Genomic DNA, 1119523 nt, shown 5'->3' on the forward strand with positions numbered 1-1119523 from the left:
CCCTGTCTAGGCCCTGAGTTATATTCCTCACTTGTGAATCCTCAGTGCCCATCGCTTGATGCCATTCAGCTCTCACTGATGATCCTCATGACCTGTCTGCCAGGCTCTTTCCCAGAACAGGGTTGGCTGCAGCTCAGCCTCCACGAGCTTTGAAAGGGCAGAATGCCTTGTTGTACCCTTAGGTGCTTTTGAAGTCTGCTAGGAGTTAGACTGAGACCTACCAACTCATTTCATATCATCCACCACCCAGCTGCCAGCCACCTATGGCTTTTGGGCACAGCTCACCTAGATCTAGGTCTGAAATGTCATTTTCTTTTCTTCACACTGTTGGGGACAGTCTTATACTGAAGATCATTTTGCCTTAGAAGGGCATTCAAAAATTGGATCCTTTCCACTTTAACCCTCCTTTACGAGAAAGTCATGGCAGTTGATGAGTTGTTTTAAAGAGACTTTTTTTTCTTAGCTTTGCAAAACCAGGCATGTCAACCTTGGTCTTCCCAGGCTTTGCCAGAGGACAGTTAGGAGGTCCCATGTGTGTTTATGGGTGGCACTTGATGTCAGCTGGTGCTCAGCTTATAACAATGTCCCAAATCCAGAATGTTCAGGAGATGCCGTAGTTACATAAGTGTTAACTAGAGCTGCTTGGATTTTTCTGTCACAGGCTTTTGGGGTCAAAAATACATTTTGAGCAACGCAAAGTTGGTCACAGGAAATTTTTTTGAGAAAAAAAATTGTCCCCTTTTCCTCCTCTTTTTTCATGAGCAAAAACAAGAATAACAAAGTCTTAACTTTCATACAGCGCTTATGAGTGAGTCTCAAGGCATTTTACAAAAGGCCAATATAATTAGCTTCATTTACAGATGGGTAAACTGAGGCACAAAACACTAACTATCTTGCTTAAGGTCACTGAGCAAGCCTAGAACAGAGTTCCAGACTGGTGCTCCAACCATTAGACCTCAAGAAGGGACAAAAATGAAACTTTTCATTTCGATAAGAACTTGAAAATGTCCTAGAAGAATTGGGGAGAACACTGTTGCATCTAATTTTATTTTGGAAATACCATCTTCCAGCCATCCCCAACATAAACCAGTGCAAACCACCCGCCTTCTCTCGACTGCTCACCTTTCGCTCTCAGGACTCTTAGACATCATTTCATCAGCTCTCCAGTTGCTACGCTTTCCAGGGGTGAGGAAGCCTGAAATGGCTCAAGTAAAAAATAAGTAGGAAAGAAAAGCCTTTTCCCTTCCCTCTTGGAGGTTCTGCCTCCAGCCTAGAGATGTGCAAAAAAAGACACAAGCCTCCTTTTTAATTGCTTTCCAAGCTGCCTCTAATTTCCCTGGGGTGCTTTTATTGCATTGAGTGGATTGCACTCAGCTCCATTCTCCTATAAGTTACACCTGTGCCAGGCGGGAACTCGGCCACTAAGGTTAGTGCAGTCAAGCTGGTACAATGGGGCAAGGAGATTACACAGAAGATTGATTTAGAAAGGCTCCCTCACTTGTCTGCGTCTATTTCAGCTTAGGTCTCTTCCATGCCTGCGGAAGGCTCCAAGGAGTCTGGTGGTAGCATGGGCTGGCCACTACCTCTGCCTGGTGACTTATTGGTGTCTCTGGCCTGTCAGGCTGCATGATTGAGGATGCCATCTCCCTGGAATAGTCTTCCAGCAGATTAACTCATCCTTCAGATACAGGAGCCCATATATCAGAGGGGAGCAGGGTGGGAGGGGATGACATTGGATTGGTGTGCTGAAGAGGAGAGCAAGAAAACGGTACTGTTAACCCTATGGGAGGCAGGCCTGTCGAGGGACAGTTAGGGTCCTGGCTGCTAAATTAGCAAGTGTAAAGGGAAGCACGGTTGTATGGTTAGAGCAGGGGACTGGGAGCCAGGCTTCCTGGGGTCTTCTCTCATCTCTATGAGCAGAATACAGTCCAACAGTTCAGCAGCAACTGGGAGTTAGGACTTCTAGCTTCCAATCTCTGCTCTGGGAAGTGTGACCTAGTGGTTAGAGGACAAACTAGGAGGCAGGAATCCTAGGTTCACTTTGTACCTCTCAAGGCAATGTGGCTTAGTGGCTGGGGTATCAGATCTCAAGCCTCTTGGGTTCTTCATTCCGGATTTCCTTTTGGACAGATCCTGCAACTTTTCCTCAGATGAGGAACCACACTGCAATCTGTGGGGATACCCAGCACGCTGCAATCTGTGGGGCAGCAACAATTGGAGCACCAGACCCGAGGCTTACAGCTGATCTGCAATCCACCAACTTGGCTGTCCACATGGAGGGCGGTCACCTCCCTTACTCCTCACGATAGCCAGGAGTACAGGGGTCGACTGGTGACCTCATATAACTGGATTTCATGGGTCTCTATCAGATGTGTGAAATTGAACGCTGGCAGATCAACCTCGAACTGGGTTGAACTTCCCCCGTAGTACAGACAAGCCCCTAGTGGTGTTAACACTTCCCATTCATGCCCTTTTTGTAATCATCATAGAATCATAGGGCTGGATGGGACCTCAGAGGTCATCTAGTCCAGTCCCCTGCTTCAAGCAGGATCAACCCCCACTAAATCATCCCAGCCAGGACCTATCAAGCTGGGACTTAAAAACCTCGAGGGATGGAGAATCCATCACCTCTCTAGGCAACGCATTCCAGTGCTTCACCACCCTCCTGGGGAAGTAGTTTTTCCTAATATCTGACCTACAGCTCTCCCTCTTCAACTTCAGACCATTGCTCCTTGTTCTGCCATCCACCACCACTGAGAACAGGTTCCCTCCCACTCTTTAGAGCCCCCTTTCAGGAAGTTGAAGGCTATGAAATCACCCCTCAGTCTTCTTTTCTATAGACCCAATACGCCCAAATCTCTCAGCCTCTCCTCATAAGTCTTGTGCTCCAGCCCCTTAATCATTTTTGTTGCCCTCCGCTGAACCTGCTCCAGCACATCCACATCCTTTCTATACTGGGGGCCCAAAACTGGACACAATATTCCAGATGTGGCCTCACCAGTGCTGAATAGAGGGGAACAATTACTTCTCTATAAATACATAAATAAATAAACAAACAAACAAAAAAGAGGAGCTGGTAGTCAGCTGGCTGCCCACCTCCCCCCTCCAGCTGATCCCCTGGCTGGGGCTGCTGAGGTGCCAGTACTCAGTACTGGCAAGTACCGGCACAAAAATAGCACTGCTCCCCATTGATACTGCAGTATTGCCTAGAGGCTGGGCAGGTCGCTGTCACAGACCACAGCATTCCACCCCTACAGGAAGGGCTTTTCCAGGGACAGTGTTGGGGGGATCCCATCTCAGTCCACAAATGAAGCCTGGATAAAACCAATCTCTCATGCTGAGCATGGCTGGGAAGAGGTGGCATCAGGTGCTTCCACTCCACGCTTCCTTGTCAAGCAGTAAAACCGCAATCGCTTTTACGTCCAATGCAATTTTCTCTCTCTTTGGCTTACAAGGCCATGAGCAGAAAGCTCATCTCTGTACAATGAGAGCTCAGCGTACTGGAGTTCAAGGAGCCCCCCAGAGAATAGCTGAGCCCAGGGCCCTGTGGGCTCCCAGTAGGGCCCGGTGGCTGTGGCTCAGGCCACCTGCGCTGGGATGGGGAGCAGCCTTCCCCTCCTCTCTGTTGAGAGCTGCTGGGCTCCTCTCCTGAGGCAGGCACCCTGCCTGGGTCCCTGTGTGACTGACCCTGAGGAGTGGCTGGTGCTGTGCGCGCCAGCAATATTTTTCCATGAGCGCCTTGTCCCGTGGGTGAGAAAATGTGAGGAATGTAGCACAGCTCAGCCCTGTGCTGTGCCCTGGCCCCCCGCCCCAGTCCTGCCTGAGCCAGGGAGTCTGAGCCACAGACTAATTATAGAACATCCCAGCTGGGGCGACCAGGCCAGGCCCCAGCTGGTCCCGGGCTGGGAAGGCAATGAGCTCTGAGGGGCTTTTCTCTCTGCCCCTCGTACAGGGTAGATGACACTGGCTTGGGGAGCAGGTCTCAGGGCGGGATGTCTGTAGCAGCCAGCCCCAGGCTCAGCATGGCCCTCCCAAGCCAGTGCTGCACTATGGTGGTTGTGGCTGATGGCAGCAGCAGGAGAAGAGGAATCTCTACTACAACTTTAGAGCTTGTGCCCTATGGGCTCCTCTGGGAGCAGAGGCCAAAGGAATGGAAATCAGAGGAACATCCGGGGGACAAGGAACTCAGGGAGCCAGCAAGTTCAGCCCCCCTGTGCTGAGGCCAGACCAGGGAAACCTAGACCAGTGGGTCCCAAACTTTTCACTAGTGCAGACCCCAACCAGCACCCCCCACCCATTTGCAAACCTCCGCTCACCTCCCAAACCATTCACAGGCCCCATCAAACCCAATTCCAGCAGCTACATCCACTTCCTTATGCAAAAAAGGAAACCCCCAACATCAATTTTTGGGCGGCCCATTGGGTGGTATTTAATTTACAGTAAACAAGTGATTGTAACTTTGCATTTTGTTGTAAACTTATTTTCTATGGTCATTTTTATTTATTCCCTCCCCAGCGCCCCTGCAATGTTCACAGACCCCAGGTTGGGAATCACTGACCTAGAGTGTTCCATGGGGTGGGGTGGGGGTGTTGTCCAGCTGGCCAGTAAGCCCTTCATCCCAGGAAGGGGGGTTCCACAGCCTGCCTCGGAAGCCTGGAGCAGAGCTTAGTCACCTTAGAGTTCGAAAGCTTTTCCTACTATCTCGCAGGAATCCCCCTTGCTGAGGTTAAGCCCATTCCTTTCGGCAGACATGGAGATTAATTGATCACAGCCCTCTCTCTAACACCCCTCCCTGTGTTTGCCGGCTGTCATCCGCTCCCCCTCCAGCTCCTTTGCGGCAGTCATCTCCTCTAACCCTTTTAGGGCTCTCTTCTGTAACCTCCCCAGTTTGCCCGTCTCTTGCTGAGGCCCAGAGCTGGGCCCAGAGCTCCAGCTGAGGCCTCACTAGCAGGGCCGAGGACAGAAATGTGGGGCCCTGGGAAAGGCTGGGGGGCTGACTCTGCACCCTCCTGGAAGAGGACGGGGTCTTGGGTGAAAGGGCCCTGCTGGGGCTAGTGCCCCCACCCCTTGCCAGGCCCTTGCACTGCCCAGGTTGTGCAGGCAGGAGCCCTGGAAGTGATTTTTAGTGGCTGGTGTGGCTATAGTAGCCAGAAGCCCCAGGCCCTTTTAAAGCACTGGGTCCAATGGCAGCTGCCCACTTTGCTTGTTTCCCCCCCAGCCCCTCGGTGGCTCTTCTCCCCAGTGCCATGCAGAGCCAGCCAGTGACTTGCTATGTCTTACACACCACATGCCTGTGCAGCCCAGAAGGGTAGGAGCCTGTTTGGTTGCTGCACCACTGTGTTGACTCATATTTAATTTGTGACTCACTCTGAACCCTGCACTGCCACCTCTTCACCCCATGCCCGTCTCCCACCTGCACCTTGGACTTTTCCTTCCCAAGTGAAGGACTCAGGAGTTGCCTACATTGAATCTCCTCTTTGGCTTTCCTTAGGAGGAGCTGTTATGCTGGGGTTGAGCAGGAAAAACACCTCCCCACCCCATGCTCCACCACAGACTGGGAGGTGCCTCTGGGTGCCACCGGATAGCCCCCGCTCAAAAGAGGCAACAGGTGCTGCATAAACACTGCCTGCCCTCCCTCCTCTTCCTCTGTAAACCAGGCCTGTGAATTCAACCCACAGAGCTACACCCTCCTAGAGCAGCATTCCCCAAACTCATCTGGCTACAGAACACTTTGGGGCTTGGAATATACTGATGGAACACATCCATGCTGCTTGGGGAGTGTGGGGGGAAGGTTCATACTGAAAAAGTGCCACACATAATGCTCAGAAGTTCAGTTAAAAGAGTTAGGCTATGTCTACATGGTGCTCCCCCAGTGCTGCTGCTGGCAGAGCTATGCAAAATGAGCTTGGGATTGCAAATGGTGTGCCATTTGCATATTCACAAATCTCATTACCAGAGCCCCACGAGCGTTGGGTGTTGGCAGAAGAGGCTGCCAGCACTGCAGAGGCCTGGTAGATGTGCGTCTGCCGGCTAAACCCCACCTCTGTCTTTTGAGGCATAAGGGACTGGCAACAGAGGGAGGTTTAGCCGGCAGAGGCACGTCCACCTGGCCTCTGCAGTGCTGGCAGCCCTTCTGCCAATGCCGAACTCTCACAGGGCTATGGTAATGATCTTTGGGAGTATGCAAATGGCACGCCATGTGCAATCCTGAGAAGCTCATTTTGCATAGCTCTCCAGCAGCGGCGCTGGGGGGACAGCTGTGCAGAGCCAGCCTCAGTGTTTTCAGCTGTCTTATTTTACAAAGAGCAATGAACAAGAGAAAAATCACCTGAATGAACAACTAATGTCCTTCTGATAGGATGCTTAGCAACCCTCTTATTTAGGTAAAAAAAATTCAAAATTAAGTATAAAACCCAAACAAAACATCAATGTAACAGTCAGAAGGAGTGTTAGTGTCGTTCTTTTGGACAAAAATAGAGGAGACGCCATAGTTCAAAAAAGGACTGTCCTTGCTTAAAGCTTGAAAGAAAAAGACTTATGACAAAGAAATGCAAAACAAATTAGGTATGGAAAATGTTTTTAAATTTTGAGTTTTATAAATTTGTTGTTTTTAAGAAAACTACTGGGAAATAAAAATAAGTAACCTTTGACAGTGTTTTAATGGGAAGAGTGATTGTATCTCTTTCAACACAAGTCGCATAATAACCACTATACTATTAGGAATGCATTATAAACATTAGTATACCTTCAATCTAAATGCTACTCAAATAGCTTAGAATTTTTGATACACATAATTTCATATTTTTGAAGGAAAAAAATATCACCAGCATCGCAATATTTCACGGAACACAGTGAGCGTAACAAGCGTTCCACAGAACAGTTTGGCAAGTGCTGCCCTAGAGGATACTGCGGAGAGGAGAAATTACTCCCTCTGCTCCCAGTAGAGAAGGAGAACGGAACTATGCTCAGGAGCCTTTAGGGGTGTCATTTCAGCCTGTTCCAGAGCCAGCACCCCCCATTGATCCAGGTAGGCACCGTTACTATTCAGACCAGCAAAGCCCTTTTTCAAGCCATGTGCTCTGCAAAGGCAACAGTGGTATCACGTTGGACACCTAACACAGCTGAGCTCCCAGCTCCCTCTGTGGGGATTCAGGCTGGTAGCTGCAGCCTCTTTACTCAGGCAGCTGACCTTGTCTTCTGAGGGACTGTAGATTTGCTGGGGGAATGGAATGGCTGTACAAAGCCAACTGAGGCTGCAAACCTGTGATCTGCCCCCGCGCACCAGGTCAATACTGGGACTTGCAGAGACTCCCAGGCCAATGGGTCACATGCACAGCTGGGACACCTGGTTTAAGCCACAATATCCAGTCTGATGGTGCTGGACTCTGCCCTCCCCAGGTGTGAGGCGGATTTAACTGCTTGTAAAGAGTTGCCACCCTTCTCAATCCTTCTGCTTCAACCCCACAGGTGCCTCCCCCTCCTGCCAGGCACAAGCCTACCATATCCCAGCTGGCGTTCAGATAGAAATAAAATGAAAAATATGGCTCCAGGCAGCCCGCCTGCCCCATCAGCACTGCATTGGAGTTGCACAGGCCATGCTGCTGCATTGCCTGGAGAAGCTGCAGGGAGCACAGGCTGGCCTTTCAGCATGTGCCATGCTGTCGCATTGCATGCTGCATTGTGTTGCTTGGTTGTATTGCACTGTGCGGCTGTAGCATTGCATGTGGAGTGCAGTTGCCTTGCAGGGCAGGTGACCTTGCCCTGGAATGCTGCCCTGTGATGTAACACCAATGGCATCACGTTGCTGCAATCATCAGTCTTGCATTGCAACAGCCATATGGTGGCACCCCATGGCACTGTTAATCAGCAGACTCCTGAAAATAATTGTCTGCTTAATCCCCAGGCTTCCTGGATATTTCAGCAGCGTGGTCAGCAGACTCGCTTTCCAACAAGGGACAAGACACAGGGGACCAGGGGACTATACTGTGTCACCATCAGAAGAGGTTTGGAGTTGTTGGGGTGCAGTCATTGGATGGCTGGGACACAGCAAGGCAAGAAGTTCTCTACAGCGCTGTTGGAGTCTTTGCTTCCATTCCTCCCACCCATCCCCAAGACTGCGGGCCACAGCTGGTCTGCAAAGGGAGATCAGGCCAAGTGCCAGAATGTACAATCTCTCCAAGGGAGCTGTGGGAAGGATAATTGCTTTTTGGTTCACTGGCACATTGAGAAAAAGAAAACAAAAGTTTGGGTTGAACAGAGAAGAAAACTTTTAGCAATTTAAAAGAAAAAAAATTAGATCAAACACAATGAGTTGGTTTGATTTCAAGCTTTTGAAAAAGCCTGTTTGGGTTTTTTTTTGTTTTTTTTTTTACATTAAAATTGAAAAATTTCCAAACAAAATGACTTTTTGAATGAAAAAAAGTTAGACATACAGAATGTTTTCTGGGGGAGGAGGAAGTTTGACATGAAGAATTCAGTAAAACCAACATGAGTTGACAAAAGTTTTATTGCAAAAAAGAAAAAAAATTGTCCAAAAGCCACCATTACCCCCATTCTAATTGCCACCTTTTGTAAATCTTGTTTTATTTGGTGGTTTCCATGAAACCCCAGAGCCTGGAGTCCTGTGCTTTCATGAGACTCTCAGCTTCCATTTTTTTTCAGAGAAAAGAGGAAGATTTTAGCTGGGTGGGTTGCCAATAAAGCTTGGAAATAAGACCCATGTGCTCTAAGGCTGGAAAACAAATAAAAATCTCACCCATCTTGTAATCTTGGATGTTTTGGGTTGGCCATTCAGCATGAATGCTGCTCACAAGCTAGGCACCGTGGAGGATAGAACCAAACCACACAGCTTACTCTGTAGTGTTGCGAGCTCTCTGATTTGATTGCAAGTCTGCTGTTCCTTATAAAGCCCCAGCTCCTGGAGTCTTTTTTTTTATTATAAATAAAAGTAGAGTCCTTTTGGTTGCAGATAAAGCTACAACAGTGGTTGTACAGAAAGACGTGGCAGGGATCAACTCACTGAAAAAATGACAGGTCAAACTGGCCCAACACACAGGGCCCAGGAATACCAACATCTTCCCCCGTTGGCTGCATCTTGTGCCTCAGCTTCAAAGCTTTCATTAAGACAAGTTGGCCCTCCCTCTCTGCACACATAAACCCTTCAGCATGTGCCTGGAGGGTAATGGCTGCAGGGACATCTGTTCTAGCCAGCAGCTGTGAGTACATGCCCTGACTTGTTTCATTGGTGTGATGGATTCTAGCTATTCATTTTAAGCCCTCCCTGGCCCCCCTTCTACTTTTAGCTACTTAAATTTTCACGGTGGCAGGAAATTACACAAGGCATCAGGCAATAATGATTTAATGACACTAGATTCAAAGAGTTAAAGCTTTATAGCTGTTAAAATACAAATTGTCAGCAGTGGATATGAAAAATCAGAGTGGACATCCTTAGCTCAAACAAACTGGTTCTCAAGCAGCACTCAGGTTACTTTGCCTTGCTGTAAATTTTGATGCTCAATGGAAATATTTCCCACCCTGTCTGTGCCTGTACTCTGAGCTGGCCCTATTGGAGGCTGGGGGCAAGGGGGCCATTTGGCCTGGACTTCAGGAGATAAAAAGGCCTCAAATTTTGATGTTTTTCTTCCTAGTCATTTCCATTTGTTATACACCTTGCAGTTATCACAGAGACAACAAAAGAAGCTATATATAACTAACCACAAAAATTTATCAGAGAGGTAGCCATGTTAGCCTGTATCTTCAAAAACCAACAAGAAGTCCTGTGGCACCTTATAGACTAACAGATATTTTGGAGCATAAGCTTTTGTGGGCAAAGACCCGCTTCATCAGATGCATGAGTTGGGGGGGTTTTCAGAGGAGGATTTAAAGAGGGGGGTCTCAGTAAAGGGGAGGGCCAGAGCTGACAAGGCCTATTCAGTCAGGGTGGAAATGGCCCATTATCAGCAGTTAATGTGGAGTTGTGACCATCAAGAGAGGAGAAAACAAGTCAGTTCATCGGGGGGGGGGGGGGGGGGGGGGGGGGGGGGGGGGGGGGGAATGTGGCCCATTGTCAGATGCTAATATGGAGGTGTGAATATCAAGAGCAGAGAAACGGCTTTTGTAATGGGCCAACCACTTCCAGTCTCTGTTCAATCCTTGGCTGATGGAGTCAAATTTGCAGATGAATTGCAGCTCAGAAATGTCTTTTATTTTGGAACTTTTTTGGTTGTAGGACAGCTACTTTTAAATCTGTTACTGTGTTTTATTTGCCATTGTGGGACCTTGGGCCTTGGTCAACTTTACAATCCAAGTGTTCATCTATGTGACTGGAGTAGCTTCTGTGATTACTGATGTTATGTTATGAAATACTGTTTCAGTCTTTGCATAGTTTAAAGGTTTTGAAAATCACAATTAATTCTGTTACCATAAAGCAATTTTGCTTGGTCTGAGGATGAGTTCAACCTTTAAACTGGAAGTTTATCTCTGCATAGAAGATTTTCATATTCTTGTTTTTTCTAACGTGTCTTTATACACAATAACCATATCAGGCTCAGCTGTAAGCTACCTCTGGCTGTGTCTACTCTAGTAAGTTTTCAGAAAATCCAGGCCTTTTTCAAAAAGAAAAAAAAACCCGCACACCCTCTGCAGCATCCACACACAAAATGCACTCTTTTGATCTGATATTGAAAGAGCAAGTCCCTTTTTCAGGCAGCCCTCTTCCTCTCCCTGATGAGGAAGGGCACCTTTTTCCCCAAAAGACTCTTTTGAAAAATAGCATGTGTAGACATTCCATGGGCCCTTCTTCCGAAAGAGCAGTCCTCATGCGGCTGGATTTTTTGATCCCTGGCCCATTCTTTCGAAAGAGCAGGGGCTGTGTGGACACTCTGTATTGAAAAAGTAGATCAATCTTTCCTTCTGCTTTTTTGTGTGTGGCTGCAATCTTTCAAAAGAAATTTTTTTGGAATCTCACTTCTGGAAGAGCTTCTTTGGAAGGATCCCTATAGTGTAGCTACTGCCTCTTTGTCCAGTTTTAGGTTCACCTTTAAAGGCTCTTGTGATAATAGTTGTTTAATGAATTTTATATCTAATCTGGCAATTGCCCCATGTTCATGTTTACAATAATGCACCAGTTATTAGAGGAATTTAATAACGGGAACATGTTAGCAGATAGAATTTCAAGACTTCCATATGAGGCTGTAAAGGGCCATAGTAAATAACAACCCCAAACTGTTATTATAATATTCATTGTGAAGTATGCAATTAAAATTTTGTATAGCCAATAACCTTTAGCAAATTAATTTGTTGAGTGTTACTGCATTTTAATAAAAATGCAGTGAAGACTTGAAAATGGTGTAATTAAGAGATTGCGAAAGCAACAGCGTTAAGCAGGAGTTATGAGTTTAAAGCCAATAACATCATTTCTCCTAGAAAAAAAGACGCCTCAGCTATTTCCGACAGTGACACTTCCAGTTCTGATGGGAAAACTTGGTGCTCACAAATAACATTTCTATGCCACTGCCTCAACGTGAGGAAGATCATTAATCAAAAACACAGAAATGCCAACACTAGCGATTGATGCAAAATTTACACTTGCTTTAGAGACAGCAAAGGCTGAAAATGAGGACCTTGGAGATGCTGTGCAGAAAGACCAAGAACTAATGACTAGCACAGGACACAGTGTAACAGTGGCAGCAAAGCCTGACATTTGAGTTCTTGATAAGAACAGTGTTGCTCAAATGCAGTCGCTTCTCAAATGTAGTTGTTTTCAGATTCCAAGTAATATACCGAAAAATGCTGAAAACCACGCTTTCCCACCAGTCTGCTGGCAAAACTCTTCCAAATGGAGAGATCTACACCAGAGACTTGTTCTGCTGGAGCAAGGAAAAGCAGGCTTTTTACTGTGTACCCTGTTTCCTTTTTAACAGTAATACTTCAAGTGCATCAGTACTTTCTGAGCCATCTGGTTGGAGCATCAGTAGAAGTTGGAGGAAGTTGAAAGACCGAAACTTCAGTATCACATAAATATGAACTTTCAGTAACATATAAAGATAACTATGTTGCATGGAAATCAGCTAGTAGAGCAGCACTAGCTGACAGTTCAGTGGAACTTAATCCTGAGAGAAATAAACACAGAAATTGAGAATTTGAAAAAACTCCTTGTACACATATTGAATGTTATTATTTTTCATTCTGAATGGGGCTTGGCTTTATTTGGTTCCAGGCAATGTATTGGTGACCTCACAAATGGAAGCTTCCCTGGTATACTTGAGCATCTTAGACTTAGAGGGGTAGCCATGTTAGTCTGTATCTTCAAACAAGCAGTTCTGTAGCACCTTAAAAGATTAACAAGTCTCAGGAAGTGAGCCTTACCCACTAAAGCTCATTACCTAATAAATATATTTGTTAGTCTTTAAGGTGCTAAAGGACTGCTTGTTATTTTTTGAGCTTCTTAGTAAGTATGACGCACTTTTATCAGGCCATGTTTAGCATATTTGTGAGAGGGAAAAAATGCATGCAAGTCCATTTTATGTCTACCAGAATACAAAAACAAGTTGATTTTGCTGTGTGGGGCAGTTGTGCAATCAACAATTTTTGAAGAGCTAGGATATGCAAAGTAATTTTCAATTATTATTGCTGCAGCTCCAGACTTCTCATAACAGAGCAGATAACCTTGGTTGTTTGATACATTAAAATTGCAGGAGGTTTAAAGGTTTCAGCTGCAGAAGATTCATTTTGTTTGATAATGTCACAAAAAAATCTGGAAAAGAAATTGCTGCTTCTGTATTAGAAATTCTGGAAGGCTTCAAATTAAATTTTCAAGTCTGCATTCCCACTGCATTGATCCAGTATGGGTGGGAAGTACAATGGAGTACAAGCAGTCCTTCTTGAGCAAAATCCAAACTGTCTTTTCTCCTTTTGCGGCAACCACACACTAAATCTTGTTGGCGCTGAATCATGCAAGGAAGCGATCACCTACTTTGGAACAACCCAGCAATTGTACAACCTCTTCAGCAGCAGTCTTTGAAAGTGGGAAATTCTGCAGCAGCATCTACCTGTGTCTGTTCATGTCATATCAGCAACTTGATGGTCATCACGAAGTGGTAGGAGTAAACCAGTTGCAAAGCATTTGGACTCTGTGAGAATGGCTTTAAGTGAGCTTTGAATCTCTTACTCTGACAGCACGGGGTTTGCACTGAGATGAAGTATGCATCCAGATTTAAATGCACATGAATGTTATCCATGTAAATGAAGCTGCCAAAAAATGATCCGCAAAACAAACCATAACTGAAGCATGCAGTGCCACATTAGCTGTTGAGAGGGATAACATTGAAGGACTTCTTAAAGTTGTCCAAAAGATTCATGACCAATGGGATCCAATCATTTCTGAGTCCAAACCAATGGCAAAGGGTAGTGACATTTCATCTGAGTTTTCAATCACAGCCTAACATCTCAACCTGTTGCAGAAATGCAATTATCAAGTCAATGGTTTTTATTATTGTGGACTCCATCAAATCTGGTCCTGTGTTGATTTGAGTCACTGCAACACATTTGTACCCTTTTTGGGTTCCTGGGGGGAAGTCAGAGAACTGAGAGCTGGAATAGTTTCAAAATGGTACAACAATGAAATTTCAAGAGATCTGTGACTTGATTGTCTTCCTGAAATATATACATTCCACAAACTTCAAATTGGACTGCAAGCCGAAAGAATTGTTCCAAGAAATATTAGATCTCGGCCTGTTGACTGTATTTCCTAATATCACAATTGCATTATGTATTTTTGTCAATCTCCCTGCATCTGTAGCCTCAGGTGAATGCACGTTCACCATGTTAAAGCAAACAAAGAACTAGCATTGCTCTGCAGTGGGACAGAGCATTTGAATGGGCTCACAGTGCTTAACATTAACAGTGATGTTGCATGTAAATTAGATTTTTCTTCAATTATAAATGAGTGTGCACACAATAACGCCAGAGAAGCATTGCTCAGAAGAAGTATTTTGTTTGCAATGGACGCTCACAATTAAAGTTACATTTTTAATATGCATGCTATTGGTATAGTAACAGAGATAGCTGTAACAGCAACGAAGGGTCCTGTGGCACCTTACAGACTAACAGAAAAGTTTTGAGCCTGAGCTTTTGTGAGCACAGACTCACTTCATCAGATGCTGGTCTTGGAAGTCTGTAGGGCCGGGTATAAATAAGCCAGAGCAAGGGTCGGGGTAACAAGGTTAGCTCAGTCAGCACGGGTGAGGTTTACTGCCAGCAGTTGATCTGGAGGTGTGAACACCAAGGGAGGGGAAGCTGCTTTCGTATTTAGCCAGCCATTCACAGTCTTTGTTTAAGCCTGAGCTGAGGGCATCGAATTTGCAGATGAATTGTAGCTCAGAAATTTCTCTTTGGAGTCCAGTTACATATATCTGTGCAGAGCTCTGCTTCTAAGCCTCATACCAAACGCTCTGGTGCCTCCTTGTAGCAAGGATGGGCACGGCTTTCATCCCTCCCACCCTTCCCTGGACAGCAGTGTTATCTTAGCTAGGTCTAGAGACCGTACCAGCCGCTGTGGCTCTGAGGGAGTTTGTCTCCTGTCAAGGGTGTGAAGATGTCCAAATGAATTAAAAAAATACTTCCACAGCCCCAAGAGGTAAGGTCCCTGCAGGCCCAAAGAGCACAAGGAAGAAGCAGCCCTGGGAGGAGACCCAGACACCAAGCCTCTGTGCAGCCAAATAACCAGTGTTGGCTTCTAGAGCTCCAAAGTAAAAGACGAGCCAGTTGCTCCCCTCATGGCGACTGTCTGGGTGGCCAGAACAACTTCCCCATCATGTGACCATTGTTCCCTAGCTAATGGGGAACCAGCGAGTTCCAATCTTGCCTGCTACAGGGTGACATCTCTGTCTGAGCTGGGATCCTTCCCTTTCAAAGGCCCACCCTGCTTAGGCTTGATAAGCCTCACAGGTGTGGCAGGCTGGGACTAAACATGATCAAAGAGACTCTTTAACTCCTAGGCCATTGTGGAGAACTGCCCCACTACAAATTGCTTGGTTAACTCTGAACCCTAATAATGGTCGCTCCTTTTATATCCAGGTACAATCATCTAGCGAGTTGTTTAGAGCTGTAGATCCCACTGTGACATCCCATTGTAAGAGATTTTCCTTTAGTGTTCCTATTTTTGTCAGAAAGAGAAGAAATAAATCCTCCAAGAAGTGGAACAAGGAGCACTTGTGAATGTTTTTCTTTCCACAAAAAGGGTTGAGTTTACTTTGGCTAAAGCCACACTTTACCAAAACCTAACTGAGGCAGCTGAGCATTTGCAGCCCTCTGCCTGGAAAGCCAGATGGTCTTGGCTACCAGGACTCTCGCTGCACAAGCCTCAGAAGGGGGAAAATAACTAATTCTTCTTGGAAATCTGGACAATGAAAAATCAAAGCTCATTTCACTTTAGTTCCTGATGCCCTAGTTTAAGGTCTGAGATCTCACACTCTAGCTCAGGCTACCAGTAAGTGCTCCATCTGTTGGGATGGGGCCATTCCAAACGCTGCAAGAGAAGGAAGCTAATGTTTCTAGCACGCGAGGGTTCCAGTCTTTGAACTTAACCCCAGGCGAAGGTGAAACAACACCTCAGTTTGAGGACTTGGGTGGGGGGGGGGACCATTTCCGGTGGCAGTGTAGTTTGCGTGCTGGGAGTAGTCCTGGTTGGGTGGATGAGTGGGCAGAGGGTCAGCTAAACGCAGCTTGTCAGATAGGCTGTCCAATAGCCTCATGCAGAGCTAGCACTCTTACATAAATGGCAGCAGAAGGGGCTGTGTCTGGCAGAAAGCTACAGGATTCAAGGCACGTTTTGGAGTTGCACTTTCTCAGTTTTATTCCCAGCTTGGCCCCAGCCTTACTGTGAGCGAGTTGTGGCATGCCTGTGTCTTGGTTTCCCTGTCTGGAAGGTGTCTGGGGACTCCTCAGAAGGAAGGTGACATGGAAACTCCCCTTTTCCCACCGCTCTCCATCCCGAAACTGGGGGCTGTTTGAGGTCTTGACTGTTTAAGGCTGCAATAATCCCTGGCCTGGGATTAGTTTTGCACCTAATCATCACAGAGTAAATAGTGGTCTTGTTTATAGAGTCAGGAGAAGAAAGGGGAAAAGCCCCAGTGTGGCTGATGCAGAGATAATGGAGAGAGGGAGAAAGATCAGGAGGCTGCAATTGACTGCTGATTCCAGTTCCCTTCTTGGTCTTACATAAACACATAGCTTCTGGATTGCCACAAACCTCAGGCAGAGTTGCACTGATCAGCTAACCGGGGCACCATTCCCCCAGCCTGGCAAGTGGAATTTTCCACTGGTTACAGCTGACAGGTGAGGCAGGCATCCCCCTGCAGCCCATTCCACATCCTTAGTACAGGTCTGATCATTTCCGACAGAGCGGCCGTCCATTGGCAAACACAGGTGAGTTGAAGTTGAGACGTTTTGCAAGAATGTGTCAATGCCTCGGCTGTTTTCTTCAGCTAAGTCTCTGAATGCATTACAAGGATTTTCTAGTCTTTGTAAGGAAAAAAAAGTTTCCTTGCTTCGGTTGGTTTTAACTTGTACATATTCCAGTCCAAGTATTCGGAGCCAACTAAAGCAATGACACATTTTTCCTTAGCAAGACAAAAAAAAAATCTGTGTAATTAATTCAGATACTTTTCTGTGGAAAATGCCAAAAGGATCGATATATGTTATCACTCGTTGGTGGACCCCCAGGGGATCTGCAGACTATGTCTAAGGGGTCCACGAAAGGGTGGTGATAGTATAAAGCACTTTTCACTCGGTGTCCACTGCCCCCTGGGGGTCTGCAGAAAACCTCTAAGATTTCCAAAGGCATCCACACCACCACTTGAATTGTTTTAGGACTCTGCAAATGAAAAATGTTAAAAACCACTAGATTATTATATCATACACTTAATATATATTCTTAGGGATTCTGATATTAGGCTTTAACCAACAATCACCAATACAGCTCTCCCACTACAGCTGAAATCAAAGAAGAAGAAACCGGTGTCTATTGGCTAAGCATCCAAAGCAGTCCCTTTTGTCTGGCATTTTTTAATGCTGAGCTGCACTGAACACCATGGGGTTGTGATTTCTAAAGGGCATTCAGAGTCAATGGGCTGTGTAGACCCTGCTGGTACACACGTGTGGTTCTTTGGTGAGTTTTAAGATAGTGCTGTTTGAAACATAACTCTTGTAAGGCACCCCAGGGAACGGTAAAAAGAGATTACATAATGCAACGGAAAGCAAGAAATTGCCAACACATCGCCCCTGCATTTTTGGATATTTACATACAACTCAAAAATTGCTAAACATAACTCCACAAAATAAACCTCCCAAGGGTACTGCGTGGCTTCGATGCTGTAATGTTCCAAAATTGACTAAATGAAACATTGCAACAGTGCTGAACTCACTGTATCGGCATTTCTGTTCTGCGAGAAATTCTGAGTTTGATCTTTGATCTTGTTCCAAATCAAAATTTTACATGGTGTGAAAAGTCGTCCCCCCCCCAAAAAAATCTGAAATTTGTAGGTCTCCTTTAAGAACATAAGAATGGCCATACTGGGTCAGACCAAAGGTCCATCCAGCCCAGCATCCCATCTGCCAACGGTGGCCAATGCCAGGTGCCCCAGAGAAGAACAGAAGACAATGATCAAGTGATTTATCTCCTGCCATCCATCTCCTGCCCTTGTTCTGAAGGCTAGGGGCACCATACTTTATCCCTGGCTAATAGCCATTTATGGACCTAACCTGCAAAAATTTATCAAGCTCTTTTTTAAACCCTAATAGAGTCCTGGCCTTCACAGCCTCCTCGGGCAAGGAGTTCCACAGGTTGACTGTGCGCTGTGTGAAGAAAAATTTCCTTTTATTAGTTTTGAACCTACTACCCATCAATTTCATTTGGTGTCCCCTAGTTCTTGTATTATGGGAAAAGGTAAATAATTTTTCTATATTCACTTTCTCCACACCATTCATGATTTTATATACCTCTATCATATCGCCCCTCAATCGCCTCTTTTCCAAACTGAAAAGTCCCAGTCTCTCTAGCCTCTCCCCATATGGGACCCGTTCCAAGCTCCTAATCATCTTAGTCGCCCTTTTCTGAACCTTTTCTAATGCCAATATATCTTTTTTGAGGTGAGGAGACCACATCTGCACGCAGTACTCAAGATGTGGGCGTACCACAGTTTTATATAGGGGAAGTATGATATCTTTTGTCTTATTATCGATCCCTTTTTTAATAATTCCTAACATCCTATTTGCCTTACTAACTGCTGCTGCACACTGCGTGGATGTCTTCAGAGAACTATCCACTATAACTCCAAGATCCCTTTTCTGATCTGTCGTAGCTAAATTTGACCCCATCATGTAGTACGTGTAATTTGGGTTATTTTTTCCAACATGCATTACCTTACACTTACCCACATTAAATTTCATTTGCCATTTTGCTGCCCAATCACTCAGTTTGCTGAGATCTTTTTGTAGTGCTTCACAATCTGTTTTGGTTTTGACTGTCCTGAACAACTTGGTGTCATCTGCAAACTTTGCCACCTCACTGCTTACCTCATTTTCTAGATCATTGATGAACAAGTTGAACAGGATCGGTCCCAGGACTGACCCCTGGGGAACACCACTAGTTACCCTCCTCCATTGTGAAAATTTACCATTTATTCCCACCCTTTGTTTTCTGTCTTTTAACCAATTCCCGATCCATGAAAGGATCTTTCCTCCTATCCCGTGACCACCTAATTTACATAAAAGCCTTTGGTGTGGGACCGTGTCAAAGGCTTTCTGGAAATCTAGGTATGTTATGTCCACTGGGTGCCCCTTGTCTGCATGTTTATTAACCCCTTCAAAGAATTCTAATAGATTAGTTAGACACGACTTCCCTCTGCAGAAACCATGCTGACTTTTGCCCAACAATTCGTGCTCTTCTACATGCCTTGCAATTTTATTCTTTACTAGTGTTTCTACTAATTTGCCTGGTACTGATGTTAAACTTATCGGTCTATAATTGCCAGGGTCTCCTCTAGAGCCTTTGAATTCTGAATAAAACCAAATTTCAAGTGGTCAGAATTGCCCACAGACTGGAACTTCCATTGCCTGATCAGCTGTACATAAATATTGGCAGAGGAGTTAAAGCCTACCTGCAGGGGCAAGGCCATCTGTATGTAGCCAGTATCTCAGAGGTGACCCAGGACAGCAGGGCCCTTGGAACATCACCACAATGGCAAGCATGCTGCCTTTACAGCTCCTGCTGTATTCCCATCGGAGGTCTTCAGGGCAGCTTCAACAGGCCCAATATGCAATTGCCTGATAACTTATGGGATCACTGACATCAGCAGAAAATGGATGTAAGGACTTCAGTGCAGTGTAAGGAAGGGTAATTTGTGCTTTTCTTCTTTAGGGAGCAGCCTGCTTTCTTTCTCTCTGTTTTTGGTTGTTGCACATTAGAATTGTGGATTCTAAGAATTAAAGTCCTTTGCAACATTGCAACCTTCCAGGAAGAGGATTTATGTTTTTAATCTGACTTCTGCATATGTGCGTGTTCTGAGTCTAACACTGGGTCTAGACTGCGGAGAACTGTCGGCAAAAGATACACAAATCTTTTGCCGACAGTCCTGTTGGGAGAGGCTTTTCCAGCATTTGGCTCATCCGCATGCAGTCAAATGTGAGAAAAAGCCCCTCTACTGGGATATCCCTTCTGCCTCATGGCATGAGGTGTACAGGGGATGTCAGCAGAATGCATGCGATTTTCCAGAAGTGTTCTTGGAAAAGCAGGTGCATTGTTGGGACATGGCAGACTTCTGTTGTGGGACCTCCCATCTCCTGACAGAAACTTGCAGTCTAGACACAGTCTAACAGAGGGCTCCTCCTTCCTACCACCTGAAGAAACAACAGAGGCATTTTACTAGGGGAAAACATGATTGTTTTTATTTTTCTTCCACACGTGTAAATATCCTGGTGGGTGGGCATGCTCAGGGGAGGGACTCTGCTGGGAAGCAAACAGCCCCTTTCCCACAAAACACTTCCCCCTGCTAACGGGAGCCCTTTTGGTGTTCTCAACGGCACGGCAGAGCTGCACAAATGACTTCCAGGCATTCTGGTTGTGCTCCAAACCAACTCCCCTGCCCCATTAATAAAATCATCTCCAGTCACTATGGAACTCATTGATGTAACTTTGATTCAAACTGGCCAATCAGCCCCGGGGTGGATAAGAAGCAAACTGCCACGCCCAATGCCACGTCTCAGGGTTCCTTCTTCTGGGAATCCGAATGCTGACAAATAAATAACTCTCTTTTGCTTTGGCTCTTGCATAGTCAAAAAGTTTTGACCTGATTGGAAGGAAGAGTCCTATGCATCCGATTGCACTCCTGCCTCAGTGATACATGAGGCTTGCATGCACACACACACGCACGCACACGCACGCACACACACACACAAGGCCCATGTGCCTATGTTCATGTGTGTACACATCAGCTCTTGTGCACCCACACTCTGCATGCATGCAGTAGGCCCATGCACACACCCATCTTGCACGCGCGCACACACACACACACAGCCCACCCATGCACACAGCTTGTACACAAAAATGGCCAGTGCATGCACACCTTGTACGTACATAGCAAGAGCCCGTCCATGCACACAGCTTGCACACAAACATGGCCAATGTACACTCGCACCTCGCACACACACACAGCAAGAGCCCATGCATGCACACATCTCGCACACACCCAGCCCATGCATACACATGCCTTGCACACACCTTGCACACACACATGCTGCCCCATGAGTGCACCCAGCAAAGGAAAGGAGGAAGATCCAGCATTATTTCAGTTCCATTTCTGAGCTGGATTTGTGGGCCCTTCTCCTGGAGGAGTGTAATTTGATTCCGAGGACAATTGTGACAAGGAGGAGGAGCAGTCCGAGGATAAGCAGGATCCACTGGCCTGTGGCGGCTTGCTGGCTGTACAGCAACATACCCAGGAAACTGACTTTGGCATTGGCTCCAGCCGTCGCTTGACCTGATGGAGAAGCAAGAAGGAAATGGGGCTTGCAGGCAGCGCTGTTCTGCGGGTGCCCTGAGAAGGGGCAGCTCTGTCGAGGGTCCCACTCTACACAAGTGACCTGAGGGATTCTTGGTAGATAAACACCCACCCACCCACCCCGCAGGCGGAGCCTCGGCACAGCTTGCACCGCGCAGGCAGCGAACACTTGAAAACGGGCCCCTGGCTTGGGGGGAAGCATCGGTGTGCCAGAGCTGGGCTTACTAGTGAAAGAGCCTCAGCAGCATGTTGTCCTGCCAGCATTCAGCTAAGCGCCTTCTGATGCATTGTGTTGGGGGTGCCAGCCTGCTCCCTGGCCTTGGCTGCAGGCAGCGTTCCCTGTAAGCTGAGCGCTTGGAGAGGCTCAGGTGCTGCCCAGCTGTTTGGCAGGGCACTCACAGCAGGCAGCGTGTGTTTCTACTGGTGGTGCACATCCCTGTATGCCTTGGTGCACACAACAAAATTTATTCCACACATAAGGGAAAAAATTAGAGGGAACTCTGGCTGCAGTCCCTCCACCCCTCACCTCCAGTCTAACAGACATTTCCAGGGGTCCCCCTTCCCAAACCTGGCAGCCTCCTTTAGATCCCTTCTAGCCCTGCCCATGGATGGGCCTGCTCCTCAGGTGTGAACATCATGCTGGCTGTTGTACCCCAGCAGTGCAGAGACTAGTAGGGCAAGCTCTGCCCCCAGCCCTGCCCTGGAGAAGTTCCGACCCATTCTCTCACTGGCCTCACCCCAGAGCCTGCCAGCAAGCAGGGCTCGCTAGGAACAACAGTGAGGCTGGGACTCAGCCCCCCAAGCAGCCCCCCGTGTAATACGTGGCTCTTCCAGTGGGGCAGCCACCCAAAGCCCTTCCCTGGGAGCTGGACATACCTGTGTATGGTGTCCAGTTGTACTCGGGCCAGCCCAGAGTCTCCCCGGTCTTGGCATTCTCAGCGATCAGCCAGTCCGTCAGCGGCTTGAAGTAGGTCATCAGGGCATCAGCCGACATGTTGGGCTGCCCAGTGATCAGCTGCATGGCCTCCGGCCAGGGCTTGCTGTAGCCCAGCTTCATCGCATTCCTGCAGGCAAGAGCCAGCTCCTTCAGGTGCTGCTGCAGCACACATGCAGCCCGATCTGCATTTGCAAACACCAACTGCATCCCTGCCCCAGGCCTGTCCCTCTGAGGGGCTGGTGATCCAGCAGTCAGGGAGGTGACTGCTCCGTATGTAGGCGTTTCCCTGCTAGCTGTGCGGCCTCAAGGCACTGAAGCCTCAGCCTCCCGGGTGATCCACCCAACGAGGTGCCCCGAGTCCTGGGGGCGCTACTGCAGTTGCATGGCCATCTGTGTCCAAGCTAGTGGCCCAAGTGCAGCTGTCACCCTTCTGACGTCTGTGCAGCCAGCACCAGTGGGCTGTGCCACAGGCGTCCCCTGGGGGGGCGACAAAAGGCCAGTGTCAAGTATCGGGGGGGGGGTAGCCGTGTTAGTCTGGATCTGTAACAGCAACGAAGGGTCCTGTGGCACCTTACAGACTAACAGAAAAGTTTTGAGCATGAGCTTTCGTGAGCACAGACTCACTTCATCAGACACAGTATCTGATGAAGTGAGTCTGTGCTCACGAAAGCTCATGCTCAAAACTTTTCTGTTAGTCTATAAGGTGCCACAGGACCCTTCATTGCTGTTAAAAGGCCAGAGTGTTACTAGCACAGAGGGCTGAGGCTGAGCGCGAGCAGGAGGGTGTGCAGAGGGAGACAGGGCTGGCACAAGGCACTGTAGCTCAGATGGAGAGTCCAGCTCTGGTGAATAGCAGTCACACTGCAGATCCATCCAGTGGTGAAAGGGTTAAATCTGGTGTGGGATTGGGGGGGCGGGCAGAGCGGCTCTTTCTTGAAACCAGCCTTAATTCAGGCAGAAACCAAAGTGCCACCTTGTGGTAGCTTCTAACATTGCGCCGACTGGCCCCAGCACAGCGCTCCCCAACGTTTGCTGTCCCTCCCTCCCCCTTACCTATATCTCTCCACCCCTCCAGCCCCTACCCCAGGAGCTGCGGCTGGGAGCCAGGCCCAGGCTAGAGCAGAGCCACAGTCAAGTGCCCTTGTGAAAGACAAGGCCGGTCCCCAAGCCCGGCCCTCTCCTTTCACATAGCTGCTGACAGCCACTGGTGCTTCCCTTGAGGTGACCAGGGGACTTCAGCTGCTCTTCCCAACCCCACCACCTGGCACCAAAGGGCACAAATGTAACCACGCATGGGCACACTTGAACCTGTGACCACTGGAGCTCAGTGCAGCAGCCTCTGTAGTTGGAGCTAAAAGCCAGCTGGCTCCCAGCTAAAGCTCAGGGGATGGCTACCTAGCAGTGTTATTCTGAATAAACTCTTCTGCAAGAGATGTTCCAGAATATCTTACTCTAAAATAACATTGCTACACGGAAAATGCATTTCGAAGGAGCACTCAGCTGTTTTAAACCACACAGCGTCTACACACACAGCCTGTTTCGAAAGAGAGCCACAGGAACAGGTTCCAGTCCCTGTCTACACAGCCCGTTTCGAAACGCGCTATTCCTTGAAATTATTTGGAAATCCGCGGCCGCATTGCGCAGATGCTAGCACAGTTATTTTGAAATAGCCTTGCTGTGTAGCCATACCCTCGGCCCTTCTCTGTGGCTATGTCTGCACTAGCCCCCGCTTCTGAAAGGTGGATGCTAATGAGACACTTCGGCAGATGCTAATGAGGTGCTGCCAGGCATATGCAGTGCCTCATTAGCATAATGCCAGCCACAGCGATTCGAAAGTGCTGCTTTCAAATCGTCTGCTGCCGGTGTAGATGGGGGCCTTTCAAAGGGACCCCTCAGTCTTCGAAAGCCCCTTCTTCCTAAACCCAAATAGGAATAAGAGGCTTTCAAAGACTGGTGGGTCCTTCTGAAAGTCCCATCTACACAGGCAGCCTGCGATTCAAAAGTGGCACTTTCGAATCACCACAGCTGGCATTATGCTAATGAGATGCTGAATATTCATGAAAGCACCTCATTAGCATCTGAGGAAGTGTCTCATTAGCATCCACCTTTCAGAAGGCAGGGGCTAGTGTAGACAGCCTGTGTAGGTCCCACTACGTGGGACAGCGACTCACACCTAGCAGGGTGGTTACGGACGTCCCTTAGCGGAGGAAGCACAATCTGAGCTTCAGAGACCCAGCTGAAATCTTGTACCAGGCCCATTTATAACCACCCACAGGTGGGCCTGAACCTGGGACCTCTGGAGCTCAGTGCAGCAGCCCCTGCACTTGGGGCGCTCAGCTAAGGCTGTCAAGCAGACTCATTCATTCTCTGTGTAAGTGGTCTAGGTGCCATTACATGGGACAACAAACCACACCCCCTGCGTGTGTGGGTTACACAAGCCCTAACATTTCTGCGGGAGCCACGCAGGACTCCACAGTGGTGCTGGAGCCCAGCAGGCCCTCGGCAGGGTGGGATGGAGGAAAAAGCCAAATGCACTGGAGACCACCCTGTTCACCGCCCACTCTCAAGCTTTGTACTTGTACAGCACGTGGATCTCAAAGCTGCTGACAGTCACTCCAGCGGCCCTGGGGAAGCTGCTGGGGCTGCCAATGGGAAGCAGGAGGCATAAAATGACTCTCCCATTTGGAGAGCTGGAAATAGATCCTCGGAGTCCTGACCCCCTGTCCTGAACTCTACCACATTCTCTCCCACCACACCAAGAGCTCTGTAAGGAGCTGAAAGTCGCCAGGGCTAAACGAGAGGGCTGGGGAAGAGGCATGTTAACCGGAGAACAGGCGCAATGCTGGCCCGGCATTCTCTCTCCCAGCCCCAGGCTCTGCAGGGCCCAGGCGTCTCTCTCGGCTGCTGTACTCACGCCAGCAGGGTTCCGGCTTCCTTGGACTGGTAGATGTCACACTTGTGCAAGGGCCCCATGTCACCGGCTGCTTTGCAGAGCACTTGGTGGAACTGGAACTGGATCACAAAACTGACAAAGTACCTGGATTGGGAGATCAGAGGGAACATGAGTGGGGCTGGCCAGCAACTCTGGGGCCTCGACAGGCCATGGCAAGTGTTTCCAGGCCAGGCGGAACCCGGTGCTACCCACACATGAGCGGTGTGCCTGGGAGTCCGCAAAGCAGCGGGCCTCAGAGCCAGCCCTGCCCTCTGCTATACAGCATGTAACAATGGTGCCCACCTTTCCCAATGCAAACTCAGGACATGAGCAGAGCCCCACCCCATTCCATGGCCCTGCCCCTTGCTCCTCCCTTGCCCCAGAGGCCCCGCCCCTGTCCAGGTCAGAAGCTAGAACTGGGCAGGAGCTGGTCCACTGTGGGGAGTCCTGGACCCTCCACAAGCCTGAGCTCAGGAGAGAGGCCTCAGAGGCCTGGAGAGGGTCTGGGGGACCCAGCCTCCCTGGGTGGCTCTTACTACTGCCCAGCCCTGGCCTCCAGCCTCATCGGGGGCAGGGCCACAGGAGTGGAGGGGAGAGAAGGAGCAGGGGTCAGGACCTCATCACGAAGGACGCTAAGGCCACCTCAGCCCTCATCCTGCCCCCGGCCCCCCAGGAAGAGGCTGGTGTCACCCCAGGCAGGTGTGGAGTGGGGACTCGGGAGCAAATGTCACCTTAAGTCCTTCAGCCTCGGACTGGGATGTGAAATGGCCATTGCAGCCCTGCCCAGGTCAGGCCAGGCCAGGGCTCACCTGGCAGGTAGCCACAGCCACGCGCCTGTTTGGACACTCAGATGTCGCTAATCAGAGGGTGCAGCTGTATCCCAAAGTGACTGCAGGGCAGTTAGGGCCCAAGACTGCAACAGCTGCAGATGGGACAGGCCCTGAACCCAGGGTTAGCACCGCTAGTTGGACATAGGCCACCAGGGGCCGTTAATCACTCCACATGCTCAGGGGGCAGATTAGCTCCAGCAGGAACGACTCCACTGCCAGCATCATGCTGCAGCATCACGGCTGCTTCCTGCAGCCCCCCAGCTTTCCCTGAGGGCTCACCCCCACACAGTGAGCATGTCCGGCCCAGCTCCCCAAGCACACCCTCACACAGCTGGACAGCACACGGGCTGCAGAGTTTGTGATGGCTGGTCTCATCCACAGCCCGCCACGCCATGCCCACCTATTGCCCATCCCACTTCTCCTCCCACCCCTCCCCCAGGGTCAGAGGGGTGGTTGCAGCCTGCGCCCGGCTCCCTGGCCAGCCCAGGGACCAGGCTGGGGCACACAGCACAGGTCTGGAACCCTGGCCCAGCTGGCATACCTGACATAGGGAACGTTGGCCGGGATGTGAAACTTGGCCCCGGGATCAAAGTCCTCTTCTGACCTGGGCACAGGGGGGCATAAGCCCTGGTACTTCAACCTGCAGCCGGTAGGAGAGAGCGGTGGTTAGGGACCTACAGCCAGTAGGAGCAAGCGGGACCAGTGGCGGGGCTAGCAAGGCTGGGGGGCTGGCAGGAAACTGTGGCCAGCAGAGCAGGGGAGCCAGGAGGGAGTCACGGTCAGCAGAACAGGGGGCTGGCAGGCCAGAAGGGCTGGCAGGGAGCCGCAGCCAGCGTGGTGTGGGGGCTGGCAGGGAGCTGTGGCCAGCAGGGCAGAGCAGGGGCTAGAGACCAGCAAGGGAGAACGGTGGTTAGCAAGCTGCAGCCAGCATGACCCCACAGGACAAGAGGGAGACCCCCTGGGAGCAGGGGAGGAGGTCCAACGGGAGAGGGACTGGTGGGGCCAGAGGACTTGCCCAGGGCAGGGAGGGGCCGGGTGACACAGAGGGTGGCTGCGGAACATGAGAGGACCCCCAGGGGAGTGTGCACTGTTGAGATGAGAGGAATAGATGTGGGGTAAATTACCCAGCCCTGGGCGGGCAGAGAGTTGTTCTACACTCTTTGCTGCCTGGGCTGCGTGTATGTGCTGGGGACAGGGTCTGTCTGAGCCAGGCAAGAGCCTCCAGCTGACCTGAGGTTCCACCACTGCTGGTTATATTCGTCTTCTTTAATGCGCCCATCAAAGACCTTCCAGCGCCACTGGTCCATCAGGTACCCGAAGGGCAGGAAGGCGATCTTATCCAGGGCAATGCTCATCAGGTAGTTGATGTCGCTCTCTGCAGAGGAGGGCAGTGGATGGGAGGTCAGTCCAGCAGCCACCCCACCAGGTGCGTGCCGGAAGCGAGAGAGGGCTGGCAGGACACCACCACAGGCCTGTGCTGGCCACACCCCTTCCTTGTTGCCCCCGTGGCCAGCAGCCCTTCCCATCACTGGCCACTGATGGGCCTCAGAAGGTTCCCAGCCTGAGCTGGAGGAGCAGCTGACAGCAGGCAGGAAGTCAGCCTGGATTCCCGCAGAGCGGAGATGACCAGCTGTCTCCTTAGTGAGTGTGCTCCTCTGTCGGCTGGGGGGGACCGCGTGGCACGTGAGATACCCCAGCACTCAGTACTGACAGCTGACAGCCTCCCACCCCGGCCACGCTGGCTGACTCACCGCTGTTGTCCTCCACCAGGTCCAGCAGACCGATGCTGTGCAGGTGCTTGGGTGTGGAGACTGACAGGGCCATGACATCGCCGATGGCCTCGTGGAACCCGGGGTTGGCCCCATCACGGAAGGAGATGGGCTGCTCCTTGTACTGCAAGAAGTACTGCACGTGGCCCATCTCGTGGTGCACGGTGATCAGGTCGTCCATGTTCACCACTGTGCACTGCTTGATCCTGGAATGCAGCAGGGGGAGCGTGCGTGGGTTAAGGGGAGACAGGGAGAAAGTCGGGGGGAGGGGAGAGGAAGACACTGTTGTGATGGAGGCAATAGAAATACCTGCTGAACCCAGACAGGCAACTACACATCCATGCAGACATCCAGGCAACCAGAGAGATGGGCAACCATGTACCCAGCAAGGCAGACAGGCATCCAGACAGACAGACAGGCAACCATGCACCCAGACAGACAGGCAGACAGGCATCCAGACAGACAGGCACACCCCCAGACAGACAGACAGACAGTCCCGCACCCAGACAGGCAGGCACCAGACAGCCATGCCTCCAGGCAGACCGACAGGCAGCCAGAGAGCAGTGAGCTCCGGCTCCCCACGACTATGTCTACAACAAAACAAGCCCTGTGGCAGTGAGTCTCAGAGCTCAGGTCAGTTGACTCAGCCTCTCACAATGGGGCTACAAAAGAGCCGCACAGGGGCTGGGGCTCAGCCTGGAGCCTGAAACCTGGCAAGAGGTGAGGGTCTTGGAACCTCATGTGCTGCTTTCAGCCCTGTAGCGCGAGTCCCTGGGCCGGCCACAGGGCAGACGTTCCCACCAACAGGAAGCTCCCGGGGCCAGAGCAGGCAGAAGTGGTGGTGGGCTGAGACCCTGGGCAGAGCACAACTCCATGTGGTTTCTCCCCACCAGCAACAGGGTCCATCCGTCTGCTGCCCTGGGCTGGCGCTCAGAACCCTGCTCACGGGCAGGCAGGCAGGCAGACATCAAGCCCACACAAGTGTGCCAGGTGACAGGCCCATTGGACAGGGCATGCCAGGGGCAGGCAGGATAGGTTACCCCCCTCCACACTGTCCTAGGTCTGGCTGTGCAGGGGGGCACAGAGCCAGCTTGGGACATGGCCCAGCCCACTCCCAGCAGGCACCTGAAGTCTTTGCGGTTGTAGAAGTCCCAGGCAGAGGCATGGCACACCACCTCCCGGCCAGCTGGCTTCTCAATCATGGACTTGTTCCAGAACTCTGCTGGCATGGGGATCAGGCCCAGGGAGGTGAAGAACTTATCTGACTCTTCAAACATCCTCCTGGGGGTCCAGCCCTGCGCAGCCAGTGGAGAGAGCACACGGGAGTCAGGGCAGATGTGGGACCACTCCAGGAAGGCTGGGCAGGAAGGCAGGGACAGTTAACCCAGCTCCACTTCTCAGATCTGAAACTCTGGGCATGTGCCTGCCCCTATCAGAGGGCCAAATTCCCACCAGCTTTTGTCCGTGGGAAGAAGAGCAGCCCTGCATATTGACCTGGGAGGCGGCCAGGAGAAGGGCTCCTGCTATGATGCAGCTGTAACCACCCACAGGCACACTTGAAGCTGGGACCTCTGGAGCTTAGTGCAGGCACCTCTACAGCTTGAGCTAAAGGCCACCTGCCGCTCAGCTCTCTCTGCAGAGGAGTCTTAGTCTTTCTGTAAGTGGTTTAGGTGCTACCACCTGGGACAGTGAACCACACTTAGGTGCGTGGGTTACACGGTCCCTGAGACAGCAACCACAGATGAAAGAGGGACAGGGGGCAGGTTCTCCCTGGGAACCGGCAGAGCTACATGGCTGGGGGGTGAAACACATGCAGCCACCCACACACCCACCCAGTGACTTAGTTCAGCCGCCTGAACCCTGGTGTTGGCAGCAGTAGGTCAATGGAAGAATTCTTCCATCGGCCTAACCAGGCCTGTTGGGGAGATGGGCTAACTCCCCTGCAGAGAAAGCCTCTCCCATGCGGCTACACTGAAACATGGCAGTTGTGCCACAGCAGCCTTTCAAGAGTAGACTAGCCCGGCTCTGCATCCTTGGAATCTCCATCCCCAGAGATCTTTAGCTCCCAGCTTGACCAAGTCCTGGCTGGGATGATTTAGAATCATAGAATCACAGAGTCATAGACTTCCTGGGCTGGAAGGGACCTCAGGAGGTCATCTAGTCCAGCCCCCTGCCTACAGCAGGATCAAGCCCAAGTGAATCATCCCACCTGTCTCAGTCATACATTCCAGGGTTTCACTACCTTCCTGTTGAAGTAGTTTTTTCCTAATATCCAACCTACATGGCCCCCTCTGTAACTTAAGACCATTGCTTCTTGTTCTGCCATCTGTCACTACCGAGAACAGCCTCTCTCCAATGTCTTCAGAGCCCCCCCCTTCAGGAAGTTGAAGGCTGCTATCAAATTGCCCCTCAGTCTTCTCTTCTGCAAACTAAATAAGCCCAAATCTCTTGGCCTCTCCTCATAGCTCATGTGTTTCAGCCCCTTAATCATTTCCATTGCCCTCTGCTGAACCCGCTCCAATGTGTCCACATCCTTTCTATATGGGGGGAATTAATCCTGCTTTGGGCAGGGGACTGGACTTGATGACCTCTGGAGATCTCCCAGCTCTAGGATTCTATGATCCTTAGCCTGGAGGCTAAGAGGGAAGAATTCTAACCAAAGACTGACATGCAGGGCAAGGACTGCGGCTCCAGGGATCATCTCCCCGGGCAGGTGGGGATTGCAGCCTGGGAGCACTCAGCAACAGGCAGCGCTGACCCAGCTCTAAGCAGAAGCAGCTCCAGTTGGCTCCTAACACAGCACTGACTCTCTGCCCCACCCCGCCTGCCTTGCCATTAGCAGCATGAACTAAAACCTCCCCCTCTTTATTGCTGAGCTGGACTGGTCCCTGCAGGATCCCTCTGTGCCTGCCCCTGCTTCTCCTTCTGCTTCCCAGACACCTAGATCTTGATTTATGTCGCTCTGCACTTTGTATAGTTATTTTACCTTGTGGGGGGGTGCCGACATTCTGAGCTGGGAGCGACTGGCACCCACTTAGCACAGCTGGGAATCAACGTTCCCGCTAATTTTTTTCCATCCATGGGCAGAATAAATTTTGTTCTGTGCACTGAGGCATGTGCGGATGTGCACCACCCATAGAAACACCTGCTGCCAGCTGTGGGCACTCTGCTAATCAGGTGAGCAGCACCTGACTCTGTCCTGGGCAGCTGCCCAAGTGCTCAGCTTCCCGGGAACCCTGCTGGGAGTGAGGGAACAGGGGGCTAGGGGAAGGCAATTCAGTCCCTTTTCAACCCAAGGTGGAGCTGGTAGGACCCTCCCGGTCTGGTTACCAGGTGGCACCAGCAGAGGAACTCTGCGTTTCTCTGCAAGATGCAATCTCCATGCGCTCCAGTTTCACAGCAGAGCATCCCACTGGCTTCTGCGCTGCGCAAGTGTGTGAGGAGAGTCAGGCTCAGTGGCTGCAGGTTATACTGAGACCTGGACTGTGCCCCTGGGAAGGGACAGCAGCACTGCCTAGACAGGGAACGGGTTTCAACGCACTGACCTGTTTCTGCATGGCCGGGGTGGCATCCACTTTAGTGGCATTAGGGTAGGGCATCACCAGGTCAAAAACGTTGGACCATGACTGGGCCCACATATTCCCTAGAGACCCGCAAGGGGTTGGGGTCAGGAAGGGAGGAGAAAGGGAGAGAAGAACAAAAGCGAGGTTACCGCCAGCTCTGGGCCAGAAGGGCCGTCCCCAAAGCTGTCTCGGGGCTTTGGGTGCATGGGAAGGGATCCCCCGGGGGGGCTCTGGGAGCATGAACGCTGCCTGGCGGGACGAGGGGGCGGGAGGGAGCCAACCTGGTGAGCAGTGGCCACGCTGAGCACTTTGCCTTTCTCCACAACTCCCCGGCAGCTGCCTCCCAGCCCCCGCATCCGGCCAGAAACCCTCCTCTGCCCTCAAAGGCGCCCCAGTCTCGAGGTAACGCAGGACAGAAGGAGTCCCATTTCCATACACAAAGGTCCTGGGTTTGCCCTGGCGCAAGCAGTGTAATGCCACTACTGGCAGTGACAGGAAGGATTTCCCAGTGGTTAGAACACAAGCCTCGGCTTCACCACAGCTGGGTTCCAGTCCCTGCTCAGCCACTGACTTCCTGGGCCCACCTGGGCAAACCTCTCGCATTCAGGTCCACGCAGGCACTTGGGTTCCTGCCTTCTCTTGATTTCAGTTGAAATGTGGAGCTTCTCTACCCTTGAGACCTGGACTTTAGCCATTCTGTGCCTCAGTTTCCTCAGTACAAGGTAGTGATACCCATCCCTGCCTCACATCAGAAAGGCTCAGATAGTGCCATGATGGAGCCAGAGAGGTACCACAGACAGACAGAAATGGAGCCGCCCGGGCTTTGAAACCTGGCTTCAGCTTGGGCTCAAGAGCACAGACAGAGGGGAAGTGGCCCCTGCATGCACAGCCGCAGCTCGCAAAGGAGAACTCCTGCCTTGGCTCACTGGGACTTGGAGTAGATCTGGTTGGCCACAGATCTCAAGCTTGGGTGACTAAAGTGTGTGGTTCCTGTGGCCAGACTTCCAAGGAAGCTCTGAGCAATTCTCATTTGCACACACATACTGAGCCCCCGGGGAAATCCACTCCCTATGTACAGGTCCTCATTTTCACAGGAGAGGGGTGATTTCCAATTTCCCCTTAACTCCACCCAGCGCCATCACCCCTATATTAGCAGCCAGATTCCCAGGGAAACCGGAGCCAGCTGGGCGGGTGGGGTGTGTGATCTCCAGAAAGGAGAGGGTCTCAGACAGCCGTGGCCCCATACAGACATAGTAATGGGTTACAGCATCCCAAAGAGAAATGCAATGGTCTGGCCCTGCCCAGGAGCAGCCTTACCAAGCAGGTGAGCTGGGATGGGGCCCTGCAGGTTGATGTGCTCCGGGCCATATTTGTTGTAGAGGGCACGGCGCACATAGGCATGCAGGTTGAGGTACAAGGGCTGCAGCTGCTGGTACAGCCTCTCCAGGTCTGTTTCGAAGGTGGGTGTTTCATAGAGGGATCTCCAGAAGGCCCCGTTGTCTGTGTGACCTGCCCAAGTGCAGAGAGAGGGGGAATCACTGGTATCCTGCCTCCCGACTTCAGTGTCCTGCAGCTGCCCACCACAGCCCGGAGACATCCCAGCTTCCTCATGTCGGGGGTGGAAGTGTGGGGCCAGGGCAGCTGACTGGGCCAGGCTCCTGGGCTGCTGTGGGTGGCTCCATGTGACCTTCCTCATTATGCTCATCTGAGCCCTTTCCAGGCCACATCCAGGACCTTGCTAGGGGCTGCTGCTTTGTACCTCACTCCCGTCAGCCAAACCTCTGCAGTGCCTTGAGGCATTGGTCCGGGGCTCCAGAGAGATAGTCTCAGGAACCTAAGGACAATGGAGGCCTGAGTGCCACCAAATTCCAGTGGGAAGTGGGAACCTCACTGGGCACAGAGTCAAAGGAGGGTTCTGTCTAAGAAGCCCCGGGATGGGTGCAGGGAGATGGAAGCCTGTGACTAATCTTCTGCAGGGTCGGGCTGAAAGCACCGGAGTGGTGCGGGGAGGGATGGTGTGCATTGGCAGGGCAGGAATAGGGGTGTAGTGGGATGGACACAGGGAAATGGGAGCACAGATGGGTAGAGGTTCTGCACACAAGCAGGCTGTGTCTCTGGGAAGCAGTGGCCCTCTCTCCCTTGGAAAGGTAGCTCCATAGCAGGACCCTGACCATTGAGCCTGGCTGCCTTGTTGCTCAGCTCCACGTATCTCTTGTATTTGCTCCTGATTTTCTGCCCGGAGGCGTCCCGCCAGCCCTTCCAGCAGAAGAGCAGCTCGTCGTAATCCCGCGACTTGGCTAGGATGTCGGTGAGGTCTACAAAGAGAGGAGAGGATTCTGAACTCCCTGCTGGGCCTTGTAACGTTGCAGCAGCTGGGAACCCCAGAGGCCTCTGCCGAAGCCACGTCCTCAGCTGCTGCCCCTTCCACCCATAGATCAGCCACCACAGAACAGTTCCCATTTCTCAGCCCTCCTACACCTACCTTGGCTCTCCTCCTAAGGCTCTACTGCATCTGTCCTCAGCTCACTGAGCAGTACCAACTCCCACATCCCAGGTCACTCCCCTGGTGGGACCATCTCCCACAGCCCTCCTCGCTCACCTGGTGGGACTGATTCCCATGTCCAGCTCATTCACCTGGCAGAACTGTGTCCCCACTTGCTCACCTAGAGGGACTGTCTCCCGCGTCCCTGCTCGCTCATGTGGCGGGACTGCTGCACCCTGCCATAGCCTGAACTCTGCTTTTGCCTCTAAAGCTGTGTCTACACGTGCACGCTACTTAGAAGTAGCGGCACTAACTTCGAAATAGCGCCCGTTGCGGCTACACGCGTCGGGTGCTATTTCGAAGTTAACTTCGACGTTAGGTGGCGAGACGTCGAAGTCGCTAACCTCATGAGGGGATCGGAATAGCGTCCTACTTCGACGTTCAACGTCGAAGTAGGGACCGTGTAGACGATCCGCGTCCCGCAACGTCGAAATTGCCGGGTCCTCCATGGCGGCCATCAGCTGAGGGGTTGAGAGACGCTCTCTCTCCAGCCCCTGCGGGGCTCTATGGTCACCGTGGGCAGCAGCCCTTAGCCCAGGGCTTCTGGCTGCTGCTGCGGCAGCTGGGGATCCATGCTGCAGGCACAGGGTCTGCAACCAGTTGTTGGCTCTGTGTGTCTTGTGTGGTTTAGTGCAACTGTGTCTGGAAGGGGCCCTTTAAGGGAGCGGCTTGCTGTTGAGTCCGCCCTGTGACCCTGTCTGCAGCTGTGCCTGGCACCCTTATTTCGATGTGTGCTACTTTGGTGTGTAGACGTACCCTCGCAGCGCCTATTTCGATGTGGTGCTGCGCAACGTCGAAGTTGAACATCGACGTTGCCAGCCCTGGAGGACGTGTAGACGTTATTCATCGAAATAGCCTATTTCGATGTTGGCTTCACGTGTAGACGTAACCTAAGTCACCTTCTCCCAAAGCCATCCTGGGAAAACCCTCTTTGGGCACAGTTTTCTCTGTTGTCCATGAACTAAGCAGCCCTCTCTATTTCACGTGCTCTGGGGTGGATTCTCCTCCTGTTGAGGACTTCCTTGTCCTACAGAGCAGTGAAGTAGGTTTGATAGGATAATGACACTTGTGGATAGGGGAGAAGCGGTAGATGTGGTGTACCTAGACTTTCGTAAAGCATTCGATACGGTCTTGCGTGATATTCTTATAAAAAAACTAGGCAAATACAATTTAGATGAGGCTACTATAAGGTGGGTGCATAAATGGCTGGATAACCATACCCAGAGTCTGTGCTCATGAAAGCTCATACTCAAAACTTTTCTGTTAGTCTATAAGGTGCCACAGGACCCTTTGTTGCTGTTACAGATCCAGACTAACACGGCTACCCCTCCGATAGTTCATACCCAGAGAGTAGTTCTTAATGGTTCTCAATCCTGCTGGAAAAGTATAACAAGTGGGGTTCTGCAGGGGTCTGTGTTAGGACCGGTTCTGGTCAATATCTTCATCAATGATTTAGATATTGGCATAGAAAGTACGCTTATTAAGTTTGCAGATGATACCAAGCTGGGAGGGGTTGCAACTGCTTTGGAGGATAGGGTCATAATTCAAAATGATCTGGATAAATTGGAGAAATGGTCTGAGGTAAACAGGATGAAATTTGATAAGGACAAATGCAAAGTGCTCCACTTGGGAAGGAAAAATCAGTTTCATGCATACAGAATGGGGAGAGACAGTCCAGGAATGACTACAGCAGAAAGGGATCTAGGTGTTATAGTGAACCACAAGCTCAATATGAATCAACAGTGTGATGCTGTTGCAAAAAAAGCAAACATGATTCTGGGATGCATTAACAGGTGTGTTGTGAACAAAACACGAGAAGTCATTCTTCCGCTCTACTCTGCGCCGGTTAGGCCTCAGCTGGAGTATTGTGTCCAATTCTGGGCACCGCAGTTCAAGAAAGATGTGGAGAAATTAGAGAGGGTCCAGAAAAGAGTGACAAGAATGATTAAAGGTCTAGAGAATGTGACCTATGAAGAAAGGCTGAAAGAACTGGGCTTGTTTAGTTTGGAAAAGAGAAGATTGAGGGGAGACATGATCGCGGTTTCCAGGTATCTAAAAGGGTGTCATAAGGAGGAGGGAGAAAACTTGTTCTTCTTGGCCTCTGAGGATAGTACAAGAGGCAATGGACTTACCCTGCAGCAAGGGAGGTTTAGGTTGGACATTAGGAAGAAGTTCCTAACTGTCAGGGTGGTCAAACAGTGGAATAAATTGCCAAGGGAGGTTGTGGAATCTCCATCGCTAGAGATATTTAAGAAGAGGTTAGATAGATGTCTATCAGGGATGGTTTAGACAGTACTTGGTCCTGCCATTGGGGCAGGGGCTGGACTTGATGGCCTCTCGAGGTCCCTTCCAGTCCTAGTATTCTATGATTCTATGATAACACACCGATACTAGACTTGATTTGCTACTTCGCTCCTTTGGGTTGTAGCCATCGCATCTGAGCTCCAGCGAGACCAGAATTACATGGGCCTTTGGGAACCATCACACACTTTTGTCCCAGTTTGCTGCACACACACGGACATCCCAGCCTTAATTTCTGGGGCATCTTCAGATAACTCCAGATGCTGGGTGGTGATGGGCACTTAACATTCCCTGGAGGCCTTACAACATCTTACCAGGATCCAATGGGTAGCATTTGTCCTGTCCTTTGCAGACCTTGGCTACACTGTATGTGGTCTCCATGTCCGAGAGGATGCTGTTGTACTGAAAAAGAAATTGCATCCACTTACACGCCTGCTTATTTCTCTGTGCAAGGAGACAATACAACAGCACAACTGTCTCCAGCCCCTCTTCCATCCACAGATCTCCAACTTTACAGACATGAATGAAATCAGCCCCACCACTTCCAGGAAGGTGGGTATGAATGTCCCCTGCTCAGAGTGGGAGGGGAAACTGAAGACAGAGAGAGACCAGACTGGCCCAAGCTCAGTCTGTGAGCCAGTGGCAGCCCCAGGGGCCTGGATCTCCATCCCACAGGATACACATCTCCCTTATTTACCTCAGTGACAGTTCTGCCTCCCTTGTAAGGGAGGCTGGAGCTTGGGAATCCTGAGTCCTGCTACAGGCTCTGGCCACTTGCTGATTCTCCTCCAGGCCCTCACACACAAACACTCTCCATCTCTTTCAACAAGAGGGAGAATGTGGGAAACCCAGAGGTTTAATAGCGGCAGTCTGCCCCTGGTAGAATGGTACTAATGGAGCCCCTGACAAAAGAGCCATAGTTCAGTCACATCATGCTCCCATACTCTATATAGGTTGAGTTCCCATGTCAGACTACATCTCCCATGATGCACCAAGTTCTCCCCTTTTTAGGATGTGAGGTAATGCATCATGGGATATTAAGTCCAATTGTGGAAATCAAGCAATAAACAAGAATGGGTGCCTGAGCCAACAGGACTACAACTCCCAAGAAGCACCACAGCAGCATGCCCAAATTTAACAGTACATCCCTCTCCATCGCTTTGCCCCAATAGCACAGACTGCAAAGCGTCTTTCTTAAAATGGGCCTGCCACACTGGGAGTCAGGGAGAAGCCTTTCTTCCCAGAGGAACTGACTTGCTCAGTAAACTCTCCTTATTGTGACCAGGAATAATCTGCATTTTAATGGAGACATTATGCCACCCGCTGAAACTTGCTGGCAATCCACAATCCCATCCCTTGGGGATGTTGTGGCTATGGCTGGGGCTGTGCTAGGGTTGTTCTGCCAGATAGGAGAAAGGGGGCAGATGGGTGGGGAAGGGCTGACACAATTTGGCATATTCCAGCTGGATCTTGAAAAACACGGACATTCAGCTTTTAGGTGAAACTTTGGGCTGTTATTTTTATTTACCTGGCTCTCCCATACCTCTCCTACTGGTAACTGGAATCAGCCCTCTACTGTGTATCGTCCTTCTCCATTTCCAGGATTAATTCCAACCCAGGTGCAGCCCTCCAGGCAGTGGCAACACAGAGGCTACGTCTACACTGGCCAAAAACTTCGAAATGGCCATGCAAATGCAAATGGCCATTTCGAAGTTTACTAATGAAGCGCCGAAATCCATATTCAGCGCTCATTAGCATGCGGGCCGCCGCGGCACTTCGAAATTGACGTGGCTTGCCGCCGCGCGGCTCATCCAGACGGGGCTCCTTTTCGAAAGGACCCCGGCTACTTCAAAGTCCCCTTATTCCCATCTGCTCATAGGAATAAGGGGACTTCGAAGTAGCCAGGGTCCTTTCAAAAAGGACCCCTGTTTGGATGACCTGCGCGGCAGCGAGCTGCATCAATTTCGAAGTGTCGCGGCCGCCTGCATGCTAATGAGGCACTGAATATGTATTTCAGCGCTTCATTAGTAAACTTCGAAATGGCCATTTGCATGGCCATTTTGAAGTTTTTGGCTAGTGTAGACATGGCCAGAGAGTCATGCAAAGCAGCCCAGAATTGCCCTTCCCTGTCAGAGATTACACGTCCCAGCATGCAATGCTGCAGCGGTATTTGAAGAGCCAAGCCATGCAGCATGCGGGAAATGTAGTATTTGATTGGTGAACCCTGTAGGCCAGCGATTGTGTCTTTTCTGCTTGGGACGTGCCCAGCATCTCAGCTCTGCATGGCAGACACAGGAGGCTCCATGTTATGCAGGGTCCCCCAGATGCTATCACAGAACTCTTTGGTTGCCCATGTCTCACCTCCTTCAGCTCCAGCTCAGGCAGGATGGCTCTCTCAATGTCACTCAGTTTCTTCAGGATGCGCTTGACACTCTGGTCCTGGAAGTCAGAGTAGTCGAACTGCCGAGCCTGCATGCCATGCGCCAGAGTGTGAGCCGACATCTCCAGGTTCTTCTCCAGCTGCAGAATCAAGGGGGGACAGGAGAGAAACTACGGGGTTGGTGTGATCAGATACAGGTGCCTGCTTAGAACAGGGGCAGATGCTCTCACTGTGGGCTGGCCACAGACATAGGTCTAATCTATAAATCTAACAACTCATTTAGGGACCCAGAAGAAAAACACCTTCCAGAGTAAGAATGTTATTTTCAGGCTACCAGTATGTGGATGCCTCACCCCACCCTGGCAGCAGAAGGAGCTGCCCTGGTTTTCTGGGCTCACCTTCAATGGACTTTGGATACAACCTGATAGCCTTTGATGACATACGGCATGGCTTGTAGCCTGCTGTCATACCATGATCTGCTTGTTGTGGTCCGTGATGTTGGTGTTGTACACCCAGGACGCCTCAGTGTAGGCGTTCCACACCGCTTCAGCCGTTTTGTTGTACTCCGCCAAGAATTCTCTAGCTTGTGCTTCATCTGCTATTTTATCTAGAAGGGGAAAAAAACCAAGGGGTAAACCAGTCAAAGGAGCCCTTCTCCTTGTGCGAGCAGAACCTCCTTGGAGAATCTACGACTGACCCCCCCCACCAGCAGCACAGGTTCTTCACACACCTGAGCTGGCTCCACTTCCAATCCTAGTGCCTCCTGAGAGAGATGTGATAAGAGAAGGCAACAGGTAAGTGGCAAGTGGGTGCTGGGGGAACATCTACTTTTGTTCATTAGGACAGGAGAACGACTAGCCAGGATGAGCCCAGCATTCTAGACTGCACCAGTCAGCCAATCAGAAGGCAGTGCAGAATGCTACCTCATAAGTTATCTGTTACATCAGGAGTGCAGGAATTATTACTGTGGAAGAGGCTATTGGTCCATCCAGCTGTGGCTTAGGGGTCCAGCCAATGGTGTGTATTTGGAAGGAAGGTGCAATGCCCCATGAAGCACATAATTGTGTCATGCTGTCCAGAGCGCAGTGGAGCATGGCACAAGCTCACCACACTACCCAGTAGCAGAAACTTCACCCGCCTTCCACAGGTATTCTGAGAAGCAATGCCATGCTGCATCCACCTGTGGACACCTCCCCAGGCCCCAGGCCCCAGGCCCCAGTGCGGAAGCTTTACCAATGCCATCGGGGTAGCCCTCCGGGACAGGCGGCCGCCACTCAAAGTCTGGCCAGCCCAGAGTTTCGTTGCTTTGGCTGTTCTGTTTCTGAAGCCAGTCCGTCAAAGGCGTGAAGTACTCCAGTAGGGCCCCAGCATCCATCTTCTCCGTGCCAGTCAGATTGAAGAGAATCTCTTGCCATGGCTTGGAGGAGCCAACTTTCAACACCTCACTGCACAGAACCAGGAAAGCAAATCCCAGCAAGAGACCATCAGAGGGACAGCCCCAAGCACAACATGGGTTCTGCACATCAAGATACGGGAGTGAGGCTGGCCGAACAGGTGCCAGCTCATGCCAAAGTCCCTGGGTCTCAACTGAGTATTGACAGGCACACAGCTAGACTTGGTCTGGCTCACTTGTATGCTAGTATTAAAATAGATGCAGGTTGAATCTCTCTTGTCCAGCAACATCTGTGGTCAGGCAGGATCACAGATACAGCTAGTATTTCACAGAGGTTGCTAGGGGCTGGGGGCTCAACCAATCTGGCAGGCAGCCCCATTGGCTGGGAGCACAGCAGCTGCTGGCCCTGGGCAGGGAGCCACAGCAGCCAGGGGTATGGAGCCACTGCTGTCCCTGGGTGGGGAGCTGCTGGGGGCAGGGAGCCCCTCTGGTTGGAGTAGGTGGCCCAGAGTGTCCTGACCTCCCCTGGTCTGGAAAACTCCCTAGTACAGAAAGGCTCAGACCCTGAGGGTGCTGGACCCAGGAGGTTCAACCTGTATTAGAATTATAACAAAAACGTGTCTAGAATGTATTGAATGCTTGCGAGTTGCTGCATGCATTAGCCTCACTCATGTAGTGTAATATTTGAACAGCTGTATCGTGAGCCTCTGTGACAGTGGAACCCACCATACAGGGGAGAGACTTTAATTACTATGAAATGCTGATCATAAGCACAATGTATTATGTCCTCCCCAACCAGAAAAGTCCATCAACAGCAGCCAGACAATATTCTGAGACGTTAAAGACAGGAAAGGACTTTGTTGTCCTGCCCTCCTTCCCATGAAGATGAGTCATGCAAGTGGATTCCTCTCATCAGCTGAGTTTGCAGCTCAAAGCACATGGCAGGAAGTGGATAAAACCCCAAACAAAAGGAATCTGTACATCTATGCTGCTTAGACGCTGAGGAGCAAGGGTTTTCTAGGCATAAGTAAGACATCTCCAGATCTTATTCTGTGTTAGATCTAAAGAATATATACAGCTTGCTGAGTATAGGACTTCTATTATCTTTTGAAACTTGATTGTAACTGATCAGTGGGTATATATATTCCTGTTTTAATTTTGTAAATAACACTCTAATTTCCATTTCTGACTTCATAAATCTTTACATGGTTTATTACAGCTTTGGGTACAAGAGTTGTCTTTGCTGTGAGAACTAAGGTGAAACTCACTTGGGTAAGTTACTGAGCCTTTGAGACTGGGATTAAGCTGGATATCACTGATTCTTGGTGTAAAGGACCATCTGTCACCAAAAGATCTTCACCCGGCTGATGAGGTAGAGGTGGGTATCCAGGGAACTGTCTGTGACGTGACTCCATGCTTAGGCTATTATTGTGCCTGAGGGATTCACACTTGATAATTGGTTGATGAACCCAAAGTGTGGAACTCGCAGACAGTCTGGGGTTTGTGCCCTGCTTCCCAACAATTTGCCCTGAGCCACAAGCTATATGGGACACCAATTCCCAGGCTTCAGGGATCAACTGGTCACCCTGGGCTCAGGGAAGTATCTCCTCCTCTCACTGTAGCGTGCCACCTAGCGGTCAGGGAGCATCTCTTCTCACTATGTACTTAACTCCTCTTGGAAAAAACAGCAACTCAGGCTCCTAACTCATTTACATGCTTTTAATGATGTGAGAGCTGGGCTGTGCACCCTCTTACACTAGTGCTGGATTTGCAGCAACTAGAGCTTTTACCACACAGAGGACCCATCCTGAGACAGGACTTGAACGGGACACCTGTGCTTTTTAAGCAATCACACTACCACTCAAGCTACAGCATGAGCTATGCTAGGCAGGTAAGTTGCCTGCAGATAAGCAATTCTAGCTACAGCAACTGCGTAGCAAGACTTGACTTATCTGTAATCAACTTACTTGGCTATCCTCATTGAAGAAAATGGACAGGAGAGTTTCTCCCACTGACCTCCCTTACTCCTCACAATAATGAGGAGTACAGAGACCAACTGCTGACCCGATAGGTTGATTTCGTGCATCCCTATCAGGTGCGTGAAATTAAACCCCAGAAGATCAACGTGCTCAGGGTTGATCTTCCAGGTAATGTAGACCTGGCCTAAGCTTCTTCAGCTGCTCCTACCATGAGACTGACCGCCTCCTGGAATTCCAGTCAGTAGGAAGCAAGGCCAACACCTACCCCCCTCATGTGAACTAATGCACTGACTCCACACGAGCAGCCACATTATCTCAGACCAATAGACCTCCTAGCCCAGGATCCTGTGTTCTGCCAATGGCCAGCGCCAGCTGCTCAGAGGGAACAACAGAAAGGGAGCTAGGGATGAACGAAGAACATCCCTCCTGCCTTTTGTGAGACCTCAGGGTCCCTCCTAACCCATCCGCCACAGGGCTCAGCTCCAGGCTGGGCAGCTCACCCCCTTCTTTCCTCAGCTCTCACCTGAGTTTCGCTCCCGCCTCTTTGGACATGTAGATGTCACAGGTGTGAAGGGAGCCGGAGTGATTGGCCGCTTGGCACAGGGCCTTGTGAAACTGGAACTGCAGGATAAAGCTCACGAAGTACCTGCCAAGAAAGCAAGTGCCACTTGATGGTCCTTGGGGCTGTGATGGGAGCAGGGGAAAGAGAAGCTGATCTCTGCTGCTGGGGGCGGGGGAGGTGCCTGCCCGAGGCCTCCTGCCATTTGCATTCTGCTCATCTTTGGAATCACTCTGAGCAGAAAATTGCCCAGATGGTGACTGGCGTGACTGGGCTCTTTCAGAGTCTGACCTGGGCTTTCTGTGCTGCCAGAGAGGAGGAGATGAGAGCAGCGGCATCAGACAGGCACACTGGTACACTTCACCTGTTCTTGGGCTGTTCTCTGGTCCTATGCCACTGCCATCCTGAGCTCCCCACACTGTGCTGCACTGTACCCCATTCCTGACCCACAGCACCCCCTAGCATTGCAGAGCTGGGCTCCCCATACTGCACTGTACCCCATCCCTGACCCACAGCACCCCCTAGCATTGCAGAGCTGGGCTCCCCATACTGCACTGTACCCCATCCCTGACCCACAGCACCCCCTAGCATTGCAGAGCTGGGCTCCCCATACTGCACTGTATCCCATCCCTGACCCACAGTGCCCCCTGGCATTGCAGATCTGGGCTCCTCTCACAGCTCTGCAGAGGGTGATTCTGTGCACTGTGCCATTAATGGGGTGATAGCATCAAACACCTTTCGGTTCCCCAGGCTCTACATGAAACTCTCCAGGAGCTGTCATTAATTTTAAGGCTTTTAATTCTCACTGGGCCCAGCCACATATGAACTTAGGTACCACATGACACGGTTCACCCCTTATTACTCAGGGCAGCTTTGCCAGGGGGTCTCTATCCCAGCCTGAAGAACTCCCCGCTAGAAGGACAACAAAGGATGACTGAGCTCTGGGGATGCCCCTCACTGTGGATCTGCACCACCTGTCTGATCCAGACCACTAGCCACAGCCACTTCCAGGGGCTCACAGATAAATGTGCCCCATTGAACTAGAGTTCGTCCTTGTCAATATCATGTTAGTGGATTGGCCCAGCACCCCCAGACTCGCATGCCAGTGGATTGGTCCAGCACACCCTCCCACACCAGTTGATTGGCCCATCACACTCACCCCCACACTCATATGCCAGTGGATTGGTCCAGCAGACACTCTCATGCCAGTGGATTGGCCTAGCAGCCCCACCCCCACATTCCAGTGTATTGGCTCAGCACCCCCACTCCCGCATGCCAGTGGATTGGCTCAGCACCCCCACATTCCAGTGGATTGGCCCAGCACCCCCACTCCCTCATGCCAGTGGATTGGCTCAGCACCCCCACCCCCACATTCGAGTGGATTGGCTCAGCACCCCCACATTCCAGTGGATTGGCCCAGCACCCCCACTCCCTCATGCCAGTGGATTGGCTCAGCACCCCCAACCCCACATTCCAGCGGATTGACCCAGCACCCCCACTCCTGCATGCCAGTGGATTGGCTCAGCACCCCCACTTCTGCAGGACACTGGATTGGCTCAGCACCCTCACTCCCACATTCCAGTGGATTGGCCCAGCACCCCCACTCCGCATGCCAGTGGATTGGTCCAGCACACCCCCACGTTCCAATGGACTGGTTCAGCACACCCTCCCATGCCAGTTTATTGGCCCACCACCACCCCCCGTACCACCACACATATGCCAGTGGATTGGTCCAGCACCCCCACCCCTGCATGCCAGTGGATTGGTCCAGCACATCCCCACATGCCCATGGTCAAAGACACAATTCACATGCAGCTCCCGTACCTGATGTAGGGGGTGTTGCCAGGGATGTGGTACTTCGCACCAGGATCAAAGTTGGTTTCGTTCCTTGCGATGGGAGGGCAAATGCCCTGATATTTTGTTCTGCAAAACAAAGGGGTGGAGGTGGGGGCAGGGAGCAAAATGAACAGTATTAGCATGAAAGACTCGGATGAGCCACCCCTTGGCGTATGAAGAGTAAACAGGAAACGAGAAGGAAGAGGGGACGCTAACATGGTGCATGACCTGGCCCATGTCTGAGGCTTAATGTCAGATATTTCTAGACATCCACGTGCACACCCAGCCACACACCCACCTACCCACATACACACCCAGCCACCCACATACACACCCAGCCACACGCCCCCCCACATACACACCGTCACACACCCACCTACCCGCATACACACCCAGCCACACACCCCACCCACATACACACCCACCCACACAGCCACCTACCCACATACACACCCAGCCACACCCCCCACCCACCCACATACACACCCAGCCACACACCCACCTACCCACATACACACACAGCCACACAGCCACCCACATACACACCCAGCCACACGCCCCCCCACATACACACCCAGCCACACACCCCACCCACATACACACCCACCCACACAGCCACCTACCCACATACACACCCAGCCACACCCCCCACCCACCCACATACACACCCAGCCACACACCCACCTACCCACATACACACACAGCCACACAGCCACCCACATACACACCCAGCCACACGCCCCCCCACATACACACCCAGCCACACACCCCACCCACATACACACCCACCCACACAGCCACCTACCCACATACACACCCAGCCACACCCCCCACCCACCCACATACACACCCAGCCACACACCCACCTACCCACATACACACACAGCCACACAGCCACCCACATACACACCTAGCCACACGCCCCCCCACATACACACCGTCACACACCCACCTACCTGCATACACACCCAGCCACACACCCCACCCACATACACACCCACCCACACAGCCACCTACCCACATACACACCCAGCCACACCCCCCACCCACCCACATACACACCCAGCCACACACCCATCTACCCACATACACACACAGCCACACAGCCAACCACATACACACACAGCCACACGCCCCCCCACATACACACCGTCACACACCTACCTACCCGCATACACACCCAGCCACACACACACCCACCCACATACACACCCAGCCACACAGTCACCCACATACACACCCAGCCACACCCCCACCTACCCACATACACACCCAGCCACACCCCCACCCACATACACACCCAGCCACACACCCATACACGACACACACATTTGCATATTCACACACCCATGCACAGACACACGCATTTGCATATGTGCACACTGATGCAGGGACATGCGCATGCAGGAACAAACCCACACACCCACATACCCACCAGTGTGCCCATTACCTCAGGTACCACCAGTCGTAGTTGTAGAGGCTGGGTGGGGTGCGGCCACTGAAGACATTCCAGCGCCACTGGTCGATGAGATAACCGAAGGGGAGGAAGGCGATCTTCTCCAAGGCCATTTTCAGCAGGTAGTTGATGTCACTCTCTGCACGAAATAGAGCCGGAGTGAAGCAGGGGAGGGATGCGCCCCTTTCCATCAGCAACAGCATCACAGCCACGCCTCCCTGGCTCTCCTGACTATAGCTGGTAGAGGGTGGCACTTTTCTTTTCTTTTTTTAGCAAAACTTTTTTATCTTTTCTCCACCAAAAAATGCACATTCAGAGCCAGGAAAACACTGTCTCAGTTCACAGCGAATTTGCCATATTGTTCCAGCTTGGAAAAAATGCCCCTGAAGAGTTGTATTTCCCATTCAAAATGACTTTTGGTTTCCAGTTCACACCCATTTTACTTCAGTTGCTTTTCCCGCAAAGCGATTCTTTAAAAAGCCCTTCCAAATAAAGGAAAAGTTTGTTTAACCCAAAACCATTTTTGTCTCCATGTTCCAGGTTGGCCACTGAATTGAAACATCAGTTCTCGTACAGCTGGATGCCAGAGTTGGCTCTTGGTGAGCCACCTCAGCAGCAGAAAAGCTGCTGCCATTCATCTCCATTGGAACCAGCCTGCACCTCCTTGGCTGTCTGGCCTGAGCCAAGCCCTCCCACAGACTGGAGCCTCCCCTTGTGCAGCTCTGACGTAGCTGCGCCTGGGATGCAGGGCACAGTTTTGGGAGCCCTGTCAGCAGAGAGATTACAGCAAGGGAGAGGGAGCACCGGGATGGAGCTGTGGATGTGATTGCTGGGCTACCCAGACAGCAAGATTCCCAGACCTGGGCTGAATGCCTGGTAAGTATTTGAGGGCTGGAGCTAGAGGCAGGGACTGATTTTCCCAGGAGCTGTTTGCCCAGGGCTGTGTCCAAACACAGGGTCAGGCTTCCCCTGGGCCCTGCTGCTGGGCTGGAGTTCAGAAAGGGTGGGCAGGGGCCAGATGGTAGGAAAAGCTTCCCACCCAGGAGAACTCGTGAGCACAAGGTGCCCGGAGAAAGGCTTTGGAAATCCTGAAAACTTGACCAAATGCCGGTAAGTACAGAGCAGAAGCTTAGCCTGCCCTTCGCCCAGGTCAGACAGGCTGGGTGGGACTACACAGGACTTTTCCGGCGCTAACCTGCACTTACGATGAAAGTCACCTTTTCACCAACCTGGATGAGAAGAGTCCCAGGCTGTCTCCACGGCTCTGCCCCTTGGGCCTGGTTCTCAATCCCACTAGGCCCCTCTCTGGCAGTCCAAATGGGCCCAGAGGTGAGGGTAATTATAACTGACTCTGCTGCTGTCTGAGTGGTGAGCAGGGAACAGGCCCCTGGTGCTGCGGTCTGTGCAAAGTGAGTGTGAATTGGTGCGTTCTGGCCTGGGAGAATGTCACGCCTGCTGAGCAAGTCAAGCCTGCTGAGCACGGCAGGAAACAAGTGTGCGTGGTGCAGGGCAGGGGGGAACCAGATCGCGCGTGCGCATTGTGTTTCCACGGTGGTTCTGCTTCTCTCTTTGAAGTCACTGGCTAGACTCCCCTGGGTTCAGTGAGGGTGGGACCAGCCTATCAATCTACACAGCAAAGCACCTGTAGGTCAGCACCAGTTACTACTGACACCTTTCCCCCACGGGGGTGAGTGGGCAGCACTCCCACCCCACCCTGCCCAGGTGCCCCCACCCCCCGCCATGCAGCCTTCAGGAAAACGGCAGAGGGGAGCCAGCCAGAAGTTACATCGCCAATACACTGCGTCTCTTGCTGTCGCTCTAGTCAGCCCCTCCCCGCGAGAGGCGCCAGCGCGGGGGACGGAGGAGTTCTTCTGTCAGCCTAGCGGTGTCCGCGCCAGGGCACAGGCTGGCTTCATTACAGTGCTCAGGGGCGAGAAGTTGGCAGGCCCTTGAGGGATGTAAATAGACCAACCTATGTTTTGGGCCTGGGCCAGGCTATAGATGGGGCTGGGGGGTGCGGAAGTAGCCACAGCCGAGTGCTGGAAACTTTCTCCTGTTTTGATTGGACTTTCTCGGCCCTGGGGTTGGCTGGTGGCTTCAACCTTCTTCTCCTCCCTTTGTCTTTTCACTCCTTTTCTACCCTCTGACCCCTGCCCTATTCCCCTCCCCTATTCTTTCCAGTGAGCTGAGCCTCTGCTCCCCTCACCCAGCTGACAAGTACGTAAATAATGCCATTTGCTGCCATTCTCTGCATGATCTACCCCTTTCCCTTCATCTGCCTGGCCCATTTCCATCTCCATCTCCATCGCTTTTCGGGGCAGGGCCTCACCACTGCTCTGTCTGTTCAGCACCTACTCCAGGGGGGCCCCATTGTTGGTTGCTCCTATCCCGCTGGGAGTGCTGCAGGCCAGGCCGGAGGTACACTGGCACAGCTGTGTGGGGCTCTAGACAGGACTCAGAATCATCAGCATAAATCCGGTCCCAGGAATGTCTCCTCCCCTGCAAAGCAGCTGCTGACAGCAGTAGTTTGCAAAATGCATTTGGCTGGAGCTGGTGCCGGCAGGCTCAACACACGTGCTGGCGAAGTCCAGTTCCCGGAGAGATTCTGGGCAGCCTGGCCTTGCTCCAGAGGAGCTAGCTGCTGGAGCTGGCCTGGCCCTAAGAGGCACGTCCTGTGAGAACTTCCTGCATTGGAAAGGAAGCATGAAACCCAGCCCAGAGAGCTGGCTTCTCCTTGGACTGCTTGTCTGCAAGGAGCTTTCAATCCCAGCTCCAGGAATGCACCAGGGACAGCTCTGGAAGGGAGTTCTGTTCTGGTGGGAGGAAGAAGGGGCTGCTACAAGACACAGGGTTTTCAAGCTGTTCTGTGATTCAGCACTTGGGGTGCTGCTATGGGAGTCGACATTGGCACCTCTGGGGGCAGACACCAGCCTGCTCTTGCCATAGGATCCGTGCAACTCCTGGTGCTTGTGCAACCCACACATCTACGGGGTGTGACACTGTCCCATGCAGTGGCACCCAGACCACTCACCGACGGGCTCTTCTATGGCCTTAGCTGTGAGCCTACAGGCTTTTAGCTCAGACTGTAGTGGCTCATGCACTAAGCTCCAGAGGACCAGGTTTGAGTCTGCCTGTTGGCAGTTACGCCTGCAAAGCTGGAGGATAGCCTGGGGCCCCTTTCCAAACCTGGGACCCGGCTCTGCTCCTCACACAGGCTTGAACCTCTCCTGGCTCAGGCAGCATTCTGAATCCTGCTTTGCATCAGAACAAGTGAGGTCAGACCCCTGCTGGAGGCTGCTCACCTGCAGACGTTCTGGCAAAATGTCCCCTGACATTCATGGGCCTGAACCAGACTGTTGCTGAGCACCCTGCCTCCCAATGGGAGCCAGAGGGCTCAGCCTGGGAAGAGTTGCCTGGGTCCCTGCATTTGACCCCATGCTGACACAGCGCGCAGGGCAGGTGCTAGACTCACTCTCTCCGAGGTCTCAGGGAGTAAGGCCCTGGCTAGCATCCCCCAGAGCAGCAAATTATCCACTCTCATCAGGAGCAGTTAACTGCTGGTGATCTTCCTCACACTGACGCGGACACCCCTCCTCCATGCCAAGATGCTCACTTTGCCGAAAAGCCTGGAGCTGCCTGTGCAGCGTTGGCAGGAGTTACTTAACACAGCCAATCCCAGGCCAGCCCTGAGTCACAGGCCATTGGCTGGACTGGGCTGGGTGTGTGGGAAAGGTTGGAAGGGAAGTGAACTGCTGCCCTGTGGTTGGCCAGGAGAGGCCAGGTGGGTTCCTTAGGCTCATGGCCCCTCTCTACTGCCCACCTCTCTGGGCACCTGAGCTCAGATCCCCATCACATGGAAATTGGTGTAGTTCCTTTGAGGTCAATGGAGTTGGGCCAACTGACACCAGCTGAGGATCTAGACATTACATTTGGGTGCTGCTTGGTGAAGCAGCACAAACTAATTGTTGGTACAAGGGGCCAATAAGTCTAGACTGCCAGTCACCTTTAAACTCTGCCACAGACATGCTGTATAGCCTTGCTCATATCACTTAACCCACCTGTCCCTTAGTTTCTCCTTTAGTCAAACAGTGACAACAATACTCATGCACCTTTGGGAAGTGCTCTGAGAGCTCTTGATTAATGAATGCTGCACAAGCGCTCGGCGTGGGTAGAAATAAATGCACTAGTATTGGACATCTGAGGGGTGCCAGCACAGAGAGCAGCCCACAGGCAAGGAGTGACAATGGCTCAAAGCCCGCAGAAGCTAGGAGGGAAATGTTTGGATTGGATGCTCCCATGGGCCGGCCAGCCTGTGACAGGCTTAGAGCACAAGCGCTGGTGGGGGTAAGGGGATGATATGTCATGATAGCAGGGAGCCAAAACCGCTCCACCCTGAAGACACACTTGGACGTGAATGGCAGTGCTGGTGACTTGCACACTGGAGGCAGGGGAGAGCCGCTTTCCCCTTCAGAGAGATGCCAGGAGTAGGGTGCAGCAGCACAGGGCTGGCCAGGGAAGAACTTGTGGAAAGTCGCTGATCTTAAAGGAGCTGTGGGTGTCCTTCCTCCCTGCACCTGCTGCCCACCCGGCCCTCTCCCTGCCCCCGTCCCAGTTCCCAGGGCCCTGGGGGCACAGCCCTGCTGGTACCTGTATCCTGGGTCACGTGGCTGAGGAGCCCAATCTTCTGGAGGTGGCCGGGGGTGGAGACCGAGAGGCTCATGACGTCACCGATGGCCTCATGGAAGCCGGGGTTGGCCCCGCTGCGGAAGCTGACCGGCTGGTCCTTGTACTGCAGGTAGTACTCAACATGCCCCATCTCGTGGTGCACGGTGAAGAGCTGCTCCATGGTGACCGTGGTGCACTGCTTGATCCTGCAGGGCGAGGGACAGAGTCCTGGCCATGTGCACCCTTTGGGAGGGGCTGGAGTTGCCTGCTCCTCCACTTCCCCTGCTGGGATACATGCCAGCAGGGAGAGTCACCTGACCACACAGCTCCCCACCCTCACCGAACACCCACCTCCGGGGTTGGAGGATACCCTCCCATCGCTTTCCAGCACCCCCCGGGGATGGACACTCACAGCAGCACAGCAGGGACCCTGGGTGCTGGGGAGGGTCAATGCAAAGTGGGACCCTGGAGAGTGAGGTCAGCGGAGAGGGGAGAACACAGGCTCCTAAGCCAGACAAACCACCACCTTCATTACCAGCTGCTGCCAAGGTGACGCCTACGCTGAGTGCAGACACAGCATGTGCTGCTCGGAGAGGGAGTTCTGCCGGGATGGGAGCACAGCAGCTATTTGGACAGAGCCCGGCACAGCTGTGTCTGCGCTGGGGAGGTTGCTGTCACCATGGTTCCTTGGCTAGGAGATGTACAGGGCGCGTCACCCAGGGAGGGTTCGCCGGCACGGTTTCGTGGCTAGGAGATGTGGTGGGAAGAATTGCCGGCATGGTTTCATGGCTAGGAGGCGTGGCTGGGGGGTAGTAGGCATTGGCCAGGCCTAACTCCTATCGCAGGAGCTGCTAGCAAGAAAGCAGCCGTGGGGTGGGGCTGGGAATCCGAGGCCATGGGACCAGCATGTGCTGAGGCAGGTGTACCCAGCTCTCTCCCTCCCTCCTGATCCTGGCAGAGATAACAGGGTGGTGGTTCCCCTCTCACGGCTGTGCATGGGGCTCCAGCACCCCCCTAGCGTCTCTCTCCTGGGGGTCTCGCCTCCCGCCCCTGCACACCTGAAGTCCTTGCGGTTGTAGAAGTCCCAGGCGGAGGCATGGCACACCACCTCCCGCCCGTCTGATGGCTTCTCCAGCATGGACTTCTCCCAGAACTCCGGCGGCATCTCCAGCAGCCCCAGCGAGGTGAAGAACGCCTCGGAGACCCGGAACATGTGCGTGGCGTTCCAGTTCTGGGCGAGCAGAGCCAAGGGTTACCCGCGCCAGGAGGAGGCTGCCCTGGGGCCAGGGCCCCCCCGGGCCGGCCGCACAAGCTTCAGCAGCAGGAGGGTCACGTCCTTCTCAAAGGAGAGGTAGAGGGGGCCAGGTCCACAGCCCTGGAGAACAGGGCCCTGTGCTGATCCCCAGGATAGATACAGGGGAATGATTCCTCCCTCCCCTCCTGCTGGCCCCACTGCTGTCCTGCCAGTGCCCCCTGCTCCAAGAGATGGGTCCTCAGGGAGGTGCAGCTCCGGCAGACGTCTGCCAGATACGCCATGGCAGGGCAGCCTGGGTGACACAAGGAGCTAAGAGGATGCCAGCAGCAGCGCACTGAACAACATGGGCGCCCTGCGACGGGGCGTACCGCCCCCCACTGAATGGGGCAAAAGGCCCCGCCCCTGAGGCCCTGCTGGGCCTGCTCCAGGTGCAGCCCAGGTATAAAAGCTGGGGAAGCCTGGCAGCTGGGGCTGGCCAGCAGTGGGGAAGGAGCTCCTGATGGAAGCAGCCCAGGGCAGGGAACCAGGAGAGGACCCTGGATCTCAGTGTGTTGCGGTGGGGATCCCTGCTGAGCCGGTGGCTGGGGGTGACACAACCACCATCACCAGGGCCCTGGGCTGGAGCTCGGTGGAGGGGGAGGGCCTGAGCTTCCCCAACCCTGACTCCTGGGACCCCCCATAAGGGGGGACGGTGACAGGGCCACAGGGCCTATGCAGAGTGATTGGGCCTCAGCTGACAAGGTCCAAATAGGCAGTGAGGCCGCGCTGCCCAGCTGCAGGGGGGAGGTATATTGACTTTAGCTACTAGGCTGTGCTGCCCTGATGTCAGGGGCGATTCATATTGACTGTGGCTATTTGGCCGCACTGCCCAACTGTAGGGATGATGTCTATGGACTTTAGCCATCACGCTGCGCTGCCCCGACAGCGGAGTGAGGTCTATGGACTGCAGCCATTAGGCCTCACCACCCCGATGTAGGGCGATGGGTATTGACGTCGACTGTCCGGCTGCATTCCCCAGCGTTCGCTAGACTGCCAGGCCTGTGAATCCTGACCAAGCCCCCTGAAGCTGGACGATCGTGTGGAGCCTGGGAGGACAATGCAAGAGCCCTCGGGAATGACGCGGGGCCAGAGAGACCCCAGCACACTCCTCGCTCTGCAGCCATTCATGTACAGGCAAACTGAGTGGTGAGTTTTCCCCACTCACTATGCATGGGTGCAAATGGTGGCACGAGGCGCAGGGCACTGAGACATCAGGTTCATGGGGTTGGCTCCTTAATCCTCTATCCTTGCCCACAACACCAGGCTCCAAGAGGGCTTGGCCTCTGCAGCTTGTCTCCAGCCCAGCCCGCAGAGGGCAGTTCCCGAGCCCGGCAGTGGGAGACACAAGCCTGGCAGAGGAATCTCCCTTTAACTGCTCCTGGCTGTGCTGAGAGCAGGTGAGCTAGAGACCCCGGAGCTCTGCTCTGGCTGCAGGCACGTCAGTGAGGCTTGGCTAGTTCCACAGGTCCAGCTGCCTGCAGTCTGCCTGTTTGTCTGCCTGGGCAGAAATCTCTGCCTCCTGCTTACCTCCCCCGTCTTCCCTCCTTCTTCCCCCTTCTCCTCTGCCTCAAGCCTCCCTGGCTCCAGGCCCCTGGACTGCAGCACAGCTGTACCCAAGAGGAATTTGACCCATTCCAGGGAGCACTCCCTCCCTCCCCGAGCACACAGTGACACTCCTACACCTGGATGGGGCCGAAGACATTTGAGAGGGCAGCCAAGAGTTGCCCTTGGCAGCTTTTTGTCAGCCCCTCCCCAGAAAATTAGATTTGCTCTGGGCTCAGGCTTGAGGGCTACTGCCACTGACAACAGGCCAGTGTCGACAGCCCTGGTGCACCAGCTCCCAGGGGCTGTGCTGGCAGGATGCAGCTGTGCGGCTCTATGGCCATGGTCTGGCGCCAGAACTCAGTGCAGCCAAGCTCTAAACTGTGGTCAAGTTCTCAGACACCTTCTCTGCCCCAGCCCGGGGCTTCTCCTCCTCTCTCTGGCTGACCAGGGCCAACAGGAGTCGGGATCCTGCTGTGATTGGCCTCACTGCCTCCAGGGGTGGAGGGAGAGATGTCCTTGGGCAATCCCAAATTGCAAGCAGCCCTCCCCCGCCTTGGCCCACCTTTCTCCCTCTGCTGCTGGTCTTGGACTGACCATGCTAAGTCACTCCCAGGGGCCTGGCTCTGGGGTGTTGTCCTCTCTGTTACTGGGAATCTGAACAGCCAGACTCTAGTGCAACCAGGAATCAATACAGGGTTGTCCTCTGGCCAGGGCTATGTGTAACCCCGACTCCTAGGTTGAGTCACTGTCTCATGTAGTGGCCCCTAGACCCCTTACAAAGAAACAGACTGTCTCCTCTGCAGCCTTAGCTGAGCGACCAGAGGCTTTTAGCTCTACCTGTAGAGGCTCCTGTACTGCACTCCAGAGGCCCCAGGTTTGAGCCTGTCTGTGGGTAGTTGTACATGCAGGCACTCAGAGGAGGTGAGCGCACTGCTCCCGTGGTGTCTCTGTGGTTACGCCTCTTGCGGTGCAGTTGGGGGATGCAGTTTGCAAGAGGGACTTCCAATGGAGTGAGATGCTCCAGGCGTAGCATGGGAGCAAAGGGACCCCCCATCACTACGGGTAGTCCTCTGCCAACTGCCTTGCTAGAGGCATACAGGGAGAGGCTCCAAGGGCAGTGGGAGGGCTCCCTCCTCTCCTGCAGGGGTGATTGGCCTGCCTTTACCCACAATCCCAGTGCTCAAGCACCACGTCAGGCTGTGGAAGCAGGAAGCTAAATGATAGCAGCAAATGGCAGCCAGGTCCTTACTTGCTGCACCATGGTGCTGGTGACATCCAGGTTGGGCTTGTTCGGGAACGGGACCATCATGTCGTAGATGTTGTTCCACTGCTGGGCCCACATGTTGCCTGCAGAGAGAGCAGACCTGCTCAGGGCTCTGCTACAGCAGCAGCTGCTCTTGCTCTGACTCTTGCTGACTCTGGAGAGAGCTCAGGGCCCATCCAAGTAGTCTCCTCTGGGGAGCGGTCTGGGCATGGTTGTAAGTAGCTCAACAGAAGAGATGGCTGTTTACACCCCTGCTGGAGCAGCCCTGGGGCCAGGGAGCTTTGTAGAGCAGCAAGGGCTCAGCTGGGAGAAGCAATGTGACAGCTCCTTCACTCCACTCGCCATTCAGCTCCTTTTGGCTTTGCTGGAGTAACCCCAGGAGGAGAGGCTGTCGCTGCTTGAAATAAGAGTAAGCATGGTCCAATGGCCAGAGCACAGCACAGAAGCCTGGATTCTCAGGGTCTGTTACCTGCCCTGGCACTGACTCACGGGAAGATCATAGGCAAGTTGCTTAGTGGCTCTGTGATGCCATTTCGCACCTCTGTGCAACACGATGGATGTGCAGGTTACTAATGCCCTCCAGGGCTCCCTCTAATTTCTTTCCATCCCTGGGTGGAATAAATTTTGTTATGTGCACCAAGGCATGCGCAGACATGCACCACCAATAAACACATGCTGGTGGCTGTGGGCGTTCTGCTAATCAGCTGAGTGGCACCTGACTCTCTCCTGGGCAGCCCCCCCCACTTGCTCAGCTTACAGGGGACACTGGTGCCAACAGCTGAGGGAGGAGATGGGGCAGTGGTGGCAAGGTGGCTTTATACCTTTGCCAGGTCTGAGCTCCTTTTGGCGAGGTGCTGTGGGCACAGGGTGCTCTGCCATTCACTACTGCATCCAGGATCATTCGATATAGTCTTTGCCACCCTATGCACAAAGCTTTCCTCCAAGTAATTCCCATTTCCCCCCCCCATCTTCTACCCCAGCCAATCGCAGAGCAGTCATTCAGCTTCAAAGGCGTGTAATTAGCATGCACAGATGCATGGAGGAATCTGTTCCAGTATGAAATCACCAGGAATTCCTGCCTCACCGGTGCAGTCCCAGCACTGACTGGTCTGACCTAGTCCCAGAGTTGTCTGGGTTGTTCCCCCTGCTGTTTTCCTCTCTTTGGGGAGACCTGAAACTGCTGCCAGCAGCTGCTCTGGGCTGATAACAAGCAGAGCACAGTCTGGTCCCAGCTCATGCAGCTGTGCCACTCCCTTGGCCTGACATGAGTGAGCGTCACACAGCTAATCGGGGAACACGTTCTGCAAACCACGGGTAGGTCGCACACCTGAAATGCAGCCACCCCTGGGTCTGAGGGGGGCTGGGGAGCCTTAAGGCCCAGGCAGAACCTCATTTGGTCAGATCTCCCATAGCTACCAAGTCCATCAGTGACCCAGAAGCTCCTGCAGCCCTTGGGCCTCAACTCAGTGTTGCTGCCTCGTTGGGGGAGCACAACACAAAGCGGCCCCTGTCACAGGTGGCATCTCCCAGCTGCGCTGGTGCAAGGAAGGGCAGGCCGGGAACACGTGCAGGGCGTGCCGGTTACTCACACTGAGCAAAGTCCTCCTCTGGGGCTGTGGCTGGGACACAAACAGAGCCTGTGCTTTCATGGCAGGCAGCAGCAGCTCCTGCCTTTAAATCCAGAGGCTGAGGCTGAGACTCCTGCTGCTATCAACTCCACACAGGGGAAAGTGTTCCTTGCACAGACCGTATCCGGAGCAGAACTACAGGTGCCTCCCCCAAATCCTGCTGCCTCAGCTCACCCCAGTTTCTCCTCCCTGTTGGTGACCTCCTGTCTGCGCCCCCACATTCCTGGAGCACCTGCAAAGGCACACCCCAGTCTCCTGAGGGGGAGAGGGGCTGGTCTCCCTCGCTTCTGCCCACTTACCCAGTAAATGCGCAGGGATGGGGCCCTTGAGGTTGATGTACTTGGGGCCATAGCGGTCATACAGCTTCCTCCTGACAAAGGCATGGAGGTTCAGGTAGAGAGGCTCCAGCTGGTGGTACAGGCCCTCCAGATCGTCCTCAAATGTGGGTGAGTCGTACCAGGAGCGCCAGTAAGCGCCCGTGTCCTTGAAACCTGGTGACAGAGAACACAGGGCCAATGGCAATGAACTGCTGAGTCTTACCTTGGGACGGCATTGCAGGGACCACCCCTCCTGGCCTTTCTACACCCAGTCATCCCTGGGGGGAGAAGGATGCCAGCTGGAGGGATGCGTAAAAGGCAGAGACAGCCCTGGTGCCTGCTGAGAAGGGACATTTGCCCCATAGGGTGAGCTGCCAGCTGAGGACATGGGGGAATCCCCAGCTGGTGCAGAGCCAGCACTATGTCCCTACTCATCCCCCTGTGGTACTGATGGGGGTGTGGCCAGAGGGAAGGGGGCGTGGCCAGAACTCTGCTAGGCACTGGTTAGGGCCACCCTGAGGTTCTCTTTGCTGCATGCTCTCAAGCCCTACTTCAGAGACAGCCTGGTCAGGCCCCAGGATCTCACGCAGGGGGCCTGAGTCTGAGCTCAGGCAGAATCCTACTGATCTCACGACACACAGATGTCTAGCTGAGCAAGAGTGCAGCTGGGATGAGGAAACACAGCCCCGGTGCTGCCCCAGGGCAGAGCAGCTGCTGTGCTGAAATAGGCCCTGGCCCCTCCTGCATCGCTTAGGGGCAGATGTGGCATGGGAGAGTGCACATCGACCTGGGTACGGCTCTCCTCACTCTCTCTTCCACCAGCAGGGGGTCCCATGAGCTCCTCTTTTACACCCAGACAAGGGGTGACCCTGACTCCTCAAATGCACTCCCTGCAACGCTGCACCATGACATGAGGGGATGCAGAGGGGAGAAGTTCCTGACCCCAGCCAGTGATCAGCTCATGCCCTGAAGCATGAGAATGACTGGTCTTCATCAGGCATTTCTGAGGTGGGGCTGCTTTGGGAGGCTTCCTCGCCTCCCCTGCTTTGTGACTGAGATCTGCAAGAGTCCATGTCCCTCTCACCATCCATCCCGTAGGCTTCGTTGCTCAGCGTCACAAACTCCTCGTACTTAGGCCTCAGGGGATTTCCAGCAGAGTTGTGCCAGCCCTCCCAGGCATAGAGCAGCTTCTTGTAGCTGCGGGAGGTGGCCATGATGTTGGTTATCTCTGAGGTGCAAAAGAGAAAAACACATCGGGGAGTCAAGCCAGCTTTTGTGGGGTGCAGGGGGAGTTTCTCCCCAACTTCCTAGGCCTTCACGGAACCCCAGCAGCACAGACACAGGCTGGGGCAGAGGGAGGAGTGTGAACTCCCCTCAGGGTCTCTGCAGCTCTTGTATACAGCAGAGGTGGGCCTGAGCTGAGAACCAAATGCCAGAGAGTCTCCTGGCTCCACAATGAGCCACAACCCAAACCCCTCGGGAATGGTGGGGCGTCTGCAGACCAACCCCAATGGCCCCTGTGCCTGTAACATGATGAGCAATCACCCCAGATCCAAACAGCAGGATTGTGCAGCTGTGGAGGGAGTCAAGGTTGTGATGCAGGATAGCTTGCTGGCTTTATCAACTGTCAGGAGCTGCCCAAAACCCGCTTTCTCCACCAATGGTTCTATCTCCTATTTGGTAGCACCTTTCCAGTGCCCCCTGGGCAGGAGCTGGTGCTCTGGGGTGGGCTTGGGATGCAGAGAACTCTCTTGTGTAGGAGCAGCTATGCCATTAGACCCCTCGTCCTCACCTGTCCAGTGCCTGAGAGTTCAGAGAAGGAGCCTGAAGGCCCACAACATGTCTGGCCACTTGTACATCACTTCAGGGAAGGGGAGGTGATTCGGCCCTGCCCACCTGACTGAAGGAGTCTGATCTCTTTCACCTCGACTAGAGCTTCCAAATTCCAGGGAAGTCACTGTCCAAACTCCCATTGACTTTAGTGCTGGGAGGACTGGGGTGGCTGAGCCTGGCTCTTTCTGAGAGCACTCGTGGCGAATGGCAGATCTCTCCCTTCCTCCCAGCTACAGGGCCAGCAAGCAGAAGGTTTGTGAAGGGGCCTGAATCTGTAAGGTGTTGATCCTGTTCTGCTCCCATTGGCTCCAGCAGAGGCTGCGCATGCTCAGCACCTTGCTGGTTCAAGCCCACTTCTTGAGCAAGAAGTTCAGAAAACGAAAGAATAGGAGTCCCTGGGCTGAGGGCTCTTACCCATTCTCTGCAACACTGCACCACGGGCTTTGGGGGATATAGGGAGGAAAAGTTCCTGACCCCATCAGCGATCAGCTCATGCCCTGAAGCATGAGAGTGATTGTCCGACATCAACAACAAGAAGTCTTGTGGCACCTTATAGATTAACAGATATTTTGTCTATAAGGTACAACAGGACTTCTTGTTTTTGAAGATACAGACTAACTCGGCTGCCTCTCTGACACTTGTCCTACATCAGACACATTTCAGAGGTGGGGCTGCTTTGTGAGGTAGGAAGACGGGATGGGACAACTCCGTACCTGGTTCCAAACCCCAGCAGCTGGTGGTCTGGTTTGGAGGACACACCTTGGCAGTGGAGTAGACATTGTCCATCTCGCTCAGGATAGTGTTGTACTGGGGGAGGAGGCAAAAGTAGATGTTAGGGGTCAAAGAATGTGGAATCAGGGTTTCCTTTAGCACCAAGTCAGAATTCCCACATGGGGAGAGAATGGAGGATACTGGCAGCACCTCTGAGACTCCTGTTACTTGCATACACAGGTCTGTGCATGTTTATTTCCCAGGGAGGTTGTGTACACTTGTAGGCTGGTGCACGTGTAAATTGGAGGAGTGTGCCATGCACAAGTATGGTGTGTTGGGAAAAGTTGTACGTGCATGTGGGTGAATTTGTGAGGGTGAATGGAAATGCAGGTGGGGGCATCTGTGAGTGCAGTTTGTGAGTTGCGTGTGTGTGTGTGTGGATATTAAGCTATATTGGCACTGGAAAAGGTGCAGAAAAGGGCAACAAAAAGGATTAGGGCTTGGAACAGGTGCTATATGAAGAGAGAGTACTAAGCCTGGGACTTTTCAGCTTAGAAAAAAGGAGACTAAAGGGGATATGACTGAGGCCTATAAAATCAGACAGGTGTGCAAAAAGTGAACAGGAAAAAGTTATTTACTTGTTCCCATAACTCAAGAACTACCAGGGGCTCACCAAATGGAATTAGTGGGTCGCTGGTTTAACACTAACAAGAGGAAGTTTTTCTTCACACAGCGCAGGGTCGGCCTGTGGAACTCCCTGCTGGAGGAGGTTGTGAAGACCAGGACTTTAACAGAGTTGAAAATGGAGGTGGAAAAATTGTGGAGGTTAAATCCGTGGATGGGTAGGAATGGTGTCCCTAGCCTCTGTTTGACAGGAGAGGGATCACTTCTTCTGTTCACTCCCTCTGGGGCGCCAGTCATTAGCCACTGTTGGAAGACAGGATACTGGGCTGGATGGATCTTTGGCCTGACCCAGTGTGACTGTTCTTACGTGGGGAAGGTTGGGCCAGTAAGTGGTGGAGAGATGCATGGGGGCTCGTGACTTGGCAGACGGGGCGTGTGAAGGTGGAGCGTGCTTTCCTGTGCGAGTGCATCAACACAATGAGGGGCAAACGGGCGATCTGACCTGCTCAGTTAGGAGCCTGGCCATGGGTCTCCCTGCTTGCCCCAGGCCCAGACATGGGTCAGAGATCCAAGGGGAGGGTCATGCTGGAGGTTTCAGAGGACACAGGATTAACTGCTTCAGCGTAACGAACATGGTCAGTGACCCTGGGCTCCTGAGCCGCCAATCCAGCCCCAGACAATTTGCTGCCATGGCGACATCCTGTCAGGCTATGAGAGTCATCTAAAATGGAGGCTGCCCACCTGGAGGGCTGGGTGAGTCATGTGCCTGGTGGGGGTGGGCAGAGGCTCTGCCAAGGCTCCTTTCCCCCACAATCCATCTGGGCCTACAAAAACCCACCTACTTAGAGCTGTGCCAGTACACCCCAGCTTGACCTGCTTCCCATAGGCTAGTCCAGCCCTGATGTACCTCCCTACACACAGAGCCTCGTGAGTGTACCTGAGTCCTGGCCTACACCCACCTGTTCTCTTCCAGCCTTCACTCCCACACCGCGTCCTTACCAAGGCTTCTCGGCTGGCTCTGCAGCGCCCTGACGAACCAACCTGGCCTTCTACCCACTCTGCCGACACCCCCGCATCACAGCATGGCCAAATAAAATCATAGAATTCTAGGGCTGGAAGGGACCTCAGGAGGTCATCAAATCCAGCCCCCTGCCCAAAGCAGGACCAACCCCAACTAAATCATCCCAGCCAGGGCTTTAAAACCTCCAGGGATGGAGAATGCACCACCTCTCTAGGCAACACATTCCAGTGCTTCACCACCCTCCTGGTGGATTAGTTTTTCTTAACATCCAACCAACACTTCCCCTAAAATGGATGGGGTAGGAGGTGAACCCAGGACCTTCGAAAGGCTGGCCTGGCACACACTAGCCACCCCAACTTGGGAGGCCAATAGGCTTTCCATTCCACACCACAGCTCTGCAGGTTGTTACGTCCTTGTCTCCCTTTGATCCATGAGCCATTTTGCAGGCTGGCCATTCTGTTTATTTGCTGGGACCTTTCTCATGTAGGCCATGTAGCCACCCATCAGTGAACACAGAGCTTCAGGGTCACCAACCCACCCACCTCATGGGACTGATTTTGGCAGCACTCATATCTCCAGGATCTGGATGGAGAAGAAGCCAGCCAAGGGCCACAGGAGTTTTATTCACACAGCAGGGGCTCCATGTGGTCTGAGCATATGAGTCAGAAGAGTTGGTCTTTATTCCTGGCCCTGCACGGTCTCCAGTAAGTTGTCTCCCTGCCTATATAGGTGGTTGGCTTTTTTGCAGCAGGGCCCGTCTCTCAGTATGAGGATGTGCAGAGCTCAGCACAATGACAAGCCCCTGATTCTGAGGTCTCTAGGTTCTGCTAGAATACAAATACCACATAGTGCTTTTCCTGGGAGCTGTGGGGTGGCGGGGGCAATCCCTAATTCTGCATGAAGTGTGGCTTGGATGATGAGATGGAGGCCTGACCCTTAAAGATCCCACGCTGATTTTCCCAGAAGTAGAATTGTTAGCTCCATCATTCTGGCCAATTCCACTTTGGGAAATTACATCCTGCTACCTAAAACTCTCCTTAAGCGTCTCGTGTGTGGTACCACGTTGTTAAACAGCTGCCACATTCCACCCCAGAGGGGACTGCAATTCAAGGGTAGGGAAAATGATTCTCACTGGCTGTGAAGCACATTGGGAGGACAGACATGCTCTGTGAAGTCAGGAACCGAAAGTCCTTTGAGAAGAAGTGGTAGCTCTTCAGCTACCCTGGGCTGATGCTATTTATAACGTCTCTTCTACCGCTGCAGCTGGCTCAGTTTCGTTAAGGAGTTGAAGATCAAACCCTGGGTAGACACTGGCATTTGTTATGGTCACTGCCAGCAACAGAAAATAGTAGTGGGGCATTTTCTGAATCCTGCATGCCACTACAATTCCCAGGAGAGGAAATTGCAGGGCTTTGTCCCTTCCTCTGGCTGATCACAAGCTGCTGAGTGCGGGAGGGAGATGTGTGGGAAGGAAAGTATTTGCGTTCACTACAAGCCTTATCAGCTGGGAACGAATAAGTACAGGGAAACTGCAGGAAGGAGATTTCAATAGCTGCTGCCTCTGTTCTGCCTGCAGAATGTCTGAGGCTGCAGCTTCTCTCATAGGGAGAGAAAGAGTCACTGCTGTCCTTGCCTTCAGGAAGCCCGGGCTGCTGATGGAGCATGGCTGTGGATCCAGCTCCGACAGATGGGATTGCAGTGTCACTACGAACATTTCTATGTAGTATTTCATCCCAATACCCTTCGCAAACCAGACCCAGGTTCTTTGGGATGGGGCGTCCCAGGTCCCAGTTAGGCACCTAACCAAGCGGGCAAATTTTCAGAAGAACCCAGCTCTCTGGGGGCATGTTGAGCTCTCCTATAAGCCAGGCAACCCACTATGGGCACGGAGCCCTAGAACGCCAGTCCCTGAGCTTCTGGGAAATTGTTGCCCTTGCTTGCAGAGAAAAATATCTTTCGCCATCACCAAAATGCAACTGTCTCTGGGGAGGCACTAAAGCAGCAGCAACGCATTGCAGAGCATTTAAGGAAGCGACATTTCATGAGCATGAAACACTCTCACCAGCAATGTTCCTACTAACTTTTTTTCCATCAATGGGTGGCATAAATTTTGTTATGTTCACCGAGGCATGTGCAGATGTGCCCCGCCAACGGCAACACACGCTGCCCACTGTGGATGGCTGTGATAGCGCTGCTAATCAGCTGGGCAGCACCTGAATCTGTCCCGGGTGGTCACCCAAGCACTCAGCTTACAGGGAACACTGCTCACCAGTGCAAATTATTTCACAATGTCCAGCATGAGAATTTAACTTTCTCACCAGTCCCCCAGGCGCACATTTTGGCTTTCATAGAATCACAGAATATGAGAACTGGAAGGGACCTTGAGAGGTCATTGAGTCCAGTCCCTGGCAGTCACAGCAGGAACAAGCACCATCTAGATCATCCCCCACAGGTGTTTATCTAACATGCTCTTGAATCTCTCCAATGGTTGAGATTCCACAGCCTCCCCAGGTAACTTATTCCAGTGTTTAACCATCCTGACAGTTAGGAAATTTTCCCTAATGTCCAACCTAAATCTCCCTTGCTGCAGTTTAAGCCCATTGCTCCTTGTCCTATCCTCAGAGGCCAAGGAAAATAATTTTTCCCTCCCGCCTCTAACACACTTTTAGTTACTTGAAAGCTGCTATCATGTTCCCTCTCAGCCTCCTCTTTTCCAAACTAAACAAACATAATTCTTTCAATCGTCTTTCAGAGGTCATGTTTTCTAGACCTTTAATCATTTTGGTTGCTCTTTTCTGGAGCTTCTCCAGTTTGTCCTCACCTTCCCTGAAACATGGCACCCAGAACTGGACACATTACTAATCAGCACGGAGTAGAGCAGCAGATTTACTTCTCGTGTCTTGCTTGCGACACTCCTGTTAACGCACCTCAGAATGACGTTTGCTGTTTTTGCAACAGTGTCACACTGTTGACTCACATTTAGCTCGAGGTCCACTGTGACCCCTGGTTGCCTTTCTGCAGAACTCCTTCCTAGACAGTTGCTTCCCATTTTGTGCATGTGAAATGGATTGTTCTTTCCTAAGTGGAGAACTTTCCATTTGCCCTTACTGAACTTCATCCTACTCACGTCAGACCTTTTTTTTTTTTCAGTTTGTCCAGGTCATTTTAAATTATAACCATATCCTCCAGAGCACTTGCAACCCTCCCAGCTTGGTATCATCTGGAAACTAAAGAAGCGTTCTCTCCATCGTTATCTAAATCGCTGATGAAGATATTGAACAGAACTGGTCCCAGAACAGATACCCATGGAACCCCACTTATTATGCCCTTTCTTTCATAGCTCTTTGCAGCTGACTAAATGAAAATACAAGCTGTGGGGCACCTCCCAGTTGATGCCCCACCCAGTTCCTACCTTACAAGCCCCCAGGTAGTGCCCCACACACCATACCACACCACACCAGTCAGCTGTGCGTGGAGCTTTGCTGGTGTTCACGCAGCAGCAGGCTACACTCTGTGGTGAGGCTAGCTGTGCTGCGGGGAGGGTGCTCCTGGGCACTGGCTGGCACAGACCAAATGAAGCTGGTTACATTTCACAGGGTTAGGAGGAGGGGATGCCCTGGAGGGTTGACTCAGCACAGCTCAGGTTGCTGGCGTCACCCCTTGCTCTTTAAGCCAATTCCCCTTGTCTACCTAGCAGCCAGGCAAAGGGGTTCTATCTCCCACTGCAGCAGTAGATTAAAAGGTGCAAGCAGAGCAGCAGGATTGGCTGGGGGAAAAGCAGTGCCCTTTTTGTAAAAAAAATACAGGAGGCAGTACTTAGCCAGCTCCCCACCTCTGCCTCCCCAGCCAGTCCCACGGCTGCACCTGCTGAGGTGCCAGTACTCAGTACCATCAAGTACCAGCACTGGGAAACAGAAATCTCTGGAGCCCGCTCGTGGGCCAGCCCCAGCTATTAAACCCTTTAGCTACGCCTTTACTCTGAGACAAGAGCCTTGCAGGGGGCAGAATCTTGCCCAGTCTGCACCACTTAGAGGCTCCCCAGAGCAACACGCTGCTCCCACTCACAGACTCCCAAAAAGCGGGGCTCTTCTGCCCCTGGCAGATTTGGGCAGGTTCTGCACGTGGATGGGAGACGGACACGGAGCACCCAGGAGCAGTGGTCAGTCATGGGGCAGTGCTCATCTTGCTCAGTCTTTACTCACTAATCCCCCGCTCCCCGCTCAGCACCCTGATTCTGGAGAGGGTCACAACCAGGGACCCATTTGCTGGTGAGCAGATGGGGGTGGGGGTGCTCCTGACCACAGGAGCAGCCTGGAAAAATTCTAGCCTGGACAGTGATTTCCTGCCCAAGCTGTTGCTGTTTCATTTCCTCGCCTTTGGCCTCGGTGCATTTCCTTTCCTGCCTGTATTTTTCTGAGTACCTTGTCCCACTCCATTGACCATTTTTTGACAGCATGTCAAGTGGCTTCTGCCCTTCCTACCTTCACATCTCTTCCCTGGATCAGAGGAAAAATGTGCTATCTTTGCTTCTCTGACCCATTGATCCAGGGTCACTATCTACCCCAGTCGTTAACCCCCTCAGTTGCCCCACCCCCAGGAGATGTGATACCAATTTGTGCCTCCAGGACTCCGGCCCTGCCTCAGTGCTTCACAGGGTTGGATTCCCCTGCACCTCAGGCAGTTGTTTACACCAGTGCAAAGTGCTTTCAGATCAGCCCCACAGCCTTAGACAGCCACATTCAGCTTCTGGGCCAATGTACTGTCCAAGCTGCAAGGCAGATCTGCTCAGGCCTGTATTTTAGCCTGGAAAGAGCAGTAGCCTCTGAGGAAATGGATTGGCTGTTGCAGCCATTCCAGTGTGGTCTCCCACCCATTGCTGGCCTCGCCTTGCCACTGAGGTGTGGTAGAGGCACCTTCTAATTTGGCTGCGGGGATGTCATTGCCGGAGAAAATCTTGGGACCCTGGGAGAAAGTGTGTCAGCATCTCAGCTGTCAGATGTGATACCCCCGAAGGGCACACAGAGAGCTAGGAAGAGTCGAGGAGATGGGGAGCTGCCCTCTTTGTCCCATAGCAAATTACAGCCCCATCCAGCATCTGGACACAGCAGCTTTGTAAGAAAGGCAGGACGGTCCAGCTCTGCCACAGCCCTGCATGGCCTTAGGCAAGTCACTTCACTGCTCTGGGCCCCACCTGTACAATGGGGAGAAATGCCCTGCCCCCGGGGTGCTGTGACTGTGACTAGCTCAGATGCTAGGGGGCAGAGAAGTACAGCAGGGGCCCCACCTTCCTTAGCAGGGCGCCTGGGGACTGGTTCTTTGGAGTGGGTAGCATCTCTATGCTGCTCTCACTGTCTGCTCACAGACCCAAACAGCAGCCCATGGCCGGTTCCACGAATGGCCATTCTCAGCTGGCGGAGCTGATCGGGGCAGAAGGGGACTGAGAGGCCCCCAGCACTGTAGACCAGGATGTGGGGACTGAACCTTCTGGGGGCACAGTATTTCCTAACTTTGATCAACCCTTCCCCTTCCAGCCCCTCTTTTAACGTCTCCGTCTGAAGCCTGAGGCAGAGCTCCCCACCACTGGGGTGACTAGAGTTATTTTTTGGGTCCCTGGTTTGAAAGCCCTTAAAGGAGCCTGACTCTCAGACTAGGCCCTCTGCAAACCAGGCCTCTTTAAAGCAGATCTCTGCTTGGGCCCCCAGAATTCCAAGTGACTTTGGAAAACCCAGGCCTGGGACCCTGGCCTCCCTGTGGTCTTCCTAGTATCTCACCGCTCCCAGGGACAGGAGCATTTTGGTTTATTTCTTGTACGCCTGGTTCTCTTCCTGGCTTCTGCCCATGGGAAGTATCCAGCAAATGCTGGCTACGTCTACACTACAGGGTTTTGTCAACAAAACCAATGGAGCATCCACGCTAAAAAATGCCTTCTTTTGACATACTGTTGACAGATCTCAGCACTTTTGTCGACAGCCTTCAGCCTCTCCCTGCCGAGGCAGAACACCTCTCTCCACAGAATCTGTCGATAAAAAAAGCCGTGCGGATGCTCCAGGGGGTCCTCTGTCGACAGACGGGGCTTCCGGGTTGCTGGGCATCCCCGTCTGCTGTGCTTCCGGTAGGGCCTTCTGTCAACAGAGCAGGCCACTTCTGTGGCTACGTCTACACTAGCCCAAAACTTTGAAACGGCCATTTGGAAGTTTACTAGTGAAGCGCTGAAATACATATTCAGAGGCTCATTAGAATGTCGGCACTTCGAAATTGCCGTGGCTCGCCGCTGCGTGGCTCGTCCAGACAGGGCTCCTTTTCGAAAGGACCCCAGCAACTTCAAAATCCCCTTATTCCTAACAGCAGATAGGAATAAGGGGACTTTGAAGTTGCCAGGGTCCTTTCAAAAAGTACCCCCATCTGGACAAGCTGTGCGGCGGCGAGCTGCATCAATTTCAAAGTGCCGCGGCTGCCAGCATTCTAATGAGCCTCTGAATATGTATTTCAGCGCTTCACTAGTAAACTATGAAATGGCCATTTGCATGGCCATTTCGAAGTTTTGGGCTAGTGTAGACACAGCCCATGTGTGGCCGCAATCTGTCGACAGAAGATCTCTTCTGACAGCAACTTCTGTCAGCAGATTGCCCTGGTGCAGACGTAGCCGCTGGGTTCAGCTCGTTTGCAGTACTTACTTGTCCTGAGAGAAGCCTGGGCAAGCTGCTTCCCAGTCACACCTTCCCCTTGGCTCGCTGCCCCATTCAGTAGCAGCAGTAGTTCAGACCACTCACGCTCCTCCTGGCCTGAAGGTCAGTTCTCATCCACGTTACCACCCTCCTGTCATCTGTTGTGAAAACCCAGTCCCCACTTCTACAGTGTGTCTCCTCTGCCTGCTGTCTAACCCTCATCTCTCATGTCCCTGAGGCTCTCCCTGTCCCATCTGCTTTGGCTCTACTCTTATCACGTGCAGCTTCCTTGTGGCCTCACAAAAGCACCCACTGATTTACCTTTAAGGGACAACCACAGCAACGAGCTACAAGGGGACGGGGCTGCACTTTTAAGGGGCAGAGGTGAAAGGAAGCAGGTGCACCTTGGGGTACAGCTCCAGCAAGAGCTGCACTGAGCTGAGCTGCACAGAAAGCCAGCAGGGTGCTACTTAAAGCACTGGCAGGACCCAGGTTGCAATTGGACAGTACTTGGAAGAAGTTTTAAGTTACTTGCACCCTGGTGAGGGGCCTGAGCTACCAGCCAGCCCTGTTTGATTAGCACACCCAGCTGCAAGAGGGAGGTTGGCTGCCTCCTGGGACTGGCCCTCAGCAGTGAGAAGGGCCTCTGGCCCCCGCAGTGTTTGCTGGCTAAGGGACAAGCTTCGTTCTGAGTCACTCTGCAAGTTTGTTCTTGGAATGAGCAAGCCATAGACGGAGATGAGGGTGTGCCGGGGGCAGGGGCTGGTATTTAATCCTTCCTGGGCTGGAGAAGCAGCCCCACATTATAAATAGCGAATCTATATTTACTAACGCCACACAGGCCACAGGCTGAAGTGGTCTGTTCGATAAGAGAGCTCAGCAGCATGCCCAAGCTGCTGGGGTACGACTGGTCAGGTAGAGACTCAGCGACCTGGTTCCCGGCTGTGACGGCCTGATTAGTGCCAGGGGGCCATGCGCAAGCCCAGCTGGCCACAAGTGACTCGTGGCAGCACTTGGAAGGTGCACTGCCCCCTATGATCCCACCAACATTTTAAGGGTTTAATAGGGTGCCCCACTTGCCCCTTCCCTGCCTCTCTGTGTGGACCTCCCTGTCCCCCCGCCTTCCCCTACGGCCCTAGCACATGCCAGCACCAGGAGCACTTGTGCAGGGAGCACAGGTCTGGCAGACTTGGATTTGCACATGGCAGGGCCCCCTGCTGCATGGCATTATTAGAGGACTATGGTGAAGCAGGGCCAGATGGCTGGGCTGGTGTTTCCCATCCCACCTCTCCCCTGCAGTCGCCAGACACTGCCGCAGCTTCGCTCTTGCCCTAGGTTCACTGTCAATGGTGCCCAGGCTGTATGGATGGAGATTCTCTCCTCTCCAGGGCAGGCTCAGGAGGAGCTGCACCCACTCATAGCCGGCCTGCAGTGGGGCCAGCCTTCGAAGGCAGAAAAGCAGCTGGGACAGTCTGAGCTGCAGAGCTCCATATTTGAGTTTGAGCTGGTGATGCCCCAGCCACCTGGCTCTGTTCACAAACCAAAGGATGGATTTCCAGGTGGCCTCCTGTGTTCCAAGAGCCTGCCCGAGACCCCAGCTGAGCCCAGAGTACTCGCCCCTAACCTCCCACAGCTCACACACATGCCTGCACGGCCCTGATCCTTCCTTGCTTTAGTCCCTGACCCCACAGTGACTTAGTGGTATGTCTGTATGCAGTTACGTGCCCGTGGCTGGCTTGTGCCAGCTGATTCAGGCTCACCGGCTTCCATGTAGATGTTCCAGCTCAGGCTGCACCTGAGCTCTGTGACCCTCCCACCAAGATCCCAGTACCTGAGCTCCAGGCAGAACATCTACGCTGCAATTAAAAGTCCCCTGAGCCAGAACACATGCCCACTGGCGTGAGCCAGCCACAGGTGTGTAACTGTAGTGTAGTGTAGTGTGACTGTAGTGTAGACATGCCTTTACCCTCCCCGCCCCCACTCTCAGACCAACTCAGCACGACTCCTACCCGCTGACGCTTGTCCAGGGGCAGGTTGGAAGGCCCCAGGGTCTGGATGGAGCCAATGATTTTCTTCAGCTGAGTGTTTGTGAAATTCTTCCAGATGGAGCCATAGAGTTCCTTGGCTTTCTTCCCCCAGGCTTCCGTGAAGTTCTGCTCCTCCAGGGAGGCCAAGATCTGGAAAACAGGAGAAAAGACTCTTCTATGGCAGATATTCCCTCTCCCTGGATCACCATTTAGCCATTGCTTCCGGAGACTATCTAGCCTGCAGTATTTGTACCCCATCTCTGTGGGGTGCTAGAGAATGGTGACCAGCCCCAGCATGTGACACAGGCTGGTAGAGCTCCATGGTTCATACAGAACATCCAGCCCAGCAAAAAGAGAGGCACATCATGGGCCCCTGCCTTGCTGCTGCACCTGTAAAATGAAAACGAGACTCACCTTTGCAGGCACACCATGGTACAGCAGGGCGGCCCATTACCAGGCACCAGGGTGGGACTCAGGAGAGACAGGTTCTAGTTCTGCCCCCTCTCTAGGATGCTACTTCACCTGCTATTGTCTGTTTCCCTTATAGGGACGGCCACTCCCTGTGGTATGTCTGTGCTGCACCTGGGAGGGTGCTTTCTATGGGTAGAGAGATGCTCTAGCCACAGCAGTGTGGGCTTGCTGCAGGAATGCGACCAAGGCCAACTCCCTGGCTATGTACAGTTAATATGTGCTGCTATGGCTTCCTTGCTGTTTTGTAGCCCTCTAGCTCAAGCAAAGCTGGCATGCGATTGCCCACCCGTGCAGGGAAGTCCTTGCTCAGGTGCTGTGTAAACTTACCTTGGTGCATGCACAACAACCATGGATTGAATTCTATGTGTTACTGTCACCTAAATAATAACGAAGTGCTAATAGGAGTCCCAGGTATTTGTATGGGACAATGTGCTCATCAAGTCGAGTATCATGTCTCTGGCACAGAGGCCAGTTCTATGCAAATCCAGCTATGAGAACTGCATAGCTGGAGTCGACTCATCTGAAAGCAATTCTTTGCCACTGTCCGCACAGCAGGAGGTCTCCGGGAGAAACTCTTCCATCAAGGTTCCTTACTCCTTACAACTGCCAGGAGCACCAGGGTCGATGGTGGCTCTGTGACAGTTTAATTTAGCACATCCCCACTAAGTGCGCTGAATCGAACTCTGGAAGATTGACTGCCAGCATATCCCTCTTCTCATTAGAGTAGATGTGCCCAAAAAGACAGATCCTTCCTTCCTCCAGTGCCGTCTCTCAATTTTTCTCGATTACTCTACCCCTGGCAGGAGTCTGATTTATTTTGTGCACCCCCAAGTTTCATCTCACTTTAAAATTACTTCCTTACAAAATTGGACATCAAAATATAAAAGTGCCACAGCACAAGGACTGAAAAATTACTGACTTTCACCATGTAAATATTGTCCTTACTGCTCAGTGTTTAATCTGCAGAGCAGCATAAGCAAGCTGCTGTCAGTATGACATTTCTGCTTGTACTGCAAATATCTAGAGGAATTGATGTACCCTTGGAAAACCTCTTTGTACTCTCACGGGTACTTGCACCTCCAGTTGAGGAGCACTGCCTTGTGCATATGGCTCACTTGGCAACGTTGGATGTGATATATATATCTCATAGAACTTGAAGGGACCTTCAGAGGTCATTGAGTCCAGTCCTCTGCACTTGCAGCATGACCTATTACCATTGCTGATGGATTTTTTTTTAAATGTATTTGCCCCAGATCCTTAAATGGCTCCTTCAAGGACTGAATTCACAACCCTAGGTTTAGCAGGCTGAGGCTCAAACCAATGAGCTATCCCTCCCCACAACTGTCACAAAAAGCCAAGCAGTCCTGTAGCATCTTAGGCTATGTCTACACTGCAGTTATTTCAAAATAACTAACATGCCATTAAGCTTCGAAGTAGGGCACTACTCCATTCGCAGGAATGGAGTAAGGACTTCGAGGCTGGGCTTCCTTACTTCAAAGTTAGCTTTGAAGTAAGGGAAAATGTGTGTAGACACTGCAGGCTACTTTGAAATAGCCCCTAACTTCGAAGTTAGTTCCTAGCGGAGACGTACCCAAAGTGAGAGAAATAACACCTAGTTTGAACTGCTAATTTGAAATAGGTGCTATTTGGACATGGAATAGCGCTTTTTCAAAATAAGCCATAATGGGCGTCAATGGCACTATTTTGAAATAGCACCATGGACCCAGAAATGCTATTTTGAAACAGCATATTGTGCATAGTTGTGTTATTTTAAAATAAGATACCTTATTTAGGAATAAGGCTGTAGTGTAGACATAGCCACAAAGACTAACACATTTATTTATTAGGTCATGAGCTTTCGTGGGTAAGACCCACTTCTTCAGATTTTCAGATTGGAGTCGACAATTCGAACCCAGGGTTTAGATAGCTGCAGACTAATACGGCTACCCCCCCGAGAATATTTACACCCTAAATTTGCGGCAGGCTTGGCTTGGGGTGGGGACGGAATAAATTGCCTGGGGAGATTAAATTATAAATAATAATACATTAATACCTTTAAAAATTACCTAGGGAGGTTGTGGAATCTCCATCACTGGTGATATTTCAGAGCAGGTTAGACCAGACACCTCTCAGGGATGGTCTAGATGGGACGTGGTCCTGCTGTGACAGCAGGGGACTGGACTCAATGACCTCTTGAGGTCCCTTCCAGTTCTAGTGTTCTATGATTCTATGGTTTATTCAACTGCCAGCGCATCCATCTTCCCATAAGAGTAGCTGTACCCTAAAAGACAGATCCTTCCTTCCTTCCTTCCTTCCTCCAGTGCAGTCTCTCAATCTTTCTAGATTACTCTACCCCTGGCAGGAATCTGATTTATTTTGTGCATCCCCAGGTTTCACCTCACTTAAAAAACTACTTGCTTACAAAATTGGACATGAAAATATAAAAGTGGCACAGCACACTAGGACTGAAAAATTACTGATTTTCACCTGTGGCAGGGCCAGGGCAGAGGGCCCCCTCAGAGGGAGCCCAAACAAGCTGAAGGGCCTGCAGAACACCAGCAGGGCAATCTCAGGCAGCTGGGCAGGAGATGGCTCAGCCTAACTGGGACCAGCTGACTCCATGACTGAGCTAATAAGAGGCTGTTAGAAAGCCTTCACAGTGGGGAGGGTGTGAGAGGTGAATGGAGAAATGCAAGGAGATTTGAGTAGTGGGAGGGGGCTTTCATAGGATAGGCCCACTTTAGCAGATCAATCTCATTTCCAATACAGATTGACATTTATAAGTACAGAGGACCAAATGGGCAAAACCTTCACCAAAGAATAAATGGATGCAGAGCAGACATCAGGAATCTCACTACACATAAGCTGGTCAGTGAACACTTCAATGGAGTGAACTGTTCTGTTAAAGACCTGAGAATTTGTGTCCTAGAACAAAGAGAATTGAAACACTGATTACAGTAGAACTCTTCAGTTACACAAGGGTTCTGTTCCACATACCCTTGCATAACCTGGACTTCATGTAAGTGGGGGTCTGGCTTTTTCTCCAGTGAGACAAATGTTCTGCACCCAGGGAAGCAACATAAAGGTAAGTCCTGGGAGGGGTGGGGGGGCAGTTGGGGAGGGTTAAGCCTGGCAGTGGGTTGAGGCCATGGGAGGTGGGCAGGGAGGGGGCCTGGATTAAGCTGGAGCTGTGATCAGGGGTGGTGAGCCAGAGCCCTGCTTGGGTGGTGAGTTGGGCCATGGGGGGGTTTGAACTGAATCATGGGGGGGGGGGGTTGAACCAGAGCCATGTGCAATGGGGGGTTGAACTGGGGCTGTGGGGTGGGGGGGTTGAGCTGGAGTCACGTGTGAGGGGTGGTGAGCCAGAGCTGGGTGCAGGGGTGAGGGGTGAGCCAGCAGAGGGGTTGAACCAGGGCCCGGGAGTCATGCCTGAGGGGCGCTGAGCTAGAGCCAGAGGCAGGGGTGGGGGTGAGCAGGAACTATGTGCCAGTGGTGAGCTGGGACTATGCAGAGCCAGGAGGGGATGAGCTGGGGATGTGGAGGAGTGAGTTAAGTGCAACTGGAAATTGCGCATTTCCAGGGTTTACTGTAGGAACCAGGGTCAGCTGTGTAAGAGCAGGGTCGTGTACTCTGGGCTCACATACTCTGAGACCTTATTGTACAGCAAGAAATTTGTGACTCGAAATTCGTATTCAAATTCAACACATTAACATGTGCTAGGAACAGAGACACCAACTACCTCAGGCATGACAAGGACTGCTTCCCTTCCTTTCATGCTTGTAATTATCTCAGGCAGGACATTTAACATCCCCTATCTCTCTGCCACCTACTTCAGCCCTATCTACATGATTTGTCAGGTTTTATTGCAATTTTTTTTTTGGTCCTCTAGACTTATAAATGTCACTGTGTTGGAAATGAGATTGATCTGATGAAGTGGGTCTGTCCCACAAAACCTCATCACCAAACAAATCATTTTGTTAAAGTGCTACATTTCTGCTGGTTGGTTGGTTGGTTTGTTTTTAAAACGGACCGTTGCTAATCACTGACCCGGTGCAAACGTCCACTGTCCCAGCCTCCCACCTCAAGCCAGGAGTCTCTGCAATCAGCCCCTCGTTCTCCAGACCCTGCCTGCCTGTGCTTCTTAGGATTAACGAAGCAAGGAGGGTAAATAGGAGAATGCCCGGGCAGGGTGCCTCACCTTGGAGAGCAATGACGCAAGCTGCCTCTATTTACTTTAACTTTCAAAGCTGAGTTTTAGATCTGCAGGGCGAGGGTAATGATTCCTGCTCCTGAGACGTAACCTGTTCGTCTCCCGGCTGTTCACACCCCAGCACAAGCCCTGATTCTTCAGCATGAGACTCTGGGCTTTTTCAGCCAGTCACCTTCCTTAATCACCAGAGGGCTGTCCCCTGCTGTCCCCTCTCTACCCTTCCCTATGCTGACCCCGCTGTCTCACAAGACCCTCTGCCCAGGAAGTTAACCTAGAATTACTGCACTGCCTCTTGGCTTACCCCTTGTAGTGTGGGGATCAGGTATTGCTCGGCATTGGGTTCTACAGCTGTATGCTTCCAAGAGCCTCTTGCATGGCACCCAGGTGGATGTAACACTAACACCCATCTTGCAAGGATGAGCAATGACAAGATCCTGCTGCAACCCCAAAGATTTGCTGAGAGTCCTGTTTCCTGTGCAGTGTCAGAGGAAACTTTGGAGAAGAGATGTCACTCAGCCGGAGGTCACAGAAATTAGAAAGAGAGGTATGCAGGGGGATGGAACAATCATTAGGTAGGTAGCTAGACACCATGCTTAATGCTGCTTTGTTATTGAAGAGCAGCTACTCAGTACTGAACTACCAGCTGGTTTTCTTGCCTTCTTGCAAAAAATGGATCATATGACTTGTTTGGGAGATAGATATATTGATTTGGGGCATTGCAACTATACTCTTTGAAACAACGTGTTTGTCAGCCTTCTCACCGTCTTCCTTTAAATAGCTGGTTGCTTGAGTAAATGTCACTGATTTGCTAATTACCAGGGAGAAAGAGAGGGGCACATTCCCAAGCTCTCACTTCCCTAGGCTGGGACAACTATCAGCAATGCCCATGCAGCACAAGGTTGATTCTGGGCTCAGATTCTACTTTGCTCCATGGTGATTTACACCTTTGCATGGTCAGGATCTAGTGCTTACAGGAGGCTGGCGGCCTTCCACTCCCCACTTTGCATGGCTGGCAGTGATGACTCCAGGGAATCAGGTGCAGGACACACATGGTATTTCAAAGCAGGAGGCACCCTCCTCTCCCCAGAGCTTTGTTTCCATCCTTCCCCATATAGTGAAATGCTCCTCTATGAAAAAGTTATTGCTGAGTTTTCTCTGGTGTGTTAGTGTATCTGCACTGGGAAAGCTGGGCCCCACGGCTTCAGGGGGAGGGAAAGGAAAAATAGAACATAAGAACGGCCATACTGGGACTGACCAAAGATCCATGGAGCCCAGTATCCTGTCTTCTGATACAGGCCAAATGCCTGATGCCCCAGAGGGAGTGAACAGAACAGATAATCACAAAAGAGATCCCTCTCCTGACATCCATTTGCAGTCTCTGACAAACAGAGGCCAGGGACACCATTCCTACTTATCCTGGCTAATATCCACTGATGGATCAAACCACCATTAATTCATCTAGTTCTTTTCTGAACCCTGTTTAAAATCTTGGTCTTCAAAACCTCCTCTGGCAGGGAGTTCCACAGGCCTGCTATGCGCTATGTGAAGAAAAACTTCCTTTTGTTAGGTTTAAACCGGCTACCCATTGATTTCACTTGACGACCCCCTAGCTCTCTTGTGACGGGAACAAGTAAACAACTTTTCCTTATTCACTTCTTCCACACCTGTCATGATTTTATAGGCCTCTGTCATATCCCTCTTAGTCTCATTTTTACAAAGCTGAAATGTCCCAGTTGTTTTAATCTCTCTTCATATGGCACCTGTTCCAAACCCCTAATTGTTTTTGTTGCCCTTTTCTGAACCTTTTCCAATGCCGAGCTCTCTCCTGAGATGAGGCGATCACATTTGTATGCAGTGTTCCAGATGGGGGCGTACCATGGATTCATATAGATGGAATACGATATTCTCTGTCTTATTCTCTATCCCTTTTTAAATGATTCTGTTTGCTTTTCTGATGGCTGCAGCGCATTGAGCAGATGTTTTCAGAGAACTATCCATGACTCCAAGATCTCAAATAAACAACGTACATTTGAGAAGCTCTCCCAGCTGTCCCTAGATCAGTATTTCTGTGGCACTGATTGCTGGTTTGGGACAGCTCAGAGGATATTTAGCTGGGAGACCTGCCTCATTCACTCCGCAGTTTGGTCTAGTGGATGGTGCATAAGACTGGCATTCAGGAAACATGGCTTCCATTTCCAGCTCCAGTGATACAGAAACCCAAGGGCTGGTGCAAACATCACCTGTGGAGGGTGGGCTAATGAGAGCTGTGTCACTCTGGTGCTTTCATACCATTCAGATCCCATAGAAGGGACAGTTAGAGAGCCTTGGACTGGGACAGACTGGAGAGCGTCCCACCAGCTTCACCCCTCCCTTCTGCCTGGCTTGGCTGATAAGAAAAGTCATGGGAAGAGGCCTGCAGGACTCAGGCTTGTTTCACAACTCTGCAGTCTCAACAAGGGCTCTGGGGAGGAGCCCCTGCTGATGTACGAGAGGGCTGTCACCCCTCCCCACCAGGCTGGTTGACAGTCCTCTGTGCTAACCACTAGTCCACACACCCTTCCTATGTCGAAAATGGCAATTCCTGCCCGTGTTCCTTTTTAAATGTCAGAACCTCCTAAGCCACTTGGTGCATGTCATTAAGCATAGATCAGAAAACACATGGGATCAGCTCTCACACTGGGGTACCCCAGCAGAGTCCACGATGCTGAAGTTCTCAGCCACAGTCAGTTACCTGTAAGCTGAGCGCTTGGGCAGTTGTCTCGGGCCTGGGGGGAGAGGAAGATTCAGGTGCTGCCCAGCTGATTAGCAAAGCACCCACAGTTGGCAGCAGGTGTTTCTACTGGAGGTGCACATCTCTCGGTGCTCATAACAAAATTTATTCCACCCATGGATGTAAAAAATGAGTGGGAACACTGCCCACGCTGCATGAGAACACTGAAATCTTGGGCCAGAGCCTTGCCAGTACCTTGTCCCCTTGTGTCGTAAACTTTAAAAGTGTCTTGCCTTTCAGGAAGCCTGAGCCAACAGGACAGCCTCTCAGCGTTGCTGCAGCTGGCATAGGTTAGAGCAGCCCGGAGGCTGCTCTAATATATGTTGGGTGCATGGTGAGTGCTTATCTCCAAGGACTGAGGGAAAGATAAAAGTAATGTAGGGCCACCTTTGATGTCCCAGCTGGTCTAGACTGGGCATGATGTGACTGGACCCAAGGTTTCTGACCCCTTTTCTGTCATCAGCTTGATTTCTCCAGCTTATTTGTGCTTTAACATTGGTGCTCTCCTTGAGCCATGACATTTTCCCTGTAGAAACAGTATTGCCCAGCAGCCAGAGCAGGGGCCTGGGGTTCCTGCTGCTTTTTCTTTGAGTAAAGTCACTTTCCCGTTCTTGTGCCATTAAAAGGGCACAGCACTTGCTTGGGCAGCAAGACCCTTAAGCCAGGTGGCAGAGATTTTTGTGAACCTGGTGTGACAAGGCTACACAGCTGCCCAGTGCTCTTATTGTAAGCATGGGAGTGAGATCACTTCATGGCTGCAGCTCAGCAGCCGGCAAGCAGCAGCAGGTCACCCCTTGTATTGCCCCCAGCTGTGCCACACAAAGAGAACACAAATGTAGGGCAGGAGATGGCTCTGAGTGAGGGATTCCCTGTGGTTTCTTGATTGCCCTTGCAGGGCTACACATGGTCAAGCAACCTCCCCTTCAGGGGGCAGCTCTGCTGAATAGGCTAAACATCTGGAGCTGGCCCTCCAGCCATGCATGAGGGGGCTGAAGACCCCTTGGTGCATGGAGAGGAAACATTGGCTGCTTTGCCCAAGACGTTATCTCCCGCTGAGGAAGGATCATGGCACAGTATGGGCGACTTAGTGCTGCAGGCTGTAGAATTCCTTCAAACAGGTTACAGGAATGGGGATCCATGTGCTGGTGCCAGAACAGGTCTGGGAACACCCACATGCAGGCACAGACCGCCATTCGTTCGGACACGCTGGAGATGGACACGCAGCGTACGCAGACACATTTCAAATGCACACATTACACATTCTGCTAAATACAGACACACCTGGATATGCAGCTGTGAACACACCTCCCTCCCTCCCTCCCCCAGCCAAACATACACTGGTAGGACTGGAAGGCACCCTGAGATGTCATTGAGTCCAGACCCCAGCACTCATGGCAGGACTAAATAGTATCTAGACCATCCCTGGCGGGTGCTTGTCTAACCTCCTCTTAAAAATCTCCAGTGATAAATTCCACAACCTCCCTAGGTAATTTGTTCAGGTGCTTGGCCACCCTGACAAGAGGTTTTTCCTAATGTCCAACTTAAACCTCCCTTGCTACAGCCCATTTGCTTCTTGTCCTAACATCAGAGGTTAGAGAGCACATTTTTTTTCTCCCTTCTTCTTGTAACAACTTTTTATGGGCTTGAAAACTTATGTTCCCTATCCGTCCTCTCTTCTCCCCACTAAACAACCCCAATATTTTTAATCTTTCCTCACAGGTCATATTTTCCAGACCTTCCAGCACGGTGGTTGCTCTTCCCTGGACTTTCTCCAATAGGTCCACTAGATCTACACCTTTCCTGAATTGTGGCACCCAGAACTGGAGGCAGAGCAGAGGCCTAATCAGGACAGAGCAGAGTGGAAGAATTGCTTCTCATATCTCAGTTACAACATATCTGATGGTACAGCCCAGAATGACATTTGCTTTTTATGCAACAGCGTTGCACTATTGACCCACGTTTAGCTTGCAATCCACTATCACTCCTAGATCGTTTTCTCCAGTGCTCCTTCCTCGGCAGTCATTTCCCACTGCATATGACATGCAGCTGTGTGTTCCTTCCTAAATGGAGAGCTTTGCATTTGTCCTTAATGTTTTTCATCCTATTTACTTCAGACCATTTCTCCAGTTTGTCCAGACCATTTTGAATTTGAATCCTTTGCTCCGAAGCACTGTCAACCCCCTCCCAGCTTGGCATCCTCTGCAAACCTTACAGATATGCTCTTTATGCTATTATCTAAATCATGGAGGAAGATATTGAACAGATCCAGACTTAAACCTGATCCCTGCAGAACCCCACATAAGCTACGTCTACACGTGAATGCCACATCGAAATAAGCTATTTCGAAGAATAACATCTACACGTCCTCCAGGGCTGGTGCCGTTGACGTTCAACGTCAACATTGGGCAGTACTACATCGAAGTAGGCGCTGCAGGGGAGCGTCTACACACCAAAGCGGCCCACATCGAAATAAGGGTGCCAGGAACAGCTGCAGACAGGGTCACAGGGCGGACTCAACAGCAAGCAGCTCCCTTAAAGGGCCCCTCCCAGACACACTTGCACTAAACAGCACAAGATCCACAGAGCCAACAACTGGTTGCAGACCCTGTGCATGCAGCATGGATCCCCAGCTGCAGCAGCAGCCAGAAGCCCTGGGCTAAGGGCTGCTGCACACGGTGACCATAGAACCCCCCAGGGGCTGGAGAGAGCGTCTCTCAACCCCTCAGCTGACGGCTGCCATGGCAGACCCCGCTATTTCGATGTTGCAAGATGCGGATCAGCTACACGTGCCCTACTTCGATGTTCAACGTTGAAGTAGGGCGCTATTCCCATCTCCTCATGAGGATAGCGACTTCGACGTCTCGCTGCCTTATATCGATTTCAACTTCGAAATAGCGCTTGCCACGTGTAGACGTGGCGGGAGCTATTTCAAAGTTGGCGCAGCTACATCGAAGTAGCCGGCATGTGTAGACGCGGCTGTAATGTGTCTTTGCAGGATCATAGGGTTGGAAGGGACCTCAGGAGGTCATCTAGTCCAGCTCCCTGCCCAAAGCAGGACCAACCCCAACTAACTCATCTCAGCCAGGACTTTGTCAAGCAGGGACTTAACCTCTAGGGATGGATAATCCACTACCTCTCTAGGTAACACATTCCAGTGCTTCACCACCCTCCTGGCTGACTGTGAACTAGTGATAACTACACTCTGCGAATGGCTTTCCAATCAGTTATGCACCCACCTAATACTGCATCTAGGTGGGGAACCTATTTTGAATCAGTGGTCACTGACCTTCAGAAAAATCAGACACGTGAGACGTAAATAGAAAAGAAAAAACACCACAGTGACCTGGCCCCCAAGTGCAAAGGAGGAAAAAACCCCACCCTCACTGATGTGGCCACCAGTTGAGAACCAGGGGGAAAAAAAAGGGGGAGACACCTCACCTCACACCTAGGAACAGGCCTTCCCCCAGGGGCCTGATTAACTCTTGTGTGGGCCTAGGCCTAGCAAACGTTGAGAGTCCCCCCTCAGCTCTGGAGTGGGACCAAAACTGAAGGGTTCAGTGTGAGGGAGGGGGCTGCCAGGGACTGGTTAGGAGTGCAGGGTCAGGGCAGGAGGTTGGCTGCAGGTGGGGACAGAGGATTGGGTGCTTTCTTGGCACAGTTCCCATTTTGTGGGGGGTACAGGTTAGGGTGACCATATCTCCCTCTGCCAAATATGGGACATGGGGAATGACCCCCGTCCCAGACACAATGGGACAGATGGTCACCCTATCTAGGGTGCCAGGAACAGGGCTGCTGCCCAACCAGCAAAGCTCCTGGCTTCCCTGAGCTGTGAGTGGCAGCCTGCACTGCCACACAGGTCCAGCTCCCAGATGACCCAGCTGGGGGAAGCATGGCACCTCTGGTTCCAACCCCACTGTGGCCACAGTTCACCCCCCAGGTCAACTCCCCCCTCCTGCTGCTCCAGCTCTAACCCCCCACCCTTCCCCCACCCCCAGCTCTGGTTCCACCAGCCCCACTCCAACCCCTGCAGCCCTGGCTGGGGGAAGCCAGGCGGTCGCTGAGCTGCCATGCGGTCTGGCTCCCAGCTCCCCCAGCTGGGGTAAGCTGGCGAACCACTGTGAAATACAGGGCAATGAGCCCCTTTTGCAAAATAAATCAGGACACCACAGTGGTGCCTGAAATATGGGGCTTTCCCTAGCACAGGTGGTTCTGCACTGCCCTGCGGTTGCAGGTACCACCCTCCCCTTGCTCCCATGGATGGTGCCTGCAGGTCCCAGCTATGTACGGACTTTAACACAGCTCCCTACTGCTTTCCCCCACAGCAGAGAGCTGGTGCTTGTGCTCCAGCCACAGAGGGGAGCACTGAAGCTCAGAGATTTGCTGCGGGGCTGGAGCGCAGGTGCTGGCTTGACCCATTCAGGGAAGAAGCACTGAGCTGGCTGGGGTTCCGATCTGGCCTGTGGGACCTCAGTTCCCCATCCCTGATCTAGGTTGTATTTCCCTGGCTCGTTTATGAGCCCATCGTGTAAGTCAGTAGCAAAAGCCTCACTAAAGTCACTTCCCCCCATCCACAAGGCTTGGCAACGAATAAACAAATGTCTGCTTATTCTTTGACAGAGTAACGTACACAAATAGGCCTATCCACTGGCACACATACACTTCGATATAATCCTGTGGCCAGATCTATACACTGTACACAACCCTCCATGTATACATGCCTAGTTGTCCACACACACTTAGCACACACCCCAAGTTCACATACACATCTTGTGTTAGATTCCTCACTGACATACCTGCTGCAACCCAATGGAAGCCGGCGGGACTGTCGGAGTGTTGGCACCATTGCCCTCAGCCTACGTTGTACGCTCATCAGCATGTCCAGAAGCACCAGCCCACACATTCAGCCAAGCCCACAGTACGGGCTGAACCTCTCTCATCCGGAACTCTCTTGTCCCGCAACTTCCATAATCCAGCGTGATTTTAGTTAGCCAGATAACCACTTATCATGAGTGCGGACAAACAAGCTTCCCGTGGTCCCATAAAGTTTGATTAGCCACCAGTCCTGGCTCTTAGTGTTCCGTGCTGTTATTTAGCTGCAATTTACCCCAAAATGTCTTCTAAGAGCCCGGTGAGCAGAGAAAGAATTGGTAACCTGCTAGAAAATACTAACCTCCCATGATCAGGCAAATTCTCTCATCTGGCAGCGGTCAGGTCCCAAGAGTGCTGGACAAGAGATGTTCAACCTGCACTCACTTAGATACATGCACCCAATACAAAACCACCTGTGGGCCATATCCACAGCTGTCTAGCATGACCTTCCCCAGACCTGGCACCGCTGGCAACGGGCTGCCCCCCACTCCCTGGCACAGTGAGGGTCTTGGCACACAGGGGTGTGGGCAGAGAGATGAACCTTTTGTTGGTGGCCCAAGCCTACAGGCAGGGGCCATTTGTTGTGTTGCCCTGGGGCAGACTAGAGCAGCCTGAGGGCTGCTCTACTCCACAGCTGCCAGTGCCGGCAGGAATCCCCAGGGGACACCCCCCCCCCCACCGCAGGAAGGAGGCCTCAGCAGGGCAAGTGTCCCGAGCAGCCAGGCAGGGACATACGTGGGCACCAGCATCTCTACAGGCATCCGGGCGTTTCGGGTACACAGGCCTGGCCGCCGCCGCAGGAAAGCGCTTTGCTGCGCTGAGCCAGGGGCGGGCGAGCGCTCCCTCTGGCCGCTCGCCCCGACCAGGTGCCAGGGGGCGCCGCAGCTCCCACGGGTCCGGGTCAGCTTTAACCCCACCCTGCCCCCCGCGGAGCGGTCTGCACCCCTGGCCACTTCCTCCACGTGCCAGTCCCCAGGCAGGAGAGACTGTCAGCCAGCTGGTGGGGGGGGGGGGGCTCTGCTCTCCCCACTGCCTGACCCCCCCCCGGCAGGGGAAACAGCCGGATCGGGGGGGGGGGGTCCGCGTTCCCCCTGCCCGACCCCCCCGGCAGGAGAGACAGCCGGATTGGGGGGGGGCTCCGCGTTCCCCCTGCCCGACCCCCCCCCGGCAGGGGAGACAGCCGGATTGGGGGGGGGCTCCGCGTTCCCCCTGCCCGACCCCCCCGGCAGGAGAGACAGCCGGATTGGGGGGGGGCTGCGCGTTCCCCCTGCCCGACCCCCCCCGGCAGGGGAGACAGCCGGATTGGGGGGGGGCTCCGCGTTCCCCCTGTCCGACCCCCCCCGGCAGGGGAGACAGCCGGATCGCGGGGGCCGCGTTCCCCACTGGCCGGGCGCCCCCCAAGAGACACCTGCGGCCGCCGGCCGGGCTCACCTGGCGCTGGGAGTTGGCCTCGGTGAGGTTGGTGTTGTAGGTCCAGCTGGCGGCCACGCTCTGGAACAGGACCGCCTCGGCCGAGCTGTTGTAGTCCCGCGCGAAGGCGGCGGCCCCGGACTCGTTGGCGTCGCTGTCCGGGGGCAGGAGCCCGGCTTCCAAGGCAACCGCGGGGCTCAGCCAGAGCAGCAGCAGCCGGAGCGCCCGGCACATGGTGACAGCCGCCGGGCACCGAGCGCGCCTCTGCCCCGGGAGCCTCCCGCAGCGGCCGCCGGCTTATAAGTGCTGCCCAGACCCTGCCCACCGCGCCGGCCTCCCCGCAGATAAGAGCGAGCCTCGGCCTCTGCCTGCGGCGGCTCCGGCTCGGGAGGGAGCCCGGGGCCCGAGCCGCGCAGTGCCAAAGTCCTGCCCCGGGCGCTGGGGGGAGGGGGACAGGGCGGGGAGCAGAGGAGGGAGGTGCTGGGACCTGGCTCCCTAGAGGGCAGTGAAAGCAGGATCCCAGGTCCCCACCCAGCCGCCAAGGCCATGCCAGGGCCCTCCGGGCAGCCAGCTGCCTCCCCACGCAGCCCCCTCTGCGCCCCCTGTCCCGCCGCCGGGGCCCCGGGGGTCAGCGCTGCGTGGGCCGCGGCCGGAGAGCGGGGCGCTTCGGGGGCTGCGTCACGTCCCACTCGCTCCGCTCCCCCGGCTCAACTCCGGCAGACACTTGGGAGGGGTTTGTGCGTCCCCAGCTGCAGCCTGGTGTCCCCTGGGAGCGGCGCACAGCCAGGACCCCGCGAGTCCGGCGGATGGCACTGCTGTGAGCCAGGGGAGCCTTGACCCCACCTGGCCGGGTGAGTGGGCTTGTTCTGCCCTCCTTCCTCCAGGGGGTGGCTAACCCCCTCTGCCTTCTGATAGCACTGAAGGCAAGTGGAGTCCGGGCTGGATCCCAGTGGGTGGGAGGAGACTCCCAGGGATATGGCAGAGGGGGGAACCACTGCTAGCGGCCGCCTGGCGATCCGGGCTTGGATAAGTTTCCCAGGCCAGGAAGGTGGAGGTTTTGCTGGCAGGAAGGGCTTGCAAGCGGGAGAGGGGTCCCCTTGGCGGAGCTTGACACTGGTTGACACAGGTTGCAAGTTCTGCCGGGTCCCCAGTTCTTCCCAGCTGCCCCCAAGGTAGCCAGGGCCTGGAGTTTTTTATCACTGGCTGGGCCTGTTGCTCGCCTGTGCTTCAGCTTGGACGGATGGCTGCGCCGCTGCACTCTCACAGCAAGTTAGTTCTCATGTCTCCCTGAGCCAACAGCTGGCCAAGGTCACCTTGGCCATGTCTAGTGCTGGGCCACCAATCACCCATCACATCACATGTCCTGAAGTCATCACTGCCCTTCCCCTGCAGAACAGAGGCTGCGAAGCCTTTGGGGACATGCACAAGTGCACACCTGGGAGCTGGGACGTAGCCAGCTTACTGTCCCCTCCTCCTACTGCAGCACAGCCCATGGCTGGCACCCACCTCCACAGCCACCTCCTTCCACCCCAAAATGGGAACCAGGCCAGAGGTGCCCATCACAGGTGGATGGCCCCTTTAACGGGCACCCCCTCCTGTGACACAATTGGCTCACAGGCCCTCCCTTAGGGCAAGGTGAACAAGGCAATTGCCTTGGGCCCCCCGGCTGCAGGGCCCCCCACTTCAATTGATTTCAGCTTCCACTGCCCACCGGCTGGGCCCCACTATTAATGTGCTGCCTGGGCCCCGCCCACCATCCAGGCCCCACTTTCAGTGTGCTGCCTTGGCCCTGCCCACCACCCAGGTTTCACTATCAGTGTGCTGTCTTGGCCCCGCCCATTTTCCAGGCCCCACTATCAGTGTGTTGCCTTGGCCCCGCCCAGTGACCAGGCTCCAGTGGGCTGGCTCTGTTGGCCCGCCTCCTGGGTGGGGAAGATGAATGGGGTCATGGCACTCAGGGAGTCAGGTGTTACCCCAATGACCTCAGCTGGGGAGGAGCTCCAGGGAGCAGGTTGGGCACCGGCGCCAGGCCTGAGGGAGGAGCTGCAGGGAGATCTCTAGGTGGGGAGACAATGCTCAGCTAAAAGAGAGCCGGGGAGCAGACGGTGAGAGGGACTCCAGGGGAAGCAGCTGGGAAGTCAGTGCCTTATAATGGAGCTGGGAAGGACTTCAAGGCAGTCCAGAGGCGTCGGAGAACAGGAGATGGGCAGATGAGAGCCCGGGAGAGGCAGAAACCCATTTCATCGTGGTGGCAGGGATTGAATTAGGTTAGTGACTTGGCTGGATGGCCATGTTGCCTCACCAGCACTGCACCATATGGAGAGCCCAGAGCACCCACTATGGAGGAGGAAACTGAGGCAGAGATGTGCTGGGCATGCCATGCCATGCCTTGAGGGGGCACCCTGGAGGAGGTGCCCTCCACCTGGCAATGGGGTCCAGAACTCAGCTCTTGTGTCACTCTCTATTCATTTGGTTTTGCTGGGGTTTCCCCTCTGAGTAGCCATGGTGCTAACGTCAGCTGTCTCTTCCTCCCTGAGCCCAGGGAATGCCTCCCTGCTGGGCCTGGGCAGGCTCTCAGGACAGGAAAGCCAAATAAAATCACATCTGTGTCCCTGGCTGCCTATGGAAGGAGGGCGAATCCAAACTGCAGCTGCTGAGCTGCGGGAAAGAAAAGAGGCCACCCCTGCAGGATGCTACTCAGTAGCACGTAGCAGGGGAGTGCCTGTGTAAAGAGCCTATTGCAGAACAAGGCGCTGAGCCAGGGGCCAGAAGACCTGGGATTCATTCCTGGCTCAGCCACTGTTTCATTCAGAGACCCTGGACAGGCCACACCCCTGCTTCCTGCCTCAGTTTCCCCATCTGAAAAATGGAAGTCATCATGCTGACCTGCCTTTGTAAGGGCACAAGGGCTAATAATTATTATTAAGGACTGTCTCAAAAGAAACAAAAATTGGACAGAAGGATCTTTGTAAATAGAATAGCCCATGCCTTTGAGTCCCCCTGTGAAATAAACCACTGAGTTAGGGAGGATTCTGTAATAGAGCATCTGGTGAAAAGACACCTCTCCCATGCCATCTGATTGGAGATGCACTGTGGAAACAAGAGTACTTTGATATTTAGGCTGTCAGCTCTTTGCATCAGGGACTGTTGGTGGTCTTTGTACTGCACTTTGCACAATGGAAGCCTGCTCCAGGACTGGGGCTGCCAGACTCTTCAAGCAGAAGTAAGACTAAATCACGGGGTAAAGCTAGTTAGTTCTCATCTAGTCTATGTGCCAGGGATCTGTGGTCTCAGCCGCCTTGCTAAGAGTGGCAAAGCCCCTTAGCCATGGGTGATCTGCTTTCAAACAGCAGCACCCAGATGTTCTTGCTGAAAACTCAGCCCTCAGGGCCTCATCTGCAGACAAGCTAACCACCTGCAGCTCTTCTTTGCTTTGGGAGCTCCACATGTGCTTGTCCTAGGGAGGCATAGTTATGGAGCAGGGGCAGGATGTAGGTGCATTGCTCCAACAGGAACTGAAACACCACACTTGTCAGGTTGCAGGGGGAGAGGACATAAGGCTGCCCTATGGTTCAGCCTGTTCTCCTCTCTCACTGAGCTGCTCCCATCATCTTCCAGTGTCCTTGAGCACAATGGCTGTGCTCTCCTAGTGCCCTTGGTGGCACGAACCACCCCAGAGGAAGCAGGGACATAGACGCTGAGGATACAAAGGAAAGTGTTTCCCAGCCCGAGGCTGAGATTCAGGGCTGTGCCTCCTGCAGGCCCAGGACAGAACATACAGTCCACTGGAAAAGAGTGGAACAAAGATGGTGGGAAGGGCATGGGGTTAAAGTTGCCCTGCAATGCCTCCAGATTCAGAGTTCTAGGAGCAGAATGGTGCCAACTGTAAATTAGAGCAGCCCCAGTGTCACTCTAATTTACTGCAGCCTCCTCCCTGTCAAGTGCCATCTCTGGGCTGCACTGCATTCCCAACTGGCTACAGAGTATAAAAGATGCGTTACTAGTGGTATGGCACAGCTCACTTCAGCTGATGTGCTAGTGCTGCTTAGAGCTCTTCAGATAATGCTTCAAACCCTAGTATCCCATGTGTGCAAATGATTTGTATCTAATCTATTGCGTGCCCCATGTGGATGCATTATCCTTTGATACCTATCTGCTTGGCTTTACTTTTCATCCTGCATCAATAGGCATTTTAACAGAGCAACATACAGCACAAACAAGCATCTGTGTGAGCATTATAACCAGTGATAGGGAAACCTTAGACTGCTCAGAGCAAATGTGCAGACTTGCAAGTTTCCCCAAATGTAGATCTGATGTCTTAAGAACATAAGAGTGGCCACACTGGGCCAGGTTAAGGTCCAGCTAGGCCAGTATCCTGTCTTCCAACAGTGGCCAGTGCCAGATGCTTCAGAGGGACTGAACACAACAGCTAATCATCCATCTCCTTTTGCTTATTCCCAGCTTCTGGCAAGCAGAGGCTAGGGAAAATTCAGAGCGTGGTTTTGCATCCCTGCCCAGGCTGGCTCATACTGGCTACGTCTACACATGCCCCAGACTTCGAAATGGCCACGCAAATGGCCATTTCGAAGTTTACTAATGAAGCACTGAAATGCATATTCAGCGCTTCATTAGCATGCGGGCGGCCACGGCACTTCGAAATTGACGCACCTCGCCGCTGCGCGTCTTGTCCAGACGGGGCTCCTTTTCGAAAGGACCCCGCCTACTTCAAAGTCCCCTTATTCCCATGAGCTTTTGAAAAGGAGCCCCGTCTGGACGAGCCGTGCGGCGGCGAGGCGTGTCAATTTCGAAGTGCCGCGGCCGCCCGCATGCTAATGACGCGCTGAATATGCATTTCAGCGCTTCGTTAGTAAACTTCGAAATGTCCATTTGCATGGCCATTTTGAAGCTTGGGGCACGTGTAGACACGGCCACTAAGAGCTGGTCTATACTAGACCTGAAAGTCAATCCTAGATATGAAATTCCAGCTACCACAATTGTGTAGCTGCAATCAACGTATCTAAGATCAACTTTTCAGACTATCCTCACAGAGGAAGGTTGATGAGAGAAACTCTCCCATCAACCTCCTTTACTCCTCACAAGAATGAGGAGTACCAGGGTCAACTGTCGAGCCTGATGGTTTGTTTTAGCACATCCTGACTAGGAGCATGAAATTGAACCCTGGAAGATGGACCCAGAGCTGGTCCATCTTCTGGTAAGTATAGATCTACCCTTAGGCTGTGGCTATACTACCCCTCCCTTTCAGAAGGAGCATGTAAATTACAGCATTTGAAAATGCAAATGAGGAGCTGACATGAATATTCAGCATCTCATGGGGGCACCCTTGTGAAGGAACCCCGGCTATGCAGCTATTTTTAGTTCAAAATCAGCACTTTCGACGGGCTGGGAGGCTGCTATTATGCAAACAAGGCGCTGAATATTCATATCAGCACCTCATTTGCATTTTTGAACTTCCATAATTTACATGCCCCTTCCGAAAGGGAGGGGTAATGTAGCCATGACCTTAGTGATGGACCTATTAGATGGGCTGGACACCTCATGGGAGCTAGCTTCCTGCAGTGATTTCACCTTCCTCTTGTTTCTGACTAGGGTGAGAACTGGGAGCACTGCATTTTCATGGCATTTTTGTGTGTCTCTTCCTGATCCCAGGTGGAGCTGTGAAAAGCAGAGCAGTCCCCACCCCTCAAAATCTCACCCCCCCCCAGCCAATTGGCACCTTGCTAGCAGTGACCATGAAGGCTTAGATTGCCTTTAAACTCTGGAAGTGGTTCTGTCGGTTCATTGGCAATGTATTGTGGGAACTTATAACTGAACAAAGAGAGGGCTTTGGGCCCATATCCTGACAGGATGATTACATGTCTAACTTCCATTGATGTCTCCAGGGACTCTCAGCCCACTGGAAATACAACCATCCAAGGATGTATTCAGACCATGCTCTCTGGAATATCTGGACTGAGATCCATGGAATTACTCTGTATTTACACCAGTGCAGCTAAGTTCAGGCCTGTCCTTCTGACGCCTTTCCACAGCATGAGATGGATGGAAACAATAGTAAACACAACTTACCCCTTAGCTGGCCCTTCTCCAGCTTGGATTAAAGACTGCAAGGTTTCCTAAGTGAATCTTTCTTCCATTACACTCCCAAGCTTTCCCAAAGCCTACCTCATTAATTATAGCTTCCAAAGGCATCTCCTGCATCTCCTACCACTGACTTCATTTGGGAACAGAATTTCTCTGAGAGCTTCCACTTTCCCAGCTGTTTACAGTGGCCCAGCTGGGACTTCAGAGCCTGCTCTGAGCATTACAACCTGCTAAGCATGGCCGGGTCTTGGTGCTTGATTCCTAACTGCAAATCCATAAACTCCCTAGCCCCAGTCCTCTGAAGCTCCTGCCCCATTCTGACTTCTGCCTCCACTGGATGTGCACACACCTGGCACCGCAGTCATGCTCATGGCTCCAGAGGAACGGGTTTTGCATCCTTCCTTAATATCCCAACAATCCAATTTATATGCTTCCTTGGCATGGTGGTTCTCGCACTGAGGGCCAGGACACAGAGGCTGCGTCTACACGTGCACGCTACTTCGAAGTAGCGGCAGTAACTTCGAAATAGCGCCCGTCACGTCTACACGTGTTGGGCGCTATTTCGAAGTTGAAATCGACGTTAGGCGGCGAGACGTCGAAGTCGCTAACCCCATGAGCGGATGGGAATAGCGCCCTACTTCGACGTTCAACATCGAAGTAGGGACGTGTAGACGATCCGCGTCCCGCAACATCGAAATAGCGGGGTCCTCCATGGCGGCCATCAGCTGGGGGGTTGAGAGATACTCTCTCTCCAGCCCTTGCGGGGCTCTGTGGTCACCGTGGGCAGCAGCCCTTAGCCCAGGGCTTCTGGCTGCTGCTGCTGCAGCTGGGGGTCCGTGCTGCATATACAGGGTCTGCAACTAGTTGTTGGCTCTGTGTATCTTGCACTGTTTAATGAAAGTGTGTCTGGGAGGGGCCCTTTAAGGGAGCGGCTTGCTGTGGAGTCCGCCCCGTGACCCTGTCTGCAGCTGTGCCTGGCTCCCTTATTTCGATGTGTGCTACTTTGCCGTGTAGACGTTCCCTCGCTGTGCCTATTTCGATGTTGGGCTGAGCAACGTCGAAGTTGAACATCGACGTTGCCAGCCCTGGAGGACGTGTAGACGTTATTCATCGAAATAGTCTATTTCGATGTCGCAACATCGAAATAAGCTATTTCGAAGTTGGGTGCACGTGTAGACGTAGCCAGAGTGGGTCTGACCCTATTTTAATGGGGTTACCAGGGCTGGTTTAGACTTAAGCCCAAGCCGCACTGGCTAGGTCAGTGGGGCTAAGGGTTTGCTTTGGTTCCCCAAATCTGGGTTAGTGGGGCCTGGGCAAGGTCAGGTTTAGCCCCCACTTACAAGGTCACGTAGTAATTTTTGCAGTCACAAGGGCATCCTGGTGTAATGAAGTTTGAGAACATCCTCCAATGTATTGCTGCAACCACTGCTACAATGCAACTACCTCTAGGACAGAACCTGATGGCTTTGTAATAGTAAACAGCAACTCTTCCCAACATTTTGGAGGGCAGCTTAGAACAGTGCCCCTCACTTCTCCCCGTCTGCGACCGCAGGAGGAGCTCTGGGAAGGAAGAGTAGAATTTCCTGGGCTAGCAAGTGGGTGGGACGCCATGGTTAACACCTCCACTTTTGGGAAAAGGTTCACAGGAAAGTTGTTGCACACAAATGATCAGGACTTCAGTTGCGACTCTCCTGCCCAAGGTGGCATCTGCAGCAGCGCAGCATCCACAGGGGTTTTGTACTGATGCCGATGGAAGAGCACCCTTGACTGACTTGTCAGCTTGGCTTCCTGCAGCACATCTCCTCTAGCACAATCCTGAGGCTGGGACACCACCTTCAGCCCCTCCACGAGAAGGCAGCGTTTTGTATGGCTATGTCGTCCCCATCCACCCACCTGTGACCAACACCCATGGGTCTGAAAGGAGACCCAATCAGTGAGGAGAAGCTGATCAGATGTGACAAGAACCTTGCGGGGAAGATTGCCCTCCCCACCCTGCTTCCCCTCCCTCCCCCTCATCAAGCTGAATGAAGACCCAGCAGGATTTAGATAGATGAGCAGTTAGAGCATTGGCCGTATAAAGCCAGGCTTGCGAGCTCAGTCATTGAGAAGGCCCTTTCAAGAGTCTGGGATGAGTCAGATTTAAAAAAAAAGATCTGCCAGGGATAGCAATAGGTCCTGACAGGGTAATAGGCGCAGGGGACTGGACTCAATGACCTCCTGAGGTCCCTTCCAGCTCTATGAGATTTGATATGACTTCAGAGCTGCCCTGGGATCTGCTGAGTTCCTTTCCCAGGAGCAGCAGCTATGTGAAGCGCCTGCTTAAGTTCTAGTGCCATCCAGAGGCTGCACTAAACTTCTACAGCACCAGCTATTGGAGGATTTCAAGGCTCTGTTCAAATACCACCCACCAAAGCCTCCCAAACAGTGGTGTAAGAAAACCAAAGTTCTGACCTCTTTGGGAGGGGGTGGGCGCACTAGCCAAGGGGGCATGTGAGCTCCTAACATGACTCAGCACGCTCCCAGCCCAGGCATTCCTCTCCCAATCCCACGTTACCTGGGAGGCAGTGTTCCTTGTAAACTGAGCACTTGAGTAGCTGCCTAGGATAAATTCAGGGGCTGCCCAGCTGATTTAGCAGAGTTCCCACAGCTGGCAGTACCTTGGTGCACATGACAAAGTCAACTAGGGGCTTTCTACTGGTTCTTATCCACACAGAGAGCTCAGTCTGCCTTTGAAGGAGGTTTAACAGCTCTGCAGATGGCTTATGGCTACCCACTTCACCCTGTGTGGCTGGCTCAGGTGCTATCAACAGAGCTCACTGGCAATACCATTAAAGCTATTTAAGCAAGAGGAAGTAGTAGGATCATGTCAGGCTAACACTTTAATAGCCAGCTCAGGAGAATGAGCTAGCTCTGTTAGCCTAAGTGATAGTGGAGGGCTGATCCATGCATAGTCAAGGTATCAGCACAATTCTGGGGAGATGTGGGTTCTGTCCTAGCCGTCACTGATTGCTCGTGTGACCTGAGGCAAGTCACTTAGGCTATGTCTACACTAGAGAGTTCTGTCAACAGAATTTGTGGAGTGTCTGAGCTGAAGAAATGTTCTGTTGACATACTGTCGACAGAACTCGGCACTTTCGTCGACAGCCTTCTGAGCCAGAATGCCTCTCTTGACAGAATCTGTCACCAGAAAAGCCATGTGGATGCTCCAGGGGACCTTCTATCGACAGACAGGGCTTCCAGGTCACTGAGCAGCTCTGTGCTGTGCTTCCAGTTGGCTCTTCTGTCGAGAGAGATCGCTTCTGACAGCAACTTCTGTTGACAGATCACTGTAACGTAGATGTAGCCTTAATCTCTCTGTACCTCGGTCGTGATCTGTAAATGGAAATAATTGCTCTGCTTTACAGGAGATAAACACATTCAAGTGTGTGAGGCATTCAGATGTTGTGGCAATCAGGGCCCCCAACACACCTGGGATTGCTAAAGAAGTGCTGCAGCTTCAAGCATTTGGATCAACCGTTGTTTTTCTTTGTCATTGTTAATTCTCTGTACGAGGTCATCATCAGCTAATCGGCCCCTTGCAGGACCATCTCTCCCAGCCACCAGCAGAAATTTCAGACCTAAGGAGTGGAGTCCTGTTCCCTAGGACTAACACACCACACTCAATGTGAAATACAGGCCAGTGTATTTACCAGCATGCTCGAAACAACTGTCACCATGGACCCCAGTGCTCAGCCAGCTTTTTGCAGGAATGAAGGGACCTGTGTTTATTCTGCTGCTCACTAGTGTGCAAAATTCACTCCTTTGCAACTAGTGCCTGTTCTCCAGGCAGCCCCTCACTACACTCTGCAGAACTGTACAGTTGCCGCAAGGAGAGCAGGATGGGGCCAATGTTCCCTCTAATTTTTCCCATCTGTGTGCGGAGTACATTTCGTTATGTGTACCGAGGCGTGTGCATACACAGCACTGGAAGCCCAGGTGGCCTGTGGCCTCAGTGATTCCAAGTCTGCTCTTGAACATCCACACTGCTCTGCAAATCCAGGTTTACGACTGCTGGACCCGAGTTTCACAGCTGTGCTAATGGGCCTGTAGCTGCACCACACAGACCTGCTGACTCAATGCTGCAGCTTGACATGCATCTGCCCTGCAGAAGGAGACGGGGCAGACACAAGCCACAGTGGGACTTGAGCTGTGACCCACACTAGCAGCAGGGTATTAGGACCTGGGTCCTGAGTGCTTGCTGAGCTGAGTAAGACTGATCTGTGTGTGGTCAGAAGAGGGCCTTTGGCTCAGACCTGAATCAGAGCCTGGGCTTCATGTGCAGTGTAGACAGGCCCTCTCAGGCATAACTACTCAGCTGCTGGAAGCAGTGGGAGCCAACAGGTGGTGGGAGGGGGGGCCTGGCTCTGTGCCCTGGAAGAGGCAGGGCCAAGGCAGAAAAGGGTGGGGCCAAGGGAGGAAAGGGCGGGGCCTAGGGCAATCAGCTCTTAGCGCCACCTGGAGTACTAGCCCGCCCCCAGACACATGTAGCTGTGCTGCCACAGCGATCCAGATGGGTCCAGCGCTCGGGCTGCTGCTGCTGTCGAAATAGGTGTGACCACAACCAGAGCTCTGGGCCCCTTTGAAATGTCAGGCCCCTGTGCAACTGCCCCCTTCCCCCTCACCGATGGGCCTGGCTGGAAGGTTGAGCTGCAGTGTGGTGAGCACTTCTTGCTCAAGCACAGGGCTCAGCAACCTTTCCGAGGCAGAAGGCCAAGATTTGACCTCTTGACCTCCATGTACAGGCCGAGTGCTGGTGATACTTTAATTTGGAGTCACGAATAGTCCTACTGCTAACAGCTTCATTAATACACAACTCAAGATGCGGAGCTTTACCGTTTTGGTGGTGGTCGGTAGAATTAGCTGGTCTTTTGCTACTCCACCGGTGGCCTGGCTTTGAGCAAGCTCCTGGCTGCGTGGGGGAGGAGGGTTTGGGCTGAGCTCCCACCTCACACACTGATGAAAACTGGCTCACGTGCCACGCTTAGCACTCGTGCTGAGGGTTGCTGACCCCTGCTCTAATGCCTCAAAATAGCCGTGTGACCACAGCAGCTCCAGCTAGCCAGATAAGCACATATCCGGGTGGACAATGAGCCTGAGTCCCAGTGTTACTGCTGTTTCTAGGGGTCATGCACGAGTGTCCACCCACCCTGGGAATTACATCTATCCTCTGCTGTGTGGACAGGCCCTTAGCGTCCATGCCTCACTTCTCCACCCACAAAATGAAGCCAGTGGGACTTCACTAGCCTGTACCATGAAGATAAATGCATTAGAGATTGTCAGATGCTATGGTATAGTGGCCATATAAGTACCTTTGATCTCTGCTCCCCCTCAAGCTCTCTGCGATAAATTGCAGCGTTCTCTGGACTTCTCATTTCCTGACCTAAAAAAGCCCCATTCCGCTAAAGAACTGTCTGGCTTTAATGAAAGACAATTCCAAGGATGACAGCTAGGCATGTTTGCCTGTAACGATGATTGATTTAAGATGCTGGGGTGAGAGATGGTCCAGATCTGCTGGCTCGCTGAATTAATTCCTTCCCTGCAAGAGTCATTGAACTGCTGCAGCAAGAGGACACAATGAAGCTGCTTCATATTAAAGTGAATGGCAGATCAAGGCCGATTGAGATAAACGCACAGGTGAGGTGATGTCAGTGCAGAGCCAGATTTTTAAGGGTATTCAGGTGCTTGACACACAGAGTAGGCACTTAAATATTTTTTAAGCTCTCCGGGTCCCCACCCCACTATCAAATGCAGAGGTGAGCACAGCGAGGGGATGGGAATGGTCATGCAGTGGCAGAAATAGAACCCAGGAGTCCTGGTCCCCATGCCACACACTAACCACTAGACACCACTCCCTTAGGATCATATTAAAAAATATGCATGGACGCCCCCAATGGTAGGATCAGCAAGGCTCAGCAGCTGCACCTACAACTCCTTGCAAGGAACTCTGTTAAAGCAGAGGGAGGGTATTTGCATTGTCTTCTCTCCTTTGCTTTGAGCAGCTAACAGCACCGCCAAGCTGAGAGCCTCATTCCAGGTTCCTGGACCTGTGGAAGAGCTTTGAGTCACCAGAGGGGGTACAGGTGGGTCAACCAGCCACTCCCCTGCAGGGTAAGTGTGTCACTCCCACACCAGCCAGAGCAGCAGGTCCTGAGGTCGCTTGTGTTCTGTTCTATCCAAACTCCAGGAAGACAGAGGATAGAGGCAGGTGGTATTAAAGGATGTGAAAAATGTGTTGCTACGGAGACGGACGTGAAGCTGCTCCTTGGAGAGCCAGCGAGCAAGCCAGAGAACAGCAGCTGTGAGGTCAGTGTGGGCACCTGCACACAGGTGTGTTTTCACTCCACACACAAGTTCCCATGGCCTACTCAGAGGTTCACACTCACGCAAACAGCTCCACATGCAGACACACAGAGGTTCACATAGGTGGGGACGTATGCACGCATGTCTCTGTACACACTCGGGTCTGTGAGAGTGCTAGCACACACAAATCCACCTTCCGCCCTGCACTGACACTACTACACAGCTGTAAGCCCAGAGACAGCCTCACACACAGAGATTTCCTACGCACCGGTTCACAACATTTGCTGCACATTTGCTGGCCACTGTAGTCATTTACCGGGTCAAAGGGCATTTTGTGGCTTGCTGCTGGGCTGTGGTGCGGCAGAGGAGGAATACGTTATTTCTCTCTCTTATTATTATTTTCCTTTTAATTAATATAAAATATGTCCCTGGTGTAGCCAAATGTAATGGGAAATATAAAGGAATAACACACACATCCTGCACACACATATATCCTCTTTCTCTCTCACACACACACACAAATATATGCACACACACAAATTCATTCTGAGACCTCTTGAAACACACACAAGGCCCCTGAGCTGTTCATTCTCATCACATGGGGAGGGAGGGACAATTGTGTCAGTTGGAAAGTCCAGTCAAAAAGTGGACCCGACAGTGTCAAGTCAAATCTACTGACCACATGCCCTAGGGCTGGTTGTTGTGGTCAAGGGAGGTGTGGAGGTGCTGAGTTACTAGCTGTACTCAGCTGGATCACCTCCTACCTGCGTCAGGCAGCTGCAGCTCCCCATAGCTGTGTCTACACGTGCATGCTACTTCGAAGTAGCGGCACTAACTTTGAAATAGCGCCCGTCGCGGCTACATGCGTTGGGCGCTATTTCGAAGTTAACTTCGACGTTAGGCGGTGAGACGTCGAAGTCGCTAACCTCATGAGGGGATCAGAATAGCGCCCTACTTCGACGTCCAACGTCGAAGTAGGGACCGTGTAGATGATCCGCATCCCGCAACGTCGAAATTGCCGGGTCCTCCATGGCGGCCATCAGCTGGGGGGTTGAGAGATGCTCTCTCTCCAGCCCCTGCGGGGCTCTATGGTCACCGTGGGCAGCAGCCCTTAGCCCAGGGCTTCTGGCTGCTGCCGCCGCAGCTGGGGATCCATGCTGCAGGCACAGGGTCTGCAACCAGTTGTCGGCTCTGTGGATCTTGTGTTGTTTAGTGCAACTGGGTCTGGGAGGGGCCCTTTAAGGGAGCGGCTTGCTGTTGAGTCCGCCCTGTGACCCTGTCTGCAGCTGTGCCTGGCACCCTTATTTCGATGTGTGCTACTTTGGTGTGTAGACGTTCCCTCGCAGCGCCTATTTCGATGTGGTGCCGCACAACGTCGAAGTTGAACATCGACGTTGCCAGCCCTGGAGGACGTGTAGACGTTATTCATCGAAATAGCCTATTTCGATGTTGCTACATCGAAATAAGCTATTTCGATGTTGGCTTCACGTGTAGATGTAGCCCATCTGTGCACCACAGGTGAGTCCCTCCTGGCCCAGGCAGAGAAAACTGTGACCAATGAGGGGAGGGGAAGATGAATGGACAGGAGATGGGGCTGGCAGGGCATAGCCTCAGAGGAAAAGGCTGGGTGGGCCAGGCCTTTTGGGAAAGAGGGGGCCTCGGGGAAGAGGCAGGATGGGGGGGTTCCAGCACTCCCAATGGTGCATCCAGTTCTAAATATTACCTAGTTGGCAATCCTTCATCATCATCATCACCACCTTTATGGTAATGCCTAATGGCCAGCTGAGCACAGCGTAGCCCCCTGTGAATGGCACATTGCAAAGGTAATACACTACCAGGTACTAGCCCCAAAGGTGGGTGGGCTGTGCTTGCCACAGCCTCTCTGAGACAGGTGAGTCCTGGGGCAGGAGGATGGGTTTGGGTTCTGGTGTGACTCAGGTGTGCTCCTTCCCTGCTCATTGCTGCTTTTCTGAATCCCCAGGACGTCGGGTGTGGACACAAACCATGTGTGGCTGTTGTTGTGTTTGAGATGTGGCAAAACCAGAGCATGTAGAAGACATGTGCCAGGATGTCTGGTGAGGTGACTTGGAGGCTTCTAGCCCCTAATCGTGGGAACTTGAGTGTTATTTCAATTATCAGTGTAGATCACCGTGCCTTGGCCAAACACCAGGCCCTGGAAAAAGAGTGCGTGTGTGGTGGGGGTGCGGGGGGAGTTCTGCCAGGGAAATTACTCCCGTAACTTCAGGAAGTGTGACAGTCTGCATACTCTGGCCCATTGTTTTCCATCAGGGACTGTTTGTGCAAGAGCAGAGAGCAGGCTGCCAGCTCTTTTTCCAAGTCAGAACATTTCACACTTCTCCAGCTTGAAACCTTGAGCCCTGTGAAATGATGGAGAATTTGGCCATTAGCACCAATAAGGCCAGGATTTCACCCAAGTGAGTTCCCCTTGGGCTTCCTTCCTCCCACTGCCATAACCTGCAGCAACAGTCGCTGGGCCAGGGAAATCCATTATTGCTCTTTGTGTCTGAAGAATCCAGTGACCGGGGAGGGGACCAGAAAACAACCAGACCTGGCATGGAACATGTGTCACAGGGCTTAACATGTGCCAGGTCTCCAAGATGGGGAATGCAACTTCCAAACCACCAGCTGAGTCATTGAGGGAGTATGTTTTAAGTGCCACCAGAGAGGGGTGGAAACCCTCTCTGATTGGCTGCTTTCTCCAGTGGCTTGCCCATCCCTTAGGGAAGAGCAACCAGTCACAGCCACTGCAGAAGCTGGCAAAGCTCCTCTCCTCCCCTCATGAGCTTGCGCCATCTTCAGAGGTGCAGGGAGAAGAAACGGACCAGATGCTCAGAGAGGTGCTGCTCCATCCTCCTGCTGCAAACACAGAGGTGGCCTCTTTTAACCCTCCCATGCTCCCTTCCCTCCATGCAACATTTGGCCTGGGAGGGAGTGGAGGGTCAGGGGAGCATGCTGCAGGCCTGGGAAAGGGGAGGGGGCCATTCTGCATTCCCACCCATCAAGCCTGGGAAGGAGGGAAAGTGACCATGCTGTAGCCTCACCCTGTGGCCTGGAAAGAGGGTGAAGAATCCCCAGAGGAGCAGATACGTGAGGGGGATGTGGGGAGAGAACTGATGGAGGGACTGGGGAGCAGAATGAATTGCTGGGCAGATGTGGAGGTGACACGGACACCCCCTATCTCCCGTGGCAGGATGGACTGGGCCGTTTAAAGGAGAACTGCTCCATTCCCAACTGAGTCTCATTCACAGCCTTGAGGGAGCCTGGTGGAGGACAAGTATTCAGCGGATTGGTTAGCAGAAGGAGGAAGCTGTGGCAGGTGAGGCCTGAAACGAGACTCTGTTGGGAGAAAGGTGTGGGCCTGGCAGTCACAGCTCAAGGCTGAGTGCCAGCCGGGTAGGGCTGGGGGCGTGGCTTAGTGATGCACAAACTGGGACCAAAGAGGAGCTGTGGCTGTGCGAGACTATGGTAGAGCCGAACGAGGTGTTTTGGATTACGGAGACGGAGGATGTTTTGGGCCCTGGAGGATTGTTTGGAGCTGTTTCTGTTGCTAAGCCAGTCCAGGGTTTGCCGCAGGTGGCGTTAGCCGGGAGAGGGGGGATACTGAGGGTGCCACTGAGCCATCTTCCTGGGGCACAAGGGGGCACGTGGGAAGTGAGTGACCCTGTTACACACACACAAACTTTTTTCAGGTCACGCCGGGCCTTTCCCTCTCTCCCCATCACACGTCTGCGCTGTCCGGGCCGATGCATCTGCCATCCTGGCTCCAATGGCCATGTCGAGCATGACCAACGTTTGCCAACATTTTGTGCCCACGCTAAGTCAGGGCTGCTGAGCACCCACAGCTCCAGCTGACTCCAGCTATTCAGCACCTCAGAAGCCCAGCCCCAGCTCAAGCACCCAAAGGAAGGAAGGACTTGTGAGGATGCAGGGCCATAACACCTGTTGGCTCAGGGAGCCTCACCTCGGTCGGGGTCTGTGGTTGCTCATGATGGATTTCCTTATTCCAGAAAGTAGTTAGGGGCAGCAGCTCCCCATCTGTCTGAGATGGAGTCTCACGAGTGGTAGAAGCCCTGCAATCCTGCCAGGCATTTGGTGCGTTGGGGATAAGGGGGACTCGTCCTTTTGGGGTGAGCAGTGATGCTCACCTCCCCCACTGGGCTGGCTTCTAATTTTGAAACTGCCTTTTTTCCAAAGGGCGCAGGTAGGAGATGTATGTGCCTCCGCCAGGCCCTGAACAGGCAGCGGGGCAAGCTATGTCAGCAGAGCCAGCACAGGGTAAATCTGTCACCTTCACCCAGGCTGGGAGGGCTTCCCTGCAAGTCACCGTCTCACAGCATGAGCCTGTCAGCAGACCCACTGACTGATTTGCATATTTGCAAATTGTTTGCAGAGAGCCAGAAACTTCATCATAATGCCTTAGCGTGTAGCTTTGAAAACAATGCGCAGTCCTGTGGCAGTTTCCCACCTTTGATATTCACATTTCAACATCACAGGCTATGAATGAGACACATCCTGACTGACTTAATTTGCTTCGTTAACAGCTAGTCCTGCAATTGACAGGTAACTTCTTTTGTATTTTGCTGCTATATATACCCTGGATACTGTAATTTCCACCCCCACTCACCTGATGAATTGGGTTTTACCAACAAAAGCTCATGGCCTAATACACTGGTTAGTCTCTGAGGCACTCCAGCTCTGCTTGCTGTTGTCATCATAAAGAAAACCAGGTAGGTGAAAGGCACTGACCGGGACTTGCCTGCTGGCTGCACTGGAGTGTGTGGCCTTGGTTAGGCGTGAAGGTTGTGAATGGCACAGATAAAATAATAGCAGATACAGAAAAACTGAGACCTCAACGCATGACCTGTATCTCCCAGGCCAGTGCCTTCCTCTAGGCCAGGAGTCAGCAAATTTTACAAGGCAGCGTGGTGAAATTTGACCTTTAGACCCCATGAAAGGTCCAAGTGCTGATACCTTTTAAAGTCACTGACAGTCCTGCATACAACAGCTTCATTAATAAATGAAGGTGCAGAGCTTTACCATTTAGGTGATGGTTGGGAGCATCAGCTGGTCTTTTGTTAATCCCCAGGCAGCCTGGCTTTGCGCAAGCTCCCAGCTGCAAGGGAAAGGAGGGGCAGGGCTGAGCTCCCCCCATGTGAGCTGATGAAAATCGGCTCGCATGCTGCTCTTGGCACACATGCTGGGGGACGCTGACCCCTGCTCTAGGCCAAATGTATGGGGAGTCTTTCACTCAGATTATGTAAGAACAGATGCTAGTTGTGCACACCCAGGTAAAATGAGTGTAAAACACGAGCAGGCTGACTTTGCACTAGAGTGAGTGACCCCTTTACATCCACCTGCTTCCCCATCCCACTCTCCCCCGCCTCAGATGCTCTCCCTTCTCTGCAAAGGCCCTGCCTGGGCATGTGCTGGTCTCTGCTGCTCCCTGACGTGACGTTAATTGGGTTCAGCGACCAGAGAACAGAGGACGAGTAAAAGCTGCTCCCTGCAAGGCCGGAAGCTGCCTGTCTCCTTTCATCACTCACCTGGGCAGAACTTTGTGCCTTTTGCTGTGAATCCGACCGACAGGGCTAAGCAGAGCATGTGGCTGTGCTGGCTGGGGGCCTGCCCCTCCTCGTGTAATACCAGGCTTCTAAGTGGCAGGGGGCGAGCAACAGAGAACATGTCAGAAGGAATTGAGCTGATGCCCTTTATCAACTCACTTCCAGCCAGGCACTGGCACCAGGGAGGGGCAGAGAGGGCTTGGGGCTTAGCTGAGCACTGGGCAGGGAAGAGAGTCAAGCGGCAGGATGTGCTGCCACGTGTGGCCTTGGCATTGCCCCTTGCCGGGTTGCTCCAGCAGCACATTGAAAGGCCCATTTCCCATCAATTTCAATAGGAGCAGGAGTTCAAGTGGCAGCCGTGGCAGTCAGAAGAGGTCCAAGGCAAAGCCTCCTCACCAAGACCCACACAATCAATGCAGCAGCTCAAGATCAGGTGAGTCACACAGACTGACCCCCCCCACACCTGGAGGTGTCCCTGCACCTCAGTGCAGGATGCCACCTGGGCAAAGCTGGTGTTGCTAACCACTGTCCCTTGCAGTACTTGGGCTGTGGGAACAGTAGACCCCCAACTCACATGGAGGCTGCATTCGTCCACAACTCCGCATAAGTCACATTGCATGTTACTAGGGGGAGCCAGGAAACTGACCAGAACTGCTGCACTCCTCAGTTTCCCCACTCTGCTAGCAGCAGGGAGCTGCAGCCTGGTTCTCAGCTCCCTGCTGCTCACAGAGCTGGTCAGTTTCCCAGCTCCCCTGAGTGGCAGGCAGCTCAGAGCCAGGCACCAGCTCCCCAGCACGCTGAGTTACATTGAACCAAGATATGTGCAACTTGAGTGCATGTTTCTCGGGGTTCTACTGTAAAGAGCACTCAGGAATCAGGAGCCAGGGCTTCTGCTCTGAAACCCCCCCCACAGCACCAGGGCCAGTGAGCAATTAGACAAGGAAAAGAAAAATTTGTCCCTGGAAAGGAATTGTCACAACTGTTGTGAATGGCTGTGTGGGTGCTTGCAGAAGGGTAGCCGAGTGGTTAGACTGCTAGTTGGGACCACAGCTACTCAAGTTCACTGCCCTCAGCTGGCTCTGAAACCTTGGGCACATCCTTTCAGGGCAGGCGCTTCAGTGACTTAAACCCTTGTACTCCTGGTGGAGCAAAGGTCATCTACAAGTCTCCTCCACATCATGCTCTGTCGGACGAGGTATTTCAGTTGCCTGGTTGTGTTTTTCAAAAGTACCTGAGTTGGATAGCTGCCTAATTCTCACAAGGGGAGTTAGGTACCCAGGCACCTTTGCAAATTCATTAGGTGTCTATCTGCATCTCTTGGTGCCTAATACCAGCCTGTCCCTTGGGCTTTTTGGTCAAGAGGCTCCTTACTTCCCCTGGTTTTTATGGGCATTGAAATCAATGGAAATTAGGGGCCCAGGACTCACTCACTTGATGGGATGTAGGAGAAAATGCTGTTCAATTACTCAGAGAACAGGGGACCACATCAGCATCTGCCATAGATAGGAGAGGCCAGAAAGGGCATTGTTAAAATTAAAGTGCCCTGCTAGCTGGAACAGTTCTTTAGAGCTGAGTCGGTAGCTGAGTCACTTTCCCCTCAGCTCCTCTGTGTCCCTACCTGTAACATGGAGAGGAATGACGCTAACCTTTGATGAGTGCCTGGAGCAGAACAGGCGGGCGAACCCTGGATCAGAGCTGGGGGCAGCTGTTGTCACATTGGAAGGCCACATTCCCACTGATTTCAATGGGAGCAGTTGTTCCAATCCCCTTACTTGCTGCTCTCGTTCAGCAGCTGATCTGTTACCAGTGACCAGTGCTCCCTGTAAGCTGAGAGCTTGGGTGACCACCAACGTTCCCTCTGATTTTTTCCATCCATGGGCAGAATACGATTTGTTATGTGCCCTGAGTTGTGAAGATGTGCCCCACGAGTAGAAACACATGCTGGTGGCTGTGGATGGTCTGACCATCAGTTGGATAGCAGCTGAATCTCTCCTGGTTCTCCAAATGCTCAGCTTACAGGGAACACTGGTGGCCATCCAGGAGAGATTCTGGTGCTGCCCAGCCTATGAGCAGAACACCCATGGCCAGCAGCATGTGGTTTTATAGGTGGTGCACATCTACACCTGCTTTGGTGGACGAAACAACATTCAGTCTGCTGATGAATGGAAAGATGAGGAGAAGCTCGCGAAAATGGTGCAGGTACCAGACGAGGAAGGGAAGCAGTACGTACGGATTGTGAACATTGATAAAACAAAACCCATGGTGTTTGGAGATAAGGAAATAGGAAGGAAGATGAGTGTAGATGTGATTGAACTAGAGAACACAGAGAAGTTCACCTATCCGGGGAGCAACATAACATATGATCTAGACTGTAAGAAGGAAATAGCGACTAGAATAGCAAAAGCAAGAGCAAGTTTGAAGGCGATGGATAAGATCTGGAAAAGCAAAGCGATTAGCTTAGGAACAAAGCTGAGCATCTTGAAAACATGTATTCAGCAGCATGTTGTACAGGTGTAAGACATGGGTGAGAATCAAAGATTCAAAGAGAAGAATATTGGTGTTCAAGAGGAGTTGTTATAGAAAGATCCTGCAAATAGGATGGATGCAGAAGGTCACCGACAAGGAATTATATAAGATACAGCCAAAAGAGAACCTATTGCAGAAGGTTATACAATGCAAGTTAAAGCTATTTGGGCATATTTGCAGAATGAACAACGAACAAAAAATGAAGACCCCAGTATTCAGCATAGTGGATGGTTCAAACAGGAGAGGCAGACCCCCACCAAGAATGGGTAGATGATATAGTAGATTGGTGCAGAGCTGGTCTACAGAAACTAAGCCACTCTGCACTAGACAGGGAAAGATGGAAGGAAATAGTGAGAGAGGCATCAGACACCAACAGGTGCAGAGCCCATGGTTGTTGTTCTTGTTGATGATGATGAGGATGATGGATGGAAAAAATTAGAGGGAACTCTGATAAGCCGCGTCTACACGTGCTGGCTACTTCGAAGTAGCAGCACTAACTTCAAAATAGCGCCCGTCACGGCTACACGTGTTGGGCGCTATTTCGAAGTTAACATCGACGTTAGCCGGCGAGACGTCGAAGTCGCTAACCCCATGAGGGGATGGGAATAGCGCCCTACTTCGACGTTCAACGTCGAAGTAGGGAACGTGTAGCCGATCCGCGTCCCACAACATCGAAATTGCGGGTCCACCATGGCGGCCATCAGCTGAGGGGTTGAGAGGCGCTCTCTCCAGCCCCTGAGCTCGATGGTGGCCGCGTGGAGCGGCCCCTTAAAGCTCCCCGCCCCCTCCCTTCCTGTGCAGGAAGCTGAGAGAACGTGCAGGCGGCAGCCCAGACACGCGGCCAGCCTGCACGTCTCTGAGTGCCACAGACACCCACCCCAGCTGCGATGGCTGCACGCCAGCCCCCCAAGCACCCCCAGAGCACCCCCCCCAAGGGGAGCCAGGGCTCCCAGCCCAGCAGCCAGGCAGGGAAGCAGCAGCGGGGCCCCTCCTGGACAGAGGCCGAGCTTCGGGACCTGCTGGGGCTCTGGAGCGAGGAGGAGGTGCTCCAGGTAATGGGGAGCAAGAGGCGGAATGCGGATGCGTTCGCTCGGCTGGCCGAGGGCCTGGCCATCCGGGGTCACCCTGCCCGCGCTCCAGATCATGTCCGGAGTAAAGTGAAGGAGCTGTGGCAGGGTTATGCCCGGGCCCGGGATGCGGCCGGCCGATCTAGGGCTGCCCCCGTCACTTGCCCCTTTTACAGGGAGCTCAGGGCCATCCTGGGCCCCCGGCACACCTCCTCCCCTCCGGCCACTCTTGACACCTCAGCCGACGAGCCCCAGCAGGCCCCGGAGGTGGAGTCCGTCCCGGAGGCAAGCCCCGCACCCTGGGGGCCCCCCCCAGGAGCCCACCCCCGGGGCACCGGGGGAGGAGGAGGAGGAGGAGGGGGAGTCCTCCTCCAGTGACGCCGGCCTGAGGATCGCCATCCCATCGTGGAGCTCCAGCCGGGCATCCGCCCCCTGGGTGTCCCCCGACCGTGGGAGTGGACCGTCAGGTATGTACCCCCCTGGTGCACACCCCCGGGGTTGAGGGGCGGGGGTAATAGATATGACCAGGGCCCTCCACATGCCCAGATGACTGTGGCCCCAAGGACAGCAGTGGCATGTCCCTCAGAAGAGTGCATCAGCCCCTGCCCCCCCACAGCACGACAGTGCCATGCCCCATCCCCGGGGCTGTGGGGAGCGGAACCTCTAGGGTCCCCCGGGGGGAGGGTGTGGGACACCCAGCAGCAGCAGCAGCAGCAGCAGCAGCAGCAGCAGCAGCAGCAGCAGCAGCATGTGATGGAGTGGGGGGAGTGCAAATGCGAGACTCAGGCTACATATGAGAAACAAGAAGCAGAATAGCTCCCAGTGGCTAAGGATGATCTTGGGGCTGCAACTGGCAGGTTACACCTCTGCCCTGAACAAAGAGGAGGGAGGAGCCGAGCTGGGTTTGAATCAGGGGCGGCAGTTAGAGGCTAGGGGAAGGGAGAGCTAGAAGGCAGCCAGCCTGAGGAGGGGGAAAGCTACACCCCAGAGGGGCCCCCCTTGGGGTCTTCTCCCCAGGACGGGTTGGAAGGACTGTCTCTGACTGCTGGACTGTCACTTCTGTGAGAAACTGGGCATCTGTTGCCTAATAAACCTCCTGTTGTACCTGCTGAGTGTGAGAGTCACTCCTGCCAGCGGACGGGGTGCAGTGCAGGGGGACCCCTGAACCCCATCACAGCAGCATCTCCCGGGGACGGGGAAGGGGAACCTGCAGCAGAGGGGTGGGGGGACAAGGGCCACGGCTCGGGGCCCACACTAATGGCTGTCTCCACTCTTCTTCCCCACCTCCTGTGTTCCGCAGCTGCACCATTGGAAGGACCGGAGAGCGCCGGCGAGGCATCAGTGGTCCTGGACAGCCCTCCGGGCCCATCACTCCAGGCCAGCCCCTCGGCGGAGGACCAACCAGCCCCATGGCGGGGAAGACGGCGGACCCAGCACCAGCAGCTGACGGCGATGGACCCCCAGGTGCTGGCCCTCCACCGTCGGCAGCTGGAGGTTGCCGAGCAGCGGCTGCGGGTGGAGGAACACCGCCTCCAGCTGCAGGAGCGGGCGCTGGCCTGGCGCCAGGAGGCATGGGGGGCCTACATGCGGACCCTCAACCATATTGCGGACTCCCTGGCCCCCCATGCCGCGCCGGCCGCCGCAGCGCCCGCCCTGCCTGCTCCACCTGCTGCTCCACCTGCTGCTCCAGCCGCTGCGCCGTCCACCGTCGCACCGCCACCCGCCACCGAGGGCCATTCCGCCGAGGGGGACTTGGGGCCAGCTGACACTCGCCGTTTGTCTCTCCTGGTCCGCCCGGCCCCCAGCCAGCCTCGGCCAGGGCTGAGGCCGAGGCGGGGATCCCAGCCGCCCACTCCCAGCACTGGACTTTAGGGGTGTGGGGCCCAGGACGTGGCCCCTCCCTTTGTATATATTCCCCCCAGTTTTAAGTTAGTTTGTTGTAAATAGTTTGTATATTTGACCCCTGTTACAATGCTGATCCTTACCCCCCCATGTAAATAGTTCTCCCCTTCCTTGTCTTCCCCTTTCATGTTATCCCTATTTTTATAACGTATATATATATTTATGTTAGATTTTCCCTGTACATAGTTAGTTAGTCTTGTTGATAATAATAATAAGAGTTCTAAAGATATTTGAGTTGACAAACAACTGTCTGCTTTTATTTTTACAAGAAAAGTCGGAGGGGGGGCTCTTGGGTGCTCTGTGGGCCGTAGGGGCAGGGAGTGTTGTGGAGGATGTGGGGGCAGTGGGGGGCCTGCCAGTGTTCACCCTGCGGCCTCATCAAACTGGGCCCGCAGAGCCTCCCGGACCCGGGTCCCTTCAGGGTCCACCTGGCGACTGGGGGCAGCGGGTGGCTGCACATCAGCCCTGCCGGCCTCCACAGCCCAGCCCTGAAAGAAGGCCTCCCCCTTGTTCTCCACCAGGTTGTGGAGGGTGCTGCACGCGCCCACAACCTGGGGGATGTTGGTGGGGCCCACATCAAGGCGGGTGAGGAGACACCTTCAGCGCCCTTTGAGGCGGCCAAATGTGCGCTCCACCATCTGGCGCGCATGGTTCAGGCGCTGGTTGAAGCGCTCCTGGCTGGCAGACAGATGGCCCGTGTAAGGGTGCATGAGCCAGGGCCGGAGGGGGTACGCCACGTCTGCGATGACGCAGATAGGCATGGTGGTGTCCCCCACAGGGATCTCCCGCTGGGGGATGAAGGTCCCCGCCTCCAGCTGGCGGCACAGGCCCGAGTTCCAGAATACCCGGGCGTCGTGGGTGCTGCCAGGCCAGCCCACATAAATGTCCAGGAAATGGCCCCGGCTGTACACCAAGGCCTGGAGGACCACTGAGTGGTAGCCCTTCCTGTTTAGGTAGCGTCCTCCACTGTGCTCCGGGGCGCAGATGGGGATGTGAGTCCCCTCCAGAGCCCCGAAGCAATTGGGGAAACCCAGGGTGGCAAAGCCCGCGATGGCGGCATCTGAGTCCCCAAGCCTCACGAGCCTGTGGAGGAGCAGGGCGTTGATGGCGCGGACGACCTGCAGGGGAAGCACATGGGAGAGCACCAATGAGGGGTGTGCAGGGTGTGTGTGGCCCTCCCCTGCCAGGGCCCCCCTCCCCCACACCCTGCCAGGGCTGCCTTCCCCTCCCCCTGTGGGTCCTCTTACCTCCATGAGGACAGCCCCGACGGTGGCCTTGCCGACGCCAAACTGCTGGCCCACGGATCGGTAGCTGTCTGGAGTGGCCAGCTTCCAGACAGCGATGCCAACCCGTTTCTCGAGGCTGAGGGCACGCCGCATGAAGGTGTCCTGGTGCCTCAGTGCAGGGGTGAGCCACTGGCAGAGCTCCATAAATGTCTGCCGGCTCATGCGAAAGTTCTGGAGCCAGCAGTTGTCATCCCACTCTCCGAGCACCAGCCGCTCCCACCAGTCGGTGCTCGTGGGGTAGCTCCACAGCCGGCGGCATGTGCGGCGGGGGGGGGTTGGGGTGCTGCAGGGTTGGGGGCTGTGTCCTCCTCCCCTGCGGGCAGCTCCTCCTCTGTGGCAAGGAGGTGCTCAGCTGCCTCCTGCATGGCATTGAGCAGGGCGAGCACTGCTCCTGCAGGGGTGGCTGGGTGGACCTCTGGCTGCTGCTGCTGGGGGTCCATAACTGCTTTGCCGAGGTGTGCGTGCCTATGGCTCTGCAGACCACGTGCTGTGCAGGCTGAGTGTGTCTGGGAGGGGCCCTTTAAGGGAGCGGCTAGCTGTTGCCCCAGAAGTGCTAGTCCGCCCTGTGACCCTGTCTGCAGCTGTTCCTGGCACCCTTATTTCAATGTGTGCTACTTTGGCGTGTAGACGTTCCCGCACAGCGCCTATTTCGATGTGGTGCTGTGCAACGTTGACGTTGAACGTTGACGTTGCCAGCCCTGGAGGACGTGTAGACGTTATTCATCGAAATAGCCTATTTCGATGTCGCTACATTGAAATAAGCTACTTCGATGTAGCGTTCACGTGTAGACGTAGCCATAGTGACCCAGGTAAGGGATGGGTTTAAGTTCTTTATTTTACCTGGACTTGTTTCAAGTGGCTCAGATTCTTTTCAGGGACACCAGCTCTGGTGCATGACTCCCCCAGGTTGCAGTGGTTTCACATCTGTTTGGTCACACTGACACTCTCAGGAACTGGTAAAATCAGTGCTGGCAGGAGAATTTTCCTCTCTCTGGACCCTCATTTTAAATGATCCCAGTTTATTTGTTTATGAATGCAAGCGATTATCATTCTGCCTAATTCGCTGAGCTGCTTCCGCAGTTGCTGGGATGTTGCTGGAAGGAAAAAAGTCTCTATTCCTAATTTTTCATAAAAACAGATCTTTCATGTTCCTTTCATGAGACTGCCCCTTTTTGAGTTAATTTTAGGCCTGGGATTAATAAAATAATTATGGAACATTAGCTGAAGTGCTGTGTCCAATGCAAGCAACACCAATTAATTAAACTGAATTAATCTGAGCATTATGGCCAAAGTTTAGGATGAAAAAAACAAATATAAAATCCAGCTGCTGCTGTGTTACCTTTCAAGGGCCAATGTTCAAAGTGCTTCATTCCTCCGCCTCTCTGCTTAGACAGCTGTAGTGTGACTTCTTGAGGGGAAGGGCGGTGGGAGTGTCCCATGGGGCACAATGGGACATCTACCTGGGGATAAAAGCACTAAGGTATGGTCACAGCTGGCCTGGGTCAGCTGGCTCAGGCCTTTGGGCCTTCAGACCAAGCTCAAATGTCTACACAGCAATCTTTCAGCCCTGGAGCCCTGGCCTATGAGCCCAAGTCAGCTGATCCATGCCAGCTGTGGGGTTTTTATCCTCAGGTGGATGTAGCTTAAGAGCCCAAAGTACACATGGGCTAGAAACAGAGCTATGTAAATGCCCACACTAAGTTTTATGGGCCCTGGGGATGAAGCCCATGGAAAAACATCCAATGGTGACCTAGCAGGCCTTACACTGCAGGCCACAGCTCTCAGCATCACAACAGATAGAGGGGACTTCTAATCTGACTTCTGTAAAGGTACTGGCCTCAGCACATGTGCTAGAAGGGAATGTCCTCTGACCTTGAGCAGTCTAGGGCTTGTTATACCTAGGTGAGCAATTCTGATTCCACCCAAGAGAGGACAGTAGCATGCATATGTTCCCTACAATATTCTTGCACAAGACCCTTTCCTGGTTGGGTGCCACCATAATACAAGTAATAGCAACATCGCCCCTCTGCCTACCGGTAGCAGATTCTGGGAAGCTGGGGGTTGGATTCTTGGAGTTCATGCAATAGGGCTAAGAATAGCTGTGCAGATGTCTCCACCTGGACGGGAGGGCAGGCATTGACCCATACAATCCTCACGAGACTCCAGCCTGAGTGGGAACCCCAGCATTCCAGGCCTTGAACCTGAGTGAGGTGACCTGTCGGTCTCCACAGCAGCATTATTCCTGAATAAGCTATTCCAGGAGAAGGATTCCAGAACAGCTTAGTACAAAATAGCGCAGCTACACACAAAACGCACTGTGAAATAGCACTCAGTTGCTTCGACATACAGCATCTACACACAATACAGCCTGTTTCAAAACAGACCCATTGGGCACACTGTGGCTTATGTCGAAATAGGCTCCAGCCTCTGTCTGCACAGCGTCTATTTCAAACTAGCTATTTCAAAATAGGCACCATTCCTCATACAATGGCTACAGCTACACGGCGTGCTGCTGCCAGCAAGGCCATGCAAATGAGGGCACTCGACGATGCAAACGAAGTGCTCATTTGCAAATCATGTGCCTCATTTGCACACTCTCGTGTGATCAGTGTCCTGGCTGAGGCTGCTGTCGCCACAAAACAAGCCTTGTAGATGGGGTTCTGTGTGCAAAAACCCCCTTCATTGACAGACCTTTGTCCCTGAAAAAAACAAAGGCTAAGGGGCTGTCGACAAGGGGGGTTTTGGTTCCCAGACCCTCTGAAGTGCTATGGACACTCTGCCTTCCCACTCTGCTGAACTGACTCCACAGCCAGGTCTCTCCCTGGGGGTATGACTTGACAGCTCTCTCCATCTGCCTACCCAGCCCCCATCCTGGGAGAGGAAAGGATAAGGCACCTATCCCCTGGCTTGCTCCCTCAGTACATCTGCTCAGCTTCTGTGTTCTTGTACCTGCCCACAGGCAGACTCTATCATGGGACCTCTGGAGCTTAGTGCAGGCACCTCTACAGTTAGAGCAAAAAGCCAACTGGCGCTCAGCTAAGGCTGCAGAGGAGACTCCTTTCTCTGTGTGAATGGTTTAGGTGTCACTACCTGGGACAGTGACCCACACACAGTAGGGGTGTGGGTTACAATCGCACTCCTGTTCCAGACACAACTGGAGCTGGAACAATGCTGCCTGTGTATGGGGGAGGGTGCCAGGGACTGTTAGGAGGTCAGACCCATGAACGGAAGGACACAGCTCCACTAAGCAATCAAGCCCCTTCCTACCCCCATAGGAATCTAGCGCCAGAAAGTGCTGCTTGCTTAGTTCCTCCAAGACGCAATCTTGTGTCACAGTCACGTCTCAGCAGGGCTGGGGACTGGGACTCTGCCCAGCGGGATGAGGAACATACTGACTGGTGTTTAACCTCTAGCCCTAAGGATGCTTCTTGCTGCTGATTGAGACTGGGTGCCCGTAACATTAGTTATTGGCCACCAGCAAATGTCTTCTTTGAGTCACTGGCCCGCCACAGGCTGAGCCCTGCCTTCTGAGAGCCACATGCCTGAGCCCTGCTGTCAGTTTCTCTGCTCCCCTTGTCAAAACCCTGGGGGCCTCTCTCCTGGCTTGTGACCTGGGCCAGGTGAACAGGGCTCTGCTGCTGCTGCTGGCCCTTTTTGCAGAACCTCTAAGCCCAGGCCACAAGGGAGTCCCTGTGCATGGACTCATGCAAAAGCAGAACCAGAACCAATAGCCAATACCAGTGCTGGCAGACTGGGGCTAGTTAGCAAGGTAAAGCAGAGTCCTGACAGAACTCGCAACAGCCAAGAGGCTTGGCTGCAAATACTCGGGGCCTAATGGCTGCCTGCTGTGTCCCCTGGGAGTAGCAAGGGTACTGGTAGGGAAGGCACCATCCCCTAGGGACTCTTGGCTGGAGCTCGTGCCATTAAGTTGTAACTGATCTGGGACCAGCTAGCCCTTTTGGCTGGGTTGCCCCTACTGGAAAGCTGGTGGTATGTGCTATGGACAGCCCTGGGCCCAGAATGTAGTCCCAGTGGCTTCCTGGTTCCTAGCCCCATCCCTGCTCTGGCCATCATCTCTTGGTCTTGTGCTTTTCCAAAAGCCCCTGCTGGCCGGAGTGTCCCACAAGTGGGCTGCAAAGCCCTTGCTGACTCATCATCACTTGAAACAGCAGGCCATGAAATTGCAAACCTGTCCCACGTGCCGCGGACTCAGGAAGGCCCCAGCAAGTTAACCTGGCGTTATGTGACTTTCCAAAAATATCAGGGAAGGTAATTTGGTGCCAGCTTCTCTCTGCTGGGGGAGAAATAAAACCTCATTAAAATATAGATTGAATTCCTTCTTTAAAAGCAACAGTCCGAGACAGCCAGTTGCTTCCTGGGTGCCACCTGCAGCTTAATGGGAGCAGCATGGGAGTTAGTGGGTGTAGGTGTCATGCTTATAAGAAGCACCCAGGATCTTTTTCAGTGGAAGAGGCAATATGCTGTGTTTATGGAGACTACAGTAGAAAAGCAGTTATCATATGCTCACACACACACGCGCCGTCTTGCCAGTTGATGTTATAGTTACCAGTCTGTTGCTTGCTTTCATTAGTCAGCTGAGCTAATGAAATGTGAGGCTGGATCGGGACCAGGTTCCTTCAGCCTGGGCTGAGATCCCAGTGGAATTGGCAGATGAACCCAAAGGCTGTGGCAGAGCAGCCCCTTTCTCACAGCAACATTGGGGTGAGTGGATTTTGCATCCTGTTTGAAGGTGCTTGTGATCTTATGAAGTTTCTTAAGGTTTTCTTAAGTTGTTCTTATTTTTTTCTGTGGTCCTGTCATGCTGATTCTCACTGATGACTGCCTGTGTCCTCCTGAAGCATCTGTCCAAATACCCTCTGCTCACATCTTAATCAGGACAGGCAGCCATAGAGGTGTCCATCCCACCTTGGAACATTTGGTAATGGTCTTGCACTTATCACACAAGGTCCTCATTCACACAATGCGTGGCTTTCATTGGCACAGCGACAATATAAGCATTTAGGCAGAACATCAAGTTAGTTTTAACAAACACTTTACAATACTTAAGTCTGAGTTCAACAGGTACAGGTAAACTATTGCCACATTGTCTTCAGTTAGATATAACTAAAATAGAATTTTACACTTCACAGGAGCAGACCTAATTCCCTGGTGCCCCAGTCTAAAAAGGCCTCCTCTTAGACAGGCTGTGAGGGACTCTGGGCTTTCTGTGATTACAGAGTCTTCACCTCAGTGTAGTAAAACTGACACACGGCTTCTCTTGATTCTGTCCTGTTCTACTCTGGTGCGTCCACTGCCTCTGCCAACACAATGCTTCTTGAGCCGCGTCTGCACGTGCTGGCTATTTCAAAGTAGCCACGCCACCTTCGACGTAAGGCAGTGAGATGTCGAGGTCGCTATCCCCATCAGGGGACGGGAATAGCGCCCTACTTCGACGTTGAACGTCGAAGTAGGGCACGTGTAGCCGATCCGCATCCCGCAACATCGAAAGAGCGGGATCCGCCATGGCGGCCATCAGCTGAGGGGTTGAGAGGCACTCTTTCCAGCCCCTGAGCTCTATGGTCACCACGTGCAGCAGCCCCTTAAAGCTCCCCGCCTCCTGCCTTCCTGTGCAGGAAGCTGAGAGCGCGTGCAGGCAGCAGCAGTAACACGCGGCTAGCCTGCACACCTCCCTGCAGCCCCAAGACATGCCCCCGCTGCAATGGCTGCCCGCCAGCCCCCCAAGCGCCCCCAGGGCACCCCCCTCCCCAAGGGGAGCCAGGGCTCCCAGCCTGGCAGCCAGCCTGGGAAAAGGCAGCGGGGCCCCTCCTGGACGGAGGCCGAGATCTGGGACCTGCTGGGGCTGGGAGTGAGGAGGAGGTGCTCCAGGTAATGGGGAGCAAGAGGCGGAATGTGGATGCGTTTACTCGGCTGGCCGAGGGCCTGGCCGCCCGGGGTCACCCTGCCCGCACTCCTGACCACGTCAGGAGCAAGGTTAAGGAGCTGTGGCAGGGTTACGCCCGGGCCCGGGATGCGGCCAGCCGATCTGGGGCCACCCCCGCCACTTGCCCCTTTTACAGGGAGCTCAGGGAAATCCTGGGCCCCCAGTACAACTTCTCCCCGCCAGCCACTCTTGACGCCTCGGCCAACGAGCCCCAGCAGGCCCCAGAGGCGGAGTCCGCCCCGGAGGCAAGCCCAGCACCCCAGGGGCCCCCCCAAGAGCCCAGCCCTGGGACACCGGAGGAGGAGGAGGGGGAATCCTCCTCCAGTGACGGGGGGCTGCGGATTGTCCTGCCGTCCCGGAGCTCCAGCAGGCCGTCTGCCCAGAGGGTGTCCCCCGACCGTGGCAGCGGACCATCAGGTATGTACCGCCCCCCAGTGCACACCCCCGGGGTTGAGGGGCGGGGACAAGAGACATGACCAGGGCCCTCCACATGCCCAGATGACCATGGCCCCAAGGACAGCAGTGGCATGTCCCTCAGAAGAGTGCATCAGCCCCTGCCCCCCCAGCAGGACAGTGCCATGCCCCATCCCTGGGGATGGGGGGAGTGGAACCAAGGGTGCCCCCGGCGGGGGGTGGGACACCTATCAGCAGCAGCAGCATCTCCCAGGGACGGGGATGGGGAACCAACAGCAGAAGGGTGGGAGGACAAGGGCCACGGCCCGGGGGCCACACTAACGGCTGTCTCCACTCTTCTTCCCCCCCCGTGTTCCGCAGCTGCACCATCGGAGGGCCCGGAGAGCGCCGGGGAGGTGTCAGTGGTCCTGGAGAGCCCACCGGGGCCATTGCTGCAGGCCAGCCCCTCGGCGGAGCACCAAGCAGCCCCAGGGTGGGGCCGACGATGGAGCCACCACCATCCGAGGACAGCGACGGACCCCCAGCTGCTTACGACCCTCCGGCGGCAGCTGGAGGTGTCAGAGCGGCACCTGTGGGTGGACAAGCGGCAGCTGGAATTGCAGGAGCGGGCGCTGGCCTGGCGCCAGGAGGCATGGAGGGCCTTTATGCCCACTTTTGAGCGCATAGTGGACTACCTGGCCCCCCATGCCACGCCGCCCGCTGCTCCACCCGCCCTGCCCGCCCCTCCACCCGCTGCTGCACCCGCTGCTCTGACCGCCGTCCCACCGTCGTCCGCCACCCCGGGGCCTTCCGCCGAGGGGGACCTGGGGCCTGCTGACACCCACCAGCCATACCTGCCAGTTCGCCCAGCCCCCAGCCAGCCTCGGCCAGGGCTGAGGCCGAGGCGAGGGTCACGCCTGCCAACCCCAGGCGCTGGACAGTAGGGGGTGCAGGGCCCAGGACGTGCCCCCCCCCTTTGTACATATCCCCCATCATATAATATTTGTGTATATAGTTTGTGTTAGACCCCTGTTCTTTTATGGTACCTGCCCCCCCATGTAAATAGATTCCCCCCTTTTGTTCTTACACTATGTGTGTGTGTGTGTGTGTGTGTGTGTGTGTATATATATATATATATATATATATAGTTAGTATTTTAATATAAGAGAATGCACTGTTTTGTTTTGGTTTCAAAAACAACAGGTCTATTTTTATTTGCAAGAAAAGTCGGGGGGGTGTGCTCTTGGGTGCTCTGTGGTGTGGGCGTGGGGGCAGGGAGTGTTGTGGAGGATGGGGGGGTTGCAGTGGGGAGCCTGCCAGTGTTCACCCCGTGGCCTGGTTGAAATGGGCCTGCAGGGCCTCCTGGACCCGGATCCCCTCGGGCTCCATCTGGCAACTGGGGGCAGTGGGTGGCTGCATGTCAGACCTGTCAGCCTCCACAGCCCATCCCTGAAAGAATGCCTCCCCCTTGCTCTCCGCCAGGTTGTGGAGGGAGCTGCACGCGCCCACAATCTGGGGGATGTTGGTTGGTCCTGCATCCAGGCGGGTGAGGAGATACCTCCAGTGCCCTTTGGGGCGGCCAAAAGTGCGCTCGACCACCTGACGCACATGGTTCAAGCGCGTGTTGAAGCGCTCCTGGCTGGCTGAGAGATGGCCTGTGTAAGGGTGCATGAGCCAGGGCCGGAGGGGGTAGGCCGCATCTGCGACGACGCAGAGGGGCATGGTGGTGTCCCCCACAGGGATCTCCCGCTGGGGGAAGTAGGTCCCCACCTCCAGCCGGCGGCACAGGCCTGAATTCCTGAACACCCGGGCGTCGTGGGTGCTGCCAGACCAGCCAACATAAATGTCCATGAAGTGGCCCCGGCTGTCCACCAAGACCTGGAGGACCACCAGAATTGTAGCCCTTCCTGTTCAGGAAGCATCCTCCACTGTGCTCCGGAGCTTGGATGGGGATATGGGTCCTATCCAGAGCCCTGAAGCAATTTGGGAAGCCCAGGGTGGCAAACCCCGTGATGGCGGCATCTGGGTCCCCAAGCCTCACGAGCCTGTGGAGGAGCAGGGCGTTGATGGCGCGGACGACCTGCAGGGGAAGGACATGGGACAGCACCAGTGAAGGGTGTGTCTGGCCCTCCCCCCCGCAGGGCTCCCCTCCACCCACAGGGCTCCCTCCACCCACAGGGCTGCCCTCCATCCCCAGGGCTGCCCGCCTCCCGCTCCCCGTGAGTCCTCTTACCTCCATGAGGACAGCCCCGACGGTGGCCTTGCCAACGCCAACCTGCTGGCTCACGGACCGGTAGCTGTCTGGAGTGGCCAGCTTCCAGACAGCGATGCCGACCCGTTTCTCGAGGCTGAGGGCACGCCGCATGAAGGTGTCCTGGTGCCTCAGTGCAGGGGTGAGCCACTGGCAGAGTTCCAGGAATGTTTGCCGGCTCATGCGAAAGTTCTGGAGCCAGCGGTCGTTGTCCCACTTGCCGAGCACCAGCCGCTCCCACCCGTCGGTGCTCATGGGGTAGCTCCACAGCCGGCCTCGTGTGTGGCCGGGGGCGGGGGGCGGAGGGCAGCAGGGTCTGGGGCTGCTTCCTCCTCCCCTGGGGGCAGCTCCTCTTCTGTGACTAAAAGGTGATCAGCTGCCTCCTGCATTGCATTGAGCAGGGCGAGCACTGCTCCTGCAGGGGCGGCTGTGTGGACCTCTGGCTGCTGCTGCTGCAGCTGCTGCTGCTGCTGGCGGTCCATACTGCTTCGCCGAGGTGTGCGTGCCTATGGCTCTGCAGACGACGTGCTGTGCAGGCTGAGTGTGTCTGGGAGGGGCCCTTTAAGGGAGCGGCTAGCTGTTGCCCTGGAAGTGCTAGTCCGCCCTGTGACCCTGTCTGCAGCTGTTCCTGGCACCCTTATTTCAATGTGTGCCGCTTTGGCGTGTAGACACTCCCCTGCAGTGCCTACTTCAATGTGGTGCTGCCCAATGTTGACATTGAACGTCGACGGCACCAGCCCTGGAGGATGTGTAGACGATATTCATCGAAATAGCTTATTTCGATCTCGCTACATCGAAATAAGCTATTTCAATGTAGCATACATGTGTAGACGTAGCTTTGGTGACCTCTCTTTCAGTCTGGTTGGTGGCTGGGTTATCTGCTGGGCTGTAGGCTCACAGATCTCAGAGTATGTCTAGAGTACAATTAAAAACCCTCAGCTGGCGTGGGCCAGCCAACTTGGGCTGGAGGGACAGTTTAATTGCGGTGGTGTAGATCAATGGTTCTCACCAAAGGTACATGTACCCCAGGGGCACTCAGAGATCTTTCAGGGGGTACATCAACTCTTCTAGATGTTTGCCTAGTTTTAAACCCCCACCACATAAAGTAGACTGGGGAACTCAGTACAAACTAAAATTCCTTGCAGATAATGACATGTTCATGGTGCTCTAAATATTATGCACTGAAGCGTGGGGAAGATCTGTATATTCCAATTGATTTATTTGACAGTTGTACAGTAAAATCAGAAAGTCAGCAATTTTTCAGTCCTAGAGTACAGGGACGCTGGTATTTTTATGTCAGACTTTGGAAGTGAAATCATTTTTCAGTGAGGTGAAACTTGGGAGGTATACAAGACAAATCCGACTCCCAAACAGGGGCCAGTAGGCTGGCCAGATGCACAGCCACCGGTCTGGGTGTTTGGCTGAGGGTTGCAGCCTAGGTTCTCGGACTCTCCCACCTTGTGGGGTTCAAAGCCCTGGGCTCCAGCAGCTGTTGAACAGTCCCTCTGCCTGATCCTTGGGAGGGCAAGTCAGCTGGCACAGGCCAGGACTGGGGTTTTTAATTGCAGTGCAGAAAGAGAGAACCTGGGAGGCCACAGTACAGGAATATCTCCATCTCTTTACTGTGCTGCCAGACTGTGAACTGGCAGATGGCTCCTCTTGTCAAGGGAGGAGAGGGGCCTTCCTGCTGAGTCTGAGATTACTGGTATAAACCCCCTCCCTGCTCCCTTCCAGAGGCCTTGCAGTAATGAGCTGCAGCCGCATCCAGCTGGGAATGTGCTTACACGGCCCCATCTCCACCCATGCCACCTTCGCGATTCTGTCTGCCAGGCCACTTCCAGATGCTAGCTGCTTGCTGGCCCAGCCAGCCTGGAGCAGTCTGGAAAAGAGAGATTCTACATTCCACGTCCACTCCGGGGTTCAGCCCCAGCCACAGGGCTTGGAGCAGAAGCAGGAGCCTGAGACTCCCTTGGTGCAGAATTGAAGTGGCCTGGCAAACAGAACCGCAAGGGTGGCATGGGTGGAGGTGTTAGGAATGCGAGGCTACCCACTTCTGCAAACTAGGCCACCTTCTTCTGCAGCCTGGACATTCCCTGGACATCCAGGGAAATAGGCATTGGAAGGGTTAAGGTTCTGCGTGGTGAGCAGAAGGTACCGGCTTCTGGGGTAGGTGGGTGGGACACTATGCTGTGAGTTCTCCCATGGCCTCTTGTGCCCAGTTCTTGTGCATATTGAGGAGGGGAGACAGACCTGAGATGCACAAGCCAAGAGCAGGGTCTGGGAGGTGGGAATGTGTTTCCTGACTCAACCTCTCTGGGCCACAAACACCCTCTGCTGCTGCCGGCTGCAGCTGAACATGGCTCTGCAGCAGGGCTGGATAAGGCTAGTTCCAGAGCTGCAGCTCACACGCTTGGCTGTGACGAGGCGCCCAGAGAAGAACTGAGATCATGTTTCCTCTTCTGGAAGACTGTGAAACAAAGTCATTCAAACCTGGGAGCCTAGGCCGGTTCCGAGGCTCGGTTCCAGGCCAAGTATTCACACTAGCCTGCCGACCAGCAGCCAGCAGAGCACCTATTGCTCCTCCTGCCCTGGGTGTTCTTCTGTCTGGATACAACATGCCAGGTGTAGTCCACCTGCCCCATGCTGAGGTCTTTCCTTCCAGATACAGCGACTGCAGGGTCCCAGATGGAGCAACCTCTGTGTATGATAAAGAGAGCCACCACCCAAGGAGGAATCAGAAAGGTGTCTTCTCCGCAGCACACCACCCGCCTCAGCATGCCAAGTAGCAGCTGAGAGGCAGACTCCTCCTTTTAAAGGTGCAGTACTTAAAGGCCAAGTCATAAGAGGTGCAAGCTGCAATCGCCACTGGGAACTGCTCCATCCCATGCATGAGCAACGGACCTGCTACGTAATGTGACTCCTGGATTCCAGCTCTGTGTGACACTCTGAACACATGGTTTGGGGTTCTTTCAGTTTCAGAACACCACCAGGCTGAAACACCACTGGCTCTTGAGGGTTGGTACAAGCCAATGTGGAAGATCTGAGCTGCTCTGATTCTATGAATTGCACCTATGTGGTGCCCAGTTGCTGTGGGTCACATGTTTAGGCCATGACAGAAGTCCTAGGCTGTTGTGTTATTGGAGGAAACCAACTGATTGCTACTCTGCCTGTCCTGCTGATTTTCATGCAACAAACTTACTGGTTGTAGGAGCGACCACACAGATGTGGGCTACTTGGCCCAGCTGCTACACAACACAACTATCCGGGCATAACACCCTCTTGATACACAACTACTCAACCCTACTGTGCACACTGAACTCAAGCCCAAAGAGTGTCTCGTGGCAGCAAGCTCCAGTCATTCACCACCCACACGAATCCACACAACTCTCTGAGGACAAAACAACCCCTACACCGGGGTGGCCAGCCTGTGGCTCCGGAACTGCATGTGGCTCTTCAGAAGGCAATACGTGGCTCCTTGCATAGGTGCCAACTCTAGGGCTGGAGCTACAGGCACCAATTGTCCAATGTGCCAAGGGGTTCTCGCTGCTCAACTTGCAGCTCTGCCCCACACCCTGCCCCCATTCCACCCTTTGTCGGTCTAGATTCAAAACACTAACCACTGGTCACAGGTGGCTGTTTGGCCCTTTGAGTGTGGTTAGTTGGATTGAACAATAAATATATTTTCATAAAAAGGGGGCTAGTTTTCTAGTGCTGCAGCTGCTGAGGAATAGCCCAGTGGATAGAGGATGGGCCTGCTAAACCCAGGCGTGTGAGCTCAATCCCTGAGAGGGCCATTTAGGGGTCTGGGGCAAATAGATTTAAAAAGAAAATCGGTTGGGGGTGGGGATAGATCCTGCTGTTTGTGCTGGGGGCTGGACTTGATGCCCTCTCAAGGCTCCTTCCAGCTCTGTGAGATTGGTATATGTGCAGTGGTCATGGATTCAGAACTAGCTGGATACCACAGGTCTAGATGGTGCTTGGCCTTGTCATGAGGGCAGGGGACTGGATTTGGTGACCTCTCAAGGTTGCTTCCAGTTCTGTAATTCTCCAAGCCCTTCCCTTTCCCTCCTCCATCTCTGAGACTGTCACATCTTCTCTAGAACCTCCTCTGTGCTGTGAAAGAGCTGATCCAAGAAGGGAGCACGGATGGGAGGGGGCTGATCATCTGCTGTTTGGCAACGTACTCTGGTAAATTCTGTCTCCTTCTTGTGCTCAGGTCGGCCACCCCGGCCCCACACAAATCAAGAGACTTCTCCCACTCCAACAGACATCATTCACCTGCTTTCATTCTGATGGAGCATAAAAGCCTAGCGCCGGGTTATCGCCAGGTTCAGTCGCAGTTGGGATTTGCAATCAGCTCCCATCCAAGTTTTAAGCTGTGAGCTGGTTTTCACATGGTTGTGTAACTTTATGGATTTTTACCCAAGCATCAGTAGGGTATGAGTTGCCTATGATGCGAATGGTTGGCAAGAAGTCGTTCCCTCTCCTGCCCACACTGGCCACCATGACTTTATCTGTTGGCATGGGGGGACATGTTGTGAAGCAGTCCTCAAAGGGTTAAATGGGTTACTCAGAGCATTAGACAGGAAAGCATTGCCCTCTCTCTCCCATGCTCCTGGTTTTGTCACTGGGTGCCCCCCCCCCCACTGTGATATACTTAGAGAAAGCAGCCTTCAGTCCTGTGGTGGAATGACTTTTTCCCTGCACTGAACAGCCCCTTTACACAAAGGGGATTTCCTGGCGACGGGGAAGCTCTGAGCAATCCCCCGTGTTCTCTGGTCGCCTGGGAATCCCAGCGCCGAACAGGTGGCGGGAGCAGCCGGGGGGTGGGGGGGGTGGAAGCGACAGGCTGGCGCGGGTGCCAAAGGGTGGCGTGGGACCATCTGGGTTTTCTCTTGCCTGCTGCTTGCTTGGCTGGCTCTGCAAGTGACGGAGGAGCAGACGGCATGTGGAGGGGGCGGCACTGTGTGTTTTGGCCTCTCAGCACTGGGATGCAGCAAACTGCCTGATGGCTTTTGCTGAGTCTGTTGGCAACGGCAGGCCCAGTTCTGAGCAGTGAGGGAGGTGGCTTTGCTAGAGATTCACAGCAATGGTTGATACGGTGTATCGTGCATGATACAATGGCCTTAAAAGCCACTCGTGTATCCCAAGGACACAGTGAGACAGACCCTTTCCTTCTGGGAGCTCACCCTGGCCGCCTACATGTCACTTTCATGATGTACCCCAGGAAGCCAGGCTCAAATGGAAGGTCAGTCTGCGGGCAACCAAAATGATTAGGGCGCTGGAGCACAAGCCTATGATGAGAGCCTGGGGGCTTTGGGCTTATTTAGTTTGCAGAAGAGAAGAGTGAGGAACGATTTGATAGCAGGCTTCAACTTCCTGAAGGGGGGCACTAAAGAGGATTGGGAGACGCTGCTCCCAGTAGTGAAGGATGGTAGAATAAGGAGCAGCAGTCTCAGGTTGCCGGAGAGGGAGGTCTAGGCTGGATATTTGGAAAAACTATGTCACGAGGAGGGTGGTGAAGCACTGGAATGTGTTACCTAGGAAGATGGTGGAATCTCCATCCCTAGAGGTTTTTAAGTCCTGTCTTGACAAAGTCCTGGCTGGGATGATTTAGTTGGGATTGGTCCTGCTTTGGGCTGGGGGCTGGACTCAATGACGTCCTGAGGTCTCTCCCAGCCCCAGGATTCTGATTCTGTGAACATCCCCCCAGAGCAGACACAACATAGGGTCAGTGTCCATGGCCCTGCAGCTCTCTCACAGCTCCCAGCATAGCAGGTGTGCTGGGAGCACGTGGGGATGAAGGGGGGAATTCCCATAGTGGTGTTTCTGAGCTGTAGCCTGAGTGAGAGTTGGCTGATCGGGGTGAGGGCACTAGCCGTCTGCTTCATCGTGTGCGCATTTCCAGGGCAGGCCCCTTCTGTGCTCACTGAGATTACAAGTACGGCTGGTACGTGATGAACAGCGGCCAGTGAGTTCTGTGTTCAGGGTCATGCCTGAGAGAAACAAGCCGCCAATTAGATCTGTGAATTGTCTCATTACACGAACAGGCTGCCAATTAATAACAGCAATTGCTGATGTGGCATCTAAACTGCAGGCTCAGCTGTTGCTGAGGGCTGATGGCAGCAGAAATGCTCCTTATCTTAGTTAGTTTTTTTCACCTCCTGGCAGGTCCTTGGTATCAGCATCTGTCAGAGGGCGGCTGTTTACCCAACACTTATTGGCAGGTCCATTTTCCGGGGGGAGCAGAGCATGAGTCCAGATCCTGACAGGGAGACTGCAGTGCTGTGGAAGGCCCCCTGCCCCCACGTTCACATCCTGTGTTGTGCCTTCTGGTGGGACTGCCACACTTCAGCCGAAACATTGCGTGGAGGCCTTTGTCGCTGGCTTTGATGGGCCCAGATGGTGGTTCTCCAGCTCCTCAGAGTGACCATGTCTCCCACATGTGGGTGAGCCCATTTAACCAGTTTGGGTTGTAGGGCTACCATATAAAAAAGAGGACACGCCTGAGAGGGAGTGTGTCTGTATCAGTATCTACCAGCTCGTGTTGCATTAAAGTATTACAGCATCTATAGCGCAGTAATACAACGTGAGTTGGTAGATATTGATACAGGTACATTCCCTCTCTGGAGTGTCTTCTTTTTTGGAAGGTCAGATACAGTAACCCTAGTTCCGTCCTGCCCCGGTGTCTTCATTTGTATGCTGCATAAAACACAATCAAGACAGAAGTCTCCACTCAGTTCTTCTGGAATTAGCATTTTACACCTGCCTTTTGCATAAGCATAAATGATGAGAATCAGCCCAGATGACCTGCCTGGGCACAGGTTAGGAACAGCACCCTGATGTCTCTTGTGTACTAGAGCAGCGTTTCTTAAACATGTTGGCTACACCTACACTGGAAGCATCCGTCTACAGAAGTTACTGTTGGAAGAGATGTTCCGACAAAACTTCTGTTGACAGATCACACCTACATATAAAAATGGACCAAACTTTTGATCTGCTCTGCCGACAGAAGGACCCCCTATACCATCCACACGGCTTTTTTGTCAACAGTTTCTGTCAAGAAAATACATTTTGTGTGTAGATGCTCCACGAGTTTTGTTGACAAAAATCCAAAACTGTCTAGTGTAGATGAAGCCTTTGAAACCACAGAACACCAAGCAATAATATTTTTATATGGAACACCTATGAAAACTTTCTTAAAAAATGTTTTCATCAGACCAAAAAAGTAAAAAAGAAACCAAACAGCAATATATACAGCAAAGCCAAAAGGAAGTAACTGAATCAGCTAACATAGCACTGAAGAAGTAACACTGTACATGTTTTTAATAACAGAAAATATAGGCCATCAGTGTATGAGACCAAAAAAGTGTCAGACGCTCAAGGCACATCTGTGAGCTGTCCACGGAACACCAGAGTTCCCTAGAACATAGTTTAAGAAACATTGTACTGGATTTTCTCTTTTTTTGCCAGTCTCCGGCAGTCTTCTGAAACTGGCACTGGAGGATGCAGTGTTCTTAATAAATCTATCCCTCCTCTCCAAAGCTTCAGGCCCTGATGGGTCAAGCATGGATACATGTAAACACCAGATGTCACACCATTAAGGAGACAGTGGTTTGGGCCTCAAAAGCCATCCAGATCCGTTGCTGTAGATGCTGGCCAAGTGTAGGCTGCAATTGTAAAACCCAGCATCAGATGCCTGGATTCAAACCCACACAGCATAAGCTGTGTTCGCCTGTGGAGACTAAGCTGTCAGTATCGAACTTGTTCTCTCTCTCTTTGGGCCTTTTCCTGTCACTCATGACTGTGGTGCCTGAGCACCTTCTATGGAAAAATCACTAGCATCAGTCTAAACTAAACTGCAGTTAAATGTCCCTGGCTAGCCCATGCCAGCTGACTCAGGCTATGGGGCTGTATAATTGTGATGTAGATGCTCAGGTTGGAGCCAAGATCCAAGGACCTTTCTCCTCCTAGGGTTTCAGGACCCAGCCTTCAGCTGGAGCCTGTGAATCTGTAACTGCCAACAGGTGGACTTCAACCTGAGATCTCTGGCTCTTAGTGCAGGAGCCTGTACAGTTTACAGTAAAACCCAGCAAACCCTCAGCTAAGGCTGGCAAGGAGACTTGTTCTTGTAAGCAGTCTAGGTACCACTACATGGAACAGTGAACCACACCTAGGGGTGTGGGTTACGCATCTACGCTGCAGTTAAACAGTCCTTAGCCAGTGCCTGAGTTAGCTGGCCCGGCCCAGCCGTGGCTGTTTAACTGCAGGATAGACAGGGTTGTGGTCCCTTTGCTTCAGGATGCTGAGGTCTAGAAGATGTCCCATGAAATCCACTCTGCCAGGTGCCATCGAATTGGACAAGGAGTATGATGCCAGTGCCCTCCAAGGCATGGGGAAGGCATCTAGCACAACCTGGGGGCAGCCTTTCTGCCCCCTGCATCTGCCACCACCCTTGTAGGTCAGTGATCATAGGGCTGGGGGGGTGCTAGAGTTGCAAATGTCCAAGGCCGAGTCTAGTTGCACAGTTCAGGAGTGGCAGAGCCAGCTGGTGGGATTGGCCCCAAGTTGGAAGTGGGGTTTGGAGGCTCCTGGCTCTCCCCACCCCCACAATTAGAGACTGTCCAGTCCTCTCTTGTGTCTCAGTGCAGGGGGGCTGCATTCCAAGCAGAGCGGGTCAATTCCTTTGATGCAGGGCCATGTGTTTTTAAGCGGTGGGTCACAACCCCTGGGGGAGTCACAGAGGCGACAGGGATGGAGATGGAGCACCAACTAAAATTTTTATTATACTTGAAAGCAAAGGACAACCTCACTCCCCCCCCAGCCCCCCGCACCCTGACTCATTGAGCTCAAGTCTTTTCTGGCAACATACATGAAGATCCATTAATATTGGCTGGGCAACCGATATGTTTTGTTCTTACAGTTAACGGGTGGAGGCTGGAAATATGTTTGCCTGTGAAAAAGGGGGACATCTGCACAACTCTGGCCTAATGTGGATCTTCTTTAGAAGGCAGAGTTCCCCTGGGTAAGTCCTGGGCCCTGGTGTAAGCAGCTCTTGGGCAGAACACCTCCCCAAGAAGATGCATGTGCCCCAGGGACTGCGTAATTCAGGGAGGCAGCACAGCAGGAGCAGAGTTACAGAAAAGTCAGGCTTCAAGACCAATAAAAAGGGAGTCGTGCGATGCAAACAAACACTCGGAACCTGTGGTGCAGCTGGGTCTGTTTTGCTGCTTCCAGGAATCCCAGCGATGTGGAGCTGGCTGCTAGCCAAGCTGAGCTGCATTGGTCTTCTGGCCTGAAACAGACCGTGAAGATTTGCAATTTTTCTGCTCCCTCACCAGGGCCTGCTCTCCCACCAGCTAATTAAACTCAAGGACTGAGGCAATGCCAATGGAGTCAGTCAGCCAAGAAGCTGGCATGGGAGGTTTGGCTGAGCGTGTGTTGATGCTGGGCCCATTGAGTGGGGTGATGGCTTTAGGTGCGGGGGGGCCTGCACAGGGGCTTGGAGAATCTTCTTCTAAATAACACCAATAAATAGAGCTGGAGAAGGTAGAAGGGGACATCTGAGAGAAATGCACAAAGGGCTAAGCACCAAGTTTAGGTACACCACTGCAGGTTGAACCTCTCTAGTCTCGAAGGCTCTCAGCTGGCAACCTTCCTAATACGGCATAATGTTAGTTAGCCTGAGAACCAATTATGGGCATGGCCACGTTTTCTGTGGTTCCATAAAGTTCGTTGACAGCCAGCAGTCCTGGCTCTCAACGTTCTGCACTGTTATTTAGCTCTAATTTGCCCCTAATGTCTTCTGAGAGCCCAGTAAGCAGGAGAAGTGGTGGTAATGTGCTATCTTCTTCTATCTTTTTTTCTATCTTTCTGTCAAATTCTCTTCGTGTCAATTTACATTAATCAGCAGATCTGAAAAAGTGGGTCTGCCCCATGAAAGCTCATCACATCATAAATTATTTTGTCAGTCTTTAAAGTGCTACCAGACTGCCATTTTGTTTTGGTCATGTGCTAGGCAACATTGACCTCCTGTGGTCCAGCAACTTCTCTCATCCAACACCAGTCCAGTCCCAAGGGTGCCAGACAAGAGAGTTTCAACCAGTATCAGCCTGGAATAACTGTGAGCAAAACTCATAACCCTTGATTCCCCATGAGGCAGCTTTAGCAGGGATGGGAGTGGCAGGTGACGGAAGGTGCTTTGAAGGTTTTGCTGTCCAGCTCTACCTCTGCCTCTCTAGCAAAGGACGTTTGCTGGACTCAGGCTAAAGAATACAAAGCGCATCATCAGGCTGTTGTTGTAAGTAGACCCTAGAATGAGGGGGCAGTAGCATGTTATAAAAGAGGCAAAGTGAGTGGCCAAAGATTGTTGGCAGGAATAGAACTCAGAGCTCCAGAATCTTAAACCAATGCTCAGCTCCTTGCAGGGGCAGCAAACTTCTGCAATTGCTGAGTAATGCTTAGCTGGTAGGAAAGTTCAGTTAAAGTTGAATGGTGAGGCACCTGCAGTGCTCATTCAAAGGCTTTCATCTTTATGAGCCTGTAAAATGTGACAAAGTTCTTTATATTTGCTATTAACACCACCCCGCCCCCCACAGCTAATAAGCATGACTTCTGCTAACTCAATAATCGGCTGAGAGTGGTTGCTTAGATGAGATTAAAACTTCCTTAAATGGCACTTCAGTGCTGCTTTGAAAAAGATAAAGCATTTGCATTAGCTGAATGTGTATCTCCGAACCTTCCCAAGGAATCTGTGTTTCCCACTAAGACAAATGCTGGAACTGATACCTGCCAGCAATGTTAACAAACAAGTACGTTCTAGTCATGTAAATGCAGCCTGCTGGATGAAGCACAGACCTTGCTTAGTTTCCCCAGTTCTCTTAAGTATATGAGAGTGCAGCAGTCTTAGCAATATTGTCAGGCCAGTTCTTGTGTTTGTAACTCGGCAAGCTCCGTTCGTCTGTGAAGTTAGAGCTGATGCATCCCCAAGGGTAGAATCTTAGGATCATAGAACACTACAACTGGAAGGGACCTCAGCAGGTCATTGAGTCCAGTTCCCTGCCCTCTTGGCAGGACCAAACACCCTCTAGACCATCCCTGATAAGTGTCTGTTTAACCTGCTCTTAAATATTTCCAGCTATGGAGATTCCACAACCTCCCTCGGTAACTTATTCCAGTGTTTAAACACCCTGATAGTTAGGAATATTTTCCTACTGTCTGAGCTAAACCTCTCTTGCTGCAGTTTAAGTCCATTGCTTTTTGTCCTGTCCTCAGAGGCCAAGGAGAACAATTTTTCTCCCTCCTCCTTGTAACCCTCTTTGAGGTACTTGAAAACTGATATCACGTCCCCTCTAAGTTTTCTCTTTTCTAAACTAAACAAGCCCAGTTCTTTCCATCTTTCCTCACAGCTCATGTTCTGTAGACCTTTCATCATTCTTGTTGCTCTTCTCTGGACTTTCTCCAATTTCTCCCCATCTTTCTTGTAATGTGGTGCCCAGAACTGAGCACAATATTCCAGTTGAGGCCTAATGTGCACTGGATAACATCTCCTGTGGGCCAGTCTGCTAATGAGGAGAGCACTGTAGTGATGAAGATTTAGGACACAGGACACCTGACACTTATTAATGTCCCTGCCACCTGCTTCCTTCATTACCTTGTTGGAGTCACTTATCCCTTCTGTGAGATAGGGAGGAGTCACAAGCTCTGTTTGCACAGAACCAGCAACACACCGACTTCCCCCACTGGCAATCTCAAAGTACTAGAGCATCAGTATTCCTACTGGGAAAATAGAGAAACTAAGAGGCACAGGATCACCCCAGTAGCAGAGGCCGAATCCGATATCCTATAACCTGGGCCACAGTCCCATCTGTCAAAATGTGGGAGAGACAACTGGTTAACAAGGCTGGACCACATCTAATCACCTCCATGGCTGCGTCTACACGTGCACGCTACTTCGAAGTAGCGGCAGTAACTTCGAAATAGCGCCCGTCACGTCTACACGTGTTGGGCGCTATTTCGAAGTTGAAATCGATGTTAGGCGGCGAGACGTCGAAGTCGCTAACCCCATGAGCGGATGGGAATAGCGCCCTACTTCGACGTTCAACATCGAAGTAGGGACGTGTAGACGATCCGCGTCCCGCAACATCGAAATAGCGGGGTCCTCCATGGCGGCCATCAGCTGGGGGGTTGAGAGATACTCTCTCTCCAGCCCTTGCGGGGCTCTGTGGTCACCGTGGGCAGCAGCCCTTAGCCCAGGGCTTCTGGCTGCTGCTGCTGCAGCTGGGGGTCCGTGCTGCATATACAGGGTCTGCAACTAGTTGTTGGCTCTGTGTATCTTGCACTGTTTAATGAAAGTGTGTCTGGGAGGGGCCCTTTAAGGGAGCGACTTGCTGTTGAGTCCGCCCCGTGACCCTGTCTGCAGCTGTGCCTGGCTCCCTTATTTCGATGTGTGCTACTTTGGCGTGTAGACGTTCCCTCGCTGTGCCTATTTCGATGTTGGGCTGAGCAACGTCGAAGTTGAACATCGACGTTGCCAGCCCTGGAGGACGTGTAGACGTTATTCATCGAAATAGCCTATTTCGATGTCGCAACATCGAAATAAGCTATTTCGAAGTTGGGTGCACGTGTAGACGTAGCCCATATGGCCTGTTCACATATATATATATATATATCTCATGCTTTCCTCTGCTCTGCTTGGGTATGTCCACACTGCAAAGTTATTCCCAAATCGCTTATTCTGGAGTTGTTATTCCAAAATAAACTCTTCCAGAGTAATGCATCTACACTACAGGCAAGCCTTGGAATAAGCAAAACCTTATTCCGAAACAGTGTGTCCATACACAATAGAGCCTACTTCAAAACAGAGTCATTGGGCACACTATGGCTTATTTTGAAATAGGCTGTATTCCCTGGCTACACAGCCCCTTCCTTGTACAATGAGGGTTACCTATTTTGCAAGAAGGCATCCGCTATGTCAAAATTATTTTGAAATAGCAGTTGTGTCATGCAGAGGCTGGCAACGTTATTTCAGAATAGTGGTCATTATTTTAAAATAACTTTGCTGTGTCAACCCTGAAAGCATGTGGGAGAACCCTCAGTCCCATGGCTGGGCCCACAACCATTCACTGCCCCTCCTGCCCCTCAATACAAAAATATAATCCAGTAGGACCAACCCATCCCATAGCAAGACTCATCAGCGCTGGCAGGCTAAGGGGATGGGTCTGGCTTAGGGTGAGGTGTGTGTTCCTGCACTGTCTGAATTTTTGACACTGAATATACTGGCCCTGTTGTGACAAATCATGGACTTGTGCCACTTCTGTGTCATGGTACTTGCTGGGGAAAGGGGTGCACTTGCAGGGGTGTACTCAGTTAAGTCCATATGGCTGGTGGGACCATCAGACGTCCTACAAGCGGTCACTGCTATGTGCTTTGGGTTGGGACCCAGACTCCGAGGCCAAGTTTCTGAAAGGTATTTCATTTCCCAGCTGTGTGTTTAATGGTATTTAGTCTGTCCTGGAATGAGCAGCTCAGTAGCCACCCAAAGAGCCAATGGACATCACGTCGGCTCTGCTGTACATCCTTTGTTCTCAGTCCCTGCTGCTGCGGGCCGGCGCACCTGTCTCTGCAGGAGTGGGTGCTGATGCTGCCCCACTGTCACCTTCGTTCCCAAGCCAGGGGAAGCAGAAGGTGCCTCCGATGGTTTACAACCTGGTAGGAAACGCAGAATTTGATGCAAAATTTTCTTACTGTAGAAAACACCTTCAAGGTTCCTGTTGATTTCAATGGCATCTCAGCACCAGGCAATATATGGCCACAAGTGAGTGCAGCCCACAACCCTGTGCAGCAGGAAGGCAGATAATCTGCCCTCTCCTCTAGGGCAGTAGGCTGCTTTAGAGCACAGATTTCCAAAGAGCTCTGTTCCCTGTTAGACATCAAAGTGAGTGGCCCAGTTTTCTCAGCATGTTCTGGACAGAGCCTCAGGGGAAATGTAGCCACCTAAACAGGGACTAAGCCGGAGGTGAATTCATCTGAAAATCTACCCCCTCACGCCGAGGGCTGAGGCCTTGACAACTTAGCCGTGAGCCGGATGGGAAATCTGGCTCTGAGGGACCATGTGGAGCTGTGAGTCTGAGCTGGCACAACATATGCACTGAGGGGCTGTTTGTGCAGCAGGGTTGCACAAAAATGAACGTCCTTGCTCCACGCCCTGCCCCTCCCGCCACAAGGCCCCACCCCCGCCCTGCCCCTTCTGCAAGGCTCCACCCACACATGCTCCTTTCCCCTCTCCCCCACCCTCATTCACTTTTCCCAGGCTGGGGCTTGGGCAGCAGGAGGGGGATGAGGTCTCTGGCTGGGGTGTGAGGGGTTTGGGATGCAAGAGAGGACTGTGGGCAGGGGGTTGGGTGAGGGCTCTGGTTGGAGTCAGAACTGAGGAGCGGGAGATGGTTCTGGGCTGGGGCTGAAAGATCTGAAATGTGGGAGAAGGTGTGTGCTCCAGCTGGGGGTGTGGGCTCTGGGGTGAGGGTCATACAGGAGGGGTCTGAGGTGCAGGAGGGGGCTTAGGACTGGGGCAGGGGTTCAGGAGGGAAATCAGACGGGGGAGAGGATGGGGTACAGGAGTGGGTAGGAGGTGCAGGGTCCCCGTAGTGCTTATTGTGGCTCCTAGACTGATGGTAGGCAGCTAGAGGGGCTCTGTGTTCTGCCCACGTCTGCTGGTGCCACCCCCCCTCGGCTTCCATTGGTCATGGTTCCCAGCCAATGGGAGCTGCAGGGGTGGCACCTGCGGATGCAAGGGCAGTGTGCAGAACCTCCCTGGGTGCCCCTCCTGAGCCTAAGGGCTTCAACGACTTCATGGTCACTTTGGGGAGCTGCACGGAGCTAGGGCAGGGGGGGAACCTGCCTTAGCCCTGGGCCCTCACTGAGCTGCTGACTGGACTTTTAATGGTTTGGTCAGCAATGCCAGCCAGAGCCAATAGGTCCTGTGGCAGATCCCAGACTGCATACGGCAAGAGCCTGATGGAGGGCGAACATTTTGGCTGGGTCTACACGTGCCTCTTCCTTTCGAAAGGGGCATGTTAATGAGCGGGTTCGAAAGATGCTAATGAGGCGCTGCCATGAATCCAATCACAGATCGGAAGAAGGGCTTTCAAAAACTTGGGAGGTCCTTTCAGAAGGTCCCGTCTCCACGAGTGGCGCGCGATTCGAAAAGCCGCACTTTCGAATCGCCCCGGCCGCCATTATGCTAATGAGGCACTGCATATTCATTGTAGCGCCTCAGCATCTTTTGAACCTGCTCATTTACATGCCCCTTTCGAAAGGAAGGGGCACGTGTAGACACAGGGTTTGGGTGTTGGATAAATGCCTTTTAGTTCCCTTCCTAGGCTTGCAAAGGGTGCAGCCCTGCTGGCTGGATAAGCAGCTGGGGCTTGTTAGGAGGCAGCCAGCAACAGAACCTAATCGAGCGCCTGGGACCAGTTAAGGCCTCCAGCCTCCCTATAAAAGGCTTTTCCTCAGGCAGCATGGGGTGGAGGGGAGAGCTGTGTGATGAGGAAAGAGGCTGCAGCCAGAGCAGAGCAGAGCAGAGCAGAGCAGAGCAGAGCAACGCAACAAGGGAGAAGTTACCTGATGAAAGTGGGGGGGTGGTGCTGTGGTAGGGCAGGGACAAAAGTCCCACCATTTTCCCCCTCTCTAGTGTCCCTGCGCTGCAATCCAGAGTATTGGATGGGCCTGGACTTCCCCCCTCCCTCCACCCTTCCCCTGCAGAGCTGCCCAGTTGGGTCAACCAAAGCAGCCCAAGACCATCAGAGGGGGCCTACTCCACCCCCTGCTTAGGAGTGGCCTGGGATGAGACTGGCTCAGTAAGCGGAGACCTTTGCCATTGGGAAGACCCAAGGCAGCAAAGTGGCCTCCATGAGCATCTGAGGCACATAAGAAGCTGCCAGAAAGTGCAGAACCTCCAGGGCACTGACGAGGAATCTGTCACAGGTCCCTTTTCAACTGGGCATTCTGGTCAGAAACCTGGCAACCCTCCTTCCCACTGCTCTGTACACATCTGGGCCTCACCAGAGGAAGGTGTGAGTGGTACCAGACTCCCTTCTGCGGGTGGTCACCATGCTTGGTTGGTGGCTGAAAGATGCACAGGCTGCTCTTGACTCAAAATACCCCTCAGTACTTGATTGGCTTCTCAGGCTGCACACTGTCCAATCAGCTGCAGAGAAACATCTAACACAATTGGAGAAGATGTCTTGGTGGGAGGAAGGGGAGGAGAACTAGGAGGTGGTGTAAAAGCCTGGCTGCCTAGCTGCCAAGAAGGGGCTTTCACAGTGCCTGAGCCATGCTCCAGGCAGGAGCAGTCCAGAGAAATGCAGCAGCCTTGAGTGAAGCTGGGTGGCAGAGAATTAACTGCTTAGAAGAAAAGTCACAGTCTGAGCCAGCAGTGGCACCTTTCAGCTGTCCCCAGCAGTAGCTCTCTATCCACCATGCCCCTGGTTGCTATCCAGGGTGCTCTGCAGACAGGGTTTGGCTAGGCCAGGGGTCGGTGACCAAAATAGCAAGTGGAGCCATTTTTTTTGAATTCAGTAAAAAAAAAACTAATTTAAGAGCTGCAATGCATGTCTGTAGAGATGGTCCTTAATAAATAACTCTTTGTAACCCTTATTTTAAGAACAGTGTGCACACAATGATTTACATGTTTAGTGTAGGATGTTCACAAACTTTTTACATATTCTATTTCCTCACACTTCATGCGTGTGTGTGTTTGTACCACTGTCCTCCTGACTTTCACTCCCAAACCCACTTGAATTCTGCCAATTTACTTCACATTTAATTCCAGTTTTCCTTCTTAAAATACGTGTTGTCCTTCACAGCAGGAATGCCGCAGGCTTCCTTTTCAAAATCAAGACTTTATTAGCAACACAATCAAAATACAGCTACAGTATCATATCCCACAATGCACTGCACATACTAAAAAGGGGAGTTATCCAACATTTTGCAATCACATATCATTTGCTATCTAGATGTCAGTTGTTCATTGTTGGGCTTATCAGTGTTGATTGTTTATTGAAAATAATTAGGAGGTTTTTTCACTTTGCAATTATGGCATTGGGAGCCACAAAGAAGTTGTTAAAGAGCCACAGGCAGCTCCAGAACCACCAGTTGCAGACCTGTTTAGCTAGACCGTGCCCACAAATGGTCAGTCCCATGGCTAGTGAGCATGTGATGTTGCCAGCACAGTTCCAGCACATCTTGCCACTGAGTTTGAAGCTATTTTGGGTCTGACTGCACATTGAGACAGTCTGGGGCCAGGCCAGTGGTTCTTCTGGCTCAAAATGCAGAGCTTCTGATGATGCTCCCTGTTCCTCAGGGCACAATCCCCGAGAGTACCTCTGTGTGCAGAACTGGTTATCTCCTACATGCCCACTAACCTGCCACAGAGTGATTAATGGGTCACTGCTGAGAAGTTATCTGTAATTACAGAGCTTCATTCAAGGAAACTCTGGCTGTTTCCACCTTCTGTTCTATAGCAACTGCCACCCAGCCACTTCAGGATTGCTTGAAATCGGTTTCTCCCGTTCCTTTTTAATCCCTTCCTGGCTTGCCTGGCTAAGCAGTGCTCAACTGCCTCCTCACGGCAGCCCCATGTGGGGAGAGAAAAATATGACAGACTCACCGTCCTGTATGTTACAACCATCCCCTCCAAATGAGCTCTACAACAAGGCCATTTGGTGGGGGAGCTCAGAACACTGTACCCCCAAAATGTGGCCTCACTGACCTCTCTTCTTTCTGCTCATCTGCCCCCAGCATCCTCTCCTGCCCCTCCACTAGTTGACCACTTTCTGCTGTGAGTCTTCTCTGCAGCTACTGCCGCCTGCAGCATCACCATTTGTATCTCTCTGCGCCCCCCTTGTGAAGCTTTGAAAATGTAACTGTCTTTCCTCCCCTGTGCTTCTGAACATCTGCTAGCTGCTATTCCAGACAGTGCATGTGACAGGTAAGAGGGAGGCTGATCCAGTATGAGTCTGGGGCTTGAGATACTATGTTGAATACCCTGGTCTGCCACAGATTTCCAACATGACCCTGGGAAAGTCACTTGGCCTTTCTCTGTCTCCTTCCTAGAGAACACATGGAATTTTTCAATTGAAAGATTATTTGTCCCCCAATGGACAATGCTGAGGGTTTTTTTGTTTTTTGTTTTTTCACAGCTTCACTGTAGCGATCATTCATCTGCTTGACCAAACCACAGTAAACAATCACAGCTTCTGGGTGCAAATATCTGACAAGGTCCAAGTCTGCTCTCATACACTTTTTGAGGTGTGCATCTGTAAGATAGTCCAACTCATGTCCACCCAAGTGAATTATCACAATGTCTGGTAGCTCACAACCTCTAGGTCTCTGGTTCGACGCAGCACATAGGTGTGGATACCTCTCCCCACCCAAATCAACCTGTGGCCAGCAGTCCCCATGTCCTTTCTTTCCCCTGGACTTCTACAGCCTTGTGAGCCAGGAATTGCTCAGAATCCACAAGCGAGCAATTCTGACAGCACACAAATTTCTTGTTCCTCCAGGGTCAAGGTACTTGTGCTGTCAGTTCTACACCTTCACTTTGTTTTTGGGAACACAACATTGATCTGCCCTGAGACCAGGCAGCAGCCACTGGGGCCCATCATTTCACCCCAGCAGGGGCTAATAATGTATATTGTCTCATACAATCAGTCCAAGGCTTGCCTATTGCCCAGGCTAATTTCCAAAGCCCTTTACAGCTGCAACCCCTTTTTCTATATTTCGATCACCTCCCCAACACAAAGTTCTGTCTGCTTCCTAACTAATATAACAACAGCTGTTGTTAGACCTCCTGCTGACAAATCTTCTGTATTCACAGTACATATCTCCATCAAATAAAAACATGATCAATTGTAAAGACAATTTGTACAAAGCAACACAAGTTGTCAAATCCTTGCTAAACAGGTGCACAAAGGATCAGAGTAGAAACGTCAGGTTAGTGGGGTCGGAGGGATGAATTCACTAGGGGAATGTCATTGGCACATTCCTCAGACTACCCAGACAAGCACCTATTGCAGCATCCTGCTCCAGCTGTGATCAAGCTGGTTCAGCAATCCATTACTCTCTCAGTTCCATTCAGGACAAATGCTCCCCCACATCCCTCTGGTGTCACAATGATTATGAGGTGCAGAACATGCCATCATAATGCAAAGGGAATTGATGTCTCCAGCATTCAAACAAATCTGTAGCCAGCACCAGCAAATTTGTCTGCCACAGGCACATTCATCCAGCATTCTACTCCTACTGAGAGTGCAAACAAATCTTCTTTTGCAAGCTGCTCTACAAGCAGGATATAGTTTCCTAAGACAAGGACAAAAAGGGGTTTGGGGGCTATGGGAATTCCCCAGAACAGTGAGGACACTAACTCCATTTCTCACAATGTCCTTTAGCAAGAACTGTACTGGTGAATGTAGACTCCCAATCAGTGGAAAGTTCTGGCACCATGAATCTTTTCAGGACAGGCCACACTGGTGCCCATAAATCAGCCTATGTGGTGCACAAGACTAGGCATAACAAAGCAGTAGTACCCTTTGCAGTTCATTTGTTCCCTGAATAGGGTAAATTCTGGGCACGTGAGTCTCGTCAAAGTGCAGTTTAAAAGCCCTCATTTTCCCAAAACCAGCAGTTACTTCAGCAGTATTGCTTATGCCCAACACAGTCCTGACAATCTCAAAAACCTCTGCCTATAGATGACTTTCCAACACTAAACTGGTTGGCAATGGACCTGTAGCAAGCTGGAGCATCCCGTTCAAGACAGTTATAGAAACCCCTCTCCAGGATGGATATGGCTGTTCTCAGGTGTGTCGAGTTGGAGAAAGCTGCTCACAGAGCTCCAGACACATTGTTTATGCAAAAGTTCTGGATCCACTGCTGATCATCCCATTCTGCACCTGTCCAGAAGTGCCAGTCTATGTGAGAGGTATCAGCTAGTTCAAGTCCTCCGTGTTTGTATCCTACTCTTCCTCCTTCCCTGCCACCACCTGCTCCATCAGGTATCGCACAGAAACTTGGTCAGTTTCCTGAAATAGAAGCAAAAGTACCTAATCAAGGGATGCTCTTCAAATTGCGTTTCCCACTCGGTGCTGGCTGTGGTTGCTTGGAGTGCAAAGAACCACGGGATGGCGAGGGAAAGTCTGCTGGGAACTTGATGGCCTGTGACAATTCCTCTAAGGTGCACCATATACAGTCAATTTTTCCCACACAGCAAGGACTGAAGCAGCTACAGTCTGGGGAGACTCTGGGAGGTCTGAGATATGAAGCCTTAAGATTTGGGTCCTCGTCTATGTATTGCAGTGTGGATGCTGAATCCACAGCATGGGGCCTAGGGCAAATATGCAGTGTGAATGCTCAGCCGTGGGATTTCAAACCAAGAGGCTGTGGACTCATGTCCCACTAACGCTGGGCTCACATTGTGTTGTAGACATATCCATAGCCTGTGTATTAGGCAACAAGACTGTCCTACAAAATAGATCTTCTAGCCCCTGGTGAAGGTTGCATCAATTGACTGCATTCCCAGAACAAAATGGAATTTGTGACTTCACTCACTCCTAGCCCCCAAACTGCTACAACTACCCCTATGTCACAAAAGGAGGAATAGAGCAATCAAGTGACTTGCCTGAGGTCAATCGCTCAATCGGTAACAGAGCCAGGAATAGCACCTCGGGGTTTGTCAACATTGCACTTAAAGGCCCATGGCATAACCACAGTTGGCCAGGTGAATCAGGCTGCGGCTGCAGGGCTATACAATTGCAATGTAAACTTTCAGGCTCAGGCTCAGGCTGCAGCCTGGGCCTGGAGCTCAAAAATCTGAACTGCAACTTTAAAGCCCCACGACCCCAGCCAGTTCACCCAGCCCCGAGAGTCATTGCTGTAGGGTGCTTTGTTGTTATTTGTTGAAGCCTAGATGTACCCTGACCTCCTAAGTCCCACACCTGAACCACATCTACTGACCTACACGGTCTCAGCCAAGCCCCACAGTTACACACTAGATCTCCGCTGACTGCTCCTGCCTTTTCCTTCTGAAGCCCCCAAACTAATTGATGTTTTTGATAGTGGTTTGCTTGGGCCAGGGTTGCAGTGAACTGGCCTCTGACTCTGCTCTAGTTTTCATAAACTTTCTAGACAATTTACTGGGTTTGGCTTAAAATGAGCCATTTTCCCTTCTTCCTCCACCCAGTTTAAACTTATAAAATAGGATCAGCCCAGCTCCTGCTGTAGTAGAACTTAACACATCCTTCCACAGCCTGTGGGCAACCTTGCAATGTGAATGGTTTGGTGCACTCAGTGCCAGGGTCCTGACTAGTGTTCCCTGTAAGCTGAGTGTTTGGGTGTCCACCCAGGAGAGATTCAGGTGCTGCCACTTGACTAGCAGAGTGCCCACAGCCATCAGCATGTGTTTCTATTGGTGGTGCATGTCTGCACATACCTTAGTGCATATAACAAAATTTATTCTGCCCATGGAGGGAAAAAATTAGAGGGATCCCTGAGACTGACCTTACTGCAGCCCCAGTGCTTTCGGATTTAGTCTCCTGCTTCAGCAGCTCCTAGAATTACCTTCAGATCAGGTGCTCTGGACAGTTTTTGAAGCCAGACTAGTGGGAGGTGAGAGTTCAGCCTGCACTGATTCATCACCACTCAGAGATGTGCCATGGGAATTTCATTACTGCATGGTGTAGGTACATCAAAAACCAATGCAGATTTAATAAAGTCATTACATCACTGGCAGCCACGTCAGTTAAAGAGCTGTTTGCAAATTACTTCTTATTGCTAGTTATGGAGGGGTTGCTAGACAAGATTACATGTGCTATAGGATCTGGTACTAACAAATAACAATTCACAGGTAACCTACCTATACCTTGATGGCTCAATCCATGTGTCTTTGTAGGCTCAGTAGTGAGGGATGGCAGAACAAGGAGCAAGGGTCTCAAGTTACAGTGTAGTAGGTCTAGCCTGGATATTAGGAAAAACTATAGAAGAACATATAGCAGATGAGCAAGCAGGATTCAGAAAAGATAGAAGTACCATACAGCAGATATTGGCACTGAGACTGATAGCGGAGAAAGCTTGACAAAAGAACAAAAACATATACACTTGCTTTGTTGATTCTCAAAAGGCATTTGACAGTATAGATCAGAAAGTGACCTGGGCAGTGTTGGAGTCATAGGGAGTGGATAGCAGACTAATACGGTTGCTGAAAGATATCAATGATAATGCGGAGGCAGCGGTGAGAACATGGGGAGTTGGGAAGTTGGTTTAAAACAAGTAGAGGTACAAGACAAGGAGATCCAATATCGCCAAGTATCTTCATCGCACATCTGGAGAGAGCGATGGACAAGATCAAGGAAGAGATAGAAGGGATATCTGTGCACAGGAAAAGAATTAACAACTTGAGTTTCACGGATGATACAGTTATCATTGAGGAAGATGAGAAGCCAGCAAAAATGGTGCATGTGTTAAATGAAGAAGGGAAGTGGTATGGACTGATTATGAGCATTGATAAAACAAAAACAATGGTATTTGGAGATAAGGAAATAGGAAGGAAGATCAGTGTGGATGACATTGAACTAGAAAATGTAAAGAAGTTCACATATCTGGGGAGCAACATAATGTATGATCTAGACTAAGAAGGAAATAGCGACTAGAATAGCAAAAGCAAGAGTGAGTTTGAAGGCGATGGATAAGATCTGGAAAAGCAAAGCAATTAGCTTAAGAACGAAGCTGAGCATCTTGAAAACGTGTGTATTCAGCAGCATGTCGTATGGATGATAATGAAAGATTTGAAAAGAAGAACATTGGCGTTCAAAAGGAGTTGTTATAGAAAGATTCTGAGAATAGGATGGATGCAGAAGGTCACCAATGAGGAATTATAGGAAGATACAGCCAAAAGAGAACTGCTGCAGATGGTTATAAAATGGAAGCTACAACTATTTGGACATATTTGCAGAATGAACGACAAATGAAAAACCAAGACCCTGCTCTTCAGCATAATGGATGGTTCGAATAGGAGAGGCAGACTCCACAGAGAATGGATAGATGATGTAGTAGATTGGTGCGGAGCTAGTCTACAGAAACTAAGCCACTCTGCACTGGATAGGGAAAGATGGAAGGAAATAGCTAGAGACATCAGACACCAACGGGCACTGAGCCCACAGTTATTGATGATGTCACTAAGAAGGCAGTGAAGCCCTGGAATGTGTTACCTAGAGAGGTGGTGGAATCTCCATCCCTAGAGGTTTTTAAGTCCCGGCTTGACAAAGCCCTGGCTGGGATGATTTAGTTGGAGTTGGTTCCGCTTTGGGCAGGGGACTGGACTCGACAACCTTCTGAGGTCTCTTCCAGCCCTAGGATTCTGTGATTCTGTTCTATGAGCTCCAGTCCTGCAGATACTGATATTGCTAAATTCAGCACACAGATACAAACACGGCTACAATGACCAGCCCTGAAAACACGTTATTGGAGCATGTGCACATTAAAAATAATTATGATTTGGGAAAAAATTTCTGCATCTCGCTGTTATTATTTGTCTTACACGAGTGGCTGGAGTCCCCACAGGAAAATAGGGCCACCTCATGTTAGGTACGTTACTTACAAGTGAAGCCTGAGTTTTAAAAGGCACAGTTCTCATTTAGGTCCTGAGACATAAGCCAGATTTTGAAAAGTGCTCAGTCTGCAATGTGTATGTAACCCTTCTGTTAACGCCAGATGCCTGCCAGAAGGGCCAGGTTCAACTCTTGTGGGGTTTTCCTATCAAGGATACAATCAACCGGCTCGAGCCCCCACCCAGTGGCCTGGGACAATTTCACCCCCGTGCTGGGTGCCTGTAAGGCGGTTCTCCCCCCCCCTCGCAAGCACAGAGTCTGAGATAGAAATGGCTTGTTTAATGACCGTAACCTACCCCAAGGTTACAGCGACAGATGCAGTATATCTCAGCACAGAAGAGACAAAACCCCTTTTACCCAGATCCCATCCCCATATGCAGTAGAACCCAGTCTCTTGCTGGGGCTCTTGGCCCTTTTCCACACACACACAGTTACAGGGTGTACCCTCTGCGGTGCAGTCCCAAACTCAAAGCCCACAGATACATCACCAGGGCAATACTAGCTGTCCACTTGTCTGTAGCCTCCCCTTGCTGTCACCAGCCCTCTGCCGGTCGCCGTCGTCTACCGCCGCCGCCCCTCCTACCGGCCGCCTGCCGGTGTCTACCGCCGCTGCCGCTCCTACCGGACAGTCGCCGTTGTCTACCGCCGCCACTCCTACTGGCCAGCCGCTGGTCCTGCTGTTGTCCGCCAGTCCTAACCCCACTGCTTGGGACTACCCTAAGGCAGAACCCAGTGATTTCAGCTCTGTGTGGCCTCAGCTGCCACTCTGTGATTTCAGCTCTTGGTATCTCTAGTGTGGGGTTTCACAAACACCCTAGTATCCAGCTCTATCTTTTAACAGGTGGGGAGGGTTAATCAAGCCAGGCTTATAGCTATATGGCCAAGGCATAGGCAGGGCCAAGGCACTCAGCAAGCTGGCTCAACCCATACCCCTCCCCTTGCTCTCTCACAATGCTTTAAACCAGGGAGCCCTGTGTAATCAATGTCTTACACAGCTAAGGCGACTGCCGTGTCCCCCACAACAACCCAGAGCATTGGTGAGATCTCACAACTCCGGCATTAAGTGTCAGCTTAAATTGTGATTTTACAACTACATGTTTACAATAGACCAAATCTCATGGCTTACTTGCTACCCATTAGGCTTTGCCTGAAAAGGTATCACACATGCACACCTTTGCATTCTCATGCAGATGACCTCTGGGAGACACATTCCTCCCAGCCTTCAGCAGCACTGCGTTCTCCTGCTCCCCATTCCCCACACTACCAAAGACAGGGGAACTGCTGCTGCCCCCCACTTGAGCAGCCCACCTCCTCATCCAGCAGCTGCTGCATCCTCACCCCCCAGGAAAGGTAAGGGGCTTCTGAAAGCGGCGGTTGGGCCCCCTCCACAGGCCTCTTCCTGTGGAGTGGCCTGGGAGGGGTGAGTTTGGGCAGAGCCCTTCCTTTCCACCGGGGCTCCAGAGGGGTGGCTGCATAGCCAGGGGTGGGGTGTTAGGGTGTGCCCCTGCCCCACCCCTGCAGCCACCACCACCCCTTACTGCCCCCCCACCCACACCCAGCCGCCGCTGGGGGCCCCTCCTCCACCTAGGCCCCCTTCTAACCAGCTGCCCCTTCCTTCTCCCCCTGGTTTCCTGAAGGCTCTGCAGCAGCTGTGTGGGACCCCCCTTCAGGCGCACGTGGGCACCCCCTTCCCCCAGGTTGGCTGTGCCCACGCCCCCCCCCTTTTTACTTTCACTTCACTTAAGCGCCTGAGCCCCACCGCACATGCATAAACCTTAATCCCTCACGTCCCAGTGCAGAAAAGGAGCCATTTTACCGTCTTGTGCTGGGAGCAGCGACCATCTTAGGTCTCACCTTCCCCAGACCTCACTGCCCTTGCTCTGCCCTTCCCCCATCTGACTAGGTCCTCAGCCTGGCCGGTGGGGGAGGGGCAGCCACGCCTCCACCCTTCCTTCCCCTCCACTCTCCTCCCCTCCCCCGCTCTCTCTTAAAGGCCCCACGCCCAACAAACTTCCCCCATCTTACAAACCCACCACCATGACCCCCACACCCGCCGGAGGGTCATCCAGTGACCCCCTCCTCCCCTCGTCTTCCACTGTCACCCCTCCCACCCCCGAAACGGCGGCCCAGGCTCCGGGGCTCCCACCACCTCCGCCGCGGCGTCCTCCAGCAACCTGGCCCCGAACCCACCCCCCCAAAAGGGCAGGAAGGGCCAGGGGAAAAGGAAGGGCAAGAGCCCCGCCCGGAAGGCTAAACCCCCCGTGGCGGGGACTCTCCCCCCGGCTGCCCAAGCACTCGCCGCAGCCTCCCCTTCTCCCCTTCCCCCTGCTCCCTCCACCACCCCTGGGGGCCCCGACACCTCGGCCCCCAGGTCGTATGCCCAGGCGGCGGTCGCCGCCCCGCACCCTGCTCCTTCCGCCTCTGCCAGGACTACCATCCCTGACGGTCGCGGCCCCTTCCCCGCGCTCCCAGGAGGCACGGAGTCCGCTGCCTCCTGGTGGCTGCGTCGCCCCACGTGGAGACCTACGTGCGGGCGTTGGCACGGGTGGTGGGGTCCGCGGCCGTGGTGGCGGCCTCCCGGATGTTCGGGAAGATTGTCTTCTTCCTGGCTTCGGAGGCCGCCGCCCAGGAGGCGGTGGAGAGGGGCCTGGCGGTTGGGGACGTGCACGTGCCCCTGGAGCCGCTGGAAGACCTGGGCGTGCGGGTGGTGTTCTCGTCCGTCCCGCCCTTCCTTCCCAACGCCGCCCTTCTGCCTTTCCTCACCGCCCTGGGCCGGCCTTTGACGGTCCTGAGTCCCCTCCCCCTAGGCTGCAAAGACCCCGCCCTCCGGCACGTGCTCTCATTCCGCCGGCAGGCCCGAGTCCAACTGCTGCCGGCGGCAGCACAGGGCGGGGTGGCCCAGGAGGGGACTATACTGGTGCCCTATCAAGGGGCCCAGTACCGGGTCTTCTACACCCTGGGGGAGGCCCGGTGCTTTGGGTGCCGGGCGGCGGGGCATGTCCAGAGGGATTGCCCCCTGGCCCGGCACGAAGAAGAGGAGCCCGGGACCGCTTCTCCTGGTCTCCGACCGCGACAGGCCCTGGGACCGCCCCTCCTCTTTTAGGCCCGGACGGATCCATCGCCGCTCGGGCGTCGGAGGGCGCCCGGCAGCATGGTGCCGGGAGAGAAGAAGCGGGCGCCGGCGCCCGAGCGGGCACAAAAGCCGGGCCCATGGAGGAGAGGGAGGCAGGGCCGGCGGCAGGACCAAAAGAGGGCCCACCCCAGGGCGGGTCGCCCCTCTCCCTCGCCGCCCCACCCCCCTCCTCCCTCCCTCCCTGTCGGCCCTATCCCCTGACCCCTCCTCCTCTACTGCCCAGCCCGCCTCCTCGGAGGGCTGGGTATTGGTGGGGGGGAAAAGGAAAAAAGGGGGTGCGCTCGTCCAGCACCCCACCCCGCCGGAGGACGGGGTGGAGGTGCCACACAAGGCACCCAAGAGATCCGCCAGCCCCGCTCCACCCGCCGAACCCCCGGCTACCAACCACCTGCCGGGGGCGACGGAGGTTGCCGCCGCCGCGGCCGAGGAGATTAACACCCCCTCGGCCCCGGAGCCAGAGCCAAAAGAGGCCGAGACGGCCCTCCCTGTGCCCGCGCCCTCCTCCGACACCCCTCTGGCCGCTACCCAGGCGGCTATAATGGAGCGCCCGGAGGAGGTGGCTCCCGGCCTCGCCCTCCTCTCGCAGGAGGTCGAGGCCCTGGGCCTCACCCCGGTGGCCCTGGACATGGAAGGCCTGCTATTAGAGGCCTGTGGGCCGCCTATGGACTCTCCCTCACCCCTCCCACTTTCCCCCACCCCTCCCACCAGCGATCCCTCAATTGCCACCTCCTTCTGCCCTGAGCTGTCCCAAGGGGCAACCCCTCCCTCAACTAGAGACGACCCCCCCGACGGAGGTCGGCCAGCCCCCGGACGCCCCAGGGGAATTAGGGCTCCCCTTGCCCCCCACCTTCGTCCCCGCAACTGAAAACCCCGATACCCTCTCCCCCGACCTGCTGGCGCCTCCCGCTGAGAGTGCCGGCACCTCAACCTCTACCCTGCCATTGCCTGAGGAAGCCCCCCTCCTGGAGACCTCCTTGGCCCGTGTTTCCGCCCTTGCTCCCACCTTGGCCTCACTGCTTGCCACCCCTGCCATACCCCTTCCCGGCCAATGCCCCGCTCCAGAACCCGCAATCCCCCCCACTCTAAACCCTCCCCTTCCTCCTCCCCCCCCACTCCCTCCTTTCCCTCCCCCCCATGACCCCTCTCTTCCCCCACTGATCTCTACCTCCCCTGCCCCCATCCCTCCCCCTCCTTTTTACCCCTGCCCACTCATACCTGCCCCCGAGGTCGTAACCCCTCAGGAGGCCCCTCTTGCACTGCCCTCTCCCAGCACTTCCGGGGCTGCTCTCCCCCCGCCGCCCTCATCCCTCCCAAACTCAGGCCCCAGTCCCTACCCCAACCTCTTCTCTGGCCGGGGGGCCCAAAAGAACGCGAGGCTGACGGGTTCTCAAGACCCCGAGACCTCGGCACCCCACGCGCTGGCGGGCGAGATGCGCCAGTTCTTGGAGGACGTTCGCGGCTCCAAGAACAAGGTTACTCTCGCCCTCCAGCGCTGGGGAGACTTTCACTCTGCCCTGGAGTCCGCGAGGGCCCTTCTGAGGGAGGGCAAGGGGACCGGGAAGAGGGACGCCGCGGTCTACCAATGGGCCCGTGGCTTCTGTGACGCCCTCGTCACCTTTGGCGTAGCTCACGGCTTGCTGTGTGGCCCCACGGGAACCGCCGGCGCTCCCTCTGGCAAGGATCCTCCCCAGCCCTCCAAATGGCGCCGTTCATCCTTGCCACACTAAACGTCAGGGGCTGTGGGTCGGGTCTCTGCAGGTGCCGAGTGCTCTCCTTCCTCCGAGAGGGCGGGTACTCAGTCACCTTTCTACAGGAGACCCACACTACTCCGGCCGCCGAAGCCAAGTGGCGGCTGGAGTGGGGAGACGGGGTCCACTTTAGTCATCTCTCGGCCCAGCGGGCCGGGGTAGCGACCCTGTTCTCCCCAGACCTGCAGCCCGAGGTGCTGGGGAGCGTCGAGGTCGTGCCGGGCCGCCTGCTGTATCTCCGGGTGCGGATGGAGGGGCTGCCTCTTCACCTTGTCAACATCTACGCCCCGACATTCGGCCCGGAGAGAACCCCCTTCTTCCGGCAGGCGGCGGCCTTCCTCGACACCATCGATCCTCGCGAGTGCCTGGTCCTCGGCGGGGATTTCAACTGCACCCTCGAGGAGGGGGACCGCACGGGGACCGAGAAGTGCCAGGCCGCTGCGGACGTCCTCAGGGAGCTCATTAACCGTCGCTCCCTGGTGGACGTCTGGCGCAGCCACCACCTGGACGAGGACGCCGGTTTCACCTACGTCCGGGTGGTGGGTCATAAATCTGCACACTCCCGGTTGGACCGCATTTACATCTCGCGGCACCATCTCTCCCAGGCCCACGCCTCCAGTGTACGGCCGGCCCCCTTCTCGGACCACCATCTGGTGGCCGTGAAGGCTTCCCTCTCGCCGGGAAAGCGGGGGTCGGCCTACTGGCATTTTAACAACAGCCTGCTGGAGGATGTGGGCTTCGTGGCGTCCTTCCGGGAGTTCTGGCTGGCCTGGCGCGAGCAGCGGCACGCCTTTCCCTCGGCACGGCGGTGGTGGGACCTGGGAAAGGTGCGCGCGCGGCTCTTCTGCCGCGACTATACTCGGGGGGCCAGCCGGCGGCGGGATGCGTTGATAAGGCAGCTGGAACGGGAGGTCCTTGAGCTGGAGAGGCGTCTAGCCACCAGCCCCGGAGATCCATCCCTCTGCGGCACGTACCAGGAGAAGCGGGACGAGCTCAGGACCCTCGACGCCCATCGGGCACAGGGGGCCTTGGTGAGGTCGCGAATCCAACTCTTCCGGGAGATGGACCGCGGCTCCCGCTTCTTCTACGCCCTGGAGAAAAAGAGGGGCGCCCAAAAACATATCCTCTGCCTTCTGGCAGAGGATGGCACCCCTCTTACGGATCCGGTGGAGATGCGCGAGAGGGCTCGCGCCTTCTACGCCGCCCTTTTCTCCCCGGATCCGACCGACGCCGACGCCCGCAGGGCGCTCTGGGACCAACTCCCGTCGGTCAGCACGGGCGACCGGGACCGGCTGGAGCTTCCTCTCACTCTGGCCGAGCTCTCGGAAGCCCTCCGTCTCATGCCCACCAATAAATCCCCGGGCATGGACGGGCTGACCGTGGAGTTTTACCGCGTGTTTTGGGACGTCCTCGGCCCAGACCTGCTCGGCGTCTGGGCCGAGGCCCTGCAAAGCGGGGTGCTCCCCCTCTCGTGCAGGCGTGCAGTCCTCAGCCTGCTACCCAAGAAGGGGGACCCCCGCGACCTCAAGAACTGGCGTCCCATCTCGCTCCTCAGCACGGACTACAAGATCATTGCCAAAGCCATCTCCCGTCGCTTGGGGTCCGTGCTGCAGGACGTGGTCCACCCCGACCAGACCTACACCGTCCCGGGCCGCACCATCTTGCAGAATTTGTCCCTGGTCCGGGATCTCTTAGAGCTTGGGTGCAGGGACGGCCTGTCTTTCGTCCTCCTGTCCCTGGACCAGGAGAAGGCGTTCGACAGGGTGGACCACAGGTATCTCCTGGGCACCCTGCAGGCCTTCGGCTTCGGACCCCGCTTCGTCGGGTTTCTCCGGGTGCTGTACGCTGCCTCGGAGTGCATGGTCAAGCTCAACTGGACCCTGACCGCTCCGGTCAGCTTCGGACGGGGAGTACGACAAGGCTGCCCGCTCTCAGGACAGCTGTACGCTCTGGCCATCGAGCCCTTCCTCTGCCTCCTTCGGCGAAGGTTGACGGGGTTGGCGCTTCCAGAGGCAGGGCTGCGGCTTGTCCTGTCGGCGTACGCCGAAGACGTGCTCCTCGTGGTCCAGGACCCGGGAGACCTGGCGCGTCTGGAGGCCTGCCAAGCTATCTACTCGGCAGCCTCCTCTGCCCGGGTCAACTGGGTCAAGAGCTCTGGCCTGGTGGTCGGGACCAGATGGCAGACGAGCTGCCTCCCACCCGCGCTTCAGGCCATCCGGTGGAGCGCGGGTCCGCTGCTCTATCTAGGCGTCTTTCTCTCCGCCACGCATCCCTCTCCGCCGGAAAACTGGCAAGGCCTAGAGAGCAGGGTCGCTGAGCGGTTGGGGAGGTGAACAGGGCTACTCCAGTGTCTCTCCCTCCGAGGGAGAGCGCTGGTGTTGAACCAACTAGTCCTGTCCATGCTCTGGCACCGCCTCAGCACCCTGGTCCCACCCCCCGGGTTCCTGGACCAGCTGCAGAGGTTAATCCTGGAGTTCTTCTGGCCAGGACTGCACTGGGTCCCTGCAGGGGTACTCCATCTCCCCCCGGAGGAGGGGGGACAGGGCCTGACCTGCACGTGCACTCAGGTCCATGTCTTCCGCCTCCGGGCCCTGCAGAGGCTTCTCAACACCAACAGTGCAGATAGTCCGGCGTGGAGCACGCTGGCGCACGCTTTCCTCCGCCGTTACCGAGGGCTCCGATGCGACCGGCAGCTCCTCTATTTATCCTGCAGAGACCGTCCGCGAGGCCTCTCGGAGCTGCCGGCCTTCTACCAGGACCTCCTCCGCACTTGGCAGCTGCTCGCAGCCTCCAGATCCTTAGGGGCCACAGTGGGAGAAGACCTCCTCGCGGATCCCCTGCTACACAACCCCCACCTTCGTGTGCAGGCGGCGGAGTCTTGCACGGTGCGCCGGAGGCTGGTCCTAGGTGGAATCACCAGGGTCGGAGACCTCCTGGACTACGAGCGGGGGGACTGGATGGAGGCCCCGGCGCTCGCTCGGCGTATGGGGCTCTCTGACCTACGCTCCCCCCGTCTCGTACTCCGGGAGGTGAAGGCTGCCCTGCCCTCCACCGCTCACAGTTACCTCGGCCGGGTCCTGCGAGAGGGTGCACCCCGCTCCCCTCCCACTCCTAGCCCTCCAGACCTCTTCGTGGGCCCCCAGCTTCACGATCCTGCCCGCCCCCCTCCCCCCCATCACCTCAGCTGGCTGCACACTTTCCAGCCGGTCCCCTTCCGAACCGCGCCTCGACACCTTCTGTACGCGCTCGTGCTTCACACGCTCCACTTCCCCACCCTCGTGTCCCACCCCGATCACAAATGGCGGGACCTCTTGCCGTCATCGGAGGGTGGGGAGCCCCGGTGGGCCGGCCTCTACTCCACCTTGGTCCCGCAGCCCGCCGGGGACATCAGCTGGAGAATCCTCCATGGAGCAGTGAGCACGGGCGTGTACCTGGCGCGGTTCACCCCCATCCCGGACACCTGTACCTTTTGCGGCATGAGGGAGAACCTGGCGCACATCTACATCGAGTGCGCCAGGCTGCAGCCCCTCTTCCGGCTCCTCCAGAACCTCCTCTTGAGGTTCTGGCTGCACTTCTCCCCACACCTTCTCATCCTCTCACACCCTATCCGTGGCCCCACAAAGTCGCGGGACCTCCTCGTCAGCCTCCTCCTGGCCACGGCCAAAATGGCCATTTACAAAACCAGGGAGAGGAGGCTGGCAGGGGGGGTGACCTGCGACTGTGGGGCCTACTTCCGTTCCTCCCTCCGCTCACTAATCCGAGCAGAGTTCCTCTGGGCGGCGTCCACCAACTCCCTGGATGCCTTTGAGGAACGGTGGGCGCTGTCCGGGGTCCTCTGCTCGGTGTCCCCCTCTGGCTCCCTCATTTTAAACCTTTGACCCTCACTCCCGCTCCTGGTTTTTCTTTCGTTGTCCCCCGTATTTACTTGGAACCGGGCTGTTTTTAATGGGTCCCCTCTCATCGTGAGAGGGGCCTTGTAGCCGTGGGCAGGCTATGCCTGCCCACTCCCCCGGCATCCAATAGGTACATGTATAACTCTTTAGACAATCCCTTGACTTATTTCAGTGCCTGAACAGGAACTGCTCGTTTGAAAATCTGCAACGAGAACCAGCCCCAGGCCCAAACAGCTTATCAGCTAAACAAAGAAGCATTAATATCACCATATACCAGATGGAGGAAACCAACACAAGGACGAATGACATGAGTTGTCCAGAATCACACAGGGAAAGCAAGGCAGAGCCAGGAACTAATATAGATCTCTAGGTCCACTGTTTAAACCATTAGCCTGGCCTCTTTTCTTACCAAACCCTGGTGGTTGAAGATGACTTTGTGTTTGTTTCCTATTGTTTTAAAAGGCTGCAGCATACCTCCAGGGTTGTGTCAGAGTTCTTGGCATGCAAACAAAATATTTCGAGCTTGTACATAAAAATCTCTCTGGCTGGTGCTTTATACATGGCTCATTCCATTGGTTTTTGTGTCCAATCTTCCACCTGCCATGAAACGAAGCAGTAGGTGTGGAAGCGCTCTCAGTTGAGATACTGTGCCTCACTTAGGTGGCAGGAAATAACAACAAAACAGACACCATCAAATGCTTTCCAACCATGATGATATCTGAACAGTGAATTCATTCCCCCAGATGAAATATGGATGCTGCCTGTTCTGTATGTCAAATGCAAGCAGATGCCAGGAATTGCATCCTGCACACGCAGAGATAAATTAACTTATGCCTGTTTCAGTAATTGATACGCACATAAGGAGCCTTTCTGAGCATTTCTGGCTTTGATTATCGAGCCTCACAGCTGTTCGGTTAATTCTGTGTGTGTAATTTTGGGTTGTGATTTGAGAAAGGTGGTTATTATTTATATTGCGGTGTTCTGGTGTGGATCCAAACAAGAGCTGGTGTCCCAGCATGCGGGATGTCGAGCAGATGTGGTAAGAGCTAGTCCCTGCCCCAAAGTGCTTGTAATCTAAATGGACAAGACAGATAAATAGTGGGAGGGGAAGAGGCACAGACTTCCCCAACAAGGCTATGTCTACACTAGCCCAGAAGATCAACCCACTCAGGGTCGATCTGCTGAGGTTCAATTTTGTGTGTTTGATAGGGATGCACGAAATCGACTTCTCAGGGGTCACAGTCAACCTCTGTACTCATTGTGAGATGCAAGGAGTAAGGGAGGTCCATGGGAGAAACTCTCCCATCGACCTTCCCCAGTATAGACAGCCAGGTTAGCCAAGCACAGATACATTGATTTTAGCCACATAATTGCCGGCGCTAGAATTGCATATCTGTGGTTGACTTACTTTGTCTAGTGCAGAAAGTGCCTGAGTTGGAACAGTTTTACAGCCAGGCATGAAAGGCAGGTCTCCAGTGAACTAGCCCAGCCCCTCTCCACTAGGCCACCCTGCCCCTCCAAAGATGCTGGATTGACACTGCTGCATGGTGAAATCCAACAGCAGCCAGTCTAACAGCAGTGCAAGATCCTCTGCCCTGTCCTGGAGACCCCCCATCTGGGGAGAGCTTTTCAAGCAGTGCTCTATGGACTGACACCGAGGGATGGGGGGTTGTCCTAACCTCTCTTGGATGGGACACAGACCAGCCAAGCAATGGCTCTAGCTTTCTAAGAATTTGCCCTGGATGTGAGCTGAATATCCCAAGAAGGAGGATTTGGATATGGATCCAGAATTCCTGTAGTGTTCTTCCCTCATATCAAACAGCCAAGCTTATTTCTCCCATCTCCTTAGCCAAGCCAAAAAGACAGCCGTTCGTACTGTAGTTTGGCAGATTTACTGCCTTTGTGTCCTCATAAGTCTTTGGCTCCATGATAACCAGAAGCCTGCTTGTGTGTGTGTTCAGTTATATGGGACCAATAATCTCAGCAGACCCCGCAAGGTTCCCCAAAGACCACAGACTGGATAAGGATGGAAGGTGCACAGCCAGGGTTTATTGCCAAGCAAGGTACAAACAATAGTTGTCAAGTGTATTGTACTGTACACTGTACAGATGTACCTGCAGCCATGGACTAGCACAGCCAATGGGAATTCCACTGCCCCCTAGGTCAAACAAAGACAGTCCTCCAAGACTTCACATTATATACAGGTAGAAAGAAAGCACCCTTTACTCTGATGTTTCAGGTTACTACCCTGTGATGTTGTCAGGTTACCACCTTCTGATGCTACTTAGATACCACCCATCTCCCTACACCTGGTGGTTTGGTTAGATCATCTCTATCCATCATACTGTCATTTTAAACCCTTTCATGAACTTAGGCCTGTATCTGTAAGGAGTAGGTCTCAAGGTCTCTTTTAATGAGCTGGTGAGACCTTGTGATTTCAACTTATTCCAATTATTGTTCTGCACCTGGGCCAATTACCAATGAGTGTTTTATACTCTCAGCCCTGTCTGCACCAAGTTCTGTTAGTGCAGGCCTGCCTCTTGTTCACAGATTAGCTTTGCCTTGAGCCATGTTTTGTCCATTGTTGCTAGACCTCACACCAGGCCTGTGCTCTATGGGCTTAGGCCTTGCATCTCATGAAGCTGCATCTGCCACAGGTTTGTCCTGTGCTCGAGTTAACACCTCTCTCCCCTGGGAGCGGGATCCACTTTGGAAATGTTTCCTGCAATCTATCAGCCATGACAGATGGCAAATACTCATGGGAGGGGCAGAAGTAGCAGCTGAACACAGCGTTCCTTGTGCAGGTGTCCTGTGTCCACACTTCGCAGTACCAAATAAGGCACAGGTGTTTGTGGCTGTTACTCCTCTTGCATTTGATAGCCCAGTCTCTGATAGTGCCATTCAAAAGGTGCAGTGACTGACCCCCACCCCGCCACCAGAAGAATGCAGTGTCCCAGAGGGTGGAAGCCCTGCCACACCTCCCCAGTCACTGGTATAGCTATACTGATCAGCCAGTGTGTACATACCAAGAAGAGAGAAGAATTTCCAATGGGGAAGGGCATAGAAGTAGGGACAAAGGAGCAGTGTTCCTGTAAGCTGAGTGCTTGGGTGGCAGCCCAGGACAGAGTCAAATGCTGCCCAGTTGATTAACAGAGTGCCAGTAGCCTGTGCTTCTACTGGTGGTGCACATCCACACATGCCTCTGTGCACACAACAAAATTTATTCCGCACACAGATGGAAAAATGTTAGAGGGCCACTGCAAGGAAATGAAACTCAAAAGGAAACATCAGGTCAGTATTAGCAAAAACTTCCAGTGTGTGGTATCGCTTGGAGCACTGGCATTACTGACAAGGGAGAGAGGACTCTGTTCCATAGCGTTAGCTGAAGGCCACTTGGCTTTTAGCTCTTGTGATAGAGGCACATGGCTTTAGCCCCCTAAGGTCACAGGTTCAATCTCTCCTGCTGGTGAGCAGTGTCCAGTTACACAAGGCACTATGGCCAGGTCTGCACTGACCCATGTGAGATGCACTTACTAGCTACCTTCCCTTTCTCTGATCACTTTTACTTCATTGTAGAAGATCAACACAGCAAACCGTTTCCAGCACCATCTCTTCAAACATGTTCAGCTGCCCCCATCGAATTCCAAACAGAGGCCAGGCGGGCTGAGCTGTGTCCTGCCAGATGACACCTAGTGGCATGTGGGTCTTGCCTCTGCCTCTCTCTGACCTTGCTGCTGGGGAAAGGGAGGAATGAAGCTGGGAGAGGCTAGAGACAAGCCAGTTTCCCACAGACCAAAAACAAACAATGGAATAAACCTTTGAAAGAGAGAACTCCATCCATTGCAGGTGCTTTGCTGTACCTGTGCCCCTTCCATCCAGTGAAAAGGCCCATTGATTAGACATGCTACCACCCAGGTCTACATTCTGACTTAGTCGGGGGCAAATCTCTCTAGCAAGCAACATGTGCCAGTGAATGGAGGCAGGGGATAACTATCTTGGGTCACTGCTGATCTGGGCTGATTCAAACTGGTGACTTAGCCATGGGGAAACTTTGGGCCCATTTCTGCCCTGACTTTCCTCCTGAAAACAGGGGGAATCACACAGGGCAGATCCCACCTCCCCTAGCCTACTGAAGAACCCCTGAGTCATTTCCACTTCAGGCTGCTACAATTGTAACTTGTACCTGGGACCCCTGGAGCTTAACACAGGCACCTCTACAGTCTGAGCTAAAAGCCAGCTGCCCCTCACCTGAGGCTGTAGATGAGTTTCTTTCTGTCTGTTTATGTGATCTCAGTACCACTACATGAGCCAGTGAACAATATCTAGGTGTGTGGGTTACACAATGCCCAGGCCTCCGGCAGGTTACAAATGAAAAGCATTGACAGGTGCTCAAGACTGCCCTGAATGCTGAACTGCTGTATAGAGCACCAGGTGGAACTGCTCACACATGTGGCCGCATTTGGACTTGTGCACAGAACTTTCTGCTCCAAAAGGCCAGTGAGGGACACGGGTTTTGGAGGTAAGGCAAGAGATTGGGCCTCAGGGAGCTGTAGACTCTCTGTGTGACCCTGGACAAATTGTTACCACCAAGATCCTGAAAGCTGATGAGACACCCAACTCTTGTTGAAATTAAAGGGTTAGATGCCTAAAAACCTTGAGGACATGAGCCAAAGCATCTCCAGAGCTCAGTTCCCCATCCCTAAAATGCAGCTTACATTCTTTCTTCCACACTTTGTCTTTTGTTTACTCTATGAGCTCAACAAGTCATGGCCTGTCCTTGCGATGTGTATGTACCATGCCTAGCGCAATAGGGCCTTGATCCTGATCAGAGTGTCCAGACATCCCCTTACTATACTCAGTGATGAGAAAAGCACATGACCATAAGCTGGACTCGATGACCCCCTGAGGTCACTTCCAGCCATAGGTGGGATTCTATGGCTTCTATAAGGGAAAAGCCCTGTTAACAGTTTGGGAGATGGGAGAGGGGGTGTACGAAACACAGCCAAAGACATCTGATTCTGAGGTGCTGTCTGCAGTAATAGGCAGTGGTACTCTCTCTTCCAGTGGCTCCACGGACTGGCCTCTGTAGCAACAGAGAAGTCACATGGGTCCAACTCCTGGTGCTTAATTTAGGTGCATAATGTCTGTTGATTTTAGTGGGCATGAGGCCCCCAAACACCTTGCAGGAGCTGAGCCTCAGTCTTCAGTGATGGGGAGGAGGTGACCCTCTCTCTTCTGTCGAATGCACTCTTCCAGGTCCGACAGCTGATTCATTACCCTGGGAGACAGCTCGGCCTTCTGGAAAAATCATTCCCTTCCCCCCCTGCAGCTCCCAACCCTTTAACCCATCTCTACCCTTTGAACCTTGGTAGGTGTTGGGTCAGCAACATGTAGGTGTTTCACCCGCCAGTTACTTGTTTACAATTTATGTTCACTTTTATCTTGCTAATTAGTATAATAAAATGATTCCCAATAACATGTCTATTAATAAGTACCCATCATGAGATATGGGCTGATGGCAGGTTATACTCTGGACCTTACTTGCAATCATGCTACAGTTGTTGTTCGTCCTGAGTTTCCAGGGGAAAAGAGGAATTTAGAATGATTTACTAGTTGTCAGGACTGCTCTTGGTTTAGAGCACCGAAACTCATGATAAAGGAATAAACTCTCTAGTGATAAAGTTCAGCTGGTGGCAGTTAAATCCCTCCAAATATGAACAAGTTTGCTTTATATCCGTGGGCCACAGTTGCAAATCAGATGTGTATATAAATTTTGTATCCGTGCAGGGCTCTACACTCAGGATCTGTATCTCTCTTAAATCATGCCAGTGGTTAAATTAATAGGATGTAAGGAATGCGGCAGCAGAAGCTCAATCCTGCTGAAGTATCAGAGAGGTAGCCGTGTTAGTCTGTATCTTTGAGAACAACAAGAAGTCCTGTGGCACCTTATAGACTAACAGACATTTCGGAGCATAAGCTTTGGTGGGCAAAGACCCGCTTCATCAGATGCATGGCGGGTGCGGGGTGTGTGTGTTCAGAGGAGTATTTAAAGAGTGGAGTCCCAGTAAAAGGGAGGGCCAGAGCTGACAAGGTCTACTCAGTCAGGGTGGAAATGGCCCATTATCAGTAATATACATCCAGAGAGGAGAAAAACAAATCAGATCAGTTACGGGGGATGTGGTCCAATGTCAGATTCTAATGTGGAGGTGTGAACTTCTAGCGCAGAGAAACTGCTTTTGTAAGGAGCTAACCACTCCCAGCCTCTGTTTAATCCTTGGTTGATGGAGTCAAATTTGCAGATGAATTGTTGCTCAGAGATTTTTCTCTCCATTTTATTTTTGAATTTTTTTTGTTGTAGGACTGCTACTTTTAAATCTGTTACTGAGCGTCCAGGGAGATTGAAATGTTCTCCTACAGGTTTGTGTATGTTGCCATTCCTGATGTCTGATTTATGTCCATTTATTCTTTTACATAGAGACTGTCCAGCTTGGCCAACGTAAATTGCAGTGGGGCATTGCTGGCACATGATGGCATATATTATGTTAGTAGATGTGCAGGTAAAGGAGCCCCTGATGGTACGATTGATGTTAGGTGCTGTGATGATATTGCTGGTGTAGATATGTGAGCAGAGTTGGCAGCGAGGTTTGTTGCAGGGATTGGTTCCAGGTTTAGAGTTACTGTGTTTTGGTCTATAGTTGCTGGTAAAAGTTTATTTAAGGTTGGCAGGCTGTCTGTAGGCAAGGACAGGCCTGCCTCCCAGGGTCTGTGAGAGTGAAAGATCATTGTCCAGGATGGGCTGCAGATCCCTGATGATGAGTTGGAGAGGCTTTTGCTGGGTACTGTATGTGATGGCCACTGGTGTTCTCTTGTTTTTCATATTGGGCCTGTCTTGTAGCAGGTGGCTTCTGGGTACCCGTCTGGGTCTGTCAGTCTGTTTCTTCACTTCTTTAGGTGGGTATTATAGATTGAGGAAAGCTTGGTAAAGGTCTTGTAGATGTTTGTCTCTGTCGGACGCAAATACAGTTGTACCTTAGTGCCTGGCTGTAAACAATGGATTGTGTAGTGTGCTCTGGATGGAAGCTGGAGGCATGTAGGTAAGATAGTCCTGCTGAAGGAATTTTGCCCTGACATGGCAAAGGGAAGGCTTGTAGGGTGTGTGTATATAAATAACTGCCTTATTGGGTAGCAGGTGAAGCAGTGGTGTTTTGCCTGTTGTAAAGTCACAACGTAAGCTATCACCCAATGTAGGAATTGTGGAATATCATGAGTGCTTGAAATTATTGTGGGCAGTCATCATTGCTGCATAAGCTGTGGAGCACACAGGACTCCCCTCAGCAAAACACTGTGGAGCAGAAGCAGGGAGGGAATACTGGTTGAATCAGCTGGTTGGGTGCCTTTTGGCCATACAGCCGTACGTCTGGTTTAACTAGTCCACTGTTCAAAGGGAGAATTAAAGCCCAGATCAGTGATGGGGTCTGTAGTTATTCTGTGAGAATCCACCCTGGTGAGTACAGGTCTGTTGTTCAGCAGAGCGAGGGAAGGAGCCCATTTAGAACACAAGAATGGCCACACTGGGACAGACCAAAGGTCCATCTAGCTCAGTATCCTGTCTACTGACAGAGGCCAATGCCAGACTCTCCAGAGGGAATGACCAGACCAGGTAATCATGAAGGTGCTCCCTTTCCTGATATCCATTTCCAACCTCTGACAAACACAGGCTAGGGACACCAGTCCTACCCACCATGGCTAATACCCATTGAGGGACTGAACCCCCATGAATTTATCCAGTTCTTTTTTGAATCCTGTTAAAGTCTTGGTCTTCCCAACCTCCTCTGGCAGGGAGGTCCACAGGCCGACCCTGCGCCATGTGAAGAAAAGCTTCCTTTTGTTAGTGTTAAACCTGTGACCCATGAATTTCATTTTGGAAAATACCAACCGGACAACATTTTGGGAGAGGGAGTGAAGAGAGCCCCTGTAGCAGATTGAACTGCTTGGGGAATGCTGGTTGTTGGGCTCTGATCCTGCTTGGTGACCCATGTGGTTGAGCAGCTGCCCTGTTTAAAGGCCCAGGGAACTCACTAGGGCTCTCTGGGGTCCGCCTGTGTAGATCACCACACATGAAAGTGGGGAGACACTGTTTTAGGAGTAACAGCAACGAAGGGTCCTGTGGCACTTTATAGACGAACAGAAAAGTTTTGAGCATGAGCTTTCGTGAGCACAGACTCACTTCATCAGATGCTGGTTTTAGGAGTGGGGTGGTGGGACACCCCATAGAGCACTTTCAGATGCAAAGCAATGATATTCTCCCTGGGAACTCATCTGCTGTGTGGCACATTGCAGTGTGTTCAGGAGGATTTAAATACTTGCCAGATGCAATCACACAGTGCATGAAATTGGCTGGTAGGTTGAATGGGAGACTGGACACAAAGGTACCTGGGGCTATTCCTGAGCTTAGCATGATTGTAAACAAAGGCTGGTCATACTGTGCCCCTTTAAAGCATTTTACAGACATTAGCTGATCAAGGGAACTGACCGGCTAAGTAGCAGTGCAGCAGAAAAGGAGCTGGGAATTACAGTGGATGAGAAGCTGGATATGAGTCAGCAGTGTGTCCTTGTAGCCAAGGAGGCAAATGGCATATTGGGTGCATTAACAGGAGCATTTCCAGCAGATCTAGAGAAGTTATTATTTCCCTTTATTCCACACTGGTGAGGCCACATTCTGGACTCCCCCAGTACAGAACAGATGTGGATGTATTGGAGGGGTCCAGCACAGGGCAACCAAAATGACTATGGGGCTGGAGCACATGACCTACAAGGAAAGGATGAGGGATTTGGGTTTCTGGAGTTTGAAGAAGAGAAGAGTGAGGGGCAATTTGACAGAAGCCTTCAGCTTCCTGAAGGAGGGTTCTAAGAGGCTGGTCTCAGTAATGAGGGTTGGCAGAACAAGGAGCAAGGATATTAGGAAAAATTATTTCACCAGGAGGGTGGTGAAGCATTGGAATGCATTACCTAGAGGTGGTAGAATCTCCATCCCTAGAGGTTTTTAAGTCCTGGCTTGACAAAGTCCTATCTGGAATGATTTAGTTATCGCTGATCCTGCTTTGGGCAGGAGGCTGGACTCAATGACCTCCAGAGGTCTCTTCCAGCCCCCAGGATTCTATGAAGCCCACAGCCTGCTGTGAGTTAGAATTCCTAAGTTAGAAACAGGGACATGAATACACAGGTGAAACCACAGCAAGTAAGAGGCAAAATGGAGAATAGACGGCAGGTCTCCTTACCATGTCAATCACCTCTCTGTTATACCCTGCACACACTGATCATGCTTCCTACCCATTAAGTGCTGTGGTTACTCTGAATGGTAGGGAGTCTAGAAGACTGGTGTCTCTGGCACCTCCTAGGGACAGCAGAGGTGAATCTAGCTTACCCCCTTCTCTTCCTGGATCTGGCAATGCATACATACAGCTGCTTCAGCACAGTGGGGACTGTGGATTTCTGGGCTCTTTCTGACACCTAGTGGTTGCAGCCCTAAGGACACATGAACATGGTACTTTTTACAGAGAAAAGAGACAATAGGCACTGATGGGAGTGGCTGGATTTTTCACTGAGGAAGTGGGTCTTTCCCACGAAAGCTCATTACTTAACAAATAAATTTGTTAGTCTGTAAGATGCTACAGAACTTCTTGTTGTTTGTGGATTTTTCCCAATAGCCCACCACTTCAGGCACCTGTTGGGTGCTGAACTCTTGTGAAAATCTGGTCCCAATGGTGGATGTTGAGGGCTAGATTTTTCAAGAGCTCAAACCCTATCTCAGCTCTGTACTGCTCCTGTGCAACAGGTGGGCACTTCCTTGGGCCACTGCAGTGCCTCTACCTGCCCTGTGCACCAAAAAAGAGGCGGGATAGGAGGAATCTCTTCCATCAGACCTTCCCAGAGAGCAACTTGTGGACTCTTCTACTGGCAGCTTGTTCCGCATGCAGCTGTGCTTTGTGCCCCAGAATTCCAGGAAAGGTCCTTTTCTGTGCCTAGTTACAGAAAGGTGCATAGTGCTGCATGCCTGACCTTGCAGGTTATTGCTGGATACGTGGAGACTTTGGCACATGGTGCACAGTGATCCCATTTTACATTTCTGAAGGGATGTGTAGTGGATTAGAATCCAGACCCGGATTTGTTCCTGCCACTGTCTTGCTGCTTGACCACCAAAAAACACTAATCCAGCCTCACCAATGTCCTATTTTACTTCCATCAGAGGGGTAGCCGAGTTAGTCTGTCTTCAAAAACAACAAGTCCTGTGGCATCTTACAGACTAACATATTTTGGAGCATAAGCTTTCGTGGGCATGAAAGCTTATGCTTCAAAATATGTTAGTCCATAAGATGCCACAGGATTTCTTGGAGGAGCCAAAAGGTAAAATAGAACAAGAAATCCTGTGGCATCTTACGGACTAACATATTTTGGAGCATAAGCTTTCGTGGGCATGAAAGCTTATGCTTCAAAATATGTTAGTCCGTAAGATGCCACAGGATTTCTTGTTCTATTTTACCTTTTGGCTCCTCCAATTTCCAATTCTGTCTCTCTTATCCCTGGCCTTTACTTGCTGTACAGTAAACCCCCGACCTACATAGGGGTTGTGGTCTCACAATCCCCAGCATAAGTCAAATTTCCCTCAGAATGCAGGGGAACCAGGAAACTGATGAGGGCACCAGCCCTGCTCAGTTTCCTGGTTCCAGTGAGTGGAGGGGAGCCAGGACCAGGCAGCAGCCTGGCTCCCCAGCTCCCCTCAGCTGGTGGAATCTGGGAAACTGACCAGCACTGGTGCTGGTCAGTTTCCTGGCTCCAGCCAGTGGTGGGGAGCGGGGAGCCAGGCTGCTGCCTGGTTCCATGTTTCCTGCCACTCTGGAAGCCAGGTATGTCTCCTGTCCAGCTTCCCAAGCTGGGGAGAAGCCGTGGTGGTGTGAATGTCTGCCTGCCCAGCTTCCCCTAGTTGGGGAAGTAGCTTACTAAAATTAGACCCGGGAGAAATTGGACCACTGTGGCTGCCCATTTGGCTTCCCTGGGGGAAGCTAGGGGACAGACTGCGATGGGGGTGCAGCTGTTTGCCTGCCTGGCTTCCCCCAGCTGGGGGAGCTGGGTGGGCAGACAGCTGCAGAGGGCTTCGAGTTGTGCTTAACTTGCGTTAATGCAAGCGCAACTCAAAATCGTGCAGTTTGGGCGTTTACTGTAATCCCAAACAAATAGCATCTGTTTTTGCTTTTCATTACAAAAATTGCCAGCTCTATCCACTGAAGGCGCGGCTTATTCAAAGGAAATGTTTAGATTCTTGGCAGCAGGAAGGTCTTCATAAGCGAGGGGAATGTTTCCATAGAATCATAGAACACTAGAATTTGAAGGAACTTGAGAGGTCATCAAGTCCAGTCCCCTGCCCTCTTTGCAGGACCAGGCAACACCTCGATCAGGGTTCTGCAACATACTGTCAACAAAACACATTAGCTGTGTCTATGCTATCTCTGTACTTCCAAGGGAGGATGGTAAATAGGGTGTCAGGAGATTATTAATGAAGGGCTGCACTGCATATGCAGCACTTCATGAAGCTAATTCTCCACTGCAGCAACTTCAAAGTGTTAAACTTCAAAGTGCCAGCTTGCGTGTAGCCACAGCTAACCCACCGGTACTTCGAAGTCCCTTTACTCCTCAAGTCAGGGCTTGGTTGTGCCTGGAAAGTAGCAAATGCCTGAAATCCCAGGATTTCCCAGCACATGAAAAGAGAGGGTAACAGAGAGGAGGGATGATGTACACCAGACTCAGCACTGGGAGCAGTGAGTGCAGGGAATGACAGTAGTCCTGGCTGGGATGATTTAGTTGGGGTAGATCCTGCTTTGGGCAGGGGGCTGGACTAGAAGACCTCCTCACGTCCCTTCCAGCCCTAGAATTCTACAATTCTATGCATACTGCAGAGTGACCACTGAAGGCAGCCACAGCAGGAAAACAGTGGCCATGTGGAGACAGGGCTCTCAGCCCCATGTGCCTTTGGATGGGTAGGTGCGCCATTCTGCAGAAGGGCCAACCAGAAGCACAGCAAACAGGGATGCCTGGTGAACCGAAAGCCCTGTCTGTTGATGGAGGGCCCCCCAGAGTGTCTACATGGATTTTTTATTGTCAGCAAAGATGCTAGTCCTCATTGCAGAGAGGCAGAACGCTGTCTGCGGAAGTGCCAAGTTTTGTTGACAGCTGTCGACAAAACACATTTTGTGTGTAGACGTTCCATGAGTTTTGTCAACAAAACTCTCTAGTGTGGAAGTAGCCACTCAGTTTTCCACATGGACGTCTCCACCAATCATTTCCAGCTACTCACCCAGCCATCCCAATCCAGCACACATGGACCGTGGCATGTAGCAGGGTGTGCGGATGAGGTCATAAGAACATGAGAACAGCCATACTGGGTCAGACCATAAGCCCATTAAGCCCAGTATCCTGTCTTCCGACAGTTGCCAATGCCAGGTGCCCCAGAGGGAATGAACAGAACCAGGAATCATCAAGTGATCAGTTCCCTGTCACCCATTTCCAGCCTCTTGCAAACAGAGGCTAATAGCCATTGATGCACCTGTCCCCCATGAATTTATCTAGTTCTTTTTTTAAACTCTACAATAGTCTTTGTCTTCACAACACTCTCCGGCAAGGAGTTCCACAGGTTTACTGTGCACTGTGTAAAAAAATATTTCCTATTGTTTGTTTTAATCCTGTTGCCTATTAATTTCATTTCGTGACCCCTAGTTCTTGTGTTTTTTGAGGAGCAAATAATAATTCCTTCTTTATTTTCTCCACACCAGTCATGATTTTATATACCTCTATCATATCCCCCCCAATCGTCATTTTTCCAAGCTAAAAAGTCCCAGTCCTATTAATCTCTCCTTATATGGCAGACACTCCATACCCCTAATCATTTTTGTTGCCCTTTTCTGAACCTTTTCCAATTCCAATATATTTTTTTGAGACAGGGCGACCACATCTGTACATAGTATTCCAGATGTGGACATATATAAAGGTAATATGATGTTTTCTGTCGTATTATGTATTCCTTTCTTAATGATTCCCAACAGTTTGTTAGCTTTTTTGACTACCGCTGCACATTGAGTGGATGTCTTCAGAGAACTATCTACAATGACTCCAAAACCTCTTTCTTGAGTGGTAACAGCTAAGTCAGACCCCATCATTTTATACGTATAGTTGGAATTATATTTTCCAAAGTGCATTACTTTGCATTTATCAACGTTGAATTTCATCTGCTATTTTGTTGCCCAGTCACCCAATTTATTAAGATCCTTTTGTAGTTCTTCACAGTCTGCTTGGGACTTAACTATTTGGAGTAGTTTTGTGTCATCTGCAAATTTTGCCACCTCACTATTTATCCCGTTTTCTAGATTATTTATAAATATGTTGAATAGGACTGGTCCCAGCACAGACCTCTGGGGGACACCACTATTTACCTCCCTCCATTCTGAAAAAATGACCATTTAGTCCTACCCTTTGTTTCCGATCTTTTAACCAGTTACCAATCCAAGCGAGGACCCTCCTTCTTATCCCATGACAGTTAATTTTGCTTACGAGCCTTTGGTGAGTGTAACACGTCCCGTGACGCCCAGCCCCTTGGTCTAGGGCGGGCGGCAACAAAAGAGGGGGTTAGGGCACCAGCCCGCACTCACCGCTACCCCTGTACAGGCCCCAGCCCTCCGTCCAGGGCGGGGCAGCAGTTCACAAGAGTTATATAGTTCTGGGCCCAGCCCTCAGTCCAGGGCGGGGCAGCAGTTCACAAGAGTTATATAGCTCTGGGCCCAGCCCTCAGTCCAGGGCGGGGCAGCAGTTCACAAGGATAAACACCGGCCCAGCCCTCAGTTTGGGGCGGGGCAGTAACACAAGGGTAACCACCAGCCCAGCCCTCAGTTTGGGGCGGGGCAGCAACACAAGGGTCTACAGACAGGCTCAGCAGGGGCTGGCCCTGTCAGGGAGGGGGGGTAGGGGGTCGCAGGCCCTCCCACTCCACTGCGACCCGGCCCGGGGCCCTGGGGGTCGCTCACATGCAACCCCGGCAGTGGGGATCCAGACCGCAACACACTGCCATTGGTTCGTGAGCGACGTTCCCCGGGCCACTTCCTACCTCACCCTCTGTTGGCGGCAGGTCCCAGTCCATCTGGTCGGGGGGTCCTCCTAGGTCGGTCTCCCCTGGGTCATCCACCTGTGGGGGCTCCGGCCAATCGTCCATGACCACGTCGTTAGGGTAGTCAGGCAGTGGCAATACAGGAGATGCAGGGCGGTCCTGGGTCTGAGTGTTGTAGGGATCCTCCGGGGCTCTGGGGCAGCCTGCTCCCAGGGCCTCTTCCACGGCAGGGGGTCTCCACCGGCGGGAAGGTCCTGGTAGGTCCGGGAAGTCCGGGTAGTCTCCTTGGGGCATACAGACCCGGGGTTGCGTGGAGCCTCTGGGGGCCTGCTCCTCTGGCCTGGCCGGGCGGCCGCAGGCCCTCTCCCTTTGGCCCCGGGGAGCTCGTGCAGGCACGTCCTCCCTGCCCGGAGGCCCAGCCCTGAATGGTTCCTGAGTCCCACCTTTGGCTCTTCTAGCCCTTGGCCCCGCCCTCTGAGGGGCGGGCCTCTGGCCTCCTGACTCCGGCCCCACCCACCAGGGCCTCTGCATAGCTTCCCAGGCCTCCGGGTCTGCAGGAGGCCATACTGACCCACTACAGTGAGAGACCTTGTCAAAGGCTTTCTGAAAATCTAAGTACACTACATCCACAGGATCCCCCCTGTCCACATGCTTGTTAACCCTTACAAAAAATTCTAATAGATTGGTGAGGCACGACTTCCCTTTACAAAAGCTGTGTTGACTCTTCTCCAACAAATTATGTTCATCAATGTGTCTGACAATTCTGTTCTTTACTAGAGTTTCAACCAGTTTGCCTGGTACTGAAGTCAGACTGACTGGCCTGTAGTTGCCAGGATCACTTCTGGAGCCCTTTTTAAAGATTAGTGTCACATTAGCGATCCTCCAGTCATCTGGAACAGACTCTGATTTAAACGACAGGTTACAAACTACAGTTAGTAGTTCTGCATTTCACTTTTGAGCTCCTTCAGAACTCTTGGGAAAATATCATCTGGCCCTGGTGACTTATTACTGTTTAGTTTGTCAATTTGTTCCAATACCTCTTCTAATGACATCTCAATTTGAGACAGTTCGTCAGACTTGTTACCTCAAAATTATTGTTCAGGTTTGGGAATGGCCCTCACATCCTCAGCTGTGAAGACAGATGCAAAAAACTCATTTAGTCTCTCTGCAACGGCCTTATCACCCTCGATAGGTCTGAGAGTTTAGGGTTATTTTAAAGTATGCAAATTAGCTCAATACAATTCTCATGATGTCATACGTGGAGCTGCACAAAACTGACAACAGACGGGTTTGGGTGGAGGGCTGGGAGCAGAAGAAATTGAAAGGTGGTGGAGAGAGGGGTAAAGAGGCAGTGGGGGCAGAAAGAAGGCAGGGGAGTAGGGGGTGGCTAGGGCTCAGAAGGGAGAGCTGAAGGGGCAGAGCAGAGGGTGTGGGCACAGGGGTGAGAGCTGAACAGGAGCCCAGAAGGGGCTGGGGGCACAGAAGGGAGAGGTGAAGGTGGAGCAGAGGAGGCAGTGGGTACAGTGGGGACAGCTGAATGCAGCAGAGGCCGGGGTCATGTGGAGACAGGACTGTGGGGGCAGAGCGGAGCTGAGGACACATGGGGAGAGCTTGGGTAGGGCAATTATATCTTCCTGTCACAAATATGGGACAGGGAGATGTGTGGGGGAGGGGCAGCTCCTCCTGTTTCCACCAAGCCCCGGGGAGCCGGGAAAGTGGAGGCAGCCCCTGGCCCTTGCCAGGAGCCCAGGGAAGTGGCAGGGACATGACAGCTGCCCACACTCCCCCACCACTTCCCAAGGTTCAGGGAAGTGACCCATGTGCTCTCTGGCCAGAGGTGGAAAAGGTCAGTGGGGAGAGGGCCCAAACAGGGCACAAGGAGTCCCTTTTAAAAGATAAGTAGGGCTGCCTTTTTGGCATCCCAAATACGGGCCTCTCCTGCCAAATATGGGACAGATGGTCACTCTGCCTATGGGGGCAGAGCAGAGCCTGGGGCACAGGAGCTGAGTGGCAGCATGGTGACTGGGGTGGGTCTGCCCCGCCCCCCAGCAGAACAAGGGAGGCTGTGGCCGAGGCTGGTGCTGGAGAAGCTGCAGCTCCTGTGTGGGCCCAGTAGTGGCCGCCGTGCCGAACCCTGCACCCCCCCCCCCCCCCCCCCCCCGAGGTGGGCACCTCCCATGCTCTGCACAGCCACTTCTGGCCAGGCCGGGATGTGTACCTGGTTCCAGCTGGAGCTGCTCCCCCTTCACTCGCTGTGCTTGCAGAGACTGGGGGGGGGGGGGGGGGCAGCGCTGCACAGCAACACCCCACACAGATCCCACCCCAGGGGCACACTGCACACCCCAGAACCCCTGCCCCTGAAACACACCACGGCCCCTCCCTGCTCCAGGTGCTCACACTTGCCATGTTACACACTCCTCTGCCCTGCCCCCCGCAGGTGCACACCCCTCCCACCCCTGGAGCGTTACACACTCACCTGCCCCACCCCCTTCCTGCTTTGCACACCCAGCCCCTCCCCCCTTCGAGCATTACACACTCCTGCTTCCCCCCCCCACCGCGCCCGAACTCGCTGGCGTCACGGCCCAGGTACCTGCCCCCTCCGCGGCCGGCAGCCAGTCAGCGTGGCCGTTGCCATAGCAACGCGGCGGCCCGATGCACGCGCCCGCCCCTCCCGGCGGAGCCGCTTCCCGGGGCGCGGGCGCAGGAAGGGCCGGGCCAGTCCGGCGGCGCTGACACAGGCGGCGGCTCTTTGCCCCGACGACCCCCGCAGGTACGAGCCGAGGCAAGGCGGGCGGGAGTCTGACACGGCGCCCATCCCCGCAGCTTCCGGTCGGAGGGGGCCGGGTGTCGCCCCCCCACCCCCCGGCAAAGCTCCCGAAAGCTGCGCCCCTCCCCCCGCCCTCGGGTTGAGATTTCCCCGTCGCCGGGGGCACGTGTCTCCGAGCCCCACCGGGACGCTTATCCACTAGCGCCGCCGAGCCCCAAAGCTGCAGACCCCCCATCCTGCCCCCGTTAGTGCTTCTGAGACCCAAAGGTGCAGACCCCCCAGTTTGGGAAAACATGACCTAAGGGCAAGAGTGAGCAACAGGTTAGGGAGGAGTTTGCAATGGGATGTGTAATCCTGGATTGCAAAAAGGAAGTGTTGCACAGTGGTTAGGGCACAAGTCTAGGCCCCCTACTCAGTTGCTTCTGGTGTGACCTTGGTCATGTCATTTAGTCTGTCCGTGCCTCAGTTTCCCATCTGTAATATGATCATAAGAGCCCTTCCCTTGCTCTGAGGGGTGTGTGAGGATTAACTGCATTAAAAATTGTAGGCTCTCCTATGCTGCAATAATGAGGACCAGATGAGTTCCTCAAAAAGATACTGCATTCACTGAGCAGGGAGATAGAGTTTGCTGCAAGGTGTTCCCCCACTGATAGTATTGCATTCTGGGCACTGAGTTACTAGAACAGTGCTGACCCTGGAGGGAGTTCAGAGCACAGCAACTAACCTGACATGAAGTGTTTGATTCATGAAGAAATTTTAAGACAAGACCTAGAATTCCCAGAGCTCAGCATCCCCAGTCAGGACTGACTCCAGAAGAACTGCTCCCACTCTTGCGTACTTAGCTGTCAGAGCTGTAAAAGTGCCCAGCAGCTGCAACTGTGCCACTAAGTCTAGGTTTTCACAACAGTTCAGCACTCAACATGCATCTGATCTATGCGTTCTTGTGCAAATCTAGCTCTAAAAAGTCTAGCTGGGTGTTTTCTAGCTGAGTTAGAGATGACTAAGGAAGGATATGATGCTCTGCAAATATTTACAGACTGTTTAAGTCAGAGAGGGAGGGACTTGCATTGTATATTAACCTGAGGTTTAGCTAGAAGTAGTGGGATGAAGTCAGGGAAAAGCCTAGGCTGACTATTGCGATACAACCACCAGTGTGAGAGCAGTGTTGGATGGTGCAACAGCATTCGGTTGAAAGGGTAAAGCGCCATTACTGGGGCCTTTCCAAACTGGATTGGACAAGGGTAGAAAGTGACCTGCAGAGACCAGCACTGGGCACTGCAGATAGACTGGGCAGGCAGATAGGGTTTTTCTCTCTCTGATGTTCTAATTCTGTTAAGTCACCTGCTTTGAAAACGCATGTTAGGGTGAGTTCTTTGGTTTTGGTCAAAGGTTTGTTTCAGGGCCCGGACAGGATGTGCCTCTCATTTGATTCCAGTGTCCATGGAGGGATCGCTTTGGTGGCTAAATTACCGGGTGCAGAAATAGCATGAATGTGCTCTGCCCTTGGGTTTGCAGTGTCCAGAGAAAGCGGATCTTTACCAGTGCTGGGTGCTTCACCATTTCTTACAGTTGCAAGGCATTTGGCTTGTGATGCAGAGTGGGTTAACTGCTTTTGGGTGTTCATTTTCCAGAAGGCAGTGGGGACCTTAATTGGGCATCTTGCTTCAGGTTGCTAACTGCTTAGCTGAGGATGATTGTCAGGAGGTGATTAACCTAGCCTGAACCAGCAGGCGCAGCTGAGCGCTCTGGGTGAACAGCTTTCACTTGGTAGCTGATGCTGACCAGCAAGGAGGCTGTTCTCACTGCTGTTTGAGATTGAAGTGTGCCGTGGACTGACTCCCGAGGAGCCCACGTGAGTCTAATTCTGACTAGTTTAGTCTGGAGGCTCTCGGCTTTCATTTTGGGAGTATCGGATGGGCTCTGAGCAACAGCAGCACGGACCAACCCAAGTAGTAGGTTCTTGACACTGAGTGTTTGTGAGGTGGGACTTGTGACTGTCCTCTGTATTTTCCAGCAGAGGTTTAGTATTTATCGGGTTGGGTTACATGTGCCCGTTAGATCGTGGGTTGGAAGTAGCAGCTCCAGGTTTGTGTCTTGTTTTTCTTTTAAGGTCTGGTCTTCTCCTAAGTTTCTCTTCCCCACGCCGAGTGCCTTGTGCATCCCTGACAGCTGCTTGAGATACTCAGAGGAAGCAAGCAGCAGACTGAGTGACAGAAGGGCTGGGCCAATTGGGGGGAGGGATAGCTTAGTGGTTAGAGCATTGGCCTCCTAAACCCAGGGGTGCAAGTTTGGTCCTTGAGGGGGGCCTTTCACGGGTCTGGGGCGTGTTAGATTTTTGGGGGAGGGATAGCTCAGAGGTTAGACCATTGGCCTTGTAAACCCAGGTTGTGAGCCACTGAGGGGTCTGGAGCAAACAGTCTGAAAAAAATCTGTCTAGGATGGTGCTTCGTGCTGCAGGAGACTGGACTCAATGACCTCTCAAGGTCCCTTCCAGCTCTATGAGATACGTATATCTCCATATAGCTATCTGTATCAAAGAGGGCCGAGGAAAGCTGGTGTTGAAACATAGCGCTGCAGTGTTCTGTCCTGCACAGAGGGTTTCCATTGCTGGTTAGGTGAGAGCAGATGGGAGGAACTCCCTTGATGCTGCAGGTTGACCCCCTGTAGTCCGGCACCCTCAGGACCTGACTGGTGCTGGATGAGAGAATTTGCCAGATGATGGGAGGTCGATATTTTCTAGCACATTACCAACACTTCCACTGCTCCCTGGGCTCATAGAAGATATTTACGGGTAAGTTACAGCTAAATAACAGCCAGGACAGGTAGCTGGAACAAGTGTCAGAGAGGTAGCTGTGTTAGTCTGTAGCTTTGAGAACAACAAGAAGTCTCGTGGCACCTTATAGACTAACATATTTTGGAGCATAAGCTTTCGTGGGCAAAGACCCGCTTCATCAGATGCATCTGATGAAGCGGGTCTTTGCCCACGAAAGCTTATGCTCCAAAATATGTTAGTCTATAAGGTGCCACAAGACTTCTTGTTGTTCTCGTAGCTGGAACAAACATTTTTGGACCATGGGAAACATGGCCACACCCATGATAAGTGATCATCCGGCTAACCAAAATCATGCTGAATTATGGATGTTGCTGGACGAGAGCGTTCCGGATTAGAGAGGTTTAACCTGTGTTAAGCAGTAATTAAGGAAAAGGTTATATCATGGAAGTCGCGGATCCTGTGACAGTTTCAGGTGCGGAGCTTGGCTCTCCCCCTCTGCCTCTTGGGGCTTGGGTTTCAGTCCTTCCCTGTCACCCGCCTCACCCAAATATTTTAGTAAAAGACATGGGTGTCTGTGAATATTTTTTTATTGCCTGCAACCTGTCTGTGACTTTTACTAAGACTAATGGTGACAAAATCCTAACCTTAGCAATAAGATTTGTCAAGCTTTTTTTTCCCTCCTTCAAAGAAAATAGCTCCCGTGTGACATCAGTTAGAGGGGACCTTTAACAGAAGAAAACACATCTCTGTTCTTCTCCGTGCTATCAGGTTAGTCTACATGGTAATTGTTCTGAGGCTCTAGCCCTAGGTCTTGTTATTTTTCTCTAGGCACAAAGAGCAGCCATGTGGCTAAGTCAGAGTAACCTTTACTTTGGATTAAGAAAACAAAAGTAACGTCAGCATTAGAGCAGATGAGGAGTGTTTCCTTCCTCTGTAACATTCAGTCCTGAACACACAATAGATGATGTTCTCTGGCAACCAGGAATCCTGGAGAAGGTAAGAGCCTGATTTTCAAATGTGTAGGATGCACAACTGGGGCTAGGTTCGGATGGTGTAGCCCAGCATGCTCAGCAATCCTGTAAATTTGGCTACTTACAGTGGTACCTAGACAGGAGCTGAGATCTTTGGAAAATCTGGTTATTGAAGGGGCAATACACAATTATCAAGTCAGAACAATTACAGTCAGCTACAATCCAGGCTGACTCATGTTAACAGCATTGCCACGATGAGGCGGCTGGTTCCTGAGTCAGCTGCACGTGAGACTTTTGCAGCAATTCTAGCTATGTAGAGTTCACTTTTGGGGCAATAATTCCCCCTTGCATGGGGAACAGGTCATGCTTTTTTCTCTCTGCACCTTCTCTTTTGCCTATCTTGAACTTTTCTCTTTTGGTGTCTGCTCCTGAGAAAGGAGGGCATGTGACTGGCCCACGCATTACCAGGGCCACCTAAATTCTGTCCTGCTGGTGGGAATGTCTCCTGTCACCATAACCGTGTCTCTTCCCCGCCGTGGGAGCTGCCCTGTGAATTCCCCCAGCACCTGAGATGGACAGTGAGCGCAGCTGGAGGCCCCTGGATTCTGCAGACTGTGCCCTAAAACTAGCTGGTGATACCAGGGCTGGTGTCTGTTGGCATTTGTACACACCTTTCCCCTGGCTCTTTGTTTCTCTTTCTAGGAGAGCCAAGGCTGACAAACCCCCAGCTGTGTGGTACTGCGGGTGGACAAATGGACATTTGTCCAGAGGTGATGTAATTTAGGGCTAGGAATTCTGGGAGCACGTGTGAGATTATGGCTTGTGCAAAGGGGCTGCACATCTTCTTTCTCCTCCCCCTTCCATTCCTGCCTGGGCAGCGACAGGATTTCTCTTGGTGACGATCTCTCATCCCAGCACTGGTGGGTGGCTTGACATCACTGCTCCATGTTCGCTGGTTTGCAAGCGTGCCATGTGCCCCTGCCCCCAGAGATAGGGCGCTTCTCCCTAAGCGTGAGTCAGACATCTCTGTTCTCTCCTATGACCCAGTCCCTTATTATTCCCAAAGGGACAGTGCCTGCTGCTTTTTGATTCCTGATAGTCCTTCCAGAGCCTCTTCTGCCCTCAGGCTGCAACCCCCCTCCCACCCCCCACAGCTGCCATTTGCAATGCACTCTAATAGAATAAGCCAGTTGTCTTAATCCACTTATCGGATATGATCTAATAAAGCCTGCAGCTCTGGCTAGGAGTGAAGTGTGTGTGTTCTTAATAAATCTCCTGTGTCAACTGCCCTCTTTAATCTGCCTCCATCACTTACACAGAAACATCAGGGAGGAATTAACATGCTGCCATCTGCTCCCAGCTCCTTCTAGACCAGGGGGGCCAGTGTTTTTTCAGAGGGGCCACATGGCAATTTTTTACATGTTCTGGGGGGCTGAACACAAAATAGCCCCAAACCACCCCTCCCCCCACCCCCAGGCTTAACTGCACGTAACCCCAAACCTGACCCCATGCTTAAGCCCTTGAAGCCCCAAACCCAGGATTAACTTACCTCACACAGGAGCTCCACATGCTGCCGTCCCCCGCTGCACATTTGCTGGGCTGCCATCTCCGCTTCAGCCCGGCTGCGCAGCTCCCCCAGCGTGTGCGGGTCTCTGCCCTGCCCAGCTGAAATAGTGGGAATCAGTTTAATTGGTTTAACAGCCAGATCGCTCCCGCCAGCCATTCAACCAATTAAACTGAGCTCTACTCTCTCAGCATGGCAGGGCTGGGAGCCAGAGGAGGAGTGCGGCATCAGTGTTTGGAGCTGCAAATGGCTCCTTAAAGAGCTGCCCAGCCAGCTTTCAGAATGGCACAGCTGCCAGCTCCATGGGTCAGATGAAAAGGCTCCACAGGCTGGATTCTGGCCCGCAGGCCATGTGTTCGCCAGCCCTGTTCTAGACTGAGTGACTTTGAAACCCCTACCCCCAGTGCTGAGAGCTAGGGCATGGTTAGATTTTCTCCAAAAGAAATACATGTGACATGGAAAGAGGGTCCTTGTCCTGTCCTCCTTCAGTGCTGGGGAGTGCTTCCCTAGCCTGTCAGGAAACTAACTGCAGGCAATTGTTAGCCTTAAAGATGAACTATTCATTGTCACACTGGCCAAACAAAGGACAGGCAGTTCAGTGTTGCTCTATCAACCACCAGCAGCTTCCTTCACCCCCACGCATGCCAGGGCTGCTGCTCAGACCATGTGGAGGGTCCAGTTGGCCTGTGCGAGTAGGGGGTCTTGCCCCAGAGAGATTACAGTTGTTATTCTTAACCACTGAGGATGGGACAAAAGCAATGGACTTAAATTGCAGCCAGGCAGGCTTAGGTTGGGCTTTAGGAAAAATGTCCTCACTGTCAGGGTGGCTAAGCACTGGAATTAATTGCCTAGGGAGGTTGTAGAATCTCCGTAACTGAAGATGTTAAGAACAGGTTAGACAAACACATGTCAGGGATGGTTTAGATCAGTGTTTCTTATATTTTTTGAGACAATGGAACACCAAACAATAATACTTTTTAGTGCAGAACACCTGTGAAAATTTTCTTAAAAAAATTGTCAGAACAAAAAAGAAAAGAAAAAGAAACAACCCAGCAACATATAGAGCAGAAACAAAATGAAGTAATTTAATCAGGTATCAGCAATGAAGAAGTAACATTTGTGTCTGGTTTTAAGAACGTAAAATATATGCTTTGAATTATTTTTCCAAATGTTCCTGGCACACTTGAGAGTTCTTCGTGGAGCACCAATGTTCACGGAACATAGTCTAAGAAACACTGGTCAGGATGGTGCTTGGTCCTGTCATGAGTGCAGGGGACTGGACCTGACTGACCTCTCATGTTTCCTTCCAGATCTATCATTCTCTGTATAAGACAAGAGGGGCCATGCAGAGACAGGGGAGCACAAGGAAATGACGAAATTGTGCATAGAGTTTGAAGTTCCACATCTAGGGATGAAGGCCCTGCTGACACAGAGGCATCAGGGACAGGGTGGAGAGGCAGCCTGGCTAGGAGGTGGCTTCTGTTCTTTGCTGTCCCACCCATGTCGTGTAGAACCTCTGCCAGGCCCCTCACTGTGTCTGTCTGTTCAACCTGGTTTGATTTTTCCTTTGCAGATGGGTTGTCGAGAGGGGGTTTGAAACACTTGGCTGGCAAACTTGGCTGGGCTGTTGGAACTGAAGTTCTGGTTGTGGAAGCACAATGCCTGCACTCGAGTCAGCAGGAGGGTCGAATGGGGACCTTCACGTTTATCTCTTGGAGCCTTTGCAAGTCATTTGCGCAATAAATAGGATTCCTGATTCCAGCAGAGACGTGGTAAAGCAGTTGCTACAGAGGCAGACCTGCAAACTTCACATGCCTGTCTGTTCATTTGCTCAGCCTTTAGCAACAAGGCCTGTGTCTGCAATATTGGAGTCTGCCTAAAGTGACCTTGTGCAGTGTCCGTTATCTTATCGGCAACACAGGGAGATAGATAGTTGCCAGACCCTGAGGCCAGGCTGGAGGGGAAGGAAGGCTGGGTCAATGAAAACCTCTTTAATATGCACAGAAATATTAATAACAGAGTGGGGAGAGTGAATTCATGTCGTCTTGCTCTCAACCCAGTGCTCTTTCGCTCTGTGCTCAGGATATATAGCGGTGGTGTAAGTGTCTAGCAGAGCCATTCTGGTGTGATGTGGTCCATACAGGTACAGCCGGTGGGCTCCTCCCCCTATTTCTGGGCCAGAAAAAAAAAAAACAAGTTGAAATTTTAAAATGGGATTTGGGCGGAAGTGAGGGAACTGCTGCTGTCTCGGGGACCACTTGACCAATGACAGCCAGTTTACACCACTAGGTCTGTCCTGGACCCTGCCTTGGTGTATGCATTTCCAGGCTGAGCTGATTTATGCACATGTGGATTTTGGAGAGGTTTGCAACACCATTTCTGTTTAGACTCTCAGCATGATCTAGCACATGCCACCTCCTAGCAGATGTTACTTTGTAGCCCTATTACAGTTTTAGGGAATAGATCATGTAGCCCATATGAGGCCCTTTTACCTTAACTGCCAGGTGGGCAGTTGTCTCCACTGCTGTGTCTGGGCAGAATTGAATGTCAAAACTGCTTTCCATGAACATTCCCATATGCTCCTGGAAGGGAGGGAGGACATGGCTTGCCCAGGTCACCTGGCTCTGCTCATGAGCCTTGTTCCTCTTGTGTAACACAGAATCGTGGAACAATAGAAATGGAAGGGACCTTCTGAGGTCATCAAGTCCAGTCCCCTCCCCTCATGGCAAGACCAAGCACTGTCTAGACCATGTGTTTCTGAAACCTTTAGAGACCACACAACAGCAAACAATAATATTTTTGTGCAGAACATCTATGAAGATTTTCTTAAAAAAAATTGTTCCAAGACTCCCTCCCCGCCCCGCACCAGCAACTCTCCTGCAAACAGCTACATATATGACAAAACCAACATGAAGTAATTTAATCAGGTGTCATAGCAACAAAGAAGTAACATTGTATCTGGTTTTAATAGCAGAAAATATAGGCCAGCAGTGTATTTCCCAAACCTTCCTGGCACACCTGCGAGCTGTTCAGGGAGCACTGTGAACAGACCCTTATCCAACCTGCTCTTAAGTGTCTCCAGTGATGGAGATTCCACAACCTCCCTCTACAATTTATTCCAGTGCTTAACTTCCCTGGCAAGCAGGAAGTTTTTCCTACTGTCCAACCTAAACCTCCCTCGCTGCAGTTTAAGCTGCTTGCTTCAAGAATGAATCAACATTTGAAACAAAAACTGCTCCTCAGAGGATTCTGACTTTGAAGATGATGACGTGGTCATGTCTGAACAATCTGGATCAGGAGGTCAGGAAATCCATTTTCCCACCGTTCTTACAGACTGTGGTGTTGTGTCTGCTTAACAACAGCCCAAGACGTCTGCTCGTATAACCTGCAGGCCTCTGCAGCATGTGATGTTTGAGGCAGCTGAGAAGTAGATTTCTGTTTGTTTGTATCTCTGTCTGTGTACATTTATGTGAAGTGCCAAAGCCATCCAATTGAGGGCTGGGGGTCAGCAGGCCTATCGGGATTTTCAGTGAGCCGGAGTGTGTTTCTATGGTGGGTGAGAACTGACCCAAGTTGAGCTCTGCTAGGGAGAGGGTCTAAAATAGGAGGATGTGACCACCCAGATTGGCTCAGTGGACGAACGTGATGCAACATATGACAGTGTCTTCTAGGATTAGAGCCCAGATCCTAATGCCTGTGCTGACGTTTCCAATCTCTAGCAGCGCTGGGTCCCTGTTAGGAGCAAGTCCTTAATACAGTACATGATCTGTTGTGTCATATCCCTAAAGCTAGACTTCAAAAGTTAGAACTGCGTTGGAAACATCTTTATATATAAAAGCAGCTTCCCCCTCCCAAAAGTTTGGATAGTGATTCATGGGTTCAGCATTTTCACTTGGTATTTAAATGCTTTGAGAGATTATATTTTGTATTTAGATTAATTTAAATGCAACAGGCTTATTTGTAAAAATAATGAGACATTTATTATTTAAATCACTGCAAAAGTCCATTTTTTTCCTGCAAAAATATTGCTTTTAATGCATTCTGGGTTATGGTTACCATATCTGACCTTTCAAAAAAGAGGACACCTGTGAAAAGGTGGGTATCTGTATCGGTCTGTACCAACTCACCTTGTATTAATGTGTTACAGTATATATAGTACATTTATACAAAGTGAGTTGGTACAGACCGATATAAATACACACCTTCTCAGAGGTGTCCTCATTTTTGAAAGGTCAGATATGGTAACCCTAATTCAGAATGCATAAAAAGCAATACATATACTGTATATACTGTAACATATTAATACAAGGTGAGTTGGTAGATACTCCCTCTCTGGGGTACCCTCTTGTTATATGATAATCGCACTCTGCGTTGTCTTAAATCTCCTTTTAGAGTTTTTATATCTTTGAGCCTTTAGGATTCAGGTTTCAAGCTTTTTTCTGCAATTATGTGTGCAATTGTGTAAACTTGCTTTGTAAAAAAAAAGAAAAAAAAAAGTTGCGATTGTCACATCCCTGAGGCCAGGCACCAAATGGCTGCCCTAGTGAGACCCACTTATAAAAAGGCTTTACGAGCCCAGAGTCATATGAATGTCTTTTACTTTGCAGTCATACAGAAGAGCCCAGTCATGGGCCACTGCCAGGGTGTGCCAGCTGTACAAACAGACAAAAAAAAAAAAAGCCATTTCCTGTCCCAGAGAGTCTGTAATCTAAATAAGATGAACCCTGGTGTCAGCTGGAGGGAGGAGGCACGAGTGTGCCCCATGAGGATAAGAGGAGAGATGGTTCGAAGTGGGAAGGTGCATAAGGAGAGGGAAATCTCCAGCTGTGTCTGTTACCACCACCTGGCGAAGTAATGCAGCCAGACCTGTTGTACCAGGTGAGCACTGGAGATCATTAACAGCCCAAGCTGGTCAGGCAAACCAGGAAGCTCCTGTCTGTATCCAGGCTGGAGAAGGGTTAGCCTAAGGGCTGACGCTGAAAGCTGCTGTTGAGCTGGGTGGACTGGACTGCCAAACCCGCAGTCCTGTCTCTGGCCCACTCCTTCCCCATCTCTTGAGAAGGAGATCCCCCACGGGGGAATCCAGGCCCAGGTGTATGTCTAGAGTGCAGTCCAAGGCTACTCTACGCTAGCCCAGAAGATTGACCCACCAAGGGTCAATCTTCTGGGGTTCGATTTTGCATGTATGGGAGGGATGCGCAAAATCAGTGTCTCAGGGGTCACAGTCCCCCCTGTACTCCTTGGGAGATGCAAAGAGTAAGGGACGTTGGTGGGAGCAACTCCCATTGACCTTCTTCATTAAGGATGGCTGATTAAGCTGAGTGCAGATGCAACGATTCTAGCTACGCAATTGCCGTAGCTAGAATTGCATGTCTGCAGTCGACTTGCTTTGCCTAGTGTAGGCATGGCCCAGGCCCCATGACCACCATGAGTGGGACACTTGATTCAGGCTTGTGGGGGTAGCAGTGCAGATGTTCCAGTTTTGGCTTCGCTGTCATTTTGAAGCCCAGCAGCCCCAGCCCTGTGAGTTGGAGTCACCTCGTCTGCATTCTGAGACTTGGCGCCGGGGGATTATCTCTGTGGTGTAGACACAGAAACTGGCCTGCCCCCCTCTGGCACTCAAACCCCAAGAGCCAAGTGCTGCCTGTCAGTATGCCGACAGCCCAGTGTTACAGCTGCATTTCTCTAGGTCAGCAGTTTTCAATCAGTGTCCTGTGCGAACTGCCCAAGTGTGCCTTGAACTTGTGTCAATTTCCCCTTGCTGCACTGCAGGTGGGTGGGAGGGTGTTTGGAGAATTTCTCGATTTCCCCCCCCCACAACCGTAGTTCCTTGCAGAGCCACCATGAGGGGAAATGCTGACCCCACAGGACCCTGTTCATGCCAGGAGGCAGCTGAAATGCTGCTTCCCAGCCCAAACAAGCTGGCGGGGGTCCTGCCTCCTGCATCTTGCTGTGACAAGCAGGAGGGACAGAGGGCAGGAGCTTGCTGGAGGTGGGACATGGTTTAACAGCTAGTCCAACAGGCTGGCAGGGAGAGGAGCCTGCTCTCAGGAGCCTCCTCCCCCAGTTGCGAGTAATCGAGTAACTGCTGAAATTTTGAACAGCATTGAGCAGATTTTTAAAATGTGCCTGTGTCCGCTGTCTTGGGTGGTGCATTCTGTGGTGGACTTGAAACATTAATACATTTGATCCTTGTTTAGCTTGTTGTGTGCACTGCTGTGTTGCGAACCTCTCTAGGAAGAGCATAACCGCAGTAAATGTGATGTTTATGAGCAATTGACTCAGCTGAAAAAAGTGGGCGTGCCTTGGAATTGTCTCACTGACGTGTGCCATGTTGCTGGAAAGGCTGAGAACCACCGGCATAGATCATTAGTCATTCTAGTCTCAGTTACAGTTACATCTATGCAACTTTACTGGCTACAAAGATCATCTGGAGCCTAGCATGTGCATTCTTGACATTTTCTCTCAGTTGAAAAAAAAAATCAGATGTACGTAAGATCAGGATTTGATCCCATACATCTCCCATTGCTGCTGTGTGTGCAACTCTTGTAAAACAGATTTGCTCTGTTGTTTCTAGAATTACGCAGTTGTCTCCAGAAATGATGCAATAGTGATCAGTAAGTGGTTACACAGTGCAGTTGGAGTACTGTTCAGTAATAGCTGGGCTGGCTGGACAAAATGACTGGGTGGAAGGAAAGGACCAAGGGCCTCTGGGTGGCCACTCTTTGGGTACTGTTAGGGTGTGAGGGGGGCTGACTTAGGAGTCAAAGTTCCTGCCTGAAGAAGAGTAGCAAACTGCTCTGGGGAGACATGGCTCTGAGACCGAATGGGATGAGGCAGGGGTCTGCAGCCTGCAGCTCTGGAGCCACATGTGGTTCTTTAAGGACTTCTTTGTGGCTCCCGATGCTAGAACAGCAAAGTTTAAAAAAAAACAAACAAAAAAAAAACCCAAATCTCTCTCCTGGTTATTTTCGATAGTTCAGTGAATATCTAAAAGCCCAACAATGAACAACTCATGTTTAACAGCAAACAATGTGTGATCTCAAAACACTGGATAACTCCCCCTTAATATGTGCATTGCATTGTGAGATGTGTGGCTTGAGGTTATATATGAAGGACCGTCTCCTATTCGCGGGTGTCGCAACTCTTGAGCTTTTTGCCGAATTCCAAAAAAATAGCCCTTGTTGCTCTTTTGATCACAGACCTCTGGCTGAATGATGGGACATAACAGCAGGTTTGTGATTACCATTTGAAATTAGAACAGGCTTCAGGCTGAGGCCGGGTCTCAGGAGAAGGTGGCTGGCTGAGAAGAGTCTGCAGGCATGGGGATGTGGAGTGCAAAATGCGTTCAGTGCTTGTGGGCAACCCAGTGTTCCCATCCTCCCAGGCTGATCCCTCTGTCTCCTTGTTCTTGCAGCCTGAGGCTTTCTCCATGGCCTCGCCCGGCATGGAGGACAGTCTTACGAGGCCCTCCAGCCCAGCAGGGCTCTCCTGTTACCTGGCCATCTCTCAGCTGTTGGGTTTGACAGTGGTGGCCATGACTGGAGCCTGGATGGGCCAGTTCCGTGGCGGTATTGCTTGGGAAAGCTTGCTGCAGTTCAACGTCCACCCGCTCTGCATGGTCATTGGCATGGTCTTCCTCCAAGGGGACGGTAAGCTGGGGTCTGGAAGCAGAACTGCTGGGGGGCTGAGAGGAGGGGGAAGGGCATTCACCCACCTAATTCAGCTCTCCACAAGTGACCATACAGTGATTTGGGCACCTCCAGCTGCTTTGCTGGAGATCTGGGGTATCTGATGCAGCCTTTAAACATGGAGTTCCTCCGGATTTACGTGGACTTGTCTTGAAACCTGGCCCCAGCCCTGCATTTGCTACAGCTTAAATCCTTCCAGTGCGCAGCTGAGGGCAGTGGCGGCGTTAGGCTGTGGCACTGAGGACGGTAATGCAGTTCAGGAAGCAGGGCACCATGCTGGCTCCCGGCGTTAGTGAGGGGCCTGCAGCTGAGGTCGTAGGTGCACCAATCCTGTCTGTACTGGCAGGGGTGGGGCCGACAACTTCTGTGGGCACCCAGGCAAGGCATGAGGGGCCTGAGCTTTGTGTGCGTGGGAGGGCTGGGCCAGGGCATCCAGGCCTGAGCACTGCCTGGACTGTGGCTCTGGACCTCTGCATCCAGCACTCAGAGCTGCGCTGCATGGTGCTCTGGAGGCAATTTAAAGAGGTCTGGGGCCCCAGCTGCTGCTGCAGTAGCAGTGGTAGCTGGAGGGCCAGGTTCCTGTAAATCGTCAGGCTCATGGACAGCCTGGCACTGGGTACGGATCTGTCCTGCCTGGGTGCTGGGCTACCTGATCCCCTCCCCTGTCTCTGGTGAGCCCTGTGCTCCAAATGCCGCAGGTGTGTCGTGCTCTCAGCAGGGCTGAACGACTCTGGCCTTGCAGCTGGCTCTGTTTCACACTGATGCCATGGTGCAAAGCCTCCAGGGGCAGTACCTGGCTCCCAGCTGGCTGGACGGAGCTGTTCTGGGGAACGCGCGTCAGCAGGTGGCCCCAGACACTCCCTGCGGCTGAACAGAAAGATGAATTGTAACAAATTCAATTTGTCGCGGGCAGTGGGGAGAGCAGGCTAGCGCCCTGCTCCCGTCAGCACGAGTCAGCCACTGAGGCTCTGCCGCAGCTGATTTCCCCCCTCCTTGGGAGCCTCTCCCAGGCTGCGTTTCATGTGCTTAACCCCCTTGGCCCCAGGGAGGGGTCCCTTTGCTGTGGGCTGCAGAGCGGAGGAGGCTGGTCCTGCCTGTCTCACGCTCCTTTCTCCCGCCAGCTCTTCTGGTTTACCGGGTCTTCAGGAACGAGACCAAGCGCTCTGCAAAGGTCCTCCACGGGCTCCTCCACCTCTTCGCGCTGGTCATCGCCCTGGTGGGTGAGTCTCAGCAGCACGGTGGAAGGGTGGCCTGGAAGGGCCCTGGTGGCAGTGCCACTGCCTATCCATGAGCAGTGGGGTGCTGACCCAGGAGGCTTTGAAATCCCTCCTTGTGCTGCAATGAAAAGATCTTCCCTGAAGGCTGCGAGAGCAGAGCCGTGGCTCCCCAGGCTCAGAGCCGGCGGCTGGGGGCTATGCTGCCCCTGCTGGGTGATAATGCCACTGATAACAAAATAGGCCAGTGACGTCAGGCTGGTACCCTGCAGCTGGCCTCCCTGCATGCACGCATGTATGCACACGGCTAACATGGGAGCCCTGCTCTCACCGGTCACCACCTCCTGTCCCGCAGGTGTGATCGCCGTGTTCGATTACCACCGGAAGCAGGGCTTTGCTGACATGTACAGCCTGCACAGCTGGTGCGGGATAACAGCCTTCAGCATCTACTTCATCCAGGTGAGGAGGAGGAGGAGGAGGAGGAGGGAGCCCTTCTGGAGATACAGGGGAGCTGTCGGACAAGTTTGGACCTGACAGGCAGCATTTGCCAGTGGTTAGAGTGGGGAGGGGGTGGGGGCGGTGGTCAGGACTCCTGGGTTCTGCCCCCAGTCCTGCCACCCACTGGTTCAGTCCTTGGCTAAGTCATTCCCCAGAGGATTTGTTTTGAAGCTCCACTCTTGGCTGGAGGCAGGAACTAGGGATGGTGCCAGCATGTGAGCAGTGTGTGGCTGGCTTGGCCTCCAATCACCAAGCCTTGTTTAGTCAGGACGGGAACTAATTTGCTCCCATGTCTGAGGCCTGTTGTATGAAAACCAAATCCCTCTTCAGGTCCCCTAAGCCCCATTCTCTTCTCCCTCTCCAGTGGCTCATGGGCTTCAGCTTCTTCCTGTTTCCTGGAGCCTCCTTCTCACTCCGCAGCAAGTACAAACCTCAGCACATCTTCTTCGGCATCTGCCTCCTTGTTCTGTCCATTGCCACGTGCCTGCTGGGCATCACAGAGTTGCTCCTCTTCAATATCAAGTAAGTGTCAGGAACCTCCGGGCTGCAGCCTCTGCCCCGGGACTGCACCAGCCCCTGGTGAGACTGGAGGAAAGACACTCATGCCATATGCTGGCAGCTCCCAGGAAATTGAATAAAGGGGTCAGCTGGACCCTGGCTTGAATCCTCCCTCAGAGTTAGGGCCTGCGGGGTTCAGAGTCAAAGAGGGCTGTTTTGCCCCCCAGCTGGCTCAGACCCTTAGCAGGCAAATCTGACTCTTCTTGAAGGCAATGGTCTCTGTGGCAGAAATATGTGGAGGAATCCCTGGGCAGAGCCAGCAAAGCCTTCCTGGGCTCCCTGGGGGCCCTGCCTGCCCAGGGTGGAGCCCACCAGGCCCTGATGCCTGGAGATCGACGCAGGAGAAGTTTCCCCTTGGAACATGCAGGTTAAAATATTTTACAGGATTGTTTGATGGGGAGAGTTTTTGTGAGTCTCTCTTCTCCAGCCTCGAGTTCACCTTCCCTGTTAAAATGTCTGTCCTGGTTTTAGTTTCACCCAGTCAGGACTCAGCCTGAGTAGGGACAAAGTGGTTACCCACCATTGGCATTTCCCCAAGACTGTTTGGACCTTCTTTCCTAGTGACAAGAGCCTGAATTCCTCACAGCTGGTACCGGCTCGCCACTGGCAAAACTCCTCCAGCTGATTCCTGGGTTGCTCCTCTAGCATGTCCAGGCTGGGCGGTGTCAGCTGTCAGTGAGCACCAGCCTCTGAAGGGTTGGGAGATGCAACAGCACCTCAAAGCCCTTCTTCCTGCAGCCATTCCTCCCAGTTCTGTCCCCCCACTCCTCCCACCACCTCAGAGCTCTAACACAGCTGTAGGAAAACCGCCAGCTGATCTGCCTCCATCAATCAGATGTTACCATGAGATCCTCCTCTGGGCTTTGGCCACTAACAGGTGTCTCTGGTTCAGTGTTGCCTCTGATTTTTTCCACCGATGGGTGGAATAAATTTTATGTGTACCAAGGCATATGTGGATGTGCACCACCAATGGAAACACAGGCTCTGGGTGTTCTGCTGATTGGCTGGATAGCACCTGAATCTCTCCTGGCTGGCCACCGGCAGGGAACACTGCTCATGGGAGAGGACAGCACTCCCCTAAGTGGCTGGGCACAGCCTGCTGCTGGCTCAGGATGGTTGTGTGCAGGTTCCTGGGCACTGGGTGGGAGGAGCGTGGTCCTGGGCAGCGCGACTGTTTTCCTCTGGATGTTGCCCCATGGAGGGAGCCCCGTCCTCAGTATCACCTCTCTCTGCTCCTGCAGGGCCACCTACAGCTCGTTTGTGCCCGAGGGGATCCTGGCAAACCTGCTGGGCCTGCTGCTCGTGGCCTTTGGGCTGGTGATTGGCTACATCCTGACACGGGACGAGTGGAAGCGACCGCCCCTGGCGGAGGAACTGGCCCTGTCCATGGATTTTAAAACCCTCACAAATGGGGAGAGCCCTAGCAGTAGCCAGTGATGGCTCCTAGAGGCAGGACTTGACTTGTTCCTGCATGTCCTGGCCCCTCCCTGTGTCTGTGACTGGTGTGTTGGTGTTGCTGTTAGCTCCCTGCTGCCCGCTGGTGGTTTGCACACAGCTGGGGGGAGAGGAAGTGCCATGTGCTTCAGTCCCCAGCCAGGCGAGCTGTGAGCCAGGGCAGCAGCTCTCCCAGCCTGGCTGTAGGCATGGTGTTGCTTGGGGACAGTGGGTGGAGCGTGTTCTCCTGCCCCTGGCCCCTCCCATGGCACCCCATGCCCTCAGCTGCTCTTTGCAGGAGCCAGGTTCCGGGCTGTCCTGTGTTACTCGTGCTGGCTGGGACCTGGAGCCCTCCCACGGCAGCAGTGAAACCGTTCTGTTTCCCAGCTGGCCTGGCACGCGTGTGTCTCAGTAACAGCATGTGCGGATGCAAAGTCAGGGCCTGGCTCGCTCGCTTGACGACTTAGCCTTCCTCGAGCTCCTGCAGCGTGGGGTGGTTAATGCTGCTCTGCAGGGCAGCCAACCCCACTTCCCTGGGACCTCGCTCCTAAGCCCTTGTATGCGGGGAGCCCCTTTCCCCACAGCAAGTGCCAAAGCTGCGTGTGTGCATCTGGCCAGGGCATGTTCAACAATCACATGTTAGTTGCAGAGTCCCGCCCATGAGATTATACAGCTGTGCCCTGCTGGCGCCATTCCCTGCCCCAATCTCTGAGCAATCAGTGTATTCGTGGGCCTGGGGTAAAATAACACTTAGCCCAGCTGCTACAGCAGGGTGTTTAGAAACCCTCTGCCCTGGTGCCTCTTATTTCCCAGGGGCCCCCTCCAAGCCAGCTGATGTTGAGCAGAGCAGAAATGCAGGTTGATAAGAGCTAGTGACGTGCCGGGCAGGAAAGTTCCCCCCCCGCCCCCACCTCTAGCTCTGTGCAGGGGTTACCAGTGAGCCAGGGGCATTTCGTTACATCTCACATTCAGACCTTTTCCATCCACCCCTCTTTGTTGGCTCTGCTGGGCAAGGAGCTGCAGCCATTGGCCTGCAGGCGTCGAAGGGCTACCGCAGCCACGGCCTCATCTGCTGGCAGGCTCTTTGCATTTGTTCCTTGTTCAATATTCGCTTCTAGCCCCCACGCTGGCTGGCAGCTGTGTAAGCAGGAAGGTGGGGGGGGCTCTCCTGCTGTGGCAGACCTGTTCATGGGGGAAGTGTAGGGGCGGGGGGGTTGACAGAGTGAAGCATTACACCCATAGCTGCAGAGGTGCATGTTTTCATTGGGCTGCTTCAGAGGTGTCTAACAATACCAGGGGCCTTGCTTGACCGTGTGCGCAGTTTCCCCTCCCCACACTGAGAGCACGTCCCCTGTGGAGGAGCAGGATGCTGTGATACAATGTGCCCTTGGAATGCCGCCTAGTATGGCTGCACCCAATCTTTCCCTCCAGTTATAAAGCATTGCAGGGTGCTGCGTGGACCTCCTCAGCCATCGGCTGCCGGTGCCCCGGGAGGTGCCTTGACTGCAGTGAATGAAGTGGGAATTAGAAGCTGCTGTTTGTGAACCCAGAAACATTTCATGCTGCCGCTGCTGCTGCTGATTTTCTTCAGAACTGTTTCCCAGCCTCACAGTTTGTTTCACGCAGGCTCATTCCCCTATGTGACCTGGGCCTAACAAAAGCTGACCAGCCTCGAGCTGAGGGTTTACATGTAACTACTGACGCTGCTGCCAGCACCACCTCTCTGGTACTCCCCTGGCTGAGCAGATTAACTCAGCATTTCATGACACCTGGGTCCCACACTGGGGCTCTTGTAAAAAATGTTAGTGCCCATGTTACTGCCCCCTCCCACCCATCCCAACACCTTTGGGAAGCAGTACCTTGGGCTTCTGGAGTGCAATGTTTTTCTAATGATGCTGCCCGCCTGCCACAGATTTTTGAGCCTTTTCTGCAGCAGTCGTCCCTGATAGGGAGCAGATGAGTGAGGCACACAGAATACAGGCCAAGGCTATTAGGAACATGGATTTAACTCTTCTTTGCCCTGATTTCAGTGGTGCCAGAATATCCACCTGTCAGGACTTGTAACTCCTCTCGCAGCACTTGGGGGTTCAGTAGGCCCGCACTGCATGTTGTCTTTACAAACGAAGGCCCAACTCAATCAGGTTTGCTCGCTAAAGTAACAGGTTGATAGCACTGTTTGGCTCCTCCCAGCTGTGACCTCACCTTTAACTGCCACTGGGACAGCTTGCACCACACAACGGGTGCGAAGTCCCGCGAGAGAGGCCTGTGCCGGCGGGGTGGATTTGCAGCAGATTCTTGTAATGCTGAAACCATTTCTGTGGCTAATACATACTCCTGATGTGACTGACTTGCTCGCTCTCTCTCTCTCTCTCTCTCTCACACCCCTCCCTCACCCCCAGTGCAGTGAGTGGTCGTGGGGGGGGGGTGTTGCTCTGGTTTTAAACAAAATGCCCTCTACGGCAATGCCTAACTGGCACTGTAATAATTACACTGGGCTGGTGGCTCATGAAGGAAAACAATGTTACTGAGCCATCTGTGTTTGAACTGTTTGCCTGTACGGTGCTGCACCTGAGTCAATAAACACTGGGACCAGGCCGATGCTGTGCTTTAGATCTTTGGACATGGCCAAAGTAAGCACAACTCCTCAGGCTGGCCTGGCGCCAGAGCAGCCTGAGCCCATCACCTTCATTGCATGCTTTCAATAAGGGATGTAGCCCACAGGGCTGAGAAGCTGGTTGCGAATATGTAAAAGGAGGGCCCCTGTAGCTTGGGTGTGCATTTAAACGTGAGCCACTGAGGCGCAACGTGGGCAGCGGCTTTTTAACAGCACCTAAATGGCTAAACAGGTGCCCAACCCCCCTACCCTGTGGTTAGTATGCTGCCCCTCCCCCCACCCCCTTAACGTCCTGTACATTGCACCACGCGCCCAGCCTGAAGCCAGGGCAGCACCTCTGCAGGCGCTGTGAGGGGGCCCAGGTAGTTTGGCTCAGATGAGCGTAAGCTGCTAAAATACAGCTCATGCCCAGCCTGGCGCGACGCATGGAAGACGAGCATGGCACTGGCTCCTGGAGATCCAAGCAGCGGAAACAGTGGATTGTTAACGTGCACACAGTGCGTCCCCGGAGGGAGCAGACAGCCCAAGCCCCAGTAGGGCTGCAGCCCCCCCCCCCCGGGGCACTTGAGGAAGCAGGTGTCAGCACGTGTCATCCATTCCCTCCCCCCCCCCCCCAGTTGGTACGAACCATGCACAGGTGCTGTGCAGCACTGCTGGACACAGGCTAGTTCAACAAAAAAACCTGTGCTGACTGCACAGAGCCCAGTCACAAGGGGTGGCTGGCAGGCTTGGGCATGGCTTATTAGGTGAACACCTTGATGGACACCAAGCCCCTTCTCATAGATCCATAGACTGGAAAAGCCCTCATGTGGTCATCAAGTCCAGGGTGCCACCCCCCAACTACCTCATCCCAGCCAGGCCTTGAGGGAGGGCAATGTACTGGAATATATTACCTAGCGCAGTGGTGGCTTCACCCCCCGCCCCCACCCCCAACCTGCCCGTTCTTTGACTTGCACCCATGGCCTCCTTGTTCTGCCAGCTGTCACTATGGAGCACAGCCTCTTTAGAGCCCCTCACACTTTCATGAAGCTGAAGGCTGCGATCAAATCACCCCCTCACTCTTCTTTTCTGCAAATTAAATAATCTCAAATCCCTCAGCCGCTCCTCATACAGCATGTGCTCGCCGCCCCCTCCCCAACCCTCTCCAATGCATCCACATCACTTCTATACAGGTGGTGGACTAGACCAGGACACACCATTCCAGGTGCGCTCCCCACCCACACCAAATAGAGGGGAATACTCATGTCTCTTGAGCTGTTGGAAATGCTCCTACTAATGCATCCTAATATGTTATTAGCCTTCTTGGCTACAAGGGCACATTGTTGACTCACATCCAGCCTCCCAGCCACTGTAATCCCCTGGCCCTTTTCTGGTTCACTGCTACTTAGCCATTTGAGCCCCAGCCGGTAAGAGTGCATGGGATTCTTCCCTCCCAAGTGCAGGACTCTGCACTTCATGAGATTTGCTTAATGCCCTTGAAACACCATTCACCTGTGAGTCAGGAGCAGGTTGCTGGGATGAGCCTTTTCTTCTAGTGGACCAGCTACAAGAAAATGGAAGCAGCTTGTGTGCTCTGCCTACAAACTGCTCTGCTCAGGAGAAAACTCTTCTTCCAAGCAGCAGATGTGTCAGGGCAGTGGCCTACTTAGGAGGAGGCTGGTCCATTCTCTTGCAGCCAGGAGGAATGACAAGTGGTAGCAGATTTGCTCCCAGTTTAAAATGCCTGTGTGCACACAGGCTCTAGCAATGAAACACCCCATCCTGTTCACAGTGTTATTTGCAGCTCTGTATGGCTGTGCCAACTGTGCTTGGGTTCAGGCTGCAGCACAAGGAAAACATCAGGCCACACACGCTTTCCAAGTGTTAACCATTTATAAATAAGTACATTTTTGTCATACGTACAGGTCATTGTACAGATTACAATCTGTATACATTGGGGGGAAATGCATTCATTTGAACTTTTCACATCTATCTCACAGCTCACATGTACAGACAAGAAAACTCTGCTCAAGCAAATACAGCAAAGAAAAAATAGTTTTTCTTTCCTTATACATCAGTGGCTGAGGGCATCCGCTGAGTGCAGGAGTTGCCTTCCCCCACACAATAGCACAACTGTGTCGTGTTCAATATATCAGTAGAGAGAACAGAACATGCATTGAGTAATATACTGTACAGAGAAAGTCCTTTACATCAGAATTATAGAAAAGCTAAAGGAACATTAAGTGTCTTAAAGATCTTCCCAGCAAGTGTCTTGAGGGATGGCAACCAGTACTATTTATTTAGTACAAATCATCCAGGCGTCTATACTGTACATCTTTGTACTACTACAAATCCTCTTGAAAGTGGAGCAGGCAGAACAGAGACAAAAATGCCATAAGACTATGGAAAACAAAATGCTGGACAGACATGACGCTGGCACCACTGGAAGCCACCACATTGGAATCTCTAGGTGATTGACGTATTGGCAAAAAGGACGTAAGTACAGTGTGTCTCCAATTCGGCTGGCAGGTCAGGGCTCATCAAGGCATACTGCAGCTAAAGTGACCTATCTCTATAGGCTTGAGGCTTTCCCACCAACCCATAACAAGACACTGTTCTAACAAGGGCCAATCCCCATTTCCTTTGTAACTGACCAGTGAGCCTAAAAGGGCAGCCAAGAGCCACTTCAGGCTGTTAGCTAAGTGGCAGGAGTGCAGCTGAATGGGAGGTAGACCATGGAGGATACAGTGTAGTGATCTGGTGTCCATTCCCTTTGACTGTGTTAGTTTTGTTTTTGCAGGGGTGTCGTGTACACGTCAATGAAAGGTTCCAGTGTGAGTCAGGCATTGCACACAAATGAATCTTGCTAAACAATTCAGCCCTTAGTGGTTTGTATTAGAAAAAGAGTTTGTTTGAATATAAGTCCATCAATTATTCAAGTAATTCTGAAAAAGCAGCTCCACCTTCACCATTGTGCTTGTGTCCACATGATCCCCACCAACTTCTCCTTTTAGCAACCAGAAGTGAGTAAAGGCATTTTGCAATGGAGGTCGCTGCAACATTGCACAGCAAATACAGTAGCTCTTCCCCTAAGCCCTTGGTTAAAGATCAGTACTCATGGTAGATGAATTGTCTGGAACAGCCAAAGGAAAAATAACTACACCACCCCGAGAGCTTGCAATCGATCAGTAAAGACCCACCGTAGCAATTAAGGTAAAAAACTAGCAGGCACGCAGGCGTGCGTGGTGCGGGAAGTAAGGCATAGCTGGCACTTCGGTTTTAGATAGACTTCTTCTGGGTGACCCTGAATATAAAATAATCTTTGTACTATGGCACTGAGTTACTGATACTTAGCAGCTACCCTGGCCAGGACTGACGTCATCCAAATGACAGGTTAGATATGGGCACAATACTTTGAGAAAAAGACAAATCTAGGAACAGTCTTCACGTAACACTACCCTAAATTCCTCTGCATGTGATTCCAACAGGCCAGGGGAGCCAGCAACTGGCACAGGCCTCACCTACACAACAGCCGCTCTCTGCACCCCATAATATAAGGACGAAGCGGGTAGAGCCCAGGCCCTCCAAACTCTTCACCCACTGAGATGGATCCAAGGGGCTCACTCCTTGAGCTTTTCCCTCCTCTACACACGAGCTCCCCACGCTCCTGTACCATTCCTAAACTGGTGCCTCTTTCCCAGGGTTGGGCAGCAAATTGAATCCTGAGCCTCACAGCAGGGATGGAAACTTAAGCTCACTTAAGCCTAGTGCCCACTAAAGGTGATTTTGTGCAGTCACAGTGACATCTAGTGGCTAGTTTAGTTGCAACACGTTTCAGTGTATCCCACAGACCACATTCTAGGGGGAAAATTCTGGGGGTCCTGACTTAGGCATCAAGAACCTGTTTTATCTGGTGCACCATAAGAACCCAACTACAGCTGGCAGGCTCAAACTACATAGCTCTGGCTGGCGGGGCAGTGCTGGTGGTTTTAATTATTCCAGCAGGAGAAATGTACAGTATCTCTGTATGCTCTTTGCAAATCCTGACACCAGCTGGGGGTTACCATCCCGCTTTCCTCAGCAGACAAGTTTACAAGATATGTATCTAACCTTACAGAGTGGAGGGGCAGCAAGAGAAATCGCAATCTTTTGTTCTGCTGAGTTGCCTTTAGATAGCGTACTCTACAACCAAGCCAAAGATGACCACAAATACAAACTAAGCTCCGTTTTGTCAATGCCAGATACTACAACTCTGAAGATACAAAAGTTTTAATAAATATTGATCTTCAATTGAGATGCATGTTCCTTACCAATCCAGTAACTAAAAAATAACAAATATGCTTCAAGTGTCCTAAGAAAATTGCTGGGGAAGCGCTTTAAAAATCACTGCAAATAGTTTTGTATTTAAAAATTATTCAATCTTTTGATGCTTATGTACAACAGTTAGTTCTTGTGCTATAAATGATATGATTCATTGCTTCTTTTCTTTTTTCTTTTCTCTTTTTTTAAAAATACACTGAGACAAGAGCTGTTATGCTAGTTTCTAATGAAGACACTACTCACGCTTAAATATCCAGTATTTATCATAGTAACAAATTCAAACAGTAAAGTGCACCCATTTACAGAGAGAACAGATGGTAAACCATTAGTGCAAGAATCCTGTGAAAATGTAACACACGATATTGTGGAAAAAACCCTGCACGCTACAGTATTTAAGTGTTGTTTCATTTTTGTATTCGTGTTAAAGTGTAAGCTGTTTGTTTTTCTCCTTAAAACATCTTCATAAACCCGAAGTTGTACATGTAAGTGCTTTTAGGGGACATTTCTAACATACAGTACTGGAATCACATGGCAGTGAATAGCAAAGCAAAGCACAGTCAGAGATATTACAATGGCATTATTTTTAACAAGGATCATTCAGTTCAGATTCTCAACAAGGTTAGAGATGACTGGCTTGTGGCAGCAGCATGTCTCACTTAAAAAAAGGGATGGAGTGAAATTTGATTCCTTCTTCCTTTCAGAAGAAACTACTGAAGCTAGAAATGCCATTGATTTGCTCAGGAAAGACAGGGCTTTGAACAAAAATTTGATGCTATTAAAAAACTCAGTGGACACAATCTAGTTAGCTTGATGTACTGTAGGCAGATTCAAACAATCAGTTGCTCCTTATAAGGTATAAAATGCTTAAAAAAAGAGAGAAACAATACTGGTCAGTATCCTGTTCAATGACAGAAATAGTGCATGCAGCTTCCTTTCCTCATGGCCCAGTTAAATGTGTTGGGAAGGAAAAAAAGTCACCACTTTAACAACCTGCTTAGAGATCACTGTAAAAAAGCAAAAGTAGAAAACTCTGAGTTGCACCTTCTAACCCCCGGGGGAAAAAAACCTCAATCCTCCAGTACAAATATTGGTTTGGAGAATTATAGAAGCGTCCCACAAATATCTAAGTGGAAGAAACACAATCCCCAGAGAACACAGAGGCAAAACCAAGAGTACTTTCCATCTGTCAGGGAGAGACAGGTTTGACTTGTCCCAAGGGTGGTGCCTCTCCATTTGGTCTAAGTAGTGAGAGTATAACAAACAGTGTGGATCCACTTTATAACTCCACACAAATGAAAAGCTAATCGAAGCCAGGGTTCGCTAAGAGTTTTAAGGCTGGATCCTCAACTGATTTAAAACTGTAGTGATGCTAATTTATGCTAGCCGAGGATGTGCCCTTAATTTGGTTCAATGCATGTTTCCTTCTACGACTAGCTTCACGCAGCCCTTTGGAAACAGCTTTACATCTTTCTTAGGGCTAATTCCCTTTTGAAGAGTTGATATGAGAATAAATACTGGGCAACAGGCACTGTTTTGCTTTAAAACAAGCTACAATATTAACGCTTTTCCCATCCACCTGGCTGTTTGCCCTCAGTTACTGAAAAGGCAGATTAAAAACATAACTGACACTAAATGAAAAATATGCAGAGAAAGGTCCCTCTATACAAACAAAATTCCAGAAAATGCTTGGAAAGTTCTGTAAATATGGTTTTTGGAAACGGCCCCTGCTTTTCACATTGACTCAACACTATTTGCATCTGATTAGAAAGAAAGAGAAAGAAAGAAAGAAAGGAACCAGAACAAAACAAGAACATGTTCCTGAAATAGATTACATAACTTAATTATAAATATCTCTCTCTTAACTACAGGTCCTTAAAGAGCAAAACATTGTCTCTAACATTTACAGGTATGGAACACAGCAACCACTTTCCAAAATTCCAGGAACAGATCGTGCAGCTCTAAAAATACCCATGTTATTCACTAACCCTCAGAGGAGTGCAGCCCCTCACTACAGCACACAGCTTCCAAAGAGTAGGTGCAAACACAAACGAAATGGCAGGGCAAGGCTGTGTTTTCAGAAGGACTTCACTAATGTGACTGCTTAGACATTATCTGGCTTGGTACCCTCCATGTCACATTATGCATCATGATAAAAAAAAAAGATTTAAGATTTCTTCCTCCATTAAGTTTTCTTATTCAAATTTTCCTTATAAGCAGAACAAAAATCTCATGAAATTGTCCTGGTGAAAACAGGGAGGTATGTGTGAGATGCAATTATCTGCTAGAGGTGCTAGAAAAGGTTATGGAAAATTCTGCTTACATAATGCACAAAAGTTTTCTAACCAATTCCTCTGGCTGATTAAAATTCACAAAGGTGATGTCTACACAGGCAGCCTCTATCGATAGAGAAACCTTGGCAGTGTCTGTCAACAGATAGCATCTACAAATAAAAGCGGCTCAAAAGAGCAAGCCACTCTGTTGACAGGGAGCAGCTGGCTTGCCCTGCCCTCCCTTGACAGAATGGCTGACCAGAAGCTCTGTAAACAAGGCTGCCCAGGGAACCAGAAGTCCTCTCTGCCTGATAGGAGTGTCTACATGGGCACTCTGTCGACAAAACACTGAACAGCTGAGTTTTGTCGACAAGCTCTCGACAGAGCGTTTTAACCACATAGCTGCTCAACGTGTTCTGTTGACGGAGGCTGCCCATGTAGATGTAGCCCAAGGGGCAGAGTGTGATTTCTCTCTAAATATTTTGAGTGCCTCAGAATAAATCAACACTGTGGCATTTAGACTGTAGCTGTCAAAATAGCAAAGCATCTCATGGTTCCCACTCCTTGCGACAGGCTACCTTATTTAAAACAAACAAATCTAACTGAGATTAAAATGCTGTAAAACCAGTTTGATGGTTATTATGCATAGCTACTCCTTCTTAAAAGCAAATAATGCCCCACTTGGTGCAGATAACAAGCTCTTTTTGGACAAGAGACAACTGGGGAGAGGATGCCTCTGGCTGTCTAGGGGAATGCTGGACAATACAAGTTTTGAAAAAGTTGCCAGTTCTCAGCCAGTTTCCACTAGGAATTTTAATAAGCATTTTCCCTGGGCACTCCTTAAACCAAAGAAACCAATTAGATTCCAACATGACCTCTTGCAAAGAGCTGGTTACCTCCCACTTCACGGGTGACCTATCTGGGTTATCTATGTACCCTACCCCCTCTACGTACTAACATATCCTAATTGACAGCTGACACCTGTGAGGGAATTCAGTTGAAACTGGGCAAACAGTACTGGCTTATTTGATGTTGGCTTCACCGGCAGCTAGATACCAAAGGATTCTGAGAGCGTGCATGGCTGTCTGATTACCACACAGAAATTACCAGAGAAACTTGCTCATGTAGCTACCAAAGAGAAATAATAGTAATAATAAAAATATAGGTGGGAATCAAGCCTGGAAACGTGTGCTGAAAACATAAGGGTCTTACTCCAACAACTGTCGTTTACACATTAGACTCCACAAACGGTCTCTTTGGTTTGATAGGGGATGTCTGCCCTTGTCTAGAGTCCCTGGAGAGCTGCCTGTACAGGTTGTCCTGGTAGGCCTGTGCAACAGGCAGTGTCCTAGCCACCTTAACATCTGGATATGAGGAGGTTTGGGTGACTCTTTCCAAGAGGTCTCCCCGGGACCCATTGGCCAGCATCCCATGGGGGCTGTAATAGTCTTCCTCTAGCAAATGGCCATTCTGTGCATTATTGGTTTTGTTATAAAAGGCAATGTTGCTGATTGAAGAAGGTGGACTAAACGATTCTGGCTGGGGGAGGTTTCCAGGAGATGTAGGACTAATAACAGTATCCACTGAAGACACAGCCCAGGTCCGGGTCTGTTGGTGGAGATGGGGGTACTGCTGAGTCCGTGCTGTTTTATCTATAATTCCCATGAACGGTGTGGTCCTGGAACGAGCTGGTTCACTGGGGTAACTCCCCTGAGGTGGAGAGACTGGAGAAAGTTCATCACACGATCTGTCATAAGCTGGCTTGAGAGGGATCTCCATTTGCTGAATAGAAGCTGAAGGGCGGAAGGTGGGAGTCAAGTTGGAGGTGGATGAGATGCTATTGCTAGAAGGAGAGAATCTGAGGCCAACACTTTGAGAATGAAGCAGTGGTCTTGGAGTTGGTGGGTGAGGCTTTATTTCATTGGGATTGATAGTTATAGGCCTTCTGATTAGGTGAGATACATCAGGAGAACCCAGTTGGCTGGAGGGAAGGGAAGAACGTTCCAGATCAAGCTTTGAATGACAGACCGGATAATAGGAAGCGGACTGACTGCGCCCAATCTGAGGGGTCTGACTGTATCTCATTCCACCCCTGTATGCTGAGGAAGGCCGTTGTGGAAGATCTTCTTTAGTTAGCCCTCCATGCTGACAGATAGCTCCTGCACTAAGGCTGGCTTGAACATGTTGCACTGGTCTACCATCACCTATTATTCCACTAATTGAACCCTGGTAGACCAACCTACTCTGACCAACTCCCATCTCCCCTGATGCAGACTGGTATTTGCTGGCCATAGAATGGGCAACTTGGCTATAAGCACCAGTTGGAATCACAGTACTAGAATGCACCGCAGAGCTTGGCTGGTTGCTTCTTACAATCTGTGCCTTGGCTGGTTGTAGCCTAAGCCCTTGCTGCGGGACTGCAACAGGAAGCTGGGGGATCTGGAAGGATCTTTGTGTCATTTTGGATAATGGAGACTTTGGTCTACCAGGGAGTTGGCTAACACTAGGTTCTTGCTGATAACGTATTGGGGAGCCAGACTGGGATCTATAGACACTTATACTTTCTGCAGGAGGGCTGGCTCGATACTGAGGACCTCTACGGAGGGGTGATGGTGGTGGACTTTGATATTCTTTCCCTTGACCTCCAACTGGAGGTGGACTGAAGCGGTAAGAGGAACCTTGGTGAGCAGGGGAAGTGTGTGGCGGACTAGGTCTGTAATGAGAATTCTGGTGTGTTGGAGACAGAGCAGGAGAGGTGGACTGGTACCCTTGTCTTGTTGGTGAGCCGACAGAATTATTGGATCTGAAATCAAAAACTTGATGTGACCCAATAGGTGAGCCAGAAATATAGGCTGAATCCCGGTGAGCAGGGGAAGGAGGTGGGCTCTGAATGATGGGGAGCCCTTGGCTTGGCCTCGACTCTGTCTGTAAGCCAATGGAAGCGTTTTCTACATCCTGCTCAAGATACTCCTCTTCAAAGAGATCTTGCACAGAGTACAGTTCTTCCTGCTGGGCTTCAGGTTCCGGCTCCCCAGGGGGCTGCTGCTGCTGCTGCTGCTGCTGTTGTTGCTGCTGCATCTGTCTGCATTCTTCCTCCACTCTCATCAGCAGCCGCTGGATCTCACGATTATTCGGACACAGCTTGATGGCTTCATTCAGATCCTCCAGGGCTGCTGAAAACTGCCTGCTTGACAGGGGACAGACACGAGAACTGATGTTACTCTGGATTTGAATGAAACATTTGGGGGGGGTTCTAGTGAGCTTAAGCAGCTTGGTTTTGCTGAGGGAGAGGCTGTGATCTCTACAGAGGCTTTCCTGAGCTTTGCCTTATGTGCCTCCCTTTGGTTACTTTACACCAACCAAAGGAAATCACTGTTAGTCATTCTGGGGAGGAGGAAGACACGTTACTGGGACAACACAACCCAGCCCAGTAATTATCCTTTCTCTCCTGGAGAATGCTTTACATATTAATTACGCCTCAAGTACCTCAGGAGCTTTGTCAGCAGTTATCCCCACTCTATGGAAGGGAAAAACAAAGCACATACGTTGTGCCAGGCTCATCACCGGTGTAAGCAAGAGCAACTCTGTCCACTCTGACGGAGCTGCAGCTGCTCATGCCAGTGACTCGTTTAGCTTCTTCTGACTTGTCCAAAGCCACATAATGGCAGGAGTGTCTTTGGCACTCAGGCGTTCTCCCAGCCAATGCATAAGACAAGGCTGCCTCTGAGACTTCATTGGGTACTGGGTTTGTCTCCTCAGGATTAAGGGAACAAGGCAGGGAGAGGTCCCAACAGTTGCAAGCTTGCAAGGCTCCATGGAAGATGCTCTTTGGAACGGACACTGGAAAGGCTAGCCTATGAGGAGTAAGAGGGTGGGGTATTTGCAGGAGATGGGTTGTCATTTACAGGGACACTGTTAGTTTTTGAACTAAATTGTATCTCTTTGAACATGATTGTGATCTGGTGGTGAACGGCCTCCAGATTCAACATGCGACGTTTTATAAAATGCTCCAGGTACAAACAAGAAGATCCTCCAAATGCCTTCCAACACTAGTCAGCACTTGGTTAGACCCTCTCCAAATAAGGGGAGGGCAGGTAAGACAACTGAAATCCCCAGACCTACGCTGACCTCAGTGGTGATGCTGGCGCACAAACAAGGAGGTAACCAAAAAGAGCCATGCTGAGCCTGTTTCATTAGAATGACAGGGAAATAATGATTCTTGTTTGTAGGAAAGGACTAAATCATTGGGAAAAAGGCATGTGAGGGCTTCTGGAAACGTTTTGCAATGAATGGAGAAGGAAGGCATTCAAGGAAAGTTACAAAATGTCAGTCTGGTTCAACTAGCAGGGCTTGTCTCTGGAAGACAGGTTGTGGGTTCGCTCCCACATTAAGACTTGTGCTCCCTGCAGTACAGTGTTAGCTAGGGCAGATGCACAGTGAAGTGTTGGCTCTGGGATGAGAGGTTAAACTGAACTGTCTTCTCCTCAGCCTCATGGTTACACAAGTGGACATTAAATGTCCTCTGGCTAGGGGTGAAGCTTTGGTGTCTCGCTCCACTGACTGAGCAGGGACTAGCAGTTGTGCAGTGACCCTGTGCTCAGCCCCTGAGGCAGAGGCTCAAATGCAAACCCTTCTGCCAGCTCAGGAATGGCGTTGACAGGTTCTGCGGAGAGTCACAGCTCATCTCCCTGAGCCTTCAGGGAGATTTAATGAGGGAATCCTTATGCCTGCATCTGAAATGTAGAGAGATCCTAATATCACATCTCTCAACAGAACTTGTTCGAGCACTCAGTATGGAGCACGAGCTACTGCTGAAAGCACAATGGCTGGCATTTGCCCACAAAGTCACTGCAGTACTAGTAGCCAAAATTTTGCCTTGAAGAAGAATGTTTTAGGATGCACAGGTTCATAGATTCCTAGGCCAGAAGGGACCATTGTCTGGCTCTGGCGATTCTATGAATTAATCCTTGCTTCAAGTCCAACAGCTGCATTTGAGCCACAGGGTATCTTTTAGAAAACCTCCCCCCGCAATTCAGTCATGATTTGACACTTTCTGGTGCTGTAAGGTGCTGAGTATACTCCAAGAATCTCAACCACAGTGAGCTTCTGAAAAGTTCACATTAACGTGCTCCACAGGGATTACTATATAAGGGAGGATGTTGATTTTGGTGTCTTCTGCAGCCGCCCTAATCAATGTTCCTTTAAAATTTGTTCTTATGGGGATACTCGTATAGTTTTGCATGGTCAGTTCCTACACCACTGTGCCCAAACTTGCAGAGAACAGCCCCTCTCACTTCTCTCTCTCTCTCTCCTCACCTGCTGCTGCGTTTGGCCCTTGCTCTTGCATAGTAAGCTTCATAAGATTTCGGTTTCAGCTCCAGTGCTTTAGTGGCAAATTCCTCCGCCATTCCAAAATCCTGTCATTACAATAGGTGTGTAGATAAGTAATTGAATATAAATAAATAAATAAATAAAAATATATATACAACTTGGGAACAAAACAAAATTATATGGACAAAGTTGACTTGGAAAACCTGATGGTACTTCATCACGGATCAGACAGCACTGGCAGCAAGAAAGCTGCAACGATGTCTGAAAAACAGTGACAACTGTAGACATTGTATGGAGTCCACACTAACCCAGGGTGAAATTTTCTCTCATATTCTACCTTTCCTTTCTCTGCCTCTCGAATCCCACTAAAGAGCATGCAGTCCCTGCCCAGTAACCTACGTCTGCTCTCACAGAGGCTGGAAGGGAATCCCAGGAAAGATTTTCCACAGTAGAAATCATTAGGAACCCTTCCCCTATCTTTCTGTTCCTCCAGTGTCTGTCTCTGACACACACACTATCCCTCAGGATCATGAATAAAATTTCATTGGGAAGAAAGAGACGTTGGTGCCTACATAGCTACATGCAACAATGTTTAGGGACAACTGTGGGACCCATTTCATGGTGCACTCTGTCATGTCCTTTTTGATTCTCTGTTAGAGACTATTTAGAAAACAATTACTTGCAGGGGGAAGGGGACAGTGGTGGAACCAAAGGTAGATTGCTTAAAATGCTGGTGTTAGGCATTACGATGAACAGGTACATTATCAGCTAGTGTGTAATTCCTCCTGATTACTCTACCGTTCACCTTGTCCTCCCTAGTGCCCTTATGCCTTACCACAGAGCTCATACGAGCAGCCCTCAGTGCCCACTTCCCATTGGGATGGCTTTGGCACCCACTTGCCCATCACGTCTGACAATGGCTTTGGGCAGTACCAGTCAGCAGATCTAGGATGTGGTGCCTAAAAGAATTCTTTTTTGCTTAAAAAAATAAGCAAGGCAAACTCTGGTAGCCTACACATGGATACTGGCTGCAGTCACTAAGGAGTGTAACTTGGAAAAGCTTTTGGCATCTTATATACCGAAAAGGACTTCTGTGAACCATAGCTGCATGCTATCTTGCACAAATACAATGTTCTTAAGCCAGTTTGCACTGCCCGTATGACTTTTATTTTGACTGTATTTACCTCATGCAATAGCTATCATAATGCCCAACCAGTCACTCAAATAGAAGTTAGATCATTTGTCTCTTAAGAAAACCACGTCTTCAGAACAGAAAGCCATTGTGGAAAGCTCGCTTAATTTCACTTCTATTTTGAGATACTTGCCTTTGGTTCAAATATCTTTTGTTTGATTTAAAACTGTTTAACTGTTTCTTGAATATATCCAGGCTTCTTATTAAGCAGATTTCTGCAGCCAAATACATAAAAATTGCTAAGAGTGGAGCTGCATGAACTGATTTTAGTTTGCATCTAAAATTCCAGACACTAAGTTACTTATCTGAGGATGCAAGCTATGGTTTAGACATCCATGTGAGCTGAATTATGGATGCCATTATATACCCCTGTAATTTTGTGCCAAAATAAGAGAAGAAAATAGGAAGTTTTAAAGCTTGGTTGAAAATTTATCCCAGAAAGTGCAGGCTTAGCAGAAAGTTGGCTTGTTTAAAGATGAGTTTTACATCTCTGTAGCATTCTCTGATCATTGTGTTGTTTGCTAGCCAGCATTCATATCACTCCACACATCACCTTCATCTGGCACCTTCAACAGCTTGAAGAAATGAAGGCATCACTGGGTCCCCTCCCAGACAATATAATCCTGGGTCTGACGAAGGCTTTTACTTCTCAAGTCTATGGAGACTGCTCAGGTTGTGTAGAGGTGTTGCTTTCAGAACCCAGAGGAGGGGAGAGGTGGGACATGTCTCTTTTGGAGGAACAAGGAGGCTTCAGAAGTTTAAACCCTAGTGTAGCTAATTTAGGGCAGGGGGAAGAACAGGAAAATGGCCTTCTGGGAGGAGAGATGGAGAGTGTTCCTGGATAAGTCATTGCCTCGGGGATGTGAGAGCTCTCTAAGTACACGATTCCTGATTTCAAATTCATTGGCATTCAAATCATCACATCAACTTGCTCCACCCCCTCACCATTGCCCTGGATATCAGAAAAATCCTAACCTCTGTCTCCACCCTCAACCTCATACTGCCATAAGAAAGAAGTAATAACAAATTCAGAAAGCTCTAAACACGGACATTAAATTTTAATCGCTCTACTTTACTTCTTCCGAATTGTAAATACCAGTGCTCTGTGAAGGACAACCAGGTCACAAAGAGGAGAGATTTCAGAGGCCATAGCAGAACTATGGGAGAGACACACTCTTTTATGCGCAGGCAGGAAGCTGGCAGCTTGCTCTAAATGGACTTAAAGCGTGTGTGGAACTTACATTCATTTTCCTTCGACATCGGGAAAGGTTGAGGAGGAGTGACACCTTCAGCTCACGGAAGGTTTTCAGGTCTTCTCCAAACCCTTCTCTGGGGAACTTCTTCAACGCGTACTGGTAGCGCTGTGCAGCTTCCTTCACTTTACCTTTCTAATAGAAGGGTAAGATGTCAAAATACACCATTTGGTTTATTTAAGAGCAGCAGCAGCTTGTTAATTGCTGAAATGCAGCCACTAATCAGCTGCTGTATCTGTATGGGTAAGGTAATGCTGCTTAGGTGCTGATCTTCTTTCAGAAATAACAGCCAGAACATCTGATCAAGGGAGAAGTTTCTAAAACAGAGATGCATTCTGCAAGAACCGCTGTCTTGCCACAGCAGAAAACAAAGCAGAAACCTGGCAGCAACAGGAATCTATTTTATAGCTAAATTTGTTTCTTTGAGTTTGGCTGCCAGTGCCCTGTCTATCGCCAACAGTCTCAGGTGCAGTCCCTCGCTCAGACCTGCAGCATAACACAGAAGCATTAATTAACACTGCTTTACGAAAGCATTACGCACATTTTGTTTTAAGTTATGCTTCTCCATGGTTAGAAATCTGCTTTACAGCAAACTTCTCATTGCCTCTTTTATATGGACAGCAACAGTCTCTATTTCTGCATTTCCTGCTAGAAGCAAATCTGGTCCCTCTTTTTAAAACCACCTGTAGGTGAAGTGCTGTGCTCCTTGGGAGATGCAGCACCAGATTAAACCATCACTGGGCTCTAGACAAACATATACCTCTGGGCCCTTCCCTTCCCACACTAACGGCCACAAGCTGACTACACCACATTGATACCACAACACACTGACATAATTTAACTCAAATGGCAGGGAAGCTGAAATACATTAAGATTCCCATACCACAAATAGGGCCACGTCCTTAGTATGACACTCCTCCAACCTCACCTGGCATACAAGGTCACAGTGCCACCTCAGATTTGGGCCCGGATTTGGGTCATGACAAAAGGATGGCTTGGCCAAGCTCACATGGCTCTGTGAACCCACAAGTGGAGGAGGTCCATTTTGTCTCTCCAACTTAAACTGGGCCCCAGACATATGCCTAATACACTTCTGTAGGAATCCATCCCTGGAGAGGGGCTAAGTGCTTTAGAAATACCACAGAGCGATCAGATAGAATTTCTTCACCCACTACTTGAATGCTGCTACCTCAGGTATGTAGCATGGCAACCACAGTCTGGCAGCAATATTACATAATTCTTGAGTTAAGGGTGGCCACTTTAAAGATGTTGTATACAGGTACTGTAATTTTCATTGCTGATGTAATAAAGGGTTAATATTACAAGCCTAATAACAAGCACGCTGATGAAGCTAAAGCTTTTTAGAGTAGATTCCATATGCTGCAGGGTTAGAAGATTCAAAGATGTACATAATTTGACTGAAGATTGTCTCTTCTTCTCACATAGATGGACAAGGGCACAATAGATAAAACAGGAAACATTCTTCAATCCCATTACACCTGTTCTCTTCTATCTGCTTCTCTCCCCACGTGAAGTGTTGCCCTGCAAACTCTGGTAGACACCCTGGCTAGAGTGAACCATTACGAATAATGATGTCTCCAAGGTTGAGTGGCAGCACTGAAAGCTGGTCTATGGTTGGACTGTACAGGGCACTTCCATGTGAGCAGACCCTAGAGATGCTTACTCTGTGACCTCATGGAAACAAGGCACACTTAAGAGGCTGCCCTTTGAGTGTGTTGACTCACACGTGTTTCAGTCTCATTTCCTCTCACTCCAGGCAAGACTGACATCTGGACCTCCACCGTGTATGGGAAGTGGTATGGAGCTGCTCTGCCTCAGGAGCAGCACTGGATATACTGTGACTCACACAGGCCCAATGTCTTCTAGGCTGCTCCATGTGCAGTTGGGGAGCAATCCATTTAACTCAATAAGAAGGAGCAGCTTGCTCCTGCTGGCCAGTACATGAGGTGGGACAAACCCTTCATGATCTGACCTCCTTTCCAACTGCTTTTGGCACCTGGATTCTCTTGGGGAGAAAGAAGCAGTCTTTGCATTCCCTAAAAACTGAGTAGCCCAAGTATTGCTGTGGTAGAAGAGCCATGGGAAAAGGCATGCACCTTTGACCAAGGGCTAGCTCCGCAAGGCTGGCAGGGGTTGAGTGCGGCACAGAAGCAGCCATTCAATCCCTATGAATGAGAGTTCTGTGTTGCTCAGCAGCAGCCCAGAGATTAATGAGATGCACTGGCAGATCTCCTCAGCTTGAAGGATGGCAGCTATTCCCTCTGGTCAGGGTGGAGAATTTGAGTCTGGTGGAATTCTCAGGGCTTAGACATGCGTGTAAAGGGGAGGCCTCTCTGAGGACTAGGATAAACCTTGTAGTATTATTATATCGTTATTATTTGTTTTAAATGCACAGGTTTGACACATGGGCAGTGACAGAAAAAAGAGGGAGCGGAAAATGGGATTAGGACACATGCAATTCATGACTAGATATAAATTTTGCAGCTGCAAACGCTAAGCCTTAAAATCCTTTAGACTCAAGTTCCTCAGTTGTGTCATATAATCCCTAGCAGAGGAGTCCAGTTACGGTGCCAGCTTTGTATATTTTCTACTCCATTCTCAGAGCCGCCCTGAATCATCATTGTACTTAAAACTCTGCGTGTGTGTGTAATCTCCAGGTATTGAAGACAGGCTAAATATAAATGAACCTGTATCACCGTCATTGCAAAATGTCACCCTTATGCTAATAACAGGCTAAAAAACCTGTGTCCTGAGAATCTGCTCTCATTACATGGAAATTTTTTCAGTACGCTCTCCTGTAACGCTAATACTGTTTTGTCTCCTTGTTGTAAAGCAATGACTCTATAACCTATAGGGGAACACTTTAACCTCCCTGGACATTCAGTAGTGGATTTAAAATTAGCCATCCTTCTACAAAAAATTTCACCACAAGATTACAGAGGGAGATATCTGAATTTGAATTCCTTTAGAAATTTGACACATTAACCTTGACCTGTCCAGAGATTTTACCTATCTTATGGATCACAAAGGCAATTTTCCCACCTTTGACATTTGCAGGAATGACACATCCTGCTTCATTAACTGGTTCTACTAGTGACGGGTAACTATTTTTTTACTTCCCTGACCTTTCCCCACCTTCCTGCCCTCCCCCACCCCCTTTGCTATATAAGCCCATAATTCTGTTTTTCCTCACCATTTTTTCACTTGAAGAAGTTGGTTTTATCCACAAAGCCTAATGAATTTGTTAGTCTCTTAAGGTGCCACAGGACTGCATGTTACCTGCATGTAACGGTGATTTTGCCATGCAATGACATCAGTGCTATAAAATCCTTGGATAATGTCTGGGTTCTGGAGGTTTCAAGGTGGAAAACAAATGAAGCCCAACCTCAAATCCACACAAAGCAAACAGTATTTTGCATTGTTTCAGCCCTGTTTATTTAGCAATCAGAAGAAGGTAAAGAATTCTTCTGCACTGCAGGAAATCCAGTCAGCATTCTTTCTCTTTGAAATTTAGCTATCTCTTGGCTTGGATTAAGGGGACAAAGGTTGACTACCAATTTGACACCTGAAGAATGAGACATCACACAAAGCAACTCTGTGGTTCCCTCATTTTCATTTTTTTAATATAAAATCTCTCCTCTCCCTCTCACCTTATAGAACATGTCTCCCTCCTCCATCAGCTTGCTCAGCAGGATGATCATGATGTCTGGTTTGGAGGTGGCCATCGCCCATGTTGCTGGACCTGTAGTGTACAGGATGCATGATGGGTAAAAAACTCATACAATGCAAGGGTGGTAGGAAGCTAGGTGGAAAAAATATCCTGGGGTGGGAATTTCTGCTGGAGAGAACAACTTGGCTGCTCCCGATTAAAGGGCTGGCAGTCATTTTGCATTTCTTAAATCAACACCATCTTCAACACAATTTCTTTCCTTTGTATTCATTTCAAAAATAACCAAGTCTTTGAGTGGTCACAAGAGGGCAGCACGTGTTCTAGAATAAGCTTGGGAAAAATGGTTCAGTTCAAAAAAAATTAGGTTTAAAGCGGAAATCAAAGTGGTTACATAAAAAAAGCACTTAGGTAAATATATAAAAATTTAACAGAGGTAATCCATAATTCAGCTGCCTAGATATTAGATTAGGTTTTCATTTAAAATGTCATACGATGTGAAATATTAAAGACTAGAAATTTCAATAAGCTGGAGAATATAACAAAATCTTTTAGGCAGAGCTCATGCTGCAGTAGTTCATTCTCAAGTCTTACTCCCACAAATGACTCCTCACAGGCAAAGACCTACACCAGTGCAGACTCTCAGTGCCTTCAGTGAATGGAGACATCCGTACACACAGAGTCAACTGATGGATCAAGGCCTAATACAGATAGGGGGCAGTGGTAAAAAGTTTATCAGAGTCCATTAGTCTGGGTGAAGAGTGAGTCAACCATATTTTAAAAGGATTTTTCAGGATTAGTTTTTGAATTCAAGTTATTCTCTGCAACAGTCATAAAAAATATTTGAAGGTGAGGTAAATTAAAAGATTAGGGATAGAGGGGAATACATGCAGGCTAAATCAAACAGGAGAAAGCAAAGCTAACAAAGCCATCAGATCAAGCCTGATGCTGACAGCAATGAAATATACCTCGAGGGCGACTCGGTAACGTCTGACAACCTTCAAAGAAAGGAGAAAACAAAAAGTTGTAGGAGGGGAAAAAATGGATGAAGGTGGGAAAAAAAAAACAAAAACAAAGAAAGGAAAAAGCAGCAGTGAGAGGCAGGCAGCAAAGAAGCCAATGCACCAGCAAAATCCCCTTCAAGGGCAAGGTCACGTGAGCAGCTGTGGGGAGCAGCGCAGTTCACGCTAGAATCTGAAAGCATATACAGCGCAAGTAAAAGCAGCAGCTCACAGCAATGCATGAAAACAGTATCATTTGTAGAACAGGACTAGTAAAGGTAGAAAAGCATTACCATAGGAAAGGCCTCGCCAAAGAAACAGCTGCTGATTGGTTAAGTTTGCTAAGTAGTATGGCAGCAAAAATCACAGTTTAACAAACAGAACATGACAGCCAGAACTCATGTGCTGCACTCCAGGTAGGAAGCAGCAGCTCTTCATTACCATTCACACCAATGTTACAATTACATTGCTGGGAGCCAGACCACTCCCCAGACATCCAGTGTGAGTAAACAGCCGAAAGAGGGAGTCCCCCCTCCTCCCTACCTATCTTGGCTCCTTTTTTCAGAAGAGCGACCACGACGGAAGTGTTGCGGCACCCCACAGCCCTGTCGAGAGGCCGCATCCCACTGTAGTCAACATGCTCGATCATGGCACCGTGGTCCACCAGAAACTGAACCTGCGACGATGAATGCTAGAGTCAACACTGTCCTATTCAACACCACCTGGGCATAAGTCCATGTCGTGTGTGGAGCTAAGTTCTGCTTCATTCTAGGCCTCATCCTGGCCTCCTCACTACAATCTTTGAGACAAAGTTACCTCTAGTCTGCAGGTCTGGGTGCTGTGTGAACACAGGCAATGGGGTCTGGTTAACAGTAAGATGGGCAAGACATTTGGGAATTAATATTTTATGTTATTTCTGCTGATTTCTTCCTTGCTCTGCAATTATTACCACTGCACTTACCACCTCTGCATCACCATAAAAAGCTGCCAGGTCTAGGGGCGTGCGTCCATTTTTGTCAGCATGGTCTGTGGCAGCTCCATTCTCCACCAGTGACCGCACCACAGAAAGATGACCCTTCAGACAAGCCCAGCTTAGGGCCGTCAGTCCTTCTTTGTCCATTAGGGAAATGGATGCACCTGAAAGAACAAGTGTACATCCAGGTAAGAGCTCTCTCTTGTATAGTGTAGGGTTTGTAACTCTTCATTAACAATAGTAATCAGACTTAACACTGCTACACTTTTTATTTCCAGAGTGGTGTCAAACATCATCTACTTTACCCATTTTACCAGTCTGACCATCCCAGTTTTAATGATGGAGCAGTTAACTGATGTGCTCAAGGTCACATTAGCACTCAGTCACAGAGTATTAGAGGATAAGAACTCAGGAGGCTTCTTCCTTTAATCACTAGATTCATGCTGCCTATAATGATCAATCAGTCAAACTTGCTGTAGGTTAATTTATGTTCCTGTGAGCATAATTAAAGAGAACCCAATGGCTTTGTTAGCTTTACCACCATCCATGATTATTACAGAAATGAAAAACATAAACCTTCTTGAGATCCCAAGTCATTATAGACCAAACCCCAAGTAGCTGGATGGTGTACTGGGCAGATGTGTGCCTGGAAGAGATGGAAGTGAATCAGCTACCCTAGGATGCAGAGCAGCTGCAAACCTGTACTTGATGGAACCTGCTTCAGCACAACAGCTGCTGTAGCGTCTGCAGGCTCTGATGCAACTTCTGCAGCATTTCTTCTACCAAGGCTCCAGCCAGGTCTCTAAGACAATGTGTGTGCAAACCTCACAAGTTGCATACACACAGTTTTTAAAACAACACAGGACAATCAGTTTACTGACTTGGCAACAAGACTTGAGCTCAGATTTTGCACTTCCACAGCTGCAGAAGATAACAGTAATAAATGAAGCAGAATTCCCTGTTCTTTGTCCTGCAGAGAGGTAATGAATGCTGAAATCGCCACTTAAAGGTGAATAAGAAGCCAGACTCTAATATTAAAATAACACTACATTGGCACAACAGTTGTTACTCACCAAGCACTAGTAGTGCTGTACACACAGGCAAGGACAAAGTCCCTGCCTCAAAAAAGGATCCAATCTAAATCAGTCAGAAGATTAATGGTGCCTTGTGGTTGGATAAACACTTGGGAACAACTTTATTTCTAAAGAAGACATAGCACTTACTCTGCTGTGATATTCTAGTGGCTTGGGGCTAGACTCACCATGCATTTACAGCTGCTCAAAACCCAGTGGAAGGCCATAGCAACTGCAATCTGCCAGAGAAGAGATTGTGACAAATGGAGTTGATTCACACCAAAATGCAAGACCACTTATATCTGTGGGCTTTTCTGCGAAACTCCTGAAAAGCTGGTCAGATTTGAGTTCCCTCTCAAAAGACATCAAGAAGCCCACTCTTCTCCCTCTGAGGAGCCAGAGTCTCTAGCAGGAGATGCAAAGGTTTCCTGGAATAATCAGCAGTCTGACTCCGTCTACACAGGAAAAACAGGGTGCTTTTTCAGTTGAGTTCACTTAATTTTATCAATCCAACTTCTTATAGTCCACAACACTCATATAGTCACAATTTAACACCTTTGAGATCTTTTGAGCTGGTGGTGTTGTAATCATCAAATTAAACTAACTCAACTGAGCTAACTTGATGGGTTCCTCTTATGGGATCAGACTCTGTTGACTGAGGGCCAACAGTAAAGTGACCCACATTTTCTTGGCTAATCATGAGCTACTGAAGAACCCTGTCTCCTATGATTTAAATCAGAATATTTGGCATGAGGGACAAAAATGAAAAACATAAATAACTCAGCTATATGAACATGATTCCTCATGGAAAGAGAAGGATTCTGTTGCTAGAACAATGCCAAGTTTTCGTTCGGAAGTAGGATGAATGCATCTACATTAGCTCCGTCTTGCTGAAGAAAGTTCTTCTCCATGTTCCCTAATAGTGAGTACTTTTGTGATTCTATTACCAGCAGGCTGACCCAGTGTCATACCGTGTTCTTCTCGACTTGGTAAAATGATAATCTCCAGCAAATTCTGTCACATCCACTGTGGCTTCTTGGCTGGTTTCAAACACAAAGGGATACCACAGCCACCCTCTTATCAGAAGCCAGGGAGCCAGAAGAGAATATTTTCCAATCCTCTTCCTCCATGTAGGTCCATGGGTTCACTAGACAGACCACAAACCCATTTAGATTATCCATACTATCCACTTCTGACATCTTCAACCTAATTCCTTGCATCTTAGTTTAACGTTTCCCTTTGGAGGGGAACAAGAGCCTAACATGCTGACACAGGCAAGTTCATGTGCAATACACCAAGACAGTCTCCACTGAGAGGTCTCAACTTATGCAAGGCACCATTCTTGGGCACAACCTCCAAACTGGTGTGTAGAATAACAAAAGGATGTGTGGCAATCTCATGGGACAACAGAATCTGTGGGAAGACATCTAGTTCAGAACAGATGGTGTACTGGTATATACCAAACCCAGTTTGGACATAACATGTGTAAACCCAGTTTTAATTACCACCAACAGGTGATCCTCTCCATCTGACAGCCTTCTCCTACACCGCCCCTCCCTGTGTCCCTGAACAACTTTTATAGTTTTATGAAAGATCAGCTAGCCTGTAGTCAGCCAATCAGAGGACAGCTTGCTCATCAGTGTTTACTGAGACACGCATTCTCTTCTCTTAGCTGCATTCTGGAGATCAAGCAGCCAAAGAACTCCTCTCTGCTTTCTTCCTGAACCTTCCTTTGAAGAAGGAGGTCTGTCCCATGAAAGCTCATCACCTAATAAATTATTTTGTTAGTCTTGAAAGTGCTACGTGACTGCCTTCGGTTTTTTTTTTTTTTTTTTGCTTTCTACATAGGAAAGTAAAACTCCCTTGGGAACTGGGAAGGTCTAGAAAGCCACAACTACCACCTGTATTTTTAATCCTTTTCCCTTCCAGAGATAAGAGCATGCCTTACTGTAGGGAGACACATGAAGACTCCAGGATCTTGATGCACCTGTGCAGCTTTAAGGGCACAATTGAGACTGCTTCAAGGATGTCAAATGCTGTTCCTATACATCTCTGGCCTGATCACAGAAGTGCCAAATTCAAGATGCTGTCATTGCTCCCTGCAGGATCTACATTTGACTCTGCTCATCTGGAAGAGCATCTGTCCTTCAGACCCACTTCACACTGGGGAAAGCCAAACATGACACAAGCTGTCAAATCTGTCAGGATAGGCTGATGCCCTGGAATTGTTCCTATATGTAGATGAGTCGTAATTCCTGCTGAGTGTACCTAGCAGACTTAAAACTGTTGGTCTGCTTCTCCTTATGTAAAAACCAAACAGGCTAAAGACATGATTCAAAGTGTGACCCAGTCAACAAACAGCAAAGTATTTACGTATCAAAGACATAGAGAAGAGAACACGGAATTGCATCAAACCCACAAGAATGATGCACAGAGGCCCCAACAATCTAGATAACCTTTTACATTTATATTAATAATCAGCCAGCAAATGAGATTGTTAAGAGAGGTTCCATTTCAGCTCTCAACCAAAAGGGCAAAGCATCAGATCTAAGATTGCCAGGCTTGGCAGAATGACATGCAGCTGCGGATGATGGAAGGTTCATACCCTTTCTGTATATAGGAAGAAACCAAAGGGGCAGCTATAGACCAGGAAGTCATGTGCCTCTGCCAAGGAAGGAGAGGTGGGTGATTTCGATAGCTTGGAACTGAGTGCTACAAAAAGAGGTACAAGATCTGGAGAGGGAGGAACAAATAAAACTTGTACCCTCGGAAAAGGACATGATTGTCCGTTGTTATGAGGGACAGAGTTTTGCAAATGTCTTTTAAACTAGTCCCTGCTGGTGTGTGGTACAACAGCTGTCTCCGCATTGCCAGACAGAGAGATCATGCCATTGCCTGGTTTACAAGTTCAGTTGGAATGCACAACCTCTCCACACTAATCCAAGCTGTAGTTTACCAAGTGAACTCAAAGGTCTTATCTCTATAATCTTGGCATCCATGGGAACATATGGATCAAAGCCAAGATTTTTCTCCGCTGGGTCTGTCAACACTTCAGAACCAAGAGAATGGAGGAGAAAGTTTATTCCGTTGGCCGGTAACCATCTATACCATCCTGAAACTTTACTGCTTCCCTGAAGAGATGGGAAGCAAAACTTGATGTACAAGTGAAACCTACATTGATTATTCAACGTCTGGGCCAAGAAAACACAGTATTTAGAGCTCTTTTTTTTGCCTGTGGAGTCTGTTCAAACAGCTGTTTGTATATAAAGAAAGCCGCTGCATTTCCATGCTAAAGGTCTTTCAATTTACAGTGCTGGAAAGCAGAGATTGTCAGTCATATAGAAATATTCTAGAAGAATGATGGACATCTCCACCAGATTCACTTAAAGCAAACATCTGCTGATGATGTGATACACCACAAACCACCAAGTTCTTCCTTCCCGCTAGCTATTTTTCACACCAAGCAGTATAAAATTGGTGATTGTAGAAGGCAAGATGCATTGTGTCTGCTGAAAAGCAGAACCTATAGCCAATGTTCCAGATAAAATCCAAAACTAAAGAGCTCTCAGAACGGAATGCTCATGTCCCATGCCTCTGTGTATGACAGAATTTCATCCAGATGCATGCAGAGTATGTCACTGTAACATCTACATGCCTTAGCAATTCTGGACTCTTCTAAGAGCATCAGGTAATTCCGGAAATTAGAGTTTCAAATTGATGACAGTAACTCCATTAATAAAAGGTGTTTACAAATGTTGGCTCTATTAATTAAGTACAGTTAAATCAGATTTGCTTTTCAACATACTAATTAACCTTTATGGTTTTTGATTCACACTTTGATTTTAATCAAATGTTAACAAGATTGTCAAAACCACTTTAATTAAAATACCCCATAAAGTGCTGTATTCTACCTGGGCTTGGTTAGGTTTTCAATTGTATGTCTTATGCTAGTGCATGCTTATCGAGCTATTGTAGTGCAGAATAAATGCACTTTTTACAGCATCTCCTATGAAGAGATTTTTGTATTCTCCACCTCATCCAGGGTCATGGAGTTCAGGGGCACATGATTCACAAACTGGACTTTTCTGGCCATTTTGTATCTAGGATGAGATTAGCTAGTTTTGGTCTTACATATTTGCCCCTGCTACATAAAGGCTGTGTCTACACGTGCCCCAAACTTCGAAATGGCCATGCAAATGGCATGAGCTCATGGGAATAAGGGGACTTCGAAGTAGGCGGGGCCCTTTCGAAAAGGAGCCCCGTCTGGACGCGCCGCGCGGTGGCAAGTCTCGTCAATTTCGAAGCGCCACTGCCGCCCGCATGCTAATGAAGCGCTGAATATGCATTTCAGCGCTTCATTAGTAAACTTCGAAATGGCCATTTGCATGGCCATTTCGAAGTTTGGGGCACGTGTAGACACAGCCAAAGTGTTTCATCCAATGCTCACCCAGATTTAAACAATGGGCATAACGCTCATGTGTGTTAATTAATACTTATTTTTATATAGATGGAGAGAAGTAAAGGTCAGAATTTTAATAGAGACAAAAAGAATACAGGGGATTAACATGAAAATCTGAAGACCTCACACTGAACATGGCTAAATAGTGGAGATCCCTGCAGCATTACCTTCTCAGAACAGACAGGGTGGGCAATGGGGAACTTGCTCTCAAATGTCAGGGAGCACTTCAGTGCAAAATAATACCTTAAATTACAATACAATTAATTTAAGAGTTTTACAATTAATATTTTAGCCAGTGGTATTCTCGATAGACACAGAAACTTAGGCCAATAAGGAAAATATCCCTCCCCAAAATGGTTTTGATTTAGAGATCTGAAAAGAAAAAAAAATGAGTAGAGAAACTGAATCTAAATGAAAAGAAATGAGAGTTTCTGGAGCCTTTCAGGAGTGCTGGAGATTTTCATTGCTCTATGCAATGACTGTGGACACAGCCTGCCTTGCCCTGTGGCATGTGGCTATGCCTACCCTACACACCACTGCAAACGTAGACAAGGTCTAAATCCTTGTCCACGCTAGGGATTCACTTGATGCTCATAATTGATGTGAGCAGTCGGAGCAGCTAAAACAGGACAGGAAATGGTTCAATTACAAATGTAAAACTGTGTTCAACACCATTTCAAAGCCATGACTGAGCTTCAAGATTTGGTCTCATCAACATCTGCATTTACATGGTTTCCCACTGTAGTTCAGCTGCATCCATTGTTAACATTTGTTATTAACATCAAGAAGTAAGTTTCCTAGATTTGATGTGATTAAGGGGCATTGCGACAGATCTGGCAACTTCTTGCAATGTTATTGAAAAATGCATTGAATGAAGTTTAAGTATTTGTGGGTCCATTGTATTAAATGCAAAGTTTATACATTGTTATGGACTCTGGGGTGGGAGAGCTTCTCAATGGAGAAATGAGGCTGAAAACATATGACAAAATGAACAGCCCAGACTAAGGCCATGACTACTCCAGTCTTATTTTCCTAAAAATTCAAACCATCGCTTCCAACAACGAAGTTGGTAGCAACTTCGGGAATCCCAGGGTAGACCTTGACTTGTTTTCAGCAGAATTAGATGACACGATGGGTAGAATTCCTGCACCCAGTCTGCATTCACTCCCCAATCACTGTTACCAAAGCGGGGAGTGGACTGTTAGTAACAACAGTGAAGAATTTTAGGAACAATGCACAATCCCTCCATTCAAGGTTGGCAGGACAATATTGTCAATCCTGGGAGCATACCACTTAACTTGTTGCTCTGCAAGATCTGCAATAACTCTTGCTTTTTTGATTTTAAATTTGAGTTTCAATGTTTTCAACATAAATTAGGAGGAAGACATTGTTGAAAGTGCCGAGGGGCTCTGAGATTGCCAAATCATGTAAGTGCTTACGTTGTATCTTACCTTCACCATCAGGCAACAGACTGTCAGTGGTACTGGTGATGTCAGTGCTTTGATTTTTAGTTTACCCTGGTCAGTTTCACACACAAGTAGCCTAATGTTGGGTTCTAACTCAGGCTTGGCTAAGATCTAACCTTGTGCAAGTAAAAATTCCACAGTGCCTAGATGCCCCTCGGAAGCAGCCATCATCAAAGGAGTCCGACCCTGCTTGTCAGCCATGTTTACATCAGCGCCATGAGTGAGTAAGAGATCCACAATCTGGAAACACATAAAACATGGATACAGTTTATACAAAGAGGTTCTGCTGGGATGAAATGACAGCTGCGATAAAGCATAGCAGCCCCACTGCCTTGGAATCTCACTCAAACCCCAACATAGAGAAAGAGATTACTTCTTTATCTGTACTTTTTGTCCTGCTAACTGCAGTCTTAGGAGTGTCTGGCACCTATCTGATTGCTTATACTTTATCTGCTACTCTCTTTTAAAGAAAGATGTGGCAGGCGTTTGTATTGGATTTGATCTCTTAGAAAATATTGTTGTTCTTAGAATCATAGAATCATAGAACAGTAGGACTGGAAGGGACCTCGAGAGGCCATCGAGTCCAGCCCCTGCCCCAATGGCAGGACCAAGCACTTTCTAGACCATCCCTGAAAGCCATCTATCTAACCTCTTCTTAAATAGCTCCAGTGATGGAGATTCTACCACCTCCCTTGGCAATTCGTTCCAGTGTTTGATCACCCTGACAGTTAGGAACTTTTTCCTAATGTCCAACCTGAACCTGCCCTGCTGCAATTTAAGTCCATTGCCTCTTGTTCTATCCTCAGAGGCAAGGAAGAACAAGTTCCCTCCCTCTGCCTTACGACACCCTTTTAGATACCTGAAAACTGCTAACATGTCCCCCCTCAATCTTCTCTTTTCCAAACTAAACAAGCCCAATTCTCTCAGCCCTTCTTCATAGATCATGTTCTCTAGACCTTTGATCCTTCTCGTTGCTCTCCTCTGGACCCTCTCCAATTTCTCCACATCTTTCCTGAACTGCGGTGCCCAGAACTGGACACAATACTCCAGCTGAGGCCTAACCAGCGCAGAGTAGAGCGGGAGAATGACTTCTCGTGTCTTGTTCACAACACACCTGTTAATGCATCCTAGAATCATGTTTGCTTTTTTTGCAACAGCATCACACTGTCGACTCATATTTAGCTTGTGGTCCACTATAATCCCTAGATCCCTTTCAGCTGTACTCATTCCTAGGCAGTCCTTTCCCATTCTGTATGCTAATAGAACTAAAATACAACACAACAGCCTGATGCTGCAGCATTTCTTCCATGGAATCCTGGTGTGAGGCCATCTAGGCCCATAAATCTATTATGCATGATATGCACATGACCCTAGTCCAGGGTTCGGCAACCAAAACAGCAAGAAGTTTTTGAATTCAGTGAAAAATTCAGTAATTCAAGAACCACAAGACATGTGAATATAAGATGGTCCTTAATAGTTAACGTCAAACCATACTTTTTGTAACCCTATTTTAAGAACAGTGCACATACAGTGATGTGTAATGCGACACGTTTCCTACAGGAGGTTCACAAACTTTTTACATATTCTCTCAAGTTTGCATTTTTTGTTAATCGTAAATTTCTCACTGTGAATGAGACATAAAGGGAGCTCAGACAAACTCTATATAAATGTGAAGGATTGGCTCCATTCAGTTTGAAATTCTCTGTTTTCATCTTCGATTTTCCTCTTTTTTGAAGCCATTCCAACCCCACTTTAATTCTGCCAATTTTATTTCACGTTTAATTTCAGTTTTCTTTCTTAAAATGCCAGTTGCCCTTCACAGAAGGAATGCTGCAACCCTCCTTTTTCTTTTCAAAATCAAGACTTTATTAGCAACACAATCAAAACACAGATACGGTATCATATCCCACAACACACTGCAATATTAAAGGGGGAATTATCCAATGTTTCGAGATCACATAACATTTGCTTTTTGGTTATGAGTTCATTATGGGGATTTTAGATGTTCACCGTTTATCATAAATAACCCAAAGTTTTTTTGTTTGCTTTGGTTTTTTTAAACCTTGTAATTATAGTGCTGGGAGCCACAAAGAAGTCCTTAAAGAGCCACATGAAGCTCCGGAGCTGCAGATTGCAGACCCCTGCCCTAATCAAATGAGAAATAACTTTTGGAGGATGCTGCAGTAACCTTGTTTACCTGCCAGTGGCCTTGTCTGACTGCACTGAACAATGGCACTACCCCACGTCGATTCGGCTGCGCCACCGCTGCTCCTTGCTCCAGAAGCAGACGACATACTTCCAGCTTGCCCCGTCCCGCTGCAGCTGTCAGAGCTGAAAGAGGGAGGAGAAGAGGGAGAGAGAGAAGGCTTGTTGAAACTGTACTCTGCTACCTTCCGTGATTAGAAAATAAAATAGTCTTTGTTACACTGATTTTCTTTCAGCTTCACCAAGCAAAAGGAGAGGCTCAGCTGGCTTGCATTGAACATTAGAGTGAAGTAAAAAAAATTGTAAAAAATTCAATGAAAACAAATTAAAGGAGAATAATAAAAAGCCAAGTTTGCTAAAAATTTGGAGCTAGAGAAGGAAAGCCTATTTTGCTTTTTCATGGCAATTTGTGAGTACCTTTCACCAAGGGCTCTGATTTCTGCTAGTAATCTACAATCTCTCTCCTCCCTCCAAACATCTGTACTCCATTTTCCACTGCTTTACCAGCTCTTCTTTTGAGTGGAAAACACAGTCTTGCCAATATGACCCTGAAAGTTGCCATTATTGTATTTGGTGCCTAGTTACTACATATCACCCTCATAGCTAGGATGAAAAAAGACAAAATGGAGAAATTATGATATTTTGCTATTTCTAATTTTCACTAGTCATTTATATTTTATTGTCAAAAGTTAGCTCTTTCTGTAAAAAGACTTCATTACATCCTGGAAAAAGAACACTATACGGCACAGAGCTTTTGCTGTTCCTTAAGTTGCAATGGATCAGGACAAACTATGATAATCACCAAATAATCTACTAGCATGTGTAACTATGAAGTTCAAGACAGTGTTATTTGAAACCTCACAAATTTCCCCTTGTGTCTCCTGCAGTTTTTCTGCTGCACTGTACAGCATACAATCCAGGAATTCTAAAACCAAGTACATCATTGTATGGGTCTTATTTCAATAGAACACACACCACGCTGAGTATGTGCTTGTTTCAAAAGCACTTCAAAGCTCTTCCACAAAATTTAAATTGTATTTGTTTAGTTTCACTAGGGAACCTGAATAAGCTGGTTTCTTGAAGGAAGGGAGAGAGAGAGATTGTAAGACTGAAAGATTATAGCCAGCCAACTGAAAGTTAGCAGAATTTGTGGTGTTCTCTTTTGGGACTAGTGAAGAGACATGCTATTCAAATGGAAAAAGCTTTTTTTTTATTATTATCCCATTTTAGTGTGTAAGATTTTGAAACCCATTAGGGAAAGTATGGAATACAATACAGATGATCAAACATTCTTCAATTTAAATGCTAATTCTGCCCTTTGTTTCTGGGCCAGGGTAGATCCCTCCTGCCAATGCCTTTTAATGTAAAACCAAAATTATCTTTAATTTTCAATATTTCAAGTGCCCTGGTAACATAAAAGTTCCCTTCCCTTGCAAAATATGAATTGTTAACTCTGACAACATGGCTGGGTTAGAAAAGACACACAGAATCTGAAAATAGATCTAAGTGTAGGACTTGTCTTTTACTTGTCTTCAGCATTAATTTTAGACTTTTCGGCTCCACCCTCTCCTCCCCAAACCCATGTATATTTCAGCACAGCTCCTCTGGCTCAGTGTTGTGGGAGTTTGAGCAGAAGGTGGGAGTCTATTTCTAACCGATCCGAGCTTGTTTCTTCTTCTTTGAAGTTCATTTCTGTAGGATGGCTGATTTAGAGGTGTTGATCGGTTTTCAAACTGCAACCCTGTTAATATATTTAACTTCTCTCAGCTTCAAACTGTAGTTTATTATCTTCTCTTGGGCTTTGGGGACATCAAGAGTTAAAACAGAGAACCTTCTAAAAGCTACCAGCAAAACTGACTGTAAAACCTGTAATCATATCCATGCAGCTCTGTATGTAAGTTACAAACGTAGGAGAGAGGGACTGCGTCTAGTGGTCACAGTAAGCAGGAGTTGAAGCTTCAGGGTTCTATTCCTGCTTTTGCCATTGATTCACGGTGTGACATATCTAACACACAGTATTATGGAAAATGGTGTACATGTCAATTATGTAATGTGCACCTATTTTACATTTCCATCTGAGCTGTTTGTAAGAAAAAAGTCAACCTCTCTACCTGCACAAAGAATCACCTTTTAAAATGTGCTTTCTGTCTGCTGCATTCTACGGTCATCTGTTTCATACTCAATAGCAGCACGACACATTTTCGTGCATTTATCACCACTGTAGTATTTGCACCTCCATCTCTGACTGCAATACTGCTGTTGACACAGACATTGTCTGCTGGCTTGTGATATTAGTCTTGTACCAGAGGTAAATATTTCATCTGAAACTGGCTTTATGGTGCTGTCAGCTGTTCCGAGGTTATGATGTAACTTGACTTGACAATTCAGATGACAGTAGTATAATATCATTAAGACAGACAGTCAATTTTATTCCAGACAAGATTAGAGAGACAAGCAACATGTATTGAAACAGAACAGTGGACAGTATGGATTCTTAAAGTTGACCAGCAGTTTTAGGTTCAGGCAACACTTTCTCCTGAATGTCTCTTTATTTTTTATCTAGAATTGCAAAGTTGGTTTTGGAAAACAAAATCAAGTAGAATGGAGTCTCGTGAGCCATACAACGCTTACTTCCACTATGTAAAATATGTAAAAACCTGATACTGAGGTTTTGACAATTTACAGTATTGTTGCCCGCTCATTTTTCCATCTTCCTCAAGGGCAATTTTAATAAGATATTGGGTATTCCTCAGCCCTAACTCTTCTATTTGAGTGCAATTAGCATGTGAATCAACACCATTCCAAGATCTTCAAATGTACTCCAAGAGGTTTTCCCAAACAGACACAAATACCTAATAGTCACGGCCATGCAAAAGCTGATTCTATCAGGGGAGCTCTTTGCCAGGAGCAGTAAGACACAGAGGGAACAAGGCAAATGCTGGACGGGTCTTTCAGGAAACAGCCAAGGAGAGTTGCATGCAAATTTTCCCACCTTGGCTAGAACAGTGAAGGTTTCCTCTCCCCCACCAGCCTAGGTAAGGGTGGAGAGTGGTTTAGGCATAGAAAAGCAGCTTGTGCTATCTTATAGCAGCCTAATGCTCCTTCCCATACTTCCTCTAGGTTGTAAAAAGAGATATTACTTTCCTTAGAATAACAAGCATTGAGAAGGAACGGGATGCTGACTCACTGACCACAAGGCTGGTTGTTGTGCTGCACTGCTCTGTGTGCCATGATGCTGTATTACTTACTGGTGGTTTGGCATGGAAAGGTGTCCTATCAAGGAGGTCAGAATAAGGTGCCTCCCCAAAGCCTTGTAAGAAGAATTAGAGTACTGGTCTGAGAACTCTGTGGAGATGAGCAAGGAGGATCAGTGCTCCATCTCCAGACATATTAACAAGTTGTGCCAAGGAGCCCCAGGCTATGCAGGTACAGCACCATCACAGATCACAACTGCCTTACCTCACTTGTAGCGTACTTAAAATTAGAACTCACCAGAAGTGCTCTCCCCACCATCAGGATCTGGCTGCAAAATGTCTTGGGAGGAGGAGATGAGACTCAATGGCTGTGTCTACACGGGCACATATCTTCCAAACAGCCATATTTCGAAGATTACTAATGAGGCACTGAACTGAATATTCAGTGCCTCATTAGCATTAGGACGCTTCCGGCCACGGTGCTTCGAAAGCGCCGCCTTCGAAAGCACACAGCTCAGCGCGGCTACATGGGGGTCCTTTTCAAAAGGACCCTGCACCTTTCAAAATCCTCTTATCCCGATCACTGATCAGAATAAGGGGATTTCAAAAGGTGGGGGTCCTTTCGAAAACGACCCCTGTGTAGTCGCACCGAGCCACACGCTTTTGAAGTGCCACGGCCAGAAGCGTCCTAATGCTAATGAGGCACTGAATATTCAATTCAATTCAATATTCAATTAGCATGGCTATTTCAAAGATTTGTGCCCGTGTAGACACACCCAATGTTACAAAACGTTCCTGGCTATCAATGAGATAAGCTGCTCCATTCACCGGCTGATGACAGTCAACCTCTTCCTCATCCATATTCTCCTTGCTGTTGCCAGAGGCTTCCTGAGGAATCTCTTCAGAGGTATCCACAGACTCTTTGGGGACAGTGGTTGGGTCACTCCCTAGAATCCAGTGCAGCTGCTCATAGAACAGCTTATTTGCAGTGATAACCCACAACATCCATTTGCTTCCTTTGTTTTATGGTACACCTACCTGAGCTCCTTCATTTTCACACGGCACTATTGGGAGTCCCTGATGTACCCTTTTCCCTCCACGCCATGTGAGACCTTGGTATACATGTCTAAATTGCTTTTGTTACTTCATAGTTTTGCGAGCACAAACTCATCACTCCACACAGCAATGAGGTCCTGATCTCCTTCGTGCTCCATGCTGGAGCTTGTCCACAACCTTGGGAATTCATGGCCAGATGTGCTGCTGAGGTGTGCAGCCTGCTCCACTTGACACTGACCAAACAGGAAATGAAACTCAAATTTTTCCAGTGTGTTTCCTGAACATCTGGAGAACAGCGGAGCTGAAAGTGGTGGCCAGAGTAGTCACTATGATGCACTGTGGGACACATCCAGGCGGCCAAGAACATTGCATTTCACAATGTTCAGTCTGCACTGCCCTAAGATCAACCATGCAAGGTCAAATTTGGCTTTCCTCCTCATGAAAAGCAGGAGTAAAAAAGTCATGTTTAGTGGCCCTTAAAGTCAATGGAACAAACCCCATAGCGTGGACTGAAACCTTAGATACCTAAATTTGACCTAATCTCCTAGTGCAGACCAAGCCTTAGATTATTCCAGAATACCTATGTGGTTAAATATCAGAATTCATCAGATTTATCCAGAGAGCCATGGGCTGTCTTAATTCATGTCTACTGACATCATCAGCAGTATTTGATGCTGCTTACAAAGGTGAACGGAACAGAGGGATATTTTAGTGGATTTTCTTTTAACCAAACTTGGAAAATATTTTTGATTACCATCCTCAGTTCCAGAGTCTGTTTTCCAATTAACAGCATAACCTGATATTTAAGCTTTTCTTTTAAAGGAAAAGAGAATACGTGTTAGATATGCTACCTCTGTACTAGTCAGCATATTGAATCAAGAGCTAATCTGTAAAAAGAATGATTGTAATGAATACCTTCTCAGTGTTCAAGGAGAATATCTAGGTAACTACATACTCTATTCCTTTTCTTCCCTGACTCCCTAAAGTAACATTAAAAAAATTCAGTTAATATTATTGTGAGGTGTTTGTTTTGTATTTAGATCTATTCTCCTGATTCTGAGGGCTTTGTCCTTTCACACTTTCCCCACTGTTAGCCCACACCAAACTTGTCATTCTTCAGGCTGCCTTTTGTGCCAATTCTTATCCACTCTCTTCTTCTTCACCAGCTCAGTTTACCCAGAGGAAGTTCTTCCTGATAGTCACAAACGTTGGTGCTGCCATGCCCATGAACACAATCTGAATGTTGGTTACATGAGTACATTTTCCAAACTGCAAAGCAATTCAAGAGATACTCAAGTGTGTGTTCCATTTACCAAAACCAGTTTAACCACACACAAAACTCCACATCATCCAGTGTTTGCATCCTTGCTGGTAGGATCAAAAATCAATATGTGGTTTCCCAGACAGCAATATCACTGTGGTAATACCAGTGGTTTAAACTAACTAGTGAGTAGAGTACAAACACTGCAGCTAACATATAAATAGCTCATCAAAGTAAAAAGGCAATGGCTCCATTTTGCAGATCTCTATAAGGCATAGCACAAAGCTATATACATAAAGTACATCGGCTAAAATACTTTTTCTCTAGTAGACACTAGGAAGGTGACGCTTCTGGATTTGTCTCCATGAATGTCAGATAGAATACCCTCCATTAAAGTACATTCATTTAATTGTCAGGTATGTTTCAAATGCAATAAAGCAATTATGATCTTGAAGAAAACGAAATGCTAACTTAACATTCAGGAGTTTAAGCTGCTTTGAGGTGTGCAAAAATTCTTTTACAGCTGTGCCAAATATCAAAAGACAAAAAGAGTTCTGAGTTCTGTGCTCATCTAGCTAGCGGGAGAGGTAGATATGTTGGAGGGTAGGGATAGGGTCCAGAGTGACCTTGATAAATTGGAGGATTGGGCTAAAAGAAATCCGATGAGGTTCAACAAGGACAAATGGAGAGTCCTGCACTTGGGACGGAAGAATCCCAAGCATTGCTACAGGCTGGGGACCAACTGGCTAAGTAGAAGTGCAGCAGAAAAGGACCCGAAGATTACTGTGGATGAGAAGCTGGATATGCGTCAACAGTGTGCCATTGTAACCAAGAAAGTTAACAGTACATCGGGGTGCATTAGGAGAAGCATTTCCAGCAGATCTAGAGAATTTATTATTCTCCTGTATTTGGCACTGGTGAGGTCTCACTTGGACCACTGCATCCAGTTCTGGGCCACCCCAGTACAGAAAGGATGCAGACACATTGGAGTGGATTCAGCAGAGGGCAACGAAAATGATTAGGGGCCTGAAGCACTTGACCTATGAGGAGAGGCTGAGAAATTTGAGTTTATTTAGTTTGCAGAAATGAAGAGTGAGGGGTGATTTGTTAGCAGCCTACAACTTCCTGAAGAGAGGCTCTAAAGAGGATGGAGAGATGATGTTCTCAGTGGTGACAGATGGCACAATGAAAAGCAATGGTCTGAAGTTACAGAGAAAGAGGTGTAGGTTGGATATTATGAAAAACTATTTCACCAGGAGGGTGGCAAAGATCTGGAATGCGTTACCTAGAGATGTGGTGGAATCTCCATCCCTAGAGGTTTTTAAGTCTCAGCTTGACAAAGTCCTGACTGCTGCTGGCCTGACTTTTAGATGTGCTGCATATCTGAATCTTTCAAGTGCTCTGTAACCTCAAAAATAAGGCCATGCACTTTCTGGAAAAATAATAAAGCTGATTATGGAGCCTGTTTTGGTATCTGCATGGAAGTTCAAATCAAAGAATTAATCCCCTTCTGAAAGTCTTGACACACAGGCAGCTCTAAAATGTATATCCACAAGCACAGACATGTAAGACAGAAACTGCAGCATCTACAGAAATTACCTGTCTCTCCCCACAGGCTGTCAAAGCTGTTGATCTGTGCTCGCTCCACCTCCTCTTCATCTTTTTCTGGAAGATCGAGCAGGTAGGAGACAATCTAAAACAAAGAGACATGTCGGCCATGAACTTCAGCATGTTATATATAAATCTATGACTTCTTAACATAAGCCATTCTGAATAAACAAAAGAAAATGAACAATGTCTCTGCCTGGCACCTCAACATAGGTAAATACTGCTCCTGAGATCAGCACCTGAGCATGCTGCCCTGTACAAGTGAAAAAAACCAAGTCTCTTGAGACAGGTGCTCATGAGGAGCAAAGCTACCTAAGAACTCAGAAGCTGTGTATGTTTTATATACAGATTATACTATGCATGCAGTGAAAACTCCAGAGCTCCCAAGTTACCCAGAGCGACAAATCAAGAAATAGTGGTTTTGGGACTTTCATCATTAGGTCTTCAAGTGCATTACGAAGATGGGCAAATACCAATCTCCCTATTTAATTGATAGGGAAATTTAAGCACAGACCCCAAGTTTGGGACTTTTCTAAGGCTAAAAGTGAGCCAAATGAGTGTAGACCAGAACTCTAGTCTCCTGACTGTTTTGAGCTTCAGCCACTAGTTCAGGATGCCACTAGAAATAACTCTTTCCTAGCATGAATGACATTTAACCAAATTGCTAGGAAGGTGCCAACATGGTTTCCCTGGCCAGCACAGAGTGGGTTTCAAATAGGGATCTAAATATAATTTTAAAAGTTAACTGAAATCACTGGGTCCTTTGGAGCTGCCCAAAATGGCTGGGGCTGAAGTTCTTTCAGATGGCCAGCCCAGTGTGACCCAGCCTAGGGTCTCTTTGGTTGGCCTAACTCACCCAGGGCTGGGGTCTCTCTGGCAGGTATGGAGCTGGGGCTGCTCTTGCTGGCCAGCCCAGGCTGTGCTCTCTCTGGCTGGCCAGCCAGCCCAATGCAGGGCCAAGGCTGCTCTGGCAGGTACATCCTGGTGCAGTGAGGCTGCTCCCGCAGGCATGCAGGGGCTAACAATTCAGGTTGGTTAACAGCAAGCCTAATGCTTACCAGTTAACTGGTTAACTTTTTACATTCCTAGTTTCAAAGAACTGAATGAATCTCTTCCAAGGGTAAATTTTTGGAAATTGGCTAAAATCTCCTTAGTGCTTGGTAAAATGATATGAGAAAGCAAGAGATTAAGGAGAGAACAGGGGTTACTGAAAGATGGAGGCACAGATTTGTTACCCTGGGTGGGACCCATCTACAAGAGCTATGCTAATAGCAAGTGTGGGACAACTGTGCCCATCATACTCAGCACAGCAACCTGACAGCAGAGAAGTACATGAATTATCTCTCATGAACACAATGTTTTCAGTTACAATTGCCATTCTAAACTGCCTGCTGGGGCTTTCCATTACTGAAAAGCAAAGGCATGAACAACACGGGCCCTGGGGAGCCTGAAGTCACAGACTAAACCAGATTTCAATCAGCTTTAATAATTGTTTAACCACTAGAAGAAAAATGGGTAATGCTATGTTAGCCAACAGTTTAATCAGTTGAAGTAATATTCCACCCTACTTTATTATAATTGTAAGTTATATACATTTTAATTATTGCATAATTATTCTCTCATATATTAATTAATTATAACACTACTTGCCCTGGCTTTCCACTTCCCTTTAGTGTCAGCATTTCACATCCCGGACTACACTTCTTCAATTTGTTTTGAAAGTGCATTATCCATTTACAGCATTACATACACAGTAAATTAAAAAAATTACAAATATATCAGTGAAATTCTGGGAAGTTTCCAATTAAAATGAGTATTGTTAGGAATCATGTGACCAGACTGCAAAAAAGCTCTTGTGCTTCAAAGGTACATCTGTTCTTCAGGAAGTCAACTTGTGCTCACATAGATAGTGCAACTTACTCAGCTCCCTTTGATTAACTTCTCTGATTGGATCACGCTACTTGTGTGTGCATGGCCTGAAGTTTTATGATTAATGAAATTAATGAGAGAAGCTTTATTTAAATAGAAACATTTTTTCAGTCAAACATTACTTCAAACAGAAAAATAAACAGTATTTTACATATCATCATCTTTTCCAATATAAGCAGCAACTGCCTGATCTCAGAGTCCCTATGCTCACTAGGGAACTGGCATAAGTAGTACATGGTTTTTCCTTTGTCTACCTAAAGGCACATTCCAATAAATTAGTGGCTGTTTACATTTCCTCTGGCTGGAAACCCACACTGATTTTGCCCAAGCTACCAAGGTTGCCAAGAAATCAATGGATCCCACTGATTTGTGGAGGTGGGGTAGGAGGAAGTTACTGGTTCTACCTCCTGGACAAGTGGTGGACAATCTGCAGCCTGTGGTTCATCTGGATAAGCCACAGGTGGGCTGCCAGATAGTTTGTCTTGCGTCCAGAAGTATGGCTGCCCACCGCTCCCATTGGCCCCGGTTTGCCATTCCTAGCCAATGGGAGCTGTGGGAAATGCAGGCTGCAGGTTGCCCATAGCTGTCCTGGTCCCTCTGTGCTCAGCCTTATGATCAGGCACCACAGCAAATCTATTATTGCCACATCCCACAGAGATCCAAAACTGTGCAGTTATGCCTTACCTCAGTGTAGCCCATGCTGGCTGCTGCAATCAGTGCCTGTTGTATGGCATGGCTCTTCTTAAATACTCCCTGCTGTTGCCCAGCCATTGTCCAGTCACACTGAATCAAGAACTTCACTACTTCCAGATGACCTCTGAGAGCTGCATGAACCAAGGCACACTGACCGTTTTTATCCAAGTGATCCACCTTAAAGGGGAGCAGAAAGACAAAATAAAATTAAACCAAACTCATGTTTGAAACGCCATGGATTTTCAGTGTTCCCAGCCCTGGTTTTGTAATAATGCCACATGTGCAGGATGTACATTCTCTGCATTTTTCAAGTTAACCACCCATCCTCAACCAGTCAAAGTTCATTCCCAAAGAAACAGTGCCCTGAGGACAGACATCCTCTTGGCCACATCTGTTTTCTTTGGGGAGGTCACCAATATACAGATTCCGTTTTCTTCAGACTAAAAGCATCCTGGCTTTATTCCTGCAAAAGAATGTTTCCGCTGTGTTCTCTAGTACAACTGCAGTTCCTTTACTGAAATCCTACCCAGTGACACTGTCTGCCTCAGGATGAAAAGAGCCAGTAATCAAAAGAGAAATGAAAACGTCCTAAACCTACCATTTCACAAAATTCTTCAAAAGGAGCAAAATCACCCCAAAATGAGTCCAGTGGTAAAATGATTAGCCAACCTGTTTTATTCAGCTGCACCTTAGTCTGCCTCATTAGAAAGGGGCAGCAGAAAAGCATTAATTAAAGCTGTAATTTCAGGTTGTGGTATTATAATATGATATACTACTAGGAACTTGTAGCCTGATTTTTATACATTGGCCACAATATCAGCTTTGGCTTCTAGGTCCTATCATAACACAAGCAACATTAGCATCACAGCAAAACATTTCAACTGGATTCCGTCTTCTCATTAGCCACTTTACTGCTGAATGACATATCAGTTTGCTCAGGAAACACACAGGATCACTGCTGTTTAATTTCTCCATGATACAATCCAACATCTTTGAACAAGAAACAGCTGCTAACAAAATGCTGTGTATATTCTCAAAGAACTGCATGGAGATACTCATGAAAGCTAACTTATTTTTTTCCATTTGGATTGGGAATTTTAAAAAAAATCACATCCAACGCTCTTCGTTTCCCTCCTATTCCCCATGAACTTTGCACAGAAGATATAATGGGACTCCACTGGAAGTTTATTAATACCACTTATCAGTCAGTGTTAGGGAGACATGCAGCTTATTTTTTTAAGCTTATTTTTCGTTTACATTGTCCTTACAACTCAGAAAGATGTAAAAGGGTCCCCTAATCATTCTGACATTCATATTAAAACCATACATGACCTCAGTTTGCTTTCAGCACTGAGGCAAAACAGTTACAGAAACTGCAAATTGTTTCCAGGAGGCTGCCATTTCACTTCTGACCAAAATTTTTCTGTTCAACAAAATGTTTGAAACTTGACTCATTATACACAATTAATTCTTGAAACGTTCCCCACAAAGCTAAACAAAGGCTATTCTTACCGGCCAAGTCTGACAGAAGTGTTCAGAGAATACTTCCAAAAGTTTCATTGGGTGTTGCAAAACAGAATTGCTACTTAACTTGCGGAGATTCAAGGACTTGTAGTGAAATTACTTCAGTAAGCCATTAGCAAGGCAGGATTCCACTGCTCCAGTATCTGGCCTGAAGTCCTGAATGCTAATTACAGACCCTGCAGATCTATTATGCTTTTTGTACCAGTGACATGTTTTAAAGCAGCACATTCTCAAAGAAAAGCAAACCTAGCTGACATTGTGGATTCACCTTTGAGTAACTACAAAGAGAATTCAAACCTTTTCTGTCATAAGAACAAACAACCAGAAGAATAGTAAAAAACCTCTCTCTCACACGTGCACACCAGGAACAATGGAAAATATGAGACTTGCTAGTTAGAGAGCACACAGTGCTATTTTTAGTACAATGCCATATCACGGAAATAGGTGCCTTAGATTTAAAAAAAAAAAAAAAAAAAAAAAAGGATAGAGAGATTAGCCACTAATATGGTGGCATTTGGGCACTTAATTCCCTTACACTCTTGGAAATCTCAGCTCGAACAGACAGGTAAGATAGACATTGGACAGCTAGTAACTGTGGACTGGCAGGAGAGGCACAAATGGAAGTTAGGCACCTTCCTCCCCTTTATTTGCAATGGAACTGAACACCTGACTTCCTTCTTGCGCCTTGGAATGACTCCCTCTAGACGAGTGGTTCTCAACCTATTTACCATTGTGGGCTGCATATGCAGCTTTCTCTGCATTGTATGGGCTGCATCCACACAATATATATGCTACCTATATGGCCCTCAGGATGTCATGTGGGCCATAGCTATGTGCTGATTGGACCACAAGTTCAAAATCACTGCTTTAGACAGAAACAGAGTTGGCATCTCAGCCGATATTTTTAAATTGCTGATACTGAACTTGGTGTTTATAAGAACACAGGCTTTGCTGCACCAGAACAGCTCACAGGCTACCTGCATAAAGGCAATAACCAGTCCCTCCTGATGGCAGAGAAACCTCACCATGGTGCAAACAGTGTGCAGTATTTTGTGCAGTCAAGCAAATTCAGCTCCAATGAATTCATGAAATGTCCAGGTGCTTGTAGGATTGAGCATTTAATAACGAGGCTAAATACTGCTTTGTAATCAAGAGGATAGAATACTGAGGCTTCTGAGGAATGAAAGCATGTGCCAACTGTAGGGGTTTGGCTGAGGTGTATAGGAAATGTAAGAGCATACACAGTCAGTTTATATCATTTAGCCTATCTTCATATACAACAAGAAAAGGCGATGTTACGAAACATTATGTGGCAAAGGAAAAACCAAAGAGTGGAACTATTTTTTCCTCAGGTCTGGTGGGTACTCCACATGCTACCTGCTTTTTCCTCCTTGTAAATATAGAATTCCTGGTAAGGCAGAGTCTCATCAGATAAACACTGTCTCATTACCTGGGCCCGTTTCTTGCACAGTAGCATAACAATGCTCAGATATCCGGCTGCAGCAGCATATCCAAGAGGAGTCAGGCCACTTTCAGAAGCGGCATCTACGTTGGCCCCAAACTCCAACAATAAAGCCACCATCTCTGTGTAACCCAGGTGAGACTGCACACATAAAATTGGGGCATTGTTCAGAACTTCAGTCCGGTAGTTAACATTTGCACCTCCCAAAATTAGCAACCGACTGACCTAAAGGGCAAAAGAGAAACACATCACCATAATGTTCAACCAAACAACCAAGGCCAAAACATGGCTTTATTTTAGGTACAGGGAATGCTGTCTAATCTATGGGATTTTCAGAATAGGCTTTGTTCTGTAATTTGCTTGGTGCTAGAGCAGGCTGGAGCAGGACTTAGCCATACTGCCAGTCTTAGGGCCACAGGGAACCTCATTTGGGGAAAGACAGTGGGTGGTTTTGTAATTGCTTGATTTCCCATCCAACAGGGGCATTGTGGTGCTTACTGGTGACTCAGCTGTTGCTTTGCTTCCTGTTCTCTTTTTGGCTATGCACACTTTGCACTGGGCTGCAGTGTGGAAGAGACAGCCCACGAAGCTGAGATGAGAGACGGAGGAAGATAAAGAGGTGATGATGGTCTCCCTTCTCCATGTGGCTCTCTCAGGCTTGCTTCACCCTTTTGTGGGGACAGGTCTGCAAGCCCAGAAGATTCTCTAAAGCTATGTCTACACTATTTTTTTCAGTCTAGCTAATATGTTTGTAAATGCTAATCTGGACACTCCACAAACATTACGCAATGTCTATGCTAGCATTTACAAACGTGTAAGATAACTTGCATTTTATTGGCAATTAACTCAAGTTAAATAACTCTGTTTCTACAACAAGTGAACTTAGGATGCAATGGCTTGCTAGGGCAATCTATTCTACTCACTGCATGGGAATACCATGTCAGAACCTGCAAGCAATAGATAGTGGGATACCATAGCTGCGTCTACACGTGCACGCTACTTCGAAGTAGCGGCAGTAACTTCGAAATAGCGCCCGTCACGTCTACACGTGTTGGGCGCTATTTCGAAGTTGAAATCGACGTTAGGCGGCGAGACGTCGAAGTCGCTAACCCCATGAGGGGATGGGAATAGCGCCCTACTTCAACGTTCAACATCGAAGTAGGGACGTGTAGACGATCCGCATCCCGCAACATCGAAATAGCGGGGTCCTCCATGGCGGCCATCAGCTGGGGGGTTGAGAGATACTCTCTCTCCAGCCCTTGCGGGGCTCTGTGGTCACCGTGGGCAGCAGCCCTTAGCCCAGGGCTTCTGGCTGCTGCTGCTGCAGCTGGGGGTCCGTGCTGCATATACAGGGTCTGCAACTAGTTGTTGGCTCTGTGTATCTTGCACTGTTTAATGAAAGTGTGTCTGGGAGGGGCCCTTTAAGGGAGCGACTTGCTGTTGAGTCCGCCCCGTGACCCTGTCTGCAGCTGTGCCTGGCTCCCTTATTTCGATGTGTGCTACTTTGGCGTGTAGACGTTCCCTCGCTGTGCCTATTTCGATGTTGGGCTGAGCAACGTCGAAGTTGAACATCGACGTTGCCAGCCCTGGAGGACGTGTAGACGTTATTCATCGAAATAGCCTATTTCGATGTCGCAACATCGAAATAAGCTATTTCGAAGTTGGGTGCACGTGTAGACGTAGCCCATATGTAGGGACAAGACCAGACTGGGCTTTATGGAGGAACAAGCTCCAGACTGGAATGAATGGCGACATAATATACTGCTTTCCATAGCTGCAAAAATGCTCTTAGAGGTGAAAGAAGAAATTATCTCTAAAGCCGACACATTCCAAGTTACTGTCAGGTTTACAACACGCAGGGCAGATATCTGTATATTTGGGAGACATCAGGGGAAATGAAGCATGGCCAGCCGGAACACACACGAGACTGCTCTTTTATAGGAATTAAAAGAAAATCCTTGCGGAACACAGATGAGTTGGAGAGCTACTACACATTGGTACTATACCTTAAGTGGGCACTAAGGACTTGTTTCCACTATGTAGTGGATTTATATTGCAAAGATCGATCCACTGGCCGTCGATTTATTGTGTCTGCACACTCCCAGAGACTCTGATACTCCATCAGGATGAAAAGACTAGCCAGAGTTGACAGGACAGCAGCCACTACTGACTTTACCATGTGCAAGACACAGCGGTGAATATCCTGACTTTGGCTATGCCTTATGTAAACAAGGCATTATAGATCGAGGTCCCAGTACAGCAAAGTACTTACATACTTGTGTCAATAAGCTCGTGAGGTGTCCCATGGACTTCAGTGAGACTACTCACATTAAACTTTACACACACACTAAGGATCTTGCTGAACAGGAGTGTTGGAAAATCTTTTGCACTTGGACCACTGCAGGCTGCAAGCACTGAACCAGCTTGTCAGCAATATATTTTCTACAGTACCTTTATGTTCGGAGTGTAAAGGTTTCGTAGAGAAGCCAATGCCATTGAAAGACCTTCTGTGCTGTAGGAGATCCAAAGCCCTTGCAAGATGGACGAGGACACCCCTACTTTTTTACTCAGCCCCTAAAGAAAGAGATTGATCCAGTCAGTTTTAGTACCCAACATAAAGAATTACTACATAGAATAGAAAATATCCTTAATAAATCAGCCTGAAGGATTAGTCTCCTGCTAATAATAAAAAGCCAGATATTGAGGATAACGTCAAGCATTTATAATAACCACATCACTTAAAACTCAACATTTGTCAACAGTGCTGGCAATACAAAAGCCTTCTTTAACAGAAGAGCGGAGGCAAGTCCTCCCTTGGTGTAAAATGTCACAGGAATGAGCTGCCAATGACACAGAAACATACAGTGGTGGTTCACTGTTAAAGGTTCATATTCCCTTCCCAAAGCAACTTTCTTTAATGAAGGATGAGAATGCTAAACAAAATACTCTTCCTTGCCAGTTAAGAATAATCTCTACAGACTAATTAAAAAAGCAGTCATGTAGCACTTTAAAGACTAACAAAATAATTCATTAGCTTATTCTATTTTTCATTTATTTTATTTTATTATTAATTTTTTATTTTATTATTAATTTATTAGCTTTCGTGGAACAGACCCACTTCTTCAGATCTGCAAATTCTGATGAAAGTAAACTGGCACAAAGAGAATTTAACAGAAAGAAAAAATGAAACGAAAACTGATGAATCAGCTACATGGGACAGGAGGAGAGGGGGCAAAGGGGTGAGGGAAGAAAATTGCTTACTGCAAGCATCTATTAAGTGACTTGCCTGAGACCACTATGAATATCAAACATGGGGAAACTGTCCTTGTAACACGTAAGGTAATTGCTATCTTTATTGAAACCACGATGGAAAATGTTCTTTTGTTTGTCTATGAAGTACCTAATATTGTTGTAGAACTGATTCAAAGTATCCTAATGATTCACAGAGATAACTCAACTTGTACTACAAACTCCACCATAGCAAGATAAATTAACAAAGTTTTATCAGAAGAATGTAGACATCTTCCTATCTCCAACCTTCTTATTTGGTTAACACAGTTATTTTGTGCTCACTAAATACCAAGTACTAAAGTCTTTTCAACTCTGCTAAATTATAGGCCATGTACTAGTCAAGTGAGCTTGCAGCCCTGCAATAAGAATGATAATTTCTTCGTTAACAAACAGATATTGATCAGCAGCCTTTTGATAGGAGGAAGAAAAGGAGAGACTATTTTGAATTGAGTTTTAGAATAATAACTTTGAAGCAAAATAAAATGAAAGTTATGTCTACTGTTGTCTCCATGGAACTGTAGTCTTGTAGTCAGGGTATCTGACAAAGGAGTCTTTGCCCACAAAACTTTATGCTCCAAAAAATTTGTCAGTCTATAAGGTGCTACAGGACTTCTCATTGTTTTTGTGTGGTCATTTGCCAGTTCAGGTTGGTGGAGTTTTCTACTCATTTTGCAATAGTATAAATGACCATAGTAGGCCCTGAAACAATGAAAAAATATGCACATAGTCTCTATAGATTTTTGCTGCCATTGTTGACCACCAGAATTTGTTGGTATTAAACAGCATTGACTTTTTGCATTATAATCTGGTATATTTGTCTATATACTTGCGTTATTAATCTTTTGTCTTAACATCATGATACCACAGGCTTGCCTATCTTCATGTACAAGAATCACTGAGCAGACATTTCCAGAGAGCTATCCAGAATGACTCTTGGATCTCTTTCGTGAGTGGTGACTGCTAATTTTGCACTTATTATTTTACATGAAGCACTGGGGTAATTTGTTCAGTGTGTATTACTTTGCATTTATTACGAGTGAATTTCATATGCCATTTTGTCCCATCACCCACTTTTGTGAGATCCCTTGATAATCCTTCACAGTCAGTTTTGTATTTGTTTTAGTAATTTTGTATCATCTGCAATTTTTGCCACATCTTTGTTTATCCCCTTCCTCTAATAATAGGATTTTCAGTCTGCGTGTGTCAAGAAAGAGTACGGTCAAAACTCAAGACTTCCAGGCCACTTGCTGGGTGGCTTGTATTGGGACAAAGGAAGAACAAGCCAGATGGCAAAAGAAATATAAAAGACAGATGCATCTTCTCCACCTTGTCTTCATTCTTGTTTCTTTTCTTTGCTGTAATCTTTCTACAAACAAAACTCTGAAAAAAGGACTGTGATCCACAGGGACTTTCAAGCTAGTGAACTCACCAGTACCACTGAGAACATGAAGGACTTTGAAGTCTTTATACGTATGTGAACATTTCATATCTGTCTTCTTGTTTCTTTTTTCTTTCATAATAAACCTTTAGTTTTAGACACTAAAGGATTGGTTGGCAGTGTGGTATTTTGGGTAAGATCCAAAGCTATAATGACCTGGTAATGTGACTGGCCCATCTTGTACATGTGAGGAGAGTTTTAAAATAACTTCTCACTCTGCTGGACCTAGATGCTGATTGGGAGCCAGAGACTGGAATGCAATAAGGAGGCTGAGTGACCTGATTTTTCTTTTCTTTTTTTCTTTTCTTTCTTGATAACTGATGAGGGGAATCACAAGCATAGTTTGTGACAGGTTTGGAGGTTTAACTACAGTATTATCCACCAGTAAGGGGAGTGTCTACTCTCCCTTTTGCACCCTGCCCTAACCTTGGCATTTCTAGTGAGGGCTGCCCCAAGCACCTCTGGTCACACAGGTACATTAACTAATCTCCAGTCATCTGGTACAGAGGCTGATTTTAAGCAATAAGTTACCTACCACAGTGTGTCATTCTTCCACTTTATATTTGAGTTCCTTCAAAACTCTTTGGTGAATACCATATGGTTCTGGAGAATTATTACTGTTTAAGTGATAAATTAGTCACCAAACCTCCTTTGCTGATACCTCAAACTGGGACAGTTCCTCAGATTTCTCTCCTAAAAGGATGACTTGGGTGTGGGGATCTCCACCATGTCCTGTGAGGTGAAGACCAATGCAAATAATTCATTTAGCTTCTCTGCAATGCCTTCAAGTGCTGCTTTAGCACCTTGATCATGCAGTCGCCCTTCTGACTGTTTGACAGATTGCCTGCTTCTGACTTATTTTATTTATTTATTTATTTATTTATTTATTTGCTATTAATTTTTCTGTTGTTGGCTAGCTGCTCTTCAAATTCTTTCTTAGCTGGCCTTATTATAGTTTTACAGTTGACTTGCCAGCGTTTATGCTGCCATCATCAGTTCAAGTCAGATACCTATTTTAAATTATGCCCTTTTGCTTCTGTCTCTTTTACGGTGCCGTTTGGCCATAGTAGTATTTTTTGGTCCTCTTACCTTTACTTTTAATTTGGAGAATATACATAATTTGGTCATGTATTATATTTGTGTACACAGTCTCCAAGCAGTTGGTAGGCACTTCACCCTTGTGACTATTCTTTCTAATTTCCATTTAACTACCTTTCTCATTATTGTGTAGCTTCCATTTTGAAGTTAAATCTTACACCCTGAATTTTTTTTTGGCATGTTTCCCCCCATCAGGATGTTAAAATCAACTACATTATTGTCACTATTACAAAGCAGTTCAGCTATATTCACCTCCTGGACCAGATGCTGTGCTCCACATAGAGCTAAATCAAGACTTGCCTCTCTCTTTGTGGGTTCCAGAAAAAGCTGCTCCAAGAAGCAGTCGTGCATGGAGTCTGGAAACTTTATCTTTGCACCCCATTCTGAGGTGAAACATATCCAGTCAATATGGGGATAGCTAAAATCACCCATTTCTATTCATCTTCTAATCTCCCTGAAAATTTCACAACCACCATCCCGATCAGCTGATTAGCAATATATTCCTACCGTTATAGCCTCATTATTCAAGTTCAGAATTTCTATCCATGGAGATTCTGTGGTGCAGGCTGAGTCATTTAAGATGTTTCCTGTATTTGACTCTGTGCTTGTAGAGGAAAACTGCGTCTTTGGGGTTAGGATGGTAAGATCTCAGGAAGCCTGGCAATTATTAGTCCCTGCTTTTTATATCACACACTATACACCAATGCTATGTCAACATTTATTTCAGTTACTTATGCAAGCACTGTAGAACCTGGACAAATCAGAAGCAGCAATTTAAAAGAAATACTAAACATGATTATTGTATTATTACATTAATAAATAAACTTCTAGCATCTCTATTAGGTGTGACACAAGAAAGCTGTTATGCACCTTTCAAAATAGCCACCTGAAAATAAAATACTGTAGCAAACATAGTTAGCAATCTGTATGAACAAATACACTTGGATTATGCAAGACACTCTAATCAACAGAAGAGGGTACTTGTTTTATGTGAAATAAATATATTTAATACAAGAGAGGTCAACAGAAGAAACCAAATTTTATTTCTCCTCCCTTCATAGCTAGTGTCTGATTCTTCCCTTTTCTTTTTACGTCCTGAGTTGTAAAGTCAGGCTGAATCTGTCAGCCACAATGAATCTTACTTTAATACAAGATTAAACTGCTTAAATCAGAGGAACGGATGTAATCTCATTAATATGTTCATATGCAGGACAGGAGATGAGCAGAGCCTGGCTTTGCACAGCTTTCCCTTCAAACAATGCCAACAGACTGCAATTCTGGCGTAGGGACCACTGAGCTATTTCAGTTCTAAATCTTCCTCACACAGTTCTGTCATTTGACCTGAATTCTCACCTATTATACCTTTACCTGTTTCAGTCCAGAATCTTTCCAATACTTTACCAAAGCACCTCAGTCCTAACCTCTTAAATCCCCAAGCTACTTAAAAACCTTAGTCCAAATCATACTATATTGAATGGTGACTTTGTGATACACACAAATATCTACCAGAGAGTAAATGGAAATCAAATTAATTTTATTTTGTGACCCATGAAAAGATTAGAGCTGAAATGAAGTAGTGAAGGGCCTCTGTTTTAAGATATTTTGCCAGCTAAGTTCAATATAATGATCTGTTTGCATACTGTTCAAGGAATACTAGGCAACTTTCCATTGCAGTAGTAGCAGTAATGTGTTCTCATTGCCTATAATTTTAATTAGTCTTTTAATCTAGGGACAAGAGAAATTCATTTCTGGATCACTAACAACATTTTAGGCAGGACAATGATGACTGAAATAAGGACTTCTCATTGCTTGATGTTTAAAACATATGTTACCTTGAAGCTTAGATTTGCTAGTGTAAGTTTCTTATGACATTTATATTTTGTTATTTTTTAAAAAACTACAGGAGGGTACTTGTGCTCATAAAAGCGAGGAGGTTAAAAGCCACTTCCTTGAGGTCTAGTTCAAACACAGGTAATGTGCAATTTTCCCTACACAAATCTGTCATATCACCTCTTTCAGATTGCTATTCAGTGTTTTTGCAGATCACTGATTGAAATTGGTACATTCAATGGTACATTGAAATTGGGGAACAGCAGCAGTCCTGAACAGAGACTTGAATGATATGGTCCTTTTGGGATGCAACAAGAATTATTGTTAGGACAAACAGATTTTAAATTTTAGTTTCTTTGACAAAGTATCATATGTGTATAACCCCCAACACCACCTAGACCTACCAAGTGTACTGTAAACCTCTTCAATCCTTGTGCCATAGAAGCGAGGGGAGGAGGAAGTAGTAAATTACAAGAGCCCATGGAGCCTTGGCCAATTTGGGTCCCCTGGCAAAACCTCCCCCAGCCAGAGGGCTGCTTTTCTGCTCTTGGGGCTGCACTGGGAAGGGTGGGGGAGGCCTTGCAGGAAGCAGTGGGGGAAGGATACATGAGTATGGCTTTGGGCAGAGCAGGGGGAAGGCTCCAGGTTCAGAGCTCTGGCAAGAATTGAGGGTTCCGCTACAGTTCTGCTGAATTCTCGCCACTCCACCCCCAACCCTGGCTGGGGTCGTAGGACAGGCTGAGAGCAGTGAGTGGGGATGGCTTGACAAGAAGAGGCAAGGCGTTAGCTAAAAGAGTTGGGGCAGGGGCTACCTTCCCCATGGGGAAGCGTCACAAGTTGCCCATGGTTTTGCATCTGATTCTCATTTCACAGCAGTATAAAAGGTAACTACAATGGGGGTTCGCTGGTATAAAACCAGTGTAAATTTAGACTCGGCCTTTGTGTTTGGATATGGCTGCTCTTCCAACACAATACCACAGAAAGAGAGTTATGTTGACTTTATGACCTGACATGCATCTCACTCGGCAGAAGGCTCATACCGTATCTAGAAGATAATGATTTCATTATCTCACTAGGCAGAATGAGATGCTGTGATGGAGAAAGTACTTCCTCATAAACAAACAGTATCTGCAATAACAGGAATAGGAATACAAACACAAAATACTTCTATTTCACATTGAAATGGTTCAGTTTGAAAGCCTCTCTTTCAATAACCAGTGTTGCTATCATTCAATTTGGTACAAAATACAAGCAGATCCTCTTAAACAAACAGCAACGAAGGGTCCTGTGGCACCTTACAGACTAACAGAAAAGTTTTGAGCATTTCCAAGACCAGCATCTGAAGAAGTGAGTCTGTGCTCATGAAAGCTCATGCTCAAAACTTTTCTGTTAGTTTATAAGGTGCCACAGGACCCTTCGTTGCTGTTACAGATCCAGACTAACACGGCTATGCCTCCAATACTTAAACAAACAATTACTGTAAATAATGGACTGTAAAACAAATCTATTTAAGAAACACCAAAGGCTAATCTTTATAGTGATTTTCATGTATAAGACCATCTAATGTAAACACCTTTCAAAACTTTGAGATGTAAAGGGTAACAAGAAAACATTCTACAAGAGGAAGACTAAGGACAGGGTAGACCCAATGCTCAATGAAATGTTTAAAAAAAGAAAAAGAAAAAAAAACAGAAAATGTAGAAATGGCAGAGGTGCTTAATGACTTGATTCAGTTTTCTCCAAGAAGGTAGGTTAATGGTGACTGGACTCCTGCAACAGTGAATACCGGAGAAAAAACCGGTAGGTTCAGAAGTTAAAATAAGAATAGCTTAAAAATTACTGAGAAAAAAATTATTTCAAGTCACTAGGACCTGAAGAAATGCATCCTAGAATACTTAAGGAGTAGATAGAGGAAGTACCTGAGGCATTAGCTATCACCTTTGAAAATCCATGCAGAACAGGGGAGATTCCAGAAGACTGTAAAAGGGCAAATATAGTGCCCATTTATAAAAAGGGAAATAAGGACACCCCAGGAAACTATAGACCAGTCAGCTTAACTTTTGTGCCAAGAAAGTTAACAGAGCAAATAATGAAGCACTCCATCTATATAAACATCTGTAAGATAATAAGGTGATAAGTAACAGCATGGATTTGTCAAGAACAAATCATGTCAAACCAGCCCAATAGCTTTCTTGTGGATAAGGGGAAAGCAGTAAACGTGCTATACCTAGATGTTAGTAAAACATCTGATACAGTCTTGAATGACCTTTTTAATCAATAAATGAGGGAAATAACACATAGATGGGGCTATCATAAGGTGGGTGCATAACTGGTTGGATAACCATCTTCATGAAGTAGGGTATCAATGGTTTACACTCATGCTGGAAGGCATGACAAGTGGGGTTCAACAGGGATCAGTTTTGGGACCGGTTCTGTTCAATATCTTCATCAATGATTTGGCCAATAGCATAAAGAACATGCTTCTAAAATTTGCAGATAATATGAAGCTGGGTGGGGTTGCCAGTACTTTGGCAGACAGAATTGTAATTTAAAATTATCTGGACAAATTGGAGAAATGGTATGAGGTAAACAGATTGAAATTCAATATGAACAAATGCAAAGTACTCCACTGAGGAAAGATCAGTTTCACACATACAAAATGGGAAGTGATTGTCTAGGAAGGAGTACCAGAGAAAGGGATCTAGAGGTCAGAGTGGACCACAAGCTAAATATGAGTTAACAGAGTAACATTGATACAAAAAAAGCAAATGTAATTCTGTGATGTATTAACAGGAATGCGTTAAGCATGACAGGAGAAATAATTCTTCTGCTCTACTCTGTGTTGATTAGGTCGCATTTGGAGTAGAGTGTCCAGCTCTGGGCACCACATTTCAGGAAATATGTGGAGAAACTGGAGAGTGACCAGAGAAGAGCAAACAAAATAATCAGTGGTCTAGAAAACATGTTCTATGAGCGACAATTGAAAGATGAAATAAATGGTTATTTTAGTTTGAAACAGAGAAGACTGAGAGGGGACATGATAACAGCTTTCAAGTAGCTAAAAGGGGAGAAAAAATATTCTCCTTAACCTCTTACGATAGGACAAGAAGCAATGGGCTTAAGTTGCAGCATGGGAGGTTTGGGTTGGGCATTAGGAAAAAATTCCTAATTGTCAGCATGGAATAAATTGCCTAGGAAGGTTGTGGAATCTCCATCACTGGAGATATTTAAGAGCCAGTTAAGCAAATATCAGTCAGGGATGGTGCTTGGTCCTGCTGTGAGTGCAGGGGACTGGACTTGACCTCTCAAGGTCCATTCCAGTTCTAGTATTTTATAAAGCTATAATTCTATACTACCTGATGTTACACTTACCTGTCACTGAGTAAAAAAAAAATATTTTTACTAAAATGATACAAAAAGGATTTTGCCAAGTAATTAGAAACAGAAAGCTACACTGACATCTTTCATATGTAAATAGACAATTTCCAGGATGGTAAATATATTCTAATTAAAGCTGGGGTCTATTGGTAACTCATTCATTAATGACAAGGAAGATTTATTTAGCTTTTGAAATCCTGCCATCTTCTCCATTATAAAATGTAAACTGATAAAGGCTAGGAACCAAATTCGGCTTTGGCACCGTTGTCAACAGCAACAAGGTCCATTAATATCAGGGCTGAATCTTGTACTCCTCATGTAGGTTAAAATCTGAAAATGACATGATGATTGGGAGCCTCACTCTAAGTCAAACTGACCCAGTTTATCTCCCGAAATATTGCAGACCTGCCATTACACATGGTAATTAATGTAGTGGATAAAACTAAATAAGGAGAACTAGAGTAACCCATGTACCTAATAAGGAGATACTTCTTTAAGAGACACCTGGAGGGGAGCAGGAATCTGTCTGAATCACTGTTACTAGGCAGATTTAATTCTCCACACTCTGAAGCTTCTGGAATTGGGTGTGGTAGTGGTGGGGTCTGCTCCAATAGGCTCTGTGTCTGTTGGGAGGGTGGGGATGGCCACCTCCATGAGAGAAAGCAGACAGGGCTGCTGCTGTTCTCAAGCCATGTATCCTGTGTGAGCTGGGAGCAGCTGAGCTGAGGAGCACACAGCAGGCTGGTGTCCCTCACTCTCAAGCACTCTGCAGCAGATATGGCTGACTTGGAACAACGATTATTCAGTTCTCATGCCCTATTACCCTTTGTTTACTTATGATACATCAATGACATCTTTATCATTTGGACTCATGGTAAAGAGACTCTGCAAGAATTCCACAGAGACTTTAACAATCTGCACCCCACCTTCAACTTCAGCCTTGACCACTCCACATGAGAGATACATTTCCTGGACATTACAGTACTAATCACTGATGGTCAGATCAATACCACTCTCTACCGGAAACCCACTGAGTGCTACACTTACCTACATGCATCTAGCTTCCAGACTGCACACACCATGCAATCCATTGTTTACAGTCAAGCCCTGAGATGGAATGCATAGGAATAAGGGGATTTTGAAGTTGGGTTGGGTCCTTTCGAAAAGGACCCCCGTCTGGATGAGACACACAGGAGCGAAAAGCGGCGATTTTGAGGTGCTGCGGCTGGCGTCATGCTAATAAGGTGCTGAATATGCATTTCAGCGCCTCATTACTATTCTTCGAAATGGCCATTAGCATGGCTATTTCGAAGGCTTCTCTAAGTGTAGACACGGCCCAGGAGAAGTAAAAAACCCAAATTGACAGGGCCAGACGAACACCCAGAAACCAACTACTTCAAGATAGGCCCAAAAGAGCCAACAACAGAACACCACTCATTACTTACAGCTCCCAACTCAAAGCACTGCAATGCATCGTTAAAGACCTACAACCTATCCTAAATCATGATGCCACACTCCAGAAGGTGAGAGGCCTGTTCTCTCCTATAGACAACCTCCTAACCTTATGAGGATTCTCACTAGCAACCACAATACTACTAATCTTGGAACTTTTCCTTGCGACAAGCCCTGTTGCCAGCTTTGTCCACATATCTATTCTGGAGATATCATCACTTGACCTAAACCACGTTAATTATAGAATCAGGGGCACATCCTCCTGTTCCTCAACTAACATCATATACGCATCATGTTTCAGCAATGCCCACACACTATGTATACTGGGCAAGCTGTAGTCTTCACCAAAGAATGAACGGGCATAGAGCAGACAGCAAAAATCTCCAAATGTGTCAGCCAGCACTTCAATGGAGTAGGCCACTCTGTCAAAGACCTAAGAGTTTGTGTTCTGGAAAAAAGAGACTTCAACACCAGTCTACAAAGAGAATGTTCGGAACTAACATTCATATTCAAATTCGACACATTAACGCTTGGTTTGAATAGGGACACCAATTACCTGACCCTTTATAAGGGCTCCCTCACTGACTTTGATGTCTGACCTAACACTTAACTTCTCCCCCCTTCACTCCTTCTTTCTGCTCTTCTATCTGATTTGCCAGCCTTGATAACAATTCTTCTGATTTGTCAGCCTTGATAACAATTGTTGGACTTCTGTGCTTTATATATTGAGTATGTTCTGTTAAAGCCATGATCTAAAGAAATGGGTCTGTCCCACAAAAGGTTACCACCTAATAAATTATTTTGTTAGTCTTTAAAGTGCTGCATGACTGCTTTGTCTTTGCAGTAGATAGTAATGGTGTTAACCCTCTACCAGGGACATAGGCATTGTTCATGTAATAATGGGAAAGGTGTAATTTCTATTTTGTTATTCTAAGGTTTTTTTTTTTTTTTGTAACTGGGTCTCCTTTAACCCTCTATACTTGTGACTAGCCAGTTACTCGGTTAACTCTATTAGCTGACTGGCTAGCAGTGATCTCCAGTAGAGAAAAAATCTGCCTGGATTCCATTAGAGGAGTCCTATAGCAAGTGGAAGAAAGATGGTTCCAACTCAGCAAACTGTGCAGATTTGGTGATCAAAGACACTAACTGAGACTGAAGTGAAGTAAACAAAAGCTTTTGGAATCTTTCATTTTCTTTTTCCTGTGTTTTGTGTGGACCGAACTGTTCAAGTTTTACTTTTGTTTTCCCTTTGATTATTGCAACTGTGAAGATAATGTCTGTAGGCTTATAAAATAGTTATGTTGTAAAATGAGATTATTATTTGTTCCTTCATAAGATTTTATAAAGTTATTTGATTAAATTCATTTCTTTAGTTTCTCTTAGGACTTGAATATGAGGAGGCTGACCCTGTGTAATCCTAGCTGAGAATCCTTAGAGACTCAACTCTGGGGCCTCGTCTACACTAGCAAGCTCTTTTGAAAGATGTTTCAAAAGAAGGGGGCTGTTTTGGAGCATCTACACACAAAAAGCATTTTTTGAAAGTAAACTGAAATAATTTTGTACCCCTTTTGAAATTACTCTTTCTATCCTGTTTCAGTAAAAGCGCCCCTTTTCGAAAGCTTCTGTTAAAATAAAACGCATGTAGATGCTCCACAAGGCCCTTCTTCTGAAAGAACAGTCTTCATTTTCGATCCCTGGCCTGTTCTTTTGAAAGAGTGGGGACTGTGTGGATGCTCTCTTTGGAAAGAGCAGATCACTCTTTCGATACACTTTTTTGTATGTGGACGCACTCTTTCAAAAGAAGCTCTTTCGGAAGAGATCTTCCAGAGGAGATTCTTCCAAAAGATCTCTATAGTGTAGACATAGCCTGGGTCTCCAGCCACCTTTTTTATGGGAATTGGGGCTTGGGTATTTTTTGAAGCACTAGAGAAGGGGCAATAAAGGGCCTACCTAATGTTACAGTAGCAGGATGTTTATGAGACCAGATGAGACATAGAAACTATCCTTGTTGCTTTAAAAATTGTTGGCAAAGTGGATGCCTAAGTTTAGGTACCAGAATTAGGAGTCCTGATTTCCAGAAGTGCTGAATACTCACTGCTCCGATTAATTTTAAGAAAAGAGAAGTTATTCACCGTAGTGATGATGGTTCTTCGAGATGTGTCCCCGTGGGTGCTCCACAATAGGTGTTGGGGTCGCCCGGCGCCACAGATCGGAAACTTTCCAGCAGTTTCTCCTGGATCGTGCATGCGCCGGTGCGCGCCGCTCCCTTGCACATCCCCGGCCATGTGCGCGATCCGGTCTCCGTCAGTTCCTTGACCAACCACCTCGGATGCTCCTGAAAAACACTAAACAGAGATCCGAAGTGGGGAGGATGGGCGGGTGGTGGAGCACCCACGGGGACACATCTTGAAGAACCATCGTTACTATGGTGAGTAACTTCTCTTTCTTCATCGAGTGTCCCCGTGGGTGCTCCACAATAGGTGACTACCCAGCAGTAACCCAAGTAAGGAGGTGGGTAATCGGTTTATGTGCAGCTTGACCCCGAAAGGACTGCTGTCGAGAGGCGGGTATCCTCTTGGAATACCCGATGTAGGGCATAATGCTTGGCGAAGGTGTCATAGGATGACCAGGTCGCCGCTCTACAGATGTCTTTTAACGCGCTGCCCTTGAAAAAGGCTGTTGACACCGCCACCGCCCTGGTGGAGTGAGCCCTAGGCGGGGCCAGCAAAGGAGTCTTTCGAAGTTCATAGCACATTTTTATACAGGACACAATGTGCTTCAAGATTCTCTGTGAAGAGAGACCCTCTCCTTTTGACCTGGGAGCGAGAGAGACTAGAAGTCTGTCCGTTTTCCGGAAGGACTTAGTTCTGTCTATGTAGAAGGCCAACGCCCTCCTCACGTCCAGGAGATGTAGGCGTGCCTCCTTGCTGGAGCTGTGAGGCTTCAGGTAAAACGAAGGTAAAACTATGGGTTCGTTAAGGTGGAACTCTGAAGAAACTTTCGGAACAAAGGCTGGGTGCAGCCGTAAAGTTACCGACTCCTTTGAGAATACTGTGCAGGGCGGCGTTGCCATAACTGCTGTGAGCTCACTCACCCTGCGAGCTGATGTAATTGCAAGGAGGAAGGTTGTTTTTATCGTAGGAGACGTAGGGGAACCGTGGCTAAGGGTTCAAATGGTGGGCCCGTTAGCACGCTGAGCACCAGGTTCAAGTTCCACGATGGTGGAAGCGGTTTCCGAGGGGGTTACAGGTTTACCAGCCCCTTCAGGAACCTGGTAACAATAGGATGGGCAAATACCGTGGGCCTCTCCTCTTCATGCCGAAAAACAGATATAGCGGCGAGGTGGACCTTTAGCGAGGATAGGGAAAGCCCGCCCCTCTTGAGGTCCAATAAGTATTCTAGTATTACAGGTATAGGAACGTCAAGGGGAGCTAGCTGCTTGGCAGAACACCATGCAGTGAATCGAGTCCATTTCTGCTGGTAGGTCTTCCTGGTGGAGGTCCTGCGGTTACTCTCCAGGACTTGTCGTACTCCCTCCGTACATGTGCTTTCTAGGGAGCTGAGCCATGGATTAGCCATGCTTGTAAGCACAGGCCTTGAGGGTGTGGGTGCACTATGGACCCCTGGGCCTGCGTGAGTAGGTCCAGCGCCACCGGAAGGGGGAGCGGTGGGCGGTCCGACATGCGCAGAAGCAAGGGGAACCATTGCTGTCGATCCCACATTGGGACTACTAGAATCATGCGGGCTCTCTTCCTTCTGGCCTTCTGAAAGACCTTGTGGATGAGCACTATGGGCGGAAACGTGTAAAGTAGGGGGCCCTTCCATGAAATCGCGAATGCGTCCCCCAGGGACCCCCGCCCCAATCCTGCCCTGGAGCAGTACTGGGGGCACTTCTTGTTGTGCTGAGTGGCAAACAGATCTATCTGAGGAAACCCCCATGTGTGAAAGATCGGTCATAGCAGATCGGAGCGGATCTGCCATTCGTGCGTGAGTGCAAAGCGCCTGCTCAGCTGGTCTGCTTTCACGTGAGCGCCAGGCAAATACAAGGCTTTCAACGTTATATTGTTAGCGATGCACCAGTTCCACAGCCGGACTGCTTCCGCACATAGGGCACGGGATCAAGCTCCTCCTTGTCGATTTATATAAAACATGGTGGTGGTATTGTCTGTATTGATCCCGACTACTTTGCCCTGTATGTGGTCTCGAAAGTGTTTGCAGGCGTTGAACACTGCTCTGAGCTCCAGTATGTTTATGTGCAGTGACTGTTCCGCAGGAGACCATAGTCCTTGCGTCACCTTGTCGCCGATGTGTGCTCCCCATCCTGTGTGGGAAGCGTCGGTAGTAAGAAAAATAGAGATTTGCAGTTGGTGAAAGGGCACCCCTGTTAGCAGGTTCTTGGGGTTTACCCACCACTGAAGGGATCTGCGCACCTCTGTCGTGGGCGACACCACCCTGTGGACAGTGTGGGATGCTGGCTTGTAGACGCTCACCAGTGAATGTTGCAGGCTGCGCATATGTAATCTGGCGTTCTGCACCACAAACGTCGCCGCCGCCATGTGGCCTAGCAGCTGCAAGCACATTAAGACCGGCATCGTGGGGCTGTATGTAATGACTTGCACCAGCGAACTGATGGCGCGAAAGCGGGCGTCAGGTAGATAGACCCTTGCTGTAATAGAGTTTATACGTGCCCCTATAAACTCTATGTCTTGTGTGGGGTCGGTCTTTGACTTCGCGAGGTTGATGACCAGGCCCAGCGAAGAAAACGTGTCTGCTGTTACACGTATCATGCGTAGGACCTCTGCCTTCGAGGCCCCTTTCAATAGGCAGTCGTCCAGGTATGGGAATATAAATACCCCCTGTCTGTGCAGGTAGGCTGACACCACTGCCAGGGTTTTGGTAAAGACTCTGGAGGCCGAGGAGAGGCCGAACGGAAGAACCTTGTACTGGAAGTGCTCTTTGCCGACCATAAAACGGAGGAAGCGTCTGTGTGCCGGGTGGATCGTTATATGAAAATACGCATCTTGTCGAGGGCTGCAAACCAATCTCCATCGTCCAGTGCCGTGAGTATAGAGCCGACTGTGACCATCTGAAAACGCTGTTTGCGCAAGTACTGGTTGAGGCCCCGAAGATCTAGGATGGGCCTCCAGCCTCCTGTTTTCTTCTCTGTAAGGAAGCAGCATGAATAAAAACCTTTCCCCTGGAATCGCTCCGGCACTCTTTCCACCGCCCCTATGAACATAAGATGGTCCACCTCCTGTTTGAGTCTCGCCTCATTGGAAGCGTCCCTGAGGTGGGGCCTGGGCGGAGGTTTCGGCGGTGGGAGCGACTGGAAGGGGATCGCGTAACCCGTGGCTATGATCTCCAGCACCCATTTGTCTGCAGTGATCTTTTGCCATTGGGGGTGGAACGGTCGGAGGCGATGATGGAACATTAGCTGGGAATGGCATTGCGCGATGGTAGTGATAGTGCAGTCCTCGATCTGTCCGTCAAACTTGTTGCCTTTGGGCCTGCCCAGAGGATGCGCGGCTTTGTTGAGGACGTCACCTGGGAGTTCTATACTGTTGCTGCTGTTGATGTCGCCCTTGGTCGTAACCCCGTTGGTACTGAGCACGCTGTGGTTGGTACGGGTATTGTCTTTGCTGAGGGTAATACTTTTTCTTCCTATATGGAGGGGTATAAATACCCAGGGTTCTAAGTGTAGCTCTGGAGTCCTTACTGGAGTGGAGGACCGAGTCGGTTGAGCCTGCAAACAACTTCTGCGTGTGAAAGGGAAGATCAACAATCTTCGCCTGCAGATCCCTCGGGATACCCGATGTCTGGAGCCAGGATTCTCTATGCATGACCACTGCTGTAGCCGTTGAGCGTGCCGCCCTGTCTGCCACGTCCAGGGCGATCTGGACTCCCGTCCTCGAAGCCGCGTAGCCCTCTTGCACAATCACCTTTAGCACCGGCTTCTTATCTTCTGGAAGTGAATCCATGAGAGAAGTAAGCCTGGAGTCATTATCAAAATTATGGTTCGCTAGATGTGCTGCATAATTTGCCATTCTCAATAACAGGGTGGAGGAGGAATATACCTTTCTGCCAAACAGCTCTAGCTTCTTGGCATCTTTGTCTGAACCCCCCGATTTGTACTGGGAAGTCTTTGATCTCTGCTGAGATGATTCTACCACCAGTGAGTTTGGTTGTGGGTGACTAAAGAGGAACTCCATGCCCTTCGCCAGGACGAAGTACTTATCCGCTCTCTTGTTTATAGGTGGAGCGGAGGCTGGGGTCTGCCATATGGTGGTGGCTGACTCCATGATGGCTTCGTCGAGCGGGATAGCGATTTTGGATGAAGCCGGGGGTCTCAAATTTTTCAGGAGTTTGTGATGTTTCTCCTGTACCTCTGCTGTTTGGATGCCTTGCGTGAAAGCCACCCTTTTAAACAGCTCCTGAAACTCTTTGAGGTCGTCCGGGGGAGCAACGTCCCCAGGGGCCGTAGCCTCTTCAGGGGAGGACGAGGAGGAACCACTAGGGTAAACCTCCCTCGAACTTTCAGGTTCTTGCGGCCGATGGTACACCTGTGCGCTAGAGGCTTGCGAAGGAAAGTCTCGGGGTTCCAAAATTAACTCCCCTTGAAACAGCTGTGTTTCCATCCCCGGCCAAGAGTGTCTGTGGGGGTATTGGACGGCCGGGGGGGACCTGCCCTTAGGTGTATGCCTGGGGTGTCTGTGTCCAGCATGGTAAGAGCGACCATGGCAGCACGGGTCCGGGTCCGGGGATGGAGACCTGGACCACTCTCGGGATGCATACCCCCTATGTCTGGGAGAGCAAGATCTCCGTGACGATTCAGACAATGGTGAAACTTGTTTGTGATAGTACTCCAAGTGATCCAATCCCAGAAAGGGCGAAGGTGGCCCAAGCCATGGTGACGCTGGTTGGAGGAACGGAGAAGGAGGCTCTGGATAGGTTGGTAGAGACCCAGATCTTCTGAGTGGTGTGTGCAGCATAAGGGGAGGGCTGGTTGATAGTAGCATTGCAGCCCTGTCTGGAGAAGGGCTGCAGTGCCGGGTTTTTGCTCTCACCTTTCCCCTCCCCTGCGGGGCTGGCACCGCCCCCTCCCGTGCCAGGGATCTTGGCCCTGCTGTCGGCGCCGCGCTCGGCACGCTCAGCTGCGGTGCTGCACGGATAACGTCCTCCAGTGCCTGCAGGCTCCGTGCCTGTTGGCCCTGCACCGCTGGTGCCGCAGGGGTCGGTGCCGCTGGTTCTGGTGCTTGCCTGGCCGCCGCTCTGAGTGCTGCGTGTGCCAGCTGTTTGGTAATCGGAGGCTCAGCCTCTGCCACGTGTGCTGCTGCGCTGCCGCTTGTTTGGGCATGCAGCTGGGGGCTATGTGCTGCGCCCGTCCCACTCGCTGAGACTGCCGGCAGGGATCGGGCTGGAGAGAGCTTCCTCCGTTTCTGCACCAAGGGGGTGAGGGAAGCCGCCGTCCTTTTATGGAGCCCAGGGGGTCCCTCTGGTTGAGGCCTCTCCGGCACGTCAGGCTGGAGAGCCTTATCAAACAAGAGCATTTTCAGCTGCATTTTTCTGTCTTTCCTGGCCCTGGCTGTGAGCTTAGCACAATGGGAACACTTTTGGGTAACGTGTGATTCCCCCAGGCACTGAATGCATTCCCTATGCCCATCAGAGGCCAGCCTAGCTTCGCAGCAGGACTCACACTTTTTAAAGCCTGAAGAGGACATCGCGGTGAGTCTTTGTGCTGTTAATAGGGTACTTAGCACTGAATTCGTGCCAGTTTACCTTTCGCGGACACCAGCCTGCAGCGGCGGGAGCCCTACTGGCCTTCACGTCCACGCGTCTTCTCCTCTCCTCTCTGTCTTTTTACTATATATATATATATTTGTTTTACTCTCTTGTTTTTCCTCTTGTCCTTTTTTTTTTTTTTTTTGGAAAGAAAAACAACAATTTACACAAAAAAAACTCTAGCTAATCTGACTCTGGCCGTAGCCTGAGTGGATTCCGTCTGCAGCCGATGGCGGTTGAGAAGGAACTGGCGGGGACCGGATTGCGCATGTGGCTGGGGACGCGTAAGGGAGTGGTGCACGCCGGCGCATGCGCGATCCAGGAGAAACTGCTGGAAAGTTTCCGATCTGCGGTGCCAGGCGAGCCCAACACCTGCTGTGGAGCACCCACGGGGACACTCGATGAAGAATAATTTATTTTCCTTGGTCGTGGCTATACTACCTCTCCCTTTTGGAAGGGGCATGTAAATTATGGCCATTCAAAATGGCAAATGAGCTGCTGATATGAATATTCAGCACCTCATTTGTATAATGGCAGCTACCCAGCCTGTCTAGAGTGCTGATTTCAAACTAAAGAGAGCTGTATAGCTGGGGTTCCTTCAAAAGGTTGCCCTAATTTCAAAAGGAAGAAGGGTGCTTTCAAAATTGAGGCACTATTTTGAAGGAACCCTGGCTATCTGGCTATTTTTAGTTCAAAATCAGCACTTTCAACAGGCTGGGTGGCCACCATTATGCAAATTAGACACTGAATATTCATATAAGTGCCTCATTTCCATTTTCAAAAGGCCGTAATTTACATGCCCCTTCTGAAAGAGAGGGGTAGGGTAGCCATGGCCTCTGTGTCAGTTGCAGTCACCAACCCTATGCCTATGCTGATTGGTGACCATTCTCTGGGCCTGATGCTGTGACTCAATTTGTGGGTTATAATGTTCCTGAGGTCAAACTTGAATCTTAGCTAGTGACTTCTAGGCCACTCTTTGTGTGCAGGCTAGAAGTGAATTGTTAAGAAGCGGTAACCAGATATTATTTTCAATAAGCTCAGCTCTGGGGAAATGTGCATTGTCACAGCATTGCTCTCACTGGTAGATCATAAGCAAACAATACTTGACTCTATACATTGTTCTTAATCTGTACATCTCAAAGCATTTTACAAAAGGAGGGAATTCACCCTCATATCACATACAAGGAGACTGAGTCAGAAAAAGAAATTTGTTCAAGAAAAGTGGCAGGGGCAGCAATAAAATTCAGATCTTTTGAGACCCTGTCCAATGCCATATACAATTCCTGTACTGTCACTTTCAACGTTAAAAAAGTTTCAGGAAGAGCTATGCAGGGATGAAATGAAAACCTGGGCAACAAAGAAGTCATTGCATACTGCGAACAAAACTCCATTCTTCGTCTCTGGCAAAATGTGAAGGCCAATGAGAACTGTAATATCCATTTACATGTAAGTCAGATGCAGAAATACTTGGCAAGCAGCATTTAATCTGCTGTTTGGTGTGTGTCAGTTTAACAAATCAAGACATGATGCCAGATCTTCATTTTTTCACCCTTAGAATCAAACCATGTTTTTACAACTTTTTTGTCCTTTAGAATTTTCCTCGTGTCCTCACTGAAAAAGCTTTTTTATGTGTTTTGGAACCTTGAAGCAATAGCACTTTTTATAGCCATGCTGTAACAAGAACGGACATTACAGTAGGTACTGCAGGGTGATTGTAGCTGTGCTGGTCCCAGGAAAGCTTGTCTATCTCACCAACAGAATTTGGGCCATTAAAATATACCTTGTCATCTACTGTGTCTCTAATAATGGGTATTTCCAGATTGTGTGTGCGTGTGCATATGTATGTGTATGCATGAGTTGGGGGGATGGTGTGAGCCTTTCCTTGATTTCTTGTTACCTTAAAGATGTGTGCTTTGAGAATATGATGCCCCAACTCAATAGTCTGTTGTCGGTTTAGCTTCCCCTCCTGACGAGAAAACCAGAAGGCAAGCAGCGTGTGGCCACTCCTAGGAACAAGGAGGAAAAAAAAATTAGTAAATGTCAACATGGTCTTCTTTAGGGTTGATGTCATTCAGCATCACCAATCTTATATGCTGCCTTACAAGAAAGACCTAGGCCAACATTTCTCAAACATTTGTGTACTGGTGACTCCTTTCATATACCAAGCCCCTGCATGCAACCTCTCTTATAAATTAAAACACTTTTTAATGTATTTAACACTGTTACAAATGCTGGAAGCAAAGCAGGCCTTATGGTGGAGCCTGACCGCTCGTGACCTCCCATGTAGTAACCACACGACCCCTCATTTGAGAACCCCTGATCTAGGCTATCCGTCTCCCTCAGACTGCTTCCCCAGAGAACGACTTTTTGGTATGCAAGGTTGTTGGCTGCAAACTTAAGAACTTGTCTTTAATTGGTTGTACACTCTGACCAAATAGCTGCTGAAATGGAGCTTGGACATTTGGTTGAGCCACTCTAATAAGAACATACCAGTGCACACTTCTCAATGATACCCCACTTATTTTAGACTTAGTTGCTTCATGTTTTCTTTCTTTAATTATTTGACATAAGAATTGAGTTATGAAGTTGAGACTAGAAAAACACTTTTGTTAAAGAACAGAGGCATGGATGGTTTCAGCAAAAGAGAAGCTAATTAACTGGGGAAAGTGAAATTGGACTATATACGTGTAGTGCTGTCAAATGTGTAAAGTTAACTAGAAAAAAAAGAGAGGAAAAATGTATTTCATTAACTTATTTCAGTTGCAGTGATCTTAGGTGTAATTTGAAACTGTAACACATATTTCCAACTGAAAATTCTCTTCTGCTTTGAATCCTCTATTGTCATCTAATACCCGTGCAAAGCAGTTATAAAACATAACCAGATCAGAATGATGAGAGTTCACATTCACTTTGCCCTGGTGAAGGTGACAGCATGAGATATAAGGTAGAGAAGGATTAGGACCTGGAAAATATTCCATACGTAGACTTGTGTAGCCTGGAAACAGTATTCCCTGGTAAAAGAATCTCTTGTTTTTGTCAGAAGTGCATCCTTGAAAGCAACACCCCTTTCTCATTCTACATTTGAATAGTTTGTATTTTTAAATGGGAAAAAAAAATCCCAAACAACATACAGATTCATGTGAAGGAATACGCTGAGAAGCAGTTATGAAAAGCAGTACTGGGATTAATGTATAAGCAGCCCAGATGTAGTGATCTCCCAGGCTTTTTGAGTGCCAGCTCGGTAATATTCTACATAATTCAAATAGATCAGCAAAGAAATAAGCACTGTTAGAACTGCCTTCTTTGTTGTACTGTGCAGTGAAAAACACATGCGACAGGAAAAAGAATTGTCTTTAGCATCTCCTTGACACCACAGATAAGGAACAAAGGCAAGTGCATTGTACTATTTTGCTCTTCTAAGACCTGGGAAGCCTCAGGCACTTTTTTAACCAATTTATTTTCTGGAACCAACATAGCTGTTTATTAACCTCACACGCCCCTCCCCCAGCCCCCCCCCCCAAAACAAAATTAACATGATGTGACTTGTAGCTCTGAAGGGGTATTTAAGGACAGAGAATGCCACTATTACATTAGTACCCTATCAAATGGAAAAACTAATAAACCAGTGCTTAGAATGATCTAAATGCAACTGAGCAATCTAAAGTAGAGGATCAATGTTGCCATAGTGCTAGAGCTTATCAGCATGTCTAAATCCAATGAATGATTATCCTTAGAGACAAGATTTTCTAAAAAGGAAACCATGACCTGTCTTTTGGTTTAAGCATGGCATGAAAGTGAAGGATCTGAAAATCATGTTCAGCAAGCTTCTCACACAAGCCCTGTTAATGAACCTTAATTCTGATTGGCAATACAGAGAATGATGATTTATTTGCCAGACTGAAGGATGGTCTTAGAATATGGACACATGACCATTAGCTCTGGCACACAGCAACAATTTTTATACGTGGGGAGGGAAAGAGAATCACTGAACCAAACCCTATATATAATGGAAACCACTTCAAGCCACCGGATGCAGTAGCCCCAGCCCCAGCATGCACTAGCAGAATAAGATGAACAACAAAACACATTTTTAGTGATTTTCCTTTCCTTTCCCTTTTCTTCGTGTGTCAAAGGCCAGAGTATTAAACTCATGCACAGTTCTATTGCACCTCTCCCAAATGCAATGAATGTAAAGGTGCAACATCAACTGAAATATCACACAGCCATTCAGATCTTTTTGTACAAACTATTGTTACAAGTAACACAACACAATTAGAACTAAAAACTATTCCAGAGAAAATGTATTTATTTCTGTTTATTTAGTGTATATATTTTGTTTATTTGGAAGCATTTGCAGGTAAGTCAGTTTCACTGATGCCCAGGTGTGTCTGTGTAGTTTAACCTTTACTTAATAAATTTATTAGTCTCTAAGGTGCCACAGAACTGCTTCTTATTTGTGAAGCTCCAGACTAACATGGCTGTACCTCTGGGATATTTCTCCCCATTTTTCGTGAATCTTTCAGACACCAGTGATGGAAAAAAATCATGTTCTAAGTGGCAACATGACTTAAAAGCCATAAAAATGGTCGTGTGCGTGTAATGTGGTTGAAGCATTTGAAGCCCCTTTAAGCTGCTGCTGCTGCTGCTTTTTTTTTCCATATTGATTAGATCTTCAGTCAGTGGTGTCCCTTTAAAGAAAATAATTTTACAAATGTAATATTCAGAGTACAGTCTTCTGAAATACACCAAAAAAACTGCAGAAGATGGTTATTACTGATGATTAACCTACAGAAATGCCCATAAAAAGACAGAGGAAAGAAAACAGATTAAAAGAAAACAGATACTGTGATGTATTGCTTGAGTTCTACAGAATGTAGCTGAAACTCAAGCAGTACAACAAATGCCTAGATTTTATCAATAGCAATTCAGCAGATTATAAAAACATACAATCTGCTTTATATATAAACTACATCTAATGGCTGATCTGATTACACTGCTTATCTGCTGTGCATTTACCACCATCAAAACCATGGTGGCTTGAGTCCACTCAGAGAACTCAGCTGCGGGGCTTCCTTGGGAGAAATGTCTGGTCTTTATGCACTGGACTGGAAATCAGGAGCTTTTATTCTGGGCTCTGATACTGACTCCATAAATGAGCCTGACAGCTTTGTGTGTCAGTCCCAATTTTCCCATCTGTGAAAGAAAGCTGATAGTGCTCACATTTGCCTACTGTACAGAAGTGATTGAAGAACAGTTAGAAAAATGTTTGGGAAGTGCTTTGAACACAATGGTAGGTATTAATGGAATATCCAGGCACCTCTAATGTAGCTGGTTCCAATTAGCAAGAAATCAGGTACAATTCTTAACCCATGCAGCCCCAGGCAACAGTTAGTTCCTACCTGCTTTCCAGACTGTATGTATAATGTATATGCATGCATGGTTTTGGCTGTTATGAAAAAGATATACATGGACCATTTCAGAATAAAATCTAGGACTCATGAGCTACATGTTACCGCTGCTACATTTTTATACCTAAGAGCAGTGGCTTTGGGCTTGCTGATAAATACCTGCAGTCACTTGCTCTGTCAGTGATAATTACACACAGACTGATTCTAATGGCAGCGCTTTTTTAAAAAAAAACACAGAAGAGAACAACAGTAATGATTTCAGCATCAAGGAGCCCAGTGAAATGATATACTTTGAATTTCACCGCAGTAGAGGTTTATCCTCAGTGGTTTTCTATTTTTAATGTAAGATTTTTATGTGAAAAATTAATTGTGCTGTCAGCTCTGTTATCAAAGCTTTTGTTCACTTTCACAGGTAGCATGTGACACCGCATGCTATCGCTGCGTGTTTCATCACAGAATACTTCTATACTGACACATACATAATATGGAGACTATGGCCTTGACCCTGCAAATTCTGCCTCAGTGTGAGATACGCACAAGACTGCCACCAGGGTTACATGTGAGGGTCACATGCAAACACTGGAAAAGCTGAGCATGAGGCACAGCCCTCCAGACTGACCACAGTAGCATCTGTGTGCCTGCTCCCCAACCGACCAAAATGAAGGGTATGAAAAAACTGGAGCACAGACAGAGGGTTTTGAGACATGTACTCCCTACCTGTATTTGACTGCATGCATACGCTCCAAGTGTCTGAGACCAGAGAATTCCCGTAACTGATGTCTATCAGCCTGTGTCAGTACTGTGCTCTCCTCATGCTCCGCTCTGAGGGTATAATGTAGTGTGAACTGACCACCTCTCCAGTTCCTTTTATACTAATAATTCAGATATGATCAAAGCAGAAGGGAAGGGGAGAGTGTAGCTGAATATATCTAGGAACCACATATTTCAAAGCACTCCAATTACAATAAGGCAAGTAACTTCACTTTCTCCGAGTGCTATTTTGTTATGGGTGACTGACAAGAATACTGTCACACAAGGAGGGTGTGAGGATGCAGGGGGTATATCTCAAAAGACGTATCAGTGGAGGAGATTTGGACAAAGGTGTAATGTCTTATGGATGTCTGGATGGAGCTCTATGTTTCTCCTTTGCAAGTCCAAAACCTGGATACCTCGCGCAGTGAGGCTACTGAGGTTCTTTATGCTCCTGTAGAGTGATCTTGTACCTTGTGGGGGAGAGCAGGTGTGTCAACTGAAACAAAATAGGCCAGAGATCAACGTGGAGGATTTCTGGGAGGGAATAGCTTACCCTCAGGTTCATTCTGCTTAGGCAACAGTCTCCATGACTTTCTGTTCTGTTTTGTTCTCTTCAGGTAAAATACTTATGTTTCCTGTAAGCTCAGTACTTGGGCAGCCATTCATCAAAGATTCAGGTGCTGCCCAGCTGATCAGCAGAACCTCCACAGCACTCACAGCTGGCATCATGTGTTTCTAATGGTGGTGAGCCATCCCCACATGCCTTGGTGCACATAACAAAATTTATTCTGCCCATGGATGGAAAAAAATACCAGGAAACCTGCTCATCAGACATTGTGGGCCTGTAGCCTCCACTCTTCAAAGGAAGAATGGAGCATTGGGAGGAATCTGATTTATGTGAAATTCGGAAACTATCTTGGGGTGAATTTCCCGTGCATTCATAGAGAGACTCTCTCTTTCTGGAATATTGAGAAATATTGTGTATGGTGCGTATGCCATTAGGGCCCCAAGATCCTCTACCCTTCTGGTCCAGGAAACAGTAACAAAGACAGGCATCCTTCATTGACAGGTGAGACACCAAACAAGCAGCTAAGAGTTGGAAGGCTGGCCTATTTAGCACCAAAAAACCCACCATCTTGAGGGTAAGTCAGTAACTGAAGTTATCAAGACTCCTTGCTATTTCTGGAGACAGAACATAAGGACAGCCAGGGTCAGATCAAAGGTCCATCTATCCCAGTATTCTGTCTTCCAACAGTGGCGAATGCTAGATGCCTCAGAGAGAGTGAACAGAACAGGTAAACATCAAGTGATCTCCTCCTGTTATCCATTTCCAGCCTCTGACAGAGGCTAAGGACATCACTTCTACCCATCCTGCCTAACAGCCACTGAAAGACCTAACCTCCATGAATTTATATAATTGTTTTTTGAACCCTGTTAAAGTCCCAATCTTAACAACATCCTCTGCCAAGAAGTTCCACAAGCCCACCATGCGCTGTGTGAAGAAAAACTTCCTTTTGTTTTAAACCTGTTACCCATTACTTTCATTTGGGTTCCCTTGTTCCTCTGTGACCCATACTTACGTGATGTGGTGCTCTGCCCCCGACTACTAGCTCATCCACAGATTAATAAGTCTTCTAGGCAAGCTCTTAACCAAGAGTCAAGTCCTTTTAGCTCAAGCAGTAGAGGCTGATGCACTATTGTTCAGAGGTGCCAGGTTTGATCTTGCCCATCGGGGATGTCAACATTACATTTCCACTTGGCAAGATAACATCTTCTGGTGGAGTCCTTGTAGCTATCATTGACAATGTTTTACACAGGTCTGGGACTGTAATGTTACTCATGTAAAGACCATTCAGGCTGTGATATGAAGAGAATCGAGGTTGGGCCAAGAGATCTGACAAGGGCTGAATGTTGCTGGGGAGCAGGGTTGACATTCACAGGAGACTTGGGAACCAGAACTCTCTGGGTCATTTGAGTGTAATGATGATGGCTTGTTCTCTGTCTTGTCCAATTTTCTGAATAACTGAGGACAGCTGCAGGATGGGAAGAAAGGCACAGTTCAAGTGGCTTACCCAAGGAAGAAGGACAGCATTGCTTTTGATGTCCTGGCCTTGAGTGCCATTGGAGCAGTTTGTCTTGTATTTCCTGCCAACATATGTTATACTGCCTTTCCTGGTTTCAGTATGGTTTTAGTCAGAGAGAGTGCTACCAAGCAATCACCTGGGTTGTGGGCTGTCCAGCAGCTTATGTCATTTGTCATGGATCTCCACTAAGGAGATCTGGAGTTCTTCTACCATCCTTCAAAGCAGCTCCCATAATTGGTTGTGGCTGTCCAAAGGAGATGCTGAATCTGGAGCAATAGCTTTATTGGGAGTGGAGGAAAGTATTATTCCTCTTAGTAACAATGGATCTGACTTGCATTTCACCTCTTCATATCAGTCCATGAAGAGATTCTGATTGCTCTCTTGGAGAAGAAAAGTGATATGACTCCTTATTAAACTGTAAAGCCCCTGGGTGTTATGTGTACAGGAACCAGAAACCCCAACAGTGACATCATGAGGAATCAAAGGTGAGTTCCAGAGTTTCCCAAAGCATGGGGTACCACCAGCTCCAAGGAAGGTGTCCAGGTTTGAGTGGATGAAGCTGGTTCTAAGCAGCTCTCAGTCTAAGGACTGGAATGATCTCCTCATATCTGTTTTGGTACTTCTGATTCCCCAGTGTTGGGAAAGTTGGATGTGCTCAGTTGATGGTGCTATTTGTTCTGCTGATGGAAAACCATAGTAGATGGGATGGACTTCTCCTATAGACCGTTTGTCTTGACAGAGTGAAAATCTCCCTCATAATGAGTGGTTCTGACAAAAGGGAAGATTGCAGACCCAGGAGAACAAAGATGTCCTCCAGAGGGTGTACTTTTCCATTCTTCCCAGCTTGCATGGGGTGCTGTCTGCCTCCCCATCAGAGCTGACTGCTGAATCTGTGGGTACTGATGGTGAATAAGGTTTTGCTGATGCTAAATCTCAGGAGGTGCCTACATGGGCACAAAGATTCATCTGATTTGAAGAATGAAGTTAGGGAGGAATATGTCCTCTTTAGAGTGGACTTAGACAGATAGGCTCTTGTGTCCATGACAGCGCCTGTGCATCCATGGTGAAATACACATCAAGACCACAACCTGAAGAACTGGTAAGTCCAAGGAGATATGAAGAATTGCTTGAGTTCCCCAGGCTATTAAGGTTCTTAGCTACATAATTCCCTTTCACGTGTTCTCCCTGTCAAAAGGCAGGTATGACTTTGTGGTCATGTAGTAGCATTCTTATTACTTCAGGAGTGGGCTTCCAGTCCTGCTCATAATTATACCTCCCCACACCAAAAAAGTGAGAAATCCTGTGTTACCTTAAAGTTTAACACATTTATTTGAGTATAAATCTTCATGGGTTGAAGCCTATTCTCTCCGTATCTGCTCTGGAGAGGATAAAGCCCCGTATGCATGAAAAGTGTACGACTTTTTCTGCAGAATGCACTCTTTTGCTCATTTCATTTCAGGTTCCAAGAATATGTTATCAGCAAGTTGTACTGAATGGACACTGTCACATTTAACTCTCTTGGGACAGTACAGTTCAATGTCTGTTCCAGGGAGTACGAGAATAGTGCTCCCAGAGTTCAGAAACTTACAGCATAAGGGGGACAGGAAGTGGCAAAGGAGAAAGAAAAGTAGATCAGAAACAGATAAAACAGATACTGGCAAAGGGGCAAGTGCATGGCAGAATTATTTGGCCCAAAGAAAGGAAACAAGATTAAAGGAAATGGCTGGAATAATTCTTCTTAATCATTCTGCTTATGATCCCATTGATGGCACTTTATTGATGCTTTGACAGTCTGCTCCAATCACAAAGAAAACTCACGATCCTGTACTGGGAGTAGCATGTATGTTGTATTTTGCCCAAAGTACCTGAGATATTATTGCCACAAATATATGTTAATCCCCATTTATACTGGTCATCCGATAGTCTCCTTTGAATTCCTGGTATTACATCAGTGCTGCATAAGATGTAAGGGGCAGCAGGACTTCTGTATGGGAATCCCAGTAAAAACTAATAATATTGCATCCTTTTGCTTCACGTCTTGTCTTTTATTTTCATCAGTTGGTTAAGCTGATCCTGAGGAGTCTACATTGTATTTCTGCACGCTTTAGAAGATTTTAATCTATGTAACAGCGACACCTGCTGGTGGAGAAGAAAAAATTTCAACAGAAGTGGAAAGGAAGATTATTTCATTATTATTTTGGCGCACAGAGCTGGAGAAATTACAGAAATTGCCAGAGCAGCATAAATGGGCCTTGGTTTAAATGAGAGTGAGGTCTAAGGTCTGCATACACACAGCAGAATCCTATGTAAGAGGAAAGGTAAGAATTAGATTCCTCTACACAAAGCAAACACATACAACTATTAATTAAAATTAGTAGGTATCAATCATAGAAAAATTACAGGACCAAAAATATAACTGATTCTGTTTGGAGCATTGAAGGGTTTATAAATCAGTATTAGGATTGCCCAAGGCCATCTGACAGGGCTAAGTTGTGATAGTGTCAAACTTTATTCTTCACAGGTCCATTTTCACAGGGGAAACACCCCTTGGGTTTCCCATTACTATGACTTACTGTAAGAGAAAACTACACCACCACATATGAAAAAACAAATCAGCTTAGGGTAGGTTTCCTCTCTGGGCTCTAACCTTTGGAGACAAGAGTTCAAATGGCACCAATAAACATGAAGTTGGCGGTTCTATCTTAATCACTACAGAACACCGATTCAAATCACTCCATAAATAAATAAATAAATCACAAAATTTTCTGTGGGTGAGGCCCAAAAGTGAAAAGGAAGGGGACACTGAATGCCAGAGAACTGAAAAGCACAAGTCACACACTATTAGTAATTTGGTCTCCAAGCACATCCCTATGTTCCATCATTCATTATCCATGCCACACATAAAAAGGAAGCCACGGTGTTAAGTTTGACCTACAAAGTCTTACAGAGGTCGACCTCTGTTATTCACTCTCCTGGAAGTTAAAATGAACTATCAGGTTCTCATTTACCCTCTCCAGATCTGACCACTGTCATGCTGGTCACAGGATGAGGGAGGAAATCCTTTTGTCTGCTGGTCCAAAAAAAGCCTAGATTTGAGAGAGGGGTTGCTTTATTGTTTATACTCTCGACGCAAAGAATCATACAAGGTTAGGGTTGGAAGAGACCTCAGGAGCTCATCTGGTCCAGCCACCTGCTCTAGACAGGACCAACCCCAATCAAATCATCCCAGCCAGGGTTTTGTCAAGCTGGGCCTTAAAAACCTCTAAGGATATAGATTTAATGACTTCCCTAGGCAACCCATTCCAGAGCTTCACCATTTTTGAAGTGAAATATTTTTTTCCTAATATCCAACCTAGAATTCCTCCCACTGCAACTTGAGATCATTGTTCCTTGTCCTGCCATCTGCTGCCCCTGAGAATAGCCTGGCTCCATTCTCTTTGGAAGCCCTCTTCAGGTAGATGAAGATTGCTAGCAAATCTGCCTAAATCTTCTGTAGACTAAATAAGCCCAGTTTTTTCAACTTCTCTTCATACGTCACGTGTCCCAGCACCCAAATCATTCTTGTTCCCCTTCTCTGAGCTCTCTCCAATTTGTCCACAACCTTTCTAAAGTGAGGTCCTCAAACTGGACACAATACACCACACCAGTGCTGAACACAGGTGAATCATCTTGATCTACTGACAATGCTCCTGCTAATGCAGCCCAATATGCCAACCCTATTTATTCAGCTATTTCTTGAGCACTTTGTCCAGAGAGGATGAATCTCTCTTGTGGGTTGGGGGAATATCTTTTTCTTTTCAGTTGATTTGCTAACTTCATTACCTCATGTGACAATACAAATGAATAACAGGAAGAACAGCTTTCTTTTAACATTGAACATAACTTAAAGTAAGGAAGTCTGTATTATTCCCAAAGCTAGTCTTCCATTTCTTTTCCTTGCTTCCACAGATATCCTTTGCCTACAGACATACCCCCACATTCAGAATTCCACTGTTGTGATTTTTTAAAAACTCTAAGTGTGCCCAAAGATTACAACAGGTGATGAAGATAAAAAGATAATAGGCCCAATTCTCTTTTGCACAAAGACACCTTTCTATTTATCAGGTAAGGTAAAGGGGATTCTAAATACGTGTAGATCACATGCCCACTTTAAAGCACTGCTACATTAAGGCCCTTTTACACAACTCTGGTGTTGTAATAGAGAATCAGACACAGTAGATTTTCTTTGTGCTCTGTGCATTGTAAATTCCAAGCTCCCTGATTTACATCCAAGTTGCCTTTCTTGCAGCTAATTTGATGAAAACATTCCAAAATCCAGACACTTGACACTGAGCCCAGTGAACCCACTCTCCCAGGAGACTCATGTTCATATTTAATTCAGAGCTCCAGAGTGCACACAGTACTTTCTGTTCCAGCAAAGACAAGTGGCTTCTTTTCTACCAGATATCTTTTAAAAAAAAGTTTCTTAAAAGGAAGACTGCTAAAGCAATACGCAAAAATGGCTCCTGAAAAAAACAAAAATATCCTGCCCAGCACCCACACAGAGCAAAAAGGTTCACATAAGAACGGCCACACTGGGTCAGACCAAAGTTCTTCCAACAGAGGCCAACGCCTGATGCCCCAGAAGTAGTGAACAGAACCGGCAATCACGAAAGCGATCCCTCTCCTGTCATCCATTTCCAACCTCTGACAAACAAAGGCTATGGACACCATTCGTACTTATCCTGGCTAACATCCACTGATGGATCTAACCTCCATGAATTTATATAGTTCTTTATCTGAATTTATCTAGGTTTTTTTCAAACTCTGTTAAAGTTTTGGTCTTCACAGCCTCCTCTGGCAAGGAGTTCTGCAGGCCTACTCTGTGCTACCTACTAATTTCATCTGGTGACCTTTAGTTCCTTTGTCATAGAAACACATAAATAACTTTGCCTCATTCACTTTTTCCCACACCTGACATGATTTTATAGACCTCTATCATATCCAGCCCCTTAGTCTGCTCCTTTCTATGATGAAATACATACATATTGTATGTATTTTTAAAAGATCATTTGACACTGACGTTAACTGACTGAATTTTGCAGCAACGAGTTATCCCACATATCAGTCAGGAACTCCACCATTGCTACTTAGGTTGATGGTAAATGTGAGTGAGCGTGAGTCAGTGTGCATCTGGTAGTGGGAGATTTTGTTCTGATTTGTGTACGGTGGGAATGAGGGATGTTTGCTGTGGTGAGGAACCATCTGTGTTTAAGACTATTGTGCACGCTAGGTCTGTTGTGGCTAGAGGGCGGTGTTATTGGGTTATCTTGGTGGTGAACAAAAGGCAGTTACGTTGCTTGTGCTCGGGAAGGTTATCCTGTGGGATTTTGCACTGTGCAATTTATAAAGTCATAACGGCTGAGAATGTAAAAGTTCATGATCCCCATTGTTTGTATGCAGGGCTGTCCCTCTGGCTGGAGGCACAACCACCTTTTTGCTACCCTGCACAGGTGTTACTCCCACCTTCTGATCAGCCGTCACATTTCAACTACCAGAGAACCTTTGGTATAGAACATTCCATCTGGTTCTCAAAGTCAGTATGAAGGATGTGGGCAAAAGTGTGCACAGGGCTAGGAGAGCTGTGTCGATTTGTGTGGGGGTTGTTCTGGGCTGTGAGATTTGTGCTGATTTGTGCAGGTGGATGCTGTGGTGAGGCGCTGTGTGTTGGGGGATATTGTGTGTGCTGGTTGTGTTGTTGGGTGGGTGGTTTTGAAGAACTGTGTCAGATGAGCCAAGTAATCCACCATCTGTGGCCTCCCTCATATAACCAATGAAATTAGCTATAGAATAAAGGCATGGATTCACTGAGTTACTCTGTCATTATAACAATGGAGGACTTTTGGCATAGCATAGCTACAAGCCTTACAGTTGCGGTACACCACATGGGCGTAATTTATAAAGTTAAAATGGCTGAGAATTTAACATTTGTATAGCAACTGATCACAAAGCCCTGTGGTGGTTCAACCTGGTGATATTCTGCACAAGAGCTTTCAACCATGCTTGTAGCCGTCTCCATCACTTCACACTTACCCAAGAGACATTCTAGGCTTCAGAATAATTAACCTTGGAATTTTATTATAGAGATTAACTGTGTGAACAGATATACAGTTCATTAAACATTATGCAAGAAATAACACCAGCAAAATAGATGTACCTACATGTGCAATATTATGCCCTATGGAAAAAAATGGATCAGCTTAGGTTGTAAAGCAGGAAAATTCAAAGTCTTTAATTTTATACTATCTAAACATTACTACAGGTGCTATGAATTATGAATATCCCACAATTTTTGGACTCAGTCTCCTTCTAAGCAAGTTACTTTAACAATACCTTGGAACAGTAAAGTCTGCAGCTGAGAAAAATGGCTTTATTGATTATGCCACGCCGAGATGAACAAAGGTAACCTCGATGACAGAAGTAACTTGAAAAACTAAAAGTAATTGAAGATGCAGAATAAGTTTGACAAGATTGCAAATTTTTTTGGAAAAGGGCAGGCACATTCTTTAATTCTGGGGCAAGATACCTAGCCTGTCATGTTCTTCTGTTACATTCCTCAGCCAACTAAAATCAAATCACCTTATTTAGACTAAGTCATTTGTGTAAATATTATTGCAATAATTGTGTTGTGTTGCAATGGAATCTGGGGACCTCAATCAGAGATCAAGAACACACTGTGCTAGGTATTAAACAAAAAACAAGAAGTCAATCCCCGAGACTAAGGAGAGATGGGAACATTACGGCAATCTAGTCTGATCATCTGCATAAGCCACGTCAGAGAATTTCAACCAGTGATTTGTATATCAAGTTTAATTTGAGGTTCAGCCGGAGTATGTCTTTTAGAAAGACATCCAATTTTAACTGAAAGCTTGAATGAAGTCCCTATCTCAGCCAAACAGATATGCCACACACTTCATTTCTGATGAATACAAGCAACAGCACTATGCATCAGCTCTGTATACTGGTTCTATAATAGCCCTGTCTGCTTCACTATAACCCAATTGCTTGACTTGGATACTGATCAGGAGAAATGGCAAAACAGAAAACTGTGGAATCCCAGAGAAGAGAGGCCAAGATGTGGATGAGAATTTGTTTAATACCACACTGTGGGATTTCTTTAAAAGACAGGAATGAAAATATTCTAATGCAGACTGGTCTACCCTTGCAAGAGTCTCCAGTCAAATCCACAAAATCTTTTGATCAAAGGTTTCCAATGGATGTAATAAAATCAGCAAAGTCATTTGATTCTTGTCACTTGCAAGGAGGTGAACAGCTACCAATAAAACCACCAAAGACTCTTCCACATATAGACTAAGATCTGCGTCAAGAATAGAGATAGGATCAACAAAATCTGACTCTCAAACTGCCTTAGAGTCACATTCTCAATCTTATACAGAAAGGGCTGTTAGCAAGAGCCTCACACATCCAGAGATGGGTTACTGTGCATGTGCTTAATGACCTTTTCATCTGGTGATAGTTGGCACCCTGACCTCCTTTAACAGAGCGTTAATAATCTCTTCCGACATTATGATTCATGATGGAAAGTTACCAAGTTTCTTTGCTTTGATAGATTTAATCAGTAGTCATTGCATGTCTACAGTACACTACCAAGTTTTGTCTCCAAAGACTGCCTTTTGGTAACAAAACAGTTTGCACATATACACTGCAATGCGACTCTTGTTGGGAAAAATGCCCAGTTTCAGCAACAAAATGCTTCCAACCCCTACAAGAGATGTTTTTCTTCTCCTCTCCTTTTCTTGTCGACAAAGAGCCAGCACAGACACTGCTGTCTTGTTTGTCAAAGAACCAGCTTCGGCCTGTATCCCACAGCTTCTGCCCTGTGATGGCTCTGCTTGGTGTTTTGATCTCTGCTGCCCACAGGCATGCACCCTTCCCCTTCCAAAGCTCCAGGAAGTACTTGACAGCTGAGCCAGCTGCTCCTTGCCTTTGGGGAACAAAGAGCCAGTCATTGGACTGCTCCTGTTTTGCCCTGCGCTAGGAACACAGTGGCAGGCAGACTGCTTCTGCAGTGAGTTGGGCGGAGGGTGAGACAGTGCTGCTTTGACATTCCTCAGCACAGAGAGCTCACAGAGCTACTCATGATGCCACTCCCAGCAGCTAAGAAGGCTATGGGAGATGGAGGGAATCCCAAGATGCAATCAGTTCTGCTTATCCTCACCACTGCACTGTGGGATACACACCCACAAAGCACTGCTCACACTGTCGAGGCTAGTGCCTCCAGGGTGGACGTGAACGCTTGACAGAGAAAGCACCTGTGAACACCCTCTTGCGAGTTCTGTTTCATTGATTTTTTACACGTGAATGTTATTTTTGTTAACAAAACTTTGTAAAGTAGACATACCCAAAGTCTCCAAAATCTGCCCTAAGGCATGGTTCTAACCTTGCCACCCGGGTGTGATACAAGTAGGTCCCAGAGTCCTTTTTAAAAAATGAGTTCTTAGGGTGTGGTTCTGGGGTTTGGCTTCCCGCTGTCTTGATCTGAGCTGACTCCACATGGACTTCCCTGAATCAGGCTTCTCAAACAATTGCTTCAGCTCTCTTACAGAAGCCAGTTATTTGAGGCTCCCTCCCTGTGCCAGATATCACTCGTTAGTTCATTTAGTAAGCCTGCTCCAGGTTTCAAGTCTTCTGTAAGCAGCTCCCTCTGCTCTCTCACAGTTACCCACGGTGCCTGTTCTTTACTGTACTCCAATTCCCTGATCAATAAAACCAGCTGGAGTCAAATTACTCTAATGGCAGGTTTCAATGAAAGGCTATTTGAAAAAAAAAACAGCAGTCTCAAACTGCTTTAGAACAACCAGAACACGTTGGAGAACCAATTGGCAGAGAACCTAGGTCAGGACACAAGCCTGTTCTGGTCTAACCAAGACAGAGTTAAAGGATTTAGGAAGCCTTGGTTCATCAGATACTTCAATGTCAATTATCAGAGAGGTAGCTACGTTAGTATGTATCTTCTAAAACAACAAGAAGTCCTGTGGCACCTTATAGACTAACAGATATTTTGAAGCATAAGCTTTCATGGGTCTTTGCCCATGAAAGCTTATGCTCCAAAATACATAAGGTGCCACAGGACTTCTTGTTGTTTTTGATATCAATTGGACCTACTTGTATACTGAAGTTTAAGCACATGCTTAAATATTTTGCTGGACAAGGACCAGCAGGAAGAGGCTTGAGAGAAAATGGGGTGGTAGGGAAATGAGAAGCAGCAAACCAAATATGTGCTTTAGGTCATTAAAATGTGACTTTCACCATAGATAAAATACACAAACAGCAATGTAGCCATCAGCATTTGGGCTGCATCTAACACAAGCTGGTTACAGCGAACTTCTCCATTCATGGTAAAGTCTTTTTGTGACAGCAGCAATTATTTCAGATATTCATGTCATTAGTCACAACGTAGAATCGACTGGGTTGGTGCTTCCCATCTTCTGTTCAGACTGACATAGCAGGTTGCAGCCCTGCCCAACTCCTTCAGTTCAAAAATGCATTTCAGCACTTCATTAAAAGAAGAGACCAAGTTAAACCATAAGCTTTCTTCCTTCATATTTAACATCCATCCCATAGGGGTATCTAGTCCAACACTTTCACTTTCTCCTATTATTATAACACTAGTTTATACTCCCCCCAACAGTCTCTGCTAAAGTTGACAACCTGTTTAGCAGCATGCTTTTTTTTTTTAAACCATACCTTGATTCTGTACTTCTGAATGGGATTAAACATAGTCACTCAAATAACAGTGGCATTCCTTTACGACTATCCCCAGGGTTGCTTGCACAAGGTAACAGTTCTCCTATGTTCATTTTGTCAAGCTGTAATAAATTCCCTCACCATTTTTACAGCTATTATATTGAAAGTTGTGGAGTAAGATGACCCCTATTTATTCCAGGCAGACTTCTGAAAAGCCTGACAGCACATTTCCCAATGACAGCAGCACACCAAACTGACTGTGCTTCGATGCAGGTAACATTTTCCAGTTTAATTAACTGAAGGATTTATAATGAACGTTTTGCAACTGAAGACTCTGGAACCCAAACTTATCTGAAGTTTATCATGATGAAGAAATGGGATGATGCAATGAAATATCTTAGCTTATTACCTCTATTACAGTGGTTGTACACCAGTGCCCCACATTACCACGATTGTCCATTGCTCCCCATGTACTAACATTTAACCCAGGTGAAGTTGGTGTACTATACTAGCATTCTGATTGCATAGCATTTTAAAAACTCGCTGCCCTTCTAGGCTGTGTGCTGGTGAAAATGACTGCCCAGAATACAAACTATGGGAGAATCTGGTCTTATGTCTTTTTATCTCTAATGTATGGGACCCTGCATCCTTTTGGGCACTGCAAAATAACTACCCACAACACATATCCCAGATGTCTGTGTCCCAGTGAAGCTGAGTGTTTTGGTTTATTTGGGGAGCACTCAGGCAGACTAGTGCAGGAAGTGTTGGCTAAAATAAGAACCAAGAGATCTGATTACTTCTTGAGTTAAATCTGTGATTAATGTTTTTGATTTCTTGTGTGAATGTCTTAAAAATGGGGCTACAGCCACAAAACATAAAAAGAATAATAATGACAGGGAGTGGCACATTTTATCTGTATTGATCAAAAAATAATTGGGGTTTCAAACAGAATGAGATATTGAGGACAGAAAAAGGTGCTGTATTGGAGAACTAATTTTCCTAATAGCAAATACATAATTGGGGTGTAAAACAGAAATCAGGGTATTGAGCTATGAAAGAAAGAGCGACTGTTTCATAGTTGAAAACAAAAATTGGCATAGGACTGTTGTCCAGTAATGGTTAGATTTTCAGGAGCACTCAGTTCCCATTTAGGTGCTCTTGGGTGCTGCACACTTCCAAAAAACGGGCTATATCATTTCAGTACTAAATGGGAGCTGCTGGGGGTGAGTTTTTTTGAAATCTGAATGACAGATGCACACAATGTGTATTTATGTATGGAATGTGTTCTTTTTATAAACACAAGCATACATATGTACAAGGAACTTAAAAAATTCTTGTTAAAACTGTAATTTTCTTCTTCCTTAAAATGAAATGGCATTTTTGTTCCCTGACTAAAATCCATCAAACACACAAACAAAACCAACCTAAGGGTTTGTCCCCATCTTTTTGGCGAATCGTTTACCACACCAGCTAATTATAAAGAAGAATGTATTACTTAGAGACTTCAAGGACTCTCTGGTTACTGAAAACAGAAAAAAAATGCAATCAACAATTAACATATCTTCACAATGACAAACTGAGATATGGAATCGGACGCTATAATTAGACAATTTAAAAAGCCAATGTGCAACACAAAAAAGCAGCAGCAGACTATTATGAAGTCTGCAGTACTGAGGTGTAACTGAATTTTTATACAAATCATCTAGACTATCTCCCTCTTGTTGTTTCCAAACTTTTGCAGTAGTTCCCTTTCATTTCTCAGAGATACTAGGCTTCTTATCAAAAATACAAACACAATATTTTTGCTAATTTACACAAATACATAAGTTTGCTGGGTAATGTACAGGAATAGAGGCTTTCTGAACTGCAATTATCTAAGAGCTCCATCTGCAGCATGATTTTGTGGAGATGTAGGGAGAAAAAAAAGAACATAAAATACTTGCACTATATGACATTATAAGGCAATTCCAGTGGAAACCATGGCAACTCAAGATACTGTTTTATAGCTTCACACATTCAGTTTAGATTGCTACTGCACACTAATTCTTACAAGATGTTATTACCAAGATGTTATGACTCTACCTTTACTTAGGGTTTTGAAGGAGGAGATGAACTGACTTGATTCTGCAAAGGAGAAACAAAGAGACTAGTATTGCTCATTAATTTTTACAGAGTTATCCTGGTGTATTAGCCAGAAGTCTCCTATTAATATTGATGGACAGTAGCTATTTGCCTAATTCTCTGTGTACTGAAGGGAAATTTACTGCAAAAGATTTATTCCTCTACACTGTGTTCTAAACAAGACTCCGGTGGCCTGATTTTCAAAGATGCTGAGTGCCTGTAGCTCCTTTTATGTTCAAGTGCACAGTGCCGCTGGGACCTTGGCTGCAGATGTCCAAGAACTCTGCTATAAAGCCATAAAATTGAGGGTTTTAGGAGGATAAAACTGGAACCTTATTTAGTAAAAACATACAGTGTAGAGCAGGCCATTTTCCCTAAAACATTTCAAATGAATGATATTTTGCTCCATCAGATTAGCACCTTTATTCTGTATTTAGGAAGGTGAAATATTAATTTTAAAGGTGTGGTGTATTTGTTAAGGGGGATATTGCCTCGTTTCTGTAGATACAAAACATTTTTCATTATCTGTATTCAACAGCCAAGCTTAATGAATACACATGCAGCTGAGATTTCCTACCTCTGCTTTGTCTATACAACATAATAGTTACTGAGAGGAGGTAACAGTTTTGATCATACAGCAATTCACTCCCTCTTGGGCATCTCACTGTACAGAGGCAAAGCTGTGACCTCTGTAATTTTCACTATGTTTAATCTGAACAGATACGCTCTGAGAACATTTTTTTATGAGATGAAAGCAGGAACAGACTGATGCCCATGCAAACCAGGCATGTACATGGGGCCTAAATGCATTTATGGGATGACGTGGGTGAGGGGAAAGGGTTATTTTATTTTATTTTATTTTAACTGCTCCGTGATTGGAAATAATGTCAGTCACCTTAGCAAGTGGTATATGGCCTGGCATATGTCATGAGGGAAGGGTGGCTGGGCCAAATCTGAGTCCTGTTTCTACCCCATGTGCGAGGCTAGAATACTGCTCGCTCACGTGAGCAAAGTGCTTTCAGCATGAGGACAAATCATATCAGTGGGCAAGTGGACAGAGACAGTCTTCACACACAGCTGATGCTCTCTGTGCCCCTCCCAACAAAGCCAAGGAGATAGGGGGCCATGTGTTAAGGAATCACTTCCTGCTCCAACAGCAGGAAGTGAACCGTCCAGGATGGGAATTTCGTGTTTGGCATATAGGAGAGGGAACACCACGGACATGTATTTTTCCCCTTTCTCTCTGTGTATCAGCTCTGCTGTTGTTCATATTTGAAAGTATGGGCCCAGAAGTGTATGTTTGCTTTGGGCCCACTTATGGACTAATCCAGCCCAGGGTAAAGACCCAAAGGATCCCTTAACCTAAAAGCTCTTTACACAGCTCCAGTGGTATAACTGTGTGTGTGGGGGGGGGGGAGTATTCTGTGACCAGCATAGAGCTGGAATGATGACTCTAGGTCAATCTCCTCGCAGTATTGATGGGTGTCAGAGGAGAAAGGGAATGTCGCCAGCTATTCTACCTTGGAGCAATGGCACAGAGAGAGAAAGAAATTACAAGGTTGTATCATTTGGTGCACCCTTGGGGGAGAGAGTCTGAATTAAGAGGATGCAAAAGCAGTTACCATCCTACCTAGTCATTTTCTTATCTTCTTGAGTTCAACATAGGCAAAGAAAAAGAAGATGTTGGTTGAAAGACTCTGAACAAGTTTGATGTGGGTTAAGAGGCAGAACTGTAAAGCTACTAGAGCAGCAGACAAGGACTAAGGAGACCTGGGGTTTACATTTGATTCCCAGTGCTTTGTCCAGACCACTTCAGTGCCCGATGCCTCAGCTTCTCCTTCTACTACAGAGATAACACCACCTTCCTTCCTAATTTTGTGAAGCACTCTGAAATCATTTCATGAAAAGTTCTAAAATAAACATTTGTTTTTTAAAAAAATTCATAGCATTATAACAATATTTAGATCAAGAGCAGAGGTAACTATAAATGTACAACAATAAGTTTGCCCCCCTTTGTGCGTAAGCCTTAAAAAATAGTCTCACTGGCTACATCTACATGAGAAGCATCTGTCAACAGAAGTGTCTGTCGAAAGGGATTTTCCAGCAAAATTTCTGTCAACAGATTGTCTCTACACATAAAACTAGATCAAAGAGCAATCCACTCTGTAGACAGAAAGCAGCCAGACAGGCTGGCCCTCTGTTGAGAGAACGGCTGAGCAGGTCTACAAACAGGGCTGTCTCATGAACTGGAAGCCCTGTCTGTCAGCAAAAGGACCCCAGCGTATCTATATAGCTGTTTTGTGGATAGAACACTGTCGAGAGAGGCATTATGCCTGAACGGGGAGAGGTGTAACACTGTCAGCTGATGTGCCAGCTCTTGTTGACAAACTGTCGACACAGCGCATTTTGCGTATAGATGCTCCACCTTTTTTCCCCGACAAAAGTCCCGTTTTGCCGGGAAAAGCCTCTCATGTAGATGTAGCCCCCTGTGTATGGCTTTGCATCATATGTCGAATAATGCAACTGGATAACTGCTACAGTGACAGTCTGCAAAAGTCATTACTGGTTACAACATTGGTTAAAATATCAGGCTAGACCTTTTCTTTTGCTCTATTATTAAACAGCCAGTATCGAGGGGGTTCCTTGTGGGAGATTCTAGAACGATAGTGTTTCCCTTCAATACCAATTAGCCTTTGCTTTGGTTAGAAAACTCACGCTGAGCATTCAGGAAAGAAGGCAGCTAGTAACACAACAGGCTAAAACAAAAATCTGGAGGGCAGGAGCTTTGTTGCTCTACTGTATGTAGCTAGAAGAGCATGTGTTAAATTTGAGTACAACACTTGGCTTTTTGTTTGTTTCTCCTTTTCTGTACTGCTGAGCGAGTGGTGCAATGGATGTTTCAGTATTATTAATAGAAAGCAAAAGACCATCCCAGATGCAGTGCTGCTGACCCAGGTCCCATTATCTCAATTTCCTCCATAACATCCTCCAAATCTGTTCACTTCTGCCAGGGAAAGTCAATTAGGAGCTGTTTCACATGGTCACACTTCAGTTTCAAAGCTATTTGCACAAGAGAATCAGCAACCACTCTCTCTACAGTACCTCTGCAAAGTCAACAAACATAGTTTAGTTGTTTCTGAAACTCAGTGCTTCACACCTTTCCAGTTTCCATTTTAATGGGGGAAAATAAGCTCAGTGTGAGCAAACTAAACTCAAGCAAGTCTTCACAACTTGTCCATTATTAGTCAAATCAGTGGCAAGCTTGCTCCCACTAACCTTGATCTTAATTGTTGATGAGGGCTTACAAGACTCTTAGCTCAACATTCAACATCAGATGTTCCCTGAGAGTGGGACAGGAAGATGTAAATCATACAGTTACTAATTCTCAGGGGCTCCCCTATTGAAGACTGATATAAATCCTATTTTATTGTCTGCCATGAATATAGGGCTGTATCTACACTACAAGATAAAATCGAATTTAAAAGGAGTTCGCTCGGTATTAAAATGTCACTGTCTTCACTACAAATATCATTAGCTCAAATTAGTGAGCCCTAATACCAATAACAAAATATCAATATTACCGCGTGGGTACAGCGTCAATTTCGAATTTAAAATTTCAAATACAGGCAATTATGGAAGTGCCATGTCTTTAATTTGAATTTATTAGCTTCCAGAAGTATTCCGTTTGTATCTCACAAAGTTACGCGGTGACCCTCCAGGTATGGCCGCTTTCTTCTCTGCTGCTCTCCATCCAGATGTGCAGGAAAAAGGTTGCAGCAAGCCCACAAATTTTTGATTGAATTAGAATTAGAATTTGAATTCTGCAGTGCCTATCCCTGCAAATATAAAGGTCCAGATGTGTGGCTGATGGTACTAGGTGGAAGCGGACAGGGCTGATAGCACAGCTACGCCAATGTCCACAGAGGACGTGTGGCACAGGGAACCCAAGCAGGTTTGGGGGACAGCTGAATTCAGTTACAAGGTGCTCAGCATTCTGGGACAGTGAATTGCATTCTGGGATTCTAACATGAAACATCCATAAGCAACCGGGGCCAAGGCACTGTGGGATAAGTACCCACAATGCACTGCTCACACTGTCAAACTTGCATACAGCAACGGGGACATGGAAACAACACAGAAAAATGATGGCTTGAATTTCAAAAAGGTCTGTGGACATTTAAATTCGAATTCATAAGAATGAGGTTAAAAACTGAATTTATTTAAAATGGAATTTATCTTGTAGTGTAGACGTAGCCTGAGTTCCTTTCCCAGCTCTGAAGAAGAGTGCTGTGTAGCGCTGAAGCTTGTCTGTTTAACCAGCAGAAACTGAGACAATAAAAGATATCACTTCGCTCACATTTTACGTCAGGATTTATCTAGCATATGATACAATTAGCAAAAATAATAATGCATTAGAGGACTTTAGTAGTCTTTCAGCAGGCATGGACTAGCACACTCAAGACAGGAGCCAATATTACTATTTCCATTGCAGGCCATCAGAGTGCTTCATCTTTGTCTCACGTGGAAAGTACTGTGAGAGAAGCCTGCTTATCTCTGGTGTAGGATTTCATATTTCCAAAAGGGCTCCCCCCTTTTTTACAGTGAATTAAGGCTTTATCTGTTTAAGATGATAAATGTGGGACTAAAATGATGCCTTAAAACCCACAGAAATGAATGCCTCAGGATTACATTATGCTTGAGTGCTGAATGTCAATTTCAGTGGTGCGGGAAGGTTGGAACAACATAGCAAATTGGTTTTATCTCACTATACAAGCAAGAAGGAACCTCACAATTCTGCACCTCTTTGGCAAGTGTATTTAAGGTCAGGGAAAGCCCAATAACTGAAATGATCAACATCTTTATGGTATAGGGATTCAAAGCTCCAGATGATGTGTGAGTTGGGAAGCCTGTGCAAAATATTCCTGCTGCGCATAAAGGTCACAACACTGCATGAAATCTGAACCTCAGCACAAACTGTTTGCTACCTTCTGAGTGAACCATGGCTGATACATGATTCCATGCCAAAACCTTGTGAAATTTCTGGCTGTGCGTGGTTTCAGTGCAAAGCCTGTTAAAACAGCAATTTTGACTGAGTTTTGCTTTGAGTTTGTGGGTTCAGCCAAACCTGCAGCTCTAAGGGACATCCAGAAGGCATAAACACATGTAGTTCAAAACAAAGGAAAATCAAAACTGCCCGGATTTACAGGGCTTTACAGATTTACCTATTTTCTACAGTATATATACTATGAAAAAAAAGGCAGCTAATCCACCAGATGTATCAAATGTGCTCTGGTTAAATTTATTTGGGTAGAGAAGGAAAAAAATGATCTTTATTGTCATGTAAAAGGTACACCACAACCAGTCATCAACAGCAAGGATCAAAGCTTGAATATAAATCCACATACAAGTCCTACCTGTGATAAAACAGTAAAATGATAGTTCTGCAAGCATACTGGCTAGTGCATTAGAGATTCACATTTTAGCTGCTGAAACTGTGTACATCCAGCAAAAATTACTATGGTCATAAAGCAGCTTGGCCGAGCACAGGTGGCTATTAGGCAGAATGTTTTTAGTACAGTAGGGTAGGATTAAAAATAAATGAGATACAGTAATTTAAATGGCTTTGTAAATAGCAGACAACTATGGTGAAAGCCAGGGTGGGAAAAGGATTGCATGGTGAGTAGCCATCTAATGACTGTGAGGAAAGGTATAACATGTAAATAACTAATATTGATATAAAAATAATTGCAGTGAGGTGGAAGGTGAACTGCAAGAGTTAAGCAACAGGACAGCTATGCAGAAATCTACTAAACTGGACAGGATTTCTGCTCAGAGATGCTGTGTGTTATTTTTTATACTAAATTATGTTTACTAAGAAGCTCCATAGTTGAGGGGGTAAATGTATATTTTTACCCTGACACCACTAACAGCAACAACATGCTTTAATGAGGTGAGCAGCTGTCACCTTGGCTGAATATTCAGTTTCAGCATATACTATGTTCTGATTGTAGGTTCAAGGAAATGCAGACTATGAACAACTCTCCCGGTTTTATGTACTTGTTTCAGGGAATGGGCTGGAATAACTGAAACTAGAACTGTTGGAAAGGATAACTAAAATGATAAAAACAACACCCGTGCCCAATCTGGAACTGAAAGATATAAGATGCATTTTAATAGTGCAGTATTATTCTGTGACATCAGTGCACTTAAATAGAATATCAAGTCTCGTAGTTTTGATTGAATTATGTTCAAAACAGCTGTGGCAGGAGCACAATAATAATTTATCTGATGGTCACTGTGTCCTTTAAACATGTGGTCACACACCAAAAACACAGCAGGGGCAGGATGCTGCATTGCTTTCCGTATTCAGAAGTCATTCAGTGAGCACTGCATGAATAGGATGGCTTTTCACTTGGGCTCATTTTTTGCACGCACGCGCATGTGTGTATGTGTGATTTTCATCTCTTTATAGTTGCTCCCAGAGAGATTACATTCCTTTGCTGATGTAATGAACTAAAACTCCCCCATTTAATCTGAGTTGTCTTTATCCATATGCAATCCCATGAAACAAGATAAGTGAGAGTGACATAAATGCTGCAGATATTGTCATGGCAATTACTTACCGAGGGTCACAGAGAAACTTGGTCTTTTCTCCCTCCTCTCTCCAAATAAGCCATTCTCGAAAAGATGGATGAACAAACATTCGTGTCATGTCTCTACGCTTGATAAGAAACATGGAGAGGTTCTCCATCCTCTGCTGAAAGTCATCCCATTCCAGTGTGCCCTCAATGCTACCAGCATTAATGGCCTGAAAAATATGTTCATCTGTTAATGGATGTAGAGATGCCACTGCCACATTCAAGAGAGGCATAACCCGGTCAAAGGAAGATTGTGTTGGGAACTTCATATTGCACTGCAACAGGTAAACCTCTGAGAGAGAGACTGGGACTACTTTATAGCTGGAGCTCTTTAGTACCAGGTAGCCCTTCTCTATAAGATCAAAAGTTAGCTTTAAGTATAGATAGGACCCTTGGCTCAAAGTCTTGAGGTGAGAACTGAGTTTGCCAAATGTTGTGTTGTCCATTTTGCCATTAAGGGAGATGTTGTTCTGGATCTCAGAGCTGCTGTGTATTCGATGAAGGATATATGCCTGTAGGTCCTGATCTATGGCTTCATTCTCTTCCAGTCTATCCAAAAAAATCCTATGGAAGGGCAACAACTTAATTATTTCCTGGAAGAAAAGAAAAGAGAAATTATTCATGTTGTAAGTGTGTATATTTAATAAAAATAAATACTTGTATTTCAGCTCCCATGCTGCCTGGACCTTGCAATCTCCAAAGCACTGAAGTGGGCTTCTTTGTGAAACTAGGTGGATTTTCCTAACACATATGCCAAGAAAAGGGATTGGAGTATTCACAAAGAGCCGTGATCTTTGAAATTATGGTCTCATCCCAACTAGCTATTGGACATGCTGTCAGCTTTCTTCTGTGTCATGCAGGTGTCCAGGTTATGGAATTACTTATGGACAGCCAAAGCTAGTGAGATCCAGGCCTATAGGCCTCTCATTGAAACAGACAGGTTAGTATACCTCAAAGAATGATAGGTAACGCAGTCTTCGGAATCATACAGCAGTTGATTAAGTAGAAGGTTATTAATAGATATTTCCTCCTGCACAAGTGAATGCCATAATCAAATACTGATGTTGACTTGCTCAAAGCCAACAGCAGGTTCTCTCTTTTCTCAGCCAAAGGGCTATTTCTCAAAGTGCATAGTGTGGTATGGCACATCTACTATATATCACAAAGATACTGTGGGCTGGCATGTCTGATCTGGTAAGTTCGGTTTGCACTGCTCATGCACCATAAAGTGAATGTAAATCAGATGGTAGCTTCCCCTACAGAACCTGACTCTCTGCCAATACAAAGCTAGGACAGGCAATTTCGATGCCTCTGCTGAAAATCCCACCTTGTGCAAGGGTTAATGAAGGGATATATTAGGAGTCTTGTGGTGGGGTGGGTAAATGGAGGTGAATTTAGATTAGCATAAAATCTCAGTGATATTGACTTCCACTGGAGTTGGATGACTGAAGATCAGGGAGCTGTGACCAGCTCCCTGAAAATAAAGTTTCGCCACAGAGAAGAATCAAATCTTATAATTAAAAAATAGGGCTGCAAAATCCTTGACCAATTAAGTAACAGAGAAGTAAAAATTCCAGGAATGTGATTTTAATTCGGTCATTGAAACAAATGTTACAAAATCTTTTCTTTCCAAAACTAAATAGTTAAACTACCCTGAAACAAAGGTGAAGTAGGAAAGAACCCACTGAGATGGAAAAAATGTGCAACAGTAACAAACACAAAACTTGCTAATGAGAACCCCCAGTCCCAGAAGTTCTTGATTTTCAATAATGGTGAGTTACATCTGCAATCTGGCTAGGAGAATTACAGCTAAATAGATACACTGGTATTTTCCTGTCTATTGTCAGGACACTAGAGGAAAGTACAGTACAGGTTGTGAGCAACAAGGATGTTTGTTAACTCCTTAGAGACTGTTTATATATCTACTGTGTATTTCAGAGTGCATGAGTCTGTCTGTGCTCCATTTATTCACGAGCTCCTCTTAAACTGTAAGCTCTATGACCATGAAATTTGGTACGCAGCTGCTTCTTACCCTAACTTAAACTAAGGACAGGGTTTGGTTTTTCCTGGAAAAGTGGGAAATGTCTGAAATCCTATGATTCGCCAGCACATGGAAAAGGAGGGGCACCTGTAGGAAGGATGACATACTCCAGACTCCCGACTGAGAGCAGCGAGTGTAGGGAACAGCCATACTGCAGAGTGATCACTGGGAGCAGACATAGCAGGAAAACAGTGGTCACTTGGAGACAGGGCTCTCTACCCTGCCAGGAGAGGGAAGTGTTCCTCTATCCCACCCCTGGTCCCCAGCTATAGTGCCATGAAAGGGGAGCCTTGCTGGCCCCTGCAACTCCCCAACACAAATAGCCTCCTCCAGAGACACTGCAGTCACAAACCCCAGCCCTGCCCCTCCAAGCTCTTGCTGGGGGCCAGGAAAACCACCCTGGCTCCAGGCCAGCGCCCTCCCCCCAGCTGCTCTCCTGGGGGCAGTGGAAAAAAGCTATGGTCCCAGCTCCAGGCTGCCCTCCCACTCCCCACTGCCACAGGGCCCAGGAAAAAAGCTGCAGCCCCAGCTCCAGACCCCGGCTGCTGCTGGGCCAGGGCTGCAAAAGACACCCGCATCCTGCCCCTGCTGCTGGTCTAGAGAAAATGCCAGGGCCAAGGCTGTGGCTTTTTTCCCTAGCCCAGCTGGGGAGAGAGAGAGACAGAGAGAGAGAGAAAGGAGGAAGTTTGGAAGTATTGCATATATTTTCTTCTATGCATTCATTGAGTTGTGAGTCCAAAAGATACTAGCTTTATACTGTATGCTGACATAACTTAAGACAAATACTCTTAGAACTGATGTAGACAACCTGTGGTCAGAGGAGTGGAATGTGAGCCCTCTGGGTTCTATGTGCAGCCTCCACAAGCCCCCACTACCCTGGCTCCTCACCCCTCCAGCATGCTGGGGGACCTGCACTTACCTACTCCTCCCACTCTCTCGCAGAACTTCCAGGGCACTGTGAATTGGCTGATTGAAGCCTCATCTTTGCTCTTTCCCTTTCCTTCCGGAGCTTGAACACTGCAAATCAGCTGATTTGTGGTGTTCAAGTTCCGGGAGAAGGGGAAAGAGTGGGGATGAGGCCTGAATCAGGCAATCTGTGACACTCCAGAAATGCTGGAGGGGCGGGGGAAGAGCAGGGATTGGCCACTCTCAGAGAAGGAGCTGGGGAAGAGGCCAGGCGAGGGTTTGAGGGAAGGCATGGAGTAGGGGAGGGGCTTGCATTGTAAGAGAGGGTTGAGCAGCCCCAAGCAAAGTGAGAAGTGACACATATTTAAAGCAAGGGCACATGTGAGGTACATGCTCACTGCACGCAACATTGTGACAGCTGTGTGCTCCACATACTTCCTTAGTTTACTTCTGCTGGCCATTTAATTTGCTCCTAATAATGGATCACTCTCTTTGTGTTGAGAAGGCATGAAGGGGCAATGTATTTAATCTTATTTTTGGAGTCATGGTTAATGCACATGTCTGGTTTCAATCTTGCAGCCCACTGAGATGAAGGATGGACACTCATGAGGCTCACTCACTAGCCTGGGTTGCCCATCACTGACTCAGAACAATGTCAGCTTCATTCACTTTAAACCTGAGAAACTGTCAAATGTTGCAATGCAGATAAATAGTTTCTTCTATGATTCTTTCAAATAGTATTAAACAAACACACAGACCCTTAATCAGTCTGCCATGGTAATATTCTTACACTGATGGGCAGGAAGTTATGTATGACATCCCTTCTCCAAGCTTCTTTCCATTTAAGAAAGAACACACAGCTAAGCTCCTTCTTAACAGCTCAGACTCATAGACTCTGGGCGTGGTCTTTCAAACACTCTGGTGGTGAGTACTCCTCTCTCATGTGAACAGTCATGCTGACACTCATAGAACTACTTGCTGAATAAGGATTACTGACATGAATAAGGGGCACAGGATCAGACTCTTGTACTATAATAGTTTCCAGAGAAAAAGTCTGGAAGACATAAATCAATCCGAATCCATTATTAGACGACTGCTGCAAAATACAGCTAAAATGAGATAAATCAGTATGACATTGATTAAGACTTTCAATAAGAAAACTCATTATGACAAAAATCCAGCATTTGTGTGTTTAATAGCAAACACGGTCTTAATATACCTGTAAACTTGTCCTGACAGTCACTATCAACTTTAGCCAGGATGGGAATTTTCCAATCATTTTGCTCAAGAATGATACAATGGTGTCCCCATAATCTGGCTTGTGAAATTCAGCTTCATTTAAACCATCAATTAATATGATGTAATCTTCATCTGGGATCTTCCTCTCTGAGATGATAAGAAAGAGAAAAGTGTTCAGGCCTTGACTAACAGCATGCTTACTGAGACAACTACTCACCACACTGCTCTAAATGGAAGTTGAGATTAGATAATGCTATTGAGGAAAAGAGATAAAATAACCGCACTTCTCAGTGTGCTTAAAATACACATTTGATTTACAAAAGATATACAATCATGACAACAATTCATTAAAATAATTAAGGCTATTAAACAAGTTACCTTTTCCCCACGCTCAAATATATCTGAGAAATGTGAATCAAGATCTTTCAGCAAATTTGGCAAGAAAATTATTACACGTACCTACACTGGTGACATTAAACATCAACAGCGCCTTGAGGTAAACCTGTTGCAACATTCACAGTTGCTGTGTATATGTATGCATAGAAGTATATGCCTTTGGCACCTTCAGGCTGTGGCTACACTAGCACCCCCCCTTTCGAAAAGGGGATGCTAATGAGCCGGTTCAGCAGATGCTAACTAAGTGCTGCCATGCATATGCAGCACCTCATTAGCATAATGGCAGCTGCATGGGTTTTGAAAGTGCTGCTTTCGAAATGCATGCCGCCGGTGTAGATGGGGGCCTTTTGAAAGAATCCCCCGGATTTCAAAAGCCCCTTCTTCCCAAAACCAAATGGCCTTAGATAATTTGGGTTGGGACATTATCCAGGCACACAGTGGACTTTTTAACCAAATAATGCTAATGCTGGACTATATTTTCAATCATGCATACAAATGTTAACAAACATGAAAACCATGGCTCAGAGGCAATACAGGTGTCGGAGCAGAAATCAGTTTGCATGCATAGGAGTTAGTCTGAAGAACTTTTGAAAATTGTACCCTCTGTTCAGTAAAGATGAGTCCAGAACAATTGCCTGCACAACAAATTGTATAGAAGTTTGAATCTGAATTCTATGGCTCAGGCTGTCACAATAATTAAGTTAGCTGAAAGTTGTACATGGACATTTTTAAACATAGGAACCTGGGGAGTACTCATACTACTAACTACATCAATATTGCAGAAAAAAGGTGAGGTTTTTATAAAATAAACAACATTTCCTGGCCCATCAGATAACAACAACAGAATTTTAACAGCTCAGATTACTTTTTGTACTATGTTGCATGAAAGAGAGCCAACTTTTGTGGTCATCTTGCTGCAGTTGACATCAGTAGACAAGAAACATGCAGGCAAAGAAGGTGTAATACAGGTGGGACACAAGTGCTGAAAAGAAACAGGTCTATTTCCTGGCCCCAGTTTTCTCACCTGGTTCAGAGCTAGAAATTTAATAATAACCATGTCACACAACAGTTTCCACTGACTCTTGTGACTATTACAGAAGCTATAAACTGAGAATGTGGGTCATGAACATGAATCGGTTCTGTATGGGGACCACTTGAATGAGACAACTTATGTATCACCTTGGAAAATGGAGAGAGACCTTAATTTTCTCTCCTCCAAAGGGAATGGAGCCATTTGTACAACACAAAAGAACAGGACTATTTAACTTCTAATACAGTTGAGACTGTCCTTGCAGCTGCTCCTTATAAATAAATCTTTTTTATTCTTAGCAGTAAATTAAATGGTATTTTATATTTAATGTTTTTTCTTAAAAAATGCAACTTTTAATTAGCTTATTTGCTATTTTTAATACCTGATCACCCATCTGAAGAGTGTACTATGGCAATTAACACTAAATGGACTAAGATCTGTTTACTCCAGAGGGAATTTCATATATGCTCTGTCATAGCATCTACAAGTGATTAACATGCTTTTGCTATGTGCCCCCAGGGCAAAGGGCAGGCCATTGAGGGAATGTCCTCAATAAAAGATCCATTGCAGGACCCTGGCTGGCCCACATTAGCTGCCTCAGGCTCATGGCGAATGAATTGAGAGCTATATAATTGCAGTGTAGACATTCAAGAGAGTCAATGATGGGGGAGGGTCTTAAAAATCAGGCTCCAATTTGAGTCCTAACATCTATACAGCAATATACAGCCCCACAACCTGAGCCCAAGGTAGGTGACCCAGGCTATGAGACTTAGTGCTTCAATTTTGTATTGCAATGTGGACATACTCATATTTTGAATTTGTTTCTTCTTGCTAGTCCATCAGAGCCTTTGCCTAGACACCTTTGGCAAGGCACCACTTTTCTGGAAGTTATGTTGCCTAGTAAATGTGACACTGAACTCGGAGTTAGGATATCTGGTTCTATTCCTGAGGAGTGCTATTGCTTTATATGTGCAATACGCTCATATTATCCACCTTTGAAATGTTAACCTTCCTTTGTAAAGCACTCCAGGGGCCCTATGCAATAAAATTAGACATTATAGTTACTGGATTAGCTTTTTCTTTTTTCCTTTAATCACGTAAGTCGATATTTCATTAAATTTTAAGTAAACATTACAGTGGTAACAAGAGTTGCCTCTCCCCTGCCCCCCCCCCCCCCCCCCGCATGGTGTTTTAGGAAATAAAAGATTAATATAAACTGTACCTTCAGAGTAGCTACACATTAAATCTCATCATCCTATTTTATCTTTGTAACTCGCTTATTTTAATTTATCCATTTACTGTTAGTGTCTGTATTGAAAAGGTATTTATTTTAAATAACAATCATTATGCACATTTTCACTGAATTTTTAAGCAGGATTACAGGACATGCTTGGAAATAGTCTTTACAACTTTCTCACTTTGGAGCAAATGGAGCGGAACCCTGATTTGTACATCCATAGCGCATGTTTCTCACTAGCTTATATGGGGATCAGGAGGAGCACGAAATCAAGTCATTGTTCAGCTAAACAACTTCTAGATTACTTCTGACTCAAACACATTTGAAAAATGTAAATCTAAGTTTGTCAACAATATTCAGCATTAATAACAATGAAATTACTGTTTATAGCTTCAACAGCACCTTTTCAAGTATCTGTTGCTATATTTTAAAAATTATGCATATTACATATTTTCTTAAATCAATTTCTACAGGATGTTAATCAGGGTTGCCAACCATCAGTAAATTTACAGATAGTCCATAAAAATTAGCTGAAATTGGACATGTCTGTAAAGTCTGTAAAAAAATATAGGTGTCCATATATTTCGTAAAAGTGCAATAAAACTTCAGAAAACAGCAATCAAATTTCTCCTGTGCTGCTTCAGCCATTTTACTGCAGAGCAGTGGAAATTGGATGTTTTAGTTGTTTATTTAGCTCAATGGTTGAGGTGACATAATGTGAATCACATGATCCACATGATATTATCATGTACATTATGCTGCCGAGTTAGCATCAGCACATTGGCAACATGACTGACTAAAGGAAAGTGAGTTAAATAGCACATTGTTCTTGTGATGTATGAATGACAATGATTACTTTTCACTTTTGGCCATTTACGTCATCTTAATATAGTACAAAAATTTCATCCGTAAAAGAATTTGTCTGACCATAAACTTTTCCCATTTTGTCCGTAAATGAAATTTCTATGGGTTGGCAACCCTGATGTTAATTCTGTGACAAAACACATGGACAAGTTAGTCTGCCAACAATCTCAATCAGCAACACTGAGGGAGTACGGTCTTGATCCCTGAATCCAACTGAGTTGTGCTCAGGGAATGGCATCAGAGTTAAAAACCAGTTTTATATAAAGTTTGATTTTTTCCCTGATCTAGGGGGCCAGATGGGGATCAGTCTAGATCCCAGGATAATATAAAGTATGCTTGGAACTGCTCTAAGTTATGTCAGCTGGAATAGCCCTCAAGGGTCATTATAATAGCTGCAGATTTCTTCTCTTCCTGCCAGCCACAACCCCAACATACCCTGATGCCAAGGTGAAGAGAATGCTGACCTGACCCATCAGATTTTTGTTCCAAGTCATGGGGAATCCATAGATCCACGGTGTCCAATACATTGTCATTTTACCATACGCGGTGAAGTGGACACCATGGTGAGGTGAAGTGACTTGTTATAGCCACATGTGTGGAACACCCTCTGCTCCTCACCACTTGGTGGGACAAGCATGTGGAAGCAGTGGCTCCTCCTGCAGCTCTCTTGGGGCAGGATGGCTCTTGTGGCACAGCTTGGGGTGGTGGGGCAGCTCGCTCGGCACAGTTCCGGTTAGTCACCAGCAGTTTGTGTGGGGGAGGAGGGTACCTGGGCGGGGACGAAGCCTGGCTTGGATGGGGGAAAGCTATGGTGATTGTTACATTTTGTTTTGGACACCGCTGCCATAGATGGATATTTGAGCCAGCATCATAGTCCCTTTGAGTCTGTTGAGGCTACGCGTACTCATGTCAGTATTTAAAACCTAGACATTCAGCTTCAAAGAAGTAACTTTGTTTGATGGGAAGGAATTGGGGAAAGAAACATTAAGTGCTATTTAGAAAAGCTGGGTGTGCACAAGTCTATGGGGCTGGATTTAATGCAGCCGAGGAGGGCTAATGCAATCCCCAAACTATTGGCCATTTTTCTTTGAAAACTCCTTGTGATCGGGGGATATCCCAGGCCATGTGCAAAAGGCAAATGTAGTGTCATCTTTAAAAAAAGGAAGAAGGAGAATCTGGGGAACTATAGACCTGCCAGTCTTACCTCAATCCCCTGATCACAGAGGGGATATTCACCAAATCCATTGTGAAGCACTTGGAAGAGGGGAAAGTGATCAGGAATAGTCAACATAGATTCACCAAAGGCAAGTCAGCCCTGACCAACTTGATTGCCTTCTATGACAAGGTAACTGGCTCAGTAGATATGGGGAAGGCAGTAGACGTGATGTACTTTGAGTTTAGCAAAGCCTTTGATATTGTCTCCAACAGTATGCTTGCCAGCAAGTTAAAGAAGTATGGTTGGGATAAATGGTCTATAAAGTGGACAGAAAGCTGGCTAGATCTTCAGACTCAATGAGTAGTGGTCAATGGTTTGATGTCTGGTTGGCACCGAGCAGATGGATTGCACCCTTAGTAAGTCTGAAGATGACACTAAACTAGGGGGAGAGGTAGATATGCTGGAGAGTAGTGATAGGGTCCATAGTGACCAAGACAAATTGGAAGATTGTGCCAAAAGAAATCTGATGAGGTTCAGCTAGGACAAGTGTACTTGGAACGGAAGACTCTCAAGCATTGATATAGTCTGGGAACAGACCGCCTAAGCAGCAGTTTGGCAGAAAAGGACCTGGGACTGCAGTGGAAGATAAGATGGATATGAGTAAATAGCGTGCCCTTGCAGCCAAGAAGGCTAACAGCATACAGGGACACATTAGTAGGAGTATTGTCAGCAGATCTAGTGAAGTGATGATTCCTCTTTCTTCAGCAGAGGTGAGATCACATCTGGAGTCCTGCATTCAATTCTGGGTCCCCTACTACAGAAAGGATGTGAACACATTGAAGAGGGTCCTGCACAAAGCAGCAAAAATGGTTACAGGGCTGCAGCATAAGATTTATGAGAGGCTGGGGGATTTGGGATTATTTGGGATTATTTGGTCTTCAGAAGAGAAGAGTGGGGGGGATTTGATAGTAGACTTCAGCTACCTGGACATGGTTCTAAAGAGGATGGAGAAAGGCTGTTCTCTGTTTTCAGTGCTGACAGATGATAGCACAAGGAGCAATAGTTTCAAGTTGCAGTGCAGGAGCTCTAAATCTGATACTGGAAAAAACATTTTCACTAGGAAGGTGGCGACGCACTGGAAGTGGTTAGCTAAGGAGGTGATGGAAACCCTGTCCTAGAGGATTTTATGTCCTGCTGGGATGATTTAGTTAGAACTGCTTCTGCTTTTAAGCAGGGGATTGGACTCAATGATCTTCTGAGGTTTCTTCCAAACTCATGATGCTATGAACAACAAAGCTGCCCAGAGATGTGTTTGTATCACTTTGATCCATTTATTGAATTGGGGTGAAACATACAATCATGTTGTACAATTTAGAGTAAATAATACATAATTTAGTATTTGCATAAATATAGTTCTGAGGGGGCAGAGTTCTGAACCCTATGAAAGTCAAGCTCGTACAGTTAGTCACTCTATTAAGAAAAACTGCGTCTTTCTTGTACACGAAAGAGGAGCAGGAACAATGGAGGCTGCTCCTCAGTAAGTAGGACATGATCTATTACTCAGCTGCACAAAGCAGCTTTACGTCAGTTATCTACATACTTGTATATTGTCAGCATTTCTGTTTGGGGGCTGAGAATTCCCAAGACTCGATTAAATAATGAATTTCTGAGGAGTAACTGAGTGGAGGAAGCAGTTAATGACCTAACAAATTAATGAAAATATACGATTCTAAGCAAAGCTGTGCAAACCAAATATTGTCAGCATTTATTTTCAGATCTTTTGGTTCATAATTTGGACATGAATTAAATCAAAAGTGCTGAAGGTCCCATGTTCACTCACACCTGTACCTCTGTGTCCATGGCCCTGGAAAACAAAACTGGAGGATTGGGTAGGAAAAGGAGTTACAAACAAAACAAGAGCCTTTTGGAATATTCTCCAGTCTCCTGAAGTCCTATTTGCTCTTCTACAGCTCTTGAATTTTCATGGAGTGGTACGGATTCACACATGGAATGCATCTACTCCTCGCTTTGGTGGTCCACACCCAAAGGTAAGTGTGTGGGCAGAGGGCTTGAGCCATGCTCCCAGAAGGGGCAGGGCCTGGGGTAGCCTCCCCCTGCCAGCCATTCAGCGCTGCACAGAGTGCACCATTCCCTCCCCGCCAGCACGTCAGTGCCACCTAGAGTACTCCACCTGGGGCTTCAGTGGTGATTTAAAGGGCCCAGGGCTCTGGTCGGTATGGTAGGCAGCAGCCCCTACTCCTTTTGAATTGCCAGGCCCTGGAACAGTTGTGCTCTTTGTCCCCCAGCAATGGACCTGGATAAAAATTCAAAACCATCTCCCTCACAGTACCTTTATGAAGATTTTCCAAGGGCTCTAGGACTCCCCTGCGAAAAGAGGCCATGGGATCCTGGACACAAGATCTCAAGCTGAGCATACTCTGTAAATGGGGTTCCCGGAGTAGCTGCTCCCGGTAGGCAACAAACTGTGGCGAGCGGCAGAGCAATGCTGCCACATTGTGTACAAATTCTGGCACAAGACAGGTGTAGGCATTGTCAGCCTGGCAGTAGTGATAAGCAACAACCTGCCACAGGGAAAAGAACAAAAATATATCTCCATCAGACAACAAGCAAACAGACGTTATAAAACAGCATCTCTTGTGAATTTCACTTATTCTGGAGGGCCGTGTCTTTACCGGGGGCTTCTGTTAACAACCTTGGAACTTGATCTAGATAAATTGGCTGGTATAAACATGTACTGATCCTTAAAAATTATTAGATTTGCCACCTGAGGAACAAGTGAATTAAAGTGCAGCCATTCACAAAAATAGGTGGAGACAGCAACTAATTGATCTGGCTGAAGCTCTGCTCTATGTATTACATAATAGACTTGTGCCCCACTGTTTCAGATCTCCATGTCAGGAATAAGCTGTGATTGGGTTTTAAACTTACATTTTATTTGGTGTTTTTAAAATATGCCAAGTATAGAAATGGATGTAATGGTATACAGTTTCACATTAAAAAGAGCATGTTTTAGCACCACAAAACTTGCACATTACAGATTCTGATGACAAAGCGGCTCCCAGATTTACAGTACATCCTGTACCCTCTTTCACAAAGGTCCTCCCTCCTACAGAAAGCTGACTAAAGAAAAATCTCCCCTTCCCCATGAGGACCCCAAGTCTCAGCTCTTGGGTCTCACTGCTGCCAACCTTCTCAAACAAACAGATCTTCCTTCCCCTTTCCATCTTTCCACTAGTTCTCCACTCTTGCTGGGTCAGATTAAAAGCTCCTCCCCTCCTTGGACTGAGTGACACTATATGTAATTGGGAGACACTTTACATTTTTATTAATGATTGCAATGAATCATGCCACATCAGATATGTGTCATGTAAGGTGTCAGCGAAAATGTTATGATTTGCCAAGGACAGTTGTCTTGTTCCAGTTTCAGCCATCTTGAACAGCCTTCCTGTAGGCAGTGCCCACCTCGTTTCAAACCTCTCACAATATTCTTTTTCTGTAGCTCTTCATTTTAAATCTATTGATTTTATCCTGCAATGCATTTGGGGGTCCATTTTGTATGAAAGTAATAAAAACTTAAGATGAAATCCCACTTAGATTAAGAACGCAATGTGTAGTTTTTGATAATGGGGATTAGGAGGGAGAAGCGGATGGAATTTGAAAAAGTGATTTCTTTCCTATCATAAAGGAATGATGTAGGCCCCAGTGATGGGCTACACTGCTCCACAAGTGCGAAGTGTTCTTAATTCCTTGCGGATCTATAGACTGATCCATGGGGCCATAACAGCTGCTACTCAATATTGCTCACGTGGTGCCTGTTTAGCGTGGCATGATTCGAGCTTTAAAGCCTCTGAATTGCCATAATAAGCCCTAGATTGGCAACAGTGTATAAAACATCAAAAGAGGTGCTCATTCTGAGATACTGTTAGGAGTGAACTATTATTTCCATGTGTAACAAGCAAATATGACTTTGCAAGGCATCATTTGTCTGACCCTAACTGTACTTTAAGCCTTGGCATCACAGAGTGCAAAGGAGACTATAAACACTAAAAAGCTGTGTCTACACGTGCATGCTACTTCGAAGTAGCGGCACTAACTTCGAAATAGCGCCCGTCGCGGCTACACGCGTCGGGCGCTATTTCGAAGTTAACTTCGACGTTAGGCGGCGAGACGTCGAAGTCGCTAACCTCATGAGGGGATCGGAATAGCGCCCTACTTCGACGTTCAACGTCGAAGTAGGGACCGTGTAGACGATCCGCGTCCCGCAACGTCGAAATTGCTGGGTCCTCCATGGCGGCCATCAGCTGGGGGGTTGAGAGATGCTCTCTCTCCAGCCCCTGCGGGGCTCTATGGTCACCGTGGGTAGCAGCCCTTAGCCCAGGGCTTCTGGCTGCTGCTGCGGCAGCTGGGGATCCATGCTGCATGCACAGGGTCTGCAACCAGTTGTCGGCTCTGTGGATCTTGTGTTGTTTAGTGCAACTGTGTCTGGGAGGGGCCCTTTAAGGGAGCGGCTTGCTGTTGAGTCCGCCCTGTGACCCTGTCTGCAGCTGTGCCTGGCACCCTTATTTCGATGTGTGCTACTTTGGCGTGTAGACGTACCCTCGCAGCGCCTATTTCGATGTGGTGCCGCGCAACGTCAAAGTTGAACATCAACATTGCCAGCCCTGGAGGACGTGTAGACGTTATTCATCGAAATAGCCTATTTCGATGTTGCTACATCGAAATAAGCTATTTCGATGTTGGCTTCACGTGTAGACGTAGCCAAAGAGACTTTTCACTTTACTCCCATTTTTGGTTTTGGTAAATGAAGACAGCAGCAAGAGTTCTTTGCCAAAATTCAGCTTAGGCAGTCTCAAATGCTTTCTACCCAGCACCTTCTACACATTATGCAATCTCTAACTATAGATTATACAGAAGAGAAGAAAACTACAAGCATGAAATGCAAGTGAGTTGAGAATAAAAGGTTCCATTAAAATGTATATTTGTACTATTTTCTAGAGAATTGAGCAAGCAATTTTTAAGTTTTTTTTTTTTGTAAGTGCGAGTCAAGCCATCCATGGAAAATATTAAGGAGTTAAGGCATTATGCTCTTTACATTAAATAGCAAATGTCAGTGATCACATTTGTATAGTTTCTTTTTAAAGACAGCTTGCATTAATAGCAGCCTTGGCAGCAGATCAAGAGAAGTTATTCTTCCCCTTTATTTGTCACCCGTGAGGACACAAATGGAGTACTGCATCCAATTCTGGACCCCCCCATTACAAAAAGCATGTGGACAAATGGGAGCGAATCCAGCAGAGGCCAACAAAAATGCTTATGGGATTGATGCACAAGATTTATGGGGAGGGGATGTGGGATTTAGGCTTATTTAGTCTACAGAAGAGAAGAGTGAGGGGGGATTTAATAGCAGCTTTCAACTAAATGAAGGGGGAGGTTCTAAAGAACATGGAGAAAGGCTGTTCTCCATGGTGAAATATGACAGAATGGGGAGCAATGATCTCAAGTTGCAGTGGAGGTGATCTAGGTTGGATATTAGGAAAAACTATTTCATTAGGAGGGTGGTGAAGCACTGGAATGGGCTACCTAGGTTAGGTATTGAAATCTCCATCCCTAGAGGTCTTTAAGTCTTGGTGTGAGAAAGCCCTGGCTGACATGATTTAGCTGGATTAGTCCTGTTTTTAGCAGGGGTTGGTCTTGACTACCTCTTGAGGACTCTTTCAACCCCATAATTCTATGACTCAAAAGCTGTGTCTACACGTGCACGCTACTTCGAAGTAGCGGCACTAACTTCGAAATAGCGCCCGTCGCAGCTACACGCGTTGGGTGCTATTTCGAAGTTAACTTCGACGTTAGATGGCGAGACGTCGAAGTCGCTAACCTCATGAGGGGATCGGAATAGCGCCCTACTTCGACGTTCAACGTCGAAGTAGGGACCGTGTAGACGATCCGCGTCCCACAACGTCGAAATTGCCTGGTCCTCCATGGCGGCCATCAGCTGGGGGGTTGAGAGATGCTCTCTCTCCAGCCCCTGCGGGGCTCTATGGTCACCGTGGGCAGCAGCCCTTAGCCCAGGGCTTCTGGCTGCTGCTGCGGCAGCTGGGGATCCATGCTGCAGGCACAGGGTCTGCAACCAGTTGTTGGCTCTGTGGATCTTGTGTTGTTTAGTGCAACTGTGTCTGGGAGGGGCCCTTTAAGGGAGCGGCTTGCTGTTGAGTCCGCCCTGTGACCCTGTCTGCAGCTGTGCCTGGCACCCTTATTTCGATGTGTGCTACTTTGGTGTGTAGACGTACCCTCGCAGCGCCTATTTCGATGTGGTGCCGCACAACGTCGAAGTTGAACATCGACGTTGCCAGCCCTGGAGGACGTGTAGATGTTATTCATCGAAATAGCCTATTTCGATCTTGCTACATCGAAATAAGCTATTTCGATGTTGGCTTCACGTGTAGACGTAGCCAAAGTAACTTAAACTTGTTTTGTGCATATTTTACATCAAATAATTCCACATGTTGGTGCATGGGATCATGAAACCAATCAGACATCTGCAAAGTTTCTGTGTACAGTACGGTTAGTGCTCCTTAGCAATTTGCAAGTTTCTATTTTTAAATTTGTAAAAAGAGAAAATATTTCTAAGTGACTCAGTTCACAATTTTGTGGGACCTGAAAGAGAGACCCTGTTTCTCAGCCCATCAGAAGCTTGAATTTTTGCTTCTACTTCTCATAGCGCTAGAACAATTATTTGGCAACTTAGCTTGCACAGCACCCCTTGAAAAGGATAAAATAGTGCAAAGTAGTACATTTTGGAAAGGTTAATTTGTTAGAACCACCTGGATCATCAACTTGGCTTTATAAAAAAGAAATATGATTATCACAATTTTGTTAGCCTGTAACGGGGCATCTGTCCCGCACTAGTCCTGCAAGGGTTAAAGTCAGCCCTGGGGGAAGCCTGGTGCTGAGGAGTCAGCAGCTGACGCAGATAGCAGTCAGTGAGGGCCCAGCTGGGGCTGTATAAATAGAAGGCTCCTTGAGAAAAGAAGAGAAGACTCTGGCTCCAGCTGTGGAGCACGAGGGATGCAGTTACAGAGAAGCTACAGGATCTTCCCAACACAGAACAAGGCTGGGGGAAAGGCAGGCAGGCAGGCAGGCAGAGCAGCAGGAACTCTGGCCAGGAAAGCTCCCAGGCTGCACAGCTTGAGACAACGCCTGACGGTACTAGGGCTACAGAGAGGCAGCCATGACAGGAGAAGACAGCAGGTCAGCAACTCCATTAACAATGATGAGTGGTCATTTCAACCTACAGTTTGCCCTCAAGGTAAGGGGCTAGGTGAGGAGTGGCAGTGGATCACTAAGGCAAGCTGGGTATAGGAGTTTAGGGATCCCAGAATGTGGAGCACTGAGACGAAGCAGAATGAGGGAAGGAAACTGTGGTCTGGGAAGGACCTGGATCCTGATATAAGCTGGTGGAGGCTTAAAAATACTTGATACATAGAAGCTAGAAAACTGACTCCAGCAGCCAAATGTCAGTAGGAAAGGTGCTGCCACTCCTGAAGTGGGGTGAAGGAGCAACTAATTTCTCAGTTAGTAACCATGCTTTGTGTGTCATCCTTCTGGATACCAAGAGTGCATGTTTTGGGCCTCCTACCATTATGGCCTTTGAATCTTAGCAGGACTAGTCATATTTCTCTTGGCTAGTGAGCATCACAAAAATGGAGATCTTCTGTTCTGTTTTTTCTATTCTGGCCCCTCCAATGTCCCTGCTTCCCTACCACCTCCTTCAATCACTCTCACCATTATGGCCCAAACTTTGCCAGTGTATTTTCCAGGGCAACCTCAAACAATCATCACCCCTCACAATTTTAAGACTCCACTCTGCTCCCTCCTCAGTCTTCCTTTTCTGGACATTGGCTCAGAAGGAGCATTTATAAAATAGAACTAAAGAATCATAGAATCCTTGGGCTAGAAGGGACTCAGGAGGTCACTGAGTCCAGACCCCTGCATAAAGCAGGATCAACCCCAACTAAATCACCTCAGTCAGGACTTTGTCAAGCTGGGACTTAAAAATCTCTAGGGATGGAGATTCTACCACGTCCCTAGGCAACACATTCCAGTGCTTCACCACCCTCCTGGGGAAATATTTTTTCCTAATATCCAATCTGTAGCTTCTGCTCTGTAACTTGACACCATTGTTCCTTGTTCTGCTGTCTGTCACTACTGAGAACAGCCTCTCTCCATTCTCTTTAGAGCCCCCTTCAGGAGGTTGAAGGCTGCTCTCAAATCACCACTTACTTTTCTCATTTTTGCTGCCCTCCATTGGACCCTCTCCAGTACATCCACATCCTTTCTACTGTAGGGAATGTGGCAGCAGGAACGCAAGGTTACTGAGGCTGGGAGGAATGTGTCTCCCAGAGGTCATCTGCATAAGAATGCAAAGGGAGGCATGTGTGATACTGAGGCTGGGAGGAATGTGTCTCCCAGAGATCATTTGCATAAAAATGCAAAGGTGTGCATGTGTGATACCTTTCAGGCAAAGCCTAATGGGTAGAAAGTAAGCTGTGAGACTTGGTCTATTGTAAACATGTTGTTGTAGAATCACAATTTAAGCTGACACTCAGTGTGGGAGTTGTGAGATCTCACCAATGCTCTGGGTTGTTGTGGGGGGGACAGGGCAGTCATCATAGCTGCATAAGACATTGATTGCACAGGGCTCCCTGGTTTAAAGCATTGTAAAGGAGGAGAGGAGGGGTACTAGTTAAGTCTGTGTGCTGAATGCCTTGGTTCTGCCTATGCCATATAGGTGTTAGCCTGGCTTGACTAGCCCACCCCACCTGTTAAAAGACAGAGCTGGATACTGGGGTGTTCATAAAATCCTACTGGACATATTAGCTGTGTCTATATGTGCATGCTACTTTGAAGTAGTGGCACTAACTCTGAAATAGCGCATGTCATGGCTACACGTGTTGGGTGCTATTTTGAAGTTAACTTTGACATTAGGTGGCGAGACACCGAAGTCGCTAACCTCATGAGGGGATCGGAATAGCGCCCTATTTTGACGTTCAACGTCAAAGTAGGGACTGTGTAGACGATCCGCATCCTGCAATGTGGAAATTGCTGGGTCCTCCAGGGCGGCCATCAGCTGGGGGGTTGAGAGACGCTCTCTCCAGCCCCTCAGCTCACTGGTGGCTGCGTGGAGCGGCCCCTTAAAGGTCCCCTCCCCCTCCCTTCCTCTGCAGGAAGCTGAGGGAATGTGCAGGCTGCAGCCTGCACACGCGGCCAGCCTGCACCACCCTCAGCCCCACACAGCTGCGATGGCTGCCCGGCAGCCCCCCCAGCGGACCCCCGCAAGGAGAGCCAGGGCAGCCAGCCCAGCCAGAAGGGCAGCCAGGCTGGGAAGCGGCAGCGGGGCCCCTCCTGGACGGAGGCCGAGCTGCGGGACCTGCTGGGGCTCTGGAGCGAGGAGGAGGTGCTCCAGGTAATGGGGAGCAAGAGGCGGAACGCGGATGCGTTCGCTCGGCTGGCCGACGGCCTGGCTGCCCGGGGTCACCCTGCCCGCACTCCTGACCACGTCAGGAGTAAGGTCAAGGAGCTGCGGCAGGGTTACTCCCAGGCCCGGGATGCGGCCAGCCGATCTGGGGCCGCTCCCGTCACTTGCCCCTTTTACAGGGAGCTCAGGGACATCCTGGGCTCCCAGCACACCTCCTCCCCTCCGGCCACCCTTGACACCTCGGCTGACGAGCCCCAGCAGGCCCTGCAGACGGAGTCTGCCCCGGAGGCAAGCCCCGCACCCAGGGGGCCCTCCCCGGAGGCCACCCCCGGGACATCACGGCAGGAGGAGGAGGAGGAGGAGGGGAGCTCCTCCTCCGCAGAATCCAGCCTGCAGATCCTCCTCCTGCCATCCCGGAGCAGCAGCAGGGCCTCCACCCCCAGGGATCTCCGGACCGTGGGAGCGGACCGACAGGTAGGTACCCCCCTCTGGTGGACACCCCTAGGCTTGAGGGGTGGGGGTAAGAGATATGTGTCCAGGGCCCCCCACATGCTCACATGGCCATGGCCCCAAGGACACCAGGGCCATGGCCTGCACAGCACTGCATCCATCAGCCCCTGCCCCCGCCCCCCCGCATGACAGTACCATGCCCCATCCCCGGGCCAGGGGGGAGCAGAACCTTGAGGGGCCCCCGGGAGGAGGGGGTGGGACACCCCGCAGCAGCAGCATGTGATGGAGTGGGGGGAGTGCCAAAGGGAGACTCAGGCTACATATGAGCAACAAGAGCCGAATAGCTCCCAGGGGCAGAGGAGGATCCTGGGGCTATAGCTGGCAGGTGACACCTCTGCCCTGAACAAACAGGAGAGAGAGGAGCCGAGCTGGCTTGGAATTGGGGGGCGAGGGCGGGGGCCACAGGTAGAGGCTACGGGAAGGGAGAGCTGGTAGGCAGCCAGCCTGAAGAGGGGGAAAGCTGTATCCCAGAGAGGCCCCCCTTGGGGTCTTCTCCCCACGACGGGTTGGAAGGACTGTCTCTTCCGACAGCTGGTGCTGTCACTCCTGCCAGAAACTGGCCATCTGTGGCCTAAGAAACCTCTCCTGCTCTCAGACCCTGTGGGGTGAAGTGAGAGTCGCTCCCACCAGGGGACGGGGTGCAGGGCAGGGGGACCCCTGAACCCCATCCATCACAGCAGCATCTCCCAGGGACGGGGATGGGGAACCTGCAGCACAGGGCTGGGGGGACAAAGGCCACGGCTCGGGGCCCACACTAACGCCTGTCTCCATTCTTCTTCCCCCACTCCTCTCCTGTGTCCTGCACCATCAGAAGGACCGGAAGAGAGCGCCGGCGAGGCGTCAGTCGTCCCGGAGAGCCCTCCGGGACCATCGCTCCAGGGCAGCCCCTCGGCCGAGGACCGACCGGCCCCACGGCAGGCTAGACGGCGGACCCCGCGCCTCCAACCGCTGATGGCGACGGACCCCCAGCTGCTGGCCATCCACCGTCGGCAGCTGGAGGTTGCGGAGCAGCACCTCCAGCTGCAGGAGCGGGCGCTGGCCTGGCGCCAGGAGGCATGGGGGGCCTACATGGACACATTTAATCGCCTGGTGGACTACCTGGCCCTGCATGCCGCGCCGGCCGAAACATCGCCCGCCCTGCCTGCTCCTGCAGCCCCACCACCAGCTGCTCCGCCCGTCGCCGTCCCGTCCGCCGTCGCCCCGCCACCCACCGGCGAGGGCCGGAGCACCGAGGGACCCCTGGAGCCACCTGACACTCGCTGGCCACCATACCTTCCGGTCCAGCCTGCTCCCACCCAGCCACGGACCAGGCTGCGAGCGCGGCAGGGCTCCCGGCCGGCCACGCCCAGTGCCGGGCTATAGGGGCGAGGGGCCCGGGACGTGGCCCCCCCCCCCTTGTATATAGTTGGACCCTGTTTTTTTCGGCCCCCCCGTTTGCCCCGTCCCCCCCATGTAAATAGTTCTCCCTTTTATCCTCCCTGGTTTTCTTTTTATTATGGCAGACAGTTGTTTTTTTGTATTGTTTTATTTTTGTAAATATTGCTTTTGTTGAACGTTTGTACTTAGTTTTCTGTTTGTGGTTCACATATTTATTTACATAAAAAAAAAAAGTTTCGGAAAGAAAAACAAAAGTTTACGTTCAGCCACAAGTGCGTGCTGTCATTTGTCCAGGACAAGCGGGAGGCAGGGGCGGTGGGGTGCTCCATGGTGTGGGCGTTGGGGCAGGAGTGTGGGGGAGGAAGGGGCGGGCAGTAGGGGGCCTGGGCAGAGTTCACCCGGCGGCCTGTTCATCGAAGTGGGCCCGCAGGGCCTCCCGGACCCGGGTCCCCTCGGGGTCCACCTGCCGACTGGGGACAGCAGGTGGCTGGACGTGTGCCCTGGTGGCCTCCACAGCCCAGCCCTGGAAAAAGGTCTCCCCCTTGCTCTCGACCAAATTGTGCAGGGCGCAGCAGGCACCCACAATCTGGGGGATGTTGTTGGGGCCCGCATCCAGGCGGGTCAGGAGACATCTCCAGCGTCCCTTCAGGCGGCCAAATGAGCGCTCCACCACCTGGCGCGCGTGGTTCAGGCGCTCGTTGAAGCGCTCCTGGCTAGCGGAGAGATGGCCCGTGTAGGGGTGCATGAGCCACGGCCAGAGGGGGTAGGCCGCATCTGCGATGACGCAGAAGGGCATGGTGGTGTCCCCCAGAGGGATCTCCCGCTGGGGGATGTAGGTCCCCGCCTCCAGCCGGCGGCACAGGCCCGAGTTCCGGAAAACCCAGGCGTCGTGGGTGCTGCCAGGCCAGCCCACATAAATGTCCTGGAAATGTCCCCGGCTGTCCACCAAGGCCTGGAGGACGACAGAATGGTAGCCCTTTTGATTGAGGTATCGTCCTCCACTGTGATGCGGGGCGCGGATGGGGATGTGAGTCCCATCCAGAGCCCCGAAGAAGTTGGGGAAGCCCAGGGTGGCAAAGGCCGCGATGGTGGCATCTGGGTCCCCCAGCCTCACGAGCCTGTGCAGGAGCATGGCGTTGATGGCACGCACAACCTGCAGAGAAAGCACATGGGACAGCCCCAATGAGGGGTGAGCAGGGTGTGCGTGGCCCTGCCCTCCCCTGCCCTGCCCTGCTCTGGCCCCCCTGCCCTGCCCTGCTCCGGCCCCACCCTGCCCTGCTCTGGCCCCCACTCCCCTGCCCTGCCCTGGCCTCCCCTCCCCTGCCCTGCCCTGCCCTGGCCCCCCTGCCCTGCCCTGCCCTGCTCTGGCCCCCCTGCCCTGCCCTGCCCTGGCCTCCCCTCCCCTGCCCTCCCCCCGTGGGTTCACTTACCTCCATGAAGACAGCCCCGACGGTGGCCTTGCCGACACCAAACTGCTGGCCCACGGATCGGTAGCTGTCTGGAGTGGCCAGCTTCCAGACAGCGATGCCGACCCGTTTCTGCACTGTGAGGGCACGCCGCATGGCAGTGTCCTGGTGCCTGAGTGCGGGGGTGAGCCACTGGCACAGCTCCAGGAATGTCTGCCGGGTTATCCTGAAGTTCCTGAGCCAGTGGTCGTCGTCCCACTCCCCAAGCACCAGCCGCTCCCACCAGTCGGTGCTGGTGGGGTAGCTCCACAGCCGCCGGCGTGTGAGGCGGGGGGTGGGGCGAGGTGCTGCAGGGGTAGGGGTTGAGCCCTGCTGCCCTGGGGGCATCTCCTCCCCTGGGGCAAGGAGGTGCTCAGCTGCCTCCCGCATGGCATGGGTCAGGGCAAGCCCTGCTCCTGCCGGGAGGGCTGGGTGGACCTCTAGCTGCTGCTGCTGCTGCTGCTGCTGCTGCTGGGGGTCCATGCCTGCGTCGCCTGGGGTCTGTGTGCCTATGGCTCCTCAGACTGCGTGCTGTGCAGGCTGAGTGTGTCTGGGAGGGGCCCTTTAAGGGAGCGGCTAGCTGTTGCCCCGGAAGCGCTAGTCCGCCCTGTGACCCTGTCTGCAGCTGTGCCTGGCATCCCTATTTCGATGTGTGCTACTTGGGCGTGTAGACGTTCCCTCACTGCGCCTATTTCGATGTTGGGCTGCGCAACGTCGAAGTTGAACATCGACGTTGCTGGCCCTGGAGGACGTGTAGACGCTATTCATCGAAATAGCCTATTTCGATGTCGCCACATCGAAATAGGCTACTTCGATGTTGGCTTCACGTGTAGACGTAGCCATCAAGAGCTGAAATCACAAAGTGGCAGCTGAGGCCATGCAGAGCTGAAATCACAGGGTTCTGCCTCAGGGCGGACCCTAGCAGTGTGATTGGTAAGGGAGCGATGATGGCAACCAGCAGGAGGCCGGTAGGAGGAGCGGCAGATGACGGCGGGCGGCCAGTAGGAGGAGCAGCAGACTGGTGGGTGGCCGGTAGGAGGAGTGGTGGACCGGCGGATGACGGCGGGCAGCTGTAAGGAGGAGCAGTGGATGACAGGGACTGACGGGCGGCCGGTAGGAGCAGTGGCAGACGATGGCGACCGGCAGGTGGCTGGTAGGAGCAGTGGTGGACAACAGCGACCAGCAGGTGGCCGGTAGGAGCAGTGGTGGACGATGGCGACCGGCGGGGGCTGGTAGGAACAGCGGCGGATGAGGGCGACTGGCGGGTGGCCGGTAGGAGGAGTGGCCAGTCGCCAGCAGGTGGCAGCAAGGGGATGCTGCAGACAAGTGGAGAGCTAGTACTGCCCGGGTGATGTATCTGGGCTCTGGGTTCAGGACTGCACCGCGTGAGGTATGCCCTGTAACTGTGTGTGGGGTAAAGGTCCAAGAGCCCCAACAAGAGACTTGGTTCTACTGCATATGGGGAGGGTGTCTTGGTAAAGGGGTTTGTCTCTTCTTTGCTTAGATATACTGCATCTGTCACTGTAACCTTGGGGTAGGTTATCATCATTAAACAAGCTGTTTCTATCTCAAACTCTGTGCTTGTGATGGGGGGAGAACCGCCTTATAGGCACCCAGCACATGGGGTGAAATTGTCCCAGGCCACTGGGTGGGGGCTCGAGCCGGTTGGTTGTACCCTTGATAGGAAACCCCCCAGGAGTTAAACCCGGCCCTTCTGGCAGGCATCTGGCATTAAAAGAAGGGTTACATTACACTGGGGGGTCCAGAATTGGACAGGGTACTCCAGATGTGGCCTCACCATTGCCAAGCACAGGGGAATAATAACTTCTCTAAATCTTCTGGAAATGCGCCTCGTAATGCACCCCAATATGCCATTAGCCTTTTTGACTCCAAGGGCACACTGTTGACACATATCCAACTTTTCATCCACTGTAATCCCCAGGTCCTTTTCTGCTGCACTGCTATTTAGCCAGCAGTTCCCCAGTCTGTAATGATGCCTGGGATTCTTCTGTTCTAAGTGCAGGACTCTGCCTTTGTCCTTCTATCCTGATCACTAGAGAAGAGAAACAGGAATGTACTTCTCCCTATGAACAATAGGTTTTTCAAGCTCTGTGTATGTATATTATATGCACTACACCTCCAAGGTCAAGCCACTGATTTTATCAGACCTAAACAGCATAACACAATAATTACATTTTACTTGACTTGGGTTTTGGTTTAGACTAGAGATGGTGGAGGGATTATAGAAGATTAGAAGAAGGAAGGAAGATTTCCTGGCATAGGTGGGATTTAAGGAGGCATGTGAGGCAAAAAAGAGAGGGTGGTTGGTAAACAAAAACAGGAAGATAATTCCAAGCATATTGGGCAACAAAAGTAAAGGAAAAAAGCTGAGAGAGGGAGATGAATGCAGCAATAAGAAGAGAAAGGTTTGGGAGGCACATACAGAGCAGGAAAAATGAGACCAGTGATGTACATAAGGGAAGATTCTGGAGCACCCTGGAGATGACAAGAAGTGAAAAAGGAGGATGGGGAGTTAGGAAGGGCAGAAGACAATGGTCAGGAAGTGTAAAAGTAGAAAAGAAGAAAAAGACTGCATGAACTTCACAAGAGGATGAGTGTGAAAAGGAGAAAGAAAGGATAAAGAAATGTCAGAACTGAAAGATATTTTTATTTAATAGGATGGGCCAATTTTAAGCAGTTCTAGGGCACTTTGTGAGACATGTAACATCTTCTATTCAAGGCAGCATTCCTCTGACATCATGCCTATAGACATGATTTGTCAGTTTAATTTTGTAAAGAGCCATCATTAACATGGGGTGTCTGTTCTGTCTTAGGTCTTCTTCTATAGCAAAAAGATTTAAATATTGAGGGCCTGTCACCCCGACACACTTAAAAATATTCAAATCCCTCCAGTGCATCTTTGCTTTTAGCACAGGGCTACAAACTAGTGTTTTAATCACATTTTAGTATCTAACAGGACTTCTCTCTTTTTCAATCATATAAAATGGCTTGAAAGTAAATACAGGGTAATCCATTTACCTGCCAAAAGGCCATTTGCCAAGTAATATTTCAGTTTCAGTAATGGAAATGGAAATCAGCATCACTATATTTTATTATTTCGTGACTGTGCATATGTGGGGAATCTGTTTACAGGGAAGATTCTTTCATTATTTCTACAAATGCTAGTTTTTATTGCTGGTACATGCCTCCTGAAATACATAAGTGTTAAAAGGAATCAGAGCTCAGCAGCAGTGAATTTTGTTTCTCTCTTTCACCTCTGCATCAGAAGATAATATTCCCATTTTCTTCAGGTGCCCCAGTAGTAATAAACAACTCTTACTTTTGGCTAGGAGATTGTGAAGGAGGACCTCTTAAGTCAGCAATAACGCTGTGGGTCAAGTGTATTAACACTATAATGAAAGGAGTTTCTGAACCAGAATTACATGTGGTGTCTCCTTTGGCTGACATGAAGGGCTAGAATGTGGGGGTGCACATGTACACAAGAGATAGGTTGGTCTTTGCCAGGGGGGACATAATTGGTTTCCTTTTCTGGAGTTAGGTGATCAACTTTCTAAAGATACGGTAACATCAACATATGACAGTGGTTTTCAAACTTTTTTTTTGTTTTCGGATGAGCTGTGGTCCCCTTTGGAATTTTAACCTGTGGTCTGTGGATTCCTACCACAGAAGTCTTAGACTGAAAACTGACTGAACAGAATTAAACTATAAATGTTGCATGTTCTCAGCATGTTATTTGACATTTAATGGACATTAAACTGTTGACTTTTCTGGTAATGACAATGCTTCCAGGTTTTGACCTGTAGGTGGGGGTAGTCAGAAAAATGGAATTCCTTCTGGGATCTGAATCTTTATTTTCAATGTCACCTTTCACTAGCCCCTGCAGACCATATGTTGAAAAAGCCTATCATAGGGCATACAAATCCTATTCATACCTTTGCAAAGACCCATCAGGTGCTAGGGAAGCAGCATGGCAACTTTTTGTCAAATTCTGGAAAACAGATAATTTTAGTGTGATGGTTTGGTTTTTGAGAGATTGTTGGTAGAGGCCCCTCTTGGAAGTTAGGGGAAAGAAATATACTCACAAAACAAGAGGTGAAAAAATACCTACGACTAATCAATGTTGCAGACAAAGGATTATAAATCCAGACTCCCTACACAGACAGGATGGTTAGCTCACAACTTAAGCATGGTAACCACATCTCTTCATGCCCTTAACAGAAGGTTTTGCAAAGGGTCATTATTTCATCTAACTGTTAAAACAAAAACATAATGAAAAAAATCATGTTAAACATGTAACATGTTAAATATGTCACATTATTACGATTTTTATAGAATCTTAGATTACTAGGACTCTTATATTTTATTTTTATAATGAACTCCTGGCCTTCCTGGCCTGTCACTCTACTTTTTCTCCATGAGTCCACAACCCCTATCTCTCATGCTGTAACTTCAGGATGACACAAAGGGGCTCATCTACACAGTCCAATACTGAATACTACATAGGTGAGATTTCTAAAGCACACCAATGTGTTGTGCTTTAATTGGTCCATGTGGAACTATAGGTGTGCACTAAAAGTTCCCTAGTGCACATTAAGCATTGAAATGGTTTGGAAGAGTACAATGTTAAAGCACACTAGAGAACAATTAACATGCAGCACTTGAGTGCACTTTAAAAATCCCATCGCTGCAGTGAGCACTGCTGCACCATAGAGACAAGCCCTCAGATACTATGGGGAAGAGGAGGACAACAGATTATGTAACAATCTTCAGAACAGAGAGTCAATAGGTACGTGCCACTAGATTTTCATGCATCCTGAAAAAGCACCTCTGCTGGCTCCACCGCAATCAGCTTCAACCAACTGTAGATGTGTCCACTATACATAAGCTCAACACAGTGGATCTACTAGAAGAGTACTCCACTTCAGTAGGCAGAACTTTAAATAACTGGAAAATGTGGCTTTGTTAAAAACTTATTTTCATTATAAGTGTATATTAGAAAAACACAAACCCATGTAATTTACCAGAGATGGAGGAGCCCTCCTCCACCAACAGTCAGAAAGCAGAACTGCTGGGTGTGTTCAGGTCCGTGGAAGGCAGGAGGAAGTCTAAAGAGGAAGCAGATAGGCAGGAGGAAGAACACTAGAAGAAAGGGATTGGGGAGGTGGAAAACACATTGAAAACAAGATGCTGGGTGAAGCACAAAGGGGAATAGGACTGACCCAGAAGATGGGTGGGGAAACAAAGATCCAAAAGGAGCAAGAGAATGAGGGGGCAGAGGATGAAAAGGGATGGAGTGACAGCTCCATTGTCCTCCAGGGGCTTGGCACTAGTAATGGAATCCCTCACCAGGTAGCCAATGGGGAGGCTCCCACGTTTATTTGTACATCCAAGGGTGCATTTTGAGCCTGAAACAATCATGGGACTGGCATCCACAGAAAGCCTAAAAATCAGAAGGCAGATGAAGAATAATGCCTCTTTGGAAATTTGATTTTTTCTGAGATAATCTCATGATTTTGAGCAGACAGTTCCATCTTCCATCCTTTTGCAATGCCTATACAGCTTATTTTATCCACTTTCTCTGAAATCCCCAACACTTAAAAACTGCAGTGGGTGAAGGAATGAAGCTGGCAAGCAAGCTGCACTTTGAACATCATTATAGAGTCAGGTCTCAGGGTCTGACAAATTTTTCAATGTTCACCATGGGAAAGGTGCTCTACAAAGAATCATGGGAAGTTCATGGGCCTGAGGCCACCACTGGCTCTCAATCCAAGTCTGGGCTAGCTGGAGGGGCAGAGGAAGAAGAGAAGTAGCAATGCTCTGATTTACATGGAGGTGAGCCATTTAATGCTACATTTAAAGAAAATAAGGAAATTAATTCACAGAAATCAATGTGTTGGGAGTTAAGTTTGCTACATACATAACAAGCACTCAGCAAGGGAACGAGAAGTTGAGCTGTTCAACTCTCTACATCTCTGTCCAAAGGAAGACAAGCCACAGATCAAGCACACCAATCTTAACTGTTGTGGAATGGATGCCAGCCTTCCAGGACTCCATTTTCTAAAATATCCCTTTCGAACATCGCAAACACCCATAACTAATGAGTAATAGAATGCAATGCTCCTAGTGAGGGTGTAATACTGGTACACGGTGGCATTACATTTTCAGTATCTTTGTCCATGAACCTTACAGAGTAGCAATCTCACTGTTTCCTCTTGCAAAGGCTTAAGTGGTAACAGAGAGGTAGCTGTGCTAGTCTGTGTTCTAACAAAACAAACCAGCCATATGACAAAGGCTTAAGTGGATTCAGTGAGCCCGTTTCAAAGAAAATTCAAGCACTTCAGGGTTTTTAGAGCCAAACAAATACCTTTATAGTTTGATATTTGTAATACTCTTTACATTTGGCTTTAGGTCTTTGTTTTCCTTAATTATTTCAGGGAATCACTGTAAACCCCAAAAGGAGAAACCTTTCCATGGTACTGAAGTTATTCCTGTGCCAAAGTCTCAATTTTGTGATCAAAGTACGGAATTGGTGAATCAGAGACCTCTGCAAGAGTCTTGCCAGAGCTCAGTGGGAACAAAATTATGTCCAACGCTTCTGATAATTTTTGCTTCTGATAACAGCTTTGTTATTGGTGGGGTTAATTTCAGGTAACTTCTGTGTAAGTGCTGAGGGAAAAGAATGTCTCAGAAGGCAATAACTCATTTTCTTCTGCAGTTTTCCATGGGAAATATTAGATCTGCTTGCTAGTTGTCTAAATCATCTTATTTCTAAGGCTATTCCTTCTCCCTGATGACTACTGAATTATAAATTATGAAAGACTTCAAATAAGTCTCTCAGAATACAGTGAAAAAAGCTGCCACCTAATAGTATGGCAAAAAAAAAAACAAACAAATAACAAAAAACAACCAAACCAAACCAAACCAAAACAAAACTATAGGCTTACAGGGAACTTTCACTGATACCTTTTACTATTAATTCAACACCTACAATATTCTAAGCATTGGTACAATGCCAGAAGTAAAGGCAGAGTCTGTCCCAAATAGCTCAGTTTGAAAACAGCCATAGAAAAGACAGTACACATCGGAAAACCCAGAGGAGGGAATCATAGAACTTTTGCTTCTATTATTATATATGCACAAACTATGAGCTCCAGGGGAGAAGTCAATTTGTAGGAGGAATTTGGAAGCAGTGAAGCTGATGGCATATTTTCACTTTCTATTTTTATAGCCTATATCCACAATTACTTAAACCTTTACTCTTTTATTTATAATGAGCAGGTTATTTTTATTTATTGTTCTGACACTGCATACTGACAACATCCTTCACAACTGACACTGGCAAAGAGATGGAACATCAGTACTTAGGGCTATTTAATGTCTCATCTCTCTTCTGTGTTTCTTTAAAAATTACTCATTGATGGTGACACACACATAGTGTATCTTGATGTCGGTTTCCCTGCTACTCCAAATAAACAGCTTCTACAAACTTTAATTCATTATTAGACCTTAGTTTTGATAAGGGCTGCAGTTTATTATACCACTGATGTCATCACTCAATGTCTACGTGAAATATATTGTAATATGATAAAAACAGGATTTTTTCAATTAGAGCCTAATGGAAAAAAGAATTTCAATCCCTGACATGACACCAGAATTGTTTCCTAAAAGACTTTTTTCAAAGTTTTCCATGAAGCATGAGCTTTCGCCCGTCCCCCACCCTGAATGGCTGCTGACAAAGATATAAAGGTCAACTAATCATCTGAGGCACTGGTCACCTCAGAGAGGACACACTATGCTTTGGAATCCAGTGACAGATAATTTTGGAATCAAGCTATGTTTACAATAGTCAGGATAAGATTGCATCTGTTGCATAGCTTGTTCAGCTGGCAGAGATGCTACAACATGAGGCTGCATATGTCCCCTGCCTTATACAGGTTGATCCTCTCTCATCTGGCATCCTCAGGATCTGACTGGTGTTGAACTAGAGAATTGCCGGACCACAGGAAGTCAATATTATCTAGCACATTACTCACACTTCTACTGCTTACTGGGCACTTAGAAGATATTTGGGGGAAAATTTCAGCTAAACAACAGATATTTGACAACTGGCTGTTAAAAGACCTTCCAAACGGAACTGTGGCCAAGGTACTGCAGGTCAGATCTTTTGGCTTAAAAAACATGACTTGTTTTTCTTTCATCTCTAATTGATCAGAAATGCCAAAAGAAAAGCCACAGCTTTTGGATAGGAAATAGAATATGCCACACTGGCTGAAACAACATCATACCCTTTGACTTTGGCTTTTTAAAATTACGTTCTTTGAAAGGAAAGGAGCAGATTGGAGCTAAAAATATATCCATTTGTCAGATACGCATCCAGCAGGATTATTTGAGAAGTGAAACAAGTCTTTTGAAAAATGAGATATTTTAGGGAGAGATAACGCACTTATTGGCCGTTCAGTGTGTGATGTGTACAAAGTACAAGGAACATAATGACTAATGTATGCTGAACAATGCAGAGTTGGCAGTTGCATTTCTTTCCAAGAGCCATATGTGGAAGAGGAGAACACTTGCTAAAGTTCTAATATTTATTCAATTTATATTTAATTTATTTATACAAAGATTTATCACACGCGCTTTGCCTTGCCATATGGACGCTATGTAAAACAAATATCAGGCAGGATTACACCTGATAGAAAAGCCAAGCAAATTAACTATTGGCAGTCATTTAGTGCTAATTCTGTGCTGGACGTTTCCATCCCCAGTGCAGGAATGGGGAACAGGAAAGCACAGACTATACGCAACCTTTTAAAAAGTGTAGCAGCAGCAAAGCTTCCCAGAGTTTTTAGCAGCATTACACCACCTTCACACCAAAGCACAGAATCACAGAATCACAGGGCTGGAAGGGACCTCAGGAGGTCATCTAGTCCAGCCCCCTACTTCAAGCAGGATCAACCCCCACTAAGTCACCCCAGCCAGGACCTTGTCCAGCCAGGACTTGAAAACCTCAAGGGATGGAGAATCCACCACCTCTCTAGGTAACACATTCCAATGCTTCACCACCCGCCTGGTGAAGTAGTTTTTCCTAATATCTAACCGACACCTCTTCCTCTTCCACTTCAGGCCATTACTCCTTGTTCTGCCATCTGACACCAATGAGAACAGTTTCTCACCCTCCTTTTCAGAGCTGCCCTTCAGGAAGTTGAAGGCTGCTATTAAATCACCTCTAAGTCTTCTCTTCTGTAAACTAAACAAGCCCAAATCCCTCAGCCTATCCTCATAGGTCTTGTGCTCTAGGCCCTTAATCATTTTTGTTGCCCTTTGCTGAACCTGCTCCAGCAAATCTACATCCTTTTTATACTAGGGGGACCAAAACTGGACACAATATTCCAGATTTGGCCTCACCAGAGCTGAATAAAGAGGAATAATTACTTCTCTAGATCTTCTCAAAATGCTCCTCATAATGCACCCTAGTATATCGTTAGCCTTCTTGGACTGTTTACTCATATCCAGCCTTTCATCCACTAAAACCCCGAGGTCCCTTTCCATTGTACTGCTGCTGAGCCAGTCGGTCCCCAGCCTGTTACAATGCTTGGGATTCTTCTGCCCCAGGTGCAGGACTCTACACTTCTCATTACTGAACCGCATCAGATTTCTTTTGGCCCAGTCCTCCAATTTATCCAGGTCCCTCTGGATTCTCCTTCTACCCGCCAATGTATCTACCTCTCCCCCTAGTTTTGTGTCATCCGCAAAGTAGGGCTGTATCTGAGATACCATCTAGCTCAGTATTGGAGGGGTAGCCGTGTTAGTCTGGATCTGTAACAGCAACAAAGGGTCCTGTGGCACCTTATAGAATAACAGAAAAGTTTTGACCACCAGCTTTCATGAGCACAGACTCACTTCATCAGATGCATCTGATGAAGTGAGTCCGTGCTCACGAAAGCTCATGCTCAAAACTTTTCTGTTAGTCTATAAGGTGCCACAGGACCCTTCGCTGCATCTAGCTCAGGCGATAGATGTCAACCTCTGGTAATATGATATATAATCCTTTCCAGAAGTGAGTCTGTGCTCACGAAAGCTCATGCTCAAAACTTTTCTGTTATTCTATAAGGTGCCACAGGACCCTTTGTTGCATCTAGCTCAGGCGATAGATGTCAACCTCTGGCAATATGATATACAATCCTTTCCAGGCAACTGATTTGGAAATCACTTATTGAAGAGTTATGACCCCTTTATGTAAACTTTGACCGAAAAGGTGCAACTATCCCACAACACAAAACAATTTGATTACTAGATCTTCATCCGAGAGGTCAAGCTACCAACCAATTATCTCTTAAAAAAGCAAGCACCGGACATTCACTCAGCAATGTCACCTGGAATTCACTCCATTCTCTAAGAAAGAGGAACAATTACTGTGGGAACTCTGTTGCATTATGACATGCTTGCTTGCTGTCTGCTGGCTGGAAAAGATTAATACTCAGAGTACAAGGCAAACTCTTGATGCAATGGGAATTTCACTGTAAATAGAAATAGCTTTTTTGGGGTAACAAAGCTGCTCTAGAAGGTCTGACCCCTGCCCTCTCTTCTAGCAATTAAACAGGACTCATTCCCAGGAAAGGCTATGAAGAATTGCTTCCAGTACCTGTGCGGCGAGTCTCCGCATGGCCTCTTCTTGGCGTCTGCGCATTTCAGGTGTTCCAGGGCAGCTTCCACTCGTGATTGACGAGTGAGCAGAAGGTGGCTGTGTTAAGGGTAGCTCTCTATTTGCATCTACATCTGTACCAAACAAAGAGGATAGCAGATAACTACAGGCCTGCCATACACAGATATGACAAAGTATGCTGTAAGGTATCTTGTGACAATCCATTCAGACAGTTAATATATCTTGTGTAAGCAGTCTAAGGGTAGGTCTGCACAGCAATTATTTCTAAATAACTATTCTAGCATCTATTCGACACAAAGGCTATTTCAAAATAAATTTGAGATTTCTTCATGTTAACCTTAGTCATTAGATACATGCAATATTTAGTGAATTTAAAGCTCATGATAATGTACCCCCTCTCCTTAGAGTCAGCTATATTGTTGGGCAATATTGTACTACTTAGGCCCAAGACCTCTCAGCTAAATGTTTCTTTTAATTTAGTCCTGAGCCTTCCTTGAGCACAGAAAGCCAAATTGTTCTGAATGCCTTAGAAGTTTCGTAACATATATAAGTGGGAACCATTTAACCCAGTAACTAACAGCCCAATTCACAACCCAGTAGAGCAACCAGAAAGAGTGAAATATGTCATTTAGAAGAGCATTAGGCTTTTAGGATGGATCTGCAAGAAAAGAATGATTTATACTGGAATCATCTCTGGAGTGTAACTGAATCTAAATCTCATTTAATCAGATTTGCATGCTTGGGTAGCGTGATGCTGCACAAACTAGAAGCCTTCTGTAAACTTCAGGATACTTGGCATTGTTTTCATTGTTATCTCTTTCAAACTACATTACTTTGCAACTGGAAGTTACTGATTTTTATTAAAAATTGCACTTAACAACAAATACCCATTAATTGTAATGTGTTAAGAGTATTCTAATAGCAACAATCTCTTCAATTGTAGACCATACTCGCACAGAATTTTCCTGGATGGTATAATACACCCTTGATTATGGCTTGAAATTTAATGCGTAAGTTTAAGAAATTCATTTTTGTACATGTAAATATATCAGCAGCTCTATCTATCTGAGTTATGAGAAACTATAGAGGGGTTATGTTTACTTCCAGCTCACTAATACCAATAATGTACTCCTTATAAGACTTTTGGGTCACCTGATCAATATTTTAGTTCTTATACATATTAACAGGCTTTGTTTTTCAATGAGTGTAAATGTAGATGGGTATGTGGCTTTTTCATTAAAAAATGTGCTGTTTATTATTATGAGGCGCTCAGAGCTCCTTAGTAAACCAACAATCCCAGCCATGATTTTTGATTTGCTCATTTCCCAGAATTTAGAGCTGGGGCTGTATCAAATTTACTGCTACTTAAAGGAAGTGCTGGAGTAAGAACTGAAAGTCTGTGTGTGTTTGCTTTGTACAAGGATCTCTTTTCTGTGCTTTGCATGTGAGAACTGAAAAACATTTGCATATTCAAAGCCTTCAAGTCTTTACTGTGGCTGTGGTGTTCAGTTTGAAAACATTTAAACTATAGCTTCTTTAATCTCCCTCACAATCTCTCTAAATCAAACTGACTCATCCAGCAGGTGCATTGCAGGCTTTTAGTTAAAATACATAAACAAACTCTGCCTTTCATTACACATTGTCCATTTAGCTCTGGAAGGTGACACTGTTTAGTATTTTAGAAAACCAACATTCAGTCTCATTTCAGATCCTTCTATCTGCATTTCTCATTCTAGTAAACAGCATTCATCCAGCAAGATATATAACTATAGTTTTAGTAAGACAGAGTATGCCTTCATTTGTATTTTACCCATCTAAGGGTCATCTAGATATTATTAAGCTGCTGTTGCTTTCTTGCAAGGTAGCTGCATTTCAGTGGCGAGTGAAGTGACTTCTGCTGCTGCACAGGTGGAAACGCTGGGTCATTTTCAAGCAATTTAGAGTCCTATGTCAGACACTGTCCCCAACTGTCAGGCTCAAGGTGCAGAGTGTGATCTGCCCCAAGCTCCTGTATCGGAATAGATGGGGACAGAGCAATTATAGAGTAAAGAATAGGTAATGTGTCCTGAACAAATATGTGCTGTGTTAACGAGCTAGCAGAATAACAGACAGAGGTTTCTCACTACACAGTCCATGAAGGAGAACCTATGATGTGCCCAAACTATGGCACAACAGCAGAAAAGACAGCCTGAATCCTCAGGGGTATTCCCTGGCATGAACTGGTTTGTGCTCCACATTGTCCAGGTCTGGCATATGAACAATAAACTTTAATGGGAGCCCCATGATGGCCGATTTGGCAACAATCTCTAACTGATTGGGGGATGGGTGACTTTGAAATGGAATCCTTGCAGGTGAAAGGTGCCAAACATCAGTCTAAGAGAGTCATACACTTCAGAGCTCTCTCTGTACTTACGTTTTGGGGAGGCATGAGGACTATCAGAAGCAATCTGTCTCATACGTGTGCCATGGCAGCTGAGCGCAACCAGTCTGGAGATAATGGCAGTTTTACCAAATCCAATGTTCCCAACAATCACCACACCTCTGTTCACACTGGCATTGGTACTCTGCAACTGTGCATCTATCTCATGGAACACCCAATCCCGTCCAACAAACACAGACTCCGTGGTGATGCTTGGCACCTCAAAGAGCAGTGGTTTCAGAGAGATGTCTGGAGGTCTGTAAGGTGCAAAACGTACTGTAAAGAGGAAACACAGGGAAAAAAACATACAATTTAGGGCTAGATGACAACACATCTTTTGTAACAAAATCACTCATAATGAACTAGAAGACAACAGTACTCGCACAGAAAAAAGAAGAAAGTTTACAAGACCACTGGGGTTGCACTTATTTCTCAGACTTATTATAAAGGCCCTGTTAACAAGCCCTCATCTCCATTGAAAACCTCTCTTAATCCCCATGTAAATATAGCCAGATAATCTGAGTTTGTCTTCTGCTACAGTGCAAAAACAAAACCATCTTAAAAATGTTAAACGGTATTCATATGGATAGCAAAATGGGGGTTTAACTGAGCTAAACTAAATTGTTTGAGCCATTTCAAATGGACAAACCAACACTCAATGCTTTGTTCTTCATGAAGGAAAATTCTGCCAAAATCAAAATCTTTTCACACAGAAAATGTTAATTCAGCTAACTCTGTTTTCCCTGTGAAAATCCTCCCTTCTCAATGTTTTGATCGGCTCCAGCATAGAGATGTTATCAGCAGGCATTTGGAAAAGCTGAAATGCTTCTTAATGATAAAGACAAAAGTGAGTGAAGCAGTTCATTGCTAGCGAATGTCAACAAAGCTATTCCATCACAGCACTCTTCATGTATTTTGTATATGGCACATCTTTCTACAGAACTGTTCTGATGACAGCCAGCATTTTTAATTGGCACTGTTTTTGTGTCCACCCTTCTATAAAGATAGGCTATTTTAACAATTTTGGGGGGAGAAAAATTATAAAGAAGAAACAACCAAATAATGCTTTTCTATCAGTATGATAATAACAAATAATCCATGAAGTAGGAGACATAAATCCTATGTTTTACATCAATAGAAAAGAATACTTATTATCTCTTGATCTCTCTCTCTCTCTTTCTCTGGGAATTGTAACACCTGAATCAATCAACAGATCAGCACATCTGACTGTCACACAATTCCAGTGTTTGGGAAATTAATCTGCTCTAACATTGTCAATGTTGCAGGTAAGGTTTTATTTGAGGGAGTTGAAATACTTTTTGCTATCTTGGAGATGGAACTGAAAGTCTTATACTGACAATGCTGGATGCCACATAAAGGTGGAAAGGAATACAGACAACATTTCCTTTAACTTCGGGTTTAAAGCTTTGGGTAGACAAGTGAATTGTGATGCAATCTTCTCTGTCATGAAACCAGGTATGTGTTTGTGTTAACTCCCTAATTTTTATCCAGGGCTGGTGCTCCTCAGTAGAGGTCCCCATCAGTGTTCCTTGTAGGCTGAGAACTTGAGGAGCTGACCAGGAGAGATTCAGGTCCTGTCCAGCTGATTAGCAAAGAGCCCACAGCCACCCATAGCTGGCAGCATGAATTTCTATTGGTGGTTCACATCGACACACACCTTGGTGCACATAATAAAATTTATTCCACCCATGGATTTTAAAAAAAATAGTGGGAACGCTGGTCCCCATCAATGTTCCCTGTAATTTTTTTCACTCATGGGGAAAATACATTTTGTTATGTGCACTGAGGCATGTGCGGATACACACCACCAACAGAAACACAAACTGTGGCTGTGGGTACTGTAGGTGCTCTGCTTTACAGCTGGGTAGCATTTGAATCTCTGTTGGGTGACTGCTCAAGTGCTCAGCTTACAGGAAACATTGGTCCCCAGGGTCCCAGAGGGTAGACAGGAAGAAGTGGAAGTGCACTAGGCTAGCAACCAGAGAGAGAAACAGTGCTGCTGAAGCCACTCCTGTCTGTGTCAACTTTCCTGAAGGGATTGAGAAGCTGCAGTGTCATTGAGTTCTTTATATCTGTAATGTTTCACCTCCATTTAAAGGTTACTGCAAGTAAGTAGTTAAACAGCAATTCCCTGTGTTTTGTGCTAACCACAAAACTTGTCAGCTGGAGCTAATCTGCAAGAAGCGCTCTCTGTGCTGTCATTCATTTCCTGAAACATAAGGGCATCTGAAAATGGAGACAGCAAGGACCAGCAGTAGTCTGTCAGCAGGTTTGTTTACCAAGCTCTCTTTTCCTCTGGGTTACCTGTCCCTGCCAGCATGAAACCTGCCTCTTCACCTTCAAACTTGCCAATACGTAACATCACCAAAGCAAAACAAGTGATAAACGGATGAAATACCAAATACTGGTTATTGGCTGTTTCATACCATGATTTGCAGATTGTCATAGTTTTTACAGCACAAAACCCATTTTAAAGATCTCTCCTTACTGTGAGAATTACATAAAACATAACATCCCCTTACTTAAGTCGTCAGTAACAGGGGTTTAACAGTAGCTCTTCACAGCCCTGGTTCAGAATGCTGCCAATTATGCTACAGGACAAATTGCTAGCCTCTGTATTGAACAGCCATTAACAAAGGACTTGAGGCATATCTTCTCATATTTTAAAAACAAACCACCCCTCTTCTGTTAAGATAGATATCAAAGAATACTTGATCATTCGTTTAATTCTGAACATTTAAATGTTTGCTTGTAGCCAATATTCCATAAAGGTTTACAGGGGCAGGAGAAGCATGAACCATTTTTTGCAGATGACTGTATAACTCCCTTGCTGCAGACCAGTGTTACAGCAGAATTCTGAAAACCAATTTTTTCCACAAAGGTAATAAATTATCACAGGTTGCTTTTAAATGCACAAGATGATCAGTTCAGTTCTCCAGGAAAAAAAATTAAAGCACTCCAGTACTGAGACAGAACCAAGGGTGCTTTTCCTCATTTTAAAGAGCTAACATCAAATTCGGAACCTTAACACATGGTTTAAATCGTGATGGGAACTTTCTGAGTCACTGTAGGGGCTCGTCTGCATACTTGACTCAATCTAATTCTTGATCTTCCCCCCCACCCCTCCACTCTCTGATTTGCTCACCTTGATTATCTTTTTCTGATTTGTCCTCCTTGCTTACTGTTTTTGGTTCTCTGTGTCTTAAATATTGAGTCTGTTCTGGTCTGGCTATGGTCTGAAGAAGTGGGTCTGTCCCAGGAAAACTCACCTAATAAACTATTTTGCTAGTCTTTAAAGTGCTACTTGACTGCTTTTTGTTTTGACAACATCAAAATCGTTAGGCTTTACAATTAACTTGCCTGGACAAATTTTCCCATTTACTATTTGTTACCTTAATGATCACAGAGAGCTTCTCCTTTAACCCAAGCCCCACTGCCCTTCAAAAATACACAGTTTATGCTGGAAATTTGGCTGTGGAATGGAAGACCTGGAATGCACCTTAACTGAGGGAAAGGGTATAGCAAGGCTTTATGCCCCTCTTCAACAAAGGCTCTTTCTGCACTGCTGTGGAGATCATTCTTGGCCAAGGGTGGAGTGAGGGCAGTGCAAATGCCGAAGGAACCAACGAGATGTCATACTCAGCTTGACTGGCTACACTCAAACAGGGGGGAATTAGTAGAGGAAGCAGATGTCGGTGGCAATGTAGGCAGCAGTGATCATGAGATGGTTGAGTTCAGGATCCTGACAAAAGGAACAAAGGGAAGCAGCAAAATACAAACCCTGGACTTTAGAAGAGCGAACTTGTACTTCTTCAGAGACCTGATGGACAGGATTACGTGGGATGCTAACATGAGGGGACAAGGAGTTCAGGAGAGCCGGCTGTATTTTAAAGAAGCCTTGCTGAAGGTGCAGGAACATACCATCCTGACCTGCAGTAAGGACGTTACCTTTGAAAAGTTATGGCAATTGGGAGTCAATTGGAAAAAGGCAAATGTTCTGTCCATCTTTAAAAAGGGAAGGAAAAGTCAGGGAACTACAGACTGATCGGGGCAATTTATGCCTGACCGAATTGATTGCCCCTCTATGATGAGGTACTGGCTCTGTGGATACAGGGAAGGCAGTGGACATGAAATACCCTGACTTTGCAAACCTTTTGATACAGTGTTCCACAGGATACTTGCCAGCAAGTTAACTAAGTATGGATTGGATAAAAGTCCTGTAAGGTAGATAGAAAGCTGGCTAGACTGTTGGGCTCAACAGGTAGAAATCAACGGCTCAATGTCTGGTTGGCAGTGGGTATCAAGCAAAGTGCCCTGAGGGCTGGTTCTGAAGGCTGGGTTTGTTCAATGTCTTTATTAATGACTTGGATGATGGGATGGACTGCACCTTTAGCAAGTTCGCATCTGAGTCTTACGTAAGGAAAGAGGTAGATATGCTGGAGGATAGGGATAGGGTCCAGAGTGACCTAGACAAATTGGATGATTGGGCCAAAAGAATTCTGATGAGGTTCAACAAGGACAAGGGCAGAATCCTGCACTTGGGATGGAACAATCCCAAGCATTGTTACAGGCTGAGAACTGACTGGCTAAGCAGCAGTTCTTCAGAAAAGGAACTGGGGATTACATTGGATGAGAAGCTGAATATGAGTCAAAAGTGTGCCCTTGTAGCCAAGACCACCAATGGTATATTCGGATGCATTAGAAGGAGCATTGCTAGCAGATCTAGGGAAGTTATTATTCCCCTTTACTTGGGACTGGTGAGGCCACACCTAAGGTACTGTGTCCAGTTCTGCTCCCCCCCCACCCCCGCCATTACAGAAAGGATGTGGACACATTGTAAAGAGACCAGCAGAAGGCAACAAAAATTATTAGGGGGCTGGAGCACATTCCTTATGAGCACATTATTTTACTGCTGGTAGTAAGCCTCACCCTTCCTGACTGAGCTAACCTTGTTATCCCCAGCCTTGCTCTGGCTTATTTATACCTGGCCCTGCAGATTTCCATGACCAGCATCTGATGAAGTGAGTCTGTGCTCACGAAAGCTCATGCTCAAAACTCTTCTGTTAGCCTATAAGGTGCCACAGAACCCTTTGTTGCTGTTACTTATGAGGAGCGGCTGAGGGATTTGGGCTTATTTAGTCTACAAAAGAGAAGACTTCAACTAGCTGAAGTGGGGATCTAAACAGTGAAGAGTGAGGCTGTTCTTAGTGGATGACAGATGAAAGAACAAGGAGCAATTGTGTCGAGATGTAGTGGTGGAAGCTTAAGTTGGCTATTAGGAAAACTATTTCACTAGGAGGGTGGTGAAGCAGTGGAATGGGTTACCTGTGGAGGAGGTAGAATCTCCATCCTTAGGGCTACGTCTACACAAGAAGAGAAGGTTTTATCGACAAAACTCGCAGAGTGTCCAGATTCCCAAGGCATTCTGTCAGCACATTGACAGAATGCAGCACTTTTGTCAACAGCCATATCCTGCTCCCCAGGGCTACGTCTACACGTGCACCCAACTTCGAAATAGCTTATTTCGATGTTGCGACATCGAAATAGGCTATTTCGATGAATAACGTCTACACGTCCTCCAGGGCTGGCAACGTCGATGTTCAACTTCGACGTTGCTCAGCCCAACATCGAAATAGGCACAACGAGGGAACGTCTACACGGCAAAGTAGCACACATCGAAATAAGGGAGCCAGGCACAGCTGCAGACAGGGTCACGGGGCGGACTCAACAGCAAGCCGCTCCCTTAAAGGGCCCCTCCCAGACACACTTTCATTAAACAGTGCAAGATACACAGAGCCAACAACTAGTTGCAGACCCTGTATATGCAGCACGGACCCCCAGCTGCAGCAGCAGCAGCCAGAAGCCCTGGGCTAAGGGCTGCTGCCCACGGTGACCACAGAGCCCCGCAAGGGCTGGAGAGAGAGTATCTCTCAACCCCCCAGCTGATGGCCGCCATGGAGGACCCCGCTATTTCGATGTTGCGGGACGCGGATCGTCTACACGTCCCTACTTCGATGTTGAACGTCGAAGTAGGGCGCTATTCCCATCCGCTCATGGGGATAGCGACTTCGACGTCTCGCCGCCTAACGTCGATTTCAACTTCGAAATAGCGCCCAACACGTGTAGACGTGACGGGCGCTATTTCGAAGTTACTGCCGCTACTTCGAAGTAGCGTGCACGTGTAGACGCAGCCCAGGAGGCATAACACCTCTGTCAAGAGAGATATGTTAATAGAAAGCTGGTCTGGATGTTCCCGGGGCCATTCATCAACAGACAGGGCTTCCAGAATGCCAGGCAGCCCTGTCTGCTGTGCTTTTGGTAGGCCGTTTTGCTGATAGAGTGGCTGGGCAGTCTGGCTGCTCTATGTTGATGGAGCAGATCACTCTTGCAATGTGCTTGGCAGCTTGGCTGCGATCTGTCAACAGAGGTTTTGTTGTAAGATATCTTCCAACAAAAACTTCAGTTGACAAATCACTGTTATCTAGACATAGTCTGAAGATTTTTGAGTCTCAGCTTGACAAAGCCCTGACTTGAATGATCTAGTTGGTGTTGGTCTTGCTTTTACCAGGGGGTTGGACTTGATGACCTCTTGAAATCTCTTCCAACCCCATGAGTCTATGGCTATGTCTACACGTGCCCCAAACTTCGAAATGGCCATTTGCATGGCCATTTCGAAGTTTACTAATGAAGCGCTGAAATGCATATTCAGCGCTTGATTAGCATGCGGGCGGCAGCCGTGCTTCGAAATTGATGCTCCTTGCCGCCGCGCGGCGCCTCCAGATGGGGCTCCTTTTCGAAAGGATGCCGCCTACTTCGAAGTCCCTTTATTCCCATGAGCTCATTGGAATAAGGGGACTTCGAAGTAGGAGGTGTCCTTTCGAAAAGGAGCCCCGTCTGGACGCGCCGCGCGGCGGCAAGCAGCGTCAATTTCGAAGCACAGCTGCCGCCCGCATGCTAATGAAGTGCTGAATATGCATTTCAGCGCTTCATTAGTAAACTTTGAAATGGCCATTTGCATGGCCATTTCGAAGTTTGGGGCACGTGTAGACACGGCCTATGATCCTCAAACACCCAACATTCATTGGCCATGACTTTTGTTTTGTTGCTTCACACCAGTGCAAAAAATGAATACAGAAATAGGAGTATGCACGACTTTAATACATTTGTATAATAAAACATAAAATGCTGTACCTCGGGTGTGTGATTTTTACTGGCAGAAAAGCAGAGACTTTATCGTCACAAAAAAAAATCTAAAACCCCCAGAACTGTAACAGATTTAACTCATCTAGCTCATTCCCTTGCCTGACTCTGAGCACAAGAATCCTACATTTTATGCACTTTGTATCTCTAACAGTTTAGAGCCTATTTTTGCAGCCATGAAAATTTTCTAAGCCCAGTATATGATTAGATTTAGAATAATACTGTGGAAAAGCAGAAGATTAAAAATAAACACTGCCCTTTCAAAGAGCACACAACACACAGAATAAAACTGAATCCAGACAGTCAGTAAGATTTATGTCTTGCTTTTACCCAAACCTCAGCATCCTTTAAATAGCAAAATGAATAGGACTAAATGTAAGCAGCTCCACTGCTAAGAAGTTATAAGTAGGAGGAAAAGAGATGCAATACTGGATCTAATTAACTCAAGAAATGAAGCAGCAGTCATGTAGCACTTTAAAGACTGACAAAATTATTTATTAGGTAATGAGCTTTTGTGGGACAGATCCACTTCTTCAGATCGGTAACATTTCCAGTACAGACTGACAATTACATACCACAGAGGTCCAAAAAAAAAACACCTGACAAATCAGATACATGGAACTGAAGGACGGGTGAGGGGGAGAGATGCTAATAGTCTTGCCTGAGATTATTACGAATACCAAAGGAAGGGAAAGAGTCCTTCTAACGTGTGAGATAAATGCTGTCTCTATTGAGATCAAGTGTTAATGCATCGAATTTGAGCATGAACTCCAGTTCACATCTCCCTTTGTAATCTGCTGTTAAAGTCTCTTTGCTGTAGAACACATATTCTCAGGTCTTTAACAGAATGGCGCACTCCATTGAAAAGCTCACTGACAAGTTTATGTGTATTAAGATTCTTAATGTATGCCCTGTGCCCATTCATTCTTTGGCAAAGTGTTTGCTCAGTTTGTCCAATGTACATAGTAGAAGGGCATTATGTGCCATATATGCCATCATGTGCCAGCAATTATCTCATGGATAACAAGGACTGTTTCCCTTCCTTTGGTATTCACAATCATCCCAGGCAAGGCTACTAGTATCTCTCCCCCTCATACCTCTTTCAATTGAATGCATCTGATTTGTCAGTTTTTATTTCACTTTTTGGACCTCTATGCTATATAACTGTCAGTCTGTACTGGAAATCCTATTGATCTGAAGAAGTGGGCCTGTTCCATGAAAGCTCATCACCTAACGAATTATTTTGTTAGTCTTTAAATTGCTATATGACTGCTGGTTTGTTTTGTTAGAATACAGACTAACACAGCTACCTCTCTGTTACTATTAAAGAAGTGAAGGTTACTTTCCTGTAACTTAGGTTCTTGAAAATGACTTCCACATCTCATAACCATCATCCCCTTTTCCTCTGAGCCATAATTTCAACTGTAAACTAGAGCAGGCAGTGAAAGGTACAGAGGCAGCTGGCAAGTCATTCCCCTCCCCCTGCCAACATTCATACCCAGAATTCCTCAGAATATTTAGAACCTTCGCTTTACAACAAATAAATTATGTATAGCAATAGTGATATTGCCATTGTCTCCAAAAGCAGTGCACAGAAGAAAGGAGACTGGCATCTGCTACTTCCCATCCTATAGGCTAATCTGCATGGAGATCAGCATTTGCTTTGCCTTTTGCTTGATGCTGATCAGTGGCAGGGAGGTACTTGCTTTGTCTACAGTCATGCTCCTGTGAAACATTGCCTCTCCTGTCTTGATTCTGCTCATATTTACTTTTTGTTCAAATCCAGAACAACATATAAACCAGTCCTGATACTTGTTTCCAGAATGCTAAGAGGCTGAATCCAAATTTGGCCTTATTTGCATGCAAAACAACAGATGTAGGAAGCACAGACTTAGAATGCACAACAATTGCAGTCAGAGTTTATACTGAAAAATTCAGCCAGTACAGTTAATACGATGTGTACAAGATTTGCAGTTTGGAATGCTTCAGATAAACCTGCAAATGGTTTGATCAAAGCATACACTGGCACTGACCTTCCCTGCATCTTCACAGTTTACTGATAAAATGATCTTTTAAGTAAAATATTTCATAATGTGGTCACAAAGATAGCAGGTGATTCCCCCACACAGAAAGGTTAGTCACACAGCATGAGTCATACTGCTGCAATCTTCATCTTCACACAACGGAATTATACCTACAGTAGGGGAGCTTTTTAAAAAATGTATAAATGGTGAGCATCTACCTCCCCTTAAAAGTCAACAGGCAAATCATTTGTGTCTGAAAATATCCCAATGTGTGTTAATATAAAGCAGCATAAAAACTTCATAATTATTTAAGATTAGGCAAATGTTTAATAAAATTCAAGAGTCGAGACTGCCTCTGACATCATAGACATCGTATTTATTAACACATGTTAATACTTACACTTTGCTTTTTACATTTTATTATCAATTCAAAACAAACATTTAAATCTTTTCTTAGTGAGGCCAAAATTGGCAAATTAGACCTTCTCAATGAAAATGTCTCCAGAAACCTTGCATTAAGTTAATGATACCTTGGTCCCCAACAAAACCACTGTAAACCACCACTACAATATATGACATAATGTTGTCAACAGACTGTGTGGGCCAATCAGAATACAGGAGAGTGGGCCTCATATTCAATTTACCTACAATAAAACAACCAGTGTTACATCAGCAGTTTGGACAGTCCTGGAAGATTCATCTGTCAGATATTAAATATTTCTTTAGGGGAGGGATATTATCACTTTATTATTATTATTATTATTATTATTATTATTATTATTGTCACTTAATAGTGAATAATATTGCATTATTTTCCAACAGAAATTATATTATTACTTAATTACACATGACGTACTATAGCAGTAACAGCATGGGCTCTCTGCTCTCTTCTGCAATAATCTGAATAGTTCCAAAAGAGACTAATCCTAGACAGAGATATCACTCCATAATTACTGTATCAAACATCAACATTCTTTTTCTGTTAAAATATTTTTAAAATTACTGTAGAAACTTATTACATAGAAGCCATGTTGCACTAAAACTGTATTAATAACATGACTTATTTAAGCAGGTCTGCATTCACAAAGGATTGTACCATTTTATGGAACATCATAAGGCAAATTCTCCCTTTGTGGATGCTCACCTAACTCCCCAGTTAACACGTACGCTATGATTGATGGGAGAATTTGTCTTTTATGCATTGCTCTTTACAATATATACAAAGAAAAACATGAAAACCTTGATTTTTTTGACTTCTACATGAAACTTAAAAACTGCTACAAATAAATCCAGAAAAAAATGAAATTAATAATTCCTGACAAATAGAAGCCTTATGTATAATTAAATTGAACAGCAAGCCACGAAAGATCTGCACCAGAGTTTAGGAATTTACAACTGCACTCAGTTTGACAATTTGTATGCCAAGATGCAAATGAAAATGGTTACATGAACCACAGAGTGTGTATATTTTAAGGAAAAAACATGAAGAATTATAAAGGAATACAGTACATGGAAGCGGATTTAGGTGGAACTCAGAAGAATGAGATACAAACAGAATCTATACCTTATTCATACTATCTCCAGTTCAGATTGTTTTGCTTGTTTGTAAGGTTGTGGTTCTCAGATGCCTCAACAATAGCCATTACACTAAATGCACAAAGAAGTGACTGAACACCAGCATAGGTCCATAGGGAAAAAGCCATATTTGTGTTTCTCCAGATGCCTCCCTAACTTCTTACCCTCTGCAAAGAGTAATAGCAATTCAGCCCCATGCAGATTTCATGTTAGGTCTTAAGGGCAATGTATGGTGGTGATAATATGAGCAATGTTTTCTGCTAGAAAATGAAGTAAGAAAATTAAATTAAATGTTACATCAAATTACAACAGTACTGACTTTAATTACAATGAATATTTTCATGGTTATGCCCCCACTGTTAAGATTTCATTGTAAGGATGCACTCCTTAACTTTCCAATTTACCAACAAGTTGTTTCAGGTTTCACTGCTTAGCATTTGACCCCTTCCTAGATTGCAGGATAAATGTTTGCTGCAGTTTCCACAACAAAACCACACAGGACAAAGACTTTTGATTGCTTTATTTGAATCTCTCCACTTACTCCTTTTTTCCATCATACCAACTTTATGTTTTATTTCTGCAGCTTCATGGCTGGCATTGCAACACCCTCGCCTCACATATTCCACAAATGATATTCAGCTCATGTCCTGGTGCTCACTTCCATGCTGTTAATGCTTCATGGGGTACTGTCCCTGAACTGATTCATAAGGCCAATCAATACCTTCTTTGTATCTTTCTGTTACCACAACAAGAAAAGAAAAAGCAGTCAAGTAGCACTTTAAAGACTAGCAAAATAGTTTATTAGGAGAGCTTTCTGTCTATTTTGCTAGTCTTTAAAGTGCTACTTGACTGCTTTTTGTTTTGATAGTGTATAGACTAGCATGGCTTCCTCTCTGTTACTACACAACAAGAAAGTGGAGAACTTACAAAATGGGTCAGATGGTCACCCTATTCCAACTTGACTGTGAAGCACTGACAACTACTTTCTACTACGGTTTTCCAACCAGTTATGCACCCACCTTACAGCAGTTCCATCCAAATAGTATTTCTGTCAGCAGTACCTGGGGCAAAGTGGGAGGGAGGCCTGGCTCCTCACCCCAGAAGCGGCAGGGCCAGTGACTGAAGGGGTATGGTTTAGGACAGTCAGCTCTGTCCCCACCCCCTCACTCCTTCAGTGCCATATGTGGGGCAGCAACACAGCACTCTGTGGTTTTTCAAAGGGGTCATGAGCAGAGGTGGTACCCTTCCATTTCCTGTCGGTGGGACTGATTTCTGTAGTCTATTAATGAGAAAGTCATGTGGGACAGTATCAAAAGCATTACTAAAGTCAAGATATACCACCTCTACAGCTTCACTCCATCCACAAGACTCAATTCTCTGCCAGAGAAATTTATTAAGATTACTTGCCATGATTTATTTTTTATTTATTTTTGACAAATCCACACTGACCATTGCTTAATCTGTTATTTTCTATATATTTGCAAACTGATTGCTTATTTGCTCGATTATCTTTCTAGGTACTGAAGTTAAGATGCCTGACCTTCAATGGGTTGTCCTTATTCCCTTTATTATAGAGATTGATACTATATCGGCCCTCTTCCAGTTCTCTGGAATTTCTTCTTTTCCCATTAATTTTTCAAGGTAATCACTAATAGCTCTGACATCTCTGCAATCAGCTCCTTGAGTACTCTAAGATGTATTTCATCAGGCTCTGGCAACTTGAAAACATCTAACTTACATATTTTAACTTGTTTTTTTTCCTCTGTTTGAGCCTCAGATTCTACCTCAGTTTCACTGGCATTCACTCTGTTACACATCCAATCATTACTAATCGAATGTATTTTTAGAATGTTTTCTTGTTCCCTTTTACATCTCTGATCTCATTTTGTGTCTTGGCCTTTCTAATTTTCATCCCTGCATATCTGTGCTGTGCGTTTATATTTATCATCTGTCCCTTGCCCTCGTTTCCAATCTTTGTAAGACCCTTTTGATTTTCATATCATTGCAGATCTCCTGAGTAAGACAGAGTGATCTCTAGCAGAAGTGAAAAAATTACTCAAAAAGTTACTTGAATAAAAGTGCAGCTGCTTTCACTTCTGGATACTTGAGTACAATCTAGATGTGATGTGTGTGTGTGCACTTTTCCTCAAGTAGCTTTCCACAGGGAAACTTGTACTTAAATACACCTGGCCCAAAGCAGCTGTACTTTTACCCAACTAACGTTTTGGGTACTTTTTCCACCTCTAGTCTCTTGACACACTTCCTATCTTTCCGATAAAGAAAAGATGTGCTCTTAATAATGTCCCTAAAAAACTGCTCTCTGAACTATTTTTTTTTTCTGTTGACACTTGCTTACCAGGGGATCTTGCCTACCAGCTCCATGTGTTTGCTCAAGTCTACCTTCTTGAACTCCATTTTCTTTATCTTGCTGTTTTTCCTTCTCTCTATCCTTTGAACTCTATCATGTTCACTTTCACCCAACCTTTCTACTTCACATCCAGTTCCTTCCTATTAGTTAAAATTAAATTAGAACCATGTTCTTATGAGTCATAACTCATAAAAGTTATGAGTATGGATAGTGCCTACCACACTTACGGGTGCTATCAGAATAATAACAAATTCTGGAATCTACATTAAAACATATTTCTATATGAGACAATGTTAAAGAGTAACACCTCCCTCTAGAGCAGGGGCAGGCAGAATATAACCCAGGGGCTAGATCTGGCTCATGGCACGGAGGAGCCTCAACCAGGTTCCCTACCTGCCCTGCCCTGCCCCTGCACGCTGCTCAAAAAAGCTGGATGCGATGGCCAGATTCTTCTGTGAGCTCTGGGGGAGAGGAGAAGAATTGTCACACACTGTCCTAGTCCCAGCAGGCCAGTTTCCAGTCAAAGGGAGCTGCCTGCTTGCAGGACAGACAGCATACAAAGTACCCCTACCTTCCTACCCCAACCTTGCAGTGTTCAGAGCAAAATATGGCCTCTGCCAGCTTCTCTGAGTGCAGCATGGGGTGGGGGCATGGAAGGCAGAGGGCCCAGCTGAGGAGCCTGCTGGACAAGGCTACTGGCTGGGAGCCATCCAGGTAAGTGTTTCCCAGCCATAGGCTACCTCTGGCACCCCAGACCTTCCCTCCCACAAACCTCCACCCCCTCAAGAGACCTTCATCCAAATCCCCTGCAAGCCCTCCTGCAGGCCTGCACCAGGTTACAACCTCCCAGACTCTGCACTCCCTCCTCCAAGTGAGAATCCTCTCCTGCATCCATACTCCCTCCCAGGTCCTTCCCCCTCAATCCCTTGCCCCAGCCCAAGATCCTTCCAGCCCCAACCCCCTGCACCTCTTCTTGCACTCCTGCCCCAGGTCACAGTCCTCTCCCCAGACCCTGCACCTCCTCCTATACTCTTCATCCAGGTCAGAATCCTCTCCTTCACCCATACCCCTCCTGGACCCTTCACCCATTCCCAGACTCTTCACCTCCTCCTGTACCCCAATCTCCTACTCCAGGGCAGAACCTCCTCCTTCACCCAAACTCCTTCGCAGATCCCCATGCTCTCCTGCATCCCACTCCCCTACCTCAAGCTCACTTCTGCACCCAGCCTCCATCCCAGACACTGCACCTCCTCCATTAATATCACAGAAGAGTGTGGCTCTTGACCACTTGCCAAATTCCTGCATTCTCCCCATCAAAAATATTGCCCACCCCTGCTTAGAGATAGATTCTGAAACAGGACTTTTCAACAGAGCACACAGCAACAGGCTTTTGGGAGCTCTGTGCACTGCTCACTTCCTTTGCCTAACCTGCTTCAGGAGTATCACACCTTTTAATACCTTTCATGCCTTTGAAATATCTCTCCTTACAGTAGAAACTCCGGTATGCCACTAACTATGGACCGTCTGCTCACCAATTCTCTTGAAAAAGATGAACATGTTTTGCCAAGGTTATAGCTAGAAGCACAAATGGAGGAGGTTTATTACATTAACGGTTAAGTGAAAGGTAAAAGCTGCTGAGTAATACTGCAGTTCTTTGACAGAGTTAACTGGCTGAGCTTGTAAAACTGTCAAATACAAGGTCAATATATGTAAATAAAATATTCCAGAAATATACTTGATAAGCCAAATTTTCTTTGCATTTAGACAGCAATACTGTTATGAAAATAAAGTTTCCATTTGGAAAACATTAAAAGAAGACCTAAACTTTGCCAAGATGCAGAGATTTATTTCTTCCCGTATACACACAGAGAGAAAGACAAAGGAACACCATGCATGCAGTGTTAAGGAGTAAAACCACACTGTAATACTTTTTCCAAAAGCTGCAATGGGAACTCTTCCAAGTAGCAAACCAGAAATCAAACAAAGACAACGCAGGGCCACATGTGTCTAGAATGACCAAATACAGATGCTCTATTGATTTATTAGGTGTTCCAGTGGGCTATTGCAATAATTTTCGCCTTTGGAGACCCAGGCTCCCATTCTGACTTCCTATCACAAGTAAGAACAGGTGATTTCAGGCTAAGCAGCAATAAGGAAATCAGATGAGACAGAGAGATGAACAGTTGAGAATCATCAGTATGCTGAAAAACTGAAGCTCATATTTCGTCACAAGCTACGTATGTTGAACTGAAGGGAAGACAAGATGGGACCTCAGAGAAGTATGCAATTTTCCAGCTCTGTAGATGAGATTGTGTCTCAACACTCTTATCTGTACTCAGATGGTCAAGGGTCAAAGTCAGCTGAAACATCTCTCCACAACTGTCTGTATTATTTACTTCAAAGTGATGTCAAATATATCATTTAATCCTGAGCAATCATATTGAAAAGGCATTTAAAATCTAATTATAGTTGTCCACAGTAACTCCACCTTGAAACAGCCAAAGCTCAAAGATAAAATCAATGCAGCCAAAAGGACATAATATTTTCCATGGAATAAATTGCCACTGCACTGACTAACAGAATGTCATTAGTAATAGGCACTGAAACCTGTCCCTAGGTTTCTACCATCTCAGACAAATTTGGGTGCCACCGTACAACAGAGCTGGTGAAAGGAGGTTGGAGAAATTATGTCAAAGTAACCAGCAATAAAAGAGATGGACAAGAAAATAAATCATGATAAACAAAGACATCTAGATGCTGATAGAATATTCTACATCCAGGCAACGAATTCTAATGTAGAGGGCTTCACCATTAAAATGTGTGCAGCTTATTGTTATGTGCTTGTTGATATAAATTCGAATGTTCAGATGCCCCTTAGAAAATGTAATAGTCCAAATATGGCTTATTAAAGCAGCAATACTTAGTCAAAATGAGACAACTCTCCTGTCCACACATACTAAACCTAAATATGTTTTTTGCCTGTAAAGTGATGATAAAATTATGCACGTCTAATCTTGACACATGCCCCACACTTTCCTCTCTGCATTACTATACTGTAAATCCTCGAAATGCAAGATTTCAAGTTGCGCTTAACTCACATTAATTTGAGTTAAGTGCAACTCAAAATCCCACTCTCCCCGGCACTGGTTTAACCACCCCCGGCCCCAGTTCAATATCGCCCCCCGCACACCAGTTCAAACCCCCTGTGGCCTGGCTCACCACCCATGTCCTGGCTCCATCTCACCACCCCAACATGTGGCTCTGGCTCAACTTCCTCCACCCCTGCGGCTCCAGCTTAACCCATTGGGCATGGTTCAGTACCCCCCGCAGCCCAGCTCACAACCTGAGCATGGCTCAGGCTTACCACCCGCATGCATAGTTCAGGCAGAACCCCGCAACCCCTGTTCAAAACCCCTCCACCTGGTTCCTGCTCACCACCCCACGCAGCCCCAGTTCAACTCCCCCCTCTGGCTCACTGTCCCCAATTCAACACCCACTCCATGACCTAACCCTCCTGCTCCCCTCTCATGGCCCCAGCCCTCCCCACCTGCCCCCCAAACCCAGGACTTATCTTTCAAAAGGAGCTCCAGGTGCTCCTGGTGCTTCCCTGGCTGCAGAATGTGTGTTCCACCAGGGAAAAAAGCTGCTCCCCCCGCCCCCCAATTACTTGAAATTTGAATTAAGCAAGGGTGTGTAGGAATGCAACCCTCACGTAACTCGAGGGACTAGTATATATACATAGTAATATGGAATGGATGGGCAAATTTACATCTCAACAGTACAGAGAATACAGGTTTTCCCACATAGATAGATAAATTTTCATTTTCAGCACATAACAATTCGATTTTTCTTTTACTTAATCTCACACATTACCTTGTTTGGAAGGAATATTAGTAGATTTTTAAAGATAGTCTATTTTTTATATTTATGTCTGATTATTCCTTATATCCAATAGTTGATCAATTCCAAACTGAAAACATTTTGAATTTTAGGTTCCAGTTGACATATCCAGTACTCATTGTCAAGAAAGTCTAAAAATTAAGGCTGCATTCAGAACTTTAACTTAGTCTGTAATTTTCAAAGCAGTTAAAGGGAATTGGACATCTAATGGGAATAGACTATATGACATAAGGTACAATGTGCCCAAATTTAAATTGTGGGGAGAACATCAATCTTCTGAATTTCCTAACTACTGAGGCTGCCTCTACACTAGAAAGTTCTTTCGAAAGATTCTTCAAAAGAAGTCGGCTTTTTTGAAAGAACCCATGGAGCATCTACACGAAAAAAGCATTATTTCAAAAGTAAATCGAAAGAATGTGGTACTCCTTTCGAAATCACTGTTCCTTTCCCGTTTCAGGATGTGTCCCCCCTTTCAAAAGCTTCTTTTGAAAGAAAACGTATGTAGACGTTCTGCAGGGCCCTTCTTTTGAAAGAACAGTCTTCATTTTCAGTCCCTGGCCTGTTCTTTCAAAAGAACGGGGGCTGTGTGGATGCTCTGTTTTGAAAGAAGCTTTTCAGAAGAGATCCTTTCGAAAGGTTTCTGTGGTGTAGACGCAGCTTGACTGACATTTGAAATAAATACTGATTGACACAAAGTTGTTTTTAATTCAAAAATATTAGGTATGATGATAAGAATAGTTTATTGGTGTCCTGTGGCCAAAAAGAAGTGACAGTCAGGGAAAGGAATTAGGGGACATTTTTTCCATCAAATAGTCCGCGCACTAGGCTGCTTCACTATTCAGTGTCTGAAATGCCTAATTCTGACGGATGAGCCAGGATCGCACTAATAACATATATTGCCTTCCATTGAAGGCTACACTATCACATGAATGATACATGGTCAGTGGTGATAATCACAGGCAGTCTCTACTGAGAATGCCTTGATCCACCCCTGGGACCAAATAGGAGTCGGGCTCACACACAGGATTTATGGCATTCCAAAAATGACATTTAAAACAAAAGGAAGGAGAAATCTCAGTTAAGGAGCTAAGTGACAGCCATCCATGAGGCTACAAGCTATCTGCTTCTGATTTTTGGTTAATTTTTTAAAATTAAAATGGCTTTTGATTTAGAATCTTATTTTCTGAACATAAGAGGTTGCTCTCTCCCTCCCCCATCTTGGGGAGGTTTACTTTTCTTCCCCTTTTAGAGTTTTTTTACTAATCAGACCCCAGTTCCACATTCCTCCTCAGTACCTAGTATGCAGCTTGTCCTTGAGACCTTCTTATGAACCTTGTTCCTGTCAAACACATACCCTGATTAAGAGAAGAACAAATAATATGAAACCTTTCGCCTGCAACTGGCTGTAGTCTCCGCGCTCTGTTTAAAGTATGCAACATTGGTAAGTACCTTGCCAGAAAGAAAACGTTTAGTGCCACAACCACTTGGACCTGAGTGCTGAGGATGTGTTCTGTGTTTCATTGGCCACAAAAGTTATATTTGTACCAAATGCTACAATATTAATTCCACATGGTCCATAGGAAAAGGCCCAAAATATTTTGTTCTACTATGCTGACTAAATTGAATCCTGAAGTTTGCTCACACCATTCCCCATCACTGGTTTGTACATTGTGTTAAACTGATTCTTGGCCAATACCTATTTTAAATAACAACATCAAGCCAAGGCTGCCTATCTTCAGCGAAGAAAAAAGCACTGAGATTTTGCTAACTGAATCTTTTAAGACATTTAAAAATAATGTTGAAGTGTCACTGACTAGTCAAAGACATATACCAGATGTTTATTTAACCATATCAGTTCTTGATATTGTCTGATAAATCTCTCAAGAGCCCCTGTCAACATTTATTTGATAATTCTCAGCAGACAGCACTCCCCAAGCTTATCTAAGCAAGTCACATAACTATGGGAGCTACCAAGAGTCAGACACATAATAAAGATCCGTACACCTATGCCACTACCAACATCACAGAAGGACCCTAATGAATTCCCAACTGTAACGTTTGTATTTGAAATTCTGAAAGATAACAAAGCCTATTTAGTAACAAATGAGAAGAATGGAGAATGAGAAAGCAGGTAAAAAGAAATTTGGGCAAGAGAAGTAATAGATATCAGGGAGACAGTATCACAGTGCTTACATTTTATACAGATAGTCCCCAACTTGGGTTACATTCCGATTTATGACCAAATTGAGGTACAACCAGGTGTTCAGACACACCCTTATACTGTAATCCCTCGAGGTACGCGTGGGTTGCTCTTGTGTACCTTGAATTTTGCATAAGTCAGGGAGGGCTTGGGCTGGGGCGGGGGGGAGTTAAACTTGGGGTGGGTTAGGGCAGCAGAGGTGGTGGGAGGGTGCAGTGGAGCTGGGGCTTGCAGGCGGTTGGACCAGGGCAGCAGGGGGCTGGGGTGGGGGTTTAGCCCAGCCAGGGGGTTGGACTGGGGCTGTGGGTGTGGTAGATGGCGGGTTTGGAGCTGGAGTCCCACATGCTGGGGGTTGGGAGCCTTGGGCGCAGGTTGAAGCTGGAGCCCTGCATGCTGGGAAGTGTGAGCTGGAACCGTGGGGAATTTGGGGGTTGAATGGGGCGAAGCAGGGTGGGTGGGGGGTAGAGCCTCATGCTCCTGCAGCGGTTGACAGCTGGAGCCACGCGCAGGCTGGTGGCTGACAGCCCAGCACATGTTGGGGGGTTGGTCAGCTGGGGATAGGGGTGGGTTGAGCTGGCAGGGAGACAGAGCCCCGTGCATGCTGGCAGAGGAGGGGTTGAACAGGGGTGCACCAGGGCGGGATGCTTGAGCGGGGGGGTGGGGGGGGCGGGTTGGAGCCCTGAGTGTGCTGAGCCAGCTGCATGGGGGAGTGATCTGGGGCCACACAGGGGTTGGGTCTGGGTTGGGGGGTCAAGACCCAGATGTGCAGGGGGTTGGAGGGGAGCCCCAGGCATGCGGCTGGAGCCCCCCGCTTGGGGAAGTGAGCTGGGGCACACGGGGGGGCGTGAGCTGGAGGTTGGTTGTAAGTACGAATGGTTGTAAGGCGATGTGTTCCTAAGTCGGGGACCACCTGTATTAATTTATTGGTAGACAGATGTTTGGAAAGGGTTCAGAAGGAAAAGGACAAAAATGTGAATAATTATCAAGCTAGAGCACGTGTGCACAATCTGGAGAGCCCTGGTTACTTGCTTGGTTTTAGTACTTATTAAAATCAGACAATGAATTAACAAACTGCATTTTTATACCTGACAATCTGTCAGTCTCATGCTGGGTCTTCTATTGGCTGTTTATGAAGAATCTTACAGAATTGAGGCTAGAATCCCATGATAAGATCCCAAACTTGAGTTAACTTGCTGAAGTAAATTTAATCTATATTTCTTTGGGAAGAACTAAGGGGGCAGGTAGAGAGTGAATTTTTAGTGCTAAATAAGATACTGACAGCAAATAAGGTTTGCCAGTTTCTCCAGGAGAGCCCCACAAACACATTTCATTCCAAACCTGGATCCCCCATAGCAGAACATGCCAATCAGAGCAAAGTAAGTCTGATCAAATAATATGAACAAACATTTAAAAAAAAAACCTGCTTACCTGCAATCCTGTTATTTATTTCACTCCTGAGCCTAATCTGAGGATTTACCTTCAGGAGTCACAGTTCTGCACCATCTAGATCACTCTCCCTGTACAACTGAATTTTTAGTATTAGTTTGATTTTGTTAAGGGGCCTCTTAGGAAATGAGTTGACTTGAAGACTTCTTTCTCTTCAAAGAGAAAAAGAAGTCCTTCTGAGGCACGCTGGCAGTAAGCATGTAGAGCTCATTATTAGTATTAAGGTGTGTGGTGTATTTACCTGTTTCTATTTCAGTACCAGCAGCTGAAATACACAGATATCACAGAGTACTAAGCCACATATCAAGAGTATTGCAAATATCTAGAAAGCAACAGTCAGACAAGAATGATTTTATACTAATTAGAACTGAAATGTAGGTATAAAGAACATAGTAATGTCAACTATCATCTCCTTCTATCCTATGTTAAGAGCAGCACACACATGCTGGTTTATCAAATGCTTGAGAATCTTGATCCAATCTTTCTATTATGCCATTTAGATTGCAAGCTCTTCAGAGAAGTGTCCTATTTTTCTGTACAAAACCTAGAATATTTTAGCCATATATGAATTATCTGTTTTTATTGATCACATCCTTGGAAACATCTGAACTATTTTTATCAATTTCTCAGAAAATCAATGATGCATCAAACACTTGTGCCGCAAGGTTAAAGTGTGTAACAATTCCAAGCACGTGAAAATGGGATTATAATGGAAACTGTTAGTGGATTTAATAATAGGCACTATTGCACTGTTCATATTGCTAATGCTAGACTCAAGTTTAGTACTCTCACGCAAGACTTGTAACACTCAGGAGTTCTCCAGCCATTTCTCTGTCCCCAAAATATTTCCTACAGACTGAGGACAAGAATGTTTTACATAGTAAATTACCATTCACTTTCCCTTATATGGGATGGGAACATGATGGCAACACGGAGAATGTATTAATACCTAGTACTTAGTTCTTCAATAAACTTCTACTTCAGGGTACACTGCAACTATTATATTTCAGGTTAAGTTATATGAAACTAAACTAGACTTAAATTCCCCTGGTTCATGACAGTAAAATGAAAAGTACACTCAGTATTCTGTTTAACATCTGCCACTTGTATAAAATATTTTTCCAGCTCTTAGCCCTTTGTATTAAGTTGGGGAAGGAATGTAATTCCCTTTTTGAAACAGGTTAGTTTAACAGACAAACATGGACAGAGGGAAAAGTCCCATGTTTAATGTCTATCCATCGAACTTCCCCAGGACTGATGCATTATACAATAGTCATAATCCTTGGCCCTCAGAGCAGAAGCCCCTACTTGCTCCACTAAGGGCTGGAAGCATCTGCAAATCCCCAAGACATGATGTACTAAGACTGAGCCCGAGTTTAGGATTTCTAAGTGGCAAAACAGCTCAAATACCAGGTCTCTTGAACAGTGTAGGTCTAGGCTATTTCCATGAAACATTTGGAACTTTTTAACACTCAAAAGCTGCATCTACACGTGCACGCTACTTCGAAGTAGCGGCAATAACTTCGAAATAGCGCCCGTCGCGGCTACACGTGTTGGGCGCTATTTCGAAGTTGAAATCGACGTTAGGCGGCGAGACGTCGAAGTCGCTAACCCCATGAGGGGATGGGAATAGCGCCCTACTTCGACGTTCAACATCGAAGTAGGGACGTGTAGACGATCCGCGTCCCGCAACATCGAAATAGCGGGGTCCTCCATGGCGGCCATCAGCTGGGGGGTTGAGAGATACTCTCTCTCCAGCCCTTGCGGGGCTCTGTGGTCACCGTGTGCAGCAGCCCTTAGCCCAGGGCTTCTGGCTGCTGCTGCTGCAGCTGGGGGTCCGTGCTGCATATACAGGGTCTGCAACTAGTTGTTGGCTCTGTGTATCTTGCACTGTTTAATGAAAGTGTGTCTGGGAGGGGCCCTTTAAGGGAGCGACTTGCTGTTGAGTCCGCCCTGTGACCCTGTCTGCAGCTGTGCCTGGCTCCCTTATTTCGATGTGTGCTACTTTGGCGTGTAGACGTTCCCTCGCGGCGCCTATTTCGATGTTGGGCTGAGCAACGTCGAAGTTGAACATCGACGTTGCCAGCCCTGGAGGACGTGTAGACGTTATTCATCGAAATAGGCTATTTCGATGTCGCTACTTCGAAATTAGCTATTTTGATGTAGCGTGCACGTGTAGACGTAGCCAAAAAATCACACATCCTAGGAAAAGAGGAAGTATTATCTATACTGCTTTCCCTCCCCCCGCTTTTTAAAGTTGCATGTCCCAACAACAAGAACCAGAACCAGATATAAAATATGAAACACTGTTGCTATTTGTATGCACGCTTAACTGAAAAAGAAAGGAAAGTATGTGAGGCTGCATGCTTTTTTAAAAGCATGTCTGGAAAACAATTTGATTCTGTTCCTACAATAAAGTTTAATGTTTTGGATGCAATCACTTCAAATTACGAAGGCTTGGCAAGGGGCTCAGTTTGAACATATGGAAATTTTGTCTGTCAAAGTTTGCTTTCTTCGCTTAGTGCCTGCCAATACATTTTATAACTGTATCACCAGCCAATATGATTTCATTACAAACTGTGATCCAAGATGACACAAAATCACTTTTCTCTTTCAGTCAAGGGTTGTGTTGTTTGTACAAATCCCCAGCAGAATGAAAACCAGCCAAGCCTGCAGTGCCATTGGATTGCCATACTAGTAATCAGTCTAGCATGGACTGATGGACAAATTCCAGACTGCTTTACTTGACACAGTAGGTCAGCAACTCAGAGTAAAAAAAGCATAACACCCACAGGAGAAGAGGAGACGTTAACAGACTCTTAAGAAGCACTGAATGCCTACCTGACCTACAAACATAGGGTGGCCCTGTGGCAAACCAACAGCAGGAAGCTGTCCTCACATCTGAAACACAACTCGTGATTCAAGCATCTTTTCAGTGTATACTCATTCAGCTACTGTAATTACAGTCTGTATGAGGGCACCAAAAATAATACAAAACAACAATCCAAACTTTTAACCAAAATACATGGTTTGCAAGCAGTAACTGCGGCCATACAAACAAACCAAAGTCCCATACAAGGAATATATTGGATGCAATAAGTTGCAATGTTGAGCACTTATGCTTTTCTTCTGGAAAAAAATGATGGTAGAACTCAAGCCCCAAACTGCACTCCCCCGCCGCCCTGAAGCCCAAGCCCAACACCCTCCCCCCATGCAAGGGTCCAAACTGCCCTCCTGTGCAGGGTCCAAACTGTGGCTTAACTGCACCTTGTGCATGGCCCAAACCGTCCTTGGGCACCTTAGCCACCGTGCGCAGGGCCTGAGCTGCCCCCTGGTGGCTTAACTGCCCCCCCAAGAGATCTGATCCTGCCCCTGGGCAGCTGAACTGACCCCCAGCAGCTTAACCCCTCCCCCCGCCCACAGCGGGGCCCGAGCCTGCCAACAGGCAGCTTAACTGCTTCCGGGAGGGGGCCAAAGCCATTCCCCTTGTGAGGCCTGAGCCTACCTCCCTGGCAGCTTAACTACTGCCTGAGGGGGGAACACACCACCCTCCGGTGAATTAACTATCCCCACCCAGCAGGGCCCAAGCTCAGTCCCCTGCATGGCCCAAGCCTGCCCCCAGGTGGCTTAACTGCCACGCTGAAGGGGCCTGAGCCATCCCCTGCACAGGGCCCAAGCTGCATTCCAGTGGTCGCTTAACCACTCCTCTGCTTCTCACCTCCCTCACAGCTCCAGGCCCACCCCACCCTCCTGCTCTCCCAGCTCCAGCCCACCCCAGTCTTCACCCCCTCTTGCAGCTCTAGGACCCCACCAGCTCTGACTTGCCCCAGTATGACCATGCACCGGAGTGAGGCTGGGGCTGGTGGCGTCAGCCTAGCAGGGTAGCAGGTGGAGGTCCTGGTGTGGTGGGGTCAGAGACTGTCAACGTGGGGAGGGGAGTTGGGCTGCACTGCTGGAAAGGCCTGACCCCACCCCTGTGCAGCAACAACGGAGTCTGTTGCTACACCTTCTCTCAAGTTTTCTTTCCCTGGAAGTATCACATAGGCTACGTCTACACGTGCAGCCAACATCGAAATAGCTTATTTCGATGTTGCGACATCGAAATAGTCTATTTCGATGAATAACGTCTACACGTCCTCCGGGGCCAGCAACGTCGATGTTCAACTTCGACGTTGCTCAGCCCAACATCGAAATAGGCGCAGCGAGGGAACGTCTACACGTCAAAGTAGCACACATCGAAATAGGGATGCCAGGCACAGCTGCAGACAGGGTCACAGGGCGGACTCAACAGCAAGCCGCTCCCTTAAAGGGCCCCTCCCAGACACAGTTGCACTAAACAACACAAGATCCACAGAGCTGACAACTGGTTGCAGACCCTGTGCCTGCAGCATAGATCCCCAGCTGCCGCAGAAGCAGCCAGAAGCCCTGGGCTAAGGGCTGCTGCCCACGGTGACCATAGAGCCCCGCAGGGGCTGGAGAGAGAGCATCTCTCAACCCCCCAGCTGATGGCCGCCATGGAGGACCCAGCAATTTCGACGTTGCGGGACGCGGATCGTCTACACGGTCCCTACTTCGACATTGAACGTCGAAGTAGGGCGCTATTCCTATCTCCTCATGAAGTTAGCGACTTCGACGTCTCGCCGCCTAACGTCGAAGTTAACTTCGAAATAGCGCCCGACGCGTGTAGACACGACGGGCGCTATTTCGAAGTTGGTGCCGCTACTTCGAAGTAGTGTGCACGTGTAGACGCAGCTATAAAGTCATATCTTTGTGGCCACTACCTATGGTGTACAGCCACACAAATCCTTCAGCTGATCCTTACCTCTTAGGTCTTGTTGTATGCGGGCACCTGCCATGCTCTGCCGAGGCATTCGGAGGGATGTACGCAGGGGAGTGTGTCTCTGCTCATCCAGGTAAGCTAGATCCTCTAAGTGGGCTGAACTGGTGGCTGACAAGAAAAAGCAAACAACTGTCAGAGTTGGTTCCAAGTTCTGGTATTTTTATTCACACAATATTCTCTTCCATGCTAAACATCAGAAATTTATAACTACATTAAATCAATACAGCTAAGATGAAGTCTGCATGTGATAGTATAGATTACGACTTTTGACCCTGAAGTGTCGTGAATCCTAAAGCAGACAAACATGCAAATGTAAAGTATTATTTGAGAAGCTGTATTCATATTGCTTAGGCCTACACAAACAATGTATGTTTCCTTCCAGTTGTTTGGTTTTTGAAAGGTAGAAATTATTAGCAATTTGGATAGATCATGAATTAAATGAAAGTTTGGAAAACACAGGGCATAGTAATTGCACACAGCTAGGAAAAACAAGGTGTTTTGGAAACACTTCTCATGCCCCCAAGACATTTGTTCTGGTTTGGTTTCCTGCCAATGCTCAGAAATGACAAGACAAATAGAAATGGAGATGCTTATAGATGTTTTTCCTATTAAAAGGATTACTTAATTGATTGTGCAAAAAGTTGAGCAGATACAGAAAACATTCCAGCTACATAACTGGGTATTTAACAATGCATTTTTAGTGAATGTCAATAAATCTCTTCTTCAATTATTATAGATCTGCCTAACTGGACATGAACATCCAGGTTTGGGCAATAAGTTGGAGGCGGTTTGCCAGATTTAGGCTACGTGTACACGTGCACGCTACATCGAAATAGCTTATTTTGATGTAGCAACAAATAACGTCTACACGTCCTCCAGGGCTGGCAACGTCGATGTTCAACTGCGACGTTGGGCAGCACCACATTGAAATAGGCACTGCAAGGGAACGTCTACATGCCAAAGTAGCACACATCGAAATAAGGGTGCCAGGCACAGCTGCAAACAGGGTCACAGGGCGGACTCAACAGCAAGCCGCTCCCTTAAAGGGCCCCCTCCCAGACACAGTTGCACTAAACAACACAAGATCCACAGAGCCGACAACTGGTTGCAGACCCTGTGCATGCAGCATGGATCCCCAGCTGCCGCAGCAGCAGCCAGAAGCCCTGGGCTAAGGGCTGCTGCCCACGGTGACCATAGAGCCCCGCAGGGGCTGGAGAGAGAGCGTCTTTCAACCCCTCAGCTGATGGCCGCCATGGCGGACCCCGCTATTTCGATGTTGCGGGACGCGGATCGTCTACACGTGCCCTACTTTGACGTTCAACTTCGAAGTAGGGTGCTATTCCCATCCCCTCATGGGGTTAGCGACTTCGACGTCTCGCCGCCTAACATCGATTTCAACTTCGAAATAGCGCCCAACACGTGTAGCCGTGACAGGCGCTATTTCGAAGTTGGCGCTGCTACTTCGAAGTAGCGTGCACGTGTAGACGCGGCCATTGTCCTTGATGGGCCATCAGCACTTTCTTTACTTACGTGTCCACATGTACAGCCACTTGCAGCTCCTGTTGGCTGCGGATTGCTGTTCCTGGCCAATGGGAGCTGCAGGGAGTGGCACACATTGGGAAATCTCTCCCTATAGCTCCCACTGGCTGGGAAAGGTGATCCACGGCCAATGGGAGCTGCAAGTGACCATACCTGCAGATGTGCAGGTAAATAAAGTGCCAACAAACAGCAAGGATCTAACCCTGGCAAACTGCATCAAACCTGTGGGCTGTTTATTGCCTACCCCAGAGGGCAGCTACGTTTCAGAGGCAGAGTGCCAAAATTAGACTTTTTGTCCTTTATATATGGCCCGAGTGCTAGTGATACTTTTTAAAGTCACTAATAGTCCTACTTACAACAGCTTCATTAATAAATAAATTGAAGTGCAGAGCTTTATCATTTAGGTGGTGGTTGGTAGCATTAGCTGGTCTTTTGTTAATCCATAGGCAGCATGGCTTTAAAACAGCTCCCAGCTGCATGAGGGAGGAGGAGAAGGGCCGAGTTCCTGCCTCGCATGCCACTCTTGCTGCCCCTGGCCTACCCCAATGTATTCAGACAGTTAGTACTGCTGACAAAAAATTTACACTTCACAGTGAAAAGGATTAAGAGAGGTAAGTCTCAGTTCTAAAGAAGATAGCGTCATTATACCAACGTTATTTGTTCACGGTGGAACTTACTGTGCCTTAAAACAATAGATTAAATAGTGTGCTTTATCACTCTCAGTTGAAGGCAGGCAACTACACTGTATGTATGTATGTAGATGCAATAATGATGGCTGTCATGGATCATGCAGGGGACATCACTTTATTTTTTCCAAACTCAAATTAAGAACTAAAAATAGACACCATGTAGGAATACATGTCCCACACCCATGGAAAACTATGGGGATTCTACGGGTCACCTCAGTCCTGATGGTTGCTTGATTTGACAAAAGTGGGCTGACCAGACCCTGTTCTCTTGCCAATCTGCTAATGGAATGTGCTAGGCTCACTCTTCCTGCAGAGCAGGGACTATGCCATAGTTCTGTTTTGATTATGTTAGAATGAATATAGTTTTAATCATATAAACATATGGTGTTTTATTTCCTGCATCATGTAGAGCAATGTATCTATGGTAACTTCAACCCACTTTGGCTTTTCCATTGTACTGTGAGCATGGTTCTTTCAAATGCAGTAGTTATCAGTGGTTCAGTTCAGTTTTTAAATGTAAATTACTAATTATTGTTTAATATGAAGTGCTTTCTGCAAAGACAGTTACCAGCAAACCAACTGAAAAGGAAAACAAATAGAACATATGCACTGGTCAATGAGACTAGATCGTATCGCTACAAAGAAATGAGATAATTTTGCCAGGCATCCAGTAAAGTAGGGCCTTTAAATGTTTGATGTAATTACAAGACACTGAAAACACATAGGCTGGTCTATGCTACAGAGTGTTGTCGACAGAAGTTACAGTTGGGATATATTTCCTGACAGAACCTCTGTCAACAGAACACCTGCACACCTAACAGAGACTCCCAGTGTCAATGCCCTCTGTCAACAGAGAGCAGCCAGACTGCAAAGCTCTCTGTCGACAGAACAGCCAACCAGAAGCTCTGCAAACAGGGCTGCCTGATGAACCAGAATCCCTCTCTGTCGACATAGGGCCCCCCAGAGTGTCTACACTATTTTTTTTTGTTAGAGGTGTCATGTCTTGTACAGGAGTGACTTAACTCCCCTGAGAAAAATGCTGCATTCTGTCAACAGGTTCTCAACAGAATGCATTTGTAGTGTGGATGCTTCATAAGTTATGTCAACAAAACTCTGTAGAGCAGATGCAGTCATATAACATATTTTATCTGGTCAATGAATTTACCTGGAAAATGCCGAACCTAAAAATAGTTCTGTCTAAGCACAGAAACCAGAGCACTCTTGTTTTTGATTACCAAGAAAAGCACCAAAGGGATTACATTTAGAAATAATCCTGTTTAATGCAGATTTCATTTGTTTCTCATTGTTACCAATGAGTCTGATTTGAAATTCATTTTTATATAAACAAAACCAAGAGTTGACATTTTGGATAGTGAAAAAGCTAGGAGTTGCTTGAAACAAGACTTGTTAGCACAACAACTGTGGGATGAAACCCCAGGAAAAGAGCTCTCAGTTTTGATTATCGTGTGCCCATACAGGATTTAAACATTCAACATGTTTTTTTTTTGCCCTGGAGTCATCTCTTGGCTTTTTGCACCAAGATCCTATACTACAGGAAGAAGAGTCTTACTGGCATAGATGTCTTTTGCTGAATGTCTACTTGAACAAAATATTGCGGACCAAACTAAAGGATTATAGACTCTCACTTAAATGGTATTACTGAGCAGTTCCATGATGTCATCAAAAACTTTATTTAATACAGCTTCAGCATGTGGCTTGAGTTTCAGCAAGAGAAGGAGCTGTGTTAAAATCATCCATCATGTGTATTCCAAAATAGAGGGTCAGTTCTGAAGCTGTCAATTTTGCTTGAATATATTCTTGAAAGTTTCATCACACAATATAATCTTTAACTAAACATGAATCCTTAATTCCTGGAAACTCCAGGACAAGCCTGGAGGGTTGGTAACCCTTGTTTTGAACCATTTAGGTCTGGTCTGCACTACAAAAGCGCTGGTGGTAAAGCTGTATCAATAGAGCCGCCTACTGGAGATGCTGCACAAACCAAGAGAAAGACTTTTATTGGTATAGTTAAATCGCCTCTTTGAACATCATCTATTCTGACAAAAGGCTTGTTTGCTGATCTAAGCTACATCTACAAGAGGGATTTATAATCCTAGCCACCATGTCTTTAAAAGTAAAAGACTGTCTTGCAGACTTTTCTCAGCTGAGGTATCAAATCCTCCCCAAAACAGCACTGTAGGTGGCTCTCTAGCCCAAAAAAGATGTTTGTGCCACTGTTTTACACCTTGACAAAGTCCTCTCTTCACTTAGGCTACGTCCACACTGGCCCCTCCCTTTCGAAAGGGGCTTGCAAATGCAGTGGATGAAAAATGCAAATGAGATGCTAATTTGCATATTCAGTGCCTTATTTGCATGATGGCAGCCACTAGCCATTCTGGAAGAGCTGCTTTCAAAGTGCAAAACAGCTGGGTAGATGGGGTTTCTTTGAAAGGAAGCCCTGAGAAAAATTAGGAAGAAAGCGGGGCTTCCTTTCAAAAGAACTCCGTCTACATGGCTGTTTTGCATTTCGAGAGCAGCTCTTCTGCAACAGTGAGTAGCCACCATTATGCAAATGAAGCACAGAATATGCAAATCATTGTTTCTTTTACATTTTCAATCCACCACATTTGCATGCCCCTTTCGAAAGGGAGGAGACAGTCTAAACATAGCCTTGGATCAGAACCATCCCACTAACTCTGCTGTTGAGCAGACGATCATTTCCACATTCCCTATGAAATACACAGGAATGGAAATCATGCTACTTGCTATTCAGGATTTTGAATATTTAGTTTGACTTATGCAATGTGTTCATTACTATTTTAGTTGTTCAAGATCATGATGGTTTCAGTTGGAGGAGCAGACAATAAATGAATATATTATAGTTGAGCATATTTTATTCATTTCCTTAATATTAAGTAGATATTAAGTAAATAGAAGTGTTATTTTAAATGTAAGTAGCCAATTAAGTAAATGTGTCTGCCACGGAGTTCCTGTATGCGCTTGAGCAAGTTCTTTCTGTGAAGTGAACAAATACTTGGTCCCAGTTTCTCAAGTTTAAGTCCAGTGCCTTGAGCACAATGACTGTGAATACACTACAGAGTTTTGTAGACAAAACTGGGGTTTTGTTAATAAAACTCATGGAGCATCTATACAGAAAATGCATTTTGTCGAATCTTGTAGACGGTTTGGGTGGCCCTGTGGTCGACAGAGCAGGTGAAAAGGTCAATCCGCTTTTATGAGTAGACATGCTCTGTCAACATAAGTTTTTGTCGCAACATCTCTTCCAACAGTAACGTCCATAGACAGATGCTTCTAGTGTAGATGTAGCCAAGAGAATTTCCTTTCTCCTCATCTCAGAACCCAACAAAGGGATATTAAATTAAATTGAAAGGTGGCAAATTTAAAATTTAGGAAAAATACTTTTTTATACAACACATAGATACTATGTGGAACTCATTATCACTGCATCTTGATCAAGAATTTAGCAAGGTTGAAAGACTGGATGCTATAACTAATGTTGAAAGGGAAGTCAAACCTCATGCTGTGGAGGTTAAACTCATCTCCAGCCATTATCCACAAGGTTCAGACTGTCACGAGGGAGGGCAGATTATTCCACATGTGCCTACTTTGACGCTTCTTGCATCTTTCCCTACCTACCATGTCTAGTGATGGCCACTGTCAGAGAAAGAAACTTGAATAGATGGACCAAGCTAGATATGCCTGTGCTAAAACTCTTCTGCACATAACAACCTGGGGAGGGGACATGAACACAAACAAATTTACTTATTTTTCTTTAATTTCATTCTTGCAAGTGGCTGAATCACTTTCACTGACTTTTCAAAACATTTCAGCTTGAGGCAAAGAGATAAGCATTAAAATCTTCAGTCTGAATTTGACAGTTATAAGCAACTAAAAAAGGAGAATTTCTAATGAAAAATATTAAACAACATTAACTGTGGTTTTCACTACCATAGCAAAATTTAGACAAAAGATAAAGTGGGTGAAAAATGGGAGAAAAGAGACAAAACAGCAAGAAAATATGGTTTTGAATATTTTTCTTAAATTCTGAAATATTCTCTTCACCTTTCATGTTCCTCTACTACAAAACCAAACCTTCCCTGCAAGGAAAGACAGTAACAGTTGTTGAGATACTGTAATTAAAAAGAACTTAATTTAAAATGGATGAAAGTTATTCCCATTAAAAACCACTGCAAACGGCCCATAGTCCCTTAAAAACATGGGTTCTAATTCGCATTTACCCGATGGCACCTTTACACCATCTTACACCAGTCTGGGTTTGTGCGTCATTACGCATGTAAATAAAGCTTGTTTTACAGCCAATGTAAATGAGTCTGCATATTGAAAGGGGGACTCAGTAAAAATGAGAACAGGCCCTTAATTTGCAAATAAAATATTTTTCAACTTGTTTGCTCTGCAGGCTGCAAGAAAAAACAAACTTTACTAGATTTTCCTAGTCTTTAAAATATGCTATACAACCAAACAAGAAACTCATCCCTCAGAGCTTTTTAGAAAGTTCAACAAAGAAATATTGAAGCAAAGGAGATTTGTTATTTCAAAGTTTGAATACTTCCAACCCATTCATATTTGTAAATTACATTTAGTTTTGCAGATCACAAAATTAGGACATGGATGATCCTCCTTTCCAGGCATATCTGTGACTTGAAAGGGAACTATTAATGAACAACACACACAGCTCAACAGTCCTGCAGCACTGACAGCTTCAAGAAATAAAGTACAAAAACTTACTCGCTGAAAGAACAACTGTTTCTGTGACATCATCATGACAGATTTTGTGCAGAATTCTGTTAAATGCTTTAACATGTTCCTCTTTTCATTACCTGGTTTAAACTGCTCCTGTTTCTTAAGAAAATGGGAAGCCCTGAATATTATACAAGCAAAAGTGAAGAGCCATATTGTAAGAGTTGTTCATGTGCTTCATTGCTAAAACTCGTACACTCACACATATATGACTGACAACAGCTGCTGCATAGCAAACATTTCCTACATCCGATCCCCCTGTCTAACTCGGCACAAATCTCATTTTAATTCTTCCAAGCATACACATAGCCATCAAGGATGGCCACAAACATTAGTCTCCTTGACTATTTTATTTGTTTATATAACCCTTTCACTGCCATTGCAGATTGACAGAAGAGTCTTTTTCAGTTCTATATTTTCTCAGTTAAAAAACAAAAGGGAAAAAATCCACCAACACCAAAAGGGGAAAATCTTCTCATGAAAACGAACATTAGTTCTCAAATAGATAGTAGTCTTATCATGTTAGTAAAATCATTTCACTTTTCAAGCTAATGGAAAACGTGCTTATACAAGCCAAACTTGCAAATCTACACACTAGGGACAATGAACTACTGAAGTGTAAATTTGTTGCATGCCTGGCTGTTTGGCCAAGCCCTCCTGAGGAGTAACAATTTTATTTTATTAAGTATATTGATATCATTTATACAGGATTTTAGGTGTTAAATTGGTATTCTTAGAAGGTACACCTGTCACATGCCATTCATCACTTGTATTGCTCTGGCTCTGTTCACAATATAATTTCTCTCAGATCCTGAAGCAATTTTCTAAATTTGTTTTTGTCAACAGTTGAGTTAAATAGTTTTGCCAGTGAGTGGCCATCAGCATGAAAGGTTGGAAATATTTCTTTAAAATGGCAGCTGAAAATACTTCTTCATCAATTTCATTTTTGATAGGAAAATCTCTCAGCCACTTCACACCCACATCTTACCCAAATACAGAAATTAAAAGAAAAGAGAAGGATTTTGAAAAGGAAGCTAAATTCACAGGTCCAAGTAACAAACTATTGTTTGTCACTCGAGCAAGTGCAATGTATTATTTTGAGAAGACATGCTGCACAATGGTCTTTAGACTCTGTTCACACCACAATGGTTGCTAGCAGCCGAGATGTTTTCCAGGACGGACTCCTGAAAGCCATTACAGGTCATGTAATTTTGCCAATTCATGCTGACCTGTGTTATAGGAAGAAACTTTTTAAATGTAGTCATTGATAATCCTGAAGGATGAACTGTAATTTGTGGGTTTCACTTAAATGACATGTATGAAGTCTGAAACACACTATTCACGCTCACCCAATACCTGTTTAAAACAATTTAATGCAATTTTGCATAAAACAGAAAAGTAAATTTTAATCAAATGCATGATTACTTCACATAAAACACATACATGTTTAAGCAATCCATGCCATTTACATGGTCAAGAGTCTGTTATGCATTAATCCAAGACAATACATTATGACTAAGATTCTGGTTGACAGAGGAAAATATGTGGAAGAGCTGCTAAAGGACAGAGAGATGTCAATGTTCATTCCACTGAGAGGACACATCCATTGTTTATCACAGACATTTGCACACCTTGCTTCTCCTGGATTCCGAGATATCTGTTGTGACACATTGTGCCTTTTTTCCTTTGCCAATGCTACGTCTCCTTTTGTTCTTAATCTAAACTACCCATTAATGGATGAAAAATAGCAAAGAATTGATGTATGAGTGAGAGAAAAATAGTCTAAACATGCTACTAGTTTAAACAACTCCATCGCTGAAAACAAATCATTTTCAAAAGGAGATCAATGTAATATTCACATGAATTTCACAGTGTGACGATGAGTTAAGATGTAATGGTGACACAAATTGATTAATGAATTATTACTGCTTGAGTCGCAGGGTAGCCACTTAAAACATCTCTCTCTAGGTAGTTTGGGGAATGTGTAAGAGAAAGTTTTTCCATGTATAATTGGATAGTACCATGCGTGAGATTTTTAAAAGTACCCAATTCACAGCTGTGTTAACTCCTTAACTTCCAAAACCCTCTACAGAATAGAGTTCATAAAAACAAGACTTTGGAAATGTTCTTGCTTCATTGTTTTGTCATTTCTAAATGATCCAAGTGGCTCTTTAATTGTGCTTATTGGTCTGTTGTAATAAAAACCAGAACACTAACATCAGCTGCCAATCTGTCACAAAGCACTAATATATGAAACGTCTTCTTACTTGCTTGTCACATCTGTGAATGCAGTGTTCCACTAATCAAAACAATTATACTTTATTGCCAGAACTGTATCTGTTTCCAGTGATGGTAACAAGTGAAACTCTCCTCTAGGAAACTCATTCCCAAGCTGTGCTGAATCCAATGCTGTTGCATGTTTTTCATCTTTAAGCGTAACTATTCAGGATTATTCTATAAACTCATTTTTCTATTAACTAACACAGTCACGCCATTCATAATTATTCTCAATACATTTTGGATGTCAATGCACCATAAAATATACAGATTAAGTGACTAATGAAGGCTGGAGGCATTGATAGGGAAAAAGGCACTTATTCTCAAGTCATGTCCTAGGATTAGTGATATTGGGAGAAAGTAACAGGAAACAATGTCAAAATACAGGTTTTCAAAATGGGACACAAGTTGATGAGCTAAGCTGAGTGACCAGTAAAGAAAAATTATTCATGCACTTGTTAGCCTACTCCAGATCTTATTTCAGTCCATGGCTATGTCTACACGTGCACGCTACATCAAAATAGTCTATTTCGATGAATAACATCTACACGTCCTCCAGGGCTGGCAACGCGACGTTGGGCAGCACCACATCGAAATAGGTGCTGCGAGGGAACGTCTACACGCCAAAGTAGCACACATCGAAATAAGGGTGCCAGGCACAGCTGCAGACAGGGTCACAGGATGGACTCAACAGCAAGCCGCTCCCTTAAAGGGCCCCTCCCAGACACAGTTGCACTAAACAACACAAGATCCACAGAGCCGACAACTGGTTGCAGACCCCGGGCATGCAGCATGGATCCCCAGCTGCGGCGGCAGCAGCCAGAAGCCCTGGGCTAAGGGCTGCTGCACACGATGACCATAGAGCCCCGCAGGGGCTGGAGAGAGAGCGTCTTTCAACCCCTCAGCTGATGGCCGCCATGGCGGACCCCGCTATTTCGATGATGCGGGACGCGGATCGTCTACACGTGCCCTACTTTGACGTTCAACTTCGAAGTAGGGTGCTATTCCCATCCCCTCATGGGGTTAGCGACTTCGACGTCTCGCCACCTAATGTCGATTTCAACTTCGAAATAGCGCCCAACACGTGTAGCCGTGACGGGCGCTATTTCGAAGTTGGCGCCGCTACTTCGAAGTAGCATGCACGTGTGGATACGGCCCATGTCTGCAAATTTCATTAATTATTATTTTGCCACTGGGTTGTGTTAGCAGTGTTCCCTCAAATTTTTCCCATTCCTCAATGGAATGAATTATGTTATGGGCACCAATATGGAAGTAATGTGTGACACATCACCTTCATGTTGGTGGACATAAAATTAATGTAGCAGGCATGGGAGTAAGGGGTTCATAGCATGAGAGGAGGCTCAGGTCTGGGGCAAAGGGTTGTAGTGCAAGGCAATGAGGGCTCGGGTTGGTGGTGCAGGCTCTGGGGTGGTGCCAAGGCTGGGATAGAGGGTTGGGGTGCAAGGTCTGGCTGGGGGTGCCAGCTCTGGGGGTGGGGCCAGGTTCAGGAAAGTTTTGGGGTGAAGGAAGATGCTCCAGGGCTACTGCAAAAAGAGAGGACTCCTCTTATCTCTCCTTGTAGAAATACCTGGTTTTGGGGAACACCCAGGGGCTGGATGGGACCTGGGCAGGCACAGCTGGGCCACTGGTACCAAATGGGGACTGTGGCCAGATGGGGGCTTTGGCTAGGCTGCTGGGGTGAGATGGAGGACATGACTGGCTCTGGATGAAGACTATATGGGAGACAAAAGTGAGGTCAGTTAGGGGCTGAGCTTTCACAAAGAGATGTGGGCCAGGACTGGATGGAGGCTGGGGGCCAGGGGAGGACTGGGGCTGGGCCAGCACAGCTGGGCAGCTGCAGCCAGATGGGGCCTGGGATGGCCTCCCTGTGGTAGAATCAGGGCAGGGTTACTTCAGCAGGAGCCAGGTCAGGCCTCCCTGTGGTAGGGTCTGGACTGGAGCCGAGAGGCCCCGGCCAGTTGGAGATTGTTTGGGACTGGGGCAGCCATCACCTGGCTGCTGCAGATACCTGGCATGCACAGCTTCACTGAGTGTCAGCATGAAGATAAAAGAGATACTGTACATCCACTCAGCTTACAGGGAACTTAGGGTTTCAGTGTACATGAGTTTTTGTGTACAAATTTATTAATTCACACCTGGATGAGCACAAATATTTGAATACTGGCATTTGAGCAAGAAGTGGTTGTTTGGACACCATTCAGTCATCAAAACTAGTGTTTTGTCAACAAAACCCATGGAGAGTCCAGATTCCCAAGGCATTCTGTTGACAGTAAACTGAAAAAAGACAGCACTTTTGTCAAGAGTCTTATCCCACTCCCCACTGTGCATAACACCTATACCAACAAAGATCTGTCGACAGAAAGCTGGTCTGGACATTCCAGAGGGCACTCAGTCGAGAGACAGAGCTTCTGGGACACCGGGAGGCTGTGCTTCTCTGCTTTGCTTCCAGTTGGCCATTTTGTTGAGCAAGTGGCCAGGCAGTCCGGTCACACTCTGTCAACTCTTCGAGAGCTGCTTGGCAATTTGGCCATAATCTGCCGACAGAAGTTTTGTCGGAAGATATCTGCCAACAAATTGCTGTAATCTAGACATAGTGTCAGTCAGTTCAACATGATACTACTAAGATCCCTGTCCCTAAAAGAGTAATTTTCTTGTTTGAACGGTGCCTAACAGAATGAGGCCCTGGTTTATGACTAGTGCTTATATTAACTATAGTACTACAAATAATAGTAATAAAATTATAACAATAAATGCAACTTAAAATTGTATTTGCTTTTTTGCAACAGCATCATGATTCATGCTGGGATTGTGATCCATCACAGATCCCAGATCCTTCTCAGCAGTGATGCTGACAAGCCAGTTCTTTCCCATTCTGTAGTTGTGCAGTCCTGGAGAACCTTAGAGTCTAACAAATATATTAGGTAATCAGCTTTCATGGGCAAGACCTACTTCCTCTAAATGCCCATGACCTAATAAATTTGTTAGTCTCTAAGGTGCTCCAGGACTGCTTGTTATTTGTGAAGCTACAGACTAATATGGCTACCCCATTGAAGCTACTTATATCCAGACCATTAATAAAGATGTTGAACAACACTGTACCCAGAACAGAATAGGTCCCCGTGTACTCCCATCTTATACTTCCCTTCCCTCCAACATAATTCCATTAATACTTATTCTTTGTTTGTGGCTGTTTAAACAAGTATGCACCCATTTAATGGTAGTTGAGTTGAGACCACATTTCTTCAGTTTACTTATCAGAATGTTATGTAAGACAGCATCAAAAGCTTAGCTCAGCTGCATCATATTTCCCATCAGCCGAATCAGTTACCCTGCAAAAGGAGGAGATCAAGATGGTTTGGCATGATTGGCTCTTGAGAAATCCTTGCTGGTTGTTAATCATTACTCCTTCATCCTCCCAGTATTCGCAAATAGCTTCCCAGGTGCTGAGATCTGACTCACCAGTCCAGCTTCCCTGTTTTCCCCTTTTAAAAGGTGGGTGCTATGTTAGCCCTTCTCCAGTCTTCTGGGACCTCTCCTATCATCCAGTAGTTTGTAAATATTACTGTTGCTGGCTCTACGGTTTCTTCAGCTAATTTCTTCAGTACCTTAATGTGAATGACATCAGGCCCAGCTGATTTGAATTCATTCAGATTGGTCTTCAAGATCTCTGATGTGTTCTTCACTTATCCCAATCTTCATCCCTTCCTCTTTATCATCTATGGTAACTTTGCTAATCATCTGGTCACATGTTATTTGTGAGAAGACTGAAGTAAAGGAGGCAATGAGCAGCTCTGCTTTCTGTGGCAGAGCTCTGGCTTTGCCTTGGGGATCTCCTCTGCTCCCTACATAGGTAGAGCTTGCCTCCAAGGCTCACTGCAACCCTTGACCTAGCCTCTCTCTCTTTCTGGAGGCAAAGGGTTTTGTTGGCAAAATGGCTGTTTTGCTGACAAAACCCGAGGAGTGTCCAGATTCCCAAGGACATTCTGTTGACAGTAAGTCGACAGAAAGTAGTAGTTTTGTCAACAGCTCTATCCTGCTCACCACAAGGAATACAGCCTCTGTTGACAGAGATAAGTTGACAAAAAGCTGGTCTGGACATTCCAGAGGGCCTTCTGTCAACAGAAAGGGCTTCCAAGACACCAGGCAACCATATCTGCTGTGCTTCCTGTTGGCTGTTTTGCCAACAGAGCTGCTGGGCAATCCTGCCTCTGTCAACAGAGCAGATCACTCTTTTGATCTGCCCTGTGATCTGGCCATGATCTGTCAACAGAAGTTTTATTGGAAGATATCTTCAACACAAACTTTGGTCAACAAATCGGGACATAGCCTCAGGGAACAGAAATCTGTAAGTCTGCATGCAGAGCACAGGGGCTATCAGGAAAAGACAGTATTTTTTTTTTACTATGTGAGATTTGAAAAAAAAATTCAACGCTTTTATTGTGCTCACTTCAGTCTCAGCTTGAACTCAAGCGCCACATTAGTATCTGCCAAAATGGCTCATCACCATGCCCCTTCCGAAATGAGGGGGCTACTGTAGCCACAGCCAGTGTGTAACTGAGAATAGGCTGGTCTGCCATTTTGTTTTCTTTTCCTGTAATGTGGATAGTATCTCATTGACCAAAAAGAGATACGTATTGGTTCTGTATACGGACTGTTCCGTTATACTTTTTTCTTTTTTCTTCCTCACTGTAGTTTATTTAAATAAAAAGACTTCTCTCCACAATCTGGCAATGTGCATTATAGAAGCGTATAATTTTTAACATGCACAGGCTATATAGACTGTTGGTGTAAACTAAAAGTTCCCTACTATGTTTTAACAATGTTTGAAACAGTACTACGTTAATATGCATAGCAAACTTTTAGTGCGCACCAGAAAGGTCTACATGGACCAATTACTGCACAAGATATTAGTGGAATACAGAAATTGCTTTACTGGACATTGCCATACCACCTATGTAAATGCAAAAGATTTCAGGTTGTGGATTAAGATCAGAAGATGGGATTGCTGCATACCATTCTGTGAAGGTCGTACAGTGAAAAGGACTCCTATTAATTTCAGGTATTAATTTCAGAAAAGGAAGTGATATTTCCTTGTTCAGTAAAGGCCAGATCCCTGAGAGACGATGCACATCTACAAATACTCCTAACGTTGTCTAAGTAGGTTATCTCTATGGTTACCTACATGCGAAGGTTACTTCTTGACTAAAACTGGAAGAACTCTATTTTCTTATTTAAATGAATTAAGTTTACATAATACAAACATACTACACACCAATAGATTAACAGAAGAAAAACACTTTTAACATGCAATTTTATTATCTATCCAACACATGAGATGTGTAGTAGTACAAAAAAAAACCCATCTCAAGTGGTGTTCTAGTCTATTCTCCCTGTAGAAGGAAGGGGTCTGCGTAGGGATCGCCGAATCACAGAGGTAAATGCGTGGTTGCGTAGGTTGTGTAGCAGGGAAGGATTTGGTTTCTTTGACCATGGGATTCTCTTTCGTGAACAGGGATTGCTGGGAAGAGATGGGATCCACCTAACGAAAAGAGGAAAGAGCATCTTTGCAGGCTTGCTTGCAAACCAAGTGAGCAGGGCTTTAAACTAGTAACAGAAAGGAAGCCGTGCTAGTCTAAACACTATCAAAACAAAAAGCAGTCAAGTAGCACTTTAAAGACTAGCAAAATAGTTTATTAGGTGAGCTTTTGTGGGACAGACCCACTTCTTCGGACCATAGACAGATTAACAGATAAACAGGAGAAAAACACTTTTAACATGAAATTTTATTATCTATCCAACACATGAGATGTGTAGTAGTACAAAAAAACTCATCTCAAGTGGTGTTCTAGTCTGTCCTCCCTGTAGAAGGAAGGGGTATGCATAGGGATCGTCGAATCACAGAGGTAAATGCGTGGTTGCGTAGGTTGTGTAGCAGGGAAGGATTGCTCACCTTGATTACCTTTTTCTGATTTGTCCTCCTTGCTTACTGTTTTTGGTTCTCTGTGCCTTGAATATTGAGTCTGTTCTGGTCTGGCTATGGTCTGAAGAAGTGGGTCTGTCCCATGAAAGCTTACCTAATAAGGTATTTTGCTAGTCTTTAAAGTGCTACTTGACTGCTTTTTGTTTTGGCTTTAAACTAGGTTCATCTGGGGAAGGTGACACAAGCACTAAGGTAAGTGGGGAAGGAGGAGGGAACAATCAAGCAGGTTTCCTGGGTGAAGAGGAGAAAGTGGGACAATCAGCCACTTCTCTAAGATGCCTATACACTAATGCCAGAACAAACAGGAAGAATTAGAAGCCCTGGCACAATCAAAGAAGTATGAGATGGTTGGAATAACGGAGACTTGGTGGGACAATTCGCATAACCGGAGCACAGTCATGGAAGATTACAAATTGTTTAGGATGGACAAATGGGAGAAAAGGACGAGGAGTTGCGCTCTATGTGAGGGAGAAGTATGATTGCTCAGAGCTCCAGTATAAGGATGGAGAAAATCCAGTTGAGTATATTTGTGTTAAGCTTAGAGGTGGAAGTAACAGAGGTGATGTTGTAGTTGGTGTCTGCTATAGAGTGCCAGATCAGGGAGATGAGGTAGATGAGGCTTTCTTCAGGCAGCTAAGTGAAGCTTCCAAATCACAGGCCCTGATTCTCATGGGAGACTTTAATCATCTGCACTTTTGTTGGGAGACCAATATAGCAGCACAAAGACAATCCAGGAAGTTTTTGGAGAATGTTGGGGATAACTTCTTGGTACAAGTGCTGAAGGAACTGACCAGGGGCCATGCGCAACTTGACCTGCTGCTCACAAACAGGGAAGAACTAGTAGGAGAAATAGAAGTGGGTGGAAACCTGGGCTGCACAGACCATGAGATTGGATGAGCAGTAACATACAGACCCTTGATTTCAAAAGAGCAGACTTCAACTCCCTGAGAGAACTGATGAACAGGATCCCTTCGGAAACAAAGGATGAAGGTGAAAAGAGTTCATGAGAACTGGCAGTATTTTAAAGAAGTCTTACTGAAGTCACAGGAACAAACCACCCTGCTGCATAGTAAGAAATGCAAACATGGTAGGCAACCAGCTTGGCTTAACAAGGAAATCCTTAGTCAGCTTACACTCAAAAAGGATGTATACAAGAAATGGAAACGTGGACAGCTGACTAAGGAGGAGTATAAACATACGGCTGGAGAATGCCGGGGAGTAATCGGGGAAGCGAAAGCACAATTGGAAGTGCAGCTTGCAAGGGATGTGAAGACTAACAAGAAGGGTTTCTACAGGCATGTTAACAATAAACAGGTTATCAGAGAAGGTGTGGAGCCGATACTGGATCAGAGAGGTAACCTAGTGACAGATGATGTAGGAAAAGCTGAAGTACTCAATGCCTTTTTTGCCTCAGCCTTCACGGACAAAGTCAACTCCCACACGACGGTGCTAGACAATGTAGTATGGGAAGGTGGAGGGCAGCCATCTGCGGGGAAGGAACGAGTTCTGAGCTATCTAGAAAAACAAGATGTACAGAAATCCATGGGTCTGGATTTAATGCACCCAAGGGCACTTAGGGAATTGGCAGATACCATTGCTGAGCCTTTGGCCATTATCTTTGAAGACTCTTGGAGATCGGGTAGGATTCTAGATGACGGGAAAAAGGCAAACATAGTGCTCATCTTTAAAACAGGAAAGATGGACAATCCAGGGAACTATAGACCTTACCTCAATCCCTGGGAAAATAATGGAGGGGATCCTCAAATAATCCATTTTGGAGCTCTTGGAAGAGGGGAAAGTGATCAAAAGTAGCCAACATGGATTCACCAGGGCAAGTCCTGCCTGACCAATCTGATTAGTTTCTATGATGAGGCAACAGCCTCTGTGGACATGGGGAAGTCAGTGGATGTGATATACCTTGACTTCTGCAAACATTCTGAGAAGGTCTCCCACAACAATTTTGTCCGTAAGTTAAGGAAATATGGATTGGATCCTTGGACTATAAGATAGATTGAAAGCTGGTTTGACGGTCGGGCCCAACGGATAGTAGTCAATGGCTCGATATCTCGAAGGCCATCAGTTTCAAGCGGAATGCCGCAAGGCTCGATTCTGGGGCTGGTGTTGTTTAACATCTTTACTAACGACCTGGATAAGGGAGTGGATTGCACCCTCAGCAAGTTTGCAGATGACACAAAACTAGGGGGAGAGGTAGATATGTTGGAGGGTAGAGAGAGAATCCAGAGTGACCTGGATAAATTGGAGGATTGGGCCAAAATAAATCTGATGCGGTTCAACAAGGAGAAGTGAAGAATCCTGCACCTGGGGCAGAAGAATCCCAATGGTTGTTATAGGTTGGGCACTGCCTGGCTCAGCAGCAGTATGATGGAAAGGGACCTAGGGGTTATGGTGGATAAAAGGCTAGATATGAGTAAACAGTGTGTCCTTGTAGCCAAAAAGGCTAACAGCATACGAGGGTGCATTAGGAAGAGCATTTCAAGCAGATCTAGAGAAGTTGTTCCCTTCCATTTGGTATTGGTGAGGTCACATCTGGAATACTGTGCCCAGTTTTCGGCCTCCCAGTATAAAAAGGATGTGGATGTACTGGAGCAGGTTCAGCAGAGGGCAACAAAAATGATTAAGGGTCTGGAGCACAAGACCTATGAGGATAGGCTGAGGGATTTGGGCTTGTTTAGTTTACAGAAGAGAAGACTTAGGGGGTGATTTAATAGCAGCCTTCAACTTGCTGAAGGGGAGGCCTAAATAAGAGGGTGAGAAACTGTTCTCATTGGTGTCAGATGGCAGAACAAGGAGTAATGGTCTGAAGTAAAAGAGGGAGAGGTGTAGGTTACATATTCGGAAAAACTACTTCACCAGGAGGATGGTGAAGCAATGGAATGCATTTCCTAGAAAGGTGATGGATTCTCTGTCCCTTGAGGTTTTTAAGTCCTGGCTTGACAAGGTCCTGGCTGGGATGACTTTGTGGGGGTTGATCCTGCTTGAAGCAGGGGGCTGGACTAGATGACCTCTTGAGGTCCCTACCAGCCCTATGATTCTATGATCTCCACATACAGGCAATTCAAATTTTTACTATCAGGAGTACTGATCAGAGTCAATCTTTAGGCATTATTGGCCCTCAGATGATCATTTTCTGCATTTTACAGAACTACAGCTTGAACATGCAGCCATGGAGCACACAAACTTTCCACTACACTTACTGCAAGTTTCATACAAATAAAGAGAGTAGGATTGAAGGTAAACAGATTCAGATATTAAATAAGGCATAAATTTTTAACAGTGAGGGTTATGACCCACAGGAACAATGTACCAAGGGTCACGGTTAACTCCATCACGGGCAAGTCTCACATCTAGGCTTCTTTTATTCTAAAAAAAATCTGCTCTAGAAATTATTTTGGAGACATGGCCTACGAAATGCCAGGAGTCAAACTAAAAGATCACAATGATCCCTTCTGGCAATGAAAACGATGAATTGATCAGTCTTGTTTTCCACGAGTCTTGACTAAACAAGATGCCCATGATATAGATATTAGACCCCTACAGTGAGTGTGAGTTGAGGGCACTGTATCAAAATGAATATCTATGAGGGGGCCAAATTCAGGTTGCATGGCCTTAGAGATATCAAGGTGACTTCCCAGCCAAATTTCAAGTCCTTTCTCAAAAGCATGTAGACACTGGAACGCCTTGATAAAATAGTTTTAAGAACTGAAAAGAGGCAAAATGATGCCCATTTATTCTCAGAAATGGCTGAAACGTTCTGCTGAAGTCTTTAAAAAAATCAGACTGAGGCACGCATCTAGCATGGACAAATTTAATTCAAATAATTAAAGTATGGCAAAGGCATAAGCAGTTGAATACTGGGTTTCTTAATGGAAACTGTTAAGCAACGTTAGTTAAAGATCCTATCACTGTTTTACCTGTAATGATCAATAAAAACAACTACAGTAAAAGAGGCAAGCTAATGTTCCATGACACTAAAATCAGTTCTTACAAACAGACATTTGCAATGCATCTGTTTATCCAAAGATGCTACTGAGCCAGTTTCATTCAAAGTCCTGTTCAGGGAATAAGAGAAACTGAAGTCATTATCAAAGGAGGCCCATTGTTCTTTATGTGCCAAAATATGATTGGATTTGAGGTTTCTTTTGGTTTCTGGGAAAAGACCTACACTGAGACCTTTTCTAAACTTAGCTCTCTATTTATAATGTAGCTTAGTTGATGAAATATTGATTTCTCATAATTTATTATACATTTAAACATTCTCTCAGAAGAAAAACATACATTGGGAGACCTACTGACATTTTTCGAGCAAGAGAAATACCCCAAATCGGCCACCACATCATAGATAACAGCTAGAAAACACTGTAAGGGCCTTTTAGAGAATTTTTAAGTGCACAAGCTATAGCTAGATTGGAGACCAATCATTTGCTATGCACAATCATGTTCCATGGGATATGTGGATCTTCAGGTGGCTGATAAGGCCTATTCTTGAACCACAAGTTCTATCACAGCGAGGACAGACGTTTCCAGGTACGGCAGGAGGACCATGACTGGAAGCTAGTCTCTACTTCCTCCTGCATCTCTTGTCTTCCTCAGCTTGTAGATGAGCAAATTTAAAATGTAGGGCACCATTTTTTCAGACTTCTCTCCATTTTAAGCAATTCTGAGTATCTCCCAAGTGTCAATGTCAGTATTGCACTTCTTTAATTTATCCTTCAGCAAGTCCTTATACTACTTACATTGTCCTCCCATGTTACCGTATCCTTTCAGCTGAGGAACTGGACCTGTTTTAGCATGTCCTGGCATCCAGAGACCATGCCCCGTCCAGTGAAGCTGCTGACAGATGCTCATTGCCTCAATACTGGTGGTTTTTGCCTCTTCCAGAACACTAATTTTGGTGTGCCCATCTTTCCTTTTGAGCTTCGAGATCTTGCAGAGGCAGCGTTGGTGGTGCCTCTGAAGGACTTTCAAATGAAAGTCTATTTGAAAGTCCTTGAGAGTGCACAAGCGGGAATGGGAAAAAATATCCAAAAAGCTTCAGAAAACTGTAATGAGACAAAGTCCTGCAGAGGGAAAAGAGATCAGTGATCTTGAGTCAAAAATGGTGAAAGAATGTCCACCTTCACCAATTTGCAAGAAAGAAACTAGCTGAGGAGACAATGGCCAATTTAAAAGATTCCCTGAAAAGTTTGAGAATTTGAAATATCTTCTTCCATATAAAAAAAAAAAGATAATACTGAAACATTAGTGTAATTTGAATAGGACGTGTTTCTGTCTGGATTTATAAAGGCAGCTTGAGAATGGCCTTGTGCACTATTTTTAGGTGCCAATTTGGATTTGTAACTCTGCAGAGACTTGATGAAATGTAGAGCTGGAATGGTTTGACTGGCTACCATGACGAACTGCTTTAATTCATCTCAAAAGACGTTAGAGCTGAAGCACAATCTCACTGTCATTGTTAATGTTCAATGCTGTTTTTAAAGAAGAGAAATTCAGCTAATCTGATGGCAAATTTTGGATACTCTACCTTTTTTGAAAGCAAATGTTAATATAGTAATGTTTACATTTTGCATTCTTTCTTCAACCCACACAAACTATACTAAGGAAGGGAGGACAGTAGTACATACTAGTCACTAAAATGGTCCTAGGCATCACAGCTCAGAATCAATATCAAAATCAACCCATAGAACATTACAAGGTATCCCAATACTGGAAAAATCAAAAACAAACAAACAAACAAACAAAGACCCACAACAAGTCTTAGAGCCCAGAGCTACCTGGTGCTAAAAACACTGCTGGTATTCCACTCAGGCTAAAGCAAAGGCTCTGAGACATACCTCTCTGTCTCTAGACCGAGGCTCTGACATTATTGCCATGAATGTTCTTTTTCCAGTGTAGAAATGCCCCCAGATGTTCTCCAATGCATTCTAGTTTCAGTTATTACTTGTTTATCTTCCCTTATTTTTATTTGTTTATTATTTCCCTTCTAAAGTAAACATTAGTCTTTAATTATAAAGTGATTGCCGATTGGACTGGGGTTGTTAATTTTTTAAGCATTATTTTAACCAACAGCAAATGAAGTACCAATTTTTGTCCATAAATTGAATCAAGCCCCAATAGCTTTAGTCTGCTTTGCCCAATGAGATGACAAGCATTTCTTTCTTTCCTTTTGCTACTCAATCTCTCTTGTTCTGCCATTTAATTATTTCTTAATGATTGCTGCATAGCAAAGCAGCAGTGCCCTTCACAGCTGCTACTGCTTTACTTCCATAAAATTACTTATCAATTTTTAAACTCCATGCAGTGACTCATCAATAATTTGTCACCAAATGTTTTCCTAGTGAGCTCATGTGAAAGGACACTTTTAAGGACTGCCACAAATGTACCTTTGAAAAACTTTATATCACATGTACAGTAACCCATAATTTGAGTGATCTGCTAAAAGACTGAATGTACAGCTCCACTACATGTAACATCTTCTGCAGTAAATTATACACATGGCCCTTCAGTGGTCCAAGTGACTATTTTTTATTGATGATTCCCTTCAATATTTTTGAATAAGTAATATTTCTGACCAAATACATAGATGCAGCTCACAAAGTACCAAAAGACTAGGGCACGGGTCAACAACCCCTGACATGCGTGTGAGCCAATTTTCATTGACAAGTGAGGTGGGAGCTCAGCCCTGCTCACCTCCCCCAGGCAGCCAGGAGGCTTGCTCAAAGCCATGCCACCTGTGGGTTAACAAAAGACCAGCTAACGCTACCAACCACCACCTAAACAGCAAAGCTCTCCACCTTCCTTTATTTATTAATTAAGCTGTTGTAAGTAGAACTATTAGTGACTTTAAAAAGCATTACCAGCACATGAACTGTACATAGAGGTCAAAAGGTCAAATTTTGGCACTCTGCCTAGGAAAGGTTGCTGACCCCAGACCAAGGTGAATTACTTTGCATTACTGAGTTGTTCCTCTTCATTTTGTGCGTTTCTGTCAGCAAGATGGATTCATAAAATAATTTTCACTTGTCGCTTAGTGAAAGTAGAAAACACTTCCATGCACATTTTTGTGGACACACAAAGGGAACTTTTTGAAAAGATATGGTAACATGTCTTGGGACAAGCACTGCCATACATTAATCCCTGGAACTATAATGGTGTGCTTGCTTATAACATACATTCAAAGCTTGCTTAAAGAAGACAAATGATCAAACATTGGCTGCTTTAGTTATTTAGGATGACTAACACTGAAATACTTTATTAGACCAAGTCTGGCTAACCTCACATACCACCAAAATGCACTGATATAAGCATGTCAACCAATTTGGAAAAAAAAAATTGTTCACATATCTTGCCTGAAAATTCTACTGTAATTTTGCAGTAAATTGTTTATACTAATTATTCCAAGTAATTATTATATTCTAACTACTCCAAGTAATGCTGGATCATCAGCATTCTGCATAACTATTAGTGGTATTTTGGTACCAAGCCTGGATCAAGGCCCCATTGTGTCAGACACTGTATGTACAATGACAAAATAAAGGAGGAACTCAAGGAAGAAATGGAAGAACAAAGTGGTTTGTTTAACTGTGCTAGGTGATTCTCTCTTGGTATGATCCCTAACTGCAACTTGACCAACTTTGGCATGATCTGTAGCTGAAGTAAATCTTACAACAGAGATGTTTAGTTTGTATATTAACTCACCAATGTTTGTTTTCCTTTTCTTGAAGTGGGAAAGCTTCAGATACGAGAGATTAAACTTCTCCATACCAAACTGAGTTGTTAACCAGAGTCTCTAGTCATATTCTTGCCACCCTGATTCCCAACTTTTATTCCTAATTGGGTAGTGAGTTCTTTAGGCTGTAAGTAAATAGTTCATGCCTCCTTGTGTTAGTTGCTATACGTTCTTATCTGCACAGCTGGTTTTAGTCTTTAGCCTCCATTAAACTTCACTACAAAGGAGTGCTAGGCCACATATATTACTTAGTTGTACTGTACATGCTCTTCTGATGTACAGTATCTCAGATTCCTAGCACTGCACTAGTCTATCACTAACATTTGCAAGCTGCTTGAATAATCTCGCAGGGACCACAAGACAGACAAAATACATATGTTTGCCAGTTCAGCAGAAAACTGAACCTGTATTTATTGAATTGCAGATAGGCTTCCAACTCCAACATTATGGATGATGATGGATACTCACCCATCATCCCTACACCAGGATATGGCACAAAATTCAGAAGAAAAGGCAGAGGAGGCCAGCAAGTGAGGAGGAAAACTTACAAAAACCTTTTAATCTATCTCATACACAAGATCTTGAAGGAAATAAAGATGATTTTGGCCTCTCATTTTCAAATTAAGACTTAGACATGCTTCAGCAGCACCCATATGTTCCGGGAAACATTAATAGGCAAAATAAATATCTATGTGTTGTTTAATACTGTCTCATCAATTTAAGGTTCAGGGGACCACCATCTTCAACTAATGTGACCTCTCCTGTACAAAACAGTTCATAACATTTTACCTAGTGAAACATACTCAGGGAAAAAAGTCACCAGAAAAGCTACGATGACAAGTATATCTATTTGCAGATGGAGAGACTTATGAAAACTTGCTTGCTTACCAAAATAGGAATATAATTCACAGGATTATTAAATGCACAAAGTTATGAAAGTTTAAATTAGAAAAATAAAATGCAGCTTTTTGTTGTTTTTAATGAAGGTAATTAGGTACTAAGGTAGCTTGGTAAGTAACGTAAATTCACCATTATGTTGAGACTGTAAGGTGCAGACGTATGTTCTCTCAAAAGTTATATTCTGTACAGCCAGAAGTTATTAGGTGAAGAAATTCAATTATGTAATAGAGGAAAATCACTTGGCAAAATCCTATCAGATGAGATCGGGAGTGTTCAGGGTGGCATAGCACAGCAGGACAAGAACCAATTGACATTGAAATCAAGAGAAGAATGTGGAAATGGCTAGGCCACAATCTCAGAAAACCATTGTCTAGTATAGTCTGTCAAGCTCTCAAATGGAACCCGCAAGGAAAATGCAAAGCTGTGTCTACACGTGCATGCTACTTCGAAGTAGCGGCACTAACTTCGAAATAGCACCCGTCGCGGCTACACGCATCGGGCGCTATTTCGAAGTTAACTTCGACGTTAGGCGGCGAGACGTCGAAGTCGCTAACCTCATGAGGGGATCGGAATAGCGCCCTACTTCGACGTTCAACGTTCAACGTCGAAGTAGGGACCGTGTAGACGATCCGCGTCCCGCAACGTCGAAATTGTGGGGTCCTCCATGGCAGCCATCAGCTGGGGGGTTGAGAGACGCTGTCTCTCCAGCCCGTGCGGGGCTCTATGGTCACTGTGTGCAGCAGCCTTTAGCCCAGGGCTTCTGGCTGCTGCTGCTGCAGCGGGGGATTCATGCTGCATGCACAGGGTCTGCAACTCGTTGTCGGCTCTGTGGATCTTGTGCTGTTTAGTGCAAGTGTGTCTGGGAGGGGCCCTTTAAGGGAGCGGCTGGCTGTTGAGTCTGCCCTGTGACCCTGTCTGCAGCTGTGCCTGGCACCCTTATTTCGATGTGTGCTACTGTGGCGTGTAGACGTTCCCTTGCTGCGCCTATTTCGATGTGGTGCTGCGCAACGTCGATGTTCAACATCGACGTTGCCAGCCCTGGAGGACGTGTAGACGTTATTCATCGAAATAGCCTATTTCGATGTCGCCACATCGAAATAGGCTACTTTGATGTAGGCTTCACGTGTAGACGTAGCCCAAAAGAGGAAGACCTCAGACAATGTGGAGAAGGTCTACTGTGATTGAAAGACAACAATTGGGGTACTTCTAGAGCCAGCTAGAAGTTTTGTCCCAAGACAAAGTGAAGTGGAGACTTGTAGATGACCTATGCTCCACATGGAGTACCAGGGTTAAAAAGTAGTAAGTAGTAAAATTTCATGGATTGTGTTGCACAGGAGAAGTCAGACTAGATGACAATAGCTGGCTTTAAAATTTATGGAAAACTATTAATACCTGGCAAAGTTTATCAATTCTAATTTCTAATGAATATTAACATATCTTGTTTAACTGAAATCTGTGAAAGCATTTTATTGTATACTCCTTCCCATTGCAGCCAATATGGAGAAAAGACTAATATTTTCTAAACAATATTCTTATATTGTAATGCTTTACTTCTAAAGTGCCAGCATATATCTTGCCTTACCTTGTATGGTTTAATTATGAATTACAAGGAAGACTCTTACTTATTGCTGATTATTAATTTGGAGCTGAAAATTTTACACCTTGAAATTATGCATTATTTTAGCACTGCACTGAGGCTGGTGTTACTATTGGGATGGCATTTAATCAAAAATAATAACTAGCCTTTTTTCAAGATTTTATAAAAAATTCTCAAATGATCCGATAGCCATGAACTTTTAAAAAGCCCAGATTTTAGGATCCTAGAGATCTAACTGAGGTTTTTGATTTATAAATGATATTTCAAACAGAAATGGAATGTTGTCACACCTAATGGCAGTGGAGGAGATCAGATGTCTCTTTGCATGAAAGTACTGCATGAAAACAGTAAATGAGAAGACTGTTGTGATGGCTTCTTTTGATCTGATCTAATAGTAAATTAATTATTTCTTACCTGCTACTGAATTTGGCCGTGGCATAAGGTAAAGTGGAATAGACTGCACAGATTGGGATAAAACAGTTTCTAGGTTCCTTTCTGGGATCTTGTTTAAACTGTAGGTTGAGGCTGTCATATTTTCATCGACACGATATAAACAGGAGTCCATGCTGGATTTCTGAGACTGCCAAGGTTTCAGGTTTCCTCCAGAGCCTAATTCTTTGCTGCTTTCACCTCCATATTTAGTGCGCTCCACGTTTTCAGAATAGCTTGTCAAAGTAGCTTGAAGGAATGAATAAAAAAGATATGAGTAACAATGAAAGAAGCAGCTGCACATAACATAAGATAACGTTCACAATGAAAATAACCAAAATAAAGCTATCATGTTTGCCAACATTCTCACATACATCAAAGATTAGGGAACCTAGAGAAGCTATCCTACTTACTGTTTTGAAAAGTTTTGCTATTAAGTTTTGATTCACATTACTAAAAGATATTGCGGTTACCAAGAGTATTAAAAGGCCACATAGGACTGGGTTTGTTTAAACACAGTCTCACAGACCTATGATAAAGGCAAGTAAGAAAAAAGAACAAAAGTCAGTTTTGCTCTTTTTCTCCATTTTCTCCTAATATGCAGTAAGACAAAAAGGCTATGCCTACACTGGAAGCATCTGTCTACAGAAGTTACTGTTGGAAGAGATGTTCCGACAAAACTTCTGTCAACAGATTGCATCTACACATAAAAGCAGATTAATCTTCTGACCTGCTCTGTCAACAAAAGGGCCCCCAGAGCATCTACTTGGCTTTTCTGTCCACAGTTGCTGTCAACAAAATGGACTTTGTGTGTAGATGTTTCACGAGTTTTGTTGACAAAACCCCAGTTTTGTCTTCAAAACTCTCTTGTGTAGACGTAGGCAAAGTGTAAAAACATGCTTCAGAAAAGCAACTACAGAGTATAATAAAGGACAGTACAGCACTCTGTGACCAATGAGAGCCGCAATTACCCCTCACCTGTGGGGCCACAGGTAAATATAGCTGTGGTGGCCTGGCAGGGAGATAGCCTGGAGGGCTGCTGCTTTTTTATTGCCCACTCCTGTGCTATATTGTTGGGGTTTATTTCATGGTGTCTGCTTTTTCTTCTTTTGGACTACAACTTTAAGTATTACTTCCACTATATTATGACCAAAGCAAGAGCCTTCAAACCCTTTTTTGTACACTTTTCTCAATATCTTTCAAGTGAATGGAACAAATTTGGACCTGACAAAAGTGCATGCTACTCCACGTACATCAATGGAGAGGGAGGCATCTGCTTACACCAGGTCTAAACTGGGCCCAGGTATCCACACCATTACCCCTTTAATTGATAGGCAGAGAATTCTTAGGCAAACCTCATCACACTTTTCAACTCATCCTCCACTGACAGGAAACTGGATGTCCAACTTGATCCTGCAATTTCCGGTGCCTCAAATGTATCCTAAGTCTATAAACATAACTAGCATAACTTTCTACACCATTACTCCATTGAAACTCTAATGCTTTAATTTCTATCTTACCAGCGTAATTACCTCTCTCAACTACATTCTATGTTAATGTGTCTAAAATTCAACAAGCTATTGCCACACCTCTGAAGAACATAACATGAATTAATCACTCCCTGTTTACAGTGCAAAATCTGTACTTCTGTTTTCAAAAACATTCTTATATAATGCTGTGTTTTCTGAAAGAGGCTTTTCTCCTTGCATTCACACAAAAGACCATTTCTGAAGCAAAAGATATGTAAAGCCATAATGGCGTGTATTTGTGTGGTCTCATTAACAATCACTAGTGTGGATTAATTTCTTTTATATTGGTAAAAACAAACACAAAATCACTCCAAACAAGCATATGCTTTCAGGCAAAAGCTCTATGCCCAGTTTCAGCGTAAAGCAAAATTTATAAAGCGAACAGTTCTGTCTCACAAAATAGGATTTTAATGGATTTTCTCACACAATTTGAAACGGCATCCCAAATAACAACATTTTGAGCATCCATTAGCTGCAGTGGAAGTACCCGGGGATTAATCTGGCCCATTAACGTTCTGATAACATTTAATATATTTGTAGTTAGATAACATGAAAACCAGGGCTAAATATTCTTATATAAAGTCACAAGGATTGTAACAAGGGAAAAAAGACAACCGAAGGAATTAATACGGCTGCCACTGTACTCCGAAGAAGACAAAAAAGATGCCATCCTAGCAGTTACTGTGCCTGTTAGCGTCGCCATCACTGACTTTAGGTATTTTGCTAACTTTTGAGAATTTTAGGTATTTTAAAACCAACTTCTATACCTTAGTGTTTCCCTCCGGAAAATGGGGTCAATGGTTCCTTATCTCAGAGGCGCTACAAGGATTAATGTTTGTAAAGCATTTTGAAGATCAAAACCACTAGAGGAGTGATAAGTATTTTATATTTTCTTATTAGCATTTAAATATACATTTTCTATTAAATATTATGTAAAATGGGAAAATGAGATAAAAAAACAGATGTTTTTAACACTCCCATTCCCAAGCAGTTTATTTGCAAATAAGTTTTCACGTGTCTTTTCTTGATTCTCTATTTCATAGTCTTAATTTGTGTTGCTGAGACAAACAGTACTATATATTTATGTAAAAATTAATTTGTGCCAAAGATGTATCTCAATATATTTCCAATCAGTTTTTGCAGAAACATATAATCAACTCAAGGAAATATCTTTACAGAGAGGAACTCTGGCAATAATCTTGCTTTCAATGATCCAGCAACAGAAAATGAAAAATAAACCCTGAAAGTCCCTTTCCTAACTGCTAATTTATGTTTACTTGAAATATAGTTTTTACAGGTTTAAAATTAAGCTGTTGTAATGCACAAATTCTTCACTGACTCAGGTATTTGGGATTGTTCCCTGTCAGTTAATTTACCTTCTGAATGGCCCTGGATGATCTAAGTATTACTATGCAGGCTATAATCAATTGCTGCATGGCTTTAATCTGTTCTGTGAGATGTTTTAAGTCAAAATTGTTTTAATTTTATTTAAAAGGACAAAAAAAGAAAGACTGCTAAAACAGCATCCCGAATTAGCATGCAGCGCATGTCCCTGAGGAGAACTAAAACGTAAGTAATGGTGCAACGAATGGGCTGTGCTTGCTGCAGGCAATCAGAGCTAGGAAATTACCACTTCTCAATCACCATTTTATAGAACATGGTTCTATTTCAGACAAGGCACACTGTGTATGTTAAATGAATCTGTCTCAGTGTAATACTACATGGAGAAAAGTTATTAAGACTTGATATACAGGAAGTACTATGACTTCTTTGCTGTTTTGGCACTAGCTGGATATCTACATCCAAAACAAGAAGAACATGAGGCAATTCTTCCCCCCAAAGCTGTTGAAATCACAGTCTAAACTCTGTGGATGGGGCTGAGGCAAGAGCATTCCAGGGTAGGTTCTGGATTCAGACAGTGTGCATGTGTTTAAGCACGTATCCCCATGATCTCCTACAGTTGTGCCTGGTGCAGAATAAGTACGTGCCTCCATATGCAGTTGTGTGAGAGTTGTGTATGCACACAGTTGGTATAGATCTAATGCTGGTCTGCAACAGCACTGGTTTTGCATCATTAAAGTGCAAATATGTCCATGCTAAAAGCACTGAGCCTAAACTTGGCCCAAGAGATTTATTTTCCTATTTTCAGGAGAAGATAGCTGAAGCAGTTTGAAGAACTGTACTACAGCAAACACAGAATGACATACTGACATCAATAAAGATTATTACCTTTTCTGCAGACATTTTATACATAATTATACACATTCAGACATATAAATCCTGTAACGAAAGCATCAGATTATAGTTAAAATGACCTTCCAAATTATGCAAACCATTTTCCCTGAAAACATTACTTTGGGTTAGATTAAAGAAGTCATAAACAAAGTATTTAGTGTAAATATCTAGAGGTTTAGTTGCTCTGTACTCTGAACTGTGATTCTCTAACTTCTATAGCTGCTACAGCCAGAGAATAGGAAATCCTGGTAATGTTTATGTGATGGCTGCTGGAACATCCCTGTGTTCTAGGGCCATTTGCGCTACACTGCATTAGTTTAAACAAACTGTGCCGTGGCACAACTGAGGAGCAGTGCATTTCCCATATATAATCAGATTATTCACATTGTAAATTCTTTTGGACAGGAACACAGTAACTGCTGCTCTAGTCACTAAGGTTATGTCTATGCTAGGCAAAGTAAGTCAAATGCAGATACAAAATTACAGCTATGGCAATTGCTTAGTTAAAATTGACATATCTGCGCTCGGCTAACTTGACTGTCGATCTGGGGAAGGTCAATGTGAGAGTTTTGCTAGTTGACCTACCTTACTCTTTGCATCTTGTGAGGAGTACAGGGTTTGACTGCAACCCCTAAGAGGTTAATTTTGCACCTCCGTATTAGATGCACGAAATTGAACCCTGGAAGATCGACCCTGATCAGGTTAATCTTCCGGGGTTGTGTAGATGTAGCCTAAGTAACGCTTTCCTTCAACAGCCAGGATTAGAACTCAGGAATCCTGAGTTATAGCATTATATTGCTGTCTAGCATAGATTTATATGAACCATTTCAAAATGTGTATCAGTTTGATTCTAGTGGCTGCTCTACACAGCAGACAACAGATATGCCTGGACATCTATGGATAAAGGTCTCAGCTTTATATGATGGTCCAGGATACAAATTCTGCTGGTGATCCATGTCAGGAAACCTTAGGTTTGCATATGATATTATTTCTATTTTTTTCAGGTTCTCTTTTTCTAAAAAAACCCAAAACACCACTAACTTATTGAATTCATACTCTAAATTAAAAACACTAAAAACAGTCACTTATGCCCTAACATACAACAAAACATTCACTAGTTTGGTCACTCATAGAACACTTTGATTGTATATAATCCACTGACAAGTCTCAATGTTGAGAAATTGAATGGCTTTAGGAAACAGCCTGTGGTTTCAGTCTTATGGGAAACAATGGAGAATTAGACAGGCTTTTTGGGTTTTTTTCCTGGCTGAGATCATATCTAGAAGATTTCAGCCCCAATGTGGTTTAAAAACTTCTGAGCATATGGAAATACAGGCTTAAAATGGAAAGTGGGTTTCTAATATTATGGTGAGCATTACCAGCACCAGCTGTACTAGTCAAACATATAGGCTGTGTCTACACGGGCAGCTTCTGTTGACAGAACTCAACGAGTGTCTACATGGCTAAAGGGCTCTGTCAAGAGTTTGTTGACAAAACTCAGCTGTTCAGTTGGCAGCATTATCCCTGTGTGATGGCGTGTACCAACCCGACACTGAGCAAGGGGGTGGGGGCCAAGCCTATTGCGTGGTAAAGGCCCTACCCTCAAGGCCCTGCTGGACATGGTCTGGCTGCAGCCCAGGTATTAAGGCTGAGGAAGCCTGGCAGTTGTGGGGGTGGGAGGAGCTCCCACTGGAGTCTGGGAGCAACAACCACTCGAGGAGCAGCCACAGCAAATGCACGATCAGCAGCAACAGTTGCTTGAGGAGCAGCAGCAGCAGTAGTGGCAGCCATCACCACAGTAGCAGTCCACAGCAAAAGCAGCTGGAGGAAGCGCAGCCAGAACTGGGACAGCAGACTGCATCAGGAACAGTGTATAAAGTAACCCAGGGTGGGGAACTGGAGGTTTCCAGAGAGCTCAGTGTGTTGCAGTGAGGATCCCCACTGAGCTGGTGGCTGGGGTCACACCCCTACCACCAAAAGGGCCCTGTGAGGAGCTTGGTGGAGCAAGAGGGCCCAAGCTCCCCTATCCCCATCTCCCTGTGAGCCTAATGCAGGGAGGACCTGGGCCACTGAGTCCTGTAAACTGCAAACTGGGACTAAGCCACTGAAGCCTGATTAGACTGCAAGGCCTATGAACTTTGACTAGGCTGTCAAGGCCGGACTGTGGCTATTAGGCCACACTACCCCACTGCAGGGGCAACACATACAGACTTTTGCCGTTAGGCTGTGCTGCCATGATGTCAGGGCAATTCCCATTGGCTGCGGCCATTAGACCTCACTACCCAATTGTAGGGGCGATGGGTATTGCCTTTACCTGTCAGGCCGTATTACCCCAGCAGGAGAAGCGAGTCGCATTCATTAGACTGCTGGGCCTGTGAACCCTGACTAAGCCCTCTGAGGCTTGACGAGGGTGTGGAGCCTGGGAGGACAACGCAAGATCCCTTGGGAATGACACAGGGGCAGGAGACCCCACCACACCCTGTTCCTGATCAGGAACGGCACCTTTGTCAACAGAGTGCCCATACAGACAGTCCTGTTGACATTCTGGTTCCCTCGGCAGCCCTGTTTGTAGAGCTTCCGGTCAACCGTTCTGTCGACAAAGGGTAGGGCAGTGTGGCTGCTCTCTGCCAACAGGACGCATTGCTCTTTCAATCTGCTTTTATGTATAGATCCAATCTGTGGACAGAGGTCCTGACGAGGCTTCTCAGTTGACAGTGACCTCTGATGACAGAGGCTGCCCATGTACACATAACCATACAGACTTAGGATATGTACAGACAATGAAAAACTGTGTTGTTTTTTTTTTAAAGAGTGATCTATCTCAAGCTATGTAACCCCATAAGCCTCCTTGAAATTAGATGTTAAAAGCTATAAATCCTATGAGACCAACCCTATTTTAACATGTCAGCTAATATATATGATAAAATGTAACTTCCTGTGTGGCATGCTACAGTGAACCAGCTACAAAAGAATCCATCTAAGGATATCAGTGTCACCCATACTGTTCTTGTGAGCAGGGCTTCCACATACCAAAATTGGGTAGGCAGAGTCAATGACTTTACTCATGGAACAGTGGCAGAGTTGGGTTGCAGCATGATGCAGTCAGAGAACATGCCCCTCAGAACAGTAATGGCCTCCACAGCAGTGCACCAAAGATTGTTGTGAAGCTCGCACAGGACAGTACACCCAAAGGCTTCTTTCTGCTGTATAGAGTCTTTAAACCAACACTAATAAAGGGCGGGAGTTAAAAGTTCACATAATTCTCTATATGCTTAATCTTCCCTAAAACAAGTGAAATAATGGTCATGTTGTTAAAATGAAGTCAAATGTTTGTGGCCTAATAAGAAATCGTGTAATGTGAGAGGTCTGTGCATGACAGACATATACCAAACAAGTAAACCAATTTTAGTTTCAAGTCTCAAGGCAATACAGGTTGAATCACTCTTGTCTGGGACACTCTGGTCCAGCAAAATCCATGGTCCAGATGGAAGAGAGAGCTCTGTTGGCTGGGAGCTGGGCCAGCAACTGAGGGGCTGGGAGTACAGCTGGGCCAGCAGTTGGTGGCCAGGAGAGGAGCCTGGCTGGGAAGCTGGAAATGACCTCTCCTGGTCCAGAAAATGTGGGGGTGTCATATCCCAAGGATGCTGGACCAGGGAGATCCAACCTTTATTATAAAAGGCAGGAAGTATGCGAAGGATTTTGAAATGTTTGATAGAGGCAGCATCTTTTATGCTGTCTGCTCTAAATTTTAAATTTTCTAATGAATCAGATGATGATCAGAATGAAGTTAACACATTACAGACAGCAACTTGATATTGAGGTAAATGCTAGTGTAAGGTCTGAGTAAAATAGCACTGCTGCATTGAAAGACACAGCCGTGATTGTATCATAGATTACTTGCTGCAAATGCCAGGGTAATAAGATAAAACAGATAACTGGTTCTTACTTTCCACTTGAATTTAGCACATGCAGAAACAAATATATAGGTAAGGCATATTTTGTTAGGTCTATAATTATTAATTTTGAACAAATTTAGTACAAAGATCCCAAACCTCAAGCAGGAGTCAATGATACTAATAGAAATTAAAGGGGATCTGTGAGAGAGTGCGGTGAGTGAACAGGGGAGTCTGCACTTTGACACCAATTAGCTCCCCATACAAAGATGTCTGAGGTAAACAAATATTCAGGCAGGTGGGCTGGCTGGGATCCAGACCCAATTGGCCCCTCAGCCCAAATCTGACAAAGAGGAAGAAAGTGCCAAGGGGAGTGTCCAGTTACATAAAGGCTTCAGAGAAGAGAGAACCCTGTTCTCCTCAGGCTCTAATGGCAGGGCCAAAATCTCAGAAGAGACAGTAAACAGATTGTTGCAAGGATTTTTGAGGGTATTAGTGGAAGGAACTCAAAATAAAAGCCACTGTGAAAACACAACCAATGGAGCGCACGCAATTTCTGCAGTTCAAGATGATAGCAGTAAAGATGTGACAGGTTAGAGAACCAATCGAGAAAAAATATCCTATACAATATGATCAGAAGGGTAGCCGTTTGTTAGTCTTTAAGGCTAGTGCTAAACTCACCCCTAGTACTGGCACCCTGATGCAAATGAGCAGTCTTGAAAATGCAAAATGGCTGCTCATTTGAATATTTGAGTGGCTTGTTTGCATATTCACAGCAGAAAACAAGCCATGAAGATGTGGTTCTGATGGCAAAAAAACCCTCTGTCACCAGCCCCTTATCCCTGATTTTTTCCAGGCATAAGGGACAGGTGACAGAGGGAGTTTTGCCAGCAGAACAATGAGACTGGTCATTTGCATCAAGCTGCCAGCACAAGAGGTGAGTGTAACACTAGCCTAACGTGCTACAGGACTGCTTGCTTTCCATAAAATATGATTTAAACACATCCTTAATAAAAAAAATGAAGTCTAAATCAAGGGCTGTATCAGAGTTAAATCTTCAGTACAGTTATTCACCATCAAATTATCCAAGACACAGACTTTGTTGCATTAGTAAAGGTAAGTATGAGTCATGTGCTACTCTTTCATTTTTTGCCCGACTCTATATCCTGTATTTATTATGGGTGGGTGAGGGTTTTGGATTCTAACAAAGGGGCAGACACCATTTTAGAAAGATGACCTAGCTACTGGGGTCATTTACACAAATATCACTCTCTCTGGCTATGTCTACACTAGCAGTCCTCTTTCGAAAGAGGCATGCAAATTAAGGAAATCAAAAACACAACTTAGGCACATATTTATACACCTGGAACCTCATTTGCATATTATTCTTTCAAAAGAAGCAAAGCAGTGTAGACAGGGCTCTTTCAAAAGTAATTCCCATCTTCAAGAGAACCCTTCTTCCTATTTTTCTTTTTTTTTAGGAAGAAGGGTTCTTTCAAAGATGGGGATTACTTTCGAAAAAGCCACATCTACACTGCTTTTCTTCTTTCAAAAGAAGAATATGCAAATGAGGTGCCAGATAGGTAAATATGGGCCTCATTTGCATTTCTGATTTCCCTTATTTGCATGCTTCTTTTGAAACAGGAATGCTAGTGTAGACACAGCCTCCATGATTTAATCACATCACTCTCCTGATTTAATCTCTGCCTCAGAGACATTACTTATCCTTGAATCATCAATAATTCTGCTAATTTCTTTCTCCTTCAGAAATGTCAACCCCAAAATGTTCAACAATCATGAGTCACAACCATTAAAATAATGAGTCTGTCTAAAATATCACAAAATTTTAAATAAATGTGACTGATTTATATTTGTCCACTGGGTTTGGGGTCTTTGGGGTACAACTTGTGTCACCCTATCAAGTGTTTCTCTGCAACCAGGAAAGCTAGAAATTGACCTTTTAAAAATTAAAGCTGTGATATTCAAAATGAAAAAAATATCAAGAGCTGGGATCACTCTTTCTCCCTCTTGCAATTTTCTGCCCATCATGCAATTTATTGCTTAATTCGTATTCTTGCCCCACTCATCTTTGTTCATTCTATCATTCCGTATGCACAGAATAATCTCCCCATGCTCATATGGCACATGCCCTATCCCTCTTCCTTCAGCTAGTCTCTTCATGTATTCCTTCCTAGTAAAATAATCTCTTCAATTTCTCTATTCTGATCTGTCCAAGTATTTGTTTTATTAATGACCAGATTCTATCATCCTTCCCCACATTGAGTAATACCTCTCTCTATAAGCAGTCCCACTGATTTCAATAGGACTATATATGGACTACTAAATGTTAAGAAGAAGCAGAAACTGTCTTTCAGTCTACAAGGTCTTTGCAGGAGGAACTGTATCTTAAACTATGTTTGGAAAGCATTTTGTAACTGTGCAGTACTATACACTTATTTTATTAAATATAATTTTTGTTTTATAATCAGTTGTTTAAACTTTTCACCGCTGACAGTTCCCTCAAATGATGCCATACATCCAGACAAATTAAACACAGTTTTCTTTCCACTCCATTGTGCTTTTTAATTTAACATCAAAAGAATGAGTTGGTAACCTCAAGTGACATATGTTGTATTTAACTTGACAGCAAATCCGTGACCCCACTGATTTTCCACCCCACATCTGATTAGATACCAGATAGATATTCTCCTTTTTTATCTAACAACTGTCACTGCCATCGCTTTCAGCATTCACATACAGTAATGTACAAAGGCCCAGCATTCTTCTAAATTAGACCATTTACATATACCTGTTTCCTTTACTGAGGTGCTCAAATGAATGGTATATTTGATTAAACGGATCTAATCTGCACAATTCTAGAAAATGTATTTAGCATTAGGAAACACTGACCACAAAGCCTGAATTAAAGTTTTTTTCTTTTAAGCTCTGGGACCATAAAATAACTGATCTGGTTGATAATGAAATGTCTTCTGAGTGACTCTTTAGTACTTAAGGTATTTAGTTAGCCCCAGACAAATTCAGCTTGTTATACTGTCAGCATCACATATCCTGATGCATGCCCTCCAAAAGAATTCATTATCAAACTCTTTTATTTGCATCAACATGCAACATAAAGGAATCAGAGGACAAAATGAAGACAAGCAAGCATGAAAGCTGCTACAACATAGTAACTATTCGAATGAGGGCCCTTCACTCTGATTACATGTACACTAGAGAGTTTTGTAGACAAAACTGGGATTTTGTTGACCAAACTCATGGAGCATCTACACACAAAATGTGTTTTGTCGACAGAAACTGTTGACAAAAAAGCCCTGTAGAAGCTCTGAGGGGGCCTTTTATCCACAGAATGGATCCAAAGATCGATCCACCTTTATGTGTAGATGCGACCTATTGACAGAAGTTTTGTCAGAACACCTCTTCCGACAGTAACTTCTGTCAACAGATGCTTCCAATGTAAATCTCGCCTTAGTGTTCAAGCTTTTCATTTAAAATCTTGCAAAATTTAAGAGGAGAGAACTGCGTATGTGACATTAGATCCATCCTATTGCTGCAGCACTGGCACAGGATGTGCACAGTTTATGGGCTTTTGTTCAAACTAGTTCAGTGTCATAGTGTTACCTGATTTACCAAAATTTCACTCAAGAAACCCAAATAACTAAGCAGAGAATAAACTGTAGATCACCACAGAGTCTTACCTAAAGGAAGACACACATAAGCTATGTCTACACTAGCCCTAGAACTTCAAAAGGGACATGATAATGAACCTAATCGAAAGGACCCTGCACTAACCCTGCACACCTTTTCAAAAGGACCCTGCACACTTCGAAATCCCCTTATTCCTATTTGATCATGGTAGCGCCTCATTAGCATCTTTCGATTAGGTTCGTTATCATGCCCCTCTCGAAGTTCTGGGGATAGTGCAGACATAGCCATACATGCACATACATGCGTGCGCACGTGTTGGGAAATTTTTCTGTGTTTTATTGTAATTAAGGTGTTCGTAGCCGAGCCTTAAAAGTCTCTTTCTTGTTGGAATGTGATGTACAAGGTTTCAAAGCACATGATTTTGTTACCAGATTTTCTTCAGTAGCGGTCTTTGTACATTAACTGCTGACTGCTTTTATATTGTGAGAGATGGAAAAACCTGGAAACTAGTCAAAGGTTAAAATCAGGTCAATATTTTCACCAGCTACTCTGTCAATTATGAAAAGGGTTTAGTGGCTCACTGGAAAAAAAATCAGCTGTTCCTCTCGCTGGCTGTTTCTGCACATGCCACTTGTTCTGAAAGTGGCATGCTAGCGAATGGCCCAGAAAACGTTAATAAGGCGTGAATGTAAATTTCCGGTGCCTCACTTAGCATACGGTCACATGATTGGAGTCCGGAAGAGGCTCTTCAAAACAGCGTATAGAAGCGTGGCCCCTGGGGGAATCTCCTGGAAGTAAATCCTTCTGCAAAATCTGAAAATTTCCAGGGAGAAGGGGCTTCCAGGAGGAGGATTTCCTTCCGGGAGATCCCCCGGGGGCTGCACTTCTACTTGCTGTTTTGGAGTCCAGAAGATCGCATGCTAATGAGGCACTGGAAATATACATCTATGTCTTACTAGTATTTTCCAGGCCTTTCATTAGCACGATGCTTTTGGAACAAGTGGCATGTGTAGAAAGGGCCTCTCAGTTCTGTACACGCTCCCTCACTCCTGCCCCCAAAACTCTCTCTGCTACACCTTCCATTTTGTTAATTGGGGTTGGGGTGATACTATAAGAAATGCAATTACATAAAATTAGGCATCCTACAGTAACAGAAAAAAATAATTCTTTCTCTGGTATTTTCCTATAACTGCAAGATACAGTACTGTCAACTACGTCTGTACTTAACATCCTCAGAATCATAGGGCTGGAAGGGACCTCAGGAGTTCATCTAGTCCAGCCCCCTGCTTCAAGCAGGATCAACCCCAATAAGTCATCACAGCCAGGACCGTGTCCAGCCAGGACTTAAAAACCTCAAGGGAAGGAGAATCCACCACCTCTCTAGGCAATGCATTGCAGTGATTCACCACCCTCCTGGTGAAGTAGTTTTTCCTAATATCCAACCTGCTCCTCTCCTCTGTAACTTGAGACCATTGCTCCTTGTTCTGCCATCTGTCACCACTGAGAACAATTTCTCTCCAGCCCTGTTAGAGCTCCCCTTCAGGAAGTTGAAGGCTGCTATTAAATCATCCCCTAAGTCTTCTCTTCTGTAAACTAAACAAGTCCAAATCCCTCAGCCTGTCCTCACAGGTATTGTGCTCCAGACCCTTAATCATTTTTGTTGCCCTCTGCTGAACCTGCTCCAGCAAATCCACATCATTTTTATACTGGGGGGGCCCAAAACTAAATATTCAAGATGTGGCCTCACCAGTGCCGAATAGAGGGGAATAACTACTTCTCTAGATCTGCTTGAAATGCTCCTCCTAATGCACCCTAGTATGCCGTTAGCCTTCTTGGCTACAAGGGCACACTGTTTACTCATATCCAGCCTTTCATCCACCATAACCCCAAGGCGCCTTTCCATCATACTGCTGCTGAGCCAGTCGGTCCCTAGCCTGTAACAATGCTTGGGATTCTTCTGCCCCAGGTGCAGGATTCTACACTTCTCCTTGTTGAATCACATCAGATGTCTTTTGGCCCAGTCCTCCAATTTACCCACGTCACTCTGGATTCTCTCTCTACCCTCCAACGTATCTATCTCTCCCCCTAGTTTTGTGTCATCTGCAAACTTTGCTGAGGATAAAATTTTTTCTTCCTGTATGGGGTAGTATAAATGCCCAAGGTTCTAAGTGTAGCTCTTGAGTCCTTACTGGAGTGAGGGACCGAGTTGGTTGAGTCTGCAAACAGCTTTTGTGTATCAAAGGAAAGGTCCACGACCTTTGCCTGTAGACCCCTAGGGATACCAGACGTCTGGAGCCAGGATTCTCCACGCATGACCACTGCTATAGCTGTTGAACGTGCCGCCGTGTCCGCCACGTCCAGGTCAATCTGGACTCCCGTCCGCGATGCTGCGTAGCCCTCTTGAAGCCTTTAACACCGGCTTCTTGTCTTCCGGAAGTGAATCCATGAGGGGAATAAGTCTGGAGTAATTACCAAAATTATGTTTAGCTAGGTGTGCCGCATAATTTGCCATTCTCAATAGCAGGGTTGGAGAGGAATATACCTTCCTGCCAAACAGCTCTAGCTTCTTAGCATCTTTGTCCGATCTCCCCGATTTGTACTGAGAAGCCTTCGACCTCTGCTGGGACGATTCGACCACCAAGGAATTTGGTTGTGGGTGACTAAAGAGGAACTCCATGCTCTTTGCCAGGACGAAGTACTTCTTATCCGCTCTCTTGTTTGTAGGCGGGATAGAGGCCGGAGTCTGCCATATGGTCGTGGCTGACTCCGTAATGGCTTTGTCCAGCAGAATAGCAGTTTTGGATGAAGCCGGGGGTCTCAAATTTTTCAGGAGTTTGTGATGTTTCTCCTGCACCTCTGCCATTTGAATGTCTTGCGTGAAAGCTACCCTTTTAAATAGCTCCTGAAATTGTTTAAGGTCATCTGGGGGGAAGACATCCCCGGGGGCCATGGCCTCATCTGGAAAGGATGAGGAGGAACCACTGGGGTAAACCTCCCTTGAGCCCTCAGGCTCCTGCGGTCGATGATACACTTGCTCGCTGGAGGATTGTGAAGGAAAGTCTCGGGGTTCTAAAACTAACTTCCCTTGACACAACTGTGTTTCCGTCCCCGATCGAGAGTGTCCATGGGGGTATTAAGCGGCTGGGGAGAGGGGGGAACCTGCCCCTGGATGTAGGCCTGCGGTGTCTGCATCCAGCATGATGAGGACGACCATAGCAGCATGGGCAAGGGTCCGGGGATGTAGACCTGGACCACCCATGGAGTGTGTACCCCCGATGTCTGGGAGAGCGAGACCTCCGCGACGACACAGATAGAGGTGAAACTGGCTTGTGAGAGTACTCCAGGGGATCCACTCCCAGAAATGGTGAAGGTGGCCCAAGCCATGGTGACACTGGTTGGAGGAATGGAGAAGGAGGTTCTGGATAAGCCGGTGGAGACACAGGCCTTCGGTGCGGCGTGTATATCACAGGGGGAGGGCTTGGTGCTAACAGCGGTGCAGCCCTGTCCGGAGATGGGCTGCGGTGCCGGGTTTTTGATTTCGCCTTGCCCTTCCCTGCAGGGCTGGCACCACCCCCTCCCGTGCCGGGGATCTCAGCTGCGCTCGGCACAATCAGCTGCGGTGCTGCGCGGGTAGCTTCCTCCGGCGCCTGCAGGCTCCGCGCCTGGTGCCCCTGCACCGTTGGTGCTGCGGGGGCTGGTGCCGCCTGCGGCGGTGCCGCCGGGTCCAGCGCTTGCCTCGCTGATGCTCTGGGCGCTGTGTGTGCCGGCTATTGTGTAACTGGAGGCTCAGCCTCTGCCACGTGCGCTGCCGCGCTGCCGCTTGCCTGAGTATGCGGCTGGGGGCTGTATGTGCCGCTCGTCCTGCTCGCTGAAAACGCCAGCAAGGATCGAGCCAGGGAGAGCTTCCTCCGTTTCTGCACCGAGGGGGTCAGAGAAGCTGCCCTCCTCTTATGCAACCCAGAGGGCCCTTCTGGGTGAGGCTTCTCCAGCAAGTCCGGCTGGAGAGCCTTATCAACAAGAGCATTTTAAGCCTCATCTCTCTGTCCTTCCTGGCCCTGGCTGTGAGCTTAGCACAGTGAGTGATTCCCCCAGGCAGTGGATGCATTCGCTATGCCCAACGGAGGCTGGCATAGCTTCGCGGCATGACTCACACTTTTAAAACCTGAAGAGGCCATTGCAGTGAGTCCTTTACTGTTAATAGGGTACTTAGCACTTAATCCGTGCCTTTCCACCCCAAATAGCGATCACCAGCCTGCGGGGCAGTGGGTGGCCTAAATGGCCTTCACATCCGCTCTTCTTTTCTCCGCTCCTCTCTTCTTTTCTTTCTTCTTTTTTTTTTTTTTTGGCTGATATTCTCTTTATCTTTGCTTTCTCTCTTTTTTTTTTTAGTAACCAAAACAACAAATTACACGTAGAAAACCACTATTTAATCTGACTCTGGCCTTAGCCTGAGCGGATTCCGTCTGCAGCCGATGGCGGTTGAGAAGGAACTGGCGGGGACCGGATCACACACGTGGCCGGGGGCGCGCAGGGGAGTGGCGCGCGCCGGCGCATGCGCGATCCAGGAGAAACTGCTGGAAGATTTCCGATCTGCGGCGCCGGGCGAGCCCAACACCTATTGTGGAGCACCCACGGGGACCACTCAAAGAAGAAAATATTTTATGTGCACCACGATATGTGCAGATGCAGACCATCAGTAGAAACACATACTGCAGGCTGTGAACAGTTGTGGGCACTGTGCTAATCATCTGGGTGGCATTCAACTCACTCAGCTTACAGGGAACACTGCCTGCTTCCTAAGGGAGAGGATGCTCTCTGGCACCAAGACACATCATTTTCACCTTCTTCACATTCTTACTGAGCCAGCAAGCCTGCTGTGCCTCCATATTAGCACAATAATTCACATACAGTCTGTGCCCCAGAGATGGGAAAAATCTCACTAGCAGTGTTTGCTTATCTATGCCTGATCACTGGATCTTCTGTTCAATACTGAGGATATGAAGGCTGGTCTTCCAGTTCCTTCTCTACAGTGAATCCAGTTAGGATATGAAGCTGAGGGGAAGGATAGCATGTAGTGGAATAAATTTAGCAACTATGCATCTCAAAAAACGTCCAGTTACATGTAAGCAACCTCCATTTCTTCTTCAAGTGAATATCTCTGTGGCTGTGTCTACACGTGCACGCTACTTCGAAGTAGCGGCACTAACTTCGAAATAGCACCTGTCGCGGCTACACGCGTCGGGCGCTATTTCGAAGTTAACTTCGACGTTAGGCGGCGAGACGTCGAAGTCGCTAACCTCATGAGGGGATCGGAATAGCGCCCTACTTCGACGTTCAACGTTCAACGTCGAAGTAGGGACCGTGTAGACGATCCGCGTCCCGCAACGTCGAAATTGTGGGGTCCTCCATGGCAGCCATCAGCTGGGGGGTTGAGAGACGCTGTCTCTCCAGCCCGTGCGGGGCTCTATGGTCACTGTGTGCAGCAGCCTTTAGCCCAGGGCTTCTGGCTGCTGCTGCTGCAGCAGGGGATTCATGCTGCATGCACAGGGTCTGCAACTCGTTGTCGGCTCTGTGGATCTTGTGCTGTTTAGTGCAAGTGTGTCTGGGAGGGGCCCTTTAAGGGAGCGGCTGGCTGTTGAGTCTGCCCTGTGACCTTGTCTGCAGCTGTGCCTGGCACCCTTATTTCGATGTGTGCTACTGTGGCGTGTAGACGTTCCCTCGCTGCGCCTATTTCGATGTGGTGCTGCGCAACGTCGATGTTCAACATCGACGTTGCCAGCCCTGGAGGACATGTAGACGTTATTCATCGAAATAGCCTATTTCGATGTCGCCACATCGAAATAGGCTACTTCGATGTAGGCTTCACGTGTAGACTTAGCCTGTGTTTATTAGACGTGGTCAACAGGCAAGCAGTACTGAAAAAGGAAGAAAGTATGAGGATACAGATGTCTGTAATACTACAATTTATGGAAGTGTTGATGAGATTCTATGTTGCTGCCTTACAGATGTCCAGCATCGGCACACCTCACAGAGATGCTTCTGAGCTCACTTGTGCTCTAGTGGAATAGGGTCCTCAACCCATCTGGGGGAGAGAAATGCCCCAAATGATTGGAATGGAGGTTACAGGTTGAAATCCACTTACAGAGTCTTTGAGAAGATATCACTCTGCTATAGAAATAATCTATGTTGCAGAAAAGCAGTACTCTCTCTTTGGCTGAAGGTTCTTTCGAAAAAAAAGAAATGGCCTTTTCCGCAAGAACCTGCAAAGCAACTACATATAAAATGCGCTCTTTTGATCTGAAATTGAAAGAATGCAGCACTGTTTCTGGCTGCCCTTTTATTCTCGCAGATGAGGAAGAGCACCTGTTTTTGAAAGAGTCCCTAGGGCACTGGATTTTTTGATCCCCGGCCTGTTCTTTTAAAAGAGCAGGGGTTGTGTGGATGCTCTCTATCAAAAGAGTGGACTGATTTTTTTATCCACTTTTTTGTGTGTGCATGCGCTCTTTTCAAAGAAGTTTTTTTTTAGACAAGATCTTCCAGAAGGACTTTGTTTGAATGATTGCTGTAGTGTGAATGTAGCCTTTATGAAATGCAGTGCCTGGTGGGACATCCACAAAGATCTCAACATCAGCCACACTCCTGGCTGACATAACGGGAACCACAACGACCAACTTCATAGATGGATGGAAAATTGAGGTATTGGCCAATGGTTCAAAAGATGGCTTAGAAAATGTGGAAAATATGAGACTGAGGTCCCATTCTGGCCTTGACTTCACTACCAGTGAGAAAGTCCTAGGTAAAACTTTTAGGAATCTGGTTGTTATCAGGGAATAAAAAATAGAACAGCCATCTATCATATATGTTATTTTTTTTTGTGTCTGTCCATCTTTCTGTCCAGGCAAGTTTCTATCCTGTTCCAACCCAATCCCTGCATTGTGTTGGCCCCAGCCCCTCCTCTGGCCACTCTGCTGGCCCCAGCCCCTCCAATGGACCATGCCTCTTACCATGCCAGCCCCAGCCAATCTCTTGGCCAGCATGGGGCCTGGCCTCACACACAATGGAGCTCCTCCCCCACCAGCATGGGGCCCATACAACAAGCTTCTCTCTACAACTTTCTTCCAGTCCAGCTTCGGCTTGCAAGTGGAGCTGCAACAAGGCTTCTAGTTGAGAAATGAATGTGCTAACTGCTGCTATGTGGGCCTGTCACAAGCTCAGAGAAAGACCCAGTATCTCGAGAATGAGAATTTGGTTTGCAGTAGCAGGAATGCCTGCTGGCCCTGGTTCCTACATTCATAGATTCTAAGGCCAGAATGGACCACTGTGATCATAACACAGTCCATATAAATTCTTCAAAATAATTGCAAGGGCAGATATTTTAGAAAACTTTTGATCTGGATTTAAAAATCATCAGAGACAAAAAAAAAATCACAAGACTTGGTAAAGTGTTCCAATGGTTAATTACTCTGTGTACATTTCCAATCTCAATTTGTTTAGCTTCAGCTTCCAAACACTGGATTGTGTTACATCTTTTCTGATACAGTGGAGAACCCATTATTAAATAAAAATAATAATGAAGTCACACCTTATCCTTCCCTTTGTTCATGATTCTTCTTGATGACAACTGGTTCTGTTGTGCCCAGGTAGAGAACTGCCTCCATTTGGATTGAAAGTAGTCCAGTAATATCTTCCTTACTGTAATCATGAATAGTTTGAACGGTGTCTGCAATGAACACTATAGGTCTGTTGCCCATCCAAATATCCAACCATGAGATGAATAGAATAAAGGTTGTGATTTCTGATTCTGTGGTTCTCCTGAGCTAGCAGGTCTATGAAAGACTGGGTGCAGATGGATTGACATTTCATAAACTGTAAGCATAACAGTTTCATAGCTGGTCTAGAAACCAGAACACTCTGGGTTAACTCAGTGCGATGAGAAAAACTCCTGCATTGTTGTAATGAACGTTCAGTTAGAAACTGTGATAGGAATGAGATGGTAGGGAATGCATACTGTAAGTGGCCTAAGACACTAGCTTCATTGTCCCTGAAATACAAATCTTGAACTGTTTTTGACCAATATACCTTGAACTTAATGTTCATCTGAGAGGTGTGCTGGTCCCAAGACAGCCTTCCTTGCTGCATGAAGATGTTCAGCATTGAATTGTGTTAACTCCCTTTTGTGATCAATGGCAAAATGCCTGTTGAGTGTGTCTGGCCATGAGTTCAAAGAACCTGGGAGATGCATCACAGAAACTGTGATGTAGTTCTTCACAACAGTTCTGTAAGTCAAATGCCTCGATGCATAGTATAAACAATTTTGCCCCTTATTTGTTTATGCAGAAGATAGATATCATGTTATCTGTTGTCATCTGTACATGTCAGACAAGTATGAGTGGAAGGAATGCATCTTTAACTCCAGGAGACTGATATGCATCCAGGCCTCCCTTTGTGTCCATGTACCTTGCACCATGTGGTTACCCTTATGGGTTCCTTAGTCTATGAGGAAAGTAACTGTAATTATTGTCATGTTGGGGTTAGAACTTAGCAAAGAGACTCCAAAGCACCTGCTGGTCTAGCTGGTGAGTGACAACCTGGAATTAACAGGGACTGTCACTATGTTGTCTGTGTTGTGATTGACTAGTGCATATACTGACTGGAACAAGTGAAGCTCACAGACAAGAGATATGCAATCTGGTGAAAGGCATTACATTACTACAGGAGGAGAAGCAATCTAGGGCCATTTGTCTTCCATTGTCATTTTTTCCTGTAATTTATCAGTGTTTATTACCACCACAAAAAAGCAGGTGAAAATCAGTGCAAAAAACATTAGTAATTTGTCTGGGCAAATACTGGGGCTCATTTTGGCTGATGAAAACAGGTGCAGAAAGTATTCAGTAAAACAGTACCCTGAATTCCATTCAATGATGTGATTTGCTGTAAAACTTAGGCAGATCTCAAAACACAGGGCCACCTCTGAGTTTTAGAAAACAACGGCTGTGTCTAAATTAGAAAAATTATGTTGAAGTACAACTTTGAAGTAAGCAACTTCGAAGTTGAGCATCTACACACACCCTACTTCTAATTTAAACTTCAAAGTAAGGCACTACTCCATTCCGGGGAATTGAGTAAAGACTTTGAAGTTTGACTCGTTACTCCAAAGTTAACTTTAAAGTAAGGGAAAATGTGTGTAGACTCTCTGCTGGCTACTTTGAAGTAGTGCCTAACTTTGAAGTTAGTTCCCAGTGTTGATTCACCCAATGTATTTTTAACTCCCAAGTACAATTTTACATTTGAATAAACAGTTTATTGTTGTAGACTTAGAAGTATCAGACTATAGATACTTACATTTAATAATTGGGCCCCACCATTTTATATTGCATACATGCAATTTCATCCTCTTCTGCTGCTTTTATTTTTTTAAACATTTGAATACACACTTGTATTCTGGAATGTATTCTGATACAGATTTTCATTTTCTTCCTATATTAGCGTGTCAAAATTTTAAATTGTTATTGGCTGATGGATTGAAATGTGACCTTAGTGGGTGTGAGATTCATTAGTATGTTCATATGCCCGGGCACTTCAGACATGTATGCCTGCCTGTTTGTTTATTGTGTGTATCTTCTAGACTAATTCATAGCCTTACTTCAACAGGCAGCTTTGCATATACACACAGACTAACATATTATCATAGCACCTATATTTCATGAAATGTACTGTATTTTCCTAAAATATACGTTATGTTTTATATACCTGAATCATACAGGATAGCTCAGTGGTTTGAGCATTGGCCTGCTAAATCCGGGTTGTGAGCTCAATCCTTGACGGGGCCATTTAGGGATATCTGTGGCAAATAGATTTAAAAAAAAAATCTGTCAGGGATGGCGATAGGCCCTGCTATGAGGGCTAGGGACTGGAATCGATGACCTCTGAAGGTCCCTCCCAGGTCTATCAGATAGGTATAGGTACAATGAAAATCAGGAAAAAATGAACACCACTTTTGGTAAAACTTGGAAAAATTCTGGTAAACATTTGTTTGAAAGGAAAATAATGAGGATTATTTACGTCTGTGTGTCCTGCAATATGGGGGGATCATAACTGTTGGTTCCACTGAATCCAGACCTGCAACATATTCAGTGGTTGGTGCATCCTTTTGCAGCGGGATCAGTGCCATGAGAGACAGGGTCTGATCCTTTGCCTTTCTAGAAACTCCGGTTGTCATTAGTATCAGTATCAGAACAAATACTGTTGGAACTTTATTCCTGTGTGCTTTCCCTTTCCAGCTGTGAAGTTTAGGCAAATCTACACCCTTGGGATCTTCATGTGAAGATTCACCTGAAAAGTGGCCTCTTCTCCCGGAAACAAGGTTAGAGGATTTTATATCTGTGAGAGTGTCCCATACTTTCACAGTCTGAGACACTGGGGCTTCAGTGTCATCTGATTCAGTTTCTACACAAGAACTCTTGTTCAGCGCCATTCTGCTTGAGAACTGTAACTAACGCATAACCTGGATCTGACTGGGGTCTCATGGCCTTCTCTGTGAGGTGCTTCCTCAGGCAGAGTCTTCATCCTTCTGAAGTTCATGGTGGGAAAGAATGATACATACAGCACTTGGTGGTGATATATACCATCCCAAAGCAGTGCTGGTGGCAGCAGAGACTAAGGAGGAATGAGGACAACAGACACCATTTTTAAATTGTGGAATTCTGGACACAATTCTACTCTCAAAAGAAGGGGATGGGTCCCCAAGATGGGGAAAACTGCGTTCCATTAATAGAATAAAATATTACAAAGCATTATGCAACTCTAACAAGCTATGTACCATTATACTGACAGAGATGAAGACTATGTAAGACTAAGCTTCAGAATTCTGACTCAGGCCATTTAGTGGTAAGAAGGAACTGGAGAATCAGTCAGTCAGAACATCCCCAGACACCAGTGGTGCTGAACTAAAGGAGATCCAGGGCTCAGGCAAAGCACAATGGATGCTACTTGCAAGTCACAGGTGCATGCATTCCTGTGTGTGGAATACACATAGGGATCAACACTCAAGAAAGTAAAATCCTTCCCACCCACTTAGATGGCATAAATCTGAACAACATTAACATGTCCTATTTAATAGCAGAAAGACAGACCCCAAAACTTACTCTCATGAAGTGCCTGGTAAACAAATATGCAGAATCATTGCACAGGTTAGGGTTTGGGAGGCGAGGGGACAGGAAGAGAGAAAGAAAGAACACTACTCACCTATAATACCACTATCTCTGCTTTCCAAAGTGGATGTAGGGCTGGTAACAGCCCCATAGTTGCACTCCTTGGCTGTAACATTTGTACTGACTGGAGGAAGGGTGGAGCAAGGACTACTGGCTGGTGGTGAGGCAGTGCTGCTCGTCAGTGTGGAGCAGGGACTTATTCGCTGTGTTACTGCTGAGGTCTGAAAAATCAAAACCAGGAACACATCACTCATCACAATCAATTACTGTGAAAAATCCTATATATAAGGAATTTGCTCCACACAATAAAGAATAGCATATGTTTTACTGCTAAAAATGAAAACACCATAATTACATTCCTTTTTGCCATGAAAAAATGAATGGTCCCAGTCCTGAATTGAACAGCAAACCTCATTAAATTTGCACAAACTGGGATTTACTATAAATTAATTTACAGTTTATATCAAAGTTTGTCAGGAAACTTTTACCATTTTTTTCCAGTTAGTCTTGTCATAAGAACAAAATAACGTTACCTGGAAGGAATGATGAGGTAAAATTTTGTTTTTCCACATAAGCAAAGAAACCCTGGTGATAATTATATTATATTGGATGATCTCACCTTTACTTACCGCTTATGGCAAGAAATAACACAAACAGGAAATCTGTGCCATTTCCATCTGGCCAGAAATCTCAGTTGGCTTGCAATTTTTGTTTTGTGAATGTTTCTTCCATTCAAGAAAAATAACAATGCTATTACACTGAATGAGGAAGTGCCAAATCCCACAAGTAAATGAAAGAAATTCCTTCCCTAGAAGAAATGCTTTCTGCACCAGAGGCAGACTTCTCAGAATTTACAGTAGTAAAATATTGGCATTGCAAGGCAAAACGAGGCAAAACTATGGCAGTATAAAAAAGACAGCATTTTACAAATTACTTCTGAAAGAATCTACAAGAAATTGTGAAGATGAATCCCACTAGAGTTAATACATTTAATATTATACAGAGATCATCTATTTAAAGAAATAAAATTTGCATATGTTGTATTTAAAAATTAGTTGTGATGAAACTGCAATTTTCTGTCAAGCTATATGCTGCAGAGATGATCTGCATGCTTCCGTGACAAAGAAAGATCTCTTTTCACAATACAATATACTCAGTTCCAGCCTGTCCTAGAAATATGTACATAAATAAGACACTGAGCTGAATTACTGAGGAGCAGCAGATTTGGGACATGGCTCATTGACCATAAAAAAGTTAATGTGGCCTCATCCACCAAATTTTATGACATCAGACCATGCACATATAATTTTATGACTTCTTGAAACTTATATAAGTATAGCTAGCATATTTTTCACAAATTAATTAAAATCCAAGTTTCAAATATCTTCAAATCTTAACATTGATTTTGATAGACACTGAACATCTTGCACGAGAAACAAACTTGATATACTTAGCCTCCCAAAAGGGAGGCTTCATATTTCAAGTGCTAGTGGTGCTCAGTGACATTGTAATAGCTATGGGGAGGTTAGAATTTCTGTTTGTAGGAACTAATTCTGCACACGAACTCTGACAAACATCTCCCATCAACCTCGATGGGAATTGTGTGTGTACCTATGGGTAAGATGCACATGCATAAACTATTTACTGTCTCTATAAAACTTGCCTGTTCAAATTTGTTGGTCACAGGTGACGACAGCAGCAAACCTATACCGTATGGATTGTAGAAAAGCCGTCACAGTCCACAAGGTAAAGTTCCTTTATTTTATCTATTAAATCACTGAGCTCTTTTAGACACAAAAGAACATTTAGTTCCAGCTCAGAATACTCCAATTGCACTTCATAGTTCAGCACCACTGATCGCCTCTGAACAGACTGATTCTCTCAAACCATTTCACTACAATAAGGGGAACTGACTTCATTTCCTAATAGCTTACTAAGCACTGCAGTACAGGGTTACTTTTCTTCACAATTGTCTCTGTTTCCGATTGACACATTTAGTCCCCTTGTACTATAATGCCTTACTTTTAGGTAAAATGTTATTGGTGTGGAGGAAATCTCAATAGAAATTAACTTTATTGAACACTTGCTTATTTTACAATGGATACTTTCATAATAAATATAGAAAACTGTACCTAACTTTTTAAAAAAATATCATTTGATCCTGGGGTGACTCAGAGAAACTAAACATTGAAACACAGTGCTTGCAAACTACAGAGGCCCTTTGAAGTTTAACTTTTTCTTTTCAAACATGATATACTTTAAGCTTGAAAAATGATTGAGACTGACTTTTGTAAGTAGGACATGTGAAACATTCATTGTCTTCTAAATTAGAAGGCAGATCCTATGTGTAGCTAGAGGGGAGCTATCCAATTTGTCACAGAAATCCCACAGTGGCTTGTGAAAATGCTCATTCACTCAGAAGGCAATCACCAGACATTTGAGGGAAAATGGAGCACTGTGCACAATAGGTGGGATCGCATAACTATAAAAAAATGAGGACTGATTCACCATTGCATTACTCTAATTCTATCCTTGCATAACTTCACTTATTTAATCATATACCACCACAGAACTGCAGCAGAGCAATGGTTAATCACGTGTATGATGTTCATTCAGACAGACCCCACATGAGCATGCTTTTATAATATTTCCTGGAGATTGCTATATATAGTAGAATGGAGGGGTATCCAGGCACTTGCAATCAGAGCTGCTGGGAAGGTTTTTCTTTTTTAGTTAGAAAATGTTGGTTTGTTGAAGCAGAATATTTTTCTGAGAACATACTAGTTTTGATGTAACTTTCACCAAAAATAGCTTCTCAGGTCCAGAATGGATTTTCTGATCAAAATCACAGAGACCACACCTGCACCTGGAAAAGCCAACAACTCAGCTGGGACATGAGAGAATGTCAGAGCAAAGATATGAACTTGGGTCCCCCATATCCTGGTTGACTACACTAACCACAAGGGTATTGGATATTCTGGTGTCTTTCTTTCTACTTTTTCAGGAAAGAAATCAAAAAGGACTGGATTTCATCCCAACATGAAAAAAGAAAATTTTTGAAATCTTTATCTTGCAGAATGGGAAAGCCATCTCCCCATACAGCTTTAGTTATAATTTATTGTCTGATTTTTCCTCATAAAAATCATCATGTATGAATATTTGCTAAATTTTTGGATTCTCTTTATTCCCTTGTCTTTTTAGGCAGCCACCTTCAGATAATCTTTTGAAGCATTAAAAACAAACCAACATGGTTCCCCTACTCTCCCTGCATAAGGCACATGCAAACTGTAATACAGAATCATGGAACTGGAAGGAACCTTGAAAGGTCATCAAGTCCAGCCAGCTGCACTCATGGCAGACCAGGCACCATATAGACCATTTCTGACTAGTTTTTGTCTAACTTGCTCTTAAAATATCAGCACAAGTTGACTATAACACTGCAAATATTGCAAACTTTTGCATACTTCTCACGGTAGAAATGACAGTACTTGACTAGTATCAGAAGGGTAGCTGAGTTAGTCTGTAGCTTCAAAAACAACATGAAGTCCTTTGGCACCTTACAGACTAAGGCTACATCTACACTACAGAGATCTTTCAAAGAAGCTCTTCCAGAAGATCTCTTCTGAAAGAGCTTCTTTTGACAGAGTGCATCGACAAAGCCCCCACTCTTTCAAAAGAACAGGCCAGAGACTGAAAATGAAGACTGTTCTTTCTAAAGAAGGGCCCCACAGAACATTTACATGCATTTTTTTTTGAAAGAAGCTGTCTAAGGGGGTGCTCTTCCTGAAACGGGAAAGGAACAGTGATTTCGAAAAGAGCACCACAGTCTTTCGATTTGTTTTCGAAAGAATGCTTTTTGTGCGTAAACGCTCCATGGGCTCTTTTGAAAAAGCTCCCTTCTTTTGAAAACTCTTTTCAAAGAACGTGCTAGTGCAGACGCAGACTAACAGATATTCTGGAACACAACATTTGTAGGCAAAGACCCACTTTGTCAGACACATTAACTAATGTGTTAATTTTCTCTACATCTAAGAGTATTTGACTTCAAATATTTAGTGTCCTAGGCTGCATCTACACACTCCGCTTCTTCTGGAAGCGACATGGTAATGTGCTGTCCAGAAGATGCTAATGAGTTGCAGATGTAAATTTCCTGCGCCTCATTACCAATGGTTTGGAGTCGGGAAGAAGCTCTTCTGGATTCCAAAATACATGTGTAGATGTGCAGCCTGAGGGTATCTTCTGGAAGAAAATTCTCCTGGAAGCCCCTTCTTCCTCAATGTTTTGAAGAAGTGGCACGTATAGATGCAGCCCTAGAAATTACAGATTTTAATCTCAGCAAGGTTTACCTCCTCTCTCTCTTAATAGGCTTATACACTCTATACCCATATCCTCCTGTATTAATTCTTTGTCGATGACATTTTTAAAAATTAGGTGTATTCATCTTTCATGGATACGAGAAAACACGCACTGCAAGTAGGTTTAAACTAATATTCTATCTCTGGCAGCGGTCAATAAAAGATGCTTCTAAGAAAGGTATCAAATCACCAATTAAGACAATTAGGTAGCAACATGCTCTCACAGAGAATTTTTTTCTAACCAATATAGCTAGTTGCTGAGCACAAAGATTTTTATTCTTTTAAAATCCTAGTAAATTTAACTGTAGGACATGTGAAAGATGGTGGGGAAGCCATCTCTTATTTACCTCCTCTCTAAATTTTACATTTCTGCCTTTTTAAGCTTTTCTCAAAATAAAATGTTTCCAGACCTCAAAATATTTTCATTATTCTTCTCAGGATATTTTTTTGTTGCTGATAAATCCTTTTTGACCTGAATGAACTGAACTGAATAATTTGATTTACTTAGATACATCTATTGCCTCTAGCAACACCATGCCTATATGCCAGTATTCAAGGTGAAGATATACTATTATTTTATATAGCAACACTGTAACACCTCCATTCCTTTCCTAGTGCAACCTAACATCTGGTTCACTTTTTGGATCACTGTTGCATATCATGCTGACAATTTCTTTCAACTGTCCATAATGATGCCAGAGGTCTTTTCCTGAGTTGCTACATCCACTTACAATCCATCTACGGATAGGAACAATACAAATGGTTCCTTCAAACGTGCATTATCTTGCACTTACATAAAATACATTACTTACATCTGACACCATGTTTTTTATGTGAATAGTTGTGCTCGGGCCTCAAAGTGTTCCAAAATCTTTCTTCTCCCTCACTAGCTTAAATAATATCGTGTAAACTATACATTTTGTTATCTCGTCTTTGGGATCTTGCAGAAAGAAAGAAGGCATACAAATGTTAAGCACTGTTATTAATCTGGTGCTGTATTTTCTCCAAAGCAGAGGGTTTCCACACTAGTTTTTCAACTGTTATTTCAAGCAAATGATTGCTTCAGTTTTAACCCTGTAACTAATAAAATCCTACTCAAACACCTTGGTATATGGAACCGCATTTATATTTACAAGCAAATTAAAATGCAGCAAAACAATGGTAGACCCAGCTTTCCCTAGCTGACGAACACACCACACTTGTGTGAAGTGCCACAGCATTTACCAGATGATATTCTTATATTCTTATCAACACTTGTTTGTAATATTACTACTGGAACCACTTAGCAACAAGATGGTTGGTGAATGGACATACTCAAACTTAAAATATGCTACCCTTCACTAGCATATGTAACATATGTTTGTACGGATACAGAAATATACTCACTATATATTCCTCAATGCCAATTTTAAATATCTCTCCATTTATAAGACCATTCTGTATTTTCAGTATTGTTGCCACATTTATTGTTATATTTCCACTAAATCATTTGAAAAAGTAAACTTTACTATACTGATCTCATGTTCCTTTGTGCTTTACTGTAACCAATAAGCCAAAAGAAAGGTTATCAAAAGCAGGGGGAAAAGGCTTTGCTCTTTGGCATTTCTCAACTATGAAAACACGCTCAACTAAGAAAAAGAATATAAAAAGCTGCAACTATTTTAGCAATTTGGGTAAGAAAATGTATCCCTTGCTATAAACAAAATAAAGGACTTGAGTGGAAATGCGACGTGGTGGATTTATAGATTGGACAGTTTTAGTTAAAACAGCTCTATTCCTTATCTTCATTCTACCTCAGCCCTGGAGACATTGCAAATAATTATATTCTCATTTCAGGGGGCAGAGCATGCTCAGAATAGCAAACAGCTGTCAAGTCTTAGCTTTTTATACAGCTTCTGCTTTCACTTCTCAAACTAATGAATTAAAATCTAGAGTTTTTTTTTTAAATTCCAGTGCATAATAGTATCAGAGTTTCAATCAAATGTGAGCATCTCTGCAATTAATCTTTGCAAACCCCAGCCACATCCCTACCCCCTCACTTATGCTGAAGCATTAGCTATCTGAGGTAGTTTAGAAGAACTGCAGGGGAGCTGTGACAGGTGTTGCAGTGTAGAAGGTTCTCTACTCTGGGAAATACTTAGACAGGCTCTCATCCTTGGGCCAGATTTACACTAAAGACATGTCAGTATAACTTAGTCATTCAGAGATGTGAGAATTCCACACTCCCACACAGCAGTTACCCTGACTAACTACCTGAGTAGATAGCACTGTGTTGGTGTGGGAACTTCACCCAGTGGTATAGCTAGTCTCTTGGGGAGAGAGTTAACTATGCCAATGGCAAAAGCTCTATCAGCAGTGCAGGAGCCTCTTTAACTGACAGCATTTTAAGTGTAGACATACCCTCAGAGGGATGTGATTAGACACAAGAGAATCACAAATGCTAGTCACACAAATGCCAGGAGATTCACAAAGTACAATTGGCCTCAAGCTTGGACAAGGCTATCAAAACAAAAAGCAGTCAAGCAGCACTTTAAAGACTAGCAAAATAGTTTATTAGGTGAGCTTTCATGGGACAGACCCACTTCTTCAGACCATATCCAGACCAGAACAGACTCAATATTTAAGGCACAGAGAACCAAAAACAGTAAGCAAGGAGGACAAATCAGAAAAAGATAATCAAGGTGAGCAAATCAGAGAGTGGAGGGGTTGGGGGGGAGGTCAAGAATTAGATTAAGCCAAGTATGCAGACGAGCCCCTATAGTGACTCAGAAAGTTCCCATCCCGGTTTAAACCATGTGTTAATGTGCCGAATTTGAATATAAAAGCCAGCTCGGCTGCTTCCCTTCGAAGAACGGTGCAAAAATTCTTTTTCAATAACACACATACCTTTAGAACATTAATAGAATACCTTTATTCTATTTATTTATTACATCTATCAGGGATGGTTCAGATAGTACTTGGTCCTGCCATTGGGGCAGGGGGCTGGACTCGATGGCCTCTCGAGGTCCCTTCCAGTCCTAGTGCTCTATGATTCTACATTCTATTAATGACCTAAAGGTATGTGTGTTATTGAAAAAGAATTTTCACACCGTTCTTCAAAGGGAAGCAGCCGAGCTGGCTTTTATATTCAAATTCGGCACATTAACACATGGTTTAAACCGGGATGGGAACTTTCTGAGTCACTATAGGGGCTCGTCTGCATACTTGGCTTAATCTAATTCTTGACCTCCCCCCAACCCCTCCACTCTCTGATTTGCTCACCTTGATTATCTTTTTCTGATTTGTCCTCCTTGCTTACTGTTTTTCGTTCTCTGTGCCTTAAATATTGAGTCTGTTCTGGTCTGGCTATGGTCTGAAGAAGTGGGTCTGTCCCACGAAAGCTCACCTAATAAACTATTTTGCTAGTTTGCTGCTTGACTGCTTTTTGTTTTGATAGTGTATAGACTAGCACTGCTTCCTCTCTGTTATTATTGGACAAGGCTGTTTGACAGTCCTCCAGGCCAAAGGGGATCGCTGAACTCACACCTTCACAAGGAAGGGTTGAGACACTAACAGGACTGAATTAAATTACCTATTTAAACTGGTCATCAGCAGCTCAGATGTGGACTTTAAGGAAATATGCAACACTGACAGGGGAGGCAATGCTCACAAAAACAAAAACCCACAAATTTAACTTGGTAAATGAAAAACTTGGGTTTTCTGTATCTTCGCTAAGCACATGAATAGTGTTCAAAGAGCCTCTGTAACTTTTTTATGCAAAAATTGGTGCAGAGCCCAAGATACAACACTACTTCAGAGTGCAACGGTCACTGCTGCCTCTGTAAAGATATTTTCTTTTACTTACTCTTAAAAAGCCTATTTTCAGAAAAGATGGGTTTTAATTAAAAAAGCCAACAACAAAAGGAACAATTTACAGTAGAAATCTCTATTCTGCTTTGAAGTATTCAATTCAAATAAGTGCCTGTTAAAACTACACTTTCTAGCACAATGTACTATACACTGCATTTCAAAGACAGCCAACAAAATTTACACAAAAATATGAAATCATGAAAACCTTAATAAAAGTGTTAAAGAATAACCATTTGACAAAAATCCATTTCCTTTCCTCCAAAGAGAAAAGCATGTTAACCCTTTGTCGCACTTGTGCCATGAACTGCTCAAAAACACTTACGGAAGTCTATGAAAACATAGTCAGCCCTCTTCTCCCACACCAAACACTCAGTCTCCCTGCAGCAGGGGTGCCAGCAGGGGAACGTGGTGCAGGGAGGGCCATCCAGAGGGGCAGAGAGGGATGCCACATTTAGCAGTTAACATTTTGGCAGGACCATAAGGGGTGGTGCACCTCCCTCATGCTATCACAAGTCTGCAGGTTTCAATCTGTCCTGCTGATGGAACATTCTTTTCTCTAGGTTAGCCGCTCTACAGCTGACAGTCTTCTTTGGACACCAATAACTCTGGCTACTAACTATACCTCATCTACCTACCCTCTCCCATTGCTCCCGCTTTTCCCCACTCAGCTGATCCAACCTCCCTCTCTTGCTCTGGCACCTGCACTACTAACATATCTGCAAGTAATAGCCTCCTTTTATTTATTTAAAAAAATTCAGTTGAATTCAAGAGTGAATTTAGCTGTGTCTACACGTGCACGCTACTTCGAAGTAGCGGCACTAACTTCGAAATAGCGCCCGTCGCGGCTACACGCGTCGGGCGCTATTTCGAAGTTAACTTCGACATTAGGCGGCGAGACGTCGAAGTCGCTAACCTCATGAGGGGATCGGAATAGCGCCCTACTTCGACGTTCAACGTCGAAGTAGGGACCGTGTAGACGATCCGTGTCCCGCAACGTCAAAATTGCCGGGTCCTCCATGGCGGCCATCAGCTGGGGGGTTGAGAGATGCTCTCTCTCCAGCCCCTGCGGGGCTCTGTGGTCACCGTGGGCAGCAGCCCTTAGCCCAGGGCTTTTGGCTGCTGCTGCGGCAGCTGGGGATCCATGCTGCAGGCACAGGGTCTGCAACCAGTTGTCAGCTCTGTGTATCTTGTGTTGTTTAGTGCAACTGTGTCTGGCAGGGGCCCTTTAAGGGAGCGGCTTGCTGTTGAGTCCGCCCTGTGACCCTGTCTGCAGCTGTGCCTGGCACCCTTATTTCGATGTGTGCTACTTTGGCGTGTAGACGTACCCTCGCAGCGCCTATTTCGCTGTGGTGCCGCGCAACGTCGAAGTTGAACATCGACGTTGCCAGCCCTGGAGGACGTGTAGACATTATTGATCGAAATAGCCTATTTCGATGTTGCTACATCGAAATAAGCTATTTCGATGTTGGCTTCACGTGTAGACGTAGCCCTTCACTGCTAAAAATGACAGAATACATTTTTAAAAATTCTCCTCAGTGACAGTGTAAGTTGAAAGAGCCAAGAAGAGTACTGAAAACGAGGAACTTTCCTGAATAACCAGAAAAATAAAAAATATCTAATGACATTTCAGATGGGACCCCATGCCAGTGGCCAAGGCAGGGCTAGAAGGCAGACCTTAAATTAACTGGGTAACTAGTGAACTGCTAACATTCAACCACTCAACTATTTCAATATCCCTGCTTGAGATATCCAGAAAGATGAGTTAAGTTCAATTATAATTTGACTAAAATAATTTAGTCTTTGTATATATTTTCAGCTTTGAGTCATCTAATTATGTGCATGGGAGCAAGTCATGTGGGCATCTATAAAATGAAAATAATAATATCTACCTGCCCTTCCAGGGGATTTGTGAGGCTTATGTCATGTTTCTAAAGTGCTTTAAAAGCCTCACAAGAAAGGTGCATAGAATACAAATTATTTTGATCACTATTCTACTACTATAATATGGTAAGAGAGGCTATTGTCCTGTACAGTCTTGCAGCTCCAACAGGAAAATGGCAGAAATTATTACAAATGGTATCGGCTGTTCCTATAAACATGTATTGCCACTGCATATTTATGAACCACAGTTTAATAATGTGGCATTATTATCTTTCTTCTCTTATGAAAATCATTCTGTCTCTTACCACAAACATACTGTACCTTTGTAATGCTGAGGAGAGTTCTTACCTGATTCTCATCCTGCACCTCCATGCTGTACTGGGGCCCTGTCTGTACTTCTGTGACTTTCTCTCCAAGGAGGAAGCCCAGGCGAGTCATGAGTGTGTTTGCTGCCTCATCTACGGATGGAGGGGGTCCCAACTCTTGCTCAGCTTCACCTGAACAAAGAGAAAAACATAATTCACAATGGAAATTGTTTAACTTTACTATTGTTCACTTACTGTTTTAATTGTCCAAGTAAAGACAACTTTTCAAACAGCAATGCCGCTATACAGGTTTTCAAGTCACATACATCTTCTTTGTCTCACTCAACACTATTTGCTGGACATTCATTGAATTAGATTGTCACCTAACATTTCTTTAAATACTTTCCTTTACTTCTTCTCTCTCTGCTCATTAACTACTGTTCTCAACACCTCATTTATGGCAAGATGCAGATAGTCATCCCTTTTCCCCTGAAGTTCATGACAAAGCCCTCCAGGAACAACCTAGAGAAGGAGTGTTGCGAAAATGTAATCCTGAAAGCATGCTCCTCTCACACACAAAACCAAATCAGTCACCTTCATGGCACTTGCAAAGAACTTATGACTATATGTGAATCATCTGATCTTTTGTTAGAAATTCACTTGAGGCATCCAGAGCAGTAGACTCACAATTTTAAGCAGCTGAAATTCATTATTTCATAACAAAATGAACTTGTTTACAGACTGATATATTATTCATTAGGAAAGGTGGAGTAATATAACAGTTCCATTTTCAACCATCTCAGGGCTAGACAAGTCAGTTCAATTCACATGTGTGTCGTCCGAAACTCAATTTGAGTGCACTCCTTACAGCACCCCTTTGGTAAATTAAAGTCTTTCACATTCTCAAAGGCTGCTGCTAGTCTACTGCTCCTAGTGAGCCAAGTTCAAGGTCATGCATTCAGTTCACATAAGCCTGAAAAAGCTTTTAGTGATCTCAATTATAGTCATACAGATGAAAAGAGCTTTTAAAGGAATACAGACAATGCTGATTAATGAGGATGATTAAACAAATACCTATGGGGAGTCCACCTTGTTTCACAGCTTCAGCGTCTCCCGTATAACATAAGACTCCGCAATCATAACAACCATCCACCTTGTGAAATACACAACCCTGAATTGTCTTAAATGGAGGCTTCATTGCTACGAGAAGGAATATTTTCACCCAGAGACCTCTCACTGAAAATGCCCTTCCTTCCTGACATCAAGGAGCTAATACTGTCACATCCTTCATGAGAATGGAGGGCTGTGTCTGAAACAGAATCAGCCTGATTCTGCTGCACAGGAGGCTGCCTGAACAGAGGAGATGAACCCAGTTCTATATGTGTCACAATACAATGGAGAGTTGGAGGCAAGGAAACCTGTAAAGGAGAAGGGGTTAGAGAATCCAGTGCTGAAGGCTTTGAAGAACTTCCCATCATACAGCCTAGTTATTTCACTGCCTTCACTGATGAAAGTTCCTTTTTAAACCTTGGGTAACTAACAAATGACACGTGAGTTATTCTGAAGTAAAAGCACCATGAGAACCATGCTCTTTACTTTTACCACAAAGTAAACTCATTGAGGTCAACATCTGGAGGAAATATAGAACTGCTTTCCTGAACAGTAAAATTAAAATGCCTGGTCTTAATTGTGCTTATACCTCAGATAAAATGTTTTTTTTTTTTAAACGAGTGAAGACAAGTCTCTGGCTACGTGCTATACTGAAGACTGGCTTGGTTCTGAAAGTGTCGATGAAGGGACAGAATACATGGACCATCTCAATTAATTTCACTGCAGTGGTGTATGGGGGCGAGAAACAGGTTTGTCATTAGCCAGACCCAAACTATAGCTCTTTATAGCCGTGTCTACACGTGCACGCTACTTCGAAGTAGTGGCACTAACTTCGAAATAGCGCCCGTCATGGCTACACGTGTTGGGCGCTATTTCAAAGTTGAAATCGACGTTAGGCGGTGAGACGTCGAAGTCGCTAACCCCATGAGGGGATGGGAATAGCGCCCTACTTCGAAGTTGAACGTCGAAGTAGGGCAGGTGTAGACGATCCGCGTCCCGCAACATCGAAATAGTGGGGTCCGCCATGGTGGCCATCAGCTGAGGGGTTGAGAGACGCTCTCTCTCCAGCCCCTGCGGGGCTCTATGGTCACCATGTGCAGCAGCCCTTAGCCCAGGGCTTCTGGCTGCTGCTGCTGCTGCAGCTGGGGATCCATGCTGCATGCACAGGGTCTGCAACCAGTTGTCGGCTCTGTGGATCTTGTGTTGTTTAGTGCAACTGTGTCTGGGAGGGGCCCTTTAAGGGAGCGGCTTGCTGTTGAGTCCGCCCTGTGACCCTGTCTGCAGCTGTGCCTGGCACCCTTATTGCGATGTGTGCTACTTTGGCGTGTAGACATTCCCTCGCAGCGCCTATTTCGATGTGGTGCTGCGCAACGTCGATGTTGAACATCAACGTTGCCAGCCCTGGAGGACGTGTAGATGTTACTCATCGAAATAGGCTACTTCGAAGTAGGCTTCACGTGTAGACGTAGCATAGCTCAAACCAGTGCCTTGAATTGTGCCTGAAATCAGAGGGGAACCCAGTGTAGTTCACTGAGCACAAGTATAATGTTGTCATGCCAATCCATTCCACTAGGCAAGCAGATTGCTTTATTCTGGACTTCCTGAATGAAACAGGATTGAACTATATCATACTGAAATGCATTATTATGATTAGCTAGTTTCAGCAGTACTCCCTGAGTACACAGTGTACTTTGTAAAGTTTGTGGAAGACAGCTGGTTTCATCTGTCTCAAAGTAGAAAGTACTCTCTGAACAGTCAGAGCAGCCTGCTCATGTGAATCTGTAGATTTAAACTTGCACACACTTCTGTTCTATATTAACCATAAGAAGCCTCCTGCAAGTCGTATAAAACTGTCATTTACCTCTTAAAAAACAAACTGATGAGCTTATTCTAGGTCACACCACCTTGAAATGACTGGATATGGTCTCATTATATGGAGGATAACAGATGTCTCTACACTGATTACAACACTATAATTCAATTGAGATGTTCTGCTGTCGTCACAAGACACAAAAAAGCACAATTCAAACAATTTATAAATAGCAGCCAAGTTCTGAGCACATCAACTTTACCACAGAGTCACCCACTTATTACTTTCAGAGTACAAAAAACTTGGAACTCAAGCAAGGTAGTGTTGCACTGGAACATTTCTAAATGCCTGTGCAAGGGTAATTACAAAAACAATCTGTTACTCCCCTTTCACAGATGCCAGTAAATAATAATGCCTTTGCACAGTAAGAGCATGACCGTTTTAGTCTTCATCTCCATTTATTCTATCAGTTGAGTACCCTGGACCAAATTTTGTAAGTAGTAACTAATATATCAGTGTTGTTTATGCGATACTGGATTGCAGAGATCCTGATACGCTGTTAGGATGCAGAATGGTGAGATGACTCACAGAAGACAGAAAGTCCATCTTTTTCCTTGAGCACTATGGATAAAATTCATAGATGCGCAACACGAAACTCACACAGCCTAGGGAGAAGCAAAGCTATGGTGATTGTAAGTTACCTTTGCAGCCCCTCAAATCCTGGATTTTCCCAGGAGTGAGAGAGGCCCATTAAATAACAGTGGCAGATGGCTGAGAATTTCTTCCACTTTGACAATCTAGGAGAAGCAGTACTGCCCAGAATCTTACTGTACTGTATGTTGGCCCCACCCTGGCATATCTGATCTCTTAGGCTGCGACTACACTACCAGATAAATTCAATTCTTAATAAATTTGATTTTTTAACCTTGATATTATGAATCTGAATTGTGTCTATAAAGCTTCTTGAAATTCGACCCACCTTTTTTCCGTGTTGAGTCTCCACATCCCCATTGCCCTACGCAAGTTCAACAGCATGAGCAATGCATTGTGGGTACCTATCCCACAGTGCCTTAGCCCCAGTTGCTTGTGGGTGTTTCATGTTTGAATACCAGAATGTCAAGCACTATCCCAGAATTCAGAGCACCAGTAACTACACAAATGCGATCTGGAGATTACACCATTCCCTGCTGCGGCATTCCAGCGCAACCATGGATCCCCAAATGCTTCAACTCATAGCACACATTGTTTCAGCAACCACACTAGCTGTCATGCAATTTTTCCTTTAATTACAAAGCTCAGTGACAGTTTGGTAACATAATGGTGCTGCTGCTGATTCTGATGACGATGGTTTGGAAGAGCAAATTTCCCAACTGTGGTCCAAGAACTCAGAGCAGCTGGCTGCCCTGGATGCATTGGTGACAGTGGACTCATGAGACCGGCACACACAAGCAGAACCGCATCATCTTGGAGTCCTGGGATGACCAGCAGTGAGTGCAGAACTTTTATACGTGCAAGTCCACTTTTATGTAACTTTGTGATGTGCTGGCCCCCACTCTGAAGCACCGCAACACAAGAATGAGGCCAGCTATAACAATTCAGAAGTGAGCGGCAATCACACTGTGGAAGTTTGCAATGCCAGACAGTTACCAGTCAGTGGCAAATCAGTTTGGCATGGGCAGATCTACAGTGGGGTCTGTGGTGATGGAGCTGGTCCAAGCAATCTGTTGGTGTCTCCTCAGGAAGACTGTGACCCTGGGAGAGGTACAGGCCACAGTGGATGGCTTTGCTGCCCAGGGGTTTCCTAACTGTGGTGGGACAATAGATGGCACGCATATACTCATCATGGTCCCAGACCACCTGGCCTCTGACTATATAAACAGAAACGGATACTTCTCCATAATGTTGCAGGGGTCGGTAAATCACAAAGGTCGTTTCACCAACATCAGTGTTGGATGGTCAGGCAGGGTTCATGATGCGCACCTTTTGAAAGTCTGGACTGTACAGAAAGCTCATGGATGGGACTTTTTTCCTGTATTGGAAAATCAAGATTGGCAATGTGGAGATGTTTATTGGTATTTTGGGCAACCCTGCTTACCCTCTGCTCCCTTGCCTTATGAATCCCTACACAGGAGCCCTGGACCCCAGCAAGGAAAACTTCAATCACAGACTCAGCAGGTGCAGAATGGTGGTGGAATGCACCTTCGGCTGTTTAAAAACGAGGTTCAGATGCTTACTAGCAAGTTTGGACATTTCCGAAATTGTCCCCACCTTGATTACAGTGTGGACTATTTTGTACAACATATGTGGATCTAGGTGGGAGACTTTCTGATGCATCTGGAATTCTGAAGCTGAGGTCACAGGCAGGGCTTAATTGCAGCTGCCTACACAACCATTCATCAGTAGCCACACTGAGGCAGCAGCAATAAGGGACACTTTAAAGAATTGTTTAATTAATGATCTGTAATGCACATGCTACCCTGTACTTCTCTGACATAATGCAAATAAATCATACCCTGTCTTAATGAATGAATACTTTTACTTGGTGGGAGGGGGTTAAGTTGCAGTAAGTAGAATGCATGTGGCAGGCAGCTGTGCCTTCAGCCTTTTCCCAACCCTCCCGGTTCCCTCAGCTTTGCATCTGCTGCAGACTTGGGAGTGCCTGGATGAGGTCTTTGAGGATATCTTTAAAAGGGAGAAGCGCTCCATCCCAAGAAACATTAACACACTATTCTGAGGGGCACAGAAGCATAGCTAGCATATCTGTACCCATACACAACCCTATACCTGTACCCAACCCACTTCTAGCATGTAGAATAAATACTCTACCAAACTGCTTGGTCCAGGGGACTCATGGACCAGCGTGGATGGGCCTGACATGGAGGGGAATGCTGTGGAGGGGAATGGTTCCAGGTTTATGATGAAAAGATCCAGGCTGTCAGGAACAACTTCCTTGTACCCCTGCTCATTGCTCCTTTCCTTCTCTCCATTGTCCACTTCCTCCGGGCCACCCAGCTCCTCTGGGCTCACCCCAAACTCCATACTAGGGCCTCCAGAAGTGTCGTAATTGAGACCAGGCTCCAAGGTGGGGTCACTCCCCATAAGCCTGTGCAGCTGTTTATAATAGCGGCACATATGTGGAGCTGCCCTGACTGCTGCTTGGCTTTCCGGACTTTTTGATAGGTCTGCCAGAGTTCTTTCACCTTCACCTTGCATTTCATTGAGTGCCAGGAGTAACCTTGGGTGGTCATCTTGTACAACATCTGGTCATAGATTGCCTTATTTCTTTTGGCCACCCAAAGTCCCTTCACCACTAATTTGGGTCTCCCCAAATCACAAGAAGATATCTCCTGGCGGGTCCATGCTGGGGCTCTCTTGCAACCCTGAGAAGTACTAGGCAGATCACAACCCTGAGTGCTCATGATTGCAGGAGATGGCTAATGATACAACTGCAACTGATGTGGTGCAATGCAACGGGCAAAGGAACTTTGTTCATAATGGGCGCCCTTTATATTTGCAGGGTTGGGTGCTGCTGAATTACAATTACAATTCCAATTCAATCAAAATTTTGCTGGCTTACTGTGACTTTCTTCCTGCACACCTGGATGGAGAGCAGCATACAATGAAGCAACCATAAATGGAGGGCCACCGTGTAGCTTTGAGAGATACATATGGGACACTTCGGGAGGCTAAAAAATTCTAATTAAGGACATGGCACTTCACACTAGCCATGATTCAAGATTTTAAATTCAAAATTAATGTTACACCTGTCCCATAATATTGCTATTTTGTTATTGGTTTTACAGCTCAATAAATCGAGATAATAGTATTAAGTGTGAAGTCAGTGACATTTTAATACAGAGCTAACTCCTTGAAATTCGATTTTATTTTGGAGTGTAGACACAGCCTTAGAGTCTTTTGTATAAATAATTCCTTTTGCACAGGGCATGCACTCCAAATGCATATCATATCTGCTGCAAAAACTTTCATGAAATTTCTCTGAAAAATAAGTTATAGTGCAACAGCATACTACACTTCCACATTACATACCAGAAGTCCTTTAAATTATTTATAAGTCATGCACACATTTTCAGGGTTTTTTACACAGAACATGAAGAAGTCCTGTGGCACCTTATTGACTAACAGATATTTTGTAGCATAAGTTTTCGTGGACAAAGACCTGCTTCATCTGATAAAGCGGGTCTTTTCCCATGAAAGCTTATGCTCCAAAATATCTGTTAGTCTATAAGGTGCCACAGGACTTCTTGTTGTTTTTGAAGATACAGAATAACTTGGCTACCTCTCTGATACTTATACGGAACATGTATCTCAGAGTAAATACTTAAGGCAGAAGGTTGTAAATATATTGGTTAGGGTGCATTGTGCATACCATTAAAGAAGGATTTTTATAACAATATCTGCAAGATTTTCTGCATTCAAATACTGCAGAGATCATCATAGAATTACTTTCCATTAATAGTAAAGATCCAATTTTTAATGAGTCACTGTTTGACCACCACTGCTTTGAATGCAAAGTTAAGCCTGCTTTGGTGTTTGTGACAATGGCCCCAATTCAACAAAAACTTCAATATGTGGATAACATTCAGCAAATGCATAGTCCTAGCAGGACTCAAACTGCACATGTGCTTACGTGTTCTGATGGATCAGGGTTGATGTCACTCTCTGGTTACTTGGAGGCAACAGAGTATATAATCTGTCATTCTACTAGAGCCGAGAGAAATTTCCCCTTAGCTTAAGTGATAGGGCCTGGTTTTTGGACTAGGGGGTCCTTAGTTATAATTCTTGAGTTGAAGTAGTCACAGAATAATAGATGGCACTCCTTGAAAGTGCCAAAAATGGGCTTGGTGCTATACAATTTATAATTGCAGTTACAATCCCTGCTCCAAGGATCCTATTTATATGCATCATTAACCTGACAGTTTATCACCGTAACAATGCATATTAAAGTGACACTTGCTCTTGCAATCGCCATCACTATCCACAGTAATAATGGAGTTTGGCTGCTGAAGTCTATCGACAGACTTCTCAATGTTTTCTCTTTTTGAGGTCAGCTTAACATGCTATAAAAATTCCAGGAACCAGTGTGTCAGGGGGCCAGTTAAGGGATCTGGGCTTTGGTCGCCTGGGGAGGGCCAGCACACTACCATGAGGCTTGAGCCCTTTGGAGCACCAGGGCATCAGCCACTGGCAAGAGGGGTGCGGAGGAGTGATGTTTGGGGCACAGGTATTGCTTGAATTCTATTTTTTTGGGAAGGGACAGGGCAGATCCTGGAAGGCCTCAGGCTAGCTCTGCATAGCAGGGCCCAAGGAAGGAGCACAACATCCACCCTGAATCACCACAGTAGGTCAGGTAGTTTGTCTGGGTTGGGATGGAGCAGTGGGAGGAACAAAAAATTAAACTCCAAGATGGAGGTTCAGCTCACAGAGTCTGAAACTCACTCAAGGTGGAACTAGAATGGTGTTCAGTGAGGGGTATATTTCAACATACAGAAAGGGAACAGCTAGTGGTGTGTGCAGACAGGGGACCAGCCCAGGTTGCAGACAGAGAGGAAGTTTAGGATGTGTGTGAGAGGAGTGGGTTTCTCAGAATGCAGGTATAGGGCTAGCTAGGGGCTGTGTGCCAGAAAGATTGCAGCTGCTGCTCCACAAGGGCTCTGCCAGCCCTGAAGCTGGGTCCACCCACTAGGGAAGCTCTTACTGATTACACAAGAAGTCAAAATGGTGTGAGAGCTGAGCAGCAGCTGCAGTCTTAGACATCAGCAGCAGGAGGGAGAGTCAGGGAAATGCCATTGGCTGCTGGCTGTGTTGTGCTGGGGTGTAGCCTTAGGACCAGGGAAGGTGGTGTGGAGCTGCCCCGGGAATACACTGCTCTGGCACTGCAGTTTGCCATTGGTGTCCCTGCAACTCCACTTATGGGTTCATAAAAATGGCCATACTGAGTCACACCAAAGTCCATCTAGCCCCATATCCAATACTAGGTGCCCCAGAGGGAATGAAAAGAACAAGTAATCATCAACTAATTGTTCCCCTGTCTCACATCCCCAGCTTCTGGCAAACAAAGGCTAAGGACGTCATCCCTACCTATCATGGCTAATGGCCATTTACAAATCTAGCCTGAATTAACTTATCTAGTTATTTTTCAAATTCTGTTATAGTCTTGGCTTTTACAACATTCTTTGGCAAGGAGTGCCACAGGTCAGCTGTGTTTTGTGTGGAAAAAATCCTTCCTTTTGTTTGTTTTAAACCTGAGATCCACTGGTCTGTCAATCACATAACGCAAAAAGATAAGCTATCTTTGTTATACTTGTCCACACTCTTAATTGAGATGCTACTATAACAAATACGTTCATTGATTCTGCAAACCTTTCCAGAGTGATGATAAAAATAACTAAATTTATTTTCAAAGCAAAATAAGCATTTTAAAGACTAACAAAATAATTTATTAGGTGACAAGCTTTTGTGGGACAGACCTACTTCTTCAGATCATTGCCATACCAGAACAGACTCAATATTTAAGGCACAGACAACCAAAAATAGAAATCAAGGTTGACAAATCAGAAAAATATTATCAAGGTGAGCAAATCAGAGAGCAGGGGGCAGAAGGGGAGGGGGGAGTCAAGAATTAGATAAAGCCAAGTGCGCATAAGAACCCCTATAATGACCTAGAAAATTCCCATCCCAGTTCAAACAGCGTGTTAATATGTTGAATTTGAATATAAAAGAGAGTTCAGCAGCCTCTCTTTCCAAACTGCTGTGAAAATTCCTCTTCAGTAAAATGCACTGTCAGGTCATTAACAGAATGGCCCACTCCATTAAAGTGCTGACTGACAGGTTCGTGAATCAGGAGTGTTTTTATGTTTGTTTTATGCCCATTAATTCTTTGTCTAAGAGAGTTTGAAGTCTGTCCAACATACAAAACATCTGGGCATTGTTGGCATATATGATGTTAGTTGAGGAACATGAGAATGTGCCCATGATTCTGTGAATAACCTGGTTAGGTCCAGTGACAGTATCTCCAGAATAGATATGTGGACAAAGTTGGCAATGGGCCTTATTGCAAGGAAAAGTTCCAGGACTGGTGTTCCTGCGGTATAGACTGTGGCTGTTGGTGAGAATCCTCATAAGGTTGGGAGATTGTCTGTAGGACAGAACAGGCATGTCACCTAGGGCGTTGCGGTGGTTTGAGTTGGGGGCTGTAGGTAATGACCAGTGGTATTCTGTTCTTGGCTTTCTCAGGCCTAACTTGGAGTAGCTGGTCTCTGGGTATTCATCTGACCCTGTCGATTTGTTATTTTATTTCTCCTGGTGGGTAATTCAGGTTTATGAATACTTGGCAAAGATCTTGTAGTTTTCTGTCTCTGTCAGTAGGATCAGAGCAAATGCGATTGTACCTAAGGGCTTGACTTTAAACAATGGATCTAGTTGTGTGTGCAGGATGGAAGCTAGAAGGGTGTAGGTAAGTATAGCAATCAGTGGGTTTCTGGTAGAGTGTGGTACCGATCACACCATCCTTGATTTGTACTGTAGTGTCCAGGAAACGTATCTCTCGCATGGAGTACTCGAGGCATAAGTTCATGGTGGGGTGCAGATTGTTAAAGTCTCTGCGAAATTGTTCTAGAGTCTCTATGTCACGGGTCCAAATCATAAAGATGTCATCAATGTATCACAAGTAGAGGAGGGGCACTAGGGGACGAGAGCTGAGGAATTGTTGTTCCAGGTCAGCCACAAATATATTAGCATATTATGAAGCCATGTGGGTGCCCATAGCAGTTCCACTGCTCTGGAGGTATAAACTGTCCCCAAATCGGAAATAATTGTGGGTGAGAACAAAATTACAGAGGTCAGACACCAGACTGGCTGTGGTGACATCAGGGATGGTATTCCTGATCACTTGTAATCCGTCTTCATGTGGAATATTAGTGTACAGAGCCTCAACATCCATGGTGGCAAGGATGGTGTTGTCAGGAACTTTTCCAATGTTTTGTAATTTCCTCAGGAAGTCAGTGGTATCTCGGAGATAGCTGGGAGTGTTGGTGGCATAGGACTTGAGGAGGAAGTCCACATAACTGGATGATCTGAAGAAGTGGGTCTGTCCCACGAAAGCTCATCACCTAATAAATTATTTTGTTAGTCTTTAAAGTGCTACTGGACTGCTTTTTTGTTTTGATAGTATATAGACTAGCACGGCTATCACTCTGTTACTAAATTTATCTTTTCCTTCTCTCAAAGAAAAAAAGGCAAAACTGTGTTGCGATAGTTGCAATAACTCAAAAATAACTGATTTTTTTTGTGCTCAACTGCCAATTCTGAAGAAAGGAGCTACTATTTAATATATTAAGAATATAACCACAAATTCCCTTTCAACTATTTAATATGTATAAAAATATAAGGAAAATTCTCTTTCAAACATAACGAGCATTTATCTGAAAACCATGGGAGATTATATAAGGTACAAGCGTAAAAACAGTTCATAACGTAAAAAATGCCACCTCCCACTTTTTTTCAAGGAAGGTTAATAATTTAATACAGTACTATGACTAAAAAGTATTTACCAACCTTTAAAAGAATGAGAGCTTCTGAACATAGTCTCTAAACATCACCATTGGTATCTGTACTACTGTAATATTCACATAATGACTTTCAAGACACTATTTCTTTTCCACTATGGAACCAGATTTTGCTTGGAAATGTGATAGTTATGATAATTAGAAAGTTTACTGGTGGTTAGAGTTCAACCCAGAAACTTAGCTGGAAGTCTTCTGTGGCCTTAGGAAATCAGTTAGCTTCTCTGTTTCTCACTCCCCTATATAAGTATTTTAAATATAAGGTTTCTGCATCTACTGTATATAGAAGAAGGAAAACATATTTTCTTGTCCTAGAAGAAGTCCCTAACTGAAGCAAAAGTAAAAAGGCTGGGGTCTGAGTTACAGCATAAAAGTTTAGGAATTCATGTGCCAGAGACAAAAACATTCATGTAGTCTAGTACAGCACCTCTGACAACAGCCAATTCTACATGCTTCAAAAAAGGAGTACCATCATCCACATGTGCATGTCATCTCGTCCTATGCAACACTCACTAACTTTGGGATGACTTTTCTTATTTCTGCTAGTTATCAGTTCATGTTCTGAAGTAAGGCCACCGATAGCCTTCTAGTATTGCCCTTATTTATGGTGCTGAAGTTTCTATTCTTAGTCTCACAAAAATCTATTCTTTCTTAAAATACAACTAAATTATTTGTCTCAAAAATATCTTGTACTAATGAACTGCATAGATTAACTGAAGTGGCATAAAACACATTTCTTTTTAATTTTAAAAATTAAAATGATGCTGCCTTGGAGTCTTCCAGGTAGTGGATATGAGGTCAGAACTTAGACACTACCATTGGTGTGTTTGCTGCCAGTGCAAAGACTTTGCTATAGTTGGGAGGTGGGGGAGAGACCAAACACACGAAGCGGAGTTGCTGAGGTCCCCCATCTCTCACTGACATCAATAAAATTCATTAAAATTCCTCACTAACTTGCAATCAAGACTCTGGGTAGAGAGAGAAGAAAATTGTGCTAAGCAGTATACTTAAAAAAAGAAAGAAGGAGAAGAAGGAAAAAAGAAGAGTAGTATTCCTAATTTTGCAGTGGAAGAGCTTACTGACCTTTGAGATTCTTTGATACTGACCAATCCATTATTATCAAAATATTTTAGTAAATTATACGTGAACCCAGCAATATTAAAAAAGTTATACAAGAAATTTAATCCAAGTCTCACAAGGCTGATGAACAAAAAACATGCTAATAATTTCTGGTTTTTGTCCTCAAACTCCAGGGCTACGTCTACACGTGAAGCCAACATCGAAATAGGCTATTTCGATGAATAACGTCTACACGTCCTCCAGGGCTGGCAACGTCGATGTTCAACTTCGACGTTGCACGGCACCACATCGAAATAGGCGCTGCGAGGGTACGTCTACACGCCAAAGTAGCACACATCGAAATAAGGGTGCCAGGCACAGCTGCAGACAGGGTCACAGGGCGGACTCAACAGCAAGCCGCTCCCTTAAAGGGCCCCTCCCAGACACACTTGCACTAAACAACACAAGATCCACAGAGCCAACAACTGGTTGCAGACCCTGTGCCTGCAGCATGGATCCCCAGCTGCCGCAGCAGCAGCCAGAAGCCCTGGGCTAAGGGCTGCTGCCCATGGTGACCGTAGAGCCCCGCAGGGGCTGGAGAGAGAGCATCTCTCAACCCCCCAGCTGATGGCCGCCATGGAGGACCCAGCAATTTTGACGTTGCGGGACGCGGATCGTCTACACAGTCCCTACTTCGACGTTGAACGTCGAAGTAGGGCGCTATTCCGATCCCCTCATGAGGTTAGCGACTTCGACGTCTCGCCGCCTAACGTCGAAGTTAACTTCGAAATAGCGCCCGACGCGTGTAGCCGCAACGGGCGCTATTTCGAAGTTAGTGCCGCTACTTCGAAGTAGCGTGCATGTGTAGACACAGCTCAGAAGTAACACGTAGCTATGCTCTGTATGATTCACACTGCTTCACGTAAGAAAAATAAACAACAGCTTTTACAGAGATGTGAAATATGGCATCCTTGTGTAAATTAATATACTACTCATGTTTAGACTATCTGATGTTTTACTGGCCAGGTCAGAAGAATCTTGGGAGAAGTAAATCAGAGCACTGAAGTGTTCACTTGCTGAATCCACAACTGCAATTCAGGAGCAGAAATAAAATAATTTCATAAACCAGCATGGCACCAAAATTCAATTTTCTAGCATGGAAATTTTAAAAGTGAGGGATCTGAGAGAGAGCATTGGGAAAGCAGAGCCATGCTGCTTAGACTTCTGTAGTCACAACTTTCAAATTCTACCTTGCACCTTTTCTCTTCCGCATAGCCAGTGAAGATTTTGGAGTTACATAGCTGCAACTGTAAGGGGACAGGAACACCTAAGAAACCTCTGAAGTAAAAATAGACCTGTCTTCCCAAGCCAGTTGCTCTCCCTGCCTTGTTTCAGCAGCATAATAGAGCTTCTGCTAGCCACCTGACAAACAGGATTGGATAAAGAGAGTGCAGAACTCTGGCAAATCCTCACTAGCTGGCTTTGAGAGCTTCAGAGAGCCTATATGTTGCCAACCCTCTAGATTTTATTGAGCAGCTCATGATATACGGTGCAATTCCTAAAGCTCCTCATCCTGGAGTCAACTAATCACAAAATGATAGAATCATAGAATGCTAGAACTGGAAGGGACCACAAAAGGTCATAGAGTCCAACCCCATGCACTCATGGCAGGACCAATCACCATCTAGGTAATCGCTGAAAAATGTTTATCTAACCTGCTCTTAAAAATCTCCAATGGTGGTGATTCCACAACCTCTGCAACCAATTTATTCCAGGGCTCAACCGTACTGACAGTTAGAAAGTTTTTCCTAATGTCCAACCTAAACCTCCCTTGCTGCAATTGAAGCCCACTGAGTCTTGTCCTACCCTCAAATGTTAAGGAGAATAATTTTTCTCCCTCCTTGTAACATCCTTTTAGATACCTGAAAACTGTTACTCCCCCTCTTAGTCTTCTCTTTCCAAAATTAAACACATCTATTCTTTCAGTTGTCCTTCACAGATCATGTTTTCCAGACCTTTAATCAATTTTCTTGTTCTTCTCTGGACCTTCTCCAATTTCTCAACATCTTTCTTGAATTGTGGTGCTCAGAGCTGGACACAGTATTCCAGTTGAGGCCTAATTAGCAGAAAGTAAAGCAGAAAAAGTACTTGCTTATGACACTCCTGTTAACACATCCCAGAATGATGTTTGCTTTATTTTTTTTCCAACTGTGTCACAACCCTGACTAATATTCAGCTGGTGGTCCACTAGGACCCCAGTTCCCTTTCTGCAGTACTCCTTCCTATACAGTCACTTCCCATTTTATGTGTGTGAAACTGATCAATCTTTCTTCAGTGGAATAACTCTGCATTTGTCCTTTTTAAATTTCATCCTATTTACCGCAAACCATTTCTCCAGTTTGTTGTCACCATATCCGCCAAAGCACTTGCAACCTCTCCCAGCTTAGTACCATCCAGAAACTTTATAAACATACTTGCTGCGCCATCATCTAAACCACTGGTATTGAATTATTAGGTCAGAACCTCAGTTTTCACTAAAAATAAGGAAGATTCAAGCCCTCATAGCTGTTGAGAAAAGCTTGAACAAGTCACCAGTCTCCTTCTCACTGGTCATCAAGTGTTAATCAGGGAGGAAGAAGAAAGGAAATGTGGGAAACTTGGCAAAAAGTCTGCTAATAAGTAGAAGGGCTGCCAGGGTAGTCTGAAGGAAAAGGAGAAGATCAACTGTCCAGAGAGTAAGAAAAGGTTAATTGACTCAGGCATCTGGAAAAAAACGTGAAAATCAATTAACTGGGGAGGAACTGGATTGCCTTTGTGAGAAAAAGGTTAATTTGATGGGACTGGTTGCTGGAAAGGATGAACTACTGGGTTGGGAGAAGCAATTTATTGATTGAGGATACTTATAGGGCAGAGGGATTGAACAACAACTGGGCAGCAAGGTCAAATAGGATAGAAGGGGGGCAGGCAAAGTATGGGGAAGGAGTGAAAAGTGTTTATTTATTTAGGGAAAACATTTCAAGGCAAAGTCCCATTAACTTAGGAGTGTAAGACAATCCTTAAAACAGGTTAGGCGCCTTGGAAATGTAGGTGCTTTTGAAGATTCTACCCTTTGGACTTATATAAATACTGAAAAGGGCACCTACTTTTACACAGTCATGAACTTTCCTATTACATTAAACAAACAAACAAACAAACAAACATCACACAACTAAAATGCAGCAGTATAATGCAGTACAGCTCATCATCAGCAAGCCAAGCAACTTGAAAACTCAGATCCCCCTCTCCTGCCCCTTCCAGCAATTCATCCTGTTTAAAATGTCTGGGGAAAAAAGATGATCTTAGTAGTGTGTCCCAAAGGTCACCATATTCAGGCTGTTCTAAAGAGAATTTCAATGTCACAGGCCCTAATAGAAAATGTCATGTCTGCAGCCTTATGTTTACAGCCCTGAAAATCTACGGATATTCGCTTTATATCCTCAGGTATATGCATCCGCAGATGTCAGTGCAGATATCCACTCATGATATTGGCTCATTTTTGCAGATCTGAATGCAGATACAAATTTTGTATCTTGAACCACTTTATATCCACGATTACCTGAATCTTTATCTTTGGTGCATTTATCTACAATGCATCTTTATCTATGGTGATATCTATGGTGCATCTTTATATCTGTGCAGGGCTGTACTTATGTGTTTGTAAGAGCACAACTTCAAGTAGCTGTGACAGTATGACACAGGTAGAGAGGCAGGTCTTAAAACACTTTGAACCCACAAGCTTTATCCAGAAACCCACTTCAGAGGAACCACAAAATTCTGGCTGGAAATCTACTTTACTCGGCAGCAGAAAATATTGGCAATAGTTTCAATTGCTGGACGGTTGAAAACCCAAGCACTCAAATTTGAAAATACCTGAAATAAGGATACCTGTGAAAACTTGTATCAGCCTTCTTGTGCATACGTATTATGACAATTTTTTTAATTATGCGATCACATATTATTTTTATTTAAGATACACTTGGCTCCAACAAGCAGAAAGACTTGTGGAGAACCTCATCTAGATCCTCACTCCACTTCCCTTGATTTTTGTTCCTAGCAGCCTTGTCTCACTATGGATCTTGGAAGCCCACCTGACATGCTGTCAGCCTCAGCAGGTTAGCAGATACAGAATCAACTTGGGGCCTTGATGATTTTTCAAGGTCCACAAAAACTTACTGGCTGGGTCTACACATGCCCCTTCCTTTCGAAAGGGGCATGTTAATGAGCAGGTTCGAAAGATGCTAATGAGGCACTGCAATGAATATGCAGCACCTCATTAGCATAATGGTGGCCACGGCGATTCGAAAGTCGGCTTTTTGAATTGCACACCACCTGTGGAGATGGGACCCTCTTCTGTGATCGGAAGAAGGGCTTTCGAAAACTGGGGGGGGTCCTTTCAGAAGGTCCCATCTCCACGAGTGGTGCGCGATTCAAAAAGTCGCACTTTCGAATCGCCATGGCCGCCATTATGCTAATGAGGCACTGCATATTCATTGCAGCGCCTCATTAGCATCTTTTGAACCTGCTCATTAACATGCCCCTTTCGAAAGGAAGGGGCATGCGTAGACCCAGCCACTCAGACTTTAGAAGGTCAGGCAAACTTTGGACTAAAAGCAGAAGTGGCCATAAAGTAACATGGGGAAACAGAGGAGATGGGAGTGTAAGGGGAGATGAGTTGTAGAAATGAGTTTTGCAGGCTTCTTGTTATTGTATGTGAACTTTCCCAAGACAATTTGTGGCAGCCTCATCAGTGAAATACAGAGCCCTTAGGTCATCTCACATCTGGTCAAAGAGCAGACATTAACTGATGTGTGACCATGTCTTTGGCTACAGCTACATGTGGGATCCTCTCATTGGCCTCATGTGTGAGGGATAGCTGTACACAGACCCTGGCCATTCAAAATCAATTCACAAAGAATCCCTCAAGCAGCTAGCCTGGGTGACAAGCGGAAGTAGCAGGGCCAGAGCCAGAATGGAAGGAGTGAGGCCAAAGGTTCTTCTGACAATGAAGCTGCCTGGCAGAGCAGTTGGTGGTTACAAGGACCTGCCTTCTACCCAAGCTTGGCTTCCAGAGTCAGCAGCCAAACGAGCTGGATCTTCCTTCCCTGTAGGCATGTTTGGCCTCTGTCCCTGAAAGAGAGCCTGGGCAGGGAACAAGCCAAGCCTTCTCCCAAGCAGATGGCAATGCTTCAGAGGGTAGCAACTGGGAGCAGCTCTGTCCCACTTCCTGTCCAGGACATAGGAGCAACTAGACTATATACCAAGTGGTTTATTCAGTGATGAGCTTTTGTGGGACGGACCCACTTCATCAGATTAATCTCATTTCCAATACAGACTGATATTTAGAAGTATAGAGGATCCAAACAAATAAAAAATTGCAAAAAATCCCAACAGATCAAGTACATAAGACTGAAGGAAGGGGGTGAGGGGAGTGGGGATGTTAAGTGTCCTGCCTGAGAAAATTACGAGCATCAAAGGAAGGGAAGCAGTCCTTGTAATGCATGAGGTAATTGGTGTCTCTGTTCGTACTACGTGTTAATGTGTCAAATTTGAATATGAATTCCAATTCACAAATTTCTCGCTGTAATCTGTTTTTAAATTCTCTGTTCTAGGACATGAATTCTCAGGTCTTTAATAGAATGGCCCACTCCACTGAAGTGCTCACTGATCGGCGTCTATGTATTTGGATTCCTGATGTCTGCTCTGTGTCCATTTATTCTTTGGTGAAGGTTTCGCCCAGTCTGTCCAATGTACATAGTGGCAGGCCATTGTTGGCACATAAAGGCATATATAATGTTGCTTGGAGTGCACAAGAATGTGCCTTTGCTCTTGTAACTAACACAGTTCGGTCTAGTAATGGTATACCCATAATAAATATGTGGACAAAGTTGGCAGTGGGGTTTGTTTCAAGGAAAAGTTCCAGGATTAGTATTACTGTGGTGTAGCCTGTGATTGCTAGTGAGAATCTTTCTCAGGTTAGGAAGTTGTCTATAGGAGAGAACAGGCCTGTCACCTAGGGCCTTCTGGAGTGTAGCATCATGATCTAGATTAGGTTGTAGATTTTTAATGACCATTGCAGGGGTTTGAGTTGGGGGCTATAGGTGATGACAAGTGATGTTCTGTTGTTGATCTTCTGGGGACTATCTTGAAGTAGTTTGTTTCTGGGTATTTGTCTGTCCCTGTCAATTTGTTTTTTTACTTCTTCCAGTGAGTAATTAAGTTTTATAAATGCTTGGCAGAGGTCTTGAAGTTCTCGGTCTCTAGTAGTAGGATCAGAGCAGATGCAACTGTATCTAAGGGCTTGACTATAAATGGTTATTGATGAGAGTTTCAAGGAGATTCTATTGGGTTGAGAGGAGCAATTCACATACAAACCAATAAATATTCTACATAGGACACATATGTTAGGAGTCTCTTTCACAAAAACTAACCATACTTGAAAGGTCTTTCACTTGATAGTACTGCACAAACATACCTCCACACATAGGCAGAATGCACAAGGATTTTCCATCAAAAGAATGCCTCCCAAGAAATGTTTGACATTCAGTAAACACCCAAAATTCAAAACATTCGCTATGTAAAATGCTACAAACACACAAGAATGTTGACTTTGCATCCCATGCTGTGATTATAAGTAAATACAGAATCATTGTTTCAGCCTCCACACACTTGAGCTGTGTCTACACTACAAAATAACATTGAAGTTGCTTACTTTGAAGTAACTTTGAAGTATAGCATCTACTCACAAAATGTACCCTCCCTTAGAGGTTGTTCAGCTCGTCCTCTGTCCAAGAGGGTCCTCTCCTGGCACTGCCCTTGCCCAGACGGTATGAGCCCTTGGACTCCTTGTCTGGGGCCCCCCAGGGGTCCAGGGGGTTCCTGTCATGCTGCCATGATGGCCAGGGGGCACGCAGGTGGGCTGGTGCTTCAAATGCTGCCCCTGCTTGTGGCACAGTCTCAGCTTCCTGCCTGGGGTTACCGAGGAGCTGTTTCCTTTCAGGTAGCTGGCAGGTACCACAGAGCCCAGCCTGGGCTGGCCAGAGTGTCTCCATCCTCCAGTAGGGGCCGCCTCCTTGGCAGACTCTTTACTTCCAAGTAAGAAGTGCAGAGCATCTAGATACACTTAACTTCGAAGTTAAACTTAGAAGTAAGCCATTACTCCATTCCTGGGAATGGAGTAGTAACTCTGAAGTTAGCTTCCCTTACTTCGAAGTTAACTTTGAAGTAAGGGAAAGTGTGTGTAGATGCTCTGCATGCTACTTTGAAGTAGCAGCTTACTTGGAACTAAAAAAAATCTTGAAAGCCATTTATATTATATTGACTGGCTTCATAACCAACTACCCGTTTTCATTTATTTTACGACTTTCTAGTAATTAATCTTAAATCTACCATTAATCTTAAATGATATGAACATCCCCACAGTATTCCCTAACTACTACACATTTATTAAGTTTCTCTTTTTAAAAAAGCACATAAAATGTGCAGTGTTTACAACATACAGTATGGTCTAAAAAGAATTTCTCTGAAATGAATTTTGCCCCACATATTTACAGCAGTATTGGCTTTAAAACCAAAGGAGGATAACAATTTCTTATTGAGCTTTATGACTTAGTGTGAAGGTTACAATCAGTATATCATTTTACATGCATAATAATGACTAAAAAAAGAGGGTAAGTCTTGAAGTACAACCATATACCACAGAGCAATTATTATTCCTTTAATGGTCAACCTTCTGAAGGATGACTCACAATATTGCTTAAGCTAAATTTTTTAATCTGAATCAATAAAGGTCTAATCTTGATGAATCAGGATATTGGTTCATGTAATAAAATTCATCATACATTTTGCTTTTAAAACACTGAACATTTAATCATTATCGTAAATGGGAAAATTCTGGTTACTTTAGAAAAACCAAAATAACTATTTCCTGAGAGTGAGCACACATGAAGTGATAGAAATAAATCTGAAAATTATGGTAGCTCTGATTTCAGAATATGTTTTTTGGTGGATTTCTGCCCCAAGAATTTTCCCCACTAGGTGGCAATGTGCATGTAATGTTAGTACATAAATCTACTTTGTATTATTCAGACAACATCCAATTCTGTTTCTGATCCTGCATATCCCCGATCATTTCTGAATTACTGGAATGCATTTTATTAGTTTTGTTTCTGGCCAACAGAGTTGCTTACATGGATTTGCATAGTCTCTCTGAAATATGTTCTTTGGTTATTCATTATTCCTGATGAAAACATTGTATCAACCTCACAGTAGTGTAAACTGTGTGAAAAATGCTTTAAATGTCTACACATGATACAAGGCATCAAATTCATTAATTTAAATTTTTTATAATTTTATACAAACAGATCAGGTAACATTTTTAGAGCTCACCCATATCAAGCTCTGAAGCTAAACCAAATATTTATCTGATGATCTAGCTTTGGTAAGGACTTTGGGAAAGTACTAAAACTGGAATTTCAGGCAATGATTTGAAAGGATAAAGGCATAAAGTCTGATTCCAGCACTTAGCTCAAAAAGCAGAGTATTTGTAGGGAGTTCCACAAAGCAGAAGGGAAGGAATTCTGTCTGACAGGACATGCAGCTACTTTGAAATTTAAACTGCTTTGCTATCCATGGCTCAAAGACATGCCAGTCTCAAGGAGATAATAGCCAGTGGATTCATTACCTCAGCTAACACCCCTCCATGGTGGGGCTGAAGGGATCTTGGTGCCCAAATTCCAATTTCAAATCCCATATTTACACAACCAACTCCACTGCAATCAGGTTACTCTCTGGATGGCGACTTATATGAGCTACAAGACCATACAGAAGTTGGCCCAATAAAACTTATTACCTCACCCACCTTTTCTCTCTCATACTCTATGACCAACATGGCCATAACAACCACGCAAAAAAGAAAACACCACACAGAACAGACAGCTAACCTAAATTATACCTTCTGTAATGATAACAAATACTTGTGTGCTGTGTTCTATGAACCCACTAAGCTAGCTAGCTTAAACATGTCAAAGTGACTAACCTTTCAACTTCAGCTCCTCATATTCTGTGTACTGCTGCTTGCTAGAATGAAGCTCTGGTCTCTCAAGTCACGGTTTCACTCAGCCATTCCCCAACAAACTGGCCTCTCTTCAATTGCAGGGAGCATCATAACCAATTCCAAAACATTCAGACATTATTTTACATGAATTACACATTCATTCATTATAAATTAAAATTAAGGACTATGTCTGTGACCACATACAATCACTCCAATACCACTTCTTACAGATACAACTAGACTGATGATACTCTCTAGAGTCTCTTCACACATACCCTCTTAAAGACAGTGAAGACACTGAATATAAGATGAAAACAGATTAAAATTATTTTGATGGTATCACAAAAATCCATATCTACTATGCTTTATGCCAGCATTTCCCAAAGTGTGGTCTGCAGCCCAGTACTGGTCCTTGGAAAAAAATACCCATCCTTAGAAAATATACTAATTATTGCTATGTACTATTATTATTGTGAATAAATAATAAACAGTGAAAATTTATTCATTTTTTACTTTTCATATGCATTTATATTTTTGGTCTGCAAAAAAGGTACTGAAAAAAACGGTCCCATCTATATAAAGTTTATGCTCTGTATTCAGAATTTTCAATAGCCCTGGATTCATATTTGGAGTTAGAGTATCAAGAAAAATCAGCTACTAATTCAGCAGGAAGGATCATAAATGGTAGCCACTAGGTACTTTGCACTTTCAAAAATCTGGTCCTTTATGTAGGTTCCTCAAATGGTAACTGAACTTTATGGAAAATCACATATTGGTGGAAGGCAGATGTGGAGGAAACAAAAGGATCTATTGAGATAGACTTTTAGCTGTTGTAAAGCAGAGCTACAGTAATTAATACAAACTAAAATGTGTGACCTACCATTTCCAAATTACCACATTGAAGATTAAATTTGAGTCTATTCACCCATCTTCGAACACTCAACCTCACATGAATATTAATGAAAGTTACATGCTCAGGTTGATGGAAGTACTGACTATACATCACATGAGACAAGTTGGAGGATGTTACATTAAATTCCTTTCAACACTGAATGCTTTATTAGACTCCCAATCAAGAAAAGAACCCTCCCTTTAAAATCAAGCTGCTTGCTTAAAAAAAAAAATCAACTAGCTGCGAGAGCGTCTTAAACAGTGTTTCATATATTTGTGCTATATTAGGCTTGTCTCACGTAATCCACCCCAAACATTTTTTTTTTTTAATTTCAACAATTGTTCTAAAAAATCTCTCCCACTCCCTCCTCTTGAAAGTTTCTCACATGTCAGGAATCTGATGCAAGTCTCACGAATGCATATTTTATAGATCAGTTACGCATCACTATTACTGATGAACAAAATAAGCCCAGTAATACCTGATTTATCTCAGTGCTATACCAGCGCTAATGGGAAGTCACAGCTGTTGACCAAATTTAACTTTTATAGTGCATTCTGCCAAATGAAATAGAAATAAACATAGAGGAAAGTCAGCTGGATGTAGAACTAGGAAAGGAATAACTACTTACAAGATCAGTATACTAACTAAACTGAAAATATGTAAAACACGTTATTAGACACTGCATTCTCAACTAAGATATTTGAGGAGAACTGATTATTTACTTAATCTATTATTCAGGGTTTAGCAAAACTGTATCTCAAGAGAACTCAGATCAAACAGAAAAGTGGAAAAGGGCATCTTAAACAGCTTGGGTTATACACACAAGTAGCATGGTCTGGGAGATATGAAACTGAGCCAGACCTGGGTTCTATTTTCAGTTCTGCAACTGAACTACTGTGTAAGACCATGGGCAAATAACCTCTGTACCTCATTCTTCCTCATATACAAAAATTCTTACCTCCTTTGTAAAGAGCTTTGAAATCTATGCTTTGGCTAGTTGAGCCTGAAAGTGATCTTGGCTAGTTTCTCTATGAACATATGAGGTATGAGTGTAGGTGATGATTATGTCTGCTGAATCTATGATGAGTTCACTGTAATACTGACAGGACTGCTGACCATTAAAAAGGGAAAGGGAAGATTTCTTCACAAGATAGGCCCAAGTGGCACATGACTCTCTTTCATGTATATCAGGATGGTGAGATGACTCACAGAAGACAGGAAGTCCATGGATGGACAGGAGGTCCATCTTTTTCCTTGAGGACTATGGATAAAATTCTTAGATGCATAACACAAAACTCATGCAGCCTAGAGAGAAGCAAAACTATGGTGACTGTAAGTTACCTTTGCAGACCCTCAAATCCTGGGTTTTCCAAGCAGTGAGAGAGGCCCACGAAACAACGGAGATAGACTCTCAAAATGAAAGGTCAGGCATCAGAATCACAAAATTTGTTAAAACAAAGAGAAATCCTGTGACACCTTATAGACTAACAGATTTATTGGCGCGTAAGCTTTCGTGGACAAAGAACACTTCATCCGGACTTCTCATTGTTTTCGCAGATATAGACTAACATGGCTACCTTTTTGATAAAAATTTTGTTGAGTTTTGTTATGGATGTACAAATAATTCCTTTGGTGTGAATGGGCTAAATTCAAGGAATGTGGAAAGCCAGATGGTTTGCTGGCATAAGATCAGGTCTATACAGCCTAAATATCCTTCCTAAACACAGATGATCTTTTCACTGAAGGAAGAGGATCATTCATTGCATCTGTTGCTTGGCTCTGTTGTTGACTGTAGGCTGGCGGGACTGATGAAGGGATTACCATGTTAAATGGTTCCTTAGGGCATGATTTCATGGCTTCTATGGAGGCAGAGAGGGAGGTTGTCTTGGCCTGTAATACAACTTCAGCTTTGGCTTGGAAAAGTTCTTTATGTTGCAGCCTAAGCATTGGCTAAGTTAGTCAGATTTCTGCCTGCAGCTTTGAGCAATTTTACATTCTTTTGCTATATTCCGAATGCATTCCCCTCTGGAGATAAAGTATGTACAGGGCTGGAAGGGTGGGCTAGTCACTCTGCCTTCATCTTACTCCCAAAGGGAAACCTAACTCTTGTCATCAGATTACCCTGTCAGAGTTTCTGCACTTTCCAGTCACACACTATGGCCCTGCACAGGTGAACAAAGGTTGGTGCAAATCTCTGTGCATGAGACTTCCCTGATCACTGGCAACACAATTCCATGAATGAATCAGCCTTGCATTCGATTCAGATCATCTACTCACATATATAATACACACTTTTACAATGTTAACAGTTAAAGGTCACATTTTGCATGGTTTGGACTTGGTGCAAGAGGTGGCACTGACATTACAGGGAATCCTTCCTCCTTGTACAGCTATATAGAAGTTAGCTAGAATCCCAGTGTGAGAACTCTTTAAGCAAATGCAGCGGTTCCCAACCTTTTCCAGACGGTGAGCCATTTTGACAATTCAGTAAGACTTTGTAACCCAAGGCAATTCAAAAGTGGGGTGGTGGGGAAGGTTCTCCCCTAGGAAAAATGTGCACAGGGGCAGGGAAGGTGGATGGGGCTGTTTGGAGGTGGCACTTAAATCCCTCTCTGCCCCAAACTGCCCCCCTGCCCCCAGGCTTAAACCCCTCGCAGCCCCAAACTGCTGCAAACTGACTATAAGCACAGGGTGCTGAAGCACCTGAAGAGGAGCACCTACAGGGACACTCCTCAAAGGAGAACTGATGCTCTCATAGCATATAATTTACTTATTGGAGATTATTTTAAGAGTTACAGATGGATGTCAGTTATTATTGTCACAGAATCCTCCGGCAGGAAGGGATCTCAGGAGGACTTCGAATCCAGCCCCCGCCTAAAGCAGGATCAGTCCCAACTAAATCATCTCCCCATTGCCTACTTTCCTTTCACCTTGTTCTTTCTGTCACAAAGTCAGGCAAGAAACTTCCTTTGAGATGAATGTTAACTATTTTTATGTTACCTACATGATCACAGGAGCTAACCCCGAGCACTTGATGATGAACTCAGTTTTCTCCATCTCAGAATCTGCCATCCATCTTTAAAATTGATACTATAAAATAATACAATTAAATCACCTGAGTTGATTTTGAAATTTTACTGTACTACAATTGAAGATTATACAATTTTAATATATATTGCCTAAGTTCACTGATATTAAAAATAGGAATATAAATAGAAAAATAAGATGGAAAAATACTAACAATCCCTGAAACTTAGTCTTTTTAAAAAACTGTAATGTTCTGACTTGCTGAAGAAGAATCTTGTTTTCAAATAAGATTTAGTTTAAAAAGCTCTAGAATGGCAAATGCCAAATACATAGCAGACATCATGTACTATACTTAGTATTTGGAAGAGAGAAAAAGCTGCTTGGGACCTCCATGCTGATTTGGCAAGGAAATACACAGGTGATGGCTATGTAGGTAACCATACATACACACTACCACTTCTCAGTAGGGAGCAAAATATATGCCAAGAAAAGAAGAAAATACAGTGGAGAAACACACACTCGTACACCACAATACAGGTACTCAGAGTGGCTCTACAAAGATGGACTGTAAACGAAATACAGACCCATACAGGAAAGCTGCTCCAGACACCAACAGCTGCAGAGGAAAGAACGGTCACACTACCAGGATGGGACTATGAGACTGGACAAAAGGTCGGGGCCAAACAAGTGAAGAGAATAAAGTAAAAAAGCAGAGAGTAAGTGGGGAGAATTTGTGTGGTAATTTGATGCAAGCACATTAAGTGTTTTAAGTGCAGTTTTGAAACTGGATGCTGAAACTAATAAGGAGGCAACAGAGGGATGTGAAGACAGGGTGATATAGTCATGTTTCCTAGCAGGCTGTAACAAAATTCAGCCTCAAATAGGTACCAGGTAAAATTATTTTCAAATGGCTATTTTTCAAAGCTGATGTAGAAGGACACACACGTCCTTTTCTCTGTAACATGACTAACCTTGGCTGCTTCACCTACTCTATTCTGATGGCCAGTTTTGATAGTGGTTTAAAGAAAGAGAGAGCAATTAATTTAATGTTATTGATTTAATTTCAGAAAGGAGAACCACACAAAAATGAAGCTAGTTAAACAGAAATTAAAAGGTACAGTGCCCTAAGTGAAATCTCTGCAAGCTGCCCGGAAACTTTTCAAAGATATCATAATAAAGGTTCAACTTAAATGTATATCCCCAAATTAAAGCAAACAAACAAAAAAAAAAACACCAGTGAACCATAAAAGTGCCACCGTAGCTTAACAACCAAGTAAAAGAAGCAGTGACAGATATAAAGGCATTGTTTAAAAGGTGGAAGTTTAATCCTAGCAAGGAAAATAGAAAAGAGCACAAATTCTGCCAAATAAAGTGTAAAATATATATTTAGGTAGGTGAAAAAAGAATCTGAAAAACATGTAGCCAAAAATTCAGAACAGAATTTTACGTACACCGGAAGCAAGAAATTTTTCTTAACAACAAGTGGAGCCACTGTACCATCAAGATGCTAAAGGAGCACTCAAGGATAATAAGGTCACTGCGGAGAAAATAAATGAATTCTCTGGATCCGTCTACTAGGCTGAGGATGTGAGGGAGATTCCCAAACCTAAGCCATTCTTTTTAGGTAACAAACCTGAGGAACTGTCACAGATTGATGAGTCATTAAAGGTAGTTTTGGAAGAAAGTGATAAAGTCACTGGACAACAAAATTGCAGATGAAATTCAATGTTGATAAATGCCAAGTAATGCATATTGGAAAACATTATCCCAACTGTACGTATAAAATGATGTGGACTAAATTAGCTGTTATCAGTCAACAGAGTCCTTAGAGTCATTCTGGACAGTTCTATGAAAACATCCACTCAGTGTAAAGTGGCACTCAAAAAAGCAAACAGAGTGTTGGGAGTCATTAAGAAAGGGATAGAGAATAAGACAGAAAATATACTGACTCTACATAAATCCAGGGTATGCTCATATTTTGAACACTGAGTACAGATGTGGTCACATGTGGTCTGAAAAAGGCAAGAAAACTGATTAGGGTATGGAACAGCTGACATAAGGAGAGATTAATAAGACTGGGACTTTTCAGCTTGGAAAAAGGATGATTAAGGAGAAATATGCAATTATGACTGGTACGGAGAGAGTGAAAAAAGAAGAGTTATTTACTCCTTTCCATAACACAAGAAGTACTACAGCTTAAACCCTTGCACTCCGACTGAAGCACACATCATCTACAAGTCTCCTCCACTTCACCTTGTCTTGGGACAAAACTTCTAGCTGACTCCAGGAATATCCCTGTGGTTGTCCCTCAGTCTCAGTAACACTTCTTCATGTTGTCCAAGGTCTTCCTCTTTCGCGTTTTCCTCGCGGGTTCCATTCGAGAATTTGACAGACTATGCTGGATGATGGTTTTCTAGGAGTGTGACCTAGCCATCCCCACTTTCTTCTCTTGATTTGAACATCAAGTGGTTCTTATCCTGCTCTGTTCCAAAGCTCCTCATTTGTGACAACATCTTGCCATTTGACGTCAAGGATATACCTCAGGCACCAGTTTATGAATGCTATAGCTTGTTATCTGAAGACTTTTTAGTACGCCAGGTCTTGCATTCATACAAGAGCACACTCTTTGCATTTGTGTTGAAGATCTGCAGTTTCATCTACAAAGATATTATTTCTGAACTGAGTCACCAGATGAAACTAATAGGTAGCAGGTTTAAAAGAAACAAAAGGAAGGACCAGGGAGCTTGTGAACAGGGTGTTTGCTAACAGGCAAGAGGTTTCAGAGGAGCTCTCCTGGTGAAGGAGGGGGAAATTTACAGCACCTTGGGGTAAGTGGCTGTCTGGAGCATGTGGGTGGGTGTTTGGAGTTTTGAGTACTGAGCTGTGTTTGTTCGTTTGTTTGAAAGGCCATGTGCTCAGGCTGGCAGTTGGAAGCTGTGAGCCTTAATTAGGATTTGAAATAAAAAACTCTCTGCATATTGGTCAAGCTGTAGCCAGAGGGAGGCAATCAGAACCAGAGAGAGGGACTATGAGGAAGGCCACAGCTTTATAAGCCCTGCTAGTAAGTGACCAGGGCATTTACTAACAGAAAGGAATTTTGAGAGGGGAGTTTAGAGGGTACGCTAAGAGGCCGCTAGTTACTTCTGACCACCTTTAGACTTAAAACTTTATAAAACTATATCCCAAACATTTAAATAAGAGCCCTGTATATAATCAAATTTATTGTTAGGAGAAAATGCAGGCAGAAGCCCAGCAGCAGAGTGGGGGCTATCCTGTTTATTGCGTCAAGCATAACATGTATGATTACCTGCCCTGTGGGTGGGTGGTATATGTGTGCACCTGGTGCAAGGAGCTCCTGACCCTCAGAGACTGAGTTTGAGCTTTGGAGGCTGAGCTGGCTGAACTGGAAGAGCTAAGGGAGAAAGAGAGATTTATTGATGAGGCTTTCCAGGACACTGTAGTCCTGTCCCACCTCCAGTCTGACAGCCTCCATGCCTTTAAGGAGGATGAAAGTCTCAGGGGAAGAGAGCAGTCAATGGAAGCAGAGGGAAATCATCCCATAGTTGGGACCCTCCTTCCAAATGATGTTATGGTATTCTCTTGCACTGAGGATACTTCTCTGGAAGAGGGAATGCCAGTTGTTAGGAAGAGGCAGGTGTTAGTAGTGGGTGATTCGATCATTAGAAATATAGATAGTTGGGTTTGTGATGATTGGGAGAACCGTATGTTGACTTGCCTGCCTTGTGTGAAGGTTGCGGCTCTCTCAAAGCATCTACATAGACTTAACCGTAGTGCTGGGGAGGAGCCAGTGGTTGTGGTACATGTAGGTACCAATGACATAAGGAGGGGTAGAAGAGATGTCCTGGAGGCCAAATTAGGCTGCTAGGAAAGAGACTGAAATCCAGGACCTCTACAGGTGACATTCTTAGAAATGCTTCCTGTTCCATGCGCAGGGCCAGGTAGGCAGGCAGGCAGAACTTCAGAGTCTCAATGCGTGGCTGAGACGATGGCACAGGGAGGAGCAGTTTAGTTTTATTAGAAACTGGGGACACTTTTGGGATGAGGGAACCTATACAGGAAGAATGGGCTCCACCTAAACCAAGGTGGCACTAAACATTAAAAAGGTTGTAGAGCAGTTTTTAAACTAAGAGATGGGGGAAAGCAAATTGGTGTGGAGGAGCACATGGATTGGATGGAGACTTCTCTTAGAGGAGAGTCCATTGATAGAGATTCTATAGGATTTAGTCAGAAAGAAAGCAGGGGAGATGATACAATATGTGCCAGATCAGACAGGAAACACTCACATATAAAATAATCTAATGCATCAAGGAAGGGCAGACAAATAAACGGTGGCAATTTTTTAAAGTGCTTCTACACAAACGCTAGAAGTCTAACTAATAAGATGGTTGAACTAGAATGCCTCCTATTAAAGGAGGAGATTAACGTAATAAGCATTACTGAAATCTGGTGGAATGAGGACAATCAGTGGGACACAATCATACCAGGATATAAAATATATCGGAAGAACAGAATAGGTCATGTGGGTGGTGGAGTGGCACTGTATGTGAAAGATAATATAGAATCAAATGAAGTAAAAGTTTTAAATTAATCAAAATCGTCCATAGAATCACTATGGATAATAATTCCATTCTCTATTAAGAATATAGCAGTTGAGATATATTATCAATCACCTGACCAGGACAGTGACAGTGACTTTGAAATGTTAAGGGAAATTAGAGAGACTATCAAAATAAAAAACTCAATAAAAATAGGGGATTTCAATTATCTCCATATTGACTGGGTGCATGTCACTTCAGGACGAGATGCAGAGATAAAGTTTCTCAATGCCTTAAATGACTGCTTCTTGGGGCAGCGAGTACAGGAACCCACCAGGGAAGAGGCAATTCTTAATTTAGTACCAAGTGGAACACAGGATCTTGATGATATTCTGGAACATTATCATTTGTTTCCAGGGCCTCAAGTGTCAGCTAAATGGGTAGAAATATTATTCACACATTCTTGCTGAAACTTTTTTCCCCAGCATTTCTCCAAACTTCTACTTTATAATGTCAGCTCTTGATGAGATGTCAGCTACCTCCATCAGTAAAATAAATGATACTGTCTAAGGTGTCTTACAAAGCTCCAGGACTGGTTATAACTTTGAGGGTGAATAGCACTGGAATACCCATTGCTCCCTCTTGAATATATAGCCCACTGGAGCACTATCATTAAATAATTATGAACCCAGAACTTCTCAATCTAAGAATGTACTACAATGAAAGTACTTGGCTGGCAAACCAGAAACTACACCAGGTTGAACCTCTCTTGTTTGGCACCCTCAGGACCTGTCTGGTACTGAATGAGAGAATTTGCTGGAACATGGGAGGTCAATATTGTCTAGCACATTATCGACATTTCCACTGCTTACTCAGCTCTTGGAAGACATTTGGGGTAAAATACCACTAAATAAAAGAACAAAACATTGAGCACCAGGAATGGTGGCTGTAAACAAATTGTATGGGACCATGAGAAACCCGTCCACACGTGAGAAGTGGTCATCTGGCTAATTAAAATCATGCTTGATTCCATATGTTGCCAGATAAGTGTTCTGGATTAGAAAGGTTCAATCTGCAAGGGGTTGAAAGTACAGAGGGAACAAAACAAATGAACCGTAACAAACAAAATAGATGAAAAGAATATGCCATGTACATTTTAAACATAAATTTAGTCTCTGAGATCAAATAGAGGAAAATAGTTGATGGGGAGTTATTACTTTATCCACACATCAATAGTAGCCTTATATCCCAAGTCTTCAGCTATGCATTGGCTGCTGCTACCTACTACCTACCTACTGTGAAGGCTAAGACTAACAGGGCTCAAAAAAGAGCTAGATAAATTCACTGTGGATAGGTCCATCAATGGCTATTAGCCAGAATGAGCAGGGATGATGTCCTGAGCAACTGTCACAAGCTGGGAATGGATGACAGAGGATGACTACCTGTTCAATTCATTCCCTCTGGGGCACTTGGCATTGGCCACTGTCAGAAGACAGAATACTGAGCCAGATGGACTTCTGGTCTGACCCAATATGGCTGTTCTTCATAGAATCATAGAATCATAAAACACTAGGACTGGAAGGGACCTCGAGAGGCCATCGAGTCCAGCCCCCTGCCCCAATGGCAGGACGAAGTACTATCTAAACCATCCCTGATAGACATCTATCTAACCTGTTCTTAAATATCTCCAGCGATGGAGATTCCACAACCTCCTTTGGCAATTTATTCCACTGTTTGACCGCCCTGACAGTTAGGAACTTTTTCCTAATATCCAGCCTAAACCTCCCTTGCTGCAATAAGTCCACTGCCTCTTGTTCTATCCTCAGAGGCCAAGGAGAACAAGTTTTCTCCTTCCTCCTTATGACTCCCTTTTAGATACCTGAAAACTGCTATCATGTCTCCACTCAATCTTCTCTTTTCCAAACTAAACAAGCCCAATTCTTTCAATCTTTTTTCATAGCTCACATTCTCTAGACCTTTAATCATTCCTGTCGCTCTTCTCTGGACCTTCTCTAGTTTCTCCACATCTTTTTTGAACTGCGGTGCCCAGAATGGACACAATACTCTAGCTGAGGCCTAACCAGCGCAGAGTAGAGCGGAAGAATGACTTCTCGTGTCTTGTTCACAACACACCTGTTAATGCATCCCAGAATCATGTTTGCTTTTTTTGCAACAGCATCACACTGTTGACTCATATTTAGCTTGTGGTCCACTATAATCCCCAGATCCCTTTCTGCTGTAGTCGTTCCTAGACAGTCTCTCCCCATTCTGTATGTGTGAAACTGATTGTTCCTTCCCAAGTGGAGCACTTTGCATTTGTCCTTATTAAACTTCATCCTGTTTACCTCAGACCATTTCTCCAATTTATCCAGATCATTTTGAATTATGACCCTATCCTCCAAAGCTGTTGCAACTCCTCCCAACTTACTATCATCTGCAAACTTAATAAGCATACTTTCTATGCCAATATCTAAATCATTGATGAAGACATTGAATAGAACTGGTCCTAACAGAGACCCGTGCAGAACCCCACTTTTTATACTTTTCCAGCAGGATTGAGAACCATTAAGAACTACTCTCTGGGTACGGTTATCCAGCCAGTTATGCACCCACCTTATAGTAGCCTCATCTAAATTGCATTTGCCTAGTTTTTTGATAAGAGTATCATGAGAGACCGTATCAAATGCTTCACTAAAGTCTAGGTAGACCACACCTACCGCTTCTCCCCTATCCACAAGGCTCGTTAGCCTATCAAAGAAAGCTATCAGATTAGTCTGACAAGATTTATTCTTTACAAACCCATGCTGGCTGTTTCTTACCACCTTCCAAGTGCTTGCAGATGATTTCTTTAATTACCTGCTCCATTATCTTTCCTGGCACTGAAGTTGAGCTGACTGGCCTGTAGTTTCCTGGGTTATTCTTATTCCCCTTTTTATAGATGGGCACTATATTTGCCCTTTTCCAGTCTTGTGGAATCTCTCCTGTCGCCCATAATTTTCCAAAGATGATAGATAAAGGCTCAGATACCTCCATCAGCTCCTTGAGTAGTCTTGGATGCATTTCATCAGGCCCTGGTGACTTGCAGACATCTAATTTCCCTAAGTGATTTTTAACTTGTTCTTTTTTTATTTCAACTTCTAACCCCTACCCCTTTCCCACTAGCATTCACTGTGTTGGGCATTCCTTCATCAGACTTCTCAGTGAAGACCGAAACAAAGAAGTCATTAAGCACCTCTGCCATTTCCAAGTTCCCTATTACTGTTTCTCCCTCCTCACTGAGCAATGGCCCTACCCTGTCCCTGGTCTTCCTCTTGTTTCTAATATATTTATAAAAAGCCTTCTTATGTTTTTAGGATTACATTGAGGATCTGTTCCCTTCCTTGCCTACTTTTTGAAACTGGCCATCTCTGCCTTCTGGTTAAATCTAAGCGGTTCTTCTTCTCCTAGCAAAGTTGGTGGCCTCATTTCTCACTCACTTCTGCAGTGTTTTCAAACTAGTGTTTTGTCATTAACAATGACGTTTCCTTAAGAGAGGCAGAGATAAATCTACACATCTAGGCTTAATTATAGCCATAACTTTTTAGGTCAATAGTTCTGCAAAAGATCATTAAGAGTAAAGATCTTTATGCTTTCCAAAGTGCTTAGTCTGCATCATACTTTAAAGCATGTCATCTTTTCCAGAACAGATTTAATTGCCAATACATCTTTATAGAAAATGGGAAAATAACCTTTAATTATTAATAGGATCTTGGTACAGAAATGTCAAGACATCTACTTAATAAAGTGTAGATGATCCGTCAGCAGGAATCTTCCACCATATATTAGAACAAAAAGAAGATATTCACAATACAAAACAGGGAAGGCAATATCTAATGAATTATATGCTTTGTGAGGTTATGAATCTAACTTGGTTTTGATTATTAATAGTTTTTTTTGCAATAAATGATCATATATTATATGTGACTTTGACTAATTTCTATTTAACTTTTCTGACATTATACCACTCCAAATGGTATGTGGAATATTGTGTCCAGTTTTGGGCCCCCCGGTATAAAAAGGATGAGGATGTGCTGGAGCAGGGTCAGCGGAGGGCAACAAAAATGATTAAGAGGCTGGAGCACAAAACCTATGAGGATAGGATTAGCGATTTGGGCTTGTTTAGTTTACAGAACAGAATCACATTCATAGAATCATAGGGCTTGAAGGGACCTCAGGAGGTCACCTAGTCCAGCCCCTTGCTTCAAGCAGGATCAACCCCCACTAAGTCATCCCAGCCAGGACCTTGTCCAGCCAGGACTTAAAAACCTCAAGGGATGGAGAATCCACCACCTCTCTAGGCAATGCATTCCAATGCTTCACCACCCACCTGGTGAAGTAGTTTTTCCTAATATCTAATCTACACCTCTCCTTCTTCAACTTCAGATCATTAGTCCTTCTTCTGCCATCTGACACCACTGAAAAAGGTTCTTCACCCTCCTTTTCAGAGCTCCCCTTCAGGAAGTTGAAGGCTGCTATTAAATCACCACTTAGTCTTCTCTTATGTAAACTAAACAAGCCCAAATCCCTCAGCCTGTCCTCATAGGTCTTGTGCTCCAGACCCTTAATCATTTTTGTTGCTCTTCACTGAACCTGCTCCAGCAAATCCACATTCTTTTTATACTGGGGGGCCCAAAACTGGACACGAATATTCCAGATGTGGCCTCACTAGTGCCGAATAAAGAGGAATAACTACTTCTCTAGATCTGCTTGAAAAGCTCCTCTTAATGCACCCTAGTATGCCATTAGCCTTCTTGGCTACAAGGGCACACTGTTTACTCATATCTAGCCTTTCATCTACCATAATCCCTAGGTCCCTTTCCATTGTACTGCTGCTGAGCCAGTCGGTCCCCAGCCTGTTACAATGCTTGGGATTCTTCCACCCCAGGTGCAGGACTCTACACTTCTCCTTATTGAACCGCATCAGATTTCTTTTGGCCCAGTCCTCCAATTTATCCAGGTCCCTCTGGATTCTCTCTCTACCCTCCAAGGAATCTACCTCTCCCCCTAGTCTTCTCCCTAGGGTGAAGGTGGATTCTCCATCCCTCAAGGTTTTTAAGTGGCGGCTTGACAAGATCCTGGCTGGGATGACCTAGTGGGGGTTGATCCTGTTTGAAGCAAGGGCCTGGACTAAATGACCTCCTGAGGTCCCTTCCAGCCCTATGATTCTATGAATGTATGTAAGAAAGTGTGGGTAGCTGTATTTTGAATTTTGGAGACTTGGACTTAGAACTAAATGAGGAATGATACAAAGGTTTACAGCTAGGACAAGAGAAAGCCATAGATGAGTGTAAGGGGTTTACTGGATCCTTCATGAGTTGGTCTGTACGACTGAGCTGGAAGGCCAAGCTACTGAAGCCCCATCCCTCAACCCTCCTCCCCAACCAGGACAATAGCTAAGAGAGGTCACCACAAGCAGAGAGAGTACAGGTTCACACTCAGCCCACAGGAAATGATCACAAGAGGTGAGTGTGCACCATCACAATGAACATATAAGCAATATGTTACAAATAATAGAAGATCCTAGAGATCTGTATGCCAGCTTTTTCTGGACCAAGCTGGAGCGAGCAGAATGATTCTGGCCATGCCTTGTCTGATCTTTCTCATCACCACTAACAAGAAGTATGAAAAGAAATACAGATGACTGCTCCACAACAAGAAAACCACATTTGTTATTGAGTTCATGTTCACCTTTTGTGTGAAGCAAAATCTAGGAGAGTTCCCATTGCTGCTTGTGGAAACGAAACCTACAGGAAGACAAATTTCCCATGGACAGCTTCAAAAAAAACATTTTTGCTAATTTTGTGGTCTGCAACAATTTGTCTGCCTATATATTTATTTAGTGGCAAATTAGAAGTCCACATGAAGTAGCTAGTCAGCCAAGCACCAGTGTCAGAAAGCTAACATGTCTCAAGACAGGTACCGAAAACAAACACCCCTACTTGCTGGAGCAGAACACTGTTGTTGAGTTGTCTGGAGTCTACCAACAAAGGCGGATAAGGGCATAGGGTTGCCAGAAATTCTGTTGGTAGAAAGGCTTATATATACCATTCTAATCTAGGCTTCTTAGAATGTCTAAGCCTTGGTATTTTTTGAAAATTATTTACAAAGCGTTTAAATCTGGATTTATAAAGAAAACGTCTTCAGAGTTATGATTGTGACATCAAGTCCCAAGTTACACAGAGCATTGGTTATTATTAGATCATAAAATGAAGCTGGAAGAACTCCAGACTTATTTGAAGCTGTTTAAGAATCCATTTAATAGTCACACTGTGTAACAGCAGGGTATGAAAGTAGAGCTAAAGATAGTATGTGAACAATAAACTGCACATACAATGTTATTTCCAGAAATGCTTATCCAGAGCCTTTTCTGTGTCGATAAGAATGCTCAATAGACTAGGCTGAGTTGTTTATCCACTGCATGTACTCATAAGTGCAGCTGTCTAAGTCCTTTGTCAAGTTTCATCAGGTTAAAGCAGGGATGGGCAATAGTTTTGGATGGAGGGTCACTCCAAGTGAGGTGTACTGGCAGAGATTCCATTGTTAAAGCACGGGACAAAACCAAAACATGTTTTAAATCTTTAAAGTGTTTTTTTTTCCCTTCTCTTCACTCACTGTTTATACCATCATATCACATGTGAAGAACAGAAACCTATTTCTTCTCTGGAACTAACCTTTTATTAGTTATTGCAGGGTTTCTTGTGAGAGCTACGTCGCTTGTATTTATTTTACTGCATTTTTAAGAAAGACTAAACAATTTGTTGTGAAAATCTAAATCCAGATCCAGATATTAAGAACCATATGGACTTTATATGTTGAAAATTAAGAGATAGAGCAGACAGAAATTTCAGTCCCCATGTTTCTTTAAATCAAAGAGAAAAGAAAAAATATCTAATAGTAGGTTAAACATAAACAAATCAGTGATGGTGAATTGCCTTTCATTGTTAATGGAAGAGCTACACACTGGAATATCTAATTCAGTTATGAATCAGAAAACATGACTTTGATCTTACCGTGAGGTAAGCAAAACATCTACTGACCAAGTATTTAAGATTTGTGTCCTAAAATCTTCAATAAGAATCGAATCAAATTAAAAGATAATGCTATAACATGGCTAACCTTTGAAAAGCCATGACAAGGTAATAAATCATGAAAAAGCACTGATCTAACACAAAAGGCAATTGCTTGAAAGCACTATCCATCTCAGACACATCTAATAGGTTTCCCGAGCATTTATAAACAAAAATGGTGGCATGTTTTTTTTCTTCAAACTTTGTCTCTAAAAGTAATCTAAAGGCTGAGGTCCTTAAAAACACTGGGTGGAACTACAGAACCATACGGCACATATTGAATGAAGGAAGCTACGTCTAACCATCAGCATTAGAGAGATGCAATGAAAATAAATAAATTCTATTCAATATCATTAGATCCTGAATCATAAATGCAAAAATAATTCACACTTGAATAAGAGAAGCCTGAAGACAAAATCTTGCTCTTTCATGGTGTGTCTGTGTGAGGTCAGGCAGAGCAGATAAGCTGGCTGTCCACTGGGTCCCTGTGATACTGCCAGTCAACAGAAGATGGTTTAGGAAGGTTGAGGCAATACTTTCTAGTTCACTTATTTTTTGACCAGGATTAGCACATAAACCTTTTCATCAAATGATGAGTGCAGCACACAAACAGGGTCAAGGGAGGGTGGAGGACTGGTTATACTTTCAAGACAGCAGTAAGCATATCCTGCCCATTCGGGTACCAAAAAGAATGTAGAGTCTAATCTTCTTTCTACAAAAAACGCATTCACAAACAAAGGAGGGCAAGATTTAACCCTAAATTAATAACATCATTACAATTACAAAATTAAACCTGGCGCTACACTTCAGAGGAATTTTTGTTTTCCAAAAACTCTAAACCATTCGCTGTCATCTTTGATTGGACAATTTTGAAATATTGTCATGACACTTTTAACAACTGGACCAAAATCTGCTCTTACTTCAAATGTCAACTTCATAGGGGTAGCCATGTTAGTCTGTATCCACAAAACCAACAAGTAGTCCTGTGGCGCCTTAAAGAATAACAATTTTATTTGGGCATAAAGTTTCATGGGCAAAATCTCACTTCATCAGACGTAACAGATGAAGTGGGGTTTTGTCCACAAATGCTTATACTCCTATCTGTTAGCCTTTAAGGTGCCACACGACTCCTCAATGTCAACTGTTTTTGCTACTTCTTAAAGAACTTAATTCATATTCTTCACTGTGCAGAAGAAGGTAAGTATATCGGACAGAAGGCTCAGATTATAAAATAATGACATGGAAAGTGAAATTTTTTGCCAGAAGAGCCCCTACTAACAGAAATACACCATCTCTCACGAGTTTCTTATTCTCGCATTCTTCCTCCCCAAAATTTAACTTTCTACAATGACCCATATGCAACATATCAAAAGAAATATTCCATGGTACCAGTGCAAACCAGAGGTCAACATTTACTTAGGACATCACACCCTCATAATGTGCTGAAATTGCGTAACATTCAAAAATAAACATTTTTTAACACTGAGCACAATTCCACCTCTAGACACCACAAATTAAAATGAGAATTTCTATATACATGGTAGACCGTGTTCTCCTCTCATTGCTATTTACTACTTTAAACTGCCGTTAAGTGTATTATTAGTTTACTTGTTACAGATTTAATTTCAAATTGTTGTTACCCTTACTCAAATGTCTCCTATTTCTTTAAAATAATCACCCTTCACGATTTACCTGCATCTTGACAGTAACTGGTAGAGTCCTTCAGAGAACACAGACATTTGAGAAGAGGGTTTAAACAGGTCAAAAACTAATGAAGTGATTTCAAATAAACATGGAAACATTTTGTGCATAAAAATATCCTTGTATTCTTATAGGGGCAGATAGTTCTCTTTATTGTATTTTTCTCTACCACCCTATATAACTCAGGCTAGGATCAACCACTTTCTCTATGTATTCTTAATGTTCTCGAGATGATGCACCCATTTAGGTCTGTTTAATCATATTAATACCAAAAAAGTGTTTAGCTAGCACTTTTTTGTAAAAAAAATAGAAGCTGGTACTCAGTCATCTCCCCACCCTTACCCACCAGCCAATCCCATGGCTGGGGCTGCTGTGGTACCGGGACTCAATACCAGCAAGTACCTGCACAAAAAAACCCTGCTTTAATCTGTTTTCAAGTTGAAAAATTCATATCTCAAAAGTGATGGCATGCCATAATTAAGGTTGCCATAGCTACCTTATTGTGGTATTTTTGTACACATGCACAATGACAGAAAACTCCTGTGTGATGTAGGGCAAGACTCGCAACAGTTTCCAAACTACCCATGGACCCTTGTCTCTCTCCAACCTGCTCCCACTCCATCAGTCTTTGTGCAGACTTCCCCTCTCAAACTTCTTATTCTTCCTCTTGTCAGTTTTAGAAAGCTCTCTCCAGCCATCAACTCCTTCCCCAGGTTTTATCCCCCTGGGTCTCTACCCCTGCCAAGCCTTTCCCAAAAGTAGTGAAAGTCCTGCCCCCTTCTTAAATCAATCTCTGTTGGGGTATAGGGAGCTCCTCTGCCTTCTTTCCCAGTATTCCTTGTGATAGACTTTAATACCCTCATCTCCTGAAATGCAACCCCCAGAATTCCTTGCTGCTTCAACAGAGTCAGAGTTGAACTGAGACACAGCTTTGCCTTAAAGGACTCAGAAAACTGACTTACAGTTCCAAGGATCCTTCCGAGGTTTTCTGAGGGGCAGAACTAATAAGGAAGAATATAATACTCAACATTAACCTTATTCAGTGTCTGCCTGAAATGAAGGCAAAATGAGGTTTAGCTAGTTAAAGCTCCATTCACATAAAAACTGAAGTGATCCTTGTTGACAAAGGCAAGCAGCCAGAGGGTAGGATCAGGATACCAACTGTCTGAGAGTGCATGTATGTTCATCTCTTGCTGTACAGGTTTGAACTATATGGAACCTAGTTAGAAGATCAGATTTCTGAAATATTCAGGATGGTTTTTTAACACATATACACCAAAAACTGTGGTTATTTCTTATAATTGCAGATATTGTTACCGTCTTCCATATCTTTGTCACCTCAAGGTTACATCATTATGGCTATGTCTACACTAGCACACTTCATCAAAGTAGCCTATTTCGATGTAAGAACATCGAAATAGGCTACTTCGACGCGTATCGTCTACATGTCCTCCACGGCTGGTGCCGTCGACGTTCAACGTCAAAGTAGCGACAGAGAACGTCGAAAGGAGCTGCCCTGGAAGGAAATGTGGAGCGTCCACACACACAAGTGCTCCCCATCGAAATAAGGGGCCAGCAAAGCCCCAAACCGCTCCCTTAAAGGCCCGCTCCCAGACACACACAACCTGCACAGCAGGATATCCACAGAGCCGACAATCGGTTGCAGACCCTGTGCACGCAGCTTGGACACCCAGCTGCAGCAGCAGCCGCTGCCAGAAGCCCTGGGCTAAGGGCTGCTGCGCTCAGTGACCATAGAGCCCCACAGGAGCTGGACAGAGCGTCTCTCAACCCCTCAGCTGATGGCTGCCATGGAGGACCCTGCTATTTCAAAGTAGCAGGACGCGGATCATCTACACACGCCCTACTTTGATGTTCAACTTCGAAGTAGGGTGCTATTCCCATTTTCAGATGGGAATAGAGATTTCGATGTCTAGCTGCCTAATGTCAATTTCAACATCGAAATAGCACACGGTGCATGTAGATGCAACGCATGCTATTTCGACATTGTGCCGGCTACTTCGAAGTAGCCAGCTAGTGTAGATGCACCCTATAATGTGTCTCACTTACAGCTACATCTTTTAGGGCTTGTCTACACTAGCTCCATACTTCGAAGGGAGCATGGTAAGTAGGGTGTTGGGAGTTTATCAATGAAGTGCTGCGGTGCCTATGCAGCACTTCATTAAGCAAATTCCTCCCCTACGGCAACTTCAAAGTTATAAGTTCGAAGTGCCAGCTCCCATCTAGCTGCAGCGCACCCGCCAGTACTTCAAAGTGCCCGGGTACTTTGAAGTTCCTTTACTCCTCAGAATTTTACTCCTCAACATTTTTAAGACTTCGATGTTGCCGTGGGGGTGGGGATTTGCTTAATGAAGTGCTGCATAGGCACTGCAGCACTTTATTAATAAACTCCCAACACGCTACTTACCATGTTCCCTTCAAAGTAGGGACCTAGTATAGACAAGCCCATAAATACCTGAAACTGAGACTGGTGCAGGGTTCAGATGTTTGTCTGGTAAGTGGGAATGCCATAGAGTGAGTTTATTTTGCTAGCATTCCACAATCTGCAGTAGTGGCTTATAGGTTTTCAGGTGAAATTTGAAAGGTTATTTTTCACTTCTAAATCTCTATATGCCCTTCCTACCTGTGCAATAACTTCTCTGTGTTTGGAAAGCTGGAGCCCTTTTCAGTACAATAGAGAATAAGCAGCTGACACAGTGTTCTAAGTGACAATACTTCAAATTCTGGTGTTACTCAATCCTATTTAAAGTTGTCCAAATGGTATGATCTCCAGGGCCTATTTCAAGCCTCATCTTTTCCTTCCAGCATTTGCAGAGGTGGTGAAATTTTGACAGTTAGTGGCAGAAAAGAGATTCTTTCAATACTTAATTTGCCTGTAATATGCTGACTGTGGGTCAGACTGATTGCAATCACCAATGTTAAGTAACAGTGACAGGACTTTTTGATATATTAAATTATGTGAAGGACACCTAGAAGGAAGAAATTAGTGCTCTTTTTACATTGTATAAATCTACAGACAAAATAGAACACATCAATCCATCCTCTTATCACATATGCCAACACCAATGCCAGGGTTTGTATATTTCATGTTCCTAACTGCAAACTAACGTCTACTTTAATATAGATATTTTCTAACAACCTCTGTGTGGGTTTCCACCCTCAGTTCCCATATTCCCCTCACACAAACAATTTCACTAGAGCATGGGTCAGAACAGGATCAGGTTTACAGTCAAATGCTTTAGATGCCTTGTCAGTTCCATCTTTCAAAGTATTTATAATAAAGTGGGTTAGTTACAACACCTAAGTGTAAGAAGAACTGTATTCTATCGAGAAGAAACTCATGAAGATTAAGAGTATTTTTAAATTTATTAGTAGAAAGCAAGACATCCGGCCTTTAGGTAACCACTGTTTTCACAGCAGGAACTCGGGACCGCCATAGTTAAAGCATAACCCAATTCTACCACAAAAGAAAAGAGTAAATACCCATGAAGTACTGCTTGCATGTACATACCTTGCTTTCAAGTTCCAAGGCATGAGGGGGGAAAGAGGGAGGAAACAGCAAATCACACTATAGAAACTCCCCTTTTTGTGAGAATGGCTGCCTCAGTTTCAGATGTCCTTCCTCAGTAGATTGTTCTATTTCTATTGAGAAGTTTTTCTCATATTGATTGAAAATAAATGTAAATAACTGCTCCTTTCAAGTCTGCATAGCCCTTCAGACTCTGCATTCTCTGGGACCCAATAAACTGCAGTTCCCCTGCTGAAAGAGCTGCTGGATGCCAAATGTGCAATCAGGCAGCAGGGGGTCAGGCGCCCCCGACAGATAACTTGACATGTAGCTGTACACAAAAAGAGTCCTCTGGGCCTCCCATAATCTACTCGCTCTGTCTTTACTTTACTCCAACCCAGTGCCTTTCATGGATAACTACAGAAAGTTGCCTTTTTTTTTTTTTTGGTTAAAGCACACTGTACTGTTACTGAGATGCTGAGAATCCTCACACATTTTTAATGTTAATCCACATTATCAATGAGCTACGGAAGCAGAACAGAGGATAAAATACAAGGCTCCACTGTCAAAGAAGCACTTACTGTCCCTGATAGGCCTCTGTGAGCATCTGCATCCTTCAAAATTTGTGTCATATTAAATTTGAGAGAGCAAGAATAGTCCTTAATTTCTACACAGTTCAATTCCCATTTTTTATGATACAGCTGTGATAGGTTTTTTTCGCATTGTGATTATAGAAGGTATTAATTTCACAAAAGTTGTATCAGTAAATTCTAATACATGACTGATATATTTAGAAAGAATGATCAGTGTTCATAGTAAATATATATCAGAGAGATAGCCTGTGTTAGTCTGTATCTTTGAGAACAAGAAGTCCTGTGGCACCTTATAGACTAACAGATATTTTGGAGCTTTCGTGGGTGAAGACCCGCTTCATATCCCTGCTCCCCCACTCATGCATCCAATGACGCGGATCTTCGCCCATGAAAGCTTATGCTCCAAAATATCTGGTAGTCTGTAAGGTGCCACAGGACTTCTTGTTGTTCTCACAGTAAATATAGTCTCACAGGATGCATTCTCTGAGTATATGGATGCAGTCTCAACATTTTTCCCTTAAGAATTTTTATTCTATTTCAAACATATTGCACTAAAGAAAGCCATTCTCTCTCAATATCTGTGCAATACAAGGCTTTTCACCTAATCATTTGTTTTTGTTTAAACATATCTTTGACAAATGTGATATTGTACTTTGACACTGACTTAAATACTGACACATTCTCTCCCTGGACATGATTCTAAGGGCAAGATTCTATACGATCACATACTATTTGGAAGTGTTTGATAACATTTTACCCTGTCATAGGAATATACCAATTATGTAACCCTGTAGCTTATAAAATAACTGATCACCCAGAAAAGAAAATGGTAGAATTCAGCAAAGATCTGAAAACAAATACTTCCTGATCATTTAAGGCCTCATCTGCAGTAACTGTAACATTTCTGACACAGCTCCATAAACTATCTTCTCAACCTTAATCATGTTGCCAAGCAACTAGTCCAAGTTCAGAAGAATCTGGGAAATGATACTTAGTCCTTACCAACTATATAAAGATTTAACAGAATTCACACATCTGCATGCAGTCAGTCACTGCTTGAAAATATTTACAAAATGAACTGACCAAAAAGTCAGAAAAATAAAGGTTTCACAGAAGGAAATAAAATACTTCAGTTCTAACTGCATTCAACCTGAGAAAGATGCTGGCCTCTAAAAAGATGCATATACTTTTAGAGATCTTAAATTCTGCAGGGTACAAACATATATGGCTACCTCTGTAATAAATGTGATGTACTTAATAGTAGACATACACGAATTTGTGCTTATCTATGAAATTATTTAATGATGGACTACTCCAGAAGTTTGTGTTTTATTCCAGCATTTCTGAAGATAGGACAGTAACAAAAATCAGTACATGCCTACTCTGATCAGCTTTTATTCACATAAATTCAGTTCTTTAGTAACCTTTTTCATATTTTTAGGGGGGAATATGGCATATGTGCATGAAGTCATGAGTGACAAAGTATAGATCTCAATTGGACTGCCATCCAACTAAACAGGTAAGTCCATAGAACTAGGTTGGCGAAGGGTCAACCAATCATTCAGAAATAAAGGGGACACAATGCAAATGAAACTGTGTGTGCTGGAAAATCTGTCCTCCCTCTTTTAATGCAGAGGCTTTGCATGCATGCTTACCAGGGCAGTACGCATCAATGTCCAGTTTCTGTGCTGAAGAGAGCGTTGGTGAGCCAAGCTCAGACTCTGGGATTCGAGGGCTCTCAACAAACTTTGCCTTCCTCAGGGGGGCTAAGAAGGAGGAGGGGGAAGAAAGAAAGAGGTCAAGAGTAAGGGAAACAGCAGGCAACAGATGGAAGCACTTAACTAAACAACACACTGTGTCAGACTCATATCAAGTTACCCCTTCTTCTGTGCCAGAAAAAAAAAATTATCTGCATTCTTCACAAAAGAGATGGGATTAGTCAAAAGCTATTACAAACTACAAAGTTTTACATTAAAGCATGCCAGCCCTGAAGTTCTTCGTTGTCTAAACACTGTTTTTCTTTCTCCCCCCTCTAAAATTAATGTTTTATGAGGAACAAATGAACCTGGATTCAACAACTACAGAAAGATTAAGATCACAAAAGGAAAACAGAGCCTGCTAAGTTTTAAGGTATTCTGAGCAAGAAATGTTAGATAATTATAATGCTTCCTTTGAACATAAATTTCAGCTTCAAAATATCATTGGCTCTCAGTATTTTTATTTAATAATTTATTTAATTTAGAAAATTCAGAATCTAGAAATTCAGTATTGAATCTGAGTTATTTTACTATACAAATTAAGAAGAAAATTGATCACCTCACTCCTTACTCTTGCAAACCAGGAGGTTTTAAGAATGAAAAGAAAGAAGCAAAAAAGTTGGCTAAGATACTACAAGAGGTGATGTAGTAAGGAAACATGAATTTCTACAGCAATGTGATTTTAGCTGCAAATCTAAGCTGCAAGCATTGTGAAAGGCATTAGACTCTAGGATGTTTGTATACAATGAAATGCATTTTATAACACACTTCTCATGCTGAAATTTTAAACTGAAATTCTCACAAGCCATAGGAAACAAATCTGGGAAATTAGTTAATATATGCAGAAAACACTGTGTAAAATTATCCAATATTCAAGATAGAATTGCTATGAAACAGAATGGAACTCTTACATATGCACTAAAGCATGAAGTAATCTGAAAAAATTACTTTAAAAATAATCTCATGGATCACCAGGTACAATGTCACTCAGCAACTAAAAATGTTGTCAATTTACAAGACTGGTTTATACCTGAAAATTCTGCAAATTTAAGTCTGGGAATTGAAAGTCAAGCTGGGTTCTTTCCTTCTCACATGCATGACCCATAATAAAGGTTCTATGGGTCAAATTATATCTTTAATGATAATAATGAATCCCATTGTCACTAATACACGAAACTGCAGGTTTCACTGACTTGCCGCACGACTAGAAATTAGCTAATGGTTCTGCTGATTCAAAAGAAAGAATACAATCCAGCTTACTTTCTCTCCTTGTGCTGTTTCTATGGTACTAACAGAAATAAAGAGAAGAAACAACTACATTAGTCACAAAAGCAAAGAGCTAAGAGTTAGAATACATGCAAGGGACCAAATTCTGCTCTTTGTCTGTAAATGCTGAGAACTCCAATGACTTCAGTGCAGTTCCTTAGAATTTACACTGATGTAACTGAGAACAGAATATGTTCTAGTGGCGTTGATCTGATGACTAAAAAGTGCCATTTCTATACTGCCATCTTCTGAATACGACCACACATTAGGTGATACTGAATTTATGCACTTCAGTCACTCTGAGCTCCCAGGGTATGCTAACACAACCCACACCATGTGAGAGGATAAGTTTAAAACTCTAAGTTATTAGTGTGGAAATGATGAAAATTTCATCTGTTAGCTGAGAGTTTGAAAAAAAAAACAGTCAGCAAACAAAAAATGTTCCCAGAATTCTAATATGGTGATAGAAGAGAGAGATTTTGATGAAAATAGATAACTATGAGGAGAATACTACTGTAATATTTGGAACCAAGTCAGATAATCATCCCACAGGCAATTATACTAATATTGCAGTTGTAACTGTACTTTCACAAAGGCATGTACTGAAAATTTAGGTTTCATCACACTGAGGAGAGTCCAACAACCTTATTCCTCCTATTCACTAAGATTTTGTATGGCATACAAATACCTTTAGAGGAAATAGACTATAAGCATCATTTTGACGCTGTTTAAGTAACACTGAAAGGATTTTACTAGAGCTTATAAACAGGCAATAGCTTGTTTTTCTCTTCATAATAGTTTCAGGCTAATCAATTTTACAGGTACAAGTCATATAAATCTACATTTACATGACGCTGAATCCAAATGAATTATTGGAGTACAGTAGTCCCTTGAGTTATGTGAGGTTTGAACTGGGGCGGCGGGGGGAGGGGTTGAACCAGGGCTGGGGGAACGGGATTTTGAATTACACATAACTTGCGTTAATGCAAGTTAAGCACAACTTGAAATTGCTCATTTCAAGGGTTTACTGTATGGCATATAGAGCATCCTCATAAATAGAAAAAATGTACCTCGACTGCACATTCATCAAGGAATTCCGGTAGTATTACAATTCATAAGACTGGGTCCTTCTTGATTAGTTTGTGCCCCCATTTTCATGGACAAGGACAGCTCCCACACGACGGTGCTAAACAATACAGTATGAGAAGGTGGAGGGCAGCCATTGGTGGGGAAGGAATGAGTTAAGAGCTTACCTAGAAAAATTAGATGTACACAAATCTATGGGTCTGGATTTAATGCATGCCAGGGTACTGAGGGAATTGGCAGATGCCACTGCTGAGCCTTTGGCCATTATCTTTGAGGACTCTTGGAGATCGGGAGAGATCCCAGATGACTGAAAAAAGGCAAATGTTGTACCCATCTTTAAAAAAGGAAAGAAGGACAATCCAGGGAACTATAGACCAGTCAGCCTTATCTCAATCCCTGGGAAAATAACAGAGGGGATCCTCAAGGAATCCATTTTGGAGCATTTGGAAGAGGGAAAAATGACTGAGTAGTCAACATGGATTCACCAAGGGCAAGTTGTGCCTGAACAATCTGATTAGCTTCTATGACAAGGTAACAGGCTCTGTGGACATGGGGAATTCAGTGGATGTGATATACCTTGACTTCTGCAAAGTCCTTGATACAGTTTCCCACAACGTTCTTGCCCATAAGTTGAGGAAATATGGATTGGATCCATGGACTAAAAGATGCATAGAAAGCTAGCTTGATGGTCGGGATCAATGGGTAGTGGTCAATGGCTCTATATCTGGATGGCAGCTGGTTTCAAGTGGTGTGCCCCAAGGCTCGGTTTTGGGGCCGGTGTTGTTCAACATCTTTATTAATGACCTGGATGAGGGACTGGATTGCACTCTCGGCAAGTTTGGGGATGACACTAAGCTAGGGGGAGAGGTACATATGCTGGAGGGTAGAAATAGGATCCAGAGTGAACTGCATAAACTGGAGGACTGGGCCGAAATAAATCTTATGCCATTCAACAAGGAGAAGTGTAGAGTCCTGCACTTGGGATGGAAGAATCCCAAGCATTGTAATAGGCTGGGGACTGACTGGTTAAGCAGCAGTACAGTGGATAGGGACCTATGGCTTATGGTAGGTAAAAGGCTGGATATGAGTCAATAGTGTGCCCTTGTAGCCAAGAAGGCTAACAGCATATTAGGGTGCATTAGGAGGAGCATTTTTAGCAGACCTAGAGAAGTGGTTGTTCCCCTCTATTTGGCACTGGTGAGACCACATCTGGAATATTGTATCCAGTTTTGGGTCCCCCCAGTATAAAAAGGATGTGGATGTGCTGGAGCAGGTTCAGCAGAGGGCAACAAAAATGATTAAGGGGCTGGAGCACATGACCTGTGAGGAGCAGCTGAGGGATTTGGGCTTATTTAGTTTGCAGAAGAGAAGACTAAGGGTTGATTTAATAGCAGCCTTCAACTTCCTGAAGGGGAGCTCTAACAAGGCTGGAGAGAAACTGTTCTCACTGGCGACAGATGGGAAAACAAGAAGCAATGGTCTCAAGTTACAGAGGAGATGAGCAGGTTGGATATTAGGAAAAACTATTTCACCAGGAGGGTGGTGAAGCACTGGAATGTGTTGCCTAGAGAGGTGGTGGATTCTCCATCCCTAGAGGTTTTTAAGTCCCGGCTGGACAGGTTGGGGTTGATCCTGCTTGAAGCAGGGGGCTGGACTAGATGACCTCCTGAGGTCCCTTCCAGCCCTATGATTCTATGATAAGCACCACAAGATGGAATCCCTGATTTAATTTTTGTAAGTTTGTAGGAAGCAGAAGTAAAATACACAGATCAAATACACCTGTCTGCATCATTCACTGTGTCCCTCCTTACCTCTGATTTCTATATCTCAGAGGTCTCCTTTACTTCTATTAACATATTTATTTAGTGTTCATTCTTACAGATGCAGATGTGTGTGGTGTCCATGACATGCATTTTAATTTTTTTTTTAAGTTTTGCCCTTCTTCCCAACTCTGACACTCTGCTTCTTGTCCATTTTTCCTCACCCCTGCCTCCTTATTTAGGGACAAATCAGGAATACATATAAATACAGGTCAATGCCTGTTCTAAACAACACATCCATATAGTACGTGCCATCGACTTCAATGGGATTTAAACACGTGCATAAGTAGCATCAGGAACAGGAGCGCTTTCCCAAATTAAGACCCAAAGAAGTACATTTTAAAATATGTTTCATACACCATATAACATTGTTTGTATTACATTCTTTTCTAGATGTCATATCTTTATTACAATCAGTACATTACAATCCCAATATTGTCATCAACAGCTGTATGGATATCATGGACTAAAGGCATTAAATATATATAATCTCATGATGCAAAAAAAGGGAGAAAACTGAACTATTATAATGGCTATATCTCTCTTGCTTATTTTGAAACTAACTTGGTGAAAAGTGCTGGACTAAAAACAATGCCACCTGACGTCCTCTACTTGTCCATGAAACAAACAAACAAACAAACAAACAGATTCTACGCCTCCCAATTCAGGAACACTCTACCTCAGTACCTCAACCTTGTCCAGGAGATAGTCCTAATATAGAAAAGAGAGTCACACTGTCTCTGATTCTACTCAATCCAATGTTGATTTTACCCATCTAGAGCTCAGTGAGGAAACAGACTGACAACATGAAGTGCTGTCAGATCACTTTAGGTCACTGCTACCCTAGGTTGGATTTGTTTCAGTGACAAGAAATGAAAGTTTTGTTACTCCATTCCCAGTTCCCTGAGCCATCTGGTCTCTGTGACTCACTTTTTGTAGAGAAAAAATATTAGTCATAACTATTGTATAATAGCTACATCAAATATAAAATTTGAGACAGAAAGACAATAATATGTATGGTAAACTTTCAGCCAGATAAATATGAAAGCCCTGGAGTCATATTAAATTAGATTTCCTTAGCACCACATCTTGAAACTTTTTTTTATTTTAAAACCATGTGCAACTGCTCATTCCTGTGAATACCTCAGGGTACTGTACTCACCCATCTTCTCAGTGAAGAGGGGGAAAGAAAATGGAAAAGAAGAGGACACAGAAGGATGAAAGGTTGCCACACATAGGAACTGTATTCTTGCACTACAAAAATGTGAAGTACTTCAAAATACCACACTTGTGCAAGGTATCCCCATAGAGGTTGTAGTAAAATTCTCTGACATTCCGATAACATAAACTGAACCAGGACACAGAGTTTGCTCAAGCACCTGTTCTGAACCATAGTTTCTCTGCCTTGTCTTCAGTGCCTGTCTTTTATTCATAGTGCAGTCTCGCCATCTGTTAAGCTGAGGACTTTGTTACAAGTATGTTGCTTTATGTGTAACTTAACAGAGATGTACTTGCTTGTAGGCACCCTTTATTGGAAAAGTTAGTACCCTTAATGTAGATATCGTTACACCTGTAAAGACAATGAAAGATGTTCTAAAAGGCCCTGCCCAAAATGAACTAGCCAACAAAAAAGATATTTCTATGATAAATTTCAATGACTTAACCAAGTTTGAAAAAATCACCTCTGAAAGATATGTCCTAGACTAGAAAATCCTTGATAAAATAATTCAGCTATCAAGAATATTACAAGAGATTATTTTCTCTGAAACAGGCACATAGCCTTTAATGTCCTCCTCTTTTCCTCTTGCTTTCCTTTCGTGACTAATGTTACATGCTTGAGATACTATTTTTAATTCTTTTCCATCTGATACCTAGTATTGGTGTATAACCTAATATGTTGGACAAATGAAAAATGTAATATCACTAATTAAAATAATATCTATTGTACAGCCTGGGTGAATGTAAAAACTTTTATCTCAGTGACCACATAAACTTGCTGAAAGATTATACTTTATACAATCACACAATTACACAGTTTTCTGATGCTTGCTTGTGATTATACACAATAAAATGTGTACAAATGGTAAAATAATAAAAACATTCAAATGTTTAAAGAGATCACCAAATCTTCAATGAACTATGAACTAAGCGCTGCTGCTTAAAAGGGGTTAAAAAAGCCTGAAGTACATTACATATTCACAAATGCTTTAGACAGCACACAACTATTCCAGATTAAAAATTAAACTCAGTGGGACAAGGGTACACAACAGGGTAAAGAACAATTTGATCATAAAGACAGGGAACATGCTATTGTAAATTCCTACATTATAGCACTAACAAACCACAAAACCATTCCAATACACTGCAAATGTGAGCCAGCAAACACAAAATTAATTCTCTTGAGAGCCAGTTATTACAGTGGCTACAGTACTGCCAGTGTTTATATGATAGTTCCCAAAAATATTTTAAAATCCTGTTATCAGTTACAGCCTGTAACACGACTAAAATGAGCTAAGCTGAAGTAACCAGCACTAATCAAAAGCCTACAAATAGTCATAGTTGTTCCTGGGTTTTGTTTGATTTGTCTGTACTGTTAGTTTTAATGTACAATCATAAATATTAACTTTCGAGACACACCCAAAATATCACTGTATAAAGTCATAGCTGAAGTATGTCAAAATCCTTAAATGAACTCCATGTGGTGTTGATGTCTGACCAACTGAACCAAACCACCAAACTACTGCTTTAATTTTTTTCCCCAAAGAATCATATGTTGAGAACAATATGAAAACAGTAGTCCCTAGACTTCTGCTGGGATTTTTCACTGAACCTGACCATTACATAAACTTTATTATAAAAATATAATTTGTTTATTTGAAAGATGTAGTCTGCATAATTACTCTATCAAATACTGAATGTTGCTTTTAAATCATGTCTATTGATAATATGACTGGTTGCCTGGCACTATCATTTGTGCCACACATTAATTACTGCCAGCTTTTGACATCTTTGGTCAGGAATAGGAGTGACCCGGAAAATACTTGAAAAAATCCATGATTTCAACAATGTGGATAGTATCACCACCCAGGCAGATCACAACTGTTTCACATCATCCTATTTTGCACAACTCTTGTCCATGACCTTCCATGAATTCTGCCTGATAGAGCCACCCAAGATGCTGAAGGCCTTCCTCTGTTTTTCACATCTCATGGATCTCAATGGAGTATACACATTGTCCAGTGGTTGTCTCTCAATCTCACAACATGACTAGCACATCTCTTTTTCTGGTCATGCATAACTTGAATGATGTCATTAACACTAATTCTTCCATGTAAATCATCAATAATAATATGCTGTCATCTATCTAAACCCACCATACTTTTTTCCATTGCTCTTTGAGTAGTTTGCAGCTTTTATTTTTCTGCGTCATATTCCATGTTTCACAGCCATACAGCAATACAGGAAGGAGACTGCTGTTAAAGGGATGGGCATTCATGGTAGCGGAAAGTTTGGGATTGACAAAAACACTATGCATACTCCTGAAGGCAATCCAACCCAGCCTCCTCCGCAACGCTGGACCCAACTTATTATCCATCTGCAACTCTTGTCCAAGATAGGTAACTTGATCCATCCATCGGACTATCCATTCATTCAGCTACATGATGTACTCTGAACAATATGCATCTTTCATCCACTTAGTTTTTCCAGTGTGGATGGTTGGGCCAATCTCCTTTGCGTTCTTACCAATGTCACTGAAGAGGATTTCTCATGTTTCAGATTTCGATGCAATTAGAATGATGTCATCTGCGAAAAGTAACATCTGAAGAACCTCGCTAGCAATCAGAAATCCATCTTTCACTTTGATCCTCCACAGGACATCTTCCAGAATGCTGGCTAAAAACTTTGGCAAACAAACGTACCCCCTGCTTTATGAATTTCTTAACTTTCAATGCTCGAGTGGCAATCAAAAAGCACACTTTCTGTAGTTGCATCCACTATGGAGTCTTGCATGATTTTAATATACACTGGAGAGATGCCCTGCGAAAGGAAAGCTTTTAGAGCTGCATTTTGTTCTGTCAAGTCAAAGGCTTTTTTAAAGTTCAGGAACAAGAAGCACAGTAGGATCTTGTACTCTCTACACCTTTCTGTCATCTGTGTGACCACAAAAATGTGATCCACGGTAGAGAAACCCCTCTGAAAACCAGACTGTTCCTTTCCCATGTTTTTCTCGAGAATGCCCTCAAAAAAGGCACAGATCATTCTCACAGACTACGTCTACACAACAGCCTAAACTTGAAATAAGCTACAAAATTTGTGCTACACAAATTGTATAGCTTATTTCAAATCAATTTCAAAATAGGCTAATCTGGCATGTGGCTCTGTCAAAACAGTGGCACATGTCAAAACAAAGCACAATTTCAAGGCATCCCTTACCCCTCCTGCGATGAGGTGTACAAGGATGTTGAAATAGTGTGCCCATTATTTCAAAAATATATCGAAATAACAGGAGCATTGCATAGACGTGGGGCAGTTATGTATCACAGAGTATCCCGAAATAGCTCCCGCCATGTAGACCTAGCCATAAAGACCTTACAAAGATGAGAAAGCAGGCAGATGGATTGATAGTTGCAAATGTCTTCTCGATTGCCATTTTTTGGCAGAAGAACAGTTTGTGATCTCACCCAATCTCTTGGAATTGTCTCGCTAATGTATCTTAAGAATCTCTCACTAAGAGCTTTTACATGTGTATCACCTCCCCAGCTAAGTTCTTTTACATGTAGCTCGTCTAAACCAGTCACTTTTCCAAACTTCATCTTCTGAAGGGACGCTGCCACTTCTTTGTGGAGAATCTGATATGATCTGGGTGTCACTGCACCCCTCAAGACTCCTTTAATTCATTCCTTCTAATGATTGGATCCTCACTGGAGTGCCTATCTTGTTGGCTGGCCTGTAAAACTCTAGTGTCTGCTTCATCTGATTGTTGGACCTCTCTTCTCAGCAGTATCCCTATATTTCAGGCTGTAACAGGTCTCTCAGTGTTAGCAGGATTTTTGTCCTTCATCTCATCACTGTCTGTGCTGGGTTGCTAACAAGGGGTTTGAATCAGAAGAACAGACGTGTGTAATAGCCTCTTAGCTGCTTTCACAGCTGATTTCACTTTACCCCTATTCTGGGGACAATACCCACCCATGCATCTGACAATGTGGGTTTTTCCCACAAAAGTTTATGCCAAATAAATCTGTTAGGCCAGGTCTGGACTAGGAAGAAAAATTGATTTAAGATATGCAATTCCAGCTGCATTGATCTCCAGTAAATGTAGATGTACCCTCAGCCTTTAGGGTGCCACAGGATCCCTTGTTGTTTTAGTCAACTCCCCGAAATTGCATGTGTCAGCCAGTGTGATTAAGGTAGTAACATAGGGGCCTATCTCCCTCACCCTATCCCAGACTGAACTTCTAGAGAAAGATCTGTGACGCTCCATAGTTCTGTTCTGCTTTGTCCCCAGTAAGATAAAATAATCGTTGTACTTTCCTGCTGCTATCGTTAGAGCACTGCAAAGGCACTGATACCTTCTTTATATCCATGAGTATTTGCAGCTCATTTGTGTGGATACAATTTTTGTATCTGCAGAGTGATCTAGTTATCATCCTCTTGCATTGCCAAGTCTGTGTACAGCGTGAACTCCCTCTTCTATTGACTCTATGTATTGTTAAACTACAGTTTGTGCTTGCAAAATCCAGGTTTTGGGCTCACACTACCAGCTGCTGCATTAGAGAACGCACAGCTCAAACCCTGTTGCCATGTTTCATTCACAAAGTGGGAAGTGGAATGGAGATTAAGACGAACAAGGGAAACTTAATTCAGTTCTGTGGGCTGTTCTGTTACATTGCCAACTTGCTGACTGAACAAAATCAACCACTCTTGCCCCCCACCCCACACAATTCCCACTTACTCTCCCGGACCCTCAGTCACTTGTTTTTTTCACCAGGCTGGAGAGGTCCCTTTTTCACAATGTTAAAAACTAGACATCTGGCCACTTTATGTTCTGTCTATTCAGTGGAGTTTATCCCAGATTAACTCCCCATGGTGCTTGTTCTACTGGTGTTTCATCAATAACAGCTCCTCCATGGAACATGGCCCTCTTACTTCAGTTCCAGTGATCACAATATGCATCAGATGGAGGCAGGGGTTACACAAGGGCCTTCAAAAGGGCGAGATGAGGATCAGACAGCTAGCAGAGGAGAAGCGAGTGCACAGAAAGCACACTAAGGACTTGCCAGACACCCACCACATCTGCAAGAGATGCAGCAAGGACTGTCACTCTCGTGTGGGTCTTCATAGTCACAGTAGATGCTGTAAATGAAGTCCTCAATTGAAACTATAAAGGGCGCGATCCATAGTCTATGCAGACTGAAGGATGCCTACTACTACTACTACTACTACTAATATACATGTCTAGGCTCTTCTTACAAGGTATGGGGAAGAGATATACACCTTATACTACAATCCACAGAAACCAGTATACTTGGGCTATGTCTAAACAGTGTGCTGCTGCCAGCAGGGTCATGCAAATGAAGGTGCTCAACAATGCAAACGAGGCACTAATTTACAAATTATGCATTTTTATACTCTCGCATGATTGCTGTCCCAGCAGAAGCTTCTGTCGCCAACAGAACAAGCCACGTAGACGGGGTTCTGTCAACCAAACCCCTCCTTGTCCCTCAGGGAGAGAAAGCAGACTGCCTGGGTTGTAATCATCTTCTACGGATCAAGCCTGGACTCCTGTAAGAGACATCATTGCCATGCAGAAAACACAGGGCTTAAAATCTGATTTTTTAGCTGTTTTACCCTTTGATCTATGAGATCAATAGACAACTCCCTACAAGAAAACACCGGCCACACAGTTTCAGCAGAAGTGAAGCAGCCCACAATGACTGAAATGGGTGACAAAAATGATGAGGGACTGCAAGAAACCTGGACTATGTTCCAGACATGTTGCACCTTCGATAGTTAAAAAGATCTTGAGGGTTATTGAGGCCACTATCCTTTTCACAGACCTAGATGCCAGGGCTGAGTCTGAAGAAGAAACAGTAGCTGCATACCCCAGTGTCAAGCCCAAGTGAAAGAGAAATCCAAAGGATGTATTGTCTAATGTCTCCTCTTTTCAAAGAATAACTATTCTAATATACTGTTTTATCAGACATTCACCTATCAGTTTTCTAGACATATATACTCAGCAAAATTAGTGGACCCATAATGAGTGTACATGAAACTGAGCTACTATTTCAGTTTGGGTTTTATTTGTGTTTATCCAGCTGATTTTATTATCCAGCTGACTGGCAAGATTAAACATCTCCTAACATCTTCTGGACTAATTTATGCTGCCTGCAATCAACCCACCAATGAAAAAAGGCACAGCTAAATGAAGGATTAGTTCAATAGGTTCATACATCCTCTTTCCAGGATCAGAACCACCTTTGGGTGATCAATCAGCAACAATCAATTCTTAGTTGACCCAAAATTGAGCTAACATACTTGAATTTCACACAGCAGTTTTCCCCACCTAAAAACATTATGTGAATCTTGCGAATTCACACTCATTAAACAAGGACTTTTCAAATAGTGTAACTCAAAATGCAACCATTTATTTTAAAGTTGACAATCTCCAGAAATAACTGCAGTTAAAGGAATGACCATTTCTTTAGTTTCTGAGGGTCCTAAAATAATCTACTAATTTGATCATATTAAAATAAGGGTGTTACTTAAAAACGTTCAACTCTCCTACGCATCAGTCCTCGAAGATTATCCTTACTAAGCCTCACTTACATACTCATTCTTTGGTGAAAAATAAATAAAAAACAAAATACCAAACAGAACACAGATCCAGGGATTTCTTTCACCTTTTTCTATGATAATTTGACCATGTTTTGAAAAGTGATATAGATTCCATCCCACTAAAGACTTCTTGTGCAACACAGTTTGAATATGTACATAAATGATGCCAAAAGTGTGATGAATATTCTTATGGTAAAAATAAAAGGATGAGTACTCTGTTTAAGGAATAAAACTGACAAAATAAAACAACAATAAAATGTATGGCATACTTGCACTATTCTCCCTGAAGAATTCATAAGTATCCTCTATATCCGACGTTTTGATTTCCCAAATGAAATGGGCTGTTTGTCCATTAGCATTATCTGCTTAACCAGAAACATTAAAACAACATTTCCTTTTTACATAGTCCTCGTAACCGTCTGAACAGGTACAAGCTGCACCTCCCTTTTCTGGCACCCTTAGGATCTGACTGGCCCTGAACGAGGGAGTTTGCTGAAGGAGGGGAGGTCCTCTGCCCTCCCTCTTTCCCCCAGCCTGCTCCTCTCTGTTGCCGGTTCTGCTTTACTCAGCTGCAACACCGTACCTCCAGCCCAGGGCCCCCCTCTCCTCTGGCCTGGCTCTTGGCCCCTGCTCAGCTGACACTGGCCCACCCTCCTTGGGCTGCCAGCTCTAGAGGCCAGATCCAGCTATGCTGCAGGTACCCTCTCTGGCACCAGCCAGGATGCTGGATGTGGCCCAGGACCTGCAGAGGCCATCTCTGGCCTTGGCTAGACTGCCAGTGCGGCCTTGGCTCCATGGGCACCAGATCCAGCCTCAGACAGGATGCTGGCACGACACCATGGGAGGCGGCTCCAGCCGAAGCCGGGCTGCTGGCATGGCCTTGGCTCCATCACAGCTGGATTGCCAGTGTAGCCTTGGCCTCATGGAGACAAGATCTGGCCCTAGCCAGGCTCCCACCTCCTGCTGGTCTCATCTACCCAGGTCCCCAGGCTCCTCTATGACTGGGCTCTGCCCTGCCCTCCCCCTACTAGCTTCCCAACCTGAGATCTCTGGTCCAACAGAGATGTTGCCAGACAACAGAATCCAGGTTTTGAGAGGTTCAACCTGCAGTGATTTTTCATCCATACTAGTACAGCCCTTATAACTGTAAAATTTGGCCAAGAAAACAGATGTTTGCAGACCATTTAGAGCAATGTGGCTGACTCTAGGGCTACGTCTACACTAGAGTGATCTGTCAATAGAAGCTCCTGTCGGAAGATATCTTCCAACAAAACTTCTTTCAGCAGATTGTGGCCAGGCTGCCAAGCTGATGTAAAGACTGAGCCACTCTGTCGACAGAGAGCAGCCAGACTGTCCAGCCATGCTCTCAACAAAACGGTCAATCAGAAACACAGCAGGCAGGGCTGTCTGGTGTCCTGGAAGCCCTGTCTGTCGACAGAGGGCCTCCTGGAACGTCAAGTATGGCTTTCTGTCAACAGAATCTGTTGACAGAGGAGTTCTTCCTCATGAGGGAGCAGGATTAGGCTTTTGACAAAAGTGCTGTATTCTGTCAATTTACTGTCAACAGAATGCTTTGGGAATCTGGATGCTCTCTGGGTTTTGTTGATAGAATGATGTTTTTGCAACCCCTTGGAGCATCAGGGATGGTGAGAGAGCAACGAGCAGTAAGTTTAACGCAACCCTACAAAGCCCTATTCAACTCCTGGGAGATCAATCTCTGGAACGCTGATTTCTGGTTAAATGTAGATAAGCCCTAAGACTTAACTCCCGCTGTTGTCCTATTAAAATCAACAGACCAAAATTAGAGATCCCTGCACTGCTGCAAGTATAACTCCCTTGTGACTTTGATGGGAATTTTGCATGAGTAAAGACTAGATATTCCTCCAATGGTTGGAACTAACAACAGTGCAAACAAACATTTAAAACGCAGAATAGGCACAGTTAATTTACCATAATTTCTACAATGGAGATTTGTCTTTCAGTGGGGGCAAAGAACCTATCTTTCTGATTCTCAGTTTTAATACTCTCATCCTCTGTTGGATCCTCAGGGACACTGTCAGTACAGAACTTTAATTGGTCAGTAGGGCAGCCAAAGCCAGATCTTCATAACTAATATCAATATGTCATTGTAGATTAGTTAGAATGGACCTTTAATGTTTACTTCAGTCTAAATATATTTGTGAGTATAGAGAATTCTTTCCAAACAGAACACATTTTAGTGTCTTCATTCCAGAGCTGCTGCCTAACACATAATCCTTTGATGTATCTCCCGCTAGCATGATCTGTTACAGAAATACCTTTGCATTAGCAAGAATTTCAAGGAGAAGGGTGAAGCACTGTTGCCTTTAATGATGACCAAAGGATTAATTAGCAAAAAGTGCATACAGTTTCCACCCCAAACTAGATATGGATCTCTATGCTGAAGGAGGAAAGAGTAACTTTATTTCTAATGTGTTAGCTGAGTGCGGATTAAAAATAGTCTGTATTCTTAATTTTAAAAATTTAGTCAGAATTTATACATAAACATTTAATAAAATACTGAAACACATATAGTAAGAAAAATATTTTCAAACTTGTGAAAACCAGAGCCATTCTGATAGCTAGAGCTCTTTAAGAACACAAAAATCCACAGTATTGCAAACGAAAACCCATCTGAGGATTAGAAGCTGTCAACTTAAATTTACAATATTTTTCTAAGGCACAGATGGGGAATCTCTGTTCTTTAAGCATGTTAGTTATTTCTGAAGATCTCCTCACTGAATCACAAAGACAAGGATGGAATATGGTCTCTGTCTCTTCGTAGTCACTTAATAATGAGTAGGATATCTTCACGACACCCTCCTATTTGTGAGTTCTTTGATGGCTGACCATGGTCTGTGACAGCCACCCATTCACTTTCACTGCTGTGCTATCAACACATTCCAATTGGGCATAAAGGACATTTAGAAATTGAAAGAATTGAGATACTACTGAAGGTTCATCCTTTATTTTTGAGGACTGAATTCTGAGAATCTATTTTGTTGGTTAGTTCTTAATTCCCCAATTCCAGTCTAATATAAAATAAAATATGAACAAAAACATAAGAAAGTACCTATTATTTCAGAGATGCCACATTTTCTCTCTCTCCTATTCTCAGCATTTACTGTGGCTTAGCATGAGGTCATTAGTATCTATGCAGTTCTCTAATTCTATTGCATTTTCTATCTATGTCATCATGTCTCTGTCACATCGTTTATGACTGAGTTAGTTTTTCATTAGGAAAGTTTTTCTTCAGATTAAAAGAGAGGGAGTGATAAAAAGACATTCTAATTGATTAGCAAAGAACTTGCATTTCAGAAATTCAGTTTAGTTTTTGCCTAAAAGGAGAATTAAAGCTGAATTACTTTCTTATGGCATTTTTTCCAAGGTGTGCTATGTTTCTGCTTCCAGCTGATATGAACTTATTCTGTGAATGTTGTGTATATATGTATAAATACATGCATACACATAGACACACACAAAAATGCATGTGAATACAAAGGAAAAACCTGTAAAAAATCCTAAATTTATTTCCAGACTATAAACAATATATTGATAAAACAGATAACTTGGCGTATTTGATAGTCTGTCCTTGCATCAATTATCAATCTCTTTCAGATTTGAAAATATACTATTATTTTATTATCAGAGAGGTAGCCGTGTTAGTCTGTAGCTTTGAGAACAATAAGAAGTCTTGTGGCACCCATGAAAGCTTATGCTCCAAAATATCTGTTAGTCTATAAGGTGCCGCAGGACTTCTTGTTGTTCTATTATTTTATTATAAATCTTCATCTTCATATGGAGTCAGTTGCTAGCAAATTTCCCTTAAAAGCCCACATGACCAGAAGAATACCACAGTATTAGGTTCAGGGGATCATGTCTGCTTAAAAATGGTTTTGTTTCCAACAGAATTAAAAAAACAACAGAAAATGTACTTCCATTCCCCCTCACAAAGCCTGAACATATGAGTTAGCATGGGAGTTGAAATCCTCACATCCAACCTAGAGGCAAAATAAGACACAAGTTACTATGAACCATCCTACAAATTCATTAAACAGAAGCACACAGTTCAGCCACTGACCACACACTTGAATTCCCTTGACCTACTAACCCTACTAGCAGTTACCAAGGAAGCTTAGTTCAAAATGTCCTTGTGTTGTCCACTTTCCAACTGCACTCTGTAAAAATGAACTGCTAAATTTCTACTGCTTTGCAGCCCTTCTACAGTCACAAGAGGGAGAATTGAAGCTTAAAATCTGCATCTTACTGAATTATGCAAACATACTGTATTGTTATTTCCCACCAAAGTGAAAGAACACTATGGCATATGCTAGAAATATCCTTCAACAGCTATCTGTTTTAAATTGACGATTATGTTTTTATGTAAATCTCTCAGATGCGCTTGAGCTGTACTGCAAAGCAGCTGAAGATTAGACTCACATGGAAAAAGCCAGAGTATGAATTTAAAATGGAAACTTGGTAAATCCACTTATGAAAGACAGGAATGGTGGCAATGCTGCCTTGTGCTTTTGCACATCATATATATTCCCCATCTTTCAGTTAATGAAACTGGCCCTGCCAGAGACTCATTCATATGTTGGAAGCTGCCCAATGACTATATAATGCTGCTGAGAGCAGCCTTTTTTGAAGTCTCCCTGGCAGTAAAATGTTTTAAGTGCTGCAGAGTTATTGATCCACAGAACTCCTGAAACAAATAACTACCAGTTTCAAAGTAGCTGGACCAGAACCAATAAAGCTGTGACTAGATTGAGCCTTCAGTCGCCTCTGAAGTCCCAGATGAGTCTGTTCTGCCAGGCCATGTAAACACCAGAATTCAGAACACGTGTTTGTGCCTTTTATGATTTAAGGAATAAATTTTTATTATTTATAGAAATGACATTTTGCATGAGATTAAAACCAAAATTAAAATGGGAAAACATTTATAAAGTTAAATAAATAGGAATAAATACTAGAATTCTAGGACTATTATTAGAGCATCAATTATAAAAAAGAGGCATTCAAGGGTCCTCTTTTTATGAATACTGTCTTGTGCAAGAGCAATGGATCATTACTAGTAAGCATGAAAACTTTCTTTAGTTGTTTGTAAATGCAAAATATCAATGGATACCTAAAGATTTATTAATTGAACATGTCTTCTTCCATAATACAGGTATCAATGCATAATCACATTTTCAATCCTGACAAGACAAAATCTTTGCATGTAATTTTGATCTGAGCCAATATGATATGCAATTGAGGCACATATACCAATATCCAGAGAAAAATCAGTACTTCCAATGTTGCTCCTTGGAATATCACACTAGTTCAATACATAAAGAATGATAATATTATCTGTTTCTCTTTGGCTGTAATACACTCCCTTCAACCATGGCACCTCTAAGAAATCCCCCAGAAAAGCTGAAGAGGGAGGCACAAAATAAAATAAGCTACAAGAGTAACATTATATATAAAGATGTTTAATGACAAAGAAAAGAGAAAGCAAAGTGTCTCCTAGAAAAGCATTTTATTAAATCAAATTATAATCATCCCACTTACAGACATGATGACAATCTCCATCAAATCATAACCTGATCTAAATCTCTTCCTGCATAAACAGGCAGCGCTAATTAATTTCCAGGGGTTCATAAGAATCAGAACTAAGTAAAAAGTTAACTAAGTACAGCAAAACCTACAGGCTATATCTACATTATGGAGTTTTGTAGACAAAATGGGGTTTTGTCAACAAAAGTTGTGGAGCTTCTACACACAAAATATGTTTTGTTGACAGAAACTGACAGCAAAAAAGCTGTGCAGATGCTCCAGGGGTCCTTTAGTTGAGAGCAGAAGAAAAGATCAATCCCCTTTTATGTCTATACACAATCTGTTGACAAAAGTAACTTCTGTAGACAATACTTCTAGTGTAGATGTAGCCATACAGAACATGTGTAAGATGTGTTTAATAATGATTATTTCAACCTTTTTCAAAAATTATTTGCATCAAATGTTCAGAAAAAAACGACTCTTCCTAAAAAAAACCAAAAACCAACTAATCTGTATCTTCCTGTACTTCTAGTACGAATAACAACTCAATTCCAATTTTGTTTACAACAATAAGGCTATTTACAGTTAATTATAGCAAATTAAATAACAAAGCTTCATGGTTAATTACTACTAACTGGAAACAATAGGCAGAAAACCAATCCTCCCCTTGCTCAGGATAACTGCCTTTAGTTTAGATTATATCAGATTGGGAATCCCAGCATAAACATGTTGAATAGATGTTGTCTATAATATCCTGGCAAGTCCTTGAGAAGAAAAGTGCTCTACCAAAGGCATCAGGAAAAACATCTGGTTTCTGTGCCCATAAATTCATTTTTAATGTGGATTGCCACAAAGTCTCCAGTATACCTACTTGATGGAAGTGAGTTGGGAGGTAAAGCTAATTAAAATAAATGCATGCAGGTTGAAGATATACTGCTGTGATTTTCCCTTCCAAATTGCTAATTTTTTTACAATTCTGGACTGCCAATAAATATGGTGAAAATTCTTCAGAATAAGAAGTCACATTAACAGGGATTTCCAAGACCATTCCATTCTAAAATCCACATTTCCAGCTTTGAACAAGGCTTTTTGGAAATCATCTGTTCTGGCAGAAATTTCTCATATTTGGTTTCACCCAGAATCAGTTGTGTGTGGGGTGGAGAGAGGGTAGGAAGAGAGTCAACAGTGTCAACTGTTTGAGTGATCTGATTTTGAAACAAGTAATTTACCAGTTGATGCTTTTCACAAATGTTTGCCCTTATATTGTTTCTAAACTTTAGAGTTGGCACACTATACGCTCTGCTGAAGGAGGACTTGTACCAGGCATATTGTACCATCAGATTTTAAGGAACTCTCTTGGAAGAGCTCTATCCTAACACTTGAAGGCTACGTCTACACGTGAAGCCAACATCGAAATAGCTTATTTCGATGTAGCAACATCGAAATAGGCTATTTCGATGAATAACATCTACATGTCCTCCAGGGCTGGCAACGTCGATGTTCAACTTCGACGTTGCGCGGCACCACATCGAAATAGGCGCTGCGAGGGTACGTCTACACGCCAAAGTAGCACACATCGAAATAAGGGTGCCAGGCACAGCTGCAGACAGGGTCACAGGGCAGACTCAACAGCAAGTCACTCCCTTAAAGGGCCCCTCCCAGACACACTTTCACTAAACAGCGCAAGATACACAGAGCCGACAACCAGTTGCAGACCCTGTGCCTGCAGCATGGATCCCCAGCTGCCGCAGCAGCAGCCAGAAGCCCTGGGCTAAGGGCTGCTGCCCACGGTGACCATAGAGCCCCGCAGGGGCTGGAGAGAGAGCATCTCTCAACCCCCCAGCTGATGGCCGCCATGGAGGACCCGGCAATTTCGACGTTGCGGGACGCGGATCGTCTACACGGTCCCTACTTCGACGTTGAACGTCGAAGTAGGGCGCTATTCCAATCCCCTCATGAAGTTAGCGACTTCGACGTCTCACCGCCTAACGTCGAAGTTAACTTCGAAATAGTGCCCGACGTGTGTAGCCGCGACGGTCGCTATTTCGAAGTTAGTGCCGCTACTTCGAAGCAGCGTGCACGTGTAGACACAGCTGAAAAGAGCCCTGGAGGCCAATGCTGAGGTGTGCTGCACTTCCAGTTCTCTTCCTGTAATACTTTCACTGGCATTATTCCATTTGATATTTAATTCCAATTGGATAAGTGGGAGATGTCACATAATGTGAGTGCTGAATAGGATGCATCATCCTCCAACTTCATTTCCTACTATACTGTAAGCCCTATTTTCAGCAGCTCAAAGAGTTACAAATACTGTACGGACAATGATAATGAACAGAAACCTGCAGGGAAGATCAGGATACACTACCGATTATTTTTATTCTAAAAAAATAGAAGCAGGTTGGCTTGGCCACGTTAATTAAAATGTAACTAAACCTGCTAATACATTGAATAGTAACAGAGAGGGAGACGTGCTAGTCTATATACTACCAAAACAAAAAAGCAGTCAAGTAGCACTTGAAAGACTAACTAAATAATTTATTAGGTGAGCTTTCGTGGGACAGACCCACTTCTTTAGACCGTAGCCATGCCAGAACAGACTCAATATTTAAGGCATAGAGAACCAAACACAGTAATCAAAGTTGACAAATCAGAAAAAAACTTCCTCCCCGCTGCCCCTCTGCTCTCTGATTTGCTCACCTTGATAATTTTTTTCAGATTTATCAACTTTGATTACTGTTTGTGGTTCTCTATGCCTTAAATATTGAGTCTGTTCCGATATGGCTATGGTCTGAAGAAGTGGGTCTGTCCCACGAAAGCTCACCCAATAAATTATTTTGTTAGTCTTTAAAGTGCTACTTGACTGCTTTTTTGTTTTGCTAATACATTATTTGTCTGAAACCGAACAAGCCCATCATATTCTGAGACCAATCATCAAATTGCTGATCCAAAATATCACAAAAAACATTTATTCTGAGACACACCAATAAATGGAATACCAATCAATCATATTTCCTTCTATCCTGATCTACATGTGTAAAGTCTCAGAAGATGACCCTTAGATAGAATCCAAGATCCCATTGCCAAAGGAGTATTAATTCACCAAAGTCCATCTTTCTTTCCGAAAGAAAAGGTTGCTTCGCAAACAACTCACAATATTTGGAAGAACTTTTTGAGGTGTTCCAGAATCTCAGCTGCAATCTTTACTTTCCAAAGCTCACTCCGAAAACTCTTAAAAAACTCTGGTAGAGAAACTTATTTCTGTATTGTTATATTTATTTTCAGAATTGGGTAAGTCGGCCTACCTACTATATTAAAATATGGGAGTATTCCTTAGTTTTTTTGATTTGATAAAGTACAAAAAAAATAATTTTTGATGTTATGATAGCTGGGAATCAATAGTGGGATTATTTTAGGAATTTGCCTAATTAATAATGCTTACTAATTTAGTTTTTAAAATATCCTACTTAAAACATAATACAAAATAGAATATAGTAATTAACTTATTAGTGTTATATACATTTATTTATGCATTAATACCACCCAGTTGATTGTATGTTTACCTGTATGCTCACATTTTATTTATAAAGCCTTTATAACTGCTCCTTATAGGGAGTGGTCATTGGTCCTATTTCTTAATGAGATCATGCTCATTTAGACCCTGAATCTGCAACTAGTTGCATGCAGGCAGACTTGTGACAACTTCACTGGAGCTATCCATGCACATGTCCACACATACAGCTCTCTGCAGGATTGGTTCCATAACATTAAAATCTGGGGAGCAGACAGAATTGCCAGGCCCCTTGGTAAGGTTGTGGGAGGGGCAGCCCAGCTCCGCAGTCCTGGAAGGAGCAGGACCTCTGGCGTAAGGGACAGGGCTGGGAACAATGCCACCCAGACATGTCCATGTCCCCCTTAGCACCACCCGGGCCACACTGCCTGGTGCACCAGTGGCGATTTAAAGGGCCTGGGGCTCCAGTTGCTTCTGTAGTAGCAATGGCAGCAGTCTGGGGCCTTTTGATTTGGTGGGCTCTGGGGCTGATGCACCTCACCCCACCATCCACAGACCTGGTTAAAATTCTTATTAAATAATACTTTCTCTAAGCTTTTCACATTGTTAGCTGAAGAAAGTCAGCTAAGATTAAAGTCAAGTGAGATTTTAATTCATAATGAGACACAAGACAGGAACTCATACTTATTACCTTGGATCAATAAAAGCAAAGTTCTGGAGTAATTTTCAGTTCATTATAACAATAGCAGGCAAACATTAGAGCAACTTGATTTTCACCTAAAGAAACACAAATTGACTCACCAAAAGTTTTGCCATGGTTTGACTAAATAAAATTTCTCAAATCTGGGGACTTGGACACTTCTGAGAATGGTAGTTACACCATGTAGCAATATTTTTGTGAGATTAGCCTAAAAATTTATTATGCATTGACTTCACTGCTTTAAAAATCTCTCAACAACAACTGCTACTATGAATAGGAATTCTGGCAAAGCAGGAGACTCCAACTGCTTTTAAAAATATATATTATTTCTTCTTAGGAAAAAAACTACACTCAATGGGCAAGCCAGAATTTACTAATGTTTCAGAATTTTTAAGGCAACTTAATGAAGAGGAAGTACAAATATTAAATAATGCTATTCCCATAAAATTAATCAATCGATGTAATAACACTTCTGCTAAAAATAAGCCTAAAGTTCATGAGTTTTCTTTTCTTTTCAAAAAAAATTATTCATTTTTACATTTCTGCAAAGTGGATCTCTCCAGTTGCAATGTACACTGAGATTTTATTATCAATAATATTTGGAGCACAGTTACAACTGTATAAACCAGAGAAAGATTGAGCCATTGTTTTTCTGCTCTCCTACCAGGAATACTTTATCCTGTCTGTAGCAACACAGGGTGAGGCTAAATTAGAAGACAAGGAATTAAGGTTACTAGTTGCTGTGAAGTGATGGCTCTGTGCGTGCTGAGACCGCAGCCTAACATACTGACCAATATTTGCACATTGCTTCCTTGTACTATCCCATATGTCTGTGGCCATCTGTTTTCTTGGGTATTAGACAAAGCTATTTGGGACAGGGACCACCTTTTTGTTAAGTGTTTGTATACCTCCCAGAAGAATGCAGACGTGGTCCAAGACAAAGGTCCCCAGGTGGCACAGTAGCATAAATAAATAATAAACAACTGTAATAATGCAGCCATGGTCTTGAAGTAGACTCACTTTAAAATCATCCAGCTGCTTCAGTGAAGATGCTATTATGCTGCTTGGAGCACTTCTCCCTTAAGTGAAGTTAATCCAACTCCCCACAATCAGAAACTAAGATGCCAGGAGCAGCTCTCTCACTGACATACAGCTGTGTCCAGTTTAACAGGCTGGGATAAGACTGATATACCTGCATTGCTAAATAGTGTGGAACTGATGTAGTTTTTTCAAACCCCTGAGCAGCACAGTTATAACAGTAACAGAGAGAAAGTCATGCTAATCTGTATACTATCAGAGAGCAGTGGGGCAGAAGTGTAGGGGAGAGTCAAGAATTAGATGAAGCCAAGTATGTGAAAGAGCCCCTATAATGACCCAGGAAATTCCCATCCCGGTTCAAACCATGCTAATATGTCGAATTTGAATATGGAAAGAGAGTCTGCTGAACTCTCTTTTATATTCAAATTCAACACACTAACACGTGGTTTGAACCGGGATGGGAATTTTCTGGGTCATTATAGGGGCTCTTTCGCACACTTGGCTAATCTAATTCTTGATTCCCTCCCCCACCCCCACCCCCATCTGCCCCTCTACCCTCTGATTTGATCACCTTGATAATTTCTTTCTGATCTGTCAACCTTGATTACTATTTGCGCTTCTCTGTGCCTTAAATATTGAGTCTGTTCTGGTATGTCTATGGTCTGAAGAAGTGGGTCTGTCCCACAAAAGCTCACCAAATAAATTATTTTGTTAGTCTTTAAAGTGTTACTTGACTGCTTTTTTGTTTTGATAGTTATAACAATGTAAGTCCATAGTTATACCAATGTAAGCCCTTCACACCAATATCCCACATGAAGATGGACTTAGGAACATTATCCCTGATGAGACCAAGGTACAAATGGTGGCAATGCTTTGTGACTTTGTCCTCACCCACAACTATTTCAGATTTGAGGACAATCTCTACCTTCAAATCAGCGGCACTGCTATGGGCACTTGCATGGCCCCACAGTATGCCAACATTTTTATGGCTAACCCGGAACAACACTTCCTCAGCTCTCATCTCCTAGCTCCCCTCCTCTACCTGCGCTACATTGATGACATCTTCATCCTCTGGACCCGTGGGAAAGAGGCTCTTGAAGAGTTCCACTGTGATTTCAACAGTTTCCACCCCACCATCAACCTCAGTCTGGACCAGTCCACACAAGAGATCCACTTCCTGGACACTACTGTGCAAATAAGTGATGATCGCATAAATACCACCCTATAGCGGAAATCTATGGACCTCTACGCTTACCTACACGCCTCCAGCTTCCATCCAGGGCACACTATACGATTCATTGTATACAGCCAGGCACTAAGGTACAACTGCATTTGCTCCAATCCCTCAGACAGAGACAAACATCTAGGAGACCTTTACCAAGCTTTCCTGCAACTACAATACCCACCTAAGGAAGTGAAGAAACAGACTGACAGAGTCAGATGGGTACCCAGAAGCCACCTGCTTCAAGACAGGCCCAACAAGGAAAACAAGAGAACACCACTGGCCATCACATACAGCCCCCAACTAAAGCCTCTCCAGTGCATCATCAGTGATCTACAATCTATCCTGGACAATGATCCTTCACTCTCATAGACCTTGGGAGGCAGGCCTGTCCTTGCCCACAGCCTGCCAACCTTAAAGAAATTCTCACCAGCAACTATAGACCACAAACACAGTTATTCTAAACCTGGAACCAATCCCTGCAACAAACCTGGCTGACAACTCTGCTCACGTATCTACACCAGCAATATCATCACAGGACCTAACAACAACCACACTATCAGGGGCTCTTTCATCTGCACATCTACTAACATAATATATGCCATCATGGGCCAGCAATGCCCCACTGCAATTCACATTGGCCAAACTGGACAGTCTCTATGTAAAAGAATAAATGGACATAAATCAGACATCAGGAACAGTATCATACAAAAACCTGTAGGAGAACACTTCAATCTTTCTGAACAGTCAGTAACAGATTTAAAAGTAGCAGTCCTACAACAAAAAAGCTTCAAAAATAAACTTCAAAGAGAAATTTCAGAGCTGCAATTCATTTGCAAATGTGACTCCATCAACCAAGGATTGAACAGAGACTGGGAGTAGTTGGCCCATTACAAAAGCAATTTCTCAGCTCTTGATGTTCACACCTGCACATCCTCCCTGACAAAACTGACTCAATTTCTCATCTCTTGATGTTCACAACTCCACATTAACTGCCGATAATGGGCCACATCCTCCATGACTGAATAGGCCTTGCCAACTGTGGCCCTCCCCTTGACTGAGGCTCCCTCTTTAAATCCTCCTCTGAAACTCCACCCACCCACTCATGCATCTGATGAAGCAGGTCTTTGTCCGCGAAAGCATATGTTCTAAAATATCCGTTAGTGAGGTGCCACAGGACTTCTTGTTGTTTTTGAAGATAGCAGGCCTGTCCTCGCCTACAGACAGCCTGCCAACCTTAAACAAATCCTCACCAGCCACTACAAATCACAAAGCAGTGACTCTAGGCCTGGAACCAGCCCCTGCAACAGTCCTCGCTGCCAACTCTGCTCACATATGTACACCAGTGACATCATCACAGGACCTAACATCAACCATACCATCAGGGGCTCCTTTACCTGCACATCCACTAATATGTGCCAGCAAAGCCCCACTGCAATTTACATTGGCCAAACTGGACAGTTTCACTGTAAAAGAATAAATGGACAAAAATCAGACATCAGAAGCCTGTGGGGGAATACTTCAATCTCCCTGGACATTCAGTGGCAGATTTAAGAGTGACAGTCCTGAAACAAAAAAATTTCAAAAATCAAATGGAGAGAGAAATCTCTGAGCTGCAATTTATTTGTAAATTTGACTCCGTTAACCATGGATTAAACAGAGACTGGGAGTGGAGTGGCTCGCAGCTTACAAAGGCAGTTTCTCTGCTCTGGGTGCTAATATTTCCCCATTAGACTCCGACAAAGGCTCACATCCCCCTGTGTGATCTGACTTGTTTTTTTCCTCTTTTGATAAGTGCTGTTGATACTGGGCCATTTCCACCTTGCTGAATAGACCTTGTCAGCTCTGGCCCCCCCTCCTACTGGGACCCCACTCTTTAAATACCCCTCTGAAACCCACCCCCCCACTCATGCATCTGATGAAGCATGTCTTTGCCCATGAAAGCTTATGCTCCAAAATATCTGTTAGTCTATAAGTGCCACAAGACTTCTTGTTGTTCTGCACAGACTAACATGGCTACCTCTCTGATACTTAAGTCCACAGTGTACATTGGGCTTGAGAGGAGAAAAAGAAGTATGCAAATTAAAAGCATAACATGCTAATCTTGTCTGTACTAATTAAACTTACCACAGTAAATCAAAACTCCTCACTATGATCTTAGCTGGACTTGGGATGCTACAGCTGAAGCCACAGGAACAGAAACAGAGTGCCAAATTACATAGAAATAAAACCTACAGAGTCCTAAGTTATTTTCGGTATAACTCCTAAATTCTATATGCAAACAATGTAACAATTTAAAAGGCCCCAAACTAAGCATCACAAGCCACTGTCAAAAACCAAAGTCCAAACTAAACCAAATGATATATATGTGCAGGTTGAATCTCTCTAATTTGGAACTCTGTCATCCAGAAAACTCTGTAATTCAGCATGGTTTGTTAGCCAGATAATCACTTATCCTGGGTGTGACCAAGTTTCCCGTGGTCCCATAAAGTTTGTTTACACCTACCAGTTCTGGCTCTCTGTGTTCTGCACTGTTATTTAGCTCTAATTTACCCCTAAAAGTCTTATAAAAACCCAGTAAGCAGTGGGAGCATTCATAATCCTGCTAGTAAATATTGATCATCTGTCATCCAGCAAATTCTCTAGTCCAGCACCAGTCAGGTCCCGAAGGTGCCAGACTAGAGTTTCAGCCTGTACATACATAGACATATGTATGTACACACACACACACGCAGTTCCCAAACTTTTCCAGACAGGGACCCCATTTTGACCATTCAGGAAGACTTGGTGACCCACAGCAATTCAAAAATCAGGTGTGGGGGGAGAGCAGTGCTGTAGCTGGCTAATTTTGCACCTGAGGCAAGAATATAAAATTGCTCCCCCTCATGTTTGTATATTCATAGTAGTTATTTCATAGAAAAATGGAAAATACATAAATAATAAAATAATAACACTACTTTTATTATACATTATTATTATTTTATTGGAGAGGTAGCCGTGTTAGTCTGGATCTGTAACAGCAACGAAGGGTCCTGTGGCACCTTATAGACTAACAGAAAAGTTTTGAGCATGAGCTTTCGTGAGCACAGACTCACTTCATCAGATGCTGGTCTTGGAAATCTGCAGGGCTAGGTATAAATAAGCCAGAGCAAAACTGGGGATAACAAGGTTAGCTCAGTCAGCAAAGGTGAGGCTTACTACCAGCAGTTGATCTGGAGGTGTGAACACCAAAGAAGGGGAAGGTGCTTCCGTATTTAGCCAGCCATTCACAGTCTTTGTTTAAGCCTGAGCTGAGAGTGTCGAATTTGCAAACAAAATGTAGCTCAGAAATTTCTCTTTGGAGTCTAGTCCTGAAATTTTTTTGCTGTAGGATAGCTATTTTTAAGTCTGCTAGTGTGTGGCCTGGGAGATTGAAGTGCTCTCCTACGGCTTTTTGTATATTGCCATTTCTGATATCTGATTTGTGTGCGTTTATTCTTTTACGTAGAGACTCTCCAGTTTGTCCGATGTATATAGCAGAGGGGCATTGCTGGCACATGATGGCATAAATTATATTGGTAGATGTGCAGCTGAATGAACCCATGATGGTGTGGCTGATCTGGTTAGGTCCTGTAATGGTGTTGCTGGTGTAGATATGTGGGCAGAGCTGGCAACGAGGTTTGTTGCATGGATGGGTCCCTGAGTTAGAGTGACTGTGGTGCGGTGTATAGTTGCTGGTTAGGATTTGCTTCAGGTTGGCAGGTTGTCTGTGGGCAAGGACTGGTCTGCCTCCCAAGGCCTGTGAAAGTGGGGAATCATTGTCCAGAATCTTCTGTAAGTAGGGTAAAGTTTAGATAAATCCATTAGGCTTTATCGTTTTATAGTTTGGGAAGTGGGATCTGATGTCTGTGCACTTTTTAGAAATGTTCTTTTACTCTCCTTGTAGCTAAGTTCTAGGCCCATGGTGGAGACTCCCCATGTGTTTTACTTTGTGACTCTTCCATCTACTCATGAGGCTTCCAACACGAATATTGTTGTAATAATAAAAGTTCTCTCTTTTTCCTTTTTATTAACCTGGTATTGGTTAATGCTTGTGTCCTGGTTTTTACTTTTGGGGCTGAGACTTCCCAAGTAGTCTCTCCCTGGTTTCCTTATTATTACTTGGGTGGTGGCAGCAAATTTTATCCCCAAAATCTAAGGTTTTTTTTAGGATTCTGGGGGGCAAGTTTATACCAAAACCTGGTAGATAAGGTTTTGGGGGTACTTTTGCTGGCCCCTACTTCTGTATTTGTCTTGCTAGAGTGGGGAAGGAGCCATGACAGGGGGCTAAAGGAATCACAGTCTGGGGGTCACACTCAAGGGCTGTGGGAGTCACACTTGGCTCCTCCCCTCAGAGGCTGGGGGAGATACAAACAAAAAGTGAAAACTGACAAATCAGCTACACAGAACAAAAGAGGGGCAAAAGGGGAGAAGGGGGGGGGACAAAAATTACTTACTGCTAGAGTATATTAAGTGGCTTACCTGTGATGGCTACAAATATCAAAGGTCTCTGTAATGCATAATTACTTCTCTATTGATAGACAGAGCTGCTGGATGTGGCAGCGTTAAAGAGCTGCAGATGCCTTCTTTAAGATCATGAGCAGCTCCAAGCTGCTGGCAACCCTTAACAAATCTAATGGTGACCCGTGATTAAGTCCCGACCTACAGGTTGGGAATCCCTGGTATAGAGTCTAGCCACTCTATGATTCTGTGATTCTATCCCACCACAGCTTTAAATGGTTGATTGTTTAAAACCAAGATCAAGTCATTTCACATAGGAAGATATTAGCTGTATAGGACTGTTGGGGAAAAATATAGTTTAGACTACTGAATTTCTTTACCTAACTTCTCAATCACCATATCTTGAGCAAACAACTTTCTATCTTGTTATTCTTCATGATATTCTAGAACATTATAATTTGTCTTCAGGGCCTCAAGTGTCACCTAAATGGGTAGAAATATCATTCATATATTCTTGGTAAAACTTTTTTCCCAGCATTTCTCCAAATTGTTAGACTGTAATGTAAGCTCTTGAAGAGTTGTCAGCTACTTCCATCAGTAAAATAAATTATATGGTCTGTTTAAGGTGTCTTACAAAGCTCCAGGACTGGTTATAATTTTGAGGGTGAAACAGCACTGGAATATCCATTGTACCCTCTTGAATACATAGCCCACTGGAGCACTACTTTTAAATAATTATAAACCCAGCACCTAGAAGACTTTTCAATCTATGAATGTACTAGAATGAAAATGCTTGGCTGGCATACCAAAAAGTATTAGAGGTTGAACCTCCTTTTTCTGGCACCCTCAGGACCTGTGAGGTACTGAATGACAGAATTTGCCGGAATACAGGAGGTCAATATTGTCTAGCACATTATCAACATTTCCAGAGCTTACTGAGCTCTTGGGAGACATTTGAGGTAAAGTTCCGCTAAGTAAAAGAACAGAACATTGAGCACCAGGAATGGTGGCTGTAAACAAATTGTATGGGACCATGAGAAACCTGTCCACACACATGGTAAGTGGTCATCCAGCTAATTAAAATCATGCTCGATTACATATGTTGCTGGCCAAGAGTGTTCTAAATTAGAAAGGTTCAACCTGTAAAGGGTTGATAGTAGAGAGGGAACAAAACAAATGAATGTAACAAACAAAATAGATGAAAAGAATATGCCATGTACATATTATACATAAATTTTGTCTCTGAGATCAAATAGAGAAAAAATTATCATAAAGAGTTGATGGGTAGTAATGACTCTGTCCACACATCTGTAGTACCTATCCTTTGTATCCCAAGTCTTCAGCTATGCATTGGCTTTATTGCTAAAGTGAGAAGAATTTCCTGTGTTTCATATTAGAAGTGAAGCCAGATATTTTAGCCAAAAAAGCACACTATCAATGTTCCTTCTAATTTTTCCATCTATGTGCAAAATGAATTTTTGTTATGTGCACTGAGACGTGCAGATGTGCACCACCAATGGAAAGACATGCTATTGGTTGTGGGTGCAAGTGCACCATTTCAGGAAGACAGCAGCCATGGATACTGGAATGTTGCTTGCTCTTGCTCCCCAGAATATCAGGCAGTGAGGGGAAAGTACACAGATTGTGTGAATTACTCCTTTGCCTCCTCCCTTCACCCATCAGGAAAGAAGAGGCATATACACACACTGTGTACAGTCCCCTTGTTCCCTGACACTCAGGGGAATGGGAAGAAGAGTAAGCAGTGTCCCCGTAGGCACGGCTGCTGCCCTACTTGCCCTCCCAAATGGTGCCTTTAAATGGATGCTGTAGGCATTCTGCTAACCAGCTGGGTCACATCTGAATTTCTCCTTGGTCCCCTCAGCTTACAGGGAACACTGGACAGTGCACATACTGCTACCATCTAAATCCTAGAGCACATGGACTTTCTCAAGTAAAATATTTATTTGAAGAGGTGGCAGAACAACCACATATATCCCTTCTCATCATCTTCCAGAACTAAAAATGAGATAGAACAGAACACTTCAAACACTTCAACAGTTACTGTCTAGTTTACAAAAACAAAAAAGCAGTCATGTAGCACTTTAAAGACTAGCAAAATAATTTATTAGGTGATGAGCTTTTGTGGGACAGACCCACTTCTTCAGATCATAGCCTTACCAGAACAGACTTGATATATGAAGCACAGAGGTCCAAAAATTGTTATCAAGGTTGGCAAATCAGAAAAACTTGTTATCAAGGTTGGCAAATCAGAAGAGCAGAGGGATGGCTGGGGTGTGTAGGGTGGGGAAGTTAAAAGTTAGATAAAACATCAAAATATGTAAAAAAAGGTCCTTATAATGGGTCAGGTAATTGCTGTCCCTGTTCAAACTACGTGTTAATGTGTCAAATTTGAATATGAATGTTAGTACTGGGCATTCTCTCTATAGACAGCAACAAAGGGTCCTGTGGCACCTTATAGACTAACAGAAAAGTTTTGAGCATGAGCTTTCGTGAGCAGACTAACACGGCTGCCCCTCCGATACTTGACTCTCTGTAGACAGTTGTTGAAGTCCCTTTTCAGTAGAACACAAACTTTCAGCTCTTTAACAAAATGGTCCACTCCATTAAAGTGCTGGCTGATAGGTTTGTGTATTTGGAGTTTTCTGAAGTTTGTTCTATGTCCATTCATTCTTTATCAAAGAGTGTTTGCAGTTAGTCCTATATAAATGGTGTGTGGGCATTGTTGGCACATGATGGCATATATGATGTTAGCTGAGAAATAGGAGAATGTGCCCAGGATTCTGTAATTAACGTGGTTAGGTCCAGTGATGGTATCTTCCAAATAGCTATGTGGACAAAGTTGGCAACAGGGTTTGTTGTAAGGAAAAGTTCCAGGATTAATTATATTGTGGTATAGCCTGTGGTTTATAGTGAAAATCATCATAAGGTTGGGAAGTTGTCTATAGGAAAGAACAGGCCTGTAACCTAGAGCCTTCTGGAGTGTGGCATCATGATTTAGGAGAGAATGTAGGTCTAGCTTACAGTGTTCATTAATACATGTTGAACCACACTAATCTGGAACTCTCTCATCCAGCAACATCTGTAATCCAGCATGACTTTAGTTAGCTGGATGACCACTAATCATGGATGTGTCCAAGTTTCCCATGGTTCCATAAAGTTTGTTTACAGCCACCAGTTCTGGATCTTAGTGTTCTGTGCTGCTATTTAGTTGTAATTTACCCCTAAATGTCTCCTAAGAGCCAAGTAAGTGTGGAAGTGTTGGTAAGGCTGCTAGACAATACTGACCTTCCATGGTCAGGCAAATTCTCTTGTATTTTTTAAAAAATTAATCTAACCTACTCTGGGAGCACATATTTTAATATTTTAAAATTATGAAAATTCTTTCTTTACATCATGACATCATTCTGGTGTTCATTCACAGATCAAGGTTTGCTTTAATATTCCAAGAATAAGCACTATAATTCCAGGGTGAATATGTTCTCCATAAATTATAAAGAGGATAAATTCCTATTTATGTGTAAAACAACTCAACTTTTTGGGAATAAGGGTACTTCAAAGTATCCACAGCTCCATGCTATCTTTGATGTTCGTGTGGCAGGAATTATGCTAATGAGGTGCTGCATAGGAAGCTCAGCACCTGATTCCTATTCCCTGATCTGGCTCATTTACATGCCCCCATTGAAAGAGGAGGCTAGTGTAGATGAGTCCATACAAATATATACATTTTTGTGTAAGCAGTGGTTTCTAAATATGACTGAAATAATTTAAAAGAGGTCAATACCAAACATCATGTACTTGCCTGGTTTTCATAAAAGTCTGAATTTATTTTTACAATAAAATGTATTAACTACGTATTAACTTCAGCATGCACCACTATATGTACATATTTTACTTTGCAACAACATTTCCAAGGAGAATCAAAATATTTTTGTTTTCCCTGTAAAAATGTCAGTAAACACATTGTTACTAATTGGAGAAACACTTGAACAATTTCTACTAAGTAAGAGTTTTCTGCTCTTATAAAATTCACTCTAGTGGCAAAATCACTGGTATTTCTCAGGTGAGCAAAGCCATCATCCACTGTGGCATTAATGGCAGACACTCAGGGAATTCACTCTTCCATGGAAAGAAGCTGGCCAGTCTGGCCTTTCCTTAGGCTATGTCTACTACAGCCAATATTAACAAAATTTATGTCACTCTTGGGTATGAATACTACACCCCCTAGAGTGACATTGATATAAGTGCTCATGTGCACAACACAATGTCAGTGGGAGAGCTTCTCCTGCCAACGCAGATTCTACTTCTGCTGATACAGCAGAAGATCACTGATCATGGGGGTTGTTCTTTATGTCAGCTCTCCCCTGTCATCATACAGTGTCTTCACCAGATGTGCTGCTGCAGGGCTTGGCATACAGATATACCATTAAAGAAATGTGTACTGCTGTTGTATAGCAAGTAGTAAGAGGAAAGAAGGCAGGGAGGAGGAAGGATTGAATGCCCTAACTATAAAAAAGGGAAATAAGAACAACCCCGGGAATTATAGACCAGTCATCTTAACTTCTGTGTCAGGAGAGAAAATGGATCAAATAATTAAGGAATCCATTTGCAAACATTCAGAAGATAATACGGTGATAAGAAATAGTCAGCATGGATTTGTCAATAACCAATCATGTCAAACCAATCTGATAGCTTTCTTTGGGAGGGTAACATGCCTTGTTATTTGTGGTATATACAGGGACTTTATTAAGACCTTCCCATTAACAAGTTATGGAAAAAAACCCAAGATGGAGCTACTATACGATGAATGCGTAACTGTTTAAATAACCATATCCAGAGGATACTTATCAATGGTTTACAGTGATACTGAAATGTCAGAGAAAATGGGGTTCTGCAGGGATCAGATACAGGACCAGTTCTGTTCAATATTTCCATCAACAGTTTAGACAACTGAGAGAGAGAGTAAATTTATGGGCTGCATCTAGATTAGTACGTTCTTTTGAAAGAAGGGGCTCTTTTGAAAGATCCTGCAGAGCATCTACACACAAAACGCATTCTTTTGAAAGTAAATAGAAAGAATGTGGTACTCGTTTCTAAATCACTGTTCCTTTTCTGTTTCAGGAAGAGCATCCCCCGTCAAAAGTTTCTTTTGAAACAAAACATGTGTAGACATTCCGGAGGCTCTTTTTACGAAAGAGCAGTCCTCTTGGTGTCTGATTTTTCAACCTACGGTCTGTTCCTTGGGAGGCTGTGTGGACACTCTTTTGAAAGAGCAGATCACTTTTCAGAGCTGCTTTTTTGTGTGTGGACACACTCTTTCAAAAGAGGTTCTTTGGAAGAGATATTCCAGAAGGACTTCTTTCGAAAGATCTCTGTAGTGTGAACATACCAATAAAGTTTACAGCTCTTACCAAGCTTTGTGGAGCTGCAAGTACTTTGGAGGACAGGATTATAATTTTAAATGAGCTGGGCAATTGGACCAATCGTCTGAGGTAAATAGGTTGAAACTCAATAAGGAAAAATGCAAAGTACTCTACTTAGGAAAGAAAAATCAGTTGCACAACTACAAAATGGGAAATGACAAGTTAGGAAGGAGTTCTGTGGAAAGTGATCTGGGGGTCATAGTGGACCACAATCTAAATATGAATCACCAGCAACACACTGTTGCAAAAAGCAAGCACCATTCCGGGAACCTTATAAGTAAGATACCAGAAGTAATTCTTCTGCTCTACTCTGCTGATGAGGCCTCAACTGGAGTCATGTGTCCAGTTCTGGGCACCATTTTTCAGAAGAGATGTGGACAAACTGGGACAAGTCCAAAGAAGAGCAACAAAGACTTAGTTAGGGTTGATCCTGCTTAAGACAGGGGGTTAGATTACATGAACTTCTAAGATTCCTTCCACACCTAGGATTCTATGATTCTAACAAAAATGATTGAAGGTCTAGAAAACATAACTTATGAGGAAAGATTGAAATAACTGGATTTGTTTAGCTTAGAAAAGAGAAGACTGAAAGTGGACATAATAGTTTTCAACTGTCTAAGGCTATATCTACACTACAGCAATCTTCCAAAAGAAATTCTTCTGGAGATCCCTTCCAAAAAACTACTTTCAAAAGGGCACATCCACACACAAAACAGACTGAAAGCTCGATCTGCTCTTTCAAAGAGAGCATCAACTCAGCCCCCACTCTTTAGAAAGAGTGGGTCAGGGATCAAAATATCCGGTGCTATGAGGACTGCTGTTTTGAAAAAAGGGCCCACAGCGCAACATTTTTTTTTTCAAAAGAAGGCATTCCTCCTGATCCAGAAGCAGAAGAGGGCTTCCAGAAGAGACATGTTCTTTCGATTTTGGATGGAAAGAGTGCATTTTGTGTGTAGACACTCCATGTGTTCTTTTGAAAAAGAGCCAAATTTTCTGAATGATCTTGCAAGTATAGATGCTGCCTAAAAGTTTTGTTTTACAAGGAGGAGGAAGAATAATTATTCTGCTTAATCTCTGATGATAGAACAAGAAGCAATGGCCTGAAATTGCAGCAAGGGAGGTTTAGATTGGACATTAGGAGAATGTCCTGTCAGGGTGGTTAACCACAGGAATAAATTGCCTGGAGTGTTTGTGGAATCTCTATCATTGAAGATTTTAAGAACAGGTTAGACAAATACCTGTTAGGGTTGATCTAGTCTTTAGATGGTGCTTGATCTTGCCACGAGTACAAGGGACTAGATATGATGACCTCTCAAGGTCCATTCTAGTCCTATGATTCTCTGATTTAAAATAAAGTGTGTGTTTGGGGGCGAGGGACAGCAACTGTTTCCTAAACCTAAACTTCCCAAAAGATAATTCTGCTGTAAACCCTATTGAATTTCATAAAATCTTTTACACAGTATTTTGGTATTCCATACTCTTCAAAAGCATGAAGATCAGAACCCCAATTTTGCCAAGTGGTGGTACATAGGAGAACATTTCACAGCAACAACTTCTCAATTCCATGACTATGTTCACTTGGTATATTACTATGAAACATCCTCAACTCCAATGACCTCAAGCACCTCTGAGGGCTTGTCCACACTTACCAGCAAATCAATGCTCTGGAGATTGCTCTCCTGGGCTCGATTTAGAGGGTCTAGTATGGACATGCTAAATTGACTGCTTCTCATGTTCCTATCAATCCCAGTATTCCACCAGGTTGCTAGGAATAAGGGAAGCTTCTGCCATGGACCCCCTCACCTCCACCCATAGTTGGAATGCCATGGTAAGTTGAAATAAGTTATGTCGACTCCAGCAATGCTATTCATGTAATTGGAGTTGCATAACTTAGTCTGACCTTGCCCCCTAATTTACATCTGCCCTCAGTTACCGCATCTGTTAAGTGTGGAGGATGAAGCTTCCTTGTCTCCTGAAATAGGGGCCTGCGGACTCCCTCAAAAATCAGGTTTATGAAGGGCACAAATTTATGAGTACTTACCAGCAGAAGACTGCAGAATACAACTCATGTGTCTCATCATGCCCACCCCACTTTTGGAAGGAGCACTTAACTGACACAGATCGGAACTGCTTAATGAGACAGTGATATGAATATTCAGTATCTTATTAGCACAATGGCAGCCAGTAGCGCTTGAAAAGCGCTGCTTTCAAAACACTAACTGTCCACGTAGATGTTGGCGCTTTGAAATAAACCTCAGACTTCGAAATTCCCTTATTCCCAATTTGTTTTGGCAATAACAGACTTTTGAAGTCTGGGGTTTATTTCGAAGCACCCACATCTACATGGCCAGTTCATGTTTTGAAAGCAGCACTTTCAAAGTGCAACTGGCTGCCATTATGCTAACAGGGGATAGGGAAACGAGTTACATAAAGAGTAGAAAAGAACACATAAGTGGAGTAGCAAAATCAGTTTTCAACTTGTTTTTACAGTATGTGGCTGTGGCCACACTTGGCCAAAACTTCAAAATGGCCATGCTAATGGCCAAATCGAAGCATACTAACGAGGCGCTGAATAGAATATTTGAAAGCGGCACGGCTCGGCGCAGCTACACGGGTCCTTTTTGAAAGGACCCCACATATTTCGAAATCTGAGAGAAATAAGGGGATTTCAAATGGCATGGGGTCCTTTTGAAAAGGATCCCCATGTAGCCATGCCAAGCAGCACATTCAAAAGTGGCGCTTTTGATGCGCCTTGGCCGGCAGCACGCTAATGCTAACGAGGTATTGAATACTGAGTTTGGCACCTCATTAGTATTCTTCAATTTGGCCATTAGAATGGTGTGGCAGACCCGTACCTGGAAGCTGCTGGAACCTTCTGGAAGGAAGGTATACCGGATGGTGGGCTAATGCCTTTTTGTTTCCTGCTTAAGCCCAATTAGGACAGGCAGCTGGGGCCTCATTAGGAATCAGCACTCATTGGTCAGCTGAGGCCCTGCACTCCCTATGGTTACGTCTACACGTGCAGCCAACATCGAAATAGTCTATTTCGATGAATAACGTCTACACGTCCTCCAGGGCCGGCAACGTCGATGTTCAACTTCGACGTTGCTCAGCCCAACATCGAAATAGGCGCAGCGAGGGAACGTCTACACGTCAAAGCAGCACACATCGAAATAGGGATGCCAGGCACAGCTGCAGACAGGGTCACAGGGCGGACTCAACAGCCAGCCGCTCCCTTAAAGGGCCCCTCCCAGACACAGTTGCACTAAACAACACAAGATACACAGAGCTGACAACTGTTTGCAGACCCTGTGCCTGCAGCATAGATCCCCAGCTGCCGCAGAAGCAGCCAGAAGCCCTGGGCTAAGGGCTGCTGCCCACGGTGACCATAGAGCCCTGCAGGGGCTGGAGAGAGAGCATCTCTCAACCCCCCAGCTGATGGCCGCCATGGAGGACCCAGCAATTTCGACGTTGCGGGACGCGGATCGTCTACACGGTCCCTACTTCGACGTTGAACGTCGAAGTAAGGCGCTATTCCTATCTCCTCATGAGGTTAGCGACTTCGACGTCTCGCCGCCTAACGTCGAAGTTGGTGCCGCTACTTCGAAGTAGCGTGCACGTGTAGACGCAGCTTATAAAAGGATCCCCATCTGATAGCAGGGGGAAGGTTTTTGGAAGGCACACCAGAGGAGCGGAGCAGGAGCAGAGCAGAGTGAGCGAGTGAGAAGGTACCACGGGGAAGCGGTGGGCGAAGTGGCCCAGGGTGAGGTTGCTACTTTGGGGCAGGGGTGAAGGCCCTGCCAGTTGCCTCTTATCCTCTTAGGGACCCTGGGCCGAAGTCCAGGGTAGAGGGCAGGTCTGGACTTCCCAACCCTTCCCCAGAGGGATTACTCCACTGGAGCAGACACAGGCCTGCAAGGAGACTGGCTTTATCCTCCCCGGTCTGGACTTGCCTATGATGAGGATGGCTCGCTAAGCAGAGACTCCTGCCTCTGGAAAGGCCTGGGCAGATAAGGGGTCTCCGTGAGTCTCTGAGGCACAACAGAGTAACCGCCAGGAAGCGCAGGGACCCACAGGGGCTGACAAGGGACTTTGTCACAATGACCATTTCAAAGTTTTTGGCAAGTGTAGACAGAGCCTATATGTTCAAGAGATATTCCACTGGGAGCATGGAAGAAGTAAAATATGCAGTGATCTTGTATTGTATATAATTAATTACAGCATTTTTAAATGCATTTGGTCAGTTATTATATGCTCTGAGGACATTGCTCCCACTTAAATTAATAAAACAAGCAAATTTTTCCATATGTACATATCCTATTTGGAAGACACTGCAACACACAGTAACAACAATTCTATCATAGTAATGGTCAATCTTTTAAATGATACAGTACTCTGATGGTGAGTTTCTATTTTCCTAAGTACCACACGAAGAAAAACAGATGTAGTATCAGTGGCTGTGAAGGAACAGACCACCTCAACAAAGAGTATTTCTGTACTGCAACTAAGCACCCACAGTTGGCTCATCACTGATGACTCAGGCTTGAGGGGCTGTTTCAATTTAGACTTCTGGGCTCAGGCAAACACTGAGCTGTCAGAGCCTCCCAACCTTGCGTGATTGTATAGTCTGGGCTCCAACCCAAGCAAGGGACTGCACATTGCAATGAAACAGCCCTGCAACCTGATCCCTGCAAGCCCAATGCATCCAGCTGGGCCAGCCACTGGAGTCTAATTGCAGTGCGGGATATACTCAAAGTATCCAATCTGTTACATGACAATCAAACATGCACAAAAATGGAACAAAGAAAGAGCAAAGCAGTAGAGATCCACCACAGAGAACTCTGTGATGGGACCAATCTCAGTGCAACCTGCAACAAGTGCTAGTGACTAGTACAAACAGTTAGGAAACAACATAGCTTTTTCAAAATGCCTTGTGAAATTAAGACACCATTAGAAAGACATTCATTTGACAATGCTGAACTAGATTGCTGTCCACATCTAATCAGATGTTCCTGTGTTTATAAGGCAGAAAATGCTAAATGCTGGATAGGAAATGACACTGAGACACACATCACAAACCCCTGCCAATCTCACTCAGCAACTGACAGAAATCAGTGTCCACAAATCATATCAGAAGCAATGAAAGACCTTACAAGGAGAATATTAGCACATTATTATAAGGCGTATTCATTATGCTATGTCATTTTATCTTTCTGAAATGTTTCATCACTTCAAAAAAAGAGGTAAAATGGCAAATACTGTGTTATGCTGGGTACAGAACACAAGGCTGGTGTGGGGGGGGATGCAAATTCCTAAAACAATCAAAATATTTGTATAAATTAGGTGGGATTAGATACATATTACTACTTGATAAAAAATCTTTACTTGGAAGGAGGAAAGGTTTGGCTCTTTACTCTTTCATTTCAACCAGTTATGTGATATCCATTTGTACTGACTCAAAGAACTGCAAATATAGTATACATGAATTTAGATATTTTAAGGCAAAAGGAAAAAAATATTTCACAGTCAGGCATCAGTAAATATACAATTTATTAAATCATTCATGCTAATGTTGAAATAAAGCATCAGGTAAAGAAAAGTGCGGAAATACAGGGGTTGCCATGAAAAATTCAGCATCTACCACATCTTGGTACCTATAGTAACAGAGAGTAAGCCGTGCTAGTCTATACACTATCAAAACAAAAAGCAGTCAAGTAGCACTTTAAAGACTAGCAAAATAGTTTATTAGGTGAGCTTTCCTGGGACAGACCCACTTCTTCAGACCATAGCCAGACCAGAACAGACTCAATATTTAAGACACAAAGGCTACATCTACACGTGCACACTACATCGAAATAGCTTATTTCGATGTAGCGACATCGAAATAGTCTATTTCGATGAATAACGTCTACACGTCCTCCAGGCCTGGCAACGTCGACGTTCAACTTCAACGTCGGGCAGCACCACATCGAAATAGGTGCTGAACGTCTACACGCCAAAGTAGCACACATCAAAATAAGGGTGCCAGGAACAGCTGCAGACAGGGTCACAGGGCGGACTCAACAGCAAGCCGCTCCCTTAAAGGGCCCTTCCCAGACACAGTTGCACTAAACAACACAAGATCCACAGAGCCGACAACGGGTTGCAGACCCTGTGCATGCAGCATGGATCCCCAGCTGCAGCAGCAGCAGCCAGAAGCCCTGGGCTAAGGGCTGCTGCACATGGTGACCATAGAGCCCCGCAGGGGCTGGAGAGAGAGCGTCTCTCAACCCCTCAACTGATGGCCGCCATGGCGGACCCCCGCTATTTCTATGTGCAGGACACGGATCACCTACACGTGCCCTACTTCGACGTCCAACTTCGAAGTAGGGTGCTATTCCCATCCCCTCATGGGGTTAGCGACTTCGACATCTCGCCGCCTAACGTCGATTTCAACTTCGAAATAGCGCCCAACACGTGTAGCCGTGACGGCCGCTACTTCGAAGTAGCGTGCACGTGTAGACGTGGCCAGAGAACCAAAAACAGTAAGCAAGGAGGACAAATCAGAAAAAGATAATCAAGGTGAGCAAATCAGAGTGTGGAGGGGTGGGGGGGAAGATCAAGAATTAGATTGAGCCAAGTATGCAGACAAGCCCCTATAGTGACTCAAAGTTCCCATCACAATTTAAACCATGTGTTAATATGCCGAATTTGAATATAAATGTCAGCTCGTCCACTTCTCTTTCTAAAACGGAGCGATAATTTCTCTTCAGTAACACACATACCTTGAGGTCATTGACAGAATGCCCCATTCCATTAAAATGTTGACTAACTGGTTTGTGGATCTGGAGTGTTTTGATGTCTGTTTTGTGCCCGTTGACCCTTTCTCTAAGGGAGGTAGAAGTCTGTGCAATATACAAAGCATCTGGGCATTGTTGGCACATGATGGCATATATGATGTTAGTAGAGGAGCATGAGAAAGTGCCCGTGATTCTGTGAGTAACCTGGTTAGGTCCAGTGATGGTATTTCCAGAGGAGATATGTGGACAAAGCTGGCAGTGGGCTTTGTTGCAGGGAAAGGTTCCAGGACTGGTGTTCCTGAGGTATAGACTGTGGCTGTTAGTAAGGATCCTCATGAGGTTGGGAGGTTGTCTGTTGGAGAGAACAGGCATGTCACCCAGGGCCTTCTGGAGTGTAGCATCCTGATTAAGAATAGGTTGTAGGTCTTTAATAATTCGTTGCAGTGGTCTGAGTTGGGGGCTGTAGGTGATGACCAGTGGTGTTCTGTTCTTGGCTTTTTTGGGCCGATCTTGGAGTAGCTGGTCTCTGGGTATTCATCTGGCCCTGTCAATTTGTTTTTTTACTTCTCCTGGTGGGTAATTCAGGTTTATGAATATTTGGTAAAGTTCTTGTAGTTTTTGGTCTCTGTCAGTAGGATCAGAGCAAATGCAATTATACCTAAGAGCTTGACTGTAAACAACGGATCTAGTCACGTGTGCAGGATGGAAACTAGAAGGGTGTAGATAAGTATAGCGATCAGTAGGTTTTCGGTACAGTGTGGTACTGATCAGGCCATCCTTGATTAGTACTGTAGTGTCCAGGAAATGTATCTCTTGCATGTTGTAATCGAGGCATAAGTTGATGGTGGGGTGTAGACTGTTAAAGTCTCTGTGGAATTCTTTTAGAGCCTCTGTACCATGGGTCCAAATCATAAAGATGTCATCAATGTATCTTAAGTAGAGGAGTGGTAATAGGGGACGAGAGCTGAGGAATTGTTGTTCCAGGTCAGCCATAAATATATTAGCATATTGTGGGGCCATGCCGGTGCCCATAGCAGTTCCACTAATCTGGAGGTATAAATTGTCCCCAAAACGGAAATGATTGTGTGTGAGAACAAAGTTACAGAGGTCAGACACCAGATTGGCTGTGGTGGCATCAGGGATGGTGTTCCTGATTGCTTGTAATCCGTCTTTATGTGGAATATTAGTGTACAGAGCTAGTTTGCAATTCAAAAGCAGAACTTTCAACACTCTGGGTGGCTTCCATTATACAAATGAGGTGCTGAAAATTCATACCAGCGCTTCATTGGCATTTTTGACCCACTTCATTTTCATGCCCCTTCAGAAAGGCAGGGGCATGTGTAACCATACCCTGTGTGTTCCTCCTCGCTCCCACACATACAGGTTCAAAAAAAGTTAGCTATGTTGAAATGTCAAGCACTCAAAAAGTAGGCAATGGCAGAATATACTTTGCCAATGAAAACTTTATTCTATCCCCTTGCGTGACCACCCTGTGTCCTGAACAAGGCAGGAGTCCTATGAAAACAACATGTGATCATGAAATTTAGAAGTGGATCATTATGGCTCCTAACTTCTGAGTGCTTGACTTGAGAATCAAAATATTCTTTTAATGACATTTTTAAATTTAATTTTTCAAGGGATTTTTTAGAAAGGAAAAATAAATTTTATTTTGTGAGATTAGCTCCACAACCAAATCCGTTATTTTCATCAGGGTTTTATAATTCTGAACATGCTGCACAGTGCTGCAGACTTCTTCTACTTGAGCTACAGAGCCATCTATATTAGCTAGCAGCAGAGAAAAATGTTATCCTAGAGGGAGTGTTCTTTGTGGAAATCCTATCCTGAATGATTTCCCCTCCCTGGCCAATGTTCCCTCAACTTTTTTCAATCCATGGGCACAAAAAAAAATTGTTATATGCGCTGAGGCACTTGTACATGTGCACCGCTAGTAGAAACACATGGGCTGTGTCTACACTACAAAATAACTTCGAAGTTGCTTACTTTAAAGTACAACTTCAAAGTAGAGTGTCCACACACAAAATGCACCCTCCCTTACTTCAAAGTAGTTAAACGTCTACCCACAAATAGCCCCTACTTCAAAGTAAGGGGACAGGAAATGATGAAGGCACAGGGTCACATGGCCGACAAGCCCTTCTGGGCTCGCAGCCAGCCAACCCCTTAAAAGGCCCCTCCCAGCACCCACAGCCCGCAAGTGTCTGACAGGCTGAAGACAGCAGCAGCATGTACACAGGGGAACAGCTGGAGACCATGCCAGCTCCCTCCCTCGATGAGGACAATGCCCTCATGATCCTGATCAGCCTGCTGGCCATGCTGCTCACCTTGCAGCACCAGCAGTGTGGGCAGCTCGGTCACTTGGGACCCAACCTTGAGGCCTTTGCCACCCTCATGCTGCCCCTCCCTTGTTCCACCCCCCCAAGCCAGAGCCAGTGAGCCTACACCACCAGCACCAAATGGTGGGACCGGCTGGTGCTGGAGAACTGGGACGAAGAGCGGTGGCTCAGGAACTTCAGGATGACATGGCAGACATTCGAAGACATCTGCCACTAGCTCGCCCCAGTCCCCCAGCACCGGGACACCTGTATGCACTATGGCAGCTGGCCACCCCCGACAGCCACAGATCCGTCAGCCACCAATTTGGCATAGACAAGGCCACCGTCAGAGCAGTGCTGAAGGAGGTATGGCCAGCCCCCACCATGGACCCAGCCTGGGGAGGGGTGACCAGGAAGGGGGCAGAGGGCTCCTGGTGGGGGGCAGGGGACTCCCGGTGGGAGGTGTGGGGCCCCCACTCCAGTTGTCATGGACATCCCCTCCTTCCCCCTACAGTTCATCCAAGCTATCAACAGAGTGCTCATGTGACTTGTTGTGACCCTGGGGGACCTGGACACTGCCCTTGCTGGGTTCGCAGGCCTGGGTTTCCCCAGCTGTTTGGAGCCCTGGACGGGATGCATGTTGTGATCTGGGCTCCGGACCATAGTGGGGCACCTACTTAAACAGGAAGGGGTACCACTCGGTGGTACTCCAGGCCCTGGTGGACACGACGGGCTGTTTCCTGGACATGTTTGTGGGGTGGCTGGGCAAGGCCCATGACGCCCAGGTGTTCTGGAATTTGTGGCTGGGATGCCGGATGCCGGAGGGCATGTATGTCCCACCGTGAGAGCTCCTGCTCGGGGACATCACGATGCTCCCCTGCGTTGTGGCCGACGCCACGCACGCGCTGCATCCGTGGCTCATGCAGCCCTATACTGGACACACCACACTTGCCCAGGATATCTTTAACGGTCACCTCAACCATGCCGGGGCACAGTCAAGCGGGCGTTCAGGAGGCTGAAGGGGAAGTTTCGCTGCCTCCTCACTAGGCTGGATGTCAGCATCCCGAACGTCCCTGCGGTCATTACCGCCTGCTGTGCCCTCCACAACCTTGTGAATGGCTGCTGGGCTGAGCAGCGGACCTGGGGGCTGGCTTTGAGCAGCCATCCACTGCCCTGTGCTGTGAGGCACAACGGGATGGGGTCAGGGTCCAAGATGCCCTGTGCCGGGCTTTCACACAGGGTCAGCCCTCACCCCCCCCAGCCACACACCACACCACCCTGCACCCCTCACACACACCACCAACAACAACCCCCCAGGAAGCACCAGGGACACAGGCTAGAGTGGGAATGGGAAGCTTTAATGGGAGAAATAAAGTAACATACAATATGGAACGGAATGTGGAAACCTTTGGTGTGGCACAGGGGAACTGGTTGGCAGTGGGGAGGTGGGGGCTCAGGTGGGTGACTGGACTGGAGAGGGGGGCCAGGATGGCGGTTGGGTCAGTTGGTTTGAGGCATGGGGGGCCAGGAGCCATGTCGGCCACAGTCGCCCCTACTGCCGTGGGACCAGGGTCCCCTGCAGGGCTGGGACCATGGAGAGGTAGAGCTGGGGTGGGGGTGCCATGGGCTGTGCCCCCACGGGGTATGCAGGAGGGACCACTGGGGATGGGCCAGAAGAGTTGGCCTTCGTCAGCAGCCACCGGGCCAGCTCAAGGTGATCAGCTGGCGTCAGGTCCACCACGCTTCGGGCTGTGGCTGGGGGGGTGGCTGGAGCTAGAGGGACAGCCATGGGATGGGCTGGTGATGAGGCTGAGTAAGGCAGCCAGCCAAGGCCTGGAGCACGGCACTCATGCTGTTGTCCAGCCTTGCCCACACATCCCTCTCCATTGCCAGACATTCCCACAGCATGTCGGTCAGCTCTCACACGACCGCCCAGTTGGCTGCCGCCTCCTCATCTCTCTACTGCCATCTCCAAGGTGCCCGCCAATAACCATGGGGAAATGCGGGCTAGGGTGATGGGGCGGAGCCTCCTGGCCTTCTGCAATTGCAGCCTGCTCAGGTCTGCAGGATTAGCCAGCTGGCAAGGGACCTGTGGAGACAGGAGGGGACAGGGGGATGGACCGTGAGTGCTGGCTCCTGACCTGGGGTGGGGGTCTGGATCTTCCACTCCCTTGCCCCCTGCCCTACCTCCCTGCCGCCTTCTGGCCCATGGGATCCCAGGTGCCCAGGGGTTCCCACTTGGCGAGGATCAGCCTGTGTTCCCCCCTCCCCCATCCCAGGTGTTTGGGCTGTGTGGCTATTCTGGGAGGGGCCCCGTCCCCATCCCTTGCAATGTCCCACTTGCCCCGAACGTACCGGCTGTGACCTCCTGGGGCTGAGGTGAGGCCCAGCTCGATGTTCTGGAGGGGAGGGCAATGACGAGGCTCCCTTCGCTGGAGCCCTTGTCATCGCCCTCGTTCTCAGTGGGTCGGCCTCTGTGTGGGGAACTGGTGGTGCCGGAGGGGCCCACCTCCTCGCTGCTGTCCATGGGGGCAGGATGGACAGCAGTGTCCACTACATGCTCTGGGCTGGGCACCTCCCTTGGCCCCAGGAGCCTGTGCAGCTCCTGGTAGTGGGTGCAGTACATGGGCTGTGTCCCCGACCGGTTGGCAGTGTCACGGGCCTTGATGTACACCCGGCGCAGCTCCTTGACTTTGATTCGGATGCTGCTACTGGGGTGGTCAGGGTGTCCTCGGGCGGCAAGACCACTGGCCAGCTGGTCGAAGGCCTCAGCATTTTGCTGGCGGGTGCTGATTTGCCAAAGGACCTCCTCCTCCCCCCACAGGGTGAGGAGGTCCTTCAACTCTGCCTCTGTCCAAAGGAGTCCCCTCCTAGCAGAGCCCTTGCCTGGGCCCTGTGACCCCTCAGACCCCTCCCCTGGAGTCCCTGGAGGGGGAGGGGAAGCCTGCTGTCCCGCCATTGGGGGTTGGGGCTGCGGAGGCTGGCGGGTGCTTCGGGCAGGGGCAGTCCAAGGCAGAACGCATGCTGCCTCTGCTTGTGGCACACACTCAGCTTCCTGCCTGGGGTTGCCCGGGAAATGCTTCCTTTAAGGCAGCCAGCAGGGACCACAGAGCCCTGCCTGAGCTAGCCAGACTGTCTCCATCCTCCGGGGGGGGGGGCCCTCCTTGGAGGACTCCTTACTTCGAAGGAAGGAGTGCAGAGCGTCTATGCACATTAACTTCGAAGTCAAACTTTGAAGTAAGCCTCTACTCCATTCCTGGGAATGGAGTAGCGACTTCGAAGTTAGCCTCCCTTAGTTCGATGTTAACTTCAAAGCGTGTGTGGACGCTCTGCAGACTACTTCGAAGTTGACTTCAAAGTTAGTTTGTAGTGTAGATGCACCCATGGTGTCAACTGTGGACACCGTGGGTGCTCTGCTGAGCAGCCAGATGGCATCTGAATCTTTCCTGGATGGCTGTCCAACCACTCAGCTTACAGAGAACATTCTCTCCTCTCCCACCCCAGGATGTGGAGAGCTCTTTCTCTGTGTAGTTTTCCTAGAAGATGGGGAAAGGGCGGGGGTGCAGTGCTTGGGCAATATAGGTGGGGGAATCCCAGCCTGGCTCTCCCCTACTCCCTGACTCTACAGCTGGCCCTGACAGTTCCTAGACATTTCAGTACAGCATGTGCTGCAGCTGTGGAAGTAGTGGTATAATACTGCTTGTTAGAATATTTGTATTCAGTTATTGTTTTGGCATGCTGCCAACATTTCTCCTGAAGCTTGCAAATCACTCAGAGGAAAATGACCAGTTCTAGTTTATCACCTACCTAAATGTGAGCAGACTTATATGGAACAAAGAAAGGCACATCTACAGCTCTAAGATAGGGATAGTCATTTTTTTTCACAAGTTCCAAATTTCTTGGTCAAGGTACACTCAAGGCTCAAGTTCCAAATAACATTAATGAACAACAATAATGATAATAATAGGCAAAAAAGATCAGAGTCTGTTCAAAAGCCTTTGACAGTCCAGATTTGGCTTTCAGTCCGCTTACAGTCTACCCTGCCCTAGGATTTCCTCCCTCCCCTCACCCCCCAAAATGCAGTGGAGGGATTTTGGTGGGTGGGGACTCTAGGTATAAAGGGTTCTGGATCTGAATGCATGGAGGTCTGGCAGATGGGGGGAGGGGTGTGTCCTGGCACCAGCTGAGGTGTCCCCAGCCCAGGCCCCTTGTAGTGATTTACCTCACTGCTGGCTGTTGCAGGTTTGTGAAACAACATGCCAGCACTGCTGGGAAGGGGTGTGTGACCATATGTGCAGTTTCTCTTTGCCTCCACATCAGAGACTTTTTTTTGAAGGGAAGGAAATAAATCTGCAGGGTATATGGGGTATATGAATTCTGTATGTGTGCAGGGGCACAGAATTCCTTCAAGAGTACAGTACATGAAGGTCTTTAATAAAAAGAATGGCCATCAAGCGTTCTCTGTGTCCACTGAAGGTAAGACAAAAAATAATGGCCTTAATTTGCAGCACAGAAAATTTAAATTAGATATTAGGGAAAAATATTGAACTATCTGGGGTCAGTTAAGCCCTGGAACAGGTTTCCATGGGAGATCACGAGGTCCCCATCACTGGAAATGTTTAAAAACAAATTGGACAAACATTTCTCATGATCGTCAAGATTTACCTGGCCCTGCCACAGGGGGCTGGACTTTGTGGCCTCTCAAAGTACTTAACTGGCCTACATTTCCACGATTCCAAATTCTCCCACTCCTGCATCACACTATCACTTTTATATTAGTGAATAGGAAAAGGCTGAACACATCCCAGAAAATGCTTCTAGCCCTGCCAAGGGTAGTGGCAACAAAAACAAAGCAGACACAAACCAGGGTAGATTCTGCCTTTTAATAGCCTTGGGCATATAGTACAATATACTTGTGTACAAAACGTTATTACAGTCCTACGGGTGCCTCAGTATATAAGGATATGATTAGACAGTTCTAGGAAGCACAGCAATGTGTGCTTGAAGTATATGCACCGACTTTGACCCTGAAATACAAGGGTATGAAATAAAGTGCAGAAAAAACATATCGTTATAGCATAAGCTAGAGGAAGAAAAAGCTGCACATTACAAGAACGTGTAGCATACTGCACATTCTATACATAGTAGTAACACCATGCGTTGTGGTAGGTGTGAGAACAAAGTTTCCAAAGTGACTTGAGGCAAATTAAACACATAGTTGAGATGGTAATTGTCAGTCACAGGGAAAATACAATTCCCTCAGTCCTGTTAGGGTAGACAAGAAAGCAAAAGAGCAAAAGACTAAAATCAGGGTCAAACTCTAATATGGAAGAAGAGGAGATAAAGAAAACAACTGAAGAAGATTGAATTGAAACAAATTGTTTAAAAACATAACTAGCTATATTAGGAAATCCTCCTCCCCTCACTAAGGAAAAGAGCAATGAAGGACATGAAATATTTTTCAGGGGTCATTCGAGGAGCACACGGGAGGAGTCATGTATCAGAGAAAAGAACTGATTGCATGATACAACAATATTCTATGTTAAGTCTCCTGCCTCTACTTTCCTCTATTTGTAAATTCTTCCCTTTTATCTAGGAATTATCACAGACTAAAAAGACAAACTGTAATCTCTAGATAATGTTCCATGTTGTGCATCAATACCTTGATAGAACAGAGTAAATAACGACAGACTTTTAGTCTTAAACCACTAAAACTACTTGTTACCTGAATTACAGACTTGGTATCCTTGCTATTTTTCCTCCTCTTACCACTATTAAAAAAGAGAGAGAGGACTGAAAAAAAATCTAGTACCAATCTTTTCCAGGAATTGTGTAGGTAGTGACACGTTATTCCATTTGCTGAGATTTTGAACAGCTACACATATATCTGCAACATCCTGGCAAAGAGTTGATTCTGTGAAGGCTCTAAAGTCCCTGACAGTCCCCTATGCAAACACCCATAGAAATCATGTGGGATTTTGTACTAATCGCTGTTACGGGGATCTAGTCTGTCAATATGCTGGGCAGCAATGAGTCAAAAATGATTCCCCTGTAGTGAGAGAAGAGTATCATCTTTGGCTTGCAAAAAAACATTTTGGAATAACACGTATTAAAAATGTTTCAGTATTTCAAATTATAAACTAGGTATTTCAATTTTTCCTTTTTTAAATTATAACTTCATTCACATTGTCATTTATTGGTTTGCTATATAAAACATTGCTTCTAAAATAATCTGAAATATTATGGGTTTGGAATGTTCTTATTATTAAAGAAAAAACTGAGTTACTTAAGTAATTTGTTCCAAAAACATTTATGTAATAACATTTGACTTTACAAATGGTGTGACCAGTTCAGAATGATGAAGATTTAGACAAGTATTTTTGAACCCCTCCAAAATGGATAAAATACAAGCACAATAAAACATCTGCTGTAGTTTTAAAAATTCTCAATGTCTATCTCTTGATTTATACATCAGGTAAATCAAATCAGGTGATACACCAAAATGGATAAAAATATCAGAAATCAAACTGTAAAAAGTGACACAATACAAAAATATTCCAACAGAATAATATAAATGGAAAATTATGCTCCATCACAGCAGCTTTCATTCTTGGACACAACGTGAAATTAAACAGCAGTTCTACTCAAGAATAGGGCCTACTGCTAAAATGCGGATTCCAAAACCCAGACAAATTTTTTTTTTAAAAGGGAGATCATAGTTCAAGTCTCTTCATCTAGTAAAAAAGCAAGTGAACTATCTATATTCAGTCTCAGGATAACTTTGACTTACAATCTAGCAGAAAATTAAACAGACAATAAATTAGTCTCAAAATGGAAGCTATATGTATTTTTAGAGAACTAAACCTAATGAGATACTTTGCAGAAAATCCAATCCTTGTCATTGCTGGGTAGCTTAGAAATGCCAGAGGGATTGGGCCTCCAACACCACCTCCACTCCCACATGAAAAATAAGAATTTTAACTCAATGCCACTTGCAAAATGGGAGTATTTAAACAATAATTTGAAAATGAAAAATAATTTGTGATCTGTAATATCTACATTACAAACAATATTTGAATGTGACAAATGTCTAAAATGACATTAAAGATTTTAACCAAGAGCTCCCTCATAAATTGTATGTCACATGGCTATCATGTCCCAGAATGACATTTCTTTATTTTTACATTTAAAACGTACTATATGTACTCCTATTTTTGCCAGTGGCAGTTACTTACAATTCCCATTTTGCTTGCTGGAAGCACATACTTGAGTAAAAAGACAATGTAGATGGGGTTAAAGATCCATAATCTACTCAAACAACATCTGATTTCAAAGGATTTTGCAATTCTTAGCAAAAATACTATTTTGGTGTCATGGTCTGACTAAGATAAGTGCTATGACCTTCAGTGGTCATATTTTTTTAAATAGTTACTTACAACTCCTCTGCATAATAAAGATACATATTAAAACAGTGGATTTGTTTTTCATTGTAATCCATCTTACGTAAGAAATACTGCACATTTTTTTCAAGGAAAAACAGACCAGGTTATGTAAGTTTCGTAACAGGTAACCAAAGGAATAGCAATTAAAACAGAACACATCTGATTTCTATCAGAGCAATCTAATGGCTTCCCACTTCCCTACAAGTGTCAGAATCCCTTACTCTGCATTGATTTTTCAATAGAGTTTAAATTAGTTCTGAAAAGACTTATATAATTTTAATCCATGCAAGGCACAAAATTATCCACTGCACATACTCACAGGAATTTGTTTTTCCTCTCCATCAGGCAGTAGCATGTAATCTTTCTACCATTAAGTCGAAATGACTCTTAATTCACAGTTAATGTTGCCATGAGAGCAGCACTTCAGTGAAAATCCTCCTCTAGTCCACACCCCACATTTTCCCTAGAGCTAGCTCCATGTTGCTGCACAGAGCGTCACTGTGATGTTACAGGTGACACCTCCTGCAGCTGATGTCAAGCTTGGTCGCAAAAGCACAACAGCAATCTCCCTAAGGCACTTGCTGTCCCTAACAAACATCACTTTTGCATCTTCTGGGTCCCCAATGGAGCAGGTTCAAGGATGATTTCAGCAAAGCTTACACAGACACTGAGCTCTCTCTTCGTTAAGTCTCTCAGCATTAAACAGGTTTTCTTTCCAGAATGCTGCAGCATATGCAGACAGTATCCCTCCTTTAGGAAAAAAAATTAAATATTTTTTACACAATCTTTCTCTACATAGCGTTAAATTTGACTTTTTTTTTAACAGCACATTGCTGAAGGAACAGGTAGATACTGGTGCAGTATAACCAGAGTCAATGATTCACTATGTTCTCCTTAACATTCAGGAGTAATACGAAAGGCTAGCAATACAGCCCAGGTCCAGAGCTGATGAATGGTGCAGTGCTGCTGTTGTCATGGCAACTGAGAGGAAAAAAGCAACACCATGTATGGAGTTGTGACATGGATTCCGGCAGCAATTTCTACTAAAAAGCTTGAAGTCCTTTAACACGTTAAAGCTGGTGCATCCTCTCTCACAGGCTTGTGTACAGTTTTCATTGTTTATATTTGAGCAGTCATAACAAATAGGCACATACACAATCACATCAACTGAGGAAACATTTCTATCGGGAATATTGCACCAAAATACAATGCAAGAGAATGTGCCAATGCTCTTATTTCAAAGATTCTGCCTGAAATGTTTAAGTGAAAAACAGTGACAAGATTTTGGCTAGAACCTGGGAACCGTTCAGTTAAGAGCTGCAGCAAAGAATAAGACCCTCAGCTGCTATGTAGCTTCATGCAGGTAGTGTTTACAAAAGCAGGAATTGGATTAACCAAACTGCAGCACCATCAGCTGGCTGACTGACAAAGCAACAGTGGCAATGGTTAGACACACAGGCGCTCCCTCCAGAAACAGAAAACATCCTGAGGATAACCTGTAAATCAGTAAGTGTTGTGCGAGGCAGGCTGGCAGCAATATAAAGGCAGGTTCCAATCAGGCATTGACACTGCAGCAAAAGCCAAGCCATATGTATAGTTATGTAATAAATTGTACACTAGAAAAGGGGCTGCATTCCATATGGTCATAATCATGGGAAAATTCCTGAGACACTATTAATGTAACTAAAAAAATCCTTTCACACTTGTACGTCACCAGATATGTAAATACCATAACCACAAAAATGATTATTAAAACTGTAAATCTGTAACCACTATTCTGCTTATGCATGAGTGGTGGAGTGGGTGGAACAGTGCCTCTATAATTAAAAAGTCTTCAAGTGATCCTATTATTAGACCTGTTGTATCTTATTGGCTACTAATTTGTGAGCACATTCTCCCACAATATGGCTTGAGATAAGATACTTGCCTATCAGGAATCAGCATTATCAATACTCTTTCTTAAGTAGCTTAGGCCTACACGCCAATTTAAAAAAACAAAACAAAGCAGCATCTTAAAACTGTTCTAGCATGTTAGGGAAATTGCTGTTTTCTTGTTCCACACACAAACACACCACCTCATGCCCGTCCCTCCTATTCCAAACACCCTGGGTGTGTCTACATTTGCATGCCTCTTTAGAAAGAGGCATGCAAATTAGGGAAATTGAAAATGCAAATGAGATGCAGCTTTACATATCTGGGGCCTCATTTGCATAGTCTCCTTTCGAAAGAGCTTCTTTCGAAATAAAAAAGAAGTGTAGACACGACTCTATTGAAAGGAAACCCCATCTTCCAAAGAACCCTTCTTCTTATTTTGTTTCAGGAAAAAAGGTTCTTTCAAAGATGGGGTTTACTTTCAGAATAGCCACATCAACACTGCCTTTTTTCTTTTGAAAGAAGCTCTTTCAAAAGAATATGCAAATAAGGCACCAAATATGTAAATCTACACCTCATTTGCATTTTTGATTTCCTCATTTGCATGCCTCTTTCTAAAGAGGAATGCAAGCGTACACACAGCCCCAGAAGAATTATCACTTTTTCAAAACATCAAACTCTATAGTACATTTGGTCCCAGTTTAGATTAAATTTATTTTTAAAACCTATTTTCTCCATCATGCTACTACAAAGCAATGTTAAAGCTTGGTTTGGGACTAATCATAATACACCTCTGAAACACTTCACACAAATTATGATATACTCAATATTAACTACATCTTGATGTAATTTCTATCTGAGAATTTTCAGTCTAGCTGCATCTACACTACGAAGTTCTTTCAAAACATTTTTTGAAAGAAGGGGGCTCTTTTGAAAGATCCCACAGAGCATCTACATCCAAAAAGGATTCTTCCAAAAGTAAATTGAAAGAATGTAGCACTCCTTTCAAAGCCACACTTCCTTTCCTGTTTCAGGAAGAGCATCCCTTTTCAAAAGCTTCTTTCAAAAGAAAATGTGTATAAGCACTCCGCAGGCCTTTTTTTTTCCCCCTTCCCCCCCCCGCCCCCAAAAAGAGCAGTCCCCATGTGGTCTGATTTTTCCATACCTGGCCTGTTCTTTTGAAAGAGCAGGGGCTGTGTGGACGATCTCTTTTGAAAGAGCAGATCACTCTTGATTCACTTTTTTGTGTGGATGCACTCTTTCAAAAGAAGTTCTTTTGGAAGAGATCTTCCTGAAAGGCTTCTTTTGAAAAATCTCTGTAGTGCCGATGTAGCCTCTTTGTTTTCTTTAGAATTTCCATACATAAACACTAAACAAGAATTTTAGAGAATTCTATTGTATAATATTTCTAATGATTTACAGAGGTTTTTTTTTTTCACTTGTTGATATTGTAACTCATTTGACCAGTCAACAGCATGCTTTGACTACTTTGTTCGGCTCCTTCGTGGCATAATGTACAGCATACTGAATAATTTAACTGGGTTGAGATAAATGATCATTTATTCACAACCGGGAGTTTACCTATCAAAAGTGACTGGTGCACAAAATCTTCAGAGAAATAAAAGAAAATCCTGCCCTTCTTCAAAAGGGTCAGCAGCTCCTCTTGTTCTCAAGGAGACTAAAGCTACCGGTAGCTGTTAATTAAGGTGCCCTCTTTCAAAATGGACTATTGTGCCCAGAGATGCTGAAGTCAAACTGTCCTCAGGGAAGACCTCTCTCTATACTGCCAGGAAGTGAAGAGGAATACTGTACAGAATAGCTACATTTGCTCAGTCTAATTGGAAGATATCAGCAATTTGGAAAGAAGGTAGGTATTCATAAAATTCTGTATACAAGACCACTATCTGTCTGAAGGGGGCAACCCTCAACAAGGCATCCCTGAAACTTCCCAACAACGCTTAACTCTGTAGAAATGGGAACACTTCAATATCATTAGATGAGCACAAAAGTCTTTAGCATTAGATATCACATAATTGAATATTCTTTTTTAATGTGGGTCGAAAGATTTGCATTATCATCATAATACACTAGGGGCTTGTCTACACTTGTCCCCAACTTTGAAGGGGGCATGTTAATCAGGGTGATGGGAGACTACTAATGAACTGCTGCAGTGAATATGCAGCACTTCATTAGGCTAATTCTCCCCTGCAGCAACTTCGAAGTGTCAAACTTCAAAGTGCCAATGTGTGTAGCCGCGCGCATTTCTAAGTGCCAGCGCTACTTCAAAGTGCCTTTACTCCCAAAAATGGAGTAAAGACACTTAGAAGTGCCCATAGCTACACACGTCGGCACTTTGAAGTTGCCGCAGGGGAGAATTAGCCTGATGAAGTGCTGTATATTCACTGCAGCACTTCATTAGTAATCTCCCATCATCCTGATTAACATGCGCCCTTCGAAGCTGGGGGCAAGTGTAGACAATCCCCTAGTGTATTATGATGATAACGCAAATCTTTGGACCCACATTAAAAAAGCACATTCAATTATTTTTCTGGCAACAGGCAAACCCATAAAAAATAGCAACCCCTCTATATGAAGGGATAGGACTAGCTTGTGGAATTATATGGATTTCCAAAGAAGAGATGTCTCTTTTGTTTGCTTTATTTTAGGCTTGTTACTTTGCTTTATGATTTTAAAAGATTCTCATCAACTGAACAAAATTTACTCGCTTGTGCTTTGGTTTTGCTGAGTGTCAAAAAGTCATCTCCCTCTCCCACTCATGGCAGTCCTGCAAATTACCCCTTGCCTCAGTTTCCCCGTTGGGCCCCAAGTCAAGCCATGCAAGATGGTCCTTCAGTTCATCAGCATACTTTATTAAAAAAACATGGTGCAAAAGGTCCAAATAAATGTCTCGAATCATAGTCAATGTCACCCCAGTGCAAATGGCCTTTAAAAAATTCATATCTCCTCTTGACCACTGACATAAAACAAACTGTACTCTGATATCTTTCGACACACCCAGATTGTTTGCCAGTCCTCCAATGTCCCTCTGCCAGGAAAGCTAACCCAGTCTTTCCTTCTTAGGTGCAAGGCCACTCTTCCCAGCAGAACTCCACTAAGTCTATTTGGATTATACTTGCCAGCACTACTCACGTGCCAGTCCCCGAATTGTTGCTCTAGGGCAAGGAGAGGTCAAAAGGTAAATCTCTCCACTGATCCTCCTTCCTTCAGCGCCCCCCCCAGCCATTAGATCCAGCAGGCATCACTCTCTACAGCTCCTGACTTCAGCCCTCTCCAGCCATGGGGATATGGGGAAGTCATTGCTAAAATGCACACTCAACAAGATCAGCATGTGCTCATTAAATAAACAGTTCAGTCTTTCTCTCCTCAGCACTCTGGCCTCAAGATGCTGTACACTGTCTTCAAGAGCCATAGGATCAGAAAGGTAGCCGTGTTAGTCTGTATCTTCGAGAACAACAAGAAGTTCAGTGGCACCTTATAGGCTAAGATTAGATGCATTAGATGCATCTGATGAAGCGGGTCTTTGCCCACGAAAGTTTATGCTCCAAAATATCTGTTAGTCTATACTTCTTGTTGTTCAAGAGCCATAATCTCTTTGTATGACATACACAGTGATGTCACTTTGCCACAAGGCAAGTAATCATGCATTTTGCACTTAGAGCATTTAACTACACAGCACCCACCCTGACTAATCTGCTGCTCATCTTCTCTCTCCATCATTAGACTGGACATAGAAGACCACATAATGGACTTATGTGCTAGACTAAGTTAAGTTTATTTTATTATTGCAGGATGAGGCTTTTAATCACTTATTCTAGTCTATTAAAATTAAATTTAGACATCTACTGCTCCCCAGTGCTGATCTTCAACTGAGTCCAAATGTCACTGTGCTCATGCTATCCGTTGTGTTCTCATTTGGTCTGGAGCGCTTCTTGTTCGAGATTCTGATGAGCAGTCTCTTTTCAGGGGCAACCCACTTCGCAGCTAGCAGATGGACTCTAGACCATGGTTAAAGTGCATTAATAGAACCATGTAGGGAAGATGGCACAAATCTTCTCTGAACTTGGAGATGATGGGAAACTCTTGATCAGGATCTGAGAGAATTCAGACAATGTTACTCATTTATAGGGGTGAATATATAGATATCCTGAATTCCTTCATAAATGAAATCTAGTTTCTTACCTGTACATTTGTGGCTACCTGGAAGATATACAACCCTGAAACTGATCCTATTTCAGTCAAGAAAATGACAAGCCTCAGGCAAACTGAGGTTCGGACTCCTAAGGATACAGAAACCCTGCAGCAAAATATGCCTCTTTAATAAGCATAGAGTCACTTATCCAGGTTACCTACAAAAAATATGTCACTGGCAAACAGCAACAATTACCACTGTAAAAAACTTGTGGATGACTCAAAACACCACTAAAAGGCATCAGGGGAAAGATGACTAATGGTCACAATTTGGTTCCATGAAATAGTTCAGTTCTGTCTTCTCGAACAGACAGGTAGCTGAGTTAGTCTTTACCTTCAAAAACAACAAGAAGTTTTGTAGCACCTTATAGACTAACAGGTACTTTGGAGCATAAGCTTTTGTAGGCAAAGACCCACTTTGTCAGATGCATGAGTGGGGGGGAAGGAGGGTTCAGAGGAGGATTTAAAGAGGGAATCTCAGTAAAGGGGAGGGCCAGAGCTGACAAAGTCTATTCAGCCATGGTGCACGTGGCCAATTATTGGCAGTTAATGTGGAGTTGTGAACGTCAAGAGATGAGAAATCAAGTCAGTTCAGTCAGGGGGCAGGTGGCCCATTGTCAGGTGCTAATGTGGAGGTGTGAACATCAAGAGTAGAGAAACTGCTTTTGTAATGGTCCAACCACTCCCAGTCTCTGTTCAATCCTTGGTTAATGGAGTCACATTTGCAAATGAATTGCCGCTCTGAAATTTCTCTTTGAAGTTTATTTTTGAAGCTTTTTTGTTGTAGGACTGCTACTTTTAAATCTGTTACTGAGTGCCCAGGGAGACTGAAGTGTTCTCCTACAGGTTTTTGTATGTTACCATTCCTGATGTCTGATTTATGTCCATTTATTCTTTTACGTAGGGACTGTCCAGTTTGGACAATGCTAACTGCAGTGGGGCATTGCTGGCACATGATGGCTTATATTATATTAGTAGATGTGCAGGTGAAAGAACCCTGATGGTGTGGTTGATGTTAGGTCCTGTGATTATTCCATCAACCAAGGACTGAACAGAGACTGGGAACAGAGGTAGTTTAAACTCTGCTTTAGTAAACAGCACCTATTCATGACTTTATAGAATCACAGAACACTATGACTAGAAGGGACCTCGAGTCCAGTCCCTTGCCCCAATGGCAGGACCAAGAACTGTCTAAACCATCCCTGATAGACATCTATCTAATCTGTTCATAAATATCTCCAGCACTGGAGATTCCATAACCTCCCTTGGCAATTTATTCCACTGTTTGACCACCCTGACAGTTAAGAACTTCTTCCTAATGTCCAACCTAAACCTCCCTTGCTGCAGTTTAAGTCCATTGCCTCTTGTTCTGTCCTCAGAGGCCAAGAAGAACAAGTTTTCTCCCTCCTCCTTATGACACCCTTTTAGGTACCTGAAAACTGCTATCATGTCTCCACTCAATCTTCTCTTTTCCAAACTAAACAAGCCCAATTCTTTCAGCCTTTCTTCATAGGTCACATTCTCTAGACCTTTAATCATTCTTGTTGCTCTTTTCTGGACCTTCTCTAATTTCTCCACATCTTTCTTGAACTGTGGTGTCCAGAACTGGACACAATACTCTAGCTGAGGCCTAACCAGTGCAGAGAAGAGCAGAAGAATGACTTATTTTGTCTTGTTCACAACACACCTGTTAATGCATCCCAGAATCATGTTTGCTTTTTTTGCAACAGCATCACACTGTTGACTCATATTTAGCTTGTGGTCCACTATAACCCCCAGATCCCTTTCTGCTGTAGTCATTCCTAGACAGTCTCTCCCCATTCTGTATGTGTAAAACTGATTATTCCTTCGCAAGTGGAGCACTTTGCATTTGTCCTTATTAAACTTCATTCCGTTTACCTCAGACCATTTCTCCAATTTATCCAGATCATTTTGAATTATGACCCTATCCTCCAAAGCAGTTGCAACCCTCCCAGCTTGGTATCATCTGCAAACTTAATAAGTGTACTTTCTATGCCAATATCTAATTCGTTGATGAAGATATTGAACAGAACCAGTCCTAACACAGACCCCTGCGGAACCCCACTTGTTATACTTTTCCAGTAGGATTGAGAACCATTAAGATCTACTCTCTGGGTACAGTTATCCAGCCAGTTATGCACCCACCTTATAGTAGCCTCATCTAAATTTTATTTGCCTTGTGATTGCCTTGGCTACCCTGTTTAATTCTGCCCTCAGCTGGGACCATCGGCCAGAAATGTGACATCTGCCAAGGCAAGCCCATGAAAAATAGCACACTGGCTATTCCTGCAACTCATCTTACTATACTGAAGTATGAAAGAAGAAGAATCCCTGACCTGACCAATCTCACTAGACGTCTTGGTAAAGGTCCTCACTGTGATGGTTTGGGACTCCTGGGAAGACAACTGAGGTGGTGAGATACCACTGAGTCAGACTGTTCTGCTAGCCTGGGCTGCCCACTTTAAGCCCCGTCTTGCTGAGCCAGGCACTAAGGCCTCCTCTAGCAAAGTATATAGGCAGGGTCATCCCCAGGTACAAAACGTACAGACACTAAGAACAGCTCTAGGAAAACTCTGCTTAAAGGATCTACCACAGCACTCAGATGTTCACTCTCATCCCCCTTAAAATACAAAGCTCACCTCTTTCCTCATTGTGAAGGAAGGCATGGCTCTTCCCCCAGTGAGAAATTAAATAAACTGAGTTTTATTATTATTTTTAATGGTGAAAAGGTATATTTTGAGTGGTCAAAAAGGTAGTAAACAGAACAAAGCAGATTACTAACAAAATAATACAGGGCATTCAATCTAAGCTAAATTCGTTAAAACCTGGTTACAGTGTTTCCTGTAAGCTATGTGCTTGTGCAGCCACTCAGCAAAAGATTCAAATTTTGCCCAGCGGATCAGCAGAGTGCCCACAGCTAGGTTTTGTTGTTTCTACTAGTGATGCACATTTGCACGTGACTTGGTGCACCAAAAACTAACTGACACCTAGATGGGAAAAATTCATACATGGATGGAAAAGGTTACAGGGAACATCAATTTCAAATCATTTATCACCCTAGATATTGTTTTGGTAGAATCCATCACAGCTCAGGTTTCTTTTTTGCATGAGTCCAGCAGTACTTCACAACCATCAGTCACAATCATTTAATTTGCAGGTGTTTTCAAGTATCTCTGTTGGGTGGGAAGGCAGAAGTAAGGCAAGCCAAAGACAATCATTGTTTCCTCCTCTGCTTTAGACAGGAGTTCCATAAGGCAGGAAACCTTTGTTTCATTCTCTCCACCTGCCTATGGAACAATTCATCAGACCAAGTGTAGCCAGACAAAATCCCCACACTACCGACCAGCTTTTGCCTCCCCTCTAAGGTGCCTCAGAGCACACAGGGCACTGAACAGCAGTTAAACAGCACAGTCTTTGATGCCTTCCTAAAGGGGCCCAGATGTGCTGGCTCATCGTGACCCTGAGGAACAGAAAACACAAATAGAGGGCTACCAGGCTAACCGTTAATGGGGGGGCCTCAGGAAATTACCCCAGCTGGCACTGATGGATTTGATGCGCCCACACAGCCATCCCAGAAGAGAAATCTCCGCCCTTGTAAAAGAATGTCCTGTACTCCCAAAATTGCTTATCTCCTGTCTTACACGTGCAAATTAAGTAAGAATTGCCCTTGTAAAAACTGGTGTCCCAAAAGACAGACCAGTACAATCTGGCACCACAGACAAGAGAGAGAATACGTGACCCAGGGGGTATAAAGATGGACCCAGCAGCACTCTGACTCTGAGTGCATTCCCACCAACTACCTGCTGGTCGGGTCAGGTGATTGCCTCCCAAGGTCCGCAACTGGGGACGCCCAACCTCATATTCGTCTTTCCGCGGAATTGAGTGACCGATCCTGGCTTGGCTATGCTGGTATCGAGAGACTCAAGGAGGGTAAGATATACCCATATTAAGGAGGGTAAGATGTACCCATATTAAGGTCTCCTTTTGGTGCACACAGTTAAAGAATCAGAGCACTACAGATAGATGCTGTTGCATTAAGACGTCGTGGTATTGAATTGTAATGTAACCTGTTAACACCTGTACTCTGCTAGCATAAAGAAGCAGACAATAGCCTTTTGTAACTGCACACTTACAAATGTAGCTTAATAAACTTGTAACTAGTTAAGATCTAAGCCTGACTGCTGTTACTCTCTGTCACTGCAACACAGGCGGCACAATAAAAAGAACTTTAACCGCTTGGTTACCACAGCCTGGCCATAGGTGAGAGTGCTAGGAGCCCTGCGCTCTAGCAGTTAAGACTCGGATGGTAACAAGGGCATAGTTGGTACCTCACCGCACATTACCCGGCTACTGGCTACCACCAAGGAATTGGTTAGTATTAGGTGACCAGAACATTTGACTCCATCATTCACAAGTCAGTAGCAGTGTGGAATGCCCCAGGAAAGTCAAACTTATTCATAGTCCATTATATTAGCCAATGGGTCATCAAGCCCCATCTGGCTTTTGTGTTGTAGTACCTAAGGGTCTTGGCAGTGGGACTGACCCAAAGCAACAAATATGAAATAAAATGGTACACTCATACAAATGGGATAATCATATTTAGTAAATCACAACCTTTTCAATTACATCTTACATAAACTATCTTGCATGAAGCACACCTCAATTCTGACATATTAATAGCGTAAGTGTACTTTCATAAAGCATTTGGAATGTCTTGTCACACTCATCACAAGTAATCCAAAGTGTCCACAAAGATTCCCACTGGGCCTTGTTTGAAGGTCCAGAACCTGAAGAACACAGGACAAAATATTCTAGACTGGAAAATGTGTGTGCCTTGTTGGAAGCACAATCTTCCTAACTTCCAAGGCTCTTGGGGGACCCAGGATCCTCCGTAGATAAGGGATATCTGGCCTACTAAAGTGAAGAAAATTTGGAGTGTTAAATGACAGTGAGCTCTGAGAGTGGTTCCAGGTAGCAGAATCATCAGCTCCAAAAGAATGTGTTCAGGAGAGGGTAAGAGAGCAACAAAGGACGAGTGCACTAATTCTCGATTAAGAAATCACAGAATACTAGAAATGGAAAGAATCTTGAATCAGGTCCAGTCCCTGCTCTGATGGCAGAACCAAGCACCATCTAGACCAGAGTTTCCCAAACTTTATACAGTTGGAACCTGTTTTTTTTTTCAATACCTTTTTTGCAGCCCAAAAATATAAATGCATATAAAAAAGAATGAAAAATTAATTATTATAAATTAATAAATAAAAGTATTGATTATTACAATATATTTATATTATATACTATATATTACTATATTTATAATGATTTAATATATGATTATTAAAATACAACTTATTAATAAATAAAAATGATTCACAATAATAATAGTACATAATAGTATAAATTTTTATATAAAATACTTAAGTGCCTAAGTTATTGTTATTACCTTAATTACAATTTAACCAGTAGAATTTTAACAGGAAAATACAAAATGTACCAAATTAATAGGATCGTGAACGATAATTTGAATATTTTCTAAGGACCAGTCATTGTTTTTCCAAGGACCAGTACTGGGCTGTGGACCACACTTTGGGAAACACTGATCTAGACCATCCCTGACTGGTGTTAGTCTAACCTGCTCTTAAAAATCTTCAATAGAGATTTCTTTGCTTCCCCACAGAAAAATGACTCTCTCATGGACAAGCAAAGGGAAGCTGCAGAAGCAGTCATGCACCCCTCCCCAAGAGCACAAACACATAATTTTGAGGAAAATCTTCAAGTGGAGGGAAGGGCTAAATAAGGTTATTCCAACCCACAGCTCTACCCTGCACCAACCTAACTGTTAGTAAAGGACTTTTTGGTTTATTGGGTCATATTGAAGTATTCTCTCCTGAAAAAACAAAAGTTTCCATGTTTGGTTTTTTCAAGTATACGTAAACAAATATTAAAATCTGGAAATATTCTAGTAAACTGTCACAGAATGAGCTCAGCTTTTATGGATTCAAGTCCCAATTTTGGCCTGTGACTGATTTGGTATCAGATCAATGGAATTATGGAATTTATAATTCAGACGTCACTGGTGCTACAAAAGTGACAAACAGAGCTTTGGGAAACAAAGCTGTATTTTTATACAAGCTATTTTTTCGTAGTAAATGGAGATAAAACCTACTACCAATGGGCCTCTGCAGCGACCAATATCTGTGCATGATCTTTGGTGAGTTCCCAACTCAGAAACAGCTAGAGAAGGCTCCTGAAAAGAAATGTGCTGAAGAAGGTGGCCTTAGGGGTAAACCAGTCTAGGAAACAGTACTAAACAAATGGTTAAGAGAATGTCTGAGGCCATAATGTGTAGTTGCTTCACACTTGAGGGCCTCAGGGCTGAAGCAGATGGCAATATTTGTCCATTATCCAACACACAGATTTTTCAGATTTCAAATACTCTCACCTCATTAAGTACCCAGGTCAAGTATTTTAAGTACATGATTTTTTTTCATGGTCTATGCCAGTATTAACTCTTTTTATCCATGAAAATCAATTAACCAAACTCAGCCATTTTATTACATGGGTCTTTCATTTATTTTGTGGAAAGAATTTTTTAGCTTTCTAGTGCCACCTTTCTTCAGAAGAGCTTCCAAAAGATTCTAAAGGTTTGTTCACACTCCACAGTTTGCCAGCAAAAGCCAGTGTTTGCTGACAGAAAACTTACTCCAATGCTACTTTTGTCAGGAAAACTCTCCATTTTTTGCTGATAAAATGAAACCACCTTGATGAGAGGCATAAAGCTCTTTGCTGCAAGTTAAAAAACCAAGCATGGGTGTAGATGGTACCATTCACTATGTCACAATAACTGGCTTCCTGAATATCCTAGCACACCCCCCAGGACCACTTTTGCTTACTGTTTTGAACTCAGCTGCATTGCATACAGCAATGCAGACATGCAGCACTCCTCTTTCAAAGCTCCAGGAAGTTCTGACAGCTTTGGATGACGCTCTGGCAGCAAAGAGCAAATCATTAACTCAGAATCCTTCTCTACCCCACGCTAGGAACACAGTGGCACGCAAGCTGCTGCTGCGGGGGTGGGGAGGGAGGAGGGACTGATGAGCTGAACAGAGCCAAGGAGGGAGGTGGTGGCTGATGGAAGAAGAGCGGTGGGGGGAGTGGAGAGTCCTGCTCCCTGTGCCTCAGAACTGGTTGCTTCCAGCTGCTGTCCAAACTCATCCCGCCCTGCTTCACACACACATTCCCGCCCCCCCACTTCAGTTGCAAAGCAGCTAGCAATCTCGTAGGATCCCCAGGGAACCATGGGGTGGCTGCATCATCTGATGCTCTATCTGCTTCATGAATAGAATCCTAATACCTAAGCACTCAGTTGAAAGGGAATACTGGACAAGAGTATGTTTGCCAGGTGTTAGAGCAGAGATTTGGCTATGATTTGCTTCAGCAACTTGGGCAAAGCACAAATTCTGACTCAATTACCTATCCCTAAAATAGGAACAATATCAACTTTTCAGAGTGGCTGGAAGGATTAGTTAAATCACTGCCTGAGATATTTGTATTGAAGAGCCTTCAGAAATGCAAAAATTTATACAGGTTGCACCTTCTTTGTCTGGCACTCTTGGGACCTGACCAGTCCTGATCAAGGGAATTTGCCAGAAGAGGGGAGGTCCCCTGCCTCTATCCCCCAGCACCAGTCTGCTGCCCCTATCTACTGCTGGCTCCACTTTGCCCTGCTGCCTTCCCCCAACTCCAGCCCAAGGGCCCCTTTACCTCTGGCCTGGCACTTAGCCCCTGCTGGTCTGACCCCAGCCAGGCCACGTTTGGGTTGCCAGCTGTGGAGACTGGCTCCAGCCACGGCCGGGCCTTTGGTACTGGCTCCACAGGCACTGTCTCTGGAACCAGCCAGGGTGCTGGATGTGGTCCCGGACCTGCAGAAGCCAACTCTGGCCTGGCTGGACTGCTGGTGTGACCCCAGCCTCGTGTGCACCAGCTCCACCCCACCCAGGCTGCCAGCTCGGTCTTGACCCTCCAGAAGCCAGCTCTGGCCCCAGCAGGGCTCCCGCTTCCTGCCAGGCTCTCCTAACCAGGGCCACCAGGCTTCTCTGTCACCAGGTTCCACCCAGCCCTTCCCCTAGTAGCCTCCCAGTCAGGGTCTCTGGTCATTTAACATAAGTGGTCATACCAGAATATGGATGTTGCCAGACCAAAGAATCCTGGTTTTGAAAGATTCAACCTATATATAACATCTATAAATATTGTGTGCACTCACTTTGTTCTTATCCATCATTTTTGGAAAAAACATTTTTAACCATTTATAAAAGATTTTAAATTATTTTTCCAAAGAGAATCCCAAAAAGATGTAAAATTTCTTAGAAGTACTGGATGCCTAAAAATTCAACTTCCATTTAGTAGACCTATTTTTTTAGAAAAAGGGCAGGACTCCTGCACAGATTTCTTTCAGATGTGCAATCCTAAAGGGCTTTTTGGAAATGAACTAAACATTCTTAATCCTGTAGTACCGTATGCAAAGGGTAATAAAGTCATTGTCATCTTTTCAACACAGACACGCTACAACTCTCAGCAATTTCAGGATTTACTTCCTCATCGACGACAGGAACTCTTATGTATTCAAAGCACAGCTATGCTGCATACATAGTAAAAACAACAGTAATTCTTTTACAGAAGATGTCTCAAAGTCTTACCTGAACAAAAGCCATTTCGTGTATGTTGCAACCATCAGTCTGAATAATCAAAGCTCAGAAAACTACATAGATGAAAACAATATAAGAATCTGGACAGATTAGTTAGATTAGATATTATAGGAGAATCAATCCCTTTTGAATTTTGCCATATAAGGAACAAAACAAGGGGAAAACCTTGCAAAGATGAATTTGGGATGGGATGAGTCTTAGAGCCATATCACCTTCTTCCTCAAACCCATATGGCACTCCCTGAAATAAGCCATGAATTTTTTCTACACTGGCTACGTCAACATGTGCACGCCACATCGAAATAGCTTATTTCAATGTAGCGACATCGAAATAGGCTATTTCGATGAATAACGTCTACACGTCCTCCAGGGCTGGCAACGTCGACGTTCAACTTCGACGTTGGGCAGCACCACATCGAAATAGGCGCTGCGAGGGAACGTCTACACGCCAAAGTAGCACACATCGAAATAGGCGCTGCAAGGGAACGTCTACACGCCAAAGTAGCACACATCAAAATAAGGGTGCCAGGAACAGCTGCAGACAGGGTCACAGGGCGGACTCAACAGCAAGCCGCTCCCTTAAAGGGCCCCTCCCAGACACAGTTGCACTAAACAACACAAGATCCACAGAGCCGACAACTGGTTGCAGCCCCTGTGCATGCAGCATGGATCCCCAGCTGCCGCAGCAGCAGCCAGAAGCCCTGGGCTAAGGGCTGCTGCACATGGTGACCATAGAGCCCCACAGGGGCTGGAGAGAGAGCGTCTTTCAACCCCTCAGCTGATGGCTGCCATGGCGGACCCCGCTATTTTGATGTTGCGGGACGTGGATCGTCTACACGTGCCCTACTTCAACGTTCAACTTCGAAGTAGGGCGCTATTCCCATCCCCTCATGGGGTTAGCGACTTCGACGTCTCGCCGCCTAATGTTGACGTGTAGCCGTGACAGGCGCTATTTCGAAGTTGGCGCCGCTACTTCGAAGTAGCGTGCATGTATAGACGCGGCCATTATGTAATTGTTTGGTAAATCTAAAGAGAAATCTATACTATTATAAAAGGACAGCCTTCTGTCTGTCCGTGTGTCCCACTATAGTCATGAACATTCCCTAGGGCTCTTGAGGCTCACACAAGACTGAGGAGGGGGTCAGCACAGAGAAGCTCCTCCTATATGCCCACCAGCAAGGCATAGAGCCAGGGCAAGGTTCACGTGAGAGCAACTCACCTGCCCACCTCTCCACATCCTGGGAGGGAGGGAGGTTACCAAGGAAAGGGAGAAAAACTGTAGGGCTGAGACTGCAGCTTTTGGAAAGGAACCACCCCACATCCCATGCCCCCTGTGCTGCACCAACCCAAAACAGCTGGGACCCCCTCTCACAGCCTCTCCACACCTCATCCCCTTTCCCTTTCCCTCTTCCCACTACACCTCTCTTCTCCCTCTCCCACTGCCTATCCCCAGCCCTTCCCAGTGACCCCCGGCTGCAGGCACACTGTCTCCTGGCACACCCACGTGCTGGGAGCTGCGCTGTGATCCCCACTGACAGGTAGGCACAACCCTCCAGCAGCTCCCTTCGCCAGCCAGTGGCTGCAGCACCCAAGGTCCCTTCCCCAATTCCTTGCCTGGCCAGGAGTTGTCTGTCCAGCCCAGCTTTACCTCTGTGACTCCTTTGCAAATTGGAATCTGGGACCTCTCCTAAGACCCCACTTTTGGGTCTTTCCCAAGTGCGCTGCAGGGCAATGCACCAAGAAGCCCAGGATGCCCAAGATTACTGATGGCACCAGGGAAGCGGCTGCAGGTAGTGGGTCCCTCCTGCTGGGGAAGAGGGAGCAGTGCCCCCCACCCCCCTGGCAGCCTGAAGATGCCCCCCCAGAGTGCAAGTTGCACTGCTTTGCCACCTGCCTCCTCCCTCCTGCTTGCTGTCCAGTGGCAGGATAGGGAGACAATGTTCTAGAATATTCTCATTTGCCATGCAGTGCCAATAATTTCCCATCAGGCCAGCGTTTGCCATGACTAGAAACAAAAGTCAGAGACAGAGTCTAAAGCAGCGGTGTCCAGCCTGCAGGTCAGAATCTGGCCTGTGGAACCTTTTTATCCAGCCCACAATGCTGGCAGCTCCACCATTTTTAAAAAGCAGCTGGTTGGCTCCAATCCACATTTGGCTTTTTAAGAAGCCATTTGAAGCTCCCACCACTGCCACCTGACTCATTCTGCGCTGAAAGCATAGCACTTGGTTTAACTGGTTTAACAGCAGTTAAACCCATCAAATTAAGTCCTACTGTTTCAGCATGGCAGGGCACTGAGAGTCACCCCCACCATGTAGCTCTTGGAGCAATAAAATGCTCTAAGCCATGGGAGTGCTGTGTGTCATTCTCTGCACATATCCCTCCCCAGTGCTTGGAGGGGGAAGTGCATGGCAGTAATGATGGTGGCAGCAGTGGCAGTGGCACTTCCAGTGAGTCACGGGCATTGGATTACAGCAGGCAGTGGGTTGCCTGGCTCTGGAGGAGGGAAGTCAGGGATTGGGTTAAAGCAGGGGGATTGGAGGTGCTTGGTGCTGGGGGATGGGTTTAAAGTGGGGAGTTGGAGATGTCTGGCTCTGGGGGGAAGGGGGATTGGGTTAAAGCGGGGAGCTGGGGGTGCCTGGCTCTGGAGATGGGGGGGACTGCGGATTTTGCATGTCTGAAAATTGTGGATACTGGGGTACTTACAATTTTTTGTTCCCAAAAGGGTACTTTATACAAAAAGATTAAGAAACACTGGAGTAGAACTTAATTTAATTGGTTTAATGGGTGTCAGGAAGGATCCAGCTGTTAAACCGATTAAACTGAGTCCTATTCTTTTAGCACTGCAGGAAGCTGCCCCTGCCACAATGTTTGGGAAGGTGATTTTGGGCTACGGGGGGTTTCAGGCTGGGGGCGTGGGGGCGGTTTGGGGCTATTTTGTGTTCAGCCCCTCGAATATGTAAAAAATTGCTGTGTGGCCCCCGATGATAGAACCTTGGACGCCCCTGGTCTAGAGAAACATGGAATATGTTTACCCGCACCAGATTTTACACATGGCAAATTATATGTGGCTATGACTCAGGTCAGCAAGCCTGGAAACCTCAAGATATATAAGGATGAGCAACCTTTGCATAGGACATCAAGGCAGAACGTACAACTTGAGTCTAAGAATGTGCTTACCTGAAATGTTGTGAATACAGAAGTGATACAGATGTAATGAGTCCTTGCAAGAAAGAATGATGTAGTGTTTGTATATGGGACAAAATAAAATTGGATTGAAAAACCAACAGGATATACATTGGCTTACGTAATAGAAACAACCAGTTCTCCCTGTGCACATAAATACTTAGGCTATAGCTGCCACAAAGGGGTGGCCCCTGTTAGTACACATGAAAACTCATATGAATCCCATCAGCTGTCCACACTTGTGAAATCTCTGGAGAGAGGATTTTTGGCCCAGGAACGGGCACGGAGACCATAGTAACATGGCTTCAGATGGATGGATTGCAAACTGTCAACATTAATACTGGTACTTAATTTTAATTGCCAACATGAAATATACAAAGCATTTACCCCTTTCCAAGGCTTCACTGTCTTCTTTCAATTTGACTATACAGGGTTTTTTTTGAGGCCCTAATGTAGAATGATATAAGGGCAGACTAATTCACACAGGTAACTCCTCAGGTCTCAGCCTGCACTAATTACCATGCAACCACTATGTAGCAGCTACATTATGACTGAATGATTGAACTATTAACACAATAACTTACTGCATGATGGGAAAAGTGTTTGAGATTCCAGAGACCCAACTTAAATAATTTGCATACAACAGCTATGAAATTCATAAATATAGCTGAGTAAATACCTAAAAATTAAAACCTACTTGTTAACTACGCAATACTTAGAGCACTTAGGAACACCTAACAATATTTTCTCTTATAATTAAAAATATTAAATAACTTGCTTTTTAACAGCACTTAAAATGCAGTACACAGATAAAAGAGACTGATTTAAATGTTCCGTAAATTTTCAGAATTACATAATCTTATTTTTCTCTAGATACGACTAATGTATAGAATAATGAATCAAGATAAGTAGCAGACTTTACCAAGCTTGTTTATAAAATCATAACATTCCTCCTCCCCCTGTATACTATCTCTCTCTCTATACTTAGACCAGTTGTATTATTCCTAGCCTCGCATTCCTATGGCACTTTCTGGTGCCTGTACATTCACCTTGTACAGTTCCTTAACATATGTCCTAACTTTTTACACTATACTATCTGTTTGATCTTGTAGTTTGATATAACATTCATAGTACCTTTCCCAGCCTTGAAGAAGAGATTTGCACAGCTCAAAAGTTTCTCTCTCACCCGCAGAAAACAGTCAAATAAAAGATCCTACCTGGTTCACCTCATCTTTCTAATATCCTGGGACTGATATGGCTCTAATAACACTTCATGTATGTTTCCACAACAGTTTTTCTTTGTCTGCAAAGGGTATTCTAATATGTTCTTTTTATAGATAAGGCAAAAGAATTCTAGGTATAGTTGAGCTCTAGGTAGAGGGGTAAGAATTAGCAGTTATTCGTGCATACTTATGCCATGTTACTGCCTTTTTCTCACAATCCCCTTCATAAAACTTTCTCCTTACATGGATACTGCTCACCTATCTGTACTCCACCCACAGCAAACTATTTTTGCGTTTTACATCTCCCTCTTTTCCCACCCTCAGCAACCTTCTACAGATTCTGAGTTACTTGGCAAAGAAACTGGCTTCAATCTCTTCTCTTATAAAAACAGCAAAAACACCCTGATGTGCTTTTCTTAAGAACGGTTTTGAACTTTGAGTACTAATAAGAAAAAGTCTCAAACCCATCTCCAGCATAAATAGGAGTACTAAACTTGCAAGTGTTAACCTGCTGAATTTTTAATCTACCCATCATAAAGTATGTAAATATAAAATGTAAAGCAATCTAAGGACTAGATGGGACAATGGCTTAAAACACAGTTTTTTCAATTATAGCAAATTGGGTTATAAATCCTACTTCAGACATGAAAATTGATTCAGTGGTCTCATTTCTAACCACACTAAGCAGTAACCTACATATGAAGCCAGAAATATACTTATTGACATGAATTCTGTACTTCGTTGCAGACAGCATTAGGCATGCTCCATTTTCATCTCTCCCAAATTTATATGACTAAAATACAGAAAAGAACAAGAAGTAGCCTGCTATAGTATTTACAAAATGACGTGCACACGCATGCACATGTGCGCACACACATTTATACAACGTGTCATGCATTTACAGTAGGTGGTTCTGTTTGTTATGTTCTCTACTGATTTAGTGGTTAAGCCAGTGTGTTTATACCACTGCAACTTGTGTGATGATTCTCAAAGTACCAAGGACTGTGAGTCACCTTGTCAACCCCAGACTCCAACAGCAGGAGACTTGTTTGTGATAACTGGAGTTCACTACATAGCACCAGCCTTTCAAACACTTAAGCACTGTCCTCTTGTCTATGTCACCCCTGTAACGTTCTTGCTGGTAGTAAGTACACTCAGTTCTCTAGATCATTGTTTCTCAACCTTTTAAAATTCCTTTTTCTACCCCTTTTATAAAAATATATATATATGTGTACCACCCCCCTTCACCAGACTTCTCTCACATACACTTAAAGGTATGCATACCACTGATTGAGAAGCATGGTCCGAAAGTAATCTGAGATCTTGAAACAAGTACCATTCTACCTTTCCAGACTACTGTACTCCTGTCAGGAGAGAGTTTTTTTGCATACCACCAAGTTATATCTCACTTAAGGACTACTTACTTTCAAAAACATGCAAAAATATCACAGAAGACTATTACTGAAAACTTCCTTTCTACTATCTTATTATCAAATCAATGAATTTGAATAGAAGTACTGTATGTATGTTTTAACGTAAGGCATATGAAGCACTAGAAACAAGTCATTGCCTGGACAAATTTTTGTATTGTACTGACTCTACCATTGATTTTTATGTAACCTGTTGTGAAACTAAGCAAATATCTAGATGAGTTGATGTACCCTGGAAGACCTCGGTATACCCCCAAAGGTACACGCACCCCAGGATGAGTAACACTGCTCTAGTCCCTTTGAATTATTCCTGTGTGAAATCTAACTTCTGATACTGCCTACTCACAGAAATCTCAGCTGATATGCCCCTATGGAAGCAGTGTATTCCACTTTACCAATTTTACTTTAAATCACCTCTCTTGTAAGATCACATACCACTTGTAAGCACTTCCAAGATAAATAAACCATCTTTAATTTTATTGTAATAGAGAGTTCTAGAAACAAGACAGAGTGGTGGAAACAAATGGTTACTATAAAAAAATCAGGAAATGTGATCCTAGACCTATGCTTACTAACAGCTGAGTCTGGAGGGTAGTCTGCAATTTTATTATGGCTCCAAAAGCAACAATTGCAGAAATTCCCCAAGGCTAACAATCAGCCTTTGATATCCAATAATGTATGATGGTCTCCTCTCCCTACCCCAATGTTCTCTCTGCTGTACAGCTCACTTGACTTTGCAGGAACAAGGAACCACATTTTTATGAGAACATCTCTGCTCCCCCATATGTCTTCTCAATGTACGGATGCAGAAAGTCTTTCTCCCTACTCACATGCTGAATCAGGTTTTATGTCTTTTCTCACAGACAGGCAAACCTCTGTCTTTTGTAATCTTCCTTTTTATCTCCAAGTGGTTTAGACTATTTGCAACTGTCTTTGCTTTTTCCACTGAGATTCAGTGGAATGGTAGACAACTTGGAATGGTAGACAACTGAGCCTTACATTATATTACCAGTTAACTCGGCCAGGGTGAAATACCCTCAAGCCTGAATGGGGCATCATTAAAATATATTGTCCCTTGGTGATATTTATTCCAAATTCATAAAGCATATTTACAGTATAAATACATTGTTCCTTAAATATTACTAGTATTTAAATCTAACTATGATTAGGAACCTTGGCAAGTTGCAAACTTTTTGTAGATACTTTACATGACACTGTTTATGGGTAAATATTGTACAAGACATGCATTTAGTGTAGTGAGTCTGGTCTGAGATGAGTTGTTTGCAAAAAACAAGGGCTTTTGCTAAGGATCTTTGCCACAAATTGCCATGTGGACATTAATTCTGGCATACAAATTATTTCAGTTTAGTTTAAAACCCTTCCCAAGTGATATAAGCTACAGTAAAAAAAAAAAAAAAAAGGCCTTCAGACATGGCTATCATAAAAATGTTGAGAAACATTCAGATGGTACCAATATGTACATTTTTCCCCAGTTTGAGAACCACAGATGGGGTCATGGAATTAAGATCCCTCTATTCTTTTCCTTCAGCCCCGCCCCACTTCTCTGACATCAGACATGATGTTACTTCTTCCCTGCTAACTTCTGGGTCATCCTCCCTTGGATATGCTAGCAAAAGCAGAAGTTTGTGGAGAAACTGACAGGATCAACATTATTTTGTATTATTATTTGCCCAGAATTTGACTTAGAATGACTCTCCTTTCTACAAACAAACAAACAAACAAAAACCACCTCAAAGAGCCTCATCATACAGAGCTGATGCCCAAGGATTCCTGCAGAGTCAGAAGGAAAACATAAAATCAATTCCTGTCTCCTACTCAGATTGTGAGGATTTTTAACAAGAATTGTTCTAATACTTTCTTTCCCTTCATGGCACAAACAGAAATGGATGCTCTTGCCCCAAACTAACACTGTACTTGCAGAGTCTCTCACACATAATTTCATAAATGGTATAAAGACCATTATATTTACACATTCCGGCAAAGAGAAACAAGGCTTAGTCAGTAAAACAAAGTAATAAAATCTACTGATGAATGCCAAGTTACACTGTAATTTGTGCTACTACTTACACACCTTCTGAACAATCCTATTCATTTCATTTCCATTAAGTTAACACTTCTCTCTGTGAGTATTGAAGAGATGAACCAGTCATGAAACAGACATCTTTAAAATAGACCTCAGCAATAAGCTGAATTCTAACCTGTTTACAGCACTCTCTCTAGGGAGTCAAAGATATTTCAATCTCTGTATTAGCCTCTTCCTGGAATTCAGATAAACAAAAGACTGGAAAAATTGTGCACTGTGTTTATTGAGTTGAAGAATACTGATGTTATCAAACACTGTATTGCATAATTTGCTTTTGTGCCGGGGATGGGGTGCTCTTGCCTCCCCAGTCTTTGTCCTCCCATCCTCCAGAACGGTATCTTACATTCCCAGCCCTCCACCCCACTTTTGAAGGACAAAATGTATTCACATATTATGTTCTATATGTTGTTACAGTTCCCCTTGCTTTGAACTTTTCTGAAATGATGCCTCTACTACAATACTTTGTTCTAAGAGATGAAATGTGAGCACTCAATCCATTGTGATAACCAGCCTACCCTTTCTGCATTTTAAAAGGCTACCCTGCAATATTACAACAAAGGTACTCAAATAACAGTAAAGGTACTGTCAACTAAACATTGATCAAAACAGTACAATCAAAATCACATTATAACAAACAGGAACAGTGAACGACAAGGCAGTAGACAGCAGCATAAAGGCTACGTCTACACGTGCAGCCAACATCGAAATAGCTTATTTCGATGTTGCGACATCGAAATAGTCTATTTCGATGAATAACGTCTACACGTCCTCCAGGGCCGGCAACGTTGATGTTCAACTTCGACGTTGCTCAGCCCAACATCGAAATAGGCGCAGCGAGGGAACGTCTACACTTCAAAGTAGCACACATCGAAATAGGGATGCCAGGCACAGCTGCAGACAGGGTCACAGGGCGGACTCAACAGCAAGCCGCTCCCTTAAAGGGCCCCTCCCAGACACAGTTGCACTAAACAACACAAGATACACAGAGCTGACAATTGTTTGCAGACCCTGTGCCTGCAGCATAGATCCCCAGCTGCCGCAGAAGCAGCCAGAAGCCCTGGGCTAAGGGCTGCTGCCCACAGTGACCATAGAGCCCCGCAGGGGCTGGAGAGAGAGCATCTCTCAACCCCCCAGCTGATGGCCGCCATGGAGGACCCAGCAATTTCGACGTTGCGGGACGCGGATCGTCTACACGGTCCCTACTTCGACGTTGAACGTCGAAGTAGGGCGCTATTCCTATCTCCTGATGAGGTTAGCGACTTCGACGTCTCGCCGCCTAACGTCGAAGTTAACTTTGAAATAGCGCCTGACGCATGTAGACGCGACGGGCGCTATTTCGAAGTTGGTGCCGCTACTTCGAAGTAGCATGCACGTGTAGACGCAGCTAAAAAGAAGAACAGGACCAGGGATTCTACATGGAATCACATCACTGAGCGGCTGAGTCCTCCCAGTACATAGCACAATCATCTGCTGACTATTTCGGCACCCTTGCCCCCTGGCAATTGCAGTTTTAAGGTGAGCAGGCTGCTAAAGATCTCCACTATCCCTCCACCCTGTTAATGCAATTCCCTAAGTCTTGAGTTCAGTTTTGTATTTTGTTTTCTGAAAGAGTTGAGGCTATGGACTACAAACACATGTTCCAGATATAAGGTTAATTTGCCAGATTTGCTCACAAAATCTCTGCACGAACATAGATGTCCGTAAACTGCTTCCAATTACCTGAGTCAGCCATATTAATGAGGGTGAAATTAACAGACTATCTCTTGTACTGAATATATTTTGGATGTTTTTCAGTGCTGTCCCGCACAGTGGTTTTTTTGCTTAATAAACTCATCACTAATTTTATCTGGATGGGGAAAACAGACTCAACTTAAAATCTACGTTATAAATCTCTTTCACATCTCTTTGTGGGATCTAAAATCTTGCTGTCAATATTCTTCACTTTCATGTGATACTTACTGAGAAATTGGGTTTACGGCCAATCATTGGGAAGAAATGGAATGTGGTCTGCTGCACGTAGAAAACGTATAACTTTCACAGACCAACATTCATAAACTTTTATCACACTGGCTATGGTTACACTACAGTGATCAGTCGACAGAAGTCAATGTTGGAAGAAATTTCCCAACAGAAGTTCTGTTGACAGAGTGTGGCCACACACAAAAGCCAATTGGAAGAGTACTCCGCTTTGTCGACAGAGTGGCCAGACTGCCTGGCCGTTCTCTTGACAAAACCAGCACCTAGAAGCACAGCAAACAGGGCTGCCCGTTGTTCTCCGTGCCCTGTCTGTCGAGAGAAGGCCCACCTCCACAGCGTCCACACAGCTTTTTTTCACTGACAGAATTATTGAGTGCAGCATTATGCCTCATGGCTGAAAGGCAGAATGCTGCTGGCGAAACTGCTGACTTTTGTCCACCATTTTCACAGTGCAAATATTTGTAATAAAATAATACAAAGTGACTACTGTACAGTTTGTGTTTTATGTTACAATTAAAATCAATATATTTCAAAAAGTAGAAAAAATTCAAAATATTTAATGCATTTCAATGATATTCCATTTCTACAAGTGTGATAAAAACTGCAATTAGTCACAATTACTGTTTTGAGTTAACTGCATGTGTTAACTACAATTAAATGACAGCCCTGCTTCCTTTCTGTCTTAATGGCTGAAATTCTTGGCCACTCCCTGCTTGAGTATTGAAACCTTCTGCTCTGAAACTAGTGACCTAGAGATGAGGGGCTTTGTAACTATGCTTTGTACGATTTCATTGTATATTTTTTTGTTAATTTTAATAAATTTCATTAATGTTTTTCCAAATAATTTATTTTCTATTTTTAGCAACTTGAATGTCTATACAATCAGGTATCAGAGGGGTAGTCGTGTTAGTCTGTATGTGGAAAAAAAAAAGAGAAGTCTTGTGGCACTTATAAACTAACAGATTTTTGGAGCATAAGCTTTCATGGGCAAAGACTCACTTCATCAGATCTATAAGACATAGGCATTCATTTATATACAATTTGTTCTGTCTGAGGAAGTCAATAGTACTAACATTCAGAAACAAAATCACATTTCACTGAAATAATTTGTTATTAACTCAGTGGTAGACAGAATGATTGACAAAAAATATAATAGCTCTCTCCAAACTGCGATTAGCAAACAGATTTTTTTTTTATTACGTTTTGGGTGGAGGGAAAAATATTTACACAGATTAAATTGAGTAATTCCAAACCTACCTGCATCTCATTACCCATTCCATAGTTAATCCAGTACAACAACCTTTAAGTTAAAAGCTATTTAGTTACTATACATTAACATATCCTGCAATTTATAATATCAGCGGAAGACTCTACAGTGCTCCAAGAAAGAAAATAAGGGCTTTTTAATTCAAACTAATCATGTTTCTTAATTCATACCACAGTATCCATGCATGCAAAATTTAATGAAAACACAATTAGCTTGTTTGACTTAATCAGAATGCTTTCCTTGTATAAACAGGGTTTCTATTAAAATTCTGTTTGCAAATGTTGCTGCAAAGAATCAATAATGAAAAAAACTGTCTGCAAGTTCTAAAATTCCACAGTCACTCCCAACATAGGGCCCATCCATTAATTAAACCCTATTAGACCTGGACACTTGGTAAATTTTACCCCAAGAAAATAAAGTTTCAGTGGCTGCCACAGGGTGGACAGTGTGTCATGTTTCTAGTTTAAACTTGCCCTGTTGTTATCTGTAGGCACATCTACAGAGCAGCCTAATTTTGAAATAAAGCTATTAAGGAACAGCTATTCTGGAACAGTTTATTTGACATAACACTGTTACACACAAAAATGCATTTCAAAATAGCACTTAGGTATTTCAAAATACAGTGTCCATACACACAGAGAAGCTACTCCGAAATAGAACTACTGGATGCACTATGGCTTACTTTGAAATAGGTGCCATTCTGGGTACGTCTGCACTAGACCCTCCCTTTAGAAATGGACATACAAAAACAGCCAATCAAAATGCAAATGATGTGCTCATTTGCATGGTGTCAACCACTTATTATTTAAATGATGCATTGAATGTGCAAATCTGTGACTCATTTGCATTTTCCATTGCTCATTTTTGCATGCCCTTTTCAAAAGGAAGGGGCCAGTACAGATACAGCCTCGCTGTCTTAGCTATTTCAAATTAGGTTCTATGACTCCTGAAATGAAGGTTACCAATTTTGAAATAAGAGAGCTGCTATTTCAAATTTATTTTGAAATACTGGTTGCACTGTGTGGACACCGGTTGCATTGCATAGACAAAAGCTGTTATTTTGAAATATCTTTGCTGTGTAGACCTACCCTATGACCCTGACTCTGGAAGCCACTTAAACACGTGCACAAATCCATCTGCTTAAGCGCTGTCCAGAATAGCGAGGCTTTCCTAGATCAGGACCGACATTTTTTTTCCTAATGTGGTTTTGAGTCACTGATACACTTTAGGCATATCATGAATATTTTCACTAAATGTATTTGGAAATAACTGTATGTATTTTCTCCAAGCAGCAACCAGAATTGTCCACATATCTTCCAGCCAATCCTTGTTGTATCTCTATGGATATTTATCCTGGTTTTCTACACTATGTTTCTTAGCAATGCATGGTTTTAAACCAGAAGCTCATCGAATGTACCGCACATTGTCATTAGGTATGTTAATCTAAAACTCAGTCCCAGCAACTATGGAAATTCTGGGCTTGTCTGCACTTGCCCCCAACTTCGAAGGGAGCATGGTAATCAGGGGGATGGGAGATTACTAATGAAGTGCTGCAGTGAATATGCAGTACTTCATTAGGCTAATTCTCCACCGCGTTAACTTCAAAGTGTCAAAATGCCAGCATGCGTGCAGCTGCAGGCACTTCAAAGTAGCACAGGCACTTCCAAGTGCCTTTGCTCCCCAAAATTTTGAGGAATAAAGGCACTTCGAAGTAGCACAGGTACTTCAAAGTGCCTGCAGCTACATGCATGCTGGCACTTCGAAGTGTGACATTCTGAAGTTGCCACGTGGGAGAATTAGCCTAATGAAGTCCTGCATATTCACCACAGCACTTCATTAGTAATCTCCCATCAACCTAAGTACCATGCCCCCTTTTAAGTTGGGGGCAAGTGTAGACCCAGCCTCTATGTTTCTTTAATAGAAAACTGTGGGGAAAGACACCTATTACCAATGAATTTTAGTTTCCCAGAGCAAAAATGAGCTTAGTTTTCTTAATTCCTCATATTAGAGATCAGAATGAAAAACTGTGGCTCTTTCGTATTATTAATGGGTTTTCTTGAATTTGGAAAAGTCTTGGAGTACACAAAACGGTTAGAAAAATCAAAAAGTCTTCCCCCCATCCCCACAAGAGGAAGTGAGGACAACTACCTGCATATTGCCTGATATATGAACCCATGGCCCCACACTACAAATGAATGAAGATTGATTCATTACATCACTGATAGATAACCAGCTTTTGTTAATAAAGATGATTCAGACAAGTTAATTATTTTAAAAGTTCACTTTCTGAAAATAAGAACATTATACATTTAATCCTTTCCTCTTCTGGGATGTGTCTTTGTGTTGCATATTTTTCCATTTATTTGATGAATATTTAACATCTACATTTATTTTGATAAATTAGGAAATGAGCTATACCAAAAAAAATTATATTATTGTAACTGTATACACACCAGAAGCCTGTAGAAATTCATCTATATGCCACACCCCAGGCAATGGCTTCGACAGGCCAGCCAAATCAGGTGAGTGTAACCAATGGGGCTCAAACCCTCGGTGAATTCTCGGTGAATTTAGGGATGTGCCTACCCAGCATGCGAAGTCAGTTCCGGCGGACTGGGTGGAAGAGATCATTTAGATCCAATGGCCAAGAAGGTGGTTGTGCAACACTTTGTGGAAAATGAACGGCTTGACAAGGCATGAAAGACGTCAAGGCCATCCACTGCAACCAAAGAAGTTACCAGTCATGACGATTCTACGTACCACTGGTGCCTGGCTTCCAAGGTCGAGAGAGTGGGATTGCTCCTGTGCAATGGCTCTACCACCTAAAAAGCTTTCATGAACAGGTCCTGTGCAAATCATCATATCATTATATCACCCAAGTCCTGCGGCAATGGGGGAGGGGCAAAGCGACAGGTGGAGGTTACCACTGGGAGTCGTAGTCCCAATCCTGCACGGAGGCGGCCTGGGGACAAGTGGTCATCCAGCTCTGTACCTGGGGCAGCAGAGTTGCCCGGCAGAATCCCAGGCATCTGAGCAGTCCTCTTCAGGACAGCACTGCTCACCCTAGTAAGGGAGGGGCCTAGAAAAGGTGACCTAAAAATTGCCCTACAACAACAACTGGCCAGCAAGCCGCGGGCTGGCAGTTCAACCCTACTTGCATCGAAACGAAAAGAAAAATTTGAGAAAACTTACCATTGGTGTAGGGAATGTTCGTACTCTCATGGATTGAGAAGCTGTTGCAACACGTGAGAGAAGGACAGCTCTCATTGCCCGAGAACTAGCCTGCTACAACATCGATATAGCAGCATTAAGTGAAACAAGATTGGCTGGGGAAGGTTTCTTGAGTGAACCAGGAAGTAGTTATACCTTCTTTTGGAAGGGCAAGACTGAGACAGAGGATAGAATACATGGAGTTAGTCTGGCAATAAAAACCTCACTGATGTGTCAAATGCCAGACCTTCCAGTGGGTATCAATGAAAGATTGCTGAAACTACGCTTCCCACTAAATGCCAAACGTCATGCCACCATCAGTGCATATGCACCCACTCTAACACGCCCTGACAACTCAAAGGAACAATTCTATGAAGATCTCGACAGATTGATCAAGGCCACACCTGCAACAGACAAACTACTCCTACTTGGAGATTTCAATGCCCGAGTCAGGGCTGACAACGAGAACTGGAAAGGAGTAACCAGGCTACATGGTATCGGCAAAATGAACAGCAATGGACTACTCCTTTTGGGCCTCTGTTCTGAAAACAACCTGACTATTATGAACACTCTGTTCTGACAAGCGGATAAATACAAAACGACATGGATGCACTCTAGGTCTAAACAGTGGCATCTGATAGATTATGCCATTGTCAGAAGGTGAGACATCCGAGATGTACTGATCACCAGAGTAATGCGAGGCGCAGAGTGCTGGACAGATCACAGCTCTTCAGCTTTACATCGCTCCCTCTCGGCACAAATGCCTTAAGCATGTGCGACCTGCTTTTAACATGGCCAAACTGAAGCATGCTCAATGTTTCAACAATTTTCAGAAGAGCCTTGATGACAAACTAACATCCCATGGTCAACTGATCGGTACTGGAACCGGAAAGTGGGACCAGTTCAAGCAGATAGTGACTGACACAGCAATAACATCGCTTGGACCAAAGAAAAGAATACATCAGGATTGGTTCAAAGAGAGCCAAAAAGAAACATGTTCAGCACTGGAACTAAAGAGAAAAGCCTTTATTGAATGGCAGAATGACCCCTCAGTCTCCAAACGGGACCATTTCAAGCACCTTCAGAGCAAAACACAGAAAGACCTCCGTCAGATACAAGACAGCTGGTGGGAGAGCAAAGCCAAAGAAATTGAGCACTATGCTGAGACCCACAACTCAAAGATGTTCTTTATTGCTATTAAGACTGTCTATGGACCTTCTAAACCAAGGACTACCCCATTGCTCTCATCAGACAACACAATGCTGATTAAAGACAAAGAGGGCATCAACGAAAGATGGCGAGAACACTTTAGCAATCTCCTTAACAGACCATCAACCGTGAATAATAACGTCCTCAATGAAATTCCACAACAACCTGTCCTGACAGATCTTGACTTTCTGCCCACCATAGATGAGATTAAGAAAGCTGTTAGCCAGATGAGTTCAGGAAAAGCTCCTGGAAATGATGGGATTCCAGCAGAGATATATAAAGCGGCAGGTCCTGCAGCACTAGCAGCATTCCATAGCATGATCATCGGCATCTGGGAGGATGAAAACATACCACAGGACCTCCACGATGGTATTATTGTCTCCCTTTTCAAGAATAAAGGTAGCAAAGCAGAATGTAGAAACTACAGAGGCATATCCCTCCTCTCCGTTGGAGGGAAGATCATCGCCTGCACCATCTTGAACCGCCTAATAGCCAGTATTTCCGAGACAAATCTTCCTGAAATTCAATACGGTTTTCAACCTGGCCGGAGCACAGTCAACATGGTGTTTGCTGTCAGACAAATACAAGAGAAGTGCATTGAACAGAACATGCACCTGTATGCTGTCTTCATAGATCTGACAATGGCGTTTGATACCGTCAACAGGGAAGCCCTTTGGACCATTCTAATACGACTTGGCTGCCCAAGAAAATTTGTTCAGATTGTATGCCTTTTCCATGATGGCATGACAGGCGAAGTACCGTCTGATGGAGCCACATCAGCCCCCTTCAACATCACCAACAGCGTGAAACAAGGATGTGTTCTCACTCCTGTCCTATTTAACCTGTTCTTTGCATGCATTTTTAACCATGCAATGAAAGATCTGGTCCGAGGTATACACTTGAAATACCAGCATGATGGTTCACTTTTTGACCTCTGTCACCTGAATGCAAAGACTAAGACAGTGCAGAAACTCCTTTTTGAGGCACTCTTTACTGACGACTGTGCCCTTACGGCTCACACTGAAAATGATCTTCAGCACATTGTCAACAAGTTTCCTGAGGCCTCGCAACTTTTCGGACTAACTATCAGCCTTGGAAAGACAGAAGTTCTCCATCAACCTGCACCTGGATCAAATGCTCCAGTCCCGAGTATCTCCATTGATGGCACTCAGCTTAAAGTAGTGGAGAACTTTAAATACCTGGGTAGTGTCATATCCAGTGATGGATCTCTGGATAATGAGATCAATGCGCGAATATCCAAAGCAAACCAGGCACTTGGCTGTCTGCGTGTCAAAGTCCTAAAACACCACAACATCCGGATGTCAACAAAACTGCTTGTGTACAGAGCTGTTCTCTCATCTCTTTTGTACAGGTGTGAAACATGGACACTAAAAAGGTGTCACATCAAGCAGCTCGAAGCATTCCACGCGCGCTACCTCCATAACATCATGAAGATCCGCTGGCAAGACAAAGTGTCCAATCTTGAGGTCCTCAAGAGAGCCCAGATGACGAGCACTGAAATGATGATTATGAAGTCACAACCACGTTGCATCGGTCATGTCAGCCGCATGGATACCAACAGAATCCCTCGCCAGCTTCTGTATGGTGAACTCTCCCAGGGCATCCAGTGTATAGGTCATCCACAGAAACGCTACAAGGATACTATCAAAGCCAATCTGCAGTACAGCAGTATCAAACCTAGGGACCTTGAGGAAGCTGCCAGTGACAGAACACCGTGACGTACAACAGTCAGAAACATCTGCATTGCCTTTGAGGAAGACCGCTGCCGGCGTCTACAAGAGGCACGCAAAGACGTCACAGAGCATCAGCAATGCACAACCCACTGACTGCGAACATCCCATGCACCATCTGCGGCAAAATGTGCACCTCTAGACTTGGCTTATACAGTCATCAGAGGGCACACCATGAGACCAATAACAGATGATCTGCACAGATTTGTCATCATCAGATCGATGGACTACCATTATTTCTTAACTAATATAGTAACAAAGTGGTCGACATGTTAGTTTGTATTCTAACAAAACAAACCAGTAGTCATGTAGCACTTTAAAGACATTCGTAATGATCTCAGGCAGGACACTTAGTATTAAGTACCCCTCTACCCTCCCCTTCAGTTCTATGTATCTGATTTGTCAGTTTTTACATTAATTATTTTTGGATCTCTGTATTACAAAACCATCAGTTCTGTACTGGAAATGTTATATCTCCAGATCTGAGGAAGTGGGTCTGCCCCACGAAAGCTCAGCACCTAATTTTTTATTTTGTTAGTCTTTAAAGTGCTACATGACTGCTGGTTTGATTTTTTAACCAATATAGTTAAATAAGTACAAACATATGCACAGGTAAGCCCTAATCAGATTAAAAAGAAGAGAAACTGCTCTTCCAGTGCTGAGGATGGGTCTTTCAGAGACAAAAAGACACTGAGATTTATATTAATTGACTCCTGGAATCAGCAGGCAAACAGGAGAGGCTAGGAGCGCTCCACAGCAACAGGCTATGCCATGATTCCAGCTGGATACTCAATAATTCGTAATTTAAATAGCCTTACCTTCCCTAATTATACTGAAGTCTACAGTCCAGCTATAAAAATATGCATTTAAGTTTAATTATGTTCTCTGTGCTTTTGTAATCTTTAAATAAAAGTGCTTCCTTTTAACAACTACTGATTGTTGCCATCTCCAAAGAGAGACACCATGCAGGTATTCTCACACAATGGGGCCTATGAATTAAGGCAGTCTGTGGACCAGACGCAGAGTAGTCATCAAAACAAAAAGCAGTCAAGTTAGTCTGTATCTTCACAAAACAGAAAAGCAATCCTGTAGCACTTTAAAGACTAACAAAATAATTTATTAGGTGATGAGCTTTTGTGGGACAGACACAATTCTTCAGATCTGGAAAATTCTGAGTTACGTATGCTTTAGTATAGAAAGGATGTGACCATGGGAGCACCCGCAAACAAGGACAAGTGGTGACCAACTCATCCAGAGAAAATAAGAGACCTAAGGAAAGCTAACGGCACAAAGCTTTAAAGGTCACATTTAAAAAGAGATTTCTCCCAATCAGTTTATCACTCTCCAATACAGAAAAGATGGTGCTGATGTTGCATAATAGACCCCAATCTTTCCCCATTTCATTCAGCAAAAACCCCAACTGGCACCACTGAGATTTTTCCTCAGCTATAAAAGGGTCTCTAGGGCAAACACTTCTTCGGTATTAAGGATAACATTGTAGAGTGGAGGTATCCAACCTGGATACCTGCCTGGAGGCCACTTGCAGTTCTTGAGGCTCTAACTTGTGAATTGTAACCCTCTAATTTCTGAGAGGAGGTAGAAGTCATTGTCTGTTCAGCTGCCTCCCTTGCAGCCCCTGGAGCAACTGTGATATGAACCAAAAATTATACACAATAACCCTCGAGGAGCATAATTTCAATTTGCACTTAACTCACATTAATGTAAGTTAAGTGCAAATCAAAACTGCCCTCTAATCCTCCATCTCTGAGCTCTCCAAGTTGGGAGAGCCCAGAAGGCACACAGCTGCTTGTGGTGCATGGGAGAAACCACGCAGCAAGCAGCTGTGTGCCCCCCAGATGGGAAAACCTGAGGTTCCACGTGGCTACCTCCCCACCAGCCAGGGGAAGAAGGTGGCTGGAACAGCAGTGGAGCACTGCTGCTCCATGTCCTCCCCTAGCTGCGGGAATCTGAGGAGCAGCAGAGTTCCGCACATGCTTCAGCTTCCCATTTCCCCCAGCCAGGGGAATCCCAGTGCTCTCCCCAACCCCCCCACAATTTACACAAAATCTGATTTATGTGGAGATTGCCCAGGATGCAACCTGCACATAAATCAAGGAATTACTGTATATGGAGATATGCCTATCTCATAGAGCTGGAAGGGACCTTGAGAGGTCATCAAGTCCACTCTCCTGCTCTCATGGCAGTACCTATCACCATTCCTAATGGATTTTTTTAAAATCTGTTTGCTTCAGAACCCTAAACAGCCCCCCTTGAGGAATGAGCTCACAACCCTGGGTTTAGCAGGCCAATGCTCACACCACTGAGCTATCCTCTCAACCTCAAAGAAGAAGGAAAGAAAAAAAAAACCACAGGTAAACAATCAAGTCTGGTTTATTGGCCAGCATGGGGCATGAACCCATGACCTAGTCTAGTTATTATTAGCACCATTCTCTATGCAACTGAGCTAGCCAGCCTACAAGTCTCTCACTATCTGCTGGTCTTTACTGTTGCAGCTGCTTAGTCACAGCCCTAGTGACCATCAGGCCCTCTCAGCAGTCCACAGATGCCAAGGCCTTTTCCAGCCTTTGAGGTCCCTCGCCATAATAAAAATAAAAAAAGGCAATGCACGAAAACAAAATAAGACACCTAAAAAGAGTGAGACATAATCTGAATATTTTTCACAAGTTTTCTAGCCTTCTTCAGATTCTCTTTCTTCTTCTAATTACTGAGGGATGTGTATAAAAAAACAAGTTGTGAAACTTCTCAAATGCCAAAAATTAACAAGTGTCTAAATTTGAGGCCCCCTTTGAGCTTGAGGCCCAGGCCAAATGACTCTCCTGTCCTCCCACTGATTGGCCCTCCTGGCCACCTGCTTTACTATATGAGGTAGCACTGATTCTTGCGTTGCCTACTTCCCTGCTGGATTTGCGAGCTGCTGGGAAAACTCTAAAGGAGCTCAACAAATGGTGCTAATCTAGAGAGTACTTAAATGATGGATTGCCTTTCCTCTACACAGACAATAAAGAGAGAAGCTGCAACCCAATGATGGAAGGCCAGCTAGGAACAACTGGAGAGCCATATGCACCAGCCACTCTCCGTCATTGCCACAACACTCTCTTTGATTTAAGAGCTGTGAAGAGTGGTGTAGGGGCTGGCTATGTTCAGGAGCTTCCTTTCCATCAAGGAATCCTCAACGTATAGTGTGTAGATAGGTTTTGCTCCCTTGCCACTGAAACAAAGCCCTAACTCAAGCAAATCACTGATTATGGTTCCTTGACTTTTTCTGACAAATTAGCCCACATTCTGAAAAGGTTTAGAAAGACTAATACAGCCATGAAGGAAATAAAACAGTTTTACCTACCTTTCTGCTGTTTTTTATGATGTGTTACTCATGGTCCATCCCATTCTAGATGTGTGCTCACCAATGTGCACAGTCATCAGAGATTTTTGCCTAAGCAGGGTTGGTAGTGAGGTCCTCTGGAGTGCTGGGCAGATGTCGCGAGCCCTATGCCCTCTCAGTTCCTTCTTGCTGGCAACTTCAACAGCAGAGCACGTGGCACTTTCTGTTCTGCCTAAATGCAAACAAGTCTACTCAGGGAATCCTCCACACCTGGAAGATGATGCTGATCCCTCCAAAACACAAGACCATTTCTGGTGAGACGAGAAGGGCCTGATGAGGTGATCTGCTGGCATGTTCCTGGGCCCCAGGAGGTGCATAGCTCTGAGACAAAAGGCATGCTGAACACAGAAGTCCAATAGCCAGATCCCTACTTGGCAAAAGGCTGATGAGCAGGTTCCACCTTGCTTGTTGATACAGAAGATTCTGGCAGTGTTGTCTGTCAGGATCTGAACCATACTGCCCCTCAGGGAAGGCTGGCAGGCCACACAAACTAGTCTGAACTTGGGGGCTCAACCAATGTTCTTGCATACTGAGATAGTCCAGGTGGGCCCCTGACCCTAGACCTGGGGCATGAGAAATCAAAGTCATTGATGGGGACAAGAAACATAGAAAACCTCACTCAACACTGATACAAGATCCAACTACTACAGGGGGGATGACAGGAAGTGGTCTGATACACTAATTAGACAGCCAATGTCGTATCTGTTGGTTATGTAGATTAAGGCAGCCATGCCTGTAGAGAACTGACATGGAAATAAGCATGTCTGACCATAAAAACAATGAGAGGGTGGGCTAACATACAAGAAATCAGGTCAGTCATGGGTCAGAACTGGGCCTCAAGGAGGAAAGCTCCAGCTTGAGCAGAGTGTTGGATCATCCCAGCGAACTCTATGCAGTGCACAAGAACCAAAGTCAATTTTTCCTCATTAATTAACAGACACAGATTGTGACAGATAGAACTAACCAGACTGCCCTTGCTCATGGAATGGCCTTTGATGAGCCAGTTGTCAAGGTATGGCTAAATCCAGGCAACCCAATGCCATTGGGTCTATACACTTTATAAACACTTGAGACTGATGAGACACCAAAGAGCAGTGTCGTGAACTGGAAATTATGGTGGTCCACCACAAAATAGAAGAACTGTATGTTTCCGTGGAAAATGGAGATATGTAAACATGTATCCTTCAAGTCAAAGGCAGTGTACCAGTGTCCCAGATACAGGGAGGAAATAAGGAAGGCTGGGGAGACCATGCAGTACTTCAACTTTTTGAGATGTTTCTTGAGGTATTGCAGGTCTAAGATGGGTAGCAGGCAATGCACCCTCTAATCTTGTCCATCGATGTGTGGTTTCATCCATTTGCAAAATAATTTTTCTATGTGCACTACCATTAGAAATAAAAGTCTAGCTGTGGGAGTTCAGCTAATGAGCTGGGCAGCATTTGTATCTTTCCTGAGCAGCCACACAAATGCAGTTTACAGGGAATACTGGTTACAGGCCTACTTTTCCTTTCAGAATCAGGAAATATTGGGAGAACTTCTCTTTCCCCCTCATTTTCTGAGGTAACTCCTCTACCGAAACCAGATACAAGAGGATCTCTACTTCTTGGGTGAGGAATTGCTCTTGAGATGGATGCATGAAGAGGGATGGGGAAGGGAGTTGGGAAGAACGAGCAACAGATAAATTATAGCCTTATGCTGAGCACCCTACAAGCTGAGGTTACTTGTAACCATGCTGACTGGAAGTACAGCAGGGACCTGAGTTAAAAACAGGAGTGTGGGTCCTGAAACTTGACTGGAGAACTGTCTTTCAGTGCACCTTTAAAATGCCCGTCTCTGGCCCCCATGGTGTCCTGAAAGTCCAAGCTGAACAGCAGAATGAGAGGGGAGGGAAGAAATCATTTGAACCTTCTCTCTCTCTCTCTCTCTCTTAATAGGTGGCATGTCAGGAAGCTCCCCTTCCACCCTGCATAGGACACAGATGGAAAGGGAGTGACTGGAATAGCTTTTAGCCCACTGTCAAGGTGAATAACTGAATGGAGGTCCTCAGTAGTAGAGTGCATCTCCTGGGATAAACCCAAGGAGTGCTGCCAAGATTTGCATCTCATCATCACTATGAAGACCACAACCCCCCACCATCAAATACATAGCATACCAGGTCTTCTGAATGGTGTCTTTTGCCACTGCTTCTCCCAGCTCTTTTACTGTGCCAAACTCCTGGGCACAGTCCTGGGGTAAGGCCTCCTTGAACTTGCCAAGAAATCCCACAAATTAAAAGTTTGCCTGCTCAATGGGACCTAATAGTTAGACACTTGAAATTTGCCAGCTGGACATCACCTAAATCATTTTGTCAAAAAGATCTCACCTCTCAGTGTCTTTATTCTTCGGCATGCTGCTTGCCTGGCCTTCTTGTTAATTGTGGATATGACCAATGACCTAGCTGGAGGGTGCATATAAAGGTATTCAAATACCTTTGCAGAGACATAGTACAGGTGTCCATCTGGAAAAATACATGCATGCACATACACACATCACATCTTGATTGCACTCAAGTATGTGGGAGTGAAAGCAGCTGCGCTTTCACTTAAGTAACTTGTTAGGTACTTTTTCCACCTCTGATGGGGACAGAGATGTACATCTACAATTTAGGGACCACCACAACTGGGGGTCAGAAGGTGGCCCATGGCAGGCTTACCCTTGGATTGCAGAACCTCAGTCAGTACTACTTCCTGGCATGGGATCTGTGGTATTGGTAAACCACAAGGTGTTTAGCCGCTTGGGCAGCTTCAGAAACTGAAGGTCCCATTAACAGCCCAGATGCCCTGTTGCTCCCAGGAAGCAGCTTCCTAGTTGGGGTAAGGGGTCAAGATATAGAGATGATCTCCCTGAAGCTCCAGGGTACACATGTGGTCTGAACTAAGTGAGAGCTAAGACAAGTTAAGAGCTACCTAGAAATACTAGACGTGAAAAAATCCATGGGTCTGATTTAATGCACTCAAGGGTATTGAGGGAATTGATAGGCGTCATTGCCGAGCCTTTGGCCATCATATCTGAAGACTCTTGGAGATTGGGAGAGACTCCAGATGATTGGAAAAAGGCAAATGTAGTGCCCACCTGTAAAAAAGGAAAGAAGGACAATCTAGGGAACTATAGACCAGTCAGCCTTGCCTCAGTCCCTGGTTAAATAATGGAGGGGATCCTCAAGGAATCCTTTTTGGAGCACTTGGAAGAGAGGAAAATGATCAAAAGTAGTCAACGTGGATTCAGGAATGGCAAGTCATGCCTGACCAATTTGATTAGCTTCTATGATGCAGTAACAGGCTCTGCAGACATGGGGAAGTCAGTGGATGTGACATAACTTGACTTCTGCGAAGTTTTTGATAATCTCCCACAACATTCTTGCCCATAAATTGAGGAAGTATGGATTGGATAGAAAGCTGGCTTGACAATGAGGCTTAACGGGTAGTGGTCAATGGCTCTATATCTGGATGGCGGTCAGTTTCATGTGGCGTGTTCCAAGGCTCAGTTCTGGGGTCGGTGTTGTTCAACATCTTTATTAATGACCTGGATGAGGGATTGGATTGCACTCTCAGCAAGTCTGAGGATGACACTAAGCTAGCAGGAGAGGTACATACATTGGAGGTTAGAAATAGGATCCAGAGTGATCTGGATAAATTGGAGGATTGGGCCAAAATAAATCTGATGCCGTTCAACATGGAGAAGTGTAGTGTCCTGCACTTGGGATAGAAGAATCCCAAGCACTGTTATAGACTACGGACTGACTGGCTAAGCAGCAGTACAGCAGAAAGGGACCAAGGGATTATGCTATATGAAAGGCTGGATACGAGTCAACAGTGTGCCCTTGTAGCCAAAAAGGCTAATGGGCTATTAGGGTGCCTTAGGAGGAGCATTTTGAGCAGATCTAGTGAAATGGTTGTTCCACTCTATTCGGCACTGGTGAGGCCACATCTGGAATATTGTGCTCAATTTTGAGGCCCCCAGTATAGAAAGGATGTGGACGTGCTGGAGCAGGTTCAGTGGAAGGCAATGAAAATTATTAATGTGCTGGAGAACATAACCTCTGAGGAGGGGTTGAGGGATTTGGGCTTTTTTAGTTTGCAGAAGAGAAGACTTGGGGGTGATTTAATAGCAGCCTTCAACTACCTGAAGGGGAGCTCTAAAGAGGCTGGAGAGAAACTGTTCTCAGTGGTGACAGATGGGAGAACAAGGAGCAATGGCATGAAGTTACAGAAGGAGAAAAGTAGGTTGGATATTAGGAAAAACTATTTCACCAAGAGGATGGTGAAGCACTGGAATGCATGACCTAGAGAGGTGGTGGAATCTCCATCCCTAGAAGTTTTTAAGTCGCGGTTTGACAAAGTTCTTGCTGGGATGACTTAGTTGGGGTTGATCCTGTATGAAGCAGGGGGCTGGACTTCATGAACTCCTGAGGTCGCTTCCAACCCTATGATTCTATGATTTGTCCAGAGACCTCTTCTCCTTCTTAGATTACAATGAGAAACCTCTTTTATTTTGTTGCTTTTTGGGCACAGGTGAGAGGGAGTGCTACAAATAGGGCACACCATAATGATCGAAAGTGCTCAGAGCAGAGTCCAGTCACAAAAGCTCCAGGAGGATGAAGTGCAGTCTCCAGGAGAAGGGCTTTCAAGCAGATATCCTGCTCCTTCTGGGTTCTTGGAAGAAAGTTGTTGCAAATACTGCACTTGTCCTTTATATGTTATTCCCCCAAGGACTTCAAAAAGCTGCTGTGAGGGTCACTAACAGGGTTTGGCCTGTTGAATGAAAAATAGGGTTTGAAGCCTGGGGAAATGGGAATGTCCTGCTCCAAAGCAAAGTTCCAGCTGGGACTCTAACAACACAACTAACACTTAAGTAAGCAGCTAACTAAGTACCTCAGAACTATATACAAGACGATCAGAAATGGGATGTTAAGAACTGCCAATATTACTATGCTGTAGCCAACTGTTACAGGCAGAGTAAAGGATGTGAAAGGGCATAAGGACAGCAGTGCCTAATATACCAATGCATGAGGGCAGCACTCTCGAGGACGCCACTGATGATCTTATGGATTCCCCTGAGGCAACAATCTCCAATGAGTGCACATGGGCACACACACACCCTTTGCTCATGGAATCGCCATGAGCAAGCACTTGAGGAAGAACAATTGTACCTAAATTGTTGTCAGAATGCTTCAATTAAACAAAAGTCTAACATATTTAATCCCCAGAAGCACTAACAGACTGAAGACTTATTCTCTCCTTATTTCCTCTACTTCACTACTGAAGGAATCTTAACATAATAAATAATTTTCTTGCGCTTGAGTCCCCTTAAAAATTACACAGGTCCAACATTTCCTGGGACTGGACTAACTGAAATCAGTGGTGCCACTTTGGCGTAAAACTGGAGTTACAACAGAATTGATTTAGGTACCTGATGGGGTACAAAGTAACCTTACCAGACTCCAGTCCAATATGTTGTGCATAGGTGCACATTCACTTACTTTATATACATGCAGAAAGATACACACTGACAATCTCATGTGTCCAAAATATCCCATTTTGTGCAGTTTACCACAACCATCTTGAAAATGGTTTTTTTTTTTAATCCAGGTGTTTACCTATAGCAAAATAAAGAGACTCCCTTATTAAACCAAGTAGCCAAATATCCTACATTTCTAGCTACACTAACAACAAAGAGTCCTGTGGCACCTTAAAGACTAACAAACACTTTTGGGCATAAGCTTTTGTGGGTGAAATAGATTCCAGCCCACAAAAACTCACGCCCAAATAAATTTGTTAGTCTTTAATGGGCAACAGGATGTCTCATTCTTTTTGCTAGAGGAAGACTAACATGGTTACTCCTCTGAAATGAACTACACAGTTATTCACATAAGGTAGGGGTGATACGCTTTTCTGGACATTCCTGCCAATCAGTTAACTCAAGTCTTTTCACCGTCGCTAACTCTTGAAACCTAACCATAGTTGTCTTGACTTTAAGGATTAAAGCCATAGACAATGGGTTCTAGAGGGTCTCCAAAAATGCTAGGGAAGAAGGAAGTGAGTTGGCAAGAAGCCAGGAGAGCCAATGGTAATTCAGTGTGGGCTTTTGAATTGGAAGTAGTAGCCTTCCTGTTCCAGTCTTTGTGACCAGAAGAGAGCCTGGGAGACATGAATTAAGCCAGGAAGCCAGACACAGAGGGAGATCCATGACTAGGGAAGGATTAGATCTTGGAACAACAGATGTGTGAGTAGAATGTGGAGTGTTTAGTCAGACATGATCACGTTACTTTCTTTATTTTTGGGTATGTTGGACTTCTCTGAGCTGAGCACATGTAACTACCCCCTTACACTGTAACGTTTAAACTGGATCCCAGGGAAGCAATTATCTGTGCTTTAATCTTTCTTTTTTTCAGTTTCTCTGTCACTTAGGAGCCAACTCATGTCTCACCACATACGTTTTCTTTGCTTTGTTAATAAAAATCACCTTTTTAAGATGATGGTCTGACTCCTGTGTCCCAGAAGGGAGGAAGCTTTGTATTCACTTGCCTAAGACTGCAATACTTACTATTAAGAGAAATTAGTTTTTTCAATCTCTCTCTGGAGAGAGGGTAAAACAGTTTGACGGTCCCTCACAGGAAAGAATTCCCCAATGAGCCTTCTTGGGTTTTCAAAGGGTTTTTTGCATTTGGTTGGTGGCAGCAATACCAAATCAAGGCCTAGGAATCTGTGATCTTAGGCAGCTTTTAAACAGAAGCCTTTAATGGCATGGCATTTTAAAGTCTTTCGCTGGCCTTGACAACCTATACAATTCCAGAACATTACAAGTTATTTAAGTAGAGCAGTGCTTGTAACATAAGAATAATTATATCATTAAGATACTGAAAGTCTTTTCATACTTCAATTTTCCTTGCTGAAGAATACTTTCAAATATAAATATTCTGTTGAGTACACTTTTGCTGACAGCAGTCTAAAGAAATTACATTTTTAGGAAAAAAGCCTTCTTAAAAATACCAAAACAATTATGTAAAAAAGTTGTATCACTACCCCATGCAGTCACTGCATAGATATGGAAATCATTACATGAATGGGTTAGCCTGACTCAAATGAACCAAGGAGCATGAAATAGTGCCCTACAACTAGATAATTTGAAATGATTAATTTCTTAACAATTTTCTCTACTCTGAAGGTCACGTAGTTGCCACACGGATGTTCAATCAGCTGGACAAGAGCCTGTCTTTGTAATATTTCAGTTTTCCAGATAAAAATCTACCCCCTTCCCAAAAATAAAATAAAATAAAATAAAACAAAAATCACAATTTTATTGCACGGTATTAATAACTGGAGGTAAAAATAAGAAGCAACAAAAGGATAAGCTGCGGCTTATAACTAGGAAAGCTTGATGGGAAAAATTATTGGGATTCTGGTAACTGTGCAAAATGTCCTCCCATATTAACTGTCAAATTATTGGCATCAGGCTACAAGCTTGCCAATCATTGCGAGATTTTTAAACAAGTTGTATATCAACACTGGTACACATGTACTACTATACAACTGCATTTAAAATTCAGCCGTAAAACAGGAATAAATTTGCATGCATACACTTTGTTAAGAAAAGAAAATGCACAACACTGAAAACACTTGATGATGAATCTATGGCTAACCAACAAGTAATAAATTACATTTACCTTTTCTTTAATGAGACAACACATTCCACAGGATAATGAGCAAGAAGTATGAGGATCACCATGCATGAGAACACATAATGCACCCCACAGGACAAATCCCCTAATTTATTAATACAATAAGTGGATTGTCATTCAACAACCACCGCTCTTTTCAGCTGAGGCCTTCTTTTCCTGTGTGAATTCTAGGCACAATCTCACAATACGGTGGTAAATAAGGGAGACAGATATTACTGTACTCTTCCCTGGAATGGCTAATGGAGAAGACAGCTATATATAATAGAAGTTTTGGATAAAAGATAGAAGAAAGCATTCTTTTAGTCATTACCTCAACAAAGAGTAAACAATTTAAAGATGTCCTTATATCAAAGACTGGATTAAAGTGAGAAAGGTGCCCAATATCTACAGTAAATTTTGGAGAAAACAACATCACACTGGACCAGCAAAGTACTTAACACATACATAGCTTTAACCACGTGTGCATTTCCACTGAAGTCAGTGTTCATGTTCTTAAAGTTAGCACATTTACACACATAGATTAAGGCCTGCAGGAAAGGAAATTTAAACAACTAGAAACTGGAAGATAGGCAAGTATAAATACAAATGTATTCACCTATTTAACTGATATTCAACATTGTCCATCGACATTTAGATGCCAAAACAGATCTCTGACCTGACGGAGGATTTCATGTTTTCTTAATTATTACTATATTAAAAACTCAGTGTTATTTGACAGCTTAAATATACCATTACTTGGTTTCTTTCTGTACTTTGGCATTAAAACTATCTAAACCTGCTATTCCTTGATTTTTTTAAGCTAATGTATTAAGGGGTCCTATAGATAAATCACGTTACAGGTCTTTGATATTATACACAGTAGACCCCCGAGTTGCACGAGTGTTCCATTCCACGCACCCTTGCGTAACCAGGATTTCGCGTAAGTGGGGGTCCAGCTTTTTCCCCAGCAGAACACACATTCTGCAGCTGGGGAAGCACCAGTAAGTTAAGTCCTGGAGTGGGGGAGCAGTTGGGGAGGGTTAAGCCTGGCAGTGGGTTGGGGTCGTGGGAGGTGAGCCCGGTGGGAGGGGGGTTAAACCTGGGGTGTGTTAGGGCTGCAGGGAGCAAGGGGTGGAACTGAGCCGGAGCTGTGCACTAGGGTGGTGAGCCAGAGCCCTTCTCAGGTGGTGAGCCAGGCCACATGGGGTTTGAATTGGGGCTGCACGCTGGGGGGTGAAGCTAGAGTCATGCATGAGGGGTGGTGAGCCGGAACCAGAGCTGGGCACAGGGATGGGGGTTGAGCTGGAGCTGTGCATGTGTGATGAGCTGGAGGGGGTGGGAGGGGGGTTGAACCAGAGCCAGGGAAGTTGAGCTGGAGTCCTGCCTGAGGGGTGTTGAGCTAGAGCCAGAGGTGGGGGTGGGGGGGTGAGCAGGAGCTATGCGTGGGTGGTGAGTGGTGCTGCGGGCGGGGGCGGGGTTGAGCCAGTACGGGCGGGAGGGGCAAGTTAAGCGCAACTGAAAAGTGCGCATTTCCAGGATTTACTATAGGAATTGGGGTAAGCTGCGTAAGAGCAGGGTTGTGTACTCTGAGACCTTATATATACCAAAGAAAAAGAAAAGTTACTAGTTAGCTCCTAATCAGTGGAATAGCGCTCTCTCAAGAATAGATTCTGAAACCAGGATCTGAATCAGGAGTGTTGATATCCTTCAAATGGAAAAGAACATTTTTTAAACTTCAAATATCACCCGATATTTTTACATATTTTTGAATGAAACTAGTTACTTTGGTATACATAGGAAACAGTTAAAATTCTAAATCAAAGCCACTACTCTTCAGCCAAGGAATACCTCCTGTCAAGAGACTATCATAGCCTGTAGGTAAATCTATAAAAGAATTCTTGGGCCCTGATCCTGTTATATCAGACCTGCTTCATCAGGGGAAACCTGAATCATAAAACAGTTCTCCGGTTCCATTATGATTCTGGGTATTGCGCACCTGACTATAACTTAACATAAGAATGGCCATTACCAGGTCACACCAAAGGTCTGTCCAGCCCAGCATCCCGTCTGCCAATAGTGGCCAGTGCCAGGTGCCCCAAAGGGGGTGGACCAAAGACAATGATAAACTGACTTGTCTCCTGCCATCCATCTCCAGCCTTTGACAAACAGAGACCAGGGACATCATTCCTACCCCGCCTTGCTAATAGCTTTTTTTGGACCTAATGTCCATGAATTTATCTATCTCTTCTTTAAACTCTCCTATAGTCCTAGCCTTCACAGCCTTCTCTGGCACAGAGTTCCACAGGTTGACTGTGCACTGTGAGAAAAAGAACTTTATTTTATTAATTTTAAACCTGCCATGTGTTAATTTCATTTGGTGTCCTCTAGTTCTTATACTATGGGAACAAGTAAATAACTTTTCTTTATTCACCCTCTCCACACAGTTCATGATTTTCTATACCTCTATCATACCCACTCTCAGTTTCCTCTTCTCTAAACTGAAAAGTCACAGTCTCTTCAGTCTCTCCTCATACGGGACCTGTTACAAACCCCTAATCATTTTAGTTGCCCTTTTCTGAACCTTTTCTAATGCCAAAATATCTTTTTCTGAGGTGAGGAGACCACATCTGTGTGCAGTATTCAAGATGTAGGCCTACCATCGTTTTATAAAGGGGCAGTAAAATATTCTTGATTAACTGTTTAACTTGATTAACTCATTCTGGAAAAGATTCTTTGGCCATGTCTACGCTACAAAAATAACTTTGAAGTACAAATAATAATATATGGAGATGCAAATCTCGTAGAACTGGAAGGGACCTCAGAAGGTCATTGAGTCCAGTCCTCTGCCCTCTTGGCAGGACCAAGCACCAACCCTGACAGATTTTTTTTTTTAAATCTATTTGCTGCAGAACTGTAAATGGCCTCCTCAAGGACTGAGCTCACAACCCTGAGCTTAGGAGACCAATGCTCAAACCCCTGAGTTACCCCTCGCCTGCCCAACAGTAACAGAAACAGAATTTGAAGTTGAGTGTCTACATACACCCTACTTCACAGTTAAACTTTGAAGTGGGGCAGTACTCCATTCCCAGGAATGGAGTAAGGACTTCTAAGTTGGGCTCCCTTACTTTGAAGTAAGGGAAAACACATGTGGACTCTCTGCAGGGTACTTCGAAGTAGCACCTAAATTCAAAGTTAGTCCCTAGTGTAGATGAACCCAATTTGTGGTGCTAAACTAACCATCACTACTGTACAATGATCTTTTAACCACTAACCCTCTCTTTTCTTTTTTAGCAAATCTTAGTTTACTTCATAAGAACTGGCTGTAAGTGTGCATTTGTACAAGGTCTGAGATATTTGTTAACCTGGTGGGAAATGTGTCCAAACCTTTGGCATTGGAAGAACTTTTTATATGAAGAACAAGACTACCAGTAATCCTCATCATTATTGAGTTGACTGTCTGGGTGGGAGCACAAGGCTGCATTGCTTTAAGGAAACTATTTCTGGCTTCTGGGTAAGGTATACCAGTAAGGTATTATGGAAACTTTCTTGTTGCTGGCTTGGTGAATCTAAGTGCAGATGATATTTCTGATGTGGTTAGATCCTATGATGGTGTCACTAGGGTACATATGTGGACAGAGTTGACAGCAGGCATTTTTGCACCCTTCAACAGAAGGACTAACCCATGAACAAATCCCTGCAACAAGCCCCTGCTGTTCTGCTCCAGGGTCCCTCGTGGCTTCAGCTCCTGCACTTCCTCAGTCAACCCCGGCTGTAAGGTCACCATTCTCATTAGCCTCTGAGTGGCTGGCTAGTAGGGGAGTTGAATCCTTAGGTGCTTTTGTAAATCCCATTAGGTGCCTATCTCCATCTTTAAACACCAAAATACATTTAAAACTCTGGCCCACAGAAACCAAACTATTTAAAATAAATTTGCTTAAAAACATACATGAAAATTCAGTCTATGTGCTGAAGCATAAAATGTACAGGTCTGTTCGAGTCTTTTTCTCAAAATGCAAAAATTTAACAAACATGTTACTTAAACAGCTGAAATGTCTCCATCTGTTGGGCTGATTTAAATTAGGTGACTCAGGAGAAGACTAGAATTAGAGTGTATTCTGGCACTACTAAAAGTTTTCTGAAAAACTGGATTGTGTATAAACCAGTTGACTATTTAAAGATCAGATAGATTGTGCTGTTAGACTGAGATTGAACACATTTCCCTAACAATAATTTAATATTCAACTACACAATTTTGTGACTCCAGCAGGCCACGTAGTGAACTAATGAAGATTTGTGCGAAGAAACTTGTTTGGTGAGCTTTATCTAAATTTTGCACTGACCAATTTTCAAAGCCCCACTGAACTTATTTAAAGTCCTTACCAGTTAATTTCTTCACAGGTTGGAGCCGAACACTGATAGACTGATGTGTGAGTAAGGGGGAGGATGGAAGAGAGCGAGACATGCCCTCCATAATCCGAATGTGCTGCATACCTTCGGTCACTGGGAGTGGTGGAATAGCGTAGTCTGGTTCAAAAGCACAGTCGTTCTCTGTGGAGGTGCCTGATAGGAATGTAAAAATAAAACAGAGCAGCTTGTAATAAAAGGAAGCCTACTGTTTTTATCAATTTCTAGACTCAGGAATTTGCTGACCTCGATGCTTCCTAATATATCCGTACTGTTTCCCCCAAAAATCAGACAGACTCATTAGTGTTGGACTTTTCCTAATGTTCATCTTACAAAATGTTTAAGGATCCCATGAAGAAATTAATTTTATACAATAGAAAATAGGTATATAGATATAGATTAATGAACTACACAACCAGTTAGATTTTAAATTATATTATTATGCTTTCTTAAACATTCCAGAATCATCAGTTTTAATGTAATTATTACAACTGAGCATATAATTATTTTTTTTGGCCAGCAATTGAAAATATCAGAATATATTTGGTTTGGTTCTGAAAATATTTGGAATTTGCCAGCAAACTGAAAAAGTCCACTTGGCTTCAAAAAAATTATGGGTGCATACATACGCATTCCCTCTTATAACCTTTGGCACAGTTGTTAGTATGTCACTTGCCTTAGAGGTGGGAGGTCCAGGTTTCAGTCCCCCTCTGTAGCAAGGACGTGAACTCAGACCTATCTCCTTATCCAGTGAGCATCCTAATCACCAGGTTTACAGGCTACTCTGGGGTTGATTGCTCTGAGTGTCTCCTTTGAAGATGTTCCACAGAGCACAAATAGTTAAATAATTGTTGGTGCAGGGGTTTGAATTCAGATCTCTCTTTTACCGGTTAAGTGTCCTTACCACCAAGGTATCGATTATTATGCAGTCAGTCTTTCTGGTTGAAACTGTTCCACTTTCTATAAATACTTAAATATTAATTAGGTCAAGAGCAAGAGAGTGTGTGAAAACCACGTTTTAGCATGGGAGACAAAAGATACAGACTCAAATCTTCACTCTCCTTGGATTATACAATGCATCAATATTTATCTTCTTCACTTTACCTACTTCTTCACTTTGTAACATGATTTATTTATTCATTTGAATTTTTACTACTCTGCAATAAAGGAGCACCCACCTAAAATTCCAGGTGCTCTTAATAAGTTTTCAAAAATACACCAGTAACTGATGATTCATAGGTTTGTGCTCACTTGAATCCATTTTTGTACTTGCATAATTTTATTTACAATACATATATTATAAATATATTTATAAATGTGTAAATGATAGTTATATTCCTAAAAACAAATATTTGTAAAATTAAAACAAAGATTCTATTTGACAGAGTTCAAAGTTTGGTTTTTGTTCATAGAAAACTATTTGCTAATAGATATACAAACATTCTTAAATTATATGATATAATGAAAGCTCATAAAAGTTTACAAATACAATGTTTCTTACAATTTATAATCCCACATAGATTTCCTCCCACTTCACCCAAAAGACTCCTGTCAGGTACACACATTTAAGCTTCTAGCATCCGAGACTAGTCAGAAATCTTTACGGTCTAAAAATTACAAAATTTTAAGACCTTACTGGGTATTTCATGCAATTCTAAAGGATCACATAGAAATCAACCCCTTAGATTAATGTGTGTCCAGTGATGTTATCTCTCACACTTTTCACTTCTCCACTCTCACTTATTAGAATGATAGACGGCCTGGGATAGAAGGAAGCAAAGCAGCAGAAAGGTAGCACTTTAAAGACTAATAAAATGATTTATTCGGTGATGAGCTTTCATGGGACAGACCGACTTGAGTCTATTATCTTATTACTTCTTTGATTAACATTCATGTAAAACAGAAAATCTGCTAAATTGCTGGCTTACAGATAAGAAGTCATTCTTAAAATGTTACCCAATAATAAACAGACTGGATTTACTTGAGCAGATACTGGGTCAGAGTCTCAAATGGTTTAAAGCAGCACAGTGGAGCTATGTTAATTTATACTATCTGAGAATTTGGCTCATGATTATCTGACTCTTAAACACTTTGTTTAGATAGAGATTGCCTCTAATTTTTCTTCAGCCTTCTCCCAGGCATATAAGAGCCTTTGAGCTAAGTAAAATAATTTTACCCAATAGAATTGCTGCCTTGTTTGAACTCAGGTGATAATTTTAGAACCTATATGAAACTCCTCAAGGAACAGTACAGTCAAATGGTTCATTTTATTTGCCCTTGTTCTTTTTGTTTCCCAAGTTCCATGTTCATCCTGTATCTCAGTGTCATGAGTTTCTCTAGTTGCTCTTGAATCCCCTTTTACTCAAGCACTACCAAACAATACAGGAGGAAATTAATAACAGGTTTTAAACAAACTCACATCTCTACCTCAAGGAGATGCTTAACCCTAAAAGCCGCGTCTACACTAGATGGCTATTTTGAAGTAGCTGGGCCAAGTTCGAAATAGCTCCCGCCCGCGTCTATACGTGCCGAGCGCTATTTTGAAGTTGAAATTGACGTAAGGCGGCAAAACGTCAAAATCGCTATCCTCATCAGGAGATGGGAATAGCTCCCTACTTCGACTTTCAACATTGAAGTAGGGCACGTGTAGACGATCCGCGTCCCGCAACATCGAAATAGCGGGGTCCTCCATGGTGACCATCAGCTGAGGGGTTAAGAGATGCTCTCTCCAGCCCCTGAGCTCTATGGTTGCCGCATACAGCAGCCCCTTAAAGCTCCCCGCCCCCTTATTTCCTGTGCAGGAAGCTGAGAGCGTATGCAGGCAGCACCACACACATGCCCAGCCTGCATGTTCTCAACAAGCCCCAACCCCCATAATTGTAAATAGTTTATTTGTTCCACCCCCCTTTAGTAGCTGCCCCTCCATGTACATAGTTCCCCCCTTCTTAATGTAGAGTTCATTGTTTTGTTTTAAAAAAAAAAGGTTTTGGTTTATTTACAAAAGAAGTGTGTGGGTGGTGTGTGCTCTCTGGTGCTCAGTGGTGTGGGCGTGGGGGCAGGTAGTGTTGTGGGGGGGCGGTGGGTGGCTCACCAGCAGCTGGCTCTGCCAGCGTTCACCGCACAGCCTGTTCAAAATGGGCCCGCAGGGCCTCCCGGACCCGGATCCCCTCGGGGTCCACCTAGCGACTGGGGGCAGCTGGTGGCTGGACGTCGGCCCTGCCAGCCTCCACAGCCCAGCGTGGAAGAAGGCCTCTCCCTTGCTCTCCACCAGGTTGTGGAGTGCGCTGCACGCGCCCACAACCTGGGGGATGTTGGTGAGCCCTGCATCCAGGTGGGTGAGGAGACACCTCCAGCGGCCTCTGAGGCGGCCGAAAGTCCACTTGACCACCTGGCGCGCATGGTTCAAGTGGGTGTTGAACCACTCCTGGGTGGCACTGATATGGCCCGTGTAGGGGCGCATGAGCCAGGGCCGGAGGGGGTACGCTTCGTCTGTGACAAGGCAGAGCGGCATGGTGGTGTCCCCCAGCGGGATCTCCTGCTGGGGGATGTAGGTCCCCGCCTCCAGCTGGCAGCACAGGCCCGAATTTCTGAACACCTGGGCGTTGAGGGTGCTGCCAGGCCAGCCAACATAAACGTCCAAGAAGCGGCCCTGGCTATCCACCAAGGCCTGGAGGACCATGGAATGGTATCCCTTCCTATTCAGGAAGTGTCCTCCGCTGTGCTCCGCGGCACGGATGGGGATAGGGGTCCCATCTAGAGCCCCAAAGCAATTAGGGAAGCCCAGGCTGGCAAACCCCACGATGGCGGCATCCGGGTCCCCAAGCCGCATGAGCCTGTGGAGCAGCAGGGCATTGATTGCGCGGACCACCAGCAGGGGAAGGACATGACAGACCACCTGTGACGGGTGTGCAGGGTGTGTCTGGCCCTCTCCCTGCGCTCCCCCTTCCCCCAGGGCTCCCCCCCCCAGGCTCCCCCTCCCCCAGGGCTCCCCCTCTTCCCCAAGCTCCTTCTCCTCCCCGGGCACCCGCTCCCCCCCAGGCTCCCCCCTCCCCCTGGGTCCTCTTACCTCTATGACGACAGCCCCAACGGTGGCCTTGCCCATGCTGAACTGCTGCCCTACGGATTAGTAGCTGTCTGGAGCGGCCAGCTTCCAGACAGTGATGCCGACCCGTTTCTCAACGGTGAGGGCACGTCACATGGGGGTGTCCTGGTGCCGTACGGCAGGAGTGAGCCACTAGCAGAGCTTGAGGAATGTCTGCTGGCTCATCCAGAAATTCTGGGGCCAGCGGTCATTGTCCCACTCGCCAAGCACCAGCCGCTCCCATCAGTCCGTGCTAGTGGGCTACCTCCATAGCCAGTGGCATGTCCGGCCAGGGGGGAGACTGAGAGGGCAGCAAGGTCTGGGGCTGCTTCTTCATCCCCCAAGGACAACTCATCTTCCTCAAATAAAAGATGCTGAGCTGCCTCCTCCATGGCACTGAGCAGGGCGGCCACTGCTCCAGGGGTGGGTGTGTGGGCCTCTGGCTGCTGCTGCTGCTGCTGCTGCTGGGGGTCCATGCTGCTTACACGGGGTGTGCGTGCTTGTGGCTCTGCAGACTGCGTGCTGTGCAGGCTGAGTGTGTCTGGGAGGGGCCCTTTAAGGGAGCAGCTTGCTGTTGCCCCGGAAGTGCTAGTCCGCCCTGTGACCCTGTCCGCAGCTTTTCCTGGCACCCTTATTTCAATTTGGGCTGCTTTTGTGTGTAGACGCTCCCCTGCAGCGCCTATTTCGATGTACTGCTGTCCTACATCGACGTTGAACGTCGATGGCACCAGCCCTGGAGGATGTGTAGACACCACTCATCGAAATAGCTTATTTCAATTTCGCTACATCGAAATAAGCTGTTTCGATGTACCGTCCCAGTGTAGACATGGCAAAAAAGGAAAAAGTGCGAGAGAAAATACCTGTCAACTATATGGGCCTCAGCTGTGCTTAAGGGCCCCATTGGTATCCCTGCCAATTGAAGTCCCCTTCAAGAGGATCACCATATACCTGACAGGCCCACTGTAGAAATCAGACTGGGGTCATCACTGCCTTCCACAGACGATAAATAGGAAAGTCCACAATGGCCCTGATTTAGGTTCCAGGCCAAGATTCTGATGCCCAGCCTTTTGTCTGCTCTCCTTTCCACCTAGTCTTTCAGGGCTTTCCAGGCACAGAGAACAAGTCCTAGGAAAATGCATGAAAGACTGTGGGGTGGAGGGCTATCTTCTTCTGCCTTGTCCATGGGAAGAAGGCTGCTAAACCCTAGGAAGTCTTGTCCTACAACAACCGGATACAGCAGCTTCACCCCCACTGTCATCTTTGTGATATTTCCTAGGATTTCTATCCTTATGGGAAAGGCTGGGTAATAGTTGTCATTCTCGTGTATGCAGGATATTCCTGTGTGCTTGGCTCAAGATAGCTGGTCCTGCCCCACTAGTTTCCCTGAGATTAGCATGACTGCACTCCCAGAGTCTACTAATGTGGTGGTCTCTATGCCACTCATTTTAACAGAATGCGTATATCGATGGGTGGGCCACTGCAACACCTATCAGGTTTATCACATCACAGGGATTTCCCAGGTCCTATAGGTCACACTTCATGGGCTCTCTATATTAGGGCATACTTCCCCAGATGCATAAAACTTATATCCTCCTCTAGGCATCCCCCTATTCTTTAGGCTATTCAGGGTTACTCCATGACTCTTTCTCCCCCAGTCTCCAAGCCCATCTGCAGCCTTAATCTGCTCTTCAGCCTCCTTCCTCCCTGAGTTCTGAGGTTTTGAGGACCTGGACCCTTGGAGCTGCGGTTGGTCTCCTGTCCTGATGTCCAAGAAAGTACTTTGGTCATTAAGTGGCTCTATATGAAACTAAATAATCTAAATCATCATAGGAAAAGGGTCGCTCTGGCTGACCCACCCTCACAGAGCCAGCAGTAGTCCTCTACAACGTTTTCAGTGATCTTCTCTGGGCTCTGTCTCTCGGGATACAACTGCTTCCAGGCCAAATGGATCAGGTCATACAGATGGGATTTAGGTGCTCTGGTGTCCCAGAATTTCCACTCATGGAACTTTTGGGCCCTCACAGCTGCTGTCACTCCAGATCTCACCAGGAACTCTTCCCCTTCTTCCTCTTGTTAGCCTCTGGACTTTTCCCCTTCCTTGGTGGAACAGACCTCTAGTAAAGCACCTCCTATCTGCCATGTCTGGACAATTTTCCCTTTAGTAGAGGTTAAAACTTGTAGCCTTAACCTTGGGGTACGGAGATCAACCTCTGCTCCTGAAGCAAATCAATCCCCCGCTATCTCCAACTTAGTAGCCATTTGTGTGTGTGTATATGTCTCATTCTCTCTCCTCCTCCTCCTTCTCCTAACAGGTGAGTATTTAAAAAAGGTCTCAGGGAGCCCTGGAATGGAATCAGCTGATCCTAGTTGGTCCAAGGTAGCTGTGTCACAACTGGTCCTAATCTGCTTGAGGCAACTCGTTTTCAGCTGACCCTGTCTGACCTGCACTAAATTGATTCCCTAATTAATAGGGGAGTGGGCCTTCTGGGGCTGCCTTTTCCCACTCCACTGCATCCCTCTGGCCTGATTTGTCACAACTTACACAAGACATTTCCTTGCATGTTGAATAGTAACAAAGAGGAAGCCATGCTAGTCTATACACTATCAAAACAAAAAGCAGTCAAGTAGCACTTAAAAGACTAGCAAACTGGTTTATTAGGTGAGCTTTTGTGGGAGTGGGTCTGTCTCATGAAAGCTCACCTAATAAACCAGTTTGCTAGTCTTTAAAGTGCTACTTGACTGCTTTTTGTTAAGACATTTCCTGTACACTGCATATATTAACTATTCAATTGTCTTCTGGATTACTTCAATATGATAAAATTTTAACAAATACAATTTTGCGATATTACACACTTTTTTAATTTATGTTGCAAAACTCTAATGGTCTCATTCAAATTCTATGCAAAACAAAATATCTAAGCTCCTCTGGTATACTGCATATATTAGGTTAGCACATTCTTCTATATGTGTATATATATTTGTTTATGGAATAAACATGGGATACAGTTAATAGTAATCATATGAAGTCAAAACATGCTTCCTTTTCCCCCATGTACAAGTCATTCCATCTCCTTTCTTGGACATCTCTGAACTAATCTGTTTTTACCTTCAGAACTCAATGCCAACATGATGACACTTCTCTTGTCTGTAGTAACCTACATATTTGGCCTGCAGCCATACTCAGGTTGTACTCGTGCCAGCTAAAAGTATTTTATTACTTTTTCTTTTGGTTTCTCTACTCTTCCTGTTAACTATGACTATTCCAAAGGTCACAGTCATACAGAGCTCATTTCAACTATACAGTCCATCTTCCTCCTCCCCGCCCCCCAATTTTGAATGCTTACAAATAGAAACCAAACTGATTTTGGCTCCATGCTGAGTTCTTCTAGGCTGAGCCAGAAAGTGGGTTAAACAGGAATGGGAACTTAAGGAAAGAGAGAAGGGGTATGTCTTGGAAGATGTAAATAGGGGTATGGACTAAGGTAAGAGATGTGGGGCAAGTGGAGCAAGCAGTAGCATACCTCCAGTATTGCCAACTCTCAAATGTTTTTCATGAGTGATGCCTGGAGCTTGTCCTGTGATGCCATGACATCTCCAGAACTGTCATGAAGTTCAACTCCGCAGCAGGCAGGTAGTTTCTTTTCCCCTCTGCTCACTGTTTTAATGGGAGGTGAGGGAGAAGGAGGAAATAAAGAGCCCATTCAGCTCAGCAGGCCTCTGCTCCTTCCTCCCATCCAATGAGCAATCAAAATTGCTCCTCCCTCTTTTCCTCTGTGTAATAACCAGTTTAGGAATAGAGAAGAGGGAGAAGGGCAGGGATGGCATGGAGTGAAAAATCCCAGGAGCTGTAGGAGGGCTAGAGGAGAGAGAAGCAGCACTGATGGGGAGGATGGGAATGCTGAGCATGACAGGCGGAAGGAAGGACTGATACAGGGGATAAAGACTGGAAAGTGGCACTGATGGGGGGGGGCGAACTGCAGCAGCACTAGTATGAAGACAAAACAGACGTGGCAGCTGTGGGAGAGGTGGAATTGGTGAGATGGGCAAATGTGCTGTGAACATAGATGTGGGAACTGTACCATGGCCAGATCAGAAGTGGCCAGACATAGCAGTAAAAGCCACAGTCCATAGTCCTGAGACAAGAATGCAGAGTCAGAGAATCAAGCTGCAGAAAGACAAGCAGTAGTATGTGGCACACTTTCCAGAACAGGATGGGGCCCAGTTGTTCATACAGCTTCCTGTTTGCACTGTTGACTTAAGTAGGGCCAGCAGGTCAATCAACCACCTTGGGACTGCGCCACTGGGGCCTCACGGCAGACCCACACACTGTGGGTATGTCTACATTATTAGCTGGATCAAAGGGCAGTGATTGATCCAGCGAGGGTTGATTTATAGAGTTTAGTATATATTTGATAAATTGATTGCTGATCGCTCTTGTATTGACCCTAGTACTCCACCAAATGAGAAGCACAAGGGCAGTTGCTAGGAGAGTTTGGAAGAGTGGGCAATAATCATTGTCACCCACAAACATTGAGAATGGGCAGAGTTCAAAAATCAAAAGACAGACCAAATTACAATATAGTCTTTCTTAAAAATAAATTCATTATTTTGGAGTCATCTAGCATTATTATTGGGGATATGATTTATAATTTTTGTTCTCCTGAGGATGGTAACGCTGTATCTCACAAATATTCCTCATTTCAGAGGATATCACTCCTTTTAGTCTCAAATTTTCCACACAAATTTGGTGCTCCCATCATATGCGAATCATGAAACTGACGTTATGGGCCTCAGCAGGGTGCAAAGTAATGAGAGATGGAATGAAAAGATACCATCCAATTTGGAAAGAGAGAGCTTCTGACAGAGGCAGCAGAAGGTTCAAGAAATGGGAAATTCATGAGAGGATTGAGAATAGAGAGGTTGGGTCCCATGGAGGAGAAGGTGAAAGTGAAGCAAAGAACAATGGAAACATGGAAGTGAAGTGTGGAAGGAAGGGATTCTCGTTTATAAAAAAAAAAAGCATGAATCCATCAACCACAACCTTTGCGTGATTGCAGGTGAATATCTGGAGATTTTTAAAATTTTCATCCCATTTCTGATCCATCTGGGGACTTTCTGAACTTCATCTGATGGTTATAATTATACAGCAAACATTATGGAGAGTCCAGGAAATAAAGGCCCGTGTTCTTCTAAGCATGGTCACTCTTTTACATATACCTGTCATACTTGTGTGTAGTAAACAATGAGCATGCAAAAATGGTTTTTCATGCATACAATTGATTTATAAATAAAAATAGATATCTAATGGAATGTGTCTCAAGATAGGTTTGTGAAAGACTATATAAATTTAAATACTTACCCAATAGATACAGTTCAATAGGAAGTGATTAACAATAATAAAATTATTGAAGTATGTATAAATGGTGCCAGATAAAAGGCAAATCAGTCACTTTAACCACCAACTTAACAAGATGCTATTTGGACAAAACTGGTCTTTTCCAGATCACCCAAATACAAGTTTATGATTAGTGCATCAGTCTATGCGTTGGAAAGGAAGAAAAAGATAAAGCTTAAATTTTATCTTGTTGAACATGACTGCTTCAATTACTAAATTATTTTTAATCAGATATTTTCATATATGTTGTAATTTAACTTTATATGACTCCCCTCCAGCTCTCATCATTTTATTATAGACAGGGCTGGAAGCATGGCCTACAATTAAGACTGCCTAATTACATAGTCCTGTTTTCAGTTGCTTATAATTTTGCTAAACTTTAACTATGATGCCTGAAATTTTCTATGCAAAGGGTCTGCCTCAGGCTCAACTTTAGTGGAAAATTCCAGCCAAAAGAGTTCATTTGTTTCCAAGAATAAGGGCAACTAAAAATGCACAGTGTGGCTCTTGTAAATTCAAATCCCTTAGTTCTGGCATTTCCTTATGTTTGAGTGCTTGACTTTGCAATCTTAATAATGATACTTTAACATAATTGTGTGCGTATAATGGTCCTCAACAAGTGAATGCTAGCAAACATACCTGTAGCCCACAGATCAGCAAGTTTTCACAAAGCATGAAAATATATTTTCTAGTGAATCACAGGTACATCTAGCAAGTATTCAGCAATATACCTTGGAAGAATATATCAACTCAAACCATTACAATATAGTAAACACTTGCTCATCTGGTACTTTATCAACTGGAACTCTCGGATAACCAGCTTAACGCCAGCAAACCCTGAGCCATGAGGCAGCTTTTTTTTTTTCTTTTTACAATATAAACAGTCCTGGGTGCTGCTCAAGCCCCCACACTGCAGGCTGAACAGCTATAGTGGTAGCTCTCCACTCAGAGCTGCTAGATGAGACCTGCTGAGCTGTGCCTGCTCCTCCCAGTGCCAGCTGGGGTGCTCACAGGTCCTTGATGTCCAGGCAGGGCATTGGCTGCAGGGCAGAAGTCAGAGGCTTCCCACACTGCACGGCAATCCCTCAGTTCCACCAGCAACTCCCCCGCACCATGCGGCTATTCCTGAGCCCACCAGCGGCTCCCCCATGGTGATCCCTGAGCCCACCAGTGGCTCCCTGCACTGCATTCCCTGAGCCCACCATCGGGTCCCCGTGCTGCAATTCCTTTTCCCATCAGTGGCTCCCTGCACCACACGACCATGTGAAAGACGTGCCAGCAGCTCCCGCTGTCCCCACCAAAAGGTAATGGAACAGCAGTTGGGGGGAGCTAGTGCTGGGGGGGACGCACAAGCAACTGAACTTTCTTATGGGAGGAGCAATGACCCTGCCTGTGCCTCCCCGCAGCTACTCTTGATAAACTGGAATATTTGCATATCCAGCAATCTTCTAGTCCTGGGGTTGCTGGATACAAAAAGTTTACTGTATCTGATTGCTGTGTCCATCAGACACAACAGAACATTCTGAAATTAGCACTTTAACTAAACCTACGTGTACGTATATTTATGTACATATTTTAAATCTAAACAAATTAAGGCAACCAGATCACAGATTACAATAAAAGAAAATTGACTAGATACTCCTTTATAATATTACCAATAGTAGCTTATGTATATTAAATGGACGAAAAGAATAGGACACAATTTACTATTATTAATCTTTTATTCCCTAAAACAACTTCAGGAAGGCAACTTGGCTCTGAATGCAGTGTGGTTCTAGGAGACTATACAGTCTTAGAATTCTTTCTTCATTCTAATCTAGAGGCAATTCTTATTATTTAAGATTAAAAAAAATCCAAATTAAATAAAAAATCTATTAAAGAAAACAAACCTTTATCAACAGAGGCCATTTCATGCCATTGAATAGTTTGACATCCAAATACCACCCCTCTCAATTTGTCTGCAGGCATCAATCACTCAGAATACTTTTGCCAATACAATATTCTGCTGGCAATAATGGAATACAGCCAAAGAACAGAACAATTGCTTTCAAGTCAAAGTCACTGCAATAAACTACCCAGACTCTACAATAACAGGTTTGGGGTGGGAAAATAAAATGAAAGAGATATATTGGAATCTGGTGAAAAAAAACATAAAATGAATGAGCAAACATGCCACCTCTTATAGACAGGCATGCATCTATGGAATGTCTTCTTGTAGGCTGGTGAGCTGCATTTAAGAATACAAATGCAGGACTTTCGTAGCCTCAGACACAAATTCTCTTTTCCACGCTTAACTACATTATTCTTTTCCATAAATATGACATGGGCCTCCCACCTCAATATTTGATGATTGAGAAAACTGTCCAAAGAAAAGGGTATTATGCTGATGCATTGCAGAAAAGGGCGGAACTTCCACAGCCCAAGCAAGACGCTACAACCTCTCCCTGCTACTACCCAGGCACTCCTCCCCAGAAGTGGACACAGAAGACAGATGCTAACAGAGTGCCTCTGCCACTGCACAGGGAAATAGTAGAAAGAACTCCTTTATCCATAGCTCCCTGTAATATCCCCAGTTCAGAGATTGAGGAACTGAAGATGTGAATCCCATGTACACAAATTAATAGATACTACAGTATTATCTGAAAGGCTCCCAACATAAATATTTTGCACCATACATGATTTCAGCTTCATTTTACCACTCAAAATGGATCATTTTGTACTTCTCTGTCAGATAATTGGTGAATGTTTTAATTACCAGAAAAGCTACAATAAACCAGAAGAGTGGAACATTTTACTAAAAGAGAAAAACTGTGCACAAAGTCGGAACATAAGAGAAGGCCTTCAAAGAAAATTATGAAAGACTTACCTTGCCCAGATCGGCTCTGGCGGGAGTCTACACTTGCCTGTCTTCGGTCTGATGGCTCCTCGTTCCCTCCATCTGCATGAGAACCAAAACAGCATAAGTATATCAGCATAGTGGATAGGTCAGGTAGATGCAACTTTTCTTCAAATACCATCACGAAACACCAGTCTCTGTGTGTGTGTGTGTGTGTGTGTGTGTGTGTGTGTGTGTGTGTGTGTGTGTGTGTGTGTGTGTGTGTGTGTGTGTGTGTACCTTACAGATGTATAGACCAAAAAAATTAAATAGATTTGCATTTAATTTTCATCTGCCAATTCCAGACTTCTTAATAAAATGAGAATCAAACTCGGGCTTTTCCCATAAGTCAGTTAATTCTGTTGTCTTGAACAATTTTGTAAAAATACAAAAAATAACAAATGTGAAAAAAGTTCACAGTCAGCTGTAAACTGAAATATTGTTAAATGTTTCCTTCCTTTGAAAATTATTCTTTAAACAAATCATCAACAAAAAATCTTGTTATTTGCTCCTGAAACTGTTAGGAAAGCTGCAGCAAGAAAGAATAACTAGTAAATCTCGCCAGCCAGATGCTGAGAGGAACATGTAAATATTTTACAATTAATTACATGCCACTCTTCATTGATCAACTGACCAGATTAGCTACAACAGATGAGCACATCAATAGAGATATTTCAGTATATGTAGCAAACACATACTGACAGCAGAAACAACGATGTAGGAATTAAATGCACCATAGTCCAAGAATTACTTTAGCATAGCTGCACAGAATATTAAAAGCCATAATAACATATACATTTATAACAAATATAGGGTACAATCCAAAAAAGCCATTAGCCCTCACACAGGCAAAATTTCTAAAGCCTTTATGAAGACTTATAAAATAATTAAACTTCTTAAATAGGACATTTACATCACTAAGAGTTTCAGAACTGGGCCAATAGCTTTGAGCATACAGAAAGACAAAACTTATCACTGAAATAAAAGTATAGTATTATATTAAAATATATAAAATATCTTATAGCTAAATCAAGTGAACTTTGTCAAAAACTGCTCAGTGATTTTATGCAATCATGCTTGTTTCTTTCGAATGATCCTGCTGCTTCCGGTTTGAGAAAAGGTCTGTACTTCAGTTGGGAGATAGCCATAAAATTAGCACGGGAATGTCTAAAACCAAAAGCTTTATTTCTTGTTTAGGAAGCAGTGAACAAGGGCCAGTTTTCCAAACCAATAGCAGCTTGGCAGCCTCTGTAACTCATGTCAGCTGCTTCTGGCCCCAGGAGCATTAGAGCAGCTAGGTGACACCAAGATGTGCAGGTGAATTCCAGCCATGACAACAAGAAGAAATCCCATGGCACCTTATAGACTAGCAGATATTTTGGAGCATAAGATGCATCTGATGAAGCAGGTCTTTGCCCACAAAAGCTTATGTTCCAAAACGTCCATAAGTCTATAAGGTGCCACAGGAATTCTTGTTGGTCTCAAAGATACAGACTAACACGGCTACCTCTCTGATACTTCCAGCCATGATAATTTCCCTGGTCATCTTTCTATTCTGGCTGCAAGGAAAGCGTGTCTTAGAATTCCACTATACTGGGTTATGCTCCGGGGCTGATTACATTGAACCTTGTGCTGCTTTGTATCACTGAAATGACACAAAGCAGCACTAACACAACCGAGAACTGGGGGTGGTTACACTTACACTTTTAGTTAGACTATAAAATTCTTATTGGAAAATTCCTTCCCAGGGTTTTTTAAAAACATTGCCTAAGAGGCCAGGATGAAAACCACCAACAGTCCCCTGGCTATAAGCCCAAACTGACAACCTCTAAGTCATGGAAATTTCAAATGGGAGCTCACATGCAGTGTATGAAAACATAATTCAAGATGATGACTTAGTGAACTGAATTTTTTATAAAGAGACCTCAAGAGAAAAATCTGTGTCTGTGAGAAAGGACATACATTATTAAAACATCAAAAGATACAACTTTTTTTACTTTAATGAACTATTCTCTATCACGTAGAGCATCCAAATAAAACTAGAATTCTTTTAAAAATGATCTTAAAAGGAATAGATGGAATATTTGGTTTCATTAAATTGTTTTTTAGGTTATCTGGAGTGTCAAATAGTATATTTTTATACACTGTCTCTCTACCACCATTTAGGCAACAGTGATAATTGTCAGTTTGCTTACACTTGAATTAAAAGCATTTTTGAACAACAAAGCAAGCTAGTATGAATTGTATCAGTGTACAATTTCACCAACTAGCATAGAAAAAAGAAATAAATTAGCTTTAAAATTCCTTTCACAAAAATTCAGTAGGATAAAGAGTTGCATATTCCCTAAATACCCTCGTCTATGTCTGAAAAACACTATTTAAAAGGGTACTAAGAATCTAATTAATCTAAAATCTACTCTAATTCCTCATATAAGGACTAATTTGCTCTTAAAGTCCACTCCCTGTTCTGAAGGAGATGTGTTCTGAAGCAGCAGCACACACAAGCAGTTGTAGCTCTGACACAATGGTACATAATGCAATGGTTCACATCCCTCTCCAAGAGCTCAGTTCTGTAAGCTGGAGTGAAGATGAATAGGGAATGAGGGGAGAAAAATGATGTACCTTCAGCACACACTCATTTCAACCCTTACTATTTGCACATTTGAGCAGGTACAGTCACCAGTTATTAATTAAAAAAAAAACAATGTTATGATAATTTAGAAGATAGAGATGCTTCAACTACCAGACAAGTACCAATGAAATTGCTACTAAGAAAGCAACCAGTTACCAATACTTGTGTCTTCGCAAACCAACACAAGTCTTCAATAACTACAAACTTATTTTCCAAGACAAGAAAGCATCTTGTTCACCTTTAACTTATGAAGGTAAAAAACAGAGGTCAACAGAAAGGAAAATATGTTGAGGCTCAAACTGCTGATTCCTTCCATGGCATCTAGCATTGGCCATTTTTGGAAGATAGGATGCTGGGCTAGATGGATGGACCATTGGTCTGGCCCAGTATGGGCATTCTTAAGTGACTGGAATAACAGAGACCTGGTGGGATGACTCGCGTAACTGGAGCACGGTAATGGAAAGGTATAAACTCTTCAGTAAGGACGGGCAGGGGACAAAAGGAGGAGGATTTGCACTGTATGTGAGAAAGTAATATGGATGCTCAGAGCTCCAGTATATGGGGTGCATCTACACTAGCTGGCTACTTTGAAGCAGCCAGCCCAACGTTGAACTAGCACCCGTCATGTCTACATGCACCGGGTGCCATTTTGACGTTGAAATTGATGTTAGGCAGCGAGACGTCAAAGTCGCTATTCCCATCCGAGGATAGGAATAGGGTGTGTGTAGACGATCCACATCCCTCTACTTCGAAATTGCGGGGTCCTCCATGGCAGCCATCAGCTGAGGGGTTGAGAGACACTCTCTCCAGCCCCTGCGGAGCTCTATGGTCGCCACGTGCAGCAGCCTTAAAGGCACCACCAACCTGGATTTCCTGGGGCAGGAAGCTGAGAGTGTGCAGGCAGGAGTACAGGCACGTGCTAGCCCTGCACACTTCTCCCAGGCCCCGATCCCTGCTGCCTTTATCCATGGCCTCCAGCCAGCCCCCTGACCGCCCCCAGGGCTCCCCTCCTGAGGGGATCCAGGCACCCCCAGCAGCCAGGCGGGGTGCCAAAAGGATGCGGGGCCCCTCCTGGTTGGAGGCCGAGCTCCGAGACCTGCTGGGGCTCTGGGGCGAGGAGGTGCTCCACGTGATGGGGAGGAAGCGGCGGAACGCAGAACCATTCGCCCGACTGGCTGAGGGCCTGGCTGCCCAGGGTCACCCTGCCCATGCTCCAGATCACGTCCGGAGTAAAGTGAAGGAGTTGTGGCAGGGGTACGCCTGGGCACGGGACTTGGCGAGATGGTCTGGGGCTGCTCCCGCCACTTGCCCCTATTACAGGGAGCTCAGGGCCATCCTGGGCCCCTGGGACACCTCCTCCCCCTCGGCTACCCTTGACACCACGGCCGATGAGCCCCAGCAGGCCTCAGAGCTGGAGTCCGGCCCGGAGGCCAGCCCCGTACCCCGGGGCCCACCCGAGGAGCCCCCCCTCGGGACTGCAGAGGAGGGGTCCAGCAGCGAGGAGGTGGGGCTCCTCATTGACCTCCCTTCCCGGAGCACCAGCAGGGCATCTGCCCACCGGGCTTCCCCCGACCGTGGCAATGGACGGTCAGGTCTGTACCCCACAGAGCACACACCCATGGGCCACAGGGCGGGGACACCAGCCACGACCGGGAGCCTCACACACCCCCAGTGGACCCCAACCTGAGAATGTCCAGCCACAGTACAGTCCCAGGACGGCGGCACGACCTTCAGCGCCTGTCAGCACCCATACCCATGGACAGAACTCAGTCTTGACCCCGGGGGCGGGCGGACAATGCCATGGCGACAGCCAACAAGGACATCAAACCCACCGACGGGGACAGAGACCCAGCACCCAAGAGGGGGTGGGGAGAACGGGGCACAGGCCAGGGCACTGGACTAGCAGCCTTCCCCTCCCTCTCTCCCTCTCTCCAGCTGCAGCATCAGACACCCCAGGCAGCCAGGCACCGTCCGTTGTCCCCGACAGCCCGCCGGAGGCCAGCCACTGCCAGCGGCTGAAGACACCCCCAAGGCCAGCAGGACAGTCCCGCCACCGCCAGACTCTTGGGATGGCCCTGGTGGACCCTCAGCTGCTGGCAGCTCTCCGGCAGCAGACGGAGATGGCAGAGGAAAGACTCCACTTCGAGTGGAAGGAGTCCACCCGGTGGTGGGTGGCGTGGGAGGACTTTATGGGGGTTTTCACAGACATAGCCGGGTCGACCTGGGAGGCCGTTGCCTGGCTCCCGTCCCCCGCTGCCCCCCGGCCGCCCTCCCCGCCGCTCCACCTGCCTCGCCTCCTGCTGCCCCGCCTACCACTCCACCCGCCTCGCCACCTGCTGCCCCGCCTGCCGCCCCATCCGCCTCACCACCAGCAAGCTCCACAGAGCCCACTGGGGCTGAAGACCGGACAGTAGAAGCATCCCGGCCCTACCTGCCGGTCCTCCCAGCCCCCAGCTGGCCACGCCGGGGACCACGGACATGGGGAGGGGGGGTTGCGAGCCGTATCCGCCAGGACTCGCGCCCCTCTACCCCCACCCCGGACTGATGGGGGCCCGGTGGATGGCTCTGCTGTTGGCCCATGTATATAGTTGTCCCCCTTTTTGTAGATTAGTTGCAGCTTCTTTGTTGAATCAAACAAGTTATCCAGTTTTAAAAAAAAAGTTTTATTTTCCAAAAAGCTGGAGTCGTGTGCTTGTTGGGGGGGTGGTGTGCAGGCATTGCGGGCTGCGTGTGTGTGTGGGGGGTCTTCTGGGGAAGGCCAGGGAGGTGCTCAGGGGTCTCCCTGATCAAAGTGGGCCCGCAGGGACTCGCGGACCCGTACCCCCTCATGGTGGGCTTGGCGGCTGGGTGCTGTGGCCGGCTGGGGGAAGCCTGTGCCGGCGTCGACCGCCCACCCTTGGACGAAAGCCTCCCCCTTGCTCTCAACAATGTTGTGGAGCGTGCAACACGCGCCCACAACCTGGGGGATGTTTTGGAGGCTGACGTCCAGTCGGACAAGGAGGCACCGCCAGCGGCCCTTCAGACGGCCAAATGTTCTCTCCACTGCCTGGCGGGCCTGATTCAGGCAGGCATTGAACCGCTCCTGGCTGGCGTTGAGGTGGCCGGTGTACGGGCGCATGAGCCAGGGCTGGAGGGGGTAGGCTGCGTCCGCCACGAGGCAGAGGGGCACGGTGGTGTCCCCCAGAGGGAGATCCCTCTGGGGGATGTAGGTCCCCACCTCCAGCCGGCGGCACAGGCTCAAGTTCCTAAAAACACGGGCATCGTGTGTGCAGCCGGGACAGCCCACGTACACGTCCTGGAAGCAGCCCCAACTGTCCACCATGGCCTGCAGGACCACAGAGTGGTGTCCCCTGAGGTTGATGCATCTTCCTCCGCTGTGGTCCGGGGCGCAGATAGGGATGTGGGTCCCATCCAGGGCCCCGAAGCAGCTGGGGAACCCCATGGAGGTGAATCCGGTGATGGCTGCGTCCAGGTTCCCGAGTCGGACGACCCTCTGGAGCAACATGGCATTAAGCTCACGGACCACCTGTGGGGAGGGAACACAGCTGCCCATGATGCTGTGCAGGGTGCCCTGGGGCCCTTCCCCCAGGCCCCCCTCCCAGGCACCTCCCTGAGTACCCCACTTGCCCAGCCCATACCTCCCCAGTACCCCTCCCTTTCCAGCCCCACACCCGGCCCCTCCCTCCCCCCATCCCTCCCTCCCCAAGCCCACCCCCGGCCCCCCCACACCTCAGTGGGTGCGTGCCCGGGCCTCCTTACCTCCATGATGACGACCCTGACCGTGGCCTTTCCCACTCCAAACTGGTGTCCCATGGAGCGATAGCTGTCTGGAGTGGCCAGCTTCCAGACAGCTATTGCAACCCTCCTCTCGACGGGGAGGGCGCACCGCATCTGGGTGTTGGGGTGCCTCAGTGCTGGGGTGAGCCACTGGCAGAGCTCGAGAAAGGTCTGCCGGCGCATGCGGAAGTTCCGGAGCCACATGTTGTCGTCCCATTCCCACATGACAAGCTGCTCCCACCACTCGGAGCTGGTGGGGTAGCTCCAGAGGTGGGGGAGCAGCCAGTGAGGGAGGACGAGGGGAGCACGGTGGTCAGGGGCGTCCCCGTCTGCCTCTGGGGTGGGCTTCTCTGGCAGGAGCCACTAGGAGGCCTCCCAGGCAGCACCTAGCAGGGCGCTTGCCCCCTGGATGACTACCTGGAGGGCCTCCGCTTCCTGCTGCTGCTGCTGGGTGTCCATATCTGCTGTGACTTGGTCTGCAAGAGAGTGGCTACTGCTCTGCAGACTTCGTGCTGTGCAGGCCGGGTGTGTCTGGGAGGGACCCTTTAAATGAGCGGCTTGCAGCTGCCCCGGAAGGGCTAGTGTGCTCTGTGACCCTGTCCGCGGTCTTTCCTGGCCCCTTATTTCAAAAGAGGGTGCTTGTGTGTGTAGACGCTCTGCATTTCCTTCCAGGGCGGCTCTTTTCAACGTTCCCCACTGCTACTTTGACATTGAACATCGACGTTGCCAGCCCTGGAGCACATGTAGACGATATTCGTCGAAGTAGCCTATTTCGATGTTCTTACTTCGAAATAGGCTACTTCGACATAATGTGCTAGTGTAGACATAGCCATGGAGGGAGAAAAGCCAGTTAAGAGTTCTTGGGTTAAGCTTAGAGGTGGAAGCAACAGAGGTGATGTGGTTGGTGTCTGCTACAGACTGCCATATTAGGTTGATGAAGATTTCTTCAGACAACTAAGAGAAGCTTCCAAATCACATGGCCCTGGTTCTCATGGGAGACTTTAATCACCCAGACCTTTGTTGGGAGACGAATACAGAAGCACACAGACAATCAAGGAAGCATTGGAGAATGCTAGGGATAACTTCCTAGTAAGAGTGCTGACGGAACTGACCAGAGACTGTGCGCAGCTTGACCTGCTGCTCACAAACTGGAAAGAACTAGTAGGAGAAATAGAAGCGGGTGGCAACTTGGGATGCAGCGACCATGAGATGGTAGATCTCAGGATCCTGACAAAAGGAAGAAAGGTGAGCAGTAAAATGAAGACCCTTGATTTCAGAAGAGCAGACTTGGATTCCCGGAGAGAACGGATGGGCAGGATCCTTTGGGAAAGAGATATGAAGAGGAAGAAGTTCAGTGAACTGGCACTATTTTAAAGAAGTCTTACTGCAGAAACAGCAACAAATCATTCTTATGCACAGTAAGAAAAGCAAACATGGCAGGCAACCAGTTTGGCTTAACAGGGAAATCCATGGTGAGCTCAAACTCGAAAAAGATGCATATTAGAAGAAGAAACTTGGACAGATGACTAAGGAGGAGTATAAATATATTGCTGGAGAATGCCAAGGAGTAATCAGGAAAGGGAAAGCATAAATGGAATTGCAGCTAGCAAGGAATGTGAAGGGTAACAAAAGTTTCTACAGACATGTTAATAATAAAAGGGTGATCAGAGAGAGTGTGGAGCCATTACTGGATGAGGGAGGTAACTTGGTGACAGATGACACAGGAAAAGCTGAAGTACTCAAGCCTTTTTTCCCTCAAACTTTACAGACAAGATCAGTTCCCAACCCACAGCACTAGGCAATGCAGTACCAGACGGAGGTGAGCAGCCCTCGGTGGGGAAAGAACAGGTTAAGAGCTATTTAGAAAAGCTAGGAGTACATGAATCCATGGGTCCATATTTAATGCAACCAAGGGTACTGGCAGATGTCATTGCAGATCCTTTGTCCATTATCTTTGAAAACTCACGGAGCTCAAGAGAGATCCCAGACAAGTGGAAAAACACAAATGTAGTGCCCATCTCTAAAGAAGGAGAGAAGGACAATCCAGAGAACTATAGACCAGTCAGCCTTACCTCAGTCCCCAGAAAAATCGCAGAGGGGATCCTCAATGAATCCATTTTGGAGCACTTGGAAGAGGGGAAAGTGATCAAGAGTAGTCAACATGGGTTCACAAAGGGCAAGTTGTGCCTGACTAATCTGATTAGCTTCTATAATGAGGCAAGTGGTTCTGTGGACATGGGAAAGTCAGTGGATGTTATATATACAATATTCTTGCCAATTAGTTAAGGAAGTATGAATTGGATACATGGACTATAAGGTGGATAGAAAGCTGGCTTGACAGACAGGCCCAACAGGTAGTGATCAATGGCTCAATGTCTGGGTAGCAGTCCATTTCAAGTTGAGTGCCCCAAGGATCAGTTCTAGGTCCAGTACTGTTCACCATCTTTATTAATGACTTGGATGAGGCGATGGACTTCACCCTCAGCAACTTTGCAGAGGACACTAAGCTAGGGGGTCTAGAAGATATATTGAAGGGTAGGGATAGGGTCCAGAGTGACCTAGACAAATTGAAGGACTGGGGCAGAAAAAATTTGATGAGGTTCAATAAAGACAAGTGCAGAGTCCTGCACTTGGGATGGAAGAATCCCAAGCATTGTTACAGGCTGGGGACCAACTGGCTAAGAAGCAGTGCAGCAGAAAAGGACCTGGGGATTAGAGCAGATGAAAGGCTGGATATGAGTCAACAATGTGTTCTTGTAACTGTAAAGGATAATGGCATATTGTGGTGCATTAGGAGAAGCATTTTCAGCAGATTTAGAGAAGTTATTATTCCTCTCTACTCGGCACTGGTGATGCCACATCTGGAGTATCGCATTCAGTTCTAGGCCCTTCAGTATAGAAAGGATGTGGATGCATTGGAGCAGGGTCAGCAGAGGGCAACAAAAATGATTAAGGGGCTGGAGCATATGACCTATGAAGAGAGGCTGAGATATGTGGTCTTATTTAGTTTGCAGAAGACAAGACTGAGGGGAGATTTGAAAGCAGCCTTCAACTTCCTGAAAGGCAGCTCTAAACAGGGTGGAGAGAGATTGTTCTCAGTGTATCAGAGAGGTAGCTGTGTTAGTCTGTAACTTCGAGAACAAGAAGTCTTCTGGCACCCTACACACTAACAGATATTTTGGAGCATAAGCTTTCTTGGGCAAAGACCCACTTCATCAGATGCATGAGTGTGTGGGGAGGTGGTTTCAGAGGGCTACTGAAAGAGTGGGGTCCCAGTAAAAGGTAGGGCCAGAGCTGACAAGGTCTATTCAACAAGGTGGAAATGGCCCAGTATCAACAGTTCCTATCAAAGGAGGAAAAAACAAGTCAGATCAGACAGGGGAATGTGAGCCTTTGTCAGCGTCTAATGGGAAGTTATTAACACCCAGAGCAGAGAAGCTATCTTTGTAAGCTGCGAGCCATTCCCGGTCTCTGTTTAATCCATGGTTAATGCAGTCACATTTGCAAATAAATTGCAGCTGAGAGATTTCTCTCTCCATTTGATTTTTGAAATTTCTTTGTTTCAGGACTGCCACCCTTAAATCTACCACTGAGTGTCCAGGGAGATTGAAATGTTCTCCCACAGCCTTCTGTACGTTACCGTTCCTGATGTCTGATTTATGTCCATTTATTCTTTTACAGAGAGACTGTCCAGTTTGGCCAATGTAAATTGCAGTGGGGCACCGCTGGCACATGATGGCATATATTATTTTAGTAAATGTGCAGGTAAAGGAGCCCCTGATGGTATAGTTGATGTTAGCTCCTGTGATGATGTCACTGATGTAGATATGACAGCAGAGTTGGCAGTGAGGACTGTTGCAGGGACTGGTTCCAGGCCTAGAGTCACTGGTTTGTTATTTGTAGTGGCTGGTGAGGATTTGTTTAAGGTTGACAGGCTGTCTGTAAGTGAGGACAGGCCTGCCTCCAAAGGTCTGTGAGAGTGAAAGATCATTGTTCAGGATGGTCTGATTATTTCCGATTTGGGGACAATTTATACCTCCAGATTAGGGGAACTGCTATGGGCACCCGCATGGCCCCACAATATATTAATGTATTTACGGATGACCGGGAACAAAGGTTCCTCGGCTCTTGCCCCCTATTATCCCTCCTCTACTTAAGATAAATTGATGACACCTTTATGATTTGGACCCATGGTATAGAGACTCTAGAAGAATTCCACAGAGACTTTAACAATCTACACCCCACCATCAACTTATTCCTCGATTACTCCATGCAAGAGATACATTTCCTGGACACTACAGTACAAATCAAGGATGGCCTGGTCAGTACCACGCTCTACCAGAAACCCATCGATCGCTATACTTGCCCACACACTTCTAGCTTCCATCCTGTACACATAATTAGATCCATTGTTTATAGCCAAGCCCTTAGGTACAATCACATTTGCCCTGATCCTACTGACAGACTGAAAACTACAAGATCTTTTCCAAATATTCATAAACCTGAATTACCCACCAGGAGAAATAAAAAAAAAAAAAATATCAGCAGGGCTAGATGAATACCCAGAGACCAGCTACTCCAAGATAGGCCCAGAAAAGCCAAGAACAGAACACCACTGGTCATCACCTACAGCCCCAAACTCAAACCACTGCAACGAATTAAAGACCTACAACCTATCCTTAATCAGGATGCCACACTCCAGAAGGCATACGTAACATGGCTGTTCTCTCCGACAACTTCCCAACCTTATGAGGATGCTCACTAACAGCCACAGTCTACACCCCAGGAATACCAGTCCTGGAACCTTTCCTTGTGACAAAGCCCGCTGCCAGCTTTGTCCACATATCTTCTCTGGAAATACCATCACTGGACCTAACCAGGTTACTCACAGAATCACAGGCACTTTCTCATGCTCCTCTACTAACATCATATATGCCATCATGTGCCGACAATGCCCAGATGCTTTGTGTATTGGACAGACTTCTAACTCCCTTAAACAAAGGGTTAATGGGCACAAAACAGACACCAAAACACTCCAGATCTACAAACTAGTTAGTCAACATTTTAATGGAATGGGGCACTCTGTTAATGACTTAAGAGTATGCGTGTTACTGAAAAAAAATTTTTGCACCACTATTCAAAGAGAAGCAGCCGAGCTGTCTTTAATATTCAAATTCGGCATATTAACACATGGTTTGAACCGGGATGGGAACTTTCTGAGTCGCTATAGGGGCTCGTCTGCATACTTGGCTTAATCTAATTCTTGACCTTCCCCCCCCAGCCCACACACCTCCACTCTCTGATTTGCTCACCTTGATTATTTTTTTCTGATTTGTCCTCCTTGCTTACTGTTTTTGGTTCTCTGTGCCTTAAATATTGAGTCTGTTCTGGTATGGCTATGGTCTGAAGAAGTGGGTCTGTCCCATGAAAGCTCACCTAATAAATTATTTTGCTAGTCTTTAAAGTGCTACGTGACTGCTTTTTGTTTTGATAGCATATAGACTAGCACGGCTCCCTCTCTGTTACTGTTCAGGATGGGCTGCAGATCACCTATGATGTGCTGGAGAGGCCTTCAGTGGGGGTTGTATGTGATGGTCAGTGGCATTCTCTTGTTTTCCTTGTGAGGCCTGTCTTGTAGCAGGTGGCTTCTGGGTACCCGTCTGGCTCTATCAATCTGCTTCCTCACTTCCTTAGGTGGGTATTGTAGTTTGAGGAAAGCTTAGTAAAGGTCTTGTAGATGTTTGTCTCTGTCTGATGGATCAGAGCAAATACGCCTGTACCTTAGTGCCTGACTGTAAACAATGGCTCGTGTAGTATGCCCTGGATGGAAGCTGGAGGCATGTGGATAAGCATAGCGTCTGGGGGTTTTCACTATAGGGGGGTATTTATGTGACTGTTGCTTATCAGTGGTGACAGATGGCAGAACAAGGAGCTATGGTCTGAAGTTACAGAGGGAGAGGTGTAGGTGGGATGCTAGGAAAAACTATTTCATCAGGAGAGTGGTGAAGCACTGGAATGCATTACCAAGAAAGTTAGTGGAATCTCCATGCCTAGAGGTTTTTAAGTCCTGGCTTGACATAGTTATGGCTGGTATGATTTAGTTGGAGTTGATCCTGCTTTAGGCAAGGAGCTGGACTAGATGACTTCTTGAGGTTCCTTCTAGCCCTAGAATTCTATGATTCTATGTTTATGTTCTTTAAAGCCTTTAAACACCCTTTACCATATCTAAGATGGATCCCCACCAAAACTGTGCAATGCTATAATCCTGAGAACTCACTTACCTGGTTTGCTCTATGTTACTGTCTTGAGTTCTTTAACATGTTTTCTGTGCCATGCCCTGATTGCATTTTCTGAAGAGGTTTCTATTTTCCTTTGGGCATAATTTTGTGCTATATAGGGGCAGTCACTAGCACCTAATCACTAGTTAAATCCCAGTTTGTACAATTTAATAGTGTATCCTCTAGTGAATTCAAAGGGTTGATAAAAATTAACAAGCCATTTTTGTAGAATCAGACTTGCTGCAGTCTCTCGGTGATGAGAGGTACCACTAGTAGTCAAAAGACTGTATACAATGATGTGTTTCTTCTGAGGGGAAGTGTGATAGACTTCAATAGCAGGAGGAAGGAAGCCAAACATCCAATCTGCCTTTGATTATAAATGGGATCATAACAATCCCAAGCTGCTGTTTCCATTTTTTCAATTAAACAAAGACATAATAATTCATCATATAAAATGAAGCACTAATACCACTGTATTTTCTTTGGTAAGGCAGTAAGCATAACGCTGGTGGGAAGTCTGAAACCTTTTGCCTTAATTAATCATTATCCTTTTCTGGCCACGGCAGTTTTGTCCACTTTTCAGCATCACACCCAAAATGTAGAACTGAGATGGGAAGGAAGTTTAGGAGACTTGTAGGAGATCTGTGGGACAAAGAGTCAACTATCATCTTTGTGTGGTTTGTTTGTTTACATAATGCACCATTTCCTCAAACAGAGGTAGCAACTAACTGTACATACACAACTTTTCCTGTATCTGCTGAGAAAGGGCCTTTATCTTTCTCCAGGACTCATATACCCAAATGACTGAACACACTCCATACTAAGCCCCGTGTCACAGTAGTAAAAAATGGGACTTACTGATATTTACAGGGCTGCAGCCTGGAATTCTGTAACAGGGACTTACTTAATGCAAGCAAAGACACTGCTACCGCTCTGGTGGAAACAGATGTACAGCAACTTCTGTTAAGGGCTTGCCTACATTAGCCACCTTCTTCAAAGGGGGCACGTAAATGAGCCCAATTGGAGAACAGCAATGAGGTGCTGTGTTTCATATGCAGCACATTAGCATAATTCTTGGTACACAAACTTCGAAGTTGCTCACTTCGAAGCGGTGGCAAGCATTGTAGCTGTGCAACTTCGAAGTTCCCTTACTCCCAAATCATCATCAAGTCCTGTCCCATGTCCTTGTGGCCAGACCTACAAACATCTTAAACGTCTCCAAGGATGGAGATTCGACAAACACCCTAGGCAATGTATTCCAGTACTGAACCACCTTAACAGTTAGGATTTTTTTTCCTACTGTCCAATACAAACCACTCTTGCTGTAATTTAATCCCTTTTCTTCTCACCCTATCATCAAATGTTAAGGAGAATAATAATGGAACCCTGTGACAGCCCTGTAGCAGTGCAGGACTGGGACTGGAGTCAGAGCCCTGCAGTCACATGGGGCTGGGGCACGGTGTGGGGCCAGAGCCCTGTAGCAGGAGTCAGACCCTGGGCCATCCGGGACACCAGCAGCAGCCCCGCAGAGAGCCTGAGCAGGATGGAGGAGCCGCAGCAGGGTGCCTGCAGAGGACCTTTGGAGACGGTGGCAAGGGACATCCACAGTCTGGCAAATTCTCTCATTCGGGACTTGTTATTTGGGACTGTATGAGAAGTAGTTTGGGACTGGAGCCCTGTAGCAGCATGGGGCTGGGCCTGGAGCCTTGCAGCAGTGCGGGGCCAGAGCCCCACGGCAGCTCTACTGCAGTGTGTGGCAGGCAGCTGAGCCCCATAACGCCCTCCCCGGTGCCTGACCAGAGAGGTACAACCTGTATTAGAGGCAAACAAGAAACAAAGGAAGTTAAATTAACAGAACAGAAATATTTATCTCAGGATTTGATAACTTGTGTGTTAACAGTATCTGTTCCCAGACAAAAGCTATGTCTACATGTGAATGCTACATCGAAATAGCTTATTTCGATGTAGCAACATCGAAATAAGCTATTTCGATGAATAGCGTCTACACGTCCTCCAGGGCTGGTGCTGTTGACGTTCGATGTCGACGTTGGGCAGCACCACATCGAAGTAGGCGCTGCAGGGGAGCGTTTACATGCCAAACTGGCCCACATCGAAATAAGGGTGCCAGGAACAGCTGCAGACAGGGTCACAGGGTGGACTAGCACTTCCAGGGCAACAGCTAGCCGCTCCCTTAAAGGGCCCCTCCCAGACACATGCAGCCTGGACAGCACGTGGTCTGCAGAGCCATAGGCACGCACACCCGTCGAAGCAGTATGGACCCCCGGCAGCTGCCGCCGCCAGAGGTCCACACACCCACCCCTGCAGGAGCAGTGCTCGCCCTGCTCAATGCTATGCAGGAGGCAGCTGACCACCTTTTATTCACAGAAGAGGAGCTGCCCCCAGAGGAGGAGGAAACAGCCCCAGACCCTGCTGTCCTCTGCCCCGCCCCCGCCGCCGGCTGCGGAGCTACCCCACGAGCACCGACTGGTGGGAGCGGCTGGTGCTCGGTGAGTGGGACAACGACCGCTGGCTCCAGAACTTTCACATGAGCCGCCAGACATTCCTGGAGCTCTGCCAGTGGCTCACCCCCGCACTGAGGCACCAGGACACCTTCATGCGGCGTGCCCTCAGCCTCGAGAAACGGGCTGGCATCGCTGTCTGGAAGCTGGCCACTCCAGACAGCTACTGATCCGTGGGCCAGCAGTTTGTCATGGGCAAGGCCACTGTTGGGGCTGTCCTCATGGAGGTAAGAGGACCCACAGGGAGCGGGGGAGAGCCCTGGGGGTGGAAGGCAGCCCTGGGTGGGAGGGGAGCCCTGGGGGTGGAGGGCCAGACACACCCTGCACACCCCTCACTGGTGCTCTCCCATGTCCTTTCCCTGCAGGTCGTCCGTGCCATCAACGCCCTGCTCCTCCACAGGCTCGTGCAGCTTGGGGACCCGGATGCCGCCATCATGGGGTTTGCCAGCCTGGGTTTCTCAAATTGCTTCGGGGCTCTGGACGGGACCCATATCCCCATCCGAGCTCCAGAGCACAGTGGAGGACGCTTCCTGAACAGGAAGGGCTACCATTCGGTGGTCCTCCAGGCCTTGGTGGACAGCCGGGGCCGCTTCCTGGACATTTATGGTGGCTGGCCTGGCAGCACCCATGACGCCCGGGTGTTCAGGAATTCGGGCCTATGCCACCGGCTGGAGGCAGGGACCTACATCCCCCAGCGGGAGATCCCTGTGGGGGACACCACCATGCCCCTCTTCCTCGTCGCAGACGTGGCGTACCCCCTCCGGCCCTGGCTCATGCACCCTTACACGGGCCATCTCTCAGCTAGCCAGGAGCGCTTCAACACGCACCTGAACCATGCGTGCCAGGTGGTTGAGCGCACTTTTGGCCGCCTCAAAGGGCGCTGGTCGTGTCTCTTCACCCACCTGGATGGAGGCACCACCAACATCCCCCAGATTGTGGGCGCATGCAGCACACTCCACAACCTGGTCGAGAGCAAGGGGGAGGCATTCTTTCAGGGCTGGGCTGTGGAGGCTGGCAGGGCTGACGTGCAGCCACTCGCTGCCCCCAGTCGCCAGGTGGACCCCGAGGGGATCTGGGTCCGGAAGGCCCTGCGGGCCCATTTCCACCAGGCCGCAGGGTGAACACTGGCAGGTCCCCCCGTACGCCCCCATCCTCCACAACACTCCCTGCCCCCACGCCCACACCACAGAGCACCCAAGAGCACACCCCCCACCCCACTTTTCTTGCAAATAAAAATAGACCTGTTGTTTTTGAAACCACAGAACGGTGAATTCTTTTATTATTAATACAAATATATTATATATACATAAAACATAGTGGAACAAAAAGGGGAACTATTTACATGGGGGGCAGGTATCATAAAAGAACAGGTGTCTAACACAAACTATATACAAAATAATGGGGATATGTACAAAGTGGGGGGCCACGTCCTGGCCCCGCACCCCCTACTGTCCAGCGCCTGGGGTTGGCGGGCGCGACCCTCGCCTCGGCCTCAGCCCTGGCCGAGGCTGGCTGGGGGCTGGGTGAACCGGCAGATATGGCCGGCGGGTGTCAGCAGGCCCGAGGTCTCCCTCAGCGGAAGGCCCCGCAGTGGCGGACGGTGGTGGGACGGCGGGTGGAGCGGGCAGGGTGGGCAGAGCGGCAGGCAGCGTGGCATGGGGGGCCAGGTAGTCTGCTATGTGCTCGAAAGTGCGCATAAACGCCCCCCATGCCTCCTGGTGCCAGGCCAGCGCCCGCTCCTGCAATTGAAGGTGCTGCTCATCCACCCGCAACCGCCGCTCCGACACCTCCAGCTGCCGCCAGAGGGTCATGAGCAGCTGGGGGTCCGTTGCCGTCCTCTGGTGGTGCTGGGTCCGCCGTCGGCCCCGCCCTGGGGCTGGCTGGTGCTCCGCCGAGGGGCTGGACTGCAGCGATGGCCCCGGTGGGCTCTCCGGGACCACTGACACCTCGCCGGCGCTCTCCAGGCCCTCCAATGGTGCAGCTGCGGAACACAGGGGGGGAAGAAGAGTGGAGACAGCCGTCAGTGTGGGCCCCGAGCCGTGGCCCTTGTCCCCCCACCCCTCTGCTGCTGGTTCCCCATCCCCGTCCCCGGGAGATGCTGCTGCTGATGATGGGTGTCCCACCCCCTCCCCCTCGGGGGACCCTAGGTTCCGCTCCCCCCATCCCCAGGGATGGGGCATGGCACTGTCCTGCTGGGGAGGCAGGGGCTGATGCACTCTTCTGCGGGACATGCCACTCCTGTCCTTGGGGCCATGGTCATCTGGGCACGTGGAGGGCCCTGGTCATGTCTGTTACCCCCGCCCCTCAACCCTGGGGGTGTGCACCGGGGGGTACATACCTGACGGTCCGCTCCCACGGTCGGGGAACACCCTCTGGGCGGACGCCCTGCTGGAGCTCCGGGACGGCAGCGCGATGTGGAGCCCCCCGTCGCTGGAGGAGGACTCCCCCTCCTCCTCCTCCAGCGTCCCAGGGGTGGGCTCCTGGGGGGGCCCCTGGGGTGCAGGGCTTGCCTCCGGGGAGGACTCCGCCTCCGGGGCCTGCTGGGGCTTGTCGGCTGAGGTGTCAAGAGTGGCTGGCAGGGAGGAGGTGTGCCGGGGGCCCAGGATGGACCTGAGCTCCCTGTAAAAGGGACAAGTGGCGGGGGCGGCCCCAGATCGGCTGGCCGCATCCTGGGCCCGGGCGTAACCCTGACGCAGCTCCTTCACCTTACTCCTGATGTGGTCAGGAGTGCGGGCAGGGTGACCCCGGGCGGCCAGGCACTCGGCCAGCCGAGCGAACGCATCCGCATTCTGCCTCTTGCTCCCCATTACCTGGAGCACCTCCTCCTCGCTCTCCATCCAGGAGGGGCCCCGCTGCCTCTTCCAGGGCTGGCTGCCAGGCTGGGAGCCCTGGCTCCCCTTGGTGGGGGTGCCCTGGAGGCGCTTGGGGGGCTAGCAGGCAGCCATCGCAGTGGGGGGGGTGTCTTGGGGCTGCAGGGAGGCGTGCAGGCTGGCCGCGTGGCTGTGCTGCCGCCTGCATGCACTCTCAGCTTCCTGCACAGGAAGGCAGGGGGCAGGGAGCTTTAAGGGGCCGCTGCACGCGGCGACCATAGAGCTCAGGGGCTGGAGAGACTGTCTCTCAACCCCTCAGCTGATGGCCGCCATGGCGGACCCCACTCTTTCGATGTTGCGGGACGTTCATCGTCGAAGTAGGGCACTATTCCCATCCCCTGTTGGGGATAGCGACTTCGACGTCTCGCCGCCTTACTTCGATGTCAACTTCGAAATAGCGCTCGCCACGTGTAGACATGGCGGGCGCTATTTCGAAGTTGGCGCAACTACTTTGAAGTAGCCGGCACGTGTAGACGTGGCTAAAGAGTGTTAAAATTAAGTTATGTTTGAGTACATCAGTAAGTTAAAAGTAAAACACTACAGAGATGCTATAATGATGCCAAATCCAAGAATTATTAACTCAGGATATTCAAAATAATGGTTAAACATAAAGAAATCCAAACCTGCACAGCAACAGAAAGCCACAGTTAAGACCCCCAAATCGGCTTAATTCTGCCCTGTAATATAAACACTCAACAGTCACGTCATTAGGAACTGTGGTTTTTCAATGCATTCACTTCATTACAGGACATTGATTCTAAAATAAAATCTTCAAATGTTGCTAGAGATTTTGCTTGTGTGCAGAGAGAGAGAGAGGAAGATTGTGTGTAAACTCCACAAAGGTGAATAGTTGATTTAATAAACAGATACATTTAACACCTCTTGAAGGTGTTATATTAGTACTTTCTGGGGGACAGGATGCCTCAGGGTTTTGATAATAAGTTTGAGTGCCTTTTGGCTCTACGTTGACCATATGAATCCTGCTCAACACACTAGACATTTAAAGCAATTCCCAATTAATGGATAATGGAAATAATGCAAGCAATTCCCAATTAATGGATAATGGAAACTGACAGTTTTCATATGAGATTAATTAGCTAGCCTCGATTGCAGCTTTTGTCTCTCAAACTGAGTACCACTCTTTGCAGCATTGACCAGAAGACAGACCAACATTTCATGGGTCAGGGAGACCAAACTATTCCAGTTATCTCTAGCGTTGAGGCCGGCTAGCAAGGTAATATGTATGGGAACTAGTGGGTTTCATTCAACAGGGCATCAATTCTAGAGAAATATTTAAAATGGTTTTTATGGTTTTATGCAACTTATTTGCAAACATATAAATTACCTCATTAAATAGATTCCGTTCAGCATCATGTTTGGAACTACTTAAAACTTATTGGTTGACTGAACTCTAACCATGGTAAAAGATAATACGTTTTGAAGAAGCACTAAGTGTTAGGTTTAAAATGTCATTAAAAAAGAAAAAAAAAAGGGTTTCTAGCAGACTAAGAAAATGTGGGCAGCTGAAAATGTTTAAAACAAAATCAATACCAAGGCCTATAAGCCTAATCAAAGTACCACTAAGCAGGTTACCATGAGAAACTGTTATCTGTTATCTTTGGCTAATGTCCCAAAGGAATTGAATTACCCAGTGGAAACAAGAGCCGTGTCTACACGTGCACACTACTTCGAAGTAGCGGCACTAACTTCGAAATAGCGCCCGTCATGGCTACACGTGTTGGGCGCTATTTTGATGTTAACATCGACGTTAAGCGGCGAGACGTCGAAGCCGCTATCCCCATGAGGGGATAGGAATAGCGCCCTACTTCGACGTTCAACGTCGAAGTAGGGACCATGTAGTCATTGCGCGTCCCGCAACATCGAAATTGCGGGGTCCTCCATGGCGGCCATCAGCTGAGGGGTTGAGAGACGCTCTCTCTCCAGCCCCTGCAGGGCTCTATGGTCACCGTGTGCAGCAGCCCTTAGCCCAGGGCTTCTGGCTGCTGCTGCTGCAGCTGGGGATCCATGCTGCATGCACAGGGTCTGCAACCAGTTGTCGGCTCTGTGGATCTTGTGTTGTTTAGTGCAACTGTGTCTGGGAGGGGCCCTTTAAGGGAGCGGCTTGCTGTTGAGTCCGCCCTGTGACCCTGTCTGCAGCTGTTCCTGGCACCCTTATTTCGATGTGTGCTACTGTGGCGTGTAGACGTTCCCTCGCAGCACCTATTTCGATGTGGTGCTGCGCAACGTCGATGTTGAAAGTCGACATCGCCAGCCCTGGAGGACGTGTAGCGTCACTACATCAAAATAAGCTATTTCAATGTAGCGTTCACGTGTAGATGTAGCCAAGAAGTCCTGTGGCACTTTATAGACTAACAGATATTTTGGAGCATAAGCTTTCATGGGCAAAGACCTGCTTCATCAGATGCACAGTCGTTGCCTATGAAAGCTTATTCTCCAAAATTTGTCAGTCTACAAGGTGCCAAAGGACTTCTTCTTGTTCTCGAAAACACAGATTAACACGGCTACCTCTCTGATACTTGACTTACCCACTTCAACTCTTAAAATAGCAATCAGTACAGTAGACCACCCCCAAGTTAAATGAGGGTTGCGTTCCTTGCCCCCCTCACATAACCCAAATTTTGCACAAGCTGTGGGAGATGGGAACCAGGTGGCAGCCTGGTTCCCGGCTTCCATAAACCAGGAAACTGACCACCCCACCAGAGTGGCAGGGAGCCGGAACCAGGCTGCAGCTATGTTCCTGTCTCCCCGCTGCTTGAAGGACCTGTGAAACCAGCCAGAACATGGTACCTGTCTCCCCATTGCTTGCAGGATGCTGGAAACTGACCAGCTACCTGGTTCCCAGATCCCTGCTGCTAGCAGGAGCCAGGAAACTGACCAGCCATGTGCCCTGGTGGGGTGGTCAGTTTCCCAGATCTGCAAGGTCAGGAGAGATGGAAACCAGACTGCCAGCTGGTTCCCAGCTCCCTTGGACTTGTGGGAGCCAGGCAGCACTTCTCCCTGGCTTTCCCCAGTGGCAGCGGTTTTCCACCTGCCTGGCTTCTCTCAGCTGGAGGAAGCAAGGAGGCAGACAGCCTCAGAGCAGCTTTGAGTTGTGCTTAACTCGCTGTAATGCAAGTTGAGCACAACTCAAAGTCACACATTTTGAGGGTTTACTGTATTCAACACTTAAAGGGGGAATGTTTGTGTTAACGTTTTTGTGTATTTGTAGTGCTAGGTCAACAAGCAGCCCTATGGCTCCTTAGAGACTAAGAAATATATTAGGTCATGAACTTCCGTGGATAAAACCATCTTCATCAGATGGGTAGAAATAACAGAATCCAGCGTATATGTAGTTCTAAGTGGTAGTCATGAAATCTGCTTATATTAGTCTACCATTCACTTCAATTTCAGTAGACTTCACATCATGTAATGCCTTATTAGCTCTATAATCTCCCTCCAGATATACCAGACAGGTTGAGAGGGAGGTCAAAACTCCTCAAGGGCCAGATGAGAATATGGTCTCTAACAGATATTTGCTGTTAAATTCCTTTTGCCAGTTACAAAGGGAATAAGAAACCATAACAATCGTTTATAAATGGGTCTATGCTACCTGCACCTTCTGTTTTTAGTTCCTTGTTTTTCTTCTTCTACAAAACTATCCCTTTAAAAACCACAGCATAACAAAACCACTGCAAGCACAAGACAAGTGAATTCTTGAAGTGATTGCCCCAGAGGAACGGGAAAACCCATAAGAGGTTTCAGCAATCCTGTCCGTTCCAAAAAAATCCAGTGCACACACCAGTGCATAGTAATTACAAGGCCAGCCTTTGAATACAAGCAAATTGTATCTAAAACCAATTTGATTTTATGTCAGCAATAATACATACCCTGCCTTCAGTTTATTCCCATAGTTCACTCTCAGGTACTGTATTTATGTTTGTGTTAAAGGCAGATACCAGATTAAAACAGCAATAAGATGCCATAAATCTGATGCAGATACTCCTTACTGTGTTTAACTGCAACTTTCCTTAAAGCACAGACATTGCCTATTTCTTTTTTAAAGTTCATCTCCTTCATATCTGATAAAGCAATCATTAGCAGCAGGAAAGCACAAGGGCGGGTGAGGTTTCTCAATGTACGCTGGGAAATCTGCTGCAAGTACAGACTATATTAGATATGCCAGAGCTCTGTGAAGCTATTAAACAAAGAATACTGCAGTACAACAGCTTGAGTCAACATTTGTAGACATCTGAACTATACAGTTCATGACAATATATAAAGACTGTTTGGAAAACACAGGACACACACAATAAACCAGTAGTTAAAAACTGATTTGATACCACCCTAGTCTGTCATGACTTCCAAAATAAAAAGTATAATCCAGACATATTCTACCTAATGGAATGTATCTCTGAAGGCTCAGAACTATCAGGATTCTGAAACACACACATGTAAAGTCAAATTACCAAACTGGATCAAAGTATGTCGATTACAACATGGGACTACCGCACAATCAATCCCATAGCCTTGGGGAACTGTTGCCATGTGAATGACCAGCTTAGTTTGCTCTCCAGACTGTATGTATCCCTGTCTCCTGCAGAATTACAAACATCATGAAGGTTCAGCTTGCTGGTGGATTCAGGTCAGGCTATTGACATGCTCTAAATGCACTTATTTAGTATTCGTATATGGGATTTATATTTCTGAAAATTGGTAAAATGGCACCCCAGCTGGATAGTAAAGCAGAGGTTAAGAAACAGGGGATCAAAAAAACAAACACATCACTAAAAAGAGACAGTACAATGATTGCCAAAATTTCTTCCTAATAACCAGGATCACATAAACTTTAACACCACTTTGGTTAAATAAACACACTCCTTACAAAATAACTGGATTTCTTAACAAATGAACCTTTTTACTGAATAACAACAGATCTGTGGCACCTTAGACACTAACAAATTTATTATGTGCTTTGTGGGTAAACCCCACTTCTGGAAGTACATGACCTAATAAATTAGTTAGGCACTGAGTTGCCTCTGGACTGGTTGATATTTGTGAAGATACAGACTTAACACAGCTACCCCAATGAGACTATTGCTACTGAAATCATTCCAAAAAAGGGATTTAATAAAAAAGGAGAAAATATCATCTAACACAATTAAATCTCTCCATGCAGTAGCTGCTCGACTGAAACTGTGTGTGATGGTATCCAGCTTGTAGAGCTATCTCATACACAGACAACTTCAGCCTTAAATACTGCCAGTATCCTGACTCCTCTATTAACATTAACTTTCACAATTTAAATAAAAGAGCCATTACAGAAAAATTCTACCCATCATCACTCTTATCTGTTAAAATAATTTTAGAAAGTATTTTTATTTTGTTTAAGATGCTCTAACTTACACTTCTGTTCTTCTTTATAGTAAAATAACAGATGGGTGACTAGGCTCACAACTAGAACAAAAAGCAGCAACAAACACACTTTATAGTAGTAAGTCAATGGAGTGTGAAAGCTTAGAATCGAAAAAAGGAATATCAACACTCCAAGTATAATATCATTGCCTTAACATGAAAAGCAATCCAATAACAACTTTCCAACTGTGGCAAGTTTATTATGCAAAGTAATGGGAAGTTATAAATCTTAGCAATGTTCTCATAGACATGCTATTACATTTGGTAATTGGTAATATACTGACTTCCAACAGTCAGAATCAAGGCATGTTTGCAACACAAAATGCTAATAATTAAAAAATACAATGGATGTAGGTAGTCCTTGATCTCATGTTTGAAATGAGTTTAGAATAGCAGAGAATTCATATTCAGTTAATAAGGACAGTATTTTCTCCTTATTGTTTTAAATATAGACACATTGGATGTATAAGCAGTCAGAGAGGAACATCATTTTATTGAACTAAGGTCCTTACTGTACCTATGTTCTGGAGACAACCTTCTAGATCGTACAATCCACAGTACCATGAATGAGAAATTCTTTCTGGAATTGTAGAAAACATGCAATCCAATATGAAATATTAATACTGAATAATATGCCTATAGACTCAGAGTTGGTAACTCTTAATTATGCCTATTTATACTATAAATTTTATTTTTATAGAGAGAGACATGGGTTTCCTATTTTGGAGCTCAGCAAAGTAAGCATTCACTTTACAGTTCTGCAAAGTTTGGCATAGTACGAGAGGCTGAGGCTGCATCTACACTACGAGATAAATTCAAATTTATTTATATTGATTTTCTAATTCTGGAATTTGTAAGTGCGAATTTGACCATCCTCACTTCCCATGTGCTCCCCACAAAGTCGAACCATGGTTGCCACACACAAACTGGCTAACATTGACTGTTGCAGTGCATTGTGGGAAGCTATCCCACAGTTCCTTCATCCCCATAGCATTCTAGATATGCTCACTAGTCTTGACATCGTCTTCCCACATTGCATTTTCTTCATTCCCCTCCCGATCCCTGAAAATATGCTGACCCCTGGAAATAATGCAGGGACCCTCAAAGTTAGAAGGAAGAGAATAGAAAAGTCTAGGAAAAAATAATTTTTGGTTCCCCCCCAACACATTACATTGCCAACACAGTTTTAGTGACTGTATTCTCAACTGGCCACCCACTGAGTATCCCACCTCTCATCCCTGAAAATAATACAGGGGCCCAGACTGTATTTGAAAGTGAGAAGAAAGAGAATTGAAAATTGCAGGAAAAAAGAATTTTTGGTTTCTTGACTCATTATATGGATATTACCAACATGGGTGCAACAACTGTCTAAACTGGTCGTCCACTGAGCATCCCACCTCCCAGCTTTGCATGCATGTGATACCTGAAACTAATACAGGGGGCAGGACTATATTTGAAAATGAGAAGAAAGAGAATAGAAAAGTGTAGGAAGAATTTTTGGTTTCCCTGTTAATTATGTTGGTATAGAAAATGTTCTTTGGCTTTCTGATGCATTATAAGGCTTCCGTGCAACCACTGTGCTCTCAACTGGTCATCTACTGAGTTTCCCACCTCCCACCACTGCATGCATGTGATTCCTGAAAATAATGCAGGGGCCCTGATTGTTTTTCTAAAGGGAGAAGAAAGGGGATAGAAAAGTGCAGGAAAAAAGAAGCAAGTCCTGAAGGCCCAGTTGACATGGTCCCTTCATGGGTAATCAACGCCCCCCCCGCCCCCCCAAGCTCATGAGACTTCCCCCACCAGCAGCAAGCCCCTTAGCTGCTGGGGGAGACTTTTCCCCGGTGGCAGGTAGGCCCGGTATGGGCGAAGGGGGTGTTCAGTGGGGCACCAGGTGAGGTGGTCCTCCCCCATTGCAGCAGCAAACCCCCAAATTTCTTAGCTACCAGGGCAGAATTTTCCCAGGTAACAGCAAGCCCCTTAGTCACCAGGGTGGACTTTTCGCTGGCAGCAGCAAGGCCCAGTATGGGCAAAGGGGGCGGGGGTGCCACTGGGTGGGAGGCCAGTTGAAGTGGTCCTTCCTCACAGTGGCAGCTAAGCCCCCAGTATCTTAGCTGCTGTCCCTTGGCAGCAGCAAAGTCCCAAGTACCTTAACCACTGGGGGAGATTTTCCCACGGTGGCAGCAAAGCCCCCCAGTATCTTAACCTCTGGGGGAAACTTAGAGCCCGAAACATGTGACTGGGAGCAAGGTCAGCACCGAACAGCAGGCACAGCCTTCAGTTGGGTTGGGGGCTACCCACGTGTGATGGGGTTCAGGGGTCCCCAAGCACTGCACCCTGTCCGCAGTCAGGAGTGACTCTCACTCAGCAGGTAGAACAGGAAGTTTATCAGGCAACAGATGCACAGTTTCTCACAGAAGAGTCAGTGCAGCTATCAGAGACAGTCATTCCAACGCATCCTGGGGAGAGGAGCCTGAGGGGTGCCCCTCTGGGGTGTAGCTTCACCCCTCGCCAGGCTGGCTCCTTCCATCTCCCTCTCCTCCCAGCTTCTAAGTGCCGCCTCCGATTCAAACCCCGCTCAACTCCTCCCTGCTCTGTGTTCATGGCAGAGGTGTCACCTGCCAGCCTAGGTTACAGCCCCAGGGGTCATCCTTAGCCACTGGGAGCTGCTCTGCCTGTCTCACACACATCCAGCCTAAGTCTCACACATGTACTCCCCACACTCCATCACACCATGTGATGTGGCTAAGCACTGGAAAGACCCAGACTGTGTGCTGCCTGTGGGGGAGGGAAAGAGGTTCACACACAAATGTAAAGTGATGAGAGTTTCTCGGCACTTTATGCAATCACAACCCCCAGCACAACCTTGTTGATATGTGGTACGACAAGGCACGGGCTGGCATCAGGCAGCACAGAAAAAAAGCGTACACACAGAGCCGTGAACTCCCTGCAGGGGCTATATGAACGGGAAGATGTGCTCACCGCGCTAACAGCAAATTAAAACAAGACAGACATTTCTCGGACTCTCATACGAAAATGAGCCCACAGCTAAAGGCTTGCTGCTCCCATTGGAAATTCACGGTCTTCCTCTTACTGGAGAATACCGGCCAGAGTGCAGCACTAAGAGGGGCATTATGGGTTAAATATGGGACACCTCTAGAGGTTAATGAATTCGCTTTTAAGACTTGGCACTTCCACGCTTGCCTTTAATCAAACTTCTGAATCTGAGCTTGACGCTACACTGGTCAGGTAACTGCAATTTTGTAATCTCGAGGAGAGCTCCCTAAATCGAGCTAATGGTATTTTCAGTGAAGAGAGTCGTGGTAGAATAGAGCTAACTGAATTAAATTCAAATTTATCTTGTAGTGTAGATGCAGCCTGAGTGATTTGCTCACCATTCGCTGACCACATGACTAACATCTGTAGAGTCACTATTCACTTCCATTTCAGATGTGAAAAATGATTCCCTGTTCAGTAAAGTCAATGATAGTTACTTTTTTGTAAAGCATTTTGACATTAATTGATGAAAAGTGCTATAAAAGAGCTAAATGTTATTATCATACACTTCCAACTTTAAACCCATATTAATGAAAGCATTATTTCCAAAATTTCTAAATAAAGGGTATATCTCATCTTGACTATCAGCACTCTTTCACTGCTGGGGCATGAGCTGAGGGAATATAATATGTAATCAAAGTATCATATACTGATTATTCTGGCAATATGTTGTATGGAAGGGTAATCCAGAGATACAGAGATTAAGAACATCCAAATTACCAATGAAGCTGCTCCAGCAGACAGTCTATTCCTATCCAGACTCCAGTCTCAAGACCACTTCATAGTGTCCAAACAGTTCTGAAGCAGTAGCTACTACAGTGGCCACTATGGTGGCTACTGCTATAGCAATCTAGCCACATTATTCTGAAAACAAAAATAATTTTGTGAGACTCTCCAAACATGCTAACAGAATGCTTCAACATTGGTTTTAATCCGTAGAAATTACCACATTTCACAGAAATTCAATCAATGGGACACCTGCCTTAATGAATTCTGGCCTAAGTGGTATATTTAAGCTATTCCACGAAATGGCTAGCAGACGTCTCCACCCGCAGATGGGTTAAATTAACAGAAAGTCCCAATGCTGGAGCTCCAACAAGCTCAACCTTGCATTTTCTATGTCATGAGTTGGAGGGACTCAACATTGGGCTGCTGTAGTTCTGCATGATGAGGTGTGGGCACATGGGATGGGCTACTGATTTGTCCACTGATGGGCTCAACAGCACGGTGAGCCCATGTTGACAGCTCCATGCTGGTGCTATAAGGATCACTGAAGCCCTGTCCTCTCAGAACTTGAGGATGACTGTGTGTGTGACAACAAAAAGTGGGTATGTGCTTAGCAAGTGACCCATCCACGGAAGTCGAAAAACATCTGCAATGGAGCATGGGCTGTGGTTCAGAAAGGGGCAGAACCGCTGATGCTGCCTGTTGCTCCATGTTGCAAATGGGTCTATGAGGAGAGCCCCACCTCTGGAAAATTGTAAGAGCAATATGTTCTCTGAGGGACCATTCATGACTGTGGAACAAGTGGCTGAGGCAATTGGCTAGCTTGGTTTGTATGGTACCAGCAGGTATGATACTTCTAGGTGGATCAAATGGGCAATGCAAGAGTCCCACAGAGTTTCGGCACCGGGGAGAGCAGCAAGCACCACCATGTTTGTTTATATAGAAAATTGCTGTGGTGTTGTGCCCTGAAAATGGGCTTGGAACGTCAGATGTGCCAGATGAGCCACCCTCAACTCCCTGACATTTATAAAGCAGTTCTGCCTGAGACCATTGGCCTTAAATTCTGCTATTGCCCATGTGCACTTCCCATCCCAGTGCCAAGGCCAGAGATAGCATAGGTTGCAGTTCATCAAACTGTACTCCTGCACACCTGCTGTAGCCACCAGCAGAGGGAATCGAGGATGGGAAGTGGAATGCTAATTAGTCTGTCCACAGGATCCCAGATGGGCACATACTCTTGCACCAACCATGCCTGAAGATACTGAAGACAATCTGACATTTTGGTCGACATATGTGCAAGGTGTCATATGCCACAATACATGCCACAGTAGTTTCATATAATTTCTAATTTCACTGGAAACCAGCAAAGGTCTTCAATGATGTCCCTGAGGGCTCAGAAGCAGAACATGGGCAGGGATGCCCTGGCTTGCATATAGTCCAATGAATTCTATTCTTTGTGTCAGGGATATAGTCAATTTGGGCACATTAAGTCAAAGGCCCAAACTGAGGAACATGGCACAAGCCAGAGATACATGTTCCACCACCTGTACTTGCACTTTGGCCTTGTTCAGCTAGTCACCTAGGTAAGGGAAGACCTGAACTTTTGCAGAGGGAAGCTACCATGACAGCAATGTGCTTTGTGAATACACCAGGGGGCAACAGGAACCTATATGGGAGCACTGTGAACTGGTAATGTTGTCTTCCAACAATGAATTGAAAAAAACATCTGTGGACCAGAATAATGAAAATGTGAAAGTATGAGTCTTTCAACTCAAGGGTGCCATGCAAATCACTCGGATCCAGGGAAGGAATGGTTGAAGCTAGGGGGACCATATGAAGCTTTACCTTCCTTACAAACATATTAAGGTCTTGCAGACCTTGGATAGGCCTCAGCCCACCCTTGGTTTTAAGGAGGAGGAAATATCAAGAGTAAAACCCCTTCCTCCTGAGCTCCTGAGAAACCTCCTGTATTGTCCCTAGGACAAAGAGCTGCTTTAGAAAGAGCTTCTTGTGAGAAGTGCCCCTGAAGAGGGATGTGGAAGGTTGCTGAAAGGGAACAGAACTGGGTAGAATATCCCACCTCTACTGTGCTCAGGACCCAGCAATCTGAAGCATTCTGTGACCAAGCCCTGTAGAAGTGGAATAGCTGACTCACAAAGGGGGCTCAGAACAGAAGTGGGAAAGGGGCTGGCACTTCAATGGTGCTAGTATGTGAATCCCCAAAGACTTAAGCATCACCAGAAAGTCCATAAGACTGTGAAGTTGGGAGTTCATTTTTTCCACAAACAAGTCTGCACAGTCAAACAGCAGGTCCCGTAAAGTGTTGTGGACCTGAGCCAGCAGTCCCAAAATGTGTAGCTATGAGCTACACCACATTGTGATGGCTGTGGCCACAGTATGGGCTGCAGAATCTGTTAAGTCGAAAGTGGTCTGGAGGGAGGTTCTGAGTAACATCCTGCAAGAGAAACACCATAACATCCTGCCCTCATCCAGAAGCACCGCAAACTCCAGATATGAGTCAGCTGGGAGAAACTCCTGGAACTTTGACAATGCACTCCAGGAATTAAAAGCATAGAGACTGAGTACTGCCTGCTGGTTGCCTCTTCAAAACTGAAGTGCTCCCTGCAGCCTCCAGTCAAGTACACCAATATTGGCTGAAGAGGTCCAACTTTTTAACCTTTCTAATTTTCGATGCAGGTCCTGGCTACCCTCACTACTCTTTGGGATTCATCACATCGACCACTAAGGTTCCCTGGTGGGGATGGGCAAAGAGAAATTCATACCCTTTTGTGGAACAAAATACCTCCTTTCCTTCCCTTTAGTCATAAATGATATAGAGACAGGGTCTGGCAGAGCACCTTTTTGGTGTTCTGCAGGTCACCTAACAGGGACTCTCAGGGCAAGAACGTCTACCATCAGATTCAAGTTCTCCATGATCTCCTCCACCTAGATTTAGATTCTGGGGCACTCTCCTGAGAAGGTCCTGATGAGCCCTCGTGTCCATTCCAGAGGGGACAGTAACAGTACTCACCACTGCTTCATCTGGCAAGATGAAGGAGGTAGCTTGAGGTAGGACTGAGTCTTTTTGATCTTCTGGCTCCCAAGTGGCCAGTTTGGATTCATCACAGTGACTGTTGTTGGTGCCTGTACCATAGGTGGTTCTGGTGGAGATAATGTGCCTGTGTCTTGAGGCCCAGAATACTTATCACATGGAGGGTCCTCAGCAGCCATGGAGGTTGTCTGTGAAACTATAGCTGAAGGTGGTGCACAAGCCCTTAGAGCCACTGACACAACTCTGGAGCCCTGTCCCGGGTGTGATGATAGGCTCAAAGTTTCCAACAGGGCTACGACACAGGGTCCTGCTACTGGGGTGGCCAACATTCCATCAGCACTGATGAGTCCTCTCTTCTGTGGTGCTGGGACTGGGTCCCAGTAACGTGAATGGTACTTGCTGTGTAGAGAAACAAAAGAGGTAGCCTCTGACTCAGAGGAGTAGTCGGAACGCACTAATGCCAGGGTGGACACTGACGGTGCATAAGAAAGATGCCGTGGAGCTAAAACAAGGCACTACATCATTGTGGGCTTGTGTAAGTGTTGAATGAATAGTGCCAGTGCAGACAGTGCCATGCAACATCCCACTGGTGATAGTACTGACAATGGTGGGACTTGCACCAGCGTCTGCACCAGTGCCAGTGCTTGGGACTGCGGGGCCGGGTACCATACTGTCATGACAAAAACATCCTGTGCAGCCTCAAAAGTGTCCAGCATGGAGGGGAATAGTCCAATTCCTCCTGAGCTGGGGAGTCCACTGGCACTAGACTCAGTGGACCTCCCCTTGAGGCCAGAGGCAATGGTGCTAGAACTGGAGGACCAGGCCCTGGGCATCCCGACAGGGGACACACCCTGCTGATATCCCCTTTGTTTCTTGGTGGGGGAATGACCGTCTCTGCCTCTTTTTTCCCATGTGGCACCAGGTACTAGGATCACTGCTGCATACAGAAGGTGGCTGTCTGAGCTTGGAAGTGGTGCTGGTGCTCCTTGGAGGAGTCCTTCCTTAAAACTAAGTTGTCACACACCAAGGCTAGTGTGCTGCGAACCAGTGCTGCTGGTGCCTTCTCCTGAACTGGCTGAGGGTGAAGGGTCCTACTCTATAAGAAGAGCTTCCAACAGTAGTCCTACTGCCTCTTAGTCCTGGTCTTAACAGTTCTACAAATCCAGCACTTGTCTGCCTGATGTTGCTCTCCCACACACTTAAGACAAGTACCTGTGAATCCCCCCTGGGCACAGGTTTTCCATGACGTTGCATGACTTATGCCCGTTTCTGAGGAAATGTATGCTTACTAGCTATTAAGCTACTAAAACTACAAGAACTATTTACAATGAACTAAAGAGAAACCACTAGGGAGGCACCTGAAAATTCAAAAGACTGAGCTGCTTCACTGGCAGGGAGAAGGGACTGAACAGAGAGCACTTTGGCAAAGACCTATATACTCCAGGGCACTCCACAGCTGATTCACTGGTGACTGCTAGGGGAAAAACCTTCTGGCACACCTACTGGAACCCACATGAGCACATATTAGAAAAATCTGAGTTCCATGGACTTTTAATGGAATGCAGGTATGTAAATCACCTAAGTGTTTTTAAAAATATTTAGCCATAATGACAATTCCACAGTGCAGTGGAATAATCCCTTCCACAATACTCTGAATCTCAGTAACACTGATAATTACCTTTGAAACAAATTTTGACGAACAATCTTCATGTGGAATTATGGACAAGGATAGAAGATAACTAAGATAATGAATTTTAGGGTATTTAAATAAATGTAATATTGGCCTTTCTGGAAACAACATAAAGTTAATGGGGCAGTGTGGGAAGTAATCAGCTGAACATAATGTTTACTGTCACTAAATTAGAAAGGTGTTAATTTGCTGTGATCCAAGTGCATCAACTTACAATTATTTTTATGAGTGTAGATTTTAAGCTGTTTTGAGGAAATCCAACACTGAAGATGACCTTCCACAGAGGAGGAGAATAAAAAGCAAAGCCAGCATGTTCATATAGATGAGGGAACCCATTGGCCAAGAAAGTGGAGATAGAATTTTTACTGGTCATGGTGCTGAACACTGGTGTTTTTAAACCCTGCTCTCAGCCCACCAGATTCAGTAATAATTTTTCTGGATGTGAAAAAAATTATAAAAATTAAACACCTACTTTAGATTATTGTGGTGTCAGAACTCAAGTCCTAGACAAATTTACTTCACTGGAAATGGCATGTTTTTGGGGAGGGAGGCAATATTTTTCACAAGTATTCAGTGACAAATTCAAAAATTACTAGCTGTTGCTCAAGGAACATGGAACATAAAAATCCATAATTCACACTCTTGGCTTAAAGTCTGCAGTGGAAGATGCAAATATTTTCCTTAGTACATTAAGAAACCTGCTATCCCATCAAAATTGGAAGAAACCAAAAACTAAATAGTTTGTACCAGATTACAATGGTACCCCACAATTCCATCTAGCAAAATATAATTAATGGCTATTTTTAATATCTAGTTCTCATTTTTGTTCTTGATTGATCCTAGCTAAAGTTCTAATATTAATGCTATCACAGAACTCTAGACGATAAATGAAATAACACAACAGAGAGACTGTTACCTGGCTTTTCCTTAACGTGCATATTTATGAAGAGCATAAAGTCTTAGTCAAAAAGCCCAGAGGAGTTCACCCAAATCTCTCTCTCTCTCTCTCCCCGAAACCATCACAGATTTTTCACTATTTGAACAGCAGTATAGTAAATAATTCAACAGGTATTCAGGGTTAAGAAGTGTGCTCAAAAATGAGTGAGATAAATTGAGGAAGGATAGGTCCATCAATGGCTATTAGCCAGGATGTGCAGGAACTGTGTCCCTATCCTTCCCTGTAGGCAACTGCCAGTGATGGTGGAGCTGCACTAGTACAGCCCAACTTGGGTCTCCTACCAGCTGGATCCTTAGGCCTAGACACAGAAGACCCCAACTGTCTGGCAACTTCTTTTTCTGCAGCACCAGTGATTGCAAATGGTGCCTACATGTGACATATGAGCTCTGAGTTGAACCTATATGGTGCTGAGAGTCCTTGTGCTTACTCAACGCTGGTGCTCATATAAATGGTGCCCAAGTGCAGCGCCTCAAGGAAGAGGTACTTTGCACAAGGTCCACCAACCCGGGGATAGACTGGGGCCAAAGGGCAGCTTTCATTAGCAAACCTTCAGGCACTAATCTCTATCTTTTGAAGTCTGAGGCCAAAAAGTCTTACAGACAGCATAGTGATCCTTTTGGGGATGCTTCTGATGACTCTCTTCTGAGCATTTAAAACAAGAACTATGAGGATTGCTTCTGGGCATACACTTGCTGCAAGTTTCACAGACTTTGAAGACCAGAGACCTAGGCAAGCACTAGCATCAAGGGAGCATGAGAGGGGAACTACCCTCAAAAGAAAACTTAATTTAACACTAATGAACTATTTTTAACTATTAAATACCAATCATTAATTAACGTTAAAGTAATGAATAAAATTATGTTGGCAGACTGCTGCTGCATTTGTCAAGACAAGAGCACAAAGAAGTTCCAGCTAACCATTATTGGCAGTAACAAGAAACTAAGGCCTGATGGGTTGGCCATGAATGTGTGACTCCTGAGGACACCTAAGCCATACTATAGTTTGCTGATAAGGAAGAAAAATCTTCCAGGTACCATACACATGTGCATACACACACCTGACTAGAATCAACATGAACACTCAAAGATAAACATATACTCTAGTTTAAACACCAGTTATTTTGGAGATGTTCTATAGCCTGTGTTATAGAAGAGGTCAGACTACATGCCCTTGAAATCTATTAAATCAACTTACATGAGCAGTGTGCTCACAGAAAGCTTCGGTTTAACTAAACAGGCTTAAAAATCTCAAATACTGGAACCTTTAATTAAACTAGTAACACTCTGAGCATGAACCAGACATAACAGGAACTTCCCATCTCTTTCTTCTGTCTCTGTTTAAGTGCTCCATAACTGACCACATTTCCTCTCATGCTTTACCCTCCAACTTTCTTAGGTCTGAGCTATCTGCTGAAATTTTTGTTTATGCTCATCTGTATTTTATTTGGCAGTTTAACATGTTTACCATTCAGCATATAAAACTTAATGAGGATAAATTTTGCATATTACATAAATAATCATCTTTTAATAATTATTACTTAACTGAAAATTATGGAGAAACATAATTCCACTTATAAAGACTTACCCTTAGTATCTTAGTAATGGAAGTCTACAGTGAAACACCTGTTCTGTTGATTTAATGCATTATGACCAAAGTTCTCATATTAGTTCACTTGTAGAGACAGTTATTGAAAAGCACAGAGAAAGACACATACACTAGCTATATAAAATCGTGAAATACATTTATTTTCATTGGCTGTCATAAATTTTAAATCAACTTTTTGCATTTACTTTTTGCAGAGGGAAAGAAGAAAGATGGTTCTGAACTCCCTTTTTAAATAGCAAATGTTGCAGTAATTAAACTATAGATTGAGACTGTACCTACACAACAAGAAATTCAATTTTTAATCTTGTTCTTATGAATTTGAATTTAGGTATCCACAAGCCCCATTGCCCTATGCAAGTTCGACAGCGTAAGCAGTGCATCGTGGGTACCTATCCCACAGTGCCTGAGCCCCAGTTGCTTGTGGGTGTTTTATGTTAGAATCCCAAACTGCAAAGCACTGTCCCAGAATTTAGAGCACTCAGTAACCAAATGAAAACAAACTGAAGATTAGTAACAGAGAGGAAGCCGTGCTAGTCTATACACTATCAAAACAAAAAGCAGTCAAGTAGCACTTTAAAGACTAGCAAAATAGTTCATTAGAGCTGCGTCTACATGTGCACGCTACTTCGAAGTAGCGGCACCAACTTCGAAATAGCGCCCGTCGCGTCTACACGCGTCGGGCGCTATTTCGAAGTTAACTTCGACGTTAGGCGGCGAGACGTCGAAGTCGCTAACCTCATGAGGAGATAGGAATAGCGCCCTACTTCGACGTTCAACGTCGAAGTAGGGACCGTGTAGACGATCCGCGTCCCGCAACGTCGAAATTGCTGGGTCCTCCATGGCGGCCATCAGCTGGGGGGTTGAGAGATGCTCTCTCTCCAGCCCCTGCGGGGCTCTATGGTCACCGTGGGCAGCAGCCCTTAGCCCAGGGCTTCTGGCTGCTTCTGCGGCAGCTGGGGATCTATGCTGCAGGCACAGGGTCTGCAACCAGTTGTCAGCTCTGTGTATCTTGTGTTGTTTAGTGCAACTGTGTCTGGGAGGGGCCCTTTAAGGGAGCGGCTTGCTGTTGAGTCCGCCCTGTGACCCTGTCTGCAGCTGTGCCTGGCATCCCTATTTCGATGTGTGCTACTTTGACGTGTAGACGTTCCCTCGCTGCGCCTATTTCGATGTTGGGCTGAGCAACGTCGAAGTTGAACATCGACGTTGCTGGCCCTGGAGGACGTGTAGACGTTATTCATCGAAATAGACTATTTCGATGTCGCAACATCGAAATAAGCTATTTCGATGTTGGCTGCACGTGTAGACGTAGCCTAGGTGAGCTTTCGTGGGACAGACCCACTTCTTCAGACCATAGCCAGACCAGACCAGACTCAATATTTAAGGCACAGAGAACCAAAAACAGTAAGCAAGGAGGACAAATCAGAAAAAGATAATCAAGGTGAGCAAATCAGAGAGTGGAGGGGTGGGGGGGAAGGTCAAGAATTAGATTGAGCCCCCCCACCCCTCCACTCTCTGATTTGCTCACCTTGATTATCTTTTTCTGATTTGTCCTCCTTGCTTACTGTTTTTGGTTCTCTGGCAGGAGAATTTCCCATCCATCTGGAACTCTGAAGCTTCCTCACAGCCGCCTCCACAGCCATTCATCAATAATCACGCTGGGGCATCCACAATAAGGAATGCTTTAAAACATAGCTTCATCAAAGATCTGTAACACACATATACTACCGATGTATTTCTCTGTCCTAATACCAAAAAGTCATACAATGTCTTAATGAATGAATGCTTTCACTTGGTTGGAGGGGGTTAAATTGCAGTAAGTAGAATGCACAAGGTGTGCAGCTGTGCTATCAGCACTCCCCCAAACCCTCCAAGGTTCTCTGTGTTGCGTGTCCTCTGCAGACCTTGGCATAGCGGCAGGCAGCTGTGCTATCAGCCCTGTCCACCCCCACCCTATTCCATCAGCTATATGTCCGCTGTCAACTTTAGTATAGCGATGGGCAGCTGTGTCTTCAGCCCTTTCCCAAACCCACCCAGGTTCTGTGTACCGTTTGTCCTCTGAGGACCATTGCATAGCTCTTTGGGTTTTTTTCCTTTTTTTTATTCCTGCTCCCCCACCCCTTGAGGGTGGACTGGGACTGGCAGCTGGAAACTGTTGGCTTCTAAATACACATGATATCTAAAAGCCTCTGCTGATTGGCTGAGCCTCAGTCAGGGGAGGGACTTTGAGGCTGTTCAGAGCTTTATAAAGCAGTGTCCAAGCAAACAGGTGAGCTTGTGAACAGGGAATTAGAGAAGGAGTTCTCCAGGTAAAGGAGAAGCAAATACAGGACTCTTAAGTAAGAGGCTGTCTCTGTGTGTGTTGTGTTTGGGGCTTTCTGGCTGTGGTGTTTTTCTGCTCTGTGGTGTCTGGGGTTTTTTTATTTTTTCCTCCTGCTCCCCGCTCCCCCACTGAGGGAGGACTGGGACTGGCAGCTGGAAACTGCTGGCTTCTAAATAAGCTTGATATCTAGAAGTCTCTGCTGATTGGTTGAGCCTCATAAGGGGAGGGACTCTGAGGCAGTTCAGGGCTTTTTAAAGCAGCGTCCAAGCAAACAGGTGAGTTTGCGAACAGGGGACTACAAACAGACAGTTTAGAGAGGGAGTTTGGAAGGGGCCAGGGACCCTTGCCTTTCTTTTAAATCCCTGTTCTAGGATGGCAGGAATGGATAGTGACAGGTCTGCTGTTGTTACCTGCCCAGGATGCACCATGTTTGTCTTCCTCCCCAAGAAAAGAAGGGATTTCATCTGCAGTAAGTGCAAACTGGTCTCCATTTTAGAAGAAAAAAAATAGAGGACTGGACGCTCAAGTATCGACCCTATGCTCCATCAGGAAGGATAAAGATTTCCTTGACAGAAGGGAGCATTTAATCTTGCAAGCATGGCAGGCAGAAGAACCAGGGAGGGCAGTAAGGGATGAAGCAGAGAACTGGCAGCAAGTAACTTCTAGAATGCTTCATCACCCTCCTAGTGAAAAGTTTTTCCTAATGTTCAACCTGAACCTTCCCAACTGCAACTTGAGACCCTTGTTCCGTGTTCTGCAATCCGTGACCACTGTGGACAGCCTCTCTCCAGCCTCTTTGCAACCTCCCTTCAGTAAGTTGAAGGCTGTTATCAAGTCCCCACTCAGTCTTCTCTTCTGTACACTAAACAGTCCCAGTTCCCTCAACCTTTCTTCATAAGTCATATGCTCCAGCCCCCTAATTATTTTGGTTGCCCTCTGCTGGACCCTCTCCAGTGTATCCACATCCTTCCTATAATTGGGGGCCCAGAACTGGACACAGTACTCCAGATGCAGCCTCACCAAAGCCAAATAAAGAGGAATAATCACTTCTCTGGATCTACTGGCAACGCTCCTCTTGATGCAACCTAATATGCCATTAGCCTTCTTGGCTACAATGGCACACTGTTGACTCATGTCCAGGTTCCATGTGCTGCATGTCTTCTGCAAACTTTGGCATAGCGCGGGCAGCTGTGCCTTCAGCCCTCCCACAACCCAGCCGGTTCCTCACAATGATTTGTGTTGCCTACCACTCCTGCATGCTACAAAGTCACACCAAGCTCAAAGAAATTATTTTATTTTGCGGTGAGGAGAGGTTTAAAAGTCAGGGAATAAGAAGTGTTGTCAAGGGTGCTTGAATAGTCTTTTGTAGTGGCCCTTGGGGCTAGAGAGACAGGCTATCCTTGCCTTCCCTCCCCACATTCAGGGACTGCAATAACTAGGGGTGGGGACCTCTCTTCATGGGACTCCAGGCAGCAAGTATCATTTCCTTCCGAGCCATGTTGGGAGTCTCTGTGCAGCTGCAGCAGAGAGCACAGGACCTCCATTTGCTCAGTCACAACTATTAGGAGCTTTGCCATGGCCTCCCACTGGTTTGCCGCTTGCTGTTGCTGGAAATCAAACATTCTCTGTTGCAGCTCAGCTTGACTCTGATACCACTGAGCTGCACGTGATGCCGCTGAGCAGTGTCCATTGTCATCTTACTGTTTTCTGCTTCATTCTGCTCCATGTGTTGCTTGCACCCTTTTCTCTTTCTCGACTAGTCTCTCACATTGGGCATGGCAGCTGGAAAGTGAAGGTCAAAATTCAAATAGAAGTCACCCATTGTGCTTTCAAATGGCATGAATGGATCTCTGTGTCTACTGTCAGGGAAAGTTTCTGTTTGCAAGACTGCTAAAGGCTTATTAAGGATGGGACTCTAAACACACACTTCACAATACATCATCTACCACCACTTTTCCAGCACATTTCTTTGTGAACATGGTAAGCTATAAGTAACTGGCCACTTTTTGAGGGAAGGGGAGGGTGGCAAAGCACAGGAAGCTGTCAGGGATCCTGGGGGCATCCTGGGGCAGGGGAAGAAAATTTTCAGCTCTTCCTGGAGCAATCCTCCCCATTGAGCAAGGAACAGAGCACCTGGCAGCTATGTGGCAAGAAGGAATGGTGGGGAAGGGTCTGATTACTGCTGCATGGGGGATATCCCTGTAAAGTAAAAAAAAAAAATGCTGGGTGGAAAGGGACATGCGAGGGGAGAAGCCCCACAGATTCTGCAACCTGCATTGGGGGTGGGGAATGGAGTACCCACCAGCTGCTCCAGGGAAATGTAAAAGAGCAGGAAGCATGGGAAACAAATCTGATGCAAATTCCCATGCTTCTGTACAGTGCCAAAGAAGACATCACCTCCTAAAACATGGAGGACATATGGACAAAAGACCTGCTCATACTGTGTGACCACAAGCCTGGAAAATTTGCAAAAGTGCTGTGTGGCACCATGACTCCCGATCACTATCTGGTTGCTTAGCATGACAAGGTATGCTACCATGGAAGCCACAAGAAGTGAGGCCTGGGCAAGAATCTCCTAAAAAAATAAAAGAGTGCCTGGATGAGGCCTTCAAGGAGATATCCAAAAAGGAGGTCCATCCCAAAAAACATTAACATGCTGTTTTGTGGGGCACAGATCCATAGCAAACCTGTACCCATACCCAAACCTATACCTATACCCATCCACAACCCACTTCTAGCATGCAGAATAAATACTCGCCCTAACAGCTTGGTCCAGGGGGCTCAGAGACTGGTGTATAGGGGACAGGTTCCAGGTCTAATGGTGAAGAGCTCCATGCTGTTGGGAAAAACTTCCTTGGTCCCCTGCTCATTGCCCCTTCCTCCTCTTCATTGTCCTCTTCCTCCAGGGCACCCAGCATTTCTCGGCTCACCCCAGACTCCAGACCAGTGCCTCCAGAAGTGTTGTAATTAAGACTGGGCTTTGTGGTGGGGTCACTCCCCATAAGCATGTGCAGTTGTTCATAATACCGGCAGGCCTGTGAAGCTGCCTCTGACTTCTGGTTGGCTTCCAGGGCTCTTTGATCAGCCTGCTGGAGTACTTTAACCTTCACTCAGCATTGCATAAAGTCCTAGGAGTAACCTCTAGCAGTCATTTCGCACTACATCTTCTCATAGATTACCATGTTCCTCTTGGCCACACGAAGTCTCTTCGCTGCCGATTGATCTCCCTAAACTACAAGAAGATCCAGAACCTCCTGATGGGTCCATGCTGCGGCTCTCTTGCAGTCTGAGAACTACTAGGCATATCACTACCTTGAGTGCTCATGATTGCAGGAGATGGCTGCCAATGTGGTGCAATGTGATGGGCAAGGGAATTTTTTCATTATGGGTGCCTTTTATATTTGCAGGGCTGGCCACTGCTGAATTCAAATTCTAATTCTAATTCAATCAAAAATTTGTGGGCTTCCTGTGAAGTTCTTCTTGGGCATCTCGATGGAGAGTAGCAGAGAATAAATTGGCCGTACATGGAGGGTCAATGCGTAGCTTTGTGGGATACATAGGGGACAACAAAAGACATGGTGCTTCCACACTAGCCTTTATTCGAAATTGATGCTATACCCACCTGGTAATATTGACATTTTGTTATTGGTAGTAAGGCTCACTAAATCGAGCTAATGGTATTTACAGTGAAGACAGTGACATTTTAATATTCAACTAACTCCCTTAAATTCAATTTTATCGCGTACTGTAGACGCAGCCTAAGTTACACACACTTAAACAGTTAATACTTAAAAATCTAAGTTGATTCTCTTATTGGTAAATTTAAATGATTAGTTAACAGGTGCATGTCCATCTGAACTGGCACATAAAAATCATAAAAGTTAGCATATAGGAGGTATCCTCTGGAAATTAAGAGTTGGTCACAAGTGAAAACAATCTGACAGTCTCAAATTATTTCTCACATTGACAAGTTTTGTGGTGTTTTTTGCATGATTGCTTTTCTTTAAGATATGTTTATTTCATAAGATGAATTCAAAGGTGCTATAGGTAAGGTTTGAGATACACTGGAAGAACTGTAAGAGAGAAAGCTGTGCAAATCTATATACCACCAAAATAAAAAAAGCAGTACAGTAGCACTTTAAAGATGAAGAAAATAATTTATTAGATGAGCTTTTGTGGGACAGACCCTCTTTTTCAGACGATACCCATACCACAACAGACTCAATATTTAAGGCACAGAGAACGAGAAATAGTAATGAACGTTGACAAATCAGAAAAAAAAATTATCAAGGTGAGCAAGTCAGAGAGTAGAGGGGCGGGGGTGAGGTGGTCAAGATTTAGATTAAGCCAAGTATGCAAAAAGAAAGGTTATTCACCGTAGTAACGGTGGTTCTTCAAGATGTGTCCCTGTGGGTGCTCCACAATAGATGTCGGGCTCGCCCGGCACCGCAGATCGGATCTTCCAAGCAGTTTCTGCCGGACCGCGCATGCGCCGGTGCGCGCCGCTCCCTTGCGCGCTCCTGGCTACGTGCGCAATCCGGTCCCCGCCAGTTCCTTGACCAACCGCCTCGGATGCTCCTGCAAAACACGAAACAGAGATCCGAAGCGGGGAGGATGGGCGGGTAGTGGAGCACCCACGGGGACATATCTCGAAGAACCACCGTTACTACGGTGAGTAACCTGTCTTTCTTCTTCGAGTGTCCCCGTGGGTGTTCCACAATAGGTGACTACCCAGCAGTAACCCAAGATAGGAGGTGGGTAATCGGATTATGTGCAGCTTGTCCCCGAGAGGACCGCTGTTGAGAGACGGGTATCCTCTTGGAATACCCTGTGAAGGGCGTAATGTTTGGCGAAGGTGTCATAGGATGACCAGGTCGCCGCTCTGCAAATGTCTTTTAGCGCAACGCCCTTGAAAAAGGCTGTTGATGCCGCCACCGCCCTAGTGGAATGAGCCCTGGGAGTGGCCAGTAAAGGAGTCTTTTTGAGTTCGTAGCACATTTTTATGCAGGATATGATGTGCTTCGAAACTCTCTGCGAAGAGAGACCTTCTCCTTTCGATTTGGGAGCGAGAGAGACTAGGAGTCTATCCGTTTTCCGGAAGGACTTGGTCCTGTCTATATAGAAGGCTAGCGCCCTCCTCACGTCCAGGAGGTGTAGGCGCGCCTCTTTGTTAGAGTTATGAGGCTTTGGATAAAACGAGGGTAAAACAATAGGTTCGTTAATGTGAAACTCAGAAGAAACTTTGGGAACAACGGCTGGATGCAGCCGTATGGTTACCGCCTCCTTGGAAAAAACAGTGCAGGGTGGCGTTGCCATAACTGCCGCAAGCTCGCTCACCCTGCGAGCTGACGTGATTGCGAGAAGAAAGGTCGTCTTTATCGTAAGGAGGTGGAGGGAAACCGTGGCCAAAGGCTCGAACGGTGGTCCCGTTAGCACATTAAGCACCAGGTCCAAGTTCCACGAAGGGGGAAGCGGTTTCCAAGGGGGGCATAGGTTTATCAACCCTTTGAGGAACCTGGTAACCATGGGATGGGCAAACACCGTGTGCTCTTCCTCTTCGTGTCTGAACGCCGAAATGGCGGCAAGGTGGACCTTTAACGAGGATAGTGAGAGTCCTCCTCTCTTGAGGTCCAGTAAATACTCTAGTATTACAGGTATAGGCACCGAAAGGGGGGCTAGCCGTTTGGTAGAACACCATGCTGTGAAGCGAGTCCATTTCTGCTTGTAGGTCTTCCTGGTGGAAGTCCTCCTGCTACTTTCTAGGACTTGCTGCACTTCCTCCGTACATGTGCTCTCTAGGGAGTTGAGCCATGGATTAACCACGCTTGTAGTCGCAGGCCTTGGGGGTGCGGATGCACTATGGACCCCTGGGCTTGCGTGAGCAGATCCAGCGCCACCGGAAGGGGCATCGGTGGACGGTCCGACATGCGCAGGAGTAGGGGGAACCATTGCTGTTGATCCCACGTTGGGACTATCAGGATCATTCGGGCTCCTTCCCTCCTGGCTTTCTGCAAGACTTTGTGGATCAGCACTGTGGGAGGAAAAGCGTAAAGCAGGGGGCCCATCCATGAGATCGCGAACGCGTCCCCCAGGGACCCCTGTCCCAGTCCTGCCCTGGAGCAGAATCGTGGGCACTTCTTGTTGTGTTGAGTGGCAAACAGGTCTATCTGGGGAAAACCTCATGCGTGGAAAATCGGTCATAGCAGATCGGGACGGATCTGCCACTCGTGCGTGAGTGCAAAACGCCTGCTCAGCTGGTCTGCCTTCACATTGTGAGCGCCTGGTAAGTACGAGGCTTTCAAGATTATATTGTTGGTGATGCACCAGTTCCATAACCGGACTGCTTCCGCACATAAGGCACGGGACCGAGCTCCTCCTTGCCGATTTATATAAAACATGGTGGAGGTATTGTCTGTACTGATCCCAACACTTTGCCTTGAAGATGGTCTCGAAAGTGTCTGCAGGCGTTGAACACTGCTCTGAGCTCCAGTATATTTATGTGCAGTGACTGCTCCGTGGAGGACCACAGCCCTTGAGTCACCTCTTCGCCCATGTGTGCTCCCCACCCTATGAGGGAGGCATCTGTAGTAAGAAAAACCGATATTTCTGGTTGGTGGAAGGGTACCCCTGTTAGCAAGTTCTTGGGGTTTACCCACCATTGCAGGGATTTGCGCACATCTGCTGTGGGCGACACTGCCCTGTGAACGGTGTGTGCTGCCGGTTTGTATACACTCACCAGCCAGTGCTGCATGCTGCGCATGTGTAACCTGGCGTTCTGTACTACGAACGTCGCCGCTGCCATGTGGCCCAGCAGCAGTAAGCACGTCAGGACCGGCACCATAGGGCTGAAGGTGATGACCTGCGCGAGGGAGCCGATGGCCCGAAAGCGAGTCTCTGGTAGATACACTCTCGCTGTAATAGAATTTATGTGTGCCCCTATGAACTCTATGTCCTGTGTGGGGTCTATCTTTGATTTTGCCAGATTGATAACCAGGCCGAGCGAAGAGAACGTGCCTGCTGTGACGCGTATCATGCGTAGTACCTCCTCCTTCGAGGCCCCTTTGAGTAGGCAGTCGTCCAGATACGGGAATATAAATACCCCCTGTCTGTGCAGGTAGGCTGACACCACTGCCAAGGTCTTGGTGAAGACTCTGGGGGCCGAGGAGAGGCCAAACAGTAGGACCTTGTATTGAAAATGTTCTTTGCCTACCATGAACCGGAGGAATCGCCGGTGAGCCGGATGGATAGTTATGTGAAAATACGCGTCTTGTAAATCGAGGGCTGCGAACCAATCTCCATCATCCAGTGCCGTAAGGATGGAGGCGATTGTGATCATCCGAAAGCGTTGCTTGCGCAGGTACCGGTTGAGGCCTCGAAGATCTAAGATGGGCCTCCAGCCTCCTGTCTTTTTCTCCGTGAGGAAGTACCTCGAGTAGAACCCTTTTCCTTGCAGTTGCTCCGGCACTCTTTCCACTGCCCCTATGAGCATGAGATGGTCTACCTCCTGCTTGAGCCTCACTACATGGGAGGCCTCCTGGAGGTGGGGCCTGGGTGGAGGTCGTGGAGGTGGGAGCGACTGGAAGGGGATGGCGTACCCTGTGGCTATGATCTCCAGCACCCATTTGTCTGTGGTGATCCTTGGCCACCGGTCGTAGAATGGTCGGAGGCGATGGTGGAATAGCCGCTTCGGATGACCTTGTGTGATGGTAGTTATGGCGCAGCCCTGGATCTGTGTCAAACTTGTGGCCTTTGGCCCTGCCCCAAGGACGCACGGCTCTGTTGGGAATGTCGCTTGGGAGTTCTGTACTGCTGGTGCTGTTGATGTCGCCCTTGCTCGTAACCCCTGTGGTACTGGGGATGCTGTTGCTGGTACTGGTACCGTCTTTGTTGAGGGTAGTACTTTTTCTTTCTGTATGGAGGGGTGTAAATCCCCAGGGTCCTAAGTGTGGCTCTTGAATCTTTACTGGAATGAAGGACCGAGTCAGTTGATTCAGCAAACAGCTTCTGCGAGTCGAAGGGAAGATCGACTATCTTTGCCTGCAGATCCCTCGGTATACCCGAAGTCTGGAGCCAGGACTCCCTTCGCATCACCACTGCCGTAGCTGTGGAGCGTGCTGCTGTGTCTGCAACATCCAGGGCGATCTGAACTCCCGTCCTCGAGGCCGCATAGCCTTCTTGCACGATGGCCTTGAGCACCGGTTTCTTGTCCTCTGGAAGCGAGTCCATGAGGGAGGTTAACCTAGTGTAGTTGTCGAAATTATGGTTCGCTAAATGCGCTGCGTAATTTGCCATTCGCAACAGTAGAGTGGAGGAGGAGTAGACCTTTCTGCCGAACAGCTCTAGCTTCTTGGCATCTTTGTCTGTTCCCCCTGTCTTGAATTGAGATGTCTTTGATCTTTGTTGCGACGACTCCACCACCAAGGAATTTGGTTGTGGGTGGCTGAACAGGAACTCCATGCCCTTCACCGGCACGAAGTATTTCTTATCCGCTCTCTTGTGGACAGGCGGAATAGTCGCAGGGGTCTGCCATATCATAGTGGCGGACTCCAAGATTGCTTCATCAAGCGGTATTGCTATTTTGGAGGAGGCCGGAGGTCTCAGATTTTTGAGGAGCTTATGGTGTTTCTCTTGCACCTCTGCTGTCTGGATGCCTTGCGTGAAGGCCACCCTCTTAAACAGCTCTTGAAACTGTTTGAGATTGTCCGGAGGATGGACGTCCCCCGGGGCCGTAGCCTCGTCCGGGGAGGAGAGCGAGGAACCACTGGGGTACGCCTCTCTGGACCCTTACGGTTCCTGTTGGCGATGATACATCCTCTTGCTGGAAGCTTGCAAGGAAAAATCTCGGGGTTCCGTAACCAGTTCCCCCTGAGATACTTGAGTCTCTGTCCCCGTTCGCGATTGCCCTCGGGGATATGGGACCATCTGTGGGGATCTTTCCCTGGTAGATTGCCGGTGGTGTCTATGCCCCGCATGATAGGGGCAACCATGGCAGCATGGGCACTGTTCTTGGGAAGGTGACCTAGACCACTCCCTTGGTGCATACCCTCTACGTCTGGGGGAGCAAGATTGTCGAGAGATCTGGGACTCTGGAGAGAGCGATTTGTGATAGTATTCCAGCGGCTCAAACCCCAGGAAGAGTGAAGGTGGTCCCAGCCAGGGCGAGGCTGGTTGTAAAAATGGAGACGGGGGCTCCGGGTAGGCTAGGGGGGACCCCTGCCTTCTGGTTGGAGTCTGCAGCATAAGCGGAGGGCTAAGAGAGAGCAACTCTGCAGCCCTGTCTGGAGAGGGGCTGCGGTGCCTTGTTTTGTGTGCAGCTCTCCCCCTCCCTTGAGGAGGTAGCTCCACCCCCTGATGTGTAGGGGATCTCGGCCCCGTCCGCGCCGTGCTCGGCACGCTCATGGGTGGTGCCGCACGGGCGGTGTCCTCCGGTGCCTGCAGGCTGCATGCCTGCGTGCTCTGCACCGCCGGTTCCCCGGGGGTCGGTGCCGCTGCTTGCGGTGCCGCCAGTACCGGTGCTTGTTTAGCCGCGTCCCTGCCTGCGGTGCGGGGCGGCTGTTTGATTATCGGAGGCTGAGCCGCCTCCACGTGGCTCTCCGTGCCGCCGCCGATCAGCTGTTGCTGCGGCTGGGGGCTGTGCGCTCCTCCCGTCCCGCTTGCTGTTGCTGCCGGCAGGGATCGGGCTGGGGAGGCTTTCCTCCGTTTTTGCGCTGATGGGGTGAGGGAGGCGGCTTTCCTTTTATGGGCCCCGGAGGGTCCCCCCTGCTGCGGCCGCTCCAGCACGTCTGGCTGGAGGGCCTTGTCGAAGAGCAGCATTTTAAGCCGCATCTCCCTGTCCTTCCTTGCTCTGGCTGTTAATTTTGCACAGAAGGAGCATTTCTGCGTGACATGGGACTCCCCCAGGCACCTTATGCAGAGACTGTGCCCATCAGACGCTGGCATTGCCTCTCGGCAGGACTCACATTTCTTGAATCCTGAGGAGGACATTGTTGGTGAGTCTTTCAGCTGTTAATGGGTACTTAGCACCTTCTCTGTGCTGTTTTTCCCCCTCTCCGATAGCCTGCCGCGGCAGGAGGGCTAATGGCCCTAGGCTCCTGGCCTCCGGTGCTCCGCTTGATACTAGGACTGGACTGAATTCCGTCCCACTTGTTGTTTCTTTCTTTTTTCTTTTTTTTTGAAAATAACAACAACTGGCTAACTTAACAGTAGCCTAAGAACTTGAAAACTTTAAAGAAAAAACAGTTAAAACCATTGTATACGCTAACTTGGCCGTAGCCTAGTCGGATTCCGTCTGCAGCCGACGGCGGTTAAGAGGAACTGGCGGGGACCGGATCGCGCACATGGCCAGGAGCGCGCAAGGGAGCGGCGTGCACCGGCGCATGCGCGGTCCGGCAGAAACTGCTTGGAAGATCCGATCTGCGGCGCCGGGCGAGCCCGACACCTATTGTGGAGCACCCACGGGGACACTCGAAGAAGAAGAGCCCACATCCCGCTTCAAACCACGTGTTAATATGTTGACTTTGAATATAAAAGAGTTCAGCAGCCTCTCTTTCAAAACTGTTGTGAAAATTCCTCATCAGTAAGACGCAGATTTTTAAGTCATTAACAGAATGGCCCAATTCATTAAAATGTTGGCTGACTAGTTTGTGAATCAGGAGTGTTTTTATGTCTGTTTTGTATCCATTAATTCTTTGTCTAAGGGAGTTTGAAGTCTGTCCAATACACAAAGCATCTGGGCATTGTTGGCACGTGGTGGGAAATATGATGTTAGCTGAGGAACATGAGAATGTGCCCGTGATTCTGTGAATAACCTAGTTAGATCCAGCGATGCTTATCTCCACAATAGATATGTGGACAAAGCTGGCAGAGGACTTTGTTACAAGGAAAAGGTCCAGGACTGGTGTTCCTGCGGTATAGACTGTGGCTGTTGGTGGGAATCCTCATAAGGTTGGGAGATTGTCTAAAAGAGAGAATAGGCCTGTCACCTAGGGCCTTCTGGAGTGTGGCATCCTGATTAAGGATAGGTTGTAGGTCTTTAAGAATGCATTGTGGTGGTTTGTGTTGGGGCTGTAGGTAATGAGCAGTGGGGTTCTGATATCGGCTTTTCTGGGCCTATCTTGGAGTAGCTGGTCTCTGGGTATTCATCTAGCCCTGTTGATTTGTTTTTTGTTTTTGTTTTTGTTTTAATTTCTCCTGGTGGGTAATTCAGATTTATGAATATTTGGAAAAGATCTTGTAGTTTTCAGTCTGTCAGTAGAATCAGGGCAAATGTGATTGTACCTAAGGGCTTGGCTGTAAACAATGGATCTAATTATGTGTGCAGGATGGAAGCTCGAAGCATGTGGGCAAGTATAGCGATCAGTGGGTTTCCCGTAGAGCATGGTACTGACCAGGCCATCCTTGATTTGTACTGTAGCGTCCAGGAAATGTATCTCTTGCATGGAGTAATCGAGGAATAAGTTGATGGTGGGGTGTAGATTGTTAAAGTCTCTGTGGAATTCTTCTAGAGTCTCTATACCATGGGTCCAAATCATAAAGATGTCATCAATTTATCTTAAGTAGAGGAGGGATAATAGGGGGCAAGAGCTGAGGAACCACTGTTCCCGGTCATCCATAAATACATTAGCATATTGTGGGGCCATGCGGGTGCCCATAGCAGTTCCACTAATCTGGAGGTATAAATTGTCCCCAAATTGGAAATAATTGTGGGTGAGAACAAAGTTACACAGGTCAGACACCAGACTGGCAGTAGTGACATCAGAGACGGTATTTCTGATCACTTGTAATCAGTCTTAATGTGGAATATTAATGTACAGAGCCTCTACATCCATGGTACTTTTCTGATGTTTTGAAATTTCCTCAAGAGGTCAGTGGTATCTCAGAGATAGCTTGGAGTGTTGGTGACATAGTGTTTGAGGAGGGAGCCCACATAACTGGATAGTCCAGTGGTATGGGTGCATTCTCATGGGCACTTCCTCATGCTCCTCAATTAACATCACATATGTCATTATGTGCCAACAATACGCAGATGCATTGTATATTGGACAGATTTCAAACTCTCTTAGACAAAGAGTTAATGGGCACAAAACAGACATAAAAACACTCCTGATTCACAAACCAGTCAGCCAACATTTTAATGGAGTGGGCCACTCTGTTAATGACTTAAAAGTCTGCGTCTTATTGAAGAAGAATTTTCAAACAGTTTTGAAAGAGAGGCTGCTGAATTCTCTTGTATATTCAAATTTGACATACTAACATGTGGTTTGAACCGGGATGCGAATGTTCGGGGTCATTATAGGGGCTCTTTTGCATACTTGGCTCAATCTAATTCTTAACTCCCCCCTCCCCGCTCATGCCCCTCTACTCTCTAATTTGCTCACTTTGATAATTTTTTTTTCTGATTTGTCAACCTTGATTACTATTTTTGGTTCTCTGTGCCTTAAATATTGAGTCTGTTCTGGTATGGCTATGGTCTGAAGAAATGTGTCCGTCCCATGAAAGCTCACCTAATAAATTATTTTGTTAGTCTTTAAAGTGCTACTTTACTGCTTTTTTGTTTTAATGGAAGAACTGCATGGGAAACTTTTCATGGCATTTGCATACATTATGTCTGATTATGACAAATTTCAATTAGTATTTCATTTTCATAACCATCAAATTTGCTCCAAATTTTAACAAAAGGAAGCAGGGAAAAATGTATCTTCATGTATGCAAATGATTTTCTCTCATTACATCATGAAAAAGTCACACATAGAAAATAGTAAACTAAACGTCAATTTCTCTGTATTTTCATTCCTCTATTACAGGGGTACACAAAGTGGGTGGCAGACCCCCGCAGGGAGGCATGAAATTTCATAAGGGGGTGGAGCATGATCAACTGCTGGTTCTCAGGTGCATCCATCTCATTAAAAATATTTAAATACCATTAAATATGTAGATGTATTCAGCTTTATATATATATATATATATATATATATATATATATATATCAAAGGCTTTATATATATATATATATATCAAAGGCTCTGACAAACCGGGCTTTTGCCCACAAAAGCTTGTACTCCAAAATATCTGTTAGTCTATAAGGTGCCACAGGACTTCTTCAGAGGTGGGAAACTGGAGAGCAGTGGTTGTAATTTTCGCCAGATAGTCAGTACAGGTGGCAATAGGCATAATGTTGGCCAGGTAAGCAGTAAGGGTGGCAATAACGTATGTATGTCAAGCTTACTTCTGAACTACTGCTTTCATGCATCTGACCAAGTGGGTCTTTGCCCATGAAAGCTTATACTCCAAAATATCTGAGAGTGTATAAGGTGTCACAGGATTTCTTGTTGTTTTTGCCATTTTTAAAATCATATGATGGTGAAATTGACCAAAATGGACCACGAATTTGGTAGTGTTCTAATAATATGGCAATAAAACAAAACAAAACAAATGAGCTCAGATGGTTGAGGGAGAAGAAAACAGTCTAGCTGTGAACTTTCCATTTCAGTGACCAGTAAAGTCATATAATAATTAACATATTTATACATATATATGCATAATACACACGAGCAAGACTATGGTGTGACATCATACATCACTTTCTTCTGGACTGACAGCCCTTTATGAACTATGTGTTGCAAGAAGCAATTAATAGTTGAAGACAGAATACTTTGTGCCCCAGCAATATTTCAGCAAGCCACCTCTCCTCCAAATCAACAAAAGAGAATGGCATTTCCTGCTCAGCCGAACAATCCTTTCCCGCATAGTAACATGCCACATTATCTGCCTACCCATAAGGGTGTGCCCAGCATACCATGTAATCTCTCACAGGAGTGAACAACCACAAACAATGCTCAGATTAAATAGAGACAACAAAGACAAAGTGGGAAAAATATGAGTTGCCTAGTTAGCAATTGAAAAACAAGCTGGCTGTTGTGCCACTGTGGTAGCATTATTTCTAATGAACATATTAGGTTATGGTATATGCTTTACTGTTAGGATATTCACTTTTCAAAGTACGTGGTAGTTCTCGCTACTGTTTCATTTGTCTTTCACAGTAAAATCTTTGTAATGCAAAATCCCCAATTCTGCCTGCTTATACTTAACTGGCTGTGCTCTACTGAATTAGAGTAAAAATTAAGCAATCAAAAATAAAATATTATAGAGCAAAAATATAGTACTTTATACACATTACCTTTCTTGCCCTTAAAATGGAAAACTTACCCATTTTGTCACCTTCCAAAAAGATGGGCAAACCTTATGTAAATAGAATAATAATGGTATAAGTTCAAATAATGGTGCAGTTGTTACTAGCCTAAAAACCAAGAGAAAAAAAAATAACTCTCTAACAGAGTTCAACTGCTTATAAAGTATACATGGCTTAGTAATCCCATTGCACTACTGTAGTGATGTGGTCCAACTGCTTGCCTGAGAGACAATTCAGTTCTGCAAGAGATAACACCTCCCTCACTTAATCCCTACATCTACATTTATGGACAAAATAGAAGAGAGTCTGACGCCAGGGAAGTTAAGCTATTTGCATGACAGTGATTACCTCATTCACTTTATGGAAATGTATACCTAGTCCTACCCTGAGAATGTATCTCCTAAAGCATAAAGAATTCAAAAACAGATTAGTGCAAGAAATGTATTAGTTGGAATTCATATTCAAATTCAGCACATTATCACGTGGTGTGAACAGAGACATCAATTACCTCACGCATTACAAGGACTGCTTCCCTTCCTTTGATGCTCATAATTAGACAGGACAATTAACATCCCCCCACTCCTCACCCCCATCCTTCAATCCCATTTGATTTGTCACTTTTTATTGCAATATTTTTTGGTCCTTTGTACTTATAAATGTCAGTCTGTATTGGAAATGAGATTGATCTGATGAAGTGGGTATGTCCCATGAAAGCTCATTACTGAATAAATCACTTGTTTAGTCTTTAAAGTGCTACATTTCTGCTTCTGCTTCTTTGTTTTGCTGGAGTACAGACTAACATGGCTATCTCTCTGTAACTATACCTAGTCTGTTTTCATTAGTGTTTGTCCTTAAGAAACAGCAGCGAGAGACGTACTTGCAATAGGACCTCTACCCCGTAGGGCTTTTTTTAAGCAACTACATTAAAATATGACTATACTGATGAAAGCAAGTGATATGACAGGTATGAAAAATCAAAGAGAGAGAAAGGTGACCTTAGCCTTCTTCTCTCAGTTGCCACTTGTCAGTATGCTAATGAAATACTTCCTCGCAAAACTTGAGATTCCAGGATTTAAATGTAGCAGACTAGTCATAGACCTTTAATTATAACCAAGTCACAACTGGCCTCATTATACTTACACCACTGCACAATGCATCAATGAAAAGAAATACCAAAAAGTCTCCCTAATATACACATTTTTGAAACAACACACAACACAACACAAGTTTGAGCAATCAAGTAATAAACATAGACAGAAAGAACAATAAAACTGAGCAATCATTAAGTCCAGGATTTCATATAGAAAATAAATGTTTAAGACTTTTCTCTGGTTATTTAAAATGTGTTCTATTTTTGTGTTTGAATTTGTTTTTCTATTTGCCTTAAAAATATATAATTACCTGCAAAATTGTACTCTGAGGGGGCACACAATTGCAACAAGAAACCACTAATTTTAGTGCTGCTCTTGATTACCAGACACCACTAAGGAGGAACTTAAATAACCTACATTTCTAAGCAATAAACTCCTGTAGAGGGAGTTGCACAATATCTTTTGAAATGGACTTCCGGTTAGTATTTTCACTTAGTACTGCCAGATAGTACTAAGTAGAAATACAGATTTGGAAATATGTGACAGAAAAGTTAGAGAAATCTCAGCTCTGAGAAGAAATGAATGGAAGAGGGATCAGTCCTAGAGTTTTACAGTCATAAATCTCAAGATAACACTATTTACATGTAAGTAATTCTTTGTTCTCCAGTGCACCCTAATTCTTATAGACTGAAGTCCTGTTACTATAAAGGGAAACAGCTAAGCACAGAGGTATGCTCTCACAGTTGTCTTTGCTTGACTGGATCCTAAAAAGCTCCCAGGATTTCTCCATTAAATGCACTGGATTCCTAACAAATTGAGAAATAAATATATTTTGTAATAATAAAATGCCTTGATAAAATTAAATACACCGTTCAAATTTACATTTATTTTGATTTCTAAAGAAAGCAATCACTTGGCCATAGCTATAGAAGCCCTGAAATCAACTTAAATTATCTTATACTGTATATCATACCATGGCTAAGATCTCTTTCAAAAAACATTAATAGCAAATAATATAATCTGTTGAATTGCATTTTCTCTGTGAACAATCATTTTGTAAAAATAACATCTTCTGGTTCTGAGTGGATGTATTTTAAAGAAACCTTACTAAAGACACAAGAAGGCACCATCCCAATATAAAGTGTTTTAAAGAAAAAAAAAAGGGGGGGGGCAGGTGATTGCCAGCCTGGCTTAACAAAGAAATCACTTATGACCTTGAATGCAATAAGGAAGCTTAGAAGTGGAAATGTGGACAGATGACTAGGGAAGAGTATAGATATATTGCTTGAGCATGCAGGGGTATAAATCAGGAAGGCCAAAGCACAATTGGAGTTCCAGCTAGCAAGGGATGTGAAAGGGAATAAGAAAGGTTTCTATAGGCGTGCTAGCAATAAAAGGCTGGTCAGGGAAGGTGTGGGAACCCTACAAAATGAGGGAGGTAACCAAGTGACAGATGATGTGGAAACAGCTGAAGTACTTAATGCTGTTCTTCACTTCTGTTTTCTCACACAAAGTCAGCTCCCAGAGTACTGCTCTAAGCAGCCCTCGGTGGAGAAGGAACAGGTTAAGAATTATTTAGAAAAGCTGGACATACACAAATCTATAAGGCCAGATCAAATGCATCCCAGGGTGCTGAGGAAGTTGGCTGATGTGATTGAAAGAGACATTAGCCATTATCTCTGTAAAGTTGTGGCAACTTGGGGAGATTGCAGTTGACCGACAAAAAGACAAATGCAGCACCTATCTTTTAATAATGGAAGAAGGGAAATTTGGGAAACTACCAAGCTGACAGCTTCACCTCAATCCCTGGAAAAAAATCATTCATAGCATAAGCATATTTCCATATATCATATAGAATCACACAGAATCACAGGGCTAGAAGAGACCTCAGGAGGTCATCTAGTCCAGCCCCCTGCTTCAAGCAGGATCAACCCCCACTAAGTCATCCCACACAGCACCTTGTCCAGCCGGGACTTAAAAACCTCAAGGGATGGAGAATCCACCACCTCTCTAGTCAACGCATTCCAATGCTTCACCACCCGCCTGGTGAAGAAGTTTTTCCTAATATCTAACCTACACCTTTCCCTCTTCAGCTTCTGACCATTACTCCTTGTTCTGCCATCTGACACCACTGAGAACAGTTTCTCAACCTCCTGTTTAGAGCTCCCCTTCAGGAAGTTGAAGGCTGCTATTAAATCACCTCTAAGTCTTCTCTTCTGTAAACTAAACAAGCCCAAATCCCTCAGCCTATCCTCATAGGTCTTGTGCTCCAGACCCTTAATCATTTTTGTTGCCCTTCGCTGAACCTGCTCCAGGAAATCCACATCCTTTTTACACTGGGGGACCCAAAACTGGACACAATATTCCAGATGTGGCCTCACCAGTGCTGAATAACGAGGAATAACTACTTCTCTAGATCTGATGTGCCACATCACCATCTTTTTTCGTGCTGGCACAAACTGCTTACCAGAATGGGCTCTTGGAAGATGCAACATGTCAGTATGAACCAGCTGATGCAGAAGCAGAGAATGGTGGTAGAAATCTTCTGCTCCTCTTCCTTAGTAGGTCCTGGTCTCAAGGGACAAACCACTGAAACCACTAGGACTTATGATAACAGAAGGACATACACTTCACAGCTGGATAGCAAATGCCCAAGGGCTTCAGGTTGATTCTAGAGTCCTTGAGAAGAGTGATGGTCTTTCAAATGGGAAGCCAGAAGACTGTAACCAAGAATCATGCCTCATCACAATGGGAGATGTCATGTTGTGAGCTGCAGAATATCTGATTCATCAAGACACTCATGCATACTTTTGACAATCAACTTGCCTTCTTTGATTAGTATCTGGAACTCTTGTTTCACATCAACCAGAAGCTTCTCTTTGCAGTCCGAAATTATATTCCATTGGGTAAAACTGTAGCATCCTACCAAAGCATACTGGTTTGCAATACACAGCTATAACATCTCTGTTGAATAAAGCTTCCTCCGAAATAAGTCCAGCTTCTTGATTTCTGTTCTACAAGGGTTGGTGCTTGGTGGCCTGATGTGCCTGCTCTCACTGGCTGCTGAGACAATCAGGGAGCCCCAAGAGAGATGACCAGAGAGGTCATGATACTTCCTCTCCACTCTTTTTGCAATCAGTGGCAGGGAAACTAAGGTCTAATAAAGAACCTTGGTAGGTTGTAAAATGGTGACATTAGTAGGAAGAGCTATTACAGTCAAGGCCATAGATGCCAACATGTCCACCCACATGTGAGAAGTCCTGTGGCACCTTACAGACTAACAGATATTTTGGAGCATAAACTTCTGTTGGAAAAGACAGCTTATGCTCCAAAATATCTGTTAGTCTATAAGGTGCCACAGGACTTCTTGTTTTTGCAGATACAGACTAATATGACTAGCCCTCTGATACTTGTTAACATATGAGAGTTTTCTTGGATCTCCTCCAAGTCTATGTCCAGGACAGTACCTATCTTCTTCAACAACTGCTGTTGTATTTTGAAAAGGGCCATTGCAAACAGCTTTGGCCCCCAAAGAGCACGCCACCAGGGTACTTTCTGTAAACCATTTGATGCAATTGAGGCTGAAATCAGGGTGGACAGCTGGAAAATTCTTCGTGAGAACTGCTAGGCTGAAAGACAGAGGATCCCACTTAAGAGTGAAATGAAGAAGAATCCTCTTCCTGTGACCACAGTGGGATTGTTCTCATTGGAACCACAGAGGTACATGCAGAATCTGAAGAAAGGGGAATAGAGGAAATCACTTCTGGCTTTTCACTAGACCTTACAAACTTAATAACCACTCAGATGGCTGAATCATCCACAATGCATGGGTGAAGCTGTTAATGTCAGTAATTTGGGCACCAGTGCCAGGCAAGACTCCTGAACTGCCAGTGACAGTGGTACTAAGAATTTCAACTACTCTCTCATAGTGTTGAATGTCTCAGGAGTACAAGATACAGGGAAAGCACTCTGCATTATTGGGGAATGGTGTGATCCTGATTATGGTGCTTGAAGAGATGGTCTGAGCAGGCAGAGTCAACGAACTCCCCTGTTTAGATCATACTCCAATAAGTACCTGCTCTTCGAGCGGCCTGCAAAGTGCTTAGATGAGCTTGATTTTATCCCCTACTCTTATGATCTTGGTACTGAGAGGATTTACAGTGCACCTTCTTCTTCTTCTTCTTCAGCTTAAATTTGCAATAACAAATTGCAATACCACTCCAAAACTTATTAAATGGCTTAGGCATCTACCATTCCCTCTTACATCCTTTAGAACCGAACCAATAAGGAAACGGTCTCACAGAGGTAAAACTGTTAAAACAGATGATAATCTGCATGTTTTCACAAAACCAGACATATATAAAACAGAAACAGGAAATGGATCTGTTGTATGGTGAGATTATAACCTGTACTAGGCATAGGCAACTAAAATGCATCCCACTGATACAGATAAACTGACACATATCCCAAAACAACCTTTGCTTCACAAGAAATATTTTGGTTCCCATAGTGTAATTGTGTCACTGCCAGTGACTAATATCAAGAATAAGTTAGTTGTTAATTGTACATGTAGCAAGCATCTATAGTCAGGCTTAAATTAAAAAGGTGACAATGCAACTTTCAACAAGGAATAAGTGAAGTGTCAAGCCCAGCACTGAATTATATGAACACACTGTACTTCTGTAAGAGACAAATTTTAGAAATTTGTAACAGATCACACGCAATGGCTAAATTTTACATCTATCTCCAAAAGCCTTTTCAGAATTTTAAAGAGCAATACATAAAGGGAAATCTATTTTTTAAAATATACACCTATAATAATTGGAATGGTAAGCAAATAAGAGTGTTTCCTTACGAATGAGGCCTTGAAGCAGGGCATGGTAAATGTGTTCTGACTTTAATAAAAAAAGAACACAAACACATTTACTGAATTAAATACAACCCTCAGAGAGTAAAGTGGAGTGCCTTTATGCAGTGAACTGTAGAATCAAGGCATTTCAAGTGAAAAAAACTTCCAACATACAGTTAAGCTTCTAAACTGGTATAAGCTACAACTTTCTTCAGCTGAAACTACGGCAGACACCCATTGCTAGCAATCAGTAGTTCTCATGTATCGGCCTTTGAGGTAGAACTTTAAAGAGAGTGCATCTATATTTTAAAGCTTCTCCTTTACAATGGAGTTCAGCAACACTAACTCCAACCTGAGGCATCTTTTGAGTGACATTTCTCACTTTTGGAAAACACATTTTGAATTCCTATTTCTAAATGTAAGAGTGTTTTCACAAACATTTCATATATATAGTGGAAATGATTTCCAAAGCATGTAAATATTCTGTCTGTTACCATTTTTCAGTGTAGTAGTTTCTGTATTTTATATACATTGTTATCAAAGTGAAAGGTTTAAATATATTTGCAGTAATGGCCGTGAGGGTACACTCATCCCTCACTAAATGAGCACAATTGTTTCCCAAATTTCTGCTCGTAGGCGAAAACTCATGAGAAGGACACTAAATTACCATTAAAATGCATGTAAAAGTCTCTAATTCATTCCAAGTGCTCAAACTCGGCAAGGGAGTGGCAGCATGTGGCGCTGCTTTTGAAAGGTAAGTGAACCTTGGGTTGGGGAGGGTTAGAGGCTGGAGGCAGTTTGAGGCCATGAGTGGGAGGGAGGGTTAACACCTGGTGGTGGGCTGGGTCCATGGGCCCGGCAGGGGTGTTAAGGCTGCGGCAGGTTGGGTCCATGGTGGGGGGGGCAGATGATAAGGCTGAGGCGAGCTGGGTCCATGGGGCAGGCGGGGGGCGGGGTCCAGGCTGCTATGGGTTGAGTCCATGGAGCAGGCGGGGGGTGGGGGTTAAGACTGTAGCAGGTTGGCTCCACACGGCAGGTGGGGTGTTAAGGTTGTGGCGAGTTGGGGCCACAGGGAGGGCAGGGGGTTCAGCCTGAGGCGGGTTGTGGCCACCGAGCTGGCAGGTTGTTAAGGTTGCAGCAGATTGGGGCCGTGGAGCTGGAGGAGGGTTCAGGCTGCTATGGGTTGGGTCTGCAGGGCTGGCGGGGTTTCAGGCAGCAGCAGATTGGGTCCGTGGGGCGGGGGCGGGATGTTAAGGCTGCAGCAGGCTGGGTCCACGGAGAGGGCAGGGGGTTCAGGATGAGGCAGGTTGGGGCCATGGAGAGAGTGGGGGTTCAGGCTGCTGCAGGTTGGGTCTCTGGGGCTTGCAGGGGTTTCAGGCTGCTGCTGGTTGGGTCTGCGGGGACGGCAAGGTTTTAGGCGGCGGTGGATTGAGTCTGCAGGGACAGCAGGGGGTTCAGGCTACTATGGGTTGGGTCTGTGGGGTTGGCAGGGGTTTCAAGCTACTGCAGGTTGGGTCTGCAGGGGGTTCAGGCTACTGCAGGTTGGGGTCTGCGGGGCCAGTGGAGTTTCAGGCTACTGTGGGTTGGGTCTGTGGGGCTGTTGGGGGGGTCAAGTTACTACGGGTTGGGTCTGTGGGAGGTTCAGGCTACTGCAGGTTGGGTCTGTGGGGCCAGTGGGGGGGTTTAGGCTAGTGTGGGTTGGGTCTGTGGGGCTGGCAGGGGTTTCAGGCTGCTTTGGATTGGGTATGAGGCGTGGGTGGGGTTTTCAGGCTACTGCGGGTTGGGTCTGCAGGGAGTTGGGCAACGCTTGTATTAGCAGGGGGAATTCACTTGTCACCGAATAAAGGTAGGTATGTGTGTCCCTCGGTTTAGCGAGTACTCGTAAGTAAAGTACTCTTTGAACAAGGGATGAGTGTAGTTTTATTTTGCCCATTCTTGCAGTTGAACTGTGTCCAGTAGACAAAACCAAAACATTAAAATCCCTTAATTTTTATATATGTCAATAAATACACCCATGGGTAATTTTAAAAACTAAGTTTTGCTGGACCAAGTTTAAATTTCACTTTTGTCTGGTATTATTTAGAACTGGTAGCATAGTCCATAGTTAAACTTGCCTAATATTCCCCTTATAATATCCTGGTTTCAGTTGCTTTGCTATACTTAAACTGCTTGGGCAAAAGTTTTCCCTGCAAGATCAAGATGTCTGTCTCAGGCTGCTTGTTTGGGTTTTTTTGGAGTGGGGGAGGAGGGAAGACAACATGCGGAAGGAACAGATTCAGCAAAAATGATTCATCAGAGATTTTTTTAAAGAACAAGCTTAGTAGAAAATTAAGTTGGTTTACCAATGTTAAATTCCCACAAACTTTTAGTTGAGAAGCTCTAGTACCTCCATGCTTTGGAGCTCGAATTTGAAATTTGGCAGTGGTTTTACTCTGAATCAGAGATTTGCCTTTTTCACCTCCTATGAAAATCCACCCAGATTTGGTCACATTTCAAGAAGCGATTTTTTGGTGCTGGTATGAGCCAGTGTACCGTACCAGCACCTTGGCAGCCCCAGCTACGATGTCCAGATGTTTGGCGGGGGTACCCTGCCAACCCCACAGCTGGGAGCTGGCTAGGGTGTGGAGCCCCTCCAGCAGCTCCAGGCCCAGGGACCGAGCTGGGGCCAGAGAAACCCCAGGAGCCCTGAGGTTAGGAGCCCTTTTGGCAGCTCCAGCTCCAGGGATCCACCCAGGCTGAGGGAACCCCAGCAACCCTGGGACTGGGAGCCAGTGGAGGCACAGAGACCTGCTGGCACCTCCAACCCTGGGGAGCCAGATGGGGCCAGGGGAACCCTGGCAGCTCCAGGGCTGGGAGCTGGGGCAAGGAGCCAGCCGTGGCAACACTGGAAGCAAGGAGAGAGGGTTGTGGGTTTTTTGTTTTTTTTTTAAAGGCACTGTTTATAAGTCGCTCAAAAAATCTGTTAGTATCGGCATGGTAGAGACCTGTTAGAGAAAACTCAGTAGATTGTGTCCTCACTCATGATGACATGCATCTGATAAAGCGGGTTCTTGCCCACGAAATCTTATGCTACAAAAAATCTTTTTTTTTCTTTTGTTTTGGCAAATACAGACTAACACAGCTACACCTCTAATACTTGTCCTCATTCAGAGTGTTCTAGCCTCTCACATCTGTAACATGTGACTGGACCGTACATGTGCCATCCCCATAAAATAACTATGCATATTCCAGCCCTGGGCTACAGATGCTCAGCCAGACTCTCTCTCCAATTGCTTATGTACTACTTCTATTAGTTGGCCAAAGTGCTACTTCTGTTCTGTTCTGTTAGTTGCTTCACTAGCTCAAGTGGCAAAGTTCTGTACACTGGATCTAGTGGATTGAAATCTGCTTATGAACCACATGGGCGTCAATATGATGCCACAAGATAAATTTTTTTGAGTTTGCTTTTCTAAAAATTAAGAAATTATAAAGAAAAAGTGTAAAAATATTACAGCTGCAAAGTCAAGAAATCAAACATTAGGAAATACCAATATTTAAAGTTGCCAGTCCAGCTGTCATTCCACTTCCTTTTGCATATACGTTATGATACAGTGTTAAATAATTAATCGCTACCAAAAAGTTCCTATATAATGCTGGGAAAGTCATTTAAGCAATATTTTTAGGGTGGTCATTAACAATGTGTTCCTCAACTTCTGAGGGCCCAACTTGAGACCATGGGATCTAACTTACAGGACTGCTGCGCGCTCTAAACTGCACGTGAAGTCAATAGGAGATGGCTTTGAACATATAATGCTAATACCCTTAAAAAACAAAAAAACAGGTACCAGACATCTCAGATCAGACAGCCAAAATTAGCGAACATATTTGTACTGATTATTTGTGTACTCAGCTGTAAAATGGGGATAATATGACTTTACCTCACAGGTGGGTTGTGAAAATAATGTTTTTGAAGCACTCAGACAGTTACTACAATGAAGTGTGCCACAGACAGGGCTATTAGGAAATTAAGTGTAGCATCTGAATAGTGTAGAGTAAATACAGCCTGGAGCTACATATTTCACAATGAGGAGAAAAAATTAAAATACCTATATAGTCAGTGAGCATTGTCCAGGATTGCATTAACTGGTGTGTTGTGAACAAGACACGAGAAGTCATTCTTCCGCTCTACTCTGTGCTGGTTAGGCCTTAGTTGGGCCGTTTCTACACAGGACACTTCCCTTGAAAGTGGCATACTTATACACGGAGCGAAAAATGCTAATGAGGCATAGATGCAAATTCCCCATGCCTCATTAGCATAATATCACATGATTTGGAGTCCAGAAGACTTCCCGAAAAGTTCAGTTTTGCAGCTTGTAATGCTGCTTTACCAAAGGCATCATTATTCAAGTCCTGCTGGATAAGCATATCATGGGGCATGAATGTGTGGACTGACAACAAGGTGGCTGCTCTAAAGATGTCCTAGATCAGCATCTAGGCTCGAAAAAGTGTCAAAGAAGCTTGAACCCTGGTGGAATGGTCAGTTACAACCACTGGAGGTGATATCTTTGCCTGAATGTAGCTGCAGCAAATGCAGGCAGCGATCACAGAACAATAAAACACTAGAACTGGAAGAGATCTTGAGAGGTCATCAAGTCCAGTCCACTGCACTCATAACAAGACCAAGCACCATCTAGATCAGTGGGTTTCAAGCAGTGTCAGGGGAAAAGGGGTGTGAATTGAAAGCTGGCACGGGTTCATAAATTTCCCCTCACTGCGGCTGGAGCAGGGTTGGTCAATTCCCCCCAACCCCCATGTGAAGGGAAATGCCAACCCCGCAGGAACCTGTTCATCCTGTGAAGTGGCTGAAATGCTGCTTCCAAGACCAAATAAGCTGGCAGGGAACCTACCCCTACTCCTTGCTGTAGCAAGGGTGAGAGAAGGAGGATGGGAGCCTGTTGGAGCTGAAAGACAGTGTAAATGCCACACCCCAGCTCCAACGGGCTGCCAGGAAGGGAAGCCAGCTTTCTAGAGCCACCACTCCCACCTGTAAGTAACCAATCATTCACTAAAATTTTCAGTGGTTACTCATTTACTCGATATCACTAGCATGGTGTTGAGCTGAATTTGAAAATGTATCTGTGCTCGCTGTCTAAAACAGTGTATTTTGTAGTGGAATTGAAACATTAACACATTTGATCCTTGTTTAACTTCTTGTATGCACTAGTATGTTGCAAACCTCTCCAATAAGACCATAACTATAGTAAATGTGAGTAAATATGACATTTATGAGCAATCAATTCAGCTGAAAATAGTGGGTGTGCTGTGGAATTATTTGACTCATTGAAACGTACCATGTTACTGAGAAGGTGGCAAACCACTGATCTAGAGCATCCCTGACAGGTGTTTAATAGTAACAGAGAGGGAGCCATGTTAGTCTATATACTATCAAAACAAAAAAGCAGTCAAGTAGCACTTTAAAGACTAACAAAATAGTTTATTAGGTGAGCTTTCGTGGGACAGACCCACTTCTTCAGATGGCTATGCTCTAACCCACTTTTAAAAATATCCAATTATGGACTTTCCACAACCTCTCTAGGCAATTTATTCCAGTATGTAACCACCATGACAGGAAGTTTTTTGTAACATCCAACCTAAACTTTCCTTGCTGCAAGTTAAGCCCGTTGCTTCTTGTCCTATCATCAGAATTTAAAGAGAACAGTTTTTCTCCCTTCTCCTTGTAACAACCTTTTAGGTACTTGAAAGCAGTTATGATGTCCCCCCCCTCAGTCTTTTCTATACCAAACAAACTCAGTTTTTTCCATTTTCCCTCATAGGCCATATTTTCCAGATCTTTAATAATTTGTGTCAGAGGGGTAGCCATATTATTCTGTAGCCACAAAAACAATGAGAAGTCCTATGGCACCTTAAAGACTAACAGATTTTTTTGGAGCATAAGCTTTCAAGGGCAAAGACTCACTTCCTCAGATGCATAAAATATTAGGTCTATAAGGTGCCACTGGACTTCTCATATTATTTTTTCATAATCTGTGTTGCTCTTCTCTGGATCGTCTCCAATTTGTCCATATCTTTCCTAAAATGTGCTTCCCAGAACTGGATGCAGTACTACAGTTAAGGCCTAATCAGTACAGTGGAAGAATTACTTCTCGTATCTTGCTTAAAATACTCCTGTTTTTACATCTCAGAATGATGTCTGCTTTTTTCCCCCCAAATGTCACACTGCTGATGCATATTTAAACTTGTGTTCCACTATGGATACCTTTCTGCAGTACTTGTTCCTAGAGAGCAATTTAAAATTTTGCATGTGTTCACCTGATCCTTCCTAAATCAAATACATTACATTTGTCCTGATTGCATTTCATCCTGTTTACCACAAATCATTTCTCCAGTTTGTCATTTTGAATTTTCATTCTATCATCCAAAGTACTTGCAACCCCTTCCATCTTGCTATCATCTGCAAACTTTGTAAGCATATTCTCTGTGCAATTATCTAATCTGCAGATGAAGATATTGAACAAAACTGGTCCTAAAACAGATCCTTGCAGAACCCTACAAGTTATGCCCTTCCAGCATGACTGTGAACTATTCGTAACTGCCCTGTGGGAATGGTATGTACTCACTTTATAATAGCCCCATATAGGTTATATTTCTCTAGGTTATTGATGAGAAGGCCATGTGAGACTGTATCAAATGCATTACTGAAGTCTAGGTATACTACATTTATCGCTTTGCCTTGGCCACAAGGCTTCTTATCCTAAAAAAGAAATCTACCCGATTGGTTTGACATTATTTGTTCTTTACAAATACATGCTGACTGTTACTTATCACCTTATTATCCTCCAGATGTTTGCAAATATCTTCTTTATATATTTGCTCCATTACCCTTCCTGGCACAAAGGTTAAGCTGACTGGTGTGGGTTCTTCTTATTTTCCAGTTTTAGATGGGCACTATATTTGCCTTTTTCCAATCTTCAGGAATCTCTCCAGTCTTCCATGACTTTTGATGGAAGCTACTTGCTCACATATCTCTGCAATCTGCTCCTTGAGTATTCCAGGATGCTTTCTTCCATCTTCATTGAGTAAGAGGCCTACCAGTCCTTGGTCCTCCCTTGTGCTTCTAATATATTTGTAGAATGAACTCTTGTTGTGATCAAAGAAAAAAATTCTTTGAACAGACACTGGATGCCTTGCATCCTGCCAGCCACTGTGACAAACAACCACATTTATCCAGAGAAGGGCTTGGTTCTTTTTACGTAGAAGGCTAGTGGCCTTAACATCTAGAGACTACAGCTGATGCTCCTCTTCTGAATTATATGGCTCTGGAAAAGGTCAAGTAAATAAATGTCATTGCTTGCACGAAACTGAGACCACCTTATGTAGAAAGGCTAGATGTGGTGCAGTTGGATATTCTCCTTGTAAAAGACTGTTTAGGGCACACCTCAGATCAGCATCTTAATCTCAGAGATCTTGAGGACCGAAGTTCTTGCAACTATGAAGATGACCTTCCAGGAAAGGAGGAAGAGACAGCAGGAAGCCAGAGGCTCAAAGGGGCAGGGGGAGTGTCTGATGTGTCAGGACAACACAAGATTCAGGTCCCATGGAGAGACAGTCTCTCACATGCAGGTTGGGTGCTCAGGGCCCTTGTGGAACATGGCAGTCATCTCTTTGGTGAAAACTGACCTGCACTTGAATGGTAGCTAGAAGGCTGAAATAGTTAAATGGGCCTTAATAGATGAAAGGGACAGCAACTTGTGTTTGAGATGCAGAAGGCAGTCCAGGATAAACTGCAGCAAGGCTGGCACAGGACAAATGCCTTTATCTGATGACAAACATGTGAGTTTCTATTAGGCCAAGTAGGTTTGCCCTGGTAGAGGGGTTTTCTGATGTCAAACAGGAACTGCTGGATGCTGAATAAGCACTCTTCCTCCTCCACATTTAACCATGTGGTAGCCAAGCCATGAAGTGCAATACTGCCAGGTTTGGGTACAGAAGACTGCTGTGGTTTTGCAACTGTAAGTCTGTCCAGATCTGTAGCTCTAATGGAGCAGCCAGCTAGAGATGCAGCAGTGCTAAATCAGTACTGGCACAGCTAAGACCAGCATTATGAGGATTGCCTCTGCTTGACCTTCCTGAGGGTTCTGTGGCTCAGCCAAACTGAAGGGAAGGCACATATCTCAGCCCCGGATCAGGGATGCAGGAAAGCATCCGACAGAGATCCAAAATATGTCTCTTCATTGTCAGCCACACGAGTCTCCTACCTCTGGAAGATTATGCTAACCACTTCCAGATGTCGGGCCCACTCATGTCAAGATGAAAAAGTTCTGCTGAGGTGTGATGTTATTGGATTTTAATGATCATGAGAACTGTTACTGTAACCTCTGTCCCAGGTTTACACCAAATCTTGTGCCATGTAGGCGAAGTGAGGTGTCTAGTAAAAGCTGGTAATTCACTGAATCTATTTATGTTGCTTACGTGTTGGTATCATTTTTATATGTGGAATTATAAGTGTTGACTCTGTGCTTGTAGCTGAAATTGTAGTCTGTGGGAAAACACAATAAGGGACGTGGCAATCTATTATAAAAGGATTCCTAGTCAGGTAAAGCAGTAACTGATTCCAATCCACATCTCATGAATTTAGCTGTGGAAGTGTAGTCCTGAAGGCTGAGAGTGGCAGTATGCCCAAGAAAGAACATGGGCTGGTGATCTGCTCATGCGAGTCTCCATTTCAGACATGTTGCACACGGGAGGAACGGTGAACTTTCTTCCACATGGGCAAGGGTATAAAAGGTACCCTCAGGTCCCTCCAGTTTGTCTTCAGTCTTCAATCCAGCTCATTACTTCAGGAGCAACTCTGCTATGAATTGAGCATGAAAGGATTGCTCACCCATCCTAACAAAGGATGTATTTCAGACACTTTTAAGATAGCAGCCTATTCCAACTGCGGCAGGCCTACATCAAGAACCTTGTAACTGATGTATGTAGTTTGATTGCTTTAACAAATTTACTCTCACCCTAGTCTTTCTTTCTTTTTATTAATAAATCCTTTGATTTTAAAGGACTGGCACAGTGTGCTCTTTTGGGTAAGATCTTAAGGTGCTTATTGACCTGGGAATGGGGCTGGTCCTTTTGGGAGTGGAAGAAACTATGTGGATTTGGTGAGATTGGTTTACATATTCTTCTCATCTGTACAAGTAAGAAAACTTGTGGTACACGGGAAGCTGGAGTGTCTAAGGGAACTGCCTGCATGTCTTCTTGCTGGCTGGAGTGGCAACAGAAGTGCTCTTTGTAGCTGACTTTGCATGCCTTATAATGAAGGCAAGTAGCCCTGGCTGACCCTCTCTCAGCTGTGCACACAGAAGCCTCCTATATTACATGAGATAATTTGACAAAGTGTTCCTGGCCCTAGAGAAATGTGAGGTTATGAGATGGACATAGAAATCCCATAGCCTGAGGGCATCTTGGCAAAGGACAGATGATCTGGCTGTAACTTGCCTGTTCATATAGAATATCGTTATTGTATTGTCCATCGGGACCTGAACCACCCTGGTCTTTGCTGATGCACAGGGAGCGCTCAAGACTCAGAGAACATCTTTGTATGCTGGGCCTTTTAAAAGTCCAGAGCGGTTTGCACAACTTCCAGCTTTTGAGGCCCCGGCCATAATAAAATAAATAAAAATAAAAAAATCAAACTATAAAATCACATGAAAACAAAATAACAATAGGCCATAATTTGGTTTTTCTTTTTTTATATAGCAAATTATTTCTAGCCTTTTTTCTGTGCAAATGCACAAGTTACTGAGAAAAATCTAGCTTTGAGGCCCCCTTTGAACTTGAGGCCAAGGCCAAATAACCCTCCTGCCCTCCCTCCCCCTGCACTGACCTGTTTCCGTGCTGATATCACTCAGGTAGGCTCCCCACCCATGGCTCAAAGCATAAGAAATAAAGATAACAGACATGGGTAAGGCTACAAATGGAACTCCCTTGTAGGTGAGCATCATGGCATGATGGACACAGGTATTCTAACTGGGGAATGAGGCTGTGGTGCTGGGGTCTTAGCCTTTGGAAATGGGGACCGATGCCTGTGGTCCAGGATTGGGGACATTGCACTGTTTTAGAAGTCTTGCCCTTACCTATAATTGACTTCCCTTGGACACTGGGGCCTTGTCTGGGTCTGTCACCTGGTTTGACATCTGCAACACCAGACAGCCTACTTCTTTTTTGGCCACCAAGGCTGCTTGAGACATCAAAGTCCCTAACAGCCAGTACCCCCTCCCTCTCCTGGGATGCAGAGGTGGGCCTGTGTCTTGGCTAGTAGATATAATAACTGCAATATTCCTGGGTAGCTTCAGAGTTGGCACGTGTCCTGACATAGTTCTTTTGCCCTAAGCTCTCATCCCCACTGATGCCAGCAAGTGAGTTTTCAACTACATTCTTGGGCACTAGTGAACGGGAATGGTGCTGAGTGGATTCCAGTGCCAGTAGTGCGTTTCACACCAACACTGATATGCATGCTATGGAGTCCAAGTGGAAGCGCTCAAAGCTCAGCTTCCATGAAGAGACCCTCAAGCAGATATCCCACTTCTTTTGTGTTCAACGGCAAAAGTTTTTGCAAATCCTACACTTGCCCTTTCTATGGTACTCCCTGAAACACTTTACACAGCTATCATGGAGCTCACCGCTATATGATGAGCATGATTTAAGGCTAGGGAACGCAGCACACCCCATTCTGACTCAAAGTCCCAGCCAGAACTCTAACTACTAAACTGCAACTCTAACACTTAATTAGACCATTAGACTATGAACTTAAGTATCTGTAGACTAAATACGAAGGAAATAGAAGAATGGATTGTAAGAACTTCTAATGCTCTTGCAGCTTAAGGCTAGAGCCACACTACAGGGAAAGATCAAGCTGCTCAGGGTCAATCTTCTGGGGTTTCATTTTGTGTACGCGTGAAATGATGCTTCCTGGGGTCAACATCAACCCCTGTATTCCTTGCAAGAGGCAAGGAGTAAGGAAGGTCGAAGGATGGTCAACTTTCTGCCTTGTGGATAGACGTGGAAGTTGACTGTGGATAAACTGATTTTAGCTACGAAATTGGCAGTTGACTTCTATGTCTAGTTTAGACACAGCCTAAGACATGGTGCTCTGACCAATCACAGGCAGTAAGGAATAACTGGGAAAGTGGATGTCTGGTGGTGCCTTGTATAGCCATGCATGAGCACAGCACTCAAGGGGGTGTCACAGCTGATGCTACCAACAAGGCTAAAGTAAAAATCTCTGATGACTGTGCACATGCTCAAACCTAGAATAGAACTGACACGAGCAAACACTTAAAGAAGACCCGGAGCATACTTGCAAATCTAGTGTGCTGTTTTAGAGGCATGTGTTAATCAGCTAGATTGTACGGAGTCTAGGGGAATCCAGTTACTGAGTCCTAATTTTTCTGTTGCTTTAAATGCTCTCCACGACTCCAGCTTCAGATCCCCCCTATTGCTGCCTCAATATGCAGTGGAGCAAAGACAACAATGTCATAGACTGACTTTCACGCACTGATACCCAAAGCTAGAATGCAGCCACAAAGTCTATAAAGAGACCAACGGGACAAGTAGTTTACAAATGAGAACTCTTGACGCATGTGATCAATCTCCCTTACATCAACTTCTTTGGAGGATAGGGTCATAATTCAAAAGGATCTGGATAAACTGGAGAAATGGGCTGAGGTAAACAGGACGAAGTTTAATCAGGACAAATGCACAGTGCTCCACTTAGGAAGGAACAATCAGTGTCACACATACAGAACGGGAAAGGACTGCCTAGCAATGAGTACAGCAGAAAAGGATCTAGGGGTTATAGTGGACCACACGCTAAATATATGTCAACAGTGTGATGCTGTTGAGAAAAAGGCAAACATGATTCTAGGATGCATTAACAGGTGTGTTGTGAACAAGACACGAGAAGTCATTCTCCCGCTCTACTCTGCGCTGGTTAGGCCTCAGCTGGAGTATTGTGTCCAGTTCTGGGCACCGCAGTTCAGCAAGGATGTGGAGAAATTGGAGAGGGTCCAGAGGAGAGCAACGAGAATGATCAAAGGTCTAGAGAACATGACCTATGAAGAAAGGCTGAAAGAATTGGGCTTGTTTAGTTTGGAAAAGAGAAGATTGAGGGGGGACAGGATAGCAGTTTTCAGGTATCTAAAAGGGTGTCATAAGGCAGAGGGAGGGAACTTGTTCTTCCTTGCCTCTGAGGATAGAACAAGAGGCAATGGACTTAAATTGCAGCAGGGCAGGTTCAGGTTGGACATTAGGAAAAAGTTCCTAACTGTCAGGGTGATCAAACACTGGAATGAATTGCCAAGGGAGGTGGTAGAATCTCCATCACTGGAGCTATTTAAGAAGAGGTTAGATAGATGGCTTTCAGGGATGGTCTAGAAAGTGCTTGGTCCTGCCATGAGGGCAGGGGGCTGGACTCGATGGCCTCTCGAGGTCCCTTCCAGTCCTACTCTTCTATGATTCTATTATAACCAAAAGAATTGCTGCATGCAAATCAGCTACAGAAAAAGGATGATGAATTGTAAAATTATCTGTGGTGTCTCAGTGGCCTCACTTTGGAGTTATATGAGATGTTGATTTGAGCCAGTCTGTAAACCCATACAATTAAAGCAATTAGATAAAACAGTAATCAATAACAGTTTAAATGCAACCCAATTTCTTCAAAGATAATATAAATGTGTTGCACAATTTTTACAATATGGAAAGTCTGACACTTCTATTCTAGTCTATTTTTAAGATGATTCAGTACCAAGATATGTCCAACCCAGATGCTATTTTTTTAAGAATCCAGCTTTTGATGAATTTTAGCTCTAATTAAAGGATTTACCTGTGAAGTCTCACAAATGTCATTCTTTGATGAGAGCGTGCTCTAATTTTGAGGAAGATATATTATATTTTTGACTAAAAAGAAAGATGGAATTCTTGTTGTCATCAAATGCAGATCAGAAACCAGCAAGCTAGTACCTGAGTAAAATAAATTTTAGATAGCCTTTGAGCTTTAAAATTAGTATGAGTGACATGCATGCAGATGTAAACCTGGATCTTGCCATCTTCCATGCAACAGCCTCTTGTTCCCTGTATATCAAATTATCTCCCTTTCCACCTCTTAATCTTCCTCAAATCACACTAACCGGAAAACATACACAACTCAAACAAACTTAAAACAGTGAGTTACCTGTCTGAATTGTAACTTAATTTAGATGATGAGTTTTTGTGTATATACAGTTCCAAACACACTACCAACAATCAATTTAAAAAAGATAAATTTATGTATCAAGACAAAATGGACAACAGCAGCATGACATAAAATAAACTATATTCACTTTTCCACCACACAGCTATAGCACATGCCAAGTATGTGTACACATTAAGTTGTATACACATGCTGAGTCACTATTCCTCTTGCAGATCCTCTTAAGAAAATTATAGAAATCGACACATTTGAAATAAACCAAGTTAAACAATGCAAATATTTAGGTCATAAAACAGCAACTGAGACAACAAAAAGCAGTACCATAAGTAAAAATGCTCACGAAAGCACTCACACTTCAGGAATATTCTGAGACATCCTTCCTTCTTTTTCCCAATACTTCAAAAAAAATTGCAACAGCTACTTGCAACATTTCTACTCTGAAAATGTGCAGTTCGTTCATTTTTCTTGCTCTACCATGCCTGAGCACACTTTATACTCATGACAAATTGACAGCACTGCTTTCCAGCTGCCAGTGACTACTGAAAGCAATCTGGGAAATTTTAATGAGATATTTTAAGACAATGACATACTGTGGGGTTGGGGAGACGGAGGATCTCTCAGAGTAGCTCCAGTCAGACTTGGCCATGATAATTCCTACCACAGCAGACAGAGACTAGAAAATACAAGTTCATGAACAATACTGGAAGACAGAATCCATCAAAGGCGGGATTCCTGAACTTAGGCTATGTCTAGACTGCAGGCTTCTGGTGACAGAGCATGTGTAATTGCCTACAGGCAAATTCAAACCTGGGACCTCTGGAGCTTAGAGCAGGCACCTCTATAACTTGACCTAAAGGCCAGCTGGCTCTCATCTTAGGCTATAGAGGACATATTTTTCCTCTGTGAAGTGGTCTAGGTGCCACTACATGTGACAGTTAACTACACATAGATGTGTGGGTTACATGTGTGTCCAGACTGCAGCTCTATCGGAACAGATCTGCCAACATCCCTGTAACACCTCATTACACAAAGAAGAAGAGATGTCTCAACAGAGGGGTTTTTTTCCGAAATTTGGCCCCTTGTGGGTGGGCCAAATGCCAGAAAAACTTCTCCCAACAGAGCTGCCAGCAAAAAAATACACAAGTGCATTGCTCAATTTGCATATATTTTGCTGACAGTTCTTGGCTATCTGACACAGCCTTAGTGATTTACAGTCATGTATGTATTGTAATTACTATTTACGAAGACTGCAGATATGTTAAATGCAATCACATATATACAAGGGGTCCTGAGCCCCAGAAGCCTTTAAGAGAGACATATATTTAAAAGCAAAACAGTTGAAAGAGAAGTTACTCACTTGTAGTAATGATGGTTCTTTCAGATGTGTCCCCGTGGGTGCTCCACAGTAGGTGTCGGGCTCGCCCGGCGCCACAGATCGGAATTCTTCAAGCAGTTTCCACTGGATCGCACATGCGCCGATGCACGCCACCACTTGCGTGCCCTCAGTCATGTGCGCGATCCGGTCCCCACCAGTTCCTTGACCAATAGCCTAGGATGATCCTGAAAAACACCGGACAGAGATCCAAAGCGGGGAGGATGGGCGGGTAGTGGAGCACCCACAGGGACACATCTCGAAGAACCATCGTTACCAAAAGTGAGTAACTTCTCTTTCTTCTTCGAGTGGTCCCCCGTGGGTGCTCCACAGTAGGTGACTACCCAGCAGTAACCCCAAGTAAGGAGGTGGGTACTCGATTCATGTGCAGTTTGACCCCGAGAGGACTGCTGTTGACAGACGGGTATCCTCATCGAACATCCGATGCAGGGCGTAATGCTTGGCGAAGGTGTCGTAGGATGACCAAGTCGCCGCTCTGCAAATGTCTTTCAACGCGATTCCCTTGAAGAAAGCCATTGATGCCGCCACCGCTCTGGTGGAGTGAGCCCTAGGCGGGGCTAGCAAAGTGGTCTTTCGAAGCTCGTAGCACAGTTTTATACAGGACACAATCTGCTTTGAAATTCTCTGGGAAGAGAGGCCTTCCCCTTTCGACCTGGGAGCGAGAGACACCAGAAGCCTGTCCGTTTTCAGGAAGGACTTAGTTCTGTCTATGTAAAAGACCAACGCCCTTCTCACATCTAGGAGATGCAGGTGCACTTCCTTGCTGGAACTGTGAGGCTTTGGGTAAAATGAGGGTAATACTATTGGTTCATTAATGTGGAACTCCGAGAAAACTTTCGGAACGCAGGCTGGGTGTAACCGTAAGATCACCGCCTCCTTTGAGAATACTGTGCAGGGCGGCGTTGCCATCACTGCTGCGAGCTCGCTCTCCCTGCGGGCTGATGTAATCGCAAGAAGGAAGGTCGTTTTCATGGTAAGTAGTCGGAGGGGTACCGTGGCTAATGGTTCGAAGGGTGGTCCCGATAGCGTGTGGAGTACCAAGTCCAAACTCCACAACGGTGGTAGCGGTTTTTGAGGAGGGTACAGGTTTAGCAGCCCCTTCAAGAACCTTGTGACGATAGGATGGGGGAATACGGTGGGCCCTTCCTCTTTGTGCCGAAAAGCTGATACAGCTGCAAGGTGGACCTTTAGCAAGGATAGAGAGAGCCCGTCTCATTTGAGGTCCAGCAACTATTCTAGAATTACAGTTATAGGAACATCAAGAGGAGCTAACTGTTTGGCAGAGCACCAGGTGGCAAAGCGTGTCCATTTCTGCTCATAAGTCCTCCTGGTGGAGGTCCTTCAGCTACACTCTAAGACTTGTCTTACTCCCTCCGTACACATGCTCTCTAAGGCGCTGAGCCATGGATTAACCATGCTTGTAGGCGGAGTCCCTGAGGGTGCGGGTGCACTATGGACCCCTGAGCCTGTGTGAGTAAGGTCGGCGCTACTGGTAGGGGGAGCGGTGGACGATCTGACATGTGCAGAAGCAAGGGAAACCATTGTTGTTGGTCCCAAGTTGGAACTATGAGTATCATGCGAGCTCTCTCCCTTCTGGATTTCTGCAGAACCTTGTGGATAAGCGTTATGGGGGGAAACGCGTAGAGTAGAGGGCCCTTCCATGAGATCATGAAGGCGTCCCCCAGGGACCCCTGCCCTATTCCTGCTCTGGAGCAGCACTGAGGGCATTTCTTGTTGCGCTGGGTGGCAAACAAATCGACTTGGGGAAACCCCCAGGTACGAAATATGCGTTGTAGCAGGTTGGAGCGGATCTGCCATTTGTGCGTGAGTGCAAAGCGTCTACTCAGTTGATCTGCCTTCACGTTGTGGGCGCCCGGCAAGTACGAGGCTTTCAACGTTATGTTGTTGGCAATGCACCATTTCCACAATTGGACTGCTTCTGTGCATAGCGCACGGGACCGTGCCCCTCCTTGTCAATTGATGTAGAACATGGTGGAGGTATTGTCGGTAGTGATCCCGACTACTTTGCCATGCAGGTATTTCCGAAAATGTCTGCATGCATTGAACACTGCTCTGAGCTCCAGTATATTTATGTGCAGTGTCTGTTCCGCGGGTGACCATAGCCCCTGCATCACCTTGCTGCCAATGTGCGCTCCCCATCCTTTGTGGGAGGTGTCGGTTGTAAGAAAAATGGAAATTTGTGGTTGGTGGAAGGGCACTCCCACTAGCAGGTTCTTGGGATCTGCCCACCACGCTAGCGACTTCCGTACCTCCGTCGTGGGCGATACCACCTTGTGGACAGTATGGGATGCCGGTTTGTAAACGCTCGCCAGCCAATGCTGCAGGCTTCGCATGTGTAACCTGGCATTCTGTACCACAAACGTGGCGGCCGCAATGTGCCCCAACAGTTGCAGGCACGTTAGGACATGATGACAAAGGATGAATATAGGCAAACAACACACGCATGCCGGAGCAAGATTAGAAAGGCTAAGGCACAAAATGAGCTCAACCTGGCTACAAGCATAAAGGGAAACAAGAAGGCTTTTTTACAAATACATTGGTAACAAGAGGAAGACTAAGGAGAGGGTAGGGCCATTGGTCAGTAAGGAGGGAGAAACAGTAACAGCGAATTTGGAAATGGCAGAGATGTTTAATGATTTCTTTGTTTCGGTCTTCACTGAGAAATCTGAAGGAATGCCTGACATAGAGAATGCTAGTGATAAAGTGGTAGGTTTAGAAGTTGAAATACGAAAAGAACAAATTAAAATTTACTGAGAAAAATTAGATGTCTGCAAATCACCAGGGCCTGATGAAATGCATCCTAGAATCCTCAAGGAGCTGATAGAAGAGGTATCTGAGCCTTTAGCAATCATTTTTGGAAAATCATGGGATACAGGAGAGATTCCAGACGACTGGAAAAGGTCAAATATAGTACCCATTTATAAAAAGGGGAACAAGAATAACCCGGGAAACTACAGGCCAGACAGCTTAACTTCTGTGCCAGGAAAGATAATGGAGCAGGTCATTAAAGAAATCATCTGCAAGCAATTGGAAGGTGGTAAGGTGATAGGGAACAGCCAGCATGGTTTTGTTAAAAACAGATCATGTCAAACCAATCTAAGAGCTTTCTTTGATAGAATAACGAGCCTTGTGGATAAGGGAGAAGGGGTGGATGTGGTTTACCTAGACTTCAGTAAAGCATTTGACATGGTCTCACATAATATACTTATCAATAAACTACTCAAATACAACTTAGATGGGCATACTATAAGGTGGGTGAACAACTGGCTGGATAACCGTACACAGAGAGTAGTTATTAATGGTTTTCAATCCTGCTGGAAAAGCATAACTAGTGGGGTTCCGCAGGGGTCTGTTTTAGGACCGGTTCTGTTCAATATCTTCATTAACGATCTAGATATTGACATAGAAAGTACACTTATTAAGTTTGCAGATGATACCAAGCTGGGAGGGGTTGCAACTTCTTTGGAGGATAGAGTCATAATTCAAAGACTTCTTTGGATCACGCTTCAAACTTGCGCCGGTCCTGTCCACCTGATCAGCGCTTATGCCCCAACCCTGTATGCCACACCAGAAGTAAAAGACAAGTTCTACGATGTGCTTAGTGCTGCTGTAGCGCAAATACCTGCTCGTGAACAACTGTATATCTTGGGTGACTTCAATGCAAGAGTTGGAGCTGATTGGGCCTCATGGCCTTCCTGCTTAGGACACTTCGGTGTGGGAAAAATGAATGACAATGGACAGCGTCTCCTTGAACTGTGCACGTACCACAATCTGTGCATCACAAACTCATTCTGCCGAACAAAGCCACAGCACAGAGTGTCGTGGAGACACCCACGCTCGAAGCACTGGCATCAACTAGACGTGGTCATCACTAGGCGTAATAACCTCAAAAACATCCTTCTGACACGCAGCTATCATAGTGTTGACTGTGATACAGATCACTCGCTAGTTTGCTCCAAGCTCAAGCTGAGACCCAAGAAGCTGTACCGCTCTAAACCTGCTGGAAGGCCCTGCATTGACGCCAGAAAGACCGCAAACTTGGAGAAAGCTGAAACGTTCAGAGAGACCCTCCAGGAAAATCTGCGCAGCGGCCCTGGGGGCGTCGATGCGACATCCAAATGGCAATAGGGATAGTTTACAACATGGCCTTGTCGGTGTTTGGAAGAAGAGGTAGAAACACGAATGACTGGTTCGAAGCTAACTCCGATGAGATGATTCCAGTCATTGAAAAAAAGCGCGCTGCACGCCTGGAGTACAAACGCTCACCAAGCCAGAGTACCCAGCAAGCACTTAGAGAGGCCAGAAGAACAGTACAGCAGACAGCCAGGTGCTGTGCCAACAACCACTGACTCCAGCTATGCAGCAGCATTCAGACCTGTGCCGACTTTGGTAATCTCAGAGGAATGTACGAGGGTATGAAGAAGGTATTAGGACCCACACAGAACAAGATGGCACCTCTGAAATCCAAATCTGGTGAAGTCATCGCTGACAAAGCAAAACAGATGGAGCGCTGGGTTGAGCACTACTCCGAGCTGTACTCACGCGAGAATGTTGTGGTTGACGCAGCCCTCGATGCCGTCAAGCTCCTACCAGTAATGGACGAACTGGACCAAGAGCCGACTGTGGATGAACTGAAGACAGCCATCGACAGCATTGCAGCTGGAAAGGCCCCTGGTCAGGATGGTATACCACCAGGGGTAATCAAATGTGCCACGGACACACTCCTGGAACCCCTGCATGAGCTACTGTGCCTGTGCTGGAAAGAGGGTGAGGTTCCACAAGATATGAGTGACGCTAACATTGTAACGTTGTATAAGAACAAAGGAGACAGAAGTGACTGCAACAACTACCGTGGAATCTCCCTCCTAAGCGTCACTGGTAAACTGTTCGCTCTCGTCATCCTTGGCAGACTCCAGAAGATTGCTGAGAGGGTGTACCCTGAATTGCAGTGCGGATTCCGCACAGAGAGGTCTACCGTTGATATGGTCTTCTCTCTAAGGCAGCTGCAGGAGAAGTGCAGGGAGCAGAGAAGGCCACTCTACATAGCCTTCATCGACTTGACCAAGGCTTTTGACTTGGTCAGCAGGGATGGTCTGTTCAAACTGCTCCACAAGATAGGCTGTCCTCCACGGTTACTCAAGATGATCCAGTCGTTCCACGAAAACATGAGAGGAACCATCCAATATGACGGCGCATTATCGGATGCTTTCGGAATCAGGAGCGGCGTCAAACAAGGATGCGTGCTTGCTCTGACATTGTTTGGGATCTTCTTTGCACTCCTCCTGAAGCATGCCTTTGGATCTTCAACAGAGGGCATCTTGCTGCACACAAGATCCGATGGGAAACTGTTTAACCTTGCAAGGCTGAAAGCTAAGTCTAAGGTGCGAGAAGTCCTCATCAGAGACATGCTGTTCGCAGACGATGCTGCTGTAGTGTCTCACACAGAAGACCAGCTTCAAAAACTGCTGGATCGGTTCTCCAAAGCGTGCAAGGACTTTGGGCTTACCATCAGCCTAAAGAAGACAAATGTACTCGGTCAGGATGTTGCTGAATCCCCATCAATCAGCATTGACAACTATACGTTAGAGGTTGTCCACGAGTTCGTTTACCTAGGGTCCACCATCACTGACACCCTGTCGTTGGACACTGAGCTAAATAGGAGGATCGGAAAAGCGGCCACAACTCTGTCCAGACTCAGCAAGAGAGTGTGGAATAACAACAAGCTGTACACTCACACCAAAATGCAAGTCTACAGAGCCTGCATCCTCAGCACCCTCCTTTATGGCAGCGAGACTTGGACCCTGTATGCCCGCCAGGAAAACAGGCTGAACGTCTTCCACTTGCGCTGCCTCAGGCGCATCCTTGGAATATCATGGAAGGACAGAGTGACCAACACTGCCGTCCTTGAGCAAGCTGGAATCCCAACCATGCACACCCTCCTCAGGCAGCGTTGACTCCGCTGGCTTAGCCACGTCCGCAGGATGAACGATGGAAGGATTCCAAAAGACATCCTGTATGGTGAGCTAGCCTCTGGTAAAAGACCTCCCGGACGCCCCCAGATGCGCTACAAAGATGTCTGCAAGAGAGACCTCAGAGAGGTAGACATCGAGCTGGACAACTGGGAAGATCTAGAAGATGACCGCAGCAGATGGAGGCAGGGGTTACACAAGGGCCTTCAGAAGGGCAAGTTGAAGATCACACAGCTAGCAGAGGAGAAGCGAGCGCACAGAAAGCACAATAAGGACTTGCCAGACACCCACTACATCTGCAAGAGATGCAGCAAGGACTGTCACTCTCATGTGGGTCTTTATAGTCACAACAAATGCTGTAAATGAAGTCCTCAATTGAAACTTTAAACGGCGCGATCCATAGTCTATGCAGACTGAAGGATGCCTACTACTACAGGATAAACTGGAGAAATGGGCTGAGGTAAACAGGACGAAGTTTAATCAGGACAAATGCACAGTGCTCCACTTAGGAAGGAACAATCAGTGTCACACATACAGAATGGGAAAGGACTGCCTAGCAATGAGTACAGCAGAAAGGGATCTAGGGGTTATAGTGGACCACACGCTAAATATATGTCAACAGTGTGATGCTGTTGCAAAAAAGGCAAACGTGATTCTAGGATGCATTAACAGGTGTGTTGTGAACAAGACACGAGAAGTCATTCTCCCGCTCTACTCTGCGCTGGTTAGGCCTCAGCTGGAGTATTGTGTCCAGTTCTGGGCACCGCAGTTCAGCAAGGATGTGGGAAATTGGAGAGGGTCCAGAGGAGAGCAACGAGAATGATCAAAGGTCTAGAGAACATGACCTATGAAGAAAGGCTGAAAGAATTGGGCTTGTTTAGTTTGGAAAAGAGAAGATTGAGGGGGGACAGGATAGCAGTTTTCAGGTATCTAAAAGGGTGTCATAAGGCAGAGGGAGGGAACTTGTTCTTCCTTGCCTCTGAGGATAGAACAAGAGGCAATGGACTTAAATTGCAGCAGGGCAGGTTCAGGTTGGACATTAGGAAAAAGTTCCTAACTGTCAGGGTGATCAAACACTGGAACGAATTGCCAAGGGAGGTGGTAGAATCTCCATCACTGGAGATATTTAAGAGGAGGTTAGATAGATGGCTTTCAGGGATGGTCTAGAAAGTGCTTGGTCCTGCCATGAGGGCAGGGGGCTGGACTCGATGGCCTCTCGAGGTCCCTTCCAGTCCTACTCTTCTATGATTCTATGACTTGCACCAAGGATTTGATGGTGCAGAAGCGGGCGTTGGGCAGGTATACTCTTGATGCGATAGAGTTTATGCACACCCCTATGAACTCTATATCTTGCGTGGGTTCGGTTTTTGACTTTGCAAGGTTGATAACTAGGCCCAGCGAAGTAAACGTGTTTGCAGTGACACCTATCATGCGTAGGACCTCTGCCTTTGAGGTCCCCTTCAGTAGGCAGTCATCCAGATATGGAAAGATAAACACACCCTGCCTGTGCAGGTAAGCTGATGCCACTGCCAGTGTTTTGGTAAAGACTCTGGGTGCCGAGGATAGGGTGAATGGAAGAACCCTGTATTGGAAATGTTCCCCGCCGACCGTGAAACGGAGGAAGCGTCTCTGTGCCAGGTGGATTGTTATATGAAAGTAAGCGTCTTGTAAGTCAAGGGCTGCAAACCAGTGTCCATCGTCCAGTGCCGTAAGTATGGAGGCAACTGTAATCATCCGGAAGCGCTGCTTGTGCAAGTATCAGTTGAGGCCCCATAGGTCCAAAATTGGCCTCCAGCCTCCTGTTTTCTTCTCTGTTAGGAAGTAGCGTGAGTAAAAACCTTTCCCTTGGAATTGTTCCGGCACTCTTTCCACCGCCCCTATGAACATGAGCAGATCTACCTCCTGCTTCAGCCTCGCCTCGTGAGAAGGGTCCCTGAGAGGAGGCCGGGTGGGAGGTTTCGTCGGTGGTAGTCACTGGAAGGGGATCGTGTAACCTGTGGCTATAACTTCCAGCACCCATTTGTCTGTTGTGATCTTTTGCCATTGGGAATGGAACGGTTTGAGGCGATGATGGAACATGAGATGAGAGTGGCATTGAGCGATGGTATTGATAGTGCAGTCCTCGACATACCCATCAAACTTGCTGCCTCTGGGCTTGCCCCGAGGTTGTACGACTTTGTTGAGAATGTCGCCTGGGGGCCCTGTAGTGCTGTTGCTGTTGATGGCGCACTTGGTCATAGCCTCGCTGATATTGTGCACGCTGTGGTTGGTAAGTGTAGCGCCTTTGCTGAGGATAGAATTTCTTTTTCTTGTATGGAGGAGTGTAGACACCCAAGGTCTTAAGTGTGGCCCTCGAATCTTTGCTAGAGTGGAGAACCGAGTCGGTTGATTCCGCAAACAGCTTTTGCTTGTCAAAGGGAAGATCCACGATCTTCGCCTGTAGATCTCTGGGGATACCAGACGTCTGGAACCAGGATTCCCTACGCATTACCACTGCTGCGGCTGTTGAGCTTGCCGCTGTGTCCGCCACGTCCAGGGCGATCTGAACTCCCGTTCGCGAGGCCGCATAGCCCTCCTGGACGATCGCCTTTAACACTGGCTTCTTGTCCTCCGGGAGGGAATCCAGGAGAGAGGTGAGTCTAGAGTAATTGTCAAAGTTATGGTTTGATAAATGTGCCGCGTAGTTTGCCATTCTCAATAATAGGGTAGAGGAGGAGTAGACCTTCCTGCCGAACAGCTCTAATTTCTTAGCATCTTTATCCGACCCCCCTGATTTATATTGAGACGTCTTCGACCTCTGCTGGGACGATTCAACCACCAAAGAATTGGGTTGTGGGTGGCTAAACAGGAATTCCATGCCCTTGGCTGGGACGAAGTATTTCTTATCTGCCCTTTTGTTCGTAGGCGGAATAGAGGCCGGAGTCTGCCATATGTTAATGGCTGACTCCATAATGGCTTCGTTCAGTGGGATAGCGATTTTAGATGAAGCCAGGGGTCTCAAATTTTTCAGGAGTTTATGATGCTTCTCCTGTACCTCTGCTATTTGAACGTCCTATGTGTATGCTACTCTTTTGAACAGCTCTTGGAATTGTTTAAGGTCATCCGGAGGGGAGACATCCCCGGGGACAAATGCCTCATCTGGGGAGGATGAGGAGGAATCGCTGGGATAAACCTTCCCCAAGTCCTCTGGCTCCCGAGTTCGGTGGTATGCTTGCTCCCTCGTGGGCTGTAAAGGAAAGTCTCGGGACTCTGGACCTAATTCCCCCTGGGACAGCTGCGTTCCTCTCCCAGAGCGAGAGTGTACACGGGAGTATTGACGAGGAGTGGGAGGGGATCTGCCCCTGGATCTAGACCTCCGATGTCGGTGTTCAGGATGATGAGAACGGCCATAACAACATGGACAAGGGCCCGGTGATGGAGACCTGGACCATGATCGGAGAGTGCACCCATGATGTCTGGGAGAGCGGGATCTCCGTGACGACATTGATAATGGTGAAGCTGTTTTGTGATAGTACTCGTACGGATCCATGCCCAAAAAGGGTGAAGGTGGCCTGAGCCATGGCAAAGGTGGTTGGGGGAACAGAGAAGGAGGTCCGGAATAGGCAGGTGGAGTTGCCGCCCAGTCACGCGGTGTGTGTATCTCGGGGGGGGGGGGGGGGGCGCTGGATGATAAAGGCATTGCAGCCCTGTCTGGAGATGGACTGAGGTGCCGGGTTTTGGCTCTAGCTTTCCCCCGCCCCTGGAGGGTGGGCGCCGCCCCCTCCTGTGCTGGGGATCTCGGCACCGTCATAAGCGGTGCCGCGTGGGTAGCTTCCTCCAGCGCCGATGGGACCCGTGCTGGGTGCCCCTGCGCCGTCGGCGCCATGGTAGCCGGTGACACGTGAGGCGGCGCTGCCGATTCCGGTGCTTGCCGCGTTGGCGCCCATGGAGCCCTCCGTGCTGACTGCTGCATAGTCGGAGGCCTGGTCCCAGCCACGTGCGCGACCGCGCTGCCACTTTCATCAGTCCGCAGCTGAGGGCTCTGCGTTCCGCTCGTCCTGCTCGCTGGAACCGCCGGCAAGGATCAAGCCGGGGAAAGTTTCTTCTTCCTTTGCACAGAGGGGGTCAAAGACGCCGCCTTCCTTTTATGTGACCCAGAGGGCCCTTCTGTGTGAGGCTTCTCCGGTGGCTCAGGCTGGAGGGCCTTATCAAACAAGATCATTTTGAGCCTCATTTCTCTGTTCTTCCTGGCCCTGGCTGTAAGCTTAGCGCAGTGCGAACACTTCTGGGTAACATGGGACTCCCCCAGGCAACAAATGCACTCACTATGCCCATCAGAGGCCGGCATAGCCTCGCGGCATGACTCACACTTCTTAAACCCCAAGGAAGCCATCGCGGTGAGTCTTTACTGTTAATCGGCTATTTAGCCGCTAATCAGTGCGTTCTACAACCCAAAATAACATTCACGGCCTTCAAGGTAGCGGACGGCTTAAACAGCGTTCTTTGTACGCTCCTCTTCCCTCCGTTCCTCTTAACTCTACTATTTTGTATGCTTTTTTTTTTATAATAGGAAAAAACAACGAGCTAACAAGGAAAAACAACTATCTTATCTGTCTCAGGCGTTAGAGCCGGAGCGAATTCCGTCTGCAGCCGTTGGCAGTTGAGAAGGAACTGGTGGGGACCGGATTGCGCACATGGCCGAGGGCGCGCAAGGGGGTGGCGCGCGTCAGCGCATGTGCGATCCAGTGGAAACTGCTAGAAGAATTCCCATCTGCGGCACCGTGAGAGCCCGACACCTACTGTGGAGCACCCACAGGGACCACTCGAAGAAGAACGTCTGATCCTAGCTCAGATGGAACAAAGGCTGACTCTGGATACTCTTAAATGCTAGCTTGTGGACAGGAAGCAGGCCAATTTAGTTAACTTACTCTCCTTGAACCTGAAGATAATAAGAAAAAAACTCAAGGTAAAGATCACTTTACTGTACATAGTAAAGCACTGGTCACTGTTCCCAAACTGAAATTCATGCATGGGATCCAAGGAAATATAAATTTGTGCTAACATCTACGATCAGATCAACAGAGTCAAAAACAAAAGTACCCATTGTTCCAGTACTTACTCCATGTGCTATAACAGGCACCTTTTTCCTACTCACTTAAAGCTTCTGGCACCATTCATCCACTGAGGACCTTTTATTGCTTCATCATGCGCCTCACTTTTTTTTTTTAAATGAAAAAAAACTGGCTTTATAACAGAGAATGGAATGGACAAGGAATAGCTCAACAATCAGGCAGTAGCACAGATCACAACAAGCCTACCTCTTCTGAAAATTAGCTATTGATACTAAATTGCTTATTTCTTCCCAGTAAACTATAAAAACAGAAATGAGAAATATGCATTGATGGTTCAACAGATGCAACTTTCAGTAGCAGGAACAGAAATGAGGGTGGTAGAGGGTTCTTTACATAATGTGTGTTTGCACCAAATGTGGGTTTGTGTGAACGAGTGTGCACAGCATCAGAGGACACTGCTTTGTTGATGGGTTTGCGGATGTGTCACATTCCAGCCCATCATCGGAAAAGTAGGGGACTGCAAAGGCAATTCTCAGTGGTAAAACCTGCATTTGGAAAATGTAATTGACGGAGCATCAACCTGTAGTTAATCTGCATCAAATTTAAAAAAAATTATAAACTTCCTCACATAAAAGTTAACTATTTAATGATATTTTAATACATTATATTGACTTGTACTGCTATTTTTTTCATTTAATGGAGATATTAATTTTATGTGCTGTCACCATCTTATCACACACTAAATAAATACTAGAGAAGCCATTGAACAGCATACTTTTAGGAAGCTTCAAGATCAAACTGATCTCTTTATTTCTGAAATGGCTCCACAAATTTTCTGCGTTAATCTGAGCTAATCTTTGCAACTCTGTGGTAAGATTATGTATATTTGGTCTTTACTGTACAAAGCACTGGCAGATATAAGTCTTCTGATCGCTACATTCTTTCAGAATATCAAGTATAATTTCAAAATGTAGGGTATTTACTGTGCCATCCCTTCTCCTGATATTTTATGACCAATTATTGAATAGTCACCTGTAGGATAAACAAAAAATGCAATCAACTTGCAAGACCTCTTGCTTGGCTTCACCCAGCAATTATTTTAAAAGATGATCAATGTTTGATATACTCTTCCAGAGCATGCGAGATTATAACCTTAGAACCTATTTATCTGACCAAATAGCACTTGGAACAAGAGGCATCCTATTTCATTAATAACCCTCTGATAAAATTACCTATTATATTTAAACTTATTATTCGACTGTAAAAGTCATCTGTCAAGACCCTGAATGAATATGTGTCATCACATGGAAACAAAGTTAATCTAAAGTAACAGCTTCATAAATATTAATAAATTTTAAACCCTAAATCAATATTCTTTACACTCCAATCTAAATGTTAAACATTTTCACAGTGTTTTTCAAGTTAAAAATTACTTGATAATATTTAAAGAAAGTTTGAGAAATATTGCACAAACCAAGAGGAAGCCGTGCTAGTCTATAAACTATGAAAACAAAAAGCAGTCAAGTAGCACTTTAAAGACTAGCAAAATGGTTTATTAGGTGAGAAGTGGGTCTGTCCCACGAAAGCTCACCTAATAAACCATTTTGCTAGTCTTTAAAGTGCTACTTGACTGCTTTTTGTTTTGATAGTGCATAAACTAAATTTCTGATCAGTGCAAACAAACATATCAACAGTACTCAGTTCTCCCAACCAGAAGCAGCAGGTCTGTCCCACGAAAATTCATCACCTCATAAATTATATTGTTAGTCTTTAAGGTACTACTGGACTGTTGTTTTGTTTTGTCAATGTAAATATAGTAAGCTATGATCTGTACTTTTTATTTCCCCAAATAAAACCACAACTTTTACAAACCATTTGAAATTAAGTCAACTGAATTCTTTAGAACCAACAAATTTAGCATACCCGTTTAGCATACCCCACTATTGACAGAGGAATGACTGAAGAAATCAGGCTCCCAGTTTCCTGAAGTAAAAGTCAAGACAACTTGGTTCCTTTGAAATACCAGGTTTCTCAAAACCTTAGTCATACAAGTACAGCAAACCCTCAATTTAATAGACTAATGGGAGGAGGGGTGTCCGTTAAACCAAAATGTCCGCTAAATATGAGGGCTTACCACCCACCCACCCCTGCTAGGCTCCCCCAGCCCCAGCTCCCCTGCCCCATCTCCCCGCAAAGGACCAGAGACTCACCAGACTGCTTTAGACAGAACCATTGGAGTGTGTCACATTGCCAGAGGGGCCTCACCATGCAGTCAGAGGGACTACGATGCAGCTTGGAGGAGCCGTTGCCACTGCTGCAGCTTCCACACACTCCTCCCCTCTGGGGTGGGGTGCGTATAAGAGTATTGTCTGCATACATAGGTGTCCCACCTCTTTTGAGAGCAGCGAATGGCAGCTCCAGGCCACAACAGTAGTAAGTCCCTTAACTTTTTGGGGGCTGGAGGTGTGGGATTTAGAATGTTACAGACCCCAATGGACTTGGAGAACAATGGAGTTATCCTTTGTTCCTGAATCTGCTAAATCGGGGTCCAGAAAATTGAGAGTTTATTATAATTGAACTGAGGTCAGTGAAACTGCAAATATCTGTAGGGATTATTCTCATTAACATTGTTTTGTGGGGTTAGGGCCATAGCATGTTTACCACATAGCCTGTAATATGGCACTGATTTCACTCAATTGATTCATCTTGCTCATCTTGCTGCTTCATTAAAAAATAACAGGTCCACTTTCAAAAGTCTTGGCCCAAACGCTGCCCTTGTTTAACACACGTACCCCTTACCTTATCGTAATGAAATTAACATTTACAAATGAGCAAATTTTATGCAAATACTTTCTGCCAAACAAACAGTATTGATGTCTGCAGCAGCATCCAACCATGTCACATTACATACAGCAGAATTCATGCTATGAAATGGCATAACGTTTACCTGAACAGACCACAGTCTACTTTTTGACATAAAAGATGATGTAGCATGACAAAATTAATTTAAATGAAAATATTTCATCTTAGTTTATGTTCTGAAAGCAACAAAAGAGATGAACATGTCAGCCTTAAAGCTTTAAAGTTATAATTTCATGGTTGATGAAGGTTTTTAGATGAGATATAAGATCTTTTGCAAACTCATTAGTGATTCTCTATCATTTTTTTTTAAGAGAACACCATGCTTATTTTTCTAGAAATGGAAGAGCACAAGAAAATGTAAGATGTGCAAAAACTGTAGCACTTAGATCCTTTTGTAGTGATTTTAACATTTGTGAAATCACAGGAGTAATACACATGAAGACCAGTGTCTTTTACTTATTCATAGAACAGTCACTTCATACTATAGATAGTAGCAGTGCAAATTGCCAAACAAAATAACTTGAATTGACATATAAGGAATACTTGTTCCAATAAGAGAGTGGATCAATCTACTGACCATTTAGCTTCTATACTGAGATTGCCAAGAAAAGGACCAGTTAATACTCACTGCAGTGGTATATTTGTGATTTTGTAATTCTACATCAGAATCTAGACAAAGATTATCAATTCATTTCCAATACAGCAGGCTATTAAATAACTATCAGATAGAAATCACATTTGGGCAAACTTGGTTAGGCTCATACTGGCCCATAAACATTAAGGCTACGTCTATACTACAGAGATCTTTCAAAAGATCTCTTCTGAAAAGAACTTCTTTCGAAAGTGTGTGTTCACACACAAAAAAGAGGATCAAAACAGTGATCTGTTCTTTCAAAAGAGAGCATCTGCACAACCCCTCACTTTTTCGAAACAATGGACTGGGGATCAAAAAATGAGGCCCCATGAGGATTCCTCTTTTAAAAAAAGGGGCCTGTGGAGTGTCTACACACATTTTCATTTGAAAGCAGCTTTCAAAAGGGAGTGCTCTTCCTGAAACTGGAAAGGAAGAGCGATTTCAAAAAGAACGCCGCATTCTTTTGATTTACTTTCAAAAGAACGCTTTTTGCATGTCAGTGCTCCATGGGCTCTTTCAAAAGAGCACCCTTCCTTCGAAAAATCTTCCAAAAAAACTTGCCTGTGTAGACGCAGCCAAAAGGATTTACATCCCGTTACTAATCCACTGAGTCAACTAGATCTCCCAATCCTGCAACAAATTTTTATTATAAAGTTCACAGTGACAGAAACTAAGGTCAGTTACCCAAGTGAAAACAGACACTCAAAAAGGCTCTTTATTGGAGCACAGTCCAGAAGACAAACCAATGTGTGTAAACCCGTAGATGCAATCTGTCCTGTAACTTTAAAAAGATACAGTCTATTCCATAGAATCCTCCCTCTCTCCTTAACAAAGAAAATGACTGGGAAACTTGAAAATAAAATCTGTTTCCTGATCTAAACAGCTTTTCACAGAATCACAGAATCATAGGGCTGGAAGGGAACTCAGGAGGTCATCTAGTCCAGCCCCCTGCTTCAAGCAGGATCAACCCCCACTAAGTCGTCCCAGCCAGGACTTTGTCCAGCCGGGACTTAAAAACCTCAAGGGATGGAGAATCCACCACCTCTCTAGGCAACGCATTCCAATGCTTCACCACCTGCCTGGTGAAGTAGTTTTTCCTAATATCTAACCTATAACTTTCCCTCTTCAACTTCTGACCATTACTCCTTGTTCTGCCATCTGACACCAATGAGAACAGTTTCTCACCCTCCTTCTTAGAGCTGCCCTTCAGGAAGTTGAAGGCTGCTATTAAATCACCTCTAAGTCTTCTCTTCTGTAAACTAAACAAGCCCAAATCCCTCAGCCTATCCTCATAGGTCTTGTGCTCCAGACCCTTAAATCATTTTTGTTGCTCTTCACTGAACCTGCTCCAGCAAATCCATATCCTTTTTATACTGGGGGTCCCAAAACTGGACACAGTATTCCAGATGTGGCCTCACCAGTGCCGAATAAAGAGGAATAACTACTTCTCTAGATCTGCTCGAAATGCCCCTCCTAATGCATGCCAGTATGCCGTTAGCTTTCTTGGCTACAAGGGCACACTGTTTACTCATATCCAGCCTTTCATCCATCACAACCCCTAGGTCCCTTTCCATCGTACTGCTGCTGAGCCAGTCAGTCCCCAGCCTGTAACAATGTTTGGGATTCTTCTGCCCCAGGTGCAGGACTCTACACTTCTCCTTTTCTTATAATATATACAATACTTTGTGACTAAAGGGGCTCTTGTGTGTCAACTTGCTTTTTAAAAAAGCACTGAAGCATTTCCTTTAAGAATTACTTACTGCATGCTGTACATGTGCAAAGAGAGCAACACCATTAAGTCTGGGTTAACCATTCTCAACAAAATTCCTTCAACGAACACTAATCCCATTCTATAGCTGCATAGCTGAAAATTTATCTTGCATTTAATTCATAATGAAAAACTTTGTTTTTAAGAATAGATTGAAGATTTGTTTATAAATTTTCTTAAATAAAAATTGCTTTCTTTTCTGAAATCTCAGTAACATCTGGCCCAACAGCTAGTCAAATAATTGTATTTAGTTTAATTCATTTCAATTAAAAATAATCTTAATTGCAGGCAGCTCTTCATCTGCAATTTTGCAGCACTAATATCCACCAGCCATTTTGTTTTCAGCATCTAACACAAGCAACCAGCTGTCTCCTGCCTGCCTCTCTATTAGCATATCAGATAATTTAGAAAAATCATCTCAGAAACAGACTATACCATTAACGTCTGATTTTTATCACAGGGAATATATCTGTACATATGCTGCTGTTACCTGATTTTTTTCTGGTTCTGCTTTAACAGCCTTCACTCAGAAGGATTTCCTTTCTGTCTAAACCTTCACCACTAATATACCTACAGTTTTACATATTCACTGTAGCTCCACTCTAAACTGCAATAAAACAAAGTTTGAATTACTATAGTTTCAAACAGAAGAATGCTCTCACTACATGGTTCCAAAATATAACTGACCATTTAAATATTTTAAATTAAAGGGAATATATTTGGTTAAGTAATTATAATTGTATTTCACTAGACCAGCTATCCATGAATAATAAATATGCAAAGGCTACCATGAATTATTCTCTTTTCTCAAGGGTGTCCCTCATGAGAATTAGACAGAAAATAATTCTCCACCGGTTTTGACTGTAACACCCTGCTGTTTGAATGCCAATTATGTTTTCTCATAAAAAGTGTCACTGAAGTCCAAAATGACAACCTTCTCCAGCCTTCTTAAAACACTTTTGAGGGAGGTGGTCAATGCTGTTTTTTCAAGTAACATTCTGTCTCAGTGTAAACTTCTTCACCATGTGATAGTTCTAAAATCTTAAGGAGCTGTGATTATATTTGCTCACATTAGACACAACTTAAACTTTTCCTCTTGAAGGAGATTTTAAGACTTGTTGAACTAAATATATCTATAAAGAGAAAATATGTAGTATAATCTGCCAGAATCAGTGCTTTATTTCTAATGAAACAATCCTGGGAATCAAATATTTTTTTTCTCTTTCATAACTGATGCAGCAAGCCCAGAGGTAGTGGGGCTTCAACCTGCCAAGACTAGAGATGCCAGGGCTCAGCCCTGGCACAAATTAAGTACAGGTTGCAGTGCTGTGGTATGTTACAATTAAACAGTAAGAAGTAAGTTACAGATAATTCTGTAATCAGAAAATATCATCTGGCTGGGATATGCAACAATCCAAAGGAAACACACCAGAGATGCCATTAATACAAGAAAGTCACTTCAGAACATTTCTGCTCAGACTGTTTCTCCACACTGATGTGGGAGCACATAGATTGAATGGGTCTCACTAGTGATGCACCTTGTAAAAAAAGCCAATCCGATTCCTTTGTTTCATCTGCAAAGCTCCGTCAGAGTTATGTAACATTCTAGACACATGAAGTGACAGAAGAATATGGTATAGCAGACCCTTGTAATAACTTGAGTATATACTGAAGCCTACTGTTAACTCTTTTTGTCTTCTATAGAGGTCTCGTACATTATTCTGAATTTTTATATCAATCACAAAAGAGTAGCATCTGTGAAGAACAATCCAAGGCAAGCTAGGCATATGAGGAAAATGGGGATGTGCACCTTCTTCCCTCAAAATGGAATAAAACGTATAAATATGAAGAATACAGTATTATCACATCAAGACTGATTATCCTTTTACCTTGAGCTATGTTTTTCTGCTACTACAGAGTGAGGGTGGGGATTGTGCACATAAATTAAAAGCACAAAACAGAAAAATGCATTAACAAACAAATGAAACAGAAAAACTGAAATTAATGTTAAAATGTTTACGCTTAACAACCCTTAAAATCAAGCAATTAATGTATCCTTTAAAATATAGTATTTTAACTGCCTGATGACACATTTTTGTACCAAACAAAAAAGTCAAGTGATATCATAATTCAGTCTCTAAAAACATGCAAGCACATGCATACCCAAAGAGCTAAGCAATAGCAGCACAGGTGTACATGCAGGGTGTCTCTCCTAATTTTAAAACAAGGATCTCTAAGTTCATTAACGTGCTCTCTTGCCCTCTCTCTTCCCCCGTAATAATAATGCACCACAGCTGAAAATATTGCTCTGTGAATGTGTTTTTTTTTTTGAGGATGTACAGAAGAAACTACACTATTAATACAATTCATCCCAAACTGTCAAGAGCACTCTCAGCTGTGGCTGGGGAATCTAGCCCCTTCACTACACTCTAAAATCAGCAGCGTCCCATGATCACAGCTTGTGAATCAGCAGATAACCTCCCTCCCCCACCACTCATGCATCTGACGTGTGTCTTTGCCTACAAAAGCTTATGCTCCAAAATATCTGTTAGTCTATAAGGTGCCACAGGACTTCTTGTTGTTTTTGACGATACAGACTAACTCAGCTATCCCTCTGATACAGACATTTTAAACATCAAAAGCTAAATAGTAATCTAAGTGTATTTTTTAAAAAACAGAAAAGTTATAAATCTCCAGAAATACCATAACAATGAGAGATTGTAAGGTATACTTGGGAAAGCTATGCTGATCAGACTCTGTTGAAACTACATTTTTGTTAATATGTTTTTCACATTAACATTATTCAGATTGACTTAACTGTCTATTCTTTTATACAGACTTACAAATAAAGATATAAATGAAAATCATTAAGAGACAGGTTATTTTTCAAATGTTTACATTTGTGTCCTTGGTTTCTTAATGAATCTTGTCCCAGTTTCTTATCCTCTACTTCATTGTATGCAATATGGCTGATTTTTACAAATAAATATTTGAATTAAAAAGGTATTTATTTAAAGCCCCATTATTTGCAATATGAACTTAACCAAGTACAACAGTCATCAATAAAAGATGATTTGTCAACTCTTGTTCATTCCCCTGATTTTCTAAGTCAGGTCAGAATCTTCTGCTCCTACTGTATAATATTGAAGAAACAGAAACAAAAAAACCCCAAAACCAAGAAAAGACACTGGCAGAAGTTGTGATACAGTTAAAAACATATTTGCTTATTAAATGGAATTTTTCAGATGACACATCCACAGCATTACAATGAAAATATACACATGGAAACACATGGACACGTGTGTGTATCTACCTATCTATCTACTATATGTTTTTTTCCTTAAATCTCCAAATATAATTCATATGTATCCATATATTATTACATACCATTAGTTAAATTCCCACAACGGCATTCTGAAACCAACAGGAAAGCATACCACCTCCTGATTTCAATCCAATCCCTCAAACTTGAAAACATAATCTCTTCTCGCACTCAGTGTTACAAACCTACCTCTGGATCAGGATAAGGATTCTTCTTTTCCAAACCTAGAACACACTGCACCATTTTGTCTGTGTTCTGGACAGCAAGAACCAGGCTGAACAGCAGTGAAGGAGCATACTGGTGTCAGCAGAGTCAGTGCCTGCCTCATACTGCAGTCTGTATATTGAACGCAATGAAACCCACAGGTGCCTACGTAAAACACTCCAGCTGCAGACAGCAACTTAATGCTTCCTCAGCAGCATGTCTGTGCTCCACTTTCACTTTTCATTAACTCATTGCCAGGTCAGAATATCAATTCTTAAAATGTTCACATAAAAATCTTGAATGATGGAGACAACTTTTATATTAAGCAGCTTAATATGAAATGAAATTTCCTAAATCAAAGCAAGCAAGAATCAAATAATTCCATGGCACATTAACATTAAACTTACTAACCTCGCTTGCCTTAATTATTCACATTTTAAAAATCCAATTTTAAACAATTTTTCCTTTTACATTTTTCATATTTCATTATGATACAGACATATACACACACATGCAGTGTAAGCAGTAATCTGTATTAGGTGACTGAACAGTTATTTGGTTCTCAATAATAAAGTTCTCTATAGTGCAAGCCATCTGCCTAGGGGAGACCCCACCATTGTTTGCAATATACAGACATTCTAAACAGTGAAGAAAAAACATACAAATTTGGCACATACAATAAAAGAAATTATAAACAAATCAAATTCCACCCATTTATCAAATAAATTCTTCTCTAGCAAAGAAAAGCCACTAAAGTTATAAACAGAGAATTAAAGAGGTTCTGATGCTTTTAGAAAACTGCAGGAGAAAGTTTACTTGCAATTAATCTAAATATTGTCAGTTTAATAACTTAGTGACTCGTGACAATCTCATCTATTGTCTAAAATACACGCATTAGTAACAATGTAATTAATTTGTCTTATGGATATATTTCAACCATAAAGTCCCACTAGGAAAAGAAATTAAGTAGAATTCTGAATTTTTCAAAGAAAAAATTCCAGTGCTGCTGTGACAAAGGTAGCACAATTTATTTTGCATATAGATTTATGTACAGGGCCACATTCCATCGCAAAGATGTAAAATCTGCCCCCGCTGTAGCAATGAACAATAGTATTCACATATTATGGACTTATCTCCAAATTTAATAGGGCATTGCCAAATAGAGGGAATCCTAGTTCAGGTAATATTATTGCTTATTATCATATACAACACTCAAAAGTGTGCAGCTAGGTACCTTATAGTTCAGATCAAAAGGATACTATCTCTGTTCCAAAAAGCTACTAATCTACATTTCAGATAAGCCACAATAAATGAGAAAAGCAAAAAGTAGCAAGTGAAAGAATGCATGGAAAACAGACATTACAAAATAGTTATTTGTCCATGTGATATCATGGGGTTTCTGGGCACAGCTAGGCTAATCAACCCAGGATAACTTTGCTTAAAACCAGGCCATTTACAGCCCCAGGCTGGAACTTCCTTCTCAGTAAGGCAAATCCAATCAGCCATGATAGTACCTCTGTCAGCCCCACTTCCCAGCCAGAAGCCACACAAGCAAACCCACTGACTTCTCAGCTTCTATACCAGCCCAGACTAACAACGCCCCAACTCAGGTGAGCAGTTCTTAAAACTTATTTCACCAACTCCACACAGGTTCTCCCAGACGCCAAAGGGGCCAGCCACAGTTCCAGGTCAATATACACTCGTATCTTACCCAAAAAAACCACACTTGATCAAATCCTTTAGATCTAAATAGCTAAAGATTTATTTACAAAGAAAGAAAGAACAGGGTTAGAGAGAAACTTTGTTAAAGAGATACTTGACAGTTACAGTTATTGATGCTGGCCAGCCAAGTTCTATGCTGATTCTTGAAAGTCTTTGCAAGCATCCTTTTGAGGATGTGACTTTATTTTTATATGGTCATGGACGCCATTTATGTGATTATTTCTATTATGGCAGCACGTAAAAGCCCCCATTAAGAACATAGCCGCTTTGTGCTCAGTACTGCACAGAATAAGAAAAAGTACCTTAGCCAAAGAGAATATTCCCCAATCCTTCTAGAAAAAAATAGCATTCGTACCTGTGCATATATAATTGCTTTGCGCATACATTTATGTAAGTGGTTTATGTATGTGCATACACTTTTTCTCAAATATATATCATTTAATTTATAAGATCATCCTTACTGGGGTGCTTTCTCTACTTCGGGGGTGAGGGGCTTGTGGACAAAGAAGATGGAAAGAGACGAAGAATGGAGAATCTAGAATGAAAATGACAATACTTAGCATAAATATAGCACTTTTATTAATTAAACAAAGTGCTTTACACATGTTATCATCCAAACACACAGACAAATGCCACAAACACATTCCAAAAGATGAGGAAACTAGGGCAGGCAGAAGCTCATTTTTTTCTGATAAGTACCTTTGTGTTTTCTTCAACACTGACCCCCTTTCTTGAGAGGGTCTCCTCATAAACACTGGTAAAACTCCCACACTGTCCTCCTGCAAATCCATTCTCAAAACTCTTCTACACTATGATGCTTACAAAAACTGGAAAAAATAAGGTTAGCGTATGCATAGACCACTGCCTGTCTCACTGACTAATGCTGTCTCATTATTTCTATGCACTCAAATCACCTGTCTCTCTCTCCATCTGTTGTCTCTTGTCAGCTAGACTAGGTGCCTGAGGCTAGGTACAGTATTTTTATTCTGTTTATACCATGCCAAGCACAGTAGGCTTCCAGTCCAGTATTGTAGTACACACTGTAATAATACTTAATACCTTCCAACATCAGACAACACAAAAGCCACAGAAATGAGAACAAGGTCTCAGGCCCCTTCACAACAGGAAAATGAGGGAACGAGAGATGAAATGACTTGCCTAAAACCAAAGGAGGAGTCAATGTCAGTGAAAGTTTTCTGTTTAGATCCACAATATCCCATGAAATTTCTCAGAGGAAGTGATCATATTTCCAAAGCCACTGACATTTGATTTGAATCAGTTTTTATTGTTGTTTCAACAGAAATTATGAGAACACCAGCTACCAGGAGGGAAGAATGCATTTCATAGCCACTTCATTTTCTATTTCATTTTCTATTCAAAGAGGAAAGAAAAAAAGATAGCTAATATCTTTTAAAATATTCTTTTTTGAAATTGTTAACCAATAGGAGAATATTGAAGGGGAAACAATTTAAAATATTTACAGGGGCTTCAAAAGCAACAAATTTCATACTGTGGTTGAAGGTGGGAGACCAGAGAAGAAGGGGCAGAAGTCTGTGGCTATGTTTCACTATGGTATGGTATGGTAAAGTAGAAGAGCAACACTTTACCCCCTAGGCACAGGGATAAACAACAAACATACCTATTTGCTTAGAGATGAAAAGTGATCTTGGGATGAAGAGATCCTAGTAGTGTGGCTATATCTCCATATCAATGAACAGCTGTCCCTAAGGTTGGGCCCAGTTTCCAGTAACAGGTTTCTTTCGCAGAAGTTACCTTGTTCTTTTGTAAACATAAAATTATAATAACAAGAGTCTTAAACAAAAAACTGAGTAAGTTCCCTAGCAATAATATGGCTTGCAGAATTCCAGAAGGTAGGCTATTTACTTACGGCAATGCAAGCTTCTGTGAGAAATAAAGACCTATTGATGTTTTAATAAAGCTACAGTCAAATATAGCAGAGAGAGAAATAGTCAATAATAGTACAATTTCTTCAAATCGTTGGTCTGTCCCACAAAAGCTCATCACTTAATAAATTATTTTGTTAGCCTTTAAAGTGCTACATGACTGCTGCTTTGTTTTGTTGGAATACAGACTAACACAGCTACCTCTCTGTTACTATACACATACAATTTTACTATTTATACTTATGTTGTTCCATTAACAGGCACCTATTATGTGTTTTAAGCATGCTCAGGGCAGTTAAATTATCCAATATAATAAGAAGACTGTTCATAACTGCGAAAATGTAAAAACAGACTAGTTGATAAGTTGGCAAGGAAATGGGTTCATAGGCAGTTTTTTAATGACAGGTTGCCAGATCTGAAAATTGTCAGGTCAAATTAGATAAAGAGTGTTCATAAAGTTTATTGCTAGCCATGTTTTATACAACACAGATTCACATGTTTATTATCCTTTGGTACTTACAAGTGTTTGAAAAGGAAGTAGACAAAAACTTTTGCCAGGCTTTAAGAAGTCTACAAATATTTTGGATGACACGCTGGCATCTGGATCAACAACATATGAACATGCCACCCTATGCTCTACTCCTCCAGAAATCTAGATACAGGTCAAACCTCTCTTGTCTGGCACCCTTGGGGCTGAACAACTTTGCTAGAGGGAGGTCAATATTGTCTAACACACATTGCCAACCCTTCCACAGCACCTTGAGCAGCTTTAGAGGTAAATTACAGCTAAATAACAGCACAGAACACTAAGAGCCAGGCCTGGTGGCTGTAAACAAATTTTATGGGACCACAGAAAACTTGGTCACACCCATGATAAGTGGCTGTCCAGCTAACTAAAATCAAGTTGAATTATGGATGTTGCTGGACGCGAGACTTCCAGATTAGAGAGTTCCAACCCGAACAAGGATCTCAAAACGTAAATCAAAAATGCATTATCAGAGTAACTGAATTGTGGCCACGTTCTCTGAACTAAGGATGTCAAGCTGAGTTCTATAAAAGTGATACCAGTTACTAATTTTCAGTCACCAGAGAATCAAGATGAGCTAGAAAAAATATTAAAGATGTGAGTTTAATTTGTTAAATTTATTCTATTAAAAGATCTCTTAGAGAAATATAATCAGACAACTCAATTATCTCACCAATGCGCATACAATAACCAAGCCACATTCCTCTATGTCTTTTGGAGACAAGCATAAGGAAAATCCATGTTGCAGTACTGCCAAAGCTACTGTGAATAATACTGCACCTGCATTAATTACTGTCCAGTGGTTAAACCCAAATCAGAAAAGAGTATAATCCACATTCAGAGCTCAAACACATTGGGTACATCTACAATACAGTGATCTGTTGACAGAAGTTACTGTCAGAAGAGATCTTCTGGCAAAACTGTCAACAGATAACACCCACACACAAAAGATTGAAATAGCAATCCTCTCTGTTGACCAAGAACGGTCAACTGGAACCTCAGCAAACAGGGCTGCCTGGTGAACTGGAAGCCCTGTCTGTCTATAGAGGGTCCTCGGAGAATGTAGATGGCTTTTCTGTTGACAGAAGCTGTTGACAATGCTGTTATTCCTCATCGCAGAAAGGCAGAATGCGGTCAGCAGAAGTGCTGAGTTATGTCAACTGACTGTTGACAAAACACATTTTGTGTGTGGACACTCTGCAAGGTTTGTTGATAAAACTCTGGTTTTGTCAATAAAACTCTCTAGTGTAGATGTAGCCATCGTGTCTGGTAGGGGGGCAAAGTATGGTAGAGACATGAAGTAATAGTTCACTTATTTGTGTCCTATTTACCTATGACAGACAAGAAAATTACAGAACTAATGAGTGCAGAAATTCAGATTGACGGTTTAAAATAAAAACAAAAAAAACCCTGCATCTGCTATTACTGGACACTACCACAAGGAAACACCAATTATAGACAACCCAATTATAATGTGGGACTCCTCTGACAACACGATCACCAAGATCTGAAATAACCACAGAGTTATTCATTCAGGATTCATGGGAACACAGTAACGTAAGTTTAGAGGCAGAGGTTTGCTGCTGTATTGAAGAGGCACTCATAGTATCTCAAGTGATATTGTAAGTGCACAATCCTTCATGTTTCACCCAGGACAGAAAGCTGAATAGTTGAAAGTATGTACATAAGCTGGGTTATTTCACTTTAACTTATTTCACTTCTTTCCATTGATTTCATCACTGTGAGCTGTATAAGAACTGAAAATATAAAAGCCATAATGGGGTGGAAGGAAAATTCCTCTGAGACAGAAGCAGCAGTGAATTAACATATGTTTACTTGTACTGCTCCTCTTTGCAAGTGCCAATATACTGAATGTGTTAGGGACAGGAGCAGGAAAGGGTTATGCTCATAGCACTTAAGAGTTGTAGTGATTCCAGGCTACAGCGCAGCCCATGCACAGCCAAGGGGAAGCTACGAATCTCTTTCAGGATTGTTCTGATTAATGCCAGAGAGATGTTTTGACTCCTACAACAGATGAAAGGCTGTATATGAGTAAACAGTGTGCCCTTGTACCCAAAAAGGTCAATAGCATTTTGGGGTGCATTACGAGGAGCATTTCGAGCAGATCTAGAGAAGTTGTTGTTCCCCTCAATTCGGCACTGGGGAGGACACATATGGACTACTGCATCCAGTTTTGGGCCCTCAGTATAGAAAGGATGTGGATGTGTTGGAGCAGGTTCAGTGCAGGGCAACAAAAATGGTTCAAGGGCTGGAGGACATGACCTATGAGGAGAGGCTGAGGAATCTGGGCTTATTTGGTTTGCAGAAGAGAAGACGGTGGGGTGATTTAATAGCAGCCTTCAGCTTCCTGAAGGGGTGCTCTAAGGAGGATATAGAGAAACTATTCTCAGTGGCGACAGAGAGCAGAACAAGGAGTAATGGCTTGAAGTTACAGAAGGAGAGGAGGAGGTTGGATATTAGGAAATACTACTTCATCAAGAGAGTGGTGAAGCACTGGAATGCATTGCCTAGAGAGGTGGTGGAATCTCCATCCCCAGAGGTTTTTACGTCATGACTTGACATAGTCATGGCTGAGATGACTTAGTTGGGTTGATCCTGCTTGAAGCAGGGGCTGCACTCAATGACCTCTTGAGGTCCCTTCCAGCTCTGTGATTCTACAATTCTATAAATCCAGACACAAGAAAAATAGCTACTTTTACTTCCCACTCTGTCCTGCATCTTCTATGTAGTTGTTTTATTTTGAGCAACAGACTGAGAAACACAAACTCAGAAACTTAGTGCTAACCATAAAGGAACTCTACCCAACACAAAATATCTGAGGAAACGGTATCAGGCACTGGCTCCCAGCAAAATTTGCACAGAGCTATGATATTTTACGATGTCAAGTCCTGTAATTTCAAATCAAATGGGCAAAAAGAAACAAAAAATAGTATAGATTGAAAATGCCTGTTAGTAAAAGCAGCATCTGAATGAAAAATCATCACTGTAGGAAAACCTTAAGGCTGGTCCACTAATCCAGACATTACAAGAACACTGGGAAAAGAAAGTAGACAAAATAAAAAATTATGATAGAGGTAGCCTAATCCTATTAAAAGCCAAGTCACAACATGCTGAAATGCTATCTGGTAAAAATAAAACATAGGAATGTTTAGATATAATCATAGAAATTTGCTAAAATTGCAGGAGATAAATTTCAGTCCACATGGTGGTGCTTACAACTCAAGAAGTTCTATTTCCAGACAGTAAGTCAGATGTGTTTACCAGGAAAGCTTACACCATCTTGGTCACACCAAAAGAATCCAAAGAGAAACCAACAGGTACAAACACTGATACAAATACTGGTACAAAAACTCATACTGGCCAAAGCATAAAGCCATCTGTGATTGCATGTATAAAATATTTATTAAGCTCATATGTTAATGTGGTTTTAACACCAATGTTATGAAATATAGTTATGACATTTCTAGTCTAAATTAACTATAAAATTTGCATTCTTTTCCTACAAATTTGTTGCTGGGAGTCACCAAATGGTGCTATACAGACGGCTTAAACAGAACCTGTAAAATTAACATACATAGTTATATCCTGGAAAATTCTTCTTTTTATGCTTATCTCCAATTACATCCATTCAATGCTTAAGTCGGATGGCTACATTTACACTATGGCAATCTGTCAACAGAAGTCATGGTTGGAAGAGATTTCCCAACAAAACCTCTGTCGACAGAGTGCAGCAACACACAAAAGGAAAATCGGGAGAGTGCTCAGCTCTGCAAACAGAGCAACTGGACTGCCCTCCTGCTCCTCAACAAAACAGGCACCCAGAAGCAGCACAGCCAACAGGGCTGCCCATTGTTGCGGATACCCTGTCTGTCAAGAGAAGGAACTCATAGAGCATCTACACAGCTTTTTTGTCAACAGAATCTGTCAACAGCAGCATTATGCCTCAAAGCTTTGAGGCAGAATGCTGCCAGCAAAAATACTGTTTTGTGGAGATACTGTTGACAGATCCCGTTTTGTGTGTGCATGCTCCACAATTTTTTTTGACAAAAAGTGAAGTTATTCACCTCAGTGCAGTAAATATCGTTCGAGATGTGTGTCCCCATGGGTGCTCCACTGCAGGTGCTGGGCTTGTCCCAGCACTGCAGACTGGAGACTTTTCATAGCTATATGTAGCCGGTCTGCATATGTGCTGCTGCCACATCTCTCCCTTCATGCTCTTTTGAGATCATGAGTGCAGACCGGCTCAAGCCTGTTCCCCAAAACCACTCTGGAATCTGCAAATAAAGGACAGACAGGCAAGACAGACTGTGAAGTGGGGAGGAGGGTGGGTTAGAGCAGCACCCATGGGGATACACATCTTGAAGAATGATAGTTACTGCACAGAGGAGTGAAGTCCCTGTGCGTGCTCCACTGAAAGTGACTGCACAGCAGCTCCCTAACAATTGGAGAACAGAGCAGGAGTCACCATGTAAGTGAAGTGGAGACCGCTGTGACTAGTGAAGTATCCATAGCCCACCCGATCCTGAATAGCGCAGTGACTCACGAAAGTGTTGTGGGATGACTAGGTAGCCATTCTGCAGATGTCTCTAAGGGGATCCCTTGAGAAAGGCTGTCAAGGTCGTCACTTCTCTTGTGAAATGAGCCCGTGGTTGCATAGGGAGAGGCATCTGGATGGAAGAGTAACACTTGATGATGCACTCAGTGATGATATGGGATACCATTGGGAAGACAGGGGTTCACCCCACAGCGCTCTGCCAAGAAACCAGCAGGTGGTCTGTTTTACAGAACATTTTCATCCAGTGTATACAGAAAGCAAGTGCTCTGTGGACATCTAAAGTATGCAACGCCATTTCCTGCAGTGATGAGTGTGGTTTAGGATAAAACACAGGTAGGTTGTTGATGTGAAAATCTGAAAAGGTTTTTGGAATGAAAGCTGGGTGATTTCGGGGGATTACTCCTTGCTCAGTGAAGATCATGTATGGGGCCCTACCATAAGGGCTGATATTTCACTTACTCTACAGGTGGATGCAATGGCGAGAAGAAAGGCTACCTTCATGGTAAGTAATTTAAGAGGGGTAGTAGCCAGGGCTTCAAACGGCGGTCTGATCAATGCCTGTAGCACTAAATCCAGGTAGCGCCGCCTTCTGTAGGGAGGGGTATACATCCCCAGAGTATGCAGTGTCGTTCAGGAGTCCTTACTAGAGTGGAGGACAGAGTCAGTATTCTCTGCAAATAGTTTATTTTTATCAAAGTGCAGGTCTTCAACTTTCACCTGCAATTCTCTAGGTATAGTAGCAGCTTGTAGATATGAGGCATGTTGCATTACAACTGCAGTGGCTGTGGCTCTTGCTGCTGTATCTGCTACATCCAGGGGTAGCTGAACAGCTGTCCTGGCTGTGGTATAGCCCTCCTTAACCACCAACTTGAGAATGAGCCTCTTAGACTCTGGTAAGTACTCCAAGAGTGGCATCAATTCAGCACAGTTGTCAACATTGTGGTTTGAGAGGAGAGCCGTGTAGTCACTATGCGAAGCAGGAGAGTAGCTGAAGAATACAGCTTCTTGCCAAGGACATCAAGTCGTTTGGCTTCCTTGTCCATTGCCACTCTCCTGAGCTGTGGTGTGTATGATGTATGTAGCACAGCATCTACTATTAGGGAGTTTGGCTGCAGATGTGTGAATAAAAACTCCATCCCCTGGGGGGGAGCAAAGTACTTCTTATCAAGCTTCTTATTAGTAGGAGGTACTGAAGCAGTGGTCTGCCATATGTAGTTGGCTGCCTCTAAAATGTCCTCTTCCATGGGTATGGCTACTCTGGAACACTGTGCTAGCTGTAGGATCCTTAGAAGTTGGCACCATTGCTCCTGCACCTCAGCAAGCCATGCTTTTGAATAGTATGTTAAATTGCTTTATGTCACCTAAGGGCAAAATGCCCCCCTAGAATGACAGCTTCTTCGGGTGATAAGGATGACTGGCCGTGAGGAGATGTAGCGTGCTCCTGATCCTCCATGCCTGATATGAGCACAGTTTCTGCTGCCAGCCATTGGGGTGATGGGGCCAAAGTCAAGGAGAGACAAAGCCTGCTGCAAAGTGACCCCACGATCAAGACCTCTCAAACACGTCCTGTCTGGGGGAGCATCATCAAGGAGAATAATGGTGGTAGCGATCATGATAGCGGCAGCTGCTAGAGTGGCAGAAACGTATCTACTCATAGGAGTGGCTACGCCAGTCCCAGGAAGGATCTCTGCAATGTGAATAAAATGATCTGCAGGACATCCTAGAAGATGGAGATGGCGAAGGTGACAGATGATGGAGGTACACCCTATCATCATGTGCAGAGGTTAAGAAGTGGGAGGGCAGTTTACATAGTTCATAGTATCATGGACTACGTCTCTCCAGCATTCCAGATAGTGGAGAGGGCAATCTTGGTACCAGAACAGTTGGACATGAAGAAAATGCTGGTGAAAAAATCGGTGATGGTGAGTACAGAGACAGACTCCAGTGCTGTCTCGGTGTAGCACTGCAAGGGGCTTGCAGTGCCAAAGGCATGGACAGTCCTGGTGATCAGCATGGAAAAGTTGGCATCAGTGTTGCCATCAGTGCTGGTGTCGGAGCTGTAGCGATGGTCAGTGCTGAGGACGTTGTCAGTGCCACACTAGCAATCGGGAGCTTTGAGGAAGAGGTCTGCACTCTCACTCCCAAGAGCTTCGACATCATTGCCATGGACTTTGTCATTTTGCTTCTCACAGACCCCTTAGATTTTACACAGGAGGTGCCAGCAGTGCCAGGCTTTACTGTGATCCTAGGGGTGCTCTGCAATATAACAGGCAATGACTTGGTCAGCGATGTTTTAGATTTCTTGGAGAGCACAGTGGTTGAGGAGGCCCTGCATTTAGGTACAGGCTGTTCCAGGGCTCCTACAGCCTCTTTGGTAGAGGGCTGAAGAGCCTTGTTAAATAATATCATTTTCAGGTGCATTTCTCTATCGCCAAGCTCTGGCAATTAGTTTCGTGCAATGTGGACATTTTTGAGGGATATGGCCCTCTCCCAGGCACCTTATGCACTAAGAGTGGCCATCTGAGGCAGGCATTGCTTCGCAGTACTGTTCACGTTTCTTAAAACCTTGTGAGCCCAGCAAGGTGAGAGCGTTCAATGCAGCTCAGTTCTTTAGCTGCGGTTATGTAATTGGCAGACAAATGGTAGATATGAGTTTCAAGCTGCATTTGTAACGAAAATTTGATTATGTTATGTTCCAACTTTAAAGGTTTAAGTATAACAAGCGTAACCCTCCTTCTAATTGTTTTAGGCAATGATTAACAAGTAACAACTGAAGAACATAAGGAAGAAGAACTACATATTTTTAGTAGAGGCTTAATAGAAAAAATATTGCACTTTCATTGTCAGTAGAACCAGCTTGTTTTGGAAATGCTCTTCAGAATTAGAAATTGAACTATATTTGTGAGGTAAGAAGATGAACTAGAATCATGTTACGTTTTAGCCCTATATACACTTCTAATTGTGTGACAAAGCACACAGCACATGGAACTTAAGAGAGAAATAATTTAGAAAGTTTTAAAAAGAGAATATGTGAGATTTCTATCTTTGAAGAGGCATTTATAATAGGTTATAAGTATATTTATATTAGACAAATATTTGTAATAGGAGGTTTTACCAGACTCTAATGAAGCATCCGGACAGGACGTGGGAGTGAGGAAACTAATGTTATCACCAATTATTCAAGGTTTTTGAAAGTATAAAATGACTAAACTGCCACTTTGAATAATGTCAAAACATTAACACTAGCACTGTAGGCTTTATTTCAGGTGTCTAAAATCTCTATAGATTTAAAGACCAGGACATACAAATAAAACTTGAGACTAATCTTTCTTTGACATAATCTGAAGATTACTTTGATTATACCTAATGTTTCTTTTCACCTGTGCAGGACTATGATCCTGATTGAGCAAAGCACTTAGCCTATGCTTCACTTTAAGAACATGAGTGGTCAAACACACTAAGGACAAGACATAAAATAGTCATCCAAAATTTGACCACCTCTCCAGAATGTCTTAATCTACCTCTAATGCTTCCTCTGTGGCCTCTTCACATGATTCTTGCCACAAGCCCTCTCATGATCCTTTCTTGCTTTCTCCTCTGAGGTGGCATTACCACCCTGTCTTACTGGGTCACTGGAAAGACTGAAACATGGAGATATCCATAACTCACAGAAGTGGAAGGGAACTTGAGAGAGCATCAATACCAGTCCCCTGCACTGACAGCAGAACCTATTCACCATCCCTGGCAGATTTTTTTTTAAATCTAACCTGCCCAGACCCTTGGGCCCCCTCAAGGTCTGAACTCCTAACCCTGGGTTTACAAGGCCAATGCTCTAACCACTGAGCTATCCCTCCCTAAAGAAAATTCTGAAAGAAGAAAATGCTGAAGCAGAGATCCTCACCCATGTCCTTCTCCACAATGGGGAAGAGAATATGCTATTTATATCCTGTTTTCTGCTTGCCAGCAGGTACCTCTTATTCTCTATAGACACAGGATTCTTGGGACCACTGAGACCAAGAACTTATTTGCTTGAAGAAGACTGAGTCAGGCAATGAGACTACCTCTAAACGCCCAACATCTTTAAGCTTCATACTATTACCTGTTTGCAGTATTCAGATAATTAGACATAGGAAGAGGGGGAAAAAAACAACACACCATCCAGAAACAAGTAATACAGCATACTCCTGTAGATAACAGTTTGGGTATAATTATTCTAGGCAGTATCCCTTTAACAGAAAGTCAAAAGGAACTAAACAATAAGAACAATATGCTTGAAACCTGACACAAAAAGTCCTTTTCCCCACTATTCAGGATCACATGTAAAAGTGCAAAAACTCATGGTAGAAGATCACTCAGCAAAAAGTTTCACTTCACAGCACTTTTTGTTTCTCCCATGAAGATCTCTGTGATTTCATCCATGTTGTCGCCTTCTCATAGACCTCCTTTCCAAACTAATTCACAAAGCATTAACTCTCTCCTCAAGATTCCCTTTCAGTGCTTTACATACTGCTGCCGGCAGTTCGAGTTAGTGTAATCGTAGCCTACCTGTATTAAACGCTCATGAGGTAGGTCTACACAACAGTTATTTCAAAATAACAGCTGCTATTTCAAAGTAACTTTATGAGTGTCTACACAATGCAACCGCTATTCTGAAATAATTAGTACTCGTCTGTGAAGAGCAAGACTATCACATGATGTTTGCTACACTTTTTGCTCCCAAACATTAAATTGAATTAAAAGACAAACAACACAACCTTACTTTCCTAATATTACTTAGCTATGTGACCAGCTGCTGCAGTTTCCACAGGAACCTTACAGTATATCAAATTGGAGAAAGTCTTTGAATAAGAGCATGCTGGCAGCAGAGCATTTTTCACAAGAGGTCTTTGAAATTCATTTCTCTCTTTGGTCTTTTTGGGCTTAAACTTGGGGACCTTGACCTGTTCTCCCAAACTTTTGCTGGAGAGGTGGGATTTGTGTGGGATGATCATGGGATTGAGTTTATTTTCAGTAGGCTTTAGTGGAGTTCAGTTTGTCTGAGTTGGGAATACTTTAATATATTAGATGTTTCATATATTTAGAATTGTTTTACACACAAGCTGCATTACCTACCAGAAACTTCTATCAACATCAGGTCCCCACTTTGCAAAGAGTGATACAAACACAAAATGCAGACAGAGACAGTGCCTTCCCAGGGAAATTTTTATGATTTTATCATTTATACTACACATATAAACTGTGTCTCCATGGGAGCTCTCTTTCAAAAGGCTAAAATTCAAATGATAATCAAAATCTAGCCTTTCAAAAGCACACGACTACACACCAAAAGTGGATTGAAGGTTTGATCCGCTCTTTCAAAAGACAGCTCTGTTATTTTGAAAGGAAGCGTTCACACAGCTACGTGCACTGTTTTGAAAGAACCAAACCAGAGATGCCGTGAACAGGGTCGCATGGTTGCCAAACCCTTCTGGGGCCTGCAGCCAGCCGCCTCCTCAAAAAGCCCCTCCCAAAAACCTCTGCTCTACATGAGCTGAGGCCTGCTGAGCTGCCGTAAGCCAAGCAGAGCCCAACACGCAGTAAAATGGACGACAAGCACCTGCTCCTGGATTTACAAGCACAAATTGTGGATACTGTGCTACAGCTGCTGTGCACAGTTGTTGCAGCCACCTCCCTCCTCCTTGGGAGGCTGAGTGTCTCCCACCCAGGGATGTGGAGACCCCCACCAGCCTGGATCCCACCCCCAGGTGGCCTAGTGGCTCCGGAGCCACCCCAGCAGCTCTGACTGGTGGGTGTGGCTGGTGCTGGAGGAGTGGGACAATGCCAGGTGGCTGTGAAACATCTGCATGGATAGGGAGACCTTCTAGGAGCTCTGTCACTGCATGCTCCGCACTGAGGCACCAGGACACCATCATGTAGTCATCCCTCCCTCTCAAGAAGCAGGTTGTAATCACTATGGCTGCGTCTACACGTGCAAGCTACTTCGAAGTAGCGGCACCAACTTCGAAACAGCGCCCATCACGGCTACACGTGTTGGGCACTATTTCGAAGTTGAAATCGATGTTAGGTGGCGAGACATCGAAGTCGCTAACCCCATGAGGGGATGGGAATAGCACCCTACTTCGAAGTTGAACGTCGAAGTAGGGCATGCGTAGACAATCTGCGTCCCGCAACATCGAAATAGCGGGGTCCGCCATGGTGGCCATCAGCTGAGGGGTTGAGAGACGCTCTCTCTCCAGCCCCTGCGGGGCTCTATGATCACCGTGTGCAGCAGCCCTTAGCCCAGGGCTTCTGGCTGCTGCTGCTGCAGCTGGGGATCCATGCTGCATGCACAGGGTCTGCAACCAGTTGTCGGCTCTGTGGACCTTGTGTTGTTTAGTGCAACTGTGTCTGGGAGGGGCCCTTTAAGGGAGCAGCTTGCTGTTGAGTCCGCCCTGTGACCCTGTCTGCAGCTGTTCCTGGCACCCTTATTGCGATGTGTGCTACTTTGGCGTGTAGACATTCCCTCGCAGCGCCTATTTCGATGTGATGCTGCCCAACGTCAAAGTTGAATGTCGACGTTGCCAGCCCTGGAGGACGTGTAGACGTTATTCATCAAAATAGACTATTTCGATGTTGCTACATCGAAATAAGCTATTTCAATGTAGCGTGCACATGTAGACGTAGCCTATATGACAACTGGCCACCCTGGACAGCTACTGCTCTGTAGGACATCAGTTTGGGGTGGGCAACGCTACTGTCATGGCTGTCCTCATGGAGGTAAGCCAGGTCTGGGTCACATGCCTGCCACAGGGAAGGGGCTCTTGGGCAAGGGGACCCTCGGCAGCAGTGGACCAGGAGGGGGCAGGGGTGCAGGGTCTGAGAACTCCCCATCACACCCTCACGAGACTGCATGTCCATCCCATGCAGGCTGTCTGTGCAATCAAGGTGATTCTCCTTCACAGAGTCATCCACATCAGGGACCTGAATGCTGTCATCAGTGGATTCACATGCCTCAGGTTCACAAACTGCTTTGGCACCTGGATAGGACGCACATTCCCATCCGTGCCCTGGCACAAAGTGCTGGCTACTATATCAACTGCAAATGCTATCACTCAGTAGTCCTCCAGGCCCTGGTGGACTCAAAGGGCCACTTTATGGACATATATGTGGGCTGGGCGGGTCAAACACATGCCACCCGGGTGTTCTGGAATTCCGACCTGTGCCAGTGTATGGAGACTGGGACCTACATCCCCCAGTGGGAGTTCCCAGTTGGGGACACCACCATGCCACTATGCACGGTGGTTGATGCTGCCTACTCACCACAGCTATAGCTCATGTGGCCCTATACCGGCAACCTCAACCCCACCCAGGAGGCTTTCAACACCCGCCTCAACCAGTCTTGCAACATCACAGAGCAGGCTTTTGTGTGCCTGAAACGGCAGCTGCAGTGCCTCCTCTCATGCCTGAAAGTTGAGATATGGAATGTCTCGCAGGTGGGGGAGCACCTGCTGTGCCCTCCACAACATCGTGGAGGGTAAGGAGGATGCCTTCTTCCAGGAGTGGGTGGCTGAGTCTGGCCCAAGGTATGAGCAGCAGGCCACTGCCCACAGTTGCCAGGCCACCCAGAATGTGGTCCGCAACAAAGAGGCCCTCTGTGAGAGCTCTACCCTCATGCCTCACTGACCCCCATCCACCCCTCACTGTCCCCCCCGACACATCCACCCTTTACCACACATACCACCACCACACCCACATATACACCTCAAACAAGAACATGTGAATCTTTGGAAAATAAAACTTTTACTCTTAAATCTTGAAATTAAACTAGTAAATCTTTCAACCACAAACTACTTATTATGGAGAGCCGGGCAACCTATGTATACTGGGGGTGGGGAGGGACCTGAACCATGGAGGATCACTCAGGGGCAGGGATTGGAGGCCGAGAGCCATGTCGGCCCCAGGATCCCCTCCCTCCCCAGGTTCAGGGCCCATGGTGGGGCTGGGATGGAGCAGGAATCACTGGCAGTTAAGGCTGTGGGGGGGGGCTTCGGTGGGGGACTTGGCAGGGGCTGCGGAACAGGGGGCCAGGAGGCAGGCCACATTGGGCATGTGCTCCTGGAGGGTCCCATGTATGTCCTCCAGGAGGGACAGTAGATGGTCCCAGGCCACCCTCTGCCAGACCAGGTTGAACTCCTTCAGATGGAGGTGTCATTCTGCCACCTTGGCCTGGCAGACTGGTGGTGTCCTCCAGCAAACACCACCACAGTCTCTGGCTGCAGGCCTGGTGTGGTGGGGCTGATGGAGGTGCTTGGGTCCTCTCCGCTGCCTCCAGGAGGCTTTCCAGGACCACAGAGGGCATGGGACTCTCCTGGCCCAAGGATGGCACAGCTGAAAGGAGAGAAGGATGGCATTTCAGTCCCTGATCAGGGAGTTTGGGGCCATGCCCCGCGGGACGACACCTCCCCTCAGGCACAATGTCCACAGGGTATCAAGGGCATGTAGGGCTCCCCGCCCATGTAGGACTGTCTCTGGGTGCGGTCTAGCCCCACCTACCTCTTGCTGTATGTGCAGCGCATGGCGCTGTCCACAGGACCAGGTGTTAGCTATTACTAGTGGGCGTCGGAGCTCTGGGGGCAATGGCCAGCCAGGCTGTATCCAGGCCTGGACCACTAGGCCTCTGCGTGGCCTGCTGGCAGCTATATTGCCCCCGTCACACTAGACGGTGTGTGTGCCCCGCTGTGGACTTACCAGAGGGCCCTCAATGAACTCCAGCAACGCCCAGCTCCTGGTCATCTGGCTGGATGTCCACGAGGGTACATCAATGATGACTTCGCCCTCGTCACTGGACTACTCCAGGGTGGTGTCTGGCCCCTGGCTCTGGCTCCCTGGTCCCAGATCCTTCTGGGCCTCTGGCTTAAGCTGGTCCACAGCAGTGTCTAGGGCAGTTTGTGGCAGGGAGCTGACCTGGGGCCCCAGCATGGAGAGAAGCTACCAGTAGTAGGGGCTGGCGGAGGGAAATGGCCCTGAGCACCCAGTCTCATCCCAGATATGGGCGTAGCCCTACTGGAGCTCTAACTTTACTCTGGACTTGGTCCAGGGTTCGCTTGTGGTGTCCTCGGGTCACCTGGGTCAAGCAGGAGAAGGCCATGGTGTTCTGACACTTCACTCCCACATCCTGGAGGACCTCCTCCTCCTTTCACGGTCAAAGGAGGTCACAGAGCTGTGGTCCTGTCCAGGAGGGAGCCCTTTTTTTTCCCCCACTTGGTCTGCAGCTCCTGGGAGCCTCTGATTTACTTCTCTCCTCAGGGACAGTAGGTCGTTTAATCACATACAGTTATATCTAAGCCAGAACTTTACTTCGTAGGGCAAAACAGAAAATATATTAAAAACAGTGGAAGAACTTATGTGATTGCTAATAAGCTTAATAGAGATAATCCCCTGACTCTTACAAGGGCTCTGATTGGTGTAAGTCCTTCAACCATTTCCCACGGTCACAACAAGCACTCTCATAGCTCTCAGCCATCCTCATCTTTCTGAAGGCACCATGAAAAGAAAACAGCCACATGTTTCTGCCCAAGTCGTATCTTCAGAAGGAGGGATCCAGAAGGGGTTCATTTGCATTCTCCTCCTAGGTATTTTGTGGGAATAGCCTTGCTTTCTTTACCTAGCACATTGTTTCAACAAGCGTTTTGAAATGCGTAACACATCTCACGGTTTATATTAGCCATGCCTCCTTCTTACAGAAGTAGCGTACAATTCCACAATAACGTAACACATTTGCACTCATACAGTGGACTCCCACAATACTTAGATTTATTTCAATAATGTTAATCTTAATTTAGCAAGATTTAACTAAAATATTATAGGGTATTTTCATATGTCATAGACAGGACTTTCATTTTTTCTTTGTATTTACAGTAAGTTGTATTGATTTCTAAAGGCTTTGAGAAATGTTTTATATTCCAGACATACAATCTATAAGAATTTATTTGAAAACAAACTTTGGAAAACTCTACAATACTGTTAATAAAGAACTCTATGTTGATTGTGACTACAAAAAAAAATCACAAAAAGATTAGGAGTCAGCAATCCATGTCAATTGTGTATATTGTATCATTTAAAACAGAAAAGGGTAAATAAGTTAATAATGTACTGAATACTTCCCTGGTTATTTGATGAATTAAATCAATCGTTAGATACAAATAGGTACTCTAGTAGGAGTAAGTCTGTTAGTCTATAAGGTGCCACAAGACTTCTTGTTGTTCTCAAAGTTACAGACTAACATGGATGCCTCTCTGATACTTGTCTAGCAGGAGTGACTGACACACATTAGCAGTAAAATAAATTCACATATTTCCACATTTCCATTTCTACTTAGCTATCAATCTTATCACATAGAATCTAAAAGTCATTACTAAACTTACCTGCAAACACATGAGCATTAAAGTATAAACACAAAGAAGGTGAATTTGATAACCAAATCCTTAAGTAAGTCCTTGAGGAAATACACATCCATGATTTACAGATCTTTCTGAAAGAATCCAGTACTTTATTTCTTCAACATAGAAACCTATTTGTATTCATCAAAAAAGCTTTTTTATAATCAAATAAGTAAAATGCAGGAGCAGTTTCTTGACATTATGTTATTTTGTTGCTTCTGTGATCAACTCTGCTGCCCAGGCATCCCTTTCTGCTGTCAAGCTAATATGATCCAGAGCACATACCAATGCAACAGCATCAGCAGTAGCCTGAGTCAGAAAGATAGCTAGTACCTAGACTGAGTCCTCAAACCAGTCTCCTTCCCCTTTCTGGCTCCTCCTCTTTAAGGCTCTAAACAGCTTCCATTCACAGGAGATTAATAGGGCTCTGCAGCCACAAACTATTACATTATTCATCCTCGCTGTTGCAGAAGTTGGATAAAGTCCAGCAGATTGGATTTCTATCATGCACAGTATCCAATAAAGAGATGTTTGGAATAAAAACTGTGATAAATCACTCCTGTTGCCAACTGTCACTACAAAGTACCAACATACACAATCTCTCTTGAAAAAAATCAAAACTCATATTAACCTTTTCTAAACTGCTATTCTTTGCAAAGCTTTTTCCCCAAAAAAATTTAAACATTTTGCAGAAAAGGTATGGATCTTAATCTAGAGAAGAAAAAGATGTCCCTTCCATTTTCTATAAATATACTCACAGAAGGTGCACTCTATATACAATATATAATGCATGAATATCTCATAATTCTCAGTAAATCCTTTCATTACATGGTGGAGCTTTCCCCTTTCCCTGACAGAGCCTGAAAGAATTATCATTTTAGAGTATCTCCTAATATTAGGGCGAGGTCCAACTCTCAAAGTCACCAGAAAAATTGTCATTGACTTTAACATAAGCTGGAATAAGGATCAGCTTTTCAAACATATTTAGGCATCTAAAGATGCAAATAACTACTTACAAGGATTTTCAAAACCTCCCTAAGCAGGCTGGGAATCTGAGTGCCACTGACTGCTCAGTCGCTTTCAGAAATTTCACAGGCAAACATCTGCATCTTTGAGTGTCAGAACACCTTTCCAGATCTGTCTCTAAGTCCTCAACGTTTACAGTAAACCCTCAATTTAACGGATTAATGGGGGGGATGTTGTTAATGTCAAAAGTCAGTTAAATCTGAGGGTTTATTATAGCCCTCCCCCACCAAAAAATGCCAGCAACTCACCAGAGCTACCACCGGAGCCACTGAAGGAAATGGTGCAGCTGGGGCCACCACCACCACTGAAGGCATCATGAGCTCCTCCCACCCCTGGTGAGAGGAGCATGTTGTACCTGCAGTGTTCCCTCCAGCCACTCTCGCAGCTCATCTGTCTGCAGCTCCAGTGGCTCTGGTGACATTTGGGCATATACTTTCTTTGGGGGGAAGGGGTTGGCGGATAGCCTGTTATTTCAGAAGTCCACTAAATCAGGGTCCAGTGAATCGAGGGTTTACTGTATTTGTCATAAATGATTGTTCCCATTTGACTCATGAATAAACATGAAAAGTTACTTTTAGTCAGCTGTACCTTTCCACTGTGATTATTACAATACTTCATACATTTGGTAATTTGTAACATTCTAATTCCAACTTTTTAAAAAAAAATTATAATTATACTTTATTTTTCTCTTCCACTGCTTTAAGAAAAAGCAACCAATTCCCCCATTCTTCAGAAAGCTGTGGTTATTCAAAAGTTAATATGTAATACATTTTTTCTGTTAACTAGAACAATAACAGCACTGAACTGCTGTAATATGCAGAAAATACGATATTAAATTGATTGAAAGAAAAAAATAAAAATGAATAAAAAAATACCACATTTGATACAAAGCATCCTCTTACCCTAACATAAGCAAAGTCAGGGTTTGTTTGTGCCAAGAAAATGAGAAGTGCCTGGAATCTGGTGGTTTTCCAGAACATGAAAAGAAAGGGACAGAGAGAAGAGGGACGACATACTTCAGATTCACCATGGCAGGCAGTGAGCACAGGGAGCAGCTATACTGCAGATTGACCACTGAGGGCAGCTGCAGGAAGAAAACAGTGGCTATATAAGAATGGTGTTCTCCACCATGCCAGCTACCAGACAAGGTAAGCACCCCATGGCCCCAAACCTTCCCCCTAGTCCTCAGCCACAGCCCCCCAGGGGCTCAGGACAGAACCAAGAAGCACAGACTGACCCAGCACCCTTCCCTAGAGCCCAGGCTGGAGCCAGGAAGCACAGCCTGGCCTGCCCACCACACTCCTGCCAACCAGAGGACAGGCCAAGGCCAGGAACTGTGGCACAACACAAAGGAGCAGACCCAGCAACCACAAAGAAATGCCAAGGCTGAGCAGTGCAGCTCTGCCTCCCCTCCCTGCCCAATCATCACTGTCTTAGGTAGCCTCCATAAACCTCCTCAAGACCTCCCAGTCCCCTGACATGATTCCCCCATCCTCTGCCCTGAGCCCTCCAAACCCCGCCCTGACTCCTCCACCCATCACCCCCAGCCCTGAGCATCCCTCATATCTTCCAACCCCCTACCCTGAGCCCCTTGCCCTGCACTCCCACACCCCCGCCCTACTTCCTAAGATCTCCAAATCCTGCCGTGATACATTTACCTCCCACCTCCAGCCCTGAGAGTCCCCCCACCTCAAAAAACAAAACAAAACAAAACTGGCCTGAGCCACCCAGCTCATGTCATTACTCCAGGATCCTCCACTCCCTGGCCTTGAGCCTCTACCTCCAAACTCTCTGTACTAAGCTCCCCATACATTCAACACACTGCCCTGACTTAAGCAACCTCCACAAGAAACCAAGCAACAGTAGGAACAGCTGTTAATGTATGTATGATGAACTGGGTAAATGTTGATCACTGACTGATAACTGGAGGGTGGAGTCTTTAACCCCTATTAAAAAGCCAGATGGAGTACACTGTGATATCCCTAACAAACAGCAGAGAGATACTGTGACTCATATGGGGAGGATAAGAGCATAGGTGTTTTGTTCTCTTGCCAATAACTAGAAGGTGAAGAGGAAGTGGGTACTCATCCTACAGACCAGACAGATAGGATTTGCATATTTCGGAATGTGTACCTCCATAGAGTCCTTAAAAAGAACTGCAAACTGTCTCTGGACATGAATGTCTAACCTACAAACAGAGCAACAATGTCTTCCATGTGTGTCTCACTTAATTAAACAAAAGATGATAACGCAGAATGAGAAATCTCCCTGTGAACAAAGTGAGGGAGTAGATTTAAGATCTTTTGTGTGATCAACTGAGTCATTCACTTGTCAGACAAGAACAAAAGGATTAAATTAAATAATTTAAATACATGTTGTTTTAGTTCTTCATGTAGCAATGGACCAAAGTATTTTAATGCAAGTTAAAAACAGACATTTACATTCAGTATAGTAGTTTATCTAGTTATAACGTTTAGTTGCCAATTATAAAAAATACAATTGTAACATAAATTAAACTTCCCTGCTTAGAGAAATATGTTTGAACCATTAGCTCATCTTTTATCCTTATTTCAGATAAGCCTAAAACAGAAAAGGAGCTATAAAATATGCATTATACAATCCATAAATAATATACAAACTGTCAAAACAGATCAAACCAACTGTCCACCTGATTTACCTTGTGTCCAGAAGCAGTCAATACATCGTGCTTTAGTGGAAAATCAATGCCCCTTTCCCCTATGATGGCCACTTAAGCAATAACCTGTCTACAGCAGAACTTTCTTCCTGATCCTAGATGCATTTAGAGATTGGCTTCTGTCTTAAAGTATAAGAAGGGATCTTGTGCATAATTTTTCCTATTTTATTTCTAAGGTATCTGAGAGTCTCTCTCAAAGGGAGATCGCCCCCAAAATTTGAATGGGATACTTATCTTTCTAAATGACCCACAGCATCACATTTGTGGTTAAGGTTTTCACATCAGTATGCAATCTGTCTCAGATCTCCAGCTGATAACTCCTTGGTATCGAACACAAACATGGCAAAACCAGAAGCAAGCCTCACTGCATAACTAGAATTCAAACACTGATGAGTTTCCAACATGGCTGAATTAAATTTTCTGGCAACCTAGGATTATTAGAGTTTATGAGACAGAGCACTGTAGTGTGGGGTGCTTACCTGGGGCAGCTCCCATTTGGTGGTGGGCCAGATGAACCCGCACTGCCCCATGCTTGTCTGAAGGCACCACCCCCTACACCTCCCACTGGCTGTGATTCCTGGCCAATGAAACCACAGGGGTGAAGCCTTAAGGGACAGTGTTTCCAGGCCCTTCTGGAGATGCCGCTCCAGCCCAGAGCTGCTGGGAGACAGGTGAGGGCGAGTAGTAAACAGCAGAGATGCATTCCCATCCCCTCAGCCGGGAAGGGCTAGCTCGCAACACGGGTTTAATGACTGCAGCCCATGGCCCAGGCTATAACCCATAAAGGTCATTTCTTAATCTAGTCCTGGTTTCTGGATTGATGGCCCTCCCACGCACAGAGACAATTATAGGGTAAATTCAAAGTAGCTCCTTCAAAGCATACTAAACATTCCTTTAATAAAGTCTCATGTCAACAAGTTTCATAGTGTAATGGGATCAGCCCACACCCCTTGTCCATTTCCCCTTTTCTCTGGCCAATAGTGCTTGCAAACACAGTTCTTTCACAGGGTGGGGTACCCATCTCCCCTTCTCTTGGCTACACATAAGCCTGTTTTTTATTTTAATTCTTGGATTAGAGTGATACCTACCTCTCACAAGTACTCCGCACACAGCTGGTGGTTCTTGTGGCTGGTCAGCAGCAGCTCAGCCCTTTGGCCAAGCCACACACGTTGTCCCCCATTCCACAGGTTACAGTCCCATGTTCTTATCACAGCCCTGGTATGGGGACTCACCAGACTGCAGCGACTGAAGCCAGAACCACTGGAACCTGCTCTGATGCTAAAGCTGCCAGACTGCGGCTGGCGGGGCCACCATGCAGCCTGCAGCCTCCACACACTCCTCCCACCTGGGGTGGGGCATATACACAAGTGCCATCTGCCCACATGTGTGTCCCACTTTGGTGACAGAACCACGTGGAGACTCCAGTGGAGGAGATGGTGGCTCCTCCACACTGTGGCAGCGATAAGTCCCTTAACATTTTTTTTGTGGGGAGGAGGTAATTTAGGATTTTACAGACCCTGGCAGACTTCAGGAACAAAGGGGTCTGTAAAAATCAAGCATTTCTTATAATTTTGGAAATACAGTAAAAGGAGAATTTAGCTTAGCTGTAATAGTTTCCAAGGAGAGAACATTCTGCAAGTATTGCCTCTACAAAACTGATTCATTTCAAATGGATGCCTTTCCACAGAAATGGAATAATTAACTCTACAACATTTAGCTTTCTATATGGAAGAAGCATACGGAAATGCACAACACAAATAGAAGATTGGTTGTAAGCCATTTAATAATAGATTTACAGACCATTGTTTCAGATCCAGAAACACTTGTGCCAGTGTTTAACTTTATGCATATGATTCATCCCATTAACATCAAAGGACTACTTACATGAATTAAGTTAAATAAATGTTTGAAAATAATAGACTTCATATCTACATGTTGAGATAAAATTTGTTTACAAATATTTTAACAATTCTTGTGTAAGACATACAGGATAGCTTCCTATCAAATGAAATTTAAAACTGATACAGCTAACATTATTAAATATTTATATATTATAACTTTTCATTGTGTGTAACAGGAATTTTTAAAAAAATACGTAGTCCCTGCCTGTAACATTTACAGGCAAACTTTGACAATGCAAAGCAAGTAGGGAAAAATAATAAAATAAACAATGTAAAATAATCTAAATCATATTACATGGTAAGCAAATCATAAATTCTGGTATATTTTAAATAAATGGAAGTAGTTCATGAGGAGATGAGTATACAGTACAGAAGTAGACACCTGTGGCACAAAGCAAAGCAAAACAAAAGGTTATAAGCACAGTTCAGAAAAAAATGTATGAGGGAACTTGGCTCAAAAGAAGAGGGACATCATTCCAGGTGTAGAGAACAGCGTTAAAGAAGTACTGCAGGAGAAAATGATGGAGTTACAAGCCAAGAAGAATGAAAAGTGTTCAAGGACACAATTGGGAAATAATAGAAGAGGAGAGAGGTTCTGTAGTTACTGCAAAGCATGAGAGGTAATGGAGGGGAACAATAGTAGAAGAGCTGCTTCAAAAAAAATGTTACTCTAAACATCCATCACTTCTGTTTGCTCTTTGTAATTAAGTGTTTTGCTGTCTCCCCACACTCGTTCATCATTAAATAACTGTTTTCAAATGGAAAAAAAAGAACAGTTACTGACCATTTTAAATTTTGTTCTGTGAGATGTATTGCTCATCTCCTTTCCATATAGGTGTGTGCATACAGAATGCACATGTCATCAGAGGCTTTTCCCCTAGCAATACCTATCAGCCAGCAGGGCATCTCCTGGAGTGCCATTGGTATTTCAGCCCATATATACCCCTGCCATCTATATGCCTCTCCAGATCCTCCTTACCAGACTACTTTGATGAAGGGGAGTGTAGGAGTGTGAGAGTGAGGCCAGGCAAGGTAGGGGTTAAACAAGGCCTGTTGGCCCAATCAGCCCTACCCCGGCTCATCTGCAGCCAGTGTCAGGCCTGGAGGGGTATAAAAGGAAGGAAGCCAGCCCAGTTTGGTGGTGACCAGCCAAGAGGCAGTTGCTGGCTCTAAGGCAGCAGGCCCCAGGCCAGAGCTGCCACCCGGTCAGCCGCCGGAGGGCACAGCCCAGGACCCTCCCCCAGATACTGAGGGGAGTGAGGAGTCCTCCCCACCTCCCAGGAAACCCCTCTCCTGCCACAGGGGGAACTAGATTCTTGGGGCCACGCCCCAAACTTAACCCACAGACTCTCAGGTTGGGCTGAAGACCCACCCAACAGGCCCTGGCCAGGGGGCCTAGCCACTAGGCCATCCGGTCCCAGGTGCGAACCACTCACATGTGGTAGAGAAAGTGGGTATAGCCCAGCCCTGCAGAAGGGCTATCCTACTGTGCCAGCCACAGACCCAGCAAGTGCAAACCACTGAAGCAATGGAGCCCCCTGCTGAAGTGGATGGTGGAGCAACAGGGCAGCCAGCAGCAGCACCTGCTCCAACAGATGGCTCAGCAGCAGCAGCAAATAATTGGGGAATTAGCAACCCACCAGCAACAGCTGATGCAGCAGGTAGCTTCCCTGATACAATCCCGAATGGGCCACCAGCTCCGGCACCAATCAAACTCACAAAGATGGGCCCAGACGATGAACCAGAGGCATTCTTGGATACATCTGAGCGGGTGGGAACCGTAGCCCAGTGGGCGGCCATCTTGGCACCTTACTTGACAGGGGTTGCTCAGACTACCTGTGAGGCACTGGACATTGTAGCTGCTCAGGACTATGCCCAGGACAAGGCAGCAATCCTGGATGCTCTGGATATCTTGGAAGAGACTTTCCACCAGAGCGTCCGTGGGGAAGTATGGGCCCCCGGAACCCGATCCCACTGCATTGCCCAGAAGCTGCAGGATGCCTGCTGGAGATGGTGGATGCCCAAAACAAAGGTGAAGTAACAGCTATAAGAAGCAAGTATCACAAAGGTAGCCGTGTTAGTCTGTATCTTCAAGAACAACAAGAAGTCCTGTGGCACCTTACAGACTAACAGATATTTTGGAGCATAAGCTTCGTCAGTGTGGGGCTCACTAGTAGTAGTGCCTCACACTGCTCTGCTCTGGCCTCTTCAGTCTCCACTGCTCTCAGGTGCGGAAGAATTCAGCAACTGGAAGCCTTTGGTTTTAAGTTCATGAGAGGCTGAAAAATCTTCTTTTTGTTTGCTAGTAGTACAGCTGTGAGGTCTGTGGTTCTTGCATACTCCTGCTACCTGCCTTTTTTTTCCTGTGCTGTCTGGCACCAGCCACTGCCCTCACATCATATGGCAGCAAGGCTGCAGGTACGGGTTGTGCTTGTCTGACAGGACAAGAAACTTCTTTTCAGCAATTTACATGTTATCCCACCCCCCAAATCTCCTCTCTTCCCTCCGTGAGAGGCGCCACATATTCTGGAACGTTCCCTTGCACGTATCATGTAGCAGCTAGTCTGTGGGTGGGGGTAATGCTTGGACAAGAAAATTCTTTTCAGCCCTTACATTATGTCCTGACCTCCACATCCCTTCACTTCCCTCCCTGCTGGAAGCGCCATCCAGTCTGGAACTTTCCCATGTCCGGCTGTGGCTTGAGCCCAAACCAATAAAAGGACGTGCTGCACAAGGTGCCAGGCAACTTGTGCGCAGTGAGGGTCCCGTAGCTGTCCAGGGGAATTCTCTCTCGTCAATCACAATTTTTGGGCAACAGAAGAAAATACTCTGTCACTAGTGTGGCTGTCATCTCAGAGGAAATTTCTGGATGGGCTTTAGCCAACGGTCAAGGAGCTGGCTATAGTTGGGGATCTTGTAGCTGCCCTGGGAAAATCTCCCTCAGCGGTCACAATTTTCGGGTGACAGCTGTAGTCTGGGGTCTTTTAGCCGTCCTGAGCCTTAACTGTTTCAATGATTCATTGCAGTTTGTGTAGCACCCATGTCTACTTACACTTACTCTTCTTCCAAGAGTCTTCTTTTCCAGGAGGAGACCTTCATCCAGATACAGGTCCAAACCTAGATCCAAGCCTAGGCACACTTAATAGGGGCAGGTGGTGGGTCTCCCTGGGCAGTCACAATTTTTGGGGCATGCTGCAGCCAGAGGTCTTTTAGCCACCCCAAACCATAACTATCCATATCTACTTGAGGGGCATTTTTTCCCATGATGCACCAGTGAAAACAGCCAGAATGCTACAGGGCTCAGGAAACTGTGGGATAAGTTCCCCTAATACACTGCTGCAGCACTTGGTTCAAGCTACTTGTGTGTGGCAGCAATAAGTCGATTTTGTGGGGAGCATGTGGGAATGCGAGGATGCTCAATGTTGAATTGATAAAACCCAGCATTAATAAGTTGATGTTAAAAAATTAATTTAGCTCTTACTGTAGAGGCAGCCTGAGTGAGTAAAAACATAACAGAAATCTGGGAGGAGTTGACATCTATCCACATGCTTGGCTGTATATGATATAGAACCCAGGGCCTACCGTGTTCTTCCCAGCCCCAGGAAGGTTACAATGACAGGAAAGACAATCCAAGATGTCAGGGATTTTTCATCCCTCGGGCATTATCGCCCCCGTGGGTTAGGGGAAACAAGCCTTTGGCCATTAAACATCATTACAGGTACAGGTAGAATCTAAAATCACATAGGCTGCCATTTAGCAGCCCCCTGTAACGGTCACTCTGAGTCAGTTGGTTTCCCTGGTAACCCTGAACTCATAAACACTTCATGCCCAGGTTCAAAATCCAGGCCTCTGATTGGGCATATGTGAGGAGCTTCTAGAACCTTCCACAGCCTGGAGGACCTGGTTGAAAACCATGGACAGAATCATGAATATTAAAATCAACTAATGAATTATGCATGAAATCAAAGGATAAAAGCAGGCGCAGCACAGCACCTAGGGGAGTCTCTGGACAGCTGCTCCAGCGGTGAAGACTTTTCGAAGAGCTCCTGCCTTTTCGAAGAGCTCCTGAGTCTACACCAGCACTGTCCAGCAGGGTCCGCCTGCTGCAGTGACAGCGTGCTGTTTTTTTTTACCTCAGCACTGAAAGAGCGATAAGCAGCCCTGAGGTAGATCAGGGGAGCGGCGAACTGGCCTCATCTCTAGCATGAGGTACTGCGCGCTCGCCTGTTGAAACCCAGGGTCTGCCATCAAAACAGCAAGCAGGCTCTGAGGTGGATCAGCTGGGTGGCGAACTGGCCTCACCATTAGGGTGAGGTACTGCATGCCCAGCTGCTGAAGCCCAGAGCCTGCCATCGAAGCGGCACCCTCGCTCCCACTGCCTACCACCCTGTGGTGACAACACAACCTACCGGACACGACCCACCTGCCTGACGAGACTGCAATCACCCGGACACGTAAATCCACCACAAGCCTGAGGCCCAGCCCAGGCTACACAGACTTTCACAGGCCTGAGGCCCAGCCCGGGCTACACAGACTATTATAGGCCTGAGGCCCAGCCCAGGCTATAAGAACTTCCACAGGCCTGAGGCCGAGCCCAGGCGATTAGGACCACCATAGGCCTGAGGCCCAGCCCAGGCCACACAGACTTTCACAGGCCCGAGGCCCAGCCTGGGCTATACAAATTATATTATCACAACGCTTTGGGCATTGGGTCCCCACATCAGGGGGTTCAGGGTCGCGACCCGAACCGCGCCCTTCCAGGGCCAAGGAAGGGTCACACCCAGGGGCTCGACCCTAAGGCCAGGCCTTACTGCCCAGGTTTAAATTACCAACTTTACTACTGCGCACTTGTATTAATAGTTTTACAGTTATAGTTAATCTGTTAGTCTAGTTAAAGTTAATTGTGTTTACTTAGTGAATGTATTTATTCAGTGAGTGTATTATTAGCTTAAGGAGCAGGCGGGTCATCTTGGTAGAGGCTTGACCTCCCAGTTGCCCTACACACCCTGCATCCTACCTTACCCCCTTACCTGTCCCTATCCTCCGAGCCCTGGCTGAGGAGGTAACGTTGCCCCTCACTCAGCTGGGAGGAGGCCCTAGCAGGCAAAGCCCTAGGGTCTCCAATTGGCTGGTGTAGCGAACCAGCCGGGGCACAAAGGGGAAAGGCAAATTGACCTTCCCTTGCCCAGAGTTAAAACTATTTAAAATTACCTATACCTCTTTCCTTGGTACTTAACATTGTAAGTGTTTAAATAAAATACTATTGTTGCAACTCAGTATATTAGTAGTAGTAATCACTAGTTTATATACATAGTTACATTGTAAGGAATTATCTACTGTGTTACATTTGTCATTCCCTTTTTTCCTGTTGTTTGTTCTGTTAATAAACTTTGTAACTGTTTGCACCTTCACAAGCCTTCCTCTTCTCGTTTCACTCTTCTCCCTTAGAGCCAGCCTCCTGCCTGCCAGGGAAAAACCTACCAGCCTCTCTAACAGCGGGACAGGGCCAGTGCACAATCCCCGGGGCCTCCTGCCGGAGGTGGGTGGGGGAGGCCTGCAGAGGGGCGGGGCGACCTCTACTTGTCGCCAGGTCTCCGCCGTCCCCTCCTTATCCTCATCCCAGGCCTCTTGAGGATCCGAGCGGTATACTGGTGTGGGGTCAGTGTGGCCTTGGCCCGCGACTTTGCCCGCACCGACACAAGACAGGAATATGTAAAACAATCAAGAAGGCTGTCTTCTTTCACAAGTTCTGCCTGCTCTCCTAGACAAGCAACATCCTCTTCAAGAAGACCTTGAAGTCCTCTGGGAGGGAGAAGCCAACAAGTTTAGAGTGACAGCTTCATCTGGAGAAGATGATGAAAGATAGGTGGGAACATCTAGGGATTCCCTCCATTATGTTGCCTTCCTCCATAGAAGAAGGGTGGAGGCACTGATTTTGATGGCCTTGAAGAGGTCAGAGTTGACAGAGTAGACCCATACTCAGACAATGAGCCACTAGATTTATGGTGTCATGAACTGGTAGTACACTTACTAGACATTTTTTAAGAAGAAGATGAATACTCTGATGAAGATTCTGTCAGCATCAAAATACTTATAAGGGTCTGGCTGACATTTCTCACCAGACATAAAAAGGCAATATATTTTTCTCTTCTTTTTGTTGCCTATGGGCTATGAATGGCTACTTCATATGCAACACATTGGCTCTTTTGTAAGGTTATATTTCTTTTTTTTTTTTTTTTGGGGTGGGGGGGTGGCCAGGGCTGGCAGGAAGCAGGTATAAATAGGATTGTAGCAGGGTCAGCTCACTGCCATGGTGCCTCTAACTGATCATGCTTGAAATCAGTGCCATTCATAAGGTGTGCTACCTTCTTGACAGTGTGTCACCCACTATTTCTCTTCTCTCTCCACACTCTTGCTCTGGATTGTGTTGCTTCAAGGACTGCGGCATCTTCTTCAGGACATGGCATTCCATTCTGCCAGTCCTCAATCAATATACCTGCCACTGTGGTCAGCTGCAGCCCAAAGTTTAATCCCTTGCTTCAGGAGCAAGCCACAGTCTGTACAGCCCATGCTCCTTGGAGGGGAGGTTTGGTGCAAGGAGGAAGAGGGAGATCCAGGCACACCCACTCCTCTGGGTCTCAACCTAGGAACTCTGTTGGCATTCTTTTCCTACCCTTGACAGTTCCTGTTCCCTAAGCCACACCCCCACGACCCTAGTACCTTCTTGGCCCTTGTATCAAGGCACTTCTCTCCAGCCCTGCACAGCTCTATCAACATGGTTCTCCCAGGAAACCAGTCTTTAACCCATCACTGGTCAGGATCCAACTACCCTCTGCTCTGATGAGTAGCTCTTTGTATCAGGGACGCCAGCAAGCAGCCCTTTGGTTGGCTCCCTATAAACCTCTCTCTCACTGGCTGGGTTTGTGCAGGCTCCTTCCAACTTGCTTTTTACACTTCTCTCATTAGAGTGGGGCAGCCACCCTTGTAAAAGGCTATTTGTGATCTCACAGAGCCGTCTCCAAGGCAAATCAACCAACTCCTGTGACTACTCATACAGGGAACATCACCTTGTACATTGCCCACTTCGTGGAGTCCTGGAGATTTTTTCATAATAAAACACCACATGCCTATACTAAATCTGCTAGTTACATAAACAATACTGGAACTAAATGCTACTGTCCATAACTACATACAGTACAAGAATTCTGAAATGCTGGCTAACTGAAGCAAACGTTACAGGAAGCTCCGACATTTGCTCGGGCAGTGAACAGATACTGAAAAGAAGGTGATACCCATTTTATGCCATCAACTGAAAAGATGAGGCGATATGTGGCACATGCACCACCTAGTGGTACCACTGGGAAAAGTATACGACTGGAGTGCATTCGGCGTACATGCACCACCACCAGCATTTACATGTGTACAATCATTTGAAGGAAAACCACGTATCTCAGCCTTAGACACTGTTGAGTAATACTCAGAGAAGTACAGAAATGTGCTCTAAACTTTCTTCTCCTGTATTGTATTTATTTCTATTAGATGCAAATATAGAAACAGAATTAATAAATACTTAAGAGTTTACAGAATATAGCCAAAATATCAGAGATACAAAATTACAGGGTCCTCAATATTTCTGTGTTTACAGTTCCCTAAATGAGCTAAAGCAGCTTCTTCTCAGGTTTTTAATGTATGTGTTACAAAGAGACATTTATAATCAGTGGTGTCACCAGGAAAAACTGAACTCTGCTAAAATCTTAATAAATGCCACTAAGCACTCTTAGAAATTATTTTTAACTGCTTGGAAATTAATTTCCCTTTCAAGCCTAGAAAAACAATGAATTCGTAATGAGGGCTGAGTATCCATATCAAGTTTCAAACCATCACTTACTTTGTTGAAAAAGCGTGCTTTGATTTTTGCTGTCATTGTTATTTTTAAACACGGAAGCCGTGTCTACACTAGCAAGTTTTTTCAGAAAATCAGGCCCTTTTTTGAAAGAACATTCGGAGTGTCCACATAAAGAATGCGCTCTTTTGATCTGAAATCCAAAGAATGCGGCTCTTCTTCCAGAAGCCCTCTTCCGCTCACAGACCAGGAACAGCACCTCCCTTCAAAATCTTCTTTTGAAAAAAGGACACGTAGCTGCTCTGGAGGCCCTTTTTTTTTTTTTTTTTTGAAAGAGCAGTCCTCATAGTGTTGGATTTTTCGATTCCTGGCCCATTCTTTTGGAAGAGTGAGGCCTGTGTGGATACTCTCTATTGAATGAGTGGATTGATCTTTCAATCTGCTTTTCTATGTGTGGACTTGCACTTTTGAAAGAAGATCTTCCGGAAGAGGTCTTCTAGAAGACCATATTTCAAAAAGATTGCTGTAGCGCAGACACAGCCAGAGGGTACAACTACACAACAGCTTTTTTTCGAACTAAGCTACTCCAGAAGAGCTATTGTGGAATAGCTTATTTTGAAATAATGCTGCTACACACAAAATGCATTTTGAAATAGCACTTAGCTATTTTGAAATACAGCATCTACGCACACAGGGACTATTTCAAAATAGAGCCATTGGATGCATTATGGCTTACTGCGTAATAGTCTCTACTCCCCATCTAAAAGTACCCTATTTTGTAACAGAAGGTATTCCTCATGCAGTTAGGTTTATCTATTTCAAAATTATTTTGAAATAGTACTTGCATGTGTAGATACTAGGACTGCATCTATACGACAAGCTAAAAATGTACTTTATTAAAATCAATTTTTTAATGCTGGGTTTTATAAATTCGAATGTGAGCATCCTCACCTTCCCATATGCTCCCTACAAATTTGACTTATTGCTGCCACACAAGTCATCGAACATCAACTGTTGCAGCAGTGTATTATGGGAGCATATTCCACAGTTCCCTGAGCCCTGTAGCATTCTGGACATTTTCACTGGTGTAGCATGGGAAAAAAATGCCCTGCAAGTGGCTGTGGGTATCTGACAACATCCTTCTTCATTTCATTTGTCTCATTCCTCTGCCATATTAAGCAAACATTACTTTTTCCAGGTGGAATCTTATTTGTCTAAGGCTGTTTCTACACATTCAAAAGCGGCATACTAATAAATGGCCCAAATTATGCTAATGAGTCACGCATGCAAATTCCCCATGGCTCATTAGCATAAGGTCACGTGATCTGGAGTCCAGAACACATTCTTCCGGACTCCAAAATGACATTTAGAAGCGCGGGCCCCAGAGGGAGAGGGGGGGTTCTTCCAGAAGGAAGTCCTTCCAGAGGCCCCTTCTGCCCAAAATTTTTGAGGAAGAAGGGGCCTCCAGAAGAAGGACTTCCTTCTGGAAGACCCCCCCGCCCCGGGGGCCACGCTTCTAAACGGCGTTTTGGAGTCCAGAAGAACGTCTCCCATGCTCCAAATCACATGGCCTTATGCTAATGAAGCATAGGGAATTTGCATCTGCACCTCATTAGCATATTTTGGGCCATTTATTAGCAAAATGGCCTAAGTGGTTTGCTTTTCATAATGAATGGGAGGGGAAGGGTAGCAAAGAAGCTAGCACATTCACCTACTGAATCCAGGGCTGTGAGTTCAATCCTTGATTGGGCTTCTTAGGGATCTGGGGCAAATAGATTTGAACAAAAATGTCCAGGATGGTGACAGGTTGTGCAGGCGGCTGGACTCAATGAACAAGCCAGATAGGAAGGGTTAGAAAAAAAGATTCCTGGCTTCCTAAATTACAGGTTTTCAAAACAGCATGCAAAAGCACTGGAGCACATGCAGAAGTGGAGGGGCTGAGGACAGAACTTCACATGTCTATAGTGCAGCTTTGCAATCTGCCCTTAATGGAAGGTAGTTCATAGCTTTTCTGTTCTACAAGCAACCTGGAGAATGAACTGTAACGTAGGGCAGATCTAAGCAACAGTTGTGTAAGATTAAGGCTTAGATCTGGATTTAAACCTCCTGGAAAAGAAGCTCCTCAGAATAAAAATTTTCTCTCAAAAGCCAGTAAACATGGGTGTTACATGGAAAATGCAAATGGCTCATTAAAACAGTTATAGTTCCTTTGCTTGCTGCAAGCTTTACTTGGCTAACTGTGGTAATGGTAGAGCTAATACATTTACTTCAATGGCCTTTGGGTCTGGATTTAGACCTCCTGGCAAAGATCCTCAGAACAAGAATTTTCTTTCAAAGGCCATTACACACAAGCATAACATGGAAAATGCAAATGGCTCAATAAAACAGTTATGGTTCCACTGCTGTCAAAGGCCAGCCACTCTAGTGACAGAGTTTTTTCTTCCCTTGAGAGAGTATTTCCAGTGTTTTTCATTGATCTGGAATGGATTAACCAATAATTCTAAAAAGAAATTTGGCCTGAGCCAAAGCACATTGAACTGAATGGGATTATGGTTGCTCTGGTCTTTCTTTAAAGTGCTACATGACTGCTTTTTCGTTTTGATAGAATATTGGCTAACTGTGGTAATTGTAGAGCTAATACATTGACTTCAATGGTCTTTGCATCAGCCATACTGATGAATGTCTGCTCTCTCAACTTTTGATGGTACTTCCTATCTGCTGAGGGAGACTTCGCTCCATTTAGCTGCAAGACCCTGGAATAGCAGCCAGCCCGCCCCTGAATATCATTGATCTAGAATAAAAAAATTCAGTCTGAGCCAAAACACATTGAAATGAATAGGATTATGGTTGCTTTGGTCGCTACAAGCCTTACTTGGCTAACTGCAGTAATCGTAGAGTTCATTTTAATTTCAATGGCCTTTGCATTAAGCCTATACTAATGAACGTCTTCCCTCTCAACTTTCGATGGCACTTCCTATCCACTGAGGGTGACTTCCCCCTGGTCGGCTGCAAGGCCCACAAATAGCTGCCAACCAGCCTGCAAGCATCTTATCCACCAAGGGAGACTTCCCACCAGTTGGCTGCAAGGCCCACGAATAACTGTCAGCCAGCCCCCGCCACGAGCAGGGAGCTGCTTCTACCCTGTGGGGCCCACTCCTTGCTGCAAATAGCAGGGCGTTCCTAGGACCACATCAGGTAGATGGTGCTCCACCCTGGCCAGAACAGCCCCATCTGTGGCAGAGGGTGCTGATCGAAATGGAGTTCTCCCCCCATCCACCCTCCCCCCATTTAATCAATTAACTAATTAAAATTAACATTTAACTGGTAAACTACATGTTTTACAGGTGTTTTACACCCCTACTATATATCTCTGCCAAAGTCATTATCTACAACAAATGGGAAACCTGCCCCGCAAACAAAATAACAAATTTCCAGTCACTATTACTGTCCCTTTACCCACACCATTTATTTAACTACCTCTCAGTAATTTAAAATAGCATTTCTTTTCTCATGTAACCACAAGCACAACACAATCACATGTTGTAAAAGACAGAGTGTGATCAGCATACTACATTTGAGGACAGAGCTGGACATGCTGAGGGCACAGAAAAGCTAAATCTGGTATGAATGTGCTGTCTCAATTCAGTTTATTCATATTCTAGTTTATATCTGTAAACACCATTACAAATATGTCCTAATATAATCAATTGCATGCCCTTTCTGAGCAGTATGTTCAGTTCTGGTCACACCTTAAACACCATTATAGAAACAGAAAAAGACCCAGAGATGGACACACTAAAAGTGAAATTTAATAGAGCCCAAATCTACTCAGCTACTCTCCAATCAAACAAAAATACTGCTGTCACATGCAGTTTTGACCCAGACAATGCTGTAACTGGGGCAAAGATGCAAAGATACTTAGAAAAACAGGAAGTATGCTCCTTAACAACATATAACTGAAGTGCTCACTTAGTGCATCTTTTATTATATCTTCTCCAGGAATAAAATAAAATGTTCTTGAAGTCACAAAGTACATTCATAACAACCATTTTGCTCCAACTTCACTAAAGAGAACAGGAGGATCCAAATTAATTCTCTCCCAAGACATTCAATGGATTTCTGTGGTTGATTGTTTTGAACAACTTACATGTATTAAGACCTGGCCTATTCTCATAAGACTTTGTTATGAAAACAGTGACAAAAATAGGGGCAAGTATCTCATACAAAGTATCTAATATTGGATTAAAGAGGAACGTAGAGGATATACTCAGTATACTGAAGCCTATATCCGTAGCCTCAAAGAAACTTCAGAGAAATTACTGCAGCATTGCTGATGCTGTTGAAATTTCGACTGCACTTCAAGACATGCTGATGAAACAAATTCCTTAACAGGTAACAAACAAGTGAATGGATCAAAAACGAACTCCACCTCATTGTAAACATTCTCAGCCTCAGACATAAAGGCTAAGTCTACATTAGAAGTATCTGTTGACAGAGTTGTGTCAACACACTCTGTGGACAGAGTGCATCTACACACAAAGCAGATCAACAGAGCAACCCACTGTCAACAGAGAGCAGCCAGAGTGCCCTGCCCTCTGCTGACAGAACGGCTGACCAGAAGCTCTGCAAACAGTGATGCCCAGTGAACCAGAAGCTCTCTCTGGCTGTGTCTACATGTGCCCCAAACTTCAAAATGGCCATGCAAATGGCCATTTCGAAGTTTACTAATGAAGCGCTGAAATGCATATTCAGCGCTTCATTAGCATGCGGGCAGCAGCCGCGCTTCGAAATTGACGAGCCTTGCCACCGCGCGGCGCATCCAGACGGGGCTCCTTTTCGAAAGGACGCCACCTTCTTCGAAGTCCCCTTATTCCCATGAGCTCATGGGAATAAGGGGACTTCGAAGTAGGCAGGGCCCTTTCGAAAAGGAGCCCCGTCTGGACGCGCCGCGCGGTGGCAAGCCTCGTCAATTTCGAAGCGTGGCTGCTGCCCGCATGCTAATGAAGCGCTGAATATGCATTTCAGCGCTTCATTAGTAAACTTCGAAATGGCCATTTGCATGGCCATTTCGAAGTTTGGGGCACGTGTAGACACAGCCTCTGTTGACAGAAGTGTCCACACTGCACTTCTGTCAACATTACTCTGTTGAGAGATTGTTGTGCCTCAAATTTTTGAGGAGTAATATTATCAAGGCAAATGCAGAGTTGTGTCGAGAACCTGTCGACAGAATGCTTTAATTGTGAGTTATGTCAACAGAAGGCCCCTCCTGTCGACAAAACTCTCTAGCGTAGACCCAGCCTTACTGTTCTGAGGATTTACCTGAGAGTTAATAAAATTTGAAAAATTTAAAAAAAGTTTAACCACAGCCATCAGCTAGCAACTCAAGAGACTGCGGATATTGCAAATGTAAAACATTTAAGTATTATTATGTTTTTGTATGTGATTTAGTTCTTACCATCCCTAATATACTGCTGCTGCCTTAGCAGCTTGACATGGGTAATGAATGTTATGCATTATTTCATAAATAGAAATCAAAATTATCTAAAAACATTACACAAAATTAACCATTAGATGTTGCAAAATGCTGTGCTGAGTTGTAAATTAACATGTTAGTGATCAGATTTGCACCATTAAGAAATATGTGAAGAAATAAAGGGTAACTTGATTTAAATCCATTTTTTTTCCTTAGGGATTTAAATCAATCCACTTTGACTTCTATTTTGCTGCCGGATTTTTAATACTTGTTTAGTTATGGACTACTTTTATATTATATTCTTCATGTTACCTTTGTTATGTAAGATAGTGAGTACTGCTGCAAATACAGACATTTGGGGGACACGTAGTCCATGTTGTGAACATCAGCAAACAGACAGGTCAGAGTTTGTGGGGATGTGACATGCTTTAGATCAGGCGTGTCCAACCCGCGGACCGCGGGCCGCATGCGGCCCTGGACAGCTAGTAATGCGGCCCCACAAGATCGTAAACTTTTAACATTATTATGTGATTTATATATATTAACTATATTATACATTTTACATGTGGCCCAAGACTTCCTCTTCACTCAGTGCGGCCCAGGAAAGCCAAAAGGTTGGACACCCACGCTTTAGATACATCAAAGAACTTTCTGATGCAATCACCACCCCCAGTACTGCTGACTTCAGGCCCCATGAAGAGATTCCTGTGGAATGCGCCATTGAAGTATTATAGCAGCCCTTTCAGGGATCTTCCTCCTCTGGTGCTCATTAAACTTCTAAAGTCATCGAAGCAGGAGCTGGAGAACTGTTTGTTAGACAGCAAAGGGACAAACATCTACTGTTGATACACCACAAGTTGAGAAGTTGCTAAGAATGAGAAGTAGGAAACTTTAAACTAATGCCCTTCCCCCCCTTTTACTCAGAGAAAAATGCTGAAGTCTCAATTTAGACAGGAAAGCTGTCCTCTTCTTGGTTTTCTTCTTAGTAGGTCTACTGGCCTGCTGGATTTGTCCTTCTCCTAGGTTCCTCTTCCTGCCACCCTCTCAATCCATGCCCAATCTCCAGTTAAAGAGATTTAACAGCACCTGAAAAATGCTATTTTCTATAATCCCTTTGAGTAAATAACTCGTGACACAAGTAAAAATATTCCTATTGGCCAAGAAAAAATAAGCTGATCACCAAGGTAGAGGAGGAACAAGAACTCTCATTTTATGGTAAATAGAGGCAGCAATTGTGCTCCTAGCAGCTTGTCAAAGAAGTCCTTAATTGGGCTAAATATAGACTAAGTATTTCCCTTATTGGTTCACACATGGGACAGTAATACACTGAACAGAAATGGTCATTTAATTCTAGCAGACAAGATAAGTTTCTATCCACAGGGAAGAAATAGGAAACGGGATAATGCAAGAATATAAGGGAAGGTAGTAGTGTAGGTACTAAAACATATGGTCAGCAATGTGCAATAAAGGCAGGAATTAAGTCACAGCAAAGAGTTAACACTGACTTCAATGGGAAAAAGAGTTCTCCTCTAAAAGGATTTGGGGAGGGTAGCTTTTGTGTTTTTATTTACAGAGCCTAAAGTTCAAACTCAAGTGATAGGAAAAAGTAGAACATGATCTAGCAAAAGAAAAAAGCAGTTAAGTAGCACTTTAAAGACTAACAAAAAAATGATCTAGCAAAATAGATGTCTGAATTTCAGGGCTAGCTACATCTCTATCCCCTCTTCTGATCTTAGTGAACTGAGTATCAGAACTCTTCTCTTCATCTCTCCTGGGGTGGACTTCTGTGATTCTTCCACTCTAAAGCCTGGTCCTGACTATTTACCCACTGTAACTACTCAGCTGGCCTAGCTAATGTTTAGCACCTGAAAACATCCTTTCAGAAACTTGTGACCATTGGATAAGACACATGACCAGACAGCTATCTCAAACCTTCCTATCCATGTTCCCTCTAAGCTATGTGCTTGGGCGGTCACCCAGGAGAGATTCACATGCCACCAAGCTGATTAGCAGAGTACCCTCACATCTGGCAGCATGTGTCTACTGGTGGCACACATCCACACATGCTTCAAAATTTATTCCACCCATGGATGGACAAAATTAGAGGGCATATTGCTTTGAACCGTTTGATCTTACAAGCTGGAATAATGCAGCATAAGGAAAAATGGGATTTAAAAAAAAAAATCAAAGGACAACATTTCTACTTAGCCTAAAGCCCTATCACCCTACCTTAGGGGCCAATTTGGTTTTGTTTCTTGAGCCACCTAGTAGAGACTGTCACTTAGTCAGTTTCACATCCTGATGGTAACCTCCCAGATCATAGCTTTAACTGAAAAAACTTTAGTAGGACCTGGAACAAACATTTCAGCTAACATCCCAGGCACTGCCTCTTACTGATACTCACCTATGTTTAGCAAGATGTTACTTAACTGATGCTATTGTAGTTCACTCTTTCTAGTTTTGTAACAGCCATATTATTATTAAACTAAACCAAGATATACATGCAATGAACATTCCAAAAACCCAATAAAAAAACCATATAGTAAATATCCCAAAAGCAGGTCACATACAGCGCTCAAATTACACATTAGTCTCACATCCTTCAAAAGGCATTAAATGATTTATGGTCTCTAATTCTGTGGTTCCCAACCTTTTCAGTAACATGGCACACCTTCGAGGAGACAATTCCACTGCACATCCACTTTTTTCAGCTGAATCAATTGCTCATAAATGTCTCATCTACTTGCTGAGCTTTTGTGGGACAGATCCACTTCTTCAGATCAATTTCATTTCCAATACAGACTGACATATATAAGTACAGAGAACCAAAAGGAAAAAAATTGCTATAAAAACTGACAAATGATATAGGATAGAAGGAATCGGGTGAGAAGTCGCGGGATATTAATTGTCCTGTCTGAGATAATTATGAGCATCAAAGTAAGGGAAGCAGTTCTTGTAAAGCATGAGATATTTGATGTCTCTGTTCATACCATGTGTTAATGTGTTGAATTTGAATATGTACTCTAACTCAGAAATCTCACGCTCTAATCTAAAATTCTCTATGTTGCACGACACAAATTCTAAGGTCTTCAATAGCATGGCCCGCTCCATTGAAGTGTTCACTGATGGGCTTATGCGTATTGAGTTTCTTTTTGTCTGCTCCGTGTCCATTTATACTTTGGCAAAGGTTCTGCCCAGTCTGTCCAATGTACATAGTGTCAGGGCATTGTTGGCAAATAATAGCATATACAATGTTGCTGGAAGTGCATGAGAATGTGCCTTTGACCTTGTAACTAACAGGTTAGGTCCAGTGATGGTATACCCAGAATAAATACGTGGACAAACACTTTACCAGATAAAACTGCAGAGACAGACAAGCGCCCGCTATCCTGAGGAAAACTTCGGAGAGGACCAGCTACTAGATAGTTCAAATAGTCTTTCGCCCATATACCCAGGTTGGACGACCTACGTGCATGTCAGGACTGCTACGGACCACCACCAGAGTTTCCTCTGGCTTCGCCCTGCCCAGACATAGTTACCCACTTCAAACTTTACGTGGACAAAGTCGGCGATGTGGTTTGTTGAAAGGAAAAGTTCCAGGATTTGTATGACTGTGGTGTAGCCTGTGATTGCTGGTGAGAATCTCTCTCAGGTTAAGAGGTTGTCTATGGGAAAGGACAGGCCTGTCACCTAGAGTCTTCTGGAGTGTAGCATCCTGATCCAGAATAGGTTGTTGATTTTTAATGATGAATTGCAGAGGTTTGAGTTGGGGGTTATAGGTAATGACAAGTGATGTTCTGTTGTTGATCTTCTTGGGCCCCTCTTGAAGTACCTGGTTTCTGGTTATTTTGTCTGGCCATGTCAATCTGTTTTTTTTTACTTTTCCTGGTGGGTAATTCATTTTTATAAATGCTTGGTAGAGGTCTTGTAGTTTTCAGTCTCTGTCAGTAGGATCAGAGCAGATGTGACTGTATCTAAGGGCTTGACTGTAAACGATGGATTGTGTGGTAAGAGCTGGATGGAAGCTGGAGGCATGTAAATAAGCGTAGCAGTCAGTGGGTTTCCATTAGAAGGTGGTGTCGATGCAGCCAGCAGTGATTTGTACTGTGGTATCCAGGAAATATATTTCTCGTGTGGAATATTCAAGGCTGAGATTGATAGTAGGATGCAGGTTGTTAAAATCTCTATGAAATTCTTCCAGAGTCTCTTTACCGTAGGTCCAAATGATAAAGATGTCAAAGCTCATTACCAAATAAATCATTTTGTTAGTCATTAAAGTGCTACATTTCTGCTGTTTTGTATTGTTGGAGTACAAACTAACATGGCTACCTCTCTGTTACTATTCAACATTTACAATGGTTATGATCTTACTAAAAAGGTTTGCAACACAGCAGTGCAAACAGCAAGCTAAACAAGGATCAAATGCATTAATGTTTCAGATCCAACAAAGAATACACCATCTTCCATGGTGAGCACAGACACACTTTCAAAATCTGCTCAACTCAATTATTCCTAAATATTCATAGCCTTAAATCTGTTACACATGCAGCATTCAATGAATTTCATACCTGTAACAATATTTTAAAAATTTAAGTATTAAATAATTGAAATTCAATGTATCAGAGCAAAATGCAATGTAGAGTAAATAGCAACTTACTCGGTTAGTGGGAAACCTGGGCATGCCAGTGTACAAAAAGATGGGTAAGTTGTGGGGTGAGGCAGTCCAGAGACCAGGCTCTCCCCTCCAGCCTGCTGGAGCTTGGATGTAGTATTTAAACTATGTACCACTTCCAAAAGGCCCCTGGCCTCCTTCCCGCCCCGCCTGCCACAGCAAGGAGGGTGGGGTGGGAGCTCCCTGTCAGTCCTTTTGGGCTAGGTAGTAGTATTTTAGCTGCCTCCCAAAGAGAACGGACTCCTGGCAGGCCAGCACTTCCCCTCAAGGTGACTCTGCAAATAGCAAATGTGGGGGGAAATGGACCAACCCCACACCAGATGGGACACAGGCAGCCTTGCTGCTTGAGTGGTAGCTGGCACGATGTCATCAACTCCTGCCCACCACAGCTCTGGAAAGAGATGTGGCAAGGGAAAATTCATGAAACTTCACAACACACTTGCACAGTCTCATGGCGCACCAGTGTGTCACAGCACACTGTTTGAAAACCACTGATCTAATTACTCTCCTGGCTATCTCACCAAGAAAATAATAACATATTAAAAGCATATGTGTGTGTGTGTTAGCTCCTACTTAATATGAAAGTATCAATGAGCTACTCCAATATTGTTTGTGTAGAAAAATGTAATGGGATCTCCCCTAATTCTTTTTTCTGGAAAGACATATTTAATGCATGTGAAAGCTAGAGGGGCCAAAACCTTGAACTACCGGGAAAAAATAAAAATTAAAAAAAAAAATACATGTTTCACTTGGAACAACAAGAAGTTGTTCAAGGTATCTGTTAGTCTATAAGGTGCCACAGGACTTCTTGTTCTTGAAGATACAAACTAACACGGCTATTAACACTCTGTCTGATACTTTTTACATATGCGCTTGAGATGCGTTTTGAGAATAAGACTCTGAAGTATAATCCTCCTTCATGAGTCTCTTTGAGTACTATAGGTTTCTTTATACTACCATTTACTCAGGAAAAAAAAGCTGGAAACTCCACAGAAACTCATAAAAAAACAAATTTAAGAACATTTTCCCTCCAAAGGGTTGAGTTCATAAATCCTTCTCCTCAATTGCACAGAATAGCTGCATTCCCACATAACAGAAATAGAATAAGAACAAAATTTCAACATACCTTTGTTAGTTCTGTTAGATCTGTCAGCATCATGCATTGTTTGGAAACCTAACTAAAATGATGCCAACCCACGTCATATGAAAGTTAACTAGTTAATTAATTAGTAAGGTCAGGGTGGCAATAAGCGGCCCTCTAGCTGGACAGTCTACCAGGATTAGCCCCTGGTCGGACACCAGATGCTTCATCTATCTGCACATCCACAAGTACAGCTGTTTGCAGCTCCGATTTGCTGCAGTTCACCATTCTAGGCCAATGAAGGCTGCAGGAAGAGATGGTCTGGCCCACACCACTACCTGCACCACCTATTGGTAAGGAACAGTGAACAGCAGCCAACATGGTTTGTGAGCAACCACAACTGCAGACCTGCAGACACATAAAAGCCGTGTCTACACGTGCACGCTACTTCGAAATAGCGGCACTAACTTCGAAATAGCACCCGTCACGGATACACGTGTTGGGCGCTATTTCGATGTTAACATCGACGTTAAGCGGCGAGACGTCGAAGCCACTAACCCCATGAGGGGATAGGAATAGTGTCCTACTTCGACGTTCAACGTCGAAGTAGGGACCGTGTAGTCATTGCGCGTCCCGCAACATCGAAATTGCAGGGTCCGCCATGGTGGCCATCAGCTGAGGGGTTGAGAGACGCTCTCTCTCCAGCCCCTGTGGGGCTCTATGGTCACCGTGTGCAGCAGCCCTTAGCCCAGGACTTCTGGCTGCTGCTGCCGCAGCTGGGGATCCATGCTGCATGCACAGGGTCTGCAACCAGTTGTCGGCTCTGTGGATCTTGTGTTGTTTAGTGCAACTGTGTCTGGGAGGGGCCCTTTAAGGGAGCGGCTTGCTGTTGAGTCTGCCCTGTGATGTTGTCTGCAGCTGTGCCTGGCACCCATATTTCGATGTGTGCTACTGTGGCATGTAGATGTTCCCTCGCAGCGCCTATTTCGATGTGGTACTGCGCAACATCGATGTTGAACGTCGACGTTGCCAGCCCTGGAGGACGTGTAGACGTTATTCATCAAAATAGCCTATTTCGATGTAGCGTTCACGTGTAGACATAGCCAAAGTGTCCAGCAGCCCATGGGATGCTTACAGCCTACCCTGTACTAAGGGACTGACCTCTATTAACATGTTTTCCTTGCAGGCAGAAGTTGGATGCAGCTAGACTCAACAACTTCAGTGTTCAAAATGTGTGTGAATTCAAAACCTAATGCAGTATTTGAATTCATGTACAAACATTTCAAAAGGAAGCCATGTGCATATCAAGTGCATATCAAGATCTTCTCACAAGAAAATATGCCTTGCGTTACACATTAAGCAAATTCAATAAAAAACCTGAAAAAGGCTCAATAGTCATATGTTAATTTAAAAATAGGATAATCTTATTTATTCATTTAGAAACTGCCATTTAGTTTTACTGCTTAATTACAATGTCCACTGCTATTAAAAAAGTTCACTCAGTAGCTCATACAAAAGAATGATGAACCATTTTCATATCACGAAATATGATACACTTCATTTTCTAAAAACGTTTAAGATTAAAGAATCAAAGTTTGTTTCTTAAGCCAGGATAAAAGCAAAGATTATATAAAATATAAAATGAAACTTCAGGCATTGGCTATGGTTACACTAGCAAGTTTTGCCAGCAAAACCCCAGTCTTGATAACAAACGTCTTGGAACATGCACACACAAAATGCATTTTGTCAACGGTATCTGAACAAAACAGACCACTTTTGCCAGCAGCATTCTGCTTCAAAGCTTTGAGGCATAATGTGGCTGACAACAGAGTCTCTCGTCAAAAAAGCTATGTGGACGCTCTGGGGGACATTCTGTTGACAGACAGGACATCCACAACAATGGGAAGCCCTGTCTGCTGTGCTTCCAGGTATCTGTTTTGTTGAGAGAGCAGCCGGGCAGTCCGGCTGCTTTGTTGACAGAGCTGAGTGCTCTACCGGTTGGCTTTTCTGTGGGGTCGCACTCTGTCAACAGAAGTTTTGTAGGGAAAGGGGATCCCATGCCAATTGTTGTAGTCACTAAGTGCTCCTTTCTTGGGAATCTTGGGGTGCATCTACACTACCACTCCATTTTGAAATTAATTTCGAAATTGTTTTTGGCGAAAATGGCCGGAATTTTGAAACCGCTCTTCCCATCCAGGATTAGGAAGAGCAGCCCCTTTTGAAATAAAATTTCAAAATACTGCACGTATAGACGCTCCAGGCCCACAATTTCGAAATTGCAGGTCCGCCATGGCAGCAGTTCCAGGGAGCGCGGGAGATGCGCTAGCAAGCCCCGGCAGGGCTCTATCATTCCTGGGCCATCCCCTTAGTGCAGGAAGCTGAGAGCACGCCATGGGCTAGAGAAGCATGAGCTCAGCCCTATACACGCTCCAGCAGCCAGACGGACATGCCACCCAGCTCATCAGTGGGATGGCGAGCCCCCCACACTGTGGCGCACCCCAAGAGGCACCCTCTTCCCCACCCGAGGGGTCGCCGGAGTAGAGCCAGGGCCAGAGAAGGAGGGGCCCATCCTGGACGGAGGCTGAAGTAAAAGACCTCCTCAGCCTTTAGGCGGAGGAGGAGGTGCTGCTCCACAGCACAGGGAGGCCCCGCAATGCAGCTGCCTTTGAGTGGCTGTCCCTGGGACTGCAGAAGCAGGGACGCCCCCAGCACACGGCTGCTCAGGTCCACTCCAAAGTAAAGGTGCTCAGGCAGGCCTACAGCTGGGCCAAGGATGCCCGCAGCCAATCGGGGGCTGGGGTTGGCCCGAGGTGCCCACACTACCAGACACTGCAACAGCTCCTCGGCTCGAAGGATGTCCCAGAGCCATCGGCACTGGTGGACACATGCGGGCTGGACACCAACCGGGAGACAGACCCACTGGAGCAGCCAGGACCCTCCAGCCAAACCACACCTGCGGGGGCCGGGAGCAACTTGGAGGAGGGGGGCCCATTAGTTATCGCAGTGAGCTACAAGACCTCCAGCCAGATGCCTTCGAGGCCAGTGTCCTCGGACCTGTTCTCCGGAGGCCCAGGTAGGTGACAGGTGGATCAGGTGGCCTGGGTGGGAGGGCCTACCCCACACTACCCTGCCCCGTCCCAGACCCAAGCACGGCGCCATCCAGCACCTGCATCCATGGACAACACCCTAGCCTGCCCAACCAGGGAGGAATGCGGGGGCCAGGCCGCAACCAGCAATTACCCCACAGACGAGGTCCCAGCAGGCACACGGGAGCCCCAAGGGGGGTCGGCAGGGGAGGCACCACCTGGGGGGATGACATGGAGATGGCACGGGTGGAGACCCGGGGCCTGGGCAACAGCACTGATGGGTGGCCACTCTCCCCTTGTGTCTCCACAGCATCGTCCTCTGAGGGCCGGACGACACCCATGCCACCATCAGACGGAGCCGGAGAGCCCTCCTCCCCATTGCCTCAGCTGCCACCTGGCCAGACCCGGACGGCCCGATGCCGGCAGTGCTACGACCCCCCAGAGGTGGCAGAGGCCCACACCGCAGCCATCCTGGAGCAGACTGCCGTGCTCCAGGAGTGGCTGCTCATGGAGCGGGAGGAGAGGGCCTGGCGGAGGGAGGTCTGGTCCGAGGCGGTTGCAGCCCTCCGATGGCTGGCCCCCCAGCCGGCACCCCCAGCTGGCACTGCTGCTGCCCCTGAACCCGCCCCCCCCACTGCCCCTGAACCCACTCCCACTGCTGCCCCCGAACACATGGCCCTCAGCCCATCTGCCCATCTTGCCCTGGCCAACTGGCTGGTCGCCAGTGCCAGCCAGGAGGAGGATCCCCTCTCCGGCCCCCCCAAACCCCGCCCCCACCCTGCCTCACCCAGCCCACCCTGTTCTTCAGCCCCGAACGACCCTACCTCCCCATCCTTCCAGCCCCTTCCTGGCCCCCACAGGGCCCCCATACCCACCAGGGATCTCGCCCCTCCACCCCTGTGGGGAACTAGGCCTGCCCATGCCTGTGGCCCCTGCCCCATTGTATATAGTTCTCCCCCATTCCTCCCATATTTAGGCCCAATAGGAAGACCCCACGCCATTGTTTAACAGCCGTTTATTTACATATAGTTAGTCCCCAGTTAATAAACCCTTTCGTGCACCCCAGTCTCCCCTATGTGTGTGGGGGGGGGCCGTGCTGCGGGGGGCGATGTGCCAGGTGGAGGTCAGCATGGCTCTCGCTCGAAGGCCTCCTGGAGGGCTTCCCGGACCCTAACCCCTTCATGATGTGCCTGGCGGCACAGGGCCATGGGCAGCCACTCATAGCCAGGACCGCGATCCACAGCCCACCTGGGCATCTAGCACTCCTGCTTTCTCTCCACCAAATTGTGCAGCGCGCAACAGGCCGCGACCACCCCAGGGACGTTGGGCAGGCTGACATCCAGCCGTGCGTTGAGGCATCAGAAACACCCCTTGAGGTGTCCAAAGGCCCGCTCAACAGTGTTGCGTGCCTGGTTCAAGCAGGTGTTAAAAAACGTCTTGGCTGGCGGTGGTGTGCCCAGTGTAGGGGCGCATCAGCCACGGTTGTAATGGGTACGCCCCATCACCCACTACACAGGGTGACATTTGTTGTATCCCCCACGGGGAACTCCTGGGCACAGAAAGGGGTGCCCTCCTCCATGTGCCGCCCCAGACAGGAGTTGCGAAATACCCGGGCATCATGGGCTCAACTGGAGCAGCCAACGCATATGTCACTAAACTGGCCCCAGGCATCCATGACAGCTTGGAGCACCACCGAGTGGCACTCCTTGTGGTTTATATAGCATCCTGCACTATGGTCTGGGGCGCGGATAGCTATGTGCATGCCATCGAGCGCGCCGAAGCAGTTTGGGAATCTGAGGGCTGCGAATCCCACCATGGCGTCGTCCAGGTTGCCAAAGCGGACGACCCTCCGCAGGAGGAGGTGGTTGATGGCCTTAACCACCTGTAGGGAGGCACCAACATGTGGGCCTGCACTTTGGTGGGGGGCCCCTGCCCCTGCAGGCCCCACACCTGGGGGTCCCCTTCCCCTGCAAGCCTCTCACCCGGGGGCCCCCTGTCCCTTCCTGGGGAGGGTGTGTGGCCCTTGTTGGACTTACCTCCAGCAGGACGGCTCCCACGGTGGCCTTGCCCACCCCGACTTGGTGCCCCACTGAACGATGGCTGTCCAGAGTGGCCAGCTTCCACAGGGCGATCCCCACATGCTTCTCGACTGGGAGCGCGGGCTGCATGCGGGTGTCCACTTGCTGCAGGGCGGGTGAGAGCCACTGACAGCTCCATGAATATCTGCTTCATCATCCTGAAGTTTGTGAGCCACCTTTCGTCATCCGACTGGCCCAGGACCAGCCTGAACCACCAGTCCCCACTACTGGGGTGGCTCCAGAAGTGCCATGGAGGATGTGAAGTGGCGGTTGCCCCCTTGGCAGGACCCGTATGGGTGGGAAGGTGGGCTCCAAGGCATCCACCACACCCAGGATGGCAATGACTGCCTGGGTCCCAGTGACGGTGGCAACATCGGACTCTGGCAGCTGCTGCTGCTCCATTCTCCTCTTGGTTCTTGGTGCACAGTCCACAGCACTGCTGGGCTCTGTGTGTGCAGGGTAGATGTGTTTAGGAGGGGCCTTTTAAGGGCACTGCTGGCTGTGTGACCCAGAAGGGCTTGTCAGCCATGTGACCCCGTGCGTGATGCTCCCCAGCTGCTTATTTCGAAATAGCCCGTTTCCCTGTGTGGACGGTCTCTTTCGAAAAATGGAGGGTGTTCTTTCGAAATAGCAGATACCTACAGCGATCCATTTTGTGTGTGCAGTCGTGCTATTTCGAAATCCCTTATTTTGATTTTTTTTGATGTTGCCCCTTTTGAAGTTTCTTTGTAGTGTAGACACACCCTTGATGATGACTCCTTTGCTCCAGTCTTCACGTATCAGTCGTGCTTCCCAAATTGCTGTAAACAGTGAATGGAGAATGGTGGCTGCAAGTTCTGGGTCTGATTTAAACAACTCCATGTTCAGGTTGTCAAATCCTGGAGCTTTGCCATTTTTCAGGGATTTGATAGCTGCATTGATTTCTTCTCTCTCTGGTGGATCAATGTTAATATCAAGGTCCCCCTCTCCTTCCTGGATGTCCACTTCTTCCTCAGGTGGTGCTCTATTCAGAACTTCTCTGAAATGTTCTGTGCAGTGTGCTTCTTGCTCTCTCTGTGGTCAAGAACTGCCCTTGTTTGTCCTTGATGGGGGCACTTCTCCTGTCACGATACTTACCACAAACAAGCTTGGTACACATTTCCTTGCTCCCCTTGATTAGCTGTATCTTCAGCTTTTGTTGCAAGCTCCTCCATGAAAGCTTATTTGTCTGCCCTCACTCATGTCTTCACTTTTCAATTTGTCTCTCCATACTTCTGTTTGTCCTTTGCATACCACCATCAGTATTAGCATAACCCCAAGTACATCACGTTAGGAAACTCGAACTCCCTCTACTGGTTTCAGTTGCAAAACATAATTAGTTTCTACAAACATTTTATACATGTTTGTAAAACATATAAAAATACTTTATTAAAAGACCATCATTATACCCTCAAAATTTAGGAAAAGACAGAATTAAGATCATCTATGCAATCTTTCATCTGTGCATACACATGGATACATTTTTTTAATTTTAATTCTAGTCTGACCACACACTATTTTTCCACAAGATACCTGTCTCTTTCAATGATAGGACAAATAGTGTGCAGTTGAAACTGCAATCCCAATAGCAAGGTTTTTTAATGTATGTATAAATTTGGGGTTAAGCCTATGACTGGACAACTACAAACATAGTATCTATATTTTAAAAAAGGGGAGAAAAAAGTGTTCTGGGAAACTACAGCTCATTAATTTGACCTCAACTGTCTGCAACACCTTAAACGTTTTTAAAAGAATACTTAAGGACACAGAGATAAACGATATAACATGCTTTTATGAAGGGTAGATTATGCCTGACTAACCTCAGAAGAAAATCATTTTTCTAGACGATGGAAAAGTTGTAGATCTAATCAATCAAAACAGTTAAGCATTTGTACAGGTCTGTATGGGAAATTACTAATTAAACTGGAGAAGATAGGGATCAATATAACAACTGAAAGGCGGGTAAGGAACTGGCTAAAAAGGAGACTAACAGGTCATGGTGAAAGGTGGTTACTACTGGAGTTTGTCAAGGATCAGTCTTGGGCCAATCTTATTTAACATTTTAATTAATGATTTTAGTGCAAAAAGAGGGACTAATATATTTTACAGGTGACACAAAGTTAGGAGGTACTGCTAATATGAAGGAGGACTGGAATATCATACAATATTTGGATGACCAGGAAATCTGGAGCAACAGAAATGGGATGCAATTTAACAGAGCAAACTGCAAGGATATGCACTTAAGAACAAAAAAACCCAAGAATTTTGGAGTATGCTAGGGATGTATGAGATGGAAGCAACATAAGAGAATAAAGTCATCCTGGCTACATCTACACGTGCAGCCAACATCGAAATAGTCTATTTCGATGAATAACGTCTACACGTCCTCCAGGGCCGGCAACGTCGATGTTCAACTTCGACGTTGCTCAGCCCAACATCGAAATAGGCGCAGCGACGGAACGTCTACACGTCAAAGTAGCACACATTGAAATAGGGATGCCAGGCACAGCTGCAGACAGGGTCACAGGGCGGACTCAACAGCAAGCCGCTCCCTTAAAGGGCCCCTCCCAGACACAGTTGCACTAAACAACACAAGATACACAGAGCTGACAACTGGTTGCAGACCCTGTGCCTGCAGCATGGATCCCCAGCTGCCGCAGAAGCAGCCAGAAGCCCTGGGCTAAGGGCTGCTGCCCACGGTGACCATAGAGCCCCGCAGGGGCTGGAGAGACAGCATCTCTCAACCCCCCAGCTGATGGCCGCCATGGAGGACCCAGCAATTTCGACGTTGCGGGACGCGGATCGTCTACACGGTCCCTACTTCGACGTTGAACGTCGAAGTAGGGCGCTATTCCTATCTCCTCATGAGGTTAGCGACTTCGACGTCTCGCCGCCTAATGTCGAAGTTGGTGCCGCTACTTCGAAGTAGCGTGCACATGTAGACGCAGCTCCTGTGATTCATCAATGTAAGTAGGTTTACAAGCCCTACGGTTATGTGATAATGTAAAAACTAGTGCAATCCATGCATGTATCAAGCAAGGTATTGCCAGTACAAATAGGGAACTTACAAGAACCATTATACAAAGCATTAGTAAGACTTCATTATGTGTGTAATTTCTGTCTCCCATGCTTAAGAAAGATGAATTCAGTTCGGAACACATGCAGAGAAGGGCTGTTAGAGTAATCAAAGGAATAGAGAACCTACTTTGTAACAGGAGACTTCAGGAGAATGACTTGCTTAACCTAACAAAATAAAGGCTAAGGGGAGATATGATCGCTGTCTATAGATACATCACAGAGATCAACACCAGGGAAGGGAGGAGTTATAAGTTAAGAGACAAAGCTGTCACTAGAACACACTGATATGAACTGGCCACCGATTCATTTAGGCTTGAAATTAGATGAAAAAGTCTCTAACCATTGGAAGAGCAATGTTCTGTAACATCCTTCCAAGGGCAGCAACGGAGGGTAAAAAACCTAACATGTTTCATGACTGAGAATAATAAATTCACAGAGGCAGTGGTAGTGGGGTAGCCTACCATGAGATATGGCCAATCTATAACTACTATTGGCAAATTTCTCCAATAGATAGAGACGGAACACTAGAGGGGAGTGATCTGAGATAATTCTGCGTAATTCTCTCTCACTACCCATTCTGGGTAATTCTAGGTAATTTCCTTCGCAGGTGGTGGCTCTCACCAACATACTCAGGGTCCAAGTGATCAATAAATTTGGATTATTTCCCCCCATATCAGATTGGTAGGGATGGGGGTGGGGTGATGGTAGGTGGAGAGGGAATCACCTTCTTCTGCAGCATGCAACACTTAAGAGGTTTAAACTGAAATCAAGGGTATAACTCAAAGTCAACATTTAAGGAGTTCAGTAATTTAGCCAGCATTTACATTTCTACTATAGGTGTGGGTGGAGAAGACTGTAAAACGTGCAGGTCACTCTAGATGATTTGGCATTAAAGTTTCACTCAGGCTGCTTCAAAGTAAGCACCCCACTTCCACATTCCCTTACTCTGATCTAATTTTGTGGGAGTAAGGGAATGTTGAAGTGGGGCACTTACTTCAAAGCTGTCCCCATCTACACCGTCAATCTGCAATTCACAGTCTGCACTTCAAAATTTGCATGACCACCATTATGCTAATGAGGTGCTGAATATGCATATTAGAACCTCATTAGCCTGCTTTGAATTGCCTCATTACCAAGTCACCTCCAACAAGGGGTGGCATGTGTGGAAGCAGCCTTAATGAGCAGTTACTCAATATTTTCAATTAATTGTTAAGCATTCAACCCATTCTCTGCAGAAAGAACTATGAATTTCCTAATGGGTTTTTCTATGATACTCACTATAGTATCTGAATGTTTCACAACAGTTAATTTATCTTCATGTTACCTCTGCAAAGTAAAGTGGTGGTGTCATCTCCATTTTAAAAATGAATAGCTGAAACACGGAGTTTGAGACCAAAAGAAAGTATCGACTCTTTTTGGGTGCACACATTGACACACTTAGAACTGTTTTTTAAGAGTACACTGCCTCATGGGCAGACAGGTATAATAGGCAGGGGAAGGGAATGACTTCTCAAAATGCTGGTCTGGCTGTGCCCACACTCTGCCCACCTTTAGCATATCTCCCCTAGGCTGTCTGGGATTCAGCTCCGCTGAGGCTGAGCCATGCCACTAGCTCTCTGGAAGCTGGGGACACTGGGACTGAGGACCATACACACTCTCTCTCACCAAGGTTCTGCCCAGATCTGGGGCAGGGTCCCTGCTATTAGCTCTTCATCAGACGTGCATTTCTCCCTCCACCTTCTGTTCTCTCCTCCCTGCAACCTCTGCCCATCATCAGTGGTTCCTAATCTCTTGGCTAGTTTTAGTGCTCTTCCAAGCTCTTTGTACAGACAATCCCAGTTCTCTTCCTGCACCTAGCCTCTCAATAGATGTACTTTCCTGCCCCCACACCTTTCCTTCCACCCACCACACAGATTTTCAGAGGAAAATGGCATTGATGACCCTGACCTAAAAGGGAGTTGTGGGAGAAGGTTCACAACGATATTATAGAGAACTGCAGTATTCCTGCTCTTACTTTTTCAGTGCCTACAAAGCTGGGCGGCCTGAGAGCAACAGCAGCACAGAAGTAAGGGTGGCAATAGTATACCGTGCCACACTTACTTGTGTACTGTCACCCGCAGAGTGGGATAGCTAGGACATGGTGACAACTGACAGAGCCCAGGTCTTCAGGCAACAACACAGAATGAAGAGTGGCAATATTATACCATACCATTCTTACTTCCGCAGTGCTTCTGGCAGTAGCTCTGATTCAGATCTTGGCTCCCAGCCAGCAGCCACTGCTCTCCAGTGGGCCAGCTCTGAAAGCAGCACTGCCACCAGCAGCAGCGCAGAACTAAGAGCAGAAATACCACAATCCCCCTTACAATAATTTTGTGGGCTCTTCCCCACAACTTTCTTGTGAGAGAGGACCTCTACAATTCAACACCATGGAATTTCAGATTTAAGTAGTTGAAATCATGCAATTTAGTTTTCTTTAAAATCCTACAACCATGAAATTGACCAAATGCACCATGAATTTGGTAGGAACCTACTTACAATAATTGCGTTTATTATACTGCCTACCTTTCCAAAGTAGGAGAGTAAGCTTAAGTCACCAAATGCAGAAGATCCTACAAAAATCACATACAATTTCAGAGGTCTTGAGTCTCCACTCACTTCAGTCAATCCTCCTGATATTTCCAGCGATATTTGTTTTTTATTTGTTTTAAAGAAACAAGGGGGAGAAAAGAAATTAGGAATGTTTAATTCTGTTGTGAAGGAAGAATTAAACTCTAGAAGGTCCCTATTTACAGGGTTGCTTTTTATTGAAACAACAGAAGATTAAGGCCAAAATTCAATAAACTCTAAATATTAATCTACTGATGCTTTCCTAGCCTCCATCAAGAAGGTGGTAAGGGATACAGCTTCCCCCATAGCCTTTCTGACCACTACTCATATTTCTCGTACTCCCCCTTCCAGAGCTTCAAAATACTTTTCAGCTGAAGTTTCCTCCCAGCTGGCTCTTACTCCTTCAGTGAGTCATCTTCTCATACTTTCCATTTGTCTGGTACCCACTGGGTACAACTTGAATGGCATTTGGTTTGTGACATGTCAATTATTGTCATTCCAGGTTTAAACACTGATTCAGCAAATGAAGCTTCTCTAAAGACTTCTTGTAATTCTTGGCCAGACATGGCAGAACACAAAAAAATGAGGCTCCAGGCCTGCACAGGCACCTATTTCACGCTGTCCATCCATGGTTTCTTGTGGAGTTTTGTTATGCCATGCATACAGAGATATGCTTACTATTCCTCTGGCAACCAACCCAGAGAGACTATATTGAATTTGCTGTATGAACATCATGCACCCATAAAAGCAGACTCAGCACACACAACCCTCTAAAGACAGTATATTCAATTCAAACTTTCAGTCCATATTGCTGCAAGAAGCTGCAATGTGTGTTGCCAGGATTGCATCCTGAGATACTGGGAAACTGAAGATGCTGCGGAATATGGCAGCACCTTTGGTAAGTGGAGCACTATTTTAGCACTCTGCATTGGCTACTGGTGAATTTACAGATTGAATTCTAGGGTGTGGTTTTAACTTTTAGGCCTCTTAGTGGTTTGGGACACTATTACCTGTTTCTCCACTTGCCATCCTATGTTGCTGAGATAAGCTGAGATGCTGGTACAGCAAATGCATTAGGGAGCAACTGGAAAGAGGATTTTCATAAAAGCCCTCATCTTTGATACCTGATTCCCAATTGGGTTGTTGAGTCTGCCTCTGTTGGCCTCCTGGTCATGCTGCATGATCGTAAGACCCAGAAATGTTGAGCAGTAAAAACAGGGTAACGGAAGAGCTTTATTTAGTATGGAAGCACTGGGTTGACAGGGGGGTCAATTACATTCACTGTAATAAGCAGTCTGTTATTTGTTTTAGGGTTAATTTTAAACATTAAACTCGCCCAGGGTACAGGATGGGCCCCTGCTAGTTGGAGCAATATCTTTTGTACAGCTTGAAAGAATACTGTAAACAAAATCAATGCACATGCTGCACTGTGGTGTCATACCCAGGGTAAACTGCCAACAACATATGTACCCATTCGGCCTTAATAGGTCCCAGTTAAGTCCCTGTCATACCATGGATGTTGCTGGACCAGAGAATCCAGGATAAGAGAGGTTCGACCTGTATTAAAATCTGGGACTTGTTTAGATATCCAAAAAAAAAAAAAAATCACAGTCCAATGGAGATTTAAAGACAGAAACAGTAAAGGTCTGCGCCTTAGTTTATTAACAGTAAACTCTTTCATATCTGGCAGCCCCAATACTGGCAGGTTGACAGATATTCACATTCTGGATAATAGAGAAGTATACCTAGCAATGCATAAGACTAAAGAAAAACAAAATTAGATTTTAAGAAACAAACAAAAATGTATGCAGAGTACTTTATTTACCAACAACAGTAGCATTGTACACTGTAAACTTATACTGTATTTGCTATATTTACTAGTATTCACTTTCACTATACTATACTATACTTATGGAAAACATAAGTAAAATTTATTCATGGTTAAAATGCCAGTTATTTGGGAGTTCTGGGTGACAGAAAGCCAGTTAAGACAGAGTTTACTGTATTAATGAAGCTGTTTGTAAGTATGACTATTCGTGACTTTTAAAAAAGTATCATCAGCACTCGGACCATACATGGGGTCAAAAGGCCTTTCTTCACCTCAGAAAGGCTGTTGTTGCCTGGCCTAGATGTTTTTCCTTGCCACTCTGACCGACCAAAATTGTGGCCAATCAGAGCAGCCGGGGGTGGGGGAACATGGAACCATGTGTGCTCCCATGTAAGCACCATCCCATCGCCCAGACCCTGCACCTCCAGACAGCCGCTGCACACACACTGGTCCCTGTATCCCCTTCCTGCCCAGACCCCCACCTCAGCCCACTCCTACATCCCCCCTTCCTGCCCATACTTCCATATCTCCACCCGAGCCTGTTCTTCCACCCTACACCCAACCAGACTGACCCACTCAGCCCACTCACCCAGATAACCCACCCACAGACTACTCCTACATCCTACCACCCTCCCAAACCCCCTAATCCCCAGCCGGCTCCTGCACTTTCCCTCCCAGACCCACTACACCTAGCCCACTTCCTGGAAGCCCCCTCCCACACTGAGCCCCTCATTTTGGCCCCACCCTAGAGCCTGGGGGCAGGGGGTCCATAAATATCTACTAAGCCTGCCTCCTTGGCTCTGGGGCTGGTGTGTGAGGGAAATGAGGGGAGTGTCTTATTTTTTTAATTTTGTTTTTCAGTCAAGGCCCACTTCAAAGAGGGGTGGGGACAATCACTGGACTTGCAAAAACATCTGTGTTCTTCTATGAAATCTAAACTACAGTAATGAAGAATTAAGTGTACTCTAAAGGAACTTAGGATCAGGCCACAAGTATGCTAAACTGTTTGATGTGCAAAAGAGTCTCAGTGAGCCACCTCAAGGACCTATTTTGAAAGTGAGGGATTCATCAGTAACATTTAATTTGCTTACCCAAAGAGCAGTTCCTTTAAAAAGTTTCACAGATACCTGGTGTCTGCTTCCAGAGCAACAGAAATGAAAATCTGTACTAATTCACCCAGAATCTAGCTCATTCCAGTACTTGCTTATCTCCCAAATAAGCTACCTTCATTCCTTCTCAACTGAGTAACAATTCCTGTAAACGCACTATTAATAACCCCTCATTTTCACTTCATGTTCTTTACCACATGAAAACAAACAGTAGACACAATTAATTTCAACTAGGGTAGGATATGTTTACACTGCAATGTCACATAAATGTGTGGCCCATGTCAGTTGACCTTACCCCTCCGATGCAACCAGAGGCAGTTACAGTGAACCTTTATAATAAGCCTGAGTCCCAGCGGTACAAGTCAGGTAATATGTACCAGCCATGAGTGTTTTACTGCAGAGTAGATCTACATTGTAACACTTTATATGAAAAATATTGTACTACAGCCAGGGAAACAAAATGATTGATATTTTGGTTTGACTGTTCAGAGATAATAGTGCATATTGAGGGATTTCCTAGAAAATCTGAAATAATAAAACTCAGTAAAGTTTTGTAAAAATACCCCACCTAAAAATACAGGTTGATGAGACAAAATAATTTCTTTCAATGAGGCAAATTTGTTGCATTAACAAAAAAATCTATTCTGAAGATGCAGAATATTAAATACTACCTGTCATTCAACAGAGACAATCTTTATGGCATGTTTCTATAATATATGAGCACCCTATAGCTACAACTACAATAAAACCAGGAAGTTAAAATACTTGGAATTCCATACTAACCTTTGATATTTCAGACGTACATACAAGACTAGATACTCTTATTAAATTGGTTATAAAATACAGGAACCACAGCATTACAGTTCAGATGCTCTGGCCCAAAACAAAATTTAAATTTATTGTTAAAATCATATTGGATTTTTCTGTCCCTTCTGCCTTTCTCTGCACCTTTTCTCCTACACACACATACAAAACCAGCTCTGCCAATCCAGGCTCTAGAACCTGCATTTGAAATCCCTTGTTTTCAGGGGATATAGCTTTTACTCAACCTTTTGCACATGCTTTTATCTTGGGTGATACTTCTATTCTTTCAGACACTTCTTTGTGATATGTTCTTTATATTTATCCTGGATATAAGGCAGCAGTTAATTCCAACTCAGAACAGTATACTCTCTGGTAGAACATTATTCTTCCACCTCGGCTGAATAAACTTGCTGTTAAGATTAAAAGCAAAAAACGACTACTAATTCTAAAATAAATACACAGAGAAATTTATCCTTTGCATAAGATTTCTGTGCACTCTAGGCAGAATGTCAGTTTAAAAAGCCTGTTATTAAAAAAAATCAGGGACCAAAAATATTCTGAAGCCAGATGTGAAATTTCCTGAAGATTTTTTGAATAACCCATTATAAAATTAATTTTAACTCATGAGTGGATTGATAGATTTACTTGTAAATTCCAAGACAATGTATTTTATACTGAAAGAGTAAAGGCTGTAAATGCCAGGAAGACATACTTTTACACTTAATAAAGATCATCAGTCTGAAGAACAGACAGGTAAGTATGACGGTACTTAAAGGCATATGAAAACATCATGGGGCTGGAAATGGGAAGGACACATAATAGAAAAAGGACCTTGCAAAAGACCTGAGACAGAAAGAAAGAGAAGTGGCAAGTACTGCTGCAGAAGTAAAGCTGTAGACATAGCATACTGGAAGTGAGCTGAGGTGTCCTCTGTCTCTATAAGCTTGAAATTTGACTGTAAACTATCCAGAATCTAGTGAAAGAAGGAGGCCTCAACAGCTGTGAACTAGAATTCTCGGCATTAACAGGACTGATTAATTGGATATGCTAAAAAGAATGGCTGTGTGTGACAGGTTCAGTCACAGAGATCCCCTTGAGACTGTCACCTAATATGCTGAAATGCTATCACCTACCTGCCCTCTGGAGTGCCCCACTACATTGTCCTGCTGAGCCAGACCCTCTGGTCTCCTCCAGCGCTGGCAAAGAGTTGAGATCACTACCCACTGCAGAGTAAAACAGACACTGAGATCAGATCAGCTCTGGAAAGACTCAGTCAAAAGGCTTGACGCAACACCAGTATTCCCGCAGGCTTAGTACTTGGGTGACCACCCAAGAGAAAAAAGTACAGCACCCAAAATGAGTTCCAGCATTGAATCATAGGGTTGGAAGAGACCTCAGGAGGTCATGAAGTCCAGCCCCCTGCTCAAAGCAGGACCTTGCATCAGATGACTTGGTCACATGTCTTAAACGACCAACCAGTGTCCAGGCTTTCAGGAAGAATGAGACTATTCACAAATCACTGTCCAGAATACTGGGCCACTAAGCTCCTTGAATAATACTTATGGTCCTCTCTAAGTAGAGAAGATGGAGTCCTGCGAGGTGGGTTGGAAATGGGAGGGAGCACAGGCTATAAGGGCAGAGAAAAAGGAGGGTCAGGGCAAAACTGGAAGGAAAGATCAAATCAATATCTTAGATGCGTATATAAAAATGCAAGAAGTATGGGTAATAAGCAGGAAGAACTGGAAGTGCAAATAAATAAATACAACTATGACATTGTTGGCATTGCAGAAACTTGGTGGGAAAATACACGATTGGAATGTTGGTATGGAAGGGTACAGCCTGCTCAGGAAGGACAGACCGGGAAAAGGGAGGAGGTGTTGCCTTGTATATTAAAAATTTACACACTTGAACTGAGGTGGAGATGGACATAGGAAACGGATGTATTGAGAGCCTCTGGATTAAGCTAAAAGGGGTAAAAATCAAGGGTGATGCCCTGCTAGGAGATGGAAGAGGTGAATGAGGCTTTTTTTAAACAACAAACAAAATCATCCAGGGCCCAGGATTTGGTAGTAATGGGGGACTTCAACTATCCAGATATATGTCGGGAAACTAACACAGTGACACACAGACTATTAAAAAAGTTCTTGAACTGCATTGGAGACAACTTTTTATTTCAGAAGGCTGAAAAACCTACCGGGGGGAAGATGTCCTAGATTTGATTTTAACAAATAGGGAGGAATTGGTAGAGAACTTGAAAGTGAAAGACAGCTTGGGTGAAAGTGATCATGAAATCATACAGTTCACAGTTCTAAGGAAGGGGAGAATGAAAAACAGCAAAATAGAGATAATGGATTTCAGGAGGGCAGATTTGGTAAACTCAGAGAGCTGGTAGGTAAGGTCCCATGAGAAGCAAAACTGGGGGAAAAAACAGCTGAAGAGAGTTGGCAGTTTTTCAAAGGGACATTATTAAGGGCGCAAAAGCAAGCTATCCCGGTGTGTAGGACAGATAGAAAATATGGCAAGAGACTGCCTTGGCTTAACCAGGAGATCTTGTGTGATCCCAAAATAAAAAAGGAATCATATAAAAAATGGAAACTAGGACAAATTACGAAGGATGAATATAGGCAAACAACACAGGAATGCAGGGGGGAAGATTAGAAAGGCAAAGGCACAAAATGAGCTCAAATTAGCTATGGGCATAAAGGGAAACAAGAAGTCTTTTTATAAATACATTAAAAGCAAGAGGAAGACCAAGGATAGGGCAGGCCCATTGCTCAGTGAGGAGGGAGAAATGATAACGGGAAACTTAGAAATGGCAGAGATGCTTAATGACTTCGTTTCTGTCTTCACTGAGAAGTCTGAAGAAGGAATGCCCAACATAGTGAATGCTAATGGGAAAGGGGTAGGTTTACAAGATAAAATAGAGAAAAGAACAAGCTAAAAATCACTTAGGAAACTTAGATGTCTGCAAGTCACCAGGGCTTGATAAAATGCATCTAGAATACTCGAGGAGGTATCTGAGCCATTAGCTATCATCTTTGGAAAATCATGGGAGACAGGAGATTCCAGATGACTGGAAAAATGCAAACACAGTGCCCATCTATACAAAGGGGAATAAGAACAACGCAGGAAACTACAGACCCGGTCAGTTTAACTTCTGTGCCAGGAAAGATAATGGAACAAGTAATTAAGGAAATTATCTGCAAACACTTGGAAGGTGGTAAGCTGATAGGGAATAGCCAGCATGGATTTGCAAAGAACAAATCATGTCAAACCAATCTGATAGCTTTCTTTGATAGGATAATGAGCCTTGTGGATAAGGGAGAAGCAGTAGATGTGGTATACCTAGACTTTAGTAAGGCATTTGATACGGTCTCGCACAATATTCTTATCAATAAACTATGCAAATACAACTTAGATGGGGCTACTATAACGTGGGTGCAAAACTGGCTGAATAACCATACTCAGAAAGTAGTTATTAATGGTTCTCAATCCTGCTGGAAAGGTAAAATGAGTGTGGTTCCGCATGGCTCTGTATTGGGACTGGTTCTGTTCAATATCTTCAACAACGATTTAGATATTGGCATAGACAGTACACTTATTAAAGACAAATGCAAAGCACTCCACTTAGGAAGCAACAATCAGTTTCACACATACAGAATAGGAAGCGACTATCTAGGAAGGAGTATGGCAGAAAGGGATCTAGGGGTTATAGTGGACCACAAGTTAAATATAAGTCAACAGTGTGATGCTGTTGCAAAAAAGCAAATATGATTCTGGGATGCATTAACAGGTGTGTTGTGAACAAGACAGAAGAAATCATTCTCCTGCTCTACCCTGTGCTGGTTAGGCCTCAGTTGGAGTACTGTGTCCAGTTCTGGGAACCGCAGTTCAAGAAAGATGTGGACAAATTGGAAAAGATCCAGAAAACAACAACAAGAATGACAAAAGGTCTAGAGAATATGACCTATGAAGAAAGGCTGAAAAAATTTGGCTTGTTCAGTTTGGAAAAAAGAAAATTAAGTGGGGGACATGATAGTGGTTTTCAGGAATCTAAAAGTTTTTAACGGTCAGGGAGGTCAAACACTGGAATAAATTGCCTAGGGAGGTTGTGGAATCTGCATCTTGGCAGATATTTAAGAACAGGTTAGATAAATGTCTATCAGGGATGGTCTAGACAGTACCTGGTCCTGCCATGAGGGCAGGGGGCTGGATTCAATGATCTCTCAATGTCCCTTCCAGTCCTAGCATTCTATGATTCTATTAACATGCTCAGATTAGTAAACAGGTTTATACTTCATATTTCTACCTCCAAATACTGGAACAATACATGAACCAAATAGAATATACACATTCAGCAGATTATAACCTTTCTAGTGATACGTTAAAACATGTATTTAGCACAAAGCATCTTGCAGTTATACATATTCATATTCACAAGCATAAAGAATATGGCATGCAGTGTCATACTGTGCATCAAAACTACATAGGATAGCCAATATTTAGCTGGACCTAGTACTTCTACTCTTCAGAAAAGCTACTGTGACACACTTGTATCACTATTACCATACTACTTGTGTAGTTACTTAAACAGAAATGCAGATTAAGATTTGAACAAAAAAGCAGTCCAGTAGCACTGTAAAGACTAACAAAATAATTTATTAGGTGATGAGCTTCCGTGGGACAGACCCACCGGTATGGCTATGATCTGAAGAAGTCGGTCCATCCCACGAAAGCTCATCACCTAATATATTATTTTGTTAGTCTTTAAAGTGCTACATGACTTCTTTTTTGCTTTAATAGTATATAGACTAGCACAGCTATCTCTCTATTAATATTAAGATTTGAGTTATTGTTGGTTGCTTAATCCATAATTATTTGAATTACACATCTGGTTTTAATTTTACCTCCAAAGAAGAGAAATGGGAGAAGAGTTGAACACTAAGTTGTATATCTAACCCGCCCACTGCGCCCCCCAAAAAATAAAATAAAATAAAAAAAAAAAAAGCAGAAAGGCCTGCCAGGTTTCTAAGAAGGTATTGTAAAATACAGATCTGAATCTGACATAACATGGAAACAAACATGACGAGTTTGCATTAAAACTCTTTACAAAAAATGAAAAGTCCTGCGGCACCTTATAGACTAACAGATTTATTGGAGCATAAGCTTTTGTGAAGACGCACTTTGTCAGTTGCCCACAAAATCTTATGTTCCACAGTTGGTCTATAAAATGCCACAGAACTTCTTGTTGTTTCTACAGCTGCAGACTAACATGGCTACCCCTCTGATACTCTTTAGAAATCTCAAAAATAACTTAGTAACGCCAGTTTTTTTCTTGTTTTTTTTTTTAAATAAAAAGAATACTTTGCTCTTTATCATCTGCTTGCAACTCTGACAATACTCAACGCCAATAACAGGGTCACATTTCATAAAGATTAGAGGATTGTTAGCTGCAGTAGAATAGTTTAATGCAAAAAATCCAAATCCAAACTAAAACATTGTGTAAACTATGTAATATCTTAACAGGTATAAAGATTTTGACAGCATTGTTTCTACTGCACAAACACTTCTAGACCCACAAAACAGGAAAGGACAGACTAAATACTAACAGATCCACAAAGAATTTATTGCATACAAACCCCTGCTAAAATCTCACCAACACTATTCTGAAAGCACCAATCAAATCATAGTCACAGGAGACTGCAAAATCTAATGTCCAGTATTGTACTAATGTTTCACTTTTTAAGCAGTGCCACTCTCTCTCTCTTCCTGTGTGTATAATGCTACACTTTTTAAGCAGTGCCTCTCTCTCTCTCTCTGTCTGTATATAATGCAATTGATGTTCCTTTTTTTAGAAATATTCCGAATTCTATGCAATAAGCTTTCAGGGGTAAGACCCAATTCACCAGATTCCAGTGAAGTGGACCTTACTCACGAAAGCTCATTACCTAATAAATTAAATTGTTAGTTTTTAAGGTGCTAAAGGACTGCTGGGGTTACTTTGGTTGTTTGGTTTGGTTTGATTTTTGGTGAAGCTGCAGACTAACATGCTACCCCTCTGAATTATATGTTTGTGAACCATAATACCATAAAGCATACAGAAACAACTAACAAAAGCTGAGTCAAAACAAACGGAAACCATATTTTTTTAAAACTATTGTGCCACTCTTTTTGGAAGAGATGAGTACTGAGAAGACATTATGATGCTACAAGTACTGCTAGTGTATTTTTCATCAGCCAGAATTACCAAGACCACATCACAACAAACAGATATCTTTAACTTGACTTTAGTGACCTCGTTTGCTGATTATAGTTACTTCATATGAGAAAGACACAAGAAATTATAATTTCAGAGGTCATTGTGTTCATTGAGATCCCACATGAAAAAAGATGCAATACTTTTAACCATGTTTGAATTGCTTAGTTTAGAACTGATGTACAGAATGATTTGTATACCAGAAATCCAAAATGCAACACTGTCAGAAACATTATGGACTATTGTTGCAGAGTGCCATCCCAGAAAATGCTTCCTTGTGGCATGGTATTGCGCTCCTTTCCTAACCACCCAATAACTAAGTCACAGTCTACAGCAGGGGTGAGCAAACTTTTTCCACTGGGCCCCACTTTTTGTCCCTGCAATCAAAAGGGGCCCCCGGACAGTGTGGAATGAAGCAGTGGTCGGCTGCACATTGCCCAGGTTGGGGCTGGGGAGCAAAGCAGGGCCAGCTTCTTGCTCCAGCTGTAATAACTGGCACATTTTATTAATTATTAAATTAATTAATTAATTAATTGATTATTAATCCCCTATTCCCCAGGGATGCTAGATAGTAAAGCTTGTATTGTATCAATCCAGGAAAGAACCTTCCCTCTTAACCCACGACAACTTACTTTACTTAAGAGCCTTTGGTGAGGGCATTTGTCAAAGACTTTCTGGAAATCTATGTACACTACATCCACTGGCTCCCCGCCTTGTTCACATGCTTACCAACCCCCGTGTGCTCGCCCCCCCCCAAAAAAAAGAACTCTAGCAGATTAGTAAGACATGATTTCCCTTTACAGAAACAATGTTGACTGTTCCCCCAACAAATTATGTTCATCGACGTATCTGACAATTCTATCCTTTGCTAAAGTTCCAACTAATTTGCCCAGTACTGACATTAGACTTACACAACTGTAATTGTCAGGATCACCTCTAGAGCCCTTAAATATGCCGTTACATTAGGTATCGTCCAGTAATTAGGTACAGAAGATGATTTGAAGGACAGGTTACAAACCCGTTAGTAATTCCACAATTTCATATTAAAGTTTTCAGAACTCTTCAGTGAATGCCATCTAGTCCCAATGACTTGTTACTGTTAATTTTATTAATTTATTCCAAAACCATCTCTAATGACACCTTAATCTGTAACAGTTCTTCGTATCTGTCACCTAAAATGAATGGCTCAGGTATGCGAATCTCCCTAACACCCTCAACCATGAAGACTGAAGCAGAGAATTTATGTAGTTTCTCTGCTCCTTTAGCATCTCCATCATCTAGTTGTTTAGTAGGCTTCCTGCTTCTGATGTAGCAGGGGATTATGGGAGGGAGAGGGAGTGCCTGCTTGGGGGGACGGGCAGGGGAGTTTCACATTTACAAAAAAAACAACCCCCTACAGAAATTTCTGTGCATGGGCCTGACCTGGCCCTGAGTGTGGTGTTGGAAGTATTTCAGAGAATGCCACCCTTGAAGTCCTGGATTTCAACCTCTTCCCTAGCAGCCTAAATTTGGCCTCCAGGACTTCTCTCCTATCCTTACCTATGTCACTGGTACCTACATGTACCACAACCACAACCACAACCACAACCAGCACTACACATAAGACTATTTAGATGTCTCTATTGATACACAACCTTCACACCAGAAAGTCAAGTTACCATGTGGTTCTCCTGATCATTGTAAACCCAGCTGTCTACATTTCTAATAATCGAATCCCCCATTAATAACACCCATCTTTTCTGTCAAAGTCTGAACCAGCCTCCACCCCCCACTACTCATGGAGGAGTGGGGCTCAGTGGACGGAAAGGATGCAGCAGAGCAGAATAGACTCACTCACACCACATCTTGAGTGCTTTACAATGCACATTTCTCTTCAGAAGAAAAAGGACTGTAAACTATCTAAACTCCTACTTTCCATATGGGGCCACAATAGGGGCACCCTTAAGTCACCCAGCAATATTGTCAATCCATCCAACTACACACTCAGCCCAGCAGAACAATCTGCCCTTTCTCGAGGACTCTCATTCTGCCCCACCACCCCCACAAACTTGAGACAGTTCTGTGGTGATCTAGAAGCCTACTTTTGCCATCTCTGACTCAAGGAATACTTCCAACACAACACTGGTGCACTGATCCACAGGTACCCTCCCACCTGCAGTACAAGAAAAAGAATTCCTCATGGACTCCCCCAGATGGTCAAAATGACAAACTGGCCCTATACATGCTTTGCCAATGTGCACAGGCAGAAATTGTGGAAAAGCGGCACTGCTTACCCCATAACCTCAGCCGTGCAGAACACAACGGCAACAACAGCCTCAGAAACAACTCTGACATTGTCATCCAAGAGGCCGACAAAGGAGGTGTTGGCGTCATCATGAATAGGACAGAATATCAAAAGGAGGCTGCCAGGCAGCTCTCCAATATCACATTCTACAAGCCTCTATCCCAGGATCCCAATGAGGAATACACAAAGAAAAGACAGCATCTGCTCAAGACCCTCCCTATAAAAACACAGGAACAAATCTACACAGACACACCCCTTGAACCCAAACCAGGTTTATTTTATCTTCTGCCCAAGAGTCATAAACCTGGGAATCCTGGACCCCCCCATCATCTCAGGCATTGGCACCCTCACTATAGGATTGTATGGATATGTGGCCTCTCTACTTACACACTATGCTACCAGCACTCCCAGCTTTCTTCAAGATACCATCAGCTTCCTCAGGAAACTACAATTCATTGGTGACCTTCCTGAAAATACCATCCTGGCCACCATGGATATAGAGGCCCTTTACCCCAATATCCCACATGAAGATGGACTCCAAGCTGTTAGGAACATTATCCCTGATGAGACCAAAGCACAAATGGTGGCAGAGCTTTGTGACTTTGTCCTCATCCACAACTATGTGAAATTTGATGACAATTTACACCTTCAAATCAGCGGCATTGCTATGGGCACTATTCCAAATTTGAGGACAATTTATACCTTCAAATCAGCGGCACTTCTATGGGCACCGGCATGGCCCCACAGTATGCCAACATTTTTATGGCTAACCCGGAACAACGCTTCCTCAGTTCTCATCTCCTAGCTCCCCTCCTCTACCTGAGCTACACTGATGACATCTTCATCATCTGGACCCATGGGAAAGAGGCTCTTGAAGAGTTCCACTCTGATTTCAACAGTTTCCACCCCACCATCAACCTCAGTCTGGACCAGTCCACATGAGAGATCCACTTCCTGGACACCAATGTGCAAATAAGTGATGATCACATAAATACCACCTTATGCTGGAAACCCACGGACCGCTACACTTACCTACATGCCTCCAGCTTCCATCCAGGGCACACTATACAATCCATTGTATACAGCCAGGCATTAAGGTACAACTGCATTTGCTCTAATCCCTCAGACAGAGGCAACCATCTAGAAGACCTTTACCAAGCTTTCCTGAAACTACAATACCCACCTAAGGAAGTGAAGACAGATTGACAGAGCCAGACGGGTACCCAGAAGCCACCTGCTACAAAACAGGCCCAACAAGGAAAACAAGAGAACACCACTGGCCATCACATACAGCCCCCAGCTAAAGCCCCTCCAGTGCATCATCAGTGTTCTACAACCCATCCTGGACAACGATCCTTCACTCTCATAGACCTTGGGAGGCAGGCTTCTCCTTGCCTACAGCTTGCCAACCTTAAACAAATTCTCACCAGCAACTACAGACCACAAACACAGTAACTCTAAACTTGGAATCAATCCCTGCAACAAACCTCACTGACAACTCTGCTCATGTATCTACACCAGCGATATCACCACAGGACCTAACATCAACCATGCTATCAGGGGCTCTTTCATCTGCACATCTACTAATATAATATATGCCATCATGTGCCAGAAATGCCCCACTGCAATTTACATTGGCAAACTGGACAGTCTCTATATAAAAGAATAAATGGACACAAATCAGACATCAGGAACGGTATCATACAAAAACCTGTAGGAGAACACTTCCATCTCCCTGGACACTCAGTAACAGATTTAAAAGTAGCAGTCCCACAACAAAAAAATTCAAAAATAAACTGTAAAGAGAAATTTCAGAGCTGCAATTTATTTGCAAATTTGACTCCATCAACCACGGACTGAACAGAGACTGGGAGTGATTAGGCCCTGACAAAAGCAGTTTCTCTGCGCTGGAAGTTCATACCTCCACATTAGACTAACAATGAGCCACATCCCTCCCTGAATGATGTGACTTGTTTTTTCTCCTCTCTTGATGTATACTACTGATAATGGGCCATTTCCACCCTGACTGAATAGACCTTGTCAGCTTTGGCACTCCCTTTTACTGGGACCCCACCCTTTTTAAATACTCCTCCAAACCACACCCCCATCATGCATCTGACGAAGCGGGTCTTTGCCCACGAAAGCTTATGCTCCAAAATATCTGTTAGTCTATAAGGTGCTACAAGACTTCTTGTTGTAACTGCACAATGCAAACAGGAAACATTTATATTTTATGCTATTTAATTCTTGACTTCTTCCAAATATCAATTCCATTTACTACAATCATGAAATAACAGAGATAAATAAAGAAATGAGTATGCTGCAGTACCATGTGTAAGATACTAATACTTCTCAGACTAACACTATTTCTAAGTAATTATTACTGCTGCAGGGATTATGTGCCAAAAAAATAAAAATTTTGCACAAAAAAAATCCCAAAATTCCACACATTTTATTTGCCAAAACAGTGCAATATAATCACACCAGTGTTATTGCCATGGTAATTTACACGAATTGCAGTTTAAATAAAAGTCAAAATAACTATTCAACATTTCCTAAACACGTGAAAGTAAAGTTATACTTGGTAACTAATAATATAATGTAAATAAAAATTCAGGATTATCAAACAGAAAAAAAAACCAGAATATAATTTTAAATTGTTCAGACTTTCACACACACAGTTTTGTCCTGGATGCGGCTGTGTACTTAGGAAGTGCTTGGTTCTGACTATCCTGGCATTTTACCGACTCCTTTGTAAATAATGAATTTGTCTTAGTCCCTTTTTTTTTTTTAATGGATAAGTAAAATAAACTGCCTTATGCCATTTGGCACAGGAAAAAAATGAGAAAGCACACAGATCTAAGCTAGGGATTTCAGGATTTCCTTACTGTCATTTATAACAAGGTTCTATGCTCGGGTGTGGGGGGGAGGGACGATTCAGTAAGAATATGAACAGGTAACTAAGAATAGGTATGCTGCTACATTTGTGCCTCAAGAAAGAGATCAATTAACTCAGGCAGGCTGCTTCATCTGTGCCTGGATCCTGAATAATAAAAAGCCCCCACCCTTACATGCCAAAGAGCTGCACTCCCAAGAGAGACGAACGCATTCTCTCTCTTTCTCTCTTGTTGGCACACACATATGCCATCCCTGACCCTTCTAACAGTGATCACATAGGCAGGGGCACCATTTAGGGGTGCTTGGGTGCTGTAGCCACCCCAACCCCTGTCCCCCGAAGTTTGATCACTTGACTGTCATACTTTAGATCTACTTAAAGCACAGGCCCCAGCCCCAGAAATAGCTCTTAACTGCAACAGAGCTAGTGCTGCTCCATGCTTGCTTTAGGGTAGGAAGTTTGTTTACAAACAGAGGGAGGCAGAGTGATTAAGATAACCAAAGGCTCTCCTCACTCAATTAACTGAAGGATCATTAGATGATAATGAAAACTGCAAGATACCCTAATTAAAAGATATAAAATAACCAGGAGAAATAAACTTTGGTGTACTCCAGAGTCAGCAGTGGTGCCAGTGCTCTTCAATTTATTCATAAATGACCTTGAAAAGGAGTTAAACAGTGCAGCGGCAAAATATGAAGATGATACAAAATTACTCAAAATAGTTAAATCCAAAGCTGACTGCAAAGAATTACAAAGGGCTCAAGGAGGACAGGTCCATCAATGGCTACTAGCCAGGATGGGCAGGGATAGTATCTCTGTCTTCTGCCAGACGCTGGGAATGGGCAACAGGAAATTAATTACTTGATGATTGCCTCTTCTGTTCATTCCTTCTGAAATACCTAGCATTGGCCACTGGTGGAAGACAGGATACTGGGCTAGATGGACCAACCATTAGTCTGTCCCGGTCTGGCCATTGTAATTCTTATATAGAACCCAGATGTATCTGTCCTTTCTGTAACCCCCTAGACTAGACACTATCCTACTTCCCTCCTAAATTTGACATAGGACCCTGGAGTCTGATTAAGTGGGTTTTGCCCACGAAAGCTCAAAACCCAATAAATTTATTAGTCTCTAAATGGCATGGAACTGCTTGTTATTTAGGAAGATACATACTAACATGGCTAACGCTCTGAGACTGCCATCCACAGAGTTAGTGACAAAGTAAAAATATACACTAAAATGTTAAGCCTAACCAGTGTCCCTTAATTGATTTGGCACAAGATGTCAGAATATGTTAGTATTAAATATCAGATCCACTCAACTCTGTTTTTTCCTTTATATAGGAATTAGATACAGTGTTCCTGTTAGTTAATTGCCTAAGTTATCTGACAAAATAGCTAGAGTTTTCAAGTGCTTTAGTATCTCCCGGAAAGAAGCGATATGTGCAGGGGGATGGGGTGCAGACAGGATCAGTTCACTTTCCCATCCCCTTCTCTCCAACTTGCTTCCATACTGGTGAAGCAAGTATCCTCACTTGCCACCGCCTCCCCCTCAACCCACTCGCCATGCCTTTGCTCTCAGCACAAACAAGCTGCATACACTACCAATATCTGAACTAGTGCCCCTGCATGCAGGCATTCACACCCAATCTTATCTCTGAGGCTGCTCTAGGCATGCTGAAACAGAGGTGCTGCCCAGGCTGCTGGGGAAGAGCCACATGTTCCCTGAATTGTTTCGTTAGGTTTTTTGTTTGTTTTTTTCTATTCTGCAAGTGAGGCCTAGAAAAATACAGGCCACATGAATGGGGGCGCAGAATTCCCCCACCCTGTGACAGTTAATGTGGCAGCAGGCATCAACCCAAAACTTTAAACATAAGCAAATAAAAATTAAAGAAAGATATCCTTAAATCCTTGCCATATTCCTATTGCCTACAAAACTGCTAACACCACACTTCAAAACTCTAAGACTTTTAGTTCCATCTCCAAACGGATATCAAAAAGCAACACACACTCCAGCTACATCAAAGTCACATTTTAACACAAAGCTTTAACAGAAACTTCAGCAATGCTACAACTTAATCACTTCCTAAACGCAAAGAGAGTGAAAGGTTTGCTGATCAGTAGAATGACGTATCTATTAAGATTTTTGTGAATGTAAGTTTGGTAAAGTTGTACGATGTAGTGTTCTGTAATATTGACTGGAGATGGAAAGGAAAATTTTACTGAGTCTCCAACCAACAGCACTGTAGAAAATACAATGCCCTACATCTGTGAACCAAATCTGCACCAACTCAACATAAAAAAATCAAATACAGTGTCTATTTTTTCATCACTTTTTTATAATAATTCTGAAAAACAAAGAGCACTAGTGTCCAAATTAATATTCCATTGCAGCCACAAGTAAGGTGTGACATCGTTCCACTATAACAATCTTAATAGGCCTGATCTTTTCTAATTTTCTAAAGCAGGTTTGGGACTGTTTAGAACTTAAATTGATTACTACCTGAAACTCGATGGAATTCCAGGTTGTATGCTTTTCTGAAATGGGATCTTTATATTACCATTTATTGTATATCTACTCAGATAAAGAAGTAAGGTTCTGCTATGTTGTACAATGAGACCTGAGTTTGACTTCTGTTGCTATCTTCTCGTCTCCTTAAGTTTCAACAAACAGATCACCACTCAAGTATCTACCTGCCTTCTGAAATTTAAACAAAGTCAACTCTGCTTAACACTTGAACCAAAGTCCCTCCCAAAAATAACTTGGTGCAATACACATATCATGCATGCATCAGAATAAAAGGCAATTTCTTATAGAACCTCATCTTTCCGTTTCAACTGCACTTCTGCAAAACTGTCTCATTAGATGATCACGCTCCACTTTTTCCCATAACTATGGGTACTATCATATATTACTGCTGACACCTTGTGAGTATAATCATAGTCAAAAGATCTCATTGTAAAAAAGTGTCACAAAATCATATCTATTGGGGAAAATTTAACTCTAAATGTACTTAATTTACATGATTAAAACCTGAATCTCCAACTTTAAAGATAGGTTAGTGGAGAGTCTGGATTCTTTTTCCATATAATGATTTGTCTTTCTCACTGTTGCAGTTTCCAATGTAATAACTCTATCTGTGGTCTAATAACCCATAAAGATGAGTCTAGAAGACTATGTAGGGTCATATGTCAATTAAACACACATACTGTACATATATGGCAGGAAAAATAACTATTAAGATCAATGGTTAATATGACTTAAAATTCAATATGAAGTTTAACCGAAGATATGGATTAAAAAATACGCATAAGGATGATTCTTCATTTACTTACCACTGGACCTGTTTTTGCGGTTTGATTTTCCACCTGTAAGTAGCATCTTGAGACTGTTTCGAAACATGGCTGCACTATTCTGCTATGTGGACCTCAAAATCTGTGTAAAACAAAACAGAGGTACAGTTTGGCATATGAGTATAAGCTTTGATTTGTCAAAATGGAAACAATTTGGAAAAACAGTAACAGGAGCTAATAATAAAAACTTCAAATCATTACACTGACATCAGAAAAACAGACCATAAAACATTAAGGCATTCTCTAAAAAATATAAATACACACATTCAAATTTAAATTGCCACTCATAACATCTATCATTTCAAATACCTTTATTCATCTAGACTGACCATTTTCAGTATGATAATGATTTTTTTCAGCACTGTTCAGTGCCAGTGCCCACATTAAACAGTTAGGCCAGATTATTAACTAGCTTGGTTTTAATACGTTTGAAAAGGTATGAGAGTCGGCCAAATCAGTCTCCAGTTACGGCAGGAACTGTGGCACAGTTCAGATCTGTCAGTCTTCTTGACACCGACCTGCAGACTACAAGGTAGGGTCTATAGCTTCAAGGGCCACTAAACATCACTTAGGTCAATCAGCTGACATAGTTATTAAATATAAAAAAGGACAAACAGAAGAGTCCATACTCAGAAAAGCTTAAGGTGGCTAATATTAATAACTAGTATTGTTTTCTCAGGCAACGTCAGGTGTCCCCACATTGTGGGACATGCTCAAAATATTCAGAGGGATGGCATGGCAGGGCCCAGGCAAGCCAAAACAGAAAGCAAAGGGGTAGTGCCACCCAGCCCTGCTCTGCCCACAGCTTCACTCGAGATATGGCTCTGCTTCTGGCTTCAGCCCATCTTTCCCCCTGACTGTATCTCCACTTTCATCCCAGCCACCGCCCAAGCCCCAGCTTACAACTGCAGCTCTGCTTCCAACTCCAACCCTGCACCAAGATGCAGTCCAGCCTGTGACCTCTTTCCCCTGTCCACATTCCACTACTCACCACAAAACTGGGGTGCAGATAGGAGTAAGGTGGACAACTATGAAAAGTGTACGTGTGCCTTGTAGGAAAAAAAACAAACACACAAACAAAACCCACCTTCCAACACATTCCTGAAAGGAGCATGAAGCAGGGGCCACATCTACACTAGCAAGTTCTTTCAAAAAATAAGGCTCTTTTTGAAAGAACACATGGAGCACCCACACACACAATGTGCTTTTGCCATCCAAAATTGAAAGAATGCAGCTCTTCTTCTGGAAGCCCTCTTCCACTGCCAGATAGGGAAAGTGCTTCCTTTCAAAACCTTTTTTGAAAAACAAAGCATGTGCAGCTGCTCCCTGGGCCCTTTATTTGAAAAAGCAGTCCTCATGATATCAGATTTTTCGATCCCTGGCCCGTTCTTTTGAAAAAGCAGGGACTGAGTGGATGCTCTCTATCAAAAGAGCAGATTGATCCACTTTTTGTGTGTGGACGTGCTCTTTCGAAAGAAGAGATCTTCCAGATTGCTGTAGTGTAGTGTAGACATGGCCAAGAAATGCTAATAACCCCCCACCCCCCAACCCAAATTAGGTCACGAAATACCAAAATTAAGGTTGTACTTGCAACTTAACTCTGTCAAGTTTTGGTATACACATTAGTATAGTCTTCAGTTACATAACTACCTGTAAGCACACAATATAATAGGTTTACAACCTTGTGATATACTTCTTGTAGGGTAGGTAATAAATGAGAGATTGTACAAAAGTGACTTTAGTGAACTTTTTAAGTACACTCAGAGCAATACTCTGAATTTAAAATAGTATTTATGTGCATCTAAGGTTGTCAAAAGTCATGGTAATATGCTGCACTCAGTTACGGCAGAAATATAATTAAATTAGAGGCTCCATTAAAATGCACACTCAAAGGAAAAATTAAACTTGTGCAAATGACTTTAACTTTAGCATGGCCTACCTTTTACGTATCTTCCCCATATGATCACAAGAATTTTGGAATATATTTTGATTTTGATTTTGAGCAGAGTACAGTATGCATATGCACCTGCTATGTGAATGACAGTCACTAACATTCATTTTACATTATTTCTGAAGTTCTATATAAGTATCATAACCCAATTTACACAGTGCTTCCTGGATCCTTAAATCAATAGCGATATGAGGCCCAGGATGGAAAATAAGAGAAAAAACGTACACTCTTTATTTAAATGAGTGGATTTTTCAAAACCTGCATCTTTCACATCCCCTGCCCGAAGCATCCCCTCACCTCTCAGAACTGAGGCCTGCAGCCCCACACACTCCAGTCGCCTGCCCTGAGCCTCTCCTTACCCTCAACACTAACGCCTGCATGCCCCAACCCTCTCCCGTGAGCCCCCCAACACCCAGCCCCCTGCTTGACTCCCGCTCCCCACCAAACACAACCCAGCCCCCTTCCCGAAACCCTCATACCCCAACTGTTTGTCATTCCTGTTCCTGTGAGGGAGCAAGAGCAAAGTGCACAGCTAGCCTGCTCCTTGCCCTCGCCAGCCAGAGTGAGGAATGCAGCAAACTGTGCACTTTCCCCTCAGTCCCTGAGGTGAGGAAGGGGAACAGCAAGAAACGAATAGACACAAACAAACCCTTACTTTGGTTTAAACTATGATTAAGAGGAAGCTATATACTGAATAATGTGGTCCTACTTCTTCCCATTTAAGAGTTCTTAGACAAACTCTCTCAAATATATATGAGATCAGAAATAGGTGAGGAAAAAAAATGTATTTAGGTTTCCCTTATAATCCTGAAATGAACAATACATCTTTTAAGAACAAGTTATCAGACAATCAAGCATTATGCAAAGCTTCATACTTGGCAAGCAAATGGAAAATCCTGAACTTGTCAATTTGGCCACATACACAACAGTCTTAAATGTAGGGAATGTGGCAGAAGGAATGCAGTGCTGCTGACGGCTGGGAGGAATGAGTCTCCCAGAGGTCATCTGCATGAGAATGCAAAAGGTGTGCATGTGTGATACCTTTTCAGGCAAAGCCTAATGGGTAGCAAGTAAGCCATGAAATTTGGTCTATTGTAAACATGTAGTTGTAAAATCACAATTTAAGCTGACACTTAATGCCGGAGTTGTGAGATCTCACCAATGCTCTGGGTTGTTGTGGGGGACAGGGCAGTCGCCTTAGCTGTTTAAGACATTGATTACACAGGCCTCCCTGGTTTAAAGCATTGTGAGGAAGAAGGGGAGGGGTACTGGTTGAGCCAGCTTGCTGAGTGCTTTGGCCCTGCCTATGCCTTGGCCATATAGCTGTAAGCCTGGCTTGTCTAACCCTCCCCACCTGTAAAAAATAGAGCTGGATACTAGGGTGTTTGCAAAACCCCACACTAAAGATACCAAGAGCTGAAATTGTAGAGTTGCAGCTAAGGCCACACAGAGCTGAAATCACTGGGTTCTGCCTTAGGGCAGTCCCAAGCAGTGGGGTTAGGACTGGTGGACAACAGGGACTGGCAGACGGCTGGTGACAGCAAGGGGAGGCTACAGACAAGTGGACAGCTAGTATTGCCCTGGTGATGTATCTGTGGGCTTTGAGTTTGGGACTGCACCGCAGAGGGTACACCCTGCATATGGGGATGGTATCTGGGTAAAAGGGGTTTTGTCTCTTCTGTGCTGAGATATACTGCATCTGTCGCTGTAACCTTGGGGTAGGTTACCGTCATTAAACAAGCCATTTCTATCTCAGACTCTGTGCTTGTGGGGGGGCGGGGAGAACCGCCTTACAGGCACCCAGCATGGGGGTGAACTTGTCCCAGGCCACTGGGTGGGGGCTCGAGCCGGTTGGTTGTATCCTTGATAGGAAAACCCCACAAGAGTTGAACCCGGCCCTTCTGGCAGGTATCTGGCGTTAACAGAAGGGTTACATAAGCGGGGGCTCGTCCGGGATCTCTTTTGCTGGGTAGTACCCCTCGCAAGCACACATATATATATATAACATTGTAAGAAGCAGTTGTTGTTGCGGGATAAGTTAGAGTTTATACCATGGCTGGCCATATGCTAGAAGAGTGGTGTGAGGAGTTGGGTATTGACCCTAGAAATTGTCTATTAGTTTTAGGGATACCTGAGGGTATGGAAGATGTCCCGATTGAGGCTCTTCTAACAAAAGCCACTGATTCTCTAACGAGGTGTTGCATATGGGGGCGTAGACCCCAAGTAGACGACAAAGCATTTGTGGTGCTATGTGAATTGCCAGTAGCTGTGGACACTTTGCAGATCCCAAGTGAGATAAAGATTCCCACTGGCACTTTGAAAGTTGTGATCGCCAAGTCCTTTGCAACAGGCCCCGCTTCACACGCTGTATTTGAGGAGAAGATGACAGCCTTTTTGGCACAGGAAGGAAAGACTATGGCTGACGTGTCAAGTCTACTGAGTGCTGAACCATCGGCCCCTGGCCCTTCCATGGATGTATGGGTCAAAGCTTTGGGACAAGCATTGGAGAAGGTCCTGCAACCTCATCATGAATCTAATTCATACCGTAAGTTATGCTTATTTTCAGGTGGTGCGGTCCCAGTACCCGGGGAAGAAGCGTTTCAACCCTGGTTAGAACATACCACTGAAATGCTCCGAGAGTGGGCAGTACCTGAAGCTGAGAAGAGAAGGCGACTGATAGAGAGTCTCCGGGGTCCCGCGCTGGATGTCATTCGCACGTTGAAGCTGGGTAATCCGGAGGCTAGTGCAAATGACTGCTTAGAAGTCTCAATCATGCCTTTGGGAGGACTGAAGATTCGGAGGAAGTTTATTGCAAATTCTTGAGCACCAGACAACAGAGAGGCGAAAAGTTATCAACCTATGTTCAGAGGTTGGAGAAACTACTGCAGAGAGTTGTCTTGCATGGAGACATCACAGCGGAGCAAATGGATCGAACTCGAGTGTCCCAAATTGTGAGGGGAGCGCAATACCAGCACCCAATCCTATTCCACCTTCGGTTAAGGGAATGACTGGCGGCCCCACCCAGCTATTCGCGATTGATTAAAGAGATCCGAGAAGAGGAAGAAAGCCAGGCCACCAGTGAGAGCGGGGACACTCAACCATCCAAACATGGCAGCACGGCCCCCTCGCAACTCCCCAAAACATTGATGGTGAATGGTGGAGAGGAGCTTGCCCAAAGAGTGCAAGACCTGATGGTGCAGGTGGACGAACTGAGGGGTGCTGTAGGCTCAGCCCGGGCACCAGGGAGTGGTGAACAGCTAGCAGCAGCGGTCCATAAGACTGGGCTCAGGACAGCTACTTCTGCAGATCGGCCAAGTATAGGATCCTTCTTCTGCTACAAATGTGGTCAGGAAGGACACACTACAGCAAGATGTCGAAATAAGGAAAATCCAACACTGGTGTACCAAAAGCTGAGGGCCACCTGGGAAAAGTCGGGAAACGGCTACAGGGTCTGGGAAAGGAGCCGCCCACACCCTCGGGAAGCGAGGGCTCCCCTAGAAGAGACAGACCCACGGCTTTCCCACGAGGACTAATAGGACCTAGAGCAGAAGTCAATGTGAAAATAGAAGGGGTGGAATGTACAGCCGTCCTTGATACAGGGTCTCAAGTGACGATCATATTCCAGGCATTCTATCAACAAAGGCTTGGGCACCTGCCTATCCAGCCATTGACAGGTCTCGGCCTGTGTGGACTCAGCCTGAATGAATACCCCTATGTGGGGTATATCATGGTGCACCTAGAGTTCCCAGAAGATGTGGCGGGCGTAAGAGAGGAGGTGGCCACAGTTGCCTTAATATGCCCTGACCCCAAGGGGATCTATGACGTCTCGGTGCTCATAGGGACCAAATCCAGTCTCTTTAAAGTACTGGCAGAATATTGCAGACAACGGGCCGGGGACCAATACCTGAGCACCCTGATGATTCATGCACTTTGTACTGAAGCCTACAAAAAATTTGAGGATTCTAAACAGGAGTTGCCTGAACTACCAATGGGTACCCTGAGGTATGCGGGCACAACTCCCATAGTAGTGCCTGCAAGGACAAAGCAAGAGGTGCTCACTAGGAGTACCTGGCTAAAGAGCAGCGGAGGGACTCTAGCTATAGTAGAGCAACCAGCTGATGGAGGCCTTCCTGAAGGAGTGCTGGTTCCCAGTGGAGTTATAGCCTTACCCGCTGAAGCCCAGGAAGAGGTGACTATACTAATCGCTAATGAGACGAGTCGTGATATTGTTGTAAAGCGAGGGCAAAAGATAGCAGACCTTTTTGAGCCCGATGCAGTGGTAAAGCCCCAGTGTGGTACTCCGGCCCCAACGATAGATCCAGAAAAATTTGACTTTGGAGATTCACCGCTGTCTGACGAATGGAAGACGCGGTTAAGGGAAAAGCTTTGCAAGAGAACAAAGGTATTCTCACTGCATGAGTGGGATGTGGGATGTGCAAAAGGGGTTGAACATAACATCAGGCTGCATGATTCTCGACCTTTCCGGGAGAGATCTAGGAAGATCGCCCTTTCTGAGATGGAAGATGTGCGACAGCATCTTCAAGAGCTGGCAGAGAATGGCATCATTACAGAGTCCCACAGCCCATATGCTTCACCCATTGTTGTGGTCCATAAAAAGAATGGAAAGATCCGGATGTGTATTGATTACCGCACCCTAAACAGCCGTACGGTGACTGACCAGTACACTATGCCTCGGATCCAAGATGCCTTAGACTGCCTGCTAGGAAGCCAGTGGTTCTCAGTTTTAGACCTTCGAAATGGATACTATCAGATTCCTTTGGGGGCAGAAGATAAAGAGAAGACAGCCTTCATCTGCCCATTAGGGTTCTACCAGTTCGAACGCATGCCGCAAGGGATTTCCGGGGCACCAGCCACATTCCAGCATCTTATGGAGAAAGTTGTAGGAGACATGAACCTACTGCAAGTCTTGGTTTACTTGGATGACCTGATTGTATTCAGAAGAACATTGGAGGAGCATGAAGAAAGACTTCTTAAGGTCCTCGACCAGTTGGAGGCCTATGGGTTGAAACTTTCTATTGACAAATGCCAGTTTTGTAGAACATCGGTGAAGTATGTGGGTCACATTGTGTCCCAGGAAGGTGTGAGTACTGATCCAGACAAAATAGAGGCACTGGTCACATGGCCACGTCCCAACAATTACCGAGAGCTTAAAACCTTTCTTGGATTTAGTGGATATTACCGTAGATTTGTGGAACATTATGCGTCCATTATCAAGCCTTTGAATGATCTCACTCGTGGATACCCGCTCAACAAGAGCAAAGCTAAGACCAAGGGTAAGGGGGGGCCCTCAAGACTGCGAGGGCAGAAGTGCCATGGCCCTCTAGAGCCTTTTGGATCACAATGGGATGAGAGGTGTGAGAAAGCTTTCCGAGAGATCATTAACTGCCTAACTCATACTCCAGTCCTTGTGTTTGCTGACACAAACAAACCCTTTATCTTGCATACGGATGCCAGTTTGGAAGGGTTAGGGGCAATGTTATACCAAGACATGGACGGCAAACATAGGCCTGTGGCCTTCGCTAGCCGAGGACTGTCTGACAGTGAGACCCGTTACCCGATCCACAAGCTGGAGTTCTTGGCCTTGAAGTGGGCCATCACTGAGAAGTTTCGTGACTACCTATATGGTGCTAAGTTCCAAGTATGGACAGACAACAATCCATTGACATATGTATTGACAAGTACTGAGCTGGACGCCACTGGGCAGAGATGGGTAGCTGCCTTGGCCAGCTACGAGTTCAGCTGACAGTACCGATCGGGCAGAAGCAACATTGACGCCGATGCATTGTCACGACGCCCACAGCCACCAGAGATTGCTGAGATTCCTCTAGATGGAGTAAGAGCCATTTGCAATGGAAGTTATCACAAGTCCCAGGCCCCTGAGAGTTGCATTGCTGAAACTCTAGGTTTACCACCCGAGAGTGTGCCGTCGGCCTCTGTGAACTATTTGTGTTGGATCAATCGCCATTGCCTAGGCTCAATGCAGCAGACTGGCAAAAAGCACAGTTGCAAGATGCTGACATCCGTGACACCCTACTCGCAAAAAGAGAGGGGCAAGACGCTCGAACCATTGTTCCCTCCACTCCGGGAAGTAAAATACTACTAAGGGAGTGGAACAAACTGAGACTGATACAAGGTGTGCTGCACCGGGTCACCGTAGATCCATTGCAAAATCGACGAACACAACTGGTACTACCGACCGAGTACAGGTTTCTGGCCATGAGGGCTCTGCATGATGATTTCAGACATTTGGGTACGGAAAGAACACTTCAGCTTCTCCGTAATAGGTTCTATTGGCCCGGGATGGCTGAGGATGTACGCAGGAAATGTGAGACGTGTGCTCGATGTGTTCAACGCAAAACTCTGCCCACTAGAGCAGCCTATCTGCAGAGCATCACGACCAGCAAACCCTTGGAACTGGTATGCATTGACTTCTTGTCTCTGGAACTGGATAGGAAGAATATCAGAAACATCTTAGTGGTAACTGATCACTTTACCCGATACGCTCAGGCCTACCCCACACGGGACCAGAGAGCCACCACTGTGGCATGGGTATTGTGAGAAAAGTACTTCTCAGTGTTTGGACTCCCAACTCGGATACAGTCTGACCAAGGGCGAGACTTTGAAAGTCAACTCTTAAAGGAGGTGCTAAGAGTGGCAGGAATAAAGAAGTCCAGGACAACTCCTTACCACCCACAAGGGGACCCTCAACCAGAACGGTTTAACCAAACCTTATTGGATATACTGGGGACATTGCGCCCGGAGCAGAAAGCGGCCTGGAGTCAACATGTTGCCTTTTTGGTGCATGCCTACAATGCCACAAAGAATGATGCTACGGGAACCACCCCATATTTGCTAATGTTTGGACGAGAGCCCAGACTACCAATAAACTTATGTTTCGGGGTGTCAGGGGATGGGGAAGGCTATGAGACACATTTGCAGTAGGTTTCCCGACTAAAGGAAAAGCTGCGGGATGCCTACCATTTGGCTATGGCAGCTGCCCGCAGGAACACAGATCGTAACAAACACCAGTACGATGCAAGAGTGCGCCCTCAGGAGCTCCAACCTGGGGACCGAGTTCTCCTGTGGAATCTAGGGGTTGCTGGCAAACACAAGATTGCCGATAGATGGAAGGCAACACCCTACCTGGTGGTGGAAAGACTTAAGGACCTTCCTGTTTACAAGATTAAACCTGAGAGCGGATCAGGGCCAATGAAGACTGTACATAGGAATCTCCTACTGCCTGTGGGAGAGTTGGTTGGTGCATCTGCAGAGATGGACTCTGACATACGACCAGGTGCAAGGTCACATCCATTAGCCAACACAGGCAGTGGGTGCAGTGGAGATGATCTTCCCTTATACAGCACCTTCGAGAGTGATTCTGAAGAGGATGAGATTCCCATGGAACACCCTAGAGTGGGAACCAGATCCCAGAGTCTATTGCAGGAACCTGGGGAAAGGGCAACACCTTTGGCACTGAATCCCAGAGCAGAAGTGTTTAGGCCCTGGCCTGGGGACCCTTCTTCCACAACAAGACTAATCTGGGATGATGAACCTGCCCCAACTGCCGACAGTTTGGAGGAGAACCAGGCATGTACACATACACCCCCATTAGCTGATGGAGACGTTTTTGTCCAGGATATCCCAGTCTGTGAGCGAGAGACACAAGGACCAACGCGGGTGGAGGGGGAGTCCCGGGGTGGATGCCCCTTGCCCCTGCTGCCAGAGGAGGACCCTACCCCCGTTATCCCCATCCTCAATAGGCGAGGTAGGCCGTGAGCTCATGGGAACAAGGGGACTTCGAAGTAGGTGGCTTCCTTTCGAAAAGGAGCCCTGTCTGGACTCGCCGCGCGGCGGCAAGGCGCGTCAATTTCGAAGCGCTGCTGCCACCCGCATGCTAATGAAGCACTGAATGTGCATTTCAGTGCTTCATTAGTAAACTTTGAAATGGCCATTTGCATGGCCATTTCGAAGTTTGGGGCACGTGTAGACGTAGCCATAGAGCCATAAAGACCATAAACAGACTAACTTATGAGGCACCTGGAGTAGTTGGGGAGGATGTAATACATCTGGCACACAGACTTGTAGAAGCCATAGTGAGCTTTCTCAGGCTATTAGAGGGGAATTCATGTGGATGTTATAATCGAAACAGTGTTTTGCCGGGACGTCAAATTCTCAGCTGCGGGGAGGATGTACCTATTGGATGCCGGGGGAGTGGGCAGGCATAGCCTGCCCACGGCTACAAGGCCCCTCTCACGATGAGAGGGGACCCATTAAAAACAGCCCGGTTCCAAGTAAATACGGGGGACAACGAAAGAAAAACCAGGAGCGGGAGTGAGGGTCAAAGGTTTAAAATGAGGGAGCCAGAGGGGGACACCAAGCAGAGGACCCCGGACAGCGCCCACCGTTCCTCAAAGGCATCCAGGGAGTTGGTGGACGCCGCCCAGAGGAACTCTGCTCGGATTAGTGAGCGGAGGGAGGAACGGAAGTAGGCCCCACAGTCGCAGGTCACCCCCCCTGCCAGCCTCCTCTCCCTGGTTTTGTAAATGGCCATTTTGGCCGTGGCCACGAGGAGGCTGACGAGGAAGTCCCGCGACTTTGTGGGGCCACGGATAGGGTGTGAGAGGATGAGAAGGTGTGGGGAGAAGTGCAGCCAGAACCTCAAGAGGAGGTTCTGGAGGAGCCGGAAGAGGGGCTGCAGCCTGGCGCACTCGATGTAGATGTGCGCCAGGTTCTCCCTCGTGCCGCAAAAGGTACAGGTGTCCGGGGGTGAACCGCGCCAGGTACACGCCCGTGCTCACCGCTCCGTGGAGGATTCTCCAGCTGATGTCCCCGGCGGGCCACGGGACCAAGGTGGAGTAGAGGCCGGCCCACCGGGGCTCCCCACCCTGCGATGACGGCAAGAGGTCCCGCCATTTGTGATCGGGGCGGGACACGAGGGTGGGGAAGTGGAGCGTGTGAAGCACGAGCGCGTACAGAAGGTGACGAGGCGCGGTTCGGAAGGGGACTGGCTGGAAAGTGTGCAGCCGGCTGAGGTGATGGGGGGGAGGGGGGCGGGCAGGATCGCGAAGCCGGGGGCCCACGAAGAGGTCCGGAGGACTAGGAGTGGGAGGGGGGCGGGGTGCACCCTCTCGCAGGACCCGGCCGAGGTAACTGTGAGCGGTGGAGGGCAGGGCAGCCTTCACCTCCCGGAGTACGAGACGGGGGGAGCGTAGGTCGGAGAGCCCCATGCGCCGGGCGAGTGCCGGGGCCTCCATCCAGTCCCCCCACTCGTAGTCCAGGAGGTCTCCGACCCTGGTGATTCCACCCAGGACCAGCCTCCGGCGCACCGTGCGAGACTCCGCCGCCTGCACACGAAGGTGGGGGTTGTGTAGCAGGGGCTCCGCGAGGAGGTCTTCTCCTACGGTGGCCCCTAAGGACCTGGAGGCTGCGAGCAGCCGCCAAGTGCGGAGGAGGTCCTGGTAGAAGGCCGGCAGCTCTGAGAGGCCTCGCGGACGGTCTCTGCAGGATAAATAAAGGAACTGCCGGTCGCATCGGAGCCCTCGGTAACGGCGGAGGAAAGCGTGCGCCAGCATGCTCCACGCCAGACTATCTGCACTGCTGGTGTTGAGAAGCCTCTGCAGGGCCCGGAGGCAGAAGACATGGACCTGAGTGCGCGTGCAGGTCAGGCCCTGTCCCCCCCAACCCGGGGGGAGATGGAGTACCCCTGCAGGGACCCAGTGCAGTCCTGGCCAGAAGAACTCCAGGATTAACCTCTGGAGCTGGTTCAGGAACCCGGGGGGTGGGACCAGGGTGCTGAGGCAGTGCCAGAGCATGGACAGGACTAGTTGGTTCAACACCAGCGCTCTCCCTCAGAGGGAGAGACACTGGAGTAGCCCTGTCCACCTCGGCAACCGCTCAGCGACCCTGCTCTCTAGGCCTTGCCAGTTTTCCGGCGGAGAGGGATGCGTGGCGGAGAGAAAGACGCCTAGATAGAGAAGCGGACCTGCGCTCCACCGGATGGCCTGAAGCGCGGGTGGGAGGCGGCTCGTCTGCCATCCGGTCCCGACCACCAGGCCAGAGCTCTTCACCCAGTTGACCCGGGCGGAGGAGGCTGCCGAGTAGATAGCTTGGCAGGCCTCCAGACGCGCCAGGCCTCCCGGGTCCTGGACCACGAGGAGCACGTCGTCGGCGTACGCCGACAGGACTAGCCGCAGCCCTGCCTCTGGAAGCGCCAACCCCGTCAACCTTCGCCGAAGGAGGCAGAGGAAGGGCTGGATGGCCAGAGCGTACAGCTGTCCTGAGAGCGGGCAGCCTTGTCGTACTCCCCGTCCGAAGCTGACCGGAGCGGTCAGGGTCCAGTTGAGCTTGACCATGCACTCCGAGGCAGCGTACAGCACCCGGAGAAACCCGACGAAGCGGGGTCAGAAGCCGAAGGCCTGCAGGGTGCCCAGGAGATACCCATGGTCCACCCTGTTGAACGCCTTCTCCTGGTCCAGGGACAGGAGGGCGAACGACAGGCCGTCCCTACACCCAAGCTCTAAGAAATCCCGGACCAGGGACAAATTATGCAGGATGCTGCGGCCCGGGACGGTGTAGGTCTGGTCGGGGTGGACCACGTCCTGCAGCACGGACCCCAAGCGACGGGAGATGGCTTTGGCAATAATCTTGTAGTCCGTGCTGAGGAGCGAGATGGGACGCCAGTTCTTGAGGTCGCGGGGGTCCCCCTTCTTGGGTAGCAGGCTGAGGACTGCACGCCTGCACGAGAGGGGGAGCACCCCGCTTTGCAGGGCCTCGGCCCAGACGCCGAGCAGGTCTGGGCCGAGGACGTCCCAAAACACGCGGTAAAACTCCACGGTCAGCCCGTCCATGCCCGGGGATTTATTGGTGGGCATGAGACGGAGGGCTTCTGAGAGCTCGGCCAGAGTGAGAGGAAGCTCCAGCTGGTCCTGGTCGCCCGTGCTGACCGACAGGAGTTGGTCCCAGAGCGCCCTGCGGGCGTCGGCGTCGGTCAGATCCGGGGAGAAAAGAGAGGCGTAGAAGGCGCGAGACCTCTCGCACATCTCCACCGGATCCGTAAGAGGGGTGCCATCCTCTGCCAAAAGGCAGAGGATATGTTTTTGGGCGCCCCTCTTTTTCTCCAGGGCGTAGAAGAAGCGGGAGCCGCGGTCCATCTCCCGGAAGAGTTGGATTCGCGACCTCACCAAGGCCCCCTGTGCCCGATGGGCGTTGAGGGTCCTGAGCTCGTCCCGCTTCTCCTGGTACGTGCCCCAGAGGGATGGATCTCCGGGGCTGGCGGCTAGACGCCTCTCCAGCTCAAGGACCTCCCGTTCCAGCTGCCCTATCAACGCATCCCGCCGCCGGCTGGCCCCCCGAGTATAGTCGCGGCAGAAGAGCCATGTGCGCACCTTTCCCAGGTCCCACCACCGCCGTGCCGAGGGAAAGGCGTGCCGCTGCTCGCGCCAGGCCAGCCAGAACTCCCGGAAGGACGCCACGAAGCCCACGTCCTCCAGCAGGCTGTTGTCAAAATGCCAGTAGGCCGACCCCCGCTTCCCCGGCGAGAGGGAAGCCTTCACGGCCACCAGATGGTGGTCCGAGAAGGGGGTCGGCCGTACGCTAGAGACGTGGGCCTGGGAGAGATAGTGCCGCGAGATGTAAATGCGGTCCAACCGGGAGTGTGCAGATTTATGGCCCACCACCCGGACATAGGTGAAACCGGCGTCCTCGTCCAGGTGGTGGCTGCGCCAGACGTCCACCAGGGAGCGACGGTTAATGAGCTCCCTGAGGACGTCCGCAGCGGCCTGGCACTTCTCGGTCCCCGTGCGGTCCCGCTCCTCGAGGGTGCAGTTGAAATCCCCGCCGAGGACCAGGCACTCGCGAGGATCGATGGTGTCGAGGAAGGCCGCCGCCTGCTGGAAGAAGGGGGTTCTCTCCGGGCCGAATGTCGGGGCGTAGATGTTGACAAGGTGAAGAGGCAGCCCCTCCACCCGCACCCGGAGATAGAGCAGGCGCCCCGGCACGACCTCGACGCTCCCCAGCACCTCGGGCTGCAGGTCTGGGGAGAACAGGGTCGCTACCCTGGCCAGCTGGGCCGAGAGATGACTAAAGTGGACCCTGTCTCCCCACTCCAGCCGCCACTTGGCTTCGGCGGCCGGAGTAGTGTGGGTCTCCTGTAGAAAGGTGACCGAGTACCTGCCCTCTCAGAGGAAAGAGAGCACTCGGCACCTGCGGAGACCCGACCCGCAGCCCCTGACGTTTAGTGTGGCAAGGATGAACGGCGCCATTTGGAGGGCTGGGGAGGAGCCTCGCCAGAGGGAGCGCCGGCGGTTCCCGTGGGGCCACGCAGCAAGCCGTGAGCCACGCCAAAGGTGACGAGGGCGTCACGGAAGCCACGGGCCCGTTGGTAGACCGCGGCGTCCCTCTTCCCGGTCCCCTTGCCCTCCCTCAGAAGGGCCCTCGCGGACTCCAGGGCAGAGTGAAAGTCTCCCCAGCGCTGGAGGGCGAGAGTAACCTTGTCCTTGGAGCTGCGAACGTCCTCCAAGAACTGGCGCATCTCGCCCGCCAGCGCGTGGGGTGCCGAGGTCTCGGGGTCTTGAGAACCCGTCGGCCTCGCGTTCTTTTGGGCCCCCCGGCCAGAGAAGAGGTTGGGGTAGGGACTGGGGCCTGAGTTTGGGAGGGATGAGGGCGGCAGGGGGAGAGCAGCCCCGGAAGTGCTGGGAGACGGCAGTGCAAGAGGGGCCTCCTGAGGGGTTACGACCTCGGGGGCAGGTATGAGTGGGCAGGGGTAAAAAGGAGGGGAAGGGATGGGGGCAGGGGAGGTAGAGATCAGTGGGGGAAGAGAGGGGTCATGGGGGGGAGGGAAAGGAGGGAGTGGGGGGGGGAGGAGGAAGGGGAGGGTTTAGAGTGGGGGGGGATTGCGGGTTCTGGAGCGGGGCATTGGCCGGGAAGGGGTATGGCAGGGGTGGCAAGCAGTGAGGCCAAGGTGGGAGCAAGGGCGGAAACACGGGCCAAGGAGGTCTCCAGGAGGGGGGCTTCCTCAGGCAATGGCAGGGTAGAGGTTGAGGTGCCGGCACTCTCAGCAGGAGGCGCCGGCAGGTCGGGGGAGAGGGTATTGGGGTTTTCAGTTGCGGGGACGAAGGGGGGGGGCAAGGGGAGCCCTAATTCCCCTGGGGCGTCCGGGGGCTGGCCGACCTCCGTCGGGGGGTCGTCCCTAGTTGAGGGAGAGGTTGCCCCTTGGGACAGCTCAGGGCAGAAGGAGGTGGCAATTGAGGGATCGCTGGTGGGAGGGGTGGGGGAAAGTGGGAGGGGTGGGGGAGAGTCCATAGGCGGCCCACAGGACTCTAATAGCAGGCCTTCCATGTCCAGGGCTACCGGGGTGAGGCCCAGGGCCTCGATCTCCTGCGAGAGGAGGGCGAGGCCGGGAGCCACCTCCTCCGGGCGCTCCATTACAGCCACCTGGGTAGCGGCCGGAGGGGTGTCGGAGGAGGGTGCGGGCACAGGGAGGGCCGTCTCGGCCTCTTTTGGCTCTGGCTCCGGCTCCGGGGCCGAGGGGGTGTTAATTTCCTCGGCCGCCGCGGCGGCAACCTCCGTCGCCCCCGGCAGGTGGTTGGTAGCTGGGGGTTCGGCGGGTGGAGCGGGGCTGGCGGATCTCTTGGGTGCCTTGCGGGGTGGGGTGCTGTACGCGCGCACCCCCGTTTTTCCTTTTCCCCCCCACCAATACCCAGCCCTCCGAGGAGGCGGGCTGGGCAGTAGAGGAGGAGGGGCCAGGGGATAGGGCCGACAAGGAGGGAGGGAGGGAGGAAGGGGGTGGTGCGGCGAGGGAGAGGAGCGACCCGCCCTGGGGTGGGCCCTCTTTTGGTCCTGCCGCCGGCCCTGCCTCCCTCTCCTCCATGGGCCTGGCTTTTATGCCCGCTCGGGCGCCAGCGCCCGCTTCTTCTCTCCTGGCACCATGCTGCCGGGCGCCCTCCGACGCCCGAGCGGCAATGGATCCGTCCGGGCCTAAAAGAGGAGGGGCGGTCCCAGGGACTGTCGCGGTCGGGGCGCCGCCAGTCTCGTGGCTGACGCCCCCCGGGTCGGAGGAGGTCCCGGGCTCCTCTTCTTTGTGCCGGGCCAGGGGGCAATCCCTCCCGCCGCCCGGCATCCAAAGCACCGGGCCTACCCCAGGGTGCAGAAGACCCGGTACTGGGCCCCTTGATAGGACACCAGTATAGTCCCCTCCTGGGCCACCCCGCCCTGTGCTGCCGCCGGCGGCAGTTGCACTCGGGCCTGCCGGCGGAATGAGAGCACATGCCGGAGGACGGGGTCTTTGCAGCCTACTGGGAGGGGACTCAGGACCGTCAAAGGCCGGCCCAGGGCGGTGAGCAAAGGCAGAAGGGTGGCGTTGGGAAGGAAGGGCGGGACGGACGAGAACACAACCTGCACGCCCAGGTCTTCCAGCGGCTCCAGGGGCACGTGCACGCCCCCAACCGCCAGGCCCCTCTCCACCGCCTCCTGGGTGGCGGCCTCCGAAGCCAGGAAGAAGACGATCTTCCCGAACATCCGGGAGGCCGCCACCACGGCCGCGGACCCCACCACCCGTGCCAACGCCCGCACGTAGGTTTCCACGTGGGGCGAGGCAGCCACCAGGAGGCAGCGGACCCCGTGCCTCTTGGTGAGCGCAGGGAAGGGGCCGCGACCGTCGGGGATGGTAATCCTGGCGGAGGTGGAAGGAGCAGGGTGCGGGGTGGCGGCCGCCGCCTGGGCGTACGACCTGGGGGCCGAGATGTCGGGGCCCCCAGGGGTGGTGGAGGAAGCAGGGGGAGGGGGAGAAGGGGAGGCTGCGGCGAGTGCTTGGGCAGCCGCGGGGAGAGTCTCCGCCGCAGGGGGTTTAGCCTTCCGGGCGGGGCTCTTGCCCTTCCTTTTCCCCTGGCCCTTCCTGCCCTTTTGGGGGGGTGGGTTCGGGGCTAGGTTGCTGAAGGATGCCGCAGCGGAGGTGGTGGGAGCCCCGGAGCCTGTGCCCGCGCCCTCAGCCGACATGGCGGCAGAGTCTTGGGCGGCCCTGGATGAGTGGGCCGCCGTTTCAGGGGTGGGAGGGGTGACAGTGGAAGAAGAGGGGAGGAGGGGGTCACTGGATGACCCTCCGGCGGGTGTGGGGGTCATGGTGGTGGGTTTGTAAGATGGGGGAAGTTTGTAGGGCGTGGGGGACTTTAAGAGAGAGCGGGGGAGGGGAGGAGAGTGGAGGGGAAGGAAGGGTGGAGGCGTGGCTGCCCCTCCCCCACCGGCCAGGCTGAGGACCCAGTCAGGTGAGGGAAGGGCAGAGCAAGGGCAGTGAGGTCAGGGGAAGGTGAGACTTAAGATGGCCGCTGCTCCCAGCACAAGATGGTAAGATGGCTCCTTTTCTGCACTAGGATGTGAGGGAGTAAAGTTTATGCGTGTGTGGTGGGGGGGGGGGGGGGCTCAGGCGCTTAGGTGAAGTGAAAAATAAAGGGGGGTGGGAGGGGGCGTGGGCACAGCCAACCTGGTGGAAATGGGGGGGTGGGGGTGCCCACGTGCGCCTGAGGGTGGGCGGGGGCCCACGGCAGCTGCTGCAGAGCCCTCAGGAAACCGGGGGCAGAAGGAAGGGGCAGCTGGTTAGAAGGGGGCCTAGGTGGAGGAGGGGCCCCCAGCAGCGGCTGGGTGTGGGGGGGGGCAGTAAGGCGGGTGGTGGCTGCAGGGGTGGGGCAGGGGCACACCCTAACACCCCACCCCTGGCTATGCAGCCACCCCTCTGGAGCCCCGGTGGAAAGGAAGGGCTCTGCTCAAACTCACCCCTCCCAGGCCACTCCACAGGAAGAGGCCTGTGGAGGGGGCCCAACCGCCGCTTTCAGAAGCCCCTTACCTTTCCTGGGGGGTGAGGATGCAGCAGCTGCTGGATGAGGAGGTGGGCTGCCCAAGTGGGGGGCAGCAGCAGTTCCCCCGTCTTTGGTAGTGTGGGGAATGGGGAGCAGGAGAACGCAGTGCTGCTGAAGGCTGGGAGGAATGAGTCTCCCAGAAGTCATCTGCATGAGAATGCAAAAGGTGTGCATGTGTGATACCTTTTCAGGCAAAGCCTAATGGGTAGCAAGTAAGCCATGAGATTTCGTCTATTGTAAACACGTAGTTGTAAAATCACAATTTAAGCTGACACTTAATGCCGGAGTTGTGAGATCTCACCAATGCTCTGGGTCATTGCGGGGGACAGGGCAGTCGCCTTAGCTGTTTAAGACATTGATTACACAGGCCTCCCTGGTTTAAAGCATTGTGAGGAAGAAGGGGAGGGGTACTGGTTGAGCCAGCTTGCTAAGTGCCTTGGCCATATAGCTATAAGCCTGGCTTGACTAACACTCCCCACCTGTAGAAAGATAGAGCTGGATACTAAGGTGTTTGTGAAACCCCACACTAGAGATACCAAGAGCTGAAATCACAGAGTGGCAGCTAAGGCCACACAGAGCTGAAATCACTGGGTTCTGCCTTAGGGCAGTCCCAAGCAGTGGGGTTAGGACTGGTGGACAACAGCAGGCAGCTGGTAGGAGCGGCGGCAGACAACTGCGACTGGCAGACAGCTGCTGACAAGTGGCTACAGACAAGTGGACAGCTAGTATTGCCCTGGTGATGTATCTGTGGGCTTTGATTGTGGGACTGCACCGCAGAGGGTACACCCTGTAACTGTGTGGCTGTGTCTACACGTGCCCCAAACTTCAAAATGGCCATGCAAATGGCCATTTCGAAGTTTACTAATGAAGCGCTGAAATGCATATTCAGCGCTTCATTAGCATGCGGGCGGCAGCCGCGCTTCGAAATTGACGCTCCTTGCCGCCGCGCGGCGTGTCCAGACGGGGCTCCTTTTCGAAAGGACGCCGCATACTTCGAAGTCCCCTTATTCCCATGAGCTCATGGGAATAAGGGGACTTCGAAGTAGGCAGCATCCTTTCAAAAAGGAGCCCCGTCTGGACGCGCTGCGCAGCAGCAAGGAGCATCAATTTCGAAGCGCGGCTGCCGCCCGCATGCTAATGAAGCGCTGAATATGCATTTCAGCGCTTCATTAGTAAACTTCAAAATGGCCATTTGCATGGCCATTTCGAAGGACTTCGAAGTAGGCAGCATCCTTTCAAAAAGGAGCCCCGTCTGGACGCGCTGCGCGGCAGCAAGGAGCGTCAATTTCGAAGCGCGGCTGCCGCCCGCATGCTAATGAAGCGCTGAATATGCATTTCAGCGCTTCATTAGTAAACTTCAAAATGGCCATTTGCATGGCCATTTCGAAGTTTGGGGCATGTGTAGACACAGCCTGTGTGTGTGTGGAAAAGGGCCAACAGCCCCAGCAAGAGACTGGGTTCTACTGCATATGGGGATGGTATCTGGGTAAAAAGGGGTTTTGTCTGTTCTGTGCTGAGATATACTGCATCTGTCGCTGTAACCTTGGGGTAGGTTACCGTCATTAAACAAGCCATTTCTATCTCAGACTCTGTGCTTGTGAGGGGGCAGGGGAGAACCGCCTTACAGGCACCCAGCACGGGGGTGAAATTGTCCCAGGCCACTGGGTGGGGGCTCGAGCCAGTTGGTTGTATCCTTGATAGGAAAACCCCACAAGAGTTGAACCCGGCCCTTCTGGCAGGCATCTGGCGTTAACAGAAGGGTTACATAAACAAGAGTTCTGTTGTTACTGTCTATAGACTGTAGCCATGATCTAGTTCAGTCATTCTCAATCAGGGTTCTAGGGCCCCTCAAGCGGAAGGGAGGGGACCACAAGATTTCAAGAGGCCCCTCAAGCAGCACAACACTTGCTGGCAGGGGCAACACTTGGGGTAGGGCACACAAGAGGTCGCAGCACCCCCAGTGTCCATCCCCATCCCCTGGGCACTTTCAGTGTGTGCAGAAACAGTCACACCCCTCCCCGCAGAGTGGCACATCTCAAAAGCAGCGCAAGCTTCCTTGCTTGCTCTCCTCTTGTGCTGCTCTGCTCCATGGGATGGGGGAAACTGCCCCTGCACTCAACAGAAGGGGTGCGGAGCTTCTACAGGAAGAGGCAGGCAGGAATGGGGCAGGCGAAGGAGAGCAGGCATGGGCAAGGAGAGAGTGAAGCAGGGACACTTGGCCAGTGGCCCCTTGAAACACTTGCACCAGTCACCACTGCTGAAGTCCCATCACATGGGGCTGAAGCCTGGGGCACTGAGCTCTGCCACCTGCAGCTGCAGCTAAAGCCTGAGCAACTTAACTCCATGGTTCCAGCATGTCAGTGGGCCATGGGCATTTGTTTAACTTGCTATCAACTTAGTCTTCGCTTTTATATGAACATGGGCCATGGAGTTTTCATATCCTGTTGAAGGCAGAGAGGGGCTCCAAAAGAAAAAATATGAGAACCCCCTATCGAGTTTATTACATAAAAACCAAGTTCTGGGTTTTGCAAAATCTTCCACTGATTTCAGTAAGGTATCAATAACACTGTTCCTTTTAACCAATAGTACAGTTCATTACAAGATACTGACATACACATTCTGTGAAATATTAGGAAGATTAAAAACTAATTTACAAGTATAAATTACAGGTAAACAGAAGGCAAAGTGGGATACTCAAACATTTTATATGAATAATAATCCTCACTCCAAACTGTGAACACAGTCCAGGACCTCTGTATTTCACCAACATTCACAAACAATACACAATCATTCACTTAGATGGTAGATAAATCCATAAGATAGCCCATTTCTGGTGGCTGCACACTACTGCTTTCTTCCTTACATAGAACTCTGAGGCTACATCTACACTAGAGAGTTTTGTTGACAAAATTCAGAGTGTCTACAGTCAAAATGCGTTTTGTTGACTGCTGACAAAACTCGACACTTCTGATGACAGCGTTCTGCCTCAGCACGATGAGGAATGACAGCTTTGTTGACAGTTTATGTGGACAAAAAAGCCACGTAGGCTCTCTTAGGGGCCCTCTGTTGACAGACAGGGGTGCTGGTTCACCAGGCAGCCCTGTTTGCTGAGCTTCTGGTTGGCTGTTCTGTTGAGAGAATGGCTGAGCAGTCTGGCTGCTCTCTGTTGACAGCATGGATAGCTCTTTAGATCTACTTGTGTGTGTGGATGTGATCTGCCTACATAAGTTTTGCCAGAAGATCTCTTCCGAGAGTAATTTCTGCCAACAGACCACTGTAGTGTAGAAACAGCCAGAAAGAACATTATATCCATCTTCAGGTCACAGTCCCCCAGCAGGTATTTGGTTATAAGAAAAGGTCTCTGTGTTCAGGTAGCCATCATATACTTATAAAGCCTCAACAAGCTTTGGAAATGCTGAAATTTCAAAGGGCATAGGGGCAAAATATAATTATTCACCCTTTCTTTTCTTCTACGTATGATTCCTCTAAAATAACACAACTGGGGATTGTGGCCATCAAGATAAACCTTGTTTCTGTCTCAGGCAAAGGGTAGAAAACAAATTTTCCATCACTTGCATACAAACCTAAGTCAAGCTGGAGCAGCACACATGGAACTGGTAGAGGGATACAAAGAAATACAAATATACACAAAAATGAAAGTAAAATAATACAAAGAAGTTAGATGAAACATGTCAGTAGCTAAGATGTGAGTCATCAAATTTCTACCAATATGTTTGACCCTTGTAACATTTCGTCCACAGGAACACCAGCAATGGCAAGTTCAGTAAATTAAAATGCAAATTGTGTTGACATTTAGTTGGTATGCTAAATCCGACTATCCAAAACATCAGTTTCTTTGCACAAAGCAAATATAACACCATTCATAAACCAAATGAAATGATAAGGAGAGAAAGCTAACACAAATATTTGTGTGTAATTTATCAACAAATGGGCTTGTTCTATCCTATTTTCAAGCTGATGTTAAATGAAACAGTGAAATCAACTGAGATGGTCAAGATCAAATTAAATAAACAGGAAAATTGCAATAAAAATCTAGTATAGAATCCTCAAGACTCCTGACCCCTTTTTCTAACTTCTAAAATCAAAAGCATTCTCACCAATTACAGGGAAAACCTCTCTCTTCTAACACCGTAGCTCCTTGCCTCAATTCATTCTGGACTACCTTCTTCACCTTAAACTCCAAGTTTTGACTCTTTGGTCAATTAAGGTGTACTTGCAGCTATTTTGGTCTTTCTTCACCTGATCCAGGGCAGATTGGTCTTCTGTTAGGAAATGATGCTCAGGTTCCAGAAAGGCTTGGAGAAGCTCTCCCCTCAGGACCACACCCCAATCCCTCAGTGGCACTTAAATCTATTTTTCCCCCTTGGCTAAAGAGCCCACCCATTAACATATTTACATCCTGTTTCCTGTTGCTGCTTTCACCGTAGGTCAGATTCCTGGTAGGGATAACCAGGACATCACACTACTCTTTGCTGTTCTAGGGATAACGAGTGGCCTGGCATACATCTTGTCTTATATGAATACTGTATTCCTTTGTAGCTGTCTATGGTACCAGAAAGTGACTAATTTAATAAGTCTCTGATGGGTAGCCATGTTAGTCTGTATCTGTAAAAACAACAAAGAGTCCTGTGGCACCTTAAAAACTAAGGGACTTATTTTGGCATAAGTTTTTGTAAGTCAAATCCTCTTAGATGGATTTGACAGCAACTTCCTGGATATGGGTGAAAGGAAGCAGCACCAGGAAATGCACAGTGCTGAGTCATAGTTTCATGGCAGGTGACACATGGCTTAAATCCTACAGACATGCCAACTCCCTGGGGTAATGTTCCCAACAGGACTTCAACTAACCAAACAACTATTCACTACTTTAACTATTTACATGAGGAAACCCAAAACAACACAAACAGTGAACCACTAGGGAAATTGCAGGAGCAAGTAGCATTCCTGCAACCATCACAAGCAGAAGAAATTAAATGAAAAAGACACAGGGCAAGCAACTCCGCATATAATGGCACATGAGTGCAGACTCCAGAGTTTACTAGAGCCAGTGCTATGGTAACAGAAGGGTTAAAAAAAGGTCAGGCAGCCATTCACGAAGACACAAACCCATCTAACACGAGATCAACATTGAGTAAGCATTTAAAGAAGAATTTGGTTCTATTATACTCAAAAATATCAAAGGGAAAACCATGCATTTCTCAGATTCTCCAATTCTAAAAAACTTGCTTGCAAAAAAAAAAAAGAAGTTTTACATATTTTTATCAATCACCACAGCATCCCAGAAATTGGAAATGTTATACTGGTTGTAAAAAGCCTCTGCTCAGACCAGTACAATGCAGATGTAAGCTCTGTAATATTCAGTCATGGATGGCTTTAAGTCCTGTAACTTTCTGTCAGCTTTGTTTTGTAGCAGCTGCTACGTCTACAGTAAGCTTTATACATTCTTACGTCTGTAAGAAATCCTGGCTGTTCCTTTGTAAAAGAAATTGCTTTCTCTTAAGTGAGCTATGCTTTGCGTGAATGTGGGTGTGAGAGCACGGAATCAGTCCCAGAAGTCAGACTGCCTGGATGATCAGCTGCCAGCAACACCCTTATGGCCAGAGAATAATAGGAGCTGAGCCCTGCAAAAGAACCCACCTAAGAAAGAGAAAGAGGCCCCATCAGGAGAAGATCAAAGTCCTGTCTGCTGTTAGCTGATGAGGCATGGTTACACAGCATCCTGGGGCAGTGGGACAGGACAAGAGCTATGGACTGAAACATATAAATAGATGGATGCAAAGCTATAATGGGGAGCACTTTTCATGACTACTTTGCAGAAGTTCATCTAAGCTGGCTGGGGAGTCAGCAGAAAGCCCAGGGTCCCGGCCCTAGGAACCTCCCCCTCTCCCCAGGACAGATAGTACTGACTGCTCCTAAGTACTACATTGATAAGGGAACAAGCTGACAAGACAGTAAGCTGACAAGAGAGTTATACAATCAGCTCACCGTCCCAGATTCATGACTACAAGCAGACACACTAGACCCACTATGCCTTGGTTTCCTCTGCTGTCTCTATGTATCTCTTTGCCTGCTTGAGTTCACCCGTGTAAGTGTACGAGTAACTGAGGGTATGAATGCACGTGTGTATGTGCGAGAGATTGATCCCCTTCATCCCTACAGTGGCATTTAATAAATCCACATGAATGTAAGCCTGGGATGATCTTTAGGGTGAAGTAGGGTAACAATACCCTTTGTACAGATGAATAGCAACATAGCCATGTTAGTCTGCATTCAATCAAACCATAAAAGCAGTCATGTAGCACTTTAAAGACTAACAAAATAACAAATAACAAAGACTAACAAAATAATATAATAGGTGATGAGTTTTCATGGGATAGACCCACATTCTAGTTCTTCAGACTAGATCTGAAGTGGGTCTGTCCCTTGAAAGCTCATCACCTAATACAGGATTTTGTTAGTCTTTAAAGTGCTACATGACTGTTGGTTTGTTTTGTAACAAACAAACTGGTTAGAATGACTTACTATACAGCCTAGAATAAAACCAGTTATAAATTCCCAGGCCTGTGCTGTAACCTTTGTATCACTTTGCTTCTTCAGTTTTAGACTCCACATGTTCTGGAGCATTGGATGACTCTTCCTAAAAACTCAAGGCCCCATTTTCAGAGATATTAAACCCTGGGAAGTGAACACGAAGTGCAGGTGCTGAACATCTTGAAAATCAAGTTCTACGTACAACAAAAAGTTTAATCCATATTAAACAATTTTCTTCTCCAACCAATCATTTTTGTTGTGGTGAGAGCACATGAATGTGTGTATGATAAGTCACATTGGGGCAGGATATTTACAGAATTTCTACCCTCCATGAAATCTGCAGGATTTTCCTCTAACAGTTACCCCAATAAAATGTTACAGTTTTCATTAAACAACTATTCATCTTCAATGGAATTTTAATCCTGGCTAATTAAATATTTGAAAAATATTATTATATATCACCACTTCACCACACACTTCAGATTCAATTCATTGGCCCACAATTCAGAATCTTCGTACACACATAAATCGACACCCAAAAAACAAAGGAGGAAGATTTTCGTCTTCCTGTTTCTGTACTCACTCACTTTCAAGGCTTTTATTTTGGAAGAGAGAATGTCTGATCTGTGTATTCAGAAAAAAAATTATCAAATCAAGGAGATGGGAACAGAGAATAAGTATCCTTCAGAGTATTTAATTAATATACTAATTAGAAGCAGAAGCAGTTTAATATCTTGAATATTTAATTAATGTACTAATTATGAAGCAAAAACAGTTTAAACCAAGTAATGCAGCCCTGAGGGCAGAGGATGGGAGGTAAGATAGGCCCAGCCAAGGCTATCCTGTCCCCACCAGCTCCCTTTGGATCCACAGCTGTGCAAAGGAGATATACACATCCCTTTGGGGACATTAAGATCCTTGTGACACCATCCCAGGTGGCTAATGGAAAAGAAACTGAAGTGTGAAAATAGAGAATGAAGCCTGCGGAGCAGTTACACATAAGCATGGGCCTTCAGATGCTGACAATATCGTAAGACTCCTTTCTAGGGTTTCCACTCTGCCCTCTCCCTCAGTGTCTTGACCTCAGCCTCACTCCACTCTTTTCTCCTTTTCACCATTTTCCTTCTGTGTCCTCTCACCCTTCCCTATTTTTCCAACTAGCTAACCCACGCCTCATTAAACCACATTCATAGAATCACAGAAGAGCAGGACTGGAAGGGATCTCGAGAGGCCATCAAGTCCAGCCCCCTACCCTCGTGGCAGGACCAAGCACTTTCTAGACCATCCCTGAAAGCCATCTATCTAACCTCTTCTTAAATAGCTCCAGTGATGGAGATTCTACCACCTCCCTTGGCAATTCATTCCAGTGTTTGATCACCCTGACAGTTAGGAACTTTTTCCTAATGTCCAACCTGAACCTGCCCTGCTGCAATTTAAGTCCATTGCCTCTTGTTCTATCCTCAGAGGCAGGGAAGAACAAGTTCCCTCCCTCTGCCTTATGACACCCTTTTAGATACCTGAAAACTGCTATCATGTCCCCCCTCAATCTTCTCTTTTCCAAACTAAACAAGCCCAATTCTTTCAGCCTTTCTTCATAGATCATGTTCTCTAGACCTTTGATCATTCTTGTTGCTCTCCTCTGGACCCTCTCCAATTTCTCCACGTCCTTCCTGAACTGAGGTGCCCAGAACTGGACACAATACTCCAGCTGAGGCCTAACCAGCGCAGAGTAGAGCAGAAGAACGACTTCTCGTGTCTTCTTCACAACACACCTGTTAATGCATGCTAGGATCATGTTTGCTTTTTTTGCAACAGCATCACACTGTTGAGTCATATTTAGCTTGTGGTCCACTATAACCCCTAGATCTCTTTCTGCTGTATTCATTCCTAGGCAGTCCTTTCCCATTCTGTATGTGTGACACTGATTGTTCCTTCCTAAGTGGAGCACTTTGCATTTGTCCTTATTAAACTTCATCCTGTTTACCTCAGACCATTTCTCCAGTTTATCCAGATCCTTTTGAATTATGACCCTATCCTCCAAAGAAGTTGCAACCCCTCCCAGCTTGGTATCATCTGCAAACTTAGTAAGTGTATTTTCTATGTCAATATCTAAATCGTTAATAAAGATATTGAACAGAACTGGTTCTGAAACAGACTCCTGCAGAACCCCACTAGTTATACTTTTCCAGCAGGATTGAAAACCATTAATAACTACTCTCTGGGTACGGTTGCCCAGCCAGTTGTTCACCCACCTTATAGTAGCCCCATCTAAGTTGTATTTGCGTAGTTTATTGTTAAGTATATTATGTGAGACCATGTCAAATGCTTTACTGAAGTCTAGGTAAACCACATCCACCGCTTCTCCCTTATCCACAAGGCTTGTTATTCTATCAAAGAAAGCTATTAGATTGGTTTGACATGATCTGTTTTTAACAAAACCATGCTGGCTGTTCCCTATCACCTTACCACCTTCCAAATGCTTGCAGATGATTTCTTTAATTACCTGCTCCATTATCTTTCCTGGCACAGACATTAAGCTGACTGGCCTGTAGTTTCCCAGGTTATTCTTGTTCCCCTTTTTATAAATGGGTACTATATCTGCCCTTTTCCAGTCTTCTGGAATCTCTCCCGTCTCCCATGATTTTCAAAAAATGATTGCTAAAGGCTCAGATACCTCTTCTATCAGCTCCTTGAGGATTCTAGGATGCATTTCTTCAGGCCCTGGTGATTTGCAAACATCTAATTTTTCTAAGTAAATTTTAATTTGTTCTTTTCTTATTTCAACTTCTAAACCTACCACTTTTTCACTAGCATTCTCTATGTTAGGCATTCCTTCAGATGTCTCAGTGAAGACCAAAACAGAGAAATCATTAAACATCTCTGCCATTTCCAAATTTCCCGTTACTGTTTCTCTCTCCTCACTGACCAATGGCCCTACCCTCTCCTTGGTCTTCCTCTTGTTACCAATGTATTTGTAAAAAGCCTTCTTGTTTCCCTTTATGCTTGTAGCCAGCTTGAGCTCATTTTGTGCCTTAGCCTTTCTAATCTTGCTTGTATTGTTTGCTTATATTCATCCTTTGTAATTTGTCCCAGTTTCCATTTCTTATACGATTCCTTTTTTATTTTGAGATCATGCAAGATCTCCTGATTAAGCCAAGGCAGTCTTTTGCCATGTTTTCTCTCTTTCCTACACAGCGGGATAGCTTGCTTTTGGGCCCTTAATAATGTCCCTTTGAAAAACTGCCAACTCTCCTCAGCCGTTTTTCCCCTCAGTTTAGCTTCCCATGGGACCTTACCTACCAGCTGTCTGAGTTTACCAAAAGCTGCCTTCCTGAAATCCATTATCTCTATCATACTATTTTCCCTTCTACCCTTCCTTAGAATTGTGAACTGTATGATTTCATGATCACGTTCACCCAAGCAACCTTCCACTTTCAAATTCTCAATAATTTCCTCCCTATTTGTTAAAATTAAATCTAGAACAGCTTCCCCCGGTAGCTTTTTCAACCTTTTAGAATAAATAGTTGTCTGCAATGCAGTCCAAGAATTTATTGGACAGTCTGTCCCCTGCTGTATTAGTTTCCCAACATATACCTGGATAGTTGAAGTCCCCCATCACCACCAAATTCTGGGCCCTGGATGATTTTGTTAACTGTTTAAAGAAAGCCTCATCCACCTCTTCCACCTGGCTAGGGGGCCTGTAGTAGACTCCTAGTAGGACCTCATCCTTGTTTTTTACTCCTCTGAGTCTAACCCAGAGACTTTCAACCCGTCCATCTCCACCCTCTGTCCAAGTGTGTACATTTTTAATATACAAGGCAACACCTCCTCCCTTCTTTCCCTGTCTGTCCTTCCTAAGCAGGCTGTACCCTTCAATACCAACATTCCAACCATGAGTATTATCCCACCAAGTTTCTGTGATGCCAACGATATCATAGTTGTATTCATGTATTAGTACTTCCAATTCTTCTTGTTTATTTCCCATACTTCTTGCATTTGTGTATAGGCATCTCAGACATTGATTTGGTCTTCCCTCCCAGTTTTGCCCTGGCACTCTTTTTACTCTCCCAGTGTAGTCCATACTCCCTCCCATTTCAAGTTCATCTCCCAGGCAGGTATCCATGCTCTCCACTTACCTGCAGGCTTTGCTCCCCTGCCCCCGTTGAACCTAGTTTAAAGCCCTCCTCGCTAGGTTAGCCAGCCTGTGTCCGAATATGGTATTCCCCTTCCTCGAAAGGTGAACGCCATCTCTGCCTAGCAGTCCTTCCTGGAAAAGGATCCCGTGGTCAAAGAAACCAAAGCCTTCCTGGCGACACCATCTACGCAACCAAGCATTCACCTCTAGGATACACCTGTCTCTGCCTGGGCCCCTACCTCTGACAGGCAGGATTGAAGAGAATACCACCTGCACCCCAAACTCCCTGACCCGTGCCCCCAAAGCCCTGAAGTCACTCTTGACCTGCTCAGCGTCACACCTCGCAGTATCATTAGTGCCCACATGGATGAGAAGCATGGGATAGTAGTCAGAGGGCCGGATAATCCTCAACAATGCCTGCGTAATGTCTTGGATACGGGCCCCCGGCAGGCAGCACACCTCCCGAGATGAAATGTCAGGGCGACGGATGGGCACCTCCGTCCCCCTCAGAAGAGAGTCTCCAACCACCACTACTCTACGTTTCTTTCTTGCAGGGGTGGCAGTAGACTTCCCAGCCTTGGGGGTACGAGGCTTCTCCTCTTCTGTATGGGATAATTCTTGGTTTCCTGTATCAAGTACAGCAAAACAGTTTTCCAGTACCACGGTGGGAGGGTTCTGAGCAGGGGTGGGACACTGCCCGCTGCGAGAAGTAACCAGCTGCCAGTGTCCACCCTGGTCCACCTCCTCCAGTGGTTTATCAGCCGTCCCGTGAACTGGGACAGTTACTTCCGCAGTCTCCACCTGAATACTATCCAGGAACTGCTCATGGACTCGGATACTCCTCAACCTGGCCACCTCCTCCTGTAGGCTCCCCCACCTGCCGCCTGAGAGATTCCACCAGCAGGCACCTTTCACACTGAATATTCCCCTCAGCCTGGGTATCAATAAGTGGGAATTGCAAGCCACAGTCCTTGCAGAACCACACCAGGATCTGGGTAGAAACATCCATGGTCAGGCAGGCAGTCTGGCTACAGGCACAAGTGGAGGAGACAGCAATAGTGCTGGCACAGGTGTTGCGGGTCTTCCTAACCATTATAGTCCTCTCTGTCACACTCCCTCTGTCAAACTCCCTCTTAAACTCCCCTGTCTGCAGCTCCCTGTCCACTTCGCTCCCCTGGTCGCTCCTGCCTTTTAAAAAACTGCCATTTAAAAAACTGTTTGCATGTTCCTACCTTTCCCCCATCCTTTATCTACCTTTTCTATTTAGGGTGTAAGCACTTTGGAGTAATGACAGAGAGATAACCTGTGTTAGATAGCCCATGTTAGTCTGTATTCTATCAAAACAAATAAGCAGTAATGTCGCACTTGAAAGACAAATAAAATTATTAGGTGATGACCTTTTGTGGGCCTGTCCCACAAAAGCTCATCACCTAACAAATCACTTTGGAGTAAGATTTGTATAGTACCTGGCACAAAGGGACCCCATTTTTGGCTGACCCCCAAGCACTGCTATAATAAAAAAATTGACATTTTTTGTGCCAGAGAAGCAATCTGTGAAATTTACTTTTACAAATGATGACATATGCTGAGTATAAGAATGCTCCATCTAAGCCTCTATCAATAAACTACTTTTTATACATAATGCTCTCATAATGTTATTGCTACTCATCTCGTCCAGATGATGTTATAGAGTTATGGGTGTCACCTTCAGTTAACATCAATTATAGGTAGAAAATGTCAATACCGCTGAAGATAATATTTCTACATGTGGAATTAATATTAGAGCACTGGAGAGATGTCTCAATAAAAGAAATAGAATACTTAACTTTGATAAGAAGTGTGTACATTGTAATTCTATATTAAAAAGCATGTCTAGTAACAAAGTATACTATTGATAATATGGTGACAGAGAGATAGCCATGTTAGTCTGTATTCTATCAAAACAAAAAAGCAGTCAAGTCACACTTTAAAGACTAACAAAATAATTTATTAGGTGATGAGCTTTTGTGGGACAGGCCCACTTCTTCAGATCATAGCCATAGCAGACAATAAGCTGATAAAGTGCTTTTAAGAGAAGCAGCAATGGCCTTAAATTGCTGCACGGGAGGTTTTAGGTTGAAAATTAGGAAAAACTTTCTAGGGAGGTTGTGGAATCTTCATCACTGGAGATATTTAAAGAGCAGGTTGGACAAACACACCTGTGAGGGATGAGATGATGCTTAGTCCTGGCATGAGTGCAAGGGACTGGAGTTGATACTTCTAAACAAAAGAGGATGGAGCTCCCTCTCTTTCTCTCTCTCTCACACATACACACATGTACTTCCTCAGCCACTCACAAACTTATGCAGACAAAGTGTTATAGAGAGAGTGAGAGACAGCCAAGACATGGTTGGTCCAGAGCGTCAGCCTGCAGGCACAGAATCAAAAATCCTAGGGCTGGAAAGGACCCTAGGAGGTCAGATAGTCCACCCCCCTGCCAAAAGCAGAATCAGCCCCAACTAAATCATCCCAGCCAGGACTTTGTCAAGCCAGGACTTAAAAACCTTGAGGGATGAAAATTCCACCACCTCTCTAGGTAACTCATTCAAGTGCTTCATCGTCCTCCTGGTGAAATAGCTTTTACTAATATCCAACCTACACCTCCCCCTCTGTAACTTGAGATCATTGCTACTTGTTCTGCCATCCCTCATTACTCAGAACAGACTCCCTCCATTCTCTCTAGAGTCCCCTTCCAGGAATCATAGAATACTATGACTGGAAGGGACCTCGAGAGGCCATCAAGTCCAGCCCCCTGCCCCAATGGCAGGACCAAGTACTGTCTAAACCATCCCTCATAGACATCTAACCTATTCTTAAATATCTCCAGCGATGGAGATTCCACAACCTTCCTTGGCAAGCTGAAGTTGAAGGAACTTGAAGGCTGCTATCAAATCTCCTCACTTTTCTCTCTGCAAAGTAGTCCCTTGAGTTATGTGAGGGTTGCATTCCCATGCACCCTCACATAAATCCAATTATGTGTAAGTCGGGGGGGGGGCAGCATTTTTCCCCAACAGAACGCACGTTCTGCAGCTGGGAAAGCAGCAGCAGCACATGAAGCTCCTTTTGAAACGTAAGTCCTGGGGTTGGGGGCAGAGTTGGGGAGGTTAAGCCTGGGGTGGGTTAGAGCTGCAGGGGGGCAGGGGTTGGAGTTGAGCCACACAATCCGGGGACGGGGGTGAGAGTCAGGTTATGGGTGGAGGTGTAGAACTGGGGGGTTTGAGAAGCTGACGGACTGGTGTTTACAGTAATCCCTTGACATGCGCGAAAATCTGGCTCCTATGATCTGATGTCAATTTAAATAACATTCTGGGCAGTTTTTTATAAAAATTCTATCTGTGACAGGCAAAAAGAAGAGGGAACTCACCTTTTAAGGTTCATCTTTCCAAGTAGCATTTCCCAAGAGCTACACTGTGGCTGTGAGTAAAACAGCTGCACAGAGACCGAATTCCTCAGTGAACTTTTTTAGCTAATATGCATATTTGAAGTCATTTAGGATAAGCATGGTGTAGCACTTCAACTTCTAATAAAGCTGAAGTGTCATGGAGCAGTTCAGCAGCATAAGTGCCAAATTTTATTTTGACCTGCTTGAACAGGTGGAAATCACTCTCTTCAACACAAAATTTTCATCAAAAGATAGGAACAGGAAAAATTATCTATGAGTTCCGGAAAACTTATTTTCTTAGAGTAACAAAGCCCATGATGGTATTATAATGTTATTTCAACTGTCTTGCAGTTTGGGACAGAACTAAACCGCTTGATCATAAACAGCAAGTGCATGGTCCAGCACATCAAATTCTCTCAAGTTCAGACAATTTCCACAACCAGGATAATTCCAGTCTGCTCTCCTAAATTAGGGTTTTTTAACTATACTTTGAAGATAAAACACACAACATCAACTACTTCAGTTATCAAAACAAAAAAGCAGTCAAGTAGCACTTTGAAGCCTAACAAAATAATTTATTAGGTGAGCTTTCATGGGATAGACCCACTTCTTCAGACCATAGTCATACCAGAACAGACTCAATATTTAAGGCACAGAGAATCAAAAAGAGTAATTAAGGACAAATCAGAAAACAATGATCAAGGTGAGCAAATCAGAGAGTAGAGAGGTAGAAGGGGGTGGGGAAGGTCAAGAATTAGATTAAGCCAAGTATGCAAACGAGCCCTTATAGTGACTCGGAAAATTCCCATCCCAGTTCAAACCACATGTTAACGTGCCGAATTTGAATATAAAAGACAGCTCGGATGTCTCCTTTTCAGTAGTGGTGCGAAACATTTTTTTCAGTAACACACGAACTCTTAAGTCATTAACAGAATGGCGCACACCATTAATTCTGTTAATGACTTAGGAGTCTGCATGCTACTGAAAAAAAAAAAAATTCGCACCACTATTGAAAGGGAGATAGCCAAGCTGTCTTTTATATTCAAATTCGGCACATTAACACATGGTTTGAACCGGGATGGGAATTTTCTGAGTCACTATAGGACTATTTGTTTCTTTGGGAGGGGGAGGTGATATCTGTGGGTATTATTACTCATGGAAATTTGCAGGAAAGACTGGATTCATTTTCCCATTTTCATGCTACATCTTTTACAATAGGATTTTCACACCAGTGTGCCTTCAGGAAGTTAATCAGGCTCTTTTAATTATGGGCATCCAAAAGAAGGTAAATTATATAATTATATATAAATTATATTTCTAGCATCCCTTGATAGGATAGTGTACAGAAAACTCCTGCTGAAAAATGCCATGGAGTAAAGCTTGGGTGGCCAACAGGATGAATTTTGTGAATTTGTGTACCAGATAACCAAGCGACTACCTAGCAACATCCCTCCTTCTCTTCAGAGAATCCTTTGCTGGTGGCGGCTCTGCTGGCATCCTCCAGCTCCTCCCTGGATGAGGCTGTGACAAATGCATTGGCCTCAGGGATTCCACCCACCGACTACAGGGTGCTTCAGGAGCTTCTTCACCATGCAGCCACCAGGCTTAATTTTTTCAGTGGAGGAAGTCACTGCATCTGTTGACACCACATGTGGCACCCTGGCCTCGGAAGGTCCCTCCCTTGTGGCCCTTCCCTTGAACAAAACTATCATGAACATTGCCTCCACTATTTAGCAGACACCAGCCTCTATCCCTCTGACTGCTCATGGGTAGAACACAAGTACTTTGCGCCAGTAAAAGGCTATGAGTACCTGAATACGAGGATTACATTAGCACTTATTCTAGGCTGGAGCACCTGTGGTAACAATGCACAAATTGAAAAAAAATGAGTGGGAAATCATCAAACTAAGGGAAATAATATGGGAAGGCAAACAAGAACTCTACCCTGATGAAGATGGTGTACTGACATCAAGAAGAGACAGGAGCATGAGGCTGAACTGGTGCTAAAACTGAAGAGGAGACACTCTAATGGCATTTAATGATTATGTCCTCAAAAACTAAAACAGATTTAGAATCAAAGTCGGTACTGTTACAATAGTACTACTACATACCTCAATAGCATCAAAAGAAAAAACTGACCATTTTTATAATGACACATGGAAATACATTACAGAAAGCAGAATTTAAATAAAGCATTGGAAGTACAAAGTCTTCATATGATTGTGATTCTTTTATCTAGTCGCCTAATTCAAACAGAATTTCAAGTTCACAAGAGAGCACTGGTTTAGCAGTCAAACCCAGTGAGTTATCCTGAAGTTTCTGCTCTAGCACATTTTCTTATTCACTTGTAAAATAGTCATACATTATTATTACTAAAAAGCAACACAAATTTTAATTGTGTTGGATTTAAGAACTGACTTAACAGTCCCATAAAATACAACCTATTATGACCAAAGACAATTATCAGAAACTATCTAAAATGCCAAGTGTGAACAACATGCAGCATTTCTATTATTTTTGTCCTAATAGTTATAATTGATTATATTGAAAACATGTAATGAAATGGTGTGCTTTCAAAATTTAATCTTGAACAAATACCCATCCCCCTTTGTAATTACAGAAGCTTAAGTGAGAACATAATTAATTGATACCACTTGTTTGTGACAGCAGGAAAATAGGAGATACTTCTAACAACTCACAATAAATGAGTGCTTATTCCTAAGGAGGGATAAGGGGGACTTGCAAAAATAGCTGTACATTGGAATATGGAGACATATTTCTGGGTCTCTTACAGAAATTATCTATTGTTTTAATTAAAAATTAAAACAGTTAGCTACTGAACAGAGAATCCTAGTTATGTACTTTAATAAGATTGTGTTACATACTCTCCATGACATTATCTATATCACTGATGAAGATATTGAACAGAACCGGTCCCAGAATGGACCCCTGAAGAACTTCACTTGTTATGACCTTCCAGCATTACTGTGAACAATTAATTACCACTTTATGAGAACATTTATCCAGCCCGTTATGAATACAGGTTGCATTCCTCTATTGCATAAAATGCACATGAGGTTGATAGGGCCATTTGTTTATTGCTGTGGTGGTGTTGTTTACAAGTTTCTATTCTACTTCCTTTTTGAGTAAAGATAAATAGAAATATACCAAATAAATATATAAAAAAGCAGCCCACAATATCACTAATTATTTCTTCCAATTTGGAAGCACTGCGTGCGAAAGATTTAATACTATTCTTTTTGTGTGCTCAGTAGTAGCCTTGGACATGATATATTTGTTCTGTTCTCATTACATTGTACAATAAACTCCTCCCTTCTGTAGAGCTGTGACATTGCCTGCACATGTTCCACCTTCCTGAATGACCAAAAGTTGTGTAGCAGGAATTAATTGACTTTACTAATTTCTATTAAGCACTATTAATTGTGTCTCCTTTTCCATTTCTGCAACATATGGTAGCGAGAAACTCCCCTCCCCCACAACACATACACACTTTCTCAGGGAATCACAGAAGCATAGAACACTAGGACTGGAAGGGACCTCAAGAGACCACTGAGTCCAGCCACCTGACCCAATGGCAGGACCAAGTACTGTCTAAACCATCCCTGATAGACATCTATCTAATCTGTTCTTAAATCTCTCCAGCGATGGAGATTCCACAACCTCCCTTGGCAATTTATTCCACTGTTTGACCACCCTAAAAGTAAGGAACTTTTTCCTAATGTCCAACCTAAACCTTCCTTGCTGCAGTTTAAGTCCATTGCCTCTTGTTCTAACCTAAAAGGCCAAGAAGAACAAGTTTTCTCCCTCCTCCTTATGACACCCTTTTAAGATACCTGAAAACTGCTATCATCTCTCCCCTCAATCTTCTCTTTTCCAAACTAAACAAGCCCAATTCTTTCAGCCTTTCGTCATAGGTCACATTCTCTAGATCTTTAATCATTCTTGTTGCTCTTTTCTGGACCCTCTCTAATTTCTCCACATCTTTCTTGAACTGCGGTGCCCAGAACTGGACACAATACTCCAGCTGAGGCCTAACCAGAGCAAAGTAGAGCGGAAGAATGACTTCTCATGTCTTGTTCACAACACACCTAATAATACATCCCAGAATCATGTTTGCTTTTTTTTGCAACAGCATCACACTGTTGACTCATATTTAGCTTGTGGTCCACTATAACCCCTACATCCCTTTCTGCTGTAGTCATTCCTAGACAGTCTCTCCCCATTCTGTATGTGTGAAACTGACTGTTCCTTCCCAAGTGGAGCACTTTGCATTTGTCCTTATTAAACTTCATCCTGTTTACCTCAGACCATTTCTCCAATTTGTCGAGATCATTTTGAATTATGACCCTATCCTCCAAAGCAGTTGCAACCCCTCCCAGCTTGGTATCATCTGCAAACTTAATAAGCGTACTTTCTATGCCAATATCTAAATCATTGATGAAGATATTGAACAGAACCGGTCCTAACACAGACCCCTGTTTAACACCACTTGTTAGACTTTTCCAGCAGGCTTGAGAACCATTAAGAACTACTCTCTGGGTACGGTTATCCAGCCATTTATGCACCCACCTGATAGTAGCCTCATCTAAATTGTATTTGCCTAGTTTTTTTTATAAGAATATCATGAGAGACAGTATCAAATGCCTTACTAAAGTATACCACATCTACCGCTTCTCCCCTATCCACAAGGCTCATTATCCTATCAAAGAAAGCTATCAGATTAGTTTGACATGATTTGTTCTTTACAAATACATGCTGGCTGTTCCCTATCACCTTACCACCTTCCAAGTGCTTGCAGATGATTTCTTTAATTACCTGCTCCATTATCTTTCCTGGCACTGAAGTTAAGCTGACTGGCCTGTAGTTTCCTGGGTTATTCTTATTCCCCTTTTTATCGATGGGCACTATATTTGTCCTTTTCCAGTCTTCTGGAATATCTCCTGTCTCCCATGATTTTCCAAAAATGATAGATAAAGGCTCAGATACCTCCTCTATTAGCTCCTTGAGTATTCGAGGATGCATTTCATCAGGCCCTGGTGACTTGCAGATATCTAATTTTCCTAAGTGATTTTTAACTTGTTCTGTTTTTATTTCAACTTCTAACCCTACCACTTTCCCACTAGCATTCACTATGTTGGGCATTCCTTCATCAGACTTCTCAGTAAAGACCAAAACAAAGAAGTCATTAAGCATCTCTACCATTTCCAATTTCCCTGTTACTGTTTCTCCCTCCTCACTGAGCAGTGGCCCTACCCTCTCCTTGGTCTTCCTCCTGTTTCTAATATATTTACAAAAAGCCTTCTTGTTTCCCTTTATGCCTGTAGCTAGTTTGAGCTCATTTTGTGCCTTAGCCCTTCTAATCTTGCTCCCGCATTCTTGTGTTTGCCTATATTCATCCTTTGTAATTTGTCCTTGTTTCCATTTTTTATAAGATTCCTTTTTTATTTTGAGATCATACAAGATCTCCTGGTTAAGCCAAGGCGGTCTTTTGCCACATTTTCTATCTTTCCTACATACCGGGATAGCTTGCTTTTGCGCCCTTAATAATGTCCCTTTGAAAAACTGCCAACTCTCCTCAGCCGTTTTTTCCCTCAGTTTTGCTTCCCATGGGACCTTACCTACCAGCTCTCTGAGTTTACCAAAATCTGCCCTCCTGAAATCCATTATCTCTATTTTGCTGTTTTTCATTCTACCCTTCCTTAGAATTGTGAACTGTATGATTTCATGATCACTTTCACCCAAGCTGTCTTCCACTTTCAAGTTCTCTACCAATTCCTCCGTATTTGTTAAAATCAAATCTAGAACAGCTTCCCCCCGGTTAAGCTTTAAAAAATCTTAGTGTTTTGATCTGGGTGATACTTAAAATGGGCACCAGTCTTTAATGGTTCATTTATATCAGAGATGGGGAACCTACAGCCCATGGCCTGGATCTGGCCCCAAACATACCTTGATCCAGCCCTATGTGTGCTCCCACAGCAAGTCCCAGAGCCTCAGCACCCACTATGGAGTGGGAGCGGGAGCACCAAATCCCTACTACAGGGGAAAACAGGTATAGAGTATAAGAAGCAGCTTTAAGGGCCCTAGGATGCAGCCACTAAAACCTCTCAGTGCTGCATTCCAGGCTGGCTCTGCCTTGTAGAGGTTCTGTAGGTTCCTACCTACACTCACATGATTCAAGCTATGTGTATTGGTGATGGCATAGGGAGAGCTCTCTGTCTCTGCACTCACCTGCAGGCTTTTCCCCCACTGCTTCTGTTGGCAGGGTACTGCAGCCAATAGAGGGGAGGCAGTGCCTGACAGCCTGAATTGATTTAAATCAAGGCAATCTTAATCACTGATTTAAATAATGATTTAAATTCACCAAAAAAAATTAAACCAAGTTACCAAAACAAGTTAAGACTGTACGTAGAGTGCACTTAAATTTGGAGTAGGCCCCATTGAGCTTGGGTAGCACTTCTGTGTTTTGAGAAAACAAATACATAAAGAAGGTCCCTTGGAAAAACTGAGTTATGCTGATCAAGTTTGCAAATGATACCAAGCTGGGACGGGTTGCAAGTGCTTTGGAGGACAGGGTCATAATTCAAAGTGATCTGGACAAACTGCACAAATGATATGAGTAAAATAGGATGAACCTATGCAAAACCCATATCAAATGCTTTACTACAGTCTAGGTATACTATGACTATGGCTTCCCTCTTATCCACAAGAGGGATATCCCACATAAGAAAATTATCAGGTTAGTTTGACATGATTTGTTCTTCACAAATACATGCTGGCTGTCACTTATCTTATTTTCCAGATGAACTTCATTATTTGCTCCACTATTTTCTTCTGCTACAAAAGTTAAGCTAACTGGTCTGTAACAGCAACGAAGGGACCTGTGGCACCTTATAGACTAACAGAAAAGTTTTGAGCATGAACTTTCGTGAGCACAGGCTCACTTCATCAGATACTGGTCTTGGAAATCTGCAGGGCCAGGTATAAATAAGCCAGAGCAAGGGTGGGGACAACAAAGTTAGCTCAGTCAGCAAGGGTGAGGCTTACTACCAGCAGTTCATCTCGAGGTGTGAACACCAAGGGAGGGGAAGCTGCTTCTGTATTTAGCCAGCCATTCACAGTCTTTGTTTAAGCCTGAGCTGAGGGCATCGAATCAGCAGATGAATTGTAGCTCAGAAATTTCTCTTTGGAGTCTGGTCCTGAAATTTCTTTGCTGTAGGATAGCTACTTTTAAGTCTGCCCCTGTGTGGCCTGGGAGATTGAAGTGCTCTCCTACGGCTTTTTGTATATTGCCATTTCTGATATCTGACTGGTGTGCGTTTATTCTTTTACGTAGAGACTGTCCAGTTTGTCCGATGTATATAGCAGAGGGGCATTGCTGGCACATGATGGCATAAATTACATTGGTAGATGTGCAGCTGAATGACCCCATGATGGTGTGGCTGATCTGGTTAGGTCCTGTAATGGTGTTGCTGGTGTAGATATGTGGGCAGAGCTGGCAACGAGGTTTGTTGCATGGATGGGTCCCTGAGTTAGATAGTTACCACTGTACCACAGTCACACTAACTCTGGGACCCATCCATGCAACAAACCTCGTTGCCAGCTCTGCCCACATATCTACACCAGCAACACCATTACAGGACACGCACACCCTGCTCACCCCTCATTGGTGCTGTCCCACGTGCTTTCTCTGCAGGTTGTGTGTGCCATCAACGCCATGCTCCTGCACAGGCTCGTGAGGCTGGGGGACCCAGATGCCACCATCGCGGCCTTTGACACCCTGGGCTTCCCCAACTGCTTCGGGGCTCTGGATGGGACTCACATCCCCATCCGCGCCCCGCATCACAGTGGAGGACGATACATCAATCAAAAGGGCTACCATTCTGTCGTCCTCCAGGCCTTGGTGGACAGCCAGGGACATTTCCAGGACATTTATGTGGGCTGGCCTGGCAGCACCCACGACACCCGGGTTTTCCGGAACTCGGGCCTGTGCCGCCGGCTGGAGGCGGGGACCTACATCCCCCAGCGGGAGATCCCTCTGGGGGACACCACCATGCCCTTCTGCGTCATCGCAGATGCGGCCTACCCCCTCCAGCCGTGGCTCATGCACCCGTACACGGGCCATCTCTCCGCTAGCCAGGAGCGCTTCAACGAGCACCTGAACCACGCGCGCCAGGTGGTGGAGCACTCATTTGGCCACCTAAAGGGACGCTGGAGATGTCTCCTGACCCGCCTGGATGCAGGCCCCAACAACATCCCCCTGATTGTGGGTGCCTGCTGCGCCCTGCACAATTTGGTCGAGAGCAAGGGGGAGACCTTTTTCCAGGGCTGGGCTGTGGAGGCCGGCAGGGCACACGTCCAGCCACCTGCTGCCCCCAGTCGGCAGGTGGACCCCGAGGGGACCCAGGTCCGGGAGGCCCTGCGGGCCCACTTTGATGAACAGGCCGTGGGGTGAACTCTGCCCAGGCCCCTTACTGCCCGCCCCTTCCTCCCCCACACTCCTGCCCCAACGCCTACACCATGGAGCACCCCACCGCACCCCCCTCCCACTTGTCCTAGACAAATGACAGCATGCACTTGTGGCTGAACGTAAACTTTTTTTTTTCTTTCCGAACCTTTTTTTTTTTTTTTAACTGTAAATAAATATTTGAACCACAAACCAAAAACTATGTACAAACGTTGAACAAAAGCAATATGTACAAAAATAAAAAAATACAAAGAAACAACTGTCCGCAATAATAAAAAGAAAACCAGGGACGATAAAGGGGAGAACTACTTACATGAGGGGGACGGGGCAAACTGGGGGCCGAAAACAACAGGGTCCAACTATATACAAGGAGGGGGGGGGCCACATCCCGGGCCCCTCGCCCCTATAGCCCGGCACCGGGCGTTGGCGGCCGGGAGCCCCGCCGCGGTCACAGCCTGGTCCGTGGCTGGGTGGGAGAAGGCTGGACTGGAAGGTACGGTGGCCGGCCAGTGTCAGGTGGCTCCAGGAGTCCCTCGGCGCTCCGGCCCTCGCTGGTGGGTGGCGGGGCGACGGCGGACGGGACGGCGACGGGTGGAGCAGCTGGTGGTGGGGCTGCAGGAGCAGGCAGGGCGGGCGATGTTGCGGCCGGCGCGGCATGGGGGGCCAGGTAGTCCACCAAGCGGTTAAATGTCTCCATGTAGGCCCCCCATGTCTCCTGGCGGCAGGCCAGCGCCCGCTCCTGCAGCTGGAGGTGCTGCTCCGCGACCTCCAGCTGCCGACGGTGGATGGCCAGCAGCTGGGGGTCCGTCGCCGTCGGCGGTTGGTGGCGTGGGGTCCGCCGTCTAGCCCGCCGCGGGGCCGGTCGGTCCTCGGCCGAGGGGCTGCCCTGGAGCGATGGTCCTGGAGGGCTCTCCGGGACGACTGATGCCTCGCCGGCGCTCTCTTCCGGTCCTTCTGATGGTGCAGGTGCAGGACACAGGAGAGGACGGGGGGAAGAAGAATGGAGACAGGCGTTAGCGTGGGCCCCGAGCCGTGGCCTTTGTCCCCCCAGCCCTGTGCTGCAGGTTCCCCATCCCCGTCCCCAGGAGATGCTGCTGTGATGGATGGGGTTCAGGGGTCCCCCTGCCCTGCACCCTGTCCCCTGGTGGGAGCGACTCTCACTTCACCCCGCAGGGTCTGACAGCAGGAGAGGTTTCTTAGGCCACAGATGCCCAGTTTCTGCCAGGAGTGACAGCACCAGCTGTCGGAAGAGACAGTCCTTCCAACCCATCCTGGGGAGAAGACCCCAAGGGGTGCCCCTCGGGGATGCAGCTTTCCCCCTCCTCAGGCTGGCTGCCTTCCAACTCTCCCTTCCCCTAGCCTCTACCTGTGGGCCCCGCCCTCGCCCCCCAAGCCCAAGCCAGCTTGGCTCCTCCCTCCTGTTTGTTCAGGGCAGAGGTGTCACCTGCCAGCTGTAGCCCCAGGATCCTCCTTTGCCCCTGGGAGCTATTCGGCTCTTGTTGCTCATATGTAGCCTGAGTCTCCCTTTGGCACTCCCCCCACTCCATCACATGCTGCTGCGGGGTGTCCCACCCCCTCCTCCCGGGGGCCCCTCGAGCTTCCGCTCCCCCCTGGCCCGGGGATGGGCCATGGCACTGTCATGCGGGGTGGGGAGGGGGCAGGGGCTGATGGATGCAGTGCTGTGAGGGCCATGGCCCTGCTGTCCTTGGGGCCATGGCCATGTGAGCATGTGGGGGGCCCTGGACACATATCTCTTACCCCCGCCCCTCAAGCCCAGGGGTGTCCACCAGAGGGGGGTACCTACCTGTCGGTGCGCTCCCACGGTCTGGAGATCCCCGGGGGGCGGAGGCCCTGCTACTGCTCCGGGATGGCAGGAGGAGGATCTGCAGCCCAGATTCTGCGGAGGAGGAGCCCCCCTCCTCCTCCTCCTGCCGCGATGTCCGGGGGGTGGCCTCCGGGGGGGAGGCCCGGGGTGCGGGGCTTGCCTCCGGGGCGGACTCCATCTGCAGGGCCTGCTGGGGCTCGTCGGCCGAGGTGTCAAGGGTGGCCGGAGGGGAGGAGGTGTGCCGGGAGCCCAGGATGTCCCTGAGCTCCCTGTAAAAGGGGCAAGTGACGGGGGCGGCCCCAGATCGGCTGGCCGCATCCCGGGCCCGGGAGTAACCCTGCCGCAGCTCCTTCACCTTACTCCTGACATGGTCAGGAGTGCGGGCAGGGTGACCCCGGGCAGCCAGGCCGTTGGCTAGCCGAGCGAACACATCCGAGTTCCGCCTCTTGCTCCCCATTACCTGGAGCACCTCCTCCTCGCTCCAGAGCCCCAGCAGGTCCCGCAGCTCGGCCTCCGTCCAGGAGGGGCCCCGCTGCCACTTGCCAGCCTGGCTGCCCTGGCTCCCCTTGGGGGGGGTCCCCTGGGGGGGCTGCCGGCCAGCCATCGCAGCTGTGTGGGGCTGCGGGTGGTGCAGGCTGGCCGTGTGTGCAGGCTGCAGCCTGCACGTTGCCTCAGCTTCCTGCAGAGGAAGGGAGGGGGAGGGGACCTTTAAGGGGCCACTCCACGCGGCCACCAGTGAGCTGAGGGGCTGGAGAGAGCGTCCCTCAACCCCCCAGCTGATGGCCGCCATGGAGGACCCAGCAATTTCGACGTTGCGGGACGCGGATCATCTACACGGTCCCTACTTCGACGTTGAACGTCGAAGTAGGGCGCTATTCCGATCCCCTCATGAGGTTAGCGACTTCGACGTCTCGCCGCCTAACGTCGAAGTTAACTTCGAAATAGCGCCCGACGCGTGTAGCCGCGACGGGCGCTATTTCGAAGTTAGTGCCGCTACTTCGAAGTAGCGTGCACATGTAGACACAGCTTATAAGTGGGAATATGCAAAGCCACTTCAAAAAGAAGATATGGATGTGTGTCAAAAACATCATGGGGTTCATGAAGTGGGTAAAATCTTAGGATAGGTTGAAGGGAATATAGGAATAAGAACTTGTGCACATGGCTTGTGGAAGGAGAGAACTAGGCATTCAAATTCTGGAAGGAACACCTTAAGCTTCTGCCTTTTGTCAGACATTAAAATATACCAGCACATTTGAAGAAATTAAAACTGTTCTTCCTACCATAAACTATTATTTCTTTTAGAGGGAAAACACTTGTTCTCTTAAAAGGAGTATAGGAAAATTAAATTCTCATTTATTAACAGAAAATGAACATGTCTCAACCAACAGAGATTAAATTCCCACACATTCCTTGCCTATAGAGACCACTCATTTTATAAGTAATAAATAATCTAATTTTTCTGATACAAAAACGTTTACCCGCTCCTTAGTGAACTTTGTCAACTATATTGAGTTGCACATAGTGTGTTTAATTTCTGGTTGAGATCTGAGCTAACATCACAATTACTGAGTCTGCAAAACAAATTAGGGTAGTATAGCAGAGCTCACAGATCTATGCTTTCGCTCAAACTACTGTAAACCCCCAACAACTAAATATATAAGGAATCAGTAAATTAATTTCTAAACCTTAAGAAATCAAGTATTGCCAATTTTTTAAAATATAAGACTGCTGAAGGAAACTGGCCTTGTAAGCAAAAGATTACTTTTGATTTTCTAGACTTTGCAGAGTTTTCCTTTTATAATTTATGCTACCAAATTTAGTGAAAGGCATCAGATTACTAGGAAACTGGGATGGACAGTATATAACATTAGGCTGTAGTTAGAAAATCCAACTTAACTTGACAGCTAAATTATCACATCATACAACTAAAACTGGTGTCAATGTCAGCCCAGCCCCACCTGTGTGGATACTTTTCTCCCCTGCATATGGTGTTCATACAGAAATCATTCTCCCTCCCCTCCGCTCCTTCCATAAACACTATCACTATGTCTACCTTGTATTCCTCCTTTGAAAGAAGAATGCAAATAAAGCACTGATTTACAAATCTCATCCTTCATTTGCATAATCTCATGCGATCACTTTTTTGGAAGAGTGTTGTTTTTTTGTTTTTTGGTTTTTTTTTTTAAAAAAGCACTGTTGACAGAGTTCTTTCAGAAAAAAAAAAAACAACCTTTTTTGAAAGAACCTGGTAAACCTCTTCTCCCCTCTCCACCCCCAGGAATAAGGGTTCTTTTGAAAAAGTCCCCCCCCCCAAAAAAAGAACCCCATCTACACTGCTTTTTCTTCTAAAAACATCTCCTCCAAAAAGTGATCGCATGATATCATGCAATGAAGCATGAAATTTGTAAGTCAGAGCTTCATTTGCATTTTCAATTTCCTTCATTTGCATTCCTCTTTTGAAGGAGGAATGTAGCGTAGACATAGCTTATTTGTTTAATTTTAGACCTGGAAAATAGCAGGGTATGGATCAAGAGTAATTCCATCATAAAATACAAATTTAGAAAGCTGGTTTACAACCCGTAGCTTACCCTGCAAATTCCTGTAGCTCAAAATCAACTATCAAACAATGAAACTAGAATAACGTCTGTTGAATTTATCTGCTCTGCCTATGTGGTGTTTGATGTTGCAATGGAAAGAAATGGGGAGGAGACATTCATATAGATGAAAAATACCTTATTACTTGAAAAATACATTTAGTGCTTTCCTTATTTTTCCTACAATTTGAAATCAAGTATTAAATTAATAAATCTTCAGAATATATTCCACACATTATATCAATGTGACATAAATTAGGCAGCTTTCTCACATTGACAGAAAATAATGAGTTGGCTCGTAGCACGTAAAGATTAAAGAACACTGCTCCAACAATTTCATTCTTTATATGTATAAAATAACAGCTTTTAGAATACATAAATTTAACTTGTTCTGCAAATAAGTCATTGGAAAGCTAAATTAACATTGTGACAGAGCTTTGTTCAATGACTGTTTTATGTCCACTACATCCCTTAAATAAAGAGTAATTATTTCTAAAACCTTTCAGACAGCTATTTAATACTATAAGTCATTTTGTATAGACCCACTAAAATTTGTTATGCTAATTAATTAATTAATTGTACCAATCATTTCCAGATACAATAGAGCCATCTGCCAATTAATCTCACTTTCAGAGAGAGTATCTCTGAAGTTAGGATTACAGTTTTTGTTTTGCAGTACTTTAACTGGCTCAAACACATCAGTTTTATTTCAAAGAACCCCAATAGATACTATAAATTCACAGAAATTTCCCATATAAATTAAAATTTTCCCTGAAATATAAGCATTTTTATGAAGCAATTTTATCCTTAATGTCTGTACCAGAAGGTCTCTGAAAAGAAAATTATTCATCCCAGTAAACATGCTGAAAATTCTCATAAGAACTATGGTGCAGGAAGTAACTGGTACCACTTTATTCAAATATTCAAGTTCTATCACACTGTGTTCTTGCTATTCACTTCTCACCCTTTTCAAATAAAGATGTAAAGTTAGAAGTAATTTTCGCTGTTTTACTGTCTTTGATGATTGTGACTCCATGCCACGACTATTGTTCTTCCAGGCAAGAGAAATTTTCTTCAGAACTATTCACAGTTCAGACAAAGTCTAAGCAAAGACAGGCATTCTTTGCAACAATAACCTTCAGAATTTATAACAGAGAGGGGGCCGTGCTAGTCTATATATTACCAAAACAAAAAGCAGTCAAGTAGCACTTTAAAGACTAGCAAAATAATTTATTAGGTGAACCTTCGTGGGACAGACCCACTTCTTCAGACCATAGCCATACCAGAACAGACTCAATATTTAAGGCACAGACAACCAAAAACAGTAATCAAGGAGGACAAAATCAGAAAAAAATGATCAAGGTGAGCAAATCAGAGAGTGAAGGGGTGGGGGGAAGGTCAAGAATTAGACTAAGCCAAGTTTGCAGATGAGCCCCTATAGGATGGAATCTGGAATTCACCCCTAATCATAATCAGATAATCATTTCATTCAGATAAACTCAGGGCCAATCTTCATTCTGAGTCAGATTAAAGACCTGTTTTAAAAATAATCCACAGTGTTGGAAATTTATCCTTACTTGATTTAAGAAGGCTTAAGGATTGGGAATACACCAAAAAATCCTGGAAGGAGACCCACAATGAAACATGGGGAAACAGGACAAGCTGTCACAAAGAATGAATCACAGCAGAAAGTCTGATAGAAGTGAAGGAATGAAAGGAAAGAAAAGCAGTAATCAACAGCAAAACAAGAGTAGCCAACACGGAAGCTCAGAGACTATTCAGAAGCAAACAGAAAAGTTAAAAAGGCTGGACTGAGCATTAACAAGGGAAAGACCAAGACAGTGAGGATCAAACAGTTCAACACCACCACCATCACACTGAGAGGGGATGACCTGGAAGATGTGGAGCAGTTCAATTACTTGAGGAGTATTATGGGCAAAGATGGAAGAACAGACAAGGATATCAATGCCAGGATAAGAACAGCAACAGCTGCATCCAAGATTCTTCATCCCACAAGGAGTTTCCAGAGAATAACTGCGAAGACAAAACTGCGAATCTTCAACCCAAATATGAAATGTGCTCTGGTATGAATGCGAGACCTGGCATATTAAGAACTCTTCAAATCACAAGCTATAGACATTCACGAAGAATGCCTGAGGTACATCCTTCGCATCTAATAGCAAGGCTTTGTCACAAATGAGGAGCTCTGGAACAGAGCAGGACAAGAATCACTTGACATTCAAATCAAGAGAAGAAAGTACGGAAGGCTAGGCTACACTCTCAGAAAACCATCATCCGGCATGGTCCCTCAAGCTCTCACATGGAACCCAAAAGGAAAACACAAAAGAGGAAGACCTCAGACAATGTGGAGAAGACCTACTGAGACTGAAGGACAACAACTGGGGTACTCTTGGAGTACACTAGAAGTTTTGTCTCAAGACAGCATGAAGTTGAGGACACTTGTAGACGACCTATGCTCCACTTGAAGTACCAGGTTTTAAGTAAGTCATGTAAGGATTGTGCTGCTTTTGCTACCGAAACATTCAGTCAATGTCTAAAAGGAAAATTGTGACAATTTGCTATACAAAAACATTTGTATTACAAAAACATCAACATTATATCAGTAGCATTATATATTACTATGCTTTACAGTGGGGCAGTGACCAGTGTTCCCTGTACACTGAGTGCTTGGCAGCTGCCCAGAAGAAATTCAGGTGCTGCCCAGCTCATTAGCAGAGTGCCCACAGCCAGAAGAATGAGTTTCTATGATGGTGCACATAAAATTTATTCTGTCCATGGATTGAAAAAGTTAGAGGGAACACAGGTAGGAACTGTTGAAATTACAAAGAAGCCTGCTAAAATGGTCCATAAAGCTCATGCCAACTCATATTAATTATTCCACTTAGAACTTCATGCTCTTGTACTGAAGCAGAGAACATATCCTTTGCCTCTTCACTAAGATCAGAAAAGTGTTCTCCAGTGGAACAGTTTACAAGGATGGGGAATTTATTGGCTTGACATCTTAAGAAGACCAACAAGATGAGTGAAGTAATGTCTTTTGGTCATGAAAGAAACATGTTTTCACCTTACATGGAGCTCTTCTTCAAATCTGGAAAAGGTACTCAAAAGTATAACAGCTAATTACAAGGTGTAACAGATTGTTTCATGTAAATAGTTAACACATAGGGTACGTCTACAGTAGCCTAAATCTTCGAAATGGTCATGCAAATAGCCATTTTGAAGATTACTAATGAGGCGCTGCAATACATATTCAGCACCTCATTAGCATGCCGCCGGCTGCGACTCTCTGAAATTGCTGCTTTTCGCGGCCACACGGCTCGTCCAGACAGGGGTCCTTTTTGAAAAGACCTCGGGAACTTCGAAATCCCCTTATTCCTAAAGTGAAAACATGTTTCTTTCATGACCAAAAGACATTACATGTCCACCATCATAGATCTGCGCTAATGTAGGTATGGCCATACTGTAACAAAGAAGCAGCCCTGTACCACTTTAAATACTAACAAAATAATTTATCAGATGATGAGCTTTCATGGGACTGACCCACTTCTTCAGATCTGTAAGATATACTGTAAGATGCCATTCAAAGTGAAGTGGCCTGTTAACTCCTCTGGAGTCAGAGATTTAAAAAAATGAGTTAGTGGGATAAATAATGTTGTAATAAGTCGTAATTCTAAAGTTCTCCAGCTCATAGGAAGGATATGGATACATTGGAGAGGGTCCCACGGAGGGCAACCAAAATAATTAGGGGGCTGGAGCATATGACCTATGAAGAAAGGTTGAGGGAATTGGGACTGTTTAGTCTGCAGAAGACAAGACTGAGGGGGGACTTGATAACAGTCTTCAACTTACTGAAGGGAGGTTGCAAAGAGGCTGGAGAGAGGCTGTTCACAGTGGTCACGGATTGCAGAACACGGAACAATAGTCTCAAGTTGCAGTTGGGAAGGTCCAGGTTGAACATTAGGAAAAACTTTTTCACTAGGAGGGTGGTGAAGCATTGGAATGGTCTACCCAGGGAAGTGGTGGGAGACTCCATCCCTGGAGGTGTTTAAGTCTTGCCTCCACAAAGCCCTGGCTGGGCTGATCTGATGGGTTTGGTCCTGCTTAGAGCAGGGGGCTGGACTCGATGGCTTTTTTAGGTCTCTTCCAGCTCTACTGTTCTAAGAGTCTATGATCTTCCTAAAGTGCTGTGCAGGTTTCCCTTGATGATGAGGATTGTAAGTGGGGTGATTGTTTTGTGAAAAGAGTGTTCACCCTTGCAGAATACAGGGTTATCTCTTACCAGTTTTCTGTGTGAGCGCATATAAAAACATAGAGATTGCCCCAACAACAACTATATGGATGAAATGAGTATGGAATGAGGTACACTATGTGTTGTGATTGGCATGTGTAGGAATCATGGATCTTAAAAGATGTGCTTTACAAAGTACTGATCATTGTAGCAATGAAGATATGTCTCCAGGTTTTGCACCTGTTATCATGGAATCTAGTGTGGCTTTGAGTTGGTATGTCCTGGTCTGTGGGGAACATGCTTTGGATGATGAGCTTAGTGAGGCTAGAGGATTGTTTGAAAGCCATAAGAGGGCATCCAGGAAAGATTTATTTCAGAACATGCTTCCCACTGAGCATAGAATAAAATTGTTTGATAATGTCCCATATGGGTTCCAATGTGGAGTGGCAGAAGTAAACAGTTGGACTATATTCCCCCCACACTGAAACAGGTTCTATTGGGGTATTTGGGATGCCCAGTCCATGTCGCTCATATGGATCATCCTTCTTTGGTGCAAGTAGTTTTAACCATGTTAATGTGACTACAGATTTTCTCTGAAGAGCATATTGTGTGGTATGTGAAATCCTGGTTGTAGATAACAGATTTATTTGTATATTCAATGTAGTCACTGGAGCTCTGAAGGTTAAGTGTGATGATTTGTGTGTGTTTTATAGAAAGGTGCCTGCAGGCCTCCATTGCTGAAGCTGACTGTGTGATATCCAGGAAGTTAATGCTGGTGTGGAAGTGTTTTAGAAAAAGTTTGATGGATGCATGGTGGAAGCTGAAATTATAGTGGACTCCTATGATCAGCTGTTCAAAGGAGGAAAATATCACTGATGTTTCTCTATTATATCACTGATTTTGTGGAGCATCTATCCCACATTTCTTCCTGGTGGTGGCCCAGGAAGAGGCTAGCATATTGGGGAACCATCCTAGAACCCACATACAGCAGAAAGCAGGTACGCAGGCTTATGGATCCCTGTGACTGAACCTATCAAAAATATATTTTATGTTTTGTTCTTTAAAAATCAGGTAGGAAAGTTACTGATCCTTTAAATTAAAAAGTAAATTTTAATTGAGTATTTTTATCAAACAGATCTGTCCTGGAGTGACTTAGCAATATGAACAGCAAATTGCTCCAAGAAAAAAAATGTTCAATTGAAGTCAGTGTTCCCACAAATTACTGCAGAACTCTAATATTACTCCAGACAATCATAGACACCATCAGTAAGCATTGCCCATTGTATTCTCCAGATAAAATGGACTCACTTATTTTAGGTTTCAGAGGTAATCATGAGTTGCAACTCATAAAAGCTTATGCCATAATAAAATTGTTAATTTTTAAAGTGCCACTGGACTCCTTGCTCTTTTCACATATTTTAGACCTCTCAGCATTACAATCACTAGCAGCTTGTTAGTTATACTTAAAAATGAAACAGAATACAAACATGCATTTTATCTCTCTCGACATCAATCATCAGTACAGGTTGAACCTATCTCGTCCAGCACTTTTGGGACCTAACTGGTGCTGGACAAGAGAATTTGCCAGACAATGGAAGGTCAATATTTTTAGCACATTACCAACACTTCCCCTGCTTACTGGGCTTTTAGAAGAAATGTAGGGGTAAATTACATCTAAATAACCGCACAGAACATTGAGAACCAGGACTGGTGGCTGTAAACAAACTTTATGGGACCACAGGAAACTTGGCCACCCCCATGATAAGCAATCGTCCGGCTAACTAAAAACATGCCAGTTTATGGAGCTTGCCAGAGGAGAGAGTTCTGGATAAGAGAGGTTCAACTTGTATTTCTGAAACTGTAGAACAGTAACATTTTATGTGAAACATGACCTATTTAAGTCCAGAATGTACTGAGAGAAGGTTACAGACTGTGTATTAGTTATACCTGTGCTCTAGTGAAACCACAGTCATCTCACTGAACTGAATGCAGTAAAATTACTCAGTTAAATTATCACCTGACTCATTACATAGGTAGATTGTTCACCAAATGCTATTATAGGGCAACCAAAAACAGAGTGTTTAAGGGCTAGTCATTTTCCATAATTTTTTTTGCATAAATAACCCTTAATAACTATCTTCAGTTTGGATTTTTAATCAAACTTCCTCCTTTATTGTATTTATTCTGAATAAGTCATGGTGACACTGTCTGGATGCACATATTTTCATTATGCATTTGTAAGTAAACAGTAGATATAACATTTCCAGGAGAGGAAAGAAAACACGAGCAGACATTTGAATTTCAAACAAATCAGCATGAAAGTAAAAAAAAAAACAAAACCATAATTACTAGAGCAGATGCTGGCTTATTCTGGAGGAAATAACATTTTCCACTGCAGCCACAACCATCTGAAATTTTAACATGTATTCTACTATGGCATGTATTTGGCCTGCTAGTTTTGAGGTAGTATTTAGATATAAATATTTAACTAATTTTTTGTAATTAACAGAAATCTAGCCAAACACGTGGACTGTTTTAAACAAGCACATTAATGGCAATGATAAACAAGTAATAAAGCCTTTTAAAATAAATTATTGATTTATAATTCTAATTACCCGAAGACATAACATACAGACTGAACAGAGAGAGAAGAGGAAAAACACAGTCCATGAATAGCTTCAACCAAGTATATTCAAGCAGTTATGAATACCATCATAAAGAATCAGCATACACGCATATAGAGCTTGCTTCCAACAGCTGCCAAATTGAAACTTTTCAAGCTCACATAGATTATTTAAAATTTTAGCCTATACAATTTTTTTTATTTAAAACTGTGTCCAAAACCAAGTAAATGTTAAGTCACACATGACTTAATTACATGAGGGATAGCAGTGTATTTCTACAAAATACGTTCACTATCACCATATTAAAGCACTCTTTCTACCCTTGATTAAAGTAACCATTTTATACAACAGCAGAGTACAATGAGATTGGTTTACCATATTGGCAGTATTAGGTTAGAATGCACATCTCTGAAGCTTCATGAATGTTATGGTAACAGCTGTCTCTTGGAATTAAACACTTCTTGCATACTGCAGCACATCAGGCTTACACATGAGATTGGAACAATTTGAAAAAGTCTAAAACATATATTAGAAACTCTCATTAGTCCATGCAATGCAACAAAATAAAACAGAATTTAGAAGTGAAGTACTTGGGAACTCTGAAAACAGAAAAGGCAAGGTGTACTGACTGTATGCAATATGGGGCGCATAGGGGAGTCATGAAGCTTGTATTGCAGCTTGGGAAAAAATGAAAGAAAATACAGAAAGAATAAAGATCCAAAAGTAGGAATCATGTCTTTAGAACAGAGTAAGCCTATAATTTTAAAAGAAGCTTATGGTTGAATAAGTGGAACCTTATTGCCCTGGTATAATCTGTAACTCCCAAAAGGGCAATGAAAAATGGCTTTGGGTACAGATATGAAAAGGACAAACCAACACCTAGATCTGAGCAAAAACGTTCTGTGGCCAAAGAGAAATTTACCTGGACTATGATTCTGCTAGCTGTTAACAGAAGACACACCAGAATCTCAAAGCCAAAGGGCATTCTGTGAAAAGAGTATCATAAGAATGTTTGCCTGCTTCAGAGGAATCTTGCGATGCTTAATTCATCAATTACTCCAAGGGGACTTTTGTACCAAAAAATCAAAAATAAGTATTTTAAATTCTGCAAAATTTGGCATATGTTATTTTTCCAATACATGATATTGTCATGTCAATTTCAATAATTTTGGTTATTTATTTCAAAATACAGTAAACTCTTTCATATCCAGCAGTCCCAGGACCAGGAGGTTGCCGGATATTTAAATATTCTGGATAACATAGAGGTATACCTATGAATGCATAACACTAAAAAAACCCCCAAGATTAGACAGTAAGAAACAAATAAAAATATATGCAGAGTACTTTATTTAGCAACAACTGTAGTACTGTAAACTTACGCTGTTTGCTGTATTTATTAGTATTTGCATTACAATACTGTACTTAAAACATAACCAAAATTTACTTATGGTTAAAATGCAAGTTATTTGAGAGTTCCAGATGATAAAATGTCAGATATGAAATTATCAGAGGGGTAGCTCAGTTAGTCTGTATCTTCAAAAACAACAAGAAGTCCTGTGGCATCTTATAACCTAACAGATATTTTGGAGCATAAGCTTTCATGGGCAAAGACCTGCTTTGTCAGATGCATGAGTGGGAGTCCAGAGGAGGGTCTAAATTTATAGGCTCATGTAAAGGAGGGACTCCCAGTAAAGAGGAGGGCCAGGTCAATTCTACTCAGTCATGGAGGATGTGGCTCCTTATCATTAGCTAACTAGTGTGACACAAACTATTTCCATTGCCTTCAGAGCCATTCAAGTTGTCAGGCACCTCAGATCAATTTCAAGTGTACATAGCTGTTTCACTGGAGTACCAGTAACCTCTCTGCTGTGTCCTATGGTTTACAAATTTTCAGTGTTCTTTGGATGGACTTTATTTTTAGTAAATGAAATTCAATACAAAATTTACTTTGATTCAGTGTTTGCACTGACATTTTAAACAGGTCAATAACAGGAAATTTAGTTATGATTCTCTTAGGTTATGTCTAGATTAAAGCGATTTGTTGACTGAAGATTTTGTTGTAAGATATTTTGCAACAAAACTTCTGTTGATAGATCGCATGCAGGCTCCAGGGACAATTGAAAGGGCAATCTGCTGTGTCGACAGAGAGCAGCTGGACTTCCTGGCAGCTCTATTGGCAAAACGGTCAAGCTGAAGCACAGTAGACAGGGTTGCATGGCATCCCAGAGGCCTTTTCTGTAAGCAGAAGCCCCTGCCTCCTGAATGTCCAGATCGGTGTTTTGTTGACAGCAGCGTTCTTCCTTGTGGTGAGCAAGGTACGGCTGTCAACAGAATGCACTTGGCAATATGGATACTCCATGGGTTTTGTCAACAAGACCCTGTAGTCTAGACATAGCCTGAGTGTAATGAAAATATTTTTAGCTTTAACAAAATGAGGTGACAAAGTAACCATCCACTGAAGAGCAAAGATAACTCTTGGGATGAGCCCCTGAAGACAAGGTGGCAAATGCTGACTGCCTGAAATGAAAGGATGGCTAATTGGTCTAAATTCATCCTTACCCTCATCTCACCTCAGTATCTCTTTAACCTAAACTCCCAACTCAATATGTGAACTATGACAAATTCCTGTACTTTAACAAGCAATTTATGTTCATTTCAAGATACCTTGTATTATCAGCACTCTCAATGTGCACAGCCTCACTTCACTTTGGAGTACTAAATCCTGAACAGAAATCCTTATGGAGATACCCCACCCATACATATCCAACTTAAATACCATATACATATATTTCTTTAGAAAATTCACATATCCTGACCACAACAAAAGGCCAACTGGTCCAACAAAGCTGATCGTTTATTTTCTCATCTTTTCTCTTTGTCTCTGCAGGTCTTCTCCCCCTGTTCTCCTCCTACCCCCAACCCCCAAGAAAAAAAAACCAACTGTGCCTTAAAATCCTTTATATTGTTTTAAGGCCAGTGATCTTCTTCCAGATGTTTACTATGCAAAACAGATTCCCTGACATTCCTGTTTATTTTGTTTATAAAGACCACTCTCTAAAATACTTAATGCTTAAAAGTTCAGTACAGCCCAGTTACCTCTAAGACTACATTTCCAAAGAAATTTCTCAAACCTTATAGGTGAGTGGCAGACAGCACCAATTTAGTCAACTGCATATGCCCTATAACAGAGGTGGGAAATAATTTTTGATGGAGGGCCACTCCAAGATTATGGTAAGTGGTCAAGGACTGTACTTTTATATAGAGGTGGTGCGGGGTTTGGGATGGAGGTTGGGTGCAGAAGGTAGCTCAGGTAAAGAGACTAGGGTGCAGGATGGGGTGTGGGTTCTCAGAGGAAATTTGGTTGAAGGAGGAGGTTGTTACCTGGGGCAGGATATTGCAGAGAAGAGTCTAGGAGAGGGTATAGGAGCAGAAGAGTATTCTGACATGGAGAAGTGATGTAGGAGCAGGTGCAGGGTCTGAGAAGGAGTTGGGGTGCAGTGTCAGAGGCTGGTTCTGGCCAGGAGGCACTTACCTAAACAACTTCTGGTCAGCAGCACCCTGTCAGGCTTCCCTGCCTACCAGCAGCACCAGCCCACTGGCTGTTCCATGTGGCTCCTGGTACTAGGGGTGGAGGACTTTGTACACTGCCACCACCCCTAGGAAAATTTCTCGACTCCCACTGACCCGTTTCATGGGCTATCCCCCGCCCCACCAGTAAAATCTCTCAGCTCCTATTGGCCAGAAACCAGCCAATGGGAGCTAAGAAATTACGCTACACTGAGATCATCCCCAGCAAAATCTCTCAGTTCCCATTGGGCCAGTTTTTAGCCAACGGGGTAGAGAGATTTTGCTGGGGGCAGGGTAGCAACTGAAGTCTCCCGTTGCTCCAGCCCTTCAGCAGTATGAGCTGGCTATGGGCCTGATTCAAAGGCTTGGCAGGCTGGATCCTGCCCACAAGCTGGATCTAGCACATCTCGTCCTACACACATATACCATTTAAATGTTTATTATGTCTATTTTAAAATAAAATATGATATGGAGCTGTAAAGTGTTGCCATTACCATACAAATGAGGATAAACAATGACCACACATTACAATGGCCACTTTGAAATAGTTGCATTTATCCAGGGGTTCTCAAACGTCATTACACCATGACCCCTTTCTGACAACAAAATTTACCACATGACTACAGGAGGAGGGATTGAACCCGGAGTTAAGACCTACCCCATACCAATGGAAAACGCAAGATGACAATGAAAAACACAACCACTAACAATACTAAGAACCGATATCTAAGAGGGAGATACATTTCCTCGCCACTCAAAAGTTGGGCAAAGACCCCATCTTGAGAACAAAAGGATGGGAAGCTGTAAGGTGGAGATATCAGAGTTGGCTACAGAAAGTAATTGGGTGCTTCTACCTGGAAGTGACTAAAGAGAATAAATAGAAGGACACAGAGACAGGACAACAGGGTTCAGTACTAGCTGGATGGTTCCTGGACCGACAAGAATGATATATGCTTTAACAAGCATTTCTCATGACTACAGCTGTAAGTGGCCACCAGGGGCTTTTCATGAGGCCAAACTTCCTGGACGGTCATTGAGGAGGAAGGGTGCAAATCAGTGTCAAATATACAAAGAGTACTTTTCATTGAAAGAGATTTACAAGCCAGTAAATCCATACAAAAACAACCAAAAAGACAAGATCACTCACAGCATATTATTTGTTTCTATTCTGTTTAGCTCCAGTAAAAAATAGAGACAACTGAATGTTATTTTTATTACTGTCTGTAATAAAAATCTACATACATAAATTATAATGATTTAGATGTGTACATGTGCATATTTATTTTTTCCTAAAGCTAATTGTTTTTGGCAAAATTGTCAGAGCAACCACCAGCAAAAGTTGATGGCTGCACTCCGAGGACATCAAAAAAATTCTCATGAAACCCGTCTTCATTTCTCTATGCGAAACTAAGGGTTTCCTTCTAGTTGACTAATAAATCCTACTGTTTTGACAAATTTGAATTTCACTGCAAATGTTTAGTAAGGTGCATGAATCTCTGAAGAGTATACCAGTCTCTACCAGGAGTTTGTCTCAGTTGGGCTTGCTAAACAGAGCTTAAGGTACAAAGCAAAAATGGTAGAGCCCCAGAGGTTCAGCGTAAGGAGACAGTAAGGCCGCATGGCCTACCCTGTCAAGGATGTGTGAGACAACTTGAGGTCTGTCACACTGAAAGGATTCCTCCTACAGACCATCCCAAAACTGGGGGCATCCTTCTGAATCTGTGGATCCCCAACAAACAGTTCTACTGGTAGTGGAGTTTACTACTTCATCACTGGACAAGCCTCCAGCAAGGAGGGTTTGTGTTGGGCATGCTCCTACACATTCAAATGCATTTTGAGCCACATGCTCAGAGATTAATTTTACAAGTGACTGCTTGTTGCATGCCACATTTTGAAATTTCTTCCATGCTGGCATTGTGTGTCAACCAACCACCTGGTATCTCTTGCATTTAACTGAAGACTTTTTCCTATCCTGTCTTTCTGCAGTTTTCACGCAATTATTGTTGTCGTATCTACTGAACTCTTTGATTACAGAATTAACTTTTTCAAATCCTTTTAAGACTTTGAAGTACTCAGCAGTTAATCCATAATGTGTGGAATTTGTCTGCAGCCATCACTTGTATCACAGCCACAGTATTTATGTACACTCGTTTGTTAGTTACATGCTCTTAAGTTCATAGCCTGGGTAAAATGGGAACTCGGAAGGTCTTTCCTGTGAAGAGTGTAACAGGTGTGAATGCACGTGGTGATCCATTTGGACAGCCATTGAGACAAAGCAGGATGGCCCCTGGAGCATTCCACAAAGAAGAGGAAGAGCAGAAGAGACTTGTGCCAAAGCTTTGTGCGATCAATGTACAAGGCTAACGCTCAACAAAACACGCAGGGTATGCCACACAGCATGTGCAGGATCAGAGTGCAGCTTCGGGATGAATGCATGTAAGTGAATGGGTCTGTTGATGTGAAATGGAGAGGGAACCTTAGGAAGGAACTGAGTATGAGGGTGAAGAGCGACCCTCTCTCTGGTAAAACCATGTAAGGAAGTTCAGCCGTAAGAATGAAAGTTTCCCAAACCTCCTGGAAGACATGATGGCTACTAAAAACAAGACCTTAATAGACAGGTGGAGCCAGGAACACGTCACCAGAGGTTCAAAGAGTGGCCTCATGAGACAGTTGAGTTTACTGCTAAGGGCCCAGATAGGGACCAGAAGACGTACTTACAGAAAAGTGTTTTGCAGACCTGTCAAAAAGCTTTTGGTGATAGAATGGGCGAGGAAGAAGATCCCACCCTTCGACTGGTGGAACTCTGCCAATGTTGTGGCATGCACCCTGATGGTACTGAGGGCTAGGCCTGACTCAAGCAGGTGTAGCAGGTAGTCAAGGAGAACAGGAAGGGGCACAGTGTGAGGAGTCACAGGGTGATTAGCGCTCAACCACTAGAGAGAACCACATCCACTTGTAGAGGTAAGACTTGTGGGTAGACTCCCATCTGCTGTTAACGAGAACTCTTTTTGTCCCCTCAGAGCATGTGATTTTGGCATCCTGGAACCATGGAAGACCCATGTGCAGAGATGCAGCCTGAGTGGATCAGGGTGAAGGGCGTGGCCAAAATCCTGGGACAGAAGGTTGTGGCAGGAATAAAAGGGAAACTGTGTCACCACTGATTGCCTGTAAAGGTAAGGATAACCAAGTTTGTCTCAGCCGTGCTGGAGTTATCAGGATGAGGTAAGCCCAATCCAGTATGACCTTCACCAGAAACTTGTGAATCAAGGAAAAAAGAAGAGGAAACTTGTGAATCAAGGAAAAAGGCAGCACACCCCATTTGATGGAGAAAATGTCCCCAAGGTCGTGCCTCCCCAGATCTGCTCTGGAGCAGTACTGATGCCACTTTCTGTTCAATCAGGTCGCAAACAGTTCTATCTAAGGCTGGCCCCAAAGCTGGAACACTTGATGGAGAGCCACTGTATTTATCTTCCACTCATGGTGGCCACTGAACAAATGATTGAGGGCTGTAGTCACATTCAGAACCCCCAGGAAAGTAAGTACCCACTGGAGCAATGTGATCCTGAAGATACTAGGTGCACAGTTTTGTGGCTTCTGCACACAGGGATGACGACCAAACCCCACCCTGCCGGTTGATGTATTACATATAGGAGGTTGTGTCTGTCCGGATATGGACAGTCCTGCATGTGAGGTGCTGATGGAAATGCTGGCAAGTGTAGCAGATATTCCTGAGCTCCAGCAGATTTATGTGGGGTTCTTGCTCAGTAAAGGACCACTTACCCTGGATCGTAAAGGAACCCAAATGAGCCCCCACCCTGTAAGAGACGCATCTGTAGTAAGGGTAATAGAAGGGGGCGAGTGGGGAACATCACCCTGGTCAGAACATTGTCCGGACATGTCCACCACTGAAGGGAGGCAAGAACTCATGGTGGAATGGCTATAGATTTGGACAGCACGTCCCTGACCAGGGCATAAAATGTGTCCAGCCAGCACTGGACACCTCACATGTGTAGTCTGGCCAGCTTGACCACATATATGGTGATGGCCGTATGGCCCAAAGTCTTCAGGCACACGTGGGAGACTGTCGTACTACTAAGTGCCATCACAAAGGGCCTGGAATATTTGAACAGAAAGAGTGGCCCTGGTAGTGGTAATGTTTGCGTGTGCTGTAATGAACACTAGAGATTGCTTGGGGTGAAGCATGGACTTCTTGCAGTTTATGTGGAAGCCGAGGCTGAACAGGAGGTCTGCGATGACCTGTACCATCTGTAGTGCCTCCGGAAACAAGGGCCCTTTTATGAGGTAATCATATATATATGGGAAGATAATAACCCCATGATGTCGTAGGCGGGCAGCCATCACTGCCAGAGTATTAGAGATCACCTTAGGCATGGTGGAGAGCCTAAATGGAAGGACCCGGTCTTGGTAGTAGCAACCATGAAATGAAGAAAGCACCTGTGCATTGGTCATGCTATGGAAAAAGGGTTCCTGTAGGTCACGAGCTGAGAGACAGTCTTCTTTGTCCAGTGCAGTAATAATGGTCGCGAGAGTCATCATTCTGAAATGTCTATCGAGGACATATTTGTTGAGCCTCCACACACACGTTCTTTTTATGAGTTAGGATGTACATGGAGTAGAACCCCCTGCCTTGAAACTCTGCTGGGACTGCACTGAAGGTGCCCAGACAGAGAAGGTGCCGTACCTCTTGACCAAGCATATTCTTGTGAAAAGGGTCCCTGAACAGGGACAGGATTGGGAGGTGGGTACAAGGGGGCAGAGGTAAACAGGGTGGCATAACCCCGGACCACTTGTTCTAGGACCCATTTGTCTGAAAAGATGGTGACCCAAGGATGGAAAAAGGGGTGGAGGTGGTGATGGAACGCATGATGATCAGGCTGGGACATGACTGGAGCAGGAAGGCCTCAGGCTCCTGACCAAACTCTCAAAACTGCTGCTTAGGCTGCTGAGGATGGGATGCCGCGGGTTGCTGTAGGTGAGGTCTGCGCTGCTAGGAACTATGTCACTGGCAAGGCTCACAGTATTGTGGCTGTTGTTGGAACTGCTTCTATAGTCTTTGACAGGCAGAATACCAACATACACAGTGTGGTACAAGAGTCCTTTATAGAGTGTAGGACCTCATCAGTCTTTTCCACAAAGAGTCTTTTCCACTCAGAGGCTGCTTGTCAAAGGGAAAGTTCTCTACCTTCGCAGACGTTGTGGCGACACAGGGTGGCCCCTAGACACAGTGGATGGTGCTGATGGAGCATGGGAGCAGGGGATCATCACTGCCACAGTAACCTGTGAGGAGCAGGCTCTTGTGGATACAGGTAATGATATGTGAACCATGGTGGGGATGGCAGTGGGTAAGCTGTTGTTGCTGGCACATCCTCCCAGTTGGAACAAAAAACAGTCAAGTAGCACTTTAAAGACTAGCAAAATGGTTTATTAGGTGAGCTATCGTGGGACAGACCCACTTAAGAAGTGGGTCTGTCCCACGAAAGCTCACCTAATAAACCATTTTGCTAGTCTTTAAAGTGCTACTTGACTGCTTTTTGTTTTGATAGTGTATAGACTAGCACGGCTTCCTCTTTGTTACCTTCCAGTTGGAGTGCGTGGAGCTGGAGTGCATGGAACTAGAGTGCTGCGATGAAAAAAACACTCCATCAGTCAGAAGTGTCCCCTCGGGGTCTGGCCCCTGAGCCACTTGTGCTCTGTCTTCAGCACTGACAGCAGGGTCTTAGGTTTTGATGACCTCTTATGCCTTGGAGTAGAGGAAGCTGAAGCCAATGGTACCAAAGATGTAGATAGCATCAGAGATGCCAAATGCTGGCGGCTCAGTTTCGAAAGTGCCCATTTGAGTGGTGCCAGCTTGGAGGGTGCTGTGGGCACTGTGGCGACCTTTTCAACTGGCACAGCCTGTGAAGATGATGTCAGAGGCCAGGAATGTGCATTTGGGGCACCAACCAGCGTAGAGGGATGAGCAGAGTCCATACCCTAGGTCTCCCATGATGGTTTTGTGATGGAGGGCTGCTCTGGGGCTAGTGGTTAGAGGTATGTTTTGTAAAGATAAGTCTTGAGCCTATGGGCTCAGTTTCTCCTGGCCCTTGCCCTGACTCTGGAGCAGTGGATGCAGGATTCAGTTTAGTGACCCTCGCCCAGGTACTTAATGCACAATGCATGGCCGTTGGAGGCAGGCCTGACTTGTGCATCGCATGAAGCCTGGGGAGCCTGGCATGGCGATTATACAGTAATTAATTCCCACATGAAATCTGACTTTTTTTTTCTTAACTTCAATGAGACATGTAACTTGGATAAGAACATCTAGCATGATAACTAATTACCTAAAATAATTCTTCTTTGTTTCAGCAAGAGAGTGCAAGCAAAGCTCTGTCTGCTGCCTAAGATGATAGAGAAGAAACAGAGGGACCCGGGCCTTGCATGCACCAAATAGCACGAGGCGGCGCTACTACACATAAACGGCATGAGAAACCCCGGCTACAGAAGAATCTCCTTATGCCAGTGCAAGGATGCACCAACTCACCCAGAATGGAGCACCCACAGGGACAGTAATCAAAGAAGAACCTGCGCCTGAGATCTGGAAACTGCCGTTAGTTGTCTGACATCTACCTCATCCATCCGATCCGCTGGTCTACAGAAAACTCCCCACCACATATCCTCTGTTGCTCTTGCCTCTAAACTTAACTCAGAGATACTTAACATGCTTTTCTCCCATTCTGTAATGGAGCTCTGAGCAATCATACTGCTAACATACAGTGCAACTCCACTATGTTTTCTCCTCCATCTGTCCTTTCTGAACAGTTTATACACTTCCATGCCAGAGTTCCAATCATGTGAGACATCCCACCAACTTTCCATCACTCCAACTTCTTGGTAGACTACTCCCTTCTTCCATACCTTTTCCATATTCACAGTGCAAACGTGTGTATTCTCATATTTCATCACTCATACTGACCTATATATTAGTGTCACTGAATTAAACAGATAGTTGCAAGAATACTACAGAGGCTAGTACCTCATGTATGGGTAATTACTAATTAAGACCTTTTGCCATGTGGAGTAGAAGCTACACTGTATATAGAAAAACTAATTAAATGGAGAAGCATTACATTAGGCACTTGCGTACATGCAAAGCCAATTAAAATAAGTTTGCTATATTGCAGTTTGATAGTGTAAATCAATAAACACCATATTAAGGAGCTGAAATTAACTTACAAGTAAAACTCTAATTATAATCATATTGCAATGTTTCTGAAACTGTTTCAAAAAATTACACTCATTTTGGGTACCATTGTTTCACCTCGCCTACAGACTTCTGGCATCACTTGACAGATCCACATTATACCTCCCTTAAACATACATAAAATAAGCTTTTAAACAAGATGTGACGTGGGTGTATGTACTGCAGATCCATTAAACTGCAACTACTTTTGGAGAGCTGCAACACGTTTTCCCATTGGAAACTGAAGCTGAGTCTGTGGCTGTATTCAGACATTTTATTTTCCAATGAGAAGACTACACTTCTGAAGCAGTCAAAGTCTTTATGTGACAGCCCATGTCCTTCTCTTCTTATGAATATATGAGACCTAGCCCTGCCCACAGAAAATGAGCACTAATGAATGAAGCTAAGAGCACTCAACATGCTCACTGTGTCCTGTGGATATTCTGTTGTGGAGCTGGTTCTTCCTCATATGGATGACAAACTGGGAGAGACTCATTAGGTGCACAGGCCCCCAAAAATTATTTGTGAGGTTAGTCTGTCAATGAAGAGAGGAGACATCCACTGAGCAGAAGAGTTTCCCTTCTATTATAAATTTTTTCAACAGCACTCTGATCAGAAAGCACCCTATTAACAAACAATCAGATTTGGGAAAGCTCCCCTACTACCAGTGATTGGTGTGTTATCATCAATTTTGAAAAATTTTAGCAGTCTAGTTTTCCTTCTAACACTGCCAAAACTGACCACAGAGTCAAATACAGCCTTAGTGTTTTTAACTTCCACAGTCTGCGTGGTGACAAGAAATGAGAGGCAATAAACTGCGAATAGAAAAAAGTAAAGTACTGCTGAGATGTGAGAAGCAAAATAGTCTATACTCTCTGCCCCCTGAAATTACAACTTTTTAATTGTGAAGGCAACATTTCAATAACTCAGAGAGGTATGTGTTCAGTTAATACGTCCAAGACCACTACATCTTGGATAAGCCCCCCAAATTTGGGTCTGGATCCTTCACACTATATATGCAGAAGTCTCACTGAAATCAACATAATTCATGTTTTTCCACACAGAATATAAAATTGGGCCCATATACTTTACATTTTAGTTTTGTAAAATTTATTGTGTCCAATATCCTTTTAAAACCTTGAATTTTTTTTTTTTATTTTCAAACTATGTCCTTCTATCATCCTTTCCTCACATTCAGATGTTACTAATCTTTATTGCTTTTCAATGTTATTCGCAAATTTTGTCCCTCAATCTCCACTAACAAAATCCGGTTTCCCTGTTTCTCTTTCTTGAGCTATATTTTCCTCATTTGGATCATCCCAAAGGTCCCTACTCCACAAGGAACATTAGTCCCACACATAATGTTTAGCACAAGATCAGTAGTATTGAGTTAAGTGAGACTACTTTCCACCTTAATGTTAGGCAAACACTTAAGTAATTTGTTCAACTGGGTCCTAACTCTGCATTCTAGCCAACATTCAAGTAATGTATTCCTTTCCTGTCCCCCTGGGAATTTCTCACATATACCCCTCTATTCACTAGTTTTCTGGTAAAGAGAGAGGAAATGTGAACATAAGGAGTTATGTGGTGATAGAATTTGTGGTATTGAGAGAAAAGAAGATAAAGGAAGCATAATCTAAAATTATTTATTTTAAACATTTCTTCTATCATGCGACCATTTCAATGTTGTACACAGAGAAATTCCGATATTTACAAAAATATGGGGGGAGGATCTTATAATTATTCACCAGTATCTGTAGTTTTTCATGACTTCTGACCAGATTCACAACGGAGGATAAATATGCACCCCTGGTGTTAAGTCTGAACCCCATTAGCACTTTTTTGCCTCCTATCTCCATGATCTGTGTCAAAAGGGTATCCAACTGGAAGGGGACACAATGCACATTGCCTTAAAAGACAATCTTATCCTGTGCTTTTACTATTAGATCTAAGAGCTTCCTTCAATCCCATTGATCATGAGCTACTGACTAACATGCAGACTGCAGCAGGAGTGGCTGGTAGTCCTCACAGGTGGCTCTGTTCTCTCCTTGCTGGTTGTTCCCAGAAGAGATGATGTGGAAAAACTGCTCACGTCACTTAGGGCACTGTTGTGGAATTCCTACAGGATTCACACCTTGTCTCTCCTAATGTTCAAAATAAATAAGATATGTTTAAGATGTTTATAAGATGGTGTATATTGCACCTCTTTCTGTGTGCTGTAAACCCTCTCTTTTGTCTGATGTAGTCAATACTACTGAATACTGTTTTGGGGCAGGAGCAGGACACAGATGACTGAAGCTTAATCCAGTTAAAACTGAAGTGACACTTTTAGATTGGGAAATGCAACTAGACAAAATAGCATGGATAACTGAACTGCAGTTGTATAACTCCATTATGTTCACACTTATAATCTGTAACTTCTATTGGATTCCCAGGCTAACATTATATGATCAAACAGCAGCAGTATACTGGAATACCTTTTTCATCTATCTCTGGCTAGAAAACTGTACCAGCTTCTTTCATGTATGGGCTTTGTTACCAGTTACGTCTGTTCTCTCTCTTTCTTAGTGGTCACTCACTAACAAGTAGGATGCCTTCATGTCACCCTTTTATTTGTATAGTAACAGAGGTACCCATGTCAGTCCATACTCCACCAAAACAGAGCAGCAGAAATGTAGCACTTTAAAGAGCTTTGGTGGGACAGACCCACTTCTTCAGATCAATTTCATTTCCAATACAGACTGACACTTATAAATACAGAGGACAGAATCACAGGGCTGGAAGGGACCTCAGGAGGTCATCTAGTCCAGTCCTCTGCTTCAAGCAGGATCAACCCCTACGAAGTCATCCCAGCCAGGACCTTGTCCAGCCGGGACTTGAAAACCTCAAGGGATGGAGAATCCACCACCTCTCTAGGCAACGCATTCCAATGCTTCACCACCCGCCTGGTGAAGAAGTTTTTCCTAATATCTAACCTACACCTTTCCCTCTTCAACTTCAAACCATTACTCCTTGTTCTGCCATCTGACACCACTGAGAACAGTTTCTCACCCTCCTGTTTAGAGCTCCCCTTCAGGAAGTTGAAGGCTGCTACTAAATCACCTCTAAGTCTTCTCTTCTGTAAACTAAACAAGCCCAAATCCCTCAGCCTATCCTCATAGGTCTTGTGCTCCAGACCCTTAATCATTTTTCAGAGGGGTAGCCATGTTAGTCTGGATCTGTAACAGCAACAAAGGGTCCTGTGGCACCTTATAGACTAACAGAAAAGTTTTGAGCATGAGCTTTCGTGAGCACAGACTCACTTCATCAGATGCTGGTCTTGGAAATCTGCAGGGCCAGGTATAAATAAGCCAGAGCAAGGGTGGGGACAACAAAGTTAGCTCAGTCAGCAAGGGTGAGGCTTACTACCAGCAGTTGATCTGGAGGCGGGAACACCAAGAGAGGGGAAGCTGCTTTTGTATTTAGCCAGCCATTCGCAATCTTTGTTTAAGCCTGAGCTGAGGGCGTCGAATCAGCAGATGAATTGTAGCTCAGAAATTTCTCTTTGGAGTCTGGTCCTGAAATTTCTTTGCTGTAGGATAGCTACTTTTAAGTCTGCTACTGTGTGGCCTGGGAGATTGCAGTGCTCTCCTACGGCTTTTTGTATATTGCCATTTCTGATATCTGACTGGTGTGAGTTTATTCTTTTACATAGAGACTGTCCAGTTTGTCCGATGTATATAGCACAGGAGCATTGCTGGCACATGATGGCATAAATTATATTGGTAGATGTGCAGCTGAATGAACCCACGATGGTGTGACTGATCTGGTTAGGTCCTGTAATGGTGCTGCTGGTGTAGATATGTGGGCAGAGCTGGCAACGAGGTTTGTTGCATGGATGGGTCCCTGAGTTAGAGTGACTGTGGTGCGGTGTATAGTTGCTGGTTAGGATTTGCTTAAAGTTGCCAGGTTGTCTGTGGGCAAGGACTGGTCTGCCTCCCAAGGCCTGTGAAAGTGGGGGATCATTGTCCAGGATGGGTTGTAAATCCCTGACGATGTGCTGTAGAGGTTTTAGCTGAGGACTGTAGGTGATGGCTAGTGGTGTTCTGTTGGTTCTCTCTTGGGCTTGTCCTGTAGTAAGAGGCTTCGTGGCACATGTCTGGCTCTGTTGATCTGTTTTTTCACTTCCTCAGGTGGGTATTGCAGTTTCAAGAATGCTTGGTAGAGATCCTGTAGGCGTTTGTCTCTGTCGGAGGGGTTGGAGCAAATGCGGTTATATCTTAGTGCTTGGCTGCAGACAATGGATCGTGTGGGGTGTTAATCATTTTTGTTGCCCTTCGCTGAACCTGCTCTAGCAAATCCACACCCTTTTTATACTGGGGGGGGCCAAAACTGGACACAATATTCCAGATGTGGCCTCATCAGTGCCAAATAAAGAGGAATAACTACTTCTCTAGATCTGCTCGAAATGCTCCTCCTAATGCGCCCAAGTATGCCGTTAGCTTTCTTGGCTACAAGGGCACACTGTTGACTCATATCCAGCCTTTCATCCACCATAACCCCTAGGTCCCTTTCCATCATACTGCTGCTGAGCCAGTTGGTCCCCAGCCTGTAACAATGTTTGGGATTCTTCCGCCCCAGGTGCAGGATTCTACACTTCTCCTTATTGAACCGCATCAGATTTCTTTTGGCCCAGTCCTCCAATTTATCCAGGTCCCTCTGGATTCTCTCTCTACCCTCCAATGTATCTACCTCTCCCCCTAGTTTTGTGTCATCCGCAAACTTGCTGAGGGTGCATCCAGGTCATTAATAAAGATGTTGAATAACACCGGCCCCAGAACGGAGCCTTGCAGCACTCCACTTAAAACAGACCGTCATCCAGATATTGAGCCATTGACCACTACCTGCTGGGCCCGACCATCATGCCAGCTTTCTATCCATCTTATAGTCCAAGGATCCAATCCATATTTCCTTAACTTATGCACAAGAATGTTGTGGGAGACCATATCAAAAGCCTTGCTGAAGTCAAGGTATATCACATCCACTGACTTCCTCATGTCCACAGAGCTTGTTACCTCATCATAAAAGCTAATCAGATTGGTGAGGCAGGACTTGCCCCTGGTGAATCCATGTTGGCTACTTTTGATCACTTTCCCCTCTTCCAAGCGCTTCAAAATAGATTCCTTGAGGACTCCCTCCATTATTTTCCCACGGATTGAGGTAAGGCTGACTGGTCTATAGTTCCCTGGATTGTCCTTCTTTCCTTTTTTAAAGATGGGCACTACGTTTGCCTTCTACCAGTCATCCGGTACCTCCCCCAATCTCCAAGAGTCTTCAAGGATAATGGCCAAAGGTTCAGCAATGACCTCTGCCAATTCCCGCAGTACTCTGGGGTGCATTAAATCCAGACCCATGGACTTGTGCACAAAAAAAAAAAAAAGCAATAAAAACTGACAAATCAAATAGGATTGAAGGAAGGGGGTGAGAGTTTTGGGGGAGACGCTAATTGTATTGTCCTACTGACAGAAACCAAAAACTACAAGACCTCAACTAAGCATTTATAAAACTGAATTACCCACTAGGAGAAGTAAAAACCAAAGCCAAATTGACCGGGCCAGATGAATACCCAGAAAGCAGCTACTTCAAGACAGGCCCAAGAAGATCAACAACAGAACACCACTTGTCACCACCTATCACCCCCAACTCAAATATCTGCAATACATCATAAAAATCTACAACCTATTCTGGATCAGGATGCTACACTCCAGAAGGCTCAAGGTGACGGGCCTGGCCTTTCCTATAGACAGTCTTCTAACCTGAGAAAGATTCTCACCAGCAATCACAGGCTACACCACAGTAATATGAATCCTGGAACTTTTCCTTGAAACAAGCCCCACTGCCAGCTTTATCCACATATTTATTCTGGAGATACCATCACCATGTTAGTTACAAGATCAAAGGCACATTCTCGTCAACTTCCAGCAATGTTATATATGCTATTATGTGCCAACAATGCCCTGATACTACATACATTGGACAGACTGGGCAAAACCCTTGCCAAAGAATAAATGGACACAGAGCAGATATTAAAAAACTCAATATGCAGAAGACTGTCAGTGAACACTTCAATGGAGTGGGCCATTCCGTTAAAGACCTGAGAATCTGTGTCCTGGAACACAGAGGATTTTAAAACAGATTACAGTGAGAAATCTGTGAATTGGAATTCATATTCAAATTTGACACATTAACATGTGGTATGAACAGAGACACCAATTACCTCACGCATTACTAAGATTGCTTCCCTTCCTTGGATGCTCGTAATTATCTCAGACAGGACAACTAACATCCCCCACCCCCTTCCTTCAATCCTGTTTGATCTGTCGGTTTTTATTGCACTTTTTTTTGGTCCTCTGTATTTATGTCAGTCTAAATTGGAAATGAAATTGATCTGAAGAAGTGGGTCTGTTCCACCAAAACTCATCACCAAATAAATCATTTTGGTAGTCTTTAAAGTGCTACGTTTCTCCTGCTCTCCTATTTGTCAGTCTTTTGACGGCTCATCAGCCCAATTCTGGAGCCACAGATCTTATCACAGAACAGGCAGGTGCTGGTAGCTGTTGGAGGTGCAAGGGGCAGTTTTTGACACTCTTTTCTTCTTCTCCACCTCTCCTCGCCTGCACTGAGGCAAAACGTCTCAAACTGCACCACCCCCTCACGGATTACTGTTCTGCACTGGTGATGGCCTTGGGCAAGCTTCTCCCAAGTGACAAAAATGATGCTGCACTTTTTCCATGTGTGCCTTCAGCGTGTCCTTATAGCACATATATGGCTAGCCCCCAACACATCCTCCAACTCGGAAAACAGAATCTGTTTTAGGAGGCACTGGTCAGACATCCAAACCAAGTGAGCAGTCCGACAAAGTTGTTGATGAATGATAATGTTTGACTCTTCTAGAACAACAGTATTTGTGTGCCTATTCTCCCAAGAGATATTAAGGATTCTCCGGAGGCAGTGTTGATATTGTTAAAGTGAATCATTCAACCATAGAATCCTAGGGCTGGAAAGGACCTCAGGAAGTCATGAAGTCCAGCCCCTTACCCAAAGCAGGACCAACCCTAACTAAATCATCCCAGCAAGGACCTTGTCAAGCTGAGAAATAAAAACCTCTAGGGATGGAGTTTCTGCCACCTCTCTAGGTAACACATTACAGTACTTCACCGCCCTCCTGGTAGAATAGTTTTTCCCAATACCCAACCTACTCTTCCACCTCAGTAACTTGAGACCACTGATCCTTGTTCTGACATCCATCACTGCTGAGAACAGCCTCTCTCCATCCTGTTTAGAGCCCCCCTTCAGAAAGTTGAACATGACTATAAAAATCAACGCTCACTCTTCTCTTCTGAATGCTAAATAAACCCAGATCCCTCAGCCTCTCTTTGTAGGTCATGTGCTACAGCCCTGTAAGCAGTTCCCCTGATGGCAGTGTGGCCTAGTGGCTAGACCCCTTACAGAGCCTAAAGGCCTGGGGCGTAGGTCTGCAGCCCACCCCTAAAGGCTGTAGTCTTAGTTTGGGGCATGGCCCCAGGAGTCTAGCTTCCCCTCTGCAGGGAGTGACAGGTTCTCTGGGGTTCTGACACCGGCTGCAGGTGAAGTGGGGTGGGGCTAATTGAGCAAATAGGCTCTGTTTTACCCCAGCCTTCCTCTTACTCCCTCACAAGCCCCCCCTAATCATTTTCATTGCCCTCTTCTGGGCCTGCACCAATACATCCACATCCTTTCTATACTAGGGAGCCCACAATTGGCCACAATACTCCAGATGTGGCTTCACCAGTGCTGAATAGAGGGGAAAAACAGCTTCTCTATATCTACTGAAAATGCTCCTCCTAATGCAACCCAATATGCCTATAGCCTTCTTGGCTACAAGGGCACACTGTTGACTCATATCCAGACTCTCACTCACTGTTATACTCAGGTGCTTTTCTACTACAATGCTACTTAGCCAGTTTGTTTTCAACCCCTCAATCTGTAACAATACTTGGCATTCTTCCGTCCCAAGTGCAGAACTCTACCCTTGTACTTCTTGAACCACATCAATACCAACCCTGGAACTGATCCTTGGGGCACTCAACTTGAAAGTGACCACCAACCAGACATTGAGGCATTGATCACTACCCCCTGAGCCTGACCATCTACACAGCATTAAGAACATAACATAAGAACATAAGAACGGCCATACTGGGTCAGACCAAAGGTCCATCCAGCCCAGCATCCCATCTGCCGACGGTGGCCAATGCCAGGTGCCCCAGAGAAGGAGAACAGAAGACAATGATCAAGTGATTTATCTCCTGCCATCCATCTCTTGCCCTTGTTCTGAAGGCTAGGGGCACCATACTTTATCCCTGGCTAATAGCCATTTATGGACCTAACCTGCAAAAATTTATCAAGCTCTTTTTTAAACCCTAATAGAGTCCTGGCCTTCACAGCCTCCTCGGGCAAGGAGTTCCACAGGTTGACTGTGCGCTGTGTGAAGAAAAATTTCCTTTTATTAGTTTTGAACCTACTACCCATCAATTTCATTTGGTGTCCCCTAGTTCTTGTATTATGGGAAAAGGTAAATAATTTTTCTATATTCACTTTCTCCACACCATTCATGATTTTATATACCTCTATCATATCGCCCCTCAATCGCCTCTTTTCCAAACTGAAAAGTCCCAGTCTCTCTAGCCTCTCCCCATATGGGACCCGTTCCAAGCCCCTAATCATCTTAGTCGCCCTTTTCTGAACCTTTTCTAATGCCAATATATCTTTTTTGAGGTGAGGAGACCACATCTGCACGCAGTACTCAAGATGTGGGCGTACCATAGTTTTATATAGGGGAAGTATGATATCTTTTGTCTTATTATCGATCCCTTTTTTAATAATTCCTAACATCCTATTTGCCTTACTAACTGCCGCTGCACACTGCGTGGATGTCTTCAGAGAACTATCCACTATAACTCCAAGATCCCTTTCCTGATCTGTCGTAGCTAAATCTGACCCCATCATATAGTACGTGTAATTTGGGTTATTTTTTCCAACATGCATTACCTTACACTTACCCACATTAAATTTCATTTGCCATTTTGCTGCCCAATCACTCAGTTTGCTGAGATCTTTTTGTAGTTCTTCACAATCCCTTTTGGTTTTGACTGTCCTGAACAACTTGGTGTCATCTGCAAACTTGGCCACCTCACTGCTTACCTCATTTTCTAGATCATTGATGAACAAGTTGAACAGGATCGGTCCCAGGACTGACCCCTGGGGAACACCACTAGTTACCCTCCTCCATTGTGAAAATTTACCATTTATTCCCACCCTTTGTTTTCTGTCTTTTAACCAATTCCCGATCCATGAAAGGATCTTTCCTCCTATCCCATGACCACCTAATTTACATAAAAGCCTTTGGTGTGGGACCGTGTCAAAGGCTTTCTGGAAATCTAGGTATATTATGTCCACTGGGTGCCCCTTGTCCGCATGTTTATTAACCCCTTCAAAGAATTCTAATAGATTAGTTAAACACGACTTCCCTCTGCAGAAACCATGCTGACTTTTGCCCAACAATTCGTGCTCTTCTACGTGCCTTGCAATTTTATTCTTTACTAGTGTTTCTACTAATTTGCCTGGTACTGATGTTAAACTTATCGGTCTATAATTGCCAGGGTCTCCTCTAGAGCCTTTTTTAAATATTGGTGTTATATTGGCCGTCTTCCAGTCATTTGGTACCAAAGTGGATTTAAAGGATAGGTTACAAACCACTGTTAATAACTCCGCAATTTCACATTTGAGTTCTTTCAGAACCCTTGGGTGAATGCCGTCTGGTCCTGGAGACTTGTTACTATTCAGCTTATCAATTAACTCCAAAACCTCCTCTAATGTCACTTCAATCTGAGTGAGTTCCTCAGATTTGTCACCTAAAAAGGCTGGCTCAAATTTAGGAACCTCTGTAACATCCTCAGCCGTGAAGACTGAAGCAAAGAAATCATTTAATCGCTCCGCAATGGCACTGTCTTCCTTGATCGCTCCTTTTATATCTTTATCGTCCAAGGGCCCCACTGCTTTTTTAGCGGGCTTCCTGCTTCTAATGTATTTAAAAAACATTTTACTATCATTTTTTGAATTTTTGGCTAGCTGTTCCTCAAAATCTTTTTTGGCTTTTCTTACTACATTATGACATTTAATTTGGGAGTGTTTATGTTCCTTTCTATTTTCCTCACTAGGATTTGACTTCCACTTTTTAAAAGCTGCCCTTTTCTCTCTCACTGCCTTTTTAACATGGCTGTTTAGCCATGGTGGTTCTTTGTTAGGTCTCTTACTGTGTTTTTTTATTTGGGGTATACATTTAAGTTGGGCCTCTAGTATGGTGTCTTTAAACAGTTTCCATGCAGCTTCCAGGGATTTTAGTTTAATTACTCTACCTTTTAGTTTCTGTTTAACTAGCTTCCTCATTTTAGTGTAATTCCCCTTTTTGAAATTAAATGCCAGAGTGTTTGACCGCTGCGGTGTTCTTCCCAACACAGGAATATTAAAAGTTATTATATTGTGGTCACTCTTTCCAAGCGGTCCAGTAACAGTTACCTCTTGGACCAGATCCTGCGTTCCAGTCAGGACTAGATCGAGAATTGACTCTCCCCTTGTGGGTTCCTGTACTAGCTGCTCCAAGAAGCAGTCATTTAAGGCATCAAGAAATTTAATCTCTGAATCCCGTCCTGAGGTGACATGCACCCAGTCAATATGGGGATAATTGAATTCTCCTATTATTACTGTGTTTTTTATTTTGATAGCCTCTCTAATCTCCCTTAACATTTCAGCATCACTATCACTGTCCTGGTTAGGTGGTCGGTAATATATTCCTAATGCCATATTCATATTAGAGGAATGAATTGTTATCCATAATGATTCTATGGAACATTTTGATTCCTTTAGGATTTTTACTTCATTTGATTCTATATTATCCTTCACATATAGTACCACTCCGCCACCCGCACGACCTGTTCTGTCTTTCCGATATAATTTATATCCCTGTATGATAGTGTCCCACTGATTGTCCTCATTCCACCATGTTTCTGAGATGCCTATTATGTCAACTTCCTCCTTTGATATGAGGTACTCCAGTTCACCCATCTTATTAGACAGACTCCTAGCATTAGTGTAAATTAAAAAACTACCACTATTTATATGTCCGCCTTTCACAGACGCGTTGGATTTTTTTATATGAGATTGTTTCACATCTGATCTTGCCCATATATTATTTCCCACGTTCCCTATCTGACTAACTTCTAGGGAATCCCTATCTATGGAGCCTCGTGTAAGAGAAGTCTCCGTCTGATCCAGGTGCTCCCCCGCACCAATCAGCTTTCCCCCACCTCTTAGTTTAAAAACTGCTCTACGACCTTTTTAATGTTTAATGCCAGCAGTCTGGATCCACCTTGATTTAGGTGGAGCCCATCATTCCTGTATAGGCTCCCCCTACCCCAAAAGTGTCCCCAGTTCCTAATAAATCTAAACCCCTCTTCCCTACACCATCGTCTCATCCACACATTGAGACTCTGAAGTTCTGCCTGTCTATCTGGCCCTGCGCGTGGAACTGGAAGCATTTCAGAGAATGTCACCATAGATGTTCTGGATTTCAGTCTCTTTCCTAGTAACCTAAATTTGGCCTCCAGAACATCTCTTCTACCCTTCCCTATGTCATTGGTACCGACATGTACCACGACCACCGGCTCCTCCCCAGCATTGCCCATAAGTCTGTCTAGATGCCTTGAGAGATCCGCAACCTTCGCACCAGGCAGGCAAGTCACCATACGGTTCTCCCGGTCATCACAAATCCAACTATCTATATTTCTAATGATCGAATCCCCCACTACTAAAACCTGCTTCGTCCTAACAGCTGGCGCTCCCTCCCCCAGAGATGTATCCTCGGCACGAGAGGATACAATCGGCACGAGAGGATACAATTCTATCCACCTTACAGTCCGTTTATCCAATCCATACTTCCTTAATTTATGGGTAAGAATACTGTGGGAGACTATCAAAAGCTTTGCTGACTTTAAGGTATATCACATCCATTGACTCCCCCATGTCAACAGAGCCAATTACCTCATCATAGAAGCTAATCATGACTTGCTCTTGGTGAATACATGCTATTTCTGATCACTTTCCCCTCTTCCAAGTTATTCAAAATGGATTCCTCAAGGATCCCTTCCAGGATTTTTCTGGGGACTGAGGTAAGACTGACCGGTCTTATAGCTCCCTGGATTGCCCTCCTTTTCTTTTTTCCAATCATTCGAGACCTCTCCTCATCTCCACAAGTTTTCAAAGAAAATGGCTAAAAGCTCTGCAATGACATTTGCCAATTATCTCAGTACTTGATGCATTCAATCTGGACCATGGATTTGTGTACGTCTAGCTTTTCTACATAGCTCTTAAACTGTTCTTCCACACTGAGGGCTGCCCACTTCCTGCCCATACTACATTGCCTGATGCTGTAGTCTGAGAACTGATCTTGTCCATGAAGACAGAGGCCAAAAAAGCATTGTACTTCAAGTACTTCAGCTTCTTCCACATCATCTGTCACCAGGTTCTTCCCCTCATCCGGTAGTGGTCCCACACCATCCCTGATTACCCTCTTATTGTTAACATACCTGTAAAAACCCTTCTTGTTACCCTTCACATTTGCCTTCAAATAATGCCTGTATGTTGTCCAGGTTTCACACACACAGAGCAGCAATGAAGAACCACCACACAGTATATAAGGAGGTTTGTCTTAGGATGTATGTCCCAGTTCTGAGAGACCCTTTGTCTCAAGTGGGTGACTTTTTTTTTTTTTTTTTGCAGCTGCCAGGCAATGAAGATCATGTCCACTGTTCTTCAGAATGGTCGGAAGCCACACTGGGATTCTGGGAGAATTTCTTCTGAGAGTGGTAGGAGTTGGTTTGTAAAGATTTAAGCTAAGATTTTCTCTGTCATTGCCAGGAGGTAGATGCCACAATAATTTCCACAGTCTTACTTGTCACCCTTCTTGAAGAGGCTGGTGATTAGTGTGTCTCTGAAATCTCATGTCACCTGCTCCCTAGCTCAGATCTTGAGAATAAGGAGGTGGATCTGTTTGTGGAGGCTTCAGCAGGGATTCCATCTAGCCTTGTTGCACTGTTACACTTCATCATTTTGAAGGTACCTTGGACCTCACTCAAGATAGGAAGTGTTGCAAAATCATCCCTAGGCAGTTGCTGAAGGATTTAGTCAAGATCAACATCTCATTTTAGTGCCCCCTCTAGCCAGAAGCCATGGCTTCATTGCCTTTCAAGAGTTAGGCGCCGTTCTTTGATCTCAGGGGATTGATTCCATGGTTTCTCGGTCCATAAACAGCTTTGGTAGCATTGAAGAAACCTCTTGTATTGTTGATGTCTGCAAGATGCTGTAGTTCTTGCACCTTCTCAGTCTACCACTGGTTTTTCAGAGTCCTTGTTTTATGCTACACTTCTCCCTTAGCCTTGGCACGTGCTTCTCTCTTCATTGTGCACTTTATGTCATTTTGCAAGGCCTTAAAGGCTTTCCCTTTTGCCTCAAGCAGATGTTCAAATTTCCATATCGTTCTCAAACCAATCCTGATGCTTCCTGGACTGATAGCCAATGGTTTCTCCACAAGCTCCATGGTGGCATTCTTCAGTTGACAATAGTGTTATTCCATATCTTCAGATTGTACTGTCAGCAGCTTCCTTTGGAGCACCATCTGGAAGTCACTTCGTCTGGTGGGGTCCTTCAAACCTTGGATGCTGATCTTTCATTGGATCTGTTTCCTCTAACTTCTCAGTTTTGTGACAATCCTAACCACCACTATGGATCAAATAAGGTGGTGATTGGTCTAGCAGTCATCAACACTAATCACTGTATGTGTAAGAAGGCCATCATAATGATCTCAAGCGCAGAAGACAGTTTATGAAGTATCAGGATGTTGCCATGAGATCTTAAATTTGTTTTTCTGGCGGAAGAGGGTGTTCGTGAAGAGCTATTTTCAGCACATTTCATAAGGAGGAGCACTCCACTGGAGCTGCTGTTGCCAACTCCTTCTTTCCCAATCGCAGTCTCCAGGATGTCCACGTCCCTTCTGACCCTGGCATTGAAATTTCCCCAAGAAAATAATCTAGTCTTGTTTGGGGATGTCTTTCAGGACTGTGTCCAATTGGGTGCAGAACTTCTCCTTCACGTCACCTTCGGTGTCCAGTGCTTGTGCACCAACTGTAATGACAGTTCACCATTATCATTAACAACCACGAGGGACGCAGCATCCGTTGGTGTCTGATGCCTCCCTCACTATTTCCTTCCATTCTTCCCTCTCCAGTATGGATTGGCTTAGATTCTGTAGACTAGCTCCGTACCAATCTACTATGTCATCTACCCATTCTCTGTGGGGTCTGGTTCTCCTATTCAAGCCATCCATTATTTCAAATCCCAAGGTCTTGACGTTTCGCTCATCGTTCATTCTACACATATGCCAAATAGCTGTAACCTCCATTGTATAATCTTCTGCGGTAGGTTCTCTTTCACCTATATCTTCCTGTACAATATGCACCCACATTGGACAGTATGGAAGAAGAAACATTATTCTTTATTCTATAAACACTAGATAAGGACTCTGGAGAATATACCATCAGAAGAGATTGGAACTCGGAGATTGGAACACTTAACGAAGGTTGGGAGTCATTGGAAGGTTGGAATATGGAGAAAGAAACAAGGTGAGAAACTACTAGAGTTTGCTATGGAGCACAAGATGGTATTGACAGTTGCCTGTCAGTTTTTGGCAAGCGTCACGCAGAGAGTTATGAGATGCTCATTGATGCTGACAGGGACTTCAGATACAATCTTTCTCTGTTCGCTTTTGATGGAAAATCCTACTCCATGAATTCATTCTTTTTCCCCTGGGGTTCCTTCCCAGAAAAATGCGTACCCTTCGCCTTCTTTTCTTAGCTGTCCTTCTTCTGGTCTACGCATTTCTGCCAGGACAGCTACAATGATAATGAATCATTGCAGCTCTTGGGCGATAACTGCCATGCGTCTTTTGGGTCACTCGCTGTCTGGGTTATCCATTAGGGTCTGGGTATTCCATGTTCCAAATTTTACTGTTCAATTTCAGCCAGATACAGGTGAACCCACTGGACATGGTTATCCAGTTGGAGAGTTGAGGTGGACTATGGTTAGGGCATCTTTTTTGCTCGCTTCCCAGGTGGATGAGCAGAGTTGATCCTAAATAGGGCCGCTCAGTTGTGGATGCAGCAGCTGGACCCTTCCACCACCTCAGTCCTCGAAATGGAATGACTGATGCATACAGCCAGCACCTACATCTGGTCCATGACTAAAAGCTCCCAGATTTCACAATTTTGCTCCTGTTGCCATTTGCCAGTCGCCATAGGGCTTAAGTTTAGGAAAGTAGTACACAGAAGATGACACGGGGGAAGATGTGGGGGGACGGTTGCACTGCAGCCACCTCACAGTTCTTGACCAATAGAAGGCTCAGGTACAATGGCATGGGATCCACAACAGCTAAGAGTCTCCTGCCCTCTGCTGCCTTCATCCACCTTCACAATTGTTGTAGCATTACCTTTGCTATCCTCCACCAGTTCTGCTGTTGAGGACTTTTTAGGATCATTCTTCATCTGGACTCTCTTCCTTGATCTTGCTGCCATGGGTGACCCTGCTGGGAATATGAGATTCCCTATGGAATTGCTTTTGGGTTGATTGGAACACACGAGCCCACTCACCCCTCACAAGGTGATGATCCAAAGACTGAGGTTACCACTTATTCTAGACATCAAAAACTACTTCTGCTTAGGGCTGAGTTTTCTGACTCAGTGAGAGGTTTAGGGATGCTAAGCTTCCACATACCTCCCAAAATAGAATTTAGTAATTTGTGATCTTTATGTATCTCTAGGTTCCCCAGGAAAAAGGACAAAGGCAAAGAAGTCTCGGGCAGAAAACTCAGCCCTCAGCAGAAGTTGTTTTGTATGTATAGTTACCACTTATACAACAAGGTCACAAATTACTTAATTCTATTTTGGCAGGTACATGGAAGCTCAGCATCCCAAAACCTCTTGCAAGCTGTCTTCTTCTTCTTCTAATAGCTTTAATAAGGAAAATTATGACCCCAGACACTAGAGTGGCAGAGAAGTCCTTAAAAATGCTAAATGAATATAATCAATGCAGCAGTGTCTTCCTGAGTTTGCAGAAGGCCAGAAGCAACAAGCTGTTAAGGGTTCAAAATTATCCCATTTATCTCGGATTGTCTACGCTTTTGTGCCAAGTTTTATGATTTAAAAAAAACCATGTTGTCTCTTCCCCCAACAAATTATATTAATATATGTGTCCGATATTTTCATTCTTTATTATAGCTTCAAACAGTTTGCCCAGGAATGACATTAGACTTAACACTCCGTGGGTGCTCCACTTCCCTCCCTCCCCTATTTGGAGGGTCCTGCTCTGTTTGCAAGGGTAGAGAAGAACTGAGGGGCCCGAACTGCACACTCATCAGCTAGCACAAGCAGGCGCTACTGCACATGCGCAGCATGGGAAACCACAGCTATAGCAGAATCTCGGCGATACCCCGAGTGAAGCACCCCCAGATCCACTACTCGAAGAAGAATATATTTTGCTTCTCTCAGCCCAGGACCTGAAGTCCATCTACCTTAGCATACTAAGAAAATCTGGTTATTTAGTCCACATTTTAGATATCTCCCTCAGGAATGAATGGGCAAAGGGTATGCAGCTTCTTTCATCACTTAACTTCTGTCAAAAAAAAAAAAAGTATGACCTCATAACTTGGACAGCAATTGGTCTGTTAAAGTATTCAACTGACAACAATATATGCATGAAAACCAACAGGTGTTGATATTGGAATCAGACCAGAACTCCAAGCCAGCGATACATTCACTTAGTGACAGTCCCCCCAACAGATAAGTTATTCAATTGCAATTTATCTGAATACGTATGAAAAAATGATTCCATTGAATTTTATATGAAATGCTTATTTCATCAACTTCATTTCAACTGTACATTTAGATATAGACACATACTACACATGATCACATGGAATGATTGAATATTTTTTCTAAAAAAAAAAAATCAATGTAGCTTGCATTAAAATAGTCACTCCCCCCTTAACACACCCTACTTCAGAAACCTAGCCTCTGAGCTTACACCATAACATACACAAACATACAAACTTTTCTGTGATGCAATTAGAAGCTTAACATAACTGACTCAAGCTCACGAGCGAAAACAAATTAAAAGTTAAACAACACTTTTCCTTTACCCACAGACATAAAAAAGAGTGGGGAGGGGATTTGATAGCAGCCTTCAACTACCTGGAGGGGATTACAAAGAGGATGGAGAAAGGCTCTTTTCAGTGGTGACAGATGACAGAACGAGGAGCAATGGTCTCAAGTTGCAGTAGGAGAGGTTTAGGTTGGATATTAGGAAAAACTATTTTAGCAGGAGGGTGGTGAAGCACTGGAACAGGTTACTTAGAGAGTGGGTAGAATTTCCATCACTAGAGGTTTTTAAGTCCCCGCTTGACAAAGCTCTGACTGGGATGATTAGTTAGGAATGGTCCTGCTTTGAGCACAGGATTGGACTTGACCTCCTCAGGTCTCTTCCAACCTCATGATTCTATGATTAACACAATTACTATACAACACAGATCATATATTTCAACTCTATTCCTGCAATCTTCTCCACATACCACTTTAGCTAACATCTTCACCTAACAATTATTTGTGGACTTTTGATATAATGGTATATTGTGCCAAGAAAAGTTTGATTAAAAGATTGATGGAAGACTCATCTCCTTGGAGCATATTTAGTTTCCTTACTTTTCTGGGTTAGAGATAGATGTGATGTGTGCATAGCCACTCTGCTTCACAACAAAAACTTCAGTATATTACTAATTTCCTAAATAGTTTTAAATAAGATCATTGTGCTGACTGAAGGATGAGGTGGACTTGCAGGTATATTCAATTCCAGCCATTGATATGAAAAACTTCATGCAGCAGCAATTGCTAACCATGAACCCTGTGCTGTTGTTTAGCTGTTTACCCCTAAATATCTTCTAAGAGGCCAGTAAGCAGTGGAAGTGTTGGTAATATGCTAGACAATATTGACCTCCCATGGGCTAGCAAATTCTTTCATTCAGCATCGGTCAGGTCCTACGGGTGTCAGCTTAGAGAGGTTTAACCTGTATTTCAAGTGGTTCACAATCTCTCTGACAAAAACGTGGTCTCCTGTGGCACGCTAGAGACGACACAGACTTGGACATAAACCTTCATTGGCAAAAACCTACTTTGTCAGATGCAAAATGGGGTTTTGTACATGAAAGATTATGTCCAAATAAATCTGTTTAGTCTCCAACATCCCAAAGCAGTCATCTTTCTTTGTGTGAATAGAAACTAACACTGCTACCCCTCTGATACTAATCTTCCTGACATCACACAAACTAGGCTTGTCTGTCTCCCTTCCCTCACAGGGACCTCTTCTGGCTCAATCAAGGAAGCTACTGGCCCATGACTCATCGGCAGGTGTGATATTACCCAGGGCACAATCTGGACTTGGGAGCAGCTGTGTTCTCTTCAATGTTTTTCATGTTGCTTTGATGTGAGAGCTACCACTCCTGGTGGCTCCCACAAAGCCTCCAGCATGTAAATTATTCCCAATTATACCGCATGAATAGTATAGTCAGCCACTCATGAATTACGCTGCAGAGCAACCCCAGCAAATTCCCAGCCTCAGTCTTTACCCAGAAATGTATGTCTTATACTCTCCTGGACAATTCAAACTTTCAAAAAGTCATTTGATTAACAGAAAATGATGTGCGTGTAACCTGCTGTCCCAAATTACATCTTACATGCACTTCAAAACAAATGCACTGGTTTAGATAAAAACAAAAGAAAACAAAATGAAACATGTTTATTAACTACAGATAGATTTTAGGAGATGAGTAATGGGGCATAAAATGCAAACTGGTGACAAGAAAAAAGTCAAATGCAACTAGTGAGTTTAAAGTGCAGCTGTGGCAGATGGCAGCAGTGCTGGGAGACAGATTTCTCAGTGCTGTAGCTAAACCATTTCCTTGAGGGGAGTAGCTAACAGGGAGCCTCTTTACCCTTTAGGGGTGCCACTCACTGTAAACATCTCAGAAAAAAAAGCAGGACTGAGAGGATACTCTCTCTAAAACTTCACCGGCAGCCTTGAGACACAGCTGAGAAATAAACAAACTATTAAGCCAAACTCTTAGTCATACATTCTATAATAAAGTTTGGACTTTTCCTCAAAAAAGTCTGTCTCGACTATCTGATGCTATGGAAGAAGAACAAACTGAAGAAAGCTTTTAGTATACACAGCAAAGTATTATACCATTTTTAATGTAAGCTTTATTATAAAATTCACCTTAAATTATATCAAAAACTAAAATCCAAACATGGTGAAATTTACAACCACAGAAAGAATTTAGACAATGGAATGCATGTATATTTTATTTAACTCATGTTTTAATCCATTTATTTCTAAGAAATGAGATAAATGAGGCTCACACATTAATAAAGAGGACAGACTTGGAAAACTGGCATGAAACAAACCAGGTCAAAATTATGAAAATAATAAAGGAAGACTGTACAACTTACTCAATTACACCTCTTTTGATAAATCAAAGAATAGCACTAAATGTAATATGAAAACAACATAGGATTTCCATTCCACTTGAAGGAACAGTCCCAATGCTTAAATAAGATGGAAGAAACAGGGGGGGCTCCTACCTTGAAACCTGGAACTATGTTAAATTTCTATGTGATGAATGCCTTCCTCCATGTGCCAAAAATTCTGCAAGACACAAATATCAACAAAATTAAACACTAAGCCGCTCAATATATCACATTTAACTATCTGGCAAACTACATCTCACATTTCTGGAATTCAAAATTAAACCCCACAGAGGAAAGGATATATAAAGTTACAGCTCACAGCTTTTTCTGGCAAAAAAAAGCAGCAGAAATGTAGCATTTTAAAGGCTAACAAAATGATTTATTCAGTGATGAGATTTCGTGAGACAGACCCACGTCTTAGGTCAATTTCATTTCCAATAAAGACTAACATTTATAAGTATAGAGAACCAATAAATTAATAAATAAAAACTGCAATAAAAACTGACAAATCAAATAGGATTGAATAAAGGGGCTGGGGGATGTTAATTGTCCTGTCTGAGATAATTACGAGCATCAAAGGGAGGGAAGCAGTCTTTGTAACGCATAAGGTAGTCGATGTCTCTGTTCATACCATGTGTTAATGTGTAGAATTTGAATATGTTCTCTAACTCAAAAGTCTCTCACTCTAATGTGGTGTTAAATTCTCTGTGCCCCAGGACACAAATTCTCAGGTCTTGAACAGAGTCGCCTACTACACTGAAGTGTTAACTCACCAGCTTATGTGTATTGAGTTTCTTGAGGTCTGCTCTGTGTCCATTTATTCTTTGGTGAAGGTTTTGCCTAGTCTGTCCAATGCACATAGCGTCAGGGCATTGTTGGCACATAATAGCATCTATAATGTTGCTGGAAGTGCACGAGAATGTGCCTTTGATCTTATAATTAACATGGTTACTTCCAGTGATGGTATTCCCAGAATAAATACGTGGAAGAAGTTGGCAATGGGGTTTGTTTCTTTTTCTGGGGTATTAATGTATCAGCTATCAGCTATCACCTATCAGTTGCCCTTGCCATTAAAATTCCATTCCCATTAATCTTCAAACAATCACAATTAATTTTGACTACCTGAAGCACTTCCCCACCCTAAATGCTTTTCACATGAGCAACTGAAAAAAAGAACTATAACATAGTGTTTCTTCCAATATATACTCTCCAGTGCAATATTTAAAAACAAAAGCACTTTATACTATTTTTCAAATACTTGTTGGTTTTTTTCTGTACGGTACTAAGATTTTTGGATTAACTCCTTAAGGTTTTGTTAGCTTTTATACTTCTTGTCTTCAACCACAAACATCACTAAAGGGGAGTTAAAACTGAGTCAAAATTTCAGGAGCTATCTTTGTTCTTCTATGAAGTACGTACAGTAGCTGCTTAATGAGTTCATCAGCCACCATTGCCCACTATCTTTGAAAAGGTCATGCAATAAATACTGTACTGTATTTTGAAACAGGCTAACAGCCACCCAGAAAAGGAAACCTAGACACTGGGACTGCCGCTGGTGGCAGTGTCGGTAATTTGAGAGTACTGGTTGAAAAAGAAAGAGTTTACTGTATTTTGATATACATAAAATCTTGCTTTGAGGCATCCGATCGCATATTATCACTGAAGTATCTGCTGCAATTCAGAACCAAAAAAGTTGAAAGGAAGAGGAATGAATCAACAAACAAAAACTATGTGGCACTTGAGGTTGCACCAGGACACATACACCAACTCAAAACCTGAAAAATATGGAAGTAAGCTAACAGACAAGTCTCCTGCATTCCTTGCCGCTATCATGTTGCTTACAACCCTGCCAATAACACATTCCAACACTACATAAGGCTTTCATTTCCACCTGCAACAGACATCAAGAAGAAATACATCTCAGCTTCACACTTTAATGCAAAATGTTAACAGGAACCTTTCAGATGCTCTTCCACAAGCACTTTGGCATACCTGACAGTCACACATTCCATATATTCAGGAAACTGTTCTGCCTTAACATTTGTGAAGTTACCAACCATGTTCCCATCTCCAACCTCCTATTCCTTTGCAAAATAGCTGAGCAAGTCATAACATCTAAACTCAAATATCTGACATCAGCCAATTTCCTGTATATCTAATAGACAAAGTTCAAGCCAGCACACAGAACAGGGAGAACTATGGGACACAAAAAGATGACAAGTTCTTACAGCCATGGACAGTGACAGAATCTCCATGATTACACTGCTGGATTTCTCTGCATTTTTTATATATTTGACCAACAGGTACTGCTAACCTGTTTATACAACAGACCAGAAACAGATAGCACAGCTCCAATGTTGTTCTTATCATTCCTCTCCAGCAAAGGCCCTAGCGCAGATGGTAACTGTTTCTCTTCTACAAAGATCTTCACCTGTGGGGCCCTATAGTGCTCTGTATTATCTCCCATTCTTCTCAGTATCTATCTGAGACCACTAGAGAAGTCAAACAGCTTCCAGGGGCTCACCTGAATACAATATACCAGTAACTCAACTATATAGCTCATTCACAACTAATGCAACCACCACCACCGGTATATGTCAGAGAACCCATAAGAAATAAGACAAATGAAATCAGGGATACAACTTCTTTGCTCTGTACTGTAACAAGCCAGACTCTCAGCAATGGAGACAGAGGCTGCAGGAAGTTGTCTAACTCGTACAAAGAAAGGCCAACAGCAGTCACAGAAAATGGCAGACAACAGTAGCCAGAATCAAAGGTGCTTCCATCTCCATTGACCTTGGCCTAGATTGGCCAAATTAAAGGATTTTTGAATTGTTAGCTCTCCAAGGCCAGAAGGGTGAAAAGCAGCTATGACCACTAGTGGTGGTAACCATGAGGGAAAGGCTTGAGGATAACAGGCTCTTGGCGATGATGATTATAGTTTGGTGGAGTAAGATGTCAACTGCAAGCAGACTCTTGTTTTGAAGCTATTCCCAAGATTCTTCCAGAGGCACCAAAGACTTGTATTCATTAAATGCTAATTCATTCTTTATCTTGTAAGTGATCACCTTGTACCTGATATTTCCAACACTAGTTCCTGTTAGCAACTACCTTTAGTTAGAAAAATCTTTGGTATCTTTCACTCTGCCACTTAGGTCCCTAGCCTTTCCCCAGGGAAAGAGGAGAGTAACACACATCCTGACAGTACATAAACACATTTTCTGAGGATATTTTAATCTATTTAGGAGTTAAAATTAAATATATTATATCCTTTAAATTAACCTACTAGATCCATATTTTATTTGTCCTAAATTATCTTAATAATGGAATAATGCAGACTCTTCAAACTTTCAGTGTTGGCAAAGCTAACATGAAATCTTATGCATGTGTTATATTTGAAGAAATGACATAATACTTAGGTTATTAAAATTGTATCTAATTTATGCTTATGTCAGAAACAGCCAAGTTTAGTTCCACAGTAAAGGTGAATTAACTGGAGCTATTATGACATAAAGCTATTCAAACAATCACCATTCTTTCTTTACAGCTTACTTTCATGCAATAGTTTAATTGATTGAAATAACTCAGCAGTATGAGGAAGACTGGACACATGTCAAGCACTCGTTGACAGATTAATTAGCTCAATTGTCATTATTCATTAAAGACTCTGTGGCTACATGCCAGCTTGTGCATCAGTACTTGAAACGTTTGCCAAGTCACTGCTGCTCTGGTTCCACTTCACATTGAGGTGCCTCTACCATGGAAACTGAGGCAATAGTGCTCTTAAAGCAGACACAAATGGACTCAGAGTCATAGTTTTCCCTGTCCCCCTCACATGTGACCAGTCATGTTAGCACACTAAACCAGTAAGCCTGCATCTTCATGGACAAAAAAGCTGCATTTTTACCGCTCACTAGCTTTCTCTCTTTAAAAACACAGTGGAGACAAGGCACTTTAGACGTACAGCTAAGCGAGGACAGTCATGGACAAAAGACAGAGTGCTGATCTCACCTCCCTGCCTTTATGGAAAAAATGACAAGTGTCTTGGCTCCATTTTAGACTTCCAAGTGAGAAAACTATTGTACTTTTATTATGTCACTTTAAGAACCACACCTTTGTGTCAGTGATGACAAATCCTAAGGGGCTGTCCATGCTAGTCGTGCTGCAGCACTTAGTGAAAGTACTATATAATTCTAATGGAAGACATTCTTACATCAGCGTACATTCTCCACCTTCTTGAGAGGCAGTAGCTATGTCAATAGATGTACTCTCAGCAATATAGTATAATCTATACCGATAATATTCAAATCTTACAAAATATCACATGAAAGTAGTCTCTGTTATTTTCCTGTTTAGTGTTATATTTAAACATTTATTATCCTTTGGATGGAATTAAGGATGACAACATATATCAGTAAATTCATGGGGAATAAACACTACAAGGCTGTTGTAATTATCCCAAAACCAAGCACCTGAATATCCAGGAAATTCAGAAGTAAGTTTACACTATGGTGTGGCCATATCCATACACATGACTTCAGCAGCCAACTTTTTCCAATCTAAAATCTTTACAAAATAAAATAAAAAAAAAAAAAAATTGGTAATACTTAGTTTAAAAAAAAAAAACACATACGCTATACGCAGTCTTCTTAGACACTGATATGTACTACTAAATGTCATAAAATGTAGCTATATTTGTAGTAATTTTAATCTATAATTCATGCTGTAATGATCCAAGGATCTCTTAACTCAAGGAAAGAGAAGCAGTAATGTGGATTTTGGTTCTCTTGGCACGCTTAGTCTGAACTAAGACTTCAGATGCAGAATCGAATTAATATTAATAGTTCTTCCTGATTTTCTGGGAAAGAAGATGTTTTCAAACCAGCTTTTCATAAACGAAAAGTAACTACATTTACCTCCTTTATTTTACAGCAAGTCCCTCAAGTGGCATATTTTATTGTAATAGATGGTTGGTTTCAAACCAAAACCAAAACACAACTGCAACATATATTCATAATAAAGTCCATGTGAATACAAAAAATAAACAAGTTCTAAATCTTTGCTGAATCTTATTTGACTGGAAGGTAACTTCTAGGCACTATAGAGAAAGTTACATTTCATGCAAAATATATTGACTGGCAGCAAGTGACAGGGAAACTGAGTTTGATAGTGTCACCTTATTTTCCTAATTTCCTACAGTTTGGCAGTGTTAAACAGGGGCATAAGAGACTATCAAGTGCTGCAGATCAGTGTGCAGTGAGGTTCATAACTAGAGCTAGAGGAGAAACTTCGCAAGTTTCAAACCATACTAAGTATGTCTCCAATCAGTGCTTCTAATTAGTTGCTTTCAAGATCACCAAGGGACAGATTCCATAACTTAAAAATTAATGATCACCAATAACACTGGGGAATATTTTGTGGGGTGGAAGTGTGTATGTAAATATGAAATAGGCAGTTTGGCAATTTAAAATATAATATTTTGTTACTGTTGTTCAGAGTTAAAATAACAAACTTACACTACCAAACAACTTAAGCAAATTGAGGTACTACAGCAAAAATAATGAACAATAGTATGTTTCTTGAAATATTTCCAACATTATTTACTCATTCATGACTCTCCATTGCATTTGCTCTCCACAAGAATGAAACAACTGGAAAAATCCAAGTTAAGACTTTCAAATGAAATTGTCAAAGCATTTGAAACAACAATGAGCACAAATCTAGCCAGGTTCAGACCCAGGTTCCTTATCAATCACCTTATTAATATGCACACACCAAAGAAAAAAGCACCCTTTAAGCCTCTGCATGTCTGTTCACCACCAGTTAGACAATAGGTACCTAAAAAATAGCTATACCATGATAGAGGCCAAACAGATTTCTTCTTTGATGTGGGGGGGATGCTTCACAATTTAATTACTGAAAAGCTTAGCAATTTGTACTCATTTTTGAATAACTAAAGATGCTTCTTTAAAAATATTTTAGCAGCTTACTGTCACTGATCTGCTTAACATCTCATAACACAATAAGGCATTTTCTGCTTTCTATTTTACAATACTAATTTACTGAAAGTTTGTACTTGATACATAATGAGCACTGACTACCCCTAAGTAGCTTGATATTGTATCTGCATTCAGAACATACCTCATGAATGCTCTCTGCAGTGTCTCTCTAAACAGTGAGGCTACGTCTACACGTGCAGCCAACATCGAAATAGGCTATTTCGATGAATAACGTCTACACGTCCTCCAGGGCCGGCAACGTCGATGTTCAACTTCGACGTTGCTCAGCCCAACATCGAAATAGGCACAGCGACGGAACGTCTACACGTCAAAGTAGCACACATCGAAATAGGGATGCCAGGCACAGCTGCAGACAGGGTCACAGGGCGGACTCAACAGCAAGCCGCTCCCTTAAAGGGCCCCTCCCAGACACACTTGCACTAAACAACACAAGATACACAGAGCTGACAACTGGTTGCAGACCCTGTGCCTGCAGCATAGATCCCCAGCTGCCGCAGAAGCAGCCAGAAGCCCTGGGCTAAGGGCTGCTGCCCACAGTGACCATAGAGCCCCGCAGGGGCTGGAGAGAGAGCATCTCTCAACCCCCCAGCTGATGGCCGCCATGGAGGACCCAGCAATTTCGACGTTGCGGGACGCGGATCGTCTACACGGTCCCTACTTCGACGTTGAACGTCGAAGTAGGGCGCTATTCCTATCTCCTCATGAGGTTAGCGACTTCGACGTCTCGCCGCCTAACGTCGAAGTTAACTTCGAAATAGCGCCCGACGCGTGTAGACGTGACGGGCGCTATTTCGAAGTTGGTGCCGCTACTTCGAAGTAGCGTGCACGTGTAGACGCAGCTTGAGTTTCCATCCACTCATAATTACATTACAAATCTTTATATGAATGCAGCAATGCTTAGGCTACTCTACACTACAGTGTTTTGTCAACAAAACTTGAAGAGCACCCACATTACAAATGCATTCTGTCAAAAGTAAATTAACAGAATGCAGCACTTCTGTTGACAGAGTTCTGTCATTCCCCCAGGAGGCAGAATGCCTCTCTCAACAGATTATGTAGACAGAAAGCCAATGTGGACACTCGAGGGGTCCTTGTGTTGACAGAAATTTCCTCCATTGCACCACCCAGCTGGCCAGGGGGACACCCTGTCCAGACCAATCACAGCTCTATGCTTCCTGCCTCCAGCCATTCTTAAAGTTGCAGGGAGCCTCAGAAACCCTGTGGCAGAAAGGTAAGAGCGGGGAAGCAACCTAGCACACTCCAGAGCCACCCCTTCCCACTCATCCCAGTGACATGGCAGCAAGGCAGTTGGCCCACAAACTCCTGGGGCCCTCTAGGGAGCAGCCAGAGGAGTCCCAAGAGCCTCCATGGGGCACAAAGTGCTGGGCCCCTCCTTGGATCCAGCCCAAGGTCAAGGACCTCCTCAGCCTGGGGACCAATGAGGAGACCCTCCTGGACACCTTTGCAAAGAGGCACAACACCCTTGCTAATGCCTGGCCAGCCACTGCCCTGGTGGCATGGGACCATCCTGCCCATGCAATGCAGCAGGTGTGGGCCAAAGTGAGAGCTCTGGCAAGGGTATGCCCAGGCTCACAACACCAGCCAGAGGTCAATGGCAGGACCTGCAACCTACCTGAGTGACACCACCTCCTGAGGGGCAATGATACATTCTCTCCACCCACCCCTGTGGACACTGCAAAGGAGGCCCCTCCTCCCACAGATGGAGCCAGAGGAGGAAGAGAAGCACCCATGGACCCAACCAGAGCCAGACACGGGGTCCCAGAGCACACTGCCCAGGACTTGGGCCCCTCCAGCCAACACACAGCTAGGGCATCCCCAGATCTGTTCAAGCAACCCTCCAAGTAAGTACCTTGCATGTCACACACCCCAGGGCCTTGGGGGGTGGGCACAGACAGGGCATGCTGCAAGGTTCGCCAGGCTAGGTCAGGCAGGACCTTGCTCTGTGGTCCCGGCATATAGAACCATGTGCAAGGTAGCGTGCCCCACCCGGACCCAACAGACAGTCCCTGGGCATGGCCACCAGCTCACTGCCAGCCTCATAAGAGGCCAGACGAGTCCCAGGACCCACAGGAGGGGTAGCCCACCAGCCCTTGCCATGGCTGGAAACAGGTCAGCCACACGAGCACTGGCCAGACCCCAGACACACCAAGGAGTGCAGCTCCCAGCACATGGGCACACCTGCAGGCAAGAATCAGCACACAGGCATGCCTATAGGCATGCCTGCAGGCAAGAATCAGCACCTGCTCCTGCGGACAGCACTGCAAGCCACACTGGTGTGTGGGTGCCCCGGCAAGGATTAGCCTGCACCATGCTCACCCACCACCTATGCAGGGAACCCTGTATGACCAGACACCTCCCTGCTCCGCTAGCTCATCGAATGGGGGTGGGGGACCCACAACGGTCAGCCCGGTTTCTGAGCCACCACGAAGATCCTGTGTGGCAGGACCTGCTGTGCAAGGCACACACGCCTGTGCTCCTGGGATGTCCATGTCCCTCGGTCCAGAAGGTGGTGGGCTGCTGCTCACAGTGGGGCGCAGGGTACTAGGGGCTGTGTTCCATGAATTTTTCACCATTCCTCCTCATCTTCCTTAGAGCTGCACCATCAGAGGGCTGGGCCAGCCAGTGCCACCCCACTACCAGAGTGAGGCAGCCCAGAACCAAACACCAGGGTGAGCTGGCACCTCATCACTGCAAGTGTGGATCCACAGTCCAAGGGGCCTTCACCAGCAAGACAAGGTCCACCAGAGGACCCAAACTGCAATCTTCTGGAGCTAACTGACCTCTGGGAGTGGTATCTGCAGAACGACCAGTTGTAATGGACACGGGAACAGGAGTGGAGGAGGTGGACCTGGGACCAACTGATGTCCTGCTTTGATGCTACCACTGGCATCTGGCAGGACCTGATGGCCCAGCCACTCATGGCTGCAAACCCTGTTCCCTGCACTACTCCCCCCGCCCCGCTGCCCTGCCTCCATCAGCCATCCTGCAGGATGTGCTGGACCTGGTGTGGTAGGTGACAGCCATGACTGCCCCCACCAGCACTCCAGGCCACTCCCTGCAATGCCTGCCCATCCTCCACCCCAGGCCACCCTGGCCTTGCCCAGCTCTCCCAGATCTCCAGGCCCCCATGCCCTCCCTGATGAGCCTGACCCCGCCACAGCCCCGCCACCTCCATACCTCCCCATACTCCCAGCCCCAACCCTGGCCCAATGGGGACCCTGAACCTGCAGCAGGAGGGGATCCCAAGGCCGATGCTCCCAACCTCTCCTTGGCCTGATGTCCCCACATCATTCCAAGCTCCCCCCCACATATATTTACCTGTTCTTGCACATGGTAAATAGATTTTTATGTCAACATTTATTTTGCACACATTTTTCTATGTTGAAGTAAAAAAGTTATTTGTTCACTACTCCTGCATCCCTCTTTATTGGTGAGGGGTCAGAGGACTGAGGGGGCAACAGAAGGGGTCACAGTGGGGATGGGGTAGAGCTGCGGGCCTGAGGCATTCAATGGAGGTGCCCTGGGGAGGGTCATTGGAGGTCATGAAAGAAAGTCTCCCTTAGGGCCACCTGGATCCGCACCCCATCCCTATGGGCTTCGCGGATCAGAGCTGCACTCAACTACTCATAGCTGGGACCAGCGTCTGCCCCCATCCCAGGACGGAGGCTTCTCCTTTCCTGTCCACTAGCTTGTGAAGGGCACAACATGTTGCCACCACTTTGGGACAATGTGCTCCCTAGACCCAGGCGGGGTAAGGAGGCACCTAAAGCATGCCCTGAGGTGGCTAAAGGTGCACTTGGCTTGCAGCCATGCCCCGTTGAGTCAGGCATGAAACAGTTCCTGGTTCGGATCCAGCTGGCTGGTGTAGGGCTTCATAAGCCAAGGCAGGCAGCATTCCCCACAATGCAGAGTGGCATGCACACATCCCTGATCGCCAGCTCCCGGCAAGAGATGGAGGTGCCTGCCTCCCTACTTCAGCACACCTGCACGTCACGTGCCTGGTCCAGCCACCCAACGTATACCTTGAGGAAGTGTCCCCAGTGGTCAGCCAGGATCTGTCGCATGTTGGAGCAATATCCCTTGTGATTGATGAACCTGGCTGTGCTGCGATCCAGGGCATGAATGGAGTGAAGGTCCTGTCAATAGCCCCAAAGCAGCTGGGGAACCCCAGGGCTGTGAATCTAGCCACAAACTTATCCACATCTGCAAGACAGACAATCTTCCATAGCAGGATGATGTTGATGGCCTTTACAACCTGCAAGAGGAGGAGACCAAACACACGTATCAGGGACTGAGGGAGAGGGCCCCTGAGCCCTGGCAGGCTCTTCTGTGTCCTCCCACCCTCTCATATTCAAGCTCTCCAGGAGCCCCGCACGAGGCTGCCTCCCATCCCCCAGCAGCAGACCTGTGTGAGAGCGGGATAGCATGGTCTCTCAGGGATGGGGCTTCCACCCCCACCCCAGCCTCGCTCCCTGAGGGTCCCCCTTGGGCAAGACACATGCCCCTTCCTTTACAGGGCCTGCAGCCTGAGAGTGCCTTACCTGCATGAGAACAGCCACGATGGTGGACTTCCCCAAGCCAAACTGGTTACCAATAGAGTGGTAGCTGTTGGGGGTGGCGAGCTTCCATAGGGTGATGGCAACCCACTTCCTTGAGGGTTGGGGTAGGTCATAGCCAGGTGTCCTGTCTCCGGAGAGTGGGGGCAAGCTAGGCGCAAAGCTCCAGAAACGTGTTCTTCTGCATATGAAAGTTCTGGAGCCACTGATGGTCATCCCACTGCCCCATGATGAGCCGGTTCCACCAGCTGGAACTGGTGCTGTACCTCCAGACCCACTTGAGCACCCAAGGGGGTGAGTGCAGGTGGACCCATGTGGCAGCCAGGGCATGTTCCTCCACAGTGGTGCCAGGGTCACCCCCTCACAGGAACGGGAGGATGGCCATGATGAGGTGCAGCAGAAGCTGAAGCTCTTGTGTGTGCGGCCAGCTCAAGCCCAGGAGCAGCTCTGGCACCATGGCTAACTGAAAAGCACAAAGTCTCTCCCAGTAAATGTGTGAGCCCTGCTCTAGCTGTACTGTCCCTTATGAAGGTAGAAAAGCCTCAGCATGGGCAGGGAATGGGCTCTGGAGGCAGGAAGGGAGGCCTTTAAAGGGTGCACCTGGCTGGGGCTCCCAGAAGGGCTTGTCAGCCATGTGACCCTGTCTGACAGTGTTCCAGGGGCCATTCCAAGTGGCTGGGCAGTCTGACCGCTCTCTGGCAACAAAGCAGATAGACAGAGCGATCTGCTTTCATGTTTGGCCACAATCTGTCAACAGAAATTTTGTTGAAAGGTATCTTCCGACAGTAACTTCTGTTGAACAATGGCTCTAGTGTAGACACAGCCTAAAATTAGTGAGCTGCCACGTTGCTAAAATGCTTTTTATTCCCTAAATATCTATAATCCTCTTTCTAATTATACTTTAAATTCTGCACTTTAACGGTATCAGACTTCTAAATTCTGAGAAGGTATATCTCAACAAGTATGCTTACAGAGTATTAAACGAGCATAATTATGATCAACACTCTCTAACCCTTTTTATCTGTCAAAAAATCAGTTCCTTTGTTTTACAATCTAAACCATGCTACCAAGTAATACATAATGATTCAGGTGTATGCTAACTCCCTGAAGCTCGAGGGTTTTTTCCAATTCACAGCATATGAAAACATTTTCTGGTCACTGAAAAAAAGCCAGGCGCTATTTCTAGATCATATTTTCCAAGTGAATCCTTAGTGCAGGTAAGTAGGAAGATAGCAGCCCAAATTCCTTGATAGCTTCATTGGTTCCTCATAAGCCTCCAATCTGATAAAATCCCATTTTTGACTTCATCCACCTAAATCTGTAATACAGTCCTGATGATTAGGCATCATAAACATAGCAAGAAGGGACAAATGTATTCTTGTATGCTTACTCAACACCATCAATTAAGTGTCATTAAAAAGCTTTCGGATTGCATCTCAAAACCTATTTAATACAATATTATCGTGTTACACATTACAATTTTACATTAAGTTATCACTAAAAAAACCCAGCATAACCATAGGAGAGCTGTTCATAAAACCACTTATCGCTCCCTTATACCATTATACTGTTTCTTCAAAGAGGAAGCCAATTTACACCTTGTCCACACGGCAAAGGTTTACCAGTTATAGCAATATAATTATTTCTGTATAAATTTCTGGGGGCATTCTTATTCCAGTATAAGACTGGTTTAAATTCATACCTTAGGTTGTAGCAAATGAACAAAAATATTTCCAATACAGGCAAGGACTTGAGCACCACTCTGAAATGCACGCAAAAAATATTCTGACCACACACAGAAAGTTCCAGGAGTGAGTCCTTAGTCTGCGGCCAGTGGTGCTACCAATAGGTACACACACAAGCACACTTGAGCCGTGTCTACACGTGCACGCTACTTCGAAGTAGCGGCACTAACTTTGAAATAGCGCCCGTCACGGCTACACATGTCGGTTGCTATTTCAAAGTTAACATCGACGTTAGGCGGCGAGACGTCGAAGCCGCTAACCCCATGAGGGGATGGGAATAGCGCCCTACTTCGACGTTCAACATCGAAGTAGGGACCATGTAGTCGTTGCGTGTCCCGCAACATCGAAATTGCGGGGTCCGCCATGGCGGCCATCAGCTGAGGGGTTGAGAGACGCACTCTCTCCAGCCCCTGCGGGGCTCTATGGTCATCGTGTGCAGCAGCCCTTAGCCCAGGGCTTTTGGCTGCTGCTGCGGCAGCTGGGGATCCATGCTGCATGCACAGGGTCTGCAACCAGTTGTCGGCTCTGTGGATCTTGTGTTGTTTAGTGCAACTGTGTCTGGGAGGGGCCCTTTAAGGGAGCGGCTTGCTGTTGAGTCCTCCCTGTGACCCTGTCTGCAGCTGTGCCTGGCACCCTTATTTCGATGTGTTCTACTTTGGCGTGTAGACGTTCCCTCGCTGCACCTATTTCGATGTGGTGCTGCACAACGTCGAAGTTGAACATCGACTTTGCCAGCCCTGGAGGATGTGTAGACGTTATTCATCAAAATAGGCTACTTCGATGTTGCTACATCGAAATAAGCTACTTCGAAGTAGGCTTCACGTGCAGACGTAGCCTTGATCATGCAAGTCAGAGCTCACCTGGAATAGTCTAAGCCAAGCCAAAGTGCAAGAACCTAATCTATTCTTTGCATACTGCGCTATGTGGAAAAAAGAAATCAGAGATCACACTTCCCCAATGTATAATTACAAATGAAAAAAGAAAAAGAAAAGGAACTCCCTAAATTAAGGAAAGAAAAGAACTTTATAACTTAAAATCATCATATCCTTCAACACAACTTTTTTCACAAACTATTATGCTAATTTTAAATAGATTTGCAAGTAAAAGTAATTTCCCTTGCTAGCAAAAAACGTCAGCTTGAGTGATTCCTCCAAGAGCCTATCTAATTTTCATTTTAAGAAACTTATAACAAAGCATTTCCAGTGAAAGGACAAGAAAATAGACCTCAACCTGAATTTAAATACTTAACTTCAGAAAAACACATCTTCCTCTTTACACACAGACACACACACACACACACACGCTCTCTCTATCTCAAGTAAAGAATTATAGCCGCGTCTACATGCGCACGCTACTTCGAAGTAGTAGCACCAACTTCGAAATAGCTCCCATCACGGCTACACGTGTTGGGCGCTATTTCGAAGTTAACATCGACGTTAGGCGGCGAGATGTCGAAGTCGCTAACCCCATGAGGGGATGGGAATAGCACCCTACTTCAACGTTCAACATCGAAGTAGGGAACATGTAGGCGTTGTGCGTCCTGCAACATCAAAATTGCGGGGTCCTCCATGGCGGCCATCAGCTGAGGGGTTGAGAGATGCTCTCTCCAGCCCGAGCTCAATGGTGGCCGCATGAAGCGGCCCCTTAAAGGTCCCCGCCCCCTGCCTTCCTGTGCAGGAAGCTGAGAGAGCGTGCAGGCGGCAGCAGTAACACGCGGCTAGCCTGCACGCTCCTCCGCAGCCACACACACCCCCACCTGACACGATGGCCGCCCGCCAGCCCCCCCAGCAGACCCCCCCAAGGGGAGCCAGGGCTCACAGCCCAGCAGCCAGGTGGGGAAGCAGCAGTGGGGCCCCTCCTGGACGGAGGCCGAGCTTCAGGACCTGCTGGGGCTCTGGAGCGAGGAGGAGGTGCTCCAGGTAATGGGGAGCAAGAGGCGGAACGCAAATGCGTTCCCTCGGCTGGCCGAGGGCCTGACCGCTCAGGGTCACCCTGCCCGCACTCCGGATCATGTCCGGAGTAAAGTGAAGGAGCTGCAACAGGGTTACGCCCGGGCCCGGGATGCAACCGGCCGATCTGGGGCCGCCCCCGTCACTTGCCCCTTTTACAGGGAGCTCAGGGCCATCCTGGGCCCCCGGCACACCTCCTCCCCTCTGGCCACTCTTGATACCTCGGCCGAGGAGCCCCAGCAGGCCCCGGAGGCAAGCCCTGCACCCCGGGGGCCCGCCCAGAAGCCCACCCCCGGGGCACCGGAGGAGGAGGACGAGAAGGAGAGGGACTCCTCCTCCAGTGACGCCGGCCTCCACATCATCCTCCCATCCAGGAGCTCCAGCCGGGCGTCCGCCCCCCGGGTGTCCCCCGACCGTGAGAGTGGACTGTCAGGTATGTACCTCCCCGGTGCACACCCCCGGGGTTGAGGGGCGGAGGTAATAGATATGGCCAGGGCCCTCCACATGCCCTGATGACCATGGCCCCAAGGACAGCAGTGACATGTCCCTCAGAAGAGTGCATCAGCCCCTGCCCCCCCCAACACGACAGTGCCATGCCCCATCCCCAGAGCTGGGGGGAGCGGAACCACTAGGGTCCCCTGGGGGGAGGGGGTGGGACACCCAGCAGCAGCAGCATGTAATGGAGTGGGGGGAGTGCAAATGCGAGACTCAGGCTAGATATGAGAAACAAGCTGAATAGCTCCCAGTGGCTAAGGATGATCTTGGGGCTACAACTGGCAGGTTACACCTCTGTCCTGAACAAAGAAGAGGGAGGAGCCGAGCTGGGTTTGAATCGGGGGTGGCAGTTAGAGGCTAGGGTAAGGGAGAGCTAGAAGGCAGCCAGCCTGAGGAGGGGGAAAGCTACACCCCAGAGGTGCACCCCTCGGGGTCTTCTCCCCACGACGGGTTCGAAGGACCGTCTCTGACTGCTGTACTGTCGCTTCTGTGAGAAACTGGGCATCTGCTGCCTAATAAACTCCTGTTGTACCTGCTGAGTGAGAGTCACTCCTGCCAGTGGACGGGGTGCAGTGCAGGGAGACCCCAGAACTCCATCACAGCAGCATCTCCCGGGGACGGGGATAGGGAACCTGCAGCAGAGGGGTGGGGGGACAAGGGCCACGGCTTGGGGCCCACACTAACGGCTGTCTCCACTCGTCTTCCCCCCCTCCTGTGTTCCGCAGCTGCACCATCAGAAGGACCGGAGAGCACCGGCGAGGCGTCAGTGGTCCCGGACAGCCCTCCGGGGCGATCACTCCAGGCCAGACGCTCGGCGGAGCACCGACCGGCCCCACGGCGGGGAAGACGGCGGACGCAGCACCACCAGCCAACAGCGACGGACCCCCAGCTGCTGGCCCTCCACCGTCGCCAGCTGGAGGTCGCCGAGCAGCAGCTGCAGATGGAGGAACGCCACCTCCAGCTGCAGTAGCGGGCACTGGCCTGGCGCCAGGAGGCATGGGGGGCCTACATGCGGACCCTCAACCGCATCGCAGACTCCCTGACCCCCCAGGCCGTGCCGGCCGCCGCAGCACCCGCCCTGCCTACTCCACCCGCTGCGCCGTCTGCCATCGCACCACCACCCGCCACCGAGGGCCGATCCGCCGAGGGGGACCTGGGGCCAGCTGACACTCGCTGTTCGTATCTCCTGGTCCGCCCAGCCCCCAGACAGCCCCGGCCAGGGCTGCAGCCGAGGCGGGGATCCCGGCCACCCACCCCCAGCGCTGGACTGTAGGGGCGTGGGGCCCAGAACATGGCCCCCTCCCTCCCCCTTTGTATATATTCCCCCCAGTTTATTATTTTGTTGTAAATCATTTGTATTTGTGACCCATTACTATGCTGATCCTTACCCCACCATGTAAATAGTTCTCCCCTTCCTTGTCTTCCCCTTTCATGTTATCCTGATTTTTATAATGTATATATATTTATCAGTTAGATTTCCCCTGTACATAGTTTGTCTTGTTCATAATAATAATAATAAGAGTTCCAGTAAAGATGTTTGAGTTGACAAACAACTGTCTGCTTTTATTTTTACAAGAAAAGTGGGGGGGGTGTGCTCTTGGGTGCTCTGTAGTGTGGGCGTAGGCGCAGGGAGTGTTGTGGAGGATGGGGGGGGCAGTGGGGGGCCTGCCAGTGTTCACCCCGCGGCCTCATCAAACTGGGCCCGCAGGGCCTCCCGGACCCGGGTCCCTTCAGGGTCCACCTGGCAACTGGGGGCAGTGGGTGGCTGCACATCGGCCCTGCCGGCCTCCACAGCCCAGCCCTGAAAGAAGGCCTCCCCCTTGCTCTCCACCAGGTTGTGGAGGGCGCTGCACGCGCCCACAATCTGGGGGATGTTGGTGGGGCCCGCATCAAGGCGGGTGAGAAGACACCTCCAGCGCCCTTTGAGGCGGCCAAATGTGCACTCCACCACCTGGCGCGCGTGGTTCAGGCGCTGGTTGAAGCGCTCCTGGCTGGCAGACAGATGGCCCGTGTAAGGGTGCATGACCCAGGGCCGGAGGGGGTATGCTGCATCTGTGATGACACAGAGGGGCATGGTGGTGTCCCCGACAGGGACCTCGCACTGGGGGATGTAGGTCCCCGCCTCCAGCCAGCGGCACAAGCCCGAGTTCCAGAATACCCGGGCGTTGTGGGTGCTGCCAGGCCAGCCCACATAAATGTCCAGGAAACAGCCCCGGCTGTCCACCAAGGCCTGGAGGACCACTGAGTGGTAGCCCTTCCTGTTTAGGTAGCGTCCTCCACTGTGCTCCGGGGCACAGATGGAGATGTGAGTCCCATGCAGAGCCCCGAAGCAATTGGGGAAGCCCAGGGTGGCAAAGCCCGTGATGGCGGCATCTGGGTCCCTACGCCTCACGAGCCTGTGGAGGAGCAGGGTGTTGATGGCGCGGACGACCTGCAGGGGAAGCACGTGGGAGAGCACCAACGAGGGGTGTGCAGGGTGTGTGTGGCCCTCCCCTCCCCGGGCTGCCTCCCCCTCCCGCCGTGGGTCCTCTTACCTCCATGAGGACAGCCCCGATGGTGGCCTTGCCAATGCCAAACTGCTGGCCCACGGATCGGTAGCTGTCTGGAGTGGCCAGCTTCCAGACAGCGATGCCGACCCGTTTCTCCACGCTGAGGGCATGCCGCATGTAGGTGTCCTGGTGCCTCAGTGCAGGGGTGAGCCACTGGCATAGCTCCAGAAATGTCTGCCGGCTCATCCGAAAGTTCTGGAGCCAGCGGTCGTCGTCCCACACTCCGAGCACCAGCCACTCCCACCAGTCGGTGCTGGTGGGGTAGCTCCACAGCCGGCGGCGTGTGCAGCGGGGGGGGGCGGCAGGGTGCTTCAGGGTTGGGGGTTGAGTCCTCCTCCCCTGCGGGCAGCTCCTCCTCTGTGGCAAGGTGGTGCTCAGCTGCCTCCTGCATGGCATCAAGCAGGGCGAGCACTGCTCCTGCAGGGGCGGCTGTGTGGACCTCTGGCTGCTGCTGCTGCTGCTGCTGGGGGTCCATGACTGCGTCGCTCGAGGTGTGCGTGCCTATGGCTCTGCAGACCGCGTGCTGTGCAGGCTGCGTGTGTCTGGGAGGGGCCCTTTAAGGGAGCGGCTAGCTGTTGCCCCGGAAGCGCTAGTCCGCCCTGTGACCCTGTCTGCAGCTGTTCCTGGCACCCTTATTTCGATGTGTGCTACTTTGGCATGTAGACGTTCCCTCGCAGCACCTATTTCGATGTGGTGCTGCACAACGTCGACGTTGCCAGCCCTGGAGGACGTGTAGACATTATTCATCGAAATAGCCTATTTCGATGTCGCTACATTGAAATAAGCTACTTCGATGTAGCGTTCACATGTAGACGTAGCTTATGACTCACAAAAAATGGGGTAACTATCGAGACTAGAGCTTACCATCCAGAAAACAGATCACTGGGATCCCCATCTGCCTCACGTCTAGGGGCAAAAAGTAGTGTCAGAGTCCATGCTCATTCACACTTTGGCCATCAATGAAAAAGCAAAGTATGCCTATATGAATTACTGTGATTTGAGTGAGGTGTTGATGGTAGTTCAAAAGGACGTATTAGGTACTGATAACGATGGCCCTCTATCACAAATCTGAGAACTTTCTGTGGTTTGGGAGTATCCTGACAGGAAGAAAAGTGTCCCGAGGATTAAGGGCATCAAAGACAGTTGTGATCCTGAGAGGGAAGGATTAAACGCCAGGGTTCCCATACAGAATCTCACTTACTTGATGAACTTATTGAAATTTTGAGGAATCCAAAGTGGATTTCAGACTGCGCTTGGATTTGGGAATTAAAAAATACCTCATGTAAAACCCCTTCCTGAAACTGCACAAGAGTGCTTCCTTCCAAAGAAAACAAGAGTCCAAATTCCTTGAACAATCGCAGGCTTGTGAGATAGGTCCCTGAAAATGGACAGGACAAGAGAGTAGAAAAGTTGTGGGAGAGGGAGTGAAGAGCTAACTATTCTCATCTCACAATAGAAAGGACTCACTTGTCCATGATGGCTTTATGATGGAGTGGGCATACTCTGCACTAAAGAACATAGTGTTAAACCCACATTATCTACAGCAGAAGATGATTGCAACAAAGGAATCAGAACTAGCTTGCAATTAGAAGGTGCCTGGGCAGTGCTGGGAAGGGGCTCAATGTGCCTGATAATTATTCCCAGACATTGGAGCTGTCAGCTCTCACATCAGAGTTAGGGGAACCTGAAATGACGGTGACTCCCAGATCACTACACAAAAGCTTTAAGGGCAGTCAGACAACTGCTGTTGTGGTTACCTCTGTGTGGCAACAGCGGTTCCTGAACCAGATTCAATGCTTTGGACAGAGCAGACAGTGCCACAACTGGCCTGGGTGAGAAGGAGTGATCCTACACTGGTCACGCTGCACTGTCTTTCCATGTTTGTCCTTTTTTATACCCACAGTGCCCTCTGTCAGTGCACTGCTTTTTGTTGTTCTTCCTTGGCTTCAGAGATTGTGAACAAAATGCTCAGTGGAGAATCAGAGTGGCATGGTTCTGAGGCTGGTCTGAGACTGGCTTCCATTAGGATAGCTTTCAGTATTATTTCACTGTTATTTTATTATTTATTATTTCACCTCTAGCTGTGAAGGTTGCTCACAAACACAGGATTACTGCCTGGGACGAGGGCATACTCGCCCCTTGGGGCAAAGACAGGCACTAACAACAATATTTTGTTATCAACACGTCTCACATCCATGCAACATGCTGCTGAATACACGTTTTCAAGACACCCAGCTAAGCTAATCAGTTTACTTTTCCAGATCTTATCCATTGCCTTCAAACTCACTCTTGCTTTCACTATTCTAGTCACTGTTTCCTTTTTAGTTTAGATCACACATTATGTTGCTCCCCATATACATGAACTTCTCTACATTCTCTAGTTCAGTCCCATCTACACTGAATTTCCTTCCTATTTCCTAATCTCCAAATAATACAATTGTTTTTGTTTTACTGATGTTCATAATTAGTCCGTACCACTTCCCCTCCTCGTTTGGCACCTGCACCATTTTTGCTAGCTTCTCTTCATCTTCCTCAATGATAACTATATCATCTGTGAACTTCAAGTTGTTGATTCTCATCCCATACACAGATATCCCTTCTATATCTTCCTTGATCTTGTCCATCGCTCTCGCTAGGTGCGTGATGAAGATACTCGGCGATGTCAGATCTCCTTGTCTTGTACCTCTACTCATTCTAAACCAACTTCCCATCTCTACGCATGTTCTCACCACTGCTTCCGCATTCTCAATGATGTCCTTCAATAACTACCAGTCTGCTATCCACTCCATACGACTCCAACACCACCCAAGTCACTTTCTGATCTACACGGTCAATCTCTTCTGAAAAAAAAAAAAATTGATGAAGCAATTGTAGATGTCCTTGTTTTTCATCGAGCTTTCTCGACTATTAGTCAGTGTCAATATCTGCTGTACGGTACTTCTATCTTTCCTAATCCTGCTTAGTTGTACGCTAGATGTTCTTCTAACTGCGATTTCAGTCCCTTGATCAGTATCACCATCAGCACATTGCCTAGACGACTTGTTAGGGCAATCATTCTGTAGTTCTTGCACTCCAGTGCACTTCCTTTCTTGTATATTGTCACTAACACAAATCTTGTCCGTTCCTTAGGTGCCTTCCCTTCTTTCCATGCTATATTACATAGGTGGTGTATTTCCTGAATCATACTCTCTCCACGGTATTTGCCTGACTACTGTCAAGTTCATCACTGTTGGATTAACTAATCAGACTTTAAACTTAACTATACATATAATGCTCAACCATAGCATTCTAAGAAGATTTTCCCACCCAGTAGATGAAGCTTCCAATGATAATACTTTTAAATCATGAAGTTTCAGAAGTACAAGGCGAACATGAGGTGCTTAAGTTCATATTTAGGCACTTAACAGTCCTATTTCCAAATGTGTTAAGCATGTATCAGCTTCACTATATTTTGAGCTCAAACATTCACTTTTTAAATGGTGATCATTATAAACAAGTACTACATAATTGACATGTACCAAATTAATTAATATGTAAGTACACTCTTCCAGCTATTTCAGTTGTGTTTCCTCTAAAAGTGTTAATGAGTATATCTCCTATTACAGCATGTGAGGTTTTAGAAATATATACATTACATAATATGCTCAGATGTACAGGGACTGACATTTACTTTGCTTGTACAGTACTAAGCACATTGGAGTCCTGACCTCATGGAAGCCACTAGGGATTACCAAAAAAGGTTATATAATAACCAAGAATGCTATAAATCCATTTGTCACAGAAAAATACAGAATTTGTATTTTTAAATTTTGTGAAATAATAAAAAAAACAAACAGAGTAGAACCAAAAAATATTTGATCTAATTGGAGCTGGGGACAGATTGGATAATCTAAAATTCAGCAAAGGTAAATCTGGGGCTGTCATATTAAAAACTATAAATACATCTACAAATATTTGTTCAGTTTATACATATACATGATGGCTAGGAAAACTAACGTGCAGAATCATTTTAACCATGGAAAAATGCAGCTTTCTTAAAGTCAGGGATTTTTTTTTAAACCATGGAAAACTAGGATCCCTGATGAGAACAATAACCTATGTCCCATATTAAGCACTCAAAAAAGCATGGCTGTGAAAACAATTACATGATTGCTGTATCAAAAAAAAAAGCAGTCAAGTAGCACTTTAAAGATTAGCAAAATAGTTTATTAGGTGAGCTTTCGTGGGACAGACCCACTTCAGACCAGAGCCAAACCAGAACAGACTCAATATTTAAGGCACAGAGAACCAGAAACAGTAAGCAAGGAGGACAAATCAGAAAAAGATAATCAAGGTGAGCAAATCAGAGAGTGGAGGGGTGGGGCGGAAGGTCAAGAATTAGATTGAGCCAAGTATGCAGACAAGCCCCTATAGTGACTCAGAAAGTTCCCATCATGATTTAAACCATGTGTTAATGTGCCGAATTTGAATATAAAAGCCAGCTCAGATATTTGTCTTTCCAAAACGGTGTGATAATTCCTTTTCAGTAACACACATACCTTTAGGTCATTGACAGAATGCCCCATTCCATTAAAATGTTGACGAACTGGTTTGTGGATCTGGAGCGTTTTGATGTCTGTTTTGTGCCCATTGACCCTTTGTCTAAGGGAGTTAGAAGTCTGTCCAATATACAAAGCATCTGGGAATTGCTAGCACATGATGGCACATATGATGCTAGTAGAGGAGCATGAAAAAGTGCCCTTGATTCTGGGAGTAACCTGGTTAGGTCCAGTGATGGTACTTCCAGAGAAGATATGTGGACAAAGCTGGCAGCGGGCTTTGTTGCAGGGAAAGGTTCCAGGACTGGTATTCCTGGGGTATAGACTGTGGCTGTTAGTGAGGATCCTCATGAGGGTGGGAGGTTGTCCGTAGGAGAGAACAGGCATGTCACCCAGGGCCTTCTGGAGTGTGGCATCCTGATTAAGGATAGGTTGTAGGTCTTTAATAATTCGTTGCAGTAGTCTGAGTTGGGGGCTGTAGGTGATGACCAGTGGTGTTCTGTTCTTGGCTTTTTTGGGCCGATCTTGGAATAGCTGGTCTCTGGGTATTTGTCTGGCCCTGTCAATTTGTTTTTTTACTTCTCCTGGTGGGTAATTCAGGTTTATGAATATTTGGTAAAGTTCTTGTGGTTTTTGGTCTCTGTCAGTTGGAACTTTCTGAGTCACTATAGGGGCTTGTCTGCATACTTGGCTCAATCTAATTCTTGACCTTCGCCCCCCACCCCTCCACTCTCCGATTTGCTCACCTTGATTAACTTTTTCTGATTTGTCCTCCTTGCTTACTGTTTTTGGTTCTCTGTGCCTTAAATATTGAGTCTGTTCTGGTCTGGCTATGGTCTGAAGAAGTGGGTCTGTCCCACGAAAGCTCACCTAATAATCTATTTTGCTAGTTTTTAAAGTGCTACTTGACTGCTTTTTGTTTTGATAGTGTATAGACTAGCACAGCTTCCTCTTTCTTACTATTCAACATGCAAGGCACTACATTTAGCCATTTGGAATGGAGATCCATCAACTACATGCAAAAACTCGCCCAGATCCAGACAGACATCATCTTTCTCTCCAAATGCAAGAAAATGCACATTGTACCCAAGGGACTGACAGTGAAAAACCCATTACAATCAACATACTACACTGACTACAGTGAACATCTATGCAACGCGCTCTAAGAAACTGAGGAACCTCTTGATCAAAATCCTTTACAATAAACAAAAGATGATCAAAAATGAACTCTCTGAACTTGAAATTATCATCAACGCACAGGCATCCACGCAAGACCCCACAGTACGAGGCTTTACCAGTGCCAGACAAGATATTTATAAAACACACTTCCTCTCTCTACAAAAAAGAAAAGAGAATGAATTTTCTTCATTACTTCATTCCTCAGGATACTGCAACCACAATAACAGTAGCTCGACCAACAACATTGTTAACCTTTCAAACTACCAACTCAGCCCAGCAGAGGAGTCTCTCTTATCCCGGGGTCTTTCCTTTTGCCCTACCTCCTCCACGAACTTAATACAATTCTGTGGTGACCTTGAAGCCTTCTTTCGCCACCTCCGTCTAAAGGAATTTTTCCAGCACACCTATGAACAACAGTCTGACTCTCTCAACCCCCACTACCAACAACAAAAGAAGAAGAACTCTATGTGGACTCCCCCTGAAGGTCATAGTGAAAGTCTAGACTTCTATGTACAGTGCTTCCGCAACCGTGCTCAGGCTGACATTATACACAAACAATGCCAAATGAGACATAATCTGATCTATGCTGAACGCCATGCTGTCCAGAGTCTCAAAAATAACCCAGACATCATAATCAAACCAGCTGACAAAAGGGGTGCTGTTGTCATCCTGAATAAGTCAGACTATGAACAGGAGGCAGCCAGACAACTCTCCAACACCACATTTTACAGACCTCTCTCCGCTGATCCCACTTTGGAATTCCAAAGGAAATTACAACAACTACTGAAGGAACTCCCTGCTGCTACTCTGGACCTCATTCACTCAGACACACCATCTGAGCCCCATCCTGGATTATTCTATTTACTTCCCAAAATCCACAAACCTGGAAACCCTGGACGCCCTATCGTTTCAGGTATTGGCACCCTTACCACCGGACTATCCAGTTACGTGGACTCCCTCCTCAAACCCTACGCCACCAACGCTCCCAGCTATATCCAAGATACCACCGACTTCCTGAGGAAATTACAAAACATCGGAAAAGTTCCTGATAAGGCCATCCTTGCCACAATGGATGCAGAGGCTCTGTACACTAATATTCCACATGAAGACGGATTACAAGCAATCAGGAATACCATCGCTGATGCCACCATAGCCAATCTGGTGTCTGACCTCTGTAACTTTGTTCTCACACACAATCATTTCCGTTTTGGGGACAATTTATACCTCCAGATTAGTGGAACTGCTATGGGCACCCGCATGGCCCCACAATATGCTAATATATTTATGGCTGACCTGGAACAACGATTCCTCAGCTCTCGTCCCCTATTACCACTCCTCTACTTAAGATACATTGATGACATCTTTATGATTTGGACCCATGGTACAGAGGCTCTAGAAGAATTCCACAGAGACTTTAACAATCTGCACCCCACCATCAACTTATGCCTCAATTACAACATGCAAGAGATACATTTCCTGGACACTACAGTACTAATCAAGGATGGCCTGATCAGTACCACACTGTACCAAAAACCTACTGATCGCTATACTTATCTACACCCTTCTAGTTTCCATCCTGCACACGTGACTAGATGCATTGTTTACAGTCAAGCTCTTAGGTACAATCGCATTTGCTCTGATCCAACTGACAGAGACCAAAAACTACAAGAACTTTACCAAATATTCATAAACCTGAATTACCCACCAGGAGAAGTAAAAAAACAAATCGACAGGGCCAGACGAATACCTAGAGACCAGCTACTCCAAGATTGGCCCAAAAAAGCCAAGAACAGAACACCACTGGTCATCACCTACAGCCCCCAACTCAGACCACTGCAACGAATTATTAAAGACCTACAACCTATCCTTAATCAGGATGCTACACTCCAGAAGGCCCTGGGTGACATGCCTGTTCTCTCCTACGGACAACCTCCCAACCTCATGAGGATCCTCACTAACAGCCACAGTCTATACCCCAGGAATACCAGTCCTGGAACCTTTCCCTGCAACAAAGCCCGCTGCCAGCTTTGTCCACATATCTTCTCTGGAAGTACCATCACTGCACCTAACCAGGTTACTCACAGAATCACGGGCACTTTCTCATGCTCCTCTACTAACATCATATATGTCATCATGTGCCAGCAATTCCCAGATGCTTTGTATATTGGACAGACTTCTAACTCCCTTAGACAAAGGGTCAATGGGCACAAAACAGACATCAAAACACTCCAGATCCACAAACCAGTTCGTCAACATTTTAATGGAATGGGGCATTCTGTCAATGACCTAAAGGTATGTGTGTTACTGAAAGGGAATTATCACACCGTTTTGGAAAGACAAACATCTGAGCTGGCTTTTATATTCAAATTCGGCACATTAACACATGGTTTAAATCATGATGGGAACTTTCTGAGTCACTATAGGGGCTTGTCTGCATACTTGGCTCAATCTAATTCTTGATCTTCCCCCCCACCCCTCCACTCTCTGATTTGCTCACCTTGATTATCTTTTTCTGATTTGTCCTCCTTGCTTACTGTTTCTGGTTCTCTGTGCCTTAAATATTGAGTCTGTTCTGGTCTGGCTCTGGTCTGAAGAAGTGGGTCTCTCCCACGAAAGCTCACCTAATAAACCATTTTGCTAGTCTTTCAAGGGCTACTTGACTGCTTTTTGTTTTGACAGTGTATAGACTAGCACAGCTTCCTCTTTGTTATGATTGCTGTATGCACACAATGTGCGCCCACATGCACAGTTCCTCCCCACTATACCCAAATGTATTCAATTATCTTTAGCAGATTTCAAACAACTTGTTTTGGTCATGTACTCACCATAATATATGCTGCATGTCAAAATATAGCAAACTAGTAGTAGGATATGTTATATACATGAAGAGAAAAACAATAATTTTCCCTACAGTCCACACTGTGTTTTGAAGACATGCTGAATGTAGGAGAATTACAACAGGATCAGTAAATAGTTAGACGACAACTAAAAACAGCAGGTATCATAATAGTATGAAAACAAATGATAGGCACTTCTGTCACTTTAGAACCCTTGTACTCAAGGAGACAGTGGAAAGAAGGAAAAAAAAAAGGAAGATGGCCAGCTGGTTAGGACAGGGCACCAACTGCTATTGGGTGCCTTTTTTTTTTCTTTTAAAAAAAAGTGAGAAATCTGAGGAATTCTTCCAAATTGAGGTGTTAATCCAGAATTTTGGAACAAACAGATATATTTAAATTAATAAATTCACCAGAAACATGACAGTAGTCTTCCAAAAGTTTTTAAGGCACTCAAATATATAATTTAAATCATCCACAGTAATAACTGACTGAAAGGCAGTTAAATATGATGTTCTTTTTTTAAAACAACCTAGAAGCAATCCTTGCAATTAAACGCCAGTAAATCTTACTTTACTATGGTTTCAACCACTTTGCCTGTTACTAAAGAACAGGCTTGTCAGATGACTAGATAAACAGAGTATGTTGAAGAAAAAAATGTGACTTTTCTAAAGGTATATTATGCCTCAGGAATACTTGAGGTAGTCAGAAAGCATGTGGATTAGTATTGAAATAAATTATTAGTTTTCACAGAGATTCACAAATAGAGCCTCCTATGATCTATACTGGCACAATGGCTGGTCAACATATTCATAAATAAAACAGCTATCATGTAGCACTTTAACAGACCAACAAAGTGATTTATTAGGTGATGAGCTTTCGTGGGACAGACCCACTTCAGTTTTGTTTTGTTAGAATACAGACAACATGGCTACCTCTCTGTTAATATTCATAAATGATCTGAGAAAAGGGATAAACAGTAAGGGGTGAAGTTTGCACAAGATAGTTATTGCCAAAGCTGGCTGCAAAGGAACACAATATATCTCACAAAACTGACTGACTAGGGAACAATGTGGCAGATGAATTTCAGTGCTGGGAAGTGCAAAATAATGTGCACTGGAAAACACAATCCCAACTACACGTACAGAATGATCATGGTCTAAAGTAGCTATTCCTTCTCAAGAAAGAGCTCTTGGAATTTCTGTGGCCAGTTCCCTGAAAACATCTGCTCAGTCTGCAGCAGCCATCAAAAATGTTAACAGAGTGCTAGGAGGCAGCTGAAAAGGGATAGATGAAAAAAAAGAAAAACACTTCATGCCATTACATGTGCTTATGAGACACCAACACTTTGAATCCTGTGCGCAATTCTGACCATCCCGTTCCAAAAATAGAAATAAGAACTGAAAAAGGCACATAGGTCAACAAAAAAAATTCTTAGACGTAGCGAAGAAGGGTGCTTTCAAAGTCAGGCTTTCCTTTCGAAGGAACCCTGTTTATACTTTCAATGCTCTGGTTGGCTGTCGTTATGCAAATGAGCACTGAATATTCATACTCATATTAGCATTCATATCAGTGCCTCATTAGCATTTTCCACCCACTTCTTTTACATGCCCCTTCCAAAATGGATGGGCATATGTAGACATAGCCTAAGTGTATGAGGGACTGTGTTGGCATATATTTACTTTTGTCCTATGGATGATAAACCCAAAGGGTTGAAGAACCTGAATGGTGAGGTGCATAGGGACTGTAGCTTTGTCCTCAGAACTGGCTCACATCAGCACGTATCAAATGGTACACAAACTCAGAGGAAGCCGTGCTAGTCTATACACTATCAAAACAAAAAGCAGTCAAGTAGCACTTTAAAGACTAACAAAATGGTTTATGAGGTGAGCTTTCTGGTCTGAAGGAGTGGGTCTGTCCCACGAAAGCTCACCTCATAAACCATTTTGCTAGTCTTTAAAGTGCTACTTGACTGCTTTTTGTTTTGATAAAAAACTCAGAGTGCTTCAAGCACTTTTTAAAGGGTCCTGTGGCTGAAGTTATTCCAAAAGGGAGTAAAAAGTTCCACAAATCCTGAGACTTATTAAAAAAATGAACCAATCATTAATATGATGGCCAAATTGGCATATGGAGATAAGCTTATTTTAGAGCTATTAAGAAATTATGCAATGGAGATAGCTGCCAAAAAGGTTTTTAAGGTCTTTGCTTTTAATTTGTTTTTCCTCATGAATTTGTTCAAATGATTGAAATTAAATACACCTCCATCTCCTCCAGATATTTCCGGGACTAGTAAACGGACAAAATCCAGACTTGGAACTTTTTCTGTTTGATGATTTTGTGAACTCCACAGATTATCAGGAGTGAACTATAATGAAGACCAGAGTTGTGCAGGTGAAATTCCGCTTTGGAAAGGACTCTCACTCAGGAAAAAAAAAAAAAATCCAAAACATTTGGGGAAGAACTCGTTTCTCAGTTTCTGACATTTTGTTTTTTACAAAAACAGTTTTAGCCTTCCTCTACCTGATCAGGCTGAAGAGATGTGAGAGGCTTCTAAGAGGGCAGTGCCATCTCTCTTTATGGACAGACAGGTCTTATTTTGTCTCATAATTGTTGACAGACTGGGAAAATACAGTTGTGTGTTCCGCAACTGGTGTTCTTTGAGATGTGTTGCTCATGTCCATTCCAATTTGGGTGTGCGCCAAGCGCATGTTCAGTTGCCAGAAGCTATTTGCCCTAGCCGGTAGCCTTAGGGTCAGTGAGGTGCCCCCTGGAGTGGCGCCTGTATGGCCACCCATATATGTACCGTCCGACCTGCCCCCCCTCAGTTCCTTCTTGCCAGCTACTCTGAAAAAGGGGAAGGCGGGAGGGTTTTGGAATGGACACAAACAAGAAATCTTGAATAACATCAGTTACAGGACAGGTAACTGTCTTTTCTTCTTCAAGTGATTGCTCAAGTGCATTCCAATTTGGGTAAATGCAAGCCAATGCCTAGGAGGCAGGGTTGGAGCCCTGAAAGTAGTGCAGGACAGCCCCGCCCACTGCAGCATCTTCCTGTGCATGCTGCATAACTGTGTAATGCGCTGCGAACGTGTGAATGGAGGACCAACTGGCCGCTCTGCAGATGTCCTGGATAGGGACTTTGGTCAAGAACGCCGCAGAGGATGTCTGTGCCCTTGTGGAGTGCACCCTGATCGGTGGAGGCGGAACCCCCGCCAGTTTGTAACACTCACTGATACAGGCTACTATCCAGGAGGAGATCCACTGAGAGGAGACTGGATGCCCCTTCATCCTGTCTGCCACTGCAACGAATAGCTGCTGCAACTTCCGGATGGGTTTGGTCCTGTCCATAGAGAAGGCCAGTGCCCTCCAGACATCCAAAGTGTGTAGACTATGCTCCCTAAGGGAGCCATGGGGCTTTGGGTAAAACACCGGTAAGGGGATGTCTTGTTTAATATGGAAAGGGGAGACCACCTTAGGCAGAAATGCCGGGTGGGGTCTTAGTCTAACCTTGTCTTTGTGGAACACCGTATAAATTGGGTCCACTGTCAGGGCATAAGAACGGCCATACTGGGTCAGATCAAAGGTCCATCTAGCCCAGTATCCCGTCTGCCAACAGTAGCCAATGCCAGGTGCCCCAGAGGAGGTGAACCAAAGACAATGATCAAGCGATTTGTCTCCTGCCATTCATCTCCCGCCTTCGACAAAAGGCTAGGCACCATAACTTACCCCTTGCTAACAGCCATCTATGGACCTAACCTCCAAATACTTTTCGAGCTCTTTTTTAAAGGCTATGTCTACACTAGCCAAAAACTTCGAAATTGCCATGCAAATGACCATTTCGAAGTTTACTAATGAAGCACTGAAATACATACTCAGCGCTCATTAGCATGCGGGCGGCCGTGGCACTTCAAAATTGACGTGGCTCGTCCAGACGGGGCTCCATTTCGAAAGGACCCCGCCTACTTCAAAGTCCCCTTATTCCTATGAGCAGATGGGAATAAGGGGACTTCGAAGTAGCTGGAGTCCTTTCGAAAAGGAGCCCTGTCTGGCCAAGCCACACGGCAGCGAACCACGTCAATTTCGAAGTGCCACGGCCGCCCACGTGCTAATGAAGCGCTGAATATGTATTTCAGCGCTTCATTAATAAACTTTGAAATGGCCATTTGCATGGCCATTTTGAAGTTTTTGGCGAGTGTAGACACGGTCAAACTCTGTTAGAGTCCTGGCCTTCACAGCGTCCTCTGGTAAGGATTTCCACAGGTTGATTGTACGCTGTGTGAAGAAAAACTTTTATTAGTTTGAACTTGCTACCCATTAATTTCATTTGGTGTCCTCTTGTTCTTATATTATGGAAACAAGTAAATAACTTTTCTGTATTCACTTTCTCCACACCATTCATGATTTTATATACCTCTGTCATATCGCCCCTCAGTCTCCTCTTTCCTAGACTGAAAAGTCCCAGTCTCTCTAGCCTTTCCTCATATGGGACCCGTTCCAAACCCTTATTCATTTTCGTTGCCCTTTTCTGAACCTTTTCTAATGCCAATATATCTTTTCTGAGGTGAGGAGACCACATCTTCACGCAGTAATCAAGATGTGGGCGTACCATAGTTTTATATAGGGGAAGTAAGATATTCTTCATCTTATTTTCTATCCCTTCTTTAACTATTCCTAACATCCTATTTGCTTTACTGACTGCCGCTGCACACTGCGTGGATGTTTTCAGAGAACTATCCACTGTAATTCCAAGATCCCTTTCCTGATCTGTTGTAGCTAAATTTGCCCCCATCATATTGTATGTATAACTGGGGTTATTCTTCCTAATGTGCATTACCTTACACTTACCCACATTAAATTTCATTTGCCACTTTGCTGCCTAATCACTCAGGTTTGCTGAGATCTTTTTGAAGTTCTTCACAGTCTGCTTTGCTTTTGACTATACTGAACAGTTTGGTGTCATCTGCAAACTTTGCCACCTCACTGCTTACCCCTTTCTCTAGATCACTGACGAATAAGTTGAATAAGATTGGTTTCGGGACTGACTCTTGGGGAACGCCACTAGTTACCTGCTTCCATTGTGAAACTTTACCATTTATTCCTACCCTTTGTTTCCTGTCTTTTAACCAGTTCCCAATCCATGAAAGGATGCTTCCTCCTATCCCATGACCACCTAATTTACATAAGAGCCTTTGGCGAGGGACCGCGTCAAAGGCTTTCTGGAAAGGCTTTCCAGGGCCCTTAGCTCTGACACCCTTCTGGCTGAGGTAATGGCCAAAAGGAATGCCACCTTGTAGGTAAGGAACAACATAGAACAAGAGGCAAGAGGTTCAAAAGGGGGAGCCATCAGCTTAGACAAAGCCAAATTAAGGTCCCACGTTGGCAGGGGGGACCGAACCTGTGGTTTGACTCTTTCCATTCCCTTCATGAACCTTTTTACGACTGGGTCTGAGAAGACAGAGAACCTCCCGTTCCCTGAGTGAAACGCTGAAATGGCTTCTCCTGTTCCCTTCGCATTGTTGTTGTTGGGGGAACTGTCTGAACTGGGCCCTCAGGTTAAAATGCCTTCTCTGGGTCAACGGCGTGTATAGACCCAGCGAGCGAAGCGTGGTCCGAGAGTCCTTCATACTATGAAGTCTCTTTTTAGCTTTCTCCGAGAACAAGGAGGGACCCACAAAGGGGAGGTCCTGAATGGACTGCTGCACCTCCTGTGAGAGTCCTGAGACCTGAAGCCATGCTCCCCTTCTCATGGCGATACCCGAGGCCATGACCCTAGTGGCTGCATCTGCTGCATCTAGGGTGGCCTGCAGTGCTGCTCTGGACATGAGTCTCTGCTCCGCTACCAGGGCCATAAATTCTGGCTTGGAGTCCGGTGGAAGCAGTTCGGTGAAATGGTCCATGGAGCTGGCTATCTTGTACGTGTACCTACTAACCATGACCTGCTGGTTAGCAATTCTGAACTGAAGGCTACCTGTAGAGTAAACTTTTCTACCATACAGGTCTAGCCTTTTGGCATCTTTGTTTTTGGGGGAGGGCCCTTGAACCCCTTGTCTCTCCCTATTCTTCACAGCATCCAAGACAAGGGAGTCAGGGGGAGGATGTGTGAATAGATGTTCATTTCCCTGTGCTGGGACAAAATACCGGCATTCATTCTTCCTAGCTGTGGGCAAGGCTGAGGCCGGGGTTTGCCACACTGTTTTGGCTGTGTTGGCAATTGTCTTTATAATGGGCAATGCCACCCTAGATGGTCCAGACATTGAGAGGATGCTTGTAACAGGGTCTATTTCGTCCCTGACCTCTTCCGCCTGTACCCCCAAACTCTGGGTGACCCTCCTCAATAGCTACTGGTACGCTTCTCCACCCTCCAGTACTGAGGATGTGGAGGACCCAGATACCGCTTTGTCTGGAGAGGACGAATATGAGGTCAATATACCCTCCAAGCCCACCAGTGCGGAGGATTCTGGCACTTCTACTTGAGTCTCTGGCACCATAGTCTGTGGTGCCATGCTCAGTTCCTGGGGTGGAGGGCCCCCTAGCAGTCTCTGGTATGACGCCGTGAAGACAGGACCACTCTGCACCTGGGACAGCACCAGTTCTGTTGGTGCCGGTGCCCACTGTCCCACAGTTCCCGGTGCCTGTAGGGGCGGCACCCATGCCAGTGTTGCTGTTGGTGCCGGTGCCGGTGCCAGTCCCGACGAATTCGCCTGCTCCTCCGGCAGGGCTCTCAGAGAAGCTGTCAGCGGCAATCTCGGCACCTGAAGGGTGCTAGGCGCCCTGAATGGGAATCCTGCATCCCGCCCTCACACCTCGTGGATGGCCCACAGGGTCCAGAAGGCCCATTGTGGTGGCCCTGATGGGGCCTTTGCCACTCGTCTTCTAGGGAGCATCAGAGGTGGTGCCGGTGCCCGCTCCATCGGGATGAACTTGTACTCCCGCTCCGCACCAAGCTGGAGTAAAGGGAGTCCGATTCCGAAGCGGACTCTGACACCGACGACCACAGTGGTGCCAAGGGTCCCGTACCTCTCGTTGGTTCCTGCGGGCTCTGTACCGTTTGTACGGTGCCAACCGTTTGTTGGGGTCCCTCTGGCGTCTGGAATCGTGCCCAGGTCCCTGGAGCCTGACCAGGTGTCTGGAGCAGGGGTGATGAAGGCTCCTGGTGTAGTGTTTTTGGCGGCACCATGATTTGCAGGAGGCCTTGTGAAGCACTAAAGGCCTCTGGCGCTGAGGGCAGCCTGGGAGAGCGCAGGCTCCTGCCTCACGCTGGAGTCGATGCCTGCACTTCGTGACCTTGGTCATGGTGCAATCTGGCGGACTCCCTCGGTGCCTGTCTTCGCCCTCCTCTTTCTTGGGATCGACCCTGGTCTTGTCCCTTCTTCTTATGAGGCACCAAGGACTGTCTCTTATGGTGCCAGGAGGCACTAGGTGCCGAGTCCTGCTTTCGGCACCAATGGTGCCGGAGCGCTCTGCACCTAAGATGCGGTGCTCTGCGTTCCCACCAAGGAACCATCCGGGCTCAAGGCTGACTCCATCAGGAGGATTTTCAGCCTTTGAGCTCTGTCTTTTAAAGTCCTGGGCTTGAAGGCCTTGCAGATAGAGTGGCGCTCCCGGAGAGGAGTCTCACCAAGGCAACCCAAACACTCCTTATGTGGGTCGCTTTTGGGCATACATTTGCCACGTCTTCAACAGTTTTTAAACCCCGGGGAACCAGGCATCCCTTGGCGCCGAGGGGGTTAAAGACCCACCTTGGCTTACTAAGTGCTAAAAGGCACTATTTACCTACAAAGATAACTATCTAAACTACTTAAAATTCATTAAAACAATAAAGGCTACCAGTGAACTCTCAACAAGAGTTAAGCTCCAGCAACTGACAGCATGGCGAGAAGGAACTGAGTGGGGGGCGGGGCGGGCAGTGTATGTAGGGGTGGCCATACAGGCACCACTCCAGATGGCGCCGCACTGACCTTAAGTCTACCAGCTAGGCCAAAAAGCTTCTGGCAACTGGGCATGCGCTCGGCGCACACCCAAATTGGAATGCACATGAGCAATCACTCGAAGAAGAACTAATGTGTGGCTCTATGAACTGCGTAGCAAAAAGCAAAACAAGATCTGAAAAATGTTGGGTCCTTCTCAAACATGGAAAAACGGGGCTAAAAAGACACTGGTAGCTTTGACTAGAGCATACTAAACCACAATAACCAAACATACCTTGATGCAAATAATCTTTAAATTAGATTTAGACAGGTAAATCACATTTAGTCAGGATAAAAAAGGTTTCGTGTAGAAAACGACTTCACAATACTGAATATTTGACTTCCTTGGTATTTAAGTTATTCCTAGTAAGATGCAAGGATGCAAGCCAACTTCTCAGAAACACCACGTCCATGTTCAGAGAAAGTGATACTGAGTTATCATCTATTTGGTTAGAGAACGAAAATATAGTGTTTTTCCTTTCTCTTCTCTAATGAAACCAACATTTATTCTGTGTATAAGTTCTTCCTAGAATAAGACAAGTATTCATGCATTCTATGACCGCTTCAGGAAACCAAGGTAGCTGAGGCCTAGCAAGCCTATGAAAATCTGCCAGAGTACAAACCCAGCATCCACCACATCACCAGTCTCTAATGTGATGCAACATCCATGCCACTGTACATTCTTTTAATTTCTCTGAGGGAACAGAGTTAACAGGATACAGGATCTTCTTCCAAAGCTTTACCTGAGACTCTTCAATTAATGCCTGGCAGTACATGAATGTTAACTGATAAATTAATCATCCAAATTACTCTCTACCTCAGGATTCAGGAGTGTAGAACAATGAGTGTAACCAGCCTATCCTCTAACGGCAGCCACCTCTACTATCAAACTCTTATGAGCAGAATGGAAGATATAACTTGTGAAAGCCTCTGGAAAGATATATCTTTCCTGGATTTCCTTCAAGACTGGGTGTACCTAAGGCTGCGCCCACACTACGTCTAAGTCTACACTAGCACACTACTTTGAAGTAGCCTATTTTGAAGCGTATCTTCTACACGTCCTCCAGGGCTGGTGCCGTCGACATTCAACATCAAAAGGAGCCGCCCCGGAAGGAAATGCGGAGCGTCCATACACACAAGCACTCCCCCATCTAAATAAGGGGCCAGTAAGGCCCACAGACCGGGTCACAGGCTGGACTAGCCCTTCCAGGTCAACAGCAAGCCACTCCTTTAAAGGGCCCCTCCCAGATACACCTGGCCTGCACAGCACGAGGTCTGCAGAGCAGTAGCCACTCTCTCGCAGACCAAGTCACAGCAGCTATGGACACCCAGCAGCAGCAGCAGCAGGAAGAGGAGGCCCTCCAGGTAGTCATCCTGGGGTCAAGCACCCTCCTAGGTGCTGCCCAGGAGGCCACCCAGTGGTTCCTGCCAGAGGAGCCCTCCCCGGAGGCAGACGGTGATGCCCCTGACCACCGGGCTCCCCCTTCCTCCCCCGCCGGCTGCTCCCCCATCTCTGGAGCTACCCCACCAGCTCCAAGTGGCGGGAGCAGCTTGTCATGCGGGAGTGGGGCGACAACATGTGGCGCCGGAACTTCCGCATGAGCCAGCAGACCTTTCTCGAGCTCTGCCAGTGGCTCACCCCAGCACTGAGGCACCACGTCTCCCAGATGCGGCGCGCCCTCCCTGTCAAGAGGAGGGTTGTAATAGCCATTTAGAAGCTGGCCACTCCAGACAGCTATTGCTCCATGGGACACCAGTTTGGAGTGGGAAAGGCCATGGTCAGGGCCGTCGTCATGGAGGTAAGGAAGCCCGGGCACGCACCCACTGGGGGGCAGGGGCGCTGGGTATGGGGCTGGGGAGGGAGGAGCTGGTCGGCGAGGTACCCAGGGAGGTGCCCGGGAGGGGGGCCTGGGGGCAACCTGCACAGCCTCACGGGTGCCTGTGGTCCCTCCCCAAAGGTGGTCCGTGCGCTTAATGCCATGCTGCTCCAAAGGGTCATCCAACTCGGGGACCTGGATGCAGCCATCACCAGGTTCGCCTCCATGGGGTTCCCCAACTGCTTCGGGGCCCTGGATGGGAGCCACATACCTATCTGCACCCCAGACCACAGAAGAGGAAGATACATAAACCACAGGGGCTACCACTCCATGGTCCCGCAGGCCATGGTGGACAGTTGGGGCCACTTCCAGGACGTGTATGTGGGCGGACCCAACTGCACACACGATACCCGTGTTATTAGGAACTCAGGCCTGTGCCGCCTGCTGGAGGCGGGGACCAAGATCCCTCTGGGGGACACCACCATGCCCCTCTCCCTTGTGGCAGACGTAGCCTACCCCCTCCAGCCCAGGCTCATGCGCCTGTACACCGGCCACATCAACGCCAGCCAGGAGCGGTTCAACGCCTGCCTGAACCATGCCCGTCAGGTGGTGGAGAGGACATTCGGCCATCTGAAGGGCCACTGGCGGTGCCTCCTTGCCCAACTGCACATCAGCCTCCAAAACATCCCCCAGGTTGTGGGCGCACGCTGCATACTCCACAACATCGCTGAGACCAAGAGGGAGGCTTTCGTCCAGGGGTAGGTGGTCGATGCCGGCACGGGCTTCCCCCAGCCAGCCTCCACACCCAGTCACCAGGCCCACCATGAGGAGGTATGGGTCCACAAGGCCCTGCGGGCCCACTTCGATCAGGGAGACCCCTGAGCACCTCTCTGGCCTTCCCCAGAAGACCCCCTCACACACAGCCCGCGCTGCCCGCACACCGCCCCCAACACTCGCACACCACCCCCCAACAAGTACACACCTCCAGCGTTTTTCAAAATAAAACCTTTTTTTTTTTTTCTGAAAACTGCTAACTTCTTTTGTTCACAACAGAAACTGCAGCCAATATACAAAAAGGGGGACAACTATACACATGGGGGCCCGGCGGACAGCTTGGACATTGGTCCGTCAGTCTGGGGTGGGGGTAGAGGGGTGCGACCCCTGGCAGGTACGGCTTGCAACCCCCCACCCCATCTCCAGGGTCCCTGGTGTGGCCGCTGGGGGCTGGGAGGACCAGCAAGTACGGCCGGGATGCCTCCACTGGCCAATCTTCAGCCCCACTGGGCTCTGTAGAACTTGCAGGTGGCGAGGTGGGTGGGGCGGCAGGCGGGGCAGCAGGGGGCGGGCCTTGGGTGGAGCAGTAGGGAGGGAGCCAGGCGACGGCCTCCCAGATCGACCCAGCTATGTCCCAGAAGACCCGCATGAAAGAGAAGTTACTCACCGTAGTAACGGTGGTTCTTCGAGATGTGTCCCCATGGGTGCTCCACAATAGGTGTCGGGCTTGCCCGGAGCCGCAGATCGGATCTTCCAAGCAGTTTCTGCCGGACCGCGCATGCACCGGCGCACGCCGCGCCCTTGCACACTCCTGGCCATGTGCGCGATCCGGTCCCCGCCAGTTCCTCGACCAACCGGCTCGGGTGCCCCTGCAAAACACTAACGGAGATCCGAAGCGGGGAGGATGGGCGGGTAGTGGAGCGCCCACGGGGACACATCTCGAAGAACCACCGTTACTACGGTGAGTAACTTCTCTTTCTTCTTCGAGTGTCCCCGTGGGTGCTCCACAATAGGTGACTACCCAGCAGTAACCCAAGATAGGAGGTGGGTAATCGGATTATGTGCAGCTTGTCCCTGAGAGGACCGCTGCAGAGAGACGGGTATCCTCTTGGAATACCCTGTGAAGGGCGTAATGTTTGGCGAAGGTGTCGTAGGATGACCAGGTCGCCGCTCTGCAAATGTCTTAACGCAACGCCCTTGAAAAAGGGTGTTGATGCCGCCACCGTCCTAGTGGAATGAGCCCTGGGAGTGGCCAATAAAGGAGTCTTTTTGAGCTCGTAGCACATTTTTATGCAAGATACAATGTGCTTTGAGATCCTCTGCGAGGAGAGACCTTCTCCTTTCGATTTGGGAGCGAGGGAGACTAGGAGTCTATCCGTTTTCCGGAAGGACTTGATCCTGTCTACGTAGAAGGCTAGCGCCCTCCTCACGTCCAGGAGGTGTAGGCTTGCCTCTTCGTTGGAGTTATGAGGCTTTGGATAAAACGAGGGTAGAACAATAGGTTCGTTAATGTGAAACTCGGAAGAAACTTTGGGAACAAAGGCTGGATGCAGCCGTATGGTTACCGCCTCCTTGGAAAAAACAGTGCAGGGTGGCGTTGCCATGACTGCCGCGAGCTCGCTCACCCTACGAGCAGACGTAATTGCAAGAAGAAAGGTCGTCTTTATTGTAAGGAGGCGGAAGGGAACCGTGGCCAAGGGCTCTAACGGTGGTCCCATTAGCGTGGTAAGCACCAGGTCCAAGTTCCACGAAGGTGGAATCGGTTTCCAAGGGGGGAATAGGTTTACCAACCCTTTGAGGACCCTGGTAACCATAGGGTGGGCGAACACCGTGTGCCCTTCCTCCTCATGTCTGAACGCCAAGATAGCGGCAAGGTGGACCTTCAACGAGGATAGCGAGAGTCCTCCCTCTCTTGAGGTCCAGTAAATACTCTAGTATTGTAGGTATAGGCACCAAAAGGGGGGCCAGCTGTTTGGTAGAACACCAAGCCGTGAAGCGAGTCCATTTTTGCTTGTAGGTCTTCCTGGTGGAAGTCCTCCTGCTACTTTCTAGGACTTGCTGTACTTCCACTGTGCATGTGCTCTCTAGGGAGCTGAGCCATGGATTAACCACGCTTGCAGTCGCAGGCTTTGGGGGTGCGGGTGCACTATGGACCCCTGGGCTTGCGTGAGCAGGTCCGGCGCCACCAGAAGAGGCATCGGTGGACGGTCCGACATGCGCAGGAGTAGGGGGAACAATTGTTGTCGATCCCACGTTGGGACTATTAGGATCATCCGGGCCCTTTCCCTCCTGGCTTTCTGCAAGACTTTGTGGATCAGCACTGTGGGAGGAAAAGCATAAAGCAGGGGGCCCCTCCACAGGATCGCGAACGCGTCCCCCAGGGACCCCCATCCCAGTCCTGCCCTGGAGCAGAATCGTGGGCACTTCTTGTTGTGCTGAGTGGCAAACAGGTCTATTTGGGGAAAACCCCATGCGTGGAAAATCGGCCGTAGCAGATGGGGACGGATCTGCCACTCGTGTGTGAGTGCAAAACGCCTGCTCAGCTGGTCTGCCTTCACATTGTGCGCACCCGGAAAGTATGAGGCTTTCAAGATTATATTGTTGGCGATGCACCAGTTCCATAAGCGGATTGCTTCTGCGCATAAGGCACGGGATCGAGCTCCTCCTTGCCTGTTTATATAAAACATGGTGGAGGTATTGTCTGTACTGATCCCGACGACTTTGCCTTGTATGTGGTCTCGAAAGTGTCTGCAGGCGTTGAACACTGCTCTGAGCTCCAGTATATTTATGTGTAGTGACTGTTCCGTGGGTGACCTCAGTCCTTGAGTCACCTCTTCGCCCATGTGCGCTCCCCACCCTATGAGGGAGGCATCTGTAGTGAGAAAAACCGATATTTGCGGCTGGTGGAAGGGTACCCCTGTTAGCAGGTTCCTGGGGTTTACCCACCATTGGCGGATTTGTGCACCTCCGGTGTGGGCAACACCACCCTGTGAACGGTGTGTACTGCCGGTTTGTATACACTCACCAGCCAGTGCTGCATGCTGCGCATGTGTAACCTGGCGTTCTGTACTACGAACGTCGCCGCTGCCATGTGGCCCAGCAGCTGCAAGCACGTCAAGACCGGCACCGTAGAGCTGAAGGTGATGACCTGCACGAGGGAACCGATGGCCTGAAAGCGAGCCTCTGGTAGATATACTCTCGCTGTAACCGAGTTTATGCGAGTCCCTATGAACTCTATGTCCTGTGTGGGGTCTATTTTTGATTTTGCCAGATTGATAACCAGGCCGAGTGAAGAGAACGTGTTTGCTGTGACGCGTATCATGCGCAGAACTTCCCCCTTCGAAGCCCCTTTGAGCAGGCAGTCGTCCAGATAGGGGAAAATAAATACCCCCTGTCTGTGCAGGCAGGCTGACACTACTGCCAAGGTCTTGGTGAAGACTCTGGGGGCCGAGGAGAGGCCAAACAGTAGGACCTTGTATTGGAAGTGTTCGTTGCCTACCATGAACCGGAGGAATCGCCGGTGAGCCGGATGGATAGTTATGTGGAAGTACGCGTCTTGTAAATCGAGGGCTGCGAACCAGTCTCCATCGTCCAGTGCTGTAAGGATGGAGGCGATTGTGATCATCCGAAAACGTTGCTTGCGCAGGTACCTGTTGAGGCCGCGAAGGTCTAAGATGGGCCTCCAGCCTCCTGTCTTTTTCTCCGTGAGGAAGTACCTGGAGTAGAACCCTTTCCCTTGCAGTTGCTCCGGCACTCTTTCCACTGCCCCTATGAGCATGAGATGGTCCACCTCCTGCCTGAGCCTCGCTACATGGGAGGCCTCCTGGAGGTGGGGCTTGGGTGGAGGTCGTGACGGTGGGAGCGACTGGAAGGGGATGGCGTACCCCGTGGCTATGATCTCCAGCACCCATTTGTCTGTGGTGATCCTTTGCCACTGGTCGTAGAATGGTCGGAGGCGATGGTGGAATAGTCGCTTCGGATGACCTTGTGCGATGGTAGTGATGGCGCAGCCCTGGATCTGTATGTCAAACTTGTGGCCTTTGGCCCCGCCCCGAGGACGCACGGCTCTGTTGTGAACGTCGCCTGGGAGTTCTGTACTGCTGGTGCTGTTGATGTCGCCCTTGCTCGTAACCCCTGTGGTACTGGGGGCACTGTTGCTGGTACTGGTACCGTCTTTGTTGAGGGTAGTACCTTTTCTTTGTGTATGGAGGGGTGTAAATCCCCAGGGTCCTGAGTGTGGCTCTTGAATCTTTACTGGAATGAAGGACCGAGTCAGTTGATTCAGCAAACAGCTTCTGCGAGTCGAAGGGAAGGTCAACTATCTTCGCCTGCAGATCCCTCGGTATACCCGAAGTCTGGAGCCAGGACTCCCTTCGCATCACCACTGCCGTTGCTGTGGAACGTGCTGCTGTGTCCGCAACGTCCAGGGCGATCTGAACTCCCGTCCTCAAGGCCGCGTAGCCTTCTTGCACCATGGCCTTGAGCACCGGCTTTTTGTCCTCTGGAAGCGAGTCCATGAGGGAGGTTAACCTGGAATAGTTGTCGAAATTATGGTTCGCTAAGTGCGCTGCGTAATTTGCCATTCGCAACGTTAAAGTGGAGGAGGAGTAGACCTTTCTGCCGAACAGCTCTAGCTTCTTGGCATCTTTGTCTGTTCCCCCTGTCCTGAATTGAGATGTCTTCGATCTTTGTTGCGACGACTCCACCACCAAGGAATTTGGCTGTGGGTGGCTGGACAGGAACTCCATGCCCTTCGCCGGCACGAAGTATTTCTTATCCGCTCTCTTTTGGACAGGCGGAATAGTCGCAGGGGTCTGCCATATCGTAGTGGCGGACTCTAAGATCGCTTCATCAAGCGGTATTGCTACTCTGGAGGAGGCCGGAGGTCTCAAATTTTTGAGGAGCTTATGGTGTTTCTCTTGCACCTCTGCTGTCTGGATGCCTTGCATGAAGGCCACCCTCTTAAACAGCTCTTGAAACTGTTTGAGATCGTCCGGAGGATGGACGTCCCCCGGGGCCGTAGGCTCGTCCGGGGAGGAGAGCGATGAACCGCTGGGGTACGTCTCTCTGGACCCTTCCGGTTCCTGCTGGTGATGGTACACCCTCTCACTAGAGGTTTGCGAGGGAAAATCTCGGAGTTCCATAACCAGTCCCCCCTGAGATGCTTGAGTCTCTGTCCCCGGTCGCAATTGCCCTCGGGGGTACAAGATCGTCTGTGGGGATCTTTCCCTAGTAGATTGCCAATGGTGTCTATGCCCCGCGTGGTAGGGGCGACCATGGCAGTATAGGCACTGTTCTTGGGAAGGTGACCTAGACCACTCCCTTGGTGCATACCCTCTGCGTCTGGGGGAGGGAGATCGTCGAGACACTGGAGAGAGCGATTTTGCATAATAGTCCAGAGGTTCAAACCCCAGGAAGGGTGAAGGTGGTCCCAGCCAGGGTGAGGCTGGTTGCAAAAATGGAGAAGGGGGTTCCGGGTAGGCTAGGGGGGACCCCTGCCTTCTTGTTGGAGTCTGCAACATAAGCGGAGGGCTGTGAGAAAGCAACTCCACAGCCCTGTCTGGAGAGGGGCTGCAATGCCTCCTCTTGTGTGCAGCCTTCCCCCTCCCTGGAGGAGGTAACTCCGCCCCCTGACGCACAGGGGATCCCGGCCCCGTCCGCACCGTGCTCGGCACGCTCGAAGGCGGTGCCGCACATGCGGTGTCCTTCGGTGCCTGCAGGCTGCGTGCCTGCACGCTCTGCACCGCCGGTTCCCCGGGGGTCGGTGCCGCTGCCTGCGGTGCCGCCAGTACCGGCGCTTGTTTAGCCGCCGCCCTGCCTGCGGTGCGGGGCGGCTGGCTGATTATCAGAGGCTGAGCCGCTTCCACGTGGCTCTCCGTGCCGCCGCCGATCAGCTGTTGCTGCGGCTGGGGGCTGCTCGCTCCTCCTGTCCCGCTCGCTGTTGCTGCTGGCAGGGATCAGGCTGGGGAGGCTTTCCTCTGTTTTTGCGCTGATGGGGTGAGGGAGGCAGCTTTCCTTTTATGGGCCCCGGAGGGTCCCTCCTGCTGCGGCCGCTCCGGCACGTCTGGCTGGAGGGCCTTATCAAAAAGCAGCATTTTAAGCTGCATCTCCCTGTCTCTCCTTGCTCTGGCTGTTAATTTAGCACAGAAGGAGCATTTCTGTGCAACATGGGACTCCCCAAGGCACCTTATGCATAGACTGTGCCCATCGGACGCTGGCATCGCCTCTCGGCAGGACTCACATTTTTTAAATCCTGAAGAGGACATTGTTGGTGAGTCTTTCAGTTGTTAAACGGGTACTTAGCACCTTCTCTGTGCTGTTTTCGCCTTCCGATGGCCTGCCGCAGCAGGAGGGCTGATGGCCCTATGCTCCTGGCCTCCGGCGCTTGTTACTGGGACTGGATTGAAGCTGTCCCGCTTGTAGTTTGTTTGTTGCTTTTTTTTTTTTTGCAAAAATAACAACCGGCTAACTTGCAGTAACCTAAGTACTTGAAAAACTTTAAAGAAAAACAGTTAAAGTCATTGAATACGCTACTTGGCCTTAGCCTAGTTCGGATTCCGTCTGCAGCCAATGGCGGTTAAGAGGAACTGGCGGGGACCGGATCGCGCACATGGCCAGAAGCGCGCAAGGGAGCGGCGCGCGCTGGCGCATGCGCGGTCCGGCAGAAACTGCTTGGAAGATCCGATCTGCGGCGCCGGGCAAGCCCGACACCTATTGTGGAGCACCCACGGGGACACTCGAAGAAGAAGTACTCCCATGCCGCCCACCTCCGGGTAGACTCCTCCCAGTCGAAGCAGAGTCTCTCCTCCACCACCTCCATCTGCCGCCAGAGAGCTGCCAGGAGCTGGGGGTCAACAGGGGCCATTCCCAGAGTCCGGTGGTGGCAGGACCATCCCGCTACCCTTGGGGGTGTCTCTGGGCGCTGGCGGTGGCTGACCTCCAGTGCGCTGTTGGGGACGACGGAGGGTGCCTGGCTGCCTGGGGCGTCAGATGCTGCAGCTGCAGAGAGGGAGAGAGGGAGTGGAAGACTGTTAGTACAGTGTCCTGGCCTGTGGCCCGTTCCCTCTGCCCCCTCTTGGGTGCTGGGTCTGCGTCCCCGTTGGTGGGTGTGATATCCCTCTTGGCTGTCACCGTAGCATTGTCCCCCCGCCCCCGTGGTTAAGGCTGAGTGCTGTCCATGGGTGCGGGTGCTGACGGGCGCTGATGGCCATGCCACCATCCGGGGACCGTACTGTGGCTGGGCGTTTGCGGGTTGGGGTCTGCTGGGGGTGTGTGAGGCTCCCGGTCATGTCTGGTGCCCCCGCCCCGTGGCCCATGGGTGTGTGCTCTCTGGGGTACGTACCTGACCGTCCATTACCGCAGTCGGGGGAAGCCCAGTGGGTGGACGCCTGGCTGGTGCTCCGGGAGGGGAGGTCAATGAGGAGCCCCCACTCCTTGCTGCTGGACCCCTCCTCCGCTGTCCCAAGGGGGGGCTGTTCAGGTGGGCCCCGGGGCGCAGGACTGGCCTCCGGGCTGGACTCTGGCTCCGAGGCCTGCTAGGGCTCATCAGCCATGGTGTCAAGGGTGGCCGGGGGAGGAGGTGTCCCGGGGGCCCAGGATGGCCCTGAGTTCCCTGTAATAGGGGCAAGCGGCTGGGGCAGCCCCAGACCGTCTCGCCGAGTCCCAGGCCTGGGCGTACCCCTGCCGCAACTCCTTCACCTTACTCCAGACACGATCCTGAGTGCAGGCAGGGTGACCCTGGGTGGCCAGGCCCTCGGCCAGTCAAGCGAACGCTTCTGTGTTCCACCGCTTGCTCCCCATCACGTGGAGCACCTCCTCTTCACCCCAGAGCCCCAGCAGGTCTCGGAGCTCGGCCTCCAACCAGGAGGGGCCCCGCCTCTTTTTGGCCCCCTGTTTGGCTGCTGGGGGTGCCTGCGTCCCCTCAGGAGGGGAGCCCTGGGGGCGCTCAGGGGGATGGCTCGATGCCATGGCGCTGGTTAGAGGGGTCGGGGTCTGTAGAGGGTGTGCAGGGCTAGCTCGTGCATGTGTTGCTGCCTGCACACTCTCAGGTTCATGCCACAGGAAATCCGGGTTCGTGGTGCTTTAAAGGCTGCTGCGCACAGGGACCATAGAGCCCCACAGGGGCTGGACAGAGCATCTCAACCCCTCAGCTGATGGCCACCATGGAGGATCCTGCTATTTTGAAGTATCGGGACACGGATCGTCTACACACACCCTACTTCGATGTTCAACGTCCAAGAAGGGCGCTATTCCCATCTTCGGATGGGAACAGCGATTTCGACGTCTCGCCTCCTAATGTCGATTTCAACGTTGAAATAGCACATAGCACGTGTAGACGCGACAGGTGATATTTCGACGTTGTGCTGGCTACTTCAAAGTAGCTCGCTAGTGTAGATGCACCCTACGAGATAAATTTGAATTTAAGGCAGTTAGTTCAATATTACCACATGACTGTCTTCACTTTAAATACTATTACTCAATTTTGGGAGCACTAATATCAAGAGTACAATATTGCCATTACCTGAAGGTGTAGTGGCAATTCAAGCTTGAATTCCAAAGTTCCATTAAGGCCAGTATGGGAGTGCCACTTCTTAACATTGAAATTATTACCCTCCAGAGGTGTCCCGTATGTAAACCGCAATGCCCCTCAGTGCTCTACTCTGACCACTGCTCTCCAGGTGCTCTGGAATTACATAACAGGAAGACCATGAATTTCAAAAGTGGGAGCAGCAAGCCTGTGGCTGTGGGCTCGTGTTTGTATGAGAGCCTGAGAAATGTCTTTCTCTCCTTGTAATTAGCGCTGTGAGTGCATCTACCCATTACAAATAGCCTCTGCAGAGAGTTCAGGGTTCTGTCTCTACACTTGTTATTTTTTTCTGTGCTGCCCAGCGCCAGCTGCTGCCTTGACGCGCCACGTGGTAACAAGGTTGTTGTGGGGGTCATACTTGCATAAGATGCCGAGAAACTTCTTCTCAGTGGTTGACATTTGTGCGCGAAACCCACTCCCTCCCCCACAGGTGCCACGCGATCAGGGTCTTTCCCGCTTTCAGCCACATCCTATGGATAGCCCCGGAGCCAATGAAAGGACGTGCCTGCCATTCTGTGCTGACCATGCTGCCAGTCAGCACCATGCCCTACCCTATGCACATTTAGGGCTCCAAGGGCGGGAAAGATATTTGGGGGCTTGCAGCTGCCGAGAGGAAATCTCCCCCAGCGACTAAGATATTCAGGGGCTTGCAACCGCCGAGGGGAAGTCTCCTCTGGTGGCTAAGCTAGTCCGGGGGACCATTTGAACTGCCCCCACCCCAGCAAAAAAAACCCCACACCCCTAACTTAGGACCACTAGGGCTTGCAGCCACCAGGGGAAGTCTCCCTCAGTGGCTAAGACACTCAGGGTCTTACTGCCACCGGGAGGAAGTCTGCCCCAGTGGCTAAGATAGTCAGGGGGAACCAATTCAACTGGTCCCCCAATGAATCCCTCCACGGCCCCTGCAAGGGACTAGCGGGGCTTGGAGCCACCAGGGAAAGCCTCCCTTGGTGGCTAAGATAGTCAGGAGGACTACAGCTATTCAACATTCCAAGCGGCTCTGCAGCCACAAACCACAGAATCACCACACACACCCACACACACACACCCCAAAAATATGTTCAGGAGCCTGCTGTCCATTGCAGACACCTGCTGGTTTGATATTTCAGTTATAAAATCTTTTTGCTAACATTTCCTGTGTCTTCATGCTTTGACCCCTTCAGAAACATGGGATGGGGGGGCTAGTTGATATTTCTGTTTCCATTATAAGTTCAGTGTATGATATTTCACTGTCATCACCCATGTTGGCAATATCTGTGTAGTTAAGAGGAAAGTCAAAAATCTTCTTCCTAGACTTTCTGTCCTCCTTCTTCTAACTCTGAGAATACAGTCTGGATCTCTGTATTATTTTCAAGGATTGGATGCAACCCTGGGAGAGGGGACACTCAGTGGATGGCCAGTTGAGAATTCAGCTACAGTACAAAGACACTTCTGTATGCTTTTTTGCCATCTCTGAGGACAACCTACTTTTCCTTCACTCCAACGGGGAAAAAAAGGACATTTGCTTACCACAGGAGGGGAATGAGGACAATGCAATGTGGGAAGATGATCTCAAAGACCAGTGAGCATACCCAGAATGCTACGGGGATGAGGGAACTGTGGGTCAGATTCCCACAATGCACTACTGCAGTAGTCAATGTTTGCCAATTCAGTGTGTAAGCAATAAGTTGACCTTGTGAAGAGTATGTGGGGAGGTGAGGATAGTCAAAGTTGAACTTATAAATTCCAGAATTAGAAAACCAATATTAATAAATTCAAAAATTTATCTTTTCATGTTGATGCAGCCTAAATGAGCTTCTACCACACTTTCCCCAGCATTTCGATTTGATCAGACAGGGATTGTTAGCCAAGTTATCTTTTAATCAAAGCTCCTGAAGAGTCCTTAAATAGTATTTCATTCCAAATCAGGTAACTTGGGCAACATCTGTAAAAAAATGTAGAAAAGTATGACCAGACTTTCTCTAGAAAAGGCAGTATTCTTCTTCCATCGTAACAGTCATATTTGGCATCAAACAAGGACATTTTATATATTAAAAACAGCCTTCCTCATACTGATAATACATTTCAGGTATCAGTGTACAATATACCAGGAGGCCTACACACAGACACAAAAGCTCTTGCTCACACTCTGGCTCCTGGAAGAGCAGGAAGTAAGCAGAAACGAAAAAGAGAAAGCTCCTTTGGCAAACACAATAAAGACTGAATTGATTTAAGTGTTCAGGAGAAACTATTTATACCTTCAAGGAGATATAGTTCAACCACACATGGGGACCCTAACCCACTATAACTACTCTGAAGATTCACATTTCTTTAAGAGTTGGCAGATTTTAGCAAGTCTTGTTCTAAAGAATTTACACCAAGGACTGAGAATACTGGCTGATAACTCTACATAAAGTTTTCAAATAAATTTCAATAAAAACCTTTATCTATAAACTATATTACTACCATTTCATTGCTCCTTAAAAACAATCTTCAAAAAATGCACAAACATTCTATTTAAAGAAACAATAGAAAATAGCAGTTTAAATAACAAATGAAAAAGCTCCATTCAATGCATGAGTTTAAAGTTAATGAAGTCATACAAAATAGAGCAACTTTCAAATAATAAGAACTACACCTATGCCAATATTTCCAAAAATATTTTTCTTAAAAAAAAAAGCAGCATAATATGGTGAAACAGAAACATCAATTGTTTTTTTACCTCAGAATATTGCACATATGTATTACTCTAGTGAAATAAAGGAAAGAACTGTTTAACACCGCAATCAAGTGGGCTCCTGAATACTACAGAATTCAGTATTATTACATCGTTACTTGGATTACAGTTAGCAGTTTCTACATATCTTTGAAGTAACGTTTCATTTAAATTCAGTCAGTAGGAGGATTCCTACTATGACCAAGTGCAGCACTAAGAATTTTGTAAATCATTTCAAATCTAACCACTCTTTAATAATTACATTTCCTTATGGCACTATGCAAAAAAAGGTGCATTCAAAGACAGTCTGACTTTGGAAAAGCAGATACACACTGTGCTTGTCTTGCTGTTCCTTTATTTTCATATAAACATTCCATAATGTTTCACCTTAAAACCATGCAGGCTCTTGCAGGTTTCAATTTATGTTTACAAAACAAGTGTTGAATAACTTCTTGCTTTATGTGCCTTTACCCTTAACATGTTACCACCAGCTACGTAGTATAGACTAATCACACATGCAACGTTTGGGTGTTCACAGAAAAAACAAAAACTTAATCATTGTTTTACGGCAAACCCCTTCACTAAGCCTCTCATATCTATTAACTCAAACAGTAAGAGCTGGATCATTACAGTCCACTAAAATTTGAAAACAAACTTATTCAGTCTTATTATTCAAAAATATCCATAAACAATTAAATCTTTGCAATCTTCTTATGGAGTAATAAACTGCAAACAAGAAATAATTAAAGATAACAAATGAGAGGCACCAACATAGTTTGAAACAGTCTTTTATTTTGGGTCAAATCACCTCTCTATTCTTCACCACATTAACAAATGTGCTGAATATACTGACCCTATGGGAAAAAACCTGAAGATTCCTGACATCCAGATCCAAAAGTGCAGGAAAAAAAAGGAGGGGGACTGCTTTTGCAGCTAATCTACCGCAGGCAAAGTGGTCCAAAATATTTTAAAAAGTGTATATCTTTTATCCCAAAAGTTTCCAAAATGCTTTAGAAAATACATGTATATGAATCACTTCAAAGACCTCCAAGAATCCCTATACTATTTTTGGTGGAACCTAGCTGACATGCAGTGCACAGCAACAATACCTGTCAATGTAACACAGGAAGAGAACAATATTGTAGCTATATCCAAATGACACTACAGTAGGAGTCTAAACAGATGAATATAATTGCCCATCTTCAAATTAAGCCAGGACACTGAGACCTTGTCTACACTACCAAATTTTGTCAGCAAAAAGCAAAGAGAGCATCGCATACATACTGCAATCTGACTTTTTGTTGGGAAAAGCACCCAGTTTTGGTAACAAAAAGCTTACAGCCCTATAAGGTAGGGCCCCCTCCACCTTTTCTCTTCTGTTCTTTTCCCCTTCCTTTCTTGTCAAGAAAGAGCCAAATGTAGACACTGTTGTTTGCTTTGTCAGCAGATCTAACTTCTGCCAGCAACCCATGCCCTAATCACTCCGCCCAGTGTTTTAATTCCAGATGCCCTGCAGGCACGCACCCTCCCCTTTCAAAGTTCTAGGAAGTATCCCACTAGTTGATAAGCAGGTAAGAATATCAAAATGGGGAACAATTACTTTGAGCATTCAGCTAGCCAGTCTCAGTCTCTATTCCCTAATAAATTTGTTAGTCTGTAAGGTGCCACAGGACTGCTTGTTATTCACTCTGATGATGTCAAATTTGCATATGAATTCCAACCTTCGTCAACAGGACAATCTCAGGTACCTTTTATCAACATTAACAGAGAGGTGTTGGAAAATGCAGAGCATTACCCATACCTTGGAAGTCATCTTTCCACTAAAGTGGACATTGATGCAGAAATCTAGCATTGTCTGAGCTGTGCAAGCTCTGCTTTCACCTGCCTGAGACAAAGGATCTTCAAGAACTGGGATATCTATCCAAAGACAAAACTCATTGTATACCATGCATTCGTTATTCCAACACTACTGTATGCATGTGAAACCTGAACATATAAAACACCATTTGAAAGCATCTGAACAGTACTAGCAATGCTCTCTGAGGAGAATCCTAAATATGTTGTGAAAGGATAGCCACACAAACACTTGTGTCCTGGAAGAGTAAAACATGAGCAGCATTGACGCTATTATCACTCACCAATAACTTTGTTGGACTGGTCATGTTGTTTGGATTTCTGATCAGTGCCTCACAAAACAGATTCTGTTTTCGGAGTTGAAGGAAGGACTGAGAAGCGTTGGGAGCCAGAGGAAGTGATATAAGGACTTGCTGAAGACACACATGAAAAAGAGCAGCATTGCTGCTGACATTGAGAGAGCTTGCCCAGGACTGTCCCCAGGGAAGAGCAGTAATCCGTGAGAGGGTGGCACAATATGAGAGATCCTGCAGCAGAGCAGATGAGGAGAAGCAGAGAAGACGACAAGAGCCACAAAAACTGTCCTATACCTCTCCAACAGCTACCAATACCTACCCACTCTGTGACAAGACCTGTGGCTCCAGAATTGGGCTGATCAGCCATCAACAGACTCACAAACAGGAGGGTGACATGAAGACCTCCTACTCATCAGTAAGTGACTGCCAAGACAAACATGCAGAAATAGCATGCCAGAAAGAAGGTAAGTGACACACCAGCAACAGAAGGAATCTGTATTAAAACAGAAGTATTTATACTGAATACAGCATGTTATTTTTTTCAAGTCCTACTTGTGTTGTATTATAATTAATAGACTCCTGCCTAGCACAGACTCTCCAAATGACCTTGTTACAGCTCTGCAATTCAGCACTTTAAAGCTACAGAAAGGTGGAACATTGTGACTACTTGCACAATATACTATGAACATGACTATATGAACAAAATGTCTGTAACCTAATGTGCCGTAAGCATAGAAACAAGTGACACTAGACCCAAGAATTCAGTAGCAGATACTGAAAAAACAGTAATAAAAAGAGGAATGACATTTTTTTAATCAAGCCCACAAAAAAAAAACAAACCAATTTAAACTCTTATCTTGAATTTATTTAACAGAGTATACAGTTTTCTATCAGAGGTGTAGCCATATTAGTCTGTATCAACAAAAAACAACAAGTCCTGTAGCACCTTATAGACTAACAGCTGTATTGGAGCATAATTATGTGGGAATGCATCTGACAAAGTAAGTCTTTGCCCACAAAAGCTAAAGCTCCGATATAGTTTAGTCTGTAAGGTGCCCAGGACTTCTTGGTGTTTTTACAGTTTCCTATCTGTACTTGAATGCAACCACAGTAACATCCAATTGACAGATGTGTCCTGTACTTACATTAGTTTCAAGCAACTTTATCTCCAGCATACGAATAACATAGCAAAAATACATTATTTGAATAAACTGAAGGAGCAAAAAGGAAGCAGGAGAAATGAACAGACACTACACAGACTTCAGAGGAATTATCAACTCTCTGCTTCACTGGACTATGGACTTCCTTAGCAAGGCTAATAACATGAATCACCATTTAGGGATTCTTGTGCTGAAGAAAATAATTTAAATGACACTGTGTCCCACTTTCCTACTTTTTTGATCTGGTAGACTGGCTACCAACCATCATTACAAGACAAACATGCTTTATTAGTAGGGAAAATTTATTTTACAGCAATCTCCCTGTAACAGTCTGGCATGTGGAGGGTCTGGGGCTAACCAGCCCTGCTTAGTAACAACATACAAACAGGTTTAATGAGGTGTTTGGCTATAAAGGGCAGCAGAAAACTCCAGAAACTACAGTGAATTAGACTTGCAGAACAGAGTCAGAGCCATGGAGTTTGAAAGCCAGAGCCAGAAAACTGACTGCTGCAGTCAATAAAGTCTGAAAGTGGGAGGTGAAAGAGAGTAGAAAAGACAGGCCCGTCAAAAAGGAGGGCCTGATCTGGGCCCAGTTTAATATCAAATTGAAGATGCTTTGTTTGTTTCAGACTACCAGAGAGAGAAACCACTGAGCTTTGTCCATGACAGACTAGCTGCCATCCTGAGAGGAACTGGCAAAGGATAAATAAAACAAACAATGGACAAACAGCAGCCCAAACACCAGGAGGATTGTGCTGTTCGCTTAGGATCTCTCTACATTTAGCATATGTCTATCTGTTGACACATCATGTCCAGACTGATAAGGCGGATCAAAAGAGCCATCCACTCTGTCGACAAGAGAGCAGCCGAACTGCTCAGCCAATCTATCGGCAAAACGTCCAATCAGAAGCACAGCAGACAAGGTTGCCTGGGCTATGGTTACACCAGTGAGTTTTGCTGACAAAACTGGTGGAACGTCTACACACAAAATTCATTTTGTCAGTTTGTCAACAAAACTCAGCACTTTGGCCAGCACCATTCGGCCTCTCAGCTATGAGGCATAATGCTGCTGTAAAAGCTGCGTGGACACTCTGGGGGGCCTTCTCCCAACAAACAGGTTATCCAGAACAATGGGCAGCCCTGCCTGATGTGCTTCCAGGTGCCTGTTTTGTCAAGAGAGAGGCCAGGCTGTCCAACCGCTCTGTCAGAGTAGAATGCTCTTCTGACTGGCTTTTGTGTGTGGCCGAACTCTGCGGACAGAAGTTTTGCCAGGAGATCTCTTCCAACAGTAACTTCTGTCAACAGAGCACTACAGTGTAACTGTAGCCCCAGTGTAACTGTAGCCCCAGTGTCCCGGGAGCCCCTTCTGTCAAACAGAAGGGCCCCTGGAACATCCAGACTGGCTTTTTGTTGACAGATCTCTGTTGACAGAGGCGTTCTTCCTCGAGGAATGTGGGGTACAGCTGTTGACAGAAGTGCAGCGACCTGTCAACTTACTGTCAACAAAATGCCCTTGGGAATCCGGATGCTCCACGGGTTTTGTCGAAACAACCCTCTACTCTAGAGGTAGCCATACAGTGTTGAAGTGATCATTATTTGCACTGTGCAATTAACAGTACATGTCAAATGAACTCACTTTGTTTTTTAAACTCATTCTTATTTTTCCACTCCTCAACCACCCTCTACATGTTTACTTTACAGCAGCACTTCTTTATATGTAAGGCAAAAGCATATTAACATAGTGGCAGTCATGTAATAAATTAGCTTAAATACTGAAATATGTTCTTCCTGGCAGAGAGTTTAACAGAAATATTCCAGCACAGTTTTGCCTTCTGAAAAAATTACAGACCTTCCTTTTTCACATAATACACCACATGACAAGGTGAAAGAAGAAAAGTAAATACAGTTAAGGAAGGAGGGAATCAAACAGAGATAATTAAACATCTTCAAGAATAATTTTGAGCTGTTGGGAGCTTTCAGATTGAGAGGGTCTGAGCCAGAAGGCAGATCTGTAAACTTTTCACCCCCAGCAAAACGTCCAAATGAGGCTCATAAATAAATTAAACATATGGTCTTCAATGAACAAACAAACTGGAAGGAGTTATGAAGTAAGTCACTCTATGTGCACAATCAAAACCATAATATATGATTTGACACATCAAAGAGCCCTGAAAAGAGAAGACAGGTAGGCAAAATAGTACTGAGTGCACTGGAGAGATGGACAATTTTATATCAGATTTTCCCTGAACTCCCCTCCTACAAGACTTCTTTGAAGACAGTTTCTGTTTCCGGTAAATGTAATATACGACCTACTCTCCGAACTGTCACCTTGTCATCGTGAGTGGGCTTGTGTGTTCCAGTGAACCTGAGAGCCATGTCGCAAGGAGTGTTGTGCTCCCAGCAGGGTCATCCACATCAGCAAGATCAAAGGGGAGGGTCCAGACAAAGAACTATCTTAAAAGTCCTCCACAGCAGAACAGGCGGATGATAGTAAAAGTAATGCTACAACGGCTGTGAAGGAGCATGAATGCTGCAGTGGACAGGAGACTCCCAGCTGTTGTGGATTCCATGCCACTGGGCCTGAGTTTTCTATCCATCAAGAACCACATGGTGAATGAAGTGCAACAGTTCCCCTACTTTAAAAAAGTCACGCACAGGAGTCTTCCTCTTTGTACTACTCTCCTAAACATAAGCCCTACGCTGACTGGTGAATGGCAATGGGAGCACGATGGGAGTAGGATCTGGAAGTTTTCAGTCATGAACCAGCATGTAGGCAGTGGATGTATGTACCAGTTGTTCCCTTTCAAAGGCTGAGGAGGCAGAATGGCCCGGCTGCTGCATGCATGACTGAGAAGCCCTATTTATGATCCCCTGTGCTGACCCACGTGGTCATAGTCCACATCAATCCCTGGCTGGCTAACTGTGTTCAATGGGTTCACTTCCATGTTATCAAAATCAAACAGTAAACTTTGGAACATGAAATATTCAGATTCAAATGGACAACCCAGACAATGAGAGACCCAAAAGGAGCACAGCAATTATCGCTTGTGAGCTGCAATGATTCAACATCGATATCACTGCCTTAGCAGAAACACATAGACCAGAAGGAGGACACCAAAGAGAAAAAGGCAGAGAATATGGTTTTTTTTCTGGAAAGGAACCCCAAATGAAGAAAAACAAATTAATGGAGTAGTATTTGCCATCAAGACCGAACTGACAAAGATACTATCTGAAGTCCCTGTCAGCATCAATGAGCATCTCATGGCTCTCCGCATCAAGCTTGCCAAAAACCAACAGGCAATTGTCATCACTGCTTATGCACCAACTCTAGACACTGAAGAGCATGCGAAGGAGACATTCTACATCCAACCGGACACAGTCCTGAAAGACATCCCCAAAGAAAACAAAATTATTCTCTTGGGGGATTTCAATGCCGGGGTCAAAAGAGACATGGATCTCTGGCAGACAACCATTAGGAAAGAAGGAGTTGGCAACAGCAACGCCAATGGAGTGCTCCTCCTCATAAAATGTGCAGGAACATGAGCTAGTCATCATGAACACCCTGTTCCGCCAGAAAAATAAATTTAAGACATCATGACAACATCCTCAATCAAAACACTGGCACCTCTAAGAGCTCCAACCTGACTCAAGATCTGGGATAGGGAGCAGATGCCGTGAAATTTCAGAAACATACTGATTGTCAGTCTTTTCAAGATGAGCGACAACTTGGACTATGGAAACTATTGTGGCATCTCCCTCCTGGCAACAGCAGGGAAAATATTAGCTCAAATTCTCGCAAACCGACTCCTGCCACTCTCAGAAGAAATTCTCCTAGAACCCCTGTGTGGCTTCCAACCATTCCAAGGACCAGCAGACATTATCTTCACTGCCTGACAACGGCAAAAATAGAAATTGTGAACACAACCAAGCCTGATACATGAGTTTCATTGGCCTAACCAAAGCATTCGACTTAGTCAATCGTAGCGCTCTATGGACCATCCTCTCAAAGATCGGCTGCCCCAAAAAATTCATTAGCATTTTAAGGCTGCTTCACAACAACATGACTGCCACAGTACTGAGCAACAACAGATCCCAAAGCAACCCCTTGGAGGTCAAAACAGAAGTCAAGCAAGGCTGCATTCATTGCCCTATCACTCTTCTGCATCTTCATCACCATGACACTTCACCTCATAGATGGCAAGCTTCCAGATGGTGTGAAGATTGTCTATAGAATAAACTGGAAGCTGTTCAATCACAGGGGACTGAAAGCTAAAAGCAAGACCTCCACAACCTCAATCATGGAGCTCCAGGATGTGGATGACAATGTGGCTGTTGCTCTTTCTCCCACAGCCCTTCAGACCATCTTAAGTTCCCTCACTGAAACATATAAAAATCTCGGCCTCACAATGAACATCAAAAAGACCAAGGTGCTCCACCAACCTTCACTGACAGGACAATCTCATGCACTTTCTATTGAAGTCAATGAAGAACTGCTGGAAAATGTGGAGCATTTTCCATACCACCTTTGTAGTCTTCTTTCCGTTAACGTTGACATTAATGCAGAAATCCAGCATTGTCTGATCTGTGCAAGCTCTGTTTTTGCCCACCTGAGACAAAAGGTCTTCCAGAACCGAGACATCTATACCAAGGCAAAGGTCCTTGTATACCATGCAGTGGTTGTTGTAACACTACTACATGCATGTGAAACCTGGACAACATACAAGCATCATTTGAAGGCACTTGAACAATATCCTCTATGCTGCCTAAGGAGAATTCTAAATATCTCTTGGGAGCATAGGCGCACAAACACTGAAGTCCTGGAAGAGTCAAACATGACCAACTTTGAACCCATTATCATTCATCAACAACTTTGTTGGACTTGTCACATGGTTCTGATGTCTGCTCAGTGCCTCCCAAAACAGATTCTGTTTTCCAAATTGGCAGAAGGACAGAGGAGCATTGTGGGCCAGCAGAAGCATATAAGGATGTGCTGAAGACATACATGAAAAAGTGCAGCATTGGTGTCAACACTTGGGAGAATCTTGCCCAAGACCATCCCCAGTGGAGAATAGTAATCCATGAGGGGGTGACAACTTGAGATGTCCTGCCACAGTGCAGACGAGCACAGATAGGGCAGGAAAGAGCATCAAAAACTTACCCGCACTCCTCCAACAGCTACTAACACTTGCCTCGTCCGTGATAAGATCTGCAGCTCCAGAATTGGGCTGATCAGTCATCAACAGACTCACAAATAGGAGGGTGACATGAAGATGTCCTACTTATTATGGAGTGATTGCCAAGAGAGAATATATGACCAGAATGCTATAAAAACTTTGTTCAGTTAGTTTTATATCTGAAGGTATTCAGATTATTACATTTTCTTCCTGTCCTGTGTAAACTGATCTTGTGGCAATTTAAGCCCATTGCTTCTTGTCCTATCCTCACAGGTTAAAGAGAACAATTGTTGTTCCTCCTCCTCCTCACAATCTTTTTCCAGGGGGTCCTCGATGTAAGTCAGGGATAGGCACCATAAAGTTGAGACAAAGTGAAATTATGTATAATGAGGAATTTTCCCCAAAAAGAAATAAATGGAAATAGAGGGAGGCTAAGTGTAATTTTGCCTATGTGACCATTTAAACCCTAATAAACCACTCACTTACCATACCATACATTTTAAGCAATGTTTAAAGAAATGCTTCTAACCCAAAATACATTTTAAGCCATGTTAAATTTAAAAAAAAAATCTTTACATCAAATAAGATTATCCCAGCCCTTAACAAATTATGACATGAGGTTAGGGATCTATAAAATGGAAGAATATCAGAGAATCTGCATAGGATCTTGGATAGGGACAGCAGTTAATTGTTTTCAGCAGAATCTTGTTAAAAATACATATTTTTACCACCCCAAACAAAAATATATATTTTAGTTAGCAAACACAAACCTATTAAATCACTAATACTTGTATTCTAAGTCTTTCCCCAAACTTTGTCTGCAAAGAACTTGAAGATAAAAGAACATGGAAGGAAATAACCAAAACTACACGCTTTCTTATTATTATTTATACACCTACTATGTAATGTTTTAAAATGGAAGTGTAATAAATAGGTTGTCATACATGTACACTAAAAAGGATTCACTTAACAGACCAGTACATTTCCAAGAGCGAAAAATGAATAAGTAGCAAGCATACAAAGTATATCAGCCACATAAGTAAACCTTAAAAATAGTCTGCAGGTAAATTGAGGAAACATTAAGTATGACCCTAAGTAGACAAATAATTCACATTTTACAAATGTCAGGAAGTATGGTTATGGGGTAATAAAATCACTGCAGAAGGAGCATCTCGATACTCTGTATTTATTCTGAAACAGCAACTTTTCAGAATAATTATGCTTATTAGATCTACAAAAAAAAAAAATCAAGATTTTTCTGACTGCCCATGCTCAGTTTCACAACTGAAAATCCAAGCTGCATTGTTCTTCATACATCCTCTTCGGCAATACAAATTCAGAAACGAATACACCTATGTTACCAATCATGCTGTAGAAACCCTTGCCCACTTGTGCCAGGTTCTGGCCCAGGGACCCTATGTGGCTGCTAGTGGGAAGAGCTGACTCCCTCAGTCCTTGGCACAGCAGCTCTCCTTCCTGGGCCACTTCCCCAGACAATTCCCCCGGTACCTTCTCCAGGCTGCAGCAGTAGCAAGAACCCACTCTTGATCTTGCTGAAGCTCCTCACTCTCCCTCTGTGGTTTCTGGCATTTCTGGTTCTCTCTTCTGTTCCTCTCAAATCTGCTCTCTCCCACGGCTCTGGTCTCCTTGCATCTTTCCACTTGCCCCTCACACACTCTTGCTGCCCTTCCCACTGTGAAGGGTTTTTAAAGGCCTCTTACTAGCCCAGTCATGGAGTCACCTGGCCCCAACTGGGCTGAGCCATCTCCCACCCAGCTGCCTGTGATTGCCCTGCAGGCCCTTCTAGCTGTCTGGGATCCCTCTGACGGGCCCCTCTCCCTGGCCCTGCCACAAATCATTCTGGAAGATCACAACTTCAAGTAATATTTTTTTTCAAATTGCCATTTTGGTAAATAATACCTGGGGTTTTAAAGCCGAAATGGATTCTCTTTGCTACACACATTAACAAAGGTTCTACAAACTGAATATAACTAAGAATAATTCTATTGATGTGGTAAGTAGAACAACACACAGCTTGCTGTCTCCTGGCTCTATTACCTTTGCAGAGCTGACGCGATCTAAAATTTGGTTTTGTCAGTGTTATAAACCACCTCGGGCTAAAAGGCAAATAATGAAAAGATATCCTGAATAAGGTTTTGATTGATTAGTTAACACTGTTTTAAAACATCTCATCTGCAAATTTTGCACAGCTAATCAATGTAATACACTAAATGCCTGTCTGACCCCCTCTCCCCCACGTCACCTTCGAAGAAACCAGAGAATTGTGGGTTCAAAAAAAGAGGACACCTCTGAGAGGGAGTGTATCTGGATCAGTATCTACCAATTCACTTTGTATTAATTTCACAGAATCGTAGAATACTAGGACTGGAAGGGACCTCGAGATGTCATCGAATCCAGTTCCCTGCCCTCATGGCAGGACCAAGTACTACCTAGACCATCCTTGATACACATCTAACCTGTTCTTAAATATCTCCAGAGATGGAGATGCAACAACCTCCCTAGGCAATTTATACCACTGTTTGACCACCCTGACAGTTAGGAACTTTTTCGTAATGTCCAACCTAAACCTCCCTTGCTGTAGTTTAAGCCCATGGCTTCTTGTTCTGTCCTCAGAGGCCAAAAAGAGAAATTTTTCTCCCTCCTCCTTATGACACCCTTTTAGATACCTGAATACCACTACCAAGCCCAATTCTTTCAGCCTTCCTTCATAGGTCCATGTTCTCTAGACCTTTAATCATTCTTGTTTCTCTTTTCTGGACCCTTTCCAATTTCTCCACATCTTTCTTGAAATGTGGTGCCCAGAACTGGACACAATACTTCAACTGAGGCCAGCACAGAGTAGAATTGAAGAATGACTTCTTGTATCTTGGTCGCAAGACACCTGTTAATGCATCCCAGAATCATGGGGTTTTTTTTTTTGCAACAGCATCACACTGTTGACTCATTTAGCTTGTGGTCCACTACAACCCCTAGATCCCTTTCTGCCATACTCCTTCCTAGACAGTTGCTTCCCATTCTGTATGTGTGAAATTGATCGTTCCTTCCTAAGTGGGGCACTTTGCATTTGTCTTTATTAAACTTCATCCTGTTTACCTCAGACCATTTTTCCAATTTGTCCAGATCATTTTGAATTTTGACCCTATCCTCCAAAGCAGTTGCAACCCCTCCTAGCTTGGTATCGTCTGCAAACTTAATAAGCGTACTTTCTACGCCAATATCTAAATCATTGATGAAGATATTCAACAGACCCGGTGCCAATACAGACCCCCCCCCGAAACTCACTTATTATACCTTTCCAGCAGAATTGAGAACCATTAATAACTACTCTCTGAGTAAGGTTATCCAGCCAGTTTTGCACCCACTTTACAGTAGCCCAACCTAAGTTGTATTTGCCTAGTTTGTTGATAACCATATCGTGCAAGACAGTACCAAATGCCTTACTAAAGTCTAGGTATACCGCATCCACCGCTTCTCCCTTATCCACAAGGCTCGTTATCCTATCAAAGAATGGTATCAGATTGGGCTGATGTAATTTGTTCTTTACAAATCCATGCTGGCTGTTCCCTATCACCTTACCACCTTCCAAGTGTTTGCAGATGATTTCCTTAATTACTTGTTCCATTATCTTTCCTGGCACAGAAGTTAAACTGGCTGGTCTGTAGTTTTCTGTGTGGTTCTTATTCCCCTTTTTATAGATGGGCACTATATTTGCCTTTTTCCAGTCTTGTGGAATCTCTCCTGTCTCCCATGATTTTCCAAAGATGATAGCTAAAGGCTCAGATACCTCCTGTATCAGCTCCTTGAGTATTCAATTTACTATATATACACACTATAACACTTTAATACAACATGAGTTGTAAATACATGACTCTTCCTCTTTGCTACATCTCTGGAGAAGGGCAGTATAATATTGATTACATTTATTTTTTGTGTACACAGACTTCCCCCAGAATGGAATTATCTTCCAAACAGCTGTAGGATAATAATAGCAGTTTCACTATATAACCTCTATTCAATATGAACTCTGATTTGAAAATAAAATGAAGTCAGACTGTGCAACTGGGATGCATTTACCTTAGATGAGCTCATCTTAAATAAAGATAAGCCCAAAGTACTAAACTTAGGAGGGAAAAATCAAATGAAGGAGGAAGAAAATAATTGACTAGGCAGCAGTACTGCTGAAAAGAATTTGAGGATTATAGCAAATCATAAATTTAACGTAGTTGTATGAGGAACTTTTGGATGGTGGTTCTTAATGTTAAATTACAGTAAAAATGGGAAAAATTGAGCAATTTTAAATTTTTGTTCCCTCAGCAGAATTTCAGCTACTTGTATTTGTTTTTTCTTAAGCTTTCAAGTGGTCTCAAATGGTTTCTAAAACTACATCAGAACTTGAACATATGCAGCTTTTCGGCATTTTCTTAGATGAAGATACAGGAGAAAACTTCACATTTCTAGGACAAAAACATGTGTGCTGAAAATACAAAGAGGTGTGAGCTAGCCTTTAGTGCTTAAGGACAAACTACTGTTTATTCAGACTGGTTTACTTCTTACAATATGGCTTTGTATTTGCATTCTTCATCAGTTCTACAGTGCCTGAAAGTACTAACTACAGCATTGCTATAACTATGTCAGTCCCAGCATGTGACAGAGACAAAAGTGATAATATAATACATTTTATTGGACCAACTTCTGTTGATGAGAAACAGACTTTCTAGCCATACAGAGCTCCTCTTCAGTTATGGGAAAGGGTATTTTTCCTTCACATGCAGACCTAATACAGCCCCTATGGTTTCATCGGGACTGTTAGCACACAAGAGTCATTGGTACACAAGTTTTTTGAAAGATAGTCTTTCGAAAGAGTTCTTCTACATACCAAAAGCAGATGATGCCTGTGATCCACTCTTTCAAAAGATCGTTCCACCCTTTCAAAAATGAGCTTCTACACATCCACAGCCGCTCTTTTGAAAGAGAAGGACAGGGAACGCTGCGGTGGGGGGGGGTCACATGGGGCTCGCAGTTAGCTGCTCCGAGGCCTGAAGTTAGAGAGGGGCGGTTTGATAGAGCAGCTAACACCCTCGCCCTACATTCACTCAGGTCCACAGAGCTGCCAGAAGCTGGGCAGAGCCCCTGCACAGACATGAAGGTGCATTCAAACCTGTCCTGATGGACCCCCAGCAGCAGCACCTTCTCATGGTGCTAACCATCCTCCACACCTTGGCTGGCCACCTCGTCTCATTAATCAGTGCTTGCCCTCCAATTCCTGATGTTGGTGACCCAGGATGCTGGGGCCCTGGAGCTCCTTGACCAGAGATCACACCAGCACCAAACCAGAGCCCCACGATGCCTATGAAGCCACTGCAGAAGTACGACTGGTGGGAGCAGCTGGTGCTGGGGACCTGGGATGATGCTTGATGGTTACAGAATTTCTGAAAGAGCAAGCAGATGTTCCAGGAGCTATGTCATTGTCTTGCCCTGCCTTGAGGCACCAGGACATGACCATGACCATGACGCCCGCTCTACCCCTTGAAAAACAAGTGTCTATCGCCATCTAGAAGCTGGCAAACCCAGACAGCTACCATTCTGTGGAGCACCAGTTCAGCATGGGCAAGGCCACCATCGGTGTTGTCATAATAGAAGTAAGGCATATTCTGGTCATGTACCCAGCACAGGGATGGTGATGTGGATCCCGGAGAAGGGGTACTCTTGGCAAGTTTGAGGCCTGGGTGGAGGGGGGCAGGGGGAGGGGTGAGAGGGTAGGAAGTTGTGTGGGGGCAGGGGGATGGGGGGAGGCAGGGGGAAAGGGGAAGGTGGAATGTGTTTCAAGTTCCCTGAAGATAGGAAATGGGAATATCAGGACAAGGGACAGGAGGAAGTTGTGGGTAATCAAGAAGAGAATCAAGTCCAGCGGAACCTGATTTGTTATTCTGGAAGAAGTATATTTGTTAGAACCAGTCCTAGTTGGAATTCTTGGTTGTGCTGTAAGAGTCCTCACTATGACAGTCATGACAAGTTATTTCAGGAAGTGGGGTAAAGTAGAGACTGTAACACTGATCTTGTAATAACTACCTGCCCCTACTTTTCTGCTGTATCAGGAAAGCAATAAATAAATAAATCAACCAACACAAAACCAAATAAATAACCTCTCTTATTCTTGGAGACATCACCATTCTTAAATCCAGTATGTGAGCTTTGATTACCCAAGTAGTTGGATGCATCATCTTTTGCTGAGCTATTTTAACAGTACTGCTCTATAAAACATTTTTTGGTTGAATGGTATTTTTTTTTCCAGGCTTGTGATCAGAAAACCAAAAACCTCTTCATAATGCATAGATATAAGATGTAAGAATTAAAGTTGCCATGGGAACTTCAGACCATATTACCTAGCTTTAATGGATTTCAGACCTCAAATTCTGTTTATTAATATAATTTTTAATATTGATTATGCCTTTCACTCTACTTTTTTGTTCTTGTGGCTTGAAATACATAGAATCATAAGGCTGGAAGGGACCTCAGCAGATCGTCAAGTCCAGGCCCCTGCTTAAGAAGCAGGATCAACCCTCTCTCAATCATCCCAGACAGGACTTTGTCAAGCTGGGATTTAAAAAAACTCTAGGGATGGAGAATCATAGAATCTTAGAGCTGGAAGGGACCTTAGCAGGTCATCTTGTTCAGCCTAATGCAGGTTCAACCCTAACCATGACCTTTCTAGGTAATGCATTCCAGTGCTTCACCACCCTACTAGAGAAAGAGTTTTTCTGAATAGTCAACCTATACCTCCCCCTCTGTAACTTTAGACCATTACTCCTGGTTCTGCCATCCATCACTACCGAGAATACGCTCTCTCCATCCTCTTCAGAGCTCCTCTGCAGGAAGTTCAAGGCTGCTATAAAATCGCCCTTTACTCCTCATTGTTACAAACGAAATAAGCCCAAATCCCTCACCAGGTCACATGCTGTATCCCCCTAATGATTTTTGTTGCCCTCCACTGGACAATACATCCAAAACCTTTCTATACCGGGGAGCCCAGGACTGGATGGCAATACTCCAGAAGTGGCCTCACCAGTGCCAAATAGAAGGAAATAACTTCTCAAGATTTGCTGGAAATGCTCCTCCTAATGCACCACGATATGCAATTAGCCTTCTTGACTACAAGGGCACACTGTTGACTCATAACCAGCCTCTCATCCACTGAAATCCCAAGGTCCTTTTCTGCTGCACTTCTACTTACCCAAACGGTCCCCAGCCTGTAACAGTGCTTGGGATTCTTCTGTCCCAAGTGAAGGACTCTGCACTTGTCCTTGTTGAACCTCATCAGATTTCTTTTGGCCCAGCCCTCTAATTTACAGGCTCTTCTTCCAGAGGCCCTCTTCCTCCTCCAGAAAAAAAAATGTGCAAAGATGCCCTAGTGGCCCTTTTATCTAAAGAGCAGTCCTCACGGCACCAGATTTTTGATCTCCAGACCATTCTTTTAAAAGGGGGGCTGTGTGGTCGCTCTCTATCAAAAGATTGGATCGATCTTTTGATCCACTTGTTTGTGTGTGTATGTGCTCTTTCAAAATAATTTTTTTTCAGAAGAGATCTTCTGGAAGAACTTTTTTCGAAGGACTGCTGTAGTGTAGATGTAATCCGAGAGAGAAAATTAGGTCTATTGCAGGGGTCTGCAACCTGTGGCTCCATAGCCGCATGTGGCTCTTTAAGGACTTCTTTGTTGTTACCAATGCTATAATTGAAAAGTTAAAAAAACCCTCCTGATTATTTTTAATAAATGGTGAAAGTCTGGAAGCCCAAATATGAACAACTTATATCTAAATAGCAAACATTATGTGATCTTGAAAATTTGATAACCCCCACTAGCATCCTCCAGAGAGAGAGAAGGTCCGGGAGTGAAAGTCAGGAAGACAGTGGTACAAACACACATATAAAGTGTGAAAAAATAGAATATATAAGAAGTTTATGAACATCCTACAGTAAATATGTATCACATCACAAATCATTGTGTATGTGCTGTTCTTAAAACAAGTTACAAAAAGTATGGTTTGACTTTATTAAGGATCACCTCATATTCATATGCAATGTGGTTTTTGAATTATAGAGTTTTTAACTGAATTGGAAAAAATGGGTCTTCTTACTATTTTGGTTGCCAACTCCTTGTCTACTGAAACAGCAATTGCAACCCTTTTATATCCCAACCAACTATTCCAGCCTTCCCAGTCTACCACATGATTTGGGGACAAATTGATCAATTAATTCAAACAGAATTCCAAGACATCAGACATCTGCAGTGTAAACTTAAGATCAATTTAGCTTTATGAAACACTGCATAAAGAGATTCTGCCATTACCTCATACTTACTGGATGATCTCAATACCAGCAACACATCCACCAAAGACAGATGATACAGTAATCATTCTCAAGAATAGATCAATTCAAGTCACAAGAAAATAGAATGGTACATGCTTACATAGAATATCCTGAAACTAGTCTTCAAGAATTCTTGGGAGTGGGGTGCCAGAATACCAAAAAGGTTTTGGATGTGGATATAAATCCAGTCCTAGTTCAACTCAAAACCATATTGGGTTAAAGCCAATAATGTTGTTAAGACAGTAACTTGTTCAAAATGGCTGAAAAAAAGATTTGCCTGATTACTTCTAGAGTGCTCAAAAGAGAAGTACAGTTTCAATTTTGATAGAGAAGTTTAACTTGCAAACTATTTGTAGGTTTCCAATGAAAGCTGCGTTGCCAGAGAAGAAACCCACATTAAATTAAGGTTTCACAGTTTAGCCAGCCAGTCACAGGCATGCTGAAATATAAATAAAGAGGAAATAAGGAAGCACAGATAACTTAAATGGACAGTTCTTAGCCCAGAATTGAGAAATCTACCATAAACTGTCAGTTGGCAATTAACAAAACTCTAGCCTTTGTCGTGTTATACTTTCCCTACTGCTTTTGGAAAGAGTCAGCTCCAACCTAGGAGAAAAGACATCTGTCAGGAACAATGCATTTTTCCCTCTCCGCAACAAAAATGGTAGTAGTTGGAGTTCTTTCATTGCAAATACATCTACTCAGAGCACTCCCTTGTAAAACTTTTTCAACTGTTTCCAATTATTTATTATTGACACTTCTTACTCCCTTGTTAGTCTACCAGGATATTCTCCATCATTGGAACATGGAGAGCAAAAGTGAGACAATATACTGATACCCCACTTTCAAAGTTTGATAAATGAAAAAAAAAGACTGATCAACAGAGCAGGCAGAAGTCCAATGTATTATATAAAATACCGGGTGGTAAAGGCATTCTGTGCACAAATAAAAGGGACGATCCACTTTTTCCATGATGTGCAAAAAGACCATGGGAAGTCAGATGAACTGCTCGGTGCAATCTAAGAAGCCTACAGGCCCTAAACAATCAAGTGACAGGCAAGCTGCCCAACTTGGTTTGAATCTTTCTTGTGGTGTCAGAGAAAACAATCTGTGCTTTGCACCTGTGACTTGTTAACGAGATGGTACAAGTTATCTTTAAAGCCTCTACCCTTTGGGAAATATATGGTACTCCTTATAGAACAGACGATGGCTCCTATGATACTATAGTTTATCCTCAGAATTACAAACATCAGAGTTATGAACTGACCAATCATCTGAGGTCACCATGGACCTCATCTGGAACCAGAAATACAAAAATCAGGCAACAGGAGAACCCCAAAAATAACAGTAAACTACTAAAAATGGCAATTTTTTTTTTAAATTGACAACATAAGGAAACTGTTTCTGTGCCCGTTTTATTTTAATTAAGATTAAAAGCAGTGCTTTTCTTCTGTATGGCAAAGTTTCAAAGCTGTATTAAGTCACTGATCAGTTATAAACTTTTGAAAGAACAACCGTAAGATTTTGTTCACCATTACAAACATTTTAGAATTTAATCCTTATGTCTAATTGTAATAAAGAGCAGATAGTCGGTAGAGCTTGTTGACAGATATTATTAACCAGGTGGAATTTGCCACATATGCAGCATTTGAAAAAAACTTGTAATGTCATGGACAAATCAAGAAAAAAATATAAATTTGCTTGTGTAAAGTCTCTATTATACCCTGTTAGGTGACCTCATAGATACTAGAAAATGCATATCTTTTAAGTCAAGTCCTGAACTTTCTGAATTTAAAGAAAGGTTTCTGCAAATTATGTCATCCTACATCCACTGCACATGTCAAATCACTTCAAATTTAAAGTGATACTAGCTTCTTCTGTTATCTTGTAATGAAGTAATATCAGGCACAGAACTCATTCTTTTGATATTGGTGAGGCACCTCTGCCATTGCTCCCAGATGAAGTCTACAAACTTAATGTCATGCAATCACAAGTCAAGCCAGGTCAGCCATAAATATATAAGCATATTGTGGGGCCATGCAGGTGCCTATAGCACTTCCACTAATCTGGAGGTATAAACTGTCCCCAAATCGGAAATGATTGTGGGTGAGAACAAAGTTACAGAGGTCGGACACCAGATTGGCTGTGGTGGCTGTTATGTCTGACCTGGAACAACGATTCCTCAGCTCTCGTCCCCTATTACCACTCCTCTACTTAAGATACATTGATGACATCTTTATGATTTGGACCCATGGTACAGAGACTCTAGAAGAATTCCACAGAGATTTTAACAATCTGCACCCCACCATCAACTTATGCCTCCATTACAACATGCAAGAGACACGTTTCCTGGACACTACAGTACTAATCGAGGATGGCCTGATCAGTACCACACTGTACCAAAAACCTACTGATCGCGATACTTACCTACACCCTCCTAGCTTCCACCCTGCACACGACTAGATCCATTGTTTACAGTCAAGCTCTTAGATACAATCACATTTGTTTTGATCCAACTGACAGATACCAAAAACTACAGGATCTTTATCAAATATTCATAAACCTGAATTACCCACCAGGAGAAGTAAAAAAAACAAATCGACAGGGCCAGACGAATACCCAGAGACCAGCTACTCCAAGATCGGCCCAAAAAAGCCAAGAACAGAACACCACTGGTCATCACCTACAGCCCCCAACTCAGACCACTGCAGCAAATTATTAAAGACCTACAACCTACCCTTAATCAGGATGCCACACTCCAGAAGGCCCTGGGTGACATGCCTGTTCTCCCCTACAGACAACCTCCCAACCTTATGAGGATCCTCAATAACAGCCATAGTCTACACCCCAGGAATACCAGTCCTGGAACCTTTCCCTGCAACAAAGCCCGCTGCCAGCTTTGTCCACATATCTCCTCTGGAAATACCATCACTGGACCTAACCAGGTTACTCACAGAATCACGGGCACTTTCTCATGCTCCTCTACTAACATCATATATGCTATCATGAGCAGTACCTAAAACAGACTTGGTTTCAAGTTGATTGAGTCAATTTAAGGATGAAATAAGCATTTTAAAACAGCCTGCTTTTTAATACCCTGAGCATAGGCAGAAATACTGGTTTCATGGTAAAACAAAGCAGCAGAAATGTAGCACTTTAAAGACAAACAAAATGATTTATTCAGTGATGAGCTTTCATGGGAGAGACTCACTTCTTCAGATCAGTAACAGAGAGGAAGCCGTGCTAGTCTATACACTATCAAAACAAAAAGCAGTCAAGTAGCACTTTAAAGACTAGCAAAATAGTTTATTAGGTGAGCTTTTGTGGGACAGACAGGACTGCTTTTTCTTCAGATCAATTTCATTTCCAATACAGACTGACAGCTATATACTACGAAGGACCAGAAAGAAAAAAAATAGCAATAAAAACTGACAGATCAAACAGCATTAACAGAAGGAAGTGAGAGGTGGGGAGATGTTAATTGTCCTGCCTGAGATAATTAGGAGAATCAAAGGAAGGGCAGCTGTCCTTGTAATGTGTGAGACAGCTGATGTATATCACGTGTTAATGTGTTGAATTTGAATATGTACTCTAACTCACAAATCTCTTGCTCTAATCTGTTGTTAAATTCTGTATGTTGCAGGACACAAATTCTCAGGTCTTTAACAGAATGGCCTGCTCCACTGAAGCGTTCCCTGATGGACTTGTGTGTATTGAGCTTCTGGATTTCTGCTCTGCGTCCATATATCCTTTGGTGAAGGTTTTGCCCAGTCTGTCCAATGTACATAGTGTCAGGGCATTGTTGGCGCATGATAGCATACACAATATTGCTGGAAGTGCAGAGAATGTGCCTTTGATCTTGTAACTAACATGGTTAGGTCCAATAGTAACAGAGAGGAAGCCGTGCTAGTCTATACACTATCAAAACGGAAAGCAGCCAAGTAGCACTTTAAAGACTAGCAAAATGGTTTATTAGGTGAGCTTTCATGGGACAGACCCACTTCTTCTGGCTATGGTCTGAAGAAGTGGGTCTGTCCCACGAAAGCTCACCTAATAAACCATTTTGCTAGTTTTAAAGTGCTACTTGACTGCTTTTTGTTTTGATGGTTAGGTCCAGTGATGGTATCCCCAGAATAAATATGTGGACAAAGCTGGCAGCAAGGTTGTTTCAAGGAAAAGTTCCAGGAATCGTATTACTGTGATGTAGCCTGTGATTGCTGGTGAGACTCTCCCTCAGGTTAGGAGGCTGTCTATAGGAAAGGCCAGGCCTGTCACCTAGAGCCTTCTGGAGTGTAGCATCCTGATCCAGAATAGGTTGTAGATTTTTAATGATGTGTTGCAGGGGTTTAAGTTGGGAACTATAGGTGATGACAAGTGGAATTTGGTCTCGAGTAGAGGCAGGGAGGAGGTCTTTAAGTAGATGGTGTTATTTCTTTTGGAATTCTAAAGTGGGATCTGAGGAAAGAGGTCTGTAAAATGTGGTGTTGGATAGTTGTTTAGCTGCCTCCTGTTCATAGTCTAACTTACACATGATAACTATAGCACCCCCTTTATCAGCCAGCTTGATTATAATGACAGGTTACTCACCGTAGTAACGGTGGTTCTTCGAGATGTGTCCCCGTGGGTGCTCCACAATAGGTGTCGGGCTTGCCCGGCGCCGCAGATCGGATCTTCCAAGCAGTTTCTGCCGGACCGCGCATGCGCCGGCGTGCGCCGCTCCTTTGCGCGCTCCTGGCCATGTGCGCGATCCGGTCCCCGCCAGTTCCTCGACCAACCGCCTCGGATGCCCCTGCCAAACAGTAACAGAGATCCGAAGCGGGGAGGATGGGCGGGTAGTGGAGCACCCACGGGGACACATCTCGAAGAACCACCGTTACTACGGTGAGTAACCTGTCTTTCTTCTTCGAGTGTCCCCGTGGGTGCTCCACAATAGGTGACTACCCAGCAGTAACCCAAGATAGGAGGTGGGTAATCGGATTATGTGCAGCTTGTCCCCGAGAGGACCGCTGTAGAGAGACAGGTATCCTCTTGGAATACCCTGTGAAGGGAGTAATGTTTGGCGAAGGTGTCGTAGGATGACCAGGTCGCCACTCTGCAAATGTCTTTTAACGCAACGCCCTTGAAAAAGGCTGTTCATGCCGCCACCGCCCTAGTGGAATGAGCCCTGGGCGTGGCCAATAAAGGAGTCTTTTTGAGTTCGTAGCACATTTTTATGCAGGATACAATGTGCTTTGAGATTCTCTGCGAGGAAAGACCTTCTCCTTTTGATTTGGGAGCGAGGGAGACTAGGAGTCTATCCGTTTTCCGGAAGGACTTGATCCTGTCTACGTAGAAGGCTAGCGCCCTCCTCACGTCCAGGAGGTGTAGGCGCGCCTCTTCGTTGGAGTTATGAGGCTTTGGATAAAACGAGGGTAGAACAATAGGTTCGTTAATGTGAAACTCAGAAGAAACTTTGGGAACAAAGGCTGGATGCAGCCGTATGGTTACCGACTCCTTGGAAAAAACAGTGCAGGGTGGCGTTACCATGACTGCCGCGAGCTCGCTCACCCTACGAGCTGACGTAATTGCAAGAAGAAAGGTCGTCTTTATTGTAAGGAGGCGGAGGGGGACCGTGGCCAAGGGCTCGAACGGTGGTCCCATTAGCGCGGTAAGCACCAGGTCCAAGTTCCACGAAGGTGGAATCGGTTTCCGAGGGGGGTATAGGTTTACCAACCCTTTGAGGAACCTGGTAACCATAGGATGGGTGAACACCGTGTGCCCTTCCTCCTCGTGTCTGAACGCCGAGATGGCGGCAAGGTGGACCTTCAACGAGGATAGCGAGAGTCCTCCTCTCTTGAGGTCCAGTAAATACTCTAGTATTGTAGGTATAGGCACCGAAAGGGGGGCCAGCTGTTTGGTAGAAGACCAAGCCGTGAAGCGAGTCCATTTCTGCTTGTAGGTCTTCCTGGTGGAAGTCCTCCTGCTACTTTCTAGGACTTGCTGCACTTCCTCTGTGCATGTGCTCTCTAGGGAGCTGAGCCATGGATTAACCACGCTTGCAGTCGCAGGCTTTGGGGGTGCGGGTGCGCTATGGACCCCTGGGCTTGCGTGAGCAGATCCGGCGCCACCGGAAGAGGCATCGGTGGACGGTCCGACATGCGCAGGAGTAGGGCGAACCATTGTTGTTGATCCCACGTTGGGACTATCAGGATCATCCGGGCCCCTTCCCTCCTGGCTTTCTGCAAGACTTTGTGGATCAGCACTGTGGGAGGAAAAGCATAAAGCAGGGGGCCCCTCCACGGGATCGCGAACGCGTCCCCCAGGGACCCCCATCCCAGTCCTGCCCTGGAGCAGAATCGTGGGCACTTCTTGTTGTGCTGAGTGGCAAACAGGTCTATCTGGGGAAAACCCCATGCGCGGAAAATGGGCCGTAGCAGATCGGGACGGATCTGCCACTCGTGTGTGAGTGCAAAATGCCTGCTTAGCTGGTCTGCCTTCACATTGTGCGCACCTGGCAAGTATGAGGCTTTCAAGATTATATTGTTGGCGATGCACCAGTTCCATAAGCGGATTGCTTCCGCGCATAAGGCACGGGATCGAGCTCCTCCTTGCCTGTTTATATAAAACATGGTGGAGGTATTTTCTGTACTGATCCCGACGACTTTGCCTTGTATATGGTCTCGAAAGTGTCTGCAGGCGTCGAACACTGCTCTGAGCTCCAGTATATTTATGTGTAGTGACTGCTCCGTGGATGACCACAGTCCTTGAGTCACCTCTTTGCCCATGTGCGCTCCCCACCCTATGAGGGAGGCATCTGTAGTGAGAAAAACCGATATATTTCCCATAATACAAGAACTAGGGGACACCAAATGAAATTGATGGGTAGTAGGTTCAAAACTAATAAAAGGAAATTTTTCTTCACACAGCGCACAGTCAACCTGTGGAACTCCTTGCCCGAGGAGGCTGTGAAGGCCAGGACTCTATTAGGGTTTAAAAAAGAGCTTGATAAATTTTTGCAGGTTAGGTCCATAAATGGCTATTAGCCAGGGATAAAGTATGGTGCCCTAGCCTTCAGAACAAGGGCAGGAGATGGATGGCAGGAGATAAATCACTTGATCATTGTCTTCTGTTCTCCTTCTCTGGGGCACCTGGCATTGGCCACCGTCGGCAGATGGGATGCTGGGCTCGATGGACCTTTGGTCTGACCCAGTATGGCCATTCTTATGTTCTTATGTTTTCACTGTATCTTGCTAAACATTCAATATGTGGTTCTCTCATACAGTTTTTATACAAACTTGAAATTTCTGAACTTATAGTTGGTGGTAGCCATCCTGTTTAAGATTGATTGTAAAAATATGCCACATTTTAATTTTCTTTAATTTTTGATGACAACTTTGGTTTTTAACTGTAGCTACAATATCTTGTTGGCAAATCTGTCAATACTTTAAAAAATAATTTCTAAAACATCACAAATTATATGGGAGGTCAACTGGACTAATCAATAATATGGAAGCTCAATTTACAGCAATTCTTCCAGCCTATGTGTAAGTTACGTTGATTAAATAAAATTGATATAAAGGAAAACAAAGCCAAAGGAACAAGAAAAGATTTACAAATGTGGTTGTGTTGAGCTAATTCTGACATAGTAACTGACTTTAATTCTGAACGCTATCACTTCTTTATACGATACTTAAAAATACTGAGGCATTTATTACTTGGAAAGGTTACCTATATTTTCACCACACAATGTACCACTGAACAAAACAAAACAAAACATCTAAATTTGAGAGGTCCAAAAAGCATAAAAATATACTTTCGAAAAAATGTATCTGTTTAGTCTACACTACCACCAAAGCGTCAAAACCCCTGAGGAAAAAAAGGCAGGTTTTAATGTAGTCATGATCTAAAAATTTTCATAAACAAAACAGCAGAGATACACAGTGGATTATGCTTTTTAATTACACTTCGCTGCCAGGAGACGATAGACAGCTATCCAGGTACTCTCCAGGCTTCATTACTGTGGAAGGGGTATAAGTTATAAATAAGAGACACTTCTGTAAGAAATCTGCTTCACCAAGAAGAATGATTTCACTGAGTTTTCACCTTTTTCTGTTTTAATTATGATAGCTATTTCATGATTCTCCAGAGACTTACCTCTTTTTAAATGCTGCTTTAATCCAGAGCAAAGGTGGGAAACAGCTCCATTTGTATCAGAGCTATTACCACTGGGCAGACTGGATGTTTTAAGAATGCCTTTGGCCTCAATGATTCATTGAAGGCTCTCTTGATCTAAGGAACAGATGTCCTGATCCTAAACAGAGGTCTGTATATTACCTTTCAATGCCCTTTCAATGCTGCCAGAGCAACAGTTTAGAAAATAAGTGATATACAATTAATATTTTGAGACAAGTGGGTAGAAAGAAAATAAAGTCAAAGTTAGATGGATTTTACGCATGGCTATTTCTTGCCTTTTTGTTTGTTGGATAAGAAAAAATTGTGCCCAGATAGCAAAACACCTGACTGAAGGGGCATAGATAAAAAGCATGGGGCTAATCCTGCACGAAATTAATGGAAAAGAAATTAAACATCATGGTATTGTTATGTCTGTTGCATCAATAAGTGCAACATGTTATTTTCTTGACAGACCTCTCCCATTCTAACATCACAAGATTTGAAGAACCCAAGCCTTCACAACCATTACCCTGACTAACCATTCACTCTGCCACCATATGGTAGCATGGTTCATCTTTCTTAGCCATCCACTAACTCAAAAACCTCACAAGGAAAGCAAACAAGTTCTTTATTACCACATTCCATAAGCGGACCATATATAATTCATATGCAGTTGTCCTCACACAGCCACAGCACTCATGGGACGGTCGCCCTAATCTTAAATTTGGCACAGGGAGCTACCCCCAGACCTATCTGATTCTTACTGAATCCTGAGTCAGATCCCAATGATTGATAGGAACAACACTAGTTAAAAAACCTCAGTTCCACAACCCCAGCAGACCAGCTACCATCACTTCTAATCACCAGTCCCTCAAATCTATCTACAAAACAACCTTCTCCCCATTTTCTGTCAGATCCAAGTTGCCCTTCCTGTTCTTTCAGGACTAAATCTTACTCATCATCCTCCCCCTTTCACCAGTCCAACCTCACATCCTTCTACATCAGCCAAAGGCCACATGGGTTTAATAATCTAATCTAATCTAATCACATCTTCAACAACATACACAACATTTCAAATGTACAAAACAAAAAAACCCACAGCTCTTAATAGTTTCTCACATTCCTGATTGACTGTGACAGGAATAAAGCCTGAGCTCTTTTAGAGTATGCTAATCTTCCACTGATGCTACCTATTTGCAAAATATACTACTTCTTTAAAACATGATGAAATACCACCAGAAAAGATGGCTGTATTTCCTGATTTTTTTCAGTTTTAGACATAAAACATTGTTTCTATAACATCCAATTTTTGTTCTATCTTCTACGGATGATAGGCAGAAATGATTTTTGCTAAAAACTTTGAGGAAATTTTTTGTACTTTATCTGTGTAAACAGAATAATACACAACTGTTCTATCTACAATGACAATTTCCCTCTCAGTAATTTTTCCTCAGACAGCAATAAGCATCACAAAAAAAAAAACAGTTATCTATTTGTTATTGTGGTTCTTCAAGACGTGCTGTCCATATCCATTCCAATTAGGTGTGCGTATGCCACATTTAGTCAATAGATGGCTCTTCCTCTAGCAGCACGTGTCAAGTCAGAGGTGGAAACTCTGACGTCACGCCTGTATGGCGCAGCAAAGAGGGGCCTGCCATCCCATCACGTCTTTAATTAAACAAAGGGGAAGGCAGGCCGATTAACAACAAATAAGAGCAACATATCTCAAAGAACAGCAGTTACAAGAAGGTAGGTAACCATTTTTTCCCAGTCCTTGCTCATATCAGTTCCAATTAGATGATTGCCAAAGAGGTGGGGTCAAAGCTCATGGAGTATCTGACTGAAGCACCTCTCTGCCCAATGCAGCATCATCCCTGGCATGCTGGAAGATAGCATAATGAGAGGTGAACATATGTACTGCTGATGATTTTGCTGCTCTATAAACTTCCTGGATTGGCACCTGGACTAGAAATGCAGCCAAGAGCACTTGAACTCTGGTAGGATGAGCTGTAGGAAAAGGACACTGACCTTGGCCAGGTAGTAGCATACCTGGATACAGAATGTGATCAGTGTTCCCTCCAATTTTTTATGTCCCTGTGTGGAATGAGTTTTGTTATGTGCACCAGTATGGAGATGTGTGACATCACCTTATTGGTACACATACATTCATTCTGCACATGGATAATCCGTTGTGAGATTTGGGCTGATGGGTTCAGAGAGAGGGAACTCAGGGATAGGGTGCAGAGGGGCTGAAGGTTCTGACTAGAAGTATGGGCTCTGGGGTATAGCTGATGTAGAGTTAGGGGTGCAGGTAAGGCTCAGGGCAGGGCTACGGGTTATGAGTGTGAAGTCTGTGAATGAGGGGTTTATAGCATAGTGTGGGGCTCAGGACTGGCACAGAGGGCGGGGGGTTGATGGGTACTGGCTGATGGTACAGACTTGCAATAAGTGGTTTCCCAGGCTCCCTTAGAAGAGAGGGCTCCCCCCCACAGCCTTATCTCACCACAACAGCTCTCTGTCAGCCATGGCAGATCAAGTGAAGCTGGGTTGGGCTGTGGGTAGAGTGCCTGTCTCCTGCCTGCTGCAGGTCCATGCTTGGGCCAGTGGGGGTAGACAGCACCTCTCCCACAGCTGCAGCAGAGGGAACTTACGTGAGCACTAGGTGTTTCAGATTTATGGAATGTCTTAAGAAGCCAAGACTTGTCTTAACACTTCTTAGCCAGGAGACAGGGACCTCTACCTATACTGGTGATGTGCACTTTGGAAAAAAAAACGTTTAATCGACTTTATATTTTTAAAAAGGGACTGTGCTGAAGCCAGAAGAGCCTACCTCTCCCCTGCAAAAGCAGCAGTACACCATGATGTGGGGGAGAGGCATCTCTCTGTGTGGCAGCCCTAGGTCCCTGTCCAGGACTTGTGAGGAAGCTGCACAGCCTAGAGGGAACTTGGGATGTGACCCAAGGGGATATTTTCTGGGAGGAACTGGGAATTCCTTCATCCAGTCCATCACTGTAACGAACAACTAATTTGACTTGTGGAACAGTTGTGCACATTTGATATAAAAAGTAAAAGACTCCCAAACATCCAGGGAGCAAAGCCTCCACTTAAGGCTGCTGACATGAGTCTTACAGCAAAAAAAAATATTGGGAGAATTACAGCTTGTTGGCAAAGAATTTAGAAGCCACCTTTAGGAGGAACAATAAATCTGGTTGGAGCTGCACTTTGTCCTTGTTAAAGATGGCATAAGGAGGATCAAATGTGAGAGTCTTTAGCTTGGACACCCTTCCTGTAGAAGTTATGACCAAGAAAACTACTTTATATGACACAATAGAGAGCACGTTGCTTAGGGTTCAAAGCTGTAGGCAAAATGTAGTATTTTATCATTGTTATAAGAATACAAGTACAATAATGTTAACAACTCAATTATTTCCTTATAAATTCTATGTGCATCTCTGCTTTACCCTGCTAGCCACCCTTGCTTCTTGTTTGCATTACAAATTAAGTTTTGCTTCTTGTCTGCATTGCAAATGAAGTTGTGTGAGGTTCTTTTGTTATTTCTTTTGTAACTACAGTAAACCCTCAAAATACACAGCTTCAAGTTGTACATAACTCACTTTAACGCAAATTAAGCGCAACTTAAAGCTGCTCTGCAGCTCTCAGCCTGCCTAGCTGCCCGCAGACCCAGACACCATTTTCCAACCATTGTTTACAGAAATTTGGGAAGGACAACAGATACCCAAGGACTGGACCAAAGGAGTCATCATGAAAAGATGCTGGGAGGTGGATAGTGAAGTGATGAGAAGGGAGGTAGATGCCATTGTAAAGATGGCACTTCAGTGGACACCTGAAGGATGATGGAAATGTGGGAGGCCCAAGACGACATGGTGATGTACTGTTGAGGCAGACATGAAGAGACTGAACTACAAATGGGACAATGGCCAAAGACAGACAGAAGTGAAGGACTTCCACTGCTGCAATACACTCCAGCTGGCGTAACAGGCTTTAACTAACTCACTCTCCTCATGCAGTAATTGAGGCTCTTTAAGACGTGCTCCATGGGTGCTCCACTCCAAGTGACTGTGTCCCAGCACCATTAATCAACCAAAGAGTGCCTGGTTGAACCATATACCAGAGAGGCAGCCATGTTAGTCTGTGTCTTCGAGAACAACACAAAGTCCTGTGGCACCTTATAGACTAACAGATATTTTGGAGTGTAAGCTTTCATGGGCAAAGACCCACTTCACCAGATGCATGAGTGGAGGTTCCAGAGGAGTATGTAAAGAGTGGGATCCCAGTAAAAGGGAGAGCCAGAGCTGACAAGTTCTATTCAGTCAGGGTGGAAATGGCCCATTATCAGTAATCAAGAGAGGAGAAAAAACAAATCAGATCAGTCAGGGTGGGGATGTGGCCCATTGACAGATTCTAATGAGGAAATGTGAACGTCCAGTGCAGAGAAACTGCTTTTGTAAGCGTCCAACCACTCCCAGTCTCTGTTTAATCCTTGGTTGATGGGCTACGTCTACACTAGCCCCAAACTTTGAAATGGCCACGCAAATGGCCATTTTGAAGTTTACCAATGAAGCACTGAAATGCATATGCAGCGCTTCATTAGCATGAGGGCAGCCACAGCACTTCAAAATTGACGTGCCTCGCCGCCGCGCAGCTCGTGCCGACTGCACTCCTTCTCGAAAGGACCCCGCCTACTTCAAAGTCCCCTTATTCCCATGAGCTGATAGGAATAAGGGGACTTCGAAATTGACGTGCCTCGCCACCGTGCAGCTTGCCCCGACGGGGCTCCTTTTCGAAACGACCCCACCTACTTCGAAGTCCCCTTATTCCTATCAGCTCATGGGAATAAGGGGACTTTGAAGTAGGCGGGGTTCTTTCAAAAAGGAGCCCCATCGGGACAAGCCATGCGGCGGCGAGGCACGTCAATTTCGAAGTGCCACGGCCGCCCGCATGCTAATGAAGCACTGAATATGCATTTCAGCGCTTCATTAGTAAACCTCAAAATGGCCATGTGCGTGGCCATTTTGAAGTTTGGGGCTAGTGTAGACACGGCCATGGAGTCGAATTGCAAATGAATTGCAGCTCAGAGATTTCTCTCTCTATTTTATTTTTGAAATTTTTTTTGTTGTGGGACTGCTACTTTTAAATCTGTTACTGAGCGTCCCGGGAGAGTGAAATGTTCTCCTACAGGTTTGTGTATATTGCCGTTCCCAATGTCTTATTTATGTAGAGACTGTCCAATTTGGCTAATGTAAATTGCAGTGGGGCATTGCTGGAGCATTATGGCATATATTATTTGAGCAGATGTGCAGGTAAAGGAGCCCCTGATGGTATGGTTGATGTTACGTTAGGTTAACATCAACCCTACCATCAGCAGCTTCTTTACCTGCACATCTGCTCATATAATACATGCCATAATGTGCCAGCAATGGCCCACTGCAATTCACATTGGCCAAACTGGACAGTCTCTACATAAAAGAATAACTGGACATAAATCAGACATTGGGAATGACAACATACACAAACCTGTAGGAGAACATTTCAATCTCCCTGGACACTCAGTAACAGATTTAAAAGTAGCACAGTGATCGGAATAAGGAGATTTTAAAAGGTGAGGATCCTTTCGAAAAGGACCCCCATTGTAGATGCACTGAGCAGCACGCTTTCAAAAGCAGAGCCAGAAGTGTCCTAACACTAATGAGGCTCTGAATATTCAATTCAGGTCCTCATTAGTAACCTTCAAAATGTGGCTATTTCGAAGATTTGTGCCCCTGTAGACGCAGCCAAAGCAGGACTTAACCTTTGCAGGAGATTTATGTTCTGGATCTAGTCACCTGACTGAATACTATCCAATTTCAATTTGGAAATCACCGCTTGAATACAGCGGCACCCTTTAAGACAGAGTCTAAATTGCCGAGAGAGACTGTGGCATCTCTAACATTGACAATTCTGGATTGAGACCTAAGTAGAGCGCAGGATCGGATCTAAGAGGTAAATATAACTCGACCACTTGGAAACAGTGGCCATAAAATAATTAAATTTAACATCTCTTTGGTGGGAAAGCATCACAGCAGCCCACTACAGTGACATTCAATTTCAGAAAGGGAACTACACAAAAATGAGATGGTGAGTTAAACAGAAATTAAAAAGTACAGTACCAAAAGTAGAATCCCTGCAAGCTGCATGGAAACTTTTCAAAGACACCATAACAGAGGCTCAAATTAAAATTTGTATCCCAAGTTTAAAAAGCAGAGAACTAAAAATGTGCCACCCTGTCTTAACAACCAAGTAAAAGCAACTTTGAGGGATTAAAAGGCACCACTTTAAAAGTGGGAGTTAAATCTTACTGAGGAAAATAGAAAGAAGCATAAGCTCTGTCAAATTAAGTATAAAAATATAATTAGGAAGACCAAAAAGAAATTTCAAGATAGCAAACCAAGAAAACCAAAAAGTAAAAAAAAAAAGAGTTTTAAAGAATATCAGGAGCAGGAAGCCAGCTAAACAACCCATGCAGCCACTGGGTGATTCAGATGCTGAAGGAGCACCAAAGGCTACAAGGTCATCAAGAAGAAACTAAATAATTCTTTGAATTGGTCTTCATGGCTGAGGATGTTAGGGAGATTCCCCAAGGTGAGACATTTGTTTGAGATGACAACTATTAGTAATGCCCCCAATTTATGACTCAGAAGAGGTTTTGGAACAAACAGATAAACAGTAACAAGTCACCAGGACCAGATGGCATGCACCCAAGAGTTCTGAAAGAACACAAATGTGAAATTGCAGAACAGTGATTTGTAACATACCCTTTAAATCATCTTCTGTACTACTGGACTGGAAGATAGCTAACATGATACCAATTTTCAGAAAAGGGTTCCAGAGGCAATTACAGACCAGTAAATCTAACTTCAGTATCAGGCAAACTACAGTAGAGAATTGCTGATGAACATAATTTGTTGGCGGAAAGTCAAAATAGTTTCTGTAAAGGGAAAGCATGCCTCACTAATCTACTAGAATTTGAGGGAGAGGAATCAACAAGCATACGGACAAGGGAGATCCTGTGAATATGCTGTATGCAGATTTCCAGAAAACCTTTAAAAAGGTTCCTCACCAAGGCACTTAAGCAAAGTAAGCTGTCATGGGACAAGAGGGAATGTCCTCTCATGAGCTGATAACTGGTTAAAAGAGAGAAAACAAGGGGTAGGGATAATTGGTCAGTTTTCAGAATGGAGAGAGGTAATAATTAGTGATGTTCACTAGGAGTCGGTCCTGGGACAAATCCTATTCAACTTGCTCATCTGGAGAAAGTGGTAACCAGTGAGGTGGCAAGATCTGCATATGATACTGAACTGCTAAAGCTGGGTATGTCCAAAGCACACAGAGAAGAACTTTAAAAAAAATCTCTCAAAACTAGGTGACTGGGTTACAAAATGGCAGATGAATTTTAAAGCTGATAAATGCAAAGTAAATGCATATTAGAAAACATAATCCCTACACATATAAGAGGGTGCTATTACCACCTGAGAGAGATCTTGGAGTCACTGTGGAATGTTCCCTGATAACAGCCACTCAATGTGCAGCAGCAGCAAAAAGAGCAAGCAATATTAGGCATCATTTAAAAAGGGACAGAGAATAATAGAGAGAATATCGTGTTGCTTCTATATAAATCCATCTTGAATACTGTCTGCAGATGTGGTCACCTCATCTCAAGATATCTTGGCATTGGAAAAAGTTCAGAAAAGGGAAACAAAAATGATTAGGGGTTTGAAATGGCTGCCATATGAAGAGACATTAGAAAGACTGGGACTTTACAGTTTAGAAAAAAGGAGACTAAAAGGGGTCATGACAGATGTCTATAAAATCATGATGGATGTTGAGAAAATAAGGAAAAGGTACTTACTCTTTCCCACAAATACAAGAACTGAGAGCGAGAAAATGAAATTAAAAGGTAACATTTAAAAATAAAAACAAAAGGAAGTATCTCTTCACACATCACACAGTCAACTCATGGAACTTCTTCCTACAGGACATTGTGAAGACTAGGACTTTAACATCGTTCAAAAATAACTAGATAAAAACATGGATGATAGGATCCTTCAATGGCTATTAGCCAGGATGAGTAGGAATAGTGTCCTTAGGCTCTGTTTGTCAGAAGCTGGGAATTGGCAACAAGAGATGGATAACTTGGTGATTACTTGTTCTGTTCATCCCTCTGAGGCCCCAGTCATTGACCACTTTCAGAAGTATTATTCTTTTCCCTAATATGCATTTGGCTTCACATCATGAGGAAGGGTAGAAGACAAAGTAGCAGCACTGTATTCCCCCTTCTTCCACATTTACAAGACTCTCCCAGGAAAAGTAATGTGGATTTTGTCAACTTTCACTTCCCCACCATATTGTAGATCTCACTACCTACTGCAATAGTGATTCCCAAATTAGGACTCTGCATGGGCTGTATGCAATCCTACAGACACCTAATTCTTCAAGTTTCCTAATGCACAAAAAGGTATACGCAAGCTATATACTCTATTAGACCTAGAAAGCCAGCAAGACAGACTACATCAAAGAACATGTATAATAATTTGTGATGTTGATAGCAGCCTAAAGTCTGGCTGCTCAAACTCTGCAGCCAGGTGCTGTGTTCCATCCCCAAGCAAACATTTTCCGACAAAACTGGCAGTTGGAAAATGGCACCCAAAAAAGAAGCCAGAAATCTCTGGAGGGCTGAGAAACAAAACAATGCCTGATGGGACATTTTCCACAGTCCCAAGATGTGCCATGTTCCATTCCAGGAGTCAGCAAAAATTTTATATTGGATCTCACTTTTTGTCCCGGCAAATTAGCAGGGCCCCCCTCCTGATGGCCCTGGAAGCAAGCAGTGGTCTCCCAGAAGTGATGCACTGGGCTCCCTCATCAACGGTGGCAGTGGAAGCCTTGAGAGCAAGGTGTTGAGACAATAGATAAATCAGCTGAATGACACGCTCTCTTTTGAAAATATCTACTTTTATTTTTAGTTCACTCAAAGAAGAGAGACCAGCGAAAAATTTTATAAATCATCTTTTTAAAATCGATTGGACCCATGAGATCATTTCTCTGACCCTGGCACTAAACAGAAAGAAACTGATAGTAACTATGCTAGTTTTGTAACTTACACTGCTTTCTATTGTGAGGGATTTTCAGCAGCAATCAAACTTTAAACAAAATATGTTCCTCTCTTTTCATATTAGATTCTCAGAAGCTTCGAAGCAAACCCAGCAAAATCTTCGAAGCAAAGCCCAGAGTGCATCAAGGAGTTAAATCTGAACATGACTTATAAAAGAAAATTAGCATTTGTAAAGCAAAGTACTTGTGGACTGTGAGCCCAGAGCCAATGCTCAGGAAATCTCAGCACACTGCTGAAGGGAGACTTATTTTTCTTGAGGTTCCCTGTTTGGTGGGAGCAGGGAGTGAGCAGCTAGCAGTTGCCGATCCAGTCTGGCCTGGGAACCGAGCTGTCTAGTCTTCATAAAGAGCATAAAGCCTGCCAGATTCTCTAACCACACTGTCCCCCAGCCGCTCCTCCTGGCAGCTGCAAGCAGAGCCTTTTGAAAGGTATGGGGCAGGCTGTGTGAAGCTCTGCCAAAGTTCACCTGAACACTCAGCCTACCCTCCCCTTCCTCCCTCATTTCCCTGCAGAAAGGTCATTGAGTCATTAATGAAGCTGCTGTCCTGCAGAAAGGCCACACCCTCCTCCCAGGAGAGACACCTGGTGTGAGCTGCTGCCTCCAGCAAAAAGGAAGTAGGATACAGCTCACTGTAGATATCAGTACAACAGGAGCAGAGCAGCTGAGGTAAGTCAATGGAGGCTGCGCTGCAGGGGAGTGGAAGGGGTAGTCCAATCACGCTGTGCCCCCTTACAAAATTTCACATGCCTCTAAGGGGGCACACCCCTGCTCTATTCTGTGTTCCCACAGCAACTGAGGGTGTCCCCAGGAAGTGTCAGATACCTACACATTGCTGACAAGGAAGTTAAAAAGGGGGACACAATCCACAAGTGTGAACATGCTTTAGCCATTTTTTTTTTAAAATGACTTGTGTCAACATTAGTTTCATCAATGAAATGTTGCAGTGTAAACACATCCCTACATAAAGATTTCTAACAATCTCTCTCTGTGCACACAACTAAATTTCCCATCTTGATTACTGTGACCTTCCACTCACTTTCACCCCTAACATCCATCCAGTCCATTCAAAATACAATCACTAAGATCATCTTCCTTGTCAGTCATTCTGATCACATCTCACCTCATTCTCCCTCCACTGACTGTCCCTTCTTTAATAAATCAAGTTCAAACATCCACAGTAAGTCTGCCATTCCCCACTTATCCATGCTTGACTCTAATCATGCCATTCCCCCACCAATGCCAGAAGACTTCAAGACCTATTTATTTCTCTCACACAATCTTCATGCTTTATGTGAATGGAAAGCTGTTGGCCATAAATCCACTATCTCCTAATTTAAATTCCTCTGGGAGAACCATTTCTTCTGCAACACATAAAAGAAACTAGTTAACTAAATCCATAATCTATTTCATTTCTTAGGAGTGAATGTAAGTGAATGCAAAGGATCACACCTTAAGAGGTTCTGGAGAGTGGAACAGAAACTGGGAACTGGTATTTTGGTAGAGAGATTCATGGAGTTTAAGACCAAAAGAAACAATTATGATCATCCCATCTGATCTCAAGCAAAACAAAGGCCACAGAATTCTACCCAGTAATTTTTTATTTTAACCCATGACTTCTGGTTAACCAGAGAATCTATTTGTAAATTGGTCTCACATCCTTGGTAAGTTGTTCCAAAGATCAATTATCCTCACTGTCTAAAATACGCACTTCATTTCTGGACTAAATCTACATCATCTTCAGCTTCCAACCACTAGATCTAATTAAATCTTTGTCTTCTGTATTAAAGAGCCCTCTATTATCAGATGTCTTCTTTCTATACAAAGAAACCACTCACCTATTAGAGGAAAAAAGAAAAGGGGGGAAAATGTCTAACCAAGAAACTGGAAAGAGGAACAACAACAAAAATGTTACTAATTAAACATGTGCTTCCTCTCCTCTGATGATTTTGGGTGGGTATCTTTATAAAGATGTGAGAGAAGTGATGGGTATCTTTATGGGCTAGCCCAGGGCTCAGCAACTTTTCTGAGGCAGAATGACGAAATTTGACCTTATGACCTCTGTGCATGGGCTGTGTACCAGTGATACTTTTTTAAGCCATTAATAGTCCTACTTACAACAGCTTCACTAATAAATAAAGATGCAATGCTATACCATTTAGGTGGTGGTTGGTAGCATTAGCTGGTCTTTCATTAATCCACAAGCAGCACAACTTTGAGCAAGCTCCCGGCTGCATGGGGGAGGAGGAGCAGGGATGAGCTCCCACCTCGTGAGCCAATGAATCACCTGTTGATTTAGGGGAAGCATAAGAACATATATTTGCTCAAAGCAATGTTCCATCTAGCCCAGTATCGTGTCATCCAGCAGTGGCCAATGCCAGATGCTTCTAAGGGAATGAACAGAACAGGGGAATTAAGTGACCCGTATCATTTTGTCTAATCCCAGCATCTGGCAGTCTGAAGCTCAGGGACAGCCACAGCAAGGGGTTGTATTCCTGACCATCTTGGCTAGGAGCCATTAAGGCATCTGTTATCCATTAATTCTCGTTTGAACACTGTGATGGACATCTGCCCCAAAATGGCTAATACAAAGGGGATGAAACAAGTGACGGCCATCTCCAGGTTCTTTAGAGTTGAGTCAGGGTCAGGACCAAGATTAGTGGGTGGGTTCAACTACCCACATCCTATACTCACTGCTGACAAAGTAATTGGACTGTGAACTGTGATACTGTCTCATGGAAAGGGAAGCAGGAGGGGACATGGAGTGTGAAAAAGCCAAGGGGCTGTGTCACCCACTCTTGCAAGTGATGTGGGTCGTTGGAGCAGAAGTGATGGTAGCGAGACAACAACAGAAGATGCACTGACATACAACGCTAATCCCCGGGACAGACAAGAGGAGCCACTACAGTGGTGAGAGTCAAACCCCATCGGAAATCCAGTTTTACTTTTGGCTATCACAACATTCGCTTTCAAAAATTCCACACGCAGACCATGTATCGTGTGAAGAAGTGCCTCTTTGTTTGTTTGTTTCAAATGTGCCGTCTATTAATTTCATGAAGTAACTCCAATTCTTATGTTACATAAAGAGCTAAAAAACATTTCCATATTCACTCTTTCCACACCATTCATGATTTTATATCCTATGACATTCCCCAGCTTCATCATCTATTTTCCAAGTTGAAGTATCCCAGCCTTTTGAATCTCTCCTTATATGTAAGCTGTTCATTTTTCATAGACTCATAAGATTAGAAGGTCCCTCAAGGGTCATCTGGTCTAACCTTCTGCTAAGATACAGGATTTGGTGGCTAAACCATCAAAAACAGAAGGCTATCCAGCCTCTTTGAAAACCTTCAATAAAGAAGCGTTCACAAGCTCCCAATGCACTATCTTCCATTGTACTCCTCTTTTTATAGCTAGGAAGTTTTTCCTAAAATTCAAACTACAGCATAACAGATAGAGGTTGAACCCATCACTTCTAGTCTTGCCCTCTGTAACAAAAGAGAACAACTTTTCTCCATGTCTTTTATGGCAGCCTTTCATGTCTCTGAAGACTGCTATCATATCCCCACTTACTCTACTCTTTTCCAACTAAACATTCCCATTTCCTTGAGCCTTTGCTCATATGACTTGCATTCCATCCCTTTGATCATCTTTGTTGCTTGCCTCAGGATGCTTTCCTATTTCTCTATCTCTTTTCTACATATTGCTCACCAAATTGGACACAGTATTCCAGCCGAGGTTTAACTAGCACCGAGTAGAGCAGCACTATCACATCCTGTGACTGGCATGCTATACTTTCTTAACACCACCTAATACAGGATATATATATATATATATATATATATATATATATATATATATATATATATGTGTGTGTGTGTGTGTGTGTGTGTGTAACAGCACCACACTGCTGACTTACATTGAGGTTGTGATCCACTATAAACTCTCAGATCCTTCTCAGTGATGCTTCTTCCAAGCCATTTATGCCTCCATTACTGTATTTATGCATTTATTTTTCTTCAACGAGTGTGGCACTTTACATTTGTCTTTACTGAATTTTGTTATATTACCTGCTTATAGATTAATACTCCAATTAATCAAGATCCTTCTGAATTTTAGCTCTACCCTCCAAAGTACTGGCAACCCTCGTTTCTCCCTTCCCAGCTGTATGTCGTATACGAACTTAATGGCTGTGTCTACACTACAAAATAACTTTGAAGTATAACTTTGAAAAAAGCAACTTCGAAGGAGAGCATCCACACACAAAATGCACCCTCCCTTACTTCGAAGTTAAATGTCTACACACAATTAGCCCCTACTTCAAAGTAAGGTGCCAGGAAATGTTGCAGGCATGGGGTCCCATGGCGGACAAGCCTGTTCGGGTTCGCAACCAGCCGACCCCTTAAAGGGCCCCTCCCAATATGCACAGCTTGCACGTGCTCAAGGCTGACAGGCTGAAGACAGCAGCAGACCACGTGCAGAAGGGAAAAGCCGGAGACCATGCCAGCCCCCTCCCTCCTCAAGGACTATGCCCTCTTGACCCTGGTCAGCCTGCTGACCATGCTGCTCACCACACTGTACCAGCAGCACGGGCAGGTCACCTGCCTGAGACCCAGCCTCCACGCCCTTGCCACAACCATGCTGCCCATCCCCTGTTCCCGCCCCCGAGCTGGCACCAATGCGCCTACACCACCAGCACCAAATGGTGGGACCGGCTAGTGCTGGACTGGAATGACAAGAGGTGGCTGAGGAATTTCAGAATGACCCTGCAGACATTCTAAGACCTCTGCCACTGGCTCACCCCAGGTCTCCAGCACCAGGACACCCGCATGCAGCCAGCACTCCCAGGGCAGAAGAAGGTAGCCATCGCACTAAGGCAGCTGGCCACCTCCGACAGACACAGATCCGTGGGCCACCAATTCCGCATCAGCAAGGCCACCGTCGGAGCAGCGCTGAGTGAGGTATGGCCAGCCCCCACCACGGACCCACCCTGGGGAGGAGGCAACTGGAAAACAAGCAGGGGGCTCCTGGTTGGGGGGGATGGGGACAGGGGGTCCTTGGTGGAGTGAGCAGGGGACAGGAGGCCTCCTGATCTGGCGTTCATAGATGTCCTCTCTTTCCCCCTGCAGGTCGTCCGAGCCATCAACAAAGTGCTCCTGTGACATGTCGTGACCCTTGGGGACCTGGATGCCACCCATGCTAGGTTCACGGAGCTGGGCGTCCCCAGTTGTTTTGGAGCCCTAGAAGGGAGCATGTTGTGATCCAGATTCCTGATCACAGCGGGGGTTCCTACATTAACAGGAAGGGGTACCACTCGGTGGTATTCCAGGCCCTGGTGGACATGAGGGTCCGTCTCCTGGACATGTGTGTGTGTGTGTGGTGGCCGAGCAGGGACCACGATGCCCAGGTGTTCTGGAATTTGTGGCTGGGATGCTGGATGCAGGAGGGCACGTAAGTCCCCCCCAACGGGAGCTCCCGCTTGGGGACATCAGGATGCCCCTCTGCATTGTGTCCAATGCTGTGTATCTGCTGCACCCATGGCTCATGTGGCCCTATACGGGACAGACCACGCCAGCCCATGACATCTTTAATGGTCACCTCAACCCTGCTGGGGCACAGTCGAGCGGGTGTCCAGGAGGCTGAAGGGGAGGTTTCACAACCTCCTCACCAGGCTGGACGTCACTCTCCCAAATGTCCCCATGGTCACTGCCACCTGGTGTGCCCTCCACAAGGTTGTGGAGGGCCACTGGGAGCCCTTTACGCAGGGCTGGGCCACAGACCCGGGGGCCAGCTATGAGCAGCCGCCCACTACCCTGTGTGGGACGCCCTGTGCCGGGCCTTCACACAGGGCCTGCCCTCACTCACCCCCAGCCACACACTGCACCACATGCCACACCACCCCCGCACCCCTCACACTCCCACAGGAACCACCAGGGACACAGGGTTAGGGTGGGAATAACACACTTTAATGGGGGAAATAAAGTATTTTACAACATGGAACAGAACATGGTAATCTTTGGTGTGCATGGGCGGAAACAGTTGGCAATGGGGAGGCGGGGACTCAGGTGGGGAATCGAACTGGGAGGCGGCTTGGGTGGGGGACCAAACTGGGAGGGGGGCTGGGATGGGAGTAGGGTCAGTCGGCCGGAGGTGTGGGGGGCCAGGAGCCACATTGGCCACAGCCGCCTCTACCACCCTGGGCCCAGAACCACGGAAAGGTAGGGCTGAGGTGGGGGTACTGCAGGCTCTGCCCCTACAAGGTGTGCAGAAAGAGACACTGGGGCTGGGCCAGGTGTGCCAGCCTTGGTCAGCAGCCACCAGGCCAGATCGAAGCGCTCGGCCAGTGTCAGGTCTATCACACACTGGGAAGCTGCAGGAGGGGCTGGTGAGGGGGCAGGAGACTGGGCGAGGTGGGCAGCCAAGGCCTGGTCCACAGTGTCCATGCTGCCAGCCAGCCTCACCCACACTTCCCACTCCATCGCCAGCCATTCCCAGATCACTTCGGTCATCTCCCGCACAACCGCCGGTTTGGTGGCCACCTCCTCATCCCTACACTATCGTCTCTGAAAGGACCAGCAGTGGCCATGAGGGGATGCAGGCTGGGGCAATGGGGCAACCTCCCAGCCCCCTGCAACCACAGCCTGCTCAGCTTTGCAGTGGTGGCTGATCGGTGAGGGACCTGTGGAGACAGAAGGGGACAGAGGGACAGACCATGAGTGCTGGCTCCCCACCCAGGAGTGGCTGGAGTCCCCGCTCCCTTGCCCCCTGCCCCACTCCCCTGCTGTCCGATGGCCCATGAGATCCCAAATGCCCAGGGGCTCCCACTGGGTGACAATCAGCCTGTGCTCCCTCTCCCTCCCCCTCCCCCATCCTCAGATGTATGGCCTGTGGGGCTGTTCTGAGGGTGCCCTGTCCCTATCCCTTGCAATGTCCCGCTTGCCCCGAACATACCGGCCGTGAGACTCCTGAGGCTCAGGCAGGGCGGGGCGGGGCGGGGTGAGGCGAGGCGACACCCAGCTTGGTGCCCTGGAGGAGAGAGCGATGCACCCAGCTTGGTGTCCTGGAGGAGAGAGCAATGAGGAGGGTCCCATCCCTGGAGCCCTCATCATCACCCTTGGTCTCGGTGAGTCAGTCCCCACACAGGGGGCTGGTGGTGCCATAGAGGCCCGCCTCCTCAACGCTGTCCACAGGGGAGAAAATGGGGGGGGGGACCAGTGGTGTCCACAAGGTGCTCCGGGGTGGCCGCAACCCTCAGCCCCAGGAGCCTGTGCAGCTCCTGGTAGTGGGGGCAGTGCACAGGCCATGCCCGTGACCAGCTGGTAGCATTGCAGGCCTTTATGTAGGTCTAGTGGCGCCCCTTGACCTTGATACGGACGCTGCTGCCGCTGTGGTCTGGGCGTCCTCGGGCAGCAAGGCCGCTGGCCAGCCAGTCGAAGGACCTGGCTTTGCGCTGGAGGGCACCTGTTTGCCGAAGGATCTCCTCCTTCCCTCACAGAGCGAGGAGGTCCTTCAGCTCCTCCTCAGTCCAGGATGGTCCCCTCCTGGCATGGTCCTTGCCCAGGCCCTGAGAGTCCTCGGACCCTTCCTCCGGGGCCCCCCAGGGGGGCAGGAGGGTTCTGCTGTGCCGCCATGGTGGGTAGGGGCTATGGAGCCTGGCAGGTGCTTCATGCAGGGCCAGTCCAAGGCAGAGCTCATGCTGCCCCTGCTTGTGGCACACTCTCAGCTTCCTGCCTGGGGTTGCTGGGGAGCTGCTTCCTTTAAGGCAGCCAGCAGGGACCATAGGAGCCCTGCTTTGAAGTAAGGAAAAGTATGTCTAGAGGCTCTGTTAACTTCAAAGTAAGTTTGTAGGGTAGACGCACGCAATAAATATGTTCTATCTACCATCAGTTCTACAATAAAGATGTTAACACACCACTGAAGACCAGATTCCTATAACACCCCTCCAGATTTCCCTTCAATCTAACATCATTCCATTACTAGTTATTCTTTGTTTGCAGTTGTTTAATCAATTATATATTCACTTAACACAGTAAACTTTCATATCCACTTCTTCAGATCTGAAAATTCTAACCTGAAATTCTGAAAGCTTATGACCCAATAAATTGTTTTGTTAGTCTTTAAAGTGCTACATGACTGCTTTTTTCTTTTGTGAAGATACAGACTAACACCGCTACCTCTCTATGATTATTATTTCATATTCTTTCAAGTACTGTTGATACTGGGCCATTTCCACCTTGCTGAACAGACCTTGTCAGTTCTGGCCCTCCCCCTTCACTGGGACCCCACTCTTTAAATACCCCTCTGAAACCACCCTCCCCCACTCATGCATCTGATGAAGCGGGTCTTTGCCCACGAAAGCTTATGCTCCAAAATATCTGTTAATCTATAAGGTGCCACAAGACTTTTTGCTGTTCTTGAAGCTACAGACTAACACAGCTACCTCTCTGATACTTTCATAGCCGGCATTCTATTATCCAGAACTCTCAAATAACCAGAATTTTAACCATAAGTAAATTTTAACTGTGTTTTCCATAAGTACAATATAGTGAGAGTAAATACAAATTAAAACAGCAAATACAGTATAAGTTTACAGTGTATAATACTACCGTTGCTGGTAAATAAAGTACTCTTTAAACATTTTTGTTTGTACCTTAATATGTAATCTTGTTTCTCTTTAGTACTATTCATTACTCGGTATCTCTCTCTATTATCCAGAATATTTGTATGTCCTTATAGTGCCACCATTATAAACTACACCACTCTGAAACCACTCAGTGTAAAAAGTTGCCTGAAAACACTGGATAGGCAGCCCAAATCCAAGTTGTAACCAAAAGAAATTGGAGTGGTGGGGTACCAGCTGTCATCTTTAACTTGCCATTGTCTCTGCACTTCTGTCACTCTGATTAACCTGGCTGTGTACAGGGAGTTCACCTATACCGTTATAAAGTGACATTGACAGAAAGAGCTAATATTTCTAGCTCTACTGCAACCCAGCGCAGTGTGATCAAAAATCCTAATCAAATGGTTCTTTGATAGTTTATGTGAAATTAGTTTACAACAATGGAACTACTTGTGATACAAAACAATGATTATTCACATAAACCAGGGGTTGAAGGATGGGACCCTAGTTTTGGATTTATGCCATTTTATCTAATTATTCCTTATTAAATATGAACAGAATAGCAGTGTGTAACCGATTACTCTCCATCTTTAAAAGTTATGAATATAGGATTGTACCATAAGACATGCATTCAATTCAACATTGACTCCCAATTTTAACTTCAGCTCTGATGCCACAATACCACCAGTCTACTCCAAGTCACAGTTTTTCAGCCAAAAAGTCTGATCTTCCCATCAACAGTGAATAAGTGACAACTACCGGTTGGAATGTCAACAAGCATGATTAATCTTTTTTTTTTTTCATTTCTTCTATCAATTTGAAAAAGCAAACTACTCTTTTACATAATTCCCCAGCCATTAGCTCACAAAATGCCATCCCTATATAAACCTAAGGTCCCAAGATGCAAATATGTGCATAACTTTATGCACCAGTAGTCCCACTGAATTTAGCAAGATTATTCATGTGCTTTAAAAGTTAAGTAGGTGTGTACCTCTTTCCAAGATCAGGGCCTACTGATCACTATTTGCAGTTACTTCTTATTTGGTAAATGATGCTTATGAATTTTCAGAACTTTGCTAACTAAAAACAAAGTGGCACTTTCAAATTTTTAAGGGCCAAAGTACAATCTGTTAAGAAACCCCTCTCTTTTCTAGAGCCAAAATATCTTTTTTATATCAAATGTCTATGCAGACTGAAGGATGCCTACTACTACAATATGGTGGTGGATTTTAAACAAAGGCACCCTTTATGTAGTTCATGCACAAAATCAATACATTCTGTTCAAGCTTTAGCAATCAACTGTATTCCTGTGAGTGGAATATTGATTCCATTGAAATTATACACTCTCTCACATGTGGCACAAAAACCAAGTGGCTTCCAAATTTGAGGTATTTATTTTATATTTATACCATTATTGTTGAGAGCAGAGAAGACTATGTTGTCTGTTTACTTAAAGATGTATAGATTAAAATTTGATTTCAAAAATATAATATCAACAGAGAGGTAAGCCATGCTAGTCTATATACTCTCAAAACAAAAAAGCAGTCAAGTAGCACTTTAAAGGCTAACAAAATAATTTATTAGGTGATGAGGTTTCGTGGGACAGACCCACTTCTTCAGATCATAGCCATACCAGAACAGACTCAATATTTGAGGCACAGAGAACTAAAAATAGTAATCAAGGTTGACAAATCAGAAAAATATTATCAAGGTGAGCAAATCAGAGAGCAGGGAAGCAGAAGGGGCGTGTCAAGAATTAGATAAAGCCAAGTATGCAAAAGAGCCCCTAGCTCATTACAGGGGCATTTTTGCATACTTGGCTTCATCTAATTCTTGACCTCCCCCTTTCTGCCTCTCTGCTCTCTGATTTGCTCTACCTTCATTACTATTTTTGGTTCTCTGTGCCTTCAATATTGAGTCTGTTCTGGTATGGCTATGATCTGAAGAAGTGGGTCTGTCCCACGAAACCTCATCACCTATTAAATTATTTTGTTAGTCTTTAAAGTGCTACTGGACTGCTTTTTTGTTTTGACAATATTATCAGGCTTATGTACTTGTCTACCAATATCAAAAGAAACGTTTATTTCAAGCTGTATTAGAAACATGCAATAATAAACGCTGGCTTAATAGCAAGCGAAAGTAGCTAGTATTTTCAACTGGAAGTCTTCTAAAATGGTATTACAAACAAGTTATTTAAAAAAATTGAAATTTTGTATTGATTTAACACAGAAAAGGTCCCTTCCAGTTCTAGGAGATGTGTGTGTATGTGTAATTTTTCCACACAGGGCAAGTTTTCACTCTTCACTTAGGCTCCAAACTTGCATACTCGTATGCAGATGCTTAACATAACATCAGTGCTTTACAACCTCTCTCATTTGCAAAACCTAAAACCTTTCAGATGCACATGGAGGCTCTTTTGGAAATCTTCAACATAGTCTGTAGACCCATAGAGGTTCACAAAAAAACCCACACACAAGTTGTCACATTGGCTTCAGTGGATGTGGTTACACAAACAAAGTTACATATATTTGTAAGTATTTGCAAAATAGAAACACTGCTTTAGAAAAAAATTCATTAAATTTATATACTATATCCACTAAATAATGTATATACTTATATACTACATACTATACACTTTAGCACACTAACGTCTATGGCTCATTATTCATTAGCTATATATGCTTATTTCCCAATAATCTGAAACTTTAACAGGAGCTAATTGGATGTGTTTAATAACAACTTACAGAAACATGAGATCCATTGTAACCTAGATCACAGTAAACGTTATGAGTTCTAGTGACAGAAAATGCAAAATATGGAAGGGAAAAAGGCCGACAGGAATGGCTATATAAGGACAGCCATACAGCCAACTAAAAAACATTGAGTTTGTTTTTTTTAAACACTATGGCTCCATCTACATTTCAGCTATCTTTCTAAACAAGTTCTTCCGGGAGATCTCGTCTGAAAAAAGTTCTTTTGAAAGGGTGTGTCCACACACAAAAAAGCAGCTCTTTAGAGAGCATCCACACCTTCCCACTCTTTCGAAAGAACAGGCCAGGGTTCAAAAAATCCAGCACTGTGACGACTACTCTTTCGAACAAAGGGCCTGTGGAGCATCTACACGTGCTTTTTTTCCAATTTCAGATTGAAAGAGTGCATTGTGTGTGTAGATGCGCTATGTGTTGTTTTGAAAAAGGACCAGATTTTCTGAAAGATGTTGCTAGGGTAGACGCAGCCTATAGAAATTTAATTTCACTATCCTATAGAGCACTGTACAAACAAGTTAAAATAATACATCTAAATACAAGCAAAATTCTAAACTTCCTTGCTACATACCCTAAATCAGAGCAGGCTGCAGCAATCCTCTCAGGTCTCCATGGAGTAAAGAGTTTGGGATTGTGCTTAGTCTTGTGTACATGTTGCCTTTGGTATCTAGCACTAAGAGAAGCAAATGAAGTACTATTTACTGACTCTTTTAGGAGTAGCAATGAAGAGTAGAATACTGCATAGTATACTGGTCACCAACTCCCAAGACACCGTTCCCACAGCAAGGGAGACTGGTTGCTCAAGGACCCTTTACTAAGGAATTACCAACCCCCCTTTCCAGAAACCCTCATTCACCAGGCCAAAATTTGCCATAAATGCTGATTACCCCACCTCACAACAGCTAATATAAAATAGCTTCAAAATTAATTTGCCTCTAAATTTTACATTACATTTTATACACACTCCACAGTGGTAAGGTGTCTTTTGTCATTACAGTCAGAAAAATCGAGCATGGATCTAACTGGCAATTTTCTTAAAAAGAGATATTCTTGGCAAAATGCATTCACTTGCCTTTAGATTTTCACATTAGATATTTTTTTAAGATTTATGGTTGTCCTTCCATTTTTTCATCCAAATGCTACCATCATTCCAAGCTCCACCTCTCCACCTGGGAAATGATGCAAGTAGGATTTTATGGACATCTTTCCATACTGTTGCTCCCCATGGCATCTCCTGTTCTCCACCTCACCCAGTTTCATCCTTGCTACAACACACTGAACAGACTGAAACCTATGTTTCAATTTGCAGTGAGTATTAATTAACCATTTTGCTTCATACTACTCAACTCCCACCATTCAAGAATACTGGTTATTTTCGTCTGACTAAAAAGACACACACACGCAACCCATTACCTCTCAGCTGGCTTACCATATTATATTTCTTCCTGAACTTCCACTCAGAAATGGATGTGAGAATCTCTCTTTTTCTGGTAAAACATACATGTAATATAAACTTTTTCGTTTCTCCTTTTTAGACTTTAGCCTTAAATAACCAATCCAAGAATATCAGTAATGAAAAGAAATCCTGTTGTATTTCTCAATTTGTTCCATACGTTTTGTCTTTTTTCCCATATGGGAAGGATAGGAAAGGAAGATATTTAACCCTTGTTTTCCTTGCACTACACACAAGCGGCAGCTTTCGTGTGTGTGTGTGTGTGTGTGTGTATTTCTTTCACGTGAATTCTCTCTGCAGCAGCAAAGTCTCTAGAAATAAAATACACCATTCTTCCCCCACCCCTTTGTCTTGATTTTTCCTCATTGCTTAAAGGCAGGTTTGTCTCACTCAGTCTCATACCTAGCAGTCTTTGCAATACATAATTTATGAAAAACTATATAACATCAATGATGTCTATTTAATACCAAACTTACAGCTATTCAATCTGCTGTTTTAAGGTCATTTAGTTGATCTTCAAACTGAAAAAATACCTTTTGGTACTTTTTAGTAAATTATTATTATTGACCCCAACCCTTACTATGTTACTTAAATATATAACTATAACCACAGTATTAACATGAGCTTCAAATTATAGATTGTATATTGATATCACTAATCCAGTGGCCATCTGTTTGACAGTAATGGTACTATTAGTCTTTGCATTATACTGAGCTAGTCTCCATACTAGAGGCTCAACAGACAGTCCCCTCTTTATATTGGCAGGAAGGATCCAGTCCCCACGTGATCAATTCGCTGTCAATAGCACGCTATAGAGGTATTTTTGCACCAGTGCCTATTAACATAACGCTGTGTGGGTACCGTTTACCCACCCCCATTAACATGGCTCACTGATGTCTCTGGTCCCCAGCAGCGTCACTCCCATAGGTGGGAACAATGCGGTCCTTGTGAATACAGTTTCAAGCCATCTCTCAAAGCATTACAGACCGGCATTACCGACCCAGGGCGGGTAGGATCAGACCATAGCCATGCCCCGCTCTGCGCTGCGCTGCGCTGCGCTGCTGAGCCGGCCCCCCTCAAAAGCGCTGGACCCTCCTCCCCCGCCCCTGTGCGGCACAGTCTGCTTCACACACACACACCGGGGGGGGGGGGCAGGGGATGACTGACGTGATTCGCAGTGGCACCCCGATACCAATATTGCTCCGCACCTCGATATGTCACGGAATATCGCGACACACGCGCCCCATCGCCACGCTAAGTCCCCGCCGCACCACGCCCGCCTGCGATATACGCCAGCGTCGTCTCCCCCACACCTCTCCCCCCTCCCATCGACACACACCGCCGAATCCCTGTACACACCGCCGCCTCCTCCTCAGGATCGCCACCCTTACCTGCGGCGGCAGAGTCCAGACGCCGATGTGCGGCTGCCCTTCCGCCGACTCTGGGCGCCTCCCTCTCACCACATCGCTATGGCCCCCGGGAGTCCTCCCTGCCGGGGCGGAGGAGAGGGGCGGGCAGGGTGGCTGCTCCTGCCCCTCAGTGGCTCTCGCGCTCCACCGCCGCGGTTACCTCAGCCCTCGCTCCCCTCCCCCCCAAAATAATAACAACAATAGACGCCCCGAGGCTCCCACCCCGCACAGCGCGAGGAGGCGGGCCGGCGGGCGCGCGACGTCCCAAGGGAAGGAGCAAGAAGCCCCCTTTGCGCCCCGCGCCTCTGGCCTCGCGCCCGCTCGGCGCGCGACCGCGCAGCCAAGTCACCCTCGAGACGCGCGCGCGCGCCAACGAGCGAGCGCCTGGCTCCCTTCTGGGCTAGCGCACTCGGGCTTGAGGGGGGGAGGGAGGCAGGAAGCTCAAGCTACTCCTTGATCTCTCTCCCCCCGCCCTGCGCGAGCAAGGGGCGCACGCGCTCTCCCATTCTCCCCTTGTGTGCTGTGCGCTGGAGGTGAGCCGCGCGCGGGGCCAGGAGGGGTCTTGTTAATTATTCGCGATGGGCGTTGCTATGCAAATCTACGCTTGGCCTCGGCTTTCTGCGCCGCGTGCACAGGAGGCATATGTGATTCGTTGTGGGCGGGGTTATGTAAAATTTGCAAATCTGGTCGGTCTTCACCTCCTCCTCTTACTGCGTTGCTTTTGCACCTGATTTCGAGCTCTGCCCCGTGTCTGAGCCATAGCGAGATGGAGGAAGGAGTGAATTAGAGACTAATCACCTCTGTAATTACTCAGGTAATGGACCGAGATCTCTATTATGAGTCGCGGTGGGCTGAGGCGAGCGGGCGGACGCTGGGTGGACGCAGTGAAAACAGCTACGGGAACAAACATTCAATAGTAGGAAAGAGAAGAGTAACCAGTCAGCTCTGCACAATCTTCCTCATCAGGCGTCCGGTGATTGTAGCGCTTGTGATGTCCACGTTCAAGGGTCTGCAACCAAAATAGTGAGAGGAGCCAAATTCAGTTACAAAAATCAATACCTCAAGAGCTGCACTGTATGCGAATAAGAGATAGTACTTAACAAATAATGTCAAGCCAAACTTTTTGTGACCTGTTTTAAGAACAGGTGCGCACACACACAATGATTTGTATCAGTTAGAAAGCTTCAATTACTTTCACCCCTGGATTGGAAAGCAAATGAGGACAAGGAAAATGCTGCTCCTGTTTTATATTAACCCTCTATACTCCTCCCCGTTCCCGTTCCCGTTCCCGTTCCCAAGCTCCACCCGCTTGGCCTACAAACTCCCTCTCCCCCCACCCCTCCCCAGGCTTTACCCCCTTAGCCTCCGACCCAGCCCCAATCCTCAGAATTAACTCTTCTTAGTCTCAAAACTGACCCCACCCCATCCCCAGGATTAACCTGCCTCAGACGAGCTCAGCTCCCTGCCACTCCATCTCCACAGCCACCGTCTTCCCTGCACCACTGCAGAGAAGCTGCATAGCTTGGGCAGGGGCAGACTCTGCTGCCCTCCCCCCAGCTCTCCTGCTTACTTGCCCCACCTGCAGCGTGGGCAGCTCCCGGCCCAGCTGCACTGAAATAATGGAACTAAATTTAATTGGTTTAATGGCTGGGTCTCTTCCACCAGCCTGCCAGCCCTTAAACCAGTTAAATTTAGTTCCATTATTTCAGTTCAGCCAGGCAGGGAGAAGTCAGCGGTGGCAGCAGCCAGAGGTGCAATTGACTCCTTAAAGAGCCACAGGTTGCTGACCCTTGTCCACATTAAATTGGCAGGAAAAGCTTTCCAAAGAGTGGGTAGGTCTCTGGACAAAGCTAAGACTTGTACTCTGGCTTAGGAAATAGTTCCCATTTTGGGGATTTTCTTTTATGAAGACATTTGGGATTCTAGCATACTTTCATCAAGAAATCCAAGTTTGTGTGTGTTACAATCATGCATTTTTTCCTCTCTTACTCCTAAGGACTTATCCACTCAAATGTGTGCAGACAATGCCTTACTCACCTAATGCCTGGGTTGTTTTCTGCAGATTGGTGTGTCTTCTGTGGAATGTATTTGGGATGTGTATATTTTTCCTACAGTGCCTTGCATTGTTCAGAGCTGCAACTAATACCATCAGAAATAAACTGCTATGGAACCAACAAAAGGGAAGGATGTGGCTTAGTGGGGAAGAAGATTCTGGCTCCAGCAGACAAGAAGGATTTTATAGGAGCAGGGCCTGCAAATTCTGTTTCTGGTGATAGAGCTGCAATAGCTTATATGTCCTTCAGCTCCTCCAAGAGGACAGAAGGTGTTAAAGCTTTTTTGATTTTCTTCCCCTGCTCCCCCCCTCCTTTTTTTTCTTTCAAAAACTGATTTCTGGAACAAAGTAGGGATAAATAGAGGAATTTTTCAGTGATAGTATTGTTAGGCAATGGAAACACAATTTCAATAGCTAAAATTTCAATTATGTACAAATCACTAAGTGGAGCTTTCCTTTTGCTATATTAAGGATGCTACATGTTTATATAAGACAGATATCCTACTGTGCAAACATAATATTTTATTGGCATCTGTTATTGTATAAAGTCTTTAATAAAATTAAATTTTAAATAATGTAACAGGGATGCTTATCTGCCCCTAAATTTAGATTTTTGTAAAACAAGGTATAAACAAACCTAATACACATATTTGTATCGAATTATTTTCAAAGTCCATTTAAAGTACTTAGCAAAATATTGCAGACAAAATACAGGAAAGCATGAGCTCTATCAAGGAATCCAAAGAGTTCATTTGCATTACAATGTTATTAGACAAGTTGGGGTAACTGCAAATACTGAAAAAGTATAATTGGTGAAAAAAGTAAACTAGATTTTAAAAATTGTCTATGGTATAATACTAACTGAAGAAAGGGCAGAATTTTTATTGGCTTTTTCATCTGACGACGGCTACCTAAATTAATAAAAAAAATTATTTATCAGGAAACCTTTCCAGTCCCAGCATAAACCATGTTCCTCTTAATTAAATTAATTGTACATGTAGTATACTCCCTTGGGATGTCTTGTCAAAGCTTGTAGGTGCTGATTATTTTCCTCCATCTAACTGCAAAAAGGTTAAGAGCTTTACATCACATCTGTCCCTGGTGCCAAAGTTAATGACCAAATAAATTAAGCAACAGGGTGAACTGCAGTTATGAGCTGAGTGAATTATATGCACAAAAGAGAATTAATTGCAATAGAAACAATCCCAGTTAGTTAAAAACTATTAATAAAAAATTGAGGTAGCTATAATTTTCTTTTTGTCAGTATATGAGAATTCATGGCCGTTGATAGCATTAGAGTCCATCTTCTCATATTGCTGGAATTAAGGAGCTATCAGAGTGGGTGCACATGTACTCAAGTCTCCCAAATGGATGGTCACTTTCACTGACTAATAATAACATAATTTAAAACAGCACAGGAGCAGCAGCTTTTAAAAACAAAGGAAATCTTCCAAAAATCCTTTTGTCTCATTTTACAGGTGTCTCTCATTTCACATTATATTTTTTGAATCAACACATATAAGAAGGGAATAACTAGCCAGAATTAATCCTCCTCTTCCCCTTAAAAAGTATATTTTAATGTAAATATTTTGCATACCTCTGTCATTACAGTTTCTAGGAGTAATAATACTTCCACCTGCAAGAAAATATTCTCTGATGTGGTGCTAATCATAGAATTCTAGGGCTGGAAGGGACCTCAGGAGGTCATATAGTCCAGCTCCCTGCCTAAAGCAGGATCAACCCCAACTAAATCATCCCAGCCAGAACTATGTGAAGCTGGGACTTAAAAACCTCTATGGATGGAAATTCCACCATCTCTCTCAGTAATGCATTCCAGTGATTCGCCACCCTCCTGCTGAAATAGTTTTTCCTAATATCCAACCTACACCTCTCCCTCTGTAACTTCAGACCATTGCTCCTTGTTCTGCCATCTGTCACTACTAAGAACAGGCTCTCTCCATCCTCTTCAGAACCCTCCTTCAGGAAGTTGAAGGCTGCTATCAAATTGTCCCTCACTGTTCTCTTCTGCAAAATAAATAAGACCAGATCTCCCAGTCTGTCCTCACATGTCATGTGCTCCAGCACCTTCATCATTTTGTTGCCCTCCACTGAACCTTCTCCAATGCATCCACATCCTTTCTGTACTAGGGGGCTCAGAACTGGATGCAATACTCCAGATGAGATCTTGCTTGTGCCAATTAGAGGGGAATAATAACTTCTCTAGATATTCTGAAAATGCTTTTCCTAAGGCACCCCAATATGCTGTTAGCTTTCTTGGCTACAAGGACACACTGGTTCATATGCAGCCTCTCATCCACTGTAATCACCAGGTCCTTTTCTGCTGCACTGCTACTTAGCCAGTCAGTCCCCAGCCTGTACCAGTGATTGGGATACTTCCATCCCAAGTGCAGGACTCTGCACTTCTCCTTGTTGAACCTCCTCAATTTTATTTTGACTCAATCCTCCAATTTGTCTAGGTCACCCTGGACCCTAACCCTACCCTCCACCTTCTCGACCTGACTCCTAGTTTAGTGTTATCTGTAAATATGCTGAAGGTGCAATCCATCCCCTCATCCAGGTCATTAATAAAGATGTTGAACAATACTAGCCCTAGAACAGATACTTGCGGCACTCCACTTGAAACCGACCACCAACCAGACACTGATCATTACCCGCTGGGCCCATCCACCAAGCCAGCTTTCTATCCATCTTCCAGTCCATGTATCCCATCCATACTTCCTTAACTTATGGGCAAGCATGTTGTGAGAGACTGTATCAAAAGCTTTGCTAAAGTCAAGGTATGTTACATCCATTGACTTCCCCATGTCCACAGAGCCAGTTACCTTGTCATAGAAGCTAATCAGATTGGTCAGGCATGATTTGCCCTTGGTGAATCCACATTGAGTACTCTTGATCACTTTCCCTTCTACCAAGTGCGCCAAAATGGATTCCTTGAGGATACCCTCCATGATTTTTCCAGCGACTGAAGTAAGGCTGACTGGTCTATAGTTCCCTGGATTGTCCTCCTTTCCTTTTTTAAACATGGGCACTACATTTGCATTTTTCCAATCATCCAGGACCTCTCCTGGTCTCCACGAGTTTTCAAAGATAATAGCCAAAGGCTCTGCAATGACACCTGTCAATTCCCTCTGTACCCTTGGATGCATTAAATCTGGACCCATGGATTTGTGTGCATGTAGCTTTTCTAAATAGCTCTTAACCCATTCCTTTCCTCACTGAGGGCTGCCCACCTCCTTCCCGGACTGCATTGCCTAGTGCCATAGTTGGGGAGCTGACCTGGGTTGTGAAGACTGAGGCAAAAAAAGCATTGAGTACTTCATCTTTTCTTACATCATCTGTCAATAGATTACCTCCCTCATCCAGTAACGGCCCCACACCCACCCTGATAACCCTCTTAGGCCGCGTCTACACGTGCATGCTACTTCGAAGTAGCAGCGCCAACTTCAAAATAGCGCCCGTCACAGCTACACGTGTTAGGCACTATTTTGAAGTTGAAATCGATGTTAGGCAGCGAGACGTCGAAGTCGCTAACCCCATGAGGGGATGGGAATACCGCCCTACTTCGAAGTTGAACGTCGAAGTAGGGCACGTGTAGCCGATCCGCGTCCTGCAACATCGAAATAGCGGGGTCCGCCATGGCGGCCATCAGCTGAGGGGTTGAGAGACACTTGCTCTCCAGCCCTTGTGGGGCTCTATGGTCACCGTGTGCAGCAGCCCTTAGCCCAGGGCTTCTGGCTGCTGCTGCGGCAGGTGGGGATCCATGCTGCATGCACAGGGTCTGCAACCAGTTGTCGGCTCTGTAGATCTTGTGTTGTTTAGTGCAACTGTGTCTGGGAGGGGCCCTTTAAGGGAGCGGCTTGCTGTTGAGTCCGCCCTGTGACCCTGTCTGCAGCTGTTCCTGGCACCCTTATTTCGATGTGTGCTACTTTGGCGTGTAGACGTTCCCTCGCAGCGCCTATTTCGATGTGGTGCTGCCCAACGTCGAAGTTGAACGACGACCTTGCCAGCCCTGGAGGACGTGTAGACGTTATTCATCGAAATAGCTTATTTTGATGTTGCTACATCGAAATAAGCTATTTCGATGTAGTGTGCATGTGTAGACGTAGCCATATTGTTAACATGCGTGTAGAAACCCTTCTTGTTGCCTCTCATATTCCTGGCTATCTACAATTCCAATTGCACTTCTGCTTTCCTGATTATGCCTGCCGCCCCCCGCATTCTCCAGCCACATATTTATACTCCTCCGTAGTCATCTGTCCAAGCTTCCACTTCTTATATGCGTCCCATCTCTTTCGATTTTAAGCTCACCAAGGATTTCCCTGGTAAGCCAAGCTGGTTGCCTACCATATTTGCTTTCCTTACTGCACATCAGAATGGTTTGTTACTGTGCCTTTAGTAACACCTCTTTAAAATACTGTCAGTTTTCCTGAACTCCTTTCCCCTAATCGCTTAATATAGCTATCCATATTTTTTCTGGGTGGTTGGCAGGGGCATGGGGAAGCATATTCTAGACAAAGGCATTGTGGAAGAAATGGAGACATTGTCATTTCAGGCCAGCTTCTGTTCCCACCATAGAGCTGAACATAGAGAGGGACTGACAGTAAGGACGTTGGGTGAGATCCAGAAAGAGAAAGGCAGGGTTTGCACTTAAAAAGTAGCTTAACTTAGCTGTGTTGCTCAAGGCCATAAAAAATTGCATGCTGGGCTTTTTAGTAACGTTATCCTAAGCATCTCAGTTCCACTTCACCACTATGTCTGTCACTCCTCCCCACATGCAGAGAACATAGGGGACAGAGTTAGAGGGACAGGCTGTCAAGAAAAAGCTGCAGTTTAGGATTACACCAGTGTCTAATGTAGACATATAGGTCAAGAGAAGAGTTCTTCAGTTAATGTGTCTAGTGTCTCTCAGAGAGGTGGATTACCTATGTGACAACAACAACAACAACTAAACCTTCTGTGCCTAGTGCCATAGACCAGTGGTTTTCAACCAGCGTGCCATGGCACATTGGAGAACTGTCTAAGTGTACCCTTCCTGCCCATGCTCCTGGAACCCAACCCTGCCCCAGACAGAGGGCCCTTCCAGCCCCCAGCCCCCTCCAAGTTTGGATGCCCCACCCCGTCCCCAACACCCACCATTGTATATATGTTACAAGTTCCACCCTGTAAATAGTTTTCCTTAACAAATTTTATTTTGCACGTTTTTCCTGTTTGTTTGTAAATAGCTTGTTTTTTCACCACCTATGTCCCTTGTTATTAGGGAGGGGTCGGGGACAGGTGATGGGAGGGTTTAGGTGGGGACAGTTTTGAGCCACAAGGGCTGCCCTCGGAAGGGTCATTGGGGGCCACAGGAGAAGCTCTCCTGTGGGGCCTTGTGAATCTCCACCCAGTCCCCGTGGGCTTGGGAGGTGGGAGCCATGCCCAGCTGTTCATACCCGTGGCCTACGTCAGCCCTCAACCCTGTCCCCAGATGGGAGAGAAGGCACCTAAACCATGTCTTCCAATGGCTGAAGGTACACTTGACCTGATTGCATGCCCAGTTGAGGTAGATATTAAAGAGTTCCTGGGTGGGGTATAGGTGGCCAGTGTAGAGACTCATAAGCCAGGGCAGGAAGGGGTAGGCAGCGTCCCTCACCATGCACAGTGGCATGTTCATGTCCCCGATGGCCAACTGCTGGTGCGGGAATGTCTGCCTTCATCCTCTGGAACAGGCTGGAGTTGCAGAACATACAGGTGTCATGTGTCTGGCCTGACCACTCGATGTTCACATAGCAGAACCATCCCCAGTGGTTGACCAAGGCCTGCAGCACACTGAAGTAATATTTCCTTCAGTTTATGTACCAGGCTGGGCTGTACTCTGTGGCATAGATGAGGATATGGGTCCCATCGATTGCTACAAAGCAGCTGGGGAACCCCAGGTTGGCAAAGCCGGCCACAAGCGCATTCACATCTGTGAGGCGGACAAACTTCTGGAGCAGGATAACGTTGATGGCCATCACTACCTGCAAGTGTCAGAAACCAAACACACACGTGAGGGAGCGGGTATCCCTGGGCCCCAGTGGGCTTCCCTGCTCCTTTCTGTCCCCCTTCCCCCAGGGCTGTCCAGGCATCCTCCTTGTCAAAAGGCTGCTCCCACAGCAGCGGGTCTGTGTGAGGGTGGGCTGGCACAGACCCCTGGGACAGGGCTCCCCCCCATCCCCAGCCCCACCCCTCATGCCCCTGCTCTCCAAGGGTCCCCCTTGGGTGGGATACTCCCCCGCTCCATGCAAGGCCTGCAGCCCAAATGTGCCTTACCTGCATGAGGACAGTCCCGACAATGTACTTCCCCATGCCAAGCCAGTTGCCCACCAAGCAGTAGCTGCGGGGGTAGCGAGCTTCCACAGGGCAAAGGGGAGCCACTTCTCCAGGGGGATGGCAGGCCGTAACTGGTTCTCCTGTCTCCGGAGGGCAGGGTCAAGCCAGGTGCAGAGCTCCAGGAATGTGTGCTTCCTCATGCGGAAGTTCTGGAGCCACTGCTGGTCATCCTACTGGTGGTGTACCTCCAGATACACCTGGTCACCCAGGGAGACACAGGTGGGGCCTTGAGGTATGAGGTCCCGCACCTCAATCACAGTGGCATGTCTGTCGCACCAGAGGAGGTGGAAGGCAGCCACAATCTCAGTGATCAGCAGCTCAAGCATGTGAAAGTGGATCCAGCATGAGCCCCGGGGCTCATCTGGCATCATGGCTAACTGCAAAGGTCAAACTTTATCACAGGAAGCATGGTAGCCCTCTGGTAGCTTTGCTGTCCCTCAAGGAGAGAGGCAAGCCGCAGCATGGGCAGAGAACATGGATAGGGGGAGTTCCTTTAAGAGCACACCTGGCCAGGGCTCCCAGAAGGGGTTGCCATCCATGCAACTCTGTCCTCTGGGTTTTTGGGGCCAGTTCTGTCAAGAAAGCAGTGTGGAGTCTGGCCACTTTCTGTTGACAGAATGGATTGTTTTTTTGTGCATGTGGACATGATCTGTTTACAGAAGTTTTGTCAGGAAATCTCTTCTGACAGTGACTTCTGTTGCCAGATCTCTGTAGTGTAGACGTTGCCTTCATGATTAGAAGTGATCAAGAAAGCATTTCATCTTAAATAAGCACCTCCAGCATCACACTGGGGTATTTTGCCATTAACAGAGATGGAAGAGAATTACACAGATGGATCACAAACAACAGCTTTATAATTGTACCTTTTGCTTTATTAATGTTACAGAACTATTCACAATACTGTTTGTAGTTAGTATAGATACTGTGTTTAATTACTGCAAATGGCAATTGTAAATATTTTACTGGTGGTCACTGCATCTGCTGAGTTACCAACATCACTTTTAACAATACTTGGGATTCCTGTCAAATACAGTGATTTAATTTGCAAAGGATAAGTTGTCAAAAGTTTTAATTAATGTAAACATGTAGCTTTGTGGTAGCCTCAGTAAACTTTTCTGTTTATTCAGAGACTCAGTCATCATCCCTAAACCAGAAATTGGTAAGGTGGCTATTAAAGACATTTAAATAGTTACATCATATCTGAAGAACAGTAAGTAAAGCCATGGTCTTTCCGCCTCAAACAGACACAAATCTCTTCACCATCTGCAACCAGTATCTTGGGTTGTGATCTGATGTACTTTCAGAAGCTAAGCCAGGATGGGCATGCTTAGCAGCTGAATTGCATACCACTATAGAATACAAAATTCTAAAATAGCAAAGTTACACTGGGCCTGATTCTTCGGCTCTTTATCTTGTGTAATAACTTAACCTTGTACAAAATGTGTGTAAGAGACTATTGAATTAAAATCCACTCTGGGCACAAATGATCATACAAGGTGCAAGGCCTTTATGAACTAGTAATTTGTAGATAATGCACCAAATATTTTATGATCACACTGTATTCTTAAGGTTATAGATTCTAAGACTCCTGCCTATATATTTTACAAATCAATGAAAGAAAGGTGGTGAATAATTAAATAAGTGAGTAGGGTGTTAGCCATGGGCTTCACATACCTGCATTTAACAACCTGCACCACTACACATTTCCCATGTGACCCTGGACAAGTCACTTTAGTCTTTGTACCTAGGTTCCAAATTTGTAAAATGGGAATAAAAGTATTTCCCTACCCTACAAAAATGATGTGAGGCTAAATACATTAAAGCATGTGAAGCATAAGGTACCATAGAAATGGGGGTTATGTTAATACCTAAGAAGAGGAGTACAAGAAAACATATTAAGCTTCTGAACAGTGAACTTTGAAAGACCACAGTTTGCCTTATAAACTGTTTTTAGAAGTGTGGCCAGTTGAAGTCATTTTCATAAAAAATGCTTTTGTTCAATTTATTTCTGTCAAACACATCTTAATGGTGATGAAATAAATGGTATTCAGTGCAACTGGTGAAACGTCTCCATATATTGCCTTAACCTATAAACAGTATGAAGAGAACATGTCAAACTCCTTACCAATAGAGTAGGTCTCCCCTTCAAATCATATAATAAATTAATAGAGAATTTCTTTATTAATTGCCTGAATCAAAATCTGCAAGACAAGGATGGTTGTAATAATTGTTATCTTTGTCAACTGGTAAATTGTGGACTCTTATCAGAAGCAGAAACAGCACAGTCATTCTTACAGGAAATAACAGTACTGAAAGGACTATTTTCCCTGTCTCCAAATGTTGTAGACTAATGTTGAACCCCCAGAAGCCAGTGGGAGTTTTGCCACAGGTTTGAACTTTAGAGAACAATTTTAATAAGCAGTAATAAAACATAATAGATGCACAAACTCAAAAAGTCCTGAGCATGTCCTGCAAGATCTTATAATCCTTTAACTCCTATTGAAATCATATGGGAAAGAGAAACACTTGGCACCTCATACAACTGGGCCTTGCAGCAGGACAGAAGGAAGTACATTGTTTTTAAAACCACTGTTTGGAGTAAAATTTCAATAGACAAATCTACAGTAATTTTCCATGATGTACAATCCAAGCTTAAATCTAATAGTTATTAGTTTTGTGTGAGAACATTGCAGAGGCACTTTTCCTATCTGCTACACAGATCTTTTGACTAAAATACTATGCCAGGAAGACATCACTATCATTAAGCCACAGCAAAGCTCCCAGTCCACTTTTTATGCCATTCCTAAACTATGCACTCCACCCTGATTCATTTTAGGAAACTGATAAAACAGCTGTGAAAATATATCATGTGAAACATTCTCTCATATTTCATACCAGGTAGTAGGATCTGCACTTTGTTTTTTCTCCCATGGGAATAAAGAATGTTGTTTGTTCAATTTTAAAAACGTATCTTTTTCCTACTTAACCCAATTGATATTGTTACATAGTTGTGTACTTGCACTTTTGTATAACACTATGGCCTGCAAAATCAGCTATACACAGAAGATTTTCTCAGTATGAAAGACAGAGTTGTCTTTCCTGTTTAAATTGAAACGTTTTAATAATTGTATTTATTTCACAGTTCTATCCAAAGTCAGTAAGTAGTGTTCTTGTTCACAGCTCACTGTTGCCATTACTCCTCTTTCAGTAGGTAATTCAGTAATTCAGCAGACAGCAATCTTATGAGTCCAAAAAAAAAAGATACCTACACATGAGTTAGATAAACACTGTCCTCATACAATTGAAGTGGCAGCATGTTTGGAAATTTGTTCTTGACCAGTTCTGATTTGTAAAAATGTCATGGCGATTTCTGCAAGATTAGGGATATCGTGACCAAAAATTCCACTTGACCAATACATTCTGTTGTTATATTCCTGCTGAAGTGTGAACTTGATCTGGTGATACTTCTACAACTCCTATCTTTATATCTTGTGGCCTCGGTATGTTTCACCTAAAAATGACTGCATTTCAGTGATCAATCTCTTTGCTAGGCATATCGTTTAATTTGTAATGCAGTTTGGAAATGAAAACCTTTAAGGTGAACAGTACTATAGAAATACTAAATTAATTTAGATTTGCATACTCTAATCTAAAGGTTTTGCTATTGTTGCTATATTTGTAATTTTCCTTCGACTGTCTTCTTATTTAAATTGATCCTAAAGACCTGTTAGCCATTATTATCTCACCTTTTACATAGTATCCTTCCCTTGTATTATTCTTTTCACTGGCAATTAATAAGGACACATACATGAAACATCAGATTCCTCCCGCAAATCCAGATGTAATGCCTGCAGAATTTATTGGATGTATAACTGAGGAAAAAAGTTTGATGATGGGTTTGCTACCTACAAGGAGAGCTTTGAAGAGCAACGTTTCATCTGCTGCTACTGGGCTAGTTATGTGCACATGTACTAATGAGTCTGGAAGAAACACAGAGATAGTGCTGTATTATTTGCATTTAAACATATATGGGAATAAATGGATCAGATGGGAAGAAGCTTATGCCACACTTTTGGTCCCTTTTAAGTTATTACAATTCCAGCTTTTTAAAAGCACTCCCACTAAGCCAAAATATTTCTGTTACTACCTGCCTCTAACATGAACCTAAATATAAAGACACAGAAGTGAGGAGTGTTGCATAAGCAGCAGTTCCTCATGAAGGAGACACCCACAGATTGGTGGGACAAGTATGGGATAGAAGATGGTTGTGCTAGATAATAGAGGTTCTCCACAGCTCTTTCCCCTACTCAGACCAGGGATTTCCATTAATCAATCCCACTGGGAATTTTTTTACTTCCTGTAGAGTCCTTTCCAGAGCGGCTTCAAACCAACCAAAGTGGGGTTCAGCCAGTGACAGTGTATCTTTTCATAGGGTATATGCTGTCCTGTATCAGAAACAGGCCTTTGTCTTTGCTTCTCCTGCTAGTGACCTGAAGGCTTCTTCCTCTGGATCCCCCTACATCTTCAAAACATTACCTCCTGCAGGCTCCATGCCCCTCCTACACATCTGACCTGAGTGGATGGTTCCAAACAAATTCCACCACAGGTGGAGCATTGCTGGGTTGTCTTGGCCATGTGGGTCTTTCCTCTGGGAGTGGGTGATCTGATGCAGTTTTCACTTTTTTGTTCTGTTTACGTATGTACTACCTCAGTTGTCCACAGTAGACTGAGCCCTAGATAATCCAAAACTTTATCACATCACTTGTGCCTGACGGCCCACACAAATACTTTCCTCCATCCTAGTGTTTCTTTCTAAGGCAGTTTTTCCTCCATTACTTGGATTATTTTAACTGTAAAGCTTTTTAGTGAAAAACCTATCTGAACAGCATAAAAAATAAGAACGAACTAAAATATCTGCGGTTCTGGGGAGATGCAAAACTCCCACATGTACAGTACCCAGGATTCAAATTGTTTTCAAGCACCTCCACACATCTTTATTCTAGATACTTACTTTTATGCCCAACAGAGAATTGTTCTGATGAGCCAAGTAAATTACAGCAATCAAAGCAGTTCAAAATAGTGCAAACATTAAAGTAAAGATAAAACCCATTTTAAGAATTTGGTGTGCTGCTGCTGCTCTGATCTCACATAGGTTTAGGTTTAGGTGTAGATTAGGCATAGCTGTTATAGGAATGACACGAGTCCAGAAAAAAGAAAAAAAAAACTCTGGAAGAATTTACAGCATAATTAAAAACCACAAGATGACTAAAATTGCTGGAGTTCAGGTACCTGCTTGTGCAGTTAACTGACAGAAATTTGTTATGCTAGTTAGTAATTGCTACCCTGCTAGCAACTCTTCAGTATCAATATTTCAACTCAATGGAGGTGGAGAGTAGGAACAGTAACAGAAGTATTTGCATGTTGAGGGAATAAACATGATTGCTTTCGTGCATGTTAAATAAAATGGATGGTTCAGCAAAAGGCTGAAAAAAGTAGTTGATCATACAATCTGTTGTCAAGCAGCAAAAAAACAGTCCAGCATACCTCTAATGTCAAGGAAGATCACTTTCCTAGGACAAGCATCATCATCTGTGAACTACAGTCAATTGAAAAAAGGAGCTGTAAGAGGAGGGAGGAAATATGAAGGAAAGAAAACCTCATGGTAAGAGAACATGAATACACAAGAAACAACTGTATCAGATGTATGTCATCACAGTTATAGCTGTGGGGACACCTCCTGTTACAACAGCAGGAGTTGCTGTCTTGCTAGGGATCTTAATAATCTTTATTGCTATACTGCAGTAAGCCAGTCGAAATTTACTACAATAGTGAAATGCAATATGCTCCTATATAATAGCTTTAATGCACTGTTTCACAAGCAATTTTGCCCAGAGATTCATTTGCCAGCAAAAGAAAAGATGGGCAGGGTACAAAGTTCCTACCTGATCACTGTGAAGCAGTGAGTTAATTTCCACCAGACTTCCAGTTCCCCTTGAACAGCTATAATAGGGAAGACTGGAAACCTCAGCTTCCCCAGCTGATAGCCTGTAAGGATATGGCTAGATTACAAGAATTTGTCAGCAGAAGTTTGTGTCAGAAGATTGCAACAAAACTTCTGTCGACAGATTGCATCCAGAACACACGGTGTCTCAAAAGAGCAATCCAGTCTGTCAGCAGACAGCAGCCAGACTACCTGGCTGCTCTATCAGCAAAATGGCTATCCAGAACCACAGCAGACAGAGTTGCATGGTGTCCTGGAGGCCTTTTCTGTCTACAGAAGGCCACCCAGAATGTCCAGACTGGCATTTTGTCAACTGAGATCTGTCGACAGCAGCGTTCTTCCTGGTGGCGAGCAGGGTACGGCTGTTGACAAAAGTGCTGCATTCTGTCTACGTACTGATGACAGAACGTGCTTGGCAATCCGGACGGTCCACAGGTTTTGTCAACAAAGCCTTTTAATCTAGACATAGCCTCAGAGGAGCTGCATGGGAGACAGAAACAACCTCTTTGAAATAAGGACACCACATAGTCACTGTAGTTCTCAGAGAATAGCCCAGACTTCATAAATATATATCAAAGAAAAAAGATATTAACAAATATATCCGGGTAACTAATTCTCTAAATATCCTTTAGGTAATCCACAAATAAAGGAGCATTATAACATACAAACAAGGGCATAAAGGTTGTAAAATTCTACCCTTCTATCCCAAATTCTACTACAGAAATACTAATTAATACAATCAAGAAGCCTAACAATGCAATACTTGTAAATTGTCTCACCTTGGAGGCTATAAACTATAGCAACAAGCCTATTTGGGAAATCTTAAGATTGAACATTGTACAAGGATTATGGAGCCAAAGGATTTCCCCTGGGGAGGATGGGAGGGGAGTGTGTGCACACATACAATCCCATCCCTCTACATTTTTATCTGGTTTATGGGTCAGTAAAAATGGCTAAACATTGTCAGAGTAAACATTTTTCTCCACATATCTGTCTCATGAGTGAAATATATATAGCCTGTATTTTCCAAAAGGTCAGATGATATTCTAGAGATGATCCTGATAGTTTATTCTGATCCAATAAAAATCTATGTATAAAATGCTGGACCCATTAAAATAAATGGCAAAACACCTGTTGACTTCAAAAGGGCCTGCATTTCAAGTTATGCTGTGATTCATGTCTACAGGGCCCAGAAGTTTAGACTGCAAGGATACAAATAGTAGTGTGCACTGAGTACTATACCTTAACTCTACCATGTATAAACTGCACGTGTAAACTAACAGGTTCTTAGTTCACATTGGGAGATGTCCAAACTATAGGACACTATAGGCATGCCATCAGAATCATTTGAGGAACTGTCCTTTTTTGTCTTAATGGAGTACTTTGACTGTTGACACTTTTTTAATCTGTGCCAGATTCCTTGGACATCTGGCTGTAGATTTGTCCTAATCAGCTTTTTAATATATCTGTGGTACAATTTGTAGGTGTTCTATGATATTTAACCTATTTATAGGATACCTTCCCTTCCCCTTTCCCCTCCCCCTTCCCCACCCTCCGCTCCCCGCCCCCAAAGGTGAGTTCCAGAATTTAGGAAAGTTTTTAAAAATTCTTGCACTCTTCCCTCCCCCCATTCTGATCCTTGCCCATAACAAAAATCCACAAATTACAGGAAAATCTGATATATATTGATATTAAAACTGTTAAACAAGTTATTTACAATAATATTGAGTAACTAGTGTTGACAGGACCTTTTTCCTGTGGGTGCCATTAGATTAGGTATTTATTCAGCCAGTATGGTTTCAATAGAGTATGTATATTCCGCAGCATTTTTGTTCAACACTTCATTCCTACTGTTCCTGCTGAAATCTTCTACACTTAATTCACTGAAGTGACACCTAGGCTGTGGCCACACTTGGCCAGGCCAAAACTTCAAAATGGCCATGCTAGTAGCCTAATTGAAGAATACTAATGAGGTGCTGAAATGAATATTAGCATGCTGCCAGCTGCGGTGCTTCGAAAGTGCCGTTTTCAAACACGTGTGGCTTGGCTACATAGGGGTCCTTTTCAAAAGGACCCCTGTGTAGCCAAGCCATGCATGTTCAAAAGCGGCACTTTCCGGGCGCCATGGCCAGCAGCTTGCTAATGAGGCACTGAATATTCATTTCAGCATTTCATTAGTATTCTTCGATTTGTCCATTAGCATGGCCATTTCAAAGTTTTGGCCAAGTGTGGCCACCACCCTACAGGTGAAGGCAGAGGAAATTAATTTGCCTTTGTAGGTGAAATTAGCTGTCAAAGCCACCACGAGCTTCTGTGGCTATTTATGTTTGTTTATAATAAAATGAATTGTTTTATGAGTATTCTCTGCTTTGCTTCTCTCTCCATTCAGAAAATAAAGTCTAGGTCTACAGGGGATCAGGCCAACAGCTCACTGTTCATTATCCTGAGCTATCATATATTGACCCCATCAGCAGAGCACCAGCGTAAAAATTAGTAGTTTCTGGAACAGAGAGCCAAACAGATGAGCTTAGCTGAGTTATTGGGACAGTTTCAATGGTAGGAGTTGCCAAATGTAATATAATTTTTGCCTTGTAGCTAACAATTTTATTCAAATACAATAAATGTCCCTCTTCCTCCATGCTTCCAAATAACCTTCCAGCTGCTGTTTTTATTCAGCGTTCATGACAAACACATTCACTATTGTAAAAATACCAAATGGTCTTAACACTAGTAATTTACCCATGTCTGTTCTGGCTTAATTGAATGCAACTTAGCTCCACTGCTAGGGTCTTTGACAGACACATAAAAGCATGCAACTGCAGGCAAATGTTATGGCTATAAGAAAAAGATAATAGTCAGAAGACATGTGTCGCAGGTTACCCCTTGCACCTTTCGTAGTTATGTGCATCTCTGCAGACTGAGTCAAATGGTCCCAGTTTAGAACAGTACCATTTTGTATCCATTTATACTGAAGTAAATAACTACAGAAGATGAAGTCCAAGAGAGAATTCGGCCCAAGAAAAAGATGGCTTATGCAGCTATGGCGAATAAATTACATGAGCAACCTTAAATCTGTCATTTCCTGACTGCCAAGTGCTCAGTTTTGCAGCTTTTGTCAACATTCTTTTTACTCTTTTTAAGATGTCTACAAATTTCCCAGGGGATATTATTTAAAATATGTACAATTGTAACACCTGCCTCTCATGCTCTGTAAGAGTCTGAACTAGAGCTGGGTAGGAAACACTTTGTAGCTAGCTACTAGCAAAAAAAGAGTTTTGTGTTTTGTTTTGTTTTTTGTTGAACTTGACATGTTTCATGGGAAAATTTCCAGGAAATTTTTCAACTCTCCATTTTTATTTCAAAATTATTTGGAAAAAAAAGAGGGTTTTAACTTTTCCCTCTCCCACTTTGAACCATTTTCCATCTTTCATCATTTGGAAAACACATAAGCTACATTGTGTTACAGTGTGCCCTTGTAGCCAAGAAGGCTAACACCAAATTAGGGTGCATTAGGAGAAGCATTTCCAGCAAATCTAGAGAAGTTATTATTCCCCTCTACATAGTACTGGTGAGGCCAAATCTGGAGTACTGCATGCAGTTCTGGGCCCCCCAGTATAGAAAGGATGTGGATGCATTGGAGAGGGTTCAGTAGAAGGCAGTGAAAATGATTAAGGGACTGGAGCACATGACCTATGAGGAGAGGCTGAGAGGTTTGGGCTTATTTAGATTGCAGAAGAGAAGGCTGAAGGGCGATTTGATAGCAGCCTTCAACTTCCTGAAAGAGGGCTCTAAAGAGGGTGGAGAGATACTGTTCTCGGTGTTGACAGATGGCAGAACAAGCAGCAATGGTCTGAAGTTACAGAGGGAGAGGTGTAGGTTGGATATTAGGAAAAACTACTTCACCAGGAGGGTGGTGAAGCACTGGAATGTGTTACTGAGAGAGGTGGTGGAATCTCCATCCCTAGAGTTTTTTAAAGTCCCAGCTTGTCATAATCATGGCTGGCATGATTTAGTTTGGGTTAATCCTGCTTTAGGTAGGAGGCTGGATTTGATGACCTCCTGAGGTCCCTTCCAGCCCTACAATTCTATGATTCTGTGATACAGCTACACAAAACCGGGGTTTTGGTGACAAAACTCATGGCACATCCACGCTAAAAATGAGTTCTGTTGTTATACTGACGACAGACCTCGCCATTTTTGTAGACAGCCTTCTGCATTTCCTTCATGAGGCAGAACACCTTTTCTGATAGAATCTGTTGACAAAAATCTGTGTGGACACTCCAGGGGGCCCTCTTTCAACAGACAGGGTTTCTGGGTCACCAGGCAGCCCTGTCTGCTGCGCTTCCAGTTGGCCATTCTGTCAAGAGAGCAGCCAGGCAGTCCAGACACTCTCCATCAAAAGAGCGGATTGACAGTGTGATCCACTTTCATGTGTGGCCACGATCTGTCCCGAGAAGTTTTGTCGGAACATATCTTCTAACAGTAACTTCTGTGGACAGATTACTGTAGTGTAGATGTAGCACAAAAGCATAGAAAATACTACAAGCTTTGGAACAATTTCAAAGAAAAAGGAACAATTTCACTTTGCGGAGAAAAAAAAACATTTAGCCTAAATGTAATACTTTAATTTAGGACTTCAATGAAAAACAGCAAGATTTTACATGTAGACCGGTATCTTAAGGTATATTCATAAAGGAGACAAGACAGAGGTAGTTACTACCTTCACATAATTAGTTGAGAATAAGTCTAGGTGAAGGGATTGATGATTTCTCACTATATTGAGATAAAAAGTACCACAACTTGTCCCTACTATGAATTCACATTGTGATGGCTATCTCAAGATAGTTGTAAAAAACATACTGGCCGTGTCTACACTAGCCCAAATCTTTGAAATGGCCATGCAAATTCTTATCTGCTGATAGGAATAAGGGGATTTTGAAGTTCCTGGGTTCCTTTTGAAAAGGAGCCCCGTCTGGACAAGCCACATGGCAGAGAGACACAGCAATTTCGAAAAGCCACAGCCTCCAGCATGCTAATGAGGCGCTGAATATGTATTTCAGCACCTCACTAGTAATCTTCAAAATGGCCATTTGCGTGGCCATTTCAAAGATCTGGGCTAGTGTAGACATAGCCACTATGTTTTTTGCAGTAAATACATAGCATCAGAGAGAAGGTTGCACTTTCAATACTTTCACTATTTTCCAATATTTTGCTGTTTAAAATTTTTCCACACTTTATACCTTCCCATCACCTTTTCCAATTAAGAAAGACAAAGTCAACAAAAAAAAGGAAAGACTAAAGGAACATTTTAATTTAAAAATGTAAGGAAAATAGTAAAAAATATTAATTGAAAAGACCAAAATGATTTTTCTGGTAGAACTGTCCACAGAGAAAAAAGAATCCCATTTTCTGATTGAACACTAGACTGTACCATGGACCAGGACAGTAATCCCATCAGATCAGCAAAAGAATTAAAGCAGCTGGCCACAGGGGTGGCCTGTCCAACTACGTGTTCGAGCTAATTGAGGAGGATGAGTACCAGCAAATAGTATATACATTTTACTAGCCAGAAAAATCAAACTCAAAGATCTTGTAGATGCTTTTTCAGAGGCAGCATGACTTGCAGCTTTGGGACTGCCATATAAGAGATTTGTATTCTATTCCTAGCACATGTAACTGCTCAGTAAGTGTGAGGCCTTCCTTCATATTAAGTGTACATGTGATATTAAGGGCACAAAATTATTAACAGCATTCATTAGAAGAAGTCTAGAACTCATGGTACTCTGATTTGCAGCCCAGTTCTCTTCCCCCAGGTAAGTATATTAGGAATATATATTTTGCCTGTGTCCTGTCCAGAGGTTCAGCTACCAGTCCAAATAACATCAAGTCCATGGCCATTACCTTCAAACAGATTCTAGTTCCAGATTACAATCAGGTCCATATTAACCTGTCTGGACAAGACATTGACCAAGCTGCACCTGTCAAATATTTTGGTATTGTCACAGGCAGTGTTGGAGGATGCCCAGAAGATGTGGATGCACGTACAGCAGCAGCCGTGTTTCAGACCCTTCAGCACTAACCTGAGGTCAAGCTTGCTGTGAAGCTGTGGACATACAGAACCACAATTCTACCAACTCTGTTGTATAGAAGTGAAATGTGGGCACTGAAGGCTGAAGAGCACAGCATTGACATTTGTTGTCTCTGTCCCCTTCTCCACGACAGGTGGCAGGACAAGATCAGTAATGAGAATATTGAAAGCTGAACCCAGCAGCAACCTCTATAAGCACGGGTTTTGTTTTGAATGGCTTACCTGCTATGGCCAAAGTGTAAAAATGGAAGACCAACAAATTCCAGAGCATGTGTATTAAGGAATGTTGCTACACAGCCAGCAAGCACCAAAAGCTTAAGTGGCAAAAAAGATTGCCAGTGATGGACATACATTGACTATACAGGTAGACTACCTTAAGATCTTTGGCAGAGATCAATCGGGGGTGGGGGGGACCTCCATTTACAAGGAAGCCACAACCCATTGGGAACTGCCAGGAGGATGTCCTAAGGTTCTGCTGTGCATGTACAATGCTGATGGAAGATTTTAGCAGCAATAGCACCACTGAGCAAAACAGATGGGAAATGGGGACTTTTAACAAATTATAATCCAGAGAAACCTGATTAGATTTTCACTGGAATAACTAAAGATCCTTCCTGAAGTCTCAGGACTAATTCACTGCTGAATTTCAGACTCTTGCTACAAAGAATGGAGTGTCTAGAGGTCTTCAAATAAACAGCTATGCATTTTTATAACAGCATTAAGCAACTCAATTTAGAGGTTGCTACCACTTCCCCTATTACAGTCCAGTCACACAGGCCATACTTCCAGGAGTAATTCCAAGGTGAGTAAAGGGCTTCATGATTAAGCCCTTCATCATATTATTCAAATATTCAGATTGCTATCATTCATACTCTGAACTCTCTTCAGAAGTGGAGGTAAACACTACAACATCAAAATTTAAAAAGGCACATAGAAGCAATTCTTTTCTCACTTAATTGTCCATCAACTACATGCAGAAACACAAGTGACAATTAGAAAACAAAAAGTACTGTCATATCTGTGAATTATTGAGTAATCCTACAAACTGGGAACAAAAAATAAAGGAAATTCAGTGCATAGTTCATAAACTATGAATATCTTTCCAAAAACAACCTGCAAACATCTGTAAAGGAACTAGCATCCTTGAAAAACAATAGGTTATAAATCTTTTTTTCTTTGCCTTATACATAGCGTATAAATATGGACTAACATGGACAGTAGCTTGGAGTATTTTCGTCTTGCTACGATTTCTTCGTGTCTAAGGAAGGCCTGTCTAAACCACAGAGAAAAAGAATCTTCTGTCAAAACACCACAAATATGTGTCCTCTTTTTCTTAGATGAAGGGCTCTCATTGCTAGTCACTTGCTCCCTGTAAGTCTTGACTTATAATATAGTGTTGCTGTAACTCAAAAATCATTAAATCAGCATTCCTCTAAATAAATACCCCTCCATATGCTGGATGGCATTCCAAGTGCCCAAAGGGAATAGGGACTGTAATCATAAATGAGTCAAGTAAGTGAATTCGCACAACACTCAGGGCTGGATTATACCATACTTGCTGCTACTGAGGAGCATCTTATTCTGCATGCAGATCTATAGGACAATTGCATAGCAAATTAGGGACACGTGCTTCAAATGCGCTGAGCAACTGGCAGCTCACAGTGTGACACTTATGGACAGTTTTGTTTTGTTTTTTAGAAGAGCTCAGTTCCCAAGGTGAACCTTGTATGCTGAGGCCTGAGATCTGGCCCCAGTTTTTTGTGTTGAGAATGTCTGAAAATCTGTCTCTTACTACTCCATGTGCATAAGCCTCAGAATCTGTCTCTGAAAAGTCTTTCACTAGTCGATGTGTATATATTGACACTAAGCCTCATTACCCAAGCATTAAACTCATTTTATAAACGTAGTGAGAGTCATACATAACATTGCATCTAACATCTAGATGGTCATTTCAACACAATTTGTTTGCACACTTTAGCTTTGTCTATTCATACACATGCACGAATTAGAGCAGACATGGGGATAAAATATCAGAGGTCTGATCCTGTGAGAAGATGTTGAGTGCACTCAGCATACCACTAAAGGCATTCAGCACATTGACATAGGCCAGTGTTTCGTAAACTCCATGAGATCACGTTACACCAACGGTAATATTTTTTATGCAGAACACCTATGAACGTTTTCTTCAAAAATTGTTGTCAGACAAAAAAACCCAACCAGCAACATATATAGCAAAAGTAATTTAATCAGGTATCATAGCAATGAAGAAGTAACATTGTATCTGGTTTTAATAACAGAAAATATAGACCATCAGTGTATGATATCAAAAAAGTGTCAGATGCTCACAGCACAAACTCTGCCATGAAGCCTCTGGGGATTCCATACCAGTCCCAAGTCTGGATGAAGGAGGATAGCTGGTCAGATGCGTAACGATGCACTGACTGTGAAACAATAATACAAATGAAAACTGATGCCAGTATGATTAGATGATAAAAGATGCTGGCTCAGACATTGCCTGGATAAACAAGGTCCATGACATCAATCGAGCAATCGGGGTTGGGTCGATAAGTTGGCTACCGAAAGAAAATTACAACACATATATTATCAGCTGGAACATGGAACATCTGAACACTGTGGGTGAGTGGAAAATTACAGCTGCTTTGGAAGCAGATGGAGAGATACTGATGCGATGTACATGGACTGGCAGAGATGCGCTGGACGGCATCGGGAGAGTTGTGCAGTTGCAAAATCATTTGGTCAGGGAGTGAAATAAAGCATGAGGCAGGAGATGGAGTCTTTCTTAGGAAAAGAGCTAGGGGAGCATTGTTAGGATACAAACCAGTAAGTGCAAGAATGATGGTAGCAAGATTTGAAGCAAAACTGTTCAACATCTCAGTCATTCAGGTGCATGCACCCATGTCAGAGAGTACAGAGGAAGAGACTGAGCTATTCTATAAACACTTGACAAAGACCAAAGAGAGATATGTTGATCATCAGAGAAGATTGGAACGCAAAGGTCGGAACAAGTAATAAAGGTTGGGAGTCATGGGAAGGTTTGGATACAGAGAAAGAAACGAACAAAGCAAGAAACTAGTTTGCTACAGGAGCACCAGATGGTGATCTGCAACATGAGATTCCAACAAAAGGACTGTAAGAAGTGGTCATGGCATTTAAGTCCAAGAACGTGATAGATATGATTTTGATAATAAGAAGATGGGTAACATCAGCACAGCAGTGCCGAATTTTCCAAGGAACAGATAGAGACTTGGACTACATCTAGTGATTGCAAACCTCAAGCTAAAACTCAGGAGAAAGTGTAACACACAGTTTAAGAGAAGAAGAGACGTGGTGAGATTATGTGAGGAAGAAATAGGGAATGTGTACAGAGCACCACTCAAAGAGAAGATTAGGAATGGGGCACAGAGAAACACCTAGATAAGAGTCGAAGGGATAGCCAGAGTGATAGAAGAGGCAATTGAGCAGACTAATCTGGAAGAAGAGAAGATCAATAAAAAGTGGATTACACAGGAGACAATGAAATTGGTCCAAGGGAAGAGAGCATTGAAGATCAGAAGAGATGTTTCCAAGAGCAGCAATACAGAGTGAAATGCAATGAGATAGGGAAAGTGGCCAGAAAGAATAAGGTGAAATGGTTAGAGGAGCAGTGTAAAGATACAGAGAAGTATTATGGTGCATATAAGACCAGGGATGTGTATAAAATTATTAGGAATATTAATAGGAGTGGCAGCCAAAGCAGATGGTGATCAAAGATGAGAACAAAGAGGTGCTCCTGAACAAGGAGAAGATTGTGCAGTGATGGAACAAGATATTGCACCGACCTATACAAAGTACAGTTGGACCCAAGTGTCTCAGAGCTACTGATTGAAGAACTGAAAGAGATGCCTCCATTGAGCATTAAGAGCGAGACTGATATTTTGAAGGAGGAAGTAGAAAGAGCAGTGAAACTACTAAAGAATGACAAGAGCCCTGGAAATTATAAGATAATGGGAGAGATGAATAAATATGGCAGAGGAAGTATTATTCAGGAAATATGCCAGCTATGTAATATAGCATGGTAAGAAGGGAAAGCACCTTAGGAATGGAACAGATCTGTGCTAGTGACAATACACACGAAAGGAAGTGCATTGGAGTGCAAAAACTACAAAACAATTGCCCTAATGAGTGCCTATGTGACGAAGATGATACTGATGGAGAGACTAAGATTGCAGTTAGAACAGGATCTAGTGGATGAGCAAGTGGGGTTCAGGAAAGATAAAAATACCATATAGCAGATATTGGTGCTAAGATTGATACTGGAGAAAGCTCAACAAAAGAACATCAACACTTGCTTCATTAATTTTCAGAAGACATTTCACAGTATAGCTCTGAGAGTGACTTGTGTGGTGTTGGAATCATACAGAATGTATCACAGACTGATACAGTTGTTGAAGACATCAATGGCAATGCAGAGGCAGCAGTGAGAACACAGGAAGAGTTGGAAAGTTGGTTTAGAACAAGAAGAGGTATGAGACAAGGAGATCTGATATTGCCGAGTATCTTCATCATGCATCTAGCAAGAGCAATGGGCAAGATCAAGGAAGAGGCAGAAAGGATATCTGTGCACAGGATAAGGATTAACACCTTGAGGTTTGCAGATGATATAAGTATCACTGAGGAAAATAAGAAGCTAGTGAAAACAGTGCAGGTGCTAAACAAGGAAGGGAAACAGTACAGACTGATTACAAACATTGATAAAACCAAAACAATGGTATTTGGAAATAAGGAAATAGGAAGGAAGATCAGTGTATTGGGATGGGATTGAATTAATGAATGTAGGGAAGTTCACGTTTCTGGGGAGCAGCATAATGTACAATTTTGACTGAAAGAAAGAAATAGTGACTAGAATAGCAAAAGCAAGAGCGAGTTTGAAGGTGATGGATAAGATCTGGAAAAGCAAAGAAATCAGCTTAGGAATGAAGCTGAGCATCTTGAAAATGTGTATTCAGCAGTAGATTGTAGGGATGTGAGACATGGGTGATAATGAAAGATTCAAAGAAAAGAATATTGGTGTGCAAGAGGAGTTGTTATAGAAAGAATAGAATGGATGCATAAGGTCACCAACAAGGAATTATATAAGAAGATACAGCCAAAAGAGAACCTACTGCAGAAGGTTATACAACGGAAGTTACAGCTATTCAGGCATATTTGCAGAATGAATGATGAATGAAAAATCAAGACCCTGGTATTCGGCATAATGGGCCATTTGAATAGGACTGCACTGGACAAGGAAAGATGGAAGGAAATAGTGAGAGAGGCATGAGACACCAACAACAGGTGCTGACCCCAGGGTTGTTGATGATGATGCTTGCAGCACACCTGTGAGTTGTTCACAGAACACCAGTCTCCCACAGAACACAGTTTAAGAAACACTGGTGTAGGCGACAAGATTGTAACTAGGTTGTAACAAAAGGCTAGTCACAGTTTGTCAATCAAATTCCATTTCATCCTATGGCAGAGCACTTCAGATCACACACAAAGGTGGGGGTGTGCTTTTAAATTGGGTAGCAAACACTTACTGCATTGGCATGGTCTACATATCTCATCATATCATTAATTCAGATGGCACCATTCCGAACTGTCCAGTGCTTCAGTGTATGCCTCATCCAAGTTTCTTTGGATCTTTACCGGCAAAGTGGTGCTCATCTGTCTCCCAGACATTTTCTGTCATCTGGTGTCTTGTTTCCTTTTCTTGAGTTCAATCAATGCTGGAGTTTAAGCATGAAAATGCAGTCTACGTAGTGACAATCTTCTTGAAACATGTAAAGACAAATGTTAGTCTCACTGTTTTTCATCTGATCCAATACAACTAAAATAGCCTGTAGGATAGCATAATCAAGATGTAGCCATCTGTCATGTTAGTACTTGAAGCCCTAGCTTTACTGTGATCATGTATTTAAAGTGCAAACTAAGAAAATGACTTTATCCTTTAACTCACTGCCAGACTATTTTTTTAGCATCTGGAAAAAGTTATATAGTCAGAATCCTCATGAAAATACAGAAAAGGATTGGCTAAGTTTGACTGACAGGACTGTGGATAAATAGAAAATTGTTATTGTCAGAAAGATGAGCCCCTCACTTAACAAACCACTGCAAAAGATTAAAAGAACAAGTTACAGCTCACAGCATGTTTACTGGACTGAAATCATATGAAGGCCTCCATGAAGAGATATGTAGGATCTTGTTTATGTCAATTCAGATTGGTATATAGAAACCCAGGCTTTGTCTACACAGGAGCCCCCATTTGAAACAGCAAAACCAAAAGCCAGGAATCGACATCCCGGCATTCAAAATCTTGCGACCATACAGCAAAGGTGGATCGCAGGTCCGACCCTCTCTTTTGATAGGAAGCATCCATGCATGTCCGAGGGCTCTTTCGAAAAAAGTGGGGCAGAGATGCTGTGGATGGGGTTGCATGGCTGCCAAACCCTTCCAGAGCCTGCAGCTAGCCGCCTCCTTAAAGGTTTCCCCACCAACTTCCTCCCCCGCATGAGCCGAGGCCTGCTGAGCTGCCAGCAGTGACACAGACCCCAGTGAAGGAGCACCATGGCCAACGACACCCTGCTCATGGCACTGGATACAGATATCACAGATACCATTGCCCACCTTGTCTGCATGGCCACCACAGCTGCCCCCCTCCTCCTCGGGAGACAAAACAGCCCCCCCAAGGACATGGACCCACCCCAGCCTGCACCCCACCCACTGGCATCCTGGTGCCAGTGGAACCACCCCAGTAGTGCAGACTGGTGGGAGCAACTGGTTCTAGGGCAATGGGACGATGCCACATGGCTGTAGAACTTCCGCATGAGCCGGGACAACTTTCATGAGGTATGTCACTATCTGGCACCCGCACTGAGGCACCAGGAGGCACCAGGACACCAACATGCGGCCCGCACTCCCCGTTGAGAAGCGAGTCGTGATATCAGTATGGAAACTGGCCACCCCAGACTCCTACCACTCAGTGGGGCACCAGTTCGGGGTGGGCAAGGCCACTGTTGGAGCGGTGCCCATGGAGGTAAGCTGGGGCCAGGGCACACCCCCAGCACAGGGAAAGAGGAGGGGGCCCATGGGCACAGGGACTCCTGGGGGCAGCTAGTCAGGAGCAGGCACAGGGCGGGGGAGACAATGGATGGGAACACCCTGCCGCAGCTTCATGAAAGCGCATGGTCTCTCTCCCATGCAGATTGTCTGCACCATAAACACAATGCTCCTGCATCGGGTTGGCTGTATTGGTGACCTGAATGCCATTGTCAGAGGTTTCTCCTAACTGGGATTCCCAAACTGCTTTGGCACCCTGTATGGGATGCACACCCTCATCCACGCCCCGCCACACAGCACTGGCCACTGTATAAACCAGAAGGGTTACCACTCGGTCCAGACCACAAAGGCCAGTTCATGGACATCTATGTGGGCTGGGCGGGGTGAACCCACAACGCCAAGGTCTTCTGCAATTCCGCCTTGTGCCGATGTATGGAGGCCAGCACCTTCATCCTCCAGTGGGAGCTTGCGGATGGCAGCACCACCATGCATGGCTGCAGATGCAGCATACCCCCTGCTGCTGTGGCTGATGTAGCCCTATACTGGCTGCCTCGACCCCTTCCGCGAGGCCTTCAACACCGGCCTCAACCAGGCCCAGCACGTGGTCGAGCAGGCCTTTGTACGTCTCAAGGAGTGATGGCAGTGCCTCCTCAGCCACCTTGAGGTCAGGATGCACAATGTCCCACAGGTGGTGGACACCAGCTGTGCCATCCACAGCATAGTGAAGGGTAAGGGGGTTGCCTACATCCGGGGTGGGCAGTTGAGGCCACCCCAGGGTTCGAGCAGCTGACCGCTGTTTCCAGGTGAACTGTGATGGGGTCTGGAATGGGGAGACCCTCCAGGTGAATCATAGGGCTGGAAGAGACCTCAGGAGGTCATCCAGTCCAGCCCCCTGCTTCAAGCAGGATCAACCCCAAATAAGTCGTCCCAGCCAGGACCTTGTCAAGCCGGCACTTAAAAACCTCTAGGGATGGAGAATCCACCACCTTTCTAGGCAATGCATTCCCATGCTTCACCTCCCTCCTGGTTTTTCCTAATATCCAACTTACACCTCTCTCCCTTTAGCTTCAGACCATTGCTCCTTGTTCTGCTGTCCGACACCACTGAGAACAGTTTCTCACCATCCTCTTTAGAGCTCCTGTTCACAAAGTTAAAGGCTGCTATTACATCACCTCTCAGTCTTCTCTTCTGTAAACTAAACAACACCAAATCCCTCAGCCTCTCCTCATAGGTCATGTGCTCCAACGCCTTAATCATCTTTGTTGCCCTCCACTGAACCACCTCCAGCACATGCACATCATTTTTATACTGGGGGGGCCCAAAACTGGACACAATATTCCAGATGTGGCCTCACCCGTGCCAAACTGAGGAGAACAACAACCTCTCTAGGGCTACGTCTACACTAGCCGGCTACTTCAAAGTAGCCGGCACAAAGTCGAAGTAGCACGCGTTGCGTCTACACACGCCGTGTGCTATTTCGACGTTCAAATCAAAGTTAAGCGGCGAGAAGTCGAAATCACTATTCCCATCCAAAGATGGGAATAGCGCCCTATTTCAACGTTGAACATCGAAGTAGGGTGTGTGTAGACGATCCGTGTCCCGCTACTTCAAAATAGCGGGGTCCTCCATTGCGGCAGTCAGCTGAGGGGTTGAGACGCTCTGTCCAGCCCCTGCGGGGCTCTATGATCTCTGCACTCAGCAGCTCTTAAAGCTGCAGGGACCCGGAAACCCCGTAGCAGGAAGCTGGCAGTGTGCACGCAGCAGCTCTGCCACGAGGTGTCCCTGCACAGCCAGATGGACACCATCATGGCAGCCAGCCAGCCTCCAGAGCGCCCCCAGAGCTCCCCGCTGGGCCATTCCAGGGATCCCAGGCCTCCAGCCAGCAGGGTAGGAAGTGGGGCCCCTCCTGGACTGACCCTGAACTCCGAGACCTGCTGGGACTCTGAGGGGAAGGAGGAGGTGCTGCACGTCATGGGGAGCAAGCGGTGAAACGCGGAGGCGTTCGCCCGGCTGGCCGAGGGCCTGGCTGCCTGGGGTCAACCTGCCCGCACTCCTGACCATGTCAGGAGTAAAGTCAAGGAGTTGCGGCAGGGTTACGCCCTGGCCCGGGACTTGGCCAGCCGGTCTGGGGCTGCCCCCGCCGCTTGCCCCTATTACCAAGAGCTCAGGGCTATCCTGGGCCCCTGGGGCACCTCCTCCTCCCCAGCCACCCTTGACACCACGGCCGAGGAGCCCCAGCTGGCCTCAGAGACAGGGTCAGGTCCAGAGGCCAGCCCTGCCCCCCAGGGCTAGAGCCGGGACCCTCCACCCCAGCCACCGAGTGGTCCAGCGAGGAGGGGGAGCTTGTGCTGGACATCCCGTCCCGCAGCTCCAGCTGGGTGTCTGCTGCAGGGACATCTCCGGAGCCTGGCAGTGCACTGTCAGGTACATACCCCATGGGGCACAGACCCCCTGAGCATGGGGCGCGGGCACCACTTGACTAGAGACCCCACACATCCCTACAACACCCCAGCTTGACATGGCCCGGGCAATCCACAGCACAGGGATGGTGCCACAGCCACCAGTGCCCAGCAGCACTTCCACCCATGGACAGTGCCGTGCCCCACCCCTGGTGGGGAGTGTAGAGGGGCAGACCACTAGTGGGGGCCACACACAGGATCACTGCATGCACCAATGGGGGATGGATGGGGGGGACACAAACCCTTGGGGGGTTGGGGAGTGGGCCACGGGTCAAGGCTGGATATTCATGGCCTCCCTTCCCCCTTCCCCCTATTTCTGCAGCTGCACCCTCCATGGTCCCTGACAGCCCTCCCAGACCACTGGAGCACCACCTCCCGGGGTCACCACCTGCCCCAGTATGGGCCCACTCCTGCCAAGGACACCGCCGCACCACCATCTGTGACCCAGAGGTGGCTGCGGCCCTCTGGCGCCAGGTGGAACTCATGGAGTGGAGGCTTCAATTCGAGGAGCGGGAGGCCGCCTAGCACTGGGAGGCCTGGCGGGAATTCATGGCCACATTCAACAGGATGGCCAATACATTTGAGGAGCTGGTGGCGTCTGCCTCCCCCGATGTCCTCTGTGCTACCCTCCCCGCCTGCTGCTGTCCTGCCCGATGTCCCGCCTGCTGTCCTGCCTGTTGTCCCACCTGATGTCCCGCCTGTTGCCCCACCCACCAGCTCCTCAGAGCAAGAGCCACCCAGGGCCAACGACGCGCCTTGGCCATACCTCCCTGTGCTCCTGGCCCCCAGCCGGCCTCGTCGGGGACCCCGGCTGACAGGGGGACCAGCCAGCCGAACGTGACGGGGCTCGCGCCCTTCCACCCCCGCCCAAGAATGATGGGCCGATGTGGCGTGCCCACATCTCCCCGCTGTACATAGTTGTCCCCACCCCTGTATATAGTTATTTATAGTTGACCCCCCCGTAATAGTTTTTAGAGATGTCCCCAATTGTATATTAGTTATTATTTTCTGTTCTGAATCTGTTTTACTTTTGCTAATATTATTTATATGCCGAAAAGAGATGACATTTTTGTTCTTGTAAAAATCATGATAGTTTTATTTTTCCAAAAACCTGTGTCCTGTGTGCTTTTGGTGAGGGTGAGGTGTGGGTGCTGGGGCGGGGTGCAGGGATGGCCGGGGGGTCGTTCACTGGGCCCCCTGGTCAAAGTACTCCCTTAGGGCCTCCCGGACCCGGACCCTGTCCTGGTGGGCCTGGCGGCTTGGGGCAGCGGCTGGCTGGGGGTAGGCTGTTGCAGCCTTCTGTGCCCAGCCCTGCACAAAGGCCTCCCCCTTGCTTTCCACCAGGTTGTGAAGTGTGCAGCAGGCCCCCACAACCTGGGGGATGTTTGAGAGGCCCAGGTCTAGGCGTGCCAGGAGGCAACGCCAGCGGCCTTTCAGATGCCCGAAGGCTCGCTTGACCACTTTTTGGGCATGGTGGAGTCGGCCGTTGTAGCGCTCCTGGCTATCAGAGAGGTGGCCTGTATAGGGCCGCATAAACCAGGGCTGGACGGGGTATGCCACATCCTCCACAAGGCAGAGGGGTACGGTGGTGGTATCCCCCAGAGGGAGATCCCTCTGGGGGATGTAGGTCTCCTCCTGCAGTTGGCGGCATAGTCCCAAATTCTGGAAAACGCGGGCGTAGTGGGTAGAGCCGGGCCAGCCCACGTAGATGTCCTGGAAGCGGCCACGGCTGTCGACCATGGCCTGCAGCACCACAGAGTGGTAGCCCTTCCTGTTGACGTAGCGGCCACCACTGTGGTCTGGGGTGTGGATGGGGATGTGGGTCCCATCAAGGGCTCCAAAGCAGTTGGGAAATCCCATGGCAGCGAATCCCTCGACGGCTGCATCCAGGTCCCCAACTCGGACGACCCTCTTCAGCAGCAGGGCATTGAGTGCACACACCACCTGTGGGGAGGGAACATAGGTGCCTGTGAGGGTTTGCAGAGTGTGACCCCCTCCCCAACCCAGGCCCCCCCCTCAGAACCCCACTCACCCCGGCCCCCCTCCCCTGGCCTCCTTCCCAGGCCCCACTCACCCAGGCCCCCCTCCCCAGGACAGGGTTCAGCCCCAGGCTTCCTAACCTCCATGAGGACAGCCCCAGCTGTGGCCATTCCCACTCCAAACTGCTGTCCCATGGAGCGGTAGCTGTCTGGAGTGGCCAGCTTCCAGACAGCTATTGCGACCCTCTTCTCAACGGGGAGGGCGTGCCACATCCGGGTGTCGTGGTGCCTGAGTGCGGGGGTGAGCCACTGGCAGAGCTCCACGAAGGTCTGCTGGCTCATGCGGAAGTTCCACAGCCACTGGTCATCATTCCATTCCCCCATAACCAGGTGCTCCCACTACTCGGTGCTGGAGGGGTAGCTCCAGAGTCGGCGGGGCACCCGGCAGGGGAGGGTGAGGAGGGCCCGATGGTCGGGTGCATCTCCTGGTGGTCCTGGGGATGGCTCCCATTCCAGAAGGTGCTGGGCAGCTGCCCGGGCAGCATCTAGAAGGGCGCCTGCTCCGCAGGAGGCAGCTTGTAGGGCTTCCAGCTGCTGCTGGACGTCCATGTCTGTGGGCTCGAGGTCTGTGAGGCTTGTATCACCAATGCAGGGCTGCTCATGCAGTGCAGGCCGAGTGTGTCTGGGAGAGGCCCTTTAAGGGAGCAGCTTGCAGCTGCCCCGGAAGGGCTTGTGTGCTCTGTGACCCAGTCCGTGGGCTTTCCTGGCCCCTTATTTCGAAAGAGGGGGCTTGCGTGTGTGGACACTTCGCATTTACTTCTGGGGCAGCTCTTTTCGATGTTCTCCGGGGCTACTTCGACGTTGAATGTCAATGTTGCCAGCCCTGGAGAACGTGTAGATGATTATCGTCGAAGTAGCCTATTTCGAAGTTCTTACTTTGAATTAGGCTACTTCGACGTTGTGTCCTAGTGTAGATGTAGCCTGGATCTGCACAAAATGCTCCTCCTAATGCACTCCAATATGCCATTAGCCTTCTTGGCTACGAGAGCACACTGTTTACTAATATCTAGCCTTTCATCTACCATAACCACTAGGTCCCTTTCCACTGTACTGCTGACTAGCCAGTCGGTTCCCAGCCTATAACAATGCGTGGGATTCTACCATCCCAAGTGCAGGACTCTACACATTTCCTTGTTGAACTGCATCAGATTTCTTTTGGCGCAGTCCTCCAATTGATCCAGGTCACTCTGGATCCTATCTACCTCTCCCCCTCGTTTTGTGTCATCTGCAAACTTGCTGAAGGTGCAATCCAGTCCCTCATCCAGGTTGTAACAAGTCCCGCGACGCCCAGCCCCTTGGTCTAGGGCGGGCGGCAACAAAAGAGGGGGTTAGGGCACCAGCCCGCACTCAGTTCGGGCAGTCACCGCTACCCCCGTACAGGCCCCAGCCCTCCGTCCAGGGCGGGGCAGCAGTTCACAGGAGTTATATAGTTCTGGGCCCAGCCCTCAGTCCAGGGCGGGGCAGTAGTTCACAAGAGTTATATAGTTCTGGGCCCAGCCCTCAGTCCAGGGCGGGGCAGTAGTTCACAAGAGTTATATAGTTCTGGGCCCAGCCCTCAGTCCAGGGTGGGGCAGCCGTTCACAAGAGTTATATAGCTCTGGGCCCAGCCCTCAGTCCAGGGCGGGGCAGCAGTTCACAAGGATAAACACCGGCCCAGCCCTCAGTTTGGGGCGGGGCAGTAACACAAGGGAAAACACCAGCCCAGCCCTCAGTTTGGGGCGGGGCAGCAACACAAGGTCTACAGACAGGCTCAGCGGGGGCTGGCCCTGTCAGGGAGTGGGGTAGGGGGTCGCAGGCCCTCCCACTCCACTGCGACCCGGCCCGGGGCCCTGGGGGTCGCTCACATGCAACTCCAGCAGTGGGGATCCAGACCGCAACACACTGCCATTGGTTCGTGAGCGACGTTCCCCGGGCCACTTCCTACCTCACCCTCTGTTGGCGGCAGGTCCCAGTCCATCTGGTCGAGGGGTCCTCCTAGGTCGGTCTCCTCTGGGTTATCCGCCTGTGGGGGCTCCGGCCAATCGTCCATGACCACGTCGTTAGGGTAGTCAGGCGGTGGTAATACAGGAGATGCAGGGCGGTCCTGGGTCTCAGTATTGTAGGGGTCCGCCGGGGCTCTGGGGCAGCCTGCTCCCGGGGCCTTTTCCACGGCAGGGGGTCTCCACCGGCGGGAAGGTCCTGGTAGGTCCGGGAAGTCCGGGTAGTCTCCCTGGGGCATACGGACCCGGGGTTGCGGGGAGCCTCTGGGGGCCTGCTCCTTTGGCCTGGCCAGGTGGCCGCAGGCCCTCTCCCTTTGTCCCCGGGGAGCTCGGGCAGGCACGTTCTCCCTGCCCGGAGGCCCAGCCCTGAATGGTTCCCGAGCCCCGCCTTTGGCTCTTCTAGCCCTTGGCCCCGCCCTCTGAGGGGTGGGCCTCTGGTCTCCTGACTCCGGCCCCGCCCACCAGGGCCTCTGCATAGCTTCCCCGGCCTCCGGGTCTGCGGGAGGCCATACTGACCCGCTACACAGGTCATTAATAAAGATGTTGACCAACACTGGCCCCAGAACCGAGCCTTGCGGCACTCCGCTTGAAACTGACTGCCATCCAGATATTGAGCCACTGACCACTACCCATTGGGCCTGAACGTCAAGCCAGCTTTCCATCCATTTCATAGTCGATGGATCTAACCCTTACTTCATTAACTTATGGGCAAGAATGCTGTGGGAGACTGTATCAAAAGCTTTGCTGGTCAAAGTATATCACATCCACTGACTTCCCCATGTCCACAGAGCCTGTTACCTCGTCATAGAAGCTAATCAGATTGGGCAGGCACAACTTCCCCTTGGTGAATCTATGTTGGCTACTCTTCATCATTTCCCCCTGTTGCAAGTGCTCCAAAATGGATTCCTTGAGGATCCCCTCCATTATTTTCCCAGTGATTGAGGTAAGGCTGACCGGTCTATAGTTCCCTGGATTATCCTCCTTTCTTTTTTTGAAGATGGGTACTACATTTGCCTTTTTTCCAGTCATCTGGGATCTCTCCCAATCTCCAAGAGTCTTCAGAGATAATGTCCAAAGGCTTGGCAATGACATCTGCCAATTCCCTCAGTACCTCAGGGTGCACTAGATCCAGACCCATGGATTTGTGTACATCTAGTTTTTCTAGATAGCTCATAACTCGTTCCTTCCCCACAGATGGCTGCCTTCCACCCTCTCATGCTGCATTGTCTAGCACAGTCATGTGGGAGCTGTCTTTGTCTGTGAAGACAGAGGCAAAAAAAGCACTGAGTACTTCAGCTTTTCTTACTTCATCTGTCACTAGGTTACCTCTCTCATATAGTAATGGCCCTACACCTTCTCCGATAACCCACTTATTCTTAACATGTCTGTAGAAGTCCTTCTTGTTACCCTTCACGTCCCTTACCAGCTGCAGTTCCAGTTGTGCTTTCGCTTTCCTGATTACTCCCTGGCATTCTCCAGCTGCATGTTTATACTCCTCCTTAGTCAACTGTCCACGTTTCCATTTCTTGTAGGCATCCTTTTTGATTTTTAGCTGACTAAGGATTTCCCTGTTAAGCCACGCTGGTTGCCTACCATGTTTGCATTTCTTACTATGCAACGGGATGGTTTGTTCCTGTGCCTTCAGTAAGACTTCTTTAAAATACTGCCTTCATCTTCATTTCCCAAGGGATCCTGCTCAACAGTTCTCTCAGAGACTCGAAGTCTGCTCTTTTGAAATCAAGGGTCTGTATGTTACTGCTCACCCTTCTTCCTTTTGTCAGGATCCTGAAATCTACTATCTCATGGTCATTGCAGCCTATGTTTCCACTGATTTCTATTTCTCCTAATAGTTCTTCCCTGTTTGTGAGCAGCAGGTAAAGTTGTGCACAGCCCCTGCTTGGTTCCTTCAGCACTTGTACCAAGAAGTTATCCCCAACATTCTCCAAAAACTTCCTGGATTGTCTGTGTGCTGTCTGGGGTGTCTGAGGGTGAGCCTTGCCCCTGGGCCGCATTGATCCCCCCCATACCCACCCCTCACCATCCACCCACGCATCCACCCCCCACCACATGCACCACCACCAACACCACCACTGCACCCGTGCCTCCCCCCCAGGAGACCATGGGACATGGGCATTAGTGCACAATAAACCTTTATCAACATGAACCACAATCCAATGCCTGTGCAAATGTTTAACTATTTACAGTGGGGGTGGGGGACCAGCCATGTACATTGTGCTGCAGGCAGGGGTCTGAACTGGGAGGGAGGTGGGGAGGGGCCTGAACTGGGAGGGTGACTCAGGAACAAGGGTTGTGGGCTGAGAGCCCCATCGACCCCATAATCCTCTTCCCCCCCCAGGAGTGAGCTCTGCAGTAGGGCTGGGACAGGATGGGGAGCACGGGAAGGTAGGGGCATTGGGGGATGGCAGCAGGGGTATCAGCTTGGGGTGGGGCGGGCAGGGGCCCCTGTAGGAGGGGCATCCAGCTGGGGGCGCTGTGCAGAGGACCAGGAGCCGGGCTACATTGCCCACGTGCTCCTGCAGGGTCCCATGGATACCCTCCAGGTGGACACGAATCAGTCCCACGCCTCCCCCCGCCACGCCAGGTTGGCCTCCTCCAGCCAGAAACGCCACTCCGTTAGCTCAGCCTGGCGGAGGCTGGTGGGGTCATCCCCCATGCGCCACTGCGGCCTCTGGTTGTGCGCCCAGTGCGTTGGTGCCACTGGAGGCGCCTGGCCCCTGTCCGCCACCTCTGGGGGCTCTTGGGGACCACTGAGGCTGATGGACTGTGTGGGCCCTTGCTTGCTGCACCTGGAAGGGGAGACAGATAGCATGTCAGTACCCAAGCAGAATCCCGCCTCCCTCCCCCAGACTCCATCAACCCTGTCCCCCCTGGGACTCGGTCCCCCTGTCTCCCCGCAGGGCCAGCCATGGTGGGCATGGCATCCATGTGGCGTCATGTGCACACAGGGGTTCCCCACCAGGTATGGGCTTGCCCACATATGTCCCACTGGGCGTATGAGTGCCTGGAGCTGTCCATGGGTCCAAGTGCTGGATGTCGTGGGCGGGCACCAGGAGCACGTCGTGGGCCTTGGCCAGCTGGGGTATCCAGCCCTGGCCTCTGGGCCTGTGCACGAACCACTGGCAGCCGTGACACTTCTGCCCTGCCAGTCTGGGTGCCAGCCCCGCTGTGCACTTACCTGCAGGTCCCACAATGATCTCCGGTGACGTCTGGCTCTATGTGGCCCAGCTGGACAACCGCAAGGGGATGTCGATGACAAGGTCACCCTCCTCGCTGGACCAGTCCCGGGTGGTGTTCCTCCTTTTTGAAATAAGGTGCGCATGTAGACACACCCCTAGCAAAGATACCTATGGTCAGTTATTTCTTAGGTAATAAAGTTGGCAGTCTCATACCAGTAATGAAGAACACAGATCTATTTTCAGTAAAACTAACGTGCTGTGAAATTACTTGCATTGACAATAAGCATTCCCAAAAGACATTGTAAATTCATAGCACAACATCACAGAAAATATGAAATAATCAAAGGCATATGGGCCATTTGTTAGTGTCATCTTATGCTAATGATAATACATGAGACTATGTGAAGTAAAATTAGCGCTGATGTAAAGTTTGTTATTTCTACAAGGCTTGATACTGCTAAATATCACTGTGGGCTAATGTGACATGTTCTCTTTTTAAAAATAGTGTAATATTTGAAGGGCCAGATTCTCAGGTGCAGTAAATCGGTGTATCCCCACTGAAGTCTAGAGAGCTGACAAGTTACATTAGCTGAGAATATGTACCTGAATGAATCCTCAGGCTTCAAGACCAAAGCAAAAGCACCAGTTATGGGTGGCAGGAGGGTCAGTAGCCCAGACCTAAAGTTTGAACCCTGGATTACATATGTGAGAACTCCTTCAACCACATGCCATAGCTTCAGAGGCAGCTCTTAACTGTCCATCTGATGAACAACAAGAAGTCCTGTGGCATCTTATAGACTAACAGATTATTTTGGAGCATAAGCTTTTGTGGGCAAAGACCCACCTCATCAGATGAAAGCTTATGCTCCAAAATAATCTGTTAGTCTATAAGGTGCCACAGGACTTCTTGCTGTTCTTGAAGATACAGACTAACATGGCTACCTCTCTGATACATCTGATGAAGTGGGTTTTATCCACGAAAGTTCATGACATAATAAATTTCGTCTCTCAACTGCCACAGGATTGCTTGTTATTGTCAACAGTCTTTGTACTTGCCCCAGCTTTGCCTTTTGGGCAGGGAGTTTGTTTATAAACAGAGGGAGGCAGGGTGATTAAGGTAATAAAAGGCTGATCATGAAAACAATGCTGGGTAATCCACTTGAAAAATAGGAAAAAGTGTTCCAGGGGTCTGCGTGGAGCACTGCTGTTCAATTTATTTATAAATGGCTTTGAAAAAAAGGGTAAAAAGTGTGGTGGCAAAATTTGCAGATGGTACACAATTACTCAAAATATTTAAGTCCAAAACTGACTGCGAAGAGTTACAAAGGGATCTCACAAAACTGGGTGACTGGGCAACACAATGGCAGATGGAATTAAGTGTTGATAAATGCAAAGTAATACATATGGGAAAATATAATCCCAATTATACACAGAAAAGTAATGGGGTCTAAAATAGCTGTTACCATTCAAGAAAGAGATGTTGGACTCAGTGTAGCTAGTTCCCTGTAAACATATGTTAAATGTGCAGTGGCAATCTAGAAAGTTTACACAATATTGGAATCATTAGGAAAGCAATCAATAATAAAACAAAAAATATCAATATAAAGTCATTGTATGCCCACCCTTTGAATACTGTATACATATTCTGGTTGTCCCATCTAAAAAAGATATATTGGATTTGGAAAAGGTAGAGAGAAGGGCAGCTGAAATGATAGGGATAAGGAACAGCTTCCATATCAGGAGTGGTTAAAAAGACTGGGAGTTTTCAGCTTGGAGAAGAAATGACTTAACATTGTGGGAAAATAGAATAAGGAAATGTTATTTATGCCTTGACTAACATTACAGAAGAAGCTCACCTAATTAAATTTATAGGCAGCAGATTTAAAACAAAATAAATTATTTCTTCACGGTCAACCTGTGGAATTCTTTGCCAAGGGATGTGGAAAGACAAAGTAAAACAGGGTTCCAGTAAGAATAAAGTAAGTTTAAAGAAGATAGGTCCATCAGTGGCTACTACCCAGAGTGGGCAGGTATTGTGTCCCTGGCTTCTGTTTGCTAGAAGCTGGGAATGAGCAACAGAGGATGATCATTTGATTATTGCATCTTCTCTTCATGCCTTCTGAAACACCCAGAATTGGCAACTATTGGAAGACAGGATAGTGGGCTACACAGATCACTGCGCTGACGCAATCTAACCATTCTGATGTTCTCATAAAGAGCCTGAATTTATCTGCCTCCTGCTGTAACCCACAAGACACCACTCCCTTCACAGAGCTGAGACGAAGGCCAGAGCTACGTCTACACTAGAGAATGTTGTAGACAAAACTTATAGAGAGTCTACATACAAAATGCATTTTGTCGATAGAAACTATTGACAAAAAAGCTGTGTAGACTCTCTGGGGTGTCCTTTTGGCAACAGAGCGGATCAAAAGATGGATCTGCTTTTATGCGTAGATGCAAACTGTTGACAGAACTTTGTCAGAACATCTCTTCCAACAGTATCTTCTGTAGACAGATATTTCTAATGTAGACATAGCCCAGGAGTCTACACAGTCTCTCTCTCTCTCCCTCTGCAGAGTTAGTAACAAAGTAAGAATACATATTACAATTTTAATGATAACTACTGCCTTTTAAATGACTTGCCACAACATTTCAGAATATGTTAGTATTAGAGCTGAGTGGATCTAATATTTATTTACTTATTTATTTATTTTTCTTTCCATTATACAGGAATTAGATACAGTGCTCCTGTTAGCCAATAGCTAAGTTATCAACCATGAAGCATAATGCTGCTGTCAACAGAATCTGTCAACAACAAGCTGCATGGACGATCTGGGAGGGGGCCTTCTCTCGACAGACAGGGCAAACAAGGGGCAGCCCTGTCTGCTGTGCTTTCAGATGCCTGTTTTATCGAGAGAACAGGTAGGTGGTCTGGCCACTCTGGTGATAGAGCCGACAGCTCTTCTGATTGTCTTGTGTGTGTTTAGTTGGGAAATCTGTTCCGATAATGACTTCTGCTGACAAAGCGCTGTAGTGTAAACATAACCCTTGTGTGTTTTGGGAAATTATATCTGAGATAGACTCCTTAACAAAACTCTCCAGTTCACAGTACAGCTGTTTCCAAACTGGATTTTTACAGGAAGACTCTCTCAATTTCAAAAGGAAACAGATAACCTGATGACCAAAAATATTTGTAGGTGTTCAATCTAACGTGTGTAAGCGAATCTCTGCTTTGTAACACAAGCTAATCAGGATGCGGGGCAGGAAAGATTTTATCCATGTTTATTATACAAAGCAGATACTTGGTTTGGGGTTGGTTTTTTTTCCTTCATCTTCTCCTGCAGAACACCAGGATAGATGGTGCCAATTGCTCTGTTTCTTTAAAAATGAGAGTTGACCCTTAAACAATATCTTGTATGACCCAAATTTTATCACCATGCTCAATGTGTTTTCCTTTTATTTTTGTATGTTGATTTTCAAAACACATTAGAGGAAGACAGATAGGAAGTTTGGAATTTTGGGTTCTATTGCTGGATCAGTAACTGACGTGTGCCGTTGGGCAAATAACTGGACGTTCCCACACCTTGCTTTCTTCATTGTGGAAAGGGCCATAATACCTGCCTGACAAGGGAGGGAAAGCTTAACATTAATTGTTTGGAATTTATTTTCAGATACTTAGGCAGAAAGTATTATTGATGTGAAGAGCAACTCTTGACAAAGTCTCAACCCAGATTGAGCCTATGTCTACACTAGAGTTTTGCAGAGAAAACTGGGGTTTTGTCAACAAAATTCGCAGCGATCTTGTACACAAAATCTATTTTTTCCAACAGAGCAGATCAAAAGATGGATCCACTTTTATGTGTAGATGTGATATGTTGACAGAAGATTGGTCGGAACATCTCTTCCGATGGTAACTTCTGTAGACAGATGCTTCTAGCATAGACATAGCCCAACAGCAACTTCTGTCAACAAATCGCTGTAGTGTAGATGTAGCCTAAGAGTATACAGCAAGGTTATTTCGGAGTAACAGCCATTATTTCGAAATAACTTTGACAGCATCTATACAATGCTGTCAGCTATTTCAAAATAATTTCAAAATAGCAGTTGGCTGATTTTGAAATAGGTAAGCCTCATTCTGTGAGGAATAGTATCTATTTTAAAATAATTATTTCAAAATAAGGGCTGTGTCTACACTTGCTATTTTGAAATAGATTCTACTGCCTGGCTGTGTCTACACTTGCATTCCTCTTTCGAAGGAGGCATGCAAATGAGGGAAATCAAAACTGCTAATGAAGTGCATATTTACATATCTGGCACCTCATTTGCATATTCTTCTTTTGAAAGCTTCTTTTGAAAGAAAAAAAGCAATGTAGACACGGCTCTTTCAAAAGTAAACCCCATCTTCAAAAGATCCCTTCTTCACATAAAAGAAGGGAAGAAGGGTTCTTTCAAAGATGGGGTTTCGATTTCCCTCATTTGCATGCCTCTTTCAAAAGAGGAATGCAAGTGTAGACACAGTCAGGGAGTAGAATCTATTTCTAAATAAGCCATAGTGTAGCCAAGGGCTCTATTTCAGAATGAGCTCTATTGCATGTAGACACTGAGAACTATTTTGAAATGCATTTTGTGTGTAGCAACATTATTCTGGAAAATCTCTTTTGGAATAGCTTATTTTGAAATAACACTGCTTTGTAGATATACTGTAGCAGTCCATGCAATGTACAGGGAGATAGGGAAAGACTAGCTTCCTCTCTACGACCTGATGAGCCTCAGAGGGACACAGGAGAAAGGCTCCTTCCCTTGTTGAAGCAGAAGTCAGAGCTCATAAGCTCTTAACTTGTCACAGCAGTACCTTCTTTTAAAATGTGAATAGGTGAGTGAATTTGCTGACAGCTGGTGCAAAATGTTGTTAATATCCATGTTGCTAGCAGGTTCCTTCATTGTTAGGATGGGACATTCACCTCACACCAGCCCTGAAAGGTCAAAGGAAGGTGAGAAAGTACAAATTAGTGCAATAGGCCATAGACAAGAGGATTAGTTTGGCCAAGTGACCCCCTGCTCTGAAGCTTAGCTGAGCAGGTCTGAGCTAGGCTATATAAAGCGAGGAAGTTGGCAACAGAAACTAAGGAGGTCTGCAGTCACCATCTGTGCATTAGAGAGGGAAGAGGATATACCAGTAAGCCAGTCCCCCTGGGAACGGTGTTCCAGAAAGCCTGTGGGAATCAGAATAGGAAGCAGCCTAGGAAGAGAACAGCAAGGCTGAGGATGCAGCAGACTTTGCTGCAAGGTATGGGATCTCTTGGCTGGATTCTGGAATAACAGGCAGATCCAGATTTCCCTACCAGTCACTAACAGAGTGGCAATGCCTGGAGAGTAGATCCACTGAGACTCAATATCCAAGCACATGAAACCACATGAGGACGTGGTTGGAAGGCTGAGTCACAGAAAGAAAGCTGTGGCTCCTAGAGTGAAAGAGAACAAGAGGTTGAGGCAAGGGAAGAATCAGACCTGAAAGAGAACTACTCCCAAGGGAAGCCAGAAAGAGGCACCACCCACAGCCAAGACCATGTGACAGCATGCCATGCCTAACAACTCAACCAAATAAATGTGTGATCTCCTCAAATGGCTTGAATTAAACTGTGTCCCAGCCTCCTCATGCATGTGCACTAGGGGGCCAGTCCCAGGACTCTTTCCCAGAACAACAGTGGGCGAGGGGTAAGCTACTCCTGCCATTAGTGTTAGCAGCCCCAGAATGGAGCAAATCCAGAGGCAGGTGAAGGCCTGGGTCCCTCTTTACATCTGGGAGAATGCTGGATACAGTTTGTACACAGATGTAGAAATGCCTGCTTGCCAACTTGCTCCTCTCAGGAACCCAGAGGTATTATGATAAATGACCATCAGGGCTGGTTGAGATGGTGCATGGTCCTGTCACGAATGCAGGAGACTGGACCTGATGACCTTTCAAGGTCACTTCCAGACCTATGATTCTGTGCCTTTGGCAATCACAATGCCTCTAGTGACAGCATCCATTTCAGGTCCCCACCATAGCTCAACTTTGTAAAGAGGCTACCTGAGTCCTCTCCCCTTGTGTTGTATTTATTTTTTAAAACACTGCCTGCTATGTATATCTTTTCTCACTCTTGTGATGTATTGGATCACAAAACACGGTCCTTCTTTCTGTGTTGTGCCAGGTGCAGCTGATGAGAAGGAACATATTATTTCATGTAGAAAAGATGATGAGCACAACATTCAGTCAGCTCTCTGGACAAGGATATGGGCTTGGCTCAAGGTGCAAGGCAGACAGGTGCTGGTGCTGCCAGACCATGTTCTCTCTTCTTTACCACTGACTGCAGGAGCCCTAAAAGAATGAGAAAATTAACTAAAAATTCTCCAGCAATGTGACTCAACTGCTAACTCAAAAGCTGCGTCTACACGTGCACGTTACTTCGAAGTAGCGGCACTAACTTCGAAATAGCGCCCGTCGCGGCTACACGCGTCGGGCGCTACTTCGAAGTTAACTTCGACGTTAGGCGGCGAGACGTCGAAGTCGCTAACCTCATGAGGGGATCGGAATAGCGCCCTACTTCGACGTTCAACGTCGAAGTAGGGACCGTGTAGACGATCCGCGTCCCGCAACGTCGAAATTGCCGGGTCCTCCATGGTGGCCATCAGCTGGGGAGTTGAGAGATGCTCTCTCTCCAGCCCCTGCAGGGCTCTATGGTCACCGTGGGCAGCAGCCCTTAGCCCAGGGCTTCTGGCTGCTGCTGCAGCAGCTGGGGATCCATGCTGCAGGCACAGGGTCTGCAACCAGTTGTAGGCTCTGTGTATCTTGTGTTGTATAGTGCAACTGTGTCTGGGAGGGGCCCTTTAAGGGAGCGGCTTGCTGTTGAGTCCGCCCTGTGACCCTGTCTGCAGCTGTGCCTGGCACCCTTATTTCGATGTGTGCTACTTTGGCGTGTAGACGTTCCCTCGCAGTGCCTATTTCGATGTGGTGCCGCGCAACGTTGAAGTTGAACATCGACATTGCCAGCCCTGGAGGACGTGTAGACGTTATTCATCGAAATAAGCTATTTCGATGTAGGCTTCACGTGTAGACGTAGCCAAAATGTCCTGCTTATGCTTCTGTGTATGACAGTATGTGGTGTTTGAACAATGGGTGTTATGTGTACACACATTCACTTCAAAAGAAGTTGGGGTTCCAGCTCCTTAACCCACAGACTTCAGAGGATAAGTTGTTACTTCTACCAACAATGCTCTGATCCAGCAAAGTTAACATTAAGCATGACAGTAAGCCTGTTGGCTTCATTGGGCGTACTCATTTGCTTAAAATTAAACCAATGCTTAAGCAATTTCTTGACTTGATATTGTTTCCCCTGACTCAGGGTCATTGATTTCAATCTCTGTTAGGGAGATGGACTACTTCTTGATATGTATTTGTACAGCACTTACTATGACAGGTTTGGTACCTGATTGGTACCTTGGGGATGACATGGCTGCAGTATAAATAAATATTTTATTAGTGAAACAGCATTTTTATTTCAGCATACACCTTCAAAATTGTTTACAAGGCTCACCTGGTGCACCCCCATCTTTGTGGGAGAGGTTAACCTAATTTCTACAATACTGGTCAGTAGCCATAGAGAGAGTTAGGATCAGACCAAGAATTAGACAAGTTATTTAAATAGGGTGGACATCTGCAGCTCAGAAGGCTTACCCTGAAACACAGAGTCTCACCAGCTGCAAACCTGAGAAGCCAACAATGTGCTTCTTTTCTCACTGTGCAGATGGCATCATTTTAATTATTGGTAGGCATCACATGCTGAAGAGAACAGTCATTTTTTTAAATATATGGACTATTGTCTCTGCCTTCCTTTTCTGACTGTCAAATTGAGAAGAGACAGAGCCAATAACAGCAGAAGAATGGCCTTTCCCCAGCATTATCACACACTAATTATTTAAATCTAAAAAGAAAGTTGTCAAAATGGAACATATGACCATGATGACAGGCTCTATAAAAAACATTTTGCACGGGCTGCATTTGCTAGTTACCATAGCATAGAAACAGGTTGCTAGGTTACAGTCTGCAGGCTCCAGTTCCGGCCATCCTGGATTCGGAAGTCAGCCATAAAAGGAATTCCCATACCAGAACATGGTTGCCATGGGCACCATACATAAGTGATGGATCCCAAGTTAGAGGCACAGTTTAAATAACATTGTTTCACTCATTTTAACACCTTTCTAGAACTTAAATAAAGGGAACCTGGAATTCTATAAGCCAGCTTTTAAACAGCAAAAGATACTGGTAGTAACCAGTTAGTCAGCAATTGCAATTCAGGGATACCTCATACCCCAAAGCTTCTACATAACCAACTTTTAAAAAAAGATCAGGTTTTCTTAGACTTTGCATACATACATAAATTAGCAAGGACAAATATCTGCAGCATCAAACTGAAATCAGACTTCAAACAACAAAGTAAGGAGCACAGTACATATTTAATTGTATTTGTGCAAAGAGTTAAATAGTAAGGAGACACTGGAATGTGCCAGGAAGACAGCTGTAGGATTTAATTATCATAAATATAGCCTGAGAAAATAAGTGGATTTAGCCTACTGAGGAGTGTGAAAACAGAGCCAGGCTCCTAGATTTTAACTTATGACTCTGCTACTGACACACTGTGCAACCATGGGCAAGTCACTTACCCTCTCTGTGCCTCAATTTACACTACTGTGCAAGTATAATTATTTGAGTATAATTATACCTGCCTCTCTCACAGAAACTGTGGAGCTTAGTGTTTTTTAAAACATTTTGTTCACAGATGCCATAGAAATATTAAGTCATTAATTTGGGGAAAGTTTACTGGAATAACATGCAAGAGTAACTTTGTTGATATCTGGGAGTAAGTTATCCCAGTGAGTCACCGGGAGGTCGGTAGCAGTGTTCCTCTTATTTTTTTCCCATCTATGCGTGGAATAAATTATGTTATGTGTACCAAAACATGTGTAGATGTGCATCACCAGTAGAAACACATGGTGCCAGCTGTAGCAGCACCTGAAGCTCTCCTGGGTGACCATCCAAGTGCTCAGCTTACAGGAAACAGAAGTTTGGAGGCATCAGCTTTAACCCGTGCAGTGTGACCACGGTCTTCCTTTCCATCAGCCTTTTTTTCCTCCACTTCTTAGTTATACATAATTATTATGCTGTTAAACCAGACCCATACCTTGGCCAGGGACTTCACTCATCAGAGTCAATGAATGCCCGCTTTTAACCACGTCCAGTCCATATTCATCTCACTGTGCTGGACGATAGCTGGATCCTGAAAAATACATGTGCATGTGATGAGAAGAAACAAAGAGCACCCTTTGCATTTGCTGTGACATCCCTATGAAGGCACTGAATGAGGGCAGTTGGCAGCAGATGAGTTCTTTTTTCCCCTGGAAGAAACATTTAAAATGGCCTTGTGAGCCAAAATTATAAAGTAATTATACTCAGCTTTGAACTGAGCACAAAAAGGGTTATTCACTACAAAAGCCCTAGCAACCATGCTGCCCTGAAAGAAAAAGAATACAGACTGTCAAAAGCAGTAATGAAAATGACTCAACTATTAATTTCATGTCTTTCAAAAGTCTCTAATAAGAAGTAATTCCTTTCATATTATTGTTCCATATTAAAAGACTTTGCTGTTCTCCAACTATGCCTTTTATCAGGATAATGTTCACTTTATTCCTTAAATAAAAATAGGAATACACCTAAATTCAGAAAGGAGCTATAAAAGTGCCAAATCTGAAGAGCTTAGTATGGCACATCTGACCATACAGATGAATCCCATCTGCTTCCCACATTAATTGGTAACCTCAGCACAATGTTCAAAACCTTAGGCACCTTGTGCAGTTAATAAGGTTCTGCCTAGAGCCAGAAATGAACTAGATCAGGTCCTTCTGCAGCAAGCCAGATTAAAACTGTGAGGATTTGCACAATACACAGTAGGAGCCAAACAGTGAATCCCACATTTTTTTCTGCCCTGATACAAAAGTAATGCTTATTAGCCTGCAGATAAAGACCAGACACTAATAGCAGAAGCAGATAGGATTGGGAATAGCTCTTAGAATTGTATTGCAACATGCTACTGCAGTGAATATTTTTTTTTAAAAGGAAGGGTGTTAGAATTTAATCCCAGAAATAGGAATTGCTGTGTAGTCAGTATGATCAGCACCTAAGAATACAGTATTGCCTCCAGTCATTCATTGATCCTGCTGTGTCAAGAGTAGCATTAACAGATTTGCTAGCCTCATTCAGGTCTCAGCTGGAAGGGTAGAGGCTATGGTGCAGGATCTTGTATGTGAAGAACTAACGGAATTAAAATTAGGGTGTTTTTAGAATTAAAGAACAAAACACGCCCTCCAGAAAAGTGTGTATGCAAAACCTGCTCTGCTAAAGTGTAATATTTTATGCTTTTAGCACCTTCTGTTGGAGGTGCTCTGGGCTCTTCACAAGCATGAAATGGTGAAATACTGCCATCTCCATGGCACACCGGAACTGAAAAGGTCACACAGCAAGCCAAAGGCAGAGATGGGACTAGAAGCAGGGGCTAAATCACTGCAAGTCCTGCCCACACCAGGAAAAGCGTAGTTGTGTAGAGTTAGGGGAAAAAAGCGTATCCACTTGCAGCCTGGCTCCCCCAGCCCTGGCAGCAGGTGAAGTGAACCGCCCTGTGAAGAGCCGAAGAACAGGGAATGCATCTATTACAGGACCCAGCTACATAGCCTGGAGCTTTAGCTCAAGATGTGGAGATTTATGCTTTTAGGATTAGCAATCCTCAATTCCCAGAGTCAGCAACTTTTACAAGGCGGAGTGCTGAAACTTGACCTTTTGATGACCTCTATGTACAGCCCAGTGCCACTGATACTTTCAGAAGTCACTAATAGTCTACAAAAGCTTCATTAATTAATAAATGAAAATGCAGACCTTTACTGTTTAGGTAGTGGTTGGTAGCATTAGCTGGTCTTTTGTTGATCCACATGTGGCATGGCTTTGAGCAAGCTCCCAGTTGCATGGGGGAGGAGAATGGGGCTGAGCTCCTGCCTCGCATGCTGACGAAAATTGGCTTGCATGCTGCTCTTGGCACACATGCCGGGGCTGTATTAAGTCAATGTTCAGTCGTAAACCTTTGAAAATGTAGTCATAACATTTTTAGAATTATGAATAACCTACATTGCCGAAGTATTCGCAACAGAGGTTCTACTGTGTGTGGGCACCACAAATTGCTTTGTCCTCCTCCATGTAAACTAGAGGAGTCTCAAGCCTGAAAAGCAGGTCACAAGTCTTATAACAAAAACGCTTGCACAATGGACACACACACACAAATAAAAACAAAACCAAAGCAAAGCTCAAAAGCAGAGCTTCAGGAAATGAATCTTTTTACTAGCTTGTACCAGCAGGCCCTGTTTATTTCCATTATTTACATAATGCTTTAGATGTACAATGGGTAGAATGTGCTGAACAAATAAAGTTTGCTTCAAAGATCTACTGACTAATGGCACCAAAGCAATACAGATCATACACTTAGTAATATGGAATTTAATGGCCTTTTATCAACACTACTCAGAAGGCTGTTCCTAGCATATGGAACAACATGAAAACAAGCACAAAGTCAGTCGTCCTTCAAGGAGAGAAAGGAAGTTGTCAGGACAAAAAAACTATACAGAATGTAAAGAGTTAGGCAAGATATGCAAAGGAGGATGCAGTTGTGTAGAGCAGGGGTCAGCAAACCCTACAAGGCGAAGTGCCAAAATCTGACCTTTTGACTGTTATGTACAGTCCACGTGCCGGTGATAATTGGCTTGCGTACCACTCTTGGCACCCCTGCTGGGGGTTGCTGACCCCTGGCGTAGAGCCTTCAGGGCTGAAATTAGGAGTTTGAAATTCATGCATAAGGTGCTCTGATATTTTAATTCCAGTACCTAATAAACCAATGACAACACATGGCTGGCAGACTTGTGCTTTTTAAACCCTCTATGGAGGCAGCTATCAGTGACTCCACAAGTTAAGGTTGCAGTCTTATGCTTAAAAGCCATTTTTTGACCATTTTCTTCCTCAAAGAAGGTGGCCAGTGTTCCTTTTCTGTGTTAAGCCCCTCACTGCCCTTTTTATAAAGGATAATTTTTTCAAAGGATATATTTGTATTCTGGCTGAAATATGTCCTTGACAGTCCTCCTTTTTTCAGTGTTGACCGATATCGCACTAAAAGGACTGATTCTCTACAGAGCACTGAATAGAAAAGAGACACCTGTTGCAACACACACGGGGTTTTTTTGAGGGGGGAGGAATATGTCATTTTTAGCAGTGATTCACATTAGAATAGAAGTTTGTGTTCAAACAAACCTGATTGATGGAGGCCCTGAACACACAGGGTATGACTGATGCAGGCTAGGCACATACAAGATGTCCTCTGCCAGGAGCTATGCTTTTTCTCTGGTGTTATGCTATGACAGAGAAGACCTTAACAGCAGCCTTAACTTGGGCCCCTAATGATGCTAACCTTGAATTACCAGCCCTACCTCTAACTCCTGAAGGGACAATTAAGAAAAAAAACACTTGACTGCTAAAACTTTTTAAATTAATACACATAGAGCACATGAAGCGATTCATCTTTGTTCCTCTTCCAAAGGTTGTTAACACTAGAGAATGTGAAAATCAAACTATAAAGCTGATAACCCCCATCCTCCACGCACAAAATTTTGTTGAAAAAAAAAAGTGCGGGCACCCAGATATATCAACATTCTGAAACAAGAATTAGCAAAAGTCAATTTGGTTTCCACCCAAAAGTAAGCATGAAGAAGTAAATCTTTACCTTGAGGATCTTATGTAAGTCTGTGATACATGTGCAAAGAGAAATGTGTGCACTTTGTGATACATATTCTTGAAGAAAGCAGTAACAATTCAAGATATACCATAAATAAAAAGACTGAATTAGGGACCAATGAGCAGTGCAAATGAGCTATATGGGTAATGCAGCATCAAGAAAGCTGTACATCAAGATTGCATCCTCTCTCTGCAACTATTTTATTTCTTATAATATATGTAGAACAGGGATGGGCAATCATTTTTGATGGGGGCCACTCCAATAGTTTAGTATGTGGTTAAGAGCCGCATTCTTGTTGTTTTTGCAGGTACAGACTAACATGGCTACCCCTCTGATAATTTTAAGATCTCAAATAAAAAATTAGGCAACAATTCAGCAAAGGACTTGAAGAGTGCTTAGCTTTGAGCATATGAACAGTAGCCCTGTGCAGTTTTATAATCCCTATGCTTTGTACTTCAAGTTGAACCTCGCTAGTCCCGCACCCTCAGAACCTGACCAGTGCAGAATGAGAGACTTTGCTGTCAATATTCTCCAGCAGCCTTACCAACACTTGTACAGTTTACTGAGCTCTTCGAATGATATGTAGGAATAAAACAACAGCACATAACACTGAGAGCCAGGATTTATGGCTGCAAGCAAATTTTATGGGATTATGAGAAAATTGGCCACACCCATGTTAAGTAGTCCTCAAGCTAACTAAAATCATGACAGATTATAGCTGTTGCAGGACAAGAGTTCCATACAACAGAGGTTCAACCTGTAGCATATTTTGTCCCTAACTCCTCTATCCCCAAATAGAAGAAAAGCAGCAGCAGAGAGGAGATATTGACTTGTTTGAATCATCTCTCTCTATTATCTCCTTTCAAGGTTTTGAATATGAGAGGAAGGGGATTTGACTCTGTGTAAGATTTTCTGAAAAAAATCCTGAAAAGAGGAAATGTTGCCTTCCAGAAGAGTTCACCTGAAGTACAAGAAAATGGAGTATAATAGTAATTGTACATAATTTACCCCATTGCTGATTTCATGTGATTAAAATTAAGTGCTTTGCTGAATCAGTGTCTAAATCTCACATAACCAGCTTCAGATAGTGAAGTTATACTAAACCTATTTTATATGCAGAGGAATTTAGACAAATATGTAAATTGGCTTTACCCAAGGTTTCATAACAACAGACGAGCTAGAAACAGAACATAGGAGTTGCATCTTATACTTACATGATTCTGTGCCTCTCTGAGAGCTAAAGACCAGAAGGGATCTTTACCCTGTTAAGAATTCACACACTACTGCCAGGGTGCATTTTTCTAGCTTCGGTATTCAGTCTTTGAATCTTGTTATGCCTTTGGTAAATTTATGAACCTTCTGGTATCAGATGTCTGCTGGTCTGTTTTGCTGGAGTACAGACTAACACGGCTACCTCTCTGTTACTATTCTGCACTCATAGGTATTTTTATAGACTGAGCAAGTTGCTTTTTTAGCTCTTCTCTGATGTGCTCAACAGCAATGTGCTCCTTTAATCTATTATTAAGGTGTATGTTCAAGCCCTTGAATCATTCTTGTGCTACTTTACTAAACAGTCATCTCTCTACTACTATTCTATTTTCCCCTGCATATGCATACAAGGACTAGTTACCCTCTCAGTCACTTGAGAACAAGAAGTCTTGTGGCACCTTATAGACTAACAGATATTTTTGGTTCTATACTATACGAGCAGTATAGTGGTGGGAATTCACGTTCAGTAAGTTATCTACAATGACCACTTTTAGATGCCTAGATGACCTATGTTGTCATTTCAGAATTACAGGTTACCAGGGTATAGTCCCACATTCAGTATGACCAATATTCTTTGTTTCAACATATGCCTGGCTTGTGGCTGTATGTTTGGCAAGATTAAGCCACACAGTTTGAATGAACTCACCTTACCAAAGGATTCAGCTGTGTATGATGTCATTCATTGCCAAGTCCATCTTCATGTCACCTCCAAATTTTACGAGCAATGACTTGACAATCTTGTATCATATTGTTGTGTCTGATGTGATAACATGTGTCCGTGTTTCACAGAAGGGATCCTGAAGGGAAGTTTGGGAACCTCAAGGACCACAACCAGGCTGTGTCTACATGGGCACAAATCTTCGAAATAGCCATATTTCGAAGACTATTAATGAGGCACTGACTTGAATATTCAGCACCTCATTAGCATTAGGATGCTTCCAGCCGCAGCGCTTCAAAAGCGCCGCTTTTGAAAGTGTGTGGCTCAGTGCGGCTATATGGGGTCCTTTTTGAAAGTCCTTCCCGATCAGTGAGCGGGATAAGGGGATTTCGAAAGGTGCAGGTCCTTTCAAAAAGGACCCCCATGTAGCCGCGCAGAGCCGTGCACTTTCAAAGTGCTGCGGCTGGAACCGTCCTAATGCTAATGAGGTGCTGAATATTCAACCAGCGCCTCATTAGTAATCTTTGAAATGGCCATTAGCATGGCTATTTTGAAGATTTGTGCCCATGTAGACACACCCCCAAGTTTTAAGAAACACGCCAACATAGTGGGTAAATCCTATCTACCTTAGTCTGAGAGGTCTTTGCACTGGTAACAGTGCCTCATATACAAGGGCCAGGAGATGAAAGGGCTAGAGCTGAGAAAAATTTGACTTGAAACTCCCTTCCCTAGAAAAAAAGCAAAGTCAGGTAGACAAAAAGTGTTTAATGAATTTATGTCATTTTCAGCTAATTATTTTGGTACAGAAAAATATTTAGATTTTCTGGGCAAGCACTTCACAAAATGGCTAGAGGAGGTGGTCTGCCACTGCCACCCTCTTTAGTCCAGTGGCCCTTATCAACAGGACCGTACCAAATTCACAGTCTATTTTTGTCAGATTCTCGGTCATAGGATTTAAAAAATTTAAAATCTTGATATTTATGCTATTTAAATATGAAATGTCATGGTGTTGTTGTCGGGCTCCTGCAAAAGGAGTTGCAGGGGAAGGGGAGTCAAAAGGATTTTTAATTACTTCTGCACTTTTGCAGGCAGCAGCATTGCCTTCAGAGCTCAGCAGACAGAGTGGCAGCTGCTGGCCAGGAGCCGAGTTTTGAAGGCAGAGTGGCTGCCAGCAGCACTGCAGAAGTTCAGGATGGCATGATAAGGTATTTCCACCTTTACTTTTGCACTGCTCTCTGCAGAGCTAGGCCCTCAGTCAGTAGCCACCAGTCTCTGGTTGCCCAGCTCTGAAGGCAGCTGCACAGAAGTCAGGGTGGCATAGTATGGTATTGCCATCCTGACTTCTGTGGTGCTGCTGGCAGGGCACTGCCTTCAGAACCTGGTGCCCAGCCAATTGACACCACTCGCTGGCCATCCAGCTCTGAAGGCAGTGCAGAAGTAAAGGTGGCAATACCATGAACCCCCACTAAGTTAATAACTTTGGGATACCCCTGTAATTCCCTTTTGAGTCAGCACACCCTGTTTGAGAAACACTGGTCTTCCCCCCCAAGAAAACTGTATAGTATAGGGTAAAAGCACACAAAAGACCAAATTTCAGGGAGCAGGGAGGACCAGATTTCACAGTCTGTTATGCATTTTTCATGTCCTTGAATTTGGTAATGCCCTATTCATCAGGATGGGGGAAAGCAAGGTTTGAATACATTTGGCAGCAGGGACTTAAACCTACATCTTTACTCAAGGTGACTTGTCTAAGCATCAGACTATTCTGGGTAGGGTGACCACATTAACCTAAGGCAAATATGGGACACTGGTGTCCAGGGATGGAGGGGGCTGCTGTTCCATGTTAGGGCTTCTCAGCAATGGGGGCAGATGCCACACAGTGAGGCACCAAGGATGGGGGCTCTGCAGCCTCCTGATGAGGGGGAGTGAAGAATGGGAGGCTCCACAACCTTACAGTATGGGGGTGCCAGAGAATGAAGAGGCTGCCCTGTGGCAGAGCTCACCAGCAGTGGCGACTGCCTCTGTGGGGTGCCTGGGAATGAGGCAGATGCCCAGCGGAGGAGCTCCCTGGCAGTGGGGGCTTCCACCTCAAGACACCAGGTCCCAGGGAACAGGAGCCTTACAAAATATGGGACAATTAACTGATTTTCTTAAAAAAGTCAGCATGCCTGTGAGACAGCTTAAATAAGGGACTGTCCCAGGAAAAACATGATGGATGGTCACCTTAATTCTGGGGTGAGTCTTGTTTCATCTTTTTTGTTAAAATTTGCCCAATTTGTAAAAAGCTCTTGAAAGAAAATTTGCACAGAGAGTCTGGCCTGCTACTTAGGGCCCTAGGAGGGACACTTGCCTGCCAGACCCTGCTCTGAAGAGGAAATTCAAACATGGGTCTCCCATATCTGGGCAAGTGCTCTATTGGACTAATACAAATAATAAGCAGTCATATAGCACCTGAAAGACTAAGGCTACATCTACACTGGCCCCTCCCTTTCAAAACAGGCATGCAAATATGGTGGATTAAAATGCACATGAAGTGCTAATTTGCATATACAATGCCTTATTTGCATAATGGCAGCCACTCACCATTCCGGAAGAGCTGCTTTCAAAATGCAAAACAGCTGTGTAGACGGGGTACCTTTGAAAGGTACCCAATTTTTTTCAGGAAGAAGGGTTCTTTTGAAAGTGGGGCTTCCTTTCAAAGGAACTCTGTCTAGATGGCTGTTTTATATTTCAAAAGCAACTCTTCCGGAAAGGCGAGTATCAATCACGATGCAAATGAGGGGCTGAATATTCAAACCAGCCCCTCATTTGCATTTTCAATCCACGGTGTTTGTATGCCCCTTTTGAAAGAGCGGGGCCAGTGTAGACGTATCCTAAGGGTATGTCTACACAGCAGCCTTATTTTGAAATAAACTATTCTGGAATAATTTATTTCAAAATAATGCTGCTACACACAAACATTTTGAAATAGCACTTAGCTATTTCAAAATACAGCATTTACACACACAGGTTACATCTACATTAAAGGGTTTTTCTGGAAAAACTGTGCTTTTGTCCAAAAATGCTACAAAACATCTAACACACAAAATGCGCTTTGCTGACAGTCTGTCGCCAAAACGCAAACCATCTGCTGGCAGTATTATACCTCTCCACCTTCAGGTATCACAACTTTCACAACAGTTTTCTGTTGACAAAACAGCCAGGTAGACACCCTGGGGCCCTTCTGTCAAAAGACAGGGCTCCCAGTTCACTGCACAGCCCTCTACAGAGTTTCCGGTCAGCCGTTCTGTTGAGAGGTGCCGGGCAGTATGGGTGCTGTTGACAGAGCGGCTTTCTCTTTCCAGTTGCTTTTATGTGTACACACAACCTATTGACAGAAGTTTTGCCAGGAAATCTCATTTCTATCGACAGATGCTTCTTGTGTAGATGTAGCCATAGACTCTATTCCCTGTCTTAACAGCACCTATTTCAAAAATAGCTGTTTCCAAAGAGGTGCTGTTCCTCATAGAATAAGGTTTACCAAGTTAAAAATAAGTGAACCACTATTTTGAAATGATTTTGAAATAGCACTTGCACTGGCTAGCTGCTAGGATAGTTATTTTGAAGTAACAGCTGTTATTTTGAAATAACTTTGCTGTATAGACCTATCCTAACAAATTTGTTAGGTAATGAGCTTTTGTGGGTAAAAAACCACTTCCTCAGATTAAAACAAAAAAGCAGTCCAGCAGCACTTTGAAGACTAACAAAATAATTTATTAGGTGGTGAGCTTTCCTGGGACAGACCTCTTCTTCAGACCACTTCTTCTCTCGTTACTTGTCCTCAGATTAGAGAGATTCCTTTCCGTAGCAGGGCATGAGAAAGGATTCCCCCGCCACCCAAGTTTGTGACTCCAGCCCTTCCTTTCCTTTGACTGAAGGTCCCTAAAGTGAAGATCCTCTGACTTTCAGTGCAGCTGAAAATTCCAGAAGGATCTCACTTGTACTGGAACCAGCAGGGAATTTTTATGTTGCTCTTTGGGAACTGACAGCAAACCAGACAATCAGATACTTGCCTGGCTCCAACCAGGTCTCATGGCGCCACCTCAGCTCTTGTGACAGGGGAGGGGCCGCCCAGTCCCCACTCTCTACCCCTTCAACAACCTGGTGCCTGTGTCCCACTTCCTGTCTATATTTTGCCCCTCCCCCTCCTCTCCCCTTTCCCCTCTTTCCCCCTCCGGTTTCCCGCCAGCGACGAGGCCTCTTGATTGGCCCCGTCCTTAGGCGCGCGCACGCTGCACCCAGCCCGCCCCCGAGCGGCGCGCACCGCAGCCGGCCGGCGCGGTTGCCTTGGGAACAACGGGACGCCGGCCTGACAGAGGGGAAAGGCCTCGCGAGGTGAGCTCGGTCTTCCAGCAGCACCATCAGCTGGCGGGGCACGCGCGCAAACCACCCCAGCCTCCCCTCGGTGGGGCCACCTCCCAGGTACCCGCCAGCAGCCGATCCCGGCCTTCCCTCCTGACGTGGGCACCTCCCAAGCACCCGCCAGCCGGGAGGCCGCGTCCTTTCCTCTACGGGTCCAACTTCCTAAACCAGGGACAACCTGGCTTGCCCTTCCCGGGAGGGAGGTGGCAACCTTCCAAGCACCCCCTACCCGGAGTAACTACCCTCTTCCTCCCGCGGGGGCAACCTTCCAAGCGCCCCCCCAGCAGGGAGACACCATCCTTTTCCTCCCCAGTTCCCCCTGAATTCCTCCCACTGGGGAGACTCTCCCCCATCCTCAGCTCCTGGAGGAGCTTCCCTCATCCCGCACCCCACCCTTTGGGCCACCCACCCCAGGAGGGCCCTGCCTGTACTTCTGGGAAAACTGCCTAAAAGACTGTACCCAAGTGAATGAATACCCCCAGTGGCCTGATTCTCCATTTTGGATGAGGGAGACCTGTTAAATGCACACCCCCAAAGGAGTGCTCCAGTGCGCATGCACACCCTCATGCTACAGAGCTGTACTTCCCTCAGTGCTTCAGGGAGGAGACCCCTCCTCCTACCCCAATTAACCCATCTGAGCAGACACCCCTCATGAAAGGGGAGTGATCTAGAACACTCCTTTCTGAGGGAAGCATGCCTCTGCTCCTCTGTCTGAGGGAAACCTTCCCCCACCATTTTTAGAGCTATGTTAACACTGTGGAACTATTCTGGGATACTAAGGTATCCCAAAATAGTAACTCTGTATCTAGGAAATGCACCCAAGTCACCTAAATTCAATCTAATGTCCTAGTGTAGACCAAGCCATAGTCTACTAGTAAAGTGAACACCATACTGCCCCTCCTAAGGGTCTGCCACATTTCTGGGATTGTAACAGAGAGGAAGCCGTGCTAGTCTATACACTATCAAAACAAAAAGCAGTCAAGTAGCACTTTAAAGACTAGCAAAATAGTTTATTAGGTGAGCTTTCATGGGACAGACCCACTTCTTCAGACCATAGCCAGACCAGACCAGACTCAATATTTAAGACACAGAGAACCAAACACAGTAAGCAAGGAGGACAAATCAGAAAAAGATAATCAAGGTGAGCAAATCAGAGAGTGGAAGGGTGGGGGGAAAGGTCAAGAATTAGATTGAGCCAAGTATGCAGACGAGCCCCTATAGTGACTCAGAAAGTTCCCATCACGATTTAAACCATGTGTTAATGTGCTGAATTTGAATATAAAAGCCAGCTCGGCTGCTTCTCTTTCCAGATTGGTGCGATAGTTCCTCTTCAGTAACATACATACCTTGAGGTCATTGACAGAATGCCCCATTCCATTAAAATGTTGACTAACTGGTTTGTGGATCTGGAGTGTTTTGATGTCTGTTTTGTGCCCATTCACCCTTTCTCTAAGGGAGTTAGAAGTCTGTCCAATATACAAAGCATCTGGGCATTGTTGGCACATGATGGCATATATGATATTAGTAGAGGAGCATGAGAAAGTGCCTGTGATTCTGTGAGTAACCTGGTTAGGTCCAGCGATGGTATTTCCAGAGAAGATATGTGGACAAAGCTGGCAGCGGGCTTTGTTGCAGGGAAAGGTTCCAGGACTGGTGTTCCTGGGGTATAGACTGTGGCTGTTAGTGAGGATCCTCATGAGGTTGGGAGGTTGTCTGTAGGAGAGAACAGGCATGTCACCCAGCGCCTTCTGGAGTGTAACATCCTGATTAAGAATAGGTTGTAGGTCTTTAATAATTTGTTGCAGTGGTCTGAGTTGGGGGCTGTAGGTGATGACCAGTGGTGTTCTGTTCTTGGCTGTTTTGGGCAGATCTTGGAGTAGCTGGTCTCTGGGTATGCGTCTGGCCCTGTCGATTTGTTTTTTTACTTTTCCTGGTGGGTAATTCAGGTTTGTGAATATTTGGTAAAGTTCTTATAGTTTTTGGTCTCTGTCAGTTGGATCAGAGCAAATGCGATTATACCTAAGAGCTTGACTGCAAACAATGGATCTAGTCACGTGAGCAGGATGGCAACTAGAAGGGTGTAGATAAGTATAGCGATCAGTAGGTTTTTCGGTACAGTGTGGTACTCATCAGGCCATCCTTGATTAGTACTGTAGTGTCCAGGAAATTCGGCACATTAACACATGGTTTAAATCGTGATGGGAACTTTCTGAGTCACTATAGGGGCTCATCTGCATACTTGGCTCAATCTCATTCTTGACCTTCTCCCCCACCCCTCCACTCTCTGATTTGCTCACCTTGATTATCTTTTTCTGATTTGTCCTCCTTGCTTACTGTGTTTGGTTCTCTGTGTCTTAAATATTGAGTCTGTTCTGGTCTGGCTATGGTCTGAAGAAGTGGGTCTGTCCCACGAAAGCTCACCTAATAAATTATTTTGGTAGTCTTTAAAGTGCTACTTGACTGCTTTTTGTTTTGATTTCTGGGATTGTAACAGATGGCTGCATAATAGAAAGTGGCTAAAACAGAGGATAGGTGATGGTTCTGCTTCAGGAACATTATGAAATTAAAATACTGTAAAATCTATGATAACCAAGAGCTGATGGGCACAATACAAACCCTTCCTTATGCTGGTAGCTCATACTGATGTGAGTAGTTCCATTTGCTTCAATGTAAGGAGTTTCAAGCTTAGAAAATATATGAAATAAAATGAATAAAGACAGTCAAACAAACAAGCCCCCCTCCACAACATAATGCACGGCACTATCACTATGAAGCTGTTAGACGTGTGTAGTTGCCCTCCTCCTAACAGAAATATTAATTCCCAGAACTGCTGCCTCAAAATAAATAAATAAAAAATCATGTTAAGACCCAAAGGCCATAAGATTGGCTTAAAATTATAAAACAAAGAAAATGGGGGTGTTTTTTTTATTTGCCATATGGTTTCTGAGCATTTAGGATGTTCTTTTGTCACTTTTCAAACTCTTTCATCCACAATCGCAAAGGCAAAAAAAAAAAGTTCACTTTTTTTTAAATGAAAGCCAAAATTCTCATTTTGTCACAGGCCTCCAGAAGGCTATACTTCAGTGACATTTGGTAATTTCCTTAGATTCTTGCCGCAGTTGAGATGTTGACACACTGAGTACTACAAAAAATGATCAATTTATTTGAAAGAAAAGGCCCCAATGTAGCATGGCACTGGAATCCACTGTTATTCCTGTGCTTAGGAGTGAAACCATGTTTAATGTGTCCCAGAATGTAACTGAAAGACACTCAAATCCTAATTCTGTATGCAAGTAAAATTCACTTTGTCTTCAGGATAAGGCCCAAAATGTAGACAAAGATAATACCTGAGCTAACTTCCGCTCTCATTGCTATTGTTGTAAATCCAGATTGACTTCTGGAGAGTGACAGGCTTTATTGTGGAGTACAAAAGCTGAATTTGGCTTTTCAGGTAATTTTTCTGACATTATGTGATAAAAAATATATTCTCACTGTTTGTGTCAGAGTTCTTAGAATATTAAGTCATTGAAAATCCCTAGGTAAACGGAATGTTTATGGGAGAGAACCATGGCTTCTGTCTTTGCATCCCCTTTCCCAGTTTCTGTTCTTTAATCATCTTTTATCTTCCAATGCCCCTTCCTTTCCTCTTCACTCCCTTACCCTTCCCTGTTTCCTCTCCTTCCCTCCTTCTATTAAATGTGATCAAGACTCACCTTCAGAGAATCAGTTCAGTCCACCATAGTACCAGCAGGGTCCAGGGGTTGCAGCATTGTAAGTTTAAAATGTCATTTGTAATAACTACACTCAGGCCCGCCAGCGGGGGCCAAAGTGGGCAAGGAGGGCCTGGTGATTTAAAAGGCTTCAGGGTTCCCAGATGCCACTGCTGCTACACTGGCAGCAGCTGGAGCCATAGGCCTTTTAAATTGCTATTGGAATGGCATGCACTATGGTCGGTTGTGGTGGCTGTCCGAGGAAGAAGGGGTTCGGGTTGGAGTGGCATGCTCTGGGTGGTGCTAAGCGCTGGGTGCCCCCAGCGCTGCCCCTTCTGCCCGAGGCCCTGCCCTTTCCAGGAGTACAGAGCCAGGCCCTTGCACCTTATCCAGGGGCCGAGCAAGTCTGCTGGCCCCTCTGACTGCATATGAAGTTTATTTACAGGTATCAAGTATTCTCCTTGTTTCTGATAAATTCACCATTATCTTATGAAATTAAATCCATGTGTAACCCCAGCAGCACTGACACCACTGACCACAGAGAGTGAAGTCTCTACTCTACATCCTTAGCTCAGAGGGAGTTGGCTTTTAGTTCATGTAGCAGAGCACATGGATTTAGCCCTCAAGTTGCAGGTTCATTCCCTCCTGCTGATGACCCAGGTTCATCAGCCTTCCACCAGTATCCTCTTTGTAGCTCTTAAAAATCATAACTTATTTGTGTGGGACAATTAATGCTTTTATAAGGCTCTGAGTTTCTTTTTTAATTACTGAAGATATATAGCACAGGCCACCTTAGGTTAAATTCCTCCACTCTGTGCTCCAAATGTACTTCAATTTTGAGCTGTAGGAATGTAGGTATTTTTGTTCTCCATAGCTCCCATACAGTTTCTTTACACAGAGAACATCACAACATAAGGAGTTATTCCTGAATAGCTATTTCTGACTGATTCCATGTATGCATTCTTTTTCTGGGTTAATTCCATGCATTGTGTAGTAGCATCCTTCAGTCTACGTAGACTATGGATCGCGCCCTTCGTAGTTCCATTTGGCATCCTCATTTGCAGCATCGGCTGTGACTGTGAAGACCCACATGAGAGTGACAGTCCTTGCTGCATCTGTTGCATATGTAATGGGTGTCTGGCAAGTCCTTGCTGTGCTTTCTGTGGGCTTGCTTCTCCTTTGCTAGCTGTCTGTCCATGCATTGCAGTTAACTTAGATTAAGGCACTTCTGCAAGTCAAACCTCTCTAGTCCAGCACTCTTAGAACCAGACCAGTGTCAAAACAGAGAATTTGCTGAACCATGGAGGTCAATATTGTCTAGCACTGCTTACTGGGATCTTAGAAGTAAACTGTTGTCAGATGCTACCAGCGTGGTGCTCAGCTCTCTCCAAGGTTGGTATCACTCAGCTGCGTGCGTGTTCCCTGTGTGCGCTGCCCCAGCTCTGCAGATAGCCAACACAGCAGACCCGAAGAGAACCCCCAATGACCACAGAGTCTAGTAAGGCGCAAAGGCACGTCGGCCAGGTTTGTTGCCGTATTGGACACAATAGTAGTTCCCTGTAGACTTCTTAGTCTAAGTCAGGGCATACTACAAATATGCACCCACGGTCAATGGACTCGGCTCAGTCAGTGGCAGGACTTTCCACTGCCCCCTCGGCCGGACCCAGACCACATCCCAGGAGTACATTCTTATACACAGGTACAAACAATTTACACATCACTCCTGACGTATTGAGGTACAACCCTTCTATGTAGTCAGGTGCCGCCTCTCACCTTGTACATGTTGGTTTGAACAAAACAACTCTATCCATCATATTACCCTTTTGCCCCTGTCATTGGGATGGGTTGGCCTGTTCTTTCTTATCTGTGGAATGTTCCAGGGTAGGGTGTTCTGGTACCATGTTCCTACTTCAATATGCTAGGTAGATATGTTTATGCAACATCAACCCTCTTCTTGCCAGCTTCTGTGAGCAATGCACTCCTTTAGCTCACAGCTGAACTTTGCTTTCTGTTAGCAAAGTCTTGACCATTACTTTGGTTCAGGCCTAAGGCCTCATACTGGGCCTGTACTTACTACATAAATTAGCTAAATAAGAGTAAATTACCTAAATAAGAGCACAGAAAACAGAGCTAGGACTGCTGGCTGTAAACAAACTTTGTGGGCCCATGGGAAATTTAGTCACACACATGATAAGCGGGCATCCAGCTAGCTAAAATTATGCTGGACCACAGATGATGCCAGACGACAGAGTGCCAAACGAGAGGTTCCAACTTGTATTCCATAATGAAAGCATCCACATGTGAAATTAATCAGAAATAGCTGTGTTGTTTTAAATTCCTACCCCACTTTATTCTGGGTTAAGTTTTGTGCATAGATGAGCCCTAGACGTTTGGTTTCCTTTCTGACACTGACAACAGAGAAACAGTTAGTGCCATAGATTGTGATGGTTCTTGTCTTGGTCCTAGCAGAGACTTTTGTTTTCATTTTGCCTGGGCCACTTTCCATTTTATCCAGTATAGAGAGTGAAATATGTATGCATATATGTATGCATGCATGCACATTGTGGCTGCAAAACAAAAAAGCAGTCAAGTAGAACTTTAAAGACTAACAAAATAATTTATTAGGTGAGTTTTCATGGGACAGACCCACTTGGCTGCAGTTACACTACAGTGATCTGTTGACAAAAGTCACTGTTGGAAGAGATTTCCCAATAAAACTTCTGTTGACAGAGTGCAGCCACACACAAAAGTCAATCGGAAGAGCATTCCACTCTGTAGATGGAGGGGCTGGACTGCCCAGCCACTCACTCTCAACAAAACAGGCACCCTGAAGCATAGCAGACAGTGCTGCCCATTGTTCTGGATGCCCTCCTGTCTGTCGAGAGAAGGCCCCCCCCCCAATCCTGAGCGTTCACATAGCTTTTTTGTCCAAAGAATCTGTCGACAGCTGAGAGGCAGAATGGTACCAGCGAAAAGTGCTGAGTTTTGTCAACAAATCACATTTTGTGTGTGGATGTTCCACCAGTTTTGTCGATAAAACCAGGGTTTTGTCGGCAAAACTCACTAGATTTTTATGATGTGTATTTTGAGAGTGAAACTTGCACAGATTGTTATATCTGAGATGATAACACAGACAGCCTGTGATTATTGTATGTGATAAATCACAGAAAACAGTAGCAAGAATATATTTCGCATGTCACACAACAAGATTTACAGGGGTATAATTTATTGTCTGGACTCTGCACATTTTTGTCTGCTGTATTTGATGACATCTGTCAGCTCTTCTGAAAGAAGTAGCATTACTTTTAATTAACTTAACATAGTTCTCCAAAACCTTTTGGTGCTATTTGCTTGCCTATATGACATTTTCAAATATCAAGTAATTGTCTGTTATCCATCTAGTTAGTTGAACCTAGCTAAAGCCTATGTTATTTTTCTCTTCTCCTAAGAGATGTGAATTGGATTAGGCAGCAAGACACCAGGTTCACGGGCTGCTGTCTGACCCATAGTTCTTAGAAGTCTTTATGTCCTCGATTTTCTCTGCTTTGCATATTTGAACTTTATTTCATTTCTATATTCAGGACATCAATTTTCTGTTTGAGTAACCTCTCTTGACTTTGTCATTTCCTCAGTTTTCTGTGATTGTTTAAGAAAACTTTGTTACACACTGTCATGGCTCCTTCCCCACTCTAGCAAGACAAATGCAGAAGTGGAGGCCAGCAAAAGTACCTCCAAAACCTTATCTATCAGGTTTCGGTATAAATCCTCCCCCCCCCCCCCCCAAATCCTAAAAACCTTAGATTTTGGGGATAAAATTCGCTGCCACCACCCAAGTAATAATAAGGAAACCAGGGAGAGACTACTTGGGAAATCAGCCCCAAAAGTAAAAAACCAGGACACAAACATTAACCAATGCCAGGTTAATAAAAAGAAAAAGAGAGAACTTTTATTATTACAACAATATTCATATTGCAAGCCTCATGACTAGATGGAAGAGTCATAAAGTAAAACACATGGGGAGTCTCCACCATGGGCCTAGAACTTAGTTACAAGGAGAGTAAAAGAACATTTCTAAAAAGTGCACAGACATCAGATCCCACTTGCCAAACCATAAAACAATAAAGCCTAACGGACTTATCTAAACTTTACCCTACTTACAGAAGATTGGAGGGTCTGTTCTTGGAGGGAGATATTCTGTGTCTCATCTCCCTCATGGCTGGAAAAAACAAGAAGGAACAGAGGACAGAAAAAGGAAGGAGCCAAAAAATTCAATTCTTACCTATATTCCTATAGGCCAACCCCACCTGGCTAAGGAAGTTAACCCTTTTACTCCCAGGCTGCTGGCTAACCCTCATGATCATGACACACACACTTTCAGTAAAAGATGACCACACATTATTCTTAGTAGTCTATGAGCTTTCCTTTTACTATCACTGATTTATCTCACTAATTCTCCATTAATTTACCTCTTTCCATTTGCACTGATGTCTTAAATGCAGCTCTCTGTATAGGGACATCAGCATACATGCCCTCTGGAAATCTGGACACTCTTCATGTAGACCAAGTCAGTGTTATTTTCTCTTGCACTTACTGCAATTTTATTATTTTTTTAGTTGTAGTTTGAAATAGTTTAAGTTTCTTGATAAATTTGCAGGTAGTATGTTCCAGTAGGTAGGAAACAAGACTGGAATTCAGTTGACTTTGTTTCATAACCTGGCTTAGTAACTGATTTGCTGTGTGACCAAGACACTTTACATTTTTGTGCCTTTGTTTCTCTCCCACTGTAGACTGTAAATAAGCTCTTTGATATAGGGACTCTTTCTTATTAAGTGTGTGACTAGCAATAGAGTTCCATTGTGAATTGAGACCACAAGCATTGCTATAGTAGTACTTTTTCTTTGTGCTTTGAAACGCCATTTCCAGAGACGTAAATCATGATTATTCATGCTAATTTAGATTTAAAATAAGTTGTATTCTCCCTTGTGTGCTTAACAGATGTTAGAGATTAATAAGGCTTCTTTCAGCAGGATGGACAACAGTAATATTTTTCAGTTCTCGACACTTTTCAGGGACTCTTTTTCAGAAACTTTAGTCTTTTGCGATATTTTTCATGCTTGAATTCTCATAGAATGTGACTGTGTAAATGGTGCAATAGTGACATACATAGCTGGGAGAAGAGATCCCACAAACCTTGTAAGAAGCAAACACACTGGAGAAGGTCTCCTAAGCACTTAGGCATAGATTACATCTTTATGATATAGTCCTAGATAGGGTGTGAAGTGGGACAGAGTTAAGATGACTATATTTTTAAAATAAAAAGTGGGATATTTTTATCTTAGCAATTTTAGGGGCTTCACTTTGGTATTCATACAGATAATATATTTTCATAAACACGATATAATAATATAAAATTCTGGTGCCTATGAAACCACACAGAATTGCTGAACAATTTCTGTATCTTTCTGGGAATCACAGGAAGGAGCGACATGAGAGACAGAAAGCATATCAAAGCCTGATCTTCTCCCTTCTCAACCTTCCCAGAGAGATCAAAGCAGTGGCTTCACTCAAAATTGCTTGGGTCAACAAACCATTATATTCATATTGTAGTGGTGTTGCCTAATATGTTATGATAAACTTTGGTATTTAATAATGGTTGTCATAAAATGCTTGCTCACTACAAGATAAAGGTGAAGCAGGATCACACATCCTCTTACATTTAGATAGCAATGTGCTTTGAACAAACACTTTGTATTTATTTAAAAATACATTTTGAAAAAAAAACCAGGCCATGTTAGGCATCTTGAAAGTCATAAGAAAAACTGGGATTATCCCAGTGAAATTCAAACACATGGTCTCTGCAGGCAGGGAGTGTTCAGGGCGAACTGGATCTAAGGGACAGTTCAGTGGCCTTTTGGAATTATGGTGCAGCTTGTGCACCCCTGTATCTCTTGCTTATTTCTTGGGTTAGTATCAGGCAGGGGTGGCCAACCTTTTTTCATCACGGACCACAGGGCAATTTTTTACATGTTCAGGGGTCTGAAAACAAAATAGCCAAAAACCACCCGCAACATCCCCAGGCTTAAACCCCTCACAGCCCCAAATGGCTGCCTGCCTGCCTGCTTAATTCCCCTTGAATCACCAAACTGTCCCCCTGAACCCTGGATAAACTTACCCAGGAGCTCCATGTGCTGCTGCCCCTTGCTGCTTCTTTGCTGGGCGGCCTCCTCTTCACTGTGGCTGCTTGGCCCCCGCATCTGCCTACTCCCTCCACAAACATCAGGGAGGAGCAGCTCCCAGCACTCTGGCATGCTGGAAGAATAGGTGATTAAGACAATTAAATTGAGTTCCACTCCATTGTTTCTCAACCTTTTTTATTAGGGAACTGCTTAAAAAAATTGTAAATACCCCCAGTAGCCACAATTTTCAGACATGCAAAATCCGCAGTCTGACCTCCCCTTCTTCACAGCCAGGCAGCCCCAGCCCTCTGCTTTAACCCAGTCCCCACCACCTCTCCTCCAGAGCCAGGCACCATCAGTTTCCCACTTTATCCCAATCCTCCCTCCCTCAGAGCCAGGCACCCCCAGGTCCCTGCTTTAACCCACTCCCGCCTCCTCAAGAGCCAGCCCCACCCCCCACTATAATCCAATGCTGGCGACTCACTGGAGCCGCCTCTGCCACCACCATTGCCTCCGCCATGCGCTTCTCCCTCCTAGTGCTTTTATTGCTCAAAGAGCTGCAGGCGGCTCCCATGCACATATTCCCTGCTGCTTCTCGCTGCCTTTGCCGTGCTGTACAGGAGCTGGTGATGGAGCCAGGCAGCAGAGGCAGAAGCTGCAAATGGCTCCTTAAAGAGCCACATGCGGCTCGGAGCTGCCCAGCTGCCTTTTAAAAATGGCACTGCTGCCAGCTCCGTGGGCCAGATTCTGGCTTGCACTGCATGTTGGGCATCCCGGTGTAGGGGAAGCTAGGGTCATGACATCACCGTACCATCCTCCTGTTCCACTTATGTTTATGGGTAATGTTGCAATTGAGGCATCCAGAACCCAGGAACTATGTGCATTAAAAAGGTACATTTTTCCCTTTCACATTTTTGTAGTAATGTTGCCACTAGGCTCTTTGTCCCTCAAGGGGTAGATTAAGGTACTTGGTAAGAAATTGTTCTATTTTTCCTGTTTTCCATACAGCAAATATCCAGTTATGTACAGAGGCATATCTAAAGTTATAGAAAGTTACTACTATGGCAAATTTATTAGTTTAATGTAATATGAGAACAATAATTATGAGCACATTTTTATTAGTTTATATGCCAAACTGAGGCAGCATGATTATTATGAAAAGTAAAGGAGTGTCTTGTGGCAGCTTCTTAACTGTGCTTTTTGGGTTCAGATTTAGTTCTGAAGTTTAGTCATACAAATCCGTACACCTTTGTGTTCTGTGCTGCTTGAGCTTGCACTGGCAGCTGGGATAGTGGACCCAATGCTCAGAGCTCAGTCCTACTGGGTTCTAGTAACTTCCTACATGATGTTTAGCACACTGACATATTATACAGTCAGGCTCCAGTATAATAGTTCAGTACAGATTTGAGAAATAATCTTTATTTTCTAATAATTGCACAGAGACAACTACTTTAAGCTTTCTAGCCTTAATATGTTTTGATTCATGCAATTCAGTATGAATTCACAATTTACCTCGATCAGATTCCTGTTTGCTATCTATAAAACTACTGCTGTACCAGATCTAATTGTAGCAAATTTGGGGTGATTTCCTGGTAATGACCAGAACCAGTTTGTTCATGGTGGTTGGTTACTCTGTAATTGATAAAAAAGGCTATAAGAATTCCAGCCCTAACACAGCTGGGATTTCTTTAGGCAGGTGCATCTCTTCTCTTTACTATTAGTAATTTACATATACAGAAAAGGCAATTAAAGCAGAGCAAAACTGAAATAGTGAGAAGACATTTCTTTTATGTGCAGGTTCTGGTTAACTGCTATAATGTGTGACTCAAAAGAAAGACAGAAGTTCATCAGTGATGCTCAGTATTTGAGGGAAATGCAACACAAGATGGATTCAGAGTATCAGGTATGCCTAGAAAACAAACGACTTTGGTCAGCTGTTTCATTGTTATTTGTTGAAAATCACACTCAGTCAGGTAGTTCATTAAATGGTGATTAAACAGCTGAATGCAGTTGTTTTCATATATATTTTTAATTAGGGAATGTACACTTTGTTACCTTATAGTCTAATATTAGTAGAAAAGTCATGCAATTAAATTAAATCAATTAATATTTTCAGGCCATTCAAATGAAGTTTCCTTATACAGTTCATTGTCCTGCACAAGAGTTCTCTCTGTACCTCCAGAAGTGCATTCTCTAATATAGCAAGAATATTTCTGCTCCTTCCACACTGCTCTCTCCACCAACCACTAAAATCCTAGGCAAACAAACTTTTGGCATTACTAGGACTTGTACATTGCATTGAGAATTTGAATTTTTTAACGCATCCTTTTATTATTGTAAATTCTTTGGAGTGGCGAATGTGTTTAGTGGGACTCCACAGTTGAGGTTAATTTGAAATTTTCACAAAGCAGCTATCTAGGTCCCATTTGGCAAAGTACTTAACCGTATGTTTTAATGTGCACTTAAGTCCATCCTATTCAGCAAAGTGTTTGAAGTTAAGCATGTACTAAAGTGCTTTGCTGCATTAGGAGCTTAATTTATTTCTTAAATATTAATGTACCTGTAGCATATTGTCTCCCAACTTGCTTTTTGAGCACACAATTAATTTTCTGTAGGATTTGCAAGTAAATCTGTCATTTAGTTTGAATAACTAAATATCTGCATGATACGCTTTTCTTATTTTTTCATCGGTTTATTATGCAAAATAAGTATCATGGCATATAATTTATTTTACATCAGTTACCTTTAACAGTGAATAAACTGTATAACTTTTATTTGCAGAATAAATTACCATATTGAAGCCAGAAGAAAAAGTGCTTAAAAATTGCTTCTCTTTATTCAACATATATGTTCCACTTGTATCTTCAAGTCATATCTGCATATACTATCTACATTAAGAAGATGCACACTATAGCATTTACAGGGAAGATTGTGAGCCTCTTACTTATGATGGTGGATAGTCACACAAATAGGCCCATGTATTAAGTGGCAGTATTTATATGCACACCGGCTTGTCAATGTGAATAAGGGAAACATTTTTTTAGATACATATTGAACCTCTCTAATCCAGAACTCTCTTGTCCAGCAACATCCATAGTCCAGCTTGATTTTATTTAGCCAGATGACCACTTATCCTGGGTGTGGCCAAGTTTCCCATGGCCCCATAAATTTGTTTACAGCCACCAGATGTGGTTCTCAGCGTTCTGTGCTGTTATTTAACTGTAAACTACCCTAAATGTCTTCTAAGAGCTCAGTAAGCAGTGAAAGTGTTGGTGAAAAATATTAATCTCCTGTGGTCTGGCAAATTCTCTTGCCCAGCACTGGTCAGGTCCCCAGGGTGCTGGGTGAGAGAGGTTCAACCTGTATAAGACTAATGTTAATTCTGTAGCAGAAAAGATTTTTCTTGCATAGTTTTTGAAAGTAAGCATTCCTTTAAGCTTCTGGGCCAAATTATGCTTTGTAACACCTGTGTATATTTCAAGTACCTCCATCAACTTTAATTATATAACTGAGAATTTGCCTTAAGTGCAATAGAATAAACTTTAAAGATACATTCGAACAAAGAGTCCATAGGAAAAAATATTTAGTTACTATCATAACAACAGAAGAACAGCCATACTGGGTCAGACCATAGGTCCATCAAGTATCCTGTCTTCTGACAGTGGCCAACGCCAGGTGCCCCAGAGGGAATGAACAGAGCAGGTAATCATCAAGTGATCAATTCCGTTGCCCATTTCCAGCCTCAGGCAAACAGAGGCTGGGAACACCCTCCATGCCCATCCTGGCTAATAGCCATTGATGGATCTATCCTCCACAAATTTATCTAGGTTTTTTTTTAAACTCTGCTATAGTGTTGGCCTTCACAAGATCCTCCAGCAAGGAGTTCCACAGGTTAACTGTTCATTGTATGAAAAAATATTTCCTATTGTTTATTTTAAACCTGCTGCCTATTAATTTCATTTGGTGACCCCTAGTTCTTGTGTTATGAGATGGAGTAAATAAAATTTCCTTATTTCTCCACACCAGTCATGATTTTATCTACTTGTATCATATCCCCCATGGTCTTTTTTCCAAGCTAAAAAGAGCCAGTCTTATTAATCTCTCCTCATATGGCAGACATTCCATATCCTTAATCATTTTTGTTGCCCTTTTCTGTGCCTTTTCCAATTTTAATATATCTTTTTTGAGACGAGGCGACCACATTTGCACACAGTATTCCACATGTGAATGTACCATGGATTTATACAGAGGTGTAAATAAATAATAATGTGTGTTGTAGTAGCACATAAGAGCCCCATTTATGGACCAGGGCCGTTTGTATTGAGCACTGTACAAATATATAACAAAAAGGTTAAAGAGTATACTTTAGGGTAAAGCAATATTTTAGCTGAAAAAACTCTTACTGGACTTAGTCCTATACAACTTTTGGGATGATTTTTTCACGTGCATACTCTATAACGTGGTTGATAATAATTAAAAAAAGCCTCCCAAACCTTTCATTTCCTCGAAGGAACCTCTTTAACTCGTGAGGGGACAGAAGCAGAAATCCCTGTGAAGTGCATTAAGTACCTCACCCTGCACATTTAATTTGCTTGGGAAATACTTTGATTTACTGGTGATGAGTACCATAGAAAATCCTAAGAATAGATGGGATGCACAGGCATGTGTGCGCGGGGCTGGGGCAGGAGAGGTGGAGTGGGAAGGAAGCATATGCATATATACGCACATGAAGTCTGACGAGCTGCTGCATAGTGTATTTGTTATTCACACTTACCAGGATTTTCAAAGTATCAGGTCAAGTATTATTGCAATCAGTTTTAGGCTTAGACATTCAGTAGGTTAATTCTTTCATCCTATACTGTATTTTGTGACAAATGTGAGTACAGGACAATTGGAGGTCAGATTGTCTTGTTGAGGTGCACTGTGCTAGAAATAAGAAGTAAGTTATTCTGAAGGAAATCTCTCTCTCTTATTGCAGACAAAGAATGTGTTTTGTTCCTTAGGCATGCCTGAGAAGACAGGAACAGAATAGAGAACATACTGAGAGGAAACGAGAACAACATGCCAGACAAGAACAGAGACAGAAAACCCTATCTACCATCTATGCTACACGCAGTTATGAAAGACCATGGGTTTCAGGCATACCAGTTACCAGACAGGTACTTAAACCATAGGTCATAGAGAATAGTGTCAAATGGAACAGAGTATTGTTACAAGGTAATTGTCTCCTGCTGCTGCATAAAATTCCAGGGAGAAGGGGAAACTGTTAATAAGAAATGATCGGTAAGGTACAGACAAAATATTTACTTTTATATTGAGTCTTTAAACCTTGCAATCCAGTTATTGTATTTTTTCTGTAATATTATGGATGTACGTGTCATTTTTAAGAGGGATGCTGGGTAAGTTAAGTAGCATTTACTCGCTGTTCCATTATATAATACCTGCATGGCTATGTCTACACTAGCCCCAAACTTCGAAATGGCCATGCAAATGTTTACTAATGAAGAGCTGAAATACATATTCAGTGCCTCATTAGCATGCGGGCGGCCGCGGCACTTCGAAATTGATGCAGCTCGCCTCGATTACAACATGCAAGAGATACATTTCCTGGACACTACAGTACTAATCAAGGATGGCATGATCAGTACCACACTGTACTGAAAACCTACTGATCGCTATACTTATCTACACCCTTCTAGTTTCCATCCTGCACACGTGACTAGATCCATTGTTTACAGTCAAGCTCTTAGGTACAATCGCATTTGCTCTGATCCAACTGACAGAAACCAAAAACTACAAGAACTTTACCAAATATTCATAAACCTGAATTACCCACCAGGAGAAGTAAAAAAACAAATCGACAGGGCCAGACGCATACCCAGAGACCAGCTACTCCAAGATCGGCCCAAAAAAGCCAAGAACAGAACACCACTGGTCATCACCTACAGCCCCCAACTCAGACCACTGCAACGAATTATTAAAGACCTACAACCTATTCTTAATCAGGAAGCTACACTCCAGAAGGCCCTGGGTGACATGCCTGTTCTCTCCTACAGACAACCTCCCAACCTCATGAGGATCCTCACTAACAGCCACAGTCTATACCCAGGAACACCAGTCCTGGAACCTTTCTCTGCAACAAAGCCCGCTGCCAGCTTTGTCCACATATCTTCTCTGGAAATACCATCACTGGACCTAACCAGGTTACTCACAGAATCACGGGCACTTTCTCATGCTCCTCTACTAACATCATATATGCCATCATGTGCCAACAATGCCCAGATGCTTTGTATATTGGACAGACTTCTAACTCCCTCAGAGAAAGGGTCAAAGGGCACAAAACAGACATCAAAACACTCCAGATCACAAACCAGTTAGTCAGCATTTTAATGGAATGGGGCATTCTGTCAATGACCTCAAGGTATGTGTGTTACTGAAGAGAAATTATCGCACGTTTTAGAAAGAGAAGTGGACGTGCTGATATTTATATTCAAATTCGGCACATTAACACATGGTTTAAATCGTGATGGGAACTTTCTGAGTCACTATAGGGGCTCGTCTGCATACTTGGCTCAATCTAATTCTTGACCTTCCTCCCCCACCCCTCCACTCTCTGATTTGCTCACCTTGATTATCTTTTTCTGATTTGTCCTCCTTGCTCACTGTTTTTGGTTGTCTGTGTCTTAAATATTGAGTCTGTTCTGGTCTGGCTATGGTCTGAAGAAGTGGGTCTGTCCCACGAAAGCTCACCTAATAAACTATTTTGGTAGTCTTTAAAGTGCTACTTGACTGCTTTTTGTTTTGATTAAATTCTTTGATACCTGTGGAATCTTTCCATACTTCAAACAGTGAGCCAAATGCTTGGTCCTGATAAAGCGACTTTGTGTAAATAAAGCAGCACAAAGCTGGTCTAAAGAGCCAGCTAGGATATCTCCATCACCCACAGTGACCTCTTAGAGCAGCCCTGAGGCTGCTTTTAGTGGGGCTCATAACTGTACTCCACCAGCCCTCAGGACACTGAGGAGAGCAACTAAAGCTGCCACTTTCTGGGCCTGGAGTGTGTACTGTTTACCCCAACCAGAAGGTCAGAACCACTGTTTCTGTTATCGCTGCAGTATAGACTTGGAACTAACTAATTACCAGCGAGGGTATGATTATGATCTGGCTTCATGGTATTGTTTTAACATGACACACACAAAATCTGAAATCTAATATTAGTTTAAATTGTGGCCAGTTTGGGTGGAAAAAAATGGCAATAGCTCAGTATACAGTAGCCTCATCAGGTGTGGATCCAGTGACTCAGCAGATGGATAGTTACCAGGGAAAGATCCTCTCACTAGGGAAAGAGCAAATATTTTACATGGATTCAGTTTTTTTTCAAATACATTCACATTTTAAGAACTGAAATATACAGACCTATTTGACAGCATGTATGCATTTGCATATCAATTATTTGGTTCCAAGGTTGTCATGCCGAGGGCGGTTGTGGGGATAAGCTCCCATAGCCTATAAAATTCCCTCAATGGCGCGCGTCTCAAAAAGCCTCCGACAACCATGTCCAGCTCCCGGCCTTCTCGTGTGGCTTAGTTTTTAAGCCTGGCGGAACTGTTTCTACTGACAGGAGAAAGGGCAAAAGGAGGCACACTGGCGCCTTAAAACTGGTTGCTTTGGGCAGGTGAGGCTCGTTAGCCTTGGTCAGTTGCTCACCTAGGAGAACGTAAACTCTGATTTCAAACCCCCGCTGCCTTGCGGTCACACCCATTCTGGGGAAGGGCTTCGGGAGTTAACCCTGAGGAAAAATCTGGAGCTGGAGACTCAAAGGCAGCCTGATGTTACTTTTGACATCTTCCTGGCAACCCCTGCGATGCTGCTGATGCCAAACTGTACTGGCTCACCGTTCCTTTGGCTTTATCAGCAACATGGAGAGGGGGGAATCTGCTACATGGGCAACAGCTCATTCTCCATACAAAATTTGCCCAGGCATGCGCCCTGGAGAGGACACTCCAGCATCGCCTCACAGCGTTGGCATAACACGGGAAGCAACAGTATACCGGTTATAAGTCATAGCTCGTTGGTGAAGAGCTTGACGCCAGGGGTTGCTTCCGACGGTGGGAGGGGTCATCGTAGCCTCATTGGACAGCTACCGCCCGCCTCAAACTGGGCAGCCACCAGCCAATAAGGTGCTGTTTCGCCACAGTCCATTTGCTTCACTGGGTGCGTGGAGCTTAGGGATCAATCCCAACAGATGGTCTGAAATCTGTGCACCAAACAAAAAGAAAAAAATACAAAAGTGCCTGGTTGTTAGACTGGGCACCTGGAATGTTAGAACCATGATAACTGGACTTTCAGACAACCTTGAAGACATAGATGATATCTGCAAGACAGCGGTTATTAACAACAAACTGAGAAGGTTAAAAATGGGCATTGTTGCCCTTCAGGAAACAAGACTTTCATCTTCCAGCAGTCTAAAGGAGAAAGATTTCATTTTTTTCTGGATGGGAAGACCCCCTAGTGAGACCAAAGAGCATGGCGTGGGTTTCGCAATCACGAATAGTCTGATTGGCTCCATCACTTTTTGGAATATTTTTTCCATCCTGCTCAAATATGCCTTTGGTTCAGCCACAACAGGCATTTACCTTCACATGAGGTCTGATGGCAAGCTCTTCCAGCTATCTAGGCTAAAAGCAAGGACAAAAGTGCAAACAAGGTGCTTGCGAGACTTCCTCTTTGCGGATGATGCAGCTATTACAACCCATATTCTCTTCTGAGGTTGATTCCCTTCTCAAATCATATCATTGCATTCACATCCCAGTCATACCCTGATATGTATACTGTTAGTAAATGCAGAGAGGAGCAGATGCTGTTTTTGTGAGTTGGACAGCATTTAGACTGTCCTGTTGTGTGAAGAAAGTGCTCTGACTTTGCAGTCAAGGCATGTTTTGTCTGACTGTGCCTGACTTTCCCACCTCCTATCTTTTTTAACATGACAAAATGTTTCTGTACCATCAGTGTTGTACTTAGGATACATATTTCTGGTGTCAACACAATACCCTCTCCTCTCAGTCTGCTCTACAGAGCTTGTTGTATTGCCTCATCACTGTATTGTATGTGCAGTTTCCAATAGTACATTGAGCAAAATGACCACTATTTGTCACATGTGGTTCATTCTTCCTCTCATCCTCTCCTGGGGGCAGGGGAGAATTGTGTGTATGTTCTTTGCACAGTATATTCAGATTATTGTACAAATAAGGCAATGAGTTTGTGTTTAGTAGGCAAAACAAGGTGCTCTAAAAACACCGTATGTGAAGAGGTGTTGGCATGGCATTTATTCATGTAAAACAGATTTATACCTGCAAGAATGTCTTTATGAACTTTAGAGGATTAACTGATTGCTCTATAACTCCTCACATGTAATCTTCTTTATTGGTTGAACACTCAGCAGCTGTTTGAGAAGTGTGACTTTTTAAATACTTTTCAAATAAAATGTGGAATTATTCTTATAAAGGCACAAATATTGGTAAAAACTATTTTGCGTCAATGATAATACTGTAATTTATTTGATTAGATCCAGTTTTATTTGAAAACCTAATTTCTTTTAGTTACAACAAGAAGTCCTGTGTACCTTATAGACCAGGGGTTCCCAAAGTTTTCAGCATCATGCCCCCCTTTTGATATTTAAGAAATCTTCACGCCCTCCCACCTCTTTTTTACCATCATCTAACCCCCCTTTAACAAAAAATTCAATTCATAATTTAAAATAAACACAAAAACTTAATATAAAAGTTATTTAATAACTTTTATTAAAAATTAAAATAAGCACAAATAGTCTTCCTGGCTCTTGGGGGTCAGGGGGCCTGGTGCAGCCCTGGCCAGTCAGCTGCCTGAGCCCTGTGCTAGCTGCCAGTGCTGCTTGAGACCTGCACTGCCAGGGCCACCTGCTCAAGCCCCACACCACCAGGGCCAGCTGCTCGCCCTCCTGCCAGCCACCCACTGGCCACGGGAGCCTGTGCTGCTGGGACCAACTACCCACCCACCAGCCGCCCACCCCAGCCACGGGCCAGCCGTCCAAGCTGCCCGCCCAAGCCCCATGATACCAGGGCCAGCTGCCCGCCCACCAGCCCAAGCCCCAGGCTGCTGGGGTCAGCTTCCTGCCACCCAGACACCAGCCCGAACTCCCTGAGCCCTGCAATTCTGGGGTCAGCTGCCTGCCTGCCAGCCCACCCAAGCTGCCTGAGTCCTGTGATGCCAGGGTCAACTGCTCAAGCCCCACAAGCTAGCCAGCTGGCTGCCAAAGCCCTGCAAGCCCCATGATCCACCCACCTGAGCCCCTCCCCTCCCACAAACCCAGGTACCACCAGTCCCCCACTCTTACCCCATCTCCTGGACCAGGCACCCCCAGACCCCCCCCATCTAACCCCATCCTCTTCCCCCAACCCACACTCACTAACCTTTGCACATGGGTCTTCACTGGCTACCTGCAGGGGCTGAGAGCCAGAAGCAAATGCTGTCTCTTTCTTCAGGTGGGGTGGGGGAAATATGGGGGTGGGGGCTGGGTTGCCTCAAGCCCCCACTAGAATTTCTTCATGTTTCCCCTCCCCTCAGTCTGGGAAACTGTGTTATGGACTAACAGATATGACAATGTGGGTCTTTGCCCATTAAAGCTTATGCTCCAAAATATTTGTTAGTCTGTAAGGTGCCACAGGACTTCTTGTTGTTTTTGAAGCTACAGACTAACTCAGTTACCCCTCTGATTCTTTTAGTTAAGCATTCGGCTTTCTTCTTTCTAGGTCATAGAATTTTACCATAGAGTGCAGTCTGTGAGGAAATCATTGTGCTGAATGAACTTACTTAGTATCATGAAAGTGAGGGAGCCAGCCTTCGTAAGGGCTAACTCTATTCATGCTTCCCTGAACTGCTCAGCCCAAGTACTACATTACTATTTGTTTAGCAGGGACTGCTAGCCTTCTCTCGTTTCCCTGGTGGTTTTATGGTCTGGATAAAAGGAAACTGGGTACAGGCCCTCAAATTCATTTTCACTTACAATTTATAGAATCGTAAGCTGTGTTGTGGAATGAATCTCACAAAGTTCCAAGAATTATTTCAGAGACAAGCCTTAAGACCTTTGTATTTTAATTTGACTGTATCATATTTTTTTGAGACAACAAAAGATTGGCTGATGTAGATTTTAATTGTATTAGGAAGGTTCCATTAAATTTATGCAGCTGTTCATTGTGTAGTGTAAACTTTGGTTTCAGGTATTTATAGATTTCTTTTATTGTGGGAGGTTGAACAGTTTGGTGATTACTCAGTAGTTTGTGGTATTTAATATGCAGTTCTAGGAGAAAATAATAATGTGTATTTAATGAGCTTTTCTCTACTACAGAACTAATTTACAAGCATGCAAATGAAACAAAACTGTTTACTGATTGAGCATTTCTACAGTATGTGAAGTTTTATTTTTAATTTCTTACATACAGTATTTGTAATGTGTTTATTATGCTGCTTTAAATGTGAAATAAGCCTGTTTTATAAAGTTTATAACAACATCCATCTCCTATCAGCAGAATCAAAGGCTATGTCTATATGAGAAGCATCTGTCGACAGAAGTCATTGTCAGAAGTGATTTCCCAACAAAGCATCTGTTGACAGATTGTGTCTACATATAAAAGCAGATCAATTTTTCAATCCACTCTGGTGACAGAAAATGGCCAAACGTTTGGACCACTTTGTCAACAGAACTGGCCCCAAAACCCCAGAAAACAGGGCTCTTATTTGAGTGGTCCCCGTGGGTGCTCCACAGTAGGTGTCGGGCTCACCCCGGCGCTGCAGATCGGAATTCTTCTAGCAGTTTCTTCTGGATTGCGCCTGTGCCGATGCGCGCCTCTCCCTCGTGCGCCCTTGGTCACGTGCGTGATCCAGTCCCCGCCAGTTCCTTCTCAACTGCCAACAGCTACAGACAGAATCCGCTCCGGCTCAAATGCCTGAGACAGATAAGATAGTTAATTCTACTTGTTAGCTCATTGTTTTTACTATTATACAAAAAAAAAAAAAAAAGCAGCAGCTAGAAAGTGAAAAAAAAATAGTAAGAGAGAAGAGGAGCAGAGGGAAGAGGAGCGGACAAAGAAGGCTGGTTAAGCTGTCTGCTACCCTGAAGGCCGTAAATGTTATTTGTATTGTAGAACACACTGATTAGCGGCTAAGTACCCTATTAACAGTAAAGACTCACTGTGCTGTCTTCCTCGGGGTTTAAGAAGTGTGAGTCATGCCGCAAGGCTATGCCGGCCTCTGATGGGCATAGTAAGTGCATTCGTTGCCTGGGGGAGTCCCATGTTACCCAAAAGTGTTCGCACTGCGCAAAGCTTACAGCCAGGGCCAGGAAGGACAGAGAGATGAGGCTCAAATGATCTTGTTTGATAAGGCCCTTCAGCCTGAGCCGCCGGAGAAGCCTCACACAGAAGGGCCCTCTGAGTCGCACAAAAGGAAGGCGGCTTCTTTGACGCCCTCTGTGCAAAAGAAAAAGAAACTCTCCCTGGCTCGATCCTTGCCGGCGGTTTCGGTGAGCAGGACGAGCGGAACGCAGAGCCCTGAACCACGGGCTGATGAAAGCGGCAGCGCGGTCACGCATGTGGCCGGGGCCGGGCCTCCGACTATTCAGCAGTTGGCACCAAGGGTGCCACAGGCGCCAGTGCGGCAAGTGCCGGAATCGGCGGCGCGGCCTCACGCGGCACTGGCTCTCATGGCGCCCATGGCGCAGGGGCACCCAGCACGGGGCCCAGTGGCGCCGGAGGAAGCTACCCGCGCGGCACCGCTTATGACTGCACTGAGCGCAGCACTGACAGCGGGGCCGAGATCCCCAGCACGGGAGGGGGTGGCGTCCACCCTGCAGGGGTGGGGGAAAGCTACAGTCAAAACCCAGCACCTCAGTCCATCTCCAGACGTGGCTGCGATGCCATTATCACCCAGTGCCGCCCCCCCCCCCCCCCCGACATACACACGCCACGTCGCCGGGCGGCAACTCCACCGGCCTGTTTCGGACCTCCCTCTCCGTTCCTCTAACCACCTTCGCCTTGGCTCAGGCCACCTTCACCCTTTTTGGGCATGGATCCCTATGAGTACTATCACAAACCAGATTCACCATTATCAGTGTCGTCACGGAGATCTCGCTCTCCCAGACATCATAGGTACACACTCCGATCGTGGTCCAGGTCTCCATCACCGGGCCCTTGTCCATGTTGTTATGGCCATCCTCATCATACTGAACACTGACATCGGAGGTCTAGATCCAGGGGCAGATCCCCGCCCACTCCTCGCCAACACTCTCACTCTGGGAGAGGAACTCAGCTGTCCCAGGGGTAATTAGGTCCAGAGTTCCGAAACTTTCCTTCACAGCCCACGAGGGAGCAAGCATACCAGCGAACTCAGGAGCCAGAGGGCTTGGGGGAGGTTTATCCTAGTGGCTCCTCCTCATCCTCCCCAGATGAAGCAGTTGTCCCCTGGGACATTTCCCCTCCAGATGACCTTAAACAATTCCAAGAGGCTGTTCAAAAGAGTAGCATACACGCAGGACATTCAAATAGCAGAGGTACAGGAGAAGCATCATAAACTCCTGAAAAATTTGAGACCCCCAGCTTCATCTAAAATCGCTATCCCACTGGACGAAGCCATTATGGAGTCAGCCACTAACATATGGCAGACTTCAGCCTCTATTCCGCCTACGAATAAAAGGGCAGATAAGAAATACTTCGTCCCAGCCAAGGGCATGGAATTCCTCTTTAGCCACCCACAGCCCAATTCTTTGATGGTTGAATCATCCCAACGGAGGTCAAAGACGCCTCAGTACAAATCAGGGGGGTCAGAAAAAGATGCTAAGAAATTAGAGCTGTTCGGCAGAAAGGTCTACTCCTCCTCTACCTTATTACTGAGAATGGCAAACTACGCAGCACATCTATCAAACCATAATTTTGACAATTACTCTAGACTTACCTTTCTCCTGGATTCCCTCCCGGAGGACAAGAAGCCAGTGTTAAAGGCGATCATCCAGGAGGGCTACGCGGCCTCGCGAACAGGAGTTCAGATTGCCCTGGACGTGGCGGACACAGCGGCACGCTCAACAGCCGCAGCAATGGTAATGCGTAGGAATCCTGGCTCTAGACGTCTGGTATACCCAGAGATCTACAGGCAAAGATCGTGGCTCTTCCCTTCGACAAGCAAAAGCTGTTTGCAGAATCAGCCAACTCGGTCCTCCACTCTAGCAAAGATTTGAGGGCCACACTAAAGACCTTGGGAATCTACACTCCTCCACACAAGAAAAAGAAACTCTATCCTCAGCAAAGGTGCTACGCTTACCAACCACAATGCGCACAATATCAGTGAGGCTATGACCAAGGGCGCCATCAACAGCAGCAACAGTACAGGGCCCCCAGGCGACGTTCTCAACAAAGTCGCACAACCTCGGGGCAAGCCCAGAGGCAGCAAGTTTGATGGATATGTCGAGGACTGCACTATCAACACCATCGCTCAATGCCACTCTCACCTCATGTTCCATCATCGCCTCAAACCGTTCTACTCCCAATGGCAAAACATGACAACAGACAAATGGGTGCTGGAAGTTATAGCCACAGGTTACACGATCCCCTTCCAGTCCCTACCACCGACGAAACCTCCCACCCAGCCTCTTCTCAGGGACCCTTCTCACGAGGCGAGGCTGAAGCAGGAGGTAGATCTGCTCATGTTCATAAGGGTGGTGGAAAGAGTACCGGAACAATTCTAAGGAAAAGGTTTTTACTCACGATACTTCCTAACAGAGAAGAAAACAGGAGGCTGGAGGCCAATTTTGGACCTACGGGGCCTCAACCGATACTTGCGCAAGCAGTGCTTCTGGATGATCACAGTTGCCTCCATACTTACGGCGCTGGACGATGGAGACTGGTTTGCAGCCCTCGACTTACAAGACGCTTAAGCCGTGTCTACACGTGCACGCTACTTCGAAGTAGCGGCACTAACTTCGAAATAGCGCCCGTCACGGCTACACGCGCCGGGCGCTATTTCGAAGTTAATTTCGACGTTAGGCGGCGAGACGTTGAAGTCGCCAACCCCATGAGGGGATAGGAATAGCGCCCTACTTCGAAGTAGGGACCGTGTAGTTGTTGCGCGTCCCGCAACTTCGAAATAGCGGGGTCCGCCATGGCGACCATCAGCTGAGGGGTTGAGAGATGCTCTCTCTCGAGCCCCTGCGGGGCTCTATGGTCACCGTGGGCAGCAGCCCTCAGCTCAGGGCTTCTGGCTGCTGCTGCGGCAGCTGGGGATGCATGCTGCAGGCACAGGGTCTGCAACCAGTTGTCAGCTCTGTGTATTTTGTGTTGTTTAGTGCAACTGTGTCTGGGAGGGGCCCTTTAAGGGAGCGGCTTGCTGTTGAGTCCTCCCTGTGACCCTGTCTGCAGCTGTGCCTGGCACTCTTATTTCGATGTGTGCTACTTTGGCATGTAGACGTTCGCTCACAGCGCCTATTTCGATGTGGTGCCGCGGAACATCGAAGTTGAACATCGACGTTGCCAGCCCTGGAGGACGTGTAGACGTTATTCATCGAAATAGCCTATTTCGATGTTGCTACATCGAAATAAGCTATTTCGATGTAGGCTTCACGTGTAGACATAGCCTTACTTTCATATAACAATCCACCCAGCACACAGACGCTTCCTCTGCTTCATGGTCGGTGGGGAGCATTTCCAATACAGGGTTCTTCCGTTCGGCCTATCCTCGGCACCCAGACTCTTTACCAAAACCCTGGCAGTGGTATCAGCTTACCTGCACAGGCAGCGCATGTTTATTTTTCCATATCTGGATGACTGCCTACTGAAAGGGGCCTCGAAGGCAGAGGTCCTACGCATGATACGCGTCACTGCGAACACGTTTACTTCGCTGGGCCTAGTTATCAACCTTGCAAAGTGAAAGACCAAACCCACACAAGATATAGAGTTCATAGGGGCGTGCATAAACTCTGTCGCATCAAGAGTATACCTGCCCGACGCCAGCTTCCGCACCATCAAATCCTTGGTGCAAGTCATGATGTACAGCCCCGCAGTGCCGATCCTAACATGCCTGCAACTGTTGGGGCACACGGCGGCCGCCACGTTTGTAGTACAGAATACCAGGTTACACATGTGAAGCCTGCAGCATTGGCTGGCGAGCGTTTACAGACCGCCAGCCCATACCAATCACAGGGTAGTATCGCCCACGACGGAGGTACGGAAGTCTCTCGCGTGGTGGGCAGATCCGAAGAACCTGCTAGTGGGAGTGCCCTTCCACCAACCACAAATTTCCATTTTTCTTACAACTGACGCCTCCCACATAGGATGGGGAGCGCACCTTAGCTGTGTCTACACGTGCACGCTACTTCGAAGTAGCGGCACTAACTTCGAAATAGCGCCCGTCGCGGCTACACGCGTCGGGCGCTATTTCGAAGTTAACTTCGACGTTAGGCGGCGAGACGTCGAAGTCGCTAACCTCATGAGGGGATCGGAATAGCGCCCTACTTCGACGTTCAACGTCGAAGTAGGGACCGTGTAGACGATCCGCGTCCCGCAACGTCGAAATTGCTGGGTCCTCCATGGCGGCCATCAGCTGGGGGGTTGAGAGATGCTCTCTCTCCAGCCCCTGCGGGGCTCTATGGTCACCGTGGGCAGCAGCCCTTAGCCCAGGGCTTCTGGCTGCTTCTGCGGCAGCTGGGGATCCATGCTGCAGGCACAGGGTCTGCAACCAGTTGTCAGCTCTGTGTATCTTGTGTTGTTTAGTGCAACTGTGTCTGGGAGGGGCCCTTTAAGGGAGCGGCTTGCTGTTGAGTCCTCCCTGTGACCCTGTCTGCAGCTGTGCCTGGCACCCTTATTTCGATGTGTGCTACTTTGGCGTGTAGACGTACCCTCGCAGCGCCTATTTCGATGTGGTGCCGCGCAACGTCGAAGTTGAACATCGACGTTGCCAGCCCTGGAGGACGTGTAGACGTTATTCATCGAAATAGCCTATTTCGATGTTGTCTTCACGTGTAGACGTAGCCCTTGGCAGCAAGGTGACGCAAGGGCTATGGTCCCCTGCGGAACAGACACTGCACATAAACATACTGGAGCTCAGAGCAGTGTTCAATGCGTGCAGACATTTTCAGAAATACCTGCACGGCAAGGTAGTCGGGATCAATACTGACAATACCTCCACCGTGTTTTACATCAATCCACAAGGAGGGGCACGGTCCCATGCGCTATGCGCAGAAGCAGTCCAATTGTGGAACTGGTGCATTGCCAACAACATAACGTTGAAAGCCTCGTACTTGCCGGGCACCCACAACGTGAAGGCAGATCAACTGAGCAGGCGCTTTGCATTCACGCACGAGTGGCAGATCTGCTCTGACCTGCTATGACGCATGTTTCGCACCTGGGGGTTTCCCCAAGTCGATTTGTTTGCCACCCAGCGCAACAAGAAATGCTCTCAGTACTGCTCCAGAGCAGGAATAGGGCGGGGGTCCCTGGGGGACGCCTTCATACTCTCATGGAAGGGCCCTCTACTATACGCGTTTCCCCACACAACACTTATCCACAAGGTTCTGCAGAAACCCAGAAGGGAGAGAGCTCTCATGATACTCATAGTTCCAACCTGTGACCGACAACAATGGTTTCCCCTGCTTCTGCGCATGTCGGATCATCCACCACTTCCCCTACCGGTACTGCCGGACCTACTCACGCAGGCTCAGTGGTCCATAGTGCACCCGCACCCTCAGGGACTCCGCCTACAAGCATGGTTAATCCATGGCTCAGCGCCTTAGAGAGCATGTGTACGGAGGGAGTAAGACAAGTCTTAGAGTGTAGCCGAAGGACCTCCACCAGGAGGACTTACGAACAGAAATGGACACGATTTACCGCCTGGTGCTCTTCCAAGCAGTTAGCTCCTGTTGACGTCCCTATAACTGTAATTCTGGAATACCTGCTGGACCTCAAACGAGATGGGCTCTCTGTATCCTCACTAAAGGTCCACCTTGCAGCTAGATCAGCTTTTCGGCACAAAGAGGAAGGGTCCACCATATTTGCCCATCCTATTGTCACAAGGTTCTTGAAGGGGCTGGTAATCCTGTACCCTCCTTGAAAGCCACTACCACTGTCATGGAGTTTGGACTTGGTACTCCATATGCTATCGGGATCACCCTTTGAACCGTTAGCCACGGTACCCCTCCGACTACTTACCATGAAAATGACCTTCCTTCTTGCGATTACGTCAGCCCGCAGGGTGAGCGAGCTCGCAGCAGTGATGGCAATGCCGCCCTGCACAGTATTCTCAAAGGAGGCGGTGATCTTACGGTTACACCCAGCCTTCGTTCCGAAAGTTTCCTCTGAGTTCCACATTAACGAACCAATAGTATTACCCTCGTTTTACCCAAAGCCTCACAGCTCCAGCATGGAGGCATGCCTGCATCTCCTAGATGTGAGGAGGGCATTGGCCTTTTACATAGAACTAGGCCCTTCCGGAAAACGGACAGGCTTCTGGTGTCTCTCGCTGCCAGGTCGAAAGGGGAAGGCCTCTCTTCCCAGAGAATTTCAAATCACATTGTGTCCTGTATAAAACTGTGCCACGAGCTTCGAAAGACCCCTTTGCTAGCCCTGGCCAGGTTTCACTCCACCAGAGCAGTGGCGGCATCAACGGCCTTCTTCAAGGGAATCGCGTTGAAAGACATTTGCAGAGCGGCGACTTGGTCATCCTACGACACCTTCGCCAAGCATTATGCCCTGCATTGGGTGTTCGATGAGGATACCTGTCTGTCGACAGCAGTCCTCTTGGGGGCAAGCTGCACATGAATTGAGTACCCACCTCCTTACTTGGGGTTACCGCTGGGTAGTCACCTACTGGGGAGCACCCACGGGGACCACTCGAAGAAGAAAGAGAAGTTACTCACTTGTAGTAACGATGATTCTTCGAGATGTGTCCCCGTGGGTGCTCCACTACCCGCCCATCCTCCCCGCTTCGGATCTCTGTTTGGTGTTTTTCAGGACCATCTGGGGCGGTTGGTCAAGGAACTGGCGGGGACCAGATCGCGCACATGACTGAGGGCGCGCGAGGGAGCGGCGTGCATCGGCACATGCGCAATCCAGAGGAAACTGCTGGAAGAATTCCGATCTGCGGCAGCGGGGCGAGCCCGACACCTACTGTGGAGCACCCACGGGGACACATCTCGAAGAACCATTGTTACTACAAGTGAGTAACTTCTCTTTGCATGGACACCAAGCCTTTCCAAGACGTCCGGCCAGGCTCGCCCTTAAAGCTCCCACCTCTTCCCATGTTCCCTGCCCATGCCAAGGCTTGCCTACCTCCTTGAGGGACAGTAAAGCCATCTCAGGGCTCCCTGGTCATCTGTGAGTGACCCAGTACTCTCCTGACCACCACCAGGCCAAAACAACTCCCAGGCTCACCCTGGACTGACAACCATCTGCTGCTGGCACTGCTGATGATCCTGCTGGGCCTCTTCAACCACATCTGGGGAGGTGAGCCTGACAGTCGGTCCATAGTGTCTTAGTGCCTTGCCCACCCTCCTTCCCCTTCTCAGGTGCTCAGACAGATCTGGTGCAACCCCATCAGCTCTGACTGGTGGGATCGGTGAGGCAATGGAAAGACGAGCAGTGGATCCAGAACTTTGGCATGAGGAAGGAGACCTTTCTGGAGCTGTGCACCTGGATCCCCCCTTTTTCCCCACCTCCGATGACAGGACACCAACATGTGGCCTGCCATCACCCTCGAGAAGCAGGTTGTCATTGCCCTGTGGAAGCTGGCCACCCCAACAGCTATCACTCTGTGGACAACCAATTCAGTGTTGGGAGGTCCACTGTAGGGGCTGTACTTATGCAGGTAAGGCACTCTCAGGCTACAGGCCCTGCATGGGGGTGAGAGGGGAGAGTAGAAGGAGGGCAGGGGGGAGGCCCATCCAAGGGGAAGCTGAGGTGGGGGAAGGGTTGGGGGGAATCCCCATCCCCAGGGAAGTCTACTGCCCCACCCTCTCACAGCCTTGCTGCTGGGAGGTGGGGGCAGGGGGATGGCCTCTCAGAGGGGCTTCTGGAGAGCTGGGAGTAAGGGAATGGGAGGGGCAGGAAAGCCTGCTGGGGCCCAGAGGTGCTATCACCCACAATCTCTCATGTGCATGTCCGGTCTCCTCCCTTCACAGGTAAAGCGGGTCATTAACACAATCCTTCTCTGGAGACTCATCTGCATCACCGACATGGATGCCGTCATGGCTGGCTTCAACATTCTCCACTCCTCCTATTGTTTTGGGGCACTGGACAGGACCTACATCCCCATCCAGCCCCTGGACCCCATGCTAAATTAATCTTAAGGGCTATCCATTGTGATACAGGCTCTGGTGGACCACCATGAACAGTTCCTGGACATCTATGTCAGGTGACCACACTGGACCCATGATCCAAGAGTGTTCCACAGCTCCAGGCTGTCCTGGAGGATGGTGGTGGGCACCTGCATCCCCTGCTGGGAGGTGGCCATTGGGGATGTGGACATGCCTTTGTGCATCGTGGGGGATGCTGCCTACTCACTCATGCCATCGTTGATGAGGTCATACATCACACACCTGGACCCCACCCAGGAACGCTTCAATGCCCACCTCACCCGGGCACGCAACCAGGTTGTGTTTGCCTTTGGGCATTTGAAGACAAGATTCCACTGCCTTCTGACATGGCTGGATGTGAAAGAGCCAAATGTCCTACCTGTCATGGCTGCATGCTGTGCCTTCCACAATCTGGTGGAGCGGAAGCAGAGGATTTTCTCCTGGGGTTGGAGCCGGATGGCACGGCCCCCAGCCAACACGCACACAAGGATGGGATGTGCATCCAGGAGGCCTTATGGGAGATCTTTGCCCGCGGCCCCAAAATGATCCTCTCCAAGGAACCCCCGGGGGCAACCCAGGCCTGCAGCCCTGCCCTTCCCACCAGGACCCCTTCATTTGCCCACTCACTTCCCCAACCACTGCCCAATAAGGAGGGATACTGGGGTGGGGCTGCACAAAACTTTTAGCTAAACAAAATATAACTGTATGGTGGAGGTCTTGGGACGTGGGGTTGGAGGAACCTTAGTCCTGGGAGGCCATGAGCCATGTTGGCCGTGGGATCCCATCCTGTACCAGGTTCATGGTCCCCATTGGGGCTGGGAGGGGTTCAGCAGGGTCAGGCTTGGCAGGGGGAGCAGCGATGCAGGAAGGACATGGTGGGCAGGGGCTCTGGGCATGGCCATTGCCCACTTCAGTGCCTGCAACATCACTTGGGGCATGGGGTCAGGAGGAGCAGGGAGAGGAGCGGGAAAGGGGAGCAGCAACGGCCGTAGGTGCAGTGGCCCAAGCTGTCCTACCCTCCAGGATGTCTAGGAGGTGGTCCACCTGGGCCAGCCATAGGTCTGAGGCCTGTGCCTGGTCCTCTTTCCACTCCTCTTCCAACCGCAGCCACTGCTCAGTGATCTCAGTTTGCCACCACAGGCTGCCCACATATGCTCATAGGGCATCATCATCCAGTCAGCAATGGCCACTCTGGCCACGGGCGTGCCCTGATGCTGATGGGCTGCCATCTTTTGGGGGTGGGGGGTGCTACTCTCAATTTGGCTGGCTCCGGCTCGTACTGGGAGCTGCCTGGCTGTATGGTGGAGCTGGCCTGGCCCTCAGACAGTGAGGCTGTAAGGAGAGAAGGGGAGATGGTGAGTCCTTCCCAAGGCACAGCCCCTGAGGCCCCACCCTCTGCAAGTAGCAACCTCCACCCCCCGGGCCATGGCTGTTCCTGGTGCCTACACCAGTGTCCCTGCACAGTGGGCCCTCCCACACAGGAACCCCGTAGTGTCACAGGGTTTGGCCTGACCACTCTGTCCCCTCCTACCTGATGGGCTAGCAGTGGGAGTGGGGGGGGTGTCCAGCCTCAGAGGGGTTCCCTCATGGATGGCAGGCAATGTAGGTGCTGCCAGGCCCTCCCCAGGCCCCCCCACACACACCCGCAGCACTGTCCACAGGGGGAGATGCTGACTGTAACCTGTGGGCCTGCCCACTAGTGGGTGGGAGCCACAGTCCTCAGTGGTGTGGCTGGGATTGGGTTGTCATATGTGTGGCTGACCCATTCCCAGCCAGGTCCCTAGCGGTGCTGGCAGCAAGCTAATGCCCATGGCCCAGGGGCGGCCTGCTGGGTCTGGGTGGGACACTGTGCCCTGCACATGTATGCATGAGCCGGACTCGTGGCGTGGGTTCTCACCCAAGCCATCCTGGCATCTGCGCCACCCTCCACCCCTCCGCTCAAGGGTGTGCGACCTGTGGGGTACTCACCGGATGGTCCAGGAAACTGGTCTGGAGACGCCTATGCCTATGTCATGGCACTGTAGGGAACCAAGTCCAAGGCTATTGTTAGGGTTCCCAGGCTGGATTCAGGGTCCAAGGGCAGGTTGTGCAGCAATTCCAGCAGGGTTTCCAGGTCCCACGTCACCATCTGTGTCAGGAGGGCCTCCTCCCCAGTGTTCAGGGTCTCGCAGCTGGGGGCCCTGTCCTCACTTCCCAGGAGCTTGTCCAACTTCTTATAATAGGGGCGGGTGGCTGTCCCTACCCTCAACCTCCACTGTGCATCCGGGGCACACCTGAGAGTACCTGGTGGAGCTCTTTCACCTTGGCTCATACCTGCTCCAGGGTGCAGGTGGGGTGTCCGTCCTCTGCCAGGGATGTGTTGCAGCAAGGCAGGCGTAGCCTGGGGCAGTTTGGCTCTTGGCCCTGGGATCGAGAAGGATGGCCTCCTCAACCCAGAAAGCCAGCAGATCCTGGATTTCTGAACTGGACCATGATGGGGCCCACTTTTTTGAATCCCCAGGGTGGGTCCTGAGTCCCTGCCCAGTGTCCTGTGAGGGACCAGGAGGATCTTGGGCAGTCTCAGCCATTTTTTGTCACCATGAGGTGATGCTGCAGGGACGTGTGCTGACAGCCTGCATGCATGCCCTCAGCTTCCTGCCTGTGGTTTTTGGGGCTCCCTGTGCCTTTAAAATTGGCCAGCAGCAAGATCATAGAGGTTAGATTGTGGTGGGGAGGGTGCCTTCTGGTTCCAGCTGGCAGCACCACAGAGGGCCCCTCAGTTGACAAAAGGAGCCTTGGGACATCTACACGGCTTTGTGGTGGACAAGGAACTGTTGACAAAGGAGTTATTCCTGAATATGGAGAGGCACAACACTGTTGGCAGATGTGCCAACTTTTGTCAACAGTCTGTTGACAAAGTGTATTTTGCGTTTAGATGCTCCGTGGGTTTTTTCCCCGACACAAGCCCTGTTTTGTTGGAAAATCTCTCGTGTAAATGTAGCCACAATGAATACATTTGTATTTCGAAACCATAGAGCAAATTTTGTTCATTCTCTTTTTCTTATGTTTGCCTCCTTTTCTGTCTCACCTATGTAATGTTTGTGCCATGAAATCATGTATCATCTTTATAATCTACATATCTGATGAAATAGTGTGAAAGAGATATGAATTTTTCCTGTTCAGGAGAATAATTGTCTAATTTGTATTGCAGTAAGGATCAACTAAAATTTAGGGTTTTATTTACAAAAAACCACTTTGTTTCCTTCATATTTGATTTTATTGGCTGCTAAAATTTTAAAACTTTCATTTAAACCAAGCACTAAAATTAAAATAACTCTCTTTGGAAGACAGACTGTTTTTGGTGTCCTAGTACCAGATTTTTGAAAACTGTGTTTGTGCTTTCCATCCCAGATTGAAAATGGAGTTAAAATAGAGAAACTAAAAATGTTAAAATAGACAGATTAGAAGATTATACATGTTTTATGGTCTCAGTGTGTCAAAACATACAAAAATACCAATGTCAAAGAAAGGTAATTACAATGCTCGTGAGAAAGTAACTGAAGTCACTTTAAAGTTGAATATAGTGGCTTTTAAAATGTTTTAAACTGTGCATACTGTGGTATGGTCAGTCTCATTCTTGGGCCTCAGGTCCTCTGTTTAGTCCACTGGCCCCACTGTATGCACCATGTTACCCTTGTTGGGGCAGGGGGCAGTCTTGGGGGGGAACCCAGTCCCCACCCACTCACTCTGGGTTCCAACCCAGGGACCCTGGACAGCCACTACCTGTGAGGGCTGACTTACTTCACCCTGGCCCCTGCAACTTCTCTCCCTGGGCCACTTCCCCCAGACACTTCTCCCTGGTATCCCCTTCCTCGAGTGGTAGTCGTGGCAGCTAGTCTCCTCCTTAGTTTGGCTCCTTCAGCTGACCAGTTCCTCCAAGTCGCTGGTGAGGCTCCAGGCCCTCCCTGAGTTGCTGAGGCTCCTATCCTCTTTCATGGCCCTAAGTTTTTCTCTCAGTCTCCTTCCTTCACCTCCCTCATCTTGCCCTGCATTTTGAAGAGCTTATAAAGGTAGCCCTGAGCAGGATTGGCTGGCCCTGATTGATTTAGGGCAGCCTACTCCTCTGCTGTTCCTACTTTGGTTGCCAGCTCTGTCTCAGCTCTCTTTTCACTCCTGCCTCCCCTCTCCTGGCCGCACCCTGCCACAATACAAAATAGTTTGTGTTCCTTAGTTTACAGATTTAACTGGCCAATGAGTATATTAAACATCTAAGGGGGGAAAAAATCTTATTTTTATCCAAATTCATCCCCTTTGTAATGTTCAAAACTTGCCCCCTATGCTGAAATAATTCGGGCTGAACTGCTGTGACCATTTAGAGCTGTAATGCCTGTTGCATTGTAACAGCACTTCTGATTTGAAAGCAGCCTTCCCAGAAACAGCTGGGCCTCTCATGTAAGCACATTTATAAGTCAGCTGAGCAGTACTTAACGCTGAGATTTTCCTAGGATGCCTAAATCCAAAAGTGATGGGGCAAACAAGGAACTTAGTTTGGCACTGACCCATTTAGGTTCATATTTCAACACAATGATTCAGCACTGCAGCCTGTAGTTACCCACACAAGGAGAAGACATGTAACTAAAGAGCTCTTCAACATCGAAGATAAAGGTACAAACATTTCCAGTGTCAAGAAGTAGAAACTAAAGCAATTCAAACTTGAAATAAGATGCAGATATTTAATGGTGAGGGTAATTAACCATCACTAACAATATGGTAAATGCTCCACCACTCTAAGTCTTTAAATCAAGGCTGGAGGTCTTCTGAAAGATAATTTATTGGGTTCCATGTAGGAATCCCTTTTTGAACTTCTGTGGCCCTGGCATAAGGCATGCCTCCCTGCCACAACACACACTACTGAATTAGTACAGAACTGCACCTACTCCCTGCATTCCATTCTAAAGAAGCCAGTAATTGTACTTCAGGCACTCTTGCCATTTGATTCAACAGTATCCTTCATAGGACTTATCACACAATCTCTCATAAAATGGGCTATAACAAAAAGTCACAAACAAACAAAATGTACTTCTAGGTTCATCTGAAACCTGCCCTCTATATTCTGTTACCCTCAGCATTCTCTCAATTTTTAAGTCTCTCATTATGGCAGGGCTCCAGCTTTCCTCCTGGAGTTTGGCCAGTTCACCTCCCTCAGCTGGCCTCACTTAGGCCTTAGGCTCAGAGACTGGCAGCTTTCTGCTTGCTATCCTGTTCCTTCCACAAGCCTTGCTGCTTGAGCCCCAGCTGGCACAGGGTTTGTCAATTTCCACGAAAGAGCCACTGTGAAGGGATATGCTGACCTCAGAGGACCCCATTCACCCTGGGAGGCAGCTGAAATATTGCTTTCTGACCTGAAGGAAGTGGCAGGGAGCCTGCCCGCGCTCCCTGCTGAGGCAAAGGGGAAGGAGGGCAGGAGCGTGTTGGAGTTGGAATGTGGTTCAAATGCTGCATCCTGTCTTCAATGGGCTGGTAGGGCGGGGAATCTGCTTTTGTTGGTTACTTGTTTACTCAACATCCCTAGCATAGTGTTGAGTAGATTTTGAAAATATATCTGTGCTCGACGTTGAAGACTGCGTATTCTGTGGTGGATTTGAAACATTAATGCATTTGACCTAGTTTAGCTTGTTGTATGCACTACTGTGTTGGAAACCTCTCCAGTAGGATTGTAACAATAGTAAATGTAAGTAAATGTGATGTTTATGAGCAGTCGATTCAGTTGAAAAAATTGGATGTGCCCATGGAATTGTTTGTAACATTCAAGCATGCCATGTTACTGGAAAGGTTGGGAACCACTGCTCTATGTAACACATTCCAGTGCTTCACCGCCCTCCTGGAGAAGTACTTTTTCCTAATATTCAACCTAGACCTTCCTCACTGTAACTTAAGACCATTGCTCCTTGTTCTGCCCTCCATCACTACTGAGAACAGCCTCTCTCCATCCTCTTGATGATCCTTCTTTGGGAGGTTGAAGGCTGCTATCAGATCACCTCTCACTCTTCTCTTCTGCAAACTAAATAAGCCCAAATCCCTCAGCCTCTCCTCATATGCCATGTGGTCCAGCCCCCTAATCATTTTGGTTGCCCTCCACTGGACCCTCTCCAATGCATCCACATCCTTTCTCTGTGAAGTACAGCACCCAGAATGGATTCCAGCATCAGATGACCTGGCCGCGTGTCTTTGCAGAACCAACCATCATCCAGGCTTACAGGAAGAACAAATCTATTCACAGATCACTGTTGCAAATACCAAGCCACTTAGTTCTTTGAGTATTAATAATGTCCCTCATTTAGCATGTCTAAATTAGAAAAACAGGTTTACACTTCATATTTCTAACTTCAGCTACAGAAGTGGTACATGCATACAAATATAATATATACATTCAACAGATTATAACTTTTCTAATGATATGTTACATGTAGTATTTTGCATAAAGCACATTCAACTTAAGTGTATTTGCATAAAGCATAAGAACGGCTCTGTCACACTTGCCCATTTTAAGAGAGTTTTCATTTGAATCCAAGCATAGATATAACTTCATTGACTTATTGCAGAATTATATGGGTGTAAGCAGGAGCAGAATTTGGTTTTTAATGTCTGAAAACGCTCATTGGCATAATAAAGGTTTTTGCTATGATGAGTTCAGTCAGAGATCCCCTTGTGACTGTCTCTTGATGTGCTGAAATACTGTTGAGCCCACCTACTTGTTTTCTCTGGAAATATCTATTTTAGTATACATGTTGTATTGCGCTTAGATTTCTGTTCACCCACCTTTGTGGGATTCTCATTATGAAAGGATATAATAAGGAAGAATCTTCCTAAAAATTGATGTTGTCTTCTTTTTGTTTTTGGTTAGTACTAGAAGTTTTGCTGGTGTACTGCTTATCTTGGAGCGCAAAACTTTTCTCACTCAGAAAGGAGAAGTTAGTTGTTCAGTCACTGTTATTTTTCTTTTTACCCTTCTAGACCTCTGTAGAGGAGAGCTCTGGATCTGCTTTCAAGTCTTCTGCAAGTAGATCTGACTCAAAGTTTCCTGCTATAGAAAATACATCAAGCAAGCAAAAGCAAAAACCTCCGATGAGCTCCAGCAAAGTAACTCCAGGTGAGCCAAAGGGTGTATAAAATGGAATTAGTTACCATGGCATTAGGAATTAGCATATACGTAGAAGATGTCTTGCGGGTGAGTCATTATGGTACTGCCAGGTGTAGTAAGTACAGGCCCAGTATGAGGCCTTAGGCCTGAACCAAAGTAATGGGCAAGACTTTGCTAACAGAAAGCAAAGTGCAGCTGTGAGCTAAAGGAATGCATTACTCACAGAATTTGGCAAGAAGAGGGTTGCTGGTGCATAAACATATCTACCTAGCATATTGAAGTAGGTACATGGTACCAAAACTCCCTAACCCACAACAACATAGAGACAGACGGGATATATTGGGAACAGCCCTGGGAGGGTCTAGCCTTGGCATGTCCCTATGGAACTCGGCAGATATTGAAAATCTCAATTTAAAAATCAACACTGTGGTGAATGGAATAGGCAAAGCAGTTAAAGCTGGGGGAGGAATTAGTAGTCTATTATTGGATCAGCATGCAATCACTATTGACAATATGCATTTAATTGCACAAGGGTTTAAACACCTAAATGCTACTATTCTGTCTCTTATCAACAGCATACAAAACAATGACGTTTCACTGGCAGTTGCCTGTACAGCCTATGGCAATAGGGTAATAGAGATTGTACGGCAAAGTTTGCTACAGTTACAGCTTCAGAATTGGCCACGTATCTTAGACGAGGCATCCATCATGAGCCAAATACAACAATAGGGCATAAATCACATGAGGCCTATCTTTCTGCAATTTGCTAAATTTGATAAAATCCCAAGACAGAATCATGAGGAGGACAAGAGTATAAACCTCATGATGGCAGTGCCTAGATGGGTACAAGAGCCAGCTAAGGTTTACTATGCGAATAGTGTAGGGATGTTGGTAGATAAGACATATGTGCAACATTACCCGACTGTGCGCTTGGTAACTGAAACTGGCTCAGAAGTTAATCAAGCGTGTTGCACGAAACATAACGGATGGTAGTTGTGTGAGTGCTATGCCAAAATTGACATTAATGCCACTAAAAAGGGCTGGGCACGATTAGTACAAAAGGAATTAGTTGCAGAGGTGGTGCGAATTCAAGACATGGCTTGTGCCGTAGGGTTTCATAATTTCTCCATAAATGGCAATATCTGCCCCACAAGTGAGGCAGGATTCTGTGTGCCTGTGACAAGCACCATTCAAATAGGAGTCCATGCCTTTTGGCCAACAAGAAAAGGTAATGCTGTCAGTGAAATGATCATCCCACATGAACACTTACAAAACTTGTTAATTGACCTGTTTCCCCCTGTGAAGTTCTTATAGCTAGATATACATGACTTGGTTGCAAGAGCTAAGGAATCTCTAATACCAATAGCCCAATTGATTCAACAGCAGATAAATGGAATTGATGCGGTGCACCAACAGGTGGAAACACCCTGGTGGGCAATTCCAGAGGATGTGACTTTACATCCAGGGGTCCACACTCTAAGTGTATTCCTAATGGGGATCCAGGCACTAACTGTTGTTGTGTTGATAGGAATGTGCTGCTACATGATCCGTCAGACAAAGAAAGCTAAGTCACAAGGTCGGTTAAACAAAGGAATGGAAATGGCAATCAACACTGCTGTGGTACACCCAAACAGTCATCACATGGAGTGAGAAGTTATAAGACCTATATTTTATATATTCCATGTATATTCTATATAGTCCATACATATCCATAATCTACATTAGTATACCATGAAGTTATAAGACCTATATCCTATATATTCCATATGTACATTTATTCCATAACACACATTTGTATCTTTGGGATAGTCTTTATATCCCCACGAAGCCCTCAGGAGGACAACAAACAGGTGCCTGACCCCTCTCCCCACGAACTCAAGGTCCCGGGCCTAACATTCCCAGGCCCACCATAAGGGACTAAAAAATAATTGGATAATAAAATCTGCCTAATAGTCATACAAGGGAATGTGCAGACTAAAAAGACAGATGGGGCATGAATGTATGGATGGTAACATAAGATAACCACACAACAGTGTTTAGCCCACTGGGTTATCTTTAGTCCGTACATTATGCTTTTCTGGGACGATGGGTAAACATCCTCCCCATAAAAAGACAAAAAGTGGGGGAATGTAGTAAGTACAGGCCCAGTATGAGGCCTTAGGCCTGAACCAAAGTAATGGGCAAGACTTTGCTAACAGAAAGCAAAGTGCAGCTGTGAGCTAAAGGAATGCATTACTCACGGAATTTGGCAAGAAGAGGGTTGCTGGTGCATAAACATATCTACCTAGCATATTGAAGTAGGTACAGGGTACCAGAACTCCCTACCCCGGAACACTGCACAGATAAGAAAGAATAGGCCAATCCATCCCAATGACAGAGGCAAAAGGGTAGTATGGCAGGTACATGGTACCAGAACTCCCTACCCTGGAACATCCCCCAGGTAAGACAGAATGGCCAATACATCCCAGTGACAGGGGCAAAAGGATAATATGATGGATAGGGTTGTTTTGTTCAAACCAACATGTACAAAGGGGGAGGCAGCACCTAACTACATAGAAGGGTTGTACCTCAATACGTCAGGAGTGATGTGTAAGTTGTTTGTACCTGTGTATAAGAATGTAATCCTGGGATGTGGTCTGGGTCCGGCCGAGGGGGCAGTGGAAAGTCCCGCCACTGACTGAGCCGAGTCCATTGACCGTGGGTGCATATTTGTAGTATGCCCTGACTTAGACTAAGAAATCTACAGGGAACTACTATTGTATCCAATACGGCAATAAACCTGGCCGACGTGCCTTCGCACCTTACTAGACTCTGTGGTCACTGGGGGTTCTCTTCGAGTCTGCTGTGTCAGCTATCTGCAGAGCTGGGCAGCACACAGAGGGAACACACGCACGCAGCTGAGTGATACATTGGAGAGAGCAGAGCACCACGCTGGTGGCAACTCTGACGACACCAGGAACACTCATTATCCTGATTCTCATTTACACTTAAGTCACCTTACAATACTTTGGCAGATAAAGATACGTTAAGTGAGTTCATATGAAACTTAAATGTACCTTAAGGCCACTTTGCAACACCAGAGTACTGTAAGGTGACTTAAGTGTAAATGAGAGTCAGGCTGCTGAGTGTGCATAGCAGTACCATAATGACTCATCCATGAGGCATCTTCTACATATTTGCTAACAAACAATTTCACTGAATTAAGTGAAATTATTTTAAATGGTTTTGTGAGTTTATTTACTATTTAGAACAACAAAGATTCATACTGGAGTAGCAATAAAAGGTACTGCAGGGTATTTCTGTATGTTCTGCAGTCTCACTTTTTGATCTTTGATCTCATGTTCACTCTTAAAGGTTTTATATCACTTCACTTCTTTGGAGTCCTGAGACTTTTTGATGAACTTTGGTAGAACTCCAATAGAATCCAGGGGCAAGAGCTAAAATAGCAACTGAAAATGTTGCATTTTTGTTTAAAACATAAACAGAGGCTACCAGAATTTAAGGCAAAATAAAAAGGAGTCCCATGGCACTTTAAAGAATAACACATTTATTTGGGCATAAGCTTTCATGGGCAAAAACCCACTTTGTCAGAATTAAGTTAGTTTAAATCAAAACAAATAAAGGCTTCATAATTCTAAATAGGTACTGTTCTTCTTCGAGTGGTCTCTGTGGGTACTCCACATCTGGTGTCAGATTTGCTCCAGCACCACAGTTCAGAGATTTTTTACAGCTGTGGTTGGCCAGACCCTGCATGCGTGGACAGCATGAGGCTCCTTTCATGCTCTTTTAATCACGTGCGTGGTCCAGCTGAAACCATTTTCTTCCTGCTGCCTGTGGCAGCAGTCAGAGCTCATGTTCTCTCTCCTTAGGCCTGTTGAATAATGGGTAAATTTTGGTAAATCATTCTTATTGTTCCTCATAGTTGTTAGAGTTAGTAGTTAGTTGTTATAGCTTAATAGCTCTTTAAAAAGAAAAAAAAGGGGGTTATTGTTAGAGTTAACCATTTCTAACATTCTGGGGTCAGCTGGTTTTAAAAAAATGTGATTTGTGCCATGAGGCTATGCCTGCCTCGTATGGACATTCAAGATGTATCCACTGTCTGGGTGACGAACACGTACCACAAGAGTGCCCACACTGTTCGAAGCTCATGGCCAGAGCTCGAATGGATCGGGAGATGCACCTAAGAATGATTCTTTTTGATAAGGCACTTCATCCTCCTGACTGAACAACACCAGAGCCTACCCTAAAGCACAGAGCCTCCTCTCCTGACATGGGGTCTCATAAAAAGGTGAGATTTTTACCCACTCAATCCTTGCCTTCGTTGCCTAGAGGCAGGATGAACAGCATGGAGGACGGTGGCACCGCCGTGGTCAGCTCCCTGGAAAAGCAGACGAAATCCAAAAAGCCTTCAGCTATGGTTCCATCTACAAAATCCAGGACGGAACTGAGATCTAACCAGGCACTGCTGGCACTGGCCATGCAGTCTGTGGCACCTCCCAAAACATTGTCACCAATGAGACTGGCGGAACTGTTAAAACCGTTGGCGCTGGTAGATCCAGCACCAACAACCCAACCACCACACCGATACTTCCGGTACTGTCAGGAGACTATTGGAACTGAAGGCACCATCAGCACTGCAGCACAATCCTTCTCCCCCAGCACTGCGCAAGGCCACTTTGAAATGATGGCATCGTAGTCCTACCCCTGAGCTGACCTTTTCCCCTGAGCACTCTCCTTCTGTGCCTACACTTTGTTCTTAAGCATTTCCTCAACGGTGTCTGTCTGTTCCTTCTCCTTCCCACAAGCTACCCTCCCTACTTCTGAATCAGCTTGACCAAGCCTTTCAACACTCATGACATATCATTATCTCCTACACCTTCCTCCAGACTGTCCTGTGCTCTCTGGTAATCTCACCATTATGGTCAGGAGTATCAATATACTGCTAGGTACTCATCACCTGGAAGGTATCATTGTCACCACTCACATCATCACCCTCATGAATGTCACTACTTTCTTGACTATTGGTGTTCCACTAGATCCCTAGAGCGGTCCTCAGTTTGTTGGTCCCTCAGGCTTTCCACCCACTCTATGCAAACAACTGAGGCTTGGCCTACAACACCACTACCCCATCCATCTGATCCCGAGGAGGGCCAGATTCCAGAACCTGACGATGAACCACCGCAGGACTCACCCACTTATGTGTCATCCTCCTCACAAGATGAGGGATTCCAGGTGAACTTTCACCACCTGATGATTTAAAGCAGTTCCAAGAGCTGTTTAAAAGGGTAGCAGCCAGCTTGGATATTCAGGTTGCAGAGGTGCAACAAAAACAGCACTGCCTTTTGAAAAATCTAAGGCCTGCCACTTCTTCAAAGACTGCAATACCCTTGGATGATGCCATAACAGAGGCTCCACATGACATACGGCAGACCCCCAGCTTCAGCCCCGCCCACCAATAAGAGGATAGATAAAAAGTATTTCATTCCATCCAGGTGCATGGACGTTCTTTTCAACCAAACTCCTTAGAGGTAGAAGCAATTCAATGGAGGGCAAAACCACCTCAGTATAGAACTTCTAGATTGGATAAAGATGCAAAAAGACTAAATTTGTGTGTCAGGAAAGTTTATTCATCCTCTATTCTCCTACTCAGAATGGCAAACTATGAGGCCCATTTGTCGAACCACAATTTTGACAGTTACACAAAACTGGTTACGTTAATGGACTACCTCCCAGAATCAAAGAGGCCAATATTAAAATCCATTGTACAGGAGGGTTATGTTGCATCCAGAACTGGGGTCCAGATTGTGCTGGACATTGCTAGTACCGCAGCATGTTCTATGGTGACAGCAATTGTTACGCATTGTGCACCCTGGTTACAGTCTTCAGGAGTGCCGAAAAAACTACAAAATAAAGTTGAAGATTTCCCTTTGATAAATTCAAGCTGTTTGCCACAACCACGGATGATATTCTCCACTCAAGTAAGGATCTCGAACAACTTTATGTACATTGGGTATGTACACACCACCATGCTGCCAAAGATATCACCCTTTCCAGAAGAGTTATGATTATTCCTTCCATTGCCCACAATGTCAACAGAAGGACTTTGATCACAACCACAATAGGCAGCGAGAATAATACCGTAACCAACTGATGCATAACCAGCCGGCCCAACCCACAAGACAGCAGGTTTGACGGGTTGGTTGAGAACTGCCCAACCATTGCCATTGTCTCACCGACCCCCACACCATGTTGCATTACCATCGGGTTGAGATCACATTGGATCGTTGGGTCTTGGAAATATTTGCACCAGGATCTACCATCCCCCTTCTCTCTGTTCCACCTACCACCTCTCCCATCCTCTCCCTCTTATGAAACTGTTTTAAGAGAGGAGCTGGATCGTCTCCTTTCCATAGGACCTGTGTAACGGGTACCAGAGAAGTTAAGAGGATTTTATTTTCTTTATTTCCTGACCAAAAAGAAGGTGTGTGGAGACCAGTACTATCCCTTTGAGCTCTGAAGTGATACCTTCACAAGCAACAGTTCAGGATGGTCACTCTCACCCCCATCATTCCTGTGTTAGACAACAGTGATTGGTTTGCAGCCCTCAACCTGCAAGATACCTATTTTCACATCACCATTCATCCTCCTCACAGGCGTTTTCTCCGCTTCACAGTGGGCAATGATAATTTTCAATATCGAGTCTTACGTTATGGTCTTTTGACTGCCCCCAGATTATTCTCCAAGACCCTTGCTGTGGTAGTGGCGTTTCATCATTGCCAGGGCATGATAATATTTCCCTATTTGAATGACTGCCTCCTAAAAGTTATTTGTGCACGGACACACTCAGTATGATTCATGTTGCAAAGTGCACCCTTTTATCTCTCGGCCTCATCATAAATGAACAGAAGTCAGTTACTGAGCTGACAGAAACTATCAAATTCATAGGGTCTCAGACTCAATCACAGCCAGGGCCTACCTACTGCTCTAGCGCTTTCATGCCATACAGACTGTTATTAATGTCGTGAACCACAGCCCAACTGTTCAAGTCCATACTTGTCTGCAATTGATGGACCACATGGCTGCCACCATATATGTGGTTCAACATGCCAGGCTTCAGTTTTGCTGTGTACAACACTGCACAGTGATTGTCTGTATACCCAACAGACACCACAACCACAAGGTGGTATCACTACCAGACCATGTCATAGAATCTTTACAGTGGTGGAAGAGCTGGGGCAATCTCCTTTTGGGCATGCCGTTCCATCAACTGCCGCCAACATTCCTAACAACAATCGATGCTTCCCTACGGGGGAGGAGAGCTCACATGCACAGAACCTCGATATAAGGATGATGGTCCCCACACAATTTGACTCTGCACATAAACCTATTGGAATTGAGGGCAGTCCTCAATATGTGCAAACACTTTTTAGGTTGCATCTGAGAGTCTATAGTCAGAATATTCATGGACAATGTTGCCACCGTGTACTATATCGATCACCAAGGAGGGGGCACAATCTCCCTCCCTTTGCAAAGAAGCAATTCGTCTCTGGAATTGGTGCATACTCAACAATCTAATAGTAGTGGCCTCATAGTTACCAGGGGTCACCAATACTGCAGCAGACTTGTTAAGTATACAGTTCACACCAGACCATGAGTGGGAACTCTACACTGACATCCTCCAGCTAATCTTCCATCGGTGGTGGGGTCATCTTCACATCAACCTCTTTGCCACCTTCAAAAACAGAAAATGCCTGCATTATTGTTCCAGGGCGGGACTGAGCCCGGGCTCCCTGGGAGATGCCTTCCTTACCAGTTGGAGGGGTCTTCTACGCTACACATTTCCTCCCATGTCTCTCATACCTCGTGTCCTAGAGAAGGCCTATATGGACAGAGCCAGGCTGATGCTAATGGCCCCAGCATGGGCCTGGCAGCACTGGTTCCCATTCTTAAGACGAATGTCTCCATATCCTCTTACCTGCTTCCTGACTTAACAGATCTTCTCAATCAGAACCAGCAGTTGTTGCTGCACCCCCAGCCACACACTCTCTACCTCATAGCTTGGTTGATAATGGGCTCAATACCTCTGACCACTGCTGTTCTGAACAGGTCAAACAGGTACTAATGCATAGCAGAAGGCCTACTATTCATAATACTTACCTGTCCAAATGGAAGAGGTTCACAACTTGGCGCTCCTCAGAGGGTCTGGTTCCCTTGGAGGTTCCCATACACATGATCCTTGACTACCTCCTACACCTGAAACAAATGGTATTGGCATTAGCATCTTTAAAGGTGCACCTGGCAGCAATATCAACATTCAAGGATGCTGTCGATGGCATGTTGGTGTTCGCCCATCTGATCACCAGATGCTTTCTCAAAGGTCTGGCTAACCTGTATCCTCCTTGTCGACCTATTCCTCCACCTTGGAGCTTGGATTTGCTCTTGCAGACTCTTTCCAGAATCCAATTTGAACCTTTAGCCACTACCTCCCTAAAGTACCTCACTATGAAAACTGTGTTTCTCTTAGCTATTACATCTGCCTGCAGAGTCAGCGAGATGGCAGCTTTGATGGCTGTCCCACCTTTCATCATCTTCTATTAGGAGGGGGTGGTACTCAGACTTCACCCAGCAGTCATCCCCAAGGTCTCATCTGATTTTCACATCAATGAGCCTATAATCCTGCCCTCATTTTATCTGATGCCTCATGCATCAGCTCATGAGGTGAGGTTACACTCACTGGACATACAAAGGGCTTTGGCATTTTGTATTGACAGAATCAAACCTTTCCATAAGACAGACAGGTTGATGGTGTCAATCGCTGATCGCTCCAAAGGCAAAGCCATATCATCTCAGAGGCTCTCCAACCTCATCACTTCTTGTATCACCACTTGCTACTTGATCCGTCACATGCCGTTACCTATCCAACATAAAGCCCATTCCATGAGAGCCCTGACAGCTTCGACGGCCTTCTTCAAAGGCATCCCATTGAAGGACATCTTCTGCAGTGACATGGTCATGTCATGACACTTTTGTCAGACACTATGCTATTCAGCACCAGCTAGCAGGGATGCTGTGCTCTCAACAGCTGTGCTTTCTGTCACTGACAAGCACTAACTCCGGTACCGTATTCTATGTTGTCTTTCTTGGGAGGTACTGCAACTCAGTCACCAGATGTGGAGCACCCACAGGGATCACTTGAAGAAGAAAGAGAAGTTACTCCCCTTTGTGCAGTAACAATTGTTCTTTGAGGTGTGTCCCTGTGCATGCTCTACAACCCACCCTTCCTCCCTGCTCTGGAGTTTCTCTCCTTTCAGATTCTGGGGTGGCTTCCAGGAACTGGTTTCAGCCGGACCACGCACATGACTAAAAGTGTGCGAAAGGAGCCTCACACTGGCCACACATGCATGATCCGGCTGACCACAACTGTAAAAATCTCAAACTGCAGTGCCGGAGCAAGTCTGACACCAGATGTGGAGCACCCACGGGGACACATCTCAAAGAACAATTGTTACTGCACAAAGGTGAGTAACTTCTCTTTAATCCCAAAAAGTGTATGACTAAATTCTCAGAAAATGGTATATGTTTAGCCAGGATTCATTAAACAGCCTGTTGCTTTGACAAAATCAGTTAGTAGGCATGCCAACCAATTACCTGTAAGGGTAAGGATGTCCATTAATGCTGAAAGTCCATTATATCCGAGTGGTTATACTGTATGATGATGCACTGACCTTCCCAGCTTATCACTCACTCCTGTCCTCTGCCCGCCCTCTTCCCTTCCTCCCTCCTGCTCCATTCTTTCCCGCACACCTCCATCTTCTTTTCCCAATTACCATAAGAGGAGCTGAATGCTGGCCTGGCTCCTTCCACCTCCTGCAGCTCTCAGTGCTGCGGCTCCTCCAGGCTCCAGCCTGCCTGCCAGTGGGCTGCAGCCTCCGACACCATGGCTGCTGCTCAGTGCCATTGCAGGCAGTGGCAGCTGGGTGCTGACATGCACACAGGGCTGTGGGAGGAGAGCTCCTGTGCCCTGCCACAGGACCCCCACCCCGGCACCGCTGGCCCTTGTGGTCCCAGCTGCTGCAGTGGTCCCTCCAGTCCCAGCAGCCCCAGCTGTTCTAGCCCACCAGCAGCTCTGGTGAGTCTTTGGCATTTATTTGGGGGGGAGGGGCACACAGTGTCCGTTATTTCTGAAGTCCATCATATTGGGGTCTGTTAAATCAAGGGTTTGCTGTACGTCCGGGAAAGGATTAATTATATTTGGGCTATATTTGTTTTCAAAGTTAAAGATCCCTCAGTGTTTATATAATAAATAACTACAAATATTTAAGATAAATACATCAGGTACTCTGGGCTGTAACATTATGTAAATTAGTTAATAGATTTGAGGTGTTAGAAGGGAAGAATAAAGTTGATCATTTTAAACCTAGTTTAAAATTAAAATCTAGCTCTCCAATGCATTTGGGTATCCCACTAATTAAAAGTAATTTCATTCATCAAAATGTAATTTTTCGGGTAATGAGGGCCTAGACTTACTCTCATGTGCACTGCTGTGAATCTGTATTAGTTCTGCTGGCATCTGAGTAATTTCAGAATTCTAGTGTAATTTAGAACAGAATTCGGGCCTTAGCCATTTTTGAGGAAAATATACTCAAAACAACTGAAGACCCTAATCTCAGAAATGATTCTGCATGGGTTGAAACCTAAGTCCATGCAGAGCTTTGCTGAAAGCAACAGGGTAGTAGAGTGTTCTGCCGTGCAGAATCAGTTGCAGAATTAGACATACTTTTTCATTTCAAAATGTGGATTCCAGAGCATGTAAGGAGGGAAAACTGAATGTTTACCATATTACATAAGTACCCCCCTCCCCCAAATCTTTTAATGTATTTATCCTCACAACTCTCTGGTCATGTATGAATTCCCATTTTACTTATGGGACATTGAGGCATAGTGCGACAGAATGTTCTCTCTGATCACAAAGGAAGACTGTAGTAAAGCAGAACATTGAACTGAGCTCTCTGGGGTCCCAGGCTAGCATTCTAAACACTGAATCATCCTCTCTCCCACAATCTAGTACAGTTCGTTGTCCTTTGTGACCACAGGCAATGTGCTGTATCTGGGAGTAATTATAGAGCACCAGCTCTTTATCTTCTTTGTTCCAAATATAACTTTGGAAATAGCACTTTCTCTAACTCCAGGAGCTAGCAGTTTTCACTGACTTCATAAATTCTTTGGTTTGAAGTAGAAAACTAATCTTGATGAATGCTCTGTGTCCTCAGAGCTATTTATCAGAGAGGTAGCCATGTTAGTCTGTATCTTCAAAAACAACAAGAAGTCCTGTGGCACCTTATAGACTAACAGATATTTTGGAGCATAAGCTTTCGTGGCCGAAGACCCGCTTCATCAGATGCCTCAGACCAAAGAGTTCTCTGTGGATCAGATTCTCATTTATGCTAATGTTTCATTGCTACATTAAAATAGATGGAACTATAATTTAGTTCCATTTTAGGGTCAGTTTACAGTCACCAAGTAGTATAAAGGAGCCTTAGTATATATGAGAATCCAGTCCCGTGTGTAGATTCAGGTGTGAGGGAAACTAAATAGCTGGGAAAATGTTGCAAGCTGCACCAAATCTGTTGTATTTGTATGTTGGCCTTGAGTGCAGAGATGCTTACTTAGCTTTCTTGGTAGTCGCACTCTGGTTGTGCATGGCACATAGAGAGATGTGGCCATCATAAAATTAGAATGGCAACTCCTGACAGTGCATATAGATGAAAAATGCTATTGCATATATGAATTTTATACACAGAAATAAATATGGCCCCTTTAAGTGCACTTATGTAGCAAGAGTGAAAGAAGAGCATATGTTCAAGCAGCTCCAGGCAACTTTTCAGATATGATGCATGAATTAATGAGCAGCGTAAGCAGAAAAATAACGCCAGATACCTCCTCACAAGAAACATGAATCCCAGACACAGACAGGTGCTGAAGCACAGCTCCATACAATTTTTATGGACTTATATTTTCAAGTTCTGCTGCACCAGCAATGCCATAGTTAAAGCCCTATGAAGTTCATTGTCCATTTTGGTCAATGTCATGGTCATAGAAGTTTAAAAATCAAAAATATTCATTATTTCAGAATGTTGTAATTCTAGGGATCGTGAGCCACAAAAGGAGTTGGCAGGTGGAGAGTGAGGTGTGTTTGCAAGGTTATTGTTGTGGGGATTGCAGGTACTGCTACCGTTCTGTGCTGCTAGCTGCACTGCGTTCAGAGCTGGGCAGCTGGAGAGCTGTGGCTGCTGCCTGGGAGACCAAGTGCGAAGGCACACCTGCCACCAGCAGAAGCATAGAAATAAAGGTGGCAAGGTATTGTATTGCCACCCTTATTTCTTCATTGCTGCCTGCAGAGCTGGGCCATCAATCAGGAGCTGCCACTCTCCAGCCACCCAGCTCTGAAGGCAGCAGCACAAAAGTAAGGGTGTTATGGTATGTCTTTGCCACTGTTGACTCTGTGCTGCTGCTGGCATGACACTGCCTTCACAGCGGACAGCCTTGCCAACAGCCACTGCCCTCTGGCCACTCAGCTCCAAAGACAGTGCAGAAGTAAAGGTGGCAATACTGTGACCCTCCTAAAATAACTTTGCTACTCTAACTTTGCCACTGCTTCAACTCCCTTTTGAAATACTTGAGATATACTTTTGAAATACTTGAGAAACACTGGGCTCTCCCATTAAATCTGCATAGTGTAAGGTAAAAGCACACAAAAGACCAAATTTCACAAACCAGATTTCATGGTCTGTGATGCATTTTTTCATGTCTGTGAATTTGGTATGGCCCTAACCATAGTAAAAGTCCACAGAAATAAGTTAGATTGACAGACACACAGTGATATCATATGAACATAGAGCATGTACTCTGAGACTTCCTGTCTGTGCTGCTATTTTTCCTTGCCACGGTTTGAAGATGAGAGGATTCTAAGAAATGATTAGCAAAGCAGGTTCCTGATCACTCTTTTTGTCTATTGCTACAAGGCATGCACAATATACATACATTCTACTGACTGGCCTGTGCAATGGTTTGTGAGGTGCATTATATTTGAGCAGCACTAGGGCAATATTCTTGGTGTTGTTTTATGTCACTCTCTTATTGTCTCGGTACAATGCCCTCAGAGGTGCACATTAAGTATGTGTCTTCCTCTGCCTGAGTAAATGAGTTAAATAGGCCTATGTATCAAAGATCCTCCCATTCACATGGCATTGATATTGGAATTTATTGTATGCTGGCTTGTTTATCACTTTCCAGTTTCCCATGGAAAGCTCTGTTTCCAGGTCTGGTTGTTGTCATATGTTGTATTTTAAGGGTTTGCTTTCATTGCATTATTAGCTCAAATTGTAACTCGAGTTTTGCTTTTAATCCAGCTCCTTTTTACACGCTTTTGGTATGTCTACATAGCAGTTGGAGTTGCAATTTCCAGAGAAGGTAGACATCCATGTGTTAGCTATGCTAAAACTAGCATGTATGGGTATATGCTCAGGTGGCTAGCCTGAGCCATCACAGGTGCAGCTGTGGCCACAGTGCTGTTTCACTGTATCTTCACTGTCACTTGGTCTTGGGTAGCTACAGTGGAGTAATCAGACTTTACTACTCAACAAACTGTTGAAGAGAAGTGTGTGTTTATAATGTGCTCATTAAAATAATTTTTTTTGTTGAAGATGTGTAGTCTACCCTTATCCTATGTGGCTGTTAAGAGCATCTTGCACCTTCTTCCCCTTTTCCTCTGTGTGCTTCTGACAGTATGATACTGGGAAGGATACAGTGAAAGTTTTATGAAGTGATTTCAAACTGCCCCTTTGCTTTTTTGCACTCGATTAAATTAATCGGATTTCTTAATTCCTTATCTGCTATATTCTTCTTCGAGTGGTCCCCATGGGTGCTCCACAGTAGGTGTCGGGCTCGCCCCAGCGCCGCAGCTCGGAAATTCTTCAGCAGTCTCCGTCGGGTTGCACATGCACCGATGCGCATCGGCTCTTCGCGCGCTTACGGTCACGTGCGCGATCCGGTCCCCGCCGGTTCCTTCTCAACCGCCAATGGCTGCAGACGGAATCCTCTCCGGCTCCAACGCCCGAGACAGATAAATCTTATTTTTCTTGTGTTAATAGTTATAATATTTCATAGTTAGCAGTTATATAGTTGTTATAGTTTAGTTACCTCGTTACAGTTCGTTTAAAAGTAAAAGACTATCTTAAAGACTGCAGCGGCCGCCTCCGGGCGGGCCCACTAGTTTTTTTTGTCAAGCCTCCAAAGGCCAACGGTGGTTATTGTTATCAAATTGACTGTTAATTGTGCTCTTAGCACCTAAAGACTCACAGAGTTGAGCTTTAACAATGTCATCCCCCGGCTTCAGAAGTGTGAATCATGCTGGGAGGCCATGCCTGCTTCGGATGGCCATAGCAGATGTATCCGTTGCCTTGGGGAGACACACGTTCCCCAGAAGTGCTCCCATTGTTCCAAGTTGACGAATAGGGCTAGGAAAGATAGGGAAATGAGGTTGAAGATGCTGCTATTTGACAAAGCACTTCAACCTGCCTCATCAGAGACAATGCATACGGAGGGCTCTTCAGGATCGCACAAGAGGAAGGCTGCCTCTTTGACCTCCTCTGTGCAGAAGAAAAGAAGAGCTTCTCCTGCTCGATCCCTGCCCGTTACTTCTGGGAGCAGGACGAGTGCAACGAAAGGCCTGCGCACACTGGCTTCCTCCGCTGGTAAAGCCGTGGCGCATGTAACCGCCCAAGGGCCTACAGCTACTGGGGAGACAGCACTGAGATCCGTGCAGGCACTGGACAGACCAGCACCGGCTACTGCGGCACCGAGCGAAGCTCCCCCAGAGGCACCGGAAACGACGGCACCGAGGACGACGGCACTGGGAGCAGTGGAAACCAGCATGGCACCTGCTACGGTACCAAGCCCACCGATAAGACCACCTGAGAGGGCAAAAGCTAAAACAAAGACCAGGCACCGCAGCACCTCCCCTGAGGTAATTGCTCTGCTTCTGTCACCACAATCACCACCGGAGATTCGACGGGCAGCAACACCTTCAGCCTGCCACAGACGTCCATCTCCCTTTCTTCGGAGTCCATCTCAGGGGGCTGCACGCTTCTCTCCATCATCTAGCAGAGACCCCATGAGTATTCCCACAGAGGCTCTCCCCATACGTCGGTGTCATCTCGACGGTCATGGCATTCCTTGCACCACCCTTACATATTTGGGTCATGGTCCAGGTCCCCATCACTGGGCCCCTGTCCCTGTTGCTATGACCGCCATCATTATACAGGGCGTCAGCATAGGAGGTCCACATCTCACCGTGGATCCCCGTCAACTCCCCCTCAACGCCACAGTGTACAGCTTCCACCTGGGGGAACACCGCAAGTTCCCCAATCAGAGGCTGGGTCGAAAGACATTGAACCCCACCTCGAAGTTTCAAAAAGACAATCATACCAATACAACCAGGATCCAGAGGAATTGGAGGAGAGATACCATAGTGATGCCTCCTCATCCTCGCCAGACGAGGCGGTGGTTCTTGGAGACATTTCTCCCCCAGATGACCTGAAACAGTTCCAGGAGCTGTTTAAAAGGGTAGCTCGATCCCAAGATATTCAAGTGGCGGAGGTGCAGGAGAAGCACCACAGACTCCTTAAAAATCTCAGGCCCCCGTCCTCTTCTAAAATAGCTATTCCTTTGGACGATGCAATCATGGAAGCAGCCACTAACATATGGCAAACTCCAGCATCCGCTCCTCCTACCAACAAAAGGGCGGACAAAAAGTACTTCGTCCCTGCGAAAGGTATGGAATTTCTCTTTAGTCATCCACAGCCAAATTCGCTAGTGGTCGAATCGTCTCAACATAGGTCCAAATCGTCCCAGTACAAGTCTGGGGGACTGGACAAGGATATAAAGAAGCTGGATCTCCTGGGTAGAAAAGCCTACTCCTCATCTACTCTGTTGCTCCGCATGGCCAACTATGCTGCTCATTTGTCGAACCACAATTTCGACAACTACTCTAAACTTACTGCCCTCATGGACTTCCTTCCGGAGGATAAAAGGCCTGTTCTTAAGGCAATTGTACAAGAAGGCTATGCGACTTCTCGAGGGGGCGTACAGATTGCATTGGATGTGGCGGACACAGCGGCCTGCACCGTAGCCACTGCGGTGGTAATGCGGAGGGAGTCATGGCTTCACACATCCGGCATTCCCAAGGAGTTACAAGTCAAAATTGCAGACCTCCCCTTTGACAAAATAAAACTGTTTGCGGAATCAACCGACTCAGTCCTACACTCGAGCAAAGACTCCAGAGCGACACTTCGGACTTTGGGAATATATACCCCACCGTTCAGAAGGAAGAAGTTTTATCCTCAACAACGCCGTTATGGTTACCAACAGCAACGTACCCATTTTCAACGGGGGTACGATCAGGGACGTCATCAACAATCACATTACAAGGGCCCTAGGCGTCGACCTCAGCAGGGCAACGGCTCCTCAGGGCAAAGTAAAAGACAGCAGGTTTGACGGGTATGTCGAGGGTCATGAAACCAAGACCGTATCTCAGTGCCAATCTCAGTACATGTTCCATCACCGACTCAAGCCATTTTACCCACAATGGAAAAGCATCACTTTGGACAAGTGGGTATTGGAGATTGTAAACACGGGATACACGATCCCCTTCCACTCATTACCTCCACCAAATCCTCCCACCGCACCCCTCCTCAGAGACCCCTCTCACCTACCGGAATTAAGGCGGGAGGTGGACCACCTCCTATTCATAGGGGCGGTGGAGAGAGTACCGGAGCAATTTCAAGGCAAAGGTTTCTACTCCAGGTACTTCCTGAGAGAAAAGAAGACAGGAGGGTGGAGGCCCATTTTGGATCTATGCGCACTAAACCAGTATCTACGCAAACAGCGCTTCAAGATGACTACGATGGCTTCAATAATCACGGCACTAGACGACGGAGATTGGTTTGCAGCCCTCGACTTACATGATGCGTATTTTCATATCGCAATTCATCCAGCCCACAGGCGCTTCCTCCGGTTCATTGTTGGCACAGATCATTTTCAGTACAGAGTCCTTCCATTCGGCCTCTCTTCAGCGCCCAGAGTCTTCACCAAGACCTTAGCGGTGGTGTCAGCATACCTACACAGACAGGGCGTTTTCATTTTCCCGTACCTGGATGATTGCCTGCTAAAGGGAACTTCCCAGGCAGAGGTATTACGGATGATACACATCACCACAAACACATTTACCTCTTTGGGCCCTATCATCAACTTCTCAAACTCAAAGACCGACCCCACGCAAAATATAGAGTTTATAGGGGCTCGGATAGACTCAGTCATGTCAAGGGTATATCTACCTGAGGCTCGTTTTCGCGCCATCGAGTCTCTCGTACAACTAATAACGTACAGCCCCATTGTTCCAGTTCTTACGTGCTTACAACTATTGGGGCATATGGCGACCACCACGTTTGTGGTACAAAACACCAGGCTGCACATGCGAGGATTGCAGCATTGGTTGGCAACCGTGTACAAACCCTCAATCCACACCGTTCACAAGAGGGTGTCACTTACAACAAAGGCACGAAGGTCGCTAACATGGTGGGAAACCCCCAAGAATCTTCTAACAGGGGTGCCCTTCCGCCAACCACAAATTACTGTGTTCATTACAACAGATGCCTCCCATACGGGATGGGGGGCACACATGGACAACAAAACCACTCAAGGGTTATGGTCCCCGGCGGAGAAGACACTGCACATAAACATATTAGAACTCAGAGCAGTGTTCAGTGCGTGCAGGCATTTTCAGAATTATCTGCGCGGAAAAATAGTTGGCCTGAATACCGACAACACCACCACCATGTTTTATATAAACTGGCAGGGGGGAGCCAGGTCTCGTACACTTTGTGCAGAGGCGGTCCGACTGTGGAACTGGTGCGTTGCCAACAATATAACCATAAAGGCTTCATATTTACCGGGTGTCCACAACGTCAAGGCGGACCAGCTCAGCAGACATTTTGCGCCCACTCACGAGTGGCAGATCTGTTCAGACCTACTTCACCAAGTGTTCCGAAGATGGGGTTTTCCCCAAATCGACTTGTTTGCCACCCGGGACAACAAGAAATGTCCCCAATACTGCTCCAGAGCGGGCATGGGACAGGGGTCTTTGTGGGACGCCTTCATGATCCCATGGAAGGGCCCTCTACTTTATGCATTCCCTCCCACGACACTTATACACAAGGTCTTGGAGAAGGCCAAAAGGGAGAGAGCATGCATGATACTCATAGTCCCAACCTGGGACCGGCAACAGTGGTTCCCATTGCTTCTATGCATGGCACAGCATCGGCCATTTCCCCTACCAACAGTACCGGACATTCTCACTCAGGCTCGGGGGTCAATACTGCACCCGCACCCGAAGAGACTTTGGCTACAAGCATGGTTAATCCATGGCTAGGCGCCTTAGAGACTACATGCTCAGAGGGAGTACAACAAGTCCTTGAATGTAGTCGGAGGACTTCTACCAGAAAGACTTATCAGCACAAATGGTTGCGTTTTTCCGTTTGGTGCTCCTCCAGGCAGCTAACACCCCAGGATGCCACCATACCTACGATTCTGGACTATCTGCTACAACTCAAACAAAAGGGACTTTCTCTATCCTCTATAAAGGTGCATCTGGTGGCTATATCAGCGTTTCGGCATGAAGAGGATGGATCAACCACATTTGCCCATCCTGTTGTCTCGCGTTTCCTAAAGGGGTTGGTAAATCTGTACCCCCCTCGGAAACCAATACCGCCGTCATGGAGTTTAGACTTAGTTTTGCACACCCTCTCGGGACCACCCTTTGAACCATTGGCTACAGTCCCCCTTCAACTACTTACCATTAAAACGACTTTCCTCCTGGCAATCACGTCAGTTTGCAGAGTGAGCGAGCTCGCGGCCATAATGTCCATACCACCCTGCACGATATTCTCAAAAGAAGCGGTAGTCTTACGTTTGCACCCAGCCTTCGTTCCGAAGGTCTCTTCAGATTTTCATATTAACGAACCAATAGTGTTGCCCTCGTTCTATCCTAAGCCTCACAACTCAAATGAAGAGGCACGGTTGCACTTACTTGACGTAAGAAGGGCACTGGCCTTCTACATCGATAGAACTAAACCTTTCCAGAAAACAGACAGACTCCTGGTGTCCATTGCATCCAGGTCAAAAGGAGAAGCGCTATCTTCACAGAGGATTTCAAATCACATTGTGTCTTGCATAAGACTGTGTTACGAGCTTCGCAAGACTCCTCTGCCAGTTCCACCAAGGGCCCACTCTACTAGGGCGATGGCGGCGTCAATGGCCTTCTTCAAAGGGATCGCGCTGATAGATATCTGCAGAGCGGCGACGTGGTCTTCCTATGACGCCTTCGCCAAGCACTACGCCATGCACAGGATGCTTGATGAGGATACACGCGTGTCGACAGCAGTCCTTTCACGGGCAAGCTGTGCATAAATCGGGTACCCACCTCCTTTTTCGGGGGGGGCTTACTGCTGGGTAGTCACCTACTGTGGAGCACCCATGGGGACCACTCGAAGAAGAAAGAGAAGTTACTCACCTGTGTAGTAACGATGGTTCTTCCAGATGTGTCCCCGTGGGTGCTCCACTACCCACCCATTCCTCCCCACTTCGGACCTCTGTTTGTGTGTTTTTCAGGGGCATCCAGAGCGGTTGATCAGGAACTGGTGGGGACCGGATGGCGCACGTGACTGTAAGCGCGCAAAGAGCCGATGCGCATCGGCGCATGCGCGACCCGACGGAGACTGCTGAAGAATTTCCGATCTGCGGCGCCGGGGCGAGCCCGACACCTACTGTGGAGCACCCACAGGGACACATCTCGAAGAACCATCGTTACTACACAGGTGAGTAACTTCTCTTTTCATAACACAGTAAGTGGAGAAACCAAAATCCAAGAGACTCTTTCCATATTACGTCAACATACACTTTTGCGTACAAATGCGAACTTACAGAGAGACCTACAGGAGAGTACCCAGGAGGAGTGTCATAAGCAGCAGGTCTTCCCCAAAGCGCACACTGAAAAAATGCACTCAGTTTCACATTAGAACTGGACAAACTAAAAAGCTGAATAAATGTTTACATTACTCTCTCACTTACTTATTAGACATTAAAATTCCTAATACTGAAAATCCCACCTCTTGTGTTCTAAAATAAGAAGATATTTGTAATACATAATTATACTTTAATTAAGAGCTCCTCTGCATATATGAAACCACGAACATCTCCAGAATACTCAGCAAGGTAAACAGTCTAAACTGTTATTTTAGGTATTTATCAGTAGGTGCATTTTACACTGATGCAATATCATTCATTTCTGTTATACTACCAATTTGCTTTTCCAATTCGAAAAGAAATATAAATGTCTGTTAATTATCTGTTGGACCTAACCTTTGCAACTTCTGGCGTAGAAGCTACTGAGGAAAGTAGCATTTAGTAAGAGGGCAGCGGATTCATATATATGTTTATTGTCTGAATCCAAAATCGTCCTATTCCTGTAACTGTCCTTTTATATTAATGGCTTACTGTCACCTCTTCATCGCAGCCCAGAGCTGATCAGCTCTCCCTTCCTATTGCCTGTCTCAAGTCAGGGTCAATCTTCTGGGGTTCAATTTTACATGCCGACTAGGGATGCACAAAATCGAACTATCTGGGGTCGGCAGTCATCCCCATACTCCTCAATACCACAAAGAGTAAGGGATGTTGACAGGATGAGGATGGCCAGGTAAGTCAATTGTAGATAGGTGGATTCTAGCTATACAATTTCCATAGCTAGAATTGCATATCTGGAATCGACTTTAATATTTATTGTAGACTTGGTCTCAGCCAACAAACCTCTTGAAATTCACTGAAAATTTGACAGACCATTAAATTCCTTTTCTTTCCAAGGCCAAATGAAAAGCAGAGTCATATCTAAGAGCTGGAAACAAGTTGCTTAGTGAACTCCAAGTGCCAAGGATTCCTTGGAGTGCCTTATGAATTGAAAATGCAGAGTGGTTTTTGTTTAATTTGAAGATGTGTCCTCATCTCCTGCATACAAACACACAGGAGAGCATTTGCATGAACAGAGCTAAGCTCCTGTATCAATAAAGATGTAACTTATAATTTCTTTACTTATTTGGCATCTGTACAGTGTTCATGAATATAGTCTGCCAAATGCTTAGGAGCCAAAGATCTATAGAACAGATCCTGACCCTTCAGACATCCTGCTCCACCTCTCTCGATAGGTAGCAGCAGCTTGGCTCTTCTGGCACCTGCGCATTTGACTTCCTGAAAAGGGTCATAGAGCATATAGGAGAAGGTAATGTTAGTCTTGGTATTAAGTAAGATATTGTTCACACTGGTTTGTATGGAGAAAATGCTCATTGGAATGACTTTTCCTTACCCCTCTCTTCTGCCTAGTCACACTGCCAAAATCATTATGTTTATCTGAATCGGAATTGTGAATGCTCTCCAAAGTTTGGAGGTGTTTACATGGTTTTTTTTTGTTGTGTTTTTTTTTTTAATTTCAGATCCATCTATGTATCTAACACTTTCAGACCAGATATGATTATCTTTGATCTTTATCTTTCAGATGAGGGGAAATTTAGATTTATAAAATAATTAAAAATAGTGACAGCTCAATACTTGGATTCAGTCATCACTTTTTAATTTTTTTATAAATTTGGAGTCATATTGCGCACACTAAGAATCTAGCTCATTTTAAACTGGAGACCTCTTTTTAAGAGACAAACAGAAATAATTCAATTTACCTAATGCTTTTTTTTAAATCCCCGAAATCCTGTTAACATCTTTCATGGGCAGGAATCTCATTTAGGGCCAGATTTTGAGAGAGGTCAATACATAATCTGCTGGACTTTCAGAAGAGTTGAGAACATTTCTCCAACTGAAAGTGGATAGATACTGGAAAGAGCTCAGCATATTTAGTATTCATTGGGCCATGAGGTCATTTGAGAATCTGGTTATTGCTCAAATACAAAAATGACAGCTGAGTTTTTTTGACAGTCTAGACCTCATTGCTCATGTTGATCTACTGAAGTACTGAGATTTTGAAAATCTGAACCTTCATTTCTATGCTAAATGAATCCTTAGTTTACCTTTGGAAACTGACAGTTACCCTGTGGATACAGAGGTAGATTGGCCACCATACTGGACTGTTGGCGAGTAAGTAGTGCAGTGACACCAGCTTACTAGCAGAAGGTGTGAAGCATTACTTGAGAGGACAGGTCTTTGCTTCAGCTTTCAGAGACTTAGGGAAATTATGATTGCTTTGCACATATTTGTTTAATTAGAACTGTTGAGAAAACATTTCAATTTTTTTTCCAAGGAACAAATTTAAAAACAAAGTTATGTGAAAAAATGTAAATGTTTCTTTATGGCTTTCTTAATGAAAAGAGATTGAGGGGCTATCCAAACTCATATTTAACATTGTAATATCAAAATACCAATCTTTGTTCACTGAATATGGTTTTGTATATCCCAAAATGCTGACATTATGCACATTGCAATACCTTTTTCTTTCTATAGTCAATTGAGTGTAAATTATCAGAAAGATTTCTCAAAAGAGGAATCAGTGCTGGTGTAGTTTTTTGCTCTGTAGAGGCAGACCTTGGCGGGACTTATCCTCTAGGTCTTGTAGAACAAATATTTTAATAGAAGCTGTTTCCCTGAAAATATAATAAAATTACCAGAAAGGTTTTATATTTAACAGCTGCCCAGAAGCAGTCATTGTTGAGGAAGAGGATGAACCAGGGAAGATTGTCAGGAAGCACGGATACACAGAATATGAGAAAATTGGAGGACAGACACAGACAGGCCTCATTGCTGCAAGCAAAAGCACAAGTTATCAGTGCATCTGGTGAGAAAAATCTCCTTAACAGCTCCTTTGATTTGTAATGATAAAACTGCCTATTTCTGGGCTGCTGAACTCTTAAGCTATTATAACCCACACACCTGTATCTACACTAGAGTGTTTTGTTGACAAAATCTTGGGAACATCCAAATTCCCAAGGTGTTCTGTCAATAGTAAACTGACAGAAAGCATCACTTTTGTCAACAGAAAGTCAGTCTGGACTTTCAGGGGGGCCCTCTGTCGATAGGGACACTGGGCAGCCCTGTCTTCTGGACTTCTGGTTGACCATTTTTGTCGAGAGAGTGGCTGGTCAGTCCAGCCACTTGCTTTTTCAATCCGCTTTGCAGTCTGGCCGTGACCTGTCAAGTGTTTTTGAAAGATATCTTCTGACAGTAATTTCTGTCGACAGGTTGCTTTAGTGTAGACATAACCTTACAGATTCATTTCCCGTTTACAGTATACCATAGTGTTCCCGCTCCAGAAGCGTAGACGGGTTTTAAACTATTCAGTGTAAAACTAAATTTCCAGTGTAATAAGAAAAAAATGCTTAATTGATATTCTGCTATTGTCATTTGAGATATATGTATGTAAAGATAGCCTTAGATGAGACATAAAAGCAAGTTGCGGGGGGTCAACTTGCAGCCAATCAGGGTTCTATACGTGGTGGCCAATGAGACATTTTGTATACTGTTGCCCACATTCAGGGTTGCCAGATTCCTCTGGTTTCCATCAATGTTGTTTTTGTTTTTGTTTTTGTTTTCTCCTAACGGTATTACTAAAGCGACATGCACGGACAGCAAGGGCTCATGAAGTGAAGCGTGTGCTGACTGCACACAACATTGACTAAGAGGCCCATGTGCTCCATCTGCATCCAATCAAAGTGTTGCTATGGTTCAGTCAGCACACACTGCAAATTCTAGGAACACAAGCACAGTTAGCAAAACTACCCTATCTGAGAGATTGCCTTGGTTACGATAACTTTGCATCCCACTGAGATGTAGGAGGTCCACTCATGCAGCCTGCTCACTAGTCTAGGTTGCACATCACTGCATAAAAGCATTTTGCTAAATAAAGGAGATGTTTCCATGTGCTGACTGCCTAACACTAACTAGAAAGCAATGGCTATGATAATGGCTATTTCCAACTATTTACACAAGAGCTAAGGAGTCATGGCCTAGCAACAGAGTACTCAGCCACCCTTCCAACAGTCCATACGAGTGGTAAGAAGGAGCTCACGGGTGATCAGGTCAGCAGGGTCATATCTAGGGTGTCGCACTGGTGCCACTCCAGGGTACTCCGTAGCCAACCCAACAGGTAGCAGCTAGGGTGAAACTTTGACAGTTGTGCACTAGTAAGTATGCACCTAAGTCGAAGAGATATGAGCAAGCACTTGAAGCATATAATCTGTCTGGGGGGAAGGGGTAATTAGGCATGTGACATAATACTGGTCCCTGCCCAGGAATCAGAGTCAGGGGAGTGTAGAAATTAGAGGGAGAGTGGTGTGGGGTATGGAGAGGGGAGAAAGATTGGAGGTTCAGGTGAGGAAGACATAGCACCACCCAGCTTTTCCATTGCAACCCCAGACTCCTGCACTCCACTGCTCTTCCAGGGTCCAGTGCAACCCAGCTCTGTGTTCCAACACACCAGTACTTGCAGCTAGCTTATAGTGATTAGCACTAGCAGGTGCAGAGATAAATAGAGAAAACATAGCTTCAGGTGCTAGAAGAATTAATCTGTGAAGCCTTTCAGTTTCTTACATCACTTGACAGTGCCTTCCCAAACACAGCAATAGCATACAGGATTTTGCTGCCAATCCCAGTCATTGTGACTTCAGGAAAGCAAAGTTTTCCCAACTTAAAAATTAAGAACAACCTACAGTCAATGTTCTTCTTCAAGTGTCCCCATGGGTGCTTCACCTTGCACCCACTGGCCATAGATTTGTAGGAAGTAGTGTCCCTCCCTTGGCTGTCCACACGTGCAGGGCACAGGCATGAGACACTTGTAGCACTTACAATGTATGCACAAGCAACCAGCTCTTCAGTTCTTCTCTGATTGCCGCCAGCCTCAGTTGCAACAGCAGTCCCTTGCCTCAGTCACCTGAAAAAAAAATTGTCAAATCAAATCAATAACTTACCTTCAAGGAACAATAAAATACAAGGAAGAGGAGATGACGGAGAAAAGCTGCAGATGCAGTTTCTCCCAAGCAGCTCTTGCGCTACTAGCAGTTCTGCTTCATTGCGCAGCTGCTCTAGTCAATTTCACTTGTGCCCCGCTCACCAGTTATTAAAAGTGCTCCACTTGTGACCTGTCAATTTCAGTCAGAGACTGAAATAACTACTTAAAACAAGGATCAAGCAAACAACAAGGGAAGGCTGTGGAGGCGGCTTTCCCAAGCGTCCCCATCTGCTTTCAGCAGCTTTGCTCCATAGTACAGCAAGGCTAGTCTGTTTCACTCATGCCTGGCTTGTGGGGTTTTTGAAAAGGGCTCTTTTGTGGCCTTTCAACTTCTGATGGCCTGTCTCTGCATACGGTGTCTGGGTCAGCACCACAACACAGACGGCTACCCACACTGTAGGAAACTGTCTAAATGGTCCAGGAGAGAGAGACAGCAACGGCTTCAAATCTGACAGATGGAGCATGCTCTCACACCAGCACACTGCAACAACCCCCACCTCAGGCATATCCAACAGGTGGCTGAGATCTCTGACAGAGCTTTGACAAGGACAAGCCCTAGATATAAGGGGCAATTCCCTGGAGCTAACAAACAGTCTCACAGTCTCACACCCTAGGTCTGTCTCCCAAAGGTGAAATTGACAAGCTCTAAGCACCATGCTCACACTAGACAGTGCGGCTCTTTCACACAGCCGCCATCCTGGTATGGCAGAGCAAGCGAGAAAAGAAGCTACAGCCTGATTCTGCAAGCAATACACCTGATCCAGCAACGGCTGAAACTGACAAACTGGCACAGGGGAAGCACACAAAAGCGCTGAGAGCAGCTATAGATGATCTTGGCCCCTTGGTACCAGCAGTACAGGGGTCCCAGTACTTAAGCCTCCTCTGCCACAGTATATCAGTGCCAGGGAGCTCTCTGTCACCTCAGTACAGAGCACCCCTATTCTTAGTGAAGGTTTTTATATGGCTCCAATCTTTCATGTTCACTCACTGAGGTTTTGGATTCAGCAGCTTCTGACTCAGATGATGAGATGGCAAAGTGTGCACCAGCTTCTGCCCAGAGTACACCAGTGCCATCAGCTGTGAGTGCTGGCAAGCTGACACTGGCAAAAGCAGCACCGGCTTCTGATCAGAATATACCACTGTTGTCAGCTGGAAGCTTAGCACAGCTACAGCCACTTCTGTGTGTCCAGCACCGAAAGCACAGGGGCCCCAGTATTGATGCCCCTCCACCATTTATACTGCCATAAACCACCTCAGTGGAGCTTCTGCCACCTCAGTACCAGGCAATCCTCTGGTTACTGAAGGCTCTTTACACAGCTGAAATATTTTGCATTCACCTATTTGAGCCTCTGATTCTGCATGATTCTCTGACTCACTTGATGATGTATCTCCTCAGAGAACTGGGAGAAAAATCATCAAAGTCAGTGCAAGTGCAACAGTGGCCACAGCAGTGGGTGCCACCACCCGTGCCACCCAGCTGGCCATACTGGGATCTCTAGGCAGCTTCTCTTCACCAGCCCCTTCCCCAGCCGTAACCTCAACCTCTACAGAAACACAGAGTTTGATTGGTCAGTATTCAGGCATTGGACAGATCATAGTTTTCTGAGGTCGAGCACTATGGTGCTTACACTAGAGGAGATGATCACTTGAATTCTCCACTCCCATCACAATTCTCTCCCTCATCATCCTGCACAGGCTTGATGATACCACCACCCACCCCTCTCTCGAGTGATGACCCCAAGATTTTTCAAGACCCCTTCAAGAAGGTCTCAGACAGGCTTGAGATATCCCTCTCAACCCTGAGGATACACATCACAAACTATCTAATGTCTTACACACATCTACTCAGAACAAAAAGCAAGCAACCAGCACTTTAAAGACTAGCAAAATAATTTATTAGGGGAGCTTTCGTGGGACAGACCCACTTCTTCAGATCATAGGCATACCAGAATAGACTCAATATTTAAGGCATAGAGAACCAAAAACAGTAATCAAGGAGGACAAATCAGAAAAAAAAATTATCAAGGTGAGTAAATCAGAGAGTAGAGGGGTAGGAGGTGGGGGGAAGGTCAAGAATTAGATTAAGCCAAGTATGCAAACGAGCCCCAATAGTGACTCAGAAAATTCCCATCCCGGTTCAAACCGCATGTTAATGTGCCAAATTTGAATATAAAAGCTTGGCTGTTTCCCTTTGAATAGTGGTGTGAAAGATTTTTTTCAGTAACACGCAAACTCTTAAGTCATTAACAGAATGGCCCACTCTATTAAAATGTTGACTAACTGGTTTGTGGATCTGGAGTGTTTTGATGTCTGTTTTGTGCCCATTAACCCTTTGTCTAAGGGAGTTAGATGTCTGTCCAATGTACAAAGCATCTGGGCATTGTTGGCACATGATGGCATATATGATGTTAGTTGAGGAACATGAGAATGTGCCCGTGATTCTGTGAATAACCTGGTTAGGTCCAGTGATGGTATTTCCACGGAAGATATGTGGACAAAGCTGGCAGTGGGCTTGTTGCAAGGAAAGGTTCCAGGACTGGTATTCCTGGTGTATAGACTGTGGCTGTTTGTGAGGATCCTCATAAGGTTGGGAGGTTGTCTGTAGGAGAGAACAGGCATGTCACCTAGGGCCTTCTGGAGTGTGGCATCCTGTTTAAGGATAGGTTGTAGGTCTTTAATAATTTGTTGCAGTGGTTTGAGTTGGGGGCTGTAGGTGATGACCAGTGGTGTTCTGTTCTTGGCTTTTTGGGGCCAATCTTGGAGTAGCTGGTCTCTGGGTAGTCGTCTGGCCCTGTCGATTTGTTTTTGTACTTCTTCTGGTGGGTAATTCAGGTTTATGAATATTTGATAAAGGTCTTGTAGTTTTTGGTCTCTGCCAGTTGGATCAGAGCAAATGCTATTCCATCTAGGAGCTTAACTGTAACGAATGGATCTAGTTATGTGTGCAGGATGGAAGCTAGAAGGGTGTAGGTAAGTATAGCGATCAGTGGGTTTCTGGTACAGTGTGGTACTGATCAGGCCATCCTTAATTTGTACTGTAGTGTCCAGGAAATTTCTCTCTTGCGTGGACTAATCGAGACATAAATTGATGGTGGGGTGCAGATTGTTAAAGTCTCTGTGGAATTCTTCTAGAGTCTCTATACCATGGGTCCAAATCATAAAGATGTCATCAATGTATCTTAAGTAGAGGAGAGGTAATAGGGAAGGAGAGCTGAGGAATCGTTGTTCCAGGTCAGCCATAAATATATTAGCATATTGTGGGGCCATGCGGGTGCCCATAGCAGTTCCATTAATCTGGAGGTATAAATTGTCCCGAAATCGGAAATGATTGTGTGTGAGAACAAAGTTACAGAGGTCAGACACCAGATTGGCTGCGGTGACATCATGGATGGTATTCCTGATCGCTTGTAATCTGTCTTTATGTGGAATATTAGAGTACAGAGCTTCTACATCCATTGTGGCAAGGATGGCGTTATCAGGAACTTTTCCAATGTTTTGTAGTTTCCTCAGGAAGTTGGTGGTATCTGGGATATAGCTGGGAGTGTTGGTGCCATAGGGTTTGAGGAGGGAGTCCACATAACTGGATAGTCTGGTGGTAAGGGTGCCAATACTCGAAATGATAGGGCATCCAGGGTTTCCAGGTTTGTGGATTTTGGGAAGTAAATAGAATAATCCAGGATGGGGCTCAGATGGTGTGTCTGAGTGAAGAAGGTCCTGAGTAGCAGCAGGGAGTTCCTTAAGTAGTAGATGTAATTTCCTTTGGAATTCCAAAGTGGGATCAGCGGAGAGAGGTCTGTAAAATGTGGTGTTGGAGAGTTGTCTGGCTGCCTCCTGTTCATAGTCTTATTCATGATGACAACAGCACCCCCTTTGTCAGCTGGTTTGATTATGATGTCTGGGTTATTTTTGAGACTGTGGACAGCACGATGTTCAGCATAGGTGAGATTGTCTCTCATTTGGTATTGTTTGTGTATAATGTCAGCCTGAGCACGGTTGCAGAAGCATTGTACGTAGAAATCCAGACTTTCACTATGACCCTCAGGGGGAGTCCACATAGAGTTCTTCTTCAGAGTAGGCCATTCTGTTAATGACTTAAGAGTTTGCATGGTACTTTTGTTCCCACCACTATTCAAAGGGAAACAGCTGAGCTGTCTTTTATATTCAAATTCGGCACATTAACATGTGGTTTGAACCGGGATGGGAATTTTCTGAGTCACTATAGGGGCTCGTTTGCATACTTGGCTTTATCTAATTCTTGACCTTCTCCCCACCTCTCTACTCTCTGATTTGCTCACCTTGATAATTTTTTTTCTGATTTGTCCTCCTTGATTACTGTTTTAGGTTCTCTGTGCCTTAAATATTGAGTCTGTTCTGGTATGGCTATGGTCTGAATAAGTGGGTCTGTCCCACGAAAGCTCACCTAATAAATTATTTTGCTAGTCTTTAAAGTGCTACTTGACTGCTTTTTGTTTTGATAGTATATAGACTAGCACGGCTCCCTCTCTGTTACTATTCATCTACTCAGAACAGTGGCCATACCAATTAATTAAGCCCTCCGTGATCCACTCAGTCTTTTGTGGAACACCCCAGACTCCATTCCACCCATGTTGAAGAGACTGCGTCAAAAGTACTATGTGGCCTCAGTGTGCTGAATTGCTCTTCTCCCACCCACCCTCTAACTGACTGATAGTAGAGGCTGTATATCAGAGGGATAGGCAGCAGAACAGCAGGCCCACCCCAGGAAATAAAGAGAGGAAAAGTCTGCATGGAAAAATAAATACTCATCAACCAGCCTACAATTTTGCATCGTCAGTTATGAGACATTGCTTGCAAAATACACACCCTACCATTTACCAACTTCACACCTTTATTGAAACAATTCCAAAAAAAAAAACCAATACAAAGTCCTCACAAGAGAGAGCTTCCTCATTTTATGAACAGTTTTACAGTCAGATCTGGGTGCAGCAGACACTGCTACTAGGTTCCTAGCATCTGCAGTGGTAATATGGCATGTGTCCTGTCTACATCTGTTTTTCCCCAGAAAGGTCCAAACCACCATCAAGGACCTTCCTCTGGAATGTCTCGATCCTTCGCAGAAAATACTAGCATGATGCTTCACTCCCTCAAAGATTCATTACGTACTCTAAGCATCCAAGTGGTGGCTGCAAAATGTAAACAAAACAGACAGTTTAATCACACGGGCTCTGCCTCGTCAGTCATTTTGAACATTTGGTCCAGCGTCAGTCCCACAGCTCTGGGACAACCTACATACCACTTTTGGCTCCAGGCTAGCGGCATTCTACCCAGCATGGTGAGCCATCACCACCGACAAGTGGGTCTTAGTGATTGTACATGAGGGATCCCTTTCATGAGTCCATCCTCATGAAAGACGCACAACTTCTACAGCTGGGAGCCATAGAAGAGGTACACACTGAGCAAAGAGGAAAGGGCTTCTATTCATGCTACTTCCTCACACAGAAGATAACAGGAGGTTGGAGGTCCATACTAGATCTCAGGAATCTAAACCACTATGTACTTTGTCAGAGATTTAAGATGGTGACATTAGCCATGATCATCCTTGCACTGTAGAAAGGGGATTGTCTATCCACTCTTGACCTACAGAATGAAAACAAGAAGTCCTATGGTACTTTATAGACCAACATATTTTGGAGTATAAACTTTCACAGGCAAAGACCTGCTTCATCAGATGTAATGTCGTACAGGATGCTTATTTCCATGTTGCCATCCACCCATCACACAGATGAGTCCTCAGAGTCATGATAGCGAAATGACACTTCCAATATAGGGTGTTGCCCTTTGAGCTACGGACAGCATCTGTGATTTTCTCAAAGGTCCTGTCACTGGTCACCACATATCTAAGAACAATGGGAGTAACCATCTTTCCCTACCTAAGGGACTGTCTAATGAGGGGCCACCCCTTAGCTCAGAACTAACAGACAACAGCTGTGACCAGAACACCATTCTTCAATTTGGGTCTATGGATAAACCTGCCAAAGTGCACCCTGACACCAACTTGCAAACTCAAATTCATAGGGGCACTTTCGGATTGCCAGACAGCCACAGCCTCGCTGCCTCTACACAGACTACAGGCGATTCAAGACCTTGTCATGCTGCAGGTTAGTGCCAGCATAACTGCCTGACCATGTCTATGTCTCCTTGGCCACATGGCAGCAGCGACCTCAGTCGCGCCCCATGCAGGCCATTGGATAAGACCAATGCAGATCTCATTCAGAGCAGCGTTGAGACCCCGTGTCCATCTACTGAACAAAACACTGAGCATCCTAGCTACAGTCAGAGGCTCCCTCAGCTGGTGGACACAGACACAGAACCTTTTTTTGCTACAAGGGGCCAATGCATGCTGCCCCCACTCTTGCACTGGTCATGGATTAGACTGCAGTTCACTGGGGAATGCATTCAACATCACATGGAAAGAATCTTCAGCAAATGCATTCCCACCAATCCCTCTGATTCAGAGGGTCATGGTCAAGATAAAGCGGGACAGGTCTCAGGTTATACTACCAGCATCCAGACGGCCCACATAGACCAGGTTCTCCAAATCTCCACAGCTGTCCAGACGTCCCCCATATTGTCTCCCTTCCATCTTCTCACTCTTAACCCAAGGGAATGGGTCCATTCTCCACCCAGCCATCTGCTGTCTTCACTGCCATGCATCATTCCTGGTGATCTGACAGATTCCAAGCTGTACTGCCCACCTCAGGTCCAAACAATCCTCATAATCAGTAAGTGAGCTGCAACAAAGAATACTTACTCATAAAAATGGCAACATTTCATAATGTGGTGTCTCTCTGTCACAATACCACCTTCCCACCAATCAAAGAGCCGATGCCTGCATGGGACCTCAATTTGGTCTTCAGGGCCCTAACCAGCAAACCCTTCAAGCCAATAGCCATCTGCTTTTTGTTGCACTTACCCATGAAAGTAGCTTCCTTGTGGCAATCACCTCTGCACAAAGGGTGGGGGAGATCGGTGCCCTAATGTCCAAACCACCATGTTCAATCTTTTACAAAGACAAAGTGGTCCTCCACACCCACCCAAAATTCCTCGCAAAAGTACTTATCTCTTTCCACTGCAATGAGCTAGTGTACTCACCTGTCTTCTTCCCTAAACCGCATACCAACAATAGGGACAGAGCCATGCATACCCTGACGCCCATCGGGCCTTGGCCTTCTACTTGCAGAGAACACAGCCATTTTGGAAGTCTCCTCAGCTGAAAGGTCCCGTGGTATGCTTGTCTCCAAACAGCAGCTGTCCAAATGGATCTCCAGCTGTATAAGACTCTCCTACAATAAATTTAACAAAAAACTTCGAGGGCATTCATGCCTGTTCCACATGTGCAACGGCCCTCTTGTCAGCCTTCCTGCAATGTGTGTCCACTGATGACACTTGCAGAGCAGCCACGTGAGTGTCTGCTCACACTTTCACTCAGTGTCACGCCATAAACCTATGCTGATTCACACACTGCATTTGGCTGATCTGTTTTATTATCAGCCAATGTACACCATCTGAAGGACCGACCTCCAAGCAATGATACTACAGCTAGTGGGTGCAGCAGCGCTGACACACCTAAAGGTGGAGCACCCATGGGGACAACATCTCAAAGAACCCCGGTTACTGCACAGGGTCAATATCCTAGTTTTTCCATCCATGTGAGGATTTTTTCTGTGCATTGGGGCATGTGCAAATGTGCATCACCAGCAGAAACAAAACCTAGCTGTGGGTGCTCTGTTAATGAACTGGGTGGGATTTGAACCTCTCCTGAGCAAATGTACAAGCATAGGGTTTACGGGAAACTCTGCCTACAGCCAACTATATCTTAAGAGAGTCTGGTGGGATTTGCCATTGTCTCGGTTGAGAAGGAAGTAGAATCAAACCTAGATTACCATGATCTGGTAGAGTTTACTGCAAGGTAGTCCAGGAATATGGATTTCAGAATGTAAAGTGGTATGACACGGATTGAGATCAGTGAGGTTTTGTTTTAATTGTATGAATACAATTATAAATATAAAAAGAGCTACAAAACAACAACACTGTAATTATACAACTGTGTTATCAATATTTAACCTGCAGCCTGCAAGTGCCCTTGAAATTCACTGTAACCAGATTTCCCCAGTATAAAAAATGTTAGGGGGGGGGGCCCCATACAGGGGACTTACCCTAGGCACTGCACCCTTTTGGGGATGGCCCTGTCTACCTTGGTACTAAAAACCGCTCTGTATTCATGAGTCCCCAGTTATTTGATTTCTGAGAGTCCTGGATAGGCTATGCTCACATATTTGTCAACTGGTCCCAGCTTGGGACCTTAATTTAGTTCTCGGTAGACTAATGGGACTGGCCTTTAAACCAATAACAAATTGTTACTTACTATACTTCTCATATAAGTTAGCATTTTTGGCAGCCTTAAATTTGGCTAGAAAGGTATTGGAATTGAGAGCCCTTCACATCAGAACCACCTTCCACTATTTTCATTAATAAGGTCCAGCTCAAACTGCAAACAGGCTTTCCTCCTGAAGGTGTCCCAGTTTCATCTGAAACAAAATATTTTCCTTCAGTGTTGTATCCCATGCCCCATATCACCTCTACGGTACAAAGGCTGCATTCACTAAATGTATGCAGGGCCCTAGTATTTTACATAGGCAGGACTAGACTTTCGCAAATCAGTCTAACTATACGTGGCAATCTTAGACAGCCTGAATGGTCACACAGTGTCCCAGTGTATCTCTTCATGGATCACTTCCTGTATTCAAGGATGCTAAAAACTGTTCGGAGTTCCTCCAGCACTAGTCACAGCACATTCCACTAGATCACAGGCATTCTCCACAGCCGCCTTAGCTCAAATTCCTGCTCAGGAAATTTGTAGAGCTGCTATATGGGCCTCAGTCCATATGTTTACTGCCCTTCGTGATCACTCAGCAAGCCAGAGCCAATGTTGTTTTTGGCAGGGTGGTATTACAGTCAACTGTTGTTTTTGACCCCACCACCTAACATTATACTTGTAAATCACCTAACTGAAATACACGTGAACAAGCATTCGAAGAAGAAAACAGACTATTACGTACCTTATTGCAACTGTTGTTCTTCAAGATGTGTTGTCCGTATCTATTCCAATACCTGCTCTCCTGCCTCTTGGAGTATCCAGCAAGAAGAAAGTGAGGAAGGAAGGGCTTGGTGAGGTGCTATATTGGGCGCCATGAAGGTGCCACTCCAGGGGGTGACCAGCTCAACCCTACAGGCACTGCTATGGGAAAATCTTCTGCCACCATGTAGGTGTGTGCACGCACATCTAATTGGAACATACATGAACATCACATCTTGAAGATCAGTTATGAGACAGTGTGTAACCATCTTGATGCCTTTTACGTCCCTTGTTAGGTGTAACTTAGGTTGTGCCTTAATCTTCCTGTGTGTATACTTACATGCTTGTACTACTCTTTTATACTCCTCGTTGACATTTAGTCCATGTAGTCACTTTTTGCAAGATTCCTTTAATTTTTAGGTAATCAGTGAGCTCCTGATGGAGCAATATTGGCCTCTTCCTAGTCCCTCTTTCCTTTTCTTCAATACTGCCTCTAAGAAACTGCCACTTCTCAAATTTCTTTTACTCTTAGATTTGTTTCTATAGGACCATACCTACCAGTTCTTTGAATATGGTAATATCTGCTTCTTTGAAATCTTTTCTCCTTCTCAAATGCAGATTTCCTTCCTTTCATTTCTTAGAATTAAGAAATCTATCATTTCATGATCCCTTTCAACCAAAATTGCCTTTAGTCTTTGGCTTCACAACCAAATCCTTTCTGGTGGTTAGAATCAAGTTTAACATGGCAGTCTCCATGGCAGTATTCCCTATAAGCTGAGCACCTGGCCACACAACCAAGAGAAATTCAGGTTCGTCCCAGCTGATCAGCAGAGTGCCCCAAACCATCCACAGTGGGCCACATTGGTTTCTCTTAGTGGCGCACATCTGTACATGCCTTGGTGCACATAATTAATTTTGTCCATAGCTAGAAAATATTAGAGGGCACATTGCTCCCTGGTTACTTCTACTAACTTTTGAAACAAGTTGTCCCCGGTGCCTTCCGATAATTTAATAGGCATTTTGTATTTTTCTACATTATTTTTCCAGCAGGTGACCGGGCAGTTAAATTCCTCTTTATTACAGTAAACTCCTCCGTATTCGGCAGCCCCAGGACTGGGAGGTTGCTGGATATTCAAATATTCTGGATAATAGAGAGGTATACCTAGCAATGCATAATACTAAAGAAAAACAAGATTAGATATTAAGTAACAAATACAAATGTACGTAGAGTACTTTATTTACCAACAACAGTAGCCTTGTACACTGTAAACTTACTGTATTTATTTGTATTTACCTTTATTCTATACTTATGGAAAACAATTAAAATTTACTTATGGTTAAAATGTCAATTATTTGAGAGTTCTGGATGATAGAATGCTATGATTTAGTGGTCGGAAAGAAATCCCTTTCATGACATTGCCCCATTCCCTACCCCACATTGTCACCTAAAGACTTTCAGCTAATTGGCCTCTTACTTCCTTCTGGACCTCAGAACAAGTATTGTCCCTACTGATCATTCCTGAACAAGCTATGCCTCTCTACACCAGTATTCCAGGTTTGAGATTTATCCCACCAAGTCTCTATGATGCCAGTTAAGTGTTATGACTCCGAAAAAGTGAGTAATTTTCCAGCCCAGCCCATTCCCTCTGAGGCAGTACCAATGTTTTTTGCTGCCTGTGGGATCGATTTGATTCAGCATGCTGTTCTATGTGTGCTACAATAGGAAAGTCACTATGACTTCTCAATATATGCATTTCACAGTACACACAGTAAAGAAAGTGGCACCAGCTGGCAAGAGCAGGGCACAAAGCCATTGCTGCACCAACCTCCTCTGCAGGAGAGCTGACCTGACCCAAGCCTGAGAGGATCCAGTTGCTTTTCCAGATGGCCCAGGCATGACACCTGTAGTTGGGTCCTGTCAGGTTGCAGTCCTCTGCTCACTGTGTTGGAGAGTTATGTGTGAAGATGCCTTTCTCCTACTTAATCAGATGGTCCCATAACTTCCCAGCAGTTCTTCTTGGAACAGCATCCCAGGGTTGAGGAGGACAAAGCCTGCCTGTTGATATAATCTGTGTATTGATGCATTCATCTTGCTATTCATATGGGAAAATGTCACAGTCAAGCAGTGTATATTCTTTATTGTATGTTACACATTTTAACACCTTAGTTACTGTAGATAATAAACAAAGAATATCTGTTTGGTAAAAGTCAGAGTAATTACTGTTTACATTCAAATATTTAAATGTTACAGGTTTCTTATCTAGTGACCTATAGAAAAATTGTATTCCAAAGAGACTACAAACAAAAGTAAAATATATGGTAGAATGAATCGTTAGTGGTTATCAAAGATCTTTAAATTTAGAAAGTGATTAATCCTCACAACTAGGAAACTGGGTGAATGCAAGGCAGATATGTTAATGTCCATATCTTCAGAAGTGCACTGATTTTATATGCCTCTGTTTTTTAAAAAAGTTAATGTCAATGATAGCTACTCATTATTAGTGTACATAAAAATCAGACATCTGTAGCTGAGAACTCAAAAAAGGGGATATCTAAAATACAAGTTATTTCTCAAAATTTTGGCCAACGTCCCCAACTGAGTCACTTTCACAGCTATTCTGTCATTATAATTTGAGAGCTATTGGCTTTGTTGGTTTGTCAATTTGTAGACTTGGCCTCTCTCTTTCTCCTCTGTCTATTGGGTCAATGTAATCAAATAGATTTGTTAACACTACCCCTTTAATCAATACCATTCTGATTAGAGATCTGAATTAGGCTTATTGTGTGCTTTGTATCCCCTCTTCTTTCCATGTTATTCTTTTTAATTGTAAAATAATATGGTAAGAGGCAGATACAGCCTAGTGATTTGTGAAATGTCTACAGTGAATACAATCTGTTTTTCCTCCTGTAAAAGCAATTACTTTCCTTGAGTCCATGCTATGTTAAAAGAAATCAAAAGTACATAGGCATTGACAAAATGGAAAATCCTTTTCAAAATCAAGAAATATAGGACTGAACCCTGCCTTAGATGCGTCTGTGTTCTCCTATTGAAGTAAATGGGAATTATAGGGATATCTCCCAGGAAGAAGTTGCTTGTAATTTAGAGAGGAAGGAGTTGTAAGTGTATGCGCTTTTATTAGACAGTGCCCTTAATAGCTGCTCTTTGCTTAACTCTTAACTCTCATGTAACATGAGAAGATGTTCAAGGGTGAAAATAAGTTTCTTACAGGTACTGTTGAATCCCACCCCCACCAGCGGGGAGAGTTCAGAATAGAGTGATGGGTGTGTGTGTGATCTGACAGTATCTATAACAAATTTAAGTGGGGTAGGGGGCAGGGAAGGGGATGGGGATAAGGAGGGAGAACAGGAGTCAGGACGGGGGGTGTGAGGAGGATCTTAGGGAGAGGATAGGATGTAGGGGGCTTATGGCAGAGGGCTGAAGGGGCAGGGATGCAGGCATCAGGATTGGGGTTGGGAGTTCAGGAGTCAGAACAGGGGGCTAGGAGTGTTGGGGGCTCATAATGGGGATGTGGGGGTGCAGAACTCAGGGATGGGGTGGGGCTTACGGCAGGGGTTGGGGTGTGTGTAGAGATTAGTGGGGGACAAGGGCACAATTTTGGGAGGGTGTTGGGGCTGCAGCTGCTCATACCAAGATACTTTTCTGCCCCTCCCTTCAGCAGCCAGAAATGAGAGGAATGTATGCAAGCTGTGCACTTTCCCTTCACTTCCTGAGAGTCAGGAGTACATGTGGCTGCAACCCTTGCGCTCCCAAAATGGCTCCCGGGGGGGAGGGGCTGGGGCAGTCCAAGACTGGTGTGAGAGATGCATTCCCAGACACCACTATTCACCTACCAGGCAGCCTGCTGCTTAGCACAACAGCCTGCAGGAGAATCCCAGGAGTCACATTGGGAGCAGCTGTGCCTTCATCTTCAGCCAAGCACAGCAGCTGGCTGACTCCTTGCCAGAGTGGTGCACCGGAGCACGCTGGCTAACTTTCACCTCTGAAAATGTTAAAATAGACACAGGACCTAGTTCTGTTATTTTACTTATTTTTAATTCATATTTGGAAAATTTTGACAAAGTATGCCTTCCCACTGTGACTAATGGTCTGTCCTCTTCTAGCCAAACTAAATTGGCTGTTCTGGATACTGGAATGGAGGACAGACTATAGCAGAAATATTTTTCAGTCTTGGTCTTTGATTCCTGTTCACGCTAGGCTAATGGTGTCTAAAAGTGATTGATTGCTGTTCAGTGGTGTTTGTGAAATAAGCCTGTCTTGGTCCAGTTTCTAGAAACATGGTTAGAAATGTTAGAAACAATTGGCATGACCACAACTGGCATTTTATGTTGCACTTAGCAGAGACCAAGAATTAGATGGGCCTTGGAGAATGAGCTGTTCTTAAGACCCTACAGGTGGTGGGTGATCCTTTATGATACTGTCACTAATGGAAACAAAGGATTTCAGGGGTGACATTCTTTCTTTTACCAACATTACACGTCATGGGGGAAGGAGCATTATTTGGTGGTTAGAATGGGTGATGAGTCTGGAGATCAAGATTCTGTTTGCATATCTAACACTGATAAGCTGTGTGACTTTTAGCCTGCTATTTCACCTTTTTCTGTCAATATTGCACTTTGTAAAACATGGATAATAACTAATCAGTGAAGAGCTTTGAAGACCATAAGCAGAGGTGCTATGATGGTGTTTGCAAATTATAATTACTACTACAAATTTTGGACACAGAAAAACAATAGCACATTGTGACAATTTCTGTTGATCACGACATTGAATGCAAATAGTAGGTGAGACAGTATTTATACTGGGAAAGAAACAAGTGTTAATTGGACCTCTGGAAGTGCCAGTGCACCATTTAGCATGATTTATGAATTTCCTTCATGTGGTCTTTGTAGGTGTCCAGATAGCAAAGTAATATTGATTTCTTGTCTAAATCCTAGAAGAGTTTATGAATAAAGTCTAGTAATTGTGTTAAAGTGCACTAGAACTGCAGTTACCAGTAACTGAATGTGTCCTAACATCAATACCAGAACAGTCGTAAGAAATAGTCACTTAGAGCATCTGTTAGGCACTAGAAATGAGAAGTATCAAATGCTGAAAGTTGATTTTTTTCATTGCAGATCTTCGAGTGACAAATGAAACTACACTCATGAATAGGAAGAGATCTCAAGAGAAAAGGAATGTAAAGCAGTCTTCTAAGCTAAATCTCGATCATAAAGGCCTAAACAAAGAGAGCAAAATAGGAAGCATCTTTTCACAGGCTCAGCAATCTCCAACTTGGTCACCTGCATCTACTTTGCAGGGAGCTTATGGTTCCTTTGTCTCAGATGAGGCACATGGTCCATCTCTTACACCAACTAAAATGGCCCCTTTGAGGTTTAAAGATGAAGGCTCCTATTCTATACTTTGCTTAAACACGGAAGATCCCAATGAAGAAAATGATATTAAAGATGATGATATATTAGAGAAAGAATTCCTTTCTTTCAATCTAAATCATTCTCCTACTCCTTTAGAACAAATTAGTGGAACATCCTTGGAACAACATGAACAATGTACTTCTGAAGAAGCTGGAGATCACAGAAGCATTTCATCAAGAAGAGTTGAATCTACTCATCAACCATTAAGACAACACAATGTAATGAACATAGCCATTGAACAGTCTTCCTTAAGACAAAGGAATTTCTGGGACTTTCTAAAGGATTACACTTCAGGTGGGAATTCTCCTGAAGTTACTGACTGCAATAAAAATGAAACTGAAACTCCATTATTTAGTTCGAGACGCACACAAGCTGAAAGCAGACCAGGCAGTGCTCTTGTTGAAGATAGAGATAGCATAAATATTTATAACAGAGAAGTTCAAGACTATGAAAGCAATCAGAGGCGTTATACGGACCTCCTGACTTCTGCAAGGTCAATAGTTCATAGGCCATTATTGTATTCCGCACACAATACTCCAAGATCATTAATTCAATCAACACACAGAGCTGAGGTCCCATCAAATTTGAGCTCGACACCTGTAGCATCTCAAATATTAGATTTGGATGGAAGTTCAAGGTTTAATATTCATAGACCCTTGTCTCCAATCAGAAGTAGAGATTCCTTTTCTCCTACAGAAAATTATGAATCTTCATTACCTATAGTCAGTACACCTGAAGATAATAACCTACTGGAGGATAGTATAGATAAGAGTTTAAAGAGCACATCTCCAATTGCTGCCTTACATGATGAAGAGAATGTACTAAATTCACAAAGTTCTTTATCTATGGATTCTTCCAACCCATCTTTGTTTCAAACTAATTTCACAGCCCACCTTCACATGGCTGGCACATTACATGATCAACTACCACTTGCTTTAATTGCAGTGTCTGATTTACACAATCAAAATAGTGCTATGAGCAACATGGAAGGATGTAATCCTACAAGTACAAAGAAAATAAACAAACATGCAGATCCAGAAAAACTCAAGAAACTACAGGAGAGGTGAGAAATTATTATTATTACTCTTTTGACAAAAGCATTTAGCCAAAGTCCGAGAGCTGGTGGGTTGTTTCAACTGGGAGGAGAAACTGATGGAGGCAGACACCTCTGAGGCAAACCCTTTTTATTTCTAAAGTCCTCAGAAGAGAGTCTCCTACCACCATTATCCTACATTTCTTTCTCATAGTGGTGGCAGCAGACTTCCCAGCCTTGGGGGTACAAGACTTCTGATTCACCTATAGGAGGTGATTCCTTATCTCCTGTATCTCCCATGTCCAGAATGGCATAACAGTTTCCCAGTACTACAGTGGGAGGTTTAGGAGCAGGAGTAGAGCACTGCATGCTGCCGGAACTGACCAGCTGCCGTCATCCCCCCAATACATCTCCACCTCCACTGATGTTGCGTCAGCACTCTTTTGCGGTGGGACAGCTATCTTAACCTCAGGTGTCTCCACATGAATACTGTCCAGGAATTGCTCGTAGAGTCTAATACTCCTAAACCTAGTTACCTCTTCCTGTAGCTCCACCACCTGCTTCTTGAGAGCTTCTATTGAAAGACATCTTCCACATTAGATGGTCTCCCCAGCCTGGGCTTCAGTAGGTGGGAATTGCAAGTCACAGTCCCTGCAAAACCACACCAGGGTCTGGGTAGGGGTATCCCTGTCCAGGAGGTCTGTCTGACTACAGACACAGGTGGAAGAGACAGAAGCAGTGCTGGCACATGTGTTGCAGGTCTTCCTAACCATAGTGGAACCCCTCTGTCAAACTGGATCTTAAAACTGACCTCTCTGCAGCCCCCTGCCCGCTTCACTCCCCTAATTGCTCCAACTCTGGCTTTTAAAGCCTGCAAAACTTAGTCAGGCCTCCTCCTCATTAGTCACACAGGGGAGGGCTGATCCTGAGACTGATCAAAGGCAATCAAAGGAACAAAGGATCAAAAACATTCCAGCCCTCCCAGGCACACAATCCAAACTCCCACAGTAACTGAAATTGAAATCTGCAATCAGAAATCAAAATGTAAACAGACAGGCAAACTTGACATGGTAGTTTGGGATATATATTTTTTGTACAAAAAAGTTCTAGACAATGCAAAAACAGAACTAGCTCCCCTCTCAACTCCTCCTAACTCCCTTCTCAAAACTCCCTCCTGTTTGCAATCACCTGTTCACAAACTGCCCTGGTCACTTACTAGCAGGCTTTATAGGCTCTGGCCTTTCTGATTGGTAGCCCCACCCTGTGACTATGGCTTGACCACTGAGCAGAGAGTTTTAGATTTCAAACCCTAACTGGTAGCCTCAGCACATGGTCTTTCAAATAAACAAACTGCTCAGCACATGAATCTCCAAACACGCACAAACAGACAGACAAATAAGCCCAGTACACAGTCACAAGTAACCCCCAAGCACAAACACACACACTCCAGACAGCCACTTACCTCGAGGTCCTGTGATCTGCTCTTCCTTCACCTGGAAAGCACCCTTCTCAAAACTCCCTCCTGCTTGCAAGTTCTTCTTCAAGTGATACCCTGTTTCTGCTCCTCTGTAGTTCCTGTAGGTATCAGGCTCATCCCAGTGCCATAGATTGGAGATTTTCATAGCGGTAGTCAGACTGCACATGTGTGGTTAACGTCTCACCCTGTTTGTGCCCTTTTAGTCACATGCATGGTCTGGCTCTAACCAGCTCCTCTCAACCATGCTTGGCCATAGACAGAGTGAATGTTTCTCCTCATGAGGACAGCCTGTTCAAAGTTTTTTTTCTCACATTTTCTCTAATTGCAGTTAGTTAGTTGATAGCTCTTAGTACTCAGTTGATTGTTCATAGCTGTTAGTTACTGCTTTAAAAAAAAGTGTGCCGGGATCTCCAGGGTTCAAAAAACTCGATGCCTACCATGAGGCTATGCTGGCATCAGACTGCCATTCATGTTTTATCCAATGTTTAGGTTAAGGCAAGGTACCACAAAAGTGCCCTCACTATTCTAAGTTAGTGGCCAGAAATGGCAGAGACAGGAAGATGTGGCCCAGAAAGGTTCTGTCTGATAAGCTCCTCAGACTTGGCGGCATCTCAGAAGCGAAGAGCCTCTTCGCAAGGCTCAGCTCCTCTGAAAAAGATAAGAACGTCACCCACCTGGTCCTTGCCAGCCTTATCTAGGAACAGGATGGGTGACAAAAATAATACTGGCACCACTGGTGCTGCCCCACCCCTGTCTAAAGCAGCTAGTGTGCCAAAAACTAAAAAGACATCTACTCTAGCACTGACTTCAAAAACATGCACGGAACGGAGAGCGACACTGGCACCATCGACTGCCAAGGGCTCGGCACCAGCAATGAAGACTGCAACACCAACTGTTAAGCCTGTGGCACCAACTTCATTGGCACTGAAAGTGATTCCTACAGCACCAACTACTGTGGCAGCACTGCTAACCTTGGCACTGACTAGGACAATCTCTTCCTTGGCACTGAGAAAAGCGTCTTCAAAATCTGCACGGTGCCATAGCCCTACCCCTACCCCAGACTTCCCCTCACCAACCTTTTTGCCAGAACCTTCACCTCTGCAACTGAGGTCACCAACATTGCTACACTGTACCGGGGACAGTACATGTCCATCTCATCACCATTCTTGAGACTGCCTTCTCCCTTCCTAGACCAACCCAAACAAGTTTATCATCACTCGAGACATGTTTCAGACTATCCTCCACCATCTTCAGAGTGTTTTACAAGCCTACGTACTCCCCACATCACTGCAGGAGTTATACACACACCCTATTGTCCAGACACTCCTCTCTTGACATACACTGGCACTGTTAACGACAACTGATATTTCTATTGACCTCTATCACTTTTCTCACCAATATTACCAATGCAGATTTCGTGAACAGTCCCCAAGTGCTTGCTGGTTTCCAAGATGATCACCTCCCCCATCTCCTCAGACCCATCATTCTGAACTTGAAGAGGGCCAGGTATTTGAACTGAAGATTCCACCGGACACCTCCCCCACAGATTTGTCACCTTCTTTGCCTGATGAAGCTGTGATCCTGGGGGATGTTGCTCTCACAGATGACCTTAAACAATTTCAGGAACTATTCAAAAGGGTGGTGGCTAGTCAGGAGAGGCAAGTGGCACATGTAGAAGAGAAACACCACCACCTTCTTAAAAACCTAAAGCCTGCTCTCGCATCAAAAATAGCCATTCCCCTCGACGAGACAATACCAAAGGCTGCGGATGAGAAATGCAGATGCCGGCATTGTCTCCATCTACTAGTACAAGGGTAGACAGAAAAGCTTGGCTGGGTCTACACTTGCCCCCAGCTTCAAATGGGGCATGTTAATCAGGGCGATGGGAGATTACTAATGAAGTGCTGCAGTGAATACACAGCACTTCAGTCGGCTAATTCTCCCCCATGTCAAATTTTGAAGTGCCGGCATGCATGTAGCATTTTGGGGAGTAAAGGCACTTTGAAGTAGCACGAGCACTTCAAAGTGCCTGTGGCTACACATATGCCAGCACTTAGAAGTTGCTGCAGGGAAGAATTAGCCTAGTGAAGTGCTGCATATTCACCACAGCACTTCATTAGTAATCTCCCATCACCCTGATTAACATGCCCCCTTTGAAGTTGGGGGCAAGTGTAGACCCAGCCAAGCTGTGGGAAAATGACTGCCATTTCACTACAGTAAAATATAGATTGCATTCTGATGCTTCTCCCACTGATACACAACACTTTACCTTGTATCAACCCTGACTATGTTACTGAGGTCATAATTAAGGTTTGTGTAATAATGGGAAGGAAATTAATTTGTTCACTGCAGTATGTTGCTTTATTAGTTGAAGGCAGAAGTCAGTACCTTTGGGTGATCTGAAATCTGTCAGTGGAAATGTTCTGTTTGGGCATGAGGAAACAGTTAAGAGGTGTCACAGCTTGTTATTTTCTTGCTTTTTAGGGTAGTGTAGCCATCCTTAACCTTCCTTAGACCAAGTTTTGGGTTATAGGAATATAAGTAAGAAGAAGTCATTCATACAGATGCAAAGGAAGTTAAGAAGATTGTTTGCTCTTAAAACTTGTTAGCTGACCCAGTTTCTTCACTTTCTTCTCTAAAACTAATTTCCTTGTCTGCAAAGACTTTCTGATAAAGACATTATTGGTCAGCTCTGGGTTTCCTACTACTGACTGTAATCAGCAAGCTTCTCTTTTTCTCAAGCAGTTGTTTCAACAATTGAGAACAAAGATGCTTTCATGAAAATGTGCCTTGCCATCTCATTTCTGCAGGCTCCCAGAATACAAACCAAGTGCCCACACACACAGTTTTGGCACTTAACAGAAGTGACACAGCATTGAGTCATACAGTAGTACCAGAATGTAAACTGGACACTTAAAAAAAAAACCAAATATACTTCATATCCCTTAGGGTATGTCTACATGCAAAGTTATTTTGAAATAACAGCCCTTATTTCAAAATAACTTTGCTAATGTTTATACAACACAACTGCTATTTTGAAATAATTTCAAACTAGTGGATGGCTTATTTTGAAATAGGTAAATCTCATTCCACAAGGAAAAGCATCTATTCTGACATATTTCCAAATAGCTATTTCAAATAGAGGCTGTGTAGACACAGAATAGAGCCTATTTCAAGATAAGCTATAGTAGCCACGTTTACACTAGCCTGCTACTTCGAAGTAGCAGGCACAACTTCAAAGTAGTGCGCATTGTGTCTACACACACTGTGCACTACTTCAAAGTTGAAATCGACGGTAGGTGCAGAGACACCAAAATCGCTATCCCAATGAGAAAATGGGAATAGCGTGCTACTTCGACATCTAATGTCAAAAAATGACATGTGTAGACCCTCTGCGTCCTGCTACTACAAAATAGCAGGGTCCGCTGTGGCAGCAATCAGCTGGGACATGGAGACGTGCTGTCCACCCCTGCGGGCCTCTATGGTCTGTGCACGCAGCGGCTCTTACAGCCTCATGGACCCAGAAACCCCATTCTAGGAAGCTGAGAGCATGCAGGCAGCAGTCATTGCACATGCTGTACTTGCCCACCCCAGCCAGACCCTCAGCAGCTGATGGAGAGGGATGGCGAACGGGCAGCTGCCCGAGCATTCTCAGGACTCCCCCTCCAAGCCATCGCAGGGCTATCAAGCCTCCACCCAGGGGGGCAGGAAGTGCAGTCCCTCCTGGACCGAGGCTGAGCTCCATGACCTGCTGGGGCTCTGGGGCAAGGAGGAGATGCTCCACGTAATGGGGCACAAGTGGCAGAATGTAGCTGCCTTTGTCCGCGTGGCCAAGGGCCTGACTGCCAAGGGTTACCCTGTCCTCTCTCTTGACTACGTCCACAGCAAGGTCAAGGAGCTGTGGCAGAGTAACACCCAGGCTTGGGACTTGGCCACCCAGTCAGGGGCTACCCTCGACACTTGCCCCTATTTCCAGGAGTTCAGGGCCATCCTAGGCCACTGGGGCATCTCCTCCCTGCCAGCTGTCCTGGACACTGTGGCCAAGGAGCCCCAGCAGGTCGCGGAGCAGGAGCCACGTCCAGAGGCCAGCTCCGCCACACCAAGGCCACAGCCAGAGCCAGGCACCAAGGCAGAGTGGTCCAGCAAGGTGGGGGAACTGGTCATTGGCCTCCCCTTCTGTACCTCCAGCCAGGCATCCATCCGACAGGATTCCCACAATCGTGGCAGTGGACCCTCAGGTATGTACCACACCAGGAGGAACCACCTGTGCCAGGATGGGCTTGCTCACACCGGAGCCAGAGGTGAATGGCCGGAGACCCACATTTAGCCACCTCCCTCTGGCATGAGGTTGATCTTGTGGAGCAGCACCTCTGCTTCAAGGAGGGGGAGACCACCTGGCACCAGGAAGCCTGGGGGCAGGGGGTTCATGCAAACTTTCGATGACCTGGTGGCCTCATACTGGGACCTGGTGGCCTGGCTGCTCTGCCCCCCCACACCCCGCCTCCCTACCTCACTGCTCCTCCTGCTGTGGCCCCGCCTGACAGCCCCCGGGCAAGGAGCCTGGTGGGCCTGAATGCTGGCCCAAGGCCAAGCCCCAGCCTTACTTACTTGTGCTCCCTGCCCCTATGCAGCCCTGCTAGGAACCCTGGATGAGGGGGTGGGCAGAGCCAGTGGAGGTTGTACCCCTCTACTCCCACTCTGGAGTGATGGACAAATGGCCAGGCCGTCCAGGTGCCCCCTCCCCCCCCGTAAATAGCTATAATAGTTGTTTGTCAAAAATAAGTTTTATTCAAAGGCTTACTAGTTTTCAATATATGTGTAGTGTGACAATATCCCCGTCAGTCCCTGTGGGTCCCAGTGCTTCCTGGCGGTTCTCTGTTATGCCTCAGAGACTCATGGAGACTCCCTTTCTGACCAGGCCTCTACCCTGGACTCTGGCCAAGGTCCCTAAGAGGACAAGAAGCGTGGCCTTCACCCCTGCCCCAATGTAGCAACCTCACCCTGGGCCACTTCACCCACCGCTTCCCTGTGGTACCTCCTCACTCTGCTCCAGCTCTCCAGTACACCTTCTAAAACCTTCCCTCCTGCTACCAGGTGGGGAGCCTTTTATAGGGAGTGCAGGGCCTCAGCTGACCATGAGTACTGATTAGACTCAGCTGTGGCTGATTCCTAAAGAGGCAGCAGCTGCCTGCCCTAATTGGGCTTAATCAGGAAACAGAAAAGCATTAGCCCACCAGCGGGCCTATCTTCCTTCTAGAGGGCTCCTGAAGCTTCTAGGCTGTGGTCTGCCACATCTCCTCCACCCCACTCCTCAACACTGGGGGTTGGGCAACTTGGGACATCATACAGTGCATTCGAGAAAGTCCATCTGCCTTCCCATTTAGTTTTCCTGCCCTGTGCTGTACCCTAAATTGAAAAGGCTGTAGAGATGCTAACCACTGGGTCACCCTGGCATTCTTTTTCTTGTTCGGCTGCATCCACTGTAGTGGGGCATGGTCTGTGACCAGGATAAACCGATGCCTGAGAAGATAATATCATAAAGCCTCCATAGCCCACTTTACTGCAAGGCACTCCCTCTCGACAACTGCATATTCTTCTTCGAGTGTCCCTGTGGGTGCTCCCATTAGGTGTCGGGCTCGCCCGGCGCCACAGATCGGATCTTCCAAGCAGTTTCTGCCGGACCGCGCATGCGCCGGTGCGTGCCGCTTCCCTGCGCGCTCCTGGCCACGCGCGCGATCCGGTCCCCGCCAGTTCCTCTTCACCGCCGTCGGCTGCAGATGAAATCCAACTAGGCTACGGCCAAGTTAGCGTATTCAATGGTTTTAACTGTTTTTCTTTAAAGTTTTCAAGTTCTTAGGCTACTGTTAAGTTAGCCAGTTGTTGTTTTCAAAAAAAAAAACCAAAAAAACGAAACAACAAGCAGGACGGCATTCAGTCCAGTCCTAGTAACAAGCGGAGCACCGGAGGCCAGGAGCCTAGGGCCATTAGACCTCCTGCCGCGGCAGGCTATCAGAGAGGGGGAAAACAGCACAGAGAAGGTGCTAAGTACCCCATTAACAACTGAAAGACTCACCAACAATGTCCTATTCAGGATTCAAGGAATGTGAGTCTTGCCGAGAGGCAATGCCAGCGTCTGATGGGCACAGTCACTGCATAAGGTGCCTGGGGAAGTCCCATGTCATGCAGAAATGCTCCTTCTGTGCAAAATTAACACCCAGAGCAAGGAAGGACAGGGAGATGCAGCTTGAAATGCTGCTCTTCGACAAGGCCCTCCAGCCAGACGTGCCGGAGCGGCCGCAGCAGGAGGGACCCTCCGGGGCCCATAAAAGGAAAGCCACCTCCCTCACCCCATCAGCACAAAAACAGAGGAAAGTCTCCCCAGCCCGATCCCTGCCGGCAGCAACAGCGAGCGGGACGGGAGGAGCGCACAGCCCCCAGCCGCAGCAACAGCTGATCGGCTGCGGCACGGAGAGCCACGTGGAGGCGGCTCAGCCTCCGATAATCAAACAGCCGCCCCGCACGGCGGCTAAACAAGCGCCGATACCGGCGGCACCGCAAGCAGTGGCACCGACCCCGGGGAACCAGCGGTGCAGAGCGCGCAGGCATGCAGCCTGCAGGCACCGGAGGACACCGCCCGTGCGGCACCGCCCATAAGCGTGCTGAGCACGGTGCGGACGGGGCCGAGATCCCCTACACGTCAGGGGGCGGAGCTACCCCCTCAAGGGAGGGGGAAGGCTGCACACAAAACAAGGCACCGCAGCCCCTCTCCAGACAGGGCTGCAGAGTTGCTTTCCCTCAGCCCTCCGCTCATGCTGCAGATCCAACTAGGAGGCAGGGGTCCCCCCTAGCCTACCTGGAGCCCCCGTCTCCATTTTTACAGCCAGCCTCGCCCTGGCTGGGACCACCTTCACCCTTCCTGGGGTTTGAACCGCTGGAGTACTATCACAAATCGCTCTCTCCAGTGTCTCAGGTCTCTCGACGATCTCGCTCCCCCGGACTCAGAGGGTATGCACCAAGGGAGTGGTCTAGGTCACCTTCCCAAGAGCAGTGCCCATGCTGCCGTGGTCGTCCCTATCATGCGGGGCATAGACACCACCGGCAGTCTTCCAGGGAAAGATCCCCACAGACGGTCCCGTATCCCCGAGGGCAATCGTGAACGGGGACAGAGACTCAAGTATCTCAGGGGGAACTGGTTATGGAACCCCGAGATTTTTCCCTTGCAAGCTTCCAGCGAGCGGATGTACCATCACCAACAGGAACCGGAAGGGTCCAGAGAGGCTTACCCTAGTGGTTCCTCGCTCTCCTCCCCGGACGAGGCTACGGCCCCGGGGGACGTCCATCCTCCGGACGATCTCAAACAGTTCCAAGAGCTGTTTTAAGAGGGTGACCTTCACGCAAGGCATCCAGACAGCAGAGGTGCAAGAGAAACACCATAAGCTCCTCAAAAATCTGAGACCTCTGGCCTCCTCCAAAATAGCAATACCGCTTGATGACGCAATCTTGGAGTCCGCCACTATGATATGGCAGACCCCTGTGACTATTCCGCCTGTCCACAAGAGAGCGGAAGAAAAACAAAACAAAACTTTGTGCCAGTGAAGAGCCTGGAGTTCCTGATCAGCCACCCACAACCAAATTCCTTGGTGGTGGAGTCGTTGCAACACGGGGGAACAGACAAAGATGCCAAGAAGCTAGAGCTGTTCGGCAGAAAGGTCTACTCCTCCTGCACTCTACTGTTGCGAATGGCAAATTACGCAGCGCATCTAGTGAACCATAATTTTGACAACCACACTAGGTTAACCTCCCTCATGGACTCGCTTCCAGAGGGCAAGAAACCAGTGCTCAAGGCCATTGTGCAAGAAGGCTACGCGGCCTCGAGGACGGGAGTTCAGATCGCCCTGGAGGTTGCGGACACAGCAGCACGCTCCACAGCTACGGCAGTGGTGATGCGAAGGGAGTCCTGGCTCCAGACTTCGGGTACACCGAGGGACCTGCAGACAAAGATAGTCGATCTTCCCTTCGACTCGCAGAAGCTGTTTGCTGAATCAACTGACTCGGTCCTTCATTCCAGTAAAGATTCAAGAGCCACACTTAGGACCCTGGGGATTTACACCCCTCCATACAGGAAGAAAAAGTACTACCCTCAACAAAGACGGTACCAGTACCAGCAACAGCATCCCCAGTACCACAGGGATTACGAGCAAGGGCGACATCAACAGCACCAGCAGTACAGAACTCCCAGGCGACTTTCCCAACAGAGCCGTGCGTCCTTGGGGCAGGGCCAAAGGCCACAAGTTTCACACACAGATCCAGGGCTGCGCCATCACTACCATCGCACAAGGTCATCCGAAGCGGTTATTCCACCATCGCCTCCGACCATTCTATAACCAGTGGCAAAGGATCACCACAGACAAATGGGTGCTGGAGATCATAGCCACGGGGTACGCCATCCCCTTCCAGTCGCTCCCACTGCCACGACCTCTACCCAGGCCCCACCTCTAGGAGGCCTCCCACGTAGCGAGGCTCAAGCAGGAGGTAGACCATCTCATGCTCATAGGGGCAGTGGAAAGAGTGCCGGAGCAACCGCAAGGGAGAGGGTTCTACTCGAGGTACTTCCTCACGGAGAAGAAGACAGGAGGCTGGAGGCCCATCTTAGATCTTCAAGGCCTCAACCGGTACCTGCGCAAGCAACGCTTTCGGATGATCACAATTGCCTCCATCCTTACGGCACTAGACGATGGAGATTGGTTCGCAGCCCTCGACTTACAAGACGCGTATTTTCACATAACTATCCATCCGGCTCACCGACGATTCCTCCGGTTTCATGGTAGGCAAAGAACATTTTCAATACAAGGTCCTACCGTTTGGCCTCTCCTCGGCCCCCAGAGTCTTCACCAAGACCTTGGCAGTGGTGTCAGCCTACCTGCACAGACAGGGGGTATTTATATTCCAGTATCTGCACGACTGCCTACTCAAAGGGGCCTCGAAGGAGGAGGTACTACGCATGATACGCGTCACAGCAGGCACGTTCTCTTCACTCGGACTGGTTATCAATCTGACAAAATCAAAGATAGACCCCACACAGGACATAGAGTTCATAGGGGCATGCATAAATTCTATTACAGCGAGAGTGTATCTACCAGAGACTGGCTTTCGGGCCATCGGCTCCCTCGTGCAAGTCATCACCTTCAGCCCTACGGTGCCGGTTCTGACGTGCTTACAGCTGCTGGGCCACATGGCAGCAGCGACGTTCGTAGTACAGAACGCCAGGTTACACATGCGCAGGATGCAGCATTGGCTGGCGAGCGTATACAAGCTGGCAGCACACACCGTTCACAGGGTGGCGTCGCCCACAACAGAGGTGCGCAAATCCCTGCAATGGTGGGTAAACCCCAAGAACCTGCTAACAGGGGTACCCTTCCACCAACCACACATATCTGTTTTTCTTACTACAGATGCCTCCCTCATAGGGTGGGGAGCACACATGGGCGAAGAGGTGACGCAAGGGCTGTGGTCCTCCACGGAGCAGTCACTGCACATAAATATACTGGAGCTCAGAGCAGTGTTCAACGCCTGCAGACACTTTCGAGACCACATACAAGGCAAAGTAGTCGGGATCAGTACAGACAATACCTCCACCATGTTTTATATAAATCGGCAAGGAGGAGCTCGGTCCCGTGCCTTATGTGCGGAAGCAGTCTGGTTGTGGAACTGGTGCATCGCCAACAATATAACCTTGAAAGCCTCGTACTTACCAGGTGCTCACAATGTGAAGGCAGACCAGCTGAGCAGGCGTTTCGCACTCACGCACGAGTGGCAGATCCGTCCCGATCTGCTGCGACCAATTTTTCACGCATGGGGTTTTTCCCCAGATAGACCTGTTTGCTACTCAACGCAACAAGAAGTGCCCACGATTCTGTTCCAGGGCAGGACTGGGATGGGGGTCCCTGGGGGACGCATTCGCGATCTCCTGGAGGGGCCCCCTGCTTTACGCTTTCCCTCCCACAGTGCTCATCCACAAAGTGTTGCAGAAAGCCAGGAGGGAAGGAGCCTGAATGATCCTGATAGTCCCAACGTGGGATCGACAGCAATGGTTCCCCCTACTCCTGCACATGTCGGACCGGCCACCGATGCCCCTTCCGGTGGCGCCGGATCTGCTCACACAAGCCCAGGGGTCCATAGTGCATCCGCACCCCCAAGGCCTGCGACTACAAGCGTGGTTAAAACATGGCTCAGCTCCCTAGAGAGCACATGTACGGAGGAAGTGCAGCAAGTCCTAGAAAGTAGCTGGAGGACTTCCACCAGGAAGACCTACAAGCAGAAATGGACTCGCTTCACGGCATGGTGTTCTACCAAACAGCTAGCCCCCCTTTCGGTGCCTATACCTGTGATATTAGAGTATTTACTGGACCTCAAGAGAGGAGGACTCTCACTATCCTCGTTAAAGGTCCACCTTGCCGCCATTTCGGCGTTCAGACACGAAGAGGAAGGGCACACGGTGTTCGCCCATCCCATGGTTACCAGGTTCCTCAAAGGGTTGGTAAACATATACCCCCCTCGGAAACCGCTTCCACCTTCGTGGAACTTGGACCTGGTGCTTAATGCAAAAACGGGACCACCGTTTGAGCCTTTGGCCACGGTTTCCCTCCGCCTCCTTACGATAAAGACGACCTTTCTTCTCGTAATCACGTCAGCTCGCAGGGTGAGCGAGCTTGCAGCAGTTATGGCAATGCCACCCTGCGCTGTTTTTTCCAAGGAGGCGGTAACCATACGGCTGCATCCAGCCTTTGTTCCTAAAGTTTCTTCTGAGTTTCATATTAACGAACCTATCGTTTTACCCTCGTTTTATCCAAAGCCTCATAACTCTAACAAAGAGGTGCGCCTACACCTCCTGGACGTGAGGAGGGCGCTAGCTTTCTATATCGACAGGACCAAGTCCTTCTGGAAAACGGATAGACTCCTAGTCTCTATCGCTCCCAAATCAAAAGGAGAATGTCTCTCTTCGCAGAGAATCTCGAAGCACATCGTATCTTGCATAAAAATGTGCTACGAACTCAAAAAGACTCCTTTACTGGCCACGCCCAGGGCTCATTCCACTAGGGCGGTGGGGGCATCAACAGCCTTTTTCAAGGGCGTTGCGCTAAAAGACATTTGCAGAGCGGCGACCTGGTCATCCTACGACACCTTCGCCAAACATTACGCCCTTCACAGGGTATTCCAAGAGGATACCCGTCTGTCGACAGCGGTCCTCTCGGGGACAAGCTGCACATAATCCGATTACCCACCTCCTATCTTGGGTTACTTGTGGGTAGTCACCTAATGTGGAGCACCCACGGGGACACTCGAAGAAGAAAGAAAGGTTACTCACCGTAGTAACGGTGGTTCTTCGAGATGTGTCCCCATGGGTGCTCCACTACCCGCCCATCCTCCCCGCTCCGGATCTCTGTTTAGTGTTTTGCAAGAGCATCCGAGGCGGTTGGTCAAGGAACTGGCGGGGACCGGATCGCGCACGTGGCCAGGAGGGCGCAAGGGAGCAGCGCGCACCAGCGCATGTGCGGTCCGGCAGAAACTGCTTGAATGATCCGATCTGCGGCGCCGGGCGAGCCCGACACCTAATGTGGAGCACCCACGGCGACACATCTTGAAGAACCACCGTTACTACGGTGAGTAACCTTTCTTTCTTTGGTGAAATCAGGGGCTATCAACACCAGATTACTACGCAGAGCAGTTCGGAGATCCTCGAATGCAGCCTCGGCTGCCTCTGATCATTTTACTGGGCCAGGACCTCAAGCTTTCACCAAGCTCCTGGTGTGGGGCTGCAACAGTTTGTCCATCAGGCATTGGAAGGTGGCTAGTGCCCCATGTAGACCAACTGGGAGAACGGTATATTGAAATAGTCCCGCAGGTGTGGAGAATGCCGTCTTCTCCTTGGCATCTTCAGCCAGTGGGATCTGCCAGTAGTCTTTGGCTAAGTCTAGTGTTGTCAGGTACCGAGCATTGCCCAGGCAGTCTACCAGCTCATCAGTATGTGGTATGGGATAGGCATCCAACTGGGAGATTTCATTCAGTCTCCTAAAGTCATAAAAACGCATAGTGCCATTTGGTTTTGGTACCAGAACTATGGGGCTGGACCACTGGCTGTGGGATTCCTCAATAATGCCCATCTTCAGCATCTTGCGCACTTCTGCCTTGATTTCTTCTCTTTTGGCAGCTGGGACCCGGTAAGGTCTCATCGTCACACAGGCCCCAAGCTTTGTAATTATATGATGGACTGTCTCTGATGTTTGGCCAGGTTTTTCAGAGAACACATCCTGGTTCCGGGTGATCATGTCAAGGACTTCCCTTCTCTGGGCTGGTGTTAACTCAGGGCCCACTTTCACCAGTACTGCAGGTTCATCCTGGGGGTGGGGGTGGCTCCCTTCTAGCCACCAGACAGGTCTCTCTCTCTCTTGCCAGGGCTTCAAGAGGTTAATATGATAGACTTGTTCTGTCTTCTGCCACCCAGATTGGTGTATTTTATAGTTTATTTCTCCGACTGGCTCGATGACCTCATAAGGACCCTGCCCCTGGGACAGCAGCTTACTTTCATTCGTGGAGATCAACACCATAACGCAGTCTCCAAGTTGAAATCGCCATACCCTGGCCTGGCGGTTGTAATAGGTCCTCTGGGCCTCCTGAGCCTCTTACGTTTGTTTCCTCACTATAGGTGTGACCTGAGCTATGCAGTCCCTCATCTGCATTACATAATCCACTATGTTTTTTCCCCTGCTTGACTCTTCCTCCCAGCTCTCCTTGGCAATGTCTAGAATGCCTCGGGGGTGGCACCCCCTACAGCAACTCAAAGGGAAGAAGCCGGTGGATGATTGGGGTACTTCCCGGACAGCAAACATGAGATAGGGTAGTAGCATGTCCCAGTCCTTTGCATTTTTGCTCACAACCTTAGTCATTGCCTTGAGAGTACGATTAAACCTTTCCACCAAGCCATCAGTCTGAGGACGATACACTGAGGTCCTCAGAGTCTGTACATGGAGCAGGGTGCAAGGGTCCTTCATCGGTTGAGACATGAACAGGGTGCCTTGAGCAGTCAGAATTTCCTTTGGTATTCTGACCCGAGCAAATATCTCCACCAGTGCTTTGGTGATGCTCTTGGAGGCTGTATTGTAGAGGGGCACAGCTTCAGGGTATCTTGTGGCATAGTCGAAGATCACCAGGATATACTGGTGTCCTCGGGTGGTTTTCTCCAGTGGACCCACTAGGTCCATCGCAATTCATTCAAATGGAACCTCGATAATGGGTATAGGTACCAGGGGGGCCCTTAGATAGGGCCAAGGGCTGTGGAGCTGGCACTCCGGGCAGGAAACTGTACCAGCAGACATCTTCATGTATCCCCAGCCAGTAAAACCAGCACAAAATCCATGCCTGAGTCTTTTCCACCCCCAGGTGTGCCCTGAAGCGATGGCTGTGGTTTCTTTTGATTATAAAGTAGGGGCCGGGGCCATGTGCCTTGCCCTCTTCCGGTACCCTGTCGATCTCCACCACCTCCTTTCTGATCTTTGTGTATCAGGGGGTCCTCTGCCTGATCACGCCCGAATGTCAGTCTCCCTGGGCCAGCCAGTTCAAGCTGGGGGGGCCCCTCTAGCTCTGGCATTGCTCCTGTTGGGCTAGGATGGGTGCTGGCCTCTGCCTCCTCCCCAGCCTCTGACTCCTTCCTTTGGCAATTCAGGGTCTTCCCCACCCTGCTTGTCTTCGCTTCCTCCTTGTGCATCATGGGGGTGCCAGTTTGCACAGGTGAGCCTTTGAGCCTGCATCAGGATACGTGTGGCCTAATTCCTTAGCCGCCCGTCTCTGCCTCTTTGACTTCTGGCCCTTCCCTGGGCTGGAACACAATTCTTGGGCCAGTTCTGGGAACACTGGGGTATGCCATTCTTCAGCTTCTACTGCCCTGGGATGGGGGAGCTCACCTGAACCCTGCTCTTTGGGGGGGAGCAGAACCCTGAACCCTGGGAAGTCCTTTCCAATCAATACTGGATAGGGTAGGTGTGGGACCACCCCAGCTTGTACCTGAGTGCTGTGGACACCTGTATGTGTGTCCTTACTTTTGCACTGGGGTAAAAGTTTGCTGTCCCATGGACGCAAGTCACTCCCATGCGTTTCCCTGGCAGTAGCTGCTCGGGCCTGACTAGATTCCTTGAAATTAGGGTGACAGCACTCCCTGAATCTACTAGCACCAAGGTCTCCTTCCCTTCTACTCGCATGGGGTGGGTATACTTGTGGGGGGTTCCTACCACCCTCACTAAATCAAGCAGGGCACATGGGTCTGACCAGTCTCCAAGATTACACTGCATTGGTTCCTCTCAGTTGGGGCACTGGGCAGCTATGTGGCCCAACTCCCCGTACCCATAGCATCTGTAGGTTTGCCCAGAACCCCAGGGAAAGTGGGGCCTAGTGTTAGGATCCGGCTGCCGTTGCTGCTTTACTCCTGCCTCTGAGCCCTGTAGCCCATGAGCCCCCTCCTCCTTCCCTCTGGGGTCTTGTGCCCTGGATCCGGTAGAGTTAGGGTTGGTAGCCATCCTTTGGTGGTAGGTCTGGTGTCCTGGGGAGTGCGAGCTAGCCCCCTCACTGCTAGCCACTGCTCCACCAGGGCAACTGCTTCATCATAGGTTGTGGGGTCATGTTGGCCCACCCCTTCCTGGAAGTCCAGGGTCATTTCTGCATAAATTGGTCTACCACGAGGATCTCCAACATGTCCTCGGTGGTATGGGCTTCGGGGTGCAGCCATTTCTGGGTGAGGTGGACCAGTTTGAACAGCTGAGGCCTCGGTGGCTTACCTTCATGGTATCCCCAGGCATGGTACTTCTGAACCCTTGGCAGCCAGGCCAAGTACCACCGCAGGGCCTCCCAGACGTGGGTCTCATCTTGGTGGGCCTCGCAGTTGGGGCGGCAGCTGGCTGGGGGTAGTCCATGTGAGCCTCGACTGCCCACCCCTGCACAAAGGCCTCCCCCTTACTCTCCATGATATTGTGGAGGGTGCAGCAGGCACCCACTTCCTGGGCGACATTGAGAATGCCCACATCCAGGTGGTCAAGGAGGCAGTGCCACCATCCCTTTCAGGCAGCCAAAGATTCACTCAACCCTCTGGCAGGCATGGTTGAGCTGTCCACTGAACCGCTCCTGGCTGGTGGTGACGTGGCCCATATAGGCCGCATGAGCCAGGGCTGGAGTGGGCATACAGCATCGGCCACCAGGCAGAGGGGCACAGTGGTGTGCCCCAGCAGGATCTCCATCTGGGGGATGTAGGTCCCCACCTCCAGCCGGCAGCATGGGTCCAAGTTGCAGAAGACCCGCGCATCATGGGTGCAGCCAAGCTAGCCCACGTACATGTCCTGGAAACAGCCCCAGTTGTCCACCATGGCCTGCAAGACCACGGAATGGTAACCCTTCTTGTTGATGAATTGTCCCCTGCTGTGCTCCAGGGAGTGGATGGCGATGTGGGTCCCGTCGAAGGCCCCAGAGCAATTCAGGAACCCCAGTGCGGCAAAGCGCGTGATGGTTGTGTCCATGTCCCTGATGCAGATGACCCTCTGGACAAGCAGGGCGTTCAGAGTGCAGATCACCTGTGGGGAGGGGTCATTGGCACCCATGAGTGTGTGCAGGGTGTGTCTGGCCCACCCAGGGCCCTCCACCCCCTCCCTCCCCACTGGGTGCATGCCCAGGCCTCCTCCTCTCCATGACGACAGCCCCAACTGTAGCCTTGCCCACGCCAAATCGGTGTCACACGGAGCGGTAGCTGTCTGAAGTGTCCAGCTTACAGCCAGCTATCACAACCCTCTTCTCCACAGGAAGGGCAAGCCACATCCAGATGTCCTCGTGTCTCAGGGCAGGGGTCAGCCACTGGCAGAGCTCCAGGAACATCTGCCACCTCATCTAGAAAGTCCAGAGACTCCGGTCATTGTCCGTCTCCCTCCTGATGAGTCACTCCCACCACTCAGAGCTGGAGGGATGGCTCCAGAGCTGGCAGGGCACCCGCGGGGTGGGTGGGCAGGAGGGCCCAATGGTCTGGGGCATCCCCTTTTGCCCCTGGGGAGGGCTCTCCTGCCAACAGTTGCTGGGCAGCCACCTGTGCTGCAGCTAGCAGGGCTCCTGCTCCACTGGTGGCAGCCAGCAGGACATGGAGCTGCTGCTCTGTTTCTATTCCTGCAGGCACTGTGTCTCTGGAGCTTGTGGCAATTCTGCAGGCATCGTGCTGTGCAGGACAAATGTGTTTGGGAAGGCCCCTTTAAAGGAGTGGCTTGCTGCAGCTCCTGAAGGCCTTGTCTGCCCTGCGACCCCATCTGCAGCATTTTCTGGCCCCTTATTTCAAAAGGGGCCACTTGTATGTGTAGTCGCTCTCTTTCCGTGTCCAGGGTGGCCCCTTTCAACACGCCGCATCGCTATTTCAATGCTCCACATCCACAGCTCCAGCCCCAGCGTGTATGTAGATGCGATGCATCCAAATAGCGTCTTTCAAAGTTTCTACTTCGAAAGACACTACTTTGAAGTAGTGCTGTAGTGTAAATGTAGCTAGTAGCTACGTCTACACGTGCCCCAAACTTCGAAATGGCCATGCAAATGGCCATTTCGAAGTTTACTAATGAAGCGCTGAAATGCATATTCAGCGCTTCATTAGCATGCGGGCGGCAGCGGCGCTTCGAAATTGACGAGCCTTGCCGCCGCGCGGCGCGTCCAGACGGGGCTCCTTTTCGAAAGGATGCTGCCTACTTCGAAGTCCCCTTATTCCCATGAGCTCATGGGAATAAGGGGACTTCGAAGAAGGTGGCGTCCTTTCGAAAAGGAGCCCCGTCTGGACGCGCCGCGCGGCGGCAAGGCTCGTCAATTTCGAAGCGTCGCTGCCGCCCGCATGCTAATGAAGCGCTGAATATGCATTTCAGCGCTTCATTAGTAAACTTCGAAATGGCCATTTGCATGGCCATTTCGAAGTTTGGGGCACGTGTAGACACAGCCAGTGTGTCCAGTGCCTCTATTTTGAAATAGAACATCTAAACACAATAGAGCCTATTTCGAACTAGCTGAGAGGTATTTCACCATGTGCTTTGTGTGTGTCCACATTATTTTGAAATAAGGTATTCTGGAATCGCTCTTTCAGAGTAGCTTATTTTGAAATTATGCTGCTGTGTAGGCATACCCTTAGGTTGCATCTCCACTAGCAAGCTGATCAAAAGATTTTTAGAAAGAAGAAAATAGCTCTTTCGACAGATCTTGCGGAGCATCTGCACACAAAATATGTTCTTTCAAAAGTAAATTGAAAGACTGCAGCATTCCTTTTGAAAATGTTCTTCCTTTCCCATTTCAGGAAGAGTACCTTTCGAAAGAAAATGCATATAGATGCTCCACAGGCCCTTTTTTTCCGAAAGAGCAGTCTTTGTGGAGCCTGATTTTTTTTGATTCCCAACCCGTTCTTTTGAAAGAGTGGGGGGCTGTGTGGACACTCTCTTTTGAAAGAGAAGATCACTCTTTTGATCCACTTTTTTGTGTATGGACGCACACTTTCGAAAGAAGTTCTCTTTGGAGAGATCTTCCAGAATGGCTTCTTTTGAAAGATCTCTGTAGTGTAGACGTAGCTTTAGAGTGCTGCAAACATACATATCTTACTGAAGACTATAAAGAAACTATATAAAGGGACGGTAAAGGAATAAACTCCTCTCCTCTCTGCTTCATTTTGTCCTCTACCCCCTTTCTTTCCTTACTCCAGCTCAACATGCCTACTTCTACACCTCTTTCTGGCAGACTCTAGCTTTGTTACCCACTTCTACCAGCCCCACATCGCTGCACTGCCACTTTCATGTGCCTGCTTGACTTCCTAACAACATCTGCTGTTCCCCTGCAAGTTCTTAGGCCAGGGGATTGCTTGAAAACTAGTAACAGAGGGAGATGACTCATCTTGAAAGGACAGGCTAGGAGTCCGGGTGATAGGAGCTTTTCTTACTTTCCTAATCTGTCAAATCTCCAGTCAGTCTCCTCCTTCACTCAGACCATCGAATCATAATGATAAGGTTGGAAGAGATCTCTGGAAGTCATCTAGTCCAGGGGTGAGCAAATTTTTTATGTCAGGCCCCACTTTTTGTCTCTGCAATTAGAAGGGCCCCTGAACCTGTCTAATATAATCCAAACCAATGGAAATTATGTTCATAAGGAAAAAAAAACAAAAAACTTTTTGGCATGTGTAAGAGGATAAGTATGCAGAACGTAAAATCTTTATTAATTGTGATGTGAACACACATACATAAACAGTCACATCGTTCAACATTTTTAATGAGAGGGATAAGCCTGAGACCTACCAGCCGATCGTGTTGCACCCCCCATTATAAAATTTCACATTCCCCCCACTTTGCACACCCCCAATCTAGTCCCAACCCTGGCTCAAACCAGGACCAATCCCAACTAAATCAAGCACCAGGACAGCCCATTGCCAAGTGATGTATGCTTGGGGACTTCAATATTTTAAAGAATTTTAGACATCTATCGGTGTCTATAGGGTCTCCTGTTTTATCACCATAAAAGGGAAGCAGAGGTATGTTTTGAGCTGTCTTTTCACCTTCAGAAAATTTGTTTATGATGAAAAACAACTAGTCCTGTGGCAGCTTATAGACTAGCAGGTATTTGGGAGCATAAGCTTTCATAGTCAAAGTCCTGCTTCTTTTTGCCCATGAAAGCTTATGCTCCAAAATATCTGTTAGTCTATAAGGTGCCAGAGGACTTCTTGTTGTTTTTGAAGATAGAGACTAACACAACTACCTCTCTGATACAAGTTTATGATGAGTTTGCCAAGTTTAACAAAAATCAAACCAGTTCTCTGTTTTCTTGTTTAGAATTATAGTTCTTGAACATTAATCCTTCCTGGTCATTTTGCTGCATGCAAAAAGTGTTGATAGCAGTTTAATTAAAAAATAATTCACATTTTCTCCATTGATTGGGGAGTCATTAAAATGTTTTCCCATCCCCATACACTGTTTTTGTCCTTCTCCCCAAAATGTATTTTCACTTTTTTAAAAAATAATTTATATTCCATTTAGTTCCTTGATGGCAACACAGCACAGGTAATGTGTACTGTCTTAAGAGGTATAGCAAGAGTTGAGTGCAAAACATTGTGGTTCTTGTGTAAAAACAATGGTTGTAATTTCTAAGATGTACACTGTCCATCATGGATTTAGAAATAAAAATATCCAAAACAAACTTTTGAAACCACAAGGTTTTTCCCGTGTACATTTTAAGTTTGACAGTGAATAGTAATTGTAACCCATTAAATATTGTTATTTCAGGTCACTGAAATTTATTAAAAGATGTGTAGGGAAGTCCCCAAATATTAATTAAAATATAACTTAAGTCTAATGTTGGACTGCAGAGTTTGGTGAAAAAATATTTCTGGTTTGTTCTATTGTGTCTTTAGTCTGCTGGCAGAAGACTCAGAAGAGGAAGGAGACCAGTGTCGGATATGTCAGATTGCAGGGGGCTCCTTAACCAATCCACTGGTAGAACCATGCGGCTGTGTGGGAAGCCTACAGTTTGTTCATCAAGAATGTCTAAAAACGTGGTTGAAAGCTAAAATAAAGTCAGGTAGGAATGTTTGTGAGAGAGGGGAAGGATATTACAAGTGCAATAGCATGTCACTAACTTAAAAAACCTCATCATATGAGGGCCAAATTCACCTTTGGAATTACTCCTGGATATAATTGGAGCTATACTAGGTAATACCAGCAGAGTTACACCAAAATGAATTTATCCCATAGGTATGTCAACATTTCAATTTTTTTCCACAATGCAAAAAAACTTTACATAAATGCAAATAGTTGATGGTCTACTGACCATTAGTCACCAGATGAATGCATCTAAAAATTCTAATTTCTAGAGTTGACATTGAAAATAAGCCAAAATACATAGCAAATGGTGAGGGATTTACAAATGGTATCATGTGAACATCAGTTTTGTAGGATCCATAAACTTCAGGTGTAAGACCAATTAATGGTGAAGAAAGGGAACATGTTGAATGACAAATCCAGAAATATAAAATCTGTGTTTTTAAAAAATATTTAAGGTGGGGGAGAAGGAACCTGCTCAGGATAAATTTTAGTGCTCATGAAAGTGACTGATAGCTGGATATACTGCAAATTATTGCTATGGAAGCTTTTCTCATCTCTATTCCCCCATCTTCATCAATACATATTAATATCAAAGTGAAACATTCCTGGTTTTCTGTTTCTATCGTGAATGAAGATCAACATTCTTCATCGAGTGATGTCCCCATGGGTGCTCCACTGTAGGTGCTGGGCTCATCCCAGTGCCACAGATCAGAGGTTCTTCTACGAGTGTCCCCGTGGGTGCTCCACAATAGGTGTCGGGCTCGCCCTGGCACCGCAGATCGGAAACTTTCCAGCAGTTTCTCTCGGACCACGCATGCGCTAGCGCGCGCCGCTCCCTTGTGCACCCCCGGCCACATGCGCGATCCGGTCCCCTCCAGTTCCTTCTTAACCGCCATCGGCTGCAGACGGAATCCGCTCAGGCTGTGGCCAGAGTCAGCATAGTTAGAGTTTTTAGTTTAGACTGTTGATTTCTTTTCTTGCAAAAAAAAAAAAAAAAAGGAGAAAAAGGAAAAAGGACAAAAAAAAAATATATACAGAAAGATTTAGTAAAAGAGAGAGAGGAGTGGAGACAACGCAGGGCCGTGAAGGCCAGTAGGCCTCCTGCCACAGCATGCTGGGGTCCATGAAAGGGGAACAGGCACAGAGACAGTGCTAAGTACCCTATTAACAGCTCAAAAGACTCACCGCGATGTCCTCTTCAGGATTCAAAAAGTGTGAGTCCTGTCGCGAAGCTATGCCGGCCTCCGATGGGCATAGTCAATGCATTAGGTGCCTGGGGGAATCACACGTTACCCAGAAGTGTTCCTTTTGTGCAAAGCTCACAGCCAGAGCAAGAAAGGATAGAGAAATGCGGCTGAAAATGCTGTTGTTTGATAAGGCCCTCCAGCCAGACGTGCTGGAGAGGCCTCAATCGGAGGGACCCACAGGGCTCCATAGAAGGAAGGCGGCTTCCCTCACCCCCTCGGTGCAGAAACAGAGGAAGCTCTCTCCAGCCCGATCCCTGCCGGCGGTCACAGCGAGTGGGATGGGCGTAGCACACAGCCCCCAGCCGCAGTCCCAAACAAGCGGCAGTGCAGCAGCGCACGTGGCAGAGGCTGAGCCTCCGATTACTAAACAGCCGGCATGCACAGCCTTCAGAGCAGTGGCCAGGCAAGCGCCGGAACCGGCGGCACCGCCGCAAGCGGCACAGATCCCCACGGCACCAACGGTGCAGGGCCAACAGGCACGGAGCCTGCAGGCACCGGAGGAGGCTATCCGCGCAGCACCGCAGCTAAGCGTGCCGAGCGCGGCGCTGACAGCGGGGCTGAGATCCCCGGCACAGGAGGGGGTGGTGCCAGCCCCGCAGGGGAGGGGAAAGGCAGCAGCAAAAACCCGGCACCGCAGCCCTTCTCCGGACAGGGCTGCAGTGCTCCTTTCAAAAAGCCCTCCCCTTATGCTACGCACGCCAACCAGAAGGCATGGGTCTCCTCCAGCCTACCCAGAGCCTCCTTCTCCATTCCTCCAACCAGCGTCACCATGGCTCGGGCCACCTTCGCCTTTTCTGGGATTGGATCCCCTGGAGTACTATCACAAACCAGTTTCACCACTGTCTCAGTCATTGAGAAGATCTCGCTCTCCCAGACATCAGGAGTATGCACCTCGAGAGCGGTCCAGGTCTCCATCCCAGGAACCGTGTCCGTGCTGCCATGGTCGCCCTTACCATGCTGGGCATAGACACCACAGGCATACACCCAGGGGCAGGTCCCCCTCGACCGTCCAATACCCCCGCAGGCACTCACGGACGGGGACAGAAACACAGCAGTCTCAGGGGGAATTGATATTGGAACCCCGAGATTTTCCCTCGCAAGCCTCTAGCGAGAGGGTGTACCACCGACAGCAGGACCCTGAGAGTTCGAGGGAGGCTTACCCTGGTGGTTCCTCCTTGTCCTCCCCCGACGAGGCTACGGCCCCCGGGGATGTTGCTCCCCCAGACGACCTAAACAGTTTCAGGAGCTGTTTAAAAGGGTGGCTTTCATGCAAGGCATCCAAACAGCATAGGTGCAGGAGAAGCACCACAAGCTCCTCAAAAATCTGAGACCTCCGGCCTCATCCAAAATCGCTATTCCGCTCGACGAAGCAATCATGGAGTCAGCCACCACCATATGGCAGACTCCGGCTTCCGCTCCACCTATAAACAAGAGATCGGATAAGAAATACTTCGTCCCGGCGAAGGGCATGGAGTTTCTGTTTAGTCACCCACAACCAAATTCACTGGTGGTAGAATCGCCTCAGCAGAGATCAAAGACTTCCCAGTACAAAGCGGGGGGCACAGACAGAGATGCCAAGAAGCGAGGGCTATTCGGCAGGAAGGTATACTCCTCCTCTACCCTGCTGTTGCGAATGGCAAATTATGCAGCACATCTAGTGAACCATAATTTTGATAATTACTCCAGGCTTACTTCTCTCATGGATTCGCTTCCAGAAGATAAGAAGCTGGTGCTGAAGGCCATTGTGCAAGAGGGCTATGCAGCTTCGAGGACGGGAGTCCAGATCGCCCTGGATGTGGCGGACACGGCGGCACGCTCAACGGCTACAGCAGTGGTCATGCGCAGGGAATCCTGGCTTCAGACATCGGGTATCCTGAGGGATCTGCAGGCGAAAATTGTTGATCTCCCCTTTGGCACACACAAGCTGTTTGCAGAGTCAACCGATTCGGTCCTTCATTCCAGTAAGGACTCAAGAGCTAAACTCAGAACCCTGGGTATTTATACCCCTCCATACAGAAAGAAAAATTATTACCCTCAACAAAGGCGATACCCGTACCAACCTCAGCGTGCTCAGTACCAACGGGGCTACGACCAAGGGCGACATCAACAGCAGCAACAGTATAGAACTCCTAGGCGACGTTCCCAACAGAGCCGCGCATCCACGAGGCACGCCCAAAGGCAACAAGTTTGACGGACAGGTCGAGGGCTGCACTATTACCACCATCGCGCAATGCCATCCCCAGCTAATGTTCCATCATCGCCTCCGACCATTCCACTCCCAATGGCAAAAGATCACCACAGACAAATGGGTACTGGAGATCATAGCCACGGGTTACGCGATCCCCTTCCAGTCGCTCCCACCGCCGAAACCTCCGCCCAGGCCTCATCTCAGGGATGCTTCCCACGAGGCGAAACTCAAGCAGGAGGTGGACCATCTTATGTTCATAGGGGCAGTGGAAAGAGTGCCGGAGCGACTCCAGGGGAAAGGGTTTTATTCACGATACTTCCTCACAGAGAAGAAAACAGGAGGCTGGAGGCCCATCTTAGATCTTCGAGGCCTCAACCGGTACTTGCGCAAACAACATTTTCGGATGATCACAGTCGCCTCCATACTCACGGCACTGGACGATGGAGATTGGTTTGCAGCCCTTGACTTGCAAGATGTGTATTTTCATATAACAATCCACCCGGCACACAGACGCTTTCTCCGTTTTATGGTCGGCAAAGAACATTTCCAATACAAGGTCCTTCCGTTCGGCTTCTCCTCGGCCCCCAGAGTCTTTACCAAAACCCTGGCAGTGGTGTCAGCCTACCTGCACAGACAGGGGGTATTTATATTCCCATATCTGGACAACTGCCTACTGCAAGGGGCCTCGAAGGCAGAGGTACTACGCATGATACGCGTCACAGCGAACACGTTTTCTTCGCTGGGCCTGGTCATCAACCTCGCGAAGTCAAAGACCGACCCCACACAAGACATAGAGTTCATAGGGGCTCGTATAAACTCTATTACAGCAAGGGTCTATCTACCCGACGCTTGCTTTTGCGCCATCGGTTCCCTGGTGCAAGTCATTACATACAGCCCCACGGTGCCGGTCTTAACGTGCTTGCAGCTGCTAGGCCACATGGCAGCGGCAACGTTCGTGGTGCAGAACTTCAGATTGCATATGCGCAGCCTGCAACATTGGCTGGCGAGCGTCTACAAGCCGGCGTCCCACACTGTCCGCAGGGTGGTGTCGCCCACGACAGAGGTGCGCAGATCCCTGCAATGGTGGGTAAACCCCAAGAACATGCTAACAGGGGTACCCTTTCACCAACCACAAATCTCTATTTTTCTTAATACCGACGCTTCCCATATAGGGTGGGGAGGACACATCGACGACAAGGTGACGCAAGGACTGTGGTCCCCTACGGAACAGTCACTGCATATAAATGTACTAGAGCTCAGAGCAGTGTTCAACGCCTGCAAACACTTTCGAGACCACATACAAGGCACAGTAGTCGGGATCAATACAGACAATACCTCCACCATGTTTTATATAAATCGACAAGAAGGAGCTCGATCCCGTGCCCTATGTGCAGAAGCAGTCCGGCTGTGGAACTGGTGCATCACCAACAATATAACGTTGAAGGCCTCGTACTTACCAGGCGCTCACAATGTGAAAGCAGACCAGCTGAGCAGGCGCTTTGCACTCATGCACGAATGGCAGATCTGCTCCGATCTGCTACATACATCTTTCATGCATGGGGGTTTCCCCAGATAGACCTGTTTGCCACTCAGCACAACAAGAAGTGCCCCCAGTACTGCTCCAGGGCAGGATTGGGGCGGGGGTCCCTGGAGGACGCATTCGCGATTTCACGGAAGGGCCCCCTGCTTTACGCATTTCCCCCCACAGTGCTCATCCACAAGGTCTTGCAGAAAGCCAGGAGGGAGAGAGCCCACATGATCCTAGTAGTCCCAACGTGGAATCGACAGCAATGGTTCCCCTTACTTCTGCGCATGTCGGACCACCCACCGCTTCCCCTTCCACTGACGCTGGACCTGCTCACGCAGGCCCAGGGGTCCATAGTGCACCCACACCCCCAAGGCCTGTGCCTACAAGCATGGATAATCCATGGCTCAGCTCCCTAGAGAGTACATGTACAGAGGGAGTACAGCAAGTCCTAGAGAGTAGCCGAAGGACCTCCACCAGGAGGACTTATCAGCAGAAATGGACTCGATTCACTGCATGGTGTTCTGCCAAGCAGTTAGCTCCCCTTGACGTTCCTATACCTGTAATACTAGAATACCTACTGGACCTCAAAAGAGGCGTGCTCTCCGTATCCTCGCTACAGGTTCATCTCGCTGCTATATCGGCTTTTCGGCATGAAGAGGAAGGGCCCACAGTGTTTGCCCATCCTTTTGTTACCAGGTTCCTGAAGGGGCTGGTAAACCTGTACCCCCCTCGGAAACCACTTCCACCATCGTGGAACTTGGACCTGGTGCTCAGCGCGCTAACGGGCCCACCTTTTGAACCCTTAGCCACAATTCCCCTACGTCTACGAGCTCGCAGCAGTTATGGCAACGCCACCCTACACAGTATTCTCAAAGGAGGCGGTAACCTTACGGCTGCACCCAGCCTTTGTTCCAAAAGTTTCTTCAGAGTTCCACCTTAACGAACCTATAGTTTTACCCTTGTTTTACCCGAAGCCTCACAGCTCTGGCAAGGAGGCACGCCTACATCTCCTGGACCTGAGGAGGGCGTTGGCCTTCTACATAGACAGAACTAAGTCCTTCCGGAAAACGGACAGGCTTCTAGTCTCTCTCGCTCCCAGGTCGAAAGGGGAGGGTCTCTCTCCACAGAGAATCTCGAAGCACATTGTGTCCTGTATAAAAATGTGCTACTCACTTCGAAAGACTCCTTTGCTGGCCCCGCCCAGGGCCCACTCCACCAGGGCGGTGGCGGCGTCAACAGCCTTTTTCAAGGGCATCGCGTTAAAAGACATCTGTAGAGCGGCGACCTGGTCATCCTATGACACCTTTGCCAAACATTGTGCTCTGCACCGGGTATTCGAAGAGGATACCCGTCTGTCGAGAGCAGTCCTTTCAAGGGCAAGCTGCACATAAACTGATTACCCACCTCCTTAGTTGGGTTACTGCTGGGTAGTCACCTATTGTGGAGCACCCACGGGGACACTCGTAGAAGAAAGAGAAATTACTCACCATAGTAACGATGGTTCTTCGAGATGTGTCCCCGTGGCTGCTCCAACACCCGCCCATCCTCCCCGCTTCGGATCTCTGTTTAGTGTTTTTCAGGAGCATTCAAGGCAGTTGGTCAAGGAACTGGCAGGGACCAGATTGCGCACGTGGCCGGGGGTGCGCAAGGGAGTGGCGCACGCTGGCGCATGCGCGGTCCGAGAGAAACTGCTGGAAAGTTTCCGATCTGCGGCGCCAGGGCGAGCCCGACACCTATTGTGGAGCACCCACGGGGACACATCTCGAAGAACCATCGTTACTACGGTGAGTAACTTCTCTTTTTTGTGGCGCCATAGTGAACCAGTCCACACATGCGTGGTTGCCACCTCATGTCATTCATGCCATTTTGGTCAAGCACATGGTGCAGGTCCCACCAGGTCCTCTCAGCTGCCTCTGGCTGTGGACGGAGTGAGCTTACCTCCTTAGCAAACTTACCTCAGAGTGAGAGTATCCATCATTGTTATAGTTTTCTCTTCATAGGTGACTGGTTTTCTTCAATAGTACCTGTTTTGTCACTGTTTTTTTTTTTTAAAGTTAATTAGTTAAGATAGTTTTTTCTCTGTAGTTCAAGTTGGTTACATAAGTTTTCATTTATTCATGTAAAAAAAAAGAAAATATTAATAGTAATATTAGTGAATAATTCCAGGTTCACCTGGTTTTAAGAAGTGTGAAACATGCCATGAGTAAATGCCTGCCTCAGACGGACATTTGGCTTGTATTCACTGCCTGGGTGAGACTCATATGCCTCAGCAGCACCCTCATTGTTCCAAGTTGACTGCAAGGGCCCCTGGCAATAGGAAAGTGTGGCTTTGCATGATTTTATTTGACAAGGTTTTCCAGCCTTCATTCTCGGAGTCTGCAGCATCTCCTGATCAGATGACCCACAAATGAAGAGCCTCGTCGATATTGGCAGCTTTGCCCAAAAATATGAGGGTACTGCCCATTAGATCTCTGCCTGCTGCTTGTCAGAGCAGATCAGATCAAACATCAATGACAAGCCTCATAAGGACGGATCCACTGCTTCTACCTTAAAATCAGCTCCAGCCATGAAGCTGTTATCTATGGTACTAACCCTAAAGGAGGTGGCACCAAGAACGACATCGGCACCGGCTGCCAGTGCTTCAAGGTCATCGGCACTGAAGGACTCCTCCGAACCATCAGCACCAATGGCACCACAGATCATCCCAGCATTGCCATCAGCATCGGCACCCCCAACACCATTGGCACTCAGAGATTCGACACCAAGATAAATGGCACTGGCATACTTGGTACTGAAGCAATCAGCACCACAACACTCAACAACCAGGATGGCATCAAGGAAGGCGACATCTAAAACATGGCGCCAGAGCCCTTCATCAAGCACCCTTTCTCTGACCTTCTCCCCAACACCACCCCCTTCACCGACACCACAGGGGTCACCAACACCTCCTCGATCTATTTCTCCCAGGTCTCCACACTGTGGACTGCCTTCACCCTTTCTGAGTCCAGCCAGAATAGAGAACGGTCAATATCAGTGTCATTTCTCTGCCTCTTCATCGCCTAGCGTGCCATACAGACATTCTGATTCACCAAATTCACCCTGAATGTCACACTGGGAGCACTACAGATGTTGACAGTACCTCAGGTACTCTTCCCCTCAAAGGTCATATTATTACCAAGCCCAGTACAGCCGATATGCTCCTTATCCTTACTCTTATCAGCGCTACTGGTCACAATCGTGGGGAAGGAACTTCTGTGAGCCCACATCCTCTAGGCAGTCACCTGCTCATGCCCCCGCATCTCCAGTACACCACCCTCCCTCTCCTCAGCGACATGCCAAACCTGAGGAAGGGTAGGTTTTTGACATAGAGAATCATCTGGCTGATGCTTCCCCTATGGATCAGTCCTTATTTTTCCCTGATGAGACGGTTATCCCGGGGGATGTTTCACCTCCTGACAATATTACTCAGTTCTTGGAATTGTTCAAGAGTTGTGCTCAGTCAGGCGGTTCAGATTGCTGAGGTTCAGGAGAAGCGCCATCGCCTCATTAAAAGCCTCCAGCCAATGCACAGTTCTAAGATAGCTATCCCATTGGATGCAGCTATACTGGAAACAGCCAAAGAGATCTGGCAGACTCCAGCATGCGTTCTGCTGTCTAACAAGAGACCAAACAGAAAATATTTTGTCTCCCTCCAGAAGAATGGAGTTTTTATTTACCTGCCCTCAACCAGTCAGTATAGAACATTTCCATTATCAGATTCTACCTTTTGACCTATCTACCACACCCAGAGTATTTTCCAAAACTCTAGCAGTGGCTGCAGTGCCCCTACATTGAGGAGGAGTCATCATATTGCCTTATCTTGATGACTGTCTCATCAAAGTTTGCTCACTAACCGAGAGATCCATGATGGTAAGCCCCATCAGGGCAAATGTTCGATCACCTTGAATTGCTGATCAATGACTGAAAAAATCAACATTCCAACCCACTCAGGACATTGAATTTATTGGTGCCCAACTCAATGCAACTTCAGCGAAAGCTTACCTGCCCTTGCAGAGATTCCAGGCCATTCAGGACTTGATAGAGGTTGTGACCTGCAGCTCTACAATACAAATAACCACGCGTCTAAGATTAATGAGCCACATAGCTGCTACAACTTATGTAGTCCATCATACAAGATTACATTTTCACAGCCTACAACATTGGATAACTTCCATTTACAACCACACGAAGCACAAGCTGCACAGATCAGTAACTTTTTTCTTACTGAAGTTTGAATTGTGGACAAACCACCAAAATCTCTTGCCTGGTGTGCTTTTTCACCAACAACAGCCCTCATGACATATCACCATGGATACATCCCTCCTAGGCTGGGGAGCTCTCGTGGGCCCTATGTCCACTCAGGGTCTCTGGTCACCCCAAGAGGCCTTATTGCACATAAACCTACTGGAGTTCAGAGCAGTTTTCAATGCATGCCACCATTTCCACAAACACATATGCAACACTACAGTAAAAATACTCACAGACAACATCGTGACAATGTGCTATATCAATGGTCAGGGCCCAGTGAGATCTCGCTCCCTGGCTACGTCTACACGTGCACGCTACATCGAAATAGCTTATTTGTGACATCAAAATGTGACATCGAAATTTGTGACTTGTGTAGTGACATCGAAATAGTCTATTTCAATGAATAACGTCTACACGTCCTCCAGGGCTGGCAACGTCGACGTTCAACTTCGACGTTGCGCAGCACCACATCGAAATAGGTGCTGCGAGGGAACGTCTACACGCCAAAGCAGCACACATCGAAATAAGGGTGCCAGGCACAGCTGCAGACAGGGTCACAGGGCGGACTCAACAGCAAGCCACTCCCTTAAAGGGCCCCTTCCAGACACAGTTGCACTAAACAACACAAGATCCACAGAGCCGACAACTGGTTGCAGACCCTGTGCCTGCAGCATGGATCCCCAGCTGCTGCAGCAGCAGCCAGAAGCCCTGGGCTAAGGGCTGCTGCACACGGTGACCATAGAGCCCCACAGGGGCTGGAGAGAGCGTCTCTCAACCCCTCAGCTGATGGCCACCATAGCGGACCCCGCTATTTCGATGTTGCGGGACGCGGATCGTCTACACGTGCCCTACTTCGACATTCAACTTCGAAGTAGGGCGCTATTCCCATCCCCTCATGGGGTTAGCAGCTTCGAGTCTCGCCGCCTAACGGCAATGTTAACATTGAAATAGCGCCCAACACGTGTAGCCGTGACGGGCGCTATTTCGAAGTTAGTGCCGCTACTTCGAAGTAGCGTGCACGTGTAGACACAGCTCCTATGTGCAGAAGCCATCCGACTCGAACTGGTGCATTCTGAACATCACACTTGTGGCATCTTACTTACTTGGTGTCAACAACATTGTTGCAGATCCCTTAAGCAAGCACTTTGCATCAGACCATGAGTGGGAGCTTCACAATGGGGTTCTCCATCTCCTGTTCTGACATTGGGGAATTACCCTCATCACGTCTTTGCCACCTGTCACAACAAGAAGTGCCATTACTACTGTTCCATGGCAGGAGTGGGCAGCAGATTTCTGGGTGATACATACCTCCTCCATTTGAAGAGAGCTCTCCTTTACACCTTTCCTCCCACAGTGCTCATACCCAAGGTCCTGCACAAAGTCTGAACATACAGAGCCACCAGCATGCTAATGGCACTCACTTGGGCATGACAACACTAGTTCCTCTTCCTCCAAACAGATGTCACCATACCTTCCTTACCTCCTCCTTGCCTTTCCCAACCTTCTGTCTCAGAACCGGGGATCTCTGTCTGCTTCATCCTCAAATACACACCCTACATCTCACAGCATGGCTCCTAGTTGGCTCAATACATCCAAACACCTCTGCTCAATGCAAATCAAAGAGATTTTAATTCATAGTGGAAGGCAGTGTGCCCGAACCACTTACCTGTCCAAGTGGTGTAGATTTGCTGCTTCGTGCTCATTACAAAACATAGAACTGCACGCAGCTCCTCTGCATGCAATCCTCAACTACACCTTACACCTAAAAAAGTCAGGCTTGGAGTTAGCTTCTCTAAAGGTACATCTTGCTGTGATCACTGCCTTCACTTGTCCTATTGATGGTTTTTCTGGTTTTGCCCATCCTACCACTAAGATTAGTTAAAGACTTACAAACCTGAACCCTGCTCAAAGACCTGCCCTTCCTCTATGGGACTTGGACACAGTACTAAGTGCTCTAATAGCACTGCCCTTTGAACCATTGATTGTTACTTTCTTGCAAATGATGACCATGAAAGTTGTCTTTCTCCTCACCATTACATTGTCCTGTAGAGTCAGCGAATTTTCAGCTTTCATGGCAGTACTTCCTTACACAATCTTCAATAGAAGTGGAGTAATTTTGAGACATCACCTAGCCTTCATTCCCAAAGCATGTTCGGAATTTCACTTAAATGAACCAGTTGTTTTGCCTTCCTTTTATCATAAACCACAGGCCTCACTATGGGAGGCATTACTCCATATCCTTGACACGTGCAGTGCACTTGCTTTTCATATAGAATGAACTAAACCATTTTGGAAGACTGATCACCTGTTGGTGTCTTTTTCTTATTGCTCCAGGGGCAAGCCAATGTCGTCTCAGCAAGTAGGGAAAACTATAATATCACATATAGATGAGTGCTACTCCTCAAGTAGGATACTGCTCCCAGGGCAACCAAGAGCTCACTCCACAAGAGCAGTGACAGCATCAATAGTGTTTCTCAAGGGTTTTTCCTTTAGAGACATTAGCAGAGCAGCTACCTGGTCATCTCATGACACATTTGTGACGCATTACACAGTCCATTATTGATGGGTTGCAAATACCTCATTGGCATCAGCAGTGCTATCATTGCCTACCAAATGGTGACTCCTTCCCATCTTCCAACCTTCTCAAGGTACTGCTACTCAGTCACCTACAGTGGAGCACCTAGGGGACATCACTTGATGAAGAAAGCCAAGTTCCTCACCTTGGTGCAGTAACTGTCGTTCTTTGAGATGTGTGTCCCCGCGGGTGCTCCACTACCCACGCTCCTGCACTGTCTGGAGTGCCTCTTTTATATTCTTCAGATTTCAGGGAAATCTCGAGGAACTGGTGAGCGTTAGACCACACATGTGACCAAAACGGCACAAGTGACATGAAGCGCCGACTGCACATGCATAGTCCAGCTGACTATGGTTCTAGAAAAATCTCTGATATGTGGTGACAGGATGGGCCCTGCACTTCCAGTGGATCACCCCTAGGGACACATATCTAAAAGAACGACAGTTACTGCACCAAGGTGAGGAACTTCACTTTATATTGCTATAAATGTGAATTGCAAAGCAGGGTTTTGCAGTTTTCCATAACATGGGTCATAAGCCACATTTTAATTAACAGATTATCTTGTGAATCCCTCCCCACTGCATCTAAAAACACATCGATCAAGCCATTGCTCACATAGAAAAGGAATATTGAGCATATATTTATGTGTTTTAATTGTCTACTTGTGCATTTCAGCAGCTAGAAATGAAGAAACATCAATGTCATACACTAAGATAGAAACACAATCATAGAGTCCTAGGGCTGGAAGGGACCTCAGGAGGTCATCAGGTCCAGCCCCCTGCCTAAAGGTGGATCAACCCTAACTAAATAATCCCAGCCAGGACCTTGTCAAGCCAGGACTTAAAAGCCTCTAGGGAGGGAGATTCCACCACCTCTCTCGGTAACACATGCCAGTCCTTCACCACTCTCCTGGTGATGTAGTTTTTCCTAATATCCAACCTACACCTCTGGTGGATGTGGGGTGTCTGGGGTACAGGTAGTACCTTTGACTCTCCAGCAGCTGCGCCTTTTCGGGCGGATGGAAGCACTGGTCCTCACCCACCACTCAACTCTAACGGTTGGCTCCTAGCAGCTTTTGTGCATTACAGTGACGCCATCCCCCACGCAACTGCATCAGCTTGCAGGCGAAACACAGTGAGGGGGGTCTGGTCTGTCTCACATACCGACCTTATGGAGGGACTTGTTCCTTCTCCCTTCTAATGCACAGTCTCAACGGTAGGCCAGGAGGCATGGTGCTGCAAATAGACAACTCCTGTGAAGGTGGAGGAAGCACCCCACTGCCTTCTGGGTTATCCTGGGAAGGAGTAAGGCTAAGGGAGTAAACGCTGACAGAAAATCCAGAGGGGAGTCCTAAGGCGGTTCTGTGTCAGCTTCTGGCACAGTCCCGGCAACTTCTGCAGCTGAGCTGGTACCAAACATAGAGGTTATCCTTTCCTTTGGACTATATCAGTAAAGCTGAGGCGGGGGCCTGGTGTCTGGACAGCCCAGGGTCTCCATAAAAATTGCCCAGGCTCGCGCCTGGAGAGGTACTCCAGCATCACTTAACAACGTTGAACCAACACAGGAGGCAAGAGATACCAATTATAAGCTCTTGCTGGACTGGCGTAGAGAACGAACGCCAGGGGTTGCTTCCAATGGTGGGAGAGATCATTGCATCTCATTAGACAGTCACCGCCTGCCTTAAGCTGGGCAGACCCCAGCCAGGAGGGTACTGTCTGCACAGTTCTGCACAGTTCACTTGCCTCACTGTGTGCATGAGGCTTAAGGTTCCCAAACCTGACAAGTGACTGAAATGAGCACCAGACAAACCAACAAGAAAATTATTAAGAAAAGGAAATCATCAGAGTTTCAAGCTTGCTTGTTGGAATGTACGGACCATGTTGACTGGTTTGACTGAAGATCTTCAGGACATCAGCAACACCCAAAAGACCACTGTCATCAATGAGGAACTGAAGAGGCTCCAAGAGGACATCGCCACTTTGCAGGAGACGCGACTCACAGCTTCAGGATCCCTAAAGGAAAAGGACTACATCTTTTTCTGGCAGGGCAAAGCCCAAGAGGAACCCAGAGAGCACGGTGTCGGCTTTGCCATCAGAAACACTCTTCTGCAAATGGTGGAACTAGTCACGGGCGGATCAGAAAGACTCCTTCAGGTCAAATGTCAAACCTGCACCAGTCCCGTCCACCTGATCAGCGCTTACGCTTCAACCCTGAACGCCACACCAGAAGCAAAGGACAAGTTCTATGATGAGCTCAGTGCTGCCATAGTGCAAATACCTGCTCGTGAACAACTGTGCCTTTTGGGTGACTTCAGTGCAAGAGTTGGAGCCAATCGTGATTCATGGCCCTCTTGCCTAGGTCACTTTGGTGTGGGAAAAATGAATGACAACGGACAGCATCTCCTCAAACTTTGCACGTACTACAATCTGTGCATCACAAACACATTTTTCCAAACCAAGCCACAGCACAGAGTGTCATGGAGACACCCACACTCGAAACACTGGCACCAATTAGACTTGGTCATCACCAGATGCGACAACCTCAAAAATGTCCTCCTGACACACAGCTACCATAGTGCCAACTGTGATACAGATCATTTGCTAGTCTGCTCCAAGCTGAAGCTGAGACCCAAGAAGCTGCACCATTCCAAACCAACTGGAAGGCCCCGCATTGATGCCCAAAAGACGGCCAACTCAGAAAAAGCTGAAATGTTCAGAGAGACCCTTGAGGAGAATCTGCGCAACAGCCCTAAGGGTGCTGATGCGACATCCAGATGGCAGCATCTGAGGGACACAATCTACAATACAGCCTTGTCAGTGTTTGGAAGAAGAGCTGGAAACACAAACGACTGGTTTGAAGCTAACTCCAAGGAGATGATTTCAGTCATCAAAAAGAAGCACGCTGCATTTCTGGAGTATAAATGCTCACCAAGTCAGAGTACTCAGCAGGCACTCAGAGTAGCCAGAAAAATACACACACACACACACAGAGTTGTTGGGCAGGTGCTGTGCCAACAACTACTGGCTTAAGCTATGCAGCAGTATCCAGACCTGTGCTGACTCTGGTAATCTCAGGGGAATGTACAAGGGCATAAAGAAAGCAACGGGACCCATCCAGAACAAGACAGCACCTCTGAAATCCAAATCTGGTGAAGTCATCACTGACAAAGCCAAACAGATGGAGTGATGGGTCGAGCACTACTCCGAACTGTACTCATGCGAGAACACTGTGGTTGATACAGCCCTCAACGTTGTCAAGCTCCTGTCAGTCATGGACGAGCTGGACCAGGAACCAACTGTGGTTGAATTGAAGAAAACTATTGACAGCACTGCAGTAGGAAAGACCCCAGGCCAGGATGGTATTCCACCAGAGGTAATCAAGTGTGCCTTGGACACACTCCTGGAACCCCTACATGAGCTGCTGTGCCTGTGCTGGAGAGAGGGTGAGGTTCCACAGGATGTGCAAGATGCCAACATTGTAACCTTGTATAAGAACAAAGGAGACAGAAGTGACTGCAACAATTACCGTGGAATCTCCCTCCTAAGTATCAGTGGTAAATTGTTCACTCACGTCATCCTCAGCAGACTCCAGAAGCTCACTGAGAGGGTGTATCCTGAATCCCAGTGTGGATTCCATGCTGAGAGATCTACCATTGACATGATCTTCTCCCTGAGGCAGCTGCAGGAGAAATGCAGGGAGCAGAGGAAGCCACTCTACATCATCTTCATCGACCTGACCAAGGCTTTCGACTCGGTCAGTAGGGATGGACTGTTTAAATTGCTCCACAAGATAGGCTGTCCACACAGCTACTCAAGATGATCCAGTCTTTCCACGAAGACACGAAAGGAACTATCCAATATGATGGCACATCATTGGATGCCTTCAGCATCAGGAGTGGCGTCAAACAAGGATGCGTCCTTGCTCCGACATTGTTCGGGATCTTCTTCACACTCCTCCTGAAGCATGCCTTTGGATCCTCAACAGAGGGCATCTTTTTGCACACAAGATCTGACAGGAAACTGTTTAATCTTGCAAGGCTGAAGGCTAAGTCTAGGGTGTGGCAAGTGCTCATTAGAGACATGCCGTTCACAGACAATGCTGCTGTAGTGACACACACAGAAGGCCAGCTTCAAAAACTGCTGGATCAGTTCTCCAAAGCATGCAAGGAATTTGGGCTTACCATCAGCCTAGAGAAGACAAACGTACTTGGTCAGGACGTTGCTGAACCTCCATCAATCAGCATTGACAATTACATGCTAGAGGTCGTCCACGAGTTTACTTACCTCGGGTCCACCATCACTGACACCCTGTCGCTGGAGTCTGAGCTAAACAGGAGGATTGGAAAAGCAGCCACAACTCTGTTCAGACTTAGCAAGAGAGTGTGGAACAACAAATTGTACACTCACACCAAAATGCAAGTCTACAGAGCCCGCATCCTTAGCACCCTCCTCTACAGCAGCGAGTCTTGGACCTTGTATGCCCGCCAGGAAAAGAGGCTGAATGTCTTCCACTTGTGCTGCCTCAGGCACATTCTTGGGATATCATGGAAGGACAGAGTGCCCAACAACGCCGTCCTTGAGCAAGCTGGAATTCCAACCATGCATACCCTCCTCAGGCAGCGGCAGCTCCGCTGGCTTGGCCACGTCCATAGGATGAATGGTGGAAGGATCCCAAAAGACATCCTGTACGGTGAGCTTGCCTCTGGCAAAAGACCTCCCGGATGCCCCCAGTTGCGCTACAAAGACGTCTGCAAGAGGGACCTCAAGGAGGTAGACATCGACTCAGATAGTTGGGAAGAGCTGGCAGATGACTGCAGCTGCTGGAAGCAGGAGCTACACAAGGGCCTTCAGAAGGGTGAGATAAAGATCAGACAGCTGGCAGAGGAGAAGCGAGCCCGTAGAAAGGACAGCAAGGACCTGCCAGACACCCACTACATATGCAGCAGATGTAGCAAGGACTGTCACTCTCATGTGGGCCTCCACAGTCACAGTCAACACTGCAAACGGAGATCTTAAATGGAGTTACGAAGGGCGCGATCCATGGTCTATGCAGACTGAAGGGTGCCTTGGACTTGGACAATACTGAGAACAGCCTCTCTCCATCCTCTTTAGAGCCCCCCCTTCAGGAAATTGAAGGCTGCTATCAAATCACCCCTCACTCTTCTACTGCTGTTATATTTTACTCAAAACTTAGGTGGAATTTTCCTATGCCTTTTCTCTTTTTTGCTACTATCATCAATTCAGTGAATAAAATGATGTTGCAGAGTGTATGGGAATCACTCTGCCTATGTCTAGATTGCCGAGAACTGTCAGCAAAAGATACACAAATTGTGCAACGCATTTGCACATCTTTTGCCAACAGTTCTGTCAGGATAGGCTTCTCTGACATTTGGCCCATCCACATGGGGCCAAATGGTGGAAAAAAAAACCCTCTGTCAAGACATCCCTTCTTCCTCATTGAGTAAAGTGTACAGGAACACCAAAAGAATGCTCTTGATCAGCAGATCTCTGCTGACAGATCAGCAGTCTGGATGTGCGTTCTGTCAACAAAACTTCTGTAGACAAGTTTTGTCAAGAGAATTGTGCAGTCTAATAGAGCCTCTGCGGTCAAAGAGAGAATAGCCAAAGTATCTAATCTCATTTCCACTCGAGTCAGTGGCAAAATTCCTGCAAACTTTGTGAATATCGTGTATAGATCTGGTCACTCCAGCTTAAAAAAGGAAGATATATTGAACTCTTCTGAAAGTCTGCCATAAGTGTCAGTGTCACAGTGGGAATGAAGGACTTCTGAGAATCTAGCTTTTATTTAGGAACCTGAAAATGGGAACTGATCTTATGTAAAAACCTGGTACCAGTTGTGGGTGGTGAGCCCTTGAAAATCTGGCCCTGAAATGTAGTGAAAATCTAGACCCAAATGGTCACTTACATTTGTTTCAAACAAAAGAACATAAATATTACTTTTCTACGTCAAATCAACTATATTCATCATGGTCTATATCTCATAACTCCTACAGTTATAGTTTTGTAGACAGTTAAACATAGTGCCTTTTCCCCCAAAGAAAAAGTGGTGCCAGGACTCAAGTCTGATGATTCCTCACAGTGGTTAGGTTGTTCAGTTTTAATGCCCCAGTTCCTGCACTGCTGTGAGACCGGTGGGGGGCTCCTGCCCTGGTCCCTGCTCTACTACTGCGGGACCAGCAGTGAAAATTTTTCTGGAGTTCTAATGGGAAAAAGGTGCCAGAATTCCATTCTGGTGCATTCCACCAGAAAAAAAGCCCTGGTTATACATCATATGGAGTGCAATAGGCAATATAGCTAGTATTTTAAACCATTTTACAAAACTTGCATCATAATGGGTATTATTAGACTAGAGTTCAGTGGAATTCGAGTGTCAGAGAGGTAGCCGTGTTAGTCTGTATCTTCAAAAACAACAAGTAGTCCTGTGGCACCTTATAGACTAACAGATACTCAGTTTCAGTGCTAGCAACCTTGAGTAAAAAAGCTTTAAAGGTTCCACGAGGTAATGATTTTGTAATATAAGGAGACACCATGCTCAATATGGGCTTACAAATTCAATATTTAATTCCTCGTTTAACTTCAGGTGCTGAGTTGGGAGCGGTGAAAACCTGTGAACTGTGTAAGCAGAGTCTTATAGCTGATCTGGATGATTTTGATGTAAATGACTATTACAGAAATCACCAACAGTCTCGGGTAAGAAACTGACTCTTTCCAGAGAAAGGTCTGTAATCCTGTTTTGGTACTGCTGCCTTTTAGTATTCTGTGTAATGATCTGCCTCATGTGCTGAAGCCAGCTGAAAAACAAGGAAGAGATAGACTTCCTTACACAGATTTAAAGAAATGTAAAAAAAGCCCTTGAGTAAGAAGAGTCTGAGAATAATAATCACAGTCCATTTCACAAAACTACCCAGTATCATGAGGCTCTGAGTGAAGGAAGTTTGCAATTACATTTGAAGATGGGGAATAACATTTTGTTTGGTAGGTGGAGATTACATTGCAATGTGGAAGCCAGTTGAGGGGGAGATTAGTCAAGGTTAGTTGTCCTCTACAGCATTTTACAATTAAAAAAAAGACAAGCAAACAAATTCAGGTGTATTTTTTCATTTCAAGGAATTGAACATCATCCCTAGTATTAATATTAACTTATTTGTGAAACAAGTTAAATGTTTTCAAACAGAAAAATGTAGGGGCAAGATACAGAGATATTGAGAGCTGTAAGAAAACAAACCTAGTATCACAATAGATTTAGTATTTTTAGCTGTCTGACTGCCAAAGGAATAATCTGCTTATTTTTCCAGAAGATAAGTATCCCAAGCCAGAGTTCTAATTCTTTTCTATAAGCTTTACTGCAAGCGATGGGATCAACTTGTTTAGAAAAAAGGTAAATGTTTTTCATCAAGAGAGGCAAAAATGACAGGGTAGGTCCTGCTGGTGGGGGAGTGGCAAAATATGTGGAAGAAAGCAGAAAGGCAAATTGTAGGGGTTCTGCGCTTCAGAATAGTCACGGTGATACATAAACAGACAAAAGTGATAAGCACACGTTTTCTCAAATTTTAAGGTGTTTTACAAAAGTACAGGCTATATCTATACTGGGAACAAGTTTGATGACTGAATACATCAGATTTATACATTTAAGGACATACTGCAAAGCTCCTCTCTTTTCCTAGCCATTTGAAAATGGGAGGAATTGTAAGGATCAATAATTGTTAGAGAGAGAGAGAGAAGGAATTAAGTTAGTGGGAGGTCTTGGTTGCTGGTTGTGACCTGTATCTGTTTATGCTGGTGCACTTTTAAGTAATGTAACCCTTCTAGTAATGCCAGATGCCTGCCAGAAGGGCCGGGTTCAACTCTTGTGGGGTTTTCCTGTCAAGGATACAACCAACCAGCTCGAGCCCCCACCCAGTGGCCTGGGACAATTTCACCCCCATACTGGGTGCCTGTAAGGCGGTTCTCCCCCCCCCGCCTCGCAAGCACAGAGTCTGAGATAGAAATGGCTCGTTTAATGACCATAACCTACCCCAAGGTTACAGTGACAGATGCAGTATATCAAAGCAAAGAAGAGACAAACCCCCTTCACCCAGATACTATCCCCATATGCAGTAGAACCCAGTCTCTTGCTGGGGCTCTTGGCCCTTTACCCCACACACAGTTACAGGGTGTACCTTCTGCGGTGCAGTCCCAAACCCAAAACCCGCAGATACATCACCAGGGCAGTACTAGCTGTCCACTTGTCTGCAGCCTCCCCTTGCTGCCACCAGCCGCCCGCTGTAGCCCGCCAGTCGCCGTCGTCTGCCGCTGCTCCTACCGGCCGCCCGCCGGTCGCCGTCGTCCCTCCTACCGGCTACCTGCCAGTTGCTGTCGCTCCTACCGGCCGCCCGTCGGTCGCGGTCATTGCTCCTACCAGCCACCTGCCACCCATTGCTCCCACCAGCCACCTCCATCATCCGCTGCCGCTCCCTGTCGTCACTCCCAACCTCACTGCTTGGGATCACTCTAAGGCAGAACCCTGTGATTTCAGCTCTGCATGGCCTCAGCTGCCACTCTGTGATTTCAGCTCCTGGTATCTCTCATATGGGGTTTCACAAACACCCTAGTATCCAGCTCTATCTTTCAACAGGTGGGGAGAGTTAGTCAAGCCAGGCTTATAGCTCTATGGCCAAGGCATAGGCAGGGCTACAGTACTCAACAAGCTGGCTCAACCAGTGCCCCTCCCCTTCTTTTTCACAATGCTTTAAACCAGGGAGCCCTGTGTAATCAATGTCTTACACAGCTAAGGCGACTGCCGTGTCCCCCACAACAACCCAGAGCATTGGTGAGATCTCACAACTCCTGCATTAAGTGTCAGCTTAAACTGTGATTTTACAGCTACATGTTTACAATAGACCAAATCTCATGGCTTACTTGCTACCCATTAGGCTTTGCCTGAAAAGGTATCACACATGCACACCTTTGCATTCTCATGCAAATGATCACTGGGAGACACACTCCTCCCAGCCTCAGTATCACACCTGCCGCCCTTTGCATTCTCATGCAGATGACCTCTGGGAGACACATTCCTCCCAGCCTTCAGCAGCACTGCGTTCTCCTGCTCCCCATTCCCCACACTACCAAAGACAGGGGAACTGCTGCTGCCCCCCACTTGAGCAGCCCACCTCCTCATCCAGCAGCTGCTGCATCCTCACCCCCCAGGAAAGGTAAGGGGCTTCTGAAAGCGGCGGTTGAGCCCCCTCCACAGGCCTCTTCCTGTGGAGTGGCCTGGGAGGGGTGAGTTTGGGCAGAGCCCTTCCTTTCCACCGGGGCTCCAGAGGGGTGGCTGCATAGCCAGGGGTGGGGTGTTAGGGTGTGCCCCTGCCCCACCCCTGCAGCCACCCCCCCCTTACTGTCCCCCCACCCACACCCAGCTGCCGCTGGGGGCCCCTCCTTCACCTAGGCCCCCTTCTAACCAGCTGCCCCTTCCTTCTCCCCCTGGTTTCCTGAGGGCTCTGCAGCAGCTGCTGTGGCCCCCCCAGCACCCTCAGGCGCACGTGGGCACCCCCCCCCCATTTCCACCAGGTTGGCTGTGCCCACGCCCCCTCCCACCCCCCTTTATTTTTCACTTCACCTAAGCGCCTGAGCCCCACCCCCCCCAACCACACACGCATAAACTTTACTCCCTCACATCCCAGTGCAGAAAAGGAGCCATCTTACCATCTTGTGCTGGGAGCAGCGGCCATCTTAGGTCTCACCTTCCCCTGACCTCACTGCCCTTGCTCTGCCCTTCCCCCACCTGACTGGGTCCTCAGCCTGGCCGGTGGGGGAGGGGCAGCCACGCCTCCACCCTTCCTTCCAATCCACTCTCCTCCCCTCTCCCGCTCTCTCTTAAAGGCCCCACGCCCAACAAACTTCCCCCATCTTACAAACCCACCACCATGACCCCCACACCCGCTGGAGGGTCATCCAGTGACCCCCTCCTCCCCTTGTCTTCCACTGTCACCCCTCCCACCCTCAAAACGGCGGCCCACTCATCCAGGGCTGCCCAAGACTCTGCCGCCATGTCGGCTGAGGGCGCGGGCACAGGCTCCGGGGCTCCCACCACCTCCGCCGCGGCGTCCTCCAGCAACCTGGCCCCGAACCCATCCCCCCAAAAGGGCAGGAAGGGCCAGGGGAAAAGGAAGGGCAAGAGCCCCGCCCGGAAGGCTAAACCCCCCGCAGCGGGGACTCTCCCCCCGGCTGCCCAAGCACTCGCCGCAGCCTCCCCTTCTCCCCCTCCTCCCTCCACCACCCCTGGGGGCCCCGACATCTCGGCCCCCAGGTTGTATGCCCAGGCGGCGGCCGCCGCCCCGCACCCTGCTCCTTCCGCCTCCGCCAGGACTACCATCCCCGACGGTCGCTGCCCCTTCCCCGCGCTCACCAGGAGGCACGGGGTCCGCTGCCTCCTGGTGGCTGCCTCGCCCCACGTGGAAACCTATGTGCCGGTGTTGGCACAGGTGGTGGGGTCCGCGGCTGTGGTGGCGGCCTCCCAGATGTTCGGGAAGATCGTCTTCTTCCTGGCTTCGGAGGCCGCCGCCCAGGAGGCGGTGGAGAGGGGCCTGGCGGTTGGGGGCGTGCACGTGCCCCTGTAGCCGCTGGAAGACCTGGGCGTGCGGGTGGTGTTCTCGTCCGTCCCGCCCTTCCTTCCCAACGCCGCCCTTCTGCCTTTCCTCACCGCCCTGGGCCGGCCTTTGACGGTCCTGAGTCCCCTCCCCCTAGGCTGCAAAGACCCCACCCTCTGGCACGTGCTCTCATTCCGCCGGCAGGCCTGAGTCCAACTGCCACCGGCGGCAGCACACGGCGGGGTGGCCCAGGAGGGGACTATACTGGTGCCCTACCAAGGGGCCCAGTACCGGGTCTTCTACACCCTGGGGGAGGCCCGGTGCTTTGGGTGCCAGGCGGCGGGGCATGTCCGGAGGGATTGCCCCCTGGCCCGGCACGAAGAAGAGGAGCCCGGGACCTCCTCCAACCCGGGGGGCGTCAGCCACGAGACCGGCGGCGCCCCGACCGCGACAGGGCCTGGGACCGCCGCTCCTCTTTTAGGCCCGGACGGATCCATCGCCGCTCGGGCGTCGGAGGGCGCCCGGCAGCATGGTGCCGGGAGAGAAGAAGCGGGTGCCGGCGCCCGAGCGGGCACAAATGCCAAGCCCGTGGAGGAGAGGGAGGCAGGGCCGGCGGCAGGACCAAAAGAGGGCCCACCCCAGGGCGGGTCGCCCCTCTCCCTCGCCGCCCTACCCCTCTCCTCCCTCCCTCCCTCCTTGTCGGCCCTATCCCCTGGCCCCTCCTCCTCTACTGCCCAGCCCGCCTCCTCGGAGAGCTGGGTATTGGTGGGGGGGAAAAGGAAAAAAGGGGGTGCGCGCGTCCAGCACCCCACCCCACCGGAGGATGGGGTGGAGGTGCCGCGCAAGGCACCCAAGAGATCCGCCAGCCCCGCTCCACCCGCCGAACCTCCGGCTACCAACCACCTGCCGGGGGCGACGGAGGTTGCCGCCGCGGCGGCCGAGGAGATTAACACCCCCTCGGCCCCGGAGCCAGAGCCAAAAGAGGCCGAGACGGCCCTCCCTGTTCCCGCGCCCTCCTCCGACACCCCTCCGGCCGCTACCCAGGTGGCTGTAATGGAGCGCCCGGAGGAGGTGGCTCCCGGCCTCACCCTCCTCTCGCAGGAGATCGAGGCCCTGGGCCTCACCCCGGTGGCCCTGGACATGGAAGGCCTGCTATTAGAGGCCTGTGGGCCGCCTATGGACTCTCCCTCACCCCTCCCACTTTCCCCCACCCCTCCCACCAGCGATCCCTCAATTGCCACCTCCTTCTGCCCTGAGCTGTCCCAAGGGGCAACCCCTCCCTCAACTAGGGACGACCCCCCGGCGGAGGTCGGCCAGCCCCCGGACGCCCCAGGGGAATTAGGGCTCCCCTTGCCCCCCCCCTTCGTCCCCGCAACTGAAAACCCCGATACCCTCTCCCCTGACCTGCCGGCGCCTCCCGCTGAGAGTGCCGGCACCTCAACCTCTACCCTGCCATTGCCTGAGGAGGCCCCCCTCCTGGAGACCTCCTTGGCCCGTGTTTCCGCCCTTGCTCCCACCTTGGCCTCACTGCTTGCCATCCCCGCCATACCCCTTCCCGGCCAATGCCCCGCTCCAGAACCCGCAATCCCCCCCACTCTAAACCCTCCCCTTCCTCCTCCCCCCCCACTCCCTCCTTTCCCTCCCCCCCATGACCCCTCTCTTCCCCCACTGATCTCTACCTCCCCTGCCCCCATCCCTCCCCCTCCTTTTTACCCCTGCCCACTCATACCTGCCCCCGAGGTCGTAACCCCTCAGGAGGCCCCTCTTGCACTGCCCTCTCCCAGTACTTCCGGGGCTGCTCTCCCCCCGCCGCCCTCATCCCTCCCAAACTCAGGCCCCAGTCCCTACCCCAACCTCTTCTCTGGCCGGGGAGCCCAAAAGAACGCGAGGCCGACGGGTTCTCAAGACCCCGAGAGCTCGGCACCCCACGCGCTGGCAGGTGAGATGCGCCAGTTCTTGGAGGACGTTCGCGGCTCCAAGAACAAGGTTACTCTCGCCCTCCAGCGCTGGGGAGACTTTCGCTCTGCCCTGGAGTCCGCGAGGGCCCTTCTGAGGGAGGGCACGGGGACCGGGAAGAGGGACGCCGCGGTCTACCAACGGGCCCGTGGCTTCTGTGACGCCCTCGTCATCTTTGGCGTGGCTCACGGCTTGCTGCGTGGCCCCACGGGAACCGCCGGCGCTCCCTCTGGCGAGGATCCTCCCCAGCCCTCCAAATGGCGCCGTTCATCCTTGCCACACTAAACGTCAGGGGCTGCGGGTCGGGTCTCCGCAGGTGCCAAGTGCTCTCCTTCCTCCGAGAGGGCGGGTACTCAGTCACCTTTCTACAGGAGACCCACACTACTCCGGCCGCCGAAGCCAAGTGGTGGCTGGAGTGGGGAGACGGGGTCCACTTTAGTCATCTCTCGGCCCAGCGGGCCGGGGTAGCGACCCTGTTCTCCCCAGACCTGCAGCCCGAGGTGCTGGGGAGCGTCGAGGTTGTGCCGGGCCGCCTGCTGTATCTCCGGGTGCGGGTGGAGGGGCTGCCTCTTCACCTTGTCAACATCTACGCCCCGACGCTCAGCCCGGAGAGAACCCCCTTCTTCCGGCAGGCGGCGGCCTTCCTCGACACCATCGATCCTCGTGAGTGCCTGGTCCTCGGCGGGGATTTCAACTGCACCCTCGAGGAGCGGGACCGCACGGGGACCGAGAAGTGCCAGGCCGCTGCGGACGTCCTCAGGGAGCTCATTAACCGTCGCTCCCTGGTGGACGTCTGGCGCAGCCACCACCTGGACGAGGACGCCGGTTTCACCTACGTCCGGGTGGTAGGCCATAAACCTGCACACTCCCGGTTGGACCGCATTTACATCTCGCGGCACGATCTCTCCCAGGCCCACGCCTCCAGCGTACGGCTGGCCCCCTTCTCTCACCACCATCTGGTGGCCGTGAACGCTTCCCTCTCGCCGGGGAAGCGGGGGTCGGCCTACTGGCATTTTAACAACAGCCTGCTGGAGGACGTGGGCTTCGTGGCGTCCTTCCGGGAGTTCTGGCTGGCCTGGCGCGAGCAGCGGCACGCCTTTCCCTCGGCACGGCGGTGGTGGGACCTGGGAAAGGTGTGCGCACGGCTCTTCTGCCGCGACTATACTCGGGGGGCCAGCCGGCGGCGGGATGCGTTGATAGGGCAGCTGGAATGGGAGGTCCTTGAGCTGGAGAGGTGTCTAGCCGCCAGCCCCAGAGATCCATCCCTCTGCGGCACGTACCAGGAGAAGCGGGACGAGCTCAGGACCCTCGACGCCCATCGGGCACAGGGGGCCTTGGTGAGGTCGCGAATCCAACTCCTCCGGGAGATGGACCGCGGCTCCCGCTTCTTCTACGCCCTGGAGAAAAAGAGGGGTGCCCAAAAACATATCCTCTGCCTTCTGGCGGAGGATGGCACCCCTCTTACGGATCCGGTGGAGATGCGCGAGAGGGCTCGCGCCTTCTACGCCTCTCTTTTCTCCCCGGATCCGACCGACGCCGACGCCCGCAGGGTGCTCTGAGACCAACTCCCGTCGGTCAGCACGGGCGACCGGGACCGGCTGGAGCTTCCTCTCACTCTGGCCGAGCTCTCGGAAGCCCTCCGTCTCATGCCCACCAATAAATCCCTGGGCATGGACGGGCTGACCGTGGAGTTTTACTGCGTGTTTTGGGACGTCCTCGGCCCAGACCTGCTTGGCGTCTGGGCCAAGGCCCTGCAAACCGGGGTGCTTCCCCTCTCGTGCAGGCGTGCAGTCCTCAGCCTGCTACCCAAGAAGGGGGACCCCCGCGACCTCAAGAACTGGCGTCCCATCTCGCTCCTCAGCACGGACTACAAGATCATTGCGAAAGCCATCTCCCGTCGCTTGGGGTCCGTGCTGCAGGACATGGTCCACCCCGACCAGACCTACACCGTCCCGGGCTGCACCATCTTGCATAATTTGTCCCTGGTCCGGGATCTCTTAGAGCTTGGGTGTAGGGACGGCCTGTCGTTCGCCCTCCTGTCCCTGGACCAGGAGAAGGCGTTCGACAGGGTGGACCATGGGTATCTCCTGGGCACCCTGCAGGCCTTCGGCTTCGGATCCCGCTTCGTCCGGTTTCTCCGGGTGCTGTACGCTGCCTCGGAGTGCATGGTCAAGCTCAACTGGACCCTGACCGCTCCGGTCAGCTTCGGACGGGGAGTACGACAAGGCTGCCCGCTCTCAGGACAGCTGTACGCTCTGGCCATCGAGCCCTTCCTCTGCCTCCTTCGGCGAAGGTTGACGGGGTTGGCGCTTCCAGAAGCAGGGCTGTGGCTAGTCCTGTCGGCGTACGCCGAAGACGTGCTCCTCGTGGTCCAGGACCCGGGAGACCTGGCGCGTCTGGAGGCCTGCCAAGCTATCTACTCGGCAGCCTCCTCCGCCCGGGTCAACTGGGTCAAGAGCTCTGGCCTGGTGGTCGGGACCGGATGGCAGACGAGCCGCCTCCCACCCGCGCTTCAGGCCATCCGGTGGAGCGTGGGTCCGCTGCTCTATCTAGGCGTCTTTCTCTCCGCCACGCATCCCTCTCCGCCGGAAAACTGGCAAGGCCTAGAGAGCAGGGTCACTGAGCGGTTGCGGAGGTGGACAGGGCTACTCCAGTGTCTCTCCCTCCGAGGGAGAGCGCTGGTGTTGAACCAACTAGTCCTGTCCATGCTCTGGCACCGCCTCAGCACCCTGGTCCCACCCCCCGGGTTCCTGGACCAGCTCCAGAGGTTAATCCTGGAGTTCTTCTGGCCAGGACTGCACTGGGTCCCTGCAGGGGTACTCCATCTCCCCCCGGAGGAGGGGGGACACGGCCTGACCTGCACGCGCACTCAGGTCCATGTCTTCCGCCTCCGGGCCCTGCAGAGGCTTCTCAACACCAACAGTGCAGATAGTCCGGCGTGGAGCACGCTGGCGCACGCTTTCCTCTGCCGTTACCGAGGGCTCCGATGCGTCCGGCAGCTCCTCTATTTATCCTGCAGCCGTCTGCGAGGCCTCTCGGAGCTGTCGGCCTTCTACCAGGACCTCCTCCGCACTTGGCGGCTGCTCGCAGCCTCCAGGTCCTTAGGGGCCACCGTGGGAGAAGACCTCCTCGCGGAGCCCCTGCTACACAACCCCCACCTTCGTGTGCAGGCGGCGGAGTCTCGCACGGTGCGCCGGAGGCTGGTCCTAGGTGGAATCACCAGGGTCGGAGACCTCCTGGACTACGAGCGGGGGGACTGGATGGAGGCCCCGGCGCTCGCCCAGCGCATGGGGCTCTCCGACCTACGCTCCCCCCGTCTCGTACTCCGGGAGGTGAAGACTGCCCTGCCCTCCACCACTCACAGTTACCTCGGCCGGGTCCTGCGAGAGGGTGCACCCCGCCCCCCTCCCACTCCTAGCCCTCCGGATCTGTTCGTGGGCCCCCGGCTTCGCGATCCTGCCCGCCCCCCTCCCCCCCATCACTTCAGCCGGCTGCACACTTTCCAGCCGGTCCCGTTCCGAACCGCGCCTCGACACCTTCTGTACGCGCTCGTGCTTCACACGCTCCACTTCCCCACCCTCGTGTCCCGCCCCGATCACAAATGGCGGGACCTCTTGCCGTCGTCGGAGGGTGGGGAGCCCCGGTGGGCCGGCCTCTACTCCACCTTGGTCCCGCGGCCCACCGGGGACATCAGCTGGAGAATCCTCCACGGAGCCGTGAGCACGGGCGTGTACCTGGCGCGGTTCACCCCCATCCCGGACACCTGTACCTTTTGCGGCACGAGGGAGAACCTGGCGCACATCTACATCGAGTGCGCCAGGCTGCAGCCCCTCTTCCGGCTCCTCCAGAACCTCCTCTTGAGGTTCTGGCTGCACTTCTCCCCACACCTTCTCATCCTCTCACACCCTATCCGTGGCCCCACAAAGTCGCGGGACCTCCTCGTCAGCCTCCTCCTGGCCACGGCCAAAATGGCCATTTACAAAACCAGGGAGAGGAGGCTGGCAGGGGGGGTGACCTGCGACTGTGGGGCCTACTTCCGTTCCTCCCTCCGCTCACGAATCCGAGCAGAGTTCCTCTGGGCGGCGTCCACCAACTCCCTGGATGCCTTTGAGGAACGGTGGGCGCTGTCTGGGGTCCTCTGCTCGGTGTCCCCCTCTGGCTCCCTCATTTTAAACCTTTGACCCTCACTCCCGCTCCTGGTTTTTCTTTCATTGTCCCCCGTATTTACTTGGAACCGGGCTGTTTTTAATGGGTCCCCTCTCATCGTGAGAGGGGCCTTGTAGCCGTGGGCAGGCTATGCCTGCCCACTCCCCCGGCATCCAATAGGTACAGTAATATTTGTGATGTATTTTAGTTTATGCCAAAAGCACCTAAAGCATATGGATAGATACGCTATTTAGCATTTACAGAAATCTAAATAAATACTGTGCCAGTCTTTCCCATTTACTTGTACAAGATAGCCACTTCTACCAGATTGTGTTTCTCAAATTATTTGCAGTAAACAGAGTATACTTCCCCATCTGCATCTCTCTAGATCTTATTTAGTCATAAAAAAAATGATTTCCCAGCATGCTTTAATAGAATTGATACAGCTAAGCTATTTTCTAGCTGATTGATTTGCCATTGTGCATTGTAATATGTGTATGAATATAAACATTCACTTTGAATGAAATTGTTGGTAGATACTCATTGAAAGCCTAGAGGAGGATATCATGGCTTGGAATATATTTCTCTGTCTGAATGGAACAACAACAACAACAAAATCTTGCAAACATAAACACCGTAAGAGCCAATGAAGATACAGAGACATAGTCGTGCTCGTCTATATACTATCAAAACAAAAAAAGCAGTCCAGTAGCATTTTAACAAAACAATGTATTGGGTGATGAGCTTTAGTGGGACAGACCCACTTCTTCAGATCTGAAGAAGTGGGTCTGTCCCACAAAAGCTCATCACCCAATACATTGTTTTGTTAGTCTTTAAAGTGCTACTGGACTGCTTTTTTGTTTCAATGAAGATACAGTTTACAAAAATATCCTTAAATCATTTTTCTGGGTGTGCAAACCCAGATGAGTGCTCTAGCCTAAGTAAGTTTCCAGATTAATGAGTATCTGTTAGGTTTATTATAGTGGTAGCACGGACAGAAAATGCTGTTGAAACAGTTTCACCAAGTGACTTGGTCAGGTTCAGAGAGAAAGGTAGAATTGGTGAGTGTCTATCTCCTGCTCTAGTGCTTAGGCCATGCCTTTCAAGGACTACTATACAGAAATAGTTAAAGTTATTTTAAGCCAGTATTCTTTACTAGAGAACATGCTACTTAGAACCAGCACTATCATTAGTAATTTCAAGAGATCATGTAGTATTTAGTGTGCAAATTATTAAAAGGTGCACATTTAAAAGTTTAATGTATTGCTTTTTTCTCAAATCTCTGCTTTAACCATGAAATGTAATCACTTCTGAACTGTAAAGATGGCTGGCATTCTGATCCCGCAACAGAATATAGTGTATTGGGAGGAAAAATGATTATTATTGTTAATTTCAGTGATTCTTTATATCATTGACAGCTTAATGCAATAATTATAGAGAAAAAAATAAAAAATATTAGTCAAAAGCAAAGCAAAATACTTCTTACCTTTTGTGCTGCAAATTGATTAAATTCACAATTCACAACATTCAGCTACAGAGGGAAATTTGGGGAGGCAGAATTAATTACCTACCTCAGAGTGCAGCCAAGACACTGGGTTTTCAACACCTGTGTCTTAGCTACAAGTACTGTGAGATCTGTAATGTCCACAGATGGCCATGACCACCAGTTTCCCTCATATCATAAAGCTGCATCATCCAACAGCACAGCATATTCTACTGCATGGTATAGCACTGACAGGGAAGAGTGCCACATGCTGGGTATGGTTTTCCCTGGAGAGCTTCCATCAAATTAGAGACAAGCCAATGCAGAGTGGGCCTATTAGATCTGATTATCTGTATTTTATTTGTTATATGACAAAACATCCAGCAGTTTAAGATGGTATAGCTTAATCATTTTGTTAATTAGCGGCTGAGATTTGCCATTTCCTGTGCCAAGGAGCTAACTTGTTTTCTTCCTGTTGGGCTGTTTTGTGCTCTATGGATCCTAACTGCTGATTTTCTCTTTTACATTTCCTTCCTGTGATATCCAAGATTACATTCTATAGTCTGCTTTGTGCCCAAAATCATACTAGATGATCATAGTGTTCCCTTCCAACCTTAACTCCCATCAATTTACCAGTCTATAGAGAGCATTAGACAAGACTCTCTTTAAAGTCTTCTGCTTCTTTAATTGCCTGCCAAAGGTCAGTTTTGAGTCTCTTACCCATCCCATTTCCTTGGAATGCTGTGTTTTAGGAATGCTGGCAGCCCCTGCTCACCCTGGAGTCCAACAGACTGGATCAGTAAGCTAAGCAAGGTCCTTCATGTACATCTGTGCAGAGACCTTATCCTAGTCCAGCGGTCTGCAACCTATGATTCAGGAGCCTCATGGAGCCCTTTAAGCACTTCTTTGTGGCTCCTAATGCTATAAGAGCAAAATAAAAAACAACCTCCTGATTATTTTCAGCAAACAGTGAATGTCTAAAAGCCCCAAAATGAACAACTCATACCTAAATAGCCAACAATGTGATCTTGAAACATTGGACAACTCCTCCCTTTTTTGGTTGCTGACCCGTCGTAGGCCAATGGGAGGGATTGCAACTTCTTTGGAGGATAGGGTCATAATTCAAAAGGATCTGGATAAACTGGAGAAATGGGCTGAGGTAAACAGGATGAAGTTTAATAAGGACAAATGCAAAGTGCTCCACTTAGGAAGGAACAATCAGTGTCACACATACAGAATGGGAAAGGACTGCCTAGGAATGATCTAGGGGTTATAGTGGTCCACAAGCTAAATATGAGTCAACAGTGTGATGCTGTTGCAAAAAAAGCAAACATGATTCTAGGATGCATTAACAGGTGTGTTGTGAACAAAACACGAGAAGTCATTCTCCTGCTCTACTCTGCACTGGTTAGGCCTCAGCTGAAGTATTGTGTCCAGTTCTGGGCACCGCAGTTCAGGAAGGACGTGGAGAAATTGGAGAGGGTCCAGAGGAGAGCAACGAGAATGATCAAAGGTCTAGAGAACATGACCTATGAAGAAAGGCTGAAAGAACTGGGCTTGTTTAGTTTGGAAAAGAGAAGATTGAGGGGGGACATGATAGCAGTTTTCAGGTATCTAAAAGGGTGTCATAAGGCAGAGGGAGGGAACTTGTTCTTCCTTGCCTCTCAGGATAGAACAAGAGGCAATGGACTTAAATTGCAGCAGGGCAAGGTTCAGGTTGGACATTAGGAAAAAGTTCCTAACTGTCAGGGTGATCAAACACTGGAACGAATTGCCAAGGGAAGTGGTAGAATCTCCATCACTTGAGATATTTAAGAAGAGGTTAGATAGATGGCTTTCAGGGATGGTCTAGAAAGTGCTTGGTCCTGCCATGAGGTCAGGGGGCTGTACTCAATGGCCTCTCGAGGTCCCTGCCAGTCCTACTCTTCTATGATTCTGTGATTCTATGACTGTATGTGATAGCCATAGTCACAGTGATTAAGCAATGAAATACAATCCATGAAGACAGTTGAGACTTAATAAGTGAGTTTGGTAGATAATGTAGTCCCTGGATGAAGAAAGGAAACTGAGTATTTCACAGTACTGGTTTGAGTCCTCAAGGTCTTTAGAAACCAGGGTTACAAGTAACATTGAACACCACATTCTCTCTCTTTTCTGCACACAGGCACAAAACGATCTAATGAATTCAGGTCTCTACCTTGTGCTGCTCCTTCACCTCTATGAACAGAGGTTTGCAGAGCTGATGCGACTAAACGACAACCAAGCCAGTAGAGATGGGGTAAGAGGAGTGAAAATGATAAAGCTTCAAATCACACACCACTAATATTTTCAGATTTTTTTTAAACTTAACATGGCTCCTTATCCAGCTAAAGACACCTCCCTAGGTTAAGCCCACAGGTGGTCTGCAATCTGTTTAGAATTTGTGGCAGTCTTCAAAATCAGCCACATGAAGTTTTACTAAGCTCCCCCCACCTTCATCAGGAGGTACACGTTACAGTCCTGCCTCAAAGTAGCTCAGTGCAGGATGAGTATTTCCCCCACTGACTGTCATTAATTTACACATGCTCTGTACCCCTTCTGTCAGCACATAAGATACTGCTGTACAATAAGGGGTGTGTGTTTTTTTTTGCTCACCAGCCACAGTCAAAGTTAAAAAAAAAAAAACAACCCCACAATATGAGATTGAATTTATATGCATGTGGAAATGCAGCCTAAACCACTAAGTAATATAAATGCCAAAACCCCCTTGTCTACAGAGCAGAGTTGTACCTTTGTGTGATGGTATGTGACTCACCAATGCAGCATTTCCTATTGGCTGTGTTGGTAGTCAGCTGCACACTCTTCTGGTGGTCTCTCATCCAGTGTCACCTCTGCTTCTGTTGCCCCAAAGACTGCACCATCCTCTTCAGGACACAGACCTCCAGCTGTGCCACATTAGGTTCTCCCCCTTTCCAGGGGGAACAGAAATGCGTAGTACAGCTAATTTATTCAGTGGAAATCACAGCCAATTGTCTGGTTACTTCCTCAGTGGCGAGGGAGGGCTATGCCCCCCCCCTTCTCCAGGTCCCAACCTAGGGATCCTGTAAGATGGCAACCACATGCTGTGTCCTCTCCCTCCTCTCCATACCTTTCCCTGAGCCGCTTCTCCAAGGCCCCTGCATGTTCTTTGCCCTAACCTCAGGACTTCAGCCTTCCAGTGTTATCAGCCAGCCAAAAGCTCTTGGTGGTGGCTGCTGGCAGAACTGCTCTGTCCAGGATGCTACTACTAGGACGCTGGTCTTCTCCCTTCTAGGTTCTAGTCAGCTACTCTGCCCTGCAGCCCTTTTTACATGACCTTGTTGGTTCATTACTGGCTACTCTTCTCAAACTCTTTCTAATTGGCTGCCTCTAGGACAGCCTCCTTATAGATGCTTTTAACCTTTTTTTTTTTTGACAGTGAGAGGCAAATTACATCCTGTAATTTGCATTAGTGGATTGTGTCCACAATCTGTTCTATCTGATTAACATAAACCTTTTTACAGTGATCTCACAGACTACCCTCTAGTTTTTTCAGTGCATTCCCAGACTTCCCACACACGTCCCTGAAATGGGGTTTGTGAAAGCAGAGATCCACAGTTAGAGAGCTACTGTACCAAGATTTTTTAAATTGCAGCCTGTATGAATAATGTGATTCCTTTTTTTTAATATAAAAACTCTTGAGTCTGTGTATTGCACCCTGTAAACAGAAAACTTTTGATACATAAAATTAGTCACACTGTAGATCCCTCACAGGGTACATGCAAGAAGAGTTGTAGGTGCATTATAAAGGTGTTCTAGGAGACATGCCAAATGTAGTGGTGGTACTGCCACACCAGTACTTTCTGTCAGCACTAGCACAATGATGGTGATGACGAGTGAGTTGATGAAGGCTATAACCGTGGCAAGCCATGCTTTGAGCATATGCAGTTGCACAAGTACTAGCAACAACTGTGAACCATTAAAAGCACTTTTGAATGGGGACCCAATGGGCCTAATTGTCAGTTACCATGTTCAGGCAGTGAAGGCATGGTTGAGGTGGCTCAGGGCTACTCTAGTTTTCACTCTGCTTGACATGGCCACATATGGGCCCTAAGAAGGAAGGAATAGTTGAAGGCTGAGATTTACAAAAGCATCTATATGTCTTAGGAGAACAAGTCTCAGCAATTTCAGTGGGACTTGTGCTCCGAAAATCCCACCAACAGTGCAATGTATGCAAACCATGCCCCCCAATCCAAGGGATGGAAACACGGTTATTGTAAGACTCTTGTATCAGGGCTACAACATCTAATCATGTCCCCATTGCAAGTGATATAATCTGGGATCTCCTTCCACCCAATTTAAGGCTGCTTTATGGTGCCAATATAAAGGAGTTTTAACTCAGAATCAGGAAAAAATTGTGTTTCAAGCAAATATACAAGACTCCAGGATGGTTCCGGACACATCCCTGATACTGGCACCTAGTATCATATTTCACAATACCTAGTTGACAATGCAGCTTGTTGGCATTGTGAACATATTCCAGAGCAAGATATATTTCTGTTCTCTTAGAATACTTCTCATGAGTTGCAAAGCTGCTGCAGAGGCTTTTCAGTCTATTGGCAGGAACAGTCCTTCTGGAAATGAAACTTCTCTGTACCTCATGGAGCTATTTGAATGACATTTTTAGTTTGAAATTCACAGAACACTCCTTCATTGCAGCGTTATATAGTTGAGCTGGTCTGAAAAGGTCACACATATTGATCCAGTGGCTTTGGTGCTTGCAGATAAAATCTGGTTTCTCCCTGGCTACGTCGACACTAGCACACTATGTCGAAGTAGCCTATTTCAACGTAAAAACATCAAAATAGGCTACTTCGATGTGTATCGTCTACACATCCTCCAGGGCTGGTGCCATCGACATTCAATGTCGAAGTAGCGACGCAGAACGTCGAAAGGAGCTGCCCCGGAAGAAAATGTGGAGTATCCACACACACAAGCGCTCCCCATCGAAATAAGGGGCCAGCAAAGCCCCAAGCCACTCCCTTAAATGGCCCCTCCCAGACACACTCGGCCTGCACAGCAGGAGATCCACAGAGCTGCCAACCGGTTGCAGACCCTGTGCACGCAGCGTGGACACCCAGCGCAGCAGCAGCAGCAGCCAGAAGCCCTGGGCTAAGAGCTGCTGCACGCAGTGACCATAGAGCCCCGCAGGGGCTGGACAGAGAATCTCTCAACCCCTCATCTGATGGCCGCCATGGAGGACCCCACTATTTCAAAGTAGCGGGACGTGGATTGTCTACACACGCCCTACTTTGATGTTGAACATCGAAGTAGGGCGCTATTTCCATCTTTGGATGGGAATAGTGATTTCGATGTCTCGCCGCCTAATGTCGATTTCAATGTCGAAATAGCACATGGCGCGTGTAGACGCGACGCATGCTGTTTCGACATTGTGACAGCTACTTCAAAGTAACCGGCTAGTGTAGATGCACCCCTTGATACTGATGGGAACTGAGGCTTTCCATCCTGACTGTCTTGAACCTGGAAAGGGTTTGAATTAGAACATGACCTATAGGGTATTGGTTTCTCTTGATTCTCTTTATACTAACAATGTTTTGAAAAGCTGACTATAAAATAATCCAGATTTTGCTTTTAGTATAACAATCTTCATTATATCATTATTGTCCAGATGTGTTTATCTTTACAATTATTCTTTTTCCAGCCTCTTTATATTTCTTTAAGTTTCTAAGGTCCACATCATACAAATAACTAGGCTGTGTGTCATAGAAAAATATTTAAAAACTCACAACATTGTCATGGCAAAAAAAAAAAAAAAAAACCCTCACAATTTTGGTTGAAATAAGACAGCCAGACAACATCTATTTTTAAATTTAATGCATTTTTAAAATTTTTAAAAGCTGATGAATTGGGGCAGAGAAAGGCCCAACATTTTCCAAACTGGCCTCTTAGAGTTAAGGTAACTATTTTTGGTAGCTCAATTTGAAAAAGCTTATTTTGATTTTCAGAGCTATTGAACACCCCCTAGAGGTAGCTGAAGTCAGTACCTCTAGTACTGTGTTGAAGTACAGTACCTGAAGTCTGTGTTGACATCAGAAAAACTGGGACACCCCAACTCAGAGGCCCTGTTTGAAAACTTGAGCTTAAATGACAGGTGCAAGAGCACTACATAGAGAGGTAGGAATAAACCCTAGTGTCAGTAAGGTACCTGTGTCCAACATGGGACAAATACTACAAAATGACAGACAAAAATCTATTAAGGAAGCTTTAAAATAATTTCGTTTAACGTAAATATTTTCTGTATCCCTGTGATTCAGTATTTTAGGTTACACTTCACAGCATTTTTAGTGTAAGACAATACATCATTCTTCTAGCCAAGAGGTTAGAGAGAGTCCTGTTAAAGACATAATAAGTATGCCAGAACACACAAAGAGCCTTAAACAAACACTTCAAACAGAAAACTGAACTAAGATTGAGATCCAGGGCTCTTGTTCTTGAAGGTCTTTGGTATTAGTCATTGGCTAATAATGAGTGTATTGTGATATAGTGAGTCATCTAGTTTCACTTCAAAAATATGCGCCTTCCTAGACATGATTCAGCACTTTGTATGTAAACATAATACAGCAACAAGAGAGAACAGCCAACAAGAGTGGCCTAAAGACGAGACAGTTGAGAAATACACTATGCCCATTTTCAACACTTCCTTACTGCACACTCCAGCTGCCCTTGGCTACAGCCCCACAGCCAAGTTATTTAAAGATGACAAAGTTATTTTGAAATAACAGCTGTTATCATCTACATTATGCATACACTATTTTGAAACAAATTCAAAATAGCATGTGTGTTATTTTGAAAGCTGCAAAAATCGTTGTATGAGGAATAGCACCTGTTTCGAAATACCTATTTTGAAATAGCTGCTGTTAGCTATATCTACACTGGGATGCTACATCGAAATAGCTTATTTCGATGTAGTGAAATCGAAATAAGCTATTTTGATGAATAGCATCTACACATCCTCCAGGGCTGGTGCCATCGACGTTCAACGTCAACGTTGGACAGCACTCCATCGAAGTAGGCGCTGCAGGGGAGCGTCTACACACCAAAGCGGCCCAAATCGAAATAAGGGTGCCAGGAACAGCTGCAGACAGGGTCACAGGGCAGACTAGCACTTCCAGGGCAACAGCAAGCCGCTCCCTTAAAGGGCCCCTCCCAGACACACACAGCCTGCACAGCACGCGGTCTGCAGAGCCACAAGCATGCACACCCTGTGTAAGCAGCATGGACCCCCAGCAGCAGCAGCAGCAGCAGCAGCAGCTGCCAGAGGCCCACACATCCGCCCCTGGAGGAGCAGTGGTTGCCCTGCTCAGTGCCATGCAGGAGGCAGCTGACCATCTTTTATTTGAGGAAGATGAGCTGTCCTCGGGGGTGAGGAAGCAGCCCCAGACCTTGCTGCCCTCCCAGTGCCGCCCCCCGCCCCCCACCCCCCGCCGCTGGCTGTGGAGATACCCCATGAGCATGGACTGGTGGGAGCGGCTGGTGGTCGGCGAGTGGGACAACAACCGCTGGCTCTGGAGCTTCCAAATGAGCCGGCAGACATTCCTGGAGCTCTGCCAGTGGCTCACCCCGTCTTACGGCACCAGGACACCCCGCATGCGATGTGCCCTCACCGTAGAGAAACAGGTCGGCATCGCTGTCTGGAAGCTGGCCACTCCAGACAGCTACCGATCTGTAGGGCAGCAGTTCGGCGTGGGCAAGGCCACCGTCAGGGCTGTCCTCATGGAGGTAAGAGGACCCAGGAGGAGGGGGGGGGAGCCCGGGGGGGGGAGGGGGGGGAGCCCGTGGAGGGGGCCAGACACACTCTGCACACCCATCACTGGTGCTCTCTCATGTCCTGCCCTGCCGGTCGTCCGCGCAATCAATGCCCTGGTCCTCCACGGGCTTGTGCGGCTTGGGGACCCGGATGCTGCCATCACAGGATTTGTCAGCCTGGGCTTCCCAAATTGCTTTGGGGCTCTGGATGGGACCCATATCCCCATCCGTGCCCCACAGCACAGTGGAGGACGCTTCCTCAATAGGAAGGGGTACCATTCCGTGGTCCTCCAGGCCTTGGTGGACAGCCGGGGCCGCCTCTTGGACATTTATGGTGGCTGGCCTGGCAGCACCCACGACGCCCGGGTGTTCAGAAATTCGGGCCTGTGCCGCCAGCTGGAGGCGGGGACCTACATCCCCCAGTGGGAGATCCCTGTGGGGGACACCACCATGCCCCTCTGCCTCATCGCAGACGCAGCGTACCCCCTCCGGCCCTGGCTCATGCACCCTTACACGGGCTATATCACAGCCAGCCAGGAGCGGTTCAACACACGCTTGAACCATGCGCGCCAGGTGGTCGAGCGCACTTTCAGCTGCCTCAAAGGGCGCTGGAGGTGTCTCCTCACCCGCCTGGATGCAGGCCTCACCAGCATCCCCCAGGTTGTGGGCACGTGCAGCGCACTCCACAACCCAGTGGAGAGCAAGGGAGAGGCCTTCTTCCAGGGCTGGGCTGTGGAGGCTGGCAGGGCTGACGTCCAGCCGCCCACTGCCCCCAGTTGCCAGGTCAAACCTGAGGGGATCTGGGTCTGGGGGGCCCTGCGGGCCCATTTTGACCAGGCTGCGGGGTGAACACTGGCAGGGCCAGCTGCGGGTGAGCCACCCACTGCACCCCCCCCCCCACATCCTCCACAACACTCCCTGCCCCCAGGCCCACACCACAGAGAACCCGAGAGCACACACACCACCCCCCACACTTCTGTGCAATAAAATGGAATTTTTTTTTAAACAAAACCCTGCAACCTTGTATTAATTATTAACAGAAGAAGAAGGGGAGACTATGTACGTGGCGGGGCAGGTACAAAACAGGGGTAGAACAAAAACTATTTACAAAGATGGGGGGGAATAAGCCCAAAGGAGGGGGGCCTTGCGGGGGCAACAGCCTCGGCCATGCACCCCTATTGTCCTGCGCCTGGTGTTGGGGGCGGGGGGGGGGGGGCGCGACCCACGTCTTGGCTGGAGGCCTGGTTGAGGCTGTGTGGGGGCCGAGAGAACCGGCAGATAGGGCCGGGCGGAGTCCGGAGGCCCATGGTCCCCCTCAGTGGCAGGCCCCAGGACGGCTGATGGTGGAGGGATGGCAGGCGGAGCGGTGGGCTGTGGGGGGGTGGGGCGGGCAAGTGCCGCGCAATGGTATCGAAGGTGCGCATGAAGGCCCCCCAAGCCTCCTGGCGCCAGGCCAGTGCTCACTCCTGGAGATGGAGCTGCCACTCCTCCACCTGCAGGTGCCACTCTGACACCTCCTGCAGATGGCTCCGCTGCTGTTGGGCTCGTCCTGGGGCTGGTCCGTGCTCTGCCGAGGGGCTGGCCTGATGGGATGGCCCCTGGTAGGCTCTCCAGGACCACAGCCAGTGTGCCGGTGCTCTCCGGGCCCTCCAATGGTGCAGCTGCGGAACAGGGGTGAGGGAGAAAAGTGGAGACAGCCGTTAGTCTGGGCCCTGACCTGTGGCCCTTGTCCCCCACCCCTCTGCTGCTGGTTCCCCATCCCCGTCCCCCGTCCCCCGGGGATGATGATGGGTGTCCAACCCCCGCAACCGGGGGACCCTAGGTCTGCTCCCCCCATCCCCAGGGATGGGGCATAGCGCTGTCCTGCTGGGGGGCAGGGGCTGATGGACTCTTCTGAGGGACACGCCACTGCTGTCCTCGGGGCCATGGTCATCTGGGTGTGTGGAGGGCCCTGGTCATGTCTGTTGTCCCCGCCCCTTAACCCCGGGGCGGGGGGGGGGGGTGTGCACCAGGGGTGGGGGTACATACCTGATGCTCCACTCCCACGGTTGGGGGACAGCCATCGGGTGGACACCCTGCTGGAGCTGCGGGAGGGCAGGTCGATCTGGAGCCCCCTGTCGCTGGAGGCCCCCCTCCTCCTCCTCCGGTGTCCCAGGGGTGGGCTCCTGTCGGGGGGGCCCCCTGGGGTGCAGGGCTGGCCTCCGGGGCGGACTCTGTCTCTGGGTCCTGCTGGGGCTCGTCAGCCGATGTGTCAAGGGTGGCCGGGGGGGCGGGGGAGGGGAGGAGGTGTACCGGGGGGGGGGGGCCAGGATGGGCCTGAGCTCCCTGTAAAAGGGGCAAGCGGCGGGGATGGCCCCAGATCAGCTGGCTGTGTCCCGGGCCCGGGTGTAACCCTGCCGCAGCTCCTTTACCTTACTCCTGACATGGTCAGGAGTGTGGACAGGGTGACCCCGGGCAGCCAGGCCCTCGGCCAGCCGAGCGAATGCATCCACATTCTGCCTTTTGCTCCCCATTACCTGGAGCACCTCCTCCTCACCCCAGAGCCCCAGCAGGTCCCGGATCTCGGCCTCCATCCAGGAGGGGCCCCGCTGCCTCTTCCCCCACTGGCTGGCAGGCTGGGAGCCCTGGGTCCCCTTGTGGGGGGACCCTGTGGGCTCTTGGGCGGGACTGGCTGGATGCCATGGGGTGCAGGGTGGTGGGTTGGGGGCTGCTGAGGGACATGCAGGCTGGGCACATGGCTGTGCTGCTGCCTGCACGAACTCTCAGCTTCCTGCACAGGAAATAAGGGGGCGGGGAGCTTTAAGGGGCTGCTGCATGCGGTGACCATAGAGCTCAAGGGCTGGAGAGAGCGTCTCCAGCTGATGGCCGCCACGGAGGACCCTGCTATTTCGATGTTGCAGGACGCGGATCCTCTACATGTGCCCTACTTAGACGTTCAACGTTGAAGTAGGGCGCTATTCCCATCTCCTGATGAGGATAGTGACTTCGACGTCTCGCCGCCTTATGTCGATTTCAACTTCAAAATAGCACTCGGCATGTGTAGACGCGGTGGGTGCTATTTCGAAGGTGGCATGGCTACTTCAAAATAGCCAGCTAGTGTAGACGCGGCTGTTAAGACATGGGACTGTGCTTATTTTAAAATAGGTGCTTCTCTTCACCACCGATTGGTCTCCCCAGATGACAATGAGATACAGAATATCCTGGTGGGTCCAAGCTGGGGCTCTCTTGCGAGTCTGAGAAGTGCTAGTCAGATCACTCTGCCTTGAATGCTCATGATTGCAGTACAGTACAGGGCAACCAATAATTGCTACTGATGCGGTGCGATACCAATATAGCGTGATGTGATGAGCAAAGGGATTTTTTTTCATAATGGACATCCTTTTTATTTGCAGGGCTGGGCTGTTAAAAATTCCAGTTCAAATTTTAATTCCAATTCAATTCAAACTGCATGGCCATACTTGGAGGGTCACCACGTAGCTTTTTGGGATACATATCACACACATCTGGAGGCTAACAGTTTTGAATTAAGGATATGTTGCTTTCCACACTAGCCTCAATTAGAGATTTTAAATTCAAAATAGATGCTATACCCATCACAGAATATCGATATTCTTTAATCGTCATTATGACTCAATACATCGAGTTAACAGAATTACGTGTGAAGACAGTCACATTTTAATATCAAGCTACAGCCTTGAAATTTGAATTTATCTCATAGTGTAGATGCAGCCTCTTTCAAAATAGCTCAGTGCTGTTTCAAAATACTTTTGTGTGTACAGCAGCCCTATTTGAAACAGCTATTTCGGAATAGTTATTCCAGACTAGCTTATTTTGAAATAGGACTTCAGTGTAGACTTAGCCCTTGTTGTTTAGCCTTTTCTTCCACGTAGCTACCCATTACAGCTATTAGGGTGGGGCACAGACAGTATATTTATGCATGTCTGGCAGAGAAAGAATATTTTGTGCTTCTATGGAAAATGTCCTCCCCAAGCACTGACGAGTCACTCCCAATGAACAGTAACTACAAATGTGTCCCTTGTGCTCCTCTGCATTAGATGACATCTTGCCATGAAGTAACAAAAGGTCATCTGCTGAAACCCCCAGGCTGTCATAGTTGAAGGCCAAATCTTTACTATTTTACCTCTTTTAAACTCATTTCCTTTCTGATTAGTTCTGGAAGTGAAAGTTATCAAACCCAGATTTCAGACCCGTAAGCCTATATAATTACATGATGTGTCACCACTGGGTTTGGGACTATCCTCACTGCTTCTTACAACATATGGAATGTTCGCGTCAAATCACTGTCAGGTAAGTATAAAGCTATGTAAGCCCCGAAACTCCAAATCCAAAGTTTATTGCATGGTGACAAATAACATCAGTACAAAAAAGGCCCAAACCAAGTTATAAGCTTGTTAATAATATTAATTATTAATATTATCCACATCGACAAAATCAAACAACAGTACTGATCCTGAGATGAATTGCTTCAAAGAAACAAGTCTTTTCACATAGCCAAATATATCAATTTCTAACAACAAACCAGGTACTGGTTATGGCTGTTTTTAACAAACCATTGTGCCAGTAAGAATAATCCTTTATTTTTTCCTGTATCTTAAAGGTTGCGATTTCCTGAATTATCTTGCTTTTTAATACTTTCCATGCCTTCGAGTGTTTTCAAGACATTTTCTTAGCAGTTTCTCTTAGTAAATTATATGTCTGATCAGTGTTAATGTGGACAATTTTTATTAATCCTCATATCCTTTCTCATAGCTCTCGAGACAACCTAGAGCAGAGGAAACTGAAAGTAAGTTTTTGGAACTCAGAATCACTTCTCAGACGTTTTTCCTTGTTACTTCTCATTAAACATGTTAACCCTCACACAATGTCAGGAAATATTAAGAAATATACAAATGTACAAGTTAATACACCAGGAAAAAAAAAAAGATTTCTGGAAATTCAAGTTGCAGAAAATGGTGGTATACAAATCTTCCTGACTAATGTATAATGAATAACAATTTTTAGTGGAAGTTTTTCAAAAAAGCAATCGGGATAGGAGATGAAGGAAAAGGTAATGTTTTGGCAGAAAACTTCAATTTCCTGGGCATTTCCCTTCATCCATCTCTTCTAAAGACAGAGAGGAAAAAACACTTTAAAATTCTGATTGTTCCACAGTTGATATGTTAACATTCTTCGTAATTATTTGCTGTAATAAGTTTTTATATAATTTTTATCAACATTTATGAGCTCATTTTTAGACTTCTCAGACAGACAGTTGGTTACTTGTTTCTTGAAGATTTTACCCACTTAATAAAGCTTGTTGTTTTATCTATTGTTTTTCAAGGCTGATGTTTAGCTTCTTTTCTTTGGATCGATCAGGAAATTTTAGTTGTCCGTGCAGGCTCAGAAAAAAAAAAATCACTGATAAGAATTTGCCAGGTGCAAAACAAGACAAATAGCGAAATCATTTTTATGGAGCTAATTACAAACTGTAAGAAAATATTTTGGTTTCATTTACAGAAGGATCTTAGTGTCTCTGAGCGAGAATGTGGAGCTCTTACTTAATCTAGTGAGCATTTATTAATTAAAATAGTCCCACTGCAGTCAAATGCTCACCTACATACTCCACAGTTAGATCCACCTTGAAAATACTATGTCCTTTTTTGTGTTTCGTGTCATGCCATTGTCTTTTAGACAATGAGTTTTAGCACACACTAAATGTTCTCTAGTATGTGCTATCGAACTCATGTTTCAAACAGCATTCCACTAATGCACACTAGAAGGGTCTACATCAAGGCCATCAATAGGCAGACTGTGGGCCAAATCCAGAAAGACAAATGCTTTTGAACAGACTGCAAAATCTTTTACATATTTATCATCATGATGATTGTTATTGAGGTATGAAAAATGTTTCTCCAGAGTCTGGACTTTGACAAAAAACAATTGGCTACCCCTGGTTTACATAGACCATTCTAATGCAACAACACTGTGATTCAGAAATCACATCCCTGTAGAACACACTTCCCTGCTGTGCAGACAAGCCCTCAGTTTTCAATTTTGCTTTGTAGTTTGGTTTTAAAACCTCCTTCCTATAAAATTTATAGCTTCATCCTTGAGGATGACCTCCATATTATATAATATGTATTTTCTGTGAGTAGCAAAGAACATTTAAACAGAGTAATCTTTAGATTTAGAGTTGTTGTCCCTATAATGGTTACTTTCCCATACAGGAAGATTCTTGCCCAGTTACATTACAGTATAGGGAAAATTCTTGCCCAGTTACATTACAGTATAGGGAAAATTATGACTCTGTCAACAGGAAGAACTTTTGTCTCTTCATCTCGGAAGTAGAGTGAAAAAGAAATGAAGTGGCGAGAAAACTTTGTGGCAAATAATTTGTTAAATCTATAAAATGTTAACGTTCCCCAGACAATGCAGTTGCCATCCTGTGGCCTAACTACTTCTGCTTTCACCTGTTTTAATTCCTGGTTTAAGTCCATCACTAAAGAAAAACCAGAAGGGAGCAAATGAGAACAAGTATTTTAAATACAACCAACAAATCTCTCCATGGTTTTTCAGTGCCACTTATCAAAAGTTATCATTGTGATACATGAAAACTCTCCCTCAAAAATTGCCATACTGTTACTAGATAAGAATTCTTACTCTGAATCCATTTCAGACACATCAGCTACATAGAAGAATATAAAATATAATAAACAGGATATAGATGAGAATATAATAGTAGTCATACCTGAGACTTACATTAGCTGCCCACCTTGTTATTCCAACCCATAGGTTGGAATTCCAGATTCCAGATGTTGTACCTAATAGTGTATGGCAAAGGTGCTCACAGCCAATCTGTTTTAGTAGGCATCATGTTAGAATCTAGCAGACTTGATTCAACCTCCGGAAGTTTTTGGCAAAGCAGCTCTGGTTCAGTTTTATCATGTGATGCTACAGTGACACCTAGTCTCTGTTTAGGTTAATTACATCCTATTTCTTCTGTGAATGACCTACAGTGACTATACCAAGAGAGTATTGACTTTAGCAGTCAAAAATTCCTGGTGCTAATCAAAACCTGCATTTTCCATTAGTGTACTAGTCTAAACTATAACAAAAATGCCACCTACTTACTGAAGTCCATCTATAAATACTTGGAATATTAAAATAATTACTACACATGCTCCTCTTTTTATTAACTGGAGACATACTATCCGTCTCGAAGATTGATGGCTCCATACCCATTGTTTTCCAGTCTTTTCTGTCTCATCACTTAGCTTTCCACGTTTTTCCTGATCTCCTCCAGTTCAGCAGCTCATTGCTTCTGCCAAACTGAACCCAGAGGAGTAGCTTTTTCTAATTGCTAAGCAATGACACTATCATATAAACAAATTTCTCACCTTCCCTTGCCAGCTGAACCTGAGGTCCCTCTTATACCTTTTGTGGAATAGAAACAGCTTGTGATTAGTCTTGAACCCTTTCCATGCTGTGCATATCCATCTCTCTTCAGAATGGCTGTTAATAGTGGGGCATGTCAGAGCTCAAAGCTTAACATTACATTTTTTCCATGTAGTCTTGTAGCTATTCTTCTGTTTTAAAAACGATTCCATCTTACACAATCTTTTGCTTTGAACCTGAGACGCATTGCTTCTCACAGCTGACCAAGTAATTGCAAATAGACATCAATTCTCAATTGTTCTTTAGCAGCTTTCGCGTGGACCACTCTCTCCACTGTGAACCTAGCCTAGCTGGGTCTATACATTGGGAGCTATTTTGGGATTCTGCAGTATCCTGAAATAGCTGCCCCTGTCCATGCAACATGCCCATTGTTTAGAAATATTTTTCAAAATAACAGGCATGCTATTGCAACACCCCTGTACCTCTCATCGCAGGAGGGGTAAGGGATGTTTCAAAATAGTGCTTTATTTTGACATGTGGCTGCCAGCTCCCCCTGCCTGACCAGGGTACCTGTGGCTGTGGGGCTGGCTCTCCGCTTTGGGGCTCCTGACTGGGGCTGGGCACCTCACAATGGGGCTTCCCAACCCTAGCCAGGCTCCCATAGTGGGCCTCCCCAGCCTGTTCCCTAGAGCAGGTTGCCAATCAGGCTTCCTGCCACCAGGGCTCCACTCCATCCCTGCACAGCTGCAGCTCTCTTGTCCAGGTGCTTTCTGGTCCAGCAGCATCCACGATGTTGCTGGCCAACAGAGCGTTGGACAACAGTTTCAACCTGAATTAACAAATGAGGCTTTGCAACACTCCTGTAAAATATGAATTATTATTTCTAATTTACACATACGAACACTGAGACTGTAGTTAAATGGCCGCAAGACACTGCGGACTTCCTGTGAAATATTTGAGAGTTAAACATCCTTTTCCGTTGCCTCAAGATCATGTTTCTTCCACAGTAATTCAAACTATGCAGGTCCTAAATCAGTCTCAAACAATATGTCCATTTTGCACTTTGGGGTACCAACACTGCCCTCAGACATGCATACATGACTCCATTTGACTTCAGAAGGAGCTGCCTAGGCATTTCTGATTACAGAATTGAGCTCTTGGTAGTGCTGAGAAGTAGAAATGAGAGTTTTCCTTATTATTATTCCTGCTTGTTCTTGCTGCATGCATTTAAAAGAAAACACTTTTAGGGTGCTGAATGTGTTGAATATTTTTTCCAGTCTCTGAGAGGAGGAATTCTAAGTAGTCTTTTTTCTCCACTTTACAGATTCAGAGTTGGGGAACAATGAATAAAAGAGTGCTTACCAGATTGTCCAATGAATTTGGAAATTGGCACAGAGGATTTTATATTGGAATACCTTTCTCCATGGGTTTTATATATTTTTTTTTAATTTGGTCTTGCTTTACATCAAACTAAAACAAGTGTGTACATGTTAGGGGGGCTAATATTGTTTTTGAAATGGAAAAAAAACCGAGTGATAATTACATTAAAATAACATGGAATAAAGTAGCTAGTAGTGAAGAAAACATGTTGTTCCCCTGATTAGAGTCTGGGTTTGTACAGTAAAGTTCAAAGATCACTTACACCATATATCTTGTAGCACACTTGTAAATTTACTGATATATCGTATGTGATAACAAACCTATAAGTGTATCATCTCCAGCTTGAGTGAGCCAAACATTCAGTAAAATTGTTTTATTCACCTTTTATCATTCCTCTCCTTTAAAAATTAATACACACTAAATACATGCACTCTTTTTCGTGGGGAGAAGTATAGCTGCTGGAACAGGGGAGGCTGCAGGTGCTTCAGCACCCTTGGACTTCAAGTGGTTTCCATTACATACAGAGTTTATAGTTTGGTTCAGTGCCTCCGAGCACCTTCACTATGCAAATTGTTCCTGTACCCCTGAGGAGGAGGAGGAGGAGCAATGAAAAGGAGGTCACAATCCTGACCTGAACCAGAGAAGGACTGATATATTAAGACATTGAATAATTAGTTACATCCGCAGAAAGCCGCTAGCACACTTATCCATTCATTTGGTGTATTGCTTTGTGTTGGTAATAAATTGCCATTTTGCAGTATTTACTGAAAAGCAGAACATGAGATGGGAGGGAGACTGAATACTTCACAGAGTTAGATGCTGTGTAATGAGCATGTATTTCACACAGCTTTGAACTGATCAATACAGATTTGTAGCATTACAGCTGTGAAGGCAGATGAAGGCTACAGCAGACCGGAGACTCCCAGTTGTTGTGGATCCCATATCATTGGACCTCAACCTTCTACCCATTAAGAATCATGTGGTGGTTGCAGTGCAACGGTTCCCCCACATTAAAAGAAGTCATGCACAGACATCTTCCTCTGCATACTACCCTCCTAAACTCAAGCTCTGTGGCAACTGATGAATGCAGGATTGTGAAATCTGGGAGCTTTAAGCCATGGAGCAGCATGTAGGAGGTAGATATATCTATGTATGAGTTGTTCAGTTTCAAGGAGTGAGGTGGTAAAGTAGTTTGGTTGCTGCATCCACAACTGAGCAGCCCTATTTAGGATCTGCTCTGCTCACCCATATGGGGAGAGGGCTAGAAAAGGTGCCCTAACCATAGTCCACCTCCAACCCCCGACTGGATAACCTCATCCAGTGGGTTAACCTCCCATGCAGTCAAAAATCGAACAATAAACTTTTGAACGTGGATTATTCGGACTCTAATGGACAACCCAGACAGCAAGTGACCCAAAAGATGCATGGCAATTATCGCCCGTGAACTGAGACAATGCAAAACTGATATAGCTGTCCTGGCAGAAATGGTAGACTGGAAGAAGAAGGTGGAGGGTACACATTTTTCTGGAAAGGAACCCCAAAGGAAGAAATATGAATTCATGGAGTGGGCTTCGCCATCAAAAATGAACTGACAAGGATCATAGCTGAAGTCCCTGTCAGCATCAATGAGCGTCTCATGACTCTCTGCTTGAAGCTTGTCAACAGGTACCTGTCATCAGTGCTTACGCATTAAGTCTAAATGCTGAAGATTCCATGAATGAGAAGTTGTACACCCAGTTGGTCACAGTCTTGAAAGACATCCCTAAAGAAGACAAGATTATTCTCTTGGAGGATTTCAATGCCAGGGTCAAAGGAGATGTGGACCTCTGTCAGATTGCAATTGGAAAAGAAGGAGTTGGCAACAGCAACTCCAGTGGAGTGCTCCTCCTTACAAAATGTGTTGAACGCAAGCTTGTCATTATGAACACCCTCTTCCACCAGAAAAACAAATTTAAGACCTCATGGTAACACCCTCAATCAAAGCACTGGACCTCATAGTCTATGTCATCATGTGCACTCAGGATTGACGTGATGTCCTTCTTACACATGCAGTGACTAATGCTGATGACTGCTGGACCAATCACTACTTTATTCAATCCACAATGGTGACTAGGATTGTCACTAAACAGAGAAGTCAGAGGAAACAAATCTGATGAAAGATCAACATACAAGGCTTGAAAGACTTTATCAGGCCAAGTGACTAGATAGCATTTCAAAGGAAGCTGCTGACAGTACACCCTTGAAGATGTGGAATAATACTGGTGTCAATTGAAAAATGCCATCATTGTAACTTGTGGAGAAACCATTGGCTATCAGACCAGAAAGTATCAGGACTGGTTTGATGCGAATGATGTGGAAATTGAATGCCTGATTGAGGCAAAAGTTTAACTGCATGTGAATAAAGTAATCTAAAAGGTGTGAATATTAGCAGGATTGGAAACTACAAGCAAGAGCCTCCTCAGGTGTAAGGGAGTTTAACTTCTTTGGAGTCACAACCTAAGACAAAAGCTAGAAGGAAAGCCATTTACTCCAACTTACTCCTCCTTTCTGCTTAAAGTCTAATTTTACTGTGGTGTACTTAAATTCAGAAGCTGACTAGAGGTGCTGAGCTGCAATCCCTGTATAGCTTGTCTACATTACCGAAGGGACTACTTCTGAGTGCAGCTTAATCCATGCACAGTACGTCTTGTCATTAGCTGTATTCCATCTAAACCAGGGTTGGGCAAAATATGACCTATAGGCCGGATCCATACAGCAGCTGAATGAGAACCTCAGGCTGGCTCCTTACTTTCCATACCCTGCATGCTGCCGAAAGCAGGCAGCACTGGGGATCACGTGCTCACTGTGTGCTGCATGCCTGGGGGTGGGGGGCAGGCATGATGTGCTGCCCCCACCAACATCACAAACTTGCATCTCCCTGTGGCTTGGGCCATGCGTACTGTGTGAACAGTGCACAAAGTTGCCCCCCGCTTGGAGTACACAGTGTACAGAGCACACATGGACCCTACAGCAAGCCACTCTGGTAAGCATCTCCCAGACAGAACCTGCATCTGGCACCCTGCCCTCTCACTTCTCCACAACCTTGTGCCACCCTGCACTTGTTCTCCTGTCCCAGGTCATAACCCAAATCCTCCTGCACCCATGTTCCCTCACAGACCCTGCACCCCAATCCCCTACTTCAGGCTCCCTTTTACACCCAACCTCCATCCCAGATCTTGCACCTACTCCATTAATATCATGGAAGTGTGTGGCCCTTGAAGTGCCCCCCACCCATGAAAAATCATTGCCCACCCGGACCTAAAGTGTGTTGAGAAGTAGTTTAGCTGCCCTTCTTGACACCCAATGACAGCAACAAGTAAATTTCTAGAAACACCAGTTCTGGATCTTGTAATCATAGTGACCTAGAGCATCAATATCAACTCAAATAGTGAGAGATTATAACACTATTGTATTAATTAGCATGGTTATCAGAGCAAGCCCCTTAGCTACACAAATGAGACCTTCATAGGTGTTTTACTCACATAACATCACATAGTTCATGGTTTGAATGAAACACACACTCAGTAGAATACCATTGTCTGAGTAAAGTACTTTTAAAACACCCATCATATCCACTGAGTATTGTGTCCCTCAGTTATCCTGCTCACATGTCTCCTGACTCAGATTCATGGCTGGAGTCTGGGAACTAGAAACAAAGATTGTGTGGTTATTTGTTTTGTACAAACCAGTTCTATTCAGAGAAGTGGTTTTCGCTCCTGAGTTAAATGAAAATTGCCACCAACATTTTTTGTGTTAAAGCAACATACAGTACAGGGTGAACTCCTCTAGTCCAGCGGCCTTGGGACCTGAGGGGTGCCAAACGAGAATTTGCCAGACCATGGGATGTCAATGTTGTCTGGCAGCATTACCAACACTTCCACTGCTTACTGCTAAGAGCACAGAACACAGAGCCAAGATGGTGGTTATAAACAAATTTATAAGGCTACAGGAAACTTGGTCAAACCCGTAATAAGTGGACCTTGGGTTAACTAAAATCACACTGTTGCTGGACTATAGATGTTCACCCTGTAGTTGCAATCCATCTGGTACTTGATGAAATACTATAGAAACCAGAGCTACCCAACTGGCTAACAAATACTGTAGGTTTTTTTTTTGTTTTTAATTTATTTTACATTATTTGGGGAGGTGACTGGAAACTTTTTTTTTCTCCTTTTTGATTGTTCTCCCTTTGAATGGCCAGTTTCTTTTCAGCTGCTTACAAAGAATGCAGAGTTTACTTTTCAAATGCAGAGTTTTGCACTCCCCCGCCCCCGCACAATGATAGATTTATACATTTTTGTTGGGAAATGATGTATTCACTGTGAAAATAGTCAGACACATTGTTCCATCAGAGAAGTTTCTGAGTGCTCAAGAAAATAATTTTTTCGCTTAGAGCTGAGCACAGGGCACAGTGGCAGCACTAAGTGCTGATAAAACCTTCTCCTTGTTGAGCTACTGTTGCTAGATAGGGATTTGAATTCTCTGTCTTGATATACTGTGCCACTGAAAATACAACTTGTGCCACATTTTTTTTAAAATAACATTGTATCAAAATGACTAGTTAACTCTGAAGTTCTTCTTAGAATGATTGCTCATGTCCATTCCAAGTTGGGTGTGCGTGGGCGCATGCCTAGTCGCCAGAAGCTTTTTGCCCTAGCCAGTAGTCATAGGGTAGGTGCAACACCCCCTGGATTGGCACCAATATGGCAACGAATATATGCACTGCCCCACACTCCCCTCACCGCTCCACTAAGTTTCTTCCTGCCAGCTTCTCCGACACTGGGGAAGGCAGAAGGGTTTTGGAATGGGCATGAGCAACACATCTCAAACACCACCAGTTACGGAACAGGTAACTGTCTTTTCTTCTTTGAGTGATTGCTCATGTCCATTCCAAGTTGGGTGAATACAAGCCAATGCGTAGGAGGTGGGGTTAGAGCCCTGAATGGACTTCAGGACGGCTGTACCCACCACAGCATCTTCCTATGCAAGCTGCATCAAAGCGTAATGTGCTGCAAATGTATGAATTGAAGACCAGGTGGCCGCCCTACAGCCTAGATAGGCATCTATACAAAATGCATGCGCTCTTGTGGAGTGTGCCCTAACCGGAGGGGGAGGGACCCCTGTGGGCTTGTAACACTCCTTGATTCACATCACTATCCAGGACGAAATCCGCTGGGAAGAGACTGGAAGACCCTTCATCCTATCAGCAACTGTCACAAAGAGCTGCTGCATTCTTCTAAAGGGCCTAGTCCTATCTGCTGTACCCTTTTAATATCCAAGGTATGTAAACATTGCTCCCTCGGGAAGGCATGGGTCTTTGGATAAAATATCAGTAGGGAAATGGCTTGGTTAACATGAAATGCAGAGACCACCTTAGGTAAAAACACGGGGTGAGATCTCAGCCTAACCTTATCCTTATGAAACACTGTGTACAAGGGGTCCATTAAAAGTGGCCTCAACTCAGATACCCTCCTGGCTGAGATGATTGCCACCAAAAACGCTGTTTTGTAACTCAGAAACAGCAGGGAACAGGTAGCCAGGGGTTCAAAGAGGGCCCCCATAAGCTTGGCTAATACCAAATTGAGATCCCAGGGGGGGCAGTGGTGCCCAAACCTAGGGCTTGATTTTTTCTAAACCTTTTGGAAACCTTTTGACTATTGGGGTCTGAGAACACAGAAGGTGTTCCATGACCCGGGTGAAAGGCTGAGATAGCAGCTAAGTGCACCCTAACTGAGAAGAGGGACAAGCCCACCTGTACCAGACCCCAGAGGTAATCTAAAATCAATGGGATCAGGGCTTGTGAGGGAGATCACCCTCTGTGAGACACCCACACCAAAAACCTTTTCCACTTAGCCAAATAAGTCACCCTGGTGGAGAGTTTTCTACTGTTTAAACAACATTTCCTTCATGGGATCTGAACAGGCCAGCTCCTGGTCCCTCAGCCATGGAGCATCCATGCTCTGTGGTGCAGCGACTGGAGATTGGGATGTTGCAGTCTCCCCTCTTGCTTTGTCAGCAGGTCTGGCCACATTGGCAACATCATTTGCTTGCGGATCAACAGGTGCAGGAGGGTCAAGTACCAGTACTGACAGGCCCAGGCTAGTGCCACCAAGATAATCAATATCCTTTGTGAGCGAATTTTGAGGAGGACCCTGTGAACTATTGGAATTGGAGGAAACACACACATCAGTTTGCCCGACTGGGGACACTGACGGTGTCTGCCCAGGACCCCGGACTCTGATTGCAGTAGGAACAAAACGTCCCACATTTTGCATTGCGGTGGGAGGCAAACAGGTCCACCTGGGGATACCCCCACTTCTGGAAAATAGAATGAATGACCTCCAGCTGGAGAGATCACTTGTGATCCTTAAAGAACCTGGTGAGTTGGTCTGCTAGTGAATTGTGCACACCTGGCAGGTGAAGGGCCTGTAGCATGATGTTGTGCTGTATGCAGAAGTCCCAGAGCATCATGGCCTCGTGACATGGGGAGAGGAGCATGCACCCGTTTTTTTGATATACTGCGTTGCTGTTGTGTTGTCTGTACTGACTGACACGCAATGTCCCATCAGACTGGCCTTGAAAGTCACACGTGCTAGTCTTATGGCCCTGAGCTCCTTCACATTTATGTAGAGCTAAGGTCCGACACACTCCAAAGAGCCTGGGTTTGTAGCTGACCTAGGTGCAGTCCCCACCCCCTGTCCAAAGTGTCCATTACTAGGGAAAGTGAGGGCTACCAAGGGGCAAAGGGGACTCCTGTGAGGATGACCCCCTCATCCAACCACCAGTGCAGGTGTGTGTCAGCACCATAACCACCAAGTCTAAACTGTCTTATAGTGTGATAAATTGATGACAGCCCTAGCTGTAGAGGGCAGATCCTTAACCTGGCATGCTGTACCACGAAGGTGCACACTGCCATGTGACCCAGCAAACGCAGGCAGCACCTGGCCATCATGGTGGGAACTGGCAGGATGCCTCAGATGCTGGCCCCCATGGACTTGCACTTGTCATCCAGCAGGAACACCCTGGCGCACCTGGCGTCCCGTCACGCCCCTACAAACTCTATTGACAGACGGGACCAACACTGACTTTGCGTCACTGATCAAGAGACTGAGGCTTACAAAGGTTTGATGGATCAACTGTACATGCTGAACCACTGGCTCCCTGGAACAGCCCTTGACTAACCAGTCATCCAGGTACGGGAACAGCTGCACCCCTTTCCTGCATAGGTGCGCTGCTACTATCTCCATGCATTTGGTGAAGATCCTGGGGATCACAGACAGACCAAAAGGCAGAACTGTGAACTGATAATGGTTCTCATCTGCCATGAACCTGAGAAACCTCCTGTGAGGAGGGTAGATTGAAATATGCATCCTGTAAGTCAAGAGCCATAAACCAATCCCCCTGCTCCAGCATCAGGAGTATGAGAACCAGGGATATCATAAGAAATTTTATCTTTTTCACAAACTTGTTGAGACCTCTTTGGTCCAGGATGGGTCTGAAGTCCCCCTTTGGTTTTGGAATTAGTAAATACCCATAATAAAACCCCTTTCCCCTGAACCTGGGAGGAGCTTCTTCTATGGCCCCAGAACCCAGGAGGGATTGCAATTGCTGCTGCAACAGAATCTTGTGAGAGGGGTCCCAGAAGAGGGACGGAGAAGGGGCTTGGGAAGGGGGTACAAAGAGAACTGAATAGCATATCCCCTCTCTACCATATGCTGGACCCACTGGTCTGTGGTGATGCCGCACCACATATGGTAAAAGGGGGATAGGCAAAACGAAAAAAGTGGGGATGCTGGAGTGGGTGAGATTAACTTGATGCTCCCAATTGTTGCCATCAAAACTGATGCTTGGGTCCCTGTGGGCTCTTTTGGTGGCCTTGAGGCTGTTGGCCTGAACAGTGCCTTCCCATCCTGTTTCACCTTCTACTGCCGCCCCTTTGTGGCTGCGGAAACTGTCTTTGCTGAGGACGGGGGTTAAAACTCCTGCGTTGGTTGGCAGGTGTATGCAGGCCCAAGGAGCGGAGGGTGGCTGTAGAGTCTTTCAGACGATGCAGTCTTTTCTTTCTCTCTTATCTGAAAATAGGGTAGGGCCATCAAAGGGGAGGTCCTGGATTCTCTGCTGGACCTTATGAGTCAGGCAAGAAACCTGCAACCAAGCCCCACTGTGCATTGCCACTCTGGAGGCCATAACCCTTGTGGCAGCGTCCGCAGCATCCTATACTGCCTGCAGGGCCGCCCTTGAAATCAATTTGTTCCCTCCACCACAGCTGTGAAGTCCTGCTTGTCTTTGGGTGGCACCACCTCCAAGAACCTAGACAGGGCACTGACTGTATTATAAGCATACCTCCTAACCACAGCCTGCCAGTTAGCAAGTCTCGATTGCAACCCTCCCATTGAATAGACCTTCCTCCCAAAGAGGTCCAAGCGTTTAGCTGCTCTATTTTTCGGGAAGGGACCTTGGGACCCTTGGCATTGTCTATGGTTAGCAGCATCCACTACCAGGAAGTCAGGTGGGGAGCACGTGAACAAATGTTCATTGCCCTGGGGTGGGACAAAGTACTGTCTCTCATTCCTACGGGCTGTAAGAAGGGTGGAAGGAGGGGTCTGCCAAACTGTTTTAGCCATAGTGGCAATTGTTTTGACATAGGCAGAACCAGCTTCCATGTGGAGGAGAAGGGCAGTAATGACCTGTTCAGACACATGGCCCCGATGGAAATTATGCACAAACCAGGGGGCACTGTAGGTGGAGCTGGCATAGGCAGCAGCTGGCCAGAAAACCCCACCACAGGAGGCACAAACGGCACTGATACTGCTCCCTGCACTTGACTCAGTGCCAATGCCTGGGCTGGCGTCTGCCCCATCGGCACTGGAGGTCCAGTCCCACTGCAACAGTGCCAATGATGGTGCTGAAGTCGATGCTGACGAAGCTGACGCAGGCAGCTCCTTGATGACCGCTGCTTCTTGTCTGTTCTGGTGGTGGGGTGCCCAGTGACACCAACAGTGCCTAGCACAGGATCAGTAGGTACTTCAACAATGTTAAAGGCACTCCAACTGCCTGGCCCTGTGCCTTGTGAAATGCCACAGGGTCCAGAGGGGCCACTGCTGAGTTGCCTGCAAAGTTGGTGGCCAAACCATATTGGTCGAGTGACGACTACAGTGCCTGCGATGGCTATGGTGTGACCTTCTTGAGCTCCTGCTCCATCTGGAGCTCCGGAAAAAGGAGTCCAACTCTGAAATCAATTCAGAAGAAGACCACCATGGCGGGGCCATCAGAGTCTGCGCTGATGTCATGAGCTCTGAGGACAATGCCAGAGTATAGGGCACCTGGAACTGGCTCTCAGTCTGCTGGGTCAGCACTGGAACACTTGGCACCAAATACGGTGTTGGTGCCAGCATCAATGTGAGCAGAGGGTTGGCTCTGGTGTCACATCCATGAGCCCCAGTTGCTCCATTTCAGTGCTATGGCGCCTGTCCTCCGTAGACAGAGGAGGACCCTGCACCATCATCTGCAGAAGTCCTTGTGCCACTTGGTTCCCGCTCCACACTGACTTCAATGGATGCACCTCCTGCCCTTCGACAGTGCGCATCAGAGCCTTGGACTTGAGGCTGCCCCGCTTTGACTTTGGTAAGTGATGCTTCTCGTGCCTCCTCCTCTTCATTGGCACCGGAGATTGACTCCTATGGCACTGAGAAGGCAATGGTGCCTGCACCTGCTCTCGGTGCTGGGAATCCTTTAGCAGCACCATGGTTGACAGTGCCAGTGCACTTTGCACCAAGGAGGCTCCCCTCTCCGCTCCTGCTGGAGACTCTTGAGGCTTAAGAGCTGTCTCCATCAAGAGGACTTTAAGGCATTTGGCCCTGTCTTTCAAAGTTCTGGGCTTACTGGCCTTACAAATTGGAGAGCGATCATGCAAGTGTCCTTCCCCCAAGCAAAGCAAACAGGCTGAATGGGGGGTCACTTGTAGGCAGGCAGACGTTTGCCGCATTTTGAACAAGTCTTAAAGCCTGGGGAGCCAGGCATTCCCCAGCGCTAAGGCACGGAGGGGGACGGAAAGCCCCACCTTGGCTATTAGTTAAAACACTAACTATCAAGTACTTAAACTATTTACACTACAATAGGCTACTAGCTAAAGAATTAAGCAGAGAAAGCAAGAGCTCCAATGACTGGCAGCACGGAGAGAAGAAACTGAGCAGGGGCTGGAGGGAGGGTCAGGCGGGGCATATATTGGTCACCATATCGGCTCCACTCCAGGAGACACCGCATCGACCCTATGGCTACTGGCTAGGGCAAAAAGCTTCCAGTGACTGAGCGTGCGCTCACGTACCACCAACTTGGAATGGACATGAGCAATCACTCTAAGAAGAACTTCCGAGTTAACTAGTCATTCCCTGAAAGCAGGTTTATCTGCTTTGAATTTTAAAAGAACAACACCCCTAATTCCATCTTATTCTCACCATTTCTTCTGTTCCTTTTGCTGCTACAAGCAGCTTCTCCCTCAAAGTTTTAATTTAAAAAGATTTCTCATTCCAGACTTTATTGTTTAAAACCAGCATTGTTATTGCTATTGAGCTACCATTAAATGATCAAAACAAAAAAGCAGTCATGTAGCACTTTAAAGACTAACAAAATAATTTATTAGGTGATGAGCTCTCATGGGGCAGACCCACTTCATTCTGCTCCACAAAAGCTCAGCACCCAATAAATTATTTTGTAAGTGCTACATGAAAGCTTTTTTGTTTTGTGGAGACACAGACTAACACTGCTACCTCTCTGTGACTATTCATAATAAATGAAGACATTCACCTGAATTCAGATTGGGTCACCCTGGAAGCTTTAAAATTCTAGAGCAAGGGTGACTCAAATATCCTTTCCTTCTATGCAAAAGTAAAAATATTTTCATTGCTGTTTGCAATTAAACAACAGGGCCCATTGTGACTTTCCTGTAAAACCACAAGTTTCTCTTTCCCTACTCTCCTGAGTGCATTGGGAAAAAGTATCAACTGCTGCTTTGCAAACACTCTTGGCTTTTCTGCTATCAAACCCTGGCTCTGTGGTTTTTTTTATCAATGAGCACAAGTAGCAGAAACCCTCAGTAGGACACAGTCAGTGTTCCCAGTAAGTTGAGTGCTTGGGCAATGCCCAGGAGAGATTCTGGTGCTACCCACCTGATTAGCAGAACACCCTCAGCCACTCACAGGGTGTGTCTACATGGGCACAAATCTTCAAAATCGCCATATTTTGAAGATTACTAATGAGGCGCTGAATTGAATATTCAGTGCCTCATTAGCATTAGGACCTGAGGTCCCTCCCAGCCCTGTGATTCTATGATTTGATGGGGAGATGCTGCAATCTGCTGCCCAACCAAGACGTTTGCCCATTTCACCAGGAAGGTCTGACTACATGAAGGCTTTCTGCTCTTGAGGAGAACATGGGACACAGGAGGTGACTGTGATCCTAGGCCAGCAGGGAGATCCTAGGCCACAGGCTCGATAGGGCCTGAACCATTGTTGCTGGGACAAGGCTGAGGCACACATAGTGACTCAGGCTTTGTCCTTGATTTTCTGCAGCACCTTGCTGATGAGTGGGATTGGAGGAGATGCACACAACAGATCTCCCACCCATGACAAGAGGAAGGTATTGGATAAGGAACCCTTGCCCAGGGCTCATCCACCTGTTTGGCCTGGTCACAAACAGATCCACTCAGGGAGTAACGTACTTCACCCACTTGTGATAAGAAAAGAAGGCTCAGCTTAGACAATCTTGCAGAGTTCTGGATGTCCAGAAGATAACAAGCTTCTAAGTCAATGCTATAGCTGATGCAGAAGTCTCACAACTTGAGGGCCTCCTGGCAGAGAGCTGACGAATGGGCTCCCACTTGCCTGTTGATACAAAGCATTAATTCCATGTTGTCTGTGAGGACTCTGACCACTCGGCTTGCTAGACAAGGACAGAAAGCCTGGCCTGCAAAGTGTACAACTCTGAATTCTTTTATGTTTATGTCCAGTGCTGCCTCCTCTGGGACGACAGATCCTGGATCTTGATATCCCTGAAATTGTGTCTCCCAACAGAGATTTAACATATCAAACAAAGGCTCGACGGTGGGACCCCCATTTTGGAACTGGACCCCTTGTAGAGCATCCTTTGGACTGGCCCATCACTGAAAGGAGGTAAATACTATTGCAGGAACAGTGAGATCCTTGTCCAAGTGATTTTTGGACTGGGAGAAGAACGAGACCAGCCATAGCCGCAGAGGATGCATAAAGAGTCTGGCATGGTGTACATTATAAGTGCATGTCCCCATGTGTCCCAATACATGAAGAATACTCTGGCTATTGTCATGGGGAACTTGGAAACCACGCTAAAGAGATCTGGTAGGATTCTCAACCTCTCCAGTGGGAGGAATGCCCATATGGCTGTGGCATTAAATTCCTACCTCTACATTGGTGCTAATGTGGATTTCTTGGCTTTACCAACAAAGCTAGAGTATGGCACATGGACAGCGGAAATGCTACATGCCTCTGCACCTGGGACCCAGAGCTGTCCTTAACCAGCCAGTCAACAAATTATAGGTAGATCCAGGTATGCTGATACTCAAGGTGAACTGCCCCAATCCAACATACACTTGGTGAACAACTTGGGTGCCATTGACAAGTGAAATAGGAGGACCGCAAATTGTTTGCCTTCTTAGCCTACCATGAGCTGGGGAGAAGTGTCTGTGGCCCTTTGTGAGACTGAGGGTGAGGGTGGTGTACCAGTCTCCGGGATCCAAGGAGGGTATGACTGAAGCAGAGAGACCTTGTGGAACTTAAGCTTTATTAGGTATTGGTTCGGGTCTTGCAGGTCAATGATGGGCCTGGGGCCTCCTTTGACTTTTGGGATAAAGAGATAGCAGGTTGAAACCTCTGTGCCCGTGTTCCAGAGACTGCTTCCACTGCTCTCAGTCATAGGAGCCCTTCCACCTCCTGTTTGAGAAGATACTCACGAGAGAGGTGCCTGAAGAAGGATGGAGAAAAAGAGTGGATAGGAGGAATAGAAAGTAATTGGAGGAAGATGACATTGAAGACCCAGCAGTCTGATGTTATCAATGTCCATGCTGGGAAAAACTGGGAGAGGCAGTTGGAGACGGGAGGAAGGTTTGGATCCATAATGCAGACTGGTAAGATGCTTCTGAATGTCACATCAAAATGGGCTTGTTAGCTTCGTTGCCCTTGGAGGAGCTGGATTGTGAAGCTGATGAGAAGAGCACTTCTTCTAGCCCCACTAGGTTTTATGCAGAGGTGCTTGGTGAGAGTGGGTTCCCTGGCTCAGTCTGCTGGGGTTTGAACTTTCTGTAGACTGAAGATGAGATAACAGACCTAATGACTGGAAGACGGCCAATATGACTGGAAGACGGCCAATATAACGCCAATATTTAAAAAAGGCTCTAGAGGAGACCCTGGCAATTATAGACCGATAAGTTTAACATCAGTACCAGGCAAATTAGTAGAAACACTAGTAAAGAATAAAATTGCAAGGCACATAGAAGAGCACGGATTGTTGGGCAAAAGTCAGCATGGTTTCTGGAGAGGGAAGTCGTGTCTAACTAATCTATTAGAATTCTTTGAAGGGGTTAATAAACATGCGGACAAGGGGCACCCAGTGGACATAATATACCTAGATTTCCAGAAAGCCTTTGACACGGTCCCACACCAAAGGCTTTTATGTAAATTAGGTGGTCATGGGATAGGGGGAAAGATCCTTTCATGGATCGGGAATTGGTTAAAAGACAGAAAACAAAGGGTGGGAATAAATGGTAAATTTTCACAATGGAGGAGGGTAACTAGTGGTGTTCCCCAGGGGTCAGTCCTGGGACCGATCCTGTTCAACTTGTTCATCAATGATCTAGAAAATGAGGTAAGCAGTGAGGTGGCAAAGTTTGCAGATGACACCAAGTTGTTCAGGACAGTCAAAACCAAAAGGGATTGTGAAGAACTACAAAAAGATCTCAGCAAACTGAGTGATTGGGCAGCAAAATGGCAAATGAAATTTAATGTGGGTAAGTGTAAGGTAATGCATGTTGGAAAAAATAACCCAAATTACACGTACTACATGATGGGGTCAAATTTAGCTACGACAGATCAGGAAAGGGATCTTGGAGTTATAGTGGATAGTTCTCTGAAGACATCCACGCAGTGTGCAGCGGCAGTTAGTAAGGCAAATAGGATGTTAGGAATTATTAAAAAAGGGATCGATAATAAGACAAAAGATATCATACTTCCCCTATATAAAACTATGGTACGCCCACATCTTGAGTACTGCGTGCAGATGTGGTCTCCTCACCTCAAAAAAGATATATTGGCATTAGAAAAGGTTCAGAAAAGGGCGACTAAGATGATTAGGGGCTTGGAACGGGTCCCATATGGGGAGAGGCTAGAGAGACTGGGACTTTTCAGTTTGGAAAAGAGGCGATTGAGGGGCGATATGATAGAGGTATATAAAATCATGAATGGTGTGGAGAAAGTGAATATAGAAAAATTATTTACCTTTTCCCATAATACAAGAACTAGGGGACACCAAATGAAATTGATGGGTAGTAGGTTCAAAACTAATAAAAGGAAATTTTTCTTCACACAGCGCACAGTCAACCTGTGGAACTCCTTGCCCGAGGAGGCTGTGAAGGCCAGGACTCTATTAGGGTTTAAAAAAGAGCTTGATAAATGTTTGCAGGTTAGGTCCATAAATGGCTATTAGCCAGGGATAAAGTATGGTGCCCTAGCCTTCTGAACAAGGGCAGGAGATGGATGGCAGGAGATAAATCACTTGATCATTGTCTTCTGTTCTCCTTCTCTGGGGCACCTGGCATTGGCCACCGTCGGCAGATGGGATGCTGGGCTCGATGGACCTTTGGTCTGACCCAGTATGGCCATTCTTATGTTCTTATGTCCTCAGTGTTGTGCACGAGGCCTTGAGGCCATGGAGCTTACTATCGGTCTATTCTGCAAACAGGGTTTTTCCATTGAATAGAAGGTCCTGCAGAGAATTCTGGGCCTCTGTGGAGAGGCCAGAAAAGAGAAGCCATGATGATCTGTGTATTGACACTGCCAAGACCATGTCCGGGCAGCTGTGTCTGCAGCTTCCAAAGCTGCTTAGTCACCCTGGCAGCTGCAGTATCCTCCTCCAAGAGGGTTTTGTACTTCTTTCTGGCAGTCTCAGGGAGGAAGCCCTCAGACCTGGCCATGCTCTCCCCACAAGTTAAAGTCAAATAGCCCCAGGAAGGCTTGGTGGTTTGCCACCCTCAGCTGAAGGATGAATAAAGCTTATGCCCAAACAAATCCAGAGAGTTAGGGTCAAGGTGGGTATATAGATATTCATGGCCCTGGAAGGGGGTATAAAGTATTTTCCTTCTGCCCTCTTAGGAGATAAGGGGCAGAGAGGATGGAATTTGCCATTGGGTATTTGCAATCTTTGCCACCCTGTCATGAAACAGCAGAGTAACCCTGGCCAGTACAACAGCACAGAGAACATTTAATAGAGTTGGCGAGTTCCTCTGGCTCTTCTGCCTTCAGGCTAAGGCTGGAAACCGCCCTCTTCATTAGCTCCTGAAGAGCCTTTGTATCCTCCTGAGGGATAGCTGGAAGGACACCATAATGGCTTCATCTGGCAAGAATGATGAAGAGGACATAGTAATCAGTGACTCCCTTGGTGTCCGGCTCCGGCGCTTGATCCTCCTCATCTTGCAGGGTTCCACCAAGGCTTCCCTTTTGGGTTGAGGGAAGTGGTCAATTCCTCTGAAGCCCCAACCACCAAATGGGTGGGATGGGAAGGGTGAGTGAACCATTGGTACCACAAGTACTGACCATGGCACCTTGTGCCATTGCACCAGCTTCAGTACTATCAGTATGGTAGGCCCCACTGTAAAGGGTTGGTTCGCTGCCCTCTGGGAGTCCTGGACTGAAGCAGGGCTGGGGCATGATTGATCACTACACAGTAACAAGGATCCTGTATAGCTATGTGCAATGCGGTGCCAGGTTCACAACCCCAAGTTCAGTGTCTAGAACCCCAATTCCCTCCTGCAACAGCTGCCCTGGGAATGGCTGTAGCTCATGAATCTATGGTGGCTGGTGATGTACACTGCACCAGTTGCTATGGGAATGGCACTGCAGTGGTGAGCCTGAGGACTGTGACGTGGAGCAGGTCTGGCTCTGGCCTGTTCCCCATTCTACACCCCAGAGGCCTCGTCCCAAGAATCTTCAGACTTAGTCAAAGCACTCATCCCCTCCTGCTCCAACCCACCTTCTTCAAACCACAGCGCTCTCACACTCTGAACCCCTCATTTTTGGCCCCACCCTGCAGCCTATAGGGCCCCATAAAATCTAATCACTCAGCCTCCAGAAAAGTTAATCCAGCTCTGTCCAAGTCTGACATAGCTCATAAACTTGTGGAACTGGTTCTCAAAATGTAAACACCCCCTCTGAAGAATGCCCTGCTCACTGAGATTTAAAGAGAACAAACAGCCACCTCACTTGTGACAGCAAAAAACAACCTGAAAGGTCCCTTGAGTATCTGCAGAGTAGCCATTAACAGACAACTCCATCAACTCGGTGACAGCAGATATGATGGGACATGCACAAGTAGAGCAGAAGGCTTAATCCAAGCTTCCGCTTCCCGGGACCATTTTGTACTCAAGGAAAGAAAAACCTCGCATTTGCCAAAGTTGGGGGGGGGGGCGGGGAAATTGGTGGGAAAGGACTTTTTATTTCCAAGTTTCTAACAGGATCTTACAAAACATGGAGCGTTTTTAAAAATGCAAAACATATAAATTGATAGAGTCCATGTAAGCAATTCTTCACATTATTCTAACAGGGATAGGAAATACCACTGAACTGTATAGGAATTTTCCAGTAATCCTGATCAGTCTCAGCTGATGACGTTCATCTTTCCACATGGAATTTCCCCTAGATTAAGAAGTTCTGAGTGTTATTTCACCTTGAAAGAAAAACAATTAATCAGAAACTTAAAAATCATTTTTGATAAATGCTGTAATCCCTGGCTAGTTCAGTGCAGGGACCCCTTTTGGGCCTGCAGTCTTGACCAGCAGAACTGCCATGCTTGAGGGCCCCCCCCACAGCTATACCAGTAGACTTCTATTCAAACCAAGCAACCCTCCTGCTATTTGAGTTCTAGAGATCCCTGGGGAAGAGGCTCCCAACGCTAACTGTGCTGTTTTTTGTGTGTGGTGTAGCACTGGGGATCAGGATGCAATCAGCAAATGCATTTTCATCCTCATCAAGATTTTCCACGCAGATCTTCACTGAGGCACAGAGGTCCCCCAGGCACGTGTGTAAAACAAACAGCTCTTAGTTGGAAAAATCCCTGGGAAATGAATACAGAAACAGCCAGGACAAGGACATGGAAGTGGGACAGCTCCATAGCTGCAAGTTGCCCCACACTATGGACTATTGTGACCGATTTTAGACACCACGTAAAACAAACAAAACCAACCAATAAACCCCCAAACAAAAAAGCCCCCAAAAAACTAAAACAGAACAGTTTTACAAACACTTAATTTCCAGCTTAAGTGAAATCAACAAATTTTAAAATTCAAACAGATGCCATAAAAATTAGAGTAACAAAAATTAGCTATTTCCCATTGTCTTTAGAACAACAAAAATTCCAGCCTTGGAGGCAGAGGGCTAAAGCCAAGTGTCTCTTGCAGGGGCATGCTGTCCTGCTCTAGAGATGCTGAAGGCCTCCTTTGTGTCCCACTCCTGTCAGAGATCAACCCTCAAGGGCTGAATGTCTCTTGGTGTCTTCAGTCATCTGGTGTCCCAAATCTGGCAAAGCATTTGTCACTGTAGCCAGATGGTAGAGTGGAAAAGCTGAGCTTCTTTCCTGGCTTCTTCCCCAGGACACCCAGGCTTCTCTTATTGCACAGCTCAAAGGCATGAATGAAGGATAATGGCTTTGCATTGCTTTCCTCCTTCCTAGCTACACTGAACACATGAAACAGGCAACCACAAACTCCCCAGCCATCACTGTGAAAGAAGGCCTATATTCAGCTCACATTCAGTGCAGTACAGCAAGCTATCATTTCCTTTTTAAAAAAAACCCAAATATCCAAAATCAAGCCCACTCCCTTCCTTTTGTCACAGTCCAGGTCTGGCAACCAATTCCAAACAGAACAGAAACCGAATGCTCTGGCTTCTTTCTCCCAAAAAGCACAATCAGACAGAAAGTCAGCAGAGTTAACAGCAGAATGGCCGGTATGAAATGGGCTGTGTGGGAGTATGGAATGGCACAGACAGAGAGAGAGAAATGGAGGGAGAACATCTGTCTGGCAAGTCTGCATCTAGGCACTGGAAGGAGATCAGCGAGTGTAATGGAATGCTAAATTGTATAATACAGTTCAGCCACTGGGTGGCACTATCTGGAAAATATCTTATTTAAATGAACCTGAGTCAGAGCACGTGTGGTAGGTATAAGTAAACTCTACAGCCAGTTCATACCTGATACAGAAGAACATGATCTGGTGACAGCAGTCAACTAAGAATAGAAACAGAAAACAGCATCAAAGGTTTCAAGCAGAAGGAAAAAAGCAACAAAGGTTGCAAGATCTCAATGCCAACTTCAGCTTTGACAAACTTTCATAATGGACAAATTGGAAACACTATCTTCCACAATGTCACATTGCTACCAACCTCTAAAAAGAAGCTGATGATGTACAGATAACTTCATTAATTAATGCTATGGGGAAACAAGCAGAACATACCTTTAAATCCTTTGACTTTATTGAAGACAAAAATGACCACACAAGTATTATGGCTATGTTTGATGCATATCTTATACCAATGTTCCCGCTCATTTTTTTCTATCAGTGGAATAAGTTTTGTTATGTGCACCAAAGCATGTGCAAATGTGCACCACCCATACAAACACATGCTATGTGCAGCTGTGGGCACTTTGCTGATCAGCTGGGCGGCACATGAATCGCTACTGGACGGCCACTCAAAGCACTCGCCTTACAAAGAACACTGCTTTATACCCCAGAGAAATGGGGTTTATGAAAGAGCATGTTTTCACCAAAGAATTCAAGAACCAGGGGAAAATGCTGAATGTTTTATAACAATTCTGCACACAATGTCTGAAAAGTGTGATTTTGGAAATGCAAAACATGAAAATAGCACAGACAGGCTAGCTATTGGATTAACAGATAAATTATTTTCACAGCAGCTACAACTAAGAAAGATTTCACCTTAGCCGCAGCTATACAGAGAGCAAAGCATTCTGAGCAGTTGAGACAGCAAACCCCAGATCAATTTGACAAACCTGAAAAACCTAAAACCGGCTTAGAAACAGTAAACAGATGCTTGAGTGTTACGAGTCATTATCATAAAACCCCTGAGGCAAGGAGAAATCACTTCCAGGCTGAGAGAGAAAAATTCCAGCCAATACGCACAAGGTGTGACCAAAGTCATAGCCCAAGTTCTGAGACACATCCACGTAGAGGCATGGAGTGTAATAAATGCATGAAATATGGACATTCTCCAGCTATTTGCTGCACCAAAGCAGTCAGGGGGCTGACTCATACCACAGACAATCAAGAGCCATTGTTTCTGGGATCCACCACTTGTGATGACACAGAAAATGCCTGGAGAGTGAAACTGATCATTCACAACATGACTAGTGACTTTAAAATTGACTCAGGAACTGATGTCACAGTCATCTCAGAAAAGACATATAGCAAGCTTCAACACAGCTCAAGTCACCTCCCACAGCTCTGACAGTATTCTGAACTGCATGGGCCAGTTCACCACAGAAACAACATACAAAAGTTCTGCACTCAGAACGCAAAGACCAACAACCTCAGCTGCAGCATGGAAGCCATGATAGGTCTAGTGAGAAAGGTGGAAGAACTGAAAGGATTTGATGATACCGGACTTTTGACAGGCAATCCAGGACAAATCAATTTAAGAAACAATGCAGAGCCATAGATTGTAAAAACAGACCTGGCAAGAGACTAGCTGCAGATTTATATAAATTCATAGACACTGTTACCTGGTAATTGTGGACAATTTTCCAGGTACACAGAATTACTGTGCTTGAAAAACATGTTGCAATGTTACAGAGGAAGTACACTTTTGCATTCCAGGACAACTAGGGATGGACAATGGACCATTACAGAATGGACTGCAGCAGAATTTAAGTTATTCCAAACAAAATACACTAGTAGTAGGCATCCTTCAGTCTGCATAGACTATGGATCGTGCCCTTTAAAGTTTCAATTGAGGACTTCATTTACAGCGTCTATTGTGACTATAAAGACCCACACGAGAGTGACAGTCCTTGCTGCATCTCTTGCAGATGTAGTGGGTGTCTGGCAAGTCCTTATTGTGCTTTCTGTGCGCTCGCTTCTCCTCTGCTAGCTGTCTGATCTTCAACTCGCCCTTCTGAAGGCCCTTGTGTAACCCCGCCTCCATCTGCTGCGGTCGTCTGCTAGATCTTCCCAGTTGTCCAGCTCAATGTCTACCTCTCTGAGGTCTCTCTTGCAGACATCTTTGTAACGCAACTGGGGGCGTCCAGGAGGTCTTTTGCCAGAGGCTAGCTCACCATACAGGATGTCTTTTGGAATCCTTCCATCGTTCATCCTGCGGACGTGGCCAAGCCAGCGGAGTCAACGCTGCCTGAGGAGGGTGTGCATGGTTGGGATTCCAGCTTGCTCGAGGATGGCAGTGTTGGTCACTCTGTCCTTCCATGATATTCCAAGGATGCGCCTGAGGCAGCGCAAGTGGAAGACGTTCAGCCTGTTTTCCTGGCGGGCATACAGGGTCCAAGTCTCGCTGCCATAAAGAAGGGTGCTGAGGATGCAGGCTCTGTAGACTTGCATTTTGGTGTGAGTGTACAGCTTGTTGTTATTCCACACTCTCTTGCTGAGTCTGGACAGAGTTGTGGCCGCTTTTCCGATCCTCCTATTTAGCTCAGTGTCCAACGACAGGGTGTCAGTGATGGTGGACCCAAGGTAAACAAACTCGTGGACAACCTCTAACGTATAGTTGTCAGTGCTGATTGATGGGGATTCAGCAACATCCTGACCGAGTACGTTCGTCTTCTTTAGGCTGATGGTAAGCCCAAAGTCCTTGCACGCTTTGGAGAACCAACCCAGCAGTTTTTGAAGCTGGTCTTCTGTGTGAGACACTACAGCAGCATCGTCTGCGAACAGCATGTCTCTGATGAGGACTTCTTGCACCTTAGACTTCGCTTTCAGCCTTGCAAGGTTAAACAGTTTCCCATCAGATCTTGTGTGCAGCAAGATGCCCTCTGTTGACAATCCAAAGGCATGCTTCAGGAGGAGTGCGAAGAAGATCCCAAACAATGTCAGAGCAAGCACGCATCCTTGTTTGATGCCGCTCCTGATTCCGAAAGCATCCGATAATGCGCCGTCATATTGGATGGTTCCTCTCATGTTTTTGTGGAACGACTGGATCATCTTCAGTAACCATGGAGGACAGCCTATCTTGTGGAGCAGTTTGAACAGACCATCCCTGCTGACCAAGTCAAAAGCCTTGGTCAAGTCGCTGAAGGCTATGTAGAGTGGCTTTTTCTGCTCCCTGCACTTCTCCTGCAGCTGCCTTAGAGAGAAGACCATATCAACGGTAGACCTCTCTGTGTGGAATCCGCACTGCGATTCGGGGTACACCCTCTCAGCAATCTTCTGAAGTCTGCCAAGGATGACGCGAGCTAACAGTTTACCAGTGACGCTTAGGAGGGAGATTCCACGGTAGTTGTTGCAGTCGCTTCTGTCTCCTTTGTTCTTATACAACGTTACAATGTTAGCGTCACGCATATCCTGTGGAACCTCACCCTCTTTCCAGCACAGGCATAGTAGCTCATGCAGGGGTTCCAGGAGAGTGTCCGCGGCACATTTGATTACCTCTGGTGGTATACCATCCTGACCAGGGGCCTTTCCAGCTGCAATGCTGTTGATGGCTGTCTTCAGTTCATCCACAGTCGGCTCTTGGTCCAGTTCGTCCATTACTGGTAGGAGCTCGACGGCATCGAGGGCTGTGTCAACCACAACGTTCTCTCGCGTGAGTACAGCTCGGAGTAGTGCTCAACCCAGCGCTCCATCTGTTTGGCTTTGTCAGCGATGACTTCACCAGATTTGGATTTCAGAGGTGCCATCTTGTTCTGGGTGGGTCCTAATACCTTCTTCATACCCTCGTACATTCCTCTGAGATTACCAAAGTCGGCACAGGTCTGAATGCTGCTGCATAGCTGGAGCCAGTGGTTGTTGGCACAGTGCCTGGCTGTCTGCTGTACTGTTCTTCTGGCCTCTCTAGCTGTGTCTACACGTGCACGCTACTTCGAAGTAGCGGCAGTAACTTCGAAATAGCGCCCGTCACGTCTACACGTGTTGGGCGCTATTTCGAAGTTGAAATCGACGTTAGGCGGCGAGACGTCGAAGTCGCTAACCCCATGAGGGGATGGGAATAGCGCCCTACTTCGACGTTCAACATCGAAGTAGGGACGTGTAGACGATCCGCGTCCCGCAACATCGAAATAGCAGGGTCCTCCATGGCGGCCATCAGCTGGGGGGTTGAGAGATACTCTCTCTCCAGCCCTTGCGGGGCTCTGTGGTCACCGTGGGCAGCAGCCCTTAGCCCAGGGCTTCTGGCTGCTGCTGCTGCAGCTGGGGGTCCGTGCTGCATATACAGGGTCTGCAACTAGTTGTTGGCTCTGTGTATCTTGCACTGTTTAATGAAAGTGTGTCTGGGAGGGGCCCTTTAAGGGAGCGACTTGCTGTTGAGTCCGCCCCGTGACCCTGTCTGCAGCTGTGCCTGGCTCCCTTATTTCGATGTGTGCTACTTTGGCGTGTAGACGTTCCCTCGCTGTGCCTATTTCGATGTTGGGCTGAGCAACGTCGAAGTTGAACATCGACGTTGCCAGCCCTGGAGGACGTGTAGACGTTATTCATCGAAATAGCCTATTTCGATGTCGCAACATCGAAATAAGCTATTTCGAAGTTGGGTGCACGTGTAGACGTAGCCTCTAAGTGCTTGCTGGGTACTCTGGCTCGGGGAGCGTTTGTACTCCAGGAGTGCAGCACGCTTCTTTTCAATGACTGGAATCATCTCATCAGAGTTAGCTTCGAACCAGTCGTTCGTGTTTCTAGCTCTTCTTCCAAACACTGACAAGGCCGTGTTGTAAACTGTATCCCTCAGATGTTGCCATTTGGATGTCGCATCGACGCCCCCAGGGCCACTGCGCAGATTTTCCTGGAGGGTCTCTCTGCACTTTTCAGCTTTCTCCGAGTTTGCGGTCTTTCTGGCGTCAATGCAGGGCCTTCCAGCAGGTTTAGAGCAGTACAGCTTCTTGGGTCTCAGCTTGAGCTTGGAGCAAACTAGCGAGTGATCTGTATCACAGTCAGCACTATGATAGCTGCGTGTCAGAAGGATGTTTTGGAGGTTATTACACCTAGTGATGACCACATCTAGTTGATGCCAGTGCTTCGAGCGTGGGTGTCTCCACGACACTCTGTGCTGTGGCTTCGTTCGGAAGAATGTGTTTGTGATGCACAGATTGTGGTATATGCACAGTTCAAGGAGACGCTGTCCATTGTCATTCATTTTTCCCACACCGAAGTGTCCTAAGCAGGAAGGCCATGAGGCCCAATCAGCTCCAACTCTTGCATTGAAGTCACCCAAGATGTACAGTTGTTCACGAGCAGGTATTTGCGCTACAGCAGCACTAAGCACGTCGTAGAACTTGCCTTTTACTTCTGGTGTGGCGTACAGGGTTGGGGCATAAGCACTGATCAGGTGGACAGGACCGGCGCAAGTTTGAAGCGTGATCCAAAGAAGTCTTTCTGAACCGCCCATCACTAAATCCACCATTTGTAGAAGGGCGTTTCTGACAGCAAAGCCAACACCATGCTCTCTGGGTTCTTCTTGGGCTTTACCGCGCCAGAAAAAGGTGTAGTCCTTTTCCTTTAGAGATCCCGAATCTGCAAGTCGCGTCTCTTGCAGTGCAGCGATATCAACACTGAGCCTCTTCAGTTCCTCGTTGATGACAGCGGTCTTTCGGGTGTCACTGATGGCCTGAAGATCTTCAGACAAGCCGGTCAGCATGGTCCACACATTCCAGCAAGCAAGCTTGAATTGTTGATGTTTCTCATTTCTTGTTGATTTTCTTATTGGTTTGCCTGGTGCCCAAATTTCAGTCACTTGTCAGGTTCAGGAACCTTAAGCCTCACGCACCCAGCGAGGCAGGTGAACTGTGGCGGGACAGTACCCTATTGGCTGGGGGCTGCCCAGCCTGAGGCGGGCGGTGACTGTCCAGTGAGATGCGAGGATCCCTCCCACCGTCTCCACACCCCACTGCCTTGTGGGTTATCCTGGGAAGGAGAGAGGCTAAGGGAGTAAACCCTGACAGAAAATCCGGAGTGGAGTCCGAAGGTGGTTCGGTGTCAACTTCTGGTACTGTCCCGGCAACTCCTGCAGCTGAGCTGGTACCAGATGTGGAGGTGATCCTCTCCTTTGGACTATATCAGTAAAGCCGAGAGGGGGACACTGGTGTCTGGGCAGCCCAGAGTCTCCATAACAAATGCCCAGGCTTGTGCCCGGAGAGGTACTCTGGCATCGCTGAACAGCGTTGCATCAACACGGGAGACAACAGTTACCGGTTATAAGCTCTTGCTCGATTGGCGTAGAGAACGAGCACCAGGGGTTGCCTTCGACAGTGGGAGGGTTCCAAACAAAATATGATTTTAGTATTACTAGGACCCAACTTTGCCCACAGGTGAATAGAAAGATGACAGTGCTCTAGAGAGCCAGGAAAATCCTACAGCAGGAAGAGCCATTCATTGTCTTTTTTGAGTTACAGAACACCACCACCAGAGTCCAGCACAATTCATACTGGAAAGACAATTCACAACTACTATTCCAACTTTGGAAAATAACATATTTCCAAAGCAGCCACACATAAAGAGAAGAGCCAAGTTGGATAAAAAGGCTCAAAGAACTTGTGAACACTTAAAATTGATGTTAATTAGAAAATGATCGGGTCTAGAACCTGGTGACTATTCCTGTTAAATTGGATGAAAGAAAACAGTAGGCAAACGTAGCTGTTGAAAAGAAAAATAATTCAGCCCCACATCATATGTGACCTAGACCAACAATGTAGAGTTCAATCATTGACATCTAGCATTTGTTCCTCAAAGAACAATGAACAGAGCAAAATGCCATGCATGTCAAATACAGGGTGATTCCAAACCTACCGCTACCAGTTGCTGCAATGGATGGATAGTCAGATGACCACGTTACCTGTGCAGGTTGTGTAATTAGAACAGTATGATTCAGAGGCACCAGACATAAACTGATATGCACTGAAAGTCAAAGACATAGTGTGACTACTGCAAAGGACAGGAATGTAAAATTTTACTGGGGAGATGAAATGGGAATGAAACTGTTATGTTGCTCAGCCACCTCATGGCAGTGTGTGTAGAATACCTGAGGTAAATGCCTGTCAACTATCTCTAGCAGAGCACTGAATGAACTTGTGATAAACACAGCTGCTGTGTGTAAGCAGGCTCTATAGCTGGTCCGAGTCCGGCACAAGAACATGAACTTCCAGAGTCAGAGGCCTTTCATCCCTTAGTCCAAGCTTCCTGCCAGAAACCTGCAATCACACTGAGACAGGGTAGACAGCTTGGTGGCTTGAGTTTCATTGCAGCTTTGGGCAC

At 46.1% G+C, this 1119523-nt stretch overlaps 4 protein-coding genes and 1 long non-coding RNA gene across 11 annotated transcripts; 2 read left to right on the top strand and 3 right to left on the bottom strand.

Annotated features, from left to right (window-relative positions):
- Positions 1-19928: 19928 nt before the first annotated feature.
- ACE (angiotensin I converting enzyme) lies at positions 19929-83609 on the bottom strand. The gene is made up of 25 exons (XM_074979162.1): positions 82879-83609; positions 69110-69277; positions 58793-58886; positions 57331-57474; positions 56229-56420; positions 54287-54384; positions 51257-51429; positions 50181-50404; positions 45528-45672; positions 44066-44164; positions 42206-42328; positions 39544-39755; positions 38781-38917; positions 38292-38450; positions 36245-36332; positions 33259-33402; positions 32405-32596; positions 31070-31167; positions 28650-28819; positions 27507-27730; positions 26986-27130; positions 26297-26395; positions 24908-25030; positions 21933-22120; positions 19929-21035 (listed from the first exon to the last, which is right to left on the bottom strand). The coding sequence occupies exons 1-25, from the start codon at positions 83089-83091 to the stop codon at positions 20839-20841; spliced, it is 3849 nt and encodes a 1282-aa protein (XP_074835263.1). The 5' UTR covers positions 83092-83609; the 3' UTR covers positions 19929-20838.
- Positions 83610-165494: 81885 nt separating this feature from the next.
- On the top strand, positions 165495-184887 carry CYB561 (cytochrome b561). 4 transcript variants are annotated; one of them, XM_074979085.1, is made up of 7 exons: positions 165522-165593; positions 169052-169131; positions 178316-178550; positions 179711-179809; positions 180159-180262; positions 180666-180823; positions 182101-184887. In XM_074979085.1, exons 3-7 carry the CDS (start codon positions 178331-178333, stop codon positions 182294-182296), a joined length of 777 nt encoding a protein of 258 aa, XP_074835186.1. In that variant the 5' UTR covers positions 165522-165593; positions 169052-169131; positions 178316-178330; the 3' UTR covers positions 182297-184887. The 4 variants fall into 4 exon arrangements, with proteins under 4 accessions (XP_074835185.1, XP_074835186.1, XP_074835187.1 ...); XM_074979086.1 differs by lacking the exon at positions 169052-169131 and adding an exon at positions 169192-169359 and having other exon boundaries at positions 165563-165593; XM_074979084.1 differs by lacking the exon at positions 169052-169131 and having other exon boundaries at positions 165495-165593.
- A 3308-nt stretch (positions 184888-188195) lies between these two features.
- TANC2 (tetratricopeptide repeat, ankyrin repeat and coiled-coil containing 2) lies at positions 188196-891989 on the bottom strand. Of its 2 annotated transcripts, XM_074978796.1 has the most exons (30): positions 891511-891989; positions 795483-795546; positions 713142-713241; positions 699504-699593; positions 548432-548503; positions 536066-536245; positions 437822-437932; positions 393157-393305; positions 382758-382944; positions 360176-360439; positions 334215-334340; positions 308653-308934; positions 306219-306352; positions 285081-285312; positions 278028-278194; positions 273847-274454; positions 249008-249116; positions 229296-229418; positions 226833-227069; positions 223850-224035; positions 221228-221321; positions 214110-214243; positions 212029-212152; positions 204903-205078; positions 204485-204617; positions 203909-203938; positions 202924-203015; positions 199241-199387; positions 196793-196893; positions 188196-194660 (listed from the first exon to the last, which is right to left on the bottom strand). In XM_074978796.1, the coding sequence occupies exons 3-30, from the start codon at positions 713206-713208 to the stop codon at positions 192704-192706; spliced, it is 6312 nt and encodes a 2103-aa protein (XP_074834897.1). In that variant the 5' UTR covers positions 713209-713241; positions 795483-795546; positions 891511-891989; the 3' UTR covers positions 188196-192703. The 2 variants fall into 2 exon arrangements, with proteins under 2 accessions (XP_074834897.1, XP_074834898.1); XM_074978797.1 differs by lacking the exons at positions 360176-360439; positions 382758-382944; positions 393157-393305; ... (5 more) ...; positions 795483-795546; positions 891511-891989 and adding an exon at positions 341320-341381 and having other exon boundaries at positions 188196-194663.
- A 55978-nt stretch (positions 891990-947967) lies between these two features.
- MARCHF10 (membrane associated ring-CH-type finger 10) lies at positions 947968-1093881 on the top strand. Its single transcript, XM_074979047.1, has 11 exons — positions 947968-947972; positions 959683-959788; positions 962889-963044; positions 985244-985379; positions 1008166-1008312; positions 1024733-1026092; positions 1046981-1047147; positions 1065596-1065705; positions 1079333-1079446; positions 1089763-1089796; positions 1093712-1093881. The coding sequence occupies exons 2-11, from the start codon at positions 959702-959704 to the stop codon at positions 1093735-1093737; spliced, it is 2337 nt and encodes a 778-aa protein (XP_074835148.1). The 5' UTR covers positions 947968-947972; positions 959683-959701; the 3' UTR covers positions 1093738-1093881.
- Positions 989004-1017101, bottom strand: LOC142002717 (uncharacterized). Of its 3 annotated transcripts, XR_012642703.1 has the most exons (4): positions 1017022-1017101; positions 1010319-1010403; positions 993528-993623; positions 989004-989241 (listed from the first exon to the last, which is right to left on the bottom strand). It is a non-coding gene; the product is annotated as an uncharacterized LOC142002717 (long non-coding RNA). The 3 variants fall into 3 exon arrangements; XR_012642702.1 differs by lacking the exons at positions 1010319-1010403; positions 1017022-1017101 and adding an exon at positions 1010441-1010500; XR_012642701.1 differs by lacking the exon at positions 1017022-1017101 and having other exon boundaries at positions 1010319-1010450.
- Positions 1093882-1119523: the final 25642 nt, after the last annotated feature.

This window comes from Carettochelys insculpta, chromosome 28 (genome assembly GCF_033958435.1).
Source record: "Carettochelys insculpta isolate YL-2023 chromosome 28, ASM3395843v1, whole genome shotgun sequence".
NCBI lineage: Eukaryota > Metazoa > Chordata > Testudines > Carettochelyidae > Carettochelys > Carettochelys insculpta.

Coding starts and splice junctions, on each gene's coding strand:
- ACE (XM_074979162.1), bottom strand. CDS start 83,091: ATGTGCCGGGCGCTCCGGCTGCTGCTGCTCTGGCTGAGCCCCGCGGTT. Junction 39,756..42,205: donor GAGGCGGGAGCGAAACTCAG/GTGAGAGCTGAG, acceptor GGTTCTGTGCAG/TGAGGTGTTGAAAGTTGGCT. Junction 27,131..27,506: donor CCTGGTGGAGGACAACAGCG/GTGAGTCAGCCA, acceptor CCTCCTCTGCAG/AGAGCGACATCAACTACCTG.
- CYB561 (XM_074979084.1), top strand. CDS start 178,331: ATGGCCTCGCCCGGCATGGAGGACAGTCTTACGAGGCCCTCCAGCCCA. Junction 180,263..180,665: donor TCAGCATCTACTTCATCCAG/GTGAGGAGGAGG, acceptor CTCCCTCTCCAG/TGGCTCATGGGCTTCAGCTT. Junction 180,824..182,100: donor TTGCTCCTCTTCAATATCAA/GTAAGTGTCAGG, acceptor CTGCTCCTGCAG/GGCCACCTACAGCTCGTTTG.
- TANC2 (XM_074978796.1), bottom strand. CDS start 713,208: ATGTTTCGAAACAGTCTCAAGATGCTACTTACAGGTGGAAAATCAAAC. Junction 548,504..699,503: donor TGGGGCACTCCAGAGGGCAG/GTAGGTGATAGC, acceptor GTTCTCATGCAG/ATGGAGGGAACGAGGAGCCA. Junction 308,935..334,214: donor CATACAACAAGACCTAAGAG/GTAAGGATCAGC, acceptor TCCTCTTTACAG/TACGTTTTGCACCTTACAGA.
- MARCHF10 (XM_074979047.1), top strand. CDS start 959,702: ATGTGTGACTCAAAAGAAAGACAGAAGTTCATCAGTGATGCTCAGTAT. Junction 963,045..985,243: donor GCATACCAGTTACCAGACAG/GTACTTAAACCA, acceptor TTACCCTTCTAG/ACCTCTGTAGAGGAGAGCTC. Junction 1,079,447..1,089,762: donor ACCAAGCCAGTAGAGATGGG/GTAAGAGGAGTG, acceptor CCTTTCTCATAG/CTCTCGAGACAACCTAGAGC.